Below are 1,128,724 nucleotides of genomic sequence, written 5' to 3'. Positions count from 1 at the left end.
AGCGACTCGGTCGGTAAAGAAGATCGAGCTGGCGGAATGCAGGCTCCAGAACGAAATGGTGGGAAGCACAGCAGCGTCTCGAGCGTTGTTTTCCGGAATATGCACGCTAAACCGAGAAGGGCTTCTGGAAACAGCGCACGTAACTACGATGTATCGTCCGATCGTGTTTGCAATGCGACGAGGAAACTTTTCACCGTCGGGACGTTCCCTGCCGAAAACGCTCGCTGGGACGGAACACGTGCGAGCGAGCGAGCGAGCAAGCTCCACAAACGTATCTCCTATGTACGTACACACGTACATACGTATACCTGTGTGCGAGCTCTCACCCCTCCCCCTCTCCTTATTTTCTCACAGCTTCTACTTTCTCAGGTAAAGAATCAACGCGAATCCCTCCTTCGAGCGAAACAAAAATAACCATCCATCTTTTTCCCAACTTTTCTTCCAATCTGTACATAAAGTGTATATAGGTATATAATCCTATTTTTTCAAAATTCTTCTCGCAGCGCTTATTCCTTTTAATTAAAAACGTTTCTCTTTGCCCCCCCCCCCCTTCCTTTCATCCCATCCTACCAATGTAACACACTTTTTAACCAAAAAAATGCTAGAGGAGAGAGACATTTTTCCTCGTGGATCTAGAAATATTGGAAAAATGAAGAATGATGCGGGACGCAAAGTCCTCTCGCAGGATTTGCCGCAGAGGATCTGGCCAATTCTGGGCCAGCGCGAGATGAGATTGCGAAATCTGCCGGAAACGGAAAGCGAGTCATTGCCGGCGTATCATGCCACGGCCCAAATACGTCACTGCTACTGGTCTACTTTGTAATGTCATGATTTAGTATTTTTAGACGTTGCTATATTACGGATACTTTACGCAAAATTTCCGTTTCCGTAGAATGTTTCTGTTTTTTTTTCTACACGTCCACCAGAGTCTCTCGGACTTCTCGATAGGGCAATTAAGGCTTTTTGCCTTTCTTGTCGTGAAACATTGTACGTATACGTATCTGTATATGTATATATATATAGCATGGGAGAGCCGCGCTGACGGAAGGCGCTCGTTAATTTTGGTCCCGTGAATCAGGAAGTCCCCGTGGGGCTTTGATTTTGCGGCGGGTCGCGGTTTGCGAATGAGAGCAGCGCGCACCGTTCCAATAAATCACGAGGAAGCGCGCGAGCTGGACTACTTGTAAGTGGTTCGTGAAATTTCGCGTCGTTACTCTTAAGCGGAAATAAATCAAGTTTTTCCCAGCATATATTTGCATGCTTATACATATCTATATATATATAGATATATATATAGTAAGTATATAGGTTGAGGGATCCTTGCAAAAATCATGTATCCGTACCGATCCTCGTCTCGCTTGACAAGAATCTTCTACACAGTCTTTCTCACTCTTAATGTATATATATATATATATATAGCTTGGAAAAGAATGCTTGGAGAAATACGCTGATTCCATTATAGTTTTATCAAATCAATCTTTACATAATAAACGAATGGCATCCATCCCAAGAGAGGACAAGTTTTGCAAGACGTGGCTTATTAAAATTCGCCAGCGATAGTATCTAGTGGGATCTTGGCAGCTCAGACTCGGCAGAACTTGGTAGGGGAAACGTAAAAAGACATCGGGGGAGGGCCGCTCGCGAGAACACTCATTAGATTCTACAAGGAGCGTCCGCAGAAGTTTACTTTCGAAATATCGACGAACGATGGCCGCGGAATCCCAACTAACTAGAAAGAAAGGAAGATGGATAGATAGATATGAAAGTGTGTGTGTGAGAGAGAGTGGGAGAGGAGAGAGAGAAGCCCAAGGCATACGTGGCAGAAATGGCGAGTTGCCGAAATGAATCCTCGCAAAAAGCCTCGAACACCAGGAAGAAAAACAAAAAAGCCACGAGGGAGAGAGAGAGAAACAGGGGAAAAAGTCTGTGTGAAAGAGGACAGAGTCAAAACTGGGAAATATAATCCTTGTATCGTGTTCTACCAATTTAACCAGCTCTCCGATCTACCATTAGTCAATGAAAAACTCTTCCACACACACACACACATTTTTCAACACGAGTAGATACACACATGCGAATTAGATAAATTCTCCATGTTTTCTTCCTCCACCTGTAATTCGCCATTTCGCAATGGAAAAAGTGCAATACTTGCAAATATTCTGAAGAAAGAATAGTTTCGGTTGAGTCGAAGCAAACGAGAGAGTGAGTAGGACCGATAAAAATGAACGAGCAGCTATATTCATAAGCAAAGGACCCATTTTGTAGATTTCCCTCGTACACAGAGAGAAACCAACTCATACATCAAGTCCACGCTAGACTCGACGTTGTTTTGGGTGGCAGCACGCGAATGCTGGTGAATTTGTACAAGTCGCTGCAGAGCAGCATCGCCGCCTCTACCGAGTCACACTCGTCTGAAATTCAAATCGACCACTGCTACGCCTGCACTGTCAATATGCAGCAATCCTGGGGAGCTTCGAGCGACGAAATCGCAAATTCTTTGTTTGTCTTGCAGAATGAAAGATGCCGGAGCACAAGTGTATGACTAAGGTAATTGTAAGCTTAAACTAAAGATTACGAATGGTCTTGGATGCGAGAAACAAGGTTAAGACGGTGGAATATCGTGGATGGGAAATGAAGAAAATGGTGGAAAAGATATGAGAGTGGGGGGGGGGGGGGGGGTGTAGTTTGGGGTAAGACACGCCGCTCACGAACCATTAGCCATTCTCCTGAAGGAGACCTCTTTTACGGAGCCGCGTGGACGATCTTTTAATCCAAATTAATGCTTTTAGCGAAATTACCTGAAAGCCTGTATAGGGCGCCCTGCCCTTTCCACGTGCCCACGGCTACTCTTCCCTTTTACCCTCCGCACCCCTCGATCGATATCACCCCGTCAGTGAGTTCCGCTTCTTCCCAATTAAATAATCTCGCAACTCTCGATTATCATAAATGAAACTGCGACAAAATTTTCACATTATCCCACGACTCCGTTCCACGTGTGTGTGTATTTACATTCATATATATGAGTATTGCTCCCCCCCCCTTCCTCCCAACCGATGAAAATCCCCATGGAAAAAAATTGGCAACGCATCCGTGAATGGAAAATCCACGCTCGATCGAATCGAAAAATTCAACTCGACGGTTTTTCATTCACACGCTCGCGTACCGATACTGGTTATTCGACGGGTGTACATTGTACACATTTATATATATATACATACATATACACATAGATAAGCGAGGTACACCGATAAAAAAAGTGCGAAAAGGGAGAATTTTTTTTAGCCAGTCAGAACTAATGGCTGACCGTTCTAATTGAAATTTCGCGGATTGATAAGTGTAATTAATTAACCGATACGCGTTTCACAGCAATTTAATCTTTTGACACGTGGTGGTAATGCATTTTAAGCGCGATGATTGACAAGCACAAATTCGCCGGCTACGTGCAGCATGTCAGAAATCGTTGATTGGAATTAAACATGATAGCTTGCGCTCGCGCGCATATATTCTATATACATGTACACACGCACGTACACGTCGATATATACACATAAGTCAGGAGTGGCTTTACTAATTGCCGCTAATTCAGCCGAATCGCTAATATTGTTTCGCGTAAACCAAATTGAATCGCGTGAATTTAGGAGTTGGCAGGAACGCGATATAAAAGCATTTTTTATAGCCCCTCGCGCGCCGAGGTTCGCACTGGTCGAGGATCGATCGATCACCGCGCGATTCCACGATGATCGAGCCGCCATATATATATATATATATATATAGTTTTATTGAATAAACGGGCGATAAGATAATCGCGCGTTCTTTGAAGACGAATCAAGCGGATATCGAATTATAATATCGTTATATATATATGCCTCGAGAGAATAACTTTATAAGCACGATGAGGAGTCGTGTTTAACGCGTGGTGAAAAATTCTTCTCAACATTTTCATGGAATAATAAGCGAGCGAGGGTATATTGAATCGCTTTAGCATTCTAAATATATAAAGCGGAGACGGAGCGAGGAATTGTGGTAAATCTGCAGCAAAGAATTCGCGAATGAATATCGTGTACATTGAACTATCGCGGGTAGAGGGTGGCGCGAAGTTACATAGAAAGGGGACCGAGGGGGGGGGGGGGGGGGGGCTGGCGCATCCGTCTAACAATTGAGAGTACGTATATAAAGAGGAGGCTCCATCTCGCTCGTGCCCAGGGATCGTTCGTCCCTAATGTCGGTGCAACGACCTTGCAACATTTCGACGCGCAAACTGCAATTCATTCCAGTCTCGGCAATGCAACGACCTCGAATAATAGCCCAAGAAGACCACACAGGCCTCGTGTTTGTACGTATATATATATATGATTCTCTTGCGCGAAATCTTCGGAAAACGAGCCGGAAAATATTCCAACTTGCGAAAATTCTGACGAGGAAAAGGAATTCTTGGAAAACTGTATAAAGTTTGCGATTATCAATAATCTGAGAAATTTGAAAATTGAACTTTGCTGGCTCTCGTATTTAACGAGGAATAATTCGCAGGTGGAATTGGAATTTCGTATATAGAATTGGCAGCTGATATGCACAGAGGAGCTGGCAAAGTTCTTGGTGGGTCGAAGTTAAAGCGGATGCTCTCGGTGGACCAACTGTATAGTACCCCCCCCCCCCTTTACCCTTCCCCTTCCAAGTTCACCAATCGATGCCTTCGCCCCATCGAGCACCCTCGTCTCAGTCTTATTAATTAACATAATTTTCCAGCAGCTACTTAATGCCGTCTGACGTCGAATTGACGCCGAATCGAGAATAACGCCGCCGCTCCTCCGCATGGCCAGATATTCAACCCTGAAGAAGCCCCACGAAATTTCCTAGATAAATCGACGCTGACGTCTGTGTTTTCTCCACTAGACCCCTCGGAGAGTCACGTTAATTTATTAATTAGACGCTTTGCTCCGAAGAAACCTCTCCTTAATTGGCGTCCGAACGCTTCATACCGAATGATCTCGTGGATCATGGCGAATGGTCCGATCATCGTAATTGGGCTTTGATGATTTCATTAAAGACGCGAGATGCAGCGACGAGACTGTGCAACGATCGAGTCCGAGCTTATCGATTGGCCGACTTCGGCCATTAATTATCAAATTGTTTCGGGTAGCCATGCGGCACGTTCCGGACGCCGAGGTCGATTAAATCATTAACGATAAGGGAAAATCTGGCCAGCAAAGTTGGCAAGGCTCGGCTCTACGATGAGGTGTCTCGTCCTGCGGACTGAATCAAGCACGATCATCCCCGGTACGGAGGCTAGAATCTACGTGTGTGTGTGTGTGTGTGTGTGTGTGCCGAAACATCCTGGTCTCCCGTAAAAAAGAAACTGGAAAGAAACGAAGAACCAGTCGCGAGGATTCTGTAGCGAGAAATTAACGAAGCTTTAATAACGCTGCCTACCATCGTCATCCTAGCTCCGATACATACGAGTGGTCCCACCATTTCGAAACTGACACCGAATTCCCCGTCGTTTAACCCGGTGCGTTAACCTCCTTGAAACCGAAGCAATTGCACTCATTGTAGCTGCGTTGGGGCAAACCTCTCCGGGGACGAGTGATTCAGCCATTAATTGGACGTGTGTTTTTTATCCGAAGGAACGTGTGGGTGCCACTGGACCGCACCAGGAAAAACATTACTCCATATAGAACGTAATGTACAATTGACCGAGGCAAAAGCTAAATTGAGACCAGCCTCAAAATTCTAATCTCCCCGATACACCTCGCTTTTCATTTTCCAATTATGCTCCTTCCCCATTGATGATTCCGTCATTTTTTATCGTTTCCTAATTTTGCTCCTCTAGGTATACACACCGTACCTACAGCTCCGGGAGAGGAAGGTCTGGCTGTGGTTCGCGTGTAGGTATGCGCGTCACGCGGCCCACCAAAAGGTTAACAAATACGGTCACAGTTAATTGACTTTTTAACCATTAATTAAGCCAGGCATGTCCGGCCGTGATAACGTTATGGTTGCGCGCGCCGAAACTGCCCACCGGACGGACGACGCTTTTGAAAATTTGCCAGTGAAACGAGTTCGCTATTTCCGCCTGCGAATTCTCATCGTTCTTTATTATTGCGGCTCCCGATAATCGCTATGCTGCATGAGCTATATATATATATATATATATATATAGGTATAATTACGGGCGTCGGTGATCCTACATCATACGCGAATCGCCATATTTTTCAATGATGCAACGGTGTGATTCACGGTCCACCGTTCAACCCCCATCAACGGTGGAAGCGGATCGTGAAAAACAACGATGATTAGGCTGCGCGAGAATTGAGCGAGGCCAGAGGATCACTTGACTCGCGAGAGTAGTTGCCTCTCCTCATTTTTAAACTATCACTTTAACGCTATCAATTCATTTCTCACCGTTCTCCTCTATAAACCATGCTCTAAGTACGCTCGTTCCAGTGCGATAAAGTGTGTCCGGGACGTGATACAATTTCTACCACGCTTGTTATTCCGTAATTACTCCACACGTATTCCATTCTTGGCCTCTAATTGATTTCGCAGCGCGATCGTAAACGATCCTTTCCATTTGGAAGTTTCGTTCGTGACTTCTGCCTGATTCGTCCGCTTCGTTCGAGTTTGTCTACGAAGATCTCGCTGCGCGGTGTGCTTCCGTATCTCAGAATTCTAAGAATAGTTTCCGCATCCAACGGGACCGGACGTGGCTTACCAGTTGCCTCGACTACTCGTCATCCTCCTCCGGCGCTCCTTCTCGCTCCTGCTCCCTACCGTCTACTATATATACGTGTCTATACGTCTTGCATAAAATCCTCCGAACATTAATGCACCACTGCGAGAAAATATTTACTTTCCAAGGGAAGCTGCTACTGCGAAATCCATTTGCGCGCAAACGCCAATAACCGAACGTGTACACTGATACCTCTGCTAGGAGGAATCGTTTCTAGCAATTATGTATGTGTGGTACTTTCCTTATATACAAGAGAGTCCTATGTAAATTGAATTTTATCCGGGCCTTGTGGCGTTTTTGTGCTCTGTAAGGAGGATAGTTACTCGATCTACTTGTGGGAAAATAGTTTTCTTTGCATCAGCTTTGATAGAACTAGAAGGGGGGATTTTAATTGATTTTTTGGAACTTGATTAGATTTTATAACGGGGTCTTTTGTCATTTAGCTCGAGTAGGTTATTAGTTTGTGTAGTGTTCTAAGGTAGAAATCTTTTTCATAGTTTTAACAGAGTCAATATGTTTAATTGGGGATTAATTGAATTTGGGAGTTAATTGGTTAATTGGTTTTCGTTTGTTTTTATATAGGGGACTGATTGGTACTGTCGTCGTTAAACTCAACGAGGATGTGGTTCTTTTCGTTCTGGTAAAAATTCTTTTCACAGTTTCAATTGAGTCGATGTAATGTGCACACTGAAGGACAAATATAGTTAAGATAATTATATTTGAACTGTAATTTATATTGAATTATAGGAACAACCATAAATTTAAATAAAATTTAAGTGTAAAGGTTTCGATAGCTTTGATTTACTCTCTGAGTTACTAAGAATTCTTTGTCATCTCTAATTTTTCATAATTCTTAGCAATGGTTTTCTTCAACCTGCTATTGATATTGCTGGTCGGTTTGCTCAGTGTGTTATTAAATTTAGGGGATATAATGTTGGATGCTCTTTTTTTCTACTTCAGTCAAGCTCCAGGATAAGCCCTAAAATACCTTACACGTACACAAACATGCAAGATAATACGTACAATTACTGTACTCCCTTCGTTGCTTACGTAAAAACTGCATCTTATTAGAATACGAGCAACGAATATTCATTCGCAATGCCATCTATGTGGTAGATAAGGAAACAAAAATATTTTTTATTTTTAACTAAAATTACACAAGTATATTGATACTTTCTATCCAACTTGATGATTATGTAAACCGTCATCGTCAAACTCGAATTCGTTTCCATAGCTTCACAAGGTATAAAAATTATTCTAAGCAATACGTGCGAGAGTCCTGTCCAATGAGAGAAGAATAAATTCAATGTTTTTTTTAATCCAAACTCGACGAGACTCGTTCGCCTCGTTCCATGGTCGAAATCGTCTCCACGGTTTCATAAACTGGAACAATTATTTTAAGCAAAAGAGAGTTCTGCGTAATGGTAGATAAATAGAATTTATTGTTATTCAAACTCTACGCCGTTTTATCTCGTTCTGCAGGGGTAAAAATCGTTTTCACAGTTTCGTAAAACTATAAACAATCTTTCGCTCAACAGAGAATGACGCATTGAACGGGGATGTTTTTATCGGAACCTGGCAACTCTGTTGTCAAAGAGGCGTGCACTTTGACCGAATTTACACATGTGATTGTTTACGGTCCAAGATGGCGCTACAGTTCCAACCTAGCGAAGCTTCCGCAAGACATTATAACGATTCTCGCGAGACAAAGTTATAAATTGTCCTAAACGTTTTCTGGCGCCAACGATGCTCGCAATGTTCGAGATAAAACTTGTTAGCGATTTGCAAAAACTATATGTAAAAGTCAATCGTTCCCAAATATGCTAATTGGATAGCAGGTACATAACGAAGATCGTGGTGAATCTTGCTAATATGCATAATGAGCCTATTTGAACTGTGCTATTTACCGTTGTCGGTTTCTAATCAAATACAGCAGCCTATTGAATAGTTACAGTATACTATTGATAATCGCGATCCCAATAGCAGCATTCCGTGGTGTGCAATTCTTAGCTATGCTTGCTGCACAGCGTATTCCACCACTAAAATTTACCCCCTATAATATCGGATTTAATCGAAATTAGGAAAAATATTCTAAAACCGATCAATTTTAATTTAAATTTGTAAATTTGAAACTATAATAAAAATTAGCTCCGCTTTATAAATTAAAATTGACCCCTGTTCAAGCATTGTTAAAAACTTAATGAAATTATAGATTTTAAGGTGTAAAAATTTCAGTTCCGACACGCTATATACATCGTTCGTTAAACATAACTCGAAGAGTGAATTGCAGCTATTCTTATCTCACAACAGGTCTGCAAATATAACTATATATAGTTGGACCTATAATATTTGTGCTTGGTCAATTTTCTAAAAGATTGTGAGACGAAACGAGAGAGATGACTCGTTGGAGTAAAAGATATGCCAGAATAGTTGTGTAAAAGAGTTGTGCATTCGAACGACTTTAAAAAATAAACAGATTATGACGCAGCCCTTGTTGAGTACCGGAAATTCTTTTTTTTACATATGTAAACGAGGAAATATTGTTCGATAAGCATAACTGAAAGGGTAAATTGCAGCCTATTCTTATCTCACAACAGGTCTGCAAATATAACTATGTAGCTGGATCTATAATATTTGCACTTGGTCAATTTCCTAAAAGTTTGCACGACGCAACGAGAGAAGAGACTCGTTGAGGTAAAAGAATTACACAGGAGTAAAACGCGAGGTACCAGAATAATTGTGTAAAAGCAGTATATACATTCGCACGACTTTTAAAAATAAACAGTTTATGACGCAGCTCCCATTGAGTACCGGAAATTCATTTTTTTACACGTAAGCGAGTGATTAGCAGCAGCGGGTACCTTCGCGATTGAGTCACACTGGTACAAGCGTAAATTATGCGCGGTTGATTCACGTGTCGGTGTGTAAAATCTTATTACGCAAACGCACGTCGCATCCGGTAAATAATTTCAAATGCTACGGAATGCCACGCAACGACACGTCGCGTCGCGTTTGCGAAGACGACGAAGAGATCGTTGGATGAAAATGGAAAAAATTTGCGTTGCAACGTAAATAAATACTAATATATAACGCTCCATACGAGCGGCTCGTTATTCACTCGAGTATAAATATTAACTTTGGCTCGTGAGACAAAATGAAACATGGAGCTTCGATGATCCCATTAGCATAATACAGTCGGATCGGCGAAAAGCAATTGCGATCGTTAAAAGTTCTTTGTTCGCGACAGGAAAAATAAATGATTTTATTTGGTAATTTATTACTTGCGCAATTTCCAACTCGTGGACTGTCCCGGTAAAATCTCCCCTTGAAGGTTCGTGGTTTACGATCGAAAGTCAGCGCTCGTTATCGGCTACCGAGTTGAATGGACGGCGAAAGAGGAAAGTGCTTTCACGAAACTTTAATCAGGGTCATCGCAATTTTACGCTGCACATCAATAATTTTACCGATACAATATTATATAGCAGCTGCGATATAATTCGCGCGGTAGCGTAATTCATTTTCCGCATTAACTTTATCGTCATTGAAAACTTTTCGTTGGCCAATTCAAAGCTCCCCGGAGTTCGACAATTCAACTCGTAGGTCCTTAATTAAGCTCTCGTGAAACAAAAAAAGGAGAAACAAGAGTAAGAGTTTGGGGGGGGGGGGGTGGAGAATAGCGACGATCAACTCGGCAAGTATACTATAATTGCGGTGTAAAAATTCGTTGTCGAGCCACGGAATAGGAATAAAGGAAACGGGACTGAGGTTGTAATGAAACAATTTGATATAATATATATATATAGTATATATAAAACCGGATGGCACGGTGGCTTTTGATAAACAATAATGAAAGTACGAGAGGCCCGACATACCTGGCTGCCTGCGCGCAAGGTAAGCATAGCGTTCTAAAGCAAACATTACACAGAAGAGCGATAGAGCATGCAGCAGCAACTCACACAGATTTGAATCACGCTACATACTCTTCTCGCTATATGCTATATATATATGTATATAACGCTCGTCAATCGTTTTTGACCCAGTTTCCATAGTCGCGGCAAAATAGAATAATTAACTTTTGTTGCGATACTCGATAATCTTGCGCAATTATATATATATATATATATATAATAACGTATGATATATCGCTTTATTATATCCACCAACACATTTTCATCCAGTCGCCTCACCTATTTTACGTAACCACCTATGACTGTGAAAAACCGAGAGAGAAAAAATGAATTTCCAAATCGATTAAATACTCGCTTCATCAGCTTTATAGCGTAAAATTAAATTTCATTGAATCGTGCACTGGATCGATACCAGAGGAATCCTGGTGAAATTTTTTAACGGTTTGTTGAACAATACTATGTATATATATAAGTGTGCGTGCGTCGCTGAAAAGAGTCGAAATCACTGGGTGGATTTAACGGTGCGAATTTCTTAAAAATTCGCCGTGCGCGTTGTTCGAGAGGCTTTTAACAATCGAGTTGTACGTACCACGTGGCGTGTATATATAATAGTGCAGGAGTTTCTTTGCACGGTGTGTATAACAACGCTAAGACAGCTTAATCTCCGTTTGCATGTGTCGACTAGCGTGCGATAAGACACGAAAGTCTAGAGTCGTACCACAGCAAAGGCGCAATCGTTTCGACCAATAGTCGCGTGTGTTGCTCCTTGAAGCTTTACGCCCGAACGTGCCACGAGCCTGCAAAAACGGTCCGACCACTTATACCTTATCTACTGCGAAGAAAAACACAGTCGGACGCGAGACGCAACCTCGCCATCTTTTTCTTACTTTCGTATAATTTCAAATATTTTCCGAGGCATTTACTCGTTAATTACGCCAGTCCCTGCATTCCCCGAGATAAGATTGTGAGCGAAATTGCATCGAGTCCATCAATCGTTATCTTCTCGAAAGGCTGGCATAAGCTAGTGTGAACGCAGCATCTGCGTTCTCATTCGAGAATCCTCGGTGCTGTGTGTATACGCAAGAGAAGAACGAGAAAGAGGTCGAAACTGTTACGAGCATTGTTTCCACGTGTGTGTGTATGTAGTGCGTCTGTGTGCGTGCCTATCCCTCAAAAGATAATAAGACTCTCTGTACACATTTGTCGTGTACACTCCAAGAATCCTCTCTCTTTTTTTTCTTCTTCTTTTTCCTTTTTTTTCAAGAAGAAGGAGAAAAAACCATAAAAGTTCTGCAAAGATAATTCAATGTTATTTTTACGAAGCTCCGTCGAGATAAAAAGTCGATGATTCGATTCGTGACTTTTTTTAGGATGCCAGGATGATGCCATCGCGGATTACTCATCGCGCGTCACCTATAAAGCCTTAGCACGTGTACAGCACACTATCCATTCCTCCTAATAAAGGCTAAAAGTTTCGTAACCCGCTTCTCCTTTCGAACGTCATTCATTTATTTTTGCATGGTTCAATCTCTCGTCGTTTGAACAGAGACATCGGCTGTCTAGAACGTGCGCAGAATCTTCCAGGAATCTATATGAAAATTGATGCTTTAAATAATATTGGTTTTATTGTACGTGAATCATTGAAAATAATCAACTCTCGTTCGTAAGTCTTAACTGGATTTCATACTATAGAGATAAGGGTCTTTGTGATTTCTAGCGAATTTGTCGTCATGATTAACGGGGGATGATTCATATACAGGGTGTGACGTTTTTATTAGATTGAAGAGTTTTTTTCGTTGACTTAGTTTTTATGGACGATAACTCTTTGTAGGACGAGATATTGTAGGTAAATAATTTCAAACGTTTTCAGATCAAATAAATTCACACACATACGCTTTTATTTAATAACATTAAAGAACGTACAGGCTGGTTTAACAATAATTGGCGCTTACCTGCGTAATTAGTCTTTTTATCGCCACTGCCCCGAGATGCTCCGTTTTATCCCGGTGCCGAATCGAGATGAAAGAAAAAAACTCGCCAATGAAAGAAAACGATTGCATATATACATACATTAGTCTCGCTAATCGATTAATCGAAAGTGAACCTGGAGTACCAAGTTCAACCACTCGTCGAGACACTCATATAAATAATCAACAAAATTTCACCTGACAAATTATAACGTTACAAAATTGCTATCACATATATTTTATATAAAGAAACCCCAATGTTTCAAATATTCAATTTTTAAAAATATTTCCTAAAAACATTGAAAAAGTTATCAGACTAAAATTAACGCACTCCTAGACTTATAAATTTTTACTCCCCAACTCAAACCAGTCAATCATCCGCTAAAAATCGTGAAAATAGGAAAGGACACGGAGCTTTCAGTTATAATTTTAAAGCTTGTAAAATCTTTGAAGTTTATCAAAGCGGAAGTTGGCGATGAAATTCGTGTTAACGATCGAGGAGTAGTTTTTCGTGGATTGGGGTGGGACTGGAGGGGAGGGGGGGGGGGGGGATGGAGGCAGGGAAAGTGGCGTCGATGGCAATGAGAAATGGCGCCGGGATAAATTTGTGCCGGTTCGCAGCATCTTCCTCGTCAATCGAATGGTGAGCAGGGTAATTCGAGGCTAGTTTCAATCAGTCGAACGCACGTCGTTCATCCAGGGCGTTTATCGACGCTCGGCCCAGCAACGTCGAGGGAAAACCAATTTGCAAATAGAGCTTCGCGGGGCGGCACTTACGCAGCATTCGGATTCCATTCTCCGTGACACGAGGAGGAGGACGTTGCTACTGTTCCAGCGTCGCCGTTCTCCCGGATGAGATCTCGCTGCTGGCCGTTCGCGTCAAAATACTAATTAGTCCTCGCCAACGCGCGCGCGCCCCTCACACCAATCGACAGAGATATCCCCGACATGATAGATCCGTTCGTCCATAAATTAATCGACCGGGCTAACCCCTTTACCCCCCTCCCACTCTTTCCCCCAGCAGAGAGCCAATAGGCTCGTGCATGCACCATCGAAGCGTCGAAAATTCACGGAAAATCCAAGGAAGGATTTGCCTGGACAATCTGTGTCGGTCACTCCGGATAAACAATCCGATGCTCGACCACAGAATCAACAACTTTGCGGTCCTTCGACCGATCCGAAATGGCTCGCTCTGGCCAAAATTCGCTGGCGCTTTATTTGGGTCACCGAAAGCTCGCCCACCTCATCCCGAGATTCAATTTCCATCCACTTTTGCCAATCTCTGTGTTTCCCCCCCCCCCCCCCCCCCGCACTCCCGGTAGAGAGAGAGAGAGAGAGAGAGAGAGAGGCAAAATCTTTTAATCAAACTTACATTATATATACACATATATACAGGAACGATAGCAATTTCGCGCAATTTTCCACGAAAAGCATCCGTAATTTGCTTTTTGCTCGTTTTGTCAGGCAGTGCTGGCCACGGGCTTCATTCTTCGCTCGTGCAGGGACTTTTAATTGCGCCACGCGTTTCTTACGAATTAGTTGCACAAGGTACAAACCGCCGCATTTACGTAACTGCAGTTTCATTCATGCTTGTTGACTACAAACGCGACTGTCGTGTATAAGGAACTTAGCCTTCGCGCTACGTGTTTCTCTTCTTTTAACGATGATGCCGCATTAATTCTTTCTCGTAGCGGCCAGCCTTGGCCACGTTATCTCAGCCAACGGGAAAGCCACCGAGAGATCTCCCACCCCACCACTTATTTCACTGGAATGCCAAACGCATTATTTCCCACGATCCTTCGGCAAAAATTCCACAATTTTCCTGAATTCTCGCTCCATGTTCGGTGCTGCTACTACAAGTAAGTTCCAAGATTTTATTGTTTTCTTTCCTTTTTTTTCAGAAATTGTTTGAAAGTTTTATGAACGCGAAGGTGCACTTGTCAAGCAGCGATGCTTTTTAATTAGTAGCGAGATGCTAATTGTGCGAAGGACATTATGAGAGAGCAACGGTTAACGTACTGTATGTATGTATGTATATATATATATATATACATTGGTATCGATCCTGCTGTGTAACTGCAAGACCGTAGTGCGCTGAGTGAAGCAGATAAAGAGAGAGAGAGAGAGAGAGAGAGGAATGGTACAAACTCGTTGCTTTATCGCCGCGAAACCAACGTTTATTATAACACACGCAGGGAGGTTCGTTGTCGGGGATGTACACGCAAAAGGAGATCTAAAAATAGCCAAAGCATCCCGAAGAATATCGCTAAAATCTCTGGGTACTCGTTATTACTGCCAATTATCTTTCGGATCCGTCGAATATTTTTCTAGGAATCTCTAATATACATGTATCTTTTCTCTGGAACGCATTGGCTGTTCGCCCGAGTAGCTGCAACTATTCAAAATTAATTATAATGCTGGATTTTACAGGCCGCCTGGTACATAATGCGATAATGAAAATTTAAGACGCCTCTTTGGTCGATCGCGTCTAATGGACTCGTCCGTCCCGGGGATTTGACGATAAATTTGAATTCTTCCAGCAACCGCACGGCAATGGCGATAAAAAATGCAGACATTGGTAAAAAATCGATCTTAGCCACCAGAGTAATTCGACGAAACGATAATTCATCCGACGAACAATCTCGTTGAACGGTGATTAAGCTTCGTAACGACGCTGGGCGTCGATAATAAATCAATCAGGGCACCGATTAAGCCGAAGCTTAACAGTCGCAACGCTGTTTTCCAGCTTCTCCGAGAAAAACTTTGGAATTCTGCCGCTAGAGCCCGTTGCGGTAGTAATCCCCCGGGGAATCCCGCTGCTCCGTCGGTATAGTAGGGATCTTCTTGGTTTTTGCCCAAAAAATAAGATGGCGCCTATCGTCGCGGAATTTTTAGCGAGGAATCAGCGATTTTTCGCTTAAAGCAGCGCGGGGATCGATCGACGTTCAACGGGTATTTAATACTCACGCGAAGGAATGCGGCATGTCACGAATCGAGAGTTCGTTACGGTAATAAAGCGAACGCGATACGGGCGGAAATGATGATTATACGTAGCCCGATTCGCTACACCCCGACAAATATATATATGTATATGTAGTCGGTATAGCCAAGTGATCATCGCTGTTTGTAAATGACGCTCAATTAGTAAGCATTAAATATTTGCCGTCACGGAGGAATCTTGATTGCTTCCGTACTAGCAACAACAACAAAAAATAGCAGAAGAATAGTCAGCCAGGAAGAACGCTGAATAACGAGAAACACACTCGGTTCCCAACGATTTCAATCGTTCCTCCACTCAATCGCTCAATTTATTATTATTAACGCTGAGAAGCTAACAATCTTAATTTTGCGGTCATCTATTAAGTACGCTATTATTCACACCAAAGAAGGCTTCCGTGCAATAATAGTGTACAACCGCAAGAGAACAGGCGAGTAGCGCGCGAATCCCACTGTTTGAACATTTGGAAACTCTGGTGTATGCTCATCGAGGAATGCAATATTCCAGATTACAACGTTGCGCTGCAGAATATAAAATTCTACTCTCCCAAGATAATTAAAAAATTCGCTGCGCGTGGATCCCGGTTGGTCGCAATAGGACAAATTGCCGCGGAAATATTCGCGGCACGCCGAAGAAAGTGACCACGCGCAAGTAAATACGCGACCAACATATTTTTGTCAATATTTATGCGGTATGAGAAGAGTAATGAGGGTCCCGTGGGAATGGGTAGGAAGGGTTAGTGCAAATAAAATATGTGTACGCTCTAATCGATACTCGCAGAGCGCACCTTACGAATTTAATCATTTCCATTTATTTATATACACAACTTTTGCCATTTCGTTGATTTAACAAACAAAAAAAAAAGAGAGAGAAAAACACGTTAGTTTGCATTTTCAACACCCAATTACAGAAGAGTAGACGGTTCTTGCTCGGCCAATTACAGCGGGACTCCCTTTGACAAAGTTATGCATTCGAATCTTTTCAGGGATTTTTTTCAGGGATCATGCACGTGTACTTATTTTCCAGCTACTCCGGAAAAAGTATTCAATTCTAATGCAGCTGACGACACACAGCTAAGATAGCATTCTGCATTTTTATTGGAGCTGCATTACATTACATTTGGCCGATGGCACACAAGGAAACTCTCTTTTCTGAGGAGCGTACGTGCTTTCTAGGCAGAAGCCGGCAAGATCTAAGCCCCCTGCCCGACTCTTATTGGAAATTTATCCGATAACCGGCGCTCCATTAAGGGTTCGTCAGGTCTGCAGGAAAATGTGTTCCTATACGCTACCTGCATCCGATGCATAAATTAATGGCCCGCGCTATGCCAACTCACGTCTCTTGGATCCGGTTATACCTTTGCACCAATATCCAGCGTTACCTCAGCCTCGTATCTTTGCCTAAAAGCAAAAAAGAAAGCACCCAACCTCTCACGATTATTGCAAACCAGACTCAGCGATTTTATCAAGATTTATTACCACGATTCTCAGCCAGCACTCCGGCCCAGCTCTTCCGAACGACTGAATTCGAATGCGTTTCGCATACGATTGTCAGAAAGTAGATTCTCATGAAAATTATTATTGAGTGACGCTCCATTATCGAGCTGATGTAAATTACCCGTTAATTTTTCAGATACAGGTACAAATGGCACTGTCGTAACTTGTGCGGAAAACGTAAAGTCGTTACGCCGAGGGTCAACCGAGCCAGCCCTGCCAGGCTAGATTAGCAGCTACCCAGTACCCGCTTGGCAATACCCATAGCTTAGGATCCATCAGAATACGTACTGCATAATTCCTGGCATAACTATGTAATTTGGACATGTGAGAGCATACCCCCTCGAATATAGTCGATTCATACGGTCAACGATGTACCGTGCACTTCGATAATCTTAACCTACGACCAAGATTCACCAATCATCCCCCCAAGAATTGCTATTGCAAGCTTGCCAATTGTCGAGGGAAAACAGACATAACCTATCACGATCACCGCTACGACAAGTGTTTCACTTTGGAAAACGCCCGTACAGCACACTTGACTAAAAGTTGTCTTATAGACATCTTTTAGCCATCCAATTGACTAAAAGATGTCTTTAGGTTAATTGGTGCTGTATAGGCGGATCCACGATGCGACAGGTTTGTTTTGCTTTGGTCCATTGACTGTTTAAGTAAACCAGACGTCTCACTCCCGTGTGACACTTTTTGTATAACCTACCGTAATATTCCGTTCAATGTTTACTCTACATAGAGTATTAGATTCGGTTGAGCATGTACGGAAACTGGAGATACTTAAGTTATATGCATCGAAGGGGGGAAGAGGAGTAGCGATAGATGTCTCGGGAAACGCAATGTGATGCTTATCGATCGACTGGCGTGTGCGAAATAACTCGAATAACACAGGCATCCATACGCAAACACCACGCGCACAATGCGCCGTTGTGGCATGAAAAACGACTACATCGCGTGGCCAAATAATTTTCCATGGAAAAGCCACGACACGAGCGCCGCTGAGACTCGATGGAAATTATTTTACTACGGTGTACCTCTATTCTCCGCGATCAAAGTCTTGGCGCTGCTGAATGCTGATCCGAGTGAGAGACGAGTGCATCTGTTCAGTGATCGTTTCATTGAGGTACAGGTCGTTTTCATGCATACGGTATGAGGACCGTTGCGATACCAAGGGCTCCGCTCCTCCTTCCAAACGAATAAAAACAGACACTTTCCAAGCTCCCAGGAATGACACCGGCAAAAGCATTAAACCGTTGGAAATACTGCTATCTTCCCCATAATTCCGTCTTCCATGGATCTTACAAGTATTTCAGACACTATTCTCTCTTTTTCTTTCTCTTGAAAACCCTGTTGTCTTTTATTCGAACGTTCTCGTTATTTCGTTTTTCCTCCAGCAGTATAAGAACACAAACGATAAATCTGTATATGACGCGCAAGATGAGCTCGGATACGAAGGGTAAACTACGAAACCACTTAAATAATGTCATTGCTCACGAAACGTCCATTCTCTCTGGAAATGATAAACTTGCCAGCTTGAAATCCTAGCAGATGCGCAAGGTCACCTCACGCCGGGCAAGTATGAGCAACGCATTCTGTCAGACTGCCACTGCTTGCCAGCAGTCTTGTTTACTTTTCCGACGACATATTTATGAGTCTTCTACCGTATAGATCCAATCTCAATATTCAAACTAACGCCAAATCCCAACCTGACGTTTCCAGCTGAAGCCTGTGCAAACCAGCACGGAGTGGAAAAAATTTCATTTGCTTTATAATACACATGCCGTTAAAACTCGACCGATGTAAACAATGCCGAGCTTGTTGAATTATCTTTCACGATGAAGGGATATTGTGAAGTTTCGCATTGTTGAAGTGTAAAAATTGTTGTTGCGACGTGTTTTGGGGAAATATCTGTATTTGTTGGATAAACACAATCGATTATATGTGGCTTCGTAATTGGAGACGAGGCGGCTTAGCGATCGATTCCGTCGTGGAGCACTCACAGCAACAGTGCAGAGCAACGTAATTCGGTTGATCCTGGCCAACCCTTGGTCGAATGAAAGTGCGCAGATCCCTCGATAGCCGGCAGTAACGGTAATAGCGTTGTAAGGTATATCGGCTGTGGTCGTGTGAAACTTAATTCCACCTACAGAAGTCTGCGGTGAGAAGATATCGAAGGAGAAATTAGATGTACCACCTTGGAGATATATATATATATATATATACGCGTCTTCGATGGAATACTCCGGGAGCAAATGGTATAATTAACACACGGCAGAGATCGTCGAGGCAAAAATGGATCGAAGGAGATTCGTTTGGTGGAAAATTGAGGAGTAAACCTGACGTTGGTGGACGGTGTAGGGGGTAGGTATTCCATGAAATGGCAAGAGATGGGCGCAGCTAAACGTCGTGAAACTGTATCGATTGTGAGAAGCGGAAAAGGAAGCGGAGGTAATTTGGGATGGCTGAACGAAGGTGCAATGATCGATCGGCCGAGGCCGACAGTGATATCGAATCCGTAGCGAGAATCTCTGCTTGCAGCGGTTTAAGATTGCACAATGCGGTGACATAACCTATCCCGGGGTTACCGTGAAATGCCAAATAATGAAACGGCGGGTATTAGTGTTGGTCGGTGGACGTTGGAGTTTGCGGTTATCGATCTACGTGCGGCCAAGCTCGAAACTTTATTATGAGCCCATAAATGGGATAGGCTGTATCAGTGGCTCCCTTTGTGCGGCCAATCCGAGGGTGGAACTGCCTTGGTGATTGTACCTTTCAGAATCTCAGTCACGAACCACCAGTCACCCCTTTTCCTCGTTCCCTTCACTCGGCTCTTCCGAATCTCCAGTAATCAGCGACTGTACACACAGCCATCCGCCAATTTCGCAAAAATACCTTCTTTTTATATACCATAGCGATGCGTCGCCTTGCTCAATTTTTTGCGAAGAGAAACTGTTAGCGGCTGATAACTTCAGCAGCGAGTCGTTTTGGCAACTGCGGTATTTCCGGTCCAAAGTCCAAGGTACCAAAGTTCCAAGAGTCGAGCTCGCGGAGTTACAAAGTAGATAATGTTTCCTCGCAACGTTGCCAAATCCTCTTAATTTTTTCAGCAACATCAAGGGGAACCCCGAGTATAAACTCGGTCGGTAAGTATAACGACTAAAAAAAAACATACTTTTACGAATTTCGCAATTGAATTCCATTAGACTCTCCGTCGATCAAATTTTACGCGAAATGAAAGATTCTTCGTGTAGAAGGCCTTCTTTTTTAAGAGTTCTAAGATATTAGAGAGGGCATCGTAAAATCACCACTTTACTGCGCTATACTAAAACAGCAGTAGAAACAAAGTTTCCTGCCGCTTTAGTGGATCATAGCACTAAAGGCGAAAACACATTTGTAATGTCTTTACTTTCGAGAGGAAACTACTTGATACATTCTTTCCACGTTACTTCACAGTTGATTTCAGTTCGTATTTTCTTGATCTTTTATATCGCGGCTATTCCAAACTTGACTTATAACAACGCGATATCGGATTTTTAAAGAAACTCGACGCACTAAGCAGTCGGTAAAAGAGGAAAGCATCGTCGATAAATTTTCTACAGTCGATAAGTCGCCTTCTTATCCTCCTCCCCCTCCCAACCATTCTCTCTTATATTATAAATGAGTAAAAATAACTCCGGTAAGAAAAGAAACTCTCCTATTTCTTTTTTAGAGGAAAATATCGTACAACTATCTTTATTAAATAATCATACGCTACATGAAAACCAAAATCAAAGCTATTTACACATTTCCTAATGCAAGTAATACTTAGCTAATTAACGCAATAAATTATATGTACATATTGTTATAAGTAGAGGCAAGAGCCTCGGCTGGACTTTACGATAAATAATAGAAGGACCTTTCCAGCTCTTGTCTAGCAAGGCCCAAAACTTTTGACATAAAAGATTCAAGTGAAATTCACCTCCTACTCCTCTGGAAATTAATCTCAAATCGCTTGGACCCCTCGACGACTGACTTAGAGAGCCGTAACGGCTTGATTGAACAAAACTACTAATTGACACTAATTATTGCTTATTCTTCGCTCTTGCTTTCAGCAGCCATGGTGCCATTGTCGTGATTTTTGTAAGCGGAGAAGAAAGCGAGTGCCTTCATCAACTGATAACTTTTACTAATGGGAATATTGCTATCGTACAAGCCTTTGGACGCCTTGCAGTCGACATAAAACCACCAGTTGCACTTCAAAATTGTCTGATCGAACAGCGTGGACTCCGGACACAGGAAACTCTTCATGATCAAGCCATCGTCGGTCAACGCACAGACATGGAACACCTGCACAAGTTCAATGGATGCAATAACTTTGTTACCTTCCCTTTATCATTAACAAATTTACCATGCAACCAAGATCCTCGTCAGCGTATAATCCAGGAAAATGTTTTTGGTCCCCACAGTAGAAACTGGTATCCGGAAGATCCACTCGGCTGGCGAAGTTGTCATCGAAATTCTTATCATAGCCCATTGGATAGTACTCGCGTGGAGCATTCATGACCTTGGTGGGTCCAGGGTTATATTTATTGTTGCTGAATGAGAAATCAAGGTAAGAAAAAGTTTGATTTCCCAATAACATTAGACACAGAGATATATCGATTACTTTTTAACAGGAGACTGAGTGGTGGTTGTAGTGGTGGTGGTGGTGGGGATAGGTCCCTGCTGTTTTTGCATGAGTTGCTGCTGTCTGAGGAGAATGGCAGCTTCGAGGGCTTCCAGAGTGATGTTGCTGGCTTCGGCAAGCGCCTTCAAAGAAGTTTCCATTTCCTGAATTGGTTGCAAAGAGGGTAAGGAAGATGGCAAGGATTGACGTTTCTCGTTTTGCTGTAGTGGCAACTGTTGACTGGATTCAGCCGCGATTGGCTGCAGAGACATCAGAGTCATCTGATTCACCGACGAGGCAGCTTCCTCGCTTGGGAGGGGTAACTGAAAAAAAAGGAAAATTTATACGCTGCAATTTTGCTGTTACGCTTCAATCGAGTGATAAATCAACCTTGAGAATGCGAGGTTGAGTCAATTATACCTGTTGCAGGTCGTCCTTGGAAACTTCATTATCAGATTCTTCCAGCAACGTGGGACTGTTGCTGATTCTATCGGTTAATTGAGATAAGGACTGTGGCATGGCGATGAAAGGTGGCAGACCACCAGTAGCCACGACATTTGCCATTGGCTTGGTCTGATATGCTTCGGTGTCCACGACGCTACCAGCTGGAGGAATCGCTGCCACTATGTTGGGCAGCCTCGCAGGTGCAGCTGCTGGAACGAATACCTGCGGCCCCTGAAGAGTCAACAGCTTTGGTCAATCGCAGTCTCGTCGCGGGAGCAAGAAAACAGCGTGCAAATACTACTCCTACGTGCAGCACACTTTTGCAGTAAAATAAGGTCAACGACTCGCTTCAACCAGCATAGTTAAACCAACGAGCCATTGTGCAACTTACCAGCAATTTTCAACCGAAACATACGTTCCTATCGCCTTACCTGTTGAATCCTCTTCGTTTGCATAGCCATGAGTTGTTGCTGTTGCTGAGCCAGCATTTGTTTCTGCTGCATCTGCATTTTCTGCAGCTGTTGCTGGCGCATAGCCTCCTGTTGCTGGAGTCGTTGCTGCTTGAGAACTTGAAGAGCCAAAGCCTCTTGCTGCATTTGTTGCTGTTGCTGCTGCTTGAGCTTGGCCTCCTGCTGGAGTCTCAGTTGTTGCTGACGCAGCATTTCTTCCTGCATCTGCGGGGTCAGCGATGGTGCAGCGATCGTTCTCAAGGCCGTTGAATTTTGCTGGACCACCAATCGCTGCCTCTCGGGTTGCTTGGCCATCGGTCTAGCCACTCCCGCTGGCAGGGGTTTGAACGGTGGCACTGTTGCTGTTGCTACTCTCACATTCTGACTCTGCGAGCTCAATGGACTCGTATTCTGTAACGTCAAACCTCGTTTACTCTCTATTCAAACCCTCTTTTCTTTCCGTCGAGGGATCTATACAATTGTTTATAAAACATTTCCATTAGTCGTCGATCCTTAAACTCCCCCCCCCCCTAACCGAGTAAAACCCTCCTCTGCGATTGCAAATAAACCGCGTGGTACGTATTACACGTTCGGAATTCTTTTTTTTCGGCCGACTGGATTTAGCAAGAACCAGCTACTCTCCTTTTACCGGCACTCGTGCATCGGCATGCCAATTGATTTGAAAATCCAGCACGAGAGCTTAGATCGAGCGCGAAGATTTCTTCGGCTTATCTCGAGATTGCTGAAAAACAATTGACACTCGTCCATCCGGATCTGGTACCGCGTTTGTAAAAGATACAACAGGTGGGAAGAATTTCATCGGTCCTCTTCTTGCACCGTGCAACAGTCCACGGTACGATGGAAGAGGAAATGGGAACACTGTCGCTTGTAGCTGACCCAGGCTGAGCGATTTTACGGAGCGAATATGTAAATCGAAGCGAATCCAGTTGTATCGATACTCGCGCGCCATTTGTAACAAGGCTGCTCGACTTTTCCCTCTGACGTCACGAGCATTACCATAGGTAAAAAAACACATAAAGGAATCGCTGAACTTACGCCATTCTGAGACACCACGAAGTTTCCACGTCCAGACTGCACGCTCCTCCTCTTGGAGCTTTCCAAGTTTGACAAGGACTCTCTAAATCCCAACTCGTCGCCAACAGTGAAGCCTGAAATTTGTATCGCAAGGCGTTTATAGCAAAAGCAGATCTGAAATCACCTCGCTGACAGGCTCGCGTGTAAATTTCCGAGAAACAAAGCGGGTGAAAAGGTTTGGCATGCATATCCATTAACAAATATGACATGGGGAAAGATCGGGCTGGCCCGGCATAGAGAGACGCGTTGGGCAACTGAAAATTATGCAAGCAGAAACGCGTGTTAGTCGGTTCTGAGAGAGGCCTTTTTCCATTTCCAATAATCATGCAAATAGAAGGATGGGCGAGAGACGAGTTTCTTCGCGAGTTGACTCTTCGTGAGATAACTAGGCCAGGCCAAGGTGACGAGTATGTCAGCTTAAATGTAAAAGCTAATACGTTTGATTGCTCGCCGAGCAACGGGGTCTCTCCTTGCAAAAAGAACCTTCCACCAAGCACCAGTGACAACCGACGAAGCAAGGATCCTACAAAAAGGGACTTTGAGATCTTTCACATTTTTTTATCTCTGTAAATGACGATGAAGAAAGCAGGTGCAGAGCTATGATATGCAATGATAATTAACCAAGGGTACCTTTGTACCTTTCGACATTCGGAACTCTCGACCTCGCCAGCTTTCTATCATTATTTTAACTCTGTGACAAGCCCAATGATTCATTGCACTGTAAGTCACTTGTCGATCATTTTAGTTCATTATGCAATTCCTCGTACGCAACGAGATGCATCGGGTCAAACCACTTCTAAGCACACGCCTTTTAAGTTACGGACACCACCAGCTGAAAGCATTTCACGAAGCTATGGGATGATAACAGCGATAATGCGTCGAAAACTGCAAACCACTCTCGTTGCACAATCGTATATAACGAATGATTCGTTGAAAATGAAGACTTTTGAAGGATAATTGATCCTGCGAGTGTATAGTTTGCAAGGGAAATAATAGAGAATTTTGGGAAATGTTCTAAGGTAATTTATAAAATATACAGTATATGTGTTTTATAATTATTTTGATTTTTTGTAAACTTTTATCTTACTTGGGAACATTGAACGCGAGCGATGAGAATTAATGGTAAAATTATTAAAAACAATTTTTTATAAACCTGTGTTTACATTAAAAGAGGGTCACTTTACAGGTGAACGGTGGCCTTGGTATTAATCTCAATCGGACGCACGTGACTCTAGCGGTTACCTTCCAAAACAGTGACAAAGGACAACGCATCGAAAATAAACTGGAAAACAATCTGGTCTCTCCATTAAAATCCTTTGTTTTAAAAGGAGAAACTATGCAAAGTGTGATTATTATCGGTAGGTTTGCAAAATTAAACGCGAGCAATAACCATTAAACGCTCGTGACTCTAATCGAGCTGCGTTATACCTTCCAAAATATCGCTCTCTCAAGGACATATATATAAAAAGTGAAAAATTCGGCTACCCACGGAGCAAAGATTGCAAAATCGGTACATTTCGCAATTTTTTTTTTTACAAGCTAATTAAAATCTTGCATAAAAGGCAGTGGTGGTAGTTATTTGCATGTGGCGGAGAAAACTAGTCGACGAGGCTGCTAATGTGTGTGCGAATGATTTTGGTTGTTTTTGGTCGAGAGATTCGACGAAGGGTTGACTCACCAAGGCCGAGGTAGCCTTTGACACCCCCGAGGTTCCGCACCCGGAACAGGCCAGACTTTTTGAAGGCGCAGTTAAGCGTGAAACCAAAATCCGATTCCAGCACGCATGTGCCTACAGCCTCCCGCCACGTACATCCTGGAACCAAAGAGGAACTGCAGAAATTCTTTCTCCATCTCCGGTCTCGATAAACCACGCTCGTGAATTTTTTTACTTCACTTTTCTTGCAATCTTCTATCCTGTGCCATCCTCTTTAGTCCCGTAAAACTCTGTCAACTCTGTTTTTCTCTCTGCATCGACCAAAATCGAACTGTCAGAACTCTCACCATTTTTCAGTCTGTACCTACGATTGATTCGGACCTCTTCAACGTCACCCCGAAGAAACGAAAGTCGACGACCCAAATAATTTCGAAAAAAAATAGTGAAAATTGCGAGGAATAATTACGAGGCGCTAATTAACTGCAAACTCATGGCGACAGGTGGAGGCGATTTTTCCACCAGAAATTCCTTGCGGTTTGTGTATATTCGAAAGAGAGATTCCCGAATCAAACGCCTTCTCATCTTTGCTTACCGTGGCAGCTGCGCAATCAATCTGGCAAACAATTCGTGTTTAATCGTCGACTGAAAGATTAACGTGCCATGAAAGCATCAACGCATCATTTTCACCGGTGCTCATGAAACGATTAGTTGTAAAATTGTAGTAAAGCTAAAATTATGGTTTTCTGAGATCTAAAATTATATCCAGCCTAAAGGAGGCTGGGAAGCCTGCTGTAATGCGAGTCTGCTCCAATTTCTGCATCCTATTGATGATTTTCCTTCGAGCAGCAGGTGGATGTACCATTAAGAGATGCAGCATCAATGACGAGTCTCAATAATTACTCCATTCGTGCTTTATTACAAAATGTAATTAGCTTCTTTACAATTAAGTAATTCTGAAAATTTGTCAATTATTTCTAACAATTCTTCTCTTCACGAGTCCAACGAGATTCTGTACTTTTTTCATTTCAAAGTTTTGTTCTTTGCGTCAAAGTTCGTGAAAGGAACTTCCGGAATTCATACGTCCACTTGCCGGATCGGAGGCGTGCCATCGGGCCATAGCCTAGTGACCCACTTGGAACCTGACTAAACGTCCATATTGCCCGGTATGAGTGACCAATTCTCACAGACGCACGCACACACGGACCATTTTGGAGACCCGAATCACCGTGAGAATCCGAAATCGATCATTAAAATGCCAAATTTAACCTTCTTTGCTACCTGCATTCAAATCTCTGGCTAAACCAGAAGAAATCCTCGATAGATCCACGCAGAGCTACAAACCTCGTAGGTTTTTATTCCACTTAAACATTCACCAATAATTGTTCGAATCGAATCAATTCGAAATGGCGAACAGTAGTCGAGTTTCCTTGACCTCTACCACCCGTAAATCACTTACGAGTATCTCTATTTCGAGCAAGGAGAGAAAAATAACTGCTATATACACTAATGTTACGATATTAGAAGCCAATTGCATTGCGTGCACGTCCTTCGGGTCTATATTATTAATTCCATTTAAGTGAAAAGCAAAAGGATCGTTAAGTTTATCAGAATAAATACTCTCGTAGAATTTTTTCTTCTTCAAACCAACATTATTATATCCTTCTGATTAACAAGCTTCGAGAGGTTTCCTGGTTATTAGAAATTTTAGCAACGTGATTAATCGGTGTTTCGCACAGTGGTTGGCCTTTCGATCACAAGATTTACACCTGAAGGACATTGACGGTACTTTCACTGCTCTGCTCTGTTGATGTAACAGATACAATCAAGGATTACTCGGAAACCTATGAACGAAGCTTCACTTTTCTCCCGGGATGTACTTCGTGTACGCAACAACGTAACGATTCTCATGATGGTCTTGCTGCAATACTTTCTCGTGTCTGACCTTTACCTTGGCAATTTCTTCTGACACAGTTCCTGCTCGCCTCGCCGTGTAACGTTAATGACACGCGTTACACATTTACATTAGTTTCTCAAATCTTGCTAGACTTCTTGACAAATTTGTCCAACTCCCCCCTCCCTTTCTCTTCGTCTATCGATTGCCAAGTATGGAAAATGATTTGGTGCCTCGACCGAGCGTGTAGAAAGTGTCCAGGCAAGAATAAAACGTTTACACAGGCTCACTGGCCTGATTCCCCAAATAGCCAGACGAAATCCCAAATAATGTTGATACCTCGTGGATCTTATCCTTCTTCTTCGTGGGATTGACTTTTTTTCTCTCTCCTCACTAATTTTCCGTATCAAAGCACACAAGAATGAGACATCTATCCTGACGAGTTTATCCGGTGAAGGGATCCAAACAGAGGAGGTCTAATGCCGACTAATCTCTGCGGACCCTCGATGAAATTGATAAATCAACGTTGGGCGTTCCTCTTTTACAACGATTATAGGAGTAGCCGACACTGGTAGTTATGTGTCTAAAAGGGAGAAAGTCTCGTTACGACGACGTTCCATTGTAATTATTGATACTCGTGTTATTACAGTGTCAATTGAGAAAAGTGGAAGAAAGTACTGGCGGAAATTAATATCGGTTTGAACTCTGCGCCGTTTTTCACTATCGAGATCGTCGTGCGTCGGGCTGAAAAATAAAGCAACTGTAATTAAGCCTCCAAAGGATTTGTCTCATCGTTCGAGTGCGATTGGACCGTGGATTTTAGATTCTCTGAGTGGAGAACAGGGGGGGGGGGGGTTGATGGATGGACGAGGAAAGTACAGATAGACGCAAAGATAGAAATAGAAGAGAAAAAAACGTTTATAATTGGATACGTGGAAAGCAGTTAATTTGCGTTCGAGTAATACCGATGTTAATCGATGGGGCACATCATTGACGTGGCACGAATCCTTTCTCCATCGTCATTACTTTTTTTTTCTTTTTAGTCGAATGGACAATTGCTTACTTTCGTCGAGCCGCTCCATTTTTTCCAGCCGATGTACTCCGCGTCCCATACGAAAACTGATATTTCTTGCACTTTCTATCACGATCTGCATCGATGCTCATTCTCAGTGACCCTACCATTTTTTCCCCTCGACGAATCCTTGCGCGTCGCACCCACTCCACCAACGCACGCGATGCACGAAATTAAGAGAGAAAATAATAATGATAAGAGACCAATTGGGTAAGCCGAGTTGCGCAGTCAATGTTGGACAGTTCCTCCGATTAAATTTTTATGTACAAGATGGGACATTTTTTTGTTACAAGGAATCAAAGCTTTTGCAACTGCGTTCGTAACGTTTATTTTTGGGGATTGCGGCAGGAAGGACGAATAGCGTGAAATTGCTGAAAATTTGCTCTATCCTGGAGAGGAGTTCGATAACGCAAGAGCATCGAGTCTTGGCTGCGCAATATTTACAAGATCCTCGCAGGTTCTCTGTACAATTTTATTCGCGAGGCCACAACGTGAATTAGTGCAACGTGAAAGGAAGACGAGGATTGATCAAAAGTCCAGAGCAGTGGTGAGTAAATATAATAGTCAGTCAAGGTAAGTCGGGAGTCGATAGCACAGAATAAAATTTGCAGAAAATACAAGGCGTAGAAAATGAAAGGCCCAGGAAGGCGCGATTACACTCACCAACAGGAGGATCCTAGAAAAATTCTTTACAATACTTTCTATACACGTGTGCTCGTATCGAGGCCCTCATATAGCTAGAGATTTATTTTTAAATCGGTTCAATCGTGAGAAATTCTCTCTAAAGGACTACTCTCGATACGATGCTACTTCAAGATCTCTCAGCTAACATTTTGACATCCAAGGAGCAACGGAACTTGCTGAAGAACTGGAAATCTTGCAAATTGCACTTGCCCATGGATGTTCAAGTGTTAGTATCGCATCTTACCAAGCTTACGGTATACAACGCGCAGCTGATAGTCCTATTGCTCGTATCGTACACGATTTAACTCCATGGCAACGGAATGCCATTTGCTATAGGCTCGCGAAACCCGCGAGAATAGATTATAAAATTACAAAATTCACAGTTTTAAATATAATACGAGAAAAATGAACGAGAGATCTATTTTTATATTTAATAACCATCCTTGTCAAATCGAGAACGAAATTAGCATTAAAGAAAAAGTCGACACATTTACTTTGTCTAATGAATTCAAGAGCGGTCATGCTCCGGTTTGTATGGAAAAGAATTTGTTTACAACGCTGTACGAGTTGTTTGCATTAAATCCATCCAATGGTTTTACGGTTTCGCCCAGTAATTCAATTATCTCTCAACAATAAAATTGATTTTCTCCACGAGAGATGCTTTTCCTTTAAACTAGTCCATCATCCACGGCAGCTCGAGAGATTCGCTTTAAATAAGATTCAGTCAAATTTCGTTGAACGAGCTATAAATCAGGTTTTCGTTATTGTCCGAGGACCATCAGCCGCTTAACGAGTTAAAGAAAAAAGTCTGCTGTACGTACCGACGACCACGAAAAGAAACAAAGTGGTGGCGATCTTCATTTTCGCCTAGCTCTTATCCAGAATTGCAAGTTCGAAGCTTCGGAGTAAATGGCAGTTCCAGAGACTTCCACTGGATACTCGTGGAAGGTAAATAAAATCGAGCAAACTAAAGTGTGGTGAGTCGGAATTGATATCGAGTGGCCGATGAATCCGATCGTGCGAGGATGCGGAGATTTGCTCGGGAGAGAAAAATTTGACGATCAGCCAAAAACGAGAGATTTTCCAGCGAATCTGCACTGCACACTTGGCAGCGGAATGAGAACGTGCGCCGAGATACTCGTTCTCTTGGATACTAGCACCACATGGACACGTCCGTTCCAGGTAAGCACGCGGGGCACTTTCAGCACCACCGGTCTTCAGGCCCGAAGCAAACTTGGCAATCGGGGCACTTTACACACGCCTTCCCCTACCTACGCCAGCCTAAGACGGGGAGTCTTCAAAACGGGGGCCTCTTCCAATTTCTTCTCCCTTCGAAACTCTTCCTTCCTCAAAATCATCATAACGTTTTCGTGGATAAGAGTCTCCTGCATTCCAATTTGCACGATTTAATATATAGCTTTTCTATGTTAGTTAAACCTGAAAATAAATAATTGCTTTTTTCACATCACAACTGGTTTGTTAATAGATGCAAGGGTTAGGGGGAAATTCAATAGAACACTGGAAATTATTTTGGTTCCACGAGGAAAATTGATTCTCGGGGCCCTGTCATGATTGGACAGTACTGGAGCTCCCCACCATCAAGGACGGCCAAGTACGGCCTATTCACGATACGAGTCTGATACGTGCACATCGGCGTGTGGCCGCAAGATACAACCTGGCCAGGTGCCGCTGACCCACTCGGACGAAACGATAACGGGACAGCTATGTGCGTTCATTCAGAGAAAGACAACAAACTCCAATAGGCGGTCCACGAGTTTCGTGGAAACCATCGAGCACCGATCAATTCACCCTATGGCCTCCTTAACTATTACCTCCTCTACCTGCAACGCGTTGCTCCGATTTCAATAAAAACAACATAACACTCCGGTGAAAGTTAGGTTTAATGCACTTTGATGTCTGCTCTTGCAAATCCTGCGTACGCCTGCTCTCCTCATGACCAAGATTCAATGAAGCTTTTTATCAAGCGGTAATCTTTCAAATTTTTCTTTGTGATAGAGTGATGGGTATCTAGTACCTGAAATTTATTCAATGGCTAGCGTACGTTACACTTTGTTAAAATAAACATGATTTGATTGATATAAATAATAATAAAAACTATCTAGCCAACGTTCACAATGATATAAAATTAAGTTGACAGATTCGATAGGTGACTTTTCTTATTTTTACATGAAAGTGCAAATTTTTCTATCAGACAGATGTACAATTTTCTTGTAGAATTATACTATGTCGGGTAGTAAAAGTTACGATTCTACTGATGAAAATCCTAAGAATTCTCTTTATTTCTTCTTTTTCTTCCCTACCTGAAAATTTTTTTCATTAATTTCAATGTAATTCTTACAATTTCATTACTTTGATTTTACCTTGGTGGGAGCTAGACTTTCTTTGTGCTCTCGATTGTCCTCCTTTTTATTTTCAGCAGATTCTTCCACTGGAACGGATAGCTCCACTTGATTCGATGACTTGTTATTTTTACTTTCCGTTTCTTTAATTTCCGTGGACTCTGGTACAGTCTCATGTGCTGGATTGCAGATTTCTGTCTTATCGGCCTCCGCGAGGTTGGTTTCGCATGTAGTTAGATTAGGAACATTCTCATTCGTCCCTTCCTCTTTCTTTTCAGAAGATTCTTCTATGGACACGGATTGTTCAACTTGATCCGATGATACCTCACTTATACTCTCAGTTTCTTTATTGTCCACAGTTTTTGGCTCACTTTCCTCAGCCGGATTGCACTTCTCTGCTGTATCAGCTTTCACAAGGATTTCTTCATTTGTAACTAAATCAACAGTATTTTGATTCTTTTCATCTGTCACCCCTTCAACCCCCGTTGCATCCAAACTCGAACATTGTATCCTGTCGTTTATATCTTCTTTTTTTTCCATTTCCGCATTTGGATTAATTTCTGTACTGGACTCTTCTTTAACATCAGTAGATAACTCGATATTATCCACTTGCGGTATTGAAGAATCGACCGCACACTCACCATTTGAAATTATTGAACAGTCTTCTATCTTTTCCGAGCTTTCGTTTGAATTAACGCATTCCATGGGCAAGGGACTATTTTCTATTTTATCGTCACCCTTGCCTTCGGTCTGCAATTCCACCTTACCAGAGGCTGCATATTCTTCAATTTTGTCCTGATTATCAGAGTTTAAGGCATCTACTTCATTCTTGTCTTCTTTCTTTTCCGCTTGTTCTTCCGAAGCGTCTTCGTTGAAATTCTTTTTCATGATTTCAGATACATGAGCTTTGCCCATCTGCATTAACTTGAAAGCTCTTTGAGCAGTCACTTGACCTTTCTCTTCAACCGGTTGTTTTGCACTTTGCTCAGTTTCAGTTTTATCAATAATCTCGGATTCCGACAGACCCGTTTTCTCTTTTAATTGAGCAAGCAAGGACGTTCTTTCTCGCTGGAACATTTTGCAAAGATCTTGCAAAAGAGAAGCTTTTTTACTGAGCACTGCCATCTCTCTGTCACTGATTTGTTTTTCTGCTGCCATTTCAAGCAAAGCTGCATGACTCTTTTCCCATCTATCTTTCCACAGTAAAGTTTCCTTTTCAAGGGTGACAATTTTTTTCGACATCTAACAATAGAAAAATATAGTTAAACAATGCTACATAGAAAATTGGTCAGAAATGAGATAAAGACAAGCACCTTCTCCATCTCTGTATTAAACTCCCCATAAACCCTATGACTTCTGGTAAGTTCATTGTGAAACTCGTCATATTTTTCTGTGTACATTTTGATTTGTCCTCTAAGATTTACTTCAGTTGACTGAAGATCTTTAACTTGATTTTGGTATTTTTGTAATCTCTGTAATGAAATAAAAATATTACAAAAATATACATTTTTCAATAAGATTTAAAAATACCTTACCAATAACAACTGCTGCTTATCTTTTAATAATGCTTCTTTTTCTAAAATTCCAGTCTTCTTCACAGTCGTTAATTCCTTTCTCAAATTTGTCATCTGTTGCTGAAGAGTTTGCACTTGCTGTTCAGACAATTCAATTTGCTGATGTAAATATTTAAATTTCATTTTAATATTTACATTATCCTCGTGCAATTTTGAATTATTTTCAATACTTTCATTCATAAGAGTGCTTAATTCAGCTAAATTGGTCTGAAATTTGGCAGAGACTTCCTTTATTTTTTCTTCTCCCTCCTTCATTCGCAGCAAACTTTCTTCTTTTAGTGCCTTATTTTGTTTTTGCAATTCTCTACATAGGCTCTCTAATCTTGTACTTTGTAAAACTGCTTTGCTTCGTTCATTATGCTTCTCTCGCTGAAGCTGCAAGATTCTACTACTAAGCTCTTCCATCTTTGCTCGAAGCAAATGATTCTCACTCTCAACCTTATCATTTCGGTTTCTCAACAATTTTATTTGTTCCTCAGGAGTTTGAGCATTCTTCAGGTTTGCTTTTGTACTTTTATTTTCTTTTCTGGAGTCTCTATTTCTCCGTCTATCCTTTGAATTTTCCTTACTGTGACCTTTTACATTTTCTTTAATAGACTCTTCTACATTTTCCTTGACCTTTGGGTCTTCCTTCACAATATCCTTGACATCTTTTACTTCTTCCATTACTTCTCCTTTTACATTTTTTTTTATATCACTTAATTCTTCCTTTATAATTTCTTGTTTTTCCAAGAGCACATCATCCTTCGCAGCTTTGAGGGTATTCTAAAAATTGATTACAAAATTTAATACAATAATTGGAAACTACTTGTAGTGAAGAATTAGATTTTTCAGACTAAAAAATAATGATGTGTTTATTATTAGAATATCTAAGGGGTGAAAATAATAATTTGCTTGAGGTTATGTTTACAGCTCTCTGGTTACACTTACTTCAATTGCTGTTTCTCCAGCTTCAGGATTCTCCACTTTCTCATTACCTTCAATCTTAGTGTCCATTATCACAACATCCGTGAACTGCAATTTGGCATCAACAATATTATAGGCCGCTAGAAAATATTAACGATCAAACTATTCACGAGAGTAAGGGCGGTGGATATAAATCTCAAAGCTGAGTAAAAATGTCAAATTACACCTTCACGAATCAATATACGAATTACAAAAAATAATTTAACTTAAAAATCAAATCTAATATAGAGATTAATAATTACTATTAATAATTGCAATTTAAATAGAAAAGGGATGCGAATTTGGAGCATCAATAAATATTTAAATAAGCACACACGCGGTTATATCACCAACTACGATTTTGTATCTCAAATTTCTATAATTTAACTAATTTATCTATAACAAAACATATAAACAATTTAACAAATTATTCTTTTTTTAATTGTAACAATAGTAATGACCACGTGATATTATTATCTTAAATATTGAAAACAAAAATTCATATAAATCTAAATAACCAGAGCAATATTGGTTTCAGGGACAGTACAGTGTAATGAAGGGGTGGGGAAAAAGCGATATAAATGAATGAATGCGAAATTCATTAAATCAATAAGGAATGTGTCTCGATGGTAATTATTTAACGCAACAATTTTTACCTGACGGTGAAATACGAAGCTAATTAGATGTGAAAATTTTGAAGAATAGGAAAAACGTCACGTTGCTTGCAAGCAACGACACGGTATGATGGTCGGAAACGACCCCCGAATACATCCAATAGTTATTTTGGGAATATATCTAAAGTTAGAATCGTAGAAGCCGACACGAAAGGGCCTGATTACCAAGACGAGTCAGTAATGGCATTTGAAAAACTTAAAAAAAAACACAATAATAATAATATTGAAATTTCTATTATTCCAAACTCTATATTTTTAAATATATGGAGTGATTCATCGAAAAATCCCATAATAATTATATACATTCAAAAATATTTGTTTCTTCGGTTCTCACATTCTTGCGCGCGCATTTTATTATTGACTCGCGGTTAATTTGATTTTTCATTTTACTTCATTCATATATTTATAATTTTTTAGGTCTATTGCGCGTATAATAATCAAACGATACAATATTTTCTTTCTTCAGGTAAAATTGCGAGCTGGGTGGAACGTTTTGCTAAAAAAATTCGTTGTAAGATTCTAATGAGATTATTGATGGGATTTATTCCGAGAAAGGTTTCCAAAAGGAATTTACTATCGTAAAATCACTGTTTGCATTACAATTAAATTTATCATCATGCAAAGATAGTAAGCACCAAGTCTACAGGTTTATTTAAATTAATTTCCTCGTGTCTTTCGACAGTGGGCATTGTATGTTTATAAAGCATACCTTCTAAAGATAATCCTTCATTATAAGCACCATTTTATCGGCACGAATACGAATGGATCCTGCATTTATAGTTTCTGTTTAACCCCCTATAATTAGCCTACTGCTAATCTCACGGCATAAATTAAGGACGTAGAAATTCCTCTTTGTCAATGCGGTATTTATTCACGTTCAATGTTATATTATTTTAATTTTCAACATACGACTCCACTCTTCCAATGTTAGTACGAAAGAACGAAGTCGATACTACATATTATTCAATTGAATGGTTGCTTTGGTACAAATGAGCCGATTGGCCTAAAACGACATTGATTATTAGCTGTTGGATAGCTACAGATGAAGGTTCATTCACCCTGGCTCTTTTTTGGCTGTCGCCTCTGCACTGTCGTCCTTTATTTCGATGAAAGTAGACGATAAATTGAGCAAGCAATTTATCTCCTAAAACTAAAATAAATTAATTATCGAAGTCATATATGAAAAATTAAGATTGAAGTATTTTGTAAAAATAGGAGAGAATTAGTACATTCAGTGCGAATTAATATTGGAGTATTGCAGTCATTGATGGAAAAATTTTCTTGTAACTAGATAAATGGCACAAACTGACGACGTGTATTAGATTAAAGCCTAATGCATTGGATAGAATCCAAATATCCGGACAGTTCAAGATTTCACATGGTTCGTCCGAGCATCAGTATCCTTGGAAGAACAATATTTTCTAGTAATTTTAACGAGCAACAGCCGCTGAAATCAGGCGTGAACTTATTTATCGATGCAAAAGGCGGACTCTAGCGTGTATATGGGAACAAATTGTATGATGCATTATTTATAGCAGTGGTAGATTGATAGAACCATCTATATTTACCTATGCACAATGTAGCCTATAAATTGTTTCTAACAAAACACCATAAAAAGCGATCCTTTGCTCTTCTATCAAGGAAAATAATAATATCGTAAGAAAATTATCCTTTAAGTTTCCCATCGCTATCGATGATATAAAAAATTTCCTTTCGAAGAAAATTTATTTACATTTATCTGAAAAATTAATACTTACTTGAGAAGAGCCTATTTTTCTCGTACCCCAAGTAGTGACGCAAGGACAAAAAAGTGGCGGGAAAAAGATTCGAAGAAGGGCGCATGCGCGGTGCGGCAGATGTTACTTGTAGGAACACGAAGAAAAGTGAGGATTCTTCGTGGGTTTCGAGTAGTGCGGCAGAGACTCCGTTGGCTGGAGGAGTTCTCTTTGTCGCTCTTTCGAAAACTCGCAGATCGACCGTTAGTTCGCAAACCGCGCACGATTTACGGCGGGAAGAACGGTTTGAAAGAAACGCGAAAAATTAATATCGATTTTCTAATTTCTTTCACTCGTGGAAGTTAGTAGATGTTCGTTTTTCTGAAAAAAAAAAAAATATAATACCATTACATACATAATTTTTCCTTGTCCTACGTCGAGGAGATAAACCGACGACCTTAAAGCATCGCGATAATCGGTAGTGGAGTAGTAATTGTGATTGATGAGTTTAAGAGTTTTAAATCTTGTTATTGCTGGGCGAGTCTGTTTGTCAGAGTCGTGAGACATGTGTAGCTGGATGAAATGTCACATGAATTTTCAGTGGAATTTAGGTCCAGTGTGTTTATAAATCACCAGTACCACAGGTAGGGCCCAACAAGGGCCTGGGCTTTACAGTGTTGTCGGATTTCGTGTTTTCGCTCTTCACGTGGTGCGATTGTTGCGACGCCAACAGCTGTTTATCTAACACTCGGGCTAAGAGAAAGAACGAAGAAAACACACCTTTTTCGTTGGATATTTCTTTCGATGAAAATAATGTCGATTGTTCTCGTTTGAAGTATTATGATCTTCGAGTCCCATTCTTCTCGTTAATGCATCGATAAAGGAACAATAATGGAAACTTCGACGGATTATTGGAACGAAACGTTCCTCGAAGAGGATATAAACTCCACCAACCTTGTAATAACCGTTAATCACATTGCAACGAAGAGACACGTGTCTGTCGTTGCACAAATGGTCCTCACCCTGGTGTACTTCACAGGCGTGATAGGAAACGTGGCTGCTCTAGTCATTCTATTTCATCAAGATAAGGTATTTATTCACCCAGCTCTCGGAATCTTGTAACAATATTTATTTTTCACGGCCCTTGGCTCCAGTAGTACGGTTTCAACAAAAAAACGTACTCGCTAGTTAGCGAAGTAGTATTTGAGGAAGATTTAGGATCGGGAGGTGCGATAAATTGAGAGTATTTTTGTTTTGTTTTATGATGTTTACAGAGGAGGAATCGAAAGCACTTGCTAATGCTGCGTTGTTTGGCCACAAATGATTTGGTGGCGCTGTTGGGGATGCTGGTGCAGATGTACTTGACGATTTACGTGGGAGATGTGGCGTCCTGTCGAGCATTTTGTTCGTTAAGGGTCGTCTGGAGGCTTTTTGGACTCTTCAGTGGCTGCGTTGCTATCGTAATGGCCGCTGAAAGATGGCTCGCTCTAACCAGACCCTTTGTTTATCAAAAGGTATAAATTTCACCATACCAATGCTAAAATTCAAAGCTGGTCTCAAATTGACACCGAACCAAATCTTTTACCCGAGCAGTGGCGATTCGTAAAAATGATGCAGAGAAATTTTGTTAATTTAATCAAACTAGAAAATTAACCTTGAAGGCGTGAACGCTCAAACTTGATCGATGAAGGATATATTGCGGCACTTTTCCTCTCTATGAACTTGTTCAAGGTCGAGATATGGTGAGAGGTAGAAGTTCAAGATCGTATGTACGAGAATCTACGAGACCCCTGAAGCGGTGTTGCGTGGCGATTTAGCGTATAAAAAAAAATATGGCCCACGCAAAAACCGATGAGACTCGGTGTAAATATAAAGAGTATAAAGATATATGTGAATCGAGTGGTTACCGAAAATTAACTTTTTTCCCCTCAACGTCAACTGTTTATCTTCGATCTCTCGGGTCAAAGGGCATCCCTGCTCCTTATACGCATGTATGACGATAATAACAGGGAAAGATTTACACGCTGTACCGAAATTTACGACAATTGTACTCACTCTACAGGCATCGTCTAAATTTAAATCATAATAAATTCATCTCAATGAAAATAAAACTTTCTAAATTTCAGAATTTTCAACTTGGCGAGATACGATAGAAACGAATAGTTCAACAAGTTTACATGTTCGTGGGAATTTTAACTGATATCTGTAAACGGGATGCAGAAGAGAAAAAAAGAGGGAGTACCGAGAGCGAGAGAGATATGGCTGAAAGTGAAAGTTTTTTCCTCGACGAAGAAAGAAAATGAAGGATAAATGAAGAAGACGCATCAAGTGCTGCGATTGGAAAAATTAAATTGGGTCATAAGGCTAATGATACAAACTGCTAGATAAATGACCTCAATCAACGGTACCCCGACAAATCGGCAATAATTTCGAATCTCGTGCAAGATGGCACGTATTTTGGTTTGACGCTGATAAGACCGCAAACTTTCATTCAAACTTATCGCTACGAAACAAAGCCCTATAAAAAAGGAGGAGCAGAGATTCGAGTTTGGTTTCTGTCAGCAACAGCGCGACGGATCCAGTTAAGAATAGATAATGCCACGGGATCAAAGATCTTGTTTACAGCAAAATTATCTGTCTGACCTTCAGCAGGCAGCATCGTGCGATTAGAAAAAAGCTCGAAATTCCGTCCTAGAAAACCACTTGGATCCTGGCTGAATAATAAATTATTGCTGTATAATTATCTCGAACTAATGATTCATTCGAGTTAACCAGAATAGCTTCCTGGATAGTTAGTAAACGTTAAACGTCTTTCTATATATGAAAAGCTTGAATTAATTCAGCAACAATCATTGTATATGGTTAGGGAAAATCTTAAAAACTTCTCTTGAAATCCTCCTGGTCCCATAACACAAATATCCCCAGACATTCTTACAACGTTCCGAGGATACCCACACGTCTTGTAGACACGCTGAGGATGTCTCTTCAAAAATTGAGTATAATCAGAATGGTATCTGTCTGCAAAATAAATTATCGCTATATGTAATTATCTCGAGCTAACGATTCAATTTAGAAGACCAGAGTAGTTTCCTTGATATTCGGTACAAGTTAAACATCTTTTTATCAAAAACTTAAATCAATTTTTCTGAAAGAAACGACGTACGTTTGCTAAATATACAGCGACTCTGGTCTCGCTTCAGGAGGTTCGCTAAGAGAACTGTCTCGAGCAAGCTAGTGGCAATTTATGGAAGAAGAGCTGCAGCCTCCACGGGATCTCTTTTCAAGTCGCGTGAAATTAGGGTGAGGGCAGACATCATCTCCCCTGATATCGTATTATCTTTTTATCGCTGGAATACTCTCGTGAAAAACGAGGGAAAATCAGGATCAATGCTCATAAAGCCCAGACACAATTGAGTTTCGTTGTGTGAAAAACTGGGTCGTAGTGATGCGGGGACTTTGTATTTGTCGCAACACGCACTTTGGAAGCCCACAGTACGCTTCCACCAATTGCCAAAGTAAACCAGCTTGAACAGCTTTCAAAACCCATGAAGACTCCTGAAAGATTTATTATTAGCGACAGTCGATGTTTCACGGTTGGTTCACAATGAAATGGCTAATCTATTATAATACACGCTATAACGCGCTATAATTAATTTCCGCTAGATTAATATTGTCAGGCAGCCTACAAAGGTCAATATTGTCTCTTGCCATTTTATACGAATCGCTACACCAATGTTGTGCTTGTATGTGTATGTAGAGTACTACCACTCCTATCTACCCAGTGTGTGTACATGTGCCTTACACAGTGGGTTCTATGAACGTCACGAAAAACCAGTCCAAAGTCGTTAACGTCCTACGCCACGTTTAGGACAAAATTGGCAATTTTCATTAAGAAGATATAAGTAAACAATTTTTCATTTATTTTTACTCTTTCGTTTCAGCAAGTGACATTTCCGGTCATCGTGCGATACATGCTGTGTCTGTGGCTAGCAGCTTTGACCCTAACCAGTCTACCGATCCTAGGATTTGGCTTGTACTACAAAGATAATCACTGTGTTAGGTATAGAGAAGCAACGGAGCCCGCTGATGTTGCTTACGCTTATGTTTGGTTCTTCTTCGGTGAGTCACGTTCATCTCTCACTCTGTATATGTGCGAGCGTGCAAATTGTAGAGGAGAAACGTTATTGATAAATATATTTCTGCAGGAACCGTGCTATGTTTATCAATAGTATGGTGCAACTTGGCCGTTTCGAGAGCCTTGAGCAGACTCGGGCGACGTGCTGGAGCTCTCAGACGCATCTCAAGGTCATCCTCGAGAGCAAAGCCTCTTTTGACGGTGAATCCAGCTCCGGACATGGCTGCAACAGTCGAGGAACGAGCATTCGCAAGATTGATGGCCGTACTGTCGATATCTTTCGTGATCTGTTGGATGCCGCAAATGGTTAGTGACCCTGATCATCGATTGATCCTCGGAAAGATAAAGATAGATAGATAGAGAGAGACAGAAGAAAGGAATCGTTTGATATGCTGGAGCACCCTCTACGAGGTTCTATTATATGCGAAGGGTGCGCTGCTTCGACGAAGACTCCTACGCAAGTGGGAACGTTGGGAGGGAAAAAACTGTTCTTAGGAATTTTGGGTCAAGGTTGGATCCAACTGCAACGCTAGATTAGATTGTCTTGCAGGAATAGTGCACAAGTGCTAAAAATGACATAGAATTTTTGTAATAGCGAGGGATGTCTTAGGATTTATTTGTAAGGGCAAGAAAATTAAGTGACCCCGAGTGTCCTTAATTTTCTTTTTTATATCTTTCACTATTTGGTAACTCTCGCAGAACCTTGTTACTAATACGCGGTAGGATGGGAATATCGCAATCGTTGCAATAAAGCGAATTTAATAAAGAGAAAGAGATTGGGGTGGGTGATACATATGTCTTCTGCAGAGTTTAAAGTAGTTCTGTAAACTTATTTAGCAAGCAAGCGAATTTATGTTATATTCTGTAAACATTCGCAGCGTTCTTGAGTTTAGGATAACCATAAGTAACGTCAGGGTTCTTCCGGTAATATAAGTTCTTATCCTTCTCGTGGGTGCAATTGAATTCACGCGTGACGCCTGGCAAGACTTTTTAAATTTATGTATTTAATATCATTGTCTCATGGTCGACTTCGTGATGCGATTGGTTACCCATACAGCACCAAGTTACTTAAAGACACATAGTCATCGATGGCAGACGCGAAGCTGAATAACACAGGTGCTTCATCCCGATCATTGCGATAAAAGGATTTCTGACACGGAAATAATTGAATGAATACATTCTCCGCGTGGAACAATAGAAATTCCACTGACCGATGAACTTGCTATGGAAAAACGATGGCGCTTTGCGATAACCAACAGTATTATCGAGTCTGCGAACGTCTCGTTGCCATTTTCTTATTCAACGACCAATTCCTGCAGTATTTGCTACAGAGTTCCCATTAACATTCGCGTAACGCTTTGGTATTTATCGGAATATTTTAATTCTAGAATTTACTCGTTTCATTCAAATGGCACCCTCGCTAATCGAGATTCCATTTGCCACTTCTGGTTGTCGAAAAAGATTTTAAAATAATCTCACGTAGGTACGCGACAATTTTGAAGAGTAAAGCTACTTATCGATTTGGTCAGCGTGAAAACAACCGGCCATTAACTGTTCGCCAATTACCGGATGTTGTCGAACAAACTTGAAGCTAAACCGAGCTAAGTACGTGTGTCGACTGGTGCTTTAGTAGTTGAACAGAGTTTGTACAATTTTTCAATAGATCAGCATTGTTATGAATATTCGATTCTTGAATTTAAACAAGTTTTTTTATTAAACACTAATGCTAACAATCACAAATGTAAATAAATACATATATAAAAAAATGTCGATGGCTTTGAAGTATTAACTGCGTTGATGCTAATTTATCTGGCTTGCAGGTATCGATACCTTTGGCCCAGTTCTCGATGGGGTTACCGGAAACAGCGAACTTTGCTCGCAAAATGATTCGTCTTTTCCACGTGACTGCCGATATACTTCTTTGCATCCATTTCACCCTGGATCCATACATTTATGTACTTCTTCGAATGCCCCGGCCCCGTTTCCGTTTGCTAAAGCCACTTTGCAGAATTTGTTGGCCAGCCAGAAGTCGATCCAGTTCATTCACTGGTAAATACGAAACGCTTTTGTTGTTTTTTCTTTTTCGTCGATACTATTATTTTATTCCTAATAATTTATGTTGCTTTTTTCGTATCATTTTTTCTCACCTGTTTTCCTTCATTTCCATGTAGGGACGACAGATCACCAAGGGAGCAGTGGCGATCCACCCACGCCCATCACAGAGGCTCCCTCGACACCTGTTAGCGAGGAACGAGAACCTCGTTTGCTGGCTCTGGCCGTCTGAAACTGGCCTAGGCGAATGATCCTCTCGAAGAAAAAAAAAGAATTACAGTAACACTCCAGTATAAATCCTAAGAGAGAAAACGAATGGAAGAGGATCATTGCCATTCATAAGGAAATTGAAAGCATGACGAGAACATTGAAATATCAAATTTGAACGTCAATCAGGAATAACCACGACTGCTAAAATGGATCCCAATTTATCACTTTGTACATTCCCTAATTGGATTTTTCATTATTATTTTTCAAACATTTGGTATTTTGTTATTTTGCGAATCACTGATGAGTGTGGATGGGGTCAACTAGATACTAGAATATGATAAGATAAAAAGAATGGTAATGATTATTATTCGTGTTTACATCTCTAGTCAATAACTCAATTTAAGAATGACATTAGTTTTTAACTAACCAATGCCAAAGCTGGCATTGTTATATTTACCAACTGTGACTATTCAAAGTATCCTTCTGATTTAACGAATTCATGATAATGTGAATTTAGTTTATAATCATATTTATATTATGATATTTGACAATGCATTGTACATTATTTTTACTATTCGTCTACAAGAATTTTTTAATACTTCCACGATTAACTTAATGCTATATTATACACGTAAATCTATTAAATAGGTCTAGGTGTCTCGTGAAAATGTTTTAATGATGTGATTAATTTACATTAAATGTAAATGGAATTAAATAAGTGTTCACAAAAATTCTGACTTACCCCCATTCTCTTTTATTATTTAAGAAAAATAATGTTAATCTTAAAAGTTAAAATATATAATATGGGAAGCTCCTCGAAAACCCTACTTTTTTCTTAGACTGCTACATTATTTTAGGCTTTCGAAGATTAAGTATCTTATAAAGTAATGACTTGTTTCTTTAATAGTTCTTTATAAAGAAAAGCCAAATTGTTCATTCTTTCTACATCACTAGAAGTTTTTATTCAATAAGTGCACACTTGTAATTTCATCATTTCAGAAAAGTAATTTAGTTCAGTCTTGGAACGCTAGAGTTTAACTTTATCCCTCGCTAGTGAGAGTTCATACATTTTTACAATGCTTTAAACAATATAAATCCTTTGTGCTGCGTATGCCTAAAATTTATTCAAAATCACATATATGTAACATTAAAACATAAATTCTATTGCGCGATACAAGGTATTTATAAATACTGTTGAAATGTGGATTATCGTGTTTATCTTTTTCACCATTTATCTAAACCTGTCCTAAATTTTTATCTTGACATCATTAATTGTGGGTCACATCAGCTATATCTATAAGAAAGTATGCTTCTCAACTAGCATAGGCTATTTTCATGAAATTCTTTAATCACATAAGGCTCATTTAATAACCTTTACATTATTGTCTGAACATTAACGCAATACACATGTCTACGATAGAAACTTCATTTAAAATAAACTTTGCTTCGCGGACGATAAAATTGTTGAGTCAATTCCATAGTGATATTCGGCTATCCAAATTTACATGTAAACACGAACACATTTAGCAATGTATTATTAAAAAGAAATCAAAAACCGAAGTATATCGATCAGTTCTTAAGTTAACCAGTGAACAACTGTAAAATCGTTTTGGCACTTTAAATTCGCCTGCTTAGGATCTCACGTAGAAATTTAGGCCTACTTCGATAAGCTCAAGTTTCACAACCATACCGATACTTTATTGTTCTGTCTCTTATATCAAAATCACGAGTGACCTAGGTAATCGATAAATATATCAATTTATACTCTTTCTTCTCTGGTATATATTTAATTTTATTGATTGATGACCACTTTTTTTTCTCACATAGACGAACATCAAAGTTACTTGAATATAACGCAGTCAAAATAATAACTGCCAATGTGCCAAAGTGTTTTACAATTAATAGCTGAGAAACTACTCGAATCAGCCGCTTCTCTCACAATATCCACGAAGTTAAAATCAATAAAACTCACGTTCTTTAAAGATTTTACCGGACCGATGCAAAAACCTTTTCTGCAGCTCGAGCCGTGAGATTGGCCAGAGTTAAAGTTGTACAACATAAGATTTGCGTAGAAAGGAAAATCGGCGGATTGAATTGCGGATAGAGAGCCAGCAATGGGCACTATATATATACTCGGACTGCTTCGTGAGCTTGACGAGGTCACGTGTGTTAGGGGCTGAAACTGCTGAAAGCTCCGGAACGTATCTTCCAATCGTCGAATCGCAACCAGAAGTGGCAACGACGGTAAACACCTCGCGGAGCGGTCTGCGCAATCAATTCTCTCGGCTTGTCACGCCATTGACGATTCGTGATCCCTGACCCTGCAACTGGGTCGTGCTCGATGCCATCACACCTTCCACAACAAGAGATGGTTGGTAGAGTCCTCCCGTCCAGCCTGCAGCTCTACTGAGGCCTGTGGACCGCGAAAGTCCTCGTAACCATCACCCCCGGATATCACGAGTGTCCTTTTCTCATTATTCATATCGGTATCCTGCTGAGATTTGTTTATCTTCAAAGAGTTTCTATTTTGTTTCTGACAGGAAACCTCCGTCTTTGGAGTGGCTGTACCGGTCGTCTCCACGCACGTTAGAAATCTTACGTGACCCGTGTGACCGTGAGGAATTCCTATCAATGTGAAAAGAAAAAACAATTATCTCAGCTTCTTACTAAGAGTCGTTCGATCTTTCTAGTATCAACTGGCAGGGTGTTTTAATGGTACAAACCGGTTACTATGGGAGGCTGTGACATTCTTTGCGTAGAAGGTTTGATATGGGGAATAGGCAAGGTGAGAAGAACTCCAGCACTCGTCCCGACCCACAGTAATTCGTTGCAAGCCAGAAGGGCCGTAACCCTCAGGCAGGCAGCCTTATGTTGCCTGATAATGTCATCGCAGCCTGCAACAAGTTTAATATTTCCCATTAAAATAACCCTCTAGCTAATCTCACTCTCAATTACCAAATTCACATTGATATAAGATTACAAAAGTGTTTACACTTTTTAATCGTCACTACTCTTTCTTTATTAATTACAGCATAAAAGCAGAATTGATACTTACTGGCAAGCATTTTGGTAACGGATGGTGCGATATTGATGTCGGTGAGGCACTCGTAAGTAGTGGCGTGGAATAATCGTAGAACGGCGCTGTTGTGCGATGAAACCCAAACGCCAAGGCCACCAGAACAAGCCATGCAAGAAACCGCGCGAGTCGGGTCAGTGCTTACGGGAAACGTATGTTCGATGTCCAACGTGCGTGGATTCAATATTTTTACACTGTTGTGACAACCGCACCAGAGCTTTCCAGATACCGGAAGCATTTTTGTCACGGGTGACGCTACCGTGCCAACGGAAACCGTCGTGGGGTCCATCGTGTTCCAGCCTCCTGTAAAAATTCGAAGAATTAATCTACGGAAAATCTAAAGTAAAATATAACCAAGTCTAAACTATACCGTGTTCCCTTGCGTAAACCGTGATATCCCCATTGGCCAGTGATACGAAAACTTTGTTATCTATATACCTAAGATTTATAATGTTTCGTTTAGATTAAATCAAATTGGACGAATGATCGCTGTTCGTTCCTGATAACACTTACACTATGCAATGTACACTACTGCCATGTTGAATTTTAACTTTATTCTTCTTTATCCTAATATTACAATTATACACGTGAACGCAGCCATCCTCCGTGCCTAGCCACATGGTAGGTTGATTATTGTCCTCTTCCGTGTTTTGAGTTTCATTGCTAGGAATTTCATTTAAAGATTCTCCCTCCTTTATACTGGGGGACTCTGCATCTTTGATGCTGCCAGTCTCGGTGCTCGCATTCCTCCTTTCCCCATTACCCTCGTCCGTGTCTGAATCATCCGAGCTGGAGCTACTACAGGTTTAAAAAAATTTTGTAAAATTACCGGAATTTTTTCTCATCCTCATAGCTCCACTAATTACCTGTCCAGCTGGATTTTTCCACTACCATCCACATTCTGGGTCGAGACGTTGATGCTTTTGCTGCTGTCGAATGCATTGTGTATAGCTGGTCTCGAACTGCAAAAGATGAAACAAATTTACAAATTGAACGTATTGATGAAAACTGATTGGTTTACCTAGTTTCTTTATTGGCTGGGATCCCTGCTACGCAAAGGATCCTGGCGTTACAAACGCCATTACAGGAGATAACCTGAGGAGGTTCTGGATAGAGGCTGAGAAAACAAACTTGGCCGACGTAGCCGTCGCTGTTGCAAACCCATACGTGAGGAGATCCTTGCTCGTTCACCAATGTCGGTGATGCACAGGTGAATTGAAGTCCTGCTCGAGTTTTACGAATCGGCAATGGACCGACAAACTCTGGACACGCTCTTTTATCAACGGATAGTGCTGCAAAGGAGTAAACAAAACTTACAAATAATCCAATTATCTTTTTGCACAGATTATAGATTAACATTTCTCGTATACTAACCCAATTTTTGTTTAGCTTCGTTGAAGCTTTCTTCCCAGCTGGCTCGTTTGTCAGGCTTCGCAAACATAACAGATATATTTTCTATACCGCTTCTGAAAAAGTTAATTTTTTCAGCATTAAGAACATTTTTAAAGCTGGAACAAAGAGACGAAATAATGGAGAAACATCTTACTGCGTGTTAAGGGATAATTCGAGGCAGGCCAATTGTGAATGTGCAGCGTTTCTATCAGCCAGCTGTTTTTGCGTTTGGCCAATCATCTCCTTAATCAACTCCTCCAATTGTTGCTTCGCACCGTGCAATGTAGCCGCGAACTCCTGCAGCTGATTTAACGTTGCGCAATCCTCCCGAAGGTGATCAACTTCACGCGCCATTCGTCGCAGATTTTCATCTTTGGCTACCAATGATCGTAATAAAAGTTTTACAGAGTCATTCACAGCAACAAAAATCATCTATACATCATTTCAAGGCTACCAGACTCTCAGTTAAGCATTTCACACCACCAATCGCATTACCTTTCATGACTTCCAAATCATCCAGAGGGATTCTCATGAGCATTTTGTATTTATTCGCCTCTGAGAGGCCAATCAAGCTGTTGGGACAAGAGCTGGTGGATGTTTTCCTGATGGTTCCACTTCTACGCTTAATGCTAGTTATGACCAGAAGGTCAGAGAACAAGAAAAGTGCACGATCTTTCCTCGTTCCTTGGTTGGATGCTATTGTCACCAAATCATGTCTCAGGAAAGCCCTGAAGAAAAAGAGACCTAATTAATACTCCATAGGATTTTGGACACTATTTGTAATCAATAGCAGATAATACAATCTTGTTCAATACTATTGATTCGTTAATTGACTGATTAACATAATTCACAATAATAGAGCAATTTCTCACCTATCATTGGAAACTATTCCAACCAGCCCCTCCACCAGAGACTGAACCTCTCTCAAAGTAGTTTGTTGCTGTTCCCATTCTAAGGACTCTCTTTCAGTGCAATTGATTTTCACTGCCAATTCGTTTACTCTCTTCTGTGCAGCTTGCAGCAATTCGTGGTCCAAATGCGATTGATCCGTGTGTTTCAGCAACCTTTTTATCAGCAATTCGTATCTTGGAATTTTCTGAACTGGCTGTATCAGCAGCTGGTCTAATCCCAATTTTCCTTTGTGCTCGCGTTCTAAAGTCTAAAGGAAAGTTTACCATCCATTATATAGAGAATAAAGGAGACTCGCAAGAGTGCCTGATTGGTTTTATGCAACACGATCGATCCTCAGAAGGAAACAAAAAAATTACAAATTCTCTCGTAAAGAGAATTTATCTTATTACAACACACTGGAGTATCTGGCAATTATTTTTTGAAAAACAGGACTTTGCAGGAGAAATTTAAGAAGCTCGTGACTGATGACTATGCGAGCGTATGTATACCTCGAGGAAACGTGCGAAAGCTGGTTTCGCCTGGCAAGCCAGTTTTATTGCTTGCTTCGCAGACTTCCAGTTGTCGAGAAAGAGGGTGTATGTCTCCAGGACGATCGGCTTGGTGAACTAGAAAAATAAAAGAACTTTGTAGTACGACACTCCATACTCTTATCCACCTAGTAAATACTTCGCTCTTCCAAACGAATAAATCTTACCCCCACCGTGCTCCCCACAAAAAAACTCCATTTCTCAAAGCAGTACATTTATTTGAATAAATAGTTTCTTAATATTTCTCGATATCAATAGCAACAAACAACCACAAAAATAAAACCAAGCTACTGAATATTTTCAAGAAACGAACTTGATAATTTATCAGCTGACCGTATTTATTTTCCGGCGAACTAGAGCGTATGGAAAATTGCGTTACTTACCACGTCAAGAAAAACGTCGCCAATCGTTTGTCGTAGCTCCCACGTATCGAGTCTTCTACGCAACTCCTCGAGGAAAACGTCGTGAATACTGAGAATCGCCGGGATCTGCAATGGAATAGAAGAAGATTGGCATTGACGTGATAACGAAGCTTGAACAGGGGGGAAATATTGCATGGATCGATAGGAAGCTGCAAGAAAATCACCTTAAGTAAAATTAGACGAAAAAAGGAAAACTCTACTAGGTCTATAATATTAACGGATATAGCATAGTGGACTGTTAAGGCGATGTAATGGGAATTTTCGTGCGGGACTCGCAGAGCATCGAAAAGTTTCAGTTTGCTCATCCGAGGTCAAGGTCGCATCAAGTTGTCACAAGTGGAAGTACGTAGTTGCTTTATGGTGAGTGCGATTGTATGTACTGCTAACGCGTGGTAACTGGATTCGGTGCATCAGGCTTTGAGGGTAGTTCGCGTTACTGAAAGTGCTAGGCTTCGCGATTCCCGATATTCTGGATCTCCCCCCCCCCCCCCTCTCCCCCTACTCACATAACCCTCTCTATCCAACGTTCGATTTGGTACCATTTGACAAACAGAAAACCGTGTCTCTGACTAATTTCAATAATTAATTCGACGAATAGATGCTCGTATTATAACAATTTACGTATCATTTTTTAAGTAAACAATGATCAATAGTGGAGTATTGAAAATTATAAACTTTTGAACTTTAAACTAATTCTTGTTAAGAAAACCTATTACCTAACAATACTCCTCCAATTAAAGGTTTTGTAATTTTTACACTTTTTAATTACAAGCTGGACACTACAAATTTTAAAAGTTTCCTTAGAATTTCCTCTCGTATTCAGGATTTGCGCACTGACACGAATCGATCTAACGTCTGGTGTATAAGGTAAATTTCAAGATCCTTTTTTAGAGAACAGGGAAGCTCTGGAGATTCCGTCCAGGTGAATAACTTCCGTGCGTTGCAGAGATTCATCATTCATTTGCTGCGGAAATAAATGAAAATTGAAAAATGAACGAGCAAAGGATGGAGGAGGATGCGAGGAGAAGCAAAAAGAATTTAGTTTTCAGGATAATCGAGGGGAGTTTCCGGTCGATAAAAATGTCGAAGAAATGATCAAACCTGATAGAATATCAGATCCACCGTTGAAGCGTCGATCAGGCCAGCATTCTCCGGGCTCTTCAGAGGTTGCAAGTATTTCTGGAACAAAGATCAAGCGTTTTCAGTCTTAATCGACGATTACGTTTTCATCGATTATCGATAATAACGGTTTCCACTCTCTTGGGCACACCTCACCAAAACTTCTCGCTTCGTTTACATTGATATGTACTATATATATATATATATATGCCACCAATGGATACCCTTGTTAAAATTACTTATCCCAAAAAGGTCGATGCCAGCTTTTCAGATGCGATAGAAATTTTCAAGCTCGAAAATGGCGTGATAAATTCAACGAGATTGGACTTACGCAATGGAAATAAAAAGCACAGAAGAAGAAAACGATCGACGATTAAAATCCCAGCACTCTTAATGGCTGGAATATAACACAATAGAGCGCAAGATTAAAGAGAAGTTTTATGACAGTTAATGTCATCCCCGCTTGTAAAGCGGTAGAAAAGTGGCCGACAAAACTTTTTCACTGGACGAGAAACGACTTGGTCGAGCTGTTACGAATGCCGTCCGTTCAGCGGTTTTCGATAATAGAAAATATTGACGCGCTCGAATAGGTGCCAGCTAGATGGACACGATGATTTTTCCATCACTATTAATAAACTTCTTGTTTTCTTTTATTTAAAATGCCGACGCGTTTACGTAACAGCGTCAGAATCCTCTCACCCTCTCTGACGCGTGTTTGTGTACGGTTTTCCGCATCCCTCGCTCGCCAAAGCGAGCGTGACGGCTGGCGCGGCATACATTGGGGATGAAAACACTCGACGAGCCTCGCTCTCTCCGAGGAAACAATTAGGCGAGAATATTTTGTCGGTAAAGCTATCCGTTGGAATAAATAGAGTCGATGACGCTCGTAATGCTATCTGTCCGTGTGAAGCAACAGGCCGAGCTCAATAAATTTCCGCCTTGACTCTGTGTCGGAGGGAAGAAAGCAGTCCCCACGAGGGTGGCGGTGCGAAGGGAGTAGATTCTTTGGATCGGAGCGTGGGTCGCTGACACGTCGACCTTTATTTTCGACTCGAATGCGTAAGCAATAAGCAAGCGATAAATATCGGCCGACGTTTATCAACCCATGCGCTGCGAATCACTCTCACCCGAGAATCTACCAGTAAAACTCTCTCCGGAGCCTCGTAAATATCTTCAAAAATCACATCGTCCAGTAATTGTCGTCTATTCTCAGATTCCAATCCACATCATCGAGAGAGAAAAGCACATTCGTTCTAATATATACCAGAAGCATCATTGGATACACTCGTGTACTCTTGCCTAGAAAATTCAAGATTTTTAATTAGAAAAATATTAATTTTGACAATATTAGTGAGTTTTTATGAAATTTTACTGCAAATTGTCATTGGCGAAGAATTCTCGATATACGAGGGAAATGTTTGTACACCTACGTGACCTTGGGATAATGAACAATATGGAGTGCACTGGCACGTTGCAGCTAACGAGAGAATTATCGCATCAGTCCAAGCTCCGTTACGTAAATCAAAGCGACAAATTAAATTCCTCCAAATCTCATCAGTTTGGACGTAAATCGATGCTTGGATTTGTCTCAATCAGCAGAGTTTACAAAAAAATATCCTTCCAATCTCTTCGAAGCCACACATTGGATTTGAACGAAAAAGCTGGAGTAAAGTTTCATCTCGTCCGCAGGAAGACAATTTTTCTTCCTTCTCTTCAAGTTGTTAGTCGTTGCTGAAGTAAACTGATAAATCCATTTACTCACATTGACCAGTATCTGGAGGGACTCCACGTAGGATTTTTCTGTGTCGTACAGTTCGACGACGATGTGAGTCCTCGTGTCCTGAAACAAAGAAACAAAAACGTTTTTACTGGCTCGTGACTACTGCTACCGTTGATAACCAATTCTTATGTAACAGGATCATTATCAACGTATTCATCGCCTCGTGATAAAGATTACTCGTGCAGAGATTTTTTCGTCGCACGTGTCGAGAAACGTTATCGAGACAATTAAAAAACTATTATACAAGTGGTTTAAAATTTCTTTCAACACGATTAATCAATTGCATTATTACAAATACCAGGCACCACTCGAAACGAGTTCTAGTGGATCTAAAAGTATATTATAATTTTCCACTGATTTTCCAAAGTAAATTACTAGTTTTTTACGTGTTATTCTAATTCGTGCTTTTTTGTTTTTGTTTTAATTACAGGTATTTCATAGTCCTCGTAAGCTCGAAGCTTACGAGAGGATCAATATAGGTAGCGAGAATAAATGGGTTATTGTAGGTGAGAAATAATGGATTTCTGGTGAGAAGACATGCGTCGGATAGAACGTCCCAGTAGCCGAAGAGTACCCACACGTTCCAATGCGACGCGTTCATTATCCTCGCTCTCCACTGACGCCTCGCTGATCATCTTACGATCAGCGTTCATCGTCAGCCCTTTCGTCCACGTTTCTGGAACATCCGCCAGGGCCATTGCCCTCTGCTCAATTCGTATACACAAATAATCAAAACTCACACACTTTCACCTCTCACCCTGCAATCCAAAGACAAAAATCCTCACAATTATCCAATCGTCACCACAATTATGAACAATTATCGAAACTCTCATACTCCAAACACAACGATAAACCACACATATGTTTCTCGTTAATTATTTCATCAATTCGCAGGAAGAAGTTCACTCAAACACCAAGGTTGAAGAGTCTTCGGTAGTAACGAGAAAAATACTCGACCACGTGAATAAAGAAACGTGGTCCGGAGTCTAAGATTCCAGTCACGTGTTTTTACGTGAAGAGACGCGTTGTTCCAGTAAGGTCAACGACCTCTATTATCATGATCCTTGTTGCAACATGGTACCGATCACTCTACATAATCCAGAAGCAATAGTTGAAAGACGCGTAGAGTCCTATGCAAATCACTTTTAACTAAAATGTAAAATGAAAGAGAGAGGAATGATGAAATTAGTTATTTGGAAGGATTTGTAAACGAAAGTTTTAAAGCTCTAGGTAAACAAGAGACAAGAAAACGGTAGTATATAAAAATGAAGAGAGAGTTTTTGGTGCTCGATAATCATATACATGAATGGAAAACCGAAGGAATGGCATGCCATGAACTAAATATGCTGTATTTGTCGGCGAGCTTTCACGTTTAGAAACCGGATGATCACACGTCGAACGGGCGCGATATATTTAGCGGCGTGACTAAAGGAGCTTGCGAGCTTGCAAGCTTGCCTAGCTTTCGCGTTCACCCTTTGGCTTTTCCTGCCTCGATCCAGCGAATCCTGTTTTCCTTCCTGCTTCCTCGAACATCCAAATGGATTACTTAACACGAGGAAGCTTTCGATCCATCACGATCTCATCCGCTCCACGTGTATCAATCAAATCCTCTCTTCGCCTCCATATTTCTTCATTAAACTATATCCAATCCCTCTGGCTTTCCTCTCCAAAAAATCTGTTTACATTCCTCATCGAACGAGAGCATGGAAAATTCAACATGCTGAGAGAAATTATTCATCAATCTTCTGGAGCTTTTTGCCTTCGAGTGTTGCAACCGGAAGTTGACTCGTCAGTGGGGGAGAGGAGGAGTTTGGAGTTTTAGCCGAGGAGAGAGAAACACGTGAGATTGGACGGCAGAGGGAAAGAGCACGATGTCGATCCACAACGACGTTTCGCCTGAAACTGACTAACTTGTTAGCTGAGAGACGAGACTACGCGGTGCTCACTGATCGATGCTTGCGGGATGAGGGATGGTGGCTGGAAGGGGAGAGGGTGAAAAGCTCCGGACGCCGGCGCGCCTTTTCGCAGAGATTACACGCGAAAGCGGCAGAACTACCGATGCGAGCCTCGACGACCTTGCACCACGGTGAATCTCTCTTCTGCCATGACCTTGACGAAAGCTCTGGTCACCATGGAAACTTCCTCCAACGCTGTATACACTTTGCAAAGCAACGCAGCAAAAACATAACCGAAGCTTCCTCTTTTAGTCCTCTCTCTCTCTCTCTCTCTCTCTCTCTCTCTCTCTCTCGTAACTTATAATTCACCTGAGTGAGAAAATAATCGAATTAATTTCTTTCCTTTAATTAAATAAACCATGATTACATGTACCGATGCATGCTGCACGAAGCTCTAATCAAAGAATGGTTATAAATAAGCTTGTTGAAAGCTCGCCTCGAGATCTATCTATCCGGAAGAATCGATGTGTAGGTAAGATCAGGATACTACCAGATAGTCTATGAATAACCAAAGTGCAGCACACAGACGAATAGTCGAACCGACATATTCGCGAGAATATTTAAATATTTAACTTGCAGTTCGTATAAAACTGCACTTGCCTGGTCGATTTCGTAATCGAGGAAAACGCCACTGTGTTGCGCATCGCGCTTCATTTCCTATCAATATTTCTCTCGTGAAAAACCTTGGAAAAATTCTATCACTCGTTGGACTTTTTTCTTTATCGAATGTCCTCTTTGTTTTCAAGCGAGTGCCACCACGCTTTCCCAGCTTCAAAAATACAAGCCTCGAGAGGAAAATTGTAAACTCGTGTGTACATATATACATATGTAGCATTGTCATTCTTAATAAATGACAGTTTAATTTCCTCCCGGTGAAATCTTCAGCTTTCATTTATTCAGCGCTACTACGCGTCTCTATGGTATATCGCAGAGGCTGCAGCGAAAGAGTTGCGTTTGAAAATGATCTATTGCGCGTAGATCCAATAATGCTTTCCAGAGTGTATCCAACAAAACTCTGGGAATAAATTTCATTCGCACTACCTCTCGAAATAGATCCTTCCGTGAGATTCATTAAATATCTGGAAATTGATTTTCTCCAAAGCATTGAGATATGAAAACACGATTATTTATCTCGCGAGAGAGCGAGGAGGAGGGAAGATTAAAAAGTTTGATGGAAATATCTCACAGCTACGTCACGAGCGAAGCGAGTCGGTATGGCTCATTCATGAATTTTCCAAGGGAGCCACGCCAAGCCGTGGTATACCTGAATGATTCGACGAGGAATTCGATAGTTTACTCTGAAAATTCTCCCCTCCTCCGTGTCAAGATGAATTTTGCAGCTTTCGCCTTTGAAACGATCAAACTCATCCTCGTCCCTGTACGCTCTTCCCGCGTCATTTCAATCCGTAAATTTGACAGGGCAACTCCTCCTTTCGTTACAAATCCATTTCTCATTGACGTCTGTATCGCAGTTCTTCCTCTGCTTTTATTTCCTGAAAAGCTTCGGATTCCTTTTAAAAATAGATAAAAATCCATGATAGAAACTTATCCCCGGTGCTTGCTGGATCACTTCAGGGTTTTCTTCACTGGACCAGTGTGTTCCTCTTTTCTTTTTTCTCTTCTCTTCGTCCGCTTATAGATGGGATTGGGAGAGGCCAACGAGACCTAAGGAAAATAAACTTTAATTGCTCAATAAATTTGCCTGGAATTCTACGATTAGTCATTGACGGAAAAAATGCAAGGTTATACCGAGGCTGGAGGTCAGCGTCCACTTTTGTTCGGGTGCCACGAAATTCCGAGCGAACCAATGAATTTCAGCTGATGGATCTGTCGAGCACTGTCGCGCATTCACATATTTAACGCGAGGGAAGAGCAGAACAGCGAGGAGTAGGGAAGAGAACCTGGCGCCGCTGACTCACTCGTAGCAAGCTCCCCAAGGACTCGGCCAGTTTAGATAAACTCAAGCAAGCTAAAGCAACGGATGCCCTCTTCTTCTTCTTCTTCTTCTTCTTCTTCTTCTTCTTCTTCTTCTTCTTCTTTTCGTCTCTTTCGAACTGATACGCTTGGCAGACAAGGACCACCGCGAAGGTCAACAATTGCATAATAATACACGTATGTATAATTATAGAATAAACTCGAGAAATTCCACGAGGAGGGAAGAAAAATTTATGAAATGGCTCTCGGGTAGCGAGGGACCTTCGCCTATCGTGGATTCTTAATTATAAAGCTTGGCGATCCGGGCCAATTCCAAATCCAAGCCTATATTTACGAGAGCCTACCAATCTTCGCTTATTTACGACCATTCTTTTCTTCGGTACCTTCCACGAGTCTCGAACTTTTGCTGACGCATAACCTGACGCCAACTTTATGCAATTTTCAGTGGAACGAATTGCCTGACTAAACATTTATCAGCATTCTTGTTTATTTTGGAGCGAGCAGTTACTACCAAGAAATGCGACAGCTTTTAACCTGAAAACATTCTTGCGACATTCCACCGATGGTAAAGCGTTCGTTCCAAAAATGGTATCAATTCCTCCGGCGAACTCTGATGTATAATCGTTGAAGAGACACGTGGAGAATGAAAAGCGTTTATAGTTGAATTTTGTCGAAAACCAGTGGGTCTATTAATTCGCGAGCCAAATGATATTCCTGGCTTTAGGATATTCCTGGGGAGGAGGAGCCTCCATCGGCATCCTCCACTTTTACGCAATCCCAGTAACCTTGCGTAACTGTGACCTTCTCTGCCACTCTTTCACGAAGCTATTACTATGATCAACAAGAAGAGAACCAAAACAAAACGCTCCTTCTCTTAATGGGTGAGAAGCTCTTTACGAACCACGAGCCACTTGGCTATTAAGAAAAATTGATTTTCCTTAGTAAATAAGTTAGTAGTTTCTCTACAAACTTCATTGGACATCAATCAACGCGAGATGGAAATGAATAGAAAAAAACTCGATGAAACTCTAGCTTTTGAGTGTCTCGTTGCAACGGAGACGAATGATAGAGACTCACGTTTCTGTGAGCTGGTGCACGGGCAACCCTCTCGGAGGATCCTCTGAGAAGTTCAGCCAGGAGTTCCGGACTTGGTCCAGGAAGACCCTCGAGTTTGCTGGGACTCGAAGTGGTTCTGTGATGACAAGGAGTCGAAGCTTCGGAGTTGCTGTTGCTGTCCGCGTTGTAGGACAAATTGGCGGAGATTTTTCTGCGTGGTCGAAGACTCTCTTCCAGGGCAATATCCGCTGTACGAGGTTTCGCCATTTCTGCCTCCAGCATCTGACCGTAGGGGCCTCGAAGTGGTCTCTTGCTGTATCTGACCGATGAAATATTATTAATTATTAGAAAAAAGCATTTCAAACGGTATAATTATGAATTTACCTTTTGGAGGTGTGACTCTCGCAATCAGAGAGGTCACTGGGGGTGGTGGGTGGCTCGTCTTTTTCCTCGCTGCTCTGAGCAGACAACTTTTTCGGATCAATTATATAAAGTGGTTCCGGCCATTGGGTGATGTAGACGCCTTTCCTACGCTTGCTGGTGTCTCCTCCGCGATACCTCCTGGGCTTGCCGGAAGACGGAGATGAAGAATTTTCGGATGGAGTCTCCGATGGTACTTCGCTGGCTTCGCTCGCTTGACTCAGACGTGGCTCCTCCGGCGGTGGGGTGATTATCACCTTGTGAGCCTCCACTCTGCTCTCTTCTATATCAACAATTAACGATACCGTGAACTCTCTATTTATCTACGCCGCCTGCAAATTCTCAAACCCTTCTTACTTTGTCACCCTATTTATTGTTTCATCGAACAATAAAGCAATGCATTGTTCGCCAAGAAAACATTCTTCTCTTTCCAATTAATAAGGGAATAAATCAAAGCCCAGAGAGACTATTTACAGAATGCGAGACTCTACGTTGGAACTCTAAGATTCATGCGATGGGCGTGAAATACGCTCTACTACCAAAGCATAGGAACATTCAGTGAATAAAACAAACTCCAGTGAACGCGCGCGCGCGTGAAGTCATCAATGAAGATGGCTATAACTCGATGACGTCTAGATTTCTATTTCCAAGCCAGCACCCACACTTCTGAAAATAGTCTCGGCTGAAAAATAATGTAGAGCTCTCGGTGCACCTTTGTACCCAACGGACCACGAAAATAGTGCAAAGATTAGCGGGAAAATATTCCGTGCGTCGCGCATGACCGCTGGGGGAACAGCGTGTGATAACAGGGAGCGAAATCTAGAATTTTCAGCCACTGAAAACAATCGGAGCTATCGACCTTTGTCCATGATCTCCGCCGTTGGGAGTTCCGTTTTGGCGGCATGATAGAGAGGCTCCGGCGTCAAAACTTCCGGGGTTTGAAGGTCGATGGACGATTGGCCGGCGTTGGTTCTGGACTCGTTGCTCTCAGGTACGGGAGGTTCAGGGCTGGTGAGAGCACTGGACGTGACGAGACTGTCCGATCCGTCGCTCCTGGGTCTAATCTCTTCAAGGTTACCGGATACCGGGACCCCGAGGCCCTCGGCGGAACCGACGGCAGAGTCCACGCTGGGCGTGGACGTCCTAGGACTTTGCCTGGTCGGACTGTTGTGTGCAGTAGATTCATTCGGACTGCTGTCACCTCGTCGACGAGGCAAAGTGCTGGCTCGCGCATCGTCACAGTCAAATCTGCTCGTTCCACTGCCTATCGACAGCTGTGCCTTCTGCCCCGGATCTGCAAACCGTGAAAATCCTCCTTCATCAATCTGTACCCAACTCAAAAAACATCGGCGTTGACCTATACATTCCGATATAGTAGATATAAGTGATATATAGCCTATGCAACGGGTCATCCGACGAATGGTTTTTATTAATAACCAGCAAAGTGTCTCGGGAATCTCTGAGATCGTTCTAAACGAGCGAGAGGAAGTCCTAATTACCCCCTCGGCTGTCAGGCGAGTTTGGCAGCAGGATAAGCCTGGCCATTCCAATAATAACAAACGCAAAGTTCGCCACGACGATATTGCAGAATCTCCGAGCTACTCACGTGAGTCTCCTCGTCTCTCGCCCGTTTCCGGCTCTCCTCTCTCGTCTACCAACCGGTGACCTTGAGCTCCTTTCCCAATCTCCCGCGCGACAATTTTGCACGACAAGCGCAAACTCGTTCGCGGATCCCGTTTGGAGAGAAACGGGAATGAAATTGCTACCCTTAAGGGAATCACGAAGCTACTCGATCGGTAATAATTCGCGTCTAACCGCGGGATCAGCTGACCGTTCTCACCGATCCGAGTGGACGGATTGAAAAATTCTACGGGATTGCGCAAGAATTCATCGCGAGGGAGTTATCGACCGAGTTTACGAGAGAAATAGCCTTAAGGAACTCCGGGAAGTCCAGAGGAACTGCGTTTCACGGCCGGGTTTTTGTTCTATTCGTGGTATTGGCTGGCCGAATTCGCTGGCGGGCACGCGCGTCTCAATGTTTCCACCTCGAGTGCCAGAACTCTTATATTCCGGAAGCAAATGTACAACTCTCCCACACTTAGCAACACGGACAGAGGCAGGCACGCGCAAACACAGTCCCTTTCCTGCTCATACTCTGACTGGTCTCGCGTGTGCCGAGTATACTGATTAACAGAAACGTTATTCGAGCGCCGAGTCATTACTCTCGCGAAACATTACGCCAGCTGCCATCGCCGGGAAAATTATTCTGCCGTGCGCACGTGACTCATCTCGGCGAGCACTTTATTTCAGGCGACAGAAAAACAAGCCAAACGTAACGCGATACTCGGCATCCCTGCCGTCGCACGGGATTTATCGACACACCGGGACCAGTGCGAAATTGCGATTTTTCCTATGCTTCGAGTCGAGGTGCGACTTACTTTGATCGAAGTCTGCCTGACCGAAAGAGGCGCTCCTGAAGAAAAAAGGAACGCCGGCAGTTCGATGTCCTGAGAAGTGAGGAGGACCTCTAGGTTCGAGGCCAGCCACAGCATCGCGAGCTTCGCCCTCACTCGCACCGGAAGTCGCATTCACTTCGTACAAATTATCCACTCTGGTAGCACTGTCTACCACCGAATCACTGTACTGCCTCGAGTGTCGAGGCTCACTTTCCCTCTGTTTGCTCCTGATGATGTCACCACTGACGTCACTCTGTTTCCAGGATGATCCAGTAAGCTTTCTCCCGTCGAAGCTCGGCTTCCTCCTCCAGGACTCGTTCAGGCACTCCTCACTGGCATTCGCACTTTCACTCTTTGCAAGTGCTTTTCCCTGTTGCTGCTGCTGCTGTTGTTGTTGTTGTTGTTGCTGCTGCTGCTGCTGCTGATAATGCTGATACTGAGGCTGTAATCCATTGTTGGACCAGTGATTCTTTCCCTCGTTGAAGGTGTAACTACGCTGGGATGGTCGACTGTCGGACCTAGGGCAACCTTGGATCGGGGACGCCTGAAAAGTCAAGGAATCGAGGTCAACTGCATTTATAGATCGTCCACTAACGCAACAGTACAGTGGTACGTTTCCACTCTCGATAAACATACTACCCATCAATTAATTACTACGTATACACTATAACACTCTACACAATTGAATATCCATTAATATAAAGTTGATGGATTTCTGTAAGGTTGACAAAGTATTCGACGCCTATGATTAAGAGACTTTTGCACGAGTCGTAGAAAGCACGAACAAATGGAAAGTACGAACCGTTCAGATATTAATGGTAGGGTGGGCGTACAACGATTCTCCTTCGAGTATATATGCCGGAGTAATAGATCTCGCGCGTGAATTTACCTGAATGATTTAAGCCACGATAACTCTGAACGTGTTCCAGCAGCAATAATTGTAATAACGACGAATGGAAAGGTTTCGTACGTGGCTGAAGATTTGTTTTCCAAGAATGAAGAATCACCTGAGAATAATTGTTAGGAGGCTGGTAGCTCGGTGGTGGCGAAGAAGCGTGAGATTTTGAGGGTCTCCTGGGTGGAGGAATGGGCGCTGGTCCCCTCAGCTTCTCCGTAAGTTCTCGCAGCCGTTCGACCTTCTCATTGCGGGGGCCGGAAGAAGATTTCTTGCCGCTTCCTCCTCCGCCCCCGCTCCATCTGAACCTATGCAGTCGATCCACCGCTAGCACCGCTGGCTCCTGAAAATTTCATCCAAATCAATCCACTGTAAGTCACTCGCGGACCTGCACGAAACAGGAATTTCGTACTGGCAAGCGTCGATCGATGGCCCCGTATCAAATCTGTTATTTTTAACGTTGAATTAGAGCGTTTTATAGAATTTTTTCCCCACACTGCCAGAGGCTACCTTCGTGGCTTACCAGAGCGTGCTCACACACTGGGGGCAACAGATAGATGGGAACCAAAATAGAATACCTCTTGGGCTAGACAGCGTACGACTACACGCAACTTCTCATTCGAGTCTTCGGCTTCACGATTGGAAAAATCATACACTACCCATCTCTCCTGAACAGTTCCGATCTCAGCGCGATTCGTCGAATGGAATTCGAGGAAAATTATTATTTAACAGTGGTGGATCGGTCGATAAACATGTGTGGGACTATTCCCAGATCCAATTGACGTACCTCCAGGATCCTGGCGCGAAGTCTTCCAAATCCGAGACACTCCACTTCGAAACGTCAGTTTAATACACATCAGCTTGAGAAGACTCACATTGAGTAAACACTGTTCCTTCGAGCACCGTTCGCATTTATATATATACTTCTCTTTCTCTCTCGGTACGTTTACCTCTGAATATATCTTCAGGCCAGTAGAATAGTATAGCGAGCAAAAGTACTGTTTTGCTTTCTCGTTGTTGAAAAATACACAGAGAAGTATAATGTACTCTTACACACCTCTCTGCAGGGAGAGAGAGGAAGAAATAGGGTATTCGGGAAGAGAGCTAGTACCTGGAGCTTGGTGGTCTGGTGTTTGGTCCACTGTGCGAGTTGTCTTGGAACAGAGACGGAATGCGCCGTGAAGCAGGAAGAGGAGGATGCGAGTGACGAGGTAGAGGAAAACGGCGTCGAGAGTTGAGGCTGCGTCGAGGAGGCAGCAAACTGCGCTTGCTGCCGTTGGCCGTTTCCTCCGGTGGCCACAGGGCTATTATTAGGCGTTGGCGACGCTGTCTGGGGGGCTGTACTCGCTCCGAGCTCGTGTCCGCCGCCGTACGAGGACGCCAGGGACGCCGAAGACCCCACGACACGCAACGGCAACCTCGACCTCGACCCTATGCAGCAACAATCACCTACCCTCCCGACTACCTCCGATCTCACACCTGGCGTTGTCCTCTCTTCCGACATCTTCCACTGTCGACGATTCAACTTCCGGTCCTCCACTTCCCCCTCCACCACCAACTCCTCGTCGCTCGAACCCATCCGTGTAAACACTCTCTCCTGCTGATCAAAAACAAAACAATTAGCCATTTCCCCCTAAACTCAGTATAAAATAATCCCTACCCATAGAGCACCAAATGACTTAGAGACATTTTTTAGGTGTCTTTTAGTCAATTGGATGACTCAATGATGTCTATAGGACAACTTTTAGTCAAGTATGCTGTATGGATATTTTACCAGGAAACTGTACTGATAAGTTTATAGAAACGTAGAGATTTTATAGATATATTATAATCGACGTGACATCTTTTTCTTCCATCGTTGATCCCGCGCAATTCGTCGTTTCTTTGTACGTTGCGAGCGATGCGCCCTCTCTAAACATAACCTCTATTGGGCGGTTTAGGTATATAGACACTGTGAAAAAAATGTCGGGTAACAGCGTCGAAGTACTTGGCACAGAGTCATGATTCCGGCCAAATATGTGACACACACCAGATTCACGTCGGTCGTACGTGGTTGGATGACGTCAAAATTGAGATTTGAAAGAAGCGTCAAATGCAGCCTATAAAGGAAACAGGAAGGATAGACGCATAACGAGGAGAGGGAGTAACGGGAAAAGCCGAGCAAACAGTCATCCAAGTTGAATGATAATTGCGTATTTTCGTACGAGGAAACATTTCGCTATTGACTCATCAAAAGGGGTTGAGTTATTTAATGGGTTAGAATAGTAATTTTTACCTGAGAAATTCGCAGGCCGTATCTGGTGCCAGCCAGAACAACGTATCCGCTTCCTGGGCCAGTTCCTGTCATCGTACGAGTTGCTCCCCCTAACCATCCTACCAATCCCAATCCGATATCCCCTCTCCTCTTCTCTTCCTCGCCGCCCCCATCTCCACCAGCACGGCGCATTCTTCATCCTTCCTTCACCCTGAAAAAAGTTTACCCACCGTTATTTATCTGCGACAAGAGCGAGCAATAATCAAATTGACGAACTTTCGGGGAAAAGCATCCCTCGAATCGGCAACATCGAAAAGATCTAAAAGATACAGGAACGTTGGAGCCGGTTACCGAGTCGCAAATAAACCGTCGACGCGATTTACAGCGGCCGAACCAATGTTTATCAGTTATTTACAACAAGAGGTGATGCCCCGCACGCAAATAATGTGCAAGGAATGGAATGTCGTTTCCTCTTTGTCTCCGTGCTTCGTAGCTTATAAACTGCCACGGCAATATCTTTTCACTGAGAAAACACAAAGTTTTATTTACTATAACCTCAAAAATCTGCGAGTTTCGTCAAACGTTCAGTCTTTGTGCGAGATTATAGCCCACTGTGCTCTTTCCAAAGTCAGACGACGCACGAGCTATACAGATGTGCAGTGAATCTTACATTGTTTGGCAAGAATGACTTTTCATGAGATATCTGATTACGGAGACAAATATTTTCGTGATATTTTCGATGGAAGGGGTGGCCGGGATTCGTTGTGGAGAAATGTCTTAGCCAGTTAATATTCATTCGGAAGGAGCTTCTAAATATAGAGAGTGGCAAATTGAAGCAACCCGCTTCGTCTCGTCGCGTAATCAGTGCGAAAGCGAATGTTTCAAAATGAAGAGACGAGAATTGGCCCAACAGTGTTCGATTGTCGCGAACATCTGCGCGCCCTCTTATATCCAGGAACTACTTCCGATGATAAACAAACGGCTCAAATTCGCCAGCTCATAAGCGATAGCTGTATCGCTTGCAACCAGCCGAGGCTACTTCAACGATCTTTCGTTCCCTTCTTCGAAATCTCATTTAGATTTCTATCCGAGAAGAGCTGTAGCGCCTGTAGCGAGACTTCTTCCAAGAACCATAAGTAAACCACTCGCAGTGTCCCTCCCATGTCAACAAAGCAATGGCTCTGTCGATAAGTCGACTTTTTGTCGCCTTTTCACGGTTATTCCCCGGTCGATCGTAAACACAGTCCGAAGCATATACAATAAAATAAGAATGATTAATATACACTTTAAGTACTTTAACACTGTATCGAGTGAAGAGACATTCGATAAGACCTTAAAATATTGTCCTGGCTCGGGTAATGGCGAAAAATCTGATGTAAACTTTCGCACTGCTCTTGATACAGCTGGTGGTGTCAGGTGTGCAAACTGTCGCACACATTCCTTCGCTAATAGCGTAATTCCATTTACCTGAGTTAAATTCGACTTTGAACTGTATCTTCGGAGGCCGTTAAACGCCGAAAGGCGTACGTGTTACAACTGTTGCGCAATCTTCCAGTCGCATTGTTTGTCTTTTTTTTTTTGTTTAAGAAAAAAGCAAATAATTCGGACTGACGATGCTATCGATTTCACTGGCCAAATTAGCATAACTGTCGTAAGTTATCGACGGTCGAGCAGAGTCTCCGAGCGAATTGCGAGCACGAAAGCCTCGTGGGATGCGCTTTCTCGTACTTTGGCTGGACTGTTGACTTGTACAGGTTCGTTCGTCGGCGAGAGATATCCATCTTCTTGTCCCCGATTTTCGCCTTGCTGAATAGAAAAAAGGAGAGACGACCCGGTTCCGGTTCGTCCGGGACTCAATGGTCCGTGTCAAGTGCTGGAAAATGCCTGATGATCAGTGGAGAGATCTTTGGAGGGAGGGGAGAGGAGGGGAAAATTTTATTATTGATAAGCGGGAGTCCCCTGGCACGCTTTCCGGTGCACAATGCTGACTTTTTTTCACATGGAAAACAATGGGAGGAGGAAGCGTGGCTTCCGGGATTGCAGAAGATTACAAGGTACTTTCACCGATCGATGCAAAAATTCTGGATCCTTTCCATCGTGGCAACGAGCCGTGCTGTATACACGAGCTTCCTATTCTAAACTGATCTCGGTTGTTGTACTTTCTCACGGCTCGCCGCTGGCAATGCTCGCACGATTATCAGATGGCCTGCTACGGGAAAAAGTCTCGTGGGTCCAGGAAAGCTGCCAGTTGCTCGCTTTAAGTGTATTAACATGTTTACCGTCGCAGGGTAATATGCGGTTTGCCCACGTAACGCAATCCCTTCTCCCCCCACCACCTCGCCGTTGCAAACTTCGTTCTCAGTTTCAATCCCAAATAACTTTATCGTCGCTCTCAGCATCGGCCACTCAAATTTCTCGCGTAGCGATAAAGATCTGTACGGTGAAACAAAAAATTACTCGAACGTACACTGCAGAAAAGACATCTTCCTCCTTTTCGAGCGTCGATTAATTATATATGTATCGCAAGACTGAGGGGATTAATAAGATTTGAGAGGGAAAGTAAACTTACTTCTGTGAGCGATTGAAAACCCGTCCTTCACTGTCATCCACGTGGTATCCGAGAAAGTGCAATTGCATGCTAGCACATTTTTCCATCGTAACTTTCCTCGGTTCAATGATGCAAACAGCTTTGTAACAAAAACAACAACAGTAGTCAACTACACAGTATTAACGCAGTTATAGAGTTAAAATCGATTCACGACCACTGAGCAATCACTATCAATAAAGATTCATAAATACAGGCGATATTTTTCTGTTACTTCACGTATAGCGCGCAAATACATCCGCGGACAACTGGCTCATTCCTTCGTTCCTGAATTTCCTCGAATCTTTGCAAAAGAAAAATATAAATACGTGCTGTGAAAGGATGAACGTGCAGATTAATTGAATAGGATTGTTCGAACCAATTTATCTGATTGGGATTTATCTGATTAATTGAAAGGAGTAGAATTTTTAACCGGGAGATCTCATAAATTTTGATCGATTAAAAAGTGATTAGGTGGTGAAAGCTATAGGGAGCTGGCGAGTCGAATTCTTAGCACTGTTCAATTGATACTGATTCTGCATTAATTATTATAACGTTTGAGCAGCGGCAGCTAGTAGTCTTTTATTGCACTTGATGGAATACGGTGTGCGTAGATACCTAACATAACTTTGGTAAAAATTGAATTTGGGCTGGATGAGAAAATCGCGCGAGATAAATTTCATCGATGCGAATGTTCATGCAGAAACCCCATCGATAAATATCACGTATCCCATACAGCACACTTGACTAAAAGTTGTCTTATAAACATCTTTTAGTCATCCTATTGACTAAAAGACACCTAAAACATGTTTTTAAGTCACTAGGTGCTCTATGGGGGGTTGAAATTTTTGCAACCAATGTCGATCGACCTAATAGACAAATAAAGACGATCGCTTTCATCAACAAACCGGGACCAATAAATTGCAGCTAATCATTATTATCAATAAATTCGTTCGATAACTAATTCATCGAGCAAACCCGATCAAACAGGACGAGCACGATTCCAACGAGAATCTACGACTATAAATTTCACTGAGAAACTCACGGTAGATACACTGCAGTACAAGTTCTAAGAGATTCGATTAAGCAAATCGAGAACCGGTCGATTCGTTCGGTTTTCTCTCACTGATTGTTTTCGCGGTGGTTTTCGTTGGTTGGCCAATGAGGAGGCTGCATCGAGTCATTGATCCATACGATCTACGGTGCAGTACGGTGCAACGATTACGATCTATCCCGTTCTACACTGTGCACGTTCACCGAACCAGATCTTACGTTAACTTCAGGATGAAACGTTTTCTAGGTTATCACTTGTGAATTGGGCTAGTGCGTAACGTGGCCTGTGTTCTCCAAATATCAACAAATTGGAGGGGATGAATTACATCAGACCCCTCATACCGAGCAAAGAAAAAAACTTGCTGCGTGATGTTTATTTACCAGTTGTAACTCCGCAAAAAAATCCAGAGACTCTTCCAGCCAAGCTCAAGCAAGACCAAACGTGCACTGTTACCCAAATGACTAAATACAGAAAGAAGGAGAGGAGTAAGGGGAAAGGGAGAAGAAAAAAAACTGGTTAAAATGCTCGAGGACGAGCCAAGTTTAGCCACGTCGAGCGAAACTGCAAGAGTGACACGAATTTTCACCGTTTAACGGAGAACGAAAGCGAATCGGGTCGTCGGAATAGTCCACGAAGATCGGAATAGCATTTCGCGACTGGTTCACTGCGACGGTTGGAGGATTCTTCGGATTTTTCTGCACCTTGTCGAGGACCTGACGAGAGTAGGTTTAAGATATTTCGAGGTGGTGGACGCGAGCTGAGATTCGCACGAGTGCAGAAAGATTTTAAAAGGGTTTTTTAAGAGATTTGACGAGTGGTGGGGAGAGAACGAGGACAGTGAGGAAGTTCGGAGGCCTCCTGGCCTTCAGCGGAGGACGCGAATAAACTGAGGTGGTCGAACTAAGCAAGTTTCGCGTCCAGCTGGTCTACTGAGCTGAGATCCGATCCGCTCGCGACGGCAGACAATGGCGAACCAACTGCTGCTCACTGCTCAGGCAGGGCCCCGCTGCAACCGGCTTCCAGTTCCACCTTTAACTCCACTTACACTCTGGCGACTCGACGGGCCCCGAAACCCCGCCGACCAGTTTTCTCTTCGCCGTCTTCGCCTCGCGGACCACTTGGGCCCTCTACACACACGCGCAATAACCCACGCCTCGATCTACCGTCGATTACCACCCGATTTTCCCGCCCACTGCCCTCTCTACACAAATTTTTACTTTCTGCCAACCCCACGCGGCAAACTCCTTGCAAAAGTTATACGTAATTAATAACAATCGTGATCTATCTCGATGGGTAATTTTCTTCGATAAAAAAAGCTATTTTTTCATCATCTTTTGAGGTTATGAAAATTTTGTACTTGGCGGCCTCGACATTCTTTCTCTTAAAACGGAGAATTATTTTTTCAAACGAGAAAATTGTTGTAAGGATGAAAAACTAATCGGGAGTAGGGACAGTGGACGGAGAATTGAAAGAGAGTAAATGATGGAGGAAAGTGTGGCAACGTCGCAAAGTCTCACATCAGATGGTAGTACCGGCGGCACCCAAACTGATTGTGGCGCGGGTCAGTTTACACAAGTCTTGTGCTGAGAGATATCTGTTCCTCTTTCGCTCTTGCTAGTTTTCTTCCCCCTTCCCCTTTCTATCTCTCTCTAGTGCAGAAAAGAGAGGGAGTCAAATGTAAATGCCCCAGCGCGACATATATTTATAGCTACGAAACAGCTATGTTCTGCTATCCAAATACTCCAATAAATCAAGATTTCGTTGCGAATTGTGACATCGATGCTCTTCGAATCCCTAGATTCTATTATAAAAGTAATTACTTTTTTTCTGTTTTTAATAGCAAAGACACAAATCATACATGGCGAAGAAGCAGGAAGATCAATAAGAGTTTCATTGTCTTCACGGGAAACATGACTTTTCGGGCATTGATATCATCGATCGAGCTTTCTCGTTCATTCGAATATATGGAGTGTGTTTTGTCATAATTTTTAGTGCATTTTCTTTTCTTGTTGCATTTATACATAATAGAGAAAAAAATGTAATAAAGTTTACTGTTAAAAAATGGGGGGGAGGGGGAGATAAAAGTACACTTCATCAGAAAAACCCATCCTAATGGCACAGCTATAGATTTTACGATAGCAAATATTAGATGTAAGAGGAACCATACTTTTCTTTTAAGTTCTACAGGATCATCAAATTTAATTTGTTCGTAGAATTTTATAGTGATCAGTAAAAAGCAAACCTTACAGAAGGATCATTGTATAAACCTAACAGTTTAGAGTAAAGCGATCTCGATACTACGAGAACATAATAATCACTTCGTAAAGACCAATGATAGTGAAGCAATCTTTAGTATGCTATACACTAAATACCTCGAGTTCTCGAATGGTGAACCCACAGTAGAAATAATATTCAGGATTTCGTCATTTTTGGTTAATAAAGAAATTGTCTAAACTTTTTAAAAAATGATCAAAAAATTTTAATTAAACTTTGAATATACACTTTTTTTATTTTTAGCTAAAAATCTTATAGTTATCCACTTTTTTTATAACAAACCTTCATCTGTTTTTCTTTTTTATATGCATCCTGAAAGTTACAGTTTTTATTTGAAATCATTGCAATTTTTATTTTATATTTTTAACTTATATCCCGCGGAGAATATGAAATTCTGTAGGAAAAAAGTGGAAAATATTGTTTCATGTTTTTAAAAAAAGTTAACGTTCTATATTTATAATGTTACAGTCTTGAGCATTATAAAATATATTTTAAATAATAATACCGTTCCAATTTCAGGTTCATAATTTTTGGCAACTTAATTAAGTAGACGCTAATACAAATTAAAACTTGTCACTTATAATTAGTTTTTAAGCGACCTTGCATATAAATTTGAAAAATGTGGTATTAAAAAAGAAGTGTTTAAAACTTAATACAAATTTCAATAAGGAATTCTAAACGATAATTAATAATCAAGAAACACGGGTACTATCTCGACGGCTCTAGTACATATACAAATATATACCGACAAGGCACTGTATACATACATTCTCTCATATAGCAAGATTGGACGACCCATCCTCAAACATTTTTTAAAACTATTTCATATTTCTGGATTAATCACCAATTCCAACAGTGTGTCGGTGATTCTCCCTCTCATTATTTTTCAGATATATAACCTGTGCAGTTTGCAGGTACTCTTTCCGTGCTATTCAAGCTTTTTGATCCCTAAAGCGGTATTATTACTGTTTATTATTAAATGAATTCCCAATAAAGCGATCCTTTCTGTGGCACACTGCATTGTTCACCGCATCTATTTTCAGTCTTCGGATACAAAGACTCTTTACGATGGCAAAGTTACATACAGACGCGTATAAGGTAAATTGAAAGGGCAAAATAACGCTATTATGCTGAGGAATAATATATACACAATCGCAATGACGCACAGTTATAGTTACCAATAAATTCTGTTTAACCTTTTACAGTAATCATCCATATAAATGACTAATTCGGAATATCCTTTAGACACCCTAAATTAATATACTCAGGTATAAAACGGTTGTAGGCCGCGACTACCTGCTACCTGACCTGCTCTCTGGTGAGCTGGTCTTTTTACCTGCAGCCCCTACAGCACGATTATACGGTAAGAATAGACATGCATTGCGTTTGCTATTAAACGATGCAATTACATTCAAAATAATTTAAATTTATTTATAAAATAAAAGAACCAAATATATATACAAACGTTTTACTAATGTGAATTATGAAATAATAAATGAATTTTATCCATTGCCTAATGTGATTGATCCGTTAATGTATAAATCGTACTAATAATAATTTATATGCGGATCATTAAAATTCTTAATATCGGCATTACAGATCGAAAATGCTAGTTAACGATACGGCGTTGTTTGAAGGCCGAATTTATTGTAGCATTTTCGTGCCGCCAGAGATTTACCCGTGTGACGCTATAGATTTATAAAAAAAATACACGTTCAATAAATACTTTTGTAGTATAGAAACGGCTAAAATAAGTTGAATAGAAGCGTCTTTAATACAAAGAATTCCTAACGAATCCAACAAGTCCAAAAATAATGAAACCGGACGAGAAATAGCACGGTATCGTTCGTTGGCATTTTTCAATAAATAGAGGCCTCTTATCTGCCCTATTTAAATTTAGGAGTATTTATGGATCCGTTGTATGTTACTTTTTATATCTAAGGCGCACAATTTTTTCGTTTATTTGATATAAAAGCAATTACTTAACAATTTTTTAATTTATTTTTCTAAAAATCTGACGTCTTTGCTACAAAGAAAAATTCTAGACCTTATGAAAATGTTTTAATGAGTTAAAAATAAAGGTCTGCAACATCTGTAAATAGAGCAGTATCGTTGACTGACATGGCATTTCCAGTCTGTAATATGAGTATTACTGCGAATTCCATTGATAATAAATATTTAGTTCAATAAAATTTCAAGGTTTTCACATTTCGTCCCGCGGATTACCCTGTCTAGCACGGTTATTTTATAGGAAATTTATTTCTATGTACCGTTAGCCGAAACGCACAACAGCCACCTTAGCAATGCTGAGGTACAGGTGCCGGAAACGGATTATTTCTTCCCCCACTATAACGACCAATCACAGAGCTACGCGGGTATCGGGCGACATAGTGGGGAGGAGAAACTACCCGCTTCTGGCAACACTGTCCGGGGGTCTTAGTTTTTCAGTGGTGGGGATGCAGGCTATTTAATGTATAGGAGGCAGAAGCCCCAAAACAACGCAAAGCGATTTGGGACTCTACCAGTGATGGTGGTCAGCTGACAGTGTTTCTAACGTTTTGGTCACGTACAAGTGTTTTCAATACTCCGTGTATAAAGTTTTTTTTTTAAAACATTAAGATTGTGAGAGAGTGAGGAATCTAGTCTGCTGTATAGAGAGTGAAGTTGTTTTTAAAGACTTAACATCAAGATGACGACTGCCACTCGCATATCCGATGAAAAAACCTGGTTTGAAGTAATAAAGAGAGACATAAAACGTTCGGTATGATTTTTTTTCTATATTTCAATAAAATAATGTACAAGGTCCACCACTCGAATGACACATTGCGTGGATGTAGGAAGACGTGCATCTCCATAACTTTATAAGGGATATCAAATTTTTGCATACGACTATTTTGAAACCTCTCCCTATTTGAATTTTGAAATGATTTGTGCAAAATTTTAATATCTTTAATAGTTACGGAGAAAAACATTAGTGTTTTCTTACGTATATGCTTTGCGGCATTTTAAGGACCCTATAAATCAGTAATTAAATATTTTTTCTTTATTAATTTTAGATGTTGCTTGCCATTCTGCCGACGTTATGGTACATGATTACTGGAGAAGATGTTATCGTGGTCTACATACAACCAATCTTCAATATAAATTTATTATACTGTAAGTTTATATTAACATTCAAATTATTTCAATGATTTCAATGACTAAATTACTAAATTAATACATCTTGTTTTCAGATTTACCTGTTGCCATATTCATCTATATAATCTTTGTCTTCGGATTAATTATGACTGGTGAACTAATAATTCGAGAAATTAAAACAACCCGGCGTTGGTGGAGAATCGTACCCTCGATTATTTTATGGAGTATCGGTTTCATCTTCCAATTGTTTATTGGTATTTGGGTTTTAAATGTAAGTAATTTTTGTTCAAATGTAAATATCTCTTTGTTCTAATTAAATCAATTAAATAATTATTTTAACTTTCAGATCCCTAGTCTAATTGCTGGATTTTTCAATTGGGCATTCATTGGCTGGCAATTAGGTAATTAAAGAGTCATTTAAATATTTTATATTTTTGCTTAAATATAATAATTATTATGTTCAATTTTAACTTTTTCTGTATTTTTTACAGAATATTTCTTAAAGAGTTATTACAACTTTGTCATGAACAATCAACTCAATCACATGAGGATAGACTACGGATTATCCCACGGTTTGCGGCTATTAATATGTTAAAGTGTAAAATAATTTCGAGTTTAACATTTATAATAGTATTGTATGTTATATATTTATATCAATAATTTTGTACAGTGATGATAAATATATTTATTTTTGAAATTAACTGCATTGCTTTATTAATAATAATATATCATTTCAAAATTTGCGTATTAAACAAAATTCGAATAGGAAAAAAACCTAACAAATGCGAACAGACTTGTCCAAAATGGGAAGAATTTCAATTATTGTCTCGCGTCGGCTTTTCGAACAAACCTAACGTGGAGAGGAACAAATTTTGACGATACCGGTGAATTGGTTATAGTGAAATGTGTAAAATGCCTCGTACCAATATGGACTCTTTATTTTATATTGTATGTTTTTCTTTAATATTTGGACTTTCTAACGCGAACACGCAATATATGGCAGATACTGGTTTAGTGGAACAGCTGAACGAAGAAAATTGGGAGCGAATACTAACGGGAGAATGGATGGTTGAATTGTGAGTTCATTTATGCTTTGATGGCGTGCCAAAATCCACGCCATACAGTATATCAAAAAAGATCTACTCTTTAATAAGCAAAAAATTGTGAATTTTATTTAGAGATTATTATTTATTTTTCGAACGTTCTCAATTTTTTCCATTTCAACGAGGTAGCACTCATAAAGATGTCAAAAGAAATGAATTTTCATTGTAAGAAGCCTTCAAGAAGATTTGTCAAAAGAATTGTACCTTTTTAGCTATGCACCTTGGTGTCCTGCGTGTAAGGGGCTTGAACCAATTTGGGAACAACTCGCATCTCACAAAACAGAATTAAAAATTAATGTAGGTAAAGTTGATGTAACAGATTCACCTGGTCTCACAGGACGCTTTGTTGTAACTACATTACCTACCATATACCAGTACGTATGCAAATACTATTTAAAATAAAAACTGTTTAGTAAAACCATTTTTTATTATTCAGTGTTAAAGATGGAGTTTTTCGACAATACAAGAGTCCAAGAGACAAGGCTTCTTTGGTTGATTTTGTACTTAAAGAAGTTTGGAAAAAAGTAGATCCAATTCCCAGTTGGAAGAGCCCAAATTCCTTTCAGATGTCAGTCATAAGTCAAATCTTTAGAATGTCACAATTATTAAGGGTAAGTACTAGGAGAATATTGTTTATAAATACGTAAACCACTCAATGTATTTATCTTTTCAGGAAATCCATAGTAAACTTACAGAAGACTTTGGTCTGCCGACATGGGGCAGTTATTTAATTTTTGCAATAGCAACAATTGGTTTGGGAGCAATTTTAGGATTGGTAAAGCTATTTAAAAATTTCTGAGTGAAATAAATTCAATTTATTTAAATTATATATTTTACAGATTGTCGTGTTTCTCATTGACTTTGTTTATGCATTCATCTGTAAGTTATATACTGGTGATGAAGAAATAGTTCAACATGTTAAAGATGATCTAGTCGATGAAGAAGGTTTAGAGAAAGAAGCTGATAATGAGAAGAAGGATGATTCTAAGGCAGAAGATACTAAAGCAGAAGACTCAAAAGAAGAGCCTAGTAGTCCAAATGTGCGAAAACGCAAGCCACGCAAGGCTGATTAGATTGAGTAATTTATTAACTGTAAATATCTAAAGCACATCAATAATTGCTAAAATCTGTTTGTTAATCAATTCACTTATTTTGAATTGAAGTGTAGCTTAAGACACCAGCTGTTATATACCTCAAAATCAGTGCTTCGAAGGAAAATTGTTTGTGTCTAAAGAATCAAATTACCTAGGCTTGACGTTAAATTTTGTACTTACAAACTGGACATCAAATTGGACAAGGAATTAAACTCGATTACGATAATCTCAGGTATCTGTTATGTGAAGCAGAAAAAAAAACCGAAATATAAGATTAATTACAAAATTTATATAACAATTATGCCTATCTAAAAAAGAAAAGAAAAACATTTTGTCATACTAATAGTAAATTTAAGTGCAAGCATTTGAACGATGTTATTCCATGAGATTATAATAACTTCATTTTTTTATAAACATTATTTATTAACGTAAATATTATTATCGCTTCTACTTTTCATAACGACGATTAGCATAAATTGTTATTGTTAATAATGATGATAATAAAAGAATATTGTAAACTTTTATGCTGTCTTAAATCAGGCAATTTATCAAACTAATTATCAAACCGATAACTTCATGTAGAGTAAATAATTTTAAGAGTAAGATTTTCATAACTATGTTTTTTTACAGACTGATTAAAAAGTTATTAAGGATAGAATTTCTTTATTTCACAGCTTCCTATTCATTAATGAATGCCTTAGCGATGCCTGACCAACAGGTCATCAAACAGTTCTACCATAAGGAAGTCTTAAATCAAAAAATATTTAATCTTAATAACTTCTTAATTAAGAGTTAAAAACAAAAATGATATAGAAACTGTATTCTTAAAATCATACACATATGAAATTTTCTAATTGGTGTGAACTAACAACACCTTGTATGATAAAGATAAACACTTCTTCCGCCAGGTTTTCTCAAATAATAGTCAATTATTGTTAAAGAGTAATAGAAACGTACAAAATCTTATGCATTTATTGATAATTAAATTTCACATATTTTTCCAATTTTACTATGATTCATTTTTTATTGGCCTTGGAATTTTTAAAACTGAGTAAAATATTTGTATTGTATTTTCTTTCCAACTAAGTCGATTCTTTCATTTATTTTATATCAATGATACATTATATGCTAAGTTTTAAATCCATTTACCATTTATTTAACTATACTAAAAGCCTTTACTCACATTCCTAATCACAAGAAATTAATTCTGACCAAAAAGCATTATTTTATTGTTAAGCCTTTGTTATATAATAAATAAGGAACTGTAATACTGACTGCTTAATAAATGTATTTCATTATTAAAATGGCAATAATTAATAACCTTTACATTATGATTTTTTAAGCACATTTTTGTAATGAAGGTAAGCATGGAAATTGTTCATACTTCCCGTAATTTTAAATTAATCTTTTAGCAAATAAAATTTTCTATTTATGGACACAACGGTGATTAAAAATATAATTAAGTATTGAAATTAATGTAAATCAACTAGTGATTAAAAGTTGTGAAATTCTTTATTGTTTCGTATATGTACAAAATAGGTGTACAAGCTGCTAGCACATTAGATGGGAATAACGCCATGCATTAAAATGTTACAAATGCGCATAGTCTGGCAGTTGTAAATTGTGCATTTTCATAATACACCAACTTCATCTATTTTCTTTTGACAAAGCGGAATGAATGTCAGACGATGGCGCTTTTAAAATGAGATTTTATTTCTGATGTTAGCTCCTTGATTGGCGGCACCCAATGATTACTGCTCTTTTCTCAAACGTTGCACGAAAAATAATAAATTACATCAAATCGCTCATTTCATACTTTCTCAGCTCGTCCTTAAACCTTACAATTAGAAATTATCAATCTTTACTTATATGACCTATATTAGATAATATATTTTCGCTGAAAGTGTATAATTAACCCGTGGGAAAAGGAAAATCGAAAATTCTCTCTCACAGCTTATGCTTTCCACCCAATGAAACAACAACTGGTTAAAGAACTTTCGATAAATTATTGCAGCGCATTTTTTTCTACCAAATTTAAATCAGGCTTTAATTAGATTTTTCAGATAAAAGTTTACAAAACTTATTATATGGTTTAAAATGAATACCTTTTTAAATCAAATCAGAAAAGTCAAATCTAAAAAAAAAAAGAAGCGATAAAAAGTGCTCTCAAAAGTGTCAGAAATTGAATATTTCAAATAGAATGGATAGCACATATGTATGGACTAGGAGAATTTAATTACATAACTATAAAATACAATAATTGTAATTGTGCTAATAATCACTGATGTTCCAGTTGTGTTTTTTTAAATGTGGAAGGCAACGTTTGTCGTTCGACTATCTGATGAAACGATACTAAATTCGCTGAAATGCAGATGATAATGATGGACTTACGTTTAATAGCCTAACCTAAGAGTTTGTTGTTAATTAAATGTAACAAGGCTCGTGTTTATTTTTTCTTGTTCTTGTTAGCCTGATTTTTGTATTTGGCTGCAGCTGATAGTTTTGCGTTCTTCTTCTTAGGTTCGTCATCCTCCTCGTCTTCATCCTCTGGATCCTGCACGGATTAATAAAACGTAAAATATCGAATTCACAGAAACTCATTGAAATAAAAATTATGGAACAGAATAAAAGACTGTTACTATGGAACAAGAGGAGTCTCCTTGAGTAATGAATAAAAGCAACTAAGCTGTTTTAAAACAGTGGTTTATTATACAAAAAATAAAACAACACTTGAATGGAGCACAAACACAAAATGTACAGCTTTGACTTTCTTAAATGATATTTTGGCCCACCCATTCCTATCAAAATCTAGGTTTTCTTATGTACTTAAATATCCGTTATGCGTTATAAAAAAGAATCGGGTAGTATTTTTGTATGAAAAGAAAATGTAGCATTCTATTTACATTAGAATACTACTTCTCTATGGCTTCATCCACCTTGGCACGCTTGGTACCATTTTTTTTACCCTCTGCAGAATGCTTTCGTTTCTTTTGAGGTGCCTGAAATTTTTATTTCTAATGTATATACACAATATGGACATTAAAATAATGCTTCAATTTAATCATAAGCAAATAAACATTTTCCAAATCAATTCACAAAACGTAAGTCCGAAAATATTCTGCATGTTAGTGGTAAAACATGAGAATCACAGCCACTCTTTCACCAATGTACTATATTTTTTATTTCTCTTTTTAGAACAGTAATTTCTTTTGCAATATATTTTAATTGAAATCATGGTTGCCATTCCAAGTTTAACCCCTTTTTCTTAAATTAAATTTGGTTTTGATCCTCTTTTGAATGATTTAAAAATGTGATTTTATAACTCGAATGATAGTATCTCTAATTAAATGATTATGATAATTCTAAAAAATGTAATTATCTTACCTTCTCATCATCCTCATCGTCTATATTCTCTTCTTCCATCTCATCTTCCATATCAACAAATTCTTCCATGTGGGTACCTAAAAAAAATCCTCAGTTGAACAACAGAAGATGATATAAAATTCTTAATAGTTAGTGAAGTATAATGAAGAAGATGGCCAAAAACAATCTTATCATTCTTCTATAAAAAAATTTAAAAACCTAAATATTCTTTATTTTAAAAATATAAAAGTTCTTACCAAGAAGATTATGGCCTACTATGTGAACAGGCCCACTACCCTTAATCAAGGTAAACGTAACTGGTGGGTCTGGAAAGCTAAGATCAAGGATAATTTGTGCAGTCTTTCCCATTTCTAAAAGAGCAATTGGCGTTTTGATAGGACCTTTAAGACCCATTGCCTCTACTTGTAATACATTGAGCTCCCCAACTTTAGCTTCTGGTCCCAGAAGTGCCTAAAAAAATAAAATAAAATCATAACTAATGTACGAAAATCGTATATCTATAAAATTTTCCGAGGATAAATTTCTCAAGATAATTAAAATAAATTCGTAAAAATTTTGACACGTAGCGTGCTGTAGCGACCTTGCAGCCACTTTAAATTGCTGCTTGGCGCGCAAACAAGGTAAGTGGCTGACGACAGCGCTAAAACATTAGGAAACAGTGACGCCCGACAGATATTAGCCATATTCTTCCGAAAATCAAGACACCAACTTACACTCGCATTAACCAAAAAACTTAAACAATCCTCGTTTCATAATACGTATAATATGAAATACTTAAGGATAAAGTTGAATTTTCTGAAAAACTGGTAGAGAATGAATCTTACTGATTAAGCAGAAAAAGAAAATTGGAAAGATTTTAAGGAAGGAAGAATATTTAGCAAATATTTAATCGATTATTGTTGTACAATAACGAGTACATACCATTTTAATGATCAATTTCTGATCAGTTCCAAATTCCTGATTTGGCCCATCGGTATCGTCATTCTTGTGTTCCGGATCCCACACTTCGGTGGCGTTTGCTCCTTCAAGAATGATTCCTGAAGAAGTGAATCACAAGAATAAAATCACTGGCTGCATAAGGAAATTAAATATTTGATATTTGTAGAAAAAACATTCGATACTAAGAATGGATGGACAATGAACAAAGTCACAATGGCCGAAAACCGGCGTCTTGAGCCGCTTGGATTTAGTCATTTTCGAAAAGTATCAAAGTACTGATGAAAATAAATTAATACAAATAGGCACAATAGCCAAGTGGATGATATTTACCATATAAATATTCTTCTGCCATGGCGATGATTTAGATATAATTGGATTGCTAGGTATGATGAATACGCACGGTGGACCTAACGAACTCAAATGGAGACTGTGAGACTGTGAGAGAGTGAGAGCTGTGAAGTATTATGTGGCTTGTGCGTGTGTTGTGCGCGCTGTTGTGTGGTGAGGAGACGCGGACGCCACGCGCGCGTTGAAGCTTAATTGCAGATAACTTCAAGTAATAGAGACGCACGTGTGCTGTGTGCTGTTATAGGGTAAAGAAAGTTGTGTAGTTGCTTGTCTTGTTACCCCCTAGACTTGGTCCGCCTTCTCATTGGCTACCGTGGCCTTTTCATTTTTTCAATGTTGCCAAATTACGTCAATGACTTTTAACTTTTTATTCCAGAAAAATTACTTTTTCCATTTAACTACAATAATTTTTGCCATATAAGCTGAACCACATCTTTTAATATTTCCCAACTGCCAATAGGTTAAACTAATTTAAATAATAAGTTTTCCAATTACGATTATTGTCCTTCACTAGCTTTCAAAGAATGAATAAGTTTTACTTTTTTATAAATTTTGAGAGGTTCTAAAGTATTTTATTAATTATTTGACCGTTTGTTTATATTGTACACTAATAACGTAAATATTATAAATATTGTGCTTGTGACAACCTGTATAAAATTTGGCAATAGCGCAGGAGCTCCTGATTGGTTGCTGTAAGTTGTAATGATAGTGATAAATACGCGCATGTTCATTGGTATTTTTTTCACTACTATATAAACAGTATGTGAATGAATATTGTGTTTATACGGCATAGGAATGTGATAGAAATTATTGTCCGTGCTTTATTATTAGTGTAAGTTCTTGCCGATAAAATATTTATTTGATGTAACATTTTATTTTGGGGAATTTCGCAGCCTCCAGAAATTTTGGAAACATTCGGTCGAAACGAGAACACCAGGATGCGTATTGATGTGCATATTTGTATTATTTATTCGTATCTTTTACTTGCAGTTTATGGAAGTAATGAAAAAAATCAAAGTATGTTTATAGCAACACGCGAATGGCAGACAGTAAAAAAGGGTAAGTGTAAAAGTGATAGTTGACAACTTGGTGGAACTACTTTTTTCTATACGTGACTATGATTTTGATTTATCACCACGTCAGTCAAATGATACTTATTCATTTCGCCTTTATCAATGGTCTTTTAAATTTAAAAACTGTTTTACTCTCCTACTCTTATAGTATTTTGTTTTTCTTTTACCTTTTAATAATTAGTTAAATCATTGCCAAATATAATTTTTGTTTCCAAATTGTTGACATTCAATAAATTAAAGATATAGTAAATTAAATAATTTATCCTTTTTCTATTATTTTCAGGAGTACCAATTCCTGCTGGTTTGCATGTGCGTTACAATTTTCAAACTGGTGTAACTGAGGCTAAATTAATGGATGATGAAGAAGAAAATGAAAGTATCAATAACAATGCTAATGACTCAAAGTCATTAACTTTACATCCTGAAGAAGCAATTCAAGACGAAGAATCACAAACCAAATATAATAAAGAATCGAATTCAATGAAATCACCTTTCAAAGTTTTAAAATCTCATTTAAAAGAAATTACAAAAAATGAAAAGGTTTCATCAAAAAGATATTCCATTAAAGAATTGGAAGCAAAATTAAATAAATTGAAGAATATTGATAAATCTGAGGAAGAGTTAAAGGTGCAAAATTTATTTCTTCCTACAATTAAACAAAAAGCTGCAAAGTTATAAGTCTATTAATTGTAATTTATTTCCAGCAAGAAAAAGCACAATCTAATAGCAAAAAGGATTTTAAATCCTATGAAACAATAAAAAAAGAGCTAAACTCTCTTAAAATGAATGTCACAACAGAATCCGAATTGTTAAAAGCATATTTTGAAAAATTTCAAGCTCATAAGGAATCAATACTTGCAAAGACAGCAAGCTCGTTAGATGTTAAAGATATTTTAGATATATTAAATAATTTGGAATATTTGATTCACCAAATTGACAATGCACAAATTTTTGCTGACATGAATGGGTAAAACTATCATTGATATTAATCTAATTTCATATGGATATTTATATGTTTAAAATATTTATGACTTTTACAGAATGACTAAAATCATATCACCATGCTTAAACAGTACCAATAATAAATTGCAAGCTGAAGCATTGCGTTTACTAGGAGCTGCTGTGCAATCGAATCCTAAAGTTCAAATAAAAGCTCTAGAGAATGATTTCATACAAAAACTTCTACATATGTTATCAGCTAGCACCAAAACTAATATTAGATCAAGATGTCTGTTTGCAATAAGTGCCCTAATAAGACAATTTCCAGCTGCCCAAAAAGTTCTGATAGACCATGGTGGGTTGGAGATTTTTGGAGAAATTCTCATTTATGACCAAGAACAGATACAGCTAAGAGTCATGAACCTCATCAATGATTTAGTAATAGAAAGACAAGATCTCAACAAACTAGTTGAGTTAAAACAACAGCAACTTAAAATAAAAGAGTATGATTTCACAAATTTTGAGAAAAAATTACAAGCCCAGAAATATTGTAAGCATTTGACTAATTTAATGATCAAATATTTCAAAGAGAACATTCCTAGTCGACTTATTAATGGTGATTTAGAATTTATTCAAGTAATTTTGGAAAGTATGACGACAGTTAGTGATATTTGTAAAAATGATTTTAGTTCTGATAAAAAAATTGTAATTATGGCTATTGACGTGGCTTTAATAAATTTATACGAAAATTCACCGTCTAACGATGAAAAACCTGTAGAGACGACGATATTGCTAATGAAACAATTAAAAGCAAAATTATTTGAATCCTTGCACGATGAACTGTAAATATTTTTTATCAAATTAAAATCATACGTTACCATTAAAAACCAATATTTGACATAAATATTCACATTGTAAAATTGTTGGAGCTATTTTCTTAGTGAATGCTTGTCTTAGCAATAACATACGAACTTTTCAGGTGTAAAAGTTTTAGAAGTTTATTTAATTTATATACAGTTTAAGATTTGTAAATAAATAAAGTTAATTCGTGACTTCATTTTTTTGTAAATACAGTGTATAATATTAATATCTTGAAGTAGAGAAAATGTATGAATGTGAATTTTGAAGTGCCTGTGATACACGGAGAGTGTTTTGCCAATGACAGATGTATGGTGCTAAAGGTGTAATTACTTTAATAATTTTATTAAATCTGTGGAAATTATTTTTTATCTCCCAAGGTTTGACTATTATTTAAAAACCTTTCCAGAGGAATAATTTTGAAACATGGATTAAATTTGGAATAGCGACAAATCATACTTTATTTACAAGTTGTAATAATTACATCTATTACAATTCATAAAAAATATATTTTTTTAGAATGGCTGTAATGCACAGCTATCATAAAACGTATTTACAAGTGCTCGGAAAAGGCACTCGCGTACACCACTTCTTTTGAGGAAAGAATACCTATATCTTTCTTTTAAGTACAAGGAAAGCATTTAGCATTTATTTTGTGCGAATGTAAACAATTCATGTACCTCTTCTGCAATTAGACTAATGGATAGAGTGCATTTTAACCCAAATCATAAAATTTTCACTGATTTTTTAAAATATATTTTAATGATCGCACTACACTGTGTGGGAAATTGATCTGTCGACCTTTCAGTTAATTTTGCTCCATACTCTTTCTCTGCAAAATTTCTATATCAAACTACAGCACGAAGAGGACTATTCAATTTTCCACTATGTACTTTCTCACGCTTTCATATATAACTATAGGTTAAAAATCTTAAAATATATATTTTTAAAAAATGTTAACCACAGCTTCCTCATCATTTCATTCCGTTATTCAAAGGAATACAATAATTTTCATTTGCAAACATAACATTATTGGAAAATAATAAGATAAAAAAATGTACAATATACCTTGATCAACTTTGAGTACAGCGCATTTCAAGGTAAATTAAAAGGTATGCTTGTTATTTTCATATTTACATTTTAAACATATTATACTAGAATTCTATCGGCTTCCTTAAAGTAGTTACAATATTAAAGTAGGAAGCAGAGACAACATTATATACATTATTCATTCTCATAACACAAACGTGTTACAAAGTCACGCGTCAATACTGGTTTTATATGCCATTTCTCTAAGCAACGGGCTGACTTGCCAATTTCCCAGGAAATAAAAACAAGAGAGATGCACAAAAATATAAATCTTTATCAATAGAAAAACATCCATATAATATCATATATAAACGACATCCTCGCACTTTTATTATCGTGTAGAAAACTCGTAAAACTATTCCCGTTAAACGAAATTATTAAATAAAGATCAAAGAAAAAATTATAGTTATTTACTTAGACAAAAGCTCGTAAGAAAAAGAATCAATATTATACTATGATTATCCAAATGTGCTTTCATTTTATAGGTATAAATTATAGAAATGCCTATTTCTTTACGCATTTAAATGTGAGCTTTATCATCAGTCATTATTACTCAGTAGTATGTACATAGTTCACATGGTCGACAATAATCCGTCTGATTTGAGCAACATCCTCTAGGGAATTCTATCCTATATGGCAAATCGGTTTTCATGTTTTACGTACTGAGAAAATTAACTGAATCATTTTCTTATTTATCTCGTGGCATAGCTCAGTAGGTATCACCAGGCTAATTTATTAAAAGATTAAATCTTAATTAAGAAATTAATTATTCTAATCGCAAAGAATCGTCAAGACTGCCATTAAAATTACACCAAAAATTAAACTGCCCAATTGTTTCAAAGACTCTTTTGGATTGGACTCCTTCTGTAGTTCTGGTAAAATTGTCACCAAACCAATATGTAAGAATCCTCCAGCAGTGAAGGGTAATATCCAACTCGTCTTAGCTTCTGCAAAAGAAACGAAAAACATTCGTCATTATCACGGGTCGTACCAAAATTTGTCGAGCATCGCTTGTTACAATCTCAGTTTCAGGACAAGTAAAACTCCGTCCTTTTCAACAATTTCAACTATTCTACGTACCTACACCACCACTAGAGAACAGGACAGCTGCGAGAGCTCCAAAAATTCCACCGCTGGCGGTAAGAAGCTGCGCCCGCGCAGCGTCCCACCTGCTGAACCCGCTACGGAGTAAAATGGCAAAATCTCCAACTTCATGAGGTATCTCATGGACAAGAATTGCGAACGTCGTGAGGGCACCCAGTCGGAAGGACACCAGAAAGGATCCACCAACGGCGAGGCCATGAGTAAAGTTGTCTATGCAATTCGCCATCAGATTCAGATACCCCGTAATATGCTTTGGCTTCTCTTTCGCAGGAGCCTTGGAATAAATATCTTCCCCCTTTAGCTTGCAGCCATTCGTAGAAAAACCATTGAGCCTCTTTAAGCAGTCTTTTATTTGTTCATCGGTGAGGTCCACTCGCGACAGTCCATTGGTGAAAAAAGACTCTTGGGATTGCTTCTCGAAGCCATTTCTGCAGACCTTGCCATCTTCGTTCGCCAATCGGTCGTAGGAGTTCTTTAATTGAATCTTCTCCAGAAAAGGTGGAATCTGCAATAGCCCCAAGATATCGTTCAATTACATCGTTCCTCTTAATTAAGCGTTAATCCATTTGTCTCTTGGCCTACATACACCATAACAAATAATGACGTACCTCGGAAAGATTTTTCGAATACACAAATCCATTCTTCTTAACTCCGTTTCTCACATTATCCCGGTTGATATTGAGACAGTTGTTGTTCTCTATCTCTTTCTGGCCAAAGGTCTCTCTAGTTCTCTCGCACGCGTCATTTCGATCCTCTTTCTCAGGCTCGGATTCGTTCTCGAAGGCGAAGAACTTCTCGATGATGATGAAAACTAGGAAACCAGTGAGGACCCAGAGTCCGCAGGCCATCGACGGATGACCATTAGCTGGAAATAGAAGCAGAGTAATGAATTAATTATCAAGAAAGTAATGTTAAAACTGATAATACAGAAGTTAGCTTTTAAAAGTGGGTCAAGAGAGTTCGTGCTAAAGGTTCGGTATGATTTGAGAGCAACGTTGCAGCAGGAAGCTAGTCGATATTCCTCCGACTGAATTTTCGCGTTGGAAACTAAAGCGAGACTATTTAATTTAGCTCATAGGGGCAGCAGCTGCTCTTTAAAATTGCCTGATGCACAATAGGATTCCAAGGCGTCGTTTCAATTACTAATAAAACGGACAAAGAGCGAGAGGAAACTGAGCGAATGACGTCAATGCTATCCGCAATCTTCAAAATAATTTATAATTTGACGCTGGGAGGAAGTCGAGAGATCGATACTAAAAAAGAGAAAAAAATATCTCAAATATAACCGAGATTTAATAATAACGTATATTATTATGTATAAATCAAATCGATCAATTTGCAGATATTATTTTCACTCTCGATTACGTATAAACTACTAGATATGTAGCTGTGTTATTACAATATATGATCAATTCGGATTATCGTTCGTGTCTGCAGGAAATTTCTTGTCAGAGATTAGAGTCTACATTTAATTATCAGACAAACACATTAATGTTCGTGTTGATGAAACAAAGTAATCTAGCGCGATTTGCTATTATCGTCACTTCACCACTGATATTCCTTATCCTTTGACAGGTAATTATAGACTTCAGCCAAATTAATCAAAGAATTATGAGGAATTTTATCGAATCGGCCACTTCTTCCACTCGATAGCTGCCCGATGTTCTGCCATTTTCAATTAGAGGCGAGTAAATAACTTGCCATCCTTCCACGCGTTGTTTCCCCAAGCTTCTGGCAGAAGATGCAAAAATACATCGCCGAGTAGTCCACCAACCGCGAAACTCAGCAGTATCCTCAACGTTCCAGCCCCATCTGCAAGCAAAAGATAAAATTGTATCTCTTGTCAAAGAACTCACACTCTTCTATCGTCATTATAATAATTATTCTGTAAACAGACACACATTCGCCCTTCTTACACTAATCAATTAAAATTCTCAATAATTAAGCGACAATTTTACTATAACATTCGTTAAAAAATTATTATTGCAATATTTAATGTGCAATATTATATAGTTTCAACGAAATTTCTCCTTTTACATACTCGATTTGGTTTTATCCTTGAAAAATGTTCTCATTCTCAAAACAAATTTTTGTACAACCAAAAGGGAGTCCGTAAACAATTGCTTTTTTCACTAATCAATTAAATTCTAGATAAGCGACAACTTCACTACAATATTTCTAACAAAACTTTTCATTGCAATATTCAATTTGCCATATTATATATTTTCAACCAAATTTCTCGTTTCATACACTCGACTTGGCATAATCCCTGAAAAACGTCCTCATTTTCAGAAACATTTTTGAATAATAAAGAGATAATTTGGAAGAGCAGTAAAATTCAACAATGGGATTGTTTTCGCTCGGTGAAAAAGCAAAAAGAGATACAATCCCTTTATAATTTTGAATTGCCATCGATACACTACCGTGCATCTTGATTTTCAACAAAATTTCTAATTGTAACATTCATTTAGCAACATTATATAATTTCAACGAAATTTCTCGCTTGATACACTCGACTTGTGTTCATCCCCGAAAAACGTTCTCATTTTCAGAAACATTTTTGCATAATACAGAGAGAACTTGGAAGAGCAGTAAAATTCAACAATGAGATTCTTTTCGCTCAGTGAATAAGCAAAGAGAGATACAATCGCTGTATTATCCTGAATTCGCAGGTTCGCAGAAACGGAACGGTGAAATTGCACTTGCGAGAACACTTTTGGGTTTTCAAAGATAGCGTCCGATGATTCGGATTAAAAATCTCTGTGATTTTCCCCACTAGCCTGGTAGCTCGCGATAAGAAAGAAAATTCATTCGCCCACGACCCAGCGACTTATCACTACTGATTATTCACGCTTCGTTCATCTCCAACTTTACGGGGGAAAAAAATTGCTCCCGGATGGTGCGCTCCACTTTTGCGCTACTCTTTATCATTTTTGCTTGGAATAAACAATGCAACGATTTTCCTCGCAGCGAAAGAAATTTCAATAAGCTCCGGCACGAGTTGCTAGGACTTTATAGCATTTATATATACGTGCATCGTTCAATATTTTCCCAGCCGCGTGACAGGATTACGATATATGGTCATGACGATCATTTACTCTGGAAAATATTACGGTATTTCAAGCATCGGTTGCATCATGCCCGAAGCTTATTGGCGAACCAGTCTCGGCTCGATAAAAAAAAATTTATCATATATATATATATATATATATATAACATCAACAATGCAGAGATCCTAGTCCTGCAGATTGCGGAACTTTACGCGCGTATAAATTTTACTGCGACTTATTGAAATTGCGAAGCGCAGATGCAACTGCGCGCCGATAATTTCTTCCAAGTACACGAACGCTCGGTGCAACTGGTTGCAACTATTGCACCACGCGTTAGTCATTCGAATTTCTCTCTACATTTGAGAAAACTCGATTACAATGGTTGGAATATTGACATAAATTAGACATGAAGAGAGGCGGTGTTGAAAAGTCATTAAAGGCATTTTGTTGAAACTTTTAATATTATTATGTTCGTCGGGAATATTGAGACCGAGTCCTTGACACCTCTTATGCCATTACGCGAATTTATACCGCAGCCTTGGTATTATTGAAAATTACTTTGGAATAATGCATCTTTAATGCTTTAACCTGCAACACCGCCTCTCGTCATTTGACAAGTTCATTGGAGCCTTTCAAACGTCCAATGTAATTATTTTAATATACGCTTGCTAAATTTAGAAGTAACTTGGGACCAACGTCTGGTTGCTTCGGAGGAAATTGCGAGTAAAGTTGTAGATGTTCCTGTGTCGTTGAAAGCAAAATCATTAGAGAGTTGCAGTTAAACTTCCACGATCCTTGAAGAGTCTCATTGATGCAATGTACGAGCTCGCTTGTTATTCACATTAGACTTTTTCCAAAGAGGTTGATGCATTAGTATCTTGAATAAAGAATTACTACTTTGCAATGAACGCTGCATTGTATACAAATGTTAAATTCAATTAGGATCAATGCTTGGTTCCTTTAAAGGATATTGTGAATAAAGTTGAAGAGATTCCTGTATCGTTGAGAGCAGAATCATTCGATAGTTGCCGTTGAGCTTCCATGATCCTTGAAGAGTCCTAACGATGCGGTGTTCGAGCTCGCTTGTTATTCGCATTAGACTTCCCAGAGAGACCGATGCATTAGTATCTTGTACAAAGAATGACCACTTTGCGAAGAACGCTGTATAGTACACAATTGCCTATTTCCTTGCTTTCCCTTATCTCCATCGCTCGTCTGCTCTTCGTATCGACTAACGATAATGCGATTAATATACATTAACAGTTGTTTTGCATACATATACAAAAAAGAACGCTAGCTTTTCCTCGTGTCAAAGACACACAGCAACATTATCGCAAAATTTATAGTTGTTTTGCAACTTTGTTAGGAGTTATCAAGATTATTATCACTTAGATTTGCGCATTGTACGAAATCGAGCATGATCCTTGAAGATTCTCATTGATGCTGTCTTCGATCTCGCTTGTTCCTCGCATTAGACTTCCAAGAGATGTTGATGCCTCGATATCTTGTCCAAAGAATTGCCACTTTGGGAAGAACGCTGCATTGTACACAATTTTCTATTTCCTTGCTTTCTCTTATCTTCATCGCTCGCTTGCTCTTCGTATCGAATAACGATAATGCGATTAGTATACGGTAGCAGTTGTTTTGCGTATATACAAAAAACTCTAGCTTTTCCTCGTGCCAGAGACGTAAAGCGTCATTATCGCAAAATTTATAGTTGTTTTGCGACTTTGTCTGGAAGCGTTAAGAGTATTAACGCTTAGATTTGCGCATCGTGTGGAATCGGATTGGTAGGAAGGATAGCGAGGAGTCATTGCACTGTTTATATGCGTAGTTGTTGTTTATTCGCTCTTCATTATTCAGTACAACGTCTGCTTCTTCGCGGCTATAAATCGTATTGGCAATGAATCGGTTGCTAATCAAGCTTCTCAAGTTGAGGAGTAGGAAAACTTTTTATCTACTTTCAATCTTGCAACTTGACCAATCCGATAATATTGCTACGATAATAGAATACCTCGCAAATAAAGCGACGAGATACGAACATCTCTATTGTTTCAACTCTCGTTTACAAGATAAGCTGAGTTTCGCTATTAATGATTCAGAAAGTCATATTTTGTTACAGCGTAGATTTGCCACTGTGCAATCGCTTTCCGCATAAGTTGCGTATGCTTCGCAGCTCTACTCGGAAAAAAATAGAGCGTGGACTGTCACGTGTTTTCCGTGCCAGTTTAAAGTCTAATTGTACATCTGTTTGGCACGAGCCGAGTCTAGCAGTATCGCTACGAATATTATCAAGAATACGCAGTTGAAAAATGGCGCATTCTGGATTATTAGTTATTCCGCAATACGCTTTGGTAGAGCTAGATTGATTAATCCTAGTTCGACGCAGCTCGGTCGATTTCAACGATGACGGAGCGGTTGAAAAACATGGAGAAGGAGTAAAAATTAAAGACACTTGCACTACTCTTAAATATTACGTAAGCAACGGGACAAAGAAATCATTGAACTGTACGTAACTCTCGCGATATTCAGCCAAAAAAATATTGGAGAAAGTCAAGCGAGCACGTTACAGTACGGTGTTCCTTAGGGGGGGGGAGGTCCGTTTAGAACCTTCAAAATGTCTGTGTTTTTTTATATTTTTTTAAGCGATAGATATATAATATTAGAATATTTCCGCAAAGTTTGAAAGCGAAATTCGAACAACTTGAAAAGTTACAGTATTGTGAATGCTGCACTTCGCCTTACCATTTGTACTTTGATTGGTACCACGCGTTGCAGGTAAAAACGAAAGTGATGAGGAATTGATGTTCGAGGAGCCTTCTTCTGTAATTACCTTGTTCAAATTTACTCTTATATTATAGAATAGAAACAGCTGATAATTAAAGTTTCAACTCTACTGTTGGCTTCTTGCAATGAAGAATCTACATTTAGGACTCAAAACAGTGGAAATTGCAGAAATTTTGATAACAGGTCTGTTTAATGAAGGCTATGTGCTAATATTAGATGTAATGAGCGAATTGGAATGGCAATTAGGACCTATTGTTAACATTTTGTAGATCACAGTGATCAGAGACGAGATACAGCGTTAGGAACCGCGTAATCTTTCAGAGACTAAAGAGATTTGGATGGCATGGAAAGAATCCTTTATAAAGCAAAACGACTTTTTTGAAGAAAGGTAAGGTTTATTGTACGGTCCTAGTATAACCAATTAATCCATAAGTAATACTAATCATTGACTTGTTATATGTCAAAACTTTAAATGCATTATTTCAAAACTGCATTTTCCAAATTGACTAGCAGGCTACTGCAAAAATTATTCAACTAAGCGTCTTCAAATTAGGTACACATGTTAAGAGCATTATTTATTTTTACACGATGCTAACTGATTTTTAAAATTAAAAAAGGAAATATTTTTTTTACAGAAAATTGTCTAAATTTTTCTGTGAAATCACATTTTTTAAGTGCATGCCATTTAAGAAAAATGTTTTCTTAATTTTCGCCGATGACGTATTAAAAATAAATGTTTTGAATGAAAAAATATAATTGCTTTGTTTCAGACTAAAAACTACGAGCAATTGGAGTTTATGGCAATTCGAAACTGCCGCTGCTACCGTGTTTCACAATTCCGCTATTGCACAAAACGTTTTATTGATTAAAAAAATATATGTTTCTATACATAAATATATAGTTTAAATATACCCAAAGTATCATTACTGTAAAATAATTATTTCTTAATAAGACAAAAATCGATAAAAAATACAATTTTTTCCGTCTTAACAAATTTCCTTCTTCAAATTACATCACGACATTTGGAGATTGTAATTCAGGGAATACCAAAATCAGGAAAAATGACGATACTCGGAAATTTCAGCACGTTCCATAAGCGTGTAAAAATGCGAACCAGGCTTAATATATGTTCAAGGAGAGTCAATCGTGATCAGCGTTAGTCCCTCTTCGTCTTCTATACAAGATCCGTGTCACTCTATAAGGTTCATGACCCGTACCTCTTCTAGAAGGAAGGAGAAAGGATTAATCTTGATCGTAGCGAGCATAGCAAATCAACTCGTGAATCTTCTTGGAGTTTAAGTTTTTTTTAAGTCAGCCTGGAATATCGTAGAATATCAGGTGATCACAAATTCAATGCCTGCGGGATGGCACTGAAGCCAGATCTTTGGATAAGATAAGTCAGCATTGTCGATGGTAACACTTGAAACTTAGGTGATTATTGTCACAGATTCTTTTCTTAAGAATCGTCAAAAAAGTCCAATTAATTTTTACTGAATTTTAGGAAACCAATTACAACGATTAAATTCATCGACGACAATACCTATATGCAATTTTGTACACTATTATTAGAAGATTAAAAACTAGACAACAACATTAAGTATGAAAGACGATTACCTCCGTTTTTAAGATTGGCTCCTTGTTCAATCGGGATGATCAAGAGGGGGAAGATACCGGCTAAGCCGACGATGGTGCTACCCAACAGAGAAAATAACCAAGGTCGATACACGAAATTCTCCGAAGCAAATGTCCAAGGCGTCCAAATCTCTTTCGCAATAATTTCATATAATAATCCTCCAGAATCTGTGCAGTTTTCTGGGATGTTTTGTATATAGAGTTGCGCCGCCATTTTTGTTTACCGTTCGAAAATACGAGGGTAAACTTCAAAAATTTTATAATCAATATCCAAAAGTAAAGAGACGCTGTGTCAGCGATTTTTGCATATAAATTTACGTTTTCACAGAAAACACGTCGTTCTTCGTACTTTCAGTACGTATATCTTTGAATTCCTTCGGTGGGTTTTCTAACCTTAGTTTAGTCGCACAGCTTAGTAATGGCGTTGGAGCTCATGTCAAAGAGGGTGGGGGGGGGGGGGGGGAATGCGGAGTGTTGTCATGCACGTGCAAAGGTCTGGTCAGAGACGGTGATGGATAAGACACTGATGCCAGACAACACAAAGCAAACACACGAGAACTTGACGGCGACTACAGAACGACCGACTAGCCTGCACTGAGGACTGAGCACGGACGCTTCCAATCAAATCGTCACCGCCTCCTCCGCTATTGTTGATAGAATCTGGCCTCTTGTTAATTCATTCCACTGGGCTACCACAATATCTAATCTTTCGAGCAAGGATCTTTATAACGAGACAAGACCACGCGGCTCTTCTTAACGCGCACGCTAGTTATCAATTTCTCTACAATAACCTTTCTCTGTCTCTCTCCTGCTTCCTCAATCTCTCAATCCTGTCACGACCTACGTTATTTTTCTTCTTGCACATGAAACTCTCGCGCAACTCGACGCAACAACGGCACGACCACAACTGCTAATGCGCATTTATCCACCGGCGTTGCCTTATATAGCGTCCGCCATTTTGAGCCATTTGGATAGAACAGGATGGAAGAACTAGCAAACTAGGGAGGGACGGAAGTAGAGAACAAGATGGAAGAGATGCAAGATAAACGTGGTACCGAGGACTGCCGAGGACTACCAGTACCAGTACCAGTTTTAAAGAGAAAGAGAGGAAGAAAGTGGTGTAAGGAGCTGAAAGGTATATACGAGAGGAGGCTAGCTGGCTGTCTGTTTACGGAGCTGACACGCTCAGAAGGAGGGAAATAATTCAGTAAGAAGAATCATGTAGTGGGAGCAGCTTTGTTTCAATCGCCATTTTAATCGATTCGAATTCACAGCAGCTCGTTATATGCTTTCCTCTCGTTTGCCAGCTATGGTAATGATTTCTCCTGAAAAATCATTAATTTATATATACTCGGTTATGTTTTTCTCGGTAATCGATCATTTGAACTCATTTGTGCAAGGAACTACTATCATTGGAACGTGCAGCTTATTATCTGACGATAAGATTATTATTAATTTGGTAACAAAAAAAATAATGTAGTAAAAAATGCTCCAACACGACTTTCTTCTGGTAAAAATGGACAGTGAAACTCGTTTTTCGTATGTAGGAAACTCTGGAATCCAGTGTCTGCGTTTTCTGAAAAGGCCATAACAGGAAATGTCAAATTAGATACTTGACCTATTACGAATGTAGGATATAGAAATATAAGTGACGATTATATTAGAGTTGATTCTATTATCGATGCTTTGCTATTAACAATGATCCGTGACTGTTCTCTATTGAAATAACAGTTCATTGTCAGAGAACAATAAAGATTGTATTTTTAAAAAAGGAAACTGCCTAGTTGCAAAGAACACTGCAAATAGGAATAAATCAATATCAGTTTTGGTAAACGCAATTGTTTGATGGTTTTGATCTTTGGAATTATGACTATATCTTATTTGCAAGATAAAATTATAACAATGAATGTGTCAGATAGAGACGCCTACTTGTTGGTTAGGTTTGTTTGATCGACTGTCGGTAATGTCGAATATGAAATACATCACTGCCATCTAGTGATCGATATGTCTTGTTTTGACTGAATTATACACGCGACCCTTTAAGTTTACGAACTCTGCACGGTATATGTAGATTTACGCCTAATTAATCAAATTGCCTGTGGCATTTTGCCAAGTGCACTTGGACTGCTATCAAAAAGAATCCCCCCCCCCTTCCTACCTGCTGTGGGAGGTTTTCCAGGAAGTTGACAGCTTTCTCATAATTAAAAAGAAACTAATTCCCAATTTCGAAGCAATAAACAATTAACCTATATTTTCTATTCAATAGAAATAGTATCTCACAATTGATAAATACATCGATACTTAACTCAATATTAATTATATTTTTTCTTTGTCTTAGAACTTTTTAACAATTGACCTTGTTTTGTTGACCTGATTGTGGGTCATGGGATTCGATATAGCAACAACTGTATATAATGAGTTAGATACTTATTTTTAGCAATTTTGAAATCTGGATTGATTGGAAATGGAATTATGTTAATAAATTATATATATTTTTTTTTTAAATTTCCTAAGGTTCCGCAAGACGGCGTGACGGCGTTGAGGCAGCTCCAGTGCGTCTATTTTTGGAATCCGTGGATCTTAAGATTATTTCAGTTACATTTTTCTTCACCACCCGCAACAGAAAGCTTACCGTACCTCGCATCGCACAGCCAACATGATGACCGAGTAGGATATTTTTCCTTCTGCATCAATGACAACGTACATTCTAGTAAACGAAAAAGAGGAAACTTATCAAATTAATCTGTGGAAAAATGATATTGAAACTAAAAGACTGTACAAGCTTTTGAGAAAAGCTCAGTGATCAGTGAATAGTGTGCATACAAAAATGTAAGATCGTTTTGCGAGTACAAACTGATTTTTCACAGCCATATGAAAAAAACTATGGTTTACCTTCTACCTATAATAGTAGTTAAGGAACGTACGTTGTCATTACACTTTTGACCAATAACGTGTGATTATTCTTTTGAAATTTAACAAAACTAATATACCATTGTTTAATTTTGCATGTTTGCCAATTTGGATTGTCTATATATATTTATGGAGAGATTTAAGAATTTTTTCAACAAAGGGTATCACCCTGGAACGTGCTGAACGTGGAAGTTGCTTTGCAGCAGCGAAATTGTCTGGAGGGTGAAGATGGGGAGAAGATAGTGAGAAGATCTAATACGGTAAGGCAGATAATCCGAAATTATATCAAAGTATTAACTAGTTACTTCTATTGTATTATACTTACCCTTTAACCTGCAGCACCACTTGGAATGTGATTAAAACGATTATATTAAACTTGCATTTTGTACAATGGCGAATGGCGAAGCTTTAATTATAAGAATTTTATATTAAAATAATAAATGTACTAAAACATTGTAAAAAAGCTTTTGTGGTGTGGATCAATAAAGTTAAGTAAAAACACTGATCAGACTTTGTTTCAATGTATTCTTTCGTCTCAGGATCATTTTAATGATATTTTGGCATCAGAGGTCATTGAACTTTAATAAATAGCTCATGATTTACTTTAAGTCGCATATATTAAATAACGAATGTACTAAAAATTTGTAAATAAGCTTTTGCGTGGATTGTCAATAAAGATTAGCATAAAATTCGTTGTTCTCTCTCTCTCTCTTTCTCTCTCTTTCTCTCTCTTTCTACATGGTTCATCTGCGAATGCGAAAGACAGAGTCATCATTTGGCAACGGCCAAAAGCAACAAATTTTGCAGCGATGTCTGACAGATTTGTTCTCCTCGTTTCTTTCGCATTCGGTGCATATCAATGTTGATCGTACTGATCAAGCCTTACCTGCTATTCTGGCCTCGTGCCTGCTCTCACTGCTTTTATTTATAACTAATTAAAACTCACTGGCCGATGATCACTCAAACGCCACAGTCACTCTGAGACAATTAGTTTCACGTGCCACTCTTCCCTCTTCTATTTCAACTCGAAAGGATTGCATCTTCACAGTCCATTCGCAAATTGACTATCACGGATGTTCCAGTCCCTCTAGAAAAATTATTTAATTGATTTATTTACTTCTCAAATTAATCCTCCCCCTCCTCCCTTCCCAACTACTCTCTTTATTGGACACTTTAAGCGTCAAATAAAACATAAATCGTGTTTTACAAAAAAAAAATATTGCAAGTTTCGGTGAAAGAGTGAAAAGGATCAAAGAAATGAGTGTACTTATCCATCATGAGGCGAGAGGCTGGACAAATTTATACAGTCGAATATAAAGAAAAATCGTAAAATGAGTTGGATGCATTTGAGCGTCGGTCATGCTACCAGTGCCATATCGCGAGACGATTTGAGAAACAGCGTTCGAAAGCGAAAGTCAACGGTAATTATTTCTATACTCTGCTAGACTTTTATTCCTCAATTATCCCGTTCCTTTTTATTATACGAGCCAGGAGAGAATTTCTAAAACTCACCATTAATCGTCAATCATCCGTTCCAACCATCTATAAACATTTGCCTTCCACTTAGAATTAATTATACGACTAAAAAACAATCATAAAATGCACCATTGAGTTAAAAACGATCGCTTGTTTTATTCAACAACTTTTTCAACTTTCCTCATCGATCCTTTTCTCTTAATTTTATTCCACGAGTTACTCACCTATATATCTCGTTGAGAAACCCTCGTACAAATTGAGTGACGTCATCCGCTTGTAAGTCTTCACGCTTTAGCCGTCTCGTTTGTCTCCGTCGTTGTTCGCCAAGTGTCCATCAAAGTTGCACGATATCAATGTAATCGCAAACTTCTCGATACGCTCGGTGAAACCAGCTCACTGGTACGACGCCAAGAAATTTCGCCAAAGTTTCATTAACCCTTGATGAGTCGCAATTTTGCATAAATTCCGCCATATTAACTCCTTCCTACCGAATTAAGCATCTCGGGTATGAAATTGAGTCGCTCGCATAAAATTTTTTAGAAACTCGCTAACCAAGCAACTAATATCAAACGCAATTTAAGCTTACATCGTTTTCCCAATCATTTCTTCGTTTAAGTTGGATTAATTGCTTCGAATTAAAAAATCGCTTCCGTGTATATATATTAGAATAACGTAACAAGGATACAATTTTTGGGAGTATCAGTTAATTTTTCTCATTAATTAAAGCTGCAGCGTGCAGTTTGGCGCGCGGGCAGTCGATCTAAAAATGAAACTCAAGCGAGTCTCCGGAAGCTTATATTTAGTATCGCACGCGCAGACGCGATTCTTGACAAATTCCATCTTCGCTCGCGAGTGGAGACGCGAGATTCGCGCCGCGGAAATTCGGAAAAATCAGCAATAATCGTGAAAAATCGTGAGTAATCGTGAGTAACCGTGAACAGCCAGTGCGGTAACTATTTCTCGTTTGCTTATATTTATCAGAAAATAAAAGTTCAACTTTTACGTCGGAAAAAAACCGGAAATTTTTGCAAGAAATTTTCTATGTCACTTCCCCCCCTCCCCCAACCTCTGCTCGCTAGCAGCTCGATTTTGAGAGACCTATGATCGCTCGGAAGAACATTAGCTCGAGATCAAGAATAAAATCGTTGACAGTGAATTTTCTGGAAAAGTTTTGAGATTCGTGTGATATAACTGAGGGAGAATTAGGAAGCAGCTATGGATCTAGGAGGTGTCGACGTCTGGGGCCAAATCGCCTTGGAAACGTCTCAAATGTACGTTTCCGAAGGTGGTGTGATTAAGAGTCGTTTCGCGGGTACAGTGAGTATCGAAAAATATCTTCTCGAGGCGAACCAAATTCACTATCCAATATCTCTTCCTGGTAAAGGATGATCTCCTCGTATCTACATATATATATATATATATATATATATATGATACATATTAATAAAATTAATTAATGAATATTATTACAAAAGCATTTCACTGATTACTGGATTGATGTGTTCAGACTATAGAAAAACTGCCGGATAAGGTAATCCTCAACATCTTCAGTTACTTGTCTCATCGTGAAATATGCAGGGTCGCCAGGGTCTGCAAGAGGTGGAGGCAAATAGCGTACGATACGCGCCTCTGGAAACACGTGTCGCTCCGTCCAGAGATAAGTGGATTGCACGTAGGCTCACTGGAGAGTTTGCTGCAACTGATAAGGTCAATTTTAATTGGAAAATAATCAAATTGATCGATCTGTTAAATTTTTCTAATTATTAACTTTTATACCTGCAGCGTTCGGTTTGGTCCCTCGCTGAGGTACATCGAGCTGCCCATAGAATTGATCACGCACACGGTGCTGCACGAATTAGCCAACAAATGTCCGAATCTCACGCACATGTTGCTGGATTTCTCCACTGCCATGCAGCTTCATGATTTTTCAGAGATGCAAGCTTTTCCCACTAAGCTGAAGTACATGTGCATCTGCTTGTCCGAGGTGATCTTCATGGAGGGTTTCATGAGGAAGATTTATAATTTTATCAATGGACTGGAGATTTTACATTTGATAGGTTTGTTGATTTTTCTTTCATCTTCAGCGTTTGTTTCAGCAATTTATAGTCAGATTAAATTTTTATTCGATGTAATTATGTTTGTTGTTGTTTATTTTGAGGGAAAACAGAGATTAAAAATATTTAATTGCGAATTATCCTAATTATAGATCAGTGAAATCAGTTCTTAGCGAGAATCTTGAGTAACTCGTGTTTGATTTTAGGAACGTACGAGAAGGTCGAGGAGGAGGAGGAAGAGATTTATGAAGTGATAAACGTGCACAAATTAAAATCAGCCACTCCTAATCTCAGAGTCATCAATCTCTATGGCATCAATTTTGTGGATGATTCTCATATCGACGCCTTTTCCTCCAATTGCATCCAGCTGGAGTGTCTCGCTGTCAATTTCTGTGCCAAGGTCACTGGCTCCACCATGAAGACTCTTTTCCAACGTAGTAGGAGGTTAAGATGTCTTCTCATGCAAGGCACTAGTAAGCTGAAAATAAAAGATTTGATTGAAAAAACTTAGTTTATTATTATTAACCTTGAGAGGGATTTTACAATTTTGGAAAACTATTTTATTGTTATTATTAGAATAATATTACATTTGTTATTCATTTTAATTACAAAAATCCAATATTCGTTTGCTATAGTTATATATATTTTAATGATGAGTCATTCGACAAATTTTCACAGGTCTTCAGAGCGAGTACGTGATGCAGGTGGAATGGGAAAAATCGAGTGTTCAAGAATTGGACGTTACAGCGACGGATTTATCCACCGAATGTCTGATAGATATGTTGACCAGGATACCAGGTTTGAGATTCCTGAGTGCGGGCCAGTTAAATGGATTCAACGACAGCGTTTTAAAAGCTTGGACAGAGATGGGTAATCCAAGAAATCTCATAGCTTTGGACCTATCGAGCTCCGATAATCTGACGGACGACGCTCTGCACAAATTCGTGTCTAGGCACGGTCACCAGCTGTGGGGAATCGTCTTATCCGGAATGCCACACATCACCGATCAACTTTGGCAGAGTGTGCTGCCAATATTCACCAACGCAAAGTACGTACAAACCTCGAAACTTGGCTTGGAACATTTTGTTTGAGATGATTAATCCTTCGACCACTTCACTGCCCCCCCCCCTTCCCCTCTTTAGGGTGCATTCCGAACTCTGCTTGTGCAACGAAACACTTAAATTCTATAATAAACTGTACACTCGATGTGTAACTTGGAATTTTGCAATATTATAATACTTTAGTTCTTTGTTTATTCTAATTTTTTCCATTTCTATTTTCCTACAGAATATTAGTGATGGGCACTCAAGAGAGACTGGGTGTTAATATTCACGTGGACCAATTGATGGATGGAATTGCCAATAATTGTCCAAACTTGGAACGTTTGGAGCTACGATGGGACCCTGAAAACCTCAGATTTTCTGATAAGAGTCAGAAAGCTATCGATGTTCTACGTGTTAAGTGCATCAAATTGCGGTGTCTTAGTCTTAGGTAAGATTTTTTTTTATTAATTGTGTTTCTGGTCTAAGAATTTTTTTTTTTAGTGATGGGAGATATTATGAAATTGTGAAAGCCAACTTTGAGAGAGCAGACAGATTAACTGTGGTTAGGACAACGACGTGTTGCAGAGTATCAAATTATTACTTATTGCAAAATTATAAAGATCTCATTTTTAATTGACTTGACTTGAATTGCTTGGTTGTGTTTTGAGAGAGAAACTTTGTGGTACAAAATTTTTTAATCACAATAAGCTGAATGTGCAGTTGTTTTTTTTTTGTGTTTTTATAAAAATGCATCCTGTGCTATTCATTGCATATTCAGAACCAGACTATGTAATTTACTGAGCCTATAAGCTTTTTTATTGTTTTAGCTAGGAATACTTGACTAGACTTTGGTCCAATTTTTCAAAATAAATTTGCCTAATGATTATAATCCAAATACTTAAAAATGACACAAAGATTTTATAAAATATAACAGTAACTCGTAATAATGACAATTTAAATTACTAAACAAATTGAAGTGCCTTTCAATTTTGCAACTATATATACTAATTTTCTTTTTGAAGTTCTATATATATATTGAGAAAACTCAAGTTTTGTTCATGTTTACATCAAATACTAAAAGATTGTAATGTTTAATAATAATGTAAGAATACCATCAACAACGAGAAATATTTTAAAATATTTAAATAGTTAAAGTTTATAGTTGAACCAAATACAGTAATTTTAATGCTTGTTTTAAATAGGTTAATAATTTATTCACGTGGTGTATAAAGAGATATACACACACTTACTGCTCTATACGTTACATAAAGGAAAAAGTCATAAGTTTTCTGGCTGTTGTGTTGCAGAGTAAGTTTAGTCCCGATAATTATTTTAAGTAATTTTCTAGATGTAAGTGACATTCGATATATCTACCAGTAACTTTTATAACTACTGAGGTTTTCACGAATTACTATTTGTAAATAAATGTACATAAATAAATAGTTTGAAGTTCTTACGTAGAGTAGCATATATATATAAGGATAAACCGTGTTCATTAATCGTTGAGATATCCAGCATTTAAATAAACTGTGCAATAATTGTACACTTTGCAAATTCTATAGATGTAGCTAGTTCATCTAGCATATTGGAGTAAAATAATGCTTAAAATTTAAGATAAATTAAAAATATACAATTGACTTCTTTAAAAACTTTTTTAATTTCTGGAGAGTATAAGTAATACATGCATTAATATATTATGTAGATACAAAAAAAAAACAATAATTATATGTGAAGATAATTCTAAGTTTGTGTTAGAATAATCATGCAAAAAAATGAGAGATTATTAGAATAATATAACATAAAAGTTTATTCTTAATATAAGCCTTAAATAATTTTGACACACACACACACAATCAACAATAGTTCTTTAAATTTTAACTCTTTCTCTCTTCAAAGAAAATTTGGAAAAGCATGCTCAATGTGTCGTTCTTCTTCCTACTTATGAGTATTTTTTTTTCTAGAGAAGCTAATTCAATCTAGTGTACTTTTTCAAAATATCCGACGTAAATTTATTACATTCGTACATACAGAAACTAGTAAGATAATCATCATATATAATCATGAAAATTTAAAGTGCAAAAAATAAATCGATTAAAAAAATGATTCTGCTTGTTTGGAAAGTTTGAAAAATGATTAAACTATTCGCTCGTGTTTTGTTTCTTCGTTATAGTTAGACTTTAAATAAAAAGTATTTTATATGTTTACTACATTGCAAAATTTTGCCTTTTAATAAGATTCGACATATTTTTTTTTATTACTGTATACTTATTCCAAAGGATATTTTCATAATAATTAGTTTTTGTTGAAATTTTTGGTTTTAGAGGAAAACCACAAAATTTATTGTTGCTTTGTTTTAAAATATATATTTTATTATATAAATTTGTAAAAAAATTACAATCGTCTTTCTTAAAGTTCGTAATATGGCACAGTCGGATGATTCGTTAAATCTTATAGTATTATCCTGCTCCGGCATATGGTGGGAAGCCATGGGGGAATTCCTCTGCTCTGTTTATTAAAGCCAATGCTCTTTGAAAATGCCCTGTAACATATCATTATCATTATTAAATACAGTCTATTTCTAAAAATACATCAAAATTCTTTAAATAATGTAGAAAAAGTAACTTACAGTGTATAATAGGATTAGCCAATAACCCTTTATTGTCGAAAATACGTTTCCAGCCCATGTACCAGCTTCGAATTTCTTCATGAGGCAACGAAGAGTGATTTACCAATGCTCCCAAAACTCTCAACCATTTAGGGAAGAAGAATTGATCTAACATTGATGACTTCACATCTATTGGTAACATATCCCATTCAAAAGCCCATTTCCAATGACAGGAATTTTGTTGAAATGGATTCTCTAGCCAATCTAGTACAGCATCTGGAAGATTTTCTCCAAAATCTTTCTCTGCGAAAGCTTCCTTGCCCCCTTTGGTAAAAACTTCGGCCCAAGACTGCACGATTATTCTGAAGGACCTTTCAGATGGGTACCAGCCGTGCAGAGTCGACACCAATTTATTATGGATAATTGGGAAAAGCAGAGTGTTCATTCGAATGCCTATAAAAATCAAATTATTATTATCAATTTATTTCGATATGTCTTATTTTAATTTTGATTATTTATTAAATTTGCCTACCCAGAAATGGGAACCAAGGGAGAAGCCATCTACGAGTAGGTATCATATCGTACAATGGATTCCATTCTTCAACTTGTAACATAAGTTTTGGAATCACTAATTTTATCAGGATATAATCATAAATGCTTCTAGGAAGCATCTGTCTCCACTGTCGAATCAAATCAACCATAGGTTCAGGCCTTCTAAAATCCAACTCCCTAATTTGTAAATAAAAAAAAAAATAATTAGTATAATTCAAAATTGAAATATATTTTTTTTAAATATGCTTTGAACAATTATTAATACTTACATTATAGTACAATCTACAGATGGGATCAAGCTAATCCATACGAATTTCTCATACACATCTTTAGCTAATATGATTCTCCAATGTACAAATAACGGAAAAGGCTTGAGTGGTTCGAAAAGCGGATTCCAACTGTTCAGAGATTCCCTTATCATCGGTGCAACCAAATTTAAAGCAACTTGTCCTAATTCGTAGATTTTATATTCCTCGCTATAGTCATTATGTAGCTCTATACATATCTCTGCTATCTCAATCAACATTTGTATATTATCATCGAAACTTCTTGTCTTTCCAGTACTCTCCATGCTGTATTGCTCACACATATGAATGATAAAAGACAAATTTTGCTTCAGTTCAAATGGAGGATAACTTGTTGGCATTAATTCTTCGTCAGACATTTTAATTATTTAATAAGAACTTGCGTCTTCCACCAGTAATATTGTAATTGATACGAGAATTTTCTGCTCAGTTTTATATTTATAAAAAAGACTTGTATATGTCTTGTATAATTAACACTCATCTAATTTTTTATAAATCTACTTTGAATTCTCACTATTATTAGTTAAACGCGATTTGGTCCTTCGCCGCCAATATCCTGGTAAGATTTGCACGATTTTCGCCGGTCGCTCAAAAATAATCACCCACGCTGCCACTTGACTTTGAATGCAACTAACTTGACCGTGTTAAGGTGACGACTATTTAGCACAGACTGATATTCTTACCTGTAAAACTGGCCTTTTTATACCAGGGTAGCTACCCCTTTCTGCGATTGGCCAATAAGAATGGGTTTCACCGTGTCGGCGGGAACTACCGACTGACTATTGCAAATCCAAAATGGCTGCCAATAACACAGCGTCACACACACATACATACATTTATCGAATAATTTTATTTTATTTGACTTGGTTAGATTCGTTAAGCGTTCCCTTTTATTTTAAATAATTTATTTGACATTTCCAGAAGCAATTATTTAAATATTTTTAACAATTTGGTGGTATGTAAAAGAGTATAATCTTTAAGGAAACTAACGTTCGAGTAACATTGTATATTCATAATTGTTAGATTCACACACAATTTTTAACGAAAATATGAAAATATAAAATTAATGTCATATATTATATATCTTTGCAGTGCATTTTTCACACTTTCAGATAACAATTTCATGTCGAGTAACAGCTATAAAACACGAAAATAAATATTATTATTAGAGTTTAAATTACATATAATCAATAAAATTAGTTTTAAAAATCTAAAAAAATGTAAAGCGAATGCCTCAAAGCTTAATTTGTAATTTGAATGGAATTTAATCGAAAGAAACTTATTTTATGTACCAAACCGTCAGAATCTTTGTTACATTACAGTGAGCGATTGTTTAATTTTATTAATTTTCTTATCGAGTTATTATACAAATCTTTAAATTCAATTGTATTCAAATTTCTCATCGTTTTATATCGTTTTTCTTTGCAGAAAGTATCATTAGGTAATAGCTAGTAAAACATACTCGAACGTCTCGTCACAGACCTTTGTTTTTATATCCAATTAAAGTCCTAAAATCGTCTTTGTCAATCTTAGTTTACATAATTTTCAATATGTTTAAAATATTTTGTTCAAATTTAAAACTGTACAGTGCCCGTGACTTAAAACGCCCTGAGAACATGCATGGAAAATTACACGTATGATCGTAAATAAAAGAGACATTCAATTTTTGAGTACAATCTTTTTCGATGCTTTTTACTATTTATATTCAGAAGAATCTTATTATATAAATGTGTAGTATTTTTTATAGTTACAGAAACACATGTCTTTTAGCATCGATCTATGCTAAGCTATATTAATTAACGAACTCTTTATACAAATAAATTTTTATTAAAAAATATAAAATCATCTTTTCATAGCAACATAAAATTTATACTCAAAATAAAATTGCAATCAGAGAATGTGAGAAAAATGTTACAAAATATATATGAGCTTATTCTAGTTTTCTCATTTCCATTATAAAATTAAATAAGTATATTTATAATATTCTACAATTACTTACTATTTTTATGCTTTTGGGTATACAAAAAAAAAATATACTCAATCATTATTTTATTTAACAAAAATTGTCTTAAATTCACAAATTTGTTGGGAATAAATAGAGAGAGGAAGGAGAAGGGGAGGGGAGAATAAAGATGTGTACGCTATATATACTTTTTTCTTTTTATTTCACTTTGGCTAATAATGAATTCAGCTTGAGGTTGAGAAGCAACAGGAATGATAGAGAGAGAGAGAGAGAGAGAGAGAGAGAGAGAGAGAGAGAGAGAGAGAGAGAGAGAGAGAGAGAGAGAGAAAAGCAGCGAATCCATGGCGTGTTCAGGGAGACGCTATCAACGCTTCTGCGCACACATAATAGACAATTTTCTCTGTACACTAGCGCCAAATGCATGGCGCCAAATAGTGCTAATAGCGTCTCCGTGAACGCACCCTTTATACCTTAGCCGTCTCTCTCACTCTCCCACTCTCTGCTACCTGCAATGACTATGTTTTCATCAACAGTTTTCAATCGGATTAAAATCGACTTGGAATTAGCCTTCGATCCATAGAAACGTTTGAAGCTCAACTCTGAAGATGTTCATGGGTGCAATTTGAATTCAAACGCGATTCTAGTCCAATTTTAATCCTCGGACAGAAACATAGCTAATGAACTGCCAATATCGTCGTTTCACATTTTATTTGGCGAGCCCCGATTTTTCTATAAGAATAATATACTAATACCAAGAAAAGCGTCGCAATATTGGACATTATAACCCTTTCGCTACTACGGAAGACTATGGTCTCGCTCTTCATAAAAAACGCCACTGACGTATGTACTACGAGCGACTGAAGTCGCTCTACATACAATGACACTCACGTACAACGCGCGAGCGGGCGGCAGTTTATTTTCTTTCAACAAACACCGTCAAACCAACTCGGGTTACCGTGAAGCGTAAAACGCGGCCACTGACGATTTTGCTCGAGTACCGTGCAAATTTTTGGCGCGGCGGTACGTTCAGCGAAAATACCGCGGAGGAAAAGTCGCCCGTAGCGAAAGGGCTGAGTACATTTTCCACAAAGGCTATAAAATCCTCACTTGCGACCAGCGAGACTAGCTGCATAAGCTTATAACCAAGCACGACACGCCCACGTAACTCTTCATATAGACATTATACATTTTAAGAGTGAAAGGAATCTAAACCCATTCTATTTGTCAATATAACTAATTTGCTTCATTTTTCTTCAAAAGAATAGTAACAATTAGGGAAGGCAAGGCAAATTCTGTAAACTGAGTGTACATTTCAAAAAGTTCGCAAAGCTTTTACCTAGGATGAGCGCAGTGACTAAGAGGTCAAGGGTCAACTCGTCAATCGCAAGATCGTCTACCTGCGACCGGCGCGACCGTCGCGCAGTTCTTCATACGCGATACTTTAAAAGCGAAAGAAATCTAAACCCATTCTATCTATACCCATATAACTATTATGCTTTATTTTTACTCAGAGGAATTTTCAGAATTAAGGAAAGCAAGGCAAATTCTGTAAACCGAGTCTACTTTTCAAAAGGGTCATAAAATCTTTGTCTGCAATGAACGTGGTGACTGAGCTGATTAAACCGTTAGTTGCGAGCGGCGAGGCTATTAAGCCGCGGCTGACGAGACACAAAGCAGCTATGCTTCAATATAACTATATAACATAGACTCACTGTTCTTTCTCATTAGAATACTAGGAAAAAAAAACAGTGCACATCCTGCAAACTGAGTTTACTTCTCAATAGGGTCAAAAGCTTTACCTGCAGAGGCGCGGTGACTAAAGTCAACTCGCTAATCGCAGGATTGTCCAGTCGCGACCAACGCGACGCACATGTTCATCTGCAATAAACACAAAAAGTATAACGATTTCAACCCTATGATTCTCCGAAACTAATATTTATTCTGCATGCGAAAAATAGCAGTACTAAGTACAAAGCAGGTAACACAATAAGGATCTCGTGAATATTGAGTTTATCTTTCATAAAAATCATCCAATATTATTCTATGTCTACCAGCCTTCCTGCCTGTTCGCGACATTGGAATCGCGAGTACATAGCACTAAGCAGCAGGTAAAACATAATAATCATATTCTGGAAACTAAACTCGTCTTTTATAAAAGTCATACAATTTTCGTCCTCTCGACCACCTGCATTTTCAGAGTACCAAGATCAGCACAGCAGTTTTTATAATGAGTGGTAGATTTAAAAAGGAATTTCTTGTTATTTTAATTTAGTAATTAAATTCAATACTTTAAAATTATTAAAAAGTTCCTTATTTAGTTGATCTACTAAAATTTTGACAATTTTAATCGAAAAATTTTCATAATATGTAGAAGTGATAAAATACAATAATTTCTTAATAATTACATCATTGGCCTGACCCATATTTAGGCAATTGCGGAAGTGTATTCGATCGGTCCAATCAAAGGGCCTACATCCCTGGAGAGCAAAGCTTCCTCGCATCACGCGGCTTATTATTTGGTTTCGCATACAGCTGCGATTATTCGAATAAAAATAATTCGTTTATTTGTAAAATCAGTCTAGCAGATATTCGAATAAGCGAATCAATGATTTCGTCTATTCTGAATATTCGCTGTTAGAGAATATTCGAGTAGCGCAAGCACATTATAAAACACGAGGTCCGATCGTCCGTTGCCCTTTCGTGAGGATTCTCTGAATACTCGTATACCTGCACAAAATTTCTGCAACAGAGTTTGTAAGCGACTAATATTTGGCACTTTCATACATTTTTGAAAATTAAACATCGGCAAGGCACGTGGTATGTGTTTAAAAGTATATAATAAAAATATCTTCGTTTAAAAAGAGCTTGACTGCTTTAAAAAATTGTGAATCTAGATTAGATTAAATCAAAATATCTTATACATTATTTTAATTTAATTTACCAGTTCCATGTTTTAATTACATGCTTTTAGACGTATTGCACATGTCTTGCTTATGTTTAGCCTTCAAAAATTTCTTAAAATGCGAAATATTAATAATCGTTTACAAAAAGATGCTGCAGAATTTTTTGCAGGTATGCGAGTATTCAAAGTATATCCTCATCAGAGTGCGACGGATCGTGGTAGACGCGAATACGCGGACTATTTCTGTATTACCTATATCTTACTTTCCTCATTTCATTAAAATCTGATAAAAATTAATTTTATTTTACTATAGCATACTTAAAATTAATCGAAATAATCCTCTTAAGCCCTGGTATGTCCATGCTCACTAAAATAAAACTTCTGAATTTTATGGAATATTTAAACTTTTTTATTTAGAATAGGATTTTGAAATATATATTTTTTGCTTAATAACGTTTGTATTATTTCTCTTATTTTGGATTTTTTTAATTCAACGTAGAAAGGATATAAAATAAGATTGAATTTTGATTATATTTGAATAAACTGACAAATTCAAGACGTAGCTAATATATAAAAAATCGTCTGATTAAAGTCGTGTTTGGGCTCATTTTCATCTGAAAAATACACAAGCAATGTATTAATAATAATTTTTAAAATATTTGATTGAAAATACAAAATTGTAATTCTGGATCAATAGTTGGAGTATCAGGTATATTTGGGCTCTTCGAATTTGCTGTTTATTGTCACCTGTCCATTGAGCTAGTAGTGTTAATGGTACTCCAGGTAAAGCACTTGATGTAGGAAAATTTTCTTCGCCACCAAAGTAAGCCCACTTAAATGCACCTTTCTTTTGAAACGAATACATTTTCCTTACTTTGGCCTTTACATACATTTATGATAATTCAGCTCTTCTAACGTTTGAATACTTAATATTATACAGTGTCGTAGTGCTCCGTTTATTCGAGAATCTGTCGATTTGATCTGTTTCTATTTTTCCGTTTAACTGAAATTTTCTATCAATTTTCCTACATGTGATTATTATTGTATTCTCAGAGAGACTCGTATTCCAGATTTCTTATTATTATATAACTTAGGAGTTTTTAAATATAATTAGTTTTAATTAATTATCGATTATCGAGTCTAGCGAATGTGTCGATCACGCAATGGTATAAATTAAATATTTTCGATTATGAGAACTTAGTACTCCATAATTTATTGTGTCCTATCCAGTTTTCAATACAATACATAATTCTAGAGTTTTTCGTTTCATTCAGTATATCGCTTTTGTTGCAATTTTGTCTCGAATTCTCGTCGTGTATCGTATTGCAGATTCCATTGATTCCAAACCTTGACACTCTCTATTTTGCAAGTACATTCTGAGTTAGCCCAGCAGTTGGGTTCTTTATGTATTTTTAGGTAATGCTATTTGATGAATTTTGATACTGCTGAGGAATATAATATGCATGTTTGAATAAGGCGCCTATTCTTCTCATTGGTTGGACCGACTGGACACTACTGGGGAATTCTATTATCAGGCTGGTCGATAACATTGCGTGCTCAGTTTGAGCGTTTGAAAAAGAAAATCAGAAGAAATCGAAAGACTACGAGATGCAACCAGTAAGAACGTAATTTTGTAGAATGATGGAAAGAAGGAAATAAAATATTTTTGTTCTTTTATCCATAAAGACATAAAAATCTAACCTAAAACAACAGTTATTTTATATTATTTTATCGAATTGTGGTAAAAACGATGGAGATTATAACAATATTGTTAATAAATAATCTAAAATTTTTTAAAGTTTTCTGTCTTTGAGAATTTAAAAAAAAATCGTCTCAAGACTTCTCGATTATCGTTATCGTATAATAATTAAAGTAGCTATAGATTATATATTTTGTTTTACTCAGAATTTATCGCATAGCAGTCTATCTTCGAAATACATGGAAGAAAAAGCTTGTTCAAGCTTCAAATCATCGAGAAAAGAAAATGAGAAAGAATATTTAAATTTTGAAAGGCAATTCTACAGCCCTGGAAGAGCTGATTAATACTAACGAGATTTTAAACTGTTGAATTTGTTATTTTTCATATCTAAAATTTTCCATATGTATAAGTAAGTCATCCAAATGATATGACTAAAAGGTGACAGACAATTCTAAAACATGTGATTAAGAGGTACGTCCACAATGAAATTTTCATTCAATCTAATTTTATGAATTTAAACGATACTGTGTTTCATAAAAAAATTGGTTACTATTCGAGATATAGTGAAAAACGAAATTTATTGTTTTTTTGAATGTATAATAAAAGCGTAATAAGGCCGGAGAGCACCATCAAAATCTTTGGTAACTGACTTGCCTTTTTAACCGTACTTTCTAAGTAGATTATCCACAGAAATGTATTCGAGGAAATGTATTCACTCGGAAACAAAGATCAATTTAAAAGGTTTTACTTTACTGATGGAGAAAAGCTTTCTTACACTATACGCTACCTGGAATACTACTAAATGTCCAATAATAAACCGATGGCAGTAAACAGAGCAATATTGAAGAACTCTAATATGCCTAATACTCCAATTATTAATCGAAAATGACTATTATTATATTTTTAATCAAACATTATGGAAATTATTATCAATAGATTGCATTTATTTTTATGATGAAAATGAGCCCAAACACGACGTTAATGAGACGATTTTTTCTATATTAGCTACGTCTTGAATTTGTCAGTTTATTAAAATCTAATTAAAAAATTCAATCTTACTTTGTATCCTTTTCCATGTTGAATTAAAATCCAAAATATTAGAAATAATACAAACATTGTTAAACAATAAATAAATATATATTTTACATAAAGATGCGCGTGATTGAAAGAGTAATGTAAATATTTCAAAATTCTATCTTAAATAAAAAATGTTAATTTTACTAGCACGGTCTTACTATGATTTAATAGATGGTTATTATTTGGATTATCTCTAACTATATCATAATAGGTAACAAAAATCAGATTTTAATAAAACGGTAACTGAAAATATATAGAAATAATTGTCTGATTTACGTCGCGTCGTGATTGGACTCATTTTCATTTTAAAAATACAAACAATGTATTAATGATAATTTTAAAAATATTCGATTAAAATGATAAAAACTATAATTTTAAATTAGCGATTGGAGTATCAAGTATATTTGCGTTCTTCGATTCCACTCTGCTTATTGCTATCGGTTTATTTCTCAAGCCTTAAGGCTAATCCAGACTCCAGGTAAAGCACGTGGTGCGGGAATGCCTTCTCAGCCAGTGAAGCAAGGCTCTTTAAATTTAACTTTGTTTTGAAACGAACGCATTTCCTCAAGTATATACATATACAAAAAGCTTTTCAATTGCCTAGTTTTTTCATTATAAATAGTTATTTGCTCATTTTTTTCTAAAATGTTTTAATTTTCTGGAACCGCGTCATTTTATTAAAAATTGATTATTCAAAGAACTTTATATACTCCTGTACTTATTTATATATTATAGAAATACACGCATGATCGAAAACCATTTCAATTTTTGTTCTTAGTCGAGGCATACAATAGATTTTCACTGATTCATTTCTGTAAGAAACAAGGAAACAGAGGGAATATTTCGCGTACTTATGTATTTTCTTATAAATCATTGAAAATACTGCTGCTATTCAGATGAAATATTACTATTCAAATAAATACATAAACTTATAATAGATTTTACCTCCTTGTCGATAAAAATTAGTAAAATATATTACTTTTTTTCTTCCTTAAATATTCTAGTCTAATGCTTTTAGGTTACCCTCCACACACACATACACACACAGGTTTATTTACTAAAATGATTTAATACTCTATTATTTTCACAATACTTGTTTAGTATAAAACTTGATACATTTTGCTTAGAAAACTCTAAGAAATACAATTTTCAATTTTTGTCTATAGAAATTCTGTTTTACAAATTAACAATTTTACTAATATTAAAAAAAATAGAACTTGATTTCAAGAAAAAATTGCGAAGCATGAAGTTCCCACAATTTCTAATTTCGAATTCTCACCTATCATGGAATACAGCTTATTTCTACAAAAAACATTTATCGTTTAAATAAATTACAAAAATTATTAGATATACTTTGAAATTAAATATAAAATATCCCTAAAATATAAAAATAATCTATTAATTTATTTCCTATTAGAAAAAATTTTAAAATAGCTAATTTTTGCCCGTTTAAAACAGGTACCTCTCTTAACATCAACCTACAGGACGTACCATGTAGCGTCGCTTCAAGATCCCGTTAACTCGGTAGTCCACGCCCTTCCCCTTCCGGTCTGACCCCAACCAATCGCTGAAGGACTTCACCTCGGCCTTAAGAGAACCAGTACCTTAAATACCTCAATGAGAAAGAAAGCCAGTCAGTACGGATCGAGCTATCGAGGTAGTCAGCTGCTAACTACGTACAGCAGAGCTAATTTGCAGTTAAAGCACAGTTGTTGTGAGTTGTGTTTCGGAGCGATCGAGGAAAACTCTACAAATCATCAGAAAATCCTCATCGAGTGACCAAAGCACGAAGAACCAATAGGAGCGAACACTGAAGTTTTATTTGGGAAATTAAAAACCATGTGTGAAAAAGTGGTGAGATTATTTTAATCTCTCTCGCTGACTAATTATAAGTGAATACAGAACAATCAAGAGCTTTTACTCGTTTTTAACTGGACTGAAAATATCTAGAGAAAAGAACAATGACAATGTCTGTTAACAGCGAATATGACATCTACTCGTTGGTAGATCAGAATTCACAATTGGATGTGGCTTCTGCAATATGTGGAATATATACATACGATAAAAAATCTCAGGAAGCGGATTTCGACGACGAGTTGAAAGAATTGCTCGGGTTGACAGAGTTATTTGGCGTATTTCAAGATGAATTTTATGAGCAATACAGGTTCCGCGAACTGCAAGACGTAGCTGTAGCGACGTACGCAAAAAGACTTAAAGTGTTGCTAAAGAGGTGGGACCCACTTATCCAACCAAACGTGCCTTTTACATTGTTTGAAAAGTTGAAAGTTAAATTGGAGGACTCCTTGTACGGCGATTTTATAGCGTATACATTGTTTCCATCTGTAGACGATGCTATAAAGTATATAACACGTTTTTTTAATTTCTTATATATATATAAGGCACTATAAATAAAACGATTAAGACTGTGACATGAAATATTTTTTCATTCTTTACAATCATAAGAAATATCAATTTTTAAATAAGACTTTTTTAAAACATCTTTCAATTTGCACTTAGAAAAGTTTTGTATATGAAATTTGATATCTTTATGATAGTTAGAAAGATAAATAGAAGCTTAGATTCGTGATCTGGATCGTTTTATATAGTGCTTCTGTATATATTTGTATATTAAGTTATATTAATTTACTTTTTTCTGTAAATTAGACGATGGGAATGCAGAGAACCTGAACCACTGATTAATTTCATTCAGCTCTGGACACCTTTACTTCCTCAACAATTTTTGAATAATATCCTGGATTCACTCGTGATGCCAAAACTTTTACATGAGGTTGAAAACTGGGATCCATCGTTGGTTATATTATCTTTTCGAGTATGGATTGATCCTTGGGAATCTATACTGGGTAAGTAATTTAAATAGATAATCCAAGTTAGTAAAAATTTATATTGAAATAAATTAATGATAATAATTTGATTTTTATAGGGAAACGATTGGATATTTCAATCTATCCGATTATTGATCGAAAATTGGAGGCACAAATGAGCCACGAGCATGCGTCGGAAATGTTGTTTAGACAAGTGCTACAGACCCATTGTCAAGAATTCCTCACAGATGACTTGGAAAACTTTTTAGTGGAGAATATTCTGCCAAAATTGCAAAATGCTATAAGAGAACTGCAAAACGACCACTTTAAAACCCGTTCGGATAAATTCAATTGTTTTGACGAATGGATAGATTTATTGCCACTGCACATTACAGCAAAATTGTTGCACTATTTCTTCTTCCCTTTTTGGTTGAACGAATTGATATTACGCTTGGATCATTTTACTGCTTACTCTCTTGATTATGTACCAGTTGGATATTGGTTTGTAGGCTGGAGAGAAATGTTCAGTCAAGAAATATTAAAGAATAAGGACATAGAATGTAATTAATTTATATGCATTATTTAAAGTTTTTTCTATATATTTTTAATTTTTATATATTAATTGTATTTGTTAATGTTTCAGGTGATTTTACAAAAGGAGCGATTATGGTCAACAGAGTAGTGCAAAACCCCTACAGTCCATATTACAGAGCCAGCCAAAAGCGATAATTATATACATATCGAATTACCTGATTATACTATATTATTAGATATAAGAAACATGATTGTAAATATTTGACTAATGCATATGTACAAAAAATATATATATATATATATCTTTTGCAAGGAACAATTGTTGCAAATCATTTTATCTTCCCTCCAAAATCAGAAATACCAATTAAATAAACTATTTTAGAAAAGTAATCGTAAATAAAAAATGTTTGACTATAATAAGGAGCTATATTAGATAAACTCATAATTAAATTAAAATATTAATTGATCGAACTCTGTAAACAAAAAATTATGAAAAATTACATTGTAGTGATAAAATCTAACTATACGGGTAACAATTCACTTATAAACGGTGCAACGCAATAGAAAATAAATAGTTTGACAACAGCTATTTATATCAAACAGAGTAAAAGAAGTCAAATAAATTTTTTTAGGTTGTACCATTCATAAAATATTTAATGTTTTAATTTAACATATATATAACAATAATTCAGTGATAAGAGCGAAGAAATGAGAATGAGAAGGCGAGAAGAGCGAGCACTTTTACTTCTTTCTTACTCTTACTGCTGAAACAGTGTAGTTATAAGCTAAATTAATTAATTATAAATATGTCAAATGTGGTACGAGATAGACAAACAAATGATTAGAATTTTTTCCTCAGAATAGCATAGAGATTCTATGATTAAAATATTTCATATGATCTGGGTTGCACCGTATATAAGAATAATCGAGGACATGTAGAAGCAGGACAAAAAAAATTTTAAATGAAAAAAAAGCTCGTGAGAAGAAATTTTGATTGAAAGCTTTTACAAAACTATAGTGTACTTGTTTAGCTTAAGTTCAACTCTCAATCTGACTCCATTCTAATGAACATTCAAGTATACTTAACAAATATAAAATTTGTTTATGAAATAAATGAGTAAATTAAATCCAATACAATTTAAAATAACGAAAAAATACCTTTCAATTGTGCTACAGTATTTATTAATTATTCTTTTTCAAGTACTATATAAAAACCATAAAAACTCAGTTTGCAGTCTTTTTTACATCATAGACCGAAAGATTGTGATGTACGATACTGATGTACGGATTACCTTAAATAAAAAAATATAATGTTTAAAAATTTATTTAAGAGCAAATCTAAAAAAATGTTATGCTTTTTCAAGGGATTTCCATCCCTCGATTAAAATTTTACATCAGAAGGTTTATTTCGACTCTATTTGTTTATGTGTCAGATTTCATTAAATTCTAATCAACTGTTTAACTGAGAGATAGAATTTCCTTTACCCTTAAACGGTCATGCAGCATCAAATCGACCGTTCTTACTAGAAGTAGAGATCAAAAAACTGAAATAATCTAAGTAACAGATAATTGAATAAAAAAATACTAAAATATTATTATTTTTCACGCAAAAATTTGACTATCGATTTGACGCTGCGCGAATTACAATAATTTGAGGATCTAATAAGTTTATAATTTATTGGCACGCTAAAATAAATATGTAATCATGCTTACTGCGCTAAAAGTTACAAACGAAAAAGTCACAAGTTTTCCTGCCGTTATGTTGCAGGGAATATTAGTCCTGATCATCATTAAAATAAGCAATTTTCTTGATTTGAGTGACATTCGGTACCAGCGACTTTTATAACTGTATTTAGATGTCCAGTAATTAACATATTTAAATATATCTATATAAATAATAAATAGTTTAAAAGCTTACGTATAATAGCGTATACGATAGGCCGCGTCCATTAATCGTTGGGCTAACCAGCATTTAAAAAATACATGCAATAATTGTACACTTGCAAATTCGATAGATCTAGCAAGCTCATCCAGTACATCAGAGAACAACAATGCCTAAAAATGTAAGCAAGAGTGAAAATATCCAAATAATTAATCAAACAAACTCTTTTAGTTTCTCAAAAAGGAGATAAATACAGTTTAATATATTAAGTACATAAAGAATAGTTTTAAGAATTATTTGTGACCATAGTTTGAAGGTTTTGTTAGAAAAATCGGGGAGGAAAATTTTAAATTGCTATCATTATATATTTAAAAATTTGTTTTCTTAATATAAGAATTAAATATTCAATCAAAAATAATTATTTAAACTTTAAAGTATGTACTTTTCGTAATAATTATTTTTCTATTCGTATTTCAAATCACATCAGACCTGAACTGCTGTTATAATCATCATAATCACCAGAATTCCAAGTGCAAAGAATAAAGTTATTGAAAACAAAGATTCTATTTGTTGGGAAAATCTGTAAAAATAACAAACTAATTATTCGTGATACGTTCATTATTTTTGGTAAAACTCATTTAAATAAAAATAATCGTATATACTCACTGCATTGCACGATTATGCTTTTTAATAAGATTGGATAATTTTTTGTATACCGCATCATTTGTCGTTTGCAAATGTAAATCGATATCCAAATTGCCATCTTCTAAAACGTTTTCCAGCTGATAACTATATATAAAACAAAATTTTTGAATCGCCCTGCAAATTTAACACATTTTTCGTCAAATGATAATAGCATTTGATCTTCTCACCATACTATTTTAAACATCCCACAGGCGTGTTGAATAAATGTTATAAGTAAGATCTCTGGCGTGATTGAGATCACGCAATGAAAAAATATACTGGAATTGACATGGAACATAATGAGATAATAATACTTCTCTACGTCCAAATGATGATCTACAATAAGAGGTGACACATCTATACCAATAGTTTGATTTGTTCCAGGTAGAGTTTTTAGCATATTTGTGGAAAATCGTGGAAGTAATATGTAAGTGATCATAATTCCACAAAGATAAACTGAAAATTCTATCATTATTAATTAAATTAAACAAAAGCAAAATTCTTTTCATACAACTTGCAATTACTCACGTATGTAAGAATTAGAAATCAATGTTCCAGTTTTAGTATAGTTGTGTAATATATGCAATTCCTCTTTGGTTTTAAGGTTTTCCCAGTCTTCGGCCAAGTCGGTCAAAAGTTCCTTCAACTGTAATAAATATTAAATAAATAATGTCCAATTAACTCGTTAGGCACACCTATAATATTTAATGCTGCACCTTTCTGTTGTTGATTAAGAGATTTAACAAATTAATGAAACATGTAACATCAACGAGTATCGGTGAAAGACATTCTAGAACATCAGAAATATTTGCTCGAAGCTCGTAGCACGCGACACTCTAGACGATATAGAAATTTGTAGAAATTATTATATTAGGCTATTTTTTATATAGTACGAAGATTTCTTCTAAAAATAATTAAAGCTCCATTTTACGACTAAAAAATAATTTTTTCTTAATTTTTTTTTACAATTCTATGGCAAAATTATTTATTTTCTTTGTAATAAAATAGAATCCAAGAAGAATTCTTCGTGCCAGCTGCTACCAAGTATTTAATGATAAATAAAAATCATTTTATTATATAAATTAAAAAAGAGTATTTTGCATTTTTTGCTTACCTGCGGGATGATGATCGATGTTCCTAATGTTACAGCAATTATAATTGATATCATACTTGTAAGACTGGACTGATACGGCCATTGCCCTATAATGTACAATAAAATTTTGCATGAGGTATAGTAAGATTTACGACGATGGTAAAATTCTTTTGTCTTATCCATATTTGTAAACGAACGTCGCTTAATCACAGACTGGCGTAGATATAAAGCTGTGCCAAAGAAAAGTTACGCCTCTCCTTATTAAAAATTCCCTGTATCCTAAAAGAGTCGCAGCACTGGTAATTAAAATAATAGCGTCAACTTTTCTAGCTGACGTGACAAAAAGTTCAAAGGAATATGTTATTAGAGGATTCCACGGAAATGTAAAAATCACACACACTGGAGAACGGGGGTTGGGCGTCTCGATCAATTCACACGTTCGAACTTCCACTGCATTGAATATTTACAAAGACGAGTACAATGAAATCTTTCCTGCCAGTTTTACTCTCGCTCTACATGTAAATTTTTAATATTATTCTATACGCAATTGGAAAAAGCACTATTCTTACTTAAATTTTCATTAGATGTGCTTTTTTCTTCATTTTTTGTATTGTGAAATAATTAACTGGATTCCTAATTATTTCTTATTACACAGCTGCATATGCTCTATATTATATGCACTGCACCATTTTGGAGTAACATAATTTTGAGAAAAATGGACTTAATTAATTATGACGCTTTAGGTAAGTAATATTGCAACATACAATTTTTTAGGGGCAAATGCATGTAATATTTATTGATTCTCGATAAAAAGGCACAATAGTTCTTACATTCTCCTATTTCTCTCATAGCTTTAATAAATATTTTCGATGGTTGTGCGAATCCTAATTAGTAAAGGAATATTACTTCAACATTTTTAGCGAAATCAGTAGAATAATTTTTAAGTTATCTTGCTCGGCGCGCGAAATTTTTAAGTTCCAGAAAAATGTATTTACAGTTTTTGAGTTTTGCTCTGATGAACGTATTATAGTTACATTTATAAATTGTAATTTCAAAAGGGCTTGGAAATAATCGTTTAAATTTTTATAGCATTACACATTTCACCTCACTGCTGTTGTGTTAGTATGCAGCAGTTCTACAGAGTTAAAGAGATTCTTGTAACTGTGTGTGTAATGTAATAGTGCTTCCAGCGAAACGCAGTACTCTCCATACAAACTTTAAACGCTTTGTTTTTAAAGGAACTTTTTGCAAATTGGCGCAACACATGACTCAAAAAGTTCCCAATCGATTTGCGTTTTTTTGTTTGTTTTACAAATCATAAAATTCTCTGCAAATGAAGCTACTAGTTCGAAAATATTTATAAATTAATATTTAATATAGCATTATAAAAGTAAAACAAAAAGAATGAAAATTACACACTTTTCTTCAAAACTCATATTTATGTTTAATTTCACTATTCATGTATAAAAATAAATTTATTCTATAGGAACTTATATTAGAATTACAATGGTAAAAAGCAAACATGAGTTTTTTGTTTCTAAACGAAGCCATAAGTGCATAAGTCACGCCGATTCAGGATGCTTATGCGAACAGTATAACGTTTGGGTTTACATAACTTTTATTTTTACACCATTTTTGTTCCAAAAAAATTTGCAGCTCCTATTAGAAATACACACGATTAGATAAAAAAAAGCAACAAATCGGTTGAATGTTTATTTAACCTGGAAAAATATGCCCAAGAATGACGATTTTATCGTCAAACTACACAAAGCTTCCTTTTTAAATAATAAAGGTGTAATCAATGTTCAATTAAATTACGTTGAGATACTACTGTAGAATTAAGTATAATTTTAAAGATGCCTGATTATTAAAAAATTTGTTCGAAATATATACATTTTTCATCGTTTAATTATATTTATGCAAATCGCAAAACGGATAAAAATGATGTATAACACTAAATTTCAATATAAAAATTAAAAAATTACATTTCTTAATTCCTATGAAATTAAAAACTATAATTATGATTTATATCTCATTTTTTAATCCTGATTAAATTAGGCTTACTTCTGTTTTCTTTTTATCTTAGCATGCACCTTTTCCGTTCCTTCTTCATTTCTACTTCTTTTCTGTTTGCCTTTATCATTATAATTACACAAACGTGGAAAATAAGAAAAAAATGTTGGTAGAAGTGTACCGATCCGTTCCGACATCATTTCTGTCATTGGCACTAGGCATAATAATTTTGAAATAAATAACATCAGAATTTTTTATAAGTTACAATAAATTATTATGAATATCTTACATGTATCATCTATAGGTTGACTTGTTGTTTCAGCATTTAATGCTAGCATTTGTAAATAATGCATTTCTGCATTTAATTTTGGATTTGGAAAACTACTCGGTTTGTAGTTAATTTTAATCTTTTTAATTAATTTTTCAGCAATGTTCAGTGCATCTTCATTAATTGGTGGCATTTTCTTATCATTATAAGTATAAATGTTTAAAGTCTCAGGAAACTCAACAACATCTTCTAAAATAGAAACATAAATATTTAATATTTTATTATATATCTAACTTATGCAACATAATATAACTACCTTGAAATGGAATTTCATATAAATAAAATCCTCCTCTCTCTTCATTTGGTATCAGGCTACACAATTTAGGTTCAGAAATCTTTGTAATTCGTAATGAACAAATAATCATTTTGGAATTATGCTCGCACCTAGATAGTAGAGCTCCAAACAATAGTTTATTATCTAAATATAAATAGCATTTATTAATTTTCTGTAACCACATATATACAGTCAAAATTTTAAATTTATAAATTACCTTTTCTCAAAGAACTTGAACAACAAGTTACAAATTTTGGTGGTGCCACGCAATACATAGGATCATAGGATATTTGTTTAGTACCTATCATCTCCAGTGTGCGCTCTCCTTGTCCATGTAATTTGGTTTTTTCTTCCTTTGTAAATGAAATAGTTCTTTCACCTAATACTTGAGCAAATCTTATATCACTATTCAGTAACACATCTTGCATATTTTCACTCTGGCTTCTCTCCTGAATATGTATAAAACATTTTAAAATACAACCTTATTAGAATGATAATTTAAGAAAAAATCTAACATTATCCTCAGTTGTTTTTTCCTGACAAAACGTGTTAGTTTGAAGTGGAATGTTTGAATCCTTACTCATAATGGTTTTCTTTAACCTATAAGATTTACTAATCAAAGAAAATTTTTATTAGTAACAATCAACTCATTTGGAAATAAATATTAACTTACCTGGTTAATTTGTAAATAGAAATGTCAACTTCAACATCATTACCCAATTTGAAAGGCAAATTTGATAATGTTCTACTGGGAAATTTTACTTGCTCAATTAAATCAGCAAGAACAGTTGGCTTATAATCCTCTTCTTTAATTTTGTTTGATAAAATTTCTAAATCTTTATAGAAAATACCATGATTCCACTTATCAGTTAAACCAATAATTGAAAGTTGAATTTTATTTTCATTAAACTGAGAAACTATTTTTCTTATTTTAAACTTTGTATCTTCCTCAATTATTGGATCATCATTATTTGTAAAAAACAATATTCTTTTATTTGTTAATTTTATAGCTAATTTATAAAAGCAATTTCTAGCGGTTATTATTGATTCCAATAAAGGATAAGTGGAATTCGAACTCATTTGTTTATAATTGTGCCAGTCATTTTCATCTGTAGAACATACAGGATTAATTGACAATTTATACTTATAAATAATTCTTTTAAGAAAGTAAATTATCATATTTACAAATATGGAGTGATTCCTTTAACATGTCTAATGTAATTAATTTAAGCTCTTGAATGGTCTTAACATGCTTAGAGGATAAATTATCACTTGAATCTTCCAATCCCAGCAAAATTAAACCCATACAATCCTGCCTATTCCACGCAAGTTTTGGCATAAGAATTTCACTGTACATCTAAAGAAAAAAGAAAAATTATTTAGAACTTTGTTACTTCTAGGAAAAGTATATTTTTTATAATCTAAAGCATTCTGTAAATACATGTATGCTTTGTTGAAAATAGGTTTCCTTTTTCCCAGGAATACTTTTAAACATTGATGGTGTTGAATCAATAATAAAAATTATTCCATCCTTGCCACCATATCTTTCTTCCAATAAACATTCAGTTTCATCTTCTTGTAATTCTTCCTCCAAACTTGACATTGCTGTTACAGTTTACAGATTGCAGAAAGAGGTTAAGTTTAATTGAATTCAATGGTGTTTGTCTCAGTTGTATATAGGGGGTATAAGTATAAGGAGTATAGAGGATGCGTTCCACTATAAAGACCTGCAACGCTCGTAATATTGTATGATATGTATGTACGTGTCACATGCCCTATTACATTTATGAGCATTTTGGGTCCTAAGTGGAACGCGCCTATACTTGACCGCCAAAAGAAGTATTGTTTTGTTTATCGTTAACAAGTTTACATACTTAGTAGTCTCTTTTTATTTCCAATGGTACAAATTGCTAGTCTGACTGAAGTAATTCGATTAGATTTTTATTTATACTTTACAATTGCAAATTGCTAAAACTCTCGCATTTTTTGCAGATCACAACTGCAGCTTATCATTGAATGATTTGCATGGCTTCAGAAGTATAATTAAAAAAAACTGTCCAAAAAGTGACTACTAATTTACATATATTTCTCCCGACATTAGAGTTTATATACATAGTTAAGAAACTTCGTTCAACTGCTCAAATTTATACTTATAAAAATAATAATTACATAGACAAATATATATATATTATAAAGTAAATATAATTAATAATTGAATAACATTGTTGAAGTTGAAACTTGATAGCGACTATAGCTAGCGGCTATAGCGAGTCACCTGTCACATATATATATTTGAAATAAATAATCGCAAGTCGATATATCTTTTATAAGAAAAAATAGGCTTAAATTTTTTATAAATTAATGACGACGGATGAGTAAAACTTGCTTCTGAATAAAATGATAATAAGGAAAATAATAAGAAAATAGAATTTATAAATATAAATAGAATATTAAAATAAAAGATTTAATTTTGATCATAATGATAAAAATACAAACTGAAATTTGCGGGTCCGTGGCACTAGCATATCCGGCGGAACAGCATTGTGCCAGATGATCACGTGATCAAAGATCGACTTCTTCGTTTGTGGCCACGAGGTTTTGTGGTGAAAATTAAGTTTACCGGGTGGAAAAGGCCCTCTATTTTTGTATTTATACAAAAATGCCCTCCAGCAATCCCTTACCACCCAAAGAAAATGCCTTGTTTAAGCGAATTCTGGTGAGTAATAGCCGATTAAAAAATTCTGTTTTGGACGGACCCCTCTCTCCGGCTAATAGAAGTCTTCATCCTTCCCTAATGATGAAGCACTCTTTGAAAATCCGTAAAAAAGTCACTGGCGACTATGACCTATCAAGGCTTCCCACTTACTAGCGTCAAAAACTCCACTTGCTTTTCCATTTTATAATACTTTTTTGCTTCCCAGTAATAATGTAAAGGCAAGGAAAACCTTTAACCAATATTTCTCTGGTCTAATAGTTTTTCTTACTTTTTGCAGAGATGTTATGAACATAAACAATACAAGAATGGGTTGAAATTTGCAAAGCAAATTTTGTCCAACCCAAAATTCAGCGAACATGGTGAAACATTGGCAATGAAAGGTTTAACTTTAAATTGCTTGGGACGCAAAGAAGAAGCTTATGATCACGTACGACGAGGCCTCAGGAATGATTTGCAATCCCATGTATGCTGGCACGTTTATGGATTATTGCAGCGATCAGACAAAAAATATGATGAAGCAATTAAATGTTATAGAAATGCCCTTAAATGGGATAAAGATAATCTTCAAATTCTTAGGGACTTATCACTGCTTCAAATTCAAATGCGAGATTTAGATGGATATAAGGTAAATATTTCTCAGAATAGAATTATATGGTAGAATTTATAACTATATTTATTTTTCATATTATTTTTCTTACAGGACACAAGATACCAATTGTTTATGTTACGTCCTACTCAACGTGCTTCATGGATTGGATTTGCTATATCTTATCATTTATTAAGGGATTATGAGATGGCACTTAAAATTCTAGATACCTTTCGAAAATCACCAATGGTAAATATAAAATATAACATTTGAAAATGAAGAATAATTACTATCTGCATGAATATGTGAATTAGTACATATTGTTAAATGTAGCCTTTAAATATTCTTTTACATTAAAATATAAATTTACCGATAAATATATTGTAATAAAGAGATGTGTATAAATTGTGCAGATTTCTTATGATTATGAACATAGTGAATTGTTGCTGTACCAAAATATGGTTATCCAAGAATCTGGTGAAAGTGAGCAGGCTCTGAAACATCTTGACAAGTACAGCGATCAAATATGTGACAAGGTTACTGTAAAAGAGACGTATGGTAAATATCATAAATTTGGATTTGAATTTATAGCTCATTAACTGGGGTAATTCTGTTTTCGATTAAGTTAAATATCTTTTGACTAATTTGAATGAAGTATAGTCAGAAACTGATTGGTTTTAAAAATAAATCATTATAATAAGTAAACTTTTTACCCAGTTAGTAGGTATAAGCCTAAACATAATCTGTGTTTTGTATGGTAATATGAATTAACAAAATTTACAGGTAAGCTGAGATTAGAATTGAAGCAATATGCAGAAGCAGTGCACGTGTACAAAGAATTGTTAAATATAAATCCTGAAAATACATCATACTACACTAGGTTAGCAGAAGCTGAAAGGCTAACCCCAGAAGAAACATTGGTTATGCTTGAAAGATATGAAAAATTATTTCCAAGAGCTCTTGCTCCTCGGCGTTTACAATTAAATTATGCGACTGGAGAGCACTTTAAAACATTGGTTGATCGATATTTAAGGAAAGGTATGTTGTTTAAATCAGATAAAATTCTTTAGTCAAAAGAAAACTTAATTACTATGATTAATGGTTATAGGTCTTCATAAAGGTGTACCACCATTATTTGTAAATCTTCGTTCATTATATACTGACCAAAAAAAAGTAGATGTAATTCAGTCGTTAGTTCTTCAATATCAGGAGGCATTAGAAACGCATGGACATTTCAGTGATGCAGAGAAAGACAATTCACGTGAACCAGCTTCGGCACTTCTTTGGACGTACTATTATTTAGCACAACATTATGATTTTCTTGGAGAAACTGAAAAAGCTTTAGATGAAATTGATGCTGCCATTGCTCATACTCCTACGTTAATAGAGCTTTTTGTTACCAAAGGTCGTATTTATAAGGTAAATTTTCTGTTTCTTTTATTTTTGAAAATAAAAATTGTATAAAATATCAGTAAAATTAAATTTTTCTTACTTCAAAACAGCATGCTGGAAACGTACAGGAAGCATATAAGTGGTTGGATGAAGCGCAAGGACTGGATACGGCCGATCGTTACATTAATTCAAAATGTGCCAAGTATATGCTTCGTGCAAATCTAATTAAAGAAGCTGAAGAAACTTGTGGTAAATTCACAAGAGAAGGTGTATTAGCTATGGAAAATCTTAATGAAATGCAATGCATGTGGATTCAAACGGAAGCAGCCAATGCATATCAGCGTCTTGGAAAATATGGGGAGGCATTGAAAAAATGTCATGAAGTTGACAGGGTAAGTAAAAAGAGAATTGTTAATCATATTTTAAGCAGTTTTATTGCGTATTCGTAACTCTGCTTTTCTTACATAACTTGTAGCACTTCTCTGAAATAATAGAAGATCAATTTGATTTTCATACGTACTGTATGAGAAAGATGACCCTACGCTCTTACGTTGGTCTACTCAGGTTAGAGGATGTCCTTCGAGCCCATCCGTTTTACTTTAAGGCAGCGAAATGTGCTATGGAAGTATATTTAAGATTGCACGATTACCCGCTACCAGATCCAACGCAAACGCAAGAAATCGACATCGGTGAGTCTTTACCTTTTTTTCTTTATTTAACCGAATTCGGTCAAATGTGTACAATTTTTCTATCACTAAATATGTTTTTAATTCTGAATTTCTTGAAAGCTGTACACACAGACACATGGAGTCTTTATAAAAGACAAAGGAAATCAATAGACAATGATATCTTTGAAATAAACAGGTTTTATTTAAACCGTCAACAAGCTCGATATAGATTCATGAAATAGCATTGCTTAGAGCCATTCTGCTGACAAAATATTCACCGCAATTACGTATATTTACACTTCAATCATTAATCACAGACAATGCGCAAGTATACGGCAATATTGCAGCATTTATACGACTTCACACATGTCAACATTTGTTCTTATTATTCGCCACGTACTAAGACGAATAATTGGATTAAATTGTATAAATTAATCGTTAACGTAATATCGTAACAATAATTAACTTAAGGAATTTTATTTACAAATATAATAAATACTCTAAGAGTAGGCGTTGTGTATGTGCACAACAAATTGCACTCTGTGTGTACGAGACGCTGAGTAAAGTAAAAGTTCTTGCACACTCAAATGTCTCCCGATATGGCATTTACGCAATTGCCTATTTACAAGAGTGTGGGACATTTAAATATTAGCAGGTCCTCGTTTTCGTCTGGAGAATCTGGAGCCACGTGGTGGCTTGGCATAAAGATAGCCACCAGACTGATCTCTTCTTTGAGTGACCTGTGGAGTAAGGAAATAAAAATGACCACCGTCCCCTGGCAAACTGTAGGCGAAATACGCATTAGGTTTATTGTCTGGTCTTCCTTGATCGCCTATGCCACCTAACGGACCGATAAACTCTGCATCTGGATTTATAGGTGGCCTTGGGTCACGATAATTCACCGCAATATCTCCTTCCAATGATACCGGCCGAATAGGACGATAAGGCTGCTGCTGCTGTGACTGCTGCTGCCTTTGGTCTCGACTATCGGCCAATTGAACAAAGCCTGCACTACCACTGCTACCATATGCCCTGCTAGAATCTTGCACAATTCCTGGCACATTGTAGTCACGAATAGGAGTCTGCTGCTGAGTTCCACGATTCTGCTCCAGCCCATAACTTCCAAGCTGACTCTCCTGCTGAATCTGCAAAGGAGCACGATAGCTCTGCAGGGCCGACGGTCTCTGCCTCTGCTTAGGATCCACTATCGGAATGAACTCACTGTCAGGATTTATCGGTGGCAATGGATTCTTAAAATTCACCAAAGTGTCGTCCTTCAATGAATACGGACGCAACGGCTGATCACCGTAATGAACTTTCACCTTTGGAGACTTCAGCAAGATTGGCCTAGCCGAATTGTAATCATTTGGAATATAAGCATTGAGGTCGTAATTCGGCCTCTCTGTAACACTGCTGGACTTCCCGTAAATAGGAGTGGTACTTGGCAGCGATTTTAACTTTTTGCCAAAGATCGTAAAGTACTCTTTGGTAACGTCGTCCAGCAGCCTCTCCTCCTGTTGCGTGAAGTAAGCGTGCTGCGGATTTTGCGTAGCTTCGCCAACGGGTCGAAGAGTCGTAGTTGCGTAAGCACTTGGTCTCTGCGTATTGTAAAGAACAGCTTCCGGTCGAGGTCTTTGCTCGACCAGTGGCTGCTGTCTCTCGTACTTCGAATCTGTATATTCGTACTGACGCCCACCCGATTCTATGTCTTGGTACTCATTGTAAACTGCAGTCTGGCGCGGTTGTTCGTAACGCGGCCGATTTTTGTAGTAAGAAACTACGTGCTGCTTGTTGCCTCTCTTGGAATAATCAGCAGCCTCGAAACTGTACTGATAAATGGGTTTGGGCTTTTTGCCCTCTTCATAACCGTAACCCTTATCTCGAGTACTCGAGGTGTCTTGATAGAAACTCCTAGGTTGTTCGGTTGTGTAAGAACGAACTGGGAGAGAAGAAGGATCGTTGGATATTTGTCGATAATAAATCGGTGCCTCGTCGGACAGCATACGTTGGCTCTGCGACCTCGGTGGACTCGACTCAAATTTGTTCGAGGTCGAAGTAACGCCGGTATCACCGAATTGGTAAACCTGTCGATCCTTCACTAACGTATCTATCAATTTCACACTGTAATCCTTGATGGGTGCTTCTTGAGTTTCACGAGAAGGTATCGATTCGATCTTGTAATATGGCTTGGGTCTCACCTCTTCGCGAACCGGTTCAGCTTCTGCCTTATAGAAAGGCGACTCTGTAGTAGTGCGATAATAAATTGGGCTTTCCGTAGTGGCTGTATTATCGTCGCTAGCTTCCTCGTAAAAGTAATACGAAGCTTGACTGACACGTCCAGGTGCGTTGGTCGTTATAATATTTTTTACAATGGTAGCTGGAGTTATTTGCACAGGCCTCTCCAGAGTGGAAGCGGTTGTTGTGGGGTAATAAGCTACTATTGGCGATGATTTACCATTTACTATGTTGGACCACTGATCTTTATTTTCTGTTGTTATTTCAGGTACCCGATTGTTCACTACTGGCTTTATTGTAAAGTATTCGGTATTATCCAGAGTCGATGGCTTTTCTGGTGTTACTGTGGTTACCTCGATAAACGGTACGGACGTTTTAGCATATATCTTCGTCGGCTGCATCGTAACGTTCTTCTTCGTGATTTTACTCACGCTTTTCGTACTCACTGGATACACGATGGTAGTTCTCGTGGTGGATTGCGAAGAGCTGGTACTCTTCGGATTTTTGGTAGTTAATTTTCTAGGTGGTAAGTAAGTCACTCTAGATCTTGGTGTGGTTTCAGGCCTTTTGGCGTACTTCTTGGTGCTGCTGGAGGGTTTCTTCTCGTCCAAAGCTGAGAAGAAATCTGGAGGAGGTGGCAGAATGATCCCAGGCACTAATGGACCTGGTGGTACAGCTGTGGTATTATCCTGTTGATAATAAAAGCTGTACGGCGTTGGATAGTATACGGATTGGTCATCGTCATCGTAATCAGTCAAGTTGCTTGGCGGTGGCACGAAAACTGCACCTGGTGGCAGGGCGTGATACAACGGGGGAGTTGGTTCATCTGGACGCAGATTTGGCGATTTCTCGCCACCCTTGACCCTCGCAACGTTGTTGGATACCTTGTCGTTCTTGTTGGACGACTTGGCATCGTTGTCAGGACCAGCCGTTACAAAAGAGCCGTTTGGATTGACTGCGAAAAATGGTCCCTCGCCTGGTAGTACTCCCTTCGAGTAAGGGCTGTCGTAGTCGACGAGGGTGGTGCTGTTGACGCTGACTGTACCATTGGGCCCGATAATCTGTACCGGCCCATCCTCCGTGAGCTGTATTGGAAAGGGCGGTGGTACCTTTGGTGACTTTGGAATCTTGACTTGCCTCCTGGGGGCGTTGTAGTCGTCGATCGGAGGCCAAGTCTCTTTATTATCCTCGAGTGCATTCTGATCAGAGGCTGCTTCGTGCTCGGGAAAGTTACCGCCCCGAAGGACGAGCATGTGATTTTCCGCCAGCCAAATATCCTCGTCGTCGAGGCCTCCTAGATTATCAATGGTGTCCTTGGGGACATCCGAATTCGGCAGGTAGCTGATGATTCCCGGACGCTTTGGTACCTTCGAGTATATCTCGTCCTGTATCAGTCCGTACTTGCCCTCTTTCACTTGCTGGGAAAGCGTCTTCTTGTCGTCGTCCTCATCGTTCTTGCTGGATTTTCTCTCCTTACCGTTCCCAGCCGAGGACATGAGAATGCCGTCGTCCCACAAGGACTCGGTGACCTTTTCTTCTTTGGAATTGGAGCCGGCTCTGAGGTGACCTCCCATCAATCTGTGCGACACTTTTCTATCTGGTCCCGTCACCGTGATATCATTGTTCTTGCTGCTAGAATGCTTCTTATGGGTTGTCTCTGTCCGGTAGACAGGATGACTAGATTCCTCGGCACCCACGTGCCTCCTTTCCCTATTCGATTCATTGTCCACCCCACTGGCGATTGATAGGCATGCTACTAACGTTACCACCGCTAATAACAATTCTGAACAGCAGCGAACCATCTGAAATCAAAAATTACTGCTTTTAATACCATGCATGTCGTACACGTACCTATCAACCAAATCTCTCGCTTCCGGAAAAATTTCTTCCACGATCAATCGATACTCGACGAATAATTACACACCTCTGATTTCTCGTAGATACCCATGGAACGAAACTTTTCATTATTCGCGATTAAGAAGAGGAATTTGCTAGTTTTTTTTCAGATTGATTTATTATCGCTAGGTGTGTGAACTCTTATATACCACAGATCTATCCCATGGAAAGCTGCTTTGTAAAGAAATGGTACAAAGAGAGGAGGACTGGAAGCAAAAGCAAAGTGGGCAGCTGAGAGAAAGAGAAAATCAGAAGAAAACTTGTGAAATCTCTACGCATAAAGCAATTATCCGAATTACACGAGTAGCAATGCTCGAGTTGAGTTACGTTAAGGACGTGAAAAGGAAGAAAAAACGTAAGATCATGTAAGGATATTGGAGGTATTACGAGCGAGGCGTAAGAGCAAGAGCTGGAGAATTATTGCAGTGATTATTATTGGCGATTTTAGACTCCGAGTGTGTACAGCAGCTCACGGTGGGAGTCTCGGAGCGAGCACGCGAATTTCGCCAATTAGCTAATTTCGTCGGTCAAATCGTAACGACGCGGAATGCGAAACGGAAGGGTGCCACGCCTTTCGCTTGCCGGAGAAATAAGGCAGGCAGCCGACGTTGCTGGTGAACGGTCCTGGGCTCACGTTCGCTCTCGCGGCCGCGCACCGGTCGACAAACATTCACGGGTCACTGGAGTACGAGCAACGCGAGCTAACACGAAGCCAAACCGATATCTCTCCCATGGTGCAGCAACAACACTGCTCAGCTCCATAACCGATGCAAAACTTTTCAGCTCTCGCCTTTCAACTTGCACTTTTTCGCATCAGCCATCCCCCCTCTCTCTCTTTCTCTCTCTCTTTCTCTCGCTATACCTCTTCCCCATACCCTCACCCACTCCCTCATTCACGGAAGTAACGCCAGCAACGTTGGAGAACACTCCACTTCCGCTACTATCACTCTTCTTTCAACCTTGCAAACCAACTGCAATTTTTTCATTAGTCCACCCCAACACCCCACTTTACGACTCTACGATAAGCTTCTTCACACTTTTTTCTCTTTCATTCACTTTTTTTTTTTTAGAAACAATGGAAAAGTTTCCAACGTTGGATTTTATAACCGTTACGCGAATTCGCAAGAATAATGCTTCAACCACAATATCGCTGGGCACGAGCGTTTAACTGTGATTTCTCGTGTGTCGTTCAATTGCTATAATTGAGGCACCGCATGCAATAATGCTTCACTTCCGACTGGCCGGAGACTCTGGAGTCCGATAAATGTATCATTCTCCTATTCCACGCTTTTGCGTCTCTTCGATTTCTCCATGCGAGATTCTTGTACCGAATAATCGTCAAAATATTGAAAAGACCAGTGGAATATATTATTGTGTAACATTGATGTAATTGTTTCTTCTATGTATGTATTACACAATTTTAAAGTGCCTCCTTTTATTCTGTTTTAGACGAATCGCTCATCATCTTTGTAAGGACTATTGAAAGATTTTTATTTTGCATCTTGTGAAAAGATACACGAGTTGAGATTAAGGATTTCACGTTAGCTCTCTAAGTACACAAAGCCTCCCAAGGACATTGCTGTAACAATTTTCGAACGAGGGCGAAAGGAGGAAGTGGTTCCTGCTCAGATTTGTCCACTTAACGATCCTAATTACATAGAACGACATTTTCTCTCCATGCAATTGCCATACACTGGCCATTAATGCTACGGAGCACCCGAGTCCAGAAAATAGACGATATTTAAAATCACCTGTAGCAATACCTACATGAAAATCTCCTACTAATTGGCAGGACGGCATTTTCAGATTAATAATCTTTTCCAAGTTAGACGTGACACGTAATGCATAGTTTTCACCTTATCTCTCAGTCGATATGGATTAGTTGGAAAAAAGTTCATAGACATTTGATTTTATAGTTTTCTCCTCTCTTTCTTAGCTATCATAAATGTTAAATAGAGCTACACCGAGCCCCGGTTCGCTGGTTCTTTTCTCGTGTTTTATTACTCCTGGTTATCTTGTCCAAGTCAACCATAGAAAGAGAGACGGGAAAGGGGGGTGAAATAGATAAACCAGATACAAATAAATAAGATCAGAAAATTCTAATTTCGAAACTAAAGTCTTAACCCTCAAGTTTGTTATCTTGATCCAGAGAATCATCTGAGAGATTTGGGCTATCTAGACTCGATAGGAACGTTCATGCAGAAAAATTGTATACAACGCAATGTGTAGCGAGTTTCACAATTATAGATCGAATCAGATCCCCTCTGGTTATAAGAGAGGAACGTTACAATGTAAATTGTAGAACGTATTGAAAATGTTATCTTTGGCTAATTGGATAGGTCCTAACGTTGCAAAATCATAAGTCTGTATATGCTCGAGTGGTCGGAGTTGAGTAGTTAAAAGAATTTCAATAGGATCTCCTTGTCTATTATCCATTGTTGATCAAAGGCTTTCGGGAGATTCCGGCCTTGTAGCGTCAAAGCGGCGAGTTGCGAACCCGATAAAACGGCATTGAACCGATTGAAAGAGAGTGAAAGGCTGCTGAGGCTGTGTGCTTCAGCGTTGATTCATCTTTTAGGAAATTGGCCGATTCGTAGGGGTACCCCGTGTGTCCATCGTACATACTCGCTATACGCTTCGATACGAGGCTAAAGATTCTCACAAGCATCGCCAACGAAACACCACATTTCTGTATTCGTACATTACGCTCAATAACGTAAGAGCCGCAAATTCTACGTTATCCAATTGAATTTACGCTTTCAACTACTTTCCTTTCTGTTTCGCTTTGTGCTCACTGAGCAGCATTAATTCCTTAACGCCCAACGACTTTGGCATGCGTTTCTCATCCATGCTTAATTTATTGTTACAACGCGTTAATAATCGCCTTAAAAATCCTCGCTCGTCATCGATAAATACACGAGGAGCAGCTTCAGCATGTATCGAATTTATTGTACGCGACTCTAATCCGTGTATTCTTTTGTACCTACAATCAGGATAAAAACAGCTTTCTGTGTAAAATACGAGCAGCGATCCAACTTACCTTTTTATGTAACGCGGTGAAAGAGAGCTAGATAATGGCTGAATTGTGAACAGTATTCTTTGTATTTTTATACTCATAAGACAAAGTGGATCACTCGTAGCGAGAATGTTTTAATTGTGCAAAAATGCATCCAGAGTCATTGTCAGTCAGTTAGTGTAACTTTTCGTTATTCTTAATCGCTTCGATTATTATCAATCGTTCAGCGTTATTTTCAATCACCTCGTTTATCGTTACTCACCGTTATTTTTCGTTATTCTCAATCGCTCCGTTTATGTCGATCGTTATCGTTATTTTTCGTTATTCTCAATGATTTCGATTATTGTCAAACTTTAATGTTACTTTTTGTTACTCTCGATCGCTTCTATTATTCTCACTCAATTAGCGCTATTTTTCGTTATTCTCAACCGCCTCATTTCCACCCATGTCTGCAGGAAAGTTTGTAGAATTTTGTTAGAGGCATGGCGTGGTGTGGCGTGGCGCACCACTGCTTGCTCTAAATTGTGACATTGCGCGATTTACGAGCAGCCAGGCTAAAGTGAATGTATAAAACCATTTCTGGCCGTAATTCGCCGCTTGTATCGCGTCATTGTATAATGCTCCTTATTGGGAGCAATACTTTCGCCGACGTATTGAACGAAACGAGCAATTTCTGACAATATCGCGATCGTCTATGCAACTCTACTTGTACCAAATAGCTCGCTTTCTTCCAACCATCGTTCATCAGATTTTTACGAGCCATGGATCTAAGTATTCCACCAACAATTATATCAAGCCCTTAGCAACGTTAATCGACTCAACAATCTAAACTAAATAATCTAATTCACGCAATTTCTTTATTCCGCAGATCTCAAGGTTTCCAGAGCAATTATTAATAGTGGAAAATTGACATACGTTGTATGTATAAAGAATGGATGATGGAAGGGGAGAGAAATACTGTTCTACGACCAATATGAAAAGGAACGCAATGGGAATGTATATACGTGAGATGTCGGATGTCACGAGTGTTATGGTAGACTCTCATCCGAGGGACGAGTAGCAGCTGACTGGAACACCTTGGCATTGACCGGATTGCGCCGTGCCGAGGCAGCTCACGCTTGCATAATCTGCTCGTCTCGAGTTTATCCCATGTTTTCGTGCTAATAAGACTGAGGCCTGCTCTCGTCTAGCTAATCACACCGTAAACCCATAATCTCGCCCCTGTTGGCACTCTCAAATTGTTAATCATTTCCACGTGACCTCTCAGCAACACAGGCCAGTTTCATTCCTCGCTCATTTGCTGGCTCATTGACGCCTTGCATATTTATCTCGTATGGAAAGAGAACACAAGGCTGCACCAACAACGAGGCGAATTTTCTCACGCCACGGATAGCTCGTTATTTGCATATGTGCAGTACACATCGTTAAAGAATCTGATCTTGCTGGTCGTCCTGAATCCAAGCTTAAATACTGCATAGTCTGCCAGTTCGATAGGAATACCGGTTTAAGTTTCTGTCGTGGTATTTACGACTCGTCGTAAATGCTTCACGCACAAGGCAAGGTTAATGACCTGGTTTCCAGTCCAGCAGCAATTATTATTTACTGACCCTTCTTAAAGCCTGCCTCGTCGAGGTAAAACGCCAAATAAGCACTCCAGGAATTCCTTTGTGTGTGGCACTCGCAATTTTTATGCAACAATTACACGACAATTTTCGTTGAGGCATTAACGGTACTCGACTAGAGTGAGTTCTATGAGGAATGACTTTGTTAAGGTCTAGGCCAAGGCTTCATCGTTCCACGTCCTACTCATCATTCGTTTCTCAACACTCCAACAGCTGCAGGTACACTACTTTTGTATATTACATGCTGGATCAGGCTCTCACCTGGTCTCTCTTATCTCTCCAGTAATTCGTGCCTCGTCAATCGCGCCCACTTGAACCACTAAACTCATTATTTTATATCTTAATTAACCAGGCTTATTTTTTTTTCCAGTCGCTTTTTCGTGCCAAAAGCTTATCGACCTGCAGTTCGTTGTAGATTTTTGACAAGCTTCGATGATAACTGGATTATATGTGCTCTGTCAGTGGTCTTGATTTACACGACTTCTGGGTTACATTTAGTTGGTAATGGGAACATTATTGATCCTGCCAAACATTGCGTACTTTCTCTATGCAACTGCAATATTTTCGTCTACAGAAGCAAAGCACACACACACCTTACATAAGACCACCTGAGCGAGACTGTGTTTCCGGTACTCGAATCGTCGTAATCAAACCTTTGCGTTAAACACCTATTATAAATTTAATAGATAGGTACCACATGATTTTAGCGTGGAGAATGCAAAAACTTCTGACATATTTCTCCATTCGTCGATTCGACTTTTGTCTCGAATTTTACAGCTATTGCTGATTCGAGCTATTTTTACTCCTGTAAATTTTTTATTTATTTCTTTATACATTTAGATTGGTTCGGAAGAGAATTGGTCCAATTTGTTCTATTCACTGCTCATTAATGTTTGAAATTGATTTAATCAGCAAAATGAGATTTGCTTAATTAATGGATACACCACAGTTTACTCGAGTGGAGACCCGAGTTCACGCAGGTCATAAATCATCCAGCATCGTAAAACTCACTCAGAGTGCTTTGTAATTCACGGATTATCACGTCAACGCGAATCGTCCAAATAATGTGAAATCTCTACAGAGTTCTTCTCTCCAATCGAGATGAAATCGTTTCTTTGAAATTACAAATTTCTCCAATTGTGTGTTTGATTTCTACTAGAGAGCTGGGGATAGCCAGAATCGTCGCGTGATCGCTAACTTAGAGGGGAGGAAACGTGTGAATAATTTTCATGGCAGACCCTATGTTGTATATTTAGCAATTAACATGTTACAGTTGTTACTTATGCTTAATTTTTGTATTTTGAAAGTGAAGAGACAACTGAATAATTTTTATGATAGATTCTACACTGAATATTTTATAGTGAAAATATTATGGTTGTTACTTCCACTGAATTTTTTTATTTTGGAGTTAACGAAATGACTGAATAATTTTTATAGCAAGTCCCACATTGCACATTTTGCAATGAACATATTACCTTTGTTACTTCCGCTTAATTTTCGTATTTTGGAGTTAACGAAATTACTGAATAATTTGTATAGCAAGTTCCGCATTGCAATTTTGCAATGAACATATTACCTTTGTTACTTCCCTTTAAATTTTGTATTTTGGAGCTAACGAAATGACTGAATAATTTATATAGCAAGTCCCACATTGCAATTTTGCAATGAACATATTACGTTTGCTACACACTTGCACTTAATTTTCACGTTTAATTTGTACAAAGAACCATATTCAACCAGGATCGTCGCGTGATCGGAAAATTGGAGGTGAAGAAACGTCTGAAAACAATTTTCATGGCAGGTCCTACATTGCATATTTTGCAGTGAACATATTACGGTTGTTACTCCCGCTTAATATCGCCATAACTAACCGAGTGGGCTCTTATCGCTTTTAAGTTGAACGCGCTAAGGAGCATTTATACACTATATCTCTAATCTGGTTTGCGTTTCCCATTTGCATGTGGCAGGCGGCCGAGTCTGCCAACACTTATTAGTAAAAAGATTATCGTGCTTTTCAAAGGTGGAGTTATGTCAAAGTGAAAGTATCACCCACAGGTGGTCGGCACGCCAGGCGCTATCTCAGCATTTATTATATAGTGACAAAACGAGATGAAAGATAATTGCCGGTTCTGCAGCATCGATCCGGCTCGATATCCACCGGATACTTAACTTTCGCGAGTACATTAATCGTCGACCGGATATATCCCACGAATGCCACGCCACTCGATCTCGCAAAGATCAATGGCAGCAGGATGCAGGCCTTTTCTCAAACCATTTTTTCACCCGAGCTATCCTGCAACCACGTGCAAAAACTATGGAATACCACGGATCACCCTCCTCTAATCCCTAACAACACTCTCGAGAACCCAGGATGTAGCAAGAAAACCTCGTCTGGTAAATACAAACAATTTACAACGCATGCAACAGTTTATCAAGTTTCGAAATTTATATGAAAATAACAACCGCTCTTGTTTACTACTCTCTTAGAAACTATGAGGAAGAGAACTCACGATTTCGATAAAAGTTGGCTCCTGAAAACGTGCCTCTTCTTGGAAAAGCCAGGAAAATAGTCACGAGTCCTCGCACCAAGGTCTTGCGTCGTATATTCGACGAGTTTTCCTGGACACTGTTGACCTACCACTTCTCAACACTGGATCGTCGCAGAAGAATTCGTCTGACGCACGTGTGAACAATACAAGGTGTAGAAGAAGAGGAAGAAGAGGACAGGCAAAAATGCCTGGATTCGCTACGTTATAAGCTGCATGATTGAGGCGCTGGCGCGCGATTGCGTGCTGATCGTGGCGCCTCAGTAATTGTCAGATGCGTAGATGCAGCTGGTCGAGAGGATGAAGATTTTTGGAAGAATATTGAGAAGAGAATTTCGAAGAAAGAAGCGGTCGAGGAGATTCGAAACGTGGCGAGTCGTCGGTGCACTTGATGCGAGGATGCGCTGCAACGAGCGAATAGCCCTGGGCTGTGCGTGATCCGGAATCTTTATATCCACGGATCAAGCTGGCGCTATGCCAGCAACAGCGGAACGTCCAGCAGTGTCCCACTCTGGAACGCGCAAACTGATGCAGCAAACCTCGCGCGCATCCGCGATATATATATATATATATATATAAGTAGTTTCTTTATCGTTTTCTCTCCGCGCTTCTTTTTTCCATGCGCGACACGTCTGAATCCTGTCTGACGTTGTGCGTCTCGTCTTCGTTTTACTCCGTTTTCCTGTACTCTGCGTTATCCCGCTGTGCGAGGCGTGCTCTTTGCAAAGAGTTCTCCGCAGCGTCGACTGCGTTCCACGAGGCTTCGGTGAGAACTGTTGGAAGACAAAACCGGCGGCAGCGGCCCCCTTACTACACGACGCCCCCTTTCCATCTGCCCCCCGCGATACTCCAAGGCTCCCCCGCGTGTTTGCTCTTTCACTCGTTTCCGGCTCGCCTTCTTGCTCTTTATTCATTTCTCGCTTCGATTCTATATCTATCCTCGATCTTGTTATCTTCTACTACTCGTTAACTGTTACTTGCTACACGACTGTTTTATATTATTTTTGTCTTATTTTGTATCATTTTATGAAACCTCCCTAACATCTTAAATGGATCATTTGCTTGTCACAGTCCACCGCGAATCAACGAGATTTTTCTTGCTTGTACTAATTAGCACCTAAGATAAAAAGTGTCGTTAATTGTTTGTACTAGTCCCGCTTAAGTGGACCGAGTGCTCGCTTGCTTACTCACTTAGTTACTTACTTAGTTTTAACTGCAAACTGCGCAAACACGCGGAGAGCCTCACCGACTCGGAGAGAATTAAGTTAAATCGTTACGAACAAATTGCGACATTACCCGACTTACTCTCTGTCGGCAAATCAAGATCGGTGAGAAACTGGTAAACTTATCAGAGTATAGACGCACGGTTAAAAATTAATTAAGGAAATTTCAAAACGCACTCTTAATTAATCTCCAAGGGATACATAAATTTTTTCCTATTACAATCTCTCGAGAGAGGAAACAAATACTTCTGGTTATTTAAGTCTCGGGAGAGCGCTATTAGAAATTTTTAAGTGAAAGCAGCTGCATTTTTGATCAGAATACTGTAGCGCGAGCAACGAGATGTTTTTCCCACTGCATGCGCCGCTGCACCGAAATATCTTCTTATTTTTTCAACAGTCGTGCTATAAATATTCATACTTGGTATATCTTTCAATCCTGTTTTATACAACTTCCACTCATTTTTTCTTAACTTCGCGGAATAAAAATCCTCCGCACACTGCTTTGGATCGCTACTTACCATTGTACAGCCACCGTGCTGCTATATTTATTTTCCTTCGACTCCTCCCTCGTCGAACAAATTCTATTTTCTTCTTACACCAATTTTGGCGATATTCCCAAGAATCTCTGTTCGAGGAAATATCGCTTCTTCGAAGGCGTTGCGTCATTTGCATAATAATCTCGTACGAAAATTACATGGTATAAATGGAGAGCACCGAATTTAATTGTTCGATCGGAGCGCGGAGAGTAGGCAGTGCTGGTAGAAAAGAAATAGGCACGGACAGTAATAATTTCAGGGATTATTTCACAATGCAAAGATTAGAAATGGTAACAAGCGAGAGTCTACAATACGAAAACGATTAAAGTGTCCATTGTAAGCACCAGTCAATATTGCGCGGTTATTAAACTAATGCTGAGGTCAGGAGTAGAAAGATTATTGGTTTCGCCAGCCAGCAGTCCTTCGCCACTGAGTAATGCAGCAAGTATGTCAATTTTAATGCTCATTATTTTAATCAAATCTTGCGATCGTGTCGCTGACCTGCTGGCTGTTCCTTGTATAATTGACTGTGTGTACGGCACAGGATCGTAAGAATTTAAGAGAAAGGAGGGAGGGATTACAAAAAGAATAGTCTCGAGCCCGAATGCCAAAGATCCGTCGAAACTGGTTGCACTCCTTTCAAACTGTCATACGAATCCCTCTGGAAAGAAAATCATCATTTTTTTTTTACTCGTCACGTATGCAAATAGCCTTAGCAAGCAAAATCGTAAACATAAATGCGAACGTGTACGAAAGCATGGTCCACTTTACCACTCGAATCTCAAACGATTCTTATCTTTTTGCCCACTGCGATTCATTGTTCAACCGGATGTTTTGTAACTGTCAAAAAGGGGACATCGTTGAGATTGAAACGCGCTGTGTTCAAAACTGCTTGATTGTCTCGAGGAGCGGAATAATTGAGCAGGAGCTCTTGAACGACGAGTGATGCTAGAAAATCTACCGATTCAAAACTACTCTGTATTACGAGGCACCTTGGAGGTCGTTTTAGCACGAATCATCGTGACGTAATAATTTGCAAATTCCTCAAATAACTAGAATGGATTTTCGAGGAAACCAAATCAAAGGTATAACTTGTGCCAAAGATTGAATTATGTTTGTATCATTAGAATTTTGTATCGATCAAACCTGATGGATCTGTCTGTTTTCAGGGTATTCTAATTATGGATGAGAACGTAATTAACAGTGATTCTGCTGGGATGTCTGGATGTTGAGGTGGAGATTGTATTAGAGTGAATCCTCACTGGCCCAGCGTATTCTGAGGTCATGACGACATCGACTAACTAAGACGCTTCGTGATTATGTCTCGTGACGCACTCTACTTGATTCTGTACGTTCATTCATCCACGGTTTTCCCGCAAGTGGACTGAGTCAACGGCCAAGGTTGTACGCATCTGTCAGAAGTAGCAGCATCAGTGACAATATTTACGCCTCTTTTCCACCAACTTTTCGCCAAGAAGGCGCCAGTCGTGCCGAACGCAAGCTGTATCACTTTTCTGCAACTTGGTTTATTTCGAACCACAGGCTTGACTCATCGAAGGAGATTCCTCGCACGATCAAGGTCGCCGTCGTGTCCTTCCCGTTATGGATTTTTAGTCCGAGCGCAGTCTTTCTTATTTCCCCCTGTCTGCTCCCCCCACCCTCTCCCCCTACATTTTTTAAGTCTCTTTATCTTTCTCTTATTTTCCGTACCTTCGGTATTTACACTGCGTTACTGCTTCTGATCTCCCCCTCTTCGTCTCTTCTTTTTTATATCCCGAATCGTCGCGCCAATATAAGCAATACCAACCTTCAATTTGTAGGCGGTTCTGAATAATATTAGATCCTTTATTAAGAGACTAACGTTTCCCCTCCTATTTTATCCTCGTTTCTCTTTTTGTACTTCTTGGCTTGCCACCTAATAATCTCTTATTTTTAACATAATCTTCCACGCAATACTCCACCACGGGAATTACCTAATATGGCCCGATGGATCGTTTCTCGTTAATCCTGATTAATGATAATCAAAGCAATCGACCAATGACAAAGATTATTTCATTATTTCGTGTTCGTGAAATTAAAACTAATTTTTATATGCCTCTGTGCTGATAAATACAGTAGGGAAACCAGTGATATAGAAAGCTGGAAATTTTACTGTAATATTCGATCCACCAATTACAAAAATTATTTTATTATTCTTGTTTGTGAAATTAAACACACAAGATTTCTTATTTGTCTCTCTGCTGACAAATACGTTGGGGAAACGAGTGATATAGAAAGCTGGAAATTGAGTTAAAATATTTAATCTCCCATGCAATGTTCACAGGATATACAAGGTGTGCATCTGTCGTTGTGTTTCCTCCATTGAACAATCGTTATAACTGCTCATTGCTCGCTTTGTAAGGGGTGCATTCGAAAGGCGTTCTCTCCATTCAAGCAAAGATTTTGCGGAGAAATAAATAATAAGTCGTTCGCGCCAACTACGCACATCCTCCCTCTGTTTTCCGGCTTCATAAACGAACAAAAATCACAGTGATTCTCCTGATCAAAGTATTGTGAGAAACAGGTCAAATTGATTCTGGATCCAAGATCACGGCTCTTTAATTACAGCCTTTTACTTCATTATCATTAATTTTTTCGCTCTATTTTCCAGACACCCAATTGCAGTTAATAAGTAAACTCGAGTGAGCAGAACTGAACTCTCGAGACCGCTCGTGCCATGCTCGTAAAATCTCACGAAATTGAGTCACTTTTATTTGGCCATTAAGAAGCTGTGATTGGTAAAGTTTAATATTCTATATCTTATTGATAATGGCCATATCGTTCCAGATTGAGTCGTAAGGCAAAGGTTAAAAACACTCGGAAAATTTCATATTTTTCTCTTACACTTGTGCATTGTTTGCAGGATTGTTGTTGGTCCTCGTTGTTTCCACGGATCCACGTTTTATCGCACGAGCCATTGTCCTGGTGATTTTGCAGCTGAAAAGTGGAAGAAATCAGCTGCTAGAGTCTCTAGCGAGTGTAGCTAATGAGTGGCTCCTGTGAACTGGGTCGCGTCGCTTCATTTCCAGATCGAGGCGATGATGTTGGATGGTTGCCTCGTGCCCATGACAATCCTGCTTATCTCTACTCCAAAAGAAAAAGCTTTCTTCAAACATTCAGCCTGTGGAGAAATTCACAATGAAGAGTGCTCCTCGACGTTCTGAAATAATTATAATTAACTGGGTTCTGGTGTCACCTCGACTGCCCCGACCTGACATTGTTTGCCAAAGGAAAACCGAATTTCTCACTTTCGCTCACTTCCGCTAACACCATGAAGAAACCTCAGCAAGGATAAACGTGCGCGCCTGTTGCGAGAAACTCATCGCGCTTACTTGCTATTGTACGATGAACTTGAAAGGGATGACAGAGAAAATTAGACGCATCAATCTTGCTAATAAGCTCACTCTAATCCCCTTTTTCTTCAACGTACAATAACGAGTTCCTTTATATTGTTATTAAAAGTAGGATATAGCGGTACGGTCGGTGTGGGAAAGGCAGGATCTAGTATTTGGTAGTTTCGAATTTTTCAGTCATTAAAAATGATTACGCGATTACGAGTTCTGAATCAATACGGACAATAGGGAATTCTACGATGTCGGAACAATGGTATAATAATCATTTATTCTCGATAATGGTCCGAGCGTTTATCCCAAGCAGCAAGAGAAGTTATAGCTCGCGCGGTTTTCCGTAATTAGAACGGACTCGCGTTGATGTTCGACGCTCGGTATAATCGTTTTATCTCTCGAAAAACGCTTTGTAATTATATCCGTTTCGATTCTAATCGCGCAAAAATACTTGTCAATGAGAGAGCTTAAGTTTTTTTTTATTCAAGGAAAAACCCGTTCGTAGGCTCAATGAGATCAATTATCTAATGCTAAATGTCATTTATATATACAACGGTAGTCATAATGGGCTCTCTAGCAGATATATTCTGAATTATTTATTTTCACTGACGCAACTCTGGCGTGGCTTTATTAAACGCCAAATTCTGTAAAAACTTAAACTAGACGACTTGATTTAGTCCGTAAGAAAACGAAATGTAAATTAAGGTAAACGTATCAGTGGTGGAACCATTGCATAATATTTTACTGAAAAACATGGATTTCATTTATTATTTTTAGAGAAAATAATCCAATTCTTAGTTTATCCTTTGATATTCAATCTCAAGAGTGGATTATTTCAAAGAGATCTTTGTTTATCGTTAAAATATTCAGTTTCGATAATAGCGAATGTTTCACCGCTGATATATTTGCCTTGGATCAAAGCGAGGTACCGAGTGAAACTGGCTGAATTTTCCAATAAGAGGATTTTCACGAGTTTCATGATAATGTCACTTGGGCATTCTCATCTCGACCGAGGCGACGGAAGAGCTTTCCTTTGTCTGAATTTCCCTTTCGCTCGTGGAATTAGAAATTCGAGTTAAACGCGGGGTCCGCTTCTCATTAAGAATTCAAGTACCGTGAGCTCTAGCGTATTTTTCGCGTTACAATGACCTTACGCGTGCACGGCAAGGATGATGAAGAAACGATCGCTCGCGAGGCGAAAGTGCCGCTATATGTCAATAAAGGACACTTTACTTTCTTCGCTAAGAACACTTCGCGTGTTTAATCTATATACAGTACTTATCTTTAGCTTATTATACCAACAAAAAGAGCAACTTTCAAGATACTTCTTTCCGCCTTTGTACAAAGCAATGAAAAATCCGTTAAGTTGTAAAAGTTACGCACCGTCCATTACACTGTACACATTGAGAATCAGGGATTAAGATTGAGCAACCGAAATGAACCGAGCTCCCTGTAATAATTAGCTCGGCAACTTCTCGACACATTTCGTCATATAACGTTGACACAAAATTTTATCCCATACAAAATTAGAAACATATCGTAAACGAAAAATTGCGAGTATTTATGCAAAGAGAGATACTCCGTAGATTCTGTAAATTTCTCAGCGGAGAGCAAAGATTGTATGCGAGCGATTATTAATACTGCCAAACTGCGCATTACACTTCTGGCGTAAATTCTACTTGTCCGATTTTTACATTCACCGATCCAATCAATCTCTACTCGATCAATCTAAAGAAGGAAACGCTTGCTCGAGCTCACAGGCGACGAAAAACTCTGTGGAGCATTAGGAATTCTAAAAAGCATTTCGCAAATGAAACGAAAGAGAGAAAGCAGTAGGTTTATAGGAGTATTGGGAATCGAGTAGGCAATGATTGTTGAGAGGTTCGAATCGAAGATGAAATTGTATGAGTATTTTTAAGAGAGCGTTTGGGCGGGGCTGTGTTGCTCGGGACGTTGTAAACTTTGGCTGAGGTTTCTTTCGGTGTTGGAGCGTGTGTAGAGTACGTATATGTAGAGTTCGGCACGAACGGCATGAACTCTCAGCATGGGAAGTTAACATTCCGCTGGCGTTGGGTCCCCGGGGCTGACGTGGATCGACGCCGAGTATAAGCGTGAGTGTAAAACTGGTGTAAGGCCTTTCCGAGTCCAAGTGGTCGTGTCGTCTGTCTGTGGTAGCCAGAAGCCGGGCGAACACGAATACACGAGCAGCAATTGGGTCGGTGGTGGTAAATGGTCCCTTTCTTATTTCTCCTGTGGCCGACCACGCCTAGCTATTGCCTAGCATTGCCGTGTTTGCCCCGCGCCCAACATTCGCACACCCTTCACCACGCGTGTGTATCTCAGAGCGCTACGTGGGCGAGACCCGCTGCGATATATCTCGATCGATGATATCTTGCCCGCTTCGATCCATGCTCCAGCCTATTCTCCCCTTTTCTCTCCTCTACCCCCACACGCCAACCGCAAACAGCTTGCTCATTCAAACCAAACAAACTCTCTGCTCTTTTACTTTCTTACTATTATCTCTACAATTACGTAAATTCTCTTATATATGCTCCACATTTCATTCACTCTTTTATACTTATTTTCTGGGTCTTTACATTTTTATTATTTACTATACTCTCTACGTTTCATCTTCCCTTTTTCTGATATTGCTACACTGCTTCACCGATGGACTCATTTCTTTTTTCTATCATGCAATTTATGTATCTCAGCCTTTAAATGGCTCGTTTTTAACGGTCCAGGATATTTTAATTACTTTTATTCACATTGCAGCTTATTCTCTATTTTCTCTTCTCTATCCCCTAAAACGTTAACCATCAGCAGACTACACATATGAAACAAACGAATTGCCCGTTCTGTTACTTTCTTAATAGTACCTCTGCAATTATGTAAATTCTCTTATAAATGATCCACATTACATTCATTCTTTTATATACTTTTACCAGATTTCCAAATTGTTTCTATTTATCAATATTGCAGCCTATTCTCTGCTTTTTCTTACCTACTCCTAAAATATCAGTCACAAATAGCCTGCTCATTTAAAACACAAATTCTGTACTCTTTTATTTCCTCAGTAGTATTTCTACAATCATGTAAATTCTTTTATAAATGATCCACGTTTCATTCATTTTTTTGTATTCTTTTATTTTATTTCCAAATTTTTTACATTTATTACACACTACAATTTATCTCTCCTCTTCAAATATTACTCTACCAGTCTACCTATAGAACCTTGCAAATCCACTTTTGTCTCTCCAGCACACATACAATTTATATATCCCAGTCTTTAAGTGTCTTAATTTTGACGATCGATGATATCTTGCCTGCAGTCTATTCCCCATTTTTCTCTCCTCGACCCCACACGTCAATCACAAACAGCCTGCTCATTCAAATCAAGCAAACTCTCTGCTCTTTTACTTTCTTACTAGTATCTCTACAATTACGTAAATTCTCTTATATATACTCCACCTTTGATTCACTCGTTTATACTCTGCGGCTCTGTTTTAAAATTTTTTCTATCCCCAACTCTCTACATTTTACTACCCCTTATAATATTACTGTACGAGTCCACCCACGGATTCTCGTAAATCCACTTTTCTTTCTCCACTTTACAATTTAGATATACCGCAGTGTTTAAGCGTCTCGTTTTTGATTCATAATAAAACCACAGCTGACTCCTATCGAGCCGACACTCCTGCTTCACACTTCAACAGGCAAAGCGTATTTCCGAATAAACTCTTGCCCAACGATATCGGGCACAGCGACCAGTGTGGTTTCTCGTTTTCACTTTCCTACATGGAACGTGAAAAAAACTTCGGAAAAAGATCATAAAGAAGCAATTCTCTTCACTGGAGAGCGAGAGCTTAGCCATCCGTGGCAAATAATCGATTTTTACACGTGTATTCTTAAAGCTTCGTTCTTAGGATTCTATGGCTTTTTTTTAATGTATAGAAAGATAGTTTATAAGCAGTCTTATGTTCTTCTCGTTACTGTCCATTCGACGATCAAATTCTCTCCTCGAGTTTCAAGCTGATTAATAGACTAATTGACTCGTTGCGCTCTGTCAATTGTCACTAATTAACTTCGCCCTCATTGTTCGGTCACCAATACGATCGTCCTTTAAGTGTTTCGGAGCCTCGTGACTTTCTCTAGTTAGATATACCGTATTTATCAGTCTCAATTATTGTATTATAAATATTTATAACGAATTGTAAAGAATCGAAACAGTCGAGACACGAGAATCTAGCTTGATTTTTCAATTCCAAATTGAAAAGTAAATTTTGCTATGGTTCAAAATTTATGTTTTTTTTCACTCGACTGTTTTCTTTCACCAAGGCTCAATTTTCGGCGAGATTTTGCAAGAGCTACGTTCTTCTAGCTCAACGACCATGCGAAAAGATCACGCAATGCCTCGACTATGTTTTTTCTTCACGCCACATCCAATGAACTTGCTCTCTTGTGAATAAGCTTGCACGATTGAAAAAAAAGCTTCGTTGTACACGCACACACGTACCGTTATCTCGAACACCGATCGCAGCTCGTTCACTGCGTGTACTGTGGTAATTTTTTGAAGTACGCGAAATCATGAATTAAAACGCATGAATTTCCAGAATTCTTAACGAGCGTTATTTCTCACACGCGACAGTTTATTCATCGCAAGACCGCCTAGCAATTTTGTTATCTTAATCGTTGGATATTTTAACGCGATTTAGGAATATTAAACGTTCGAGACTGCTTAAATATAATTTAAGGAGCGTTATTCTTTATTATGAAATAAATGTAATGGGGTAAAAAGCGAGCGATATTCTCATTTAAGACTTTTATGTCGAAGAAACGTGTTAATGGTATAATTACATTTGCGTTGCGTAATGAAAGATAATTAATGCGAGGGGGCGGTGTGGCAGCGTTTAACGAATCCACTTGACCGTTATTAATCCGCTCGCTTCCTCGAACGAAACGTTACTTATTTGCCATCCGCGATCTTTTTCGAAGCGTCGTCCAAGTGACCCGAGTTGTTTTCCACAACGGTCGCTCCTTCGTTTCATTAACGACGTGGACGATTAATTTTCATAATTGACGCTGCACATGCACAAAAGCGGTGAGTGCATCACGTGGACGAATGACTGATATGCGTGGGCGACGAATCTCCATAATTCTTTCTTTCAAGATTTGTCAAGCAGTGAATAATGAAAATGAGTTATGACAAACATCAATATCATAGTCAATATCATCGTCAACATCATCCTTATTAGTAATCTGCGAGCAGCGAATTGCTTTGCTCGAAAGTGTAAACACTGCAAGATTTTTAAAGTACTCGCAATTATGTTACGATCATTATTGACATTAAAGCGAGCAAAACGATTATTATTCGTGAAAGTACCAGTATTTCAAATAATTAGCACAATTTTGTAATATCCCTTACGGGGTAATAGCGGATGTACGTAGACTACGAATGGCGTTATTCAAGTACAGTACAGTATTGTAAACACGTGTGCACTAGTTCATATAACATAATTCCATCTGCAAATATCTGCCCTTGTAAAGCATCCTGTCATGCTATGCATATCTCTCGATCTTCGTGAAAGTTTATATTGTATACCAGAAACGTGATTCATGACTGTCCTGCGTGATCTCCGAGTCATTTTTCATCGTTTTCTTTTTTGGCCCAAGGCATGCGAAAAATGTTTCTCTCCCTTACCTATATTTACACGTGCAATGCTGCATCGAATGTCATTATCAAGTATTGCTGACTCTCGATCAGCTCGTGTACCACAAATATTTGAACCGGATAACACTGCTAAGTATAAAATTGAAGAATTGTTCATGGTTCGTTTTGATACTTACTTTGGTCCAACCGTGTCGTTATATCCGATTACATTGTATTACGTCGCAATGCACAGAATCGTGCTGCTGTCTTTTTGCATCTTGCGTAACATAATTTGCTATTTTTTCCCTCGTTTTATAAATATAGCACACTGCGAAACCTGCTAGTAGTCTCAAACCTCTTTTCTTAGGAAATTAATTATAGCCTAATGCCGTATACTATATATACATTAGCGAATTACATTTTTAATCAATCGTACTGCATTTCTCTTACAAGATTAATCACGACGCGATGAGGTAGCGATTATGAGTCGTAAGTGAATGTCGTTTTACTTATAGTTTCATCCTATGATAATGGATGTTCCGGCTGGAAGATAGAAGAGTAGATCCTGGTTGGATTTTATAGATAATGCAACGTTTTTACAAGAAATGTAATTAAATGATGACATTGAGTATCGCGCATCCTTCCAATCGAGCATTCTCGTGGGTGCATACACGAGCCTGTATGATGTAAGAGACTTTAACGAGTCTGCTAAAGTGCACTGGTCATTATTGGAATAATCAAAGCGTCACATCGAGACTCGAGCACACACATTCGCCATAATACGCATCACAAATTTCATTTAAGCCACGATAAATGTACAACAGATACAGCAATAAGGTTTCTAAAATAGTAAATTAGTGTAATACGTGTATACAGGGTGCAAAATTAATTTTTGCCAAATTGAAAACTTAGTTGGATCATGGAATTCTAAGAAGAAAACTCTTATAAAGTTTTCCGATCCAACCTTTAATTAAAAAGTTACGAATGATTGAAAATCATAAATTCCAAGTTTCCTATTGGCCAGACGTCACTAGTGACGTCACAATTTCAAATCCCCCGCAACTTCCTAATTATAGCTCGTAGAAAAAAACTTGATAAGAGTTTTTTCATCAGAAATCCCTTCTCTATCAAAGATTTCACGCTTCACACGAACTAATATCACACCCGGTACACAAGTACACCTACCTACCTATCTACCTACCGACGTACCGCCTACGTGTCTACCTAGGAATTGCGAAATAAAGAACACGTGACGTCACATTAGCTCGTTTAACACTGCTCGAGAATGATCTCGAATTACCTCCTGTGAGCAGGGGTCGCAAAAAACTCTACTGTGTTGGAACACCAGGCGTTAACGAAACTCTAATTTGTAAATATAATTGCAAGCTTAATCAGTGATCAGAGGGGAATTCGCGATGGGCAAAATTATCGAGCGTCGCTTAATTTCGCAATTTTACACGTTCTCGTGATGTACCGTTGAAACTTTGAATTCATTGGCGTTCGAGATTATACAGCTTGAGCGCGATTCGCTCGAAAGATTTACTCATAAAGGACGGTACTCGCATCGAATACTGATTACCAGCGAAGGACGTTCAGATTACCAGGAAAAGTTCAATCGTTGAACTAAATCACGTCACGATATACGCGACATACTAACAGTTTAATAGTAGAATTCCTTACAAACGCCGACGTTCGATAATCATTGCCCTACGATCACGTTGCGAATTAAAAGTGAGCAATATTTTTTATTACGCTTGATTAAGAAACGTCGATTAATTTCCATACTGATTGAGAGACTGCAGGGTGTAACGCTACTCTGTTTTCACACATTTGTATTTAAGCGTTCTTGAACTTCCGCTTTCCGAACTTGCCAGCGTCACGTTACCCCATATATACACTCTCATTGCACAGATATATAGTGTCTACACATACGTAATCATAGAGCGGCGGCAAAGTTGCGCAATCTCACTGTGAAACTTTACATCACGTGCGATGCACGGTTAAATATTCTCATACATATCTCTGTATGGGAGTGTGTAATACACTCGGTGTGTGTATTATAACGCAGAGTTTTGTATATATTCGACTATTACGTGAAATACTCACCCCCCCCCTTTCCTTCATTTTAAAGGGCGAAGAATTATACGCGTTCATCGCTCTCTTTTTTATAACGTGGCAAATTTATGTGTTTCGGTATAATTAATCCCGAGTAAATTTCCTTATTAATCAAGGAATAATTATACCCCCTCTCTTCTTCGTTTGTTTTTAAAGGACGAAGGATAATATTTGCTCATCGTTCTCTTTTTTATAACGATGCAAATTTATGAAAGTTTATATATAATTAGTCCTAAGTAAATTTCCTGATCAATCAATGAATAATTATACCCCTCCCCCACTCCCCTTGTTTGTTTTTAAAGGACGAAGGATAATAGTTGTTCATCGTTCTCTTTTTTATAACGATGCAGGTTTATGAACGTTTAGATTTAATTAATCCCAAATGAATGTCCCGATTAATCGGCGAGTAATCGAATCGTCGGTCGACCTGCGCCGGTTTATCTTTTGACGTGCAATTTCTCGCTCGAATAGCAATAATGAAATGGTCGCGATTTACCTTCGAGCCGCTGAATCATATGCGGATCTTGCACCGACATGACTCGCAAACCATGGCTAAAAAGCAGACCGTAACAGGAACGACGGAAGGTTTTGCTTGGTGAAATTAGAGCTGTGCTCTATCAATTACCTTGTCGCCCCCTCTCGGTCTATCTGTCTGTCTTTCTCTTTTTTGCAATGTTAGCACGTTGAAAATTACTTTTAGACCAATGAGCTTCGACGTAAATAGCAGACACTGGAAAAAATGAAGATTATAACATCATGGACAGAAAGTTTTGCTTGGTGAAATTAGAGCTATGCTCTAACAATTTATTATCCCCCCCTCTTTCTCTTTTGTAACGTTATAAATGTTGAAAAGATTTTTTAATCAATAAGCATTGACGTAACTAGAAAATTCAGGGAAAAATGAGAGATGTAATTGAACAGAGAAAAAGTTTTATTTGATGAAATTAGAGTTATGCTCTAGCAATTTATTATCCCTTTCTTTTTCTCTTTTGTAACGTTATAAATGTTGAAAAGATTTTTTAATCAATAAGCTTCGACGTAACTAGTGAATTCAAGGAAAAATGAGAGATGTGATTGAATAGAGAAAAAGTTTTATTGGTGAAATTAGAGCAATTCTCTAACAATTATTATCACCTCCTTCCTCCATTCACTTTTACAATATTGATATAAAAAAATACTCTTAGAATTTTATTTGGTAAAGTTATAGTTATGCTCTAACAAATTTCCCCTAATTTTTTATTTCTAAATGACGAGTGTCAAAAAACATTTTTGAAAGTTTTACCCATTGTCAGTGAAATTAGATCTGTGCTCTAATATTTCTCTCCCCCCCCCCCCTCTTTGTCTTGTAATTAAGAAGAATATGTAATATTAAGATGCTGGTTTTCTTCCAGCACTCTCTCGAATTCAGCAACTTTTCCTCCTACCGTTCTAATGACAACTTTTTTCACGCTCTTTAGCCTTTTTACTGGCCTTTCTGTCTCCGCTATTTCTTTTAACAAGAGACACTCCTTTGCGCAATCTCATAATCACTGTTTTAGTTGGTGAATCTGAGCCTCTAGCACGAGCAATGTTCGCAACGAACGACGAAAGTGTGACTCCATTGTAGAAAATTAGCGAGAAAAGCCTACGTGTAACATAATACAAAGTATTATAACATACCTGTCAGTTTTGGTTTACCTTTCCGCAATACCATAAAGTTTTCAATAAAAGAATATTTATACAGTTATATACATTAATTAACAAATTTATTTAATGAATTTTAAATCCTCGGGGTAGGCTCGATTTTCGCAGCAATCAATATAAAATATTTTTTTTCATCTGGTATAAAGCGTGGGTGTAAAAATTCAGTTAACTCGATAATTACACAAAATAATGAAGATATTATGATGTATTCATGAAGTTTTCTTCACCTTTTGTTACGTATAGGCTATAACGTTAGAAAAACATTTCCAAACACATAATTTTGAACTTGGACAACAACGTTCACAGCAATCAACAAAATTACGACTCAATTGTGCAAAATGAACTATAATAAGCCACGTGTAAAATATGGAAAGTACAAGGACATCATTAGCTTTGTTCTCCTCTCATTCTGCATTATACAAATTTCAACACAAAAAAACCCATGCACAAAAACAATATTTTGAACTTGGACAAGAACAACGCTTAAAATTGTAACGAGCAAAAATGCAACTGAATTGTGCAAAATAAACTATAATAAGTCACGTGTAGAATGTGGAAAGTACAAGGACATATCATCTCAGTTTCGTTTCCCTCTTACACTATACAAATTTCAACAGAAAAACAAAATTTGTTGACGAAAACAACGCTCAAAGTTGTAACTCGCAAAAAAGCAACTGCATTGTACAAAACAAAGTAGAAAAAGTCACGTGTAAAATAATGGAAAGTACAACGACACGTTTATCGGTTTTGGTTGGCCTCTCTACACAATACTACAGAAAGTCGAGTAAAAGAACGTGTTTACACGAATATGTGCGTGAATTATAATCTTGTATCGAGGGATCACGTGCCCACTCCACGTGCTCGGTGCAACCGAGTAATGCATAATAAGTTTATTATTTGCATAGGAGACTTAAGAATTGAGAGCAGCCAGGCGTTTCCTGTAATAAATAACCAGACCGAGAGTTTCTTGCTGGATAAAAACGATCGAGTGGTTTTGGGGAAAATTCGACGCGCACGGTCGAGGAAAACGAAGGAAATCTCGGAGGCTGAAAGGAGCTCGGGATAAAAGCTCGTAAAGAGACGCGCGTGTCAACGCATTTGCATTGGAATGCGACTACCGAGAGGGGCGACTTCTTATTCTTTCACATTTACATACACGTGCAAGTTGTATGCATATATGTACAGTACAGCGAGTGCACTGCATATGGTGTGCACGCGCGAGGATTGTTTTTAATCGCTGCCACATTGCACAATTTGTTGCTAGCCAGTCAGTCAGCCTCTAGCCCAGTCCAATTTACATTTTACTCTTTACTACTCACACTTAAAATATTCTTCATCCAACGTCATGCTGCACCGATCAATCCACATTTTTACTATCGCCAGCTCAATTTTCATTTCCATACTTTTATGGTAATCGCATCTTACCGCTAACGCAACTCGTATTTAGTAAGTTTTTATGGACTATAAAAAATTTTTCTCATATTCGTCGTTCAATTTCCGATAAAGGAGTAATTTTTCAACCTATAATTAATACTTTGTAGCATATATTATTGCAGGTATTGCGAGCATTAAAAATCTGCTTATTAAGCAAATATTTATGCTTCCGTTGCGGCATAAAAATTTATCGACAGAGCTTTCGATAAAATAAGTTTATAATAACCGTGTGCGGTGAATAATTGCTGCTCTTGGATTATGCTGGATAAATAGTTATTTCGAGCGAACAATGCACTCTGCAGTGTATATATATGTATATGCATATACTATATATATATATATCATAGCTAGTGCAACTCGCCTAGGAACAAAGAACGAAGCCTGGTGGTTATCAAAAGGGTGTGATTAGCATAAAAACTATTTTTTCAACGCCAGTTAGTCGACATTCCAGAACGAAACCGTAAGGCGAGCAAGGTCTTCCTTTGTGAAGGAGCAGAAGCAAAACGACGATGGAATTAATTGCTCGACACTCCACGGATTTTGTTTATATTCGGAACATGTAAATCCAGAGGCAAATTTTGTTACTTTTTCTTTCAACGAGATCAAACGCTTCTGAATTTCTATTATTATTTTTCTTATCTTAAGAAATTTATTAATTCCTAAACGTGGTTAGTCGTGCATTTGTGTATACGTTACTATGTAAAACTTTAAATAATAGAAAATCAATTGCTCGACTCCAAAAACTTTGTTTATATTCAGAATATGTAAGAGTAGAGAAAAATGTTGTTATTTTTTTATTGTCGATATGAAATGTCGCTAATTTTTTACGATTATTGTTATCTCGAAAGATTTATTAAATCGCGAGCGTGACTGACCGTACGCCTATATATATACGTTCTCACGCAAAACTGTGAATGCTCGTTATGCGTGCCAAAAAGGATCATTCCACTGGATATTGGTAGAAAATTAATGTATGCGTTTAACGAACCATCGATGGTTTCACGGCCACGATTCTCCGTCAGTTTCGCACAAGAAGTGGACTATTACAAAAAAAAAACACGTTTTTGATCCAGCGTGAGAAAGAAAGTTTCATAAATTGTACAAAAAATGGAGAAAAAATGTTTTATTATCGAAAAACAAGAAGAGCATCGAGTAAGGCTGGATCGAGGATATATATATATATATATATAGTATTACGTAAGAGAAGCGATTATGGATTTTCCAAGGAATGCTCGGTTGAAATTTGCCTGTTGTAAGAGCATGCACGTCCAAATTTACGGAGCATATCATCAGCCTCTAGCGTGTTATAATAAAGCATCGACTGCTCCTCCTCGTGTTACGTAACTGGAAAGCGCGTGTAATTTTTCTATTATGATAGGAAATTAATGCGAGCGTAATTAAAATGTCGGTAGCCAGTGGGCAGGATGAATGTATTATCGTAATTCTTATATCGCTGATTTTTCAGCTCCTTTCATTTATCCTGAAGGAAGGAGAAAAGAGGAAATTTGAAAGTAGAAAATAATAAATGTCTTTGATTATTTTATTTAGAATCTCATGCGAGTTGTAAAATGGTTTTTAGGCCAGCATTGCGAGAGTGGAGAGACACTTGATTGGAAATGTTGATAATGCGATAGGGGGCTGAGAGCAGGTTGATAATGTTTTGTTTTTATTGGTCAAATTGAAAGAGAGCCGATAATAGGCGAGCCTAGATCAGTTAGGTAAGCTCCTTTCTGGGAGGCTTTGTCGCTATTCCCGAGGTTGCAGAAAGGCCTGTGCGCGCACGTGAGTAGAGAACATTGGGAGCAGGCAAAATATTTAGAATCTCGTGCGAGCTGTAAAATGCTTTTTAGGCCAGCGTTGCGAGACTGGAGAAACGTTTGATTGGAAATGTTGATAATGCAATTGGGGGCTGAGAACAGGTTGATAATGTTTTGTTTTTATTGGTTCAATCGAAAGAAATCCGATAATAGTCCAGCCACTAGCAATTATACGGATAACAAAATTATTTAATTCGACTAAATTTGGCTTTGAACATTTTTAATCGAATGCTTTATTTAGAGTTTTAAGGTATATTTCACACGTGGTATCAAATTAAATTGAATACATTTAAATTAGAGTGGATTTGATTCCAGTCATTATTTTTATTCGCGTAGATTGTAATTCCTTTCTGGGAGACTTTGTCCTTATGCATTAGGATACAGAAAGGCTTACAGTGTGTACAGGATAAGGTTAATAAGCAAAATATTTTAAATCTTGTACCAGATGTCAAATAGCTTCTGGGCAAGTATTGCAAGAGTGAAGAAATATTTGATTAAAAATATTGATAATGCGATATTAGGTTGAAAGCAGGTTGATAATACTTTTTTTTTGTTAAATTGAAAGAGAGCCTATAATAAGCAAATTATGATCAGTTAATTATGTTCCTTTCTGGGAGACTTTGTCGCTATATGCATTAGGTTGCAGAAATTCTTAAATTGAACAGATGATAGGGATAATAAGCAAAATATTTAAAATCTCGTGCCAGATATAAAATAGCTTTTAGGCTATTGTTGTGCAAGAGTGGAGAAATATTTGATCAAGAATATCGATAATGCGATATTGGGTTGAAAGCGAGTTGATAAAATATTTTTTTCTTAAATTGAAAGAGAGCCTATTATAAACAAATTATGATCAGTTAATTGCGTTTCTTTCTGGGAGGCTTTGTCGCTATGCATTTGGTTGCAGAAAGTCTTAAATTGAACAGATGATAGGGATAATAAGCAAAATATTTAAAACCTTGTACAAGCTATTAAATAATTTCTAAACTAATGCATTACAAATATTGGATTAAAAATATTGATAATACGATAGCGCGTTGAGAGCAAATTGACAATATTTAATTTTTATATTATTAAACTCGAAAGAGAGGCTGTAATAAGCGAGCTCCGATCAGTTAGTTAAGTTCCCCTTTCTGGGCGGCTTTGTCGCTATCCGTGAGGTTGCAGAAAGGTGCAGAAAGGCCTACACGTGAGTAGAGTCTAGAGGGAGCAGGCGAAACACGTGCACGCATGCCAGAATTACAAGTCGGTCAGCACGACTGCCTAGCTCGGTGCTACCGCTATGATTACAAGGTGCTACAAGCTGAAAGAGACTTTGCGAAAGCCTCTCTCGAAGCGTTCCTACGCTATTCTCCTTCTCCGTTCCGTTGTCTGTCGCGTTGTCCGCAGTTAGCGGTCGCAGATCGTGCTGGAGAACATTGTTTAACCTTGACTAACACGCTGAACCGGTTAAAACTCCATGACGAAACTGCGCCACGACAATTATCACGAGCTCCTTAATTTACGATCAGACTTAATCTCAGTCGAGCGTAATTCTACCTAATTAAAAAGATTTTTCCTCCTGTCGCGTCGAATCCTCTCTGAAACAGGATGGATAATAATGATAATTGACATGTGTGGTTGAGTGATGTATGTAGTTGTTCTATAGGGTTATTTAGGGGGGGGGGGGGGAATTGTACGAGAATAAACGTATAAGAATTTGAGTAATTTTGAATATTTTTATTCGCAGAAAATCTGGCACCGTCGGAGTTGAAGAAGCTGAGGAGTAAACAGCGAAAACAGCGTAGAAAGGCCGAGCAAGAGAGGCAGCAGGCGGCTCAGGCACAGGAGAAGAGGGAACAGCACAATAAGTCGCGACAGCAGACGGATCCGGATTTGGAGCAACCCACGCTGGATGAACTCATTCCAGAAAAGCTCGAGAGGGTTCGTAGATTTGGCTTGTTTGGGAGTAATTCTGGTCATGTTGTAAATTGCGTCCTCTTGGTTTTCGCAGGTCGAGGATCCCTTGGAGCAAGCGATCAAATTCTTGCAGCCTCTTCAGGAACTGGCGTCCGACAGAATAGAGACCCATCTGATGGCATTCGAGATCTATATAAGAAAGGGTAAGAGAGATTCGAGCCAAGTTAGCCATTAGACGCTGAAAAGATGATTTAACCGATGGAATAATTTCCGTAGGACGTACTTTGCTGATGCTGCGCTCGATAAAGCGAGCCCATAGATTGGACCCGAACAATCCAGACCTGCATACGTGCTTGGTACGCTTCCTGCTTCATAACAACGAGTCGCCGATAGAGGGGCCAGTGGGCGAGGTAGTCAAGCGCCAAACTGCCGGGATTTTCTCCAGTTCGGATGCTCTGCAGCTGAACGGACAATATCTGAAAGACAACATCGATTCACTGCCGCACTTGCTCCAGGCAGCGAGAATGCTCTACCTTTTAGATCCTACAGCTCAAACGAAAGCTCTCTCCCTTGTGACGAATATGGACGAGTTGGAAGGAGTTAATCTCCAAAATTGTACAAAGGTCCTAGAGGCTCTGCGGAACGGTGACTTTGGCCAGTGTGATTCAACGATAGCCGATTACACGACAAAATGCCATAAGCGGTTCCCCTATGCTACTGCGTTTCGACCGCCAGAACAAAAAGTGACGACGGGCACGACGTATCTGATCACTGATACACGCTCAGCAGTCTCACCGAATTTCTCCGTAGTTAGACGTGATAATGCGAGGAAGAGGGAAGCCAGATACGAGATACAAGAAACGTGCTAAAAGGGACACCTATGTTAAATGGCACGTTATGTTTAAACACGACTAGGATTCACGTTAGACGAAACGACAAACGACTTGAAACGAATGCGAAATTCAAATGCGGATAATTAATTACTAAACATGTATTATACACGAACTGTTCCTCAAAGATTTTTCACCGAGTGTTGTTGAAACAGTGCTAGAATGGAACGGCGCTGGATAATATGAACTATCTTAATATAAATTATATTGATACGACGAGGCGTGGACCCCCCCTGCGTCTTCGGTCCTAGGCGATCCCGAATTTTACAAAGAAAAAACCGAGAGAGGACTAAAACTAATGAATAATCAATAACGATTTAACGATTGATCGTTCAACAGGTCGATAACAACTACTGCATCTCGTCTTTTTAACGAAGATCACATATTACTACGAGAAAGAAATGTCTGTAGTATGGGCTATTCTTGCGTGCTGCAAGAAATTATAAATAGTGTGAAATGTTATACAACAGTAGTTTCTACACGGTAATGAAAAAGGGGGAAGAGTCAATAAAATATGGAAAGGGCGTTCAGAATGGGGTTGGGAATGCGGGGTACAACGTGAAATTCACTACGTGTAATTTACCATAATACTATAGCACATTGGTACAAATAAGATACGAACACTTGTAAACTACATAGATGAATTCATACATGCGTCCTTCCTCCCTTTCCCTTCCCACACACAAATACTCCTTCCTTCTCTTTCTCTCCCTCTCCCCCATTTTTTTCATTTCCTCTCTCTTCCCGCAACCACAAAAATATTGTTATTGTTCAGTCCAGCAATGCCTAAATAACAATACTCTACCATGTAGAGTTTATGAATAGATTTAGAAAACTTTCAAGTATCGAAAACACGCATTTGTCACCCATGGATTTCCGTGCGTTGTGTTCTATTAAACTCCATTCTATATTGTAAACCAGCTTTGACTCATTGCCTCTTAAATATCCGTGAACTTCTCAAGTTCGTGCGAACAGATAATACGAGGTGTTAATTTTTTTTCTTATTAGAAATTGAGAAGCAACAAATTTACTCTTGTGTTTCTTCAGGGTAATAATCCACGCTTTGATTGGAGCCCTGATATTCCATTAACAAGTCATTTTTAAGTAGCACACGTCTACGAAAGTCTCTGTGAAAGTTACTATAAGAATCGTATAAACTGCGTATTGTATACGCAAATTACCAAAGTATATCATAAATCGAAATCAATATGTGTTGATATCACATGTTAATCATCTGTATGTCAACCGATAACAGAAATTTTAATAAAATCTAACGCTGAAATCTATTCCGGTATATGTTGAGCAATGTTATGATTACCTCACTCTTTTTTGACATAGGGAAAGTATTCTTTGTATTGTCAATTTTCCTTTTATTTACAGTTGGTATAAATATTGCAGATCAATTATTATTATTGTTAATACAATTATTATTACAATAGTACAATCTGTATATACTTCGATTCAAACTCTGTCAATATATACATATTTATAAATATAAACATATATTTATACATACACGTGCAAACATCTCCTTCAAATCTTTTTGACAAATTAGTGTATGATTTTTCTGTCGATTACAAAATCTATATTAATCATACCTTAATAGTCAAACTGTGGTAATCATAAACATATAATAACATAATACGTGCATTCAATTGTATCTCTCTCTCTCTCTATTAGAATGTATATTTAACTCCATCGAACGCTCACGAAAACTAAGTCCATCTGTTAAGTATATTAATGTGTTCCAGCCGAAAATAAAACTTATCAATAATGGAGGTAAAAGAACGTTAACGGTCAAACTCTCAAGCAATTTCATCTGTAAATGCATGGGATATCTTCTCAGGGCTATGTGTCATTTGTAATTACAACTATCATGTAAAATTTTCATCTTTTAATTATAAACAATTAGGTTTTATGAATTCTTAACAAAATTATTATTTAAAATATTATACCTGCAAGTACATTCTTTACATTGAAATATCATACATCCATGCATCTATCGAAACTCGAATCTTATATTGTTTTACTTCTAATATGATGCAATTTCTGTAAGAACTAATACAATTTTAATTACGGCCGTTTTAATCTAAATATATTTATAACTCAGTTGCTCCAATCTTTATCGCGGGTTGTTACCAGCCACCAATATTCGATGCTCGCAGATAATTATCAAAATTAGACAAATAAATGATACTAATTAAGAATAACAAGTAATTTTTTAAATGACCAACCAGAAACGCCTTTTATTTTTCCCCATTCTGCAATAAAATTCTACATTTTCAATCCACCTCATTTCGAAATTATTGTTCATTACACTTGAAAATAATTAAGGATACGCTTACCGATAATTAGTAAAACAATGCAAGAGGTTTTTTCAATTTTTCATTCCTTGTTTTATTTCTTTTTCTCAAGTTCTTCTGATGTCTGTACTAATGCATTATAAAAGCTGATGTACATACTATAGAAATTAAGTAAATGTAATATTCTCAAAAATATGTATAATGTCTAAAATTCTTATATTATTTGTACATATTATATATACTTCATATATATAATGCAGAGTAAAAGTTAACAACTTTAAAATACTTTATATATATAGTCTTAAATAACATACTCTTATTTGTGGTTGGTTTATGAAAGCAAATTAATATATTATTGTCCATAACATTAAAACATGGGGTATCATTTCAATTAAACTTTGGCATCTACAATGTTAAAAAATAGTATATGCATTATTTTCTGCGTATATATAGAATTATTATTATTATAGACAGATATCTTCATTGTATAAAAACAGGTCAATTAATTCCTTAAATTTCACTAAAGTCTACCACAATTTGTTTAATTTTAGGTGTATATTTCCTAGGAATAGAAATTTATGATTATTAATTTATAAAAAATAAAAAAAGAATGTTCTGCCCAAACATTAAGATAAATGAAGAAATATACCTGTATTTTATCCCCACGTAGTCAAACATTTTTTTTGCTGCTCTTGTCTTGGCTTTGTAGTCATGTTTATCTGATATATAAATAAATTCCCTAATACCAGATTGTATCATTAGTTTAGCACACTCATTGCAAGGAAATAATGTTACATACATAGTACAGTTTTTCACGTTAGCAAAATTACTATTTAAAATTGCATTAATCTCTGCATGACACACTACAAGAATATATAAGATAAAACATCAACAAAAAAAATTTATTTAATTTTATAATCAGGGTGTAATCTTGATATATAAAATTATCAAACTAATTTTACCATAGAGTTTCTTGTTATTTAAAAGCTCTTCACTGCCTTTACACCAAGGGAAATCATCATCGTCACATCCTCTTGGCATTCCATTATATCCAATTCCAATAATTTTATGTTCTTGATCAATTATACATGCCCCAACTTGAGTGCAAGGGTCTTTGCTTCGTTTTGCAGATAAAATTGCCAGTGCCATAAAATACTCATCCCACTCAAGGTAAGATGTACTTAAATAATTAAAAAAATAAATAAACTATATACATGTTAATTTAAATTAAAGGTATTAAATATTCACCGTTTTGTATCAGTATCTAAACTGACTGTAGAAAGCTTATATAAATTTTCTTCCATTATAAAAATTAATATACACCAAATCTGTTCTTATAAAGTGGTATAAACATATGACTCTTATAGCCTAACACGAAAGTTCGCATAAAACAACATAAAATGAATGAATAATGAAATAATATTCTTATGTTTGTGTTAAAAAAGAAAAGTATGCTAATTCAGATTTGTGTCAAATAGTGTTATAAATTGTAAAAAGAATTGCTTCGTTTTCGCACAGTACCGGGCAAAACTTGGTGCCACTTGGTGCACAAAGAGACGAGTAAATCGGAGTAAACGACTGAATAACTAACACGAGGTCCGTGACGTGACACTGAATAGTGAATATATCGCCTATTTGTTAGGGTATCTGTTCACAGCACTACTGTGTGACTTATATGTATACGCATGGAGTTTTAACTTAGCGCCATGATGTTTTCACAGCGGCACCAACCGACTCAACCAACCAACAAGCCAGGAAAAGTAGAAACTTTTAAATCAGCCGAAACCAACCAATTGTTAAATAGTAAACCAGTAACAGTAAACACACAGTAAAATGGAAAATACACATATACGTAGTATTACGCATGTGTGAGCTTTAAATGATCAAGCAACCCTTATGGCTCCACTTTTAACCCCGTGGTTCAGCATTTGAAAATTTATTATAATTGTATCTGGTGTATTAACTTTGTCTATACATACGTATAAGTGGTAAGTAGTAACGCGATAACTCTACGTAGTTCAACGAAATCTGTATTCTTTGGTTGTAAGGGTTATGTTATGATTGATGAAAATTGGAGCCTTTTTGTTTGTTACTTGTTTCAGATCTCAGAGCTGTCATTAGCCGGTCAAAAGTTTAAAAACTACTAAAACTAATAATTACTATAATAATAATCTTCAAAAAGCTTCCAATAATAACGAGATATACATTTCTGTTTAAACTTCATTTGAAGGCGGCAAATTTCGTATATAAATTGTGGTTGTGTTTATATAAAAAATCAATTAAGTGGCTATAAGCAATTTTCAAATCAAATTAACAAGCATTTTCAACATGGAAGGAATGGAAACGGATAATTTCAGTGATTATAGGAATAAAGAAGACAAACAAAACAGTGATAACTCTGATGATGATAATGAAAAAGATATGGTTGAAAAAGAAAATAGTATTACAGAAAAATATGATGACAACGATAATACGGATTCTGATTTTGAAGATGAAGAAGCTGTGAATGAAGCAGAGGTGAAGGTGTTGGAAACTGCTCTTGCACAAAATCCTTATGATTACTCTTCTCATATAGGATTGATTGTTAAATTACAAAAAATGGGAGAACTAGATCGTCTAAGAACTGCAAGAGAAAATATGAGTTTGAAATATCCTTTAAGCCCTGAACTTTGGCTTTCATGGATGAAGGATGAGATTAATTTAGCAACATCACTTGAACAAAAAGCAAATGTTGTTCAATTATGCGAGAGAGCAGTAAAAGATTACCTATGTAAGATTTGTCAATATGTATTTTTTATTCTACTATTCAATAATTCTATATAAATTATGTTTTACTTTTCAGCCGTTGAAGTGTGGCTAGAGTATTTGCAATTTAGTATTGGAAATATGGGAGCTGATAAAGATGCATCAAAAAAGGTTCGCCAGCTGTTTGAGCAAGCATTAACTGCAGTAGGGCTACATACCATTAAAGGAGCGATAATATGGGAAGCTTTTAGAGAATTTGAATCTGTTTTATATGCATTAGTAAGAGACTGTTTGGTAAATTGTGTCAGTATCTGTTAAGCAATTACTAATTTTTAATAATTTTTTGTATTAGATTGATCAAGAGAATCAAGCTGAGAAAAAGGAGCAGATAAATCGTATTGGTAACCTCTTTCGACGTCAACTGGCATGCCCCTTATTAGACATGGACAAAACATATGAGGAATACAAAGCTTGGAGAAAAGAGGATGGTGCTGATGCAACTATTGATGATAATATTGTTAAAGAATGCTATGAGCGGGGGCTAGCCAAACTTACCTCTCTTTTACCATTTGAAGAAGTAGTAGTCTCGTCACAAAATGAAAGTGAAACTCTAGATGCTTATAAAGCATATTTACTTCATGAAAAGCAAAACAGTGATCCTGGTCGGATTACCGTATTGTTTGAAAGAGCGATAGCTGAGCTTAGTTTAGAAGTATCACTATGGTTAGATTATGTAAATTATTTAGAAAATAATATCAAAATTGAAAATATACTTCAGGAAGTATACAGAAGAGCATCAAGAAATATTCCTTGGTGCGCATTGATATGGCAAAAGTGGATAAGAGCATACGAGAAATGGAATAAGCCTGTAATAGAAGTGCAGTCATTATTTGAAAATTCACTATTAGCAGGCTTCTCCAATGCTGAAGATTATCGGAACCTTTGGCTAACGTATCTTGAATATTTGCGTCGCGGTATCAATGTTGATTCCAAAGAAGAAGAAAATAAACAGATCGATATTATTCGCCGTGCATATAACAATGCTTGTGAACATTTGGCAAAATTATTTGGTTTAGAGGGTGATCCAAGCTGTGTCATATTACAGTACTGGGCACGAACAGAGGCAATACATGCGAATAACATGGAGAAGGCTAGAAGCCTTTGGTCTGACATATTGTCCCAAGGCCATTCTGCTACAGCAGCATCTTGGCTGGAATATATTTCATTGGAAAGGTAAGCTATAAAATTTTTAAAACTATAAATCATAATATTTTAAATTTATTAAAAGTAAATTTTATCATATTGTTTTTAGGTGCTATGGAGATACCAAGCACCTCAGAAAATTATATCAGAAAGCCTTAACATCTGTTAAAGATTGGCCAGAAAGTATAGCAAATGCATGGATAGATTTTGAACGAGATGAAGGTACATTAGAGCAAATGGAACTTTGTGAGCTTAAAACAAAAGAAAAACTCGAAAAAGTTGCGGAAGAACGACAAAAGTCTCAACAAATGTCGCAATATGAGAGTAGTACAGCTCAACATAGGAAGGCAAGTAAAAGAAAATACGACGATGGACCTAAATGGAAAAATCTAGGAAGTTCTCCAGTAAAGATAATTAAAACAGAAGGTCCCAGTTTAAAACAAACCGAAGCAGCTTCAGATAAAAATACTAAATTAATCAGTGGAAAAGAAGAAAGCTCGAAATCAAAAGTAGCTCCGCCACCAGGCTTTAAACCTCCCGAAACCGATAAAATGGATATTGACCAATCTAATTTTGTTGATGATAAAATAACCGTTTTTGTAAGCAACTTGGATTATACTGCAACAGAAGAAGAAGTAAGGAAAGCTTTAGAACCGGCTGGACCGATTACACTGTTTAAAATGATTAAAGATTATAAGGGGCGTAGTAAAGGATTCTGTTATGTCCAACTTAACAGCACAGTAAGTGAGAAATTATAAAGAATTACTAAATATCAGTTTCATTAAACTTTAAAATCAAATATTTTTCAGAGTGCTGTTGATGAGGCATTGAAATTAGATAGGTCTCCTATAAGAGGGAGACCGATGTTTGTTTCAAGATGCGATCCAGATAGGACAACGCGAAGCACCGGATTTAAATACAGTTCGATTCTTGAAAAGAATAAACTTTTCGTGAAAGGTAAGACCACGCAGTGATATGTGTAGTCAACAATTCATTATACTTGAACAATGTGTAAATTAATAATCTTGTAGGTCTTCCTGTAACAACAACAAAAGAAGAATTGGAACAAATATTTAAGATTCATGGGACATTAAAAGAAGTGCGTATAGTCACTTATCGAAATGGCCATTCAAAAGGTTTGGCTTATGTAGAATATGACGATGTAAATAGTGCCGCAAAAGCATTAATTGCTACTGATGGTATGACAGTTGGGGACAAAGTAATCAGTGTAGCAATAAGCCAGCCACCCGCACGTAAAAAAACTGAAGAAGACTTGCATCAAATTAAATCCTTAGGCAGTACATCTGTCAGTAGAAGTACGTTTGGTCTACCAAAAACTTTATTATCTATGGTACCACGTAATGTTAAATTAGTTACCAATAATGGTAACGATCCGAGCACGTCTAACACTGAAATTTCTAAGCCAAAAAGTAACCAGGACTTTAGAAATATGTTATTGAATAAAAAATAATTAACATTAAATGTTTTTTGTTTAAATATTTACATATCTGAACCAACCATTGGTCGAGATATAAATACTTATCTCTTATGTTAAGTTGGAGAGATTTGGTGCGAAGGCTGGTGGTAGTATAAATATGGAAAACATTTGTGGAAAAATTACAAAGCATTAGGAATATAAAAAATAAATATATTTATTCTACCGTACATTAAATATTAACTTATGTTTACAACATGGAACTTTGTCTGAACACTAATGTTATAAGTGACATTTGCACCATAATCTCTTTAAAACACTTTCAAAGTATCCCCCAACGTTTGTATATATACATTAATCGTTTTTCATTCTTCCCACTATTTTATATATAATTAAATGCATATTTACTATAAATACATACAAGAAAAATTGTACAAGTCTTTAAATGCAGATGAGAGTTCCAGTGAACACTCGGATATAATACAGATACAAATATAATTTACAATTGTAACTGTGCATTCGGTAAATGGTGCTTTTTATGCCTTGGAGGAGCAACCGGTGGAATTTCGGATGATACGTGTCTTCTAGCCATGAGCCATTTTTTGGCTCTACCAGAATGGTAATAGTAAGCATACAGTAATGCCATTGAGGACAATACAACCAAAAGGCATGTTCCAGCAATAATAAAACTGTACAGCCAATAATGTGCAGAAACTCCTTGGCTTTCATCACCAGGCGTTGGAGTGTTCTTACCGGAAATGCCTGGTTCATATGGTCTCGGTGGTAGCTCAGGCTCGTTATCACCAATGGTGATATCAGCGCAGCCCCGAAATTCTTCTTGTGGGCCACAACCTACAGCTCCTTCAAAACAAAAAGAAATACTATCAGTTTCTTTTATGACAGTAATATCTCCAATTAAAAAATAATTTAATAGCAAATATCTTATATAAACAAACAAGACCAGATTATCTACACGCGAAACGTAGAATTTCAAATAAACATCCAAATCCATATCTGGAGATAAACAATTAAAAACCTATATGTATAGATTACGTTTTTTAATTAATCTTAAAGAATATTATTTACATTATACATACAAATAAATGTCTCTTAAGCTCACCAGTTTTATAATAACAGTTAAATATCTATGTTTCAACCCTCAAACATAATTGATTAGATATTTACCAGTTCCATTGGGACAAGTGCCCCAATTATTTCCAGCGATGTATCTCCATTGAAAAACACATTGCTTACAAGTGAGAGTATCGGGTAGTTTGTAATAAGCTTTGAAGATCCTGCTACCTGGTCCTGGATAGTACCTCGCTGTGCCATTTTCCATTAAAAGAAGATTCTTATCCAGACAATCTTGATCCACCTCCTGATCTCGGTACTTCATGGCACACGTGCGAAACTCAAAATATCCGTGATGATTTGCAGTCAATTCTACGTGGACCGGTATAACGGAACCAGTCTTGTATCTCCTAACTATAATTCCATTTCCATATTTTCCACCCGTCTCGTGCTCACGGGGCTATAACAAAAAAACAATTAATTTCCAATCTTTAAACGTACATATATTATTTATTTTCTATCACTAATTTATTTAAAATAGTTCGTATCAATTATAAACACATTTTATAAAAATCCTTGAGAAAATGAACTGGCACTAATATCAACTAAACTGTGTGATTGCAAAACGAGAGAGAAATAAAGAAAATAAGAAGAGTAGTAAAAACTGAAAATGGGCAATCTTAAGTCATTGAAATGTACTTGCTATCAAAGTTAGTCACAATTTAATGGAGAGTGAATGGAAGGTTATTCCCTTCACTCGACCTACCCAGTTTCTTGTCAACTTAAAAAAAACATTTCAAATTTAATATCTGCAGATTTTTATATTAATTTCCGTCTAAATAAGAAATGATACTAAAATAAAGTAATATGAAACAACAAGTCGTTTACAATTTTCCACTTTACGATTGTGTCGAACTTTGTTTTATAAAATAACTTTAATATTGACATGAGAAACATTTTGGACATCAGTATAGAAAATCGATTCTTTCTTAAAATTCTGCAAGGATTAATCAAAAAGTTTATAGACTACAGTGACAGAAAGTTTCATTCCATTAAAAAAACAGTCAACAATACTCATAATTTTTTCTTTGCGAAAAAGGTTTCTCTTATTTTTGTAATTCTTTCACAACGTAGCGTTGAAAATTTTATATTTCAAGCATTTCATTCTCATGTTACGTCCAACAGCGGTTATAAAATCGTGACCATCGTGTTACTCGAAGCGTGGAGGGGTCAAGTTTTCTAAGCGCCAAAAATGTTTTTTATCGGAAGATCAACATAATTCCGAAAGAACACGAGTTCATTGATCCATGGACCGTTGTACATTTCGGAGCCCTGTTGAAGTATAAAAGTAACTCGTTCCTATACGAAATATCCTGTTGCACAGTATTGATTTGATCGAATAGATTATTTTGGTATCACACACATCCTGTCATATACATCACTCCCCCTCCACCACGCAAGTATATCAAATTGTAAAAAATAAGTTTCTGAACAGAAAAACTATAGATAATTAGCCACATAGCACGCGTGGTGTCAAAAACGTTCCTGGAACGTTCCAACGTGTTAAATCGAGTCGAGGAGCGTTCCAGGAAGATTTCTGACACTATATATGTATACTACGTGGGTGAAGCAAGTGATTTTCTAGTGGCAAATGTTCTCGTACGCGTGTGTTGAACTTATCACGCGATAAAATACAGTTACCGGTTTGAGATCCCACGGGTCACCGCAAATTCCGCATTTCCCTTTGTTTCGTTGCCATTGTGTGCTGAAACCTCCACAATAGCATTGGTGATCATTGTAATCGTGCGGTGTATCAAAGCCGAACCTCCACATCGAGGCCCTTGACGGAGGCTCTATCAGTCTTCCATGTGCTTCAGTCTCTTTGATTATTAATAAAACCACCAGCACAGCTACACCCAGAACACAGACACGCATGTTGGTACCACCGTAAGCTTCCCTCGTCTGAAATTTCAATACACACATTTGAAAATTCAACACATACGTATATTCACTGCAGGATACTCAATAAATTAATCGTGTAAACTTAATTTTAAACTAAATATGAAAAGCAGAAACTCCAACGTTTTACGATCATTTTGCAATTTTTTTTTTCCAGAAAAATAATAAAACTGTTTTAAGTTAAATGGTTAAGATATGTATCTGGGAAAACTGTAAAAAACCTTCAAATGAATTTAGCACTTAGAACGTGTTCAAGGCTATTGACCATGACACATAGAATTTATTTAAAAAATTTTAAGAAAATTTACAATCTGATCATTTGAATTTTCCAGTTTTCATATATTGAAAAAAAATAAAGAAGGGTAAGCATTCAGCGAAAGTTGCTGGATTTGATCAAAAGTCACACTGGAATAATCACAATTAATTAATTTAATTATAATTTACTAATTTTTATTTTTTAACTGAAAATCCTTTTCAATTATTTCTATAAATAAAAAAAGAATTATTACAAGATTAATTATAAAAAAAAGTTAAAGATAAAATGAAGCTCCGTTATATTACAGGATTAATTTGGGAATCCTTGTAATATTATATCACTCGACTGAAATCTCACGCGAGTCATAATCACATTCGGTTATAAAGATTTCTCGACGGGTACTGCAAACAATAATAATATAATAACGAAATAACAATGGAGATAATTTATCGATCGACAAATACCTGTGTAGCGATCTCATTGATAATCAACAAAGATAACTTTGTTTTTCATTGTTTCTAAATTCTCTGAAAAATTTTCTGTATACAAATTTTATTTCATCGTTTGAACCACAGCTAGGAAGAAAGTACAGACTGTTCTACAACTGGAGAATGCCAGCTGGCAACATATATTGTGTTAGCAAGAAAAGTGTGGAAACTGGTCGGTCATTCAATGGGTTAACGCAGGTTACGCTCGAGACTCAGCCAATAATAATATAATTAACAAAGCTGAGGAAACTTTAATTATACAAGTATATTTATGTCAACGTTATTAAAATGTAGATAAATTTAATTATCCGGTTAAAAATCAGCAATTTCGTCAGAATGAAAAATAAATAATTATATATGGAGGGATTTTTTTTATACGAACAGAAAGGATAATTTGGGAGTTATACATCGAATTTGCACGAGATGCCCTAATTTGTGAAGAGGCAAAAGTGGAGTGGACTAAAGCTGGCACGACGATACGTGTAAAAGCAGCGTGCCGGAAACTCGATAGCAACGAGGTCACCGATCCGAAAGTAAAGTCCCTCCTATATAAGCATATACGGTACTGAGACACTGAGAGTATATATGTATATATATAATGTGTATAAGACGTCTGTCAATGGAACGACAAATATTCCACGTAAATTAGCGAAAGGACCGAAATTTATGTAAAAAAGTATAGATACTAAAATGATTTATTCGTGGTGTAACAGGAAAACTACGACAAGTATACGAGTTCCAAAGAATTCCTTAAAGTCTCATAGTCTGTTAAATTCAAGGATTCGAGAGCTGAAACCAGAAGAAAGGAAAAAATATAGCAGTGAGAAAAACTGGAATAGCAGCGTGGGACCGGCGATAATTATTTAGTAACATGCGAGGAAATCAGAATTATTATTTATATATAGATATAATTCAATGTTCTTTGTAGAGCATACAGACAGAGGGTTGAAGGAGAAATTGAGGAACTTTGAGTTAAGAAAAATCGTCTCTGCAAAAAGCATGGTCTTGATATGAATCATGAATTAATTCTGTTGGGATGAAGGTTGATGGTCAAAAAAAGATGATTCACTTGTAATATTAGCAAAAAAGGACCAATAGGTGGTATAATTAAAAATAAAAGCAGTAAGATTTATAAAACAAGAAAAAAAATAATAGGAGGAGAAAAACATTAAATTAAACTGATGAGTCTTGAGATCTATATACAGTATACAGATAAAAAGTCACACACGAGGATGTTAAATAATAAATTAAATAATAATTACTTTACAAACATGCTTAATACCTCTTAGATCATGAATTATTTAATTAAACTACGAGAAATAAAGCTTGAAAAATAACACTTCGTTAATAATATTATTAACAACAAAATTAAAAAAAACAGTATATAGCTGTAGTGAATTATTAAAGTATTTAGGCATAAGCGATAAGAGAGAAATATTTTAAATTAAATTTAAGTATACTTAATATTCTATTTACAACGCACAGACAAAGAGTTTAACAGGAGGGTGTTAAATAGCAAGTGAAATATAAATTGTACCTTTTCGAAAAAACGTGCCATCACTGTGGATCATGGATCAGCTGATTTGGTCACAAGCTGATACTCGAAAAACGACGACTTAAAGGTACTATTACTAAATAAAGGTAAAAATTGGTATTCTCAGGTAAAGATAGCAGGGAGCACGGCATACAGAGTGAAGGTGATAGGAACGGTCGAGTCCCGGACCTCGACTCAAAGTTGGAACCGGTCGACGAGGACTGAACTTGCCAAGCAAACTTCTTTGCTCGCCTATCCCTCTGCTGCTCTCTCGCTTCTCTCTCGTTTTCTTTCTCCCTCGCCATTTTACTCTTACTCACTTAGCCAGTCCTCCCTCTTCGTGTGGGAGTAGGTCATTAGAACGAAGCTCGGCAAATTCCACTATACCTATATCGTCCATAGAACGAAATGTGCTTCGCGTATCAATTAATGTTGCTATTTTCTAACACGCTTGATTACAATAGCAAAAGCTTTCCTATACATAGTATATTAGTACAATGATTCTACTTTATAATACCCTTCTGTCTCTCTCACTAACAATACTGCTAACGCTTACATTTATGCATCACCAAATCCATGTATGCAAACCATCCATTACTCAATATTTCATTACAATTTTTCTCTCAATTGAACAATTTCATTATAAGACGAACGTCGTCGTCCTCTGTTTTCGACTTTCTTCTATAAGCACGATAATGTTATTCTACAAAGCATAGTTAGAAATCTTAATGAACTGATACGAGTGTCATGGAAAGTCTTGAGAGAAAAAGCGAGATGTGACAAACGATAAGATTCTGTATAGCAGAAGAATGTCGTATCAGCAACAAACATGAAGTCGAGGAAAACGAATTTTAAATTGTAAATGGTATTTATTTAAATTTTAGTAATACTTGTTATTCGTATAGTAAGATCTTAGATATTGGATAATAGGTTTTTGCTAGCAATTTCATAATTGTTAGGTATAGTTTAAATTTTGATTTTCACGATTGTTTGTTGAAGATAGCTCATTTTTCTATTGCATAATAGTATAAGATAACAGAGTTTGTTAAGTAAAATGGTGCGTGTTTGATTGTTTGTTTTGGAAGAGGATTTTTGTGTAGAAACTTAAATAATGGTTAAAAGATAATTGAACATTGTTAATAGTAAGTACACTGTTGCTAACAGTTTTATGTTTATTTATTTGTATTTTAATATAATTTTAAACCTTCAAATTTGATTAGTCCATCTCCAAAAAGCATTTTGTGTTTCAAATAAATGTTCTTTCTCACGGAGACGTTCGAAATTGAGCGGAAAACCGTTCGTTACGCCTTAAGCCGTTCAGAAACGAATAAGTTGTCGTCTCCCCAAAATGGGAATCTTATGTCGGTAATATTTCGCACGCTTTCTTTCAACTCCTCATTAATGACTCCATTCTTATTTTTATTAGTTAAAATAAAACGATTACATTATTAGTGTCAACCTAAACATATTAAGGTTTTAATTTTAGACTCTGTTTTAATTAAATATATCTAATTCAATCACAAAATAAAATAAAATTTTCATATAAGTCAATAATCCCTGACTAAACTTTTGATTAGGGACTAACCTTTAAATATACATATTTTTTACATTCAAATAATTTCTTTTAGAAGAAATTTCCGACTGTTAATAATAAAGTATAATAATTATATTATAGCGCGCATATAATGGAAAATATAAATCAAATGATTTTGTAACTTAGCTGTTTTACGCAACTTAACTATATCTATCTAGCGAGACACGAATCGCTTTCTCGCGACAGTACGACGCAGCATTTTAAATTGAGCGTAAAAAGAAACGACGATCCTCTTAAAACGGAAGAGAATCCAAACTCTTCGCGTGATTTGCATCGATTTCTAATCGGAAATCTGTTTGCGGTTCATCGATGCCACGCTTCTCGCTTCAAACGCAAATAACCAACTGGAGCAAAATTGTACGCTTTGATCTTTCGAAAAAAAAACAATTATAGCGTAAACAACGCTGTTAATCTGAGTTAAAAAATTCGTAACTCAGAATCAAAATTGTTTAGATTCTTTGCGATAATTGTACAAAATAAATCAATTTACAATATTTAGAGTGCCTTTTAGCATTCAAAGCGAATAAGAATGAAAAACAGAATAACAGAGTCTTTGACATATTGCACACCTCTGGTTAAAGCTTTAAAGCTGTTGCGTATTTTCTTTCCGATAATGGATCGAAATTAATTTATAATTATATTCATAAATTAAATAAGATGCTCGATAAATGTACATTTGTCTTCCATATACTGCACATATAGTTCTCTTTAGTTTTCTCTAGCTGTTTCCACTGATCCTGGTTGTCCATTAGCAGTAGTAGATGGAAAAGATGGTCCAAGCTTCGTAAGGAATTCCAAGTATGGGAAGTTTTAAAATTCTTTTACGGTCGTTGGTTATTTTAATCTGTAAAATTAATAAATCTATACATACTAACATACTGTGTATTATGGATATATTGAAACATACCTGTATACATTATTTAAACATGTTCACATCCATATGTATAAACGAAGCGATATGTATGAGACAATTTGCCGTAGGCGAAGGTCTACAACCTCGCTCTTGCAAGGAAACCTCAACTTGGATAACAGTAGAGGAGGAGTTAGGAGTAAACCGGTCCCCTTCTTAAAACCTATCCGCAGTATTCTTCGCACGATGACTCACCTACGAACCTTCACCTTAAGAAAAAAGAAAAAATCATCATTATAAAAGATTCAACAATTTTATGTTATCGATTTTATCACAATCTTATTTACTTTTCCGGTATTTTGATAATTAAGAAAAATACAATTAAAGAGAAAGGGGGGAGAGACGGGTATATAGCTGCAAAGTCACTTTTCTGGAAATTGCTTTTCATGAGAAATATATCTAAAATGATAAGGAATTAAAAATGAAGTTGATGATTGATTATGGATTGCTTTCATTAAATTCAATCGGGTACCAAGAAGACTACTAGACGTAGAAAAAGTCTCGGATAGATACTTGGAGTACCAGTGTTGAAGTCACGGTCGACGAGGGCGTAGCTGAAAGGAAATGAGTAATTGATTATCCTTTTAGACGCTTTACTTGACCTCGGACATAACATTAAAAGCCAAGCAGCCATAAAAAAATACTTTGACCAAAATTAAACTAATTATTGAAAGCATGAATATAAACCATTGGACCTTACATTTTGCAAAAAAAAGTAAGACCGTTCGAGCATTTGCTATTTAGACAACAGTTTATTACATTATAATAAATGTTTTGAAAACATAATTTTACAAAGAATTTTCATGAACTTTTTTGGAATATGTATTGAAATATTTGAGCAATACAATAATAAGCCGTTAAATAATGATTTGTAAATGATTTTATATTATATTACGATATGAATATGGTATAAGTTTGTATAAGTTTTTTTACAGTATAATATTAAAAATCGTATTCTTATCATAATTACAAGTAATATGAAAAATTGTCGTGTTTCACACTTTAAACATGCTTCGTGCGATAGTATTATATTCAAACATTAACCGTCGTACAAGGTGAAATTGGCGTGCGCTACAATATTTCAACATTGCAACTAAAAATTCGTATCGTTAATCTTTAAATAAATATAATTCAAATTCAAATTAGTATGCCTTATTATAAATTTTATCTCCGACAGCACTGTAGTTTTATTATTTAATATAACAATAGAAATTTAAAAATCCTAAGAGATAGTTCTAAAAGTGTTACAAAATTCATAAGTCTTTAATTTGATATAGAGACTATCTATAAATACAAGTAGATTTTGTTAAGTATACTTAACAATAAATGAAATGAGTTACTAATTGACCAAATTTTTGGCACATTTTAAATATGTTCCAGACCATTTTTCTCTTAACTTAACAATTAGAAGTATCTTACAAATGTTCTACCTATTGTTATCTACTAGGTCACTAAAGCTACTTCTTTAAAAGAAAAGAAAAATGACAGTTTTTATGAATGAAATGACTAGGAATGATACAAATGAAATCAGTAGAAGTATAGGAGTCAATGCATAATTTTTCTTTTAATATTATGTACTGACTGGCATAATTAAGCTAAGCATTCACATGCAAGCTTTTGTGCAGCTTTATACGCCAAGAAGTATTAGCAGGAGCTAGCACAGAATTGTGAGACAATTTACTGCCCTATGTTCATGATTAAGCCACTCATAATAAAGAGACACTATAAAAACTATGCACAAATTTTGAATATGCATACTTAGCTTCAGAATACAAAAAGATAGTGTGACTTAATACTTTCAAATTTTTCCTTTACAAGAAAAGAGCTGTATGATATAAATATCATTGTCTAATATTATTAATTGAGGTTAATTGTAAACAGTAAGTCTTTAAAAATTGGTGCAGTTTAACACATTGTTAACATTTTTAAGCACTTGTCTGCAAGAAATAAAAATCCATTGACATTAATGTGCAAGTCACTAAGTATCACATTTCTTTTATTCTTGTTAATTTTTAAAATACCAAACAAATGGTTTTTAGATCCAAGTACATGTTAAAAGTGTAAGATTGAAGTTTTCTAAAATTGTATGCTTCATATTATCATATTTTAAATATTAAGTTAACAAAAAAGTATTCATAGTTACATATAACTTTTTTATAATAGCAATCTTCATTATTCAATGAAGTTTAACATTATTGTTCAATATTTAAAGAAAAAAGAAATTTGGACTGATAAATAAGTGCTGACTTTTAAAGTCATAACAAATTTCACAAAGTTGCATCATTTAATTATATTAGTAATGTTCTGCATATGTACTGGCTGCTTTCATACTAACACAATGATATTAAGATGTGAATGTGTAATTGTGCATATGCATACACATTAACATTATGTATTGGTAAATTTGGTCTTTTTCCCAGACACTTTTCGTATACGTATAAAGTTACACATTCCCCCTTTATTGCATTTATGTCTGTATGTACAGAGCAAATATGCAATATTCATTTTTAAGCTCTAGAGAATATCTTGTTTGTTAATTTAATATTAATTACAAGTTTCTGACATGAAGATATTCAATTTAGCCAATTATGTCAGTTTCGGTACAAGTTTGTTAATGTACAAACACATCAATTGGCCCCAGTACAATAAATACATGCTACTTTGGTAGTTATTTGTTAATTTTTCTTGATCCCTACAGTTTATAAGTCATTAAATAGATTATTAAAAGAAAAAAAAGTATTATAAATTTGATTTACCTTAAAATATATATACATAAAATAAGTTTCATGAAAAAATTGAAAAATGGCCTATTTGATGAAACTAAGGTGTCTGAGTATGACCAGTAATTTTATTACGTAATAAGTCAAAACGACCTTTAACCTGTGAAAGTTGAACTTTCAAAGAATTAGCCAATTGTTTCTGTAGTTGCTGGACTTCCAAAATTTCTTGACGCAGATTTTGATATTCCTTTGTTACTTGATTGACTGACCGTAATAGACGTATCACAGATACCTGTTTAAAACCATATAGAATTATAAATTAGAAGCACTCAAAGAAAAAATTCAAAAAAATAATAAATTGTTTAAATATATGAATAAAAGATATTATACAAATAATATTTAAGAAATTTCTCTATACAAAATATCCTATCCCTTAAGCATAATTAATAGTTGTAATTATTTACTTCATTGTTCGGATCTTCAAATTCCTTTTCAAATTCGTCTATTTGCCAAGCGATCATTCCTAATTTTCCATCAGCTTTTTCAACCTAAGTTAAAAAAAAATTAAGTATAATCAAATATTTTCCGTAAGATTAGTTAACACAAATAAACTACTGGCGGCTTAAGCATTTAAAATGTATGTATTGCCGGTTGATTATAGTCTAATATTTTACAGAATAAAAATATATTAACACTTTGCTCTAGTTGTACAATGGCAGATTCCATCTTCCGTTTCTAAACCTTATGAATATTAACTTGTAAAAGTAAAAACACTCGGACTATAAACGAAAGATCAATTTCAGTGCAGTCTTCAAATAAATGCAACTTCTTTACATTTTACAACACCCTTCACAGATAGAAATTTATACATGTATGAATGTATCGGAATCGATTTTACTGGATCTACTAGTTTTAAAAAACTGTTAATCAGTGAAGATAGACGGCGACACGCGACACATGCCTTTGTCAGTCAGCTGAAGAACCAAAAGAATCGCGCCAAAACTTTACCTATTTTAATTAACACAATATTTTGTATCTATTGATTATTTCTTTTTAGTGCATAAATAATTTAATGTCTTATTATTGTTTCAAGCTTACTTTTATTTAATTTTCATAATTGCTTAGCATTAAATTAAAAGCTTCCAAATTTTAAAACATTAAACTAGCGGCATCTTTCGGAGTGATATGGGAAGTAAGATGAAGCCGCTTATTATTAAATGATAAATATGCGATCGTCTACTAGTGTGTTTATTTTTTCAGTAAATTTAAATTTAAATGGCAGAAAAATATAAATAAGGTAAAGGTCTAATACACATGTATGAAAAATTTAGCTATTACCTGGGGATAGAGCGGCAGAGTCAGTGACAGAATGGTAACATTGTATAGTAGTGCTCTGTCCCCCAATTTCTCTTTCTCTTCTTTCCCCCCTTTCGTACGTGGAGTCTCCGCTAGGTGACTATCGCTGATCGCAGATCAAATGAACTTTTCTACCTTTCTCAGTTCAGTGAGTTCTCGCTCTCAAATTGAGTTTTTCATTGTATCTAAGCAACTCCAATACTCGAATCCAAGCAGCTCCAGGGCCTCCAGGCTCCAAAAGCGGCGTCAGCTCAGCTCTGTCAGATGCGTCAGGCGACATGTCATGGTCATAATCAGTCGTCATGTAAATTTTCTTTCCCCCTCGTAATAAAATTCTTTGATGTTATTATAAATCATTGCTGGAAAAATCAAGAATTTGAAGCAAAATAGTTGCTCTCGCACCATTAGCTTTTAATACATTTTGGCATCTAAAATTCTTCACTACACCCGCACAAGTTGAAGTCAAAACAAATACTACGATTTTCTATTTTATAAAATTCTTGGAAATCTTAAACAATTTTAGGTAAATAGGTACAAATATATATCCTTTGTGTTCATAATGCACGCTTGTTTATTACAATTGTTAAATAATCGTACTGGTGGAAAAACTTTCTTATTTCAGAGGACTACAGGGCAAAAATATCATGGAATATAAGTATTAAAAGCTATAATGTGTCAGATGGAGAACTAAACCGGTCATTTCAGTCTTTCTGATACGCAAAGACGGTTGTCTGCCGTGTTGTTTTTATTCCAATAATTATACTCCTTTCTCCTAAAGTAGCATACATATTATTTTTAATATATTTTATTTTCTAATTTATTGATGGTTATTCTAAACATTAGCAAGGTAATCACACAAAGGGCTTTAGTTATGTAATTTTTTAAAATACCTCGAGATTTTTTTAGCTGGAATCTGAACAGTTGAGCGCTATCAGTCTTGCTAAATCTTTACAATTTTTTTAATTGTAGTTTGCAGTATTTCGCAAGGAAAATTAGGTGAGGGTCTTTTAAACGTCCCGCTTAATTTTCTACGCTGATTATGTGTATTAAGGGCGAAAAATAAAAATATACTTATTTGATGTTTCCTAATATTTTATCATTTTTTTGTAATAAAAAGTGTATATATAATACAATTGATATATATGTATAAGTATTAAAAGTTGTTAATCACTGTAGTATATATAAATATATTGTGTTATAGCGTGTAAAACATGATAATATCAAAATAATGTCCCGTTTAAAAGCAATTAAGCACAGATACTTGTATTTGCACGTTGTAAAAAAATGTTTAAGAAAATCTATTTATTCTGTATGAATCGAAGTTTCAAATGTGATCTTAAAATTTTTCCCGTTTGGTTTTTGGGTATTGAATCGACCAATGTTACTCCACCTGTAAAACAATTATTATATTTTTTAATTAAATATATATTTCAGAAAATTATATTGGTAAAATGAAGAGTGAAAATTCCAAAACTCCCCTGTGACTTTTGCTATTCTTTTGAGGAAAGTATAATATAATTTTGTTATTTTCCAATAGAAACACTATATATTTAGGTATGATATAAACAACCTCTAAATGAGTTTAACACTTGGAACGCTTGGAATTTCCATTCTGCAATTATTAATTATAAAATTTACGTACCCCGAATTTCCTTAAATTCGGATACCTTTCCCTTAATAAAATTTTGAATATCATCCTCAGCAGGCTTTTTTCCCTTTTTTGGCACAATAAAAGCTTTTGGCACTTCGCCGCTTTTTTCATCCGGAATTCCGATCACAGCTGCTTCTTCAACATCTGGATGAGTTCTGAGCAAAGCTTCAAGCTCAGCAGGGGCTACCTGCGTTAATAAAATTATTGCTTGTTAAGAAGTTGAAAGTTAATATAGAGAAAAAAATTTACATTTAATTTAGTGTGTAAATCCACATCCTGTGTTATATTTTTACATTACAGAAAAAATTATATCCATTAATGCAGTTATACAGCGAATATACAACAAATTTTCTCAATAGCATATATTTAATCAGTCGATGACACACTCGAGCAAAATTTGTTACCTGAAAACCTTTGACTTTAATTAATTCTTTTAATCGATCAGTCACAAAGAAATCTAATTGCTCGTCAAAATAAACAATATCTCCACTTTTCAGCCAGCCATCTTCAACAATCGTTTCCCTCGTAGCTGCTTCATTATTTAAGTAACCCTTCATAACGTGAGGACCTCTGATCCACAACTCTCCTGTTTTGCCAGGAGTAGAAATCTGTTCGTTCGTCAATGGATCGACGACTCTAGCTTCGCAGTTACAAACAGGCTTTCCGATACTCGAGAATTTTTTGCCTGTCTTTTCGACAAAACTAACTGGCGAAGTCTCGGTTAAGCCGTAACCTTGAAATATTAATTTTAATTATTTAAAATCCTATTTGCAACTAGCGTATTTAATTAAAACTGCTCATGCCAACTTTGATATAAGAATATCAATACCTTGGAAGAATTTCACTGAACTCTCATCAATCCCCAATTTCTTATAAAGTCTTTCAACGTCCGCTGAAGACAAAGGAGCCGCACCACTGAAAACAGAGTGCAGATTCTCCAAGTGGTGCTTTTTTACAAATGGTGATGCTGATAAGAATAATATAATCGGTGGAACACTATACAGCATTGTTGCCTATAATCACATATGAATTATGAAAAGATTAAGAGTTTCCCCCGCTTCTTTGCTCCTATATATATATATATATTACACCAACCTTGTGATTTTTTAAAACGTTAACAAACATTTCAGGTACAAATCTCGGTAGAGAAACTAGTTTAAACCCTTGAGTCAGGCTAGTCAGCATAATAATAGTCATTCCAAAAATATGGAAAAATGGCAAGACTGCTGGTATAACTTCTTGGTAGGAATCTAAAGAATAAATAGAGTGAATAAATAAAAAGAAAAAAGAAAACAACAATGCAGAGCAATTTAAAAATATACAAGAGAGTACTTAAAATAGAAATGCATCGAGCAATATAATTTTACCAGTTGTAGGCCTAAGGAAGTCGGTTCCAAGAGTACTCTCAACCATTGTTATGTCAGAGATCAAATTAATATCGGATAGCATGACACCTTTCGGCATGCCTGTAGTGCCACTCGAGAATGGTAATACAGCCAAATCATTTGGGGTCCTAAGTACAGGTGGCAATCGTGGCAGTGATTTGCCTTTTGAAATCAAATCCTACAAATAAATAAATAAATAAATATAAGTCATCGAAGCTACAAAATTTCTAATAAAATCCAATGTCGCATTAAAAAATTACCAAAAATGGTATCGAGCCTTCCGGTGGACTGTTGGTACCATCAGAAATAACGATCAGTGGGCTCTCAGGTGGCAGCGAAAATTTTGCAGCAGCTTGAGCGGTAGATGATACTTCAGCAGCGCAAATAATAGCCTTTGCGTTGGATTGTTTCAGCTGCTTTGCTGTTTCATCTAAAATTAATAAACAAAAATCAGTAAAAAATTACATTTAGAAAAAAAAATATATATATATATATATATATATATAACTGATAAGACAGGGCAGTTCTGACCTACGGTGTAAAATGGATTGACAGTAGTAACGACGAGACCAGCTTCCAAAATTCCAAGAAAGGCCAAAGCTGTTTCCGGTAAGTTTGGAGTTATCAACGCTACCACGTCCCCCTGTTTCAAGCCCAAATTCACCAAGCTTCTTGCAACGTAATTCGAAGCATCTCTGGATTCTGCAAATGTGTACTTTCTACCGGTCACGCCGCATTCCTTTAGGAGCATAAAAATAAGAAAAACGGATTACCGAGAAATACTGTTATTCTTTTTATGAATTAAATTTTAAAATGATTAAAATTATTGTAGCTTTAAATTTTTTCTTTACTAAAATCATACTCACCAAAGCAATTTTATTTTCATAATGTCTGATATTTTTCCAAATAAACTCTGGAAGAAATATGGATGGGTAAGAGGTCTCGCTGAACGGCGAGCGAATAATTTTTTCCCCTCTCGCACCATCAATTATATTGGACATGGGAAACGTCGATGCACATCTGGAATTGCAGCGCAACGCCTTCAACGCTTTTTTTGCAAATATGTCAAATCTCTTCATGCGATTAAGTGCTTGGCCGGCCGGCGTCATATTTAGTTCAGATAATTTCTTCAACGGTTAAAATACTGTCTACTACACAGAAAAATAAATTATTTCACATATATAATATATAAAAATTCATTAGTATTGTTAAATTAAGCGTGTGGACCAAACGCAGCTGGAAAAATAATTTTTTATTAATTATTGTACTGTTTAAAATGCAGTTTTAATGTTAAAACAATATCACAGAAAATTCTTGACCGAATTTCAAAACTTTACTATTTTGCTTGGTTTTTACTGTGTTTTTGGAAAAAGAAAACAAAAGTAAAACCATCTTGTTTTTCAAGAATATAGAATCTAGTGTGAGATATATCGTATACTGTTTTTATGGTACAGTACTAGGAAATAAATTATATTAACGACGCAATGAAATTAGTGTTAACTGATGCTATACATAACACTTTACACAGAAATTAGTATAATAAGATTGTTGTCAGTAATATGGCGGAATATTTTAGACAATCGTTCGTTTATATATCCCGGAATCATGAAATGTAAATTTTAGATTTGCTAATCTCGTCGCAAATAAATGTACTGGAATCTTAGGTGAGATATTATGGGTATTTGTGACCTCCACTAAGGCTCCTATGTAGTTGACAATATAGAGGGACTGGGGGTCATGGAGGGGGCCTAAATACCCACGATATAGCATCACTGACCCATAATGCTATGAGAAAGCTGGAACTCTGGCCCCCCACTTTGAATCTTTTTTATTGCGTTTATTACCAGCATAAAGAATACACGTGATGGTGGGAGCTCCAAATTTCCGCTTTCTTGCAACACTGCTCATGGGTAATAAATTTTATGCACTGGTTTTTATATTTGAAAATAGTCAAAACAATTATGCTGCTCTAGACGCGGACAAAGGTAGATTTTATCATTTCTTTCAGTGAAACCATAATTTGACTCGAATTTTCAATATAAAGTCATTATTGTATAATAAACTATAAACAAATAATTATTTGAAAGTGAGATAATTGTGAAATTGGCAACTGCACAGTTTGTTTCTGTTGACGCCCTCTTCTTGCAGTGACTCATAGCTAGAATGAGTACATTCATTTTTAAGTTAGCATTTATAAAAATAAAGCTTTTTTGATTAATTAAACATTTAGTTATAGAATTAGGTAAGATTTTCTCGATACACCAATTTTTGTAAAAATGGCGCTTTCTGAGAGAAAAAAAGGTTAAAATGCCATGAAAAAAATGGCAGAAAATTATTTATAACAAAAGGAGTATGCAATGTAATAAAATAATTTATGCGTTATTCTATAGAGAAAGTATTTTTTGATATACAGTTAATATTTCAAATGAATTAGTCAAGATTTGTTTATATTTCCGGCGAACGTGATAAATGTTGTTTCAAGAAAAATGCATGATAAGATTTCGTAGAGAGTACTATAGTACTGCACTGTCTGCACTCTATATATACCAAGAGACCACAACAGAATCTAAAATCTAGGTATGTAGCGATATTATCCGTCTATAAAATTTTGCCATATTATTTTCTGGATTTTAAAACTTCTTTTAATAATAAAAAAAAAATTTTTATTTCCTAGAGTGACCTTACCGCTAAACCGTTGATAAAATCGCTTGAATGTAATAACAATAGAGTAGAGGAAGATAATTAAAGTATTTTTATCTAATTATTTTGTGTGCTAGTAGATAGAAAATAAAATCACATTGTTTTGCAAATGATACAGCCTATTGACCGTTACAGCAAATACTGTTCATACTCCACAGTACTGAGAAGTCAATTATTTTAACCTGTTACAAACAATATTAGCTGATGTTATACATAACTTGCTACTAATATCACTAGAATATAGTAGTATTATTTTAATATTGCAAAATATTATTGAAGAAATTCTTTCGTTTATCTCGAAATGTTTAGAAGAATTTTTTTATGTAATATCCATTATCTCTCGCCGCAAATAAGCCCACCAGTAAAAGCTTTAATCTTAAATCCATGGAAAATATAGTATTACAGAATTTTAAAATTATATTACGTAGCTGAGACATTATTGCGTTTGAAAAGAGACAACAGAGTTATAAAAGGACTATTTAATTTAGTGCAGCTTTCTTATTTGCCACAGAAACTTAAATACATCTTGCTGTTTGTTTTTACACACTCTTAAGTGTTAGGAGAAAGTCGGGTAATTTGGCGATATTAAATTTTGATATTGGTTTTAAAAAGCTTCCAAATTCGTCTATAGAATTAATTTTTGAGAAAAATATCAATAAGATATTTGTCTGTAGGTAAACATTTAAATTTAAAAATTATATTTAAACAATCAATCAAAAACACAATACTAGCAAGACAGACTTTTCATTATTGTATCTGCAGCAGTGGATAAGTTTGACTTTTTGGTGAGGGTAAGATGACAAACTACAAATAAGACACACAGTTATTAGACAAATTTATTAAATGTTAATCAATTTTTGGATATTGAAGTTAAAGATATGCAAATAATCCAGGAACAATTTTCACATTATCATGCACGATGTCTTGTTTATTTTTCATCACTTGGAGCATTGGTAACCTTATATCTCAGTTCTTTCCACCCTTTTTCGATTGGTGTGTCTTTTACAGGGTTTCCAGACGCTCCAGACTAAAGGTGCAAACCCGAAAAATCTAGCTTGGATAGGAGTTTTTTAAAGATATCTTTATACAATTTTCAGACTAAATTATTCGTTTTATCAGAAATTATTACTTTTGAAAAGGCTATTCCAATTTACCAATAAAACGAATCGCTTGTTATTATACACCACTACTGCCCCAAATTTGAATGCCTCTTTAAGGATTAGTAAAGATAATAATAATAGACCCTTACCAGAGTACTGTAATTCTTGCTCAATGAAGCACAAATGTTACGTCCAGTCTGTCAGTTTACGCGTTTTTAATAACACAGGTTAATTACAAAAATAATAAACAAAGCTTCGCATATACTTGCTATATGTAATACATTCTATGAGCTCTTGGGTAATAGTGAAGTTATTATGCTACGTGGGATTTGAGGGGAATAATACATTGAATTCGTCATCTTAGACACCTCGTCATCTTATCCAACTGTTTCCTACAAACATAAATACAATTCGCACAATGCCTATCAAGGAGCGTGTAGTATTTACTTTTTGGATGAAACAAGAAACTCTTATTTAGCTGTGCTGTATAATTGCATCCCTGTATTCCGGCTTTTGTTTTTCCATAATATGAAATAAAACCAAAAAATATGCTACGTAATATAACTATAGCAGAAAAGTTTTAGATTTCGCTACCGTTTGTTATAATAACGATTGGATATCGATTGGATCGAAAGTACGCTGAAGTCACAACTGAACGTAACGGTGCAAACAAGTGATGATATATAGCTTGTATAAAACCGCTTTTATTATGATAACTCTTGTTAGGGTAACATTATTATTACAGGTATTAAGTATAATCACCAGGTTTGAGATATTCTAAAAAGTTCGGTCAAAATAAGAGAATCAAAGTGAACCAACTTAAATACTGGATGGTGTTATGTGGCGTTACGCCAGCTCTCTCGCTCGTCGAGCCCACTGACTGAGAGAAGAGCGAGCTGAGAGCCAAGTAATAAGGCAGTTTGGCAAACGCTGATGCGACTCGCGAGAAAGTAGACAGAGGCGATTAAGCCCGATGCACACGCGCAATTTTTAGCCACGCGACAGGGCAATGGCGTCACAATCTGCGTCTCAGGACATTATTCTTAAGCGTCATATGACAGTTTGCGCTGTATTTACAAACCGAACTTAAGTTTAACGGTATTTAGCTGCGATCAACCAGTCTCACTTTAACCTTTGATACAATGTTTAGCTCGATCTTCGCGTTAAATAATTGCTAAGTTTGGCTTCGAGTTTAGTTTAGTTCCTTTAGTTTACGAATTCAACCCTCTGACCGTTGCACACGATTTGCCGGCAAAATGAAGCGGTCACTGCGTCACCGTGCGGTAGAAAACTGCACTATGCACGAGGCCTTAGGAGTTTACACATTTTAAACTCGACTAAGCGTGGGGAGAAGGCAATGGCCGAGACCGGTTCGGATTCGGGGACTGGTCGTCGACCGAAACCAGTGTATATGCTGTACGTGTAGTTGTGTATACGTCCGGTTTGGCCGGTATACCGTTAAACAATATATATATATATATATATATATATACCACCTGGCATCCCCAATACTCGCATCAACCCTCGTGTAAAACGTTAATACAGCATGAAGAAATTCAACATAGTGTGTAAAACAAAAATAAGAGTGAGTGACCTAAGAGAACGCAGCGCGAACGGAGAATGACTGAACTTCTCGAATGATTGAAATACATGCAGAATAAAAAAGAAGGCGGAACGATCCTCGAATGCGGACAGTCTGCATCGTCTGCATTAATGTTGCTAATCATAACAACTTCATTAACAGGTCAACTAGCCATCGCACTTGTCGGTGTCATCGTACAAACTGCATGCTGATTATATTCAACCGCTTTCTCGGTGTTTTTCATATCGAGGATTAGGAAAAATTCTTTGTTTTTATAATATCTCGCTAATTCAACCGAGCTCTGCTCCGTCTCTATCTATTATCTCTGTAACTATATGCATCTGGATACCTTGATATGCATTTTACAAACGTTAGTTATAAAAAAACACGTGCGCATGCCACCAGCACCAATTTTAATTATTTTAGTCTTCAAAAATATTAATTCACACGTTTGTATATATTTCTTCATCATTGATGGTTATTCGAAGTTATAAGATTAATAAGAGCTTTGTTATTATCTTATCGCTGTATACCCTTACATGACGAACCGGTATCACAGGAGAAAAAGGAAGAGATGAGAGAAGTAAAAAAGTTGAGAGGACTTGCGCAGTAGATCAGATATCAAACAGATTGGAATAATTATATATATATAACATTATGCAGTTGAACGACCGGCAGAGTCCTCTGCACCAAAGTAGAAGCGCGTAATTTCAAAATACAAGTTGAATTTTTATAACTCGTAAATTGCTAACCATGCTAATCTTGTCTAAACAAGCAATCACTAATTATTATGAGATACCTTTATAAGTTAATTAAATCATTACGTTCTGAATCTTTATAATTTCAAATATTCCGAAAGCAACACTAGAAATTGTTCATTATCTCTATTAGATTCGATATTTCGATGTTCCATTGTTCTATCGTTATTCCTTGAGATAGAACTAAAGAAGTAATATACTGTTAGTGTGTTTGCTCGAATTTACACAGAATTATAATTTGTATATTTGTATCACAAAACTGATCAGCTCAAATCATGGTTTAGGTTATTTATAAGGTAAGCTGTGTTTGTGATCTGTCAGTTCTTGGAATAATAACTTGACTACTGAGGAAAGCAACTGAATTACGAGAGACAATAGAGCTATATGTATAGATGTGGTGATTATTATTTATCCTTTAACAAATTTGTCCTCTATATTCTTATTTAGCACCATTTCTTCTTTCTAGAAGAGTACAATATTTTTCTGAAAAAGAATCTTTACAGCGAGTTTTTTAATATGAAATTCTTAATTACAGGCCTTAAAATATTGAAGCTTCACCATAAAAGAAAATTCTTCTACATTTTCAAAATTTGGACAAACTTTCTTAATCCATCACGTCACCAATTAACAGCTTCTGTAAATAAATAGACATGAATTTTGATTAAAAATAGAACTCACTAGCAAAAATGTATTACAAATGGAAGGAAAACACTAAATATTTTCGCACAATTTTCATTTCTATTATTTATACACGCTCTTCCTTTCACTCACACTATTTCTTAAGTTGATTTAAGTGGTAAACCAATAGTCGTTTACGAGAAATGAAATAATCAGATTGAAAAATATTTTCAAGCATATTCTTGAATCAGAGAAGAAAATGTTTCGAAAATTATATAAATAAGGAAAGTATTAAAGCAAAGATATAAATTTTGTTGACAATAACGGTTCATTCTGCCTATACGAACTGCACTAAAACGTCGGTTGGCTGACGCTCCACTGACTGCTGACCAATCACTAAGTTTCCCTCGATTTTACCCCCTCCCCCCCTTCTCTCTATACATATTTTAAAATATCATACTCAATATACCATTATATACGCTCGCTGTTTTTCGCAAAGGAAATCGTGAACTGTCGCAGAAAACTTTATCTTTCCTTTGTTTATTATTGAATTTTTAAAACTCTAATTAAGTTTTTTCTTGTTGTAAAAAGATTTTAGCCATTCTCTTTGGATTTACGACTGGAAATCGCATATATAGTAATACGCCTTAAGGTACCGATAATTATCGTTTTGAAAATGATGCTATAACCCCTTCATCGAATATTCCTTTTGCTGAGAAATAAGATATATCCAGCCTAACGGAATCTTTAACGAATAAGTCGCCTCTGCTCGAATGTACTAATACCTAGTGAATCGTTGAGAGCTTTTTAGTCGCCAGCCACTAACAATGGACTTCTTTGATAATTCCTATTACAAGCTGCAAAAAACATTTCTCATTCTCTGCGGAGCATGGCCCCACCAGAACAGTTACACTTATATCCCACTGCGCATGTTCTTTTTAAGTGGAACTATCATCTTCATACTTTTACCCGAGGTTAAGTGTTTAGTTACAAAATTTTGGCCGAAACAGTGTCTTGCTTGTTGCATTAACAAAAATGTTACACATATATTTTTTCTTAATAGATAATTGTGCTGTTAAAGAATTTGAAAGATATTGATGTTATCATGGCATGCTTACCTTTGTTGAATGGAGCAATCATTGGCTTCTGCAAAGGAATTATTTTGTTTAAAAACGTTAAAAAGGTGAGAGGCTTTTATTTTCATAGTCATTAATATCTAAGGTATATTTAACCGGATTATATTAACGTAGATAAAAATACTATTGGACAAATTACAACGTGATTGGGAATATTTTGACTGTGAAGAATCTGAATTATCAATTATTAAGAGATATGCTGAAAAGGCCAAACAAGTAACGTTTTTATATTCTGGTAAATTTGTTGAGCTTCTTACATATAACAAATTTTAAAGAACGGAAAAGTTCATATTGTGATGAATCTGGGGAAATATAATTTTTAGGTAGTATTTATATTGTGGTAATATGCTACTATCTCATGTCTTATGTTGCTCCAGCAATGGATCTTATTTTACCTCTGAATGAATCCAGGCCTCGTGTACTAATATTTCCAGGAGATTTTTATGTTCGTACCGAGAATAATTTTTTTCTCATCGTAACAATGGAATGGTACGGTGTTGTATGCGCCACTCATTTGTTGTTGACAGTTGATTCTTTGTATATGACACTTATGCTTCATTCTTGTGGATTGTTTGCTGTGTTGAAGTGAGTAAACACAACCACATAAGCACAACTATTTTACTGTTGATTTTTATTTGGACAGTGTATAGGTAGCAAAAAAAAAGACCAGCAATACAATTCATACATTTTATTTTCAGTCATAGGTTGGAGAATTTAAAAAAGAATATGAAACATAAAAGATTATTACCGGATAATACAGTTGAAGATGAAACTACTTACCTATACTTGAAAAACTGTATCAAATTACATTCAGAAAACATTAAGTAAGTTTACTTCTCCTTACCGATCTATCGTTGAGTTTTTTGCTTTACTCTTTATCTTCTCGTCGGCTATTTCCCTACTTTCAATTTTTTTCATATATGAGATACGCAGAACGCTTAAACTCCGTGTTTAATGCAGCCTTCTTCACTGATATTGCATTTGGAGTGTTTCTAGCGAGTGCTGCAGCTTTTAAGGTTAGTTTATCGATCTACCGGATGTCAATCATTTTATCAATCGATTTTTGTTCCATGTACATACAACGCAGTTCGTTATAAGCATCGGTGATTCTAATCAACTTATTAAATATGGTTCGTTATATTTTGTCCAGTCTGGCAGGATATTTTTTTATTGTTTCCCTGGTCAGTTATTACTCGATCACAGTATTTCCGTTAATATGGCGGCGTAAGCTCTTTTCACACACTAAGCATCGTACATTGATATTTCTGTTTTCAAACTAATCAAATTACTGCTATTTTAGCTCCAGGAGCAAATGGTACGAGCTTTCAGAAAAGTCGAAAAAACTGCTGATGATATTGATGATGAGAGGTGTACAGCCTACTGGATTTGTTGTTGCGAAAGTGTTTACTATGAATATTGAGCTCTTCAGTAAGGTAACTCGTACTTGTTTGTCATATTGCACAATAATGCTGTCCATTCAGGACAGTTGAAATGGCTAGCTTTAAGAGGAGTTGGATGCAATAAAAGCCGTTCGACAATACTGATTTTTTTAACGGCCAAACGTTGGCAAAGCAACTGGCTATTGGATCACGGTAGCTGAAGTATGTAAGTAATACCGATAAGAGTTAGTAAAAACAATTTGTACCTAATCAACAATAGACGTAGACATTCGTATAGCAGCTTTACGTATATTAAGAAAATCAGCATACAATGTAAGATGCAATAAAAAGAAAAAAAACCTTTAAGCGTTTCACGAATCTTTCCCCTTATGTATATACGTCGTTCCAGTTATAACATCAATTAAAACCTAGAACTATCATTGCATTATGTAATCGTAAAAGACATAATTTTTAAATCCATTAATTATTTAAAAGTGTTGATTTATTTTTATTTTGCATTCGTCTAACAGATTTATTTATTCCAAAATATTCCCTTGAAAAAAAGAAATTACAAATGTTAATTTAGGCTAAGGGAACACAAAACAACTTTTAATACCTTACATTTATTTTAAGCGAAATCTTACGTTGTGCAATTTGATTCCCGTAATCACTTAAACGTAAGAGAGGCACATCTGGTGTAAATAACCATTTTTTTAGACTTTTTTTTTAAAGAAGAAAAAACTTTTTAATCTAGAAAGATTATACAGGATGGAACTAAGTCTGAAAACCTATAATATTTTCAAAACTAAGCATCGCGCAGAATATAATTTTATGGACATCAGTTTAATAATTTTCAAATATACTTTCATAGGTTAAATAATATTCAGCGAGAATCGCGCTTCATAAAGCTTATGCGTAGGTCACATTAAGCTTTTTAAATGGAATGTTATATTTTTCATTTAATATTGTAGTTGTTCGTTTCAAGAACTTTCTATAACATTATCTTAATTTCAGTTTTCTTTATAATTTTCTAAGTTATGTGTCTGAGAAATTATGGTGCTGCTTGTATTAACGTAAATTACACCACGTGGAGATGGCGCGTAAGAAGGTACGGACAATGCATACACAGCCCTTGGCATGTATATTATATATAGTAATTCATGTGTGCACCAATCCTTAGTTTAAGTGATTTACGGAAAGCGTATGCGGAGGGTCTAAAGTAGCGCTTGGCAATTTTATGTGTAGTAAGCTTTACGCTTCTACCGGTCCATCCCTTTAATAAAGTAACCGGAAGGATTAATTACAATTGACACACGTTGCTCTCGACCTGTCCTCTACATGCTTCTACCAGGCTACTGGCCCAGTACTGGGCAGTACTGGCTACTGCCACCCTTATGATGTCATCCCCGATTGTGCATGCATATGTGTGTGGTCGGTAAGAATGGTATCGATATTGACAACGAATCGAAATGACAACTAAGAATGCCTGAGAACGTTCCGTTTGTTTTATGTTAAAAAGTTCAAATGAATCTTGTATTAGTTGGAGCTAAAACGAAGTAGGAGGAAACATTTAAATCACATTCTATCCAAAGTAAATGTATTTATATGTTATGATACCCAATTAACTGACAATGTTTAATTCAAATCAAATTTTACCGCATCATTGTGAAGGCGCTGCTGGCGCTGTTTTCGCAGTTTCGCAAGTTGACCGGCTTGGCGTTCGTAGCGCTGCTGTTTTTTGATGATTGACTTGAATGCGCAATACTGATGCGCAATAACATCAGGAAATAACGGTTAAACAGATCTCTGAGTTTTTACTCTTTCATGACATAGACATACGTCGTGCACGGATAACGAGTAATACACTGTAATAATTGTCGCCCGCATTTGACGCAGTGCGTTAGTTGTAATTGTAAAGATTTAACAGGACGTAGAATAGTGCCGCGAATAACGTGATTTGCTTTCCCAGTAAAGATCTAGTTATTTTTTCGACGGAAAGACCGCGGCCTTACCCGCTGAAAATATTGTACAAGCTTGACATTGGAACGGCCATTTTGGCGTGTTGTTTCTTCGTCGGGTACTCTGCTAAAGCATCGATATCCATCCATTTCAAGGTAAGATGTTCCGCCCGAATTAATACTTCGATCTCCCTTAAATATCTTTTGCTCCATTATAAACATTTACGTTCTTTTTCAGTACTTTATGAAAAAATTGTATTCCCGAAAGTCTACATTAGAGCTTTTATACCTTGTCCAATTCTCTTAGTAATTGCTTTGTGCCGTTCTATTTTTCGGTTTACCCATTAGGTAGATTCAAAAGTAGTGCTAACGTTCTCCTCGTTGTATCTGGATGGTATTCTCTCAACTTTCTCAATTCTTTAATACCAGTTTTATGTTTAGCTGATTGCTTTAACTAATAAAGTTACTTAAAATATTCAAGTATCGTTCGTAATCTTAGTTTCATTACGACTTAGTTCCTTAACATATAAGATTTACTTAAAACATTTAATTATTGATCTTAATCGTAATTTCATAATCGCATGATATATAATTGTTTGAATAAAAGTAATATATAACTGTTACATTTTAATAATATAAATTTGAAGGCTTCAAACAGGAAGTTTCTCATTTATAGGATTAGATAATTTTATACTGTTTGTTCAATAACTTTTTAACTATTAAGTAAACTTTAATGCATAAATTTTTGCACCAATATTTCATAAGTTTCTTTAAATTTTATTCTTTCCTTATTATAAAATAGATTAATTTTCTCATAAACATATTTTGGCTTTGTAATCTCAATTGCTTTTGGCACATCCTTCTTATAAAGATAAATATATAAAAACCATAGTGGAATATAGGTTGATTTATTATGGTAAACTAAGTCTATACAAATTCACATCTAATTAAGCTACAATAGGTCACCTTTATCCTTAAGTGATTATTGTGAGCTGCTCCAAGTTGGTAGCTTTATACCTGGAAAAATTAATTACTTTTGATCTTGGTATATTAAGAAACATAGAATACTTCTTACATTTACCTAATTTTATAAAAGGTCTGAGTAAAACTTCAAAAGTATAACAGTTCAATGGTTATGATTGTTGTATACTTGAACTTTAAATAATTTATCAGATTACTTATCTGTTTCACTATTATAAAATTAAAATGTTTAGTTTACAGTTACTTATCTCACTATAATTGCCCCAAGAATTTTAATGTTGATTAAGTAATGGAAATATATTAAATTTAATTACTAATTAATATTAAAGCAAAATTTGATATAACTTTTTCATTATTATTTTTTACAATTTATTGATACAACTGATAAAAATGATAAATTTTTAATGTTAATTATAAAATGGTTAACATGAGCGTGTGATATAATTTCTTAATTTGTGTTTAATAGTAACAAGCCAATAAACTGTTTCCAACATGATGACTGAAACTTTAAGTTCTAATCACATGCTAAGTTCTTTGAGTAACAAATCGGAATTGGATAAAATGGACGATGTAGGTTGGAAAGCCAAACTAAAGATTCCACCGAAAGACAAACGTGTTAAAACGAGTGTAAGTATATTATTTAACCCTTACAGGGAAATGAACTTTTACTTACTATTGAATAAATTGTATATAGGATGTTACTGACACCCGTGGTAATGAGTTTGAAGAATTTTGCTTGAAACGAGAGCTGCTTATGGGAATTTTTGAGAAAGGATGGGATAAACCATCGCCAATTCAAGAAGCAAGTATTCCTATTGCCCTCTCAGGCAAGGATATTTTAGCTAGAGCTAAAAATGGTACGGGCAAAACCGGTGCATACTCTATCCCAGTGTTGGAGCAGGTATATTACTTCTATTATAATTGCGTATACCAATCTAAGTACTATCAACTCTTACTATTTATGATGTATTTGCATAATGTTATTGATGTTATAATGATTGAATTCAAATATTCAAATAGTATTTTATATTTATTACATTAGGTTGATGCAAGAAAGGATGTTATTCAAGCACTTGTGATTGTACCAACAAGAGAACTGGCATTACAGACGTCACAAATTTGTATTGAACTTGCAAAACACATGGACATAAAAGTTATGGTAACTACTGGAGGAACTAATTTACGAGAGGATATTATGAGGATTTATCAAAAAGGTTAATATGAACTTTCAATATTATTAAGTTTATTTATGCCTTTATAAAGATATATCATTATTTCTTTGTTATTATAGTCCAAGTAATAATAGCAACACCAGGAAGAATGCTTGATCTTATGGACAAAAAAGTTGCCAATATGGACCACTGCAAGATTTTAGTATTGGATGAAGCAGATAAGCTTCTTTCGCAAGATTTTAAGGGAATGCTGGATCATGTGATTTCTAGGTATATTTCATTAAGAATATATATTTAAATACTTACTATCAAAGAGTGATAAAATATCTATTGTTTGTCTAAATGTTTTTAGATTACCACAAGAACGTCAAATATTATTGTATTCTGCCACATTTCCTCTGACAGTCAAGCAGTTCATGGAGAAGCATTTAAGAGACCCATACGAAATCAACCTGATGGACGAACTGACATTAAAAGGAGTGACGCAGTATTATGCCTTTGTACAAGAGCGTCAGAAAGTTCACTGCCTTAACACACTATTTTCAAAAGTAAGAAATATATTATTAAACATGTACTTAAATTAGGAGTTATTTGATTAGCTAACAGAATTTACACTTATATATTTGATTAATTTAATTTTAGCTACAAATAACGCAAAGTATAATCTTTTGCAATTCAACACAACGCGTTGAGCTGCTGGCGAAGAAGATAACAGATCTTGGATACTGCTGCTATTATATTCACGCAAAAATGGCACAGGTGCACCGAAATCGTGTATTCCACGATTTTAGAGCTGGATTATGCCGTAATTTGGTAAGTTAATTTATTGAAATGTGAAATAATTATATTAAAAGAGGCTAATGAGCAACTTAAATATTGAACAGTAGATTAATGATGAAACTCAACAATATATGAATGTTTAACAGGTGAGCAGTGATCTCTTTACTCGAGGTATTGATGTGCAAGCGGTGAATGTTGTCATCAATTTTGATTTTCCAAAAATGGCCGAGACGTACCTGCATCGTATTGGCCGTTCTGGAAGATTTGGCCATTTAGGTATAGCCATTAACCTAATCACATACGAGGATCGTTTCAACTTGCATCGTATTGAGCAAGAGCTGGGAACCGAAATAAAGCCTATTCCAAAGGTTATAGATCCCAGTTTGTACGTAGCGAGACCAGAAGACAATAATAGTATGGAAGAGGGTAATGTGTCTAAGTAGTTTCGAAATGCAAACGAAACGAAGCTTTTATGCGCTCAAACAAAAACAATAAAGTGCGAAGAAATGGTGACTGTGATGTACGAGGCTGAAATTAAATGCCTTTGACTCACATAAAGTGAAATGTTACTTAATTCAGGAGAGACTCGATAGAGGTTTTCAATGGTGTTTAAAAACAAGCAGTGCTACAGCAATTTAGATGACAAAAAAGTGGTTCGTATAGAAAAAGACGAAAGCTGTAATTACCATCCTTTAGAGCAATGAGAGGAATGAAATACTTGTAAATAGCACGTACTGAGCATGAAATTATGAACTTAGACTGACGTGATATTAATGCCAGTACGAGTCATTCTTTGTACATAATTACATTTAAATGTACATAGATTAAAAGTAAGCCAGGGTCAAGCCATTATCAAAATCACAATGTATGAAGAAATACGCGACGTGGTAACATGATTAATCATTGCATTTTGTCATTACTGTAAATATAACATGAAAGTATTCAGCGTCATTTTATTAGTAAACGTTTATACAAATGCTTCTTCATACTCCCGGTATTTGGTTCTTTTTCTTAATCGCGAAAGCAAGAAAAATACCATCTTGCAAAAGAATACATCAATCATCGTCCATTGAAGTCGAAAATTAAACTTTTGATCATTTTGGTCCATCAAACAACAGAGTTACCCTTATTTCATACACCTGTTCCTTTTTGCACCACCGCACGTGTGCACATATATTACATAATTATATATATGTGTATAACTGTGTGCATATACATATATATATATATATGTATAATATACTGTCACCAAATAACCATGCAATCTTAAAATCTAAATGTATCTTCTAATGTTGATCGTGGCTTGATTTTGCGTCTGTCAATGCTATTGTACAACTCTGAAATTCAAATCACTATATAAACAAACAAAAAACTAATGATATTTTTTTTCTCAGTTGCTTTTAAAAAATCTTTTTTTTACACTGAATTGGATTTTTTGCATTATTGTTGTGATTGAGAGTCAGAAGTTGTAAAATTGACTAGTTTTATATAATTATTTTTATAAAAAACACAAGCTGGTGGTATTGATTAATATTGGAGACTATAATTGATTTGTATCGGTCGAATTATAAACGCAAAAATTTGATCATGAGCAGTTGAGCAGTTAACAAGGTTGCTGATTTTGTACATATTGTAATCGAGAATCTATAGTTGAAAAAGCTGTAGCGGATACGCATAATGCTGTGATGCTTCGTGTGCATAAAGGACATTAACATGTATGTGATACATGATTGCACAGAACAGCACTCGAACAAAAAAAAACTCAAGAGAGGCAACTTGGTGGAGACAAGATATCTTTGACTCTTTTAATTACCAATACTATACATTTTTAAGATCCTACGAACTCTGAAAAACTGCCCAATTGTTCTTGAATCACTTGGTATAGAGTCCTTTCTCCTGTTGCTAATCTGACCCTATTAAACGTGCATTGAACTTTAAAAAATATTTAAATTCATTTTAGTCTGAATCAAGTACGAATTATTATTGTTATATTATTGAAGAATTATTATTATTATTAGCCACCAGCTGAAATGACATAGGATTACGGAAGGAAATTTGTATGCAATTAGGCGCTAGTAAAATGTTTCGTATTTGAGACTGGACAAAAGGTTTCGTTATGAAATATTTGTATATATAGTTGAAAGCGGTTTAGAATGCATTTGAGTGAGGGATGTGTTACTGGAACAACGGTACAAATATAATTGTGATCGCAGTTTATTGAACCATGTTTTTATACACGGTCTTCTTTTTTTCACTGTCCAACACAGATGAAAATGATCATTTTGGAAAACAGTGTTACCCGCATGGACCATTTTACATGACAAACTGGACAACAAAGTTTTTTTTTTCAATCTGTTGTATAATAGATATTATTAAAGTAATTTGTTGCTTGTCATGCAATCCATTTTGTACCGTTGAATCTGGAAAAAACCTGAGAGATTTTAATATAAAAGTATGCTTTGTATTGTGGTAAAATTAGTTATAGATTGGATGCATTGAAAACCGCTTTTTCTACGCCATAAAAAAAACGATGATTTGATATGTATGTAATGTTTCGGATTTGCAAATATTACTGTAATATAAACATGCATACATGCATATATATGTATGTATATACATATATATATATATATCTTTATTAGCAGTCTGAGAAACATTATGAATTACTATATTCAAATTTTGCGAAAAGAAATCTAAAAAATTGGTTAATGTTACAAAATCTTTTTAGCCATGCTATGCATAGGCTTGCTGATAACACAAGAATTGTAACTTTGATGCATTTGTGTGAAAGAAAAAGATGATTTTCCGAAGACTTGTACAATAGTACGATCTGCGTGAGATTCATCAATATCTTTCAGCAGTAATATCTCTGTTTGAATAAGATTGGCAGTCATTTTTGAGGATACATTCTATCCGTGTTAAGATTTAAGCTCTTTTGATGTAGCTTAAACATCCTTTTTTAAGTGAGATTTATCCTTGTTTGCCAATGTTTTTTCACTAAATTATCTGAAAAACGGTTATTTTTTCTTGGTCTTACCATACTTTATCAGATTGTGTGAGAAATGTATGCTTGCACAAGAAACTATCTAAATTTGTCTTTATAATTTCTTCAAAAAAAAAAAAAAAACGATGCGATATTTTCCAAATTATAACATAAAACTATTCGTGATACTCTCATCCAAAAATTATTGTCGCATCGTGGTATATCTATATCGAAATATTTGTGCATATATATATCTGTCTACAAATGCTTATGTTGCGAGTATTTTTTTGTTACCGTCTTATAAACTGAAGATCGTATTATTCTTAGCTTTATTTTCTTGTCAACGTCCATCAACAGGCCAGCATGAAATTTTTGTATTTTTCAAAGAGCTAATTCAGGAAAATTGAACCAAATGAGGATAATACAATGTGCTAAAGTTTTACATAATTTGGTGGGATTCTAATACGTATGTCATAGCTCTTTGAAAAATATCAAATTTCATGTAAAATATAGGATTTCATTGATCGATAGAATTAGAACTATTGAAAAACATTATAGAATAGTGACAATTCGCGAAAAGATTACAGAGAAGCGATGGACTTCCCTCTGTCATTGTTAACTTTGACAATCAAGCACGTAATACGAAATTAGAAATTAAATCAGACATCTTCGAGAAAAAATATTCACCGTCATTACGCAAACTACTTGAAGTTTTCGCTCTGATAGGCCTCCTAAGCTGGTCAGTGTAACTCCTGCTTCTCTGTATTGGTCGTGAATTGAATCTAAACTTCGAAAGAAATGTATTTACATCTGGGTATGAAATTATATCCTTGTGTAAGAAAAAAAGTACAATTGTTAAGCAAGTGCATGCGCAAGTCGCGTGAGATTTAGAGTGAAATGATGTATCTTGACAGTATATGGTTCTCATCTGTATTTGGAATAGGTTAAACTTGTGAAACAATTTGTCAATCTGTACACTTTCCATCGTACATCGTAAAGGATGGACAGAAAAAGACTATCACTTTCTGCCACCTTTGCCAAATTTTCGTATTGATCTAACAAAATGATCAATGTTATCAGTTGCGCACAAAGATGTTTTTTCCCCCTAAATTAAGTTAAAAATAGTTCATCTAATTCAATTCTAATGAATAGTTCATGAAATTCTTTTAGAACAAATTCGCAGGTGTGTGCGCAACCTGATTCTTTTATTGGAGTAGATCTCTGCAAAGGGGAAAAATATAAAAAATTTAATTAAAAAAAAAAAAAAAATGAAAGTGGATATTATAATCCGTTTATACACGTGGTCAGTCTTACCAAATTGTTTTAAGTTTCTTATATCGGAAAATTGGTATATACTATGAAATTATAGAAATAGATTACTTGGCTTATATTCGAAATAAAGCTCCACACGTGTATAATTTAAGCGTTTAAGAAAACATCCGACAGAAATTAATAGTGCTGTTTATCAAGAAATAAGAAACCAAATGTAAATTGCAAGGCGTACTTCACTGATGACATTTTTCCTATGACAATCTATGTGTGGAAATTCTCATCTGTACTAAAAAATGGTGAATGATCGAAGAGAGTAAATTAATGATTTTAGAGTATTACTGAGTTGACACAGTGAAGGACAATTTGTATGACCGTTTTCTTATCGTATATCTTGTGATTTCAGTTACTATTCATTAAGATCGAAGCACTCGTGCTTTTCTCATTGATTTTATATGAATAATGTTACAGAGCGACCTATCCCGTGTATGCGCCTAAACAAAGAATTGGAAATTCTATACAGACTAGATTGCTATTTTTTTCCTGAAATTTGTCAAAAGATGGGTTTGTGTTCATCGTAAAGGAAAATACATTTTGTTTATTTTTTATTTTACCAACATAAACCCAATCTTCTATATATATATCTCTCTCTCTTTCTCACTTTCTCTCTGTCTCTCCTCGACCCTTACCCTCTACTAACTCTCTATTTCTCTCGCCCTATCCACCCTCAGCTCTCCGCTCCCTTTCCCTCTACTATCGAATATTTTGGCGCATGTATCGCAATTATTTGTCAAAAGAACGAAATAGGAGCGAACACTCGTTCATTGAAATAAAAATTCCGGCTCAGTATGATACGTCGAGTGTTTCATTTCACCTATTAAATTCCAAAGTTTTCTTTTTTTCAGAGGAGCCAGAAGTGGTCGAATGGACACGAGGAGCAGCCAGATAGATTCAAGGGATCAGACTCCTCAGTACTGTGTGGTAAAGTCAAACTGATGTAAGAGTGTTGAAGCAGAAGCGTAAAGTTATAAACGACGAGGAAGGGTCTGTTTCGAGATTCGATAGTCGAGGGTTATTGTGGCGGAGGTTCGAGATTTTAGGGTGGAGTGGAGTAGGGGGCTAGTGTTATTCGATCGCAGGAGTAGGGAGAGAAGGGGGAGGGGGTGAAATGGGGGAGAAGTAGGGGTTGAAATCACGGTAGTGGTGAGTCCGTTACAGAGGTAGCTCTTAAAACGGAATAAGGGGTGGATGCGCGGCCTACTTTGGTCAGCGTTTTCCCCTCTTGGTGGTGGTGGTTCTGGGGGTAGAAAAGTAGTAGTAGTGGTAGCAGCAGCATGCAACCGTATCAGGGGTGGTGCGCTGTCTCCCGCTGTGTGAGATTTGGGTAGGGAGGGAGTTTGCGCGCCTGCGAGGGAGCTAAATAATCAGAGAAAGGGGAGAGAGAGAGAGAGAGAGAGAGAGTGTCTGTGCTGAAGAGAGAAATACGAAACCTTCTCCGCTAGTTCGTACGTTCAATCGTTCCGTTGAACATACGTACGTTCGTTCGTTTTATCATTAGTTATAGTCTCATGATTGTTCACCGTACTGAAAAATCCCGTTTATTCGCAGAAAGAAGAGAACCTCCCGTTGCTTCGCTTGGATTTGGAATTAGTCGAGAGACCAAGGACACTTCTTCAGTCGCCGAGGAAAACGAAGGCTCAATGGCGAGTTCTCGAGGGGTGATACGTCAATGCCGAAGATGCCCGGAACTGGAAAAGCCACTTTGCCCTGAAGAGCGAGGGCTACGCACTATTGAAGAGGCTTGAAATTGCAGAATTTCCAACGTTCTCCACCGTTGGCTAGCGAGAGATCGCGCTCAGCTTGCTGTAGCTGTTGGAAGGAAAAGTGGAAAGTGCGCATCATGCATGGTTTCCTGGTGCGCGAGAGGAGCTGTGAAACTGGTGCGCCTCGAAGCAAACAATTTCGCGAGATTTACGCAGGCCTTACGTAAATCCTGCCAGAGGAAATTGTCCAGAATTGTTTTTTGCGTCTGCTGGTCGAGAAATACGCGTCTGGGAGAGCGATTTTTGGATAAAAAAGCAAGCTGAAGCGAGAGTGTGTGTGTGAGAGAGAGAGAGAAAGAGAGAGAGAGAGAGGGAAAGAGAGATGAACGTTTGAACGCAGGTGTGAAGTTGCGGGTGCGGTTGCGACTGTTAGATACACTAAATATGTAAAAATGTCATAGACCAGCATTGAAAGAACGACGAAACTTTGTTAAATTTTGTTTGATGAGAAAGAGGGCGAGAGAGATAGGTAGATATAGAGGGGTTGGCTACTGTATATGTGTGTGTGTGTGTGAGAGAGAGAGAGGTAGCAAGTTCCGTGAATGGACGAGTCGGATCGTTACACCATCGATCTTCGCAAATGGGATTTTCGCGGTCCGATGTTGAGATTGTTTGGATAATAATTGGAAGAAGAAGGAGAGGAAGAAGAAGAAGCTTCGAGGAGCAGTGGGAAAAAGATTCGGAAAGGTGGTGGTGGTGGTAGTGGTAGTGGTAGTGGGTGGTAGTGGTGATACTGCTGCTGCTGCTGCTACTGCTTGTGGAGATTTCCGGTGTTCCAGTGACTACTACTACTACTACTACGCGTGTAGTGAGCAGCGAATTAGTGTGGAGAGACGTTTGAGGCATTTTTATAGAGAGGAGGGTCTGGGGGATGGATTCAAGGACGTTCGAACGGTCCTGGAGCGAGGAAGATTGCGCGTAGGGCTTGGAAGCCTAAAAAACAAGGAAAGAGAGAGAGAGAGATAGATAAATAAATAAAATAGGATAAAACGTAAGATAAGAAGAAAAATGGATCTAGTGTCATTAGGATTATTGTACGCTTGGGCGATGGTGGGTCTGGTGATAGGGGACAAGTGCGCCGACGAGTGCTCCTGCAAGTGGAAGGGTGGGAAACGTACGGTGGAATGCGTGAATCGCGATCTGACCGGTATACCGGAGTGGATCGATCCAGAGACGCAAGTGCTGGACGCCAGTGGGAATCCGATCAAGAGCCTGCCAAGCAACATCTTCGTACGCGTACGCTTGACAAATTTGCAGCGTCTCTACCTGCGAGAGTGCCGTATCGACCGGATCGATAAGGAGGCACTGACGGGTCTCACGAATCTCGTCGAGCTGGATCTCAGCAAGAACTTATTGACCAGCGTGCCGAAGGCCAGCTTCGCCAACACACCCTTCCTCAGGGACCTCACGCTCTCACGCAATCCCATTGCCAAGGTGAAGGCAGGGGATTTCGACGACACGCCGAATCTCGTGAAGCTGGATCTCTCGGCAGCTAGGATGATCGAGATCGAGGCTAAAGGCTTCAGGGGCCTCGACTCGCTAGAGAGTCTCAGGCTGAATGACAACAGATTATCGACCCTGCACCCGGGAACCTTCGACCCACTCAACAAGCTGACCAGCATCGAGTTGCACGATAATCCCTGGATTTGCGATTGCCATTTGCGCGAAATGAAGATGTGGTTGGTTAAGCACAATCTGCCCAGTCTGGTACCACCGGTGTGTCACGCGCCGGAACAGTTGTCGAAGAGGACCTTTGCGGACCTAGGGATCGACGATTTCGCCTGTCGACCCGTATTAATGATCGCTAGCAGGTACGCAGAAGCCACGATAGGAGAGAACGCCAGCATCGTCTGCAGGGTCAGCGCCATACCACCTGCCAAGGTCAAGTGGTACTGGAACGGTCGTCTGCTGACGAATCACTCGGCCTTCAGCAGCTACCAGAAGATCATCATTTACGAGGAGGGTCAGTTCCGCAAACGGAGCACCCTGGTACTGACCAACGCCCAGGAAGCCGACTCCAGCGAGTTCTACTGTGTCGCGGAGAACAAGGCTGGTAGCGTCGAGGCCAACTTCACTCTTCACGTGTCCTTGAGGACCGCAGGAATGTCAACGTTGGGTTCTGGTCAAATCGCGGGGATCTCTGCAGCCCTGGTGGTGCTGATCCTTTTGATACTCCTGGTGATCCTCGTGCTCTTCGTACGACTGCGCCGGATGCGACCTATCAAGGACGTCAAGTCACCGGCACCACCCTCGACCTCGGAGTCGGAGTCTCGTGCAGCCACCGTCAACTCCACCAACGCTTCTTCTTCGGTGTGCACCGCGGGGACCACTACAACGACGACCACCGCAGCGTTCACCGCCACCACTCGCAGGAAACGCGGTATATCGGAACAGCAACCGGAAGTACGGAGCGGTTCTCCAATTGTGGCGGTGGTAGCGGCGCATCCGGTCACAGGGTCGTCCGGTACTTTGAGCAGAACGGGAACTTTGTCGGGGTCGACGGTGGCAGCATCGGCGTTCAACTACGTAGGCGTGGATGACTCCAGACATCCCGTTTCTCTGAACTTGAATTATCTGCAGAGGACGCAGCAGCAAGTGGTACCGCAGGAGGGCCAGTGCGGGTTGGACGATCAACTGTTGGCTGGTACCACTGGTACCAGGGCAGCTTTGTTGTTGCCCAGTGGTGGCTTCTCCTCGACAACGTCGTCGTCCTTGATGGCTATCGACAATCCGGATTTGATCCGGGACACCAGACGCGGTTCGCCGGAGGACCCCACGACGGCCTACGGTGGGGTACGCGAGGAGGAGTGCGCCAATAGCAAGATACTGTACTCCAGTTGTGTCTGGGAAGCCACGAGGGATACCGGGAGGACGATATCGGTCGCCGTTAGTCGATACCCCTCGAAGGAGGTCCTGCCCATCGTCGGAGGACCCCCGGCTCCCATCCCCCAGGATCACTTTCCACCAGGCGCCAAACAATTGCGCATCTGGCAGAAAGGTGTACCTGTGCTACCTCCGGTCTCGGCCTTGAAACGCGTCCTTGGTTCGACGCGCAGCTCCCCCGACGAGGGATATCAGGAAGGCACCGGAACGGACGTCTAGGTTCCGCTGCTTCATTACTGCGACGCCCGGCATCGTTACATGGAACTCCGTCGACGACACCAGGAAGACGACACCACCCAGTGCTGATCAGTTTGTTCGTGCGTCTCTCCATCAGTGCCTGTGCGTTTGGATTCCACTGCCGTGGAATCGCAGTAGTGAATCCAGCGATCAAACTACACGTTAATTCGACAATTTTTACTTCTTGGTGAAAACGTGCTCCGAATCTCGCATTTTGTCACGAGGATTCGTCGCCTCTACTTGTTCACGTGGATCATCGACCGAGAACCGATCTATGTCGATCGATCGACTTTTATAAATATACCGCTGTTTTTTTTCTTCCTTTAATTTCGTCGGTTTTTCCAAAGAGCCGCTTCTCATTCGGCCGTTGGTCTTTGGCAAAGAAAGAGGAATAATTAGGAGTGGGGGGCTCTCTTGGAGAAACCGATCAATACTGGAATCGAAACTGTCGATGGGTATTTCGGGAAATCGTTCGATGTAAGCTCGACCGACTGAACGAACATGACGGCGAATGAAAAATTCACTCTCTCCGTACACATATTTAATGCCACAATACTAACGGGTAATATATTTGTATTACGGATACGTAAATGACTATAAATATTGTAACGTTTTTAACGTTGAATTAAGACTGCGAATGCGTACTTTTCAAAGAGGAGTTTCGGAAAGACTATTATGAAAATGAAAGCAGATAAGAAACTGTGCAAATTATACATACATACATAATATAATATACATAAGAAAAGCAAGAGAGCGCAGAGAGTTTGAATCGTTCGCGTGAATTTTCTAGTCAATTCCAAACGTTGGTAGTTGGTTAAGTAGAACGCGTTAAAGAGAAATAATGTCAATACGGTTAACGCGCGAGGAAAGCCCGCACACTTTTGTTAAAAACCTACCGAAGAAGGATAGAATTTTTAAGTGAAGTAAACGCTAAATTTATCAGGATGCGATGCTTCCCGAGAAGAATAAAATTATCATTAATCTTTATCGGATTATCGGATAACGTAAAATATTATTTATATCGTACAAATATCATATTTATACCGAGCTTTGACCAAAAATAACGATAGCTGTGTCTATTCGTGATCGACCGTTTAATTTCTTTTAAAATATGTAGCAATCGCTCATCTGAAATTTTCTTTAAATTGGAATAGCATGGGCAAAAACAAAGCGGAGCTTCAAATAGTGTCTTTAGTCATTCTCAGCGTGATGCAAGTCTTATCAATTGACTTATCAGACACGCGGCGAAAATAAACCAGGACTGTAATACGTGACCGTTGAATGTTTCCTTTTTTCCTTGTGTTTTCGTTTCAATGAAAAGCGCATATCAGTGGAAAATGAACCATCGACGAGTTGACGCTCTACTGTAATCTTGTTCAATTAAGTGGATATTTGGGAGATTTTTTAAGGTTTCATTTGTGATAAGGAAATTGAAAATCATTGTATTATTGGCGGAGGGATTGATATTTCGAAAGGTTTTGCGATGACAGTTGGGCAAGAGTGACCAGCAAGCTAGTAGGTACGTTCCTAGGTAGTCAGACAGGATATGGCAGTCTAGCACAGCGCGTCGGCTCGAGTATCGATTGACAGCGCTCGCGGCTCTGCTCTCTCACGTTTCTGCCATGATGAAACGCATTTGTTCTCACGACTCTAGGCGAAAATGCAGAAATTCAGTCAAAACTTGTAGCCAACCATCAGTCATTTTGCTCAACTACCTTTGGGGAATTCGCGTTGAACCGATATTCTTGGAAAAATAACTCCACTTTTATCATACGTGTCGTATATTTATACTTTTCATTATTCATACATTCAAATATCGGTACTTTTATATTTTAGACATTAATATATAATTATAAATATATACATTACAATTATCGGATATCTTTTGTATTGAGTATTATATTAGAATTGTATACAATTATCATTACTTGACTGGTTACATATCCGTTTTACCTACACGCGTTTATTAAAGACTGATGCAATTTAAGCAATCCCATAAATCGCATATCCTTCATCGATTAGTTTCGTCGTAAAAAACTTTCTTTAAAAAATTCAAACGTATCGTATACATATATATATATATATATATATGTTTCCTCGATGGTTCCGTTTTCTCATCGTAGAAATTGGTGTAAAAATACTCGATACTGCCTTTCGTCGGTCGTTCATATCATTTAAGCCGAAAGGCATCGATAGATCAAAGTCCGTTTAGCAGGAGTACCCAGCACAAGTGGAGAAAGAACATTGCCCGGCTCGGTTTCTCGCGACGATGTAACAAGAAATCAAATATCTGCGAAAAGTTGTAAAAAAAAGAATAGAATATATCATAACAGCGCATATCAGACCCGTATTCATATCGATTTGATGAGATGTACGGCACAAGAATCGTTGAAAAGTTTTTGTTCAAGGGACAATTGATTCTCACTCAAGAGACTACAAGCCCTGATTAATAAACGTATAGATTTATAAAAAAAATGCGATATACAGAAGTGAGAGAGAGAGAAAGAGAGAGAGAGAAAGAGAGAATGAACGGATGATTGTACAATTATGCGTGGCGTATTACGTGTAATGTAGATTATTCGTGAAATTTTGAGTGATTATGGACTGTAGGGGAGTAAAATTGTTGATTTTTTCTGAAAGCTCTGATTGCGAGCGGCAAAAGGAAGAAAAGGGGAGATAAATTAGTGCCGAGTCGTATTGGCAGTGTCGAGCGTGCTAATAAAGGATGTGATCTGGGATTTTGCGCGTTTGTAAATTTTCGCGCCACTGTTTGACGAGTATATCGGCCAGTAGAAAAAGTCTGACTCGTTCGTTATCTCCAGTTTTTCCAAGCAGCGGAGACTCGAGCAATATGACACACACACACACACACACACACATGCGCGCTCGGATCGATAGAGTAAGCCCGACAATTGAAAGGGAAGGGGACCGGATTGCGAGAAGACGAGTTCTGGCCGCTTTTGGAACAGCGGCTGAGGTTGTTACGCGTGAAACATGAGATTTGCGTAGTGGAAAAAGCGGCAGTTTGGTCGGACCACGCAGTAACGCGTTTTGGCCCAACGAGCGAAACTATTATGCTTGAAATATGAAATTTGCTTAGTAGAAGAAGTAAGATTTTGGTCGGACCACCGCGCAGCAATGTGTTTCGGGACAACGAGCGAGGCTGTTACGTTTGAGGAATGAGATTTGCGTAGTGGAAAAAGTAAGAGTTTGGTCGGGCCATGCGGGTATCTATTTTAGGACGACGAGCGAGCTGTTACGCGTGAAGGATGAGATTTGCGTAGTGGAAAAAGTAAACGTTTGGTCAGACCACTAGACAATGTTTTTGAGACGAGCGGGGCGATTACGCTTGAAGGATGAGAGAACCGCGTACAGTGGAAAAAGTAAGGGTTTGGCGAGACCACGCGACGATGTATCGTAAAGGATAAAAAGTGGCGAGAGGACGAGCTTTTGGAAATTTTTGGCAGGAAAATCCAGACGTTACGCGCGGGAGACGAAAATTGCTCGGTGGAAAAAGTGAGAGTTTGGTCGGACCACGCGGAGGTGTATAGTAAAGCATAAAAAATAGCGAGAAGACGAGCTTCTGCAGTTTTTCGGACAACGAGCGAGACGGTTACGCGCGAAGGACGAAATTTGCTTAGTGGAAGAGGTAAGAGTCTGGTCAGACCATGCGAAAGTGTGTTTTTTCAAGCGTGGCGAAATTTGAAAACAGGAAGGCGCAGCCTGCGCGGATGTTGACGATGTACAAATGTGTAATTTAGCGTAACGGGAAATCCGTCGGCGTTGCGGTGTAACCGATGATAATATACAAAAGGATCTGTTTTATTTTGCCAAGGAGCGTGAAAGAACTTTGTAGGGGATATGAATATACCTATATTTCCAGGATAAAAAAAACCTTTTTTGACTGTATAAATATTAGAATGAGATTGTAACGATAAAAAATTGTGTACATCTGAGTGTTATTTCGCGTGTATGTGTGTGTGTGTGAGAGAGAGAGAGAATGTAGGAGAGCACAAGTTGGAAAACTCTCCTATGTGGAGACACACGTATGATAAAATATGTTCTATAACGACAGTTGTCGAAATAAAACTTTTTTCGATCAAATCCAAGCTGTTTCATTCTTTCAACTTTGTAATAGCTTAGTTTCATACAGATTGTGCCGTGCTTGGGAGAGAGCAAACAGGAGAGTGGGTTCTTTTTCTACTTCTATGTTTTTCCTCTCGATTTTGTTGTCTGAATCTTTCCTACGGAGCTTTTTATATATATAAGCGATAAGTGGTATTGGAGTGAACAAGTAGAAAGAGGCAAGAGGGGGGGGGGGGGTTAGGGGGAGATTGCGACGATGATGGATATATGGTAGAAATTGGGACTGGGACTATCGAAATATCCTCAATCGAGCGAGCGATCGTGCCTCTGATGTTTAATGAACCGCTCGAGTTATCCGTCATTAGTCTGATAAGCTTAAGAGGGCCTCTCTATCATCCTATTAGCGTATCGGAGAGTTCGTCCATCCTCCGTCGAATCGACGTGTGAGAAATTACGTCGAACATGTTGTCACTCCGGTAGCTAAAAATTCAATTTGCTTCGCTCCACTGCATAATCGCTCATGTCCTCTTCTTCCTATTTCTGTATTCTTCTCCTATTCCTACTTCATCTGTCTTTGATTAAAAAAATAAGTAACGTGCACTTTCTTATCACGTAACGAAATAATAAATTTTTCATAATTCTTAGTATTTTTTTATACAAATCTACATTTATGTTTTATTTTCGTTGTAACAGCATTAATCTTGGAGGTACGTTTCATTAGAATTGCTGTATTTTGCTATATTGCAGGTAGTTTTTTAAAAAGAATAAGTTTGGTGGTGTTAAGAATGATAGTAACTGATTAAAAAATGAAAGTAACTTTTGTGAAGTATTTGATAAACTATTCCTACTCGATTGAAGTATTGTTAAAAAATGAAAGCTAGTACGTTAGTGTAACACTACGAAACAATAACTTATTCATAGTTCTCAAGAAGATTCTTATGTTTAAGAGAAATCAACGTTAATCTTTAATTCTACTGTCAACAACACCAAAATTATAGATACATTTTAGTATAATTTTACTCTCATTTTCAAAAATACAAGCAGTATTAACCAAGAACCTGTACTAGATTATCACTAATATTGAAAAAATGAAAAACATATTGCAAACTACTCGATGTCCTAATAACGTTTTGCATGGACTAATTTCAGAGTGAGTATTTTAAAATTGACTTTGCTTTATTTAACTACAACAATCTTGCCATTTGGCTTCTATTTTATACCTTTGAACAGTAAACATTTAAGGATCGATAGAAATGAAAAAATCTAGTGGGAATTTTGACAAGGGATTGGAGCACTTTTATCGGTGTCATAAAAAATGGTCTGGAAAAATCAGTTAGAGTCAGTGCAAATGGTCGTAAATCAATGGACGCGGAATGGAAGGTGATTGGTGTGTGCGTGTATGTGTGTGTGGTGTACAGATACATAAATAATAGTATTTCAGTAACGAGGTCAAGTCCCATAGGGAACTGGGATATCTTCGCGCGTATCTCGATGAAACAAGGTGTATTTATCGTGGTCTCATCTTAACACAGAGTATATACATATTTATTGGAGCGAAGAAGGGAGTGGCTAAAGAGGAGTAATAATAACAAAACGAAAATAGGAGTCTGTAGTGTACGTCAAAGGGAACGGAAGTTGGATAGAGATGGGAGATTAGAGTTCGATGAGTGTACGATAAACGAAGGAACCGAAGCTCGCGCACCCGTTAATACGGGTCTACAAATTATTGTCACGTCGCTGGAAGGTTTTCGGAACGTGATGCGTAATTTCTACTGCTGCCCGCAGCACCGTGAGCTGAATAAATCATCTGCCACTTATCACGCTAAAACTTTCCTCCCGTGCAACTGGCTGGAGAAGCGAGCTGCACTTTGAATTTGGCTCTTGCTTATTAACCAGTGTCCCCCTCCCAATCCAACTTAAGGATTGATATAGTACATAATTATTCGTGTAGTACGTCTCTATTTGCCTCTTTCGTAATTTCATTTTTTGTCCAATAGAAACTTGATCCTTGTGTAATATTAAGCTGCTCTATATTTGTCTCTCTTCTTCTTCCTGGATAGTACGTCTGTAAAGGGGAAGACTTGTTAAGTTTTTATTGAGATCATTTTTCAGTATATTCGAAATATAAACCTTATTCTCTATTTCTGTAAATTGATAATTAGCTTTTCTATTGAATCTAAAATGCGCTTAGTTTGGGTCAATCGTAATTCGTTTAAGCAACATTTATATTTTATAATCACGTAGATTTTTAGTTCTAAATGTCATTACTTCATTTGATTAAAGGTTTCTTGCACAATATTCAAACTGTATACTGATCACACGTGCTGGAAATTTCTAATAAAGTAAATTCTTTTATATAATATGTACATTGGGTGCTGTATATAACTGTAAAGTAATTTGTTTTGTTTTTATTTTGTAAGTAATATTCAACTATACGATAGAATTTTTTAATTTTATGTTTAAATCATGTGTGTTTAATACAGTAATAATATACTACAAGAACTTGTTTAATTTATACACTTTTTCTATTAATATTATCTAATACTTCTCTACGCATGTCTGTCTAACCCTCCCCCCCCCCCCCCAAATACCCAAACGTTTTTATCGAATTTATAAAATAAATAATATACCATACAGTGCATTATTATACATATACAAACCACTTTACTCGACTGTTTTTCCAGTTCGCAATTTCTCATCTGCTTGAAACAAATCACTCTTCAAGTACTTTACTCAGCTTTGTCCCTATTGCAGCTGTGTGCCTGCTGAACAAAAAGCGGCCCATTGTTTCCTCTTCCACGTTTACAGGGATACGACAAATAGACCTATAATTCCTATATACAATACCCATGTGTGTATACGTAAGAGTAAAAGCGAAAGAGATCGATAATGATGCTGCTGCTGCTGCTGGCAGTAGCACGTGGGCAAAAAGTATCGGCCAGTTACGGATTGCACACGCGAGAGAGCGCACGTGACGAAGGCCAGAATCTTTTTGAGGTTAGAGCGAGCAACTTTCTCGACGGTTAAGTTTTGGCGGATTTATGCAGAAACATTTGCAATCGTAAAGCGATTTGTCAGTGTCCAGGGCTTGTGGCTATATTCACCATGCGGAGCCAAGCAAGATCCCTGCGTATTGTCTAAAACGTGTCTAAAATGTCGCTGGACTCAACTCGATATGTTGTGGAACGTCTGAAAAAGGTTTTTGGCGCTATACGTGCTGTACCAGGGACTTGAAGTTACAGTGGTTGAACGTGACATAACGTAAAACAATAATATACAAATATATCATTGGGAAATGCAAAGAATACATATAAGCGTTTGTAATAAAGTCCGTTGATACTTTTTGCGTTGTGTCGCGTTATTAACGTCCATCCACTAATCCTGAAAACAGCTGTTACTCTTTATCACTGTAACGTTTCTATATAACTTCGCTCTTCCCTCTATTTATCATTATTCGAACGTTCAGCTTGCCAAGCACTGCAGAGAGCACAGTTAGAGCGCGAGAAGCACGTGCGTGTGCGTGCGCGTGTGCTGCCACGTGGCGGAGATATTCCGAAAACACGTAAATCACGTGGAAAGTTTCGAAAGTTGGACTGTCTTGCAAGGCGGTACTTAAGTTAGGTTAGGCGTTTAAAGAGTGGAGAGAGGGAGAAAGGAGACGGTCAATTCAACCGTTCCAATGACTGTGGCAGTGTGAAACTAGCCACACGTGCTAACCATTTCTTCCATTGGCGGAGATTCGAAACACTTGGGGGGAGGAAGAGGGTGCGACTAAAAAAAGGATGGTCACGCTCGACGAGCATTTTTCAAGACCCTCATTGGCCAGCGCACGATACCTTGCCCCTCTTTCACTACTATACACAATACAATCGCGCAAGAGCTATTATGTCGCAAAACCCTTGCCCACACATGCCACCCACGTCGAAAGAAAATTGCATTATTCTTCATGCCCTATACCCTCCTCGGATTTATCTCTCCCTCCCCGTCAGTCTTTTTAAAATCTCGTCGTATTTCTCGACTAGCGTACCACCACCGTCCACGAGAATATATCGCGAGTAAATTAAAAGACGACTCGAGCTTCTCGTGGATCGATCAAAAATGTGATCGATCGTTTTTTTCAAGCTTCTTCCATAGTGGACTTGGACAAGGAGAGAACGTGGGTTTATTATTAATATTGCAATTGGATTTTTATCATGGACAAATCAGCTTTAGAATTTAGTTTAACAGGGGGAACGACCAGACTCAGTTTTGCCACTGGGCTTTAAAGTCGGAGCAGACTGAGAGTAGCAGTTGTGGTGCAAAATTTATCGCGGCGACTCGAGCAACGGGGCCAATCGATTTTTCGCGGAGCGACTATCCTACGTGTATCGATCTTTGCTGGCTGCCCGTGTTATTGTAGGAAGCCGAGCCAGAGACACGGGCAAAATTTCTCGGTGGAATAAGCAGCGACTCGCGCCAATGTCCCAGCAGACGTATTCGCGTTACGTCGCTCTTGAAATATTCAGCGAGAGAGCAAAGACCGCAGGAACGTAACGAGAAACGCCACGTACACTCGATGATGTCGACGATTTCTCGATCGGCGACTCTTGCATCATGGTCGTTACTGTCATCGTCCTTCGTTTTTGGCCATCGTTTTATTCCGTATTTAAACAACCGTTGTCGCTTTGCTCTGTACTGTTCAACGCTCAGGTGTGATCTAGTGACTGAAGAAGGATTGTCAAATTGTACGTCATCGTCATCAATATCGTCATTTTTAAAATGATTATCTTTTATCGAGTTTGCGCGAAGGAAATCTTTTGCATTGTTCTGCTATATAGGTCGTTCAGATACGATCGTATTGGAATAACCAAAGATTCCCTATCGACGAGTTTAGGTCATCATCGCAGGATTCCTTCGGAATTGCCATCATCCCTGGAATCGTCATTATTTAATCGGCATTCGAGGAGATATTTTCTCTCTTTGAAATATCTATCGCTTGGATATGTCCCGAGGTATGATCAAGAACTGCCACGTAGTCCTCTATTTGGACGTTATCCTCATCGACGAGTTTCGCATTCCGATCGTCATTGTGGTTATCATCAGAAATTTACTGACATTGTCGTCACGGAGGAAATATTTTTTCTCAGTCTCGTGTATCATTTGGACGTACTACAAGGAGAATGTTAAAAAAGTACCACAGTGTCTTTAACGTTTTGCATATCATCGAGGTTTTCTCAGTCATCAACATCGTCAAGGTCATTGACCTCATTGAATATTTTTAGAGTTCGTATGATTATTAAAAAAAATAACTGAAAATCGACGATTTGGCGTCGAGAACTATCTAAAATAAGTTTATTTTCCTCTTAGTCATCCTTATCAAGGATCTCTCTCTCTCTCTCTTCTCCAAAATCATTATAATCATCATTCGCCAATGAGCCAACGAACCATCTCAGGCTCTAGACTGAGATCGAAGTGGCTAACTACAGAAGGGGGAAACTCGCTCCCATATACAGTTACCACTTTACCAGGCGAATGAACGCGCAGAATCTCGGTGACGACGTCATTGAAAACATTCGACAGTCGACAGGCATGCGCGTTGGAACTGCGCATGTGCACATTCGCCAATGAGTAGAACTCATTTGTTCAAATTTCAAACTATCAAAGCTACTTTCCACCGCTTTCACCCCTTCCCACCCCTCCCTCGAGCAAACAGGTTTTAATTCCCCACTGGATTAAAACCGTTTTGTTCCTAAAATATCAAAAGAATCATTACTGTTCCAACCTAAAACCAAATACTCATTGACATTCTTCAGGGCAGAATCTCGTCGAAACTAACCCCAAAGAATTTTTCGTGCACGTGTGTTTACGTTGGAAAAGAGTCATTCGACCCGTCGAGACGAGGACTTTAGCGTTTGTTTTGACCTCCCCGAAACAATTGGAGATTCGATTGCAAAGGAGCAAAGAAGCTACTTTTCTCAGATTGATAGAACGTTGATGTTTATTTACTGGTCTATTTATTTTTATTCTGGATTAGTCGGTGACAAGCAGGAATATAAATGGCAGAAGTACAGACATACAATTGGACAAGTATTGTTGTCACGTTAGCGGAGGTAGCGAATTGTGTGTACCATTGTTTCTATTATTGCTCGCGTCATACGAGCCAATGAATTATGCATGCTGGTTACTGCAAAAGTTGACTTGCTTATGCGGTTTGGAGGTTAGGTATCCACACGCCGATCGTCATATGTCAACGCTCTTGCGTACTTTTGGATCGGAATTTCTTCTTTATCGACGCATAATTTCCTTCCTCTACGATTACGGCACCGATTCATCATTTTCCCTCGTCCCTGCTGCTCGTTATGGGACGACAAAAGGCTTGTGGTATTCTGGACTGTCGCCACTCCGACTCCTCCTTGAATTCATCAATTCCTTCGTTAATCCAAACGATTAATTATGTCACTACCTTTGTCTTAAGTTTCCAAACCAATGGCTAAACTTGGCTTTCCTATTTATTCGAAATTTAACAAAATTATCGTTTCATTTTTCCACGGGTGCATTTCGAGTCACGCCTGTGCTCCTTTTGAATCTGCGCAAGAAATGTTACACAAACTATACTTTATTCGTGAGTAGCTCGAAATCCATAAACTGTTTTTGATCGTTTTTCTCTCGGGATTAGAAATAGAAAGATGCTATTGGCTAAAATACTTCCAGCGTCAATGTTTAAAAAGCAAAATCGATGAAACTAAGAGCATTTATATATAGGAAAAGTGTAACTTATAATTCAACTATGTTTTACATTATTTTATCATTTTGTCTCTCCTGAAACCTAACCTCTGTTTGCAATAATTTCTTGATACACGAAAGCCTACTATTGACGATCTCCATTTCCAGTAATCCTCGGTCAACCTATCGATAAAAAGCTTTTACAAATGCTTCGTTCACTGTAAGTGTCAACAGTCAACCGAAATTACCATTTTACCAGCCTTCTCTTGAAAAACCTTTGTCTGCGCCACCTACAAAGTTCATAACGAAGCGGTCAAAGCAAAACAGCAGTTTTTCCTACGGAAGTGTTTATATTTTCTTACGTGCTGTCGAATGCAATTATAAGCAGGTCTCACACTCATCACGCTTTCCTTTTTTGGTATTTTCTATAAAAAACATAATTCCTATAATCGAATGCAGGTGTGAGAAATGGCAAGTACCATTATAGTCGAAAGCATACCAAATTTGTTTGGAGTTTGATGAGGCTAAATAGTTTTTCCCTCGAGTTGATTAAATTTAAACCCTACATTTGAGAAGTATTGAGGAAAATTAGAAAGTTTTGCACGAGTATATAAATAATCCGCCATATAAAATACCCCAGAGTAAAAATGCAAGAAGACTTGTGTGTCCCAGACACTATTGCACAGATATTACATTTTTGCATAGAACCTTTGCGTTTACTTACGTTCAGAGAGGTCTTGTACAAAAATTTTATACTTTTAACGGTTGCTTTAACATATAAATACAATTGTTTTCTTACGTGCATCCCTCAGGGCACTTTAAGTGGCGAACCATATTGTTGGAAAGACAAAACTTACGAAACGGGAGAGGACGAATAAAATGACGCTGAGTATGAAGGTGAGAGTGGCTATAAGAGCAGAGCTGTGAGAGAAAAAGACGAATGTTATGTAATCGGTGATACAAAATCGATAAATACGTAGTAAAACAATAGGGTTTGGTAGATAATTATATTTTTACCGCATCATCTAGCGTAAAGATAAGCACAAGGACTTCCTTTTCTGATCGGTATGTTCAAATTAAATCCGAAATGGTAACGATAATATTTGTAGAATTTCTCATTGTCCATATTTTTTATCAGTTCGGCACGCTGAATAATTTTGAGGTGGAATTTGATGACAGCGCATGATAACCTAACCTAACCTGCTTAAACGTTTGACAATCGAGGGGACAAGTAGAGAACAATGAACCTAGAAAGGGTAAATTATACAACTTCATGTTAGAACTTAACTTGACGTTAACCAATCACGTTTGTTTATAAAATTAATTTTACCTTGAAATTGATTAATCTCAAGTGAAAAGTGAACATTTTTATTTGAAATTAATTAATCACATAACTTCCTATATCTGATTCTCGATCCTATGAATCGTTAAATTTGAGTGAAAACTATCACTTGAAGTTGCATGTATAGTCGTACCTTAGGGAAGACAAGATTTTTCCATCATTGATCAAAAAGAGTATTTTTACTCTTCTTTAATATTTACAATAACCAAAACTCGCAGTCACGTGTGTAAATACACTGACAAAAACTAACAAAATTAAAATTGACGTTAATTAGTTAGGTTCGATTTCTAAAAAAGCCTCGTTATTTATGGATTTTCTATTATACCCCGTCTTAACTAGCTCGGTAAACAAATATTGCTTGATTGTATCGTCAAATTGATTATTCCTCGAGACGCTTCAACGAGTATCAGCAATCTAGTTCGAAGAATTCTTCGCATGTACATATGATTCGTGTACACGAATACACAATTGGAATGGCTCGAAGGGATTGGCTGGCTATCCTTGTATATACAGGGTGTTCCACGAACAATCGCCATGACAATTGACAATACCATCGGATAGGGAACAAAAATCTAAGCAGAAAAGTAGTAAAAACTTTTTCGCTAGCACCCTTGGCTAAAAAGTTATTTGCAATTAAAGATTCTCGATTACAGTAGCTTTTCTTAAAGAGGAAGATTGTTTTGGTCGCTATATAAGGCTAAAAATGCTAAGAGATTCTGTGAATTAAAATACTAAGAAAAACACAAAGCCAAACATCCACTTGAGTCTATTGAAGTGGTATGTTTATGTTTTGATTGTTTTTATGGCGTTCGCACTCGAAGCTGCCGATCGACCTTCAACCACTTCATAGGCTCAAGTGGATGTTTGGCTTTGTGTTTTTCTTAGTATTCTAATTCACAGAATCCTAGCATTTTTGGCCTTATAATGCGACCAAAATAATCTTCCTCTTTAAGAAAGACTACTGTCATCGATAATCTTTAAATGTAAATATATATAACTTTTTAACCAAGAGTGCTAGCAAAAATGTTTTTACAACTTGTTTACTCAGATTTTTGTCCCCTGCCCAATGGTATTGGCATGACTATCGTTCGTGGGACACCCTGTATATTACATACGTACACACACTATAGTATTGTAAAATCAGTTGAATACTAGAAATGAAAACATATTTTTAGTCTCCACATGAAAATTATTAACGCTGCAACTCCCAGATGGATGGTCGATGCATTGGTGAATTTATTTTTCTTTCCTTTTATGTCATTTTTCCTCTTGGACTTTACGAAATTTTTCTACTTGAAAAGAAAAAGTTTTCAAATGTACACGGATATGCACACGCTTTGCTGTACATTTCTAAAACTTTCTCTCTCGTTTTATTGCACTTGTTCTCTCGTAGGCCAAAAATTCTGAGTGTCGCGTCAGGCACACACGTCTACTAACACTGCTAAATGCGACGGCGAGGACATAGGAAACGTCAAGAAGCCGAAGAGCGCAAAAAAGGAGAGAAAAAAGAAGAAATGTATAATTAAAACCTGACGCTTCGGGGGATGTTTGTGGAGTAGGGGGGGGGGGGAGGAGTCTTTCTCACTAGTAGAAATGTACGGCGTAGAGAGAGAGAGAGAGAGAGAGAGAGAGCTTGCAGGGCGATGGGGATGCAGACAGCCTCGAGTGGCTGAAATGTAAAAATGATGCCTGAAAATTGACGAACCAACACCAATGAATACATAGGTACGTATATGCATTCGTCATACGTTTCACTCAAACTCGTACTTCGAATACTTGCCTATTCGATGATAATGGGCCAGCGATGCAACTCAACTTGACATATTTTCGAAACGTTTCTGAGAATTAATGATTTCTATTAAGGGTAATAAACTTTGGCTCAGTTTTTCTTCAAAGGAACTCTAATTCGCTACTTCTTCGTGTTCACTAGACGATGCACAGTGTTAGTAACACAGAAACTCACACACACATTTGAAGAAAGAAATTTGATTAAAACACATAAATAGTATATATATATAGACTAGTCTCAGCCTTATATTCATTATATTTCGATGACCAGTAGAAAGCACAGGTTAAATAAGTTTTTTTCTTTAAAAATAACAAACAATACTGCTCTGATCATTAACTAGGTTAAGTCTTTATCAAGATATAAGAATATGATTCTTATACATGCAAGTGGGTATGCACACAGATGTAACAAATTTATTTTCCTATGTCAGTTTATAAATTCTTGGGAAATAAAAAATCAATGCATATTGAAATCTTAGGGAAGGTACAAAAACAGTATTTACCACTAAATAAGAAATTGAATTTCAATCATTTCTCTTAAGTTTTAATAAGAGGTATTAAATTTTCACTGGTAAAACACAAAAAAGTATAAATAATTATATTCAATTATATATAAAAAATTCAAATTAGTCAATTTGCACCGTAGATAAACTTAGTTTTTTATAACACGATCATCTTTTCCATTAAAGGGGCACCTAACTTTGCTATGCACTTGAAGCCGAAAAAATTCATAATATATTAGTTCCTGTGACACAAAACTTTTTCGGCCTATGCAGAAAACATCCAAATCATCTAAATTCAAAAAAAAAAAAAAAAAAAAAAAAAAACAATTGAAAAACTCGCGATAGTAACGATTATTCCAAATGTGTTTCAGAGTCAATTAATTCGTTTATTAGACGACGGCTCACGGCCATTACTTCAGTTGTTCCTAAAAGTAATAAAGAAAATTACGAAAATGTGCGATAAAAAGGCATGTGCTTGCGAAAAAAAATATAAATCAAAGGTTAAAAAGGCCGACAAGGAAGTGGCCGAAGAGTTGGGAAAGGCGTACGAAGAATTTCTCGGGAAAGAAAGTAGCTCCATGTTGAAAAAGTACTTGACTCGAGAAGTCTTCGAGTTACTAAAAGAACGAAAAACTAGCTATGGCTCGACGTTGCTGGACGTGATAAGATCGGGACTTTGCAACCCTGACTCGCACATAGGCATTTACGCAGCGGACCCCGAAGCTTACGTCGTTTTCAAGGAATTGTTCAATCCAGTCATCGAGGAATATCATGGATTTGAGTCGAGTAGCTCGCAACCCGAGACCAATTGGGGGAACCCAGAGGAACTGGGGAATCTCGATCCAGACGGGGCTTACATTATCTCCACCAGAGTGCGCTGCGCTCGCTCGATAGAGGGCTACCCCTTCAACCCCACCATGAACGAGACTCATTACCTCGACTTGGAAAAGAAAGTAAACAAAGCTCTAATCTCTCGCCTCTCCTTATCCGACGAGATAATAATTTTAAACTAAATACACATTTAACGATTATTTTAAGGTCAGTGGAGTTCTGGAATCTCTGACGGATGACCTTAAAGGACAGTATTACCCTCTTCTTGGCATGAGCAGAGAGACGCAAGATCAATTGATCGAGGACCATTTTCTGTTCAAAGAAGGGGACAGGTTTCTCGAGGCGGCCAATTCCAATAGATTTTGGCCGAAAGGTTTCATGTTGTTCTTTCTCTTTATGAAGAGACGCGTCTTGTAGACGAGTTATTTTTCAAAATACACTGTCATGATTTTATTGTACAGAGTTTGACAGTTAAAATCCTCCAGAGTATACATGTGACAATACGTGTAGTTTTTTGTAATTATAATTTAAGAGATTTTCGATTTTTGCATAGAGTATTTTCGGAATTTTTTATTCTTTGCATTCGGAAAGATTTTGGATCTGTATTCTGAGCTGTTGTAATTTGCGGGCCTCGTACAGGACGTGTTAGTTGATTCGTTCCATAGAGTGGATATAAATCTTTTGCATATTACATTTTTGGATCTATGTAGAAAGTACTTTTAGAGAAACCTTATGAAAAATTGATATCTTTTAATATTTACGAAGATAATGAAATATTACCATCATGCTCCAGGGCTAATTAAGTAACACAGTATATATGTAATCATTGTCCCACCTGGTTCGCAAAATTAGACGTTTTGACGTCATTATGACCAGAAGATCAATCATATTCACGTCATTGTGATCAATACCAACAGTGTAAAGTGTTTCAACTTTAAACTTCAATGCTCGATATACAACATTTTAAAATCAGTTCACACATTTGTAACTTTATCATTGTTGAAAAAACTGAAAAATTGTTTCTGTTCGATAAACAGGTAGAGGAATATTCTTCAACGACACGAAAACATTTTTGGTGTGGTGCAACGAGGAGGATCACCTGAGGCTGATATCCATGGAGGAAGGTGGCGACCTTGCCACTATTTATGGTAGACTCGTCGATGCAGTTTCGCGAATCGAGAGAGAAATTTCTTTCTCGAGAAATTCACGTCTGGGTTATCTCACGTTTTGCCCAACGAATCTTGGTACCACCATTCGTGCTTCCGTTCATATCAAGCTACCGAGGCTCGGCAGAGATTTCGAAGCATTCCAAGAGATGGCCAGAAAGTTCTATCTCCAGGTACCGAGCTCGTTTCTCGTCGATGGGTATAGCACCGGTATAAGGATAGGTAAGGGAATGAGAGAATGGAATTGATATGAAAAAAAAAAACTTACTTATCAGGTCAGAGGAACACGTGGAGAGCATACCGAGAGCGAGGACGGAGTGTACGATATTAGCAATCAGCGCCGGCTCGGATTGACGGAGTTCCAAGCGTTATCAGAAATGAGAGATGGCATACTGCAGTTGATCGAACAAGAAAAGGCCCTGGAAGGAACGGAACAGTCTCCTTGAGTGGATCCATCCCTTCAACGCCATTTTTCCATATACGTTCTATGTTATTTTACCATTTTTTTCTCGCCACTGAAAATTGTCGCATAAGTTTTGTAGATTAAACTAATAAAGCACGTGTTTGAATTCAAGTGGGTTTTATTGTTTAATAAATCTCGAGTTTTTCTTACTTATTTAGAAGTTGGTGCATTCAAGATTATCAGTGTGAGAGGTTTTTTGCAGAAATATGAAAATGAAATAGACGAGTGGATAGAATGAGAAATCTTGAAATACTGAAAGACTTTTCTGGAATGGTTCTATCTTTTCAATGTCACTTTTATTATTTTATTTATCAGTGAGTATGGTTTTACAGATTTCGTGATCGAATGAAAGAGAAAATTATGGAATTTCTAAATGAAAAATTTAGATACTATTAAATTCGATGAAAATTCATTGTGTGATAAAAGTGTGTTGAATATTTCGTTTCCAATTCGAGCTCCGAGCATTGACAGTTACTATCATGGAGATTATTAGACTCGTCACTCTCCAACTGTGACTATGACTGGCGTTTGGAGCAATCGGATTTCCAAGCAATATGTCAGCAACGCTAGCTGGATCAGTCGATAGGACAATTAAAAACTGTGAAAAAGAAAAATTCAGCCACAAATGCTCGTTTTTGTTTTTATTCAAAAAATGCTTAAAAGTGTAAAACAGTTTATACGCGACACATCGAGTTCAGCGTAAAGCTCGAATCAGCTAAAAAAGCAGGATTTCTTCTGGAAAACTGCATCAATTCTTCATCTACTTCATCCTCAATTTATACCTACTGGTGTTGATCCTTCGCTCCAAGTTTCAAGTTTCTCGTTAGTCGAAGGAAAATTATTTTAAATTGATATATAATTATGTGATCCATGTACACATAAATTACACAAATGTAACGACTACCACGAGCAAATTAATACATTTCACTCGTGTGTTTGTCTACTGAACAAATGGGTTGGTTTTCCAAATCAAAAACCGAGAAAAATAAAAATTATCTAAAAATGTTTGTTTGTTCTTTTTATTATAAAAAAAAGCTTAAAATTGCAAAACAGCAGCTTGTCAGAAATACAAAATTCAGTGTAAATCTCGAATCAACGGAAGAACCCGTGTTTCTTCTCGAAGACTGGAACAAATTCTTCACCCTCTGTTTTCCCAGTTTAGTTACAGGCTTTGATCCCTCGTATGGATATTCAAGACTGTTATTGGCTAAAGAAAAATTATTTTATAATCGATATAAGGAATAAACTGTCCCTAATAAAAAATAAAAATATATGGTATACTCACTACAAAGAAATTCGTACACTGCACTCGTATGGGTTCCCGGTGGGCAAGTGGCTGGTTTTCCAAATTCGTAGAGTTCCCGAGGACCACTACGATTAATGGGACCATAATTGCAGACGAGCACCTCGACTCGTTTGGAGAAGCTCAGATAGGGAAGGGGATTATCGCGAATCGAATGTGATAAAAATAGAGGGGAAGGTAAGTATAAGGGTGAATGTAGGAGGTGTGGCGTCGGTGGGATTTCTGAGAAGCTGAGCGTGTAAGTGGCACGACCGCAGCCAACGTAAGTGATCTTTGCTGAGGCGAGTGGGATGTACGACGAGTGATTCCATTCGGCAAAGTTCACCAGCCTGAAAACAGAAATTCGATAATCGAAGGAGAGCCTGAGGACCCCGGAAGAGCCTATATATATATAGCCTTGAAAATAGAGCATCTCAAAGAGAGGATCGATATTAAACATTCAACATGAATGCTATATAATTATTTACACTATTGCCACTGTACAAAAATTGAATAAATCAAAGTTCCATTACCCAACCCTCGCATTATCAAAATACTCCACTTGATTGTACCAGGCTGCGATATGAAGCCGAATCATCTCCAAACCCGACATTTTTTCCTTCCGGTCAATCTCCACCGCGTGCACGTTTTGACAGACGCCAAATCTTTCTGCGAGAATTACACGGATTAACGGATGAGTTTCGGCCAGACCGCTGGGACAAGCTTCGTTCACAACGTGGAAACGTGTGATAAGGTACGAGCGACGCATCGATCGATATGGCTTAGTGGGATGGAGCAAATGCATTTCAATCAGTTTTAACGAATAAAGGGAGAAGACATTATTCGAATTTAGTGTCAATGGTCACTGGGACTTTGGGAGAAAGATATCAATTTATTATTGGCTTAGTGGGCGTGTTTCGGACCACTGGAATAAGCTTCATTCGCAAAGCTGCAAGGTATTGGTGACGTTTCAACGAGTATAGGCTTCTGACCACCAAAACAAGCTTCGTTCACAACGTAGAAGAGTGTGACACGGTGCACAAACCTCTTATCGGCGAATACATAAAAAATATTACATTTGCATCAACGTCACCACGCACGAAATTCGTAAAAGTTACACGAGAACACTCTTAAAAATGACGTCGTACGATGCTGACCTTGAGACAAAAATCACACATTATTATTGGTGTTGGTAAGCGAGCCTCTGACCGTTGGAACAAGCTTCGTTCACAACGTAAAACCCTGTGATAAGATATAAACTTATCAGCGGATATGGCTAAATGGAAGCGAAGGGATTCCCACTCTGCAGCGTGACAAAAATAAAAAAATTCCGACGAGGACACTCGTCGATAGCTCACCTACGTCTCTACATGTGTCCCTACTCGATAAACGACACTGATTTGCCCAATGCTGAGCTATGAACGCCAGTTCATCGTCCCATGTCTAAAAAAAAGGAGTGTCTTTATTTATATATTGTTTTTTTTTATGGATATTTGGAGAAAAATAATGTTCACCAATTGCATCATGTATTTAGCTGCTGGTTGTGGACCCAAATCACCACGAAACTCTTTTCCACCAGCAATGTGGTTTCGATAATGATTGTGATGGTCCAAAATCAATCGAATCTCCTCGTTATCCAGCTCGAGATGTTCCTCCAGCTCGCAACTGTTGTTCACTTCGTCGTCCTGTCGATTGAAAAATATCTCCTGTTATTGCTCTCCATTATAAATGTGCCATTCTATAAATCAACGAGAATCTTATTTACGAAGACAGTATTTACCGTAGTATACAAGCACATGGTATGGTCCTGGCACAAGCGACAATAACGGGCTTCGTGTTCCCTCGTTATAAATGTTATACTCCATTTGAATCGAGTAAAAAATAGCAACAGCCAGAAAACTCTTTCTTTCTCTAAAAATAATGAAACTTTTATCAGCATACTTTATTCACTGTGTCACGGAGCTAATTTTTATTCCTGATGAAATTAATTGAATAATGAAGAGAGTCGCGATCTTTATTCTATTATTCGATTATCGATATTTTATCGATCGGAGTGTGCTTCGAACTTGTCTGTATAGAAATATTTAAATAATTTCTAACATTTGCAAAACGTTTGTAGTTTTAATTTTAAGAAGTAGTAGTACAATCTGTTATGTCGTATCACGGGGTTTTGAGTCCCCTACCATAGCTCCATTTTTCAGGCGTAAGGAAGGTGTAGTGGGGGTCGCGGTATCCCAGAATTTCTCATCACTGAGTATGATGTAGATTTGCCAGATCATGACTTCCACAGGATATTACAAACATTTATTTCGAGGAGTTTGAGGACAGTAGGATTGGTACAATTATAAGTTTAAATTTTACTATATCAATACAGAGACACGTATGCTGCTATAATAGAAGACAGTATAAAAAGTAGATTGTATTATTCATTCGTGTTATCCAATTGTACATTCGAAATGGTTTGGTATAAAAATAAAATGAATGATGAATTTTTTAAGAAAATATTCATATGATTTGACTCTTACAAGATGTGTTTTTAAAGTTTAATAATTTATTTCTGGAAGAGCGAAAAATACATAAAAAATTGAAGCTGCTCCGGTTACAGAAGCAGTTTAAAATTAGCTTCATTCAATCGGTCCCTCGTTGCAAACTTATTTACCCCGTTATCCCAATACTTACCGCTTGCTTACACTTCTTTACGAATTTCTCAAACTTTTTTTTTCACCCTGTAATAAAAAATTCGTTACGTCCTGTAGAACCAAAGTTTCCAAGCTCCGCCCTTTGCTTCAAAAGGTTCTCAAAGAAAATAATAATCCCAACGTTTTAAGAAAACTCTTTATTTCTGTTAAATCTGTGAATATATTAGTTCTCGAAAATGTTCGATCAATTCGAAGCACGAAGCTATTAATATAATTTTTTATCAATTATGCCTTAACAGATGACACGCTAATTTTGGTCTTATATGTCGATGGCAACCCATAATTGTGATGACATTTCAAATCCAATTTAGTGTATTGAAAATTAACTAAAAAAAGTATGAAAGAATATTTTTAGAAACTTTAAAAATCCTTATTTTTCGCATAACTATGATTTCATAATTGTTGTTACATCACACGAAAACTAGCAAAAATACACTTTAATATGTATTTAGAATTTATATTTAATAATATGAAACTTACGATTTAAAATCATGCACTTAAGAGTTAATATTTGCGAGGCTCTGTATATAATATTAAAATCGAATATTTTTTGCAAAACTTTTGAATAATGAGATCAACAAATAAATAATTATATATATACACAGTATAGGGATAGTTCCAGTGTGTTAGAGACTATCCGGGGCTGCTTCTTTCCAAGCCAAAATCGAGTTCATATCTTGAATGCCCCGCGTACTCCAAGGCTCCAGTGGATCCGTGGGCGAGTTAGGTGACGAAGCGAGCTTCTTCTTCTGTTCGATCGGTCCCTCTGCATTATTTCCTTCCAGCTCCTTCGGTGAAACTCTGTGCACACGTACGTGTATCAATTTTTCCATGAAAATCTTTCAAATTCCCTTAAAAACCAATCACGTCGCTGCTCCATCATTTAACGATTTTATACATACAAAGCTCTGATACATACAGGGTGTCCCATAAATCCAGATAAATCAGTTTTATACTCTGTGCAGAAAATACCATGTAATTGTTTGAAACTTTAATATTTATGCAGAGAAAACATTTTCTGTAAAATTATTGTAAAAAATCGTTTTTATTACAATGAAGTGACCTTGAAAAATATTCTAAACAAGCAATTATTGATTTGAATTTAAACCTCATAGATTATTTCAAGATTTTCCAAAATATTGTAATAACGTGCTTCACTATCGACAGACAAATATTCTAATGGATTAAAAAAAAACAAAACAAAAATCATGAAGAAACAAATTTTATTAGTTTTCCGAGTCCTTGAAATAACCTCGAAGCACGTTTAATAAGAAAAGCATTGTTTCAATAATATTCAAATTTGTGCAAATTTACAGGACACCTTGTATAATATAAAGCTATACAGGTGTATACGTCTCGCATGAAAGAGAGGACTTAATATGCGGTGGGGGTCTTTCTAAGGGGGGTGTGATGGTGGGAGGAAGGGTTGGGGAGGGGGAGGGGGGGGGGGAGTAGAGAGAAGAAAATTTCAAACGACACGCGTACATTGATTTACGCTCTTGGCTGCAAGGGCTATACATCATTTTCCAAGACATCCCTGTCATTTCCAATATAATAGAAAAAAGTAGCTGAAGTGTAGTATGTACGTGATCGGTCGTATACAGAGATGGATAAATAAAACACAAAACACTTTTTCTTTGTTGGACGATATCGAGGAATTTCATATTGACGAATTTATCGATCGCGAATAGCTATTGGATTATTCCTCATGAATATACATTCGTATAGGATTCTGCTTTAAGAAAAAGGTCATTTCTTCTTAATCATATATACTCTATATACAAATGTATACTATCTCGAAAAGTTTAGGAAGCTTTGTGTAAATTTGGACGCGCATTGAGCGTTGTTTGCCCGTTGTTAATATTTGCGAGAAATCCAAAGCAGCGCGGTTGAAAAGTCGGTATACGAGGTATTAGTCGACGCGTGATTAAACGCTTCGGTAAATCTCAAGTAAGTCTGGCGTCGACGTCTCTCCAAGTCAATATCGAGTTTCCACTTCGCGCCAATCCTATCTGTGTCGCTGATATAATTAAAACCATTGAGTGTTATACGCCTTTCTTATCGACACGTGAAAGCGTCGCGTAAAACGTATTCCCGGATCGATCCGAAAAAAGCAACACTGGCAAAATCCCCTTATTTCTTCATTTTGCTTCATATTCTCAACGATCGAGACTCTCGTATATTTTCTGAAATTTGACATTAATTTTTCTAGAATATGTTCTTCGTGAAAAATTGAGAATCTGAATTTTTTCGAAATTTTTGAGTGCTTGGAATTGTTGCAAGGGAGAATATTAATATTTTAGGATTTTTTCCCCCTAAATTTTTAGGTTCTCGCAAAGCTCCGTTTATCACCTGTTTCTCGCTGTTTTCGGCCGGGTCTTCCGACCTTTATCCGGACTCTCGATAGGAGCGTCGCTCCTCTCAGGTTTGATAAATCCAAAAAAATTGGACTGTTTCCTACGGGTCGACGTTGGCTTCTCCGAATTCAAGTCGCCGGACGTCGAAGACGCCGAATCGTCGTAACCGTCACAATGCTGGTTTTTCTTCATCAATCTGTTACTGGCTGATTTGATCCTCCGCATTCGTGCCTCCACTCCCAGTAAATTGTCGTCTGTTGCATAAAAGAAACACAAAAGAAGAGTCGAGTAAACCGAACATAAAACGCTTAAGAAGCCTCGTAGCTGCTAATTCAATAAACGTCGAGTTTTCTATTGAAAATATTAAGCCTAACTGCAGAATTTGTTTATGCACGTATTTACACGAGGGGCTGCATGGCCTCGGTTGGCAAATATCAACAATCACACCGTCCTATGTTTGACGTTCGTAAGTTCCATGTAGCGTGTTTCCCAGTAAACCTCGACAATAACAAGCATATTCCAATCATTTACAGCACTCACTCTCCGAGCAATGTTTACACTCTCGTTCGAAACACGTTTCTGCATCAAAAACTTGACAATGATACGAGACACCGGTCAGAAGAAAGAAGAAGCTAAATACTAATATGTCCAGAATAAATTTCGTACCAGCATAGAAATCGTTGTCGCTGGATTCCGCGAGGTATTGTTTTCTCTTAACCGTGGATGATTTGTCGCATTTGGAGGGGGGAAGCTTCGTCATGACGAAATTTTCAAGTATCGATGGATCGACGTGCTTCTCGGTGATTCGAGCAGATGTCGCTGCGGTTCTAGCGACGGTTAGCAAGTTTTCAGAATCCCCCGTTGTTTCCGCCATGAGTACCAATTGGAGTAGAGGGTCCTCGGTGTTCCTCGATTCCGCGTCTTTAAAAACGAATTCTCGTTGAAAAAAGTAGAAATCGTACGAAAGGAAAGAAGTTAGCATAGCAATTGGAAGGAGGCTTACTCTTCTTGGCGTTGATCTCATTTATATCGAGCACAGTCTGTGTAGGTGTCTCCACGACGTTCGTAGGTTTCGTTAATTCGGTTTGATTGAGATTTTGGGGTGTTTGCGACTGACGGATGGCTTTCTGGGGATCCTGCTGAGATTTCGGCCTGTTGATCTGTCTCGATTCGCAGTTGGTGGGTATACCTTCCGTGACGGCTGATATATCGAGGTCATGAGCAAACGTCATGACGTCAAGGGCCGCAGTCAAGGCATCCCCAAAACCAGCCGTAACCGCGGAAACTTCGGCCTGACCGACGTTCGGGCTGAGGGAGATCGTTCAATTGCATTGAATCATCGTCAGATTCGTAAGGCAAACCAACTACTTCTGCTGCTGCAACGGTATAGTAACGGCTAACGCAACTATATAACATTGGTACATATAGCGAGATACCGTTACAGCGCCATCCATAGAAGCTGGTGCAGCGTCGGATACGTTGTGGAACGTGCCAGCAATCATTTTGACACGTTGGAACGTTCCTGACACGTTCCAGGAACGTTTCTGACACGTGCGCGCTACACGCAATCGATAAAATTGCCAAACCTCGAGCGCACTGGCGTGGAAAATGACGCTCGGCCCCACATTATTCTTCGTAGCTCCTCCCCGGTCATTCCTCGTTTTCTCAGCTCGTTGATCGTCACTTTCCCCACTCGCTGTATCAAGGTCCATTATTAAATTATTCATGGAGGATCTGGATGAAAATAGAAAGCCGGCATTGGCCTCACCTTCCAATTTGTCACGGCGCCTTTCCGTTGCTTGGCTTTAGTTTTCGATTTGCTCTTGATCACCATAACGCCCCTCTGCTCCGACGCGGGGTTGTTTGGATCATCCCCAGGACCCAGCTTAATGCTGTATTCCTGCAGATAATTGTGAGCATCCTTCTGCGAAACGGCGCGCTCCAACGACACCACGATTTTCGCCCACTGCGTTAAATTCGCATTAATAATGTGTGAAAACTTCTATGCTTTTGATTATAAATTATTTCATTATTTATTGTACTTACAAATATACAAGGTGTCCCACGAACGATGGTCATGACAATACCATCGGATAGGGGACAAAAATCTGAGTAAAAAAGTTGTAAAAACTTTTTTCCTAGCACTCTTCGTTAAAAAGTTATTTGCATTTAAAGATTCTAGATTACAGTAGCCTTTCTTAAAGAGGAAGGTTGTTTTGGTCGCGTTATAAGGCCAAAATGCTAAGATTCTGTGAATTAAACTACTAAGAAAAGCACAAAGCCAAACATCCACTTGAGCCTATTGAAGTGGTTAAAGGCCGATCGGCAGTTTCGAGTGCGAACGCCATAAAAACAATCAAAACATAAACACACCATAGACTCGAGTGAATGTTTGGTTTTGTATTTTTCTTAGTATTTTAATTCACAGAATCTGAGCATTTTTGGCTTTATAATGCGACCAAAACAATCTTTCTCTTTAAGAAAGGCTACTGTCATCGATAATCTTTAATTGCAAATAATTTTTTAACTAAAGGTGCTAGCAAAAAAGTTTTTACAACTTTTTTACTTTTATTTTTGTCCCCTATCCGATGGTATTGTCAATTGTCGTGGCCATCGTGCGTGGGGCACCCTGTATATAGTTACGTACCTGCTTAACCCACTCTTTTTCGCTCTGCTCGATCACGTGAGCATAAGTATTACCCATCATAGCTATCAGCATGTTCAATAAGAGAATTGGTACGAGGACCATGAAAATGGCGAATACCGTTTTGCTCAGATTCGGATACGTTGTGTAACTGAGATCCGAGTACTGAGGAACCAACAAGTTTGCACAAATGTTAGAATTTTCGAACGTTGGAGCTAATGGAAAAAATAGATTATGACATAATTTGCGAAGCTTTTAATCAACATCAACCAATCACGAGACACTAAAAATGAAAAAATACAACTTTGAACGTCTATCGGATGGTGCAAGTGAGAAACAGGGAAAATTTTATTAAAATTGCTAAACAATAGACTTAAGGAGATTCTTGCAGTGTATTCACAAACTGCACTCGTCGGACATACTTTAAATCTGGAAGAAAATAAATTCTTTAACACAATTGAATAATTAATTTTCTATTGTTCCTTAACACGTTTTAACAATTTAACAATTAATTATTCAATCATAAAACATAATTATTTATCGAAAGTATAAAAAGCATGTCCGAATAGCACAATCCTAATATACTTCAAGAACTTCCTTCAGGGAACTAATACGAACAGTGGTGAATATAAAATTTGGTCCCTCGAATGGTAACATTTTTGGCTCCTCCCTTACACCAATGCACCTAGATTCGTTGCTCCAGGTAGCAAATATACATAGAAATTGGAGAGAGTCCGTTTCACGTGCAACGAAGGCGTCGACTAACAGAAAAATCATATTTGCACCACGAGTGATTTACGAAGAGCTTACGCTGTAATCGCCCAGGGTGATCTGGAGTAACGCCATCCAGGTCGAGTGGTAGGAACTGTAGAGCGTTGATTTCACACCCGGGAAGCCTTTGTACAAAAAATAGAATGACTGGGAGAATCCAAATAGCACCACCGTGTAGATCATTCCAAAAGTCAGCATATCTCCAGTTATCATACTGTAAACCATCGTTACGAACGGTCCTGTTAAACGGATGGCTCTGCAAAGTCAGAAAATATCACTATAAGCAATCCTTTGTTTTTATTATACATTTTACAATAAATTTGTCATTCGCATATCAATTAATGTCGCACTATTAATAATTTAACGATCTCGTCAAACGAATGGCTCTTTAAAAATCAAAAAAATTTTACAATAAGAATCATACTCTTTTTTATTATACATTTCACTATAAAAATATCACTCCTAATATTAATTAATGCCACACAATTAGTAATAAGGACCTTGTCGAATGGATAACTTAAAAAAAAACTTAATCTTTCAATAAGATTTATTTCTATTTCATTATATTATTCAATATTAAAATATCATTTGTAATGAGGGTTAATATTGCATAACTAATAAAATAAGAAAATTATAATACCAAAGGATTTACGTTTTGAAAAATATTCGTAAAAACAATTTTCTTTTTAATATATATAGTTTAATAAAGATCAAAATTTGTTAACGATGAATGGAAGGACTTTAAATAGACAACACTATGAATATTGGAGAAAATACGTCGATTGAGTTGTCATTAGTCCAAAGGACATAGTTGAGACTCGTTAATCTATATATATATATATATATATATGTGACCTTATCTTGTCAAGGGTTAGCAGTGGTCATAAATCTTCGATCTTTCGTCGAGAGGGAGTCGAAGGGGGCTAGCAGCTACGTGTTCCTGCCTGGCTGCGTTACGATCGTGGCTAAGCCACCCTATAGAACCACCCCCCTCCCCTTCTCTCAGTCTGATCCACGATTACACATACCGAATAAGAGGCAAGTATTGGCAATTCGTTATAGCCGAGAAAGCCCTCGAAGAATCGTCTACAAAATCAATAACAGGATTGGCCAATTCTTACATTTCATCCTTGGAGATAAAAAAGACTAATGTAAAATTATCCCATCGCTGATTTATGCACGCCTATATGTATTTTTCTTCTGTAAAAGTCGATACACAAATACAGAGATTCGTCGAAGAATGGTTATGACTTTTCGTTACAAAATATAGATAGAGATTATAAATAGTATTCATTTCTGACATTAACGCCTAATTTAGCACTGGATAATGTAAGAATTGTCCAGTGGAATTTAGTATTCGCAGGAGGAAAAGAATGAAATAATTTTAGACGAGTGTTCATTAATAATTACAGAGATTTTTGAAAGAAAAATAGCAAACAAGATCACAGTTTTTGCTATTAATATTCAGACAAGTATCTCATGTAAAAATTATTCCTGATCGACGTATAAAAGCCATGCAGAAGTTGAAATATGACTTTAAATAAATATTAATATATACAAAATTCGGCCTTATGAATTAGTTTTAAAAATGTATTCTATTCTCCTAAAAATGTTTATAAAAGAATACAGATAATTTTCGCAAGAAAAAATGTAGGCAAAGATTGTTAACAGGATTAGTTTTTGTTATTAGCATCCAATCTAGCGCCCTATACGTGTCGTCGTCCACGGGTATCCATTAGTTAGGGGAAAAAGAACGAAATAAATTTCTCTACTTCGCCCATTTCCACTGGATTCTCCTGTATTTTCCAAGTAGCCCTTGACGAGAGGTATAAATTATGCCGATTGTCAACGAATTCTCCAAATACAAAGTTCTATCCCAAAAGCTCCCCTTTTTTGCAATTTATTTTACTTAAATGCTGGGAGCGGATTAGAAAAATCGTAGCAAATGTTGCTGAAAGAACTCAACTCGGCAATGCTCAATCGTGTAAAGTGCTTGGCAATGGAAGAAATTATTACATTAATTTAATTACTATTTTCTCGTGATTATTATCATTATGGGATAAAAGTTTTATTGCACTGATGTAATTATTGTTCGAAATGTAAGAAAAAATATCCTCGTCCTTGAAAATCTCTTTGGTACATCGAGATATTCTCAGTACATTCCCATGCAGAATGTACCAAGGACATTCCTATATATATGCTATTGCATCGATTCTTGAGGTTGAGCTATACTTACCCAGCGAAAAACATGAGCAGGAACCAGGAACCAGGAACAGCAACCACCAAAATTGCGTCCTCTGCGTGTCGATCCCCAGCCAAGCGACAAGGTATACACGCGAGGATCAACAAATTGCTGATCAGGAATATGAATTTAGCAGGTTCATGGGTCTACAATCAAAATATCTCGCTATAAATGCCAGATTCATTATAAAATGAAACTTAAAATTGTGAGATTAATTAAATGGAAAGGATTATAATAAAAATTTATATTCCATATCTCGTCAAGAGGACAAAGTTCAAAAATAAAACGTCTTTACCTAAAAAATGCCTAAATTTTTAACAAGAACTTACTTAACGTTCTAAAGAATTTATGGAATTTTTTTATTCGGATGGTATATTTAAACTGACATCCGGAAAAATTGATTATGTCCTAAAATTGAAAATAATCGATTAGCGGATAAAGCTGTATTATACCTTTTAAATAATATTTTCTGATTAAAACTGTAATATATTACTGCTAAAATAGCAAAAATACCTTAACGAGATATTTTTATTAGACAAAAAGCTTAAAAGAAGAATTTAACTGATCAATATTAATATTGTTAGAAGTACTAACAATTTAAAATATCATTACAAACAACAACGCTTTAAGCACAAATATATAAAATAATAATAATTACTGTTAACCAGTTCAAACACTGAGAGGAAAAAGTATATTAATCTTAGCTATATATAGAATATAATAATTTGTAACAAAATCTTCTTTAAAAACAAAATATTATATCAATATTGTAAATATTTTATTCAATTTAATGATTATAAATTAAGCTCTTTCTTTAGTAAAAATATAAATAAAGAAACAGAATTATAAGAATTTCTCCTCTCGAGTATTTAGCGCGGATCCGTCAATGACGTATCAAACACGTGGATAATACGTTCCTCGCAAGTATAGCAGCCTAGTCTAAATATAGCGTTGAATGAAGCGTCTTTCAGGGAGGTTTTAAATCCGTCAATGACATTTTGCTCAAGATGAAATTAATATTAACAATCGCACGGATAATGCGCGATCGTGCTGAACGGCGCAACAGTGCAGATTACGTTGTCCCAGTGCAATGCTATATATATATATATACCAGTGGTAGGTCGTTATTGATCCGATGCCTGTAATTATAAACGGTCGTTCCACGACTCCCATAATTAGTCATTTCCGATAAGTACGATCATTCCACGATAGTTTTGTCCTCTACGTCTCTTCGGGAGCCCCAACCTTCCTGACAATCGAACACCCAAAACGAATAGCAGCCCAAGAGTTCCAATTGCGAATATTTTCCCAAGAATCGTTTAAGATCACTTTTAGAGCGGCGGAAGGAATCGGAAGTCTTTTTGCTGAGCCAAAAAAATATGGATGAAGGTGAAATAATCGGAATTTGAATAATACATTCCCAACAGATATCCTTTGTATCCTTTTATACGGTTTATAATTACATCCACGGAATTCACTGTAATTTCTTTCATTTCAGTTTATTTATTTACGCTATTGATGCCTCCGCAAACGTATAAGCGAATTATGAGTGTATTTATATGATTCGACTGCAATTTTATTTACAAAACATTTCATGGTATCACGTGTATATTTAATATATCGAAAAACAGTTAAGGCGGAAGTTGGTATATGCCGAGGATATACCTGGGACTTTGCACACTGTTTTGGTCACTATTATCATAAGAACACGTTGAATAAAGTCGAGCAAAAAATTTATTATTCACGCTTGGACAGTAATTTATAACGAGTGTCCGAGTACACAGGACGTTCGTCCATTTTGATAAATCAAACAATTTCGCGATAAGAAAATGTACTATTCGCGTAAGAAGAAACTCGTATCCAACTTTGCACATGAAAAAATTGCATAACGCGCGTTTCCGCCAGCTTACCTGCTATAATGCTATAGTATATATATAGCATAGTATAACGCTCGAGGGCTTACCCGTAGTCAGATCTATGAATAATATTTAAGGGAGAAATTGCATTGTTTTTCTTCGCTTCTTCTCCAACGTGGAATACTCGCACCGTTCAATCGCGTTTAATTAATTTCGATAGGATTATTCGCCAATTACGCGTTACGGGAAAAAAGTATTGCAGGTATGCGCATGCAACATTTTATTAATAGCTGGCTTGTAAATGGAAATACTGTCGTAGCGCTAACAAATGCGAATAAAGCGGAAAACGATATTGAGATCTGAAACATTTGGCTTTAAATCGCTGCAGCAAAGCGTGTCACGATCGTCCAGATCTCGTAAAGCGTTACAGTTCACTAGACCGAGTGTTTGTGTGTGCGCGCGCGCGCGCGTGTGTGTGTGTGTGTGTGCGTGGCTTGTAAAACCGATGAATTTATGCTTTATAGCCTCGAAAGAAGTGACATTGTCCTTTACAGGAGGTATTCGCAGTACGAACCACGCACTCCGCGATAAAAGCAACAGTGGCTTGAGCAACGTAAACAAAAAATCCAGAGGGAGGATGCAGAAGAGATTAATCCGACAAATTCGTTTATCGATCGTGGACTGCACTTTTCAGCAGTATCGATATAACGGGCGGAACGAGATATTCGATCAAACACGTTTAATCCGTAATAATATCCGTCATTGACTATTGCGCAATTTCATTGACAGAAGGAAAAATGTATTAAAATATTCCCTATGGTGGTGGATCGCAATTGCGATTAACGCGATCGTGACAATGTTTCCAATGGCCGCTTTAAATCAATATTACAGGCCGAGTCGAATTATACCGAGTGAATGATATGGCCATCTGGTGCAAAAAAATGGAACCGAAAACGGTTACACGCGCCCGAGTCATAATTATTTATTTTCCGTTGCGAGTGTCAAGAGCAGTCCTCTCGCAGTCTCTCCGCTTCTTATTATTCCCCATTATATTCGGCTTGGACCATTCGTTCGTGCGGCTCGCTGCCATCCGAATACAAATTTTCCTCTCAGACTCGGTCGGAGGATTGTTTTATCGGGCGAATAATACCGAGTTTCTTCGGTCGGATTCGCTACTCTCTTTTCGATGAAGCTAACCTCGTAAAGTGAGTGGGGGGGGGGGGGGGGAGGGGGGGGGGAGATTTGAACGAAAAGCAAGTAAATATGAAAACGAGTAAAAGAGAGAAGGGGCGTACTAGCTGCTTGAGGAACGAGAGCAATCCAATGTTGACGAGTTCGCCACCCAACTGAACGAGAATGTAGCTGAGGACGCCCAAAACCGTCACGCATTCGGCCAAAGAGCGTGCCACGTCCGTTGCCTCCTCCGGCCACTTGAGCAGCTCGGCGTCGACGTCGTCGGGCCTCATGTACACGGCCAACGATAGCGATATCAGATGGAACACGAGAATTATCAACCTCTTCAAGAACTGTAACTGAAAAATCAATATTTTCATTTTTGTTTCTTCGCGAAAATCATTATTATACGGAGAGGAACGAAGATGCAAAGCTGACATTGTCGAGAAACGCGCCTAAAACGTTTTTAACACGTGTCTGCCATGTGGACGGTATACACATAAGTGTCGAGTGCAATGACGCGACGAAATTGGTGAAATATCGCCGAATACCAATCGACTGGTAATTGCAATCAATCGTGGCACAGCGTAAGTTGAATGGCCATCGTTTCAAAATCACTCGTAATCAGCAGCTTTATTGGCCGACTTGAAATAATTCCCATAATTGTTTGCGATCACTAGACGCTACTCGATATACCCATGTATGTGTGAAATATATACGTGGATTGTGCACTCGATCAATCGGAATATCAACGAATTTCCACCGATTTCGATTGCGAATGGACCATTCGGAGTTGTTGATTATCGCTTATCTCTCAGGGCTTGGCGAAAAATGGAACTCGGTGTTATTACAGATATACCCGAGCGAAGGTTTTCCATTTTTCTTCCAGAAGTCGTTGAATGATGCCACCATCCAACATATCCAAGTGTTCTTCTTTGGTACCGTTTAAAATGATGAAAAGAGCAGAGTTCCAGTCTACAAAATGTCAAATAATAAAACAGTAAGCGACAGAATCAGAATTTTGCGTTATATTACTTTGACGTGCATAATTTGACGTTAGGATTCTGTGTCAAAGTGCGATGCTCTTTGATATTGTTTATAATGGAGAGTGTTGAGTTTCAAAATACACTTTTTACAGGTTAGGAATACGAGGTAAGCGAAGGAATCAGATTTTTGCTGCATGATAATAAGTTTGAATTTCGATACGTGTATAAGGGATAAAGAGTGATCGCGACTTTTTAAATTGAGTGAAATGTTTGCGAGTGGAAGATGAAGACAGCCTTCCGCTTATCAATTTTGGATAATACGATATGAACTCTAGGGGCTAGTCTGCGGATGAAACCATGGAACTTTCGGTGGATCTACCAAGTTGCTAACGCGTGGAGCCGTTACCGCAGCTCGTAATTATAGCCGACTCTGGAACAGCGTTGCACAAGTTTTCCCGACGCGGACATTTCTCCTCTCTCCGACCTATCAGCCGGGCGCATCGTCATATTCATAGCTATGGCCAAAGTGCGACATCTGTTCCGTCCACTTCCAGCTAACCGATGCAAAAAAGTCCAGCTCGAGGCTAAAAGCGTTATTAGCTGCTTTCCTTTCGCATCGAAACTTGCTTAAATCTCATTTATGACGTCATTAACAAGCTTTAAAGTTATTACACTTCGCAGAGCAAATATAAAGCAACTTTCCACTGCGCGTAATAACAATCGTGCTTCGCATTTGCACCTAAATGCGAATGTTTTAATCGCTCGTAGCGACGTTGAAGACGAGCCTCTTTTCTCTGCTGAAGGAAGCGGCGAAAGTACCGAGGGCGCCACAGGACCGACCGAATCGGTTGAGAGAGAGAGAGAGAGAGAGAGAGTTTTCGAATTCGAACCTTACCAGTTCTCGATCGATTTCGAGGAACTATAAAAGGAAATAAGTACACGATAAAATAGGAATGTTAAAGTACGTAAGACAGGCGGTAGGGAGTGGGGGGGGGGGGGGGGGGACGAAATTTGGGAGCTCTCTGCGTGGAAAGGCGTGTTTGCGAGAGAAACCGTCGCTTGTCGCGGCGCTCTCATCGATCTTCGTTGCCGTGTAACGAATTTTCTCCATTCGACAAGGCGCGTTAAACACCTGCTACCGCTCGGGAAAGGGGAAATCCCGCGGGACCCTTGCAATTCCAAACTGACGAGAATTTGGCTTTGCGCGCGAGGTACGGACGCACACATGTGCGTGTAATATGGAGAAAAAAGATTTCACGAGAGAAAATTGGTAGATTTTGCTTGAATATTTTTAGGGTGCGAAAGCTCAGATCCGATGGGCAAAGTGGCAGGACTCGATGGAGTGATTAAACAGGGTACGTCCCTTTTCGTTTGGTCCAATGGCTAAAGTGAGAGGAGGGGGTAGGGGGGGGGGGGAAGGGCTCAGAGGCAAAAGTTCTCCCTGCAGGAATGGCGTTACTATCTACTTCCCGATTTCTCTCTCTCTCTCTTTCCATCCCCTCTCTCCCTTTTTGGATGACATCAGCGAGCTGCGGAAGGATAATGGATGGTCCGAAACTAAATGAAACGCTAGCTCCCATTCCGACTACGATCCACGTTCGTGGCTAATCTCAAAACTTTGTTAAATGTCCGTAATTGCATCGTTCAGCGACCTGTTCCTCCTGAATTTATACTGTAGCAAGCTCACGGTTGATGGTACATACGTATATACACTACAGTATGCACGCATACCTCAAGCAAGCGAATCAAAGCGACCAAAGCCGTTTTTTTTTTTCAGAGATAACGACCCCATGTTTGTTTATTCCAGCCTATCGCCGTGCAAAGAATAAATTTGATTTCGCGCATATTGTATACAAGTGTTGCAGGATGACGAAACTCTGAGATCGGATGGAGTCGGCTCGGGTGAGGGAAGGTTGGGTCTGGGACGTTGTGGCGTCGCAAGGTAAGTAGGAAAGTAGCTACGGTTGACGATTGGAAAGCCGCGTGTAATTCGATTAGCTTATTACGACGTACTTGTTCTACCGTCAGGCAGCAGCGTGTCGAGTGCATTGAGAGGGTACGCCGAGCAGGTGATGTTACTGTAGCGCCAGAATTCTCGCGCGGATAGTTCCAGCATCTCTCGAAAGACCTCGGCGCGTCCCAGTTGGCAGGCAAGGGTCAATGGGGTCAGGCCAGCAGCGTTGGCTATTCCGTTTCTAGCCGGCAGCTTCGGATGTCTCAAGGCATACCCGAACATATCCTGTGCGTGTACGTGTGTATAACGAGGACGTTCCGATTCCAGACTCACCTAGCCAAACCTGACTACGTACCAGCTTGTCGCAGACGACAACCATGTGAAGAATCATATTCCCGAAGGAATCCTGCTCGTCGGGATCGGCCCCCGAGTCCAGGAGCAAATTGTAAACACTCTCATTGGCGCAGCAAGCTGCCCAAGCGAGCGGATACTCGCCGAGATAGGCCAAACCTTCGTAATCGGTGCTTCTGGCTGGATGCAGTCTTTGCTGATCACGTGGCAGAAAGAAGCTGCCGATGGCCCTTTGAGAGATTATCGCACCCGCCTCCACGAGGTCCTGCACCAGCTCGTTGTTGTTATAAGCTATCGCCAGGTGAAGTGCACTGGCTCCTAGATACTCCTCGCCCTCCACCACGTCGATCGCCAATCGAGGAAAACACTTCAACAACGTGCGTGCTATCCTCGTGTGTAGCCTCGTGTCGCATATGATCAACACGTGCAGCAGACTCTCGCCCAAGGATCCTCTGTACTGCATCTGCCAGCAAGCCTCGTGATCCTTCCACTGAGCCAGTGGATCGAAGCGCGATAAACTGGCCTCTATTGGCAACACCACTTGTTCGAGATCGCGAAATTTCCACCTCAGGTACTCCGCTCGATTGATCGTTCGACCTTTCCCGTCGGCGTACATCAGGACCCCGAATTGATCCCTCATCAACTTCTCCACCTCGGACTGTCCCCCCTGATTGTAAGACTCTATCAGCTCGCCACCTTTCTTGTAATTCGCCAAGCGATACAACAGGCACTGATCCTCGTTGCTCGCTTGGCTGATCACACGATCCAGAATCGAACCAGCGTTCACCTGACTGCCCCCCAGTCCACGACACGTGCATGCGTTACCCATTCAGGCATTACTCGACGCGTCGTAAGGTTCCATGACCTCCATCCTCGTGATTCGTTTCTTTCGAAAGAGCATCGAACCTTACGGCGCGTTTTGCATCAGCGAGCGACGGCATTTGACGAACTCGAAAAGAAGGATACTGGGGAGTGCACGAGGAATCCGTTGCGCTACCAGAACACTGTTTTCGAAATTTGACGAATGCAACGCGCGCTGGTCCTCGCTGATCACGCGATCAAACTCAGCGCATCCTATAGTAATCCGTACATGTATTCACGGTGCGGGCCTTTTCGTAAGAGCGTCGTGTATATATAACGATATAGCACGAGTCGGCCAGAAATGGTATTCGACCGAAGCCAATAGTGGCTCGGTATACGACTCGGAAGGTTGTTGCACGACAGCTCCCTTGCGCCGTGAATGCACAGTTTTTGTATTTCGACGAGCGATTCGGGAGTCGCCGATCTTCGCTCCTCGCTGATCGTGTACGATCCACGATCGATCCGGCGCTCGCGTGGCTACGAAACGAGCGAGCGTTATCCATTCAGGCGATATCCCACACTCCCTCTATAGCCGGCTGATCGCAGTCTTTCCCGTATTCGCATGTTCAAGGTCAAACCCGGTTGGACGCAACGTTATTCCAAATCCTCGATCATCCGTATCCCACGATGAACACCACTTTTACAACAAGTGCATTGTTCCTTATACTCTCCCCCCTCTCTCACCCCTTTCTCCCCGTCCCTTCGACCGTCCTTCGACATCCCAATCGCAACCAAAGCTGCCTGCGCGACATCGAGGACAGCGATACGGGCACACACACCGAACAATGTTCCTCTTGTTCCTCGGTCTCGATTCAACTATATACATGCAGATACAGTTTTCGACCAATGGAAGCACATTCGAGGACAGCTACGCGAGTCGTCTCTCCTGACAAACTACATTGATACGTGGCTTCGGTTTAACTTAGACCCTGTGTGGGAGGCTCGTTCGAAGAAAGTTTTGCGCTATAGCAACGCGGTACGCCCTGCAATCCATAAACAGTGCCTGGTACTGCAAGGTACCATAGGGTCACTGGGTGACGGCTAAGCTCACACCCTCGATTCCCAATGCAATTTTTGCTCCGTTGACGCCTCGCTTGTCACATGCATCTCCCGCTCCTGCAAAGTTTCCACGCAAACGCGCGCACCATACATAAATCTGCATTGGTGATGATAACGCTGCGCTCTCTCGTTCCTGGCTTGACCTTGCGCGTCACTTCTCGCTACTGAATTTTTTTATGTGTATATATATATATATATATATAATTCGTTCTAGTTTCGGCGGCTCAACCTTGGCACGGTTCTGAAACTGCCTGCTATAGCGCGAGCTTCATCGTTAGCCCGCATCGGCTGCGAAGATGTAAAGTTAAGCCGGTAAAGTACCACTATACTGTTATTATTATATATGTATGAGGGACGCGTATATGGAAGGTGTAGCACGCGACACGTTTGCCGTGCGATCGCTGAAGATTTCAGTGTCGCACAGCACGTCTCGCAATTTCGTCATCCGTCCACGTCGATGCGAATCGATCCATCGATGCAAAGTTTAAAAGCTTTCCCAAAGCTTTGCATCGAGATCCAACGAAGCGACGCTTCGATGGCCTTGCATGGTACATATGCTGCGCAAAATATTTGTGGACAAATCGGTTTTTATGTTAAGCGCTGGAAAGTGGTACACGGTACCACGGAAATTCGTAGATCGAGGGTAAATGCAAAACTGCGTTAGGCGTTGAGGTGCGGCAATTGTGATATTTCTGGAGGCTATGAGTCAACGCACCATTTGCGTGGCGGTCGAGCCATCAGCGGTAACAGCCAAGGCCACGTTGGCTCGGCTGCCTCGCCATTACTCGATAATCACGAGACTGATGAGACGTCTACCAGGAACTAGTAAGATCATTATGCACCGCGACACTTGCATAGCACAGACTGTTCCGGATAAAGCTAGGTGACGCATTAGTTCACGACGTCGGACGGACAAGTTGGAGCGGTAATCGATAATCGATTCCTTTCAATAATGATCGATGGGAATTCTTCGCACTTGCTATCCACTGCGGATAGCGCGAGCACTGATTTATCGATCCTTCGATCATATTTTTTGAGCGAGCCATCCACCTCTCTTGGCCGATAATCAAATTGCAAGCTGACGTTTACACGCTATTTATATTGCACGTGCCTTGCGCGTTATAGCGAGTCTACCCAATGAGAAGCGTATCTCGGATAATATGGTATCGTTGTAAAATCATTATAAACATTCAGCTGCGGAAGGACGCGCAACGCTTTGATAATATATATAATACTGTGTGGGAATTTCCAAAGAGAGTGTGTGCGGTCGCCCCTGGCAATCTGGAGAATAAAGGTCATTGACCCGATAGGATGCGAGTTTCTTAACGAAACAATAACACGCACACTTTTCAATTTCTCATCTTACACAATATTATAATATTTGCGAGAACGATGAATCAGTCAGCTGATAACGGCACTATGTGCAGATATATTGCGTCTCTGAGAATTTTAAACGTAGCGGAAACTTTTTTTATTCTGCTAATTTATTTCGAGTCCTATCGTACGTGTCTTCGAGGAAATTAGACCCATCATTATATAGTGATATTGTCTTTTGTTTCTTTTTTTTTTTTTTTTTTCAATGTATATAATCATCCAAGCTCGCAAGATTAATCCTCAGCTTTGTCATCGATACATTTCACGCTTGGTTGATTGTTCGAAGGTTTGTCAATCGTATAGGTTTTTAATAAATGTAGGATTGGGGGGAAGGGGGAATTTACATTTTATCGAATGTAAGTCAAATGAATCGTAATGTCATGCGTTATATTGGGAAAATGGTTAACAGAGTAGATCTGTGTTACGGGTACATGCTGCGGGGTTCTTAAGAAGATTATGAATAAAAATAAATGATTGTGTATGTTCGGTTTGCCTTAACATAAATATCTATTGTGTATGCGAGGAAAGCTGTGTAACTCGTAAAGAGAAAACATTAAAATGTCTCTGTCCCGTTTGTAAGTTGAGAGTTGTCGAATAAAACGGTTCGTGTTCTGTTAGGAGTAACCACACCATGAGCAGTTTCGATGTCCAATAAATTTTACTCTAGGTGCAAAGAATATGAGATAATGGTGATTTCTGTGACACCTAATAATCCAGCTAATAAAAAGCCAGGAAATTATAATAAAGTTTAAAAATACTTTACCTCAAGACTTATTTCCTTAAACCTTCTATTTATAATTTGTTGAACTTTATTACGTAAATACAATATTTTTCATGATATTCTACGATATTTGACGTTGTTAACTCGTTTTTGTTTAAAATTTTTGGTTGGTTCCTTTTTACATAAATATTTAATTCGCGTTATCCTTAATTTAAAACTCGCTAAACTTCATCCTCCTCACATTTTGAAAAACATGCACCATTAGGATACTTTTAGAGGATGTACATTAGAATAATATTGTTATCGTCTACATTGTGTTTGTATCTTCCGCACGTCACTCGTGCTGAATTTTGTATAATTGAAATAAAGCGATAATTTCAATGCCTCGTGTCGACCGAAGATTCTCGTCGTTTTTGTAAAGAATCGTTGAAATAAATGCTTATCAGCTACATTAGTCACTAGGACGGATGATTCACAGTGCACACCATGCTTTCGAGGAATCGAACAATAAAAGAGTAAATTAAGAAAACTGTAAAAGTAATTATTAAGCTGGTGCACCGCAAAGCGTTCTTGGCAAAAATCTAGTTGGCAAAACTTGTGGCAAACAATTGCTTCCGGCCCGAAGAATTACGCTATTATTTAATCGACGTTCGAGGAAATATATTTTCCTCGACATGCTATCTATTGTTTAGATATGTTAATCGCACAGACCTTAAGCTGTCCTCCGTTGTTAAATAATTCATAAATCGAGTAGCCTCCAATTGAGAGATAGAAAGAGAAGGAGAGCGATCGGTAATATTAATAATAAATTATAATTATCATTATTCTCCAGAGAATAACACAATTGGATGCGTAATATATTTCCACCGGTGAAGTATACGAAAACGTTGCGCAAGCAGAATTAACGCTACCGCAAGCGGAATGAACGATTAAGATCAGTGCACGCTCCTCCCGTATTATAATACATGGACGCATCACGAGTGCAATCCCTCCTGTGGAGGAGCATCCAACGTAGCGACGCAGTTGGAATTAGCGAGAAACGCGTCGTTTGACCAGAGTCAAGAGGTTCGGGAGATAACTATTATATATAGATAGCTAATGTTTCTTTCGACGCTTAAAAATAATCGTGCACGACGTCCGAAGCTTCTCTCGTACCGCAGATGCAATATTCTTTGCATTCTGGATAAGATATAAATTTATTGCTCTCGGCTCGCGCCATAATTGCGCAACAGCGTGCTTCACGGCTTTCCAGAACGAGGTTCCAGCTTCGTTTTTGACAATTACGACGCATAAAAATGATTACGCAAGCGAGTGGAGAGGATCGTCGAAGAAAATCTTGACGAATCGCTACTTGGTTCAAGAGAATTCTATGCGATACATATTTCATACAGTTTGCGAGTACAGTGGAACGTCGCACGTACGTAAAAACACACGTGCCTCTCCGAACAAGTGCGTTAGCGAGATACTAATTATCGCGTCCCACTGCGCCATTTTAGCTATGTACGTACGACAGTGGCTTCGTTCGCTTCCTACGCGGTAAATATTTTTCGCACTCGGCTAAAATGAAATTCGCAATGTATTTTCTATCGATGCAAAAAAAAAACAGTTTTATTTCACTTCTATCCTAGCAATTTCTAACATTTAACACAGCTTCGCAAAAGTGTTTCTCCAGCAAGGAATTTGCAGTGATTTTCGAGAGAAATCTACGGGTTTACGCAGGAGTGGGGAGCTCGGATCTCTATTGGTGGATCTTTGAAACGATATAGGAGCGAATGTGGTCGATATTGGTTGGTTCGAAGACCGGTGGAAAGAGCGTTATAAATTATATAGTAGGAGCGAGTGACAATTCGGAGAAGTAATAGAGCGAAGGGTGGAGAATTTGAGGAAGTCGCGATGAAAAGGAACGCGGCGTTACGTGGATCGTGGATCACGTGGAGAGACGAATCGAACATGGCAGCGCGAGGAGAAAAGCAGCGATTGGTCGGGAATGAGCCGGCTGGAGAGGTCCGTTGGCATATAGCGCGCGCGGCCCGAACGCAAAGGTGCAAAGCGTCGGCTTGTTTTCAGTGAGACGGTTCAGTGAAGTGACCTTGATCCCAGCGTGACAGCGCTAACGCTTTCGACGACGATATCCAAGCAAACTCGAGTCAGTCGCTCGGACGTACAGACACGGTCGGATCGGGAGAATAACCTCGAAAAACGGCATCCACTCGTTTATAAATACACGCGATCGTCATGAAGCTGTATCTCGCCACGATTCTTCTCACCTGTTTGCTGGCTTGCACCCAGGCTTACCCTGGTGAGTAAATCGTGTATCGTATTATGGTTTGGAACGGCTATTTTCCATTATGCGCTTTGGGCTCGTCTCAATGTCGAGATAGGGTGTCTCTCTGGTTCGTCGAGCGTTGGCTGGAGAAGTTTTGACCTGTCTCGTGGGAAGGATGAACGGAACGCAGCGATATTCGGGTCGGTTGAGGTTGCGTGGGAATCGATCGGAAGATTGCGAGATCTTCCGCGTTATCGAAAAAGTCTGATTTTAAAGCGATCGATACTTTGATCGGAGATAAAAGTATTCGAAAGATGCGGAGGATTTGCTTTGGACGAATACTGCGGTACGGGATGGCATGGGATAGGGTGGAGTGAGAGGTTAGACTGTGCAGTAGGTTAGGTTGGGTCACGTAAATAGATCGTTGTTCCTTATCGATGTTTATCCACGACTGTCCCGGTCGAGTTGGATCGAGTCGCTGAAGGCGAAATGTTAAATCGAGGCTTTTGAGCGGAAGGAATAGTGCAAAGAGGAAGAAAGAGCAGAAAAGAGGAGGAGGAGGAGGAGGAGGAGGAAGGAGAGACTTGATTACAAAACGGGCGCGAACCGTTATTGCTCGTCGCCAGTGTGCCGTTTCGAGATCCAAAGGCTCCTCGTTCTTCTTAACGGTATTTTGCGATGAAAATACCGAGCGTGGAGCCGGCTGATTCACTCGAGCGATTCCGTCGCACATATGAAACGAGAAAACCGGAAAGACCCTTAGCTTTGCACGGATGGCGTGCTGGGGATGAGGTACGCCCCAGGAAACGGGCACGAAAAGTCACGTTTGTCAATAGTACGCGCCTGTAGCTTCCTCTCATTTATTTACCTCGCGCGTATTCGAAATAAAACTTTCAGCTGTCGTTCGATCCACTCTAATTACATGGCTCGATTAAAAAAGATACCGAGTCAAAGCGTTTAACCAGTTTTTCTCAACGCTTCGATCGTTATGTATATAATTATTGACGAGCGCTCTTTAAAGAGAAAGAGAGAGAGAGAGAGAGAGAGAGAGAATAACGTGTCTGGCACGAGCAGTGGAAAACTACTCGAAAAATAACCGGACAAGTGCATGGGTGAAGAGCATGAACGAGGAATCCAATTAAGCACGAATGAAGAAAAAGAAATTTCTTATGTAATACTCGGCTGTGTATGCGTGTAACAACCCATATTTGTGTATCGCGTATCATATAGTAGGTTGCATTATATCGTACGTGAAGGGATTAGCGATATAGACAGGCGTATATACTTAGTAGCTTAAAGCGGCGGATCGAAAGGTGTCGGGTTGAGAAATCGCGAAAATTGGATAAATAAAGTATAGAGTCGAGTTAGAGCTTAAAAGCTTCAAACTAAGCAAGAGCGCAGAGGCATCCATTAATCTCCTTTTTGGTGCAGCGAGACGATTCAACGTCCTTGCCGCTTCCGCTCTCACGCGCTTACCTATTGCGCCGGTTGAAAATCGTCGATAGAGCTTGCTTGCTTGCCAGCTTCTGCCTGTCTGAGCCTGCCTGCCTGCCTGCCTGTCTATGCTCGGCGCTCGCCTTCCTCCCGTGCCGTCTGTCTTTGACACGATTGCTTCGGGGAAACCGTATATTTACTATCCACATATCCAACTAATTTACACCGTGCAGCGAACAGCTGTGAATGCCATTATCCACATCAAATTCCTATTCCTTACACTTCTGTTTCTGCTTTACGCGAGAAGAAGCGTGACCCTGGAGCAGTACGGTACAATAGTTTCCAGGTATTCCTAGAATCCTGGCCTATACACGAATGTACAAACGTTTGTTTACATTTCAAAAGACTCGCTTGCCATTGATGCCAGCTCGAAGTCTACGTGTGTTCGCTACCCTCTAGCGTAACAAAATTCATCCAGGAAACACGAGTTTGTTTCGTTTCAATTGGTCGCGCTGGCTCAGCAGTGCGGCGGAAAAAGTTGAACGGTGTTTCATTCGCTCGAGAATGCATTTTTTGATTTGCCAATGCGTTATCACAGGTTCGAAGGAACTCGTGTTGATAATTCGTTGGAATTGCATCGCTCGATTAATGTTTCTGGGGACTTGTATACGCTAAGTACTACAACGTTTCATTATGAGAGCTTAGCATTTAATGCAATATACAGGGTGTCCCACGAACGATGGTTATGTCAATACCATCGGATAGGGGACAAAACACTGAGTAAAAAAGTTGTAAAAACTTTTTTCCTAGCACCCTTGGTTAAAAAGTTATTTGAAATTAAAAATTATCGATTATAGTAGTCCTTCTTAAAGAGGAAGATTGTTTTGGTCGCATTATAAAGCCAAAAACCCTAAGATTCTGTGAATTAAAATACTAAGAAAAGCACAAAGCCAAAGAACCACTTGAGCCTATTCGAGTGGTTCAAGGCCGATCGACAGTTTCGAGTGCGAGCGCCATAAAAACAATCAAAACATAAACACACCATAGACTCGAGCGAATGTTTGGTTTTGTATTTTTCTTAGTATTTTAATTCACAGAATCTTAGAGGTTTTGGCTTTATAATGCGACCAAAACAATCTTCCTCTTTATGAAAGGCTAAAACTGTAATCGAGAATCTTTAATTGCAAATAACTTTTTAACCAGGGGTGTTAGCAAAAAAGGTTTTACTACTTTTTTACTTAGATTTTTGTCCTAGCTATCCGATGGTATTGGCATGGCCACCGTTCATGGGACACCCTTATAGAAATATATTAATTTTGTGCAAAATTAAATCAAGCTTTATAGTGAGAAATGTATGTTCGTTCCTAAGAAGATTAAATGCGAGAGCGGTACAAACCAAAAAAGAAATGTTTTTGAGAAAACATAAACTTGTCTTATTTCAACTTATCGCACCAATCCAGCAATTCAGCGAAAAAGTGGGAACAGCTTTGATTCGCTCAAGAATACTTTTTTGCCATTTGACATTGGATTATCCAGCGATCAGAGAAACGCGAGTCGATGTGCTTCATCAGAATTACATCGCTCGTTAAATACAACAAAGCCATTATTCAAAATCAAGCATTATTGAGTTATACCTATAAGTATATACGGGGTATATATTTTAATTCGCTTGAGGCGGTGAACGTAAAACTACATTTATCTTTGTAAATGTAAGAGATACCATTTTTTTGCATAGAATCTTTCTGAAACTCCTTTCTATTTACATTCAAAGGGCATTGTATAAAAAATTGATGTCTCTACAGTTACCAAATAAATAAATTTTTACATCTGCACTCAAGGACAAATTAAAGCGTACATCCTATACATTAATTTTTATAAACAAAAATGAGTCTATTATGAAAATGTCGAAATCTTTAAGTGTGTAACGCATGTCGAAAAAATCATGATACTAATATTATATACTAAATTGAAATTTCGATATTTTTCACACACATTTCTTATAGACCCCAAGTGTAAATAGATTTTACTCCGTATTAGCTTAGAGCCTCGCAATCTGTACAACATTTTACTATTTTAGCAACAATGCCACAAGCTCGAAGCTCGGACGTTTATTAGCAATAATTAACATTGTTCGAGGAGCATTTTCTTTTAAACAATAGGATATAAGGAAATGCGCTTGACGGAACAATCGCGGCTTTAAAATTAACCAGGAAATTAAATATTTGAATTTTCCATTGGAAAATAACTAGCGGGCTTTGTCGAACAGCGGTGGCTGTAAAAGCAAAATCCAGCTGCAGATTTTTTCCCCACTGCATCAATGATTTTGCGAGTTATATCTGTGCAAATAAAAACTGGCGTAATTCAGTGGCCGCCATGGAACTGGAAAAGTCGGTCGAATTTTTATGTTGACCGTCCTTCGTCAAGCGTGAAAACCATTTTTTTATCTACACATACACATATTTCGTTGTTTTTTTTTTACTACGTCTCTATTCAGCTGCATTTTTTAACGCTCTGTTTATCACGCTTCGTTAAGTCGACAATTCGCTATCGGCTCGAAGGAAGTCACGCAAAGTTTTGCAATTTGAAAAATGCTTCTATCAGGCGATACACCATGCGGTTGTAATAAAACCAATAGCCGTTTGGGATTCATCGATGCTTCCAGAGGCAAACGATGTCGCGATAAGTAAAAAAGAAAGAGACGCGTAATCGGCAAAGAACAAAAGGGGAAAAATTGATTTACGAGAGCGTACAATTAATCGTATACTATACGCGTTCTCCGACGTCCTACACGTAACTTCCTGTCCAATGAATAGCGATGATTTCCCCTTACTGATTATTATTGTCGATATTGAAAAACGGTCCGGCCGAACCAGTCACGTTTATGGCCCGTTGACGCCGACTCGGTATGACGAATTTCGCGAAATACAAAAGGCGAGTGACGAATGCCGGTGCGACAATTCTGCAGAAATTAATTAAAAGAAAGGGGGGGGGGGAGGAGGGTAAGGCAGTAGCGAGTCTCAGGGAAAAAAATCAAATATTAATAATTACGCGGTGCGCGGGCGAAAGGACACAAAGCGTTATGTAAACTCTGGCATTAACAATATTCTCGTCAATAATATTTTGATCGCAGCATACGCCTGGCGCGGAACGCGACGTTAATCCGTCGAGCGCCGGTCTAACGGAAAGTATGTGGCTATACGGTTAAATCAGCGAAAGAGTGATAGAGAGAAGAAAAAGAGGCGGGGGGGGGGTGCTCCCGTATTTCAGCAACACACACACACACACACAGGATTTAATCACGTCGGGAAAGAGCACGTGACTAATTACTTCCGACGTCATTCGATCTATAATTAGTCGATGCAACGCGATCCGAGTTATCCATGCAGCTATCGAGCAACCGGCGTGTATAATACCCCGTGTCCCGTATTTTCGTTCATTTGCCATATTCGCTCCTGTCCCTCTTCAGTTAACGGAACGCGTGTCCTCTCCGAGAGCCGTCCAGTTAAAACGTGTTATTTTTATTAGCGACTCCGGCAGGCAGCCATACCTCTCGTTTACCGTCGCTTCGCTCATCTCCTCGCGTCACTCGGCAAAATCCACTCGCTCCTCTCCATCTTATCACCCGCGTTCCAATAATACCAATCGTGGACCGGAATAGCCCACGGTACCACAAACCCCTAATCATGCTACGTTGATACGTACTTACCTACACGCGATTCCACCAATGAGAAATATTGCGGCAAAGAAATCATGTTTTTTCCCCTATTACGCCACTTATCGCTTTTTTATTCATGAAACTGCTCGGTCGCATTGCGAGAATAACCGAGTGCCTTATCGAACTTTAAAGGAAAAATATAAATTTGCTTTGCAACGTTTGAATGAAAAACTGTAAAACTCTAGTGGTTATCCGAGAGGATATTAATTTGCTTTCGAGGATATTCCTGGGATGTCCCTGGAACGTTCCGTGCAATTACGGTGGGTTTGAAAGGTTATCGCGAGCCGAAACGCAGCTCCAGTGCAGAATTCACCGACGTTTCAGCGATCGTTGAGGCTAAGGCGAGGAACAGGCAAGTTGCGAGTATGATTCTCGCAGTGGAATTATCGTAATCTCAATCGACAAATTGTCGTGTCAGCGATGCCTGCGCTTGCTTACGATTATTAACTACGTGCCATTCGCTCATCGAGGCAAACGCGCGCTGTGTTCCACTGTGTTATTATTTGAAGAATCAGGAGGAAACAGATTCGTTGTAAAACGTTGCGTTACGTGACTCGCATATACTTATGTGTGTACAGTGAATAAGCGCGTGTCTCGTTTATATTTACGAAAAAAAATCTAGCATCCGGCATAAAGGAGGCTCGTATCGCCCCCTTGGCACAGACAACCATCTGTAAAATTATTCCAAATTGTCTACTTGGACGGAGAATAACGAGCACGGGCTGTGCGGACTATTTGCCAAATCATGCTGAATCTCTTTCGCATTCGGAATTGTCTTTACGAAATCTTATTTGTTACTCGAGTGTTGTAAGATTTTTTTGCGTGCGATGCTATATATATATATATATATATATATATAGTCGACTAGTAAACAAACTATATATTGACACACAGCGAGGCCTTGAGTTTCAGCTCTGAAATGTGTGTGTGTGTGTGTGTGTGTGTACGCGCGCGATGCAGTGTGTTGTCTGGTGTTGGTAGCGTTGGCCTATAAAAAAAGTATACACAGAGACATTGTGCCAAGTGCCCTCTACGCTACACCGGCTTCCACTAATTTCAATGGGCGCAGAAATAACGTTAACACTCGACTCTCCACGTGTTTACGTTTTTTCTCTCTTTGTCCTTGAATCATTTAAACTTTTTAATTAATACGCAATTTTACGGCACGGCGCCACTATGGAATCTCCGTGCAAGCTGATATAATCCGATTTACCGCTTGATATTTCAATAGATTAATCTCGATTTTAATCAGCCCATTGCGAATCAATCAAATAACGTTCCTGCGTATGTGTGCGTGTAGTCTATAATTCAATTATGCATCTATATGAGCACAAGGATTTTAATTGATAGACTTTCGTCCCGATGAAAATTGCTAAACTCCGGAGGGTAATGAACGGAAATTCTTAAAATTTCCTATTTTTTTATTAATATATTGCAAATATCGGTCTAAAATAAAAATTACACAATTTTTCCTCTCCAAGTTCTTTCGTACGAAATATTCTCCTCCGCTAAAAACGTATAGATAAAATTTAGTTTGAAAAAGAAAGAGACCGCGTGATTCAGGATACTTCCGGTCTAAAGAATTTTCTCTTTTTATCTCACCCCCTGTACTTGGCGCATGTATATAAGAAGCGCGTATAAGAATACATGTCTTGTAACAAGAGTCTTAACGACGTAACTCGACGAGCAGTTAACGTGCGCAACAAAAATTATTAACGATCGTTTCTTAATCGAAGCAGCCAATTACACAAATTACGTATCCATATAACGTTCCATAAGGCGCGTTAAAAAAACTTGCCAATTTAGGGGTTACAGTTGAGCCGTAAAGTTGGAGAAAAAGAAGAAAGGAAGGTCATCTTTCTTTACGAATTGAAAATGTCAATAGCAAACCCGACCAACTTGCGTTTTACGATTTTTCCTACGACTGGGACCGAGAGACTGAGGTAGAGTATAAAACTATTTCTTCCTAGGAGTGCATGTGCCTTCGCTGAGTGGGTCGCACTCGAACCGCCGTTACTTCTGAAATATTAAGAAAACCATTCAAATCCTATTACTTTTACGAGCTTAATGCCTCCTTATCGACGTCGACCAAATTTTCACTCTATATCAAAATGCAAATCGAACTCTGCGCTTTTTCCTCGGCCCCTTGTACCATTATTATTATTGCCAAGGTGTAGCGGGAGCGATCGAGGGAATCGCCCGACGAATGTTTAATCGAAAATTCGAGTATACGCGACAGGATTGCCCAGCTCTTTTTACGCCACGAGCTATTTAATTTCTAAACATTTTGTATCTTAACGCTGAAGAAATACGCTTCGCAGGACAGCGCGCGATATATGGTGGACGACGAGAGCGACCATCGCCAGTGGCGCGGCGTAAGAGAGAAAAATTGTTCAAATGGCTAGGAGAAATAGGGGGGGGGGGGAGTGACGTAGATATTCAGGAAAGAGTGGCAGATCTTGAGACAAAGCATCCAGTACGGAACAGAGAGGTAACTCGACACTGTGCCGAGCAGTGGCTCTCAACTTTGCTTGTTAAAAATTTCTGCATAAACGAATAAAAACCTGTTTAATTACTGTTTTGCATTCGTGCGATTGAATTATTGATAATATAACTAATGTTGTTTGCAGAAACGCAGCATCCGTCGAGTTACGTAAATTGTTTATTTAAGGAAAAATGTTGAAGAGCTACTGTGATAAAAAATGTAATTTTGCAAAGCTCCCTGTGGATGCCGTCTCTCTTTCTAGACCGAGCGTTTAAAAATTACGGAAGCTTTTGCACAGTCTGACAATCCAATTACTACGAAGCCGTAGCATAAACTTGTCGCGGTCGAAGAAATCGCAAATATTCGCAAAAGACGTCTTTGGATTTGCGAAACATGCTTGCCGGAAGAAAACGTGGGGGTTTTTGGCGCTTATTTTTTCATAATTGTTTGATTTGGGATTGTTACGGTTACAGGGATCCATTTAGCAAGTTGATTAAAAAGCATCTTTGAATTTGCGAAATTTGCTTGGCAGGAGAAAAAGTTGTCGATTGGCGATACTGAATAATTGCAATTACGCGGATCGATATAAATATAGTGAGAAAAGAAATAATTTTATCGCAAATATTTAATAGAATATATTACGATTCTTGAAACCTGTGCTTGTCAGGAGAAAATATCGGGATTTTTGGTTATAATTTATTGATAACTGTTTGATGTACGATTACTGAACAATTAGAATTACGTAAATCGATATCAAACTGAGGAAATAAATAATTTTATTCAAATCTTTTTTTAAATAATATGTGCTTTTTAAGCGTTTACTTAATATTAGAGAAATTTAGGATTAGTGGATTACAATTGAATTGATTCGAATAAAAGTTTTATTTAACGAAATCCCTCATACCCACATTACACATCGGAATCCGAAATCGCGTGTCAACGATACGACGTTATTTGACGACCGAATTCAAACTCATGCAGTTTTAATGACGTCACGAGCTTCTTTTTCTAGTCAAATAGGCAGATTTTCGATCAAATTTTAGTTAAATAATTACTTGTAAAATATAAATTCTTAAGTTTTTTTTTTTTTTTTTTTTTTTTTATTCAAAATCAAATCATATTTTATTAGAAAAAGCAGCTCTTTGCGTCCCCGAAATACCAAGGATACCATGCACACCGATACAACGATACCGAAGTGAAAATGTATGACTTTACACGTACAAAAAAACACTTGAAAGAAATATCAACCTTTAAATACAGACGCGCTAATTTACAGGCGTAACTACAGACACGTGGTCTGTCACACCACCATAAAACAATGCTCTGTAATTGCAACCTTTTTTATTATTTATTCTAAAATATTGCACGAATCCCTTGTATCTCAAACCAGGATTTTAAAATAAAAAAACACCGATAAATAACTAAAGGGTGGCAGAATGTGTAAGCAAAAAGGCAACAATGTCATTTAAAAATCAAATAACAAATCAAAAAGCTGGGTCCAATTGGGTCTGTCAGACTACAATGTCGGTAATTGAAGGTTAACGATAGACAGTGCTGATAGCATGCATATACGTACACCACTACACATTCTCATTTAATTATCTCCGTGTTAATGTGCACGGTGTCCATAATGAGTTTGAAATTGGACGTCAAATAATGTCGTATCGTTGACACGCGTTTTCGACTTTCGCTCTGTAACGTCGGTTAAGGAATCCTTGTAATTGAATCAGTTATTTATTCAACAACTTGTACATATTTAATTAGAGTTATGCAAATAAAAATTTATGGCGATTGAACTATTTTTTCTTTGCATTCGTTTTATAAAAAATAAGCATACAAATTCTTGGAGGTGATGGTCATCGCTCCTCGAGGAACCTTGTTACAATGTTGCATCGACGTTCCAGTCGACTTTCGTCATCCTGCCCGAAAACCTGACAGTAATCTTAAAGCTGCCACGCGCTCTTTCGCACCGAAAAATATCTGCAAAAAATCAGGCTAAGTCTTTCATCGAATGAACTGACAAGGAATCAATATTATCCTCGAGATAATCCTTACAGATGCGAGTTTAAAAATACGCTGTTGATTTTTTGTCATCCCCTCCCTCGATATTACAATATGGAATTATTGGTAATTAAGATTTGATTTACATATTTGCCGTCCTTCGCTCGTTACCATTTTTTATTGGAAAAAATTTTAATTGACCTCTGAGAGGAAATTTTATTCGTTGTCCTTTTTATGAAACAAAGTTGATTAGTCGTTTTGTTGCGATTAGACGGAAGCTAAAGGTCGTTTCATGTTAATATTTAATAAATGACGAAGCTCAACGCTAAATTTGCTGATTCGACAACGAGCAGTAACGATTCCGAGAAAAACGCGTTGAGTCATCACGAGGTAACCGTCGATACAAAGTTAATTGTTTACTTGACTCGTGCACAAAAATCACTAAATGCTCGAATTCCTTATTTCTTCAAAGCTCCGCAAATATATCGAACCATACTGACGAATAAATAACGTATCGGTGATATTACTCATGGAGTGTATGTTAATGAATCTCATTAAAATAATTGACGCATGTAATTTCCATTCCTGTTATTACTATCGAGTTATTTTTCATTTCACTGAACTCGACTTGGAGCACAATGGCTGGTAACTTAAAACTAAACACACCAAAACAAGTTTTTATACACGTGTGTTTACATTTAAATACGGTCACTCGACCCATGAATGATAGCTCGAGCGTTAATCATACTCTCTTATATATATATATAGTTACATGACAACAGGTTTTCGAATAAACGCAAGGCTTTGTCAATTGTTTCGTATTTTATGCGCTTGCTCAATCGCAAGATTCCTGTTGATACGACTAATCAGCTTAATGTTGCTAACACTGCAAGGTTTCCTCCAGGTAATATTTTGCTCGCTCGACTGTTTTTATAATAATCAACGCAACACGTCTTGCAAAGCTGAACAGAGTTGCATTATCTTACAATTGCAAGTATTATTCAAGAAGAATTAAAAAATCCAATCAATCGAACTCTTGGATGGTTCTCTTACTCGGCTGATAGTACTTTGTGAAAAATGTGGCGGCACTTCCAATTTATCCAGCAGCGTTAGCGGAAACCTAACGAAGGACTCTCAGGAACTATCAGTTTCTCGACACGTTCGACGAATTTGTAACGTTACGAGATTGGCAACGATAACCACCGATTCGATGAAAATGGTCGGCCAGTGGTAAATTAAGAGGCACTCGCTTATTTGTCATAGCTTCTAGCAAATCTCATAAAAATCCACCAGTCGAATTCATATTTCTCGCAACGTGTCTGAAAAATAAGTAACGTAAAATTAATATTTACAAATTAAGAATGTGTGTGCCGATGCATCGTATATACCAACGACGAAATTTAGCTGAAAATGTGTCGTGAAATTTACTCGCTTAATCGGAGCGGACAGGCAGCTAGGGATATTGGCAGTTTATGCACATAGTACAGCATGACTCACGAAAAACTTGTTTTTCTACATAGTAAACAGAGTGGCTGGCACTGAAAACATCGCTGATCTTGAAACTTGCTTTATAAGTCGAACACGCTTACATTAGCTTACCCTGAACTGGCTTGGTCGATCGTTTTCTCTCTCACACACACACACACACACACACATAAAATACTTATCTCCCCCTGTATTTCAATATAAACGCACGATTGAGCCCCATTGGAAAATTTCTCTCGTTCACCTCGCTCGTATTAAATGTTCATACACACATGATACGTAAGCGACCAATCGGTTAATTTCAGCATCCTTTTTAACCTTCGTCGCCTTACCGAGCTTCCTCGATTAATAATTCAAACACATCCGGCTCATCGGGAGATCGATGCTATATCGCAAGCCGTTAAACTCACCCACCCCCCCCCCTCCACCCCTCCCCACTTCTTTATCACTCGTCCATGCCAAACATTAAACTTGATTCTTTTATCGTATTCTCCCTCAACCTCATCAAACATTCGGTTATTCTTTTTTTAATCCAAGTCACGTGACCAAATTTTGTTCTAATTTCGGATTTTCTTTTGTTTTCCAACTCGATTCGATCAAACCATCGAACATCCATCCATGTCAAGTGCCAAACTTGATTCTTTTACCAGATTCACGCCAAATTTCATCGAACACTCACTTATCCCTGTTTGGTCCGAATCCTGCGACAAGCTTTGTTCTAATTTTATTTTTTTATGCTCTTTCCAAATCGATTTGGTTCCCTTGATCATTTTTCCCTCCTCTTTTTTCAACGCACTAAATCTCTGTCCCCGGGACCTTAAAAAACCACTCTTTTTTACCGACGGGTAAATAGTTGTCCCATTACGCTCCCGGCGTCACAGCTTGACGTTTCTTGCATCAGCTCCCCCCCCCCCCCCCCACTCCTACAGAGACGCTTTCAAGGTTCCCTCCCCTCCACGAGGATTGACTCGATGCTTCGGCTGCTGTACACAGCACACAGCGCGTCGATATCAAAACATGTCCACACACGTTGAGCTTTCTTCTCTGCAGACTCGAATAAAAAGATCGTTAACGCGACGCGATATATCGAAAACTACTTCCTTTTCGAGATAATAGCTTTTTATCGCCCTCTAATACACGTTTTCTTTCCCTCATTTTTCTTCCCCCTCCACAACAAATTCTCCCATAACCTATACCCAGTCACCGATCAGCGCAGACGGTTCATCGAGCAAGCTTTCCAAGTTTCATTTGTTTGGATCAGTGGGCCAATGGAGTAAACCTCAAGTTCTCGAACCCAAACAAAAAAAGTTTCCTTGTTTGATTCGAAGCAACAGGCCCAGTTGCTCGCTCCGTTAAAAAATTAATAATTTTCATCCGGTTACCAAAATGAAACCCTATAGAGTAATGTGACATGTTAATTCGTTTCTTAACTGTTTGAGTCGTAGGGGGTATTGAAAGAAAAATGTCGAAGAATCCCAAACACGTCAGTTGCTCACAATGATCGAAATGTACTGGGTTTTCTCGATATAAAATCTGAACAGCGCGATAGCGCTGCTTGGAACTCAAACGGTTAATATCTTTTAATTAGAGTGAGTGCTTTTTTAATAGACAAATCGAATTGATTTTCAATTATTGCTATATATACCAATATGGAAAATGGTGTCAGAAGCGTTCCTAAGACCTTCCAACGTGTCAAAGTAAAAATTCGGGAATGTCTTTAATAGCGTTATAGTCATTCTATATGGGATATTACATATTGAAAAAGGGAAGAGGAAAAATAATGCAGTGAGATGTAGTTTTCTTGTTCCAGAAAGCTTGCTTAGGGCTTGGATCGGATGAAAAGCGTATCAGGAACGTTGAATCGATCTGCGAGAAATTTCTCATGGGAGCAAACTTTGGGTTCTGGGGACCCGGTGTGTTGATCGAGCAGCATTCGTAGTCACGAGGACGCTTTCGTCTCGTCGCCAAAAGAAAACAGAGCCTCTACTCCCGCCATAAAATTTCATCATGAATTTTTCCATCACGAATCGACCAAATCCCCAGAAAAACAATCTTTTTTCGCATCTCCATCAAACGATTTACCTTTTTTAAATTGTAGACAGTGAGAAATTTATCACCAAGAGCAAGGTATTCTTATTAATCGAATTAATTATCATAATGCTATCAAGAGTGTGTTAGTAATCAATTGAATTTTTTATATTCTTTTCAAGAAAGTGGTGAATTAACACTAAATATACTTACAAGAGGGGAACATGGCAAATTGAGTCGGTGGCTATGTTCGAACACGTTTGATATCACACTGAAATATTAGCTCATAGTAATTAAAAGAGTGTATGAATTAATAACAAGTCAATCCGTTATTCAGCATCAAGTATTTACATGCTTGCAAGCTGTAAATGTAGATGAGATTTGGTTCGATGAATCATAATAATTGATCTAAATTATTTAAGATCAAATTTGGAGGTTAAGTATCCTTTCAGAAAGATAAAAGATAACTTCTGTATTCCAGACACTAAGAAAATATGTTTCCTTAATAAAAGCTTAAATATGCTTTGTATTCATTGGACCGTAGAATAACTTTAGTTTTAAGAGAAATTGGCTCTAATACTCGTTGTCACTTGGGCTCCTAAGAATCCAATATGTCGACCGAGAAATATTCGTAGTCACGTGACGCTTTCATCTCGTCCCAAAACAAAACAGAGCCATTTCTTCCCGCCATAAAATTTCATCGCGAGTTTTTCCATCACGAATCGACCAAATCTCCCAAAAACAATCTTTTTTCGTATCTCCATTTTGGTTTACGCTTCATAAACCGTCGACGTTGAGGAATTTATCCAAAGTGCGTATATTCTTATTAATCGAACAAATTTTCATAATACGATTGAGTGTAATCACGCCAAGGCCACTTGAGTTTTTTGCTACAGCACCCTTTTCAAGGGGAGCGAATTAAGAGAAATTGGCTCTACTCGTTATCAGTTAGCGTCTCCCTCTCCTTTACTCAAGAGAGAGAGAGAGAGAGAGAGAGAGAGAGAGAAGCTTTATCGCGACCCATAATCACTTTTCCTCCTCCCTGCCTCTGGCTAATCAGCCCCCCTCCCCCCTCCGTTCACCCATCGATGCCAGTTGACGAGGACATGATTGGATAATCGCCAAAAACTTTCCATGAAAACCTAATCTACGAATGGATCGAATAACATTTATTATGATTATTATAAATTTTATAATTCCTGATTCATTGATTTGCGACCTTTTTGCAGGTTCTACAAAGGAGTCAACCGACTCGAACGAAAGCGTCGACAAAAAGGACGTGGAAACAGTGTTGGTTTTGCCATCAGGAAACAGTGGATCAAGTTGGAATATCCCCAGCATCGGCGACAGCTCAGAATTTTTCAACGATGATGATTACGAGGATGCTTACAACCCTTTCAGCTTTAATCCCTTCAACAGCAATCCGTTCGACGGTCTGATGACGAGAATGCAAGGTACTCATAGTAGTACCGAGTAGATACACGCCAACACCAGTATATAGACTTGTCTGCGATAACATAAGTTAACAAGAACCGAAAGTGGTTTATCCGTTTAATTAGCATCTGTTTAAGATTAATGCAAATGCGAATTATTGATTGGTAATACGAAAGCAAACAGTCGATTTGACTAGGTATTAGTTTAGTTTTGAGTTTCAGGATAAAGGAATAACGTCTCTATCGTAATTGAAATATTGTAATATCTCTAAACTTGGTTTTAATTAATTCGTAAAGGTTGAAAGTTGATGCGAATGCTTGCTTTAATCCTGCAATGGAATTTGAAGTCGGAGAGATCGAAACGAGAGTCGTATAGATGTCCTATGTGTATGCGATACCACGTGCAAAATTCTATGGCTCGCGTTGCACCTATTGTAGAATTGAATCGTTGATCTTGATATAAGTTAACAGCGATAAAACGTCATTTCGTTAAATGCCTCCTTATCAGAGCCCCATACATTCTTTCACTTCTCGTGTTATATAATTTTTTTAACTCACAATCGCTTAAGATTAAATCAAGCTTTAGCTTTGTAATGGTAGCAGCAATTATATACCAATTATATCCACACAAACAATAATATTATACACATGACTCACAATATGCAAAACATAATAACTAAAAAACGGGTATACTTGAGCTATGTATAATAATAACATAATTAGAATATACTTTGTATCAACTTTTAACTGCTAGAGCCTTGTAATCTCTTGCTTTAACATTTGCCTATTAACTTTTTATTTAAGGAACAACGCCACGAGATTGAATAACACTTTTCAGGGTTTACGTAACTCTTTATATTTTCTTTAAAACGAATTAAAATACTTCATTTAATGTCGCTATTGATTACTTAAAGAAAATGAAACTGTAAAGTAATTGGTATATAATTGATAACTATACCCTGAAATTTATTTGTATTTGTTCAAAAATAAGGCTTCTTCAATTACGACGTGGTTCTGTTTAATGAAAGATATTTATAGGTATATATTATACTTGTAACGAGTAAGATAGACTATTACAAATTCGCTAAGCACGTAAGTGTTGCAAAAATTCACGTTGGTTTCTTATATGGATTTTTCTCTCCTTTGTTACCTTCTCCCAGCTAAAGCTAAAATGTTGTTCAACAAATTGAAACAGTTGGTATTTCAGGGTTTCCGTTACTGGGTGGCGTGCAAAGGTTAAAAGAGATCTAGCGATTGCAGTAGTTGAATTAATGCTAAAAGATTGTCATCCATTAACTTATAGCGAGCTGCAAGCCTTGTAAAAATCCAAGATTACCTGAGATACGAAATATGCAAAATATTGGCTGGTATAGCGTAAAAATGGAAGGAAAGGAGTTAAAGGTCGCGTAATCAGGCCAGACTGCGCCAAGGCCGATAATACACGTTTGAAAAGTAATTCGACACTGGTCACTTTCACCGCCAAAAGGCTTTTCGCTCATTCGAGGGATTAAAATAAGAAAGGAGAAGCCGAGGATTGAGATTGCAAAGTGCTGTGGAAAAAAAGATGTACGGTAGAACAAAGAAAAGAATCATTGGGGAGAAGAATGGTACATATAATAGAGTGAGTTGGGCCATGCACCGAGCGTTGGTTAGCCCGGTCAGTCTACTACTATTTTCCATAATAGTCGATTGCACGAGCGAGACGTTATTCAAATTTGTTTATTCAAGGAGGCCGCAGGCCCGAAAATTAATACCTTGCTTCATGCTTATCAATTTTCTCTTCCACCGCAGCTCGTTATTCAAGTCAAGTCAATAAATTGCCTTGATAGATTTGGATTGCACAAAATGGAAAATACGTGCTATTTATTACCGATTGATGTCGATATACCGTGACATTCTTACATAGTTATATTAGCCTTAAAATTTATATTATCTTAAAAAACTACAAAGGGGAATTTTAAAAATAGACTTTTACTACCTACTTAATAGTTCATTTTTTTCTTCTTTAAGTACTCTAAGTGCTTTTCTTCACGCTGGGTTTTAAGAATGTGTCAACCAACCGTGAATAATGCTCTATGAATATTGGAAATAAAGTTCTAAGTTAGAAGAATTTGTTAGAAGTGTTAGAAAAACTATTATATCCTGCAGCACTCTATTTTAATGTATTCAGTTGTGTTCGTTACGCGTTTATCTATGCGTTTAATATAATAAGTAACAATAACTGGCGGTGGTAAACTTTGTATTTTGTATTTTTCATAAAACTATCACATGTTTTTAGATGCCATGCGGAAACTCAGAGAACAAATGACTGGAATCTTGTCGCGAATTCCAGAACATGACGGTGTTGGGCCTTTTGGCAAAATTCCTGAAGGAGCAAACACAACATCCACTACTAAGGTATGTTGAGGGTTCATTGTTATTTACACTTTTGTAATGATATTATACTAGTATACTTTTTCTATATATCCAATTGTATGTATGTCTACAAGTATCTATCCTTTAAAATGGTTGTAATAATAAATTAAAACATTTCAGATCGTTGACGGTCATGTTGTGACCATCAATGAGACAACATACGTGGATGATAATTTGGGCACTGTGATTCGTGTTCGGGTTGTCGATGTTAAGCCGCAGAACGACACAATTTTGATGACCGAGAGTGGAATTGACAAGGAGGTAACTACGCCAATTCCCGATGTCACCAACATCTATGACGCTGAAAAGGAAAACACGACCCCCGAAAGAAGTGTAGAAACCGTCGAAGATTTTGACAATGAAATACCAAAAAATCAGGGCGATTTGACCGCTTAAAACACCTATAAAAATATTTGTATAACGTTTGTAAATCCATTTTGAGAAAAAGGCATTTCATTATTATTGAAACTAAAGAAAAAATATTATAATTACGTATATCTATGTATCTATTCAATAGCGAAGCAACTGGAATATCCATTTCCTAAAATCATTATTGAAGATGTAAGATTATTAAAAACTCTTTTTACTGCTCAAACTAATGTAAAAGTTTGATTTAATTATAACGTTTTTTAAGTGAATATACGCATGATTCATCATTTGCGACGCTATAGATACAATTTTGTGATAAAATGTACTCCTCTAGATGATTCTTTATTGACAATTTTATTTTAATAATATGATCGTATAAGTCTAAATTTCGTAGTATTTTTGTATTATAAGATTATTATTATTATTATTATGTATAAATTATTAAAATATACTTAAATTTATAAGATCGCTTATTCATCTGACCCACATATGCAGTATTTTTATATTTAATAATTTATCTTCATTTACATCATGAAAGGTACCAGTTTTTCGTATAATTTTGTTTATGAGGTTATTCAAATTTGTGTGCAAAACATTTTAATTTCGTCAAAGTATTATATTGGAATGGTTAAACAATTTTAAATTTTAACATAATCGTTAAATTATTTAAAATACATCTAGCTGAAACTATTAATTATTTTATAAAATAATATTTAATTTAAAATGAACGTTAGTCGATAGACTATATACATAATATAATTTTATTTTCTCAAATATCTATTTTAAAATTTGTATGTGAACTGTGACTTGTCATTCTTTCTTCTCACCCTTCCTATCTATTCCATCCCTCATTCCCTCCTATTCATCTCCTCTCTCTCTCTCTTTCTCTCTATAATAGTTCTAATACCACTACAACTTTATAGACCTAGGGTGAATAGTGATTGGTGGTATGAAGGGGAGTGAACCACCACACCACTCCATTTCACTACTACCAGTCTATCACAGTGCACTACAGCGTCCATCCATAGTCTGTCTGTGCTTACATGAACTGAATACAGCCATAACCTATCTAACCTATAAAGTACTGTAAACTGTATATAAGTATTGTATTGACTGGTAATGACAGTAATGACCATATAATAACCTTGTAACACTGTTGATTATTACTATGCGGCAGAGATACAGAACTCTAGATTTTTAAGTTATTCCCGGAGTAAAAAGACAAATCTATTTTTAAAATGGAAACTAGCAAAAATTTAACAGAAAATAAGATTGACGAGGGTCCATTGAACAAAACAAGAGATGAAAGTGAAAATCAAATGGAGCAGGTAAATTTAAAGAAGGAAGAAACACAGGTAACATCTCAAATAACACAAACTGTTTTTGATTCAAAAACTACTACTGATACAAAAAATACGCAAGTGCGTCTTATTCGTGGAACAAAAAGGTTCAAAGCGGATAGCGGTGATCCAAGTCAGACCGGTGACAAAAAAGGTTTAAATCTCCACAATGACATACCATTTTATACATAATTGTCATAAACACCTAAAGAAATAAATAATTTTTTATTGACTATAGATAGTAAGGATGAAGACAATGCAGAAGCTAAAGTGATCAAATCTTTGAAGAGATCATGTGAGCTGTGGTCAATGGAAGATAAAAGTACATTTTTTAAAGCACTTAATGAATATGGTAAAGACTTTGATGCCCTTCAAAGCTATTTTTTAAGTCAAGGAAAAAAAAAAGGCTTACCTGAAAATACTATTAAAAATAAAGAGCAAATTCGTCATTTCTATTACAGAACGTGGTTAAAAATTTCAAAAAATTTAAAATTTTCAGAAGGTTAGGCATAACATTTTATCAAATTTTTATTTACTCTTATTAAAACTGTATCTAATAGTAATAAAATTTTCAGATGTGAAGAAAACATCTCAGGAGCTCTATGGTTTGATTAATTATGGTGAGCTAAGACGTAAATTGCCACGCCTACATGAAAAAGTTCATTTAAAATTAAATGAATTGGTTTATTGGGGCTCAACACAAGTAAGATTGCGTGGAAAAACAATGAGAATAAAAACTCCAATTTGCAGAGCTTTAAGAAAATTAAATCAATTAGAAGGTATACATTAATTAAAGTATCATTAAAATTTTTTATACAATTTTATATACAAAAATATGAACATAGATTGGCAAGAGGAAATTAAATTACCATCAAGAATAACAATAGAGTTGAAACCAAAAAATAACATGGCATGGTGGCAAGTACAAGCAGCATCAATGAATCCAAGAGTACGAACTCTACTGCCAATTCAGCGGAGGATATCTAGCTTAATAAGTTTCCTACAACAGAGGTGGAGGCCTCCAAAATACAGAGATGTATCCTTATCAGTACAATATATTAGAACCAATCATGTAAAATGGGTAAATTAATTACTTCTTCTTTATTCCAACCATTAAATTCAATTTTGCTGTATCAGGAAGTGATATGATGTAAAGAGAGGGATACAGTGTTGTCCTTAATTACACAATAGTATATAAATATAGAAAACTTAGATACTATAAATACAAATAATGAAAGCCTGTTACGGGTAGCACCACCAACAGGATGTAAAATAGCTTTACCTATGGTGAACCTTGGTGAATACCTTACAAGTAACAGTGTTAGTTTAAATTCCTATGAAAAACGTCTTGGTCTAAAGAGTTCAAGATTGGAAATGCTGGGATCAGTGCAATATTTAAAAGGTGTTGGAAAAAAAGGAATTAAACGTTACAAATTGGATAAAAAAGCTGGTATTAGTGTAGCTGATGATTCCTGTAATCTTCCTGATAACAATAGTGACATGGATATCGCGGAACCAAGTGGGAGTAGTACAGAGAAACTAATACCAACAAATAACTCTGAAAAGCCAGTAACGGAACAACCGATAGAGCCTAATAGATTTCCTGGAAGAGAAACTATTGAAAGAATTCAGGAAGGATGGAATATTGATGAAGCAAATTCTATTACTGTTGGAGATCTTTATTTAATGGTACCAGCATTTGCTTAAATAATATTTAAATTAACAATGTATTGTACCAATTTAACGAATATATGAATTATTTTAGTTTGGCCGTGATTCTAAAATAAGCTTAGAGTACTGGTGGGATTCTCCTCCACTAGGTAATGATCCATCAGAGAAAACATCAACATCCTCCTGTACGATGGGCGACGATAGCTTGCGATATGCATTACAAAAATTGTTATCTTTGGCCAAACACAGTTATGGTACAAATAAGGTATTTACTCATTTATTTTACATCTAGAGAACAGTATATTTAAAATTTAAATTTATCAAATTATATATATATATATTTTTTTTTTAGTTTTATGAGAACGCTTCAGGCAGCAACGAAACTGTAGTATCTTCGCGTGTTCCCTCTACCAAGGAATCTACTTTTAGAAGGCCACTCAATCCACAAGTTTACGATAAAATGGGTGCCCAAAATGCTTTCAAAACCCAATTGGATGTAATTATTAAATATACCACGCGAAATTTCATTTATAAACCTATTCTAAAGTTTAATGGTACAAATTTTAAAACAAATTCTGTTACAGAAATTTAAAACACGGTTTTGTAAACGAGGAAGAACTGTACGCCAAAAAAGTCTCGTCGTTCAAAGGGTACCACCTGTAGCTATGGACTCTAATAAAAATACAGAAACTCTCAACGCAATAAATGATCAACCAGGAGAAAAAAATAATTTAATATTGCTAAGTAACGTTATTGATGATTCTAATGAGATTTTAACATGTGATGTAAATAAAATGAGAGTAAATCATTTCCTCGAAACGCTCCCGGTCGGGGAAGAAGCAAAGCCTTCAAACTCTATTATTACTAGTGCTACTCAAATTCTCAAAGAAGGAGAGAATCAGTGGCTCAATAGTGAAGTAATTATTGAAATGCAATTTTTTATGATTACATAGTTCCTTAAGCCGGAATAACATTTGTCTGGGTGACTTTAGGTTGCAGATTTTTCACTCAGCAGCTTTTTAGGACAACTTGACTCACCAATAAAAATTTCACAGAGAAGTCATACGGGCGAAAATATTGTTGAGGATACACGACCATCTTCCGATGTAAACATTTGCCCTTTTCTTCATTATAAATCTTTCAAATATTTTAAGTACCTGCAATATCAATTTATTTTGGATTTTTCATCAGGTTGTCTCACACATGCAATGTCTAATGGGGGAAAATACCGTGGACTACATGGCAAAATTTGCAAATCTGGCATCACAAATAGCTGACGATGAAAATAAAAAATAAATGACAAACTTTTTACAAGTATTCATTTCTTAACAAAATATTTATTTATATTAACAATCCTGTTTAATGTTTTGATCACAAGGTATTTATTAATCATACCTACATTTTTTTATCTTTATAAATAAATGAGGATATCAAAAAACGTGTTTTTGAATTACTCATGTATCCTGCTATGTTTCTGGGGAGGCATTTAGGTAAAAACATATATATAAGCAGATGGCGTTAAAGGAAAAAGAAACAAAACGAAATAAGCCTCCTATCGTCCCTGCTTTAAACGCTTACAAACATAACGATAAATATCAAACGATTTATCGTTACGTAAGAGTCTAAGGATGGAAGGGGAAATCAGGTGGAGTATGAACGCTGATTGGTTGTGGTGCAAGTGCGGGAAATCCCAGATGAAACCAGCTTTTGCGCACAGGTCGTGGGGACATTCCCGGGTTTGTTTAATTTACCATTAGCTACTAGTCAATTTATGTCTGATTCATCCATCTATAATCCTCTCTGCTCCTTACTTTTTGCTTTCCTACAGCAGTATTGCTGTTGGCCGGCTGCTACTGGCAGTATTATTGGCTCTAGCAGTTTCTCCATCATTCTCTTTCCCTCTCTCTTTTTTACACTTACCCTCACCTCAGTCCACATTATTAATGCCAGGCACCGTCTTCCCCGCCCATTTACAGTAATTAGCTTTCAATCTGCTAAAATCCCTTAATATATTCTCTTCTCCATTTCTTCTACTTTTACTACACAAGACTAAATTATTTCCAAATTTTTAGATGGGACAAACACGCTCGCAAGATCATTGAAATACCATCTGGAACCGAGTTGGTAATTGGGACACGCGTACATATGTGTACGTGGATGTATATATAAATAGAAAGAGAGGACTGAAATTACTACGTCATGTTAGAATTGGAGTTGGAGCTGGACGTAGTCATTGGCGTCATTTGCGAATGATTATGTTAATGGTCGCTGACGCGGAGAGCAAGGACGCAGGGACGACTGGCACGAGTGCGTAGTATTGAACAGGATAGCGTAAAGTTGTAGATATCCTTGAGTTTTACGCTTTGGAAGACATAGGTTTTTTACTGTATACCTCCGCAACCGAATACCGATTTCGATGGTTCGTGTGACACTTCGAGCTTACTCGGCAACGCTCGTCTCACCGGTATCAATGGCACCAGGCATGCTAGTATTGGTATCAGGGTATCAGCAGTCACTATTGCCAAATGCCACTCGGCAGTAGTCAGAGCTGGTCTGGCTGGTCAGTGTAGTCAGTAGTCACTAGTCAGACCTCCTCAGTGCCTCACTGGATAACATTGTACTTTACTCGCTTCTGCCGTGCTCTGCTCCTCAGTATTCGGTATTCTTCACTTCAGTCAACATCGCAGTTGATCGCATTACTGTAATACGTAAATACACTGCACCATTACGTAGTAGCGCGCTATTTTCTTCTTATTACTCTTCCTCTTACTACACGGGTTTTCGCTCTCTTCCAATGCAAATCTTCACCAGCAAAATCTTATGAGAAAGCCATACATGTTATTTTATTTATTTATTCATTCTATTTATCAATAGATTAATTATTGTACATCAAGCTTCAGTGATCAGTGCTAAACTGCGATAACATATACGTGCACCGATATACTTTGTCTTGGAATATATTCGTAGAATTTTAATTACTACGTACAAAAAATTAAATTATGATGGATCCTTTTGAAAACTATGACAAAACTAACATGATTAAAGTAAGTAGAATATTGTTATCAACGTTAGTCAACGCCATAAAATTTTACCTTTTCTTTATTTCTTTTAATTTAAAGAAACGCATTTTATAAATCTCCAGAAAGCATTTATTTTATGATTTACTTACTAATCGTTCGTTTTACCCTAAGTACACTATATTTTTAGGCGTACTCTTCGTTTAATACTACAAATTTGCACGACGATGACGACCACTTTTTACTGGATATGGATTCACTCTCCCTAAGAAAAGAAAGTCTCTACGGTATATCTCGAAAAAAGTGCTCTCTTGGTAAAATCATTGTTAATCATTGTAACATGTGTATTAATATATCGAAAAATACAAAGAAATCATTTAGTGTACACAGTGGAATTTAATTAATGGAATTAAACAGGTGATGAGGCCGAAGAGGTTGATGGTACTGGATGGACGGATAAACCAATAAAAAATTGGTGCCGAGATGAAACAATAAATTGGTTAATATCGGCAGCATCTTACATGGGCCAACCTTACAGCTCGATACAACAGAGCCTGGCTCTCCCAGGAAAGGAGCTCGTCATCCTTTCTAGGGAAAACTTCATTACGCACGATCCTATATACGGAGAAAAACTCTACGATCTCTTACATTCGCAACATACATCTAGCGCACGTACGTAACAAAATTTTAATGCACCATAATATGTTTTTCCTGTAATACAATTAGTATACTTGGATAACGCAAACTTTTTATTAGTTTATACTTTTTTTGCTTCATTGCGTTATCGCGGCAGTTTAAAAGCTAAATTAAACGCATTTTATTTTAATTGTTTACCCTGTTTGTAATATTACATCATTGTTTTAGTTCAACCACTGGATACATTACATACCATTAACGACGATGATTATGGACAAATCAACAATACCAGCATATCTGGTATATTTTTATACGCTTTTTAGCTATACAGGTTGTTGCTACAATTGCGCATTATCGTCAAGCGACATAATAACACTATTGGGATGAAACTAAGGAAAAAGATTCGAGGCAAATGAGACTAATATAAGAGAAATAATTGACAGATGATGTATATTTTAAAATAACACAAATGTTCCAAAAAGAAGCATTCTGGATTGAAAAACAACTAAAGAATCTTTTTCTTAATTTCGCTTTAGCGTTGTTTTTTTTCTTGGAAATGAGTGACTTTTGCAACTTTCTGTATGTATTTGTTCAGAGAATCGTAACGTGTAACAGAACATTATTTTTCGTTCAATAGACGTAGAATCGGAGAACAGTATAGAAGTCCCAACAAAGCGATCTCCCGGCCGACCAAGGTTACTCAAAGCAAAGAAAAATGGTATTTATATTTTATAATTCTAGAATTATTGTATTATTTCAGTATTGTATGTGAAGTAACATTTTTGTTATTTTGTACTTAAAGCAACTGGCCAAGGCAAACTCTGGGAATTCATAAGGGATCTTCTTCGAAATCGAGAAACATGTCCAAGCTTAATTTGTTGGGAAGATTATTCACAAGCAAAGTTTCGATTTGTAAAGAGTGATGAAGTTGCAAAGCGGTGGGGTTCTCGGAAAGGAAACACGAAAATGACTTATGAGAAGCTTAGTCGGGCAATGAGGTAGATATCCCATTTGCATAATTTGGTCTATCAACAAAGCACCTTAATCTATATAGTAAGCGAGAACTTATTTTAGGTATTATTATAAAAGTAAAATATTTCAACCTGTACTCGGTCGCCGATTGGTCTACCAATTTGGACCAAATGCGAGAGGATGGCAAACTGATAATCCAAATTTTCGTGCCTGATAATATAACATTACACAAATTTATTGATTTTTTTTTTCTTAAATCCTTTTCCACATTTACAGTATCGAATGCCTCTACATTAGCAGGCTAAATATGTTATAAGAGTCTATCTACGACGCAATTTTTCAACATTAACAGTTCGTTCGATTCTACAAATTGTTAAATATATATTTATATCAACTTTAAAGGAAATAATTTTATTATACAAAAGAGTGAGCATTCGAAATGCTGAATCTTTTTTATCACAGAATTATACTATTCTTGTATAATGTGCATTAGCATTCATGATTAGGAGTGCTTTCTTCAAAAGTAACAATAAAGATATAGTTAAGCGAGTCTTCAAAAATATATAGTTTCACATATATATATATATATATATATATATATATATATATATATATTTCTTGAGAAATTTGTGAATATTATAAGTATATTGTGCGAACATTATATCTTAGTTTGTCAATAGCATTGAAAGTATACAGATACTTTATTTAAATTGAGACTGATTAATCTATAAGCTCTTTCTAGATATTTAAAATTTAGTTGATTAACTGGAATTGTGTATAAACCTTTTAAAAGAGAGCATTTACTAATATATTAAGTTTCAAGATGATTTTTCCTATTTAATAATTACTGATTTCAAATGTCCTTTTTTGCAAATACAACTAGGTATATTACAAGCTTTAAACGGTTAAAAAAAGGCACGAGAGAATATTTTATTTTTACAATTACTTGTGGCAATTAATTCATTTTAATAATGATTAATATGGATTACTAATCTTCATAAATTATAGCTTTTTCATTAAGAGTACGAGCAAAGTTAATTTGAGAGTACAGTATATTAATCGGACTTGAAATAATAGTTTTAGAAATTTATAACTTGTCTCTTGCTATAAATTCTATTTTCAAGATTTTCTAAAATTCGCTAAGTTTTATTTCATAAAATTACTCGTAATCTCTATCATTCTAATCTAAATAGTAAACTTGTTGGAAGTTCTTGATTTGAATAGTGATAATTAAACCGCGGACATCCTTTATATGCCTTCGGCAGATAAGTTTTCCGCTTATAACTTCGCCTGAAAAAAATGTTTCAATCAGATACAATATAATTAAAATGAATTAGTTAATATTTTTTAAATAAAATAAAAGAATAAATAACCTTCACTTATGCTGATTGGCTCACTGAGTGAAAATACTGTTTGTTTCCAATGAGTTGGTGATGCAAATGGGCTAGTACTAAATGAAATAGGATTATCCAAGTCAAAAAATACATCAAAATATCCAACTAATGCTGTCAGCGATCCTGTTTTCGATACAATTAAATTAAATGGCGCGCAGAAATTTACACAATCCGTTGTTACTGTATATAAATCAAACATTTGTATTTCTGCAGTATTAGTTATGAGATCAGCAGGATTGCATATTTCAATACTAGGTTCTCGTAAAACTTCAGCCTTCATGCAAGTCATTTTGAAGCCATATACATTTGACCAATAATCAACTAAATCTATATATCTCCCTGTAGAAATAAGCAAAAAATAAATCATTTTCAAAAAATGATATTAATCTTTAAACACCAGATAAAAATATTTTAATACTTGTATCTCCACTTCCTACTATACTAATTGTGCATCTGTTTGGAAGCAATTGTCCACCAGGGGATAAATAGTTATCTCTGGCATAAATAATTGTATCTAACATTCCTTCGAATAGTAGAAAATAACCCATCCATTCAGAAACAATTGCATCTACTTTATTTTCATCCAAATCAATATCTTCTAATCTACCTTTTTTCAAGGTAATTATATCACTTAAATTATTCTCCCTAGAAATATTATTATAATTATAAATTTAGTTATAGTATATTTTTTTGATTAAATCCGTTACCTTACTATATCCATAGCATGATATATTACTTCAGACTCATCAACACTAATTACTTTTCGGCATCCAGATTTTGCAGCAAACATTGAAAGAATACCAGTCCCACATCCAACATCTAACATTGTACAGCCATTAAACTTGTTTGAATTTGTCAACAGAGCGTCTCTGTAACTTTCAGTCCTTACTTTATCCTTCAAAACAATGTAAATTTAAAATTACTATTAATATTGGTGATAAAAACCAAATGACAAATTTTTATATTTAATTTTACAAACTGTCAACATTTCATGGTGGATAGCAAAGTGGCTATATGTGTTAAAATAACCCTGGTCATTGCAGCAGCTAACTTTCTTAACACTTGGCTTACTAACTTTCTGAACTTCATCATCTAAAAATAATTTTTGGGCTTGTTTGGACATCTCATCAATTTGCTAAAAAAATTTTTGTTTAATATTTTGACTATTATTAAAAAACTATAATATGTGTGATCTATTTATTTTGTCTTAAAGACAAACAAAACTTATAATATTTAAAGTATACTACCTGTTTAGCAAAAAGACAAGCTAATTCACGTTGTTCTAATTCAGCCTTTAAGGACTGTATTGTTCTCTGAAGCTCTACAAAATGGGTTTCTGATAATGTAACACAACCATTTTCAGAGTTTACAGTATAAGCAATAGGTTTTGGTACATGTACGTTTAAATCCTCTATGTCTATGAATAAAAATATTTGTTGATTATATTAAATTTTAAATATATTTTTATGCAGACTTACCAAACATTAGCCATGAATCATCTTTCTTAAAAGGCTGCAAATAAATATCATCTTCCCAAACATTTCTACTCAAGGTTTTTAACTGTACTGGAGTTAAATTTGTCTGTCGAACATAATTAATGAATTTAATGTATGAATAAGTATCTAAAGAATGTTTGATCACAAAGTATGAGAGATCAAATTTATGATGATCTTTTAAGTGCTGTAAGGCAGTAGGAAAATCAAAGACTGTTTCCTGACAAAAGAGACATAAGATAGGAGGGCTTTCGTCATTAATTTCATCCCAGTCATCACCACTGTCACTATCATTTTGTGCATTTATGTCACTATCATGATTTACTTCTATTGATGATGCTGAAATTACCAAAATATTCATTTAACAAATAAAAGCTCAAGGCTTTTTTAAAAAATGAAAATATTGATTTTTTAACAATTTACCCATATTTGATGAATCTTATGAGCTCCTTAGCATCAATCATAAATTATAGTTAATGTATAATTAACAAATGTTTAATAATTAATTGTTTAAAACAAAGTGATACAAAAAGAAGAAGCAGAAAACAACACGTGTACATATATAAAAGGTAGGAAGAAACTAGTGATCACACAAGGTTATGGTTGGTATAGTGCCGGATAACTTTGTTTCCTATTGGCTGAATATCATGACTTAGGCTTATGATTGGCTCGATGAAGTCGCTATTATTTACTATCCTCGTTAATGAACATCTGTGAAAATGTTAACTACATATCATATACTATATACATATATGTATACATAGTCTATTCTATTAGTTTAGTAACTAAATAGTTACTTCTGTTTGATTCAAACTTTGAGGATTTGAGTATTAATTCTTGTGTCTTTTTAAATACTATGCTATTTATATACTGCCTGTATACATATGTAATTAGCTACACAACTTTTATTGCATGGTTTTATTTTGTTTGAATAGTTATAAAATAGAAATATTATGTTAAAATGGCAAATAAGAATTTATTAATTAAAGAAAAGGATAACTTCTTGTCTACGTTACATACACTGATATTTTCTCAAACTGACAAAAATGATGCAGAAGTAGCTGATTTGGAACGTAGATGTCTTGCCATGAAATATTTTACAGCTAAAGCATTGTAAGCATAAACAAAAATTGGATTTTCAAATTCTTGTTTTATATAAAATTTTGTGTTTATAACATTGCTTACAGTGACTCCGAAGATGCTGCTTCAATTATTCTTAGAAAAGGGCTTAAAGATTATCGAACAATTGTAGATGACCAAAATGGGCTAAGCAATTACTGGAAACAATTTGAAGCACGTAATGTTTCAGTTAATAATGATCCATTACAATGGCAAACTTCTTTGAATGACCCAAATCTTACACTGGAACTAGTGAAGCCTCTTTCATGCCAAAAAGATAAAACCTTAGCCTGTGCTAAAAAATGTTTTACTGACAATCATATTGAAAAACTTATTAATAAGTGGACTAAATCTCCAGAGTCCATACGGCGTAAACAACCTCATAAATCAGTAGTTAAGGATTTTGAAAAACTTTCTTTTAACAGTGACGAGTTGAAACAATCTGCAAGTAATACTTTTAGTAATTGTAAGGCCTCTCATCAATATCAAAATACTGATAAAAATGATTCAATTTATACAAATAACAGTCATAAAAACATAAACTCAACTTTCTCGCGTGATTCAGGTAATAGAGAGTCCAATAGAGCTCCTAAGCACTTTTTTCAGACAGAACAGAGACCTAAAAATGTGAGTATTCCTTCTATAGCTCCAAAAATTGATCAATCAAAGGGTTTTAGTAGAGTGGCTGTAAGCTCCAAACAACAGAATTCTTCCGAATTCAATAAAGTAGATGTCAAAGATACCAAAAACAAGACTAGTTTTTTTAAATCTGCTACAGAAATGTTAAGTGAAGAGCAAGCAAATGCAAATAAAGCACCACGTAAAAAGACTTTAGGTGGTAAAGATGGAGCAAATTCAAAATTTGTTTGTCCCTTTAAACGTGAAAGAGAGAAAGAAAAATGTATGAATACATATAGTAGCCATGAAGAAAGCAATGAGACTTTTGACTATAAGGATGAAAGATTAAAAAATATTGAGCCAAAAATGATAGAACTTGTAAAAAATGAAATAATGGATTCAGGATCATCCATATCATGGGATGATATTGCTGGTCTTCAGTTTGCAAAAAAAATTATAAAAGAAGTAGTTGTTCTTCCCATGCTAAGGCCAGACATTTTTACAGGGTTAAGGCGCCCACCAAAGGGAATTTTGCTATTTGGTCCACCAGGAACTGGTAAAACTTTAATTGGTAAATGTATTGCTTCACAAAGTAAATCAACATTTTTTTCAATTTCTGCAAGTTCTTTGACTTCTAAATGGATAGGAGAGGGAGAAAAGATGGTTAGAGCTTTGTTTGCAGTTGCTAAGGTCGAACAACCATCTGTGATATTCATAGATGAAATAGATTCCTTATTGTCTCAAAGATCTGAGACTGAGCATGAGAGCTCAAGAAGAATTAAAACGGAATTTTTAGTACAATTGGATGGAGCAGCGACTGCGGAGGAAGATCGTATTTTAATTGTAGGAGCAACAAACAGACCTCATGAATTGGACGAAGCTGCCCGTAGACGACTTGTAAAACGTCTTTATATTCCTCTTCCCGAACTTGAAGCACGACAAGAGATTATACATAGTTTACTTAAGTCAATATCACACAATCTTACAGAAGAGGAAATGTTACATATTGCTGAGCAATCTAACGGCTATTCTGGGGCTGATATGGCCAATTTATGCAAAGAAGCTAGTATGGAGCCAATTAGATGCATTCCATTTAGTCAATTAGAAAATATAAGTAAAGATGATGTTAGACACGTGACAGTGATTGATTTCCAGGTAGCTTTACAAAATGTACGTCCAAGTGTATCTCAATCAGACTTAACGGTATATCTTGATTGGGACAAAGTATATGGAAGTGGAACTTCAAAAAAAAGTTAACATTTTTACATGGTATTATTTATAAAGAAATTCCTTTAAAAAATGTACTACTACAATGAGAAGACAATTATAAATTTGATTAAAATAAAATTCATTTTTTTAATTAAATGTAATTATATAGACTTTACTTTCACTGGTTACTACTAGACTTTTTTGTTCGTGATGTAAAATTATATCTAATGATACTATTGAAGAATTATCTAAAATTATCTCTTGTGAGTCAGTGGTACTAAGATCAAATGTTTCAAAGTTTTGCATGTGTAAAATATGAACGCAGCCTGTAAAAATATATACAATTTTTGATTATTTAATAACAAATATTCAATATAAAAGAAATATATATGGAGGTTAAAATTATTTACCTGAGTCTAAACCAATTACCATTAGATTTAAATAAACCATAATAGCTGTAGGTGCCCCATTTAGAATAGAAAATACATTATGCATTTTCCAACTGCCATTTATATAAAATCCCAAATACCCATCATCTGCAAATTAGTTTGAGAGTAAAAAGTAATTAATGTTAAATTATAGCTATTATATCCTACCTGTAATACAAGCTATTGCTTGAGGTACAGACTTAAGAAGGTAATATTTTTTTATTATTGCATCTGGAGTTTTAATCGTTTTATCAACTATACAAAATTTATTTCTAGAATAAGAATATCTTTGATACCCATTTTTTGAGTAGACAGAAATCTGTAATATTATATAAAATTAGTAATTCTTTAATATTTGTATCTAAATTATGAATCAAACATAAATGCAATACCATGTCGTTGTTGTTTGCAAGAGCATAAATATTTTCACTGTTCAATTGAATTTGTCTCTTAGTAAATATTCCTTTGTGGTCTATTTTTCCTATAGTTATTTTACTATCCATTCCAACACAAAAATTATTGCAGCTGGAACTAATAAAAAATTTTAGTATTTATATATTAATTAATATTCACTTATAAATTGAATTAAATACTTACCCTAATAATTTACCCTTCATTGTTAAACACAATTTTTTTTCAATAATGTTCCAAAATTTTATATCATTTCTCATTGATACAGACACAGCCACAATATGAGAGTCTTAAAAAAAATTAATTTAGAATAAATGAGGACTATTCTTTATAAAAAAGTATTTCCTTTTAACTCTCAGCTACAGCATCATATATGAGTTATAATTGTACAGCACATGTGTTAGCATATTCTAGCATTTTTAATTGCATATATCTCTTGATGTAGTGTATCAATTTAATTTTTGTTTTCAATTTTTACATTACATTTTAAGAAAGACAGAGAGTTTGAATGATATACGAGTCTCTATGATATTTTAAAAATAATTATATCAAGCAAAATTACAAAGTTTACATTTTATGAACATGCTGAGTTACTCTAAACCAGTGCTGTAGCTGATAGTTAAGTATAAATAGTTTAAATACCATATCTTAATATTTGAATATCACAGATATAGTCCATGTGGTTAGCTCTAGATATTAGAATATATCCTTCTGAATCAATAAAAGTAAAGAAATAAATTCTTCCTTCAGATGTAGCAATTGCTAATATGTCTTCTAAAAAGAATGATTTTTTTTTATTTTTTACAATTAAAATTATATAGTTTTAAAAATAAATACTTGACACTGTAGCACATGTGATAAATTCAATTGAAGAACACAGTACTGGTTCTATAGTTTTAACACTAGTATCATATTTTGTGAAATATTTATACGTCTTCCAGAATTTGTACATGGTCATCCACATTTTAGGACTAATACTTTCAATGTCACATCCAGTACAACCTTGTGCAGGATAAAGCTTTTCAAATAATAAACTCTGTACTTCCTCTGCAATGTCACTTTTGCATCTAGTATACCAGTGCTTATTGTACTATAAACAAACAATAATTTTTCAAGACAACATTATTTAGATGTACTGAAATATATTTAAAATAAGAATATTTTATTAAATACTTCTAATAACAAATTAAATATAATAAAAAAATTAAAAATACCTTATAACTTTTATTAATGACTATATTCCATGTATGGCATACTCTCTTTAGGTTTAAAAGGGTAATGGGGTCTGTGTGTTGAAAAATAATTTCCCATATTTCTATGGGAAAAATCATTTTCTTTTTATATATTAAAGTATCTAAAATTTACAAAGAATTATATTAACAGGTATAGTTGAGCAGGATCAGGTCAATTATAATATTTAAACAATAAATTGCTAATATTTTAATATCAATTAATTTATTCTGATAACATTTTCATGAAATTATTAGAAAACATATTCAATTTTTCACATTTATTCAAATACCTTCATTCAACAAATATAAGTCTTTTTAAAGAGTTTATATAATTATTAGTCTGCTTAATTTTTTCTCAAATTCCAGAATCTATAACTGTAATTTAAAATTAAAACTTTACTACATCTACTATTATAATTTTTAAACTTTATTGGTCAATTACATTTACAGCATGAATGTATTTTTAACAAGTTTAATTATTTAATAAGGTTTTTATTGTTGACTCTTAAAAATAACGATTGACGACGAGCAACTACCCAATTCTTCAATTGTTCTGACAAGATGCAAAACAGTTAACTAATAACAATGAACAAGTCTTTATTGTTGGTATTTTAGTAAATGTTAAATTAAATGAAATAAAATGGAGTATGTTACATACATTCGACAAAAATATGTATCTATCAGTCAATAAAAAAGTGGTGAATAGGCTTTTATTTAAAATTGTTTTAAATCTTTTGAATACTTACTTTCCGTGCTTGATGCCGTGGTATCTTGATATGCACTAGCGAAGTAGTGAAACTTGTGAACTACAAGTACTACACAATTCGGTGATGGTAGACAGTGGTAATTCGACTCCCCCACTCTGACTTGTATTATATATATGTTACATACGAATAATACTTTAGAGTAGGGGTATTGAATTCTCGCTGTTTGTCATCACTGCACAACAATGGTTTTGTTTGCATTTTTTATAATACTTTCGGCAATCTGCTTTGTTACTCTGTTGTCACGGGTTTCACCAAAATGTGTTGGCAACATTGCAAAATATGACGTCATTTTGAAATTCAGATTATAAAACTTATTTTTCAAAAGTGAATCAGCTGGCATAATAGGATCCAGAATCCATTCTAAAGATTAAAAGATCTTTCTTTTGTTAGTAGTACTAGTGGTAGTAGCAGCGGCATAAGAGTGTCAGTTTTCAATGGATCGGATAACCCTTAATGCAGATCTTTATAAATTACGCAGATTTTTTTAACCTTGGACGCTATTGATAAGGGTAAAGGACTATTTGATAACAATACTAGTTAATTTATTTAGTTGCTACGTGAAACATTATTTTTTTCAGTAAATTAAATTCAATTCATAAGACATCAAAACCATTGAAATATAAACGGATATTCTGGTTAGAAAATACATATTAGCTCTATTTATGAATCTACCACACCAGCCTGTAAGTGACGTAAAATGTAAATTATTGATAAAGACAGAAATACATATATTTATTTTTAAACTGAAGTTTTTATAAAATATAATGATTCCAATAAAAATCCATTTTGCTGTCTGTAAAACAATATTTTCTGACGATAAGAAAATATGTTTTTACAAGTACTATATAGTTAAGATTAGTCGGTCGAAAAATCACAATCTTTCTATCTTTTTTTTACATTTTACTATAGAATTGAAATTTTTGGTATTCAATTTATCCACCGGTAATTTATTTAAAAATCTTTTTATCGTTCATTGTTCTTTGGCGACATTTGTACAAAGCGCGCAAATAAATGGTTTCATCAGTGGCAGACAAAGTATCCCAGCTTCATAAGTCTAAAAGGGAAAAATCAAACAGCACATTTAATAGACATAATATATATTGTTCATATTGAATGAGCCGAAAATTGCGATTTGAAAAATGAACTAAACAAATAGTAGCCGGTCTTGGCGCCTGGCGGTCTTCTTTCCTCACTGTTTCCTCTTGTCCCTACCCTAGCTAGACCCTACCCCTATTTCTTGCAACCACTTGCAACAGTGCTGATTGCAGCCTTCAGCCATCCAAAGCCACCCAAAGCTAACCACCCCTTCTTCTTTGAAGAGTGAAGACTACCTCCATGCGCGACGATGGCGACGACTGGCGACAACACAACTGAAATCGTCTGAATCTGATTCGTCAGAATTCAATATGGAAGCTTCGCGGTTCTAAGTTCTAGAATGTTGTTTCGCCGAGACAGACGTTAATACAACGTTGATACTTTAATGTCATTTTTGTGGATTTAACATTAAACAATACTGATATTTGCTTGTACTTTTTAAAAGACTAGTAACCGGCTGTATTAAAGTCAAGATGGAAAGTCCGTTGCCACAAATAATTGAAAGCGCAGATGTTGATTTTACGATAAAGCCGAAAGACAGGTTAGTTAGCCTTCTTGATGAAATTGAAATCCACGTAGAACAATTGCGGCGAAATGCTTGGAAGCTCGAAGAAGAACGAGATAGTTTGCTTACCACACTGGATACTCTTAGGAATAATGATGTTTTAGGATCATTAGAAGAACGTGAGTAATGTCTACTACTAATGTATAAAGCTACTTCTTTATTTAAATTAAAAATAATGATTAAGCATTACTTATACTTACTCCATCAGTTTAGGCTATAAAAATGTTTTTGCTCATACTTTTATAGCTGATAGAGACGATGTACTGAGGTATGCAGAAAGATTATCAATTCGTTGTTCAACAGTTGATGTCCTAGTGAAAGTACAGAGAGATTGCATTCAGGAGGAAGCATTACATCAGGTAATGAATTCATAACAGACTAATATTTGTAGACATAAGAACCTTACTAACATTAATTTTCATTTTGTCATTGACCACAGGTTAATGGCTTGATTGATAGTCTAGTAGTTGGACTTCGTAGTGATCCAGGTGCAACAAGACAAAGATGTGTAGCATTCATGAATGCTTGTTCTTCCCAAGGCACTGGTCATTCAGACAAAATTTTTGAAACTGCTATTCTTGGCTGTACATTAGATGATCAAAAAAGAGTGAAGAAGAGACTACAAGGGCTCATGGATTACATTGATAAAATGCATACTGTAGAAATGCAATGAAATATACTCAAAGCAGAAAATATCAGTTTGAATAGCTCTACAAAACTTTTAAGATCACTGCAAATTTTTAAATAAGAACAAAACAGAATTTGCTTTTCATAAGAAACTTAGGGCCTTAGCTCCATATAAAAGTGAGATGTAAAGACCTAGGTAATTATTTTAATAAGGTGCTTAACTCAGCACAGTAAAAGACATTTAAAATAGAATTGATATACTAAAAGTTACTGATAGTATATATTTCAATTCTATGGGTACAAAAGAATCTACTGCTTTCATTGGTACACAAAATATGCTAAACAATTTCTTTTCACAGCCACAATAGACTATGCTAATTAAATTATAGTCAAAACATTTTTGGCTTTTGGCTTTTGGATTTTTACAATTATAATTTAAATTATGCATATATTAAGGAAGTTTTATAAGTGTCCAATACTACACTTTCTGATGTTATTATTGGATGATTTACTGCAAATTGATGTAATTACATTATGAATATGTATTTTATAAGATATCTGTTATTAGGTATAACAACAAGATATAAAATATCGTAAGCCTTAAGCATAATTTTAATTATAAGCCAAGGCTACAAATGTTTTTTCAATTTTAAACTTGCTCCCATGGAACTCCTTAAAAAAATTTTAGTGAAAATATATCAGTACCAGGAAAACAAATTCCATTTTATTTTCGATATCTATTACAGGATTTAACAATTATTTCAAAATCGTCAGAACAAAAACTCATTGTAATGTATTCAGTAATTGAATGTTTATATTGCAAAGTATGACATAAATATTACATAAAGAAAAGATTGTTCTAATTTAAATAGAAAATTAATGCATATAAAGTAATTTATAAAAAAATGGTTTGGTATGATTGATGCCTATTAGAATTTCCTTATACAGTCTCAAGTAGTTTACGATACGAAACACTAGGTAATAATAAGCTCCAACAACAAAAAAAAACACTATTTCCTTAAAATATAAAACTTGAGCAAAAAATAATTTGCGTAAAACTAATTTGCTAACTCATTTCATTATACTTCAAAATCGGTTAGGCAGAACATAAGCATTTTTAAATCTTGAATAGCCATACCGAAAACGTACTCCGTTTTCAATTAATTTTGATTTATTATGTTATACGTTTTGTTTACATTGAATACATTTCCTAAATTATCAATTCCTATTCTGTGATGTAACAGATATATTCGTTTCTTTGTAAATAAATTAATACAAAAAGAATACTCATGTAACAATTCTTAATTACCGTTTACCCATATCACATAGTCAATTTAAAAAAAACTCATTAAAAGTAACAAATAGAATTATTTGGTTGGAAACAATGTGGTATTCTAATTAGTTAATAAAATTTTGTATTAACGGAAAAAATTGATTTATTTTATTTATAATTATGTTTCACTAGCAAATGGTGTTTCATGTATCTAGAGACTTTAAATATACAACTAGTTTCTTAGTCTATATTATTTGGTTAATCATTATGCTTACGCGCTCATTTTATAAATTTTTCTAATAAAAATTTTTTGTTCGTGTAACAGCATGATAAAGAATACTCGCATGTTGATAAATACGAACAATAGTTTATATATAATATATGATTCTTTAAAATAGCATTGATAAGATTTTGCAAAGAAATCACTAGAGAAGTCTACACGCATTTTTCACGAAATTTTTCTTTTTATGACTTCTTACTTTATTGGACGGACGTAAAATTATTGTTCCATTTCCGGTGTTCCGATTAGATAAAGCACCGTTTGGGCTAAAGGCACCTAAAAATAAATATTTATCGTTAAATTTATTGTTTTTCTCCAAGAATAATTAAATGTTATTTATGTAATATTATTTAAGAACAAATCTTTGACATATTTGCTATTTATGAAATTTCTTTTTCGGACCACCAGAGGATAAAACTACATAACATAAGTTTCATGTTCTACTGTGGCAGGAGCTCTTTCGAACTTATAGACACACTTATACAAATACTTGCAGATTATTCAAGATCAATGCTTGCGGTCACGCGATCGAGATAAGTATTAGAATTAGTATTCTGTAGGAACGCGTGGTCAAAGAAACTGGTATTCAGCTAAAGCAAGACAAAAACACGACAAATAGTAACGAATGAATTCTTTATCTATTATCTTCACATCATAAAAACTCAAGTGCTACCCTGTATTAATTGATTCGCTTTTCAATGCGAACTACAAATTACAAATCAATTTATGCTTATCAGAGTAAATAAGCGATTGCAAGGAGTCTGATTATATGCTATGCTGCATTAAATTGAGAGTCTAAATATAGTGTAACAGCCATATAATGTAAAAGTCATAGTATTGAAGGAATAGATAATATGTAGAATCTAGGTCACTCTGTAAAAGTCAGCTCTGGAATTTAATCACTCTTTTGTTTATACGGAAGCAACATAAATCAAGATCTCTGTATTTCCTATTTACGTTCATTTCTACCAACGCAACGCAATTAAAAAATTGAATGGATTTCAAAACAGGGTATGAACGAATCTAAGGATGGATTAGTATATTTTTAATTCAGTTCACATACACAAGTTTTAATTCGACTCTTAATCGTTCATCAATATATTTTACTAAAACAAACCGCAAACACGTTTTCATCCAGTTTTATTGATGATTATATAGTTTTATAGAAATTTCACTGAACTGTGATTTATTCCATAAAGTTTGAAACTTCAAAAATTTGGTCTTAACTTACTTATAACGGAAGGAGACCTAGGACCAGCGGAGTACAATCTTAAATCATCCTGATAATCATCATCGCATTTGTGCATTTCATGTAAACAACGTGACGCCAAATGTCGGAAGACGCTCATAACACCAACGTCCTCTTTCACGGAAGTCCTAAGAAGTTTACATCCAAGGGCACGGCTTAGTCTCTCAGCCTCGTCCCTAGAAGTCAATTTTTAATCAATTCGACTTAAAATGTTAATAATTTTCACGCGTATTTGATTTTTGCTAACTTAAAAATTGCAAGACGACGCACAAATTCTGAGAAAGCTCGCATAAATTTTTTATCAAAAACCATTAAGAATTATACATTTTTTAGTTACTATTCTAACAGGGAAATTTATCATGGTAACCGAATTTTTGGTCGCTTTGACGTCATTTAGTATCAAGGTTGCTCAGGTGGCCTCGTCCTATAGAAATTAAAACAGTTTTATTTTTCTCAGAATCCCCTAACTAATCCATAACTTTCAGGCTAGCAGAAATTAAACACATAACTTTACATGATTCGAACGTTCAACTTATATAGTTTCATATACGTTACCAATTAAACTAACTCGGGGAGGGGGGAGGGATTGGTTTTGTTTATTTGATTTGTTTCCCAAAAAGAAAAACTTTAGATCACTTACGGATCAATTACACATTGATCAACAAGATCCATCTTGTTTTGCACCAACACTGTGGGAATTTCTCCGCATTCGTTCTCCACCTGCAAAAGAAATGCATTTATTCTAAAGAAACATCGATCAGCATTGTCCTCCGTTATTTTTACAGGTGTGCGTCTATTCGCAGTATAACGTCGAGTGTCGACATACAGCAATAATCGGTTAATCATTATCGTATTACTATAAGCATTATAAGTATAGTACTCCTTTTGTTCGTCATATCATGCAAATAATTGAAGCACCGGTATAATTATTAAGGGACTTTTTTCTAAGTATTAAACTATATGAACTTTTAATTGTCAATGTCAGGTTTTAAGGAAGGAAAATAGAATCAGAGAGAAAAGTTTAAGAAAACCTTGAGACGCCTGATGACGTTGCGTTTGGGGAGAAGTTGGAGGAGGAAGAGGGGGTAAAGTAAGTAGAGGAGGAGAGAGGAGAGAGAGGTAACGCGACGCAGCGTGAGGAGTACATTCCCCTATACTTGTTTTAGCAGAGAAGCTTCAAGTAGAAAAAGCGGCAAGTCGCGTGGAGAAATCCAGTTTCTCTCGTTGCTCTCTATTGTTAAGGCGAGTATTACTTGCAACTTTGAAGTTTGGAGGTAAAGAGAGGATGTTGAATCCTGCCATGATTGTTCGAATGGCAGGCAATGGACGGCAGAAGAGATGCGGGACTAGTTGTTATTTGTTATTGTAAGGCGAGTATACCTTCAGCTTCCAAGAAGGGATAGCGTCGAAGGAATCTCTATCCGTGGCCGAGTAAGCTAGCACGCAGGCATGAGCCCCGCGATAATAGGCCGCTGTGATTGCATCGAATTCCTCCTGGCCGGCGGTGTCCCAGAGCATCAGTCTGACGTCCTCCCCGTCTACCCTGCAAAATATCCATCGAATCTAATCTTTTATTCAATTTACGAAACGATTATTTTAATTTCATTGTAAATAAAAGTTTTTTGGTTTTTAAGGGATTTCCAGTTACTAATTTAACGTTTTAATAAATCTGCCAAGAGGTTAAGTATAATGTTCCAATTTTTTTGTAAATTTAATGGAATGTTTACCAATAGATGGATTATTGAACAACTCTTAAAAATGGTTCAGGTAAATTCTAACTGTTAACTATATGTGTACTTACTGCATGTAAGTAAATATTTATTTGCAAACACACGCACACACTAAGAACGATACAGACGATACAGTGGATATTTATTCAACAAAAATAAATGTATATTGAACGGTAGAAGATGTAGCTGATGTAAGATAAAGAGGTATAGCAACAAACGCAAAACTAGCTGCATTTCTATGCTAGATAAGTCTTAAGGAATATTTCTCCAGTCTTGAATAGAGAAACAGCAAGGACGAAGGAGCACGGAAGGAGATTCTGTAATTTTTCTCAGCAAATTAATTATGCGCCTCTTAGCCATACGCGTTGTATTGTTTTTTTTATCTATGTTATGTCCTTATCACTCACTCTATCTCTCGTTCCAGAAAATCAACGCCTATGGTCTTCTTGTAATCCCTTGTATACGTGCCCTTGCAAAATCTTTGGATCATGGACGATTTTCCCACGGCTCCGTTGCCCACTATCACCACCTGTAAATATGTTTATGTCTATCTATATAGTATAACTGAATGTTATCAGGGTCATTCGTCGCAACAATGCACACTGCATGTTAGAAATGAAGCGCAGCATCATGAATCGTATAGTACCGTGTAAATTTACGTATTGTAGCACGTGACAGAAGGACGACAGACTTTCTAAAACTTGTAGAACGAGATGCCTCTTTGCCTTCCTGCCTATTAACGAGTCTACTTTTTTTGTTAATCTCATTTTACTACACCTACGGATTATCTTTGGTCGACAATACTCTGGTCAATTTTTTATAATTGCTTGCTGTTATAGTTAAATGAAATAAACTTCATACTTTATTGATTCAATTTCATTTTGGTCTCCAAAACTGTATATTTATAGTAAAACTGAATGAAGGTATGACTTGAACGAAATAACAAATAATCGAAGGTACGCTTGGCTGACTTGAGCAGCGAGCAAGAAAAGCAGTAAAAGTAACGCGTGGTCACACACGAGCACATACTTATATGAAAACGGCAGCAAGTCCCGTTATAGCAATCGAAAGATGTGTTAAGATCGTTCGAGCAGGACCGTATAATTATTAATTTAGATGAGCATGAATAAAGCGTATAATAGCTCTGGCTAATCTCGTTGATATTCGAAGAAAATCATGAAAAATTCTTTAATATCCGTAAACGTGGTATTTATTTATTATACGAATCCATCACATCTGTGCATTTCTCGAACTTCATTTTTAACCTTTAACTCATTTCGATGTTTTTGTTATTTTTTCTTTCGAATTGATCTTGCAATGACAAAAATTCGTGGTTTAATTTTGTTCAGTGGATCGTTTTTTCATGTTAGCCATAAATATGAATTGATATGAATAATGTATGAAGCTTTGCTTGGGGGTAGGAGCGAGACTAGTTATTTCTTCTATTTTTACCTTTGGAAGAAAATGGAACTCCTTTAGCAGATATTTTGTAAGTTTTGAAACGAGCCAAAGGAAGCAAGCTTCCGGAGAGGCGAAGCATCATCAACGAATGTGCAACTTTGTGAGATATATTTTGTTTTACCTTAAGTGATATTTCGAGCTCTTCCTCCCGCATTCTGGTCGTAATGCGATTAGCATAATATCTAGTTGGAATATATCCCGTGTTGCTTGGCTGTTGATGTCCCGTGGGAAAATTCCACACTTATCAATGCACTAATCACCTCTCCCTACACTTAAAATCAAGTATTTTACACTTTACTAGAATCATTGTGATAAATTGAAAAAGAAACTTTATTCAGGTTTTTGTTTCAATGAAAGAAAATCCAAAGAAATTCCAATTAATAGAGTGAAGCAATAGAGTCAAAGGTAATACAGCGTGCATATGGTACATTTGCCGATAGCCGACTGTAACGACTGTAACGTGTATGTGAAGCCGACTGACTAAACACCTGTAGAGGAAACACGAAACACCTGCTGCCATGAGTGGACGAGAGGCTTATAGTAACTTTCCCCTAGGAGCACTTTCAGGGCTGGGGCTGGGCGCTGCTTTGCAGTCTTTACCTTTACATCACAATTATTCTTATTTTGATGAGCTGCTTATTGTTTATTTCTTTAATTATAAGGTAATAGCATACATAGGCTATGCAGGCTGGCGACCTCGGGTGCAAAGGTTTTGTAAAATAAATTACAACTGACACATACAATTTAATAGTATACAAGATATTTATTCATTTCATTCTACAGGCATTCATCGACTCAAAATACTGTAAACCACACCGACATATTTACGCATATTATTATATCTCATTATTGTATAATTTTACATTATTTACGAGGGGAAGTTATAAACTTCAGTATTCTTGAAAAAATTACTTGACAATTTATACCTTCCTGCATCGATACCTCCATTAATTATCGAGCTTTTTTACGCAATATTAACGATGGATAAAATATAAAAAATATATAAAAGTGGGAAATATTTGAATAGCCGAGTACAAAATAATTAATTTCTAGTATACCAAAATAGGAAGATTAATTAAAACGCTAATTGCTACGCTCCGGTCATCCTTCACTTTAAAATTAAACAATAGAGATCTATTGTACATAACATGATTTGGCCGGTACGTGGCACTAAACGTGTTAATAAATTGAGTTGATTAATACTAATATGTATAGTAATAATGATAATAGAAAATTTAAATAGCTTGAATGTAGGCGTCGATACCATACGCATCTAAAATATTTATATTCAAGATACATTTTTTTTATTCATCGTCTTAATTAGTTTTACCCGACGACTAACATTTATGCGAACACTTAATAATAACAGGATTGCAGAGAAAATCGTTTAGTTCTTCAGTATTTCGTTATTCGACTTAAAGGCTAATTTTTATGTAAAACTAGTCAAACTAAATCATTATACGGACAAAACAAACTTTTTGCAATAAAAATTATAATCATTGAAGCGGAAAAACAATTATATAGTAAAATTTTACTATTAATTCTGTACATCATCTGTGATAGATTTGGATGCTGTTTGTATAAACAAAAGTAGAGCAATTTGGTCATTTTATTCTTAGCTTTAAGAAATATATTTCAATTTGTTCGTCTTTATTGTACTTTTTGCATTTTCGATATATTTGTCTAATAAAAACTGCAAAAAGTGTAAGAAGTGTAGCACAATTTCTTTTAAAGATTATAAATAACAAATATAACGTCTATGACGATCAATAGCTAATGAGTTAATAGATACAAATGTTTAACGAAATCTATAGAGCACTTCTGTAATTCTTATCGACAAATTTTGGTATCGTTAGGCCATAGTTAACGACTAATATCAGTACGTGTCATGATAAATATATATCTATATATACCGTTTTCGGTCTTTACGATACCGAAAATTTTCGTTAAAGTTACAGAAAACGCGGTCTGATAATATGAACACCAACATGTGTTTTACAAATTATTTTCTTGTTTTAATTCTGCAGTTCTAAATATTCCTTTAAAAATTTAACAAAATTCAATTATTTTTGTGAATTGTATGAATTTAGTGCAAAATACTTTTTAATGTATAGTATACGCGAGATAATATGCACGTAATTAATATGATAACAATTTCTTATAATGTTGCAATATTTAATGGGGTGTATCTTGCGTATTAAAAGGTTTTTTTGCTTAAAAAAACGTTAAATAATGTATAAATTGATGGTATAATACAAATTCATAGGAAAATAAAAGTTTTAAAAATATGTAAAAATAAAAAAAACTATTTTTGTTTTGTTTTGAATTCCGTTTATCTATATACACCTTCTCTCTGAGGTTAAACTCGTAAGAAAGGACCATGATTCTTAGTGTTAATAATTGCGTAAACAAATACCAGCAATATTTTAAGATCGGAATCGTACTTCATTAGATAAGTTAATAATGTGTATAGATTTCAACAAATTATAAAAGAAAAATCTTTAATTGCAAATCTACCTAGTTTCAATATTTTATTATAGTTCCTAAAAATAAACTACTGTTTGTCCAAATATTTAAAAAATACCGAAGTACCAACGTCAATGTAATAATATATAATTGGGCAATCTTTGTCTTGATAATTTATGGCAGCTAGAATACATAAAGATTAAACATATCAAATATTAAAAAAATAAAAGATACTTTCACTATTCTTTTGCACAAATTCTTTAACGCTGTACTGTCAAAAATATCACAAACATTTGTGTCAGGCATATTACCAATCATATTATTATGATATAGATAATTTGAATTATTAAAAAATGATATAATAAAACGGTTTTGCTCATTTAGTAAACAATGAGAAATATAAAAGTTCTTTATGCAAGTGCCTAAAGTAGTACTTTTTCGCACGAGTTGGAAAGTTGACGCACAAGACGAAAGCGTGTACGCTATTTCAACGAGTGAGAAAAGGACACTTTACGCACTCATTGCATATAAAGTTTTTCCTAATTTCGTTAAAAAAACTTTTTTTTTTAATAAAATAGTAAGTTAATTATTATATAGACAGGTATATTAGAGTAATTTTTTTTTTAAATTATCATTAATATTTATTGTGTGTATCTAACAATGGAGAGTGAAAACTTTATAAAAATTTTCAGAAATATAATACATATTAATGTTAATTAAAACCGTGCAGCAAAGTAACTTTACCACACAGTCTTCTTTTCGTTCATTAATGATACATTTTACGAACGCTAATGGGTAAAAAAAAGTATACTTTTTTTAACGAAATTAGGAAAAAGATTACATTTTTAAAAACTGTTCTGCTCATGTACAAAAATCATATCGTTACGTTTTCTCAGTTAAGCTACTATTCATAATATATAAACGTTATTCTTACTGTGTCTACTTCGCACATACAGTAAGAGGATAAAAATAACAAAAAGGCCAATATATAATGAATTAATTAATTCAATAACCAGACGCCTCCTTGTACTCTGATCCCTCCATAGTGAAAAAATCTTCAAGTTTCCATTGCAAAGTTTCAAATGTTGGCCTTTTCATTGGATCTTTATTCCAGCACTCTAACATAATATCATACAGAGCTGTCGGACATCCGGGTGGACATGGCATGCGATAACCATGCTCTACTTGATGCAATACTTCAGCATTTGTCATACCTATAAAATAGAATAATAAAATAAATGCATAACTAAATACAGTTAAACAATATTAGATAAATATATCAACTTGTTTAATAAAGCTTCGTTGTTTGTTCTAAAATAGGTCAATTGTTCTTACCAGGATATGGGATTCTTCCATAAGTGACTAACTCTGTAAGAAGAATACCAAAGGACCATACATCAGATTTAATACTGAATTTACTATAATTGGCAGCTTCAGGTGCAGTCCACTTTATTGGAAACCGTGCTCCGACACGAGCTTCGTACTCGTCTTCTTTTATAAGTCTAGCTAACCCAAAGTCAGCTATTTTCACAATATTTGCATCTGCCACAAGTACATTGCGGGCAGCCAAATCTCTGTGAATATAATTCTGCGACTCCAAATATGCCATGCCTGCTGCTATTTGTGCAGACATATCAATTAATTGTTGCAGCTTTAAACCTCTTCCTTTACCTGAAATATAGACATTAATTAAAACAGTTATAACTTTTTTGTGCTTCTTTATATCCAAGCAATAGTAAATAATATCTCTTCAGTATTACCTTGTAAAAACTCTAATAAACTACCATTCCTCATTAATTCAGTTATGATATAAATTGGTTCTTCCATTGTGCATACGGCATAAAGTTGAATTAGTTTTGCGTGTCGTAATTTTTTCATAATTTGTGCTTCGGCTAAGAAATCTTTGGGGTCCATTGTGCCTGGCTTTAAGGTTTTTATGGCGACAGGTGTAGTGTTATTCCATAAACCTTCCCATACTTCACCGAATTGGCCTTGTCCAAGTTTTCGCAAAAACTTCAACGAAGTTCGATCAATCTCCCACTGATCTCTCGTACGATGACTAAGACCTTCGGTAACAGGCTTTTCCACCTATTAACAAATGTAAACGATACTATTTTAATAATAACAATTATTTTAAACTTGATAGGGAATTTATAAACAAATATGATATTCTTGATGTAAAACTCTAAAAACATTTTGGTGTTTAATCGTAGCATATCTGTATGTAAATGACAATTATAATCTTAAAAAATTACCTCTTAAAACATGAACTTACTTATATGCCAGTTAATATTGCTGCATGAATTAGTTTTATATAAGTACTAATAAAATATCAAGCAGTATTGAACTCTGTATACTGTACTATAGGCATGATATTAAAAGCAGTAAGTACATGCTTTTAAATTTAGAATAACATAAAATATAGCTATGCTTTGAAATAATGCATTTGAAAAAGCAGGCTTTTTTATATATACAAAATATTAAGATTATTATATATAAATGTAATTTATAAAGTCTGATAAAAATATTTACACCACATAAAATACATGATGAGAAAGATAAAAATGTAGTAAAGACATGGTTTTACAGAAGTTATTTTCAGCTGTAGACTAAATATTTGTTTTAAGAACAATTAAGTGCTTGTGTATTTACTTATAGAAGACAAGCAAGGATATGTACAGGATGAATGATACAAGATGATATTTCAGACATACAAAAATAGAAAGTGACACAAAAGTAAAATAGTAGCTTGTGAATGAATCATTAAATGCAATTGGAAATGTGATAATAATAAAGTGATTTTAATATTATTGCAAGAAATTAATGTTTTCTAAACATAATTCCATATAAAACAGGTTTTTACTAAAAGTGCAGGTGAACATTTGTATGATATAGAAAGTACAATTTACATTTAAGTTATTTTACCAAGAAAATCCAGAAAAGGGCAAGCAATAACAGATAAACAAGCTTAATCTATTAAAAGATCAAAACGCTGCAAAAAATTTGGTAGGACTAGAAGCTTTTTCCAAAATTGAATAATTCTTAAGAATTTGAAAATTACTATGTTTTTACATACATTTTTCCTCTTTTTCTATAAAAATAAAATATTTATTCCATAATAATATAACACTGTTGAGTCTATTCTTATAATACATAAGATTTTAATTATATAACCGTTAGTTAAAGAATATTAAAATTTTTTGAAACATTTAATCAGCACCAATCACAATAGTTGATTTTAAATATTTTGTACTTTTTTTTTAAAGAAAAGTCTAATTGGAGTTTAGACAATTCAGATGTTTTATTATTGATTATGATATAAAAAAATATTGACACTTAAAAAAAATATAAAAAAATGTTTACTCACACTATTTCAAAGCAGTAAACCATTATTATAGTAATAAAAAATATATGAATTACATCATGCGTTTATATCTTTGTTATTATAGAAATGACAATCATATGGAAAGCTTTTTATTACATGCAACAAGCTGTCTAAACTCCGTTTAGACAAGAATGTTATTACAAAGGGGATTCAATTATTTAGGAACTTTTAATTCCTTACCTGAACACATGGCTTACAAAGATTTACGCATAAACCATCTGCATCTTTACTATAATGCTCTACAAGGTCTTGAAGATTTCTAAATGTTGTTCTTCTTGCAATAAAGAAGCCCCCTTCATCTAATTGTCGGATACGGTAGTGTTTAACAGTATCTCCATCACGCACTGAAAAGTATTAAGGTAAATTAAAATGTCAATGATTGTACAATCTAATTTATATTATTATATAACTTTATTACCTGACAAAGAGTAATCATTATGTCTACTTTCAGAATCTCTAATTAAAAATGCCCCATGATCATTCTCAGGTAGTAATAGCTTCTTTTCTGCTTCAATTCTTTTGATTTTTCTAAAGTACCATCTATGAAAAAAAAAGTTAAGGTTAATGACCTAGTTTTTTTACATTTTAAAGTAAAGAACAATTTAATAATTAAAAAAAAAATAATTTTAATAAAATGAATCTAGAATAGATCTTTTATATTGAAGATAGCTTTGGTATTACAATTTTAAAAGGAAATGGAAATGACACTTTATCAAATAAGTATATAGAGCATCAATTGAATGCAACATACAATTACTCATTTGCATAATAAAGTAATCTGCTGCTATGAACAAATATGATCAGATTTCCTATCACAACAAATTAAAACGATTATTATGCACGAATCAATAAACTCTAACTGTAAATCTACATGATTGAATTACTAATGATACAGAAAGGTAATATTTCATTTCCTTTTAAGAAAATTCATTTTAATATGAGTATTGCTTTTAATATCATACAATTTAAATAATTAAGATAAATCAATAAAATAATAGGAGACTTACGGTTCTGCTTCGATTGACTTTAATTTTGCCACATAATTACTAGGAATATATCCCTCTAATCTAGTTCTCTTACTTCTGGCCAACCACCAATCTCCCTGTGTGTCATTGAGTATTTCTAAATGTTCCCCTTTTCTAAAACTAAGATCTTCATCTGTTCGTGCATCATAATCATAAAGAGCTACAAAAATTTTTGCAGATGGTGCATCTGCATCTGGTATTTGTGGCATAGGTCTTATTGGATCTGGAGGTGGTGTTGGCACCGGACTAGCTTGGGATGCAGCAGCTTCAATGCTGGGATTTCCTATTCTATCCGGTTTCTCCTTCTCTGGATCTGTTGGCCTCTTAAAACAGTTACCCATTTCTGCTTGGTAATTTTACCTTTTTCCTATATTTTATGATTAAATTTTGTTCTTTCTTCCTTTTCATGGAATAAACTGTTCTCTCAGAACAGTTTAAAAACTTTATTAAGAGTGATCATTTTTATCAGCATTAAATGACAGTAACAAAGTTGTACAGATTTCACAGTTCATACATTTTGTTACTTATAGGTTTTGCCTTAAAAATCACTTTATGTAATATAAAATTTAATAACAAATCAAAAGCAGTTGGCGCACTCCGAAAATATTTCAGCGGAAATGTGAGTGAGAGATTTTGTAATAAATGCTTTGCGAAATAGTCTTATGGAGGATTTGTCTGAAAAATACGATTTGACATGTTTATAACAACTCTTGACAAGTCCATTAAATTCACACGGGGAAAGTGCACAGATATTAGCGTAATAGAGCCATGTTTCACTAACGTTTACATATAACACTGCACTTTTGAAACTGAAAATTGCATAAGCTGTTTAGTGAAAATTGGCCAAAAATATGTATAAATCAGACATTATGGGCTCACTTGCTCCGGACCTGGACCATGGACCGGTTCATCTTGCCAGTAAAAATGACCAGCTGAAGACAAAAGAGACCAGTCACACTTTATGTAGCAGTTGTATCAAAACTTATCAACACATTATCATGGAGTCGTTGATAGTAGAAGAGGAAATGAACAAGTATAATAACAATAAATATAACGATAAAAACTCAGCATCAACAACAATTGCAAGAATACAGGATCGTCGCCATTGTACCACACAAGATCCGTCAAAACGTCTAATTTCACATGCGCGCTGCTACAAATTTCCAAACCCAAAACTCCCACCTAGATTAAAACTGATTACTGCACACTACATACAATTCACGTAATTAAATATGATGGCTATAAAAAAGGAATACTATTCGCTTGCCCATCAAATATAAAAATTTGAGTTTTTACCAGTAAGTCTGAGCAAGTCCAAGCAAGTCTATCTATAACTACAATACGTGTAAAGAGAAGTCAAGAGAAGTGAAAACACCCATGGTGGGTGATCACTGGTGATGGTAAAGTGATGGTAGGCTAGAGGGGCAGGGACAAGGGGCAGACAGTAATCTGGTAAGGGGGAGACGGTGACGGAGAGAGGTTATAGTACGAGAGTAGCCAGATAGCAAACAGACAGCAAACGCATAGTCTGTTCTTTTTCGCTGCAATAGAGCAATAAGTCAAAATGAGATAGCGTATATACTTGTCTTCTTCCAACTTTAAGCGAGCGCAAGTTCGCCACTCAGCAGTGCAACGAAAAAGAACAAACCTGTAGTGTTCGAAGTAAGCCTCGGCATATTTCGGTTTCAATCGGCTTAGCTCGTCCTAGTTCGGCTCTTTTCGCCATTAGTTTAAGTGATTTCCGAATAAAAATATAAGTCATTCATTTCCATGATGTTATCAATGCTTATGTTTATTTAGTTAGAGCTTACTGGTTTTGTTCAACCCTATTAAAATTATAAGTATCTCTCTGTATTCTGTGTATTACTTTTCTTTTAATTTTTATCAGCGAGAAACATTTTTGTTTTTAATAAAAGAAAAAATAGAGAATATTAACTGAACAAAACTACAAAAACTAAATTATTCTACAACCAATAGAGTGAGATTATTGAGATTTTTGCAATTTACAATTCTGATCATTCATATTCTTTGCAAGGAAATTGAGGGAAACGAATGAAATTAATAAGAGTTAACTGCTGGAATTTATCATATTGCAGAGGCCCATTCATTAATTTTGAAGAAACCACGTTAAATTTTAGAACGGCTTAGGTTGGAAGTTTATCGACCGAGTTGGAACTCACTTCTTAAAAACAGCGCTACGAGTGGTGGTATATCTAACCTTCATACAAGGAAAGAAGCTCAGAAAGGCATTTAAATTACTGTGCTCCGTTTTGAACTCCAACAATACATCTATCACAAAACGAAAATTATTAATAAAAAGCATTTTTTAAAAACAAAAACTTTTGAAGTTATTATTTATTTTTTTAATCGTTACCTCAACGAAGACTTTTGTACAACGTAATGATTGTCATGCACAAAACTAACAGGATAAGGATTAAGAACAAGAAGATGATCAGTTAGATTTCAATAGAATCCTTAATGAGAGATTTGATCTCTTTTCTGGGACAATCTGTATTTCCGACAAGCTTCGGGACAATGACGCTCCAAATAGCGTCTTTGCGAAAATGCTTTGAAACAAACGTCGCAACGCCACTGCCATTCGTGATGATTTCGCGTTCTCTGATGCGCCCGTAAATTAGACCTACAAACCAATCGTACAAATATATTACGCATCAATATTAAAAAGTAAGTTATCTAACTCAGATTCATACCGATCCGCAAAAGTTTTATGACAAACCGGGCATTCGAAAGGTCTCTCTCCAGTATGTAAACGTAAGTGACCTTTCAACACCCAAGGACGGTCAAAACTTTTTCGACAATACGGACAAAAGTGCATGGTTTTGCATCGTCGCCAAGTTTGCGGGCCTTTACTTCCAGCTAATGGCAATAATTTTTCATCCGCGTATAATTCTTTAGGGACTACTATAGATTTATTATTATCCTGTTCGTTGTACAAAGTTTCGGCCATTGTTGCCGTGCTCTCTTTTCTCTTGTCAGAGGTTAGGGTAGCTTTCTCTTCCACAACATTGACATTGCTACTCATTACATTCGTCACAGCTTCGGTTGAAAAGAAATACTGCGAATCTTCTTTTGTAACAGGTGTATCAGGGGTGTATATATTTCTATCGCTACAGTTTGTGTTTTGGTTGTCATTTATTGTCATTCCAAAGAAGTTTTGTCGATCTTTATTCCACAGAAGATTTATCTCTGATTCATCGTTCCATCCTATTTCTTGTATAGCACCATTATCTTTTGCAAACTCGTATCGTGTCATTATCGACAGTCTGGGACAGTTCCAGATATTATTGGATTTTACAGACCCGTCTCTTGAACAGGGCTTCCTGTTCCGACAAGACTCTGCTGGGGGCATTACCCATGATAACCGCTCGTCCACGGAATTATCCAGGAAGCCTAAATCAAATCTGTTTGCATGATTGATATAAGGTTATTCTCAATGATTAAGATGACCAACCATGTTCCTTCAGAAAGGTATGAATCTTTTTTTGCGACTTAAAACTTAAATTAATTATATAAACTTAAGATATCAAGATTACTACTAATTTGTATATTATTATTAAAATAAATAATCGAAAGAGAACACTAATTTTTTTCATTACCCCAATTACTATACTCAATAAAATCCCATCCATACTCTCCTATTGTATAAATAATAGTTGGTCAACTTACTCGTATGATTAATGCATAGAAAATATATTTTCGTCTACAGTTGTGTACAGAAAAAACAAAAAAAAAATATTGGAAGTATCTTCTGGGATAATTTAGAAATCAATATGTACCTTCGCGGCGTCGTCCGGTTTTCTGGTACCTTGACATTGATTTGATTAAACAACGAGGCATTTTTTTCGTGTAAAATAGACAAGTACGTACAGTTTCGGTTGAAATAGTGATGAAAACAACACTGCAAGCAATGCTGCTCGCTCTTCCTTTGTTCCTCTTTACTCTTTTGTTTCCATTTATTTTAATAAAAAATAATAATCGACACTATCGATCAGAAGAAGGAGTCTGAACGTTCGAACTGGGAATGTACAGTTTTCTCCAAGCTGGCTGCAGAGAACTACAATGATATATTGTTTATGTTATAAAATGCTCCGTTTCTAGTACTAATGTTTAATAACAATAAATTGCAAACATCTACTACCGTAGAAATGACTTCTTTTTCCTTCAATATTAACTAATGTCAAAATATAAAGAAAAATTATATTTTGAAACGATTAATTTTTAACTTATACATAAAGAAAAACACCTTTCAAAATGAAAAGCTCCCTACAATATCATAAAAAATCTCTTATGTTAAACAGGTATTATATGTAGGTATTAAAAAGCATATATATTTTAAAATAAAGATGGAATTAAGAAATTAATTTGAAAGCTGCTAGTGAAAATAAATGTTTTCAAATACATGGAATTCTAATATGATTCGAATTGAGGTTATAGAGAAGCTTCGATAGGTTAAAATTCCCGGAATTATAATACAGTCAACTATTAATCTTTGTTTACACTCCTTGGTACGATTAGTAAACACAAACAGTTTGGTGATAGAGTAACTCAACCCAGCTCCTTTTGAATAGCGTTGGTAGGCGTCGATAACGGCCCTTACTGTCTGATTAACAGCTTTAGTCACGGTAAGATAATAAGGCTTTTCAACAACATAATAGAACGAATCAAAGTCAGTGCTCTTTCAGTAGCCGTAAGTTTCGTCCTCGCCGCAGATCACCACATCGGAAGCTACCCTGTCAAATTATCGTCGCTTTCCAGCACCAAAATCTCTCGGGTGAGTTTCTCGCGTACTACAAAACGTAAAACAACTATACCATTCTTATTAATCTCAATCGATACTTGTTCTCCTTTTGAACCTTACTCCCTTAAAGTTTCGTTAGAGATATATATACTTGATTACATTGAAATATAGTAAAATCTGGAAAAGGGTAGCCACTGGGTAAGCGGAGAATTCTGATCTTAGTTTTGTCATTTTTTCACAGTTGAATCTGTGTAATTTGAAATGTATGTTATGATATATCTAGAAGCAAGAATTGAGCGGTAAAAAATTTTCTGAAAATTGACACCATGTCACTGGCACAATTGAGTCCGTGTGAGTTGGATTTCTTGTTAGAGTGTTTTTATAAGTGATCAATAAGTAAAAGTGAAAAACCTCTTAAAGTATGATCCGTTGCTCATTTTTACGTTTCCCGTCACAACTAAATTTGCTTAAATAGAAACTGTTTTTGAACCGTCGCGATCACTGAGAATTTTAAGGCCCGATTCTACAAAACTGATTGGGGAATTAAACGGAGTTTAAGCTATTGACTAGCGCTTTGATTGGTCGAAAAGATGTTCAAGCTCAAACTCGGTTTACGTAGTAAAATTTTGTTTAAAGTAAGTTGTTAAATCATGAAAAGCATATTATCCACAGGTTTGGCTGTAATTTTATTAGAATTTACTTAAAAACTTAGCTTCTTCTATGTTATACAAAAGTAGCATTACGCGATCGGGGGGGGGGGGGGGGGGAGGACGAAAGAAAATAGTTGTGGTGTTTACAGTGATGATGATTATTTTCTTGGCAAAATATGACTAAACTGATGTATTCTTTGTTTGTTTTAGATCATGATTTTTGCCTTTCTTAAGATCCTTACAGTTACGTTACTATGTATTTATGCGACAGGACACAATCGTAAGTAAACAGGCGAAATGGAAAGTAGTACATTCGCTTTATAGACGAAGTGTTGTGTTTATCGATGAATATTAATTCTTTGAACCCTAACATACTCTTCGAGTACAACGAACGCTTAAATTAAGAATATTTATGATTTAAATGTTATATATAAAATATTGTAGAAGATAACACTCTAAAATTATTTAATATTTGTAGGCAATTTTTATATTCTCGAGAGCATAATACTTTCGATATATTGAGCCATGTATGAATGATCGATTTAGTTGTTTTTTCATTATTTAGATTGTGATGAGCACTCGAAAGATTGGTTTGCGTGTGGTGACGAAAAAAATACATGTATATCTTCATATTTTTTGTGCGATGGAGAATATGAATGTCCTAATGGTGCTGATGAAGAGAAATGCAGTACAGGCCAGGTACTATATTCACAGTAATGCATTTATTTCATTTTAAATCAATTTTATCTGAAATCCATTGAAAATAATAAAATCATTTTGATTTATGAAATATTTAAAAGAATTATTTACGTATTATCCGGATGAGCTTATTATTAATAAAATTGATTTTTTAATAATTAATTTAAACGTCATAATTGTATGATTTTTTATACAATTTCATTCAAATAGAGAAGTTGCAACAAGAGTTACACTCGTCTCGTAAAATGATTAATCTAACAAATAATTACGAGTAATCACACGTACTTATTTTCGGACATCCTGTATATTTTTAAAACTGCAGTTATCTGTAAAAGGGTCATTAACCTTATCTACGCCTACCCTTCCTGCACGCATTAAAAAATACATTTACATAAGTTTATAATTTTCTCGTTACATTTTAGAACACGAGACCCGCGAGGACTTCGATTTGTCAACTGGATGAATACATGTGCAAAGATGAATCATGCATTCCACTTGAGAAGTTTTGTGACCTCAGACACGATTGTCGGGATGAAAGCGACGAGTATGAAAATTGTGTGAAAGACGTATGTACAATTTTTTATGAGTGGAGGACACATTTAACCCATAACAACCATGATATATTTAAAATTTTTAAACAAATAAAGTAAATGAATAAAATATATATTATCCTACTGATACTTGATAAATAGAACATTTCGAAAAAAAAATTGTTAATGTTTAATAATATTTTAGTGATAAGCTAGAGTCAAACATTAATAAATATTTTATTTTGAGAATATTTTTACTTATTTATTAATGTTAAAATTATGAAGAATGATATGGAGTTTTTGTACGAAAAAAATTGTAAATATGTTTATAATTATTAATTAATAGATAAAATGTTCGAAATTTCAATGCGAAAGTGGCCATTGCATAAACACTGAGTGGAAATGCGATGGCATGCCAGATTGCCCAGATAAAAGTGATGAAGAAAACTGTGGTAAATACAATTTTCTTATTGCATTTAGTTTTCTATGATTGAAATTTTGTATAGTATACTCTACCTTTGATATTTTACAGATAATTATTTGATATTACCAGAGGACTGTACCAATGAATTCGACAGATATATGTGCAATAATAACAGATGCATCTCATTACATTTAACGTGCAATGGAAATGATGATTGCGGTGATAAATCTGATGAAAACGATGTCTTCTGTTTAAAAGGTAATTTCACCATCAGACAAATTGTTTTATTATTTGTATGAATTGCTTGTTGATTTATTATTGTAGCTAATCAATCGTGCTTGAACACTGAATTATCATGCGAGCATTATTGTCGTGCTTCGCCCAAAGGTGCAATTTGTTCTTGCAAACCTGGCTTTAAGCTTCAAAATCAAACTTGTATCGGTAGTGTATTCGACATTTTTCATATTCTGTTTTTATTACATTATTCAATTTTTTTTATAACGACACTTTTTCTGTAGATAACAACGAATGTGAACACTATGGCATATGCGATCAACGCTGCATAAATTTTGCTGGAGGCTACAGCTGTTCGTGTGAGAATGGCTATAATTTGGAAGACGATAAGAGGACCTGTAAAGTGGATGGTATATGTTTTATGTTATTTATACTTTTTTTAAAATCGTATAAGAAATGTGACAATTATTAACGATCATGATTTTATATAAATTCTTTTTACAAACGCAGTATTAAAGCTTGAATCTGATTAGATTCTAAAAAATTAAATATTTTCATTTAGGTGGTGATGCCCTTATGGTTTTTTCAAATAAACACGAAATTCGAGGATACTATCTTCAGTCCAGAGTCTACACATCGATAACAGGACATTTACAACATGCTGTTGGTGTCTCGATGAATGCTAATCACGTATACTGGTCTGAAATAACATCTGAGGATCAAATGATTTCTCGGGTTAAAGATGATGGAACTGATCAGGAAATCATTGTTTCGGCAGGTTGAAATTTTCTTATTATTATATTAGTTGGATAATCATTAGACAAAAAGTTATGCATCGAAGAAATTTGTTTTTCAATTTTTAGGGCTATCATCTGTAGAGGATCTGGCAGTTGATTGGATAACAAATAATGTATATTTTACTGATAGTGGTCACAAGCGTATTGGGGTTTGCGATGAAAAGGGTACTTTTTGTACAATTTTGATAACGGAACGCACTGATAAACCCAGAGGAATCGCTTTATTACCTTCGAAAGGGTAAATGTTTATTTTAGCAGTTTGATTGAAGAATTTCACATAGTTTACAGTATTAATATATCAATCTGATTGATTTAAAATCCGTTCACAATATTTAAATCGAGCCTATTCATATTTGCAAATCACGAAAAATTAATGATTTTATTCAATGGAACTTGCAGGATCATGTACTGGAGTGATTGGAGCTCGACTCCTCACATTTCAATGGCAAGTATGGATGGAAAGAATGCGATACCATTTATTACAGAGAATATAGCTTGGCCTAATGGATTGAGCATTGATTATCCTACTAACAGATTATATTGGGTTGATGCAAAACACAAAGTAATAGAATCTATTCTCTTGACTGGTGACGATCGAAGAGTATGTAAAACTTTTTCTTAAATATTTTTGTTATTAATTAATGATCTAATATTATTCTAATTGTTTTCTTTGTCTAGGTTGTATTGAAAACTACGGCAAAACATCCTTTCTCATTGGCAATATTTGAAAATAAATTATTTTGGAGCGATTGGGAACTTAATTCTATTAACTCTTGCAACAAGTTTACTGGAAAAGATTGGGAGACTTTAGTGACTGCTAACAACACGTTATACGGTCTTCATATTTACCATTCAGCCTTGAAACCAAAGGTAGAATCATTTTTCTGCTCCATTTGATAGTATTAGTAGAAATTTATTGTTATTCATAACTATTACCGTGTTTAGTCTACGAATCCATGTGCGAAAAATCCATGCGACGAATTATGTTTGATAAACTCTAAAAGAACATTTACTTGTGCTTGCACGATGGACAAACAATTGAATGTTGATGGACACAGCTGCAATGGTAGGAAACGAAGAAATGATGTTTTCATACATGATCGATTTCCATTTTACAGAATTGAAAAAGAGCTCTAAAGGGGATAATTAATAATCATTTTTATAGGTTTAAAAAAAATGGAACATCTTTTCATCGTGTCGGGCGATTTATTCATGGATTACTATCACGAGATATTAGGCAAGCCAAAATTGAATAAAAGTGTCACAATGAAATCAATTACTGCCTTAACTTACGATTCTCTGAAAGGTAAGATCTAACGATATCAAATTATTGAAAAGCATACTGATAATTGACCAGATATTCTTTTTTTTTATCAAAGGTCGTGCAATTGTTAGTGATCTAATATCCAATTCAATAATTGAATATGATATAAAAACTGGAGAGGAGGAAGTAATAATGAATGTACCGAGCGAACTGATTGGAGGGATGAGTTTCGATTACATAGGAAACAACATATATTGGACCAATATGAAGAATAAAACAGTAGAGATATTTAGTCGAAACACCAAAAAGTTTCATGTCGTGCATTATGAGTTGGAACCATCAGAAATAATTTTAGCCCCGGAAGAAAGGTTTACAACAATTTTTTAATTAAATATTTGTTTATAGAAAAAGGATTGAGAATGATAATTTACTTATGGCTCCTATTGCAGTTTGATGTTTGTCGTATTTCGAGAACGTAATGATAGGTACTCCATAATAAAGATGCAAATGAGTGGATTGTTCAGAGTAACTCTGATTAATGATTTATTTGGCCCACGAGTATCATTGCACTATGATAAAGTAACGAAACGAATTTTTTGGGCCGACCAAGGAAAGGGAAGTATAGAAGTCAGTGACATAAATGGTAGGAACTCTTTGAAATCACGAATTGTACAGAAAGGTAGATACAATGTTCAGGCAGTAATTTGATTTTTGATTTCAGGCAACAATAGATACATAATTAGAACAGGAATAACCAGTCCTGTTGGCTTATCAATGTTAGGAGATTATTTATTCTGGAACGAATATGATACAAATAAATTGTATTTTGTTAATACAAACAGTACTACAGGAGGTTATCAGCGCGTTAATTTACGTAAGGAAATTTATAATTATTCTAATCGAATATCGACTCTATATTTTTATCGAATAAATAATTAAACACCATGTTTCCAATATTTTTTAAAGAATAACATTTGTAAGTTTCAAAAATTTATTTACTTAAAGCAGCCATCCGCCATTGAGAAATCATTAATTACATCATAATTATTTAAATAAATATTTTGAATAGGATTTAAGTTAATTGCTTTTCCATTCTACGATAGTATTTAATCCATCCAAATTGTAATTGCAATTTATTCAATATCTATAAATTTTTCAGCTATACAAAATGTTGAAGATAAGAAACTTCTATTAACGACTGTTCATGGTATTTATAAGAACATAGATCACCCATGTTACAGAGATAATGGCTATTGCTCTGATGTTTGTATCGTGGCTGGTCCAAATTCATACGTAAGCTAATTTTATCTTACTTAAATTTATTTCAATAATTTTTTTTATATTTAATGCTTATCGTATGATTTAGCACTGTGCGTGTTCTCCTGGAACAATGTTAGGATTACAATCCACTGTGTGTGGAAAGGAGATTTCATGCCCAATGGGACAATTTCAATGCGGCGATGAAAGTATTTGTATCGATGCAAGTAAAAGGTATTTGTTAAGTGATTACCATGTAAAAATTAAAAATCATTTATTTTCTTATGAGGTACTTGTTATTTACTATTTTATACAATTTTAGATGTAACAATATAATCGATTGTCTAAACGGCGAGGACGAAGCAGACTGCGGTCCCAGTGTACATATATGTGGTAAAGAAAAATTCACCTGTAAAAACGGCGAGTGCATCGATGTCAAACAAAAATGTGACTCTCACTATGATTGCTCGGATAAATCCGACGAAATGAACTGTACTCAAAAAAGATGTCAAATAGGTATGAGTTTACAATGCAGAGATACATTCAAAATGAGAATCCGTAAATTGCTTTTTAATCTTTCTTTCCATATTTCTTTTAATTGTTTCTGTGTCCTTTCAATTTTAATTAGCTATTGATAATACTTTTTTCTTATCACTTTCAATCTAATAGAAAATCAGACATTATAATTTAGTATTAAAGAAGTACATTAAAAATTGTTAAATTGCTTATCAACAATTATTAAATTTGTTAAGAATTTTCATGGCAATAGTTATGCGTAAAAGTTTCGATACACTCGATCATCAATATTTAGATGTACTCTCACATAATTATAATTAATTCTTGCATTAGGCGAGTTTCAGTGTGATGAAGGAACCTGCATTTCCAAATATTCTGTCTGCAATAGAGTTTACGATTGTTCGGATTTTTCTGACGAGTTGGGCTGTGCTGAACACACATGTGATTCGAAGAGCTTCATGTGCAAAATAAGATCTTGTATTCCAAAAGAGTGGGAGTGTGACGGTCAGGTAATGTGTGTTATTGACAAGTCTCTGGCAAGCTTTACTAACAAACATTGTACATCAAATCTTATACAAAGTATGAAAAAAAGTTGTAAATTAAAATTTGTACTTTGTAAACTGTTAAAATAGTCTTAATAAAGCATCCATCACAAACAGTTAAAGGAAGTTGTAAAGCATTTTAGATTCTGTTACAACGAGGATACAGTTCAAGATATTTATTAATAACTCTTAGCAAGATACCCCTTATTTACTATTTTTACAAATATTAATTCAATTTTGATATAAATTTTATTTTGCATAACAGAAGGATTGCGACGATGGCTCCGATGAAGGTGAACACTGCATAACGAAACAATCCTGTGAAGCCAATATGTTTACTTGCTTAAATGGACGGTGCGTTGATCTTTCTTTGAAATGCAATGGTGTCGATGATTGCAATGATTATTCTGATGAGACGTTTTGCCAAAAGACTCAACAACCCACCTTCAATTTTGCTCAGTGTAAAATAAATGAGTACAAATGCCAAGGAACATCCACGTGTCTGCCTGAAGCTTTGAGGTGAAGTGTTTTCAAAATAAAATTTGAACGACTGATTTTTCAAATCGTATAAGAAACGTATTATATTTTTATAAGTATTTATTAACAAATCAATCCTTTTCATTTTTATCTTCATCAAGAAAAATATTTTTTAATAAAAATTATAATCATTTTCCTAATCTTGTATATTCAGCATAATTTGGTACAAGTATATTGTAGGCTCAATTTTGATAAACTATATTAATTAAAACATTATTAAACATAATGATTAAAACTAAAAATTTGCATTTGATGTAGGTGTAATGGTAACAGAGATTGTCCGCAAAATGATGACGAGGAGGATTGTGCACGCTGTAATCCAGAAGAGTATGTTTGTGATAACGCCAAATGCATCTCCCAATCATGGGTATGTGATAAAACAGATGATTGTGGCGATGGATCGGACGAGAAGGATTGTGGAATCGGTGACGCTGATAAATTTAAATCATCTAGTTCTCCGTCTCACTGTGAGGAATTCAAATGCTCCTCGGATGGCAGTTGTTTATCCTTTACTCAAGTTTGCGATGGTGTTAGACATTGCTTCGATGGTTCTGATGAGCGTAACAAATGCTGTAATGGATACTTTCTCACTTAAAGCTTTACTAATTAAACGATAATTATTATTTCTAACCAACTCTCTCTTTATTTCAGCTACTGCCTGTGTCAAGGAAAATCCGTGTGAACATGTTTGCCATAAAACTCCAAATGGTCCAGTTTGCAGTTGTCAAAAGGGTTTCCGTTTAGATTCTGATGGATACTCCTGTACGGATATCGATGAGTGCAAGCAAAATAAAATCTGCTCTCAAACCTGTCAGAACACTCGTGGATCGTACGTTTGTGGTTGTTATGACGGTTACGTTTTGCAAAGGGACAAGAAGTCTTGCAAAGCAATCGGTAGAACAATGCTAATATATGCTTATATCTTGACATTCCTGAATATGGTCTATGAAAATGATTCTCAAATCAAAATTCATTGCAGATTCTAAAGTGGAAATAATCACAACAGCTGGCGAAGATTTAAGAGTTTTAACACCTACTCTTAGCTACATTAAAATTCTTCGTAAAGATCCAAACCTGGACATTTTGAGCATGGATTTTGATGCCAAAATGAATACGATATATTGGAGCAATGGTAATGTGAAAATGTTATTGATTTATCTATTATACTCTCTCGACAAACGATTGTTTAAACCTTCATATCTTTTAACGGTATTTGTAGATAAACAAGGAACTATTACTAAGCTTGACATGAAAAGTAATCAACGTAAAGTTATCGTCACAGGTGCTCGAGGACCTGAAACTCTTGCAGTTGACTGGATAACAGGAAATGTATATTTCTTTGAGAACGATCTCCATAAGAGTATCAAGGTATGAATAAACACATTATCCCCAATTTATATAGTGTATAGTTAAGTTTTTATTTTCTTAATTTTTGAAAACCAAAGCTGTATTCTTAAAAAATAAATGTAATGGCAGATCATTATCGCTAGTGTACTATTTCCTCCTTACACTTCAAATAGCTACTTCATGTTGAACTTGCTGAGATTTTAAAAAGAATATACGGGTTTTCATTTTAATTTTTAAAACCAATGTAAAAAGTTTAAATGTATAACAATACGATTTAATAACATTATATTAAAATTAAAAGAAATATATTATTTATCAATACTTCTCTAACAGGCTTGCAACATGGAAAAAGAAAAATGTGCACTAATAATTGCAACTGAAGGTTCAATGAGAGTGACGGCACTTGCTGTTGATCCAAAGCACGGGTAAAATTTATTTCTATACATTCAACTATAATACTACTTACTAAACACTTTTGGTAATACTGTTATTGAGTAATGCTACTATTAATGTGTATTTTTTAGGAAACTTTATTGGAGTCAAGTGAAATATCAATTGAATAGTTCCCCATTCAGTGAAATTTATCAGGCATCTATGATGGGTTCTGAACTACGAATTATTGTTCATGAAAATCTTGGAATTGTTAATGGATTAACGATTGATCACGCAAAAGGTCGTTTATATTGGTCAGATGCATTCTTCCACATGATTGAAAGATCTGATCCCGATGGATCCAATCGTGAAATATTTAAAAAAGGAATTGTAAGGATAATTAATATTTATGGAATTAATAATATAATTAGCAATTAATTTTTCAAATATTTTCCGTGCAGGGTTATCAACCTCTTAGCATTAATATATTAGGAGATTCTTTGTACTGGTTGAAAGAATCGACTGGTCAGCTGCAAAAATGTAATATGTACGACCAAGAGAGATGTGAAATGATTAATTTAGGTATATCCAACATAAAAAGACAATTTGTAATATTACATGCTTCTCGTCAACCACTTGGTAAGCTGTACAAATTTTCATTTCTATAATAGCAACTAAGTATTTATTAAGTTAAGGAGTATTTTAACAAATTTACGCAAATTTGTCAAATAGTGCACAACAGCTGCGAAAACCAGAATTGCCAGAATTTGTGCGTTTTGAAGGATTTAAGCTCAGTGTGCATTTGTCCAAATGGTCACGTTGCTGTTGCAAATCATACGTGCGACGAAGATCCAAAGATGATGGTGAAATTTGAACCAAATACTGACAGGAGTAATGAGAAAGTCACACGCAGCAATGGAAGAGCGGTAACCGGAATAGTGATTGCGTCTGTGACGTCACTCTTAATTTTAGGCGCTTATTATTACTATCAGAGAATGAAGCTCAATCCCTCCAAAAAGACTGATCTCAGGTTAGAAGACGAATCATTTATATAGACCTGAAAATAAATTTTTACATGGAAGTCGATTTAAATTTTGTTTTATCTATAATCATTACAGTATTTTCTTCCGAAATCCAACGTTTAGTCGTCGAGAAGAACTTGCGAATCTCACTACGGTACAAGCAAATTTATTACCTGGAGAGCATGAGTATTTTAATCCACTACAAACCAAAGTAAGTTATTTTGACGTTGATCTTCATTACATATGCTAACAGCGGAACGAACTTTAGATTTGCAATTGATTCGTACAAATAAATTTATTCAGATACTCTATATCCAATTTAGTATTATAGCTTGTGTAAAATAAAAGTTTGTATTTTATTCTTTCATTCACAGCCGCAGCGAGGTAGCGAAGTAATATTTTCCGATCACCATCATCAGGCTGATATAAGCAAAATACCTAATTGATCGATAAGCTTTAGTATCTCGTTAATTATTAAGCGGCACGATCGATGTTATTTTAAGCTATGTAATCTCTACATATCTTTAATTCATATTTTAATTGTACATATACATATATATATATATATTATTAATCTTTTGTATTTTAAAAATCATCGCTGTCTCTTCTACGTCAATCATTTATTAAGATATGTAAAATTGTATAAATATTGAACACTTTTATCATGTTATAATTTTATAGATTGCGCGAATTAAAAAAAATGAATTAAATATATTACACGCGTAAGAAACTGTTAAGATGTATTACTTTTTTTGCAACCAATGTGTCGTACAATGTATCATTTAGATTTTAAAAGTTTCTTCATTGACTGAAAAGGTTTAATCGTTTGAAAATTATAGATAAAAATCTATAATTTAAAGAAAAACTTTACCAAAGTATCCAATGTCTAAAATATTTGCGAAAACGATTAAAACAGGTACTCGATTCTCTCATATTAGGACACAGCAATAGGATGGAACTAGATTAACCTGTGGAGATATTAAATAGAAAGTTTGGAAGAATATAAAAAGTCCTTAGAATATTCTAAATATCTCAAAACACTATCTTAACGACATACATGAAAATCCTTTCTGCTTTTCGAATACAAACGAATTTTTATAAAAAAAATTGGTGCTCTCCTAGTATATCATGTAATTTATTGTTATGCAAAACTATTGGTCCATCATTTGAAGATATAAATGGATGAAGATGGAATGTAAAATTCTTTGAAAAAATGATCTAATACACTTTTATCATAACATTTATATATTTAAAACTTAGTTAAAGAATCCTCGATTTTTATTGTTCCGTGATGATAATTTTCAGATGTTTAATATTTCATGTTACATTTTTACACTGTGTATTTTATATAGTGGAGATTAATATTAATTTACTAAAAAAAAAAAAAAGAAATCAAAATATGATGTGATACATTATCCACTTATGCTTGCAATTAAAAATTCAATAAATTATTTGGCTAAGTTATTATGACATTGTAAGCGCGCACGCAGAATAGTTTTGGTTTGATGCTGCAATTAATATTCGAAAGAAGATCCCCTATAAAAAGCAGGATGGCGAGCACCTTCAGTATTCGATTGACAGCTGAGTTTGGTAGAACGGGGCTTCAAAATGTCACTACTTGCTTATATCATAATTCTTTTAAGTACTATTATTCTTTCTGCTATAATATATGATTGCATATACACTATATCTTTGTATAAGAAAACGAGGAATTTGCCTGGTCCGAAGAAATTGCCGTTTATTGGAAGTCTACATTGCTTACTCGCTGGAAGGTTGGAAGGTATGTTTTGTAAAAAATTTCTGGTAAATTATTTTCTTTAAATACTAATATTTATTATTTTTATTTCAAAGATTTCCTCAGCAACGTGATGCGAATTACAAGTCTGTATCAGTCCCCATTCAAATTCTGGCTGGGTACTCGTTTACTTATAATAGTAACAGAAGCGGAGCAAATAAAGGTAATTAACAATAACTTTTAATTAAATCAAATATTTAGAAAATTGTACAAAAAAATTCTATTTATCAATCGCTAATATTTTTTATTTATTCAATATCCGGTATTTTTAAGTTTTATTATTAATTTCACTTTTAGACAGTGTTGTCGAGTCCAAAGGCAATTGAAAAAAATGACATGTACAAATTTTTTCGACCATGGATGGGCTCAGGATTGTTCACAGCCGAAGGTGAGATGCTAAGAAATATCCTGTACGTGTCTGACAACCGAAATTATTCATTAACTCATAAATGAAGCAATGGTGATTCTTCGTTCACTCACATACACGTACTGAACGCTCATAAAATAAATTCAAAGAGTTCTGACGATTAATACTTATTTTATACAAAATAATAAACAATATTAGGTGAAACAATAGTAGTTCTAAATGATCAATAATTATTATACGAAAAATAATTAAATTTTTTTTTTCAATTGTACTTTTTTCAGGTGCGAAATGGAAACTCCATAGAAAATTAATTACTCCAACATTTAACTTAAAAATCTTAGAATCTTTTGTGGAAATTTTTGCAAAGAAAGCAAATATATTGGTCAAAAGAATGGAAATGGAGCTTGACGGGAAAGAATTTGAAATTTCTAAATATATAGCCCGATGTACTTTGGATTTCATATGTGGTTTGATTAATATTTATATATTTAGAATATCTGTAATTATATAAATCTAAGCTTATTTTACAATTTGATAAATTATTTGCAGAAACTGCTATGGGTATAAACATTGATGCGCAAGAGGGAAATTTAAAGCATGCAGAGTCTTCGCGAGAGTAATATCATTATAGTTAAATTAAAAAATATATATATTGCATTCTGAATTAGGCTCTGGCTTTTACGTTTTGTCGCTAATATTAAATTTGTGATACGAGTGAAAAATAACAATTTTTTATCACAGTCAAAATTTTCTAATTTTAATTAATATTCGTTAGTTAAGTTTTTTGATTTTTTTGTTTGTTTAAATTATATGTAAAACTTCTTATTTTTAGGGTATTTGATATTATTTTTAAGAGAGTTTTACAAATTTGGTTGCATCCCGATATAATATTTAATAATACTAAAGCAGGGAAAAGGCAACACGAACTTATAACGTACTTGCATAGTATTACCGACGAGGCAAGTGTCCTTCTTTTGTAATATAGATCAAAAACACGATATGCTCTTTCAACAACAATAGTAGTTTAAAAGATTGAAGTCGAAACACTATAGTATCTTTCACACGAAGATTGTATAATTGTTTGAAAAATTGTATTTACAAAATATTTTAGATAGTACGTAAAAAGAAATCTGCAATGAGTTTAACGGATTCGAAACTTAAAGGATGTGGTAAGAAATAGCTTTACTAAATAAATCTTAGTGGAAAAGAGTAGTATTTAAATGTATTACGGTTATAATTATGGTTTTTAGACAATATTGCTGACAAAAATAATAAAATGTTTTTGGATCACTTAATAGAATTAACAAAAGATGGAAATAAATTCACAGATCAAGAAATTCGTGAAGAAATTGACACAATGTTGCTTGCGGTAAGTTCTTTATATTAAGACAAATTAATTTTTAAATATAAAATTTCGTTAAAATATATTAATATAGAATAATTATTTTTATAGGGTAGTGATACTTCTGCCAATGTAAATATGTTTACCCTGTTAATGTTAGCATGTCATCCGGAAATACAGGTTCTTGAAATAATTCAATCAATATGGTGAATAGTGAAAACTACAAATATTTCTAAAAAATGAATTTGCTGTATCTTTTTTTAAGGAGAAAGTGTATCAAGAACTTTATGATATATATGGCTCAAGCGATCCAGTCGTTGATCCAGTTAAGAGCGAAGATCTACAAAGAATGGATTATTTAGAAAGAGTGATCAAAGAATCTATGCGATTATTTCCTGTAGCCCCATTGATATTTCGTCGTCTTACAGGAGATATAGTTCTTGGTATGTATAAGCACAAATAGTTTAAAATATTGATTTAATTACAAATATTTGTAGATGATGGAACAATTTTACCAAGTGGAAGCTCCATTGGAATCATTATATATAAAGTACATCGCGATGAAAAATATTGGAATGAACCATTAAAATTTGACCCTGATAGGTTTCTACCAGTAAATTCTGTAAATCGGCACCCATACACGTATATTCCTTTCAGTGGTGGCTCTAGAAATTGCTTGGGTAATTGAACATTGCTAGTAAATTTCTATCTCAAAGAAATACATTTTCTAAAATGGCTTTTATCAATACTTTTAGGAATGAGATACGCGATGATGTCGATGAAAGTTTTAATAGCGACAATTTTACGAACATATGCTTTAAGAAAAGATGAAATAATACCAATAAGTAGCATTAAGCTAAAATTTCAAATAATATTAAGACCAGTAAAACCTGTAACAATACGCATTGAAAAAAGGATTTGTCGTTAGAAGTTTTATTAAATTTATATATGATGTACCATTATAAACAAAATGTTTGGTAATATGCAAATACTGTAACTCTAATAAGAAGATAACAACCTTTATATATAATTTACAATAAAAGAACTTGAATATCTTTATATTAATATAATATTTAAATAAAATAATAAAAATTTCATGCAATAAGATAAGGACTATCCAGTACACCAAAACCAGCTACAATGCCACCCTCGTTTGTACTTGCCAATTTAGATCTTAAAACATGGCCGACTTCTTCATTATGCATAATCTTATTTTTGTTTCTGAAATACAACGAATAATTAACATAATTAAAAAATGTCTAAAAGTAAATCAAAATGTGTATATAATACACATACACACATGACTTTAAAATAAATTAGATGAATTACCCTATAATTACGCCATATATTCCAAGCTCTGAAACTACTTCCGATGATTTTAACGTTTGACTTGTAATGTTAGGGGTAATCAAATAATTATTTTGTGTACCAGGAGATATACGATCCATTAAAATCCACGCAGTACGTTCTTTAGATTTTCTTATCTCTAACAGCTTGTTTTTTATATCTTTATTATATAAATTATTTCCGCCTCCTTCGCGTTGTGGTTTCAATACATAATTATTGTGTTCCTTTATAGCCCTTTCAATATTTGCTTCCCCATCACTATTCTAAAATTTAAAATCCAAGATAATATATATATAGTAATTTATTGTTAGAGAATTCTCGTAAATTACCAAATCTAGAGAGTAGAGTCCAGTAAATACATCTTGGATTTGTTTTATACAAATAGGATCATCAAAAAATCTATTTAATGCTCCAGGTACGGCTAATGCTTGCTGCACCTATTTGTACATTAATTTCTTGTAAAAAAAAAATGACATGCAAAACTCATTCATTTTTTTTACAACTAGTAGCTAACATAGCTACCTTCTTGGATCCTGCTAAATGATATTGAATTGATGGGCATTTAATAGCACAGGAGCGCTCGATTAATAATCTAGTTGACCATTCACAATCTGTAGAATATGTTTCTGGTCCATATCCAGCACGAAAATAAACAACAGCAATAACGTCATCATCTCTAAAAATATATAAATAAATAAAACTAGCAAACTTGATAAATGAAATAAATACAATATTTTACAAGATAAACTTACAAAAGTAATTCCTTATTAGGTCCCAAATTTAAACATGATTTTAAACTTACTAAACTCTTTCTTATAACTTTAATTTCAGGACTTAAACGACGAATTTCAAATTCATGAAATCTCTGATCTGAGATGTTATAAGTAACTCCATTTTCAACCACAAATAATATAGCAGCCCTTTAAAAAAATTTTATATAAATATAAATTACTCAATTTATTATTTCTTAAATTTTATGCTAAAAGAAAAGATACACACTCTTTATTATTATATAATTCCCAAGCATGGACTAATCCAGTACTAAAACCTACAGTAGTATTATTATTTGGAATCTAAAAAATAAACTTGTCAGTAATATTCATTTAAATTTTTACATTTATTAACATGATCTTTGTGGTGGCAAAACCATCACATCAATAGACAATTTTCTAACTTCTTTAAAAAAATATAATAAATTTTATATTATATTAAGATATCAATCAACTCACATTGTTTACTTCTTGCTTATGTCCTAGCTCCTCTAAAATATATCTATTGCAAAAATTATACATAATATTATAAACATTTATCTTTTCAATTTAAAAATAAATCATACATTATAAAATTCATATTCTATCAAATTAAAAGCTAGTTCAAATATTAGTATAAGATGTAGCTTATATGAGAATGATATTTTACCTGTGATATTGTGAAATAATTGGTGCTAAGCCTGCAAAACTTGATGCGATTGTATTGAACTCCACTTGTTTAATTGTTGTACCAAAATGTAATAAGTAATCGGATCTAAATAGTCCAAGACTTATATCCTAAAATATTCAATTATAAAATTAATTAATATTAAATTTATGAGAGCTTGTTTTAATATAACAACCATACTTGACTAAATCCTTCCATGGATACAGTTTCGTATATCTTATATAATTGTGCTGTGAAGTCATCAGCTTCAATAACACTGTAAAAGTAAAATATTATAAATTGTGTAATATTAAACTATATTTATAAGTTTTAATTATTGAAAAATTATATCAGCCTACCTTTGTAAAGAATTTTTTAAAAACTCATGATCATATGCAACTTTGTGCATTAACTCATTTAACAACTTTTGTATGTTCTTTCCTTTTTCAAATTCTTTTTTAGGAAAGCTAGATGGTAGCAAAGTAAATGGCACAATCTCCACTCTACCTTTTTTGTATGATTCTGGGGAGCGCATACTAATACCTTAATAATATTTAACATATTTAAAAATTGACTTGCTTTAATATTAGTTCAAAAACTGTACAATAATCTCACCATGCATTAATGTCCAGTCTATGGCTTTATCGACAACATCCTGAAGATTATCCCTTTTAAGAGATAATTTAATACAAGGCTCCAGACTCTTTTTACCCATAGTAAAATAGTCTAATAGAATAGCACTTAATGCAATAAATGAACTTATTGCAAATTATACAAATCGTTAATATTTTAAGTCTTATCAATAAAGCTGTAATAACATTGATTTAATTTAAAACTTGAAATATTTTTAATAAAGAGATGACTTTTTCAGAAAGATCATAGCAGTAAGGTGACAATTAGATAAATATATCATTAAAATATAACCCTACCTAACCAAACAATACTGAGGCTTTGGTTTTGAATGTGAACTGATCATAATTAAAAGATAAGATAAAAAAAAGAAAGGAAAATTGTTCGAAACAATCCGTTGCGTATTCATGGAAAAGCCAGGTTATCTAGCTTGTGTATATTTATATATACACACATATAATCAGCATGTAAGCCATGTAAGTAAGCTATGACGACACGTGATGTTACCATATATATTACATACTATTCACTGACAAACCATACATATACACTGATATAGCGTATGTGTAAGTATATATATATATATATATATATATATATATATTTATATATGTTCGCTACGGAAATTAGATAATAAGTTTGTTTTTTTTGGTTGCACGGTTGCACTCTGCTACACTATAGTTTATACCAGTGTATACTATAGTTCAGAAGTTAGAATGGGAGAAAACACGTTAAAACCATATTTGGCTTATTTCAGCTATAAATTTCACCACTTTAACAGTGCAACAAAAAAGAACAAACTCATAAGTAGATCCGTAAAAGTAAAGTATTAAATAAAAAGTACAGTTTGACATGAAAATAATATGCAAATATTAAGTAGAAAGCACATTAAAACAAACAAATCTAATCATTTACCAGCACAGAACAAGCAGAAAATAAATATAAATGATCATCATAGAGTAATAACGATATGGTATAATATGTTAAAAAAAGAAAAACAAAAATAATTTTATTTGATTTCATTACCGTAATTAATTTCAATCAGTAGTAATTATGCAGGATAATTTTTCTAAAAAATGAATTCCGTTTTAAGATGGCAAAAGCGATAAAATATCACAAATCACTCATTACGCTCATTATTCACTTTCTATTTTTTCATAATTAGGTTGTTACTCGGCAGAAACGATAAACTTATGAAAATTTATTCTATAGTTAACTTTTGGGTAACAAATGAGTGTATCTCTCCTTTTGCATAAATTGTGCTAAATAATTATATTGGGCGTTAAATTAAAATAATAAAAGATAGTAAACACTATTTCAAGTAGCTGTAAAATATTCAGTTTTGTAATAAACATTTTATTATGCAAATACGCGTGAAATTGTAAAACTGTTCAACAGCCGACAGTGAATAAGTATATACTATACTTTTATTTAAGTTGTTTAGTTTGAGATCGCATTGTTTTTTTATATAAATTTCAAACTTTCTTTAAATATTTCTTTATTTCAATTTTTAAAATCTAATATATAGCTAGTTTTGATCCGATAGAATGTAAATTGTTATAATATTTTATACAAGACACATTATGTGTCCTTGTGTGCAATACTGATGACGACATGGATGTATAGTTGAATGTATATACAATGAATCGTGTATGATCAAATGGAATTGTTAAAAATAAAAAATAATACTAATCACACATTGTAATCTGTTTACCTCAACCCACACATACACACACACTTATATAAAAGTTTATTGTATATTATTTTCGATAATTTTGTATCCTATTATTAGGGATTTAATATACATTTGTTTTAATAATGGACGTGTAGAGAGTATGCTATATATAAACATCTACAGATAAATAACCAATAATAATAATATTTTCCTGATAATTGAGAAACACACCTGTTATCTTTAAAAAATTTTAATTGATGGTTTATATTCAAATTTAGCTTCAATTTATCAGCACTTCTAAAATTATCATAATAAAACAATATTTTTAATATTATACCACAGAAGCTGTCAAGAAACTGCAGGGTTTACTACACATTTGAAAAGTGCATGAATATGCAAATATATGGTGACAGACAAGATAAAAAGCTTGTTAAAAATATTTATTAAAAACATCTTTTATTCATAAATGCAATACTATATAAATATACCGATATTACAATCCATATTTTTAGAATATTATTTTCTCTAATTCGTTTTTTGTAAATTACTAAATGTTTACTAATAATTTTTTCCAAAAATAAACGTGCAAGTTGTAATTTCATAAAGTCAATTATGTAAATGAAAATAAAAATTTATATGTTTATTGCAAATTAAAGAAAAGCATCCACATATTATTCATTCATCGCGAATGTGAGATTTAAGGGGCCATTCATGCCCATATATACGGCACTTGACCGATATGATACTAAAGCAACTCGATTTACAACTTGCAGCTCAATAAAGCAATTCTGTAATATTATCCTTATCACGATAAATTTTAGTAAGCATTCAGCATACATACACACACACATATTAACCATCCATGTATCATTCTCACACGAGCCACGCAACTATTACAAAATCGCGTAAAGAGCTTCGGCTGTGATCAGTAAATTTCGTACACGTCAGGTGCAAGCGGGAAGTATAAATAGTTGTGTTAAAAACAGTTAATACTAGCAGAACAATAGTAGAATAATTTATCAGGAAATCAATAATAATGAATGAGACCTTGATAAAAATTAAATAAATAATAACAAAATAATTAAGGTTTATTAAATTTATTTAGATTTAATAAAACGCGGTAATATTTTATTAACATAATAAAATAAATGGCACATATGCGGTGAAAATAATATATTAAATTATTTTTAATCGCTTCTAATTAGAAATAAATGGTAAAGATTATGAAAAAAAAAACACGGCACGCGATTGACTGATAACTCGAATGTGGAAATATACCCACGCTTCACAAAAAGGACCACCTGGAAGAAGAAATGCCTATTAAAGGTCTTTTTCATTGGCTCTCAAAATGCTATCTTTTCCATGTAGGATATCAACTTTGAAGTGTATTAGCATAAGTATTTTTGCAAAAATTGGAGGTCATAGATGGCAAAATGATCATTTTGGGAGTTGATAAAAGAGATCTTAATCAACTAAATCAACTTGCTGAGCAGTAGCAAATGATTTACGCAGCTTTAACTTACAAATTACAACCAATAGAACGTGTGCTCAGTAACCTGCCCAGCCGCGCAACCCTACATACATATCACATACTAGAAAAATTTGAGACAACGTGAGTCAAATCAAATCATCACATTATTGGCTGCTTTCCTGTTAGCTTGAAATTCGACACAGTCAGACATAATCGGACACAAATGGTACATTGCATGTCACCCAAAATGTACATTTGTATCCAATTGTGTCTGACTGTGTCGATTTTCAGTCTAACTGGAAAGCACCCATTAGGTCTGTTCTCGTTGGCCTACACTTTTAACACTTTCTACACTTTCCGTATTTCTGTCTTTGTCCATTGTATAAGTTGACACCCTAAAAAGTGCACAAAGTGTAAAAAGTGTAGGCAACGAGAACAGACCTATTGTTGAGCTCCAGCAGTGTAGGAACGTCAGGATTGAACAATTCAATACAGAAAGCTCGTCAATTTACCAAACAAAAACATGTAGTAACGCATATTGAAATTGAAATTTATATTTATTTTAATACAGAAAATTTTTATATCGCAGAAATAATTAATTAATAAAATAATTATTTTATAGAGACTTTCCGAATATACTTTTTTCAATTCGATTCTCATCTATAACATAAGTCTTCCATGGCTGATGCTTACGTGTGGTGAATGTTGAATCAGATGAATATGGTGATATCGGTATTCAGGTGAATTTGGGTAAGGATGGTCGCTAATATTTTCTGTATTAAATCTAGTTTTTCATTCTTTTTTACTTAGATATTAATATTCTTTGTCATTGTTTTTAAAGGAATAGCTTTAATACATTATAAAATAACTCGTCTGATAGTGCGCTAATTCAAATGAAACGAAATTAATTACGTACAACCAGAAATGAGGGGAAAGGGGGGAAAGATTGCTCATGGACGTTGGATTGAATGCCGTGTCCGCGCACAAGCCACCGGGCGTCCGCCCGGGCATCGACGCTGTAAAAACTAAAAACCTCTTGAAAAATCGGATATTTGTCAGCGCTACCTAGCGGTGAAGTAACTGAAACATTACGTGCTTTTCGCGTATCCAATATGGTAAAAAACGCACAAGAAGTAAGAAGTAACACGAATGTAACTGGTCGCTCGGGTGTATTTAATTTTACTTCTTATACAATACACTTGGCTAAGAGTCATTTTACAGACATCTACTCAACTAATTGATGAAAAGGCGGCTAAAAGACAACTAAAAGTAACTTTATGTCAAGTGTGTTGCTATATAGGAAATCAAATTAAATACGCTCGCGCGACCAAAAATTCCTGTCATCTCTTGCGCGCACATTACTGTACATACATTATTATATATATTATACATATACGCGAAGATAATGTTTCAGTTATTTCACCGTTAGGTGGCACTAACAAACCTCATCCGATTTCGAGATTTGCGGCGTCGGCGGCTCGTGCGCAGGGACGGCGCGCAAACGTCCATAAGCGATCTCTCCCCTCATCTTTGGTAAAACTCGTAAAACAGTGAAAAAGAAGTACCTTATATTTGTTAGAAGCCTGTACCTACATGGTTAATCATGAGTGACTATTCAGCGGTAGCTCCGCCTCAGAATTTCAGCCAAAGTTCTGCTTTTGCAGCGGCTTTGCAGCGAGCAAAACAGGTTTGTATTATTGCAGCTTTTCTTAGCAGTAATTAACCTATTTATAACGGTAGGTAAAAAAAAGTGTTTTCTTCTAATATACAAAGATGCCCACTTCTCTTTAACAATGTTCTTATTTGAATTCTAATTATTAATGTTTTCATGTAAGTATCAGTAGTAATTAAATTTATTTAATTTTTTACTTTGCAAAACAGATAGCGGCTAAAATCAATCCTGGAGGTGCACAAAATAGTCAGGACTCAAAGTTGAAGCGTCCAGCTGAAGATTCAACAGGTAATAGCAGCTTTGCCAATAATATAATGTTCAGCAAAATTAATTTTGAGTTATAGCTTTGTTATTCATTAATATAATTATTCAATTCTATTTAAACAATTTTTTGAAACCTCTTATAGAACCAGAAGCAAAAAAGATGGCAGCTATGGTAGCAGATCCATTAATGGGACTCCGTACTGGTCCTGCAGGAAACAGCTCTCTTGGTGACAATCCGTTGGGAAGTAGGATAGGAGGCCAAGCTACATCTCCACCTCCGATAGGTGGAATTGGAAGTATATGCAATGAAGATATAAGAGTTCCAGATAAGATGGTTGGTTTAAGTAAGTATTCTTTTTAATACTAATCTATTCAAAAATTTTAATAAATTCTATAATTCAAATAGTTTTTTTTTTAAATAGATCTTTCTTAATAAAACTCATTTAAACAGTTCGTTTCCTTTCTATGATTGCTTATCTACAAACATATGTTAAATTAAAATTATTGGTTTTTTAATAGCCTGAAGTATATATATATAGTGAAACTTAATCTGAATTAAAATTTGCTGTTTTTACAGTAATTGGTAGAGGAGGGGAACAAATAACAAGATTGCAAAGTGAAACAGGATGTAAAATTCAAATGGCCCCTGAAAGTGGTGGTCTCCCAGAACGTGTTTGTACTTTAACTGGCTCACGAGAAGCTGTCAAGTAACTTATTCTCCCTTTTTATTGAATTATCTATAAGATTTTGTATGCAATACAGGATTTGCTGTTTCAACAGAAACATGACCTAATCATAAATGGATTTTATTAAAATCTATATATAACTAGCACTAGTCTTTGTATTTATATAAATTACATACATACGATATTATTGAAAACCACTCAAGCAAATCTGCTATCCTCCTTAATGCAGTAATCATATTGGATGTATTTCAAACCACTATCAAGTTTTCAATGTTATATCTTTTTTTAAAAATTACCCTCAAATACCACAATATGTAAATGTGTGTAGCATAATTATTTTAATAATTTATCACTATGTCATATATGCCTTTCACATTAGCTACCATCATACTCTTATTTAAAATCTTTTGGGTTTCTGATGTAAAATATAGGCTTCATGTATATTTAAATTAATTTAATTTTCATATTTTATATTGTATTGTATATTACTATTTCATATTTATATTGTTAGGAAATTTTTTAAAATGCATATATTTGCTTCAGCATTTTGCAAATTTTAAATGTTTACAGACAGCTTATTTAGCTCCTGGGCAAGCATAGCTGAATCTAGTTCATCCATATGTGTATTTTATAAATTTTTATCATACTATCCATTTGAATTTCGCTCTTTTAAATATTTATTGACTAATAGTGTATTGCTTTCAATAGGGTATGGAGAATAATGGAAGGAAGGAGGATAGGATATGCATAGGAAACGGGTTGTTCACAAATGGAGGAAATTCAAATTTTTCTGCTTTTGAGCTGTTCCAATTATTACAATTATGACAGTCATCAAACTTCATTAATATATTCAATGTTCTTTCCATGCTCAAAAATAAATCGTTGATATTACAACTATAAAATATTATATAAACTATATTCATTTATACTTATAACAGTAATAGAAAATTTGATTATGTGTTGCAAACAAATTTCATTATTTTGAAGACATAATTTTTGCCATTATCAATAATCAAAACCTTACATACTATTACCTTGTTTCAGCCGAGCTAAGGAACTGGTTCTTTCTATTGTAAATCAAAGAAGCAGGACAGAGGGAGTAGGGGAATTAAATATAAGCAATACTGGTTCAGGGATGATAGGTCATCCTGGATTTGTTGAAATAATGATCCCAGGTCCTAAAGTTGGTCTTATAATAGGTAAAGGAGGTGAAACTATTAAGCAATTGCAAGAGAAATCAGGGGCTAAGATGGTTGTTATTCAAGAAGGCCCCTCCCAAGAACAAGAGAAACCGTTAAGGTATATAAAAAAACTAGTGTTTTTAAAGCAATGATTCTATTAATTGTAATTCAATATAAACGTATATACATATGTATATTTACATCAGAATAACAGGTGATCCTCAAAAAGTAGAGTACGCTAAGCAATTAGTGTATGAATTAATAGCTGAAAAAGAAATGCAAATGTTTCAAAGAGTATCGAGAGCTGGTGATAGAAGTGGAAGTTATTCAAGCGAGGGGGGATTTAGTCATGGATCTGCAAACAATGATGGAGTAGAAGTAAGTATTGGATGCAACGAAGAAACCGAGAGTAATTTCTGTAGATGTAATTGAAAAAGCAGCGTGTCTAAATAGTCAACCAAAACATACGTTGTATACATAGACAGGAATAGTAATAAATACAGCTGAATTTTATTGACGCAGGTACTTGTTCCGCGGGCTGCTGTTGGTGTAGTTATTGGTAAAGGTGGGGACATGATACGAAAGATACAAGCCGAAACAGGCGCTAAAGTTCAATTTCAACAAGGTAGAGAAGACGGACCTGGTGATCGTAAATGTTTATTATCCGGAAAACACCAAGCCGTTGAACAAGCCCGTCAACGAATTCAGGAACTTATTGATAGCGTAATGGTAAATCACAAATTTGGACAGTTCGTATACAATCGTGTACAAAAATGCCGCGATATAGTTCCTGTATTTATTATTATTCCTGAAATCTATAACATTATGATGTTTGATTGGTGAATGACTTTTATATATATTGAGATTAAATCATATATACTTTTCTCCTAGAGAAGAGATGATGGGAGAAATAATGCGGGAGGTGGTCGAGGTGGACCTAGGGGAAATGGATTTAGTGGAAACCGAAATCCAAATGAATATGGTGGAGGATGGGATAGACGTGCTCAAGGAGGGCCTATGCAGGATAAGGTTGAAATCACATTTACAGTGCCCTCTTCTAAATGTGGAATTATTATTGGAAAAGGTGAAATTTATTTTAGAGACAACTGATATAATTATAATTCTCAAAAATAATAAGAAAATTCTCTAATCTATAATCATTTCTTTTAAAGTGTATTGAAAACTATCTTTACTTAGGATAGTATTTTGTTGAAGACTGGATTGGTGTAATATTCAATTTTTCTAGTTCAGTTTTTCTCTTCAACAATTACTATTTTTAGGGTACAAAAACTATTACAAATCATAAATTTACGCCTTTTTTTACACCCTAGGAAGAATGTGCGATAGTTACAATTTTGAAATTATACCGTTCAGTGATGTAACATCTCTTTACACTATGTAAAACGAATATCAATTTGTATCATCTGAAAGTTTATAGTTAGGTTTATTAAGTTTTTACGGTTCCATTATTAATCGTAGAAATTATTGTTAAATAGGTGGAGAAACCATAAAACAAATAAATCAGCAAACCGGTGCACACTGCGAATTGGATAGAAGAAACCAGAGTAATGAAAACGAAAAAATTTTCATAATTCGTGGAAATCCGGAACAAGTTGAACACGCGAAAAGAATTTTTAGTGAAAAATTGGGAATGGTAAATAATTTGTGTAATTAGCGGTTTGAACAAAATAAATATACATATTATACACATTTATTTATAAAAATATTTTTAGGGTCCTGCTGGAGGAGCTTTCCCTGGTGGACAAAATACAATCGGATATAATCCAAATTGGAATGCAGGTGCAGGTTACCAAGCTTGGCCAAATCAAGCACAAACTAATGATGCAGGTATATTATTTTTACTGTGGTCTCCTAATAGATCAGATGTACCTATGTTTAAAAACTAAACATCCTGTCTTTTTGTACAGGTAATGCTAATCAAGCTTCTATTCAAGTAAATCCTCAAACCGGTCAACCAGACTACAGTGCTCAATGGGCCGAATATTACCGATCACTTGGTATGCATAGAGAGGCAGATATGATTGAACAGCAATCAAAACAAGGAAAACCAGATCACAATCAAGGAGGTAAGGTTAAAAATAAGCTGATATAATGGTTCTATGTATATTTAATTTTATTTATGTAAACTGTCGTACGTATAACATATTTGTTTACACAATTTTAAACAATTTTTTTTTTGTCAATAGGAAACGCACAAAGTCAATCAAACTCCACTTCAGTTTGTATTACGGGACCAGGTCAACAGCCACAGCCTCAACAGCAACAGCAACAAGGAGCTTCCCAAAATGGGGGCCAAGCTGACTATAGTGCACAATGGGCAGAATATTATAGAAGTATTGGTAAAATTAAAGAAGCTGAAGCTATAGAAGCTCAAATGAAAGCTGGAAAGGTAAAAAGAGAACAAAAACTTCTGTATAATTGATTCATTTTGTTTTAAATTCAATTAAATATTTTTTCTTGTCTTATAGTTGGGAATGCAGAATAATCAAATACAACCACAACTGCAGCAAAATATGCAAGGTCAAGGGACCGGACCACCAGGAGGTGGTACACCGAATTCCTTCCCACAAGCATATGGAAATTATCCAGGAATGAATACTGGATCAAATCCAGGAGCGTATTATGCCTCAGGTGCTGGATCTACAAATCCACAGCAGTCAGCTCAACAAAATCCATCTTTTCCTTCTGGCTACCAAAATTACTCTTACCCGCAGCCAAACTCCGACAATTAAGCTTCCTATCACAAGAACCGTAAGTATTTGTAACTTCGTAATTTCTGAGTAGAAAGTTGTACGACACTGAATATTAAATTAATTATTACATACTTTACTATAACAGATACGATAATATTATAATTGACACATTATTTTTAAAAGAAATTTAATTTACATCAAGAGACACGGTAGTGTTTTGATGGCAAGTCATTTGAAAGAAAAACTACAAATTATATTTATGTCTAATATTTTTTTTTACATTACTTTTAATAATTTAGAGTCGCACAACTTTATGAAAAATAATATTGAAATATTACTATCAATGTAAGATTAAATCCTTTTCTGCAATTTGTTGAATCATTTTTATATATGTGTACACACAAAAAAAATCATGATTTGTGAATTTCGATTCTACATTGATATTATAGCTTCTTTTTAAATCAATGGTGTAATAGACACAGCATTTTTTATAATAATGTATATTATTTATTTATTATTATTATTTTTATTCTTATTCTTATTATTAGGGATTTCAGGTCTTTTTGATTATTGTAAAATTTAAATTATTTTATACTTTATTTGGTTGTTTGATATATTTCTTATAACTTTTATTTTACACCTTTGACCTATTATTGAAAAATATTTGCTCCCCATTTCTTATGTAAACCCTTTCTTGATTTCAGACAGTTTTCAGATATCTTTCCATCAGGATGTGGTTATTGACTGCAAAGTTTTCATACACTTATCCATACACACACATAAACACAAATAATTATAAAAATAGGTGATTTTATACAATTTATAAGTCTCACGAAATCGAATAATTGAAATTAAAGCTTATTGTATGAGCAGTGAAATTTTTTATAATATAAAGTAGTACCAGCATATAATACGTAAATAGTGAAATATTATGAAAAGTTCATTGCTTAATTTTTAACAAAGAATAAGAAATTAAATGTTTAATTCACACAAATTATTAGCGTTACACGATACTGATGCGATGATTTCTATTATGTTCCACGCTTATATTACCTTGTCTATTTGTTTTATAATATAGTAATAATAAAATAAGACAAACTAACAGGTGAAGGAAGCAGCAGATCAATATGAGGAACGAGATCAGCAACACTACCATTTTTGTTGGTTTGGAAATACTTGCTCGATCATATTGTCACAAATGAGTAACTAAGGAATATTGAAACGTGTAACATGTTATGAAATATTTATGTATTAATGTTTCAATTATGAAACACTGTCCTATCAAGGAGCTCTTAACAGTATATAACTATACGAACAATGATCCACATTTAACTCTAGGTCATAGTCATTATATAAATAATCATTATATATATATATATATATATATATATATATATATATATATACACATATATTCCGATCTATATACATATATGTATGTATGTGTGTGTATATCGATCGAAATATTATAATAATATTATATTAAAAGTATCTATGCATACATTAATATTCCTACGTAATATCGTACCCAAAATGTGTACGCTTATGCATACATACCACATATTGGTTTATATATGATAAATACAATAATATTCTAGTTTCTTGCTGATTTTGGTCATTTCTTTTATTACTTAAAACTGCAAGAATTTTAGATATACCGAGCAACAAAATAGAGGAAAGCTTACTTCCATTATGGTAAAATGCAGCACGAAGAAATTTATCACCTGCAAATGTATTGCCTCTTTTTGTCTTATTGAAATTCATAGGCTTCATGAACTGAATGTTTGGAGGTCAGCCGATCGGTTTTTACGAACGATTTTTTACTATTATTGTATATTTTACTATATTTGATTTAAATTGGTCAACGTGTCTCATTAAAAGTGGTTCATCAAGTATGTAATAATGGTTTTCTAATTTAAACAAATTTCTATTAAATGAAATTATTTTTCCTTTGAAGTTCAGTAAGGTTAGCATAAAAATTTCCTAACAAACGACAAAGATAATGGGAGGCTAATCAACAGTTGAACATATGCAATTTATTAATATCTATATATTATTAATATTTATCTACATCATATGATGAATGTAAATGTTTATTTGAATATTTAGAATCAGATAAGAGTATCTAAATTATTTCAAAATAAAAATGCAGCTAGACTTTTCCACCTCTCACTTTCTCTATCTTTCTCTTTCTTCTTTCTTCTCTCTTCTCTCTTTTTTTCTTTTTTTCTTTTTTTCTTTTTTTCTTCTTAAGCGTACTTTATATACTTAAGTAAAACTGCTTAGAAAGGTATTTTACAATTGTTTGTGACATTTCAATTTTCAATAATTTTGTACTTTTTAAAATTAACCCATGTAAGCACTTAAATAATGAATTTTACAACTACAATGTACTTTTGTATTATTTTCATTAATTGATTTGTATTTTATGAAATGAATCATAATTATATCTTATAGGCATATTTCTTGAAGGTTTAAATGATTTGGATGATAATGGTGACAAATGTAAGTATATAATAAGTAAATAAAATTTGATTTATTAAAGTGTACCCATAATATGTTCTATTTCATGATTTTTAGAATTTCTTGTATGCTCTGTTACACGTGTAGGTGGCTTGTTGTTTTAATTGACATTAAACTCTTAAATACTAGTGAGTCACATTAATATTTTTTGCTATTTATTATCACTTTGACTGTAAGCAAGAAGAAAATATTATTTAATTTTAGGTTTATTAAGAAAATAAAAATCTCTTTCTTTACAAAATTAATGTTAAAACCAAAATGTTTCAGGAGCAGGGCATCAGAAACTTGACCAGTGTCTTTGAGCAGGAGAAGCAAATTGCATGAGATTTCTCTATTCGTACATACGATTGTGCTCTCAGTGACTGATATGTTTAATTAAGTAAAAAAAACTATAGATACAAAGACTGGGTAATCTGCAGACAGTTTTTTTTTTGTATGAAATGCTTTCATTATTATCATGAACTAATTATCAAGTGTACATATTTTTTCATTTTACCTTCATTGATACAAAATCATAATAGATTAATACATTTTTTATTACGGGCAGTGATAATTAATATTTTACTAGTTTATATTTCTCTCGACTGCAACTTCTTTATATGTTCCGAGTATCAAAAAATTCACAATATCAAATCTGTTTCGTCGCTTATGTATGTTTGATTATTTTTTACATACAATTTTGTAAATCACTCTTAATGTTTTTATCTGCTGTTGATGTTATTCTATATAGCTTTAAGCTGTACAACTATAGAATAGCGAATATCGACTTTCATTTGCGCTGTTATAGTATACGAATTTTATTTATATATACACATCTTGTATGCTGATAGAATAAATGAATTTTTGTTACAAAATAGTTTTAATAGAAAACACTTTTATTTATTTCATCAATAAAGAGTAATACAACTCATTTAAATAAAAGTTTTATATCACAAGACAATATTGAATAAGAACACGATGAATTTAAAAATTAGAGACCACAAGTATTCAAATTGATTAATAGTTTTAGTTAGTATTATAAATATTATACAATTTGTTTATTTGTGCATGAAATTGATTAAAACTTACTTAACTTAGTGTACATAACACTGCATGTATTTATACTCTACACAGTAGGACATAGCAAGCAAATTTAAAAAGATTTGTTTTAAAATTTAAATTCCTAGTGTCACCCATTATCTTACTAACAATTTACTACAATGAATTATTTCATTAATTTAAGAAACATGTTTAACTATCTGGAGGACCATACATAGGATTTAACTGTTGTGTGCAACGTATGAACGTAGCTCGTCGAGGTAGCTCTCGCAACTTTTGAGCACCAGTATACGTGCACGCAGAGCGTAATCCACCTAGTATGTCTAATACTGTATTTTCCACCATACCTTTATAAGGTACTTCTACAGTTTTTCCTTCGGAAGACCTTAATTTTTAAGTATAAACATATGTAATTAAATAAAATTATATTCAATAAACATTTAACTTTATTAGGAAATTACCTATACTCTGCCACTCCACCTGCATGTTTTTTCATTGCTGTATTTGAAGCCATACCATAAAACAATTTGTATTTTTTTCCATTTTTCTCTAATGTCTCTCCACCACACTCATCATGGCCAGCAAACATTCCACCAGCCATTACAAAATCTGCTCCAGCACCAAATGCTTTAGCTAAATCACCTGGACAAGTACAACCTCCATCCTGCAAAAATATACAAACTTTTATATTGTTAGGATTTTGGGTATCAAGTAAAGTATAAATGTTTTTTACATACCGAAATAATATGACCTTTTAAACCATGAGCAGCATCCGCACATTCAATAACAGCACTTAATTGGGGATAACCCACACCAGTTTTCATACGAGTTGTGCAAACAGATCCAGGTCCTATTCCTACTTTTATAACATCAGCACCAGACAAAATTAACTCCTCTACCATTTCTCCAGTTACAACATTTCCAGCCTAAAACAAAAATTTGATAAGTTTTAACTTAATGAAACCTTTATATTTAAGTTTCCATTGATGGAAATTAATGGTACTTACAATTATTGTATGATTTGGATATTGAGTTCGTACTTTTCTTACATATTCTACAAAATGTTGAGAATACCCATTTGCAACATCTAAGCAAATAAAAGAAAGATCAGGTACAGCAGTAACTACTTTTGACAAACGATCAAAATCTTCATTTCCTGTTCCTGAACTAGCAGCTATATTTTTTATACATTCTGGATATGATATAGCAAATTGTTTCCACTCATCTACTGTATAATATTTATGAACAGTAGTAAATAGACCATGCTACAAGATAAACGTAACAGAAGGTTATTTATCCTAATAATGTAAATACTTTTTATGAGTAGCAGAGTATAAATAAATTATCAAAATATCTATAATAAATTATTTTAAAATAACACACCTTAGATAAGGCTCTAGCCATCTCAAATGTTCCAACTGTATCCATATTTGATGCCATTACAGGAATTCCCTTGTAAGTCTGTTTTGAATTTCTGAAGGTTATTTCCCTATAAAGATCTACCTAAAATTAATTGTAGCTGAGTACTCTTATAATTTTAAACATGAATGTTTCTAGTAATGCTACAAATATTTATTAAACTTCACATAATAATAGATAACATACATTGTCTATTATATAAATAATTATATTAGTTATTAGATATTTTACAGTAAAATGTAATAAAAATATAATTACTCACATCAGATCTGCTTTTCAAAGTGCTCCTTTTTGGCCTCAACAAAACATCTTTAAAGTCTAACTTGATATCATTTATTATGTTAGGCATGTTCTACGTTTTGTTTACAAATACACAAAAGATAGTTTTTCTTTTGTTGTTAGATGTCCTAAAATATAAAATTAACTATGAATATATTGATTGATAGTTTGCAAACATACCAATAATGAAATGTTAAAAGCAATGTACAAACTTCCTGAGGGTGTATGATTACATATGATAATATGATAAAAGATACTATTTTTAATACTTTTCTTTAATTTAAATTAAAACTTAATTAAATGAATTTGTTGGTTACGAAATAAACTCTATTCTGTGAATAAAACTGTTATCAATATTTTAATTATTTCCTACGAAAAATTGAACATTTACTAGTATCGCCACCTACATGCACAAGCTAAATCCTGGAAGAGAGCTATATACGTATTCATATAATATACATTCAAGAAAAATATCGATTTTTATACTTTCTTATATTATTTCAAGTTCAATTTTATCCAATAGTATTAATAAAAATCAAAATGATCAGTATAAAAATTCATTATCTGAGAAAGCTACTGGATAAATTGGAGAATTTTTCCTGAACCCAAATAGAAATCAAAAAAATCATTACCTGAATATTAAACTTGGACTATATTGGACTTGAACGAACTGAACGTCAATTATCTATCTAAAATAAGTCAACGATTTTCTGAAGTAAGCGAAAATTAAAAGCTGCAAATATTATAATTTGGTAAGTTGAATTTAGTTAATTTAAAGTACGCACTTAGAAATTTAGAAAATAAATTGAAATTTCCAGTTGACTTAAAATTAATTCCAAACGCCGAATGATTTATAATTAATATCCTACTAATATTTCAACTAATTTTGGTTGCACAATACCGTAGAACGCTATATTGTTGAAGTATAGTACACAAATTTTGCTGTAATGTAAATTAAATATTTATAATATATTAATATCTTTTAGCCATAATAGTTAATACCCTTACTGGAGTTTAAAATGAAAATATTATGGCTATAGCTAAACCATCTCTTCTGGGTTATACTCACTATATTCTGAGTGACTATTGACGTCTGACACTGATAATACTGATCCAATCTTGAAATTTTTAAAAAGTCTGTCGCTTTTAAAATTGACTACCAGTTGGCGCTAGTGTGATTCTAGACACAATTACAATTGGCGCTTTTGCAAATAACAAGCCGAGAGAAAAAGGAATTATATACATCCACGTATTAGAAAATTCAAGTTAAACACTTTTTTACTAAACGACACAAGATACCGTTATATTATAGCTGCAAAAGCATCAATTTTGCCATTACTGGTTTATTAATTAGTACTGACTTTTTGCGTAAGTTCTGAAAACATCTATTTTGAAACAAAACAAATTGGAAAGATTTATTCTGTATTAGTCAATCCGTTAAATCGAGAATGTCACCTTTTCCCGGAAGGCCGCTCCAATTCGCCCAACAGACTGCCATGCCATCTTACCATCAGCGGCCAGAGTAGTGGTATCAGATTACAGACGTTGCAGCTGAAAAACGAGTGGAGAGGAAATAGAAGAACACATATTGCATACACACGCAACGCACATCACAAGAGAAGGTGATTGAATCTTTTTCCTGGAGAAAATGGCATATTGTTGCGTATCACCCAAAGGGCCGATAACGCAGAGTGATGAATACTGATGAATGATAATCACACGTATATGTCGATCGGTAGTGTGAGTACCCTTGATTTGGACCCCAACATTTTTTGACCAACTGATGCTCACACACGGATATGGATTTGGTGTTAGTGTACAAGTTTGATACACTTATACCTCGCAGTTCCCACATGAGCCACATAGCCTCGGCATATTCAAGTTTAAGCATGTTGAAATATCTTCATTATCTTCTTTCAGTTCCTTCCACTATTTCCGTTTCGTTCTGATTTGGCATTACTAACATCACTACCCATCATAGGTTCACAACAGTTAACATCGTTCATATTGGATATTCACTTGACAGGACTCGACTATCGTTTAACTTGCTTTATACGTTTAGTACTTTAGTATAACACGCGTCCGACTCGTTCGACGCACGTAAAACGACGAAGGTAAGTTATAAATTTTCGATAAAAAAAAGCATCAGGTTTTGTCCGAATTACAATTTTTAGTGTCATAGCTAAAATAATCATTTATTTGTTTTAAAGATTTGTAAACTTATTTATTTATAATTTAATAATGTAATTAGAAATCAATAATATAACAATTAAGCAAAAAATAACAAAATTATAGTATTTCATCGTATATAGTGTTATAGTTTCGGATGAACAAGTTTCTTTAACTATATACTTTTAAAAATAAATTATTTTGTGTAAATACTTTAAACAAATATAATTCGAAATAATATCCAATGCTTCATCTGGTTGGTTTTAAAAATCTAAAAGTTATAGACTTATATTCAATCGTGTGATAAAAAAGGCGAAATGAACAGAATATATTCTTGGACACGTGGTTCGAATTACAAAATTAAAAAGGTAACAGAGGCATTCACTGAAGTGATTTTTGAACTCAGTTATTATTATTAGTGCTAAAACATTAGCAACAATAGTTTCTGTTCAAAACGGGTTTGAATTAACTTATAAACGCAATCATTTGAACGAAAATTAGTTTCTTTGTTTTATCAGAAAAATTAAAATATTTCCGCTGTAGCAGTTTCCATATTTCATTTTAAAGTGAGTCACTCTTCTTTAAAAAAAATAGGCAGTGATAAATTGAAGAGGCAGTAATTTCGACACTTTATTTTTCTCCGATCTCAAGTGTTTTTAATAGCACTAACACTTTCATGGCTTATCATTAAATTCGTCGACACTCTTCACATGTGGTGTCCAACGGAGGATTTCTCCTCTTTACAACGTTTATTTAACTTGCAAATTAATATTATAAGTACAATTTCGTTTAGGCATTGTTTTAATTGAAGGTTTGATTACTGCACCGTACAAATAATTATTTACTACATAAATGGTCCGTTACTTAAAACACACAAAAGCATAGATGGCAAAAGACGTGTATATCCTAAAATATGAAATATTTACTTTTTGAATAAGACTTTTACGAAGCATTTTAATATTTCCATTCAGAAAAGGGTTATGTAAATTTTCAACGTCTACTAATTAGAATTTTTAAATGCTACCAGCTGTAAAGTGTTCGACTGGCGTAAAAGCTTGAGAGAACTAATCCTATTCGCTATCCTCAGAAATCCCACCAGAGTAGGGAGATGTGCGCGGTACAGACTGCGGAAAAAGACGAAAAATTATAGTTATTTAGATTTTTAACAAACATGGAATATAATGCTGTATCAAAAGAAAAAATAAAAAATCTTTATATTTTAAACTAATAATTACTAAATTCTAACATATCTTTTTTAGTCACGGATATATATACATTAGGGTGGTCGTCTAAAATGGTATTTCTTTATTTTTACTGAGGCACCCCCTTCAAATCTACTTCAAATAAATACATAAAAATATCTTTAAGACTTGGGCACTGAGAAAACATTCTCAAGTACCCCCCAAGCCGGTTACTTTTTCCCATTTCAATAACAAAGGATTTTAATGGCTTGTGGAAATTAATTTTAGATTTTCCATAATTGTTACGTTAAACAATTTTTAATCGTATTAAACTGTCAAATATAGGTGTTAGTATTTGCAGAAAATTTGAGCAAATTTTATTTTACGTACACAGAAATCTGCAACTAATTGAAGTCGACATTATACACAACCGGCTTTTAGTTGATTTCAGTAATGTGTCAATGTTTATGTATGTGAAAAAAGAAATGACTAAACATTGTTATAAATACTAGTACCTGTATCTGATAGTTTTATACTTTAATAATATTTAAGGTAGTAGCTACAAAAAATCCAAAATTCTTTTCGATTTACAGTCCGTCAAAATGTTATGTTATTTAAATGAGAAAGAATAAGCGCTCGGAGGATACTTTAAGATTTGTTCTCAGTGTCTATATAGGTTTCAGGAATATTTTTGTTATATATATTACACCTCTTTTTTCATCTATGATCTGTGAAGCGTTTTGACCCCCTGTGTGGTTGTTCTCTTTAAAAATTTATACGAAACTGAAACAGTTAAGTTTGGCTATGCTGTTAGAATGATATTTATATATACTTTTCGAAGATGAAAACATCAAATTAACCATGGATACTTAAAATGAAATACATTGGTTTCCGGAAGTCGTAACTTTTTTCAGGTTATGATCTTCGAGTTTTCGTACTTTTTAGAGTGTACTTTATGTATGGCCGGGATTCATAAACAGAACTTGAGTTCAAGCTCACCTTGAAACCTATAGGCTATAAGATGTGTTACGTAGACTATAGATTTTACCCGTCTTAAGCTTGAACTTGAGCTTAAGTTTTGTTTATGAATCCCGTGGTATATGTATGTATGCTGTAAGGCTAAGTAGGGGGGGGGGGGGGTAAGGGTCTGGATACAATTGAAAGGAATAACATATTCAATATTAAGCTAAGTAGTTTATAACTTCTGATTGATCCAAAATTTGTCTGTTTTTATTTGCAGTATTTTAACCAATATGACATCCTAATAAATAGCTTGATTTAACATCTAATATTTTATTCCTTTCACAGTTGTGTGTCCAAACCCTTACACATTGACACTTCCTAAATATTATTTTATTTGCTGCACGTTCCCTTATATTATGTTATGCTACATCGCAACTCTTATCGTATCGTGTATTGTTTTGACATTAGTGCTCGTGGAGTTCAAAATAAAACAGAAAAACAGCGGGTTTTTCCTGGTTAGCTGTCCGTCAACGATCTTCGAAAATAGATTCCTAAAAACTCTGTAAAATGAAACATATATAAAAAACAGAAGCTTAAATACAAAAATATCATTAGCTGACAATAATTATATCTGCATAAATTCAACACTATTGATATTATTATTCAACATTCTATTCCTTATATTTGTAGCTATGCGGAACCCTTTTAAGCGAGAAGAATTGTACTTAGAAATTCGCCGATTTTTAGCATTACTGTAAAATAAAAATTGCTTTAAAAATCTGCAGATGAATTGATCTCGCTGACAATAATATAGAAAATATGAAGTAGCTAGAAGAAACAATAAAAATTTTTTAAAATAAACACCGTAGTAAAGTTAGCGTAGCATCTATTGGTATAACAAAAAATATAACCACAGTTCCTGTAGCATAATTATTAGTTGTATAGATCTTGATGAGTGTAGTATACATATATGTATAATTCTATTGATTTATTCAATAAATTAAGATTTTAAAAATGCTATGCTAACTTTTTTGAATATTAAAAATTATCATAGCAGTCAAAACTAATTATTACGTAAATTAAAAGAATACTAGAGAATATTGCTAGGAATATTGAGTTTAGGTTAAAATTTATTATAATCCTTAATATTTTTAAAACGGCTAAAAATTCCGAAAAATCGCAAAACGTGTATTTGATTATTCGAAGGTAGTACTTTTTTAAGAGGGTCGGTTGCCTTCCCCCTCAATGAGTTTCCAAGCCTCTCCCCTCCCCGACCTTGACAATGTTAGATGGAATTTCTCATGTTTTGTTGCATGTTGCTATACCTTATTTTGAGGGTTTTCCGAAAAAACTATATAAATTTATTATTTCATCCAATCGTTCACTACATATTTCTATCTGTAAAATATAACTAGATGAGCGACTATGCGCATGTATGTATAACGGTTATTCAAGTTCTATTGAATATTTTTAAAGGGAATCGCCCTTTTTCGAACCCCTTTGAAGGGGCCCGCCACTGATCCCCTTAAACATGCAGTTGTTCCTTCAAATAATCAAAAACATATGTTTTACAATTTTTCATAATTTGGAACATTTTTTAAGATGTTTTAAGGTGTGGTAAGGGATTTTCTTCTCAACCCTCTATACCATGTATAGGGTTTGCAGATTTAATGGTTAGGTATAATCAAAAAATACAGACCAGAAATGATGTGTACATCTGCATGGTATGCGATTGTGTTTTTGTTTCATACATATAAGGATGATATAAAGTCATTTGTAGCATTATGGATATGAAGTTGTGCATTATATTATCAGCGCTATCTATCGATAATTTTGGTATTTTATGACAACTTCTGGCGTAATATACGGAATGTTACATATTTTCGCTGTAATATCTTTGTGTAAGTGTATACGATCCCTTTAAAGTAGTTAATTTAACTTAGCTTTATAATAAGACGTTATATACATATATATATATATATAATACTCCGACAGTACAAAGATGAAATGTGTGAAATTTCACTTTCCCTCCGCACCGTACATTTTAGCGAGACTTTATCCCCTCCCCTTTATTCTTACCAACGTTAGCCCAATTACGTCAATCTTTTACTTTTTTTATAGTGGTAGTGGTAAGCCGGTCCGGTAAGCAATTGTTAATTACAGACTTTTTAAGACTCACCTTATGTTTTTTATCATTTTATCGTTTTTAAACTAGCTTTAATTAGCATTAACTGATTAAGTTTTATCTTGCAGTGAACGCTATATAATAGAGCCGTTTTTCGACGTATCTGGCAGGTACTACAATATTTAATTGTTAAATAAGATAACTTTAAATAATATTTAGTTTGAAATATATATAAAAGGTTTATAACTAATAGTTAAGAGGTGTTTGGATTATTGTAAGTAATGGGTGAAATCAATTTTATAAACCACTATCAAATACAGCGATAAGTCGATAATAAACATAATGATAAAAAAATGTGACCAAAATATCCGTCTCTATCTAATCCGACAAATTTATTTCAATACGTTCTAAATATTACCAATTAATTTTTAGGAGGAAAACATAATTATCAAACTCACAAAATCAGTTTTTATGCCAATATGTTACGTTTATTATCAAGAGTTTCACAACTGCGGCCTTTTTCTACTTTATCGTTACCGAGTCCAGAAAAAAATCCTTCAATTTTATATACTGGGGTAAATTAATTTATTTAAATGTTAAAGATTAATATAAAGTAATATTTTAATTTTTTCTATACTCTTCTCATATCTTATTTTATCAAAAAGTTTTTATTACACATTATTTTTCTAGATCTTCATTAATAATGAGTGGTGCACATCTCAATCGGGAAAAACATTTCCTACAGTAAATCCTGCGACTGGAGAAGTTATTGCTAATGTACAGGAAGGTGATGCTGCAGATATTGATATTGCTGTTGATGCAGCAAACACAGCTTTTTCTTTTGGCTCACAATGGAGAAAGATGGATGCTTCTTATCGTGGAGTCTTGTTAAATAAATTGGCAGATTTGATGGAGGAAAATCATACTTATCTTGCAGTAAGAAAGTTTATAATTTTTTATATGTTTGCATAAGATCTATAAATCTAATATCCAATATTATATTTAAATATTTCTTAGTCTTTAGAAACACTTGACAATGGAAAGCCATATTCAGTAGCCTATGGTTTTGATATTCCAGCGAGTATAGCAACATTAAGATATTATGCAGGTTGGGCTGATAAAAACCATGGTAAAGTTATACCAATGGATGGAAAATTTTTTGCATATACTAGGCATGAGCCTGTTGGTGTTTGTGGTCAAATAATACCTTGGAATTTCCCTATTTTAATGATGGCATGGAAGTTGGGACCAGCTTTAGCTACAGGTACTTTTTTGATAATGCTATCTTTATACATAATATTTTGTCACATTAAAATCTTTCTAGGAAATGTTATTATACTCAAACCTGCTGAGCAAACACCTTTAACAGCATTATTTATGGCACAATTGACAAAAGAAGCTGGATTTCCAAATGGTGTTGTTAATGTTGTACCTGGGTATGGTAAAACTGGAGCAGCTCTTGTTGCTCATAACGATGTACATAAAATTGCGTTCACTGGGTCAACTGAAGTTGGCAAATTAATAAAAGCAGAAGCAGCTAAGAATGGATTAAAACGAACCACTTTAGAGCTAGGTGGTAAATCTCCAAATATAATATTTAAAGATACTGACATGAACCATGCTGTAGAAACATCTCATTTTGGTCTTTTCTTTAATATGGTAAACTCTTATAGTTGTAAGCAATTTTAGATAAATTAGGAGATTCATTTATTTTCGAGCAAAATTAAACAATTTTTTTACAGGGACAATGCTGCTGTGCAGGCTCTAGAACATTTGTGGAAGATGATATCTATGATGAATTCGTGGAAAAAAGTGCTGTTCGCGCGAAATCCAGAACTGTCGGGAATCCGTTTGATGCATCCATTGAACATGGACCACAAGTATTTATTAACTTATGATAAAAAGAACATGCAATTAATGTTATAATAATTAGACTTTATAAGAAAATATATTTTAACATATTTATGTTTAGATTGATGAAGAGCAAATGAATAAAATTTTATCAATGATTAAATCTGGAAAAGAACAAGGAGCTAAACTCGTACAAGGTGGATGCAGAGTAGGTGATAAAGGATATTTTGTAGCACCAACTGTTTTTGCTGACGTAAAAGATGATATGACGATTGCAAAGGAAGAAGTAATTAATATTCAAATTTTAAGTACATAAAATTTACGCGAATCAGAGATTAATATAAAATAAATTGTTACTATTTTAGATTTTTGGTCCTGTTCAACAAATCCTGAAATTTAGTGATTTAGATGAAGTGATTCACCGTGCCAATAAGACTGATTATGGATTAGCTGCAGCTGTCTTCACAAAAGACATTGATAAAGCTAATTATGTTGTTCAAGGACTTCGTGCCGGTACAGTATGGTAAGTTATTATAATTGAAATCAAATTGATTGTGACTTTTATTAAAATAGGTGTAATTTAAATCTCATTTTTAGGGTAAATACCTATAATGCTTTAGCTAGCCAAACACCATTTGGTGGCTTTAAAATGTCTGGCCATGGAAGAGAAGGTGGAGAATATGGTTTAGAAGCATATACGGAAGTAAAAACCGTCATCGTCAAAGTTAATGAAAAGAATAGTTAAACACGTTATTAATATAAAATATATTTTTTTCCTCTATTCATAATGATTATATTCATACATTATTTCCATGTACAGTAGAACAGTAGAATTTATATTTTGATATTACAGTATAAAATATATATTTTTTAACTGTGTATTATAACAAGCTCATCATTTTAATTTTTTCAAATAATCCGCTTAATTTTATTATAACTTAAAATTAAATGTGTTACAAAATTTAAAATAAAATCTTTGGTCATTTTATACAATTTTATGAGTGTCACTTTTAAATCCAAATTAAAACTCAACAAAAACAAAAGTTAGATGTAATATTTTTTAATTTACCCATTTCTTAATTAATTTTAAAATACATTATATATAAACATTTCAATGTACTTTAAAGGGTACTATGCTCCCTCTGAGAGCTTAAAATGATACCTAGTTAAATAATTTTTTTAGTAAATAAATAAAATAACTCAAAAATTAAGGTACATGATTATACACATTAAAGAGAATTTTTTGTATTTGGTTTTATTGTAACAAATAGCGTAATAAGAGTGCGTATTCAGGAGTCTTTTACTGCTGGCACGCCGTCTGTATACAAGATTCTTTGACACTTTGACTAGGAACAAAAAATGCAAAATTTTACATACCAAAAAATGAATATGTAAAGATATTTAAAAAAAAGCTTTATAAAAGTTTGTCATATTTTTTTACAGAATTTAAATATATTACTTTTTGTTATCAGAAAATTTTCAATAGGATGTAAAATCTCTATGTTCAGATTTCGATATTTCAATAAGTATCTGGCTAAGTTTTCAATTAGCATGAAAATTAAAATATTTACATTATACACGAATGTCGCAAATGCTACTTTGTAATGAATATATTTAACAAATTTTATACAGACTTCTATTAATAGAAAAATGTATGATTTTACCTTCAATCTGCACATGCCGTAAAAGTGTCCTTCTGTCTTAAAATAAAACGGTTACCCTTAGGAGTAATCTAAGCTCTTATTAAAGTTTTTCTTTTCTAAAGTGTACATGATTAACGATTTAAGAATTCTTATAAAAAATAGTTGCACTTTTTTATCGCATACTAAATTATGTATAAATAACTTAATCAATAGAGTGTTTAATTTTATTATTTGCTCTATGATTTTACGTTAGTTTAACCCTTACGTGGCATACAAGGGTCAAAACAACTCAAAATTAATTAGGCTTTTACTGATATTCACAATAACTTTTCTTTCGGATTTTTTACAGGTAATTGAATTTTGATTTAAAAAATTATTCCACACCAATCTTTTAGATTTGAAGAACATTCGAAAATTTCTTTATTTAGTTCAAATTAATATTTTTTTTTGTCGATAACTTATCTTCGTTGGGCTCTGCGATGACTCCTGTATACCATCTACGTTTTACTGTAATAGTGTGCCGCGTAAGGGTTAATTACTGACATTCCGCCATTTTTATTAAACGTTTGTATTCTCAAAAATTTGTTCTTCCATGAGAAAGTTATTAAAATTATACAGGACTATTTTAAATTAAGTTAATAATGGAAGCAAATAAATAGAATAAATAATGTTAATCTGAGGCTGTCAATAATGACTGTGTATCTAGAAGACTCTCTGCCGCAATAATCGAGCTGTTCATAATTGGTGTACTAACTGTATTTCCTGGTTTCTTATCACTAAATGGATAAAAACTGTCAATATTCATTTGAACTAAAAATGTACTAATTTTATCCACTGTCGATTCACAAGCTCCAGTTGCATTTACTTTTAATTGACTGATCTCATTTTGTAATAGTTTTACAAAGAGCTCTATATGATTTTGTCCACCATTTTGTATTTCAAGAGGTGGAATCCACCGAAAATAACATTGTGTCCAAAGCTCTAAACAAGAAATACTATAAAGCGCCCTCATATAAAGCTTGTCCCCAGCTTCATTACGCTGCGAGTTAAATAAAGGATTGTAGAATAAAAGAATGTCTTGATCATTAAATTGTTCTCTCCAGTCCCAAACACTACGAAGTACAAGGGGTGTATTTGGATCCTGAAACATTCACATTGCAAAACATAAATTCCTTCCACTAAGTATGTTTTGTAGTTAAATCGAAATAATCAATTATCTTACCATAGCTGCCACAGCTCTATCTCTTTCACAATTAAACATAAAAGTTTCAAATACTGAAATATGTGCAGTATCCCATAATGTAGTTAAATATGTTTCAGTAAACTCAAATTCTGTAGGAAATTGTTTACATAATTGCCATACGCAATCCAAGTAAAGAAGAAAAAGGGGACACTAACAATTTAATATGAATCATTATTAACTAGTGCATTGAGTTATGATAAAATTGATTTATAAAAATACATACTTTATTTGCATTATTCGTAATAATATGACCCAATCGATCACAAAAAGGATGTCCAGCAGCTATCCATTCCTTTTGTAAAAGAGATTGAAAACCAGTTATAGATCGGAAATAAGGATCCAGCAATAATTGAACTAAACTTGAGATAATGCAGCATACATCCCTAGCTGTTGTTTCTAAAAGATAAGTTTAACTGTAGTAAATAAATGTAAAATAGCATAATCTATCACAGCAATAATTTTTTATCAAATGCCTACTTTCTTACCTTGCAAGATTACAGAATATCCCGATTTTAATTGATCACAAGTTTCAACAGCTTTTTGCAAACAACATGATATATATTTAAGCCATTTACTACTTTCTAATAAAGAATAAAAATTATTGTCTTGTACCCAAAATTGCCTTATATTTTCTAAAATAATACAGCTTCACATTATTAAAAAAGTTTGTTATATCATATGTATGTAGAATGTTATAAAAATCAGTTACATACCTGGAGAGCATAAGTTGATAAATTTTGTAAAACCAGAAGCCACTTGTTTCACAGTGATATCTTTGTTTAAATCTATTACTACTGGTGGTACTTTTTGTGGATGACTTTTACGAATATTTTCTAGCATAATATTTTCTTGTGTTCTTTCTGATACAGTTGGCGATAACTCAGCCATTTTTACTAATGAAGCCCCAAGTTCATTGGACCAGCACCAAACAGGAGGACGGTTACCTTGAAAATGTTTTACTGCATCTGCTAATTGATTATCCGATACTGATGCTGGTACAATTACAAATTGTGACAAGCTATAAGAAATAGTTTATTTAATATTTAATATAACTATATATATATATATATATATACATTTCTCATTTTTATTGAAATCAATTATTTCAGTACCTGGCTGATAATTGGAATTTAATATTTGCAGTTGATAATCTCCAACTTCTTCTTAAATAACTATTTTGTAATGTACGCTCAAGCTCATTCTTCCAATCAGAAATATCTCTGAAGAGGTGAATACCCTTGTCCAAAGTACTATAATATGCTTCGCTAAAAATTATTTTTGTATTTATAAGAAAACCAATTTTAAAAAGTTAATTATTATTTTCACCACCAATATAAGTTAAATATCACTATTTCTTAAAGAGTAAAAGTAAAATATTGTACTAACCTATAATCATATGCAAATAAAAGTTGATGCCTACTGGGGAAGGCATGATGCAACAATGCTGTCAACAGATTTTTCCCATGCCCATTAGGTGAAAAATGAAATGAGAAAGACCATGTACGTAAATTCTAAATCAAAAGCATAAATAACAGTTTTAGCCTTTTATATTTAACTTATAATTTAGTATATTTATATAATCTTTAAATTAAAGATAAATATATAATATATAGAGCTTTATATTCACCTTACAGATTATAAATATTCCTTTAATTTTTGATGGAACAGTATTCCCAGGCACAAGTTTTTTTTTCTTATCACCTAATATTAAGTAAACTTCATCAATATTTGACAAACATGTGTCAGTATATCCGTAAAGATGATTTTGTTGACGTGTGAAATCCTATAAATAAATTTTTACTAATATTTTCTTGGTCAATTATCAATAAATTTTACTTCAAATAAATTACCTCTGTATTATTATCATCTGTTGTGATAAATGTCAATTTAAAGTTGGTTACAGATAGAATACCTGATATACCTTGCTTCAAATCACTGACTGGTGAAAACATAAGAACATTGTGCGCTTCAGCAATAGGAACTTCACCAGGTAAGAGTTTCACGTTATTTTCATTTAATGAGTTACGTCTACTTGAACCTAAAGGCTATGATAGAAGACATAAGATTTAGCATATTATTAAAGGTTTATTTGACTTCTTAATTAATCAATTTTAATATTTACCTGCATTTCATGTTCCTCTAACCCAATGTAACTAATAAAATTATTACAATTTTTGCTATCCATTTTAAAAAAATAAATTTTCTTGCCTCAACAAATGAAACTTAATTTTATAAGCAACATAAAAAACAACTAAGCATACTTTATCATAATACTATAATACTATAAACGAAATTTAATTAGTATTATGAGCTACTGTAAACAAACATGATTTTTCATTTTGATCACTTCTCTCAGTTCTCTCTTAAGTCACAGTATACACAGAATGGTTATGTTTGTGTTTTATTATAGTATATATTGTATGTAATTCAAAAGCTCAAAGCCACTAAAGCAGCTAAAAGCGTTTTCTCTTTTGTTACACACCATCTGCTTTGCATGAGTTTAGTCAACCACCTCAACCTCCTAAACTACTGACTGAATGTTCTCAAGTTTCTCAACCCTGGTCAGCGCACAGTACCCAATCCAATATCCATATATCCATTCCATCCCCAGCCCCTACGGCGCCTACACTACACTAGCTGCTATAAAGCATTATATGAGCACGAGCACAGCACACTTAAGCACACTGCATGCTGCATGCACAGTGCATAAGTGCATTCACTGCATTCAGTGTAAGCACAGCACACTTGAGCACACTGCACACTGTTGACTGCACATCACCTTTGCGGTACTTTGCACAACGAAAAATCACGCCGAAAATTGGCAATCAGCTCAGCACTTTCAATTCAAGCAAGTCGGATTTGACTTGCGCGACTTGCACAACTCTCTTTGTAATTTCTACTGGGCTATATAAACAATCACGAAATGTCATTAATCAAAACATTGTGGAGATGTGTTTTTAGTCCTCGCTTGTATAGTATCTATGAAGTAACATCGGTTGGCCGACTTATTGACGTAGGTACAATATTTGTTTAATTTACTGTCATTTTAATCATTTTTTAAGGTTATACGTTTATCTTTAAATTTTAGAAATCGTACGAGCCACGAAGCTTAGAAAGATGGGGAGATCAAATAGTAGTTTCGGTTAGTAAATATATACTTTTATGTAATACTATACTAAAGGCTAGCTAAAAACTAATTACCATGTTTATTAAACCTTTTTCAGTTTGCAACTATGTGGTCTATCAGTATCTATGCTACACCCCTAGTAGCTATATTTATGTACCAACGTAGTTATCCTCTTGCTGATAATATGTACATATTGAGCAAACTTGTATTGGGTACAGGTTTAATTTTATTTGCTTCACTAGCAGCTAGAGGCTGCTCAAGAGCTAGTAATCCAGTATATTTAAAGTTTGTGAAAACATTGAATGATGCTAAAGCCCATTACAATTATGAAACAAAGCAAGAATTACAGAAGTATGATTTTGAATTTTGGGCATGGCCTATAGATTATAAAATCCCTGCAATAGATGAGTCAGTATTTATCTCTATTAAGAATTATGTTTATAATCTTATTTTTATAGTTGCTAACAAATGTTGTTTTTATAGGGATCAATCTAGAGAAAAGTTAACATTAAGAAAAATAGGAAAATCTAACAGTAGAATTAGAAGACAAGGAAGAAAAGAATTCATTCTTACACTACCTTGCAAATTCGTTTCCTTTATAGTTGCTCATACTTTTGCTATCAAAATGATGTATCCTGGCAGCATCTCAATTATGAATTGGGTTCTTCGTAAGTTACATTTTGCTAAGTTTTTAATAAGATCATACAGAAACTATGCTCTTTTTTCTAGGTTCGACGTTACTAAAAGGTAGAATAGATTTAATCAAGCAAGGAGCTGAAAGATTTAAGCTCATAACAGCTGATAACAATCAGATAGATGCTATATTTATTGATCGTCGTAACAAGTAATTATACTTTATTTTACTTATATATTATTTGATAACTTTTAAAATTAATTTATTCAATTAAAATCAAATTTAAAGACATTATACATTTTATAATTTGTCTACTTATTATATTTGTTAAAGTTAACTTTAATGTATTTTATATATAATTCAGATCAACAAATGGTAACATACTAGTTATAACTTGTGAAGGAAACTGTGGATTTTATGAGAATGGCATTATTACTACCCCCCTGAGCAAAGGATACTCTTTATTAGGCTGGAATCATCCAGGATTCGGCTGTAGTACAGTAGGATTTAGTTGTTTTCATACTGATACTGAAATTTATGATATACTCTTCTTTATACTATTTGTATTAATAAATAATAAGTAATATTTTAAAGGGTGCACCATATCCAATTCAAGAAGAAAATGCGATAGACTGTATAATGCGTTTTGCAATTGATCACCTTAAATTCCAAGAACAGCAAATTATTCTGTTTGGCTGGAGTATTGGTGGCTATACTGCAACATGGGCAGCTATGAATTATCCATCAATAAAAAGTCTGGTAATATTTTTCTAAGTTACATACTAATTTTAATGTGGTAAGATTAAGAGGATATTAAAGGAGACAAAATTTTACAGATATTAGATGCAACATTTGATGATGTACTGCCCTTGGCCTATGCAACTATGTCCTCAAGCTTAGAAGGAATAGTACGAAATGTCATAAGAGATTATTTAAACTTAAATATTGCAGAACAATTAAACAGGTATTGTTTTACTGTTAAGCTACTATAGTCAGTATTATCCAATAATGAATTTAAAATTTAAATATGCGATTTCTAGATATAATGGAACTGTATTAATTGTTAGGAGAACAGAGGATGAAATAATATGCACACCGAGTAATGTACTAGCTGGTAATAGGGGCAATATGTTACTTACAAAGCTTCTTATACGACGTTACCCTCATTTATTTTCTGACTCTGCAGAATCTGCAGCTCTATTAGCTAAATATTTAGGCGCTGATTCAGTTACCAAAAGTAAAGTTTCATTATTCTTATATCATAGCTTTTAATGTAAAATTAATATTATTACATAAAATTAACTTACAGAGACTCTTATAGATATGGTAAAAGTGGATGAAAAATATTGTTTAGAATTAATTAAACTTGACAATGAGCAAAATGGTGGAGTTCGATATCCTTCTACCTTAGGACAAAACTTAAATTCAAAATCTAAAGAGCAACTCACCATTTTTCTGGTAAGTATGAAAGAATTACCATAAAATTATTATAATCTTTTTTATTAAGGAATTATTTATTTTTAGGCTACAATGTATATGAAAGATCAATCATCCTCGCATTGTGTTCCATTAAACATAGATCTCTTTCAGCCTGGTTGGAATCCAGCTACTATTTAAAAACAATTAAGAATGTGATATATTGATACCAATAATGCAAAATTAAGATATTTTTAGGATATCTTATCATTCTGATTATAGAATAGTTTTGTGTAGGTAGCATTTTTTACCATTATTTTTGCACATCTTATTTTACAATAAAAAGAAAGTACTTTTTAAATTAATATTAGGCCTCTGAATTTGTTAGTTTTATGTTTATAGTTCAATTAAAGAATTAAAATTTGAATAAAATCTTTAAATTATTTAAAACTTGCATTATGGTCAAAAAAATAAAAAAATTAATTAATTATATATTGCTCGAAGTTCATTGTTGATATTTTTCTTAATTTATTAAAAAACTTATTAAATTTCTTTACAGTATATATAAATTTCCTACATATGTTAATATAATGAATGCAAATATTTAAAGGCAGAACTAAAAGTCAGATAATTAATTCGGAAATCATTTTTTATTTACTAATTTTTTTAGGATAAAAACGATTCAAGACAAACTTGACTTGCTTTTTAGTTCAATATAAAATTTATTAGCATTTTCCTTTTTTGGAGTTGCATAATATTAATTTCAGAAATTCGTTATTCTTGATTTTTATCCCTCTATATGGGATGGTATTACTTTTAAATAAATAAATATAAATAAGCTCCAATAAATATTAAATCCCTTCAAAGAATTTAATTATTTTTAATATTTATAATAGATATGAATTATGTATGAAAAAATTAATTTTATATTTATAGTACAAAATCTTTTAGCTAAGTTACGAATTGATGTGATATCTTACATATATTTTTTTTAGCTGTAATTTTACTGAAAAACAGTTACTATAAATTTAGCTTAAAAAAAAATATATTTTTTAAAAACTGATAAGCATTATATATGAGATACAAAATATTTGCTTAAAATTATGTAATTTGAATTCCATCAAGTACACTTTTTAAAGAATTTTTTGACTCTTGGAATGGATCTACTACTTTAGCTCTGCTAATTTTTACGGGCTTCTCCAAAAATACTTTTAGCGTATCCTTGGTTTCTGGTAGAAAATATTTTCCTTGGCATACTTTTTCAAGTGCCTTAAAACAGCCTTCTAAATTCCAGTCAATTCTTCCTGCATGCTTATCTTCACTCTATAAAATTCAATGATATGTAACATTACAATAAATGTAAATATTAAAACATATAAATAAATATAAATAAAAAATTACCTTTAACAAACCTAAATTGACTAACAAAGCATTGTTAAGATTAGAAATTTGTTGATATTTCACAGCATTTTCAAATAATTCCTTATACAGAGCATCTGTGAGATTTTCTGCTTTTGTCCTTACATCAATGTAACCACTGTCACAAAGGGATGAAACTTTCATAATAGTTCGTGTAAATTCATCTATAAATTTTGCATCTAGGTTTTCTACAAGGCTCTAGAACATCAACCATAATTTTGAAGTTAAATGTATTTCTGTACTGTAAATATTTAAGTTTTTAAAATAATTACCTTTACATGTGCAACAAATAGTTGTGCATCGTCCCCTTGCAATAACAGCAAATTGTCCCCTGTGGGACATTTTAAGAAATCTTCTATGGTTATCTCTTTACGAGAAACATTGATTTTTTGTTCTGTATTTTCACTGGAAACATCATCTTCATTTTCATCTTCACTGGTCTCTTCTTTTGATTCATCTCTATCACTTTCGTCCTTATCACTTTCATCATCATCAGTTGCATCTTCATCTAGCCCACCCAGTGAATCTATTTTATTAAAACTTTGAAGAATGTTACGAAGAATAGATCGTCCTTCGGTACCGAAGAAATTACCATCCAATTGTAAACTCATTAATTCACTTTTATCTGCCATTGCTTGAGCAATAAAATCAGCAGCTCTTGTGTAAATTTCATTATTTTCTAATATCAACTCCTTTAACATTGGGTGATTATTTTTTATTCCCAGAGCCTTGGCCAATAATAAGCTACCAGTAGTTTTTAATAAGCAATCCCCTAAGTTAAGCTGCTCCAAACAAGGAAAATTTGGTAGTGCACCAGCAAGTGCTTTAGCTCCTTTAAGTCCAAGAGTATTATCGTTTAAATTTAAAATCCGTAGACGTGAATTGGCTGAAAGTCCTTTAGCAAGTGCTGTTATGCCTACATAATATATACCATTTTGTGGCATAACAACTTCTTCTAAACTTGTTAATTTTTCAAATACACTTGCTAATGCTTCGGAGCCTTCATTTTCTAATCTGTTACGTCCAGCTACAAAGACTTTTAAAGCCAGGGGAGAACATCCTGTAAGCAAAAAATCAGAAATATCTTATAACTGAATAAATACAAAGAAGACATATAAAGCTTCAATACAAACCATCTTTAATGCTGTTAGCATGACAATCCAATAATGCAGATGCAAGCATTTTTCCTCCAGATATTCCAAGACCAGTATTATTAAGCCTAAGCTCTTTTAAAGTATAGCAAGGGCTTGAAGCTAAAAATTTAGCCAATCCTTGTACTCCGATTGGACCAAGAGCATTGTCACTCAAGTCCAATTCTATTAGACGAGTTTTAGCAAAACATAAGGCATCTCCAAGATATTCAAGTGCTTTTGGAATTTCAGCTTTTAAACGACCAGTAAACATATCTTTCCATAAAGCTCTTTCCAATGGTTCACCCTTTTCTTTAAGAGCTTCTGCTATTGCTTTAGCTGCATCTGGGCCTAATGAATTTCCTTCCAGATCTAAATATTGTAAACACTCACATATCCTTATAGCTTCAACAACAGGTTTCACTGTGAAATTAATAAAAATTAATTACCACTTAAAATTTAAAAAAAAAATTAAAATAAAAAATATATAAAATAAAAAATATATAAAATAAAAAATATATAAAATATTAATAGTAAAAAAAATATAAAGAGTAAATTTCTACATCTTTAAAAAATGTAGTAAATTTTACCATCATCTTCATTATGAAATTGAAGAGATTTAAGCGCAAATGAAACGCCGATTTTAGGTTTAGTTTGACTTGCTTCACTCAATGTATTTTGTAGTTCACTCAAATTAAACGAAGACATGATTTTAATTAATTGAAGAGCACTTTCAAGATTTTAAAAGTTAATTTAATAATATTACTTTAACACATAAAACAGTAAATGTAATGAATATTGTCAAATTTTATAACAATAAATAGGCTTTAATGAGTTCAAGATTAAAATACAAATGCACATGCTGTTTCTGTTCCGGGCTTTGAACGCTTTGAACTTTAACATGTTAGGTAAGTACTTTTGGAGAGCTTGGACTGCTTGGAGAGGGGTTGGAAAGGTTGGAGTTGAAATTTTACTGCAAAAATGGCGGGAAACGACTAATATATTAATACCAACATTGAAAAAAATATCTTCCATATTTTTATGAGTTACACCTGCATTCAGAATAGTTTAAATAAGTTTGCAATCAAATAAATCCACAAATTATAATTTAGAAATAATATAAAATCATTTATTTGTACAGACTATCATGAAAGAAAACTAGTTTGCAACTATCTTGATGTATCTAAATAGAACATAAGTATATTATTTTAATGGAATTAAATTTGATAAATTTGCTTACAAATGGATATATATATTATGTATACATAAAATTATTACGGTTTTACAAATAAGCTTAGATAAATATTCCTCAGCCAGCTTACTTAATTGTTATGCTTTCTTTGTTAGAATAAAAAAATGTAAGTATTATACCATTTTACATTGCAAAGTTTATGTTGGAAATATTTTATCAACTATCTTAATAATATCCATAAAAATATTCCTTTAGAAGTTTACTTTAGTCAAAATTATTCAGTCGGTTTAATTTAAATTTAGAATTGTTTCTTCCAAGAAATACATAAAAAATATTTATTATAAACTAGTCAATAAATTAGCTCCATTTAATAATGATATGTTTACAAAAAATTACATTATTACTAAGTAATGTAAACAGCGTATTTTGAAAATAAGCACACTTTTTCAAGTATAAAAATGTTTGTTTCATAAGGCATAAAAATAGTTAATACTTGATAGAAAGCACATGCTATTGATAAATTTCTTTTTTCTATAATAACCCGGATTAAATACGTACAATTTCACGGCTGTTTCTGTTTTAAATTAAATTCGAAAATACATTTACATAGAATTTAATATTAATGTAGTTACTATTATTATATAGTGAACACTTTGTGCATATGATGTTGCATTGATCAAGAATGGTAAAGATTTTTTATGATATAATATTTACACAGTAGGGACATTCAAGTTCATAAAAAATTCAGGAAGCGTATATTTACATTGAAACAAGTATCAAAACCATTGCTTTCTTATTTCAGCCAACATTATTCACATATATATATATATATATATATATATAATAAACGTGAATCACACATTCAGTTTTATTTACTTACACCGTATTGAAAATAATTTTCAAATTGTTTATACTGAGTATAAATAGGAATCTAACTTAGTTTTAGCATTTGGTGGTGATGTAAAAGGAGAGAACCAAGCTATAGAAAATCTACCAAAAACAGCCTGAATTGATTTCCATCTGCTATTGCGTACCCATCTTGCTTCTTCTTTTTTTAATTGTTCTATTCCCTGCAAAATAGTTATGCAACTGAATAAAAATTTCAATAAAACAATAATTAATAATTTACATACAGTCTCATCATTCCATATAGCTTGTAATTGAGTTCCTAGCATCACAGCTGTGAAGATTGCAAACAACAGTGCTTCAAAGGTTAAAAACAATAATAATACTACTGTGGCTGGTGGGCTAAATGTTGAACATTCTCTCCACTCTTGTCTAACGCACGTTGTAAATTGTTGTATACATAAGAATAAAGATTGCAATGAAATTCCTGCTATATAAAACTAAAAATAACAAAATGAAAGTTACAAAGATAATTCTAAAAAGTAGCTTTTTTGCCATTAATTTTTACTTACTGTAAAAAGAACAAAATATTTTTGATTATTTTCACCAACGCAATTATTAACCCATGGACAATGATGATCCATTTTTCTAATGCACCTGTTGATCATTACAAATTATAGTCAATATTTATAATTATATATTTGTATAATTTTAAAATAGTAATTAATACCTCTGACAAACAGAACAATGATGTGCTCTTTCAGGTTTTATAGAACAACATTTTGGACACTTAAAAATTAGTTGCCCCTCTTTAAATCCCATTTGTAATATCATTTCTTTTGTTGCATTACCCTTTGGTACAGCACCCTTATATACAAAAATGAAATAATAAACATAATGTTTAGTCATTATCAATACGAATTGTATATCTCAAGCTCTAATAACTTACAGGATCTGTGAACATTGTTCTCAGATGGGATGCAAAAGCTAAAAAAGCCAATGACTGAAATATGGCCATGTTAAAACTTGAATAAATAGAATTAATAGTTGGAATTAAAATTACTGCCATAACCACAAACTCTGCATAAATGATTAGTAGCCATGTCAAAACAGCACATATAATTCCACATATATCCTATAAATTATAAATTATGATATTGAAAGTATACAATGTTTATGTTCTGTAGAAATATAATATTAATATTTAATAAATATAGTACTTTTATACACCATAGTTTTCCATTACAACATTTATTGTGTATATCTTCCTTTCTATGAAACGGCATGTATTCATAATCCATGATTATTATTTATTGGAACACTAAATCACCCGTTCAATCATTAGAAAATACTCTTTTACAAATATTCACCTTTATTCTTGCATCCATAATTAATAATCTGAAACAGAATATAGACACATAATAATTAAAAAAGCCCCGTACAATCTCCAAATTAAGACTATAATATTATTTAGTCGCTTATTTAAATATATCTCTTAATGTTAGTGTAAAAGGCTATTTAGATAGCCAAACCAGAATAACGTTTTGGATTCTATTCACTAGTAAAAATAAATTTTTAATAATATAACCTACGAAAAAACGGCTATTGACATTATAGGCTACTGTACTTTTTCAAGTTACCAAACTTAGTAGAATATAATTAAGATTTTTAATTTATTTTATAATGTCGGTCACTATATTATAATACAGTACTATGATTTTTGGATATTTAAATTGTTATTATCATTATCACCTGTCATGCAACTAGCGTCGGGCACTTTTGAACCATTGTGAACTTCGTGAATAAAGTGAATAAAATCCACTTTCATGGCTAATATCAGATAGTACACGTGATACGTCGCCGATACGCGTGTTACTGTGGTTCTGATCAGTTCTGATAACCTTCAGTATATGGTAAAATTATTAAATTGCCACATATCGTAGCGTTCTGAAACCAGTTTTTGCAAAGCGCATGACTATTTTATTATTTAAATTGTATACTTTTTTTCATATTTCTATTTTCAATTTGTAATAAAAGAAAAAAGATACTCAATGCCCGGTCTTTTATTGCTTCAATATTATTTTGTGTAAGATGTATGTATGCACAAGCCATATATAATACATATAAGTCTGATTGTGACACCCAAATCACCCAATAATAATATTATATACTACGTCTCGATTTAAGATTAATCGGACAATTCAATGAGATATATATTTGTGATTCACCCTGTAAATATGTGTATATATACATATATATATATATATATATATATTTAAGTATGTCATATAATTTAATAAATCATCTGATTCCATCAGTGCCGATTTAATAGAATTTTTAAATCTTTTAGCAGTTCAAACTTCCATTTGATTCATCTAGTTCTTTTTTATTAAAAAAAAATCGTCATTTATAGACGGCAACAGGACGATAGGCCTTAATTTTTCTATAAATGCGACATATTGAATACATTTAAGAAATAAAAAAATCAATATATGACTAAACTAAACTTTAAGTAAATTTTAAAAAAGCTCAAATGAACATCAGTTATGTTATGTGATTTTGCTACTGATTTAACACGATTTACACTTTACACGCGGTCTGGACTGGAAGTCAGGAATTGTGACATTATACAGTCAGTCAGGGACTCAGGGAGGGGGCGCGATTGTACGGCCATATTGGCTGATATTGGCTGCTTGTGACTTTAGGGAGGAAGGGAGAGAGAGTAAAAAATAACCCAACTTTTCTCATTTTTACATCAAAAATGTTGCCTTCAAGGATTTATAACTAATTTTGCACGCTACTTCTATTAGTATACGTTCGTCTGTAGTAAAACGTGTGACATTTTCTACGAGTTCGGCCTTTTTCCAAAAAATGGTATGCTTTTCTTGAGGGCAACCTCTATATAATTTCAAACAGACGTTCATCAATTCAGATTTTTAAATTTTATTATGTAAACCGTAGAGTTTCTTTGGATTTGGTCAGTCTGCTGACATAGAGATCATTCTGGATGGTGCTGAGACCAGAAAGAGTGCAGAAATTAAATCTGAGGATGGACAAAAGGAACGTCATTTGCTTTATTACGATGGAGAAACTGTCTCTGGAAAAGTATGGTCTCTCAAGAAATCACACTTGTTATATTATTCATATACATACTCTTAAATTATATAAATTATTATGTTGTCAAAGATACTTGTTATAGCCACATATATTTCATTGAGTTTTTATTTGGTTTTTATTATACTTTCAGATCAACATTAGTCTGCGAAAAGCAGGTAAGCTGGAACATCAAGGGGTAAAAGTGGAGTTCATTGGTCAAATTGAGTTATATTATGATAGAGGAAATCACCACGAGTTTACAAGTTTGGTCAAGGAACTGGCCAGGCCTGGAGAGCTTACACATAACACAAAATATACCTTTGAATTTGCAAATGTAGAAAAACCATTTGAAAGTTATACAGGATCTAATGTGCGACTGAGATATTTTCTAAAAGTAACAATAGTTAGAAGGCTTAGCGACATTGTTAAAGAGCTTGAGCTGGTAGTGCATACTCTTAGTTCCTACCCAGATATGAATAATCCTATTAAAATGGAAGTTGGAATTGAAGATTGTTTGCATATCGAATTTGAGTATAACAAAAGCAAGTAAGTTGTTTGGTATATATCACATTTTGGAAAAATTTACACCTTCAGCTATTTACTGTAGTCACTAATAGGGATTCTTTATCAGTGATTATAGTAAGTAGCTAAAAGTTGTAAATCTTTTGGAGCTTTGATATAAATATATCTTTTACATGATGCATATTATTTTTGTTTACAACTTATTTGTCAATTCTTTTCTTTTCAGATATCATTTGCGAGATGTCATTGTTGGAAAGATATACTTTTTATTGGTTAGAATAAAAATAAAACATATGGAGATAGCTATCATCAAACGTGAAACTACAGGTTCTGGTAGTGTATTGTATAAATTGATAATTAATTTATTTAAAAGTTATTTCGATTTACAAGTAAAATTAATTTTCATTTTCATAAGCATGTAACTTTGATTGGCATAGAAATTTTGTTTTTAATAAATATCATGTTTACTTTTAGTCATACTATAGCATTAATTAGAGTATATATTTGCAGGACCTCATACGTTTACAGAAAATGTAACTATAGCAAAGTACGAAATCATGGATGGTGCTCCTGTACGTGGAGAATCTATTCCTATTAGGGTATTTTTGGCAGGGTATGACCTAGCACCTACAATGCGTGATATTAATAAGAAGTTCAGTGTGAGATATTATCTAAACTTAGTTCTTATGGATGAAGAAGATCGTCGATATTTTAAGCAACAAGTAAAATTGCAATTTTCTTTATAATTCTATAGTAGTTTGCTTCTAAATCTATATATCTTGTTTTACTATTCCTTAATTAGGAAATAACATTGTGGAGGAAGGGAGAAAAAAGTCGAAAATCTCAAACAGCTTCCCCCCATATGCCATCCCACTTAGTATCTGCGGAAACTGGATTTCCACAAGGAGCTGCACAAAACGGACCACCTTCGATGCAACAAGATGCAGATCAATCGCCGTCTAATAATATTCCAAATACAGAGGATGCACCAGCTCCTATAGAAGGTATGACTCGCGAAGAAGGAGACGGCGAGGGTGAAAAGGAGGGGAGTCCAGAAAGTAATTGAATTTATGAATACTAAGCAATTGTTATTAAATCCTGAAATTATGATCTGCATAAGAATGGAAACACTAACTAATGATATCGATAAAATGTTTTGTGACGGGGATTTTTTTTTGTACAAAAAGAATAAATTTTTAGTACGAATTAGCGGGTTAAGAAGGCCTGGAAACGAAGGTGTAAATATATTAAAGATGCACTTATGATAAAGAATGTAAGTTATAAATGCAGGAAACTGCCGAATAAAAATTGAAGTTACGAGGGTAAAAAGAGAATGACGGAAAAGGTGATAAAAAATATAGCTGCCTCTATTCCAATTAATAAAACAATATAAAAATATCAGGTCAAGTTCTTATCAAAAAGAAAATAGAGCAGCAAGGATATCGAAAAATAGCTAAAACAAAGATTTCATAAATAAATGTTTTACAGTAAAACTTTTTTAAAGGCTGTTGAACATTGCAGTGTTCTGAATGTTTTCTACAAATCTGTTCAGTGCTATATATGAGTAAAGTGTATGCTGGCTTCTGTAAATTGTTTACAAAGGGTTTTTTAACATTGCCAATAGCCAATATATTTTCGCAATGGCTATCCTATTTTATTACATTTATTAAGTCTGCAATTGTTATAATAAAGGCCTTTAAGAATATCTTAAACCTTATTAAATTATTAATTAATACATAATTAAGTAGAATTACATTAAGAAATAGCTTGAGGTTAATTTTATTTTGAATATCTTTGTTTAAGAAAAAGTATTCAGTTTAATTTCAATTTACATACTGATTCCTACATTCTTCATTTTAAAAAATAATTTTTAATTTAGGATTATGTACCAAAAACTGATTAATGAAGGCAATTGATACTAGAAAAACTCATTCTTTTTGTTTCTAGTCTAAACATACACAGAACATATACCACACAATATATTATGTATACATATATAAAAATACAATAGCAATTGTACACGTACAAATTTAATTTAGTCTTTATATTTTTATCTGATAATATTGTAGCTTGCCTTTATATATAATAATGGACTAGATTATAAAATAGGACGGCCTTGTGTGTATTTATACATACATATACATATTATACATACTAATATGTACTGCAAACCTATGTGTGTGAATGTATAAGCTTTTAATTATTTAAGGAACATTATATATGCACACACATACTCACATATATTGTAATATTACTATCATTAACAGTGATTCACGAGTATGGTATTCTTCCATCAAGTTTGCAATAAAATTTTTGCGTTAATGAAAGAAGAATATAATTTTAAATAAGATCTATCATTTTGTACTATTGTACATTATCATTAAATTATAAAATAAGTTTGTTTTACGAATCATATATCGATCAATAATTTTTGTATTCTTTTGCTCGAAATCGTTATATTAGATATCAAATTTTTCAGATTCCACGCTTATGTTATTTGTTGATTAGCAAGGAGTGTGTGTAAAATGCAAATCTGAGATCTATTTGTGAATTATTTAACATGTCAAATATTGTATATACATATACATAATATTATACAATACGTAATTAGTTGTATATTTTAATGCCCACATAAAATATTGTATATCATATAAAATGCACAACTATGTGCATATGTATTGAATAATGAATATTGTTTATACAATGAAAATCCCTGTCCTCTCAATAGAAAAATTAATTTTTTAATTACGAGTGTATGAAAGTTATCATATGTATTTAAATGATAAATTGTAAACAAAAAATTTTCAATGACAGAAATTTTATTAAGTTTTGATTATCTGATGTAATTATTCTAATGTTAATTACATAGAATCAGGTTTTAATATTTTAATTAACGTTATGCAATCAATACTTCAATATAATCACTTATGAATTGTTATCTCGAATATATTTATTTTTTAATAATTTAAAGAGTATTAAAAATAATAAGGATTGTTATTAGTTTTTATTTAAAATTTTCCGTTATGCGTCATGAGACGTCTTCTGGGGCCTTGGAATCCTGGGACGGACAGTAAATTTTGAGGGCGTGTTCTGGTTCTTGACGTCGCCCTCGTGCCTCGGGGTTCGGTCGGACTTCGGAGTAGTTCGGAGTCGTGTTATGTGACTTTAACAAAATTATTAATTTCGTATAATTTAAGTTGCGTTCGTTTATTAATTGCGAGTACTAGAACCCTACAATGTATGTGACGTAAAATATTGGTTTTCTGTATTAGCAGTACATAAACGAACGCAACCATACTCTTTTATTTTTATAGGTCGTTAAACCCGTTAAACTTTTAACCCTTTTAGCTGTGTTTTATTTAGCTACACTTTTAACACTTTTCTACACTTTCCGTATTTCTGTCTCTGTCCATTGTATAAGTTGACACCTTAAAAAGTGCACAAAGTGTAAAAAGTGTAGAAACTTTTTGCTAAATAAAACACAGCTTTTAACTGTTTACATTTGAGAAGAGCGGAAAGCTCGGAACATTTAAATATGTTAATAATGTTTACTTTTTAAAAACTTATATTTTTATAACCGTGCAGTATCATTTAAAGGGAATAACTGAAATTTTTTATGCGGTTTGTTTAAAGATGATATATTTATTTTAAATGGAAATCAATTCTGAAATTGCTGAAAATTTTTTTGGTGTATACCTTTTATATTGCGCTAATCCAAAATACACAGGAAGAACATATATTGGATATACTGTGGATCCAAATAGAAGAATTGATAAACACAATGCTGGAAAAGATCATGGTGGGGCTAGGAGAACTAGTAATAGAGGACCATGGTAAGGTTAAAAATAGGTTAGCTGTGTTAATTATTATACTAATTTATTATTTTTATTATTAAATAATTATATTTGTAGGATAATGGTTCTCATAGTTCATGGTTTCTTCAATAATATTTCAGCTCTCAGAGTAAGAAAGATTTATTATGCTTTATCTTTCTAGTATCGGTTTTAAATGATATCTAATATTTATTGTACGATTATAGTTTGAATGGGCTTGGCAACATCCACACACCAGCCGGCGTTTGAAACACATTCGTAGGAAGAGATCAAATGAAAAAATCTTTAATTATCATTTGATGATTTTATCAGAAATGTTAAATGTTGGTCCCTGGTGTCGTCTTCCATTAACTTTACGATGGATAGATACTCAATTTGGCAATGACTATTCATCTTTTGTGACTCCACCAATACACATGCCTATCACATATGGAGCAATAATTGCTAGGAAGCTTAATGTAAAAGATAATGTAGTAGTTAATTTAACAGATGAAGATAAAGAACCAAATGAACTCAGTGTATTAACTTGCTATTTTTGCAGTAAAACTGTAGAAGAAGATGAGAAAGTTAGCTGTATAAAGCCAAAGTGTCAATTATTAGCACACTTAATTTGTCTGGCAGATGAATTTAACAAAAATGATAAAACAAAAATTATTCCCATAAATGGGCCTTGTCCATTGTGCAAAGTCGATTTTCTTTGGGGTGATTTAATTAGAAAAAGTATTGGATATTACACAAATCTTGAAGAAATTAGTGAAAGAGTTTATGAAAATTTATCAATAAGTGAAGCAAGTGATATAGATTATTGAATAAATATTTTTTTTATAAAATGAATTGTATATATAAATATAGTATTTTACAATGAAATTTTTTTAAAAGCTGCATAAACAAATTTTACAAATAATTATAATACTATCTAATTATAAAAGGTACTCTTCAGTTTTTTTAAGATCTTACCTGAAAAATAAATTATTTTAAGAAATTGTTATGTCAATATTGTTTTCACTTTCCCTTTAATTTGCAGACGGGGTCACTGTGATCCAAAAAATGTATTGAAATTTATCGTTGAGTAACTGATTAGCACGTTTCTGAGGAAAACACATTATTTTAAAATCTTACACAGCGTTCATAAATTTTATATATTTAACACAAAAGATATGAAACGTTTTTACGATAGAGCATAGTTGCGATCATGATCATATGGGTTTGATTTGAACCTATGTTCATTTAAAGATATTCTACGGGGCTGTGCATTGTGCGCAGTAAGGATTAAAAATTAGGATTACCGAAAAGTTTTTTTTATCTAGAATAAAATAGTATTTTAAACATGGGCTAAATCTAAAATTACTACACCAGTTTTTCTTTTCAAATAATATTTTCTATCTCAAATGTTATTTATCAGAAGATACAGGTCACTAAAATGTATGCCTTAAATTGATTAGCGTGTAATTAGAACACGCTCTATTCACCGTTAGTACTTATATCGTACGTGTTGGAATGATGATACTACCCATATTCAAATCTTCATAAATAATTGATGCTTCATTGAAAGAAAATTCTCTTTTACGATGGAACCGTTATACACTTTCCTACATTATTATTCTTCCTCACGTTTTTAATATTACTTTACTCATTATTCAGATCCTTCCTCCTCTCCCCCCCTCGCTCTTTGTCTTTGTTTCAATAAGAAATTTTATTCATTAATTTCCCCTAATATGAATATATAAATAAGTATTACTATACAGCTATAAAATGATTATACGTAACAGGAGGACAATGTGATACTACAATTAATAATTAATAGACCGTATATAGATCAATTTCATAAATAATTTATTATAAATATTGATAAACAAATATAATATAACAAATATTCATCAGAAACGGTGTTATTTACAAATGAAATGGAATTATAACATGAAACGATTGTGATTAGCATTGGTTACTCTTTTTTGTAATAATAAATAATACACTTAACGAGTAGCATTCAGAACAGCTAATGCCATGACTTAAAAATATTTGTGATGACGGTAGATCCTTGGCTCGTAAGTAATGAAGTCGTGAGAAATAACGGTAAAACGAGTATAAGGAAAATCTTTCGATAATTTCGGGTGTTATCCAGATATTTTTAATGCTACAGACTCCACAAAAAATACTTTTGACGATAAAGTTTTTTTACGGCCCAACACATAAACTGGCCGTACACCCCGGTTATATAGTACAATCCTAAACTCTCGGTTCACCTATACCGGTTATAATGTACAATTGAAGAACAGAGCCTATGTGTAATTAATTTAGTCTTTAGACGGAGATCTTTCCATTGAATTTAACCTTTTATTTTACAGAAAATCTGCCCACATGTTAATTTTATACTACTGCACTTTACATAGAATATTAGTTTGTTAGTGGCCACTATAGTGGTTGGACTCACTCTCAACTGGTTAAGCCAGTATATAAAAATCGTATGGTCCAAACCCTATAAGACAAACAAGATGCATGGGTCATATAATTGCTTAAAAAGTATTTCATTTACGGTAGAAGAGTTTTCCAAGAGGTTAAAAATAGCGCGTCAGCCGTTATTTCTTGCTCGTAATTATTTTCAGGTACGCACGCGAGTGTTTGCGCTACGCCGTAATTTCATTGTTCCAAGTATTGTTATATCTACGCAAAGTGTAATCTACCAGGTTATATTTACATGATTGATAGATGAGCACGAAACAATAATGCAGTCTTGAGAACATCGATCAATGGAAATTAGAATACTGTCGTTAGAAGAGATTGGGAACAATGGAGCCCTCGTTATAATCTATATAATCTTCGGCCCCTGGTGGCACAAAAATACCTCCTAGTACCCCGGAAAGATTTTCACCCAAACCCATCGCGGATGCAACCCCGAAAACCAATCTCATGACGAACAGTCTCATAAAATTCACAACATTTGTCTCTTTGCTTTGGAGAGCCAGTTGTTTTGTTTTCTTCCCTTTGCACTCGCAATCCTGAACCTAAAAAAGAAAATAAGAGATTAAAACCTTTTCGTCGTATCCTATCTTTTTGTTGAGTTTCTTTAATTCAATATTAATCAAAAACTGTCTGTGCTTCTATAATAGATATCAAAAGTTTATTACTGAATATAAACACACTATTAGTTGTATACATATATGTAAATATGTACTTTACATAAATTTGCAGATCAAGAAATAAATCGGATAATTATGAAATTTTCTTCACACACACACACATATAAAAAACAAAATATTATCTGTGTTTTGTTTATATAGATGTATATTCTTCGAGTATCAATATCGAGGACGATTCAGTTATAGGAGGTAGTTAAGAATCAATCAAACAATTATTTCGCAATAAATCAATGATCAAAAGCAACGACAAAGATTTAATGAAAAGTGATAATAAACTTACACTCAAGAAGACCATAATTATCGCGAGTAAGACGACTTTAGCTTTCATCTTGTATACTCGACTTTCGTTTAGTGTAGTCGTAACGGTCTTCGTGAGTATCGGCAGTAGTAATTTCTTGCGTCGATTATCCAACACTATAACGCAATATCCGAATGTTTTATTTTCTGTTGTCTTATGTCCAGCGCGTTCCAAGCAGAAGTCAATAAAAATCAGAATTGGTTAAAATTACGGGATTACCGTTGTCATTGAACTATGAGTTACGGAAAAGAAACTTTGTTATCTAAACGGGGATGATACACGGTTGATATCGTACTCGTACAGGACCATGCGTCACATGCGTGTCCGTCTGCAACTGGTTGGAAGTCCAAGAAGCGTGAATGGCCAACTGTACAAGTCGCTTCGTTCGCAACACGAAATGCGATTCGATGTAAATCGTCTATAACGACCTCATTGTTAACGAGCCTTAAAACCAATCCCGACGTATTTTCAACTTCCTGAACGATTCGGCAAATTGAGCGATTTGATCGGCTCAATTTGGGCGACGGTTCCGTGAATTTCCAAACCCTTCGCCGAGTCGAGTCAAACCAAAACAAAACAAGTCAAGACGAGTTAAGTCGCTACTCAGTCCGTGAATGAACCGTGCACGCCGAGAGATAATCTTCGACTGACGAATAAACTTGGCAACACACGTTGAAGCTTTTTTCTCGGAAGGCAGCAGCAACGGGCCAGCAGCCTCTCTTAGCCGCGAAAAAGGCAAATCAGTCGAGTGTGCCACTGTGCTGCTGTACTCTTCTCTCCATCTATCCGCAGCTTCCCACTTCCTGTTCTTCTTCCTCCTCTTCTGCCAACTTTCAACGTCCACCGTCAAGTTTCACCAATCGCTTAATTGAATCCACTGCGAGCCTTTTTCCTCCTCAAAGTACTATTACGCTGTCGTCTCAATTGGACCGGGAAGATGATTGGCGACGATAGCTGTTATTATTATTGCAGGTAAAAATAGTCAGTGGTTGAAGAAACGGATGAACGGGCGTTCGATGATGCGTCCGGTTGGACAGATAAGAGTGAACTGAGCGAGGCAACGGGAGCAGCTCGATTTTTTCTACGGTGTATTCGGTCAGTCAGAGGGATAGAAGCGCCAAGAGGAAGAGAAAAGACAGAATTAGCGTTATTCGGGGGACAAAGTGAAAAGTGGTGGACCATCGTGAAAGAACGTAGCGAGTTATTCTACGATGTAACGGTATAGGTCGAAAAAAAAGGCATCGAGGCCGTCCTCTGTAGGTAGGTAAGAGAGCCGGAATGATAGTGGAGAGTATACATATAGGTATAAATGTGCTGAAGTAGTTGGGCAATCGGCAGCGCCAAACACCAAACACAACGATCGAATGGACAATCGAGCGGTGAACCCAGGTGCCCCCAAGAACGGCACGTTCAAGCATTCATTCACCGTCTTCGCGACCGCTTTACCGATTTTAATTCGATTTGAATGTAAAGCAACGTGTGCCCTAGTGCCTCTTTACTCCCCTTCCACGCTCGACTTTACATTTATTACCCACACTTTACAGTTTATAGTCCGGTGCAGTTGCTCGTCGCTCTTCGTGATGGATCGATGATTGTCGAACGACCGCAGCGACACCCCGTTCCTCCTACATATACTCCCACTGATCCATATTTCAATCCATCGATTCTAACCTCCATAAATCTATCGATTTAATGGCCCTGAAAATCTTTTCCTTTGGTTCGATTTCTCCAACAGCTACCGATATAGGCTATTGATTATCGTCTTATTCGTCTATTTTAACTGTAAACTTTTTACCAATTGTCAAACCACCTTATCTATGGCGTTAAAGAATGATTATAGCCTCTTCGCTCAATTGCTGTCATGACTTTTTCAAAAGATTTTTGACTGGTCGTTGAATAAAGCCGACTGAACGTTCGAATGAATGAATAAAGGAATTCGTGCTCTTTCGAGTATACATGCGAAAACAGTTAACCCTCTTATGAAAAGTAACGAGCTGTACGATATTTGTTTAACGTTAGTTCTGGGAAAACGAAATGCTGTTCCTCGTAAAATCGACATCGCATGTAAAATGTTGAGCGCATTAATCGCTAACCTTTCTACAATTATTTTACAGATCGTTTTATAGTATATTCAAATTAAGCAAAGTGATAAGAAGATTCTAAGTGCATATGGGTCGATGGTCACTCGTGTGTGTAGAAGTTTGCGTACTTATTAGCTTCTGGCCTGAATCACCGGCCGGCAATATTAAACAAAACGTATTCCCGATTGAACGTCGGATATGTTTAATCGATCGAACGATGGGAGGGTTTTATTTCAACATTTCTTCTCATTTTCATTTACTGTAGCAATAGTAAACCAATCTTAGAACTCTTAGGTTGTATGTATCAGTCTATCGTGTTATTTTCAACTGCGAACCTGCGAATACAAAGATCGAGTTACTGAGGCCCTTTTAGAAGTGAGCCATGAAAGTTCATTTAAACCTCAATTTCTTAAATGTTTAAAAGATTTAAGGGCTTTGATTTTTAATTAAAGATTGCAAGCAACATTTTCAGCACATAGACAATATTTATTATTGAGCATTTTCTAATGTACTGGCAGCAGATTAGACATGTTTAAAACCTGTTCTACAGTTTCTACAAAAGCTACTTCCGTATAACTCTAACGAATATTCAACATTTGAGTTGACGTTTAAAACTCTCAAGGGTCCCTACTATTATAAAAGCGCCTACCGTCATCTTTGCTTCCTCTCTCATTAATCCATGAGTTGTGGTTTAATCATAATTAAAAAATCATTCTGTATATGATAGGTTAGGTACGAACAGCTGTATAATAGCAGATTACGTTACACGTAGTAGTACAGATATGAGAGAGCAAATTGCAATCATACGTGAATAAATAAAGAAACAAGTAAACACGTGCGCGCATTAGATTAGAAACTGCGAGAGAGCGAAATTAGCCTGAATTGTAACGATGATGACCGACCGAGTGGTGGAGCATCATTTCGTTAGCGTCTCGCGCTATTACACTGACACCCTTCTTATTCTAACGATAAATCGCACATTGTCCCCGATACAGAATCACTCGCAACACTCAGGCCTCTTTGCCATTAGATAATAAATCCTCTCGATCCCTGATTCGAGAATTCCGTGCCACACATATGGTCGGCGCTTCCCGCGCTTCTCGTGAGTCCCCGAACGACCCGACCCCCCTTCTACCGAAGAGAGTGTCAGCAGCGCTACTCCAACGAAGGTAACTAAAAGTCAAACGATATCACAGCACATCGCCACCGCTGATGGCACTGATACACTGAGATATCCCGCCAACCATCCATACCTGTACCCGCTTTAATTAGACCATAACGTTACATTATAAATCAATTTTTTTAATCTTCACTTGGAAATTGCTTCGAAAGAGGATCCGTTCTAGATAATAAACATGGCGTTTCTATAAAGTATACCTAATCCGGAGATCGCCTCTTATCCCAGATAGATAATCCCGACTTAGGTTAACTCAGCGTAAGCTCCAGGATTCTCAGATTTGCTTTAAATCCGAAAAACTTAAGTAAATAAATTATTTTAGGCATCAGTTTTCACACAATTTTTTATGGAATTTCAGTTGATTTGACGTCACTTTTTGCAATATTTATTTTAATCGATAAATTGTCGGTGAAGATTACATTGTTTGATACATTGAGGACTCGTGGTGAAGGATTTTAATGAAGGAGACAACGAGACGGGCGTAGAAAGAATTCTTGTATCGCACCTCCCTCCTCCGGCTGACTATTGAACACTTATAGTCCAACGTCCAAGTGCCGGAGAACCAGCGTCGAAGACAGGATGCGCCCGGGACCGGACGTGACGTCTCCCGCATATTCAAATAGTTCTAGCAATGAAGGAAACAAAATACGCACAGTGATTCAACCACCATCATGCCTTTACAGATTCTAATATGACCCAGCTCCCTCTATATCGACCGATTTATCCACTTAATTTGATTATTGATATCTCTTTTTTTTTCTATTTTCCAGATGGAGTACTTAGACTAAAACACAATCTCTCTTCAAATAGATTTAAAAATCGAATTAAATATACTCGGTGTCTCATTATTATACGTAGTTACTTTTACTACTTAATACGGGACTTATCGAATTTTCTAAACAAAAGGTTTGTATTTTTATTCCGTTAACTAATTTCGCATGCAAATATTAAACTTCACTGGCCGTTTTTTTCACGGATTACTATTTTTTATTTAAAAAAAATATAGAATGAATGTTAAAACTAAATTTTGCTTTGTTCCAAACGAGTCCAATTTTAAGTGAGATTTAATGGAAAATCGATCAAAATTACACGTTAAATCGTTAAGGATTACACTCATAACTAATATACTCTTTAAATCTATTTTTGATAGGCACTTTACTTTAATTAACAGTCCAATACATTTGCCTTAAGCTACAAGTCAGTAAGCTCCCTGCTGTGTTAAATTAACACGATCTATGGTTGCGTTAAAATCTCAGGCAATACATTACCAATATGTGTATGGAGAAGAGTACTACGAATGCAGACTGAGAGTTCATAGAAACTGCATGGAAATTTCTCCAACTTCGTGGACAGGGTGGAAGTGAATACCTTTAGCTACGTGATACTTTCGTAGAACTGACCTTATTTAACCTTATGTTGCTAAAATGTTACATCGTCTTATCGCAAAAAACAGCTGGAGCCTCATTGAATGCAAATGTTCTTTTCCAATATTAATAATTAAACCAGGAGCCTCAATGCAAAATATTGCGGTGAAGCGTCATGGTAACTTAACTCCTGCTTACCACATTTAATAGGTATGATAATCCTAGAAGGTTTCTTATTCGTGAAAGCACGAATATTATGCAAATATCTATATTTTCATCACACTTTACAAAACTCTTTTAAATATATATAGCATGTATGTATGTCGATAGCTGCACTGAAATGACTGTACAAAGACAAAAGTTCTCTCGGTTCTAATTGTGTGTTCGGCAACATCTAAAACTTGTACACAGACATTTCACAATAAACACTGATTAGAGTTTTAATTAAATAAACATAGTTTTTAAAGCAAATTGAAAAATTGAAGTATCAATTTTTACGTAAAAAGGACAGTTTTCGGTGGCTTTAAAATTACTTGCCGTCAAGATATTATAGTTTCTTTTAATAAATAAATATTAATTCCAATAACAACATATATTCAAGCAGGATTCTTTTGAGATAGCTTTATGAATATAACAATTTTTATTATCTCAGATGACAAATGATATTTAATATAATTGACATTGACAATATATTATTATTACTGCCAATATGGCTGACGTTGGGTTAATCAGTTTTTGTAATATCGCGGATGGGAAATTTCAATATTGAGAAAAGATATATTGACACTCTCCGTACAAACTTGTATAATAGGCGTGGGCGTGAACAAGCATTAAACAATAGCAGATACATCCGTCCTCTTCTCAGTAAGCAACACCAACAAGCTATTCCTTCGTGCGACGTGCAGTCCTTTGAGAGAGAGGACTCGCTACTGAATCCTCTCTGTCAGTGCGTGTTTTACCCTCAACGGTGACACTTTGTTCAAGCCCACTGCCACAATTTTCATTTCATGCTAGTCAATCCAAGATAAACTTTTTTTCTCGCTATTTTACCCATTTTATCGAATCTTTCTACTCACAAAATTATAACGGACGAACAAAAATTACTTGAGGAACACTTAAGTCTTAAATTAGAGAAAATGGAACTACGAGCTTGAAACGTTGAGGGAATTATTATCATTATCGTGGTTTCAAGAGTAATAATAAAGAGTTATTCGTTAGCAAGATGTGACATTATTGTATAATTTACTTGCTATTAAAATTCTACTAAGAGATAATAAAAGAGATAAAAGTCTAAGGATTACAGTGAATTAAAGAGTTCTGAAGTGTTTAATTAGAGTGCATCGAGACGCGATAGGAAACCAAAGAAAGATGAATGCTGAGGAAGTAAAAGTTGGATGCTTCCAAGTTATCCTCGTATTCTTCTTAGCCATTAACTATATCATAGTTGCTATGAGCCACGCGTTACCGATATTTTATAATTACACTCCAAACTTTTACTGCCACGTAAGTGTCATATCTCTCATCATTTTTAGATTTATTACTTCAATAAAAACAAATTTCTTTCATTTAAACAGCAAGTGGCAAACTGGACGAATGAGAGTGCAAAAGGTTGTCAAGAAGTTATGGAAAGATACTCGACAATCGATAATTCAACATTGGTTGTACCAAGAACGGAAGAAAATTTACCATGCAAGAGTAATTACCGCTTCGATATATTATCCGGGGAAAGTAGTGTGGTTACCGAGTGGAATTTGATTTGCGACCGGAGATACCTGTCGTTTCTCGGTCCATGCATATATTACATAGGAGTTTTGATTGGTGCTTGTGTTGGAGGATCTCTGATCGACCGAATTGGCCGACTTCCGGTTCAGGCTATATGCCTCTACACTCAGGGAACTATGGCAGTAGCACTGTACGTAGTTCAGGTAAGTCGCTTCTGCATCGCAATTTTGTGCCGTCCGTTGTCTCCTCTCTCCTAGAACGCCGTAATTCTTAAACTTCAGCAATTCATTTAGATAGAATCTTCGTTTGACAGGATTATCCAGCGTTCCTGGCTCTCCGTGGGTTGCAAGGTGTTTTCGTTCAGGGGCTACAGAATTCCACTTACATCCTGTCATTGGAATTGTTGCCACTGAAAGCGCGCACGCTTGTCGCGTTGCTTATGCAAGTTTCGTGGGCCGTAGGTCTTGTCCTATTGGCCGGTTTAAGCTATGTTATACCCGATTGGAGGATTCTTCAATTGGCTATTTCGGTGCCTACAGCAGCTACCGTGCTCTACATATGGTAGGTTATTTCTCGCCTGTTGTAATTTATTTTACACAGCAGTGTAAGTACTACGATCCTTGCGTAATTTACCTAGAAATACTAGTCGCTACATTAGCCCCCATAATCTCCGTTTCAATCGGCGGCACTTTGCGCTACTTCCGATTGTTTTCACCAATCAAGCGAAGCGTGACTCTGCAAACAGCAGCAGCACCAGGCAAAACACAGATGGTTGTTTTCACATTCTGATTATTTATAAGTTGAAATCCCTCAAACTGCCGAGGATGCCCATAACCTCGCTAAGCAAACCGTGGCAAATGGGTACGATAAATGAATTTTTTTTCCTATATCCTTATAAGGCTCCTTGTTTTCGTGCCACCTTATTTCTCGACCGCTAATAAAACAATGAATTATTCCAGGGTCATCCCGGAGTCACCGAGATGGCTTCTAGCTAAAGGAAAATCGACGGAGGCTGACATGGCATTAGAAAGGATCGCCATGTACAACGCTTGCTGCATGAGAACGGTCAAGGAAGATCCTGAAAATGCTCATTGCACCAATAATGAGATCGCAGCACCCCGAAATGGTCAGGGGAAATCTCGAGTTACGACCGACGACTTGGCAAAGGTAAAAAAGGACGAGAAAACACTGGCTGAAGCTACCAATTTGCTCGCTGCCACTGAAATCGAGCCAGAAAAAGTGCGAAGTATGAAAAATTCTATCAGTGAGAATTACGTATAAAATCATTAATAAAAGATTACTGTCAACCAATTTTATTTTACCATTTTCCAATTACAGAGACGAGTTTTAAATCGATTGCGGAAAATTTAGAAAGGGGAATGACGAATGTAGAGCTGCAAAAGACAAATGTGGAAACACCGGAACCAAATCTTCCATCAAGCTCAAAGGATGAGGGAAATACGGAATTTTGCATGGAGCCTTTGGGCGTGGTGGGGACGATGGATGTAAAGAATTTTGATGAGGAGGCGAGTGAAGAGCGGAAAGAGGCACCGAAGGTGATCAAAAATAACGAAATGGGAAAGAAAGTGAAGAGAAGAGTGGAGAATCGGTCGCAGAAGAACGGGGAGAGTGTGAAGGAATTAATGCAGCGACCATTGTTGAGAAGATACGGTTTTATAATGCTTTATCAATGGTAAACTCCGTGTACTTAAGCACGAGTCTTTTTTAAAGCGCGATAAATTTGTACTGAAAGCTAATTTCTATTGTTAACAGGCTTATTTTGTCAAGTGTGGATCATTTGGTAGCGTCTGTCACGCCGAAATTTAAAATAAACAGGCACGTCACGTTTGCTTTAGGCGGTGCGTTAGAAATGGTCACTTACATATTTGCATTTCTTATTCTATCCAAATTCGGTAGACGTTTACCATTGGGCATTAATCACATGCTGAACGGACTCGGATGCATTGTGATAGCTTGCAGTATATTCCTAGTGAACCGTGCTGGTTGGATTGGTAAGCAAGGCAATTCTCAATCGTTGCACGAGCGTTTACTTTTATGTCTCATAGCGTTATTCGTTAAGTCGATCTTATACCTATATTGACATTTCAGGGATAGCCCAAACAATAGCCGTGGTATTCGCCAGACTAACAATAGCAAGCGGCACGTCGATGATCTACTTGTATACCGTAGAAATATTCCCAACTACTTCACGTGGGACATGCTTAGGATTTTGTATAGTTGCAGCAAAAATTGCAAGCCTTGCCAGCCCGTTTCTGCAACAATTGGTATTAAATTTTCAATATAATTTCTCAATACCGCCTTTTTTTATAATAAAAATTCTTATAATATTTTTTTTTATCAACGTTCTGTTTGTAGGAAAAATACGCAGAAATTCATGTATCTTTAACGGTACTTGGAGTTATGTGCCTCGTAGCCGGTTTCATGACGATATTGCTTCCGGAAACATTTGACAAGGTTTTACCCGATACGTGTGTTGATGTTGAGCTATTGAATTGTACCAGGGAGAATGAAAAAAGTTATTTTAGTGAACAAAATGAAGAAGGAGAGGAAATAGCTAAACAACAGGTTTTGAGAGAAAAACTTTTTTCCGAGGAGTGGGTTGACGCGGGTAATGGAATTTTGGTAAATTTTTCAGAATCCAAAACCCAGGAATAAATCTATATAAAAATCCTCATTAAAGAGTAAGATTCCTCACACATCCCTGATACATTATTTTTTGTTACGATATTTTTTAGAATCCGCATAAAGTGAAGGTAGGGATTTTTTAAACGTTTGACTAAAAGGACAATAAAAGATTGATAACTATATTTTTTTCTTTAGGAAGATTATTTCAAATGAAAATATTATTCAATTTTCATTGGTCAATCATTACAATCATAGGTAGATTATATTTTTGAATTATACTCTTTAAGAACTTCCATTTTTAAAGAGTATTATGATATAAGGTTTTCAGCATAACGATCGTCACTATTGTTCAGCCATTTTGAATAATATTAAAAAGGAATATGTAAGATAAAAATTAATCAACGAATCCTCTTCGATAAAACCGAAAACTTTTTTCAAATAAGAAAAAATGTAACCCTTGATTTTTTAAACTTAAACTCAATTTTTCTACATATTCTTATAGCTTATGACAAGCTCTCCAACACGCTATATGATATTTCGTTTGGAAATTGCACAGACGTGTATTGGTTCAAGTATTATATCTCCACAACTGTTTCACATATAAATATAATTGCTCAACTACTTATAATTTCAAATTAATATATCCAGTGAAAGATTGGATGAAATGATAAATTCATTAGGATGTGTAAAGTTAGTAAAATAAGTTATAAAGATATCCATTGAAAAATGGCTTTCTCACTCAAGAAATGAAAGTTTACCTATTTTTTTATTAAAAACAATTTTAGTATTTTTCTCATTTGTGTTTATTCAAGTGGTGACGCTGACTATTTTTTTTTAATATTACCAGAATGATCAAAAAACCTTCAGTGATTGTTGCACAGAGAACCCTGTATAACGTTTCTCCGTCTCATGTAACCGATGCAAGTATCTCGAAAATGATGGAAGAATACTTCAAAATGAATGCGTTTTTGTGCGGGTGGTAGACTCTTTGGAAAAGTTTACTTGGTATATTAATAAAACGCTTTAAACATCTCACGATATAAGACACTTTGACTTTTCAAAGTCACACAATATGGCTCTATCATATATGCTCCTCTTAAAAACTATACAAATTTAAATGAGACCTTTTTTTATATTTTTTTAGTTATTTGTCTAATGAGACAAGCAACCTATACAGGCTATTTGTTTACCTTATACCAACCCGAAACCCATAGATAGAAAAAATAATTTTGAGAAAAAACTCATACACAATTGTTTGATATTGTCAATATTTATTGAGTTATGTAACAATATGTTTAGACCATAAGTCTAAATAAATTGTTATGCAATTCGGAAAATATTAATCATTTTAATAAGAATTATAAACTTTTTTTTAATTATGATAAGAATGATAAAAGAAGTCTAAACATTTTTTTACAATGGTAATACTTTTTAAGTTAGATAAAAATCCTTCTAAATACATATTTGACAGTTCGAGATTCTGCATGCATATATATGATTGCAATTTTCGGCTGTTTATTAGTGTTTATCATAGTCACTAATGACTTTCTATCAGTGACTTCAGTAAGCAGCAGAAAGCTGCAATTCTTTCTCAGCCCTGGCCAAAACATAATGTTATGTATCTCAATAATTTATGACAAGATTAAGAAATTGTTTTTTTCTTAAAATATCAGTCCTTTCATCTAAGGTATTCATGTTGGTAGGAGATAACAGACGATCAGTATAAAATAAATTAAAATAATTAATCTTTAGACTGCCATGCTCCACTGAAATATCAAGAAGCCTATGTCACTATTCTTTACTTTAATTGTATTGTAAATAGTAAAAATAACTACAGATTAGACTTTAAAAATCAACCAAAAGAAATATCAACAGTATGAAATGAAAAATAAAAACTGTCATATTACATTATGTGAAACTTTAAAAATGTTATAAAAGAAATGTTGATATTTTTTAACAAGAGACTGAAAATAAATAACAATCAACTTTAATATTAAACATTTATTTGTAAGTATACCCTTCTAAACATTATGATATTAATTTTATATAAAAAAATACAAGTTTGCACAAGAATAAGTTTTGATGCTGGTTTAATATAAAAAAGACTCAGACTTGAACAATATATATATAAAATATACAAACTCGGAGTTTATAGTCTATCACAGATAAAAAATATAATTAATCGAATAAACACTGAATAAAGAAAACTTATTATAAAGTTCTCGATTTTACATATCAGTACCACTTTTTTATAATACACTCAAGGAACTTTAGGCTGAACAATGCCATTATTTTGTGGGTTAGTATGTTGAGTTTGCTCAGCAGCAGTTTGTAAAAGCCTTGTTCTCCTTCTCGTATAATGCTGCCACAATAAAATTTGTTGATCGTCTATAAATTTTGTACACTGAGAGTTCACAACTTCTCTTCGAAAATGTTCATATTGCAATAAGTCCAAAAAATACAGGCACATTGGGTACTTTAAATACTTGGCATATTCTGGTTCCTTCCAGTAAAGCAGATACTTCAAATAGTTGATAAATGTAGACTCTTTAAAGTAGCCTCGTTGTGCTAAAACTAATTTAAACTTAAATAATTAATATATTACGAATTAAAAGTGAAATACGCACAGTTTAGATAATTAGGATTTGCCAAACATTGTACGAATTCAAGCTCAACTTGAAAGCGTAAACGCTGTTGGTCGTCAGTTTCAGGACCACCTGAAAAAGAGGAAATATTAGAGTTTAATGAATTGTCTCACAACTAATTAACATTAGTCTATTATAAGTTACAAAAAAACAATAAAAATACCGTTCATTCCTGTAAATGATGGTTTTCTGCCTTTCATCAGACCTGAAGCATCATCAAGACGGTTCATAACGTATGTGCTGTAAAATTCGATGGTGATCGATTCTATCGCGGCTTGTAACTGAGCAATTTCACGCTAATGGTGGCGCCAGCGACGTGCGTCGGGAACATCAACAAAGTGACTATAATGTCTATCTATAGCTATAGGTCTATAGTCTTAACCAGTATACAATCTACACGCGACGGCTGACGCTACGCCATTCTAAACAATAATTTAAAAGAATAGATGTTTTCCTTGGTCTAACCCTGGGTGGAGTTTTGAAAGACATACCGAGGTCACTTTCATTTTTTCAAATGGCAACCCCTATTATCCAATTTTTTATTCCATAAATTTGTTATTTATTTTGATAGCTTTCTAAAATACTCCAATAATATACTATAGTATGTATGTAATCCAGACGTTTTCGAAATAATACGTATATTCAATGTCACATAAACTATAGATTTAATGACGGAATACGCTCAGGGAAATTGTTTAAAAACAATAATTTAAATTCTGTTTCTTTACTAAGTAAATTTTTTTGTTATATATTTATTATCAATGAGTGCGTAGTTCTAAGCTTCGTTATCAGATCAGACTAAAATAAAGAACTATATTATATAAATAACATAACCTATCTAGTATTTTGTTCATAAGAAGATTTCTTTTGTATTCAAATATATTGTTACAGAAAAAGGAATAAAGTAAGACTTTCCAAATTTTCTTATGATGTTTATTTTTAAAGAAAAAATAAAAATCCATACTACTCCTATAATAAAAATTATGAAGCATTGTAATATTTTGTTTCATTGAAACTAAAAAAGTAAAGTATTAATTGCTTATTACCAATAATTATATCCTGGAAAGTTAGTAAATTATTCATCCATTTTTAAGGAGCTCATCAAGCCTATAGTTGCATATCTTTTATAGTATTCATCTCTTTGTTACAACTAATTGGTACAAGGTTTCAACTTCAATGCCAATCACACCTTTAACAAGGCAAATATTTTTTGTATTAAATCATGTTAAATGATACAGAAGTTACGTCTATTGTAGAAAGGCTGGATAATGGATTTACATCATTTTTCCACATTATCATATTATGAGTCAATTTTCATTGTTTTATATATAGCAGAGAATTGCTAGTTTATTATGTCAGTTAAAGTCTAGATAGTTTCCAAGCAGTACAAACATAATTCATAAAATGGACACAGATTTGGAAGAAGCACAGCCTTTTAAAAGTTTAACTGATTTATATGCCAATATAAATCAAATAAGATCATGGCCAGGTATAGTGCAATTAAGAGAATGCGCAGAGTATGTTTATAGAGGCTCTGAAGTAAGTGTCCGTAAAGAAGTAATGGAGAAAGTCATTAGAGAAAACCAACCTAAGACATTAGTCTGCCATGATATGAAAGGAGGCTACTTGGAAGACAGGTAGCTGTATTAGAAGATAAATTACTTTTTTCTAGATATAGTATGTATTACTAGAATATTCTTTTTAATTTTTCAGATTTTTGTATGGGTCAAATGATTATAAATCGTACACATTCTACCACTGGAATGTCATAGACATATTTGTATACTTTAGTCATTACTTTATTACTATTCCACCATTAGGATGGATCAATGCAGCTCATCGTCATGGTGTAAAAGTTCTGGGAACAGTAATTACTGAACATACTGATGGAGAATCAATCTGGACTGAAATCCTGGAATCAGTAATATCAGTTAGAAAATTTGCTAATGCCCTTGTTGAAGTTGCTAAGGTCTATAAATTTGAAGGATGGCTTTTGAACATTGAAAATCATATACCCACCAATGATATTGATAAATTGATTTATTTTGTAAAATATTTAACAGATCGTATTCATGAAGAGATTGAAGGATCTGAAGTTATTTGGTATGACAGTGTGACTATTAGTGGAAAGTTAAAATGGCAAAATGAAGTAAATGAGAACAATAAGTAAGTGTTGAATATTTTATTATTAATTGTTTGCTTTCAACTAAAGATATGCTTTATATTACAGAGACTATTTTCTAGCCTGTGATGGAATATTCTTAAATTATAATTGGACAGAATCACGCTTATCAAGCAGCTATAGTTTTGCTCAAAATAATCAACGTAGTGCTTTTGACATTTATGTAGGCCTAGATGTTTGGGGAAGAGATTGTCCAGGTGGTGGAGGCTTTAATTCTGCTTATGTAAAAATTAAAACTATTATACCTGCAATTTTAATAGTAGTACAAATTTTAATATACTCCTTTAATTCTTGTTTCAGGCACTTAATTTGATAAGACAGTACAGTCTTTCTGTAGCAATATTTGCACCAGGCTGGACACATGAATATTTTGGGTCAAAGACCTTTACTGATATGGAAAATATATTTTGGGCACAATTATTTCCCTTTTTCTACATTCATGTACCAATATATGACAATGAAGAATTTGAGACATCCTTTTGTAATGGTGCTGGAAGAATATATTATCATCATGGAGAAGTAATAACTTCATTCATATGTTTGTTAAAAATATATTAAAACCTTGATGAATTACATTTGTTTTAGATTCAGAGAGAGATACAAATATTAGAGGGTAATGCTGTTATGGTTGAAAAATCATTTTATAACTTATCCTTACAGAAACCGCAAATTTCTGTTGTTTTACCACAGCTGATGCTTATTAATACTATAAAATCGAACAGTGATGTAACTCTAGAAAATTCTCAAAAGCCCGAAGTAATCGTTTTTGAAACTGGAAGACTTATATTCACAGTTCGTGGTAAAGAAGTTTCTATACAAAGAAAAGCAGTGCCACAAAACATAAATTGTTTTGAATTTTCGAATATTTTTTCCTATAACGGTGGTAGATGCTTGAAATTAATCACGCACGATACTAAATTATATCATAGGTAAATTCAACTTTTCTTATTAAACATGGCTTGCTGCATGATTTTATTAGACATTCTTTTTATCACTAATTACAAGAAACAAATTTTTATTTCCAGACTATTCTTGATGCATATTGAGTTCCAGCAGGAAATGGAAGCAATAATTATCTATAAGGGATTCGAAAATAATGATTTAATAGAATCTTATCGGACCAAACCAATCTTAATTTTAAAAAATGAAACTGGTTTACAATCGATTCAGGCTGAGAAGAACTTGGAAATAAGCAATAAATGGAATAAATGGTAAGGAAACTCAACAATGAAGAAAAGTTTCTTGATGCAATTCACAAAGATCTATTTTGCAGTATTTACACAACCAATCTAAGAACAATTAACGAGATTGGAATAGCTTTTTCAACCAAGGGAATTTGTTATTTGGGTGACATCGTTTTGAGACCAAAACAACGAAATTTCTCAGGTGAAGATACAAAGTTATAACAGGGAATGTAGAAAATGTTTGATTACAGATTGGCTCTTGAGTAGATATAAAATCTGAAGAAAATCAGGTAGTCGATTGTGAATCTCTTTGGCGAAAGAAAGATTATTGTAATAAAAATTACCCAGCTGTTGCTCGATTTCTATGGAAAGGGAGTAAAGAAATAAGCTGGCCATCAATTTCTTCTTCAGTTAATGATCTCCGGTCGGGAGTTTCCTATCCCTAGCACAGGCTGGTGCTTTAACGACGTAAAAAGTAGCGAGCAGCGGATTTTGCCAAGGTGTCAAGCGTCGAAGGGTAGCCGCATTCCAGCCAAGTAATTTCGATTGATGGAAGGACGAAGAATGTTCATAGCTAATGCTCTGAAGTCACGGCCATTTGAGAGGGAAGATAAAAAAAATCTCTGACTCGTGCCTGTATTTCCTTTTTTCAATTGAGAAAAGACCCACCTCTACTGAGTAGCATCCTCCTGATTACGCACTCTGTCTAAGAGTGCTTAAGATACTGCCAGGAAAAAATGGATTGAACCTGCCAATGAGATTTTTTCTTTGTATAAGAATGTCGAAATTTTTCAATTTGAAGAGCGCGTTACGTAGTGTTACGTATCCGTTACTCGCGTGCTTATTAGAGATTGCATCGGGCTCATCGAACTTGGACTTGGCAATTTTACAAATCGCTTTGATTACGCACGGTTACGTTAGAACAGCTACTCCCACATTTGTTGGAACGGTATTTTGCGAAGGAGGACACTACCACCACCACTACGCGTTATCCAGCATGTGGACTTGGAGAACGTACTGTGCCGTTGATAACTTGGCAAACTCCACCTACCTCCTACCACACAGTGAATCTCTTCATTGACAATTCATAAGATTGGCTCGTAAAATGTTTAAATTTTTCTAAGTTTTCATCACCGAATTCACGTGACAAGAGCAACAAATACAATTCAAGAACTCTAGTTTCAAAAGCCATTATTCGCTATATTTTTAATCTGCGATATTTGATGAATTTTTATATTTAATATTATTATTTATTTCTAATAGTATAGGTTTACTGCAATACTTGCAGAATATTGATTGGTTTTTGAAAAACGTTTCAGTTTTTTACAGTGGCTGAATTAAGTGTTCTAATTTCTATGCATTACTTGATATAGTCGCATGCCGCTGGAATCGTTTATTATAGATGCTTGACTGTATGTTTTATTAATTAATGCTACATATATATCTCTTTAACAACTTTCCATTTTTCTTACAGGAATATCCTATGGTGGAGTAGATGAAGCTGCTGGTTATTAAAATGCTAAAAAATATATGCAATTTCTCTGGGATAAGTTTTAAACTTATTTCCAATTAACAAATTATTAAGAAAAGGTTTTTAATTTTGTTTAATATGAATGTTACCAACAAAAAGCTTTGTAAATAAACACTTGGTATATTACAAAGATTTGTTACTTTGACCTAAATTCCAGTGCTTCGCAATGCAATTACAAATGGATAGAATAACGTACGAATCTTGATATTCTTGATACTGCATGCGGTTCTTGGCTCTTTTTCATCTATACGATATCTTATATTCATTACGGATTGAAACTTGTAGGAACATTAGTTTGAGATAAAGTTGAATAGATTGGTAAGAAAATAACGTTCTTTTGCAATGAATGTCTGTCGAAATCTGAAGTATAAGAATATATAAAAGCTTTGAGGAAAAATATTGGACAATTGTCCATCCTACAAGAACGCGTTAACTTCTTGCACAATTTAATACGAATACAAATGATGCGTGTTAGGTAAGGATGTATGGTTAATCGGAAACGCAATAATTTATTGTTCCCGTTGAGTATTTCGAAATTGCACCTACAATCAAGGACTGCTTGTGCCTTCTCTTATTCTACATGGGAGGAAACGGAAATCGTAGGCACAGTACGTGTCGTTCGATGCAATTCCTAACCTCGACAAAACATCAACTTTATGCAGTGTAACAAATTACCGCACCAACTTGAGGCACATTACTTTTTATGTGTCTTAAACTATAAGCCTTCAAATCCCATTAAAATTAGTGGAAAGGTTCCAGTCTCCATATTAATCGACATACCATTATTGGTACTTGCGTGACGTCACACCTTACAGTGCCCTGGGAGCAACCGGTGCAACCTAAGTTGGCTCAACTGTGCAATACTGCAATGTCCGAAAATGCTAATTTTGAGAGACCTATATTTCAATAACTTTTGCCCCGAATTTTATGGGATTTGAAGGATTTCGATCAGTCCTCAGAAACAATAATCAACAGTTATAATCATCTTGCTACACTAAATAATTATTGAAACAGAAGCAGGAATGCATATACTATTTGTTTTATTTTTGGTTAGAAATGGAAGAGGATGGAGTACTAGTGTGATTTGTAGCAAATGATGATTATAGTTATGAAGTTTGAGAATGGGTTTGTGCAAGGTGTGTTTTGTCGTGTGGAATTTCGCAGGAATTTCCAGGAGGAGCGTTCACATTTACGAGATGACATCAGGCTGTTTTCTTACTGGCGGCCAAGGCAAGCTGGTCGCCGCACACTCCGCCGGAGCGCCGGACAGAGAGACGGACGAACGGAAGAAGTAGAAAAACAGAAGCAATTCCGGTATAAAGGATGATGGCAGAGACAAAAATGCATCGAGACGTCAAAGATTACAGTTTATACACAGAAATATATCGAGACAAAATGTTGCAACACAATCCAGTAAATCTGAAAAAGGAATTCGAATTAGAGGACAATCAAACACTGGATAAAAATACGTAAGTATATAAAGAAAATAATGCAACAATCCTGATGTCTCTCAAGACAATGATTTTTCTCAAGCATTTCATTGTTTCCTATTCAATGTATCGATTTTCTCAATTAATCTTACATGTTCGTTTCCGAAAAACTTTTTTCCATCCCCGATTGGGCACGCGTATGAGCGATAATTATCGTTTAATCTACCGCAATATAGCTATATTATTATAATCTACACGCTTTAAACTTCGTACCTTCGCTTGCGCAACGTAAAATACTTGGAATGCCTAATGCTAAAAGTAGCTCGTATTTCATTCCGCGTCCATAAATTCTGAGTACCGGTGCTTTCGCTTTAACCAAACTAAACAACAGTCCGATTCTACCATAATTGAAATTCATGGCTCGTCAAATCAATTATAATCGTTATTAAAAACATATCTACCAAGCTGGGTGTCAATTGCACCTACGCCCCAGATATACACCTACAAGTTTTCCATGATCATAAATTAAGAGCTGTATAAATCAACCAATAAACGCCCATTCGATTCTTGATCTCGCAATTGAAACAAGATGTACATTATTGAAAAAAATGATCGAATTTACATTGAATTAAGCATATTAATGTTGGATATAGTATGAGGTTAGGAACGAAAATTCGAATTAGAAGTTTCCGGGATAATCAGGTTCTAAATATGGGCCCGAATTGTGCCGAACTTAAACAAAACGTTAGTTTAGCACGGTTTAGTAAAATCTGCAATTGTCTCATTTCAACCTTTAATACCACCTTTACCTCGGTCTTCGTCTAAAGTAAACGTTACATTAAAACTCGAGCTAGTTTCGTTTATACATAGGATACATTCGGGCCACGATAGAAGCAACGAATGTTGCGTGCGCATTGCGTTTTAAATACCATGGCCTGAACCGCGCGACTCCATCGTACCTATTAATCGGAGAATCATGTCGGTTGAATCGGTACGCGAAAGTAAAACGTGACACGGCCACAGAAATATCAAGCGGCGACATTCCTAGGCGTTCTAGGACCGAGAACAATATGACGGGAAAGGCACAGGTGAAATCTGTCAATTTTTTAAGAACCACGCCTAACTTAACCTAATCTTCTCCCGAAGAACGTTAAAAATCAGTAGTTTCCATTGTAAAAACTTGACGAGCCGTTGACACCGATGAAACTCTCGATGACCTTTTTGCGTTCCATCAACAATATGTATATTGGAGAAAGTCCCATCCTTCTTCACACGTAATTCTTTTTCTATCCACGACAATAACGTTTATCTTCCGCTGTTATATAACCTTAACAATTTTTATTGCTTTTCGTTGTTAACAGTGAAAACAACCATCAATACTTTATTTGATAAACAAGTACAACTATTATTTGCCGTTATAATTCATAAAAAATTAAAGCACAATTGTAAATAATTATCTTAAACCACGATTATCGCTTACTGTTATACAACGCTGTTACACCTTGCAATTAACGGTAAAACCCGTCAATAGCAATTACGGGAAACGAATTATCAATTAAACCAGCAAACGTAGTAGAAAAAAGCTACAATTACTGGTTTCCTCTCAAAATGTTCGTGGGATATTGCAAGAACTTTTTTCCACTGCGCATTTCTGATTGTTGCGTTTCAAACAAAAAATATGGCAAGTTTTTAGTGCTGCCTCGCTGAAAGTTGAAATTAAAACGTTGTTATTGATGGAGCAATGCATACTCCTATGGATTTTAGATGCCTTTTTTAAATAATTATTGTTCATAGCGCCAGTGTAGAAATCGAAGTGGCAGCTTGCGAAATCTACACACTGCACATGATAATTAATGAGATCGTGACTATGCGTTAGTATACGTGCATATGAGCGTGCGTGGTTTTTTACACACAGCATACCATGTATGCTCACAGAGACTGGAACAATCAATGTTACCGATGAAAGTCAGCAATTCTAAACAGATAGAAATTTTATTTTTTATAATAGTGTATATACATATATATATAATATGATCATATATATTACCAACAAATACAGGGTGTATACTTTAACTTGTCCAGGAATTAGGATTAAACATTGATATAACTCGATAATTACAGAAAGTATTATTTTTCTTTTATAATATTCTTTTGAATGCAAGTAGAAGAAATATTTTAAAAAGCTTCCTGCAAAAATTAATATCTCTATAATTATGGAGATAAATAAATTATTATGTCAGAATTTGGGACGAATTCGAACGTGCCCTATGCAATATTTGTTATTTTTATTAACATTTTTTTTACAATTTCTCTTTAACACTCCCATCCGGTTTTCGAGCTATTCTGCACTAAAAATTCTCTTAACTATAATTTCTATTAACAATATCGATTTTTTTCAACAGATAGAGGAAAAAACTGACCGCATCTAATTACGCAGAAGTATCGGACTTTTTATCATCGTCATCGATAAGAATTTCCTTTCTACCTCCAACATAAAAGTACAAACAAATAATCCAAGTGAAAACTGAATATCGCACTTTCTTTCACAATATTATCCAGTATCATTGATATGGTGAAAGGAAATATGGGTATCAGCATCAAGTTCCATCTCGTTAATCGGGTGGATGAATAAATGAAATTCTTCGAATAAGAAAATTATTGTACTGCAATTTATCGTTGATTTAAGAAGGTTTGTTGTTTATATTACAATAATAAAGTTATTATATAAAAATGAACATTTCTTGCAGAATGGTTTTGCAGTTATCGAAAGTCGAGCGGAGTGTTTTAGAGGCAAGAAAAAGATCAGGATAATTTCGTGGGAAAAATTTCAAGGTCTTGGTTGTATGGTGAATGAAGAGATGGAGGAAGAAGGTGGAGGTAGAGGGGGATGGAGAGGGTGTGCGTATATGGACTCGGATAGTTTGGCCTTCGAGCTCCAGCAGTTTGTAGTAAAAGGTTGAATTATTTCATCCCGTTGGAACGCTTCTTGATAGTTGTGATGCTAAAGTAGGGGGGGGGGGAGGGAAGGTGAGTACTGGTAGAGAGAACAATCTTCAGACGACGAAGATTCATGTGATTTCTACATGCAACGTACGCAATTTCTTACTAATGCTGTTTTCTAATCTTCGCCACTTTCTTCCTTCCAGCTTGCTGCAAACGTCCATACTGGATTTTCTCGACTTTCGCCCATATTTATGCACTGAGAAAAAAATTATTTGATTCAATTAAATATTTATTTGTGAATAGTGCCAATTCAATATGCACTTGATTTTCACGAATAATTGATTCTATTAAGTAACAATTATTTAAGTCTAATTAATTTTAAATTATTTCATTAAATTTTATTGGTATCAAATGAATATTTAATTGGCACTATTCAGTAAAAGTTTCATTCTAATCAAATGATTTCCTTTTTCAGTGTACCGTCCATCAATTATAATTTCATCAGAGATAATACAGTGGACAGAAGTTACCAGATTCTCAACGTCATTCACTCCATTGCTACATCTAATCTACTGCTTTTATTAACCGATTCTTTGGATAATGGGAAAATCGATTTTGAGTGACTATTGCACTCCATCGAGCAACCAAACTGGAATTGATGTGTCTACTAAATGCTGCCAGTGTTTTGGAGCCTCAATTTTCAACGACCCTACAGCGACAATAGCGACGAGAAACGACAAGGAAAAATTAATCACTGGTCGCTCTTGCTCAAGACTATAAACACGCGATATGCTAAACGCGTCATAAAATATCTCGCACATGCCTGTCTGCTCTCGTCCTCTCGAAAAGATGCAAAAACGCATCCACGAGCGTGCTTAGACTCTACGATTACGACGATTACGTAGCTCCACTGTGCGAGAGCAGAGGGACCACAGAAAATTTATCTTGTGACTGAATCTATGCGAACCACAAAATTCTATGTCTTGTATAAATCGTTAATGATAAAATCTCGTGAACTTTGCGTCGAGCTGTACTATTAATAGCCAAAATATAGTCTTCTCGAAAGTTTTCACTTGTCAGGATCCTTGTGAGACTTTCCTGAATGCTATATTTCCGCAGAAAAGAGGGGAAGATCAAAAATGTAGTAGAATTTAATCCTCGCAAAATCGCAAAAATATGCTAATACTGTAGGGAACGGGAGGGAGGAGTAATCGGTTGAAATAGAGTCAACCTGGTGGTCGACTGGAATGGAGCGATCGAATCGGTTAAAGTTGTTGCTCATTAAGCTGCCATAAAAAACATTTCCTTGGAATTTCAAGTTTTCAGAGATAATAAATTAGCAATCGCTTATCAAAACACATTTCAAGCGTGAACCTAGTCATTAAAAAATTTCGCACCTCGAAAATAATATTTGCAAAAACGTGTACTACTGTATTGTTAAAAAAATGTTAAATCTTGTTTTGAAAAGAAAAGTTCCGTTAGAATTCAGTGGCAAAGTGGAATAATTTGATGATAATTAGAATCTGATAACTTATCGAGAGTATTAAAACGTTCTTTTAGTGCAGTAGCTAAATATGGAGCACCGTTTGAGTGCAGAATCGAGATTAGCGATGAGATTTATTATTAACGATGAGATTTGCAGTTATATGCAAATTGATGGAAAAGAAGCGAATATTCCTGAGCGCAAGGATATAGTATCTGTACGCGGAGTGGCATAAAGAGTTTCTCGTGTTAGAAAGGCGGAGAAACCTCTGGAAGCACATGGCTTGTGCAGAGATTTTAACCACAAGTCACTCGCCTCTCAGCCAAGTGCACGTGTGCAATTATTATAATTCGCCAATTTGGCAAGCCTCTTTCTAATGAGAACCAAAATAAAGCCGTAGTAAACAAATACATCAAACCAATAATTATAAAACATCAATGGTAAAAATTAAATTTTCTTACAAAAAAATTCTTGTCGACCAAAAAAATGATTTCGGTGCTAAATTAGGCAGCAAATGAGAAATATTAATTAAAATACATATTTTTAAGAAGCCTGAGGGATCGATGAATTTTAATAGAGCGATAAATTGTATTTTTTATTCATTATTATCAATGATTTCGGGTCAAAACATTGTTGAACACTTTCTAAACTGTTTCCTGGGAACCAAATGCGTATTTACTGATGGCAGGATTAAAAAGGTGGACGATGAAATCGAAAGTATGAAGCAGAATGCGAGAAAATCCACGTGGATGATTAATGGTTTGTTGGGGGAAAAGGAAAAGAATAGTGGAAGAAGTAAAGGCAGGCAGACGGTTATTTAGTTAATCTCATAGAATTAAGTTGGTTTGTGCGGATTGATATCGTCAATAATAACAGGCGAATGGATTATCGTTCATTGCCCATTATTATTACATCGTCGCGACGGAATCGGTGAGAAAGTCGGAAGTTTTCTCATTAAATACAGTCACTGAGTCACTCTCATTATCCCAACGCATTCCATCATTTTAATTTCTTTGCTGATATAACTCATCGATTCACAAGTAATCGCTCCTTAAACTCTAAAGTTTTCTACTTCTATTTTATATTTGTATAAAATATATTTATACTAAACATTGCAATAAATGAATCGAACGCCAAATATTTACAATACTTTTAAATACATCTGTACAACAATAAAAGAACCAAATTCGTGTATATTTATCGATTAATGTGATTAAAAAACTTCTAAGATCTCTGTGAATTTAAATTTAAAGTTTTTAAAAATTAACTTTAAGTATTGTTAAGAATATTATAAATATCTAGTAATTTAATTTTAAATAATGTTGAACAATAATCTATTATTTTTATTATAATAAATGCTATCAATATATCGACTATATAATATTATATAAGTAATTATTAATTGTATTGTTTAGGTCCTACTAAAATTCAGTTTCTATTAAGTATTTAAAAATGTGCTAAATGTAACGCGAAAAAGATAAGTTTACGTCTGTACATTGTTGCGCAAGGGTGTGTTCACACGAGGCGTAGGCTGGAATGTTATTTTCTTGCACAGTAGATTAGGCCGGTGCGCGTAGCTTGAAATGTTTTCTCGAGGCACGGGGCAATTTTGCTCGGGTTCTTTGGCGTTTATGCGATGTTCTAACGCTGCACGCGCTCTTATGCTCCGCGAGAAACAGGAAAGAAATGTGCACCATGCATGCCTGCCTGGCCTGAGTTGGCCGATGCGCACCAGAACACGCGCCTCGCGATCCAACCGGCCACTTAATACGGCTACAACCATAACGACCTACCGCACTACCACCTTTCCCACCCCCACCCCCTTCACCTTCCATCTAACCAATCCCGACCATCAAATTCATACCATTCAACGCCCAGCAAGAATTTTCCAGCTGCGTTAAAAGTAAAAACATGAGTTGAAAACACCAAATTTTACCATTAAACGTTAAATACTTTAAATTTTTAATTTTTGTTATATAAGTATATGACTTTTTGTTATATTTTTTTACGGGTCCACAAAATGTACATATTCGTTTATGACTTATAAATTGATCGGGCTATCATTTCGTAGAATATATTGCTCACTGATTGCAATGATGGTATAGCAAAGATTTCAGCATTTTGAAATATTAACAATAGTGAAAATAATTAATTTTATATAATTGAGTTAGATAACAGAAATTATTAGAATTGTTGTGTTTCTTGTAAGACCGTTTATAGCAGTATTGCATGTAATGCAATGGTTTATATATGGGACCTAATTTAAAGAACGCTTAATATTTTTTTTCCAACCATATATGCGTGATTAGTAGAGAGTGGTACAATAGATATCAGGAGGAAATTAGAATAATTATCTCAAGGCCCATTTTATTTAATGGTATATACGATAAGATTGTATAACAAAGTTTCAACTCAAATTTATATATTTTTGTGTTGTGTAGAGCTAATTTAATCTGTGAGCAATATTAGTCCATTTTAAATTAATAAGTTTAGGAATTATATTATTTATAAAATGATCGTTCAAATATTATATAAGATTATATGTATAATACTCCTGCGTCTTTCCCCTCACTTAATTTCGTATCTGATTCACCGAAAATCGTTAATTTCCGTCTTATAAAGACAACCGTTAAACGGTTGATTGCCAGATAGTGGGTTTTCCACGAAGCGAGCTCGAAGCTCGTTCACCTCAAAGTGGCGTATTATTTTTAGTAGTGTTGAATTATTATAGCCATGATATTAGAGCGACAAAGTATCTCAGTTCTTGCGCGAAGAAACGAGCCATTAAGGTCGCCATCGACAACTGCGATTAGGCAGTTATGAACGAATCGCCAATTCTCACCTGCGAATAAAAAATAATTCCTGAGACTGAAAAGTTCAATGAAAGTACAGCCGTGACTTGAAAATGAATTATGAATCTCAAGAATTATTCAGTGATTCGTTAAATGAATGAAGTTTGTTGTTGGGAAGAGGAAACGCGAGAAATGCAGGACGATGGGTGGAAACAGATTAAATTTAAGGGGGGGGGGGTTGTAAGGAGAAAAAGCTGCAGAAGAAAAAAGAGACGACTGAAAAATAAAAATAAGGTCATGACTTAAAAATGAATTGCGAGTATCGACAATTGTTTTATGATTCGTTAAGCAAGATAATTTGTTTAATAGAAGGGGGGGGGGGGGGTTAAAAATGCAAAAGAATGAAAAAGAAATTGCGATGAGATAGGAGAGTTGGGAAAAGAGGAGGATATCGAAGTGCAGATGAAATGCAACAGAAGAAGAAAGAAGAAATTGAATAATAAAAATAGGATCGCGACTTAAAATTGAATTTTGAGTAACGATAGCTGTTCTTGAATTGTTAAATCAAGTAAACTTGTTGATTATAGAGAGAGGGGGATGGAAATTGGGGTGAAATTAATTGTGAAGTTAGGAGGGGGGAGGGTGAAAGAAAGGAGGGAGTTGAAGAGGAGAAAATACAAGAGAGGAGAGTAGAGAGAACTGAAAAAGGGGAGAGAGGAGAGCGAGGTGAGTGTAAGGTGCTCATGGCAGAAACAAGCAGCAAGTGAGCGTCGTGAGTTGGAGTGGTTTGGTTTGCTCGCTGGATAGAGAGAAGTTGCCAGTTGGATTGGTGAACAGTGAACAGTCAGTCGACTCAGTAAGGTAAGCGAGTGCGCATCGACGTTACGAGAGATCGCGCTTCTTTTTATTCCTCCCTTTCTCTCTCTCTCTTTTGAAATTTAATTCTAAATCTCCTTCTTCCAATTCTTTTTTCTTTTACTCTATCTCTTTTCACTATACTATCACGATTCTCCTAATCTTTTACTTTACACCGACCACAAACCAATTTTCCACAACCTTGGTCGACCACTAAACCTTAATTGTGAATATAAGCTTCATAGCCACACAGTGCCGAGTTTCCCATAGATTATACATGATACTTCTACCAACTCATCAAAATCATTTTCAAATCAAATTTTTTCCCTCTGTGCTTTCTCTTTAGTTTCCCTTTTTTTAAACGATTAGTTGCAATTGTGTCTACCGATTTACGTTCTCTATATTAATCGATAGTGGTGCGATTCAACATTTCCGTAATTTTTTATCCACAAGTTGAGTTTTTGTGAGAGATTTGGTTGCACCAAACGATCAATATTGTGGAATTAACGATCGGCTCAAAACCTCCGATTAAATCGGTAATTTGTGACGTAATTTTGTGTTTATGCTGAGTTAAAATTAGTCGATTGTCAGTAAAAACTATTGATTAAATAAATTTATACATATCACGGGATTATTGATCGATTTTTCGCAATATTAGAATAAGTCGGTAACTGTTTAATATTTTTTGTAAGTGTAAGTGAAAAATGTTTGATTTTTTATAAAAAGTGTTATTTTAACAAATCTATTAAAATCGTGCGATTACCGTTCGATTGGCGTGACATCTCCGAAAAAATCGGTAATTATGTGACGCAATCTTTTGAGAATGTTGAGTTTTAATTATTTTTCCTATTTTTTCATCAGAATTAATGTGTTGATAAATGTTAATGATGTGTGATTAACGATTGATCGGTTCGCGTACTCCACACAATTAAAAGTGCACTGACCTGAAATTACCTTTCAGTGAATGTTCTCCAAAGTTCCCCAATCCCCCACATAATCATTTCTTCCTGCATACTCACCAAACATGATAAATCGTGTTGGAAAATCGGAAAAATCATCGTTAAAATCTCTCGTCAAATCGAAAGTAAACAAGAATGAAGACTTCCAATTTTCTTCTCGTTTTCCACAGAAAACCCTCGCTTTTCCACGTTCCAACGTGCGTGAGGAATTCGAAGATCGTGCCGGAAAATTCTAGTACGACTCTAAAAAAAATTTTTTAAACGTAGTTATTTTCACTGGAAACATTTGTTTACCGGAAATAAATATCCTAGCAATGCGAGGCACGCTATAGTCTTTCGATATTATTATTCAACGGTGAAAACCAACTTTCCTCCAAGTTTTTCCGTATCTTGTGTAACGCATTTCCACGCGTTTATGGAAAACCATCCAAAATATTTCAAGTTTTTTTCCTTCCTAAATACACGTAAACAGAGAAAGTGGAGACTCGGGGGGAAAAAACGATTATTTTTAAACAACCGCTTTAAACAATTATTACGTGACTTTTTGCAAATATTATTCACGTCCCACTATTAAAATCGGTTCTCCGTTATCCGCTTTTTATTTAAGCTATTTTTACAGATGATTCTTTATTACTTTTCGCTTTACCATTACTTTTAACGTAGTTGCTTTTATATTACCCATTTCTATCCGTTTTATATCCGCTACTCTGTAAAATTTCTCGCTTTGTCGAAGAAAATCAAGTTGGAAAAAAGTGTCTTGGCACGATTTATCGGATTTAAATGTTGTCTAACAGGATTTAATTGGTGGTTTTAGCATTCACGATTGTGGGGGGAGGGGGGATTGCTTTTCTCGCGTTTAGCGGTGGTTCTCAGTGTGTTGGTGAACGGTTGAGTCAGGATTAGCGGATTCCGGCACGCGTCCGGGCCATCCGCGATATTCACAATCCGTGAAATTGATCTGCATATTTCCTCCGAGTTCTCGTTCGAGCCGAGCTGGAAACTGGGAGTTGGTAGTGAAAAGGACGAGTTTGTAGCATTCAGGACTCGATAATAAATGAATGGAAAATATCGACCACCCGATCAACCTGTGTGGACCGATTAATTACTGTGACTAATAAGATTTATCAATCCAGCAAATATTCATCTCGATACAAAAGTCATTAATATTCACTTGAATTCTCTCTCCCGATCCATTCACCTTTTTATATATTTATTTATTTTCATACACACTGACCCACTTTATCAAAGCAATTTATTTCATATTTATTGTTCTTTTCTCATGATATTTAAATTTTTACAGATCCCTGCAAGAGGATGTATTTTTTTCATTCAAACTCGACAAGTTAGAGGGCTGGAGTAATTTTTTATGGAAGATTGAGGAATTCGAGATGAAGATACAGGAGGAGGAGTATTTTTTGTCAACGATCGAGATTTAGTGTGCTAGAGAGGGAAACGCGTGGCATTTTGTGAAAGAGTGTGGATAAGACTGAGAAAATTTCTTACAAATAGCAATGGAGGACACGGTGAGAGAGAAGTTTCGGTTTTTCGATTCGGAGGCAAAGGAGAAGTTGGAGGAAGCGACGATCCCGATGGACTCGACGGTCAGGAGCCAGGACTCGAAGGATTCCAAGGACTCGAGCAACGCCGATTCCAAGCCTGACAGTTGCCTCGAGTCCAAACACTCCAAAGAGGTTTTAATCTCTGAGAGGGAGAGGACCGGTGAACGCCGGAAAATTTCCCGCCAACGAAGACCGATCGCTCATCAGGAAAATCGCAAAGAACTGCAGAATTCCACTGGAGTCAAGGATGACACGAATTTTCTCATGTTCACCTCGTGCGGTCAACTGTTACTCGGTAATAAAGTGTTTTCTTTGATTTGTTTCATTGAATTTCGAAGAAAACTCGAATTTTCTTGCGATTATAAAAAGTTTTTCCATTTTCATGACGAGAAATTGGAAATATTCTGAATAAATTCCTGGACGAGTAATCAATGGTGCAATACGAATATTTTGTTATTTTCTGGATGGAAAATGGGAAAATTGCGAGGAATGCGTAATTTCCTGGTAATCTCGGAAAACTTGAATCGGGCGAACTTGAGCTCGTGCGGTCAGCTGCTGCTCGGAAGCAAAAGACTTTCTTCCACTTTCTCGATCGATATTTGCCTTATCGGCTCGCGTTGGCATCTCTGGCAATTTTATAGCCAATTTCAAAGAGTTTTTTAGTATTTCACCACCAAAGATCCTTTTCGCTAATTAGCCAGCGCGAATCGTCGGCTTCTCTCTCTTGGATAACCTGTTCCATTTTTCATGAAAAAAACAAAAAAAAAATGCGAGAAAACCTCTTTTATGCTCGAGCTTGACCTTCTTTCGCTGAGTTATCGCCGGCTGAAATCTTTCAAAACCTTCGGTCGTTATTGCATACGCAAAAAAGCATCGCTTAAACTCAAAATTGTATCGCTCGATGCGCCTGCCTGCGGATGAATTCGCGTAAAAACGAAAACATTTCACTTAGAAAGTAATAATTGTGTAACTCATTCCGTGAGCTTTGCAAAGCGTGGAAATGTAGAATAGGCGCGAAACAATTGAAGACTAGAAGCTGCTGCTGGTTTCACCGAATCTTTCGGCTAATCGATCCTTGAAGAAAGTAACGTAATAATTAGTTCTAATTAATTAACGTGTTAAATTATTCATTTTAGAATTTATGAGAGAAACGATTAAAATTAGCGATTTAAGATTTTCTATCATTCTCTTTGATGTTTAGACCAATCGGATCTAGAATATAAAAAAATAAAAATTGAATTCTATTATTATTATGTTATGTTATTAATTATTTAAATGATAGAATGGGCAATTAAAATGATCGATTTGCTAGTCCTTATCGTTATAATTATTATTTGAACCGATCAATTTTACAAAAAAATATTTTTATTAATTATAAAATAACACATAGTAACAATTAAAAATAACGATCAACGAATAACCATCGCTCTCTTTGTTAATTAAATCGATCAATCGTTGAACAAGAAATTACAAAACTAAATTCCACTATTTTCATTATCGTCGTTCATCAGAGACTCGGAAAGTCTCGTGCGAAGCGACAAAAGTATTTTTCACACGAGGGATATAACCAATATACTTTGCTTGAGACAGCCAATTTTTTGAATCTTTTAAAGAAGAGTGAAAGTCGTAATATATTAGCAAAACCAATTTTAAAAATAAATAAAACATTATTAAATCCAGAATCCGTATAGAAGTAGAAACGATAGAAAATTGAGATTCACGAAACCTTCTCTATTTTCACCAAAGCCTCCGTGTTGCTCCTTACCGATGCTCGCAAAGAAAGTGTAACGCAAAGATTGATTCTGCTTCGTTCTACTACCGTGCTACCAGGCTGATCTCGATGCATTTGAAACTTTCGCCGAAACAATTCGCATAACAATTAATAAAATCCCTTTAAATATTACTTTGGAAATCCATTCGTGATTCGCTTATGTATGTAACAACGCACAGGTGGATAAAATCCATCCGATTCTGTTATAAATAAGGCGATCGGTATTTATTCACATGGCTATTAATGTAAATAAAGCAACGATTCGTTTTATCGTGACTCGTGCTTGATCTTGAACGGAGGGGGAGCATTGAAATGTTCTCTCGGATCGTAATAAAACTTGGAATGTTGGTTAATTAAATGGTTTAATTGGATGGTTGAACTAGAAATGATTGAAATGAAGGAAAGGGGGAGGGGGTAAGAGAAAGGTTAAAGAAATAGATAGAAGGATATGGTTTGATGAAATATAAATTTTTGTAGGTATCGTGTTGGTGATTTTTTGGAGTAATAGTATTGGTGCGTAGAACTTCGTTGGGTGATCTAGTGCTGGATTCGTTAATTAAATGGTCTAATTGGATGCTTGGGATAGAAATGATTGAAATCAAGGAAAAACAGGGGGTTGTAAAAAAAGAAAAGTATATAAGAGAAAGGTTAAGGAAATAGATATAAAGATATATTTTATGGTTTATAAATTTTACATTCGTCGTATTGGTAGTTTTTCGAGTATTAGTGTTGGTACATAGAACACGCTTGAGTGGTTTTGTTTTTAGTTTAGTTAATGAAATAATTAACCTGGATTGTTTAGCTAGATACGATTAAAATGAAGGAAAAGGAAGGAGGAGGGGTGGGCTATAAAATAAAAGTAACTAATATAAAAATTAAACAAATATATAAAAGTACATATTTTAATAGAATACAATTTTTACAGGTGTTGTATTGGTGGTATTTGGAGTATTAGTGTTGGTGCACGGAGCATCGTTGGGTGGTTCCGGTGCTGGATTATGGGCAGGCGCGGGAGCCCTTATAGCTGGTGCCCTGGGAGTCGTAGCAACTTTGGCTACATCGACTAGCAAGCCGAATTCTGGATTCGCCAGTGCCCACCTTGCATCCAGCTTGGTGGCTCTCGCTTTATCCAATATGGCTGCCATTACAGCCCTAACTGCAGTAGTCAGGGACTCCCAGAGGACTCAGGAACTCACCTTACTCGCCATTCCGGTAAAGATTTTTATATTTTATTATCTATATCAGCTACACTCTCGATATTCTATATATACTTTCATTTCACTTTCTCCCCCCTTATCACACACGTGTATATGCACCGATGACTCTTCAATTAACTATTTTAATTTTCTATACTTCTTTACTTATATAACAATATTTTGCATTTGAACGTGCAACCATAATGAGAGTGCATTCTCTATTCTTTGGAAATTAGAAATGTCATTTTATTTTATATAAAAGGTACTTTATACGCTTTCTAGTTCAATATTATTTCATATTTTAGAAGATTGAATAAATAAAATGGAATCTATTCAAAAAAGAGGAAAAGCTTATAAATCCCCCTCCCCCTTTCTTCTCATTCTACAATTCTTCTTCTCTTTCTCAATTTTTCCTTTCCCTCTACATGATTAATTCACCCTTTGTCCAATCTATTCTATTTTCTGCAAGCTATTCAATACACCCCCCTCCCCCCGATCCTTTTCGAATGAAGATACATGTATACTTCCGTTTCTCCCCGTATCGTCGCGCCAGATTCCATGACACTGCGTGTATTTCTCTATTTGCAGCCTGTGCAATTGTGAGTACCCCCCTCCAGAAACAATAGAGCATAATATAAACATAACAGTAGTCGCAATACCGGTTCCGCGTTGCATTCTTCATAACGGTAATGCGAGATAATAAATAGATAAAACTGGCGGTGTTGGAAAAATAGAGATCTATAGATCCGATAAATAATGGCAAAGCCAACAACCAACTACGTATAAGCATCCTTCTCTCTTTCTCCCTCTTATACACTCCCCCCTCTCCATCTTCTTCTGATTAATTATTTCATTACATTAATAAATTTCTAATTCTATTCCCCCCTCCCCCCTCCCTCTCTTAATTCTCTCATTACAGTAATAAATTTCTAATTCCGATTCACCCTCTTTCTCTCACTCTCACACTAATAGAATTTTCCACGAGTTTTTTTCTTTTTCCTCTTACGTCTTTGGTCGCCTCATGTTCATTCTGTGATCCAAGCGTGGGTGTCCCCACGCTTCGCCGCGCATTTGTCGCGATCTAAGTGTTGATTTCTCAGCTCTGCCAGCTTCTAACTTCTCTTGAAAAATCATCCCTTGTTACTTTTTTTTATGCATGCACGCGGTGATAAATGCCATATGAGAGCTTTGCACAATAGAACGTTTATAAATAAGAATAATTTAACGAGTGGAGAGTGCGTGGTTCGCGTGGGAAGTACACGAATGGCACCATGAATTACAATGATAATTCTGAGAATCGTAATCGTAATGCTGATGACGATCCTGTAATAATAATAACTCTGATGAAAGTTACAATGATAATGATACTGAGAGTGGTAATAAAAGGAATGAAATCGATGACAATCGTAATAACAATTATAATGCCTTTGAACAGTAATAATGGTACCAATGAAAATCATCATAATAATTACGATGATAATCATCACAAAAGTGATAAAGTCGACTACAATAGTATTAATAATTTTAATGACTGTGAACAGTAATAATAACACCAGTAAAAATTATCATAATAACATTCGTGGTACCAAAGTAACAATGGTAGCACAGATGACGATCATAATGATAATGACTCTGGCAATTACAATAAAAAAAATTAATAAAACTCATGACAATCGTAATAATAATTATAATACCAATGAAAACCATTGCAAGAGAGAGAGAGAGAGAGAGAATATTCGTGATGAAAACAATAAGTAGGAATAAATATAAAAAAATATATAAATTATAACAATAATTATAATAAAATTTAAAAGAGTGAAATGAACAGGGGAGTAAAAATTGATGAATGAAAAACTTTCTGACTTTTTTTGGATGAGCTGATGGCATCGTCTGGGAGATTTTCTATGGAAAAGTTAAGGGAGGGGGGAAGAGATCGAGAGTGCAGGCGTTAAGGAGCAATGTTAATTAACGAGAGGCGAGGTAAACGTGTGGTGAGCTCGTTAAACGTGTCTACATGTCTACGATTAACGAGCGGAGCACCAAGTTGGCCTCGATTCGAACGAACTCCTCTCCTGCGGTCAGCGGCCCAATCGGTTATTTGCTGGACTGCCAACGACCATTGCTTAAATTTTTGCGCACTCCCCTCTCCTCTCCTTATCTATCAATATGTTTATAAATTTATTGTAACACTCTCTATTTTTCAATATCTATACATTAATAAATTATATATTTGTTTGATCAATTTTTGCCCTTTGCCCTATCTCTCTTTCTCTCTCCCTCTCTCTCTCTCTCTAAATACACACACACACACGTGTGTGTGTGTGTGTGTGTCTTTCTCTCTATGTACACCATAGGCTGTAAGAAATATGAAGCGAACTTCTTCGATCGCCCTCCTTCCTCCCTTTCTTCATCTTCCTCTTTTTCCGTTTCTTCTTCTCTCTCCGCCAGAGAAAGTTCCCAATGGCAAGGATGAAACGCGGTCAGGTCAAAGACCACCACCACCGCCATAAAATTCCAATTCAACGCTTTACCAATCCCTGCAACCTGCTTCCTTGTCTTTTCTTGGTCGTTTTTTCACCTGCTGTGTAAACATCCCCTGCGGGCTTCTTTCCAAATACTTTATACACTCATAAACCCACACGCACACTCGTATCACGTATGACTGCGTTTTTGCGAATATTAACATAAATGGAAAGAATTTCAGTCCAGACTTTTACACCGCTATGCGCATTTTCTCAATTTACATACGCGCATGATAATATTCTCATAGAGGAGAATGATGGTATTTCTAAGGTAGACTCGTGTGGGTTTTCAAAGTAAGAATTTAATTATTCTCGAGATTGAGGAGGATGATCGTGCACGTGTCCAGTAGTGAAGATCAATGGGTGTCGTTGACTTTTAAGGGAACAACAACGGCAACAGTGAACGGTCTAATTAAAAGACGGTAAGAAGCGGGACGGAGAATTACTCGTTTACCGAGATGGAATTCCAGCGAAAGCCTTGATCTCTCAGATCTAACGATAGAGGAGATCAAGACAGAGATGCGTTCGCCTTTAACTAAAAGCTTCTTGCAAGACTGGACCGTCCCGTCCTTCGTTCCTTCCATTCACTGAAAAGCCATACTAGGCTCTCTCTATGTTCGCATTAACGACACCCAGCCTTCCCTGAGACAGCTTTCGCAAGACTATCACCTGCCAAATATCGATCCAACACTTCAACATTCCACGTACGCATTTTCATCTTCAACCCCAGAGCTTTCTATTTTCTTAACAGCTATCGCTAAATATAAAAATAACGCTAGGATTTATGTATAAATATGTAAAACACTTAACGATAATGATAATTACTGTTAAGAAGTTGAAGAATTGCGCAAAACAGGCAGAATTAACCTACTGCTATTTCTCGCTTTTCACCTCTAACGATTTATTCATCGACCTTAATGAATTAAGTCCAATTATATAAGTAGTGGTATAATATAATTGATGGGTGATTTGTTTCAGGGGGAAGATGGCAACGTGGTGGAAGTAGAGAGTGGATGGGCTGGGTTGTTGGCGAGCATTGGCCTCCTGGTAGCTAGCGTGGCTGAGCTACTCGTGTCTGGCTACACCTGTGTAACCTTGACACCTAAGATCTGCGGCTGTCTCAAGTCAAGCAGGGATGGCGAAAACTACGAGGACGACGAGGCATCATCCGCCAGCAAATTAAAAACTCGCAATATGGTCCATCAATGGGTGATCGCTCAGAATCATGGACCGAAGAACCAACCGATTTACGTGGTTCAACCAGTTCTACCTATGCACCCAATGATGCAGGTAAATCCAATATTCTGAACGACCTAATCCCACTTTTCGACCCGAAAAAATGAATCCATTCTGGGTACTAATTACAAATGAAAACACAAAAGACGAAAAATTCTTTATTAATCGTATGACTGTTTGAAGAATACAGTTATATACGCATGTACATGAATGAATGAAAAGATTACTAGGGTCCAAAGTGATGGATTGATGAAGAAACATTAGTGGGATAGAGTTAAGGAGGACATTGGGGACCGGTTGGGAAGGTTAAAAGTTTGAAGGAGCAGGTGCTGTAAAGGTGGAATATGTAAGTGAGTGTGCACGTGTGTGTGGTAATTGGTAAGGCGTCGAAAATCATGCGAGCACTTGGATGGAAGGGGTCTAATGGGGTATCGGAAGGTGGTTGGATAGGCACGACAGGAACTGTGTAGGGATTCTTTTGAACTGATGGATGGATGGTAGGGATAGGTCAGTGACACGCTAGAAAGTTCAAACGAAGCTCGATGGACAGGAGAGAGAAACTCGTCGACTTGGCAAAGATTGCCCGGCGGCGATTCCTTTGCCTACATTCCGGAATTCCCACGAAGCATCATCGACTCTCTTCCATGCACGAAAAACCTCGTAGAAGCCACATTAAGATGGATTCCGTCGAAAAACACACTTTTATAACCTTCCAGATTAATCACTTAGCGGCTCGTTGCTTCATTTGATCAAACTTGTCCGCTATTACGAAAGGGATCCTCAATATTCACAGACAAAACACGTTTCGATTACTAAATAAAATATTTGATTAGTCGATTAAGCTGGTCTTCCCATTAGAATGACTGATAATGCTGAATAAATTAACTATCAAAATATTTTGTAGGGACCTTACGGAATGCCAGCGCCACCACCACCAGGATTCATACCTGCAGGTACGCTTCCGATGCCTACAGCGCATTATGGACCAATGCCGATGATTCCCCACATGCCTTATGGGCCGCGATCTTCCTCCCAAATGGTAACTGAAACAAATATTTATTTTCATCAACGAAATCGATTATAGATTTTATACAAAAATAGATCATTGATAAAGTCGTATACTGTTGATGTACAGATGAGACAAAAGCAAAAGCGACATCTGTCGTCTGACCATGGTAGTTCAATGGAGGGAAGGGGGAAGGAAAGCAAATCTGAAGCTTCGAGAAGAATGGACTCTATTGGCGAGGATCAAATCGACTTGACCCAAACTTACACGGGCCTCGACAAGAGAATCTCCGAGGAATTTATCTCTATTGCCATGGACCCTGACAGGAAATCCAAAGCTTCCAGTAATCACGGCAGTGATTTGGGCACTGTCAAGAATTCCTGAGAATCCGCTTTCAGATTTTATATTTGCATGAACTCGAATAATCTTTCATAATTCGACTATAGACGTCCAGTCTATCCGGTACAAAACGAAAATAGAGGCTTTGCCTTCTACTACATATCGTAACAAGCCAGAGTAAGACATATCAGAGTTTGATATATCACACGAGACTCATTAACTCTATTTAACGAAGTCATTAAAACTGCATGTAATTACCGTTCGTCTAGAATTAATCTTAATCCTCGTTCAATCGAGCGTTGTTATGTTTAATACGATCGTTCTATTGTACAGATATATTATAACCTAAGAATTCTTTTCACTTTGTTTGTAAAAACTCGAGACGACGAATCTCTGATCGTTGCGACTCCCTCGTGTACATATATATATCGTATACTTTTTTAAATAATATATATTTACGAATTTATATACTGTTATTTACGAATAAAAATTAATGAACCAAAAACAAAGCAGAGAGAGGAGAAGAGCTATGGTTGCGTTTGCGTTTCTTTCATTCGTCACAAAAACCGTCTTGTGGTTTCACGCATCTGTTATGCTCGACGTAGAGGGCGTTGATAATTTCTAAATTCTTTTTGTAAGAATTACGGTAAACCGCTAATTCCTTTTCAAGTTCTTTCTTTTCTTCGCATAAAATTCGTGGTATGTGCATCGATTGTACTTTCCTCTCCGCAGCGAGTCTCTGGAATTTATCCAAATATTTTTTTAAGTTGGAATTTTCTTCGTGGAGGCGAGTAAATTCTTTCTTTAGCCATCGACTTCGCATAAACACTTGATATATTAGCTTCTCGGTGGTATTCAGATCGCTCGACATTTCCCTTTGTTTCTATACATATAAGAATTAAGAAATTAGTTTTTCCTTAAAATTTATTGTATAATGTAGAATATTTCTCTATTCTTTTTCGTATTTTACTATAGAAGTAGATAGAAAAACTGATTACTTTACTACAATTTTTGAACTAGAAAAGAAATTACATTTGTAACAAGTTTAGATATTTTTGCTTTATTCTTGCCATCGGCTATCCAATCAAACTTGGGTGAAATTTCCAATAATCGCTGGCGAATTCTCCCAGTCCTTTGAGTCATAGCTTCCGTTAAAGTTTGAAACTTTTGTTTAATGTCGTTCTGGGTGTGCATCATCACATCAGCTTCGTCCTGAATCTTTGTTAGATAGGAAATTAACAGAAATTGTGATTCTGTTTAGGGGCATAATTTGGGGATACGAAGGAAATTCGTTACCACCGCATACCCGTCGATCGACAGTGTCGGTTACGATTTCCCGGAAGAGACTTAAATCTTTTTCTAATATTTTACGAAAAAGCAATCCATTGTCTTCCACGTAGTTTCCTATACTGAAAATATACTCGACGGCTGTTGTTATTTCACCAGCCAGCACTTGATCGATAACTCCTCGTATACCTTTTTTATCCAGCTGTAAAAAACTTGTTTTTTCAATAAATGCATTAATTGCTTCTAGAAATGAAACTTACTATTGAGGTAAGCTCTGCAATAACATCTTTCCTCGGGCATTGTCCTTTCTGTAAAATTGTATTATTACAATTTAACATATTAATTAAATTAATCAATTATTTATTGATAAAATGTAGAGCAAAAATTCTTAGTTTTGCAAACAAACAACTATATTTTACCGATGTTGCGGATGATTTTCCAAATTTTCGAAAATCTTTGGTACACATTGGTTGACGAACATCATCAGGCAATTTCTCTCCCAATTGAACGAAGTAGCGAAGATATCGGCCAAAATCATTCCTAGCTTGCTTTTCCTCGTTCGTCTGCACTTCTTTACCGACTTGTTGCAGCCAACCAGCTACAGCTCTTTGATCTGAATTTATATTGTAATATTTAAGCAATTAAAAGGGAAAAGCTTTAAAAATTTTCCTTCAATGTTAGTTCATAGTTCTAGTAAATATAGGAAATCTGTTATAGACGATATTAAATTGTTATAATTATCAATATTTTAAAAATAAATTAATTAATAAAACTTTTAAATTAAATATCTAACCTCTTTTAGAATATCGCTTTATTTCCTTCGTAATATCACGAACGATCATTCGAAAAGTGTCATCAAGATCTTCAGCCATTTTCTTTTTTATAAATAAACCCAGAAATCATTGATAGAGCTTGAAGAAATTTCAAAGAATTACTCAAATAATTTTACTCTCAACCCGAAACAGAATATTTTATGAATTAAACTTAACCGCACTTAACAACCATTCTAAAATATAATTTTTTTTCAAAGTACTTGTCAGCGATTGGCATATATTTTTTTATAACAATAACAGACGCATGCGTTGCAAAAAAACAAATAAGTTTTTCATTACCCTCTCGTGTATTATAAAATTTCATATAAATATCAATATCGTTCAATAAAAGTATTTGTTTGAAAAACGTGAGGAAAATAGTATATGAAGAGAGTAAAAAGTATTATTTTGATAAAGGAAAATCGTCGGAAAAAATATATATAGATAATAGTGTACTTATATTTATAGAAATGATCTACGGCCGATGGGGAGAAATGGGATGATTTTACAAAATTGTCACCTCACTATGTCTAATTTATCTTGTTTCGGCTTGTAACGAAATGTTTTATTTTATCGTCTTCGAGGGTTTTCGTATTTCTTGATAATTTCAAAACATACATACGACATATGAGTTTTTTATTTGAAAAAAATATTTCTGTTCTAATTGTTAATGATAAAATTCAAACAAGCGATTTATCAGCAAATCTGGTCCTTGATAGATGATAGGCAAAGGCATTGGTTGTACATAGGATAAGCGAAAGCAGCTGGGTGCGCGGATTTAGCGCTTAGCAGCTGATGTATAAAGATGGCTGGTCTTGATACAAACAAATACTGATCAGCGCTATGCTGCTTTTCTCAAAAATATTCCATTAAAAAGGTAAGGCCAGTTTTATTTTTTAACTGCAACCAAATGTAGTTTCCTCCGAATTGCAGAGATAATTTCTTTAGGTTATGCATATTCGAATCAGTTCCGATTTCAGATATAAATAAGGGGTTGCTCTTCGCAATTTTTTTTGCACAAGAATTTCTGTCCTTTGTTAATTTGTAATAAATAACTGTCAAGTATTAGTTGCATCAAACTATTCGTAATTTTGCATAATTACAGTGTTTTAAAATTGTGAATAATTTTAACAGTTAAAATATTTAATTGGGAAGAGGAACATTTGTAGACTGTATTTTTATTAAATAATTAAAATGACGTTATCATAGTTTTAATGTTATTTTTTTTAGGAAGTTATGAAAGAGGATCCTGAGTAAAGTAACAATGGCTTACGATCCACGTGCTTTAAAATATCCAGCAGGATTGCCCAATCAGCATTCTGGACCAAATATAACTGGATATGCGTATCATCCAGGGCATTCTATTCAACATATACAACAGACCGATGAAAATAGGAATGAAAATAATTATGGGAATAAGGAAGCACATTCGCAAATTTCTCATCAGTCATCAGGCACTCAAACTATTCAAAAGATTGATGTTGCCACTATGACTGATCCTTTGCAGATTGATTTTAGACTGACATCAGAGTATTTAGCACGTTGCTCAAGTACATTAGGCCTACCTTATGCTAAAAAGCATGATGATAATAATTCACCCCACAATTGTCAAGAAATCAAACCTAAACTTGAATATGAAGTAGAGCCACAGCACTTTAATGGTAAGGAAATAGATTAATGGCAAATGATTAAAGATTTAATTACTCTGCTTATACTATTTATATCTTTCTATATTTTAGGAATGTTAGTATTTCATTGTCCTGAGTGTGCATACAGATTTGAAGATCGTGAAGCTTTACATGAACATTTGGAAGACCACAGGCAGAGGCCGCATATCTGTGATATCTGTGGTGCCAGTTTAAAGAGGAAGGAACATTTAGACCGTCATAAGCAAGGGCACAATAAAGATAGGCCCTATCAATGTGGCATGTGCTGTAAAGCATTTAAACGTAATGAGCATCTTGCCAGACATATGATTATTCACTCTGGCAGCAAAAATCAAATTTGTAAAGAATGTGGAAAAGCATTTTATAGGAAAGATCATTTGAAGAAACATCTGCAAAGTCACAATAGTACTCGAAGCAAGAGTTTGACTAATTTGCAAGGTCATCAAAATGGTCAAAATACCAATGAGGACATGGATAACTTTGGTAATGCAATGAGGCACACCAGCCCTCCTTTTTCTGTTTTACGAACTTAGTTGTAAGTTTGTTATTAATCTATTTACCCTTGTTTTTTTTTTTCTTATATTATGGAAAGTGACTTATTTTTACTGTTAATCATGTTGGATTACATGAGAATTGTTATAGACACGTGCGTTCGTACAGGGGGAGATACACTTACCAGTGACAGAATTTTGTGTGATTACAATAATTATCGTTAATCTTATCTTTTTTTTTTGTATATTCAGTATTTTGAATAATTGCAAGACTCATATAATGAATTTGTTGACAAAATTCTACGTTTTCGTAAAATTGGGTCGACTCAAGTTGAGAGGTGGGCGAACGGCATTTGTTACTTACACGGAATATATTAAAAATGCTTCCTTAGAACGTAAACGAGAAGATAGAATACTATATTGCATAGAGTAAAAATTAAAATGTCGTGGTGAATAAGAATTTCGTAAGATATATAAATATATATCACAAAATGATGGCTTCCCGACTACGTATTTAAAAATTAGTGAAATAAAAGCTATAATTACCTTGTGACGAACTGCACGAGCAAATCTTGTTATATTCGCCATCATTAAGAATGTATGCGCTTAACTTAAAGTGCGCGAATGTGAATTTAACGAATACGAATGGATCAACGCCATGTGAAATTTAGCATTAAGCATTTACACTTTGCTTATAATCAATAAGTATATATTATATATATATATTGTTATGTCAAATTTATCATGTAAAATATATTTATTAAGAATGAATAATATGTACCAGCTTTAACTTTATAGCGTGCTTTATATGTACACAATATGTGAGACTGATGGAAAATTGTACATTTAGAAATCAATTTTGTTATTAATTGTAGCTGCCATAATTAAAATAATAAACCATTATTATGTAAAAAAAATCCTGTATCTTCTTTTTTAAATAAAGAAATAATAAAAACTTAAAGAATGGTCCTTTGTCTTTAAAATAAACGAGACGAGGCATTTGCTTCATACAATTTTCATATATATATAGATATATTATGTTGGGTATTACATAAAGCAGCACTGGGAAATGTTTGAAAAACGTCCACAAACTTTGAATTTCCATTCTCGCAGGCTAAATTCGTTTGATGGCATATCTATTATCTACATCGACCTATTCTCTCCTGCTCATCAATAATTACTATTACTTAAGTTTTGCTTCGTTTTCCATCTATTTGTTTTCCTCGTATGTTGTATTCTCAAAGATTACACGTTTTATGCATTTTTTACAAAAATAAAACGCTGAGATCAGAGGGATCGCTGGTTTCTGTTCTCTCCATTTTTAATTGTATCTTCGCGCGATTCTATTCCTTGTCAATGCTCGTTAAATTTTTTTCACTTCAACTTTGATTAACGACAGCGAACGTATATAACTTGTACCCTGGAAGACATCGGTACAAATTTTCAAGGGTAATAGAAACGATATCGTTGAGTACCAACGACATTCGTTTCTCATGTTCTCATCTATAGGCTCGCAAATACAACTTATTCACACAACTACTCGATCTTTCGTATCCTGCGATATTCGCAAAGTGCACTCTAAATATATTCTTATAAAAATGAGAATTTCCCTTGGAGGACCATCTACAAAATACGTGTAGCAGCAATCATAGCCTAGATTGAAAAACTTAAGCTGATTCACACAGCTGGCTCACCTCTTCGATAAGGTTCTAGGAAAATAATTTATAAATTAGTGGACACCCTGGGCTTCTATATCTCACACGTTTCATATGTATATGGCTTATCCATAAAATCTCTAAACTATTGGGAACGAAACGAAGTTAAATGCTTTGTACTATGTCGAGGAATTTGTATATCTTTTCATACCTATTTCATCGTAACTTTCTCTCTCTCTCTCTCTCTCTCTCTCTCTCTCTCTCTCTCTCTCTTCTCTCTCTTTCTCTCTCTTTCTCTCTCTTTCTCTCTCTTTCTCTCTCATTCTCTTCTGCTAGCATGACGTATCTCTGTTATTGAAAAACCATTAATAATATTGGGACGCGCGATAGGCGTACAGACACACGCACAAATACCCACACATACATAGTTGCTGCTTCATTAAAGGAACAGCAACTGACAAATAAAATCGAGCCAGCTAAATTCAATTTTACTTAGCAATTGATCCGTGCAAAATCTAGTCAAATTCAAAATAAACTTTGCATAGGTCAATCGGTATATAGGGTGAGGCATTCATAACGCTCCGTAGCTAGGACGTAGAAATTGATTTATCTGAGTAAACCTAGGAGATAGCAATTATTTGTGCAAAACCTCTTTGAATGCAAACAGAAAGGAGCTTCGAAAAGGTCTTGTGCAACAAATTAACATCCGTGGTTAACCAGATAAACATTTTCCAATTACTCTTATGTATCTATACTTTGGAACGTGTTAATTGCCTCAACCTGTATATATTCGAGCTCGTTAAACGCAAATATCATATTTCACATTTAATCCTTTATCAATCGAATTTTCTGTCGTCTTCCACGATCAATATAACCATGTGTTTCGATCCTGCGTAGAAAAATATCGTTTTCACAATCATCATTGTCATACCAAGAAACTTACAACAAGCATTAAACCAGTTGTTCATTTGAATTTTACACTCACGTGACTCAATTTTCGTACGATCGAGTCAACTCAAGAATCTCCAAGAAAATACAAAGATCATTCTGACGAAAAATCTTTTTCATCGAAGTTCTATTTACAGTCAATTTTTCAATGCCGATTAATCAAATTGGGAAATGTTCATCGCTTGGCGATTAGGCATTTGGCGAAATGAAGAAAACCAATAATCACAATTAGGCCCAAAAGATTTGACAAATAATCCTTTTCTAGAAATCGTGTGAGTTTTGTAAAAAAGTTTGTTCGCTCTGTCTTTGACGAGGATAAGTATATAAATACACAATAGCAATATCGTCATCTTGGAACAGATTTTTATCTCTTCGCCGAATAAATCTACAGATTTAGCATTATCTATCACTCATATGTTACTACTAAAAATATGTAATATTGTAATACCGCCACCTCGTTCTTCCATCCCAATAAACTACTACTTTCTGCTAATAAAGAAATTGGTGGCCGGTATCGTAAAGTGAGATGGAATTTGGCGAGTTGGTTACAAGAGGGGTCTCAAAAACAGAGCTTAACGTCATCGTGCATCAGTCGCTTTTCGTTAGACTGCTTTAAATGGCAAAAGTTGTTTCGAATACCTGAAAAGTCCAGCGCTACGCAAAGGCACTGGGTTCTTTATTATTTTCTTTCCTTACACGGGGGTACACGTTAACTATTGCCTTCTGTCTCTGTAGGAACACCACACAACTACGTCTATATTTTTTAGGGAAAAAATCCTCTTTCTCCTCGTTCAATCTCACCAGCCGTTCATTTTGTCAAGAAAATATTTATGAAAACTTAGAATGATGAAAACTTTCATGATTTGAAACGAATCTGACATGCTTCGAACTTGAAAAATTTACAGCTGTTGAGAGAGAATAAAAAATATGACAATTATAGTAAAAATCACTCCAGGCGCTTCTTAAACCTTTAAAATAGACGATCGTTCCTCTGTCGTTTCCTCTAATTGTTCGTATTCTGACGAAATACGGTATAGCTACATTTGCTTTATTCTTTTGCTTAAAAAAATTCAATTTTTTCATTCCAAAGGCCTAACTACGTGTACTCAAACGTAAAAAATTCATTCGCAAAATTCACCTGATTCAAACGTAAGTCTGTTTTTCAAGATTTTCTCTCTCCTGTGTTCTTTCACTCGCTTATCAACAAACATGCACGCACTTACATCTCACACGCGCATACGCAAACTGCAAGCAGCTAATACACGCTTACAAACACATACATTCTGCTTTGTCCACGCTTAAGAATAGTAATATTTTTTTCTTGTATACAAACTTATAAGCTAAATATTAAATCTATCATGTATGTACTCTCGATTTTTATGATTACAAGTACATGGCGGTGGAGTATTTTATTACAGCTCATCCTCAGAATTTTATATATATATATATATATACGGCTTTCAGTATATGTATACTATGTATATTATATATTCTTAGTATAATCTTATACTTGAGGTCTGACAAAACCTGAATTTTCGTATTACTTGCTAGAACGTTTTCGTGCTACTAATGTAATGCTATAGCGGGACATTATATTGACAATATTTTCATCACGTTACGTTTCGATAAGAATAAAAGTTTCTCTATGAATAAAAGATATTTGTAGATAAAGTAAGATCGCTGAGTAATCAGGGAATAGTGCGCCCGCTAAGTAATCTTTCTATTTATAGGACTCTCTGATAGAAGCACATAAAAATATCGTTATGCTACATTTATCTTATAGTATTTTGTATAGTGAATATGTTTGTAGTCTTTACTTTAGAGTCTCGACTCGTTATCTCCACTGATCGCATTACACTGTTAGTAGCATGAAAACGTTGCATCTTTTTATCCTTACTGATACAGACATTATGAAATATCAGCTGCGTCTGCAGTAATATTTTTAATGCCTATATTATCTAGATTTATAACAAAAAATTATATTTAAACATATGCATTACATATCACTGCAACTAAACATCCCTATATATATGGCAAGAAAGTAAAAAGGCGAGGTGAATTGAAGAACATGGCACGACTAATAATACTAAAACAGAAATGGATGTAAAGTTTTGAAAACCAGCCAAACAATTGGAGCATTGTTCCTCGTTCCAAAAAGATCACAGTCCACAAAAAGATTACTTCAATGGATAAATATAATTCAATATTTAATTACGTAAAGTTTTACCGTTACTAAGTATATACTAGTATATAAAATGTAAAACTAAATTTACGACACTTGCTTAAGGACAATCTTACGAATGTAATCAGTGCTCAACGAAGATTAAAGGCATTTAACGAAAAAAAATATGTATAAAAACAATGTAAAAACCATATAAAAACGAAGCAAACTCAATAAGAGATTTCACATGATGGATTTAGTACGACTTTGTTGAATCGTAAAATATATATATAAATATATGCGCATTTTGTAAAAAAGGGATATACATAAAAATTTAGAACTATAATGTAAAATATAAAATACTGACAACTTTGTATATAAAGCGAAAGAAAAAGTTAAGAAAAATGAAATAATATTGCCACATGATTCAACATACCATTGCTCTCAAAGCTTCTTTTCCACTTAAATGAAAATCCAACTCCATTTACAATAGAATTTTAATACTTTCAATGGAAGAGTAGTGTATTATTTAAAATAATTTTAATTCTTCGAGAATTTTAATTCTTCGAGAAATTTAATTAAAAAGAAATAGAATCAAGAAGCACTCACTGAATGCCTTTTGGCTAAATTTTAGTATTGCTTTTTGCTAAACGATCATGGGAGTAACAAAAATCTTACAATTTAATAATTTTTAAGACATATCTATAATATCAATTTCATAATGGGCCGTGAAAAAAAACGGTATCTTTTTTAAATCCTACCATAATTGAAAGGAAAGGAAGAAAGAAGTATACATATACACCTTACTGTTATTTCCCTCTCCTGACAATCGACCGAGTTCATACATATAACACCAAGCTTTCATAAAAATATTTTTTGTTTCTTAAATACAAACAATATGGCAAGACTTTTGGATCAGGCTTCTAACCTATATCTCTAAGGAAAATTTTAGTTTTTTCTTTCAATTATTTATGCTCTCCATGTCAAACTGCGCTTAATGTACACCTACACTTTTAGCTTCTGTTTATTTTTTTTTATTTTATTTTATTTTTTTTTTGGAAAGATTCACTTTTTTTCCATGTAAATCTGCTTAAAATTGCAGTCCTCTTTGATATAATATCTAAGTCTGCAGCAGCAAGGCTATTGCAAAATTATGCATGATTATTTTTGTCAGACTCCGATGAATTGCAAATGACGTTAGGTGCAAACAACGAATATCCCTTTTATGGTAAAATATAGTTATGAAGTTTACCACGAGATTGTTTCAGTGTTACCTCTTTGACGAGGTGTTCCCCTGATCTCAGAAATCTTTTACATGTCCCAGAAAGCTGAGATCGTGAGATTGATAAGGATTCGACGTAGCCAGCGATGTAGCGGTAGACTGGTGTGCCACATTTACAGCGGCCAAATGATGATGATGCAATGTATGATGAGGACCGTGCGTGTGTAAAATGTTATTAGGATGGGGAACTTGAAAGTTCCCTGGTGGCGGGGCTCAGGACAGGAGTGGACCTGGATGTCCCCCGGGAAGAACAGATGATGCGGATACGGTTGACGTCTGCATACTTGTTACATTGTTTTGTTGTTGATTCTGTTGCTGAGAACCTTTAAAAACAGTATAAATATTAATGATTAATTTAATTCCAGTAGAAGATAAATTTATTACATCTTCATACCAGCATTTTGGCTTAGTTCAGCCTTTACTCTCCTAGCAATGTGGCTTCTGGTGTGTTTCCGTAAATGATCTTTTCGATAAAAGCCTTTACCACACTCTGTACATACATGTCGTTTTTCACCAGAATGTATCACAAAGTGTAATGTCAATTGTTCCTTCCGTTTGAAAGCTTTTAGACAAACAGTACAAACATACGGCCTCTCAGGATTATGACTTTGCTTATGACGTGTAAGATGATCTTTACGTTTAAGTCCTGCACCACAAATGTCGCAGACAAATCTACGCTCTAAAGTATGACCCAATAAATGCTGTTCTAGCAGTTCACGCTCTGGGTATGCCATATGGCATTCGGGACAGCAATATAAGGTCGAGCCATCCAAAGCAGTTGTCAAACGAATTTCACCAGGTTTGGGTCGTGGCTTTTTCTCCTTTGGAGCCTTCTTTTTTTTCTTCTTCTTATTATTCGGAGACATCATAATGTTTGGTGTAGTCGTAGTTGCCACAGCCACGGAAGTGGTTTGAGCCATTTCTGATTCTTTCTTTATACTTTCTGCAGAGTACTTGAGAAAATGATGTAAACTTAACGGTAGGGTACTGGCTGGTAAGTGACTGAGGTAGTCTGCCACTGTAGATCCAGGAGTGGCTAGTGATTGCCATGTGGCAGGCATAGTAGCTGGTGTTTGGGTATGAGCGTGCTGCTGATGATGCTGGTGCATGTTATATTCCTGCTGGCCTCCATTTGTTGTTGCATCCCCATTACGCTGCTCCTCTGACTTCTTGTCCTTACTCTTGTCCTTATCCTGCAGCAGGTTACAAACATCCTGCTGATTTATAGTTTCTGTAGTTTGCTAAAATTAATTATTCGCACATAGTTAAACCACAAACACAAGCATGCTTCATAAACGAAGAGATGAGTAAAAATATGCGGCAATAATTTACTTGATGATAAGGACGCTTCTCCTGCATTCCTGGTGAATTGGTGGGCCTCTGCTGAACCTGCTGTGCCTGGGAATAGGGTACGTTTGGATAGTGATGAACATTGCTGTTTGGATAGCTTGCCTTGTTGTTCATCATCACTTGGGACTGGGCAGTCTGCACGCCGTTCGTCTCAGGACGGTACTTTCCCATTACCGGCACTCCAATTGGAGGCTGGTTGGGAAAATGATTGGCGTAGCGTGCACCTGCACCACCGGATCCGTCCGTGGCAAATTGGTGGATACTTGGTATAGTACCAGGAAAATGGCCTCCGAACGGCGGGAAATTCATTGCAGCTCGTCAATCAGATACCTAAAAATTCCATACGCTTTTATTATAACAGCACAAACGCCATCAAAAACACAAAGTCTCAACGCTGCATCAATCAAAATTCGATTAGCTTTCTAGTTTGTACACAAAGATTGTTCTTTTTTTCACCAAGATATTGTACCAACTTGGAAGAAATCGTTGAGATTAAAATAAAGACTGATAAAGAAAAAAACCAAAGTAACAAATGAAGGAGAAAGAGTTCCGGTGTGAAAAAGATCGTATCATGAATAATTGGGAACCTTCCGATGTGTCTTGGATAAAAAGAAGTAATCAATGGGTAGATTCAGCGATTGAAGGGAAAAGTAAATGTGAAGAAATCATGAAAAAATCTGGACCTTCTGACGAAACGCGCGTATTTACTCACAGCAACGTCCCTCTCCCCATGTTTCCACGGCTTCCTCGGAGATCCTTTCCTCTTCGGGATTTCCCACGTCAAAAAATGCGAAATAGGTGAGAATAGATTCCTCGACAGTGGAAAGCACGCGATATTAATATAAAAGCAAAAGCTCACATGCCCAAGAACGCACACGGGAACACAAACTCTGTCAAAATCTTGATGCGAAAGGCACACACAGTATTCTACACAAATCCGGCCCTTTTGTCCTTGCGCGCTCGCTCACTCTCTCTCTTTCTCCCTCTAGCTCTCTATACTCGTTCCCTCTCTCGCTCTATCTCTTTCTCCCCCCTTTAAGTCTGCTCGGATTCGGCCTTTCTCTCCCTCTCTCTCACACAATCTATCTCTCTCAAGGGCAGACAGCGAGTAAAACGCAAAGATAGTCGAGCTTCACTTTCGATTGTTGCGGAAGGATAATTTTTTAAGGGTGTTTTGCGCGAATAGAATATAATCGTATAATAATAAAGAGAGGAAGAGAGGTCGAAGACCAATATTATGAAGAAGAAGAGCAAGTGGAATTGAGAGAGAATATAGAGGGGAAAAAATGCCAGCAACGGGGCGACGTCGGTGGCGTTGAAAAAGGAATTGAACGAACGTAGTGTGCGCTGTAGGACCGTCGCGACGCGTGAGCGCGGCATGAGGATTGGGGGAGTGAAGGGCGGGGAGGGGGACTCAGGAAGGGGGGAAATTACGCGAAGAGAGGGTGGAAGGGAGAAGGGGTGCGCGATTGTTGCAGAGGGATGGGTAGGGCAGCGGGAACAAGTGGTGGTAACGTGGATGGGTAGGGAAGGATGAGGTAGTAGGAGTGGTAGAGAGAAGAGGAGAGAGTGAGAGAGTGACTGAGAAAGAAAGGGGGAGCGCAGAAGGAAAGGGAGAGAAGGGGAGAGTGTGCGTGGGAGAGGGGAGCGGGAGGGAATAGGGGGACGAGGACGGAGAGAATGCGTCCTTCCCCTCACTGCACCCAGTCGATACGGGGGCCGAATTTGCACGAAATTCAGCAGAAAATGGCCGTTCCCCGACTCGACTAGCCTCTTACAAGCAAAACTCATCCCGTCCCTTTTCCACCCACGAGATTACATGCTTACCATTTATGTTGGCTGTAGTTCACCTGGTCCTTAATGAATTTCGCCGAGGTTTTCGAATGTTGAAAAAGATCCCTTGGTGTGCGTGGCGTTGACACCTGTCTCTCAAGTCGGTGCCCCCACCCCACCCGTCCGCCCTCTACTGTGCCAGCCTCTTAACTATTTTTTCTCTCTCCTAGTTCCCAGTCCCAACTCCCGGTCCTCGTCCTCCTCCTCGCTCGCGAATCGCGACCGCGTCGCCCGGCGAAAATGCCCGAATCCGTCGGGCTTTTAACTTCCAATCCCTCTCTCGACTACCTCTCTCTCCTACCCCCCGTTCTCTCTACGCTCAACCCTTTCCATACCACTTCTCTTTCTTTCTCTCTCTCTCTCTCTCTCTCTCTCTCTCTCTCTCTCTCTCTCTCTTTCCTATAATTATCATAATCCTCATCCCCCTTTACCGCCTCGGAATAAAGAATGTAAACAAACACAAGAACTTACTACGTACGAGCGTTAAATTTGTTTAAAATTAACAATCACAGGCTGAATGAAACTTGCAGTATTCTTTATATTAAATGTATGCTTTATTTTAGCTTTCTTTTATAATATTTATGTAAGTAACAATGAAAATGGCTTATGTACTATCCGTACTGACTATGGTAATAATAGCTATAGTAATATAATAATAAAATAAAATAAAATAAAATAATATTTGTTGTACAGTTATACCCACCGCCTTGAATTGCAATACTTACATAAAAAAATGTCTCAAATTTTTCTTTCGTTTTTACATAGATGTCACCCGAAACTTATAAATTTATTCGTTAATTAGTCAACCTAGATTATTACTTCAACAATATCCTATCATAATTCTCCAGTGTATATTGCAACAGCTCGATAGTTCATCTGCATTTTTTATCTACGATTGACACGATAAAATTAGGAAGTGCAAAGTCACATCGATAAAACTATATAGTATATGTGGCCTAGAGAAAAAATAATATCGGCCAAAAAGATTCGATAGGAAGATTGTTCAATTTGTATAATAACCACTCTCGATACATTATTGAAGAAGAACGCCGTGTGATCAGGTGACAAAGTTTAACTATTAACTGACCTGCACAGACTTTGCTCACAAAATTAGAAAGAAAGAGATTCTATTGGCTGAAACATTTCCATCGTCATTTTTTCAAAAGCAAAATCAATGCAGGTAAGGGTACCTGATGTTATTCGCAAGTACTTATTAACAAATACATGCAACAATAATAGAGTGAAGATTAGTAAAATACATAATGTTAACATTGGTGTCTCAATATGCAATTACCTCACTGTTCTTTCCTTTTGTTTTCTTTTCATTATCATTTTGTATTAATAACCATCTTACTCGAAAATTCGCTTACTCTCGTTGAAAAAATATACATCAAAGCTTACTAAGGGTCTACGGTTACCCAAATGTACATTATTCCGTAGATGCCCTCTGACTCTGTTTAAATCTCTATAGAATACTTATATTGAACTTGGTGATTCACCAATCACTTCTTTGCTATATCTTGATCGTCAAAAACCGATTAAATAAATAATTAAAATCAACGTTCGTTCAATGCTTACAGGAAACAGTCTTCTTTCCTCCTCCGGGATGTAAAACCGATATATTTACAAATCCTCGCTTTCTTTTAGACAATTGATCTCTTTGTCTTTTACACCTAATTACGTATTTTCCTTATCATCCACAATTTCAAAGGTCCTCGTTAAAGGAGCGCGTAACTCCATACGTAAGACTGCATCGTCTATTGTGCTTTCTACTGAATCCAGTTCACGCATTTAAAAATATAGTTTTGTATTTATACATATATATATATATGTATATCTATATAAACTTCATTTATTCCTAATTCGCGTCATTGAAACAGGATTAGCGGTGAAAACATTTTCCACGAGGCTGAAGAAAAGCGTTCTGTTTTCATCGTTACGCACGCTATAACGCGTACGCAAAAATTTTCAAGGTCCACGAAAGTTCACCCATTTTAACCTGGTACATTTTGCGTAAGAACACCTTGAATAATTATATATACATACATATATATGTATATACATGTATATATATATATATATATTTATAAATTATCGTCTTAATGACCATATACATTTTTAAAGAATTAATTTACGGCTGTTTCACTAAACCTTGATTTTTGGGAAATTTTCAGAATTGACTATTGAGAATTAAATTATCAAGGAGTTACTTGATAATCGTATATTTGTGACAGAGCTATTATTAATGATCCTTTCATAATATATTATATATATATATATTTATATATATATTTATTTATATATTTATTTTTATAGTGCCCAATTTACTATTGCATTATAGTATATTTTCAATCCGCCAGAACGCTTTGTCTCACACGACCTCTGACCTGTTGATGGTTAAAACGGAAATACCGCCCAAGCTGACTCGGGGCGGTATGCTGCTGCTAATGCTGTTGTTGCTGCTGCTGCTGCTGTTGTTGTTGTTGTTGTTGCTGCTGCTGCTGCTGTTGCTGTTGCTGTTGCTGCTGCTGATGGTGAAGCATTGCCATAGCCCCGGTCTCTGCAGCTGTTGGTAAAACTACCGTAGATGGTTCGCTCACACTAATTTGATGGATCTGGACTTGAGGTCCTTGCCCCACTTGAATCTGTATCTGTTGCAGTTCTGGTACTGCAGTCTGCTGTTGCATAGATTCCGTTTGTTGTTGCTGCTGCTGCTGTTGTTCAGTCTGTTGTTGATTCTGGGAATTGTCAGTGGTATTCAAGGGGTCTTCCTTAGCACGTTTGGCAAGGTGAGATTTGGCGTGTTTTCTGAGATGATCCTTTCTGTAGAAGGCTTTCCCACATTCCGTACAAACTTCAGATTTGTGACCGGAGTGTATGACAAAATGCAAATTTAGATGCTCTTTTCGTTTGAATCCTTTCATGCAAACTGAACATATAAACGGTCTGTCAGGATTATGTCCCAATTTGTGTCGTTCCAAATGCTCCTTTCGCTTCAAACCAGCACCACAGATGTCGCAGATAAATCTCCTTTCTATTTTGTGCCCAATGAGATGTTGCTCCAAAAGTTCCTTCTCGGGATATGCCATACTACATTGGGGGCAACAGAAAAGAATTTTGCCATCAAGGGCAGTAACTATGCTTACTTGACCAGGCTTTGGCTTCTTTGGTTTGGGGGGCTTTTTCTTGTACTTCTTTTTTCTCTTCGGCTTGGTACCAGGTTCTTGCTCCTCGACAACGTCTGGAATGATTTCCATTTCGCTACCAGCAACCGTTATCTGTACAGCTTGCTCTCCGGAAGCCGCGCTGCCCGAGGCATCGAGTCCATCGGCGCCAAGAGGACTGGATTCGATTGTGGCTTCGCGTTTTATTGTCTCTGCTGAGAATTTCAAGAAATGCTGCAAACTAAGAGGCAAGGTACTGGCTGGTATCCTCGATAGGTAATCGGCAACCGTAGAGCCAGGAGCTGCAAGACTTTGCCAACTAGCAGGCATGGAAGTAATAAATTCCTCTCCACTCTGATTCCCTTGACTCTTCACGCTCCCCCTTTTGATAAGAGCGACAGGTGTTGTACTTTCCTTAACGTCTTCTTTGGAATCATCCATACCCTCCCTGAGAATCAGATCTTGTGGGATTTGAGCGACCACTGTCAAACCTTCCGGTGCACCAGGAAGCTGTACAGTTTGCTGGACAGTCTGTTGAGAAGTCGTGGTCACAGCCGTTGATGTACTTTGCGTAGTTTGGTCGGATCTGTAAATAATAAATCCAATTAATTCCTCTAGAAAAACTCGTGAAGAATCAACAAACGTCAACGTAGATATTTCATTGGACAAAACTTACGTTTGCGTGGTAGCGACAGTATTTTGTGGTTGAACTTGGAGTTGAACGCCATCCGTGCCTTGCTGGCTATAAGCTACAGTGAGAACGGTAGCAGTATTGGGTGGAAACTGACTTAAGGATAGTGGAGCCAAATGGTACTTGGGCTGATCTGCCGTGTTACCGCTCTGGGACACGGCAGGATTGACCACTTGGATTTGAACAGTTTGTTGCTGTTGAGTACCATCTTTACCAGGTACGGTTATAGGTAGTGTAAAGATTTGCTGCTGCTGGCTGTTACCCTGAGGTACGGCAAAACCATTTGGATCCACAGGCCGGAGATAGTGAACTCCACCTTCCCCGGTGGATAAAACTCCTACTACTTGACCACCGGCAGTCAGGTTCTGCGCAAACTTGGCTGTGGCAAACTGATGCATCGTGCCCGTTGGCAACGAGCCAGTAGTGAACCCAGGAAACGGCGTAAAATTCATCTCTCACCCTGGCCAAACCTAAAAAAAAATCATATTGTAAACTGCAAGAAATAATTGCACGTTATTATTCGTGCTAAATCATTTGATAAACATAACTATGAATAAATAACATAGACCAAAATAACAATAAAAATAGCTCTAATAATAGAATATATATAATCTGATGTAAATAGTATATCAAATAACGATAGGCTTGCACCGAGACGAAGGCATTTAAAGAGTACATTGTCCCTTCCCCCATCATCGAGCTTCGACCCCTCTCCAGAGCCGATTCTCCCAGAAGATGGGATTCTGCGGCGTTTATACGCTAAAGCGCCGAAGTCAAAAGTCGAAGAAGTCGACGTCTTGCTCAGTCTGGTGTCGTGTCATGTAGTCGGTGCCGAGTAAGTTTGCCGCGTCTTCCGGTTGTATTGGTACGTAGGTACTGGGGGTAGAGCGTGACTGCCCCCACCCCAAGAGGGATCCGGGAGCAGGGAGGATAGTTACCGAAGTGGCCCAGGATTATACCCCACTCCACCGCGACGGTGCCCCCACAAGGGTAGGGGGTAGAAGCTCTACCGGGGGAAGAGGGGGAGGGGATGGGAAAACGGGAACCGAACGAGAAATAGAGTCGCTCTCCCTCTCTTTTCTCTCCCTTCTCACACTTGTTCGACAAAGCTTGATAACTGCATGAAAGAAACAGAAGGAAGGGAGAGTAGGTGTTCGGATACGAATGAGAGTTGGTAGGAAGGAAGGAAGAAGGAAAGGTGGGTGGGTAGATAAGTAGGTGGTGGTGGGTGGGTGGGGGTGTATGGAAAGAAGGAAAGGAAGGGAGGAAGAGGAGGAATGGAAGGGAAGAAGGAAGAGTAGCAGCCGGTCGCTCACGTTTTGCACGAGGCGACCACGCGCGGAATTCCCACCGTCGATGTTGGACCGCTGGTAGGTGTGTTGGTACGCGTGTGTGTGTGTCGGTGTGCAAGCTCCAAGGGGTAGGGGTATGTCAAGAAAGAAGGGAGACGAGTCTCGGCTCTCGAACAGGGACTCCCTGGGGAGGGGAACGCGAAATATCGGGAGAGAACACGCGGAGCAGACACCGCGGTAGACGAAGTGGGACACACCGACGCCTGGTTCGCCCTTTGCCGGATAGTGGTAGGAAGAAAAAGAAGCAGAGGTTAGGTTACCCGTGCTTCTCCTCTTTTTCAATGCGTAACAGGGTGCCCCGCTCCTTCCCTATGCTCGCTGTGTCGCGCACCAAATCCAACTCGTTACTCCAACTTCGAGCTTTGCTCGAGCTACAACTTTGATTTCTTCCGTTTTATCAACCGACGATCCTTGCATCGGGACGTAGATTTGTGTATACATATATCTGTTTCTCGGTCTCTTACTAATTGTTCTCAAGCTGGAAATATTTATACTGAACTTAGGACGCGCGATATTAAAGGCGCGACGTGTTTTTCGACTATCACGGAATGGCGAGTGCGACTGACCAGTTGATAGTATTCTCTGTCGCTGGACGCTTGGCAAGACGCGCATGTCGTAATAATGGCGCCGATTCTCTCAAGCATTTCCCCGCGCACCCGCCCAGCACGCCGTCTCTTATTCGCAGCTGGCTATCGTAATCCCGCTTATCGGTATTTTTCTAATATCTGTATCGCATTGAAACTAACTTTTTCTCATACATTGACACGTATGTGGAAAAAAACATGGGATATATGTAGTTTTGTTGACGTGTCGTGGTCATTACTGCCCGGGACGCAGCACGCCAAACGGAATGGCCGTTGGCTTGGCCAAGCCAAACGAGTGACGCATTCGAGAAAGATGACTCGAAAAATGGACGATTGAAATAATTTAGGATAAAAAACATGTAGAAGGTAAGAGAGATTTTCCCAAGGAAATTCATAAAAATTGTGAGAATATCGTTTGGAAAGAAAATGCACGGAACGTAACTGGGCGTTGGCTTCTCATTTGGTGACGCACGGTGGCACGCTACTCCACGTCAGCACAGTCAGCCATCTTGGAATCTGTTAGAAGCTAGCAATGGAAGGAAATGCGACGAGTTTTTGATGTGTATAGAGTCCTTTGTCTCTACGATGATTTCGTAGGCGTTCGTATTTCTAGGCTGGAGTGGATGGGGGAGTCCGTTGGGAAGAGAATGGTTGTAAAAGGGCGAGAAAGTCGAGTGGGAGAGGAATAATAAGGAAGGAGAAGGAGCAGGGAAGGGCAGGGCAGGGTGAGACGAAAACGAAGTACGTACAGAGAGAGAGTAGAAAAGTAAGCAAGCTGAGAGAGTCTCGAGGCAACGGAGGCAGGGCAGGACAGAGTAGAGTAGAGTAGAGCAGAGTAGCAGAGGCAGGGCTGTTGTTTACACCCCCACCTCGTCGGGTTAGAGGCAGCGAGATGCCACGGAGGGGCCTCGGAGACCTCGGCGGGCACCCACCACCACGCAATTTCCAACCCCACCAGCCTCTCAACCACTGTCCGCACCTCCAACCACCCCACCAAAGCCAGCCCGAGCCAAGCTGTGAGCCACGACGAGGGCCCCGCGACGATTTTAGTGTCTTGGGGTGGGTGCTCTTTGTGGCCACAGTTTCGCGGTTTCTCTCCTCCACGTTTCGCATCAAACTCCAACGTCCTCCCGCGATACGCGCCAAACTCTCTCAGCTTAACAACACTTGGTGACAAGCAAGAAAGACAGAGATTATACCACCAGGAGGGAGGACTCAGGAACGTGCTGTGTTCTACCGCTATTTACTTACCGGAGACACGGGTTCCGGTTGTCGTCCGAACTGGTGGATGTCTTCTGTCTTTTTAGTCTGCTCGAAAGAACTTTCTCATTTACGTGTATACACGTCTCAACACTGCTGTTCCGTTCGATAGACTGCCGCCGTGGTGATGTCGGTCGGTCGGTCGCTCGCTTGGTTGGTTGCTTGCTTGAATCGGGGAACCTAGCGCGGAGATCACGTCACGCACAACAGAGACGAGAGAGACGCGCGCGCTTTAACGAGACGAGGATCCTGATGAGCCAGCAGAAGGAAACGGTTCTTTGTAGGTGGAGAGTGCGTGGTGACCGTCTCAGGTGGCGAGAATATTTGCGCGCACTGCGAGTTTTTCTGCGTCAACGCCGTGAGCGACGACGCGCACTCGTTTTCTGGCCTTACGAGAGCCGAGGCCCGAGTGAGATCGAGTATGGCCCCGGTCCCGCAGTCCGTTGGTAAGCGTGGCTCGTGGCTGCTCAGCTCGGCCCGGCCAACGGGCAATGAATTCGAGCTAACGGTACATACGTACCATTCTCGACACACCGCTCACACGTTTTGAATGTCGTCAGCCACTCACTCTTTCTTATTCCTCCTTCTTTTCTTTCAAATTCATTTTTCCTGCTCTTTATATCTCTTTCTCTTTCTGTCTTTTAGTTTAAAATTTCCCTCTGCTCGTCGATAAAAATATAATGTCGTATATTTGCTTTTTCTGCTACTTCCCCTCCCCCCTCTTTAAAATACCGTTCTTGACCCACTCTTACTTCTCTCCTCCTCCTCACCGCTCTCCCTTAAACGAGATACTCCAATTTTTCTGGTCACCGTGATAAAATATGTACCGTCGTTCGCGGATTCCTATGGCGCTATTAATATTCTATCGGACCAAATATCAACTATGGCGGCGGTTACGCCAAGTTTATTCCTGAGAGTGAGGGGAAAGCGGCGCGTGCGCGTGTTCCGATTAAAAACTTCACTCTTCTCCAGAGCAATGCTGTGTCAAGTTAACTGGGAAATCGTTCTCGATTCTACGGACAACTGTGGCGTTTTTTATCAATCTAACCGAAAAGTTACACAGGACCTATTCGTCTGACTTTCTTACTTTTTTCTTCTTTTGATAACTGACTTTCTTGCAACAACACTCTAACTACAATGCTGTGTGCAGTGTAGCTTGAAGCGGCCACTGAAGTTGCGCGCGCACGATGCTTGGCTTGGAAAGGTTTTAAGCGGTTTAAAGAGGTTAGGTTTACTATCGATTGGTCGATAATGCCCACGTTCGATTCGAGAAACAGCGCGCTATTTTCAAAAGCTTCTTTTATTTAACTCTCATTGTCTCTCATCCACCTTAATTTCTAATTGTTTATTTCTGTATTAATGTAATAAATTAATAAATATTTCAAATATATATACGTAAACAATTCAAAGCGTACTTCTTTTATTTCCAATGCAACCCTTTTGTGTCTCAATATATCCTTATTTTTAGTTGTATAGGTTATAAATTAAGAGTCCAAATTATTATATCACTAAAAAATAATAGAAAGTAATCCAAAGTTAAATATCATTTATATCTTGAATAATATATAACACGATCTTTTAATGCAGAATAAATATAAATTTCACACATTGTTTTTACATTTACAGCCTTAAAAATACTTGACTAATATATCATTCTATAATTTAATATTATTAAGGGAAGATATTTCGATCTTAGTTTCTGAAATTTAATAAATATCTTACCCTACAATCTGAAGTTTACTGAACAATATAAATTATATCAACTTGAATATTACACTTGCTTGCACATATTACTTAAATAGTGTTAGAATGTTACTTAGAATAATAAAATAATTGAATATTTTAGTGAGGAATGATATGGCAACGCATTTGCAATAGTTAACAAATTAATAATGAGTTCAAAAAAGCTCCGAGTTCCTTTGTACTCGTTCCATATACAATGAAAAAAGTAGCTTATTACTTTCATAATAAAATGGATTGTCAGTAGCGTTAAGGTCAGGTCTATATTCGTTAGTGTAACTACTATGGTTAGATGATGAGCCATCATGTAAGGAACTTTGAGAAGGTTCTGAATGATGAGGAGATGGTATGCAATTCCTTTTTCTCCATTCAGACTCCATCTTTTCTATAACCCCTTCTTGAAGACCAGAAAAGCTATTAATATGAAGATTATTAATTCTTTTGCTCAATGGCATAAATTCACTGGACTCCTCTTCATTGTTTCTGCCTCTCTTCCTAAATAATAAAAGAGCATTAATATTATTCAAACGATTAATGAGTGATTTTAATAGTATATCTAATCTTATGACATATCGAGAATAAATATAAACAAAGGTTAACCTGTTAGCTTGTGTCATATTGAGATTATATCCGACCATCAGACGGAATTTATAATAATTCACCTGTTTTCATTAAGTCCATCTTTAGTTTCTTATTAATTTAATACGCATGAAAAAATATTCTCACTAGCAATATTGCGTTTAAACATTGGAGATAGGCATACAGGAAGATTTTATAAGAATTTTTATTACATGTTCTGCTAATGTTCTGATCTGGAGACTTGGATAGTACCTAGCGGCAAATTCTTAAAGCTCTGAATTTCTGAAGCTCTGTCGTTGTATAAGAGATGGCACTATTTACCCTATTCAAAAATTTATTAATGATTTCCTTTTTCTCCACTCTTGATTTGACTTGATATCCAGTGATATTATTAAGGCTTTTACTAAATTTGAAGTTTAAGTAAAGGTAAAGCAGATTAAAATTTGTATTATATTCACGTTTTAATTTAAAAACGTATGAATTTGGTTATAACCTGTAGCTTCTTTATAGATGTTTTTTTCTATTGTTTTTCAATGAAAAAGTTATAAAAAGATATGAAATAACATGGAAACAATAGTGAAATGATAATTGCTTATAATGCCGTCATTGATTTATATAAATTGGCTTTTTAATTCATGGTAATAAGATATCGTTTATCGATGAGTCATTGTATTCGGATGACAGTTATCAGGTTCTTAGTATCGAGCCCCGACTACCAAGAAACTTTTTGGTTCGGTTTCTGGTTATTGAACAATATTCTTTTTCAGAGAGAATTTCATAAACAAAAATACAATAATATTCTAGCAGGAGTAGAAAGATTTTTCATATACCTGCAGTTCTTTTCATTTCTAAGAACGAATATAATTATTATGTAAATTCAAACATATAAGAAAATTTTTAATTATTAATTTAAGTATTTTACTTATTTTATAAAACAAAATTTTTGTAAAAATATAAAGATGAAACATAATTGTCTGCTCTTGAAGTAGAAAGTTTTTGGAAAAATCAAAATAAAAGACATATTTTTCAAAAGATAATTTTGAAATTAGGTGAATATTTTTGAAGAATAAAAAATAAAGCAATAAGTTTGAGCGTTATCTCTAATAAACTTTCTTCATACTGAAAATTCTACGTATTATTTAAAAAAATTTTTAATTGTAAGAAAGAGTTATACTTTTACTTTTCTTACGCTGGTTCAAGACTAAAATTTCTTGTAAGAGTTATTTTATCCAACTACTGTTTTTTTGTGGATAGCTCACACGCATAGTATATGTCACTTCAAATTTAAAGTGATCAAGACTGATCGTATGAAATAGCCCAATCAGCGTTTATGAGTCATATCACGATATTCTCATGCCATACCTATTACTCACCTGGTAAGCATAGTATACTGTATACCCTCCAATGAAGAGTTGCTCACGGAACAATTCGTAAACCCATATACTATATCTGCTGAATCTTAAAAATCATATTTCCATGCGTAAGGAAAAAGTAAGCAAATATCCGTAGACTCTGTCATTGGGATACGCTAGTTGCTAAGTAAACTTAAAAATTCCAGTTGATCCCAGTAATGCTAAAATCTTTCATAGGTTCTGTTAAAAAAAGGAAGAACCAAAAATAATAAAGAAAAGACAAAAAAACAGAAAATCTTAAAGAACCCTGACATTAATTCGTATATGGCCAAAAGCTCGCGGAGACTATTTTTAGCCAACGGTCTGAGCTAAAAAGGCAAAAATCTCGCTTAACGAATCGAGCAGGGAAATGTTGACCATTATTAAATTTACAGGTTATGGGCGCACGGTTGGATCGAAGATAAATCTGAAATGGTTCGATCGCATTGAATATATGCCATCTGTATTTAGTAAGGCAGGGACACGGTTTAGAGACTGCAAATGTTGATGATGAGTAGGACGAGCATGTTTATAGTAAAAGGTAAGGCTTACATTGACGCACAAAGTGTCCATATTTGGTATTGTTAGAGCAACGGACAACGCCAGTTAGACTAGATGGGTTGGGTGTGTATCGTGTGAATTCAGCAGCGGCGTTAATCACACATTGATATGTAACTGCTCCAGTTACGTACCGATGCGTGTGTTGTCAAAGCTAAATTGATTTTTTCTACAGAGGAAATAGAAGTATCGACCATCTATATACACCACTGTATGCTGATCAGCAACAGAGGAAAAAAAGAACATCTCTCTGTCAACCGTCTAGATTTTGTTGAGAAATCATAGTTTCGCTTATCTCGTAGGATGCAGACATCCGCAGGATAAGGACTGACGTGCTGCGTCTTGCCACAGGAAGTGTGGGGCCCCCTCTTTGCAGATTCTATCCTCGCCATTTTGACTTTCCGATATACCAAAAGAATATCACAATTTACTGTACAGTCCCATAGTTTTTCCTATATCAGTTAATTTTCGTACTCTTATCACTTCCTCATACCCCTGATTCCCTTTCTCCCTCTCGATCGCTTCCATCATCGCTAACAATTCCTAACCTCTTACCCTCACTTAATAGTACTTATTTCTGCCATGCACGTTTTCCTTCCAAAAGAACGTTATTAGGAAAGGCAGTGACGTTAAAAGTTCTAGTGTAGCATAACGAGCTACTCTATTTATCGAAAACGATGTATACGTAAGTTTAATGAAACGTTATGATACAGCACAGATGTGCTTCTAGTTACTTCGGATGCCGGCAGGTGGAATGCTTCGCTGATTAGCTAAGCCGAATATTATAAGCTATGTAATTTCTGAGATTTCTCATGCGTCACTGGGTCACTTGATACTTTCTACCAGTAGTGGTCAATACACTACTATTCTAGAATGAAGTACGCCTTCTGCAAATTTCTCTTCGTGTTCTCTTAAACAGAGATCATTACTGTTCGAATGTTTCGACAAACTCATTAGCAATTTAAATGTCCAACGTATTATTTGTGCGTGTTAATGTTTTCGTGCGTCCCAATGACGTGTAAGCTGCTACTTTTCTCAACATATTTATCTCCATGGACATTATACAACGACTAGCTAGTATTGTCTTTGACTTTGATTCAAAGCGATAGTTAAAAGGGGTCAATTCAGAGTGGACGGACTGATATTGATAAAGTTTCGTAACAAAATAAGGGATTACTAGGTATATTTAAAACAGAAAACGATCATATACACATGCTTTCCCGATAACCAGGTTAGTTGCGTTCACAGATCTCACAAGATGAAGTTATGTTAGGATTGACATTGGCAGAATAACAGACGGATGGAGGGGACTACATACACGCACCACAAACGCACATCATATATATAGAATGGAGTTGTGTTTTCGTCTGCAAAAGTGTCGATTTCGGCATCATTGGATGGGACAAAATGCACGCGTCGAGTAGACAGCAAGGGCCGAACATTCTCACGTGATTCGCACGAGGCACCTTCGAGCTTGGCATATGTCAGCCACGTTGGCCTTGATTCCTCGAGCCGTGAAAAGATCCCGTCGGCGAGTCAATTAAACCAAGCCACCAAGTCATTGACTTTGGCTGCACGGCCAATTTCTCTCTGACGGTACGAAACCGGCCCAAAAACTCTTACGCATCGTGACGATCATCAATTAAATCTTTATTTCCCTTATTGCACGCATCCTTTTTTACCAATGCCAACAATCCAATTATTCAGCCATTTTCCAATCCTGCGTTGATCACATTTCACTTCCAAGCTTTTCAATTCTTTCAACAACTAGACATCTCGCCAATTAAAGTTCCTAATTTATGGAATTAGTTTAACGATAACGAGCAAAAAAGGTTATGGAAGATTCTAGAATGGAATTGAATGGTGAATTAAATTTCCGAGTAAAATTGAGCGTTTGTGCGTAAGTTTGACGAAGGATTGATCGTGATTGGATGTATGAATGTTAAGTGAGACGATAACTGAATTTTTGTTGAGTGCCAGGGGATGAGAATTCGGTCGGTGGTGTAGCTAACGCCTTCTGTCTTTTTCAAGTTGCAGGATTGCATTTTAGTTTGAATGCCACGTTGCAGAGGTGGAGGCAGCATCGGGCAACATCGCAAACGTCTGGCGATCGCCGAATGGGATGAGTCATGGTCGTCATGGTTAGTCTCCCGGATTTGGGCGTGGTGTTAGCCGTTGACGAATTTCTGATCGATCTCAACAATAAACACCATTCGATCATCATCACGAAACTCCATAGAGACTTTGGCGAGTTTTACCTCGATTCCAATTAATAAACACTATATAAGTATTCTTCATTTGATTAATTAACATAAGCCAAGTAAATAAATGATATTGATGTTAATATTTCTTTTTTACTGTAACTTCAAACTTCCTCTTTTCCATTCAATTTTAAGTACGGACTCTAAAACAAAAAATACATCAGTTTTCTTTCATTGAGCAATATTCACAATGTTTTCACGATAAAAATACCTGGCGATGATTGTTTTGGGTCCAGAAATTACGTGTTGTCAGCTTTACGTGACTTAAACTGGCAACTGGTACGACAAAGATTCGAGTTATTCGTGTATTATTATGTATAACGGATCGGCAGGTGTCGCGTTCGCGAAGCAGGTTTTCCTCCCGATCCCTCCATCCCGAATGGTCCCCATTCCAGTAGTGGTATTCCAAGCATCGAAACCTCGGAAAAACCTTTATAGAAGAATGAGGATTATTTCTTAACCGACGATTAATAACACCTAAGATTTCAAAGATATTTTGCCAAGTACAAGAATCTCAAAAATCTAAACGATATACCATTTAATCACCAAAAATGATCGTTATCTTATAACAAAATGTAATTATTGAATTTCCTTTTTCCTCCAATGTCTTAATTCAAGTCATCTTTTACTGTACTATTATCATTGGAAGAGCAACAGTTTATAGGAGATTTTCTCAGAAGGGAGCTAAATTTTGTTGATACGTTCCTGAAGATCGTCCCTCAAGACCCGTTTGCATGCTCCCGCATCATATAACTTGAAGCTATGCACGGGGTCCCATTCTTCACACTGAAGTGCAATGTACTCGATAATCTATCTGTCAAAGGTAAGGTTCCCATATCATCTTTAGCAAACTCGAAGGAAAATATTCTCCACTACATTGAAAAAAGAATAAATCTTTTTATAAAAAATATATATATTTATGTCAGAATAGAAATTTTTCCACAAATGCAATATAATGAAGACCTTTTGTACCTGCATGAAAAATGTTGTAAGATCCGTGATGGGAAGACGTCGGAAAACTGTGGGGAATTGTTGGCTCCTAACGGGGGAAATAAAAGAAGTTGCATTTCAATTGCAAATAATTAATTATGGTATGTACAACATCCGTCTTTTCTACTGGGATTCTCTGGAGAAACCTAAGTAGATTCCCAGGCAATTTCTCCGCCCTTCTTCCAGTTCTCACCCTGACCTCTAAAAAGTGCTTGAACTTGGAAAAATATGGAGCGAATTAATAGCAGCACACATATTCCAACACTCTACCTATATAATGTAATTACGAAATATAAACTGCTGTACACCTCACCGTACAATATTTTTTTTCATCGAATATTTGTTTTGAAATTGTCGCTCTTTGTTTGTAATGAAAACAGCAGAGTGTGTGTTTTTTTTAGCAGAGTAGCTATAACATTTGAGTCGACGATTGGCCAATTATTTTCGTAATGCATTTGCGAGACTCGCGAGACAATTGTCGACTACGTGACGTATTTAGAATATTCTCTGTCTCACTCACTCACTCGCTCTTTCCCTCTCACGCTCTGTCTTCCTGACTCCCGACATACACAGTATAATGCGAAACTCGTGTTTAACTAGCTTAATTTGATGTAAGCATTTTCGTTACCGCCGTTACTACATAATATTCGTCCTACTTTCACTAAACCTAACTTTTACAAATTACCCGCCAAATGCAACAACAAATTGCATGTATACAATTGTTTTAATGACTAATTGTTATCAGAATATATTTGTTTAATTGTATAATAATGAATAAAGTACTGTTATTTTGAATAATTAATTTAGTTATATATGTATAACGACAGTAAATATTTATAAATACAGTGTATCAGGGTGGATTGGATGGCAATTGATACGCTACTGTACACGGTAAACCCTCTCCTTGAGTCCAGGCTCTTTGCTGGTTTCAATCCAAACACCAAACCACTCTGAACACACTGCCTGTACTCACCTATACTCTCTTCCATCCATTCATCCAACAGTTTTTGCTTGTCGAATCAAGGAGCCTGCATTTTGTTCCAGTTTCATTCACATTCCTTTTTTATAATCCCACAAAAATCGTTGATTACCAACGAGCCATGTCCTGCTCTGGGAGTACCAATATTATTCTTGGATAATTATAAACATTCTTCGCTTTAGTATTCATTGATAAAACACGTTGTCAGAAAAGAGATTTATGAATTATTAAGTGAATGAAACATTCAAGACTCGTTATCTGGGATGAAAACTGGAACAAAGCCAAAGACAGTCAGCGGATGAATGTTTTTACTTGCCTTGTTTGCAAATTTTCTTTCCAATGAAGGATTTAATCAGGTGGGAAAAGGAAATTGAAGAGTAAAGCAAAGATCATATCCGATTACGACATTAACCTTCTTCGAGCACGTCTCCTTCAGTGCTGAAGGTTAATGTATCCTTGTTGTTTGGATTCTGACCAAACCCACAAACATAGTCAGCGGATGAATGTTTTTACTTACTTTGCTTGCAAATCTTGTTTCCAATGGGGGATTTAATCAAGTGAGAAAAGGAAAGTAAAGAGTAAATCAAAGATCACTTTCAGTTCTCCGGTAGCATATTCATCGTCTTGCCGTCATTGTTATTATTCAGGGACTTGGTCGTTTTTCAGTCATTGAGAGATCAGTTTTGCAACTGGGGTGAGAAAATTAACATCATCCAAGCACGTTTTCCTCAGCGCTGAAAATAATCATTTGCGTTATTCCTCTTCAACGTTAAAGATATTGAGAAGATGAAATAATTTTATCTCGTTTTTACATTCTCTTTGCAAGAAAAGATTTAACAGATAAGATAAGGACATTGAAAAATCCAACGAAGATCATATCCCATTAGGACATTAACGTTCCTCAAGCACGTCTCATTCGATGCTGAAGGTCAATTTATCCTTGTTGTTCCTGGCCAAACGGAAACTGCTATTTTTAGACGTCAATACATCTTGCATTCCACGCTGTTTCTTATGCTCGAAAGACAATTGTCGTGCTCTTTCTCACTCTCTTATAAGGAATTTTAATTCACTCATCCAAGCAACAACCTCTATCTTCAACGTTCTTATCCCAGCCAAACACCAGAGTCAAAGCATCGCAATGATTATCGCGACTTATTTGCGTATGAAAGTAACCACGAATACTTTTCAGGAGATACCAAAGGAGGATTCGCATGTTTTTCAATGAGCCAATCAGTGAAAAAGAAGATTCTGGAGCGTTCGGTGTAATGTCTGTATTTTCGCATGAGAAGCTAGGGGTATCCGAGTGCATCGCTTTTATCGTCAGACAGCTTTTTAACTATGCGAAACGACCCACATATTAACCACGCATGACTTCGCTGATAGAAACTCTTCTCACCCTACATTGACCGAGTATTCATTTAATTTATATATTTATATATATACAATTTATCTATAAACATGCGTTTTATTAAAATTATAGAACTTTATCCATCGTTAGAATATATCAGTTCTAGTCCGGAAGGACGTCAGGGGAAATAATTTGTTGGAAAATTGAGAAATTCCGGATATCGTTATCAATGCTATCCTTAAAAGTGTTCGTACTTGAAATTTGGACAGATTTTTTGAAGAGATAAAACTTTACGACGGATGAAGAATGTTCATCAGCTTACATTCATCAAAATTATATTTAATTTATAATATGCAGTAGAGGTCTATGAGGTTTTATATTCAGTTTATGTGTATAATTATGCGCTTTATTAAAGTTATGGAACTTAATTTACCGTAATTAAACCAGCTCTAATGCGGAAGAATGACGGCGGAAAAATCTGCTAGAAAATTGAGCGAATCGGCGCATCGGTATCAACAGTGAGCTTAATGGTGTTCGTACGCGTGAAATTTGGAGAAGTTGCGTAGACAGATAAAAACGTAAGAGAGATAATAGGCTCTTTTGCAGATAAGATACGCCAATGTAGCGGTCTCTATTTTCATGCAGGCATCAAGCTCGCTCCATCCTGGCTTAATTTGTCCCACTTTCCTAGGCAATGAGAGCGCTGCACTTGGCACAATACGTATAGACCTCGTGTCTCACAGACCAACACGTACACACAACGACAAATACATGCTACGGTAAGCTCTTAACGAGCAAACGACAAATCTGGCTTCATCTACTTTTCATTTAACTCTCATAATAGAAATTTAACGTTAACTTCCATGAAGCCAGATTTTCACAGAATCTTTTACAATATTGAAATATATTTTATCAGATATACAATATCTGTCGTAACGCTATTTTTACATAAATACTTTACAAATTCGACTAATCGTAGGTGGTAGCACGAATAGACAATAGTTGCTTATAATAATTCTACTAATTTGTCCTTGTTGCGAAATTATCAAAAATATTGAACGACTCAGAGATTAATGTCGCCTCCATTCTTCTTTAATTTAAATTTTATGCGGATCTCTTTGGTGAGTAGAGATTGAATTATTACTCAGTTGTGTTAAATCGCCTTCGACAAAAATATGGCGATTGACATTGTACTTTGCGATTCTATTAGGTTTGGCGGAAGAACATTGACGAAATAGCTGTGTTTGGTAAAAACGCCAGCGCAAGCAAGTCGAGGTTCGGAATCCTTGAGAACGTCGAGACAGTCGTCTCGGGAAGAAACCGAGTCAAGAACGAGTTGTGTGTGGAAGCATATATATATATATATTCCTTTTACCGGTTGTCTACCTGTTCTGGGTTAGTCGCATGCGCAAGGTCAAATTCCGAGAAATCCGCGAGAGCTCAGGCCTGAGCTGCTTCGCCTTTTCTCCAAGCTTATTGCTATTGTTATCGTAACAGCGACTTTTTTTTCAAAACATTCAACGGAAACCTCACGAACGTCACGATAACAAAAAGAATTTAATCTGAACGATCGAGCAAGAGAACTCGAGTTCGTCTTGAAAGAGGTTTGGATCTTAAAAACAAATGTACAAGGTGTCATCCGAGTAACGGTCAATCCGGAAACGATGGATAAACGATCAGATTGAATATATAAGCCTTTCGTATTAAAAAGGTCCAAGGTCTGACCGTTATATTGATGACACCCTGTGTACAAATCAGTGATTACAATGATCGGTTGCTTATAAAATATAATCGTTATTATTATCTTATCGATATTGTCGTAACGCTTCACGATGATGTATCCTATTTAGTGTATCGATCCACCGTTCCTAGGATAAGAGCAAACCTTTCACGTCCGCCAGATAAGACGCAATGTACGATAGAATAAACGGCCGAACAAATTCAAATACCACTTTTAACGCTAACGTAGTAGCGATATGGTACAATGCAAAAGAGACGGACGAGGTTGAACTTAACATCCAGTTTAAAAATAAGGAATTATTATCGCTGTATCAAAGCGGTTTATTCAGCGGGTTCAAGTAAATATCTGGCGGTATAACGTGACTGGTGAGATCACTGGCGAGTGACGATAGCGAGGCTGTTATTAAGTATTGGCAAATCGTAAAACGAGGTAGGAGAGTCGAGGAGTTCTGGCGAAAGTCATTAGCTTGAATCATCGATGACTTCTGCCTCGGAATTCACATTGCATGTCCTCAGAGTTCTGGGTCCGACGAACTTCGCCTCGTTTTTCTCATCAGCTGCTATCGTCACTTCGACGTCACCGTTGCTCGATCTATCGTCGACCGAGTCAACGCTAAATATAGCGCTGCTCTGAGTGTAATCTTCAATTCCGTGGCTTGAGCGGAAAATACCCATTGCCAACGGTGAAACAAGCAAAAGAAAAAGCAACGAGCTTGCTTGACTTTCCATGCGATATTTCTATGGCACTGGATTCCAAGCAAGGTTGCGCCAGAACTAGAACACTTTTTCAGTGTCTCGCTTTCTTTCTTAATAGTACTATCCCAGGAGAGAGAGGACGAGTAGCCTGAGAAGATCCGAAGCATTGCAACTGCCTACTCAGGATAATCAGAATCTCGGATAAAAGCGAAAAGAGAGGGTAGTACTCGGTTCGCTCTTTGGCCCGGTTTCAATGATCTTGGAGTGCTTCAGGGTTTGTCGTTCTGGACCACGCCATACGAAAGAAAGATACTTAAGTCGTTGGCTTCAACGTGGTGGGTGCGTTGAACTTAGCGTCGTCGCATTCCGTATTGATTTCAGTAACACAACGAGACCATAGCCAGACGTTACCTACGCCACGTGTTCGTGATCCGCAGACACGCCCACTGCCAGTCTCTTTCACTTTACTGTTCCTCAAGAAACTGTCGATTGTTGCTTGACACTTTTACAACAATTGACTTTCATTGTTAATTCGATGAAAATGCTTTCCAATCGTGTACTGTGGGAGATCGATCCCTCCTCTTCCTGTTACAACGTAATATAGAAATTTGACAGAAAAAGTACAGAGTAAGATTAGCCAAAAGGTCGAGGAATCAATCTCCCACGGTGTACGTACGAGTTCATCGGAGATAATTGACAGGTTTGAAACTCAATGTACAATGGATCAAATTCTAATTATATCATGAATTAAAGCAGTTTCGGAAGAAAACTCGATATTACAGTGGTAATGTAACGATGACTAAGAAGTCCACATAATCTCGATTAATCGTTATGCCAACGACACGACAGGGCCTTACGCAAGGCCTCGAAGGCCTTGAGCGGATCCTTATTTGGTCGACAAGGTCGAGGCCTTAGCGGCGATTCGGTCTTTAGGCTAACAACGGTCATCCAGTGCCTTATACAGGACACTATTTCTCTTCCAGCTCCTAATGCGGAATCTTGATGCTAAATTTTCATTCGCTCTGCTCGTTTATATATTAGTACAACAGTATAACAAAGCACCGATTCACAAAGCTTTTAGAAAAAGCTTGGGAGTCGAGCGCAGAATGTGCGAGCGATGCGAGTGGATTCAGTACGGAACCGGCATAATGTCCGCTTTAACGGCGATACCACGTGCTTTCTCATCCCATTTGCCGGTTCGCTGTACTTTCTCCCCCTACCCCCTTCTCCCGCCGTATATACCCCTCTCTTTCTCTTCCTCTCTCTCTCTCTCTATCGCTCACTCTCACGGGTATTTCTCTATCGATTTTCGAGTAACCTCAACACCTTCGCGAAAAGCGAGACGTGCTTAGGTTCAACACGCAAGCGCATGCGATGTACGCCAGGAGTGCACGCCTTTTCTCGCGCCCTTGAATCTCCCGGAAGCGTGACTTTTGCATTCCGCACCGTTGGATTACTGCCTAAAATGGAAAACTTAAAGCTACTAAGCCAACCAGATCTGCAAATCATAAAATTTCAAAATTAATTTGTATAAACAGTATAATTCATAAAACAAAAATGAAAAGATTGTTTGTTAGTTATTGGGCTTTGAATAACGTTGACATTTTTATAACTCACGTACAGCCCTATCGACTGTCACATCTTTGTTTCCCAGTGACTTATATCGATTTACATAGAAACACTGCACTCAAATCCGCCTTCGTATCCTGTGTTTAAGCTACACAGCATGGACCCACTGTGACGTGATGCTGGTCAACTGCACCCCTTACAGTGCCCTTGAGTCTATTTTTAACTACTGTACGACGAAAAAGCCGGTAGGTCCTAATACACAAGCCTGCAATGAATGAAATCTTCAAGTCATTTACTCTTACAACAACCAGCATCCTCTCTTTTCATTGGCTTTTCCTCCTCCAATTTATTACTAAATTAATCATAAACGCGATACACTTTAATGTCAAGAGTTACGTAAATATATTTTTTTTCTTTTTATAAATAATGCAACAATATAAATCTACAAGAACTGGAGACGCCCCACGCTGCGACGAGTCTACCAGATTTTAATATGGCTATTATAAATAATTAAAATATTTATGTATGCCAAGCTAAATTCACAGATTGACCTTTTTTGCGTGTGAGAGAGACACAAGTCCTAGGACGTTTACTCTCATCAGTATAGATAGGCCATGAATACTAACCTTCAAATTGATTCTCAAAAGAACTTGGTATTTGCTCATTCTACGAAATAAGTGTCAAAATATGTAGCTGTAACGTTGAGGCTTTTATCTTAAGTATCGATATCAATACTCTGTAAAAATACATACAGTCAATTTTAAAAAATGCGATACTGCTGATAAGTGAAAATGGAACGTGAAAGGAACTAAGGCGCCCCTCCCCTCCAAAGAACGAGTAATTAGTGTAAAATATTGGCGAGTAGTGTCACTGAGTAATTTCGTTAATTAGTCTATAGAATTTTGTGTGAGTCATCTTGTACCTACCGCCGGTACTCATCGTATTCTACGTGTCCACACAAACACGAACGGAGAGGGGAAGGGCCTGCAGCCTGTACCTGTAAGAGTTTCACGGATTCGCATGAATACTTACGCACACTTAAATGATTCCGGCTCCGACGGTTAGTCAGGCAACCCCTTTACGCCAGTATACTCTTCCAGAAGGCATTATGATCTCGGTATCGTACAGTTTGAAGCGGCATTTGGAGAATCTAGCCGGCAGCCGGTCCGCGAACCAATCAGCAAGCCGCTTTCGTTTTATGCCCATATATGGCAAGAGCTATGAATCCAGTGGTGGGAGAAGCCGGCTGGGCGAGTCTATTTTACTGTAGGGAGGGACCGCGACAAACATTTAACCATTTTTTACAACAAGAATGAACAAAAAAAATTGAATTACCTTATTTTCTTACAGGTGATTTTCAGGGTAATATTTTTGCTCTATGATAGTTTTAGGAAAATTGCCCATTGCAAGAGATAAATGGAGAAAAATGGTCGAATCCTGCCTCATGTATACCGAACATACCTCTTAGGAGAGTCCAAGTTACACGGTACCGGCCACCACCACCACGATTCGTCGTTGGCAGTCAGGCAACTCGCTGCTTTCTACAGTCTTCTTTGTCGTGTCAGATCCTTGTAGTGTCGCTTGTGCTAACCAAGCATCGATTCAATCGTCATTTTTCTATTTCAAAAGGTGAGTTATTGCATAATGTAACGCGTGTGCTACCTTATCTGCAGGTAATTGGTGCAGTTTTGTGCGATTCGTCAGATTTTTTGCGTTTATTGAAACGACAGAATGCTAGGTGCCGGTTTTACGAGCAGCCATTGTACAGGGCGTTGCTCTCCTCGTGCATTCCTATAACCTCAAAGAGGCAATCTACTTTATCTCGCAAATGAAACAGGCGTTTGCTTTCAAAGAAATTCGGTGATTTCCGTGTGGGATCCGACAGGTTGGTCTTGTCAAGTGGTTTCGGTCAGCATGTAGCTCTTGGAAGCAGGTGGTCGCTGCAAGCAAAGCGTAGCCACGTTATAAATAGCAATCACTCTGTATAGTGTCTGTTCATGTTGCCCCGTCACAGAAACTAACCTACGATTACGTGAAAATAGTCTATTATCTTTCATGCTTCGCTGATAATTTTTACCAATTTTCTCTTCCCTGTAATGCGGAAATTTTCTGCTGCATTGTGATGTCACTAGCTTAGATAAGATTATCCCTAACCATGCTTACAGGCTACTAAAAAGAGAGTACATTTTCACTATTTTTTTAAACTAGGAATTAACGCAATATATATCTATGTTTAAAAACATCCATCTCTGTAAATCTTGCATGTTTTAATGATAGAAAAATTTGACATTTGATATTCTAACAAGGGCAAGAACAGTTCTTTCGTTTGTGTTGAATATTATTTTTAAAAAATAGATTGAAAAACTAGAGCACTAATCTTTACTTAGAAGAATGTAGTGTCTCGGAGGCTCTTTAAAAATTACTGGTCTTCGAAACATTATCGAACCTTTTTATTTTAGTCAACGGTAAATTAAATTGCACGTGGGTGCATGTTCACTAGCTACGCCGACAATCACTTAGGTGCTATAGTGCGAAAAGAATGCGCGAATGTTGAGCAAGATAGAAAAAGGGCTTATCTTTCAATACATGAAAAAATTCATTGATTCAGGAATAAAATAAATGGAAGTCATTGAGAGGTGGGAATATACCGGGTATAAGAATGCAAAGTCCAGTCAATTTGGTGGGTACATTTAACCGAGCTGTATAGTGTTTTTCGCGAAAGAGTTTGGGGGAAGGGGGAAAGAAATGATGACTAGAGTTGTTGGAGGGGGGGCCCCTCCGTGGTAGAGCACTTCCATATATGGTAAAGAAAGCCAGGATTGGTCGAGGGTGTCCTTCCCTTATTGGTCGATTCGCTCCAGGTGGGGGATTCGAACAACGGATACTGTTCATATAATACACCGAGCCGGTTTGTCGAAACACTCTGTGCTTGGTGCTAGATCGGTTGACTGCGGCTGTGAAAGACTTGACGAGATTCGGCCCATCTCGATTGTATATACATTTTTTTACGTACAAGAAAAAGTAAGTTACATACTCATCCTTGTGACAAATGGCAGCTGTTAATTTTATGGGATTTTTAATGATTCGAGGAATTCAGTGCAACAATGTTGGGCATACAGTGCGTGATTAATAATTTCTAAGATGGAGTTTAAAAATGCCGATAATCCCTGATTTGTGGTTTACTTATGCGAATCCGCCAAGCGGCTTAGCTAGGCAGCATAGGTGATCTTATATGGAAGAGATGTATCGTGATTTTTAGACTTGGTTGACCGGGTACCTGTGCTTCGATACAACGATTTGAAATATTAACCGACGTTTCTAGAAGCTTTGCGAATTTCTTGAAACGGTTTTAAGTATTGCCGTAAATTATTGGGGTTATCCAGTATGAGCTATACAATTATGAATTAATGATAATTTTGCTTTTTCTGTGTTAAATGTTTTAGGCGTTTTTTGTTGGAATTTTTAAAGTTCGATGCAAACGACGCACCGGGCCGGCTATTGACCGTTTGAAACCGGGGTAGGGCGGGGCAGGGTGCGGTTACAAGACAAAGCTTTCTACTTATGACGTTTTTAACTATTCTCGTTAACTTCGCAATACTATTTCCGCTATAATTTATCTTACTTGATTCTATGTATCTTATTTTCGGTGTTAATCGTGGTTTCTTAAAGTACTCTCAACGTAATCTTCGGTTACGCTGATATGTAAAGTGACTACGTGTCGTTGTCCGCCATTTTGGTTGTTCTCAATAAGCAATTTTACGTCACATGATTTTTTGTAAAGAATTGATCCTGCGACTAATCGAAAATATTTTATGAATATAAATGAAAAGGAGGCTTTTTCAAGGATTTTTTACATTTGCGCAAGTGATAATGGATTATTTTATATAGCCCATAGATTAGCGCTACTTAGCAGTTCAATTAAGAACATTAAGTACTGACCAATTATCGACTTTACTTCCGGGAATAATAGGGTCCAGTCGATTGTGTTTATGGATTCCTTCTTTTTAGAAACTTCCAATTAAAATAATGAATTGTATAAATGTATCAATTTAAAGAATAGCTATTATAAATTAGTTTCTGTTAAGTATCCACAAGATGTAGATTCTAATAATATTTTTGTTATTTTCAGCTTAAACAAACAAAATAAACATGTCTGACGAAGAAGTTGCTGCTTTAGTAGTCGATAATGGATCTGGAATGTGTAAGGCAGGATTTGCTGGGGATGATGCACCTCGTGCTGTATTTCCATCGATTGTTGGTAGACCACGCCATCAGGGTGTAATGGTAGGAATGGGACAAAAGGATTCATACGTAGGTGATGAAGCCCAGTCGAAGAGAGGTATTCTTACCTTAAAATACCCAATTGAACACGGTATTGTTACAAATTGGGATGATATGGAAAAAATCTGGCACCATACATTCTACAATGAATTGAGAGTAGCACCTGAAGAGCATCCAGTGCTGTTGACGGAAGCTCCTTTGAACCCCAAGGCTAATCGTGAGAAGATGACGCAAATCATGTTCGAAACATTCAATACACCAGCTATGTACGTCGCTATCCAAGCGGTCCTTTCCTTATACGCCTCTGGTCGTACCACTGGTATCGTTTTAGATTCCGGTGATGGTGTTTCGCACACTGTACCAATTTATGAAGGTTACGCCTTACCTCACGCTATCCTTCGTTTGGACCTGGCTGGTCGTGACTTGACCGATTATCTTATGAAAATCCTTACTGAAAGAGGATACTCATTCACCACAACTGCTGAGAGAGAAATCGTACGTGACATCAAGGAGAAGCTCTGTTACGTAGCGCTTGACTTCGAACAAGAAATGGCTACAGCTGCATCTTCGTCCAGTTTGGAGAAGAGTTATGAGCTGCCCGATGGACAAGTGATTACCATTGGAAATGAGCGATTCCGTTGCCCAGAGGCCCTCTTCCAACCATCCTTCTTGGGTATGGAAGCCTGTGGTATTCACGAAACCACATACAACTCGATCATGAAATGTGACGTCGATATCCGAAAGGACTTATACGCCAATACTGTTCTTTCTGGAGGAACCACTATGTACCCTGGAATCGCCGATAGAATGCAAAAAGAAATCACAGCACTAGCACCATCAACGATGAAAATCAAAATTATCGCACCACCAGAGAGGAAATACTCCGTATGGATCGGCGGCTCAATCCTTGCGTCGCTTTCAACTTTCCAACAAATGTGGATTTCCAAGCAAGAATACGACGAATCAGGACCATCCATTGTACACAGGAAGTGCTTCTAAACGCACTGATAATAATTCTTTACATATTATCATTCCCCAAAATGTTGTGAGCGTCCTCTGTTATTTTTCGAAGGCGGACGAAACATCAACTTCCGCATTGATATTGTCCTCGGGATCCTCAAAGCAGAGAGAATCGTTTTTTTCTTCTACACGGGTACGCGTGGGACATCATCATCGGCGCAGAGGCAAATTCAAACCCGTGCTCATTCATCCATCATTTAATTAGACACTATCGTATCTTAAAATATGCCTCCCTAATTCCTATACGTCCTTTTTCCTACAGAATCCTATGTATTATATATTCGAGTAAAACATGCCTATGGTAGCGTCGTGCAACCACATTCATGAAAACGTTGTTTTCTCTTGTATCATCAAACAACGCACTTCAATTTTCATCGCGATAAAAAATTGTTTGTACGCCTTGCGTATATTTTTCTTGTATCAATATATTGTTCGCGTTTGATTAAAAATGTAAACGGGGTTAATCCCTTGGTATCTTTTAGTGGAGATACAGAGCTTAAATGTCGGTACTCCAGCTTGCTCCAAGTATTCTTGGGATGATATCAACACTACCCATATTTACGGGTTATGCATTCCGTTATACTCCGTGGCTTTTAAAGACGCTTGCGTTGAATTGTCTTTTAAGGAACTCATTCCAGGCAAAGAAGAGCTGAGCCATCGATTTCACATTTTTTCCTCTTTTGTATTACAAACGATCCCAAAGGGGAAACAACATCACTCTTGTTATTTTAATTAATGGAGGAAAATGCTAACTCTTGGAAATCTAAGCTCGCTCAAACGAATGAAAAAAAAGATACGGTTTCGACCCCTCAACATAGCCAAAGTATTATAATTTATTCCCACTGTATTGTGCAAGACATTCACACATACCATTTTAAAGACTACTTTAGACTTATGGGATTATAAAATAAAACTTAAAATTTAATTGTACTTTAATTTATTTCACAAATACCTTATGCGATACCCTTTTTTACTATTAATTAACTTTATTTTAATATTTTAATGATTACGGTTACTTAAAAAGTTCATTAATTTCTTCATAAGTATTAGTATTACTTCTTATAGATCTTTTTTTACGTTTTTAATAATGCTAAGAACTTTATTATTTTCAAGAGATAAATGAAAATATTTTTAACAGAAACAGATACTTTTTTATTTGATTAACGCATGAAAATTGCAGCATGAGATAAAGAAGAAATAAGTCCAAAAGGATATCGTAAATTGACGTAAATGCTGTTCAAGTAATTATCAGTATCTGTCGACTGTCAGTAGCACTCAAGTAGCAGTCCGTCTGTAGTGTGTCAGTAAAGAAGATGATACTGGGTTGAGTGGGTAGTAGTGGGTAGCATGAATGGTACATACAAAGTATCGTAAACTTCTATAACGTTGCATTTAAATGACAATAAATTTTTCTTTTGTATTATAAAGTAATCGAGATGCCTGAAGAAATTACTACTGATCAATATTCAAGATGGGTAATTAACTTTTTTTTATATTTGTATTATTATTACGTGTTATATGTACTAATATAACCTCAAACTATGTAAAATATATCTACTTAACTTCATTATAAGAGGATCTAAAGAATTCTTTATTTCTAAAAATTAATTTCTAGATGGGCTTGATATATATTTTTAATCTAATTGTTGGAACTGGAGCATTAACTCTTCCAGCTGTGTTTAGTCTAGCAGGATGGGGGCTTGGCATAGCAGTTATATTACTATTAGCAATTATAAGGTAGGAGTATCTATTGAACACTACTTATATTGTAATTTGATGAAATTAATAAAGGTTTGTTTTATCACAGTTTTATAACAGCTACATTTGTGATTGAAGCAATGGCATCTGCTAATGCAATTGTTACATGGAGAGATATACAGCATAAAAAAAGAGTAGGTGCCTGTCAAGAATCATCTTGCATCGAATCAAATTTAAAGGTTTCAAGTTCTATTCAAAGCTGTGGCATGTTATTAATAATTGTGTATGCTTTTAGCAATGGAATGCATGAACTATGTATTTTAATTACTTTGATGTAAACTTTCTAAATATATGATTTATAATTATTACGATATCTAATCATGCTTCATTTTTTAGGTAATGCAGGTGATAGGAGAGTCAGAACCATCAAATTCTGATTCAGAGGAAACTCCACTGGTAGCTCAGATTACAGATACTCCAAATCCAACAGATTCGAATTATAGATATTATATAATTCATAATAAAATAGAAATGGGTCAAATGACATCAATACTTTTTAGTAAATTTGGCAACACATTATTTTATTTATGTTTGGTTATATATTTATATGGGGACTTAAGTATATACGGGGCAGCTGTAGCCAAATCAATAGTAGACATCGCTTGTACATACCAACCAGCAAATACCACTTGTAATGATTCTATACCAGTTACGGAACCATGTGCTGAAGGATCTATTTTTAATCGTTTTAATGCATATAGAATGTTTTTGGTAAGTGTCTTTAAATATATTTTATAAGGTCAACATGTAATAGATTTTTAATTGTAATGTTTTAGACAAACTTCATCATACTAGTAGTACCATTTGTCTTATACAATGTTCAAAAAACCAAATATTTACAGCTTTTGACATCAGCTGTAAGATGGTTTGCATTTAGTATAATGATTATTTATGCAACCAGAAAAATAATTCTTTATGGACCTCAAGGTGATCCCCCTGTAGCAAGCATATCTGGTAATATTTTAGAATTTAATAATGAATATTATCTGATAAATAGAAACATAGATAAAGCTAAATATATTTATTTTCTACTATTTCTTTAGGGATCCCTACTCTATTTGGTGCTTGCGTTTACTCCTTCATGTGTCATCACTCTTTACCAGCCCTAATAGCGCCAATTGCAAATAAGTCATCACTGAATCGTTCCCTTGCTCTAGATTACTTATTAATCGCATCCTTTTATCTATTACTAGCTGTGACAGGTGCTTTTGCCTTCAGGCATTTAGATGATCTTTATACATTAGATTTTGGTCCAAGAAGCTCAGGGGACTGCTCAACTTCTAGTAACGTTTTCCTTATTTTTATTGAATATTTCTTAGCTTTATTTCCAGTATTCACTTTAAGTACTAATTTCCCCATTATAGCTATAACGCTTAGAAATAATTTGCAAACTCTACTTTTCAAAGATGACTCTTTAAATCATTCCCGTATAAAAAAGTTTATTTGCGTATGTTTGGCCGTTATTCCTCCATATTTAGTTGCAATGACTACGATGGATGTATCGAAGTTAGTAAGTATCACAGGGTCTTATGCTGGGGTAGGCATTCAGTATCTTATCCCCACATTTTTGGTGTATTACGCAAGAAAAGAAACAAACAAAACCATCGGCCTTGGTGTCGTTAATAATTTTGCTAGTCCATTTTCTAGTACTATTTGGCTGGTTCTAGTTATAGCCTGGGCTATTGCGTGCATGATTTTAGCTACTGTGCATCTCATGCAATTACATTTCTTATCTGGATCATCCGCTTATATAGATGAATTACAGAGTGCATTAAGTCGAAATGCACAAATTTTCAATATTCGCCAGTGAGAGATTAAAGAATATTGCACAGATCTTCCTCATATCCAAGACAAATGTCGTACAATATAAAAAAAACGTAATATTTATAAAAATATTTATGATAAATGCCAGAGCCTTTTTATTAATATTTTTATTAACTTAACATATTCAGAAAGTGACAATATTTCTCATCAGATGTTTCTAGATAATAGAACTGTCGTGTTAAGAATAGAGGTAGTAAATAAAATTTATGGAATTTCGAAATAATTGAACGTTTACAAATTAAAACATGTCCATAAATGATTAAAAAAAAGTTTAAACTGATATAAATTATTGAAATGGCCAAATGTAACATAGTAATATCACGAATACATAATTAGAATAAAAATATAGGTGCAAAAAACTAAGTGTAAAAAATTGCAGATACAACTTCTATTTTTAATACGACAGAGAAGTTATGCACGAAAAAAAAACTGCGATATTTATAACTTTATCAACGACGAATAGACTAATTATAGATCTCCATCCATTATTAACAATTGGACAATATGTTAGTTAATGGATATGACTATCGGTATTAATTATGATTACAAGCTATTTTAATTTTAGACTTTTATATAATATGATAGTTTTTCTGTTTCTTTTGAATATGCAGGATATTTTTACCGTAGATCTTAGAGCGTAATTTCTCTTTAAGAATATGATATACCTTTTTAGATTATAAAGGGTTCGACAATTAAAACTTCCTAACATATATATGCAAGAAAACGTACCACTCCGTAACTATAAGAAATATTAACATTTTACACATGATTTTTCGAGAAAAATTTTACTATTTGCATTCAGAAAAATCTTATACAAAATCTTGATAACTTCAATATTACGGAAATATACATCATTTTAAAGTACGCTTTAGGCTGTTTCAAATGTCGAATTCTATATGTGTTTAGTATTCTATGTATTTTTGGGGTAAGACCCATTTGAAAGGTTTTAGGAAAGAGAAAATTGATAAAAAGTCTCAATGTATAAGAAATCGATTTTTAATCTCAATTTTTAATCATTTAAATCACTGTTATCAAAAACATTTATTCTCTCTAGCTTAGTATAGATAAATTTATTTACAAAGCAAAACTAAAGGGATGGGAGCTAAAAAGTACAGTTTGCACCTTGAGATAAATATGTTTTTTTATGTATCCTTCATATGTTGAATTGTAAATATTTATTTATTTATAAAATCATCATTTTATAGACTTACCACTCAGAAAACATACGTACTATATTTTTATAGTACAACTATTGTTGTCATAATGTATATTATATTGTTAAAAAGATATTTTTATGTAAAAAGTATGTAATGCTGCCAAATTAGTGCTAAATGGATGAATATAATAGAAAAAAGAATATGTGCATATTTTTTAAGAATATTGAAAGATGAATATATGTTACTATAGTATACATGTTAAATCATTTTATTTATATATATTTAGATACGTATATACATATATGCGATTTTATTTCTTTATATTATCATCTTTTATTAAGAGTTAATTATTAACATGAATAGAATTTTATTTATGATTCCAGCAATATAAATTGGGATATAATAAAATTCTTAAATCATTTACTTAAATATTTAGCATCAATTCAGTTTGAAATGCAAAAGGTATTTTATTTGATTATCTTTGAAACTATCTTTTATGTAAATGGTTTTATTTATGTATATTTACGTCAAAATGGAGCATTGAAAGTTAAAACCAAATTATGGTTTTAATTTTTTGTATGTGACTAACGTATATACAAAATGATAATTGTACTATTTTTTATGAATGAAACATCATTAGAGTAATGGTGTGTACTAGATTATGACATACCAAATGTACATTGATATAATTTATTAGCCAAACAGATTAAATAGAAAATTAAGTATGAATATTTAATTTTATACGTATTTAACACATATATTTGATTTTTATTTTTAATTGATTTTATACAATACGATTTTTCGAACACGATAAATTTTAGGCCAAACTTTAAATTGGCACTGATCTTTTAATAATAATTAATGATTTTTTATTATGACTTTCAAATTGCATTAAATTCACTGTAGCGATATATCTTATACAAGCTTATTCGTTTCTTCTTTTCCACAATTTTTTTCAGTCTTCAGTTGTACTAAAGGTATTTAACTAGAGCCCTTTAGAAGACCCTTAGAATTCTTGTAGCACTTAATAGCGATTTTGTTTTTTTCCCATTAATGAATAACTATGGTGCTTTGATTGTAATAAAATATTTTAAGCTAATATCTTACTCTTGATTAGCGCTTTATAAAAACTTGAATCTTAAGATATGTTATGGGATTATTCTGATAAAATATTGATAAAAATCAGTGTGGGCTATGAGATATATTAATATTTAAAATCATCATTTTTGGGGTAATGCTTCTATCGTATTGGCAAAATTAATATTACCAAAGTCTTACTATTTATTTTTGGTATAAATTCTAGCTTATGGTACTTTTGTGAATGCGTAAAAAAAATTATAGCGAAGCTAAACACGCAGTGTAGGATTATGAGCTTAAAGTGTAAAAACTTTGTGAAGAAAATACAGTCTGTTTAATTTATCCAAGAAGATAATTTAGTTCTTTATACCTTAACTTTTAACATTCGTAGCTATTATCTATATAAGGACAAGGAGCATCTCCATGCCCTATACATTCTATTACAGGATCATGGCTGCTATCCCACATACCCGGGCCACATTGCCGGCAAAGGCCTGCTAGGGTACAAGGTAAGCGAGCTAATTGCCGAAAATTATATAATAGACCACGCGCTTTTCTCAGTATAATATTACCATCCATATACATCGCTAAAGAACTGAAATATAATAGCATTTCGTCTGTTCTGAGGTCTTGTGCAATCACATCATCTGCGTAAACGCACATAATAGCTAAACAAAGAAATAAATGAAAGTGATCCGTCAAATAGTTCACCCAGCATGCTTCCCACATTACTAACGCTACTTCTGTTGGAAATTCTCTCTTTAAACACCTATAAAAAATAGATATGAGTATAACACTATCAGTATACTTAATTCTTTTGTTTTTAAATATAATTAACTTACAATAATATCCAACGATGGCAGAATAGTAATTCCAAAGCATCTGTGTGTCTTTGAAGATGAGAGTAGAAATCTGGCATCATTATTCTAACTAATTCTCTCAAGTAACAAAGATTTCTATCTATATCTGTATCAGTGGGAGTGCAGACTGCTACAGACCTTTGCATTAAACCAGCAAAACTCCAAAATGCTTCAATTTCGTTATTTAATTCTGCTAGCAATGGCGCCAAAAGATCCGACATGCCTTGGGTATAGCCTAGCCGAGAATTATATACCGCGTAATTCAGTAAAATATTTCTAAAAAACAATAAACATTTATTACATATGGTTTAAACAAATTTATTAGGAATAAATTATTTTTGCTTACTTCATAATTTCTATATTAGGATTGTCTTCTCCAGCATAGTAAGGATTCCCTCTATCAGTTCTAACTACATCTTTTTCGACTATGCAAACTACATTTTTCCAAAAATGTTCGGCATGTTCGGGAGTCATGCTGCTTCTTCTCTTTTTAATTTCCTCATATTCCTGCCTTCTAATTGCATCAATTTGTATCCTATCCTCGTAAGTACTTTGATAAGAGTAACAGTGTAAAAGAAAAGGCCACACTATTTTTCTTAATGCTGGTTCAAGCCCACCAAAAAATATACCCTTGCGGAGCGTAAGATCGTCCTCTACCTGTCCCCTTTCATTGAGTAAATCTTTCCATGCTAAAGATGTAATCATTGGAACTTGGCCTTCTTCTGGATGTAGCTCATCTCGACTAACTTCTGGGCGGCATACCATGAAATGCCTAAAAAAAATTAGCTGTACATACTATGTATGCTATATAAAACTTGCAAGTTCAATTCTGGTTTTCAAAAGCACACCTATAAGGCAGAGCTTCTTCAGTATCAGCATCCAATCTTGGATTAAGCAATTGATGCCATTGATGTAATGTTGCAGCTAAACGATCCAAACCACCATGGTGAAAATGTAATATTTTATATTGACTTTCTCTACTAGCAACAACTAATTGACCACAAGTGCAGGTAGGGTCGGAGAAAAACAGCCGTAAAGATCGCATTTCACTTAGATCCACGGAGAATCTTCTGCATCGGTGAGATCTACGTAATGTCACTGGTGAGGCAGTTGCACTTTCAGGAAAAGTGAGGTTATGTTGAAGAGCCAATAATTCTGGGGATCTCATCCATGTAGGCATTTCTTCAGCTACCAGAATAACAATAATAATTAACGAATGAAGTACGGTATAATTTCACAAAAATCGGAGTAAAAAAAACTCACCATCAAAATTAACAGCTACGGATAGGCTACAGCTTGAGGTTAGGGACATGCTACGACTTTTAGCTTTGGAATCATCGCAAAGTCGATAATCCTCATCGTTGATTTTAGAATCAAGTTCCGTTTCATTTTTCGAATCGGCCGATTCTGATCGCAAACGGTTAAGATAGATCGCGTGTCCTTCTTTCGTTTCGGCGTCCAGCAAACTGTCATTATGACAGGTGCTTCTATTTACGTTGGAAGTGACGTCACCATTTCTTGCTTCTCGCGTAAGACCCGCGACCTTGGCATCTTTCCTTTGGCACAAACTCCGTGCGAGGCTTCCGGAACAAACCCGCTCGCAGTCCCCACAATTCACCGGCTCCTTTACTTCCAGACAAACGTCCACTTTACCATTGGAATTCTCACGATCGAATTTGGATTCACAACTTTCCTCGGAGACTTGAGAGCTAGCATCCGGATCTTTGTCCCCTAGGGAACCTAATCGTCTCGGATTGAGACTTTCCAAAGTGGTCGGGTGTTTCCTCAAGGTGCTGTTGGGAATCCAGCTTAGGTGGAGGGCGGGAATATTAGAGCTTTTGCCGTTGAGCTTGCATGTGATGGTAAGGTAACCAGGATGATGAACCACGTCGGAATTTTGCCTCAGCAACGTTGGTGGATGAACACACACGTTGTTCTTGCAAAAAAGTGCCTCTCCGTCCTGGTACATAGTACGATTGCTATCCTGACTCCCATCACCCAGAATATAACTGCTCGCCTTCTTCAGGATATTCGGAAGAGGCATTTTATTTTTTGTTCAACTTTCGTGACCAGTCACGTCAATGCATAGTGGTTATGCCTTTACACTTCCGGAAAATGTCGTTCTGTCCGTTTCCCTTTCTCAAACATTATCTATGACAGAGTTGGGGGAAAACTAATCGTACGAACGATGGAGAAAAGCTTGATCTACGATTTTTCAACGTTCTATTAATATTAAGTCATAACCCGTCGCGAACCGCTCTGACCTCTGAACTTATTTCTTGCAAACCTGACATGTCTGATATCACACAGTGGGGATGTGGCATTAAAGCTGCCGAGAATCGAAGTTAGCTGTCGCGCAGAAGCACGGAAGTAAACCTGCATGGAAACCCTGCAGCCAACTGGTTTCTCTACGTCCTATTAAAACGAGTTTTCTCCTTATCGCTTTGGTTCCCAGCGTGCAAGACTTATCGGTCCAATTAGCCTCGATACATATGCAATGTCGATAATACGCGCAATCCCTATTACAACAACACGCACGCATCTCAATCTTTTGCAGCCCTAATTATCTACCACACGTGTTCCGTCAAAACTCGCTATACATTCATTCAATAACTATTTGTAATATCTCCTGCAGAGTCACCATCTAGCTAAACTTTTTCCGCGAACTAGAATGCACCACTTTATTTGTATATAGCTCACGTCTTGGCTAGCATCGATATAAACAAACACAATCAACCATTGACGCTTGTTTCACAAATTTATGAATGACACGAAACCGATTTTATGAACATTACCAATTATTGTTTCCGGGGTTGATTTAATTTCTTGAGCAATTGTCGCTTGTTCATTTAGGGTGGTAGAGTAACACATAATTAATGCACTTGTCAAGGACCGTAGAGTAATAAGATGTGTTTACGTCAGTAGTCGGGTTACAGATGCCTCTTATCCTGGATCAATATTTCCATCTGATCGCTAAAACTTCACCATTGGCTTCCCTACTATTCAAGCCGCCAACATTTCACTGCAGAGTACACCCGCGAACTACTCTCATTATTGATCCTTTTCCACGTGTTAAAACTCGTTTTTCACGATTCGAGCCAGCCAAAACCTTTCATGAAATTGATATTATCCCTTGTTTATCGATTTCCTTAAAGAACAAATACGACTATTATATCTGCTAATCAATTCTCTAAAAATATAGGAACGTTAAATATGAAATACTATAAATATTATAAAAAAGTATAAATTCAATTATATTACTTATTCCTACTTCGTAACTTAAGTACATAAGTTCGGACGTTTTTACAATAAATATCTTAAAATTATCTCTAACTCGGTCTTTATTGAAAATTATAGTGAAACGGTATTTTATGAGCTTCATCAAGAGCCAGACTTGATTTTGGACCACGTTTGAGATAGCTGATTGTGGAATACGCGGAAAAATGAAAGTCTTCTTGTAGGTAGCCATTGATTAAAAGATGTCCGAGTATAGCCTCGCCAGTCTCTCTTGAAAATTTGGGTGTTGGAATTGTAGCTAAACGTAAAGCTGCAGCTCCTTTATTAAACCAAGCATCCATTAACTTTATAGCTGTTAATCTTGTGTCACTTTGCACTGCTTTAGTCATAATTTGATATATATATCTACAGTATGGGGCAATATTTATCGGCTGTTTAATTTCATTTGGTTTCTTACAATGATCACACATCTGAGCACAATCTTTGGGCGTCAATTTCTCTTCAAAATGAGTAGCAATTAAACTTCTTCTACACGAAGTTTGATCTAAACAATAATTTAGCATTTTATATAGATTCTGTAAACCAACTTTATCTTGAAAAACCATAGTACTTAATCTAAATACATCAGATAATTTATATAAAATTAAACAGGTCGCTTGTTTGCCATCTCTTCCTGCGCGTCCACTTTCTTGATAAAAATTTTCCATTGATTTAGATATACAATGATGAATTACAAATCTAACATCTGGTTTATCAATTCCTAAGCCAAATGCAATTGTTGCTATGACAGCTTGATATTTTCCAGTTATCCATTTGTTGTAAACTTGTGTTCTATAAGAAGCTTCCAGCATAGCATGGTAACAGCCTACTTTTATATCCAAAGACCTTAATTTACTTGTGAGGGTTTCAGCATCCTTAATAGTTGTTGTATAGATTATGCCTGATTTACCTGCAAATCTGTTTTTCAATAAATTCTCTATCATTGCTAAGCAGGCACTTTTATCATTAGGTTTACGCCTGACTTCATAGTACAAATTAGGTCTATTGAATGGTGCTCTTAATACCAAGGAACCACCAATCTCTAACATTTTCTGCACGTCTATAATTACTTTAGCTGGAGCTGTGGCAGTCAGCCCTAGAATAGGTACACCTGGAAACATTGATTTTAATATGCCTAAAAACTTATAATCTGGTCTAAAATCATGACCCCATTGACTACAACAGTGTACTTCATCAATAGCAAAACGATCCAATTTTTTCATTTCAAAAGCCTTCTGTAGTTTATTCATAAATCTATTTGATTTTGCCATATACTCTGGTGTAACGTAAATAAGTTTCAGGCTTGCATCCTTAACCACTAAAGCATTCATAATAGTTTTTACATTTTCTTTGTCTGTTTTAGCACTCAGCATCAAAGCTTTGACATTTAACTTATGTAATCCATGCAGCTGGTCTTCCATTAATGATACCAAAGGAGAAACAACAATTGTGATACCTTTACTAACTACAGCAGGCAATTGATAGCATAAACTCTTACCACCCCCAGTTGGCATTATCAAAATTACATCTTCTCCAGACATAATTGCATTCATTGTTTGTAACTGTAGTGGTCTTAATTCTTTTATGTGAAAGACCTCCTTTAAAGTTTTGTTAAGATCTTTCGACCATTGGAAGTCTTCGGTTTCCCAATTTATTGTTGAAGAACGAAATACATTTTTTAGAAGAGCATCATCACGTAATTTATCTCTTCTTTGTGTTAACATGGTTTTACGATTTTGGAGTTTTTGAATTTCATTATCTAACTGCTTTAATTCATAGTTTATAGCAGCTATTTCATCCTCTTCTGTAACTGTTGAAAAGGAAAACAAATAAATCCATTTTACCGCCAATTAAAATAGTTTTTTGATTATGAAAAGTTGAAATTTACCTTCTGTGTCATCTACGATGATAAGATCTGTCGAATCACTGGCAGACATTTTTTTAATTTATATTTTGTATGTTATTTTAAAATTACCTACAATACATCAATTGAGTTTTTAATTTTACGTAAAGATAATATAATCTTGCACATATATGTATAATATGTGAGCAAATGATTTAAATCAACAATTAATTCGTTCTCGTAAAACACTACACGTTACTACGATCACTATATTATATGAAGTGTTCAGAGTGTACTACAGGTTATTATCACATGTGTTGATGTTTTGTTTGTATAAAACAGCTGCTACTCCTACGGCCATTGGACAAACCACGATAATTATTGTAAAAATTTCAGGAAGTAAGTAAGAAACCGCATCAAGTCATTATTTAAGTTTTGTATAGGCGCTTAATAGTATATTATAGAATTAGTGATCTACGTCATAAAAGTTTTATATTAAAAATGTTTTCAAAAGCAGCCGTTCGTAAATGTTCTACTTGGCTTGAAAATACTGTAACGGCTGCATATTTTAAGGGTATAATGATATTTCTCTTTTTTTTTAATGAATAAAATATTTATTATCCGAATTATTCTTATTTATTGTGTTGTCATAATGACTTGCTAATTTTTAATACTTTATCAGCAAGAAACCTGTCTGCTAACGGATTCAGAGGAACTCATAGTACATCAATCACAGAAAATTACTCAAACATGAAAGTTCAAATATTACCTGCACTTCAAGATAATTACATGTACCTTGTATGTATCAACAATTATTTTATAAAGAGAGCTTTTTTTATGTTTTTAATCATTTAGATTATTGATGAAGAGTCTAAAGAAGCTGCAATAGTTGATCCAGTTGATCCGGATAGTGTTGCATCAGCTGTAAAGGAGCACTGTGTTAATCTCACTAAAATTTTAACCACCCATCATCATTGGGATCATGCAGGTGGAAATGAAAAATTGTATAAAAAATTCAACAACTCATTGAAAGTATATGGTGGTGATGACAGAATTCAAGCTCTCAACTGCAAAGTAAAACATGGAGATTGTTTGACTATCGGCAATCTAAATGTGCAATGTCTTGCAACACCATGTCATACAACAGGACATATTTGTTATTATATTACAGGAGCAGATGTGCCAGCAGTTTTTACTGGTAAATAATAACTTTTTTCTTACAATATGACATTTGCAATTATGGCCTTTAATATAATTTATTTCCAGGTGATACTTTGTTTGCTGGAGGCTGTGGAAGATTTTTTGAGGGTACTGCAGAGCAAATGTATACTGCATTGATTGAAATACTTGGTAAATTGCCTGATGAAACAGTAAGTACTGTAGATTCCTTTTTTTATGGGTAATTTAAATAATGATATATATTGTTAAAATTTGTTTATTTAAATTTTAGAAAGTTTATTGTGGTCATGAATATACTGAAAATAATCTTAAGTATGGATGTCATGTTGAACCAAGTAATGAAGCAATTTTGAAAAAAATTGATTGGGCTCATGGGCAGCGTGACAAATGTATACCTACCATACCAAGTACTATTCAGGAAGAAAAATTAACAAATCCATTCATGCGAGTACATGAGCAAACAGTCATGGATCATACCAAACAGTGTGATCCAATTGCAACAATGGCTTTTCTTAGAAATGAAAAGGATAATTTTAAAGCCTGATTCTTTGTGAAGATAAAATTTTATTCTTATGGTGACGAAAATTAAAAAATAAGGTTTTGCACGTTGTTATTGAATTAAGATTATTATGTAATTAAATATTATTATAGAAGTATGCTTATTTTTTATATTTACACTTTAAATTTACTTAATATTATATCATATTTAGTGTTTCATAGAAACAATTAAATGTAAGTCATAATTATACATAAATCATTTAAGATTTACACATTGATAAAAAGTATTAATACATTTCTTGTTCCTCAAAATTCACTAAAAGGAGTTAACACAGTAGTCATGAAATTTTTGAAGAAAAAAGCTAACAATAGAATTATTGATTTAACAGATCTTAAGAGATTCAGACGTTACAACCATATTCACAACTTTTTTAAGATTGTAATTAAATAATAAAGACATTAAGGAGGTTTTGTGGCCATTGGTCATTCCTGCCTGAGCTAAGCTCAAATTTAATTGTTTTATTTAAAATATCACAAAACAATATTTCCTATACAACATTTAACGACATTTGGCTTGGAGCATCCTCCACTTTTTTGTTGTAAATTTGCATTTCCGCTACATATTTTTCTTTGGAGCGTTCATACATATCATAATATACCTGAAAAAAAGCATTAATATAAATGAATGGAAATAAGCAAGGAAAGGCATTAAAAAAAAATGATAACAAATTATACTTTTTTATCTTCTGAGCTAAGAGATTTCCACGTTGTGGCAAGTTGTCTTGTAAGCTCTTGCTTACTAGGTTCTGGTTCTCCAGCTAACCTTTCCATAACTCTTGGTCTTTGTTCTTGACAAAATTGGAAAAAGGGATTGGCTGGTCTCTTTGGTGCATTTGGATCTGCCTTTGTACCTTTTCGTTTTGTACCCTTTTTAGGCTTCTCTTCCTTGGTATTATGTGCTGATGCTTTAGGGCCCTTGTCTTGTTTGGTACTTGGTTGAAACACACTATTTTCTTCTAAAACTCCCATAGGAGCTTCCCGCCATCGATCTCCGTGTCGGTCCAATCGATCAATTAAAAATCTAACATTCAAACACAATAATTAAATAGCACTTAATCTCAATAAAAATGTTTTGCTGATTTTTGTTACCAGGTTAAGGAAAAAACAAACATAACCTATAAAGACTTACTTTTTTTCTTTCCGGGTTCGTTTGAGCAATTTTCTCACCCTTTGAATTCGATAAACTAACCTCTCATTTTCCTGTTTCCACAAAAACATTACATTTATTAGTTAATTATAAACGATTAAAATTAAAAGGCACGCAGTGTACACAATTACCTGTTGTAAGATTTCACACCTATCTAACAGCAATTGATACTTTCTTTTATAAATATCAAACTCCTCGGGCTCCACATCATAGTCGGATTCGTCTGACATCGTTATTAATTTGTATGTTTGTTGAAAAACTGTTTTCCAGCATTTTCATTTACACAGTTTCGTGTCGATAACAAAGTTTATAATTTTCATCATGCATCCTAACTTCAAGGTTTGAAGCCCGGGTTAGAAAGCCAGATGTCGCTACTGAGCCTTTGTTTACAACACGGGAAAGTATAAAATAAATTAATTACATTTTACGATTAAGTACATTAATTACTCACATTAAATCATCATGTTATTCTAAAGTTAATATTCCATCCGAAATTAAATTAATACAAAATATTCACTTCTAATTTTTTTTGGAAATATTTGTAGAGTTTTATTTAAATATTATTTTAAAGAAACCAACATATAATGATTGTAAAAAATCTTTAATGTTTCTGTATTTGTAATTAATAAACTTATTCATTAATATTATAATTATTCCATAGAATTAACCCGAAGTTAATCAGGTAAAGCACAATTAAATTTGTTTGTTAATTACACTGTGTGGCATCACATGCTAGCATGGCATGTGGAATGACGCGCCACGCGCACAGGCGCACGGTAGCCAGAAGAACACGTCCTGACACCCAACTTGACTGATAGTACTGATACGATTCGAACAGTCGAACCATGTTCCATCCAATCACTAGCTATCGTACGCCAGGCTCGCCAGGCACTTCATCGCACACGTCATGTATTTGTACCTGAAATTAGAAAGTCTGTAGAAGGAACTATAGATTATATACTTTAGTTTATGGTTAATATTAAATTATGAAAAGAGAAATATTTCTAGATACTTTTAAAAATGTTCGGAATATTTGTAAAAGCGTATCGATGAGCGAATCAAGAGAATATCAATAAAATTTGATTTTTAAAACTGTAAATCTATAATAAAAGCTAATGAAAAAATATATAACAAATTCCTTTTTTTGTAAGAAGATGAATGAGGTGTTTGATCAAATGGAGGGGATAGGTGAAGGAGTGAAAAATTTAGAATGTATAATAAGGGTTTACCAAAGGTACGCATGCGCTTATAATGTAAAGTCACCCTTGGCCCCTTGGCTCTCGGATCATCACACTAGCAAAACACAGTCGTCTGGTTAGCTGGCGTGGTACCACATCGCTTTTGTTGCCGTATTCTTTCTCCGTCCCTCTCTGCATCTGTTTTCGTCTCTCTTTTCTCTTTTCTGTCAACAAAAGTATAAGAGATCACCGAACCATTCGTGTTGCTATCTCTTTCTCTCTTTCTCATTCTTCCTAAGCTAAAAGCTCGTTTTCGCACACCGCACACGTGTTTCTCACAGTCGCTGTCACCTACGGTTATCGCCCATAGTCGCCGGAATAGTTCTTATCGTCCGTTTTATTCGACTTTTTCTTCCAATTTGGTCAAGAGCTCGAACAACAGTGACTGTCATCCATAATATGCAGTGCGTTGCTGTTTTTTAGCATTCGCTCAGGACAGGAGGAGAGCCTTCGGTGAGTTTATGAAAATTCTACTAACGAGTGTGACATTATTAAGATATTTTTGCGCGTGCTTCACACGGGAACGTGTGATTTTCCATTGGTTCGCTCTCGAGTCTGCTTCGAGGGGGAATGAAAAGGGGAAAAAGAGTGGGAGAGAGAAAGCAGTTTTGACTCTCTGAACGCTCGAACTCGAGTACAAGGCGCTTTTATCCGATCAATAGCGAACATTGCAGTCCTGTCGCTGCTGTGCCGCTGCTACGAACAGCTGATCCAATGGCGTAAATTAGTTTATAAACACCTAGAAAAACATCGAGATAACACTTTCACTTCCTCCGTTACTTCCAATGTACCGATAAACACTGTTCTGACAAACATTGATTGAAACATGCGAGGTATAAATTTCCCTTTTCAGAGTACCAATAAACTTACCCGTATCTTCGAACTTGCTTTCTCAACTTTAATCAAATTATTGTCACCGAGTCATTGGAAAATTCTATTATAAAGCTTTATACGTACATGTTTTTTTGATCCTTTTAGCAAATGGTAAGAGAAACGTGACATTCTTAATATCTCCAGTCAATCCGATCCGAACTAACCTATAAAATTTACTGACGCCTCTCGAATCTTCGAATTTTTTTCTCCCTCTCCTCTTTAACTGGAATTGTACTTTAAAATGCGAGAAATGTTTACAAATTGAGGACAAAATATGCGTCTACCATTTCTTAAAGAAATACTCACGGAATATGATAATTTTCTGTATCTAGACTGAAATATAATATAACAATGCGACTGAAACCCAATGAGATTTTTTATCTGGATTCGAATTTCAGGTAGGTTATAATGAGGCTTATTATGTCACTTGCGAATAACATTAATAATCTTTTTTTTTTTCTATTTTTTTACAGTGATCGTGTAAAGCACACATATGTATCACATATACATATAGTACATAATCGTGCCACGTCAGACGTCATTATCAGATTTTCCCAATAATGCATCAATGCTTTTGCGAACATTCTGGATGGGAATTTATAAAGTGCAATTAAACCATCGTCGATCATACACCCAGATATGATCGGCGGTGTTAAGTGAATTGCGCAGTAGGCCGTTAATTTTTTTATCGTTCCTGGACAATTATACTCACAATTTCTGTGATCTACTTAATTTAAAAATCTTCAGCCCAGTGCGACGTCATTTCAACTATTCTCTCTCCGTCTTTTTTTATCCAATAGTGTATAATTGGATATCCCTGAGTATCATTCGTCCAAAAGAGCGGATATATATAAGGACAGAGACTACCTAATTTTCCTAGGAAACACGTATTCTTGTTTTTCTCTATCTTACTTTATTTCATGAGATCTCGTCTCTCCGTTGTCTCCATTGGGCTGTTATTGCTTTGGTAAAAAGCTCGTTGTCTCTCTCGCCCAAGCGTGACAACGTGACTAAAGCGTAAAATCCGCAATGCAGACTTTTCAAGGGATCTTCTGCTTCCTCATACCCGATGAGATCTCCTTTATTAAAGGCTCCCGGCGTAAAATGGGTGTTCATCTAATTATGCATGAGTTTGATCAAAGAGCCGCTTTCTCAGCCTTTGAAAAGGCGCCCCAGTGAGGACAGAGTAAAATTTGCTGACTGGTATATAATAATAATATCATTTTTTCTAACTATTTTCAGGTCTCCACTGCATTGGCGATGGATAAAAATTAATCAGGATTTATGGACTTTTTGGATTCGAAGGGAACTCTTTCCTTTTATTGTCAAGCTGATTCTTGAGAGTTGTGCGAAATGTCTCGCAACAAATCTCCTTACCAAGAGAAACTACTATCTTTTACTCGAAAACTGGTTTAATAAAGTTGTTCGTCGCTTGTGTCTCGAGCGATTTTTCAAACTTTGAATTCCGCAATGCAGTCTTTTCAGGAATTATAAACATTTTTGAGTTAGATTACTAAATTATTAATAACGGACAGGTACCTTTCAGGAATATTCCTGACACATTACTGAACGTTCGCTGTTATTAGGGTTCATTCGACTACCACTTGCATGTCTTAGGAGAGTTTTTAAACTTTAAATTCCGCAATGCAGTCTTTTCAAGAATTATAGAAAATATTCATTAAAATTGGTAAATTATTACAAAGTGACATATCTTTTAGGAATGTTGCTGGCACATTACTGAAAGTTTAATGCTGTTAGGGTTGATTCGACTACTATTAATTAGCATTTTTTAAGGAAGTTTTCAGACTTTACAATCCATAACACAGCCTTTTTAAGGGATCTTCTGTTTCCTCATACCAGGTGACATATTCATTAAAGATTTCCAACGTAGGATGTTTCTCATTTATTTATGCAAGAGTTTGATCAAAGAACCACTTATCCCGCCTTTGAACGGGTGTCATAGCGAAGATGGAACAAAATTGCTGATAGATATATACATATATAAAAATCGCAATGACAATATTTATTTATGCACTTGCCAGTAACATATTACTATCTCTTACGCTAAGATTTATTGCAATTTTCCCATTAACTTTTTTACAAAAAAAAACGCTTAATTAATTAACAATTACTGAAAATTCATTATAATATTATAACATAAATTTATGCTTTCCAATGAGACTATATACAAACCTTTAAATTATTTCATGCAATGATTATATATATATAGTAAGTTTGCGTCTGCCAAAAATCTTGCTTGGTCCAGCAAAGATTTTTCAGTTTTTTTAGTATTCAGTACGATTCTTCGTTTCTATACCAATCGTAGGTTTTTTAGTCTTTACCATGACTCCCATGCATTTAACCTTATAGAAAACAAAACCTACTATCCACATGCCTTGTTGTCACATTTATTATTTTTTTTCTTGTGTAATTCTTTCCAAACCATTTTTCACTCCACGTCCATTCTCGTCAGATCGATGGAAATTAATCGAGATTTCTAGGCTTCACGTACGACGTTACACATAGATGTCAAATCTGCAGGGATTCCCCCTTTAAGTAGACAGATCCAATCGACGAATGAGCCATTCTGAAAATATCTCGGATTTCAAGGTGATTCGTGTGTTTTGTCGACTACCACTCGTGTACTTCATGCGAGTTTTTCACTTCATAAAACATTTCCATTTTTTTTTAAACACCATCAACTTGCATTGTAGACTTTTCATTACTTTTTGAATGTGTCGATCAACGTACACTCCTTGAATCAAACGGATTTTTGCATATAATTATTTATCTTTGAAAAGTTTGTTATATGCGCTATATAGATCACTCGAATCAACTCAAGGCAAGATTATTCTGTATCTTTTGGGACATGAGCTTTATCACTCAGATCCAATTTAACGTTAAATTGGGTAAAGAGGAAAATCATATCTTTTCTAATTGTAGACTAACGAGATAAAATCGGTCAAAGTGGTATTGTGCCATTTAATTAAGTACATCGAAAAGATTTCCCTATATTTCAAAGATACTCGGTTATAAGTGCTGATGATTCGATCCTCCTTATCCATGAGAGATAATACTAAAACTGATATATAGATGCATTGAAACTCGAGTAATTAGATGCACATACGCGAAACAATTTATTGATGCATCCGAACGAATTTTCATTGGAGCTGAAGAATATTACATAATAAAAAATCTCGAGGCTTAAGGAAGAATCGCTCAAACCTATATAACAGAATTTCCCATCGAGTTAGAATAATTTTAAACGTACTTTTTTCAAATTTCACGAATAATCATCGAAACCCATCAATATTTTTCATCGAGTCATCATAATTCTGGACGTAATGTTTTTGAAATCTGATAAAAATCTGTGCAATCTATCCACCAATTCAGTGTGTATTTAGCTAATTCAAATAACACACTACTTGATATCTTTGATGATATATCTTTATTTATCTCCCATCATTAATCCTCCTCAAGCGAAGTCGCTGAAACTAAACTTGGAAATTAATAAGCTCGACGGTGAATAATTACTGACTTTTACATTGTAATTTTATAGTTTGCCAGACGATGTTTTACCACACGCAACTTAATCGTTTCCTGCGCTCAATCGAGCGACGGTTTCAATTTCAACGCAAGAGCGATAATTGGGGCTCAACCGTTAATGATGGGAGAACGTTAATCGAACTTTAATGATAAGTGCAAACTTATCTGATGCATATTAATAAGAGTATCGGACTGGTTTCTAAAAAAACCCGCAAATTTACGCCTGGCTAATTAACATTATGATTATTGCAATTGTACTATTTTTTATATAACGGTAAGACTGCTTGGGGTCGTTAATTAAACTGATCAATAAATAAATCTCTGTATCATGAAATAATTGACAAGAGGGATTAGTATTTGCTCAAGTCTCTATTTCAAAACTAATTTCTCTTCTTTCATTTAACCATAACGCTCGGTAATGTCATTAATTAATTAGAACAATCGAAATATCGATGCTAATTGAAAATTTAAACAGCCTCGCATTACTATTTCAACTAATCACGTTGCTTAATTATTTAACGGTATATATAACGTTTGTTAATGTCATTAATTAAGCCGAACAATCGACAAATCCATGTCAATTAAGGAATTGAGAAAAACAGTTAGGAATCTCGTTACGATTTGCATCAATTACTCCGCCTTGTATATTACGCAAGAATAGCGCGCGTTAGTCCCGTCGATAAACTTGATTCATGGCTGTATTCTACGACGGATGCAAAAAACTCGATAACAATACGAAAAAACACTCTCAGCGTCACTGATCTGCCTCACAGCGGTTAATCCAGATTTAGAATGGAGCGAGACGCGAAAGAAAATTGATGAAAAGAGTCTCGCGTCGATAATGTAGCGCGGATTTCGTCGGAACGTTCCCGACACTACGCGCGGTGAGAGTCCTGACGGGATTAAAAAATGCTTTAACACTAAACGTACCGAGGATTTTTTATACACGCGCGTTTATATTTGAAAATGGTCGTTTGACCGGCAAATGGTATATAGCTTTAGTGTTAACTATACATCGAGTGCAAGGCAGAAATATCGAGATTTACCGGAGATCGGTGGCAAGTTTCGAGAATTGAAGGAAAGTGGAGGGGATGAAACTTATCTGTGTCGTTATCTGAAATCAAACTGTAGGCCAAGTTTGTAATTTTAATTCGGCATAAACACAGGGAACGATAAAGTGTTGGTACCGAGATAGAAATTAAACGAAAAATTCAGTCTACGAATGAGCGGAAGGGGGGAGTTGGTGTGGGAAAGATTGTGGGGAGGGGGGGGGGGGGAGGGGATAGAAGAGGAAGTTGGCGTTGAAATGGAAAAAGAAGAGGAGGAGGAGTGTTTGGTTAGTGCGTGAAATAGGATGATGGTATAGCAAGTCAGAGTCGTTGATATGTAGGGTGTGGAGAGTGTGAGAGATGCCAACTATCAGTATTTGCCCGGCCATCCTAGCGTGTGTTGATCGGTCTCGCGAGCTTCGTCAACTTCGACTCGAGATTGATCACGCGCCGGTTTTCTCCCCTCCCTCCTCCCCCCTCTCCCATTTTGGGCCATTACCAAATTCATCCACTCGCCAAAAATCCTCACCTACCCCCTCTTCCTACTCTTCTTCGTACCTCCTTCCTCCCACCTCCTGTCCCTATCCGTTCTTAACGAATCGCCTGTAAACATTGTCGTTTCAGCAGAAAGCAATCGATGCTTGGCTTTGCCAGTTACGGTAGCTTCCCGAGCACTGTAAACATCGCGTAGTCAGAATTCGACAAAAGCAAATATATACATTTATACGAATGTTGCGCGATACGAACGGTGACTCTGTGTTGTGCACTTGTGTTGTTGTTCGCCAACGGTCTAAAGTCGAGTCCTTCTTTCTTTCTTTATTTCTTTCAGTCTAATAGTCGTGGAATCTAATCTCGTCTCATTTATAACCGTCCAAGCTCCTCTCCTGAAAAAGTGAAGATAATAGTGCAGTGACGACACACTAAGTTCTAGATAGTTTCTTCGACACCTCCCCGTCCCGTGTTACCGACGGGAATTATTGGCTGTCGTGAAATGCCGTGAAATGCCGCGATTCACCGAGTCGGCTTTACCCACCAGATTTCGCAGGACGTCGAAATCTCGCTCCACCGGACTCGATCTCAAATAATTAGTAAACTCTGATCGTGGCTTGGTGATTTTAATTTAACTTCCCGCCAAAAATTTATTTGTTCGGTGTATGCTTAAGTTGCAGCTTTACTTGCAACGAAGAAATAATCGCGAAGAGTGTAAACAATCGGAAAACCATTGCTCCTTTTAAGTGACTCGTTCAATTCTTGTGAAAAGTGAAGCTTCTTTAACCTACGATGGAATATCTCGATCAGGAAATGATTTTTCTACAGTGGATAAACCGGATGTCTAGTCATTACGGTCCGTTTAATATTTATTTTCAATAATTTCAGTTTAGCTTGAAAATGTGTACGCCAAGTCTTTGTAAACTCATCGATTGTTGTCCCTAACCCTTGAACGACTGTTTCTTTCCCTGTGAAAATAATAAGTTTAACAATGCAATTTACTGGTCAAATTATCATTTTTAAATATAAACACGAGTGTATGAAATATTTATAAAAGAATGTACTATTAAATATCACTGGAGACATCGTTATATCAAATCATTGTGTCGTGTACCACGCGCAGTGTCAAAAACGTTTCAACCTACGACATCTAGTAAATAGACGTGTTTAGGAATATTTTAGGAACATTTCTGATACCACGTGTGTTTTTCGACGAATCGCACAGCTATATACTCACTTTAATATTTATTTTTAACATTCTAAATGAACCAAATCTCTAAATATCGTTTTCCTGAACCTTCTGATGACTCGTCGCATCCTCCAGAGTCTGAATTTCTTCGTGATAAGAAAACTAATATGCTCTTCCCCTCATTTCTCTTATCGCAATGAATGGGCGCCACCCATTGTGCACACTGTTCATGAATCAGCTGACTGACATCGAAAACTGTGCATTTTTCGCAGAATCCGATCTGTCTGAAATAGAAGAGCAAAGTATGCACGATAATTTTATCGGTCTGCCAACGTTTCGTGGCGGAACTATCCAAGGGGGATAATGAAATGATCGATCCTTCGTTTATTCATTGACGTCACGTGTTCGTATACAGAGCGCTGCAAAGCGTCTTAAAGATTTTCATAAGCCTTTATAACGAAGCTGCATCCACACTTGTTTATCTTTATTATTCGAGAAGGATAATCGAACACTCTTGGGTACCAAACGGGAGGAAAAGTGACAGTTGTGTCGTAGCAAATGGCAGCAGTCATTTGGCAGTAGACGCAAATAGATTGGCTTAAAATTCAAAGAAGTCAAGCCAAGGAACGAGTTACACGACTTTAATGAACGCTTTGGAATATATTATAGCAGTTTATTTCAGCCAGCAATAAGGAGCTTGACAATTATAAAATTTTATTATGAAAAATACAATACATAAAGTCCATATCACTCATTACCATATATTATTACTAAATCAGAAGGTAAGAAGACGAATTATCAACAACAACAAATTATTTTTACTCTTAGAAATGAATCAGCGTTTGGTGCAGCAAATTAAATGTAGGAGTGGGAGTCGTGCCAAATTTTCATATACGATTAGATCGATGCTTATATACAGTAGGTATATATATATGTATACACATAAGCGTAGATTAAAATTGTTACAAGTACGGAGAGATAGGGGATAAGAGATATATTTTTCTTGGATCGATAAAGTCCCAAGGTTCGAAGCACGTGGGGCCACGAGTGCGTTCTCCTCGCGAGTGCTGATAGTCGAAGTCCACAGTTTCCCGGTCAAACGTTATCCTCATGCCAGATAACTCTACCCCGACTCCTCGTTTTTTATCTACCCCCTCCACCTCTCGTAAAAAATCCCCCTCCCCCCTTCTCCAACTCAACTGTCAAACACCGAAGTAACATGTGCTCTTGCGCTCAATTTCTTCGCTCTTGTAATTTAGATTTTTCGTCCAATTCGATTATAAAGATAAATTGCCAACTTCGCTCGTGGAAAAACAGAATATACTTGTCGTTTGTTTATATTTTTTTCGCTTCTCTCCGTAACGATCCTCGAAGACGATCAACTTGGTCACTGAATTTTGTTGTTCTAACTTTTTGATTCTTTCCATTAGTTTGCCAATGTCGCACAACCTTTTGTCCTGCAAAGTTCAAGGTCGTATAAAGTCTTCGGTGCTTGTTGGGATTCCTGGTTTCTGCTCAATATTTCCTTCCAGTCATCCGCGTTAATATTGCGACCTTGAGCATCGTTCTCCAATCCTTTTTTGTAATTAGTGACGGCTCAAGGTCAGTTTGGTCCTCGGTGGTCGTTGAAACATCCCACGTGTACATGATTGTGGTACCCGTTTTATTGTTCAAGTTCAAGGTCAGCTTGTAACGGAGAGAATTATGAAGCTTTTTTTAATAAGGATATTATTTTTTATATTTTAAATATAAAATTTATTCTTTGCCTCCTTTATAAACCATAATCAGTTTATTTTTTTTTCAATATTAAATGATCTTAATCGAGGCGAGTCGCGGTTTATTTGATCAAGCTTCATTGCTTCTAGTCATATATCTAATGTGTGAAAATTAAATTCTTGATTTTATTAAGTTATAAACTATTTTCTAATAATGTTAGCTCATATGTCTATACTCGTAAGGCACACGGTAGTGTTGGAGGATCACATTTGCAGTGCATTTGATTCGTCAATGGTACCAGAGACTCTTGGTGTTCGCCAAAACCTTTGTACGAATGAATCGCATGAGCCGGATATTGCGACCTTGAACGAGCGAGCGTTCTCCACGCGAACGCCACCACTGAATATATTATTGTTTAAGATCGCATTTATAACGCGTTTAATCAGGGATTCTCACTGTGATTAATCCTGCAAATGTGTGTGTGTGCTTTTAAAAGTTAAAAAATTTGAAAGCTCTTTACTGTAAAATAATTGGATTTATCGCGTTAAATTTTGGATATCCAAATATTCGATGGACGCGGGAATTGATTTATTTGGTGGAAGAAGGGAAAGAGGAGGAATTATTGTCATCAGAGAAACACGATCATTGTGCAATTTTGCTATTGTACAGTTTCAGCTGAAACATAAATAATCATCTTCCTCGTGACCTAAATTCGTTTTAAGCAAACGATTATTTTGACAAATTAGCTGGGAGGCAGATTCGCGCACGCTCTCCAAGCCGTATTCCGGTTCGATATTCCACACCGACCGAGGAATTTTTGCCCTTTCGGATCGATAAACCTTGCCATTCCAGAGAAATTCCCAGTTTCTCGTATTCCACTCTGAATATTTTATTATTGCAACAAAATTTGCATTCTTCAACCTTTGCCTCATTTTATTCTATCAAACGTTCGCGAGGTTTCATCTCAAGATGCTGAAACATGCAGAAAAACTCACGTTTACGTTGAAAAAATTCCACGTGACAATTTTTGTATCAATTAAAGGGGTTGGACAATAAAAAATATAAGAAACATAATTTTAAGTATAAATTTCACTGATTGAGCATAATTTTTTCCATAAATTATATTAATGATATTTTTATATATGTATGTGTTTAATGCTTTATTATTATTTTTATTATTCGTTGTGTACAGGGGCCTTTATAATAACCCTTGGATTATAATTATTATTGTTATTATGTAAGATGAAATTTCTGCTCGATACGAACCGAGAATTCTCGGTCTCAAAATCGATAGGTCACCATTTGCCAGGAATTCCTGATACAATTTGATATTAACTAGGATAGGAGGTTACGTAATAATTACTTAGCAATGTACAGCTATCTGCTTACACATTGCTGAAGAGTCTCCGTATCCAATCACACTAATAAGACGATTACGTCTCATTATCAACGGGCTTTATTATCAGTAGCCCTGCTCGAGATAATCTTCTATTATTGTAACATTCTTCTCTCTATATTTTTCTAAGCCACCACGTACAAAAAGATTCACTTTGCACCAACGAAAACTCGAAATTTTCACTGTTTTCCCTCAAAATATATTATTTTCTTCTTGTAATCACTGTAAACACAAAATATATTATAAAATTAAAAAATACGTACCTTGAATGAAGTTTGATTTAATTTTAATAATTTTTACATATAATCACACTAGTTGGAGGAAGTTTTCTGCTTTTAATCTCCTTGTTTATCTCATAGCAATATCGATGCACTATGAATAGTATAATAAATGGTGAGACACAAGTATAAGTGGATTGTGCAGCACATGTGGTGCTTCAATTGCGAGCAATTGATAAAAATAATGATGCTTGTGTAAGGAGGTAGAATAAACGAGTCGATACTTCAAAATTGTGCACGTTTGCACAATGTAGTCTTTTGTGAGAGATTCATTGATTTTGTATTTTACTTTAGCCTCTTGCGTTTCAAGAATGCAAAAGTCGAATCCATTCAGAGATTCGTGAGGTGGATCGACGTAGGTGGTGAGTTTTCCAATAATTTTCGAGGGAATTCTGTCGGGTCGAGTCAGAAGAACAGGAAGAAAAGGAAGGCAGAGATGTATCTTAGGTCGCGCACGTGATCGTCACAGTTAAATCCTTAAATTGATAGCAACTCATATACAATGAACTTCATTTATAATCGCCGGCTCTAACTCGACTCGCTCTCCACTGGTTACGAAATGCCAGAAGCGAATCTTGCTCTTCTTCGCTGCCAAACGGTTCTTCTCAAACTTGGAAAATTTATCGCACATTTTCACCGTCCCATCCGATAAAATCGTGCGCCAACATCTTGCACGAAACTCTCCCATGCACCGAACCAGCCAGATTTCTATCTAAAAATAAATAGTGCGATATAGTCACAAATAACAAAGAAACAAATGCAAGACACAATTTCTACGACTAATAAATCAAATTTTGTGCGTTGACCGTGAAATTGCCATACATCTTTATCGTTCATTTATAACAATAAATATAAAGTTCGATGGTACAGAGGGAAATATTAGTTTTTATTAATGAAAGAAAAATATAAATGAATGGAATCGAGAAAATTGTTTGTGGTAGTAAATAAGTTTTTAATTGAGAATATTAAATATTGATTCAATTTTAATCAATGAATGTGGATTCGCGCAAAGTAAAATATTTTAAAATTAAATTGACAAGGTAATTATCATTCTTTTAAAAGTAAGAAATGAAGATTCAATTCTTTGGTATCTAGTTGTAGAGGGAGGGGGGTACAGGTTCACGAGACGGTTTACCCTACTTTCTTGATGAATTCGAAGGACAACGCGGATGGAACATGGTCAAATTAATATTGAATCGATATAACTTACGCAAATCGTTTAACGTCGAAAGCTTAAAACGAGGCAGTAATTTGCTCGATAGAAGCAAAGAATATGCTTAGTGTTGTGAGGAGTTTCGCGGAATCAATGGCGCGTGGAGAAAACGAAAATTGAGAAAATTTGTTTTGGTTGCAGAGTACACCGCAGGAGCAGAAGAAGCAGAGTTCGCCGCATGGGTGCCTGGGTTTACGGTGGTTTAGAGGAGGAGGTGGCGGTCTCTCGTAAACAAACATCAAGGGGAGGAGGCAGAGACCAAAAGGGGGACCAAAGGAGGACACGTCGTTCTCGGGTGTACTGCGATGGTGGCGGTGCGAGACGAAATCGTCGTGTTCATCTCCAGGAAAAACAGAAACAAAAACAGAAATCGTATTGTAGGAGAGGTGGAAGAACGGAGAGCGGAAGTACGTCAGAGGCGTCATCGGGAACGTCAGAAGAGGCCTGCACAAATTTACCCCGGGCCAAGTCCGGCTCGACATCTTCCTTGTTGCTATCACCGTTGCGACGTCAGTTTACCAGGCAGCTCTACGAGTGGCCGTGCTTACCGTTGTTTAAGTCAAGGACGAAACTAGATCAGTTCTGAATCGGCTTCCGTTCCAATCTTTCTTGTCTTTGCTCGACTCGTCTTCTGTCGTCGGGCCCCGAACAGTGCACTGAGTCGCCGAGTCTTCTCTCTTTCTCAACTACTAGCACTACGTAAGCTAATAAATATGGAGAGAAAGAGGGAGTAGAGGTTAGAGGGAGTGGTTTCAGACGTTGGATGAAAAACCGCTACTGATATTCGTCCGGCGTGAGCCTATTACAGAATAGTGTGCGAGAGGAAGAAGGGGTTCTTGGAAGCTCCTGAGTGGAGGAAGAAGGCAGAAGGTGGGGGATATTTGTGTATTTTACGTGGAACTACTGCGATACAATATCCGATTGGAAGAGGTGAGTAAATAAGCTTTATACAGGGTCCGTTATACATATAGGGCTTTTCATACGTTTATGCATCATTGGGAGTCCTGACCGAGCCACTGATTCTGAGTAAAAAGTTCTTATACAGTTTTTTTTTAAATCCATTAATTAAAGAATTATTAGTGACTGAGTTTTCTTAACTTCCCGTCTTGTGATTGGCTGGGTTTAGTATACCAGCTCGGTGGGAGGGATTATTAGCAAAATAATTGAGTACTGATTTTTTTTTCTGTGGAGATTCAGCGAAAATGTTCAGTGGCCGGGGTCAATAACCACGGGAGGAAAATTAGTATCAGAGACGTAAAGATGACTAATTTGGTTACTGGAGAACTAATAATCTCCACTGAAATTTCATAAGAAGAATATCAGTACGCTAGACTGTTTTTTTTTAGCACAATCCAGCCGATTCGTTTGTCATTTATTGGCCAGATTAATCTCACTCATCGAGCTGCACTACTGAACTCAGCCAATAACAAGAAGGAGACTTAAGAAGTTTCAACTACTAATAATTTTTTAAATAAGGATTGTATGAAAAAACTTTATAAGGATTTTCTACTTAGAATCGGCTCTTCTGTCAAGATTTTTCAAGTTGGTATAAACTTGTGAAAGACCCTGTACAATTATCTGCGAGTCCCAATGATTCTTTCCTCACGTTTTCTCGCAATTTTGAGCACCGGGAATCATCGAATCACTCGGACTTCGCATTTACAACGACTGTGGTGACTACTTTAATAAAAATAACATTTCACTTGTAGGATCCGAAAATGTGTCGTTTAACTAAATGGAAATGCCAGCCTTGCTTGAGTGGATGAATTTTTCACACAGAGGATGGTGTAAGAGAAGAAAATAAGACAGGTGGAATTTGTGAAAGAAAATTCACACTTCGAAAAAGAGCGGGAAAGAGAAAGAAGAGCGGAAAGAGGTTAGAATGGCGGATTGGGCTAGGTTCAACGGCGAGGGGAAAATTACAACAGCGAGTAGATCGACGGAAAATGTGCTGAGATGCGAGGAGGGGTCGAGGGGACTGGCCAGCAGCGAGATTAACGGTTTAAAACAAATGGAGAACGGAAATGGAGGGGAGGAACGAGCGGAGAGTGGATCTCCGACGAGTTCCGATGGTTTGTCGAAGAAGAAGAAGAATTCGAAGTTGGACGACGAGGTAAAAGAGGAGGTTTCCGTAAGAATGCTGGCAGAAGTGGAAGAACTCAGCTACGAGAACGAGATCGATGATGATAAGGACGACGTAGAGAGGGAGAATCTGCAAAAACGCACGAGGGACTCGTACGACGAGGCTGGATCGAAGATTCGACAGGAGGCTCGTCAGGAACTAACGGAGAATCGTCAAAGAAGGCCATCGAGCCTTTACAAGGAGGACGCTCTGAGTCCACAGAAGCTGAAGAACGTATTTAGCGAGAGGAATTCGCTTTTTGGTTCGCCAACAAGACTCTTAACGACTAAGAGTCGCTCGTCGACGGAAAAATTGGTGAACGGAAAATCGCCGAGGGACGACAAACACGTGCACCATGTGCAGTTCAATCGAGAGACGAAAAGGCAAGAGGGGGGTGGTAGTAGCGAGGACAGGCCCCATCCGAGTCCGTCGATATCGACGTCGACCAGCAGTAGTTCCGAGGACAATTCCAGCCTCGAGCAACTGTGCGAGGCTAGACCTCCGGATGGAGGATGGGGCTGGGTGGTGGTAGCGGCTGCCTTTATGGTCAATCTTATAGCCGATGGTATCACCTTCTCGTTCGGGGTCATCTTCGTTGAGTTCCTAAACTACTTTGGCGAAGGCAAATCGAAGACAGCCTGGATTGGGAGTCTCTTCATGTCTATGCCTCTTCTGTCTGGACCTATAGCGAGTTTCTTAACGGACAGATATGGCTGCAGAAGAGTATCCATAGCCGGAAGTATTCTAGCCACTACAGGATTTGTCATAAGCTCCTATGCAAATTCCATGGGTGTCTTGATCTTTACTTTCGGCGTCGTTGCTGGCTTCGGTTTGTCTTTGTGCTTCGTTGCAGCAGTAGTTATCGTTGCTTACTACTTCGACAAGAAGAGGTCGTTTGCCACTGGTCTCTCAGTCTGCGGTAGTGGAATCGGGACCTTTATTTTTGCTCCTGTTACGCACTACCTGCTGGCTGAATATGGCTGGAGAGGCACGACCTTGATATTGGCAGGATTATTCTTGAATCTGGCCGTCTGTGGCTGTCTCATGAGGGACCTCGAGTGGACCACCACTAGAGCGAGGGCAAAGACCCAAGAGAGGAAGAAAATTCGTGAAAAGAAACGGACGAAAATGCAAAGCTCCAGTGCGGATTCGTTTTCGGTCAGTAGCTCTGCTAATACAAACACGCAGACTCCGCACAGCGCCGATCACAAGAGAAACTTTGCCTCGGCGAACGCCATGGTCATCGAGAACCTCCGAGAGGAGGAGGGCCAGGACAAACTGTTCTCCAGCTTGGTTAGTCTGCCAACTTTCGTGAAGAACGGTGAAAAAGTGCCTTTGGAAGTACTGGAGCTCCTCAGCACAAGGAAGAACGTTTACAATGTTCTTCTGCAGAATTATCCGAGTTTGTTGATATCATCTCGGAGTTTCAGTGACTCCGGGACTCTCCACGATCAGCTATCGACACCCTCGGCCAGGTTCGTACCGATTCCAAGTTCACTGGTCGAGCTGAAGGCTGCTGATAAGGGTGAAGCTGTGCAACAGCCACAGCAAGAGGAACGATCAATTGGAGAACAGCCAGTAGCGGAACAGCAGCATACCGATGCTGCTTATCTATGGTGGCTCAAAAGGATCAATCCTGAAAGCCCACTGAGACGATCCAGCAACCTGGAACACCACAGGAGGCTCCCCACTGCGTATCTCAAGGACATCAGGATGCACAGGCATAGTCTCACCTACAGGGGAGCCATGTTGAACATCAATAGGTATCGACTCAGGGCCTCCAGTTGTCCTGACATCTACAGGAACTCCATGACCACCATAGCAAAAACCAAACTCGTCTGGTACGCTGGACTCTGGGAATTCTGGGATCTCATCGTCGACATGCTAGACTTCTCACACTTTGCCGACTCCAGGTTTCTATTGTTCTCCATTAGCAATTTTCTCCTGCACACCTGGTACGACGTGCCTTATGTCTATCTTACGGACAACGCTATCGAGATGGGATTCAGCGAGGCTGATGCTTCCATTCTGATCTCGGCTATCGGAATTACTAATATGGTCGGCGAGGTTTGTATATACCAGTGTTTAGTTTTCTTTATAGAAATTTATCTCCTCCTCGTTATCTGTTGAGGTGGGTGAACGCTAATTGGATATTAACAAAGCTCTGTTTGCAGATTATTCTCGGCTGGGCAGGAGATAGAGCATGGGTGAACGCTTCGATTGTTTATGCTGTATGCATGGCACTCTGCGGCGCAGTCACGGCTCTGATACCAGTTGTTGTCGGCAGCTACTATACACTCTGCGCAGTCTCCGGTGCCTTTGGACTCTTCATCGCGGCTAACTACAGTCTCACTAGCATCATTCTGGTCGAACTGATCACTTTGGAAAGATTCACGAATGCCTATGGTCTTCTGCTTTTGGTGCAAGGGGTCGCAAATCTTATGGGGCCACCACTGGCTGGTAAGATTCTGTTGATCCTTACCATCGGCGTGATCCTTGTACCTGGATGGTTCCTTTATTTGTTATAATTTTATAAGCAAATTATCGTTATTTTGCTAAAAATTATAATTTACTAAGTATCTTGTATAATCAAGCTATATACGATCGCGCTGAATTTATGTAAATAAGTATTGTTTTTAAGTCCGGAAACGCGTTGATGAAGCTTATTTATGGTATAAATACTAAAGTTCAGTTCGATCGATTAGCTTCACTTACATAATTCAAATTCGTTTAACTTATATTGCTAGTAATTCTATTCAACCTCTTTTCGACACTTTTTTAGAAACTTTTGAAAATAATTAATATTTCTTCATTTCTCGTTGTAGGTTGGCTGTACGATATTACTGGAACGTATGATCTATCTTTTTACTTGGCTGGCTTCTTTATTGCTCTGAGTGGAGTGCTACTACTAATAATGCCGCTGTTCGGCTGGTATAAACAACTCAAGACTGGCACCAAGGAAAAGAGAGTCGACAAGGAATTTTCCAATATTAACAGCGTTTAAAGTTCAATAAACAATGAGGAGTCATAAAAAAGCGTTTTATTCGCATGGAATAATTGGAACTAGGTTTCTCCATGTAAGGAATTTTAAGCTCTAATTTGTCACTTGTATTACGATTGTTTGTCGTCCTACCGCTGAATGTATTTGAGAAATCGATTAGAAGCTTGCAGTTCCTTTATAGACTAGAAATACTCGCGTAACACTAGCGGAATTCAGCGGATAGACTATGCGAGTCAGGTTTACCATGACCAACCTACGAATCAAGTCGATAGACTCGTTAACAATAAGCTATTCGAATACAACATACTCTGTATTTTTATTACAGATATTTATTATAAATATCTTAGGGCCTGTGTGCCCATCTATACTAATTTAACAATCGATGTTTTAACAAATTGCCTCAAACGTTAGATGATTTGTCGTGCGTTGGTCTCTTTTGAAATAAATTTTAGAAATTGCTAACTTTTCTCTAAAACAATCGCAGCAATCACGCGTATAAATAAATATCTACATACCTATATAAAAGTCACAAGTAATAATTAATGAAAACCCGTAAGTTTCGAAGAGGGGCTAGTCCTTTACGTACTGGACGGCTCCTATTCTAAATCAATTCAAGCAATTTTATAGTCAAGCGAATTGGTCTTGATTCTAGCAATCGATGCCATATCAACTTTACAATTGTCACTGGAATGAAATCAATTAATATTTATCGACAGTCGTTTGTTAAACTTTCCAACTCCAATTGTCGAGGATAAAGATAACGTAACAATAAAGAAAGATTTTTAGGTGTAGGTAACTAACTGTTTAAGAGCGAAAGAAAGAGAGAGAGAGAGAGAGAGAGAGTATATATAGAATACTTCAGAGACATGAATAATGCCACAGAAGTGGCGAACCGATAATTGTCGCTTTTTAGTTTCTTCAGCTTCCGAATAATTTCGTCCTTTGATTTTTGCCAAAAGTAGCTATACAATTAGAATCTCAGGATCATTCGTTGGCGTGTCAGTTCACGTGACTGAAAATTTTCCAAACTAGTGTGGATTTTATACGCAGAGCTTCGTCTCGCACCATTGTAAATCGTATAGTTAAGCATTATTCTTTAATTAATAATTATGATAGATTAATAATTTAAGAGAGAATCGTGCGATTTATTTGACAGGTTATCGTAGGATAATGCCTAAGATACATTGTAAATAAGCCTGGAGTTAGTGTCTACTAGCTCGTGTAAAATTGCTAAAAGGAAAAATTGATCTCTGTAATTTTTCCACCTATTAACTAAGCTTCTCTTATTTTCTTTTTTATTTAAACTGTATATTTTATTAGTTTTAGATTAATGTATGCTTAAGGTAAATTGATTTGTGTTTAGCTTGCGAGGAATGAATATAAATTATAAATCGTCTATAATAATTCGTTATAAGCACGTAACTGGTTTTTGATAAGTGGAATGAGATTGTTTCGTGCATACTGCATTTAACTGGAGTTTGATGAGAGTTTAGAGAGTCGAGGAAAAGAAAATAATAGACACACAGTTGGATTTGTTATTTTCTCTACTTTCAGTGTCGTGTTTAGGCGTGTTGTACGTTTCAAGCATTGAACACAGACTTGTAAATAAATATATAAATATGCATATATGTGATATATATGTGAAAGGTATACATAATATTATAAAAGTAAACAATAGCTTCACTGTGATGATAAACCATTGGATTTAACGAGAGCTTAGTCAGCTAAAGAACATATATTATATATAGATTATTACTAAATATTCCGTCTCCATAGCGTGTGCGTGCGTGTATGTTTTCCTGAATGAGGTTTCTTTTTTATTAAGCCGCGAAGTCTCTTTGCTTTATCTTTTCTTCTTTTACTCTCCTTCTCGTCGCATTTTATCAACGAAGCGTCTACAGTGATATCAAACTAGACCTGCGAACAAAGTAAAACAAAAGAATAAACAAGGAATTGCAATTTTTTTAATAGAACTCGTGATATGTTTCTAATATTCGCAACATTGACCATGATAACAATACCTAGTTAAAGTAAAATCGTTAATCGCCTAGCACAAAGGATAAAGTTCTTTCGGATAAACAACGATAGTCATAAAACTCGAGAAGACTATAAACATTATTATTAAAAATCATCGTTTTTCGACTCACAGAATGTAAAGTACCAGTGTATTGCGATAATAATCTTGTATGCGTAATTTATCTTAAAGTAGGAAAGAAAGATTATAAAAATGAATTTAAAAAGACATTTGTATGCATAGGATGCTCTACAGTAGTGGTATTGTTAATCTTTTATACTTATTTTTACAGACCACTTGCCAGAGAAAAATCTTCCTTCTAAAAAACTATTCTGTAAAATGACTATAAAAGAATTGGAGTATCACTGCTAGTTAGGCTAAAAAAAACACGTAGAATTTATAATTTGCGTAATGCATGTTGTAGCATTGATCAGTGTCGAAGTTTAACTTAACTGGAAAGCAGCCCTAATTACGAGTTCATAGAACTTTTAAGAGCAGCTCCACTGGTAATGAGTCTGTTGACGTTGGGATATTGGTAGAACGAGGTTTCAGCGACGTAAACCGTTGAGAAGGAAGCAGGCTGTTTAAGTCCGGAAGCGAAGTTTGTAAGACGTCGTGTCTCACTTGGTTTTCGTTTTGCTAATTAATGTAAGTCGTACAGCGCGTATGTTATGGCAGCGCTTGACAAAAACGCACGCGGCCTTACAGCCACACCCACGAAACGTATAAAGCAATATTTTATTATGAGAAAAACTGTGTGAGAATTTTTCAGGATGTACGAAATTAGCTCTCTGTGCCATTCTCGGGTTCAGGGACTTTAATAAGATCAGTAGTAATAAGTAGATTCTAAGAATAAGTATATGGGACGCAAGATTGTCAGTTTAGTAGTCATCAGCAACTCCTACTACTGTCTTTGCAAAGTGTTATACACCATCGAACGTAAATGCAATATTATACTGTTTGTTTATCCAGATAACTGAATACTTCCATGTTTGTATTTTTAAATGAAGAACTATTCACAAATTTTGTTCAAAAATTATATAAACAATTTAAACATTTATCCTTCTTCTTTCATTGATTTAAAAATTGTTTGCACTTAGTATAGACTCTGAGTTGTGTTGTGAAAACTGTTAAGAAGGAACAGAATTTTGTTGTCATTCCATTGAAATTTATGTGACTTTATTTTGTGAAAAGAGCTGCAAGAGTGTAATGGTTGTTGATGACTCTAATGTAAACCACGTGTCTAGTTTTTATTATAAGTGGATCATTATGTTCATTCCTAGGCTCGATACAAATGACGTTATTTGACACTATTATAATCGACTGTGTAGAGTTTGTTTGTGCTGAAGGAAGGAAAGTTAAAATATCAATGCTGCTATCGAGAATTGTATGAAACTCTAGGCTTGAGGCACAACTGGCACTTGCGTTGTTTTTTCCATTTTCAAATTTCCTAGGACACACAGAAAATAGTAGATTTATTATCCGTATTATATAGGGCCAATCAAAATTGAACAGAGTATTATTTCTTTTGATTTATAAGATCATTGTAGATAAAATCACTTTTTTTTCATTCTTGGTAAAAATTGAAGCTTCGTTTTGACAATCGATATTGGAATTTCTGCAAAAAGCAAAAAATCCGATTATTTAACTTTAGTAGATTTATCACAACTACAGTTTGAGCTCGTCAATCCGAGTATTTGCAATAATTTCTTTTATTATTATAATATCCATAACACAAGGGAAAATTGTGGCTATTTTAAATAAAATTGTGTTAAAGTGTAAACCAGCAATATTATACATTTTTAGTTAAGTTTAGAATGCAATATTACAATTTTATATTATTTATTTAATTTAAAACTATCGATTTGATATGAAAAATGAGTTTCTAGAAATCATCGAGATCCTTTGACGTTGTTGAAGCAGTGAAAGATCTGGTTTGACCAATTCAGTTGAGAGGAATGCCTTTGTTGGAGTCACTCACTAGTAAATTGCTTCATTGTGAACGAAGCGTGAGCGCCTACGTTAAACTTCTTTTTCAATATTGTATAAAATATCCATTTTTAAATTATACACACGCATACACACACACACACACACACCTACACAGAGGTGACAACACTTTACGCCATCAGAGCACATACAACATATAGAAACTGTATAAAACCCTAATTTCAATTAAAATAAAACCTAAATATAATAAATTAAAATCGTTGGATTCTTTCAAATTACCATTAAAACAAACGTAATATGTAACAATTCAAATTTGAATGTCCGATTTTACATTGGGCCCAAAACTAGCCCATTGGTAATTCCATTATTGGGCCAGTATCATACTATATAAGATATTTTTCATCTTGGAACGTTAGAATGTCTTAAAAAATAAGTTATCTTGAGAAAACATTTTTGGATAAAATATATTTTTGACTCGAAGGGAGACGTAAAGTGATGTTCCTGGTTTGATAAAGGTCATCTTGAGTTTCTAATGTTACCCTCCATTTTTATTGCATACTTTTTTAGCTTATTACAAAAACTGTTCGAAAAATACTTTATCAATATATCATTTTATTCATTCGTTGGGTAAATATTTTGTTTTGAAATTATAAATAGGTGAACGACTACGCTTGTTTATGCGTAACGTTCGCGCATACAATATTTCAACCAAACACACTTGTATATGCAATTTTAAAATCAAAATATCTACCGAACAATTGAATGAAATCATAAAATAATGTGTTTTGAAAAACTCTTGAAATGAACTAAAAGAATCTGTAACACAATATATGGGGTTCTGTTTAAAAAAATTAATATGACCTTCCTGTTACTTTCAAATGACCTTCCAAGGTCAAACTAATACTATCGTTGTATCACCAATTCGAAGTAAAACATTTTTTATTCGAAAATTTTTTCTGTTAAATAATTACTTTCCAAAATATTTCAACCTTTCAAAATTAAGAAACTCACCCTATATAAATTATACGTTAGAATTTGCGTATATCTGTGTTATGCGAATCTCTTCATTTAAAATAAAAAATAAATACTACAAAATAAAAAAAAAATCCAAGTTTTTGTTAATATGCACAAAATCACAAAACAGTATAATTGCTTTAAAAAATGCATTGCACAAAAACAGCAAAAAACTAGCACATTTGGTACTTTATTAAATCAGTGGTACTTTTTTGCCACAGCTGAGTTATCAGTCGCTATATAACTTACCAACGGAGGATTAAAAGTATCGAGTGATCTTGAACAAACCAAGCGCAAGTTTAAATAAAGATGGTCGCTGACCCAATAAAGATAATTCTTATCGATTACTTATTATTTTCGATCGCGAACACCGAGTACGAGACGATCGTAGTACTCGACTGGCATTGCGAAATATTAATAATAGATAGGAACAAAAAAACTCCACCAATACCAATCAAACTTGGAAGAATTCCATGTAAGCTGTTGTTAAAAATCTTCAACATTGGGAAATATTAAAAATACAGTAGGATAAAACAACTCCACCAATGCGAATCAAATTTGGAAGAACTCAATAATGTAAGTTTTTTCTAAAAACATTTCAACATTGTAAAGTATTGATAAAAAAGGGAATAAAAAGATTTCGAAAAAATTTAAACTTTCAACAATTTTATAAGGTAGTTCTTTCTTCAAATTCTTTAATATTGTAAAATATTAATAAAATATAAGAGGATAAGAAAAATACAGTAATACCAATCAAATTTTGACAAAATAGATTTAAGTTTTTTTTAATTGTTCAACATTGTATTATATTAGTAGCAGAGAGAAATAAAAAACTGTGCAACAGTACCAATAAAAATGATAGAGTAGCACAAATAGCGTTAAAAACGTTCCGAATACTTCCTGGATTCAATATTATACGTTACATCGTTTCGGAAATCTTTTTGACGTTACAGTATGCTGTGTGGGTATTCGTACACTATTGCAGTGTTGCTCGAATAAAAGTTTAAATCGAAGGCATTTCAAAAAACCCGCGCAGCTCGGATGACGCAGTTGGAACATGCGCATACTGTCATACTTTCAGACAGAACTTATTATTATTATGAACACAGAAGAATTATTTTGATCCGTTTGGTTATGGATAGAAATATTTCTCGTTCAGTAGCCAAATCTTGAATTCTTGAAAGTCGAACTCTGAATATTTTTATTGTAGAATTTTTAAAAAATTTCTTTTCGGGTCATTTAAAAAAAGCCGCGCAACTCGGATGACGTAGTTGGGCCATGCGCATTCAATCGCGATTCAGTAGTTTTATTATTATCAACACAATAATACAAACTATGTCAATTCGTCTGGTCACTTGGAGAAAAGTTTCACTTACAGCAAACACTATAGAGTGTCTCGAAATTAAAAATGGAATATTTTGACCATACAATTCTTGGAATATAAAAACCATATAAATTCCAGTTATTTCGAAAAAAAACCGCGCAGTTCGGATCGCGCAGCTGGAACATGCGCGTTCTCTCGTGTTTCAGGAGGTACATCCACGAACACCTTCCCCGTGAGTGGCGTGGAGAATCATCAAAGCTCATTGGACTGTGCTTTCTCAGTCTACCGGCGATTCCCAAGCCAGTCGCACCCGCCTCAAACCAATCTTGGCTTCATACTACTTTCTGAACTGTCACTCCGACATAAACAACACTGTGACAAAAAGGGATCAACCACCCCGAAGAAGACTCTCTTTCTCACTCTATCCCTCTCTCCATTATCATTCTTATTACGACTCGATATCCTTCGCGATCTTCCAGGATCGCTGAATCTTTTTCACCGGTGAGTCTTTCAATATTACTTTACACCATATTCGTAATTGACTTTCCATCACTCGTATCTCTCTTTAATTTTTAATATATCTCTCGCTCTATTATTCTCCCCTTACTATCTATCTCTGTCACTCTCTGTTTCTATTGCTCTCTCTCTCTCTCTCTCTCTCTCTCTCAATTTCAACCTCCACTTCTCTATTTCCCCACCCTCGAGCACTTTTCTTTTTCTCACTCGACATTATACAACTCTAAATGTCTTTTTTTATCTCTCTGCCTAAGAATTCATCTTCTGCATGAATTTTTCCATTTGTTGTAATAGCTGACATGACTGTTATACTACGGTGTTTGTTGATACCACTGGCACTGCATTTGTTTCTTGTAAATATCTATACACACACACACACATATATATATATATATAGTATATAGATCTATTAATCAACCCTGAAAACTGGTTCTACGTTTTTTTTAATTCAAAGGAAACACGGTGGACGTTGATTAAAAGCGAGTGATTGTTTACGACAGATTCGAAGAAAATGTGTACTGTTTTTTATCAGACACGCGTTCGCAAGAAAATCCAGCGTTAGATTGACTCTTATGAAAGAATTTCTATTGCGTTATACGCGGTCATCAAGATTTTGTTCGCGCCAATAATCTTTCAGTCCACGATCTCTTTCGGAAAATGAGAAAGAGAAACGCTGTAACTGTTTTATATTGTTGCATAACTCTTGTCGATAGTAAACAATATCAACATCTGCTCTACTACTGTTGTGTACAATATTTCTAGCCTCGGTTGTGAACTCGAATCGATGGAAAGAAACGAGATAGCTATAGAATTGTGTGAGGAACGTTCCTGGAACCATTCTGACAGATTGGAACGTTTTAGGACCGTTTCTGGCACTATGCGAGATGTCATTGGCCATTTAACGTTGGAAACAATAAGTTTAGAGCGTCTTTGTTGTGCGATCATCGTCGTTGAAAGGATCATATGAATGAAATAGAATGTTTTTGAAAATTCGGAGAGATTATTTTAAGAGAAACTAAATTTACTTTTCCGTTGGCAAGCAGAGTCTGCGAAGAGCCTCTTGCGAAATAGCATCTATTTTCACGGTCTAGGTTGAACATTAATAGATAAAATGGTAATGATTTTTACGATTATTTACGTAGCGTGGAAACTTATAATTTATAGAGCTAAAAGTTGAGAATGAAATTAAAGGCTATGGGAAGAAATTACATTATTTTTCGGTGACTAATTCGCTTTCTGCGATTTGATTCTTTCACGGTTTAAGATATCACTTGATAAATCGAGTTTAATAATAAGTTTTGAGATTATTATTTCGATAAAAGATTTTATATATAATTTATGTAATAAAAAATTGATTGAAGCAATGCAGATCATGTACAAAAAAGATTATTTATCGGCTATTAATTTCGTAAGATTTCATCTGCTCACGGTTCAGGATAGCCATTACTAAATCAGATTTAATAAAAACTTTTCTCATTATTATTTCAGCAAAAGGTTTCTTAATTTATTGAATAAAAAATTAATTGAGAAGTCAGAGTTAATAAGGAGAATAGGTATTATTTCTTGGGTATTGGGTTACTTTCTGGGATTTGATTCTTAAGCTGATTTAGGTCGATGTGGGGAATGGAAATGTCCCGAAGTGATTTTTGGAGAAAAGAAAAATTGTTATCTATGCTTTAGCCATACAAGTAATTGTCACGCAAGGGGAAAAGTGGTAGGGCATAACTGGCAGATATTTACGATCGTTCACTGTCAACCAGCTAGTCTGGCAGCGCAAAGGAAACTGATAAGGATCCAGTCAGGTAGCTCTCGACTGATATCGATCTATAGCAAATATTGTTACACCAATTTTACGTCTTTACATCATCGAAAACTCTTCCACTAAATCAGTTCCATAGATACAATATAATATTATATTTAACTTTATCTATTTCCAATAATTTCTCCACGCTTTTTCTTATCTCAATAAAAATCAACCTTTTTTCATAACTGTCAAAATTGATTTATTTAAAAATCTTTTACTGTATCACACACATTTTCTTCTTGCTTTTTCTTATTAGAAACTCTTAATTTTTTACGTATCAAGTTATGTTAATATTATTTTCATTATTTGTTTAACAAAATTCAATTATTCCAAAACGAATTTTTATCATTTTATGTTTACTATTCTTTCATCTGAATATATTGATTATAATAAAAATGTACACTTCATTCCTACGTGAAAATTTAAAAAATTTGGAAAATTATGTTATTAAAGACCGTTTTACTTTATCATTTAGCACTTGATTTTCCTCATTGGGAACGTGTAAAATTTGTTAGCACTCGTTTTAAACTCGTTTTTATCCGCCAATAAGAGAGTCATTCTACATTTGCTTTGTACCGTGGTGGATCTAACGATCTAGGCGATAATTCCTCGTGTTTGCTTATTAGCGATTAATTATTTACACCGCGTCATGGCTGTGTATCGCTCGGGCCCCAAGGTCCCTCGGATGTTCTCACTGTGGAGAATTAAAAAATTCAGACTACGCTTCGTTTGTCCATTTCGCAAAATTCCCTTCCACACCTACATTATTCGTAACTAATATAGAATAGGACAAAAAATTAACATGAAAAGCAACAAAGTATGGAAAATTAAGTAAAAAATTATTTTTAGCCAGGAAAACCTGACGAATCGTTGTTGGCTTAACGACGAAAATAGGTGTTCTTTCATTGATCTTATTATGCAACTTCCACACGTTGTGCACTACAATGTCAAGAGGAAGATAGTTTTTTCCTGTTTTCAATATACATATTTATATGTATATATATATATATATATATATATCATATACCATGATACGGTAACATTGTTTCACAATTGATCACAGCGATAAAATGAGTCACACACACGGATCTTTCCGAGTATTGTACCTTTGTACCTGAAACGATTACCCACAATCGTTCATCCTTGTTTACCGTGCAAGCTTGTTTTGTCCTGTGCTCGATTGACGTCCGAAAAAAAATCTTCACAGAATTGGCCCAAGTCTGATATATAATAGAGCGGGACTACTTGGAAAATCCTTGGCAACACGTGCCGTTAATGTGGATTCTTCGAAAGCACCTAATAAGTCTCGGTATGTTTGTTTACTGTGTTTGTACGCTCTTGTGTGTGTATGTTTGTTCGTGTGCGTGCGCGTCGCCAGATCCAATCGATCGGGTGTGCACGCGTTCCGCGTGACGCTGCTTCTGACGTCATAAATCAGCACTGCTGATGCTATTACCCCCACCAATCGCCTTCTTAACGCAAGAGGAAGGGAGTATGTTTCTCAAATGACAAAAAAATGTGCGAACAAGACCAATGGGGATGTAATTTCCAAAAAATCAACTAATTTTGCGATTTTAATGTTTAGAGTGGAAGAATTTTTTAGAGAAATTAAACCAATAATTTTTGCGTACATAAATTTGAAAATTTGATGAATTGGTGGTCGTCGGATGTGGTGGTATAAAATATGGTAATTTGGGTAAGTGGTATAGTGGAGGGGAGGGGTCGAGGTTTATTTGTGGAAGGGTGACTTTTTGTGGTAGTGAAGGTTAAGAGACAAGGTTCAGGTGAAGGAGAGAAGGAAGATTGAGGTCGGTGGTAGTGGGGGGAGGAGGGATTTATGGAGGGGAATAATTATAAGGAAGGGTGGGGGTAGGGGTGAGTGTCTAATACCGTGGAGTCAGTGGAGACGCGAAAATCGACCGGTCGGTTGCCATGACGATACCCTCCACGCGACCTCCCTTATTAAACACCCCTTCCTACCTCTCACCCCCTCGCCCCTCTTCATCCCAAGAATACCCAACCACCCGTGATATAAACATCCCTTCCTCACTCTAGAACCCCTCTGTTCCCTCACCACCAGTATTACATATTTTTCAACCCCTCTTCAGTCCTTAAACAGCCCTTTATCCCACCCCTCCTTTTTTCTTCCACCCTTTCATCCCCCACCCTTAAAATTCTATTTTTAACTCCATATTTCTACATTATACCAACTTCCTGTATAAAAAATACCTGGATGCTCCTATTAAACTTCTTCCCTCCTATATAGGGTATTTACTTTAATTTGTTCCAAAGTTGTAAACTTAAAAATTTATTTATCTCTGTAACTGTGAGGGGTATGATATTTTTGCAAAATACCTTTCAGATACTCCCTTTAATTTTAATTCTAAAAGGTAGCGCTCATGAAAAAAGTCATATCTCTCGTGGCTACCGAGTTAAATGAATTTTTATTTCCACGTTTTAGAGTTATTTAAAGTTTACACTATTTATTTTATAAAAATCGAAATATCAATTCTATCCATCTTTCCTTCAATTTTTCACAAATTGAATACATATTAAATTCCTACTCTTTATTTTCCATTCGCGTGAGAAATTTCAGTCTCTTGTGACAAATAATTATAATCCCTTAATTACAACTATTGTATAATTCCCCCTTTCATTTAGGTTTAAAAACATAGTATGGAGAAAAGTTATATCCCTTGTGGTTACTTAGTTAAATACATTTTTATATCCACGGTTTAGTTCTATTTAAAGTATACACTTTGTATGCTACAATAATTAAAGTATCGATCCCTTCGATCCTCCAAAATCAATAAATATTAAATTCCTATTTTCCTCCTCCACTAATGCGATAAAAATTCCAGTATCATTTAGCAAACGATTGCAATCCCCTAATTACAACCGTTCCTACAGCGGAAATATATCAACAACCCATTACCAATGAGAAATCACGTAAAATCAAGATGTTATCGATAAGTTGCGCAATGATTTTTGCGTCATCAGTGAATTGGCTTTTTCCTCGTAGAATGAAAATATCGAGCACTTTAAATGTTAAATGCAAATCTGAAAGAAAGAAATTGAAGAAATTTCTCACGCGAGTTCCCGCTCGATTCTATCCATTCACGAATGGAACTCGCTACATACTGAGAACATCTTACGTTGGTCTTAACGATCGCCTGGGAGATCCAGTAAGAACCGCCCAACTAACCTGAATGCCGCACATATTAGGCCAAAACGCTAGCGAGCCTTACAAATTAAAAATGATTCGAGTCATTATCCAGATGTATCCAAAACACGCGAGATTAATCTATAAATCCCTGCTTAAGATAATTCCAAGCGAATTTTTCGAACGATTGATACTATAAATTGGGTCGAACAAATTTGCTACGTCACTGCTATTGAGCACACTGTATAGATGGAGAACATTGCGTGTGTGCTGAATTACTCCCGAAAGCTTCCCATCAATCCGCTCGTTTTACTTTTTATCACACTTTATCGATAGCGAATCCTTGTCCCACTTATAATACAGCTCTATAGTTGGAAACTTTCAATTACTTTTCTTATAGGTATACACTGAGAGAGGAAATTTAAGAAAATAATTTTATTAACTTATTGCAAGTAAATTTTTTGCAACTAAGTTGGACCTAGTTGTAAAAATATAATTTTATTTTTGATAATAAAAATTGTAATTTTAAATATTTTTTATACTTTTTAATTTTTTCTCTCTGTGTATATTATTCTTCATCATTAATAAACTAAATTTTTAATTTTCCAAAATGTCATTTGCTTTGTTTTGTTTATTAATAAAAAATCCTGTTTTTTCAGATTTTTTTCAGGTTGTTTGGCTCTGTTATTAATTTATTGTAATACTAATAATAATTTTATTATTTATTCTTTTTCAGTGTCTAATATACTCGCTATTTATTCTGCATGCTTTCCAATTAACTAAAAACTGTTTTCTTTTTTTACTGCTGACTTTTTTATTACTTTTGCGCTCACGCCCGTTAGTGTTGTATGCACTTTCCTACACCCAAACACGCCCTTGCACTCGGTGCGTCATTTTTGCACTACCTCCCTGGTGAGTAAAGCCTCGCAATTTTTATTATTTTAATATTTTTCTCTCACTTTTGTTCACTTTCTTCCTTAATCCGTTCTCCTTATAAAAACCCTGTTAGTAATTATAATCTATTAACACTAACACTCCTGTCTGTTCACACTTTTTCCATTTTAATCTGCATATTGATTTAATTATTGAAATACAAATATATAAACTATTTTAAAAACTGGTTGACGAATAAAACGAAACTCTTCGCAAACGAGATAAACAATAAAAATCTCGCTTAATTCACTATTCATCATTTCATAACAATAATATTATATTGGCTAAATTCGTTAAATGAAAATTGTAACAAAAGTTTATCTCGAGAATAGCGAAGAGTGGAAAATGAAATAAAATTTGTTTCATTGAGAGTGGATTCGATTCGTGTGGAAATAATTGATTAAGTAATTTGAATTTTTGTAGGAAAAGAGAGGAAAAGGAGGGTGCATGCTGAACCGCCGGCCGACAATTGGCGACCCGTCCCAGATTGCTAGGGAAGTCCTTATGGTAGGATTGGGCAGCATCGAGTCCTTCACGAGCGAGATCCAAGGGCTGAAAGGCTGGCCCCGTCGTTGGATCCACTCGACCAACAGTTACATTTAGAGAAATGACCGACCGCAATGAGAATCTTATTCGCGACCACGAATCCAAAAATAATATTGATCTGAAAAGCTACCGTAACAGCGTGACTCGCAATAACAATAATAACAACAATAGCGAAAGAATCAAGGATAACAGGATCATCAAGGAGGATATTAAGGTAAATGAGAGAAGGAGGAAAGCACCAATAGTGGGTTGGAACAATGGAAGTCCAACAGTGGTTCCTGGGACCCCAGTCCAGACACCAGAAGTTGATTATTCCGACAGAATCTTCATCAACCCCAATGGAAGCGTGTCCTCTAAGAGTTCTGGCATCTGTCAGGACTCGGGACACACCGAGGACATCAGCAGCCTCGCTGACGAAGGACTATTCAGATCCACACCAGTCTTGACAAGTGATGGAAGCGTAGAGTCATTGACCCCTGATAAGGACACCTTTGTAACCTTGAGTCCTGGTATTGGTACCAGCAAAGACCTCAGCCTTGGCGAGGATTTCGACAACACAGATTATTTAAGCCCTGTGACCACCGAAGATGCTCCGTTTGCGATCACCCCCACCGGAAGTAACCTGGTACCCGCAGATGATAAAAAAATTCGTCCAACGGAGAATGGTCCCGAGACCACCAGTAACAATTTCAAAGCCCTCCCAAATGGGACCAAAGCTAACGGTACTAGAACTGTCATCATTCCTAACATGGGGTACCAGGACGAAGACATTGAGAACTCGGTGGGAAAATTGGATAATCATAGTTTGTACTCCGACCACGTGGTTTCGAGGTCCTCCTCAACATCGGAGGACGATGAGAAGCCGAAGATCCCTGATGGAGGATGGGGATGGGTCGTGGTGATGGCGTCCTTAGTCATCTCGATGATAGCTGATGGCGTTTCTTTCAGTTTTGGTCTGCTGTACATCGAGTTTCTGCATGAGTTTGGAGCGTCAAAGTCGAAGACCGCTTGGATCGGCTCATTATTCATGGCCGTTCCACTTTTGTCGGGACCTGTCATGTCCGCTTTGGTGGACAGGTATGGCTGCAGGAATATGACCATCGTTGGTGGATTGGTCTCAGGATTGGGTTTTGTTTTGAGCTGCTTCAGCAACACCATCGAGGTAATGTACTTGACGTTTGGTGTGGTGGCGGGTTTGGGTTTGGGTCTGTGCTACGTCACAGCGGTCGTGAGCATCGCCTATTGGTTCGACAAGAAACGGACCCTGGCAGTAGGTTTAGGTGCCTGTGGGACTGGTATTGGTACCTTTGTTTATGCACCAATGACTACCTTCTTCATTGAGGAGTATGGATGGAGGGGTACCTGTTTACTCCTAGCTGGAACCTTCTTCAACATGATCGTTTGTGGAGCCGTTATGCGTGACCCTGAATGGTGGATCCTCGAGCAACGAAAGCAGGCCCCAAATTCACCCAAGAAACTGACCAAGTCTGAAACTGCTAAGTCAGCATCCTTTCTGGCTGATGAGTTTCCTGGCGTTGAGAACCTCAGGAAGCTGCTCAAGTCTGGACAGGCACCAGAGTATCTCTTACAGAGTTTGAGGACCAGCACCGAAACCCCTACCAACGCACAGGGTGGCAATTCATTCAGGAGTGTCGTCAATCTGCCAACTTTTGTTCGACAAAGCGAAAAGGTATATTTTCACGAATCTTGTATGTCTTTAGCAACCTTGTGCGTGTTGCTGTTAGGCTGACAATACAGTTAAATGTATGAAGATAGTAGACAATGTAGTTTAAAGAATTTTCTTCGGATTATCGAAGAACATGAAATAATAAATTTCAATAAAACGAAAATTACGTTTTACCATAATTATTGTATATTTTATTATAGTTTTCAATGAGATATTTTAAACATACGTGTGTTTGACACTGATTGAATAATTGTAAAATGAACTTTTTCAAAGTTTTGTTTGTTTCTTTTCAGGTACCACTCGAGGTATTGGAGTCACTTTCAGGAAATTCGAGGTTGTATAATGTTATCCTGGAGAACTATCCTGGACTCATGTTGTGCAGGAGCTTCTCAGATAAGAAGCTTCATGAATCCACTGGTGAGATCTGCAACAACAAGAGTGGAGTCACTATGTCAATGAGGTTAAACAACTGGTTCGAATTGGTCATTTTTATTTTTATTTTTGTCCTATCACCAACCCTCTTCCTTCTTTATTTGGACCACTCAAGATCACCCCAGTTTTTACACATCAGGCATCAGAACGATAGACTCTTAATATTGATATTACTTCTTTGATATTTTCTAGGATCAAACAAGCAACGAATAAAGACAAGACGGAAAATTTGCCAAGAAAGATCTCTTATGGGAATTCTGATGCACCAGTGAAAGTGTTGTCTAGAAAATTATCGAAGAAGGACTCGGAGGAGGCTAATCCATTATTGACAAAGGATGTTGTTCAAAGTGTAATTTTACAAATTAATAATAATTACTTATTGCTATAGCTGTGGATGAGGAAGTTAACAATTTTTGCAAATTACAGCAAATAGTCGAGGCTGAAAGGGCTAAATCAGTTTCCAGACCCCATATTCCTGGAATTACCAATGGGGTAGTTAGAACGGACTCTTTGCCATGGCTGAGAAGACAATTCAGCACCAAGTCACATTACTTCAAGGACATTAGAGTGCATAGAAATTCTGTCATGTATCGTGGAGCAGCTCTAAATCTTCATAAATATCGACTGAGGGCCAGTAGCTGTCCTGACATCTATAGAAATAGCATGACCACTCTGGCGAAAGAGAGCGAAGAGGTAAAGTTTGAAGGTTCAAATAAAAAATCAATATTCAGGTGTAAGTTTCGTGTAGAATACGATGAGGCATTTGCAAATAATAATAAGGATAACATAAAAGGTGAAAGACCCATTTGTTATGTGATTTGCAAACAAATATTGAAATGTGAAACTTTTCAAGACTTTCCTTCATCATCGTCTGCGTCTTTTGTTTCATTTTTAATGTTTTATCATCTCTACACCTTAATCTCTATACCTGAACTTGTGTTGGTGGCATTACCAAGACTCCAATATTTATAGAATAAAGATATCACTTGTATTCACAGTTTGGCAAATATCTTCATTCACGTGATTTTCTTTATTTGCAATACATTACAAAAAAAGTAAAATAGACAGATCCATTGAGTCACATTACAAATAAAATGGACCCCCTGTATATTTATCAGTATATCGTTGGAATTTCATCTTTTAGATATCACTTGTATCTCCAGCTTGGCAAAAACCTTCGTACCTACGATTTTCATTGTTTGCACATGCTTTAGATTGTTCTTGAAAATATTTACCCCTGGTTGATAGGCACAGTTGAGGAAACACTGATTCGATTGATGCCAGATCATAATCAATTATTTTTTTTTAGAAATGGTACACCGAGCTGTTGGAATTGCTGAAGGGTATGCTGGATTTTTCAATGTTTTTGGAATTTCATTTCTTGCTTATGTCACTGTCAACGATACTCCTCTTCACTTGGTTCATCGTGCCTTACTTTTACCTGGCCGAGCATCTTACCAGAAATAAGTACGAGGAATCGGATGCGGCCAATCTACTGAGTATCATTGGGATCACTAATACAATCGGCATGGTGAGTTCTAAACTTAAAGAAATAAACAAGTTAATTTAAAGTGCAAAATAAATTAATTTTTACAATCGTTTCTAGATCGGTCTTGGCTGGGCCGGTGATCAATCCTGGATGAACGTGACGAAGACTTACGCTTGGTGCTTGGTCGCTTGTGGGATCGCAACAATTTTGATGTCTATTTTCACACATCACTACATCCTCCTCATGATAACATCAGCTTTCTTCGGTCTCTTCTTTGCCAGTAGTTTCAGCTTCACCCCAGTAATCCTCGTCGAATTGATTCCTTTGGAAAGATTTACCACAGCCTATGGTCTCACCCTACTTTGTCAAGGAATCGGAAATCTTCTGGGTCCACCATTAGCTGGCTGGATGTTCGACGTTACACAATCTTGGGACTTATCCTTCATCATGGCAGGCAGCTGGATCATCTTTTCCGGAGTTCTTATTGGTCTCATACCCTACACCAGGAACCGGAAGATCCTGGGTAGCGGACCTATCGAAATGGAACGAGACAGAGATAGCTTGGCATAATTTTAATTTTAATCAGTGTTGCTTATGTGACAACTGAGTTTAATCTTACCTTAAAGTTAAATTTCACCTCATGGCAGACAAGCGGATCATAGTTTCCGGCCCTCTCAATCGGTCTCACACCTTAAACAAGGAACCAAAAAATTCTCAGCAGCAATCCTACTCAACTGCTTAGCATAATCTTCACTGGTGCCCATTGTCACAAATGTTTTCAATCTTGCCTTCACATTTACCAATCACCAGTTAGAAGGCACATAGCTTTTTCTAGTCTGTAACATGATTCACATCACGGAGCATGATAAGACTTCATGTTTTGTTTAGCATTCTGAAAACAATTTGACTATATTTGAAGAATGGTGCCTGAGTTTTCTACGTTATTAGGAATTGAGCTGCCTTAAATGGAAACGATCGACTATATTTTGTGCTTATCGCGAAATTTCTTAAGTCGACTGATGAGTTCCTGTACGTTATTTTGCTATTAATTAATTTTAAGAAGAAATTGGAGAGCGCTGTGATGATTTATGGCAAGCTGGACTGGGCCTATTATCATGGTTTTCAAGAAGAACAGAACAATAACTAAGAATGCACGAAGAAACATAAGTTCTTGATATATGCAATATATTTATATCAGTTGGCTCTTACTTTTTAATTAAAGCCTTTAATTGATCGGTTGACTAATTTTAAACGGAGTTTTCAAGAATTCTGGCGTGTTCAGTTTTACGTAGTTTACTTGCTGTTACATTTTGAATGAAAAACACCAATTATCTTTCAGTCAATTGATCGATATTGATAAACAATCTGACAGAATTTAATGTGTGTGTATTAGCAATAGTAATTCTACTACTACTACTACAAATAATAGTAATAAATAGTAATAGTAATAAAAACGAAACAAGACTGAAATGGAGTGATGCTTTTAATGCTAGTTTAACAAAGCAATCACTAGTAATTTATAAAGACTTTGAAGATAATGAGTCGGAGTATGAAAAATACTCATCAATATGAGAAATGGATAAACTTCAAAACGATACAATTTTTATTAAGCACGAAATTTAAAAGGTACTGTAGGAAAGATTTAATCGAGCTAAAGCTTAAGATTGTTTATTGTGTATTTTATTGTATATTGTTATTATACATGTATCGCATTAAATATGCTACTCTACAGTTACGTTTCGCGGTTTCTCCTACTTTCTTAAATGTTTGAAATAGTAAGAAAGGGGGTTCTTTAAATTAACGTGGAAGGGAGCGCTGTCGAAGGACGGAGATCGTACAGAGGAAGAAAAAATCTGGATAGTCAAATATCGATTTCCTGTTGCTAAAACAAGATAATTATCGGCTTTAGTATAATGCTACAGGCCACGCTATTATACTAGTCTATTCTATTCGAACACAATCAGCCAGCTTTGTCAACCGCAGGAAGTTATGCCACGAACGTTGAAATAAATAACATCAAAGTTGGGAATAGCATTGTTTGCATGGGAAAATAAAAGTATATCGGTAATACTTCGTATACAATTTTTCTCCCATGTTGTTATGTCTTGGTAATTGGCTGCATAAAAATCCGACTGCGGCCTTTGGTACTTCAGATTGCAGATATCGATTTCTCAATAGGATGTTTATAATATCGACGTGTAAAAAAATAATAGTACATCGATAATACTTTCTAAAATTAATTTTTAGTCTCATGTTTCATCGAGGCGTACGGTAATTTTAACAATAGAGTTATAAGTACCAAACTCCCTACGTGGATTATTATTCAAGCAGGATGCTCATTGCAATTTTTAAAAGTAAAAGTATATCGATTATACTTTGTAATAATTTTGTTTGCCATAATTTATAGGACTTTTGGTATTTGAAGAGCAAAAAGAGTATGCGTTACTTTTGGTAGTAGAAAATAAATTAGATCAATAGCCAGGAGACGTGGTGGGACTTATGGGAGGAGGACTTGGGCTACGACTGGGCGTTCTAGGTACACCAACGATTGTGGCGAGATTCGCCAACCGTTTTGGAAAAGCTTTTGTGATAACCGTGTGATGTGGACCAATCGTGGCGTCACACATGACTCCCAAACGTACGCCATTTTGGTACCTGTGCAGCGTCATCGACATACCTGAAATTATGAACGATTATTAATTTTTCAATTTCGATGCTGAAATTTGTTATTCCCTTGTATGATTTGGAATGATCTTTGCATAACGATGAATCTGATGTAATACGAGGAAGAATTTTGTAATTACTGCAATTTCCTTGAGGAGGCCTCCAGTACATTGCTGCCTCCACACATTCCACAGGTAGGTCTCCGTTGACGTGCGTCAGGGTTAAGGAGTACCTCCTCGACAAGTGATTTAGCAACACTTTCAGAACTATCGAGGGCAAGCACGAGGAAATTAGTCCACAAGAACTTTCCGCTGCGGTCAAAGCGTAAATTGCACTTTGCTTCGATCTTGCTTCTCGAATATTACGCTGCATCACCTGAAACACCATTTTTTCTCCTTTACATCAACATATTTATTCCAATTCAATTGTACAACTCAATGTTATTTGAATCTAAATTGTAATAATATAAATAAATTATCAATGCACGTGTTAAAATAATATTAAATCGGTTCCATTGCTTAAATCCATCTGAGTAGCTGCAGAACCAAGAGATCAAAGTACCAAAAATTCGAAAATCATCTTTTCTCTACCAAAATAATTTCTAAGTCAATACTGCCTCTTTGAAAAAATATCTTAATAATTATAATCAACAGTATTCATTAATCAGTTTTCCATTCTAGTTTCTTCGAATCAATAAAAATATTCGTTGTCTGCTGTCACCATAATTAAAGTAAATGTGTATTATCAATTAACAATCACTTTGATCAGAATCACAAAAAAATTTTCTTTCCAAGAATATGTCCATTCTAGTCTCGATTAAGATCAAGAATTTGGCTTGCATTTGCCAAGGAAAATATTTTTGGCACTTGAATCCAGTATGATTTCCTGAACTCGCAGCCAACGAGTTCCTAATTTATAAATTTTAATATATATATATTTTCTACGGGACCTGTAAAATCTCTACTGGGTCATCCTCGAAGAGGGGAGTCTTGATGGGCAAGGCCAGGCAGAGAATTCCTCTGGCTTCGTGATTTTGAACGAATAAAGCTTGCTGGCTGACGAATTTTGCTGTAGTTAGGATCTCCTCGGGAATGATTGTTCCTGTATGATTTAAGTACTCTTTGATGGCATCTACGGTGACGGTGAGAAGGATTTCAGCCTCGGAGGCTTCGGTGATAGCGGCAATTTTTCTTAAAATTTCAATATCAATTTCCTCGGACCATGAGACCACTTTTCTACCACTGAGCGATGTCACTAATGGTAAACGGTCCGACGTTGGGCATTTTAGAAATACCTGCTCGAAAATCAGCTTGGGGGCCGTTAGGACGATCGAGCTAATGCTGAAGACCTCCAGACTAGCCCTGAACAACAGTGGCAGATAACACCATACCATCGAGGTCAGTGTATCCGAGTGACAATGCTTATCTCGGGACTTCAGGGCTCGTAATTCGCGAATCAACAAAATTGGAGTTTTCAAGGTCAAAGTGATGAGGAGGTACCAGACCCAGGCAATCAACAGATATAGAGCACCGATGGGATTAACGGATCTCAGCAGAGCGCCAAAAACAATTTGACCTCGAAAATTCCTCTTTTCAGCCTCTCTCTTCAAACATGATAGATCTGGAAACTCTGCCACGTCCGATCTTCTGTATTGCCTAAAAAAATATTGATATTAGTGATCAAATTTTAATGTGATTAGGCCTAATTAATTTCTAAAAGTACTGTAATCAGATTCGCAGAAAATTTTATCAATTTCTGAAAAGATAGAATTTATTTACTTACAGAAAATCGACAATTTCTTTATAACAGTGAGAGCAATCAATTTGTTAATCAAGCAATTAATTAGCATATAACGAGCATTAAATAAATGTCCCATCAAATGAACTGTATTTTTATTTCTAATCAACTTTTTAACTTGATTGTACTAACTTTTCTAAATAGCCTGGTGCAGACAAGAATGTTCAAAATTAGTAAGAACACGAAATTTTTAATTAGTCAATTAATTAACATATAAATCTTAGTAAATAACTATACTGGCTTCGACTATTATTCTCGTTCGGTTGTGCCAGTTTGAAAACGTCACATGTCAAAAACGTTGCAGAAACACGTTTCAGGACTCACTTTGACACATTGGAATATTTTAAGAACGTTTCTGATACAAGGTACGTTAAGCAGGACAAATAGTTAAGATTTTACTGACTTTACAAGCTCCTTGAGAATCGAAACTAGAATGATAATGGAGATTTTGAAGAAGCGGCAGAGACCGATCGGTTTTTTGAGGATTTCCGGTCGCTCGAGTGGATCGTTGTTGCACAAAAAGTCATTCCAGTAGTTGCTGAAGTTCTCCGTCAATTCCTGGTGAAGTTTTGGTAGCGCCGAGGGTTCGTTGTACAGATTCGTGAACGGAGAGTCACTCTCCTGGCAGTTCCAAGTCTCAACGGAGAATTTCAGTGGTAAAAAATCCGCCAAGGTCAAATGTTCCACGCGTAGAAGAACGTGGTGGACCCGCACGAGACAGATCTGCCTCTCGTTCCCGCGCAGAAAGCAATTCACCACATGAACTTGCCACGGAGACTGGGACAGTGGCAGAAACTTTGAAGTTACGTCGCTCACGTAATCCTAAAAAAATTCTTTGATTCTTTTTCACATATCACTGACACTGTCGTTCCAAACTGGTTAGGAATGAGTTAAGTCGATTTTACAGTTTTGGGTCAGTAAAAAATTCTAACTTGTGGTACCATTGACTCTATCAGTGCGTTGATTGGAATAACGAGGGAAAGGGGACTGTGTGGAGGGCCCATTGATAATGGCAAACCTGAATGTTGGATTCCGTGATGGGTCGACCTCGGAAAGAACATGGTGAATGCACAAGGTGATTGTCGATGGAGAAAAAGTCCGTGTCTTTGAGGACGTAGAGACCCCATTTTGTGGTTAGAACGGACCTCAAAGATCTCTTGGTCGATGTCAGATGTACCAAATGACTCCGCAATCCATCCGCCACGCAATCCCCTTGGATCAACAACGTAAATATTCCCTGAAAAAAACTGCATTCTTTAGTAACCTATAAACGTTTCTCTTCAGCTTTGTGTTAAATCGACGCTTCGCTAGGTGAGGTAACAATGAGAAAAAAGCTTTGTTTCATCAGTACACTGTTGCTAAAAATGTATATTTCTCAACATAACCTGTATAAGTATGGTAAAAGAATGTTTTATATTATCGCGCACTGGTATAGGTGCATTAAGAAAAATTCTAAAATGTATACACACATATTTGTTTTCAGGTTACTGCACTAATTCAAGCGAGTGCCAATAGAAAACAAAGCCTCTATTTACATTTTTATTACGCACGTGATTTCTAGCGTGATCCAAAACACTTCGTATATCCTTGTCCTCCAAGACTACAACGTTTGGGTATCTCCACTCCACAAAGCGAACCACGCATTTCCTGGACCATTTGACCACTTTCGTAGAATAGGGACAAAAAGAAAAGGGAAATTCGAGATAGAGTTAGAAGTGCAATAATGCCAGCAGCTGGCCGATCGGGCTTTGTTTTGAGAGAATATTTACCGAAATAAGAGACGAGTAAAATTGGCAACAGGAGACTGATAAAGACAAGGCTGAAGATAATGTTGGACAGGAGGGAAAATCCAAAGAGATTGCTGAGATAGAAAGAAGAGTCACTCATGATTCCGCGATGATCTCTGATCGTAAAATGGAATTGACGACAGATCTCGTTGACTGGTACTAATTATATAAACGAGTGCAAGTTGGAATCTTAACAGAAAGTACTTTCACACTGGCTTGTAAATGATTATGTTTCGCCTTGTGACCTTTGACTAGCGACGAGTCGTCGGTTGATCAACGGCAGCCGAGATAGAATTACTAGATAGCAGCTCAATCCCCCCTTCGCCAATCGCTAAAACAACTTTGCCAGAAATCTCCGCATACAAGTACTCAATATTAATCTATCTTGACACGCTGAATTTGCCAAAGTTCATTACAAGCCTTAAATGATAATTTATAAACAAATGGCGGACCAATAATAATGAACGAGATAAATGGACTATGAATGATCAGTATATGTAACATTCGCATAAAACTGCCAAATATCTTACTCTGTGTAGGTGTGTGTGTGTGTGATTATCTAATACTTATTTTAATTTGGAATTCACTCGATTTTTTATCGCAAAGTGCCTTTAGTAATCACAGGAAACCTAGACTGAAGCTGTTTAAAGATTATTATTGTTCAGTGACACTGAAGGCTAGTAGTAAGTATTCGAGTATTGTTTTGAGGTTGAAAATTTGTTTATTTCTGAAGAAAGATTTATAAACAACAAAAGGTGCATTTGTATCAAATACAATTTTTCGTAATGATCTAGGAACGTACCTATGAAGGTTTCTCGATGTACGAATATAATTAACAAATTATCTATACGCTTATTTATTGAGTTAGGATATTGAAATGATTATACATGATATCGTATGTTTATCGATATTTATGAAAACAAAAATTATTAAATTCAAACGAGAATCAAGTTCAAATTATTTTAATAAAGGTTAATTTGTGTTATAGATTCTCTCTCGTAATAAATAGCTCTTTCGACGATATCGATCATTTATCCTTCTTATATAAGACTTACAAAGTATTCTAACAACTTTTTTTCGTGTGCGATATGATAGTGATATGAGACACGATTTTTATTAAGCTAGGCAACACAAGCTAAATACAAGAATACATTATAAAAAAACTGTACAAAGGAAAATAAATAATAATGAATAAAAGTTAGTATTCGGAATAATATATCTTTTCCAAATTTATAATTTTAAATGATATTATATAATTTCATAGGTACGAAAACGATTTATCAAATTTAAATGTAAGGAAAAATCGCTTTTAAATTCATCAATAAATCGTTTCATATATATTCAACTGTTCACGGTTATAGCAGCTATAATTTAGAGGTGACTGGTCTCCACGAAAATACTAAAAGGCTGTTTCTCTTTACCTTAGACTATAAATGGTGAGATTTTCTACGTAAAAAAACTCAAAAAGAGAAATAAAGTATAAAGAACATTTAGTGTATAAAAGAACGTAAACTGCTTCCATTTATATCAAAGGTGTTTTCTAAATCAATAATTTTTGTGAACCTGAATATTGATCTACGATTTATAGTGTTTCCTTCCATTGTATTATCTGCACTGAGTTACACTGAATGTCACACTGGGCTAGACATTTTTGTGCGGAATAATGTAAATTGAAGCTATTTTCTAAAAGTTTCTAGATTTGCACTTGGTGTAGGGGGAAGTCCCCTAGTACCGGACACTTAAGCAATTTAAAGAATAACTCAGCAAATAATTGGAAAAAAAAGATTTTCTTTTTTTTAATTATTCGTCAAAGAACCTACGAATACATATATACGAAGAAAGTTATTAATATTTGACATATATTAATAAATAACAACGATAAACTTTTGGTAAGAAATTGAGTAATAACAAAGTATGTCCCCTTGTACCGGACACATTGAGGAAAAGTCTTCTAAATTTGAAAAGGCTTAATAAAATTTACATTCACCACAAATATAAACCCTAAAGACTCCGATACAACAGTGCAGACTCAATGGCTCATCCTTTACAATTTGAACATCGAATCCAATATTGATCATTCGTTTTTAGGCAGATTACACAAGCTATTTCATTAATAACATTTTTTTCATGTAATAACTTACTTTTCTTCATATTTTTATGCTTAGTAGTAAAATCCCAGAAGATTTAAAAATAGAAACAGCAATGTCAAGACGTACTGATTTAATTTTGCTGTCCAGTACTAGAAGAAACATTCATTGTCCGATCGTAGGGACATTCATATACAGAATAAAAAGTAGAACACAGATAGTTCCGATGCTTGAAGGAATTTTAAGTTTTACTGTAACAATACTAATAAAATTTACTTCTTAGAGCAGCAAATGTTAATATGATTTGCTGTGTTTATTTAATTATTTGGTGAAATGAATATTATGCCGTACAATCTGACCAGAAGTATCATCGTAATTAATGTCTGCCCTTTCGTTAATTTGATAAAACAATAGCGTTTCGCGACATACATGTGTATTACTCTCCTTTTTTATCCCTACTATGTACGCATTTTTTAGTTTTTACTTATTTATACGGAGATACTGTATGTGTCCGGTACTAGGAGCCGTCCGGCGTTAGGCTACTTCCCCCTACTCTTTAATGTAACGAATGCAACTAGAAAGAAAAACGCTGTTAACTTTGTACAAACAAATTTTACACGCTATTCTTTTTTATCTTAAATTTCAACCAATGACACTTGATCATACGTACGTTACTATCAAAGATTAAGTCGAATCAGGATTGAATGCAGTAATCGCTATTCTCGATTGATACGGACTATATCACGATTCTTAGTAAACAGCAATAAACACTTCGTCACCTCGCACAATCTTATCCAGATTGCGATGCATTTTTGTTCACAACTACACCTGATTGCTCATCGAGGTACGTATAATTTGGTCGAAGCTTATACTAATTAGCTTAGCCAAGTGAGAACTTCTTACAATTAATATTACATTAATACTCCAATATACCAGTTTCATCATTAAAAACGATATTTGTACTGAGCCATCAATTTCTCGCATGCACAAATTTAATGCAGCTCGCTATTATTTAGACAGTCTTATTTTGTTCTTTCAAATCCGACATCCCGATATATTTATGTTAACAAGAATATTATTACTAAGCTTGTATTGAAAAAAATATTTTTTCCACGCCTCTTAAGCATCTATAGGTATCATTTATACAATATTTACGCGTTTTTGTCTACGCGTGCTCGCATGTCTGTGTAGACTTATAAATATAAAAAAAGGGGGTAACAGACAACGTTGAATACATTTCTCGCAATTATTTGCATTCAAATATAATTGTATATTTAGCCTATCGCAAAAAGTCATGAATAAATGATATGCTATCTAAGAATTCCTTTTATTAAAACGGCTTTAACGAGTGATAAGTTTAAAGCTCAAATAAATCATGATTTGATATTGAAATGACTCTCATTTCTAGATCACGTATGAGTACCAATTGAAGAAATGAACTAATGTGAAATCTGTTAGCAAGTGAGCTCAGAACGTTTTTCAAAATCACATGTTTGCTACAGAATAATTGCAGTAACAAGTGATATAACAATAAATGAGTTATAATTATACTGTAATGTAAGGAAATGAGAGCAAAAAATAATGTCTAAATATTTTCTTAAAATAATGTCTAAATATTTTCTTAAAACTAACAAATATTTCTATCTAATAAAAGTCAATTTAAGAAAATTATTTTTCGAAACTCCTTATTTTAAGGGTAGGTATCTTCACCTACTGAATAATTGTATCAACGATAAGTGGCCTCCTAATAAGTAACAAAGAGTAGAAAATAGTGAGCTTAAAACGTTTTCTTACAGCTACCAAATACTTTAGGGCAATATGCTCGTGCAATAGTAGCGTAGGGAGCATTACTGTCAACATCGAGTAACTGCATCCTGCTTAATTTATTCCATACGTGAATCGCTAAAGATCGCTGCAATTTCTGCATGGTTAAATTTCGATTTTCCTCATCGAAGTAAGCCTTCCACTTCTTGTAATGAATAGGATAGAAAACCGATGGTGAATGAACAATAAATCCTTTGCAACGTCTCTCAGTCATTCTAGCCACCTGAAAACAAAGATTAATCCATTAGCATTTGACTCATCATGAGCGTTCAAAGTACACCGGAAATGATTGTAGTTTGAACACGCAATTAAAAAATTATTGCAGAATATTTCAACGAAATTCGTTTAAATGTTTACCGAATCATTTCCTGTACATAATAAATAATTATAACTGGTAACCAGATACTCCAATACTAATAGCAATGATATTAACCCTTAAACTATACTTCCGGTCTAAATAAACTCATTGAAATTTTGGCGCGAAATATAAATTTTAAATTCGGAGTATTCCTTGCCATCCACTAATAATACGGATTTATATATCTGTGTTAAAACTCCGGAAGCTTGCCTTTAAACAACAGTGCTGTGCTTTCCTAATTATTTTGTATTAAAATTTATGATTTTTAATGTTCGAATAATTATTGTTTTAACATTATATAAAACTACCATTTAATAATCGAATGATCCTTTTTAAACTAAAAATGTGCATTAAAAATTCCTTGTACGTTCATTGTTAATGCTAAAGTCTTGTATACACGTTGTTACAATATACGCGCGCACCGTTATAAGTCCTACTCTTAATCTATTTTAGCATTATTTTTTCTTGGGCACTTTTCCCACACAAATTGGTATATTTGCAATTAAATATTTAACAGTTGTATTTAAGCTATTAATTACTTGATCAATTATCGAGTATTAGAAGCTGCGGGTTCCTGCTTCACACAGTAATAAGTCAATAAAAGAAAATAAAAATGAAAACAAAAAATTTTGCACTCTCAAGGTCATTTAGCGCTTACTAAGCGTTGCAACAAATGAACCGAATTGACCAACCATGACGCATCTTATTCAACGCTTACAAAGTGCTTGGATATGTCTAAATGCAACTTCTGTATTTCATCTTCATTCCAAAGTAATAGCCTTGAAGATTCTCCAGTTAATCGATTAATCAGTCAACAGCTTGAATACGCCCATTAAATAGTTCTATCGTTAGTGAAGAAATGTCGGATATGCGGACTTGGATTCCTAAAAAAATAAAAATTCGCTTTATTGCAAATTTCGTTACGCTTTGCGACAAGAAGTATTCCAAAAAAATGATAATTCTTTATTCATAGTAAGAAAGTAGGAAAATGCATTGAAATATGTGTGAAAAGAACAAAAAATGTAGTGTCCATAGTGTGAGTGAGGTTCTTACGTATGTTTTTAAAAACATTATAACTGAATCTTGCACATTAAGAAAACTTCATAAAAGGAGGGATGACTAATTAAATTAACGTTGAAGGATATTTTGCTATTTTTGAAGCAAAATTATTCAGTGAGTATAACCTGTTCCTTTTACATATGATTGTGACGTCACTGTGTGAACGACGCCATCTGTTGAGCCTGACATCAAATACATTATTTTACATTACGCAATTCGCAAATATAAAATCTTAATAACTAAAACATTACCCACTTGCGGGCAAAGTGCCTGAGGAAAGATAGTTCTAAAATAAATCCAAGAATAACATTACCCATACTTAAAAAAGTGCGCTAATAATGTTACACCGTGTATAAGAATATAATTTCTTCATACAATAACTCATTTATCGAATATGAAGCTAAATCCCTACAATAAAATATCGCAAATTGCAAGAAAGATCTATAATTTATAATAAATAATGAATTTACAAAATTTATTATCAATTATATTTTCTTTTTTAAATAATTTGTTTAACGATACTTTTATTTAGGAGACTTGTTTAAACAATGCATCTAGTTTCCAATAGAATTAACTGAATGTTTACTGTATATCAACTGCTATAAACATTGACACGAGTCAAATTGACCCAGTGAGCAGTATACGTTTCATATATGTTAGAAGTGTACATAGACTTAGGATTAATCGAAAAATGACAAAGGGTCATTCCAGAAACTTACGTATGTGGTATTACATAATGTTTTCAGTGTTCTAGTAATAACACCTGGACCATTGTTACCCCACACGTTACCACGAAAGTTTCTCATCAGATCCTCGATGCAGGCATCGGCCATGTGGCGACCCAATTTGTCCATTCCTAATCCTATGACGCCCGCAGCTACGGCTTTCCAATCTTCCGCACCAGCGAAATTCTGTGATTTGTTTAAGGACCTAAAAATAGCATTTATGTAGTATTAACCTTTTCCCTTATTATAATTCATAAAATTACATTCGAACTAGAAAAGTTTTCTATAAAATTTTTCTAATTTTATAAAATGTATCGGGCAATTGCACGAGTCGAGCTCGATTTTCCATTCAACTTTATCGTTAAATCGATCAAGGTCTTATACAATCATCTAATACATTTGATCGAAAATAGAAAAAAGTCCGAGAAGCGTAGACGTTTCTTCTGTACACTCGTTTAACTAATGCAACGGTCAGTGGCGTATATAAAGTATATAAATTATAAATTCAGCTTAAGAAGTAGGCAATGGAACGACACTGACTTTTATACCGCTTACACATTGAGCGTTTTTGATGTATTAATCATTATTATCCGCGTGTACATACAAGAATAAAAATATTGGCTGATATTTATTAGAAAATATATAAATTAAATTAAGAAATCATTTGGCACTGAGTCAACATCTAATAGAAAATGGTAAATGTTGATTGAATGACTCATGATTCATCTAAAATAAGAACATTTAAAATTAAGCTCAAAAGCTATTCATCATTTTAGGAAGATAAAGAATTAATAATTTTGTGTATTTCCTTTACAACTTGGACATTGGTGTTTGACTGGAAGTGTTTTCTGGATAAACAGTTAATCACCACACTAGGATTGCTACATTATGATCGCGTGTTTCCTCGCTTTACTGTGCAAAACTTGATCTATACTTTAATATACCTATATACACGTTGTGTAAGTTCATTTATATACAGGGTGTCCCACGAATGATGGCCTTGTCAATACCATCGGGTAGGGTACGAAATTCTAAGCAAAAAGGTTCTAAAAATTTTTTTGCTAGCACTCTTGGTTAAAAAGTTATTTGCGTTTAAAGATTCTCGATTACGGTAGCCTTTCTTAAAGAGGAAGATTGTTTTGGTCGCATTAAAAGGCCAAAAATGCTAAGATTCTGTGAATTAAAATACTAAGAAAAATACAAAGCCAAACATCCACTTGAGCCTATGAGGTGGTTGAAGGCCATTCGGCAGTTTCGCGTGTAAGCGCCATAAAAACAATCAAAATATAAACGCTTTTGAGAAAAACTATAAGCTAAGATTGAAACTTTTGCAACTTTCGTTTAACAAATTGATTATTTATATTTTTGAATTGTGTGTATTTTTAGAATGAAAATGAGTCCAAACGCAACATAATGATGTCAATTCTAGAGCTAATTAATAGTTTTAATTGTTTAATAGTATCGCTAAAAATAGCCGTAATTATGTCATGTTTGGACTCATTTTCATCGTAAAAATACGCACAATTCAAAAATTTAAAAAATTAATTTGTTAAACGAAAGTGGCAAAAGTTTCAATCTTAGCTTATATAGCTTTTCTTAAAAGTGTTTATGTTTTGATTGTTTTTATGGCGCTTACACCCGAAACTGCCGAATGGCCTTCAACCACTTCAATAGACTCAAGTGGATGTTTGGCTTTGTATTTTTCTTAGTATTCTAATTCACAGAATATTAGCATTTTTGGCCTTTTAATGCGACCAAAACAATCTTCCTCTTTAAAAAAAGGCTACTGTAATCTATAATCTTTAATTGCAAATAACTTTTTAACTAATAAGGGTGCTAGCAATAAAGTTTTTACAACTTTTTTACTTAGATTTTTGTCCCAGCTATCCGATGGTATTGGCATGGCCATCGTTCGTGGAACACCCTGTATACATACTACCCAATAGATATGGATACACAAGTGCATTTGTTATATGACTATACACGTCGTTTTAACCTCTATCATCGTCAATTGTACGATTCTTGCAAGGAATGAAACTATTTAGGTCTCTCATCTTAACCACTAATAAATTGATTGAATAGTAGAAAGGATGATCTGAGTTAAGAGCTCAAATGTGGTACAATCAGATAAAACCAGATAAATCCATTCCAATCAAGTAACACTACATATATCTGTTTAGTTTGTTTATAATTCGTATGAATGTTGACTGAAAAAAAGTCATCTGATTTTTTGTATGTCTTATGATGCCTTTATGGGATCCGTCCATTACTTTTTATTTAAATAGCACGCTGTGACACACAAGTTTCTCCTTCATAGTTCAATCCACTATGATTGATTTATTTGCTATTGTGTAGTTGTCCATAAAGATATACTTACGACGTTACAACTACGTCCAAATCGAGGTATATGCCGCCATACTTCCAAAGCGTGAGATACCTGAGGATATCGGACATGTGACTTCTCGGCCACAAACTTTTATGAAGTGCCTCCCCTCCTATATACCATTCCTCCAATGGCGTATCTCTCACGTAAACCTCCGGAAAAATTCTGTTAATTCTGATATTCGAGTAACTGGACAATATATTGAACAGTGCTTTGGCATTATTGCTGACAGTCGCTGGACTTAGAAATAAAAGGAACACTTTCATTTGGGGATTCATCCGAGCTGCCGACTCCACTGCACAGGCTTTTCTAACATTGAATTCAATCCCTTGCTCCCCAAAGCAAGAGGTCTCATGAAAAAATATATTCTTTCCCACCGATGGCTTCTCATTATCTGAAAGTCAACAAAGCAGTCCCAGATATTCAATAATATAGTCGAAGTATGAAAGAGCAATGTAAACAAAACACTTCATATTCAAACGAACGTGGCCCGGTTATCAGATAAGACAAAACTTTCTAAAATATCAAAAGAGCGAAGTGTATTCTATAGATATTCTTAAAATATTTGATAAAATTTTGTGTCATCAGGATTTTTACGAGAAAAAATAAATATTTGAAGGTTAGGAATGCAAGTGTAGGTAAATTAAGAAGTTTATTTTCACTGACAAACCTTTCTGACTATTTTTCCAAAGATTTTTATTAAGTATAACAAATCTGCAAGTTATGTAAATAAAGTATTGAGTCTGTAAGCATCACGTTTGAATAAGTGGCAATACTGCAGGCTTCTTGGTTCTTAGGGGCGTAAATTTCAATAAATGATTTGCTATTTTGAGAAGTTTGAATATCATAACCTTATACGTTTCTTTCGAGCGGTGACTAATTTTGCAAAAATAGTTTTCTTAATAAATTACCACCGAGTGACAATTAATTTCCAGCGACAATCCAAGATCAGATTTGAATCACACCGTACACATATCGAATGCTATTTTGACAGTTTCATATTACTTTATTGACAAACTTTGCAAGAAGAAGAATTAACCTATAAATCAAACACAGAAAACGTTCTTTTTTATATTCACCTGAAAGCGAGTCGAAACTGGATAATCCAGCGTTATTATTGCTGCTTGGTTGCTCGTAGCAAGATATATCAAGATCAGAATCGAAAAAAGATGCCATTTTTCGTAACTGATTGTCGTTCGACAATAATATTATAAAAAGCAATACCGCACAAACCAGACATAAAACCAATTTCCTATTAATCCTTTCAATTCTCATTATGAAAATAATTTCTAATCCAATCGCTCAGCCGGTGTAAATCGCCAAAGGTTCGTCGTATACTAAACCTTTCATTGCCGGCAATAAAGCTGATTACATTTGCTATCTATCGGTTATCTACTGATTAAAATTGTTTTATTAAAAAAAAGAAATGAAAGAAACATCGCACAATATGAAAATATACTCTTCACGATTGGAACTAAATCACCCTACGGTGTAACTTGCACCCCTATTTTTTCCCACGTTCCAGAACAACCCTTTCATTATAGCGCGTAATGCTCGAGCTGGCGTAAAATTCAGCAAAATAACCGCCAGCCTTCGGCATCTTTATTGCTTACTTTTGCACGGAAAAATGTATTCGCTTTGACAGCAACGACGAAATCACCAAATTCTCCAAAGCACATAAGAAACACGAATCACTCACTGACACGACTGGAACACGGGTCTCGATAGAATAGATATTGGAGGGATTGTTGTATTCTTCGAAGAAACAAATACTAGCCGGCTGGCTTGGAAAAGTAGACAATACTGCAGAATCTGCAGACTGACTGACTGAACTGAATTCTAAAGCTCAGAGTGCTCAGACCGCTACTATAAGGTCTATAAGCAGCCTCCTCTTACTTATACTTTATCAGAATATGCACATGCACATGCGCATAATGGCAGCAGTGTCGACACAGAGGGTTTCCCCCTCTGAACGGACATGCGCCCTGCAAACTCAATTATTCGCTTCGATATAGGGTGATGTAGGGATGGATTGAAAAGCATATGTGCTCCCCTTCTCATTAAACATATTTCTCGCCAAAAACCATCATATGCGAAGAACTATCGAAATATTCCGCATTACCGTTTCTCCGAGTTTCTATTTTTGCTTTGGTCATTGGACTACGTTCGCAAGACTGTAAAACACCCTGTATAACGTGACATTGCACACGGGTCCCTCACAGGAGTATGACGAATAATATGCGCTATTAAATAATTATATAGCATATGATAACATATTTCTACCGCGAAGGTCGCCACCAATACACACAAGAATGAAATTGTACTTAGATTTAATACCAATCGTAATTGCTTTTCGCGGTTAATTATATGTAACTTCAATCGCAATATCTGTGGAACGTGTAATTCGTTGGTATTATATCCGCCTTGTGTTGAATTGACAAAGAATGTAATTATTGTCTCCCATGAGAAATCCTTATAATGCATTTCCGTAATGGTCTCTAATAATCATTTTATCCCCAAACCATTTACTGCCTTATTATTATTATTGTTTATATAAAGACATCTTTAAGATAAGATTTGAAGTTTTAAATTAATCAAGTCATAAAACAATGAGACCTTCCTCTGTTACGAACGCGGTCACAACTAAAGACTTTTAATATTCGCAATATATAGTACGTGTCACGTGAACTATATATTATATAATGAACGTTTTGGGCCTTAAGTAGAACGCGCCCTATTTGTCGACCATGTTTTTTGGTAATTTTGTAAAAAATATTATTTTTACCGACAGCTTATGGTAAAGCAGAACTTTACCGATAAATCGAGCAGTTGATAAAGTAGAGAGGTTGAGTTGGGTAATTGACAAGTTTGCCGTGGCAGGCTTTGGGGTCAGTAAAATCGTGGTAATCATCGGAAGTCTCAGTATTAGTTAGTATACAGTGAAAATGGCGCCGTTCGAGTGAAGTGGGTGATTCAGTGAGAGCGTGTGTCTGGAAAGTGGGATCTTCCAGAAATGTGGCAAGATCTGGATAGCCTGGGGGGTTCGGGTGTGAATTCCGGGGGCCATCAGGTTGATCAGTTTGGCACGACGGGTGAGTGAAGTAAATATTTCATGGAAAAAATCTTGTGACAAATCTGGCAGTCTGGCAGAGGGCTGGACTTTTTCATGGAAAGCGCAGGCGCCACCGTTTCTCATCTCCTTTCTCTCTCCTCCGCACGCACACATCGTAAACAAATCCCAGCAACACTCTTCCCTGGACAATATACTTTCCTTTCCCTCCAGCAATTTTGCTCCAAAAAATCGCTTCCACTATTATTCCCCTTTAAAATATACAAATCCCTAGTCTTTACCAGAGTTTTCCTTCACAACTGTCAAAGAGCTACCAATTCTCGGCCACAATAGCTACGGACACAACAACAAACTATCAAGTTCTTTCGTTCGAGAAATGTCGCAGGAAACCCTTCGCCACGTCACGCAATAAGTTTTCCAGTAAATCCCATGGATTCTTGGGGTTTGTAGGATCCCCTATTTCTCTAGAAAACCTTCGCTTAGCGTCCCTTTCAAGTTGAACTCTCAAACGGATATCCCAAGTCTTTCCTCCACCATTTCATTGACAAATGCGATACGATCGACGCTTGACATAAACAAAGCTGGATTCCTTTGAATTATTCCTAAGTGGTAGCAAAGTTCGGTACGCGCATTGTGAGGATTTTTCATGGGAAGGCTTATGAATTTATGATGAGTATAGTCGATAAGGAACGAAGTGGCGGTAAGTATTTGCTCATTTCTGAGGTTAGGCACGCAAGGGAAGCAGTTCCGGATTGATATGCAAGTTTTCCGTTGATCGCAGACGTAAATGGAAGAGGTTAGCGTACCCCGTTGGAATTACATAACCTTCGCAGAGGTTGAAGCAACAGAGAATCGTACGGTACTGTCACGACATAGCCAACACAGAGCACAGGTGGCTTCTTCGCGATACATATAAGCACGCATAAGTGTGTGTTAGTGTATTCGAGACCACGGGGGAAATAGTAGGCTCTTTAAACATTCCCCCATACACTTACGTCTCGTACCTTGCATTACACTCCATCAAGATAACACACTTTTCAGTCACTGAAGGGATCTTGGCACAATTTCCCCTTTATTCCTCCATTAATTATTCGTACAACCCGATCCCTATCTAATTAATCTTCCGCTGATTTCACAGGGATTCTTATAACGCTTCTATGCAACAGTAATATCGCGAAATCATCTTACGTATATAGAAAAATTGTGACCTTGGAAAATATAACAATCTATTCCATTTTTTATATATTTTTTTAATTCTATTTATTTTTAATTAATCATCAGTTATGTCAATGGATTATCTTAAAATACACGGTACAATAAAATATTAGAAATTTGATGCATTTAAGCATTTTCATACCCAGCGTCCTATTTGCGAAATTCGAAATTACGTATTTTTGGTAATAACCAATCAGGTGAATTCAAGGTGGCGTCAGTTGCTCTTGTGTTCTAACCAAGTTTAATTCCATTTATCTTTATTCCGAGTTTATCGTGACCCCAGCCTCAATTTGAAAATACTATTTTTAGCGCAGTTTGCTAAATTGGTCTTAACGAGGCTGCTCTACCTCAGCTCGAATCTCGCAGATGCAGCGCTGTGACGAAAGAGCTTTTCAAATGCTATATCATTTGCATCTGGCGGGAGCTGGCTAAATCCATCCTTCGTTAATCGTTATTGTACGACGCCTCAATAATCAGTCTCCGGTTTCATTGTGTACATTTACAATGGAATAACTGTAAAACAATATACAGTCTATTTACAGACTATACATTAATAAAGAAACAATGTAGTACACTTGTTTATATTACATTATTGTCTCTGCAAATTGAACATTTAGTATCTTTCGAAAAAACCAACTCGATTGTTTACAACACGGTTCCACGAATTTATGAAACATTGTTTTTTGTTTTCAGAATTGACGCCCGAGCAGCAAAAAATCCTTATTGACATTAGGCGGAAAAAGACAGAGTTGCTGCTGGAAATACAAGTGAGTCTACCGTTGCACATTTTTATTTTTCTGAGTTTTTTCAGTTCCAGGCTTCGTCATTGGCTCGGAGCACGACGTCGAGGGTAGAGAGGGGGATGCTCCAATAAAAGCTCGTGCATTTTATACGCAGCTCGTGACGGAGCTCTGAATGCTTACATTGTAAGATGCTATCGGACTCCAAAGCTCCCTTGCCTCATTCCAGAAACCTTTAAACTCCATCCTAAAAACGTTTCGAGAAGAATTTTCTGCTGGACGATGATTCGATTAATTTAATTCGATTTTTAATTGGTGGAAATTGTGGCGTATATATTTGCCATCGTGGCACTATTTTACTTGATAATTCCTGTAACTGGCATTATTGTGTCTTCACAAGTCGAAAGGAATACGTTTTGGGATATTGATTTATTAATGTATTGGCTAACTTAATTTCGTTTAAGATATATACTCTATAGCAGTGTATTCCGAACTGCAGATCGAAAGAGAAAAGCACGTCTTCGGGTTTTTACAAACAGTAAAAGTACTTCATTCATCGTGTCTTGAAAGACTACACGTGTCCTCAGAATAATACGGTTGGTAGTCCAATGACACAACACTCGAGTTTCCGTACTGAGGCTACTTTTTTTTGCAAACAATTTTAAACAATATTAATTGATAAACGCGAACGTATTAATTAAAACCAATTAATAAAAATTCTTAAGAATCGTAAATTAAGGTTTATTTTCAAACTCGAACAACTTTTTGATGTTCTCCTCTTGATTGTGATGGAATCTTTGGAATTTATCCAATTTATCTCTGGAGAAATGATCTCACTCGACTAATAAGATTGGTCGGAAGAGTGAGTCGAGTCTTTGCAAAAGTGACAAGAGCTTGTCTGGAAGAGGGAAAAAAACTTGTTTGGGTGACGATAGCGCGCAGACTCAGCGCCGTACGTACGTTACTTCCGGTGCCGTTAGCTCGTTCCAAGGCTTGTACAAACTTGATGAGAGCAGGTGTTTCACCGAACCTTGCCGTGATCCTCGTTATAAAACTTTTTCCGGCCTTTGCAGCTGCCACTTGACCCGAACACACTTGTTCCATTGAATAGTCTCGTTCTTCGGGAATAATTGACGGTCCGATCATTATTTTTTCAATGAAAAATCATTTAACCAGAATTGAATAGAAAACATCTATTTTGTTATTGAGAAATTATGATTTGTTGAAGTATTTTAAGTTTTTTTTTTAACGTTGTAAATTTGATTTCCGATTAGGAACGCTATTGTTTATCGAAAGTGAAGGTTAGACGTTAAGCGAAGAAAGGATGACGCTTGACCGATCGCGAACAACGGGCCCTCGACTTGTGTATTTCCTTTCCACTTACTGCTAACCGTTAAAATTACCATTACGAGAATATGTACTGGGGAAGTTCAGTGGACGGATCCTGAAGTACCTAATATAGTTCTGTCGCGCGGGAGTTGATCGTAATTAGCGGAAGTTACTTTATCTGGACGAAAATAGCAAGTCGCTGATGACTTCACTTACCGACCGAGCAGGGTTCCGCATATTGGCCCCTTTCGCGTCATAATTTGCAGATAATCTAGTTCGTCAAGCTAATAACACAACGTTTTATTAAACCCACGTGACGAAGCGCGATCTCTTCGCATTTTATCGTATTTTCAATATTTGCAGAACTCTACCTTGTCGACGTGTAATTTACTTTCCCGCCTTTTTATCGACGCTCGATCAACAACTTTTATCTTTGATCACTCGTTCTTCTCGATAGTTAGAAAAATGGTATGACAAGAGTGATTATCCCCTCTAATATTCAACACCCGTGTTGTTTCCGTCGAATTGCACGTGGCCCACAAAAATTCCAGGATGTCCAACGAGATAACGCTGGTTTCCGCGACAGCTGATAGGAACTGACTTACTCATCTGTTTATCATCGCGGAGGAGCCTAAAAGCAAGCCGAAAGCTTAAAGTAGAACCGTTAAAATTGTATATTAAGCGGAATAATCATTTGACAGTTACAAAGATATATATTCCGTGGAGCGTTTTATTAAAAATAAAATATATAAACATTTCATAGTTATATTGCTATTATTTATATTTTATTCGAGTAATACACTCTGGTAACATACGTATAATGTCAGGAACATTTTTAACACGTTCCTGGAACCAATTTGACACGTTTGAACGTTTTTACTACTATCCGTACTAAGTAAAACATTAAAAAGCCTATTCCTGTCAGTCTTTGTGAAAATATAAAAGGGGATAAGATTTAGTTTTGTAAGTTGAAATTAGTAAAAAGTGGGCGATCCTGTTGACAATTGATAGACGCTCGTAGACGCCACAGCTAATTACACAGTGTTGATAAATCTGTTATCGCGTCTCTTGTCAAACGATTGTTAAGAATTCGTATCACTCGACGACGGATTATTCCGAGCATGACGCACTAACAATAGCGAGAGAAGAAATTCTCGGAGGTAGATGGTAAATGTGCAGATAGAAATGGAGGGGGGGGGGGGGGTTAAATTTCAGGAATCGACCAGTATTGTGTTTACAAACTCGGCCGATTGGGCAAACTGGATGAAGCGTTTTTCCTCGGAATCAGTTTGTGTTTAGCGGGCTACAACACGACTATTGCTCGTTTTACGGCTTAGTTTTTCACGGTTTGACCGGAATGTGTAACCTTTTAAGCTGGAATCATGGTGACGAGACCTTTGTGCGACTACAAGTGGACTTAATCGATTTAGAGAACCGGCAATCGGTCTTGACCGGTGCTATTGACCTCCGTGGACACTAATGCCGGTCTACTCGTATTATTTGCAGCCCAAGAAACGTCGCTGGAGCGAACGCTGCTGCTGCTGTTGTTATTTTTTTTGGCACTTAATTCGACAAAGGAAACTTCGAAAGGTGACCCCTCTTTCTCTTCTCAACTCGTTTCTTCGGTTTATTTACTGTAGCTACATTGTGTACCAAGAAATGAATTGTAATCAAGGTAAACATTAGAGAATAATTCAGAATTTATTCGCGCAACTATTTTTGAGTTTTTCGAGTCTTTTTAGAGACTCGTGAATATTAATTTATTATTGCTATTAATATATTGGATTAAAGTTAAATTCGATTAGAAAGCATGTAAAGGGTAATTTGGAAGTTCGATCGATCTTCTTGTCTGTCTCTAGTGTTTTAGTCTTGATTCTTGTTCTCCTTACGTTACAAGTAGCTACCATCGTAATCCGACAAATCCTAATTTACTATTGGGTGGGAACGAAGCAAATCTTGCAAGATCGTTGAGGGGAAAGTTCTAGTCTGTCGCGGAAATTGCTATGCGCTACGTGGGAATCGTGTCAGTGGGTCTGGAGGATCCGAACCTCCTACAATTTGATTAATTACCGACTGAGTAGGATTCTCTTCGTAATCGCCTTAATCGATTCCTCCCGGGAAATCGTTTTCTCTGATTTACCAAAACTCGTAATCCTGTTCTACCCCGAGGATCGTTAACTGTCAAACTTGAACTATTTTATAAAACGATCCAATTTTTCAACGTCTTCCCCCGAACAATTTTAATTGTTTTCAGTGTGAACATTTATGGTATGCGTATTATTACGTTTTAATAGTTATGGCAAAAAATAAGATCGCGAGTCTGGTAGACGGTGTTGCCGTTAGAAGAACGCCGTTGCAATTAGCGACCAGTTAATTCCGCTTTTTCGTGTATACCCTGCATTCGGTATAAAAAGCTCTCAGCGAATTCTTTCCGTTCCGTTGAAAATTCAGGCCGTTTACCTCCTCTGTCAGACAACGTAGCCAACAAAAGTCACTCGCTTCAAATGAATCCCTCTGCAAGCCTACAATTACAGTTTTTAGGACATCCCATCTTCCCCAGACACAACTACGAGCTCCACCGTTTTATCATTTCCACGAAGAAATTTAAAGTGTCATTTTTATAAAAATTAATACGTTTTTAAAACGTGGAAAATATTTTTTTCAACCGAATTAATGTAAATTATAGACAGAGGAACATATTTTATTAAGAATATTTTAAATTGAAAATTACTCAAAGTCGTGGGGAGGCGCTTCGGTGTAAGGGAATGTTATGCGGGGATCTCTACGGAACGATAAGAGGGGAGTGGGGTCCTAAGGGTATTAAAAGGGGGGAAGGTTGGATGATCGAGCGGGCAAAATGCGTATGTTTGTCCAGCAGGACATTACTTTATTTAATTAAATGCGCTTATCTAAGTAGCATTAATGAATTTGGAGAATGGGTGCATTAACGACGCACGCGCGAACGCTAATTCTCCACGCATGAGATGATGCCGCGCTTGAATATGTAACGGCCAACATCAATTTCACTTTGCCATATGGCGTATCTGTGCCTGAGTGCCGAGAAACCATTTGCACTCATCCGCTAAACGCTTCCTGCAAAATTATTCCCTCGGTTACAGGACCTCTACAAAACAAAAACAATGAGAGCAAGCCCTGCACGTGAAAACATTCCAAAATATTGCCATTGCACCGGAAACGTGGAAAATATTTTATTTATCCAGCGTTTGATCAGACCAAATCCATCGAATATGATATTCAAATAAAAATTGTTATTTCCCTTCTATATTTTTATTTCCCTCCCAATCCTATTTTTATATATTTTATATTTTATCTTCTTCGTTTGTCCAGTCAAGTTATCAAGTTTTAAACGAAAAATACATTCTTTTTCGACTGAAACCTAAACTTGAAGAGATATAAGGATTGGTAGAGGTTCGTTTTGTACGTTTGTTGCTGTTTGGCTATTTTTGAAGCGTCGGGTCGTCGAATTCCAATGAGAAAACTGTCGAGGAGTCATCGAATGCACTCACGTATTCGAATCGAGCTGCACTTTCTCCCCACCCCTTTTATTCAGATTCCCGTGGCGCCACCTGCAAATTAACGAGCCAGAGCAAGAGAGTTAGGTTAAATCAGAATATCACAATCTCCTATGATTCACGACTATTTGCTCGCTCGTAATTCAGCGTCTCGATTTTCTACGAATTTTCCCAATAGTTTTTCTCGCTCGGTGGAAATGCGTCTTTTTCCACTACAGGAGTGAATGGGTTTTGCGCGGGAAGCGGTCGCTTTCACGAAAAGTCTGTTATTGGCGCGCGTGGTAATTTTGTTAAGCTCCACTGCGCTGCAGTCGTTGAGTTATCGAGTGCAGTAAAGCGCCAATAGCGCCACTGTCGCCAGCAGCGACCGCTCGACAGTTGGTAGTTTCGTGTTCGATGCAATACACACACACACACACACACACACACACACGTCCACGTGACGATACATTCACTAGTCAGCCAGCCACTCAGCCGTCCAGTCAGACTGAAGCAGACTCACGCACGTTGCACGACACACCGCGATACTCGCCGAGTCGCGGCGAGAGACAAGAATCGCCAGCAGGCCAGAGGCCCAGAGCCAGTCAGTGCCAGTCGTTGAGCGGACGTCGAACCGCGCGCGTTGCGTTTTCCACTCGTGAGAAGCTCTTCCTTGTCATCTTTATCATTCCCCTCTCTCTTATCACTCTGGACTAACACCTCCAGTCGTTTGCACAAAAGAGCCAATCGTGAAAAGAAAACAACGACTCTCGCAAAATACTTAAAAAATTCAATTTGACGAGAAAGCTAAATCAGAAATTACATAAAGGCTTCCAAAGGATTTTACACCGCTGGAGCTTCTCTTTTCTCAACAAAACTTGAAAAGCTTCGTTTGCGTAATTCTGAAGGATTTTCTAAAAAGCTGTTTTTCTGCTTAGCAAAAAATACGAGAGTTTCATAATGGAAGATTTCGCCGAGTGGGGATGTTTTTTTTATTGGTGCTCGATAAGTTTAATAGCGACGACGTTGTTTTCGTCGAGTGTTGCTCGTAAGTTTTTTTAAACGTTCTATTTCATGCGAGAGTATAGAAGAGAGGGGGCCAACTTCATTCATCCAGGAATAAAATCATCAATGAAAAGTGCCTGTTTGTTTTCAGTATCTCAAATATCTGCGTCGATAATCCAAACTTTTTGTTTACTAGTGGTGAATGTGTTATCCTTGAGTATAACTTGGTTCTCTACACGTTTCTCCACTGACAAAAATCGTAATGTGCAAAACAGTGATATAAAAGTTTCCGATGATCCGACGGCCGAGCAACGATTAAACAACAGTGATAACGCTTTCTTTCTCTAGTCACTATTTATGTTTATGCATATATACATACTCATTTCATCTCGCACATATCGTTTAGAGTATAAACGATAAAAAGATTAATCAGGAATACAAGGAAGTGCAATTTTTACAGCGTTGATTAAAATAGATTGAATCATCGTTTCCTTTACGCGTCAGTGATAACGAGAGAAGAAACAGGAAAGTTTTTTTTAATTCCGCAGCTTTTATCCCCGAGATAAATTTAAAGCGCGTAACTGTAACAAGGAGAGTAACGTTGGAAAAGTGAATTTTTTCATGAAAAGAATCACTAAGAGAATATATAAGTTTACATTTTCTCAATTTGTTTTGCATCGATGAGTTTCATTGGAGTTTGAGTTTAAGTGAATAAAGTGATAAGTTGTTGAAGAATAATCAGTGCATATTGGCGGAATACGTGGAATATCTTGAAACATCGGGGGTTGGTGCGATGATTTTCACCGGCAAATCGGTGGATGCCCTGGACGAGGTTCGAGGAAATGTTCAAACCGATAGGCGCCGTGACGTCAGCGCCGTGGCAATAGCCGCCGGTTGGTTCTCGAGTTTACGGAGACCCGGCAAGAGGAACAACAAGAAACCTTTCCAAAAACAGGCCAAAAGCGCCTGGGATCTCACCACACTCTCCATGGTTCGTTCTACCATTGATCACGGTTTGAGGACCTTTGAAGTTTTCAAGCTCAAACTAAAATCGATGAATCCTGCAATATGCGTCACGCAAACTGCATATCCGTGGCACTAGACAAACTTTGTGAAGCTCGGAATGAACATATAATATAAATGAGGCGTTTCACGGAAGCCAATCTGGCTACGATTGAATTCAGTCGTTTTCAAAATTTATATGTTATCTTTCATTATGAAATAAATATCATATGTTCACGAACAGTTCTGCCAGTAGTTAAATAACTTTTGTAGGAGAAGATGTTATATTTTAGTTAATTACTCGACATTGCAGAATCTCGAGTGAGACTGTTAGTCACCAGTGCTGCGGATGTCTTTTCGCGTGATTTTTAGCCTAACGAGAAAGCCTCTATTGAAACCGTGCCTTCTCTGCTTCAGACCAACCCCGTTCCCCGTTTTAATTATTTTTCCCACAGCGAGCTATCATTTCTTCGTTGGAAAAACATCAGATTCATCGTATGATTTCTTCACGTGGAAAATTTTAATTAAATTTTTTTATGGAAAAATAATACGCGTCTATTAAGAACTAATCGACGTAATTAGTGCTTGATGAATATATTTGGATCGTTATCAATCAGTGTCGAATTTATACAGCATTTGCATGAATATTTACGGGATTTCAAGTCTGTACGCGATAACCGTAATGGAGTCGAGTTTGTCAAACCTGTTACTCAAGAGATTAGGATCGATGTAGCCTAATTGTAAGCAGAACGACAGTGGCAAAATATATTTAAAACGTTCGTCGCAATTGGACTCGGAAGCTTCCCGAGTAACGTATTTTTAGCCTTGGCCAGGTTTCATCCTGCCTTCCTTTCTTTCCTCTCCTGGCACTATTTCCTTTCTCATATTCACTCGCCAACAATAAACGCAGCTTTGTTCACAAACGTTTATTTTCACAACAAAGATCTTACATGCCATTTTCGTTATGCAGGGCACAACACGAAACATATTGGTTATTGCTCTATTGTATGAACGAAGGGAAAATCAAACTTGCGACTATTGAAAAGCGTTTATTATTTTTATATTAAAAACATAATACACTATTTTCGTTATATAAAAGAAAATACGGACAAGTATAATTTCCTTCTATCTTTTAAGCATAAAACTTATTAATGATTAATAATGTATTGTACAAGTCGAATGAAATTGAAACAATGGATCGATCGTAAATGAATTATAATTTTCTATGGGAATATTGAGTGATGTGAAATTAGATTGGGTCTTTAGAAATGTTAAAATTGAGTCTGAACTAAAATTTGGCGATAAATTCGAATTTGCTTGAATGTATTCGCACTTACATTATATCATGTGGTTTGCACTATCAGTCAGACCAACGTCACCATCGAATCGATTTTGCATTTTGTGTCAGGGCTTATCTGTATTGAACGTTGATACAGTGACAAGAAATTGTAAACAAAACAAAACTTGTCGTTACTAACAGCTGCAAGCTGCTCCTTAGGGCGATAATAAAACAGTTTACAAACATTTCGGTTGTCGTAGGAGGCCGCTTTACGAATGCACAAAACCTATACTTACCAATCAAATTGTTTATGTTTATGCATTCGTCAAGTGTTGATTACTCGACAGCCGTAGCAGCACAAACCATTCGAAAACCTTTACGCCTTTTGGTTTTCGCGATTGTGCCCACACTAATTTTTCACAATAAATTGTTTATACGTACAATCGTTGAGTGGTATTCATTCAATAATCACTTTATGAGTTCTTTCTCTTACTTCGCTAAATTAATTACTTTTGCGATTTCATAAATCTTTAATCTCCCTTATCGATTCGTTGAAATCCCACTTCAACTTCTCACGCTCGACGCCGTTTAAACTCATCGCTAAGAATTTCCAATGGGAATTCCTTTATCAATCGATTCATATTTCCCTTTCGAGCATTGAAACGAACGATCGACACCCAATAGCCAGCATATCGCAGGATGAATTTTATATGTCCGTCAATGTTAATTATAATCGAATATTTTATGATTCTCCATATTTACGATTATCAGTCGTTCATATTTCATTTCATTCAAATAGTCTATAACTTCTTCTTTCAATTTATTCCCACTGCTTTTTGCAACGCTTCGTCCAATTAGGGAAATTCCCGAGGTGCTTTAATGACAGTTCGACTCGATGATAATAATAATAATAATAAAGTGAGCGGAGTGAAAAACACGTTCGCACGTGGCCGAGTGGGAGGCAAGAAAAAGCTTTGAATTTGGTTTTAGGGTAAATAGGAGTTAAATCCAATGTTCGGGAGAATCCCGATAGGTGAATATCGGGAACACGTGTAATTAAGCAACAATCTCCCTTGCAATCTGCAAATCAATTTTAGTTCGGCGTGCTTTTGGGTGAAAGCAGAGTTTGGTAAGGGGTGGGAGAAGCTAGATTGCAGCTAATTGTCTATCGAATCCCCGTTATATTATATATACATATATCGACAAGATTTTAATTAACAACATCAACCAGATGAAAGATTTGGATGATGGGGCGAGGAGAGAACTAAATTAAAACGTAGACTACTTTACTTTAAAAGCTTCGAGAACTTTGTTTCGCCGTTGGCTTCCAGCCGTTAATGATCCGACGTCAAATATACCACTAAAACATTACATCTTCTTACTTGTTTTACTATAAACTGATGTTTTCTTTATAATCAACGATTTATTTTTTATTATCTACGAGTGTATCTCATTCGAAAGATAACGAGTGTTCGTTCAAACTCATTTTTCGTATATGTTTAACAAAATATTGTTAGTCGCATTCTTCTTGGTTAACGACAACTCCTTAAGCCACGCCGTTTTTCCTTCATTTAACAATCGTTCAAGGTCGTTTCAAGTCACCGATATAATTCGATCTGTCGCCTCGAGGAATTTCCATGGAGATGAATCACTCCTACGACGAAGGCCTGTCGTTGCTGAATCGGACGTGAGAATTTTTAATAAAAGCGTGGCAAAAAGCGGAAGTTGTAAGGTCGGGTTTGATGAACGATGGGTCAAAGGTTACATAGAGTGGGGATAATAGTTGTTTTGGATGACGCGAAAGATTGGAAAGCTCGTAGGATTGATTAGTTCAAGTCATCGATCGAAAATCGAGCAAGTTTTAAGCGAGAATCCGTGTGAGGCTTATTTATAGAGACTGTTAGGCTGCCACCCCTGCTTACAAAGCATACAAATGGCTTACGTAAATAGACGGTCATTCGATGCGTTTCTAGTCTCCTTTTTCTTCTCTCTTAATTCCCTATCTCCCTTCGTCTCCCTCTCGCTTTGCTACTCTAGTCTACTACCCCCTCTCACTCGTCATATCTCCTTTCAAATCCTCCATGATACCCTCAGTCACACACCCCTGAATTTTCCTCCTAATTCCTTTGTAAACACAACAGCTGCGACCAAATCCGTCCAAAAGTAGCCCCTTAATTTCAAACATCTAGATTAGTTTGATTCTTCTTCTTTGCTTTCGTTCAGATTTTATTATATCGAGATCGCTGTGCGTGTGTGTGTGTGCACATCAGCAATCCAATCTGCACTGATCCATTTTCCATAAATGAGTTTTCGAGGAAAACCAAACGCCACTGTTCGAAAATATTAATCGATTGAGATATTTTTCTAAATCCGCTTATCCCTTTTTACACGAAATGAATACAAATGGGATTTCGTACATGGTTTGTGATTGGACTCCATTGTGCTTGATCGAGATTTGCTTTGGGAAGTGCTGCTTGCGCCGGGAATTATTCATAGGAGGCCACACGGTGGAGGAAAAATCCATTCATGGTTTAATCGAGTTTGCTGACTGTCGTAACTTTGTAATATAAAGACCTCACTTCCCTAGGCCGTGGTCGGTATGCATAATTTTTCTCGGGTTAATAAACCGGAGCATAACAATTTTTTAGAATCTTCTAGGTAACTAGGTCGATTTTTGGAAAAAAAAAGCTTTTCAGTTTCCTAGATTTCCATTTCTCTAATTATTTCCTAATGCTTTACTTATTTCTTACGTAAATATTCTTAAACATTTTCGTTTTTGTTTTGATTTTCTTATCGCTAAAGCTGCTGACATTTTAAAGTGGGTCAGAACGAAGACCAAAGGAAAGAAAAAAATGGAAAATGCTTTACTCTCTTAAACCCCACACGTGTTCATTGGAATTTCAAGTGTTCTGTTTACACTGCAGGCACAATTCAGAAAGTCTCTTCTACCTGCCACTCTCCTAAAAATTATTCCGTCCCAATCTACCTACTCTCGTTAAACGATCGCAAATGAGGCTTAATTATAACTCTATAATCTGCTCAAATATACAATTGATAGAATCTAGACGAAAAAATATTTTCGTCGTTAATTGTTAAGATTGTAAAATAAAATAAAAATCTTGAAAAAATTCCTCAAATATAAAATATACATCAATGATTAGAAATAATAAAATAGAAAATGTTGAAATTTTGAAAAGAGTTATAAAATTTGTGCAAGTAATTATATTTTATAAACATATTCTCTATATACGTAATAAGAAAATACAAAATTGTAAAATAATATTTCCAACAATATTTTTATTTGAAAAAAAAAGTGGGAGAGGGGATAGGATGTAAAAGAGAAAATTAGGTAACACTGAACAATGAGCGAGAAAGTGTGGCAAGCTGAAGCGGAAGTAAGAAAAGGGGAAGGGGTTAAACGGTTATGAGAATCTTTAGCAAACGAATTTTTTAGATAAGACTGATCGTTGTTGTATTAGAAAGGGAGGAAGTTGCATACCTTCGTTAAATATTTGAAAATATTACAATCTATACTCGCGCGACTACTCGCAGTTCACACTAATTACCACTCAACGGTCCACTTACAAAATTATCGCGAACTCGTTAAGAAATTTGTTAGAATTGTGGAAAAATTTCGCATTGGTAGGGTATTGAGTAACGGTGGATCGTAAACGAGAAATTGTGGAATCCTAGAAATGAAGAAAAGTGGGGGGGGGGGGGGGGGTAAATGGTTATTAAAATATTTTCTAAACGAACTTTTCTGATACGACCATAATTACAAAAGGAAGGAAGTTACATACCTACGTTAAACGATCGCAAATCACACAATCTACGCTTCATTACTCACGCTTTACTAATTCCCACTTAACGATAAAATTATACAATTATCGTAGACTCGTTAGAAAAATATTCCCATCGAAAATATTTGGAGTCGTGAAGAAATAGATGAAAAATTTCGTTATTGGGCAAATATTGGGCAACCACGGATTGGAAATAAAAAAATGTCTAAATGAAAAATAGTAGTGGGGGGGGGGGGCTGAATAGGATAGGTGGGGGTGAACCGTTATGAAAATCTCTCCTGTATGGATTTTTTTGATAGATGGGACACAAAACGTCGTTTTGAATGGAAAAAAATTGAGCAAGAGCGAAACTATAATGAAAAAAGGGGTTTCTTATTGTTCGTTGTACTTGAAAAACCGTTTAGAGTGTTGGTACACGAAAGAAGGCGTAACCGGATACTCGCTATCTAAAGCCTGCTCCAGTCAGTTGTACTACGTCGCCCATTGTTGACTCAATGACTAATCAGCAGCTCCCAGCTTCGATTATGTTTGTGACGTCACTTAACCATCGTCTCTAATTAAATTCTACTCATCTCAATCTGCCATCGCTTTATCCGGATCTAAAAATAAGAAAACCACTCCAGAGCAATTTTAAATCAATAGAGAATCTTTGAAACAAAACTGATACCCAAAATATTCCTTAATAGGGATAATTAGAAGCCATTGATGACCTTTCTACATTGTTAACGAATCTTCCCACGAACCGCTACAATCGTGGAAACAATTTCTGCAGAGATTTCCCAGTACCGTTAATGAAATCTAACGAGAATCTTCTTTCTATTAATGAATATCTATAAATACAAAAACACCTTTAAAAGACCTCAAGCAAGAACAAAATATCCCCCGAATCAACCAATTGTCGAATTACATCCATTCGAATGATTAATCAAGAACCTGCGATAATCCTTCCTCGTTGATAAATTTTGGCACACAGATTTCACAGCCAACGACACAATCTTCGATCCATCAATCCGTACCTGAAGATAAAAAGGCAAACCTCGAAAACTGTAAACGATGAAAGAAAGTCCTTAAAAGACTTTAACTAATTCCGAGTGACTGATGAGCTTTCCAGGTCATTAAGGAATTTTCCCACGAACCGTTGAGTTTTAATTATGGACACGAAATTTTGCAGAGATTTGACGATACCGTTAGCTAGAGCGAATGGGAATCGCGTTTGAACGGTACTCGAAGGTCGTTGCGCGTGGGTAGCACGAGGACGATGCAGGTAGGCAATTAGAAGTATGCTAATTTTCTTTTGTGAAAATGTTTAGATTGCGCAACTAGGTTGGTAATATTTTCCCTCCGCCACCTGTTGTTTCACTGGCCTGAATCGGAAATGCGTTCGCCAGTGTGTTGGCGATTGACCGAGCGTTATAATTTTATCTCGTCGCTTCTTCATCGCTCGTTAGTCGTTCCATCGGGCAAACGGGGTTTCCGCGTTATATCGGAAGCCTCGCAAGCTCCCACGAGTCGTTGACCAGTCGGATAATCCGATTTCCCCCGAGAAATCCCTCAACTATGTACTAAATCGACGCAAACGTCTACGAAGCGTCGTCTGCCTGCTCGATCTTCCACCCTATTGAACCCCTTCAACCCTCCTCCCATTGCTTTCCCCCTCCTTTATCATTTTTATTACAAAAAACCACTCGATACTTTCCACAACAGTGTTCGTCATATATCATGTAACTTCCAGAGAACAGTTTCACGTTTCTCTGAGAATCAACCAATCGTATAGGACTCGATAACTTACAGTTATAGTTTTAGTCAGTATATTTGAAATTGAATGTTTCTTCAAAACACTGAAATTTTTTATTTAAAAATTCCAACGACAGTCTGTGTTAATTTGGTATCAACTATGATTTTGTAATTACGACTGTTGTTTTTTGCGGTTCGTTATAAATTTACGACTTCCGTGGCTTGCAAAGTTGTTCATCATCAACGTTGTAATTTTACAACAATTTTTACAATGAACTTTGTTCATTATTGTTACTTCAACGGATAATCTGTATTTTAAAGTTGCAAGTATTGAATTATTTCGTTTAAAAAGTTGGATGTATACCAGTTCATAATTAAATGGCTCGTATATGGGATTGCTTAATCCTGAATTTAAAGTTTTTATGCAAAGTTACAGATATGTGTAAATGATAAATAGATACTCCGAGCTGTGTTTGAGTTGGTAATAAAGCAGGATAATAAATATTAAGTCGGAGAGCTTTCGGGTTATCAGCGAATTTAATGGCAGATTTTGGGGAATTTTCGCAAACCGATTTTGGTAGCGCAGGTCAGCGTCTCATAATACCTGGCGTGGCGCCAGATTGATTTTTCTGTAGCGAGGAAACTTTGCGGTTGGATTTCTCGAAACGCAGTGTATAAAGTGTGCGGCGTCTATTGGCTGAAGGCCAATCGTGTCCTCGGCCTTGTTCCGTCCAATCTCCCGCGAACACGCTCGATTAAACCACGCAGAAACGTTTCCAGCGTTTGTTCGCCCCCGCGCACCAATTATCAACATCGACTTTTTATTCGCAAGCTCACCGATCGCAAATTAGCGATAAAAATAGATTTCTCTTGAGATGAATCATTGGAAATGTGTTAATTCTCAATTTGTCATTATTAAACGTTTTCATCGTTTGTTCCAAACGATTAATATCTCTGTGCGACAATTTTCAACGAGTCGTTGCTTGCAAGCTCGATGATGGTATATTATATCGTTGAAAACGATAATTGTTGAGATGAATCATTGATAATGCGTTAATTTACAATTTTATATCGTATAACGTTTCTAGATATTAATTTAATCGAAACGCTAATATTTTTTTAATAAAAATCCAGAACAATATTGTAAACTCTGTGACTAATTATCAACATCAACGAGCTTTCATTTGCAAGCTCATTAATGACAAATTAACGATAAAAATAGATTACTGTTGAGATGAATCATTGGAAATGTGTTAATCTACAATTTATCTTCATGAAACGTTTGCAACGTTTGTTACTAACACTTAATATCTATGCATGATAAAAATTTTAAACAACGAGTTATCATTTGCAAGCTCCGTGATGGTAAATGAGTGATAAAAATATACTAATCTGGTTGTATAGAATGAAAAGTGTGTTAACACTGGACTTTGTAAAAATTCAGTTCCAATAAACACGGAAGAAGCTTCCATCGGCCTCGTTTAATTTTTATAACGAAACACATTTATGGATTATTTATATACCGGAGATTATTATTATTGGAAAAATGTAGTTCACTGAATGGATCTCGGTCAATGACCAATTATGCTAATGGATGGAGTGTGTTTATAATGTGAGCTTGCTCTTTAAATCGGCGCTTGAAATTCGATATCCGACGGGAAGGATAATTATTTGGGATTTTGAATGGCTCTGGAAAAATCTTGTTAACTGTTGAATCATTCGCGTAAATAGCCAGACTGAATTCCAATGGTATAACTGGTCTCTCCTCCTCTCTTTTCCACTCTTACACACGTACAAACATCTCTATTTATCTTTTAGCTTGACGTACATGAAACGAACCTGTGTAAACCGCTTATTTTATAAACTCTCACCCATAATCCTTCGCAAATTCAATTCCCCTAAACGGAATATGGACTTGACGATTAACTCGCTAAAATCTCTCTTCGCTATTAATTAGCATATTTACCACTTTTTTTAATAACCCGCGAGAATTTGTTATTCTCTTTACTCCTCTTCTCAATGTTTCAATTATTCTGGCATGTAAATTTCTTGAATCTTCAGCAATATTTTTTTTATACCTTAACATAACTAATTTTGCGATGTAAAACGTTGTTATATCAATCCCGTCATGTAGTGGGATTTTTATATCCCCGTTGTAGCTCCCAGACGCTTAGTACTATAGGGATTAGTAGTGATGGTGGGGAGCTAAAAATCCCAGAATACGACACCCATGAAGTTTACATGTAGATGGTAAACCAGAATGAATTTTGGGATGGGAAAGTTTGGTCGATGACCGCATGTTGCACGAAAAAGAGAGGAAATTCCACGCTGCCTTTTACCCCCACTCTGAATACCCGATCGAACGCCACTCGCACTAGGTCGCCGGCCTTGAAAGGTCATTTCGCCAGATCGTTGAATTCTTTACGCAGAAACCATCTGGAAAGTCCATTGGGTCACAGAATCGCACACGTCGATGCTGTGTTTTCACGAAACTGACTAATTTTTTCGTTGAATTTTTAAATCCCATACAATATTTTGTAACAGATTGGGCAATAATTGGATTAATCAGTATAAATATAACAAAGTCCATTTCTCATCAAAGAAGAATATAATTCTTTGTTGATGTGTTATCATTCTGCTTTGTTTTGTTTTTATTAGTCGCCATGGTTAATTCGGTTGGGCAAGAAAGGATTGAATTTCGTTGACTTGCATAATTACGTATTTTAAAGTAGCACAGCAGTATTGCAAATGTTTGAAAACTGTGTAACGGTAAGTGATCGAGCAAATAATTGCAGAGACGTAATGTATTTATTTTGTCCACAAACTGCTACCATAATGGTTATCCAATAAGATCCTTTCATTGGAAACCAATCGCAGCTGCGGAAATATCATAATATTTTTGCATAATAACTAGAATTATTTTTAGTTAATTGTTTGTTTGGTTTAATTTTCTAGGCTGCAATTTTTGTGTATATTTAGCAAAAAAAATACTATCTCATTTTTTTTTAAATTACTTGTCATTGAGATACTACCAAGTCCCTCGATATTATCGAGCCTATTTAAAGAGGCATCAGTAAAAAAAACCGTTAGGTGTTATGGAAATGAATTGTCCAGAGGATGCTAAAAAATTGTTCATATATTTATGTTGTATGGCTAAAGCAACTGTTTTCTACAGTAGGCAAATTCTATTAAAAGGTTAATGAAAAAATCGTGAGTAACGAATGAAAATTTTAATTTCAAAACATTTTTTTAATCTGCAAAATGCGACCATAATGGCTACCCATGAAGGTCGTTTCGCTATTCTTAATATTTTAGCAATATTTCTGCAAAAGGATCCTGGGAACTTAATCTTTAAATAAAAAAAAAATCCATATTAGTGTTGAATTTTTTTCCTGCTTGTATCACAGGCTTATTTGGTTGGTATTTTTAGCCTGAGAACATTTTGGGTCGGGCTTTTCTTACTGGAGTCGATCTGGCTTGGCCGAGATTAAAAAGTATCCTTTTTTTGGCTAACCGCAGCCTTGCACCGGCCTTCGTCCAATGAAATGCGAGGATTCTGGTGGGTTGGTAGATATGTGGATGTATACGAGAGTTCCAGTCGTGTGGTTTGCTTTACCATTGCCCCCCCCCCCCCCCCCCCTCCTTATCTTTTCTGCCCAGTCAACTCACATGCAAATCATTGACACGGAACGTCCTTGGTTAACCAGCCTTTCCACCTGTGATTCTTCCCTTTTTTCATCCTTCTTTGTCAACTTGCCCTTCCACGACGTTTTCTTATACACAAAGTAACTATATAAGTTGTACACTCATTCAAAAGAGTCTGTGAAAAACTCGCCTTCTCACATATTGACTATTATCGACACGAGTATATTCATATTTCACGGTTTCAAATAAAATACTCTCATGAGTTAAAACAAATTTGCTTTTTCATATACTAATCTTGACTATGCCATTGCTTTATTTCTCAAGTTTCCCCTCTACTCCCCTATCTCATCAATTAGCCAGTTATCGATATAATAAAATTTCATAATTATCTACGAACATATCTTGATTCCTCGAAATCTTGCGTAATTAGCAGTTTGGGTAAGCAGCTCGCAAAATTAGAATTTTAATGCGAGCCGAGTACTTTAGTAGGTTAATGAGTAAACGTGGAATTTGCAGAATGGAGATCGACGAAAAAAGAAACGGAGAGATTTTTATTCCACGTAGACTAAAACCTATCATCGTATAGTTATATCCAGGGTGTTAAAAAATTTCTGTTAAACAGTATATCTCCTTATCTATTACATTTATAAAAAAATCATTTTCAATGATATTCTAGTTTTTCATAGTATCATAGAACGATAAGTTTTGTTTTTACACCGCTTGATTATTCAAGGTTATTTTAAAGTGAAATATATTTTGTTTTAAATAAAGAAAAAATTTATTACATTAGCTTCATTAATAAATTTAAAAATAACAAGTAAAAGTTATTCGAGTCGTTTTTTAGTTGAACAATACTTTTTAAATTAATCAATAATAAAGAAGCAAACAGAAATGCTTAATAGGTCAACGCACTCTAAATGCTAAAAAACATGAGACACTCTCTATATGTGTATAAATGAAAAAAAAAGAAAAAATAAGTTAATCTAAATAAATAATATAATAATATTATCAAATCGAGTCTTAAAATCGGGCCGATAAAAAAATCAAGCAAAATTAGTCTAAGTGCTGCGACGCCTTGCATAGGTGCCAACTCAGGGGCCAATTCGAGATATTCTCGTAGAATGTCACGAGGTCAAACGGTTATAGTTCCAACACATCAAGAAAATAGTCAGGAACACTAACCGTGTACAGTTTGCGACCGCTCGCTCTACTTGTACTCGTTTTGCACCACTTGCACTACTTCATTTGTCTCGAAAAATCTTCACCACTGCTTATACCTATACCTCGCATGCTCAGATATACCGTGCAATATTCCAGAAAACGCACCGTTTACACGACAAATCGATATTTTCTTACACGTCCCTATTCTTCATTAATTTTATATACCCAACACGACTCGAACATTCAAACGATTTCAACTTAATTTCGTTCTCGTCCAATCCGTTGCGAGTTATCATAAAAACTGTTAAAAATTATTGTTTGTTGTTATTTACTTATAGGCCAGATTTAAACGTCATTGCTTTGTTGACCAGCGCGTGTAATCACGCGAGAGACTCGTGTTCGGTGATCGTCAAACGATCGACGCATAAAGCAAATTGTTACGTTCCTTCTCTCGTGTTTATCCTCCAAACTGTATAATCCATCCAGTCAGGGACTGTGTATGTATAATTTGACGAATGATCACTGCATTCTCGTACCTTCGTTTCAAACTTTGCCCATTCCACGAATTTACGTCTTCCGAAGCGTGTAATTTTGGTGCAATCCTTGCAGAAAGGAACGACACTTAATTTTGGAATTCTCTTCGATATCAAAATTCATTAAAAAAATTCAACTTTCTTTTTCAGTTAGAAAAAAATTCTACGCTTCAACAACTTTCTTTTCATAATTCGACGATTGTGAGTTTTATAACAGCTGTCTCTTAGAGCTACCGAGATGCTACCGAGAATAGAGACGTTTCACTGAAAAAAAATATAAACAAAAACAAAGAGAAATAAATGGAAAACACGTAGTGCAGTTATAGTCCGCCGAGTCGCAGGTTGTTGAGGTCACGCGGTCTTTGTTTACACCAGTTGACTTTGCACTTTGCTCGTTGTCAAGATTCTGCATTATAAAACTCGAATTTTCCCAGCCAGACAGGTTTACTTCATATTTATATAAGGTTTACAGCAATTCAAATAATTATTTGTAGTAAAGTTGCTATCCTTATGAGTGTACAGGTGGGCGCAAAGTTTGAAGTTAAAAATACTGAAAATAATAATCGAAACATTTACTCATAATTGGGAATATCAATGAGAAAAATAAATTTCGCATCGTTTACAGCAAATTTGCATCATAATATCAACAAACGCAATGTCCACAAAATCTTACAAACGTTCCATAAATTTTGTGTAGCAAAATTTAGATAAATATGAAGTAAATTTTACTACATTTCTTGTAGTAAAATGTAGACAAATTTGAAGTAAATTTTACTATATTTTGTGTATTAAAGTGTAGATAAATTTGATATAAACTTGCTACATTTCGTGTAGCAAAATGTTCGTACAATTTACTGCAACCTAACTCTACATGTGTTATAGGTAAATTGCTATGAAATTTACAACTTAATTTTACGACAAATTTACTTAAAATTTATTTAAATACTATAAAATAATATTACAAAAATAAAGTATGTTAAAATATTATAAAATATTAATTATTTTTTTAATCGCTTAAAGTATGGGCAGAATCGTTTTCATCAGGAAACAGTTCCTTTTCCTCGTCTGCACGCTTCCGTTTTTGCCCTTTTTTATTAGTACCTCTTGCATTCCTCGCTATTTGTTTATATGATCTCAATGCTTCTTGGAAATTTGACTTGAATACATCCCTATTAAATTTATCAAGTGTTTTAATCTTTTTGGCAGCATCTGTGGAAATAATAATAAAGGATTTTTTGCTACGATTGCGCATCATATTGATAAAAATTGAATAATTTTTCCTACAAAATACTACTATTGAAATAATAAATATATATGTATTACAAAAAGAAAATACTTACCGATTGCTTATATTCCTAGGGTTCCCTAATAAAACTGCTCACTAGTACGAATAGAACTTATCACTTTTCACTTCATCGACCGATGAACACCAAAGCGAGACTAAACAAGTTGAAGAAATTGTAACTCATCAGAGTAATAATTTTTCTGAGTTATTACGCATGACAGTTGCAGTTTTTTAAATTAAGTTTTTGTAAAATTTTCATCTACTTTTGAAAATATAGAAAACTTACAAAATTGAAGTAATATTTAGTAGAATTTTATAATATAACTTTTGGTATTGAAATTTACATCATGATCTATAATCACGTTTAAAGCAAATATTTGTTTCATAATATCATGTTTTATTTACATGTATTTTATACAACAATATTGACTCAAGATGAAGAAAAATAAACTTGTTATAAAGAGATTACATTTTTACATATTAGATTTACAACATATTTTAGATATGCCTTGTATTAATATTGTCTCTACTTTAAGAGTAATACTTATTTGATGCAATAAGTGGTAAATAGGTTGATTCAACAAAATCATGCAAATATCGTAATTATGTTTTTCATCAGATTTGCTACACATTAAGCACCAACATTCTGTGTCAAATTGATGATTGTCGAAGCAGCAAAATTTATGCAAAATTTAGCAAAGTAATTTACAATCATGTATATTAAATACATTTTGCTCATAAAGAAACAGCAACTTTACTCAAATATGAGTTCAATTTATTTGTTTCAAATAAGTTTTCATTAATTTGCTGTAATGTTTGAATAAAATAAATTCATCATGTCATGTCCGTTATATGCGAACTGCTGGGGATGTAAGATTTAGCAAATTATTTTACAATAAACGTCTTAAATACATTTCGCACATAACGAAACAGCAACTTTACTAAAATATGAGTTCATTTTATTTATTTCAAATAAGTTTTCATCAATTTGCTGTATAGTTTGAATAAAATAAGTCTATCACGTCATGATCATCATGTACGTCTTGCTGGGTTGCACTTCCAAACTGAACCATTTTTTACTTCCCAACTTGAAACACATTTTACGACCTTTGAAACCCGTGTTTTAATTCTGCTTTTCGTTTGCTGTTTCTTCGAATCAGATAAAAAAAAATTGCTTCCTGCATTGTTCGACTTTTTGACAGGAAGGAAACTGATGTTATTGAGGAGAATTCTCAAACCTAGTAACGTTAGACATTAGCTGACCGTGAGACGGATGGAGCGTACGATGAACTCTGCTCTGTCACGTAGAGGAAAAAAGTCTCGCGCGCCATTGTCGCTCTCACTAATGGACAAGGGAAAGAATCATCCGCCAAGCCAGGAAATATAATGACATATATTAAACACCTAATATGTGCCATTACGTAACTTTGAAAAATACTTTAAACGCATCAATGTACCCTACAAATTATACTCGGCATCCCTTATTTTTAAAAACTGTGAAAAAACATCTCCAATTTTTTCCCCATATTTACAATTTACAACTGCGTGAATTTTCTCGAAAGTCGTTCCCGGTTTAATCTTAATCCCTCGTGAATTCTTCAGAAATCACTTCGCTATATTTGTATTTATGTATTGTACTCGATTCCACGAATCTGCCTCTCTGCAGCAAAAAACTAATCTGTACGTTTTTTCGATGAAAATACATAAAATACTTCATGGAATCGAGCGTCTCAATTTCTTGGTAAATTTCTATGTTTGGTTAGGATTATGAGCTATGGTAAACAAAATTCCAAACGCTCTTTAACGCATGGCTGGATTTACCAAGAAGTCATATCAATAAGCCACACGTTCGGTTCGTAATAGAGCTCCTGGAATTAATTGGAGAATATTCGGAATATTGCAATTTAATTTTCTTCTTCTCAACTTTTTTTCTTGTCTGTGATTTATGTTAATTTTACGATCGACGTGAATGGTATACAATTATGATCCGTCTACCTTACGTAGTACATCATTTCTCAGATATTACATAACGACCTTGCCAACCTGCTTATCTCGGAAACTACGATAAGAAGCAACCATCTCCGCATCATATTCTCTCGATTCATTTTACCCTTTCATAATCATTTATTTCGCTAGCTCTGAGTAATTCTCTCGACCCAAACCTCGTCTTCGTTACAAATTTTCGTTTCTATTGCATGTGAATGTTAAAAAAAATCAAAATAGCTATTTTTTAATCCTCTAACACCAGGGCAAAGTGGAAATCGGTGTTTCGCTTATTCTGTTATCACATTGTTGTTTTTTCACTTGTTTTACTGCTACGAGAAAACAAGTTACGAGTTTAACTACAGTATTTAAAGATATACCGTATGATTCCTATTTAGTCAATCAACATTGATCGAGTTGTTTACATTATGTTTCTCGTATAAAAAAAAAAGAAAATTTTGAAAATCACCTACAATTGATGTTTTAATAAAAGACTAATTTTCCATGTAAAATTCGAATAATTGTTTGTCGCAAAGTTCGAGAAGCGTATCGTTTATCGTTCAACGTGATACGAGTCATATCGATGATTAATAATTTCATTCATTGGTCGTGCGTAATTGCGCTATGAGTCACGATTGAATCGCGTGTACAATTGGAACAGCTGGCAGATTTTTTTTGTGTTTTGAAAGTGAAAGTAGATTATGATTGGCTCAAGGGTAAATCCTAAGGTACGAGAGGAATTTCAGAATGAATTCCATCATGCACTTTGCATAAATTTTAGGTGAGTGAACGAAAGGGACGGGGGGGAGGGGCTGGTACTTGTAAGGCTGCACTCGCTCGATGCGTTACGTTCTTCCTCGTCTTCTTCGACAGGTTTAAAAGTACGAATGACTAATAATCGCGAGTTTGCATTGCTAAACGTAGCTCCTTCTCAGCCAAATACACACCACACCTATTTATACACACTTACCAAGACTTTGCAAATTCTTTATTTACATTTTTTAGGATTCGTCCTAGTTTTACTCATTTAATTTTCTTCTCCACTCTCTCTCTCTCTCTCTCTCTCTCTCTCTCTCTCTCTCTCTCTCTCTCTAATACATTTATCAAGGCACTCAGTAGAGTCTCGTGCCAAATAAAAAAAAATTTTTTTTTTTCATGGGGGTGAGATACTGAGCATACTTTACCACAAACGTTATATTTTTAATACTTCCTGCTTTTGTATTTAAAGGGCATAGCACTTGAATAAAAATAATTTTTTCTCTCTTTCTCTCTCTCTCTCTCTCTCTTTTAAACTATATTTAGGCTTTATTCACCCCCTCTCTTTTAAATAATGCTCTCATTTCTCTCTCGGTCTGTTTTCTCTTTTCTCTTCTTCCCCCTCTTATATTTAATCACCTATGCAAAAAACTTTGTCAACCATTCTTCGACCAAAGAATAATTTCCCAGTATAACAATAAACAAAATTTATCGATACAATAAATTATTCGTTACATCAATAATATCGCTGATTGTTATAACATAAAATTGCTAATCTTTTAAAAAATAGTTGAAAATTGGTTCTCAGTGTAATCACACGAGCAAACACTGATAAACCCCACGATAGCTTAACACAAATGCAAATGTCAAACCTCTCGCGTCTCAAAAACAAATTAGTCAGCCACAGCAATTATTCGACGTTTCGCAAATCGCTCTCTCATATCTCATCTAAATATTGTTTGTCCCTCGATCCCTCACCGTTACTCGTTTGCATAAAAATATAGCGCAACTTACCTTTTCACATCCACTCGACTCGACTCATTGCTATTTATCGTCCGTCGCAATTCTACACCATTGTAATCAATTTTCTCATTTCTTTTCGACTCGTGTCGTTTTTTCTCAAGTTTTAATATAAACTGGAATTAATTTCATATCGAGGATAGAAGGTCACCGCGATCGGTTTGTTTACGCACACACGGGAGTCACCTTCCGTTTTATCGCTCGTGTGTGAGAAAGGCGTAAACAAACAAGGGCATGAATAGATTATCAGCATCGACTTTTTGCTCCTATTGTTATATACATATAGTATTTGTGTTTCAATGATTTTTGCCGAAAATTTCGTCAACAATAACAAGTAAACAACCACCGGATAAAGTAATCAGGTTTGAAGTTGAATCGCAGCGAAACATGGCTTGTAATTCGAGACACATTTTCTACTTACGAATATACGAAGTTTTCTCACGCATCCACCGGATGCGGAGGACGAAAGAAAGTGTATACGAAATACAATAGCATTCCGCTAGTTCTTAAAAAAAACCTCTTGATATGATCCTCCACTCGTCCTTTTTTTCCCACTCTGCTGTACTAGGAAATGGTTAATTTTCCACTTTTCCAAAACCCTTTAATTTCTTTTCTCGTAAAAAGAGGTAAAGAACAATAATAAATCCTAAAAAAACTTTTTTATTACTCTCTACTCTTTTGTGAATTTTTAGCAAATATCGTTTAATTATTTTTTGTTTCCTGTTTTCTCGACGAGGAAAAATTCGAATTTCCATTTTTTTTATAACAGTTCAATCTTTTTTCTACTCAAATGATAAAAAAAATAATAACCAAAAAAATAAATTTGTGAAAAATTATAATAACGTTCTGTTAATTTTGAAAATAGGATTGTTGATGATTTTCCATTCTCCTACCTTCTGTTTCCACTTTTACATGTGTTGCAAATGTCAATATTCCAACGCGGTTCTATTATCTACTATTTAGATAAAATAAAAAATCCACGATAAATGTAACACGAGATTTTTTATAAATTTTATCAACCCTCCTTTAGGTTACACAAAAAAAAAGATGAGACAACGATGGATTTTCTGCCTTCGGAAAACTTCCACTTTTCTTCCCCTCGTTTTTAAGAGTTCATTCCGCGTTGCTACTCTCTGTTTTGTTTTTTCTGTCCCGTCAAAAACGGAAGATCGGATTCCCGGCTGTTTATTAGGGTCCAGCGACAAGGAAACTCGACTTATTTTTAACCGGATACAGTTTAAAACGTGTCCACACACTGTTATAGCAACATTAGCCGTGTATTCTCATGAGACACCTGTCGACAAAAACGTGAGATGATTTCTCAAACACTCAGCGTTTGGAGAATCATATGCATCTCCCTCCACTCCTCGAGGCCACCCCCCTTCGTGTCTAGTTTCCATTTCCTAAATAATGTATACAAATACTAAGACAAAAAGACCAATTTATTTATGAACTAATCCATTTAACACAAATTTTACTTCAAAAAGGGTTTAAGGGACAAATTAGATCATTCGCACTCGCACGATCGCTATTTGTGCACTACAACACTAATTTGTACAAGTAATTATACAAGAAAAAATTAAAAATTGAATAGTATTAGTTTTTAGTACCGAAACTCGCAGATATACATTTAAATAATATTCGCAAAACAATATTTTTGCAAGTTTCGTTCTAACATTTTTAGTACACGAATTTCATTCATCAAAACACAAATATTTTAGTCACGATCCACATTCGCGTTATCCAAACTCTCAAATCTTTTCAAAAACTCTTCACTTCCGGTACAAACATCCTCCCACGCCTTAATTTGTCCCTTTCCGGATTCTCTTTCCTCGAACCCTCTAAAAGTAAACAGAAAAATTGATTTTCACTCAGAGATTCTACGAATTTTCGAATAATTCGAAGTACAATGGTGGAAATTAATGCGAATCCACAATAGTTGCGAAAAGGGATCGATTCTGACGTGAGACAATGGCTTGGTATAAAAAAAAAGATAAAAAACTTGCACACGCGAGAGGCATATAATATTATTTATCACCTCATAAAACTGTTCGGTCTCGGGACGATACTGCACACGCGTTCAAATAACAAAACGAGAGAGTCCGTTATTCCACGTAGAATCGAGTCCACGAAAAAAATATACCATCCTCCCTTTAAAACTGCGCTAAAATAGTTGCACTGCATAATTGTCTTGCAAAAACACTCGATGCTACGCCTATGACAATGAATTTTGAACAGTTAAATTTGTTGCAGAAATAAAAGACAATTTTTAAATATAAATTTCAATTACAAACTTTTTTATAATAACGAACGCGTTCGATAGAATTTTTGTAGAGAGGTATGGAAAGGGTGAGGGGGAGGGGGTGGTTTTGCGTGTTTGATCGAGGAAATTAGCGAGGGTAAATTTGCACACGGGTAGGGTTCCGACGTATGAAAAGTGGCAAGACTGGCAGTTAGCGGTGGTCTTCAGGGTGAACGCACTCGGAAAGGCGTCTATAAAGGCAAATGTAATGTATATCCACCCTCGTAGGGTGGAAAACGCGTTGTAGCCTTCTGAGTGTCGACGACTACTCCTCCCTCCATCTAACCTTAACTGACTTCCCTATTACTCTCCTCTTCACCCTTCTCGATAGTCCCGTTGTCAAGGTGTGCCCTTACCTACGCCTTGATCGACGTCCCGATAAACCTCTCCTTCCCCCTCCCCCCTTATTCTTCCTTCACATTAACCAGATTTATTCCCTACTCCCCCATCAACCATAAATAAACCTCCCTTTCGAACCACGTTACTTCACCAATATCTCCACACTACAATTACGAACCACCACCTTACAATGGCTTCCACTTGAAGTTTGCAACAATAATTGATTTTAAAACAAAATTCTTACAAGATTTTGTTTTTCGATCACTCTTTTATTTTTGTCGTTAGAATATTTCGATATTTGTTGTCGAGTTTAATTATTATGAAGGAGCTGCAATTGTCGAAGGTCTTAAAAATTGATTTCCGGCACTGGGAAGGTTATCGTAAAAAAGTTATTGACAATTAAAAATTGTTTAATTGGAAATTTCCTATCGGTAGAACTACCCGATGACGTCATCGATTGATCAGGCATCGTTTATAGACACAGTTCGGAGATATTTCCTGCACAGTTGGTAGAACACGCGTTATTATATTCCGAGCGCTGCGATCGGTAAAAGAAAGTTACACAGCAGCGAATATCTTTTTCTACATAAAAAATAAATGCAGAAATTATACGAGCTGCAATTCACTCAAAATACTGCAGATTCTCCCTACCAATTTTCATCGGAGAAGCAGCCATTTTGTTTTATAATTTTTCTAGGAATCTATAAATTTACAAAACAGAACTACATCGATTTTACCGCTTAATCTCCCCAGATCATCCGTAGGATAACGATCGGCCTTGTCCGACGAAAAATCGTTTTCCCCCGCAATTGTGAATTATTTCCACTCGTTATGATCCTATCGCTCAGAAATACCATTTCGCAAAATACACCTCTCCCGTAACTCTCCTATCTCTCTCAAAGTTGGTTATCCACAATCACGTATAAACCACAGCAATCGAAGGATATAAAATAAAGTTTTAGCAATTTAGTATTTAAGTGGAATAAGAATTTTGTTCTTTTGATATTTATATACACATATATACAGCAAGAATCGATCAACTGCATGGTTTTTGTATTTGCAGCAATTGAAGGATGAGCTGGGAGAAGTTGTGGCCGAAATGGAGGCGATGGAAGGTGGAGGACTGGCGAGCGACGAGAGCAAGCCATCGAACAAGGCGAAGCAGACTTCGATTGGTCGCAAGAAGTTCAATATGGATCCTAAGAAGGGCATCGAGTACCTGATCGAGCACAGCCTGCTCGCAGCGACCCCTGAGGACATCGCACAGTTCCTCTACAAGGGCGAGGGCCTGAACAAAACGGCCATCGGCGACTATCTGGGGGAAAAACACGACTTCAACCAGAAAGTCCTTCGTGCCTTCGTGGAGCTTCACGATTTCACCGACCTCATCCTCGTCCAGGCCCTCAGGCAATTCCTCTGGTCCTTCCGGTTACCTGGGGAAGCACAAAAGATCGATAGGATGATGGAGTGTTTCGCCCAGAGGTATTGCCAGCTTAATCCCAACATCTTCACCAACACCGACACCTGCTACGTCCTCAGCTTCGCCATCATCATGCTCAACACGTCCCTCCACAATCCAAGCGTCAAGGAAAAGCCCAGCGTTGAACAGTTCATCTCCATGAACAGGGGAATCAACAACGGTGGTGATCTTCCACGAGAGCTCCTTGTCGTAAGTATCGTTCTTCCTCGGTTCCTCGACATCTCTCCTCTTCTCATTCCTTTAGTTTTTCCCTCCAAGATTCATTAAATGCCATCCTACTAGTTGTATCTATCGATTTACCGTTACCAACAAGTTCTAACGTTTTCTTTTTTGCAGAGTCTGTACGAGAGCATCAAAACGGAGCCCTTCAAGATCCCAGAGGACGATGGCAATGACCTCATGCACACTTTCTTCAATCCTGATAAAGAAGGATGGCTGTGGAAGCAAGGTAGCACCTCAGTTTGGCTACTTTTCGTCGTACCTTCTTCATATTTCATTAGTTACCCTTTGCTCTCTACTGTAAATACACTCAATCAGTTGGTCCTTCAAGACAATCATTTTGCTTGCACGCATTCGTATCATGTCGACATCTCCCTCGTATCAGACTCGAATGAGAATAAATGAACTATGAGCGAGTGAATATTTGCATGAGTTTTTTTTTAATAATTGAGTAATGAGAGAGGTTGATTCCATTGTATTAGAACCAATTAGTGAATGTTTATCGTTATAAGATTATTTATTCTTCTATTTTATCGCTTTCTCCTTCTGCTACCCTGTCGGAGACAGCAGGTAAATAATGCAAATGACGAGATTCAGTTACCAGATTCTTGACTCGGGTGCTAGATATGTATCAAACATTGGTTCTTTCTTAGTCTATATTCAGAGTTTTTCTTTCGGTACTCTTATTCATTCTGTAATTTTCTTCCACAGACGTTACGTTTATTATAATTTAATTTGCAAAAGTTCGTGTAAATACACCGATTCTTGTGATTTGATAGATGAAACGATCGCTCGAGTATCTCGAATTTGATAACTAATATCAGAATTCTCTTCCGAGGTAATATAATTAAATTCGTTGTTTCAGGTGGACGTTACAAGAGTTGGAAGAGACGATGGTTCATATTGAACGACAACTGCCTTTATTATTTTGAGTACACGACGGATAAGGAGCCTCGTGGAATCATTCCATTAGAAAATATTCAAGTTAGGGAAGTTCAGGATCGCCACAAGCCCCACTGTTTCGAGCTCTACGCTGCTGGCTCGGAATTCATCAAAGCCTGTAAGACCGACAGTGAAGGAAAAGTCGTTGAAGGTACAAATTTGATTCTTAGATTATTTTCCATGTGGTAATACTGCATATTTCTAACGTTGAGCTCATAATATTGCGTGGTTCTTTCATCAGGTAAACATACAGTGTACAGAATGTCGGCTGCTACCGACGAGGAAAAAGACGAATGGATAAAATGTGTGAGGTAATTTTTCTGTCATCCATTTAAATAATTGCTTTTTCGTTGCTTTCACTACTCTTGTAATCTATGGCTAAACGAGTGAAATTCATTTCAGGCAAAGTATATCGCATAATCCTTTCTACGACATGCTAGCAGCGCGCAAGAAGAAGGCACAAAAGACAAACGTCCACTCGAAGAGTTAAGGAAAAATCGATATTGGAGCCTCTAGAGAAGCTCGATGAACAAGACTGTACGCTCAGCGTTTTGGAGCACGCACAGGAACGTTGTGCATATTTCACAGCCATAGATCTTGTAGATCAATAGGCTGGATCTAGATACGACGCCGAAAGCGTCGAGGAAATAGGAGCAAATGGAAATGTTGTCTTCGACGCAACAAGGAAGAAAAATCAGCCAATTTGCATCGTGACAGGTCAAGAATCGTTTGGAACATCGACTTTAATGGATAGCTGACTTAAGAACTCGAAGCGGCAGTCGCATTGTTTTAGAATACTTTCCAAAGCAGACTGCCATATTTATTGACATCCTCCAACACCATGCAAATTTCATCCAAGGTTTTGAATTACTGATTGATTGTATGTAATCTATACTAGAAACATCAATTTCCCCACCAATTGGGTTGCATTCGGCATGACGTATACTTTATTCATTTGTAATTTATAAGGCAACACTCACTGTTGCCATTTGTTGACACACTGTACAAAATTTACTACCAATTGTTAAAATATCGACTTTGATAATAATTATAATGCTCGCGACTGAATAGCCGTGATATTAATTTTTTAGTAGTTTTGCGAAGTAACCTAGTGTGATTTAATTTTTTTTACAAAAATTATTTAGAAAGCGTTAGTCGAAAATGATTGTTTATTGGAACATGCCAATGTCAAATTTTGCCTTGAGAAAATTCCATATACCATTTTCGGCAGCTTCGATCAATTGTGAAGCTGCGATATGCATAATTCAATTGTATGTAAAAAAAAGGTACGAAATATTTATTTTGTACACGTCTATGTTGTTCATAATTGTTCCAAAAGAAGAAATGTTGGCTATATGCTCTGTCCTTTAGTTGCTGATTTAAACTCGAACAAAGAGTAAAGTAAGGGAAGTGTATTTATGTGATAGCTTTGTATTTATTTGAGCAAATGTGTGTAGATATGCGTGATAAGTATGAGCTCTCAATTTACGGAAATTATTCATTACTGTACATCATCGTACAGTTTATACGTATGGCGCGATAAGCCAATTAGAAGAAAGATTGTGTAGATTTAATCGTCCCTTCTTGGATCTATATATTATAGAAATATATGCGTATATCGATATCTGTACGAAATGTAATATTTCGTAAATTATAAATATTGCAATGTAATAATTACAACAATGAGTAAGAAAATAATGGGGTAGCTTGAAAAAAAGATTTGTCTATAAAATCTGTATTCTAAATTGCTTCGTTGTACATAAATTGTAAATTTTTATAAGTCGGCATCGTAATTTGTTATATACGTTCTGTGTAATTTGCGTTTACTAAGTACCTCACGTTTAATTGTGTATTAAGACAAACAAACAATTATTTTATTCAGTCCTAATTAATGTTAGCTTTGTACATTTGTCTCTGATGTCAATAAACAAAAGATACACACATATATATTTATATATAAATATGTGATGTGAGAAGCTTATGAAAAAAGAAAGGTAATTAATTATTAGAAGTAGGGGCCTTGAAATTGTTTCTAGTTATTTGTTATAAAAATCTAACGTCAGCCGTCGAATGCATATAAGAAAATAGAACTTATAGAAACTTTCTTCTTGAAATACAAAAAAAAATGTCTGACATCGAAAACGCCTTATTACCGTTTATATTAATAGTAATGAAATATCAGATTTAATTATAGAATCGATAATGATAGCATTTAAGCCTTTCATGTTATTGCGAAAAATATTTTTGATTATTGGAAATGTTTTGTTTATTGAAGTAAGTAGAAAACTTAAATTTACAAAACACATTAACATTCGAATTTTTGTTTTGCGTTGTTTTTTTGGCAAGAGTCGAATCATTTTGGACATTCATTCAATATCTAAAGTGTTGTGTTAGTAAAATTATTTGTTACTATTACATAAGCGTGAAACAAATACTTTATCTACATAAATTACTTGATTTGCTTCCCAATTACTGCCAGAGTAATTAATTTAATATACAATCTAAATGACGATCAACAGTTTATATTGATGATTTAATAAGATCATGGAAATTGTGAATTAAAAAGACTCTTATTTCATGGGATTATTCAATTGAATTCTGTTAATAGTTTTAAATTATTGTAATGTCAGTTATTTGGACAAACTAATATACTTGTTCATTGAACTTTAGATCATATAATTTAAAAACTCAATATTTAAAAAACAGTAATATTACCACCATTGAGTCATATGTACGTTCCAAATACTATATTTTAATTAATTTTCTAATTTCAAATATATTAATACATCCAACTTGTAAATTTTGTTATATACTATTATTTGTTAATTATGTATATTTATTATAACGAAATGTATTATAATTAATGCTGTATGTAATAATTTTAAAATAGTTAATAAAGAAAATTTTAATTAGTAATAAACTTTTAACGGTTTTTTACGTTCGATTTTCCGAGACATTTCGTGGATGGTAGAATTGCAAGTTCATTATTGGGACAGCGACATTGTACCACCAATTATAGGAACTTTTAGTCTACAGGGTTGACAGCACTGAGAGCACAAAGAGTTAAGATACGATCCATTCCACTGTATTTTAAGAAATTGTTCAATTATAAATTGAGAAAAGTTCAAATTCAGAACACAAACATAACACACGCACTAAGCACTGACACTATTTACAATTTTTAAATATATTCCACCGTATTTTAAAAGATTTTTTAATTATGAAATGAGAAATGTTCAAATTCACAACATAAACACAAAACACGGACTAAGCACTGGCAGTATATTTACGATTTTACAAAATTATACCACTGTAATTTAAGAGATTTTCTAATTATAAATTGAGAAAAGTACGTATTGACAGCACAAAAACAGCACACGCACTACAAACTGACAATATTCACGACTTTTGAATTTATTAGAGTATATACTGATAAATTATTTAGTCAAACATTGAGAGAAACACGAATTGACAGCACAAGCACACCGCGCGAACTACGCACTAACGTTTTTTACGAGTTTTTCACTGAATTCACTGTATTTTGGGAGATCATTCATTCAATAACTAAGAAAAGTTCGAATTCGGATCACAAACACACCGCGGGCACTACGCACTGATGTTTTTCACGAAATTTTCACTCTTTTCACTGTATTTTGGGATAATTTTGGATTCTGAATGGAGAGAAGCACGAATCTCGCTGAATTTGTTGAAGAAAAGCGTGGAAAGTACACCGGGGCGCGCGAAAAGTGAGAAAAGTGAAAAAGGTCCGGTCGGCCCCGGTCGCCGTTAGGGAAATTCGAAAGGCCTGTCGCGGCGGCCGATTCGGCAAACCAAAATAAACATGGCGGAAAGCGGTCGGGCGGTGTTGGGGAGAGGGTAGGACCTGCAAATCCGAAAACTGGTATCAGTTCAGTTTTCGGATTTGTGCGAGAAGGTTCTCCGCTCTACCCACCTGCCCACCACCGGCTTGACGAGCAGCCATGTTTATTTTGGTTTGCCGAATCGGCCGCCGCGACGGGCCTTTCGAATTTTCCTAACGGCGACCGGGGCCGACCGGACCTTTTTCACTTTTCTCACTTTTCGCGCGCCCCGGTGTACTTTCCACGCTTTTCTTCAACAAATTCAGCGAGATTCGTGCTTCTCTCCATTCAGAATCCAAAATTATCCCAAAATACAGTGAAAAGAGTGAAAAATTCGTGAAAAACATCAGTGCGTAGTGCCCGCGGTGTGTTTGTGATCCGAATTCGAACTTTTCTTAGTTATTGAATGAATGATCTCCCAAAATACAGTGAATTCAGTGAAAAACTCGTAAAAAACGTTAGTGCGTAGTTCGCGCGGTGTGCTTGTGCTGTCAATTCGTGTTTCTCTCAATGTTTGACTAAATAATTTATCAGTATATACTCTAATAAATTCAAAAGTCGTGAATATTGTCAGTTTGTAGTGCGTGTGCTGTTTTTGTGCTGTCAATACGTACTTTTCTCAATTTATAATTAGAAAATCTCTTAAATTACAGTGGTATAATTTTGTAAAATCGTAAATATACTGCCAGTGCTTAGTCCGTGTTTTGTGTTTATGTTGTGAATTTGAACATTTCTCACTTCATAATTAAAAAATCTTTTAAAATACGGTGGAATATATTTAAAAATTGTAAATATTGTCAGTGCTTAGTGCGTGTGTTATGTTTGTGTTCTGAATTTTAACTTTTCTCAATTTATAATTGAACAATTTCTTAAAATACAGTGGAATGGATTGTATCTTAACTCTTTGTGCTCTCAGTGCTGTCAACCCTGTAGACAAAAAGTTCCTATAATGGGTGGTAAAGTGTCGCCCTCCCTCATTATTCCTTATAATCCCAACTCAACCTACCTATCTTGTCTTGGCCTACACTTACAAAATAAACTAATAGATCTACATATTCAGGAAAAGCATAATACGGGGAACATTTTTTAAATTATATACAAGTTTAATTTAGGAAAAAATCATGTATTCCTTACGATTAGCGGCAAGACGAAATTTCTCACAGCTCCGTCATTTACACAAATGGTTAATTAACCTAAAATAATTTTTTATATACATATGAAAATTACATAACCTAATATTAAGTATAAATTTTGTTAATTTTTTGCTTTTGTTTTTAGTGGAGCAGTATGCCAAACAGCAACTGAATCTGCAAAAGTGGAGCCATTGCCAGTTCCTCCACCTACTGGAGTTGACAGACCAGTAAATCCTAAAATTGATAAAATTGCAAAGGATATTACTGCTCTGAATCTTATCGAAGTAGCAGAATTGAGTGATCTGTTAAAAAAACGGTTAAACTTGCCAGATGCTCCTATAATGCCCATGGGAGGATTCGCTGCTTTACCAAAGGTTTTTAAACTTTTCATTAGTAATATTGTTATATTTTTAAAGATCAAGTTAATTAAAAACAAATATGTTTTAATATAGGAAGAAAAAGTAGAAGAGGAAGTAAAGGTAAAGACAGATTTTACAGTGAAATTAGTCAAGTTTGATGTTAATCAAAAAGTTGCATTGATCAAAGAAATAAAAAATATATTGCCTGAAATGAATCTTGTGCAGGTAATTAATTCAATTACATTTATCTTAATGAAACTGTTGATTTGTATTAACATTTTGTGTTTGAACAGGCCAAGAAATTTGTTGAAGCTGTACCAACTATAGTAAAAGCAGAAATACCAAAAGCCGAAGCAGATAAAATTGTAGAAATTATTCAAAAAGTTGGTGGGGAAGTGGAAATCCTTTAATGTAAAAGCATAGGGATATTTTCACTTTTTATTATTCATAAGAAAATTTAATAAAGCTGTTCACCAGTGAAAGTTCTTTAATAAATTTGATCCTGTTTAGATATAAGAGAGTCCTTAACTTTTATTTTACAATCCTGTTAAAAGAGTTTATAAGGTATTTTTATTGTTTCAAAAACTGTAAGATACAAGTATTAGAAAAAAGTTAAATTAACTTTATGATTTTATTATTAAATATTCCTTATCAATATTAATTTAAAGTAAAATTTTTTTATTAAAATGGACATGTAATACATTATTTGAGATCCGTTTTACTTGAATAGACAAAATTAGGAGCCGCCATATCGATGAAATAAGGGCCGTATCGAGAGATTAAAAATGTTAAAATAATTTATAGATTCTAGATCTAGTACTTGGTTGATTCTAAGTAATCATTTGTTTATGAATAAATATATCCTCTACAGAAGAAATAAAATGAAAATATTTTAAAAATCTATTGGATAAAAAACTTAAATTATAGGGGGTAAAGATATACATATTAAATTATTCTAGTATTTAAAAATTAAAGGATTGTAGATTAGGTAAAATATCAATTTAGTTGATTCGAATCGTATTAAGCGTTTTCTATTCAGGATAAAAGTTTAACGCGAGGAAGATTATGGGTTGTTGATTTCTGATGGGAGGGTTGATATACAATTACATTATATACATTTTTTTAAGGATAAAATAGATTGGTGCGGCCCTGCGCCACGACTACTGCCACAGTGCCACGATGGCGGAGGAGGCTGACACAAACGATAAAGCGACGATGGAAGGTTTAACACAATCCATTCTAGAGGTTCGTGTGAAAGAAAGAAATTTTTACTCTCACTAATAAAGTAAATCGATGCTCGAGAATATTGAGATTTTCAAGTGATGTGACAAAATATTGTTTGGTTTTCTGCTATTTGACAGGTCAGCACCGGAGAGGGTTCTACGCTGAACGAAGTAGGTGTACTGGAGTTTCAAGCATCCCAAGTGATTTCCCGTCTAGAAGAAGCTGTAGAGAGGGCTGGGGAAAGCAATGGAAACGCGAGGAAAAATCCTTCAGGATTTCTTACCCAGCCTAGGAGTCCCGAAGAAATATTAACGTTGATTCAGGTAAATATAATTCCTGCCAGATTCCATTAGCTCGCTCCGATTGGCAGAAACTGCACACAAGCTTGCCCATTGGTCGATTCTCATATGATTTTACTATTTCCCTGTATCACGTGGTTGTCCTTCGATTAAATATATGATTCATTCAACTTTTAGCATTGCGATAAAAAATAAGTTTCCAAACATTTGATGCTTCAAACAAAATTTTTTCTTATTTTTTGTGTAACAGCATGCCTTTTTCATAAATAAAGACATTTATTTAAATATAGAATGTTTAGAACCATTTTAATTCCACTTCCTCATTAGTTTCTTGTGTTATCATTCTAAATGTTCTACATATGATAAAACTTGCTCTGATAAAATGGCAGTGTAATTATCATGGGCTGTAGCGATATAATTATCATTTAAGGCTGCATTTGAATACGTTGTATGCTTGAGAAATTTATTCAAGTTTGATACTGTTTTATTTTCAAGCTTAAGTATAATGCAAGTAAAATTGATGTATCTTATATATTTGTACAGGACTTGATAATATATGAAGATGTTCCACAAATGGCAGAGGATGGGACAACAAGGATAACAACTAGCCAAATTACAAATTTACCAATCTTAACGGAGACTGCAAAGTTAGCTCTAATAGCTAATACAGTTTCTGCATATGCCATTGCTCTTCCTAGATCTCATACTCAGAAATTAGCCAGTCGATTGGCAACTGATATAACAAGATGGCTAATACATATTTTCCATTTTGTCGATTGTGCAGCGTCCTTTCATGAAGACCATTTAGATGGATTAGTTAGAGTAACAAGATTAGCTCTACACAGAAAATATCCTAGGTATATGGAAGATGGCTTTACAGCCCTTGCACCATCTCTACCACTGATATACAGCTCTGTAGCTGCTCCATTAGGCATTGTACAGCACTTGTGTAGACAGGTAAATCAAATCTATTAATTTTCTTAATTGTAAGCAATTCCCTTGAACCAATACTAATTCTGATTTCAAATTTTTCAGCTCTCACTGCCACTGCATTGTGTTAGGCCAATACCACAAAATACAGTATTTGGATCCAAACATAGCATAGATGTTTCAGCTTTAGAGAGGCGTTTAGTCGAGGATACGCAATCCAATGGCGTAACACCGCTCTTGGTTATTGCTGAAGCAGGCTCAGTGCTTACTGGCCATTGTGATAACATCAGCCGTTTGCGTGCAATTTGCGAAAAATATAATGTTTGGCTGCACCTTCGGGGGAATTCCTTGGCAGCATTAGCTTTATGCAATACTGCTAAAAATTTGGTACAAATTATATTCAAAATTTTACTGTCATTAGTTTTTAAATAAATGATCAAACAATTTATTTTTAGCCTCCCAAGATAGCGGATAGCATAACTTTACCTCTAGGGATTTGGCTGGGTATACCATGCCTTCCAGTAGTTGTATCCTTTATCTTAAATAACTTTATTATTTGAAATATACATTAAATTACTTTTCTTACTTTCCTTAATCATTTATAACAGACATTGTACAGGCAAACGGATACCAAAGGAGGTCGACCTACACCAAGGGATACGACATTAGCAGTAGTATCTGGTTTAATGGCTGATTCATTATCTAGGCGTTTGCCAACCCTCTCACTTTGGGCAACATTGCAAGTTTTGGGTCGCGATGGTATACAGAATAGGTTTAGACGATGTTTTTTGGCTGTGGAAGAATTGTATAACAAAATTAAAAAATTCAATTGCATCAAAATATTGGTACTGATATTTTATTAAAAGCTAACTATCATTTTTGTTTAAAATATTAATCGAAGTATGGTACTAATTGCAGAGTCAAATTCCAGCAGGAGAGAATGGACCGTACAGCATTAGTGAGCTTCTTGCTAATCCCATCGGCAATTCTCATCTGTTCGAGGTGGTGGCGAGTGCTTTAGTATTTCAATTTGTACCTGCAGACCGTGATTCACATATGATGGAACGCGTACCACCCTACTACGATAAACTCAATTCCTGGCTAGGTCAGATTCTACAAAGAGACATAAAAAATATACAAATTGAACTTTGTGAGATTGAGCAGCACGGAGTTGCCATTCGTATTTGTCCATTGGAGTCACCTGAGCAACCTCCAGTTACGGAAGACATTGATAATATGGTAGCCTGTCTGGAGCAGCAAATAGTGAGTTCATTCGATAATCGAATAAGTGCCATTGACATAACATAGGATTAAAGTTTAATACTGGTCATGGCGGTAACTAAATGAATAAATAACGTAAACATAATAAAACGCGATTTTTCTGTCTCAGGAAATTTTGCTGGCAACAGTGGAACACAAAGATACATTCGTTCGGTTGGTCTCAGAGAATGACTGTCTACATTTGGTAGAAATGCCTGGCTGGGCAGGTTTGGGTGGAGTCCGATACGCACCACCTACGTGGATTCACGTTATGACTGACCAAGCGAAAGAGGAACTGAATAGATTAAATATGGAACTTGTGGAAGCTTTGAGGAGTACGGATGTAGCGTTTTCTCTTGGAGAAGGAGCCGATGGCTTAGCATGTGTACGATTTGGAATGGTTACGCAAGATACTGGTACCCCTTTTTTATAAAGAAATTATTGTATTATTTTTATTCAGCGAATTTTCCATCGGAATTAATATAATTTAGTAAAAATATATATTTTTGTTTATTAGACGTAGCGGAACTACTTTCGTTAGTGTTACAAAAAGGCCAAGAGGTTGAAGCAAACTCGAAATTATTCGATACTATATCGGAAGTTGTTAAGAGAGGTATAGAAACTGCACAAATCGACTTGGAGAGGGAAAATGCCGAAAAACTTTGGCAAGAAGGAATTCTAAGACATGTACCTGTAGTAGGAACTTTTGTCAATTGGTGGAGTCCACCGTCGAAAGAGACTGGAGTGCGTGGTCGAAGTCTCAACTTGACTGCTGGTAAAATATTTTTTCATTTACTTTCAAAAGATTCTTTTGTATCAATTGTAATAAATGAGAATTATATATTTAATAGGCGTCGTCGAAAGCACAGAAAATATTTATAAGTATCACATGCAGTTGCAACCGAATTCTGCGACTAGCAACGGCTCTGGAGCAAGAACCCCTCCTCAGCCTCTTGTGCAAACTCCAGTTGGAGCTGGGAGTCAAAGTCACAGTCGATCTTCCAGTCACTCCAGCTTGCAGAGTGGAAAAAGCATGCCCGTTATAACGAATACAACGACTCATCCACAAGTCAAGGAAGAAGCTGCAGAAATCAAGTCGTAGTAAATATGTAAAGCGCTGAGAAGCGAATGTTCACACAGCTTTATTGAATCTAATTGAAAGATTTGTGCCCGAACGAATGTCGTGTCGAAGGCCAATATTTTTTGCAATACCAGATCAGTTTTTACTTTTATTTAAATGTTAGTCCTACCACCTTTTAACAGACGAGCTTATCAAATAATAAGAGATTAAAATAAGAAGGTGCTTGTTTTTCTGTGTATTGAATAGTTTTATTACAAATATGTAGATTGCCACTTTAGAATAGCTCTATTTATTCTTTCCTGTAGTTTCAATATTGCATTTATGGCTGGCAATTGTACTTATTTACCAATTTATATAATGTATGCGTTTAAATTAAATTGATATTTCGCGCATAAATTAAATAACTAGATTAACTAAGAATTTCAATTTTGCCTTTAAATGGTATAAAATGATATAATACTGATTAAGAATCGATAATGAAATAATGCAGTGCAGTCTGTAAGTAGAATTTTTAACTGATTAGGATGTAGAAGATCTAATTATTGCGTTTTAATACTAAGTAATAATATGTTAATAATGCAAAGTTTCTCAAATCTGTAATTAACACAAAAAGATAACTTAGCGATTTGTAGTAATTTCTCTGATTTATTGAAGTTGCTACACAAATGCAAAGCATCCTTGTAATATATGAGCCTTTCTCGTAGAAACTGGTAAGAGTTGGCGTTAATAAAAAGATTTTCTTAATAGTAAATCTATTGGACAGTGATTCACCAAAGATATTGAAGCTTAAAATTGTGTAGAACAGCATGTGAAAATATTAAAAAATGAACTGTACAATATAATAGAATTTATATGCGATTCCTAAATTGCCAGATAAGTAAATATAAGGATATATTTACGTAATAAATTAAATTATTCGAGAAATTGTTGACCGATATATGCAGAAAAAATAACTAAGGCTGTATGTATATTTATATACAAAAATGTTGTAATAAAGTATTGCTACTGCAATCGAGGCATTTCGAATGTTACGAATTAAGCAATAGCAAGCTGTCTATCATGTCTATTATGAGAGATAAATATAACTTATACTTTATCAATAATTTTTATTTCTTTGTTGCATTATTTTATACCATTACAATAAGAGGAATAAAATCTGGAATATGGCAATTGGACACAATCATTGTTTTGATACAAACAAAATCAGTCGAAAGTAATGGCCGTCACTTTTCTCACAATTTATTTGCATCGCTAATTATATTTTCTTGCAATAGACGAAAAATATGAAAACAGTTTTACATTCACTACATAGGATGACGCTTCTCATTGGCATTAAAAGAAAAAGTGGAGAAATGCATTTTTCAATCGATACGAAAACACGAAATAGATTAGAAAAGATTACATGTACTTAGTTAATATACGAATATACAGAAACATCAAGCAATTGTTGAAATACTTGATTCATCCAGTATCAGTCTTACAATGTGCATTCGTCTTTTAGGTCTTTTTCCAATCTTGAAACAAGAACAATTATCTTTTGCATTAATCGTGTTCTTCGGTGCCATGATAGCCACTTACGCGTCTCTTCTAGGCCAAGTTGGTTTACTAATCGGAAATAGTATCTTTGTGTCTTATAATTATACTACTTCTACCATGGGTATAATATTAGAAAATTAAAAAGGGTCACTTGATTTCTCCATGTCCCCATCGTTTTACCTTTTGATTCCGTATTTACTTGAAATATCGCGCATTATTTTTGTCATATATTAAATATAAAAAATTTTGCTAGCAAATTAAAAATTTGACCAAAGTAAAGATTAAATTGAATGTTTTAAATTATATAAAGAACCCTTCTCCCTTATCACCACGGATTAACAAATGATAAGAATAAAGTTATTTGAATAATTTAACAATATTTTCATTTGTAATTCGCCGATGCTCCTTTTATTATCACTATTTTATTCTCATTAATAATTATTATTAATATTATTATTATTATTATTATTCACGATACCGCTACAATTCGTTACTGTATTTTGTAAAGCGAATAATAAATAATCAGAGTATTGAAAAATAACGATAGAAATTATTCGTGTGTAAACTAAGTTCAAACGTATAAAACGTACAAAATTGATTTCGTGAAGACGGTAAATTTATTCGTTCTTATCATATATTTAAGATTAGAATACGGGATGATTTCAGCAACATTGATGGAATTCGTCACAGTCTGCAATGCTTATTTCTTTGCTATTATTACAAAAACATTGATCCCTTCGCGAATATCACGATTTTCCATTTTTTAAATGCTCCGGAGAGTTTCGTAAGACTATTTCTTATTCAACGAAACAAACCCATATACCAAACAACAATATCGGAACCAGTAAGTACAAAGATGATGATCAGAGCACTTTTTAAATATTATAAATATTATTCGCAACAACAATTATTCGATTAAAATACTTCATTGGAATATATCAACCCGACGTTTTTCGTGATATTGCTTCTGGTTTTAAGAGCGCAAATAATATAGCCATGTAACATTATAGATCCTTCAGCTCAACGTGTCTGATTATTGTGAATAATAGTCTTTTTTTCGCATAAGTAATAGTGGCTGATGAATCCTCTTAAGATCTAAAATGGGCGCGACAGTTGCGCGAATATAGTTTGACGAATGGTAGCTTGATAAGTTGTAGTATAATAGTAGAGTAGTACAATTATCTAAAAGAGAAGAGTAGCTTTTTTCTAACTTTGAAAAATTGAGCCGCTTGTAAAATTTGGCAAGAGATCCTCGTTCCGCCGACCGTATGCGCTTATACACACTCACACTCACATTTGTACACCATCCACGCAACTGTTATTTACTGACTAGGATACTTTTCCTCTCCGCAAAAGATGAAAACCGAACAATCAGCATTTTCAGCCAAATGTCCTACTTTCCCTTTTTTTCTCCTCCTCCTCTATTCCTTACTCCACTCTCATCTATCTTCTTTCCTTTTCTCTTAACACTTAAAATTCATCGATGTTTATATTAAATTAGCTACTAATCTATATATCGCTACCCTATGTGTCGCTATTTCTCTTCAATAAATATTACAATTATTTACAACGGTTTAAACTCTCTCTCTCTCTCTCTTTTTCTGTCGATGCTTCTTTGTCCTAATCACTATCGGAAAATATCCGATTTCTTTTATTCTTTGTTTTTTTCTTCTCTGGCATTAGGCGACAGTTGCACAAAACAATTAAACTTTTCGTAATTCTACACACAGAGGAGGAGATCGATCTAAATACGCGTACATTCCAAATAAAACAGAGATAAGGACCACATTCTTTCTCTAAATCTCGGAATGGCACGAATCATCCAACTTCGCCATTGGAACGATCATGCAAAAAGCTTCAGTGCTTCGTCTCCCTCTTCATCATCGTTTTCTTAGGTATTGGATATACATTCTATCCACACGCTCTCTTAACATTCGCTCCAACATCAGATACACATTCATATTTACAGACTCGCTGCAAATTTTGTGCGGAATATAAAGTCTTCTATAACTAATTTCTCCTCCTCAGTTCTCTTATTTTTTTGGTTCTTGAGTATCACCGCACAAAAACTCATCGATTAAAAAGCTAGAAATCGCGGGAGAATCTTTCGCGCCACGGTCTCTACTTAAATTTATCTAAATTTAAGCATTAATACGCGATATGGAGAACTTCTCCACGAATAAACAAAAGCCGTGTTTCCATCAACTGCACTTTCTGCAACTTTTTGTATATTTAGATTTTATTTTTCGTATAAGTTGAAACTGTAAAAAGTGCAGCTAAAAGAAAGAAACCTAGAAGTCATAGTTTTCTGACAAATCCTTCCTTTATCCTTCTTAAAATATGCGCCATATTCACGTGTAAATCATCTGTTTCTTCATATATAAAAACTAAAAGAGAGGTATAAGAACGCGTGTATATTCCATTGTGAATTTGTACTTAAAGTATCTATTTGCCTGAGTACCCTGGCAGTGGATCCATTGGAGTTTCATCCAATTGAACACAAGGATATTAAAATTTTTTACACTCGACATTTCCTGCGATACCCCCTTTTTTAAACGTTGACTTTTGCTCATTTACAAATATATGTGCGCACATATTGGTTCAATTTCATACCACGCTTATTTTGGTAACTCGTTTCGCACGTACGTATATTTCTAGATAGCAACGTACTGTTCTAGGTCGAATAACGTTTTTTTACAAATGGAGTCGAATGTTTTATAAACGAAAGGTCAGCACACCTCTTCAGAGTGCGACAAAAGTGTAAAGATTATGTAAAAACCGTCTCTCGCTTTTCCTAATAACTCTCTGATGTTAATAAGGTGTATACCTAGGCAGACGCTTATATTAATTCGTATTTATAAACGATGTATAATGAACGAGCATACCGTGCCCTTTAAGCAGAGAGTGTTTAGCTAGTAAAATCTTATATTTACCACAAATAATTTAGAAAACAATTAAATCCAACAAACATCCTAGAAATCTTTGTGTGTGCCTTTCGATCATACAATCGCATCTCACACGAAAAAAATCTGCAAATTCTCGTTTTCCTATGCGAGCATTGAAGTTTCTCCGTCTATAGTCATCACTGTACATGACATACAAATACAGAGACTTCGATCACTATGAAAAATCCTTCGAAAATCACGCGCAGTTTAACCTTATTTTTGCCCCCTTTCTAGTTCTCATATACAAATGCAATTCCCAACAGAACATTTACTCTACTTTCTTCGCAGAACGCAATAATTTTTTCATGAATCGGCGAAAGGCGTATGCAGGCGCAGGCGCGTCACGCCCAACAGAAATGGATTTTGCATAGTTCGTGTTGAATTGGCGAAATTAAATCCGTTCCATTAGAATGGATTATGGTATATGAATGATCAAAGAACGAGAAATGACTGATTATGCCGATAAAATATCGAACGTGTTTTTCTTTATAACATGTAATAAAGCTATTTGATTAAGATCAGATTTACGATTCGGTTTAGCCATTGTAAATTCAAAGCTCAGTTACGGCGTAGAGATTTGGGTCGCTTCCTTGCACCTGGCTCAATGTGGACACTGTTGGCTTTTCCTGGCGATTGTGGGACCGATTGAAGGTACCATACATGTTGGGCACTCCGGTGTTTGGAGCAGAGCCGTTGAATTGACCGCGAGAGAAATTCCTGTCGAGAGTCCTCACTTGATCCTGCACCTGATCCTGTATCCGGATGTTGGGTGCCTTATTCCTCACCAACGAACGAAACTGATTCATGTTGGTTTGTGACCGCGATTCGAACTCGCAATTGTACTGATTGCTCGGATTCGGTGGTAAAGGTCGATTCTGATTCCAAGCCGGTGTCGGTCCTCGTTTCAAATTTGCCAAATTCTTTGGATCCAGTGTCTGCGTTTTCCTCGAATCCTGGAAAGTCGCCAAGTGTGCGGGTCCATGCGAATTATGAGACAGGGTGCCGGTAAAGGAAGCTACACTGGGCGTCCACGGTGGTTCCCTACCTGAAAAATCAATATTTCGCTAAACGTTATCATACAATTTTTCTATCAAATCTATTCGCCAGAACTGAATCTCGTAGATGCTTAAAATAATTAGTTTACTATTTAATAACGAGATGAAGCCTGGGTTGTCAGCATTAATTCAAGTGTTAAATTTAGAATGTGGGTCAATCAAGCATAGTGCCATATATCTCAGTTCTCGAGCGTCAGCATTAAACCCTTCTTAATTCATTGATAAGCTAGTTTGGAAACTGGCCTAGTTTTGCCTACTTCCGGTTTTACGCGTCTCTGAGGTAGGAGAAATAATTAAACGCTCACCGGGCCCTGAGGGGGCGTGTCCTCAGTAAAAGTCACTGGATTCCAGTGTTTTACATTGTTTGCTCAGAGTCGCGTACTGGCCAGGTTGATCTCCGAGTCCAGAACGGTGGTCAGCTCGTCCACCCGCCGACTGCTGATTATGCTGAGACGATTTGTCCCCTCCGCTCCCATTAACCCCACCTCTGTAATTTTCAAAGCAGAACGAACAAAGTTGCAGCATTCCCTTTCTCAAAAAGATTATTCCTAAACTCACTATTCCTATCTAACGTCTCCTCGTAATATTCAACTATTCGCTGTAAACAATTAACTATAGCATGAGACAAAATTCTCGATATTAATGCAGACAATTATAAAAAGAGACATTAAGCGAAAAACACGTTTTCTTTCACAAACGAATCATCAAAAATTCTCTCTATTTGGAGATATTTTCATAAACCGAGTTAAAATAACCGAACAAAAATAACATTCAGAAATACGCTTTAACGCACTAATAGTCAGCCACATTAACGAGTAGCGAAGATTCTAATTAGTTAGTAGAGAAAATAATGGCTATCCTTCTGAAGCACACTGATTACCACACGATGCTCGCATGAGACTAGAGATCAGTAATTTGAGCGCAATGTAATTGCAATTAATATTACAAGGATTTTTCAGTTACTATAATTTCAAATCGCAAAAATAAACTTATAATCACATGTAAATTACATGTAGTATAAATGTACAAGTACATAAAAATGATATACAATTTTAATTTTTCAATTTTAAATTATAGTAATTGAGAGTCCTTGCAATTGTATTTGCAATTATATTTCGCCTAACACTGCTAAAGATGAAATGAGAATAATTAGTAATGTCAAAATGAAAACGTATACAATATGAAAGAGCGTTTATGCTAATTTAAAAGCTGGCTAACGAAACTAATCGTAGTATGATCGATACGGATATAAACTTGTAGCAATGAATCAAGTAATGATTGCACAATTGATAGCCTGTTTAATCGAATAGCGATTGGCTAAAGATAATGAGAAGAACTTAAGAAAAAGTCATGCACAAACTTTAACATGCTCTCGTGCAGCTGACGTGCTCGGGCAGTCGCAGTAGCGTAGGACGGCGGGGGCGGCGTTAGCAAAAGAGGCTGCTTAATAGTATTATGGGTGCCATGAGCATTCGCATTAAGAGTAGGGGCTGTAGGCGGGTACGACCCTTGGCCACGAAGGGTCCGAGCTGCGATCGCCTGCGAGGCTGCGGATGGCGGAAGATATGGGTCTTGCTCATCCACTTGATGATAATCCCTTCTGAAAACAAAACACATACGTCAAGGACCATTCCTCGTATACCCTCTCACAGACCCTTTATTTTAATTAAAACTAGATTGCCCGAAGAAGTCATTTTGACTGCTTTTTAATTTAAGTTAGAAAGAAAAGTACGTATATAATAATAGATTGTCTTAAGATCCTAAGAAATTCTATTATTATAAACATACTTTTTTTTCTAACTGAAATTAAAAAGCTGGCAAAATGACTTCAGGCAATATAGTGTCAATCGAACATAACAAAACTTATTTGCAGGTGCCAAGATATATAAGCCTCTTACCGTTTTCTAATATAAATCCACGTATGAGAATCCATCCAAACTAACACCGTGAAAAAAAGACCGCCCACTAGACTTGCGAGTAGCATAAAAGTGAGCCCATAACTGAAAGAAAATGTAGCGATTGTCGTCGTTAGTACAATGGTCGAATAATTGAGAAGAGACGGTGAATTTAAGATGAACTTACAGTCCCAAGTGGCATAAACTTTTTGTAGCGTGAACATATTGCTTGTGGAGAGGCTTGCAATCTAGAAGGGTGGTTAATCCTGACATTAGTCGGTCCACAGTATTTACGTCGGTAGTGAGGCTGTTCAGTTTAGGTTGCAACTGTTGGTCCTTGAAGAGCTCGAGTGCCACGCGACTGACGGTTTGCAAATTTTGCCTCATGAGTCCCACGGCTCGCTGACCTTCGCGCAGTCGTTGTGTAAAGGGGTTGCTGCGAGTACTCTCACAGTGAGTGTAATAAGAGAGGATTTCAGGGGGCAGCGTGGGCGGTACAGCCTTCATTAAATAACCGTCCGGGGACACGCAGAGGTCACCCAGAGCCACCGAAGTCGCTAGGTACAAAGAGGCCATTAGCCACGATATTATTACAGCGAAGAGGCCGAACACGGAAAATCTGGAAAATAAAATTTAAATTTCTCATTACCCGTTACTTGAGAAACTTCTCTATTGAGTTTTTGGTTTTCTTTGTATATCGGATTAATAATAAAATGGTGTATGCTTTGGATTGAAGAGGAGAGATTAATAGATCAGGATGGAGATTATATTGATTTGGGAAGCTGAATAATATTATTAAATGATTATAGAGAAATGGGGTATATTTGAATACCATATTAATAATATAATTGTATATTTTGGAGTACATAGGTAAAGTTGATAAATCAGGATGATGAGGTGATTGATTCGGGAAGCTGCATAATTAGATTAGGTGATTACGGAGAAATGGAGTATCTTTGAATATCATGTTAAAAATAAAATGGGGGATATTTTGAATTGAAAAGGTAAACTCGATAGATCAGGATGCAGGAATGATTCATTGAAAAGCTGGACAATTATATTAAACGATTATTGTCAACTGACATTTCTTTAAATATCAGGTTAATAATATAACTGTGTATATTTTGAACTGTACAGGTAAAGTCGATAGATCAGGATGAAGAAATGGTTAACTTAGGAAGCTAAATAATTATATTACATCATTATAATGAAATTGGATGTAGCTATTGTTCCTTCTCGCTATATTTTTTTTTTTTTTTTTGAAGACTAGAAAGAGAAAGGAAGAATGGTGTGTGCAGGTATGGAGACAAGAGATGATAATATTGAAGAGCCTCACGTTATGAGGACACATCTTGAGTGGCGTGCTACTCCGACCAGCAGAACGACGCATAGAACGAGAAGAGCGCTGAGCACAGCCATGGTGATTGGCCACCTGAATTGCTCGATTTTCTCGGCTAATCCGATGGCAGCAGCGATGCTGAGGCCGCTTAGCGGCTTCCGTATCTCGAAACTCCGATTCACTGCGATGCTCGTGTTTTGCTTCATGCTATTTAGAGCCAGTCGCAATATATCCAGCATCGTCATATTGTTAACTGGCACGTCGAAATCGTTATCCAGACTCGCCAGTTGTGGCTGCACCTTCTTCTTCAAAGTGCCTTCTATTATATCAGTCTGAAAATTCACAAATAATCATTAGAATTGATACTCAATTTTATTTATAGTTATATTAACGTTGTATTCGAATACAAGAATCACTGATTATTAAAAATGTAATATAGAATCATTAAAAACTTAGGATATTAATTAACATATGATATAAAAGTAATTGGAGCTTGTAATAACATTCTTTAAAGTTTCCATTCATTTAGAAAACTCGACATTACAAATATAATTGTAAAAAAAGCAAGATTTATTTGGAGTACGATAAAGTTGTTAGAAATTTATAACACGCTAAGATAAAACGTTATACTTATAGCGGATATATGAGACATTCGACTTGACAAGTTTTCTTTTTGATCTTATTTAATTGGATACATAAACGTAAACCTGATTCTTAACGGTGGTGATGACATCATTCAGATTGCTTGTAGTTGTTATCAACTCGACAAGCCCGTTTTAAACATCATTTGCAAAATTCGATATTTAAAATATAATTGTAAGTAAAGCAATATATTTAGAGCACGATAAAGTCGTTAGAAATTTACAACGCGTTCGCAAAGCGTTAATTCATAGTAGGTACATGAGACATTCGCCTTGACGAGTTTCCTTTTGATCTAGTTTAAACTGACATGAATAAAAAAATATCCTAATTACAAAAAGCAGTGGATTCTTTTTGATCCTGTTTCTATCGATCAGTAAACAGAGACCTGGTTCTTAACGGCGGTGATGATACCATCCACATTGCTCGCAGCTGCTATCAACTGGACCAGCCCGTTGTGAACGTCGTCGTTGCCATAGAGGCCAACGGCGACGGCGCCGCAGCAGAGCAAAGCAAGGATGGCTAAGGAACACTTCAGCAGGGCTATCGACCTCCTGGGTCGTGGTTTACGGTCGCAGCATCTCGTCACTAGATACACCAGTAGCACCAGCAACGTTAAGATCAGCCATGCTGCTGGTAGACTTCCCAATATTCCCAGGCTCTGAAAAATTAAAATCAATTTTAGAAAATCAGCTTTAACTCTCCTATATAGTTACAAAAAATATACAACAATAATTAGATGCAGAATACCAGCAATTACTGGAATATTACTAGATAAAATATAAGCAAACCTGACACGATGACACGTTTATGCAACCTGACTCTCAGACATAATAATTAAGACTTATTTCATATATTTATGTAACCAGTAAGAAAGAAGAAAACGAGCCTTGATAGTACCTGGTATATCCTCAGTATACCAGGGAAATGAGAGGGAGCTGGGTATAAAGTTAGATAATAAAACGTTGAGGAAGCTTATGTGTTGAGAGTAGAGTTATTCACTGATAGATGATTATCCAGGAGGGTATAATCCTGGTTGAGATAATAAACGAAGAGTAATCATCCTGTCCTCTGCCTTAATGAGTCTATTAATGTAATCGACTTTCATGAATGGAAATGTACGTTTGATGCAATTGGTGCAGCAGGGGAGTTGGAGTTAAAGGGTTGAGAGTCGTAATTACTCGTTCTTTTCTGATAGTTCAGAGTCTGATTGATTGGTTTGTTAAGAGGTACGAAGAACGTATTTAACTCTTTGCACAAATTCCAGCAGATTCTCTTAGCACAGTGAGAGCGTAACGCTTGAGGCTGGTTTAAGAGGATTTATTCTAGGTTGGGTAGCCTCGAGGTCAACGACCCCTCTGCATTTTGCATTTGCCATTTTCAGTCTCCCAGCTGCGACGTCAAACATTTGCCATCAGCTCCCCTGTAGCGTGTAAAACCAAAAAACTAAAACTCTTTGTTCCCTTCTTGTTCCTTCATTCCTTCCCTCTCTTTTCTCTTTTCATGCTTACAATTCGAGCTTTCAATTCTTTCCAGTCCTCTCCTGCCTTATAACTACAACAATAATACTTTTTATACCATTTTTACTGTCTCTGGCTTTACTAATCTGAAAGCTTAAAACTGCTCCTTCGTCTTTATTACTTGAAAGCATAAAACAATTTCTTTATTTCTGCTTCATTGTCCACAACACTCGCTATTCGTTCCAGCTAAATCCATGCTTTCCCTTACATCCATGCGACCAGTCCAATCTAACAATCTGGCGAGCTTCTGTTTCTGCCATTTTCATTACTCGCACAATTGACAACGCTTTAAACGAATTCCACCATCAGCCTCGTTCTCCAGTCCTCTTTTATTTCCAGCGAAATCGATACTTCGTGCTTATAAGTCATTTTTGTCAGCTCCACTTTTGGAATGTCGATGCCTTGTTGCTTGGTCAATAGTTCAGACGTTGACCTGGAATTTTTTAAATAAGCATGTGATTAGGGATGCATTAATATTTATAAAGGTGCTATATGATATTTATAATTATTGTTTCAGGAACACGTATGTAGAGATAGGAAAGGAGGAGCTATGTGACTAGAATTTGGTGGTGTTTGGAGAGTACAAGGGAGTTTAGTTGTGGTTGATAAAGCAAATGTATGGGGGAAGAGGAGCCTAGGAGACTCGATAAGATAAGATACTGTAAAATAAATTAATATGTTAGAGTGTGTTGAGAGAGAATGGAAGAAAGAGAGAAGACAAGGAAGGAGAAGGATACAGGATAAAATGGAAGTTTAAAGATGGCACGTGTTGCCCAGGGCATATTATGCATCACGAGGAGCTGCATGGGGAGTCTTTGTGCTTTGTTCGAGCTTTTCCAGCCATTGTGTTTTACCCACGATCCAGATTCCTGGGTAAGTTAACTTACTGTTATGTGACCATGAGTTTCTGACATCCTATATAGTTCTCGTACCTTGCTCTTCATGCTATTCTCCTTATTTTCCAATTAATTTCTTTAATACTTGTAAAGTATTCTTCCATTTTAAGAAGTTTTCTTTCTCCTTTGCTATTATGCAGAATTTTTCCTTGAATTCTTTATACCATTTTCCTCATTTCCACTCCAGTCCCTTTCACCCCTTAAACTAAAAAATTCTTAGCTTTGTCTTTTCTTATTGTTTTCTTCATTTTCCAATTAATTACCTTAATGCCTTTTCCTATTATCAAATATTCTTGCCATATTTTTTTGTACCAATTAATTTTGCACCTCTTTTTCTGTTATCCAATATTTTACTTTGAACTTTTCCTACCATTTTCTTCATTTTTCTTCTGCCATAATACCTATTTCTTGTATTGATTTTTCTTATCATTTACCTCCTTTTCCAATTAATTCCTTCAATAAGTTGCCTATCATATAACATGTTTATTATTTCCTTCCTCTTTCTTACACTCCAATTAATTTTCTTTCTCATTTTCCAATATCCAGCCTCTTATATTGAATTCCTACTACCATTTTCCGAGTTTCCACTTCATTTTTCTCCTCCAATCCTCCTATACTGCCTTGTACCCTATACTTACCAATTTTCTCCTATCTTACATTCCAATTAATTTTCTTTCTTCTACCCCATTATCAGGACTTTTACTCTCTATATCTCTTACCATTTTCCTCAAATTTCCACTTCATTTTCTTCTCCTTACTCTTCTCCACCAATACTTCCACCATACCATTATTTTAATATCCTCTTGAAGACTTCATGGGAGTGCGCACTTTCCTTTCCATTTTTCCCATTATCAAGACTTGCACACTCTACATTTCCTACCATTTGCTTAATTTCCACTTCATTTTCCTCTTCTTACTCTTCTCCACTAACATTTCCACTATACTATTATTTTAATATCCTCTTGAAGACTTTACATAGGAGTGCATAATTCTCACCTCAAGGTAGATTTCAGAGTGAGGATTGAAGGTGTTGTTGACCAAATGGAGGGACACATTGAGGTGTGGCAAATTGTGGAAGATCCTAGCTAACTGTGGCACTGTGTAATGTTCCGGAAGCTGCTGGCCGACCGCCATTTTTCAGATCGACGAAAATCCCCTTTAAGTGCCACTCCTACTCGTCAAGACATGCTACACGGTATCTGAAATATAAAAAATTGGCAATTAATTCACAATTATTCATAAAAATCAATCGATGTAAAAATTATATTATAACAGTAATTAAATTACAAGAAATAATAAAGGGACCGTTTTTCAAACGAGATATTCCTTTACCTACGAAAATAAATAATATTATTTAAGAAAATTTCATTTTTGTAAAGAGCTAATTGGCAAAATGGGACGATTCGGTGATCCTTGATCATGTAACGAAACGTTTGCTCACTTTCACCGGTTGGTTGGACAAAAATAGCAGACGAAGCCAATCGAATCTGAAGTTTGAGCCGCTTTAACGACACTATAATGCGATTACTCGAGTCAAGTGCAATACTAGGGGATGAATCACGAGTCTCTCCAATTCAGCCAACTCCTACAACGTCAAATTTTGTCCCTTTAATTATATCAATTGCCAAACCAATTCGTTCCTTATAAATTTTAAACATCGTTAAAGCTAAATTCTCTAATCCTTGAGATTTCAATTAACATCTATTAAATTTTAACTTATTAGATATTTGTTTATAACAGATATAATCGAGAACCCCCACTCGAATTATTATAGTAGAGATGTAAAGAGATATAAAAATAAGAGCAAAGGGAGAGAAAAATTAAACGAGTTTCGTAAAATTTGCCTAATTCTTGAAATTATAATTAACCAATTAAAACTCGCGCCTATTACTTTTACGGACACCTGCTAAAATTTTTAAACTCATTTCAACCGAGTTGTAACTTTTATAAACGAATATTCATATTCATTTTTGTTTCTAACATTGTTTCCTCATTTAAAATAATTTCTGTTCAGAAAATTCGATTATTTCAAAATTAAAAATCAATTAGTTCCTTAATAATCCACATTCTTAAGGATTTAATTTTTAATCTATTTTAATTAGTTAAATATTAACAGTAATTTTCAGATTGCATTTTAGGATCCTTACAATACAAACATGAAGAGATGTAGAAATAAGGGCAGAAAGAGAGAAAAGTTAAACGAAACACAAAATCTGGATCATTCTTGACATTATAATTAACTAATTAAGGTACACTGTCTTTTCTGTCATAGCCAACTGTTAATTTGTAAAAATTTCTTTTCAACAAAGCTTTAACTTTTATAAATGGATATTGAAATAAGTTTTTACATCTAATATTGTTTTTAATATAAAACTAATGACTACTCACAAAATTTGATTATTTCTAAATTAGAACTAAATTTGTTCTCATTAACAATCTAGTTCCTTAATAAATTAATTATAAATAGAACTTAATTAATTAAATATTAACGAGTAATTTTTAGATTCCACGTTAGGATCGTTGCAATACAAACATGAAGAGGTGCAGAAATAAGAGCAGAGAGATAGAAAAATTAGGGAGACGTAATAATATTAATTGAGACAATTGCAGAGTTAATTTGAGTCATAGCAGCCCGTGATTGGTGAATTATTCATAGTAATCAGTGAAATCAAATCTCTGCCGGAAAGGATGTGTCATTCCATCGAGCATTAAACAGTATAATGAACGTTTATGAGTTTACCCCCCCCCCCCACTCTCCGCCCCTCACTCTTTTAGAAAATCAACGCGTCACCGGTTTCCCTTACAACTTTGTTCCTTCCCCCACTATCATTACAACCCCCCCCCCCTCCAACGTAAATTTATACTCCCTTATCAAATACGATTAACTATGGAAAGATTTCACCCACTATGAAATCAAATTCCTGAAGCAAAGGGAGAAAGTACAAAATATTATTATTATTAAAGTGATGAAAATTTCAATACTGAAGATTTTCAGAAAAATAATTATATTTCTGGAAAGATTGATTGCATCGTTGATTGAGCGGCAAAAGGGAATAGTATTTTTTGAAAAAGTTATAAGTATCATTAGTTGATATTGTTAAAGTACATAGAGAAAAATTAAATGTTTTTAATAAGGGATGATAATGAAGTTTTATTAATTTAATATCGTTAACAATTTTTGAATACATATAGTGTATCTTAATAAGTTAGTCTATAACTGCCATTGACACGTAACTTAAAAAAAATGGTATTTATTCGTCTTTACTCCAAAAATCCTTGGAATTTAAAAAAGAAATTTTACATATTCTTAAAATAAGGTGGGGCAATTAAGAAATCCCTAATAGTGAACGTAAACATTCGTTTACTTGTGTAATTCTAAAAAATAGCATTTTTTCCATGGACCTCTTAAAATTCTACTAAAAACAAGCATCAAAAGGTTCTATGCAAAAAATGGAAATTTCATAGTTAATGAGATAAACATTTTAATGCTATACATCTATATACTTCATCGTGTGAAATATCTCACCCTGTATATTAGATAGACTCAAGCACTTAAAACATCCTAGAATTAGAATGTAAAAATGAATTTATCTGTGCAATTCCAAGAGATACCACTTTTTTCTTAGAACTTGTTAAAACTCAAATAAAAAGGAGCTTAAAAAGGATTTATGTACAAAAATTTACATTTCATAGTTAACAAGATAAACACTTTAAACGCAATGCATCTATGTACTTTACCGTGTAAAATGTCCTACCCTGTATATTGCAATTTATAATACTTATTATTGACATTGTTAATAGAAGAAAGAGCAATACAATATGAACCGTGAGAAAAGAAATAGAGAAGTGAAGGAGGGGGGGGGGGGGGAGAGAGAAGATAAGATTATTTCTTTCTTCACATCTCGAATTCTTCTCAGTAAATTATTATCAGGCGTTTCATCCGTAAGTTCTAAGCGGCTAATCTGGCTGGTTTATGATGCTTCGGCTCGGATTACGCGTGTGCGTGTTGCCGCTTACGGTCCTGACCGTACTTCCCCCCTCCCCCACTCTACGACCAACGGTTCACCAGCTTTATCCACTCGCGCCTCCGTTGTCATTGGCACAGTGGCCCTTTGTTCGTTAAACGCCACGCTAATAACTAACCGCTCCAACGCTACAATAAAGATTCCATTTAACTCCCACGACCTAATAATCTTTTGCACCACTCAAATCCATCCTGCGATATATTTTTTCTTCGTATACTAGAAAAATTCTCGAAATACCTGGTGCTTTAATGCATCAGTCTATTCTAAACGTACATACTCGAAAAGAGTGTTAAAAACTTAAAAATACGCTTTACGATTATTGCACGTTAATCGGTTCGCTTAACCTATTGTGAACTGACAATTTTGCAACGTTTGGGCATGAAATCACGATTAAGCTCGTGACCGGACAACGATGTGCTTATATTAGCCGTAGCAACAATTTTTTCCACTCGTTTGTTTACATATGAAATGAAATGTTTTAGTGTGGATTATTCTCCACATGGTGTTTACCTTCATTGATGCCGCATCGTGAACATAAAAATTCATGTATTTTTCTGTACCATTTGAAAAAGCTTGTAAATAGCAGGTACTGTGTATAAAGTAGGCTTCATTAATAATTCCAATTAAATGAATATATTTAGAAATATATTGTTCAGAAAATATAAAAATTGGGTGTATATTTTGGTCAAATTTTAGCCTAAAAAAGGATAGTAGCTTAGTTTTTATTTAAAAAACTTACTGTTGAGACACACTAACGTGTATTTTGAAATATAGGAGCCATCAATTTTGTTCATCAACTTTTCACGGCCTCTCCCTATTTGTATTCTAAAAGTCGCTTAGAAAACAATTTATATCTGCTATACTTTCAGGAGTAAATGAGCTCTTTCGTCCTCGTGCTAGAGAGATTTCAGTAGTAAACAACACTACCACAGTGTGAAGCTGGCATATCATCTGGTAACATCTCCTATTTTTTGAGAGTTCTTAGAATGTCCTGAATAATTCCACACTACTGGCCTATTTTTAGATATACCTATGTTACCCTTGGACTCAAAATTGTTTTAAGAAAAAACTACCCCTAAAAGACCTTTTTTACATTAAAATGGTAACATCCCTTAATATTCGGAATGTGACGTGCCAATAAAGAACTCTAGAAGATTTATCTGTTTATACAATTTTTATTGCGAAGATATTACTTTATTTTTCAAAATGTTTATTCATACAAAAAAAGGAAGAACATTGTTAAAAAACAACATACAACTGTAAAAGTATTTAAAATGTCATAGAACCATAAAAAAATGGGAGATGCTACTAGATAAAATGCCAGCTTCACATTGGTTACAGCACCCTGGAGATAAATTAATTTTTAGTTCCTCTCGTTTTTAAAGTAACCACCCTGTATACACACTGAAATGGTACAGTTATACCGACTATCGTATTTATTGAAAATGTACAGACGATTGTGGAAGATGCGCCTACGCTCTTTCAACTAGAATCGTAAACATAAAACATTCAGTTCGCAGGCAAACGCGACGAACAGCTACCGAACACCCCCTTCCCCCAACCTTTATTTCTCTCCACAGCTACCAGTATTACACTCGTCTCGCTCCTCCTTCCATAAACCGCCTTACACGACTCTCGGGACACTATTAACGCTAAAAGCTCGTGCACCAGCGTCAAAGCCCCGCCCAGCGACGACTCGAAATAGATTAAAAACAAAAGAAAAATATAAACTCGAGTAATCCTGACCTACTGAGGCCTGATTTAAGGCAGATTTACATTATGATCCGTCAAAGTAACGGTAGTCAAAGTTTATTTGGGAAAAAGTTGATACGTTTATGTTCTTCTAATAAATACAAGAATGACAGCTCAATACTGTATAGAATGAATTGTCCTTAACGGGATCCCTCACGCGAGCTTCACCGACAGTACAAGTCAATAAAAAATTCGTTTAATAAAAGTCAAATGCGAAGCAAATTGCAAAAACGGGCTTCTTTATGACAAGGTGCCAATTCTAACGAGTCAATCGAGATTAAAAAAATTCAAATCGAATGAAGAATAACGCTGTACCACTGTCCCGCGTTCTTGAAGTGGAAATAACCAAAAGTAACCTCTCTTCAAGAACGCGGCACAATGGTACAGCGTTATTTTTCAACTAATTTGAGTGTTTTTAAGTTCGTTTGACTCGTTAGGACTGGCACATTGTCCTACAAACGCCCGATTGTTCAATTTGCTTCGCATTTGAATTTTATTAAACTAATTGTTTATTGACTTTAACTGTCGATAAACAAGGCGTGAGGGATCCCGTTAAAAGCGCAGTATATTTGCAACGAAGTATTATTATATATGTATGTATATATATAAAATACTATTTTAAACTCTAGTCGTAATCCTTCTGTGTGTTACCACGTTGCAAATTCGTTAAATGACATATTTACCATCTCCAATATTTACTCGATACATTCAGCTCCTCTCTTTTGGCTAAAAATAAATAAATAATACCGTTGGAAAGTAATAAAAACACGGACCAATTATCCTAAGAATATTCGTCAAAATTAAACAGAGAAAAAAAATATAAACACGAGTAGGTCATGTTGACCCGGTAAAGGCTTAATTGGCGGCGCATATAATTTCTCAATATTTACTTGTTCTCATCGATACGTTCGGTTCTCTCATTCTCCACTTAGCCCACACAAAAACCCGTAGAACACAAAATAAACATTGACGAATTATTCTCAGAATTTTCGTAAAATTCCAAGACATCTGTCATAACAAACCGTAAGGAAAGACGCGTTATTTGCATATGTAATTGAACCAGAGTGAATCCAATTAAGAAACGAGAAAATTCTTATCTATGAAGTTTGCCTGATTGATCTTAATCTCGATATTCTGACGGTATCGCGTAGTAATTTATTCTACGATTAATTATGAGAAAAATTTTGCTGTTTTGAGAGGAGGGGGGAGTTCGTTAATTAGGGAATGGAGCGTGGAAGGTGGGTAAAGGGGAGAGGGGTAGATTGAGAAGGGGTAAGAGAAGAATTGCAGGGGGTAAGGCGTGGCTTTAGCGGGGGAGTGTTCAGAGAAGGGGGGAGGGGAGTTACTGGAATGACGTAAATCGATCGACGGAAGTTGTTGCTTTATCTCTCTCTCTCGCTCCCTCTCTCCTTCTCTCCCTCTCTCCCTTGTGTCTAGTATACACCCCCTACTCCTGTAGGCTTATTTTCTCACTTTCCTCCTCACCCCATTTCACTCAACACTCGACTTGCTTACTCATTCCACCACTAAGCTCACTCTCACGCGACTCAGTCCCCACTCCCCAGTTTTTCCCGAGAGTCCCCGTTCTGCCACTTCCTTGTTGCTTGCGGTTGGTATCGTTAACCCAATCCTACCAGAGGGAAGCTACCAGTTTCTTCTGACGAGATTAACTGGGAAATTGTCACCGGGAGCAAAAAAAGAAATTCGCTACACGATACAAGCGTTAATAGACAACCGCATGCCGACTAATTACTGTCGCGAGAAACGTTCAACGAGGAGAGAATTCCAATGATACTTGGACGGGGAAAATGCATTGTAGATTACCATTCGAAAGTTTAATATAACGTTATGTAACGAAACTATATTATTAAATTTCCAATTATGGCACACTGCTAAGCAAAATTTAAGCTCAATTAGAGTTACACAAATTTTTCAATTACTATCGTTTGAAACTGTAAAAAGTAAATTACAATTATATGGAAGTGGTATGTAATTTTAATTATAGTAATTCAAATTTCTTGTAATTGTAACTGCATTTATATTTTGAACTGTGCGTGCACTGTTATATTGACGGACTGCAAGATAAAGTACATCGAAAATTGAAATAAAGTTAGAATGAAAAATATTTTAATGTGTTTTTATTTGCATAAAGAAAGTAACTTCAATGGTGCAATGTACATAAAGTATCATAGATGCTGTGAAAACATTTTCAAAGTAACTTATAGAAACTGTACAAAGCTAAAAATACATTATAAAAGTAAAGAGAGAGGGAGGGATAGTGGTGGCGGTTAAAGAAGCATTTCAAGACGAAAAAGATTAGAGACGAAGCAGCAAAGATCTTTAGGAGTCCCGCGCAGCTATTGTATGGTTCGAGTCAAAGTTTTCAAGCAGATGGCAGGGTCTTCCCCCTTAAAGCGACGATTTACAAGCATCCCCGAAGCAAATCCCGTGAGCTCTGCTCGGCCTAGTGTATTCGCTCGCGTAAATAAATGTGACAGCCAGATGTGCGCAAACTCCACATTCTCTCTCATCTTCTCCTCTTTTTCCTTTTCCTTAACAATTCTCGCCGCTGCACGAATACACGCTCCAAACTAACGAAAATCCCTCCAGACCCGATCAAAACTATCGACCCACGCGTCTATTTTTAGAAATCCTCCAAAATTAAACGCTCTAAAAATAACTGAAGTCTGGAAATCCAGCATCAAAAATATCTTGCTCCAAAGTTAATCAACCAGCTATTCCCAGTAAATCCTACGGCAATCGATACTCGAATATCCAGAAATATCTCAACCCAATTCTAGAAAAATTAATTTATTTAACGATGTAACGCATTACTTGGATAGAATCCTCGAAGCATGCTTTTTTGTTTTGTTTTGAATCAAGAATTCCAAAAAGAGCTTCGAATAGAAATTTCGTGGAAATTGGCAGGCTCGGCGGGTTTCGAATTCGTGGAAATTCTTGATCTCCCTCGTTGATTGGCGATGGATGAAGCTGGCTAATCCAATGAGCGTACCCGCAAAGAGACCACGAAAGTATCCCCGCCCCTAGAGTGAATTTGGCGGGATTGAAAATACAGCGTGTTAGTTCGGGAAACAAAGTCGTTTGTCGGAGTTTTTCAAGTTACGTAAACTGTAAATTGTGACTTTTCAACTGTAAGGGAATCCGAATCTGCCTGTAACTACCAAACAAACTGCCCCTCCAAGCTCGTTGACCGACAAAACTTTTGCCACTTGTCGTGCATCTACGAATCCCCTTGCTTCTCCCCCACTCACCCTCCTTTATCCAAAGCTGAAAACTTTTCTTTCGTCCACTCGCTCGTTGTCTGCATAGAAAAAATACAAAGAGCGAGCAGGTTTAATTATGAGCTTGAAAGGGAAGTTTCTTTGCTCTCTTTCCCTGTATTTTTATTCTCCCTGCAAAGAGTCATTTGTCCAAGTAACATGACGAGATGTGTGTCAAGCTTCCAATAAAATATTTTGAAATCTTATATTAAACGAGTAATTGTTCGAAGCGAATAAACTCTATTGTTCACTTCCACGTAAATATCGATAAAAAATCTGTTTTCCTAACTTTAACGTTAATCGTGTACGGGATGAAAAGGTTTGAGAGCAGAAGGCGTTCTATAATTATACTCTAGGAAGAGCGACTCTTTGTTCGCAATGGTCATGCTCGTATGCGAGGATAAAGCGATAAAAAAAGTGAAGTATGCATCTAGCATGAAATTGTGATCGAGTGAGAAGAAATCTACGGATGAATCTGCTGACGTGTTTCATTTGCATATGCGCAATCACTTTTTATGTGGAAAAATTCCAACAACTATGGCTCCCCTAAAGCACAATATTTGCACAAGATCCTTGAACTGTGCACTTGGGATCGACAATTATCATTTAGATTTGTCACAAACTTTACACGTTCGTGAACTCCTAACCTCGCGAGACGTTGATTTGTCGAATAAAATTGGAAGAAGAGGATAAATTTTCGAGTAAATGATTACTCGGGTTGGCATTCATAACCTCGGAGACATAAGGCATGTTGAAATAAAGGTTAAAAACAGTTTAATATAAAAAATGTAATATACTGCATCATTATAAACATAAATTAAGTTTTCTCAAAATTTACAGAAAAAAACATTGCAGTGCCCTGAAGAAAGAGTATGTCATAGGAAGCTTAATTGTGACGAAACAGAAATGACTGTAATTGGAAAATTAGAAAAAAGGGAGGGGGATGAAAGTGCGAAATTAATTTACCGTTGTAGTTGGTGAAAGGAAACTGTATGAGGTTAGGTACGCGTGTTACCGACGAGAGGAACGCGGGAAACGCAATCGCGCGCGCATTTACAATGACGATGCCCAATAGCATTCCAGTGACGTATGTATATAGCAAGGTATCGCAATCCAATGGAGATTCAGCTGCTGATCACGAACACCAGGGGTGAATTCTATGACTTTTAAATACTTATTAGCCACTGAAATGGTTTGCTAATTTTCTTTATGCGTTACTATCCTGCATGATCAATTTTTTCTCCAAAGGTTGTTTTCTTACAACGACGCAGTGACAGTTTACCGTATTCCGCTTATTGCAAGTGACTTAACTACGACGTAACCATAAGTTCTATTTCGAACCGAACTATCTCCTTTAGAAACAACTTCTCATACAGCACATTTTTGACTAAAAGTTGCTTAAAAAATGTCTTTAAGTCATTTGGTTCTAGATGGGTTATTATCCTATTCTATATTTTATTTATTTTTTATATAATCCATTGTAATTTCAATAATAAACAATAAATAAGCAAGTTTTACAAGTGACTAAAAAATGCTATAAATAAACAACTACTTAATAAAAATTATGAGTGAATTCATAATGTTTCGTTTTGAGAAATTTATGGTCGTTGCTAATACCGCAACAAAAACCATAATTCGTATGATGCAACAACACTGTTCTGATAAATTTTTCTACGGAAAGAATGTTATATAGAACTGATCGATACTGCGATCCAGATTGGGATTTGCATATGATGCATTTTTATCTTAATTATATAAATGGGTTCTGCCCAAACTCAATTTAGCCAACGAAAAAATAAAAACAAAAAAATGGAAATTACATCCTCCCAAACTATAACCTACTATAACCGTCATGTCACTGATCGGTTTGCGAATGAACGTTGGTCCAAAAACGCGCCAAACGCAAATGAAAAGTCACTAACGCCATCTATCACCCCCCCCCCCCCCCGAACTCCTCTGCAGCGCCAACAACCACTAAAATGAGTCCCCATCTCTCCATGTTTCACGGGTGGCGCGTCAAATATGAAGTTGTTATTCATCTCAAGCAAAAATGGGAATACCCTTTCGCTTTCGTTGTAGAGTCGACGGTTTCGCCCGGGTCCCATTAAAAAACCATGCATCGTCAACCGAGAAATTAGAATACCTTCGAGATATCACCGTAACCGCAACGCCTAAGAGATTCATAATTCATGGCATGAATAATTAATGCTGACCGGATCGATTAAAAGCCGCCAATTACCAACTTTAATCGGTCCATAAAACTTCCAGGCTTTTCAGTCTTGGTTTACTTGAATATCATCGCTATACGGATGCACCGAGGCGCAAAATAATCAGGGCACTGTAATTAGAGGGTCCCGCCCTTAACATTTTCAATATTTAGTTACACCCCTGGAAAAATTGTGTGACTAGAGACAACCTGCTCTTACAAAAATTAATCCTTTAACTCTATAACGACGTTATTAGAGCAATGCCTCGTAATTTTTAGAGCACCAAAAGAGTTGAGCATAAAAGATTATTAGCAATTAAGAAAATAAGCGTTGGAATATAAAAAATAGTTGATTCTTGCACTTCAGATGAGAAGTGAGTAAACGTCAAGAATTAAAAGGATGAAAACTTCAATTTTCTTTGAGATATTGTTCTAGAAAAATTATCGGTCAAACACTTTAACGTTCATACGGATCGAAGCTTATGGACCGGGGTAACATCGATTTTTCCAAGCCAATGCACTGCACAGTGCACATATTCCGTTTCCTCGTGCCACGCAACACGCTGGGGTAAGAAACAGTGTAAATTATGTAGTACTGTATGTAGGATAACGTATGAATAACGTGTGCCGCGAGTATGGCCTCATTTCTCCGAAATAATTCTGAAAATATTGCAACGTTTTGCAAATGAAAAAAGAAACGTCTTAAAAGGCGTAGGAATTTTTGTTTCACGCTACAACTGCACAAATCAGAGCGAGATAATCTTGCATCAGCGTAAAGGTGGAATAAATAAGACAAACTTTGCTTGGTCAGGGATGTATTAAACTAAAGGCGCTTGTGCCCCGAATTGGAAGGGTCCTTTAAATATCCAACTTTGCTCATTTTCCTAATACTAACAAGTTTTTTTTTACGTATGTAATTCCAATTTTCATTTTAACTTAGAATTTAATATTTAAGTGCTTTTTTCTATTTTCATTACTTTTGCAAAATAATTTATTAACCCTTAATGCTCGAAAGGCGAATTTTTATGGAGCGTTAAGGGTTAATAACCAATGTTAGGGTGAGTCCGACCAAAACCTGTAAGGTAAAATTGTACCATGTAGGATTGCCAATTTGCTGTGAATTAGCCAATCAGCATATGTATTTTCGAAAAATTGGCAATCCTACATGGTAAAATTTTACCTTACAGGTTTTGGTAGGAATCACCCTTAGTCAATTGTATTAAAGTTACTTCGTCGAGTGAATTAAATTATTAATCCTTAACGCTTGATAAAAATTTGCCTTTCGTTTTTTATAACACTAATACATGTTCCTTCACGGTAGCCTTTCGAGCATTAATGGTTAAAAAAAGAAAACAAGAAATACAGCCGGGGCCCAGTTCGAGCTCAATCCACCCCTACACCCGGTGTATCTTGCATTAATGCTGTTGGATAATGTTATCGCGCGCTGAGTGCAAGAAACAGCAGGAAGGAAGAAAAAAGCTAGGTTACCGATCGTTTTGAAATGCTGGAGTTACGTGGGATTGTCCAGGATACGGCGTGGTAGGGCGTTATAGTCGATTATTCGAGTAAATAGGTTAGGGTACCGTAAGGTTGGTTACGCAAAGGCCATTACTCGTCTCCCGATTTCCAAGGATTGGTCTAGCGTGCCAAGCAATCGTCCCGCGAATCGTTATTACGCGTTGACTAGAAAATCGAAAACCCCTGTAACACCTGAGGGTCGATGTCCGAAAGCCCTTAACCTCTCTTCCCCCCAAAAAATTCGCGCACATAATAATGTCAAACTGTACAATTCGAAGACAAATAAAACTGCGGTGTTAATAAAACTCCGGTAAGAATTTCGTGAGTAGAGTATAGATTATTCTAATATGGCGTGTTTGTCGGTCAAATACCGATTATTTTCATACAGTTACTGAATACCCCGTAAGGCTTAAACACTGGAGATTTATCGACCTTATAAAATAGAAATCCTCCGATCGTTCGTGCGTGATACGATGAACTGATTGTAAAATCTTCACAAAAAACAAGACGTGACGCGATCGAGTAGAATTGTAAAGTTTTGCAAGAAAAAGTCTAATTCGATTTGTTCTGGACGGTCAAAGAGAGAGGAAATCGGGGGAGGTGGGAAGAGGGAAGGGAGAAAAAAGAGGGCGTAGAAGTGTCGCGTGGTTGCAAGCATTGAAAGAGAGTGAAAGAGAGAAATGGAGAAAAAGAGAGAAAAGGAAAAAGAGAGAGAGGTGGTGGTAGTAAATATAGAGGTTGGCGAACTCATCGACTGGGGTTCGGTCGTTTCGAGGAATAGAAGTATTAGAGGCTGGCTCACACACAAACGCGAAAAAGACACACAGAGCCCTTACCGTCGGCGTTCAGCGCCCTCCACGAGACCTTTTGGGGGCTCGTTTTACGATCCGCACATGGAATCTCTCCGATGACTCTCTTCGTGCCCACCCGCATCACTCGCCGGGCATCTGGCTCGACTGAAGGCCAACAGCCAAAAATCTACCCTATTCTCCCTTATACACGAGCCTCTCTTTTGGTTCTCGCACGCACACTACTACGCCCTAGAATGCGTTCTTACATCACCTACCGTATACCCTTCCCTGTCTGCGTGATGTGTATCGATCCCGAGAGTACACACCAAGGCGACACCGAGCGCCACCACGTTTCCTCTCTCTCTCTTTCTCTCTATTTTCTTCCCTCTTTTTACTAAGCCCTATCTAATCTCGCCGAAAAGCTACTGTAAAATAATCTCTACCTTGCATTTCCCAATAAGTTTTCTTTCGCTTTCCAATTTCTTTGTTTTCGGGTCTTGAAGAATGAGAGAGAGAGTGAGAGAAAGATAAATGCAAGTTTATATGTACCTTCATTTCAGGATCTATGGTGGATGGGAGGTCCTCTCTCTCTCTCTTTGATGCGAATCGAACGACTCGTTAGCATACGTACAATGGATCCAATAGCTTTCCGTTCCCGATGATCACTTTCGATAATTTCCGTTTCCGTCCGTCTATCCGCGCACAAACAATGTTTTTCATTGACTCATCACTCACGCACTTACACTTGACCCGAGCTTCAATGTTCTTTTCTTCTCCAAACTTCCTCCTTTCTCTCTCTTTTTCTCACACGCGTTGTAGCTTCATTCCTCTCCTCCCTACCGGCAATCGCGACTCGCAAAATATCAAGAATAACCCAGCATGCATCAAATTAAGATAAGGAACTCCTGATAATTCGAGGCGTCTCTATGCAGGCAATTCGAAACGCTTTGAATTTGGAGTCTGGGTTAGATTGATTTTCGGCCGTTTACGGATTTCCTATCTACTTCGAAACGGTGATCCTTAACTGAGAAACAATAATATTCTTACCTGAATATTTTTACTGACAGTTTAGAGTGCTATGTATCGGGACAATGAGCGAACAAGATCTACACCCGACGAATGCCAAAGCTCGACTGACCATACGACGAGTAGGGATAGCAGTACGTCGACCAATCACAGCGGGCCTTAGGCCGGATACATTCTTCCTCTCGAAATATACAACCTAATATAAGCGTTTTATACTACCAACTATACTCTATAGGATTATCAATGAAAACAATGGGCGTTTACTTTTACAAATTCACAATATGAAATTTATTCCTGCAAGATTAACCAAATTATCATAAAATAAATGAGGCTACATCTTATACTTTCATACTACGTATAAATATATTTTCTTAAGAATGATTGAATGAATTTAATTTCTGTCCAATTCTTCCTTTCTCATTGCTATAAGTAATGTAATAATTACAATTAAATTTATAACTTATTTATGTTTAAGTTTATTTGAATAGAATTAAATATGAGACGCGATTTGTCGTGTTAAGATTTCGAAAAAGATAATAATTGACTGCACATTCGAGTTTATCTCAATATCGCTTTTTATTCATTTATTCGTTCACTTTCTCTTCTCAAACATCTATCAAAATCAACAAATGTAGTTTATCACTCGATATGTTTACCTACTTACATATCTTATAAAACTAAATATAAATAAAACAAAATATAAATCTCTTAGAAACTGTATGAGCGTAAAACAAGTAAGGATAAATCATAAGTATATAATGGTTCCGCGTTTATCGTAGGTACTTATACACTTCCTTTAATTTTAAAAGTTTGCTTTAATGGTTCTTGTTTTATCTATCTATTAACTTTCTTTACAAAGAGGAGGATTTTTACCGATTTAAAAAGAGTTGATATTTCTAATATACAATACAATGTAAAATGTAATACTCTTCTATATTATATTATAGTATATACATCTATTTATTTCAACCAAATTATATAGTAGTAATATTAATATCTTTCAGTCGATTAACGAGAATACGCAAGTTGAAAAAATTATGTTAATAATAGATTTCAATCTTTTTTAATTTTTATACCGATCTTCTATAATTTCGCGTGTGCTCGCTACATCCCTGTCCTTTACACGTGTGACTAGTAATAATTATTAGTTAAAAATAACTTAAATATCTTTCATTCGTTATGATTTAATTTGAATTTACATATATAAATCTCTCTCACTTTTATGCTTTAGCACTCTAATAAACCTCTTCTATCTGGAATGATCGTTAAAACCGGTAGTGTATTTGATAAAATTAACTTGCCAACAGCTGTTCCTCGTTTAGCATTGATTAAAAGGATATTTTTATTGAAAACTGCTTTCTTAAAAATTCTTTAAAAAAATTCTAAATGGAAGAAGTACATCGGTAATATGCATTTCTTGTTTCATAAGAAATCCTGTTGAGACTAGATGAGATTTTTACAGAATAGCATCGATGTCTTATTGTATAATATTACTGTTCAAAATAATAATTATATTTATGAATTTATATAGTATAATATATACATGCATGTATATACGCGAATATCGTTCAGTTGTCATTAATTCTTCAGTTATTAAGGCCACTAGTGGGATGATACAAATATAATATAAATATTATAATAACTAAGCATAGATTAGAAGCGATGGTTGGGTAACTACGAATAATGTCCAGGAAAGTTAACCTTTGTACAAAATGAAAAAATAATCCATAAACCTTGCCACATGCAAGATCCACTTTATTGTCACGAATTCGCGCCGATAAATACTATATTGTAAAGTTTTGTGTAAGCAACTGGTCAGAATGTTCTGTTGTCTTTTCTGGACACTCGTAAGTTCATTTGCTGTACCGCATGTTTTTTTCTTATCATACCATATATGCATAAAAAGTATAAACGTTTAGGTGAGAATTAAACAGGAGAAACGGGCCTCGTAGTTCCAATATTAAATAGGAAATTTCTCACCATTTCTAAAAATTTCACCTAACAACTATATCGTACAGTGGAGTTCAATCTATTGTACAAACATGATATCATAAATACAAATGTCAGTGGTGCTTCTTCTCGCTTATTTCCATTTTAAAAAACATTCGACAAGCATTGCCCAGTTAAAAAATGACACTCTAAAAAGAGGAGAATATAACTCTGTATTAACAAGAATATTTCTGTTAATGAGCTCAGAGTGAAAGATCAAAGTTCGTCTCTCTAGCTTGACTACGGTGATTTTCTTTAAACGAGAAAGTAACGACCTTGCATATCAATTGAATTGTCTTTTTCTTTGCTATGTTTGTGTGTGTATATATGTGTTTCAGTCCTATATATTCTAGCATCATCACGCTTACACCTTATCCCAGGCACTATGCATTGAGCAATGCTCTCCAAAAGCCAGACCTTCGTTCGTCTGGCTTAGATCGTATGTTACAACGTCGATTCGTGTATCACTGTTGTATCTGGATTACTACTGGAATTGTGAATTATTGCAGGTGGTACATGTGGAGTCAAAGTGATCGATGAAGTCCTTCGAACAGGTTTAGGCGATGCCTGAAAATTCATAAAAAAAAACAAGATTATCCAACTAAAAAAAAGAACAGGGGATATCCAGATAGAATTAATTAAATTTACAAGTATAAAATCAAATCTAAACTAACCCATTCTCTTCTGCAAGGTGCTTCGTCGTCAGAGTAATGATCAATTTGACCAGTCTCAGTCTCAGTGGCTACGTTACGTTTCTTTGGTTGCAGAGTGGCATAATTCCGACAGCCCCTGTTGAAATTGTTCAAATTCTTCTCTTCGACGATCTTCTCCTGGCACAATACTTCCTGTGATTTGCTTTGCTTGTTATTCGTAACGTTGCTGTTACTCTTATTATTAAAATGAAACGGTGGCATTTTGGAGACCCAGTGGTCGAGGCCAGACCCAGCCGAGCTGGTGGAGGCCGCTGATGAGTTACCAGTAGAATTATTCGTCAATCCTCTTCGTTGATAAAACAGCATATAAGCAGAGCTAGTTATCAAATTCGTGTCGGTGATAGCTTCGACTCTCGTGTCGTCGAAACAATACCACTGTGTATCATAGGGATTCCTGCAAAAGGCTGTATAGTGTCCCCCTTGAAGATCCTGACCATGATGATTGCAAATAGCATAAAGATCATAGACATTCTCGTCGTACTTGTGAATATTCTGTTGACGAGGCCGTGGCTTTTTCCAAGGTGACCAACCAAGGCCACCCAAAGTAGCCACGTTATTATTCGTCTGCACACCACCACTGTGAGCCAGATGTGGCGTCATGTCAAACCCATACAAAGGAAAATCAACCAGCATAGTCAGCTTGGACGTTGACCTCTGCTTAGACTGCTGACGAAACCTTTTCAAATGAATCACCAGTATATCAGGCAACGACCAGAGGCCCAATTTCTTTACAACTTCCTGTTTCTTGTTGCAATATGGGCAGTGCCATGCATCTTCAGCACCCAGAATCTCAGCTCTGGTGTACAAATCGAAACATTCTTCAAGAGTGACAGCACCACCAAGCTCTGAGTTCGATTTCAGCTGTTTCACGCTGGCGTGCTCCTCTATCTGGTCACTGTCGTCTTGAATAATATTGCATTTGGTCGCCTCGTCCCATTCCAGGATCAATTTTACATGCTGTGGGCCAGAGTCATCGGCGCAGAGGGCCAAGGCTTGCTCGATTTGCTCGGTGTACAAGGGGTGTTCCACGCAGGGATCTATGCAGGGATGTTCGTCCTGCACTGGGGTAGCAGCTGGGTCTGCCACGCGAATATTGAACAATCCAGGACTCTGACTGGATGTCAGAACGTTGTCAGCCAATGTTGCATGCATTTCCTTCAGCAGAAGCTTCTGAAGATCTTCGTAGGACGTTTCTCGCGACACCTGCATCGTGTAGGGACTGCCAAATCGTTGGCGAAGGTCTCCTTTGACCAACACGTTGATCCAGACTAATAGAATGTACGCTTGTTCCGTTGGTTCCTTTAATTGTGGAAGCTCTATGCAGTACAGTGGGTCGTTCTCCGTTATCACTGATAAGGGCTGGCAATCCGAGAAGGTCCTACAAAAAAATACGTGTTTAAGCTCATGTAAAATTTTTAGAATAAATACCAATCCATTCAATTATATATTATTTGATTTAAATCATGCAGGTAATTATTTTTGTTTCAGAATATCGGAAATTAGTTGTTTTTAAAGATTCCAAATTTAATGCAAATGAGAAGTTGAAACTTTTTAAATCACGTTTAATTATAACACAATATTTTGAGTATAACAAAATATTTTTGTTGTGTTTTGTTTTAAATAAAACTACGGACTTTCAGCATGCTTGTTTTAAGCATTACAATATTTTTGTCAAACTTTTGACGTTTTATGGTGCTTGCTGAAAATGTTAGAACTAAATTAACAAAAGGTTGTAAACTACATTAAAACATTGTACCCAAACTAAAAGTAAGCTAGAATTTATAAAAAATTAAAAAGATAACAGCTCATTAAACTCGAAACTACATTTTTTCTAATAATTCTCGAATAATTTAAGATTAAAATTACTTATTTTTTCTTAGCACACACACACACACCAACAAATAATATAAAGAAATATTTGTCAAATTCAATAAAAACTGGGTGAATAGTCTCTGACTTATCCATCGAACAGTTTTACAAAATACCAAAGAATCAACCAGCAGAACATTCAATTAAAAAAAATATATATAAATTCATATACCTTAACTACAACAAATTATTTAATTTACAAAAAATCAACTTCTCCTTTGCATTAAATATGATAATTTTAAAAACACTTGATTTTCGTTCTCCTAATGGATTGTCCCAGTAAAGAGAAGATTTATAGTACCTATGGAATCCTTCGTCATGGACCTCCGTGAGCAGCATGTGATTCTCGTCGATTCCAGTGTCGCTCGCGAGTATTTCTCGGAGCTCTCGTACGTTTGCCGATTGGTTCACGCTGACACCGATTCTTACTTGCCGAGGTTGCTGGGACGTGTAGAGGACGTTGACGTATAGGTTGATCTGCCGGTGGCTCTGTGGCACCGGAACGGATACGCACAGGAACGGATCAAAGGTGTTCGATTGGCGGTGGCACCGAGGACACGTCAAGCTCGAACGAAATTGGGCCTGAAAAACGGCGTGCACGAACGAATTGTTGCACCTCACGTGATTCGCCAAGGTCTCAGCTGCCACTATGTCGTCCGGCCTCCCAAACGAGTTCTGCAAAAAATATTCAATTACTAAACGCTCGACAGTCAATTCGATTTCTTATAAATTAATTTTCATTTCAATTTTATTATCGAATTTAATTCGTGAAATTAATTTAGATAAATCTGTGAAGCTTCAGACACGTGCTACGTCATCAAGTCAGAACAGACGATTCAACACGGTTATCCAGAGTAAACAAAAAGTATGACTCGTTACAATCATGCATTTATTAATAGCGAGAAAAGTTTGACATTGCTTTCTTTCCATTTGAACTGATTTTTGTGAATTTTGAAAGTGGAAGGGGGGGGGGGGGGGGTTAAAGGGAATGAATTTTTTGAATTCGGTTATAGACATGATTATTAGTTATTATAATTTTTTTTGTTTGGGGGAAAAATAAGAAGGGATGAACATTTGTTTGGATTATACTTAAAAAAATTGGATTAAAAAATAATTACTACTTGTTATATTTTTTTATTTATTAATAAAAAATAATTCTGAAAATTACTTCTTTATGTTTAAATGGATTGTTATAGTTTATAAGGAAAAGGATTGGATATGGTTAAATTTATCTTTGAAATGTTTCATAACAACAAAATTAGATAAATCTTTGCAGCCTCATTTGTGAAATTTCAGACACGTGCTACATTATAAAACGAGAACAGACGATTCCACGGTTATCCAAAGTAAATAAAAAGTACGACTCGCCATAATTCTGTATTTATTAATAGCAAGAATGATCTGACGTTGGTTTCTTTCCACTCAGGTAGAATTTTCACAATTCGTGAGATGGAGCGAAAGAGGAAAACAGAAAAAAGGAGTGGGAGGGGTAAACATAAAGAATTATTAATATCGAACGAATTTCATTTCAGGTAGCTTTTCGTAATTCAACGAATAAAAATAGTGGAAGGGTGTAAACACAGTTATTAATATTAAAAATTTGTACACCAATAAATTTCATATTTTCTCTCCTTCCTGCTTTTATTTTCCAAAGAAAAAGTAACCTTCAACTGTGCAAAATACACTATAAAACATCTGTTCAAAGAGCTATTATTACGTAAGAAATATTTTATTTTCCATGAATTCAGAATCCTACCAATAAATAAAATTCTGTCGAAATTTCAACTGTTGCAAAATCTCTTAATGATATTAAAAACGTAATTTGCCTCGGTATCTCCTAATTTTACCATTTTATTACAGTGTAACTTTCCGATTAAGCAAACCACGATTCATCGCGAAACGCCTCGAACACCTTAAAAATTTCCCACGTCTCCATGAAATTTATCAGCCAAATAATTTCTGATCGTTAATATTCGCGAATCATCGATCATTCTTGTCCAGCGATTTTCTCGAATAAATCGTCGCTGTGATCCAAGCATCGTTCAAGCTCTCGGAATTCCTTCGGAATTTATGATTCAATTTGTCTGCTTTTTTTCATTACTTTCGCTCCAACCCTTAACGATAAATATCCGGCAGAATCGCCTCTTTATCATCGAGCTCTCCAACGAACGAAACGAGTCCATTGATTACTAAGCTCGTCGGTCGGTGAAACTTTTGAGCAGCGCTAAAATAAAGTCGATCGATTAGAGTGCCCTCGCTTAAAAGCTTCTGCTAATTATTACCCTGTGTGCTGGATTTTTTCCACTGGCGTAGTTTAGAAGAGAAAAAAATGAAATTCTGGAATCAACTTGGACTGACTTATGTGATTGATTGATCTGGGCGAGGTGATTAAGCAGGGGAAGACGAGAAGGTGCAACTTTTAATTTAGGAAGTGATTTTTGAAGTTCTTGAAAAATTCGAAATAATGGATGAGTGGTAGCGAGTTGCGAGGTAATTTTTAATGCTCTAGTGAATATGTATAGAGTGGAGTGACGAGGTTTATATAGTTTCAGAATTATATACAATTCTTAGACTATATAATATTGATCGAGGCTGAGTCGTTATATTAAACAGTAATTTTTAGAATTAACATTTTTCCAAGCAATTTGAGCTACCAATCAATGGGTACTGAGTTTAGTAATTGCTATACTAATCTTATAGCTATATGTATAGAACAGAGTGACGATACTAATACGAAGTCAGTCACAATTCCGCCGACAACTATTGTTCGAGTCACGTCATGTCATATTAAAAAAGTTTTTTTTTAAGAGTTTTTTCAAACAATTTTTATCTTCCGATGAGTGATACCGAGTTTTTTTATTTTTGCTATCTTATATAGCTATAGATGTATAGAGCGAAGCGCGTGCGCAACGAAACTAATACCAAAACTCAGTCACAATTCCACAAGTTATTAATTTTCAAGGTTACGTCGTATTAAAAAGGTATTTTTGAAAAAATTTTTATTTTTCACAAACAATTTGAAAAACTGATTCATGACAGGGAACTGTGTAGTGATTTCCACTAGTCTTAAATTTATATGCATAGGATGTAATGACGAGAGACTAACACGAAGAGTCAGCCACAATTCCATGGACTACAATTGGTCAATGTCACGTCGGTACATGTGTACCCAACATACCGTTCCCGTTTCGCTTCACCTTAGGTGTTACCTTTCGAGCTACCTTCATACACTCCCCCCCCCCCCCCCCCCCTGCTATTCATCTCGAACCAAACAGAATATCAATGAGCATTTTCATCATTTTTTTATAAATCTTAATAATTTTTTTAATTATTTAATTATAGTCGAATATTTACTAAACAATATCTCTTCTTATGTATACATATATATATATATATATATCAGAAATAAAAACCAATCGAGCTACCTTTATAATTCCTCTCCTCCTGACTCCCCTCTCAAATTAAACAAACTATTAATCCAAATTTGAAACATTCCTACCAATATTAAAAAAATTTTTATTTAATTAATTAAACACGACTTTTTACCATTAAAATTTTCCTACACATATTTATACATCAGGACTAAAAACTAATGGAGTAAATCTTATGATTTAAGAGCTTTATAAAATGGAATAAAATAATCCTAAAATTATCTTGATAAAGAGACACGTAGTTTATTATATTAATTACAGTAATATGTTGATTTAAAGAAAAACTGGAAATCCAGTTTGGTTATAAATTAAAAAGTTTATAATCTGGTTTCGGATATAGTTTATATATTTCATTGAGAAGCCTGGTAGTTTATTCAGGAATTTTGTAGCTGACGATTTTTCAGAAACCTGTTTCTTTTTTAGAAAGGAATGGAAAATGGGGCTCTTATGTGTTTAAGGATAGAACGAGAAGAATTCCCATGGTATATTTGTCGTCATGGACGGGACAATATTGGAACCGGTTTATTTCTGACCATTCTACTAAAAATATATTTCTATTGACTTTAGACTCTTCAGTAGTTGTGTGTGTTATAATGGCACGACCTGTTGATAAATGCAACAAGTTTCTAGTCGATCGTGGTTCATCAACTCCTCGTTGTAGGTGTGGATCAAAGGCCAGTAAGTTTAGTAACTCCGAGCAATTCTTACGTAACGATTTAAGATGCGAAATTTTCGGCTGAAAATTGCCACGAGTCTCGATCGAGACCTTTTAAAATCCAAGTAAACGGGAATATAGTTATTGATATCTTTAATACACAGGGAATTTTGTGCAACCATCAACACAATTTTTCAGGATCTTTCTACAATATTGAAAGAAAAAGCTTTTAATAAAAAATAGGATCTACTCCAAAATAAAACGCGTAAATAAAAAATATGAGAATTTATTTTTTATAAGAAAATATGATTTATATATTACTGATATTGAGAGCTATCAATAAAACTATAGTAATTTATTATTTTATACAGTGGTTCATTATAATTTGATTTTAATTTAAAAATAGGTGAACGACTATGCACGTATTTCTGTAGTGGTCACGCATATTACTCAGTCAAACCTACACTTGTATATGTGTAGCTTCAAATAAAAAAATCTTGTGTACAACTGGATGCGATAATAAATTCATATAGTGATTTGAAAAGCTCTTGAGATAAGTTAAAAAATACGTGCGCAATAAAAATAACGGGGCTCCAATTAAAAAAAGAATAAGGCAGTCTTTTATTTATCAAATTACGGTTTATATTAAGAAGAGGACATTGAACATTTTTTATATGAATCATTTTTCTTTTCATTGTTATCAGAACTACCTGAAAAATCGTGATGAATCATTATTCTAAAAATAATGTGTCCAGCGAGTGAAATTAATTCCTGGACATTTCAGTTATAACTTTAGTTCGTACTTTCTCTGTCAAATTTTTATTCTAAAATAATTTTTCAGTGCATAGCAACACAAAAATAATTAAATAAAAATTTGTAACTGTATATGTATACGAAAAAAGTCCACTTAAAATGACAAAATGTATCTATAGATAACGTTGATAGTATGTGTGCACGATACTACATATTATCACTTTAATTCACTGTATTAGTGTACATGAAACGAATAGCACGAATAGGACGATTGAATTTCCAACATTGTATTGAAACAGGAAACCCAGCATCAATTTCCTGATTTTATCTTATCGCTTTGATTAGGTTAATTTAACACTCCTAATTTATGCTCTAGTAATGCAACAGTTTCATTCGATTTTCGATCAGTGCTAGACAAAAAGTTTAATTTGTACTTGTATACTGGAATTTGCCACCAGCTTTCAACAACATAAATTAAAACTCAAGCCAATAAGAACGTAATACAGAAGTGAGTTACCAATATCAAAATCTATATTCATTTAAAATAAAAAATAGATCTAGATAGTATGGTCAAACTTCGCATAAAAGAGAGTAGTACCTTAGTTTTTCAAGTTACTTGCTGCTGTAGAGTCACTACCGTTTCCCTTTTTATCGGAAGAAGAAGACCAGCATCACACAATTTCCTGATTTCATTTTATCCAATTAATTACGCTAATTTAACACTTTTAATTGGCTCTTTAGTAATGCGACAGTTTTCAGTCGATTTTCGATCAGTCTCGGACAGGAAGTTTACAAGTTCTCAGTAACTTTTTTTACGTAATCTTGCTGCCCATTATTTTAGGCTGAAAATCGCTGGAAGTGGCCAATAAAACGTCAGCAACGGCCACTTAACCGTCGCAATCGTAAATTATAACGATGAAAAGATAGAAATGAATTAATCAATTTAATCTACTTAATTCTACTAAAATTAACTTTAAATTTTCGTCACGATTTCACGATTTTAGAATTGTCGCGAAATTTTCTAATAATTATTTGCTCAGGGTCACAAGAAAATTGGAAGAAAGATGTTTAATTTTTGTTTTTAATCTTTAAATGTGTTTTTACAAAATTTTCAGATACTTTGATTACCGATTCACTTTTAGAGAGCAGGGTAACAGTAAACAAATTTTTAGTTAGTACTAATTAAATAAATTATATATATATATATATACATATATATATATATATATATACACACATATGTATACCACATCTTTACTCGAAACAATTGCTAAGAATACATGGAAAAATGCCTATACTTTATGGATTAAAAATTCTAAAAAAAAATATTGAAACCCACTGCGATTTAGTCCAACGGAAAAGCAACGCCTGCAATCACAAAAATAAACTCCCGCAAAGAAAATGAGTGGCTGAACGTTAATTTCTCGCGTTTATCTTATCGACCTGCTCTACAAAAATTGAGTGCCTCGAGTTTTCATGCTGGCACAGCCAGTTTTTAGTTAACCATAGTCACTGCAGAGCGTGAAAGAGGAAGCAGGAAGTTTTGTAAACATTTCTTGCGTAACGCCACAATCTATGATTTTAGGCTGAAAATCACAGTACGGAAAGTGTACAATTAAATCTATTGTAATTTAATTCCCTATCGAGTTAAAATTGCGATCGCGAGCTAAAAAACAGTCCGTGACAAATTAAGAGAGAAAATTTGAAAGAAAACTTAATAAATATTATGCTAAAAAATAATAGATATAAAAAAATGGTTTTTGTTTTCGGTGAACTTCCGGTCGAACATATGATGCAACAGATTGAAAAACTGTTAAAACTTGTTACGTAATATTGTTAAATCTCAATGTAGCCGTTTTGTGAAAGAGTTGTACGTGATTATTAAACCATTTTTAAAGGGTCGTTTATTTTATTTACTCAATAAATTATATAAAATTTAGTAATGAATATAAATTTTATCAAATTTAATTCGAATTAATCCTTGTGTATCGAACAAAGTTAAGAAAAATTGCCAACAGTTTTAAACAATGAAACAAAAGAATTATAACGGCCGAATAAAATGGCGAAGAAACGCGCTCTGACGGTTGGAATTCGAAAGCAAAGCGCCACGAGAGAGAATATCATTCATTATTAACCTATAACCATCATTACGTTTCTACCGGTTTCTACCGAGTTTCTAAATATACATATATACATGAAAATAATTTGCTATCATCTGCATATTTTCCTCTCGTTTCCTCGTATGTCTCTTTGCATTTCTCTATTTTCCATAATCAACCAGTTATCGGAAATTAAAAATGATAAACTAGTACATAGCAGAAATTATTCGACCTTTTTTAGTCTTGTAACTTCAATATCCATTATTATTATTAAAATTAAGCAATTTTAGGGTACAACGCAGGGTTATCTCAATGGTAGCCGATAGAAATGGCGCAATTAGGATAATTGGGGCTGGTTTTAGAAGGAGATTGAGTAATTATTTCATTAAGGGAAAACTTTCCTTTGGAAAAGTCTCACTATCGTCATTCATCTATCTAGGTCAAAGTGCGACGCTTTCACTCGACCACTCTTTCGAATTTCTCTCGATAATCAAGGAAAATTCCTGATGGTAGTTCTTGTTGGAAAATTAATTGTGCGTGCGGATTTGACGAGTGGGAGAGGAGGATTATTAATTCGTTGAGACGTGTGATTCAATGTGCACCACTGCGCGAAGGTCAGCCTGCTAGAAACTAGTCTATCGTGATCACGGTCGTACGATGTAGAAAGATCGCACGCGTCTCTTTTCATATTTTTTAAAAAATAATTTTCAAATGCATCGCTCGTCGATGATATTATCCAACGCGATACCGATCTTAATAATATTTATCGTAATCCATTTTAAAAGCCGTAAAAAGATTCCAATCTCGAAGACTCTTCTTATCAACTCGGGATCAACCTTAAGCCTCGGTAGGTATCATCCGATTTAAGAATCCTCGCCGGCTTCGAGCTTCCATTTCGTCAACGAGTCCCGAAGGATATCACGATGAGACTCTTAATGCTACAGGACCACGCGTTTCTGGTATGACATTTTACTCGTAATAAACTTCAAGTGCGATCCTAGTCAAGGTTCTCCGATAGAATCCTGAATTCTGACAGATTAAACTAAGACTCATATTTTATGCTGAGAAATTAATGTAAACTGTTATTTTCCAGCATTGTTTTTTTACAGGCAAAGCTTGTTTTTTGGGTTTTACCAAGGTTTGTAAATTTATTATAGAAAAAGAGGGAAGGGGAATGAAAGGAAAAAAAATATTCAAGGAACCAATCAGTTTTTGCTGTGACGAAACAAAGTAGCAGAGCTTCCTGATATTATCGAGTTAACAAAACACTAAGCACAGTTTACGCACGTGAAATTGTGGCATTTTTAGCCAGCTTCAATGTAAACACTCAACGACGAAGACACGTGTCTCAATAATCGCAAAATCGTACGTTTTCCATTGCCAGGCTGTATATACATTTTTATCAAGCCGCCAGTCAAGGCCGATCATACGAAAGAGATTAAACACAAAAGTTTTCTATACTTAGACAAAACATCTTAATTATATATTCACGCGTGACTCGCTCCACCTAGAGTCTTTATTTTTGTAGATAATTCGGGCATATTATTAGCCTTGTACAAATATATGTTTTACAAATATCCTGATTCGCGTTTACAATGATAAAAAACAATGTGGAGTAATTAAGCAATAGCTGTTTGTCGTTTCTGATTGGCACGTCCATTTATGTCGTTGATGAAAGCTGCGAATATTCGAATTTTTAATCTTCAGCCCCATTCCGCAAGCAAATAATGAACGGTGAGAATATACGTAACGTTTCTCTTTGGTCCAATTCTCTCCAGGCAAATAATGACGCGAGTGCAGGAAAAATTGTGAATAATCGAGCATTGAAACGAGCGTTGTGAACGTAGGACATTGGCTCATTAATCTTTGCGGTATTTTCCAGTACAAAGTAGGAATTGTCTCGAATATACGCTAAGTCTATATTATGTTCGTATTTATCGTATGAAAATTAATGAGTTTTCTACTAAATATAGTGACTCATAAAGGTCAAGTTTTTGGTCCCAAGTAGTGTGTTTGTTTTTGTCTCTTACTTCTTCTGCATCTATGGTAGAAAGTATACAGAATCTACCACTCAAAATGACCGAAAACATGCATGCAAGAAAATTTTTATCTCCATAACTATTAATGATATGAAAATTTGGCATAAAACCCGTTTGAATGCAAATAAAGAGAAGCTTCGGAAAAGGTCATATGCAAAGATTTAATATCCTTCATACTTACGGAGATAAGCGTCTTTTTGTTATGCTTATGCTCCTACGACGCTCTGGGATGTTTCAAATGGCGGACCCTATACACGAGAAGTATTATAAAGTTTCAATGAAAATTGTAGACAGACGACGAAAACAGACCTGTGAATAAAATCACTGTTGTCAAGCCAATAACGAAAGATTCCAGAATATTTACACGCGCTCGGAACACAAATTCCTGCTGGAAAGGTCTAATCAATAGCTATTTTCAGTCTCGTTGCACAATAAGCGCAATGACGCAATTTGGAGAGCGCATAATTCGCCGTTAAACGGATATTAATAAGGACAAGCGCGAGATGAGTGTTCAATTTTCGAAACTGCCTATCCAGGCGAAAAGACGAGTGTGACGCTTTGTTTACAATAGCAATTGAGAAGACTCGGACGAAATTCTTGAACTTCAATTGAACGAATGCATAATCCGCCGTTTGACGAATGCATAATTCGCTATTGGATGAATATTGATAAGGAAAATATCGAGATGAATGTTTTTCCTTTCGAATCCGTGAATCAAGCGTGAAGACGCGAGAGACACTTGTTTAGAATAGCGATAATTAAGAAGACTCGCGGTCGAAATTCTTGAACATCAATTGGACGAATGCATAATTCGCAATTGGACTAATACATAATTTTGCATTGGACGAATATTGATAAGGAAAAAATCGAGATGAGTCATTTTTTTTTTAATTCGTGTATCCAGGGCAGAAGACGTGCAAGGCACTTTGTTTACAATAGTAATTGAGAAGTCTTTGAAAATATTTTTGGACATAGATTTATAACATAATTTAACGTTAAAAGAATCAAGAGACTAATTAGTTTATTTAACTAGGTCTAAAATTGAATGAGTATTAATTAAGAAAAATAAGAAAAACCTTGCATTCAGAAATTTGCGTGTAATGAAATAGAACTGATAAAATCCTTGGACAATAAGTTGTAGAAAGTATACTTCGACCTTAAAGAGATCAAAATATCCATTAGTGTATCAACGACAAGAACATACAAAAAATATTAATTAAATAAGGTGAGATGATTCTCGAATCCTTAAATCTGCTTGTCCATACAAAAAAACGGGCGTGCCGCTCCATTTATAGTTGTGACTGAGAAATATCGACAAAACTCTTAGACCTGAATTGGAAGACATTTGATTTGCGAAAACCAATATTAATAGAGATATGCACAAATAAGTAGCCGATTCTTGTACATAGATTAATAAATTAATTTAGAAAAGGATAAAGTATATTTTAACAAAGAAATTAGTCGATCCTCGCACCAGCTTATTCAACGAAAAGTCGATTGTGACGTCAGTAATCGCGATGGAGAAGCTGCGGTGGAATTCTTGGACCTCGTTATATACGGATTATCGGTTGGTCCGTTAAAAAGATGATTTCTTATCGGAAGCTCAACAAACAGTTTGTAAACGAAGAAATATAAGCGATAAGATAGCGAAAGGAACACTAGTACCTTGACGTAGGAGAATGCTAAAAGTACTTGATAAAAGAACGTTAATATCGATGAATCGAAACTTTCGTGCCAATTTAGTCAATAATTCCAAGAATTATTTGGTAAACATTCGTTGTGGTTCGGCAGCTCAATTGTGCATTCGCTCTTCGCTGCGCGTGGTGATTCATATCAGTTTATGGTTCTTCTCCTCTGTCCCCCACCCTTTACCCGCCCCTCTTACATCACCAACTCATGTAATCACTGATTACCAGCTGCTGGACTGGACGAAAGATTAAAATATTAATGCAGCGGAGAAGAAGCATGCCATTGACGACGACTCTTGATACCTTAGCTCGATCAATGATACATATTTTTTCATTCTTATTTGTCCAACTGCACACTCGGATAATGCAGAATTTACTGCGAGTCAATCGACGGTTATCGAAATGCAAAGATTAATTGAACAACGGATTCCAAACTGGCTATGCGACGCTTTGCTCGCGATAGCGCAGCAAACGGCACACACACAAATAACTACATTCCAAAAGAGTATTGTAATACTCTTTACTGATATACGTGTTCGCTGTGATTTTCAGTAGTTCTTTTCAAATTTGTATACACAGAAAAACTAGCATCACACACGTACGTGTATCGAAAATAAACATGGAAGATTAGGATTATACAATTTTTCCTGAGCTACGTGGAAGGAAACCCGATGCATTTTAGTGTTGGCAAGCGGTTTTCGTTCGAACTCTCCCAAGGAAATTATGCTCGCCATTTGATTTTAAATAAAGTGTTCTGCAGGAAAGTAACCGGTGTATACGTGGGTAGGCATAGTGGTGTAGCGCTCAGCAAGCGAGACACGTACTTTTTGGACAGGGAAAATAAATGAGGTTAAGGCCTCGATACGATTGTACTACAACTGGCTTGCTTCTTCAACGAATTCAAGGACCCAGAAGACTGCAGCAAACAATTCTCCTCCTCCCCTAGAACATTACAACTCATTTGGAAGGTCTATATTAGATTAAGTTTGTATACCAATGACAATCAAGTACAAAGTGATGCAATAATATCGTCGGCGAGACAATACTATTATTTTATACAGCAAGTTTGGCCGCCCTAACACATATATAGTATACAGCTCTCACCGTTTTGCAGAGGAACAATGGCAAAAAAGCAAGTATGAGTTCTTAGCCAAAGGGAATAGCAAGGCTTGAATTTCGGTCGTAAATACCGCATTAATCTTTCGACTCCGTAAGGAGACGTTAAAAGAGATTGCAGGGTCGAGCTGAATAATTTCAAGGGAATTTTTAGTACCTTGATGATCTTGTACTTTTTCTTCGTCGCTTGGTTGAGATCCTCGTGTACCTTGTCGAGCAGCCAGAGTAAAAATTCCTGAGCGTCGTGCTGTAAATTGCCCCGGTACTGGCTGCCGTATTTGTCCACGACGCTCTTAAAGGCAGTGCTCATCTCCGGGTCGTATTGGCAGCTCCAGATAGCCTTGAGCAACAATGCCAGTTGCTCGGTGATCTCGCCTTTCGTCCCATACTTTTTCGAATTGAGTTTGTTTCGCCTGGACAGGTCGACTTTGTATTGGTCCAGGACAAAATACTCGGCGAGGATGTCCGTGTGCGATAAACATTGCAGTACGGCGTTCATGAAGCACGTATTGCCGTGATTTCTTAGGCCAATAACACCGGGAACCCTGTCCGATGGTATGTGGGCCGGTCTGGTCGGAGGTACCCTGATATCTCCCGCGCTAGACCCCAATTCGTCCCTGTGGGAGCCCTTGTGATTCTGGCTGGCGACATTCGACATGTGCTGCACCATTTTGTTGATGAATTTCTTCCACGACGGCCTCCTGAACACCTTCTTACCGCTCGATTTGTCATGCATCTTGACACCAACGCCGACGACGACGCTCTGTTGAACATTGTCGACTAACCGTTGCATGTTGTTCCTCGTGTTCTCCTTGGCACAATTGACGATACCGTTCTTACCAACGTCCTTTTCGCGACTCTGCTGATGCTGCTGCTTGGGACGACGCCGCGAAATCTTATTCGCGCTCTCGAATGGATTCCTGGGTAGCGTGAAGGTTCGTTTCAGTCTAGAAGCCGAATCACGGGATTTCGTGTCTGACAATTTAACCTCTTCCACGCCCAGCTCACCCTCCGACACCGATTTCATCACAGTACCAGCTCTCTCGGCGTTCTCGCTCATCGCCAGTCAACGCACTTTTCTTTCAAGGTCGTCCACCGACGACCTTCGCATCACCCTAACCACGCACAGTCGTTCTGGCGAACCTTTTTACATCGCGTATACGAACATTTAACCCGCGTAAAAACGTCATACGCGTTAACCGCTCTCACCCACGGCGGCCATTTGCCTCTTCTCTGTCACCATCGGCTCTCCGCGAGATATTTCCTTTCTTTCTTCTCCTCTCCTCTCTGCTTCTACACTCGTCTATCTTCCACTCTCTTCCTCTTTACCTTCCCTTCGTTTCCTTTCCTTTCCTTTCCTCGTTTCCAGCACACACCGTCACGAACTGCCACGAACTTTCACGATTTCACCACAGAGCCGCTCTCTGACGCTCCGACCATAAACGATGATAGTCGACTGAGTAAGGACGCCAAAACCATGCGTCCATTGCCAACAGCGCCTTGAGCTCTTGAGCACTTAGCGTCTCGTCTTGGCCAGCGAGCGTCATCTATTATCAAATTTTCTAAGCTCGCCGTATTTTTCTGCTAGAAAACACCGTCGTCAAAATAGACTCCTTCCAATTTACACCGTAGATACTAAAGAACATATCGAACACACATTTTTGAAAGAGAAACAAGAATACTTACTTGGTAATAAATACTACCTTGTTTCTTAAATTCGTTGATTGTTCATATTCTTCCGGAATTATTATAATTGTAAGAAAGACAGTTCAATTGGAATTAATAAGAGTTTAGTGAAAGAGAATTCTTCTTATACGATTTAATACGTAAGCTGTTTACCGTACTGGTGCACAAGCCGTTTTGGCTCTCGTAGGAGTTCGTGACAATGAATGTATTAATGAAGAATTCGATGAAAATTTTAATTATAACGAGTCAGCAGATGGAGTCAGCAGGATGAAGGAAGGTAGTATAGACTGCTGGTCAGAGGTGTTAATGGTCTCGAAATGGCTGTGTTATTTTCATGGAACTCATTCCTCGTCGTCTCGTTCGTTTTTATCGTTTCGTTGGATAAGACGAGTGGTTGGGATCTGGTTTCTGCTGATTTGGAGCAGAATGCGGTTATAACGAGATTTGCCGTTTGGAGAAACCGGGCGTTTTTGGTGATTCCACGGTAGAGGAGGTTTTTTTGAAAAGTGAGGAAAACATTTGGCGAATTTTCATTTCTTTCCATTACAGACAAAAGAGGAGAGTGAAAAAAGCGACTCTATTCGAGGGCGTTTGGCCAGAGACTGTCAATAATAATGTTAAAGCTTTCTTGGGCTTGGAAAAATCAGGATTAACCAAATGTTCCGGTTTGCGAACGGCAGTGGGACTCGATATTGAACCCTTGGGACGTTTATGGGTTTTGGACGTTCCCGAAGAGTCTTATTGCCCGGCAAAAATTATTGTTTACGATTTGAGACGAAACAATGAGGAGGTAATCAACTTTTTATATCTCATGGAATTCTTTGCATAGCTGAGATGAATTCTTGGAACAGGTAGCGTCGAACGAGCTTTCAGGCGTGGATAAAAACAAACTGGGAGCCATTGTTATCGATTCCTACATCGGCTTATGGGGACAAAGAGCATACATTGCTGATCCTGGAGATGAAACAATTATAATTTATAGCTTGGGTATTGGATACATTTCTAAAAATCTAATTTGAATAATGTAACGAGCTCGGAACAATTTTTTTATTGCAGGGCAGCGGAAATGGTGGAAAGTGAAATTACAGCACGCGACAAACGTGCAATATTTGCGTATTACCGATTTCGCAATATCGCGAAAAAATTCCGTACTTTATTTAACCGCCAGCTCCTCGCTTGATCTTTTTAGCGTGAATTTACAACAGCTAAGATACGACATGGATTTTTCTACGAGGGTGCGTTATATTTTATAATTGCAACAAATTTAACCCTTAACGCTTAAAAAAATCCGCTGAGGGGACATGTATTAGTTGTTATAAAAATCGAAAGGCAAATTTTTATCGAGCGTTAAGGGTTAATAATCAAAATTACTTTTTGTCTTTAGGTAACAAGGAATATTACTGTAAGCTGGGTTGGTTATAAAATGGGAACTTCTTCAGGTCTGTTGTGCGACTCAAAAATAGGGCTTCATTATTTTATGGTTTCTGAGAAAGCGAGTGTTCGATGGGACAGTAAACTTCCCCTAATTGTAAATCAAATCGATTTGTTTATTCCCCTTTCTTCATTTCCTACTATATCTTACATTTATTTTTTTAGGCTGAAAATCATCAAATTCTTCTACAAAACCAAACAGTACCTTGCATTGCCGACTACAGAATGGACTCACAAAAAAATATCTGGGCTGTGGTGAATCCTGTTTGTCCAAAGCATCGAGGCAAATATTTCAAAGGAATTTTAAAATTAAGGACAGTGCAAATCGCAAAATATCCGTACGCTTAGCTACTGATCTGCTGAATTGTTATGATATATGTATATAAATATATATTATAATAAATCATACTGATATAAAATTAAACTAAATTTGGCTTTAGCCTTTCATTTTCAATCAATAAAAACTTTATCTAAAATATCTTAGAAAAATAAATTTTTCAGCCAAAAATCATAGGATTGATTATAAATATCGTAATGTTTGCTAGAACCTTTTATTTCCAGTTAATTCTATGCAAAAGATTTTCGTGGATGTTATACAGAAATAGTTCCAATGCGTATTGACAGTAGGGAAAATTTAGCGAGAAATAAATCATCGTTCATCTTATCAATGACAAAGACGAATTATTTTTGAGCCAAATAAATTATTTCTTCCACTGGTCAATATTTGTCCAGCATCGAAAATTATCGATGCGAATGATGCAAACCAACAAAATTGACTAGAGAACAGTGTGCTCATTTTGTAATATTGAATCAACCGATGAAAAAAGGTGTTTTATTCCTCGCATGTCTTGACTAGCGGGTGGAGCACCACTGATGCTCCCGAACAACTAACGGTGTTCTGTATGTAGTCGTGGAAATTGCTTTCGATGGTCCACATGAGCCTCTTGAAACCAGGAACGACTTGAGTGGGTAATCTGCACTCGTTGCCTTTCTGCACCAGCAAAAAGTTTTCTGGCCGGAATAACGTATCGGTGTTCCACATATAAATGTCGGACTCTCCTGTAAAGGCCGCCAAGTTCAGTATTCAATTACATAAGATATAAACGTTTTTAAAAAAATATACAAGTTTTTATTCTATTGAAAAAAAAACTTACCCTTATTTCTGAAGAAAATAGCACAACCATTGTCGTTGCCTAGCAAGACAATTTTATTTTGCTTGGCACCGACGTCAGCGATGGAGCCACTTGCATTTCCGGTCCTTAGATTGATGGCTCTGATGCTGAATAGTCTTCCAGACCCTAAATAGGTGAAGTATAAAACCGTGGATCCGCAGCTTTTCTTCACCAACACGATGTAGAGAACGTCGTTACGATCAAGACCGGAAGTAACTGCTGGCGGAAGTACCACTCTGTATCCCCTGTCGGTCGTCACGTTGTACACGATGATGGCGCCAGCTGCAGCATCCGAAACGTACACATATACCTGTCCGTCATCCGCGTAATCCACGGCTAAATATTGCAGCCGGGATGAAGAATCCGTCAAAGAGCTCAAGCTGATCACTTTCACGACCTTTGGAACAAAAATAAACATTCTAGACACGTTCCTGCCATCTGCACCCTATTCACTGCACGGATAATAACACAGGGATATTAAATTATTATTATTATTTAACCCCGGTATAGATTTTACATTTTTAGGTTGTTTCAGTAAAAGGTCAAACAATGCATAACATTTTTTTCTACTGTAATATTAAAATTGCCTTAAAAAATATTACCTTTCCAGTTTTAACGTTGATTCCAACTACTTTAGGTGGACATCTTCGCACGGGTTGTTCGAGGGTGTTGACAATACCTACGTCCAATACCCAGAGGATATCTTGGATGTCGAGGACGATATCAACGGCACTCTGGAGCGCAGCGCAGTTGCCTTCTTCCTGAATAGGCCAGCAAGGGAACGGATTGATCAGGGGCGTACAACTCTTCGATTTCAAAGACATCACGCCCAATGTGAACGGTACCCCAGGCTTGTATCTGGGCATCGCTAGGATCGCCTCATCTCTGTAAATCTGGGCTCTAGTTGCAATCACGTTTCTCGGAATATAACGACCGCTGCTCTCGTAGATGTTTTTCGTACTCTGACACGGCCAGTCAAGACTGTAACCGGACAATTGCAATGACAGATCCGACACCAACTGCTTCTCCGCCGAGCACACACACGCCAGACCCCCCAGCAGTAAAAAATACAACGATCCTGCCATACCGACTCAAAAGAAATTCTTCTACCTACGCGAGAATTTCCCGTTCGATCCACGAAGAACGAGAACGTTCCAGTTTAAAACAGTTCAACTGCAGACAAATCCAATTGTACTAAAAATCTCCATCAATCTCCGTTTATATACAAAAGCAGGATTATGAAATAATTTTTGCCTGCGATGTTTGTGTATCTTCGTGCGCTTATCGCTTTTCGTTCGCGGAACTCGAGGAATTCTTCCGGAAAACAGAATGTAAATACTGGATTGGCAATCATTGTTTTGGGCAATAGGAAGGAAGCTTCCAGCTGCATTGTTTTAATGAAGTGAAGGAAGAGGAAGTTACGGATGCTTACAAATATTGTGGAAAAGAGGCAAAAATTCTCGAGTCGAATTTCGCAAGGAGAGGTTATGTTGGACGAAAAAGTATATAAATGGCGCAACGAGTTTGGTGGTTCAGTGTGCATTTGCGTATTGAAGAAGGTTTGTCGGAAAAGGAGAGGAAAAAATGCTGATTCAGTTGACAGTGACATTTTCGGTCGTAGTGGGCCTAGCAGTGGCTTTCGATGGTCATAGAGTCGACTCGACAGCTGTACAGTGGACCGGAGGATCCTTCGAATGGCCCTGTTCTGCCACCAGAAGCATGTTCAAGAACAGCGGACGTTATGTTCCGAAAAATATTATCGCCACTCGTGCTGCCATTTACAGAGACGACGCCATATTAGCGCTTCCTAGGTACACTAGTGCTCATAACCTCAAATCGCTTCGAACGAAGAAAAAATTCACTTGTAAACGTGTAAAAAAATTATAATTTTTACAGATACAAACCTGGTGTTCCTGCCACACTCGCAAGGGTCTCTTTAAGAGACAAAAATTGCCAAGCCACTTTGGCTCCGTTCCCCTGCTGGTCGCTGCAAGAAGAAGGCACTTGCAGCGCTTTACAAAACGTTGTTGACCTCTTTTTGGATCCACAAGACATTCTCTGGATACTCGATACTGGAGTTGTCAATACCCTCCAGGAACCCATTCGCAAATGCCCGCCCAAGGTCGTTGCTTTCAACATTAAAACTGGAAAGGTATTTTTGGAAATGGTTATTTTGATTGCGTCTATCCGATCGTTAATTTCGTGTAAATTTAACATTTTTACAAATGTTTTTTTTAGTTGGTGAAAACAATTGACCTGAGTGGATTGACTTGCGCGTCCTCGCGTCTGCAGTACGTAGTGTCGGATTATAGCGTGGATGGCCGAGTTTTCATTTACGTATCAGACGCAGCAGCTCGCGCCATTTTGGTTTATGATGTGACTTCCGGTCGGGGCTACAGGGTGATTCTGCCAAAAGCAGTGACGATTGGTTGCAATCGTCGCGACGTCCTGTACTTGGCTCTTCTGCGTCGGTCGGATGGTAGCAATTGCCTTGTTTTCACCTACCTCAGCAGCAACAGAATGTTCTCCATCAGAACTGATCATCTCCAGAACGGATCGACCAACGGAAAGATCCACGATCTTGGACCAAAACCGAAGAAGTTGGTTATCCTTGGAACGGATAACGGAAGTGCCTTGTTCTTCCGCTTCGAGGGTGAAGCTGATATTTACCGATGGGATAGTCAATCCTGCTTTATCCCATCCAACTTCCTCAGGGTCTACAGGAGCCACGAATGTTCCCTAGCGACCCACGTTATCCCCGACTATAAGAGAGCCAGCATGCGAGTGCTCGAGTCTAACTTCCCAGATTTTATGCAGGGAACGGTGGGCTGCGGCGCCAACCAAGCACTCACCATTATCTAACACAAGACTCTCCGCCAAAGACTCGATCAATCATTCGCTCGTCTAACCCTCTCACATCTTAAACTTTAAGCAGACTTTTGGGAAAAGTAGAAAACTTATCCCAATTATAAAGAAAATTCGAATTTTGCCTTGGAATATTATTGTATAATAGCACGTAGAGATCTGCGATAAACAATTGTTGGAAGTACCAAAGAAACGTGACGAAATATTTTGTATAAATGTTTCCTTTATTACGATAAACTCTTGTAGCTTTATAAATAATTTCGATAGTATTGCAAAAGTAGAATGACTCGAGATGCAGATCAATTGATTCGTCACGCGTGCAAAAATGTTTGTGCGTTTGCAGTCAGGATTGTTGTGTCTCGTATGAAAGGTCCTTTCTCTTCGTTACATGTACACAGGGTGTCTTTGAAATAATGGTCAAGTATGAAACCATGGAAAGATGAGACCATGTCGAGTGAAAAAGTCCTTTACCATTTTGCGATATGAGCATTCGTTTAAGAGTTATTAAAAAAAATTCAATATTATTTTAAGCTTTCTGATTGGCGTTGAACGAAAGTTCTCCCCCCCCCCCCCCCCTCCTTTCTCATAAATTCACATTTCTCTTTCCCCCGCACACTTTTCTCTGTCAGTAAGATTAAGGCGCGCTCAAGCATCGAATAACGGAAGAAACGTAATTTTTCCAACTTTGATAACTTCCTAACCATAAATCACCACCAATACAAAAGCATTCCATCATATTTATAACTCACTGAAAGCGGATATTCCGGATGAAATTCAGAGTACATGCTGCTAAAGATAGAAAGTTATACCTCACGTTTGGTTATACTATACAAGGTACCTTATTTAGTTGCACGCTGAATCGGGTCCCAGTAATTCTCCTAATCCTCCGCGGTATTAATTGCAACCGGTGCTATAAAAATGACAAAAACTAGAAAGAGAAAGAGGCAAAGGACAAGTATACAGGGAGCTGGGAATGGGATTGCGTGTCGTAAGCAAATTGTTAGAATATATAGTGTATTATGCCTTTTTGAGAATGGAACAACGCAAGAAAAACAAAGAAAAGGAGAAACCATTAAGTTTTTTATTACATGAACATATAAATGCAAATATAAAAATAATATTGCCTTATTTAGCCAGAAATTTCCTTGCTCACATTCTGCATAAAATTGCTAGAATAAATATTGCCACTGGCGAAATATAATAGTCCCTATATGAGTTTTACACTGTTAAGTTTTAAGTTCACAACGTGAGTAGGCAGATCACGTGTAATGAAATTACGAAAATTGTACTGGTTGACTAGTGGAATGCTACAATCCTCTCGCTAAAGGAGTCAGCTCAGTTTCATCAGTTTTACCAATGAGAAGAATAAATAAGGGAAACACATTAGGCGGGGTAACCTGCGAAACCTGAAAAACTGAGCTTAGAAAACTAATGTGACAGTTCAACGAACTAATTTTGCAATAGAGGCTATAGAGCACGCGCCTTCCTATGATGTAATCTAAAAATAATGAAATAGAAAAAACACCCTAATAAGTTCGTTTGAACTAATTTTACCAACGTTTGTATAGTTTTTGTATCAATAAAACCATAACAAAAACACGTTTATTTACAAAGCTTCAATTACCTATATTCACTTAAATTTTTCACCTTTTTTATCGCTCTCACTTCAAGATTACAGAACCCTAATTGTTACCACGTAATACGAGTAAATATAAACACTAAAAGTGATGAATTCTTCCGTGGGAGCTTTCGTGCTTCATGAATGTAAATGCTATTAGTGACAGGGAAATATTTATGCTTGACTCTTAAAAGGCGTTTAGCATTTCCGAGCCAGCTTATTATATACATATATAGTCACTGCATTCTAGCCATTGTAAATGTCTTATTGTAAACGGTTCGTGACGATGTGTGTGCACAGTGTTTGTATACTGTTTATATGTGTATTAAACTAATACATATAAATAGAAGAAAAAAACAAATTTCTCTCAATCGTAAGATATACACACCGAATGCTTTTGAAACACAGCATTCGATTTCTAAGAAGTTCCGCTACACTTTCTCTGACTAAATTCAAACGGGGTGCTGTCTCAAATATCGGTAGACACGGCTTAGGCGAGGCAATCGAGCTCCTCTGATCAGATCGATTGAATCACCAATTGAGAACGGTAGGCTAAGTATATGGCTACTGTTGAATTTACATAAGGCTGCAGTAATTATCGAAATCGGTTTTACGAATCTTTTGGGGGAAATAAAGAAGATCGAACGCGATTATAACGCGAATAGTCGTGTATTAATGGAACAATTATTATGGCGTAATTGAGAAGCTGGTATTCCTGAAATAATGAAGATTATCTGGCGGGAATTCCCGTTAATGTTGTTTTCCTTTGTGATATTTCGTCGTATGGCCAAAGAGGGCGAGCGGTAACGACAGTTTCCGCTCTGTCGTGGGAATCGGTAAACACTATCGACATTCTATTTCTGGCAAGCTCCCATGACATTTTCCTATACACAAAGACAGATAACGAATGTTTCATTAAGCAAGCACGTGTGGTATTCACAACACAGAATTGCTTGCAACAGGAAAATTATGTGTTACTTGGGCTTTGTTTGGATTTCTCAGAATAATTCTGAATTTTCTGGTTTAGAATACAAAACATGTAAAACGTGTGTAAAAAAAAATTCTAAAATATTTTAATGTTTTAATTTAAATTAGAGAATTTTTCAAAGGATTTACAATTGGAAATATTGATTCTTTCCAAAATCAAAACAAATGTTTTGAAGAGTATTACCTTTATTGGTTAGTTAGAATTTCTCTATCAAGCGACTTATACCTGGACTAGGGTTAAAGTCTTAGTAATACATAATAAACCGATGACAATAAACGGAGCAAAATAAATAAACTTATTTATTCTATTACTTCAATCGTTAATTGAAAGTTATCATTTTTTTATTTCCATTCAAACAATTTTAAAATTATTTCTAATACCTTGTTGACATTTTTTTGTATTATAACGTTAGAAACAATTATCTGAATAAATCAAATTAAAATCCAGTTTCGTACAAAAAATGCAAACTATATGTGACAAATAATTTCAAAATAGTTTGAGTAAAAAGGTAAAAATTATTATTTTTGATTATAGCATTTTAAGTAACAGATATATGAGTCTATACAGTACACTTGACTAAAAGTTGTTCTATAAACATCATTTAGTCATCCAATTGACTAAATAACACCTAAAAGATGTCTTTAAGTCATTTGGTACTCTATGGGTACGTTTCTTTTTTCTACTCTATTTATTGTCATTATTTTATTAGTTTTGTTGTTAAATCTTCGATTCTACAATCCAGGTTTACATAACTTAGTGGGGTAAGCCTTCCTCTCTAGCGAAGTTGAATCTCATCAAAACATTTGTTTTTGTTTTAGACAGAATACATTTTCCCAAGTACACTGTATGGTAAGTGTCAAAGCTTGAATGGAATTAGCAAAATAATTCGTAGGTTAGAAGTAAGATCTAGGTGGAATTAATTGGTGGCGCTGTCGACCGTGTTGGGGGTCAGGGATCAGTTAAAAGTTAATTTAGTCGATGCTAGAGTGCGATTGGAGATTGATAACGGTCGAGGATAAAGGCGATTGGTTGGTTTACGAGGCGGTCTGTTATTATTCGTCGGAGTTGCGTGTGGCGCGAAAGTTCTCGCGATTACTCCATATTGACATACACACACATGTATAACCTATTGGCGGGAGTTCGAGTGGTTGTTCCGTGGACGTAACAACCGATAGTATTATTTCAATCCATTATAATAGCGGTAAATGCAAGCCAGCCGGGCGTCCTTGACAAACGATCTAGATACTGTCGATCGAAAGTCCCCGGAACTGTTGACCGCACCCACCATTAACAAAAGCTTCCAAACATTTTCGGGCTTTAATAGAGCCTATCGTGCCGTGAGAAAAAATAAACAAGACAAACCGTTATTTTCTTCTCATTCATCCATGTACAGATTTTTAGAACGATTAAATTGATTAAGTGGAATCAATAAAAGTTTTTCTTTCTTCTTTTCAAAACAATATCATGATATAAATATATCGATATTATTACCGTAGTTTTACATCACAGGACAAAGACTTTCCACAGATACTTTAGTCTCAAAAAAGCTGCCCTATGTAGAACGGTCGGTTACGACCACGCACTGTTACATTATGCGAATGCCATACACTTGCACCTCAAATGTTACATGGCTGGTTAAACCTGACTCAATTAATACAACAAACCCGCGAATTCTTCCGGTTATAATCTCACTATTAACCAATGCGTCCTTCAAAACAACTTCAATAATCCGAACGAAGCGTCCCACATCTAAAACTGGTCGGAAAGACGCCGAAATAGCAAAGATTCTGGTGATGACGTCATCAAATAACCTCACTTTTTCGTGCGTTCTTCTCGGAGGTCCGACTTAACGGGACGAAGGAAGACAAATTGCGTAAAGCGTTTAGTTTAAATAAAAAGTAGAGGTTAGGGAGGGGGGAGTAACCGCCGCGGGTGGTCGTAAAGTTTGGAGATTGGAAAATGGACGACTTAATGGGATATGGGTAAACGGCAGTAATGCATGGAAAAAGCTATCTTTTTGTTGCGATAACACGGATGGAGGAAAAAAGGAACGAGCCGAGCGGATGAAAATAGAGTTAGGAGAGATTGGTAGAGGTATGCACGGAGTGATCGTGGGGGCAGGTACTTGATAATGCGTCGTTGAAAGGTGCATGCGTCGATGTATGTGTGATTCTATGCCAGTGTGCATGTATGTTTACGTTCGTGTACCAGGGTATACTGTCTCCCAGGGAGCCCGAGTTTCGTGCCGATACCGGGAAATTAAATCAGTCGCTGCTCAACCAGGGACTCCGTGCGGACTCTACGCCAACCTAACCTCTACACTCTTGCTCACGTCAACTTGTCAACATGAGGTGCGTCCTTCCCTTTGTCACGCGTTCTTAAACCGTGACATACCACCACCGTGTCAACTCGCAAATCTCCGCATCGACATGAAAATAATTAGGCCGATCGTGGACTTTATTGAAAAATACCCTCAACCTTGACTTTGCGTTTGCACAACGTGTCTCCGTCGATCTCTTGCTATATATATGTGACTTTAGAGCGCATTAAAATATTGCGGTGAATGGGAAATCCTTCGATAAACATTAACGTTTCGTGCAAGTTTTACGTTCTTTGATAATTTTTTTTTTGAGGGAGTTTAAGTTTATTTATTGCATATTGTGAATTATTAAGACTTTTTTGAGAACGACATCTGTTTGTTATCTTTGACATTTTCAACTGTGACCTTCGGTGACTACTGTTTCAACCTGCATATTTGCGAATGGATGCAAAAATAATTAGGGGGACTAAAATGTATTTAAAAAAATATATATATTCTCAAACATATGTGGATTTTGCATGTAGGCAGCATGATTCTATATATTTCCTCTTATGTCAATGTGACTAGAATATTAAACTCAGTAAAATCTTATTAGTACAGGATAACGGACGTGATATTTACCATAAATTAAAAATTTCTTATTCTACTAAGGGAGAAACCATTTTTCGCAAGTTTGGATGATTAGGGGAATTCCAATAATTCTCCAATCGTGATGTGTTTGGAACACGAGGCCATTGAACCGTAAATATCATTGTTATACGAGGATCACTGGGGCTGCTTATTGTAAAATAATATTGTGTTACTTCAATCGATTATTCTAACAGTGTCAGCATACCTACGGATTTCAAACCTCATGGATTTTGCAGAAACTAATATTTTATATTCATTTCAAACGAAATTTAACCAATTAAAATCAATCTAAATGATTATTTGTTAAATTTTGACGATTTTTATTAAATGTAATTATTAAAAATAACGTGTTCATAAAAAATTATTAGATAGTTGATCAAAAACGCCGTAATATAGTAGAAAATACCGCCCAGAAATTAATTATTTTAATTTCAAACCAGTGATACTAGATTTTAGCATGTGTTTAGCAAGAATATGAGTGAAGGAGGATAAATTACAAAATTGCTAGTAATTGTTCTTTTACAGTCAACTCGAACAAAAACACAATCATGTATTATATATATATATATATATAAGGTTTTTAATTTTAATTTGACTGTAAAAGAAAAATTTCTTTCAACTCAGGAAACATACACACAGCACAAACGTACATTTATATGAAAACGTGATTGTGTTTTAATTGGAAAACGTCTGCAATTTGGTATCACTGCCAAAAGTGAATACATTGATAACAAAAATTATTACAAAAAATAGTGTAAAAGATGATCGGTAATTTTTTGATAGATTTTTATGGCTACTATTGATAACCGGAAGCTGCTGGTTTGACGCGGCAAAGGGAGACGTTTTGGAGACGATAGCACAATGGCCGCTATTGGATTTCGCATTGCCGTACGACCCGCATTATTTGGACCAATTCAAACCGGAAAACGTAGTTCCGACGGGAATCGAGATTGGTTGGAACCGAATCTTCATCAGCGTTCCTCGTTTGCGAGATGGGGTACCAGCAACATTAAATTTTATCCCTAGGAATATACCTCCAGGAAGCAGTCCTCAACTTCACGCGTATCCTTCATGGGACTGGCATGGCGCTGGTATCGGTGACCTCAACTGTTCCAAATTGATTTCCGTTTACAGGTACCAATTGTTCATTGACAAATTAATTTTAGCAATTTTTTCCCATTAATTTTGTTCATATATTGAAAACAGGATAAGAATCGATAGATGCAACAGACTGTGGGTTGTCGATAGCGGTATAATGACGTCGATCGATGACTTTCGTGTGGTCTGTCCACCGAAAATTGTGGTTTTCGATTTGCAAACCGATCGTCTCGTTCGTCTTTACACTTTTCCTCGGCAAGTACGTGTCTAGATATCACGCATAGTGTCAGAAATATTCCTAGAACATTCCAGAACTTAATTTGGCATGTTTGGAACGTTTTAAGATCGTTTCTGACCCTATATGTAGTATATGGATATTGTTTGTTAGATATTTTAAGGTTACAAATATTTTTCTGAATAATAGTTTACTTTTCCAGTCCCTGAGACCTAATTCTCTATTAACCAACATGATCATCGATGACGTCACGGCGACAACCTGCGATGATGTCTTTGTTTACATTAGCGACACCACTGGACCGGGTAAGTTCGTAAGGATCGTACACACCAACACAATGACAGTGAAGTGAGAATTCATAGTTTTGTTAATGCATACTATCAGCGCCCTGATAACGCACGATGTTTAAGGAACATCCTCGGTATGTCTACTGGACGTGTGGATATTTATGGAGCTTTCTACGAATATCCTGAGGATTTTTGTTGTATCAGGCTGTTACTAATATTAATTTTTTTAAAATTTCAAGTGCATCTATTGTATAACTATACATTTACACATTTTCGAAAGAATACAATTATTTTAGTGCGCATAGTCCCTATGCTGACCAATAAGATGGTCGCAACTTGCCGTATAAAAAGTTATTACTCGACAAATTAGTATACAATGTTAGCAGTGATCTATTCTACAAAATCTCACAGTATTTAGAACAAAAATTTCCTTACAACAACAAAAAAATATCAAGCTTCTCAAGAATCGTTTGTAACTTTATAAAATTACAGGAATCGTTGTTTTCGACGGAGCAACTGACAGGAGTTGGAGAGTTTTACACACGTCTATGTTTCCCGATCCAAGTTTTTCGACGTACCAGGTAATTATGCTCGAACACGTAAGAAGAAAAATATATTTAAATATCGAGAATCGTTACAGATCGGCGGTGATTCCTTCGAATTGATGGACGGAGTGGTGGGCTTAGCTTTCTCACCACAACTGAATACGCTTTACTATCAGCCTTTGGCGACCAATCTTTTGTTCAGCGTGCCAACTTCCGCGCTTCAAGGCGGTCCTTTGCCCTTTGGCGAGCAACTTCCGGTGACCGTGGTTGGTAAGAAGTCCAGCCAAGGTCTTGCGCTCGCGGTGGACCCACAAGACGACACCATTCTTTTCTCCCCCTTAACGGAAACTGCAATCGCCTCCTGGCACCCACGAACCAATCAACAAAGGTACCACAAGTTCTTATCACTGTATTTTTTATCTATAAAACGATAACGACAAGCGAATATTAATTTCTTCTCAGTCGGTAATACAGGTACGCGCGTTACCGACCGAGCAGTTTTCAGCAAAAATTCGTTTTCGACAACTTTTACCAGAAATTTCAAACTTCTTTGCTTTTAGGATCATCGCGTTTAGCCCTCAACAACTGCAATTTACGGCTGAACTGAAATTCGCCGAGCGGGACAACGGTGATCTCTGGATTCTGTCTACGAGGTTCCAGAAATTTTTCCGACGACAAATCAGCCCGCGCGAGATTAATTTGCGTATTATGAGAATTCGCTTCAACAGTAACAATGTGCCTAAACCTGGAACATTTTACTTGTCTCATCAGCAACAAAGGATTCCACATTATTTTTACAACAACACCGTCTTAATCTAAGATCGATACATCAATGTCTGGAAAATTTTCATTATGCATGTAATAGTTTCATCTTGTGCCAAAATTGTCGATTATAGAACGAGTCTCAAATTTATAGCGAGTAATAGCGAATTGAAAATTAACAATTACACTGTAGAATGAATATTCGGTGCGGTATGCTTGGTGTACCGTTTGATGCCTCTTGCGAGTATTATTTTCCAGAGCAATTTAAGTCAACCTGATATACTCGTCCAAAACACTGGAGATTTATTTCCTTCGCTAGTAGAGCAACTGCATTGTAGAGATCAATTAGTCTTTTTAAGAATAGCAAAGGTACCGGAAGTGATTTTAACGTCAGCGAGTAAATTCAAGAACACGGATAGTGTTAAGCCAACACATGAATTTTTGGAGTATTTTCTTTTCTTTTTATTTCATTACTCTGACATATATTATATATTTTTTAAAATATTCCTGTCATTATTATTTATTTAACCCATGATTTAGAGTTATTGATCTTATTTATTTATAAATAGTATCTCGATTTTAATGAAAATTAATTTTTTCAAAAGCCAATATCTTGTCGCTGACGATATGTGAGTTGTGCGTGGAAAAAATACAAGAAAGGTCGCTGAATCCACGCATTCCTCTGTAACTTTTCCTTACTAATAAATTTTTTTTAAGTACAAAAGTATAAGCTTCAAGAAACGCCGTTTTATAGCCATACGTTGTAACAAGAGACTGAAAGGGAAAGAGGAAATAGTAAATTTATACTTTTTTTCTAATTGGAACTTAATAAGATTTCTTATAGTTAGTTTTGGTAACTATACATATACAAGGATGTCACAAGATTTTTTTATACAGGTTTTCTCTTTATCCATTATATTTATAGCAAAATTCATTTCAATGACTTTTCTCTAACTTTCATTGTTTTCTAGAATGGTGTATTTTTCTAATTTTAATTGATGGTTCTAAGGTCATTTTTTGAGGTCAAGTTTATTTTTTTATTACACTCTCTTCTTCCATGAGAAAAAAAATAAGTTTTATTCGAAGCGTTTTATATAATAAGACAACGGTTATTTAAATTATTTAATTATATGTACGAATATAAATATGGCTAATATAATTCAGTGCGTTTTCCTGACTCGACATCATTATATTCTTTATGGCGTTATTTAAAAGAAATTGTGATCAAAATAAATGTAAAATATTTAGTATATTTCAGAAATCACATTTTAAATATTTGACGTTCATCATGACCTAGAAAATATTTCATTTCAATTTCCTTAGAGGGCGGATCTAAAAATTAATTTATCTTCGTTACCGTAAAAATATTAGTTTTCTCCATAAAATCATTTTGCATTTGAATGAGATGTACATTGAAAATGCTCATATGAAAAATATTTAAATCTGTTATATTTATGAAGTTGAATGGATTTTTAGTTGCTCAAGATCAATTTTAATGAAACACCCTGTATAATGATGTTCAAGCCAGGTTATATATAATAGAGAGGACCGGGATTCAAACAACGTTAAGAAAAAGAAGAAACTTTGAAAAAATATACCTGTGAAGTAGATAGGCTTCGAGGTAGAAGGATTCACTGACCTATTAAATATTTTTCTTGTCTTTAACATTAATTAAATTAAAAAGTTATTATCAAATTAAACAAATAATTCGTGTAAAACTTATTTATTCTCATAGAATGAGAAGTTTTAACATAAAATTACGTTTCTCTTTAAAGAAAATTAATGTGACCTTAAAACGATATTCAATATATATTCCAAAAAATAAATTTTGGAACACCCTGTATATAGATTATTTCCTATCGCGCTGCTTCATTCGTTAACGTGCGTTATCTATTTTCTATTTTCTACGCCCACTGTTTTTCGCTGCTTTACAGATTAGCGAGATTAATCAGAAATTCAGCAAATTCGTACTGTTCAAGCTTATAAAAACTTTGGCCAAAAGTAATTCTTCCTTTTCAATCTTCTAACCCGTTCAACTTTCTTACAAATAAATATTTATTTACAAATAAAATTACTGCTAAGGTGAATTTTTATTGATTTAAAGAAATAAAAGGGGAATTTGTTATTTATCTAAAAATATAATTGGGCTCCCGTAGCAAATTAGTCGACCAACTGTTAAATTGCCTTCTACTCTATTAATAGCTTAAAGTGTTAAAAACTATACATAATAATTTTTCTCAAAAAGCAAATATTTGTGCACATTTTATAACAAATTAATATTGTTTCAAGTGCTATGGTTATCTGGAAGTGCCGCCACGAGGAAAATTGTATTCCATTTGCGCTTATATTTATTCATTCTATTGACTCAAGTTGCAAATAGCGATAAATTATCAAGGGAGAAAGGTTTATTACAAGAAATTTGCTTGATCCATAAAGTAAGAATAAGTAATGAAAGCACCTTCCATTTCTGCTTTCATAACAGATATTACAGATATCTGCGCGTTTTGCTTTAATTAGAAGTAAAATTTAAAAAAACATCTGATTCAAGTATGAATAACAAATTTGCAACAAATAAATCTAATACCATAATTTTAAAAACATTCATAAAACGATGTCTAATCAATTATGACTAACCTCTATCGCTCAATCCCTACCGCAATCCGGGGAAAAAGAAAGAATGTAGTGTGGTAGGCAATGTGATGACGTCATTCTTGAAATGCATCACATAACGTAATGTCGAAAACGTGTCTAAAACGTACCGGGATTCCAATTTTCAATCTTAAAGAAAGATTGCTGCTACATAAATGCCATTCATCACCATCAGCCAATCTCTGCTACTGTAATAGAAATATAGCAATGTGACAGTGTATACGTTTTTTCTTAATATTATATCTCATACCATACAGTGTCAAACCCGTTCACGAAACAATCCCAAACTCTCAATATCCGAAGAACCTTCCTAGAAAATAACTGCCATCTCTGACCAAACAACGACTGTGATAAAAAAATTAGATTTGCGAGACAGTATATATGGCAGCTTGCAAAAAGACTCATAATTTTAGAGTTCCATTTTATCAGACAAAGTTAGAGTTGTTTCTAAACGCTCGTGAAATGAGAAAGTCTTTAGAAGTCTAAAAGGGTTCAAAGGAGAATACTTCTATTGTTTCATAAAAAGACTTTTACAACAGTTTTAACAGAATTATGTTTAACAGCTGAAACTTTATTTTTGAGGTTATATCTCTTAACATAGCGTACAAACAATTCCTAGAGCGTTGCAGCGAACTGAATACTGAAACTCTTAATATTCGGAGAACATCACTGGCCAATAAATACCATCCCTCGCCCAGCCACTGCTGCCAACAGTGGAGAAAGAAAGAATTAGGGGTGGGGACAGTGATGACGTCACTTTTGGGGTCACCTCACGCGAATTCTTAAACGTATACATTCGATGGACGGTGCAGGCCAACAGATACCGTGCGCTCTCCCCCAAACAGGTTATTCGGGTCAGTGCATAAAAAGGTTAAACTGTGCGGGACTTCCTCGCAAATTGCATGCTGTCGAAGGAGTCTCAAACAAACTCCTATTCATAAATTGTATGTAAACAGTACAGACTCAAGTGCGATACCTGGAAGGACGAGAAGAATCGCAAACAAACATTCACAGATTCTATATTTATATGTATATATGTATATGCATATGCGAGAGTACAGCTATTGCAAAAGTTGCGGTTCCACACACATCTCCGAGTATATATTTAAATTAACCAGCGCGCTTGAAGGTAATCCTAACCTCGCTACGAGTCCATTCCGTATAATTGCCGAGGAACCAGAATGGTAAGAATTTAATTAACGAGAATATAGCTGAGCTGATAGACTGGATTGGCCGATTTTGAGCTCGAAATGACACGTGTCATGTTACAACCGTTGATGAGTGATTGCAGGTTAGTTGACGCTTATTGTGATAACTGTACGAGGCAATTGAACGAGAGTGTTAAATCCACCACGGAGGCCATTAGAAAAATAAATGCAGAAATGGAGACTCGTCAATGGTCATTTCGATCAAGCGACAGTAAAATCAGCGATAAATTTTCAACGAAGGATTTTTCAGGTGAATAGTAGTGGGGGTAACTGGATCATGATACAATATGAGTGCCTTGAATAATTTTTGAGAGATTGTAGGGGAGGTAGGAAACAACAATGAATTATTCTTTATTGCTTTTGAGGTTAGGTGGTTTTGGTAAGGAAATGAAGGATTGGTGGGGAGCTTGCGATTGGTGTTTTTTGAGAAGTCGAGGGGCAGGAATTGGGTAAGAGAAGCTGTAAACGGTGTTTACTTAGGGGCCGGTGACGCCTGATGAACTCTCTCGAGAAAACCGAGGATCAGTCCGCCTGTAACCAGCTTGTCGTACGGATGCTCGCAAACAACGACAGATTTTTTTATCTATATCGCAAGTTCACAACCGATTTTTGCCTGTTCAGTGAAAGTTTGGAAAAAGTAAGCTCTGTCATCCTTCGTTTCACCCGCAACGGACTCAACGCGCAAAAACAACGTCCTGCCTAGTTTTTCCTGCTAACCAGACTGCGCTTTATTTGTAAAACTTCAGTCGAGGTAATCTCACTCGTGTATTTCGATTATTGTAAACAATATCAAGTCATAACAAAAATTCAACCTTAGAATTTTAGTGGAACCCTAGTAACTCGTTAATTGCTCAATGTAAATGTAATTGGAAGCGGAAGAATTTTTTGGTCAATTTTCGCGGCCCATTTATTACGCTGAACTTTATTACTACAATAAAGCATTGACTTCTGGAATTTTTATAACAGGTCATTGTAAATCTAACGATAACTATGTCGGGTAATAAAAAGAAATAAAAGATTCATTTAATTTTCCACTATAATAAAGATATCAATTTTTATTAGCGTACGTATTTTGATTTAATATTTATTACTTATCAGAGGTTTTACGCTAATCGGAACTATTGAGTTTGAGGAAAATTTGTACAAGAAAATCGCAGCATTTTGTTACATATTTAAATAAAAATTTAATAAGAACATCAGCATTTTTTTAAATAACTCAATGTGAAATTTTCTTGTAATTGCAAAGTAGAAATTTTATTTTATAAATTATAGCGTCGCGATGAATTGCTTTTTTATTATTTTATATATATATATATATTTGCCGCAGAAATACTATATCTCGTTTCTTGATTCAGATAATAGTGTGGAGGATAAAAGAATGTCCCTAAACCATTTATTTGTATGAATAAGTTCACTTTACTCCTTACTCACCTGCTCTCCTAATGTTATTTGTTAACAATAAACCATTTGTTTTTAAAATGTGTTTATTTAAATCCTTTGCTTGGTATAGTACAAAAACATGCATCCTTAAACGGATTATTAGCTATTATATTAAATTTAAACAACAACCGCACTGATTACACTGTATTAACAAATTTTTATATTGTTTACTGTAATATTCGTCACTTGGTAGTTAACCTTTAAAGGACGGGTCTGGTACCTAAATGGACTACTAAGAAAAATAAAATGTTTTGTATTATTTTGGAGTTAGTTAGGCCGAGTCCTACCAAAGTATAATTAATTAAAGTGGTATAGTATCCGTTACGTGAACTATACTACTTTAAGTAGTTACTGGTTGTTAGTGATACAGTTCATGTTACGTGTACTATATTAATTTAATTAATGAAACTTTGATAGGACTCGGCCTTAATGTAAAAAATATTTTCCCTAGATGTCTTTACCAAAGGTTGATTATTATTCCAGGATTTTTTTGGTTCATAACACCTCAAAAGCCGAAAAATACAATATTTTAGCTTATAATAGGATAGGTAAGAAATTTGACATTGAAAGATTTTTTTGTATATCAAGAGCCCATCCACGATTTTTTTAGTATTTTTCCCGTGTACAGTGAAAAAAATTACAATATTAACATTTAAAAATCATAATCTTTAATTTTTTGCATCGACCTTTCCCTTATGGACGGGTCTGGTACCTTTAGGGACCACCTGTTTGGTAGCAGACTTATTCGGACTTATATACTCGAGATATATATATATATTAAAATACACGTTTGAAAGAGTTTGATTTGAATGGAATAATTACCCGTCCGCTAAAGGTTAAACTGTACCATAACCTCTAAATCATACAAACGCAAAAATTCCAAATAACGTAATTTTTACACCAAAGAAAAAATACTTAGCACATCACAAACTGGTAAAGTCTTTTAGTCAAGAAAGATGAATAACGTTTTATCTCGCAATTTGACAATCTTATGTATACGGGGACTTGCACTGTTTGTACTGTTTGCACAATGGAACAGGTTAAGGTTAATTTCGGGACTCAATTGTTCCAGAAATTGCGAGATTCCCGATAACCTCATAAAGAAGATGAATAGAACTGTTTCACTGGCATTGATCTGCCTAATTTTTTTACCAGCTATACACGGCTATCCGTCCTACAGTAAACTTAAATCTGTTTTTTCGTGGAAAGCTCTGGAGTTTGCTTTTCCTAGTGACGTCGTTAGGGAAAATGCGATCAGGGATGGCTCCTTTGTGCCCGGGGCCCCGGTCCCTATCGACGTTGACATCTATTTAGCAGGTAAACAAATATTTTTTCCTCACCGATCCATGTGTGAAAATATCGCGCGATTGACGATCGCAAATCATCCTCATCCGCTTGAAGATTTCTTTGAATAATTCTCGGATAATTAATTTTTCTTGTTTATTTTTTTTCAATTCTCACCAGCAATTACCTTATTTTCTATTATCCGGGATGCTTGTTGTTGTTCGATAAGCTTGACAAATAGCCTGGCACGAGAGTAAATAAAATTGTGAATAGTACATTCCTAAACGAGAGAGGAGTCCCCGCTCTCGAGGCTCCTTCTCAAGGGAAGCCATGAGTAATGAGCGCGCGCAGTTTCATTCATTCTTAATTAGCCGTAAAATAAATAAAGCTTTAGGTGCAAATCGACACGCTTAGTCTCGGCAAATCACTTTCTCGCTCGCAAGGCTGTCCGATGGAAGAAAATCAACATTTTCACACGAATTCCCGGTCAAAAGAATGCAAAAAGCCTACCGTTATATTTCCACATTACAATTTTCGTAACCGAGCACGATGAACTTTTTATCGCACACGGGATTTCACGTAAGGAAGTAATAGAGACAATAATACGCAATGTAAATGGGTACAGCAGGAAAAGTATCGTTAACGGTGATTATTGGAGAATTTTTCTTTGTCGACGTAAGGAAAAATATTTATATATATATATATATATATATATATATATATATCCACGCGTTTAATCGTTGTCATGATTGTAATTTGATTATAAGAAATTGTTGAGAGAGAAATTACTATAATCAATATTGCATAATAATTTATTTGGGTATAATGACTCTATCGATTATACCAAGTTTTAAATTATTACTTCCACCGATCGTTAGTAGTTCTAACCTCTAAATATCATTAATTTTACCTTCGTTCCTCGTTCATTTCATCGAATTATGCTCATTATAAATTTTTGTTGTCTTCTAATCGTCAGGTAAGCGAGGGTCGATCGTATTCGTGTCGATACCGAGATTCCAGGACGGGGTACCCGTGACCTTGGGTTACGTCACTGATCAGGTTTCCACGGAGGGGAATCCCATAATCGCTCCTTACCCCAGCTGGGATTGGCAAAGGATTGGCAATTGCGATGGAATTACGAGCGTCTACAGAATTCAAGTACGATGAACCTTCGATACAAAAATAAATACAGGAAATAACGACAAAAAATTGTTTCCTTGCAATTCTTCAACGTCACTCGTCATTCGTTTCGGTTGCACGTACTTTCTAACCTTTCCACAATCTTCGCGTCACTTTGCACGACGAATAGAAAGAAATGTAGGAAAGTTCAGAAAGAGCGGACGATTCTCCAATAATTTCGTAGAAAATGAAGATAATTCTTTTGTTTCACTCGAATTTTCCTCGTTGCTAGGTGGATTCTTGCAACAGACTGTGGGTTCTGGACACGGGTAAAATCGGCGAGAATCAGATATGTCCACCTCAATTGCACGTGTTTTCGTTGCAAAGCAACAGGATAATAGGACAGTACAAATTCCCGAAGGATCAGTACAAGGACGATTCTTTATTCGTCACTCCTGTGGTCGATGTTCGCAATAATGAGTGCCGGGACTCCTTTGTTTACATTGCTGACGTCACAGGTTTCACAATGCTCGTTTACGATCAGCGAAACAACCGTTCATGGAAGATCATCAATAATTTGTTCTATCCTTACCCACCACATGGTACATTCCACATAAAGGGCGACTCTTTTGATCTTATGGACGGAATTATTGGAATGGCCTTGGGGCCTGTAAGGCCCGATGGTGATAGACTTTTGTACTTCCATTCCTTGGCCAGTACGGTCGAGTCTTACGTGCCTACGTCGGTCATCAGGTAAGACTTTTAACCTCCGTATTATTTTTTTTAAGAATAATTATAAACAATGGATTTTTTTAGGAACGCCAGTTTATTCGAGGGAAATGCAGAGGCGGAGGCGAGATCATTCAAAGCGTTCAAGAATGAGAGGTCCTCGCAGTCCGCTGCAGAGGCGATGGACCGAAATGGCGTCCTCTTCTTCGGCCTCATGTCGGATTTGGCGATTGGCTGCTGGAATAGCAAAAACTATCCTGAATATGGCGGCAAGAATATCGAAATTGCTGTATCCAACCCCGACACGCTTCAATTCCCCTCTGGTCTTAAGGTCCGTTAAGGCCGTCGTAAACAATGAAATTATTTAAACACTTAAACTCTAGCAGAACCAATCAATAGTCATTGGAAATTATTCAGAAAGATGCTGTAATTTCCACAGTTATGATTGGTTCGTTTTCTTACCATTGTTGATTTACTGCTTTGGTTTCTTGTGGTCTACACGGAACCTAGGTCCGAATCCATAAACGGAGTTTGGGCTTAATACGATCTCAGTTGAGATCAATTGTTTTATTTCGATTTTCGTTAGAGCACTCAGCTCGGTCTTCCTCTTGAGTAATTGATAAGGTGACATTCGAGCTTAGCCTGGTTCATAGATTCGGAGCTCTAACTATAATAGTATCAGAAAATATCTCTAGAACTTTTAAAAAGTTTATAGTGAGTTCAAGAGAGATCACTTCTTTTGTTTCATAAAAAGAGTACCACACTATTTACAAAAATTTAGTTTGCTAAATGGGTGAGGACACATTCTAATATCTTTTCCATTTTCACAGAATGCCTAGTGCAACATAAAAAATATATTTCTACCCATTATAAACGCTCATTGGAACGTGCCTAGTAGCTCCAACAAAGAAGACATGACTCAACAAAATTTTGCTGTGAATAATCCCAGTGAAATAATTTTCTTAGTTAATTATATTTAGTTTTAACAAGTAACTGATTAAATTAAAGCAAAAATATTTGGTTCAAACAAAATTTGAACAGTTTAAATTAAAATTAATCAATATCAAGTAAATAATTTCAATAGTAATTTTAAAAAGATTATTCATTTGAGTCATGTAATTTTTTTCTCAGTGTATAAAAAACTTTGAATTTACCTTTCAATGATCGTTACTAATTTGCTGTAAACATTTTTTATTTGCTGAAATAAATATAGTCAGTTATTTTTTATTTCTCTCTAATAATCATTTATTATTTACAGATAATCACTGAGAAAAGTGGAAAGCAAGAATTGTGGGTGCTCACCGCATCTTTCCAGCGTTATATGAGTGGCTCCTTGCACTCCAACGAAACTAACTTCCGGGTACAGGCTGGTTTCGTCGATGAACTCGTACGGGGGACCAAGTGCGACGTTTCTGCTTTGGCCATCAAAGACACCTCGACCTTGAAATTTCCCCAGTGAGGATATTGGCACCGCGAAAAGTTCTTTCATCGCAGTCGTTCCTCATCTTGTTCATCCTTCTCATCGTGGAACACCAAATCTTCCACCGAGATCTCGCGAAATTATTGGAAGCTGATCTTCGAACGATACTTTAAAATTTATCAAAACTTTTATTGAATTCTTATTCATGTTTCTCCCCAAATCAAAGATTTTTTAAACAATTAATTGTTAATTATATTTAAATGTTGTGATTTTTTAACAAACTTTTTCGTGGTGCCACGTGGTGTAATGAAATTTAATTCACGTTATATCAAAAATGATTTTTAAAATATTGCTCAAGCTTTACCCTCTGTCAAAGATTTTTGAAATAATTACCCAAATTTATATCAGAATCTCATTAAGATTTTATTAGAAATTTTTATCCAGCTATTAATTCGTGGTGCGGCGTTACGTAAGCCACTAGTAAAGAAATGTCGAAAGTTGTCCCTGAAAGTAGATTAAATGGATTTGATACCATTATTATTATGATGAATGTTTTCTTAATTTATGACATAATTCTAAGCGACTTGTAGTATTTTTAGTGTGTAGAAATTAGGATCACGTTTAGCGTTATACATCGTTTGTTCACAAATATTCACATATGTTCGTTAAAAGTTCCATGTCGTTGATTTTTCTATGCGATAAGATCGCAACTTGGCCATTGATTGGTTTAGAGTTCAATTAGATGAAAATATTTTGTCCCTATTGTCAATTCAATTTTTAATATCTATGGCTGCCCTTGAGTTAATTAAAAAGTGTATAAAACTATTTCATGCAAAAATTGTTAATAAAAGAAATATTTGTTGAAATAATGTGCTTCAGATTTATGTCAATTTCACGAATATTAGGCAACGATAGTAATTTATGTCGTTAAATATTGATCGAAGACTCGATTAGCATATCAAATAAAATGGAACTTGTATAAACCACACATTGGTATATAAAAGTAAAATGCCATTAAAGTCTCTTAGTTTTGTTCACACAGGCTTTTTGTGGTGGATGGGTAAAGAAGTATAAGCCCTATTGAAAAATGAAGTTTCTGGTGTTGTGTCTTGCTGCTGTAGCAAGTGCCACTGCATCTTTGGATTTGGTATACCAATGGAAATATATCGATTATGATTGGTACAGCTTGCAGCACAAAAAAAGTGCAGTCCAAGCGGGCGATTACAACTACACAGCCTCTGTCATAATCGATGTGGATCATGCATACGGTAATATTCCATAAATTCAGTTATATTCTACTTTACATTTTTCTCAACTCCTATATTTATAAATTGTACACTGTAGTCCCTCTATATCATATTCAAAAGATCATTTTTTGAATTTTAAAAACTCCTATAAATTTCTATATCCAAGGCTGCTTCACATTGACCAAACATCGGTCGAAAGAATCGATGACTAATAAAGTCTCTAAGTATAGAATGTTGAATCATTAATAATTTTTTGCTGAATAGATCATTTTAAAAATAGTACAGAAGTTAATTTTTACTTAAAATAATAATAAACTTAGACAAAAATTGAACAAGCACGTTGTACAATATATTGTTATACATTATAAATAAATAATAATATTATTTCAACTGTGCAGATGGTAGAACTTTTGTGACAATTATCAGAAGTCCTGGCGTTCCTGCAACTTTGGCAACAGTCTCTGAAAGGTATGGTCCCGGTGGTCCACTCTTGAGGCCTTATCCTGATTGGCGGTGGACCAAAAAGGGAGACTGCAACGGTCTCACCAATGTCTACAGAGTATCGGTAAGTGGGTCACTGCAGTTTTCAAGGTTTACCATGCAAAAGACTTATATAATGATTCCATTTAATTTGAACTCTTTATTAACAATTTATTATTTCTCACCTCACACAGATAGACAGGTGCAACCGATTGTGGGTTCTGGACAACGGTAGCATAGATGGAAAACAAATCTGTCCAGCCCAATTGCTATCTTTCGACCTTTTCAATGACAAACTACTAGAAAGAATTAAAATACCGCATAGTATATCTCACAGCCCTGAAAATGGTCAAAGCTTACTGGTCACTCCAGTTGTAGAAGCTATTGGACCTAATTGCCAAAAAACATATGTAAGTAAAAATGCTCCATCGACATTTTATTGAATTTGTTGACAGTCTTACCATTGTATGGAAAGTTAAACAAATTGACTGAACCTCCATTGAATATGGATTACAGGTGTACATGGCTGATGTAACCGGAGGTGGTCTGGTAATTTATGGCGATAATAAACTTTGGCGTCTGGAATCCGAGCAGTACAAGTTCAAGCCTCAACATGTTAATTTTACTATCGAAGGTGAGAGTTTTGTTTTGGAGGATGGTGTGATAGGAATGGCCTTGTCCCCAGCCAAAAAAGATGGTAGCAGCAGAGACATCTTCTTCCGGCCAATGGCTTCGTTAGATATGTACACTGTGGAGACCAGTGTGCTGAAGAAATCGAGATTCGATGATAAAATAGCTTACAAGAAGGCTTACCATTTCCTACCGAGTCAAGCAGCAGCTCAAGCTATTTCCTCCGAAGGTACCCTCTTCCTGGGACTCACCACAGAAACCGCAATAGCATGCTGGAACATCTACAGACCACCTACAAAAAGTCATTTGGTAAGTTAACAAAATTTCCATGATAATCATGATTCGAGAGGATGAAATACCTTCTGGGACTAAAAGTATTCTTCATTTTTATTTCAGCAACTCGCCGTCCAAGATAGGGAGAAACTGCAGTTTGCAAGCGGAGTGAAAGTTTTGCCAGCTGGACAGGCTGGATGGGACGAGGAATTATGGGTGGTCACCAATCGTCTGCAAAAAGTTATGAACGGATCTATGAACTTTGAAGAAATTAATTTCCGCATCATGAGAGGATCCGTGAAACGTTTGATCTCTAAAACATCCTCCTGTGGAGCACCCTACGATGATTAGTTTCGATGTTTAGATGTTTAAGCCATATTACTTCCTTTTTATTTGTATAAAGAAAACACTTTGAAGCACGAATTACACGATAAACTATTTTTACTTATTTTATGGATCAATTAAACTATCACAATTTATATATATACCTATATCGTTGAATCCAGACTATCAAAACATATTATTTATAAGCGAAATTGTTATTTCCTTTAAAAAGTATTAAAAACAAGTCACACTCGTGTGATTAAAACTTGTACCAAAAAGTAAAAAACACGGTTTTATCAGTCGGGGTGAATAATTTTCCACGAACTAATCATTTGCAGGAAAGTATAATTTAACGCACGGAATAGCGTTGTTTTAGTAAGTATAATGAATGAGATAAGATAGAGGAAGGGAATGAAAAAACTGGTGCAAGACGACCTCGGTGAATATCGGTTACAACTTAAATAATGGATTCTTTAAATATCATTAAATGTATTAAACGGTGTGTTAAACACTAAATGTGTGTTATAATTTTTACGGCCAAATAAATTTTGTCGCTCGACATTTATTAAAGCTTTGGAGTTATTCGTCAAATACGTACAATTAACGGAGTGTCTAGAGTCACGGAGTGCCATATTTTAGGGACTATCCAAGGAATATGATTTATATAAATGTTGTTTTGCTAAAATTTTACCCTACAAGGAACTCTTATCGGGCTTGATAGGACGCACAGTGATAAAGCGATTTCAGGTAAACTTCTACTTTTAAAATTGTGTATAAAGTTCAGACCAGGAAAGAATGGATTCTTAAATATGCTGTTGACTTGTTAGTGTTTTGGTTGCTAAAACACTTTTGATCCAGTGTGACCAAACATGTTGGGAGATGGGAAATTATTGTTTTTGTTGCTCTCGTTTGGTGTAGCCACCGTATTTGCTAGAAGTGAAATGAAAGTGATATTCGGATGGAAATACGTAGATTTTGATTGGATGTCTCTCGAACAAAAACAACAAGCCATCAAAAACAACGATTACAATCTTACTGCCTGTATTCCATATGACGTAGATAAAGCTCCAGGTAAAAGACCTGATTAGTCTAAGGACTCAAAATTGTACTATGAATGGATAATTGGTAAAATATTCCTTTCTACTTATAGAAAGTAGTTGAGATATAATAACAGGTCGATTAAGCACTATTGCGAGATTTTTTAAAACACAAAAGAATTGTTTTGCTACTTCGAAATTGAACGGTGTTTGAGAAAATATTTATTTCCAATCTACGTAATTTTACACGTTTTCTCGAGGACCAAAAAGCAACTTACAATGTGTATGTACGCTCCCCAATCTCTTTTCACCCTCTGCAAACGGACCAGAGTACAATTCTTAATACCGGAGTCCACAATCTTAAAACTTCATTAAATTAGGAAATATAATTGTTTAGTTGTCATTTAGATCTGGTACAATTTCTTTTCTAATATTTTATATATTTATTTTCGGTCCATTTTTTCTCTGTATTAATCACTGCTCTAAAAGTATCTTGAAAATGTGTAGTAGATCCTAAACATTCTTTTTCTGACACAAAAGAGAATCTGGCCTAGAAATCTGCATTGCAGAAGACTGTCGACATTCTAGCTTTCAACAGATTTTTGATAGTCTGTAGAAAGATTGCTGACAAACTTTTGCAATTCAGACTCCAAGGCTAAATACCCTTCTATGTCGGAAAGAGAATGGTTATGCAGCATATTTTTATAATCCTACTGTAGGGTGGTGAGGTAGCACGCTTGATTTCAAGTCGAAGTCCCAAAAGAACATTGCTGACAGCCTAAAGATTAAAAATACAATACATCAAAAAAAGAATGATGTCAGAACGTTTAATCTTCGAGTAAAAGATAATATAATTGTTTCAGTGAATGTTTGAATAACTGCCTTCAAAACACACTTCTCGTATTATATTTTTTTCTCATTTTAAACTAACATATTTTTTAATCATATAATACACAAGCACTATGTATTTTGGTTGCTTTCCAGTTAACTTGAAAATCAATACAATCAATCACAAATGGTATATTGCATTTCATACAAACTACTTATTTGTCTGATTGTGTCGATTTTTAGGCCACCTTGAAAGAAAAATATATATAAAGGACGCCTGGATATATTTAAAATATTCATAGACTGTTTTTAGACATTTTTTAGATACTGCCTTCTTTTAAAAGACAAAATATCGAAAGGAGATTCTAAATACATTAAAAGGACATTTCTTTATAGAATTTGCAAACTTATAGGAAATTGCATACAACGTTTACTTTTTTATATGTAAATAATTAATTTACAATAAGATTTTAGATCTATTTTCTTAGAAAAATCGAAATATTCTAAATTCTGTCACAGACGGCAGATTCTTCACGACACTGGTCAGAGGTCCAGGAGTGCCTGGTAGTTTATTTACCATTTCAAGTAAAAAGGGAGATGGTGGAAACTTGCTAAAACCGTATCCAAACTGGAGTTGGACAAATAAGGATGATTGCAGTAAAATCATAAGTGTTTACAGAGTTACGGTAAGATTTCCGAAAAGCGTTGCAATGAGCCACAATAAAATATTCTAACCTCAAAACGTTTATATTCACTGTTTATCAGATAAACGATAATATACTTTACGTGCTCGACTGCGGAGTTTACGGAACTGACAGAGTTTGTCCTGCGAAGCTTTTACTTTTTGATCTGATCACCGATAGATTATTGCAAGTAATCGAAATACCGAACAATGTCGCGACTAACGGAAACGGTGCTGGCTTACTGGTTACTCCTGTCCTGGATAAGGGACTACATGGACACAACTACGTAAGTAAATCCAATAATTAATACAGATGAATCAATAATTAAATTTACACAATGAACTTTTTCATAGGTATATATCGCAGACGTCGAAGGTTACGCTTTGGTGGTTGTGAATACTAAAACTAAAGAGAGTTGGAGATTCGAGAACATTGTGTATTCACCGGACAGTGATGCCATGTTCTTTAACATAGGTGGCAATAGTTTCTCAATAGCAGATGGCGTTCTAGGGATGGCTCTTTCTAACCGAAGATCTGTACACTGTAGGTTGTATCAAATTATCAGATTACTTTTTGAGATTCGAACTATGGTTCTGATTGCACATGATGTTCAGGGGACATTCTTTGCATGTCCGATGGATGTGTAAATATTCTCAGAGCGTTCTAAGGATATCCTGGGGTTGTTTGTGCTATTGGGATATGTACCTAAAATATTAACATTTCTTATTTCACTTTAAAATACAACTTTGAATTAAAAATCAGGCAATAGGCATTGACACAAATGATCGAAAAACGTTGCATGAGTAATTAGGAAATTCGATAAATAGAATAACTTTATAAAAATTTTACTTTTCTAGCGAAAATGAGCAAATTGCTATACTTTAGACCTTTGGCATCGTACAAAATGTTTTGGGTAACAGTGAATCAGCTGAAGATGAAGAATAACCAGAATGTTACGTATTGGGAGGAACAGTATACTTTGCCCAGCCAATCCGCAGCTCAAGCCATATCAGACTCGCAAATTTTGTTTTACAGTCTGCTTTCGCAAATATCTATCCAATGCTGGAATACATATGAACCAATGTCGGAAAATAGCACGGTAAGACCAGTAACTCCTAGTATAAATTTAACCCTTATTCTTTGCTGAACGTGCTCCCCTTAATCCTCTATTTAAAGGGTCACATTGATGCTGGTATATAGGGACCGTGCAAATCAACGCAATGATAGTGAGATGAGAATGTGTATTGATGTATATGCATACTATCAGCACAAACTATCGGTCAATTTTCGCAGTTTTTGAGTGTAATTTATTTATGCGTATATAGTTACACATTGACACTTCTCTATCATTAAGTTGATGTGCACGGTCCATATAAAATGTATGAAAAATTGAGATTTTTCATTTGTTGAGTATTTTTTTATGCGACAATTGTTGAGAAATTACTTCTTAAAAGCGTATACCGTATATGAATAAAGATAAAATGAATAAAAGTGCATTTAAATTTTAGATCGATTCAATTTATCTTAATGGAATTAGTTGGCATTTTTATTATTTAAAATTATCGTTAATTTGACCCTGCAGAGGATAAGTGTTAAACTGCTTCATAGCATTTTCGATCGTTAATTTGAAATGAATGAGTTTCTCAATGTTTATAAAAATTTTAATATTTATTATAGTTACGAGTATATGTATTCTTACGTCAATATTCTTGGGAGCCTTAAGTGCTTCATCCTATATAGTACTTTTATAATTTCCATTCATAGACATCGATAATTCAAGGATAAATAATCATTTTTAAATGTAAAGAAACGTGTACTACCATTTCTTGCAGATTTAGTACCATATTTAAAAATCAAACGAAAGCTAAACACTCAACTATAAGATTAACTTGTCACGCTTTAACCTTTAGTACAATATGTTTAGTTTCACTAAAATTTTTAATACTGAGCTAGAGTTTGAGCTAAGTTCGGTTCACAAATTCAACTTTTAATGTTAAATCTAGTCTTAAGTTCCGAATAATTAAGAGACACGGTGGTCTCTCGACAGCAAATTCATATAAAAGTAGATAATGACATGTCTATACCGCCAGCGAGGCACTATCTCTCTTATGCAGCAAGTTTTTCCGTCCTAATTTTTTACTGAGTCAACTGCACAATTTACTTTCAAATTTATACAGGGTGCTTCATTTAATTAGCTCCAAAACGTGACGTACAAGTTCATTCATCCGTGTAACTGTAAGAAATATAAATTTTTAGTATAAAATCTTATTATTGAAACTAAATGAAAAGTATCTTCAGAAAAAGCCTATGATAAAGAATGATATCTCTTAATTCACGAAAATGGACTGTTTTGTGCGTCCACAACCTAGGATGAGTTAATAATCGAAACACTCTTTATAACAAATTCATTGACTATTCTAGGACACGGTTTTTCAAAATGACACGGAAGTCCAATTCCCAAGTGGTATGAAGACAATTAGACATGGATCAATCGCCGAGTTGTTGCTAATGTCGAATCGTTATCAGAAAGTAGCAGACGGGAGTATGGATTTTAACGAAACGAATTTCCGTATTCTAATCGGAAATATAGACGATATGGTGAGAGGAACCAAATGTGCGAAGAACCAACCGATTGGACCACCAAGTTCATAAAACTAGAAATCTTCCTGATGCTGTTCTATTTTATCAGTATCAACCCCTTGCCTTACGATGTATTCCTAAAAAATAAAAAATGACCACTTTCGAATATAAACAAATTTGTACAAAAAATTCATAGATATAGATATAATTATAGTTTCTAAATATACATGGCACAATCAATGAAATATTGAAACATCAAAATCCTTCCACTAATTGTATATAAATATACATCCAGATTAAAACTGTAAGAGCAATGATTAAATTTCATCACATATGTAATGAAATTCATCATTAAAGGTGAAACGACTATTTTAAAGAATAAACGCATTTATAAAAATATTATATATATAGATATATAGCTTTATAATTTCTGACGACACAGAGCATAATCAATGTTAAATCGAAACGTTTAAATGTTACCCAATAACGTATCAAGGTATATAAAGGGTGAAATTAAAGTAAAAATGTTCAAATTTTATTACCTATAATGAGAAACACCTGAGTTATTATTCTTGCTTAATCCAAACTCTTACCACAAGTCTGAACCGATATTAAAATCGAATAAAGCAAAATGAAATCTTTGCAATTTACTCGAATCTTTATAAATTGTTCGTCCTCGACAGTGAATGAAGGAGGAATGATTTGCAGAGATTACTGACAGGAGAAAGGAAACAATTTGTAAAACTTTCTATGCAGAGTATTCACAAACGACCGATAATAATAATAAAAAAAGTAAGGCAGAGAATCATTCAATGACAGAAGACAATTTGTCTGTTTTTTATGAGGATAATTGAGGAATGGCAGGCGAGGAGAGGGTGAGGTGTATATTCGGTTCCCCACCTTGAAGAAAACACGCGTTTCGAAGTGAGAGTTCCGTTTAGCGTGAATAACAAAGGCGAACCGAGGAAATGAGCTGAGTGTAACTTAGTAGTGCAGTCAGCAGTGTGATTTCCATCACGATCGCGGTCACGGCTGCGCGGTGCTTGCACAGTGAATATTGTGAAAAAGTGCCGAAAAGAGGAGAAAAAAGGATAAATCGAAAATTGGCAGAAAACAAAAATGTTTCACTCGGCATGGCGCGAGAGAAGAAAAACGCGAATTTCTTTTCGCGCTCGTGGATAGCCGAAAAAAAATTCGCTATGTCCACTGACGACTCAAATTTGAACTATCCAATAAATCAAGCAAACTACCATACTTTCCCCTGGGATAATCGATTTTACCCGTATCATCTAGATTTCTCGAAAAATGATTTTGGAAGGAGCAATAGTGCAGGGAATCGTAAGTAGTCAAAATTGATTTTTGGCATTTTTTTATTAATGAATTAAAAACTTATAATTACGATTAAAAAATAAACCACTATCAAATCCTCGTTATCACTATGAAATTAAAATAATATTAAGCTACCAAAGATCATTACGTATGTTTTTTATAGGAATATCGAAATTTATAATACGAGAAAAAATTCACTTAATCATAATTATTATATTTCAACAGAATTTATGTTTTTTTTTTTTTTTACATAGAAAATTGTAATGTAATTTCTTATAAAACAAGTTCAAAACACTAATTAAGGTGGATTAATGTTTCGGTAAGGAAAGTTTGATGTAGGAAAGATTCGCTCGCTTGCGTGACCGTTACAGTCGTTTAATGCGTTTAGTAGCACGTGCTACTTGATAGTCACTTCCCATCTCTTTGCTTATTAGCTGATTATAGCCTACCGCACAAGTATACGATATATCAATTCCATGCAAATGAGCAATGTTAATTTGATTTCACTCAAACGAACAATGTTAGCTCAATTTCTACCAAGGTACAATTAAAATTCTATTCCACGTGAACGAGCACAAATTAATAAACTTTTTTTTGTCAATCCAAGATTTTCCAGTCCTAACGAATTACTGGGCTTATCCATGAATAAAATTCGCACCAGTAGAACGCTAGTTGGTAGGCAGCTGGCATCTAACGTTAAAATGCTAAAAACGGTGCTCAGTGGTACCGTAAAATAGATATAACTCGTAAAAAGATGACGTAACCGAGAAATTACCCCAATGGAGTCGCTGCACATAATTTTATTAAAAAACAAGAAATAAAAACTAATTCACTTCCATTCGTATAGAAATTCTCTTATTAAAAATTTCAGCCATATAGCGATACGTATCTTTGCCTTTTTCTCATAATTGCCTCGTTGCGTAATGATAAAAATCACGTTTGAGTGTGTATTCATTGTCCATTGTATTTTAGCATGATAATATATATAGAACAACGATGAAAATGCTGACTATTAAACCGATAAAAATAATTCGATCTCGTCGCTGTACAACTGCGTTAAAACGAGCAACTTTAATATTTCCTTGCAAGATATAAAAGCATAACTTTCACTCATTTCGCAGGTATTAGTAAATCTGCTAAAATGTACGATTTCGTGCAATTTCGATGCAATTTTTACGTAAATGAAGAGAAAAAGAACCCGAAAGAAGTGCTATTGTAGGGATGATAAAACTTGGCATTCTCGTTCCATCGACAGCTATATATATATATATATATATATACGTGCATAAATTTACGATGAACTTTCGAATGATGTATATATACTTACGTTCAAATATAAATGATAAGTTTCGAGTGAAATATCACCATGATTCTTTTCTTTCATAATTGTGCAATACAGCGGGGGATAACGAATCCAACTGGGTAATTGAACTTGACATTCTTCTAGAATGCGTCGTATGCATAAAATCGAAGTGAACTTTAAATGTCTATATGTGTGCATCAAGAATTTACAATGGACAAAGGATGTCATCGAGCAAGGTGTGGATTGATCAATCTTCGATCGATTCAAATTATTTTCTTATTTCTTCTCGAATCTCTTTGCAATCTTTGGATCAATTTATATTTTTTTTGTAAATAATCGATATTCTGTGGATATAAACATTGTAATTTACCAAATTTTCAGTAAATGTGTGCTAATGCTTCTTTTTTGCTAAAATTATGCAACACTTGGTGAAAGAATGTTGAATGTAGCCTACTACAGATTAGTTATGCTCGATATCCCAAAGCTAATTTTAAATGTGTCTATGCAATTAATAATTTAGCAAGAGATATATAGTCCTCGAAAAAGGCAAGGATCGATGGATCTAGAATGGATCATTTCAGACTTCCAATGATCTATATAGAACGTATCATCAAGATTATCCCAGTTTTATTAAATGGTTTGCAATAAAAACGACAAATTGCTCAATTACTCATCGATTCTGCTATTAATGAATAGCTTTTAAGTTCAAAGCGCGGTAAAGATAAGCCTACGTTGAACTTTAGGTTGATCTGTGCAATAATTTAGAATAGCTTCGAGATCTAGGCTGATGTACAATGAATTGTCTATTCTGTTGTATAGGTTTAATAATAATTCAATAGAAATAAAACACATTAAAACTTCTATGATTTTTATTGCAGAATTTTTCAAGCAGATGGATTTATAATTATATTTTGTTGATTTCACAATTATTTGAATATAATATTACAAAAAGAAATGTTCAACTTGTTCAATCGCTGGTTTTTTCTTGTTGTGCGATTTTAAGTCGACTGGCGGATAATTGAATTGTCAGATAAGACAGAGGGTGAACTTTAAATGGATCTCAACAATAAGTTACAATAGCTTCAACACCTAGATTTATATGCAGTGAATTCTCTATTATCTTGTTGCTTAACAATATCTGAATAGGAATTAATAATATTAAAATTTCCATAATTATTATTATAGAATGTCAAGTAGATGGAATTAAAGTTACTTTTATTTTTATTAATCTTGAATTATATGAATATAATATTTAAAAAACATTAAAATTATTAGAACAATGATACTATCTTTATCGCGCAATTTTAAGTCAACTGGTTGGTAATTGAATGATTAGATAAGAAAGAGGGTGAACTTTAGCTGGATCAGTGCAATAATTTAGAATAGCTTAAAGATCTAAGCTAACGTTCATTGGATTCTGTATTGAATAATAGTTTAAGAAATAATTCAATAGTAATGAAACATAAAAATTTCCATAATAATTGTTAGAGAGTTTCAAGGACCCGGAAGGAATAATAATTACACTTCCTTATTATTCCATAATTACATGAATATAATATTACAAAAAAACTAAAATCGTTATATAGGTGGTTGAGTCCTTATCGCGTGATTTTAAGTCAACTGGTCGGTAATTGGATTGTTAGATAAGAAAGAGGGTGAACTTTAGAGCGTCTTAACGAGAGAAAGATCGTCCTCGAGCGAAGCATGGATCGAGCGATCTAGAATAGGTCCTCTCTAGCACTCCTGGTGATCCTCCGAGATGTTGCAATCTATTCCCATGAACTCTCCGTCAATGACCTATACCGTGATCATCTCAGTCTAGAAAGAGAAACAGATTCTCATGGAGAGAAGGGATTCGCGCCGTTCTCTCCTTTCGTAGTGCTTAAACACACGTAGAAGATATGGCACTCGCCTTTATACGTTCATTTCATTTCTTTCGCTCAATGCGCCACTTTTCTTCTTCCACGACTCGTCACCTAACTTCTATGGTAAACAAATCATTTTAATTAAACGACGTGATAATTGTGATTAGCCAGTGATGCGAGTGTTTAATTAAATTCCATTTAAAGTTTTAATTATTTAGCATATTGGTCCATTATCGGTTCTCTTGATAAATCTTCACTCTCTCGCCTAAAGAGAAACCGTGCATTTTTGTGTATAACCAAACTTGAACCATGCCTTTACGCTCATTTAGTTTCTACTATTCAAATATGAGCTACTTTCCTTCTCTCTACCGAGACTCTTCTCCTAAGTTCCTTGGTAAAATCAGAATTTTAGTCACACTAATCATTGTGCAGTGCTTCTTTCCACTCGATGGAATATCGTGAAGGATTGTATCTATTCAGTGGTCCGAGTGAGTTCCGGAGGAATCTTACTTATAACTATAATTTTTAAGACACTTTACGAAGAATTTTAGACTTATTTCGACAGGTGAAGTAATTTTTGAGACGTTGGACATTTTTGTGTATAAATATACTTTACTCGATTCACGAATCGTTTGCGAATTCATTGGATATAGGTAACTAGGGCGGGTGATGCGTTGGAAAGGTCCGTGTAGAGTTTCCATTTTCAAAAGTGTTGCGCGGGAGCTCTCACTATCGAGAAAATTTAATTTCTCATCGTTATTAAAATTAATGGCTTTATTTCACTGGATTATGTTAATGCACTGCTTCAAATTTCATTGTGGTAGATATGGGAAACCTGGTACCCTGGCTTCTATCAATGTCTTTGCTGGGTGTCCAAGAATTCGCAGCTCATAGTGGACCAGAAAGCTTGTCCCAGGAACTGCAAGCTCCTTCTTTTCCGGAATTAAGCTTCCCATCTTTATCAGGACTTTCTTCGGTAAGTATTGTCCGTTATTTAATTAGCTTAAATTAGGCCATCGCAAACAATTTTAATGGGAATGAAATCTATCTCAGCCATCCGATAGTTACGAGAATCCATCATCAGCATCTTACGACTCTTGTTTGGGACAAGCCAACTGTCGCATCGATCTGCACGACAAGGATGTCCTCCACAGGAGTTTGCCGATCCCTCTGGATCAGGATCAGTACCTCAGATTACTGGAGAGCAATCGAGTAGTGGAGAGACCAATAGGAAGATCTATCAGCAATAGCAATTTTGGATCGAGAAATCGATATGATTTCAACAACTGGGTCCATGGATCAGCAAGGCTGGAGAACGAATACGTTGGTCCAGCCATGGAATTGGTAATTATACCATCAAAATTTCAACAAATCTTGGCATTGAGAATCGTGAAATTCGTCAGGTTTATTCGTGGACCGTTGTTGACTTTGAATTTGTCAGTATCGAAGCTCGTGACGATGCCATATTTCAAGGCGAATTTATCGCGGAGAACAATTTGCCATTGGGTCTTGACGTCTGGGGAGACAAGGTGTTTGTAACGTTACCGAGGTGGAAGGACGGTATTCCAGCTACTTTAGCTACGGTACCGAGGCATTCCAGGTCGAAGAGTCCAAAACTGAAGCCTTATCCTGGATGGGAGTGGCATAGAGTAGGTGTGTAATTGTTCTTTCCACATTTCCAATATTTTATCACATTCCTTAATCATCCTGGAATCTCTTGTAATGAATCTCTATTCCAAATCCTGCTTTTCCATTTTATATCCCTTTGTGAGTGATGTTAAAAATGATTCTCGTTTCAGGCAAATGCGACAACTTGAATTCGGTTTTTAGGATTCAAGTTGATGAGTGCGACAGGCTTTGGGTGTTGGATTCCGCAAGAATCGAAGTAGCATTAAAGCCAAAGGACGTTTGTCCACCAGCAGTCTTCATTTTCGATTTGAGGAACAACGATTTGATCAGGAAATACAGTTTACCTGATGATCAAGTGAAACAGGACTCGCTGTTCTCGAATATTGTAGTGGATGTTAGAGATGGGGACTGTGGGGGTGCAGTGGCTTATCTCTCGGATGTCTGGAGATTTGGACTAGTGGTGTACGACTTCTACAAGGACACTTCCTTCAGAATCGATCATCACCTTTTCTTCCCTGATCCCTTGGCATCCAGGTAATTTCTTTCTTCTCTTGAATATCAAAGGATACCCAAGAATATCCTAAAAAGAATAATTCTGTTCTAGGTATGATCTTCATGGAATCAAATTTCGATGGACAGATGGATTATTCGGACTAGCACTGACTCCTGTTGACATTAACAACGACAAGACTCTGTTCTTCCACCCAATGTCCAGTTTTCGCGAATTTGCGGTGTCTACGACGGTTCTGAAGGATAAGAAGACAGCGGACCAAAATCCGGATAGGTTTTCCGTAGTTGGTAGACCAAGGGCCAAAGATTATGGTCACTCTTCAGGGTCGGTCATCGATAAAAATGGTGTTATGTTCTTCAATATGGTGACCAGAGACTCGGTTTGGTGTTGGGACACCAGAAAAGAATACATCCCGCAAAATCTAGGTGTAGTTGGAACTAGCAACGTCTCTCTGGTCTTTCCGAATGACATCAAAGCCGACCATGAAGATCCACAAAGCGTTTGGCTAATTTCTAATAGGCTGCCGATGTACCTTTACGGCAGATTCGATCCCACCAGCACCAACTTCAGGATTTACAAGGCAGACGTGAATGAAGCCGTTAAGAATACCGTCTGTGACCCCAACTACGTTGTTCCTGACTCTGATCAGAGATACGACGAAGACTTTTAGTGCCGATATACTCTCTTCATAACGCCACTTAAAACCTAGTATATTTTGAACCATCTATTATCATAGCTTGTGTATATATGTATAATATATATATACTATGTATTTATACATACATAATGTATCATACCAGCCAATATCTCCTGCAATTATACTTAAGTAACCGTCAAATACAAAGATTTCTCCATTAAATAATACATGTAATAGACAATTCTGTGAAATACATTTTTTTAATGAATATCTTTGCTTTTTCATTTTTTTTGAATACAAAATGTTTTCATTATCGTTGTATTCAGTATTTTTCTAGGATGCATTGGAATCTGCAGACTTCAAGGAGCCAATATCCGAAAATTCTTCCATTAAACTGCTTCTGCAAGACACTGTTAATTCTTCGTTCGAGCTATTCGAGTAGGTTGAATCGTAGCTGTCCATATGGGTTTCACTCGGAATCACAGATAGCGAATTAGACGTAGTTGTACAAACATTTTCAAGAACATCGTCTAAAATTTCAGCAGCATAATTCTTCATCAAGTCTGCAGAGTCTTTTACAAAATTATCCATGGTTTTATTGACACTCGATGGCTTTGGCAAATTTGAAATAGACGTCGTTACGGATCGGATTTCTGTGATTTCCGGTGAGATCGAATTTCTTGAGACAAACAAGCTGAGAATTTTTGTTATGATCAAGGAGACATAATACAATGTTATAATTTTCCAGAAAGTCAAAATAGTCAAAGATAAAAAGTCACTTTGGTCTGTTGAAGCAATTGCATTGCTTCTCGCCAATTCCGTATTTGCTCTTTCCTGGTCTTCGTTATTTTCTTCATATTCATGATTGGCACTGATTTTCTCAACATCCGGGACATTCCTCGGATTTACTTCGATCACCATTTCATTGATATTTATCGTATGGCGATTCTCTTGTCTCCATTCGCCAGAATGTTCCTCGTTAATAAATATTTGTATGCTTCCTACATTATCGGCGTCGCTGGAGCTTCCACTTCCGGTCGAGAAGGAATCCGTGATGGTCGGTAGGGTTAGGATGGCGTTTTCCAGTAGGGCCGCTATATCGCTGTCAGATTGTTCGAGAAGCTCATCCAGCGCCACCGTGGAGCAAACTGAACTATAATTTCCCTCCGAATTTGTGGTTGCCGTGGGCGCCGTATCGCCCCCTGTTTCGTTTTCGTGTCGATCCCGATCATTATTGCTGCGTAAAATAGTTTCAGCGATACAAGGACTAAAATAGAATGCCTTGTGCAATTTTATCACCATGTCCGCATCAACGATGCTACGGCGATGAATTTCTTGGAGGTTATCCAAGCTTAAACTCCCAATCTGCAGATTCTTATTGGTTATGACGTAACCATCCGGGTGAAGACTCCACCTTATGTTTCGAACTATCTCACTAATATCCAGTGGAGCGTTTATTGGCCTGTGTTCCTGCTTATGTACATGATTCATCGCTGTTAACCTGTGATCCTCATTGTTTATATTTACATTCCATTCTTCTAAATAAATGTCCTCGTTCACATTATGCAATTCTTCAATTAAATCCATTTTCCCATACCTCTCAGCTCTTCTACTTACATTTTCTAAATTATTCGAGTCCGAACTATTTTCCGTGCCTTGTTCATCGGAGTATTCATTTGTTTTATTCAGAAGTTTCGAAAGCAACGATGCGTCGTTTCTATTCATATTTAATAAATCTTTCAGCATTTTTAGTTCCTCCTGATCCTCATTATCCATTTCGGTTTCCAGCTCTTTTATCTCATCGTGCAACGTGCTGTCAACAAAAATATTTTCCAAATTCTTTGCCTCGGAATGCGACTCGTTTATGCTCTTCTTGTGTGATAATAATGTTTTCTTTGTGGTTCCCGATTGTTTCACGGGTTTTTCAATCGATTCTTGTGAATTAGTTTTGCTACTCTTTTTGGGTTTGAGTTTGTTTACCGCCAATCTGAATTTTTCACTTAAACGCGACGTCCGGGGGGAATCATTTTTGGAAAGTGTTTCGGGATGATTTGGAAATTCAACAGAGTTCTCCATTGACGTACGCGAAGAATTTGATGTTTTTGCGGAGAGTTGCATTTCCTTCGTTTGCGAGCTGTAAAGTGGTCTCTTTTGCGGTAATAAACGCCAGCTTGAAACAGGCGATTTTGCAAGATTCCCGTTAAAAGTCTCGTTTTCTACGGTTTCCAATAAACCTTTCTTAGGTCTATCTACTTCATGACCTCTTCTATTATCCAAATCTTTACGTTGTACTTGACTCTTCAAAGATTCTAGGTAATTTTTATTCTTGATTGACTGTAAGTACCTGCTGGAATAACTGGAGCGTTCGAAATTCGTCGGAATAACATTATTAGCGCCTTCTGGACGGTCGTCGAACGCTTTTCGTATTCTTGATTTATCGCTCGACTTGTTACGGCCGTTCAAAGTCTCCTGAGAGTTTTCATCCATGCCTAGCAAATTATTAATGCCCATTTTCGAGCTATTATGACGTTTAACGCTGGTGTGAAAATTGCGTTTCACCATCCTGACGATCTCATTTGGTTTAACAACATCACTCCCATTAAACTTACTTTGCAATATACAATCTTCTTCCATACCCGGCAATTTCATGGACTTTTCGCTAACCAGCTCAGATGTTGCGTAACCGTCGCACGGATAGGACATGTTCGCACGCAAATTTCCTTTAACACGCGAATCCAATACTATCGGCTCGTATGTTAATAAGTAACTATTGTAAACCGTTGGATTAACTTGCAACTTATTCGAATCCACAATATCGGACAATTGTTCCTCCAGTTTAGTTTGAAGTTCGAGTTCACTCATTGCGTCATACGTCACTTCGGATATTTTTAAACTGGATTCACTAACGTCTTCGATATTTCCTGACGATTGTTTTCTATCCATGTTTAAATATTCCTCGGAATTTTTTTTCTCATGTTCCATATTTTTTCCATTTTCATTATTCGTCGAATTCATTTCCGAACCAACAATTTCATGTTCAACATTTTCCGAGGACTCGACAACAGGCTTTTTTTCCAAATCTTGGGAAGGATTTTTCTCGGAAGCCCCTGCAATGTTTGCTAAGAGAATATTTTCAACCTCTTTAGATGCTCGTTCCTCGGAATACTCGGTCACGGTTGTTTTTAATTCTTTCTCGGAAGTTTCGCTAGAATCTTTTGTATGTTTCTCGGTAGAGTTGGATGAATTACTCTGTTTATTGATAGTTAGCGTTGAATTCTTTCCTGTTTTTTCTGCCTCTCCTCTCTCTGTTGTATTTTCATTCCCCGTTGCCTCCCCCCTCTCCTGCTGCCCCACTCTCTCCCCTCCATCGCTCAAATTATTTCTTCGCTCTACAACAGTCGTCTTTTGCTTTTTCGAGTCTCCGGATTGAATTTTTGAGGAGCAGCAACAACCGCTGGTTTTGCACGATTGAAGTGGGAGGCAATTTGGAAGGGGGAAACGACGTGGAAGAGACAAAAGTTCTTTTCTATCTAAGTAATCGCAGTACTCCCTTCCAACTTTGCGAAAGCACGTTTCCTGTTTCAAAGGCACTTTTGGAGTTTCGCTTTTTGCCAACTGATTGGACAAGCAAGGATGTCGATGTGGTGGAGATCCAGTTTCTTTGGTAATCAAACACTCCATCTTCACATTAACAATGTAGTCATCGCATGGATAACGATTTTCTTTTATCGAATTATCCTTCATTTCTGGTTTCATATGCTTGTCTTTTTGTTTTGGTATGTGTTCTATATTTCTTGCTTTTTTTTCTAACATTTCCTTTTCATTCCCCGCTTTCCCTACCTTGTTGACATCCACCCTTCCATTTTTTTTATTTATTTCTAAAAAATGTTCACCTACATTGACATTATTTTTAAGCTCGCTACACGTGGAGGGAGTGCACGAGCTTCCGGTTGCATTTTTTGCAATTTTGTCCCTATTTTTGTCGTTCCTTAGTTTTCCTAGTTTATTCACGTCCGTTATTTCATTTTTTTTGTTAAATTCAGCAAGATTTTCATTAACACCATGATTTGTTTTTATTTTGCTATACGGGGAGGACGAACATGAAGACCGACAAACATTATTTCCGGTTTCTTTTTGCATTAAACACTCTTTTACTTTAAGAATATATTTATCACATGGATAAGCTTTTCTCTTTGATTCTTCTATCGCAATTACCTCTATATTTTTTTCTTTCTTTTCTATCGTTTCTTTTTTATCCCCCACTATTCCCAACCTGCTCTTGTCTATTCTTTCATTTTTTTTATCCGTTTCCACAAGAATTCCACCAACACAAATATTTGTTTTCAAATTGCTACAAGTGGAGGGCGAGCACGAAGACTGACTCGGATCACTTTCGGTTTCCTTAAGAGATAAAGATTCATTCATTTTAAGAAAATATTCCTGGCATGAATGAATCTTCCTTTTTAATTTTTCTTTTGCTGCTGTTCCATTTCCTTTATCCCATTCCCCATTATTTTCCTCAACACTTGCATTTCTCTTCAAATGGCTACATCTAGACACCAAACACGGAGACTGACGAGGAGCACTTCCGGTTCCACGCTTAGCCCAGCATTGCATTTTGTTACTAAAAATAAGTTCTTTGCAAACACTATCCGTTTCTCCCATCGACTCTTGCTCTTTTACTGATTTATCTATACTTTTCTTTCTCTTTTCCGTCACTACATTTTCCTCCTCTTTTTTTTCTAAAACCTCTACATTTGTGTCAACGTTCTTTTCCTTTGCATTACTTTCCTCTTTCATTTCCTCCATCTCTATTTTTTCCATACCATTCTCTTCCTTCTTATCCCCCTCTATACCTTCCTCAAGCACTTTATCTCCTATTTTATCCACGCCTTCACCATTCTCCTCCATGCTACCATTTCTTCCGTCTTTCAAGGACCCTTCCTCCGTAGATCCATCTTCTGTGGTACTCTCTTCCATCTTATATCCGTTCAACGACGATTTCGTGAGTGTTTCGAGCTGTGCCTGAATTATATCACTCTTCGAGAGTCCAAGAAGCTTCATAGCCTTCTCCGCAGGAGTTAGCGAAGGATTCTCCACAATACTCAAGACAAAACTGTCGCAGTCATCCGAGTCCTGACTGAAATTCGTCAGTATCGTCGCGAGGCTCCTGGAGAAAACGTGATCATCATCGATATATGGCAAATGTTGGAAAAATTCGTCTAGTGAGGTAAAACTGGCCAGTCTCTCGCGTTCGATTCCTTCCAAGGACGAATCACCGCTATCAAACAAACCCAAAAGTTTCGCACTTTGATCTGCCTCGACAAATTTCGACGACCTATTCTTCTCCAGAGCCTTCAACTGCATGTAAAAACATACAGTGGAGTACCAACTGTAGAACGTTAGAACTGAAAAGAGTTCGTTGATTAAAAATCGATGCATTTCTCAGTTTCTACCTGTGAATTTTTAACGGCTTGTTTACCTAAAGGTATCGACTTGTCGACAAAAATTTGCAGAAGGGACGTTGCTGGCAAAAGACCTTCAAAGTACAGTAAAGCACATGCGGAGAAAGCTGTCAGCTCGATTATGAAGTTTTTGAAGAAACTCAGAATCATCCAGGGCAGAAGAAGGTAGGATCGACTCAAGGTCAAAATGGAGTAGATGTTTGTAACATAGAAAACGGTATAAGCGTGTGCGATGAAAATTCGAGCTGTCGCGATCCATACTAGAACTGAAAACAATATTCTTCTTTTATTATGATGACTCGCTTTACTTCAAGATTATTTACAATGTAATTGAACAATTTTTAAGAGTCGTACTTACCATGCTTGATCCAGGATATCAATGAAGTCTCAAGGTCATTTTTATTGGTGAACGAGAAATTGAAAATCTCGTATGATTGGCTGCGCCAATCAAACGTTGTCCAATCAAAAATACTGACGGCCTTGAAACGATGTAAATATCGTGAGTTAGCTAAGATTTTTATAGGTTATGTACGAATTGAGACTCGCGTAATTTCCCAGGCTACAAAATGCGTGGTTTGCAATAATTACCGAGCCAATGAGGGTCGTTATCAACAACTCGGTCTGGAAGGACAAACCAGCGATATGCCCGATAAATCTCGGCATCAGTGGCTTCTAGTTTTTCCAACAGATCAGTGCTCCATGCGTCTTGGCGAAAATATGTAATTTCGCGTACTCTCTCATCTTTGCGTTACGCAATCAACGTTGGAATTTTTCTCGCTTTTTTTTGTAAATTATAATCTCGCGGTTTTTCAAGTTTAAAAATATGTGTAAAGTGTAGGAAATTTGAGAAATGGGTACGTGGAAATTTTTACAACTCTGAAGATTGGTGAATCTGGAATTATTACATGGAAACATTATAATCGATTATCGATTAAAAATTCAATAACTCGTGTGTCAAATGGTTTGTTAAAAAATCACCCAAAGTTGTTCACGGAATTATCATATTTCTTTGTCGAAGCAGAAATTTAAATTACGATGCAGAAATTCGATCATCTCGTGAAAGGCTTTCCTGTTTTTCATGATATTAGAATAGACACAATTTTCTACTTGTGCGCAAAAATACTACTTTAGGCATTTGTTGCATAAATGAAGGAAAGTATTATACTAATTTTATTGTAATCTATTTCATTAAATTTATTAAGTTTTGCATTCATCAACAATGTCATTTATTAATTATAAGAAATGTACTTACCTTGTAAATGTTTTCTATTTAAATAAATACCTTGCAAAAATTTCAATTGTTATTATCACCTACATAAATAAGAGAAGCGAAAAATGCATCATGGTAAAACTATTCAACAATCGATGAGAAATCATGAGACGGTTTTTTTTTTCTGAAAAAAAAATTACTCTTTTCCTCGTTTGTTATTCGTTACAAGCATTCGATTATGGACCGCAGATAATGAGCAGAATGAGGAATAATAAATTAACCACAGACTTTTCATTGGTCGAATAATGTTTTTCAATGACCGAGGAGAAGTCGAGAAACGTTTATATTGAACAAAAAAATAATCATATTCTTCGTATTGCACCGATTGTGCACGGCCCCGGCGGGTTCTCCTTGAACGATACATCCGTTGACTTATCCACCACACGTATATACTCACGGAGAAAAGATTTAATGTATTCACCTGCGTCGATGCAGTAGCAGTGGCAATGTCAGTTGCCCATTTGCAGCCTCTCCGAAGGTCACGCGAACCGAATTTATCGCAGAAAACTCGTGCAACTTTTTACGTCGAAAACCAATAAAATCGAACGTAAAAGCAACACGTACTATACTATAAAATTTTAGATATTTCATTTTAAACCTACAAAATTTTACATTCAATTTTCCAAAAAACTTTTTATAATTCGCAACAAAAATCGATTACAACTATTCAGTCGTTTCCCCCCTAACTTCATAGATAAGAAAAATAAAAACTTTATATGCTAATAAGAATATACCTCTATCCAATCCTTGTTAGGAATAATAATAATCTTTAGCCACAAATCACGAGAATAATTTATTGGAGCAATAACGAAAAAGTAGAATTAAAAAAAGAACATGGCGGAGGAATTTGAATGCGGGATACGGCAATGAAGGAATCGGTGAAGTGTATCGTAAGCGTGTGTGTGTGAAGGGACACATACGTTCACACACAGAAACGCGCCTGCGCTAGCAAACTTAACGAAGACTACGAGCGCTCGCGAGTGGAACGATGCGAGAGTCAAGCGAGTCGGTGTGCGTGAGCGCGCGAGCGTAGGTGTGGGTTCCGCGCCGTTCTTGGCACAGTTTCTGGCCATCTCCTATTGCGAGTGGAGCGCCGCTGGACCTGCGCGAAACGTGTGTGCTCGCGAAACGAACAGGCAAGAAAAATACCAAAAACCACAGTTTTCAAATCCCTGCCAATTCTTCAAAGTTCGATATAATCAAAAAACCAACCATCATCCCCACTTTGTCTCCGGTTGTACCCAATTAGAAACCTTCCCTCGCTGTCCTCACCAATCAGCACACTATGCAGCCTCTTGCGTATTTACATTTACGATTCCACGTACCGGGACAACAGAGTGTTTTCACGAAATTCTTGTTAAGTGCTCGATTGGACAATGGGAGCTCGTTTTGAGATTGGAAATGTTATTTCTTCGGGTGTTTGTGAGCGGTTCTGCGAAACTGGAGAAGTTGGCGGGTGGGGGGGGGGGGGAGAGAAAGAAGATAAAAGGGTGCTGTGCACGGATGTTATGAATGGAACGCGACGTTAAGAGTTAGCAGAAGCGGACGCGATGCCATCAGCTGTTTCTCGTAACGAGTCGTACAGCGTAATACGTAGTATAAATGCATACATAGTTGGCGCGAGCCAAGTCGACGTGAAAGATGATGGAGGATAGAAGATCGTATAGAAAGATGAGAGTGTACAAGGGACTCATTGAAAATCTGGATGCGCGCTTTTCATTTATCGCTAATTGTGCAATGAATTGCGTTCCATTCCCACCCTAGTATTTTTCACGTACCAGCAACATTCGCCAAACGTGCCCGTTACCTCCTCCGCGTACGTCCTGCGGCAAAACCTGTCCCGTTCCGACATTTTTACGACCGATTTCCGCACGCGACCTGTCGCTGGAAAATCGTCGAGTAAACTTTAATAGACACCGCAGTATATAACGCATATTGGAGGTAAAAGGAGGCCAACGATTCTTCAGCTTCAAAGTACCGCATCTCCGCGAACTCGTGATTAATCCTTAACTCGACTCTTTCTCTCTACTCGCATATTTATCCACTTTAGTATACGTATCTGTCAGAAACGTTCCAGGAACGATCCTGGACCCAATTTGACACGTTGCCACGTTTCAGGAACGTTTCTGCCACGTCGCGCACTGTATTTACAGCTTAAAACGACTAATTGCAACGCGGAAACAAAACGAATTTTGCCTTGATGCAATATAAATATGCATATCTTCAGTGGCTGAGGCCCAATGCGAATAAGACCACTGTTTTTCTACAATGTTTTCGCAGCTTGGTTTTGTTTAAGGATCAAGCCGGGCTCTACGTAACGGACGTATCGAGTAGTTTTGCGTATTTTTAACCAATGTTTGCCTCGCGTTGCTTACTCATCGACTAATTTTAACGTCAATAAAACACGCACGCAGCTCCTTTTACACGTTCCGCGCCGCAATTGTCGATGGATTCTCAGCGATTCTGAATGGACAGAAACAAAACACGGCTTATCCGATTGACCGAGAGGCATCGTTAAAATTCTCAGGTATAATGTATACAGTGGCATAACGCGTTCTTGACGTAACTTGACCGACACTGATGCAATTGAAGTTTCTTACGCATTTAATGGAAACCTTCCGACGAACTTTTTTTTCTAGCTTGTCGATTCATCTTTGATCGCTGAATGTCTCGACTCTTCAATTAATTCCGAGTTCTTGCTTCCGTGCGCCGATAGACCCCTATGGGCCTATTAATTAATCAACCAACATTGAAACGTCGCTTCTTCAATTATTGTATTAACAAAAAAGCGAATTATTGTTACTGTCAACATTTTCTTCTATTTGTTAATTATTGATTACTCGCAGTTGTTATATTTAAATTTTGATAAATGTAAACAATGGTTTTTTCTTAAGAGAATTTTCTCTTTTTGATTGCGTCAGTTTTCCAGTAAATAATGTTAGATTTCGTGGACATTTGGAGGAATTGAGAAACAGCGTCGAAGGACAAACAGCCGGAATAACGTGGGTTTTTCTCGGCGACGACGGTCGCAGAGCTTGACCTGGCGTGTCTTTAAGCGGGCCGATGACGTGGTATCTTTTTGCGCGAGGTAAACCGGAGGGAGATACTCGTGCCCTTATGAGGCACATAGACCTCGGAACTTCATCCAGAGTATCTCCCCAACCTTCTCCTTTTACTCATACCTTCCTACCTGAATCCTCTAGGCCGTCCACTGCTCCGTGTCCTCATACCACTGAAAAATATATTTTCCTCTTTTTTCTAAGAAAATTCAATCCAATGGATTTATTCTATTCAAAAAAATTGTAATTTTTTTTATTTTTCAATTTTACAATAATGTATCTTTCCCCTTTTGTTTTTTCGCTATTTTTAACGTATATACTATTCTGTATTTTTTAGTTATTTTCTTATTGTATTTCTTTTATAGTTTTCTTATTCCAGTCACTGATACATACATATATCTTTTTTGTCTTCTTTTATTCTTCTTTATGTTTTCAGCACTATTTGTTCGTTTCATTAACTTTGCCATGATTATGGGTTTTCTTTCTATTTCTTCGCTATAATTTTCTTGTCGTTTGGGTTTTGCTGAATATTTTATACCTCTCTTCTTTTACTCCTGACTTTCTACGTTAAGAAAATATTTGGATTTTCTTATCTAAGTTTCTATCAAACGAAAATAATCGTTTGATCGAGATGCTCGCCACGTTTAATCTCCGCAGGTTTCAATCTCAATTAACAATTAATTGGAAGAATCGAGCGAGTAAAAGCCGCTAGCAACTCACAAGCTTCTTTGGATTATCGCGAGATTTGTATACAACAGTGAGGAGCTTTGCTGGTTTCTATCAAGAGGAAAGTCTGGTGCAACAAGTAGAAAAAATGGGTTATTTCGCTAATGAAAAATTCATTTTGTTAACTTAATTGCAATTAGTTTTTTATTCACGTATCTTCGTTGTGGAAGAATCTGCTTCTGGAGAGTATTGTTTTGTTTTTCACTCGCTGTATAGTCAGTTAATAATAATAATCGAATTCATTAAAATTTAACAGCTGTTTATGGAATATAAATAAATGCCCTAAGTAAACTTTGAACTGATAAATATTCTTTGTGCTGTACGAAAAATGCGAACAAGAATATCGATTTGACTGTATGGAGCTTGGCTTCTAAAATTGTACACTATGTTTTCTCAAAATAGTGGAATAATTGCTGTATATATAATTAAAATAGTTTCTAATGAAGGATACACAACTTTTTTAAAGTTATTGCAGTATTAGGAATTAATATTGAATAACGAAGTTTTATGCGATAGACATGAGAGACGAGAACCTTTGAAAAATAAGAAAGAATACTGTAGCTTCGCCTCAGCAATACGAGGGAAAGAGAATCGCTCGTAAAAACAAGAAAATACTATTAATGGAATTTTATGAAGAAACCGAAGGTTCCCTTTAATCGACAAGAATAGATGCATAGCTCAAAATCACTGTAAGATTCCAGTAATAATTATTTTCTCTTGATGGAAACATTAAACACTTTTTTCTAAAAACAACTTTTTTTTTAAATTGGTGGGGATATATGATTCACAAAGCTCTCAATCGATTATATTTTAATGCGTTTTAAAAATGATAAACTTTCAGTCTGGATGAATATACTTTTAAAACATATTTCATATAACGTTTTAAAATTGAAAAAAGGATGAAAATTGTAGTTTTTTCTTTAATTTCTATTTATGTTTATTTCGTTACTTTTTTTTATATAAAAATAGAATCATCCAGACAGAATATTTATTAGATTTGCAATGGTACAAAAACAATCTTTGTTTTTAGATGAAGTTACTCTCATCTGGAACTGATTTACACCTGAAAAATTAACCATCAAGTCTTTTGGCCAATAGGGTCTCTCTATTTCTAATCTTGGGAACAAAGTAAATAATAATCAGAATAACGTTTCACTGATTACACACATGTTCGATCTAACGGCCTAAAATTTGTATTATTTTCCTTTTCTTTCCACAGAATTTTTATTTACAAACCAGTGCATCGATACTTTTAGAAATACACACGTTAACATATGCAAAATCAGATAAACAACTTCGTCTCTAGCGCTGGAAAAAAAATGGTCAAAAATCACCATATTATCTCGTTAAATTGCGGGAGGCTCCCCCCTTAAACCGCGCAACACCGTCCGGAATAAACGATGCTATATTGCGAAACGTGAGCGTTTACCCAGCAAAGTCAGGGTGACATATTTTGAGAAAGCGCTCATATGCCATCGACGCCTGACCTTGAACTTTTACACAGCCAAGTTGCATAATGTCAATGGATGATACGAACGAAACTCGAACGATAACACCGAAGTGATAAAATTTTCTTGTATCGACTGACCAAAGTTTTCCACTTTTGCCTTTCAGCGTGTAACGATATTTTCAGTCATTTTCCATTTGTATTCTAACTAATTAACTTTGCTTTACCATTTTTTTTCAACAAATTGCTGCATACAATTTGTAAACCTGAAAACAATGGACTTTTCTTGTCCATTTAATTCAGTTTTGACTCAACGACTTTTGCAAAATGTTTTTAAATTTATTTTCTATAAAAATTATAATAAAGCCTGAAATAAATGACTATGGAAATTTATTACGAGTTGTTACTGAACGATTCTGAAGTCAAGTGAGGAAAATCGTATATTCCCAGAATAAGTTGGTAATCGATCTGAAATCATCCTAATACCGTGATATAATTTCTTGGGAGGTTTGGCCTTAGATCCCGAAACGGTGACACAATGGTTAATTTGCTCGAGGCTAAGCAACCGTGACGAATAGTCGGGATTCGGATGAATCGCCGCAATCTTTCCAGATCAAGCGTGAACCTACGCGTTGGTAAAAACTGATCGTTTTATTCTTCGTTTGTTTAGAAAGGTATAAAAGGCACGATCCTGAGTCGACGTCGAGTAATTTAAAAAAAATACCTGCGTTTTTATCGAATTAACCAACTTGGAACACATAGTGTTAGAAATATTCCTGAAACGTTCCAAGTGTTCCAACGTGTCAAATTGGTTCCAGAAATGTTTTAGGAACGTTTTTGACACTATGTTTACTTAACTCGTTCTAATAGAATAATTTTTAATTTAAAATTGTCAACACTGTCCTGATCGTAATTCGATGAATATGAATCGACGAAATTTATCGTGAAATATACAAAGTTTTGATGATTAGAAAGCTTGGAGCTTTGCAGTTTGATTATTTAATTTATTTTTTAAGGATTGGGATGGGTGAATTTATTAATAAATCTGGAGATTTTGGTTAAGTGGGTTAGCAGAGAGACGTTAAACTGAGGAAGGTCAGCAACTGGGCGTTCGAATTGGTTAAGAATCCAAAATAGACCAACGTAGTCGCATGCCAATGACCCACATTTCGATATTCTAGAAATAAAATCACGTCATCCCATTAAACGCCCGATAAAATAACAATTGTGATTGAGAAACTCGTAGAATCCCGGATAAAAATATCGCTTTTTTCCCTTCTACCTCGGATCAACACGCGATACTTTTTATCCTATTGAAAGAAAAATCTTATCCACTGTTTATTTTCGTCCAATATGCTCGGTTGATTTAATGACCCTAGCAGCAAAATTGACCCCAATGACGTCAAAATTATCAATTTTTTTAGCTGATTAATTTATTAATAAAATACACCGAAGTTTGTCTTCATTTATTTCCATCGATTCGTTAATTTTCTTAATAAAAACCAATTGTCAGCCACTCTCTTTCATTCATTCTACATATTTTTCTAAAATTACAATAAGAACTCATAATTTATCGTTTTTTGCAGAATGCAGTTGACATCGTGTTGCAGATGTTGTTCCCTGAAAACGGGAACGATATTCAGTGGAGTATGTGGAATCGTAAGTAGCTAATATTCTTATTTTTAAGACGCGCGCGAGTAACAACGTAAACAACATTATATAAACAAAACAAATCTGTTGCAGGTCTTAGCAATAATCTCTCTGATCCTGATATTCACCGTGAACGTAGAATGGAAGACGATAGTAGTGGATATACTGGACAAAACAGCAGTGAAAATCATTTTCGCCATAAATCTCTGCATGACAATTTTAATATCCACATTGTTGATCATCGGAGCACTTAGGGTAAGCTGCGATTAATTTTCCAGTGAAGAAAAACAATTTTGCGATATAATTTATAATTATTATGAGGCACAAATTAATTAAATAGATTATTTTAATTAGGTACAATAACTTTTATTTATACAGCGTCATACAATTTTTAAGACAAGCAGTAACACGTGTTTTTCTTTTCCAGAGGAACACTTTTATGATGCTGCCATGGGTTGTTCTGGGCATCATGCTTGCAGTAGCTCTGCTCGTTAGTGTCCTCTATACTTCCATCATGTTCTTCGTCAATCACGATAATCTAAATGGCGTGCTGTGGCTGGTTTTCGGTCTCATAGCTGTTGGTAAGTTTATAACCATTCCTAACATAAAAATAGACCAATTTTCCAATAGCCTCGTTATAGGCCTTGGATCACAATTTTTAGAATCGGATCGAGATAATAACGTTTGTGTATTTTTCTAGTCGTGTACACGTACATGTGGCTGGTGGTATTCAGCTATTTCCAGCAATTGAGGCTTGAAAAGATGAGTGGTAGAATTGGGCCATACGGCAGGCCCTACAACTATCGACGGCCGTGAGTCAATTAATCAAGCAAAATTAATTACATTTAAAAGCATCTACGAGAAAACGACACTGGACCACAACTCTATTATAAGAGTAGTTATAAAATGAATTAATAAACTCAATTAAACAACCAATACGCGTCTATGGACCTGCGTATTTAAAATGGAAAAAACTGTGTTCGTAATTTAGTTTGTAAAGAAGGAAAGAAAATGAACAGTGGGTCCATCCAATTTAGTTCGAGTGTATGGAATAATCGACGCGTTGCATATGAATCTGTGAGTCGAGTGCGTGGATAATTTTTTAAGCGAATGCATCGAATATCTTCGTTCACTGGACACTGGATTTATCTTTGTCTTCGCCAACAATAGAAATGACTCGTTTAGATAGCTTAAAATAATATTATTTATAATAATATACTATACATATTACTATAGCATTGGCTATAACTACTCGAAATGTTTGAAAATGATATTATATTTATTATGTACGCGTAAAATATCTATTTATAAGACTAATATGACTGACTCGTATTTATTATATTTCTCAATATTTTCCGTATATTATTTTTGCTTCTGTAAATAGATTTTTTTAATTCGACTAAAAGCTTCTTTCGAAACGTTTCCATTAATTTTCCTCAAATGCAAATAAATCATTATTGACATCATCCACGTGTGTTTTTACTTGTTGATAAAATTAAGTATACACTGTTCAAAGAGTGCAAACGAAAAATAAAAAGAGTATAGAACCCATAAAAATTAATTTTGTTGAGTAAATACTATTTTCTGCCTTTATTTACGTTTATTCTTTGCCATTGCTCACTGCTCATGCATCATTCAAGGAAACCTCTACATCCTTACGAATTAGAAAAGATAGAGTTGCAACAGCCATTCCAGTCGCGTGGTTATCGCAACCATAGTCAGTCATTTCGGATGACCTTCGTTTTCTTAACGGAGATGGAAAACTGTAAAATTTTATCAAATGTTGTTAAATTAGTATATATATTTTTATAGCAAAATATTTTAAAAAATCGTAAGCTTTACTGAAAAGAACTGAAGCAGCCCTCCTCGTGAGGCCAGTTTAAAATCAAATCTTCGTAGAGTTTGTTCGTGAATTCCAAAAAGCCCTCCATTCCACATAACAGAACTTTAAAAAGTAAAAAATGTTAATATGAAATTTCTCCCAAAATAAAAAATCTGTTAAATACATACTCTGTTCCATCGCTAAGTCTCTGGTGTTATACTGAAAATTCGTAATTTTAATATCGATCAAATCCTGATGAATTGCCTTGCACAATTTTTCTGCAGTTTTCTCAAACGTCTGTACTAAGTCCTCTTTGAATCCTAACTGCAAACAATAGTTATTTATTTCTTAACCCATTAACGTCCAAAATGTCAAAATTTCTTGCACGTTTTCAAAGTGATTTTTTCGTATGTAATTGGCGTTGAAAAAATTCTTGAACCACATATTCTGATGTAAAATTGCATGCTCTTTCAGAATCCGTTACCAGAATCATGATAAAACTCACAGGAAAAGAGATATGCTCGATTGAAACATACAAAACACCTAAATTTTCGAACAAAAAAAATTTTAGGATTTTTTTTCGAAGTGTTACGGTGAAGATATCACCTTGCGACCGTGATCAAAGGTGATCATGGGAGTTGAAGTTTAACAGGGAATTTTTTTGCTGACCTTGAACCATCGCTTCTTTACAAAATGGCGGAAAAAACGATTTTTTTTTTTTCAATCTTCATCAACTTTTTTCTCGAAATCTATGGTCTTTAGAAAAAAATTCATAAAAACAAAAATGCCTTAGAATCGCTCGAGGAACATTCTCCAATTTTTTCAGAATTTTTTGAGACAATTTTTGATTTTCCGGGAAACTTGTGAAATGGAATTTTCAATAATTGTCTCAAAAAATTCTGAAAAAATTTGAGAATGTTCCTCGAGCGATTCTAAGGCATTTTTGTTTTTATGAATTTTTTTCTAAAGACCATAGATTTCGAGAAAAAAGTTGATGAAGATTGAAAAAAAAAATTCGTTTTTTCCGCCATTTTCTAAAGAAGCGATGGTTCAAGGTCAACAAAAAAATTCCCTGTTAAACTGCAACTCCCATGATCACCTTTGATCACGGTCGCAAGGTGATATCTTCACCGTAACACTTCGAAAAAAAATCCTAAAAATTTTTTTTTTTCGAAAATTTAGGTGTTTTTTATGTTTCAATCGAGCATATCTCTTTTCCTGTGAGTTTTATCATGATTCTGGGAACGGATTCTGAAAGAGCATGCAATTTTACATCAGAATATGTGGTTCAAGAATTTTTTCAACGCCAATTACATACGAAAAAATCACTTTGAAAACGTGCAAGAAATTTTGACATTTTGGACGTTAATGGGTTAATGTCATTCCTATTGAAAAAAAATTAAAGGGTGAAGGAAAATATGATGAGAATTATAATTTTCTACTTTTGTGTAATATGAATTTAAAAGTTATATCAATCGTTTATCATGTATTTAAAATAATAAGAAAGTTCATTTATATTTTTAAGCAATAATAACAAAAATTATTTAAACTGTATTAACAGAATAAATTAGCCTTGTTAAAAATTTATAGATACAAAAACGAACTTCCTTATTTACTCTAAGTGCATAATAAACAATTTAAAAATTTGTATTAATGTACATAAAAGTAGAAAATTGTGATGTTGATTATTTTGTTTCAGTCTCCCTTTAATTTTTTTACTTCTGTTGTACTTCACTTACTGTTCTTGCCAGTTGTAAGGTCAAAAGTCTATGAGTGAGAGGATATCCTCTTGCTTCATGTTCGTTTGAAGTCAAAAATTGTGCACACTTTTGAGGTATATTAGTTTTTTTCTTTAAATATGCATGAATGAGCGAACTAAGACATTCACTGCTTTGCGTCTCGTTTGGACTACCTTTCCAGGCTAACTCAACAACATCTTCATAAGTCATGTAATTAGTGAGCTTCAAGGAGTCACCATCCCCCAATTCTCTCCAATTTATAGGCCACTTCCAAAAACTTGGTTTATCTATCCCCATAAATTCTACATATCAAAATAAGAAAAATTAATTTTTACAAGAGAAATATTACCAGTCTAATTTTCAAGTAGAAACAATATTTAAAATTGAATTGGTGTACTAATTAGTTCATCATAAAATAAAATTAATACATCACACATTGATTTAACATAATTGTATGTTAGAGCAATTTTGATTGCAATCTACTCCATTAATTAATTTACAAAATAGTACGCTCCATTCAAGGCAACAATTTTATGATGACTTAAATAAACACGTGCAGCGTGATACAACTAAATTTTAACGCGTCTATTAAATTTATAATCAATCAAATGACGTTAATGTAGAAAACCTGAATAAAAACTCAATATTACATTCCACAAGTCAAGCAGAATTGAAAATATCTATTAAATCTCGTTCCTATAGTTGCAAAAAGTGAAAATTAAATACCATAAATAATGAGAGGAATTAAACAACTTTATTAACAAATTGACTCAATAATACTTGCACTTACGTAAATTGACATCTTCAAGTTGAGGAATCAAAACTTGTCTTAACTTTTCATGCGTTTTTTTGCAATAATTGTAGAGGTTGTTTAAAAATTTACGTTGGTATTTGGAAATTAGTAAAATATTTTTATTTTCCAAAACTGATAACAAGTTGGCTGTTTGAAAAATAAAGTAATGTTACAAATTTGTGCTATTTCGGTTGATGTAAAAATTATAAATCGCTGGAGGATTATTTTAATTTTAATTACCTTCCGCGAATGAAAGGGCAAATGAAACATCCAAATTCATTTGCTCGGTTCTCTTCTCGATATAATTTAATGCATTGAATGTGGCAATCGATTTTTCACCTGAAAAATAGTTTATAAAAAATTAATAGATTACATAGTAAAATAAATTAACGTACGTTTAGTTCAATTTTTGAACTTACAGATTTGAAGCGAATCCTTGAGTCGTGTGGTGCTGATTGGTACGAGTAACATAAAAATTGTAGTTAGACGAATAGAAAATGTTGTGAACTCCATTGGGGTCCGATGTTGACTAAAAGAGCGAAGCTGCACTGAGCTCACTCTATATAAACATTCCCCACCTGATTTTTCTTCATGAGTACACAATGGCTACCGCTTTTTCTTCATAAAGTCGACACTTCGATTCCGACGAGTTGGATTACAAAGGATTTGTCTCTCCTACGTCCCTTAGACATTGCTGCATGACCCCGCATAAAAGTGCAATAAGTGATAATAAACTTTATGTTTTGCTTAAAAAATTCCATTCGTTTTCCCTCAGCTAAAAATGTTCTCCTTAAATAAAATTTATAATATTTATTGCAACCATTGCAAGCTTATGTATCAGATGTATATTACTAATTATTCTATCCTCGTTTATACTGCATACTGCTTTACAGAGTAGTTTGGAAAAACATTGAACCAAATATAATAATGAGATTTTTAGTGATGGAACTGGAAATTAATTATTTGCAAATTTAAAGGCTTGGTTTATTGTTGTCTTAATTAAAAGCTTTATATTAATTAATATAATAAGCTTTTGATTAGGCTTTTTCTATTTCTGTGGGATGATATGCAATTCAATACCCCTTTTCTTTCATCAATATTAAACATTTATTAAAGAAAAGTATGAATTACATTAAGATTTGATATTTTTAAACTAATATCTATGTATAGTTAACATTCTTGTAAAAAAATCTGAAGATTTCTTATTTTATAAAGATATCAGTCAAGTCAATTGTACTGTACATTTCATAACAAAGATCTTATGACAATAACAGATACGTTAATGATATATTTGGCATATAAGATTTCATTCAAACTTAATTTGATAATTGATATATAAAATATGTACAGTAATTCTTAGCTACAAGTCAATAAGATTTAATTATGCATCAAAACAAGACATAGTCTTCAAATTTATAATTTTTTATAGCTATATAAAATATATATTTAACTGTATAAATTTAGCAAATAATAAAATGTATATTTTTTAATATCCATTGCAATAGTGTTCATGCGGTCCCTAATATTAATCTGTATTCACTAAACTATATTGATATCCCATGTCAAAAAACATCCACAGAATAATCATTATTAATGGTACTCGAATCCTGGATCTCCATCCTAACTTAAACAAAAATATTAGTGCACGATGGAGTAGCCCACCACTGCGGAAGACAATTCCTACTTTCATTCGGTGCATTCTTTTAATTATAGGCAGGTTCGCTTATTTCTTTCATATATGATGTTAGTGATAACTGTCAAAATAGGCATTTAACCTAGAAATAATAAATGAGTTTTAAAGACTATAAAGTATAAACATTGTTTCTTTAAAGAATTATATAAAAAATACCATTTTAATTAAAGTTTCATTTAAATTTCAATGTACTATAATGTTTATATTAAAAAAGTTATTATAACAGGGTACATTACAAACTAACCTCCAAACAAGGATACCGCTTTGAAAATCGTGAACACTGAAACTGGAACAGAATAGATTTGTTATTACAGTTACAACGATTACAATAACTGTCGAAGTAATTTATTGTTACTTACATTCATGGTTATATAATTATTAACTTAATGCTTTAAAACCCTGTGGTTCCTTTTGTTAAATTTACAACCATTTATTACAGAATTATATAGCTCTTTCTATACAGGTAGGCAACGCCATTTAATATTATACATATATTACCAAAACAAAAGTTTCAATTAAAAGTATAATACCTTTGTTTATAACTTAAACTGTAATAATATCAAGCTGATATTCTTTCACCAACAAACTGTATGGTTTTATATACTATTCATTATTAAATTATGATTATAATCATTTGAAAAGACTATCCCGCGTAAAATCTTTAATAACTGCTACCATAGATATAGTATATCATACGTAATACATATATACACACACAGTGATAAGAGTTAACGGGGATCTTGTCATTGCGTAAAATATTGCATGTTATTAAAAAATATAGCATTTAGAATTTTAATGTTACTTTCCTCTTATCGGAAAGTACTACATGGAGCACATATTTCTGCTTCCAGATACGAGAATGGAGGGAGAAGGGATAAAGAAAGTGGGGGAAACAGCAAAACATTAGCTACGAAATATTAGGAGCAGTATAAACGAAGCTAAATTGGCTCATTAGTAATCATTTCTTCCAATTCACTCTAAGTTACTACTTTAGTGCAAAGTAAAAAAACACATCATGAACATTGATTTTAAAGGAAAACGTATACTGGTTACCGGTGTTGGACAAGGTATACCTTATTAATAATTATTATTCTCTATTTATAATTCAATATTTCTGATTAAAAAATAAAAAAAAAATTTTTAAATTAAATGCTACAAGTTAAAACGTTTAACGTAACTTTAATTGACATTGGAAAAAATATTTTTTCAGGTATCGGAAGAGATTTAGCGCTGCGTTTAGCAAAATTCAACGGGGAGGTTATTGGATTTTCAAGAACTCAAGAGAACTTGGATAAATTGCACTCGGAAGACCCAAGAATTCAAACAGTATGCGTTGATCTTTCCGACTGGGAAGCAGCCATAAACGCTGTAAAATCAGTGTTACCGATTGATATGCTGGTTAATAATGCCGGTGTAGCAATATTAAAGCCATTTTTAAAGATGACCAAGGAAGAGATTGATAAAATTTACGATATTAATGTCAAAGCGGTTATCAGTGTCTCTCAAATTGTGGCTGAGAATCTGGTCAGTAGAAAAGTCGGAGGAAGCATCGTTAATGTTTCTTCCCAAGCTGGAATAGCTGCTATTTTGAACCATAGCATCTATTGTTCCTCCAAGGCTGCTGTCGATATGTTAACAAAGTATAAACCGTATAAACCATTTTTTACTATAGTCAAAGAATAACTAATTAGGAAATAAACCAAATGAAACTTTCAGAAACATGGCTCTTGAACTTGGTCCACACAATATTCGAGTTAACTCGATCAATCCAACTGTAGTTATGACTGAAATGGGCAAACTAGGCTGGAGCGACCCTGCTAAAGCTAGTGCTATGCTCAGTAAAATCCCTCTGGGACGATTTGCCGGTAAATTATTACCAAGTAGTTACATTTGATATAAGTCAAACAAACTAACCGTTTAAAACATCAAATGTTGTTTCCTCGAAATATAAAAACTGGATAGTTGTAAGACAAACTTTCTAATCTTCACTTCTTGCTTAAATTAGTTTTATCATTGCAGAGGTCAGCGAAGTTGTGGATGCTATTGTTTACTTACTGAGCGATCGCAGCTCTATGATAAATGGAGTTATGTTACCTGTTGACGGAGGCTTTTTGGCTACGTAAACAATCAAAATTGTTGCTGCAAGAAAAGAATATAGACTAACTTAAGGTTATAGAAGGATATTAAAAAATGTCAAACAACCTTTTCATTGATTTCGTTTAATTTAAAAAAATGTTTTGTTTCTTCTTTCATATACCTCAACTATAATTTGATAAACAGCGGGTAGAAAAGCCACGAAAATAAGTGATAAACAAAAAAACACTTGGTTTTCGTCGTTTTCCCGTCACACCATTTCCATTCTAAGACAAACGCTTCTGCCATTTTCACATCAATATCTGAATTGTATGTCGGTTAGAAAAAAAAAATAAAAGGAGAAAAAAACCTAAACATTTTTGATTAAAATCTAAAGAATATAAATTATACATAATTTTTACTCGTGAACAGTCATTTTTCATGAACGAAGGATACGTCATGAGAGAAGATTTTGTGTCATAAAAAATTAGGTCAATAAAGCAGCAAAATTTATCCGACATTTTGCAAGAACACTGTTGCAGTCCGTATTACGTAGTTAATTAACGATTCACGAATGAAGTGATTTGGTCGTATAAATATATCCGATTGGAAATAATAACTTGCAGTATAGTTTTCTTCTTTTTTCTGTTTGTATTAAATGACATTTGTCCTACTCGTCTCAGATTTAATACGAACAAGGGAACGATCGAAGTAAGAGGTCTCGCTCTACGTGGCAAGAATCATCGCAAACTTACAACTTTTTTATCAGCTTATTGCACAACATTCAGACCTTTCTTAAAAAGCCCCAACGATCTACAACGTAAATACTACAAAAAGAACAATAATCACTCAAAAGTTGTTCACCATAAATGCCAAGGTTTGCAACCTTCCGCATAGTGTACAAAGACAGATTTTTAGTGCTGTTTCCTTTTGTTGACAATTAGTATATTCTCATTCAAACTTTTTCTCACTTTCAGCCCTTATCTCTCTTTCCTTTCCTTACACACTCGCATACACACACTCTTGTAGTCTCTCCTGTCGCCCTAACGCTCTTGCTCCTTTCTGTTTTTACATTCGACCCGTACAACTATCTCACTCTCAATCGCACTTGATTAAACTAGCCTGCTTATTAGATCATACTAATTGTATATACATATGCAAACCGTACGCCTTGATACAGTTTAATAGATACACTGGAAACAGAAGCATCACGTAACACCAAAAGACGAAACATAGCAAGTACGAAACACCGATCCACCGGACAGTACTATAATTCGAACTAAAATATGTCGAACGTCAATTACACATGCCATCGACACCAAAACAAAGCAAAACATAATTTAGCATCTGTCGACGTTGAGATGGATTTTTTCTTTTGACTATTACGAACTGGTCACGTAGAAAATTCCGCAGTGTACAATCGTTGATAGAGTGTGTTATCTATCACAATTGTCTTTATGCTAATTAACACGAGCCACTAAAATTGACACATCCTGAATAGCCGGTGTTTCATCGGTTACAGTTCCGTCTTGCAATCTTGCATGATGGCCCCAATCAACCATTTGAGTTTTAACTTTTATGGATAAGAATTTGCCAAAATTTGTTGCACATAACACTGTGCCTACATTTGACGAGTAAACTCTGCAAGTTTTCTCGTAGCAAATGAATTTCTCGCTTTTACATTTTCTAAACATATTCTAGGCCGCGAAACGGCTTGTTAGTAGAAGCTTTTCGATATCCTGATAACTTCCACGCGTAACACACTCTCATTCGTTTAAATTCTAGACTAACTAATAATTTAGGAAAATCGACAGTTCGCTTTACTGTACCGAGAAAACTTAAATGCGTATATATCTTGATCTCTCAAAATCGTTCTTCGGCTTTGGGATACGTTATTTCAAAAATTCTATTGTTACGAGTTGAAGTGAGAACCAAGGAATTCCTCTATTATGTTTAACTACTGTTTATAATGCAATAAGTAAGGTAAATACTTTTCAGTACCTACATTACTTTAGGCATTTATACTTAAGAAATATGATTGATTTAACAATCTACAAAGTCCTTTAATTCCTGCTTTCAATTCGTAGCAATCACCATTATTGAAATATCCCGTCGGTAAGGTACGATGCGTACAAGTATATAATGAGACACTAATCTTAAAATATTTAAGGTGGCAAAAGAAGAAAACACCTCTTACATAAACTGAGGAGTTAAATACACAGCTCGGGCAATTTTAACGAAAAGAAGTCTTCCAATTGCTTTTTATCCGTATTTATAATGGCTCCTTCACACTTTTATACTCTTGGAGAATAAGTACGAAAATAACGGTACGCCGAAATTGAAACTTTAGCTTCGGTCATCTCGAGAGGGATTCGGCTTGTTAGTAATCTTATCTCTTAGTGTGTTAAATTTATAGAGCGAGATCAAACCGACCGATCTAAACGACAATTGCACGCATCTCAGTCGTTAACGCAAAACGCAAGAATTTACGCTCCTGCTGGCAGTGTTTCGTTTTCCATACTTTTCTACATGGCAATAGTTTTCCTGAGAAACGAGCTACAGTCGTGGACTCTTCACTATCCGCGCCTGTCACCACGTTCTAGTGACACCCCCTGTGCCAGGAAGACTCTTGTCATTACATGGAAAATTTATTTGTATTGTATAATAAGTATAAAAAAAATAGACGGCTGGGGAAGAAAGCGTGGAATACGATGGAAACGCTGGAAAAATATAAAAACAATGATGTTCGCACATTGTAGATTTTGTCATTAATGAGTTACAAGTATAATTCCTTAACACTAAACCTACCAAGGATTTTTTATACACGCGTGTTTACATTTAAAAAGGTCAATTTGACCGGCAAATGGTAGCTTTAGTGTTAAGAGGGATTGTTGGTTCTACGCTATCGATTCGGCGCTTTCTTCGATGTAAAATGAACGCGTGGTATAAATAGAATGAAACGAATCGTGCATATTGGACGCAAATCGCGTTCGGAGCAGTCGGATTGTTCTCGATTCGCGCAAAACATACATTTTTCCATCTTGAGTAGACCGTTGCATTCGCACGGTTTGACTATTACAGTGCAACATATTCATAATAATGGCGATAGCAGCAGCGATAATAGTGGTAGTAAATAGTTGTAATAATGATAGTAGTATGATAATAGTAATAATAATAGCAATAGTAGTACCTATGAAAAAAAATACATAGAAAAACACGAGTTTCTTATAGCACATATATGTGTGTGTATAAGTTTGTATATAAATATGTGTACATTTACACACATATGTATATATATATACATATATTTATAACTTCACATATATACACACGCATATACATATATATATACATATACAACTTTTTATCACGTTTTTTTATTTTTCATTTTCATACGCAATGCGTCGACGGTATTTATACAGAATACACGTGAAAGGAATGAAAGAACAGGGGGAGAGAGAAAATTGGTAAAAATTGGAAGGGTCCAAGGACATAATGTGTGATCGCTCATTCCTATGCTTATCATCAGACGATACTTTTGATTTCGATAATTAATCTATCTCAATGAAATATTCATTGTGTCGATTGAAGTTTGACAAACGTATGCTGCAACTCTATACGATTAAAATTGAAAACTAATTGTTCACTCTGCTTAACAATCATTCATCCTTATCAAGTATAATAAACACAAATAGCTAAAGGCTTTGACGTTACAACGCTGGACTGTAAATTTTCTGACATTTTCATTGATTAACCATTTACTTTCACCGTACTTAAAGAGATAATTATCACTGATACCTTGTCGGTTGGGCTGGGAACATTTGAAATCCACATGACAAGCCTTTAAAGTAACGATCATTTCGTGAGATAAAATTAAGTTGATTTATACGACTTTCTCATTCTATCCTTTCCTCCACTGCTCTCTTTAACTATTGCTTGTCTCGGCACGTTGGTCCGAAAATATACAGAATTTTACAACCACGTAAACGCAAAACAAATCGACTCAACGAGCAAAAGAGATATCCAAATAATAATACTCATTAAATACATCGCAACATTTGCAATCCTTAGAATGAACGAGTGATAAAAAAAACGCGCGCGCGCGTGCTGTGTGCGTATGCATTTTATTCTAATGATTCATATCCATCGTTGGATTGTACTAAGTATATGAAACGTAGCGACAGGTATTTCTTGAGTACCTAAAAATATCTACCAATGCTGGTTTTAGTATATGTTCACCCGACATGCGAACTTGCAGCAAACACGAGACAGAGACACGTTTAACATACAGTGCTAAACAAATATCGTACAAATACGATTCATGAATTAAAAACGCGATACAAAAATCAGGAAAAATATGTCAGCAAAAAAGAGGAGGACGAAGGATCTAACGAGATATGCCCTTTGGATGATTACAATTTTATTCTCTAGCGTACGGTATTGGCAATTCGCAATTGTACTTTCGCAACAGGCTGAAACACCCAAATAATGATATATTTACTGTATATATCTATTGAAAATCGTACTTCTTACAATTAAACAAAATTTTAATTACTATCTAGAATTTCTCGTGTGCACGTACACTATATATTTCAATATAGATTTATGTGAGCACAAATATCGTACGTTGATCAATAGTAAAATACAAATATATATAATGGTGTTTCACCGGGGTTCCTTTTATATTTGGTCACGAGGCTTCGCAATTTAACGATATACCGATAAAAGCTGATAAGATTGCGCGTGGAAGAGTCAATCACTGTACGCTTGCAATTTTCTTCAGGGACAAAATTAAATCAACGTTTCCCCAAGGCCAATAAGCCTGGTGCAAGTTTCAGTCCTAGATGCTTAACGTACACTGGATTCTACATGCATCTAAAGATCGATGATAACAATCATGCTCGATTCTGTTTCGTCTGGCGAAAGGACTGATTCGCGTAGGAGCTAAATCTACGTGGTTATGCGATTGTAGCAACACACAGGATGCGTTTACGAACTTTGGCAGTCGGTGATACGATCTGGAGCCACAAATGCTGTTGTTTATCGCAAGAACATCCACGCTTAATTATAGATTTCAAGCAAAAAAAAACGCTATAAATTCCGCAGATTATTCATCGACACAGTATTTATGGCGAATTTTACTAATACGCTCCTGTGTAGCCATTGCCTCAAGGACGATGCTCTTTGAAGATATGCCGGGACTGGACGACTCGGATAAGGTGGATAATTCACCGCGCTCACGTGTATATGTGTCTGGCTATGCGTGTACGTGTGATGCGTTGTGAGAAATCCCGTTTTTGTCGCATCCAAAAACTCTAAGCTGGATTATAGTTAGGAGACGAGTTTAATGGTAGTTGTGATAGCCTTCACTGGTCGGCGAACATTCTCAGTTAGTTTCGTGTGTACGCTCGCTGCTTGCTAGTAGATAGAAGGGTAAGGTCAACGCTCGATGAAAATTCCTCTATTGCTGCTGCTGCTGCTGCTGTGATTCACTTGTGTTGAACGCTTGCTCAGGCTGCTAGGATGGGTGGAACCAATACCATCCCACAGACGCTTCCAAAACAAAAGATGCTCTTCTCCTTTCCTTTCTCACGGACAAATAGACACACATACACACACATGCACATAAGCGCAATTAGCACGCCTTGAAAGAATTTTTAACTTTCCCAAATTTGTTTCGCTACCGTATCTCCCCATCTCTTTCTTCCATTCTGTAGTTTTTTTTAAAGATTCCTCTTAGCGTCCTTGTTCCTTTTGCACCAGCTTGTTGTTTCTCTCTCTCCCTCTTCCTCCCTCCCTCCCTCTCTCTCTCTCTCTTTCTACCTTTGCAATTCTCACTCTTACCATCTCTCTTTATGTACATATATTTATCAGAAAGCTCGACATTAGTTTGACAAACAAAGAAAATTCGTGATGCATTCTTGTCATTATTAAAATTTTTGAAGGCAATCCATGTCCTTTAACGTGATGCAGGCTATTTCAGCAAACTCCTTGTGTGATTCTTTTTGTCTCTGTCTGCTCCCTTCTCTCTACTTTTGAGATTTAGAATTACTTTCTTAGCTTTCCGTTACCTGAAAACAGTCAATATGATAATATGAAGCATATCTTTGGAGTTTCTATGCTGTTGAATGATTCTTACATGTTTCTACTTGATTCTGATTCTTGGCCAATGATCTATACGATGAATGATCTCTTTGCATGCTGACCACACTCTCGTGAAAGCGTGCAATGCATGCGAAGGAACATTGCTAGCAGTAATCACTACCCATTGTCTTGTTAATGAACAGGCGAAACAAAGAGGAAATACTCGATGATCATACCAATTTTAAGACTCCAACTTGCATCGTACATCACTCTTAGAGATTCACATGCAAGTTTTTAGGGTCTGCCTAGAGATTCAAATTTTTTACTATTTTATACTTTAGCTTACATTATATTTCCTTTACAATATTTCAGCTGCTTAATTTTCTAGGAAAATATCTACTAGTGGTTATATTTTGGTTGGTATTCTACGTTTGTACATTTTACAGGAATCATGTAACATGCAGTGGAGCAAGAAGCCGAGTGTAGTTAAGAATTCATGATAAAGGAAAGGAATGGATGTCAGTTGACGATAAGCATGCATCGGTTGAGAATTGAGGAATTTAGAAAGAAGCAAATTTAGATAGTGGCGTTACCATTAATCAGTTCACCCGCATAACCATAGGCAAAGCTGCAGTACAGGTCGATTCTCTAATGACGCACCAGCCTGCTTTAACACGGTAAACAAGCGATTACTCTCATTTAAATAACAAATTGTTTAAGAAAAATTAAAATGAATCAATGGGTAAAAGAAAGGGAGGAGCAAAGAGAAAGATACGAGAAAAAGAGATCGTAAAATATTTAATGCAGAGAAAATAGAGAAATTTTTATCAGGCTCGTTCAAGTAAATAACAAATTGTTCAAAGAAAATTAAAATGAACCAGTAGTTTAAACAGAGGAAGGAGCAAAGAGAGAGAAAAAGAGAAATTAAGAAAATATTTAATATAAAGAAAATGAAGAAATTTTTTGTTTTGTTTAAATCAATAAAAATTATTTAAATATAATAAAAATGAGCCAATCTATAAAATATAGGAAAAAATAAAAAGAAAGATTTATAGATACAAAGAAAAGAGATAATAAAATATTTAATATAGAGAAAAATAGAGATTTTTGCCGGTTAAAGAAGCGACCAGTACGTAGAGGCGTTTCTCAACGTGATGTGGATGATGAATCGTGTTGTAATGTGCTCGATGTAAGTGAAGAAAAAGTGGTCTATTTGATAGAATGTCGTAGGAACTCACTTGGATTTCGGCTGGATCTCTCCTGCAGCTGCAGCTGTGTCTCTACTACGGTGCAACCGCAAGCTGACCCTTCGTTCTTGGCCAATTGCACCCAATGCTGAAAGAGCATCAGAAAAAAACAATATGCATCAAATCCGCTACGAACAATTTTCACAAATATTCTCATACTTCAATCAATAAAATTCTCCCCTTAACCTAATCTTTCTGATCCTATCAGAACGCCAGGAATTCTTAATCTATATCACCACAATTTCATTCGATTCTCTTATTTGATTCTTACTGATACATTCTTATATATTTAATATTTTCCCAAATCTAATGCAGATTACTTGAAACAAATGAAAGTGATCGTGATAAAAAGAACTTAATGAGATAAAGAAACGAAACTAAATATTCTCAGAATTATTAGTTTTTCAATAGAATATTTTCAATTATAAAAGAGCTCGTAGATCAAGGTAAAATTGTAAATTATTTCAGTTCGAGTATTGCAAATAACGGATTTGGATAATTGATAAGCTTGAACGAGTTGAATAGAAACTAAATTAATCAATGGTATTCTTATGTATATATATTTATATATATATGGATTTTCTGCCAGTTGATACAATTTTTTCAACGGTTTGTTAAAAAGAAGAAAAATCACAGAAAAAGAAAAATTGTGCCAACTGATCGAAATTAGGAAGATGAACTGTTTTCACGCTTGGCAATTGAAATGGAAAACTTGACGATGAATAAAAAGATAAAAACGGAAGAGAATAAACAAAAATGTAAACTAGTGATGAATCGACGTGTGAAATTGAGAAAAAATACCAGCCAAGAAGATAAATATACAAGGAATTTTTTGAAATCAAACTTGTTAAAGCTTATAATTTTCATTCACCGTGCGTGTTTCGGTTTTTCCATTCAAGCCAAGTGAGAAGAAATTTTGACAAGGATAGCCAACAAGTCGTGTGGTGAAATAAATAAAGAGAGACCAGTCCTCTTGAATGGAAAAACATTTATTTGCTACTTTTTTCTTCCTTATCATCATCTCCATCATCAGCATCATCATTATCATTAAAATTATCATTATCATCATCATAATCGTCACCACCATCACCATCGTGGTCATAATAATCAACATTATTACCAATAAACAAACAAGATGATTACAAATACGCGATTGAGAGACTCCATTGCAAAAGAATTACTATCAACTGTTATCGTTAATTTTTTGAAAGAAAAAATGGCAGTACCTGAGAATCTTTAAGGGAAGGAGAAGCGTAGAAGCTCTCTCTCGCGATTTCTACTTTACTATATACTCTTAATTTTCATTATAATAACTATATACTCTAGGACAAAAATATATGTATACTTCAGGCTAACTATATTGTCAAAAATACGGTATATTAGATTTCTCGTGTAAAAGAAGGCTCTATGCACATTTCTAATTCTTTATAAATTTTATATTCACGACACTGGACAATATTTTATCAAGAATATCGAAAATATCGCATATATGAAAATATATAGTAGCCTATATGCTTCTTATCGATGCATAACAAGCATTATTATAATTATATTTTTGTTCAACGTACAATCACAATATTTTTACACTAATTCTTAAAACCTTCTAATATTCATGTGCAATAATAAGTTTATCAACTAAATATTATGGCATGGAGTTTACAACGATAAACAAAATCCGAGAATTTATTGTTAAATTCAACTAATCGTGCAAAGCAGCCATCTTTCAAACGACTATAATATATTTATTAAAATGGCTATTGCGAAAAAAAGCACTTGCCTTCATTCGTCAGCTTAATGACTCCATTAAAAATATTATAATACTTTTAAAATTAAGAAAATTACCAAGAAACGAGCAAAGAATAGAAGCTTTTGCATTGATGCGTAATAATCATTAGATTATTTTATGTCAACTTGTTGAACAACTCTTGTGAACGTATATTTTAAAATTGATTCCAGAATATAATAAGTATATTGAGAAACGATTATCATAAGCGTAGCAAAATAAATGTCTTTCGTTTCGGTATCGGAATCACGCAAGTTTCTACGATGTAACATCAGTCCGATGGTTTGTCAATTGATTAAATAACGATAAAAAAAATAACTATAAAAGTCAGAGTTAAAGAATTTAAAGTTCGAGAAACTCGTTAATTCGTATATCGAGTTTTTGTTAAATATATTTAAATATATCTGTATAGTTGTAACGCTGTGGCGTTAAGATTAAAAATAGTTGTGTGTAGAAAAAGGGTAAAACGTGTTAAAAATATAGTATACGTAATAGTTAACGTTTTTCACAAACACACCCAAGAGACTCGTTAAAAATATATAATTACATGATATAAAGAGAGTGAAAGCTTCGTATTTCCCTAAAGAGAAATAGGTATGAATTTACTTGTATTGTATACGATGTAAATGCTAATAATCAGTCTATAATCTTTCGGTCAGTCGAAACAATACGTCGTATGAGGAAAGTAGCGAATGAATCAGCAACATTTCAGTCGTACCCTCATCTATTTATTGTACTGGGGCTCTCTGATACTGATAAACATTCGGATTTCCGTTTTTAGAAGAAAAATAGTCAATTGAAATAAGGACTTTTAAAAATCCTTTCTAATTTCATATATAAAATCTGTTTAAAGAAAAAAAATCGATTCTCGTAAAGGATACTAAAAGCCGTGAGTGCCAAGAGGGCATTTTGTTATTTACCGAAAACCGACAAACGTCACCCGGTTCATCTTCATTGAAATCCCGTAGGAAGCATCATGGCTCATTTTCGTTTCCTCTCATTGCTAGTTAATCTTTGATAGCAGTCCGTGTTGAGTATTAATCATATTATATACAGACGAATAGATACTTGGTTCACGTTATCTAATATGGTTTGGTATATGAACATTTACATAACTGAATATCTAGAAAAAAAAAAGAAGAAGAAGAGAAAACAAAGCTGATTTCGTGGCTCTCGCTCGTGATAGTAATATTTGAACAATTTTGTTTCTGTTCTCATTATGAGACAACGAGAACAGTAGAGTTTTGAATATTATATAAAATAACTTCCAAAGTTTACTAATGTATCTATACACATTTGTGCGAATTTATACTTGTAAAGCTATAGGTGCATGTAGACAAGTTGGCTTTGCTGGTGTGGTAATAATTACAATAGAGACCAACAATCCCACTGTTGCCAGTGTAAACATTGGAAGAGACTTAGAATTTAAATTCGCTAATCATAATAAACGGGTAATGGCAGAATCGGTCGTACATCGATAATACACTGATACTTTGGAGTCGGTTTTCCACCAAGTCGACTTGAAAATTGAATAGAGTTTTAAATACCAATTCGTTATTAAAATTGGTGCAACGACTATGAGAACTCTGTTCAATTGTTAAACCGAGCTGGTGGAATCAGCCCAGAACAGCTCGTTCAGTTTTTCAGCTACGTTGGTGGAAACGGATGTTAAAAGCAGTTTTATCCCGTGCTTAAGGCAGTTCGGAAGGACAGTGTACAGTTAACCCGTATAAAATTGGTAAGAGTATTATTTGGCAGCGATATATCGTTACTTGGAACATGGTACAAGCTCTGGCGAATTAAAAAGCGAGGAACGAATGATCGAGGATCTCGGCTAGTAAAATAGGAGCAGCCTGCTCAGATACAAATACAGACGAAGATATCCAGTAGGATTCCTTTGAGAATATCGAGGTTGCCTTGAGGTTTGCGACCCAATCTGTCGCTAGAATTCAAACTGTGATTATCTAGGTCACCCCTAGCTATCCAATCCTTGTAACATTCCTTCTTCTCGGTTCCAACGACTTCCGGTCCACGCAGACCCTCGCCATGACCAGCACTTTGTAAATTCTGCAAATACAGCCTGCCCAGCTGACTTATGGAATAACCAATTTCCAGGCTGTCTTTATTCCCACTAATGGTTTCTTGAGTGGAGGTGCTGTGGGGTTTCCACGCTCTGCCCTGCAGCAGTAATTCAGTATTTTCAGTCTTATCCTCGCCACTGGTAGACTTGCTTTTCGTATCAAAGCCCTCGACGTTCCCCTCTTGCGTTAATGGTGGAACGTTAATAGTGTCGAACAAGATACTCGGATTGAAGAATACCGAAAGATCCTCCTTTGGTTTGCTCCTCTCGTTTACGGGGCAATCCTCGCTTGTTCGTTGCTGTTTCCGCAAAAAGGCTAAATCCGTTTGCACTGGCGGATCTTTAGTGTACTCAAAAAAATCAATATCGTTTCGTTGCTTCTGCAAAAAATACTCGCACTTTTCCTGATCAGTCTGAGGATAGTCGTGGGTCTGGTGGTCCTCTCTCTTCGAGAGATCCTGCCACTTCTCGTTCTCCCTGGGTAAAAAATGAAGGCTTCTTCCAACTCTCTGAAAAAAACCTGGCCGCTTCCTAGGCTTGGCAGTAGAGGATTTGGTGGACTTTTTCGATTTTTGCGACGAATCCAGGCTCCTCTGCTTCGCGTGAAAGAAGCCTTTGGGTCGTTCCTGAGGAAGAAGCTCCAAACTTTTGGCATCGGTCACCGGAAGTTCGGTGCACTGTCCGAGGGACTCCAAGCTTCGATGAATCTTGCCCTTTGTCCTAAAGGAGAAGCTCTTCTTCTTGCTGTTGGCAAAAGCCTCCTGCAACAGCTCGGTGCTGCCTTTCTTGAAGATCTCGCCCTCTTTTTCGAGAAACTCGATGCTCCTCGATCCACGCTGCAGGGCGCAGGCCAATCGCTGCGAACGAGGATTTTCCTTGTCCTGGGCTCCACCGAAGCAATTGATGGATCCACCGGAAGCCGTTTGCGAGTTACCATCGACGACGTCTCGTGACTGCACGTATTTACTAGCGCCGAGCTCCTCGAACATCCTACCACGCTCCAGGATCATCATCTTCCGCTCTGTAAAATGCTCACAAAAAAAGTAGCTTTGCTTGTCGAGTTGCCGTGCGCCAGCGATTGAATCTGCGCTGGCATTCCTCTGATCGAACGCTTTCCTCTCTACCGGAAGTGACTGAAAGTAGCTGCTCGTCACTTCCGGGGAGCTTAACTCGACGCGATTATGACCAAGCTCGTGATGTCCCAGGCTAAGACTCGCCAGCTCTAACGCCACAGCGTCCGGTAATAATCTACCAGTCGACGACTTGAATGTACTGAACTGACATGTATTCACCCTGGAAGCCTCGCCACTACCTGCAGCAGCGATCTGCGATTGCCCGCCCACAACCTGCGCCGCTGACTTCGTTTCAGCTATAACCTGCTGCTGCTTAGCGCAGAATTCTTGGTAGAATTGTATTTTACCTTGGAGATCATTTTTATCCTGATTGTCCTGGTCGCCGCGGGCGTCCGTGTCGCGCCGCTGTCGAATGCTTCGGAGATTCGAGGAAGTTCCTACCGTTGGGCCCACTGTCGCGACAGACGCGATTGCCAAACACTGCCTCGTGTAGGGCCTATGGATTGATCAATCTTATTAAATCTGAGTCTTTATTGGATTTTTCCAATAAACTCTTAAAGATTGACCTTACCTTGATCGATGCTCCTGATCGTTCCCGGTTCCCGAAGGTATCGCAGCGTTTGTTGTTTGAGGATTGATTGGTGTCTGTTGCGTAGATGGTAAGGCAGGTTGTCGAGCGTTTCCAAACTTCAGCATATTCCAATCAAATACGTAATCATAGGTAAAGCCTTGATCGTGGAACAAGGTACGGAATAGTTGACGGAGATACGAATAGTCTGGCTTCTCTTCGAATCGTAATTCTCGACAATACCTTAGGTAGGTTATGAATTCAACTGTTGCCATGCAAAAGAGTATTGGATACAGTTTATTAATTGCTGTTACTTTATCATTGCAGTAAATGAAAAATTTGAGAGATTTACCTGGATAACCTTTACAAAGCTCTTCAACTGGTGTGGACATTTTCTTTTCCGAAATACGTTCGTATTTTTGCCTTTTCGTCGCTGCTTTTAATCCTTGCCAAGGTAAGCTGCCTCTATTGAAGTACATGAGTACATAACCTAAGGATTCGAGATCGTCTCTCCGTGACTGTTCATTGCCCAAATGTGTGTTTATACTTGCATATCTAGTATTGCAAGATAAAATATGTTTTAAAAAGTTTTATAAATATTGTATATATACTGAATTTAATTTAAAAAAACTCACCTAGCTGTACCAGTTAAATTTTTGTTTTCTCGATAAGGTATGTGCTTGTGTGTACGACCATCACGGTATTTCTTTGCCAAACCAAAGTCTATGATATAAACAAGATTTCCTTTCTTTCCTAGTCCCATCAAGAAATTATCAGGTTTGATATCACGATGGATAAAACTGCGACTATGAATGTAATCTGTCCTACAAATCTATAAAGAAATTGCAAGAATTACAATTATATTACTTCATTGATATCTTTGACTAAAATTTATTTAAGGTTACTTCTATTTACCATTTGATCAGCAAGCAATAAAACAGTTTTGAGAGTAAACCTTCTCGAACAAAAATTAAATAGATCTTCTAAAGAAGGGCCAAGCAGTTCCATGACCATAACGTTATAGTCACCTTCTGAGCCACACCACTTTATCGTAGGAATGCCAACTGAAAGAAAAAAAAATTTATGTAAGCAAATATTCTTATCGACATAACTAAAAATAGCTTATCTTTACAATGAAAATAAACAAAGTAGACAACACAGAGAATACTACTTCCTAACAAAATAATAGCTAAAGTTATGTGCAAAGAATATTTTATCAAGGAACAAAGGAATACAAAGCAAATGGTATAAATAGACAGGAGCCAAGAGTAAGACGAGAACATAACAAATGTGACATTTCCAAAGCAGCATATGATCAGTCAGACTATTAGTTGAAACAGCTTTTATGCCGAATCACTAACTCACCTCCTCCCTGCATCATTTTATAAAACTTGGACTCGATATGCAGTTGTGGATGCCTAGTCTTTATGCATTCTAGCTTGATGGCAACTTCTTCCCCCGTGGAAATATTGGTACCTACAAATTATAAAGAATATTAACCAAAAGAAATTGGTGAATCATTGAGTAAATTGGTCAGGTTGAACTAAAAAATATTTCTGGTAGAATCTATAAATTGTGATTTGTAGTGTTTCTAAGAAAAGAAATAGGTTACAGGTAGGTTACCTAAGTAAATATCACCAAAGGAACCGCTGCCGATTTTCCGTCCGAGGCGGTATTTATTGCCAACGCGTAGCTCCATTCTCCAGGGTCGGTAGGGCCAGGAACAGGAGGAGGAAGAAGAAGAAAAGTAGCACGGATGATGGGGCGACTACAGCGTTGCCAAGTCCGCCATTTTGAATTATACTACACGGGAGATTGCTCACGGCTATACCTAGACTAAATTCGCTTCTTCTTCCACGACCCACTCCTGTAAAATAAGATTTTTGATGTGAGCGCTAGAAGACGAAACGGAGAGAAGTAGAACTAGCTCTTACAGCCAAGCTCGTCAAGCTGCATGAATGTGACTTTTATGCGCGCGCGTTTGGGGATAAGTGGGGAGAGTTTAGATTTTGGATAGGAGAAGTGAGAGAGATGGGATATTCAGTCGGGTCGGACCTCTCGTTTTCACTCCCCTTCTTACACACACGCAACACATGCACGAATAAACTTATGCGCCCAAAATTTATATACTGTTGAACAATTATTAAATTGCACCAAAATCTTAATAAATCTGCATAAAAATAAACTGAATATTGATTCTCAACGTTAATAAATTATTTTCCAATCTATCAATTAGTGCTACATTGTAAAAAAGATAATTTATATAAATGACAATAAATATATAATAATTACGCCGACCGACTGAATTCAAGATACCTTTTCATATATTATTAATTATTCTATCTTAACTCTTCTTCCAACAATTTTTCATTTTCGAGAAAGAGTCACATTTGAAGTTTTAGAATTCCATAATAGTTTAATTATATACCTTAGATTTAATGGGTAGACATAGCGTCGAGTAGCCGAGAAAATCGCGCGCAACACTTACTGACCGTGTAGTTGCAGACTGGATTCCCGATTGTGGACGTTATGGTGAACATTATCTGAAAAAACCGCTGTATTGCTACATTATGACCATAAGAGCGCCACTTTTAAAATACAAAACTACTTTGACAGGCTATCAGGCAATCAGGTACTCAGGTACCCCTTCTTTCATACCTTCATCTTTAGTATAACAGAAATTGTAGCGTAGTATCCATTTGGATATATCTACGGTAGTAAACTCATACTACTACACTTGGCAACACTGCTTCCAGGCCTTTCAGCTTTAATGTTGTGATAAAAATGTGTTGACGGACTCACTCGCGCCAAAACCCAAAGAATTGATTCTCGTTAAAGTACCGTCTACTTTTGTTTTGTATTGAAAAAAAGTTGTCTTCCATGAAGGGTTAAACCAACAAGTAATATGAGAATGTTGCCTAATCTACGTAACTACCGAGTACGTACAAATTACTATACGAATAGACGAAGTTACTGTCGTTTTGTGCGAAGGAAATTAATAACTCCAAAGCTTTCAAGCAAACGATTTCAAGTAAGAGGATCAACTGACTAACACCGAGCTCGGCGCTCGGTCTGTCCTCGTGCATATTCGGTATTTTTCGCTACTCAATTCCCCACCACCTATAACTATGTACCTCTGACATTTTTATTCCCATTCGACTGAACACATATGTTGCGCTCATCGTGCGAAACCTAAAATATTCAATTTATAATTATTTCTATAGTCAATAAAATTAATATGAAAAAATGAGTAAAATATTCACTTAGTCGAATGAGTGTATTTGGAAATTTCCGATAAATTGTGGAATACTTGTTAACAATTACTATTTCTTCCCAAACATTTAAATCTCGCATAGTAGTGGTAGTAGCTCGAAGCTATGTGATAATAATTCAATTAAAAGTAATATCAATCTGCTTGTATAATCAAATGAAATCAAAACTATTCTTTTCATTTTCTTAACAATTATTTCTTTGCTATATATATAGTATATATATACATACATACAGTCGATTATTCATTAGTCCGCGAGTTTCAAACCATTTATCTTCTTACTAATCTTTATTACTATTTTTATCATATTTCAATATTTTTAGTCCGTAATAAACATAACTTAGCTTTATGACATCCTAATTTAGAGAGCCTAATTTCCTACGATTCAAGAAGGATATGAAAAATTTGACTTCATTAAATTGACAATTAATTAGCATAGATATATCTGTGTGCCAGAGGGACCCATAAATCGATTAGGACGATTTGAAAATTATTGTTTTGTTCGGTTTTTAATATATTCTACATACATAAATTGGTTTCATGTGCATAGCTTGGTTCCGAGTCGTGCAAAATACGGTTGTCAGTTGTCACTTGAAAAGCAAGCAAAAGGGGAAGGGGGTCCAAAAGCTCGTGGTTCATCCGACATAGTGACATGTGTAGTAGTGCTGCGCGTCTGCGCAAAACTGATTCGTGTGTGGTGTGACTGGTGTGGCTATCTTCACTTTCTACTTACTTCAACATGAAAATTGACATCTTAAACTACACCGCGCTAAATATGAATTAATTTCCCTCAGTTTACAATCAGTTTTTTTTAACGTGAAACATATCATTCCAACTGTCGGTCACATTTAATAACACCTTAAAAGCGCTAATTTCCATCAGTTTGGTTCAATAACCTCTACTGTGCATTATAAGTAACATTTTCTTTTAACTACCCACAATCACACGTTTAATATTTAATTAAACGAAATATAAATACATATAAACATAAAAAACTATATATCCCAAGCAAGACGCGCATATTATCAAGAAACTTGAAATAAAAGTGCTTATAAATTCGTAAATAATAATAATGGGCGCCTGGAATTTAACAACAGCAGCTTTTAGTAACATTCAATAAAATTGCTATGCTTTTCATGTTATGCAAAACTATGATTCGTTGATTTTATTTATTCTATTTGCACATGTAGGGTATTTATCTATACAAAGAGTAAAATCAAAAATAATGAATGTGCAGAAAGTACAGATAAAACGAGCAAGTTCTTTCCAAACGAGTAAGGTTCCTGAAACAGGCACTATGCTATAACTCTATAGGCGTATTGTTATCAATGAATATTTCGGACAGGCAAATTTTTTCACTTGTAACCACTTGTAACGCTAGTAAACATCAAGTTCACCATGAGGTAAACAAAGTATTCGTCCCTAAAACTAAAAGATTTCCTTTGTTTCTTCACGTATCCACGTGCTCTTTGTATTCTATATACAATTGTTGATAATGAGAAAGCGATTTGCGCGTAAGAAACCGAAATATTTTAAAAGAAAAATGTAACTGTATTATATTTAGTTATAGGAAGACATTACGCGGATACAGGCTTAATAAGTTAACAATTTCTAACCAATAAAAAGTAAAAGTCGCTGAATTGTGGCCAAACTGGTCAGTGACATGGGTTATTATTTTATTTCTTTATTATTAGGTATATAAATATTTTTTGTAGAACTAATATAAAAAAAAAATTATTTTTTCGAAAACTGTCATTTCATTATCCTTCCCTTTAAAAATCTAGATCTCCTCTAACCATCATTAACATCGAAGAATAATATTATTCTTCTATTTTTACAATTGACAATTCCAAGATTGCATAAAAAAACTTGGTCCACTCCTTAGTTCATATCTGTTTGAGAAAAAATGTAATGTGTTTATATGCTGTAGACAAACATGGGATATTTTGGTGATTTGGAAAATCGTTGATGCTAAGATTTACAATACTAAAGAGTGTGGTTTATTTTGTAAAACTGAGCAACTCCTCTCATATTTTTTTAGTTTTCTTAGCCTTTCGCTAAAACCTCGTTTACACGTTACGCGAGCACTTTTCGTTTATAAATTCCTTCCTTGGATCACATTCTTGGCTTAGCTAGCAGGAACTTCTTGTTTATTGTTTACTACAGGAGAATTTTCTTGTGGACCAACAGTTGTTTGTTCTGTACAGCGCCATAGTCCATACGTTTTTCCAACTGTTGTCTGCCACAGCCTGAGAGTACCATCCTCAGAGCCACTGGCATATAACTCACCATCTGGTGAAAAGCGTACGCAATGTACTGGCCCAAAATGACCTTTAAAAGACTCTAAACATACAAAATAACAATTAGTATAAGATTGATCAATTTCTGTCTTGTCAGCAAACAGCTTCTTACCAATTTCATTTCCAGTACTATAATCAAATTTGTACACTTTCAAGTCTTCTCCTCCACAAACAAAAATGCTACAATTCGGGTGTAAGCTGGCACTATTAGCTTGTGTTGGTACAATGAACTCTCGAATCTTTGTTAGACTGTTGACATATAAGAGGCATAATTTATAAATAATGTGTATTCAAATAGTAAAGCTATTGCATAATACCTACTCATTACTATTCCAAAATGTAACAATATTTGCATGAGTAGTAGTGATAATATTGCCATCTTTAGATACTTCCATTGAATTAGGAATAGCAGGAAAATCTAGCCTTCTTGTCTCTTGACCACTATTTTTATCCCACACCCGAAGTGTTTTATCATCAGAACAAGTGACCAAACACGTATCATTATTGAAGAATGTAACATGCCTGATTCCACTGGAATGTCCAGAAAATATCTACAAAACTCTAGCATTAATAACAATCTAACATTAACTGTAAATAAAATATATTCATGTGTAATTTACCTGCGGTGCAGCTTCAGGCTTATTAAGATCGTAGATTCTTACAATTTTTTCATTAGAACCAGTGCATAGATAATTAGAATCGGTACTAAAGTTTACAGCCTTCACTATATGATTGTGTTGGAAGGACTGTACCTCTTCCCCTTTTATAGCATCCCAAACTTTAGCATTAAAATCAGCTGCACCTGTTGCAGCTCTTGTTGCTTGGGGATTCAGTGCTACTCCCCAAACAGCACCTTTATGCCCTTCAAATGTGCCAATCCAATCACCAGTGTCCCCTTGCCTAAGCATTGGCTTTCCATCTGAAATAAAATTAAACATAAGGAAAAAGAAAAATTAATACATAAAACTCCATTTTTTTTTTAAATAACTGATTTTAGAAGTCGCTGTAAAAATAAATTTGCAAATAGGAAAATACGGAAAGAAAACTTGGAAAGAGGAATATATTCTGGAGATAACAATTAGACCAATTAAAATGACATTTACCGAGTCTAACCTCCAAACGACTCGGGGGGGAAACCTTGAGAAGGCTCGGAAGGAACTGGACCAAGGCAAACCAGAATTGATCGTGATCAAGAAAGATGTGGAATAATTACAAACAATAAACAAGTTACAAGAAAAATTAATAGCGTATCAAGATTACACCTCAAAATGTTTATCAACAAATTACCTTTGCACGCTGAGATTAAATAGTAGCCGGATTCAGTTACGTCGGAAAATGCAAGATGTACCACTGGTCTGGTGTGACCACTGCACGTTAAAGGAGTTTGTCTTAAACTCGACATTGTAAAATTTTGTATAATAGTATTATCTTTCAGCCAGCGTTGCCAAGTTCGCCATTTTGTCACTGAATGACTGAACGGACTGAAGGAAGACTGAACTGAACTGAAGCAGCAAACTTTGACTGAATTGCACACAAACACAATAGCTATACCTGCAGTTACACAGTACACACACACATTAGTCAGTGTGTGAAGCAGTGTAGAGTACTGTAGAGTGGTGTAGTGTAAATCAAAGTAAATTCGTAGCCACTGGTGAGTGGTGACTGCTGGTAGCTGGGCTGGCCCCTCGTAGGTTTTAAGGTGGTTCCTACGTAAATAAAATTTCTTCAGTATTATTTAAAATTTTAAAGAAACGTTATTTAGGCATAGAGGGATAATCTATTAAAATTTGGAATGATGTTACCGATGATATAAGTAAGAAATAATTATTTGAAATTGGCACTTTTAACGTGTAGCCTAATGGGTGATCAACACATTCTGAAGAAATTTACGATGTCCCGTATTGCAATGACTTCACAAAGCAATAAAAAACTGTAGTAATATATTTTAAATTATAAGCAATTTTTTAATAACCGAAAATATGTACATTACCGATAATAATCGCCTATTATTATTACTAAGAAATTTAAAAATCTCTTATTTGTCTATATTCTGCATGGAAATGTGGTAACTCCTCAAGTCATACATATGTGTATTTCTTTTAATATAATTGTTTCAAAAAGATTAATAAAAATAACACTTAAATTATTAATTTTTTACAAATTAATTTTCTATCACAACCAGAATAAGTAAAGTATTATTTTCAATTTTGTAACTACTTATAACTCTATATGACTAGAGAGTCGCGCATGAACCACCTTAAACGGTTCAAACTGAAACCTTCCCAGTTCCCACTATATACTTCTCAGTCATATAAATGTTTCCCTGATTCTCTCCCCCCACCAAACTTTCAAGAACTTTTCTACCTGCTCCTTTACCTTTACCCGTATCTATGCCTCTCATCCTACTTTTCTCTTTTTATTTATCACCCTTCAGACTCCTTTTCGGTGTTTATTTCTAGGAAAATTCCATCTAAGTCCTGAGGCCCCTGAGGGTTGCTCTTCGACGACTCCTTGTAATGCTCAAGAATCACTTTCGTCTAGAGATGGTTCATGTGGACTAGCCTATATGAGAATCCTTTTTATATTTGATATCTTTATTTTTACTCAACGTAATATCATTTATTTATGACCGTATTTTTTTACTATAACTTTCGAGGAACAACAAGTTTAACTTATGTAAAATAAATCATATATTTTTAAAACAAGTGGTATAAACAGATTATTAATGTAGTAGTAATCATATAAAATATGATGAAATGTTAAAGAGGATAAAGACAAAATGTGGGCGATATCAAGTTGTTTTTGTTTTGTATTATTAAGGTAAAAAATAACAAGTGACTTTACAAAAGTATAAGTGGAATTTCATTAGTACATATACATCTGGTTTTAATCTTAATAATATTGTATATCACTGATGCATTTTACAATTCTTGATACTAATGGGTAATACAGAGTGGATCACCGCGCGACAAGAAAGTAACGATAGACCAGTAATTAGCGTAAACATTAGAGGCACGTTAGGCGCAAGGTGTGATAATAAGTTTTCCTTTTTTTTTTCTTTTCAATCGTTCCGAAAGCTGAGTAGTTTTGCCATTAAGCCATAGCTCGAACTCGGGCTATATGAATAAATATAGCTCTTCGAACGTCTATTTATTATCTAACTAGTTTTTAAAATTATTTTCGTAAAACTATTGCGTGATCAATAAAAGTGATACAAGTCAATTCAATGAATTCACATTTGATAATTCAATACAAAAATTGAATTAAAAATCGATACAAAGCTGCTATTCTTTTGTACGGGCTGAAGATAAAACTTTATGACAGTAATAATAATAATAATAATGAAGTAGAGAAGAGTTTATTTGCATGGACCTTCTGTTAACATTAACAAACTTTGAGTAATTAACTGTTTTAGTATATTGTCAGAACGAGAAACAATCCTATATAAACTATCACGCAAAAAATTACCAATTTGTGGTTTTAGCCAATCCTTTAAAACTTAATAGGAATAATAAATTACATGAAAACTAGTTTTTAAGAACGTATGCGAGGATGTCTCGCAATATAAAAATCAGTGAACAATCAAATCACGAAATTGTTTATAATTTAATATAGAAGACTTAACCGTTAATCAATATTGTTAAAAAAAATATAACTTTTAAGGTGTCTTCTCTACGTCATGGCCACATAGATACTGGTGCCTTAAGTTTCTTTCTCTTAAACTCCTTTCTTATTCACACAATATAATTCTAGTTAAGTAGCGCTCTATTCTGGTTCGGAACATCAATCAACAGTTATTTCTTATTTTCATGGTTCCATTCAAGATTTTTGGACGTCCGAAACTTTTAAAAATACTGTAGAAGGTTTAAGTCGCATTGTTATCATTTAAAAATAAGGGGTTAATACAATTTTAGATATTGTATTACGATATGATAATGGCTTGCATATTCAATCTGTGATGTATATAATTATATATCTGTACACGAAGCTTTAGAATGTTAGTATTCCTTTCCTTCCAATTTTTTATTCTGTCCTTTGATATTCAGTTAAAAAACTTATAAAATAGTTGACAAATAATGCTTTATGCTTTGTATAAAAAAATTTATTTTCTTTTATAATCGTTATGATACGTTTCTTATATATTAATTATTAGAGAATTAAAAAAGTCAAATGCGTTGAATTTCTTTCAAAGGAACTATTTTGGAAAAGCATGATCCAGCTAAATGGAATACCATAAATTTAAATGGAATAATGCCAACGATGAATAAAATACTCGTTTCTTTGACCTTTATGATTAAAATAGTTTTTTTAACAAAGAAAAATAAAAATAGTTAAAATGAATAAAGAATCTTTTGGACAAATTTGGCAGTCGTTATAGATGAAGGAGCTTTCCAATGGAATTCTAAAAGCTTAGTCATTTAACGATTATCACTAACACTGTATAATAATCTATATCATTTTAAAAAATCTACAGTGTATAAACTATAGCCGCTGTGTACACGCTTGTTACTATTAAGTAAGGCTACAGACCTAGTCGCTTTTAACTCGACGTGTAGAGTGTAAAATCGATGCTTGGTCAGAGTACATATTTTGTACTACTTTAAGATCCCACCTCCTCTGGCCTAGCCAATGGAGCCTTTGTCTTTTCAGTAGTAACTGTAGTTGTTGTTACTTCTAGGTTTGCCAAATCTGCAGCACTAATCTGAAATACCAAATAAAAATGTATTAATTTACAAGTCTTTTTAATTCTTATAAAAGCAATATTCACACATTGTAATGTGGAAATAAAAATAATTTCTCTAGAATGTGTTAAATAAAAGAAATTTACTCGATAAATACTTGTTATTGTTTTACACAGAAAATAGAGAATGTTAGTATGTATAAAGGATACAAATGAATTCATAATAGATTAATATCGAGGTTACGACCGACACCAATGGTAACACGGTACTTAAATTACCCGTTACCTTTAGCTACCAGTACAAAAAAATTAATTAGTGCCGCTTGCTAACCTCGACATTGGGGGGTAGTGTGATGGTAGCATGTGTCGTTGTTGTTTCAGTACCACTGCGTATTTCTCTCTCTACTGTGGTGCCTGTGCAATAATAAAAGCAAAAACATAACGGTAACTTCAATGAAACAAAAACAAATAAATACTATAAGCATAGAACGAAACAAATGACTTAATAATGTACTGAATCTAATACATAATGGCATTACTAATAGGTTAAAAAATTAATAAATAATTAGCGTAGACCTAAAAAAAAAACATATCATGAAAAAGTTTGTAAAAGCTATATCTAAGCAATTAAATATAAAATGTGAAACTAAACAAATAGATATATTATTTTTATAAATTTGTATATATGCATGCTGCGTTTGATATGATTATACGCACTATTCACTTGTTGCATTTCATTCGCTTGATTGGTTTCAATTTCACCATTCGTGGTAGTATTGTTGGTAGTTTGAGAAACGACAGTAGTTGTTTTTACGACGATAGATTCATTTTGGGTGGAAATTTCTGAGGTTCGAGAAGTAACTTCCATCTTTAGGCCGGCCAATCGATTATGAAGGTCTTCGGAAGATGTGGCATTTCTAAAAAGTGAACTGTTACTGCCAGGCGATGGCAAGTACACCGTAAGCATATTAATTAGCATTTGATAAAAAGGAAAATTAAAGATTCAGAAAGAATAAAAAAAGAAGCGTTGAAATGCCTTCTAAACTCACAGTAAATGATCTTTAACACTGTCAATTGTAATGTCTCCAATGGAACTTAAATCTTGACGATCGTCGTCTCCATTGACGTCAGTGACGCTAGCAGCAGGCCTAAGTGATGGTTCTTTCGGAGACTCTTCACCGGCTAAAAGAAGTGATCAACGATGGAAAGTAAAGCTTTTGGTTAACTTGTGATGCTTTTTAACTAGGTTAAAGGATAAACATTTATTCCATGACATCTAACCCATGATATTTCTCCCTATTAAATGTTTGTAGCAAAGCAGACAAAAATTCACTGAACATGGAAATTATTATGCAGCAACGAAAATAAGACAAAACGAACGATCTTGAACATATACTAATATTAACACGGCATAATTTTTTGTGATTTGTATATGAGAAAGAATGATTATAGAAGAATATATCTTATCTATTTATGTAGTAAAAACTTTCGGCATACTAACTTGAACCAGTTACACCATTTTCCGTAATAGTTTTAAGTACCGGTGTAGATTGATTTTCTTGAGGTTCCTCCTCATTCTCCGCAGCAGTCTCGTTAACTTCTTGTTCTGTGGCAGGCTCAGTTGTAGTTTCAGGAATAGGTCGAGCGTTAGGTGGTAGATTTAAGGCGCAATGGGCTTTCGTTACTTTCGTAGCTGAAAGAGAGATCCGTTGAAGTTCGGAGCTGGAGTGTAAGTATAACGCTTCTCCAGCCTTGGTGAAGGTCAATGAGGAAATTCCGCTAAAAATGTTGCATCATTAATACCAAGTATAATTTTTAAACGAATGCAAATTTTGAAAGAAAAAAATAAAACTAAATTTACTTGATGTCTTCACGTTTTATTGCCGCCGCATTTAGCTGTCTTCTCAATTCAGGGATACTCAGTACCAGAACGTCTCCTAAATTAGTTAAGCATAGCAGACACGTCTCCTCGTGGTTTCCGGAAAGCTCTACGTGACATGAGAATTTAGCAAATCCTGTTTTTCGCACTCGAGATCCTTCATGAGCAGTGAGTTTGTATTTGCAATAGGGCTTTAAGGAAGGCAAACTAAATATTTTGAATTGTTCTTCACTGGCGATTACCACTCTGTGCGGTGAAGCCATATCTGGTCCACGAATAATTCCACTTTCAGCCTCGAAAGGCTCTGGCAAAGGCACGCCGGATCCATCAAGAATCGTTATTGCAATTACAGGAGCGCGGTGCTTCAATTGAATTTCTTTACCCAAAGTACAATTCACGTCTTCCTCCGTTCTTCTAGCACCGGCTGGTATGGCCAGGGTAAAAACATAAACAGTACCATTGTTCGTACCAGCCCAGAGGGTAGGTGTCGTGTTTTGCATACTGATGATATAACTTCTGGCAAAATAAAGGCAACGTACCATCGAGCCTAGTGCATCGTCCACAGGACGAGCTTCGATTTGCCTCTCAACTGGTTTTAATTCTGCCGGTGTTATGTCAGCACCTGCATTAACAGGAGGCTCCTTTTTCTTTTCAACTACTGTGGAGCGTGGTGGACTAGCTGTGGTAGCTCGTCGCTGTGATCTTCCTTTTCTCAATCTGCGGAACGACTCGCGTAAGGATTTCTTGAAAGACTTTCGCCTGGATATAGGAGTATCTCCGGCACCAGAGAGATCATTGGGATTAAGGGTACATTTCACACTAACTGCTTTGGACCTTACATAATCGAACACGGCTAATCCATGAGCTGTACCAGCAGCGACCAATCCCCACTGGCTTTGTATTGCTAACGCTGTAGCAGCTGCTGGTGGATAAAGCTGCAAAAGAGCTTGTGGTTGAAAACCAACAGCAAAAGATATACTGGTGGTTCTCGATGGAAGATGATCGTGACCTTTCCACACAAATCCATCTCGATCGTTTACAATATTCATTGTTACAGCTTTGATTTCCTTGTTTACTGGTTTATCATTGATAATAGCAGTTATTACGTGTCCTGCTGTGCCAGCAATCACTAAAGTTGACGAGAAAGGACATAGCAGCACTTTCTTAATCGCCAGTCTGGGATCGTCCGAGTAAGGATCAAAAGTTCCTACTTTCCTGAATGGAGGCCACTCGTCTTCTTCATCGTCAGGTGGCTGTTCGAGAACATCCAAGTGTTCACCAGTGAACAGAATTGACGAATTATATTTGTACAAAGGCGTCAGTGTAACATCCGAAGCATTCCAAAACCTCACGGTACCATCTTCGTGACCTGTGAGCAATAGCTCACGAGCTTTTGGCTTATCAGGATTGGCTGGCTTCGAGCAAAGAATCGTTCCACCGTCGATTGGCCATGGCTTTTCAGAATAAAGATGCTCGGTTTGCGTTTTACCAGCAGCAGTTACTGCTTCCCACAATTCCTCCGGTACGTTTGGTATATGCTGAGAACACGTTACCTAAAAAATAATTACAATTTTTTAAAATAATTTTTCTATCTGATGAACCTAATTTATTATTAGTTCTTAGTTATAGGTAAAAGGTATTTACCGCACTGGCGTGAAGAGAAACCAAATATGGTAAAGCCATCATTTTCCAATCAGGACTAGTCAAGTCAATAGCGACAACCTCTTCCTCTGCCAGAACTATGAGAGCCTCTGGGTTTTCAGCAGAACTCTCCTTGTTTTCTGACTCTTTTTCTTCTTCATCTTTCTTGGGGAACACAACAAAGAAGTCAATCACTTTCGAGGTAAAATCAAATACCACGTGTTTCTCCTTTGCCATCACGGTTATCGTGTGACGATCGTCATAACTCGCACGTTGCATGCCACCAGAAAACATAATAAGCTCCCCATGTCTAAAAATGATGAAAATTTGATTAAACTTGATTTATCTTAAAAACAGAGCTTTCAAACAAATTGTATTATTAATACATTGATATTAGGCAAATTAGGGTTTCTATATCAAGCATTTAACATTGCTACGATACGATTAAGTGTTAAACGATAGCTTACAGGTAGATGAATGTAATTTTAGTAGAAAAAATATTAAGATTGGTGGTTTATTGAAAGGAACTTACTCAGCAGTGGGATAAACTAGAATTTTCGTGACCGCCTTACAGGGGAAAGGACCGTAAAGGGTTGTAGGCTCCGGTGTGGCATCGCTTCCGGGGCTCCAGAATGTGTAAGATCCGTCGTTGTGAGAAGAGACAAAACGATCCTCAGAGACCCAATGAACAGACTCCAACTGTTGCGTGGAGACGAATGTCTGCGCACGCGAAAACAAACCCATCAGCTGCACGTACACGTTCGCCAAAAAACCACCAAAGACACAAACGACAATAAGAATGTGTATGCGAGTGTGTTTACGTTATACCAATACGCTATTCGTTCACTTGTAAGCATTGTCCAAAAAAGGTAATTACGAATGAATTTCTGTGAGTTTTCTTGATTCCAAATTAGTCTTAACTTGTTACCTTCGTTAACCTTCAAAGAACTACGTGAGTTAACTCAATGACTCAAAATAATTGTTTGTTCACTGCTATAAATTCAAGATGATAATGAAATATTACTTTGAATTGAAAGTTATATTCATATTATAGAAATAGAAAACTTAACAGCTTAATATATGTAGTTTTAAGGTAATAATAATTTACCAAAATAAATATTCTATTAGAAGATTCTTGTGTCTTCAAAGAATCTTTTAGGTACATATATTTTTCACATAGTCCTCAAGAGTTAAGCAACAGATTAATTAAGTCTGTGAGATTGTATTAATCACGCGTATAACGTAAAGTTATTTATTTTAACAGCATATGCAAGCGTTTCGTTATAACAGCAATTATTTTAATTGTAAGTAAATGATTTTGGCGAATATGAATGGGGACAGGAATACAGAAGACCCACCTGCTGCGCTCCGGGCGTGGCTTTATTCCAAAGAACCATTAAGCCACGATTATATCCAATTAAAATATTATCTGGATGACCAGGTTGCTCTGCGATTGCCTCAACTGCTCCCGGATTTTTTTTATAATCTTTTGGAACACTGTAACATTATTTAAATACTTATTCGTTTCAAAGTTGCATAAATACAGGATGTTATCTGAATAACGGTCAAGCCAGAAGTCATAAATAAATGGGACCATACTGAGTAAAAAATGTACCATCAACTTTTGGTACGTATTACGGTAAATAATTGTTTAATTTTCTAGTTTAGTGTGACATACTTCAATGGCAAAAAATTTGAAGGCTCTTAAACAATTTGCTTGGACTGGAAAATGCGGAGAGACTTTTTTACTCAGCGTACAAGTTTTTATGACTTTTTACTTACTTCTGCATTACTACGTCTTGGTAAATAATGTTGTCAGGCATCACAAAAGTTTTCAGGTTCAACAGATAAATGTTACCACCTTCGGTTCCCAGTAGAAGGTGCTCACCGCTGGATTCCAAGCACATTGCTGATATTTTTTTCAATTTACCCTCCAAAGACAACGACTTCGTTTCCACCACCGAATTTTCATTGATCTCCAACATGTGTAAGGAATTATCATCGCACAGTGACACCACTCGACCCTAAAAAAAGTGAAAAAAAATTAATAAATAAGGAGAGACATCGATCTTATAAATTACATCCGTTAATATTTATACGAGTTTATTGTACTTGGAGTGTTTTGCTAATACTCAACTATTACCACTGCGTTTCTCTAACGGTAATTAATTCAAGCCAAATATAAACATTCGCTCACGTAATTATTACGCGTAAATCTCTTTCGCAACTCTTTTGCTTCTCACGCCAAAGTTTTTCTCACGTTTTGTTTATAGCGAGCAATCATCAAGAAAAATTGACTTTCTATGGAAAGATCATTCTTAATGCACCTCCCTCCCGCCCTTTCCTCTTACCGAGGAAAGTTTAAAGGCTACGAAAAATACAAAGGAATATGAGAATAATATGCACTGATATCTTATCGCGAGAGAGAGATTCACTTATAAACCTATGATAACACCGCTTGTATTCTCGTTTTCGTATCAGGGTGTTCCAGGAATTGAAAATGATTGATTTCAATATAAAACTGCATATCATTGGAACAACAAAAATGGTTTGGAAATGCAATAAGAGTTTTCTGTGGCGTATCATTCCAAACATTATTTTTTGTCATTTTTACCATTAATAATTAGTAATCCAATAATTTGTTAGGAAATTAAATGCTATTATTACTCCTGCAATGATTTTGCAATTGTATAGAAAATTCATCTCGTTTTCCTTTTAATTTCAACCCAAAGCAGAGGGTTGCGAGGGACAACGAATACCGTGATATCAAAAGTAGCTTTTTATCTTGAAAGCTGTAAAGTTTTTGCAGTAGTTAATCCGTTTATGACGAATACAAGTAGATAACAAAGAAGACATTTGTAGAGAAACACGATTATTTCTTAATCTTGAAAAGTCCTGCCTGGGGCATTTCTGGTACACAAAGTCTACGAAATAGGAACTTGCGTTATATGCTTATACAGGGCGTGACACTCATTCATGTTAAATTGAAATTTTTAGATAGAGGATAAAAATCTGAAGGGAAAATTCTTAAGAAAATTTTTAAGCTTAATAATAATTAAAAAGTTTTGAAGGATTGAATGTTTTGCAATTTCAAGCTTCTGATTGGTCGATCACTCCAGTGACGTTCAGCCAACTGGATGTCACTAAATTCGTTTACTGACATTCAACCAATATGGAACTTCGAACAAAAAGTTTTTAATCTTAAATAACTTTTTAATTAGAGGGCGGATTAAAAAATACTATTAAAGTTTTCTTCTTAGAATTCCCCTATCTTTTTATATATTTGTGATTGACAAAATATTTTGTTACGCCCTGTATAATTAAAATTTCGCTTTAAAACACTTTTACAGGTTATAAAGTTTTTGCAATGTCCAGTTTTTCCTAGTTGCTTTTTTGTTAAACAAGGACGGAAGGGACGAAGAGGTGGCATTGGGCTAATAGAGGAAAGCATACAAAAAGAAAACGTGTTGTTTATCAATGGACATGTGTGCACGCGTGCACACACGGGGAGCTGGTGCTGGCAGTTACGCAACTCGCAAGGAGAGCACGCGTTCAAATAAGCGGGACAGGGTGTCGCATTACTTTGCAACGTAGACGGATCTTAAAACAACATTTCAACTCAACTATCATGCCATAATTTATTTCGTAATAAAGACTGTGCCCTGATTAATTACTAAAGTAATAATTACCGATTTTAATAAACACGCGAAATACCATTAATTATAAAAATTACAACAGAAATTAGAATAAAAAACTAAACCATTCGTTAGAATGAAAAAATAATACATTTTTAATTAACCATCAGACAACTTTATAATCTTAAAACAAACGTGCTAAGAAAAATGAATAATTTACGAGATTCATTTTAATTACAAGTCACGGATTATCGCGATAACTTTATCAAACGCGTTGTTAGCTCTTTCGTCTAATTAGACTAATTAACAATTACCAAGCTTCCATCGATAATTATGCAGATTTAACAGTGCAATTCGTTAATACTTGTACATTTTATGCATTCTTTAAGCCAAATGTTATAATATTTATGGTTTTAGCATTTGCTTAGTAGGAAAAGATATTTTTAAGTATACGCAAACGTATTATAAGATTGGCATTTCGCAATGTCTGTGGGGAATTAATGGGAAAGGATTCCAAGTTATAAAGTGTAATGTTTATTGGCCTTACCTCATTAGGCAGGGCGATGATCTTGGTAACCGCATTCTCTCCACTTTCGGTAGAATGCTGACCATAAAATTCCACACCGGGTCGTCCAAATCTGTGGTAACGGGTGAGTTAAGGTTTCTACGGACTTCCAATACGCACGTATGTACTTATAGCACACACATGCAAAAGTATTCGTGAAAACACGAAAGAAAACGAAAGCGATCGATGGGCGAAAAGGAGAATGAGGTATGCAATGTTTTGGAACTTGGAACGAATTGCTGACGAATCTACGATGTTACGTCAACAAATCCGATGACCATAATGGTCCCAACCATCTTTTTTTGTTTTCATTCATAATCAATTTTTTATTTCTTTTCAAGCCAGTTTCATAGACTCGCGCGGTCTTTCATAATCTGGCGAAAAAGTGAATAAGCTGAGCAATGTTTGGAAACGAATTGCTGACCAATCCACGACGTTACGTCAATGTCTCGATGACATAATAATCGAACTTTTTTTAAATTTATAGTCAGTGTCTTTTATGTCTTTCAGAGCACTTTTAAAACCGCATATTCTGTACGTAGTAGCCTATCGTTTTAAAGTGTCCAGTTTGGTTAGTTATAACAGTACCTATTCAATATTTGTATAAAGGAAAATGAGTGAGTAATATTTGAAAATTAGTTGCTGACGAATCTACTACCTTACGTCGATGCACCAATGACTATATTTATTTAAGCTATATTATTAAAAATTGTAATTCATTTTTTCATTCCAAACATATTTTCGAACTCACAAAATTGATCAAAATTATCCAATATTTTTAAGGCGTTCAAAGTTTGCTTCAAATGTACTTCATTTTTGCAAGAAAAAAAAATAAACAAAATTTGGAAACGAATATCTGACGAATCTACCAATTTACGTCAACGCACCAACACAGTTATATGTATTTATTTATAATGAATTTAATTCCAAGCAAGTTTGAGAAATCACGTGGTCTGTCAAAATTAGCCGATTGCTTCCAAGTGTCTACGAACTGGTTACTTTTAGATGTACTCCCCAAGGTTTTTACTGTGCTGGAATGAAAACAAATATACAACTAAAGCGTGCAAGCCTTGTTTCGCACACCTAGTTTATTTTCATTGTCTGTATTCACTGCATGTCTCATTAAAAAATTGTCATTCTCAGTACTCTTTAGAAACTTTTTTGGGAACGTTCAAAAAACGTAACGCTGTATTTGTTCGATTTGTATGTGCTTATTACATATTCACCGTATTTATTTTTGTTTATGATTTATATACTAAAATATTTAGTAAACATTTAATAATTTACAGCTTGTTTTTGTAGAAAATCCATATTGTGTGTTTACCGTTTATTTGTATATAAGAAAACTAATTAAATTTTCAAAAAAGAAAGATTGATTTTACCAACGAGAATCTTTCTTGTTTTTCTTTACACTTTCATAGGCCTCCGGGACAATCATCGACGCGACGAGAGTTAAAGAATCAACGATCCAATTTTAGCTGCGGCCACCAAGATAAGCCGAGGCGACGATTATTCTTCCAAAAAAAAAATCGCGAAACTTCATCAATACGAATGAACATGTTTACGTGTAACCACGAATATAAAAAATTTATTATGTGTTTAGTGTTGATTAAGGCTCGTATAAAATAAATGGTACAAAATTCTTAAAATTAGTTTATATATATTTATCGATTTGGCACGAGTAAACTGGACACCTTGTATAAAAGCGATTTGTCATTAGCTACAAATGCTCTGAACTTGGACTTGCATGATTTTTTTTCGAGTCTTCAAAAAAAAAAAAAACAAAAAAAAATGCTTGATTCCACCCATGAAAAGCGTTGTGTGTATACGGTCGATGTTTCTCTTCAAATCGATGAGAAAGCAGTTCTCAAAATGTTCTCACTATTAGCCGATAAAAAAATAAACAAATAAATATTGCAGGAGTGTATCGAAGATTGATCGAGCAGTCTTGATCTCATTTTTGATTTTGTTGAATTTGCAAGTATGAATATTCGCATTTATAGATAGAAAGGAAAGGGGTGGGGGTGTAGGAGATTGTAGCGTTGGTATCGAGGTACGCCATTCTAAAATTAGCGTCCGCGCTTGAAATCCCAGAACGTCGATCGGTTCCTTTCCCTTCGGGCGTAAGGACGAGAGGTTTTCGAGGATTTATCGAGCGACGCGCCAAGCATCATCGAACGATACTTAGGATAGTGAATAGAAGGGGGGAGGAATAAAATGAAGGATCGAGAAAGCGTAGGAGAGAGGGGAGTCAAATAGTTAGAGAGAGAAAGAGAGACCCGGAATAACCAGATTATAAATATATACTAGAGAGGTGCAAAAGGAAAGAACGTGGCATCGTGGAGAAAAGGAAGATCGTGGAAAGGGAAATAGAAAAGAAAATAAGAGAAAAAGGGTTTCTTGAATGACTAAAAAGGATACACCTTGATAGCGCCGGATGCCGTGCCGATGATCATCAGCCGTAAGCTTGGATCCCAGGCGAGAGCGGTTGGTTTGTTAGGAAAACCATGCTGCACCGTCTGAAAACAGAACCGAAAACAAATCACAAATTAATTCACTGGTACTAGTCCCCTGTAAATAAGAAAATATTTTTCTTTCTTTTTTACCAGAACGCATACTGAAAATTTGCCTAAAAAATATTTTATATAATTAAATTCCTTTGAGGAGAACTTCTATATTTAGAGGTCCCAGGCCTCGAAAGGTCAATAGTAACTCGAGTTAACGATAATTAAAGTATTTGACTTTCAAGATCACAATTGACGCGATTCGAAACGACGAGCATTTCTCCAGCGAAATAATATGTGGAATGTGTATGACCCATTAGTGTCTGGATGATCGTTGGTGATAATTAGGGGCGGGGGGATAGGTGCGCTTACTTTCGAAATAACATGAAATGCGCCGAGCAACGAGATTTGGCGAAAGCCGAGACCGATTACTCATCGAACTTTACGGGATGAGTCAGATTTGGAAAAGTTGGTTTTAATAGAGCCGACGGCGGAGCGATTATCGCGAATCGAAGCATACGAACCGACGCGAACCTGCACGAGCCTACACGAACCACGCGTATGGCGTGCTGGGCACGTGCGTCAAGTTCGTTTCAACAATTTCTAGCACTCACACCGCTTCGTTCTTTCAGTCACAAACGATAAAAGTCATTCGAAAAGCAACGAGCAAGTGGCTTAATTGGAATAAATTGAAGTATCGACACCAGATGGAACCAGCTCTATCCTGTCTACGGTAGCGTCATTGGCCAAAATTCTACTTTTTTCTATCGTAACAGGCGTCCATATTCGACAGTTCCCTCTATTTCACGGCGAACGAATTAAAACGACCAACGATTTACGCGGGATACATTTCGTGCTCTGACCACAGGACGGATGGGGTATGTGTTCCGATTGCTCGAAATTATAACTAGGAAAACACAATAGCCACTGATTCGTCATTCTACTTTACTCTTAATACCTGTAGTTTGTGAGTACTATCTTATAATGAATGAGTGTCATTGGTCGGGGAAGAAGCCAAGCTACGGATCGGAGAGACGGTAAAGTACACAGTTATACCGTGCTTTATTTAAAAGATAAGAGCAAGGAAAGAGAATGAAAGAGTAAATTATATGGATATGATATTTAGGGATATAACCGCCAATTTTCGACTATTAACGTATGTACAGACAAGGCAAATAAAGAAAATGGGCAGGGCCGGTTATCAGCTATTTGCAGACGGAAAAGATAAAATCGTTTGGTATCTTTTTCTCTTCGAAACCGGCACTGGCCATTAAAAAAGGAGAGGGAAGACAAAAAAATGAAGATATCAAGTTTCAAGAAGTCGCAGTGGATGTATCGGTTCGAGGCTATCCTGACCTAATTTGCATAGCAACCACTAGAATCTTTAAGCCTTTCGTTGTACCGATGGAGACAATGTGTAAAAAGTATCGAATCGTGATAAGGCTTCACGACGATGCATTATTTGTCACAAGTGCCATTGGGAAGATACGTTAATGAATACACAATAAACCAGGTAGCAACAAATCCTACTGCCTCGACTCCTAATAGCACGCTTTACCTGTTGCTACCTCGCTAAATTCTAAACTCCGATGAAAACTACAATTTTACAGCGAGAAAAATGCAAAAACCCCGATGCACATCGCTCATCCATAACACAAAAGATAAGCAGCAATATCTGCGATATATTCTCAGTTGATAAATGATTTGCACGATCAATATCGAATTTATCCATAATCGTACACACACACAAACACGGTATATGTCATAAATAAGAAATTGCTAAGGTGTGGCCAAAGGGTTTCGTCTGTCCAATAGGTTAGTTTATCTCAGCTGTACTTTCTACACATTTCTCATGTATAATTAAAAGAAATACAGAGATAAACGTTGTGTCTAAAGCACGACTAGTACAATTGAAAGAAAAAACTTTGTTACAAGAATATACAGTTATCTCTATTGACGTTTTTATTTTAATAACCTGAAGGAGTGGGTGGAGGATGGCGAAGCGGGGTTATTCGATAGCAAGTTGCAGTTTTTGGAAAAAAAAAGAATGGTTATAGGGAGAGTCGTAAGGTGGAGGTAGAAAACCTGTCACACGAGAGCTTGGATATACACGAGAAGCAAATAGCAACGCGGACGGGGTAGAAAGGATGGTATGGTAGAGACACAGAGTGAAGGTATTATTTCATCGCTCGACTGCGAACTAATCGTGCACGAATCTCACCTTTCTAAAGGCAAAAAGATCTTTTTGCAGTTTCTGTCGTTCGGCCGTGGGTTGTTGGCCCTTCCCTCTGATAAACTTCAGCATCTTCGTGCGATGCGTCCGTCACGGAAGATTATCCTGCCAAAAGTACACTGTGTTGGTTGTTGTATCTGTGAGTGGCAACACTCCTGCAGCCTCAACGCACGACAGATCCGATGCCTCTCTCTCTCCTCCCGGAGCCCTCTTTCTTCACACTCGCGGAATCTATCTCCGTTTATCTCACTGCTCTCACACGGATTCGCGAACGCCGTAATTAAAACATTCTTGAATGAACGGTAAAACTGGCGCGTGTACCGTAATAGTCAGTTTTAGTCGGTGCGTTTGAGCGCACACGTCTGTCGGACGTATAAGAGTGCAGGAGACACGGTCGGTTACGAACACACGCGCACAAGCAGAATGACATATATGTATATACACAGAAATACGACAGCACACGTCAGTCGTGTCTCTCCGGCGCACGCTGTGTCCTTATCCAGCGAATCGCTTGCTTTTCTCTCTCTTCTTTCTATCACTTTTACTACTACTACTACTACTACTCTACTACCAAGCACCAACGAGGCCTGATCCTGATGTGTCAGCCGCTTCAGCTTTCGCGCCGAAAATTCGAGAAAATCCACGCGGACGATCACTTGATCAATGCAGATCTGGCCGTGCTGATATTTTCCGGCATTACGTGCGAACCGTGACGTCACAAAACGTACAAAAGCATCGGAATACTTGTATGCACAGAGACGTGAAGCTACTCCACGTCCATCGTCCGCGTCTCTCTCGTGTCTTTCACCGTTCGTTGGTTGATGCTTGCCTGCGTCGGCCTTCCAGTTTCCACCAATCAACGCGTTCGATCATCTTCGCTAAAGCTCGGCTCAAATCGCCATCCCTCGCTGTCGGGCGCGCCCGTACGAACAATGACCTCCCAACTCATTGTTGCCAACTCTACCAACAGCCTATACCTATACTATTGCATTATGATTTCTCTCTTTCTCTCTCTTCTTTGTTCAAACTCTACTTTGCTTATAAATACTTTATAACTCACGCTTAACCATTATTTTTCTCAACTTTGATGGTAGCCGATTTACTTTCTCTTCCCATAATACTCAAACTTATATTTAGTTTTCTAGCATCACTGTCGTGTTTCCACCAAATTATCCTAGCTAGCAAGAAGAATCCTTTTGGAGTTATATTTTATGAGACAAAAAATAAGTTGTTTTGAACTGTCGTGGTATCAGCAAATGTCTTTAGAATTCTTAAAGAGTTTAAGAGAGAATACTTTTTTTGTTTTGTAAAAATAGTTCTACAACTGTTTTTAAATAATTATGTTTGCTAACTGACATACTTATCCTTTTCTTTGGTATATTTTTAAATCAGTGTATATACATACAGCTGATGGTTGTTCACATTTCAGAAAATAATAATTATTACAGATTCCCGTACAATTATCCTGTAATTATAACGCGCTGAGCGTTTATTTGCAGTCCAAGCATGTCCTGTCAGGAAGTCACGCGCCGAACAGTTTCTATTTCCTTTACTGCCCGTTCATCATTTTACGGTCGAGTCATATAATATGCGTATGCGGAAATATTTTGTTGAAGCAGTACAAATGAAAGTCTGTCTGATACGTAATAAAATTATTTTTATTTCCTTGCAAATTTGTTTCTTTGCATATCGATGGACGTATAACAATCTGTAATAAATTAAAATTTGTATTTCAACATATAACAATATATCACCATGTTTATAAAATATTGTACTATATTGGAATAAATACGTGCTATAAAACTTTATAAGTACGCTGCAGAAGCTTCGATAACGAAGAGCTACATATACATATATGTACAAAATATATTTTGACAATTTATTAAAAGCTTTGAGAATTTTTTCATTATCACTTTTTTTTATATTTTAGGCCATTGAATATTACTTTTAACCCGACCTAAAGACAGAAATCGGGATTATAGATGTAAGTACGATGCTACGAATACTCGTAGAATCTTATTTATATTTTCTGTAGTTTTTAAAGCTATATTGTTACGATTGTCCTCTGGTTCATGCCAGAATGACGGGAATGGATGCGGAATTAAATGTAATACTGGCACATCTAAAAGAAATATACATATAAAGTAAACACAAATCGATTATTAGAGAGGAAAAAGCTTTGTTGAAACACATTATATTACTTTTATTTAAAAATGGTATGTGATCATCTTCTATGTATGCTCGTACAGAATACGGTTGAAAATATTTTGCTCTAGATCTTCCATTAGTATAGTTCTCAAATTTGTTTAGGTTAGCTAGTTTGGACTCTGCATTTACTAGTAATGAATACCAGTTGGCAGTTTCTTCAAAGTAATTGTAAAATTTAGGATCAGGAGCCCCTATTAAGTCTAAAAGAACTAAAATATCCTAAAACAAAGACATGATTTAAAAGATATATTAATGGAATTATGGAAAAATTTGCAATACATACTAGTTTATCAAGTGCTGTAATGGGAGTTTGTCCTTCATAAAAATGAATTGTATTATGCCACCTTGCAGCTAAATGTTTGGCACCATAAATGGAATCTTTAGGACCCCATTGTTTAAAAGCTTCCTCTCCATCAAAAAATATGAACATTAAGCTAAGGTCTTGCTGCAAATTTAAATGACATTAGAAGATTTTATGTATTAAAAAATTACTTTAAATGACAAAACTGACTTGTTTAATAGTTTTTAATTTATTATTCATCACTGTTGCTAAATTAATTAGCTGTGCGCAAGGTACTGCACTGTCTGTAGCACCAACAAAATTATTCTCTCTAAAATACTTTGAATCATAGTGGCATGCCAATGCAAGAAACCTTCTTGCATTTGGATTTAGTGTTGTAATAATATTCTCAAACTCTAATCTTCCAAATATGGGAACATTCTCTTGAAAAGTATCAGTTTTCACATCCCAATTGAGATCTCTCATAGTTTTTTTGATATACTGTAAAAAAAAAAAGAAATTATATAAAACAGTACTTTGTCCACCAACACAAGTCAATACTTTTGTGAAACACTTATTTTTAATTCTTAATGTGAGTGTTATAATACATACATTTTTTACTAACGTATGGCCAGGGCTTCCTACAACCCTAACTATACATATGTTATCTAAAACCTCATTGACGTGCGTGATATTTGACAGATCAGACAACTCACGTATTTTGTTATTACTTAGAGAAATTGGTTGATGCAAGTACTAAAAATATATATAAAAAAAGATCAATTTCTTTAACGTAGTTAAACGTCAAACTGTCAATTAATTTTAAATTGCAAAAATAGGTTTATTGGACCTAATACATTTTTCGTCCTTACTTTTTCATTTCGAAAAGTAACTGATTTTTCATTGAATTCTGCCGCAACAAATAGCACTATGATTACTATAGTAACAAGGAAAATAATTTTCATTACAGTACACCGTTGCATTGTTATTTTCATGAAGTTGCACTAGCAAGAATTGAGATTAGTGGCAAACTATTAAATTTTGATTATTATCGTGGTCTAAAGTTTGGTATAAAGGAATGTAGTGTATGTATGTTGTACACTGGGGTGTACATTGGTCACATAAGGTTAGGTACCTTCCGCCATTTTAAGAATCATGCGCAATGGATTTAGAAAATATTGCGGCACGTAAAGCGATCTAGCTGAATCTGCGAGATCCATCCAGGGGATCCAAGATCCAAGAACTATTAGGAAATCCAGTAGCAATCAACAACAAACCAGAAAAATACTTGTAATAAAAGTAACATTCAGCTTTGTTGATAGTAGTTAAGACACAAGTATATAGAGGTAAAGTAAAAATGCGATGTTTGAAAAATTCCTTTCTTATTGTAAATATATTTCAAAAATATAAAAGACCATTCCAATTTTTTGCTTTAATGACTATAATTAAAAAAGAAAAATATATATGTGTGTGTTTATATATATTTATCCATCGCGCAAAAAGTTGGACTCGGAAACTAATATAATTGGCGCGAATCGGCTTGGGCGATTAAATATAGGGAGACATATTTGTACAAATCTCAACAAATAACAAAATTTATGCAAATTTTCTTTCCTGGGCATAACGTACTTTTTTTTGAGCTTTGCGTTTTGCACCAAATTATTTGAGTACCGAAGTTCCCTTTTCAAGGCCCTATAAATGAATTCGCTTATTCTAAATTGGGTATTTATTAATTATTTTTAGTTTACTAACGGTAAAAAGACTTAAGATGTGAGCTAGTAGATGAATTAATGGTTTGAAAATCTCAATATAATTAGGTGACAATGAGCATGATAAAAATTATGACTATTTCTAGGATGAAACAAAATGTACTATGCATCACGCTTGCGCATCTATACAAAACTTACAGTACAAGTAATTGTTACTTTTAGCAGCCTGACATGTAATCTACAAAGATTTAACTAAAACGCGTGTTATAGTCCTGAAAAAATAATAAAGCAAAAGTCTGACTGTGTTTTCATTGTTTCTAATCATGGATTTTACAAGAGCTTATTGAGAAGTTGCAGTCTTTTATTAATACAAATAATATATTCTCAATTGCGTTGATCATAAATAATATAGACTTTTACATGATAATAAAAGGAAGTGTAGCATTAGTTTTCATTGTGTACACGTTGAAATTAAATCTTACTGACCTGGCCGAGCTGTACAATCATACATTATTGCACACACTTGGGAGAATTTTGAATAATGACGCTTCATGAACACTTGCGACAAGGGTCTGTTTGTGCGGTGAACGGAAAGCTTCAGGAAGTGTCATTACATAGCGAAAATCTCCCTCAATATTCAAGTTAAAACAAAATCGATATAATGATGTAAAAAAAATCGAACGGTGCGATAATATCACGCCAAAAGCGAAAACTTTCTCTCATTGTTGCACTGATCAGTGCATAATCAGAGGTAAAAAAAAGATATCGAGATATCACTGGACATTCTTCTTAACTAATTTAACGCTAGCGTTACTTTGATCAACTGTTTCTTAAATTTTTTTCTACAGTTTCAATTTAGAATTTTTTTTATTACATAAAATCGTCAAGAGAGCTTGTGAAAGGCAATTATCTTTTTGGAAGATTGCGGGTCCCCAGAAAGGATCGAACTGGTAATAAAGAAAATTAGATGGTATAAAACTACAGAGGACCTGGAATTGGCATTTCTATCGTGCCTGATGCAGGATTCGCCATTTGATTGGATACAAACGGTCGTTGAGTTTGATTTTTACAGTTTCTCGGTAAGAGAAAAAGAGGATAATAAACAGAAGGAAATCCGAAGTTTTCGAGAATGATTCTTGCAGCTGCATAGCGCAGATTCCAGCGGTATTCAGCTTCTTCTTTCATTCATGATCGTCTCAAGCTGTTCAGTAGTTGTAAGGCGCATACTGAGACCCATGATAATATGGCCCTGGATATGCGGCTGGTGCTGGATAACTCGCGTATGCGTACTGTTGCTTCTGAGGATACACTGAAAAATTCAAAACCAATTAAAACTACAATTCCACTTAAAACCCAAAATAATCATATTAATATCAAACTAAACTGTTCAAAAGAGCTTCAAAAAGAATGCAAAACCACTGAAAATTTTGCACTCTTATTTGTTACTTTTTGAAACTTAACTCACGTTATTCCTTCGACCGCACTTTGACCAATCGTCAAAGCAGAGTCGAATAAAATACACAGAGCTTGAAAATAGTTTTAGTGCTAAATTATTAACCAATTGATCGAATTCATTTCTTCTCAAGGAGTCAGTGAACGGAGAAAATGGAACGATTGAGCGAGACGTTTCTATTGAGAGTCTCGTTTAGAATCAGTGCAGAAATGATGAAAACAAAAGGAAGGACGAAAAAAAGAGAAGGGAAAAATTCTGCACGGTTCATACACATGTAAAAAGTCTATCACTGGAAAAACCCAATGATTCGTTATACGAGAAAACTGTTGGTAGAAAGCTATCCACGGATTATAAGCGTGACAAAATAGTTCTAATACTCTGTGGTGGAAACAGAGCGTGAGAGGAAGAAGTAAAAGTTTTACAAAAGATGAATATCGAGTACTCGTCTCCTGACTATTTAAGCGTTGCAGTTCTTCCTCCACCATTTCAATCTCATCTTTACTCCAACGTTACGTTTCACCGTGAGACCACAATTGATTTGTCTCATTTCATTACACTCTACAATGAATACTCCACTCCCTTCTTATCAAATCTAAAAATAAATATTCCCAATATTTCTCACAATTCATCAATATACCAATGTTAAACTTCTGTACAGTTAACAAAAAGTTAATGGGATTTGGTTAACGTTTGGTTAAAGATTCAAGCATCTTCCTCTCTCGTTGCAGCCACCTGGTTAAAATCGATGCAAATCTTCATCCTCCGCGCTTAATCCTGTCGACTGGGTATCTTTCCACAACTCGTTAGGTCCTGACAGTTAAGAAATACCACTCGGTTACATCCACGGTTAGTGAGGGAACGTACGTTGGTTAGGTTTAGAAATTATTTCATGGAACGTTGACCCTTGAGAAGAATGCAAACGATTATTAACGAAATGGTAGTCATGCATGGTCTTCATGCGTTACGTTATAGGGGAGAGGCAAAGAGGTAGGATGATAATTTGTTGCGAAAGGAGGATTATTCTCGATGAGAAGCAATTATTGGTGGTTGGTAAGGCGTTAGTGGAGGATTGGTGGGTGGATGTCGAAGGTTGCTTGGAGCTGGAAGGTACTGTGTGGGTATATATGGGAGTGAGTGCTCGAGAGCTAAAGCAAAAGGTGTTACTAATGAAATGTGTACCAGGCATGAGGTACTGCATGTTCATCGCCTCCTCGCGCATTCTCTCTCCCCGCAAGCAAATCGCAGCAGCGCTAAACAAGATCGCGCTGACCAACGACCAACCGACGCCGACCCAAGCCACCACGTACGACCAGTCGTATGAGATTAGTGAGTTATCCTTCAGGACCTAGAGCCGCGTGCCAAACAAAAATACGCAGTGTTAGTCGATTCTCTTATCACCTGGCATGATGTATTGAATATTCTGGGCCTGCTCGCGTGCTCGCTCTCTCCTCAAGCAAGACGCCGCGATCAGGAAAAGTGTCATAGCTGCTAAACAAGTTGCCACTCCGAGCCACGCCAAGTAAAATGACCAATCGTACCATTGAGCTGCGTTGTCTTTCAACACCTGTGGGCAAATCTCTCTGTAAAACTCCACCTTTTCTTACATTCGGCTTCTTCATCCTTGTACCTCACACGAGGTTCTCCTGAATTCTTTTTTTCTTCCACCTTTTTGATGAATGTATAAAAATCCTTATAGTGTTAATAATTAGGGACCATTCAAGCTAATACGATAACGGACCATGACGACACTGATAGTTGCATTAATTGGTAGAGAGTAGATGATATGTTTTCATTCTTGTAATTAATGTGATTAACGGTGTAGTGATGGTTCATTATTGTATGGTGTGAATTGGTCTTAAATTACGTTTCAAAATTTGTGATCGGGATTGGAGAAATCGGTTCAAGTTTTGGTTCAGAGAAATATTTTGCAAATCTATTTATGGTTTTAAAGAAAATGTTATAAATCTATTGGTATACGTTTCTCAGAACTAGAACTCGGAACGATTTTTCGGATCATGGACACAGAGCTTTAGGTCTGGTAACATTTTAAATCAAGAAAGACTCATTTCTAACATAATAAAGTTATAATTTAAAGAGACGAATTTTGCTTGGCTAGTTTTAAGATTTTTGCCCTTTATTTTAAGTATGAAATTTGCTTAATTTAAAAATTTACCAGGTTCTAATATTCACACAGGGTTACACAGAAGTCCCAAGATTATTTAGTAAAAAACGCCTAGATCGATCGTCAATATTTTGTAAAAAAACCTCGTTAGATGCTTTTAAAATTTAACAAATTTGCCACAAAAATATTTCAAATATTTTTCTGAATAAACGAATACAGTTAAAAAGATATTGTAAGTTGATATTTATATGTGGGGTGAATTTGTAATAATTTGCTACAGAGTCTGTATATTGCGAGTAATTAAATCGTTACATTCATGCTATAAGGCATTTTCACTTCAGGCCCAAAATATTCATAACGTAATAATTCGCTTGATGTGTATTATATATTGCGAGTATTTTTCTCTTAGGTAAAAAATGCCCATAGTGTAGTAAATAGATTTTGCCTAGAAAGTATAGAGTGAATTTAGCTGAAATGTTAATGAATCATTTCACTCAGTGCACAATCAAGACTATATATATAGCTACACGAACAAATCCCCAGCATTTAAAGTTGCTTTGCATACAATTAAAGTGTAAACTGTATTACGTTTATTCACTATGGCTTTTCTTATTACAGCTCACTCCAGTGGAGGCTATCAATTAAGCTAATTAAGTTTCATAAATGCTGGATCTTAACGACAGCGCCATTAGTGATACCGTTATCGCGCTGATTTTATCTTGGAAGATTGAAAAGTTGGAAAATCTTAAAAATGGACAAATCCCGCTTTCCAACGAATCTCAGTTATTGATCGGGTAGTAGAAAAAAAGCTGGACGAGTTTTTCTTACATTGGACCACTGTTGGTAGTACTCCTCGCCAACTATTTTCTCTTTCTCGTAATATTCCACGCCGTGCCAAAGACCCATAGCCCCGGCGCTTAATAGACCTATTTTTAAGAAATTATGATTATAATAGTTTTACAAATAATGTAAATTTTTATAGACAATAATAAGAAAGGTTTTATACTGACAGGCGAATAGCATCAAAATCGCCGTGGCTGTGATGTTTCCGGGTGACCTTCGCCAACATCCAACAATTCCTGTCCAGAATGCAGAAAATATGGCGACAAATGCCACGATGAACAAGGCTATCACCGATCTTCCCATATCTGTGAAAAGGTAAACATTTCACCAGTCAATATAGCGTCGTCATTCTCACTTCTACAATAAGCAACTTTCTCTCTCTCTCTCTCTTTCTTTCTCTCACTCATTAACCCTTTTAACATCGAAGTTTCACATTCATTCCAAACTCGTATTTTGCGAAACGTGAAAACTGCTACGAGTTTAACCTATAAACACTTCATACTTTACGACTCTAATTTACTCACAATTGAGAATCACTGGAAATTTCACATTATATTATATTTTAGTAAAAAGCATTGTGCAGTTTTACGGGAATTCCTGGAAATTTTCACTTACGCAGTCGAGCCATGGAATCTTCGGAGAAGCCTCTGGTTTGATTCTCCTCATCGGGAATGAAATAGTCAATATTCATACAGTAAGTCTCTACGGGGCTTAGGTACGTCTCCACTGAAAAGAAAACAAAACATTTTAACTAGCATTCTAAATAAAGTTTATTCGATTTAAGCTTAGTTTGGCCGAGATGGCAGCTGTACGCGTGAGGGAATCGAAACGTACGTGCCGGATACGACGAGTGCATTGGAGCAAGGTGTACACGTGTCACGTAAAACACGTGACCCAGAATGCAGGAGTATGCTATCACAGGCTGGGAGTAGCGCCACTTTTCACCCGGAATACCTGCATACTCTCTTAATACTGCTAGCATTGATTAGCGGTACCTCATAACCTATTCTGACGAGTCGTTGTATCATTTTCAAAAGTCCCTTTTGCCTCATACGGTTTGGGACAACGGAGCTTCTAGCTTTCAATTAAATTTCATCGCACGAAGAAAAATACGATAGAAGGTTATGTTGACGGATTCATCGAACGACGAATGCCTTATCGGATTGAGATTCCGTTGGTTTCCGGTTAGAGTCACAGAGCTAAGCTTCCGGCGTGTCTTTATCAACAGCGCTGCGCGCCCATAACCTAAAATCACTTGGCTTCCAAAAAGGCCGATATTTACCGCTACATGTTTGTTACTTTTGTTCCTGGATAGGTGTACGATTATCAAGGAATTTTCGAGGAAATCTACAGTAGACGGTGATGTGGAACTAAGAGTATTGATGGCGTAGCTATGGGAAATATTGGAACGTTATTCGCGAAGTTCCGTTATGAAAAATTGATGATCGTTGGTGGCACTATCGCAAATGGCGTGACATAAGCTTGTTACGTGCGAGGTGTTATTGAAAGATTCGATGATATGCATTACGTGTTTTGAATAGCCAGGACTCCTACGCATTCTAATATCTACATAAAATGGCTGACTTTCCTATCCTATTAATTTCCTCTAGGCTGGACATCCTCTAATTTTGCAAGTTAAACGTCTAATTTTATATAACACATCGTTCTATCCTGTATTATTCTTTGCCAATGATCTTTTTCCTCTTTTCATTTTTATTAACAATTTTATCTCCATTCTAGCGAAGCACTGAGCTTCCGGTTACGAATGACCGAGGGGTGCTTATAATTTCACGTCGATCAGATGGATGCACAAACCTAGCGGGCCTGAGTTTGCCGGAAATTACGAAAAGATTGAGGAAAATTGTAAAATAGCGCAAATCTTATCTAGAATCCGAATTATTATCCATTGGAATATTCTAGTGATTCTTGCAATTTTGTGTTTAGTAAACACTGTATTATTCCACGAAAATGCGGTCTAATTTGGCATAAAAGTAGGTATTCTCTAGCAAGCGTGAAGACATCTTTTAAAAACAATCATGGAGTTATATTTTGAGGTGAAAAAAGAATGTTTGCTTGAGCTCTTTAAGAACTTTAAGACATTTTCTAATACATTAAGATTTCTGAAAGAACTTATTTGTGGTCTCATAAAATGAAACTCCAAAAGGATTATTCGTGCTAACTGAGATGTTAAGGGGACCAATCATAATCTTTTAGAAAGTTTTGTTTCTCTTTTTTGTAAAACGTTGTCTTACTAAAATCTTTTAACTAGTTGTCTTCTTTTTATTTTTTTTTACTATCATTCTTGTTTGTATAAAGCAAAAAACAGATTTTATTAAAATTATTTAATTATGCATCACTTTTAAAAACCGTTAGATATGATAGAAATGATTTGTTCATAGGATAATAAGCTGTTCAAATATTGATATTATATAGCTAAGATAGGTGCCCTATGTAGTAGACAAATGCAGTCATAGAATTAATTTGAACGTTATCGCAAAAATATACAGTTAAAAGACCCTAATAGCACAAAAGTCCTAAGAACTTTCTATCCACATGTCCTTTGGATCTTGTATGCTATTCAAATAGAAATTTTTTCTCAAAAACCTCAATTATTACGTTCAATGACAATTACACTATACTCCTTTTATATTATACAGATAGATCATTAATCGTCCTAGTACCGTCCCTCGCAAGGCATTTTTATTCTGTTAGCAATTTTGGAGTTCTATTTTCTGAAACAAAAAGTGGATTTCTTTAAAACTCCAAATATCTCAAAAAAATGTCTAAGTATTCTTAAAGAGTTTAAGAGAGAATTCCTGTTTAGTCTCATAAAGGTCTAAAACGCGTCTAAAGCAAGTCTTCGTGCTAATTGAGTTATTTGTCACTGCAATATAATGTTTGTTTCAGCATAAGCAAAAATCCTGAAAAAATAGTTTACGAAATGATTAAATTCCTGCGCCGTAGTTCAATTTCAGGGTTATTCTCAGCGGTTTTAATTCTTTGTTTATTTTGATGTATCAATGGACGCTATAGAACGAAGAGGAAATTGTAAACTCTTAACCTATTACGAGTTGTTAGATAAACAGTCTCTGGGGATCGTAACATAGAAAGTTTCTGAAATGCCACAGTTTATATGTATATGATCGAACGAGCAAGAAACGACGGTTCCTACACTTTCGAAATATCTGAAAATTCACGATGAATTCTAATTAAACACTATATATAGAGAATTTGGTTGCAGAGTTAAAAATAATGGGGGAATCTTACCCGTTGGTGGTCGTTCCTTTGGATAACATATCCTAAAGAGACCTTGGGTCCTCGTGTAGTAATAGAATTTTGTGTTCATCTGCTCCACTAAGTTATTCTGTTCCGCATTCTTGGCTGCATATTGCTGTAACAAAAAATCAAGCGAAACTTCTTCACATGTTCATGCAAACGGTCGTTGAAAGGTAAACGCAAGGATTTGTTGACTTTCGACATTGATACGTGCTGTATGATCAATTGTTTGGGATATTTCAGTGAAAAAGAAAAGCAACATGTCTCGCTTCTTCCCAGATTAACATGCAGAAAATAATTGCGAGAAAGGGAGCAGCTTACTTACGCCAACGAGAACAATAATTATTAGTCTGCGTTAGAAAGTAACGTGACCGATGAAGCAGATAGCAAATTGCATACCCATCTTCACTTTTAGCGATGAACGAGTTTTTTAATCAAGAAAAAACCTTTCAAATTGCCACACTTTGTAGCGTGTTGCCATCTCAGACCCCTTTGGCGTCGCGCGATAAACGTCGGGCAGCAAATTTTTAAGAAAAACTCACATTTAGACCGTTTCGTGCATAATAATTTTTCCAACGATAGTTCGAGATGCCTATCATGACCCGTGAGCAGAGTCTGCTTGTATGAAATCGTGAAGTTAGAAAGTACATGACCGGTACGGTTGTAACCTAACCTAGAAACGAAAACGTGAGATTGGCACTAAATGGGACGAAGTCGCATTAAAAAGTTCCAAAAAAAAAACAGAATCATTTTAGGCGTGAAGAAATACTTTCATTGAGCGATTATATTGTGGTACAAAAGAGAGTTCTTTCCATCTGTTTCCATCAAGATGTGAATTTTTCCCTTTCACCCATTTAAGAATTTTCATTAGATCGGATGAGTGCGATGAGTGGAGGGCTGCTGAATGGTTAAGTTTCTTGTTGGAAAATTAATGATATCGCTGAGTGGAGAGTGCTTACTGAAGCATTTCAAGCAAAGTTCCGCACTTTCCTACGATGTAGAATACGCTTTTGCATACCGTCCTCGAAATTAAAGATAATTTCAGGCGGTAACTGGCGTTCAGCCTACTGATCGCTTCGATGCTCCTCAGCTCCAATCATCATCGTCATCATCTTGTCCAATCACCTTTATAGGTGTCTTTTTGCGTCCACTTTCCGTTCCAGAAACCCACTACTCTCGCGTTTACCATAATAATACATACTATGCGTTCGGTTGCTTATAAATTATTAAATATTCATCCAAACCCTTCATTATTGCTCAACCATTGATATTCAAGTTTAATCTCTCCATTGTTCCTGGAGACGTTCTTAACATGATCCACCATAGATTAATCATCAATCGCCGTTTATCAATTCTTTAGAAACCCTGTATTGTTTGGTGACTAATGCTTCGAACATTTTTCTATCTACCCTCCCCCCCCCTTCTCCTGTTTATTTCTAGTTTTCAAGTGGAATGGCAAGTAGTGTGCCAATACGCCTTCGCTGCTAGAAAAACTGAGCATTTCCTGAACCCACGTTCGTTAGCGGTTGCTAATCGACAATCTGGTAGAGGTATGACACTTCCATTTTATTCTGAAACGTGATGCAAGTCTTCCCTAACCTTGCCAGCCGCGAGATAGGTTAAGTTCCTCCAAAGAAAACAATACGCTAGACTTACACTCGCACGCAAATAAACTCTTAGACTTCATTATCCAATTAAATTACTGGCAGATGATAATAACAAGGTAATTTAGAATTATCATAATAATCTTGGCGATCCTGATCAGGGTTTCATTGTTACATTATTCCTGTTTCAAGGAGGGATTTAATAATCGAGGTAAACCGTAAGAGAATCGTGCGTTTCAGATGGAAGGTGAGTGTGTTGAGAGTTGGGAGAGCAGAAATGAAAACGGGTAGGCATGCAAGGTAAAGTAAGCTGAGGTAAGGTAGGGTAAGGCAAGACAGGTAAACAGGTAGGCACTGTAGGCAGCAGGTCGGTGAGTGAACGAGTAAGCGAGAGAGCAAGGAAACAGGTAGGCAAGAACAGAGCCGCAGAGGGTGAACGAATCAACAAATAGCAGCAGACATAACGGGTATGCGTGTCGTTATCGTGTCGTGTCGTCACGTTGCGTCCCATTCCATTCCGTCTCGTCCGTCTCGTCCCATAACGTCGCGTAACGTCGTTCCATCACAAGCGAGAAAAGGAAAAGAGAGTTACCAACGTTTTATTCTGCTTTCACATCGCTGTTTCGCCATTGTGCGAGCGAGAATATCGTCAAGGATCGGTGATTTCTTTGACATAGAAAGGAAAACCCATCCAGACGTCTCGCGGATCCCCCATGAACCATCCAATCCCCTCTCTACAAATCTTTAAAGACTCCGAGAAACGCTCACAATGGCATATTTTTCTTCTGCTGCTTCATTCACAAATTTCATTCTATTTTATCGAATTTAAATTTTCAGAAGAATTTGTAATGCGAGTTTATAGGTACTTTAGTGGAATTTTACGACGAAACAACTGTTTATCGTTACACTTAAACCAATTCAATATTATCAGCGAAAATTAGCGAGAGAGAGAGAAATTAGCTTATAAAACAAACCAGCCACAAGATGTCCCTTCACCAGATGGCTTGTAGCTAAATACAAACTTCAAAGGGTAGGGAGAGATACTGTGCAAGTGCGAATGGGTGAATGCGACAGTCGACTGCAACTTTCGTTTAAAATTTCTCGTTTTTTGTAACAACTTGGATTGGTAAACGAATATTTATCGTTTTACAGGTGTCTACACTAGCTAGTCGACGTGTCTATTAGCGCTATTGCAGCTTTCCTTTTGAGTAATTACAAAAGAGGGAGGGGAGATGTTAGGTTTTATTGTATTTAACGGATCGCCGTTAAGTTTAACTCATCGTAGCGTAGTAAACGAGAAAGAAGCGAAAGAATCGCTATTCGCTGATATTCACACCAGTCTATACATATACAGGTATGTTCGTTCGCCAATCAAGTTACTTACCGTCTTCTCAAAGTGGTGCAAGTAACATAACTGTAAATTCAAGCGCGTTCTCTGCGCTCCTAGTAAACGCGCGGACTCTTCTATCTTCTCTCCTTTTCTCTCCTCTCCGCTTTAATGCTTTTCTCGAGAGGAGTACAGGGAGCTTTACTGGAATGCCTCGCATCGTTATCTGCACTGGCCAAAGCAAGTCGTCTCCTCGTGTGAAAAAGAGACCGGCTACGCCAGATGAACACTGTTATTATTTTTATACCAGTCAAACAAACGAGCAACGAGGTTTCAACAGCTGCTAGCGGCACTTTCCACACTAACGAACCGGACCGCCATCTATTCCCCGGGAATTCTTCTGGACCGAGCTTGATCCATTCGAGATTCTCGTCCTTCTCGTTATTTATTACATTTGTCCCGTTGTCTCATTAGAAAGTGCACACAAATCTCAATGATTCTTGGTGCTGGCAAATGGACCAGACTTGGAAATGTAGTAGGAAAGCGTTGAGTGAAACTTGTTTAGAGGTTAGAACGACCGAGGCTGGGCCGAGATGGCTGACGGCTGTCTATTGGTTGTTTGAAATCGCAAGATTTATCGAAGATACTCCACTCACTCGGTTGGTGACGTTCGGCTCCCGGAAAGGTACTAGGCTGCACGTTTGCTACATACATTACCGCTGTGGTTGCACCAAGCAAGCGTTAAACGCAAAACTCGTCGAGTCAACGCGCTGAAAATGGGTGCGGCTCGGAATGTCGATCGTTTCGAAGGCTTCAGAGGACATCAAGAGGAACTTGCCAAACCTATGCCGAAAAGGAATTCATTATCCTTCCCCATTCATTCACAACAACTCAAATTTCGCCGATTAAAGTTACCGTGAAAGGACGCATATATCTCTCTCCTCACAAAAATCTCCTTATTCTCTTCCAGGTTTAAAAATGAAAATAATCGAATATTTAAACATCTTTATGCAATTATAGCCATTTTTTTCTTTCTTCCTCCTTTTACTTAGCATATCCTAACCACAACTCTTCTCCACTAAACCCTCAACGAGCGAGAGACGAAGAAAATTTGTTTAAAGATCCATGGTGGGAAAAGCAGAATTTTGGGTATACGAATAACCTATGACCCGGACATTAACCCTTGGCAAGGACGCCGGAAGCCACAGATGAGAAGACTGTGCTTCCTGTTGGTTCTCACGAAGGGGAATGAAATTCCTCGGCTATTCTTTGGCTTTTATTCTCTCAGCCTTCCTCGAGTGGAATTTCACTCGAAAGATCATCAGGAGATAAAAAGATATTTCTTCTTCTCGATTGACCTTTGCTATTTCCAAGAGTAATTCTTGTATTAAAGATATTTTTGTGGGGCAAAAGCATTAAATTAAGAAGATAGATAGATAGATAGAAAGAGAGAGAGAGAGAAGCAGAAGACTTGATGTGAAGTAGAGTGGAAAAAGGGAGTGAGAGAAAGAGAGGGTAATACCGGGCGGGAAATAGAGTAGAGATTGGTTTACGTACTTGAATTTGGGCACGTTTGACCTCGGTGTATAGCCAGTTGTCAGTTGTGAAGGCAATGGACAAGAGGGCAGTGGCAATGATACCGGTTATGGTCGCAAGGGACAGCGTCACCGCCGAGCAGGGCATCTTGCTTTGGTGGCTTCTTTTTTCTTCCTTTCAAATTATCCAAAGAGAATCGATCCTCCCTGCACTCTTCACCAACGTTATCACTATATACTGCTATCCAATTCTCCTTCAAGGACACTCCTTTCGAGCATCCGTGAAATCCGGAAATCGGCACGAAACAAGTCACCAACCGGTCAAGAACTGGTCTAGCTCCAGGAATTCGTAGCGCGACTACGGAGATTCGAGCGTCGCAGTCGCCACGAGAGAAAGAGAGAAAAAGAGAGAGAGAGAGAGAGAGAGTGGAAAAAGGGAGAAAAAGGAGAGAATCGTGCTCGAGTTTTCGAAAGACGCCTCCGAAAAAGGAGGATTAGGAACTCGGGATGTATTGGACTATAAATTGGCTAATGGAAAAAGCTAGTTGTTGATATTTGGAGAGCGAGGATGGGTGAACGATGAATTTTCACGATGATCGTTGTTGCACGTCCTTCACCGTATAAGATACACTGTAGAGCACATTATCACCATTCTCTCTCTTACAGGTACGACCAGCTACGACACTAACGGCCCGACTCAACTCAGAGAAAAGCCAGTCGAGCCAAGTCCCAACTCCCAAGAGCGACCAAGGAGAGAGAACCGAACCTGACCAAGTGGGGATGAATAGCCTTAGGCAGGTATATTACCTGTGTTTTACCTACAGCGGTGCTCAACACGTCTCGCACGGCCACCTTTCCTCAACCATACTGCCGTTTCTTACCATGCCTTCTGTTGCCTTTACCTTATGTCTTCCCTTTTCCCTATCACTCACTTATTCCTTGCCAGAATAACCAGTTTTCCTCATATTCTCCCTACCTTACTTACGCTCATTTCACTCTATTCCTCACCTCGTAAGCATCACGCATTTCATTCCTTTTTCTCTTTTCCATTGCTCGCCCTCAATTAATTTATATAGATCACGCAATAAATATATCTATATCTCCGTGGTCTTCCTTATTTACTCATCTATTACCAATCGTCGAGCCATCCAATCATTGACTCAAATCAGCCTTCATAGGATTTACATTATTATTGTAACTAATGTTAAAAGATTCTATTTTTTGCGACCTTTTTTCCTCTTTTCATCGCCGCTGATTGAGAACAGTTTAAACGTGGCTATGTACCTGCTCTTTCGAATCGCCGCCGCCTCCATATCCTTTTCTCAAACAATCTCCACGCAGCAAGGTGATATTGAAGCAAGCATTTAAAAACCACACCGGATTCCTCGATAGACGAGATTTTCTTTTAGAAATGCTGCAAGATGCAAGGAATTATATCTGCTTCCTATTTAATGAAATTGCTTCATTTCTATATATTAAACTTTTTATATAGCTATAATATCAGGTAAAAATGCCTGAAACATATTTCACGTCAGCTTTCTGTCAATCACATTTTATTAAAAAATGTCGCTAAATAACTTATTTGTTCATAGAAAAAAATTTATTATCCATTAATATAACATGAAAATTACAATTGTTGAAATGCCGTTAATTGAATTTTAATACCGATGGATCATATGGCGTACCTTTAAAGGGTGACCCATCCTTGTCCCATGCTTTTTTCAATACTTGCTCCATTCTCTGCAAATAAAATCATTTTATTTTTTTTTTACCCAAATTTTTTTTATCTTATTTGTTTAATTTGAAAAATTATTTTGCAACTTACAATTTGTTCAGAAGTTGCTTTACCCATAAGCTTTTGTTGATGATTCCACATTAATTCTTGTACTTTCATTTGTTCTGCAGGATCCATTTCATCCAAATTTCTTGTACAGTTAATTTTGTTAAGTTCAATCTTGTCTTCTCCTACTATCAGGGCATCCCACCATCTTTCAGTAACTTTTTCTAGATGAATCTGGTTAAAAATAGAGATTGATAAAATTATTGCACTTTTATAGTTATCATTGATTAATAAAAGTAAACTTTTACATACTGTCACTGATTTGCCAGGTATTAAGCTCCATACTGATTCGTCTTTCCTAACAGTGTGACTTAAAACTCCATGAAATATAATAGAAGATTCATTATCATTCTGTTCTGCATTTGCAATTGTTCTAGCATATATTTTAATTTCGTGAGAAGATAAATTGACTTTTAAATCTTTTCCTGTTTTAACGTACTCAGGAACTTTGATAACTACATCTATATCTGTTATTGTTTGGGACCAGGAATAATTGTCTCTCACAGCACCATTGTAACTATCAGAACTTTGAAACACAAACTTTGTATCCTTTCTGTCACTTGGAGCAGCAGACGCTGTATCAATGTTTAATTTAAGCTTATCTAATGTTGAGATTTGAGCTTCTAAAGACGAGGTAGAAAAAGTGCTTTCTCCCATTTGTTCACTTTTTTCTGCAAAACTTCTTCTGTCATCAGAAGTACATGTTGTGATTGCATATTGTTTTTTCCATTTATGAAAAGTATTTATTACAAGTTTTTCTGCCAAGCCTGGAGGAAATCCTAAATTTTGTTGACCGTCTGACTCAATATAAAAATCTGTACTGTTAAAAAAGAAACTTATGTATATATAAATAAAATAATATGAGTTAAATCCTAATCTTCTCGAAAAATTTTTATTATTTGAATGGATATGCTTACCATCTACTTAAAAATCCAAAGAAGGCATCTAAAAAATTGGATACATTTTTCTCTTCGCGCAATATTTCTAAAAACATTCCATCTCTCTCCAAAGTCATAATGCGCAATTAAAAAGAAATATAAAAACAAAAAACACGTGTAATATCCCAAAAAGTTAATCAGTTATAACTGGTACAGTAATTTAAGTTTGAACAGATTTGAGCGATCGGATCAGCTGCTGTGGAGCTGGAGTGTGGTGGTTGTTGATTAGCTCTGTCCTTATGTCAGGGGTCAGACGCTCTACAGTCTGTTTTGTTGTCATTTGTTACTAAATGCAAAGAATGTTGAAAATACTAACACTGTTATAATTTGTATAAGTTTGTATTTCTTCATTAACAAATCATTTTTCGTATAACGAATATTCTTTCAAAATACATACTGTTAAAAAATGTTTAAACTTACGTCGTTTTTAGGTTATGTTGGTTTATATTCTTTTACGCTATTTATCTAACAAATATATTCAAAATGAAATAGTTGAATGCATGGCAGTATTATAATTGCAGTGTTAAATGGTATTGAGCGAAAAATGACATCTCACGATAATTTTACATCAGAGACTATAAAAGGTAAATTATTTTTACTTGCAAATGAATGAAAACTTCAAATTTCATATATCTAAATTTGAATATTTTCAGCTGCTCTTACAGAAATTTTGGCAGCTTTGAATACTCCAGAAAATGTTAAGAAACTAACAGAAGCAAAGGAAAATTCAGGGAATGAAATGCTAAAAACTATGCTCTTTCTATTTCCATTTGTTACACAGGTTCAAATGGAAATCATAAAAAATTATGGTTTTCCAGAAGGGCGTGAAGGTCGGTATTCGATAATAAATATTAAAATATTGATTCAATTATATTTTATAAACTTCTTCTGTGCCATAGGTATTATTCAATTTGCACAGCTGATTAGAACTTTAGAAAAAGAAGACCCTGAAATAGAGCAAATGCATAGTAAAGTTCGCTCACATTTTCTTCCACCAATGATTACTAGTTCATCTACTGAGCCATCTTTGTAATTTTTAATACAATCTTTCTTATTAATCGCTATATGCTTGTATATATTTAGTATTTGTTTGTAAAGAGGAATTAATATTACATATGTCTGTATAATAATGTAAATTTATGTTTTGCTATTTATCTCAAAACATGTAGACTTTAAATTTGCTTCTTTTGTGTAAGAAAATTCCTTTTTCATCAATTTAAACATGCTGAGGTAGCATAAACAAAACATTTAATAAGATAAATTAAAAATTTTTACATTTATTTATATAATATAATTATATTAATAATAATAATCTTGTATTCTTTTATATCTATAGATTTCTGTAAACTAAACAAGTTTAATTAGCTTTCTCAACAAAATATAAAATTACATGCTTCATATAGTATACACAGTTTAGATTTTTTTACTGGAAAATATAAAGAAATAAAATATTAAAAATTCTATTGTGTGATACTCTTGTCTCTAACATCGTTAATAATATACAGTTACTACATAATTTACTGTAAAAACAGTGTTGCAGTTGCGATTAACTGTAGAAAGTTATTAAGAAATATTAACCAATTTTTATTTAAATTGTTTTAAAGCTTTTTCTCTTGCAAGAAAATATTTAAATAACATATTAAATATATAATATTTGAAACATAATTGGATTCATTCATTCCTTAATGAATAGTATGATATTAGTTAATAGTTACTGAAAGTGTTTAAATCGTGCAACCTATGACCAGACGTTAACCAAACAAATATAATTCCCGCCTACCGTTATCATTGTTACAATTAGTGAAAAAAATCACCTTTATATAAAACTGCAAAATGCATCGATGATTATTTTGAGAAAGAAATGCTGAGGTCATTATTTTATTAAATATTCGAAAGCTTAAACATTACTAATTTAATATATATATATATATATATAGTCTATTTTTGATTGGTGGAATTGACCAAAAAGAGTAATATTCGTACTTTGAAATATCACTCGCCCCTCTTTCTTTATTCCATTCCGAAAAAATAAACCTTATTACAAAAAGTAATACGGTTGAGTTTTCTCGGCTTATTCTTTTAAACAAATTATAATATTCTGTGTATGCATGACCAGTGCATTCTGTTGGTGCTAGGAGTTATTAATACATCTTGAGGAACAACATGCTACATTGTATATACAATTTGTTTTATGTAAATTAAGGTACAATTGTAAATTAATCGTATATGAATAAAATCAATGCACTTTACACTACAGTTCATCTGATTTCTTCTTTGAATAATAATTGAATTAATAGAATTTACGGAAAGAATTTCTTATATTTCATAAAATTAAATAATTTTCTCAAAGGCGTTGTTGGTACCATTTTACTAAAGATCAAAGTTTATAATTAAAACAGCAGTACAAGTAGTCATTATTGATCCACTTGGCCTACATTATCAATATTTCTACAGATTATCTTCCATCGGATGATTTCAGGCCCCCCAATATCGTCGTATAATTATTAATTACCAAATCATTAAAACTACAAGCTCATCAACCCGTGTATATTATGCACAACATTTCAATATGTATACTACTTTTATAATCATAATTTATGTGCATTTGTGCCAAATTATAAATGTTAAATACGGTACAAATTTATCACGTAAGAAAATAATGTTATCTGTTCTTATCCAGATTTTTTGATTTAATTCTATGCATGCATCTTTACAACTTTTGGCCGTATGTATCTCGAATTTATACATTACAAAAATTATATAATTATTACGAATTTTGTACAATCAACAAGTTGCATAATACACGCGTGTTATTTATAATAATTTCTATTTAACTTTTACATCTTTTTTAAATTCACGATTACAGTCTCAATCTCATTAATTGTTAAAAAAAAGCACATTTATTAGCGTTAAGCAAATTAAAATGATTTTAATCAATGGTTTTAACACTTCTTATATTAAATTCTCGCGCAATACCAGTGCACATGAAGCATCGGGCACCAGAATTAATACATACTTAAAAAATAAGTTTCATATGAAAAGAGCATGTATAAAATCTAGTATTACCTTGGATGCTGTTAAACGTTCAGTTAAAGTCTCTCTAACGCCACATATCTTGCATTCTTTCCGGTACCAAATGTTTAAAAGATTTTATTATTCTTACAAAGATGAACGTAATACGCAAAAAAATTTGCGCCGCAAGCAAAGAATCGTATTAAATATTATTGGAAACTCATAGCTCTTTCATTTACTGTATAATAATAATAGATATACTGTATTTTCAATTTAGGTCTTCAGGCTGCCTTCTTAACTGATGTATTCAAAACTATTTTACAATAAATCCAATCTTGCATTATGTTCGTATTATTTTAAATACTCCATAGATCTCATTTCACTGATTTGTATTGGACAGCTTAACAATTGCTAAGTAGCTACGATAAAAATGGATTAGCAGTAGTGACGGTGTTCGCCGCCCAAGGATCCTGTCGAATTTGATTGATCGAAGGACGGACCGGTGCTGCCGTTGTGGCAAATGGATTTGCTGCCAGTGATATAGTTGCTGTAAATTAAACAAAATAAACTTTATTTTTCATAATATTATACACTCATAAACCTTATAGTGATATTTAACGTAGCTAAAAACATAACAATTAAAATAGCCTAATGACAATAAATTGGAGAATATAAACATAATAAATGAAGGTATGACGCCGAAATATTTTCATAAAATCTAATAACTTCAATGTCTTCATTCATTATCAAATTAAGTACATGCGGTCATGCAATACTGTTTTTGATCCATTTCCTGATACTTACATATTTATTTCCAATGAAACGCTATTTTGTAGACATAACACATTACACAGTAGCTTAGTTTTTTCCCTTAATATATTATTTCGTTTCTATTGTTTTTTTAAATTCCATTCAATTTTAGATAATAATAAGCAATTTAATACTTGTTTCACTCAAGTCATATGAAGGGCTTACCTGCAGGTGCTGGTGCTGCTGTTTTTATTGCCGAAGCACTCACAAGATTGTCCAAATTAACTAGACCAGAATTTTCACCGAGGAACGATTGCGGTGTTTTCTTAACTGCTCCAGTACTCGAAGGTAGATTTTCTGTTATTGCTCCTAAATCAAATGGATCTGGTGACAATGTTCCTCCTAAAAACACAATAAGAAAAAAGAAATCAATAGAACTTTAGATACAATTATAAGTAAATATAGGCTTTTAAATATTTACCATTGTTAGTTATTTGTGGGCTTGCTGATAATTTTTTTCTATTGCTGATTACATCGAATTCGTCCAAATCGCCTAATGAACTTTCCGCGGGTCCACTATTATCATTTGAGAAGTTATTGAAGGCAGTTCCATTGTTCTTGAAACCATTGCTAGTTAAGTTAAAATTATTCCCCGATGGACCTGGTAATTTAAATCCGATATTTTGCGGAGATTGACCCGTGAAACCGAGGTTATGTGTTGAAGAAGCAGAATTGTTAAAAAGTGGAGATGACACTGTACCATCCCGCGCAGTCTGCATATACAGAATTTTATTTTTATTTACTTTTTACAGTTTCTTTAAACGTATGCGTTTGAGAACAAATGCTATATACCTGAAGCTTAGTCGAATCAGTTTCAATATTAGACGATGCTGGCGACCAAGGATCCGTTGTACGCGGAGAAACTGCAACAACGGAAGGTGCAGGTGCAGCAGTAGGAGCTCGCCACGGATCAACTGCAGCAGCTGAAAAAGTAATAATAATTTATGTAAACTCGAAGAGCATAAATGATTAACAAATCCTTTGGTATAATTTGTAATTAACGCACTGGCCATACAACATAATTTTTCTTTCGAATTACTAATATATCGTAAAACGATTGAAAAAGGTAAAAGCACAAAATATTTACCTAACGATTCTGCCCCTATCCAGTATTATTATAGTTGCATAGCGTGCAATAAGAATGTAAGGAGTTAAACTGTATTAGTATAAAAGCCACATAAAAAAATTATTACATTAACTATTGAAACCTACTTGGTCTTTGCGAGGTTACAGGTGCCCAAGGATCAATAGGTGGTGAAGTAGCGTTTGCCCCACCAGCTGATACGCTCCATGGATCACCTTGAGGCTGAAAATCAATTTTATACATTTTCGAATCTAATTTCTTATTGAATACACAGAAAATTTAGTTATAGCTTTATATAGTTTTATTTTCAACATTTTGTAGTACAATATCAAACTGCATACCTTATATTTATACAACAAAGACATGTCCAATGACTGTTGTGCGATTTATAAACAATTTATAAAAATGTGTCAGCATGCAGTATCAACCAAAATTAAACAGAACAAAGTCAATCAAATTCAATGTACCTGAGGCCGTGACGGTGGTGCAGTGATTGGGATTCCCCAAGGGTCAGTTTGCACAGAAGATCCAGATGCTCCTAAATTAACGTCTAATAAATCAAGCATATGACTCTTTTTCTCCGACTGTGGTGTTCTAAAATTGACATTGATCAATTATAACATATAAACAATTTTTACGATCTGTCGTTTACAGACAAAAGCGCTAGGCATACTTAAAGTCTTGTTGGCTCTGGCTGAGTGCTAACTGTAATCTAACGTCATCACTACGTCGTCTTTGTTCTTCCTGCTCTGCCTCCTCCCTTGACATTGCAAGAGCCAATTGCAGCTGTAACTCTTCTTCCCCCACTGTTTGAGGTCTTGCAGCTTCCAATTCAGCTAAGCAATAAAATTTACAAATCAATAACTGTATGATTAAAAAGTAATGTTGAAAGTTTTTTACAAAATTAATTTAAATACTAATGTATAAATTAAAGTTAAAAAGCATCATTAAATAAAAATGTAGTCATACGTCTAGACGCTGATTCAGCTAGATGACAAGGCTCCCAATCTTGAAACTGAAAGCATATATTTTAAATTTATGATAAAAACCAAAGGAAAATATTTGTTATTTTATATTCTTTTGTGAAACTTACATCGCTACTGACAGGTGACATTGTATCCAGGCCGTCGCTTCCAAACCCACTACCAGATTGAGCAAATCTTTCCTTCGCTTTCAATGCTCTAGCTCTTTCATTTCTTAACCTTTCATCATCTTTCAATAAGGCCACTAATTGTTTTGCTTTCTCTCGCACGTTAACTCCTTGGTCCTTATGCCCTTCCATATATTGGAAATCTAATTGCCCAAAGAGAAGTTACAGTATTATTAAGACTACTTAAGTTATACTATGTTATAACTGCAGTAAACAAGTAAAATTAGTTACCTTTTAAAGTCTGAATGGCAAAAATATTTTCTTTACATTGCTGTGCAACTTTCTCTGTGCCAGTTTTAATAAGATATTCTAAAAGGACCAGTGCTTTATAAACGTGTCTCCAATTTTTACCATGATCGTTTAATCTTTTCCATAGCATTTGCATAATTTCTGTAAAAGCCACAACATTGTAAGTCAAGTCAGCTATTTCTGCCATCAATGTACTGCTAGGACCCCATGGATCGTTGCTAGTGGCTTTTCTTACTGCTTTCTGTATAAAATTAGATTATATAAGAAGTCTGTCATCTAAGTTATGAAATTGTCATGATTAATGTGGCTCAATAAAATATAATAGTTTAATTACCTGAGCATTACTATAGTTATGGGCAAGATTCATAATATCTCTTCTGATGCCTGCTAAGTTCACCTGCATAACATCTTGTCCTTGTCTTCTCATCTAAAAATTCATTAGTAATATATAATACAAGAAAAAGCCTTCTAATTAACATACAAACCCATACTTGCTGCTGTTCTTAGTTAAAATTTTAACGATGCAACTAAGTAACTAATCATAATGTGAATGAGTTTTTATGATTATTCAAAGAATGTATTAAATTTCAGCAATAAATATGAGTGATGTGTTATTGATTAGTCAAACCACTAAACATTAACCTAATGATTATGTAAATAATATTATTAGCTGAAAGAATATATAGTATTTAGGTTAACAGAAATAACATTTTGGCTTATATATTACATTTGCAATACTGATTTGCATAATATGATAATGAATGAGAATTAATTGGAATAAAAATTTGACAGAATTTAATGAAAAATTTTTTCCTGGTACACATAAATTTTGGACACATTAAAATGGAGGGTTTTCCAAAGTGCAGAAACATATAATAGCCTTCGTTAAAACTTTACCTTCTCCATGGCCATTTTAAAAATGCTGTTCTTGTTCTTGCAATAAACTGCCAAATACTCCAATAGAAGAATTACGCCCAGCAATATAGCAAACTCCAAAATAGCCCAAATCAGGATTAAATCCAACACTATTAGATGAGTTGATAAATAAGCAGATATTTGAAAAAAATGAAACACCTATGTACTAAAAAATAATTTATTTAAATAAGCAAAGCTAATTATTGTTTCTACAATACTGAAATGTATTTAATTATGCAAATAAATATTGCAGTCATCATTAGGTAATTTTTAAAAAAACATGTTTTTTAATTATATTAGACGCAATAAGCATTTAAATTTTAAATGATACGTATGACCCCAATTTCTATTATAAAATATTATCGACTGCATGCTAGATAATATATAAAAATACTTACGTTGACTGATTTACTGAAATTTTACACCTTTTAGATTCTTCCTTTTTTCTGAAAGAAAAAAGAACCATTATCATATATAAATATCTTACAACTACTCATATACCTTATCTTATCATAAGAAGCTCTTTTAATATTTTTCAAGAAAAAGTATGACGGGACTATTAAAGTAAACAAACTTTTAATTATAAACCCTATAATCAAATTTTTCAGTGAAAAATTTATTCAAGTCAATACAGACAAAATATAATTTTTATAAAATTAAATCTAAATATCTTATTTTGCTAAAACAAAGAAAAAATGTCTATTTAATAAATATTTCAAATCAGCATTTATCTTGATACGAGACTTACAAATAATTCTAACAGAATACAGTTTATATCTAGATGGAATATTCTTTTATATTTTACAATTTCTTTTCCTGTTTTGTCATTCACTGTTCATTAACTATTATATCTGATGGATAAGATTTAAAAATCATTATTAGAATTGAAAATGGCCATCAAACAAGCTTGTGTAGCTATATGGATGGAACAATACACAGCAATCTGATTAAATTATTTAGTTCAAGAGAATCTTAATCTTTCAAATGTTAAGAAACGAATAAATCTGTTCCTTTACATAAGATAACCATTAATACAAAAATAAATAATTTATCACTTAAAATTAGAACAAACTAAACTTACAACTGCTTGTAATCCAAAAATTTTTGCATGTACTTTCTTGAAATTCCGAAGAAAAGAAGGTTCGTGCTACAAAGCAAAATAAAGAAACTATGACGAGACTATTCCGAAAGGTAAAAATTTCATGTGTATCTTTGAAATACTTAGATTTTTGTAGAATTAAATATTTAATATTTTTGATTTTATCGACAACAGAGTTCGGTAAATGATTGAAAAGTTAAATAAAATAGATATACAAGCATCATAATACTTTACAATTAGAAAACGATCGCTGAAGGAAATGCATTGAGCCCTGTAATCTTTCTTTCTCTACAATATACAGTTCGTTTCAACTACCATAGCAATATCCTCCATTTGGTACCGTTTTAGATCGCCATTGTTGGAAATAAATACTACAGTTCATCGAATCACTCACCTTGGCGTGTACTTGCTATTTGATACACGAATTTGTACAACCAAAACGAAAAGAATTAAATGTCACTTATCAACACTTATGACAACTTCATTCACAAGCTCTGCGAATTAGCAGTTACGAGGCAAGATGGCGCGCAAAAATATTTCCTCTTCCGTTCTCAATTTTTCATGATTCATTTGATTAGATGATTTCTTCTAAGTCATTTAGATTCAGAGCAATCAGACTCGTACTTAAAACTCCGTGGTCTTTAATTTTTTAATTATTCAGCGTGAAGTTCTTTAAACTTAACCGTAAATGTTACACGCTGGCTTATACTGGTGCGCAAAATCGTGAATGCACTGACGTTTATCTTGTTTTCGAAGCCATATATCTATCTAAGATGAACATTTCAAATTTCATTAAAACAATATTGAAGCTTTTTCACTCAATCCTTTTTACTATGATATAGTATAGATACAAAAAATATATTATGTACATTAATAAAAAAATGTAATGTGTTTATAGTATAAAATATATGAAAGTAGTTTATTTCATCCATTGATATTGGGGCATGTTTTCAATTATCACATTCATATGATTCATTTTATTCTGATAGTAAACATATACACATTTAAAGTTTAAAGTCTATTGAATTAAGGTTAAACTAATAATGAAGTTATCATAACCTGTATGTAAACTTAAAAGTGAACCATAAATCCAACAGGCTAGATATCATTTTTGTATTAATATTAACCTACTCAATGTTTTCCTAACAATCTATTCTAAAGCTACATGATTATCATATGAGCTAAAGAGATATCACAATTTGTAATTTAAAATAATTTAATGGTAAATTTGATTGTGCGTATTATATGAACAAGTGTAAATAGAAAATCTTGTAATGATTATTACAAAATTATTAAGAACTAATCTTATTAAAAATGCAACACATAACCTGCAAATTAAGGTGGAACAATCGGTATGGAATCCTTTTCAAACATTGCTGCCTTTCAAAAAAGTTAGAGCTCAACAATTTTCTAAAAAAGTTGATGCAGACACAGCATTAACTGAGATTTGTAATGTAGGAACCATAGGGCATGTAGACCATGGAAAAACTACATTAACTTCTGCCATAACTAAATATTTATCTGAAACAAACAAAAGCTGCACATATATGTCTTATGATGACATTGATAAAGCACCTGAAGAAAAAGAGAGAGGAATAACAATTAATATTGCCCATGTTGGATATGCAACTAAGTTAAGGCGATATGCTCATACAGATTGTCCAGGGCATTTGGATTTTATAAAAAATATGATTAGTGGTGCCTCACAAATGGATGGAGCAATTCTCTTGGTGTGTGCAAATGATGGTCCTATGCCTCAAACAGTAGAACATCTTTTATTAGCAAAGCAAGTAGGAATAGAGCATATAGTTGTTTTTGTTAACAAGGTAAACACATCATTATATAATTTTCAGTGATACAATTCTTTTCACAATTTATTTTATAAATAATGCCTTTCTTTTTATTTAGGCAGATTTATCAGACAAAGAGCTTTTAGAATTAGTTGAATTGGAAACAAGAGATTTATTATGTCAGTATGGTTTTGATGGAATTAATTGTCCTGTTGTATATGGCTCAGCACTTCTAGCATTGAAAGGAAATAATTCTGAATATGGTCTTCCTTCAATTGAAAAGTTATTGCATGCTTTAGATACTTACATACCAACACCAAAAAGAAACATTGATGTACCATTTCTCTTACCTATTGATACATATTTCAATATACCAGGAAGAGGTACAATAGTTGTTGGTACCTTGAAGAAAGGTAAAATTAAAAAAAATATGGGAGCACAATTGCTTGGCTTTGATACAAATCTGAGTACCAGTATTTCAGAAATTGAGGTATGTATTTTCCTTTAATACTATTCTAATTTGTCATACTAGTTGTTTTAATTTTGAATTGATTCCTTTTACAAAATAAATTACTTTAGATTTTTAGAAAAAAGGTTAAAGAGGCATATGCTGGGGAAAATTTAGGATTATTATTAAGAGGAATAAAGCATACTTCTGTGGAAAGAGGTATGATTCTTTGTGCAATTGGCTCACAACAATTTTCTAATCATTATGAAGCCCAAATATATCTTTTATCAAAACAAGAAGGTGGTCGTCATAAGCCGTTACAGGTAAGTAAAAAATTTGTTTCCATTGTTAATGAATTTCACTCTTAACTGGTTTTGTTAGGCCTCTGGGTACTGCACAATGCTGTACAGTGCAACATGGAGTCTTTATTGTAGGTTTGACTTATTGCTTGAACCTGAAAATAACATTTTAATGCCTGGAGAACATGCAAAAACCCTTATAACTTTGCAAGAATGTATGCCAATGGAAGTGGGTCAAGTATTTACAGTTCGAGAAAACAGAACAACTGTTGCTACTGGACGTATTACAAAAGTTCTAAACAAATTAAATTTCAATAAACGCAAAATGAATAAATTGATACTTCCCTCTTCAAAACAATAGAACTAGGTAAAAATTGTATAAGGTAATTTTTTAGAATAAATGTATTTTAAATTATATAAATAAAATTTATTTGAAAAAAAAAAAATGATAATAATGATAAGAAAAAGGATTTGTAATTCATTGTATTCTAAATTTCAATCAGCCTTAAACATACTTATTCAGGTAAAGTAAAAGTAACTGCAATTATCGAAACAGTATGTACTTCACTTTTATTAAAGATCAACTTTTAACTCGATAGCACAAATGTATCGCTACCTCATCGTTCAAATATGGAATAGTTTCATGACACCTTCGACGCTTATATGTCATTGACATTTCAGCATAATATATTGCAATAATGTATATATTAATTGTTCAGCGATTTTTATGTACTGTTTGTTTTATTACTTATCTAGACTGATACTTGATGATGGTATTTATACTTTACGAAAATGATGAAAGGAAATCAGTAACAACTTTCTTCATTTTTGCATCTGACGCTTCGCTAATAGTATTTTCTTTGGCAATGGTAGCCAAAAGATCTTTTTGTGTAGACCTAAAAGGAAAAAATATTTTAAAAAACCTTGCATTTAATTTATTCATATATTATTATAGGTTGTCTTTAATAGAGTACCTAATGTGTGCCAAGAATTCTTTTTCAAAAGCTGTGATTTTACTGGGGTCCATCTTATCTAAATAACCACGGACTCCGCAGTAGATAACAGCAACTTGCTCCTCAATAGCCATGGGGACTGTTTCAATAAAAAAAGAAAAAAATTCATTAAGAAATATAACATTACAATCTGAAGTAATATACGAAATGACATTACCATATTGACCCTGTTTCAACAATTCAGTCAACCTGACACCACGACTTAACAATTGCTGCGTGGCAGCATCCAAATCGGAACCAAATTGGGCGAAAGCAGCTACCTCACGATACTGAGCTAATTCCAATTTCATTGAACCAGCGACCTATGAAATAAAAAAAAATGTCCCGTACCATAAATGCGTTTTAAAGATATAATAAAAACATTTTTTATTCAAAATAAGAAAACGTACTTGTTTCATGGCCTTTGTTTGAGCAGCAGAGCCGACTCTGGAAACGGAGAGACCTACGTTGATAGCAGGTCGGATACCTTTATAGAACAACTCAGTTTCCAAGAAGATTTGACCATCAGTGATGGAAATGACATTGGTTGGAATATAGGCCGATACATCACCAGCCTGAGTTTCAATAATTGGTAAGGCAGTCAAAGAACCACCACCCATACTCTCATTCATTTTAGCAGCACGTTCGAGCAAACGAGAATGAAGATAAAATACATCACCAGGATAAGCTTCACGACCTGGAGGTCTTCTTAACAGCAGAGACATTTGACGGTAAGCTACGGCTTGTTTGGATAAATCATCATAGATGATAAGAGCGTGTTTGCCATTATCCCTATAAATACGAAGACGAGATATTAACATTATGTCAATTTTAAAATGACTCCTATACACGTTTTGATCCGCAATACCTAAAGAATTCTCCCATGGCACAGCCAGAGTAAGGTGCCAGATATTGAAGAGGGGCTGCATCAGATGCAGTGGCAGAAACAATGATAGTATAATTAATAGCTCCACTATCAGTCAATCGCTTTACGATTTGAGCAACGGTAGATCTCTTTTGACCAACAGCGACGTAGATGCAATACAGTTTCTTCTTTTCTTCTCCAGCATCATTGAATCGTTTTTGGTTTATAATTGTATCAATGGCAAGTGCAGTTTTACCAGTCTGACGATCTCCAATGATCAACTCACGCTGACCTCTACCAATAGGTACCAAGGAGTCTACAGCTTTAATTCCAGTTTGCATAGGCTCCCTAACTGATACTCTAATTTATGGCAAAAAATATATACAATAAATTTTAGTATGGCACAATCATATTTTAATAATGAAAACAAATAATTACCTTGGAATAATACCAGGAGCCTTAGTACCTATTCTGAACCTCAATTTGTTGTTAAGAGGTCCTTTTCCATCAATAGGATTACCTAAAGCATCAACTACACGGCCCAACAATTCATCACCAACTGGTACATCTACAATAGCTCCTGTACGTTTTACTATATCTCCTTCCTTAATATGTCTGTCATTACCAAATACGACAACACCAACATTGTCAGGTTCCAAATTCAAGGCCATACCCTTTAGCCCTGAACTAAATTCCACCATTTCATCAGCCTGAATATTTTTCAACCCATAAACACGAGCGATACCATCACCAATGCTGAGTACTCTGCCTGTTTCCTCAAGATTGGCCTATGAAATATATCGTTTTATTAGAAATTAATAAACAAAAATTTATTCTTTTGTATGGAGAAGATGAACTATGAGAGTTATGTCTTACTTTAGGGGCTGATCCAAGAATACGCTCCTCCAAGATGGCAGATATTTCAGCAGAACGCCGGCTGCAGGAGACATGGTATTTACGGGAGGCAATAGTTGCTGCAGGCCAATTCACCTTCAAATCCAAAAACAAATCATTATTTCAAAATGTACTCTCAAATAACATAACTTAAATAATCATTACATAACACAATGCTATTCTGTTTATGTAATATGGTAAGGTATCAATGTACTTGATATAATGTATTAATAGCAATGAGAGCTTGGGTTTTTCAAACAGTAGATTTTAAGGTAATAATAGTTTTTCAAGGAATTCATAAGACAAATAAGTTTAAACTTAATATTCGTTAAGAAACTAGGAAAAATGTCGGCATGTTCTATCGAATCCAGATTGATGTAACTAATCAATAAGTGTGTTATCATTTATGAAATTACCTGTAATGGAACACTAGGCACGTGTCTTGCCAAAGATGAGGCAAATCGTAAAGACAAAAGCGCCATTTCGAACTATTAATTGTCCGTCAAACGGACCACGAATTCAAAGGTGAAGAACGATTGAGGTACGGATCAGCAGAAGAACGTCCCGTTCAACCCCACTCCTTCATACATGCGCAGGAAATAGGTTTTCAACCATTTTCTTACCTATAGTCTCACTGTCTCAGTAGTTTCTTTCTCAAACTCTTATAAACTTTTCATTAAACTTAATCAACTTATTTACTCTTTTTTTCTCTTAATGCCAATTTTACACCTAAGAACATTTGTCTAATATTATATATCTTTTTAAAATACGTTGAAAAATAATTCTTTACCACTATCAAAGAAAGCTTCTGGGTTTGAGGTTACTTGTTGCTTTAGCGGAAATAACGCAGTAAAATGCGCCAAATTTGGTTTGAAATAACATCGAAAGTTCTCCAGTTTACAATTAAAATATTTTGTTTATAATACAAATATCTTTTCATGAAAAATGTATGAAAAATTACTTTTTTAAATAACGCAATTAATATATAACCTTAAAAAAAAAATGGCTTCAATTAGCATGCGTTAACCTTTACATACCTTATTTACGAATATTAATAATAGCTTGGCCTATAGACTGTGTATTATATAACTTTAACTGAATGAACTTTTTATCAGGGTGTTTAATGCGTTTATTAAATTTGAAGTACTTCTTGAGTTTAAATTCAACTTGATAATCTGTCTTGTATGAAGTTTTGAGTTTTTTTCTTTGAAAAACTTAAAATTATTAATAATTAAATATTGCCATCTAGTAATTGCAGAAAGAACTAATATAAATTCTGTATTCATTGCCGCATCGCCTATCGGCTATCGGTCGAAGTAGAGCTAAAGCGTCATTGCACCGGCGCCAAAGGTGCCGTGAGAAAACGCGAGATATGTATTGATTATTATGATTAAGTTTGTTTCAAACACCCAAAAGAATTAGTTTTTCGTGAAGTCAAATGAATAATTTAAAGAGAAGGCAGAAATATCATATTAGAGATTTATCAATGTATGCAGAAGTGAAATGTTTACACAATAATCACATATCAACTTTCTTAAATCTGCAAAGATGTCAGATGCTGGGTTTGGTGAATCACTGTTTATAGCCAATGGAATAAAGAGCTAATGAATAACATTTTACATAAAAAAAGTCTATTTAACATAATGACAGTGACCATAATAATCAATGCCAATTTACCTGAATATATCCTATAAATTAGTTACATTTCTCTTTGGTGAATTAGTCTACATGATTTATTAATTTAAGGAGGAAAATATGGATTCATCAACAGAATTGGAACACATTGAAAGGCTGGCTAAAGAGGCAGAGAGCTTAAAAGTTCGTCTGGAGGATGAAAGACAAAAGCTTAATGATGTTACACGTAAATATCTACAATCTTAGACAAAGTTTTTTTCAATAAAATACATATAGCATTCTCTAGTATATTATTTAATTTATTATTTTATTCTAAATTACTTTTTATAGTTGCTAGTGTTGCTGATAGGCTAGAAGTAATCAGTTGTATAAATGTTAAGCCACGGCGTGTATTAAAAGGACATCAAGCAAAAGTACTTTGTTCTGATTGGTCTCCAGATAAACGTCACATTGTATCCTCTTCTCAGGTAATACTAATTATTGTCTTTTAAGATAAATTACATTAAAAATTAGGATAGGATCAATACTATTAATCTTTAAATAAAAGACAGAAGCTTCTCAGTAGTATTTATTCTTAAGTTATTTACTACAATATCTCTTGATTTATTTTTAATACATCTTATATACACTTTATACTTTATTTAATATTTTTTAGGATGGGAAAATGATAATATGGGATGCTTTTACCACAAATAAGGAGCATGCTGTTACTATGCCAACAATCTGGGTAATGGCATGTGCGTATGCACCAAGTGGTGCCCTTGTAGCATGTGGGTATGTCATGTTTATATAACTATGGATGTTCTTTTTACTTCTTGTTTTCCTTTAATTTATTTATAAATTAAATATAGGGGTTTGGATAACAAAGTAACAGTTTACCCATTGAGTCTTGAAGATGATGTCTCAGCTAGCAAGAAGACTGTTGGTACACATACATCTTACATGTCATGCTGTGCTTTTCCCAATAGTGATCAGCAAATTTTGACTGGTAGTGGTGATAGCACATGTGCATTATGGGATGTTGAAAGTGGTCAATTACTACAAAGTTTTCATGGACATTCAAGTGATATTATGTCTATTGATTTGGCACCTAGTGAAGCAGGTAATACATTTGTATCAGGTAGTTGTGATAAAATGGTTCTAATATGGGACATGAGAAGTGGTCAATGCGTACAACGTTTTGAAGGACATTTGTCTGATGTAAACTCAGTATGTATTTTTTTATTCTACAATATTATTTCTTGTTTATTTAACTTATTAACTAAAACATTTCTTATTCTGCAAGGTGAGATTTCATCCAGGAGGAGATGCTGTGGCTACAGGCTCAGATGATGCTACTTGCCGCTTATTTGATTTGAGGGCAGATAAAGAAGTAGCAGTTTATGCAAAAGAAAGTATTATATTTGGAGCTAATGCTGTTGACCTCAGTGTGAGTGGTAGACTCCTTTTTGCTGGATATAATGACTATACAGTGAATGTATGGGACACCTTAAAATGCCAAAGAGTAGCTTTGCTTTATGGACATGAAAATCGAGTTTCATGTTTAAGAGTATCTCCAGATGGAACTGCACTTTCCACTGGAAGTTGGGATGCAACATTAAGAGTTTGGGCTTAGGATATACTCTCCTAGTAATTTGTGATATTATTTCATATAATAGATTATTTATGCAATATCTATAAATACTCAAAGATATATAGAACCAAAGATTTCACCTACATCCACATAAGTGATTATTAGATGCATGTACTGTATATTAAACACAGTAAATTTAAGACTAAAATTGTATTCATTATAGTATAGCCATACAGTATGTATTGTTGTGATCTAATATTATCAATAATATAGTATTGATTCTCACAACAGGGATCAATGAGAAAGAAAACTTTCTAGAAATATTAAACAAACTTGTTTTCATTTAAAGTTGTTTTCATATTTCTTTAAAAGAATCAAACATTATTTGACAGAACATCAAATATTAGGCTGGTCCTAAATTTTAGAAAATTTATAGAATGATTCCTTAAATTAATTTAAAAAATCAAATGTAATAAAGAATAAATGAGAAAACTGCAAATATTTTTACATATCAATGTTATTATTTCAATAGAGTTTTATTATTTTTGTATCTTTATGTAAAAATAATTTCTACAGCGAAGATTGTTGGCCACCTAGTAGCTGGAAGAGTAAGTATTGTCCAGTATTGTCTAAACTTGTGTGTATGGCGCCGGGTGTCAATGAATCTGACTTGCATTTTGGAATTTTATAGAAGTTACCATTTCCATGAGGAATAAGTGATTATACCTTATAATTAATTTTAATATATCAGGTATTTTTTAAAAAGTTTTTAAAAAAAAGAAATACAAAAATGCCGCAGTACACCAGTAAGTAATTTAGTAATTTTTTATGATTTGTGAAACTAACCTAAGAAAATGAAATGTTTATATTTGAAAAGATATGATTAATTAATGCTTTTGAATTCAATTGATTTTTCTTTAATATTTTAGTTAAAGTTAAATGGGGCAAGGAATTATTTCCAAATGTTGAAGTAAATACAGATGAAGAGCCAATGTTATTTAAAGCTCAACTATTTGCGTTAACAGGTGTACAACCTGAAAGACAAAAGGTTATGCTAAAAGGAACAACACTAAAAGATGACGACTGGGGCAACATTAAATTAAAGGATGTAAGACTACTTTTATTTAAGAATTATATTTTCTTATAATAAAAAAATTGACAATTTCATTAAAGGGTGTTATGGTACTAATGATGGGCTCTAAAGAAGAAGATATTCCAGTGCAGCCGATAGAAAAGTCTATATTTTTAGAAGATATGAATGAATCTGAATTAGCTACTGCTTTGGATTTACCAGCTGGTCTAACTAATTTAGGAAATACTTGTTACCTAAATGCTACTGTTCAATGTTTAAAAACTGTTCCTGAGTTAAGAGATGCTTTAAAAAGTTTTTCTGGCAATTTGGCAATTGCTGGTAATTCATCTCTTGTACCTGCTCAAAGCATTACTGCTGCTCTTAGGGACTTATATGAAAGTATGGATAAAGGCTCAACACTTCCCCCAGTTGTCCTTGTACAAGTGATGCACTTGGCATTCCCAAGGTTTGCTGAGAAATCAGAACTTGGTGGTTTTCAACAACAAGATGCTAATGAATGCTGGACTGAATTAATCAGAATGCTACAACAGAAATTACCAGCTAAGGTATAAATATTTTAATATATTTTGTTAATAAATCAGAAAAATTTTAATTTAAAAATGTTTTGTTAAAACAGGAGAATCCTAATGCAACTAGTGAGCAATCTAAACCACGCTCGATCATAGAGCAATATTTTGGAGGAACATTTGATACTGAATTAAAATGTATTGAATCTGAATCCGAGCCACCAACTAAGAGTAAAGAAGATTTTCTCCAACTTAGCTGCTTTATATCACAGGATGTGAAATATATGCATTCTGGGCTAAGAAATAAAATGCAAGAGCAATTGGTTAAAATGTCTCCAACTCTTAATAGAAATGCAAATTATTTAAAAATGGTAATTGTATAAACATACAAAATTACATATAATTTAATGAAAGTTTAATTTTTTCTAATCTTTATTTTTCAGTCAAAGATAAGTAGGCTTCCAGCATATCTAACCATTCAATTTGTTCGTTTCTTCTACAAAGAAAAAGGAGCAATAAACGCAAAAATATTAAAAGATGTAAAGTTCCCACTTGACTTTGATGCATTTGAATTGTGTAGCAGTGAGTTACAGAATAAACTTATTCCAATGCGTGAAAAATTCAAGGAACAAGAAGATAAATTAGTAGAGCAAGCTCATAATGTAAAGGATAAAAGAGATAAAGTGGAAAGTAAGAAAAAAGTAAAACAAGAGCCTTATTGGTTTGAAGATGGTAAGATATTGGGGTTTATCTTAGATGTTTTATATATATTTAGTAATATATATAAAGTTTGACCAATTTATTGCTGTACAGATCTAGGATCGAATAACAGTGGTTATTACACTTTACAAGCTGTATTAACCCATCGGGGTCGTTCGAGTAGTAGTGGTCACTATGTAGCATGGGTCCGTCAGAAAAGCGATGTGTGGTTAAAATGCGATGATGATACAGTAAGTGCTGTTACCAGTGAAGAAGTACTGAAGTTAAGCGGAGGTGGAGACTGGCATTGTGCATATGTTTTACTGTACGGCCCACGAATTCTAGAATTACCAGAAGAAGACTCCACTGAACCAAATGAGAACTAAATCATTTATAACTGAATTTCTGGAGCTTATCATCGCAGCGCTTCTATATAGGATGACTTTGAAGAAAAATGCATTTATTTTACCTTTTTAAATTAAATATAAATTTTGTAAAGTGTAGTAACACTTGAAATTTGTTTAAACTGCTGTAAGCCAAACTTTAAAGTTTTTTCACAAGTAAACAGATGCAGTATAATTTATAAATAAAAATCATTTTAAAGTTATATATTTATTTAAAAGTCGATGAAGGTGAATTTGGGTTTTAACCTTATACTATGTTAGACGATAAATATCGAAAATATGAATGCTTGAAATAATTCCCATAATATACGACCGAAGTGTGTTTTATTGCATATTTTTCAGTTTGAATGATTTTTCAATTCAAGGTTGTATATTTTTAATTATCCACTGTATTTTGTGTTTTATTTTAGAACACACTTTAGTATCATTTTGGGGCCTTGGGGATGGGGGCGGGGGTCAGCATTCAGCAATGGAGATGGAGAGTCGAATGAGTCGATTCGAGTGAAGAATGAAGACAGATGAATTGTCTTGAATTGTGGTCGTAGTTATTGAGGTTAGTCAAGTTAGTGAGGATTATAGTGTTTTGCCTTGCAGTAAAGTGTCTTATTTATTAGCATTGTTTGATATTAGCTTGTATTTAGGATTGATAGTAAAGTCATTGAAAGTGACGTGTTCTGAGTAATAAAGTCAGCTGCTCCTGCATCAAAGATTAAACAACAGAATAAGATTTTTTATAATGGCTAGTCAAAATTATTTAAGTAATACGAAAAATCCATTTTTTTCAATAGAGGATGACGTTGATGATGAAACTTTTTTAAAAAACGCTCCTCCTAGAACACCCGCCCCCTCGTCTTACAACAATCATAATTATATTAATTTCGATAATGAACTAGAAGAAAAGCATCAGGATCTGGTACAGCGTAAGAAAGAGATTGAAAATCGTACGATTCAATCATCGGAAAGATCCATTTCGCTTTTGCGAGATTCCGAGCAAATTGGAGCAGCAACTGCTGAAGTAATTATTATATCTTTTATTATTTTTCATACCTATACTAACTTTACAATACTTATAGAATGCACCTTTTTTAGGAACTGATTAGACAAAGAGAACAATTGGAGAGAACAGAGAAAAGACTAGATGATATTAATAGCTCTTTAAGATTTAGTCAGAAGCATATACAAGGAATAAAAAGTGTATTTGGAAGCTTAAAAAATTATTTAAGTGGCAGGTCAATAGATGCCCCAGCTCCATCAACAGTTTCTCCAAAATTATCAGAATCAACTAGTACAGGATCGATGTCCACCTCTCCAGCATTGTTGAATTCATTAGAGCGAAGTCCAAATGCCTTGTCGGCTTCCCATCCAGCTCTGAAGCAGCGTGGAATTTTTTATGAGGACAATGAGGATATTGATCAATATACAAATTCAAAAAGCAAAGACTTAACTGCGGTTTTGGGGAAAAACCTAGATGAAATGAGTGGATCCATAGCAAAATTAAAAAATTTAGCTATTGGTTTATCTGAAGAAATTGAATCTCAAAATGACTTAATTGATAATATTACTGACAAAACGGAAAAAGCTGATATAATGTTACAAAAGCAAAATAAAGATCTTACACACTTATTGAAAAAGTAAGCCAAATATTTTTTTAAAGTTTGAACATAAAAATTATGAATGAAAAAAAAATAGAAGCTAGAGTTTTATTATAACAAATATGTATGTAGCTTTAATTAAAAGTATAGTGTATATTTGGTTTAGCAAAATACATATCATTTATATTTAATTAGAGTAATATCTTTTAATCCATCTTAGTGGAAGTCATAATTCAGAAATAACTTTTATCAATTATTAATTAGTAATGTTATTTGTTCTTAATTTTTCCATAGTGATATTAGAAGAATGTATGTATATGTATATATTTTTCTTTTTATGCATATTTTTAATCTGTATATATTACATTTCTATATCAATATTTTGTTTGAAAATACCTGCTCAGAGAAATATGAAATAAAAATGAATAATCATAAATCCTGGTCTGAAGCTATTATATTAGTTACTATAGTAATATGTTAATAAGGATATTATTTAAGTGGAAACAATTATATAATTATATACAATGATATTAATAAATTATACAAATGCAATTTGTTTAATGCTTTATTGGAAAAACAATGAGATAAGACATTTTAAAGATTTTATAAAATAATATCAATATAGGAAGATAGCCATAACATTACGATGCATAGGAGATTATAATCATAATAAATCTGCCAATGTTGGTGAATAAAAATAATAAATATTACAAATATACATCTCATCTTAATTTTGTCTATACTTTTATATAATTCAATTGTTTTAACACTAAAGCTGTCATCAGCCATCACATAAGTAGCTGGTTTTAAAATGTAAAAACTGTGTAAAATGTGATGGATAGGTTTACTATTAAAAATCCTATCCACGAGACATTATTCTTTGAGCCATTTGCATTCTTAGACCATCAGCACTTTCAGTACCATTACTACCAGGAAACCCTGTCAATTGATAGAAATATATATTACAATAAATTAATCAAAATTTAATTCTCACCTCCAAAACCTGGTATCCCTCCGCAAGCAAAGCTTCTTCCATCAAAGCATAAGGATGATTTTAGTAATAAGGGTTTTGCGTTAGTCATCTAAAGAAAAAGACACGATATTCAAACGTAAATTACATTAATCTTATTTACATTCCAAAGCGTTCTTAAGCAAAATTAAATTACCATTATGAACACTACCAAAACGAAAGCAAAATAATGAAAACTTGGAAAATACATTTTTTTACAGCTGGCACATACAAATCACTGTTGTTTCTGCGCTCTTCCTCTTCTTTTATATTTGAAAAATTTTGCTTATCTTTTATCCAAATTGATTTTAGCTGTCACGGTGCATCCTGCTGTATTAAAAAAGCAATATAAAAATTACGTAATATACAATGTATTTAGTGAAGAATTAGGAACGTCGTAATCAAGGGGAAATCTTAATTATTTAATAAAGCAGGATAATAAATATTATCCAAACGAAATAATGACTGAAGCAGAGAGAGCCTAAGGAAAACGTGATTCTGCTCGATCAATGTGTACTTAGAATTATATACGTTATTATTTGTATAAAATAGAAAACAGTGATTTATTTAATTAAATATAAATTACATTTTAATCGAGAATAGCGTCGCTCCTAAAAATACCAACATTATTAAATGAACTATGTTAAAAAAAAGTGTGTGACATTTATAACGTATTTAAATTATTAATAACTATTTGAGGAAGGGGTATAATTCTTATTAAAATTTCATTGACATAAGAAAAAAATAAATAATTATCTGGGGTAGTGAAGAAAAATTGATAATTGTTGAAAATAGTATGTGATAAACTGGTAATCACGGATTATGTCAACTTTACAATTTTGATGATAACGGAAAATCGAGCTTTTCGGATTTTTTAATAAGTTTGATGACCAGTGACGTCATTAGCGATCGAAGTTGCTTCGTAGGCTTGACGGTCGGCTTCTCTTTGGGCAGCTATTAATGCGTGTTGTTCGGCGATTCTTTTGTACAGCTCGAAATGTCTGTCCTTAGCTCTCGCCACACTTGCAGAATCCTGAAATATTTTCGATTGTGATCAGTGAAAGTGTCTATCGTATATATTCTTTTATCCCTCCCCTCCTTCACAGCTATACTCCCTCTGTTATTATAAATTAGCTTAAACTATATATATATATATATATGTTAACATATTTTTATTTATTTTAATTAAAAATATTCGAGTCATTTTTAAAATTAATTTGTACCCTTGGTAAATAAGCTGACGTTCCTTGAGAGTTCATAGCAGCGATTCTGTCGTAAAGCCTAAAGTGTTTTTCCTTTGCTTGTTTCACAGCTTCGGAATCAACAGGCTGTGCAAGCGTGTCATCGTAATTTATCAATAATGGACGAAATCCATGCTCGTCAGCAACATATTGCACCGTACGGATTTTATGCTTTGGATCCACGAACGAGTAGCTTCCTACAAAAATATGACATTTATAATTTATTTACAATTTGTAGTTGTATATGGCTCCTTTGAGAGATTTAATTAATACGTAATGAAAAATGAGTAATACATTGCGAATTATTTATTTCTTTGTTGATTAATTACGAGAATTATAAGCCTGGACTGGATCATTGGTGGATCTCGTAGGGGTATTAAAATAAGCTAGGAATGTATTGTTACGTAAACAAATGAGTGAAATAATATAATGCGAGTTATTATCACTGTTTTAGTATTTTTAGACACATTTTTTTTATAATTAGTTAAAAAAATTGATGCACGTAAGCTAGCTGGACCGGATTCTTGGTAAATCATATACGATTAGCAAAATAAATTACTATTTCATTGTTATGTAAGCATATGAGTACAATAATAACACATTATCACTTTTTTTAATGCAATTTTTTGTTAATTAACAAAACAAAACTTAAAAACTATACCCTAGACAATTCCTGGATTCTTGGTAGTTCCTGTAGGAAAATCAAAATAAGCTGTGATTTCATTATTACATAAGCAAATTTGTACAATGATAATAGCAATTATTATCATTTTTTTTCTTCTATTTCAGATACAGTTTTTTTATATAAATAAGAAAAATCTTGCACAGTTACCCTGGACCATTGTCCAATCGTCTACGGATTCTTGGTGAATCCTGTATGAGCATTACAATAACCTGTACGATTTCATTGCATTATGTAAAACAGTGAGCGCAATATTAATGCAAATTATAATTCCTTTTTTCAGTTTTTTTTTAAATATATTTTTTTATTAATAAAAGATTCAGCACAATTATTCTGGACCGTTTCACAATCGTCCTCAGATTCTTGTTTCGTGTGTAGGAGTAACACATTAATAGCTATAGGATTTCATTATTACATAAGAAAATGTAATGGAATAATATTACGAATTATTATTACTTTTTTTTCAAATAAAGTTTTTTTTGTTAATAAAAAAATCTGGGTATATAGTTACCTTGAACAGTTCCAGAGCCATCTCCAGATTCTTGATGAATCCTGTCGGAGTGTCCTGGATACCTCCCAGCCTTATATTCGAAGCTGTATGGCCTTGGCGGGGGTGGAGGTGTAGTGGACGTGGGATATTCCGAAAAAAGATGGGAGACATCCCCTAGGCAAGGGCCAACCAGGACGAGTGCTATCTAATATTACAAAAAATATAATTTAATGTAAACATTGTCATACTCGAAATTAATATTAATTGCTTCAAACTTTCGATTAAGAGTATCTCTGTACGGAAAAAGTCTAGATGTATTTGCGAGACAAGAAAATTCCAATTCTATTACGAAACGATTATAATCGTGCTCACGTGGTATAGTATATATAATATACATATATACCGGGTGTGAAATTAATTCGCAGATAGATAGAGGGGGAAAAGGCTATGAATTTTGTTGACTCTATAGTTATATATAAACTTAATTAAAAATGCATTATATATTTGTCAGGGATTAAAAAGTAATTTCATTCGTGGCACCCTATAGGACATAGGTCAACGTTGGTGACTAATAGGATGCTTCGAATTTAAGAACATTAATATCTTTTTAATTAATTTCTGGATTTATATATTTAATTAATTTTTTATTCTTGGTGACTCATTCACTATTCATGGTTTTTAGGTGGACTCAAATTAATTTTACACCATATATAGTATTATATATGTACCTATACAAGCATTAAATATGAGAAAGCTTGTGAATTAATGGAAATTAAGGAATGAAAATTTTCTTTATAAATTGAGTAAGGATATTTTCGACATTGATTAACGATAATGAATATTAATTATTAAATAATTAATGATTTAACTTACGATGAAAGTCTCCATGGTCACACGCTGATACGAACTGGCGATACTCTTCATTTTACTGGTAGGCGTCAACTGAGAGAAGTTGTCTGGTGAAAGTAACATAAGAGACTAACGAAAAGGATTGAGGCAGTTTTGTTCTTGAATCATATACTTGGACTCACCGCTTTTCACTCCACCTTACGAGTTTCTTCTTTAAATTTAGTAGAAAGACAAAAGTTTTATTCTATTAACATTATAATTAAAAGAATAATTATATAATCAAGAAAATATTAGACGTTTGAAAACATTTTCACTAGGTTCATTTTTTTAACCAAATTATATACAACCTTTTAATTAATTTGTTTTATATTTTTTGCAGACAATAATATATTCCAAAAATACATCGTCTTTTATTATTAGTTTTACAAAATCATATCGCATTGCATTGATTTGCATTACTGTTTTTTGTTACTATTACAGAATTATATTATTGCATTGTACTGATTTGCGTTGCATTTATATTATATTCATAGCAGCATGAATTTAACAATCTGTTTCTTTCTACTGACAATGATCAGTTCATTCCAAGGTTTCCATTTAACAAAAAAGGTCTCGCTCACACGCTTATAAGGAAGCGTATAATTAGTGTAAATGCACAGTTATTCGTTAATCGACAGCAATTTACAGTATCAAAAAGAAAAGCTTGTTAGTCATTGTTAATTAAATTGATTGAAAAACTCAGTAAATTTATAATAAAATAAATTATAATTTAATGCAGTTTAAGTTAAAAGCATTATTCTTATTTGATATAAAACTTATAGGAACATATCTTTTTCTTAAAGGTGAAAACAAAACTCGCTTTTTAAATGTAGGCAAATCTTTAAAAATTAATATAATAATTGGGAGTTTTGCACTATAATATAGTAGTATAGTAGTATTGTACTATAAGTGTAATTACTATTCTATTTTATTTATATAATTAGAAATTTAAACAATAAAAATGGTTTTTCTTAAAAACATAGAAGAATAACTCTCTGGATCAGTAAAATTTGTCTTTTTTGAAAAGTTGCTTAAAAAACTGTGATTTCTTTTCAATCGATTTCCAATTTTTTGAAGCTTCCTTCCACGCCGAAAAGGTCAGTCGCATTTTTTCCCTTTCCAACGCGAAGAGCTTCATTCACGCGATTATTTTTCTCATCCTCCAAAAACCAAGCTCTGTGCTTTTCAAGTTTTTGAATTTCCACATCGTGCAGATCCTTCCAAGGTCCGGCTTTCCCACCAAATTCATTAGGAAGCACGTCCAATGGTATGAACTCCGACAGACTTTCCATAGTAGAATGCATGCGGAACTGAAAAAAAGTAATGGTGTGAAAATATGTTGGAAACAAAATAGACAAAGATACTAAAAATATATAAATTCTACACATGAAAAATGATTGATAACAAAACCAAAATGACTGAATTTATAAAAATGATCAACTGCCATTATAAACCGATGTGAAAATAAATTGGAATTGACAAAGATAAAACTACCGAAGAAAATAAATATGAAATTGGTGTTCTAATGACGTAAAAATGACCAAATTTAGTAGAATAAAAATTTAAGAAATTAAATTGGTTTCTTATAATTATATAGTTCTTATATACCATATCCATGAGCTCCTTCTTCATGAATGGTTTCATCATATTCAGGATTATATCCATAACTGGTGCTGTATTCATGAAGTGCATACCCTTCAACCTGACAGGCATACCTTCCTGAAGATAAAATAGGTATTTTTTCAACCCCATGGGACTAAGACGTCCCACGTGTCCCAGGGCGACGTCTTTTGTATCAAAAAGGATCACGTGACCTGGCATTGTGCCTTCCAAAATAACCCAGAGGTCAATGACCATGCAAAGGAACTTCATTCCATCATTATAAACATAATGAGATGGATCACCATCAGTTAATCTCCCCAAAATGATCTTGTAGCCCTCCTTCGTGGTTTGCTTCAATGGCAAAATTGTCCTATAAAATCAAAACACATTATATATATATAACACATATCTTTATCTATATATTTATACCTTTTAATTATAATACTACCAAAATAATCACCAATTATAATCACTTCTTCATTAATTCATTACATTACTTGATAAACTTTTACTGTAATAATGTTAATTATAGTTGATAAAATTTTAAACATTTATCAACCATACTTTCTGTGCTAAACAATACAGATTTTATTATAAAGTATTTTCAAGATGGAATATTTAGGAATCTAAAATGACTAAGATTGTTGAATACTTATTGTAGTATTATATGTTAGAATTTATAAGTGCAAGGGGAATTAATTTAGAAGGTAAGATACAAAATTATAAATAGTATATTTTTAATAAAAAAGTGTAGAGTGAAGAAATGGTATTTACATTACTGAAAAAATGCTACGCAATTCCTTACACCCCACGGGATCCCTGTTACTGAAAAATTCAGGCACGTGGGTTCTGACGGTATAATAGTTTTCAATGGTATTTTTAGTTGGCTCCAGACGATAATAATTGCTATGCAGAAACAATATCAGCTCGTTATCCGAAATTTTGGGCAAGTGTGCCTGTTTTCCACACCATTCTCTCAACATTTGAAGGTCAGACTCCTTCAATTCTGAATTTCGTTTGAATTCCTCCTCCACTGGTACCCAAGCTATCAATGCCATTTCTTGATGAACTTTGAACTATAATCAAATTTCAAATATTATCAATGATTATGTTATGTAACATTTATTTAGTATTTAATTCATTTTATTCTTGAATGTTTCCTTATTGATTGAAATTTTTTTCCTTAAAATTTCAATATCACTGATGCTGCAGCCTTTACCATTCGTCAATGGACTTTTAGCTATGATGAAGGATCGAAAACTATTTTAATCTTTTATTACTTAGTACTTTGATCTTTCTTGCTAATTTATTGCTCCGCGAAAAACCGGTTATTGAAAAAAATCTATTTAATCTTCGAGCAAACGTTGTATTAGAATTTCATATGTCTTCCTTATTTCTATTTCTTCCATAGCACAATTTTTTCTCTCACCAATTCACTTATAGAATCTATTTTTATAATAACACGTGGGTATACCAGTCTATACTCAACTAAAAAACTACCATTTCGCTGAAAATTAAACAAATTTCTTGTCGAGAGCAGTGCACTGGGGTAGAAAGCGTAAATTGATGGTTTAATTGTGAAAACCAAAAAAGAGTTTCGTGAACGAAAAAAATTGTATTTTTCTATTGGATAAATTCAGAGGAGAGTTTTTAAGTAATTATATATAATAATCATACGATTTATAAAATAATACTACAGAAATTCTTTCTTTTTTAAGCTAATATTATTCAACTACGAGACAGAATAAGCAAAAAAACCGTCTGGATAGCTGAGAAATTAAATAAATATTTATAAATTGAAATATATTTTTTTTAATAATATTTAATTGATTATAATAATCAAAGGAGTAATGTCTGATTATCTGAGAATTAAATGAACTATATGAATTACAAAGCTACGTTTGGTTTATAAAATATCAGATGAACTAATTATTTAGTATAATATTTGTAAACTAAATTACTTTTGGCAAAAAACAATGATTGATTTATTAAAAAATTCGGATAATTCCTCGAAGGCTCGTCCAGATTGCAGAAGAATTCCAGAGAAATTTATTAATCTTTTTTTTTTTAAAATTAATGAACTGCAGAAGAGTATTGGCAGAACAACGTCTGGATGATGGAAAATTTAATAACTTCCGTAAAGGCGCGTCTAGTTTATAGGAGAGTACTAAAGGAACTAATCGTTCAAGATGAAATTCGTAGACTGCGTCCTACCATTGGCAAAGCCCAGCTGACGCAAACCATGAATAGGCTGATTGACAAGATAATTCTAGTAGTACTCACAGCTGCAATTATTTAATAATTGCCGAATACAATAATGTTTTTTTAAAATACCTTGCAAGTTGTAGTATACTAGGCTCTTATTGACCACTGTGAGCGTGAATTCGCATTTCTCCCAATTCTTTCAAAATTGAAAAATGAAAAAATTAAGGTTTAAAATTTAAACAATATTTTCGTACATTTTTTGCAATATTCAATTATTTCATTTTTCTGGTAGCAAGGAATAAATTAGTCGAATTGTATTTTGGACAATTTGAGTAATTTATATAATTTATTCGTTTGGAGGTATTTTTACAATGGAAACGTCGTAATGATGAATTGATGATTGTGTAAAAGACAAAAAATGTTGCATAATTATTACTGGAGCATGGGTCAGGGTATATAAAAAGAGGAGTAGAAGTTGAAAACGGGAAGGAAGTGGTGATAAATAAAGAAATGTATAGTAAATCGAAATGGCCGTTAGAAAAAGGGAAGAAAGGAAAGAAAAATATAAAGAAATAGGAAAGTTTAGGAGAAAAACAGGTCAAGAGCAGGAGGGAAACACACCAACGTTTCATTTGGATGACTTGCTGCAAAGTGCAAATCATAGACTCGGATCGCGTGAGAGTCCTTGTGAACTATTAGCTTCGTTATGTAATCTTTAACCTTTAGGCTGCCGGAAAGCCACTATAGTGGCTTTAGACAAACCTCGATAGTTTGCTCACTAAATATGTCACTTTAAATGGATGAAGTTTTGAGAAAAGCTATCACTATTTAAACGTTTAGACTTCCAACATTTATGTATTAAAATTCTGGTCCTTTTTACTCAAAACTTTATTGATTTAAAGTAACATATTTAGTGAGTAAACTATAGAAGTTTGTCTAACGTCACTATAGTGGCTTTCTGACAACCTAAATGTTAAGTGTACTTACCACGATTGTCTATTTATTACACGTGTAACTCGACATTACGAATTCTTTAAAATTGAACCGTCTTTATTTTTACTATGACGTTTATTATTGATTCCGATGTTATTAATTATTGTACTATAATAACTGTGTCATAAAAAATTTTGATATTTCTACAAACCATTATTCATTTATTACAGATTTAATTCACCATTACGAATTTACATTTTTTTATTATATTTTTTAAAATTTATACACTCTTTGCTTTTACTGACACATTTATCATTCGCCCCCTTATTAGCAATCTTCATTTTGGTTGTAATATTTTATTATTTATCCCTTTGCTATTTTTGATGCAATATTATCTCTGTTACATTTTTAAATATTTTTACAAACGATCGTTCAATCATTACAGGTGCAATTCAACATTAAGAATTTTCATTTCGTTTATATATATATATATATTGTTTAAATTTGAATCCTTTTTATTTTGGCTGTAAAATGTCATTATCATATCCCCTCTCTAAATTATTATTTTTTTTCGTTTGTAAAATCACACTATAATTTACATAAAAATTAAAAGCTTAGAACACAATGACAAAGCACAACAACAGCACTTATGCAATGTCTTTAGTCAATTTCTAGTTTTTTGAAACTGCCCTCCACACCAAACAGTTCACCAGCGCTCAAGCTTTTTCCAATTCGCAAGGATTCCTTCGCGACTGCCATCTGATCGTATTCCAAAATGGCATTTCGATTATTCTCGATCTTCTTGACTTCCTCATTAGCAAGATCCTTCAGAAGTCCAGCTTTACCTCCGGACTCATTTGGCAGGAATTCAATTGGAATCCCAGCTTTTTCTAAGCTCTCCAGACTGCTGTGAAAGTGTATCTGTAATTTTTTAAAATAATAACTGGTTATAAAAAAATAATATATAAAGTAAAAATTTATTTATGTCATTCAATTTGACGTAACGAGCAAATAATTTCATAATTTAAATGAACCAATTGGAAACTGGACAAAGTGAACATATACACTATAAAATTCGATATAAACTTTTTAAAATATATCCAAACTATATCATCAACTTTCTTAACTTTCTAATTGGAAACGAGAAATGCATAGTTAAGTTCAACGTGAATCATGTAAAACAATTCTATTCACTTTCTACTTCGAGAAGTGAACAATTTAACGATTAAATTCAATGTAAATTGTATATAAAAAAAATACTAAAGAATATTATCAATTTAATTGACATTCTTGTTCGAAATGAACAATTGCTTTATCAAGCTTCAATGCGAACAGTGTAAAAACAATAAAAATATATTATCAAACTCATTCACTTGCCAGATCGAAGAAATTCTTATGCATGAACGGTTTGGCCATGTTGAAGACGAGCTCCATGGCATGGGACACGTTTATTATGTGAATGCCTTTGAGACGAACAGGTGCAGCTTCCTGGACATAAGTGAGCATTTTTTTCACCGACATTAAGGGTGTTCGGCTCACGTGACCGATCGAAACACCAATAGCATCAGCTACGTATACCAGCCCCTTTTTAGTGCCTTCGCTCAGGTAAAGCAAGTCCATCATTAAGAAGAAAAACTTTATCATATCGTTGTACACGAAACGCGTTGGATCAGCATCTACGAGCCTTCCATAAATCAACGAGTAACCCTCTTTGGTCTTCCCCTTTAAACACACGTTTCCTCTGTAAAGGAAAAAACCAATTAATTTTGTTATAAAATTGTTTAATGTAATTTTTTTATTCTAACAAATCTGATTCTCACCCAGTTTGAAATGCTTGACGAAGTCCTTTGTTGCCAAGAGGGTCTCTGTCACTGAAAAATTCTGGGACGTGAGTTCTGATGGTAAAATATTTTTCTATGTTGGTCTTCGTAGGTTCCAAGCGAAAATAATTGCTGTGCAGAACCATTGCAAGATCTATGTCGTCCAAATTCTGGGGCAAATGGGGCTGTTTCGACAACCATTCCCTCAATATCTTCAAATCTGACAATTTTAATTCAGGATTTCGCTTCATCTCGTCCTCGAGGCTTGGCTTCAACCTCGCCAGTGCCATTCTTTGCAATTTTCTAAAAAAAAAAATGAATTCTGTAGGAGGTAAATTTTGGGACTATTTGTATCATTCAAATTATTATGTCAGAAATGTATTCTTTTCCACAATATTGTTCTAGTGTTTAACAGAAATTTGGAAAATTGTCTGTAAGTAATAGAACAAAACAGAGGTAAACATTCGACGATTATATTTCTTGAAATTCTAACACTGCAGTTTTCAATGTATATTTGTTTTATCAAGGATAGACTCTTGGTGAAATTCTCCAAAATCTCCACTGAAAAGTAAAAAGTTACTGAGATATATTTTTCACGCTAGACATTATTGCACAGAGCGATTCGCTGCACGAGCAAAAAACCTTCGACTTTTTCCTTTTGCGTCACAAACTGGATTTCATTGCACGGTTATCCAATGAGCCAAGTATACACGCGTTTCATTATTTTGCAATGCATGGAAAATCTCACTGTCATAATTTTGACACGTAGTCATTTTCCATTTTCTAGTGAGAAGAATTCATTTAATGAACACTATGAAAACTTCCTACACTGCAACTTTACTTTTGTATATAGCGTGTATACTATACTTTATATAGGTATATATATATTGCAATAAAAAGGGTTTTTTGACAGAAAATTTTATATTGGAAAATAAATTGTTATTTTAGCCACAGCAAAAAATTAAATTCAACTTACTGTGAGATTTTACTATATATATATTCTATATATCTTTATCACAATTGCTGTTAGAGTACGAGCAACGAGACATAAAATCCCTGTGACCGGTCCAGTGCCTTGAAAACTACTGAAGAACCAGCTCACCTTTGGCTAAACACTGCTCTTCGCTTTAGAGATAGTTGTACATTATAGCTAAAGTGATTCAACCAGTTAAATACTATCTATAATCTGTGCTCGTATTTGCCATTAAAGTTACACGGATACACCGATATACTTACAAACCATCATACTATTTACAACCATTAATGATCCACCGAATGATATAATCATCGATCGAGCAGAGTTCGTGTTTCTTTACATATTTTTTTATTTATTAAATAAAAATCTATAAACAAAAAATTAGTCGAAACACACAAGAAAAGTAGTTTACTTTGTAAGACTTGCAATAAAATGAATATTACAAAAATTCAATGTAAAATAACAAAGAAGATTTGGAGAAAAATAATAAGTTGGTAGTTTGTGTAGAATCACGGATTTTGCGATTGGAGAGGTAAAAAGGCATAATTATAGTTTTGCTTGCAGAGTGACACAGCGTTACCGTTTATTAATTAATACCTGGTTCACACGAACCAAGAGATTTTTGCAAAATAAGCGTATCTGTACGAAACGATGCATTAATTAGATAACAGAATTTATAGTGAAGTAATTGAAGTGATTTTCGATTGTTAATTAAAAAATTAATAACAACGAATCTAATCAATTTCAAGTTTCTTAAAACTTCCTTCGACCCCAAAAATGTCAGTGGCAGTCTTTCCTTTTCCTGGTCTCATCGCCTCGTCGACACGAGCAGTGGCCTCTTCCTTTTGGAACCAAGCACGATGTTTTTCTAGATTCTTCAATTGAGCCTCTTTCAATTCTTCCACTGTACCAGCCTTCCCCCCCAACTCGTTTGGTAACGCTTCCCGTGGAATGTACTTGTCCAACGAATCCAAAGTTTGATGCAAATGAAGCTGAGAAATTAGTTTTTATTAAAAAAATTAAAAAGAAAACACTAAAAAAATAATATTGACTTACAACATCCATCAGCTCCTTTTTCATAAAAGGCTTCATCATATTAAGAATAATATCCATAACGGCAGAAGTGTGAACGAAATGGAGCCCCTTCAGACGAACCGGAAGTCCTTCTTGCAAGTAGTACAAGAACTTTTTCAGTCCCAAAGGATTCAATCTTCCAGCATGGCCGAGTGTGACTCCTTGCATATCGACGAGAATAATGTGACCCTCGACCGTACCTTCTTCGTACAGCCACAAATCCAGCACCATGTTGAAATATTTCATACAGTCGTTATAAACATAATGGGATGCATCGAAATCGATCAATTTTCCAAATATAATCCTGTGCCCTTCCTTAGTCGGCATCCGCAAAGGTGTGTGAATGCTGGATTTTAACAAAAGAACCGACGAATATACATATTTTCAAATTTCCCGCAAAAATTATTATTATTATTATTTGGTTTTAGTCTGAAGGTTATTGATAGGGATGGAAAATTTAAGAAGAAAAGTTTTATAGTATTTTTTAAACAAAGTATTGGTTCAAAAGTTACAACGTTTTTCTTTTAGGATCTCATTTCTAGCTTGTACTTACGCAACATTTAAAGCTTGACGAAGACCTTTGTGACCCAAGGGGTCACGACCAGAGAAAAATTCAGGAACGTGACTCCTCACGGTGTAATACGTATCGATAGTAGTTTTCGTAGGCTCCATTAAATAATAATTACTATGTAAGAATAACGCTAGCTCGCTGTCCGTGATTTTAGGAAGATGCGGTTGTTTCTTGCACCATTCTTGCAGAGATTCGATATCAGCCTTCTTCAGCTCACGATTTTTCTTCAGCTCCTCCTCGAAAGAATTTCCATTCACATAACCCATTTCGATATCTACGGTTCCCCAATGAATCACGCGGGAATTTTTAAATTTAACCGACAAAATTCGAAAATTAATTAAATTTGAAGAACTCGGGTTGGCAAAAAAGATCCGATTCGTTTGACGACCTGAAAGATACTGTAAAAAATATTAGTAGGTCACTTTCAGGATGAATAAGCTGTAAGAATTGGCGTGACAAAGAGTGTGATTAAATAATGTAAACAGTGTGGCGTAATATTTTGACAAGTATCTATTCTAGGGATGAAAATTATACGGTGAATTACCGTTAATATTGCAGTATTATCTTGTCAAAATAAGAGAATGTTGGAATGAACGATCATATATAACTACTTTATTTTTATAAGAATATTATTGTTTTGAATTAAGCGCGACGCGTAACTTAGTTTCGGTGATCGCCGCCAGGAGCGTTTAAATTACTGGATATATTTATAAAAGCTGCAATTATGTGTATTACGTTTTCGCAGTATTTATAAGCTCTTTATAAATACAATATTATTTTCCAAGAGTATTAATCTATATGATGGTATTATATGATTTGATTTAAAGATCCCATAATCATGTATTTATTTATATCTTATCAAGAGCAAAGCTCATCCAAATGAGTGGTTGCTTTATTCGGAAAAACCGCAGATTTTTTATATAGCCCTTCCCCCTCCCTCAATCATCAACTGTTGTTAGCGACATCTGCTTTTACAAAGCAGCGCCATCTGATTATCAATGTCAAATGCTTTGCTAAGCTAACCCCTCTTTAAAAGTCTTAACCTAACGAACCTAACCCCACCTAATCCTAACCAGCGGTAGCGATTAGCAGCTGGACTTCCTTTCTTTAGTTCCTTAGTTCTTATTATAATTCATAAAATTGGTTCTAGAAACAAGAAAGAGATTAGATAAGAAATGGAGTCTTTCAGAATTATGTATTTACGTTTGATCAGCTAAAAGACACTCAATTTATAAGTTTTTATTACTATCATCGAATGTAATCAATCGTATATGCATGAATATTAAATTTAAAGTAACCAATAAATATTTTTGTGATCGTTCTAGCTGAAGTTAAAATCTATTGGGTAAGAGTTTAATTTACTTTGCATAATAACGTTAAAAATTTAACATTAGCTTAAGTGACAATTCTTATAATTTAATGAAATAATTTTATAGAAATGTCGGAACACGTTGAGCTGCAGCATTTGGTGGATGGTGATACACATATTAATAGGAACATAAATAGAAAACGATTTTCATTATCGTTTTGTAAATCGTGCCCCTACCTTGGATTGGTACTCGCCACATTATCATCCTTATTCTTCTCACTATGCAGCGTTATTGTAAAGGGTTTAGTTGATATAAATCCTATGGAATTAGCTGCTTTCAGATTTGTTGGAGTGTTATTACCAGCAATACCTATTGTAATTTATAAGAAAGAGGATCCATTTCCTAAAGGACATAGATTAATGTTATTATTAAGAAGTTTTGTAGGTACCACAGGTCTGATGTTAAGCTTTTATGCATTCAGACATATGCCTTTAGCTGATGCATCAGTTGTTGTTTTTTCAGTCCCTGTGTTTGTAGCAATATTTGCTAGGATTTTTCTAAAAGAACCATGTGGTCTATTTAATGTTATTACGGTTTGTTTAACCTTAATAGGAGTTGTTCTTATAACAAGACCTCCACTCATATTTGGACATACAATTGAATCATTGAAAGATGATCATGTGGCCACTGAACATGCTGATTTATGGGGAGCAGTTGCTGCATTTTCTGCCACATTATTTGGTGCTAATGCATATGTTTTACTACGAGCATTAAAAGGTCTTCATTTTTCAGTAATAATGACAAATTTTGGTTCTTTTGCCTTGGTTCAAACCATAGCAGTTTCATGGGCTATTGGAGCCCTCTGTTTACCTCGATGTGGTACAGATAGACTTTTAGTAGTGGCCCTTGCTCTTTTTAGTTTCAGTGGTCAAATTTTACTAACTTTAGCTTTACAAATGGAACAGGCTGGACCCGTTGCTATAGCAAGATCAGCAGATATAGTATTTGCCTTTTTTTGGCAGGTCCTATTTTTCAATGAAATACCAAATAGATACTCTGTAGGTGGAGCTATTTTAGTTACAAGCTCTGTAATACTTACGGGTCTTAGAAAATGGGCCCTATCATTACCAGAAACTTCAGGGATTAAAAAATCTCTTGGTATTCTAGCAATATAAACTGTTTTTTTTAATATAATTGCATATAATATGACAAAAATTTTTGACATAATGTGCTTCATTCACATGTATAAGAAAATTATTGAATTAAGATGGACTATGACCACAGAAGGATTGCACTAAAGTTAGTGCTTTTTATATTTAAAAACCTTTGATTTTGAAATTGTAAATAATATTGTAATGTCATCCATTCTAGTCTGAAGAACAGTATTAAAAAGATTAAAAATATGTTTGATTGTATTTCAAAAAAAGAAATATAAAATAAAGTTTTGTTATAGCACATTTAAGAATATTGTAAAAGGAATATTGACATATGCATGCTTAGAGTTCTACCTACTCTTGTTACTTAGAAGAAAAAAAACTTTTTCAGAATTAAAAATATAAATTGTAGCAATTAAGTACTTACTGTGTAAGCTGTATAAACATTTTTAAAACCAAAATATATTTCTATTAAAATCCTGGTAAGCAAAGTTTTCTATAATATCATTAGAAAAGATATATTTTAACATCTCAGGTAAATTATAAATTATAAGGATGAATCAGATTATTAGTATCTTATTAACTTTTATTGTGATCAAATTTATTTTGTTTTTAATTTAACATATAGCTACAGTAACTTTTTTAAATGATTGATTATAATCAATTGTTCTATTGCAACTGAGCAGAATTCTTGATTTTTCAATTTAGTGATACTTGTAATTCCTGTGATGCTCTAAAATAGAAATGTACATTTATAATGAATAACTTGTCCATGATGAAACTTTTAACTATACCTGACATAGGGCAGTATCAATAAACAAAACTTAAGCATAGTACAGTCTTGGTTAAGATCAATTGTCTTACTTCAACATTCAATACAATGCTTAACTCAGTCTTCACCTTAAATATTTGCTAAGCTACAATTTAATTTTAGTTTGGTTTATTCATACAACCCAGTGTTTATGTTCAACTTACTTAATTTTTTGTAATTGAAACAGTAGAATAGAGCACTCAACCCAATTCCTAATTGCCAAACATAAGCCATGCCACTATTTCTTGGTTGTATATATTTGTGAGACCAACGCCAGTATGCTATAGAAGAAAGTTATTTTTCATAATTTACCAGTTTTTTGCCTATACCGTTTCTCAAACTGTTATATAATTTACTGTGTGTTGGAAAAAGGAGGTTATGCAATATTTAAAACATTATTTGATAATAAAAATATACCTCTTGAGAATAATCCAGCAACCGACGAAGGGCTCTTTTCACGACGACTAATCCATGAAAATAATTCTCCAAGTTTTACGTCGGCAAAAGGTGTATCGGCTGTATAAAAGTAAATTATTTTTACTTTGCATATTAATACTTAAATCAAAATTTGAAACAAAAGTAAAGCTTACGTTTGCCATAATAACGTGCTGGATCGTATGGACCGTGCACTTTACGGTCATATTGAATGGGATAATCCCCAATAGCCATTATTTTTATATCAAATCAACAATTTTCTTTAAATTTTCATCAATCGAACCAAACTGGAGGACCACCGCAACCACTGTAGAGTGTAGACTGTAGATAGATAGTGGTGCTTTATATACATAGTTAAGAGATCGTCCACTTTGGTACTCGTGTCTTATCTCCTCGTTGTGTGCGATCAGAAATCAGGTGTTTCGTGTGCAACATAAGTAATTTTCCTTTGGACAAAAATCTGTTACTGATGGGTTTTGGATTTCTGGCGAGCTAAAAAATTAAATGTGGGTAATTAGAATTTTTTAGATACATTTATAAATCAGATAAACCTGGCTTTTATATAAAAAAGAGAATATTAATTTATCATAAATCTTCGTAAATATACACGGCTAATTTAAAATCACAAATTTTTTTCACTTAGAAAAAAGTAATGCTATATTTATTATTATTATATATTATCAGTTTCGCGCAATTCGTGTAAGAACAAACTAAACCATGCAGTCTGCTTTATCCACAGCGCGGATAGCTGTCTGTGAAATGTCATTACATTATTTTCAATAGTTTAAACATAATATGTAGGTTTTTCAGTGATAATACTTTTCGGTCATTATCCGCTTCTATCAAAATACTTTTCGACCGTAATCCATTTCTGCGATAAATATATTTCTGCCTTTACGCTTTTACCCTCACTGACTACTACATAGGTTTGTTCGTTTTAGCGGAAAATTACTACACTTTTTTTACAATTGTGCACTTCTTACGATGTTATTTATACAACGGATGAAGACAGAAATAATAAAAAAAGTGTAAAATTGTAATTAAAACGAAAGAATGTTATGACTATCGAAGAATCCGGCGCGTTAATGCATAGTATTATAATATCCGCACACCGCGAGATAGATTCTACCTTTAGGGATTTGTTAAAACTATGTTTTTAATAGAATTTTAGTTTGTTTATTTTATACGAAATTTTTGTTGTTGTTTTACAAGAGCATCAAAAATAATATACACATATCTTTTAGTTTATCATTTGACTAGTAAGTATGTTTTTGCTGGTGCAATCACGTACGCATCCATAAGTCAGTGTTTATTTTTAGGAACCAGTTTGAGAGAGTTTTCCAATTCAGAAATATTTGTAAATAATACATACGACGTGTTATTCCGTATTCATAAAGCTGAAAATTTAGTTTCTCGTGACAAAAACTTCTGTGTTACTTCATATGACGCAAAAAAATTAAAAAGTGAACAATTTCTTAAGATAATATACATATACATATTCAGAGCAAAGGAGGCAAATTTATACTCACAAAAAAACATTTACTAAAACGTTCGCACGCAATCTAACAGAGTATTAATTACAGCAGATACTGGTTATTTTTATTCTAGAATATACGAACAATTAAGTTAAATGAACTGTTAAAAGTAAAAATGAAAATGGTGTTGTAAAATTTTAAGTATAGTTGACTCTTATAAGTTAATTGTAATAATTATTCTATGATAGAAGCCTTTTTAATAATCAAGTAGTCTTACAAAACATTCATGCTGAGCTGAAGAGAAAATAACCATTATCATTTTTTAAAATATAAATAGTATATAATTATATATATGTATGAGAAGTTGGATATCCTATTGCTTTTATGTAAAGCTTTATAACAATGTTGGGTTCTAAGAACTACAAAATAATTGGCATAACTTTAAGAATTTTTTGAGCTGTTTTTTTAATAACATAAGATCTCTTAATTAAAAATTCTATCTTAAATTAACAACTGGGTAAACAAATACTAACATTTTTGCACATTGAAGATTATTGTGCCCTTTATGTATAACATATTATTGACTGAATATCAGTGACATTCTCAATGCCAAAGGACTTATAATCAAGATAAAAAAATGTTTCTTACATGCAAGTGCTTAAATGTTTCCATCAAATCTCGTGGAGAACTACAAAAGGTTAATGTTGATGATTTTGACCTAACTACTAATGAACGATCCGATGGATTTTTTCAACAGGTAATTCTAAATAAAAGTTTGTACGAGTAAAACTAAATATTCAGAGATATGAATCTCATGAAAAATGTTATTATCACAATATTTTATTCAAACCAAACAAAAATATAACTAAGAAGAAATTTTCTTTATTTATTTAAATATAATTAGAGTGATTTGAATTAATGATAATTTAATGATTCTTAGAAGGATATTGCTACTATATCAGAATTGGAAGGAATCAATAAAGAGCAGCCTGGTTTGATTGAAATAAGAAATTTTGGTTCTTGGATAATTCATCGATGTAGGAATTGTGGCCTGTATACTCATGCAGTACACAAGGAGCATGGAGCTGCTTTAGTTCTAATCAATACTAACATGATTGTGAGTATTAAGAATGTTTAATATTTAAATACTTTAAAATATATTTTTTTCATTAAATATATATTTTGCAGTCATCATCTGAAGAGATAGAAAGATTAAAATTGAGTACTGATTATAGTACAATTTTTAGGATAATTATTGACCATAACTCTTTAGAGGATTTTGATCATTTACAACCAAGTAAATTTTCTGGTATGAAAGTAAAATTTATTATTATTTATTTAAACTTCATTTGATCACACAAAAATAGCTATATATCTCTATTTAGTATCACAGTTGTCAAGCTCTGTTCAAGTGGCTTTGGTTAGTCTTCAACAACAGCTTGAGCAAGCAGTACAAAGGCAAATCATAGAGGTTGAGGAAAAAATTCGTGCATTCACTCAAGAGCAATATCAGCTATTGGAAGAGTTTCGTGAAAAGGCACATGATGAACATAGATTATTGACAAGGTAATATTCATGTCAAACTGTTGCCCTATTAATAATTAACAAATCAATTCTGCTTTAGATTAATTTGTGGTAGGTCTGAAATAGATAAATTACCAAACAGTATTGAGACTACTCCAGTGAAGCCAGGGGGATTTAGAGAAGCTCCAAATACTACTGTTAGTAGTACTTGTAATGCAATGTCCAATCCTACTGCTGAGAAAAAAGTTAGTATTACCATTGTTAATAACAAAAATTGTTATAGCAAATATTTATATCCAAGAAAATGGTAAATATAGGAATAGGAAATATGCAATGGAACAGATTGATATAAATTTATTAAAATTAATTTTCATTTTGCAGAATGACAATGTTAAAAAAAAAGGACCATTATCGTTGCCCAAAAATGATTCGTATAGCTATGACACAGAAGCTTTATTTTCGTTAGAAGGAATGGATGATACAGCTGTAGATCATCACCAACCATCGGAAGAAGAATCAGATACTGATGACTCAGGACATGATGAGGGTATTCACATGCCTAGAGGACAACGCGGCGGACACCCTACATTAGCTAAATCATTACCTGTTAGTGTACCTACTTTTCCTTTACTCGTTCGTCGTACAATACAGGATCAAGATGGTGATCAGGTAAATATTAAAAAACTTTACAAATTTATAATATTAACAAAACCATAAAAATCTAAATTAATGTATTATGCGAACTTTACTAGCATCCGAGAGATCCTCTTGATCCTCATAATATACGGGCCTCGATTAAAGCATTGGCCAAAAGTGTTCATGGGGATACAGTCTTTGGAGATCTTCCCAGACCCCGTTTTTCCACTCAGATCTGACTTTTCTACGAGTACAGACGATTGAAAAAGAAGTAAAAAAAATTGTTTACTAATTTAATTGTCACATCATACTTATATATATATATATATCAGGTAAAATTTTCAAAAATGTTTATCCTGAATAAATGGAAGACCGAACTAAATATCGAATTTTAAAAAACGCGGCTATTTTTGTTTCAAAGAGACTATAAGGAAATTATATTAAAAATATTATAGGTGGAAGAATATAGAAGTGATGAAGATTACTTTTATTTTTTTAAATTGCTCTCCCATTTTTTATTGCATATATTTACAGCTTGGCTAAGAGCTATTAAAAAATTAATTAATTTACCATTTTATTTAGTAATGTAATAAATATTTAAATTTGAAATTGTATATAGGAGTGGGTTTGGTTAGAGTACTGAACGCTATTGTCTTGCGCACACCCATGCATAGTCGCTCATCAACGTATACTTTTAAATTGAAATATTTAATGAACAATTGAACGAAGTGAAATAATGTCATAAGGGTTTGGGTAAGCTATTCAGATAAGGTATAAGAATTTGAAATAAAAAATGGGGAGAGAAATTTAAAAAATTCAAGATGATATTCCTAGATTCAATATTCAACCACTTAGAATATTTGAAATTAGTTACTTTATAGCCTTTTCTGTTTGAAAGTAGATATTAACGCCTTTGAAATTTCGATATTTATTACAATTTTCCATTCATTAAGGGGGGATTTTTTTTTTAAATTCATCTAGTTTATTATATAAATATACTATCTACCAATTGCTATGTGTCATTCATTGAGTCAAATACGAAAAATAATAAAATATGAGAATAAAAAATTTTAAATGTATAGAGGGGATAGTCCGTCAACATTATATCCTTGAAAGTATGCCCTTTGATATTTTGTGGGCGTTTTTTAACTATTTTGTAAAGTAATTTTATGAATTATGTGTTGAGGCTATGTTTATAGATGCTACTATGAAATAGTATATAATTCTATTTGAAAATCAAAAAAATACCTTTAAATCACATGAAATTTCTTGTTTTGCTTATAGTATCTTGTGTGCATGCATACATACACATTAGAGCCTTTGAATTTCGAAACGATTGACATTGTTTTTATATATTATAGTTTAATAATAATATTGTCTCAGCTAACATTTTATACTGATCTGGATTAATAAGCCATATTATATAAAAACTAAGTTTTCTTATCAATTAAAGAAATTATAATTTTACATTTAAAAAATTTATCAATTATAAGTCAACATAAGCAGAAAATTATCATAAAATTGCTTTTGTTGGTGCATTAGCAGTGATGTCAATTATACAAGAATTATGTTCTGCTATATGTAAGACAAAAACCAGGTAATATCTAGATGAAAGGATATAAAATTTAAATAGTTTAAAATAAAAAATAAATACTATATTACTCAAAGAACTCTAATTTGGAAGAATATTTTCTTATGTTCTGGCATTTATTAATTTATCATTATAAGATGCACCAGTGACACTCATTGCTCAGAAAAATTAAATTGGTGTGAGCACTTATATTTTCCCGTATTTAAAGTATCCGATTGTTATAAAAAATATGTAATACTTTTATTTTACAAATTACATAAAAATATTACATTTTCGTGAAATTATTGTTTTGATTTCGGTGATTAATGTGCTTTGGTAATATTACGAATCAATGAAGCCATTTTAATTTTTAAGGGAAATGTTAACAAAAAAATAAAATTAAAGCCCATTTAGATAATATATTTTATAAGTTTATAGGAAATTAAACAAAAAAAACATTTCATTATACGCTTTTTGTATTTTTTTTAGTTTTAAGCGTATATACATACGTATGTCAGTTTTCTGCTAAGTGATCATAAACGTGATATTTAACAGTAATTACTATAAGTTTATAATGTGAGAGAAATCAATTATGACTCATATTCATTAGTATAGTTATTGTGTATTGATTTTTATAAAACACTTTCAATGACAAATAAATATTATATTAAATGCAAATATTTGTGGAATACCTTGTATATTTCATTATAAAATGATACAGTTTAATATTTAGATATTATACAACATTTCTTATGAAATTTTTAATATTTTGAAAGTTTGATATATGCAAATGCTAGATATTAGCTAGGCATCACAGAATATTGTGCGTTAAGTAATGTTAACTTTAATTTTATGTGCGACTGATAAAGTCTGAAAGATATAAATTTGTTGTGATACTGTTACCAATCTTACACAGGCGATAAAAATTAAGATAGCAAATAAATATAGGTGGGACGTTAAAGGACCGGGGTTAACAAATGGTTCTGGATGCTCCAACTAGGTAAGTCCGGACGACTCATCATAGCAATGCTATGGATGAGAATCTAAAGAGCTAAGGAATTTCCTGAGATTGCATGGGCTCTAACTGGAGCATGTCCTGGAATGATTCTTCACTAACACGAATTTATTCTTAGACATTTTCGATGCAGTAAAGCCTCTTATCTGAAATGTCAAGCTGGAGCATCCAGATTTGAATGAGCTAAGTATTCTTAAACAAAATTTGTCTTTACGATCTTGGAGCCGACTGGTAACGGCAAAAGTACTGAAAATCATTCATTCTCGCTTGAAACTTGAACCAGTACAAACCATAAAATAAAACTTACTCAGCATATTCAGTGTGTTTTATTAATTTTATATATTTTGAAATTAACATTCAGAATTAGCTCCAAATTTATAATATTATTTAATTTTTTGTCAGTGAGTTATCGTAGGTTTAGTTTTCCCTGCAAGCTCCAATTGTGCAGCTGCAACACTCTTCATTCCATCTTGTACTATCGATAGGTTTGATTTCCAAGAGATTAATAAATCTCGAAGTTGCAACCATTGCGGCCGACCAAAAGTTCTATGCATTGTACTAGAAATAAGAACTTTACGACCTGCTTGATCCATGCGAGCTCTCACTAGTTTTGTTTTCAATACTGTAAATGACAATTGTTTTAATTCATTTTCATTGATAAAACTTTGATCGATTGTTGGATACTTCGATAACTCAATGAAGAGGGTTTCATTGAGCCAGTACTGATCCATTTAATCTTCCCTTTCAAAATCAATTCCCATTAAAAAAAATGGAAAACAAATTTAAAGGGAAATTATTTACCAATTCATTACTTACCATCAATAATAAAACTTTCTACTTCTGCTTCAGTTATTTGCAATTCTTCTTGGATAGTATCAAATGACATCTCTGGATTGGTCTCTGCAAGCTGCATAAAAGTAAGGAGCCTCATTTTCTTCATATTTTGTTCATGATTCAAACCTAAATTGAGAGAGTAAAGAATTTTATATAAATGCAATATAACATTTAAAAAACCATTAATAATATTACCTACCAAGTTGATGTACAAATTCTTTATGATTTTGGTAAAAATGTAAGTAAGCTGGCAGTTTATCTTGGACAAATACTAGAAGTAAATCATGTATGAGCTCTCCTTCCAAAAATCTGACAGGCTTTAGTGCAAGTAAAGGATCCAACAAGAAAGTGTTTGGATCAGCTAATGCAGCTAAAATGCAACGTTGGGCATCTTCTCTAGCTGCTGATGCATTTTCTGTTGTATATGTTCCAAGAAGCTCTACCATGACCGCAGCAGCTTGCTCACTATATTAATTTTAATTTGTATATCATAAAATGTATCAAATAAATTAAGCCAACATTAGGAGGAAGCTCTTGATATGTAATATAGTACCCTTGTTTACAGCTAAGAAGAACTTCGTGTAATAAACGGAGTAATTTCTGCATCTGTTCATTGGATGGTGGACACGACGAAAATTGTTGTTTTAATTGATCAATTCCACCATAAACAGCTTTTACTTGGTCAACATTTTTGGCTATCTGAACTAAATGATAATAAACATGGTACCTCATTGGAGAATCATCTGAGAGTGATTGGAATAGTAGCCATAGACTAAAAAAAACATTAATATTAATGTATTCCTCTTATATAATATAAATTTTATAGAAAAAAAAAAAGAAAAAACTCACGCTTTAAGACATACAAGTCCCAGCTTGTAGCCTGGTGCTTTAGTTAATTTCTCGCAGAATACAAGTATTAAATTTTCAGCTCTCTCAGTTGGTACCTACAGCAGAGAAACAGCGTTACTCATTTTATTAACCAAACCTCTTGAATAATATTACTAACTTAAACTCACCAAAATCATTATAGACACAATGTCATTTAAAACAGTTTCTATCTCACTTTCGTTACCCTCTTTGAAGCATGCTTCACATACTCCAATAATTTTATGTAAATCATCTTCAATCCCTTTGGGAGATTTTTCCTCGCTGATTTCTGCTCCCAGACTTTTAAAGTATACTCTTAATTCTTGAGCCTAACAATAATGCAATAATAATCGTCATCAAATTTAACATACTTGGCACATAACCTACAACTTCAGGTACATTTGAAACGTGCAGTTAAAACTGCATGCTAACATTTTTATTAGGCACTACAATGATTTTAAGTATTTTAACTATGGCATTTACCTGATCATCCAAGGGCAATTCCATGAAAATAGGTGGGACCTGCATTTTGAAAATCAGTAACACGTTTCAAGTTTACGAATTAACACACAAAAAGAAAGCCGAGGCTCGAGCCCGAGCGGCGAGCAAACCGAGAAAGTGAGAAATCTAAAAGAAAAGATTGGGGACTGGGGTTTGGCATTGGATTTGGGTGCAGCAGCGAGAGATGCTCTTGTCACTTTGGGCTTGGAATGTTAGGGCTTGTTTACACCATCAAAGAAATGTGCAGAAGTGGGTAAGTTTTAGGACCATTAAATGTACATACAATGTATATAATATATTACTGCATTTTGTAAGTTGAATCTTGTAACAATATTCCCTAAAAGAATATTATTATTACGTATCATTGTGTGTAGAATGGAATTGATTAGTGATTAGTCAGAGATTGTAGAATGGATCAAATAGATCAAATGGACAAAAAGGTCAAAAACATGGAGACGCTGGTCTAGTAACTTTTGTTCTTGGGTGCTGGCAGACCCCTCAGAAGCTCATAACAGTGTCCACTTTCTAACATGGCAGATCAATTTGTGTTGTATTGTCATGTGACGGGGAGAAGCTCTTGTTAATAAAGTGGATTGTGCGTAAATTATCATATATTTTCCTCGCGAGGAAAAGATTAATCGATTAAGATCAAAATCGAGATGGCGGACATGAAGAGTCCCCCGTTCAGTGACATTAAAAGACCCGAAGAGGTGGTGGCGATGGCGATGAACGACAGCTTGAAATTCGCCGTCCTCATCGGCCTCATCGAAGTGGGCCAAGTGACCAATCGGGAAGTTGTCAACACCGTTCTACACTTGGTGAGCAGTTGAACATTTTCTTGTATAATTTTGTACAATCATCACTTGCAAGTTGACCCTTTTACTTCCCGCCGATTCGCACTGCGCGAAATCATCTGCTGACCTGTCAAATGTGACAGGATGTCCCCTTCCTCTACCTCCAACATTCGTCCTTTAATCCATAGCGATGTGAGTGTTCAAAAATACACAAAAATTTGAGATCAATGCTGAACAGGAAACGATACATACGTTGAATTTTCCGCCCGTGGAATCTCTCATTTTTCCATTTCGTTGGCTATCTTCTGTCTACCTGGCGAATGACAGTATAAAATTTTTACGAGCACTCTTATCTTGATTACATCTCGAAATGGAGGATTAGCGAGTAACTGAGAAATCGTGAATTATGATAAACTTCACGCGGCGACATTGATGGTCATATTGTCATTTGCGGCAGCTATCGTTGAAAATGGTAATGAGTTTGTTTTAAACAGAAGTTGACAAATTGCGGCTTATGGATTTCGCGAGGTCATTGTTAAACTTTACGAAAAGAAAATTTCTCTAGTATCCGTTAAATATTGACCGGTTTTATTTTCGACTTGTAAGAAATATCTTCAATAATATAACTTTCGTACATGTGAAGTTAGCAGTTAGCATTCATGTGGATGAGAGAGGGGGAATGGCAATCACTTAACGAAACAGTTTGTAACACAGTAATTATTTAAGTTTTGGCCTAAAATTATTTGACAAGAAAGCTTAAAGTATTGGTGAAACCGTGTTAGGGATCGAAGTAAATCAAATAATTACCAATGAAACAGCTTATAATAAAGCCAAATTATGCGTTTGAGAGAGGCATTCTCCTACTATTCGGATAACCCACTAATTTATCTTGCAATTTATATATATATATATATATATATTTATAGAATAAATTGTATTAAAAATATAATAATAAAATTGACAGTTCTTAAATGAAAAAATATATTTTTGATTATATTAAGATATATATTAAAAAAATGTAATATAAATTATTAAATCTATATACAAAAATTTAACAAAACTCACAAGTGTAATTTTCAGAGGTGTCCTAAATATTACACAATTTAAAGCTCCCATACATTTTATGTATCTGAGTCAAACCTCTCCACCCATTACCCTTTAATACATAATTTTTTTTTAGTATATGATTCAAGACAATTGAGAAATAAAAATTTCTAATATAACTGATAGATGAAATAGCATATTCGGACTGTACAAAAATGAGATGTAAAAAATAAATTTTGTAAGTAAAGGGAGAAAATAAAATCAGTAAAAAAATAGTGTCATATGTATACAACAGTATGTAACAATGGGATAACTCAAATGAAAGTAATAAAAACAATAATATTGTGAAGTGACCGTAATTACCTTAACAGCTTTTGATCGGTATTTCCTAAAAACTTTTGTTTACGAAAGATAACCTCAAAATAAAATTTCGTGAACATTCGAAATCACTAACGCGACATATCGTGTATGAAATACCCGTAAATAATACTGTATAGAGTATTCTGGAGGGGGGGGGGGAATTCGTAAATTCCTCAACTTACCTTCGTGCAAAATGAATAAAATACTAGAAAAATCAAGCCAGCTAAGATGACGCAGCCATTATTAATGGTACCTTTTGGCAATTTTGTTAAAATTTTCAGAACTACCTTCCGGCACTGCACATAGATGGGAGCAGTAGTTTGGAAAAAAATATTACTTCTATGTTTACGTTTGGACAGTGATCGATATTACTCACCGATCGGGATTACGTCTCTTCACCCTATAAAAATTCCGATAGTTTAGATAAATAGTTCTAATCGATTATATAGAAAAAATCGAAATAAAAAAAGTGTGTAATCGCTCGCAGTACCTTCACAATAAAACACATTCAACAGTTTTCAGATAATTTATAACTCTACAAAAATAGGAGCTCCTTATAATTTAAATAAATACTTTTAGAAATTTATTTTAAATAAACCAGATTTTAAAATTTGTATACTAATTTCCCTAGATATTACAAACCATGAGCTTCAATAATTCTGGCTAAAGTTCTGCATTTATCTTGATAGAATAGAAAAAATATTCTTATGGATGAAAACTGTAGAACTAATAAATACAAAGTTTTTCGATCTAGAAAATCAATTTTCAAACCAAATGCGAAGACCGAAAATCAACCAACCACACAGGTCGAATATCTTTTTACTATTTCATCACATAGCTTCCATCCATAAGAATGTTTTTCCAGCTTCGGTAAGAAAAATGCAGAACTGTATTCAGAACTCTTAAAGAAATAATCTTTTTACTTATAGAAATCACAAATTTCGTATAGTATTGATCCTTTCGTCTGAGAAAATTTATTCTCAATAGTTGCAGCTATTCTGATAGCAATTCTATACAGTCTTGTATGAAACAAAAAATATTGTAGTAGAAGATTGCTGTGGAACAACGTGTAAAAGTGATATTCGATCTGGAAGGTTGATAATTCGTTCCTGGTACGTTTTTCCTTATCTAAATCATAACACACTAATCTTGACCAAAACTGATCCGACTAAATGTGTTTCTCCTTGACTAAATCATAGTACAGCATGTCTTATTATAACTTATCCAGCTCGAATGCGTTTTACCTAATTGGATCCATTAAATTAAATGCATAATAAAACTTATCCTCTTTTAATTACGTTTTTAAAGGATTATCAAAATACAGCATGTCAGACTGAAATTGATCTTGTACTTTTTAACCTTTTTACGAAAAAATTATCTTTCTCTGCCATTTTTTAAGATATATAGACTTGCGAGAATTAAACGTCGTTGAAAAGTGCAGGAAACTGAGCAAAGAGCTTTTTGTTATGTAAAAATACTGGTAATAATTATGTTTATTTTTATGTTTTGTCAATTGACTGTACACATGTATATATATATATGATTTACTTCAAGAGTTCTTAAATTATTTCTTCGTGAACGTAAAATAAATATTTATTGCAACAATTGTACGAAATTGTTTTACTTAGGTTGAACATCTATACATCGTATGTAATTTGTGCTGCACGTAAGTTAAACCTTATTTATATATAAGATATCTAGGGTCCGTTATTGAAAATGGTCTAAAATGTGCATGTAAAAAAATATTTCTTCATTTCCTAATTACTAAAAATATTAAAAATTTCAATGCAATCTTCTTGAATACAAATGGTAAAAGGCTTTGGAAATGTCTTGAGGAAAAATTTAATACTTTTTATAGTTATGGAGATACATGCCTTTTCCATTCATCTTTTAGGGTCTTTTAAGTGACCGACCCTGTATATAGGGTGGTCGGCAATTCGTGCGAAGCCGGAAATCATGGATAGAAGGGTTAATTTTGAAGAAAAAAGTCTTGTGGATTTTTTAAACATTTTTAATATTTTCTCCGAACTGTATAATGGTATATTTAGGCTAGGAGTCTATATAAATTATTATGCAACTCGATGAATTTTCATGATATACAAAATTTGATCAGATTTATCGATATATATGATAATAAAGACAAAAAGTTCAATAACTGTTTTTCATATTGCCAATATTTTTCAGGTTACATCAAAATTCTTTTAGGTGTAAATTCGTTAGGTCGATAGCCCATAAACTTTATTACGTAACTCGTTAAATATGAACAATATTAAAAATTGTGCAGAGCAGCTTTTTATGAATATGGTAATAGGAAATATAAAAAACTGTAATGAATTTTTATCGTATTACTAATATTTATTGAGTTACATAGCCATATTTTTAGGCTATATATATTTTTATGTAACTCGATAAATATCAATAATAAAAAAAAAATATGTTAGAGTAATTTTATTTCCCATTAGAGAACATTATACTTTTCTTAAATTGGTTCATACACAACAAACTATATAATAATATTTCTAGGCTTTCGACCTAACAAATTTATAACTAGACTGACTTTTATATTACTGGAAAAATATTACTAATATGAGAAAAGGTTATTACAGTTTGTTTTACATCATTATTATTCTTACAAAAAATTCTTATATTTATTTTTAATATTATCAATATTTATCAAGATATAAAAAGTAGTTTATACACACTTTTGGGCTAAATATATTGTTACGTAACTTGGAAAATATTAAAAAATTATATCAGACTTTTCTTCCCAGAATTGCCACTGTTTTTTAGGGTCAACTTCACCGTCCTTCAAAATGACACACGTTTACCAGTTTTTGAACGAATTGAAATTGTTTTGTAATTTTTGACAGATGAATCTATAAAAAAGTCAGTCACATTGGTGACTCATTTTCATGCTGATATAGATATCGCCCATGCACAGGTAAGGGGTCAATATATACCATTACTCAGGTTCTTTAAATTCTGCAACACTTCTCTATACAGTATACTAAAAATGATCTTATTAACTCATAAATTTTTCGCAAAGTGGCTCGATAGAATCTTATTCCCTAAAATTATTGTCTTCATTGGCAACATTTGAAAGAGCCAGGGACTCTCAATCGTAGTTCCTATCCTCCACCTATTATTCGCGAGCATTCAATGTCATTTTCTTTCTCGAAAACGGCGGGCTGTGCCTCAGCTTTGCTCCACAGGACGTACTAATTTTGGAAAACGAACTTATTGGACATTTCGATCGTTGAGCGGCGAATGCCATTAACCTTTGGGCTTTGGAGCCTCCTACAATATTCAATAGAGCTTTTACCTTAGATCCTGTACCAGCAAATGCACCTGACTTTCATAGCCTGCAATATGCAAAGAAAGAGTGACCTGAAAAATTCCCATCAGCCTCCAATCTAACTCTCGATTCCAATTTGTTTTTTACACGACAATTATTAGTAAACTACAAGAAAATAATTTTCTAAATATTTCAACTTGTGTCTAACCCTCGTTATTGAATTTACGAGGTGTCAAAATTGTCATTCGACAATTATCTGATAAGCCTTGCATGTTAGTTTTTAAACGATCCACAGATTATTAGATTCGTCGTGTTCAAGTTGTATATCGTCAGGTTGATTCTTCGACTACTTGGAGTACGATATGTCATTTTCATTAGTGTCCATAAATTCAAGATCATTTAGAGTGGTTTTTGTACAGGATATCAAATACATTACAAATTATATATGCACTACTATTATATAATCTCGTCATTATTACTGTAACGTGACGTACGGAGCGAAATTTTTGTTTTGCAGCAGAGTCGTTCAAATAATATCTTTCCCTAAGCACAACGCACATAAACTGTTGAATCTTTATCGTATCTAAACTCGCATCGTATAGTACGGATTTTTCTGCACGCTCTGTACTTCCGTACGATTCTACCGGGTTATATACCGTAATAAGTACAGTACTGCAGCGCGCTACTAACAATCAAACCTTTATTACAACTGTCGAATCAACCTGGTGTTATACAACTTGTTGTAGGACAAATCTAATGGTTTGTGACGGCCTCTTTTAGGTAAATGGCTTCCGAGAAAAAGAAAAAATCAGATGAAACTTGTAAAGCGTGATATTGTGGAAAACAATGACCTTCGCTCTGACCTTTGAGTAGAAAAATTCCAAGGTCGTTCGAATGTCGATTGCGCATTTCTAATATCATTTGGAACTTTTCAGAGGAAACTATTATAGAATCTTGAATACATCCCTGATTTTGGTATTATTTTCAACGAAAAATAGACCTTCGAAATTACCTCAAAATCACAGCAAGGTCATTACTTTGTAATACGTACTTAAAAATTTTATCTCAGATATTTTCTCGTTAAATGATTTTTCAAAGAGTTAATACACAATTATACTACTTTACCACCAGAAGATTAAATAAAGTTTTCAAGGTTTCATAAACTGGTAACAAAGAGGAAGCTCAAATTGAAACTTGCATCAGGAAATTAGTGTCTCGTAATTTACAGTAAAATATCATTAACAAAAAATTGAATTAGCCAGGCTATAACACAGTGTATTTTTTATCTATTTTTGTACGTAGATTCTTTGCTATTTCTTTTCTCACACCTGATAGTTTATTATTTATTATACTTTAGCCCCAAATACAGTTCAAATGCAGCTTCTTATCAATGACCCTACAACGTGCTTTCTTTTCCACTACCCTTTTATTCGCCGACCCCACTTTCGACAGATTTTATCTATATACCCATTTCACCGCATTTCACTTACCCATGTATATATACAATCGAACCGTTTTCCGAATATATATATATATATATATATATACTGTGAAGATTTGATTGACTCACCCAGTGTGATTAATCGAAGGAATTTACGAAATGGTCTGGGGCTAGACTCAATGACACTTTTAGGCAAAGCTCGATCATACACGTTGCGCTGGATCGATAGCTCGAGTGTTGTCGAATGGTGGTATGCTTCTCAGAGCTAATACGTATTTTCCGCTCTCTTAAAATTTATGAGAGCACGAGAGCGAGCGCTCGTCAAACGCTTGACCCAGACGGAATCGATATTACTCGACAAACAATGCTGTGTGCCTAACCAACTGTATCCAAACGGCAGCCTCGAAATTTATTGTTGCGATCCTGTTTCGTTGTTCAGGACCAAAAGAGAGGACCTTCTAATATTTCGTTCGCGGAATCCATTTGAATATTTCAGCTTGGAGGGATTTATCCACAAAGCTGTTTTTAAAAGTTTTAATTTGGAAGAAGAATTTTTACTAAATTAAGGGTAGAACGTGAAAGCAATTAAATTATGAAATCTCGAGGAAATATTGAAATTTTATGAAGCGAGTTGATGTGGCAAATTTGGTATTATTCGACGAATAGTGTTGCTTATTATTGTGATCCTGTTGTATTGTTCAGGACCAGAAGCGAGGAGAGTCCAATGTTTTGCTCGAAAACCATTTGAAAATTTCATTCCAAAGGGTTTTATATGCACCACTGGCGTAAAAAGTCCAAATTCAGAAGAAGAATTTTTAATAAATAAAGAGTAGAAAATGAAAGCAATGAAATGATGAAATCTCGCGGAAATATTGAAATTTTATGAAGAAAGTTGTTGCGGCAAGCGAGTTACGGAGGTAAATTACTGGATTACGTTTGTGCAGAAAATGAGTGGTTTAATTTTGAAGTAGCAGAGAAGCTGCTCGCGAGGAAAGCGTCCGTGAAAATGCAAAGAAGAGGACCGAAGAGGTAGATTTTTCATGATGCTGAGGATGCCGGGGTGAAACGGGCAATTTTATATACTATTCCGAGTAATTTTTACTATATTTCATCAGAAAGTTCCGGTTGAACGACACTGCGAGATAAGACAGGACTTTGGCAGATTGGCAATGATCCAGCCAGCGAGGACTTGACCGAAATCATCTACGCGTCATCCGCAGCATGTATACTTGGAAATTCCTTCGGCCTCGTTCAGCAGCAGCTATATACCTTCCCTACACCGCACAAGAATTTCTTTCTTTCATTCTGCCATTCTCCCTATACGCCCCGCGCCCTTTTCTCATCACTTCTCTGCCTACTCGCGGCTCTCATCCTTTCCGTATATAAAAATTTATTTTCTCCGTTTTAAGCAATTCCGCCCGTAATGCAAACTTTGGATTTTTAACGTTTCTTCCGCCACTCGAGCTAGCTCGCTTTTACTATTTTCATCCTCGTCCGGAGTGAAACTTCTTCTTGGTAGTTCTTTAAGGATCTGATAAGGACCTTATCAATCGCGCTTCAGTGCGCATATCATTAAGGTGATAACGTGGGTTTTCATCGATGTTAATTAAAGGAATCAAAGGGGAATCTGTGGACAGTCCCAAGGTCCCAATAATTAACTGATCTCATTTTGATATGGAAGACCATGACGAGGGAAGATCTTTAGTTAGATCGTGTTCTTATAGATCGCACGTGGGTTTCTTTAAGATTTTTCTGCTTCCAATTCAGCCACTGAAATTCGATCGCGGAAAAATCCCCGCAAGCAGCGATGGTGTAGATATATATACATATATATGTATATAGAAAGCTGGGGATTCGTGAATTGCTCGCTGTAAACGATCAGCAGTGAAGCTCCGGCTCTTATTGTTCTTTAATTGAATTTTTTTAGGCTGGAAAGAGTATTACGGAAGCTGAATAAAATTGTAATTGGGCGATTATATAATAAAATCTGGTGAAATACAGCAGCCGACCAGGTTAAGCTCTCTCTGGTTCGGTGTTTTAAATTTTATTAATCCTCCGCTTCGTAGGGTAAAACGCGCTGCTAATAAATAATGGCTCTGGGCTAAAGGCTACGATCCAAGAAGTGAATCCTGTATCCGATTCGAATGTAATTACCAGACATTTTTTGTCAATTTCAACTGATATTTTTAATCCCTATAAATTCGACGTAGTATCTGAACTATGTTAAACGCTGATAAGTTAATTCACATTTTTAGAAAATATGATTTTGTATCTGTGTATACTCGCAGATTTTTAATCTATGATTAATAAAATTATTTGAAAGTTTATTTCGATCGTAGTGTCATTTATTGAAAAATTATTCGACCAAAAATCATACGTCTATGTATAGAAAATTATGTCAATTATTTGTTTATAATTATTTCAAAACCATAAAATTGTAGATTGACTCATTATTATGTAATATAATATCTATCTATAATAAGCGTTGGTAAGCGATAAAAAAAAAAATGAATAATCATTAATCTCCATTTTTTGTCTCATCTGATTTTCAATTCACGTGTTTCTGTTGGAAACAATTGTAGCTGCTGCATACCATCGTTCACAGTTTCCCAAGTTTATGATGTAATATCTAGCTTTTCCTCTGGAAGGAAAGCAGCAAATCTATTGTTTTCGATTACAGTGTCTTTTGCAAAAAACTTATTCGCACAAAAATCACACGTCAATGCATAGAAGGTGTGATCAACTATTTATTTATCTCTAAATACTACAATTATAGATCGATTCTCTATTGCGTAATATCGTTCTTTCAACAAACGTTGATAAGTGAACAAAAAGAAAAAAATGAACAAAAAGCAAAAAGTGAAACAAAAAGAAAAAAATGAACCAAAAGAAAATAATGAACAAAAAGAAAAAAATGAAAAATTTTAAATCTTTATTTTTTGTCTAATTTAATTTTCATTTCACGTGTTTCTGTTGGAAACAATTATAGCTGCTGCCTACCACAATTCACAGGCTCCCAAGTTTATGATGTAATATCTAGCTGTTTCTCTGGAAGGAAGACTGCAAAACTACCGCATGTCGCGTTGTTAATCTTCTTCCGAGGAGAGTCGTCGGACGGGAAAAAATTGTTGCCTCGGGCATTCCAAGATGATTCCTTTAACTTTTAAGATGGCCATCGAGGAAATTGCACGCTTTAACGTTATATCTCGGATTAAAGAAGATGAGTATATACATATAATAAACAATGTAGCATATACACAATGAGAGCTATTTATATTCATTTGTCCCAAAGCCGTTATTTGTCTCCACCTCTCGCACGAGGCTTCGTTCCAGAATGAATCTCGTGACCCAAAGGTCAAGGGCTGGTATATTTTTGCCATTGGAAAATACGTGTGCTTCGTTCGAGATAATTTCCAGCTTAATTATTAAAATTGCTGGAATTTCGTTTCTCTCGACATTGGATAGCTGATTGAATCTCGCCTCCGTTGCTTTAGCAGTGGCGTAATTATTTTGGAATTTTTTTAAGAGTGGAATTTGATAGGGCCGCCCGTGTTGGAAAGTAGAGTTTTCGGTTAGGAAAGCTCGTTAGTCGAGCTGGCTTGCTCATGGGGGGGCAGCCAGCATTAGCGTGTCTGGCTCAATAAGCGTCTTCTCCACTGGACTTTCGCTGATGCAGCTCTCGCTTCCCTTCCCACCACACTACCACTACCCTACCGCTACCACCACCTTCGTCTCTCTGCCAGTGTTATTGAGACGCCAGCACCATCAAAAGCAGCGCTGCTACCTCGAGTGGCAATTACACTCGAGAACCAACCAAGGAAATGTGTCACCATGTATATATACTATATAGGTAACAAGGGTATATATATCTCTGTGTTTTCTTCTTAATTATATACATTAGTAATTTTGTACCTCCGGACTTTGGTCCAGCTAACGCGAGCAATTGCTCTTTTGCTATACACGTGTCATAATATAGGCTAAAATATGCCTGCGAAGATATGAGGAGAGTAATGATTTTTTTAGGAGCTTTTTTTTTCGTCGTAATTGCGGTGTCTATCAGTCGGTAGTCGATAACGAAGAGACTAAAATCGAACGTTCCTCTGACTAATAATTTAATTAACATGGAAGCAGGGGAAAAGCATCCCGCGATTAACAGCGCTCAGTCAAAATTGAAGGGTTTCGACTTGGAAATAGCGTGTATTATAGATGAGAAACCTATAATGAAATAATACCCCAAGCATTACTATTAAATTTTCTTGCAAAGAAACTTAAATTCAAAGATTTCATCTTCTGGAATATTAGTTTCGTTTTCCGGTCTCTTGAAATTAAATTATTATATATATACATATATATTGAAAATTAGTGTTTAATTTTGGAACGCTTTTGAAACAAGCTACAGGAATATGCGAGATAAGAAAAGGTAGGTTTAATTTAAAAAATGCAAGATATCTTTCGTATCTCCTACATTCTGCCCAATCTTAAACCAAATACACTATCTTTTAGATTTTACAAAAGCTCTACTAATTATTCCTTAATATTTTTTAATCTAGAATACTTAGTTTTGCCAATATTTAAGAGTTCTGCAAATTTTGACACACCCTGTATATTTGCGAAAACCCCTAACTCTTTATAACGTTAATATAGTTCCTTAAAAAAAATCCATGAACTTCCTATACAAATAAATAAAAAGTAACTATATACAATAAGGGGATAAAAATCATTGATCAATATTTTCCAAGTGTGAAAATCATGAAAAATGGTTGAAATTGCACGAGCTACCATTTCGCGAATGTAAATCCTGCTGAAATGTTGTGACATGATCGTTAAGCAGGGGTTTCCAGTGAGAAGATGGATTTTATTTCCGATCTATATAACTGTGCATGTAGCTACAATTACCATTCATCATCACTTGGATGATTTCGTTACAATCGTCGGATCGTTTCACAGCATAAATTCATACAAACGATATTACACTATGATATGACATTATATATATATATATATATAGGAGAATATTGCATCGCGCGGCTTACAATCTATAATAAAATTACTTTAATACTTTACGTTGGTGTTACGTAAAGCCTTATGCGTTACGTCACACGTAAGAATGATTGGCGTACGACAAAATTCTCAAAGTTCTATGCAACGCAGCGTTCCAGCGTTACGTTTTCGAGCTCGATACTCTTTATGCGCGTCGCTTAACATTAATGCGAGGTTCGTTCAATGATTATGTATATGTATATATATATATATATATAGCTTAAGAGTAGTTAGACTGTTATTGAAGTTTTAATTGTTCATTTTAATAGGCTACATGAAGCTAAAAACGCAGTATAGCAAACTAATAAGCAACGATGTGAATGTGTGTAGAGAGAGAAGCGATCCCTTTGCAAAACTTTGTGGTATTTCCATAACATTATATATATATGTATATATAAACACAAACAAAACATTATTACTATACGAATTATTCGGACTTTTAATTGCATTGATTAATATACTATCAAATTTAACCCGTTTCGACACAAAACGACACAAATTTTATCATCTTTTTGGATTACTGGGATTGATGGAAAATATATAGACAGATCATTTTGTTGCTTCTGTTCTTATGGTTTTGAAGTATGGTCTATTAGATTATGTCATTATTCTTTATCTATCTCAACGTATTTTATAAGTATAATCATTTAAATTTTGAAAAATGCGAAAATTTTCTTATTATTTTTTAACTAACTGTAATTTTAGTTTGAAAAAGCTGTTTTTTTTTGTACTGAAGTTTAGAAACGAGCGGTATATATAAATATTTACTTTAAGGTCCACAAGGCCAAATAGAAAAATTCAATATGGCGGATCTAATATGGCGACGGTATTGTAAGGTAATGTTATTTTCGCTTTTTTTCGATCTTCTCTATTATTTCAAGTTTGATACTGGCAAATATTATTTAAAAATCAGTATGCTTTGTTGAAAAGTGTTGTTTTCAATTTAAAGGTCTGGACCTAAATCAAACTTATTTTTGTTTTTAAATTTTAACTTTTTTGAGGCAGTTCTAGCATATTTTATCAAAGAAAATGATTGTTATTTATTTTTCACATATTCTTGGATATATGTTAATTACTAATCTGAACTAAAAATGGCAAAATTAAAAGTGGTGGATGTAACATGGTGGGATGTTATTTGAGATATACAAAAGATGTTTCAAGACATTTAAAATTTAAAAACAAAAATAAGCTTTATATTTAGCTGTAAGCCTTCATAATTCAAAGCAACACTTTTCAACAACAGATATACTGATTTCTTAATAATATTTGCCAGTATCTAACTTGACATAATAGAAATGATCGGAAAAAAGCGAAAATTACCATTACCTTGCAACATCGTCGCCATATTGGATCCGCCATATTGAATTTTTCTATTTGGCCTTGTGGACTATAATGTAAATATTTATATGCTGCACGTTTCTAAATTTCAGTACAAAACAAACCGTATTTTTCAAATTAAAATTTCAGCTGTTTGAAAAATAATATAGAAAATTTTACGTTTGTAAAAATTTAATCGGTCATATTGTTAAAATATATATTTGTTAAGATTAATAAAGAATAAAGAAGGAATTTAAAAGAGCAAATTTCAAAACCGTAAAAACGTTATGGGACAAAAAGATCTGTCAATGTTTTCCATGATTTCCATTCATCCAAAAAGAAGATAAAATTTGTATCGTTTTGTATCGAAACGGGTTAAATTTGATAGTATATTAAGCTTTAAGATAAAATTATTGAAACTTGCAGGCTATGAGAGTCCTTGACACGTTTGCCTTTGGCCGTTGCAAGTTCAAAAATAACCCATGCACGACACAAAATGGCACACGCATTTTGCACTAACAACATTTACAATAATTTCATTTATCATATTGCAGGAATTTTTACGCGAATATAAACGCTTGCAGCTTCACCAAACACTGCACTTGAATATTCTATCCAATTGTTAAAAATTTAAATGCTTTTGATATCGCCACGCACGCACTACACTCGAATATTATGCAAAATTTTTGCAAATTTAAACGCGTTTAATTTCACCGAATACTCTGCTCGAATATTCTATACAAATTTGACAAATTCGAAAGCTTTTGATATGACCAAGCACACACACGCTGCACTTTGATATTATGTCAAATTTAACCGGTTTTAATTACACTATATACACTGCACTCGAAAATTCTGTCAAATTTTTAGAAATTCAAAAGCTCTTTCTATATCACCACGCACCTCGCTTCCATGTTAGGTCAGATTGCTAGACTCTTTAGGGCATCAGTACGCACTTCACCTCGATATCTTATCGAATTTTAAGCGATCTTTGAGTTAAAATTGAGGAGAAGCGCGAATTCCGGCGAAATGATCGAAGAAAAGCGATGAAAATGCACTCGCGCGTGAAAGGAAGTGAGAAAAGCGAAAAGTCCGGTCACTCTCGCTCGCGGTTGAAGATTGAAAAATTTCGCCGCGGTCGCCATGTTGGAGAAAAAGATGGCGCCGGAGCGGGGAGAGGGTAGAACCTGCTAGCACAAATCCGAAAACTGGTATCAGTTCAGTTTTCGGATTTGTGCGAGCAGGTTCTACCCTCTCCCCGCTCCGGCGCCATCTTTTTCTCCAACATGGCGACCGCGGCGAAATTTTTCAATCTTCAACCGCGAGCGAGAGTGACCGGACTTTTCGCTTTTCTCACTTCCTTTCACGCGCGAGTGCATTTTCATCGCTTTTCTTCGATCATTTCGCCGGAATTCGCGCTTCTCCTCAATTTTAACTCAAAGATCGCTTAAAATTCGATAAGATATCGAGGTGAAGTGCGTACTGATGCCCTAAAGAGTCTAGCAATCTGACCTAACATGGAAGCGAGGTGCGTGGTGATATAGAAAGAGCTTTTGAATTTCTAAAAATTTGACAGAATTTTCGAGTGCAGTGTATATAGTGTAATTAAAACCGGTTAAATTTGACATAATATCAAAGTGCAGCGTGTGTGTGCTTGGTCATATCAAAAGCTTTCGAATTTGTCAAATTTGTATAGAATATTCGAGCAGAGTATTCGGTGAAATTAAACGCGTTTAAATTTGCAAAAATTTTGCATAATATTCGAGTGTAGTGCGTGCGTGGCGATATCAAAAGCATTTAAATTTTTAACAATTGGATAGAATATTCAAGTGCAGTGTTTGGTGAAGCTGCAAGCGTTTATATTCGCGTAAAAATTCCTGCAATATGATAAATGAAATTATTGTAAATGTTGTTAGTGCAAAATGCGTGTGCCATTTTGTGTCGTGCATGGGTTATTTTTGAACTTGCAACGTACGGCCAAAGGCAAACGTGTCAAGGACTCTCATAGCCTGCAAGTTTCAATAATTTTATCTTAAAGCTTAAATGGAACAACAGAAGGGAAGAATTATTACGACCAAACTACCCTGATTTGATTAAGGCAGGTAATGCTCGCTTTTCGTTTCATTTTATTGGAATAATATTATCTCTCGTATATATCGATTTTTCTATCATCCTCGACGTCTCTCTTACGTGTTTCAATGTGTATGTGCGATAGAGAGAGAGAGAGAGAGAGAGAGACGCGAGAGGTAAATCCGGATATAAATCGGACTGATCCGAATAGTAATTTTTGAGATAATAAGGAGATGGGGTGTTGGGGTCCGGTTCACTTCGGAGAACGAAGAGCACGTACCGTGATTATTTATAGTTTGCCCATGCACCAACTGGTTGGAAATGAGCTAATAATAAATTGCGGAGAGCGTTAAATGTCGATATTCGAATGCACGAGTAGCAGGCAATATTTATTAGTTTGCAATCCTTATCTGGTTCTGATTTTCTTCTCACGTGTGATTATTTCCCACTTACCAGTGGTCATCCTAATGTAAAAAAATCAGGCACTGCGTATACATGCATGTTTTATAAATTAGGTACGCGTGAAGACCAAAACAACCACATGCCTTTTCTCGCATGCACTTGTGTTTCGCGTCAACTTTTTTGCTTGCCACAAGATGCCACCGCGATAGACTCGTTTCTTTCAGACTTTACGACCACCCGCACATGCTGATAAAAATCAACTTTCGCTTTGCCATTTTTCTTCCCCTCCCCCCTTCTCATCAGATTCAATGAAGCCACCAATATGAACGAAAAGTCGTATTTGTCAGTTTTCTCAATTGAAATATATTGTGCTTGTACAAATAGCTCTCGAACGATTTGATCTCTTCTATTATAACCCAAAAGCTGACTCGAGCGCAGTTACTTGTAATACTCTATCAAATTTATTTTTCATCTTGACAATAAATTCGTCTTTAAGATGACATATATTTTCTTTTAATGTTTCTCCAGTCTACGGTGTAAAGAGCGTGGAACTATAAAGTAAGGTTATACATATATATATATATATATATATATATATAAGTTTTTCGCAGAATTCCGACTTTAAGATTCAAGTGAAAAACACTGGGAAGAAAGCTTCTCAATTCGAAGCCGCGGATCTTAAAAAAAGCCTTTCGCGTTCTGACAAATCCTGCAATATAAGATATGGGATAAAAATGCGAGAAATAAATATCTTTTTATTATATTTCCTTCAAATATATTTCGTTAACTTTGAACAGTAGATTAAATTCTTGGTTCAGAAGGAACGATGTGTTTTTTTTATTCGATCACCAGTCTTAACTCATTTTTCTTGCATTAATGGTTCATAAATTGGGCTAAAATTTTTCACTGAACCATGATTTAACATTTTCTTGGAGAATTCTCGTGAGAATGTACTTCGGTCCTATGAGCTTATCGATTTTTATTTCTCAGTGCATCTATATATATATATATATATATATATATTGTAACCTGTAGATTTTACTATAGAAATAATCTTAATATAGAGGCGTAGAATTTCCGTAGTATAATTAAAAGCAGGTGATTGTCAATTGGAGGGAGAATCAGGAAGAGGAAAGAACGGTAAGTAAGGCTGACCAACATATTTCCGGACGTCCAGTAGCTCTATCCTAGGCACAGGTGGACTGGAAAAAAATGGAATTCTCTCGACGCGAATTCTTTATAAAATTATTTATTAAAATACACTATTATAAAAATACAGGAATTCTTGAAAGTATGGAAGAAATCTGCTATTTAAAACATTAAATAATTTGCGTTTGTAGGATTTTGGATTCTTCCGGTGTCCACGCACACTCGTTATACGAGGACTACGTTAATTAATTAGAAATTGTGGGAAGAAATTAAAATTAAAAGATAAGATCGATAAGAAGATTCCTATTTTCACTCTTTTTGGGAGGGATTAAAGAGGAACGAATTCGGGGGGAGAAAAGGGGGGGGGGAGAAACGCGAGGCTGGAAAAGCTGTTGTTGACGGTTGGTTCCAAAGGAGAAACTTTGCGCAATTCCGCACTCGCTCGAAATTATAACTTTCTCTACACGCGATTAACTAGGCCACTTTGGCCAATTCTCCAGAACTTAGCGCTCGGTGCACTAATAAACTGAGAACTAACGCTCCTTAGAAAATTCATAAATTCTGAAATAGATCCTTGTCACTACAATCTCTCGCATGAAGCAAAAGAGAGTTTTGCAAACCTTACGAGGTTCTGATTTTCTGCAAGGCTTTCTACTTCGTCCTTGATTGTTATTCGTTGATTTTGGGGGCAATTTTTAAGCTTTTAAAACGGATACTGTAAAACTTTTAATCCTTTTTATCGATTTCATGGAATGTGATTTCTTTTTTGCTATTTTTTATGGTACTTCCTCAACTTTATTGATTTTCCAATAACACTAAAAATTTAATTAAGCATAATTTTTGTATTTGTGTATTAATTGTATATATAGAATTTTATCTTTCATTGGCTAACTAATCGAACCAATAAAATCCTCCTACCAATTGCAACAAATAAAAAACCTTATCAATAAAGAATTTTTAATAGCTATATTTATTTCTAAATTAGAGGTGTTAACAAGAAATTTTATTAGAGTTTTTTTCTTAGAATTTCATCCCCCATTCAAAAGTCTCGTCATGGACATCATTCGTGGGACACCCTGTATACACGTAGCTTGATGGCCCGTAAAAAGTTCTCCACTTTGAAGAAACTTGCAGGCCAATATTACGCGAAGACGAGTAAATTGGACATTATGCTCTGTGCTTATTAACTTAAGCAAAGTCGTAATTTTCTTTAACTTTAATTTTACACCGCGACGTTAAACGCATAAACGAACAGCGTTCGCGCGAAGAGGTAATTGCAGGCGCTAGCTCCACCTGGGAGATGGAGGAAACTCAGCTGCCAAAATTCATGGCAATTAGCTTGACCGGAAATATTGTGGCAAAATTCAAGCAAAATTGCGACTGGAATTATTATATTAGATATTTAATTCCCACTACACACGGTTCCCCTAATTTTCGCTCGAGGTGATTCAAAGCTGTGTGAAGTTAGCAGCACACGATCTTTATAACGACCATGTTTTTCCTCGTGTTTTTATCTTTTTTAACAAATATTTCTACGACTTTTTATATAATTTTTAAAAAGAGTCCCAGTTATTAAGCAGAAACATAATTTTTGATACAAAAGACTGTGTAGTTTCGATGAATTTCAAGCAAGAGCTTTGAATATTTTTTTCATAGGCATCTTTCTATTTCTTTCCGTTGGTCAAATAGTTTTATATTTTACAATTGCGTCACGGTACGGTCGACAAATTCAACGGCAGAACAAACTTTTCTGGTTAAGTAATTATAATCTGACGAATAAACGCGGTGAGAGAGAGAAAGAGAGAGAATAAAATATTTTATGCATACATCGCTAAAAATAGATTTACTCGGTAGTAAAATATTTCATGCAAATCAAAAGAGATTTGAAGACATTTTTAATATCTATATATACAATTCATCTACCCCCTATAGCAAATTCTCGAATCGATATGTTAATGAATGCGGACTTTTCCCGATAAGAGAACTTACCGCAATATCCGCTACGACCAGAATCTAATCTTTGACCATAACTTCCGTTCAATTTTTCTTCATTTTCCACCAATTCAGTAATTTTTTATTCTATCAGAATTAAATCAATTAAGGGACAACGATTAAGCTTATTTTCTGGTTTCAAATTGTTGAATTAACAAGTTTTTGTATATAAGTGTGTTAACTCTTTCTAATTTATTATTTATTATTTGAAAAATGGTGATGTTTAAGTTTCGTGATTCTTCGGGATAGGGGGGGGGGGATAGAGAGAGTATATAAACTTTGAAATACTCAGGGAGATTACCAGTGTGCAATCTGAAAAAAAGGATTTTCAGGAATTTCTGAAACAAAAAGTAATAGGTACGTCGAATGTTTCAAAGCTTTTAGGATTTATTTATGTAGGATTAATCAATTTACTGTATTATTTTTCTTTGAAAAAAAGAACTGATTTCTAAGCGAGTTTTGTATTATTTTCTGCATCTCCAAAAAACAATTCTCCCACCGCTCTAGTGATCCTAGCTCTTTTAAAGAGATTGAAATTAAAAAAAAATATGCGTTAAACGAGATGACATTTTATGTACCATGAGCAGGATTTTGGAAAAATATTGAAATCCAGAAACGTGGATGGGTTTTGAACAAAAATCCAAGTTTAATTTAAAAATATAGCTGTTTCGTCTATGAAAAATTGAAACTTTTTATCGAGTGAAATAAATCGACATTTATGGTATCTTTATATATATGCTAAACATGCTCGAAAAGATTCAAGTCGATCAAATATTTTTTATTAGAGTTAGATTTGGAGTAAATTTGAAAAATATTATTTGAGGAAAAACGCTTTCAAAGCTAAGAATAGTCACTTGATTGTTGTAATTCGATAGTTATTATACCTTTAGCAACAAGCATTCTCCCTCGTATGATTTTAGAGATCTATTTGTCTATATACGTACACTTGAGTACCTTTTAAACTAAAATAGTGTCCCTTTTGATAAGGACAGAGCTCGAATAACAAACATTGGTGTAGAAATCCACCCGAGCCTTTCGCTTCAGTGCTTTTATGACCCACAAGTAGTTGCTCTTTAAAAGGATACGTTCAAAAACTCACTTAGATTTAATCTTATAATTTTAGCATTTTATTGCAACAACTATAAACCATCGAATAATGCAAAAAATCGATTTTCAAAAAACGACAAACTAGTGATCCCCTTTAAAGCTTTGTTAGTTGGATGATCCGATCGATGCCTGAATACGGTAATCGAGCACCGGTTGTGAAACGACTATCACAGTTCACAGTGTCATATTCGAAAAAACGAGCTAATTGTATTTTTTATGTAGAAAGTATCGCATGCACCAATAGAATTTTTTTTTATGAACGATGCACTATTGAAAAATACAAAAAGAAAACTTTCTTGTATCAAAGTTGTATATTTATTTAACATCCGATTAAAAAGAGTATGCATAAAAATAAACAAAACAAAAAATTGTTCACACTATGTTATATTTTTAATAGTCCAGGACTGATCTGAAATCAATAATTCCAAAAGATTCTTAACGTGCAAATGTTTTGCTATTGCTAGGACCAGCCAGAAACATAATTATAATATTATGCATCATCTTTTCATCATTAATAAAAAGCGAAATATTTTAAACGATGAAGCTTGCTGGAACAGCCTATGATAAAAGGTTATCGATAATAATAAACTATTCTTGATAAAAACTGTTAATCAGTATTGCCAGCGATATTTTTGGAGCGTTGTCATTTATAAATCTTAGAAATTAAATAGTTTCTCGTTCTCTTTAGGAGAAGTTTTTGGTTCAGCAGAAAAATCTTGGCGATTAATGGATAGAGTCAGAAGGAAAGATAGTTGCAGTGCGGAATGGGATGAATTTAACTGTATAGGAGGCAATCTTGAGCAAGGCGGTATTGATTATTCGATAACTCGTTACGCTCTAATGGTGTATCGACCCGGGGCTTATGCGATTTTCCGAAATGGAAAAGGAAGAAAGGAAGGAGTGGCTCGTTATGGAGTCCCATGCAGAGCAATTTGTTTACCTTAGGGCGCACGTCCTTTGTAAAGGATATTAAAGGCCGCACCCCCGAACAATATCTGACTTGCAAAGACGCTTCCTAACAAAATGGCATTTGTGCAAAAATGAAATGAGTCGGTCCAGGGGAAACTATAATTTTCCAACATTTTTTCTCTTTTTATAGTCGCGGAAGCTCAGTGTGAAGTAAAAGTCACACACAATTTTATATTAATAGAAATATTCTAATACGTACAAAGAAATGATCGATCAAACTTATTAAATTTCATGTAAAAAATTGTAACATTGCACGTGCAGGGAAGAAGTAATTTATACTATACGAGAATAAAATTTTACTAACTTTGTATCAATACACCTTTGTTCTGTTAATTTGTAGGAATTTAGAAATTTACTCTGTAGATAAGAAACGATTTATAGTGCTTTTGTTAGTAATGTTATAATTGTGTATGCTTTAAGTATATTATTACTGTATTTGATTTATTTTTGTTTTATTTCAAGCATTGAAAGCCTTTAATCAGTTTATTTCTGCTCGTTTTATTTCAAATTTCGGAGCTTGTGTAAATTTACATTCATGTTTTAATCTCACAGGTGATTTTCACATTTCAACTATTTGGACGTTGTTACACAATAATCAGTCAAGCTATAAATGTAATGTTTTGAGATAATCAAACAATTAGTTGATCCATCAATGAAATTTAAGCTGAAAGCTTTAGCACAAATAAAATAGCAAATGGCTCTGTGGTCCAGATAAAGCTTGAAACATTTTTGTTCGCTGCAAGTCAAGATTCTGCGAGTTGTACATATGCAAAATTAATTTTTTTAAAAATTGGGGTTAACTCATTATTGCTCCATTCATACTAATAAAATTATTCCCTCTCTCACTTTTCTAAATTTCTGTAAAATTACGTAGCTTCCTTTCGGACAAATTTTTAATTGTGTAAATTTCAAATATTTCAATGGTGCAATTTTGTCTACATTTTTAACAGTATACATGTATCCATCTCGGGTTAATTAATACCAGCGATAAACCGCGAAAAGAATTCACAATTTCGCCGAGAGACGATGAATGCCCGTATATTCGTGCGAATGGCAAATATCGGGCGAGCGAGATGAAATATTTTTTTTTTAACTGAGATTCCGTTGTGAATGGAGCCAGCGTCGATTAATAATAGCCACCAAAAACGTTGAGAAATACTACTCATAATAAATAACGGAAGAAGAAGAAGAAAAAAAAAAAATAAAAAAGAATCAGGGTGAAATAAAGCGAAAGAAAGCTGCGGTTGAATTCTATATAGCAGTTTCCGCGGTGAAGACCAACGAAATACCGGTCGAATTGCCACCATTCCCCTCGTGCACCTCTTCTTACACTCACCACGTTCCTGCCTCTCTATCGAATTTAAAATGGTAACGCATTTTCTACCCCCCCCCCCTCCCTCCTCTTCAACAACTTCCACCACCACTCGGGCGAGGGAGGAAACCAACGCGAGTTTAGCGGAAAATCGAAAAGTTAAGAGACCCGGATATATAAATTGAAACGCAATCCCTGACTCCTCCAGCAGTTATTAATTCTTACAAATTTCCTTTCCTCTTTTTTGCACGTTTGATTATTCACAATAATAATTGGAGCTGCGAGATCGAAGAGAAATGATTGCGGATCGATGAAGATGAAGGAATGAACGAGTGAATAAAATAATGATTCTCTGTGTCTCTTTCACACCAGGTGTGTCGTTTAGGCAGGTGTATGACATATATTTTGATGGACGAGCAGCTGAAGCTAATTTTATCTTTTATTCGGAATATTAACGTGTCGATATTAATTCGGCACACGCCTATATAATTAGAGCGAGTGATGTCACGTTTATGAAAACTGCTACGAGACAAAATACCACTCGAAAAAACGCAAAAGCCAAATGCCTCGAGCCCTTTTAATTTATTCGCTGCTCATGAAAATTTGAATATGCAAAAGCTGGTAGAAATTATTCAGCCTGATTAGCTGCATTAGCAATATTCGTTTTGGCATTTTCGAGCATTAAGAAGGGCTTTGCAGTGTAAGATTTTCCAATCGAAGGGTTATTTCTTAGAATTCGTTTCTTCGCGAGCATTTAATTTTGCCAACTCGTAATAATTGCAATGTTTAGCTGGAGGATTCCCTTGCTTTTAAAGGTTATTCATCTGCTTTTGGTGGAGAAGGAAAGACAAGGGGAAGCTTGGAAATAATGAATGAGCGTCCGAATGTGGGTCAAGTGGAGAAACGGCGAATGTAGGAGGAAAAAGCTCGGGGAAACTAGCGGAGCTGCACAGAATCGAGTATGCTTGCAATGCTAGTCCTCCTGAAAGGGATACTCGCTTGCGGTGAAGATTGCTCCTATTGTTGCTCTAAACAACGTGATTCGTAAATATTACGAATGCTCTGTATATAAATGAAGGCAGTTATTGAAGCTCCCCTCTCACTGGCAACCCTTTACATTTCTTCGAAAACGGTGTATTTTGTATTAAAATAAAAAAGAAGCACGTTTTTCTATTTTTCTTAAATTGTGTTGAAGCTGTGATATTTGTTTGATTTTGGAAGCTAAAATTAAGGTAATGCGAAGATCAAATTGATTTTTCTTAATTTAATAATAAATTTTTTATATTGATTATTCAATTGTAGCTTTTCTGCAGAATTTTCCAAAAAGCTTTTAAATTTGTCATTTCTTATAGTCGTTTACCGTGCAGATATTTTGATTTAAAATTGCATATATAGGTGTATGGGTTTAGCTGAAGTGGTATGCTTGACCGGTACGCATTCACGCGCGTATTCGCTCGCTTACTTATAAATTTAAATTGAAATAACTCGTAAATACCTGGATGAAATGATAAATACTAAAAATTTTTTCAACAAACTCTTGTGCTAGCTATAAAAATATGTCATACGAAATAAGGAATTGTATTAACAAAAATGATTTTGATTTTAGTAAAATCTTTTAAGTTCAAATAAATGACACCATAGCATATAGTTTAAGAAACGTTAAAAACAATATTTTTTTATTCTTTTCTAAAAATTGCATCGCGTTTCCTATATAACATATTGGGGGGAAGGGAAGGAGGACTTTGTGAACATACCCTGCATAACGAGGATTGGTAGATTCTCGAAACATAAAAATTTGTTTTTCTTCCATTACTTTTCATCATCCCAGTTCTGTATACTTTCCCTTACCTATATAATACCATTGAAATAAATGATTTTTGAATAAAAATGAAGGTGACCTGCAAAAGTTCAATCTGTACGATATTGAATAAAATTTCATTGCTGTAAGGCATTTGGTTTTTTTATGAAATTGTTGGTTCCGATCAAATCACATTGCAGAGTACTACTTTGATTTTCCAATTGGTACAAAAAGTTTTCCCTGTCGATATTATCACTGGCTGTTCCTTTAAACTATTTTGAGATCAGCATAATTACTTATGTATTTGCCTAAACAGGAACAGATTTCTTAACTCAGATCACTCACTGTACAAAGACCTGAAAGTTTAATCGTTCTTCAAGTCCTGAAGGAATTTAGTCCTTACAAAATGCTAGTTCAAAGTTCAATCTATATAAGGTGAGACTCTTAAGAAAATGATCTCTACCTTATCAGGTTAAAATTTCAAATGATCTTTTTACAAAATTATACGAGATCGGTTCCAGTGTTTTAATTAATCGAATCGCCCACTCGCACTCATCACTCTTATCATTACTTTCTCATATTCTAAAATTTTAAAAATTGATCGAATCTCGAAGAGCAGAAAACTCGCATTGAAAATGGTAAAATAATAGGGTTTTCCCTAAGAGTTTGAAAGAACAAAAAAAAAATAAGATGCTCTTATTCCGAATTAACGCATCAGTCAGGATAGATATAAGGTAAGCTATCCCATGGTGATTTATAAGAAAGAAATGTGGCAAGTTATCAAAAGCCATGCATATATTATGTTTACGTATTTTCGATTAAAATGAAGTAAAAAAACTGCGAAAAAGCGCCATCGTGTCTTGGCTCTTTGCTCTCTCATAATGTAGCGGCTGTTCGCATTTTTATAACCCGACTGCCTCCGGCAGCCAACTATACTCTTGCACCATCCAACTTTGTAGAATTTTTTTCGCACCAGCTGTTCAAACGCATCACTTACCACGAGAAAATTCTCGCACAAACTATTACGCTTTAAGAATCGTCGAGTTCAGTCATTTTCGATGATTTTCTTTCGCTTTTATCCAATAAATCTTTGCTTGTCTTTTTGTCCTTGTATTTTCTAAGAAGAAATCCATTAGTGGGACATATTGCAAACTTCTAGTACATATTAATATATAAGTTTCTTATATCTAACCTGCTTTCTTATCAGCTTTACTTGCATGACTATCGATCGATACTATCTTTTTAAGAGAACAACACTTGGACTTTCGCAAACAATGTAACCCGATTGAATACATCAAACTAGATAAGACGCTGTTGCCACCTGTTTGTTCTCTGTCGAAAAGCTGTACCCAATTGAAAAATGCTGCAGATATTTTCTATCAAGATGAAGAGCGCCTTATTGTTTGTTGAAGATTTATATATAATTTTTCGAGGAAGACAATTAATTATTGCATTAAATGGAGTGGAATCAACATAGATAAATTATTGTATTGTTATATTGTTGGTACGAATAAAATTTGATTATATAGAATCCTATTATTGTATATCTTTGAGTGTTCAGAAAATACAATTCACAGGCTAACGATGGTATTTCGCAGTGGTATATATACTAATACATAGAAATAATCGTTTCATTACATTAAGAGAATGCTTGATTCTCGAATCGCGTCCCTTAAAAAGGATTTAATATTTCTCGTTTGCTAGAATTAAGTCGCGCAGAGCGAATTGAATTTTCGAAAATAGCAGACAAAACGGTAGGAGAGAAGGAAATCCGCTGTACAGTTGAACACAAGGATGAAAATTTTTAGCTTTTATAGGCTAACGTTCTCTAGAAAATTTAAAAGTCTGGATTATAATTACTTTATATGCGTTGTACTCCGCTGCAAAGCTGTTTTTACAACTTTAACGATATTTATTCATTACAAGCAGCAGCGGAACATTTCTGTGGAAATAAAGGATGCTGAATGATTTAATGTCTGATTCGATTATTCAAGAGGAGTTCTAAAAAAATTGTTGTAACGCGAATGGAGCATTTTTTATGGCACCACACACATACTAGTGTGCTAAAAATTTGGAAGTTGGTCTGTTAGTGACAGTCTGTAGTAGTAGAAACTGCGGGTTTGGGAAAGGCAAAGTAAACTGGAGGTGCGTATAATGATTAATAATGGATGATTGTCTATGTTCCTGATGTAGCTACTTCGTCGTTCGCCATCGTGGCCATGACTAATAGCTTTGCAGAAAATCATCTCATATTTGCACCTACCTGCTGTTACAGCGTCATGCTTTATCATTAATTTAAATATCAGAACATACCTCTAGACGAATTGCAAGCCCTGTTGCCAGACTAGAATGAGAAATTTGCCCTGGCGTTTCTTCTCATCCTGCTTGAATTCCTCAATTTTACATCGTGTCATCCTTACTATAATTAAATTTCTCCCCCAAATATCCCATTAAGCTTCTCCAATCGTATTTTTCACTTCAACGAGCATTATTTATGTATCGCTCGTACGATGGATATTTATGTTTTTTTTTATTTTGGGTAAGTATAAAATATAAAGATTTGCTTCTTTTTATATGGCCATTTACTATGGCCCAGTTTTTTTTAGCATTCGCCATTTCACTATAATTTTAACTTCGACTTTGAGCAGTTACAAAGTCTCTACATCGTCCAAGATCAAAGGTCACGTCGTATCAGTCTTGGGGCTTTTATTCTCATCCCTGGGCCAGTAGCTTTGATATCTACTTAAATTATGCAGGGTGTCCGATTTAAGGTTGTACGCTAAAACCTTGGACAGAGGATCCAATTCTGAGAAGATTATAATTTTATACAAGTTTTTAATATCGTCTATATTTTTCTGAATTATATAATAATATTTTTATATGCTAAGAGTCTGCATAATTTATTTGTGTAGTTTGATAAATGTTAGTAATATGAAAAAAATTACAAAGCTTTTTTTTATAAAATCTGTCATATCTACAAAAAACCTTGTACGATTTTTTTAATACTATTTATGTGTATCAAGTTGCATATATCAATTTACATATACACTTTTGATTTAAATATATTTTTTGGAAAGTCGGTATAAGAACATTGTATATATAACACAATAATAAAAAATGCTGTAAAAGTTTCTTATAACCATTCACGATATCTAAACGTTGGTTTCTGGTTGGTCATAGATAGTAACGTACCCTATATATTTGAGTAACCGTATAATAGTTATGTAAGAAGCTTACCATTACCAGCTGACCTGTATTAAGTACAGAAAACTTTTCTTGGTAGTAAAACTTTACTAACTGAGCCATCAGTTTTAATGTTGACATCGAATTTCACCGATATAATACAATATAGCTGTATACCACGTGGCTTTAATAAAGACATTTAATGACTAATGAGATATCATAACTACGTTTAATCTGCCCCCCCCCACCCCCTCCTCTTCCCCATCTGCATATTGAGTCGTTGCACACTCTCACCAATATCGACTCTACAACTATCGGTAGATTAAACATTATGAAAAATCAATATGGATGTGCTAACCGGGTCAAAAATAAGATGTCTCTCCTCTATTTAGCGAGTCATCGACATTTCTGCAACATTTCGCCTCGTTTCTTTGCTCGTTTTAGGAAATCCTTACTTCGTTGTAAAAAAACACCATATACGCGCATCTGTTTCTCTCAGAAACATATAATTTTATAGGACCACATAAAAATGAAATAAATAAATTTTGAAAATGTGCAGCTGCGACGTAAAAAAGCAAAAAGCAAAAAGAAAAAAGATGCAACTTCGTGCGGCAAAGGGATAAACAGAATCGATAGTAAAGAGTTTCATTCATTTCTGTTGGCCAAGTATAAGTATTTTGGAGCTTGGCTGCCGCTCAGAGTGACGAGTGGGATAGGTTGTGGAAAGGGGATGGGGGGGGGGGGGGGAGTAAATATTTGTCGGAGGTTTGAGGGATTTCATTCGTACGCTGGGGAGAAAAATGCAGTGGGTGTGAAATCGTAAGACGAGGGAATGCACGCATGAGCACGGCCGCGCGTCTCCGTCGCGTTAATAATAAATAAACAGACTGACAGCCGATATATACGGATTTCAATGCTCCGCGCGGAAATCGACTGCGGGATGTGGCACATTTGAAATGCAGCAGAAAAGCTGCTGCACCCAACTCCACCCTGCTTCGTATCGTCATCCACCGGATATCATAGGACTGAAATGCCTCGAGAGCCACTCCACCTCTCTTTCTTCACCATTTACATAATTTCCTTTATCTAATCCTTATTCAGCTAAATAAATCGATGTGTGAAAACTTGGTATTTTTTTGTTTAGCTATTGTTGAAAAAACAATAGAGTTCTTATTACATCTACAGTAATTGTAGAGTTTTATATAAAAAATTTCAAGGGTTCGTTTTGTCATATAAAAAAATAGCTGATGTTCTATAGAATTAATTTCTGATTTTCTGAAATCTATTTTCATACGACCTTTACAACTGTAATTAAGGTTAAACCAAATAAACCATCTGGTAGAATTTTAAATCTATTAAAAATTATTCTTGAACTCCTTTTTTCTACAATCTTTTGTTTTCAAGATATTTATCTATAACCAGACTTTTCCAGTATCTTGCATATATGCATAAGCAAATAATTTGTCGACCTTGTCAGTTGTTCAGGTAGTCCTCTATATGCACAAAATGTTTTGTAATGCTGAATAACTTATATAAATATCGCAATAATGCATCTGAAAAGGCGCCAAAAAACCACTATTAAACAAGACTCCCTCTTTAATAACTATTAAACTGTTTGTTTTACCGCATCAATAACTACTTAGTGCATCTATTAAAAATCAAAATTAAACAATACAAAATCAGTTATCCAGGAAATTAATATTATAATCTTTTCATAATAAACCATATTAATTAGAAGACTTTGAATAATTAAAGTACATTTGTTGTCGTCGCAACAAGAATTCCCTCGCTTTTTAGCGATGTCAACAAAAAGCAGACAATGTTCCCACACAAACACGTTAAATCTCTGGACACAATTATTATTCCATTGAAGAAACCACAGAATGGCTAGAATACATGTGAGTATGAAACAGCAAGGGTAGGTACATATAGTATATCATAATTTTCAGTCTTTGCTCGCTATGCTGGCGCAGAGAGACGTAGGAAAAATATTTAATGTTCGCAGGGGGCCTCTGAAGTCATCCCAACACGCGTCCTACACGACATTGTTCGCATCCTCCGGCGCATTCGGGCGACCGTGCTATTCATATAAAGTTACAAATTTAGAACGGTCAGTCAGGAGGGAGACTGTCCATGTGTGTACCTCCTCGTGTGTGTGCAAGCTTCCGGTACGAAACCTGAAATTCTTGTCCAGGCGAACCGCGCTCGTTAGGTTTGGACATGGTTGCATGGACGTCGGCGTCTTCAGGCCGGAAATTTAACACGGTACCCGTGAAACCCGTAATACGAAACTCGATTATTGTCAGCAACGAAGAGTCTTCCCCATCGCCTCTTTCCCCGGTCTACAGCCTCTTGAATCACGCGTCTCGCGAGCTTCATCACTCTTCAAGGTCCGTCACCGTTTATCAAGATTATTTTACCGTACACGGAGAGAAACGATGAAGCAAATATTAATGGAATTTTAAAGAATTTTACTAAATGGAACAGTATTTTGGTGTGAGATTGTAAAATGTCGTCTATTTACTGTCAATTTATAATAATTATTGTTTTATACTGTTTAGGAGAGTCTTCTATGCCTTATGAAATATATTACTGTATAAAATGAAGAGTTTTAAGATTTTTACTTTAGGGAATATTCATTTTTATAGAAAATGTTGTAATTTCATCCTAAATCTGCGAACGCTCGTTATTTTACAAAATTCGTGTGCAAGTTGCAATGATAATGAGGCTTCAGAGATCATGGGACTAAATGACATTTTGATATTTCACAATCAAAATTAACAAAAGTTTGCTCTTGATCATATAAGTAGAAAAATTCATTTAATTAATTAAGAAATCAATCTCGAGTGTAAATATGTTTGCTGCGAAATTATAATTTTTATAAAATAATGTTAATTATTTCGAGTTTAATTAAAATATTCAATAAAAATTCCTTTCAACAATCACATGCTCTACACGCGAGCTTTGTTTGTATATGTATATAGCGTCCAGCACACACACACACACACACACACACACACACACAAATTTTATCGTAAAAAGAAGAAAAATAAAATTTAATATAGAATTTTTCTTTATAAAAATATTCTATATTCATAGTCCGTGAATAAACCTAGTATAGAAAAAGGGTTTGTACCGGCTGCAAAACTGATTCGATCGGATGATATCAGATTCCCAGATGCTCTCTTTCTCTCTCCCTCTTACGTGGGTTCTCTACTTCACTTTGCTCCTTCGAGATTTCTGGCTTAAATTCTAGAGAAGAAGAAAAGACGAGGATTTGGCTAAGAAACTCGCCTTAATCTTGGCTAGAAACCTGCCTAACTTTGGTCGGACCAACTCTTTCGACTGGATTTCTTCTGCTTTTCATTCCACGGCCGGAATTAAGGACTGCCAACTTGGGATTTTCGCAGTTTGATTTTCCATCGTCGAGTTCTCGATCCAAAGGATATATGTGTTGGTGATGGTCGCGAGTTGCGAAATCTCTCTGATCAAAAACAATATATATAGCACAACAGTTTACTTTCCTTCTTACTGAAATCTATAATTTTATAATCTGCCGAATATCGAAGCTTGCATGGTTAGATAGAAAAAATTAATAAGCCAGGCACTCTTGGCATTTCGCCAGTAGTGTCGAGGGACCGTCAAAATTGACCAGGCAAATTGCTTTTGCTCGGAAAATCTATCTCGATCGATGAATAAAAGCCACTCTGCCGCAATGCCATGCAACCTTTACTCTGCATCAAATGTGTATCTCTACGAGTACAATTTCAATTTTATGGGGTTTTCGCTCTTTTTTATTGCTACAAGCACGGTAAATCAAGTCCGAAGGAATATTATTTACCTTCGTGTGACATTTAGCACGCTCATGGTGGTTGCTCGCGGGGGCAAAGGGGATTTTTGATCCAAGTCATAGAATCAAAGAGGAAAATGCACGTAGGTATGTCGAAACATTGCAGAAGGTTCGATATTTCTTGCTGCTCGTTGATTGGTAGCTCGATTTTTCCCCTTTGAATTAAATTACAAAATACGAGATTCTAAAATGCACGTTGAATAGAATCTTGCGGGGAAACGAGGAGGAGTTCAGAGATTTTTTTTGCGACCTTGTCAAGGTCAAGAAAAATGTATATATATCCTGGCGAAAAAGTGGATTTGCAAAGACAACTATGACAGTAGCACTGTGCTCCCAGCACTGGATTCAGGATCATATTCCTGACTTTTCCCTCTATCGTGGAAAACAATTTTCGCCTGAAATGCAGATCAGGTCCTAGATATCAAATCCGCTTTAGTCGCCGGAATGCTCGGCACATGCAAGCGATATACATATACAGGTATAGTACAGTGCACAGCCACACTGGCTGTGCAAAGTTACGTCAATTTTCTTCGGAACACCTGTTTGTTCATGGCTCTCCTCCTTGGCGGCAAGTAAATTTGGTTTGAGGAGACTCGAGCTCCAGTGGATTTCCTCTCTAAGACTCTTTGCTCTGCGTAAAAGTCTGCCTCAGTCATGCAAAATAGCTTCGGTCAATCGGCAGACTCGTCCGAAATTCCAATAGCTATATAGATTGCGTCGATAACATAATTATCGTCACTGACCAAAAATTATCGAGTCAGATTGCCAAGGTAATGGTCCTTGCAACGAGGTGAAATTAGGTCATCTCGACCAAGTTCGTGTTTGTTTTTCCATTATTTAATTTCTGGAAGACCCTGATGCAACGGCTGTTGTAACGTTGATGGATAAGTTGCTGGTTGGATAGTTTGATAATGGAGTTTGGACAAATTTTTCCAACGGCGTCAAACATGACAGTGATGGCAACTGGAAATAAATGAAACAAATAAAAAAATGGAAAAAAAGAAAACAGCTGAGGGACATTAAAATTTGGTGATTTTCAGGGGAAAGTGGTGGTGGTTGTGCACAGAAGAGTAGTGGTGGAGCGTTTGAAAATTGCCAGTTCGTGTGGCTTTTAAAGGGGAAGTTGTATTTGGTAAAAGTGAGGTTGTGGTGAGTGGAGGGGAGGGGGTAGGCAACGCTAGCGTCGCCCAAGGGGCACGTATCGACCCATTCCGTCCACCCCCTCGCCTTTCCCTGCATGGCTATCCATGATCGTTCATACGGACGGTCACAGTGTACATCCTAACCCTTTTATAGTCCCCGACGCACATACACGATACATATACGTGAGCCTCTGGTGCATGTCTAACCCAACCTACCCTTGCGACGATCCGCTGAAACTACAGCGTGGTCACGTGCATCGAGCGTCCGTCGCGAAATGTCGCGCATCTCCTGAAATTCCAAGGATCCTTCGCTGCATTACGAGTATAGTTGTAGGGTACGGTGTACGATGAATCTTCATTTCACTCGAAACATGGCCAATTTTCCTGTCTTTTTTAGTTTTTTTTTTCTGTTGCGTTTCATGCATGGTTGATTATTATATTTTAATCGAAGCTCCGTCGAAGCAAAGAATCTTAGGAGACAAATTGGGATCTCTTCACGTTAAAGGCTCTAAATCACTAAATATTGTTATTTATTGTTGATATTGGTACGATGCTTTATTTTTCGCCATATCGATTTTCACGTGGTTTCATTTACTTATTTAACGTACATACTTTTCAAAATATTATTGTTCTCTAGCAACAATGCAAGTATTATATGCTTGCAGTAACTGCATTAATTGCAGGTAGATATTGATCCGCCAAGCAATTGCTGCATTACGTTCATAATTTGGATTTTCAATTGCCCTTTTGTATTCAAAGGAACAGAACAAATATTTTCTTTAAAGACTCTCTGAAACAAAACAATATTATCCATACATGTCATGTATGCTGATCGAAGAAGCCAAAGCTTATTCGATGACCATCAATTCAAAAAAGTAACGAATGTGGAAACGATTTGTAAATGCTGTGCAGCAGGTGTTGATGGAGCAATATCTGCATGCAGAAAAATTGTTGTATTTTGAACTAAATGAATGATGTGAAATTTGACTTCAAAACTATTTTTTCAATACAGAAAAGAATCAGGTTACAAATTATGCTAGTAACCAACAGACTGTAGCTAAATTCACCGAAATGCTATAAATTTTATTAGTACTGATAATTATAAAATTATTAATATCATGTATTAAGATTATAAAGAAAACTACAGCTGCAAGTTATTTATTTATAACCATTAATTCTTTTCGTATACAAAATAATAGTATTGAATTTTTTTTAAATACGTTTAAATAGATTTATCAAAATAAATTACAAGTTCCCACAACTAGGCTCCACTTGCTATAACGTCAAACATTGCAGGCCACCTTAATATCAATTTCGATCGGTTGGTCGTTCAAATTCTCGATAATTTTATTGAATAAACGACGGTTCGTCCTAGATAATTTTAGAATTTCACCTTTCACTTTATTGTGTAGAATATCATGTGAGCTTATTCAATTTCTGGAGGCTAGTTTCGTGTAAATTCAATCACATCTGATCTTCCTTCACTCCTTTATCAGCTGAGCTATGAACTAGCCTATATATATATAGCATCCGAAGTCTTTGTTTGCTACAATTTATTTAAGGAAGAATTTGTGACAGATTTTTTCAGGTTTCATTTGGATTAGTCATGATGATCTCGCAGTGCCAAATTATTTTCGATATTTCGTATATAATTTCATATTTAGAGAGTCTTCATGTATTTTTATGAATCCATTATTTTTGTATCGATAATCCTTCGGTCATCGTCAATACAAAAAATCTTATCTTTTAACAAATTTTCCTAATTTGGTTTTACACGATTATTTGGTCGTTCAGCAACTCTTTCCCTGTGTACCAAATATTATCCTTATCTCATTCACCAATTATTTCAATCCTTTCGATCATGAATCTCAGTTGTCTAAAAGCAATAATCGCAACTCTGAAGTGAATCAAACAAATAGGTCGATTTAAGTCAAATAATTACAGGTCATTTCACCTTAAATTGTTTTTAAGAATTCAGGCCTTTCTCATCGCTGTAAAATGATATTCCCTAGGTTTTCCATCAGTTTCCTCGATCCTAGAACAGTGACAACGTCTCTGGCAACCAAACTAAAAGCATTTTCATTGCAGAGTTCATTAACGCTAGTTACGAAAGCTGCTGCCCTTCGTCGGCCATCGACCCGTCAACCATGTCAATTTAGGCAACTGTAATTTTCAACAATCCACCATGTCCCATAGCGCAGAACTAATACAATTTTCATCTCTCATTGCAAGACTCGGGAATAATTTCTATATTCTCGACTCAGTAGCTATATACAAAACAAATTTATACAGCGAATAAAGCGAAACGCTTGTTCGGTCGATAAGTCTGATGATAAGGAAATCCGGTTGCATGAAATATATATAGTACATTAGGGGAGAGGTGGATCAGGTGAAATAAACAAACAAAAAAATAGACTTAGAATGGAAAATAATTGCAACGAGACAAAATAAAAAAATGTCCAGATCTCCAATGATGAAGAATCCTGCGTAAGCAAAGTTAAATTATTTAACGAATATGATCAATCGATTAATCTCTTCATCATTCAATATCGGTAACAATTTCCCGTTCGTACGTCTGCTGTATGGAAAATAATCCAGCACACCGCGTGTCGAAGCGGTTTTGTGTAAGAAGAAAAGAAAGATAAAGAAAAACACGTTGGGCTTTGCCTAAAGTTATTTGAACGATGTCGAGCAAAAAATTTCAGCTTTTTCCATCGACGCGCATGATGAGTATTGACGGCTCAATAGTATTGACAACTTCATCCTCTCGTTTTCTATTCTGTTAACCGATTCCGTTGGCCACCCTTTCCAATCATCGAGGTCTGCCCGCATCGCGCATTGTGGCTCACATTGATAGTGCACGTCAATCAAATTTAACTTCGTTAACATTAATAATCAAAGGTTATTTCAATGTTCTCCTCTTCTCCAACCTGGACCGATTGTACGTCCGACCAATTTTACGGAGACTATCAAACGGTACCCCTTTCCTCTTTCATTCGTTCCACTCGCAGAGAGATATTATTGGATAACGAGCTACAGATTCGAATCACAAGCCACGAGCTTTGGGACTGAAAAGATTCTCGTAAATTTGGCACAACTGTGTTTAATTGTTGTTTTATTTTTTTAATAATTATAATTACTTTATTTTACATTACACGGATTAAACCTGAACATTTTATTCGCTCCGTGCGTTTGAATGCAAACATGATGAAGCGAGAGTATACGGTAGTGCATATGCATATACTATCAACGTTATCTGTAGTCATATTTTCTCATTTTTATTGAGTTTTTTTCGTATGCGTATACAGTTACGTATTCTCACTTGATTATATTTGTGTTCAAATGCACATGGCAAATAAAACTATCGTCAGTTTGCATAGTTTTGGAACAGAGTTAGTGCAATGATGATGATTGACGTATTCTCTTCTTGTGATACATTCATCGTTGTACCTTGTTACCTTATGTGAAGCTGAGGATATATCGTGTTTCAAGGTAAATTACCCATTATCTGTCTTATTATAACTATTATCAAACAGGATTATGTATACCTTGATGTAATAGCGTGGAAAATGTATATATATTTTATTAGTTCAGTACAGTGGAGTAAAACAACAATGAAATGGGATTGTGTAATTGTAGCATATATAAATAAGAAAAATATTTGGTCTAAATAAATTTAAAGGTGAAAAGTGTAGTAGTCCTGATATATTGTGTATATGCACTACTACACTTTATCATCTAATGTCACTGTATTTGTATTCAAGGAGCGGAAATGGGACGGAAATTTGGATTTCGAGTAATGGTATCTATGAAAATCATTTTGGCTAGTAACACTCTGTGGTCACTTGAAATAACTTGAAGAAATACGATACTCTTTCTACATTATCAGCTCTCTTATACGTGCTGAGCTTGGCCTCCGATTGTTGGAAATTAAATTAGGTTTTCATAGAACGTTGAATGAAATTAATAAATGAAGTTGAGGAGTTAACTAAAGCATTTAAATCACTAAACATTAAATAATTGAATTAAAACATTTATGGGTATTATTAAATTTCAAAGCTTTGAATAAGTGTACAGTATATACAGTATTGATTGATTTGTTTTTTTTTTCTTTAAATGTTGCATATGTGTTTGGTCGAGAGTACAAATTATGAACCGTTACAAGGATATTCATAGATAGGAATATTGATGCTAATTGGTATAAATACGCTTAATATTGGCGCAAGTAGCTTAATGGTTTAGTAGAGATATATCACTATTGTGAACGAACAAGTTGTACTTGGAGTTCCAAACCGGTTTAGTTGGCCAATGAAAGCATCGCGAAACCCGAAAGCCCACAACTTTCGGTTAGATAAAGTGGGCCCGACATTTCAATAAAATTATTTGCAGCTGCAATTTTCAGTAAAGTAGGAATAATTAAATTACACGTCTCACTCGGTATTAAAATAGTTCTGCATGAAAATAATTTCCGTAAGTTTTCATTTATTTGAATTGTCGATATTTTGGGATAGAGATTAAATTTTGCTTTATCTGCAAATTCAGGTTAAAAGAAATAAACCGAGCAGCTTATATATATTATTTTATAATGATAAATGCTTGGCTTTCTAAAAAATTCTGGAACTTTGGAATAAGAGATTGAAGAAGGGTGGTGGTGTGCCAAAGGCGGGGGTCGATAAGCATTTTCGCAACAGACGTGTTTCTGACGTTTTACGTGTACAACAACAAACTCCATGCAAATGGGAAACGGCCAAGTTTCGCTGTAAAAAAACTGGCTTGATTTACTTTATTTCTTTCTTTTTTTTTTAATAGTTTTATACTTCTCCAATTTTGTTTATATCGTCACTCATCTCTTCAATTAACGATTGCATCATTTTTATTTCCTTCCACGAGAATGTAATAAAAAGTCGAAACAAAAAGAAACGCAAAGACATAAAAAAGTATTCAGGAGAAACCAATCACCGGGCGTGTATGACGCAAATTTCTAATGAATAGCGTTCTATTCAACTCGCCACAGTTAGGCTCCACGTGCTTAAAAAATAGCGTTTTGATAGACTTTTACGACTTTTTCAACAGCAGTAATTATTTTGCATTTAAAAGTTAAAAAAAAAGAGTCGAAAACTTATAAAGATTTTTCTTAAAGTATACAAGTATTTATTTTAAATTAATTGTACAACTCGAAGGCACTTATCTTGAACTAAACAATTTTTGAGTTTCAAAAAGCAAAGAAATAAATAATTAATAATAACAGAGGAGAGCAAGTGAATTAACATAAATGCTCGTAGTCTTTTAACTTGTGTAAGTGTCGAGATATATATCAGGTGATTGTCACAGTAAACTACACGTATCTATCGTTTATTATCTTATATTGTTTTTCAACTATTTATTTATTTTCTTTTAAACTTAAACATTCTACAGTTAAAATACATCTTATCAAATGACACATAATTTATTTTAAACAATTATATATTTTTCAAGAAAACTTATCGAGAAATCAAATTCGTTTTTCGACTTTAAGCAACGTCTTAATTGCAAAATAATTGTCAATGTGTCAAAAAATCAAGAAAAATTCTAAATAAAATAGTACATATTATTTCTTAGCACATAATTGAACCAAACTATGCATTGTTTAAAAAAACGCTATTTATTAGAAAATTGCAGTTCGCACACTCGTTGATCGTTTTCCCATAAATACTCCTAGAGTCGCCAAAAACGTGTCATTTTCTTCCCCCACCACGTCACCTTTTTACTACATATAATACAAAGAACATGAATTTTAGCAGAAAAAAGAAATTACCCGTACCTGGCAATTATGGTTTACATAAGTAATTAAGAAAGAAATTTTTTTATGTATACTCCCCACTGACGAAACAGTTGTGTGCGTATGGCTTCTCCATGGAAAGCTCGCGGAAACAATAGTGCGGACTAAAGTGTGCTAATGGCAAGTTCCAGCTTAGACTGGTAATTGCATTCGCAGAAATCATAACATATCTGGATTGGGGTTATTTCGGTTTTGACAAAGTTCGAGTGAAATTTACGTCGAAAATGCATTATCTGCTGGACCGGTTCATTTCAAATAACGCTGAATTTCTACCTGATACGCATCTATGAAAGACGTGCTTAAAAAACATAATATTATGCGAAATTCACGTGGCTAAAACGTTAATTCAAGTAAAGATTTTCGCTTCGATCGCTTAATCGACACATTTACGATCATCGAATTCAAATGTTCTTCTCTCTTCCTTTTCCCCTAATCATTCTTGATATAGACACTCCACTTAATTTTTTGAGAGAAAAGTACATCTATGTATGTGTGCAGGTTGGAAGTAGAGGGAGATGCAATTTATTTAGGAAATCGCAAAAACTTTGGCCTACGAGAATTTCGTTTGGTGAAATTGATCGGAGCAGCTTCCTCAACTTCTACTTGACGTGTTTGTAATGCGCAGGTCGCGCCAGCAAGTTCCTACCCCCACCACTTCCGGACTGTTCTGCTTTTAATTTTCTCAGCTTTAATGCGCGCGAAAGAAAGCTTATTGTAGAAATGGAGGAAAAAGAATGAGAAAAATTAAAGGTTTTCTGGAGTAAAACATTGAATTAGTGAGAAGAGCAAAGTAAAGAAGGAGGGGGGGGGGGGGGAGGTGGAGGTTTCATCGTAACAATCGACTAATTAATTTTTCCTCACCCCTCCGGTATCGCGCAATCGGCTTCCTCTCCCTTTAAAGCGCAAAAGCCTGGCTTTCACGCGCTGCCCGGCCAGATTTATTACTCGCGATTATTTCAGCCTTTGGCTTCCCTACACCGTGCGGATTTAACGAGGACCGCGAAGGAAAGCCGGAATTTTAGTGGTGCGGTAGCAATTAGTAGCTGTCGAGTACCAAACCAATTGGAATTTTTTGATTGGGCTCGATCATGTGCTTTTAAGTACTTCGCTGATCGTTTGCTTTATTTAGCAAAACCAAAGAATTCCCGTCTTTTTTAAAAAGCTGTGATAAAAATGTGCAGTCGTATTTGCTGGGTTTTTCGATAGTTCATATATTTTTCTATAGGAATACACGTGGATGTAGTAAGAACGTTTTAGACAGTTTTTGTAGGAGTGATAGATTGAGAAGTATTTTTTTAAATTGAATAATTTATATGATAGTGTTATATCGATGGTTATGAGAGTAACGCGATTATAGTTGCATCGTTTTTCTAAATTTTAGATTATTATTATTCGAGAGACGTGGGTGGCTCTACGCTTTGAAACTCTTGAAAACTGAACGAAGAACTATTAAGAACGTAAGCCATCTCGGGCAACACCCAGAATCATTTTTTTAGGATCTTGACTTATTTTTAAAGTTGAAAGTTCATTTTTTAAATTTTTATGTTTTCAGGAAAATCAAAAGAACTCTATTTAATTTCCATTGGGAGTCCTGTAACTTTTTATAAAGAAGGAGAAATTCTTGAAACAGAAAGGCTTTGTTTAAAATGGTCTTGCATTACACACACCCTCATTTTATTCGTAAAGGTATACTCTACAAATTCACCGTTTCTGCATTTTCCCAAAATAAATACAGAAACCAATTTAGAAGTTAATCTCTTTTGATTAATTGACTACTTTAATGTAAGAAAGATGGATTTAAAAGCACATTTACCACATTTCAAAAAAGTTAAGACGATAAATTTGTAGAGTATACATTTACGGTTAAAGTGGCTCCTCATAAATTAAAATCGACTAAAAAATGAAAACTTTACATTAAAATAACTTATTGAACGAAATACATTTGGAACATAAATTATAGGATTGCATCCACTGCAAATATACCAATTAAATTTCTCTATTATTTTCCAAATATTTTGAATACTTCGTTATTAATAATTATTCACTCATACATAACAAAATTTACTCTTTATTCATTATCTGCTTAGAAAGAAATATCGTTAAAAAATATTTAACTTTGGCTTCAAATTTATATTTCCTGCATATTGGGGAAAACATAAGCTACGATAAGGTAGCAGTGCTGTAAGCAAACTTATAATTGATGAAAATATAAATTATGAAGCAAAAAAGTCAATCAACCCAAAGTTTTAGCTCACCACACCTAATGTTCCTTTATTAAAATTGAAAAATAATTGCAATTTACGTTGAAAATCATAGAGAATCACTTTAAATGCAGGCACCAATGATTTCTGTTTAAGTCCAAACACAAAAATGATTAAGTGGGTTAAAAAGCTTGGCAATTCGAAAACTATTGTTATTACCACAGTTTGGAACACAAAACGTCGCTGTTCAACTCTCGCTGGAATGTGCGCCAGCGAGAACGCGCGCATATCAAATTTTGCGAAATTAATTCATTGAGATCTCTCCGCAGACTTCTTTTCCTGAAACATATAACATTTATCTACCGGGAAAGCATTGTCGTACTTTTTTCATTTTTTTTCAATCTTTCATATCCCTGAAAAGTATATAGCAGGCACAATTTATGAACTCGTCTGATATATTACATCCCGTAATTCACGTACATGCAGATCTCACCCCCTGTTCCCTGAAATAATCTCTTGCGCGCTCGATTTATCTACTTTTCTATCTCCGACTATTTACTCCAGTTTTATTCCAAGGCGATCTCATAATTCAATTTACCAAGATATCGGCTAATATTGGTCTAATGCAAAAAATAAATCTGATGTAATGTGTTTTTAAGATTTTTCTTCTTAAAAGGACAAAATTAAAGAGGGATGAGATAGCCACTGGATTGTTAGTGAAATTTGGGAATAAATGAGGTGGGTTATAGGTATAAAATGTCTTAAATGAAAATCACATATTAAAAGGGTCGACGAGAATAAATATAAATAGATACAGTAATGAAAAAACTGTATACTTTATCTGGTATATTTATAAGTTGTGGAGACCAGGATTACATATTGCACGGGTAAAAAGTAGCAATTGCTTTTAATATTAGTGAACAGACTTTTTTAATAACGCGACTAAAAGTATAAATTGTCAACCAAAATTATTGCAAACTTTTATTCACTGTTCCTTTTCTCTACAATAAATGTCTTCAGTATTTTTTTAAAATCCTTTACAACTGTAAATTTTTACCTTTATAACGTCTAATCCCAGTGTCCTTTGTAGCTTATATTTATTGACATAAAGATATCGAAACCATATAATATCCTTTATACCAATAAAGTTACATCGCCACTTCCTTCAATTAAAAATAATTTTTCATCAACTCTGATTGCTCTTGATGCACATTTTACTCGATGAAGAACAACGAGAGAGGTTGCAGCTTGTTATGCTATTAGTGCATTTATGATATCCTTACTCTCAGGAGCGAAGTGAAAATTAAGGGGGAAAATATTAATATTTTAAAGGGGATGACCTATAAAAATATATAGTAAACGAGTTTCCTACGGATTACAGGTAGATCAAGCGAGGTAAGAAGTATTATGCTCAATGTCCAACGGTGTGTAATATCCATAAACCGTTGTTTTTTCAGTCTTGTGCAGCACACGTGTCGGAGCTTTTTACCTGACTGGCGCGCAACTTTATGAGGCCATCCCTCCTGAAGCCCCGAGTTGCTTTTTTCTCGCAATCTTCCGACACACTACTAATAGTGATACGCAAATAGGGACCCGCTTTTAACTCCGAGCTCAAAGATGAGTTTTACAATCTCCGCTGTAATTTAATGTAACACACACAATGCAAAAGATCTTATATAAATCTAATAAAATAAACCCAGTACACGTTTATCGTATCATCGTAGCTCCTTGAATTTCCTTGAATGTTTACCTAATAATTTAGAAATGCGACGAGGCTTTACTCGGAATCCTAGCAAAAGTTTCTCAGTGGATACAAAGTTGTATGTACATTTGGTTAAATTCATTTGTACAATATCAGTGCGGGACTTTGCATAAGTGGTAGTATTGTTTAAAATGTATTGCGAATCGCGAATAAAGTTACGTGGTGCTGCGTAATTCAATAAAAATGATGGAATAATGGCGGCTCGCAGAAGCCGCACGGCAGATGTGTTTGGCACACCACTCTTAGTCATGGCTCGTGATAACTTTCGCGATATTGAGTTTTACGAGTTGGCCGGCCTGTGAATCTAAAATGGAGCCAGAAGTGTCTTCGCGTTGTTACACTGTGCGAGCCAGCCAATTTTCTTTCGAGCGAGAATCGTCCTCCTCTTCTTCGGGCAGACAGAGCGCCTCGGCTGCTAAATGGCATCAAACTTCTTTTTTATCTCGCTATACTGTACCATACCCTTCCCATTCGCGTATCCGCTTCTCCTTCTTGTCTCCAACTTGACACGTAAATTTTTATCGCGATTTTCACTCCGACATTAAATATTTCCCATTAGGAAACGTCACTTTGCTATTCACCACGAACGTTAAAGAAAGTTTATCTCCTTTTAAAACTCCCCCCCCCCACCCACCCGCCATCTTCTTAGGCACCACGATTTATGCGTATGGCTGTACTTTGCCTTGAAAATCTTAATCAAAGTTCAATGATCGAAAAGTGTATAGGCGAGTTTTTGAGATGAAAGTTGAAGTGGAAAGTTTTCCAGGGTGGCGATTTAATTATTATCGAATTACGCATCGTCTGTTGAACACCTTGGGTGGAGAGCTCTAATGAAATTGATTGGAAAGGTAAAGCTGTAGTGGTAAAAGGATCGAATTGGTCAGTGGTATTGGTTATATGCAATAAAAGGTATTCTTGGTAAACCTGCATCAGCATCGATGCTTCAATTTACCCGATATATCGTGTCTTCCAAAAAAGAGTGAAGGATGGCGCGTGTTGGAGGAAAAGAACAGTTCTGACGGAACGAAAAATTTTTGTCATACATGTGATATATCCTGGGATTGCGCGAGGGAGCCGCGGTTGAAATGATAACATTTCATTAGAATAAAGAGAATTGTGCATTACAATAGCAGTTCACATATCTCATGATTTCAAACATTGTGTGCAGGGAGCGTAAGTCGTACCATTCTGCATTTACTTATTTAAATAATCATATAGAACGAACATTCATATGCAAAATTAAAGAATAAAAATTTCGTTGAGAAAAATGAAGCATTTCTCGATTTATTGCGATTTTAATGGACTACCAAATATCCGTGGCGAAATATGCTCGCGTACAGTTGTTAAAATGTGTATTAATTTTGCATTCACTGTATGAGAAATACGTACATGTGGTACAATGTATACGAAAATATCTATATGTGCATTTGAATGTACTTAACGTAGATTGTGTGCTATATAAATAAAATTGAATTTTTATTCATGGGATGCCCCTGAAAATTAATTTTTAACGACCATTCCACTTAAAATATGTATATATATATATATATTTTCGTGGTATATGGACATTGTCGATGATCTTTCTCGAAGGTTTTCATCGTTATTCCTCTCATGGTGATCCAAACGTTTTTCTAGAATATTTTCTATCCTGTACGATGATCGGATATAGCCAGCCCCAGCCGTTAGCCTCGTGAATAAAGGAGAAAAGATTTGAATGGGGGGACAAGAGATGAATCGAGATTGAAAAACCGCACGGAAATGGAAGAGATACTCTTTTTTTTGCTCCACTCGCGTACTATGTTCTTGAATTCAGCACATTTGTTCAGGACGCTCGCGATTTTTGAAAAAGCTATTTTATGCTGGGTGCACTCAATGAGCTACCTGAAGCAACGCGAAAGCTCCCCTCTGTATATATAAACCAACACAGCAACACGCTTGACTGTAACGTGGTGGGAAAAACGTGTGTTGCCAAGTGTTTCATTTAGCTGAAGTAATTTACTTAGGTTAAATAAATCGCCGGATTAACCAAATAATTATACGGTCTGCTAATTATGGCTAATGAGTGGAAAGTACGTGTATATATATAGTTTCTATGGCTGTGCAATGGGTAAAAAATAAACTTGAAAATTAATCTTTGCCTTTGATTGTTGAAGAGTGATTGCAGTTTTTTATTAACGCATGCTAGTTCGCGCTGGGGCAACAAGAGGGGGGGGGGGGGGCATAAATCGACTCGCGGTTGTAGCATCGTACAACGCATTTAATGCTTGTGGTGTACCGGGATCTCGCTCGTATATAGAACTGAAGGCTTTATGCGGATAAAAAGTTTGACAGGAGGGTAACTATGAAGAAGCTCGAGCTCTATCTTTATATTCTTTTATCTTGAAGAGAGAGAGGTTTAGTGCACTCGAGAAATTCGAAATAGAAATTTCATATAGAAACTCTGATAAACGAAGAAGAGATTTCTTCGAGTATTTAGAAATAACGCGATTTTTATACGCGATGGATAAACAGTTTTCTCTCGCAGAGAATTTAATTTCTCCAATTTACGAGTTTACGTACATGGGGAAAATATTAAACTAAATTTTACCTTGTCACCTCAGTTGTACTCGTGCATCTTCATTCTCTGGAAAAATTATTAAATTTAAACTTAACATTACCGAGAGACCATTAAAATGCATCCGAAAATCGATCGTTTTATGTGGGAATGAAAAGATAAAACGATACACAAAACCGAGGACACGCGGTAAAATTTACTTTAATATATTTTCCCAGTGTAAAATTTAATTAGATAAACTCATTTTTTACGGACGATCGCGCGAGCTATACATTTTGTTGGTACCAGCTTGGAAAATGAAAATTTCGAAATTAATGCAAGAATGCAGTGATTTATCGGTAAGGAAGATTAAATGAATTTCTGAATAGTAACTTTGCGCGAAGATTAATGGGCTTAGGTTAGACTGCATTAGAGTTCGAAGAGTCTACCACCCTGAAAAGTCTGCTGGTAGCGCTGAGGGAAAATGGAGTGAAAGGCCAGACAGTATATGCACAAGCTCTTGAATCTCTATTCATACATTTCCCCTTCCTATTTCTATATCGCAGACCATCCGCTGCCTCCCCCCCCCCCTCTCCCCCTGTCACCCTCTACACCCATAAGCAAGCTTCCATTTTTGTCATTCCCACTCTTTCCGGCTCGGGCTGCTGCTACATATTTCATTATCGCCACTCGCCACGATATAAACGACTCGTCTTCTTCCTCTTCATGGGAATATCCTTACGTTTCTTCCGTCTGTCTGCTGTGATCCGCTTCGATCTGCTCCTCTCAGGGTTTCGATCCTTCTCACGGAGCTTCGCCAACTTCTTTGCTATTTCACTTGCCATCCTCGACGGCTTATCTTGTAATTTTTTAATGGAACTATTCGCTCCACCGTGAAATTAATCAGAATAAATTCAGTTTATTATCCTCCGCTCGCTTCGCGAAACAGCGTAGTGTGTAATGCTGTTTTTTATCTCGTTATCCTTTGAAGCTCTTCTCGACTCCCACTTGTATAACCGAGTCTTAGTTTGGGTTCCTAACAGTTTTTTTTTGTGAAAAATGGAGATACTAGAAGAAATAAGTGAAAAGGGAAATGATTAAAAATGTTTTTAAGGACTATGTTCGTGTTTCTGGATATATCTACCTTGGTGATACTGTATTATGTTGATGATGTATTGAAATTCTTCTCCACTCACACTTGTATAACCGAGTCTTAGTTTGGGTTTCTAACAGTTATTTTTTGTGTGAAAAATGGAGATACTGAAAGAAATAAGTGAAAAGGGAAATGATTAAAAATGTTTTTAAGGATTATGTTCGTGTTTCTGGATATATCTACCTTGGTGATACTGTGTTATGTTGATGATGTATTGAAACTCTTCTCCACTCACACTCGTATAACCGAGTCTTAGTTTGGGTTTCTAACAGTTTTTTTTGTGTGAAAAGTGGAGATACTGAAGAAATAAGTGAAAAGGGAAATGATTAAAATTGTTTTTAAGGATAATGTTCATGTTCTGAATAGATCTACCTTGGTGATACTGTGTTATGTTGATGACATATTGATTACCTGCATTGGGCAATGAATATTTGAAGACTATTCCTGTTTTATCCTCCATTATACGGGGCGTTATTCAAGTTGACAAACTTGACGGGGATAAATGAGTGGAAGGGGCGCATACAAGATTTGGCGAAATGCTCAGCAGTTGCAGAAACTTCGCATCTGCATAAATCGAGAATTGTAATTTATGCGTATGTTCCCGTGGAGTTAATCTGGAATACACAATTTCGACGTCTTTCGAAGGACTTTACTCTTAAATAGTGTTTAGATAAAGCCTTGACACTTTGATGATAAATTGTTATAAATAATTGAAAAATACAGAATTATAATTTATGGTATGTTCTTGCGAAACTAAACTTAAATAAACAATTTCAACATATCCTTTTTAAGGACCTTACTCTTAAATAGCTTTTATATAAGTCTTTGCCACCTTGATAATAAATTTCATAAATAACATTGATTAAAAATTTGTTTTATTTGGTTAAAACATTTTTCCAATAATACTTTGAATATTATATTCTATTTATCCTTGAGGTATTTTATCGAAATTTACATATATATATATATACGCTATATAGAATAGTCTCAATTGCAACAAATACCTATTCCTGCAGAACCAGCACCGATGAAACAGGAGTAAAAATAATGGAGGAGATAGTCAGCCACATAAAAATTTTTAACCGTAAATATTTGCCGTACAATGTAGAAATTCTATTTTTTCCATTTATTTTTTTTTATCTTTATAGCTTTATTTGTTCAATTGTCCATAGAGGAGCAACAGAGGAATGCACATGCGAGCAATTCGGTAAGTGTCGAGAAATCGGCGTGGCAATACGGCCAATAAAAAGCCTCTCGTTCGTGGGTGGATTCGTAAGGGATAAATTGGTGAAAAGGGCGGGAAAGGGTGAAATGGAACTGCGAGATTTAACGAGAAACACGCGACGCGAGCTCGGCAGAGTTTGTGGCTTCGGTTCAATAAATTTTCCGCAATCCTCTCTATTCGCTGGGACCAAGCGCTGAAGCGCATCTGCTACCAAGGATATAATTCCCTTCTTCTCCTCCTGCTGCTCTGTTGGATATGCTTCTAGTGGCAAAACGACGCGTAAACTCGTAGAGATTCGCGATCCTCGAAATCGGGATAAATTGATATAAGTAGAAGAGGATGATGATGAGGTGGATCTCGAGATTGGAAATTGATATAACAAAAGCAAAAAAAAAAAGAAAATAAACTTATTATTAAGAAAATCTATGATAAATCCTGAAATACCTACTCTGCAATCGAGTCAGTTTTCAGTGAATATTTTCTGGTCAAATAGTGGAGAAAAAATTGAAATTAGACTCGTAATTTGGAGGGGAGAGAGAAGCATTTGATTTTGAGTCGAACGGAACGCAATTGAAATCTGAATGGGCCAATTAAAGTCGTGCCATTGTTGGGTCGTTAGCGTTTGAAACGCGGAAAGAATTGGGAAAGTTAATTCGTGGGAAGAATTTTCTAGAGGGGTCGGTGGTGCATGGTTGCGGGTCGTGCAAGGATTGTGCTCCTGAAAACGCGTTAGGCCGTTCAGGGACCCGCTTATTTTGGCCTTTTTACCCTCTCGTCTGGAATCGACTTTCCACCCAATTCTTTCCCATCCACCACACTTCCGTGTTCCTTGCGTTCGCCTACAGGATTATTTTACGGTTTTCGGCCCGTTCCATAGTCTCGCCACGCCGAGTGCCATTTGCTTTTGGCAAACTACCACGCAACTCTTACTCAATGCCCACTTGGCCTTTGCGAATGAACTCTTACTACTTTATTATGTTTTTTATCCTCTCATGCATTATTCGACTTTGCATTGTACAGATGACATTGCTGTTTAACTGTTTACATCTACTTGTATAGTTATTCTTCGTTTAATCGTGTGCAAATTGTCTTTTAATTATGGTATCAATATTTGTTACATTCATGACACAGGTGATATTCTTTAGTTAGTATGAATTTTTTCCTATTTTGAATTTTCATGCATGAATTACTTTTTTTTTGCTAATTTAAATTATTTTTAACTAGCTAGAGTTAAATGGACTGTGGGTACATCATCAGTATAATATTTTTTGCGTTTCTATGGTGGAATTCCGTCTGCTTGATTTGAAATGACTACTGAATTTCTTTGGGTATACGAATCGATTATCAAATGTGTCGAAACAGTTTGCAATTTTCTCGGTGCGTGATGTTTGTGCGAAACACGTTGTTATCTTGATAACCCCAATTCAGCAAATATCATGCTCTTCGATTTGTTTTTATTCACGATGGATGCAACATCCTTTAGTTGGCACGAATTTTTTCCTATTTTGAGCTTTCATGCATGAATGACTTGTTTTTCGCTAATCTGATTTATTTTTAAGTAGTTGGAATTAAATGGTCTATAGATATAGACCATCAGTACAATGTTTTCTTGTGATTTTATGGTAGAATTTCTTCTACTTCGATTGAAACTACTTTTGCAATTCTTCGGTTTCTCACGTCCATTGGCAAATGTGTCGAAACAGTTAGCAATTTGGTCGGTGCTTGATATTTGCCCGAAGTACGCTGTTATCCTGATAACCCCAATTTAGCAAATATCATGTTCTTAGCATCTCTCTACAATGTGTTTCTAGCAATACCGTATTATCAGACTCCATCAATAGCGTAAAATTATATGGGCACCCTCTTAAGAAATTTTATCGTCTGACCATAGCCAATGAAAATTGAGGTTTCCCTAGTAATTGACTAACTCTACTAGAAAGACCCTTGACATATATAGGCGTAATGTATTTCCAAGCTAATAATTCATAATTAGACTTTGTTTCTCTACTCAACAATTCTTTTAATAAATTTATAGAAAGGTAGAAGGAAAATTTCACTTTTATTTCAGTAGAAATCGAATCTGGAATTTTATAAAATGTATATGGGCAGTATGCCAGATTCTTGTATGTAACTTTCCAGTAGCTAATGACAAATTCGAGTGATGACTAATCAGGAAATAATTTCTCTAGGACAGTTTGATCCCCTTCCTCTAAAACAACTGCGTCATCTAATTGATGTAAAACTTAGTCATTCATAAAGTAATTATATATAGAATCGATAATTACATTAATTAATTATTTCAACACAATATATGCATAAAAATTAAATTCTATCTTTATAAACTAGACAATGTCAAATAAATTAATTACACTAATTACGTAGGAACAGTATAAACGCTTATACCTAATATAATTTCACAAAACATCTAAAACACTTTATTCTCCTCAAATTTGATTAATACAGACGCAGATACAAGCATTAAATTAGCAGAGTGAAGAAAGTGGCGTATTCGTTTGAGCAGGTCTTTAATTAGCTAATTAGCCTACAAAGTTGGCCCGCAGCCCAAAAACTCAGCAGCGTCTGGTAAGACTAAAACAATCTTTTATCCTGCCACGTTAACTGGTCATAATAAATAGAAATCGACACAATTGGAAGCCTCAAGAATAACCTGTACAGATCGATTTGTTTTAACGAAAGCTCCAGCCAGGCTCCCTTAGTATTTCCATTTCCGAATATGCCAGAGGATATACACATAACAAGCCGAAATCTATGAGCAAACACGATGGAGGCTGGAAACACTGCAATAATAAGTAAATATTCGTCAGGATCAATTAATCCTACCTGTATGCCTCCAGTGGTTAATTTCGAAACCTGACGTACTTTCCTGTGGTGAAAATCAAGAGGAGAACTTCGTTCCTTGTAGATTGGCAGAAACGTTAAGCTAATCAATTATTTCAGCTTTTCCAATCAGCAGTTTTCATTAGTTCGTTTAACGCTACACACATTTCCTTTATCCTATCCATCTCGAATTTTCTAGTTTTACCATACTCGAAGAATTAATTATTTTCTGCGGGAACTTTTCCCCTTAGTTTATTTATGCTCATCTCTATTGATCTAGCGTTGATCAAAAGCTTTTTTCCAGCCTTATTTGTTCTCTTTTACATGCACCACGTTCTCTCACACTTACGAGAAAGACCCCTTTTTATCACACTTAAGCTGATTAGAATTCCATTGTCTGAACAGGATAGGTACTACTTTCTCGTATGAGCTATATCTACGCTATACTGCGTTACAATCGGGAGCCATTCTCCTTCTTATTCTTTTCTTCTCCTGAGCGTTGTAACACTGACAGAGCTGTTTTTTAAAGACACTTAAATTGATTGGAATTTCATTGCATCCCAGCTGGATACTATTTCGTTCATTCACGTTCATCACTCGAGTACGTCGATTTCTGTTGCTTTGATAGTGAAATACTATTTACCGAGTGTTCGCGTTTTGATAATGGATATTTTAAACAAAAATTTCTTGATTCAACGATAAGAAAAAAATGGTCAAATCTTTTCTCCTTTTATTACACTTTTTTTTAAATATACTACTGTTTAATGAACTAATCAGGCGATGTAACGAGTGGAGTAAGAGATTGGGGGGGTTGGAGGCCGATGCTTGCCTGCTCTAAATCTTCTCGCTTATCTCATCGCCTGATTGGTTCGATAGAAAGTAGCATAATTCAAAAACGAAGGTCGATAGAAATAAATTTTACTAGAATTTTGTACTTATTATTATCGAAGGAATATATGGTTAAAATATTGAGACTCGAAACGATAACGCTCCGTATATTTCTGAAGCTTTTACATACGTATGTGTGCGCCAGCGTAAACCTTTCACGCATTTCACTCTCCACAATGAACCAAGTCGGTTCCATTTATATGTGTGAGTGCATATGGGAAGCCTCAGGGAACTTTTGTGGAAGAAAGTGTTTTTAAGCTTATATACCCTCGTGCAGATAATTTCCATCAGAGATTACCCATCCTCCCTCTCTTCTTCCTCATATTATTCTTTTATTTTCTTCCATTATTCGACCAAGCTGAATATCATCAGCATAAACCAATGAATCTTATACAAATCTATAATGCACGAGTTTTACCATTTTTGACAAACTGAAGTATGAAATCTTACGTCTTTTGAGAAAATATTATTAGATTAATCTCTCTCTCTCTCTCTCTCTCTCTCTAGTAGAATGAATTTTATCTTTGTTTATATTTATAATGGAAATAATTCAGAATTTCAATGAAATTATTTTTACTGTACTTGGCTTCTCCTTCAAGCGAAATTCAATCATATATATTATATATACCTACTCAATGAACTTAATAACTTCTTTCATAAGAAGGAAAATCTTTTGCGGGTCAAATGATTATTTTTGCTTTCGCTTTAGATGGCGTTCGGGCGGAAATGCGATAACCAAGTCGACAAAGTTACAATTATGACGGCCGCCTGCACAGTCGAGCTAATCTAAATGAGCTTGATTACATCAGAGTCCGGTGTGTACTAACTGGCATGAACTGAATTGTGCAAACACCTTTTTGATAGAATCCTTGACTCTCATTATAACAGTGAGGTCTAATTTAAAATGTCGTTTCGATATTTTATATGAAACTAATAATTACAACATTGTGCAATTTTTAATGAAAATTTAATGCAAATCTCTTTGCTGTGTTTTAATATTTTTAAATTCTCAAAGTGCAATAATTTATTTACATTACTCTCATACTACACACAGTTGTCAATAATAAAGCCACGAATTGACTGCTTTGGCTATTCCACTATCAAATTTACACAATGACTCGATCAATGGTATATAGGTATTGTTTACCATATTTGACTGACAATTACAACGTAGCCTAGGATACACTCGGTGGAGAAACTGTAGTTCGACACTCCAATAAGAGAGTTATGGCAAGTTAAAGGTTTCCACACGCTCGGGGAGGACCGATCTGTCGTGTGATACTACTACAGCACATTTCATCCCTTCGCAATATGTACACGCTCCTTAAGTGCATGTCGAGGCTCCCAGAAATTTCCTATACGACCAACAATCTACAAGCTATTACAAGCTCCATGGCCTATTACAAGCTTCCACCACTGATACTCTCTCACCCACACGACACCCTCACTCCCTTATTTATATATGTGTAATTACATATATGTCTATTCCAGCATCGATGCTCTTCTTCTCCACCAAAACCTTGAAGATATCACAAGGTAGAATTAATCTTTCTGAGACATTTACCGATCGAGTAATTTAAACGAAAAATAAACTTACTCTTTACGGCTAATTTTAAAGATTCGGTGATTTTTATGCACGAGATAAATTTTATCGTCGGACTCTCCCGAAGGAAAGCGGAGCTTTTCTATCGAGCGAGTCGGAAGGCTTTTGAGGACAAATGGTGGAAGTGGTTCCCGTTCCCCTGGATCAGTTAAGTGGAAAAATCACCTTTACCGACGCAGCATTGGCTAATTCCAATCCGCGTATCTCGCAATAGACCATGTTAGTTGGAGCGATTTCTTTACCACAATGTATTGCATTTCTCTCTCTCTCTCTCTCTCTCTCTCTCTCTCTTCGTCGAAACGTGTATACACATTGTATATGTATTTACTACAGATATCCTCATCGATTTTGCGTTTTCCAAATATTAATCTGCAAACATAGCTCGGATTGCACTATGTAAAAAATTAAAAAAGCTAATAATTATAGTCCAAGCTATATGACTAATCTTTTTGATTTTAAGATTTGGCAAAATTGAAGAGAATGATTTATTTATTAAATGTGTACTTTGAATAATAAAGAAAATTAAATCAGGCTGGAAAAAGAACTTATTATTCGTTCGAAAGGTAATTAGTGGGAACTATAATTTCGTTTAACAATAATTTCGTTTAACAATAATAATTAAATCATGTTGCGATAATACTAAATGATTCTGCTTGAAATTAGTTTTGGACAAAATCTATTTGCAATTGCAATTACGAGAACTTTTTAATTTCTATAATTTAAAATAGAATAAAAACAAATTAAAATTACATATCATCTTTATGTAATTTTAAAATAAATTTACATATAATTTACAAGTGACTGTAATTTTATTTTTTCATGTGAAAATTACAGTAATTGAAAATAGGTACGGGGTAATTGTAATTGCAATTACATTTTGCCTAACAATGCTTGAGACTTTAAACCACACTGTATGTATAGAGGCGCGCTTTATTTGTTTAGTGGAACGTGAAAGCGTTACGGTTGTTCGATCGCTCCCTATGCTCATTAGATAAAACAGAAAACAACGCGTCGCACCTCATCTAATTAGTAAATGTCTCGGCATAATAGAGTTTGGGTGTGTACTATACTCGGACTCTCTTAAATTTTCTTTAATTGCCTCCTAAGAACTTTTGCAACTTCTCCATTTTGCAATCGTGCTTTAACTTTTAAACGCAGCGTGGCAATAAGAAATCTTTAAAAAAATAATTCGGCCCAGCGAATATCGTAAATGTGACATCGAGTCATTTTAGTAACTTTAAAAAAATAAGAGAATTCCTCGCTTTATTTAACATTCGTGTCTTTTAAATTTCAACATTTTTAATTAACTTTGAACTTTAACCAAGGGTTGGAAAAAGTAGAAAGGGCATGAGGGTTTTTCCTGATTCATAGCTGGTAAATATAAGTACGTTATTGTCTGTTTTGTATCTCTCTGCTCTATTTAATTCTTTTATTAATATGCCTCGATTAATTGCTTCCAGGAATGAAATTGCTTCGAATAAAAAATGAGCTTGATACCTGGTATCCCTGCTGTTGCTGGTAGACCGAGAAATATTTTCGTATTTAACGTTCAAACTGCTTTTCAACGCTTAATTTCATTGCGTTTAATTATAGCGTTAATTACCGAGTTAAATGGTCCACCATGACTCTTGGCGTGTATCGGACGACGTGATTTGAGTAACAATGAGAATGCTCAATTTGAGCTACGAGAAAATCTCACCCCACAAAGTCCCTTATTATTTTTCAAGTCTTCGCTCAAAATTTGATTGTATTTGTGAGCAGAAAATTTTATGCAACAAATATAAAATTACATTTCTCTCTGAATAATTAATAAAAGATTTAATTAACAACGTGGGTCCAATAGGAAAATTCGCCAGCAGATGAGAAGCTTCGTGGAAATGGATCGTTTCTTGTTTTCATTGTGTAACTTCTTCGTCACTTGGTTGCATCATTAATTACGAAATTGAAAGATCTACCGGGACTTCCGTTAGCGCGTACCGCACTGTAGAACGTGATTTGGGTAACAATATGACGGCTCGATTTAACTGCTGCCGGATTTGACTTTCAAGTCGGCATAGATCGTTATGCACAAGCACCCTCGAGCAACGGAACGAGGATGTCCCCCCATCCACCTTTACCGCCCTTATTATATTACGTGACCGGCGCCGTCGACCCTGGAAAATGTCCCTCACTTCAATACACCTTCGCCGAGAAGAAAATAAATATACGCGATGTTTCCGGATTTCTGTGAAAACTGCAAGAACCATTCGAAATCAAATTTTATAAGCTATATATATATATATATATATATATATTGTGCAGACGTTCTATTTCTTTTGCGTTAAAAACTTCGATCAACGACAAAGTAGAATAAGTAAACTTAGGGTCAGTGACTTTTAGCGACAAGGAGCGACTTGGTAGCATAGGCGGATCTGTAATGAACAAATTTAGGAAAACAAAGCAGATATTATATATCCTATAAACAAATATTTCAAAGCATTTTCTGTATAAAAATGTCAATTTTTAACTCACTTTTTTGTTTCAGGTAAGTCATTGAAAATCTAGAGAAAAAAAACAGGCTTGATAAGCGGCAGACGACGGGTGAGTTTTATAAGTTATAGTATTTCGTAAAGGAAAGGCGAGAGAATTGATAAGGGTATAAAAAGGTACCTATGTCATAAATCACAGGGACTAAAATAAACGGTTAACACGCAGTGAGCCGGCAACAGCTTGCGTTTACAAATCGTGCAAATTGAAGAGTGAACATTTTTGCAGGTAAAAGAATAAATGGAAAGGTTTGGGAGTGGTTCTGGAAAAGAATTTTATAGAGGGGGATAGCGGACCAGGTAGGGCACTGGGTTTTATCGACTTTTAATTACTTCGCATCATTTCCCACGAAGAGAACCATGGTACATTCTCAATTCTCTACTTGCCCCTCTTGGCTGTCCCTACCCACCGCAACTCCTCGGGCTCAATCGGTGCTTTAAACTTTAAGCCGATACTCTCCAGAGTAGTCCGCTTATAACACACCGTTGCGACAAAAGCTAACTCTCATCTTTTTCTTCTCATGACAAGAACAAGCGATTTTACTCCCTCTGTTCTACCCTCTCACCCTTTCATATCCCTCATTAATTCTTTCTCCTCCTCTGCTACTCGTATTTTTCAATATACTGTGTACACGATGCGTCTCTCAACTCAACATTTGGTACCCACTTCTTAAATCTCAGGTTTTATTCAAACATGAAAAAAATGCTGAGAAAGGTCAATTTAAACTTGAAGGGGTAATTTTGAAACTGAGATAAGATTTGGTATTTCTTCAAGTTAAAATTAAACCTTTTCAGCATTTCTCTTCTTCATACTTGGACGAGATCAAAGATTCTAAAGGGTGCAGGTTTTAATTGAGATCCACTATATACAGGGTGTCCAATTTTCATTACTCCAGGAAATTATCTCGAGAGGTAAACAAAGCAGAGGAAAATGTTTCAGACAAAAGTTGTGTCTTACTTCGAGAGGGATAAGAGATGATAAATTTTGTCTCACTTTGGGAAACGTGTTGTGGAATATACAAAGGTCACCTTGAATTTTTTAAGTAGAGCTTCTTATTTTTTATTGGATAACCTTGTAGTTTATTCCCCTACAGCTTTCAAAGAACCTCTTCTTATTTTTTCATTTCATCCAGTAGTTTAAGAGATATTTGGATTTGAAAATTTACATAGGAGTGGGTTTAGTGAAAGTAGTGTACGTAACCTCTGTTCGTACAAACGCATAATCACTTAGCTATGAATTGTTTTAAATCAAATTATCTCGTAAATGACTAGATAAAATGAAAAAATCGAGGAAAAAATGATAAAAATTTTTTTAAACGCTGTTGAAATAAGCTTCAAGATTATCAAATAAAAAACGGAAGGTTCCACTTAAAAAATTGAAGATGATTTTTATATTTTCTTCGGCATGTATTCTAAGGTAAGACCAATTATATTCCATCTTTTGTTCCCCCTCGAAATCAGAGCCAGCTTTTGTCTACCCTTTTTCTGTATTTTTGGTTACTTTTCGAGATAATTGCCTTAGGTGATGAAAATAGGGCACTTTATATACATGGAGGAGAGATTAAGGTAAGTTTTACTGTATGTCCATAGATCTGGCGTCATATCTTTATATTGCAAGGAAAATTACTTCATTTCAATGGCACTTAAATGTACGTGTAAACGGATTAAGATGTAATTTGAAAGATACAGGTAGTATGAAAAAAAGTTATTAGACTCTTTTATTATTATTATCATATCTACAAAAACCTCCTATAAATCTTTTTAAAGCTATTAACGTTTATCGAGCAACATGACATTTTATGTAGACTATTGACCTTTAACTCGGTAAATATCGACCATGTTAAATAATTTTATAAGAATTTTCTTCTCAGACTCGACTGTTTTGTCCATAGTTTTCGGGTTCATAATAATAATTGAGTGCCCCTGCTGCATGTATATATAATTTTTGCAATACAATTAGAGGGTTTTCTGATTATTTTTAGATCTACAAATTAAGAAACCAAAGATTTAGTGTCATTTTACGTAATATCTGTATATTAATTAAGTAGCTGAATGTTTTTTACATAATAAGAGGAACATTTGCTAATGTAATTTGTTTTTAAACTTCTATTGTCTAACAGTAAACATTTTAGTAAATCTAAGAGCAATAACGTTAGACGTCGGAAATTTGGTACTCCAACTTTAACTCCACTATTACCTGTGTTACATAGGCACATTGGTAAGACTGAGGATATAAAATTCCAGTCGTTTACCATCACGATCTTCCAGTTGCCAAAAACGGGCAATTCCCCCCTTCCTCCTATCCCCTCCATCCTATTATACCTTTCATTCCTTTTGTTATTTAGGAATTGGGAATCTTACGATAGGGAACATAAATTTCCCATTTCTGGTAACTCTAGTAAATCTATTCTAAAGCTACCTTCAGCAATTTAAAAAACTAAATGAAAAATAGTATATTTTTTACTTTAGGGAAAACAGTAAAATTTCGTACATACTTTTATAATAATTAGTGTTTCATCTAGTAGACACACAGCCATTTTCATAGTATCCTTTATTTGCAGCCTACATTTTAAAATGAACTAAAGCGAAAAAATATGACGACAATATTGTAAAATACAGTAAAAATTCCTATTTTATACAGAATTTAAGTATAATATTCTCTCTGCGTGTATACATATCCTATCCTATCAATTCCTTCCGTTTTAATTTTACTCTCGTCCAATTTTCATTCTTTGTTTTATTCGTATTGTTTATTTAGACATGACTGCGATTTTTTTAATATTTCCATTTTGTATAACAATCGACATTGCGGAATAATATTCCATAGTTTACATATTCAGCAGGATAGGAGGGAGAGGATAGATAGTATGTGAATTTTCGAAGCACACGTTCACGTGGTCATCTGCCGTGTCGCTGTTATCGATTACGGCTTGGAAAACGTCCAAGGTCCTGCATGGATACGTCGATGCGAATATCGAGCGATGCCACGTCGATAAAAATGAAATCAATAAATGCACTCGTAAATATTTTCCCTTAAAGTAGCTTTAATTACTCGGGTAACGCACCCTCATCGATCGTTACTGAGTAAGAAAAAAGGGACGCTCTCGCTTGCATATTAAATGAAATATATATAAGGGTGGACTCCTTGAAAAGTAGATGTAGGAAGGCTCGTGTTATTCGACTGAAAAACTTGCAAAATTTTATAACAAATATCACCAAAGTACGTAATCCGATAAGTGATATAACTTTTCAAAAAATAAACGAAAATAATTGTTCTACTGGCAGCTGAGATAAAACGTCTGTTAAATCCTTGATCTGTACTACTGTTTTTCTATCGACTTTGTTTCTCTTGTCATAACAGCTAGAGTGAGCAAGATGACCTTTTTTGCGTCAATAAATACGCTTCTGTCTTGGTTTCAAAGAGCCACAGACTTTATTCATTACTTTACGATATACAATACGTACGTCTAATTGAAAATTAATGAATGAATGTGACAATTTTCTAATCTCAAATAAAAATTAATTCTAAACTTCATTTACTATAAATTCGATGCTCTTATTCCTAGAATTAAATTTATTTTATATTGCAACTCTTTTAAATTTGACTTTTGTCATTAATAAGCAATTCTAGATGTTATTCGTGTAACTGTTGAAGGCATTAAATCAATTATTAGGAATAAAGCATAAATTAATTTCTTCTTTCTTCTCTTAGTTCGAGATATCCAAGGATCTGTAGAAGATATTAAAGTGATTTTTATTTAAAATTTTCATTTCTCGAAGTTTGTCACAAGTTATTAATTACAAATATATCATTTTTACTACATTTTGTCTTTAATATTACAAAGATAATAAATTATTTTGCAAAGATTGAACAGGTCTAGAATTCAGGTTGTTGGTTGTTAACTGAACGAGGAAACGAATTGCACTATAGAATTCTGACGAATAGTCCCACGAAAGATTCTGAAGCAAATAGCTCGTTTCGGATGAGTAATTCGAAAATATGGCATCTTAGGTTGAACTTTCTTAGGAGATCTAGTAGCTCGAACAGAACGCATTCTTATAAAAGCAGGACCAGTGGTATAAGCTCAAAGAAAGAATATAAGCCCTGAACGAACAAAAATTTTTTCGTCGAGCCAGTCCTTGTGTCACCATCTAAACGACCTAGATTCTATATTCATTCTCCAACAACAAAATTCTACATCAACGAATAGGTACAATTTATTTCACAGAATTCCAACCTCGTTTGTTGCATTTTATCTTTAAATGCAATTACTTTCTTCTCAGGTTTCGTTATTTTGATCATTACAGTCTATGTTCGGTTTGGCTTACATTTTTCACTCACTAGTTTTTTCGCAACGACCTTATTGAACTTTTTAAATCAATTAGGTGCAATGCCTGGTAAGGGTTACTCGTCTCGGGTGATTCCATTTGCCATATATCAATTTTTATAAACACGTTTATGGCGTATGGGCTGTCTCTGTGGAGAAGTCATAACTCTACTGTAATATTGTGAGTCGTGGGTAGGGATTGATTTTCACTAGACCTTGGTAAAGCGTTCATTCGTGTGGATATACCTCTGAAACTGCCCTCGGAATCTCGTCGATGAGCAATCCTCTTCTACTTCCAGGATAAATCGTTTGACTTCTCTTTGAGCGTGATGTACTTATGAAGCTACATATATATAAGGAGGGATATTCCGATATCCTACAGGATCCCAAACTATCTTTGATTAAAATGTACCTTCTATAGCTCCTATATTATTCAATAATTTCAAACAGCTGAATTAAGCATTCCTTTCCTTCAATAATAGTGAAATTATATTAACAACCCCTGTAAGCATTCTTGGTCCGTAAAATTAATACACTAAGTACATTGATTTAAAAAAAGAACAGTTTTTATCATGAAATTAAATAACAAAATTATACAGTTTAGTAAGCACTAATAATGTGTTAATATTCATGTTGTATTTACGAATACATCTAATTAATTTTTTGAAATAGTATTTAACATTTAAGATTTTCAAACTATTAAATCCAGAAAATAAATTATTATTAAAAACAATATCACAAGTACTATTAGACAAGATAATCGTAAGTTGAAATACCATGAAGAATAGACACAGCTAGCATCTGTAATACTTTTTAAAAAAATTCATTATTTTCTGAATATAATTGTTATAAAAATTTGTACTAAACAGATGAGCAACTATGCCCGTTTATGCGTAATGGTTGCATACACTACTTCAGCCAAACTCACATACTTGTATGCAATTTCAAATCGAAACATTTAGTGAATAACTAAATGAAATGATAAGTTCACATAGTTGTTTAACAGCTCGCGGGATGTCAGGTTACAAGAGAATATAAAATACAGGATTCTATTTAAGAAAATTGTTTCAACTTTTTTATAACCTTTGGGTGACCTCTTAAGGTTATGCTAATTGAATAATTCAAAGTAAAATCAGTTTTGCAGTTTTAGTGGATAAACTTGCTGTATTTATAAGAGAATATTGCCTTTTGGAAATGAATTATTACCATTTCCACGTGTGGTATATATAACTTTCCCATAAGCGATGGTCGTTGGTTTCCCAATTTATCGCAATTCTAATCTTGATTATATGAAAAAAGGAAAATGGATAATATTATTGATGCAGTAGTGGTTTGCATGCATGAAGCTTTCGTTGGTAATGAAAATGGACGTAAGCGCGAAAGCACAAAGGTGACAGGAGCTTTATGCTTGACATTCATCTTCCGAAAGTAATTCCTGATGACATTATTACATAAGCTTTCCCACTTACACCCCTTCGTCATCCTTGCTTCAACCCTACACTTTAGAGTTGTTCTTTTATTAAAAGAATTCTATACCAAAACATTTCGTGCCAGTAAATTCCATGTTTTAGAAAAGTTCTCCCTTCACACATTTTTTTGTTTATTTTGTCGGTGTATAAGAGCTTTTATCCAAAGCGTTTTTAATAAATGACTGTGTGTCAAATGCAATCCTCATAAGCTAAAATTACTTGGGATCTATTAAGCTAATTAAATGAATTATTTTTTTCATGAATCTGCTATTCACATTTTTCATTCTAAATCCTGTTATTTTTTTTAAATAAGAAATAGTAGAATTTTAATTGGACTACATTAAAGTTTTCTCGGGGAATTTTAGACCACGTTTTTACTATAAACGATTTCGTTGTACACGTGACTAAAGGATCCCCCGGTAAATCCTCCTCGAAAGCTTATTCAGATAGGATATCCAAAGCCACAGTTGCACCCTCTGTTGAGAGGATGCAGTTACTTTATTGATCGGAGCTTTTGGTACAAAGCTTATGTTGGTAGGGTAGAAATCGTTAGTAAAAACCACATGACAATATATTATGTTCAATTTTTGTTCTACTTATTTCTAAAAACTCGAGAAATAATGTGTACATCTAAATAAATCTCTACTATATTATGAATCGTCTGTTTTTGTATACGCATCGAATGTTTCAATTATCGTTGATTTTTCTACTGAGGGTGGATAACTTCGGACGGTAAAGCAGATTTCTGCTGGAGTTTTTGCAATTCGTAGCCATCTGGGGTTCGATATGGTAACTTGAATAGTGCAAGTTCGTTGTTCGGCCACCAGATATTGCTGAAGAGGTTTTTGGAATATATTGGAGATCAATTCTACGTTGTTAGCTGGACTTGTAGATTAATTTGTAGCATACGATACGATGCTTGTTTCACTGTTCAATGGCATTGAGCTTTCTTCACTACGAAGATTCAGAATGACGTTATATCTGATTAATACTAATTGCTTAGCTAACTAGTTAGTGTATAAGTCAGGAAGCGATTAACAACGAATCCAGCGTTGTGTACCATCAGCTTTAGATACTTAGTCTCTGCAATCGATGGCGATTCAGTCGGTCAGCTCGTGCGTCAGTTCTAACCATGTTCTAACAGGGTGGGGAATAGGGTCGTCGAATGAGGCTGCTCTCTGCAAATCATCTTAATTAAATAAACATAATTCTATTGCGAGAAATTATTAATGTAAATTCAACAATACAAACATATATATTTTAACATGTGTATACTGGGTGAATTTTGCAAATGTAGCTACTGTGAATAAATAGAAAATCGTAATAAATATTGGATTTTTTGAAGATGTTAATTTTTGCTTTAGGTAGGTCATGAAGTAATGAAATTAAAAATATTTTAGGTGGAGGAAGATGGGAGGTACGAAGGTCATTTTGAGTTCTTTAAATTCCATACATTCTCCATTTTTTATTGCACATTCTTATAGCTTATCTGAAAAGCTTTTCAAAATAATAATGAATTTATCGTTTCGTCCAGTCGTCAACTAGATATTTCGATTTAAAAGTACATATACACGCAGGTGAGCGACTTTGCGTGTGTACGCGTAGCAATGACGCACGCTATTTCACCCAACCCACTCCTAAATGTAAAAGTTCACATCGAAATATCTAGTGAACGACTGGATGAAATCATGTATTCATGTAGTATGTTGAAAAGCACTTGAGATAAGTTACATGAATAAGCAACAAAAATCATACCTTTGCAACTAAAATGATTAAGATGAATTTCAAATGCGCTGAGCTTTTAAAACCAAAGTCAGGTCAATGACCCCATTTTATAGCAACTGATACCAAGACACCTATTTAAAAAATTAATAATCGAGGTTGAGAGAGGCTGCATTTTGATTTTTTATTGATTTCTGTACGTTCTGTGGTAAATGCAATAATAATTCGGGAGAAATTTACAAATATTTGTGAACAGATATTAATTTATTTAAAAAAAATTAATATGATCTTCAAATGATCTCTCAAGATAAAAATATTAGCATTATTATATGCACTCCTTCCGATTTAAATTAATTTTGTATGAAATATTTTTAGTTACGAGGCTCAAGTTTATCGAATATTTGTGTGGACGAACTAAAATAGGACACTCGGTATATATACAGGGTATCAATATTTAATGCTTTAATAATAAATATCTTATAATTAAAATACTTAGTAAATAGAATTTGAAGGAAGAAATTTTAGGGTGCGGAGGAGCACATGTCATGTGTTGTCCTTGTATTTGCCTTGAGATTAAGGGCGAGTAAAACCATTTATATTAATGTATTTAATACGCTATATTATATTTTACGTAGAATTTAGTATCAAGTTAATAGGAGCTGATTCGACATAACGGTTAATGAGAAATGGAGATCACCATTGTTTCTTCAAATTGAATCCCTCATTCTTTATTACACGTCCTTGTAACTTACCTTAAGAGCTTTCCAAAGTTTGGATTTAATTTTCTCATTTCAACCAGTCATTTACGAGATATTTCGACTTGAAATCGCATTTTAAAGTATCGAGAATTACAATAGAACAGTGTTTAATTTTTAACAGTCTCTTTAAACTTTACTTTTCATCAGTTTTAAGCAACGAGTGCATATAAAATATAATTTATTTAGACAAAAATTAGCATTGTATTCGAAATCCATTGTGAAATAAAACGATCCTTATTCAACTGTACAGTTGATTTCTGCAATTGAAACTGGACTCTCATCATTTTATCGAGCTACCTCGTAATACCCCATACATACATAATACAGCTGAAAAGTAATCTCTGTACCTACTTCGAGAATCAAGTTTCTACAGGTAAAGTTATACCTGCAGAGAAAAATGTTGGAAGCCATGCCATCGAAGTAATTACCCGACCCTGCCATGCGGAAAACCAGACCAATTTGTTAAATAACTAGCACACCTATGAACATGAGTAAGTTGCTGAAAAGGCAGCGCCAATTTTCTACATTCTATCGAAAATTGCCTTAATTTAGAATGCAAATGTTCTTTGTCGAATTATTGTTTATCAATAAAAAATATATACAGATTTCTGTTCTTATCCGAGTACACCTCAATAGCACAAATATCCTCAGGACATCCTTGGAACTTTTCGAGACATCCGCACGTCCTCTGGACATGCCCAGAATGTCCCTGAACATCGTTAGCTATCAGAGTATAGACCAAATTACATAAATAAAAAATTGTCGCGATATCTTCGCGACCTTTATTAAATTTCGTGTTTCGAATAAACGTATAACGATAGTGCAGATCCGCAAAAGCTTTCTGACTTATAGTAGACAATACTATATATATATAGACACATGATATATTCCAGCGAGTTATGCTAGGTCCTCTGTGTGTGGTGAGGCCGTCTTCCGAGTGGAGTGGAGAACTGGAATAATTGTTTATATTTACATAGAATTAATACATGGAGACAGAGCGTGGGGGCCCAAAAGGTTAATGCTAATACGAAACACCACTTGTCAGAGACGGTGTTGCTCGTTAGTATCTTTAACAAAAAAAAGCAAAGAGAAAATACCTCAAATGTCCAGAGTGACTCGGACAGAGCTGTAACCAATAAAAATGTAAAAGCGAACAGTGGATATAAGGGGTTCTCATTCGCGAGGCTCTAATGGCAGTTTATAAATATGAATGAAGATTCGAGTCGTCCGCATTCGATAAATCTTGAATTTTAATCGATTCGATCATTGAAAGCGATGAAATAGCGTCGGTTTATATGAAATAAATTAAAGAACATAAGATTCGCTTGATAATTCTACGAGAAAACACATTTATACCCGATCGAGGAAATTTTCCTGCACTCTTTCGCACTCTTTCCCACACGTTCGTCCTGTGAATAATTCTATTATATATATTTTCATTCAAGGCTGTTTCAGGTACTTTACACGTCAAGTGCATAGAAAACTTTGATATACGTGCGCAGTAGCGTCTTTGCCCGTCCGGAACTTCTGTTTACTGTCATGAAAATCAAACTTTTCCTATTCCCGACTCGGTCGTCCAATCATATTTTACCAAGCGATTTTGCTGCGCTCCGGGTCGACTTTGTTACAGGGACGGGATCGGGTCAATATTGTACACAAAACTCTATAAATATCCGCGATCAAATGGTTCGTTAGTTGATGGAAAGGGTTTCGTATCGTCCGATGCATCTCATCGTGGGAGGAATTGTTTGTCTCGTGCAGTGTTTTTTACAAATTATAAATGACTAAGCTGATGGCACACGAATCGGTCCGGATCTTCGTAGCGAGTAAATCCTCTTTGTCGAAGCTGATGATACGGCGAGGTGTGGTCCGACTGTGATAGAAATACCGATTTAATAATGTCTCCCAGGTCCACACCGCAGTTGGACCAGGGTGCATCAAGTTGTGTGAAAGGTCGCGCGCCGCTGAGGAAATCGAATTTTCTCTCACTTTGCAAACTATATCTATACCTCGACACATTTCCACCCGTCCTATAGATATCACGGTTCGTAAGATTTAATCTTTGCCAAGGTAATTGCAGCGATATCGAGTTTCTAATATTTATTAGCCTATATTTCCCGTGGTATTGCTTTATTTATTGAATATTAATTAATGATTTAATTATGGTAGCACACTGTGTGTGGCAGTGACCTTTCTATCGTGATTGGAGGAACAGATAGATGCTTCGGTTAGTTTGTCCTCCTCTTTCGCTGTATATATATATATATAGTCAGCAACCAATTAATTTGGAGTGTTTATAAGCAAAATCGATTGTTCAATAACTTACGACGGCGTTGTATACCACTGCATCCTCTGGAAGACGGCGCGTTAATTATGTTATGTCAGGACAATCCGATCAATCGTATCCTACAGCTTATTGGGGTAGTATTCGCCACTGAAATTACACCAGTCAGTCTCGCGGGACTAACCGGAGCAAAACATCGTCATTCTGCATCGCTTGCACTCTTCGTGTCGAATTATGTGATTGTCCTTTCTTAGTCAATGGGTTGTAAAGTGTTTTTTTTTTTTTGTATAACTATTCAATCAGTTGGGATCTTCTTTATGAGGATTCTCTCTGGAAAAACGTTTGAGAAAATAAAAGGACGTTTGTTAGGTTCGCCGAAACGAAGAAGGATGTTTGTTCCTGGGGGCGGAGGGAAGCATCCGTTTTCTCGTGCAATAATTGAATTCTTTGGTGGGCCACCACTATCTTGGCTCCAGCCATTCATCGGATCTGCAATATTTTCCTTCTTTTATCTCGTATTTTTATTATGGCATTAAAGTCCTTGCTGCTGATCCTGCACCACTTCTCCATTTTGCACCATGCCGTGTGTGTGTGTGTGTGTGTGTGCTTCTTGTTTCTCGCAGGACATTGATTTAACCTATACGAGAAATTTATGGGATTATCAGAGCCATTCATAATATCTCATAACTCTATTCAATTCTTTTATTGAGGGGATTCCTGGAAATATTGGGAAATCTTTTTATATATAGAATAGGAATATTATTTCAATTTATTAATAGGTTTTTATTTTTTAAAGACGAATGACAAAGATATTGTTAATGTCGAATAAATATATATTTTATATATAGAAGCTGGGAAAAGAAAAAGATGCAAACGATATTTTGTTATAAAATATAAAAGAATTTGAAAGTAAGGTTAATGGGACATGTCCCACTTTGTCAAGTTAATATTTGTTTTTATTTTATAATTATATTTTCTTAAGTGTGTGAAATATTGTGTCAAATTTTCGCAATAAAATTTTAAGGAATATGGCTTTTATGAGACAAATGATCAAGATGTTGCTACGTGAAGCTGAAAAGTTTAAACGTGTTTTTATCAAAACTATAATTTTTAGCTAGCGGAAGTAATAGTGCACGCAATATTGAACACATCACGTTCTATCCTTTTTTATAATGTACTGTATTCTTTTTTCCATTGAACAGACTACAATATGTGGTTTTGAAATCTATAGCAGTTCCTTTTTATTAGAAAAAAGGTGTTGATAAAATAATCGGAAAGTTGTTTTTTTTAATGTTTCAGAGGCACCTGTTTGGTTATTTTTTATCCCATTCAATCGTTTATAGTCTATTTTCTAATGAATATTTGTTAGGATCATACAAATGTTTAATTCAATTTTTTCAGACATTTTTTACAATCACTAAAATTTTCATTAGGAAAAGATGTTCTATGTAGAAGCTTTAATGGTCTAAATTCTCTTCAAAAAGAGTGAATAAAATTGATTGAAAAATGATTAAATATTCTCTAAGATATAATATATAATATCCAATTACATATAAGAGCATATTTATCTTATTCAAATTTTAAAAAAAGCAAAATATATATTGCAATTATATTTCGATCGACAAGGTACAATGTCTTTTCAAAGTCACAAAGAGAAAATAGTTGGGCAAAAAACAAAGACAAAAGCAAAAGTAGCAAAAGGGATTTTCACGATGGTTGAAGTTGGTCCTTATAGTCATTAGTGAAAGTACTAGACAACAACCCTTCCATTTTGCTCTGTTGGTCTACTATAGCTCATCGATCAGCGTCAGCTATTTCGGGACAACCACAAATGTGTAAGATAATTGAAAAAGAGGGAAAAACTTCCTGCAAACGCAATATTGGCATCGCGATATCCAGTGGATTGCAAGGGAGGCGAAGGTGTAAAGGGACTAGTCCATCCTACGATTGGTACTTCAATTTATCCTAATCGTGGCTGCCACAAGATTTGATTTCCACAGGGAATAAGTCAGAATAAAGGATAAAACGATATCGAGTATTTCCGCACTACTGTTTCCCACCGATTTCACACACGCGTTGTTCGCATCCCTTACTTTCTCCTTCATTAAAGCTTCTAATTTTCTTTCAATTTTTTTACCCAAATCCTGCCTGAAACTGTTAGAAATTTCTTTCAGATGTGACCTAGCTTACCCTTCGATAACTTAAACTTTTATGCATCGCTCCTTTATTATACTTTGGTTGCTTACTTCTTAAAAATTAAATTACAGGTTATTCATTCAGGTGGAAACACCTTGAAGAAGTAATGGATGTGTATATGAGAGGTATAACCCATGCTAAACCTATAACTTTAAAAAGCTTGAATGATTTTACAAATTAAATTTGTACACAATTTTTTGTTCGGTTATTATTTCAATAATTTTGTGAAATATGAAAAGTTTTGTAATATTCGAGGCTTCCTATTGGTTGAACGGTTTAGTGACCTTTTGTTATTGGTCTAGCACACCTAAGGTAATTCAGAGACTAATGGGAAAGTTTGAAGCAAGAAGTTTTTATTCCTAAGGAACTCCTTATTTAAGGTCCAGATACCGCAGCATTTGTGCAATAGTTTAATTCTTAACATCTATTTATTTTATATAAAATGATGCCATTGTGACGCCTTATGTAAATACTCATTTAGTTGCATAACTCTAAAAAACATAAATGTTTTGCCTAAGAATCTCCTTAGATGTAAATATAGAAAAAATTTTAAATGGGTTCTAAAAAATTTGACTCGCCCTATACAGAGATTACATTTTCTTACGTATAAGTACTGTGTTTTGGTGTCTCAGCCCTTTAGGCCCAAATGCCCATTGTTCTTCAACATTCGTTGCTATAACTTTTTATGTCAACCTCGTAAAAGAAAAGCTGATACAGGTAGTAATACTTACAGTTCGAAGCTTCCCCTGTCGATTGCAGTGATAAACATTATCCTTTATAGTACCTATTTGTGTGGGAGAAGTTGCAACCTGTCTTTTTGAAAAGAGTTTGATTTTTTCGTGTTCTGGATTAGAAATTACAAATTTCACGCAATTTAACATTATGCTAGATTATTCAAATTAGCGTAATCGTGTAATTATCATCTGCCCTTTTAATACTAAATGTACCGATTAAGTTTGTACACATATGTTTTTCCATTTAAATAGGGCCATTTAATTACTAAATAGTAGCTTTAGTATTAAATTTCATTGACATTTTTCGAAATAACAAAATGGCAGCTTCAAGCCGGTGGCTTAAAGATTAATGTATCATATAAAATAGACAAGCTTGTGAAGTTTCTATTTAAGCTTTAAAAGCATGGTCAAAATTTAATAAAACCCTATTTTACGTAAGTTAGAGTCATGATGGTTATTATAAATATGTTATAGAAGCTGAAGGCTTATAGCATGATACAGGAAAATTTGTCCTTTAAATAAATCATTTTTCCTTGTCTTTGTGACAAGTAACTGAGCTTCATCGTATTTACAAATAAAACCATGATTGCAACTTACGTAAAATAGATACTAACTTAGTATTTTTATTAATATGTAACTATGTTTTTGAAAGTCAATTGAAAAATTGATTTGTTTTATATAATTTACTCATCCATAGTCCGAAACACTGAAGCTGCAATATTATTTTTCCAAAAAATTTTAATAGGCTTTAAAATGGTAGATATTAAGTAAACAATATATGCTAATTTCAATAATCCAGCAAAATGGTTATTTACTAAACGAAAAAATAGAATGTACATAAAAAAATGATATAAAAAATCAATTTGCAATTTTTGCCAGTTGCTGCATGCAATTATTCATTTTTTTATTGCGATCAATAGAGGGGGCTTTAAACTATAGAATGGGATGTAGTATCATTATAATTTATTTCTGCTACGAGATTTATTAGGCGTATAAATTAATTGTCGGACCCTGCGCTTACTGGATGGTAGTACCAATTTTAATTGTTATATCTTTCCCAACGTATAGTCGATCTGAATCGCTGTTCTATAGCTTCAAAACAACCTATAACATTTTATGTTCTTGCAAATGCAAGCTAAATTAGTGAGATCAATGTCCATCGAGCAATATTTAAGGGCCTGCTTTCTCTTCACTTTTCAACTCACGAAAACAGGCGAAGCATAAAAAGGATCAAATCATCAAATTAAGTAAACTAATACAAACTTGTTTGGAGATTCCGCAGATCTTTTAATTATGCCAGAGTTTTCTCTACACTATCGCATTACCTATACCTAAATTAATTTAACTTTAACATACATGCATAGGTTTATTATAGCATCTTTCATTTTGCATCCTGAATTTAAATTTAATTGAAGCTCTACACTCTAATTTTGTTTTTTTTGTTAGTGATTTTAGTGAGATTTGCACCTTGGCCAGTAAATATAGCATAGGCATGGCGAGCTGCATAGTGAATATTCTTTGGGTCGAGTTTGGAATACAAAAAGTCTCCACACAAAAAAACGACATCTTTAAGTTACTTGAAAGGCTTTGGAGTACAAGTTCATTCCGGGGGACGCTCCTCTTCCTTTGCTTTGTGTGTGTGTGGACTACGAAGCCTGGCTGGATCAGAGTTCCAACCGTTTGAAGGTCTTCTTCTCTCTCCTCCACTCATCCTAGTTCCAGCCCTATTATACGTCCAACTCCTTTATTTCCTAAAATTATCGTATTTCAGAAATCTTACCTTACCCAAGCTACGCACTGTCGACTGATTACTACCCTCAAGGTAGCTCTCGTTTTACCACTATAGTAAACTTCTAATCATGTCGTCCAATTAATTCTCTACTATACCATACAATTTTTTATATTCTCCAATTTGAATTGCCAAATTAAAGATTTGACCTTTAAAAGGCACAGAACATTTATTTCTGTAAGCTCGATAATTCCAACGATGATTGCAGGTCAGCTGGGCACTGTGGTGAGGTGAATAGAATTTGATTTGTTCGAGCAATTTCCAATGGTTCGTAGCACTGTGTAAAAAATAAAAAAAATCCACCTTCGTTCTGCGATTAAATGCAGCAACAGACTCGAAGACGCTGAAGAGGAGGTGGTTGTCGTTGCTGAGCGGGTCTTGCGAATCTCAGGGGTGGCTTTTGACACGGGAACGTTCGGTGCTGTTCAAGGGAGGAGAAGAAGATTTACGAGCGCAAGAAGCCTCGTAATTATTAGGCTCTACCAAGCAAGTCTTATTGCCTTACTCGGCCGCTGCTATAACTTTAGTTCTGGAGAACATCGCACGATGCGGACAACTACCTCCTCCAACATAGGAAATAAGTTCATTTCCAGAATCTCAACTTCCATTTACCTGCTGCTCTCGCAAGCATCAAGCTCCCGACATTACCCAGCATTCAAGGGAACGGGAACTGCACGCCACATCAAGATTTCTCTTATAACTTTTTCATTTTACGAAATGACTACAATGTTCCTCGATCAATCTTCTGATAATCATTTTTGATAATTTTTATTTGTTCTGTCGAGTCACAGACATATTTTCAGGATTTCTTTTCATTTATCGATTTTATCCAATGACTACAATGTGTCTTGATCAATATTCTGATCATTATTCTTGGTCTTTGTTGTTTATTCGATGGGGTTGTAAGTTATAGACATGCACATACACACGTACATGTATCTCATGAATTATATCAAGAAATTTCTTTCTATAAAAAGTAGAAAATGATTTAGGAATGACAGCTTTAAAAGAAATTTGTATAAATTTCGAGGATCGAATTTTAAGGTCTTTAGGAGTGTTTTTTTGTTAGCTTTAGCATCTCCGGGCGGTGCGAGATGTCCCGACTTAGGCGCGATGATGACAAGCGTGAAGTAGGGCTGCACGCGCGATTTAGCGGTGTGCCAGCTTCGTCTTCGGGCAAAGCACAGGCTGCCAATCAGTTTACGCCTTTCGAGTCGAACAATTCGATCTGGAAGAATCGACCCGGAAATGTCTCGTCGGAAGGAAATCTCTAACCGCGTACCAATAAGAGGGAAGAAGGGTAGCAACTATAATTTTGGAAAACTGTGAAACGATATGTTATCTTGATAAAATAAATGAAGAATCTTATCGGATCAGCATATTTTTTTGCAAATTTCTGTTTTGTGTTTTTTTGTATCTTCTCCTCTCTCTCTCTCTCTCTCTCGTACTCGTAACTCAATTTACTCTTGAAAATACCCAGTGTATTCCAAAAACAATCCCTACATCATTAAAACGTCAACCCATGATAAGCAACATTATTTATCTCGTTAAATAAGTAAGAAAAACTATTTTTTCTCTCTCTTGCTTTATTTTTGCAGATTATTACTACTTTTTGGAAAGTAAACTCGTGATTTTTTAATCAAGTAACGCATGATGCTTGTCAAGGGGTTTCGTTGTCTTCCTTTTGGTCTGTTTTCTTTAGCAGACTTTTTTCCCCAGCTAGTTTTCTCAGAGTTAATGACCCACTCGTCTGGAGACAGAGGACCGATGTGCTCCGGTTTTATTCCTCGTCTTTATCGGCGCACTGGCTCCCTCTCGGATAATTAAGATCGCCTACTCGTAGAGGAATAACAAGCGCGCGTGGCTTACCTACTTTTCTTCGGTACAGTTATGCACCACGACCTCTCAGCAGCTGCTCCGCGCCCTTTTCACTACCTATGCGAGCCTGCAATAAAAACCAGCAAGGTGAAACGCGAAAAAACTAGGAACCAGCGTACAGTCATTTGCATTTTTATTATATTTCCATTGACTTTTTATTTTTTAAATCCATAAATACAAAAAAGTCCTTCGACTCTAGCCCAATAAATTTTTTTTTGCATATCTCTGTTTCTGATCTCCAATGATTTAATTTCACTCGAAGAATGATACGTAGCGATTGATGATGATTAACGCGAGCGTATGTGCTTAGGTAATTAATCGTCGTTTCAAAGGTCTGTAGGAGGGGGGATAATGCAGATGGGAATAGGATTTCTGCTGTAAGTACATTATTATCTGGTTCTAAGGACAGAGAAGCCAATATCTACCATCGCTAAGCGCTATTCTCAAGCCCCACTATCTACTCGGTACTTTTAGAAAAGCCCTCGTCTATCAGTCGTCCATCGTCATTTTCTACGAACCGAATTACGCCAACATTCATCAAACGCGGAATATGCCACGTCCTCTCTTCTCCTCTCGTTGTTCCTATATCGACATAGAATATAATCATGGAATTTTTTTTTTTTTAATTTTTATACTTCATATTCAACAAAACTGTATTCTTTTCGTCAATTTTTACTCGTTCCTTATTAATTAACCAGATTGATTGCGGAATAATAATGGACTGCTTCTTCAATTCGAATAATAAATTTCCAGGGGTCTCTGGGGGAAACTAGGAAATTTTTATGAGTGAAAATTGATTATTGTTGCATATGCATAACTCTTTTATTCAACTATGATTTACAGTTGGAATTTACAGATTATAGACATTATATATTGGCTCGAGTGTAACATGCATAGTTCAAATTGTGAAGGTTGTCAAAATCAATATTTAATTTGAATTTATGAATGATTTGTCAATAATGTGATTTTTTAAAATTATCTTATATATATATATATAGGTGATTCAGAATTTTCAACGATCTGTCAAAGGCGACATTCAATGAAAAGAGAAGATTGTCCGGTGCGCAAAAATTATCACATTCTGCAAAACCCTATCGTTAGGAGTGGAAGTCTCGATTGGAGCTTACAAGTTCGTTAAGGGATTTCATTCGATTCTGTGGATGGACTAATTGAGCTCACGAAACTATATGTACATATAGTTTGGCTTAATTAATCGTTTGTAACTAGGAGGATTATAAAGGGAAGGCGTATATACAATGCAATCCTACACAATGATGATTTTATTACGTGCTATATATAAAACTAAATATCACTAATAATTTTGCGATTCTCTCCAACATTGTAAAGGCTAATGTTCAATCAATTATAAACCTTCGTCCAGATTTCAACAAACGCGTGCTTTTTGCAATCGTCAGCAACTTTCCAGCAGCAATCTTTTCCCTATAGTATTATACTTTTATAAATTTAAATAATTTAATAAATGAAATGGGTAATTTTGAAAATGATTGTTTTTGTGAATCTGCTGTTACATATGGCTCGATAGAGAGAATATGTAAATATTTCGTAAAATTTGGTAAAGTTTATATTAGCATGACCAGCAATATACATCCAACAGTTCGAGTTGGAAGAACTGCTAATAATTCCTTCCTAAGCGTCCCAAAAGGCTATGAAACTCTCTAATAGACATGTAATAAAATTTTAGAGCCTATTATATATGCACTATAATCAAACTTATATGAAATAGCCCGTATATAGTTTATATATCTACTCCATCTGGTCACTCTCTCGTATATAATATAATTATTATTATTTGATAAATAAAGAAAAATCCTCAAATTTAAAAGGTTTTATGAAGACTTATAATCAACTTGTCATACAGTAAATATATTTTAATATTATAATATCGAAAATTACAAGCATTTATAAAATTTTAAATATGTTTTTTAACAACAATTACTAAAAAAATTCTATCAATAATAACAATATTTTGATTATTATATTATATGAATATTGCACTTTGAGTTTACGTAGTTCTTATAATTCCTACATTAATTATTTTATGTTAACTTCAAGAATGTTAGTTTCTAAATCATTTAATTCTGTAAATTTTACCATTTTAATAGAATCACCTTTAGCTTCGCGAGAATGAAGTAAAAAGTGAAATGGTTGTAATTGATTGATGGACTGACAGTGGCATTTGGTAAATTCTGAAAGAAATTTTTGTTTGCTTTAACGGGGAAGCTGGGATCTTTGCATATCTAGAATGAGCAGCTAGGAAAGCCCCGGAGAGAAGGAAAGTCAATTGGAAAAGCTAAGAATACGAATGGTCCTCGAGATATCGTCTGCTCGAAGCAAAAATCAGCGTCTGATCTTACTATTCATGGGAAAACTTTTAATTTGCGTAGCAGCCACAGCATTTCTGATCGACTCCCTACGTGATTCGCTATTCTTGCTCGGACGCCATGCCAACTTGCTGCCAAAGAAAATATTTTCTCGCTATTCTTCTCTCTTACTTCATCCCAGTATCCAAAGAAATCACATTTTTCTACGATAAATTTGTTGTCGCCCTCCCTATATTCCCTTTTGCCTCCCCTTATTCCTTGGACATTTGAACAATAAAAATTGTCACACCGCGAAATTTTTGACCTAATTGAAGGTTTCACAGGATTTTCTAGGAAATAAAAACTAATAGTAACTGTGCTAGACCACTGTACATATACATACATTATAGTTCATGTGCTTATAATTTCACAGTCGAAATAATATATAACGAACGATTGAATAATATGACAAGTGAATATCCACTTTCGGAAGACTCGAGGTCAACTACGAAAATATAAGATATACAGGCTGCTCTTTAAAGAAATTATTGTGACCTTCGTTATAATTTTCAAGGTCGTACAAATTAATCACGAGGGGAAGCTCTTTAAAAATAATTAAATAGAGACAGAATCTCATTATTTATTTTTCTAATAAATCATACTATTTTCAATTCTATTTAGGCGTATCCCAACACTTATGGAATATCCTGTATACAGGGTGAGGCACTTAAGCCGCCCCAGAATATGGATGCAGAAAGGCGCGTATCTCTTCACCTATAAAAGATATTCAATTCTTGCATAGAACCTTTATGAAAGCAAATAACAAGAGGCTTCGAAAATGTCCTATGGAAAAATTGAATATCTGTTATAGTTAAAGAGATACACCTCTTTCGGCATTCGTATTCTGGGGCGGCTTAAGTGCCTCACCCTGTATATACATAGGAATATTCGGCGGGTTAGCATTAACGTAGGCAATTTGTGCGCGCGAGTAAACCATCATATCAGTAAAAGCGGAAAAGTGCTTGGTAGCGTCATCTGCATTAGGTATATTAAATAATTATTAAATGTACGCTTGAAACGAAACAACGATTACGAACCGCTAAATGCAGATAATTATCATTTATTTATATATCCCCACGGTTAAATTTCCTTCCTTTAGCGCATTGCTATTAATTAAATTTCTGTGCTACTGTATACATGCATCATAAATCACGAGGGAAAATAAATAGAAGAATAAAAGCCTAATATATTAATAATAAATTAATTTAGTTATTTTCTTTTGTTATAATATATAAAAAAAACAACACTGTATATATTACATGTATATATAATATTTGGAGATTTCATCCAGAGCAAAGTCTCTCGTAAAGATTTTGCCACGAACGATAAATTTGGTAGTGTGTATTTCTACACATTGGAAGGTGCCGGGTAAAGGGAAAGGGTGGCGAAGCCATGAAAATCACTGTGGATGAAATTAGGCGAAGTTCGCTTAAGGCCTTCTTACCTGAGAGAAACTTGTCTAAGAACATCCTGTAAGTAGGAAGAAGGAGCAGCTTGATGGTACCTTTGCACATTGTCTAACTCGATTAAGACTATTATTTATTTATTAAGCAAAGAATATCAATCCTTCTCATTTAGAAATCCATTCAAATCAATTTTACTGACCCCCCCCAACCGTCCACTGAATGCAAGCCATCATTCGATTTAAATCGCATTATGCTATATATTTATTATATCAATCGAATTATTGGACGATAATGAAACGATGCGAATGAGATTTACTCGAGGATTTAAGATTTCCGATTATGCCGAGTGAGTCTTGAACTCTGGGTGGAAAAGTTGAATCACGAGGAATCCTCCAAGAAGCGAATTGATGGAATTTCCGAGCTGGCTTGTATCTGTGGTACAAATCTTAAATTAACATGGATTAAGCTGGGCGGAAAATTGCGATGGCACAACGAGCATGATCGACTATTCAGCGGTTGAGCTGTATTATCTGCTATGGTAATCTGAGAAACGCTGAATGAATAGGTCATGATCAGGAGATTGGCTAGTGGGTACCTATTCATTAGCTTTTAGCCTAAACCGTAACGTTTCTCCTTGACTTCTGCAAAAATGAAAAAAAAAAAACAGTCAGAAATGAAATTTATGAGGATACAAAATATTAAACAATCGTTTATTCATTTTATTTTAACGATACTTGCAAGAATTTTTGTTTATTTCGGTTTGATACAATGTTTCGTGGTTTATTTGGGAAAGGAAATAGATGGATCGATCGAGGAGGAATTTTGGTGATATCCGAGTCTTATGCTTCGTAGGCAAACGATCAATAATGGAAGCTAATTATGCAATTTTAGGAATTTAGTAATTATGTGTGTATATAGCGGTACGACTAGTACAACGTGAATTTCTCTGCACACAGTCTCATCTCCTTCAAGCATTTTCTCATCTCTCTACACTTGTGTGCTTTTGCTCTTAATCGATGAAACAATGTATATGTAGTGGTACAACTAGTACAAGGTAAATTTCTCTGCACATAGTCTCACCTCCTTCGAGCATTTTCTCTCATCTCTTTATACTTGTGAGCTTTCGCTCCTCATCGATGAGACACATTGTTGAAAATGTTACCTGGGAATGAGCCAAGCTTGATCCTCGAAGAGAATTCGCATAAGAATTTAATCGTCTGCTTGAAGTTTCGAGCATAGTACATGGATTTAAGAGCATCATCCAATAAGCCTGCTTATATCTGCGAAGCCATATTCCTGAGGTGAATTATTTTTTGCCTGAAATGCCTCTTGCTTAATCGGTTTAACTATTGTAGGAAGCCCATTTTGATGATTTAGCATAACTCGAGGTTGCCCCTTAACCCCGAACTAATTAATCGTTTTCAATTCTCTTTTCCACTAGGAATTAAATCTCTTCAACCTTCTTCACTGTATCTATTTGTCTTCCTTCCTTCTGCTCGATATAGCAGTAATTTTATTTCTAATTGTGAATATTGTTTCTGACAGCATTCAACTTATCACTTCGTTATACAAAAATAGCTTGGTGTTTTGATTTTATAAATTGGTGATATAACGCGATGATTTGCATTTCTCTTCTATAATGAGAATCCTGATATTAGCAACCGAAGGATAATATATATATGTAGTTATATAAACAGGATGTTTCTACGTGGGACGATAACCAAATTCTGTCGTCGCAATTCCACATCCTTACGACCACTTGATACTTTCTTATCCCATGCAGCTAAATCAATATTTTTTATAGTTTAGAAAAACAGAATCGATATAGTATGAGAGGAAGGCTTATGGAGTTCGCGAGTTTCCTACGGTACACTCTTAATGCAGCTTTCAGCCAAGCCTAGTTGATGGGCTCACGGTTGCTTTGAGTCATAGAAGCCGCTGGCCGCTTTACTCGAGACCGATACCCTTTGATCCTCGAGCCTGAGCTGTTTTTTCGGACGGTTCCACCTTCTTCCTTTGCTCTTACCATCGAGATAAAGCTCCCTCGAAAGGTCTCCCTTGTCGCGCAAAGAAGTGAACATGGATGAAAGGCGATTTAAACACTAGCGCTTCGACAAAAATACGTCTTGATTAACCCTTTGACATGCGCGAATTCTGCAGTCGGATCATCACTTTTTTTTCACCCCCTCCCCCTCAACTAACTAATCTGTATTAAGTGTAATCAAAAATTTTAAATGTTTAATCGAATTTTCCTAATTCTTAATTGTTTTGTCCATAAGAGCTTAGACCATCAAATTTAATGATTTTTAATTAGAACCAACAAAATTTGTGAGAATAAAATTTTGTGAATACTTCAAATCATTAACGCGATTTATCATCAGTGAAATGCTTCTTAATAATACTGTATAGCGTTTTAGACCAAAAATGTGTAATTTCATTTACTTAACTTCGTGAAAAAATAAACTATGAGCCAACTAAAATAACGCAGCCATATTTAATGGTATTCTTCAAGCGATTTAGTCGAAATCTTCAAAATTACCTTCCGGCACTATACATAGATGAGAAAAGTAGTTTGAAAGAAAAATATTGCTTCTATGTATGCTCTACGACGGTGACCGGCATTACCCGCCAACCTGGATTACCCCCCTCTCCCTTATTTGTACGTAGCTGTAGCTGAATTATATGCATACAAGTATAGTGCATACAGTTTCGCGCGAGAGAAAATCCTACAATAAAGAAAGCAGTATTGCACGGAATTAAATGCGTCTGCCTGTATTTTTTTTCAAGCAACATTTTATGTCCGAGCATTTGAATCCCGTTTATTATATTCCTCGTTAATTAAAAGACGATTTTGGAAATGAAGCGACGAATGAAATAGTAGATTTCAGAAATGTAAAATAAAGAATGCCCTATTTTAATTTGTTTACTTAAATATCATCAAAGTTAATTATTCTATAAAACAAATGCTGTTTGATTCTGAGGGGGACATAATATGCTGACATTGATTTGGCCTTGAAAGGAAGTTAAACGACTATATGAAGGACACTTTGAGTTTTTTTAAATGTAACAGGTTATATATCATTTTGTATTTTTTTAATTGATTTCGAGTTTTCAAAAATTGTTTTATTTTTTCACTTCATTCAGTTTTCAGATATTCATCTGCACACTTATAAACAAACGTCCTATGTATATACATACGTTTACAATATAAATGTCGAGCAAAGTGTAAAATTGCCTTATCAGCTGCTGGTAGAACTCGGGATGAATTTGGAATTTCAAAGAGTTTTATTTCCAGTTGGAGCCAGCGAAAAATATGTTTGAGAGGATATTATAGCCAGTGAATAAAAATTTAGGTGTAAGTCCTGATTTACATAGGAGTACGTGTAAGGCGAGGTGTATGTATAGTTTGTTTACATGAAATCTTTATCACTTTCGCAGCGCGCTCTGCTATAAATTCTCGGGCACGCTCGGGGATTATGGTACAGTCGAGGGGCAGGAGAGGGGGTTGGAGGGAGGGTCTGTCGAGACTTGGGAGGGGATAGCACCCTATTGAGATTTAGTTTCCACAATCGCCCTCACGATTCTACCTATATAGCGCAATGTGGATCTACGAGTAACCGAGCGAAACTTATCAAATCCCTTTTTACCGATTCTACCTTTACTCCCCTTTTTCACCATTACTCTTAGCATTAGCTTCTATATTTTCTCTCACATCTTTCGGTCCACCTCCTCAAAATTTTAGTTTGTAAATATGGGCTCGAAATTCGTATATTGCACTTCTTAAATTACTTCAATTATTCAATCCTGATAATATTCGATCCTGAAATTGTTATTGTTTCAATGATATCTGGTAACGAGGAGAAATTTATGGATCACCATCTATGACGCAATAAGGATCTAAAAATAACCAAGCAAAATCTATGAAATCCCCCTTTGCCAGTTCTACCTTTACATCTCCTTTTCACCATCACTCTTTACATTAATTAACTTCTATTTCCCCCCCACATTCCCCGGTCAACCCCCCAAAACTTCACTCTAAAAACAAGCTCGAAATTCGTATAAATTTCTCAAACTACTTAAATTACACAATCCTAAAATTATTATTGTTTCGATGATATCTGGTAACGAGGAGAAGATTATGGATTAATATTCGCATAAATTATAGAATATAATGGTTCCTGGATAGGGGCTAGTGGAAATTAAGGTCAAAGTGTGGGAATCCTAGGGGGGGGGGGGGGGATTGAATGGAGCGGAATGCGTAGCGATGAGCTTTTAACAAGGCGCATTGTAGATGCGAGGGGGGGGGGGGGATGCGATCGGGAGGGGTGCAGCAGGAGGACACTGGGCAGCTACCCAGCAGCCAGGATCCAGGAATGAGGAAACTAGCTGGCGCCTGGCACCGCTGGGAGCCGCCGCCGCCGCGCCGCGTCGCGTCGCGTCGCGTCGCGGTCTCGACCAGTCTGGACTCTGGACGCTCCGGTCAGGCGCGGTTCGGCCGCAGCGTTGCGGAGTGTGGCGGCCGGCGTCGCCGGCGTCGTCGTCGTCGTCAGGCCACCCGACGTTTTCATCCCGCTCGTTCCCGATTAATTTCCATTTATATTCCGAGCGGCTCGCCGCTGCGTTTACAAGAGTCCGTAATTGCACCCAGCCAGAACGCGCGCGAATATCGCGATTTCATTGTGTATTCACCTGGTCGCGATAAGTCCTACGATGAAAATCACTCGTTATTCACCAGCACGCGCGTTTCAGATCCCGATAGAGCTCTTCGTTCCTATTTAGAAATTACAGGCGATCATCATCGAATAATATTACACATATACATACATATTTGTGTTGTATAGAGCGGTAGAAAATTCTGAAATACAATTTTTTTTTTTGATCAAATTTTTTTCTTTTTATATCGAATATGGCACAGACTTTACAGTGTTGTCAGTTTTAATTGGTCCCTGGGAATATCTTGTAAATAAAGGATGTTATGAAAAATTTTTAAGATGAGAACTGTGGGGTGGACGTAAGATAATGTGATTGGCTTATTCTTGGTAGATTGTTTGAAGGTCACGCGGAGGTTAGATTATTTTTTCCAAATAAAACGTTATTTTTTTATTACATATTTTTAAAGCTGACCACGAGAGTTTTCCGAAATCCTATTTTAATTTTTCTATTTCATCAAATCGTTTACAAGATATTTCAATTTGAAAGCAGCGTAGGAGAGGGAATACACATGTGTGTACGTGACACTCACGCACAATACTCTAGCCAAAGTCACACCTATTTGTAATTTCAAATCGAAATACCTCATAAACGGCTGAATGAAATGAACAAACGAACAGAAGCTTTTAGAAGGATCCTGTGGTCAGTTAGAAAAATATGTAAATATACCCCAACACCTTAATTAAAAAAAATTAAGCTACCTTCGTGTAGCGTTCCAAAAATGTTTCAAGGTCAAACCAAAGATACCATCTTATGTCCCCCTCGAAGCCAAAACACATTTAATAAATTTTTTCATAAGATAATTAATCTTCCGGATATTCTCGTGGACCGATTAAAATCAACCCCTCCCCCTGTATAATTGTGTCCAAACACAAGTAGATAATTTCTTAATAAATTTAATCACTCTTCAACGAGCGTGTATTTGTGTGAAGCTGGTGAGAGTGAGCGGTATATATATACATACAATATACACGAGGACATATAGTATGGATAGAATTTATTACGAGGATGTTTTATCATGAAGCTGCCACTACTGCGTACAAATCATTGGCTGTAAGAGATTGCTGTGCGGAAACACGTATTACTTCGTGCTGCAATTCTTCGGAAATTTCAGAATCTCGCTCGCCTCGTGAGATAAGCGATATATTTGATGCAGCAGTTTTCTATTAATTCTCTCCTGGTGATTATTGCCATTGGTTCATCGTTAGTTATTAACATTCACTTGGCTCTTCTGGGTGCACTCGTGCCCTCCTTCATGATTGATAAACAATAAACCTACGAAAGAGAATGAGAATTAATTAAAACGATTCGGCTTTTAGGACTTCGCCACGCTTAATTGGTTGGAACTGCGGGCTACCTGGTTTACAAAAGCGTCAAAATAATTATACTATTAGCGAGTAAAAGCTGCGCAATTGTGTCAGTGTGATTAAATGTTCGCGCTGAACACCTGCACAACGACCCTTTAAAATGCGACGGAAAATCTCCTCCAATCCACCTCGCAGCGATTCTCTTGAAAAGCACCATTTAACCGACGAATTGATCAAATATCAGGGTCAACTTTAAAGTTTTACCCTGGCCCACACTCCATTTGTGTTTTTTATTGTATTTCCTCACATTGCCTTCTATCGAAAAAAAAACTACTTCAACTGCTGATATTATTTCAAGGAACGAAGAAGTTACCGTTCTTATATACCTTCGTACAAAGTTTCAAGGTAAAATCAATGATATTATATTATGCTCTTCTAAAAATTAAACAATATTTATTTCAAATATTTTTTCATAGTGATAAAAATAATTTAAGCATTATATTTCTGTAACGTGTAGAGTGAATCGACCTGTATATAAAATTTAGCATTTTATATCCTCGAAAGGGAATAAAGATTGAATTCTTAGACTCGCAGCACCAGCAGTATCTCGTATCATTATTTTCTCTACAATTGTTAGCTTATTTTGTTCTGAATATTATTTAAATTTCGGTAGTATTTATTCACTTCGTAATACTGATGTATTAGTTAATTTTCCTCAGGTAAGGAGAAAATATTGGATAGTCACTGTTTGATATAGGGTTCTCCAACACATCGTCCAAATTGGAATATTTTTATCGAAATTGCTCTTGCTAACGCGTCCCCTGTGGGAATCCGCAATAATTCGAATCGGAATATCGAATACTCTCTCTGGACCTTTCCGATTAGAAATTTAAGTCCTCTGCAGAACCTATTGGAGGAAGTTACCAATAATTTAGCACAATTTGTATGTAGGCCTTACTCTAAGTGTGTGAATTAATTTTCTATTTAAAACCTATTATATATTTAAAATCCTTCGGTAACGTTACCACAAGAGTCACAATTTATCAAAGATATTTTCAAAGTTAAACGAGCAAATCTGTATAATTATAGCTTTATTCTTGTCCAGTAGATTTTCTCTCTCTCTCTCTCTCTCTCTCTCTGTTTTTTTTGGCGTAGCTGTTTGTTATTAAGAACAAATATCACCACTGCATCCCTCTCATATATCTCTCTTCAATTCATATTTCAGTATTCGCGCTGTCTCTGATGAAACACGATTGTAATAGTAACGGAAAGGAAAGCTCGCGTCTAGCTTTCACTGACAAAAATAATGCTGAAAAAAAGTAGCGAGAATTTAGTACAAAAACAATGTCAGATACCTGGAGAATAAATTTCATTCCACAATTGTACAACGAACATAATAAAAAGCAGTTTTAGAATTTCCAAACCACTAATAATAATCGTGAAACGAATTAAATCTTTTTAGATTAAAAAGGGAGAGAGAGAGAGAGAGAGAGAGAGAGATTGAAATATAGGAAGAGATCAGTTGGATGAGTAAAATCGTTAAAATAGAGATAAAGTGATAATCAAGGGTAAAGGGCTGGCTGGCTGCGTCACACGAGAGCACTCTAGGTGAACTTAATACAATAGAGTTCAATGGAAAAAATGTAACTCATGCACTCATTGAGTTACCATCCTAGTGCAATAATCGGTTGGTGAAGTTGATAAGGGATGGTGGAGAAGGACAAAAAATTGATAAAGAGTAATAAAGGGTCGCGAAAGGAGGGATAAAATGGGGATGGCTGGATTGAGTGGATCCTGTGTTGGTTAGGGCGATTTCCAGAGGAGCAGGTGGTTGCATCAAAGGCGTTATCCGCTGCTTTCGCATCTCTTTTCGTCTCATCCCTCTGTGCATCTTTCCAGTGGCATCTATATATATATATATATATATAGACGCGTAAATCCGGTGACCTCGATGATACGCTATGCATCCATCGCCCTTATGCAACGAACCAATATACTCGTACTATCGCCTACTCTCTATCATAGCTTCCTCTTTTTTCTTCTCTTTTTCTATCAAAGCACCGACCCCTCAGGATATGAACACATCCACTTCCACTCTAAAAACCCAAGAAATTCCGTGCCCCAACGATCCCATTTACAGCTAACTAGCACCTAGATTTTTTTCCACATTTCGCTGCCTGTTATTTATTTAATTCGACGAAAAATGTAAAATCTACATAGCTGCGATATAAATTAGAAGAATAAGTTTGTTAATTATATATAGAAAGAGGGAGAGAGAGAGAGAGAGAGAGAACCGGAGCTCTAAAATTCGATAATAATTCATTTTGAGTGGAAAATTTTATTCGTAGCCAGTGCGTAGTCCATCAGGGATGAACGACTTCTGGCTGTAACGAATGTCTGGTTTTAATTAACTGAATCGTTCGTCGGAGGACTTAAATTACTTTGCGCGGACAGGTTCGAATGTTAATCGAGCGACCGTTCGTCGTCTTGTCCAAGCAGCTACTTTCTTAAATGGAGAAAACTACAGTGGTGGAACTCTCCTAACTAATTAGTCCTTATCAAATTACTACTGCCTATTCTTTAATCAGCATATCCTGTAAATTATTCCTTATCTTATATACCGTTATCTAGATTTGACAAAGCTTTTCAATCTGAATTCATTTTTATCTCGGTATTATTAAGTATCATTGAGAAACAAAAAACAGAAAAATGTAATATCCTTTTTAAAGCATCTCTTGCTATTTTCTTAATGTGTCGGAGAGAAATTTTAGTTGGACTGTCGGGTTTCGCAGACAGTCCCAATGTATACTGTAACCGATGCAATAAAGCTGCAGCATAGTTTCACAAATCCCATCGAGCCGCGTATTTCCACCGTAGATTCAGGATGCGAGGCATCTTCGAATTCTTCACTCCCCCCCTCCTCCTGCTCTCTACAGGCACGCCATATGGCGCAGCCCTTTCCTAGCCCCTTTTCTGCCCAAATTGAAGATTGAAATTGAAAATGCCAGCCTTACCGACGCACAAACATAAAACTTCTTTTCCATCCTACTTAAACATGTACACAAGCAAAGAACAGCGTTTATAATGCAACAAAAAAACATTTTATACTTTATGACCGAATTTACTTACATTTATGCTAATTTTAAAAATACATAAAATGTAAGTGTCCTGCACTTTTTTCTTTAATCTTCTTAATAAATTGTTGGACGCGCACATTTTCACGACAATAAATTTCATTAGGTGCTTTCATCTGATTTATAATAACTGTACAACTACAGCATGGGAGAACTTCAGAGATTTAATTAAAATCTCAAAACTATGAAGCAGGTACTTTTTACAACTTTCTAATGTCGCGCTACTCTAAATGAAATTAAAGCGTCTAAAGTGGAGTTTCTTATAATTAAATTACAATTTAACTGTTTGCTGAAGCGACAGTTACAAATAATAAAGTCTGATATAATTTTTATTTGCCGATAAATCGTATATGGCACAACAAGTGTGCGTACCAATTCCTTGTTCTTTTTTTCAGAAAAATATATAATATTCTTACCAGATTTTTTTGACACTCGTTGATCGACAACCTTAATTCCTAATTCCTTTGAAGATACAGACACGATAACAAAACTTTGATCATTTCTTGTCAATTTGTAAAATGAAATATTGTTTCCAATAAGTAATGCAAAATGCCACGAATGTAACTGTGGGAAAGCAGAGGGACTGGATAAAAATAGAGGACTGCGTGTACTGTCCGGATACCATTGAATATTGCTGCAGGTTTTTCGCAGTAGCAGAAGGACTTGTTTTTTTTTACATTTATTACTGGCCGAGATTAAACGGAAAAGTAAATTTGCTTTATGCTAAAAATTGTTTGAGTATTTTAATAAACTACCTACACTTCGCGAGTAATTTTCTGAAGGGTTCATATGCGTTTGCCTTTCCCTGGCACAAGAGCATATTTTATAGTACGATAATGCTTCAAACCTGTATACATAGAGAGTAGCTGGAGCGGAAATTCATTCACGACGTAAATTTTCAATTAGATCCCAATGAGAATATTGTATCGTGCGAGAGGGCAATTGAAACTTTTTTAATTAAACAGTTGTCATGCGAGTTACTCACCGTGGATCTGCACGTTGTCGATGCTTTCCTTCCGGTTCATATTCTAATAGAAATAGCAGTAGAAATTAAGGGCAGCGGCTAGTCAACTCGCTCTTGCGGTGAAAATGCGTTTAAGAGGGAAGGAGTTTGGCGTGAATTGCAGCTGTCCAGCCGGTAGTTATTGGAAAATTGTTTGATTTAATAATACCAACCGAGTAATTATCGAGGAGCTGTCTCAGAGCACAACATCGTCTCCTCTCTTCTTCATGGCCTCCATTTCGTTCTTCGAATCTTGTGGTTCTTGCGCGACTTGGTCTATTTTAGAAAAATTTTTTTAGTCGGACAGTAATGTCTGTTACAACTGCGTTAAAAGAAAATTGTCAGAAATATTATAAATTTTAAACTTTTAATTGTACTAAAACCTTTTCCCCTGATTAAAAAAGCATTTTGGCACTCGCTCTGACACAAACCTCAGTGTACCTGCTGCAGTCTTCGTTGTTCCTTTTTCACGTACCTCGGGTCACAGTCTCACTCTCTCTCTCTCTTGTGTTCATTTCTACAATCCCATCAAATTTCCCCAAACAAACTGAGCAACGACGATGAACTTGCGTAACAATCATTTTATCTCAATTTCTCGTATTAAACAATTCACATTTTGCGAAGAAATTGCCAAGGACAATTCGCATAACGCAATACAATCAGGAAAGAATATTACCAGCAACAGGTGGGAGCAAGAGACTTATTTGCATTCGCACTTAAAAATATTAAACATGGCCTGGAACACACATATTAAACCTGCAGCTCATACTGTACTGGAGAAGTACCCAGTCTTTCAGTAAACTAATAACTTTGCTGGACTAGAAATAAAAAGTGGATGCAAGGACTTCCCTTTCAAGAAGAAAAACTAATTTTAGAAACGGTAGTAGAAGTTGCATTATGGAGAAAATTGGTGTAAAAAGACTTTATGAGAATCATGGAACGAAAGAGCTGTGCAATTTATTGTTTTATTCACTTTTGCATGAACTGCATGAACTCTGAAGAAATTGCCGCAATATCCACGCTACGCAAAGTATCTTACCCATTAAAGTAGCTTTTCCTTTTGAAAAGTGCTTTTAATGCTTAAAGGTTTCGTTAAGTTAAGTAGAATTTGGTGAATCATTGACGTTACTCTCGATAAATAATTTATACAGGATTAACATTTCTGGAAAATAGACTGTAATCCCTAAGCTATTTTAGAGATGTGGTAACCTAGAATAAGGGAGTTTTATCAGTGCTATCTTGCGATAAAACACTTGGGATACGCTAAAAATGAGAGCTAAGCCATCCTTGGCGACCGGAGCTGGAAGAAGCTATATAGTCGCTGAGAATCTTAATAGGATTCGCGAGGACGAACGAATTCTGTTCTGCTGTGGATTTAATTTAATACCCATTCATCCATCCACCCTCTCTCTCTCTCTTTCTCTATCGAAATCCAAGTTATTCATTATAAGGAGACAGAGTGCATCAATTTTCGTTTCTGAAACCAAAGTAATTATATATAGTAGAAAATCAGATAAAAAATACTATAAAAAAATAGTATAAACTTTGCTGTGTATCAAATTTCATGGATTGCAGAAAGCTTGAGAGCTTTTTGATACGGTTGCAGTCGAATGATTCAAGAATGAAGAAGAGGTGTATCGAATGTGCACAATGAGAAATAAAATTACTTAGAACCTCTTTCCTCAGAAATCACATTACTTCGTAGCCATTAAGGCGAGTCAAATTGCATTACTCGTCTGCTTTCCGTAACATTCAAGAGGAAGCTGTTCTCTTCGCCTTTTCCCCATGAATCCATCCTGGTACACAATTCGCCGCTTATTCACTATAGTTATTTCTGTCATTGAATTTATTCTAGGATCATATTATAGATTTTAGCTCTCCTCCTATTGTCAAATGCTCATCTTTCCCACACGTGTATGTAACGCGAGTAAGCGTTTGTACAACGGGATGGTTGGATAATTGCGAATGTTGGGTAATGCTGAATTTGATATTTTGTGCAAGGAAACCAGGTAGAATCAAGTAAAATAGATTCATTGATGCATTTGCGTATTGTTTAAGATAAAAATGATCATAAAAGTTCGAATGCTATTTTACATATTAAAGTAAAATCAGTTAAATATTGGTAGGTATTTCTTTCTAGTTTTTGTATCTTATTTATAAAACCCCATAAGTGCTGTTAATATATATATATAATCTATGCTATATTGGAGTGTTGTGAAAATTTATGATTAAAGAACGAGCTGCATTGAACGATAAAAATAAAGTTCGTTTGCACAACGAAATATTTAGAGGTAGTATTGTAACGAATCTGAGACAATTATTCACGTTTATTCCGTACTTTGGTAAGTTGGAACTGTCCATAAAGCTGAGAATGTCTACAGGAACTCGACAAAGAAGCTGTCACTCCCTTGACGCAGCGGTCGTAAAACCACCTGTTTAATTTAGCCCTTGCCGAAGCTTAGTCCCATTTCGTTAAATTCCAAAGTAATCTTTACTCTTTTTTTACATAATAAAACCTGAGTTTAAAAATAATTACTACTGATAGAATGTTTCCTCTTAATTATAATTTCCTTAAATAATTCATTCTCCATAATTATACCTCGATTATACATATTTTGTGTGTATGTCATTTTTTATAAAGTATATATATATATATATATATATATATATATATATATATATATATATATATATATATACATAGCTCTGAAGAGAGTGAATGTGAGGGTTTGTAATAGAAAGCAATATAAGCCAGTGATTATCTTTGATTACCTTTGATGCAGCAGCTGTGACGTGAGAGTTGCTGCAGGTTTTGGGCTTCTTGGGGAGAAAGGATTTGACATTGATGGCTACAATTAAGAGGTTCGTAAGAGCGAGTCCTTTGTACCTTAGGAGCAGTCGCACTCGAGCCCTTAGACTGTCCTATATTGTTCGGGCTAATTAAATACCAGTGGGAATTCCGCATTGGAGTTCGGAGACTCACATCAAATATATTCATGAAACTACGTGCAGTAAAAAAGTTAAAGATTGTAGAACTTTCATTTTGAGTGCTTAAATATTTTTATAAAAGATAAAAAATATGTTCAGAATTTTACTTTAAACTGACGTACAGGGATCAAAGTTGATAAATCTGAGATTAAAAAAGAAAAGATAATCTGATACTGAGTGTAGCTCGTGGTTAAGCAGGACATTTTATCGTGGTTATCTAGCTAGCTAGTTCCGGTTCACTCTATGTAGGTATTGCGTAGGTTAAACTATCACGATCGTCCAGGTATAAAGATTTATACACGTAAATAATTTGTCAGTACCTGGAGCTGTTCGAATTAATTTTTCCATAGGTCTTTCAAGTTTTACGTCTGTTTGGTGGTAGTATCGATCCAATCGAATTAATTCGGCTAAACTTTACACCGGACATTAAAGGAAATATCCTATGTGACTTAAATTCTCTCGGTATATCTCGTAAGAGACGAATGAAGTGGTCGATATTCTACCACTGAATTTTTCGAGAATAACCTATTGTCATCTTATTATTACGATATCCTGTTGAAATTAAGAAAAAAAAAATTAAATAACGTGTAGATGTAGGATTGTGTTAAAAATAAAAGTCGTACCTCTGCAATTTTTTATATTTTCAGTTTTTCCCACCTATATATTCATTTCCACTTTAAATACGCACTCGTGTAATTCAAATGTTTTATCTGGCCTTTTTCAGTAATTTATATCGTTTTAAACTTTTTCCAACCATTTAATTGCACGTATTTAATTCGTAAACATTCAATTATTTCAAAATATCATAAATATCAATTATGATTTCCATCCTTAAAACAGCAATATAGAAATTTCTCGAGTTTTGCGAAATAATATTTCAACCGAAAATCCATATATTCCATTAGAAAGCGAGAAACGCAGCTGGTCGATGAAATATTTGAAAGTAATTATATCCCTAAAAGTTTGGCATGGCAGGAATTGATCAGGTTGGTCGGTAGTAGTTGGTGATTGCGCTAGTGCCGCAGCCCATTTATTCGAGCTTCCTGCTGGACAAGCGGAGAGCGAAATGTGCACCGGCTGTGACGACACAAGCTTGCAATAGCTCCTTCTCGTCGCGTCCCCTTCACAGTCGAATGAGGCAGCTTGTTGGAAATGAAGCTCACCGAAATTCAACCAACTTGACGAGTATCACGTGGCTCTCGCAACTTTTCCAAACGAAATCCCTTTTAATACCTACTAACGAGTGCTGGATGACCAGTTGAGTTTATCCCAAGAATAAATATCTGATAAGATATCGTACTCAATGGTTTCCTTCAAACAGTTTTACATCCAATGAGAATTTTATTTCTCTAGCCAAGCAAAAAGAACTGTTAAAAATGGAGAAAAATATAGTTGGTTGAAAAAGGACGAGAAAATATTACCACTGATTACTCAAGGTTGGTTGGGTTTAGGATGTAGTATTCATTTTAGGGGTTTGAGTCGAGCATGGTGCGCCTGCTGATGTCAAGTGACGCAGTAACAGCTCTCCGCAGCGCTGCTCGTTCGCTCGCTCGTCGGATGTACTTCTAGAAGAAGCGATTTCGGAAAGCTTTAAGGTCCCTTCAGGATCCTGCAACGACCTCCTGCAGGTCTAACCGCACGGTTAAAGAGGATCACGCGCGAGCAGCCAGCCAGGCACACACTGGTACATTTAACCAATGTACACACACTCGCACGAGTAATCGCAGGACAGAGTGACGTTTAAACATGTAACGACACTGCGGGCGCGACGCAGTGTGGAGTTATACGATCCATCCTCCTACGTACGGATCCACCAGTTAGTCCCTTTTCAAGGATATGAAATACCTGCACCGAGTAATTCCAAGCCATACAAAGACACTTAATTACGTTTACGAAGCATTTGACGACCAGCTTAGACGCACTTGAGCGAAGATTTATGTGTTACATCTATTTAAAGACGTATACAGAAGGTGTAACGGTGATGTGTGGTAACATTTTAAAGGTGTATGTAGAATGGGAGTGTAAATATTCTTTGTTAATAAATGCTGGGTCATCTTCTTGATCCCAGCTTGTTGGAAGTTTAATTTTTGGCTCAATTGAAAAGATGGTGTTAAGCTTTTTTAAACACTGCTGTGAAATTTGTCTACGTTTTAATTAAGTCTGGTGTGCATTTTGGTTTTTCTTATTTATGCTAAGAACATTATATAGGAATTTTATGAGCTAAATTGTCTTGACTAATTTTTCGAGGGATATATAGAGCATTCTTTGAAAAATAATTAAAAAACAATTCAACTTAAAATTTTTTAACGTGACTCTTAGAAAGGAAGAACAAATTTAAAAAAAATTATTTGCTTAACTTATTAAAAATGTAATTCAGTTTTGTCGCAGAGCGTTCGATAATCTTCTTAGTTATTCAAAAATTTAGCTTTTAGGAATCCTGGATCGAGTAGGAGACCAAAAAATTGTTAACAAAAAACGTTCGCAGTGATGTTCTACTTGTACCCTTAGTTTTTGCCGTACGTCACAGTTACACCCTGTACATACAGGGTGCGCCAGCTGAAATGCCCCGGAGCATAGATGCAAGAAGATGTGTATCTCCTAAACTATAAAAGATATTAAAATGTTGCGTAGGATGATCTTTTCGAAGCGTCTTACTATTTTTATTCAGGAAGGCCTTGCGTAAAATTTTAATATCTCTTAAAGTTCGCAGATATGCGTCTTTCTGCATTTATGCTCTACGGCCTTTTTCACTGGCAGATATTATATACTTTTATTTCCCACGAAACAGTTTGATTGGTATTTTATTAGGTATTTACTATTCATATACCTTGAACGAGCAGTAGAGGTAATTCTTTAATAGCAACTTCTCTCCGTTATATATATTATTAAACCGAATAGTTTCAACGTTAAATAGTTTACTTACCATATTTTAGCGACCTTGATCCAGCGAGTCTCGGTCTCGATAAGTATAAAATAAATCAGACAAAAGTTTTATGGTGCATAAACCGTAGCGAGATGTACGCGAATATCTTCCCCTTTCGGAACAACTCACTTTAGGATACAAGTTGGCTAAAGTTAGCTCGATATTACGCGGGACCTGTGGAATGTCCGTTATTGTTGGCGAAGCACTGTTTCTTGCCCACAGATGGATTTTCGAGTTGATATTACTTGATGTACTTTACTGGGATTAAACATGTCTCATAAACTTTATGATTTAAAGAATCCTATGAATCTCGACGTTCGTAGGAATATGAACTTTATGAATTTTTCAGATATCACGAATTTCACATAAACTTCATCGATACCAAGCGCTCCATGAATTTCTACTTCGCTCGAGCGAATCTTTCAAATGACCATACAGCTTGATTCTCATTTATCACAAACGTATTACCAGGTTCTTTCACTGCGTTGAAAATATTCAATGAAATTTGTTGAGTGAGAGCAGTTGGAGTGATGAATCACAGGGAAAGAGCTATATATATATGGCAGAGTTTAAAAAGCGTTTGTTAAATCTGTGACGAAAGATCCTTGAGAAAGGATACGTGATTTTCGTCCTTTATAGAATTCCGCGGTGTGATAAGTCGCTGAATCGCGTGAGCCTTTCACGTAACGAGTGGAATGGGTCTCTCTATTTTCCCATCTTTTAGGAATTCTCCTTTTACTATCGAAGAAGCAGACTGTTGGTATAGGGAAGACCTTTAAATACAAGAGTACCTCTTATCACAATAAATAATTTATTTATTCACGTAATGTGGCCTGTGATACTCACGAATATAATTTTATTTGTTTCAGGTACGTATCTGGAAATGCTGAAAAATGATTATAAAAATTCTCACCATATAGTAAGTCAAGAAACACATTTTTATTCACTAAATTGTTATCCATGGATCATCGCACTTACGAGAAAAAAGGTAAATTTGATAATAAGTTTTACTCATCAGAGTAAGATGCTCGAGGATATTTTGGTTATTTGAAAAACTCGTGGCAAAGTGCCGAGGGTTAAAAAAGCTCGTGTTTTCTTGGAAGGGAAAAGCGCGTGTAATGAATTTTCTAGCTGGCAATGCATCGAGTGGCGAGTTTTTGCGTAAGCTCGAGAAGAAAATGAGATTTTGTCGTGTCGCTTTTGCACTTTGAAAATTTAAAAACATCTCTGGCGAGAGAGTGAAGATAGGTGGGAAAAAGGGTGGGGGAGGGGGGGGGGGGAGTCGAGGGGGAAAATCATTTCGTGCTTAACGCGTAGAAGCCACCGACCCGTAACGCCTCGATGAACCTGCCTCGCTTGTTGTTGCCCCATTGCGCTATCTTCCTCCTTGATATTTCAGACCCTACGCAATATCCCCCCTCCCCAGTCCTCCTCTCACCCATCACTACCCCCTTGTTTCACAGTTTTCTTCCTTCCAGCCAAATGCATATCAGGGACACTCGAACAGTAACCTCTTGAATTAAAATGGATGCAGTCCCTCCAGTTCCACCCTTTCCCTACTCTCCATCCATTAACTTATAGTTCGTGAAAAAACTCTCTTCTTTTTCTTTATCACGAAATCGCGTTACTTTAGCAAAAATTCGTACATAATATGATTAATTCAAGGAGCTTCTGGTTCAGAATAAAGTTTTCTTTTTCATTGTCAGAAACGATAACGTCGGAAGCGAAAAATATTTTTGGATGTGTATATCCACTGATGCACTGTGCGGTTGTATTTTCACTGGGTCCCTCGTACAGAGATGCTGACAAAGTGCCAGACCGAGAATATGTATTTCACCTTGTACGTAGATCTCTGCCCTGAAGGTATTCACCAACGAAAATGTTTACTTGAGATTTCACGTATATGGCACAGCCAGATCAATCTCCAAAACTTGTGACGATAAGCAGAAGCTCAAGGAGATATAGATTAAATTCACTTATTTCTCTTATGTCAATTTTCTAATGAATTGCATTTAGTTCTATATACATATATAGCTGAACTAAAGACGAAATGGAATATCTACATTATCATTGAGATGAATTATGTTGTCAGTTATTGGATTTTATCGAAACTCATCGTTGGATAGTCCTTGCGTTTTTTCCAACTGTGCCTTACTGATTTTCATATTTTTTAAGTTCCTAAAATTTGTAGGACTCTAAAGTGAAATTGTTGTATTACATTTTTTTATTGTATATAGAAGTGAATAAATAAATTAAATATATTTACAGTTAGAAGTGCATAAGTTCTAAGACTGCCCCTTAGCACTTATCTTTTTTCTATTGTCATTCATTCGATTTGCCTTTGAAATTTAACGCTTAGCGATTGTTATTATGAACTATGAAGAATTATTAAAAGTGTGAAATGCGAATTGCATCAATTCAGAAGTGAATCAGATTAAACAAAGAACGGTAAGAAATTAAATAAATAAAAAACTATAAGACTCACAAGGCTACACGTTTAGACAGAATTGAGCAACATCGCATATATTAGAGCACACAACTTAATGTTGAAAAGAAATTAATATTTTAGGGTAAGTTTAATTCATTTTTCACTCCCCATTTTTTCCAATAATTCAAATATACTCTTCTTTTATATCAACTTTCATTATTTCGATTAAACAAAATTTTCCTTGGGGTAAGTACTCATGCTTAGGATACTTGCAATGCTCCTCTTTATGACAATAGAATACCAAAATCATAAAAAGCTATTGAAATCGAAGAATTCAGCTTTGAACTAGAATTTCGGCAAATGTTGAGTTACGAGGCTTCGATTGTCGAGGAATGCGAGCGAATTGAAGCATTTTTTTCCTTAATGTCGAATTGTTGGTCGGAGACGCGCGGGGCGAGAAGGGCGCATCTGGCAGCTATTCCACTTGAAGATAACAGTTTTTGTGTCAGCGGCAGTTCTCACTGCAATTTATCTTATCTCGAATAGGGCCAAGCTTGAATAGAGAACGCATTGTTTCTTTAAAGGAAAACCTTTCTGAAAAATTTCCATATGAGCTCAACATTCATTCATATACTCAAACATTTTTCAACCGAATTCCTCGAGTTTCCCGTCTAGACATTTTCCAAACAAAACTTGGAGCACTTTTCATGCCTTTCAGCCTTCAAATGACGTTCATTTATTTCTTTCGTTTGTTCTTCGAGCTTTCTTCACTTATTTACCATCGTTTCATAGTCTGTGGTTTTTTTGCTATGCAGTATCGATACTTGCAAAATAACAATCGTTTTTGGTTTGTTGGATAACGTTCTCCAGCAGCTATATAGTTTTGAATTTCAGAGAATGGTGCTGATTACGAAAAGAGCCACAGTAGAATACATACACGCTTGCCAAATTAATGCCAAAGCATGTACCAGGAATTTCCAACTGGTTGTTTCTATTTAACTAACCGAGCGAAATGTTTCACGACGCGAATGAGTGTAATTAGGTTAAATTAATCTTCCAAATTCGCGTGCTGTTGGATTTGCTTAATTTTACCAGAAATAACAGAAACAAAACGGATATGAATATTGGCTAATAGCGAAGAAACCAACAGAATTTCATAAACTTTCCCTCTGCTAACGCAACGGAGAGAAAAACTCTGGAAGGAAATAAACAAAACTGCACGAGCTTCTTCAATTTGATTCGACGCTCCGCAAATGTTTGAACGGAGCATCCTTTTTCGATGAGTCAGACTCGAACAAGTTTATTAATCATTCTACTTTTCACTGTAATAATGTGATCGAAGGCTTATAGCACGATGACGATGGAAAGGTTCCAATTACGTTCGATGCAGAAACGTGAGCGTCTTCCGGTTGCAAGTGCTTTTCGATCTCCTTCAGTGATCACTTTGAGAATTGATCTGAATTTTTTTCACTCTTTTTCTCTATTTATTTCTCTCTTTTTTCCTTTTCATTATACCAGGGCTCAGTATCGTATTATTGAGCCACAAGAAGAATCTGAAGAGGCTTCTGAAGTCATTAACAGATACTGCAAGTATATACTATACCTATATATATATATATATATACACAGGTACACCAATAGAAGAGAGCTAATTATGTCGTCGAGTATAATAAACGATGAATGTCGCTCTTTTGACGAGGAATAAGTTCCTATTGAAGGAGATTTGCATCGAACAAGATTAAAATAATAATAGTAATAATCAGGGAAGATTGCGAATGAAGCGAAGAATGCAGTAATATAAATTATTGAGGAGGAAAGTTGGAGAGAGTTTTGGAGTCGAATTGGTTTCACAGGGAGTATCAATGGCTGTGCTGGATGGTGCGAAGGCTTGGAGGAATTTAACGATGGTCGATAGGGGTTAAAAGGGCATGGTCGTGGATGGCGGATGGCGCGAAGGATGATAAAAAGGAAAATGCTTTGGTTTAAACGGGTGATTAATATCGGTATGCGTTATGCTAGTCCGTTGTCCGATATGCTAAGTTACCTATTGAAAGCTCAAACGGGGTCAGTTGAGCTTTGGTCATCCGGAATGCGAGGGCATGGCGTGCTTGTGTCGGATTTATGTGTGGCTTTGCAGATATCTCTTACGTGTACGTTCACGCTTCTCGATGCTAACTAAACGTTCAAGTATTGATATATTTCGACATTTACGACTTACTTCACTTAATATACTGCCTGACTTGGATTGTAAATTTTCCCGCTTCCAAATATCTGCCCTTTTCAGCCCATACCCTCCCCCTCCCTCTTTCCTGTGCTTCAGCCTCAGAACTTCCAACAAATTTGTACGTTTCGCAAAATAATTTTTTAATCCTCTAAACTCAGTCACTAGGACGAAACACTGCACGTATTGTTAAATAGAAATTTTCAATATTGCAAATAAGTGTATTTTGTTGAGTTCTCTGTTTAATTTCAGGTGAGTTTAATCGTTTAAGCAGTTATGACATTTCAGTGAAGATGAATCTTGAGTTTCAATTATAAGCAATGGCTCGATGCAACGAGGACTACATTAGAAATGCAGTTGAAACTTATCGACTATGCGTGGATTTCTAAGTAACTTGAAGCGTAATATAATGCAAATTGGAAGAACTTTCTAAGCACGTTACGGTATCGTCAATAATTTTGACTGGCCGCAGCTCGATTAATCCATCGTTGCTTTGGGAATTATAACGTGCATCCTCGTTTCTCACTCATTTTTGTTCAAAGAGATTACACTAGATCCGATCGATCCTTTCGAGAATCCTTCGGGTTGAAGACCCTTATTTCCCATTTGAGGATACTTCATTTCTTTTGATTATATATCAAGCTAAATACTATAATATAATATATATTCTTTATAAAAAACCAATGAAGAAATAATTAATCCTTCCAAACCTTATAAAAGAGCTTTCAATCCGACTCTTTGAAGATGCTTCGTTTGCAAAACGTCACTGAGTTAATAAAGCAAAAATTAACGAAGTCATAAATAGATATGTATTTTTAATATAAATTGGATAAACATCAAAGATTCATGTATAATTTATTTACAATAATTATTTAACAAATCCCTGTGTTACCTATTAATTTCGGAATGATAGCTTTTATGCAAGCTTCGATCAGGACGGTTTTGGTCTAAACCATATGTCTGTGTGAGAAAAGATAGGGATACGTACACACATTCGCGATGAGCTATTTCTACGAGTTTTGCGGCTTTCAATTTCGGCATGTGGCTCGTCAGTTTTATATTAAATTCATATATATATATGTATGTGTGTGTATATGTATATACACCGTTGCATTGGCGTACTTGTATGCCGATCGTATAGCGTCTGGCAAACTGCAGAGGAAGATGACATACAAATGTTGGCACGAGGAATGGGGGAGCCTCCAGGCCACAGCAGATCGAATCGATCTTAGCCAGAACACTCGAGTCCAGTGCAAATCTTTGCTCGATGCTTCCAGCTAAACGCCGAATAAGTTTCCCAACTTCTTCATTCAAAATCCTTACTCTCGTACAGACTGCTCCTAATAAACAAAATAATACGAAGGGGTACGTCAATTTAAGCATTTCTCCCAAATTGAAATTTGTAACACAGTTGTAATTACTTATTACAAAGGTAGAAATGAAAATTATGAAAATAGATTCCATTTTTGGTGAAATATCTTTTTCCCCTTGCTTGCACTTTAATTCCATTCAAATTCACAAAACTGTCTGACACGCCTCTTGAATTCATCTTCCGCACTGGGCGGGGAGCTGTAAACGTCCAGGGCAAGCAAAGAAAACTCATGAAACACAATATACGAGTCTGACGTATTTCCCCATTGCCATGCCAAGAAATTTTTAGTTATCAGTCTATTTGCGAGGCATTTTTATTGTTTATGCTATATTCACCCTTCACGCTACTAACCTCTTTCATGAGAAGATATTGTATATTCCTCTACTGTCACTACTGACGAAGAATTGCAAGGATATCAGCTTAATTGTATAAAATATTTATTAATTAAAATGAGAGTAGCTTGTGTATAGGTCGAGCGAACCAGTGTGTCTTAAAGAGTTTAAGCAAATACGACTGTTACGAAGAGGATAAAGCTGCTTTCATGAAAGGGGCTCCAGTAAATTTCAGGATATATATATATATATATATATATATATATATATATATATATATATATATAGAAGTTATATTTTGCCGAATACGCGTGGAGAAATATTTCAGACATTTATATTTAATTTTTCAAAAAGCTTTCAACGTGCCAGAAAGATCCATTAAACATTTTCCAATCTCACGTTGTTAACAACTGCTAAAATCTAATTGCGAATAACACGTGTGAGGAAAAAGGCCAGACGACGTAAAGTTTCGCGTTTATCCACGTTACTATCATTATTGAATACAGACGCTAGCTTTTGTTTGCGTAATTAGCGCGAAAGCTCATCTATACTATATATAGATAGAAGAATATTCGCGCGTAAAATCGAACGTGACCGAACGCTGCATCGTCGTGACTGAAAATAAAATTCGGTAAAACGACGATCGACGCTGTTGTATTCGTTCGCTGAAATTTCAAAGAAAAGAACGTTACATATATACTGTTATAAAGTTTATTCCCAACAGACAAAATTCAAGAGCAAAACCGGACATATTAGGGTGAACTTTGAGATCTTTGAAATTTTCTCGATAATTTAACGTGGCCAGTGTACGGATCAGTGGAGTTGTGGACCGAGAGCGTGAAATGATATTTCAATGATATTTTAGTCGTATAAATCTATCTGGGAGGAAATTAATTCTGACCGCGGTGACTGGTTAATGGAAATAGTTTGTTCGTGTGCATAGATTACGAGCACAAGTCGGAATGCTTCAATTGGAAAGGATATTTTACGCAGGATCGACTAATGGAAAGTCCGATCCTTGGAAAAAGGTGCAATCGAGCATATGGTGTGCGGCGTTATTGTAATCATTTCAAAAGATTGAAGGGTTGACGTGTTTTCATTGGCTCTTGTCAAACACTAACCCGATGTGGATCATTTTATGTGTTCTGATTCGTGTAGCTGTAGGCATTGTTGTTTTGATAAAGAAGAGCACGAGTGTAGGTTAAAAAACATGCATGCCCATCGATATAGTTATATATACACATAGTATATTAAGGACAACCAGTAATTTGCTAAACTGCACACTTACCAAGGACTGTTTACCTCGACTCGGTGATATGCATCTGGATCAAGTATTGACTAAGAAATACGAGCCAATTAGCCTGAGCTTGGTTGGGTTAAGGGGAAACAGGCCCGATAGAGTTGTAATCTTATCTGAATGGAAGTGGTAGCAATTATTGGTCCTCCAAGATTAGCAGCGTTATAACTCTGATTTTCCAGGATCTGGATATTAAACATGGTGCGTCCCTTAGCCATTTGGAAGGAGTCTCGAATCCCTCGAATCAAGGACTGTTCCAGGTTCCCTTAACGAGACTGTCAACCTGCAGTCTGAAAGATGTCTTTTTACAGTCATTATATAGGAAGAATCGTGGGGAGGAGAAAGCGGAGAAATATGGAAAGGTATATAGGTGGAAAGAAAAGCGAGAATGCGGGAGAAAAGGTTCGGGGGAGAGCAAAAGGAAGAAATTGAAGGAAGCGAGAGAGAGAGGGAGAGAATAGGTTTGTACGTATAGTGTGTAAGAGATGGGGTATATATTGGACAAAAAGAGCAGGGTGCGGTGCGGAAGGTTAGAAGAATACGAGTGGAGGGGGGAGGGGGAGGGAAAAAGAGAGAGAGAGTGGCACAGTTGAATCATAGTGGGTTGGCTGTTTGAGGGGGTGGACGATATATAGGGGTGGGGGAGGTTTTGTCGGGGTGACGCCGCGGGCCGCGCCGTCGCCCAGCATCCCTTGCCTCCCACCCCTCGGCAAGGCGCACCCTAGCACGAAGAGTATCTGCTAGTCATACGCTGGGCCGTTGCGAGCCCGCTGATGTTCCCGCTCCCGCACCTCCGACAGTTACGTTCCAGCGTTGATGAAAGCAGGCCAACTGCCTCCTCCTGCTGCTACTGTTACTGTTGTTGTTGTTACTACCGTTGCTACTGACCCACTTTCCGAGTGCAACCAAAATCTCTCGCTTCGTTATTTTGACATGGAACGTCGAATCACGTTGGTTGCGCAAGAACCACTGGAAAATTCGCATCATTCTGGATTATACCTCGTGTGAACGTCCCAGTGATCAGATGGTTCTTCTTCTTCGTGGTCCTGTATTTTTCTCAGTGGTTACCACAACGACTTTTATTCCTATTTAGTGAAGGATAAACGTTCATGGTTCCTCGAGTTTCCCACTGCACTGGACATGAGAGTGTCCTTGGTACTCGAGGAGATGCCGCGGCGGTAGTGTTTATAGAGTGCTGGGATCCCAATTGTTGAAGAGAGGAGTCTAACGAACAACGAGTTCTTTTATCAGTGGGACGATATTGGTAGTTAGTATTTTAATAGTGCACTAGTGGTAGTATTGGTAACGTGACCGTCGTACGAGTCGATTATAGTGCTGCTCTATGTCACGACCTATGATTGACATCCCTGCGGTAAACACCCTGAAGAGACACCCTGAAGAACTCTCCAGTCTGTCAGCTGCCACGGCCTGCCAGTTGCAGCATTTCACGCAAACAATCGCCGCACTCTCCTCCGTCCCGTAAAAGCCGTAATAACTAGGCAAGAGGCAGGGTCAAAAATACCGAAGAATGAGAATTCCGGTTGCAGCATTTATATCTTTCTTCTAAGTGTTCCAAGGCAGCCAACTGGAAATCCTCGTAGGATGGATACATTTCTGATCCTGGGAATATGCCTCCTGTGCTATGAGATGTGTGATCTGATCAGACGTTACACTAGCCCGACTGCCGAAGCTCACCATTCGATACCATCACAGTCCTCCTCCTCACCAACACCACCACAAACCGTCTATTCTATTTCGCAGAAGCTGCAGAATCCCCAAGCCTGTTGTCCCGAATAGACATGAGTTCTGTCCTCAAGGATTCCCTGCAGACGTTTCACACCGAGGGATCTTACTTGAATAATAAATCGATAAAAATGATGCGACATAAAAAGTCCGTAACCCGCTTACTCAACTTGGCTTCTTCAGGATTGTCCGAAAGGGATAGCGATCGGGATTCGCAGTGATAGCGCGGATGATGTTGACCATCCGAGTCCTTGGAATGCTTGCGTGGAATCGAGCAGCTGCGATGTGCTGCTGGCCGTAAATTTTAAGTTGTGCGGTATAAAATGTTTGGGAAGAAACGGGAAGAGTCGGGAAGATAGCAACGCGTTGGCTTTTCCCACGACGTTCTAGTTATCGCCCGGCAAAAAGTTTGCGCGAGGATTGTTTTGAGACTGAGTCAGTGGCCGAGTAAGCTCGAGGAGATCGATTGGGAGAGCAGTGGAGCTTTGTCGGTAAGGCGGCAATAGTTAAACGCGCTGCGCGCTTGATGAACTCTTCGAGCGTGTGTTCGTCTCGATGCAAAGTTCATTGACTCGGATCATGCAAATGCGAACCACGATCTGTCGTATGTAAACAGCAGCAGCATCCTACCAAGCATATATTGCCTCTGCGTTAGTTAAGGCTACCATGGTGTTTTATGGTAAACACGCACGACTACCAACAAAGGATTATTCCACTGCAACGAGTGACGAGTGACGAATGGTACTTTTGGACACAAAGCAACTTTCCCCATCATCTTGACGCGGAACACCATAGGATCTCCGTTGATCGAAAGTTTTCTCGACGATGTGCGAACGCGAAACCTTTGATAATTAAAATATTTACTTTATCGAATTTTCAAGGCCTCTGTAAATCTCGCGTGTGTACCAGAGACAACGAAAACCGATCAGCTGCTGGTGTTAGTCTGTGATGAAAATTGATGCTGAGAATTGGAATAGAACATCTCATTAAGCAGTGTACATATCGAGTCATCAATGAAATGGTCGATCCTGATGTAAACTCGGAAAAGTTGGGATATTCATTTTCATTCATTTAGGATTCTGTACTAGGGGGTATCGGAGCAGTCGTTAAGACGTGTATTATAGTTTAAGGGAACTCATAAGGTGTTTTATCAGTGTTACTTTTATAATATATACATATACATATATAGAGAAAGAGGGACGAGTTGAGACTAATGGAAATAAAATAGAAGAAAATCAGAGCGAATTGTATCGAGTGAAGTGAGCGAGCGTGTAAATGCTTGGGGAGGGAAGGAAAGCGTAGAAAAATTTGGTTTCTTCGTGAATAAATTGGAGAGGATCATAGTCGGAGTGGATCGGAGGGAGGAATCGAAAAATCGGTCGAATCCGTTGCATTTGGAAGAGGAGTTTAGAGGTAGTAGAGGTGTGGAGGAGGTAGGAAGGGCAAGTGGGGTTTATTGTCGGCTCCTGGTGTGAGTTTGTTTTTTTGGTAACGGACAGGGCGGATGCCCAAAGAGCATCAAGCATTTCGGAGGATGGACTCGCTGGAGCGTTTAATGAGCACCGGCCCGCATCACCCAGCTCTCACCGCAACCTCCCGTTCGCAAAACGCCTTCGTGCAGGCCAATCTCTGTTCAGTTATCGGCAGGAAGGGTCGTCATCTCACAGGAACTTTCTGCTTAACCGGAGACACCATGGAGGGGATCATACAGTGCTTGGTCTTCCTCAAAGCTTTCTCGGTAAGATCTGCCTTCTTACGTTCCGGATTTAATGGAGACTCTGCTGCACTCTCGCATTTTCCATTGGAAAATGCTCTTCCAGTTCGATACCGATTAAAACTTGGATGCCTATATGACAATCCAGACATTTCACGTATTCACTCGTTCGATTATGAATTAGCCGTGCGGGCGGCGCGGCGGAGCCACCAGCAATGGTCCATCCTTCAGGGAACTAATTTAATTAAGCTAATGACGAAAGTTTCTGCCGAAGAAAAACCCTGCGACTGCGACTGCGACTGCTACTGCGACTGCGACTGAATTAGAATCAACCATTCATTGATTGGTATTCCCATGACGATGCGAGCAGAACTTTAGTCGATTTTAACGCGAAATGAATCCCGTGCGGAGATAAGCAGCGAGCCTCTTACAATCGAGATCTTCTTTTGGAATAACGAAGAGCCGGCGTCCCTTTGTCGAAGACGGAGTAATTGGAGGGTAGAGGGGGTGCAGTGCTCAGTAATCGGAGGGATTCGAAAGGAAGCTAAATCGTCCTCGTCGTCATCGTCGCCGATAATGAGAATTTGGTGTCGAGTGCAAGATTTATTCTCGAGGGCCATTGCACTCTCGCAACCTTCCAACACGACTTTTAACGTTCGGTGTGCTAGAACCTTCCAACTAGCCTCCACCAGCAGTGATACGACATTTTCCCCTTGTCTTGTACCAAAATTCCGTTACATATCATATATGTAGATTGATTTTAATAAGCGATTTCTTACTTTTATAAATGATTTGTTAGATTGAATTTCGGCTACTGCGAAGAATAATGGACACTTTTCAATTGTATGGGTTCGTTTTCATGATACGTGTATATATAGGGTGAGTCACTTTAATCTTTATCAGGCAACTGTTTAGGAAATTATCGAACAAAGGTATGACTAAATGCTTCGAACAGAAGTGATTCGATTTCAAGGGGGGTGTTAAATGGGTTGACCTTGAAATTTCATTTGAAGGTCGTAGGGAGATCGCGTTCAACGTTTTTCAAATTTAATATCACTTATTTTTTACTGCATTTGATTGTGACTTATTTTAGGAGCTTTCCAAATCACTACATAAATCTAACGCTTCCCCTATTCGTTTACTAAATATTGCATAGTAGGCTCGACTGATCCATCTAAGCCTAATAAATTTCATTTTATTCGCACATATACCTCATCCAAAACCCCACACCTCTGTAATACAATTTGAAATTTAAATAATTCGTAGACGCCTGACTTAAACGATAAATCCAGGTCCCATTTTGGGAAGCTGTTGAGATGGTCCAAAAGAGAATATATCCAATAAAAAAAAGTCGGTTCTCCATATGAAAAACTTAAGGTCACCTTCAAATGAAATTTCCAGATCAAATAAATTATATCACCATGTACATACCTCTTGGAACCAAGCTGGTTTCTTCTAAAATATTTTGTCATATATTTCAAAGTTTTCGAGATAATTGCACGTTAAGGTTGGAATGACTCAAGCTGCATATGTGCGATAATGAAAATGGAGTTCCTTGGATCTTTTAAAGATGAGGTCATGTTTCTTCTCACGAGCCTCAAAGCGGCATTCAGTCTAGCATTGAGAAAAAATTCAATGCGAACTTTCAGCACCTATGTAACATTATCTCTATCTCCGACGTACATCGAGTTAATAGCCGCTTTTGGTATCTGTGCTGATGGCCGCGGGCGGAGGAAGGGACAAAAATAAACCTTTCGTTCATCCTCTCATCTGCACTTTCCCCCCAAAACGGTCGGCATCTCGGAAAGATTCCAGCTAGCAATCGATATTACACTCGGCAAATTGGGGCAATCGAATGATATACATATGCACTTTTGAAGCTGTGCATACCAAATTCTAGACTCTTGAGAACAGGCACGTCCTCGATATATACATGCATACACTATACTACCTGTGCTGTCAAAATGCTCCGAGTAACTCCAGATATAAGAAATCTTTTTGGCAAAAGTGAAAGATCCGACGCTTGTGCTTACGTGTGCACGCGACTGTAAGAGTGGGAGGGGGTGAGTTTCTTATTTCCGGGCACTATTCGCACGTTGACAGTCTTAAGAGGGTCCACGTAATATCTCCAAAGTTTCTTCCAACCCGTCTATCATAGTTAAGCGTGTTGACTCCAATTAAAGCTATTAATGAAACTGTTAGTTATAGGCCATTATAAAAATTTCACTAAGATTAAGAATCAATGTAATTATATATTATACATGTTGACGATTTAATAATCCATGTATACCTGTGCTTTTATTCATCGAACGATACATGTAAGCATACCCTTTTTGTTCGATAACTATTCACGAGACCACCGAGCATTTGTTTCATCAAATCAAACGAACTGTACATATTATCGATCAATTAAATGAAATATACGAATTATATTTAGTGTTGTTGTTTTTATTACCTGGAGAACTGATTCTCTCTCTTTGCATTTAGACAATATAATTTAGCAACTTTCAATGTTACTTTTAAATTTATTAGCATCCGGATGTTTGGCATGTAGAGTAGAATCTTCCCAGGATGCTGGCACGTCCTTCGGGAAAAAGTTATCACTACGCGCCAAGGTTTGCAGCGGTAAACATTCCTATCCCTTTTTCTCGGCAGGCGGGGGTGAAAAGGCCCTTGTGTACCGTCAAGCATTCCTCCCACTCTCATGTGAATTCCTTCGTAAATTTTACCCTTCCCTCTTGGGCCTGGCTGCTGAAAAATTTACAGCTTAGATTAACGCAGCTCTTCCCTTACCGTATTTCCGTCGCGAGCTTGTGTGTCCTCATTGTTAATCGAAAACTCGACTCTTCTTCTTCTTCTTCTTCTTGAATATAAAAGAAAAGAAAAATGGGGAAAACAAGGCAAAGGACAAATTTTCCTGCAGAGGTCGAAATTCACTCCTGCTGTGCAATAAAATCATTCTTGACGAGGGAGCATCTTTCTCGCAATTCCCTAAGACTCGAATGCAGTTGTTATTTCTTGATCCGTTTATTCGTCCTTGGACGACTGAGATATTATTGTCATAGGAGCATTTGCAAAGGGCTTCTAGAGACGCTGGAGGTTAACACTGTCCTATCTGTTTTCACGTCTCAACATGGCCAGGCCATCTGTTTGGCAACAATTATTCAACCTATACTAGTAAATTTGCTTTACCCTAGATACGAGAACGGGCGTTGTTTAAGTTTCGCACATTGCCAATCAGAGCCGATGCGATACCAGAAGCTACCGGAGCCTCCAGTTTCTCCGTCTTTGTTTGCCCTGCCAATGCATCGGGTCATACACACATGCTCACTATCCCCACACGAACAAGATAAAAGCACACATATATATAGTCCTCCTGTGGAAATTTTAACCATTGTCGTATTTTTCTTACAAACAAAATATTGATAGAATTTACTTATAGCTAACACGAAAAATAATAAGCAATTCTTTCCAATTAATAATTATAATTTTCAATAGCGGTTTTGCAATTATATTTAACAGTATTTTCTTGCCTTTCGTTCACATTTTCTTTTTCAGCAGACTCGTGAAATTACATTTGGGAAAATTGGTTGATGATTAATACAGCATTACTGTGGTTACATGGCAGTGATCGTATGCAAGAGCACGAATGAGTCATCAGGATAAACATATACGTATAATTAAAATCAATCAGATTCGACTGAAAATATAATACAGGAACCAATTAGTTAATGGATCATGGCCTTTATACCTGCACTTAATTCGCTTGCTGTATTGAAAAAAATATTCAGCAGCTCTATACTAATTGGAAAAGTTTGCACCAGAGAAATTACAATTTTTAATCTTTTCACATCGCAGGAAACTCTGATTATTGCGAATATATATATATATATATAACTCAGAATCCTCTTTTAAATGAAATTTTCTAATTAGTCAACGGCATTAAAATCAAAATTGCGTCATAGCTCTAACGAGTTTGTTAGGGAACACTTTTCGATGCTGATGTAATTAAATAAAAAATTATTCGACGAATCACCGTTTCTGAACGAATAGACAAACGGAACTTTCCCAAGTGGCGCGGATTCGCATTTCAATCGAGCTGCAGTTTGTTTATCCTGAAGTACACAGAGACTAAGCTATATAGACTGCATTTTTATAATCGTCTTGGAGAGATTGTTCATAATTAATTAAATTCTCCCAAACAATTATAGTTTATAAAAGTTGCAAATTTTCTATGCTCGACTTCGAACGTCTCAACCAATTTTGAAAAAGATGCAGCCTCAAACTTCAAGATCAGGAAAAAAAAAGAAAAGGCAGAATATCAAAATTTAAAGCTGTACATAGACTCTCCAGAAGCTGTATATGACACCATCAATGAAGTACGCGTGTTAGTCTTGCAAACAGTTTTTCGGGAGAGGTAGGTAAAGCCGTGTTATTCGGTTTTCGATCCTCTGGTCACACAAGGAACACGGGTGTATTGGAAAACTCGAGCAAACAGCGGAAGCTGAAATTTGAAGCATCATTGACACTGGGGAGAGGCTCGTGGCGTTGTTTTTATTGGGTAAATGCCGAAGGGTGGTTCTAGTTCCATTTGGCAAGCGTGCAAATAGCCATCCGTTACAAATGTTGCGAGCTGCTCTCAATCAGTATACGTGCATTAAGTATTGAAATTTCAGCATCTTTCCATCCGGCTATCCGAGGGATATCCTGCGAATAACCTTATTTTGAAAAGTAGAACCTTATCGTGTCTTCTTTCTGAACCCCCATTAAATATTCATTTTATTTAACCGAAATTCTCGGTGGAAAGTCCACTCGGATACTGATGGAATTAACGTCTGGAATTGCTAAAAATAGAATATAATGATAGATGAATCTGATGCACGTGGTGTTCGCATTTTTCTTTAATTTCTACAAATGATTGAAAGCTTCAGCCTGGATGTGGACCATCGAACTATACATCCTCGGAGCTTAATGCGAAAGCATTCAACGGATGTCGCGGCGTGGATGAAAAGTGGCGGACACACGCGTAGCCATTTAAACGGATTTAAATGGGAAGCCCCTGTTAATCTTTCAGGACAAGAAAGGTCGAGCGGAGCAAGAAATTTCCAACGAGATAAATCCCACTTTACAAATAGCAGCAAGTTTATTAGCTCGTAGCTCAGCCAGATTGTTTGCGAATTACGCCTTTAACAAGCATTTTCATTTCCCAGACCCCTGTAAATTAAATTTTTAAAATACCCCAGCAGAGTCTCGAGATTAATTTTTTCTGCCGAAGCTTATTATTGGCCCCGGGAGATGATGAGGACAAGCATCGCATTGAGTTGCATTGGCCGATTTAAAAAATCCTTCATCACGGGCTTCGATTACCGAAGGATTCGGGTCATCGCCTAAGGGACAAAGGAATTCCATTATTGATGCTGTTACCATTGTTGCAATCTTGATAATGTTTGCATGCACTTTCAACAAGCATATAACGAGAATCTCCATACATATTTCAGTTTGATTCTGAGTGACGTGCATTGTTACTTCTCTGTGCCTATTATAAATCCTCATTGATTCCAGCTCTAGTAGGAAGAGGAGGCCTGGCAAATGACTCGTATGTATACATACCACCGATCCAACGGAATATAATTTCAACGTGTAGTGATATTTTGTTTCAATCGCTTTACAAGAAACGTGTATCGATATTGAAATTGTTAGTCGTTCGATGGATCATTTAATCTCCTCTTGAGTTCGTCAAGTGAGAGGTCACATAGTGTAGGTAGGCACTGATAACCTACTCAATCAACAATTCGTTTTATTTAATATTTATTAACAGAGTGCTATAAAGTACAACACACATCTATTAAAAACGAGAATTGTTTCTAAAAAATGAACAAAATTTTCCAGTTACGAATGATCAGCAAAAAATTGCAAATTATTATTGTATACTGAAAAGTGCCTGGATCCTTCTGATCCCCTCTCCCTTAATCAACATTAGTCAGTTATATATAGAGAGGCACGTGCTTGAAATGTTAAGATAAAGTGTGGATTGTACTACAATTAAACTCGTTAAAATTGGTAGTTATAGGTACTGGAATGTTCATCGGAAATGTGTTTGAACAGATCCCTTTTACCACTAGAGCGGATTAATGGGGCATCCACTATAATGGACTATACTATATTGATGAAGACGTTGATGAAGCTGAGCAAGCAATTCTACACAGATGTCATATTGGATAATAATTTAACATTTACATCACGATCAAACGATCCCAGGAGTACTATTAATCTAATATCGAGATTTGCACAGTAAATTGTTTTATGACAAAATGTCATTTATCATTGGCCTTAAACATATGGTTTGTTTTACTTGGATCTAACTAAGAATCGAATCAATTTGAATAAATAAGCTAAAGGCTATATGAAGAATCTAACGAAGCTCCATAGTAATTTCAGATAATTCCAAAAGCATACTTTATTCGTTCGCTTAATTTAAAGCTGTATACATTATTCTTATTTACCATAGAAACTCTTTAAATTTAACACAGAACGAAATAACCTCCAGAGAGAATGTTGATGAAATCCCCGTTTCAGCTTAGAAATAATACATTGATAATATCCTCAGGCTTCTCAAGGATAATCTTTTGGTCCTATTAGAAAGCTTTTTTATTATACGAGAAAAAGTGCCAATTCTTCGTTATAATCTGAAATAAATCCACATACGTGCTACGATGGAAAAATCAAGGTTAAATTTAGCATAGAACGTTAAGGTGTGGTATATTTGCAATGATGATAGAAGAAATAAGACAAGAACCTTAATGATAATAGTATTGTCATCGACACCCCCCTCGTTGTCCCTTTTTGCAGTGCCTTACCACCAGTCCAATGAACTCTCCACTGAATCTCCTCGATTATTTCCCTCCAAACCAAAAGATTTCACTGCCTCTTACAATTTCGTAAAAAATTCATTGCTCGTCTCCTGAAGCTGATCGTGCGTGTACGTGTACGAGATTTCCTGGAGGTACTTATTCATCCAACTTGTGAAATAAATTTATCGAAATGGGAAGGGCAGTGCGGGGTTTAAATTGATTGGAAGAGATGGAAATTGGGACATGACACTTGATGGATGTCGAAAGATGGTTGGCAGTAAATTGAAGATGGCGGTGGGGGTGGGTGTAGTGGTAAGAGAATTCGAATCAATTGTTAGGTCGAATGGCAAATGAGTTAAGCCAGTCGGACGAGCGATTCACGCAACTACAGTGCGTCGCGTCGCAGTCGTTTAGGAATTCCTTCGTAAGGACCGCTTAATTGCTTGCCCATAGTCTTCAGCGTAATTGGAACCGAACGTGCAGCACACAGCTACCCCAATTCGCATTCTACCCCATCGACAGAGCTCAACTTCCGCTCTGATTACAACCGTACCTACCTGTTTTCGCACCTCCGTGCCGTTTATCCCGCTTATTGACACTTCCGGCTCCAGTTTCTCATCCGCTCGCACACGTGCAAATCTCTGCCAATACCTGTAAAAGTGGTTGCATGATTTTCCTAAAACTTCTTACTAATGTGTACCCCATTTAATGGAGTTTCGATAAAATATTGATTAGGATCTCTCTCTCTCTCTCTCTCTCTCTCTCTCTCTTTCTCTACAAAAAATTTAGGTTTAATTCTTAAAATACAAATTCTCCCTTAATAATAATGATCATAAAGATAAGTAGACTTCGATTTAAGCTTCATTCCTCTTCAATTCGACAGGTTGTTTCCATGTGATTAACCCTAAAGATCTAAAATAATTGTCACTAATTAAATATTCGCCTGTAATTAAGTAAATTTTAAAAGCATTAATTAAGTATTACACGGAAGTTTTGGATAATTAATTAAACATCCTGCAGTGGAACTGAAAGTATTTTGTGAAATTCTGATTAGCTATTCGGTTTATTCAATAGGGAATCCATTATATTTACGCAGCCGAATAAATACCTACCATTTCTATACATATAACACATTCCATTTGAATAGAATGGAGTTTAAAACTTATATTAAATATATTATTGCAATTGAAAATGTAACAGTTCTTTGTTCATCGGGATTAGCCTTGGAGAGATGGACAAGTTGCAAGTAGCTTACAAAAGCCGATCTACATTAATAGCCCGATGTAAATAGTCATTCAACTTCACGTTTCAATGCAGAACAATAGGAATAATTCATCCATCAGGAATCTCCAAGTTTGCCAAACATTGAACATAAAAACTTTTCCTATGCAGAAAAGGAATTCAAGTATAAGCAATTAAACTGATTTAATAACTCTCCTGAAAAATATTAAAGCTATCGAAATAGCCAATCAATTTACTCGTGATGCACTCATCATTCTTTTTAAAGCAAACGATTGGGCACTTTTTTGTAGCATTTGAAAGTTGCAACGAGGCAAAGAATTTTATATATATATATATAATTTTACGTTGCATACAGTATCAACAAAGGCCAGTCGAATTTCTAATTACATACAAAAGGGTTATCGCAGAGTGATTAGATAGCCTCTTGGGCTAGACAGAAGGATTTTGTAGTAATTCCATTGACTTTCCCTGCAATGTACGAGAATATAGTAAATCGAATTGTGGGATTTGCCTGAAATTCAGTCCTGGTATTTTCGCTTTACCGGGCGCAAGGGCCTGTAGCGAAACCAAATTGGATTGGTCAAAGAAAAGTTACATCGGAAATGTATTATTGAACGTTTTGAATTTAAGCAAGCTAAAAAAACAAGAAAGCATTCGTTACAGTGTAACACATATATCTGATTATTTTTCACATTTCTTGTCATTTTTGAGATGTGCGTTATTTCTTCTTTTATAACAATAACGATTTGTCTATTTGATTCTAACAGTTTGATAGCTTAATCGAAGAACCTATAATATTGTATATGATTCATTCATTACATACAATACACAATGAAGAAAACATCTTTTGTCAGAATTCCCGTGTTACGGATGATCCGAGCTTCGCGACTTCCTTTATAATCATAGCGTGGATAGATAAATTAGAAGCGAGACGAGCCTCGTCAGGAATCAATTGTCAGACGCAATTCCCCGTCCGAGGACTCTAGCCGAGCGATGATTAGAATCTGGAGGGACCGGCCAGGATGATGCGTCGTGCTTATCAGCAGGTTCCTGCACCGATATCGATTCGATGCTTAATTGCTCGCTCCTCCGAGTCGAGTCTTCCATGCAATTGAGTTCGAATCCTCCTCGATATCTCTTGTCATTGCGTGCACCATGTACGACTTGCCACACGACACAATAAGTTGCTTTTGATTCGCTCGAAAACTCATTCAATAAAGCAGATTCGATTTTCGGCAAAATCCCCTAGGCTCATCTTCCAATCTTCGATTTCGAGCTATTACTCGTTCTCGAGTTGGATGTTTAGGCTGCGGTAAACCGCGAAGGGGTAACGATAAATGAACGTGCAATTGAAAGTAATCAACTCTAAAATCAATTGTTCTCCGATTATAGAGTTGGAAAAATCGAGTGGTAAGAAACTTGATGGATGAGCCCATCAATTACCGACTCACCTTGCAAGATCAGAACTGCCTGTCCGGTGAGCGTCGAGCTTTCGAAACGAAACCTCCCAAAAAGCTTCGTGGCTCATTCGAGGCTGTCTGAGAAACGATTTATAATCAAACCGATCGATTTCGCTGTGAAAAACTGACGTTCCTCGATAAGCTGACCTGATTCATTGGCAAATCTCTGGTAAGATCAATCGAGTCTTGAAAAAAAGAGATGATGCCTGTATAATATTTTTCTGATGTATAATTATGTTTTATGATTGCTGATAATGAAGGCATTTAAATTTTTTTCGAGTGTCTATTATCATTCTCTGGTACGTGTACTATTCTGGAATTATATGTTCGATTGTTTCTAGGTGATCGATGCAGTAATATTCTTTAGCTAATAACTAGTTTTGTAGTATAAATTTGCGTACTAATCACTGTTCGTTTAGCGGAAAATTTATAAACAGATTAAAAACAAAAAGGGATTACAGTTGTTTTCTTACCAATTTAGCTAGCCTTAAAACTATATATCAATACAGCTATTTAAATTGTATGTTTTTCTGATTATTGAAAACTGTCTGACTACAAATTGACTTATATCCCTTAACAGTGCAACGAATAATATCTAAATATGTTTCTATACATATATTGTGAAAGATATATGTTTTTGAATCTATATCAAACATTAGATAAAAATATATATAAAAAACAGACTTTTATAAGAATCCATTTATTGTTTGTATATCGACACGTGTGCCATATTAGATACCCTGCTTCAAATGTCCAAGTTTTTACATTAAATTTGGCTTTAGTGCCCCTAAAAACATAAATTCGGATTTTTATTCCACTTATTTCTTAAATCTGACATGCGATGCACTGAATATCCTATTTTAAATTTCGAAATTTGAATGCTATGTTTGAATTCAGCGACGCTGAAAACCATAAAGCAGCAAATTGTAGTCAAATTGTAATATTTTATACACTATGCTTTTATGGCAAAACGCAATATGCGTCATACACATGCAGTAGTGGTAAGTTTGGTTTTGACGCAATATATGTCATGCATTGTTAAGGGGTTAAATACTAGGCAGGCTCGTAGAGAAGCTTCTAACTAGTTCTAAACGCGTATGTTTTCATAGCCTGTATATACATTATTGGCAGATTTTGCAAAGTTACACAACGGGCAAAACTGCCTGGAATCAATGTGTGCATACTCCTTGGAGATTTGAATCATTCAATCCTTTAGGAGAAAAAAGAAGTAATAGTTTCATTTGACGCGAAATAAATGATTAAAAGGGTAAAGCCTTCACTCGTTCGGTAAAAGTACTAACTAAAACTTTTTTAAAACTAAAACATAATTTTTTTAGTTTCAGTTTATAGATTTTCCGTTTTTTGCTGATACCTCTAGCTACTAGTGTAACTATATCTAAAAACAGATATCCCAGTTGTTGGTCCGAAAGTGCATTGCTCCTGTAGCGAGAAAATTTTGACTGGTATAAATTAACTTTATACAGATACGCCCAATTTTTTGTGGCTATAAATTGACGAGGACCTAGATAAACTTTCCATCAGGATTTTTTAAAAGAGAAAAATAACTTATTGACGTGCACTGAATAATAATAAGTATTATATTAGAACAGATCAATTGAATATTTTATTTCAAATCGATAATAATGATAATGATAACTCTCCTGCTGCAATTAGTAAAGCCGAGCTTTTTTATCGATATTACGCTATACAGAAAAATCTACCATTCTTGGATGATTTTGAGGGTGAAATAATCTCTGGCACGTGGCACGTACTGGACAGTGATGGCATTCGGCACTTTGCATGCATTCTAGTGGCAAGCGAGTGTTTGAATATTCCGCAAGGGTGGCCGGTAACATGTGAAATTATTGCAGGCCGTGTAACAGCGAGAATTTCGCATCTTGCACATCAAGTACAGCTTGCATTTAGCTGAAAGCTCTGACGAGAACTAACGATTTCTGTTTCTCTGTTAGGATGGATCTGGACTGCTAACAAAACAGCCCAACGTAACTTCATCGCTTTTCAAGTCTGGACAGCATTCCATAGGCACTCGGTAAAATTATGATAATGAAAAGCTTGATATGAAATGAAGTGCAATACAGTTACGTTATGCTGATTTGTTACATTTCTAGATTTACCCTTGCAGGTAAGCATATGCGCTTTAGAGGATCCATTATATCAGCATTGCACAGTGAAAACGCCTTTTAACTAAATGGAGTTGTTGAAAGATGAATTTTAACTTTTATTGATAGCTCTTTCGTGACGTTGACAGAATCTTCGTTAAGTAAATATAGTCAAATTTAGGAAGAATAAATATTATTTAAATTATATTACTCCTATTCTATAAAAATTATTGATAAATCGACCAATTGCATTATTTTACTCAGAAAAAAAGATAACTTTAATGAAACAAACAGTTTAAAGATAATAAAATATAACGTGAGATAAAGAAACGCTGTCCGAATTTGAAATGTTAAAAAAATCAGTCAAAAGCAGATGTTGGATCAATAAAGTGGAGAACAAAGGTTACTATAAGAAACTGGAATCTTGTTCACGTTTTAGTTCAGTCCAGCATCGAGATTATACAGGGTCCTCCGGATAAAGTAGATCAGGGCAAAAAGTATCTAAAATTGTGATGGCGAACAATAGGCTCAAGATTGGTTGCTGTTAGACATAAAAATAAACGTGTAATTATTTACACAGCACTTAATACACAAACATCTCTACATTGTTGATGACACTGTTTAAACACAATTATAATAATCAAACTTTCTTTTACAAAAATCAAGTCGTTAATTTTTTATTTCTTTTCAAGAAAACTTCGTCCTTCGGATATTTCAAAGATTTTTTGGATTATCTCATTTCGATACAAACGCCTCAATTTCTCCACAAAATGTCTAACCAATACATGTATATACCAAAGAATATTTTCTCTCTGCGCAAGTTTGTCGATAAAATTGTTACAGAAAATTCTACATTAATCTCGAAGGGAAAACTAGATTTGAATCATGTGAAATCTGTTGAAACGAGCTGCGCGGCTTGGTCGCGTCGGGTGAAGAATTTATTTGAAGCTGCGGCTTTGGGAGAGATTTGAACTGCTGGATAAATAGGGGTTGGGAGTTGAGAAAAGCAGTGATGTCATCGAATTGATGGTAGAGAAGGTGGCTAAAGGGACTGTAGGACTTGATGATCCGAAATGGATCAGCATTACTCTGCGGACGATTTTCTTCCTCCGCGAGAAAATCCAGAAGAAGCATGCCTATTATCGATCCTTCAGCATCCTCAAAGGGGATGATCGTACCCTTTTATCTTCCCCTTTTGGCATAATTGCGAGCCTAGCAGCGGACGGACGATTTCATCTCCCCGTCGTCGCGTCGTCGCCTCACGCGAGAAATCGGCGACAATCTTCGTTTTACATCACGTCTGCAGATAAAGATCCTTATTTCTGAGTGCCATTTCTCTTCTCTTTTTCTCTCTTTCTTGTATTTACCTACCGTTCAAATTTCTCTCTCTCTCTCTCTTTTAAACACAGCGTTAAAGCAATTTCGCAGTCCTAAACTGTCAGAACTATTTTCGCTCTTAGTATACAGCTACCATAATAATATCCAGTAGAATCCAAACTTTTGACGAAATTTACTTCGCGAGGAATGATTTGTTAAGTGTTTCAAATATAAATATAGTATATCTATATATATATACTTGTGCATAGTTGGGCTGTACCATATGAATGGAAAAATTGCGAGGAAAATATAATATAACGTAATAAGAGGATTGATCCAATGAATGTGGATAGATTTTCTTGCTAAATATCAAAAAACGAAATTGTACACCAACAATTTTGCAACAACATCTTGTGGCGATTGGGAAAACTCGTAAGCGGAATATTTCACATTGAAACACGTCTATACTGTGTACACCTTTCACCCTCTGAAATAGTGATAATCCGCGAAGAGAGGGAGAGAGACAACTCGAAGCATTTATATGCGACGAGTGTGTTTGCTCTGCCCCCGTGAATATCTTTCCTATTGCGCATTATCCTCGTGCGGAAATATATGAACGATGAGAAATGTCCGACAAAATAGGACGAATAGCAAAAACGAGCCTTACGTATCGTATAGCATTCTTACCGGAGCAAAGAAAATCGACGATTGACCCTTTCGTATATTTCTGGCCATAAAAATTGATTGCAATTTACCTATACATATATATATACCATAACGCTTACGGTAACCAAAAATAATTTTTAATCAAATATTGTAGCTGTGTAAGTAAAGTTGATTTTGAGGGAGAAATGAGTCAGCAGAATTTGAAAATTTTTTGTCAAATAATTTCATCGCGTTGCTTAAAGTAATAGCAGATTCATCGGGATAAAACAAACTTGGATGAAATTTCACGAAGATTATATATATATATATATATATATATATAATAGTGTGATGGATATTGTACATATAGTTTGCAAATTTACACCGTTTCGGTCGGCCTGGAAATCAGGGAGGATTTCGATTTGCGATTTTCCGAATGGCAGGAAATTCAAATGGGCTGGCCGGGCCAAGACGCTGCCATGCGGAGACGAGTTCTAAAGATAAATCAGACGAAAGGATCTTCCTGTAAAGTGGATATTTCTCTGATCAGAATTTGTATCGAGACATTTTCTAGGGGAATATTTCCCGAAGAAATGGAGCGTCACGCGGCGTATCTCCTTGCTTGTCGATGTATAGTTATATCTGCATATTCAATTGTGTGGTAGGATGCGGAAGAGCGCGAATGAAAAATCTTGCCCTTAAATTTCGGGTAATTCGATAACTGTGTGCACTCGCGGAAATTTTCTTCCATTTTTTTGCCGTTCCTCGTGGTAAGTTCTGACGGACTGAGATAAGCAGAGTGTATTTCGGAATGGGAGAAGAAAGAGGTTTGACAAAAAAAAAAAAAAAAAATAGGTTTGAGAAGCATTTAGCCAGTGGCAATTTTTCAATGCGGATGAGGGACAAATATTTTTATTCTAAAATAATGGGTTAAACTTCGGCCGATGCGGGACAGCAGCAGCGTCAGCTTTCCGTTTTTGTCCATGACAGACCACTCAGCCGGATTACTTCGTCCTGCGGATAAAAAAATTTCGACGTTTCATAAGCGAGAGAGGCTACGACGATGGGTTAGAGTGGGAGGGAGAGGGGGAGGGGGAGGGGGAGGGTAGTAACGAAAGGGGAAAAAGCAGGAAGCTCGGTTGCTTAAAAAGTCAGCAGGCGCTCGGTAATGCACCGGCTGTACGGATAGATTTGTCACACTCCCGGAGAAATAGAAAAGCTTCGAGGATGACTAATAACTTGTTTCGAACGCAGTGGGAGATACTATGGGAGAAATGCTTCGCGCCAAACTACTCCAGCCATATCTCTAAAACGAAGATTAATGACGTTTCAAAAGTTAGTCGAAAGAAAATCATTGAGAAGTTGCGTTTAGTTTGCAATACCATTTAAAAGTTTTAACGGGAAATCCGGATTACACGTGTCAAACGGTTTCGCTTCAATTCGGTCTATTTTTTTCAGCGGCGAATACGAACGCTTTCAAATAGGAGTGAAATCGTTAAAAAAGAAAGAAAGAAACAAACAAACCGGAATGAAAACAAAACTAAATACGCAAGAATAATCTGTACCATCAAAGCAGTTTCTCGATTAAACTTAAATGTTATATCACAAATAACGAATCCGAGCGGTTTTTATCAATTCAGCTTGAAAGTTTTCAGCTTTTTATCTGCATTTCTTTAAAAAGTAGAAAATTTCTTCGATCGGACGCGATTTTAATGAATTATAATAAAAATTCTCAGGTTTTTTTTCATCTATAAAACAATTGGTTGAATAAATTCTTTGTAGGTTGTATGATTTGGAAGCATTTAGCCAAGAGATTAATTTTCAGTGATTGACAGATATGGTTTTTTGTAAAAAAAAATACTCGATACATTTTTTTTCATCTCGATTGAGCTTGCTGGTTGTTGATGCTTTTCAATTGTTAACAAGACCATTCTGCTCTGTTTCAAATTATCAAATGCAAGTTGCAGGATAGGTAGGTTTGTTACATCGATCAATGCGACACTAATGAATTCGTCAAACGTGACTCTAAGGAGTTTCGTTAATTTGGTTGTAGAGAGTAAATTATATTTTTTTATCAAACTAGTTTATCCAAGGTTTTCAAAAGTCCTCACCTCATTATTTCAGGTAATAAGAATTTTTCAAATAACTAAAAAGGCATTCCCTTTCTTATTTCCCCCAGTTTTATTGTCGTGGTATTCACTTGGTCTTGATAGGTCGTGCAAAGGTCACATGAAGGTCTACCGATATGTTTGATATCAATTCATTATTTTTATTGAGAATTCTTCTGGCTTTGTCTCAAGAACTTTCCAAAACTTTGTAGATTTATCATTTTATGCAGTCACTCGCTAGATATTTCGATTTGAAATTGCATATAGGTATGAGTGTAGCTTAAGTTGTGAACGAGACTGCTACACGTACACATAAGTAGTATAGCTCAACTGTTTAAAATTTCATCGTCGAAATATCTAGCCAATGACTGAACGAAGTGATAAATTCATATAGTATTTTGGAAAGCTCGGTATAACGTAAATGAATATGCAGTAAAAATAAAGGGTTTTATTATAAAAAATGAGTTTGACTCTTATATGACCTCCGCGCCACCTCTCAAAGTCAAAAAAATTGCACCATAATAAATTTAGAGGAAGGTAACAGAAAACAAAAGGTTTTCTATTTTGTTGAAAAGTTTATAATTTCCTGAATATAGGGTGGGGGTAGCGTATAACCTGTGTATAAGAATTTTGTTAGTTCCTTTCGCGCAACATGGAATATTGACCTCCGAAGTTCTTTCATTTTTAAAATTTCCTTTATCCTCTACCTTATAAGATTATTCTCATACATCTTATAAACCATTCCTTTCCGTCTATTTCGTTGCATTTTTAAAGTTTCACTTCAGGGCTGCGTCACAAAAATTTCCCTCTTTTGAATTCGCAATAGCTTATTTGACAAGTAAGTTGCTTTGAAGTTTCAGACTAATCAAGGGACGAATCGTACGAAAGATAAGTAACACGTATGATATGCAATTAACTTTTGTTTTTATCTTCTTTTTTTCGTAATGCAATATGCCTTTTTTTCTCCTGACGAAATTTCTTTAAAATTTAACGCGTTATATTTTCACGACAGTTTTCTCTCTCAAGTAAAGTGCACGGTTACTTTCATTGGAGGGTGGGTAGCCATTTTGCACAGCCACGTTTACCAGCACAACGACGCGCAAACGTACGAGTGGCATAAATATCGCTTATACTACACACACTGACCATCTCATATTAGAATACCTAAAACCCTCACGTTTTTATGCAATCTGCCGATAATTTATTAACAGCACCACACAAAAGCACTATTTATTATTTTCTTTTTATTACAATTCTGAAAATGTTAATATTTCAAAACAAAAGTGAATATTATTGTAATTCATTAAAAGCCGAGCGTCTCTTGAAAATAATTATAGATGAGTTTACTTCAGTTTGAGATGAATAAAGGAGAATAAACGTGTTTGTCAAGGTAAGGTAGGGTCGTGAGTGGAAATTTGCCCGGAGTTTACTGGGATTTCCAGCTAGAGTATACTGGCTAGTGATCAAGTCGAACGAGGTATGCTAAATTCAACTTCGTTATGGCCAGGCTAACTAGCAAGTTTCTCCCAACACACGACCAACTTGTAATATTGTTCACGCGTTTACACCACGATCAATGCCAATATAATGCGAGAAAATGTCACATGGCTTATTTTCAACAAAAATCGATCATTTTCCTTCTATTAAAATCAAAATCGCACTTTGCTCGTATTCTTCCTACGAGGTGGTGAAAATTAAAAATTCGATGTGCGAGCTTCGGAGTGTGTGGGGGCATGGTGGGCCATTTAATATTAAAGGTTAATGCCCTGACATTAACCGTGGCGCAATGCAACGGGGTGCACTAATAATGCGATATTAAAATACGAGATTACCAAGGGCGTACACGGCAAACAACATTCGAGCAGAAAATCGCCTTCTCAGCGATATGAAATTTTTCAGCTGAAAAGTATAATTTCACGGCGGTGTGCTTTTCGGTGGTGTTGCTACAATATGAAATACCCTCAAAGTTAAGCTTTCGCAATTACTGTTAATCATTTATCAATTATAATAGGTATATTGCAAGTTAAATTCCCCAAAAATTAATCTAGGTGGGAATAAAGCAGTGTGTGGAATTAATAAAATCTTAATTTAATGACTCGACGAATTTACGTAAGTAGCTTGAAACAAAATATAGTAATTCTATGTAAGAAGGAACGTGCTTGTCTGCGACGGTTGGTTGGTAAACTGTTTCAGCAAGGAAACATGACTGGCGAAATATCTTCTCGTGTTATTCAGGACACGTCCTTTGAGAAGTGGTTAGGGTGGGTGGTGGTACGAGTGGGTGAAAAAGTTTGTGCGACGAATGGAGGTCGTGAAATACTATATATTTTTTTTCATCCCTATTCCAATAGGCTGAAACGTGTTTCTCAGCTTTGCTGAATTTATTCCTTTAACAATTTCATCGCGTAATTTGGGAAATCCAAACGAATCAGCTTAACTTGATAAATGCTAAAATATGAAAATCAATAAAGGTAGCTTATAGGTTGGGAGTTCGGAATATCTTCGTTCTTAACGATTAAATCTACCGTAATTTGCAAATACACATCGATCGCTCCATGCAAGTGGAATTCTACAAATCGACGTTAACGATGTAGCATCAGTTGATTTCCGTAATAATGCTGTAGCAGCTTCGTTTAGTTAAAGGCCACTTAGTATCCATTTACTAGAGAGCGAGCCATTGCTTACCACTATACTCCTGCGTGTAATAGCGCGCAGCTTAAAATATTCTGTCACACACAAAATATTTTGTTTGATTAAAGTCACTTGAGTGTTATGTATAGTTATAGTAGCTGTCTGGAGATAAGTCATCAAGTAAATACTCATGATTTATACATTTTTTTCTGATGAAGAATAGAAAAAACCCTGCAGTGATACTTGTTTTATAAAGGCAGGAATTGCAATAATTGATTTTAAGGGAGTAGCTCGTGTGTTTATATAGGAATTGGTTACTGGACCAATATAAGAATGCCAGAATTCGGATGTTTCCACCTTAACTACACATTGGTCAAACGTTGGTAAAAATTCTTATACGAACAATTCAGGCTCATCTTTCCTAAGTGATTCAAGTCAAGCATTGGTAAAACAACTCTTGACTTGGCCTGCTTGTCCAAGCGCAGGTCAAGTATATGATTCAATACTTGATCAGTCATTGGCCGAATATTGGAAGCATATTAATCTGTAAAACATTACTGGCCGGGTTATATAGGGGTTAAAAATCAACAATGAAAATTCCTACGTGGGTTCGACTCGTTTTTATGCTAAAATATTCAGTTAACTGATGAGTTCTAGGAAAAAACTGAAGGTATCCTTTCTTTGGTAAGGATGGCGAAATACCTTAAAATCATTGCAAGGCTCCAATAATAATCGCTTTTTTTAATGAAAATTTTAAATGTTTTTCTAAAAATTACTTTTTTTTATAATTAGCCTTGATACTTAATTAAAAAAATGCTTAACCGATTTTACTTATTTTTAGAGGTAATATAATTCTTTTCCTAGATAAAGCTCTTGATTGGAAAATATTTTACTAATTAATATTTCAAATAACGTTTAATTAAAAGTTGAAAGAAATGTTAAAAATTGCAAATTTTTCAGTCTCTATTTTTGTTTATATCATCGCTTTTTGCATGAAAATAGGTTCATCCATAGGGAATAGTTACTAGAGTTGGAATAAAAAAAACATGAGTTTGTTGTTATTTAGAAAAGACCACGCGTCATGTCGATTAAGGATGTTCATTCTGACGCCACAACGTCAACATTGAATTCCTTTTTTCACCGCACAATTTTTATTTTAAAAAATCTGTCAATACTTTTGAAAATACAAATAGTCAATTACAAAATCAGCGAGTCTATATTATACCTTTCATTAATTCTAAAAAAAAAATCCCAAGAATTACTATTTTCTCATTGGTCAAGGTAAGGCTCCTCTCTTAATACGAGAAGATGCGAAGATAGCAGCTTTTGAGAACTTTCATGTACTGGTGAATGTAAACTTAAAGCTGACTTGGCATTAACCGAAACAATCGTCAATCGATGTAACTGACTAATAAAATTGAAAGAGAGACCTGCACCCTTCCATTGGTAAACACCTGCGAAGAAGCAATGAGCTAATGGACAGAGAAAGATGAGCTCGTATTACCTTTAGTAATGCGTCAGATTGTCAATGTTGAAGAGGACACGGTGCTTCGTAGATTGTCAAGTAGTTGAAGAAGTGGCTATGAAAATTAGTGGTACGTGAATTTTCCTGCGGCGTCTGTTGGTAAAGCCCGGGCTAACCTGTTTTTTCTGGCTCGCTCTTATTCTCTTTTATATATATATATATATAGCTATATGCGTTTTTGCCAGCTACATTGAAAAACTGGCGCGATTAACGTCCTTTGCCCTCTTATGCGACTATTACGCACTCGTTAAGATGCTCGCGTACAAAGAGCCTAGCTTCGCTATTAGACTACGTTTTTCTCTAAAATGGCAATTTGCTTCGCCTCCCAACAAAAGCTTTAGCGTCGCGCACAAAAGCTCGAAATCTTCCCGAAACGTAACACGAATTTTCCCTCCATTTTCTGCACCTTAAAACGCGCGAGGTACTCTCCGCACTTTTATTTTTAACTCAGTTTTTATACTTTTTCCTGAAATTATTTCTCTCTTATTTTTTATCAATAATTTATTAAGAATTTTAACTCGACGGATCGATCTGTATGGGTAAAACATAGAAAAATAGATGAGTACCGAGTGGCGTGTGCGCAGCTTTGTTTGCCACTGGAAATATCTATTTTTTAAATACACACTTTGTACTGGAAATTTGTATAGGTAAAAAATGAGTTGACCCAGTGAAAATTTCATTGCTTCACAGCTTCAACCAAAATTCACCGCCCGTTTCTCTTTCGCGTTCGACTTTATCCGTCAAAACCCAATTAAATCTGAATTCCAATTTCACCGAATTTCGCACAATTTCTGAAAATTCCGCGTTTTATTAATCACTAGTCTCGTCGAGCATTCAATTATCATTCCATCAGGCTGGATTTTTTTTCCTTCTCAATTGAATTCCTCGATGTAGTGTCAAGCAGAAATTTCTAATTTGATAAAAAATTGAGCTATGAAAATTGAACAGGGAAAACAAGCGATAGGGGTAATGAAGGCATGTACAAGAATGACGAGGGCGAAGAAGGTGGAAATGCGAGTCTATTAAGGGTTGCAAAAAATAGGTTAACCTATCCGTCTGCCAGTAAATACTGGGCTTTATTGGAGTGATTTGTCTTAGTAAGCGTTGGATCGACACGAGCGCAAATTTTTTTCCTGCATCCAAATAAAACGTACATTAAACATCATTTTCTGCACATTTGCAGAGAACGAGTGAGATTTTCCTACCGAAGGATGCAAAACATTTTATTCAGTGACTTCTGACGCAAGCAACTAAACTGTTCAATCATATAGTGTAAATATAAGAAAAAATGTTTTTGTTTCTCTCACAATTTTGTAAATTCATCACGAGCTACCTACCTTGACTTTTATACAATCTATTCAGTAAAATGGAAATGCTTCCTTTGTACAGTATTATACCCAAACTTAAAAAGGTAACAGATAGATATTTCTAAAATAATTTATAGAGGTTTGATCGATGGTGTATTATTCGTCCGCTCGATTAACTCGTAAAATAACGCAAGTTTTCTCAGGAGCCATGTTTCATATTTCCTTATATATGAAAGTTATGTCGCGAAAGCGGATAAATCACGACTGAGCAGAGGCAATCACTTGAAAGCTCGTATCGGGGTCAATCGGGGTTAATGGTAGCGAAAGATAAATGGTGGGCCAATCCGTGAGTCTGAAGATTTCCGTTAGTTGATTCCGGCTGCCGCGGCGTCGCGTAAAGTTAGACAAATCGTCGTCGATGCGTCAACGTGGTGAGAAAAATAAAAAAAAATAAATCAGAGGCAACATTGTTTATTAAATCGAGTACACAGAGAGTCGAAGGGAGGGTGCAGAGCAAATTTGTCATTTTATAATCGGTCGTTGCGAATTTACATTTGTACGTGACTGAAGCGTCGTTGCAACCAACGAGAAACAGGCACGAGTCGAAAACCTTTTGCACTGTCTTCGACATTTCTATTAGCAAATTAAAGGAAAATAACTTCTAAAATGGAATCTCTTTTGCTGTATAACGACTATGTGGACAAAGTGTCAATATTCTCGTTATTCTTTAGAGATAGGAGTGCTCTTCAACATATTTTTTTTACTATTTGCTCTCTCAGCCACTTTTCCGAAGAGTAAGGAATTTTTAATTCATAAAATTTTCAACTTGTCAATTGTACGTAACGTAAAATGACCATGGCGCATTTGTGACGTCACGATTGACAGATGTCGACCTGTAGCGTCGTCGTTAGCATGAAACAATAATGAGTGAACATCGAATAATTCCACTTTAACATCAGCAATCAATCTTTCTATGTTAATTTATGCAATCTTCCATTTTACTCAAATTGCAAGGATTTTATATAGTTTTCACGATTTTATCAGCAAACGTAAGTACCTCACTCATTGCAGATACCAAAAATTTCTTCCTTTTTAACACACTCTCCCCTATGATTTCATATTTTCTTGCTATGAATAAAAAATGATTTACTGATTCAATATGAAACAATTCAAGCAGTGAGTACTACCAGTTATTTCCTGATAATTGTAACGGTGATCAACATCATCTTTCGAGCGTAACGTCACACGCGTAATTTTACGTTACGCAATTATCAAATTAAAATGTTTAATGCCTGCAAAATTACCTATTTGCAGCAAAAGTGGCTGAGGAAAATTAATTTTAAATTAGGTTCAAGAGTGTAGTCCTTAACTATAGAGTCCACGAATATTGAAATACCCTGAATAGCAACTTTGTCGTCGATGAAGGAATATTCGCTATCGGAGCATTGGCAAGAGTTTTATTTAGAAACTGATCCAACGTTATCCAAACTCCTCGAAAAATCTCGCGCAATTACGAGAGCTATTATGTAGTGCTCGGATAGAAGAGCAATTTAATTTCACAAATATACAACTGAAACTACTACCGCGTTCTTTCTTAATTATACCTATTAAATTGATTTGATATTTCGCTAAAGTATCATTTGGGTGGTGTTTCACCAAGTGCACTCGAATTGTCGATAAATTGGAATATTGATTCTCCAGCTAAGAAGAAGGTTCGTATTGGCCGGTACCCAGTGACTCGTTAAAGGGATCAGGACGGCGCCAATAAGTTTTCCAACAAAATATATATACATACTGTATAATATTTAAAATCGATCCTGCGAAAAGGAAGATAAATTTCACGATTTTTACTAATACGAGTACGAAGCGGAGCAACCGCGAAGGAAATCAAGCGAAACCGATTATACTACGTACTGTAAGGAGAAAATTGATCGCGGGAGAGGTGGTTAAATCATGCGTTAAATCACAAAGAGAGGAATGGACCTCTCTTTTCAGTTCATTCGGATAATTAATCCCCTGCATCGGTCTGTTGAAATACGGAAGACGAGGCGTAGGCGAAGCGGCGGGCTTCCCGAATTTGGAAGTTGGCGGGAGTAGAGCTTGGGAATAGGACGATGCGGCTTAGCTTGGTAAATTTAGTTAGGAGAAGTGAAAATAACCGGATAATGCTAATAGCTCCTTCGACATTTTCATCATCGCTCAGCGAAAGCCTTCAGACTTTTGCTACAAGTGGTCTCTCTCATTTTGAGCTAACTTCTCGTTCGATCGAGTTTACTTTGCGTATATAGCCGCGAATCTAACGTAATTTCGACCGTTTATCCGCACTACGCTTTCCATTTGTAGCCAGTCGCACTCTATTCTTTATTATAAGTTTACCAAACCAATATATATAGTAATAATTCGCGCTAAATTATGCTGTGTAATTTGGAAACGTCGTTCTCAACTTTTTAGACCACCCCCCCCTTACCTACTAAAAAGTTTTATCGCGGACCGCTGTACTGGTACACGTTTATATGCAACAAACGCGTACAATACTTTTGACATCCATTATTTTATCAATTTAAAGAGACTCGAAAATATGCAGCTAAACCAAGAAATTATCGATCGAAGGAATTTTCCATTATGGTGTACGAAGAGCGAGCGAGGGAGCGAGAGAGAAATCAATAAGTGACTTAACCAGCATTGAAACTACGACGGGGACAAAGCGAGCGAGAATTAAAGTAAAGTTGAGACGCTTAACTGCATTATTAGGCTGGGAATGATGGAGGTTGGAGAGGGGATAAGGGTGTCCAAACTGAGCACGAGTTAAGAGCTTTAATAGGGTTATCAAGCTTTGATGAAATTAGCACTGGTAAGCCACGAAGTGATGCTGAACTTTTAAATTCGTTACAACTTACATGACGAGGGCGATAACGTATTAACATAGTTAATCGAATTTTATTCTTCCTATCTGATCTTGTAAAAAGAATTTATTCGCAAACCAATAATCCTGCAAGCAGGCTCATCCTTACGGAAAAAACTGAAAGTTTTTTTTTCATTGATATTCCATGCATAGATATTATACTTACTGTATCAAAATCTCTCTCTTTAATGAGAATGAGATTTCCCTCGGATTTTCCTGTATTTACGCCAAGTGCGCTAAATCGGAGACCGATACTCGGATTCAAAGCCAATGAAACTGGAGCTTTAGGATTTAATCAAGTTTCACAAGATTATCCGACTCGTGGACTGCGTAAGCTTCTGTTTGACGAAAAAATGCTTTGCAGAGTTGTAGCTATCTCGAGAGTTATTCGCGTAGTTTCCATTACTCGATGTCTTCGACTCTTCGATTAATTTTATCGTCTGAATTTTGAGTCAACTCTATCAGTGCACGAATGTGACCTAAATATGTCGAAACTTGTCAGCGGATAGAATGAGAACAATAGTTCTACTATGTATGAAAATGTTTGGCTGACGCAGAAAAATGCTGATAAAATTGATAAAACCAAGGAAGAAGATATATATACATAGAATTCGAGTACACACATGTAGAATGTACCAAAGGGAACGACTATATATGTACAGTCACGAGGAAACGGAATGAATTTTCTGTCAGAATCGTGATAATAGATTAAAAATTGTAATAGATGATAATCTGGTATAACTGTTTCAGTAGTAAAGATCAATATTTGAAGAAACTAATGGCTCTGCCCAAAACCAGTATTATAATTCGTAGAAATAAATTATCGAAGATGTCGATTTTTTTGATTGGGCAGAAAATTCAGGTCGTTCTTTGTCTCTGTGTGAAACCTGATTACAAAAACGCCTGAGTAAAAGGGTAAAAAGGATTTTGTAAAAACGGCTGACATGTGCTAGTCGACAATAGTAACAGAATGACAGCATTCTTACGCCGCGATTCGATTATGGATCACATCACTGGATATCCATGTAAGGGTGAAAGCAAAGGATATAGTTACATGACGCATTCGCGTCACGTACGAAGCTACCCTCACAACTATACTAGACACACAACCACATGCCTCGGATAACCTGGTTGCTCGTCTCTTTTCTTCCAATAAAGATACCAACTAAATCAAGGATCTCTATTTTTTCTTTTATTTCTTGAATCCTTTCTGTAGAATTTTTCAGAAAAAAAATCATTGACCTATACTACTTATTGTACAAATTGGAAAAAGTTATTGACCTCTACTACTGAAAAAAAAAACACTTTTATATTACACTGAATTTATGATTCATTACCTCTTTTGTTACTTTCACTTCCCCTTTTTATTACATTTTATCTCTCATTTTGTACTCCGCTAAACTCGCCTTCAAATATTTTAAGCTTCATATTTTTCAGCTATAACTTCTTTTTCATTCATACTTAACTTTTTTTCTCGGTATCTTTTGTACTTTTTCTACTATATTCCCAGGACTGCTACCTTTTTTTTGACAATAAAATTCTGCACGATATCCTTCGAGTTTATTTCGTATTACTCATGCAGATTTCTTCTTATCTTTGTACGGTTATTTCAACCAGGGCTTTTTTCTGCCAGTTCTCTTCTATCTTCTCTACTGTAAATTTTCTATTTATTACAGCATATAGCTCAATCCATCCAGCTTTGCTTCTTTTTCGTTTCCGTTTTTTTTACGAATTTTTGCTTTGCAATTTAATGCCATATATAACATTTGAATTGAATTTAATCCAACCGATTCGCACACAGGTTCGTTTTGTATTTTATATTAAATTTCTCCTCTTCCCTGGTAATCTCTCTCTTTCTCTCTCTATTCTTTCAATTTTTTGTTTTGAGCTTTATTTCAATCTATACGTCTTCATGTTAGCGTTAAACTGAGAATGCAGCAGCTGGCTGGTTCTTCTTCTGGCTGACCTACATGCCAAACAATACTCGAAACTTATTTACTTCGTACTTGGGATATATATGTATGTGTCTGTGTAAGTGTGATCACGCGCAGAAATCGATCAAGGAGAAAAATCAATAATTTTAAATCGGTATCCATGATTAATCGCTCCCTAATATAATCTAAAATGGAGAAGTGGGATAATTTATCGCGCTTCGGTAGAAAATTTATTACGGAAGAAATCCTTACGGATTTTTCAATTGAAAAATTGATGTAAAACTTAGCCGTTCCTATGGAATATAAAAGTAGCCGAGCATTTACATTTTTCTCAGTTTCGAAAATCCCGCGGGAGATTAAGATACTTTGGTTGAGTTACTGGCACGAGCTGTGCTCCTCAGGGACTAGTATTGATTCAAACAGCGTCCATAAAGCATATATACTAGTGCAGCCAGTTTTCTCCTAACTGGTTATGCAAAGGCTTGTGACTACATGTAATTATTTTTGAAAATAAATTATTTTGTTAGATTCGTGGATAGTGGTAAAGGGGAAAGTAAAAAAATGTGACATTGATAACAAATTCAAGCGAGCCTGGTATATTTCTGTTTCATCCACTATACTGTATAGCTTGTCTATTTTCTAATATATATATATATATATATATATATATGTAAATATGTTTTCTATCGAGGAAAGAAATTTCTGAATTCCCGTAGGAAAAGGGAAAGGATAGACATGCAAATCTGCCACGATATGGTAGCACATGGAATTGACGATACATTTACATTTTTCTACATTTCAAAAATCTCCCTGCACAGATTTTTACGATTAGACTCGCAGACTTGATTCTCAATTTTACCTAAAAGTAACAAACATTTAATGATGCAATTTGAAAAAGGATATTGTACTCGTAGCTACTCTAATTCCTATATGATGATGATGAGCCTCTAGAAGAATATAAGTACCAATGTTTTTCTCTTATTTCTATTATTTTCAGTCGTTACGCAAGAGCCAGTTTTTAGAAGATTACACCCCATTTCTGCATAAAATTGTAACCAATCTCAGCTGCTGGGGACCACATCCAATACTATGAAAATTTATTTGCTCTTATGAAAAAAATTTATCAAATCGTTCCGAGGTTTCCAAAATCAGCCCAGATGCACACGATGAGTCAGCATTTCATTTCGATCCCCAGAAAATCTATAATATAGATATATACTCGTACGACACAATTGGATATATTCTCTCTATAGAAAGTAGCTACGCTCTATCAAATTATCATATTATACGCATACGCTGGATGTATGTATACCTATGACAAATTGATGTTATAAATTCATGCATTATTTAAATGAAGTCACTGTAGCTGCAGCACACTAGTGTTGCATTATTTATGAGCGGGATATAATTAATGAGTGTGTGCGATGCGAAAAGAAAGTTGGCGATGGTTGGTGCAAATTTTATTTCGGTTCTTTCCAGCTTTGCCGACTTATTTCAGCCAAGTTTTTTCAGGCTTTCCTCGCCGTCGCCAAGATTAAAGTGTGACACATCCTCGGTAACGACTCTCGAGGTAACCATTGAAGCAAACGCTTTGATCCACGATAAATTCGAGTCTCGCCGAATGAGGGCTACGACGACGCTTGTATTACGGAAGAAATTTAATAAAGGGTATCTCGTTACGCTACGTGCTTCAGACCGGAAGTGTGGGCGTTGCCACCATTCCCCCACCTCCCCCTCTCCCCTTTTGAAAATTTAAGCTCCCGTTACTTCATCAACTGTATACTAATTGCGTGGAAAACATGTATGTAAAAATGCGGTATTCTATTCATCCTAGCGTGGATTAAAGCTTTATTTTTATTCATCAGCACTTTTTTGCGCCCTGCGGTCCATCATGGACTCCCGGTACTTCTCTTTCCATCATTTTAGATAGAAATGCGGTTTAACTTTCCTATTTGTGTTTGTGATGAGTATACGTGGGCTCTGCTAGTAGGGGTAGCTTACTCCCTGCTGCTTCTAAATTGGCCAAGCCGTTGCGTCACTGCTTGTTTGCAAGTGCGAAAGTAATTACTATTCACGTCGCGAGCAGTCTTCTCCGTCAGCTTGCCGTTTCTACGGCGTAAACAAGTTATTGCAGGCCGCGTGAAAAGCCGTAAACTTTAAGTCCACCGCTCTGCCTGCCATCGTAGATTATCTTCCCTAATACTTAACACATTCCTTCGACAAGGGATGCTCATTGCTGACGAGTGACGAAAATCTGAAAATTTATTTCTATTTTCATCAAACGTGAGTCGATGTGTTAAATTGTGATTTAACTAATTGTTGGTAGGTCAAGTCCTGTTAGTTTTTCGATTTTGTTGCAGGAAAAATCGACGTGAATGATGTGTTATAAATAGATAAATTTAGATTCATCGTGGGGTTTTTTTAACGAACGAGTGACGTCAGTCTATGCTATGGACAAGAATAGTCTTCGAAATATATCTTAAAGCGAGGAATTTCATGAGGAGGATCCACCTGAACAATTTAAAAAACTGTTAATCTTTTTGCTTATGGCAAAAGGAATTACAATCACACGAAATTCTTTTCTTGATTGTCCATGTTAGTACCTCTTACTATTATTGGGCCCTTGCATATATCGGTACAGTGTGTAACTTTGTTGAAAATTTGTAACGGTGTATATGTTTGTTATCAGTTCTGTCAATTGATAAATTTTATCACTTTTAACAAACTTTTCTTGTATACATATCATGTAGTTACAAATTCTCACTTTAGTATCATTATTGTATTGGCTTGCAGGGTCCCAATAGTGCTACCCTCCACACTCATCCGATCGCAACCATCGCGTCTGTTGCCTCGCGGGACAGTACACCTATACATACACACTATTAAAAGAGAAGAACGTAAATGCAGTTAGAAAACGAGGCACCCTTTCTACCATGTACAAACTGATGCTTGGCTAGCCAACTTTTCGTATTACAAGAGCGTTTAAATGCGCTACTTAACGCGGAACATTAATTATTACCCGCTGCCGCGTTTTTTATACTCTTAAATCCCTTGTGCAAGAAACAAGAGGGTCCGGAGTAGGCAGGAATTAAGGTTGTAATCCTATGAAATGCAGCGTAAGCTTCGCCAGTGTAACCCTTGAACACCCTTACGTCAAATAATAATAATAACAATAACAATAATTCTTTTCTCGCAGAACATCAGTTGAGACAATGGGAAAAAGAAGATATTCGTTGGAGTGGCATGAAATATTCATGATCGGTTTGCGCAAATCATTTGTGACCTGACAAAATTTGCTACGTGTGTGTGGGGAATTCGAAATTTATATAATACAGCATTAATAGAATTCTGCGTGACAGAAATGGCGCTAGCTTCGGTGGTGCTGCCACTGCGGAGATAGAGGGTTAACAATGCCACTCTACGCCACGCCACGCCACGCAATACTCCATGCAGAATGTCGTGCGCCGGCATGGCACTTGAGAACTTTGCTACGTGATTTGTCAACAAGCTTATAGCCTCACGCGTCCTCCAACTCTCTCTCTCTCTCTATACCACGACCTTATCTCCCGTAATCCGAATGGAAGTATGTACCACAATTTTCCTACCTTACAACGACCAGTGATGCGTTAAAAAGCCTGTAACATATTAATTATGCGACGCTTTATACGCAATGAGAAGGAATTTACAGAAATGCTCGTTAAAAGTGCATGTTTATCCTTACATTTGCAGCTGTGCACGATTTAAGTTTCTTGCAACGCGACGGAAGCATCATCCTCTCCGTAAAGGCAATTTGCAGCAGTAGACTCAGCTGGCGGGCATGCCATTCGACTTTCCTCAACTAAAATTTTCACCCCGAACACCCTCCTCCCTCCTCTTCTTGCTGTGCAATGGAATCGGTTTTCCATTGGATTCCTGCAGCAATGTCGCTATCGATATTACACCGGGTGCACCTTACTTCACTTTGACAACTTATCCATAGCTAACGCATAGTTCGGAGGTGCAAAAAGGGGAGGGCGATACCTACACCTCGAGAGTCAGTCTCTTGTGAAATAGACCTCCTTACTCCCCTTTCCAAATCCCACCATCACTATTTCTACATGCCAAAACTATGTACAGTCGGTATATTCCTCCATTCTAAATATATAGAGAAATTTTACAATACAATGTGGTTGCAATGATCTCTCGATTCAAGTGTCCGTTCATGGTTATACAATAGAATTTTCTGGAGCGATCGAATTGCATCGCACCGAAAGATTTTAATTTTTAACATTTGGTTTTTTCAATGACCCACGTTCGATGATGGTATATAGTTTGTGGTGATTTTTTTTATCGTGGTATAGAAGATTGAAAATGCACGACGAAGCGTCTGGGCTAATCCGAGTGATCTAGTTCATAAGTAGTTGAAGCTCTGCAGGGTTGAACGTGCCAACATACGCCGGGAAGCGGCCCAGCTCGAAGGGCAAGAGGCTTATCGAGTTAAGCCGAGCCCGAAATCACGAATGGAGCCTCGGGGCACAGATGGTCTTAAGGTACCTCGGAAGCAAGCGTTCTTCGTTTCGCCCAAGAAAATACCAGAGACTTTATGAATCTTCAAACTGCCGGAGTAACGAAAGTAGTAACCATCTCCGATAAATAATTTTAGCTGGAAAACGCGAAAAATTCCAATATCAACTCCAACCTTCGCCTTATAACTAACTACATATATATGGTAAACATATACATATAGACAAATTGTGTTCCTCGTTCTCTGCGATTCTGACTATTCCTCGTTCCTATAAACAGAGCATATTTCTCTTCAAATAATTTGCTCAATATATATATATATATATATATATAGGAATCATATCCAGAGAGAATTATATCATGCATAGTATATCCCACCGTGATTTGTATGGGGATTTAATTTCCATTGCAGTGGAGCGTTGAAAAATCCAGTGTTTCCTTCAATAGATGAATTTTAGAGAATACCATATGCGCATCTACCTTTCTCTCTATGGAAAAAGCGATAATCTCTGGTGAAGGGAGTAGACGAAACGTGATTAATCGATGTCAGCAGGAGGTAAAAGTATGCAATGAAAAAAATGCTTCGCGATGGTGTTGCCACGCACAACTGAAAATCCTCTTCTCCCTCTTTCGTCTCTTTCACATGAAATTTATTCGCAAACTCTTCTAATTATATCCATCGACGCCAACTAGATTACTCAGCTTTTATACGACTATTTCTCATTTCAGAGTTAACAGTCTTCTTTTTGCTGGTTTCTTTATTTCTCCCTTCTTTTCACTTAGCATAGCAAGTTAAATGCAATATTTTAAATTATACTTATTTTTGAAATAAATTTCTTCCTCAGGATCGATCTTGAGATAAAGGGATAAACTAGGACTGTCGTCGGTGAACATGTGAACTGGTTCCCTCGAATTGGCAGAGAATCTCTCTTGATGATACTCACTAATTGCAAGCCACCGCAGCCCAGCAATTTATATCAGTTCTCCACTTGACAACTCCCCCATGTCCTTGGCTGGCCAACTTCCGGTCACAAACTGATATCTCGTTAATGCGTGCTTCCATTTAATTGTCGTTCACGAATTATCTCCAACGAAAATATAGCTACGTTATAAGCGACGTTTGAGCAGAGTTTGACCAATTTTACCTTTATCAACGCTACACAGGAATTTCCCAGAATTTCCCTCCTGAATTATCGCGAAAGGTTGTTTAGCGATTTTTTAGATTTTCATCAAAGTTCGCATGCGTCTCTGTACGAACTGATACAATATTATGGAAAATATAATGTAACAGAGCGAAGAGACGCAAGCAATTGCTGCAGGAATATCCAAAACGTGACCAAAGCTGAATCTCTTAGCGTCTCGTTACACGAGTGTAAATACATTGTTGGGCCACCCGTGTCATACGCGCGGATATAGAAATAGTATTCATACATAGGTCACGCTATACAAGACGAATCCTCCGAGGCTAGCTCCGGGACTATTTCGAGCTTGAAGCTTGCAATCTTATTATGTATGCAATGCCATAAACTTTGCATCAAGGAGAAACTCGTATAGTAATTTTGCTACGCAGAACGTTCGAATAGCCACGGAGTGCTGTGTCGTGTTGGAGTATAAGGGAAATTCCTGTTATAATACATTTGAATCCTTCAGGGAAATATAGGTCAGCGCGCTTTTGCTGGACAGGTGCAATACGAACGAGACGAAGCCTGCGAGATAATATGCCAATCAATATAGTTTTACAAAGAAACTAGCTCCATAAACACCTTGCAACACTCTCCGATTGGATTTATGCTTGTTAATCCTGCAAGAAAATTATTTTCTCAACGACACTGGATTTTTCCTTGCAAATATATATATATATATATATGTTGTATAGATGGCGAACATAGAAGCATAGTAACATTGAGAAGTGGAATATGTGACTGTATAGTATATAAATATACCTGTAGGAAAAATGGAACGAAAAATTTTAAAAATCAGCGATGGATAGTGCGTGCTGAGAGCATTCATATGTACATTACTTCACGTCCTTTCACACTTTGCTGCTATTGTGTTGGTGATATGCACGATCCCTACATAAATTAAAGAGCTTTGGGGTAAAATTGGCTTCCCTTTTAATTGAAACGTCTGGTTTTGACCAATGCAAATCCGGCGTTAACTGTGCTATTAAAAATTATAATATGTATAATAATATATTTATTACAATACTGATTATATACGTATAAGTATAGCAGAAAAAGCGGTACGTGTTTCATCGACTTTATACATTTTTTCTTCTTCTTGGAGCTAGATTGTTTCTCCATTCTCCACCCATCAGCATTTTTGTCTCACGTTGTTAACATCAATGCACCATGGCGAAGCTACCTTTGTTGTTTTCAGCAATAGAGACTCAGCTAAAGAGACATAAGAACGAACGAAGTAGTCTTTAGTTTAGTTTACTTACCCTGCCACGTACGGATGCGTTTACTGCGAGCACAGTCAGCATCGAAACCTCCATTATGGAAAAGGTTCAGGACAAATTAGCAAACTAGGTTGTTTTTGTGAAAAATGAGATACGACTCGATGGAAACCTTGGGGAAAGGAGATTTGTACATGGAGAAAAATGGTGCAGTAAATATTACCAGAAGTACACAGAATATTACTAAAAAGTAATGCAATTACATTAGAGTCTGTGAGAAGTATCCTACTTACCGTGTACATATTTACAATAATTTTTATTATTATGCTATCTTAAAAAAATTCCTTGTATTATATGGCATAAAATATTTTAAAATATAAGAAAAATGAAGAGTCTAGAAATATATAATTGGAAATACAGTAATTTTTGGTGGAAAATTGGGTAATTTCGTTTTAAATCCATAAATACTTGCTGCCGCCTGCGATACGCTTGTGCATTGCAGACATCGTGACATTTCAAAGACGTGGATCTAGATGGCGTATTGGCTTATGAATCTCGCAAGCACAGAAGTGGTCTCTGGTCCATATATACATATATATATATATATATATATATATATAGCTTTTTAGTTAATTGAGAAACCTACGGCGAGTGTAATAGCGTTTGTTGCGAAATTTGTGATCTTTGTAGTACAGCGTTAGTTTGTTGTGAGTTTGATCATACTAGTCAAGAGACCCCTTTTACTTATCATTTGAGACATGAAATTCCTTCGTATAGGGACTGTATGCACTAACACATTGAATGTGAAATGAAAATATGTAATACTATACGTATATACGAGAGAAGCTAATCAAAAGTGACGAAAGCTACCGATAAAGGACGTTGATAGTATGTGTATGCATGACCTCACTTTCTTACCATAATGCAACTGTATTGGTGTACACATAGCAAAATACATCAGTCAACGAACTTTGCTTGAAAAAGAAACTTCAACTTTCTGTGGAGAAGAACCAAAAACTAATTCTTTCGTATTTGGATTTGTATGACTACAGATTTTACAAACCTATACTGTAAAAATGACTGGACTGTAACTCTATATATGATCAAACACTACTGTACTATTCAGTAAATTTCACTAAACAAAAAAAAAATCAAATTTACTGTACAATTATACACTTATTTCTCTCCGTGTACTCAAAGCGTAAATACAATGGATACTAGAAAATAGACGAAGAAAAAAAAACAATAAATTAGTGGCCGTTTAATTATTAAAAGAATTATTTAATGGACATTAAACTGTATCTGCGTAAAACTACTTGACCGTGTATGGAATGAAATAGCTTAAAAAACGTTTCTAGCGTACTTTAGAGCAGTTTTGGCTTACAACTGAAATGTATATCGAGGTTTTTACAGGTAATTTCAGTGGATAGGGAACGGTGAAGTGTATATAAGCACGACATCGTTAGAGATAAAATTAAGCTCGGAGAGATAGCAGTGGTAGCGATATCTTGCAACGAACGGACGCGATTTACATTGTTCAGCGTTCTCCATTTTTGCACAAAGCACACAGTGACTCGCTTGTTATTTCGCAACGCGCCAGGGCAAAAATACTAATGATCCTGGAGATCAGGAAGCTTTCGTAATTGCGATCTTTAGCAACATTTGAACGTTTAAATTCATATTTTATTTCCCTGTGGATATCTGGACGAATCGCTTCATTTGCAAACTTTAAATCACTGTATTTCGTAATTGTAGAAAAAATAAAAACGGTTACTGTGGAAAATATTGAAAGAGTGGCAAGGGGGTGAATTATATTATCCGATTAAGAAATCTTTTGTACCGGCACGAGCATTGTTTTTCGCGGATTATCCTACAGCAATTCCTGGGAATTTTGGCTATCCGCAGTATCCGAGAATGAGCGAAACCGTGCACGCGTTAATTATTCGGATTATCATAATTCTCAGGAAATCCTGTTCACCGTGGATTCTCGTAAAATCATGCTGCTGTAACTAAGGCTGATTCCGGTATGACAGTTTACCGCACCAAAGGATTATAAATACTATAATAGGGCTCTAAGAAAACCTCCAATTATTTTACAATTCCACTTATGTTACAATTTAAATATCCATACATTTTCCACACTAGTAACGTTATAACAGAAGAATAGTTGGCTTTTTAAGATTAGCAGGACTTATATTGGTACCAAATAAGCTTTAAAGTTATTTTCATTACTGTTTATCTACACATAGATTGGCTTAAAACTACTATTATTTATTTTAATAATTATAGGCAGACAAAAGCACTTTTCAAGCATTTTATTTGTCAAATTTTCAGTCGTTCTCTGCTTTCTTTGTTATCAACGAGATCCTTCTTTGAAATAGTTGTTTGCTACTCCGTTTCTAACCTCTATATATCTACTGTTTTAAGGAAATACACAAATATTGATACATCATATGTATAGCATATTGCAAGTGATGGATTCAAAAGGGAGACTGCCAGTAGCAACAGACAAAATAGGCCAGCCATGTCACAAGTTGCGATAAGAACCAGCAATACTGAGTTTCTATGTATACATACAAACCATTTGCATTTATACATACATGCAAATGTTATCCTTTCTGTGTATCGATTTGGTGCACCTATTCAATTTATTCACGTGTATACGTTTGCCTTAATTGAAAACATCAATATGTTTCATCTTAATCAGAAAGTGATAATTATTCTGCAACCCTATATACACGTGCAGTATACGAGCGTACTACCACTTAAATTAATACAGATGATAGAAGTAAAACTTTGTCTATCTTTGTAACTATAAAAGCTATCTATTTGTTGTATAAGATCTTTCAAAAGCATTTTTTGATTTGAACTGAAAAAAGTTTTTACCTAAAAAATTTCTATCTCTTATAGAGTTACGAAGATAAGAAGTTTACGTTTATAGTCTAAATCGTTTGAAATGGTACATCCTGTATATAGTATATTCAAATAAAATTTAGAATTAATGCATAATTAGCGCCATTCTAGACGACTCACCGTTATTTCTTAATTAATAAGGAGTGTCCTGCGAATAATCAGAAAAGAGGTTCTTTCCCTAAAATAAATAGCATTTCAAGGTTTTTGGATGGTAAATATTCTGTGAATTAATATTATGTAACAAAGTGCACTGGAATTAATTACGTCAGAAATATCTGAGTTCTTAAGAGCTTAATTAAGGACAGCATTTCCTAAAGATAATTGGTGGCATGCGCAGTCAGGTAATGAAATTAACCGAAAGCATTGAGCAATCCTACTTTTGAAAGAAATGGCTGCTTCTAAAAGACCAAACTAATTGTGCATCTCAACAATTTGTGTGTGAATGATCCACATTATTCGACCTTGTAATTTTTTTAACCAGCCGCATAAATAACATTGAAAACTTTTAATTGAATTTTTACATAATCGCGAGTACATTATCAAATGTCGTTTTCAGTAAAGTATTTTACTCCACATTTAAATGTTTAAAAAAGAAACAGAAAAAACTACGAGGAAATTGCTGTCAGTCCAATGAAGTTCATTTCCTTCTTCATTTAAGAAAGTATGGAAAAGAGCCAATGGGTCGTTATTACGTATCATCCACAAAACTTTAGTAACTTCGCTGATTTATGCAAGAAAGAAAAACAGCTTTGAAAAAATTCAACTCCAAAAGTATCTTAAATTATAATAAAACCTTCAGAAAGCTCGTTAACGATATAATTAAAATCTAAGCTTTTGTTACAGTTTAAAAATCTTTCCCTCCATGCATTATTTAGTAAAATCAAATGCTTTCATCAACAAGATTGATGCTCGGAGAACGTTATCTCTTCAAGTAATATCGACGATGATCCAATTTCTTTGAACAATTACTGTTTATAGTTTTGTCTTACTCGTCAGTCGTCGAAAATTATTACAATCAAATACGCGTCAAATATTTCGCATTCTAAAGCAAAATCTTCGGATTTCCCGCAGAATAGATGGAGCCTGTTATGCAAAGCCATGCACGCACGATTGCTCTCGAATGATAACCCCTCGTTTTGTCCCCTTTCCGCCTCGTCTACCTTTCTCTAACCATCAATCCTGCAATTTCTCTGCCGGGATGTTAAATAATGTCCCGTCAATTAAATAAATCTCGTCTTCCTCTCCCTCTCTTTCTGACACACACACACACACACACACACACACACACACACTTGAAGGTCTAAAGCGCATGCAGATTTTATCCAGAATTTCAGATGATTTCGGCTACGCTCGCAGTTCCATAATGAAAGACGTGACACTAGTTTCCTGTGATTTTTCAACTCTTTTCCTATTCCTCCCTCTCCTTCGCTCTAATACTTTCCTTCCATCGTAGTAAAAGTACATAAACGTGCATCTATGTTTTCAGTATATAATAAAGGTTTAGCGAGAAAATGGTTATGAAAAAGGAAATTAGTTTTTATGACGCTATTCCCCAGGACGATATGATACATAATATCATGGATTTTTCTGAAGAATGACAAACAAATTCTGCTTGTCTCTGTTCTGTAGAAATATATTTCAGATAGCAGCCAAGTGTTAGTTTTTATATAATTGGCTTTTGTTTATAAATTCAGTGGGCAGGTATTATATTCGAAGAATTGCAGTGGATTAATATCGTTATTAGGGCAGATTTAGAATGGCGCATAGTTTCCACACGAGTCAAGAATAGTTTGAATCGAACAGATGAACTCCACTCGACGATGAACGATTCCTGTGCACCAGGACTACCCAGTATTCACGACAACGACGTAAACGCGGAGTTGAGCGCAGGATTCATTCAACAACTTGTCGAGAGGCTCATCTCACCCACTCTATGCCTTTACAACCTTCGACCGATATCATTAAAAATTTGCCAAACTATTAATATCCAAGAAATAAAACATCTGTGTACCATTATACCCATGAAATGAAAACTATTTTTCTAACCAATAGTACCTTCCTCCTTGCTTTTTAACACTTTTCATGCGTGTAAATAATTCAAAGAGATTTATGTGTTTTTCAGGAAATTAATAAAAGTCACTGAAGAATTTTTTAAAATCACCACAATCATCAAGCCAATGTTCATGCATAATAGACTTTTTGCTTCACATTCTCAGATCGGACAAGATTGATATATCGCTCGCTGGCTGCAATAACGGCACAGTAGAGATTTCAGCAATTTGACGTTTTAAAAATTATTAATTTCACAAAACTTTGTGTGTGTTGGAGTACACAAGCAATTTATATCGTGCAGTTTATTGTGTAAAAGCGTTGTACCGGCGTTACATAACATGTTGTATAAATTGAGTCTGATTTTAACGGATGCTTACTACTTTTTTCAATCACATGTGCATGTTTTTTATAGAATGTCACAGTGGCCACTAAATTGAAATTAGAAGAGTTATCTTGAAGTGAATTTTATTTCATTGTAGAATATACGAGATGAAATTTTTGCAGAGGTTTAACTAAAATTTATACGTATATTTTTGAATTGCACTTTTATTGCAACAGGTGAACGATATAATTATATAGACGAAAATTGTAATTAAGATATAGGATACGGTCGAATTAGAACTCAACTGCAAATTTTTTAATCAATCAAAAGGTAGTGTAACATTCTAAAGGATAAATCATGGTTTACGTGTGTTACGGGGGTAATAGAAATTCATTCGTTAGAGATTATTTGCTATTAGCCTATGCATTTCGTATCAAGTTGATTGAAAATAGCATGACGCGATTGGTATAGTCGATCAGTAACGCTATCTTGTTTTCAAATGCGGTTTCAGTCGTAAAAAATCAATGTACACAAATACATCGTGTATGTTTAAAAATAAAATATTAGTAAAGCGTATACGTTTTTGTGTAAATCCTAAAAATATAATAAACATATTGTGTAAGTAAATATTAAACAAAAAACACTTATGTTAGAGAGAGAAAGAGTAATTCTTTTCGCATTATATTCAGGAAGGGACGCTGAAAATTTAATTTTTATCTGAAACTTTTATTCCTAAATTTATCTAAAATGCCTGAAAAAATCTTCCTATCATTACACACTGTAAGTCTTACCTAAGCTGAGAATTAAGATATTTAAATCAATTTATTCGTTTATAGGACTTTTAAAATATAGTTTTGAGTTTCCATGTGATTTTTATTTGATGTAATTTTATCTTTCAAGTAATAACATATTTGACGTGTGTGTGTTTTATACTTATATTTTTATTTTATGAATATCTAATTCAAGCATTGCAAACGGTATTTGCTCGGTATCGTTGATTTATTTAAATAAATATTCAAGTAATATAATTAAATATTTACACGTTCATACAATATTCACATGATATACAAATATATATATTCTGCGTTGAGAACATTTCCTGGACATTTTCTGTGATTTTATTTGTACCTAAAATTCTAATACAATGAATATAATAATAAAAAATAATGAATACACTACTAACAATTAACTCTTTTAACAAATAACTCTATCAATGCTATATATGCTATATTCTTCACTATAATTTATCTATTTGTGCTATTTCTAATCGCGAGCCGCAGGTCCAACTTAATTTTGCTATACCACCAAATTTCATTAATTACCTATAACGACCCCTTGAAAAATCTTAACACAATCCTTATTTATTACAGCATTTGGCAAAGTTCCACCAGAAAAATTGATTTCCTATTGAAAACACAATCTTTACAGCTCACTGTTGTTATGTTAATTATTTCAAATATTCCCAACACGTTCGGGCCGAGCTCTATTTTATTTAATGCAAGTGCAAATCCTCGACCCTTGCTCATACTGAAATGTTATTAAATTGGAAACTAAGCTATCAGGTATATAGTAATGGATCGTAATTAGCGGGTAGCCATTACAAACACAGCTTTGAGCACTCTCATTATTATCGCCGGTGGAGCTGTTGCACCGTATCACGTAGCAAATTAAGCCACTTTGGAGAAATAATTGCTCGAGAAAATTTATCGTTCGCGGTTTCGTAATTAGCCAAAGCTTTGTCCTCTTAAAATCTACCTGGTTTGTATATAGTCGACACGGCGATTCCCCATAGCACGCGCAGTAATTTCTTGGATTCGACGAGATGAAATTTCCATCGGACACACCATTTCGATTTTCGGTGTCACAATGCGAAGCTGATCAGTGCAGTTGTTCCCGCCAGTGCTCGGGCTGGAAGCTCTGGCGCTTCTCGTTGCTGCTTCCGGCCTGCTAAATTTCTCACGCGGGGCCAGCTTTTATCGGGACTAACTCGCACCCACCGAGTTAGACCAGAAATTCAATTGATTAATTAATAATCAGCAAGAACGGCTAGCCGTCCAACCGCGCGGTTCTGATAATTTCAAAATCGATTAATTTGTTGTTGGTGATACCTACACACACATACACAAGAGCAAAAATGCTACGAATTTTGCTTCTACACTAGTATCGAGTGATAGTGGTATAGATATCTTCGCTCGATTCTCTAATTACTGATATTAATTAATATCAGGTTGGAAGAAAATTAATGCAGGCTTGGGATAGTTGAATATAATGTAACGTATCTCGTTACGCGTCTCTTTATGGTATAGTCAGTGAGGGGGGGGGGGGGGGGTAATAAGACGCGAGGTTTTACAAGTCGATAAGGAGTAATACCTGATGATAACACAGGTCGAGTTATGCTTTTTTTCCCATTTCTATTCGTGGCACCGTAGATTCATAGGAAACAGAAACCAACCGTTAATGGATACGCTCGTTAAAGTTGATGAAAACACTGGATACGGCATTATCGTCGATCGTGCTTCACCTTATAAGCCTCTTGTAATCCTCCACGTTGATCGATCTCGGACAGTGAGAAAGAATTCATGAAAACGAATGATTCAGCGTAAATTTTTCCCTTTCGACTCTCTTCCAACCCTGTTCTTTTCAGATCAAACGAGCTTTTTCCAACCCTGACAAACTGATTGCTTCTTCTCTTAAAACTACGTTATAATCTTGAAACCCATCTTTCGCCCTGGATGAATAATACGTATGAACAGCGTAGGTTAATTATGAAATTAAAATTGACCGCGTAAGATTTCAGTATTTAATTAGAGTTTAGTTGAATGGGAGGTATATAATCCTGGTATATATATATATAGGTTAGCGACTTTCCTTTGGGGGGAGAGTGGGGAAAATCAGAGTTTTCTTGGTTGAGGTGTAGGTGTAAGGGGGGGGGGGGGGAGTTGACAGGCAGCGCGCGGCGTGCACATGCACCGGCTTGTCGCAAGTTTCATTTAATTAAGCGAGCTGCCAGGAATTATTTCGAGTACGCGTGGCTTGCTGGCGTGTGCGCTCGTCAACTCTTCACACACGCCGCCGTTAATTACGATGCTCGGCGTGCCCGTGGTTAGAAATCAGCCGGGGCACATATATACTCTCTAACAACCGCAATTTAGAATCTGCCAGCTACGCCGCAGCCGAGAATCCCGTTCGAACCACTTCCCTCCTCCTTCTCACCACCCTAAATTCTAACGTCTTCCCCCAATCCCGCGTCTGATTACTTTCCTTTAAAATCCTGCCATTTTATGCATCGATGCTTACCACTGGCGCGCCGATATTCTCCTCGACTTTGCGAATTATAATACTCTGCTATAGCTATATATATATTTAATACGTCGATCTTAATAAACGCCATAAATTATTCATCCTGAAATTTATGTAATTTCATCGAAAACGACGCGCTAATTATAATTAATCGCCATCGTTTTCTAATCATCTCCATGTGCGTTACATTGACAATAATAATAATTAAAATCGTGCTCAATTATTCTGAATGTGATAATGCGTCTATATCTGGGTCACATTTTGCCATCAGGCGAGACTTCGACCTGTGTTACGGTTAACGTTGGTCCAGATTTGGCATTGATGTATCGATTTGACTGGAAAAATTATATTGATTGCTATCAGCTAATGATTCTTATTAAGCTTGGATGACCAACATAGGAGATGTATGCAACCTTAAGAAAATAAAATTACTTTCGCTATTATATATAGGTTTAGACTGACATTTTATATATAAACAATTGCACAAACAAACAATTTATTAAGAGCCTAAGCTGCTCTAAAATTTTAAATGGCTCTATTTTTGCTTGAAAGATGTTTTAACGTTTGAAAAATAACATTGCAAAATTTTCTTAATTACTAAAATCACTAAGTACCTGAATTTTAGGTTCTATAGTGACCTGTTCGTATAACTTAGTACACTCTCTGACATTTACCAAAGAATTCTGAATACTTTCCCATTGAGACTAACCATAAAAATAAATAAACTACGTTTCCTTGGAAAATTGATTTCTCGTAGTCCAAAATGACCTAGCATTGGAATATTTGTAGGTGAACGAGCACCAAAAAAAGGTCCAACAGTCTTTAGATGGGGGACACTTTACTTCAGCATTTTCCCCACATTGTTAGTCCATTTTCAAGCTTACCTATACAGCAATGGTACACTGGATCAGGAGACTAGCACGATGAGGCATGGAATATGTATTGATATGCTTGATATATGTATATCGTAGAACAAGGCAGGTATTGCAGGCTTTGCATGCCACGTACGAGGCATCCAGGTGCACCCCTACCAGGTTATACTCACAACTCATTTCAGTGCACGCTGCACCAGGACGAGAGATGATACTCCGCTGTCGCGTGCGTAGGCTGATTACACGCAGTATTATGAATTCAGATCAGTCTCGTTGTTAGACTGGCAGCAACCACTCGTAGAATCCACGAGTCGATATGTAAATCTATGACCACGCGATCGAGAGAGAGAGAGAGAGAGAGGTTGTGGGTCTCCACGCGCGTTGGCGCCGAGGGAAAAGCCGCATTCGCATTATTCGACGATTGTTATGCAGATACCACTGTGGATTGATGACATATTCTACGATGAACTATCCTGAGCTATCGCCCGCTCATTCAGCTACACTCGAATAAAACTTTTCTTCTACGCACGATAACTTTGGTATAAAGTGTACCAAATAATATGGATACATTGGTTAATTGTTTTTTGATTATTCGTAATTAATTATACTGTTTTTTTTTTAATTTGATTACATTCCTGTGTTTAAAATTCGTGATGGTTACTCGTCGAATCATCATTATGGAGGAGCAGCATAGAATAGAATAAAATAGAAATATAGTTGTAATACATTCTGGAGAGGCAATTGGAAACCTTTCAAACCGTGCAAACAAGCTTTCGAACGCCTTTGAAGTAACTCGATCAAGACTTTCCGCGTGAACAGCAGAGGCGGCGCGCGAGCGAGTTTTACCCGAAGCTGCAACTACCGAATTTCGCAACCCCCTAAAAGCAAATCGATACGAAATTTATTTTGTTTAACAAAGGAACGCAATATCCTGTATCTTCTCCGTTTGTTTGCCTTGGTAGGCGCGCGGGCGAGCGCTCGATTCGCAAACTCAAAGTGGGACGATTAATTCGCTGTGTAAAAACCAATGATTTTCCAACTCGCAAAGGATTTTACGATTGTACGTGGAATGGTTGAATCGAAGAAATTTTCATGGCATTCCATCGGTTGTGAAGGACCGTCGCGCCGCGTGCAGTCGTGACCAGCAATTTTTTGAACGTCCTTCCACGTTTTTCGATTACCGTCTCCACTCAAGATTCCTGCCGGGGATATCGGTCCTTCGTCCTTTTATGGCGAGTGGCTATTGAGCCAGCTCACTTCCACCGGTTGATATTACAATATGTACTTCGTTCCAGAGTTTTCCACAGATTCTTGCATCGATAGTTTCTTTCTTGCAGTATTTTTTCTTCCTCCTTTATGGAATCATTGATGTAATTACTGTTAGAAATTGTGTTGGTTCTCTCAAATTTCTTATCAACTACCAGATAAAAAGAGTGATTGCACGAACGCTTTTAAAGTTTTAATAGAAAAATATATGTGTAGCATTTTCGAATATAAACTTTTATGTGTTTTCGTATTGATAATAAAAGTCTTTGATTTGTTTTTTAGTGATAACTGAGAAGCTATGAACTATATATAACTAAGTTTATTATGATAAGCAGATATTATGAAAGATAAAATACTATATTTTCCATAAATATAATCTTAGAAAAGTGGATACATGAAAAATAAGTTGTCTGGCGATTTATATATATATACGTGCTCTTGTAAGGATGAAAATTTAATTAAGGTGCATATAGAAATGAGAACGAGTGACAAGTCGATATCCGCAATGAGAGAAAATGACAGCTATTCGCAAATGCCTGTCATTTCGCTAATTACTATATATGTCAATCCACTCATACAAAATTTTATCATTTTATAATAAAATCGTATATAGAGGAAAAATCGTATTTCTTCTACGTAGTACATCTATTCTTTTACTTGGAATATCGAAATCTCTTTTCATTCAATGTTTTTGCAAGCCATCGAAAAATATACTGTAGTGTAGTTTGGAAGGTTTACCGAGCGATATAAGAATTTACGCTAGAAAATAATCACCGATCGCGCTGGAAAGCATCTTTATTCATGGTATAGAGAACAACCCTCGAAACCTTTAAAACACGTAGAGTTTTATGGTCAACATCCGTTGTGGTTTTCCCGGTCCGTTTTCGAGCGGCTTCTACAGGGTGTAACGATATTGCTGACTTTCCTCAAGGACGCATAGCCTACTTATTCGCGAGGGTTAATTACCTGATAAAAAAAGCTTTAGAACGACCACGTGATTAAAATCCGATCAGTAACTTCCGAATGATGAAGTTTGGAGTGAGTGTTTTAATTTTGATAATCTTGCAACGAGGCATTTTTACTTTTTTTTATTATTATATGTTTACTCCTAGTGATATTAAAAACATATTTTTACATTTAGTCTACAAATTTCTGAATAACATTAATATCCTGCACCAATCCAGAGTAATAAACAAACGAAACTTGAGAAAATAAAGATTTTATGATTGATAAACTGAAAAACTCTGAAAAATAAGCACTCTTCGGAAGAGCGAGAGACTCGATGATATTGTTACACCCTTTATATCGTTCGACCGGAAGTGCTGGCTCTGCGGGAGGAGCGTAATTTCCGGTAAGCGATGAGCCCAATCCAGTCGACGACGCGCACGCGTATATACGTGGTGATTCCACTAAATTTTCTTCTTTAAGATACGAGTTTAAGGAGGTTCAGTGATAATGGCAAATAAATAATTGTCTTCCTCAAAATAATTATTTCAATAAAAGAATGGTATTTTACAACACCATAGTAATCATCAATTTATTTATTGTTGCAGCTGGTTGGTGGAGAATTCGACATGGAGCTGAATTTCGTCATCCAAGATGCACAAAACATCAGGCATATGTTGGAGCTTCTCGATCATTGCCCACCAAATCTTCAGGTACAGTGATATAATAGGATAACGTGCTTTTATATATGAAAAATTCAAAACTGATAAAAAACACTCCTTTATTCCACTGTGTTTCTATTCAACTCACACAAAACCAAGACTGACTATATATACAGTATCCATTCCACTCCTCACTCTTATTAAATTGGTCCTTCAACGTACGGCTTCAACTCAAACCGTCGTGCGTAAACATTCTCCTCTCTCCCACCACTTTCTGCATTTACACTTCTAAAGTATTTCTAATTAAATTATTTTCGATGGCTACATAGTCACTGACTTTACTACTGAAATATACAAAAAAGTATCAAGCTCTTTGTCTCTTGTGTTCTTAACTATAAATAACTATTAAAGATAAGTTACACTACTGCATAAGAATGATAAAGTTTGCTATTCTCGGCTAGGAGTGGCAGTTGCGGAATATTCGACGAAAACCAAAATCGAACGGGGCTTATCCCGAGTTGCGAAAAGCAAACCGAGCATTTCGCTCTAATAAATCTAAGCCGGCCAAAGTTTCGTATACCGTAGCTTACACTCGTGTGCGTATAGACCACTCCGAGTCCTCGGAATATGCCAGGAAAATCGCGAAATCCTGAAGAAAGAAAAATAGTTATTTTACTGCCAGGGAAAGAAGCATCTTGCGGATGGGAATCAAACAAATGTGTAATATTTTATTATTGCAGTCCAACGAAAAGAATATCGTCGTCACGTTTATTGAAAAATTTCTCTTATATTTTATCTTATACGAAACACACCGTTTATTCTTGGAATTGTCGTAGAAAGTTAACAGCGAACGCGTTATCGTTAACATTAAACATTTTCCAGTTCTGTATTGCGAATGAACTATAAAAATAAATATAAATAATAATTAATATCACAAATGCGCAAAGGCACAATTGAATTTAAACTGTAAGCAATGAAGTAGCTTATTTCCTTCTAAACACGTTAAATTTTATTCCACTCGTCTCACGAATAGCTTTTACGCTATAAAATAATTTTCACATTCAATCTAAAACAATTCTATTGCATCTAAATGAATTTTCCTAATGGTAGATAAATCTACCCACATTGATCTTCAGCGAATATGGAAACTTTGATCTTTTTTCGCCAAAATAATCCCAAGTCTCCGTTATAGTACGAATGATGTATCGAGGATTAATATATAAGATCGATGGATAGCTCTGGAAAAGTTTTGGTCGATGAGAATGAGAGGTTGGAAAATCATGAACTGACACATTGCAACAGACGACGCAGCGTTACTGTCAGGAGGAAGAACTTTGACCAAAATTGAAAGAGCAAGCATCCCCCGGTGACTGTGCCTTATTTACGACCCAGGCGCAGCTTTCTTCTCCCCAACTCCAGTTCGTTGGATCTACGAGAAGCGTTCATCATCTTTCCGATTGTCTCTGCGGTGATCCTCGATATCTGCGACAGGAAACTACGTCGACGCTTACTGCACCATTGCATCAGAAATAACTTGACTCCATCGAACTTAACCCAGCCAAAACTTCACGACTCACCGAATAATCACAAACGAGCTAAAATTTACTGTGTCGTGTATAGTTATGAACTTATGATTTCGTACCAAAGGTGAATTCAACGTTCGTTCCACGAATCTTTAATTAGCAATAATTGGATTGTACAGTGTAAAATTTGCGGAATGCGTTAGAGGTACGTTGGAATTAGCCAGATGTGGGAGCAGCTGTATTTTAAACTAATTATATTGCACCATGGAAAGCCACTGTTTGCTGCTGCTTGGCTCTCAAGAAAATATACAGCGCGATATTTACTTGTCGAGGGAAAGTTTGACGGATGGAATAGACTGATTGATGAGGAAATTAAGAGTTATGAAAATAGAATGCACGATGCTAGCTTAATTGAAACATCTGCCTGATGAAATTATACTTGGCTTGTTTCTCGTGGTATAAAATAAGCCAGATCCACCGCAACGCCACGGCTAAAGCACGATGAAATATTAATTAAACTAACGACTGAATTATAATGGATGGTTGAATTTTAATGAACGTCTAAATTGTGATATACGATCGAGGTTTCATGACGTTGAACGCGCTTAGGTTCGGATGAACGAATTATGCGAGCCTCTGAACTTTGCCGAGTGTTTCAATCATCGCTAAGGAAACATGCAAGCGCAGTTAAATATTGAATAACGAAGGATTACACTTGCAATGAATTGCTGCTGAGAATTTCCATGAATGCTATGATAGGAAAGTGAACACGTTTGTTGCCTCGAGATAAATGTTGGAATCGATATAATCTACTATCAGTTCCAGAGGCTCTCTCGAGCAACTATACGTGAAATGTTAATGCTGTTAAGGGAGTTTCCGCGTTTAATCTCCGACGTGTACTCCGTGCAAGTCTATAGGTACTGCGTGAAACTTGGCCGCCAATACTTGATCTAGGGGACATAGATCAGGAACAGGATCCGCAGGCTATAAAATACAACCAAAGATGGTGAAATGGAGGATGTTCTGGGATGATAGAAGAAATATGTGGAAAAAGTAGCAAATTAATCAAGGAATTAGATAAGGAAGCTTATGAAGATTTTTCTTCATTTTTTCTTCAGTTTTATTAATCTTTATAATTAGGTACATTGAGGTAATCACACGGTTAGACTATGGGGTCAGGAATTAACTATATCATAATAAATAGTAGAAAATTTCTTTTTTAATTAATAGAATGAATTTATCGTTAAGAGTAAAGTAAGACTTGTTGAGATCTATCAACAATGCAATAATTACAGCTTTGTGAATATTTCTGAAGTTTTGAAAGTTAACGAAAAGATGAGAAAGTTCAAGATACTCAAGTTTTTTGTTTTGTTCAAAATCAAAGTGACCCCAAGCATCTAATTAAAACTTAAATTAACCATAGTACTCTATTTGTTTTGGAGCAAATTAGTATTGTCATCTCCAGCCAGACATACGAGATCGAAGGATTAAGACGAGCGAGCTTGTCGATAGGATTAATGATAGGATCTGCTGTACGACATCAGCTAGAAACGTGATAATCTTATTTCTCCTGATTTAATATCATTCCAAGTGTATGTTTATACAAGTTCGATAATCGAAATGCATTTCACGAGGGACAGAATCGATTAAAGTTCAGTGCAGTGGCGGAGTGCAGTATCGTTATTCGTGTATGACGAACTTACCACGTGAAGAGCTTCCCAAGCGCGGGATTAAAATGGATGAGACACCGCTCCATCGCAAAAGCTCCTCAGATGTGGGTGCAAGCTCCGGCAAATAACAAAAATAAGCTTGTCCATGGATCGCTGAATTTCTTATTCGCCTGTGCACCTTTACTCATGCGAAATTCGAATTCTCCCATCTGTTATCGTGCTACTCTCAGTCCTTCCCCGCAAGGATAACCCACTTTATCCATCTCATTTTTATCGATCCTGCAGAAATTTGTCATCTTCTGCCAGATTTTATAATATAAAAATTATATATATATATATATATATATGAAATAAGAGACTAGAAGTATAATAAGGACCAGTGAAATTAGCTTTTTCCCCAATTTTTTCATTTTTTTTAGTCTCTTGTCCTTCGTGTACCTGGGCTGTGAAGTTCGTGCGAATTAACTCTTCTATATTCGCTTTAAGCATTTATATAGTCAAGCTATTACAGATCGCCCGTAGCAATAATAAATTATCCAGAATTTGATCCGAGGCAATAAAAATATTGTAAAATATTCGGGGAAACGTGGATAAAAATCGATAAAAATGTTCGGCCACTTTTTTGCCGGAGTTTAACGAAATTGCGATATAAATTATTATGAATAATATATAAACGAGCGAGTTAAAAAGATTTAACAATACGATTAATATTATCCATCAATTGTTAATCAATCGTCAGGATTTTTTCCTTGAGAAATTCAGTTGTCGTATAATAATTCTTCTTGTGTCATGCTAAATCGAAAACGAACATTTATGGAAAGCGTATGTGGGCTCCGGAGAGAACACACACGCGTGTGTGTACAGCATAGAATTGGGGAGAAAATACATTTTCGATACATAATGAATCTCGCAGTTAACGAAATTGAATCGAACGTGAAAATACGCATGGAAAATTCTGAATATATCTGGCGAAACGAAATGCTCGGTAGAGCAATTGTTATCAATAACAATTGGTCTCGCATATTAAATCGAGCAAGAAAAGGTATTTATCGCTAAAAGCTTAGGCTGCTGATAAGCAATGTGGGACGAATTAGTTGGGAGACGTCACGTGAGTATTTCAGCTGAGATGAATGTTGTGCCAAGTAGTTTCTCTGGTAGACTAAATAATTGATATATACCACATCTTATATACAGGGTGTAACAGAAATGTGCAGCAAAATTTTAAGGGACATGCACTACATAACCGTTAACATTTTCTCTTAACGAATTTTTTATTTTCCACTTGATTCCAGTTTCCTGAAAGGTATTTCTTCAAAAAATTAAACTTATTATTGTATAAACTCTCCAAGTAAAAGCTACTGTTGTAACGAAGTTTGTTTCTTTTTTCTATGTTTCTAAAAGTCACGTTGGAATTTTTTATGAGTATCAAAGAGTTTTTACTTATTTTCGAAGAATTTTCTATACCTTTCCTGAAAATTTAAACAAAGTACTTTGCTTTGTGGAATTCTTCTGTGGTTCTTTAGAAGAAATTACAAAACCAAACTACATGCTCGATCTATTTAAACTGTAAACAAGCTTCCTCACATTGCTTGAGTACAGAGATTAACATCATCTCTTAAAATATGCCCAAAGTTGGCTTCCAAGAATCTAAGATCAATCAAAAGAAAAATCATTTATTAATAAAATATATTTACAATAAAATCTTACATCTATTTAAACAATTTTCCCACACATCACTGTTACACCCTGTATAGAATCAGTCGTATCACGAAGATTCGTCAGCTGACGACGAGGAGATTAAGTAGTTCTCGTTCCTTAGACACTTTTCTGGAAAAGCTCGCGCGCGTCACTATCGTAGAATAATAAAATCATTACAACATGTTAAATAATAATAAGGTAAAAGTTCAAGTGACTTTGACAGTAACGAGGCATTTAAGCTATTGCTAAGGACGCAGAAATCTGCATTCATTGCTAAAGTTTCGATGGGAGTGCATGTAGTAGTTATATATAGGTGAGCGAAAACAGTGATTCGAGCATCGCGTAATTATTTCACGAATTTTAGTCGAATTGCTTGAATATTTCCTTTATCGAGGAGACAAACACCGGAAACCATGCACCGTCGACGTATGCAAATGAAGATGTATCGGGAAATGAAACGTCGAACGCTGAATCGATTATCACCAAACTAGCAATGCAATTAAGCAGAGAGAGAGAGAGAGAGAGAGAGAGGGGGGGAGAGGGGGGGGGGGGGAGAAACCTAAGCTGCTGCTGGGCAATACATTAATTTCGTTGGCTGAATTGCGCCGGCTCTGTCGAGTGCAACGCGCATTTCATTTGCCGCTGCGACGAATTAATAGGTGCTGTTCGGCTTGCCCCGTACAATACTCTTGTCCAATCCATTGTTCGAATTCTACCTGCAGAATTCTACGTCCACGTGCGAGGCAAATGAATAAGCAAAAACGATTGCCTCTGATAATTCACTCAAGTCGAGAGATTGATCGATAAAGCATATACTCCCGCTGGTGCAGGCTTCGGTATGCACAAACTGCATTCCCGTGTAGATATCTGCAACATTTATGAAGGAAAGAGAGGGAGGAATTTGTTTAAATGCGAAAAGTGGGGGAGGGGGTAGGGTAGGTGAAAAATAACACGTCAATCTTCGGCGAGTTGCATTTTGTCCGAAATGCCTTTTGGATGAAACGTCGGAAAGTGCAGATCCGGTAAAAGCAGGATGGAAGCTGCGGAGCAGGAAATGCTGAAAATACAAGACACGGATGCTGTGTACTGCGGGAGGTATTGATGTCATCCGAAAGCGGTGAATCTCACGCGTGTCAGCTAAGATGGCCGTAGCCTGTAACGCAGCAGCAGTAGAATAGATATTCAACGTTATAACAATGGTATACTGGTATGTACATATATATATATATATATGTATGTATTAGGTAGTCCTACCGTACTACCTGCTGCACACATGCATATACGCGATGCGTTACGTACGAAAGCTGTGCCTGCTCGCGCACTATTCAACTGATAACGAAAGTTTATTCTGCGTGTGTATTTTCACGAAGCACGAGCTTCATCCCTTATCTCAGCAGCATCAATCCAATTCTGGCAAACCACCTGGCAAACTTGTAGTTTAATTTAACTTTTAACTTATCGCATCATTTATTGCATATTCCCTGCTGCTCTTTCCGTAAATTTTCCATAAATATGCTAATTTATCAACCCTGCTGTCATTGGTAAAAACATTTCTCCAGATTCATTGTCACTGATTATTTGGACACAGATATTCGTTTTCTTTTTCTTCTTTCTTGTTCTGTAATTGAATTTTGTTTATTAGAACGATAATCTATTAATCGTTTTTAGTTTTCTTTCGTAATGTTGAAACAAGTGAGATTGTATTTTAATCAATATCATAAATGTCTTGAGGATGTCTCCTGAATATTGTGAGCTATCAGAGAGAGTTTTGAAATGTTTCTAAAAATTTGCATAACCGAACACATGGTACATTTTGTGTTCTACTGCGTTGATTATTATTTACCGAATACCAATAGATGATTGGATAATAGAGAAATTGATTGGATGGATCAACCAATGAACGTCCTATTAACATCTACGAAACTCACCGAGGGCGAGTAAAACTTCAAACATGAGCAGCATCCGGTGTAATTTAATCTCAAATAGGTAACTCGTTCTCAGGTCGTAATTAATTAATTGGCAATATAAACAGTTTGGTTAAATTGTAAGGAGACTAGTACATCAACATGAATAGTTCGGGCAAATTAATTTTGGCCGCAACAACTTCTTGTCTTGCCATAAAATTGTGAATATTGTGAAAATTTTCTTCCAGGTCCCCACCCTATGCTGTCCCCTTCTCTGAAAATTAATTCCTTTCGTTTTTTCTTGTACTAATTACATCGAGTACGATTTATTATTACTAAATAAAAAGATTGAAATTCGGAAACACGCAAATTCTTCCTGTTTATTTGAATATAAACATAATGAAGTGAGAATTTATATAGTGGTGCATAAGCATAATATCAGCACTATCTATATCTAGTCATTTTAGGTGAACTTTTCGTGTAAACGTGCACAGTTATATATTCTCACTTTATTTTGTTTGTGTTCAAATGCACGGAGAGAATATTAAGTATGCGTGGACAACTGCAAGGCTGATAGCTTATGAATTAATTAATTTATGTTTTTTTAACAGTAGAATCTTCTAGCTATGAAGGTTCTAAACCTTATAAATTTTATTTAATAAATAATATTAATTTTGAACTTGCTTGAAGTGAATTTTCCCTCCCCTCTTTTTACAGGTACACCCAAATACTCGATAATTCGTTGTTCGACATTGCAACCGTTCCCCTCCCCTCCCTCTCATTGTTACAATAGCTTGGTTATTTACAACATCGAATTTTAAATCAGTTTAATGTAAAATAATGTTGGAAATGAATTGTACCGGTTACAATGTACGTATATAATTCACTGATTATTTATTTTCTCAACTCTAATTCGTAGCAAGTTTTTGGTGTATAAATTTTGGTGGTCGGTCGCAACACCGCTCATTATCTCGACACTTGCTGCTAGCCAGAATTAATATGCGAGGGGACTATAGGGAGCCAAGATCTTCTTTGTTCGAGATGTTTTGCTCGGTATGTTAGGTGTAAATACCATGCTAATAATGGTGAAACGTTCAAACTTCGTTAGTGAACACCGCTAAGATATTTTCAATAAATAAGAAAATGAAGGAGAAAGTAATGATCAATAAATACTAGGGACAAGAAGATAATAAAAATATTTTGAGCCAAGTAATATACTAACTAAATGCAATTACTTACACGATTCAATAAAATACTTTTAGCTGTAACGGAGTATTTGACGGTAAAGTTGATAATTTCTAAGAGGGCAGAAGATTCAGCTAAGTCGAGAAACTCAATTTATTATTAATACTTGACTGGGAGTAGACATTCGAAGTTTCCCATAAGCGAGCAAGAAAGTTTCCATAAAATTTTCAGGAACTTAGCCATGCTAGCTACCCGACGTTATTCCATGAAAGTTTTCTCGAAAGCCCAGTCGTAAATCATGCTGCTATATGTTGGTCGTAATTCTGTCAAATAAACAGCTATATCATCGATTCGAATGGACGAATTGAGAAGCAGCGTTAATATTCGGATGAAATGTACGTCACAGTTTCATGATTCTCTGATAAATATCCCATTAGCAGTTGTCGATTTTGTGCTCGAAGGATCAGTGACTATAGTACACTATAGGTACAATACACTATGCATAACTATATTCCACAGATATATAAAATATTGAAATGAAGAGATATAAAAGAGGCTTGTTCAGTTATTCCGTTTTTGAACAAATAAGAGAATATACCTAGAAGATGGAAGAAATGTGGTTCGACAAATATGAAAGAAAAATATTGGCAAAAATAATGCATCATTTTATGAAAGGTGCTCTTTGGAACGAACTGTTAGCAGGAAACGTCATTGTTGATAGATGAATCACGAAATTCGTTTAATATATCTGCTTAACAAAGGGTCAACGAACCGGGGAAAAGCTCGTGGAGCTTTTTGATAAGCTAGAATCGATATCTTGAAAAGGACTGATTATTAGAGAGTAAAACCGAACAAATGGCAGGATAGAAATAGGAAAATGAGCGAGTAGCTATCGAATTTAAGCCGAGATTTAACAGTGTTACGCCCACTGCGTTTGTAGAATTATATTGATTTATGCTTCGCATGTCGTATCCCCTCCCCCCTCCTCAAATTCAATTTTAAGTCTTTAAAATGCAAACCAGTATATTTTTCCCTCCCTTCCTCCCCCAACTTCACACTTTGACACTAAAAAGTTATTAATTAGTAGCGATAATTTTGTTAAGATCCGAATTAACCAACTTCATTATCCAAGTAAAATTTAAGTTCTGACATTTGTTTGTTTTCTATCTGCATTTAGAGGGTAGTTTATATTTAATCGAATTGAAAGCATCGAAATTTTAATAGAAATTCTGTAACAAGGAAACAATGATGGAAGCTGCGCTTATGATCGAGGGACATTTCATAGCTGAGCTCGCAGATGGTTAAGCTGATGAATAACGGGCATCAACTGGCCGACCAATTATCTTTCTAAAACAATGGGGTAGCAGTAATTGTGCGTGCGACAATGGCACAACAGTGGCCAAGTAGTTAGAGAAACGCACAGGCAGAGAGGCGCTGAGGTGCACGTGGCCAGGTAAACCAGAAAGCTCGTGACAATTTGCAACGATGAATGTCACCTACCAGATAGGATGTTGATTCCTCCGAGTTGTTTTCGCTGCTGCAGAAAATCCTTCGCGAGATAAACCACATAATCGCGTTCGCGACGAAACGTATGCACGTCGCTTTATTTACGTAGCAATTTGGCCCGCTGCCAAATCTCCAAGGATTTCAGGCTCCATTTTCCTCAGGGAATAACATCTGTATACCTTGGCACGATAATCGATGCCATGCCCGTTAAGAGTCCAGCCTTATAATTACTTTTCTTATACGAGAGCTTCGATCTTTATCTTCTTCTTCTTCTTCTCCTGTGTAACTTGGCGCTAACTTGTGCTTTCTTGTCTGCTCTAGCTAGTGGTCTACTCTCTTCTCCTTTACTTGCTCGATAATTGGGATTTGATTTCAAACTTCATCCTGCTTGAAAATGCACAATAGAGCCCCTATTAGTAGTGATCCAATTGCCATAGCAAGCATTCATAAATCTCTGCAGGATTTATTTTAAATAGTAGAGTAATATGAAATAATTTTCCACGAAGTAATCTGGTTCTGTTACAGCATTTTTAACACGTGTCTTTACTCTTTGTAAGAATAAAAAATAAAACAAATTTTGAAGAAAATGTGAATAACCAAAAGCTGCATATATTTTTATTTCTTTTTAACTGAACTTTTTGTGCATCGGAGCAACATTCAATTGCAGCAGACAAATATTAGACACGTGTATAAAATTTTCTTTTTTCACTACCAATGCATCTCGTGCATCACAATCTCTACAACGCAGCGTAACGGATACGGAAACTCAATATGAATTATTTATTATAAAATACACATGGAACGAATCAAAAACACAGTATAATAGAAACAAGAATAATTATTTTATAATGGCTGCGTTTAATGAATAGTAAGCTTTTTGTTGGTGTTTTCTTTTTTATCCTTGAATTCATATATTTTTCTGAATAATAATCGCCGTTGGTAATTTTCGTTTCCCTCTACCCTGCAGTGTTGATGATGTTTTAATTCAGTCGACTGTGAATGTACGGAAGAAGAATTGCATTCCGTCGATGACAGACTCCCGGCTTCAAAGACTTTCACGAGCTTTCATTCAATTAAATATCTCGGCTATTTGCGTGCACTTGAATGTAATCGCGAGTGGGGAAAGCAGATATTCCTCTTGCAACTTTTTTTAGAAAAAATTGAACGAGGATTGTCATCGTTTTACGAATATAATACATGCATATTCCGCATTTAATTAGTTCTCTAACATCTCGTTAATTTTTTTGCATTACTAACTGGGTATTCTTCATTTTGTTTGTCAAACTGAGGCTGCTCTATACTTCCCCTTCTATGGTGAATCAGTCTATTGAAACGGTACAAAGAGAATAATACGAACTAAAATTCACCTTATTATGTCGGAGTAGTATGAGAAAAAAAATAGGTAATTATAGTATAACAGAAATTCGTCGAGATATCTGCTGCTATTATCCTGCTGCTTTTATTGGATCGTTATAAATAACAGAATAATTATATGCAGAGTGCGCCTTAAAATATCCACCGAAAATTGTGAAGCACTATTACGTGCAACATTGTTTATTGTTATTGTATAATAATTTATATTTATACTGCGTATCAGAGTTAGTTTTCCAGGATGGTGACCCGAAAACTCATTTCACCAAAAGAGAAATAAATAAACAAAAGAAAAATCGATAGAAAATTTCAGATTTTTCTTTCCCCACGCATAGTAGCATAGTTTACTATATATAGATACTGTTTGTGTTATCCAGGCGGAAAATAAATATTTGTACAACATGGAAAATCATTGCACGGTCATATCGGTTTGGTTTAGCGATGCGTAATTAACCACAGATTTAAAAAACTAAAAATAACAAGAAGAAGGTTTCGATAATCATTTTAAAAGCGTTGCCATCGTTTATTCGTTGCGTTTGTCAATTCGTACCTTAGGTAAAAGAAATTCCAATATTGCTTTCGGTGGATTAACGGATAGGACTGGACAGGAAGGGATGGGACGGAACGGTACGAAATTCGCTATTATTCTTTCCAGGACGCGGCAGCTTACCCATTGCTTCGCCATCCTGAAGTTGGCCATTAGTATGCAGTCCGTGTCCTTGACTAATGGCGTTCGTGCGGCGTTTAAACCCCTAGCACCGACCAACTATTTACACAAAATCACCCCGCGATATCTTCACTTGCTTTTCACGCGAGACTTTTACTCGCTCCTCGATATTTTCTATTTAGCTGCACCGTATATATATATATATATATATCTGTATACGTAATTAATATTTCTTTCGCAATTTTTCAGTAGTACAACAGTTAATAACTCATACACATTATTCTATTCACGAATCTGAGAGTAAGTTTCGGTTTTACCTGCATGCGGATGAGTGTTTCCTACCTGCATTATACTCCAGCTGAATCCACTCGAGCAAATTTAATCGAATGAACAATATACCGTAAGAAGAGCACGTACGATATTCGAGAATGGCGAAGTGAGACATATCACTATGGCTGAGTTCTCGAGGCTTTGCGGAAAGGAAGACGAATTAGGATTGATGAGGCACGGTTCGTCATGATTCCCGCATAACATCCAGTGGAGTAGCAGAGCTAAGGAGCCTAGGATTCGAGTAGGACAGCGGTAGCGTTAGTGTATATATATAGCGAGGCTTGAATAGTCCAAACAAAATAGAAAAATCTGCAGGAGTTTCCGGTTAAGTCCAATATCCGAAAAAGAGCAGAAGGAATAATACCGAGGACACTGAGTTTCCCAACGCAGTCTGCAAATATCTATTTTTATTGTACATTGGTCGGTTGACTTTGCGAAGGATGCGCGATGATGGGATGTTAAGCGTTCGCCAAAGGATAAAATGCGAAGCTTTCGAATTCTGCATGAGGGAGGATCGAATAGCTATATACGTGTTCTCTTTGTCGGTAAGATGCCGCATCTGTCAAGGGGAATCGTCTCAATTCCAGGATGATAGTCCTGCGGCACGTACGCCAGACGTCGATATGCTGATGAGAATTCAGTTCTACATCGCAGCGGTTTCATGCCCTTCTCCCACTTCCTGCATCCCCTTCACTTGTAAACTACGAGTATATATAGATAATCGGCCAACCATTTCTCTTATTTTCACCCATTTTACACTTTTCCTTTGGCTTCACAGTCCTCATTCCTTACCTTCCCGAATCCTCCATTCTTTAACGAATCTCTTTCTTCAGCAGCATCTCCATTTACTCACCCTCCCCCCCCTCCTCGAAGGTTTTTTTTCTTTCTGCTGCTTACCTCAACTTTTGTGCACTCCTCCTTAGTCTTATCTCTCTCTCTCTCTCTCTCTTTTCACCCTCCACCCCCACCCTTTCTTTTACGAGCTGTTCCAACTTATTTTCCCATCGCTTCATCATTCAAAGAGCACTCTTGCAACTTCCTGTTTGTTTCTTCGCAACTTCCGCCCGCCATGCCACTTTTTCTTACCGGCCAACTTCATTTCACGCTCAGAACACTCGTCGTCGTCGTCGTAGTAGTCGCAGCCGTGGTCGTAGTCGCGTCGAGGTTTATTTTATTCCAGATGGCCACCTGTGCACTCTGAATTTCTCTCTTCCCACCGTTGATTTTCCCATTTCTATTGTGACCGGCGTTACCCGCATTACCGTAACTTCTTCTTTTTCATCGTTTCTTCCCGATGCAAGCCTCTGTTAGTATATATATATATATATAGTCAAACGTAGTAATCGACCATTATTACGAGAATTTCTGTAAAAATATACGCAAGTCTTTTTCTAAAGGATTCAATGATCGAGAGTCTGAAAGTTTTTGCTGCAGCTGGAAGCATTTCAAGGTAAATTAATTAAATCGGACAAATTAGCGGTACAGGGTTGGTAGAAGTAGTACTTGATAAAGCGAAGATGGGTTAGAAATAGAACATTAACGTGCCATCGATTGGCGCTGATCTAATCATGGCTTTCGCTAAATGGTGCAAAGCTTTCTGTGCCTTTCATGGCCTTCCGCCTCGATGCTTCGGATCCGGAAATTTCTAAACTATCGGAGACGCCGTCAGTGTTCATCCGATTCGCCGATATCGCCAAGATCCTAGGCGACTTCGGCGGCAGCAATAATTTTCCGGAAGGCTGAACACACGGCAAATGTACGTGAGAAGGTTCAACCGAAACCAACTATTCTTCGGTAGATAATACAGGGCTGTAAATATTATATATCGTCTCAAATTATAATTTATAGAGGAATCATGTCTCAAATAACACAAACATCCTTGGAACATCCTTGGAACGCCCCGAGAATATCCGTTGAATATGGTGTGTTATCAGTGACAGCATTTAAGTAGCAATAAAATATTCTTCCTTTTTCTATTATACGAGCAGACATTCTGTAGATCCAATCTAACCTGTTTCTGAAACTATAATTTATCATCGTCAACAGGGTCGATCGAAATATCGATCTGCGGATATCACTTTGCCAGGCTTTGTTCCGTCAGTGATGATGGCAAACCACATCGATGGCCATGCGTCGTGATCTGCTCTGTTTCCTGAAACGTTCGATCAAAATAAGGGAAGAAAGGAACAATGAAAGGCTGCAGTATAGAATTTGGATTTTTATTTTAGACTTTTATCAGAATTCGAGCGGGCCTCTGTTATTCTGATTCGCTTCGAGGCAAAAATACGTCCACCGGAAGAAATTGAATCGTCTCGCTTGATGCTGCACCATATAAGTAGCTATAATGAAGTTAATGAGAGAAATGTCGTAAACAATCAGAGGGGAAATAATCCGAAGGGGGGGGGGGAGGTGTGAAAATTTTTGATGGAAAATTTCCTTTCGAGTATAGCCGGTAAAGTATCGTTCAGTGTTTTTTTAAGTCAAGCTTTGCATCTCGATGATTGAAAGTAGGGAAGAAACTCCAACGTGCTTCGAATCGTGAACGCCGTTCAATCTTATTTGGATCTATCTCCATAAATTCCCGTTAAACTTGAACGTGCGCGGGGAAAGAATAGCATCTGGCCGCGAAATTGACTACGAAATTTTTGGCTGCTAGCCGAAAGGTCTGGTCCCATCTCGATCGGTATTCATCTGGATTATGAGCTAGCGAAGAAATTTTATATTGCCTAACATTTTCCCTTGACAGCCTCCAGATTTCCATGTGTCATTGGTTTATACCATACTTGGCACGTGACGATAACTGATATTGCTGGGATTTGCAGACTGCGTTAAGTGAGAGTCAACACTGGTTCCCCTTTGAATATACTCGGTCGATATAATTCTTCGAGGTAAATACATTGGTTAGGTGGAAAAAATTTTAAGATCCAAGGCAATGGGATATAAAACTACAAAGTTACAAAATTATGTAATCGAGAAGATATATTTCTGTCCACTTTTAAGCAGGAATGGGGATGGTCGAATTCGACTCTGTCGTAGTCAATTTGTGCTCGACAATGTTATCTTTATAACAGCATATTTATTCAGTTTTTCCAGAGTCCCTCGACAGCGTAATAGATACAAAGTAATTGCGGGATTCAGTTAGGAATATATATATATATAGTATATCGTTCATTGAATTGCCGGAAAAATTGCACAATTCAGGGCAAAAGCAGTGATCGCACAGCTAGAGACTGTTGAAGGATAAAAGAAATCTTCATGAGGATCTTCATAGGATTGAATAGCGTGCTTAATTTCTAAAAGATGATTCATAAAAAGAACCGTTAAGTTGATTAATCCTGCGGCTCTATAAGGCTGGTAATTAATAATAGATATCAAAGCTAGGTATATAGCTCGAATCTTCTGCAATTTTTTGATGAAGTGCATGAACGGAGGAACAAGGGTGAAATCTCTGATGACAAGAGCCCAGCGTTTGTTCATTGAAAAAGCTGACAGATTTTATGAAAGACGACTTGAACTGAGAATTTATCTCGCAGCACTAGGCAGCACTGTATACCACGCTTGAAAAATTTTTCTGGCTACTCACACGAAACTAATAATGATTTGATAAAGCAATAAGTTAATCGGTCGATCCAAGACTCATCCAGGCTCATCGTATACGCTCCTATAGTAAGTTCTAGTAATTCATCTTATTCTTATATCGATCCTTCTCTTATATATATATATATTATATATGTATTAGTTATTTTCATAATTCCAATAACAGAAATTCTCCAATATTAAGACAAAAACTCTTCTTATTAATCACGTACTCTTAGAATTGTGAAAATAAAAATAACAAAATTAAAAGTGTATCTTATTACTTTTATATTCCAGAGTAATAATGTTATTAGACATCATAAGTAGCAAATTACTTATCGTAGAATTAATATAATGAAAAATCTTCTGTATTACCTATCACAGAATAATCTACATTAAATCTGTAATGCATTGCTCGAAGATCTGGATGTTCCTATCAATCCATTAGGCATGGTTGAAGAATGTACTTATATATACTATATACAAAATATGAAATGGAGAAACAAATTGTCATTAGTAGGGGGTTAGAAACTCGTAAAGGAAGGAAGGTATATTCAGTTCTTGATAAGGATCTTGAGTTTGGCCAAGTGTAAAAAGGTATTCAAAATTTCTGCCTTCGGCCTCTCTGCGGGGGATTAGCAGTCGCTGCGCCACGCCGCGCAGCTCAGCTTCGCTTCTGATTCTCTTTGGCTACGCGGCTGCTGTAACTTCACCGAACTGGCTGCATTTGACTCGCAAACGAACAAGTGCAGACTCCCCGATGATCCGTTGCGAAACAACTTCTACACTGTGAAAGTAGAACGCGAGATGGGCTGCCTTTAATCTCGACATGTCTTGCGAATCCATCCACCGAGCCCAAAGTAAAGTTCTATTGCAATAATAATAGTACTGCGTTAGCCACTCGTTTCATGCTTCTGACTTAGTACTTTCCTTACGAATTTCTATGAAATTAATATTTCTTATAATTATACGTATCATAGTTGTGTCAATATAATTTATTTGAGTTAATGGTACTGGTTATATATTAGGAAAATTCACTAGGGTCTGAATTAATGGACACAAATAATTTTACCATTTTGCAATGTTGGCATGAGAAAAGTTTTACTCGTCAGGGGGCGGACTAGATGAGAGAAATAGAGGAGAGAAAGTGCAGGCTGCCCGTTTTGAGCTGGCACTTGTAAGAGTAGCCAGATGTAATATCGAAGATTAAATGGCTGGCTCGCGAAAAAGGGTAACAGCCAGCGGGAAATTGTTTAAGCGCAGAATCCGTGACACAAGAAAAATGGTACGCTACTTTTCCTCGATGGCTTCCTATTTCTTTCTTTCGGTTTAATTAAAAAAATTTGGCACCGGGACTCCAACTTCAGCAGCTGCAATTATTCAATTCCGAAGCAAATGAGAGAAAGTATGAGGGTTCATGAGCGAGTTTTTCCATCCTGAAAGTGAAGAAAATATAATATTAATCACACATAGCCTAATTCACATTGATGAAATCTGGAAATACTTAAATACAAAAATAATATACGCGTTATTAATCTGACATTTTCTTCATTTTTAAGGTCAAAAAATTGTTCATGGACGTTTATTCTTCCTAAAATTATTAAGATGACGTACAAACCTAATCTTGTGTTAAACCGATAAAATTGCATGGATAGTAATTTATTATTTTGCTTCTGGAAGGTAGCGATAGGTATAATTGGAATTATAGAATTTCTGTAGGAAAATAGCTTCTGCAATAACAAATTTAGTTTGGGACTCGATTGTAAAGGCAATTACGAAAAGAATAATCATTAATTGAACGTGCTGTGCTAGACGTAAGCTGCATAACTAATAGATGGATGAGAGCCACAGAAGCTGTTAAATAGCTACGGTCGTTTACTTTAATGTTTCACGATGGTCCTGTGTGTGACTCGTGGATAAATATCAGGCTTTTTAGCTTCCAGGACTAGCTATTCGTTTGAATCCCAGATAGAAATGCTACCTTTTATATATATATATATGTATATTTGCATTAATTAATTCTGGAGCGATTAAACTCGACTGTTTAATTAAAATCTCTTTAGTGAACGGTGAGAAATTACTCGCATGAAAATTAGAGTCAATTGCGAGTTTGGTCAAAAGATCCTCCTTGCTTTATGTGTGTAAGAATAATGAGTTGCTGGCTCGACGAAAGCTCTCATATATATAATATTATATACACAGTATTAATAAAGACTCCCTCCCTATAATTTTGTAAAATATACACTTTTCAAAAAACTAAAAACGAGCACGTATTTTTCTAAATTTTATTGTAATAGTATTCATTTTTTCTAGAAAGGTTGTGCGAAACTCATTCGAACGTTAAGCCTATTTTCATGGAATTCCCTATTTTTTATTGCATATTCTTGTAGCTAGCCTCGAGGGCTTTCCAAAAAAAAACTGTATGCATTTATCAGTTTATCCAATCATTCTCTACAGCTAGATATTATGATTTGAAATTGCATACAAGTGTGGTTTAGTTAAAGTGTGTGCAACCGCTACATATTCACTCGCATAGTGACTCACCATACTTATATTTTAAAATCGAAATATTTAGCAAACGATTGGATTAAATGATCAATTCATAGTCTTTTTGAAAACTCTCTACGTCACCTACACAAATATGCACTACAAAATAGAGGTTTCAATTTGAACCATTCAGTTTGACCTTTATGTGACCTTTGCCTGAACTTTCAACTTTAAACGAATACAACCATATTAACGTTTGGAAAAGTCATAAAAGCACATGTTCTTCTATTTTTTGGTAAGTGCTTATTTTCCAAAATAATAACGGGAGTCGGTACGAACGTCCTGTAGATGTGTCATTGACAGATAAGAAGATCTCAAATCTGGGAAAGGTATCGGGCCTATGAGTGGTGGGGAGGAGATAAGATTCTGATAAGATGATAGGATTGGGGGACCGGAAGTGTCCAGCCCTGCGTGTAATAGCTTCACACTCGATTGCATTCTGATCGAATAGCCATTCGACCAATATCATTGGTCTCAGTACTATTAGGCCGTCTCCTAATACCGAACGTGCTCAGGGTGCAATGTCTTATACAGCCTCTGTAATAACACCTTTGTCCTTATACAAGATTTTATATCAGCTTACCAATGAAACGAAGGGGATCTAAAATCCCCTACCTTTTTCATCCTTTTTTTGTGCCATTTAATTATTCCACAATTTCTCGACTGTTCATCTCCTAACTTTTTGCTAAAAGGACGTCCTTGAGAATTTTTCAGATATTTTCAGCATTTTATTTTTATGCCTGCACGTAAAAATTGCAAGAAGATGTAAACTTCACAGTGGATTGCACTCCAATAGGTCCGATTTTTCAAGCTATATTGCGAAAGATCTTGGATGGCGTCATAACATATTTTAGGTCCATACGACACAGTTGTAGCTACTGGGAAAAATGGTTGTGATTTAGGAGGAAAGCAGCAAATAGACGATTACGATGCTCACAACGTAAGACAAGGGTGAACCATCGTATCATTGGAATAATTTCATGATTTAGGAGGAAAGAAAAGAAACTTTTTGGAGAAAAGTAAAATTAAGATTAATTACAGTTTGCAGATATTCTTTAGCATTCTAATACTCTTGTAGTATTAAAAAGAAGGATAGAATTTTAAATACGTAAAGTTTAACGGGCTTAAACACTAAAAGGTGCTTGGCAAGAGAAAATAAAAGGTTTTGGCGGTTACTTGAATACTTTTCGCGGCTTCATCTTCTTTCAGCTTTTTCTCATTTTTTCACACCCGGAACTAACTTGAACGCCACTTTGCGAGTTCCGCCACCGCGACGTGCTGTGTTGCCCTCACCCTTGAAAAGGCATCGGTCAGCACTTTGACTCTTGTTAATATCTTTGCCACGAAACAGAAAGTACATTTCACCGTTCTTTCAAATTTTTACATTTAAAGACAAAACCACTGTAGATAAAAATTATCGCAAATTCAGTCATTTTCTTTTAATCGTTTTTCCTGTGTTTTGATAAAATATATTTAATAAAAATTATTCAAATCTGTTCTAAATATTCTAATTCTGAATTTTATGCAAAAATATATGTGACATAAATTACTAGATTTATTATATATGTACGACATTTCTCTATTTCTTTCTTGGTAAGAATATTCTATCAATAATCTAACTAAAGTACTTGATTATTTTGTATTTATCGAATTCTGAATATTATTAGCATAAGGGGCGGCATATGAGACTTTCACAGATTTAGTGTATCCTTAATAAACTTCCAATATCTAATTTTCAATTAATCTAAATCTATTATTCATCGAATGTTCTTCTTACACGATGGCAAACATATATAGAAAAATTTTATTCGTGCAATGTAAATCTATACGAGATAGAGGGTGAAGGGGAGAGAATCCAGTCCTAATAGAGATTACTCACTGTATGATAGTTTCTGCACTCCCCCTTTAATTTACTGAATATGTCCTTTTCCTTAGTATATCTTTTCAGCTTAACAGTAATGGTACAGTATATAAATCTTTTATTTTCCAGACCCTTGATTATCACCAATCCTTTATTTGGCTATAAGTGAATAACTTGGCTCATAGGTCATGCTACAGAGTTCGCCAGAGTAATATCCACACACACACATACACAAACATAGATCTATGTACATATATTTATAATGATGGTCCAACTTAGCCTGGAGTAATTTAACGAACTAATGAGACGCTACGCCTGTCATGCTAACTCATGGGAAATCCCACACCCCAACATACCCTCCGAAAATACAGTGTGCAGGCATTGGAGGTATGTTGAGGAATAGTATAGGTATACATATACATATATACTGTCCCTCAAGTTATCATCGCTACGCTATGCAGCCACGCAGTTTCTCGCAAGTTCATGCAGTTACTTCCCCTATCACCCTTCCCTATTGTCCCAATTCTATGACCTGAATCGTCAGGTGTCCATTGTCTGACGGTCTATGATTTATGCTCGATATTATTTTCGCTCGCATGAAAATTAATACTGCTATTATTTTATATATAACTAATGTGTATGACAACAAATATCCAGGAACATATACACAAAAGGAATTAAGATAATTCTATCATTTTCATCATATTTTACAATTGCTTTCAATATTATATCATTTATAGAATTATTACCTTTCACCAGCTAGAATTTCAAATCTATCAATTTTTTACATCTAGAAATATTTTCTAATAAAATTCAACGTTACTATGTTAGTAACACAGAATTGTTCCTGGGTTTCAGGTTTTAATTGGAGAACGAGGTTTTATACGGTTAAAAAAGCACGGGGAATTCGAAACATGTTATTGTCCGATTACTTTGCGAAAATTTGGGTTTTATTCACTATTTGCTCGGAAAGAGATGTCGTTAAAAGATATATTACTTTGGCTTGTGAAATTTATTTTTGCTGTACAGCTCGGAAGGTACAACTGGGACAAAGTGGCAACGCTGTGTAGAAACTTATCAATGACGAAGAAATATGATGTAAAATAGTGAATCGACTCTAAATTTCACCTGATGAATCTTGTATTGTTTCTATAAATAAAAAATATCATTCTCAAGTGTTCCAATACTTTCGTCACGATTTTTCATTAAAAATATATTGATAACAGTCAATATGGTCTATGACCATATTAAAAATTCACTTGGAAAAAGCACCGGCAGTTATAAAGGCTAAGGAAGAAATTTATAAACTATATTACAGTCGAGATGTTATAAAGTTATAACTTGGAAACTTTTTCTCGTCGAGCTCTTAAGACCCCTGTGAAAAAAATTATTCTCTCGAGCTTGACGATCGACCGCCTATCATCAAAGCTCTTCCGGTTTACAGCTGGACCGAACGAAATCTATTTAGACTTCACTCAACTTTACATACTATAAAGCTAGTTAGTCATCGTGCACCTCGAATAGATACATTTTACGGAAACTACAGATTTTTACAAAGGGGACAAACAAGGCTTTCATTGTTATATGCAAAAAAAAATAAAACCTTTTTGTTACTGCAGCACGGATAAAGAAAGAGTGACGAGAGGATTTTGAATGATTGATTACTCCTGTCAAAGAGGGTTATTGCGCAACATCCACTTTCATCAAGTATACGTACACCACGTCAGAGGCTAATCGAAATATTCGAACGAAGAATTCTCTATATAATTATCACCTAATTTGTCACACTAAAAAACCTCGCGTAATTTAACGTCACCACAAAAATGGTAAAAATCGAGGTTTCTCCCAAAGTAAAATATAGAAGAAAAAAGATGGTTGTGAAATTTATATAGTTTAAGGCGGAAGTAATCAGATAGTCATGATGCGTCCGCTACCCGATCGACCAATTCTTTACTGGAAAATTTGAAATCCGCCGCGGAAACAAATATTGTGCTCGGCTACCTGAGGGCTGCACCAGGGTGAGGGGTAAGGGGTAGTGGGCGGGTTAGTTTGCATGATGTAACGCAATTTGGTTGTCGATCTCATTTTCCGTGCATCCACTCACTCCACCCTGCGTGATATCTCGCGTTCCGAGCACAAAGTGATCATCTTTCTAGTATGCAGACCGTTGTAACGCGATATATCGAATTTTCACTCTTTTCACGCTCCCATTATACAGCGTTAATATCCAGCCGTAAAAATAAAGGTTTTACTCCGCGATGTAAAAATTACGTAGGAAACCTCGGACAAAACAAAATTTTTCTATCAAATTTCGCAAACTCTCCCGAAACATTCCTCCCATATTCCAAAGCAGAAATAATAGTAAAGTTGGGACTTTGTTCTGCACAAACGTCATTTAACAGTTATCTGATTTGCAGACAATTTCAGTTAAAATTGCATTTTAATATTGAAGTTTTTAGTATAATCGTCGGAATGAAAATTCTGCTTCTCTGTAGTGAGAGACCTGGTGACGTCATCCGAAACCATATAGACTTCGTCGGAAAAACGACTCGGACCGTTAGACCGGTCGACCATGGACGGAAAATTCTGTTTATCTTCCGAAAGGTTCCATTATACACGGAGTGTATAGACTTGCCGCGTCGAGTACATATATAGGGGTGGAAAAAACCTCGAATGGAGAACCTCGTACTGCATCCCTGTATAGATATAAGCCTACCTATACAAAGACATGGTGAGGGGATCTTCACTCGGGGTTTTTTCTACCCATAGATAGATATTCGGCGTATGGTGTGATACGCTTGGTATGCTATAGATGGCGAGTGGAACACGTTTCGACTTTCAGTCGCGTCGTGTTCCTCCCACCAGTCGCCTCACGCGGGTCGCATTACTCCACACTCTTCCTCCCACACTGGACTATTTAATCATTTCTCTTGCGTCCCTCTCCTCCATTATTATCACATTTAATACATCCCTGATCACCGAGGAGAGAAATTCTGTACGTCCATAGCATCATCATCGCTGAACTTGTGGTTCGGTTAGGAACGATTCGACAATAGACTGCATCCCTGTACAACCTCAACTTCACTACTCAAGCGAATCCTGAGCAACCTTTATAGAATCTGACTTCATACCTATATCATTCGTCTATTAATTCTGGTGCATGGTTTTTGATGTGACTTCATATAGGGTTATAATATGCAAGCTATCTATAATAGCAATCTTTGGTTATTTTAGGTGAATTTATGTTGTTTGTCTATACAGTTACATATTTCTTTTTATTATGTTGCGTTCAAATACAAGGAGCTAATATGGACAGCTCTGATTGGCTATTGATTTTATAGTCAACTATTTCACTTTTTCGATTCGATTGGTCTTGGACCAAATTTGGCAAACTAGCAGTTGGCAAGTTATTAGATATTGTGGAGCACAGATACATATATACACTATCTCAAATGTCATGGTCCATAAAATAATCTTACCTATAGGTATTAAAGTTTTTATACTACTTGGAATAAATCACTACATCTGTAAACTCAATTTTAATTTGATTGTTTGATTTATAATTAATGCATGTACTTTCATATTTGTAGAATTTTTCTGTATTTTTGTATAATGATCCCTTTGACTTCGTAAATTTAAACAATTCAATTCTTATCGCATTTTCTTTTATCGTAATTTCCTTTTATTTCTTCCCTTATTACGCGGCCGTCTTACTTTTCAGCAACCGTTTTACTGCATAACAATGTACAAAAGGAAATAGATGTAAATAGTGCATTTTTTTAATGGTTCCAAGAGAGACGCTTTAAATTATAATTACGGTACTTTGACTAAGATTTTAATTTGTCAATCGCAGATAATTTCCGATTAAATTGTCTGCTGGAAATCACTATACCTATTATCTCTTTCAAAAAGTAATACCATTCATTATAAGATTATATCGTTATCGAATAGCCTAAGACATTTTTCAATTCAGCCTATATGTGTCTCAATGATCACACGAATAAACTGTTCTTAATTATTGCACCATCCTACAAAATCCAAATCATAAACAAGATCAATCAATCAAATTACTTCAATCCGAAATATGTCAGTTCTAAGTTATAAAGGGAAATAGCATTAAAATATCTGCGCCCTCCCAGCTTTCTCAGAGTACAATCCTTCTACATGTACATATGTCTCTCCACCCTTTATAATCAATTTAATTTCTTCTTCAAACCAGACACAGCACATAATAACACAATAAACTATATAGTCTCTCGTTTGACTTTTCTCTGTGAATTAATTTTTTTCGCATTGAAACCAACAAAAAGTATCGCAGCATTCGCTATATATATCTATATAATACCCACAGCGAGTGCGAGCGGAGACCGCAGAAAATTTTATTTGGATGCCATTGGATAGAAATGGTTGGGATATTCTAGGCGGAAACGCGAGATTTTCCTAAATCCGTCTAACACAAATTTGAGCTTGGCCTATCTGGTCGAGGCGTAAAATGCAATTTTAATCCTATCGCGTGATAGAGTCCTTGGTTCGAGTGGCGCAGGGCGGTGGCGCCACAGGAGCCGAAAACCCTGTCCCATCCAAGTTTCCAATCTACGTAAATTGGAAAGTCCCTTCCTCCTCTAGTCATTCACTGCTTTAGCGACAGATGAGCTATGCACTAGACCAAACCGCACGACAATATCGCATGAAACGATGAAAGCCCCTCTATCCGTAAATCTCATGTTACTTTTCTTTCTAATAATCAAATCGCCGGCTTTCGCGGTATTAGAAAAAACCGATTGGATCCGGATCCCCGGCTGGGGCTATCGCGATCTCCCGTAACTCGAGCTTTAAATTCTCACTCAGCTCAAACCTTCGTTTTAATCATCTTCTATTTTAGTTTCTCGTTCATAGCTTTTGTTTGTTCAGTTTTTATTTAAAATTGCACAAAAGTATTGATAAATATTTAGTCAGGGATAATTAGTCACTCTTTTAAAAAATATTTTGACTTTGATAGAATTATGAGTCACTTTTTTCTCTCTCTCTTTTCCAGAGTTTAAAACGTGTTACTGGAGAGTTTACGTAAACTGTATATCAATTCATATGATTTACTTTTCCGTAGTTTGAAATCGAGCGGGTTCAATCCGCAAATTTTAACATTTTTTCTTATTTCTATAGAGTTGTATTTATTCATAAAGGTAAATAGTGCTGTTGTCAATTTATTTATAATATAGAGATGAGAGCGAGTATAAATGTTCGCGTATTAAACAAATAAAAGAAAAATCGAAGGACCGCGCAGTATCAAGTCTATATACATGTCAACAAATTCATTCACACCATTAAAGTACTGTAAACATGTGCAGTATAGAATGAAAAAAAGTTTCCAAATAAAAACTGACCTATAATCTTCTGGTTGGGAAAATGAATTGTGGATTATCGAGAAAAAATCAGCATGAATTGTTATTGCAGATTAAAAAGTAGTTGAGATCAACGTATAAATATATACCACGCTTCAAAAAGAAGCGGAACAACCTTGACAAGAAATTAACTCGAAAAAAAGAAAACAGGAAGATGATATCCTCATCTATCCACCCTTGAACATAATAGCAATGATAAAATTATTTTTTTAACTACACAAAAAACATGCTAGTAATTAACAATGCTCGCATAAATTTCCATTCGACGAGAATTAAACAAAAGCGAATCCTTGCAAATCGAAACATTATGCAGCAACGTATCATAAATGTTGCTAAGTGATTCGAAAATAATAAACTTCCCACCCTGAATGAACATATACATCCCGCGACACGCGTGTGCTGCAGAGAACTAGGAAAAGCAACAACAATAATTGTATAACACGAATGAGCGAGGCTGCAATAATCATCAGCAGGCAAAGTAAGTTTGCCACGAGCTCGAATAGAAAAATAGATGTAGCAATTAAGCCAAAGGGTTGAAAGAGCGCGGGTGGTCGGAAATAACATTTAGAAGTTTGTTTTTACGAAAGCAAGTGGCGAGGGGGCTAAAGGGACGGAGAAAAAAGGGAGGAGAGCCAGGCATAAAGATGGGGTAGGAGATAATAACGAGCGAGCGAGAATTTAGGGACGGGGGTGTGGAGCTGGAAGGAAGTAAGTTAAGGGCTGAAAAGATACATGGGGAGGAGGCTCGGCAGCAGTAAAAAGCGGAGAAACATTTAATGCGAAGGGAGAGTGAAAGATTAAAGAACGCGAGAAATAAATGGTTATGCGCGCGAGGCGGAGAAAGTTATGTGGGGTTCGGGTTAGAGAGGGAGGGGGGAGGGGGGGGGGTGTTTCTGGCGACAGTAAATGTACCCATGGGAGCATCTTGCAAAGTGCAAATAGGACGGTGCTTTACACACACACTAGGCGGCTTGCGCTGTGCTTGGATTTATGTAGAATATGATAACGCGAGAGCAAAATATCCAGCAGCTCGGCTAACGTAAGCCAAGAATGGCTTTAGCGAGCTTTCACGCTGCATAAATCCGCGGTGCGGAAGGAACATTGAGTTACCTTTGCGCTGTAAACTCAAATCAGGCCGGGATTTTTTTTCTCCTCTCTTTTCTTTTTTATCGACTGATTTTACGTTATTCCAGATTTTACACTACATAGATATAGAAGCCCCGCCGCTGCTCCCTGTAGTCTACTATAAAACGGATGAAAAAAGGGAATAAATTCTTCAACTGTTCCGACGAAAAAGCCAATCTCTGTTTTTCGACAAGTGCAGGATATTATCGTTGGGAAAAGGTACCCTCTTTTTTACTCCGGGATAAGTATCTTGTAATATTTGAGTAGATGTACGGGAAATTTCTATATAGCGGCGCTGATGGTTTTATTGTTTCATCCGAGCGGAATTTTTCTCCTTGGCCAAGGCGTAAGGATTGGATTAATCCATGAGAGACCGAAAGTTGATTAAAGGTAGCCAGTGTACTGCAGACAGAAATTGCGCAGAGATAAAGCCAAGATTGTTTGTTCATTTCTTCAAACGAGCTACTTCTTGCAGTCTCTTTATTTACCTCGATACTACTCGCCACCCTACCCCCACCCCTACACTACCCCTCGGTTCTGCTCAACGCTTTTATTTTCTCCCTCGTCTCTGTAAATACCGCGAAGCTCTGATATTTTCATAAATTAATCAACTCCCCCCTCCTGGTCGAGACTGCAATTCCATGCCATCCGTTTCAAAAGAAATCAATCAAATTTTTCTTTTTACCCGGCCCACTCTCTCTTTTCTATTCGCAAGATAGAATAAATTATATTTGTCGAAAATAGAAGTTCCGGGTTATTTTCATGGAGAATAATAGTTGTCCCTCGAGCCGTCCGGTGGATTTCATGCTCTTTCGATAATTCAATAACGTACCACGCGACTCGCTGCAGTTCATTTTTCATGTGAAAAACGCCGCTGCTATATATAATCGTTTTCCCTGAAAAATAAGTAAAATGTATGATCCGGCTGAATAAAAAGCTGTTATGTAAAGCTCCGCAGCAATTTCGAACATAATAAATAGGTTAATTGGTTTGGGTTATGTAAATTCTTGAAGAAAAAAAACATTGGTGCATAAATGTTTATCCAGTAGATTAAAACAACAATGAAATGGCTGGTTTTGCCCAGGGTGTATACAACTTTTGCTCAAGAAGGTTATACAATGGAAAGCTCGTCGCGTTTAAAATCCAATTGGCATAAGAGCGGAGGTAAAGGGAAAAATGTTTTTCCATTAAAAAATGCTAATGCCTGAACTTGCGATAATTGCTGCCCTCCGATTTGGTAATGAGCGAGACCTTCCATTCGAGGAATAATCGCGAATTGGAACCAATTTTCAGAATATTTATCCCCACCCAGAATCTACTTTTTTATTCTATCGTTCTACGCGGAAGTTATTAAAACTGAATCAGTGACATTTGTAAACATTCAAACTTCTGCCATCAAAGAAGGAATTTCCGGTATTAAAAAGGATTTTTATAGAGTTCAACGCAGATTGAAAGACTAATGATAATAATAATAATAATAGAGGAAAATATATTTTCTCATTGTCCGTATTAGCATTACACGGAATCTCTAAGATTAAGGAAAATATCCAGGAAGATAAGAAATTGAAATGTCAACGCAGATATTCTGGTATAATTCATTGCTCATGAATATTCACTCTTTAATATTTATTTTCCTCTAGAATATCCTTTAAATTATACGCATGAGGTTACACTATTCTCGGCATTTTGTCAAAAATAGTTTCATTTCGAAAAGTTGATCCGTTACTCTCGCAGGAAATCAAAATGAACAGAGAAAGTTCAATAGAGCGAAATTTTGCTGCCTCGGTATGCAAGCGAAGTAACCGGTACAGTTATTTCGTTCAACTGAGCTATATACACTGTGCGATTGATAAATATAAGGAAGGGGAGGGATACCAACTGGACGCGAATTCTCACAAAGCAGCAGGATTTATATTAAATTGTGAAATTCTCTAGAAAGCAGAATCCGCGTGCGTGTGTATATGTGTATATACATAGCTATAGGAGTTATCCACACTAAAATAATTACTTCGGTAGGATTTCGAGTCCTGTCGCGCGATGCAGTCCACGCACACTTATTATACGCGAGCTTAGGCGAGAGGGAAAGGGATGCGAGAGAAAACTATGCAATTACATTCTCGCTTGCAATTAAAAATAAAGGTCCAGGGAATATCACGCGTGTAATGACGCGATATTAAAATTAGGTAATGGAGTCACTGGATGATTATTATAATTGAGGAAGTAGTGGGATGAAATGTTGGAGAGAAAAATAGAAGAGGGGGGGGGGGTGTTATAAAGTATACTGATACCGAGCATTGATTACAATTTACAAATAATTTCGAGGTATTTATATATAATAAAATTTATTGGCTTTTTCAAAAATAAATTATAAACTAGCATCCTATTGGACATAACTAAGATTTCAGAGTTTCCGAAGATGCAGAGTTACATACTTCCTTCTTCAGCTCTTCAACTTCTTCGCTCTTCTCGGCCATATCTTTCTGGTACCACTAGTATATATGGTTCTACATAGCCAATAAAACGCGATACTGTTCCGCGAGTCAAGTTCGACGAGTAATTTAGCATTCTTGGAAAAATTCTTGAAAGTAGTGCCCCCTTGGATGGATGAGAAGCGATGCATATAAATTCTTAGTCTTTTCGGTCGCTGAAGTACCGGTGAGAAGCTGTATGCATCGAATGGATGAATGGAGAAATTTGGTGATAAGAGATGCATGGAAAATTTCTGCAGCGTGGGGTCGAATGCTAACAACGTCTTCCTATTGCTCTTATTATTAAGCCAATTGCAGCGCGCAAAGCAAGCAGCCTTTGAAGGACGTTGATGGGATAAAAGATGCAGGCAACTTGATCTTAAAAGCTGCTCCACTTTACAAGTTTGCCTCGTCCTACCTTAAGAATTCTCGCTAATTGTCGACAGGAATTTCTTTCAGTTGCTCTTCGTAAGAAAAAGTGCAGAAAATTTGATTCTCGTAAGAAAATAAAAAATGTAATCGAAGAATGAAAACAAGTTATAGACGAAGAACATTTTTTCCTGCGAGCCAACCTGATCAGCATAAATAACGTTCTTATTTTACAGTCACTAAGGGGCTAGCAAGAAGCTGCATGATTAACGAGAAAAAGAGTTTTTCCATTGAGAATTTTCTCTGCTCCCTGCTTCAAGTTTGACTTTTGCCCGGGCGAGATTCTGCGGCTAATTATCCCACGCGGTTCTTTCAGGCTGACCCTGTATAATGTACCGTCGCGTCGTTTCTGAACAATTGCGATTCCAGCGGGATCGTTCAATTTTGCCATGCATTTTGCTCCTAGTGCATTAAAAGTACTCGTGGGAAGGCACCTGCTTTTCAGCGATAGCGCTAAAAGCTACCGGCTTGTAGACGCGACAAACGCTTTTAAGGCTATTGCAACACGACGCATGCGCGCGAAACCTCGTTTCTACGTCAACTCGACGCATTTGCAAATTTTCAGTCCGTTTTCTTCACTGGCGAATCCAAAATCGAGCAAAAATTTTCTAACTTCCCCCTAATCTTTATCAAGTGGCGAATAATTAATTTTAACTGTTTATTTGTATGTATTCGAGATAATATCTGCAATGCGATAAATTCAAGAGAAATCTACCAACGAGTTTTAAATCGTATTTATCTGGTTTGCATAAAAGAAACTGTAGAAGGTTCGGTAAATTTATCTTTTATACCAACGAAGCAAATCAAAATATTCGAATGTATTTAATATCCTGATGCAAAGAAAAAGTTAATGACTATTATCAAAGGAGTTCTTGCAGCAACTTTATTAAATGTTTTATTATAACATTTTCGCATGTAAGCTTTTAAATGTAACTTTCCTTTCTAAAACCGTATTTTCTAGTTAAAATTCTATGCATATATCACGAATGAAGTGCATCGCAGTGGAAAAAATTACTTCCTTTTTCCTAAAGGTAAAACTAGCATAGAGCCAATTTTACTGTACAAACCGCGTGCTCTATAATATGGAGTAAAAGTGTGCTAATTAGACAGTGCCTTGAACTTGCTACCATCCCTTTTTCCCACTGTCTATGTAAATTAGTTAGAATATGAAATGAATACTAAGATAATATGTAACACGTATTGAAGCAGACCTCTGACTTTTGCTAGCAAAAATTAACGTTTTGTTGATGCTAAGTTTTTGCAAAATATCAATTAACGTTTTTACACAGGAGCTTGTGTACAATTTTAATATACTAAACTGAAAATCGCAGGTATTGTATCGAAGAAAGTGCTCGAGACATTAAGGCAGTCTATTAATGGTAGAAATAGAAAGGGATGTTAAAGGATAAGAAATAAAGAGTCGCGCAACGCTCGTGGGAAGCACGTACTACTTGCAGGAATGAAGCTGACTCTTATTTTCTCATCTACCTGAACCTTCCTTTTGCACGGTTCATATCACAAGCCATCCAATATGAACTCTTCTTCAGCTTTATACCGGCGCAGAGAAAGTAGCAATTACCACAGCTTTTTCATTTATAAACTTAATCATAGCACTGATTAATACGAGAAGGAAATTGTGTGAGAGATTGAATTAAAATATTTATTTCTAAAGTCAAGTAGAAAAATAATTCGGTATAACGAATCTTACTAAAATAATAACGAAAACCACAAAACTATTTATATTAATTTTAAGTAATTTCATGAGTTGATATTGAAAAAAATAGCTCTTTAATTGTGTAGCCTGACGCATGTACATACAAGTGATGTATCGTAGACATTTTTGTTCGTCATATATATTTATCATATCAAACGAAAGCTTGTCACCGAAATTTGTCGATAAGAGGTGCTGTTAGGGGAGGTACATGGCATAAAGCTTTTTCATAATGTTGGAATCATTAATTATATGGCGCTGGGAAAAATGTAGATTTTGCTGATGGGAGTTGAAAGATAACAGGAGGCATCGTAATAAATGGGAATGTCATTTATATAGCTATATATATATTCTGTAATACATGTATATAGTAGGTGTAATGATTTATCGGATTATTGAAATATACATAAAAACAATTCCATTTTTGATTAATCTGCCATTGACGTACACGTACATTGATCAATATGCTTAAATGACATCGTTTTTAGCTTTTTATAAATATATTACATATTAATTCATTTTTTCACTGGAGAGTTAAGAGGAAACTCAATTTGTTTGAGAAGAGAGAAAATCATTCTCATGGTGAACTCGGAGTTTCAGTGCCATTTTCGTGAGTTCAGTGGTTTGCTGCGTGGTTATCTCGTTTCGTGACCCAAGTCCCTTTTGTATGCGAGTTACGGATTAGGGGAGTTCGCCATCAGTTGAAGCTTTCCCTACCCTGCTGACCCCTCCTCACCCTCCCTCGATACACACTTCGCACCGTCCAATTATCGCAAACTGATAGTAATTTCGCCATGAATTATGCCAGGTACTTGCTGGATAGTCCATCTGAAACTTCAGATCGCGAGGTTCTAGTACTTTATACATATATATACGTTGTTCGTACTATATATATGTGTACCATCAGTAATACTAAAAGGTTAAAAGTTTGTTATACAAAAAGACAATTAAAGAATTAATTTATCGATGTGATATTGATATCAATTGATTTTTCATATCCGCATATTATCATACTCTTCTGCCTTTATAAAAAAGGAGTCCACCCACATTTCAGCTGATTTGAAGCAAACTATCGATGAACGAATTAGCTGACCCGGAAAATTGTTAGCCAGCGATGAAACTTTTAATTGAGTCTTATCGGCAAACAGGAGAGTTATAGGTTTTCTACTTTACTACGGAATTCGGAAAGTAGATATATATCTATCACATCTTTTTCCACTTCCATCGATGGATCATGACAAATATTGGACGATGAGATGATTCGTTACCCAATATCAAGATACCCTTAACTTAACAATATTGTTGCTTAATATATAAATGAAAGAAATAATAAAACATAACTCTAAGTAATTTTTTCTTCTTCCAGGCCGAAATATGGAGTGTTTTCATCGCTATTCTGAGGAAGAGTGTCCGAAACTTACAAGCCTGTACAGATGTGAGTCTCATAGAGCATGTACTGCATCGCTTATCCCGTGCCGAAACTGTCGTCGCAGGTAAAATACACAGCATATATATTAAAATGGCTTCATTAAAAAATTCGCATCCCCCTAAAGTAATTTAGTTTGAGACCTAAAAAGGTAGCTCTTTGAGTTGCTGAACACAAAATCAATAACAAAAATTGGTATTGAATTTTGTATGACCACGTTAATATACTTTTGAACGGTCCTTGCGCATAAACTTATAAGAAATTTTATTATAAATATTATAATACGTTAAAAAATGATACGCTATATTTATTTGTAGATTTACTGATCGATATGCTTGGTGTACTGGCCAGTTACAGTATAACGGTAAAAGAATTGAAGCTCCTTTTTGGCGCTATGAAGGCGGTTAAAGGAAAATGGGTAAATAAACAACGGCTTTTACCTTATTATCGACTTAACGATTCGTCAATGAAAATTCGCTTCTCTCTCTCTCTCTCTCTCTCTCTCTCTCTCTCTCTCTCTCTGTTTTAGCCCCGGCATTCGGCAAAGTTATTGAACGTCCTCCGCCAAATGCCACAACGAAATGGACCCGATGTGTTTTTCAGTTTTCCAGGCAGGAAGGGTTCGGTGAGTCCGTGTATACTATATGCATTTTATATTCCCCCCTCGAACACATAGCGTGCGGTGCGGAGCCTGCTCGATTTTAAACTCTATCAAACTTGGGATAAGAGAATTCACCTTGTTTCGCAAAACTTTGCCATGCTCTAATGTCGTTTAGACTTGATGGGCTATTCACTTTCCCACGTGGTTCCTGTAACGTAAAAAGTCTGCAACGAGTCAGAACTCGTACGATATTTTAACATGTTAGGCAATGCCAGTCTTTGGTCCCTTGCGCAACGGTTTACTCCTTTTCTCCTCATTTAACTTTATTCCATTTTAATTCTGACTATGAATTTTTTAAAATTCGAGCTTTCCTCCCAAGACTGGCACAAAAGGCTCGATGTTCGAGTTTCAGGTGTTAAAAAGTAAAGTTTCCATTTGGTTGAATGAAGAAAGCGGAGAAGGAGGATATTACGTGAAACGATTTAGAGTTTGATGATTTTAATGAACGAAACTTTGAAAGCACGTTTGTTTCTCGAGGATCTAACAAGAGTACATTTCTTGCAGGCCATTGTCTTACCACCACTGGCTAAGTGGCCGCACGAGAATGGGTTCACATTCACTACGTGGTTTCGTCTGGACCCCATCAACTCGGTTAATATCGAACGAGAAAAGCCGTACCTCTACTGGTAAGTGCTCTTTCATCAAGAACACTCACGAGAACACCCTCTCTATACCTCAAGCTGTTGACTACCTTTAAGGACCTTTGACATATTACTGACCTTGCTTTTAAAAAATTGCTGCTCTGCTTTGTTGAGATTCTCTAACGATCCTTTCATATCTATATCCGCATACATACATACAATTGATGATAGTCATCGAACAACAGAAACCTTGCATCAATTCCATCGTTCCTTTCTTCCAGTTTTAAGACGACCAAGGGTGTTGGCTACTCGGCTCATTTCGTAGGAAATTGCTTGGTCCTCACGTCCATGAAAGTGAAGGGCAAGGGCTTCCAACATTGTGTCAAATATGAATTTCAACCACGTAAGGTAAATCACAGAGATCTATATAGCTCTATTTCCGAATTATTCGCAATCTTCTCTTTTATAATTTCATTGGAATTTTCGAGCGTCGAGTTTAATTACAGGGAAGAAAATTAATTAACCCTTTTATTACAGTGGTATATGATTGCGATAGTGTATATATACAATAGATGGACGAAGAGTGAAATTAAATGTTTGGTCAACGGCCAGTTGGCTTCCAGCACGGAAATGGCTTGGTTCGTTTCTACCAACGACGTAAGTACTGAACTTTGTTGCGCTCCGAAACATGTAGGAGACACTGCGTTTACTCTACCCTGTAATTTTCTAGCCGTTCGATAAGTGTTACATCGGTGCTACGCCGGAATTGGACGAAGAACGAGTTTTCTGTGGACAGATGAGTGCCATTTATTTGTTTAGCGAAGCTCTCACCACTCACCAGATTTGCGCTATGCACAGACTGGGGCCTGGATATAAGGTGAAGTTTTAATAAACTTTAATTGCATCGTATGAAATAAAAACTACATTTTCAATGGTGTTTAACATTGCCTTGTACTGTAAACATAATGCAATTTAATGTTAACTGCTGCATTGGTTTGCAGAGTCAGTTTCGTTTTGACAACGAGTGCTACCTGAACCTTCCCGACAATCACAAAAGGGTGAGTGATGAGCAGGAGCTCACGAGCATGGTGGACCAAAGTTTGCAACCTGTAAGCATTATTCTTTTATTTGCTCCCTCGCCATTAATTTGCACCTTATTAATCACTTTGTTACTGCAATCTATACAAGTCCAACTGAGGTAATTACGCAATTTCAACGTACCGGAGGGCGTCTTTGGGGAGAAAGAATAATATTCAGTTATAGAGCAGTTAATCATAATTTTCTCCTAGGCGAAACGAATAATCAGCAATAATTTTGTGTCATTGATATTTCCTATGTTATATACATATATATTTACCCCTGTTGCTTAATATACCTATTCATTTTTTTTGCTATGGCATGCGTAATTATGATTGATCAATTATGGATATTTGTAAATATTGATATTCGTAAATTATTAGTGACGATTATCACTCCAATGGTATATTTGCATGAAAAATTTATCAATGCAAAATTTTAATCTGTTTCTAACAAAATTTTGATTGTAGGTGCTCTATGATGGAAAATTATCGAATGCAATTGTGTTCATGTACAATCCGGTGGCTACGGACTCACAGCTGTGTTTGCAAAGTGCACCAAAAGGCAACGTTTCTTATTTTGTACATACACCCCATGCCCTCATGTTACAGGTGAAGAAATTTTTAATAAAAGTTATCAGATTATACACACAGTAAACGTAAATCATTGTGTGACTCTTCGTTTTATAGGAAGTTAAAGCTGTTATCACACATTCCATTCATAGCACACTGAACTCTATCGGTGGTATTCAAGTATTATTCCCTCTGTTTTCACAATTGGACATGCCTTATGACTGCATAGCGCCCAATGATGTTAAACGAGATCCTACGCTATGGTAAAAATTAACAGCTTTATTCTTTTATGGTCAATAATTATAAATGGTCAATGCAAATATCAATCTTTTCAGTTCTAAATTGCTGGGATTTATATGCGATTTGGTAGAAAGCTCCCAAACAGTTCAACAGCACATGGTACAAAATAGAGGATTTTTGGTTATAAGTTTTATGTTGCAAAGAGCAAGTAGGGATCATCTAACAACGGAAGTTCTTGCTTCATTCCTGGAACTCACGAAGCATTTAGTAACGTGCCTGAGTGCAAATAGTGATCTGCTGCTAAAACAGGTATTTAGATATACGTAGTACTTAGAAATTAAAGTTTAATCTACAATATCAGGTGAAATAATAGTTCTGGTAGTATCAGGAGAATAACAAATCAGTAAAGATCATTTTTGTTAATTCTTGTAAAAGAGATAGTAAACGTAATTAAGATTTAGAATTATTAACGAGGCAATGATCTTATATTTCAATAGAATATTAATTAATAACATTAAAACGACTCTTAAGTTTTAATTAGTTATTTTGATTTTCTTTTATATAGAGATGGTATCTTTGATTTTTCTTATAATTTTTATTCGGCATCAATAGCAATAAATATTAGCATGCCTCTCGATCGTTATTATTAATTTAGCATTTGCTTATTTTAAGAAAGTATACTAGAAATATATTTGTACTCAGTTAAACTTACATTACATGTTGATTCGATTGATTTAAATCGCAACTCCTAGAGGAATGTAACTTTTAGATTGAATGTTTGACTATTAGCATGTCCTTATCATAAACTTAATTGCTGTGCTTGATAACTAATCTAGCATGAATATCTTTACTTGAATTTACTTGAAAAAGTAATTTACTTTACAAAAATCTTTGGCGCATGAAATCTACCGACTTTTAGGTTGCCCTGACTTCATAAACTCTCTACTTATGCACATTGAATGTTTTTCAATTTGCTTCAAAGAAATATTCTAAATTTCTTTGCTATATTCAGCTTTTCTAATGCTCCATAAAGCGAATCGGTAAATGTAACGAATGAACAAAATTGCATTATTTAATTGGCTTTGTGACTCAAAACTTAATTCGATTAATCTCGTTTCATCAAGTCTCTGGTTTCATTAAAAGAAATCTCTAATGTGAAAACTTTGTCCTCCCTACAAACCTTGCATGTACATCTACTTTCTTTTTTCTGCATTTTAAATGAAATTTTTAATTAATTTTCATATTCATCAGTCAAAATAATTTTGTTATACGAAGAATTGGAAAAGTCTCAGAAAGTCATTAAATGAGGAAAGTTTTTTACTTTGGTTTGTATAAGATCGGACTAGGATTTAATTTTACAATAATTAATTATTATAAATATGAACGTAAAAAGTCGGATAGATTGATGTGTCCGAAGAACAGGCAGATATATGGTGATGTAGTTGTTTTACTTTTCATTCCTAACATGGCAGCTGTTGGATCATGTCTTATTTAATCCCGCTCTCTGGATTTATACACCAGCTCCAGTGCAAACAAGACTTTATTCTTATTTGGCCACTGAATTTCTTAGCGACACTCAAATTTATTCCAACGTGAGAAGGGTTTCTACGGTTTTACAAACAGTCCATACGCTTAAATATTATTATTGGGTTACAAATCCACGTGCTAAGAGTGGCATAACACCGAAAGGACTTGGTGAGTTCATTATGAGAATTTCGTACGATGCATGAAAAATATTATTAATTTTTTAATTAATGATTTATGTGCAGATGGTCCGAGGCCTCAGCAAAAGGATATTCTGACAATACGCTCATACATTTTATTATTTCTCAAACAATTAATAATGATTGGCAATGGTGTTAAGGACGACGAGCTCCAAAGCATATTAAATTATTTAACAACAATGCACGAAGTAGGTGCTATGAGTTAAAATAATTAAATACTTCTTAAGTGAACACTGTATGTATAAATTTTTAATGTACTTTTTTCAGGATGAGAACTTGCATGATGTTTTACAAATGCTGATATCCCTGATGTCCGAACATCCCTCGTCAATGGTACCTGCATTTGATGCCAAACAAGGCGTCCGAACTATTTTCAAATTGTTGGCAGCAGAGAGTCAATTGATCAGACTGCAAGCTCTGAAACTTTTGGGCTTCTTTCTTAGTCGAAGTACACACAAGTGAGTATCGAACAATCTGAGAAGTTCACTTTTGTAAGCTTAATCTATTTGTGTATTTTATGACAACTGTTTTTCAACAGAAGAAAATACGATGTCATGAGTCCACATAACTTGTATACACTGTTAGCTGAAAGATTGTTGCTGAATGAAGAAACCCTTTCCCTGCCAACCTACAATGTTTTATACGAGGTAAGAAGTTTCTCTGAAATTAATAAATAAAATTACACGAATTAATTATTTACAAAATTAATGTGTTTTCAGATAATGACAGAACACATCAGTCAACAAATTCTGTACGCCAGGCATCCTGAGCCTGAATCACATTACCGTCTGGAAAATCCAAGTAAGACAAATAAATGAATATCCAAGATATTTCATACATATAGCTACGAATAAATTATTTTACCTGGACTATGTTTTAGTGATCCTTAAGGTGGTGGCTACACTAATACGACAATCCAAGCAAACGGAACAGCTTCTCGAAGTGAAGAAATTGTTTCTCTCGGACATGACTCTATTATGCAATAACAATCGGGAAAATCGACGAACAGTTCTGCAAATGTCAGTCTGGCAAGAGTGGTTAATCGCGATGGCTTATATTCATCCAAAAAATACCGAGGAGCAAAAGATATCGGATATGGTCTATTCTTTGTTCAGAATGTTACTACATCATGCAATAAAACATGAATATGGGGGTTGGAGAGTATGGGTTGATACTCTGGCCATTGTTCATTCAAAAGTTCGTATTTATCAGTAAATATAATATGTGTACCAAAATTGAATAAACTTAGAAGCTGAATAAACAAATTGTTAAAACTTTTAGGTTTCCTACGAAGAGTTTAAGCTTCAGTTTGCCCAGATGTATGAACATTATGAGAGGCAGAGATCGGATAATATTACAGATCCAGAACTGAGGCAGCAGAGACCAATTAGTACAATTTCTGGCTGGGATCAACAGCATTCTGGCAACAATGGCTACAGCAGACCTATTCCATGGAATAATCAGCCGAATCACGATGGGCAGCACATAGAGAGAAACTACAAAGTAAGAACAGATCCATAATAAATATAGTTCCTTAATCCTTAATAAATTCGACTCATACTAATTGATTTTAAATACGTGTCTATTTAGGAGTTCGAATCGCCGGAAGCCAATGACAGATTGGAAGAATCCTGTAGTTGCGATTTGAATTCGATAGATAATACCGAGAGCGACGGAAGTCCAGCGATAGTAAAGTCTCGAAGTGAGACCATAGACACAATGCACTCGAGCGAGGTCATATCCTTAGATTCAAGATTGAGTGATAAGCCAGAAACTCCACCGACGACGCGCGAAGCACATACCGAGACTCCAACCATTTTGGAAGAAGCCAATGGCGAAATTGTTTTCGTTGAGACTGCTCAGGAGACAGAGGCTGTACCTCCCGAGAGTTCCGGTGATTTTTACAACGAATTTGAGAAGATTGAAAGCTCCAGTCCTGATTCGGTTCAAGAAGCTAAGAAGGAGGAAGTTTCTCGTCCACAAGAATCCGTAGCTACTGTTACTGAAACTGCATTGGAGGAAGTTAAAACTGCTGAAGAAACAATTATCGAAGAGGAGCCAGTGCCAGAAGTGAAAGAGGAAGAGAAGGAGTCAGCGCAGATTGAGAATGATGTAGAGAGTAAAGAGATAGCAGAGGCAGTAGAGACCGAGGAGCCTGCTAAGTCAGAGGTCCAGGAAAGTGAATCCTTGAATGGAATACAGAACGAATCCTTAGATGAAGACAGAACCGTAGCAATTGCTGACTCGGACCAAGTAGCAGCTGCTGACGAACCATCCGCTATTTCCAAGGAGGATGACGTAGAAAATAAGATGGCTAAAGAGGAAAGTGAAAAAGATCGGCCGGTACTTGAAGTTGAAGAGACTCCTGAAGCTACAGAGGTGACCGAAGTTTTTAAAGTAGCTGAAGTTGCTGATGCACATTTGCAGACTTCGGAGCCTTTGACGGTAAAAGTAATCGAGAAACTTCAATTGGAGAATGAAGTAGTCGATAGTGACACATCCGAAGCTTATCTGACACCGACTGAAAACCAAGAAACTTCTTGCGAAGCAAAAGCGCTCGGCTCCGAAGTGGAGAAACCTGAAGCAACCGAGTCTGCCAAGAAAATCGGGGAGGAAGAGGAGAGAAGCGTAAATGGAGAGGTAGCGGATTATGAGGAAGGGGGTGTAAAAAGTTCCAATTGCTCAACTAGCGTAGTAGAAAGCATCCAAGCCAATTGTGAAGAGGTAAATTGTAAGGTAAAGGTAGAGGTTGATGCGAAGGTTAAGATTCCTAGTGAGGAATGCATCGCCGAGGGTAAAAGTACTTTTGTTAATGGTACCGACGAAAAGCCAAGCGAAATACATTCAAGCGAACCGTCCACTATTTCTACTAGTGTAAGTGATAATAACACAGACGTTCCAGTGAGAACTGATGATGATGTAGGACTATCAGATAGTGTTTCTAGTAATAGCGATAACCCGAGTTCTGTAGATAACGTGACGCAAGTGCCAAATTCTAAACAGCAAATCCCAACAATATCTACAGTCTGTGATGCTACTCAAAGTGTGTCCGACGGTGTGCCTCAAATCATTAGTTCTAATGTGGTTTCAAGGGATAATCCAATTATGAATGACACGGCTCCGGATTATGTAGATCCTCACCGAAGATCCAGTTTGCCAAACGTATCCTCGGAGTCAGTTGCGGAAAGTAATGGCGACGAGCCTCCTTCTCTACCTGTTCCTCTACGAAAAACATCTTCGCCCCAGAAAAGACCAAGGAGTGCCTCAACTTCCACACAAGTGGATCCTAATCATTTTGGTGGGTAAAAATAGCCTAATTATTAAGATCAACATTAATCTGTAAATCATGTATTAATTGTATATTGGATAACTTTTAGAATCTAAAAGAGCTAAGCAGGGAAATTCTTCGACAAGACCCATGTTTAGTCCTGGTCCTACGAGACCACCCTTCAGGATACCAGAATTCAAATGGTCTTACATCCACCAACGACTACTTTCCGATGTTTTATTTTCCTTGGAAACGGATATTCAAGTCTGGAGAAGGTAAGCAATTATTTGAATCATTTTCGTCATATTTAGTCGATTCGTGTAACGATAGAATTTTTTTCAGCCACTCGACCAAGTCCGTTCTGGATTTTGTGAACAGCAGCGACAATGCTATCTTTGTTGTTAATACAGTCCATTTGATATCCCAATTAGCGGATAATCTTATTATAGCCTGCGGAGGTCTATTACCACTGTTGGCTTCCGCGACCTCACCAAACGTAAGCAATTTTTATTCAAAGAATATGTACGTGTTACTTCGGTAGTATTTATGAATTGATTTTCATACAGAGTGAATTGGATGTAATCGAACCAACTCAAGGAATGCCAATCGAAGTTGCGGTTTCGTTTCTTCAAAGGCTAGTAAACATGGCCGATGTTCTTATTTTTGCCAGTTCTCTGAATTTTGGTGAACTTGAGGCTGAGAAGAACATGTCTAGTGGTGGGATCCTCAGGCAATGTTTACGACTGGTGTGTATTTTAATAATTGCTAATAATAGAAAAATCAAACGCAGCTACCGAAAGTTTTTAACTATGAAATTACACCGAGTGTTAGTGATGCACTTTTTGGTACGAGTATTAAAATTGAATTAATTTACAGCCTATCAGCGTAATATAAATGTGGAATTTAGATTTAATATAGACTAATACTTTTGTGTAGATTGCTTTATTAAATGAATATTTTTGGGTGGTGTAGAAAATTCCTATTGTCGATTTTTTATAGCTATTCAAGCACAAATTCAAAGAGTAGAGTTAGATAGGGAAACGCCACCTTTTCGTTATAATTATAATTAAAAACTGCTTCCTTAGGTCTGTACTTGTGCCGTTAGAAACTGCTTAGAGTGTAAAGAGCGTGGCAGATCGTACAGCATGTTAGGTCGGCAGATTGGTTCTAGTAATAAATCACAACATATTCAGTCTCTCATTCGAGGTGTTCAAACACCCTCCAAGGTATGTTCCGATACACAATTAGCAAATTTTTTATTTTCCTTGGTAGCACAAAGTATGCATGCTGCTTTCCAGTGTTTTCTTTTAAGGATATAGTGTATTACACCAAATTTAACTGTAATTTGGATATTGATTCACAGAACATTGTTGACAATCTGAGTCATCAAATGAGTCCTGTGAAGGATCCTGAAAAACTTCTGCAAGATATGGATGTAAACCGACTGAGAGCTGTCATATACAGAGATGTTGTTAGTATTGTTAACATGTCTAAAATATTTTAGTAGTTTTTGAAGAAATTATCAATAGTTCATAGTGTACATTTATACTTACAGGAAGAAACCAAACAGGCACAGTTTCTGTCCCTGGCTATAGTTTACTTCATCTCTGTACTAATGGTTTCAAAATATCGTGATATTTTGGAGCCACCAATTACGCAGCGTCCGCCAAGCCCCGTTCAAACAATTCAAACAAACGGTGCCAATTTGAGACCAGGGAGTCCTTCAGGTGAGATTATTAATAGTCCCAAATTTCAATAAAGAGAAAATGCAAATAACCAAAAAAATATAAAATTAACTAGTAAAACATGTACGATCAATGGGATATAAGGCTCTTTTGATAAAAAGAATTATATGAATTTCAAATGTATGGTTCGTGACAAGGATAATATAATTCCTGAGTTATTTTTGCTTATTTTGATAGAGAATGTTTTTGCTGCAGAAGTTCCACAGTAATAGTCACCAGCTTATATAGTATAGATACTGAATTTGTCTCTTCGTTGAAATATATTATAATGTAATAATTACCAGGCGTAAAAATCGGTATGCATATTGGGGAAAGATGTGATATGCATGATTACACCTTTGGACAAAAACTACTTTATCATTAGACCATAATTGGATCAACTCATCAAATCAAATATAATTGGTCTCATACATATTCCTAACCATCAAAACTCTTACGTGTCAGATATGTGGTTCCCTTTTTACCCCTTTCCTTTCATTTCTAATATGGTTGAATCACACAACAAAAAGCATGGCAGCAGTTAATGATCTAGCATGTTGTTATAAAATTGAAGATTGACAAACAGCTATTTTAACAGAATAGTTGTATTATATTTTGATACTCTCATTAATAAACTTGAAGAGAATACGTGTGATTAATTATTGTTTATTTTAAGATAGGAATGTGAGAATATCACAAGTGCACTAGCAACAATGTAGCTGCAGAGAACAAGAAAGCACCATACACTGTTGACAGTAAGCATGTAAAATGCACCGCTGTATGAAGAAGCCATTTCTTTTGTATCTGACAGTGAGAGTTTTGATTTCCAGACAATGTTTCTGCACCCTATTTTATGTTTAGATATATTCCTGTTATATAATTATTGACTTCATATCTCTTCCCTCTCTCTCTCTCTCTCTCTCTCTCTATCTCTCTCCCCCTCTCTTTCACTCTAATATATCTTAAATATATAAAAAAAATGTTAAATAAAATTTAGGAAATGTTGTGTGTCCAAAGAACTGAGATTCTGAGAAGTTAAGACACGTCTAGTTCCAACTGTCAACTGCAGGCTTTAAAGCTAAGTCTAACATTAGATATCAGACAATGGAGCAACCAATAATATTTGAATTAAATATCAAATCAAAATGTAAAGTTTTTAATGTTGAAAGTTGAGCGTTGTCGTGTTGATGATTTTTTGAGAATTTTGAATGGCTCCAAACGTGCGAGGAAATAGATGTGGATAGGATGTGTGGGTAGGAGAGTCATCGTAACTTTGATAACTATGGTTCCTCAGGAGATGGAAGTGGTGGTGGAGGAGGTCGGCCTCTGTTCCCACAGTGGTCACACCACGTGTACCCACAGTTCCTACCGGGATCTCACCCTAACGCCAATGCGAATGCCAATGCCAATGCCAACCACCACATCAGCCAGCACCACCACCAGCACCCGCTACCGGCTGCCAGGCACTCAAATCGCCAGTCCCCATCCAGCTACTATCTTCCCAACCACCACAGCAACCACTATAACCATCACCCAAATAATCATAATTATCATCGTCACCATCATTACCATCACCACAACAATAACAATCATCATCATTCACTACAAAAACATATCGATCAGCCCCGAAATCTCTGTCATAGAAACTCCGCTGTCGGTCTGCAAGGTAACTCGTTTGCCAGAACGTTCTATCACGGAATGCGACAGTGGCTCTTGCACGCTCACTTGTGGAACGCTTGCATCCTCTTTGTTTCAATCCTCGACAGTCCAGAAACAAGCTATTCAACTTATTTCTGTTTGCTCGTTTATTTTTCTTGCACTTACGAAGATCCTGAGACCAATTCAAATTCACTTTCAGCAATTGTCGAATTTACTCATTAAAATTGAAAAATATCAAGTTGAAAATAAATTTCTCATCGTTGTGCTTTTTTTGTCGATACACCACAAGACCACTGCTGTTTATTTTTTGGAACATTCAATTTTGCCTGTATTAATGAAGATATTCTTGATAATTAAAGATTACAGTTATTTTTTGAATTTATTCTGCGTTGGTTTTTGCACGTATGGCGTAGTCTCCATCCTATATTAGCCAAAGCATATATATACTTCAAATTCATCGTTGTAGCTTTTAGCATCCTATTTTTTCTATGGATATTTATTTTACCAATACAAATGTAACATATAATGCTTAAAAAAGAATTTATCATTGGACCTACAGTTGCATTGTTAGTATAGAAACCTTGCACACCAATACAATGACAGCGAGAAAGTGAAGTAATGCTTATACCTGTCATGTCATTGGTATTAATTTTTGTAAATTTTAGAATCTAGTTTAGGTGTACGTATATGCAGTCATACATTTTTTACTTTAATATCGCTGTGGTGAGCGTACACAATCCCTAGAATAGCACATCTGCATGCAAATTCATCAAAATTCAAATGACCTCTTGAACTTTGAAGAAAAATCGGTGCACGCGTGGATGATTTTTGTATCGATGCCTGAACACTTATTTCCTCCCATAAGAACTTTTTTTGCAATCGATTAGATCGTCAAGTTTTCCCATGTGTGAATTGGAATGACTTTAGGAAGAAGAGCTTAATTGCATATTCATTACACTATATCCCATACTCAATTGTTATAATTTCGCACTATATGCATTTTTCGTCAGCATTTTAATGTGATTGTTGAAATACTGGCTAAATTATTCTTTATTTTTTAATTGGTGCTCCTATGAGGTTTTGGCTTTATTAGGTAAAAACTTGATCGATTCAATGAAAATATTCGTTTTCTCTGAAAATCATCAATCACATTGAATTGACTTTTGCAATAAAGAATTATCAGAAAAGTAATTTCTTTATTTTATCGTCATTGAAAAAATGTTCCCAGGTGGTATGAGTCAGTCAGCTGGCTCTCAGGACGATGGAGAATACGAAGTGATAATCGTGGACGAAAATAATTCGTCCATCTTAGCAGATCACGATGTAACCTCCTCGGGCCCTCCATCGACCAAGGTAAATGAACAAAAAATATGCAATCAATGATTATATCCGGGTTAATTATCTAAATAAATAAACGGTCAATAAAAATCTCATCGGGATTAGAAAGTATCTCAGGTAAAATTCTTGTTTCAATTTCACTATATTTTCATAATATAATATTCGTTTATTACCAAAAAGTATCTCTAAGATTACTTGGAGCTGCATGCTTTTCGATAGACTAGGAATGTAGTTTTACAGTGATTGACTATTGCTTTTACGTGTTGGTAGAAATTACTACTGAAAACTTTAAGACTATAACTTTTCTCTAGTATACCTTCTTGATTCTTTCTTCGGTGAACACTTTTCTCAATGATACTTCACTACTATCTTTCTAGCACTTTCTAAGCACGTAAGCCTAAAGTGCATTTTCTGCGAAAAAAGAGTGTTGCAAAAATGACAAATATTTCGAAAATGGTTGATGTTTCGTGATATATTTGCGTCAGCGACAGAGCTTTCCAAATGGAAAACATTTCGAGATTGAGATCTTTTCGAGAAATCTGACAATTTAAAAAATAACCAGTAGTTTCATAACTCTGTCGTCGAGATTATGCAATGCCCTTTTACCACTAAATCCAGTTGATATCCTGTATATGTATATGTCTAACTTTTTCACAACGCTCCGCACTTTTTCCTTCAAAGCATTGGTCTCTATTCTTCTCAGAAATAAATAAAGTCGATAATTCGAGACGTAGAAAATATAGAAATTTTGAAAGAAAATAATAAATTAGATAAAAGCAGATATATCCGTTTAATTATTCGCTATTTAACTAACCAGCATGCAGTATTCTATTTCGGTGTAGACTAATTGGTAGTAATGATTAAATTTAAACGATATTGGATTCGGTGCTTAGAATTGGTAAATTAAAAATTAGGCATATTTGGAAATAATCTGAACGAGATTACTAAGGGTAATTAATTATTCTATCGCAGCATGGGGGTTGATTTCTTAATTATTTTTTAATTATCGTCAAATTCCTTTGCTTGCATTGCTATGCGTACTAACTACTGGTTCTGAAGGGAGGTCATAGTGGTGTTTCTCAATCACGGACAATTCTCGAGGATTACCCCTCGTCAGAACCAACGCTTGGCTCTTCAAGGTCCGAGCCACTGCCACGAAATCTCCAGGTAAAGCTAGATCACACTAATGACGTCGCTATGTCACAATAAAAGCAAATCAAGGAAAAACTATTTTTCAAAATTAACTACGACCTATTTTCTTCCTTAAAAGCTATATGAAAACCCTTAATCAATGAGGACACACTATATTGTACTAATGAAGCAATATGATTTGTGATAAATTTTTAATTACCTATCAGGCTTCCTCTTTTGTTTCTAATAATATGCTAGATGATTGCGTATCAATGGTGTAATATAAATATAATAGGTGCATGCTAAAAAGAACCTATAGAATTTTCTTGTTGTGCCTCGTTTAACTCGTAATGAGAGATCTCAGCTACTACTGATTAAATGTTACAGAAAGTTAGTCTCTCGTTAGTTACCAAGCTCAATGAAGTAGCGTAGAAGTATATTTACCTCTGAGATCTTTATAGTTAGAGAATGGAATTAGATTTACTCTGATCGTAAAGTCATCGTACCAAAGATTTACGAAACGTTAAAACCTTCGATAAAAACATTTTTTAAGGAAGGGGGGGGGGCTGGAAGAAGTGGTTGGGGTGGGGGAGAGTATTAAAGTTATCAGTCTCTGAATAGAGTTTATAACATGGTTGGTTGTTAAAAATTTTTCTTAGAGTAACGATTCCACCGAGGAAGCAGTTCATAGGAGTAATTTGGCGGCAGATGCAAGTCCGTCCGATGTAACAACGGATAACGAAATCAAACATAACTCCTCGGAAGAAGCCTGGACTGATGTGAACCTCAACGAAGATGGAGACACCATTCCAATTGAGAATCCAAGGGATGATCCCAGGAACATCCACAACATCGCTCATTCCCAAAGTAGTAAAACTCAAAATAGGAGTATCCTAGAAAATTGATTCAGGTACATGCCGAAGACAATTAATTTCCGTGATTTATTTGAAATTCCAGGCGAAATTCAGGATAACGAGGGCAATGTACTGGACGAGGAAATGCTGGGGAACGTTGAACGAGGTGAGAAACCAGCGGCAGAAATTTCTGTAGTACGAGTTCCTGACAGACTCGTCGTAACAGCTGCATCGCCACGTCCGGACGTTGATTTACCGATCAAGGGCCTCGTGGACCATTTGCCAGTACCAACACCCTCGAGAGAAGCCTCGCTTACGCAAAAACTGGAAATGGCACTTGGTTCGGTTTGCCCCCTTCTTCGAGAGATCATGGTGGACTTTGCGCCATTTCTGTCCAAGACCCTCGTCGGGTCCCATGGACAAGAACTTTTAATGGAAGGCAAAGGTAAAAAAACTGCAGCATCGTGTATATTCTATAGCATACCGAATAATAACGTATCAATATTACCTCGTGGTATTCGTCGATTCGATCAAACGCTGTCATCCTCGTTGGCTTAAATGAAGCAAAGGAAAAATCAGCTATAAACAGCTATTAAAATGCAGACATTGTTCTGAGATATTTCGCATTCAAACAACGCACCGAGGATTTCTCGTTTCTATTATTAGCTACTCCGTAGATAAATCGAAGACTAATTTTACGAACGTTCGCGTTATATAGTGTGTTTGAACGATATTTTTCTTCTTCCAATAGGACTGACGACCTTCAAGAATAGCAACTCCGTGGTGGAGTTGGTGATGCTGTTGTGTTCCCAGGAATGGCAAAACTCACTGCAGAAGCATGCGGGTCTCGCTTTCATCGAGCTAATCAACGAAGGAAGGTAAGACATTTATCGCAAACCTAATGACCTCGGCAAAAATGACAGTAAGAACTTTAGCAATGGCGATATTTCTCCTTCTCAGATTGCTGTCTCACGCAATGAAGGATCACATAGTGAGAGTGGCCAATGAAGCAGAATTTATCCTGAACAGAATGAGAGCTGATGATGTTTTAAAGCACGCAGACTTTGAGGTAAAATAGTTCAAAGTACAAATATTTATATTAATCCTTTAATCCAGTAATTAATTCTCCATGATTTACCTCGCTGAAATGTTGTGTTCTTATACATATATCATTTACAGAAGATTCATTAATTAATTTATTCGACACAGCACAAATGACATCTGTTGGAAATAATTTCTAGTAACTTATATATATTTTATCTTGATAAATGGTTATATTATTAATTGCTTATCATCGAGAGATAATTTGAGACGTTGGCACACGTTGATGATTTTATTGCTAAAGCTCGCTTTGCATTTCAGTCTCAATGCGCTCAGACGTTACTGGACCGGAGGGAAGAGGAACGGATGTGCGATCACTTAATTACAGCAGCTCGAAGACGGGACAACGTAATCGCTAGTAGACTTCTCGAGAAAATCAGGAACATCTTGTCCAACAAACATGGGGCTTGGGGCTACATGGATCCAATGGCTGCAAAGTCAGTGTCTTTTAAATAGAAGATCTATGATGATTCCTCAGGTTTAATGACTCGATGGAAAATTAATTTGAAACTTGCTTCGAATATTGCTGCAGACTAGCCGAATATTGGAAGCTGGATGCGTGGGAGGATGATGCACGTAGACGTAAGCGTTTCGTGCACAATCCACTAGGCTCGAGCCATCCGGAAGCTACACTAAAAGCGGCTTTGGAACACGGTGCACCCGAGGATGCGATTTTGCAAGCACGTGAAGAGTTTCACGCGCATCTCGCAGCCTCGCGTGCGCACCAACAACAATTGCAGTCATCGGATCTCATGGATGATAGTGAATTGCTGTCCGATGATAGAGATTTGGACAGCGACTTGACAGGTCGGCCATCTTTCATTTTAAAAATTCTCTTCGTCTACGTAGACTCTCCAAAGATTGTATCTTATTATATTTTGTTACTTTCTGTTTTTAGGCCCGGTTAACATCAGTACGAAAGGAAGACTTATTGCACCGGGAATTGTGGCCCCTGGAATAATTTCCATCACCTCTACGGAACTCTACTTCGAGGTCGACGAGGAGGACATCGAGTTCAAGAAGATCGACAGTGAGGTGAGTCAAGAATTAATTGTTAAATGCACACTTGGATTAGAGGAGAAAATTCGTTTCAAGCTCTGTGCAAGTAGAAAGTTGACCTCGCTTTTATCATTAGAACTGGGATTACTCATGGATGATGTACCTATATGACGTTCGTGCAATCTCGACAGTTAATTACTTCGCTTCGTTTCAAACATCGTTTAGATATAGCCTATTATATGTATTTGGAGTAACCTGTTGCAATCGCGAAATTATCGAGTTGAAATATGAGCACTGGCCCTACAGGAGATAACGTTTACTTTCATTGAAGTCTCAGGGTCGAACGGAGCATCGCAATTACATATTATTGCAATTAGCAGCTGATTCTATTACATTTCTTTTATTTTAAGAAAAGAAAAGACTTTATTTATATGACGTAATACTTTTTTTGTTTTATAAATTCTTTTTGGCAAATAATATCAGCAGAGACCGTGCGCACAGATGTAAAAATAACGAAGTACGAGAGAATCTGTATAATGATACACTTTTGTGCAATAAGCATCATCTGATACATATATACATTTAATAATTTTTTATAGAATTTTTTTCTTACACGTATCAATTACAGATTCTCATTTCATTGCCCCTGTATTGGTACGAATTGTTGATGCTAAGACGATGGTAGCTAAGAGTAAGGAAGAAAATTAATCATCGTGTAGTAAGAGGCGAAGAATTCGAATAAATGTGATCCATAAATGATGAGACGTGGTGAAAGCTTCCACGGTTCTCGGGGCGGCTGGTTTTCAAAATTGGTTCAGACGTGTCCTCTCCCAGCGTTTATAATGCAGTATCTGAGGTTCCTCGTCGGATGAGTGACTGGAGGAGAAACAGAAGAAGAAGAAGAAGGAGTAGAGGAGGGGGAGGAGGAGGAGGAGGCAGTGGTGGAGAATGAGAAGGAAGAGTGAGGGAAGGGAAGATTATCATATATCGGTCGTAGATCTCACGTTTGTATAACTAGGGAATAAAACAAACAGAGGAGGGACCCCATGGGGTCGACCGATCTTCAGGGTCGGCAATTATGAGCCCCCCGTGGGGCCCAGTATCTACCTACTTCTTCTCTCTCTTTCTTTGAGCTTCTTTGACTCAACAAGCAAAATCTTCCATGTGTTACGCTCGGATTCTTTTCAAATTGTACGCATTAGGTATCTGCTTGCGTTATTTTGTCTTTTTCAATGATATCCCTCTTCTATCTCGGATACTTAAAATCTTCAAAATCCTCACCTTCTCTCGTCATTTTTCACAAATCCCACCTCGAAACACTATGCCCTCTAAAAAATTAATTCTATATCACGTTTGATTGAATTACTGAAAGTATAATGCAGGTGTTTCGACGTGATGAGTTTTTTGAGGAGACTTTTATAGCAAATCCTTCGCATAACTACGAGACGACGTTGGTTAGGTATACAGCGTTCGTAGCTTTTGGTCTCAGCATCAATTTAAATTTCCTGAGGAAGCGCGACATCCACCTGTCCCCCGTAAAGCCCGTGAACCGGGGAAGTCGGTGGAGTCTCGTGAAGTAGGAGCACACAAGCTCATTCTGCTTCTTAATTGGGATGCCTTTTAAGATGAAACGCACCTGGAATCAGGAAGGTAGGCCGAAGTCTGAAGGAGAACTGAGAACTGGCTCGTTCGGCATCGAGACACGCTCATTAGCGCTGGATCCTCGGGAGAGACCCGGTGGAGGGGGAGCTTGTAGGCGATGGATCACTCGATAGTCCAGTCGAGACTTAAGCGATCGTAATGCTAGGATAAAATTCACCACTAGCCTCGGGCATTCCATTCTTCACTCCTCCCTACATTCCCTAATTTGAGCTCCTTCCCTCCCATTAATTACAAACAAAAATTTTTAATTAATTTTTTTTCAACACGGATCGTTCATACTCGATCCTCTTCATTTGCTAATAAAATTTTTAAATTGCTTATGGTCTTCTAGAGCCAGTAGACGATGGATAATAATTGTTTTTCCGGGTGTATTTAATTTTCTTTTTCTCGAGATTCAATGGATTCAGCGAATTAATTATGAGAATGAGTTATAGTAGGGAGATTCATTGCAATTGAAAATTACTTTATATTTCTACTACACGCTGCACTGCACTCGCAGGTTACCCTTCTTTTGCTCCTTCCTCGCCCATCTTGCATTTTCCTTTCATCTTTCTTCCACGTATCGCCGTGTTCGTCCTTTTATAATGGCCGGGGCAAACGTATTTATCATGATTTATCGTTTACACGGCAATCCCCCCCACTTTATTCCTCTCTCTCGCTCGCTCCTCGCTCGTCTCGAAGAAAGAAGATAGAGGATGCCCCGTACGATTGCATCCAGGAATTATTAATAGTTCGCGGAGAGCATTAATATCTAAAACAAATAATGGTCTAAGTATTTTTTTAGGTTCATTGAAATCTACCGTAGATTCGACAAACTCGCCGTTCAAACATCAAATCCAATCCGGTGAATCGAATTATAAATGGAACTGCAAACCTTATCAAAATATTGACTGATCGACCTTTGCACTGCGTGCTTTGTGCGTTATGAATGAGTTTGATCATTTTTTTTTTGTGTAATTTTCATAAGTTTCCTGAAAAGATTAGCCTGGTCGAAATTAAAATTAATTATTCCATCAGGACTGGATAATGTTGCAATAGCTATTTACGGTGTTTGTTTTAGCCCCCTGGTTTGCGTGTCGTGGCAAAGTCACTAAAAGATAGTAACCAGTCATTATTATGCTCCCAAAGCACGCACAACATTCTTGCTATAGTCCCGTGACATCGATAGGCATCGCTTACCACCGCACTATCAACCCCAAATAGTCTTATACCGTAAGTTTCGTGTCTTTCAGTAATTTTCAAAGTTTTCCCCACGAGCTTTCTGAAAATTGATAATTTTCATCGAAATCCATACATAAAATATTCTCATAATTTTACAAAGAAATTCGTGATACGCGAACCGGTGGAATAAATTGGAAAACGTTGAGAAAAATGTATAAAGTATATCCGTAAAGTTTATACTCCTTGCAAGACGTGGCAATTAAAATTATTTAAGGCAAATGTTTATCTTTCTTGATCGCGACTGAATTATCATATTGCGCGGTAACGGAATGTCCATTAACGAAGTTTTGGAAGGCAAAGTTAGGCAGGATATTAAACTGTGCTGTCGCGGCGGATCGGTCGGCACGAATTTTTATGGAAACCTGCTGGCGCCTAAAGACCCCTTCTCATGGCATAGTTACCGTAGACACATGCTGCGTGTAGCCCCACGGGATACTTACCGAACCGAAGGCCGGAAAGAGGCGAGGAATCGGCAAAAGACGCACGCCAAAGATAGAATATAGGTATCGTACATATATAGAGAAAGAGAGAAGAAAGTTTTTCCCAGGATGTTTAAGGACGAAAAAAAGAAGAAAGTAGGAGAAAAATTTCACCGTTCCTTTATTCTTATTTCGATGAGAATTCGAAAAGAGAAAGAGAATGACATGGGTGGGAGGTCACGTTTAGTATTCGTGAGGCTAACAAGAGAGAGAGAGAGAGAGAGAGAGAGAGAGAGAAACTAACCGGACAGGTGGCCTGCGCGCATTCTCGTTAGCGAATAAGACGCCATTAACGAGACTACGATATCGGGAAAAATCCTTAGGTCGTTTGTCAGCCATACTCTTGTCCTTCCTCCGGGATTATTCATGAAACAGATATCGCTTTTCCTTCGAGAATATTCCCACTGACGAAAATTATTGCTCGGCTATGATTACGATATACCGTATATGCTCGTAAACAAGGCTTCTTTAGCTTCGAACGTTATTCTCCACAATAAATACACCGCGTTCAAACTATTTCTCAACTTTTATTATTATTTCTACCGTGCAGTTTTTTTATCTGCGATTCGTACTGAAAAATTTGCGCGAAACGCGGGAGAACAGTTTTGTCGGGGGCGTTTACTGCAGAACTCGAAGGAGCCCAAGAGAAACGATAGAGAGCGAGGGGTGGGGGTTAACGACGATGCCCGCGTTCAGCCTTAATAGTATGTACTTTTCCAATGCATATGTATGGCATGCGAGTGATGTATTGCAAAGGACGTTAAAATTATGCAACTATAATTACACCGTTGCAGAGATACGCGCCCGCCGCGCGTGGTTACCATAAGCCAACGTACCATACGATCAGCTTAAACACAGAGCGTTGAAAATACAATTGCATTTCCCCGCGTTATATACTCTCGCGGTTATCTCCGAATCTCACGATTATAGACGCCACTCGATGAATAACTCATCGACCCTCGAGCCCTTCTTAGTCCACCGGAGAACGGTCTTCGATCGAGAATCGCGTCGAATAGTCTTAACTCGGCGAGCATCGTTGTATATATATATATATATATACTTCTTCGAGTTTAGAAATTAAGACTCCGCTGAAAGTATTACGCGCACCTGCGCTTCCTCGCTCGATTTCCGCACGATACAATTGAAGAAAGTCTCGTCGGGGAGATTTTGATCGGAGATGGGTGGATTGGAGTCTTGGTAGATTATGGTTGAATAAGGGGGGGGGGTTATCAGGAGGAGAAGCCGGATAGTTTGGTAAACATCCATCAATCGATGGGCGTCTGGTCGAAGAGGGTACGATGTTGGGAGCGTGAGTGAAGGGGGGGGGGGACTGCTGGTAAGGGCGGGTACACTCTCAACCAGGCAGAGTAATCACTGCTATTAGTACTGACATTACTCCGGTGGTCCGCCAATCTCGCTAGTTCTCCATCATAACTCGCCGCGCTACTTCTGCATCAGGGTACGACTCTTCATGCGATATATAGTGTAAATAGAAAACGGAGAAGCTAATTGTTTCTTACGACTCGTACGTCTACTATTAGTTATCACCGTTATGTTTCATCGGCTAATCACATTGTAGCCGAGTTGGATCTTCATGAACCAACGTTAGTTTTTGACTCTTTTCCAGCTGTTCCCTTTTTTTGCACGGATCATCATCATCAGGAGCATGGACGCAAAGAGTTTGCATACAAGTTTAAACATCAAACTTGACTTTATATCGAGTGGGACCATGCGTGTATCCCAATAACTATATATTTGAGGCAATATTTCTCGCGGTGTAGATCGCGCGTTGTAAGGCGTGACCGTCGATTATCCCCGAAAAGAATGATGATAGGTATCGTAGTAGGTAGTAAGGTGGCGCATTAGCCTGTCAGCAGCTTCGGAATCACTATATATGTATATAGCATAGCGAGAATGAAAGTTTTAAAATACTATGCAGAAGCACGATACCGTTTCAATTTTCTTCGGTCAATCAAATAATTTTTTACGAGATTTTGGGAGGATTAAAAATGGTAGCTGGTGGGGGGGGGGGAGGGGGGTATGAGTCGGGGGGATTTGTTGGGAGTCCCGAAGGAAGGAAGGGAAGGGGGAAGGCGGTACCAGGGTGCATCCATTGCAGTGACGGATGGCGCCCACCTGTAGATTCATTCACTAATCTGTTCGCTAAGCAAACAGCAAACGTAACCCGTCATTAACGCTGACGGCGTAAGTAGCGTGTCCGCTCTGAACCCACCCGCCCCATATATTTATTGCCGATACGTATGCTGCCAATGGTCGATACCGATTTTCAGTATTAAACGGCCGCTTAAGCGCCACCCTTTCGCCACGCTGATTTTCCTGCTCGATAATTATACCCAGCAGCTCTCAAAGCAGCATCATCAAGCATAACTGCATAATGCCAGATGCGCAGCAAAAACCTGATGGAATTGCTTTCCTTCGAATGGGGGCTATAATCGGTCGCGTGTGGTTTGGATCTAATTAAATTTATTTAAATGGCGGTATAAACGATTATTATATCTTAGAAAGGAAAAATTTAGTTTTATACGAATATTAGTAGAGTTTGATGAGTTTGCTTCCACCTGCGTCGGCATAAAATGTTGATATACCAATGCAAAGGTGCGCTGACAATAATTGCACCCAGCAGCTTAAACCAGCATCATCGAGAATAACTGCGTCTCATTATTGGATAAAATGTAATTATATAGCTCAACACTGATACACACATAATGCCAGATGCACAGCAAAAACATTCATGAATTTTTTTCGAATGACAGCTATAGTGAGTCGCGTGTCATTTCAACCTAATCAGATTACTCTAAATAGCAATTTATATAATAATTATATTTGAAAAAACAAAAATAAAAGTTCGTCGCGTTTGCTTCCACCTGCGCGCGTTCAAAGCGTTAACACACGAAAGCAAAGGTGGGCTGCTGGCTTATCCTGGAGGACTATTTGTTCGCACAGGTTGTCTCCTCGCGCGCGCTCATCAATATTAATCAATCGATCGTCCATCCAGTGTTTCGCAATGCTTGAAAACGCAAGGGCCATCGCGCGTGTCAGCACGCAGCAGGACTGATTAATGGCTGCCAAGTGGAAGAGGAAAAAAAAACAATCTAGAATGTATACGTGTGCGTTTGTGTGTGTCAACATATATTTCCTACTCCCAATACCATTTTCTCCAAATTAACGATCAGCTGCATTAATCGTCACACTGGAGAATTAAAAATGATCGCAAATTTTACCATTAGCCCATATTTAAATAGCTATATATATGTGTTCTATCCTACACTATATACATAAGTGGGCACGAGACCAACTTAACCTGTCAGGAGATCATACCCTTGTCAAAATAATCGGCAAATTATGGGATGCGTACAGTTTTAACTACCAGCCTGATCCCTCAGGTCGCTAGCACATTCCCAATTCCCATTTCCTGCCTATTCAGAGATCTCCAAGCTGTTCTATAGCGCATACCTCTGCGCTCGGAGACCTCTTATTTTCTTTTTGCAAGATTCTCCACGGCATACGAATCGCTTCGTGCATCGAATGAGAATCACTGACGACAGCTGACGCGTAACATTATCAAGCGCGGTGATTGATGACCAATAAAATTCAGTCCTTCAGTGTCCCTATCTCTAATGATTTCGTTGTCATTTACACCCAGATGATATTTCAATGCGCTCTGTTGCGGGAATATTTTTCTACCTGCGGTGATCGATCACGATCCTCGTTCGTAATATATATATATATATATATATATATATATATATATGTGTTACTGTAATCACGCTGGTACAATAATTAACCGTCTATAGAATTTAATTAGAAAAGTATATCTCGCAATAATTTTTACAATCACTCATCATTCTGCATTTCTTATTGAGTTCCATCTTATCAATCGATACTGAAAACAGTGTTCTATCGCGCGGACACGAACGTACCACACACTTTGGCGTACCTTCACCTTTGCAGCTTTGCGTTCGATCGCCGCGTACGTTTTTCTCTCGGCGGCCTGCCTTTTTTTTCTCATCCGATTGCCGCGCGATAAATTAATTTTGCATTTATATTCGATCGATTTACGTCCGTGGTAATGAGTTGTTTGTCAATCGCGCTGGGGCAATTTAATGACGGCAGCGTACTTATTCTGCTCGCGATGCAAAAAACTTACAAAAGAAAAATGTATTTTTCCACGAGCGTCGCCGGTAGGTGCGTCATTAAAATGCCAGAAATATCGCTGCTTTATAGCTGACGATTTTTCCGAATAGCTGGAAACTTGTCCCAAGCGCAGCAACGATAAATGCGAGCTGAACGTGCACGGCGAGTATTAATTAATATTTGTGCAGCTTTGATGCGAAAAAGAGGAATTTCTTTATCACGCGTCATAGTCAAGATTTATCCCACTGAGGTTCACGCATGAGGAGTCACGATCGGTTATGCTTAATTGATCTCACGTGAGACACGAGTAATTTGCGCTATAAACACAATAATCTTTCCACTATCGAAAAATTTAAATTTCATTAACTTGAATTTCATGGAAAGTGCGGACAGACGTGTATAATGGTTATTAAGAAGCTAGAAGCATGGCAAGGGGTAATTAAAATCGTAGCTTTTAGCCAAACAGTGATTTATATATATATATATCAGCCTGTTGTGCCAATAAAGAAATGTATTTGGAAGAATAAAAAAAAAAGAAATTTGACAAAACGCGCAAGCGCGTTATGATTATCTATTTCTACGTGAAGGGGGGTGGGATTCGCTAAGCTTTATTTTCTGGAAAAACATTGACTTATCAGGTTTGCCAACTTCCTTGCAAACATATAATGATGAAACTGGTTATGCTTGCGTGACAAGAGAAAGGGAGTTTGGATACGACTAGCGGATCGCAAATTATTATGATTAACTATAGTATCTCATGCGCTACTTGCTAAGTACGCCAATCAATCTGTGCGGTCTCGTTAAATGTTCGGTAATAAATACCTCGTCACGTTTTGTAATTAATAAATGATTGACTAGTGGGGAAACGTTGGAGAAATGTTCAATGCAATTTGCAATGCTCGCGTTACATAGTTGAGACTGCTCATAGTGAAAATGACGGGGCAAGTATTATGGTAGAAAGAAACTTAAATAGAAAAATTTCTACCTATTCCCAACGGTCTAAAAATGAAATTCTACGAGATTAGAATTGGCAGCTGAGGTTCCTGAGAAATAGAGTCGCGACAGGAAGCCAAATATAAATGTGCTTTAGGATTTGTGACTGTAGAGCGGGGCCCACCGGATTCGACAAATTTTTAGACTGGGCCCCTTGTCTGGGCCCAACGATTATCCGCTTGTTAGTTGGTCCACTGAATTCACGAGTAGATGCATCACGCGATGCAACTTACGCGAGTTTGATAAAAAAGAATCGCTGTACATATCATTTAAAGCCAGCTTCTGATATAATAACTATATATATCGAAATAAAAAATCTGCATAAATTTCAGTTAAACATATTAGCGAAATATTAAATAAAAGCAAGCGAGTGCGAACTATTTTTATTCGTGCAGCGATGCTGAATAGATGCACATCCGCGAATACACGGATGCGCTCGCCTGATGTGCATGGAAGGGAGGGGGAAGGGGGCCCGCGCCCCGCGGCTGGAGGCGCGACGTACCTTGAGTTATGGCGCAGGTTAATTATACAAAACATTCAATTATACCTCTCCTCCCAAACGCACACGGAGGCTCAACGTTACACGTATACGTACGCCTAAACTAATCTCTACACCAGCAACCACTTACCTGAAAAACTTGTACCTTTCGCACAAGGCCCCAACTTGATACCGTTTTACTTTATTTCCTGATGACGATGATGATAACAATGAAGAATATTCAGTAAACTATATATATACCGCAGCAAAGATTCCATCCACTTACGCAAACTGGCAGTTTGATGCGAAGAAAAATGGTTTGCTGCGAGTTTAACGAATGGGTCCGTTGGAGTGTCACCGTGTTGCATATAGCAAGAGGCAGAAGGGAGGGGAGGGCCTGATGGCATTTATGCACGCGGCTGCCATTTATCATGAGATCGAGGGATCGTTGAGAAGCTTTAAAACAAAAGTCAGTGCGGTATCCAGCGGACTACGAGTATGTACGAGGCGAGGAGAGTCGGTATGGTTGCTGGCGCGGACTGGAGTGGGGGGTGCTGCTTTCGTTCAGAGTCCGGGCCCACGAATCGAAGAGGGAGGGGGAAAGGCCCATAAGGCAGGGATTTTACGCGTCAGCGTCAGCGCCGGCGCCGGCGCCCCCCGCGGCCTCAGACATCGCAACTCGAATTTTGTTCCAACAACGCGGACTCAGCGACTATCTCTGCACGACCATCACTGCTCCGCGCTGTGGCCACTGGGACCAGTGCGGCCACTTCAACTCCCCCTCCCAAATAACCTTCTGTTCCTTCCTGGACTTCCACCTTTGCCAATTCCCACATCCGCGCCAATGTTTACATCAAATTTCCTACTAAAACTATAATCTCAACGATTCAGAGTCTTAAGCGTTTTATTGTTATTTATGTCGTTTGAACTACGTCAGGTTCTTCGGGTAGTGAAAATATAGAATGAATAGATGAAGCAAGAGCGATTAATTCTCGCAGGTGCTGGGTATCACTTCGCGAAACTGTACGAGATTGGCCGAGCTGCAATGAACTCCGCTTTTGCTTCTTGAGTTATTCCTTGACCTTGAAGGTTTGCCTGGTAAAGGCCGAGGAGCGTTAACAAGTGTGCCGACTACCAAGAGTTTGGTCGTTGTTACCCTGACTACCGAAACTCCTTACTCTGGTACACGTGTAATTTTGGTTTAATTCTTCAGGATATATTTCAGTGTAGTCTAACTGCTCTCGCCTTCGAATTTTATAGGTATATATATTTATCAACTTTAATCTTCTCGATTTTATTATTCCAAGATTTTGCACGAAGCTAAACTGTCATTCGCCATTTACGGGGATGGAGTTTTTGCAAGGTCTCAAGTTTTCCCACGCGAGTTTCTAAGTGTGTTCTTACACTATCCTGAGGAATAGGATTCTTGTAAAGTGAAATTTTGATAGAGTACGATAGTTTTTGAACCGCTCTTTGTACACGTTTGGCTTAAGGATTGTTTCAGGATAATAGAGGCATAAGCAAAATACATTCTCGAACACATGCTATGTATATATGTATTTACTACATATAGCTATATGTACAATTGCCCATGGAGAACGGATCATTGGTAAACGTGTTTCGTGTCTGTACTTAAAAATGCACAAGCCACAGGTTCCAATGTCACATTCTACACACAACTATGACCAACAGTCTCTAGCAAGATGGTAGTGTAAGATGAAGATAAATAATTGCACAGCTACAATCGCGGTGTAATCTGAATAAGTTAGAAAAATTTGGCTAAATTATCCGCGACCAAGATTTATTATCAAGACAATAATTCTCGAATGTATCCATCAAGATTCTCAGGAGGAAAAAGATTCTACGAATTCCGTGAAACAACATCATCCAAGATCTTGAGACAGAATAGCTTAGGGTGGCCCATAAACATGATATACCGGCATTCGAGAGTCCAATAGGACTGTTTGTCCATCCGATTCAGCCGGATCGCGTTTCATGGCTTTTTCTGCCGCCTTACATCCGGCCCATTCATTGTTTTATAGGAGCCGTAAACACGTCAGGCAATTAAAAGTTTCGTTTGATTTGCTGTGCGGACGTCTCTCATCGGTACTGGAAAACATTAAAGATGTTACGAGTATGATATTGGATCGGTCTTGCAATAATAATCCAGTAAATATGCAAACGCGTCAAGAAAGATTTGATCGACCATCAATAATCGTGGCACTGGAAATGGAAATTTTATTCTCAGAAATCAACTATTTTTCAAGTATACGCGTAAGAACCCTCTCTCCCTCTTCTTTCGATTTTCGAAATTTCTCAGTTTCAATGTACACGCACGGATCGGTTTGTCCAGTATCGAGCGCAGTGAAGCTGGCGTGGGCGTTTGTTTCCCGTGGTTTGGAGACACCTGACAATGTAGAAGGTGTGTTGTTCTACAAAAGCCGGCTTCAGCTACGCCCATAAACGTCCTTTGGCCGCGCCATACCGTGATATACAGTGAGCTGTATATTACGCAGGTAACGCGCTGCCATGCTGTGGTCCCGACTAAAACAGCCACTGTCAACCTTACTTTGATATTACATCCTTATTTTTTACCAAAAAATGTTCATCGATAAAACGCGTCCGTGGATTTGTAGGGTTCGAGCGCGAGCCGGAATGGATTTTGAGGGAGAATCGTTTGGTATAAGAAAACGTTGGAGTGACGCCAGGCACGAAGCAAGAAAATGATATGTGTGTTGCTAATGATGCCAAAGTCCGGGGGCTCGTGATTCGAAGTTGGGAGAAAAGAATTTGAGCGAAGGGGATTTCTCGGAGTTTTTTCCTTGCGGAAGGTGTCGTCGCAGTTTGGACGGTCCAGACTTGATGTAGCTTCTTGGACGAGAAATATCGAGGTGACGGCGGCGCCTGGGAGGACATCCATCTTCCCTCGGGTCCATTCTACTAGGGCCCTCCTCGTGACTCCTCGTGTTTTAAGGCCCAAAATGGGGAGGGGTGGGGAGTGGTTATTTATTAGAGGGACCTCGTTAAGTCTTCTGGAGGGAGAGCTGTCACACCCGCGTTATCTGACCGACCGCATTGTTTTAATCTCCAAACCCTCTCTCTCTCTCTCTCTGGCTCCTCTTCCCTTTTCCTCATCCTGTTTTCACCGAGACTTTCTAGCCGGACTTCTGCGACCTCTCCACAGATAAAATCTCGTCACGCTGCGAGGCCCCGAAGATGCTGCTGCCGATGTCTCGACTCGAGATTGATCGTGCCGGCATTCGGAAATTAAATCAAACAGGTCCGATCCTCCACATCGACCTTATCCCGCTCTTTCGCAGGATACTCGTCTTTTGCTGTGCCTTCCCCTTATTATTATACTATATATCATCTCTAATTCTTTTTTAATATCAAATTTCCAATTAACATATGCGAAACGGTCGAATGCTCTTCGGTAATTAGCATCTCGACCAGCTAGAATTTCTACCAAGGATTTTTCTTCTTTTCTCATTAAACGCCCTGTATCTAATGCGGACCGACGTGAAATTCTATAATTCTATATTTATTGCAGCCCTCTCGTGCAAAGATTTCGTTTTGGGCCCAAGACTTATTCGGCTCCCGAATTTAAATGAGCGCGCGGACGGTGGGCCCCCGATACCTGCCGCAGTCGGCCAACCCGAAGTTTCACTTATCTATACCAGCCCATCTTCTTCACGCATATTATACTCTCCGTGGAAAACAGTGGAAGTAAAAAAAAGGGATACGGTGAACTCTGTCGCGCGCGTGCGAATAACGCAGGATCATCCAGCCGTTGTCACGAAATGATACCCATCCACGTAAAAGGATTTTTTCTCACTTTTATCGAATAACGGGCAGAAAATATTTCGTGAGAGAATAAAAGAAGAAAGGGAATTTATAGATATTTCTATATGATTTTTGATTCTAGTTTTCACATGTTTTTTAATTTTGTATATGTTATTTATAGCGTTATTGCCTATCATCAGCTAAGATTTGGGACTGATTGATTTTTTTGTTTTATAATTCATCCTTTCATCGGTAAGTTTGCGTATAGCGTTGCCAATGTGTCTCAGCTTATATCCACTCTACTCTATAGATAAAAAGTAAATTTTAAATCAACGTTATATATCTCTTAACGATAATTCTATTAAAGCAAGTAGTGGATAAAATTTAAATTTCATCAAATATTAGACATATAGCAATCTTTGAATTCTTTGTTTTTTGTTAATCATGTGTTTTCCGTTTTTCAATTAAAGAGATACATATATAGCAAAAAATCTGCTATATTATATTAACAGGGGAAAGGTCATTTTTACTGGAGAATGATAAGAAAAACTAAGTTTTAAGATATCAATACTGCAAATACCAAAAATCAAACGAAAAATCGTGCATGATGATGAAAAAATGGTCTCACTGAAGTATTTAATCATATTCTTATTTGCAATTTCTCATCCAATATTAAATCATAATTAGTTACCTTTAATTCTTACTTATTTATTTTCCCCAAACATTATATAATTCATCCTAAAAATTAGGAAGCTTAAAAATGCAAAGCTTGCTATCGCACAAACCTACCTCTAATTTCACGTAAGATGAATTTAGCGTATTTCGCTAATGACACTAAAAAGTCGGTAAAAGAATAATGAATCGAGGCCGCGGTCCACGCGTTCTTCCTCCAATGAATTAAAAAGCAGCTTGTTCTTAGGGTCCAGGCCACCCTGACTTGGCAGGCAGAGGAATGAAGCTCAGCGAGATGGCGTGATTGACGTCGATTTAATAGAAATGCAACTATGTAGTATACCTACAGCGGGGTGTATCAGGAATCAGAATAGCTGTGCACTACGGACACACGGAGGGAACGGGACGGGATGGGGAGGATAGCATTGATTCGTCCGGGAGTGTTGGAGAGGCCGGGCCAAGTACGCGACGCGACGGGTGGCCCGTTGTGCGGTTGTGTGCTAGCCGGGACCCCTGCGAGCTGGGCCCATTCGGCCATTCTCGTGCCTGCCAGCTCCCTCGTAAAGTCAAACGTTGACACTAGCCCCGGGACACCGAAGCTCTTCAAACTTTCTTCTTTCCTCTTTTTCCTCCTCACTTTCTATCACTCACTACACCGCGAGGCTATCTCTCCCATCAGCAATCTTATCGCCAGCTTTCCCTTTATAGGAAAACACAACTCCAATAACGCTTTTCTCCCAATTTATTTTCTTACCGACCATATTTTCTTCTCTGGTCGTAGAAATTAATAACCGACGTCTGTATATTTATTTCTCTCTTAAATAATATTTATTGTATATATGTGTGCGTGATAATGCGTATATACCGTAGCGTCCGTACCTCGACGTTGGAAACCCGAAGGTTCCTGATGCTTGATGAAACTCAACAGTGATTACTTTGTTTTTCCATGTACCACTATATCATCACTCGGCCGAGTAAAAGTACGTGTTTGGTATGGTAGTTGAGAGCGGCGAAGATAAAAGCGAGTGGAGTTTAGAAGCTCCCGAGGCGTCGAGTTTGCGTCGAGATAGGTACTCACGTAAACCACGTCGCGGCTCTTCTGATTAGGTCGTTAAGTTTCTTAATTCGCCCATAAACCACCTAATTTAACGAACAACCCTTAGTGAAAAACCGTTGAGGCATCGACGGTTAAAAAATTCCTCCTCGTAAATTTCCTCCATGTCCACAGTTTCGCCACTTTTTTTCTCTTTTTTCCCCCCCCTCGCTCTTTTTCTCTCGTTCACGCACAACTTTGCAAATTGAATTGTGAGGAGAATGCGAAATAGCTCGCGGTGCGCGATGGCAACGATAAAGGATTACGCCGCTCGTTTAAAACTCGCAACGCGACGGAGTGTGATACTCAAGGTGAGAGGAAGTCGAGGGAAAAGCGGGAGATGAAAAGAGAGAGATAAGATAATAGTCCGTAAGTGAAATAAAGCGAACGCGTTGACAAGCCTGTTGTATCCCCATGGCGAAATCAACAAGCACGCGCGAACCGGCCTCTTTTATCGATTCCGAAGAACAACGCTCGGAGTGTGCGAGTATAGTTGAAAACTCGCGTGCCGTTTCTCCGTCCCGCAACTTTAACCGGTGTACGTTATTAGTACGAAGTTTGGCCGGAGGAAGAAACGTGAAATTTGTGACGGGCTGGTATGATTGTGCGAGGTGTGTTTCGGTCACCGCGAGCCGGGAAAAATAGATGGCGCGCGTGGCTCATTAGGGCTAATGAGTAATGAGTCGATGATTAGAGGAGGCGGTTCGGAGGCGTGGCAGTCCTTTGATCTTGCCGACAAACCTTTCAGTCCCTTCTTTTCGCTTCCTACTCGCCTTATTCTCGCCTCCTCCTTCCGATCGTAAAAGATATACTTCGTATGCTCCGCTTCCTCTTCTCCCTCCTCGCCCATCCACCGCTCTGCGTTTATGTTACTTTGTAATATTCCACCCCCTCCCCTCTTCCTACTATAAAATTTTAACGTCAACTTTTCGGACGAACGGATAAGATAGATCCTCGTGGAGTTTCTAGGGTGATCCACTGCGCGAACCGGGGTCGTTAAATCTCCTATTATAAATGCATTAAATAGATCGAGATGATTCAGAATGGCTGGCTGACCGGGATTCTGCAGTTGGAGGGTGGCAGGTGGCGCTAATTTTACGGGCCGACGCTCGTGACGGATGTAACGAGACGCAGAGATCGGTGCGCTCTTCGGCGTTCGTCACACGTGGTCGCTTCACTGCGCACGATGTCATGGCTTGTTTTATGGGAAACAGGGGTGTGCCGTGCGTCCTGCGCGAGCTCCGCAGCCTCTCTCCGGAGAAACTCAAGTATCATCCCCCTCGGACCACTCCACGTCATTTATACTCCCGATCGCACCATGAATCTTCTCCCAATCACAATTTTCCTTCACAGCGCCCGATCTCTTTCCTTCTCAAGGTTTAACGAGTTTTTCTTGCAATATTATACATATATATATATATATATATAAATAGAAATGAACGCGTTGTTGCTGTGTTAGTATGCAGAGAGGGACTATGTCTCGCAAAATTGTTTGAACATTCTCCTGCGAGACACGTTGATAAAATTTCAGAGTTTTCTTGTCGAAACAATGGAAATTAACTGTGAGTTCCTTTTTATTCTAATAAATTTTAAATGGAGGACTACGTCGATGAAGTACGTGATGTAAAAAAGAGGAGCAGGGTGTTGGGTTTGCTGTGTGCAGGAAGCTTAAAGGAATAAGGAATCATTACATTACATTAGTGAATTTATTCAAAGGGGGATGCTGGGGGTGTCGGGCGTGGAGGGTGGACTATACAGCGGCTTGATGCGCAAAGTATAATGTGATTGTTTCCGAGCCGGTAGTCTTGTTGGGGTTGCTTGCTATTCGATGACTTCATTCCCATCCGATCACACTTCTCGCTTCAATTTCTGCATTAAGGAGAGAATAATTCTAACGTATATTTCTTGCTCAAGTAAATTCGATTTTCAACGAAAAGTGCTTCGACTATATATATATATATATATATATATATATTTATGGAATTGAACGATATTTATGAAACAACTGTTAATTAATTTTATTATCGAACATAGAATGACGTAATTTACTCCAGGCTATATTCGTAAAACAGTAAACGAGCAGAAGCATCGACAAATATTTCTTTGGTATCGCGTTGTGCGTATCAACGAGCCTGCCAACAATTAATCCGGCGAGGACAAAAACGTGCAGAGAGCAGAAGAGAAATCCAACACCGGAGGGTCGTACGAGTCCTGCAGCAGCTTAGCCAGGGTTAGATCTCGTATCATATTTCGTGTTATTCAAATGCCAACAATGCCATTAAAGGATTTCTCGGATAATCCTTTCCCCGCAGGACCCAGCGTGAACATCGAGACGCACAAAACGTCCTGCTAGCCAAACAGCTCGCAAACAACTCGACAACAATGAGCCTCTCCCGTTTATCAGCCGGCTTTGTTCTTGCCGATCATTTTTACCATTCTCGATGAAAAGTCTGCGAGACAACCCATTTGTACCTCAACCGCCGTCGCCAATCTGTTTTTACCTGCTGCACGCGTATCTTGTGATTTCGATCTCGATCGGACAACGTTTTCCCAAACTCTTTTCTACCATTTTTTAAGTCACTGCTCCTTGGTATATATATACAAGATTTGAAAATCGTGAAAAGGTATAGAAAATAAAAGTAAAGAAAAAACGGAAGAAAAATATGCGAGTGGTTGTATACTTACTTTGAAAGCCAAGTTGAATTGGTTGACGTTAGGAAAAATTACAAGTTCTGTAGGACAGTAAATAAATAGTACGTAGACTGCAAATGGCATGGTAAATATAAGAGAATGGCAGAAAGAATAGCGAGTGAATTCTCAGAGTGCACGAGGTTCGTTCGTGCAGGGAATGCTGAAATTGTGGGTGGTGCTGTTAGAGGTTTAATGTGTTCGGTTTATGGACGTCTTGGAGGAAAAAAATTCACGGCTGATGGTAACGCGAAATGACCGGTAGTCACTCACGTGCAAAATGACGTTAACATGCCTCTGCTCCTGCATAATAATTTCTCCGGATTTATATATATCACGCGCGTTGTCCCATTTCATCGGATTTATTCCGAATCGAGACGAAATTACTTCCATTTGCTTTACTTTTAAATCCCAATGTCGGACCAACAGTTATTATCCGATTGTTTAAAAAACTTTTGCCGGATCAATCCGAAGAAAGCGACTTTATATTTTTCGAAGCTTTCGAGATAATTCTCGTTGTAACTTTTCTCTCTCCCTTTTCTGATTTCAGGTGAGTAACATTTGCTTTCGCCCGTTCCTTATTTCGTTTACCCAACACTGACGATCCCGTGCGATGGGTAAGTAAAGTTTTCGATTTTATCTCCAAAGGGAAGCCATTTTGGTGACAGCCGATCCAGCTTTTACTTTATCGTGCCATGGTACACTGTGCGACATTGTTAAATAGACCAGGCAGGCGTGTTCTTTGAAGTTACGAGCGTAAACAGGCGATATACCAGATGGGTTTTGGCCACGAAAAACTGATGTGTCCCGAGTGCGAGAGAAAGTAAAACTAAAGAAAGACGAGTAGATGCAGACCTCGATACTTAATTTTACAACGTGGAGAAACAGAAAGGGGGCAAGGGGACAATAGTGTATGAATAATTGGAAACCCTGAAAAATAATGATGGGGAGGATGGGATATTCGGGAATATACAGAAATAGAAGACACGGCGCGAGTTTAATGAGAGACACGAGGAAGCTCGTAAAAGGTGAGAGGGGGGGGGGGGGGGGTAGTGAAAGAAGAAGAAGAGAGAAATTTAAAACGTAAAATCGGAAAGGGAACATTGTACAAGTGTCGAGGAAACAGAGCAGAGCAGTGAGAGGAGGGGGGAGGTGTTGTAGGACAGCTAGCGATAATTCAACCAAAAGGATGCATCCATTTTCCCTTCCCCTCACTCCCTCCTCCACTTTTTCAAAGCAACACCATCGCCAGAAATAGAGTGATGTTCGTCGCACCCTCCCCCCTCCGTAGCACTCCACCTACGCCACCCCCACTTCTCTTCCCACGAGTTGAAATCCCTCGGGAAATGCCACATGCCTGCCGAATTTTCCCTACCCCTCAATCCCCCCCCCCCCATCTTTCCATGTCGAAACATAAATCTCCGCGTTGACCCCCGGAACTAATCAAATTTCGATTTAACAATTCAAGGAAGACGCAGTTTATTCCATGTGCGTGTTTTTTTTTTCTTCTTTTCTCATCAACTACCGCTCGCTCATATTGTCATATATATATATATATATATATATATACATAGCGACGTCGTAGTTTTCATAATATCTCTCGCGTTTTACGAGTTATCCCGCATAGCGGATAGAAAATTTTAATCGTCTTTTCAACGACGATAAATCATGTTTAATCGGCACTCAAGACTTTTAACCCTTTCGAGCCTCGCGGAGCAATTGAATTTCCCCACAGACTTTTAGGGCGGAAAGAGGGTTGTAATTTTGAAGCAGTAGTAATTTCACTAGCGGGGTCACTCGGGGAGATGAAAAATTCATAGCTGATGCGAATTATGAATTTCTCTCGTTAATCATTCAGGAAGATCGTTGGATAAAAATTGTCTTAATGCTCGTCGAGGCTCCGTCCAATTTTTTAAAACCCCGTGAGCTCTATCGAATTGGGAGTCATCAAAACTGTGATCGTTTGTATCAATTTGAGGCTCCGAGCGCGCAGCAGTGGCTCGGTCGAGACGTGAAAAATGGCAGGCCAGGCAGGAAGCGAAACTTGTGTAATCTCAGAATGCTGTGCGACGCTTCTCTTTCTCGTTAAACTTAGTTTTGACTTAAAAATATCGAGGAGGCGGTGGCTGATCAGGGCTCCTAGGGGAATACTTTGAGAGCTAAAGTGCTGCTTAGAATTACTATGTAGAAGCGATAAAAATCAAGTGGTTGAGTGTTCGATCTACTATAAAAAGTTGTTGAGGGAAAAGCGTGGGAGTGGTGGTAGCAACTGGCTGATTTGTGGACATCGTTTAGTCGCATTTGTCGCGATCTATCTTGAAACGTCAAAAGATTGACTCAACGGAAGGAAGAGACCTTGAATCGGAGGGAGCTTTAGGTTTCTTGGCGATGATGGAAGAAAGGAGCCGCGACACGAAGGATCGTGGCGGGTCCCAGCAGGACATTAACCAGATCACCGGATGCCAATGCAACTTTTCTCACCCACTCGACGAGACGCGATGCTACGCTTTTTATCCGACTCTGATCGAAACTCGCTAAACTCTCACCCAACAGCCTTCTAGTGTATTATTATTTGATGATATATATTACGATGATGGTTGCGTTGAAATGTTCCAACGATTTCGAAAAATATTCGGTAATAGATGAGATGTTCAAGCGTCGAATATTGCCATTTTTAACAAACGTAGAAAACCTAATATAAAAAAGGGAGAAGCTAGTATAATGTGGCGGAATCAACTTGGCATTCGAGTAGTATTCATAAAAGAAGCACAACGAGTCAATATAATCGTAAGGATTTATAATAATATATTATATGATGATAATCGGGATGAAACATTTTAACGACACAAAAATATTCAGTAACAAATGAGATATTAATCGCAAAATACTGCCATTTTTAAAAAACATAGAAAACCTAATATAGAAAAAAAGAGACTAGCAATTTAACAGAATCAACTTGGCATTCGAGCAGCGACATAAAAGAAGCAACCAACCAATATAATCATAAAAGTTGCAAAAAAAACTGTTGAGCCGATCTGGGATCACACATACGGCGGGTTAGGAGATAAGAAGCACGGAGAATGGATTCATAAAAATTGGGATATGGCTGAGTGTGTAAAGGAAATCGTTAATTGACGCTACTTGGTAGATTCGGTGATCCGCTGGCTTGTCGTATCGTCAACGGTCGATGATCGTTAAGCTAAGCACGCGAGGCAGCATGCGATTATTGCCAATACTGATAAGCTTATGCGCGGAACTTCATAAAACGGAGATTATTTCACCAGTTACCTTATCTCGCGCGCACCTCCATCCACCCACTGTGACTGCTGCGTCGACGTTCCGTTCCGCGTGTCATTCCTTTCAACGATGCGAGCGACGCCCACTATACATATATATATATATATATTATAGTCTTATCGCACGTATCGATTTAGGCAACCTTAATTCCTCCTCGTTAAACGTTTCGTGTCAAATTCAATGAAGATTCTTCGCTGCAAGGTTTTTCAGCAAACTATTTAATTCTTGTAACCATTAGCGAACGCTATATAGATATACACGATACGTCATTGTATTTTTCTCATGATTTTCGTGGAGTTGGCATACCGTTCCTACAAGACATTGGGGAAAGTTCGCGTGACAAAGCTTGATATCGAGACTCACGAGATCGGCCTCGCTGCTGCTGGCTCATCAATGTTTCACATCAACATGCAATGACCCCAACCAGCCAGCAAGAGCGATACACTAAGTGGTTTCGCTCATAAAGCTGTAACGGGCCGCGGGATAAAGCGTCCGGTAAAGTGGTCTCGAGTGTGGGGGTGACTGCCTAAGAGAGACAACCGAACACATGTGACTCTTCTAGAATGCATCTTCGATGCTTAATATTATTTAATTATTCAATCTTCGTAGCCTGTAACTCGATCTCTGCTGGAGGCTGATTGTAGTATATATTGCGAATGATACTTTCTACAATTTCTCTCGATGCTTTCAATTGTTTTTATACCGGTGCAGGTATATATATTTTTTTGTAATTATTTCTCGTGCGAATATTCTGCAGTTTCTCTGTGGTTTCTTCCAGTTCCTTTTCTCTTAAAGACTCGAAATGATCCTATGACGTTTTATCTGTACTCCGTACTCACGTTATTTTTGCAATTCCCATTCTCGAGGTCTTACTGGGAAGAGAACACGCGCATGTGTGTAAAAGGAGAAAAAAGGTGATCGTGTGGTATCGCGTTACAGGTGGGTAAGGCCTCGTGTTTTTTTCTCTCAGGGACCTGGGAAGGGGTGCGAGTGGGTCCTGCATGGTCGACCAATAAAATTAAGAGACACCGCTCTTGTGTCGTGTTGTGTAAAGATCGAACGGGCCTACTAATCTTGATGGAAAATAAGCACCACCGGGAATTTCGACAAAATCAGCAGGACCTTTGTAACGTTAAACATTTTTTTTATGATAAAACCGAACAAATAAATGTTCCCTCGCATTTGAAGAAACTAAAATAAAAAATGAAGAGAAAAACATTCACACGCTTATTATATACTTATCAAAGAAAATCTAGAATTACATGAAATATTATTTAATTTTCCCTCGCATGTTCAATAAAGAATAATCAGGGTTGAAATAAATCCGAGTAAATTAGAGGAGAGTTGGAAAAAGGCCTGTGGCTAAGAAATATGCGGAGTCCTGCGAGATATATAATTATTGCTGGTTGCCGTTAAGCGCTCTTATTAGATTTTACCGAGATGAGCTCTTGCTCGGATTGGATGACTCGTGCAATATTTCGAACGTTTCCGCGCTCATTGGCGAAGGTGAAAAAGGACAGGAACGGAAAGTTGATAGCTGCATGCAGCATGAGACCTTTTCGCGAGGCTTGTTTTTCAGCGAGATTAACAGACGCTACGCTCTTCACACGGTATCTCTTAATTTTCATGCTCGTTAATCGACCTTTTTTTAGGTCCTTCCTTAACGACCGATACCCCATCGACTCTCGCTCCGTCGAATCTCGAGGAAAAGACCACGCGAAAGCATTTGGCAGGATAAGAATTGCGATTTGCCCTTCGACGCGCCGTTCCAAGGACAGGAAGAAGTTTTTGCTGGAAAGCGAGAGCGAGTGCGAGGGAGAAGGTTAAAAATTGTACAAGAGCAAAGCAAAAGGCGTAGGTAGATCGTGGAGCTCCAGGTGAAATCCTGTAGGACCTTCGCTATAAAAGCTTGAGATAAAGCCGCGATGTTTATATGCGGAGTTCCCTCGGAGCCTTGTAGAGGAGAGATATACCTGCCGGCAAAATAATAAGACAAAAGCCGGTGGTAAGGAGGGCTTAGGGGGGGGGGGGATATGCGGTAGAAACGGAGAGGGGAAACCGGACAGGAATGTATGGACGAATACTGCCTTATCTCGGCTTCTCCGACTCTCATTAGAACTCGCCCTAACGCTCGTCCGGTTTTGGTCGCCCGCATAAATTCCCTCTCCCCACCCCTCACCTCTTACCTCTTTCTCTTCTTCGAGTTTCTCACATCGCTGAATAAAAAGAGCCAAGAGAAGGAAATGGACAAAAAACTGGCAGTTATCCTTACTCGCGTTATTGCCAACACCTGTGTGCCGCTGTTTTTCCTGAATTTCTCTCGTGCCGACAGTCGCGGCTGATCCTCTTCCCTGAAGACGGCGTCTTCAGTTTTCAATAGGAGCCGAGGAAACACATAGTCGTACCTATATTCTTCGGATAATATTTTGCGTCTTGAGTTACTGGAATGTTAAGACTTTCTTGGTATACAAGAAGAAAACTCGACCACTGATCGATATACATATTGCTATAATATTTATATGATTTTCCTGAAGACAGCATCTTCAGAAATTAATTGGAGCCGCGGAAATCGTAGTCTTACTTATTCTTCGGATAATATCTTGTGTCCTGAGTAACCGGATTATTAAGACTATCTCGGTATAAAGAAACTCGACCACTGATCGATATACATGTAGCTATAATATTTATCTAATTTTTCGTGAAGCGACAGCATTGTCGACACACAACCGTAGTCATTGAAATCGTAGTCGTCTCCACTCTTCGCCATTATTCAATGTCCTCGGTATTCATACTATTAAGATATTTTCAGTGCAGGGATACTCGACCGTTGATCGATATAGCTATATAGTACAGTGTTTATCTGAATTTCTTTGGAGCTTAAAAAATTTCTCGTTGAAATCACGAGACGATCGAGTTCGCTGTTATACTAGGCAGGAAATTTGGTATTTTATGCTTCTTGGGCTTTCATGAGTCAGTCTCGAGTACCAAGATCGAAATCTATATCCCTTTGCTAGTCGGCACGAGATCGATCTACTTTACTCACGTTGCACCTGAATGGAGGGAGGATCGTGTTTTCAGTGCACAGATGCAGCCTGAAAACTCTCTGATCCAAACGCGATAACTTCTAAATGAAATTTTACACTTTCTCCCAAAACCAGGCAAGTTTTTCTGTTATCTTATACATTAGTTATATATATATAGTCCACGTTGCTTGGAAATAATAATAATAAACCGTGAACAAGTTTAGCAAAAGAAAATGATATCTCTTCTTTCATAAGAATCTATATACATTCTACCTGACAGATATGAAAAATGTCAGCCAATTATATCTCCCATTTAACACTGTTAAATCTAATTAATGCAATAATTGTTAAAAGTCTGTCCACTCAATTAGAGAGCACGGCAATAACATTTTATTAATCCGATTTAACGCGACGTTTTGCACGAGAAGGAATAAGAAGATGTCGTTTTATTTCAAGATTTGTGGCTAGTTTCCAGGCTTCAAGAAATCTGGCCGATTATTTACGATGATTTACATGTCGCTTAACGTTTTGTAAGGTACTTGGACGCGGGAATTTGTTCACTAGTAATGTCTAGTCGCGATTTGCACAATTTATGTAATGCAAGGAACGAAGAGGCGTGTAGAGATATTAATTGAGACATCAATATTCTTTAGCCGCATGACTCTCCGAGCGGTGGAATATTTATTAACGTATCTAAGCAAGTAACAGAGATATTTCGTTCATTAGGAGCATAAGCTACGGAGCCGAGTAGTTGAAATTCCCTTGGCGCACACACGCGAGAGAAGACACGAGTGTTGGTATAATTGTTTGTTGAAAGCCTGCCAGTATGCGCGATCTACGAACCGGAACATTACCCCAAATTATGCGAGATCCTTCCGAAGAGTGCGAAAAGCTTCTCCGCGAGTTCACCAAGAAAACCGAAGGATATAAATTACCGCATCTCAATTTGCTTCGATGAGCTTATCCTCATGGTTATTTAGTATCCTTGCGCTTTTTATAACTTGATTAGCGAGCTTTTGCAATATTACTTAACATATATGTATATCGAGCTACTCGTATAATCATTGAGAGTTTTGAATACAGCCATAAAGATTACCAAGTGTGGTTGAAACCTGTTTGGGATAGCTGACTGTAGGCAATTGTAACGAGTGGCATGCAGTTGCTTAAAACGCTCACGGTGGAACATTAAGATTAGATTCGACTACTTAGCAATAAAGAGTGCAACACAGAGAGATAGGGTAAGCGAGTTGGTGACATAGGCGAAAATTTCCATTCGACCAAGTACGCGTCTTCGCTCCTCGCTTTCATAGATATATATATATATAATAACGCATAAGAGTCTCTCGATTGAAAAATCGAAGTTCTTCGCGAGGACGACGTAATCGCGACGAGTGTTCTATTTGTGGTACGCTATACACACGTCTCTCTGTAGGCAAAAAAAATGTGCTGTGCGCTCGGCTATTTTGACTTTTGCCTTGCACCGCGCGATCCGACCAGAGTTAGAAGCGTCGAGAGTCGAGGGAGTATACGGAGGACAAAAAAGTGTGAGAGCTAGCGCGACTGTAAAATTTACGAGGCCTAACTTGCTCGGCGCTCATCGTCGAACGAACGAAACATTTAACGACTGTGCCGGCCGCCGCTTGGAGAACAATATTTACTACGACGGCTGCAGCGCGACTTTCGGAGACCTTACGGTCATCCTCTGGTACACGCGCGAGTACGATGTACCTTGCGTGTAAGAGTTGTATAGGATTGGTGTTTGGGTTGCGTTATACAAGTCATGAACGTACGCGCGATTATAGCTTCCATGTAAATAATAGTACTATATTTCACATAACGTTACAGTTCAATAAATATCTTGTATGTTTATTTACACATGTCTGGCGTGCAGGCCAAGTAGAATTACAGATACAGAATGTCATCGGGCTGCGCCAGCTTTTTAAGCTAACTAAAGTTCGCAATTGATGGAGCTTGCAAACTTACATTATGCATATGGCACTAGGTTTTATCGTCAGAGTCAGATCACTGGAAAGAAGTGTAAATTGTGGCAGCTGGTATATATGTTAGTTATATAGAGATGTCACTAGAGTTCCTCGAGTGCACGACTGTTGGTCAAGAGCTCCCTGGTGAGTCTCCAGACCTGCTTAGCAGCGTTCTCCAAGCCACCGGGCGATTTCCCCTTGAATAGGTCGAGATTCGGTAGGAAGTAGTGAGGACACCTGCGGCACTGGAGGCAGGAGATCAGTTGGAGGAAGATGCCGTTGATTCGAGCACCTAGACAGGTCTCCTCCCACTCAGCCTCGTACGGATGCTTCTCGCACTCGTACAGTAACAGAGTCTTCATGTGATAACTGGTTACCGGATTCCCTGGAAGGTCCAAGTGTTTGTCCCGAAGAGTCTTCAGGATGCTGAGGCAACGTCTTCTGCTGGCCCCTTGGAGGAGTCTGTTCTCAGCATCGATGAAGGACAAGGCCCAGGCATCTCCTTCCATGGAGGACTGTTTCCCCTGGAGACCTATGCACTCTTTGGACAACATGTCGAATCCTTCGGCCTTGACCTCGGCCACTATGTTCGGGTGAGGCCAAGGTATGTTCGGGACCGGCCAATGGGAAGCCGATCTCGGCCATAAGCCTGCACATTTGAAAGCCGGCGTGATCTGTACGACGTATCTCTCGCGAATCCTCAGCTTCACCTCTGTCGTGTCCGCGATCATCTTCACCGAGTCCCTGTAGTTGCACTTGTCGCAAGCTTGGGCCACCAGGGTCTGGAACCTGGACCTGATCTTCCTCGCGGATAAGTATCCGGAAGCGGTGATGAACTCTACCCAGAGGGACATGGACCTCTTGCGTCCGTCGCTCAACTTGAGGACGGCGCAACCGGGTAGAGTGCCGTCGTCCACAAAGTTCAGCACTCCCATTTGATTCAGGTAGATGACGATCTCGAACTCCGTCGGGGAAATAACGTCCAGTCCGTCGAACCTTCCGTTGTAGTCCGTCAACGACGAGATGAACCTTGGCTCCTGCACCTCGACTTCCTTCAGGACATCCTGCACCACCCTGCATACCTCCTGAATGGTCTTGGCCACTTGACTCTTGCGCGTCATCACGCGTTCGCCAAAATATTTATTGATCTGGAATCCCATCTTCGAATGAGATCCCAGCATATCCGCCGGAACCAACATCTTCTGCCACAAGCCGACGGCTCGCGCTCCGATATAATCACCGCATAATTCTTATCCTATAGTCCCCCGCAGTCTCTCATACTAACGATGTCGGTAGCATCCGTATAATCACACTGCACAGTTGCCACAGTCACTGATCAATCACCATCACACTTAATCCTCGGTTTGTCCTCGAAGAATCAGGGAAACCTTTCTGTTTGGATGTGGATACATCTGATCAGCCAACTCCTTCTTTTGCCTATTTGCCACGTCTGCGATCATGCTGGCTTTTCTCGCTCGGTTACTGCAAAAATTCCAAAGAGCATCGCGGTTGTCCAAGATTTCCGGAGAACGAACAAGAATCGTGGGAATCCTTGCGTGATTTGGCGGGAGTCTTACGCAGAGACACGAATGAAAACCGGCTGGAAGCGAGGCCGACCAGACGAGAGACTCTCCGTGCTGGGGCAGATAGTCGACTGCGGCGCTGTCCTTTACCTCCTTCTTCTTGCCGTTCGCCTCCGAAAGCCCACAGGGAGGCGTCGCGTCGTGTTGCTGAAGGCAGGCCGCCCATGCCTGGAAACCACACTAGCCAACTGCTTCCCTCCACCAATGGAATTCCCTCATGGGTGGAGCTTATCCTACAGGCAGGATCGATCCGAACCAACCTCTACGATATATACCCGCGACTATCAAATTGCTAACCCTCCTAATGCCGAGTCTTATCCATGAATTATGCACTATTCTTCCCTCCCCTCCCTCTACCCTCCGTTTCTCCCAACACAATTCTTATACTTCTTCATGATCCATCAACTCAGAAAATTTTTCGAAATCATTTTTATTTATTTTGCACTGTATGCTCGTATAGATACTGGAATCTTTGGATCAAGGTTTTGATTGTGCTTGGGGTAATTAAGGCATATCAATGGTAGCGAATGATTGTTATACAGGGTGTTATACTTTAAATTATCTTAGAATGTGGACGTCAATACTTGAACATTTCTGCTATTCTATAAAAGATTTCAATTTTTTATATTACGTGATTTAAAATGTAATTAAAAAGGAGTTCTTCAGAGAGGTTTATTGTAAATTTTCATACAGTTTCAAAGATGAAAGAATTGTTATATCTGGAATCTGGGCTTAATGAAAATAAACACTTTTGCAGATATCTTTCAAAACAACTATTTCGGTGAAAAACATAATGAATTATTTCAATTTTTATAATAATAATTAGGTTTCATATATGCAAGGTTAATACCGAATGTTATATTCAATAATGATTGGTAATTCGCAGCGAGCTGTGATAAGTGTAGATTTTAACAAATAGGATAATTATATACTAGAAGAATTTTCTAGGTGAGACAGGACACACAGATGAAAGAATAATGATATTTCGAATTTCCTTTTATTATATACAACTTACATTTTCAAGGTGAACGCAGGTAAAAAATAAATATTTAAATAATAAAAAAAATATGTACAACTAACAACACTCGGATGAGTTCCCGTCGGGAGCTATGATCTAAACCAACCGATTTATAAATATTCAAATAATGAAGATAACATATCACATATGAACAATTCAAGTCAATAAACGTTATTCCGATAAACTATAAAGTACAAGCACTTGATTATAATTAACACTTCGTGTCTATCATAATGGTATTTGATAAAGCTTTCAAAGAACGAAACAGTTTTTTAAAACTGAGAAATATCTATTACATATAATAAATGCATCCATGACACCAAAAAATGAAACTTGCAAAGTTCACTATTTTTTGGATCATTGCATGGATAATTAAGTGAACAAAGTATTGCAAGGTTTTCTTTCTCAACGGAATCATTTTGATGACAACATTACAATTTAGTTATGATATTTGGTAAAAAAATCGATTCCATGTTAATGAAAGGAGAAGATACGAAAAAAAGGAGTGAAAGAGAGAAATAACAAGAAGGAAATCTGTATAGGAGTAAGATAAGAATCAGTTTAATGCGCTAAAGCTTTTCCAGCGCACGAGTATTGGTGAGAATCTCCCTGAAGAGTCTCCAGACCTGCTTGGAAGCGTTGTCCAAGCCACTGTGAGACTTTCCCTTGAAGAGGTCGAGATTTGGGAGGAAATAGTGGGGACATCTACGACACTGGAGGCAGGAGATGAGCTGCAAAAAAATGCCAATCAATCTATTGGCCAAGCACTCCTCCTCCCACTCTTTCTCCAAAGGATGTTTCTCGCATTCGTAGAGGAGCAGAGTCTTCATATGATAACTCGTGACAGGGTTCCCAGGTAGATTGAGGTGTCTGTCTCTCAAGGTTTTGAGGATGCTGAGGCATCTTTTGCGACAACCACCTAGAAGAAGTCTGGTTTCTGCCTCGGTGAACGATAAGACCCAAGCGTCTCCTTCCATGGCCGATTGCTTCCCCTGAAGAGCTACGGACTCTTTGGACAACAAGTCGAAGCCTTCCGTCTTGACTTCCGCAACGAGATTCGGGTGTGGCCAGGGGATGTGCGCTATTGGCCAATGAGCAGCCGATCTTGGCCAAACGCCGGAACACTTGAATGCCGGCGTAATCTGCACGACGTACCTGTCCCGAATCCTCAGCTTGACCTCCGTGGTGTCGGCTATCATCTTCACGAAATCTCTGTGAGCGCACTTGTCACAAGCCTGAGCGACCAAGGTCTGAAACCTTGATCTGATTTTCCTGGCAGATAAGTAGCCCGAAGCAGTGATGAACTCTACCCAGAGGGACATGGACCTCTTGCGTCCGTCGCTCAACTTGAGGACGGCGCAACCGGGTAGAGTTCCGTCATCGACAAAGTTGAAGACTCCCATTTGGTTGAGGTAGAGCACCACCTCGAATTCACCGGGTGAGATCACCTCCAATCCCTCGTACCGTCCATTGCACTCGGTGAGGGACGATATGAACCTCGGTTCTTGGAGCTCCACTTCCTTCAACACGTCTTGGACCACTTTGCAGACCTCCCTGATGCTCTTCTGGACGTGAACGTTTCGCGTCTGAACCCGTTCGATGTAATACTGTCCAATCTGGTACAGCATCTTACCTCCCAAGATGTTCGGCCCTCTCAACATCCTGTCCTGGTAACGTTGGGGGTCCCGTTCAGCCTCCGTCAACAACGGAACGATGGAGGATGCGTTGATCCCCTCAGCAGTCCTGCTGAAAGAGACCTCCATCCTTTCTTCTCTTTCACCTTTCTCTCTCCCTCTCCCAAGTCCCCTCTTCTCTCTTCTCCCTCGATTCCTGATCTCCGCGCTTAATCTCTTCTTGATCTCGAACCAATGCTTCCTCAACTTGGTCGATTCAACCCTGATTAGCTTTTACGCGTGTGTCTTCACATGGAGGGGTCGGAGGGGCAGAGGGGGGAGGGGCGTTGATTCTTACAAAATTTCTTGTCCGGAGTGGTTGTTGAAGCGCGATCAGCGATACGGGTGGCTCGCGCGCGTGCCTAATCGACAATTTCCTGGCAGTTTGAAACGAGCTTCGAACGTGCTTTCGATAGACGCGCGCGAAGAGACCCGGTGGCCACCGGCCGGCTCAACTGCCGTTGTAGTTGTGCGTGCCCCTTTCCGCAAGTCCCGCCTTTGCCACAAATGGGTCACGTGGAGCGTGCGCGATCATGCCACGCCTACCAATCCTCCTCCTCTTCCTCCTCAGCTTCCTCATCCTCCTCATCCTCTTCCTCCCGCTGCATAATGTTCGGAAAACGCTAAAGCCCAAATTCTATTTACTCCTCGCGGGAAGACTTCGCTATGATCATTTTTCAACAATTCCATTCTTCCAATCCAGTCTCTTTAAAAATTATTCTACAGTATTTCTCTTCTTGACATGATTTTTCTTGAATTAGAGAAAGATATGGGCTTGGGATTTAGTCGGTGTCCGAGAGCATCCACCTCCGCTCTCGTTCACGGATAATTGAATAAAGCTGGAGAATCCAATCTAGTTGACGCTGCTGGAGTGGTATATTGGTAGGCTGCGCTCTCTTGACTAATACGACTTGATTCATGGGTCTAGCACGCGCTGCGCATCCAAGCTTTTCTTCAGGGTGTGCCGCTAGTGCTGGTGGCTCTCGACCGTTTCGAGGGGTCAAACGCTCCGTAGCTGCCAGCGACGAATTAAACCCCGGCACCCCCAGAGTCACCCTAAATGTGCCTTTCATCATCCCATTTCGACTTAATTCGTTTATCATCCGAATTATTTGTACACCCGCGAGATCCTCTTCAGCGATGCGTCATTTTCCCCTGCAGTTCGACGTCTGATGAAAAAAACAAACGCTGCGACAAGAATTAGTTAAATGTCCTTTTTTGGCGATCCGTTATCAATCTGTATCATTTGTTCTATTCTGTTGACTTACAAAAAAATAGAAAATTGACTGTTGCAAAATAAAAATATTCTCCGTGACATTTTGCAGGCGATATTAAGCTCATTGAAAAAGTTAGCTTTTGAAACAGGAATATACCTGTAGTGTCGAGTAAAAGAAAGTTTCCTGGCAATTATATTCAAGTTTTAATCTGATAACGTATGAATAATATAAAATTATATGCCATAACCCTGATAGGAACTTGAAACCTGCCTGTCGATATAACCGGCTGTGTGAAATAATTTTCATAATTTAACACAGTTACTAATGGGGACAGACAGTGGTAACCACTAAGGTAAAATTAAATTGCTTTGTCACTAATCATACAGGTAGGAAAATTAAATAACTTTGAAAACAAACATAATTAAATATTGCTGTAATTTAATTTTTCTTCACATTTAAAACTTTTTATAAATTTTTTTTATGAATCAGTACCTTAGTATTAGACTACAGGAATATTTACGTTGATTTTATTTCCATTTAACAACTAATTTTATTAAATCGAAAAAATTCTGATTAACGTAGAGCAAATCTACTGAGAAAATAGTGTCATGTGTAATGTGGTATCTCTGTTTTAATTAACGTTTTGTAAGAAACCGAGGAGAAGCGTTTGTAGCATACGTGTATAGATTTCCTCAGATAAGAAAGGGTTGAAGGGTATCGTAGAATGGACGCTGGGATGCGGTAATCTGAAAAAATCTCCTTTGGATATCTGATATTTCGACTATATCTGTCTTAGCGATCGGTATTCGCTCGGCACAAATGCTGCAGCTCTCCAGAACCGGCACACGAAAAACGTTTGCTGTATCTTCTTCTCTTTGTCATCTCCAGGATCATGCACCTGCCGAAAATAATCAAAGCCCTTGCAATAAAGCTGCATATAATTTGGACGTTACTCGAACTCTGCTTTTTTCATGCCAATGTCCAATATTCAAATAAACTCGTGCACAGAATTTCCAGTAGATTCCTGTAATAACATGTACGCTACATCAATTCGTCACGTATCTTGAAATAATCATTTTTCAGCTCTGCGTTTAAAAAACTCCAATAAAAATTTCTGCTCGCAATCTTCGACTGATTCATCCTTGAAAATTATGTAACTCCAGGAATTTTGCAAATTTATAGTAAATTATTGTTGACATTGAATGGAAAGGGTGAAGGTCTTAGGATTTCAGGGAATCTAGTTGATTGATAAGGAACTTGTGGATGAGAGATTAGAAAAGGTAGAAGAGGAGGATGAGTCGTTTTTGTTCGATTTGGCCAGGGAAAGCTAGCATGAAATAGCATCGCGTGTCACGAGTGCACACTACACTCATGAGGGCCACTAGCTTTACCGGCTGCTGGAGCTCAACGACTGAGCCTAGGATTATTCTGGATTACGCGGCCATGTTCATTCGAGCTGATTTACCAGGCCAATTCTTGGATAGACTATAGCCATATAACCTTTCAAGAAGAGCGTTGCACAATACAAAAAGATTTCCGATTCAACTGCCATACCTGCAGCATGCAGCTCAGGACGAGTTCAATGAAATATTTTCCAAACATCAACTAGCCAGAGTATATATTGCTCTTTTTGCTTAAAAGCCTCTTTCACTGCCATTTTCGCCTCATTTCTCCTAAAATACCGAAAGCAGTATACTTACAAACTGCATTCCGTTAAGAATTATACAAAGTTTCTTCCTTTACATCATCAATCATTTTTTTTCTTATAAAATTGATGAGTCAATATAAATTATTTCTTAATTTAAATGTGAAAAGATAATGTTTTGGGGTATAATGGTATTATTATCAGCATAGCGTTATGTACTTGAAGAGAAATGGTTTTTCTTCGATAAAGCGGGTAGCCTGGTGTAATCTGTTGACCATGACAGTCGGCTATCTGCGACATCTGTCCCCGGAAGTGCAACTCATTATTTTCTGTTATGCGCTATGTAGAAAACTTGTACTCAGACTAATTAAGCTAGGGAAACATCGTTGCAGCTCACTTGTTGTCCTAGCCAATTTTCACGTCCATTTCTCGGAACGTTCTTCCCTTGTAACGTCAAGCGAACCCTCATGGTCTTATTCAAGATAAATAATTTAGCAAAACATACTAGTTTATTGCTGTTTGTTACTTTGGAGGAATAAAGTAAATTAATTAAGAATCATTTCTTTGTGTATATACTTGCATCTTTGAAATAAAGAGAGAGAGAGAGAGAAAATGAATAAATGGCCTAAGAAATATATGAGATTTCAATGAAGCTACCACAAGCAAGCAGCGATTTATGCTGACTTGTCACGCAGCGTTTCAATCATTAACTAGCCTATGAATTACCTGGAACTGGGAGAGATGTGTGCCGGATGCTTCCTTTGTGAGCCGAATGCCGCAATGCATTATCTCGTGTGAGACGCGGTAATAAAGGTATGAGAACACGCACGTGGACCACATAACTCACGTCCAACAGTGCCAGCTTGATGCTTCTCGAATGTTTTCTGCATTACTCGGCATTTCCGCCGGACTAAATGATAGAAAACGCATTATACAAATCGTGAAATCTTTATTCTCGCTCATCTTTGATATAAACAGCCTTTCGTCCAATTAAATATCCATTAATTAACGTTATTACGTAATCCAAAGGCAATGATTCTCACCCTTTGCCTATATATTTTCATTGGTATTTAATATTTGCAGATCTATTCACAAATTGCTTGTTTTTTCTTTGTATGGTAAACCCATGAAAACTCGAGTGTTTGCACTTGTATAGGAGGTGAATTTGTAGAGAGCGTGTATGTTAGAAAGGAAGAGAAAGGGGAGGGGGGATGAAGACCATTATTGTCCGGCGTTTAATCTGTTTGTTGTATACCGACGTTGGGCTGCTAAGTGGTGCCCATTTTCCTTGCCCCAGGAGGATAGGCGCTCTGCGAACGCGACACATGTTGTTACATCACGTTGCCTATTGTCATCGATTCACTCCATCCCCCCCCCCCCCTCACCCTCAACCTCTACATCCCTTAAAAACCATCGTTCTCTTTTACCTTTCTCTCTCCCTCCATCTTTCTCACTTTTTGCATCTATCTGCAACCCCTGAAAATGCTGCACCCCATGCACCCTCGTAACTCGGGCGAAACGGTCCCGCCTGGCACGAGACGAGCACTCGATATAAAACACCAATCGGCTATCACTTGACACTTCACGACAGGGATGCTCTAACCACGTGCGGTCGACCAAACATTGCTCCTTTCCTCCACTCGTTCAGCTATGACACTGCGAACCAGCTGCAACATGCTCCAAATTTCTGAAATATTTTCTTCGTTATCCTGTAAGCCATTTGGCATTTATCTGATACTTCATTTTAACTTTGTATATAGGGTTCTTTCATTTGGAGCATCAGTCGAGAGATGTTTTGTATAAAGATTGAATATTTCAATGTTTTTTTTGAGTTTTCTCCATTGTATTTGCACTCGTAATCCTTAGCACAGTCCTGTACCTATCTTTCCAGGTTAATCTCGTTACTTCCGATTTGTTTTGCAGAATGTAATAGATACTTGGATCGATTTAACACATCTGAAATTTTTTTATCTTTTTTTCCAGTCTTATTATTATTATTCAATTATTTTTCGTTGGAACCATGCGTTGTACAAGAACACCGCGATTATAGAAAGGGTTGCATTTTCTTAATTAATGAATACTTTACGATGTTTTATCAAAAAGTTTTGCCGGCATTCGATAAAACTCGACATACGTGATTTATCTTCGTTTTACTTGCAGGTATCTCAATAATGGATTCTATAGCACGATTCGGTATTTATCAGCCGCACGCAGTGTTTGCGTGAAAGACACGTGCATTCGAGGGGTTAGTTTAGATCCTCAAAATTGTTATGCTTGCTCCATTTCTATTTTAGCATAACTATATATAGGAGAGGCTTATCAAAAATCAAGCCAAAACATAAAAGCTAATCTGTTTCGGAATTTATCGTATTCGAGAATATTATTTGTATGAAAAATTTTTAATTATGAATAACACTGAAATAACGATCTTATGGACAAAGAATACATAATAGGAGTAATTTACTAGAGATTTGAATTAAGTTATTGGTGCAAACAGTATTTAGCCATCTCATGAGAACTTGACGTTTATGGTCCTTGGGGACCCAAAGCGGCTTACAACCCCATAATTTGGCTCTCGACTTTTCATGCTCGCACCGCCCTAACAAAACGTATGTGTGTTGTTTCTGATGAAATCAGCTATATCTACCAGAAGAGATATTATACGATTCAACGATGAGAATCGAAGAATTTTTCTAAACCAAATCTGTACATAAAATAATTGATAAAATTACTAAGAATCGAGAGGTTTGGAGCAAAGAGGTGACAAAGTTTGCTGTTAATTGGAATTATTTCGAGGATAATTGCATTGGATAGATTAAGGGGTAAAAATTGAAAGGTGCGTTGGATTTTGGGGCGGTAAATTGGAGTTTGGCAGGCACCCTTTCCCTCCCGTCACACTGTCCGGACGAGACGCGTATATAGTTGGTGGCTCGCGCGCAAGTCCGAGAAGGTCCTGGGATCGATTCCGGACTCGCAGGAGGCTCCTCCTACCATGACGGCCATCTTGCTACTCGCCGCCTGCGCGGTTTCACTATATCACATCACACTTCACTGCATCCAGCCTGCACACTCTCTTATACCATTTCTCAAGACTCCTATCTACGTTTTCCTGGATAATGCCTTTATCTACCATCAACTTCCTTCTCTCGCGATATCTCAGAAAATCTCCACTGCAATGCTGAAAAAAAATCTCAATTCAACGCGTATTTTTTACTCTATTCCCCTTAATTGTTATCAGAGCCCTTTGTACGCTCGAGTTCAGGACCTGTTGCACTAAAAATCTTTCCTTACATTTTTGTTCCAGGTGCTGAAGTACTGCGACCACTTGCACGGGAAATGGTACTTCTCCGAGGTGCGCGCGATTTTTTCGCGACGATATTTACTGCAGAACGTGGCGATCGAGATCTTCCTGGCCAGCAGAAGTGAGTCGTGTGCAGTTCACTTTGGATGGAAATCTTCGCACGTATCTCGGTCCCCTCTCGAAAGGCGAATTCCGTTTCTTATCCGCGAGGTACCTGCGTGAATTCGCACTACGGAATGTCCAATTCGTTCGGAGGTGTTCGGTCCCTTTGCTTTTTGTACAATAAATATCTCGCCGCTCGATCACTCGATACCTTTTTACAGCGCTCCATTTATTTCTCGGCTTCGCGGCACCTGTTCGAAATTCTTGGCCAATTAATGCGGCGCGGAAGACTTTAAATTGCTCCAATCGAGGCTGCAAGAAACCTCGATGATTTGGAGAAAATGTGAAAGGATATTTTAAAAATAAATTGTCTTCGATAGCACAAATATCCTCGGGACATCTTTGGAACGTTCTGGGAATATTCGCAGGTTTGGTAGACATACCACGGATATCCCCTGAACATCGCGTGCCTTCAGGGATCTTCCTCGTGGGAGGGAAAGAAATTATGATCGAATTTCCTGTAACATCGATGATGAAAGCACACTATCGCGAAGTGTGGGTTTCTCGCGAGACGACGAGAATGAGTGAAACGAACGTTTCGTTTGATTATTCAGCGATTTATCTGGCGGCTTTTCGTTAACGTTTTTAATGAACGACGGAGGGTTGACATTCCTGCGGGAGAGCGAGTCTCATCGAAACTCGGGATCAGATTAGAATCGCCGGACGTCGAGAGAATTTATCTGCTATCCGGAGGAATAATCAGCGGGATGGTGGCTTTGGGCAGGTATAAGTAACTCCTCGCGTTTCTTTATAGTGTATGGAATACACATAAGAGCGACATAGGACATTTCGGACCAGATTCATGCCCCTGGAAAAAAGTCCGATTATTTTCGAGAGGAAGGGAAAAAAGAACCGAGATCCGTGAGAATGAGTTAAAAATTTAGCTCTATATTTTACCTATGAAATTAATTTAGTAAGGACTTGATATAATTATGCAAAGTTTTTGTTTTAATATGTTCAAGTTTTTTTTCGATCATAGAAGCTCTGCCACATGATCAACATGTCCTCTATTTTTATGATTAAAGTAGAATTTTGGTAAAACTTGAAAATCATCGGTTATAGCAAGATAACCCATTTCATAAGGAGTGGGTAAATGGGCACATGTTTATTAATAATTTTCAAAAGAAATATAAGCCGAAATTGTAAAATTATCATTAAACCTACGATACTACTATTTAATATTTTAAATAAAAATATAATTGGCAGAGAGAAGCTTAGCATAAATAGAAATACATATTTTTTATAAATAATACTTATCAAAGTAGTATATCTAATAATGTATAGAATCAAGCTTTATTCACGTATAAAAATTTATGGTTTCAAGAAGATCTCTAGAAGGACGATGAGTTTCTAATAACATCGTGAACTATAGCAGATTCCAAAAGAGCAAAACAAGATTTAGAGTCTTAATAACTCAATTTCGATTCAAAGATATCCCACGTTGAAAATCTTGCTACGAGTGTTACTTCGCATAAGTATATCAAAGAAAATTTGAGATTAAAAATTTACTTTGAAATAAATAAAAATAAAAATTTGTACAACGAACAGTTATAAACAAATTTTCTACAGATATTTTAAGGACTAACGAAGAACAAAAAATTCAACTCGTATGTACAGTATACTGCTCCTTTCCATTGGTATACAATCACTTAAAAAAGCTAACAACTCGTTAGATTTTCAAGGTTTAAAAGTATATACACATATATATAGAAGGACAGAAAAATATCGATTAGATCACTGTGCATAGTTTATAGCCATACCTGTCATTTATCGAGACGAAGCTCGTTCGGTCTGTGTTCTAAGAAACTTAACGCCTTTTTGTCCATAGCATCGATCCTGTTTGCGTTCCCGGACCAAGCGACGGTGAAAAAAGTGATCAAGGCGCTACCGCGGGTCGGCGTGGGTATCAAATACGGAATTCCGCAGACTAGGTAAGGAGCTTGGCAGAGTTGGAGCCCCTGCTGCACCCATTTATCTCGCATTGGAGCGCGACCCATCCTTTCTTGTCCGTCTCCTTCTCCAACCCCAGGGACGCAGCTCTCTCGAGTCAATCCCACAGGCTTTCCCTCCAAGCTTCCACGATGATTGGATTTTTTACGTCGTACGAAAGCAGTCATTGAATCGAAGCTGAGAACCTTCGGTCCAAAATTTAGTCGCCGATCGCGAAAGCACGCTTGTCTGCTCGTGAATCCAAGACTCTCTTGAGAAAATGTTGCTAGGATTGTTGAACATCTGAGAGACATTTGCAGCTTTTATTAATGGATCGTTCGAGGCAGGTTGGGGGTGGAAATAAATTTTTTGCGAGTTTCGCGGCCCTGCTAAAGGAGTCGGCGATGTACACGGGTTTGCGCGAGGGGATCGAAGGGTGGAGGGAGGTGGGGACCGCTGGTCCAAGGGGAGAGGGGTTTTGTTGCGGCTACGTCGTTCTCGTCGGCGAGAACAGAAAGTCTTGGTCTTTCGGGCCATCCATTTAAAGCTGCGAGGACCGGCAAGAGAAGAGGACTCGCCGACCATAAATATGCGAGACGCCGACGTCTGATCTGAACCCCCGACAAAAATAATCCCCTCTCCCCTCTGCGTCCCCTGCCATGCAGTGCCTCTGCCACCTCACCGTTCATGCCACCATATTATTCGAGGCAACCGCGAATCCTTCCGCATCACCAGATATATAACTCTCTAAATATTAATGGGTTCCTGATTTTCCATTCAATTATTGACCCTCCCGCTCCCTTCCTCTTGGATCTGCTATGACTTGTTCAGTTCGATCGATTCCGCCCCTCCCCCCCCCCCCCCCCCTTCTTATTGAGTCAACTCATCCTGCATGGATCCCGTCCGATAAAACATATATTACAATGATGCGTGTTTTGGTACGACTAAATCGTACGAGAGAAAAAAGTGAATATGATTGTTATTGAGCTTCTTTACGATATTGTCAAATCGTAAATCGAGGGAGATGGAGAGAGAGAGAGAGAGAGAGAGAGACGGAGTTTTCGGTTTCGAGAGGCATAGTAATTAAGAAATTATTTAATGGTGACATCTACACGATTTTTTTAATGAAAATTTCTATTCAAAAAAATTCGGTGAGCCTCGGTGTATCAGTTACAGGATAATTTACATCCGATGATTCAGTCGTAAATAGCAATTAACACCGCAGGTAGCTAAATAGCGTGGTAGAATCTTCGGATAATTACGAGAATCTCGATAAGCAGAAGAAATAGCCGAGTGAAGCTGAAACCTGAAAAGGTGGATTATTAATTTATCAATTAAGCAGTAAAGAATTTTTGGATATCCTCGTGGAAGAAAATCCGAGTAGCTAATTCTATTAATAGCAAAATATATAGGCTAGTGATAAGAGTTTTTACACTGGCGATACGCCTCAGTGCAATATTTATACATCCGGTCGTCACCGCGTTCGCCTCTCATCCCTCAACATCACAGCGAAGCTATTAAAGTCTTGGTATAAATTCTAAATCGGAGATTCACCGTTCATAAAGCACTCCGAATTTATAGGGTGAACATTACACGGCTATAATTGAAGTACGAAGAGCGAAGATGGCGCTCCGTGCGAGACATAAAATTCCCAGAGTTAAAATAAGACGTGCTTTGGTATCGCTGTTATACAGTATAGCTAAACACTCCATCTTATCAAATGATTCTCTGCTTTGCACAGGCGAGCCTCGATGATGTCGCCGCGTCAACTTATGAGGAGCTCCAACATGACGCAGAAATGGCAGCGACGGGAAATATCCAATTTCGAGTATCTCATGTTCCTCAACACCATCGCAGGTTTGTACATGGACTAAATTCATTCGACGTATGTCCCTACGTATATACATATACATATTTTTGCAACTGCGCGTTGAGAGTGAATTTTGAACGGGCGACTGCGCCTTTGGCCGCGCGAGGGCTCGATGAAAGAGAGAGAAAAAAGGGAGTTGGATCGGAGAGTTTTTATTAGTTCTTCCGACGGTATACATGGGAGTCTGAAGAATGGAATGGCGAAACTGTAGCAGGCAGAGTCGGTACGTGGTGAGATTAGAAGAAAAAGCATGGTTTGTGGAGAGAAACGGAGATAGTCGGGCCTTTTATGGCTGCACACGGCCGGATGGATTCTGTCGCGGCGTATTAGGGATGTTCTCAATCAGCCCTCTGTTCCTTAGCTACCCCATGCGAGTAATCCCTACCTCGTGGGCCCCGGTAATCCTCTCCCGAGGGACTCACCGTTCCCTGTTATCCTACCTCGTCCCTTCCCCTCTTGTCCTTTGTCTCTCCTAGCTTTAATTTCCTCCCCCTCCCCCTCCCCCTCCTCCGCCGGTAGACCGTGCACTCTTTATCCGGTGGCTTCAAAAATCACGAAGCGGGAAACAAACGCCATACAGAAACGTCAAGCGACGACAAGTAATTCGTTCAGTCGATCGAGTATATAGTGTCTTTTTTCGCTTCGCGCTAAATCGATTGATGCCTTCAATTAATTACAAATAAATTATTACGATAGGTTTTTTTTTAATAGATAAATGCGTAATAGGATTCACAGTGATTAAGGTTTGATAAAATCGGTACATATATATTCGGCGCAGAAAACAATGGTGAGTATCGCACGCGAGAGTGCAGAATCAGGTATGTGTGTTAGGTATAGGACCGGTTTCTTTTGTTTTTACACAAATACCAACATCCGGTATAGTGTGTAATGTGTATAGTCCATTGAATACAGTGCAATACTAGCGCAGTTTAAATATCAACTTCGGAGAAAATCTGTTTTCTAATTATAATCTTGTCTAAAAATTAATTTGGTCTAAAATTACTGCAAATATTTAAAAAAATAATCTCGCAGAGAAGCGAATTAGATTGGAAATGAAAACTGAAGTGGAGGATTAATTGGATATTTTTGTGGCCACTTGATATTTGCTTTGCGAATCCGTGGGGTTCGACGTGAGACTCTGCGTATAGGGCCACTGCTTATTTATTTGCACAATTAATATATAACGCTCGTAAATACCGAGGGCCCACCCCGAGGCTCCATGGTTGGTCGAAATACAAATAATTACACGTCCGTGCTCATCGTTTTCATTAAGAACACACCCACGCGCTCTCGTGGCATAGCATAAACTATTTATATGCATCCTTTTTTTTCACGGCCAATATCAATTCGATATTAATTCACGAGACCTGCTAACTATTCCATTTCTATTATCTTAAGGATTCATTTCTTTTCATCGTACTAAATAATTCATATTTCACTGCAAATGTTATAAGTGTTGGACCACACTATATATGTTTTCTTAGCTCAAGTGCACGTTTCATATAACATTGTGTGCTTTTTTTTACAAAAGAATGTTATTTGAATCTCGGTTATCCGGATATGACGTTTGGATGAGTTTTACGAGTAAACTACGGAGACATAGCTGCGAGTGAAATCACTTTCGAGTTTTCGGCCGTGGACGCGGAAACCGGTTTACCGTGGATTGGACACGTAATGCTAAAGCTGTTCCACAGTCGATACAGTGGAATAAATTTTTACGCCGCCAGGGCTTGTTTTTGTTTACTGTATCACCTAACCCGTGAGATTTATGATATATTATTTAAATTTGTATATTCTAGATACATTTTTAATCTATATATTATCGTTTATTGTTCAACAAAGAACAATTCATATCTCGTACTATACTGTATTTAAAATGAAAATTTACACAGCATAAAACTCCTAGGCTACAGGGAAACTCAATTATAGTGAAACGAGAATGTGTAAAAGTGCACATGCATGCTATCAGCGCTACCCTTATGGTAAATTATTCCACTCTTTCTATGCACTTTATTTATAACATATATTGATATTACACAATGACTCTTCACTGTCATTGCTCCAATATTCAGCAAGCCTATCTTTTAAGGATTCATTATCGAACTCGAAGAAATAAAACGTTAGACAAGAAAAATATAGTTCCAAAGGATCGATAGAAAGGAGATAAGGGAGAGTTGGGAATTTCTGGATTTGCTCCAAGAACTAGGAGTGGAAGCTTGGAAAAGAAAAGTACAGCGTACGAAAATGGCATCGCTGCGTGGAGTCCGCTCAGTCGCCGCACAATACATCGTAAATCGTGAAGCGCGCGTGAGCGACGGAGTTGCGGTGCACGCGTAAATAATAGCGAGGGCTACGTTATGTATCAAAGTGATTATTAATGGTTGCGTCGGAGTGAGCGAACGCTCTAACAACGCTGCCTGACAGTGGAATTTTCACGACACGCTCGCTCCTTCGTTAACCGAAAGCTGGTCCATCGAAAAATCGAGAAAACATAACCTAACCCCTGCACTGAAAACTCCATGGAAGGTTCAATATTTTGCTGCGAATATTAGTTAACATCGTATATATACACGCATCCACGAGGAGGACGATCGAGTCTCGCGCGTCAAACGACTCTATTAAATATTACGTAAAAATCCTTTATGTTTCCCACGGGAAGCTATGATTTATCCGCCATATGGTCGCGGCTGAGGAAGAGAAAAAATTGTCGTGGCACGATCTAAATTGAAAATGTGTAGCGGTGGCGCGTGCCCAGAATAGATGAGGTATCGCAGGCCGAGTTTTAATGCAGATAATCACCGGGCGAGTTTTTTTGCCTGACGCATCTAAGGTCACTTTAGTTCGCCGTTGAAACGGATCTATTTTTACGAGAAAGCGAGAGTCATGGGGCTCAATGGGGCGCGCCGCCCCGTTTAGTAAGCGCATAACTCAGAGCGTGACGCCTAATCGCTCCTGAAATTGTCACTCCGAGAGGTCTCACTCTCCAAAATACCGAAATCCCATCGCCAGATGCATTAGTGACGCCAGGGATCCACCCTCGCCAATTCGGCAGCTAACTGCAGCTAATTAAAACCCGTCAGCGAACTCGTCACTCCACGACTTGCTTTTCCCCTATGCAAATATCTATATGTATATATATATAAAATGCTATTATGATTATTCTTATTTTGTCACTCGCGCGACATTTCATCTCGCTAATTTGCCACCTTTATATTTCTTGTACCAAGAATTGTTTATTAAAAGTGATACACGTGCTGAGGATTTTTGTACACGTTGGTTTATGGCTAAAAAAAGTTATTTGATTTTAAATGGTATAGTGTTAGTGTTAAACTTAACGCCATTTTTCAATTCTGCAAATAAATATATAACTAAACTATATAGTACCTTGATTATTTTTAGTTTTTCTTCTAAAAAATACTTCAACACTCTGATTTGGATTTCTTTATTTTTTGTAACAAAACTTTTTTATTATTTCTCCCCTTCACAATTTATACACACACGAACAAAAAAGAAAACTACTTCCGCCTTGAATTAAATTAAACTGCAATGTTGAAGGAAAGTAACCTAACCAAAGGTATTTTCCTGGTGTACGTATAGAATTAATCGACGACTCTTGTAGAAATAAATTAATTCATCCTGCTCGACGAGATTCTCAGGATGTCCTTCTGTTTCTTGCAGGACGTACTTACAATGACTTGAACCAGTATCCAGTATTCCCTTGGGTGCTAACCAATTATGAGACGAAAGAGCTCGATCTGAGCTTGCCCAGCAATTATCGAGACTTGTCCAAGGTACCAATAATCATTTTTCTCTGCTCTTTTGGTCGAAAATCATTCAATGCACTTTTACCTTTTACAGCCCATCGGAGCGCTAAATCCCAGTAGGAGAGCATACTTTGAGGAACGTTTCCAGGGTTGGGAACACGATAGCATACCACCTTTTCATTACGGGACGCATTACTCCACGGCAGCTTTTGTACTAAACTGGATGATTCGCGTGGTGAGTTGACACTAACAAATAAAACACTGTCCACATCAGGAGTATTTAGTCGTGTAAAATATTTCACAGTTGTTAATTTAATAGCGAGATGAGTATTTTGACTAGTGGACATAATCGAGTTATAATTTGAGTCTAAACATACGCTTATTGGTAGCAATAACGTTTAAGAAGAAATAATAGCTATAGTATACATACGTAGCTACTCATCTGGCTGTCAACGAGATAGATGACGGATAGACGACGAAAGGTCTTTGTAGGAACACACAATATGCGTGCTGTAAAGTGTCTTTAAGTGGCCGTTTACTAGTTGCCGCCTTTCCTTTTTCTTCCCTTTTTAACCCCCTCCTTCCCCTCGACCTCCCCCCAGACGCTCCATCTAACTTACCCTACACGAATACTTTGTCACGCGCTCATATCGCCTAAAAAGTGTTACTGAAATAATTCAGAGCACCAGGCAGCTAATCATACTCCCCTCCATCTATTCGTCTATAAATAGTTTTACTAAAATTGCAATTTTTTCATCTCTTCGCTCTTCTTTTCAGGAACCAATGACGACCATGTTTCTCGCTCTGCAGGGTGGAAAATTCGACCACCCGAATAGACTCTTTTCGTCGATCGCGCTCTCATGGAAAAATTGTCAACGAGATACATCCGATGTAAAGGTGAGTGTTGGTTGTTGCTGTGAATTATTGGAAATATTTTAATTTTATTTTCTATGCTCTTCAACATCAGAAACATTTTTATCGTTTAAGCGAATTTATTTACTATAACTGTGGAAGTTTTAATTTTTGCAGGAACTCATCCCGGAGTTTTTCTTCTTGCCGGAAATGCTGGGTAACAGTAATCGATACAAACTGGGCAGACAAGAGGATGGCAGCTCGGTTGGTGACGTAGAACTACCTCCCTGGGCATCGTCACCAGAAGAATTTATACGTATCAATCGAATGGTAAATTTCACTTTTAACAATAACTTAATTAAAAAAATAAAAATTTAAACCCCCTCTATATAAAAACATCATCACAAAATTTCAGGCTCTTGAATCAGAATTCGTGTCATGCCAACTTCACCAATGGATCGATCTGATTTTCGGCTACAAGCAAAAAGGTGAGTAGATTGGAAGCAAAAAAACCGCTGTAGGAGTGATTTTACCGGAGTGTTAGTGAGAGAAAAAAGTGCGAAGGCTTCTTAAGGAGAAAACATCTAATTGCATAAAATGCGAGGAGTAGTGTATAGTAATATAATGTCGTAGCGTGTCAGAACAAGCCGAGTGAAATTAAATTTCGTTGAACGTTAATTGTGGATGGCGCCTCTATATCCGGCGCTTCTCCGAAGATGCTCCACTCCGGTTGAGAGGGTGCGAGGGTGCCGTATGGAAGGAATTAGTTTTTAGTTAGCTTCCTCTCCAGCGTCCCGACCAATTAGGCTGCTGAGCTTACGGTGACAATGCGTCTCACTCGTAATACGCAACACGTTTACCGAGCACCAGTAACGCGAAACTCGGCCGGAAATGCCAGCCAGAAACGTACACGCTCCACGAAATTTTTCACGAAAAATCTCAGGACCAGAAGAAAGGATTCTTTTTTAGAAACTGTCTGTGAAGCTTCTAAATTCGCAATATTCTTGCAGGTCCTGAAGCATTCCGTGCAACCAACGTGTTTTATTATCTGACCTACGAAGGAAGCGTCGAGTTGGATCAGATTGTGGATCCAGTTATGCGAGAGGCTATAGAGAACCAAATAAAAAATTTCGGCCAAACGCCATCTCAGCTTCTAATGGAGCCACATCCACCAAGAAGCTCCGCAATGCATCTGGTTTGTTTCATGATGAAATATCTTATTGTTTAATCGACGGTATATTAACGGAAGAAAAATAAATTGGAGAGAATCCTATAATAAAGTTTGAATAGACCGTACCTTTCTTGCAGTCGCCGATGATGTTCTCCAGCATCCCAGATGACGTCTGCATGACGATTAAATTTCCATCCAATTCTCCAATCTGCCATATTTCTGCAAACACTTATCCTCAGCTTCCGCTACCATCTGTGGTTACTGTTACGACTGGACAACAATTTGCTGTTAATCGCTGGAATACCAATTATGCAGGTAAAGCGTCATTATTTTTATCGTAAATAGCATATTCAATATCGTTAATCGCAAATAAAACAAAATGTATAATTAATTTCAGCATCGGTTCAATCCCCGAGCTACGCGGACACTCCACAAGCACAGGCTGTCAATCAACCAATGTCGATGGATCCAGTATTATGTAATCTTGCTTTTTCCAACAAAGATGAATCAGAAACCTTTCATATTTAATTTAACATAAACAAATATTTTTATTAAATTCCAGCTCAAGCAGCAAACAGTTCAATCCCAGCCTTGAAAAGACACTTGGGTGATAACTTCAGTCAAAAGCTGAAGATCCGCAGCAACTGTTTCGTGACAACTGTGGATAGTAGATTTTTGGTGGCCTGTGGCTTTTGGGATAACAGTTTCCGAGTGTTCTCCACTGAAACAGCAAAGATCGTTCAGATTGTTTTTGGCCATTACGGAGTAGTGACTTGTCTGTCACGTAGCGAGTGCAACATAACTTCCGACTGTTACATCGCATCTGGAAGTGCGGATTGTACGGTGCTCCTATGGCACTGGAACGCAAGAACGCAAACGATCGTAGGCGAGGGAGAAGCCCCGGCTCCTAGAGCGACCTTGACCGGCCACGAGCAGCCAGTGACAGCTGTCGTTATCTCGGCCGAGCTCGGTTTGGTGGTTTCTGGCTCCTACTGTGAGCATCACTCAAACTTGCTCCATTTTTTTTTGCAATATTTCATGTTTACTAAATTTTCAATGTTCATTCGTAGATGGACCTGTACTCGTTCACACGACGTTCGGTGATCTACTGAGATCTCTCGAAGCACCCAATGGTTTCTCTTCGCCAGAAAATATCGCCATGTCCCGAGAGGGGGTGATAGTGGTCAATTACGAACGTGGACATATCGCTGCGTTCACGATCAATGGAAAACGTCTACGTTACGAGTCTCACAATGACAACCTGCAGGTAGTTATTGGGCCATAGCAATTAATTAGTATTATTGTGGTGAGTTGATCGGTGAAGATTATATATTATTATATGAATTTTCTAGTGTCTGCTGTTGAGCAGAGACGGTGAATATTTGATGACCGGAGGTGACAAGGGAATCGTCGAGGTTTGGAGAACCTTCAACCTCGCTTTGCTTTATGCTTTCCCAGCTTGTGAAAGCAGTGTGCGCTCCTTAGCGCTATCTCACGACCAAAAGTAAGTTTCTTAAAGTTACCGTCGATCGGTAATACTGACTTCTTCTTAAGCTTCGATTTCAATTTTTTTAAGATGATCGTTCAATTTCGAAATTTAAATTATGAATCTAAACTAAATAACGAGAGAGGCGCGTATTGTTGATAAAATTATTATTATAAAAATTAATTAATTATGAGTAATGTGATAAAGATGAAACAGTTTTTAATGTATATTTATTATACTTGTAGGTTTTTGCTGGCTGGTCTGGCAAACGGGTCGATCGTGATATTCCACATCGACTTTAACAGGTGGCACCACGAATTCCAACAGCGTTACTGAAATCGTTATTTTTTCTAGTACCGATTCAAACATCTGCCAAGAGATTCTTGATTTCGGATTGATACTAGAAACATCGCCAAATGTAAAGAACAATTTTACAATTTTTAATTTCTTCGTAATAAGGATTAAGGACAGTGGCCATTTTTCCAAAAATCACTTGCAAGTTTGTACAAACAATAATTGTTTAAATGTAAGAGGAAGCGCACACTTTGTCTAGGACAATCCGCTTCAGCTTATAGGGAGAATCGGTTTTGCAGAGAAATCCAGGGACACAGGGCTTCTTCTGGTACTTAAAGGATAATGTAAATGATGTGCCGCCCTCTTAAGGAAGCGCGTAGGCAAGAATTATTATTAAGCTTAGCGACGATTGATTTTCAAAAGATTTGATAGGAATTGGCAGATTATGTGTGGATAAGTCTAAAAATATTGTGTAAAGCTTACCGAAATTGGTTTAGGGTACTTTTGTCTATATCTATAACGCGATGCATATTGTACAGCGTTCAGCAATAATTCGCTTTCGCGCTTAAAACCGAAGACTAGTTTACGCTTGAAAGCGAATAGTCCAACGATACTGGTAGTTTTCGTGAAATAGGCGGATAAACAGGTGACACACTTAACACTAGTCAATTACCGGAGACTCGAAGGAGTCCGTACTGGGGAAATGTTCTCTAGGCGGATTTTGTCGAAGCTGCAACCACGCGGAACAAGATCAAGAATGCTTTCGAGGCGTCTCGAATTTAGCAACTCGAGAGAGTCTCGAGGACTTCCACGTGGGTTTCACCCAAATAGTTCAGTACTTTTAATAATACGATTCCTCTGTAAATAGGATTGAGAACTTCACGTTATACGCATAGTTTCTGTAATTTCCGGATGAGGAGTGCGTCGTTGTGAGTGGTAAGATAGAGGGTGAAATATGTATCATTATATTGCACTATATTCTGCGTCGACTTATTATCTTAATGAAAATGTTTGGCTAAAGCATTTTAGCTTGAGTTTCTCAACTGCTCATTGGTGTGCGCGATGATGGCACGACCGTGGGGTTTTGTAAAGTTCAACGTGTACTTATATATATATATGCCCGGAACTGTCGCTCTGCTAATCCCCATCCATGTTTGTGTCCTTCAAAAAAATATCCTAATTTTTATCAAAGCCGTCCAGCTTACCTTTACGAGGATTTAATATTTTCGCACGCGTCCTATAATAATCCGCTGACGGGATTTCATAGGCTAATCAAGCGTCCAGAATTAATATTGTCGCCTTGCACAATCGTCCAATGATTCCCTTTGGAGGAGGAGAGTCCTTGGGTGATTGTAGCTATACGACTTTTAACTGAAAATTTGGGCAATCGAGAGAGAGAGAACGAAGAGAAAAAAGAGTGGCTGTGCGCGAATGTGTAACGGATAATGCAGCTTTTTCACATCACATATAGAGAAATTTGCTTAGCTTTGCTGCGCTCACTTTCAACTCGTTCTTAGTTGCCATTCATTTTCTTTTGTATACACTAGCTTCAAAGAGTAGTCGACGTTAATCGATGTGCTTGTCCATAAGCCAAAGTAGTGATCGTTAAGACTAGTTGTCATCCTTGAGGGAGCTTTGATTCTTATTATAAAATATAGAGTGAGAGAGAGAGAGAGAGAGAGAGAGAGAGAAAATACAGTAAAAAATAATAAAATGAAATAGAACGATGAACATAAGCTTGACTTAGCTGGGCGTTTACAGTTGATTATGGAATTTTTACAATTGCATAAATTTATTATTATTCACAGTGAAATGCCAAATTCGTCCTTGTAAATGATAGTAGTGCTCAGGATATTGTATCTAGTCAACGCTGAATTATGAATCAACTGCGAAGCTTAGGTCTCTCGATAAGTAGCATTCTGTATTGTCCACATTGTTAGGTATATAAAATAAGTGCATGAATTTATTGTTTTAAACTCACGTTGAGCTTGCTAATAAGTTACGATAATCCGAAGGATAGAGTGTTGCCACAGCTCGTATTTAGCACGATCTAAAAAGCTTTCTCAAATGTGAGCGAAAGACATTTATATTTCGCTCGTTCTACCGTTGATTATAAGCAAAGAGGAGAAAGCGGGACGATGGATGGATCGTATAGGACAAGTTTTGGTATTTGGCTTTTACTAGCTCTAGCCCCGAATACGTTTTACACGCGAAAGTTATTAAGAGGGTAATTGACAGTGGTTATATAGAGCATTTAAGTAGTTCCATTCTTGGCTGAAAGGGCGTGAATGTCGAATGATAAGAGAGCTGAGGAATTTGTGAGAGGGAGTGTGCGTAGGAAAACGAGAGAGAGAGAGAGAGAGAGAGAGAGAGAGAGAGAGAGAGAAAAAGCGAATGGGAGAGCGAGAACTTGAGAGAGAATCGTGCCTGGTATTATTGTGTTTATCGCATGAGAAAAAGCGCATACTATTTACGTGTACTTAATATAAAAATGCGTCCTATCGCAATCTTATTTTCGCTACATTGAAATTAACGCATAAGAGAACAAAATGATAAAACTGTTCTGTCGCACAGAAACATATGTATACATTCCAACCGCGTTTCTCGCTCTTGATCATTGCGCGAATCGAATCTCTCATCTCAGTGGAGTTCGCTTAAACAAAGCAATTACAATGTTCGAAAAATGTTCTGCTGGAGAGATTGTTGAGCAACTACGACAGCGTTGAGCGATGCGCGTGTGTCGCGGTGCAAAAAAGTCAAAAAGTCAAATAAAAAAGAATTTTTATATTTGTTTATAGATGTGTGAGAATGGCTGCACTTTTCAAGCATGTTGTTAGTGAATTCCCTCCATATTGCTATATATACATATATAAATATATATATTATATATATATACGAGAGAAAGGAAGTTAACTCAAATCGATTTCTGTCCGTACTTGAACTTCGGTACACATAAAAAATAATGCTACTATTTTAAATATAACGCTAAGTACAACGCTACAAGAGTTCGCCTATATTATTATTAACGATTGCCAGTTATTAATGCTATTATGATTATCCTCTTTATTGCGTACCTTATTATCGTACGATTATAATTATCATTAGCGTACTGTGTACTCAATCATGAAGCGTGTTATTGGAGATGCGACAAAATGGTAGATTTGTATACATTCGAGGATTAAGTGAAAATTCATTCGGATGAATGGGATTAATTTTACTTGCATTTTTGCGATGAAGCGTGATATGTGCATTGGGGGTTAAAACGTTCCTCGGACAATTTTCCGAGGATCGGGGCTGCCCGTTTAGAGTACTTACCTCTATAGATTATTCAATTAATTAATTGGTGCGTCTAATATTTATATATGTAATTCGAGAGAGCGCCGATGTAGTAATTCACGAAGGTAAAATGTTGAAAGGCTTGCAATTTGTCTTTTTTTAAATATATAAATATTACATAATAAATATAGATATATATATAAATATATTATATATATTATCGCTGAATAGATCTTTTGTAATCACGGGCACTCATAGAAAGTGTGATTTTCAGTGAATGAAATTGTTGTAGAATCCTGTTAATTATTGTGCTACTTTGATAAAAAGGTGTATTAGAAAATTTTCGAATATTCTAGCTATGAATTTGTTGATCCCCTCCTTCTTTATGTGAAAATGAACTGGTACAATCTCACTTTGATATATATGAACTTCGCTTGACGATCCTTAGTCAGAAATTATCATTGTAGAATTTTTTACCATAATATCTGGGTCTGTAATCAATGATCCTTTGATTAAATTATTTCGATAAAAAAAATGATAAAAGAGAAAATTGTAGGATAATAATTTCGTTAAAAATCGTACATTGGTAGAAGTCAATTAACACTTCACCGGCAAAATTGGAGAAATTTCGGCATAGAGAGTGACAAGAGGGAATTTTTTAATTCTCTCTTATGTGGCAGATCAAAAATAGAAAGAAAATCTCATCTGATCACCATCTATGTAGAGCTTTCGATAAGTAAAGCGAGTCTTAAATTCATGGATTGCAATTGCAAACTTTTCGAGACTGAGCGTCGTTTAATAGAATTGATCTCTGCTCGAATAAAATTAGTGACAACTAGCATAAAATTGTAAAATCTTATTCGATATGGTGGGAGGGGGGTGCGTGAAGGCGAGAAAATATTTCGACATGGCCTAATTTGCACGTAACGTAATAAAACGTAAATAATATAATACATGCAGAGAGGGGTGTTAAATAAACGAGGAAAATGAAGTTCAACGCTTCTTTCGCAGAATTTTCGATAAAGCCAGAATTATAACGATGGTCATAAATGATGATGAATTCCCGCCAGTTTTAAGAGGTACCATTAAGTAAAAGAACTTAAGTCGTTGCATACCAATATAAGCTCTACTGCTTATTTTATACTTAGAATTACTATAACGTTCCGATTAGAGGTAACATAATGGGAAAGTTGTGTATCTTAGAAAATAAGGTAGCTTAACCTGTAAAGATAAGTAGTCAAATAAATGAAAAGTACATTTGATGTTGCAGACGATTTTTTTTATTTTCTCAAGTCACCCTTCAATACTTTAATTATAACTGCGAACTACTCAATAATATTTGATTTTTACTACGTGATAAGCTTGCGTACATATTTATCTGTTCAACATATTCATTTTTCTCCCATCGCCTAATATCCTGTCCTTACAAAACTAGGTTGTATTTTGAAATTTTATTTCTTACAAGACTAGATTTGTTGATTCTTCATTCCTCCCCATTTCTTATACTTCATATACTACAGTTTCAATATATCATAGTATTTTTCTAAGGGACTAGAACCGATGCTACATTCATAGTATATAATTACACACGTAGTACATATCAGTGATACTGTTTTCTTTAATTCATCGCTCACGATCACAACAAGGCACCGAGTGCCTCGAATATACAGAATAGATATGTACTCTTTAGAAAAGTATGCGTAGTTCCTGTTCCCTTATTCATTGCACAAGAAAATTACATGGGATTAGAGTTTGCCCTTGTGATTAGAGCAGACTTTAGATAAGCCCGAAGCTTTCCCGTTCACCAGTTATTCATGCTAGTAAGAAGCTCGCCTTCGATTGATATGTGCAAGAGTCCCGTATATAAATAATGATATGTCCATCGCCGATGAGCGATGAAGCACGGTATGTCATTACGATTTTATCCTGCTTCAGATTGTGCACAGTCACTACATTCTTCTATGAATTCATTTTTTTTCCAATCTACCAAAATTTCAATAATTTATTGTAACGATTGTGACTTCAGTATTTTTCCTGTGCTATAAATCCAGGGCATCGCTGGAAAATTGGAAAGGTCTTTTAGTGATTGTTATGGTGAAATGTGTCTGGAAAATTTCATAATGAAACTTTGTGTCTATCGTTCTGCTACTTACGCTAGGATGCATCTATTGCTGATTCTTGGCACATGTTTCGTCTGGCTACTCTCTAACTACAACCCTACTAAGGTACGATATTTATAGTGGGTATAATGATAATAATAATCTATATGCTAAGTTATATATAGTTACGTTTATACATTGCAGCAATTAGAGTCTTCACAACGCATTTGAGTTTTGTGCCGTACATTTATTTCGCTATAGAAGAATACGTATTACCGGTATTACACATTTCCAACCTGTTCTATAAAAGTGCATCGTTATTCGGAGTCCGAAATCAAACTTTAGGAGCTCGTTTACAGAGCAAAGTTCCTATTAAACTAATTGTCTCAGAAGATTAGATCGCAAAGCATGGAAAGAGATCCTTAAATTTTTAGATAACCAACTCCGAATAAAACTATATTTTTAGAGTAAATTTTAGATCTGCAATGTCGGTAATACGGGCAGAAAATAAACGGTAGGTCAATTAACGATGAATCGCTGAATCTTTGATAAATTATTTTTGTCATTTTCCAGAGACGCCCGCTGCTCGCTCAATTTCTCTCCGCTTTACCTTGCTCCGAGATACATTTGCATCTTTCATGTACAGGAAGACCTATCCCGAAGCATCGTAATGGAGAGAATTTCGCAATTGAAGAGGAGAAATTCGACAGCTATGCCACTGAAGACAAGTTCGTGACATAAGAATAATATCCTACGTTATACGCTCTCACTGGTGCTGACTGGACTTGTGCCATACATGTACAAATAGAGCCTGCTTTAATTTTCGATACTTCTTCTTGCCTTAAAAGATATATATGTATACTATATATCTATTACGTAATTAATTATATATAGATTATTATCAAGTTCACGATCGAATATATTAGTCGGTTGCCGTGGTTGTAGGTGTACGAAGCAACCGTTCGACATACACGTAGAGTTATTATTTTGTCAGTTTAAACGAATTCGAATTAAAAGAGTTTCGCCGCCCAATTTTGCTTTTGATTTGATCAGCTTGCGCCATGTGCAGTAATACTATACTTGAGTTTCAGATTAGATGTATACATATAGTATAGTATACATTATCACAAACAGAGTCGCAGTGGATTTTATATACGTAACACGTATGACGTTGATACAACATTTGCATATAGGGAGATGCAGTGCCACCAAATAATAACTTCCATCCAAAGAATTTTGGGGAGAAATTATTCTTTCGCAGTTTTCCCGGTAACCAGCGTGAAATAGATAAACGTTTCATTATAGCTACAAACTAAATTTGTCGTTAAACATTACATAGAACACATAACAGCTTACTTACACCGTGTTTATATTTCTGTGTGTGTGTGTGTGTGTGTGTGTGGGCGACCCAGATGTATACTCGTGTCTCTTAATTTATTGTCGCGAAGAACGGAAGGGATACATATACTATAATTTATATTTAGTTGCAATTATGTTGCGCTTGGACTCCAGTATACGCCAGATAGCTTATATGCGTATAGTAGCCTTATTGATACACACATCCATAGACATAAAATGCAATCTTTATATATTATATATTTTTGCTGTATTGTGTGTATATACGCATATATAAAAATGCGGGGAAATGTGATTATCTGAAATATAGAAGCTCAGGTAAGCAGTGACAAGTATTATAATAAATAGTATATTATAAAATATAATAAGATCGAACATTTCAATTCTTGTTTAATATAATATATGTATACATAGCCACGTTCCCCATGAAACTCTCGCATAATTCCTCTGGACTAAATGAAGTTTCTTTCGGTACTCTTGTCTCGAGCCTGTTTGGTCCAAATGGTCTGGTATAATTTTGCTCTCTCCAAACTGTTTCAACAGTATACCTTTGTACTCGAAATAATTAATCTCGATTATTGATGAAAATGCGCAAAAGATTGATTTTAATGGGCTAGCTATGATGAAAACAATATTTTACATTAATCTAAATGGAGCCTGATACGCCCTTTGACGTCTATACACTACGAATTCATATCGCACGTGTCCTGAGATTATTCCGTATCTCAATAATGTAAATCTTGTTTTTTTTGTTTTGTTACTTGGTTTGCTATCTAGTCACGCGTCTATTATTTTAAGTCTCTATCGAATGTTTCGCTGTTTTCGTTCGTTCGCATCGTCTAACCTGAGGATAAGGCCTTTAAAAATCATCTCCTCCACAATATCTTCCTTAATAAAAACTTACCTATAGCTTTACCTCGTTATCCTAGACAATTCTTCGTTAAATAATTGCAAATACTGTGAGCGTTTCTGCTAACTCCAAAATAAACCAAAGTTAAGCGAATTACTCGTTCCGAGTAATGTCGAGAAATCAGTTTCTTTTTATGGTATCATTCTTTGTAAGATTCAACATATTTCGAGTAATCTAGTCTAGTTTTAGATAATTACCTACTAATTATTAATACATTACACTAGATGAAGAAATTTTATATTAACTTTTAGTTTTCATTCTCGTCCACCCCGTTAACTCTAGATCAAAATATGCGCATTGACCGATTCTTTCTCCCATCTTCTCGCATCCCTCCCATTGAAACATCCACAGAAATCCAAATTCTCCTTATTCGAATAAAGTAAGCGTCTCTTTTAGGAAAAATATTCCAAGCCCAATTTTATATGGCTCATTTTCCTCTTGTTTGTACAAGCCAATCGACGCTAAGCGCAGAGTGCAGAGAATAATCCATAAAGCACAGAGTTTCTTCCTCCGATATTGATGGTATATATATGTATAGGTAAGAGGTTGTACGTAAATCAGTCAAGCAATGTGCATTAAGTGACGACAGAAGGAAATCACGTCCAAGTCGACGTCCAACAAGACTCGCAGGTTGACGCACTTTTACACCAGACCTACGTTCTTCATCTGAAAGAAAGAAGTAGTAGAAGAGGAGATTTTTTGCAAGGTTCCTTAATCGACGTTGTAATATAAACATACGATAATATTGTTGAGAATTTATAGCGAATGTAGGTCGACGTGCGTGACTAATTTACCTGCTTTTTAAGCAGCTCAGACTCACTGGAAGCTGAACCGAGGTCGTTAATGGAATGTGACCAGCGACACCCTCCAGCAACGGATACCATTGTGCCACGGGCTTCCTAGGATTGTCAAGCATCTCTAACCAATGGTCTCGTCCGACTCCGATGAAACTCGAGCCAATCGCGGTACAACCCATCAGCTCGTTCGATCCGATCCTGCAAAAACAATCGAGTATACATTGCATATGTATGGATATAGTATAGGTGGTATGTATATGGTTTATTGAAGTTTAAAATGTAAATTTATCGATTATGACAAATAAATTTTAATATTTTATTGAGTATCTACATTAGCGTTTTTACCTGTCGTAGTCGATAACCTTGACTATCAGGCTAACGTCCTCAATATTATCAGCCGGAACATCGAAGACAAGTGCCTCGTTGTACACCGGAAACAGCGTATTTTTCTTCACCGAGGTCTTTTTCTTCTTTATTCTCTTGCCCTGGCACGATAGGTACACCTTTACATACGGATCTGCAGGAATGTAAATAAGATTAAAATGAATTGTTTTTTAACTACATTTTGTAAACTATATTGGGAAATTATGTTAGTAGCATTAATTAGAGATATGGCAGCTTTGTAGCTGTTATCAAAACCCTCATTGTGATTAATCGATTTAAAAAAGCACTATCTGCGAATTAACAATTATATTGAATTGATTATTATTTTTCAGTAACAATACTATGGCTGTGTGTGTGCTGTTACTATAGAATACTACCGTATTATTAATTATGATCATATAATTACTCGTTGAAAACTAATCTTTGGTATAGTATTGCATAATTTTCATCGAAAGAGGAGGATAATCCTCGTTCGATCAGTAATTTTAATATAATAACTGATTAATTACTGCAAAGGGAGTTGGGTACATTTGAAGTTTATTTCCATGTATATAATATGTACCACCCTGTAACTTTGATCATTTATAGTCGAGTAAAATCTTACCAGATTTTCCTGTTATGTCCATGGCTTTAAGGTTTCTAGCTTTTATGACAGTCAAAGTGAGACGACCAGCAGTTGGCAGGTAACACAAGGATAGCATTAGCTCACCAAGATCAACCTTTTCCTGAAGAATATAATTATATACTTTACCAGATTGAAATAAGAACCTGACATTTTTCCTCTTCATTTTTCGTTCGATTTTACCTGTAAAGTGCACAAAATATCCATCGTATATTCTATTTCTTGTTCCAAGTCCGTGCAGTCCAAAAGACCCTTCAGATCCACTTGACCAATCAAATCGTGCCTGGAAAATCTGTCGAAATCATAAACTGAGAATTGTAGCCAACGTTCCCTCAGATCCTCATAAGGAACACTGTAAAAAAGAAGTATATATTATATTATGAATACATATATATGTATAGATGATTTGGATAAAAATAATAAAAAATCTACAAGATTATCTTAATATCTTTATTGTTACCTGAAGATAAAGGTCTCGTTGAAGATGGGATTGAGATTTTTACGATGTACCTTAGTCTGAAATTTCTTTTTCCTGTCTGGCAAGAGATAAACTTTGACATAAGGGTCACTGCTTCCTGTAACGTCCTTAATCGGTAATTCACGAGCTTCCAGCACCTGACAATTACAAAAGTGCGATTGTTGAAATTAAAATTAGATTTCATTAAGATCTAGCCTTATATATATATAAACGATACCCGTTGCAATACGTCATTCTTTCGCAATATCTTTATTCTACGATCTGCACAGTGCACTATATGAATTATACTGATATTTACATTAAAAGCGTGGCAACGTTTTCCATTTGAATGCCATTACTCTGTAACACTGAATGTATATGGCTATAGTTGCGCTTAGCAAATCATTCAATTAACAAATATATGATCTACATCTGTCCCATGTGTCGAGCACGCTTGTTTGAATTATTAATTTCATCAGCCTCTGCCAATAATTTAATTAATGAGTGGATTATGTTATAGCTGTTTGATGATTGGTCCTTTGGATAAAAGTTTCATTAAATTCTACCGGGACAAGAGAGTATTAAAAATTGGGAATTATCAACTATATGTGGATTATTCTCGAGGTGGCCAGAATAGACGTTAACCAAAACTCGAAAATGGCAAATAAGAGTAGCCTGTTCGAATATTTGGACTGGAAAACACGTATTATCGTTAAACGCTATTGCTTACTAAATATGTACCTGGCTCGCATTAGAAGCTTGGACTGTCGATTTACAAATGAATCTCGCAGTATTTACGACGTTGCAGGAATAATGTCGAGACAGTATGCTAGTGTAATCTATATCCTGCCTCTTATCCTGCCTACGTGCCCTATTGGAAACTACGTCAATGTATTCTGTAAAGCTTTTTCTAGCATCCTGCACAAATGCTTGTAAAAAATTGCTCTCCAGTTATGCAATTGAACATATTTTCGATCTGAAAATATGTGCTACTGGAATAATTCAAACTTTTATATTCGCCACGTAAGAAACGACTTACGAAAAATACAATTAGATGGATATTAAGATTATGGCAGGTTCGTGGTAATCAGACTAAGAGAAATTGCAAGTGTATTAAATAAGAATTTATTTGGACAAGGAGAGATGCTTGAGATTTCGCGTTGCCTAATGGCACAATTGTGGCTTAATTCTACGGTTGTGAAACATACCTTCACAACGAGACCCTCGATTTCTTTGTCGTAACGAAGAGCAAAGTGTAGTTTCCCGGCATATTCCATTTCCGTCGTGCTGGAACTCTCCGCACTCTCCTGTCGTACCAGATCCTTTTTATATAACTCGGGCTAAAAATGAAAAGAAATTAGAGGAGCTGAAAACGTCGTAACATCGACTCCCCCGCCAGGCAATGAAAACTGCTAATTAACTACCACACAAATTCTCCCTTATTGTCTTCCAACTTTCTCATTTACGGATAAATAGACAATACCGTATAATTTGTATAAATTCCATCCAATTATTAACGTTAATCCTATTAGTCGATGGTCAAATGTTTATAATTTGAAAAGGTTTACCTTGATGAGACCAAGACTAGAATCGCTGCGATTCTCCAAGCTGCAGATGCTGAATTTGATGTTGGGAAGGTCCAGTCTATGCGAGAGTTGACGCTGGAAGCTCTGGTGTCTCATCGGTACAATTGGCAAAGTGGTTTGCCGCAAAACCTATGATTAATATTAGAACGATGCAAGATATAGTTAGTATACGATTTGCTGTGCTGACAAATGATTAATGGTATGGATCTAGTATATTTATTGGAGGCTAAAATAGTTCTCGACCACCTTCTTGTTGTCTTTCTGTTCCTGGACGTACTCGTGAGTAATGGGCTCAGATTGCAAGTCGGGCAGCGAGTGACTGATTCTAATAGCATTTTGTTGAGAAACATCTCCATCTGCATCTTCGTCATTTTCATGGCGTGCAACGCCCATGAGCCACCGCCAGGTAGACGAGCACTGGAAACTAACAGCTGCCAAAAGTACCAGAGCCATCATAGCCACTCCAGCACCGACCAATAGTTGATAGGGAAAACTTTCGCTCCACTCTTCTGAAATCAAAAGGGAAAATATATTACCTTCCTGAATTTCCAGCATCAATCGTTAGAACTTTTTTTTTCGCTCGCCTTCTCATCCATGGTTTATCTCTCGAATTCAAAAATCTGTCGAGACGAATTGTGCTGTTTTCTAAATCATAGCGTGTGGAAGAGGGAACACTGTAGCTCGTCGCAGATGCGTTTCTATATTACAGTATATACAAGGATGACTGGGTATTTCCATGGAACCTTGCGACAGAGATGAGTAGATATAGAAACGTGTAGTGTAAAAATCATATATGATTTTTACACTACACGTTTCTAGCTAGCTCATTTCAGCGAGATTGCGCAAATTACTGCTGATGGTGTAAATTGAGAAGACGATTTTTTCGTAGCTATAAAAATTCTTTGCTAGCAGCTGACTCTTGCAGGAGACTGCGAAAAATAAGAGAAAGCCTTCCTCACTCTCCCTTCGATACGTGAATGAATTTACTGTTCATTCGTTAATTTCACTATAGAAATTCTATTATATTCCCTCGGCGAGTGATTGCATAAATGTGCTCAGATATAATTAACATAAAAAAATAGAAATCCTTCTGCATAAATTAGTGTGGTACACATATATTATGTATGCACTTACAGCTTATTGTTAATAAAAAAAAGAATCTTTTACAATTTTACCTGCATAATTTCCTTTTGTACAATATCGATACTTCGATTGAATCGTCAGAACGATGGGATTTCTTTTGAGAACGATTACATTATTATATTGCAAGTCTAGTGAAGAAATCTTATTGGAATAACATCAACCGTGTTATGAAAATGTATATCTGCGTATATCGCGCGTCGTACGTCTCCCTTTCGGGTCATGCATACAAATAGAATATCATGTAACGCTATGGTTCGTTGCGCGCCGAAGCCTCGAGCATTTGCCATTAAGAAGCAGCCAGAGATCGAAGATTTGAAGGAGGTATGGAAGAGAAGAGAAGGTATCGCGTGCATCTTCATTCATGCTTGGCCAAGGACTCCTTTCTCCTCATCTTCCTGGAATTAAGTTTCGATGATAAAAATGGTCAATGTAAAAGTCAACCTGGCAAAACACGTCGCTGTGTGCCACACGGAATTTCACAATTTTGCAATTGAAGAAAAATGCGGAGACGACGCGGACAATGGGAAGATAGCGAGGAAGAATAAATGTTAAGGGTCGGTAAAGAAAAGAATAAGTTAATATTGTACGTATATGAAGAGCAGAACTTTATTTTCTCTTCCAGCGTATATTTTACAGTTCCGGGGCTAAACGTGCGCTGCTTTTCTGACTCCGACGTATCCCATGACTTCAATCACGGTTTCCCCCGGGATTTCTTCGCGTATCATCGTGAAACTCGTACTGCGTGGAATATCTCTCGCAGCGGAAAGAGCTGCTTCCTCGGCGAGTTCCGGCGGAGCCGCAGCAACCGCTGCCTCCGCAGCTTGGAAAGTATCGGTGAAGCGTGCCACTTGCTCAGCTTTCAGCAGTCTTCTCAAAGCTTCGAAAAGCTCGCTGTCCATCTGGGAGTCCATTTCATGGGTGACGTCCGCATTACTGATACTTCCGGTCAAAGTCTTTCCCACCGATCTTCCTCCTCCCGATCGACTCGGTCTTTCGTAGTTTTCCTTCGATTTCGCCAGCAACTCCTCTTCAGACTCGTTGCTTCCGCTCTCATTGTCCCTATTATTTTTTATAACAGCTTCCAGTTTATATTAGTGTATATAAGTTCGATACTTGTTTCATGAAAACACAAGTGTTACGAGGTGTATACTGCGTGGATTATAAGTAAAATGTCTTGATTTATTTGATTGAGAAAATTTTGATCCAGCAAGTTTTATTTGATAGATCAATATTTGGCCTACTTTGAGAAATATACCGAGAGAGTTTATTTTAGACCCTTTAACGTAACATCCTGGGAGGTTTCTGTTTTACTTCCTTTTGCCTTGGTCGCGCATTCAGAATATTGGTATATTTTCTCTCTATCGCGAGTATGAAAAATCATGGTCATCCGGGGCAAATGTCGGATGTAGCTATTTTTATACTGGACATGGATGTATACTAGGGCTGTCGTTAGAAATCGAAAGTTGAAATTTTTGTATTTCCCTACGGTAACTTGATGAATCTTGTGAAATAAGTTTTGCAAAGCCAGTCGATTTATAAACCCGTAATCCGTGCTAGAAAAGGTTCAACGTTTAAATGAGATTGAAACATGGATATTTTTCTGTTTGACCATTTTTAACGTGATTTTCTTATTCTTTAGTACTTTCGATGGAAAAATATGTATGATAAGTTCTTTAGGTTGTTTAATTTGAATCGAGTATTAAAAATTTAGTTTTAAATTTTGATAATACATCATATAATTTATGGTTCAATCTTGCTTTAAATGATCATTTTCTATGAAAGATCGTTCTTTTCGAGGTTACACAATTCACACTTCCATTCCATTCTGTCTCTTTAAAATAAATCTACTTTTCACATAAAAAAGGAGCTTAATTATATTTTATTTAATTTGTATATAGTTTTAGTATGCTTATCAATAATTTGTATAAAAGATTTAATGAATTTTAATACAAATTATTTTTGGTTTAATTTGAAATTCGTCATTATGAGCAAAAAGAGCATCAAATGTTATCAAGATTGAAAGTCAATTTTTGATATGAAACAAGTAATTAACATTTTAAAAAGCTAAACTATCTGCATTTTCACGTCCTACCTGAAATATGAGGAAATTACATCAAAAATGATAAAAAAAGTATAATCTCCTATATTGAAATTCTGTTTAAATTTCAATCCTTCGATATGACAGGTTATTACTATCAAAATCGTCTAAGCTTGAGCAAAATTTTTATTTCTATATTCTACATCAAGTTACCGCAGGGTAATGCGAGAATTGTAACTTTTCATTTTTAACGACCTCTTTAATATGTACATGTAATATATAGGGCTCGTTTCATCGATCTACTTGCAGCCGATAGTACACGCGGGATATTACTGAACGTTAAAGGTATCTGCCGATAACCGCATCCTCGCCGTCCAATATGCTACCAGATTGTTGTTTCCTATTGTAAATTATGAGAGGTCCGAGATAAAATTTGATATTATCATTATACAGCATGTAATACAGGGCTCAAATAACCCTTTTAAATAGTAGGGAAGTGGATGATTCAAAGTGGTCGAAGTCATTTCTATGTTATACGTATACAGGCGATACTTTTTTTTTTTAATAGAAAGTTCAATTTTTTAAATGTGACACAGTATTTTTTTTATTGCATATTTGATATATATATATCAACGTAGAAAATATGAATGTTTTATTTTAAATAGTTATTCGAGATATTTCAAATTTAACCTTTAAATCATCTCAGCTCTACCATCATTTTAAAACTACACGGAAGGCAATAAGTTAGAGTGGTCAAAGATGTTTCTTCACAAAACGAACAAGCACCATTGAGTGCTCATCTGTTCAATTTCTACCCTAAAGCAGAAATGCGTTGTATAGACAGGGAATCTTTTTTCAAATAAAAAGAGGTGTCAATGTAAAATAGAGTATCATTGAATTAACCTTTGGTGAGAAATAATTATTATAGAAATAAAATTTTAATTTACGTACAATTTAAAATGTGTTGAATAATATTTTATTTGATACTCTTTCACATTTAAAAAAAGACTTCCTTTTTATAAATCATACTTCCGGTTTAGGCCAGAAGTTAAAAAGTTGAGCGTTCGATGATATCTACTGAGTTTTTAAGGAAATATCTTTAGATGATAATCTCAATTATGAATTTACATAATTTGTAAAAAAAATACTGCAATTAAAGTGATTTAAAGATTAAAAAATTGAAATTTCTTGCAGATATGTTCCTATGAACTTTTTCATATTTTTCAAATCTAATTTAAATCTGTAATAAATAATACCATATCTCTATTGGGACAGTGTACACTCCTACACAGTGACATTTAAATGAGAATATGTAACTGTATACATAAAAAAGTCCAGCAAAATAAAAAAATTTACCGAGAGTGCTGAAACAATGTTATAAATATGCATCGCTACACATCTTTACCGCAATGTCATTGTGTAGGTGTGCACATAGCGAATTACAAAAATTGAACCTCTTGTTAAAAAAAAAATAAACAACAACAATAAACATTTCTCGTTTGCACGGGAAATGGACAATGCAGTCATCCCATTACAGCGTGTTTGGTAAACTTGGAAACATCTTCGACTACTTCAACATAACCTACACTTCTCTACTTTGTAAAAATGATGATACGCGCACTTCTACTTCTTTATCGTTGCAACATAAACATTCCAATTTATTTTATATTTCAGAAAACCAAAAAAAAATGATCATTACTCAGATTTATTGGATTTTTGATTAAACGAGTCTCATAAAAGTATTCTATGATATTACGATCACTTGGACGAGGAATTGGTCCGGTAGGAATTTTAACGCGAGTAAATATGAAGTCTATTGGTCAAACAGAAACATGAGGTATAATTAGAGTTACTTTTGACTACTAATGAAGTCACTGGCAATTTTGTCAAATCGTTCAAGCAGTGATTCTCGCTTTCCATATTTTTTCCTCCTATGTGGTACTTCCTGTTTCTCCCTTGCCCTCTCCTTCACCGGAAATAGTACCATAGGGGGTGGTCGCGCCATGCCGCGATTGTGCTGTTGCCACTCTAAAGTTAAATTTATGTCAATCGGGAAATCAGATCCATGCGTGCTGTAAATGTATACTCTTGGATGCACGTCAGCCGTCACGTCATATTTGTTCGTACACCATTCGTACGACGTGAAGTCGGTGATTTATCCTCCCAGCAAGAAAGCCAAACTATTTAATAATAATAAAGCAAATTGCTATCAAATCGAAATTAGTCGATTCTCGATATTACATATGACGTAATAACCTCGAGTCTGGTTTTTATGATGTATCGTGTATTTTGATCGTGCTTGCGAAAGGAAAGAGATGATTCCGCGAAGGGAATTTAAGAGGCTTCTCTGATATGAAAATAAAAGTGATATTGCAAATTCAATGGGCATTATTGAGCACCTGGTCAAGGTCCGGGCTCGAATATCGATGAGCAATTTATGAGATCTGTGGAAATTTCATTTGTTTTGCTTCTCTCGTTCACGCGGTAGAGATATGTATAATTGTAATTAGAAAATGCATTGTCGCTTTTGACGTTTATATGTGTGTCGGGAAATCCTCGCCTCGCGGCTGGACGATCATTGCTGCTAAGTCCTCGTGACCCTGACCTTCCTTTCAAACCATAATCTTATCGATGTCCTCCGTATTATACAGGAAAATTCCCGGTATCACGGTATCATTTGCCCTTGAACCACTTCACTATTTCGTATGGTATCAGTGGAGCCATCGCGTTTGTTATTCTAATTAGTGAATCCTTTGGCTATTGGGAGTACTTATTGTCTTATCACCGACAACAATCATGACATATGTTGTTCGTTTTATTATTGTTTACTCACTCGTGTTGGAATTTGTATTTTAATTAGGGCGATCGATAATGAACGATTTTAAAGCGAGAAATATATATTTATATGTATACAATGAAAAAAGTGTGACAAAAATGATCGAATTTACCAACAGGGAGCGCGATAGTCTGTATAAACACCATTACAGTTTCTCATCTCGATGTCATTTCGTTGGTGTGCGTAGTGGTGATGCTAGAATTGAGAATTTTTGCAGGAAATGCGAGTGAGGGGGGAGGAGGGGGGGATACACATACATGCAAGACAAATGAACATCTACATAAGAATGTGATTGTCAGATTATTTTTGCTGTAAAGAGGTTCAATTCTGGCATCACTGAATTGCACATAGAGCAAACGAGAATAATTTTTAGTAGAATCTGTAAGTAACCGAGCATTTGTCGGGCATTTACATAACCTAGAATAAGAAATTCGAGCAATTTGCATTTGATAAGATAAGAAGAGATGCTTTCAAAAACAAGAAATTCGAGGAAGCAATCTATTGAGAATTCTCAACAGGATCTGACAAGAGCAGATTCTGTTAGGAGCACTTTCACTTTCGTGCCTCCTGAAAAGCCTCGCGAACGTCAATTGACGCTGGAATTTGCCGATTCTCAATTCCAACCTTGGAAAATTTTCATTAATCATATTGACACTTATCACAACAAAAAATTAGCCCAGGTAATCGAATTGCGTTGATTTCATAAATAATTAGATTAATTTATGCAAGATTCGGTTAATTAAATTTAGTCAATTAGTTCTTAGTGGGGTTGGACTATTATGATCCTGCGAGTGGTGGTAAACCTGTGGACGAGGAGACAGCGGTGGCAACCGAAGAAGATGAAGAGGCTGAAGAGAATGAAAATTTAAAGGCAGCTTTTAGTCCACGTATGAAATACAGAATAATCGCTACTGTTCGAGACAAGAAGGTGAGGAGGTTTCCTGAGTTGCGATTAAATTAGGAGAAGGAAAAATTACCAAAAATAAGAAAAATACATCAAAATGAAAAAGTAGACTGATAAAAAGTACACGCGACAATTTTTTCTTACGAATACTAATCTTAAGCCGGTATAAGCTCGAGTGGTAGACAGTTTTGAATCTTTCAAGGTAGCTTTGCATTTCTGCGAAAACAACGCTTCAGTCTTTTTTGCTAACTTCCAAGGTCACGCTTTCATTAAGTCTTCTAGCATCCCCTATCCTCTACCCCTTCACTCTCCTTACCGCAATTCATCCTCGAATCCCTTTTATATCCATTCCAGAAGATTGTGGAAATGAAATGAGCACATTTTCTTGATCAGTTTATGCCACCACAACCACTGTCATTAATTTATCGAGTTTTCCATTCTAAAATTTTATACGATGCTTTTACGCAGAGTTCCTGTCCGGAGAACATGAAAATAATCGATCCAGAAGACAAAGACAAATTTTTGTCAGAATTGCTCGGGTGTGGCATTATTATTTATGACATCACTTTGGAACCGAGTCAGATCGCAGAAGCAAGCTGGGTTTTGCAAGGTTGGTTAGAAGCGTTGGAAAATAAATAGTTTTACTCCGAGTAATTCGATTATTTGTTAGAGCAAATACGTTCCTTCTATCTGCTGTAGTGGTAGCTTATTTGAATAATGCGCTCAATGATTCGTTTGAAAAAGAATGAACTATATTAATAGTATATTATATATTATGTTTGAGTGATCCATTAATCTTCCTATTCTGTGTATCGAACACATCCTGTTCGTTCGATTAAATATCATCTCAATCAATTTATCCATTATACTGATTATATCACTTTAAATTTCCTATCGATACGAAACCTTATTATTCTCAAAATTAGAAGAGACTACTTTTTATTTCACGTTACATCCAGCAATAATTGAAAAGCTCGAAGACCCTAAAGAACAATCAAAGGATATAAGGTATTTCGTGCTAATATCAACAATAATGACTTGGGCACGTACAAAACCATTGGACCCGGAAGATCCTGACCTGCCCCTGACTGAAGCTGATTTTCGGAAACGAAGGCCCCATCCTAATTACAAACAACACATACAGCTAGAACGAGAAGTGGTTGCAGTTAAGAAGGCAAAGAATCTGAAGAAACTACTGAAGACTCTCGTGATCTGTAGCGGAGTTACTTATGGGGATGAAGAGGGTCCTCTCCATGCTCTCTTCAAGATGGCCTGGCTCAACCAGGATCTCTTCATCGTTGGAAAGGGCGATAACAAAATTCCACTAGTGCACGTGCGCGATTTAATTACGTGAGCATCGGCTTCTTCCACCCCTTCGCATCTTGCCTCCTGAGAAATCTTCCCCGGGCAAAACTCATTTTCCGCTAAGAAGCTTTTCAGATCTCGCGCGAGTACTGAATCTTAAAAATTTTGAGCCTCGGAAGTTTCACAGGATTTTATACAGCAAGCTTCAGGAGAGATTTGTTTCAGGATTATATCGAAAGTTTTGCTCAACTGGCCAAAGAAACTCAGATATATCCTGGCAGTCGAACAGGAAGTTATCAGTCAAGCAGCCATCAGCAAAGTAACTACACAATTTTCACCTATTCTAGAATAAAAATTTTACATTCGACGCTGCTTCATCATGTACCAAACACACATCAAACTAAAATCTGCCATTTCTGCCAAATTATTTAAATCAGAGTATTGCTAAAGCAATGGGAAGTGGGAAAACGAAGAGGCTAACCAAGGAGGAGGCTCTCCTTTTGCCGGAAGTGACGCAAGAGATTTACGATACGCTGACACTAGGTCTGAAAGTGGATGCAGCATATATTGTGGATATTCTGGAGCGTTGGCACTTTGACACGCCATTTCGCGATAGCATCAGAGCGATTGTCAGAGAATATAAAGCAGCTCGGAATTTGCATCCAATAAAAATTGTTGTCCTTGGCCCTCCAGCCTCTGGAAAAACACGGGTGGCGCGTTATCTAGCCGAATACTATCGACTACCCCTCTTAGACGTAAAGAGTCTAATCACAGATGCGATTGAAAAATTGGTAAGTAATATATATATATATATATATATGAATATTATACTTAAAATATCTACGATATCGATATATTATCCTGTAACATCTCGAAAGAAAATAAGTTCTAACGTTGCTTGGTTTTATTAAATAAAATTTACCAAGTCTTTGGGTATCGAAGTCATAAAAATGCAACGCGAACGAGAGAAAGAAAAAGAAAAAAGCAGAGCGGGGGAGGAGGAGGTAGAGGAAGAGGAGGGGGATGAGGGAGACGAGGATCAAGAAGAGAGTCCGAGTCTGGAAGATCTCGAGGCACAATTGGACGAAATTAGGAAGAATATTTCCGAGAATAACGGTCGGCTGGATGATGCTACCCTCAACAAGTTATTAAATCCTTGCTTGCATCATTACTCATTTCGTTCGTTTACTTTGTTTATCAAGCAACGCGTATGATTACGGTAATCCTAATCACATTTGCGCGTGAAAGTGATTTGATTGGGCTGATAAGCCAAAATTGCTGATTGCTCGTAAATAACGTGTATAGTTGCTTGATCCAATCATTCAATGATTATTTTTAATAGTCGAATTCGAAATGAACTTAAAAAACAAATCGATCAAATTAAAATCACGTACAACTACGAGAGCAGTTTAAGAATGAAAAAGAACAGATTGTTCTTTGAATTTCTACAATTAAACAGTTAGACTGTACTTATATCTCTATTATTATAGTTTCGTTCTCTTTTGCAATTAACATGGTGCAATCATATAATTATGGCCTAATGATGCTCCTCGACGACAATTATTCGACAAAGAGGGTAAAGGCCAAATGCATATTTATCGTGCGTGAAATTAAAGCAATCTTACGGTTTCATTGTCTCTCTTGCATAACTTTTCCTTTTGTATGAATTTTATCTGGTACAAAGTTTCGTAAGCTTTTTAACAAGGTAAGAAAGGGAGAAATATCCAACGTTGAATTGAAAGCTTTCACTTTTTATCGGTTTCGAATGAAAAGCTTTCGACTGAATTTCTAGGCAAATTCAGTCTCATCGATTCTGATGGGCCTTGAAATACAGGAATTCTCACCGCATCCTTTAAAATGCGATGCTACGTGTAAAATTCACTGATATGAAATGGTATCGAAGGTTGCTCCAGAGACGTCTGCAATCGAAGGACTGCCAGAATCAAGGATATATTCTGGATGGATATCCGAAAACTCTCGAACAGGCGAAGCACCTTTTTCCCCTTGAAAATATCCAAAACGACGACCTTGAAGAAGAGGAAGATTTGGAGCTAAGCCTACAAGATTCTTTCATGCCAAATCACGTGGTAGTTTTGATAGCTGAAGACGAATTTCTTATAAACAGAATTGCTTGCAGACCAGAAAAGGAAATACAACATACACATTACAGTGAAGAACATATGATGAGAAGATTGCAAGAATACAGGTAGATTCATTTATATAAGCAATTATAAAAATTTATAAATTTCTACTAAAACTGATTTTTATATGTTACAAAAAAGATAATAAGTCGTTTAAATGACTTCAAGGTTTCTATTGTAATATCAATAGGTATTTTCTTTAGTTCACCATCACATGTTAAATGTGCCAAAAGTAATATCATAACTCTTCGCTAAAACTAGTCAACATTAGCCTTGTCCTCATTAACTGGCTTTGTCATAATTAAAACAAAAGCACTAATGAAGCCCTTCGACCGGAAAACACGTGGTATATCAGCACGTTTAACGGTGCTCCATGCTTTTGACTTACTACTACATTATGCCAACTGACCGTGTAGTCTTTCACTGTTAAATGTAAAAAATGAAAGTATTCATCATCGTTATTCTTCTTGCTAAAATAATATAAATACGTGAATTGTCGAAATTCCGAAATATAATTTACTATTACACCATGATCGCTTAATTTACTTTTATTAAACAAGTCGAACTTTTCGTATGAAAACTCCGCGGGCTCGATCCATTTTTCAGATCCTTTCTATAACATTAGTCTGCATCCACGTGTCTTCAAACAACTCGGTTTACTTGTTCAGGCACCTTATACTATATTGATTTGTGTCTCATTATAAATAAAAAATAACTCTTCAGGGCTCTTCTCTCCCTTTCCGTATCGCTAGCTTCATCCCCGATGGAATGAAATATTTCTTACGGAACTCGCTGCGCTAACCTAGCGAAAAATCTCACATCTGCGCAGAGAAAAATTCTGCTATTTTTTTTCTCCTTGCCTGCCTGCATGCCGCGAAAATATGAGTCAAATCAAAATATATGCCCTAGCTAGCAGCCTGCTATTTCTGTCCTCGCGAATCTCATAAACGAAAGAAAAATGAACCAGCGCTATTAAAAATATTCTTTTTATAGTCTTGTAGAAAGAATTTTTTATATTGCAAGGACAATGAAAGAAGCGGAAATTATCACTACAGAGAATACTCGTTTCCATATTTTTTTAAACATGATTTGATGGAATTTTTAAATTTTATATAATTCAATGAATTCATCCGGGGTAATAATTCACAAACACTAAATAAACTGAAAGATAGAAACAATGTATTTATAACCGGTAAAAAATTAACGTTCATGAGAAATATTGCAAAAAAATTATTTAACAGGGAACGAAATACCGAGGACACAGCACCAATGCTACATTTTGATGAAATTGAGGTCCATCCAGTTTCTATTTCAGTAGAGGAGGATACTTCTCCCGACATGCTCCCCACAATTAATCGATGTATCCAGTTAATTGGGAAACCTAAAAATTATGGTAAATCAGAATATACTTCTGTAGTAAACAATAACAAATAAATGTACGATTTTCTGCATTTACACTCCTATATACACCTAAAATTATATTTATTCATGATACAGATATTTTTTTAATTTTCGCGCATACTAAATTTTAAGAAAAATAGTGGCTTTAAAATACGTTGAATTTGTATTTGTATAAAATACGAGAGGTTTTATCTATGGATGCTCTCAGCATGTCAAAGGTCAATTTATATATGCAACTAATATTTAATCAAGTGCAATTTTATTCGGTTTCGAAATATAGTATTATCTAATCTATAAACATGGATAAATAAAACTTTTGCAGGACAGAAACTCCCAGTTAGACGCATTTTATTATTAGCATTTTCAAGAAATCAAAGCTTTTTTCGATAAAATTAAAAGTTCAGTGTACAACAGAAAACCAGCTTCTGTCAGACTACAAACTGTTGCACTTTTTGTTATCAGGTCTTAGTGCAGCGGAGCTTGCGAAACTTGAAAAGGTTGCGGAAGAAGAGGCTCGTGCAGCGGAATTGGCAGCAAAATTATCAAAGGAGCGAGAAGCCCTTGAGATGAAGAAAATTCGTGAACAAAAAATGTTTGAATGGGTTGGTACATAGTTCGTTATAATTAAGCAGGATGCTTATATTAATACATTTATTCACTCTGGAGTTTTTCTCATCTATATAAAAATGGCCAAATTAAATATAGCCGTTAATGACATTGAATTTTAGTGATTTGTAAAATATCGATCGATAATAGAGAAAAAAAAACAGGCGTTCTATTATTGGCTTCTTTAAGTTTGCATAGCTTTATTATTATTATTCGCATAGTGTGGGCAGTATAGAATTTAACAAAAACGTACCGAGTATTTAGGCTATACTACCCAGCATCTTGAATGATAAATGATGAGTGGTCTTTTTACTTACGTATCTTGAAAAAAGCCATCGACTTATGAACGTCATAATATGCTGATTAACCTCGTGTCTAGACTGTCGCTAAGTAAATATTGCAAAAAGTGGCCGACATGATATATTGGCAGAATGTGAAAGCAAACTAAGGATTTTGCTTGTAATGCTAATCTAGTTTTTGCGAATTTCTATCAAACTTGCTCAATCTGGCTGGATCACTAAAATCCCTCCTTTGAAATTCTAATGGACCTGTGGTCATTTATATTATTAAATTCGCATTTCTCTACAATCTTTAATCAAAATCCTATTATTTGAATTTTTCAAATCATTGTCCATTCGATCCGTGTGGTAAATGGAAAAATAGTTGATAAAAATGTTATCGAGCAATGAGTGATGATGCTACAAGCTTTTAATCGTAGATACACCATCGCTGATCTAAAAAAGATTGCTTCATATTCTGGTTTATCATTAATCCTGAAACGATGATCGGCGCTTTATTTTTTTTATTACTATTTCGAAGGTATCGCCAAAGGTATTTGAAAATATTTCGAGAAAATACGTACGTTTATAAAAATATGTATATATAGAAGAAAAAAATACCTCTATTCATGCATGATCGTATGCTATACAGAAACTTTAGAGATCACGAATTTCACTCGTAGGATCACGGTTGGCCTTTTTCCCCAGTTGAATTTCTTATCGAAAAACCGCGATTCCACGTTTCACAAGATTATCCCTCGATCGTGGAGAACTCTGCCTCAGCTATGATTCTGATTTTTCAATGAAAATATATTGTTCACGGTCCAAATATATAATTTTACATAAATATGACAATATTTGCTGTTCCTATTAATGTTTACCGATATAAGCTGAAATTAATTAAAGGTTTTATTTCTTACAGACAAGCTTGATGGAAAAACTAAAACAGGAGGAAGAGGAGCAGCTTTGTCTTTTAGGGGAGCCTCTTAGACAATACTTAATGAAACATATATTCCCAACTTTGACACAAGGCTTGATACAAGTTGCAAAATTACGTCCTGACGATCCTGTAGATTTTCTGGCAAGTATTCCAAGAGATTTAGTGATTTTGCACTATTGCAAAAGGTGCACCCAACAAGCTCTACTTAAAATAACGTGCCGCCTGTGACACGTGTACCGTACAGTACTAAATCAGTCAGGCTTTTGCGAAGCTGCCTATTCGTACTGGAAACTCGTCAGCTCTTGGAAAATTCAAACGATTTTGGCCTGTTAAATTGCTGTATAGCGATTCGCTTAGAAAAACTGGTTTTATTGGTCAAAGATAAGGGGGGGGGGGGGAGGTGGAATGAAATACGAACCTAATATAGATAATGATGCGAACTTGAAGGAATATAATGAAGCAGCTATTCTGTCGTGACGACAGTGCTCGGAGCGCGTTCGAAACTCAATATCCTCCCTCGCTGTGAAGTTAAAGCTAGCCATGACGTTCCGACTATCAGTTTACAACGCACCAATCGATACAGGGTACGGCGGCCTACCGAAAAATTTTCTTCCTCCCATTTCCCGGCAGAAGTATTTGGTTTTTTCATCCCGGTACCGCGCCTCTTCGACCTTAAGAGTTCAAATTAAGCATATTGCTATTCACCCCATTTGGTCGCACGAAAGCCATTCTCGTGACACCCGCTCTCACTAATTACTCACGGAAGACAAAATTCTAAATACGGTAAATTCCACTGACAACGAAATCGATCCAGTTAACGCGACTGTGTGGGGCAAAATAAAATTAATTTCGAGTATTCTGTATTTTTGTAATCAGTGGACCACGTTAAATGAAATAAATAATGGCTAAATAATTCGTGAACAAAGTAATAAAAAGCTATTTACTCGATAGCGATATTTATCTCGAGTTTTAGGAAACTTAAAAAATTATCGAAGCATTGGAATCGCATAAATTTTTGTTAGTGACTGGACACTCCGTTTTATTTAGCAGTTTTTTTCTTTTAACGTAATAAGGGCATGACGAGTCCACGCGCATGGCCGACGACAGTTGAGCGCGCGTCTTTCCGTTTTTACGGTCATTGAACAACTATGCGATCGGTCCGAAATAAAAACGTTTCTTCACTTTTATAAAACTGTATTATAAATCTCTCTACTATATATGTATATAAGCGAAGAATTCTTTGCAAGTTTTCCGGCCACGTGCAACATAGATCATTCATTATTTTTTTCCCAGGATGAAGCAGATACTCAGTTTCCGAGTAATAAACTTTTCTCCTAAGTACAGTATATATATATATATATATATATTCGCTCGTTCTATTCGATATCCATATATTTTGTACTTTTTTTTATACGTATAGAGATTGACCCTCGACACGTGGACCTGTGTCTCGTTAAAAACAATTTTGGCAGCTCCACCAGATTGTTTGGAGAATTTCCGAGAAGTGGGTCCGGAGTGTAACCTGGACAAATGACAGGACATTTGTGGCATATAACTCCTTTTTTTGCACGGGCCATGGTAAAAAATAAGAGACGCTGTCTACTGGAAGAGTTTCTGCAATTTCGTAGGATATATCTCTGGCGGGACGATAATTTTCGTGGAAAACATCGCTTTCAGAGATCCCAGGGGTCCAACGACAAGTGTCTTTCGATCTCTCAGACCTTGAACAGCTACAAGTTCAAGGCCATATGGAGAAAAAAGTTCTCTCAGTGATGAATGGTATCAAAACTAACTGAAAGATTGAAAGGATAGTTTCTATGTCTAATAAAAGAGAATATGTGTATATATATATATAGCAAGATTGCGCAATAATAAAAACAAAGGGATTTTTATTATTTTTAACTTTTTTTAATAAACCGAAAAATTATCAGAGTAATCTACAAGAATTTCATAAAGGAATTGCATCTTGAAGTTAGTATAACTTCTACACAAGGAAAACTTCGTTCAACTAAACGAGTTCGTCAAATAGATTTACGCAAACAAGCTGCATTCATTTGCATTACTGTTGAACGTGACTATTGCAAAAATGCATTTTTTTTATGGAAAACTTTAAAGCTGACAGATCAAAGCGCTTTCTACTTTCTATAACGCAGTTGAATCAAAGGATGCACCTTGTAAAAAACTTCATTGTTGAAGCAGTTTGCATAATAACTTATAAAAATACCGCCTATTACAGAAAAGTCGTGAAAATATTTTGTCGAAACGTAGAATGTGAAAAATGGCCAAATTTTCTTCTTTCTTTAAAATTGCTTTTTTCTATTTTTCTTCTAAAAAAAAAATCCATTAGGAACTCTAAAACAAATTACTGTCAGATAATAATTTTCCTATCGATGAACAATCTTCTATCACAGCTTCGTAGAAAGTTGCCAAAAATAAAATTTCTCCACCCGTACTTTCATTTATTTTTTCTAAGCCTCATAATCCAGCTTCTTTTATTACGAGAGGCACCTTGGCTCTCTTTTTCAAGTTTTCAGTTTGGACCTTGATGCACTATAATGGGGAATGTTTCAGCGAGATTTTATTACAATGTTCCATTAACTTATTCTACCGTAGAAAATTCGTATATTAAAATACGTGCTGTGGTCAGGTTTTAAATTACATTCAGCTTCCTTGCTCTCGTATCTGCTCCCCATAATAGTCTTACCACATCGTATTTCCCTTCTGCTTTGCTCGCCAACGCTGCTCGAATTTTGCGTTGGCTCGATCTTTCTTAATTACTTTCTTAATTACGTTAATATTTCCACGAATCAAAAAGATTGGGAATTATAAAGCACACGGATGGCCCGGTTATAATTAAATTTCCCAATCAATTAGAGAATTAGAAGCATGCAGCGTGAAAAAGAGTACCGCGAGATTAAGAAATAAAGTACGATTTTCTGTGGTGAAAAAAATAGCAAGATTAAAAAAACCTCCCGTCGCATTTATATAGAAAAAAAGTGGGGGTAAGCGATTTGGATGGGCGTTTCGAGTTAATCGATTTTGGGCCGGTGATGTAGCGCATATCTCATTATCGTGGGATTTTGTGAGCTACGACATTCTCATGTAGGGCACGCGCTACTCTTGATCAGGTCGGTTCATCGGTATTCACGCCTACGCACGCATCCGCCGCACTGGACAGACACCAACCTGCAACTATAATCATTGCACACCGACTAGCAATATTCGCCCCCTCCCCCTCCCCTTTACAGAAATATACGCAAAACCAATGCTACCTCCGCGACACATTTCCATAATTGACTTCTCCCACAATCCCACCTGCCAAGCTGTTACGCTATCCGAGAGTGTCTAAATTCATATATCACACTGCAGTTAAATTCCGTAGCAGTTTATACGCGCGATCACCGGTCTACAATAATCTCGCCTCTTTTATATCGCATTACTCGCTTCGCTTAATTTCCCGTACGATCCGCGCACCACTAAATCAAGCGAAAATAATTTTTACTGCCTCTATTTTGATTGCAATTGAATTTGACGAGGCCAATTGCAGCCAACAGCTCATTGTGCCGGCAATTTCACGTGTTATTATACGGGGAGGGTATTTGAAAAAGAGGAAAATTTGCTTGGCGTTGATATTAAAAGGAATGAAATTTGATGAATTTTAACCGTTTGGGAATACTATAACGGTACATACATATCTATATGTATATAGGAGTCCCGTATACGAAGTCGGTTGGCCAAGATCGGTTATATTAATTTTCATATTGAAGGGCACCTTGAACGATTTTCCGTACTCTAGTCTAGAAACTTTGATGGATTAGAGGTTTATAGGTATACTGCAGCAGCTTTATGCCAACTTCCGTTAAATTTAGCGAGAGCCTGCATAAACCTACGCTACGTACGCGTGCGATTGTCAGAAGTTGCTGTGAAAACAAAACCTTGCGAACAACTGTAAACAAAAGTCCGTCGAATAGTCGTCCAACACGCTCCATTTGTAAATGAGATCCCTTTCAACCACCACCCACTTTTCTAATCGATTATTATTTTACGTTGCTTCGAATTGTCTCTCGGTACACAAAGCTGAATAATGAAATTTTCATATTTCATAGAATTTATCATTGGGCCGACGGCAATTTTGCCAGTTTAGTTTCGGGTACCTTGAATTTCTATTAAAAAGAGAGAAATACAGAAAATAAAAGAAAAACAAGGGAAACTGAAATAGCCTGTATGAATATCTCTGCGAAACAGTAATGACATAAAATTTGCGGTGTTCAATTTCAGGCGGAGTATTTATTCAAGGAGAATCCAGAGGGGAGAATGTTCGAGCCCGATTATACAGAGACGATGAGCGTGTTATTGAAAGAAATTGAATCTTTACGGGAGGACATTCTGCCGGAAGAAGAGTTGGATGATGGGGTGGTAGATTACCTGGGGAGGAAGGACGGCGAGGAGCTGAAGGAAATGCACGAGCTTGACCCGAGTAATCCATGCATGAAGGCTGCAAGCGTGCCTGGCAAGTCCAGCAGCATCGACGCTGAACATCCAAGGGAGTCTTGCAGCTCAATGTCGCTCCAGACTGAAAACTATGACCAATAAATCCTTTCAGCGCACTTTATAGACGTGGATTTCATTTACGTTTACATACCTATCCCCTCCTACATCTCTTATTGCCAACTCTGGATTATAAACGTTCGCCAAAACACTCGTAACGTAAATTCAACTCGCAAACAAATCCTCTCATCCTGATGAAATTTTTATGTACAAAGTAAGTGGAAAATATTTGAAAGGAATATTCCTCTTGTTGAGAGATAAGAGTGTATGTAATGTATAGCGCTGTTCTTTTTTCTTCCTCTTCCCCCCTTTGCTTTATTCCTTTTTCTTTTCTCCATTCGGAAATATACATGACTCTTTCCGAGTATCAGAGTGCCATTAATCCAATTTATTGCTTTGGAAAATATGACCTTTTATATGCTCTATATATGTTATCTTTCACGCAGAGCTAATATAATGGGTAATGTTCTCAAGTTCAAAGTAGTACCTCGTGAGTCCTCTGTAATCATTCGAAATTTTCATTTCCAATGCACGTCGAGTTGTACCTCGCTACGTAACGACAAGTCTGCAGGGCAATTCACTGCTGTTACATACTAATCGTCGCACTGAAAGTGCACTGGGGTAAGAGGTATAGAAAAACTTGACAAGGAAAACTCTTTCAATGTTTACTTGTCTGAGCACCGTTTATGGCATTACAGTTTAAATCGAGATCAGAAAAACAGAATTTTTATTCACTTTCCATTAGCGGATAAAGGAAATTTGTAATTTGCTTATTTCCAATAGGTTTAAACTCAGTCGTCTATATATATCTATAAACTGCAGGATTCATTTCGCGTTTTTCTGTATAGATATTAATATGATCAAACCTGCTTTTTGATATATTGGCAAAGAGCAATTTTATTATTTGCATTTTTAATGAAATATTTATTAACGAATTTCATTCTATATCTACGACGATAGAACTATTGTTCGAATGCATAGAAAAATTTGGAAAGAATCGTTTATACGAAATTTTGCGAGGATTATGGCGTGCGTCATTTGATCATGCGCTCTAGTGCCTTTAAAAAAAATAAGCCGATCGAAGCTGAAAGCACTTGTGGCCCTTGAATGAATTTTGCAGTCTCTCTGTCTGTGTGCGTGTGTGTGCGCGGTTATACAGTTTCTACGGGATAGGTGAACCTTGATAGAGTCGAGCTATAACTTTGTTTTGCCTTAAATAAATAATAACGCCTATCAAAAATGCATGCAGAGTCACTTGGAATGAAATTCTTGACTCCGCACACTTTTAATTATCACAATAAAATTCTCAACCGTCAACCTTCGCCGTGTTACTTACAATTGTTTCAAATCTTGTTGGTTATTCAACATAACATGAGAAAATACGTCTACACGCAAGGCTTTTGTAATTACGGATGAAAACAAATCCATTACTTCTTACTGTCCCTGTCAATTTAAAGCGATTAAAAAAACATCATTAATGTAACAGGTTCGTCCAATTGATAAATTGCTTTTCTTGATCTTTCGAACATTGGAGAATAAAGTTATCCCTTCCAGGTATAGAAGTCGATCAATGAAACGTCTTTTCTCTCGGGATCAGGTGCTTGACGACAATGAAACCACTTTTCACCAGATTCCTTCATTCCCCAAGAGACCAAGCGCTTTATCATAAAGCGACTTTTAATATCAAGTTAAACATGAATAATTAAACTACAGTCAATAAATTTATTACAGTTCCATCTGGAAAGAAATTCAGTAAATTTTTGTAACCCACTCTGATCGTAGTTGGATGATCACGGTACACTCGAAAAACTAGACATTTTTAAATCCATACAATAAGGAAAAACAAGATAAATATATGCATATATATCTCTCGTAAATTTGCCACATCAAAAAACAGCTGCTCGTACAATCAAAACTTAAAAGAATAAAGAAGCTTTTTATCGCTAAAACTTAATTCTCCTATGTATATTTAACGCAGATACAGAGTTATAGTATACGTTTAACGTTCTAGTAAAGCGTTTGTCACAGGTATCAATTTCACGGCATTATTAACGACTAAAAAGAGAAGAGTTTTAAAAAGAAAAAAATTCCAGATAAAAAGAGTCGGAGAGAGCGATAATTCGCTGATGCGATTGTGGCAAGGCGCATGCCTAAAATTTGGATTTAAACGTTCCATGGGTTTTCTATTGAGCCGTGAGCGTCGAGCGCACTCTTATGAGGGTCAAGGACGAGAATTCCACATTGTTCCGCGTCTTTAACGTGACGTAGGCAGGCACAGGCCGTGTTCTTTTATTCAGAACGTACATCTTTCCCGTTTATTTATTTTTCTATAGGAATCCCAGCTGCGAAAGACAGATAGTGTTACCTCGTTCAATGCAAATTAGCTGGCATAGCGTAAATGAAAGTCTCCCTGCGCGCATTTCCCGTCAATCTCTTCCGTTTCACGGCCTTTTTTTCCCCGTGTTTTTATTTGGTTTTCGCATCGGAAAAGAAAGAAAAAGAAAAATCAAGAGAGGATTATATAGCTATACAAGAGATTGGAAAGAGTATAAACTGGTTGAGGTCGAGCTGGTCACGCATTTCCCTAAGCAAACATCCGCACCGAGAAGCTTATATACGCGGCTAAATGGATTTATCCTGTTTGGCGCGCGTCTACTCGCTGGCCCGGGCCAGGCTTGGTCCTGGAAAAACTCGGAGGACGAAAGGAAAAGCCAATAAAGTAAGCAGCCTCCGTGGATTATTACGATGGCCGAGGTGGACCTGGGCGAAAAGGGGACAAAGCGACGCGAAAATTCGGTCGAGCAACGGGGTGCAGGGAATTGCTTTAATTATTTGCCCGTGACCGAGAGCAACATTGATTGGCTAGAAAGCGAAGGTGACCTTGATATATCTATGGCAAAGCTGATTCTCCCGTCGAGCAGAAAGACTATCGTGGGAAGGGCTCTACAACACGATTTTAACCGACGCGACGCGATGTGACGCGATCAACCAACTCGGAACAGAATCGACCCGGCTCTGCGCTAACTTATATACACTATCTACGTACCTTACCCAGACACCTGTTAGCTGTGTGCGCCTAGCTCGTTCCATCGCCTTTAAACTCGCCGCCAAATCGAATTTCCGCCCTCGTCTGGCGCGCGACCGTGAAAACGAGCGCGAAACAATGCCAGAAAACCGAATCATCCAAGTTTGGCACGAAGGCAAACGAGGGACTCTCGGCTGGAAAGAAACTTGTATCCCAATGTCCGTGAGATGAAATATAACTAAACATGCAACTCTGTGACTTCCTGTCGATTCACCAAACAAAGAGAAAACTATACCTTCGCGTAATTTCACCGTGACCAAACTCGCGTTAGAAAATGCACAAAATCTTGAATAATAGTAGTCTAACGGAATATTGCAGCGTAACATCGATGAGTACTTGAAATCAGTTTGAAAACCTGACGCATGCTGGAAATATTCCGTTTCGAATGACATAGATCGTTACACGCCACGTATCTCTAATAGTCCTGCGAAATTAACTACGAAAATGAAGGTTTAAGCAGCAAAAGATAAAGGACACGTGTGGTAATCAACGAGACTAAACTTCCTGTGCAAACAACCATGGAAAATATGTAAATTCTCCAAAAGCATAAACAACATTTTGTCAAAAGCGTACTCACCGACGTGAACAATTTGCAAGGAATGATTGGCCTCTTCGCTCGGAACAACAGAGTCTTCCAATATACTTTCGGAGGCAGTTTTGACGACCCCCATGCTTCGACCACCTGTTCAACAGGGTGATGTTCGATCCGTAGCTCCGCGGCGATTAGCCAGCGTCTCTCGCTCGTGCCGCGTTGTCTGCCGCGCGGCTAAAAGCTTTGGCTTCCGGACGCACGTCCGCGGCCGGGCTTCCAGTGCGTCTGCGTCCGCGTCTGCGTCAGAATTGGAACTTTGCGGCACGTGCATGACAGAGAAAGAGGATCAAGGCGAACCCCGTGCCGCCCCGTGGGCCAGGGTGAACGCAGGATACCGCGCGTTGTTGCTGCTTACCAACTGGTGGATGTGCTGTAGGGACGCTCACCTGTCGTAGTGGTGGTAGCTGTACGTATTTGCGCCGATGATGCGATGCTGCTACCAACCGACCCAATACCACTGAACATCTCGGAGGGCTGACGTGCGACAAGTGTATATAGCGCGCGCAGGGGCAATGTCGAGCAACTAGGTCTCGGTGAAGGTCTCTTCTGCTCTGGATACTCCTACTGCTATACCGAGAGTACCGCTAGCTGCCTCCCTCCAATTCATCATCGGCAGCACCGCACCTCCTCGCTCCGAAACTTTCGGTTTCTTCCTCGTGCAAGATCTTCGCATTTAGCTTCTGGCTAATAGCGAGCTTTAAATTATCGATTCTGCGAACCTTCGAAGCTCTTTTTATCATTGTACACACTCCGCTTCGAGACTTCTTTCCAGCTCTCTTTCCGAGTCCAAGAAATTTTCTACTTTTCCTCATAAAAGCTCCGAAGCTCCTTTATCTCCAGCAGGAATTCGTTAATCGAACTAGCTTTCCGGTGTAGTTCGATCCACCTGTTCAAGGACTATCGTGAAGCTCGATCCGATAGAGAAAGATCTCCATGAGAAACTATGGGACGTATATAGGTGTCTATAGCATATATATATATATATAGAAAGGCTTTGCATTTCCTATTGAATTCAATTCCCTTTTGTTCTTGCTTATCGCTTCTCGCAGGTTATTTTTCCTTTATCTTCCGGCGTTGACGGAGTTTCGTTCGGTCGCTTTGAGGAACGATGGAGACTGATGCCTGTTGAGATAGCTGTGCGATATTATATGTATATGCTTATGGTATATCACCAGCCACAAGTATCATTAAAGATTTCTCTCCAGCACTTTGCCAACGCTCAAATGTATAATTGTAGGTCTGGGTGAAGGTCATTAGAGCGTGCGAGCTTGATCAATCTTCGTATTCTTCTTCTTCTCGCTTTATTCCACCAGGTTCGATCGCTAAATCTTTTAAACGCCCCTGCAACGTTTATTCTTCTACTCCTAATGTATAGCTATATAATCACTTTGTAATTGGAAAAAATTCCATAGTTTCCCAAAGGACTCACTCTCTCTTCTGAAATGCATCGGAAGCTTGATTACTTCGTAATCATCGGAGATAAAAGTCCCTGTAAGCCAAATGAGTATCTTTTGCGTTATGAAGGATGTCCATTGTGCTTTCAAGAAACTTTTTCTCCATGCAAGCTACGTTAATCCTGCAGGCTATTATTTTTTCCCTCCCCTCCCCTTAATCAATCTTACCTATTCTTTTATATTTGTATAAGAATAAACTGAAAATATTCAGGAAAGTTTTCATCTTTTTATAACTGCATAATACAGTAGTTTTCGATATCTCGAGAATCTTTTAATGTAAAAACAAATTTCTTTCAATCAAAAGCATAGTTTCAGCTGAAAAAAGTATAGAGCATTGTTTCTTTCTTCAGAATTTTAAGGAGAAACTGCGGTATTTTATTGGACTTTGGTTGTAATATTTTTGGGGATGGGGGAAAAACTCCTGTAATATTTGTGGCTCTTCGCAAAAGTTTCTACTGCTTCTTCGATATTTTCGAGGCTGCATCTGGTTGATCCTACACTTGGTTTCTTTGTTCCCGTATGCGTGTCCTTGAAAGTCGCGTGCAATACTACGCGTACTCGGTATGCAGCGATCGCTACATCTCGCCTTTTTATGCACCAATTGCCTTTCATTCCCTTAATGCTACCTAGCCATCTTAATTAATACCAGCCAGCAGTCAGCCTTTTTAAAAATAATATTTTGCTCGAGATTCGATACAAACCATTTTTTATCTTCCATGCTGATAAGCGGAAAATAAATACCTGATTATCACTAGTCGATTGTAATTAACTTACCAACAGATCAAATGGTGAAAGTCAACCATCCAAATGCAGCAATGAAAGAAAAAGTATTCCAGAATGAATTCAATGGGAAAAGTAGTTAAACGAATTAGTTCACTTAAATTTATGCAATTCTCTAAGGTAAACATATCTCCTTTCAGCTTTTATTGAAATCTCATGTGTTGATTATTGTAAATCAGTAATAAATGTACTATATATTATACCTTTCTTTCTCGTTTCAACATTTTTTCCTAAGTTAATCGCGCATTCCATCCAGATCGCCTTACCTACACCATGAAATATACTTTCGATTTACCGAGTGTCGTGTTCCATTGCGATTCACAAGCGTTCGCGAAGTTTGAAGAGTGCAGCATGCTCCAACTACTATTGAATCATTTCTCATGTTGTTTCATTCTCACTCTCAATTTTACGATAACTCAAATAAATTTATACATCGGTTCTTACCATTTTCTAAATGCACAGAATATTCTAATACAGAGAAATCAAATAGAGAAATCGAGGTGGATGCCGCGAACGGCGCAGTAACGCTTAGAGTTTCGGAAAGCTCCGAAGCGAAGTTTCTGAGATGAGAAACTTTCACTATTAATCTCGTCTGGGATATGCTATATATAAACCAACAACCATTACAACCAACCTTCATTTATTTCAGTAAAACAGTACCACTGCTCCCGTTACGTCGATAAAGGAATAGTCCTATACCTATCAGTTTGGTAAACAATTTCTAGCCGTAAACAATCGATAGCAAAAATTAATTAACCACATATTTGACTTGTAAAACAAGAACGGCGCGCGTGCTGCGATTCAATGGTATTTCAGATTTGTCCAGGCGGAACCATAGCTCGACCTTCACCTATTTCATAAAAGCTCCGCAATGTACTCAGTATCGTTTAGTTCTTTTTCGCGACATTGATCGGGCCGGAAATTGCACTGTTAAGAAATCAAACACTGTCCCCCCGCACTTTCCACTGCATTATTTCATCGAGCATTGCAATCGAGACTATTGCATCTGGACTCTCGAAAGTGCTCGGAGACTGAAAGATCGATTGCGGGATACCTTCTGGAATAAGAAAAGCATACGTGCTATTTGCTCAAAAAAAAAAACGATGTTAGAATGAATAAAGTTGGACAGTTTAATTTTTCTCTCCGTGATGCTTTTTTTACTCTCATTCATCTATATCCCATTATTAGTAATATTCTATAAGCATCGAGGTTCGTTTAAAATTAATGATGGGTTATATAAATTCAAGGTAGAATTTACTCGATATCTTATTGAAATAGATTATGTAAAATAATGGATATAATTAAATGCAAATAGGGACAGCAGTCTTCGTTATTAATACGAATCAAATGTATTAGTTAGGAATTCCAGTCGAAACTTATTTTAAATCCTAAGCATCGCTCTTCATCGTTTCTTTTTCTTATATTAATATGCTTTGATATTGGTTTGAAAGTGCAACCAAAATTGAAATTGATTCTTTTCTTAAATTCTTATTATTCTACTTTTGGATAAGGAGTAATTGTTATTTTATTAAAATATAATGCATAATTTCATAATTTTATTCAAGGTCATAGTTGTTTCCTCGAGTGCACAGTATGAGCCAAGTTACTTCAAAAGTGACCAAAATTACGAAAAATATAATTTAAAGTAATTGTTATTAGAAAATATTTCTACATATAATATATCTATAAGCTGGAAGTATAAGTTGCAAATATCTTAAGTATATATGTCCAGTTATCGAAGAGATTTTTGTAACAATTTAATAATTAAATTTCGTCATTTTTTGGAATTACTTCATACAAATTTACTTTCATACTACTTTTTTAAAATATCGTCGATTAAACCGTAAATAATTATCTTTAATTTTATTAAAGATAATTATAGATTAAGAACACAGAAAAGCTAAGTGTGTTGTTACAGTTGTTATTGAAAATCTGAAAATGATTATATGTAATGTACCAGATTTCAACTGAAAGTTCTCTCTAGTATTGTTGGAAATTTGAATAATCGTGCTGTCTTTGCTTTCAGAATTATATATGAAGCGAACTGCTATATAACTCTTACTATTCGTTACTACCCTTCAGATTTAACAGCAAATTACCACAAAAAATAATTACAGATCGGAAATGTTTCGAAAGAGCTGCCCTAGTAAAAGAAGAGGTTAGAAAACAATCGAAATTACAGTTTACACTGCATATTGCATAAAGCGAGGTACTTATTACGCCCTTTTGAGACCATTCATGTTTTTTAATCGTAAAAATTAAAAATAGCTTTAGAATATTCGCAAAAAACACTTTATACAAAGTTGCACTATAAGGTGAAACCTATGTTTCCCAGATATTCCTGCAGCAGTTTTCAAGATCGTTTTTACATTCTTTAACTTTGATGTAGTTTAAAATCTCGCTTTATACAGTGTAATCTATTTTACAGTTTTCAAAATAGAATTTAATATTAGACTTAAATTGTCAAATATTATCCCTCTTGTGAAGTACTCGTCAAATTTACGTTCGCCATATTGGATGAACTATTTTGAATACAAAAAATGATTTTATTTTTGAAATCAGGAATTCTAAAAAAGCTTCAACACTAAAATTTATCTTAATTGAGGTAATTTTGTATTATTGGAGACTGAAGGAAGTTGAAAATAGGGGCATGTACAGCGTTCTGGGTCACTATAAGGACATCTCACTCTCTTTTTATCTCTCTCTTTCGGTCTCCTGCGCTGACTCCCAGTGTTACCGCTAGGTGACTTGCACAGCAACTACCTAGTACCTATAGCTCGCTAGGAAGTAGCGTACCGCCCGTTATAAGTATTTATCAGCGAAGCAGCCTCCTGCTGGATCTCGCAATTTGCATGGATAAATCCTCATGGTTTTAGAATGTTTTCTCTATTGAGCTTACAGGCTATTACGCCTAGTTGTAAGTATAAAACCCGCATATCCCACCAAACTGTGTAAAGTAAAGCCTCGCTCGCTGGATTTCCTTCTCTCTTACTCTTGTTGACTTTTTTTCAAGGGCTTTCTGCTTCTTGCATGTACAGTGCGCGTTGGTGACTCTTCACAAATGTGTCTTCCTCACCGAGTACTCCAAGCTTTACAATTTAACCTTGCTGGTTAAGATAGTTTGAAGAAAACTATCGCAGGGTAGGTTCGACTCTTCGAGCTTTCTACCGGGACTACCCGAACTCCTCGTGGTATTTCAACTATTCCAGTTAATCCATTTCTGCTTTGAGTTTCCTTTTAAGAACTAAACTCACGAAATCCGTTCATCCTAGCCTCTGAAAGGCATTTATTCATTGCTCTTTGAGTATTTTTTGAAAAATGATAAAAATTGTACGAACATCTAATAAATGACAAATTAGTTTTTATAGATTTTGATAAAGATTATTTTGATTTGAAATTCTACCATTCTCTCTTTTTATTGATTTTATATATTACCTACCTTTCTTCTAGAAACTTCATACTTTAGACCTACTCGGATCTCAATCTTACTCAGGTACATATATTTTTCGAATTCCGTCCACTTTTTAGGGTATCCCGGTCGACTGTGAACGGTTCGATTTTACTCGACTATAGGGGTGCGAGCGCGGGCTCTCCCACCACCCACACGCACTTCCAGCCTCACTCCAATCCATGTAAACCAATACGCACATACATGCGACTATACCATCGCCACGCACACTTCACACGAGTTTATTCGTGTTCGTACCTCACACACGATTACACGCATTAGCATCGGTGAGTTGTACACTGGCACAATTCAATAGGTGAAAATTTATGCGAGCCTCCACACACACGATTATACGCATATTTTAAAGCACCACGAATATTTACAAGCACAGTGTATTCGCTATCGTTCGCACACCAAGTTAAACCCGATATATACATACACACAGACATTTTCGCGCGCGTTTTCACCACAAGAGTTTACCCGTGCGTGTAAATTTACGCGCAGAGGGATTATGGCGATCGATTTCTTGACTCAACGGAAGGCTAAAGAATACATTTTCTTACAGGCACGGACCATACACGTGCGTCCACCGTAAGCGTATTCGTGCGCGCGCAATTTCCCCAACATTGAATTCTTCTTATTCCTACAGGACCCCCCCCCCCCTCCCTCCCTCCACGCTTCGCCACGACTCACCTCGCGTTACTCACACGTTCCTCGGCTTTGTGATCTCAAGCACCACGAACGGACTCGCAGCCAGGCACTTCTCGATCGTTATTATTGACAGAGAGACTTTGACCATTTTCAATCCATCTTTTCTCTCTCCTCTCTAGGGCACGTTCAAAAGGTCATTTTCAAACCATAATTCCTTGCACAATCTTTTGTCATATTCCAGCTAATATCCTTATCATGGATCAGCAATAAAATTCAGTAAAGTCAGCGTAAAATCAAGATTGCTCTTGAGTGAAATTAATGCACCGTGATAATGGCTCGGAGAGGCATGAATAATTCTCAAAGCTGAAGATTTATCGATAGGTGAGCATTTTTTTTTGCTTTTTTCTTTGGAAAGGAGTAGCCACACCGGCTTATGCGAATTGTCAGTCTTTCTTGGGCGAGAGGAGAACCGTGTTTTTCCACTGTTTCGAAAGAGAATGAAAATACATTGGAAAGATATAACCAGGTAAGAAAAACAGGAAGCTTTGTTTTTCAAATTTTTCGTCAACAAGGATCGACAGCCCTTTGCTAAAAGCTCGCGATATAATGTAACCGTTGTTGGATAAAAACTCCTGCGCCATCAAGGTCACTCGAGGCAGAACCCCTGGAAGCGTCAGTGGTGATATCGATTTAACTTGTTGCATACGTAAACAAAGCTACCATCCGCGGAGAGCTCGTGTTTGCGTGCTCTCATGTATGTATATACGTATAAGTGATAGACATCTAATATACACACAGAAGCTATAGTACAGAATTCGTATACAGAGAGAGAGAGAGAGAGAGAGAGAAAGCTAACGAGTTTCGTTATAAATTATAATATGTACGTACAAACAGAATCCAACACATTAAAATTATAGTAATGAGGTGAAAGAAATAAATTATCGATGAAAAGGCAAACATTGATTAACCTTCTATAGAGTCAATTAAGCGCACTCGAAAAACCGAAATAGCACGTTCAAAAATTAATTAGCAAAGATTCGCCGATTCTACGACGTTTATAGCGAGTCTCGATCAATATTTGACTTTTCACGAAACGGAGAGTTTTTGACGAATTTCTATTCGTGGATTCGACCTTTTTTTTATCAACACGAGAGGGATATTGGATAAATTAACCGTGAGAAGAAGCTTCTGGACAAAGCGAGTTTTTGAGTGATTTCCAATCAGTTTGAGCTATTTTGCGGCTAGATTAGCTTATGCAAAAAAGCCAACGGTGCGACAAGATGGAACGAAGTGTGAAATTTTAATACGGTCTCTCAGCGAGCATTGTCTAGAACTATTTGCGTATCTCGAGCGTGTTCTTCGTACGGCCCAAACACACACACACACGAGTACCGATTGATCGACTCTCGATTGTCAGGATCGTCGTGGCGCACTATTTTTATTCCGATTTCTATATACACTGTTCGTTGAAAAGCGAAGCCTCGACGAGATCGTTCCCTGCGTAATAAAAGAAATGGGATTTTATTTTACCTTTCTAATCCCTCGTTTCTTTTTACTTTTCTCACGGAAGGAAGGTTGCGTAGGATCGATGCAAATTTGTAAATTGCTTCATTTATCCCGGCTTTTCCGGATGCATGATTTTAAGAGGCAATTTTCGCCGAAATGATCCTTTCTAATATTTGTATCACTTTCCCAACGGACTCCTCTACGCCCTAGTTACCGAAACATTCGAATTAAACTCAACCAAAGATTGCCTCCAGTCGAGCATGAAACGACGATTATTCTTTGATTGAAACTAAATACTGCGCACACCTAAAGCGTCGTTCTTTGCCTTTGTAGTAGTTGATAAAATACCCTTTATTGCTTACCCATTTTCAGATAATCCCTGTTTTACAGGATTTGCTGTGAATTAATGGGATGATTAGTGGGAAGCATGGCAATAATTGAGAATATAAATAAAAATAGACTTATCGTCGCATTGTTACTTTACAATTTACATAGTTCGGTGTGTGAGTATAAAGATTGTTTCTCTCGGAGCGAACTTGAAGATAATTACAAAAATTTTAAGATACTTTATTGATCAATATTTTACAACTTTCTTAATTCTAAGAAATAAACTTAATGTTTCGCTGACGATGATATGCAGCTCTGTGCGAGAGCATAATTTATCTGCCATATAAGATACGCCTAGTCGATACATGTGTGCGCGCTTTCGTCTGCTCTCCTTAAATTCCGTATAGCGTAATATACATACATGTATTATACTGTATTACTTAGCACCTTATTTAGATAAGAAGTCGTTAAATGTTTTTGGGTTATCATGTATTGAGCAGTTACGGATGCTCGGTGGTCTCATACAAACTGTATTAGTGCATAGCCAAGCATGCTTTCAATTTTTAAGGTAACTAAATACTATTATGTATACATAATTAAATAATTAACAGTTAAATTTATGAAAATAATTTAAAATCAATAGATACAGAAGATCTTTTAATGGTATATCAGCGCCTAATGTTTTTTACACCTACATGCATATATTGTCTTTTTCAATCAATTTTTATTAGAATAAAAATATAGTTGTTGAATCGATTCGAAAAAATATTTAACAGAGCGAAAGAAGGTAACATTTTTGTTTAATTTTCTATAAATTAATTGTATAATTGAAAACGATAATTTTATAAAGTATACTTGAGACCATTATATTGCTTCTATAAAAATTAAAATCGATCTAAAAATAGAAATTTCTTGCGATAAAAACTGATTGAAGAAAAAAAGTAGAGAGAGAGAGAGAGAGAGAGAGAGGTGTATAATAAAATTACATTAAAAACGATATATCATAAAGTATTGAATTTTCTGTCAAGTTGTCACTATTTTCTAATATTCCATGATTAAATGATCAATTATAGATTACTAAATTTTATTTCTTTCAAATTTAAGGCATCTCTGACTAATACACGATTTATATAAGATCCCCGAACCTCGTTAAAGGGGATGAAAACACATACAGCAGTTTCATAGAAATATGTTCCAAATAATAAATATCGCAGACGTATTATTCAAGGCGTTTCACGCAAATATTCCCACATGTTATTTCCGTAAAACGTTCATTCACTATAAACGTTTTCCTGACTTTGTCCGTCGTCCTTTCCGCGGAAGAACCTTTAACGAAATGTGAAACCGTAAACACAGTCGGAATGACGAATCACTGAAAATGTTCAGCATTCCGTGCAATTAACTAGACCAACGTCGTTACAACGTATACACCTTAGACCGATAAATTCCATCGTAAAGCTGTTGCGGAGCACTGACCTCTTGCTGCCATTGCAAGTCGAACATAAACGTAATCGATAGCCTCCGCAGAACTGACACGTGGATTTCCATGCGTTTGTGTCCTAAAATGAAAAATTAAGATTAGTATACCTGCATATTCAATCGAACGTACAAGAGTATTTACGACGTGCTTCGACCATTGATACTTCGCGAAAGAAACGCATATTTTCCTATACAGATCCAAAATTAACGCAGGCACAGCAGGAAAAAAGAAAGGTGCTGTATAATATGTATATACTACAATACTATAGAGTATATCGAGAAACTGTCAGCAGTTAAAAGTGAAAGGATTGTAAAACCTTGCGTTGGTAAGAAGCACGAGTTTCTTTACGCGGTAGATTCAGTCCACTCTTCTATGGAACGGATACTTTGAAGAAGTAGACGCGCGATTATTTGAGCTAAATAACTTGACAGAGAGGTGCACCTGTGCGAGCCAGCAGAACCGGACACAACATTTTCTATACCACGTGTCTACAGCGTATCGCAATTACTCACCCGAGAGAATTTAAACCTGAATCCTTGTGGACCATTATAATACATTCTTCAGCGATCGTATAAAGCACGATCAACTTTATCATAATCCTCTTACCAGTTTTATTAAAATCTAACGGAACCCAAATTTATCGCAACTATTTTTTTCTTTAGTCTCAACACCCTGATCCATCCCCTACACGCACGTTATAGCATTTTTCGATTCAGACCAGAAAGTTAGATTAAGAATGGCGTCACACCTTGAAGGGTTTGAGAATCGTCCGTAAGTCTCCTGACTCGTTAAGCCGTTCAATGGTATTAAAGTCCTGGAACAAAAAGACAAAAAATGAGAGAATAGAATTGGTCTATTGGCTGTGATTTGTATGGATCGCTAACCACAACTTATTCCGGTACGTAACGAATAACGCTTCGCTTCCTCTCGAGAGTGAAAAAACTTGTCATTATCGGAGAAAGCAAACACAATTAAACGCCGCGTCCATAAAATGAGGGAAAAACTGATCGAGTTCGGGCTTAATGTGGATTATTAATTGGGATAAAGAACTGCAACGATTCAATGATACCAGGCTACTTTTTATTCCCCTCTCTATATATATGTATATATATATATATGCAGACTTACAGCCCGCAGGAATCGATGGATGATAAAGAAGAAAAAGTGAAATTTCCACTCAACTTGAATATATTCTCGCGCCTGTCGGCTGGCTGTCGTAACACGATGCATTACGAGAAACGTTTTATTGCTAATCTATCCAGCACCTTTCACCGCTCGAACGCGCTTACATCAATTTTCAATCCATCAGTGCGGGGCGACGCGACGTGACAGCTGTGCGTTTGCAAAAACTTGGCAGCTGATAAAATTTTTGGCACTCGCGTGAAATATTAGAAAAGCGTGGGTGTTGGGCCGTTCGAGTTATCGGTCAGCTATTTTATATAGCCAGCTTCTGTCTTGTTACATTATTGCTACTGGACTGTTTTTCTTGAGGGGGATTTATTCGTATACGCGTATGGTGTGTCGGGTTCGAAGACATCGACTGAAACGCAGCTCTCCGCTCGGCCTTGGTTCGAATAGCTTGACATTTCACTTACGCGTATATTAACTCTTCTGACAAGTCCCGGGATAGTCGAAGGTATGTCCTAAATAAGCCGAGCGGACGGGACGGGACTGGGAAACTACGAGTCAAAGGTGCTCGCTTCGCACGTACAACTAAAACATATATACAAGCCCCCTTTAAATTAATTCTGCCCAATTCAGAGGCTCCTCGTTCTATGTATGGACGAAAGATTTAATTGAATGGAATAACACGTAGTATATTTAGACTGTATATAGCTGCCAGGGAACAGTGGATTATATATCTATACTATACGCTTCGTCGTGACGTCGCATAACGAGGTTTGCTAAATTGATATTGTGAAAAAATGAGAATAGCCGGGCTTATAGAAAGTCAGCTTTCAGCCGAACCAGCTTTTTTTCTTTCTTCGATTCAACGATCCTGATTTCATTCGTACTCGAATAGCTCCATTTTTCACACCTCCACGCCTCCAATCACACCACGTTCATTGAATTATACGATTGTCCTCGCCTTTTCTTCCATGTTATGGATCCCCCCACTCTTTTTCTTCTTTCTTACTTAAGTTAATTGCTATGGTAGTTTCTCGTGTTGAGAAATCCCGCAAAGGTATTTCGAGAGCTGATTAATTGTATCGATGAGTCGTAACGGTGACACATAAATGATATTGTCGTGTAAAGTTTCCAATCCAACGTAATTGAATTCTGATAAAAAATTTTAATGTAATTCGGTGAGAAATAATTGTGTGTTTTGGAAAAATTCGAGTTACAAGATTTTAGCTTTCTTCGTATAACCGGTAGGTCATTAGAGATAAGGTGATTAGAATTTAATAGAAGCAATCCTGCCAGACAACTTGCAACTTGAAACTAGTAGCAATGTTAAATGCTAATTTTTATTTTATCATCGTATTAATTAATAGGTTCTGTAAAATTTATCATCTCTTTCGTTAAATACCATTTACAATATTATCTTTGATATGTTAAGTTTACAGTCGATTATAACAGATTAAGAATTTGTGAAATTTTCCAAAAATTTTCCATCGAGGGAGAAAAAGAAGCATGAAAAAGCCTTCAAACTAGGGCATTTTCTGGATTGGCTGAAATTGACACTTGAACACTAGATCTCCTAACACTGCCGCATAGAATGGGAAACACGGGCTCGTGTTACGAAGGAACTTAATATAAAGTTCCCACGGTTGTTTTCTTACTGGTAGCAGTGTATATCATTGGATAAAATAGCCTGAAATAATTAACTTATAATATATTCGGTAGCTCTTCGTTTCACTTAATAATTTGTAAGTGATCAAACCGAGCAATTTTCATTTAACATGGTTCAGCAATTAAATACGTTTAAAATGATTTATAAGATCAAATTAAAAAGCGATATAACGGAATGAAACGAATAATACGAAAAATATCCATTCAGCCTGATTAATTATCTAAAATATTGCTAGAGATGCATGTGTGCAGTAATGAAGATAGCACGATATCTACACTTATCGAACGTCTGGTATTTGACCACTCGCGAAACGATGAAAGAATTTTTCGCAATACAATTTCAACTCTCGAGAAATAATGAAACGGAAATTATGGTGAAAAGACCCGCCGCAACTATGACAGGAATAATAATGGCAGCTGTGTGCCAATTACGATTTAAAGTTCGCGGAATATAAAATTCTATCAGAGAACGAGAACAGGGGACCGTTAAAATTTTTACACTATTGCACGGGCAAGGAGATCTGGTTTGCGATAGAGTTGAAAGGCGACTCGAACAAGTTGGACGAATAAAATCCCAGACATTGTGCTGCAAGTATTAAAACTTTCTTTATTAAATTTCATATACTATATATATATATATATATATATATATAAATTCGCGCAAGTAAATTGCTCGATTATATTTAATGATGTTTGATTAACGAATAATTTACTAGAGTGTGCAGGTTTTTCATAATCCACGTAGTTTCACGGAGGCAAAATCGGTTGAAAGGCAGAAAACCAACACATCGATTTGCAAAAGTATTTTGCATGGCAAACCACTACGGGAACCACGGACCAAAGTTGGAATTAGAAAGATTGAAATTCATTTTGACATTTCACGTGGCATCATCGTGTCTGAACTTTCTCCACTGGCACATCTCGATCCTTGCATCCGTAGAAACAGCCTTACAGTCGTATATATGAATCGTAGCTGTCCACTGGATAAAAATCGAATCTATTCTCATCTTCAAAAAATTCCCAGTAGCTTAATAACAAAAATTCGTTTATAAAAAATTACGTAACTCCCGAAATAACCAATGGGAGAAGTTTAATGGATAATCTGAGTGAAAATCGTTAAGAAGAATAAAAGGAGAACATTTGTTTGACTTTGATACTGAATGTTGCTCTATAATTCGAGAAAAATTGAATACACTATTTATTAGCTATTGCACCTTGGTGAACAATGTGGATATTATTAATTAAGGCGAAGAGGTGCTACAGCTGTCGAGCACAGCTTGACAAGCGGTCCCTGTACAACGTTTACATCTCATTGTTCCATTGTCCTTGAATGTCAGAAAAACAAACTATTCCAGTTGCCAAGCTTCTCGTGATATTCAATCGTGAACCATGAACTAGAAAATGTAACAAAGATCTACTCTTTCTCAATCCTTGCTGGTGTATATGTAAAGATACTCGATAAACGCTCGCTCGCGCGCGCGCGCGAAGCCTTTCTGAATGAAAGTCAACTCTGCTGGACTCAATTATTTTTATTTAACGAATTTCATTCGGCTAGCTTATTATTATTCCCATTCCGCTGCTACCTGTTATTTCTTCCAGTTTATCCATGCTTCTCCGCGGACATTTCGCTTTCTAAATTATAACACTGCAGATTTTTATTAATATACTCGCTGTGCTCGAGGAAAAAGAATACTTGTACCGAAACTACGAAGTGTGCAATTTGAGCCCAGCCAACCGCGAAAGATACTGTATGAATATGGCTAAAAAATTATCCCGCCAATCCAGCTTTTACCGCGTGGAAAATCTCGGCTCGTTTTTACCATTCGCCCGGTGCTATGTTCGTTTATAGCTCGATGAAATGAGAAAATTTATCATTCGGGAAAAGCTCTGCTATAATCGAGTTAAAAGTGTCGCGGGTCGTTGTGGGGTGGGGATATGTTTCAACGAGTGCTGCATGAAAATTGACTTACCCCGAGATATCGGCCGTTTATGAAAACTTGTGGTAGGGTTATATCCATGCAGCTAAGCCGCTCCCTCAGTTCGGTTTGATAATTCGTGCAGTGGAAGAGATCTCGCTCCTCGATTTTCGCCATGTGATTCCGCAGGATCTGCCGAACTTTTATGCAGTCGTAAAAAGTTCGCCTGATGATGCCGGATGATGTGAAATATACCACGAGCTTGTCCGATTCTTTCTCCATGTATGACTGAAAATTAACATAATCAATTTTAATGAATGCGAGAGTATGATTTACAAAAGCTTAAATTTCATCGTATACTATACATATAAATCTTTTTTAACATATGGCTGATTTATGCATGTTATACGTAACGTTCACGTACGCTACTGCAGCTCCTCTCTCTCTCTCTCTCTCTCTATACAATTTCAAATGCAAATACTTTATAGCGAATGGGTGCAGTATGAAACGATATATTCATGTACCTGCTGTTTTGGAAAGCTCTTGCGATAAGCTATAAGAATAAGCAATAAAAAATAGAGGTTTCATTTAAAAGAACTGAATGCGATCTTCGTGTTCTATACGACCTTTCAAGGTTATACCAATGGCATCGTCTTATCTCCCCTTCCCTTGAATCATATAACTCATTCTTCACCACTTTCCTTATCTAGCTTTTTCTAAGAGAGAATCGAGTTTGTAAAGTGCGTCCCAACTAAATCTGCATCCCCTAAAAACTTCGGTTTTGTTCAAGTTTGAAAAAATTGTCGAAATAGGTCAATTTTACCTAGCAGGGGTAACTTTGAAAAACTAAGATAAAACTTGGTCCTCCTTCAAGTTAAAGCTGCCTGTTTCACCATTGTTTTCAAACTTGAACGAAATCGGAGATTTTAGGGGGTTCTAATTTTAGTTGGGACAAACTGTGTGTGCATATATTGAAGTAGGTCAACCTTTTATCTACTATACACAATATTGTATAAGTATTAAAAGCAAGGTACAGATTGTTTGAGAATAAATGTGGAATTGGCAATGAAAGCTTGATATTTGTGTATGTAGTTCACAATGAATATACCATCTATCTTTCAAATCTGACAATAACTAGTTTACCACTTTAGATTAAACTTTCTCTATATCGAAGATCGTCGAACAAATCCGAGTGAGCATGCTCAAAGTAACGAGGCACGTAGCGCGTTCGACGGTCCAACGATTCCGTTATTCAAATTTCAATCGTTACTCGGGCACCGCGTGCAACTGCCAATTATATTTCGTGCATGGTTCACCATCAAAATCCAATCATTAGAAACTGTATACAAGATTTATTTAAATCTTTCTGCAACTCGTTCATAATGCAAAATTGTCAATTTCGGTTCCCAGACCGACGATCGATTTAAAATTTATAACAAAAGAAGGAAATAAGAACGAAAAATCAAGATTCAGACGTATCACAAATTTCTGCAAGATATTATACTGTGGTATAAATTAATACAAAGAAAGAATGTCGTCGTACCAAGTTTATTATTCAGCGTCTGCAGTCCAACTGACTCTGTTATACTTTCGGTTGATTGTAGGGGTCACCCAGTGAGGCGGTGACGATTTCAAATTGATTTTGAATCATATACTATAATACATGAAATATGATTATGGCAAAATTGCAGAAATATTTGCAGAACATGGTCGAAACGACCGAAGGGAGGGAAAAGCGAATTGAGCCAGGGTAAGCATTGGCACGTACGAGGAGGACCGGGGGAGAGATCATGCTTTTCTAAGAGAGGAACTTTCACTGTGTGAAACAGTAAGGCAATTCAGCTTGGTGCACGCGTTACGCAGCTACGGTTGTTTACCCACCGAGTACTGTGCAATAAATTGCTTTATAAGAACCGCACGACATGACTCAACTACAATTTTATGTTCCGCCTTTTATGCAGTGATAACTTTTATGCACTCTGCGTAAAACAGTTTATTGTGCTTATCTTATATGCGTGCATGTTTCGGGTATTCACCTTCAATAAAATCTCGGCGTCCTAATCGAAAAAGTTCTCTTATAAGCGTTGGATTTATCCAGCTGTTGGAATACACGTATAATTATATCCATTTTTAGCCGATTGATTCATTGTACCGAGTTGAAGTTAATGGCTGGCCAAGCTCTATCTGCTTAAAATTTATTCAGCCGTTGGAATACAATTAATTCTTCTTTTTCCTCGCATTAACTCGACAGATTTATCGTAACCTCGGTATCGAGCTAATGGTAGGAATTTGTTCCTTTTATCCACACGACACTGCGACTGCTTTTTCTCTTTTCTTTCGATAAGACGGAATTTTAGGTGGATGCATGTATCGATCGACCGTCCATTGTATAGCGGATACATTATAGCTCGTGTTGTATCGAAGATATAATAATGATGACGAGGTGTCTGGAACCTGTTTGGTCGTGCAAGGATACCAGCTGGTATTAGGTATAACGATCATTCGGAAAAGGCTATATAACGAACATTGCACAAATCTCGCCTCTATAGAGATTTTACGATAGGCCATTGCATAATTAGATTTTTCAAGACGCTCTAACGTGCCAGCGGACTACGATGGTTTTTCGTGCGAGCACTGCTATCTTTTTCCACTCGACGAAACATCTCTTGGCGATCGGAGAGACGCAGACGCTCTCCAGTGCGGCACGACGACAGTCGCCAGTCAGAATAACGAAAAAATTCGCCCTTGTCGAGAAAAGAATCGTTCTGGAGGTTTTCAATTACCAAAGGCGACGTGATGGATAAATATCTCCTTCGGTCAATTGTCGTTTTTTCCACTACGATTTTATGGTGTATGATACACTATATATAGGTGTATTTAGGAAAGAAGATAGACTTTTTAAATCGGAATCTAGGTCTGTTTATATGAGAAAGAAAATTTGTATGGAAATTATACAAATGTAGATCGAACAGAGAAAACTGTTCCATTGGACTCTTTCGCTTGATTTGATTAATGGGATAATCCTTGCAGAGTAACATTTTCTTCTTAGAACATGTTAATTTTTACGGAATCGACTGTTCCCTACCGCAGAGTGTGTGCAAAAAGACTATAAAGAAGCTCGATTAATTATTATATCTGTATATATATCTATACCTACGCTATAAGGACGAGGTACCGAATCGGTGATGATTTCACCGGATCTGGGACAATGCTGCTGATCGTGATGCTAGCACTGTTTGTTCCAGAAATTATATACGTATATCTTACTTGGTATATCTGTATGTGTGTGAAACTGCATACCGCACGGTCACCTTGAATTTCTGCAAGCTCAGCTGTTCCGCTCCCAACAGCAGACTCAACCGAAGAGCCAGCTGATGTACAACAATTTCTAGCAATGAATTTCACGTATACAATTTCTATTGAACATATCTCTATCGAATTTCAATTAAGAGCAGTAGTTTGGATGTAATATACGTGCAGATATAACTTTGCTTCATATGGCCTTCGTACGGCATGCTTCCATCTAGTCTTTCTGCATGAAAAACTTGATTAGCACTAACGGCTGAGAAGATTTATAAAGCTAGTAAAGAAGAAAAGTCGTGACACCTTAATGAATATGAGAGTTGAGTACTATGCTAATTGTTTAGCACATTTGGTTTTAACAACGCAGTAGGTTTTTCGACCGAATCATTTATTTTATACCGAAACCATTTTCTTAATGATAGTTTTTGCTCGAGGTAGTGATGTTATTTATTTGGTAAAGGTAAGTTGAAATTTTTCAAAATTCCTCGGGTATTTATGTTTCGAATACCCGAGCAATTGTTGAAGCTAACCTGAAGATGGTTTAGGCTGGATCAGGATTTAAACTGACTTGCCTGTTCAAAGAAAACTTGAAGTAGTTCCGATCAACCCCTAGCAGGAAAAATGTATATAGGCATTCTAAATCAGGACCTGAAACAATATGCCCTATTCCATTCGCTCTCTATAAGATTTACTCAAGCTGTGTTTTTGAATATACCTGCAGACTATGATTTGTTGCTCGATTTTGCCTCGATTATGGCTAAAAAAAATAGAAGTTTATATAAACCTGATTCGATTCTCCTAAGTATTATTTATAGCTTAGTCAGACTCAAATCTAGCACCTTGATGAGAACCACATTCAAAACAGCGTTATATTCCTAACAAAATTAAAGGGTTATATATACAGGTCCCCTTAGAATTTTGAAAAAATCTTCGATATTCTTAGAATTAATATAAAAAAAGCTGTTTTTTTTTTATTTTAAATTAAATATTTCGTGAATAACCTTTCCAGCCATTAAAACTATTGTAAAAAAGAATTTTAACGGACAAGTGCTAGGTAGCTGTCATTTTAACATTTATCGCTTTGAAAAAATTATTTTTTACGGCTTATCAATTATACAATAACAGTTTTGTATTAAAATATCGATATTTTTCTGTCTCCGCTGAAAGAACAAATGCAAAATATGCCTATTTTTCCTGGTCTACAGGGACTTAACTCCTTAAGCTGTGCCGGATCCGGAACAGACCGTATGTAGTAGTGCCAATAAATAGCCGGATAGCGTTAACATGAGAGGTGAAAGCCTAAGCGAGTGTAACCATATCTCGATGACGCGTGGTCGAAAACAAATACTTTCGCGCGTTGGCACCGCCCAAACCTAGAATTCACGCATCGACCGTTCAATATTGTTTACAAAAACTGAATGCCAAACGCTGCTGTAATAACAGGTCTGACTGAAAAACAAACTAAAATACAACAATAACAATTAAAAGATGCGCAATTGTATAAGTATATTTATTCGAGAAGCGATGAATATTAAGCAATTTTTTTAATGAGGCTCCGTTGGGGGTTACGTAATAAAGTTTAAAACTACGAAACACGGTTTGTAAATACGAGCCGTTAATAACCCAACCAGTATCCTCTCTCCTCGACTATCCTCGTTGACGCTTTAAAAAGATGTATTACGAATTCCAAACGCAGAGCTCATACTTTTAACAAAATTCCTTCAAATATTCTCCAAGACCTTTACAACTGTATTTCTCCAGCTTTCTTTCTCACGTTATATTCGGAATTTCGAACGGAGGAAAAGTGTGTGGTCCATGAGAAGGACGAAATAAATAAGGAGGATAAATAAATTTCAGGTTACAATATAGAGATAAGAATAAATCTTTTGTAAAAGAGATGCATTATATTAGGAGGAAGGAGCACAGAGCAAGAAGTAAATATTAAAAGAACGAGGAATCCTACCAAGCTATGGATACGTTGGCTTCTCATCTCGCAGCCATTGATGAAATGACCTTTGGTAGGATAATCGATGCAAATGCGATGCTGCTCGATGAATGCACCTGACTCTCGCTTAATGCACCTTTTAAAGCCAATGTGGCTATGATGTAATTTAGTATTCCCCTCCCCTCTGTCTCGCAATATCACCTACATCCATTCCTTTAAGTAAAATGCATGTTCTACACCCCCGCCTCCTAAGGAGCTCCAACTCTATTAATCGACTTAGCAACGCTTTCATCACAGACACCTCGACAGTTTTTGTCATAATTTCCCCAAGATTGGAAGCCCCTAAAAATCTCTCAATTCGCATCAATATTATAGCTGCACTTTTCTTTCCTAGAGAAAGATTTCCAACGATTCATATGCAGAATACGCACGAATCGCGCTGAATGAATGCCATAATTTAAAAACGAGAATATTATCATTATGAATAATCACTGTAAGCATGTGATCTTTATGAAAGGGAAATGACTGGAATTAGCAAGATTTATAGTTCACGAGCGAGGAGCTCTTTTAAAATTTTAAATTCACTGAAAGGAATTCTTTCGCGTGAGATTTTGCCAAATGTACTTCTTACTCCCTTCCCCTCACCTATGTACATCTTGCCAAAAATTATTTGCTTTCTTCGCTTAAGTGTCATTGGCAAGATTGTTGCACTGTGATATCATCAATGTAATATCATTTTGTGGTTCATTTGTATCGAAGACTCTTTCTCGATTTCGAAAAAAATGCCTCTGCAAAAATGTACCTAATATGTCTGCTAAGTGTTACAAATTACAAGATTCAGAAATTTATACCAATTTCTACTTGGTATTGTACGAAAAATGCATTCTTACGGTTTGTGTTTCTGGCGCAAAACTGGGTGGGGCATAATATGCAGCATAAACTTCATTTTAGCCTAGTAACCCCAAATTTTGGAGAAGCATGGGCCAGTTTTGAAACCGGTTCGATCGAAACTGTCGTGAATATTGTAATATCCCAGGAATCCTAACGGTAACCCAATATTACTTACAATAATATATGCACGTGAACCCCCTAATTTGTTAAATCCCTGCCTCGCGCGCTGGCTGGAAAAATTAGAATATTACTTTCATCGCAATTCCCATACATTTAAGGTGCAATTGCACTGTTGCTTAATTCATTAAGATTCTTCGGTCTCGTGGACGTGCGCGCGTGACTCTTATCAAAATGCATGAGCTCCATTTTTTCCATTCACTGTCTATGTTGAAAAGCAGGTGTGCAGCAGTCGAGATTATAAACTGGAAATTGAGTCGTTAATATAATTCCACACACTCGTATACCAAAGATCGTTGTAAATATGGAGCAATGAAAGCAGTCACGGGGTCAAAAGGCTTGTACTATATATATATATATATATATATATATAAATGAACGATCGAGGTTGATCAGATTTCGTATCAGGTCACTGGACAATGGTGTACAAAGTTTAACAGACATCGCGTGAAAAGGGATCGAAATGACAGAAAATTATATTATAAACAGAGGTGAGATTAAATCTGAGTATCGAGTGAGCTGTCGGCTCTTGCGTGATTCGGAAATTAGTACAGGTATCGCGCGGGATACGCCTACGTTGAGAATAGTGAGCAGTGAAAGCTCAGAAGTTGGAAGTTTATCAAACCCGAGCTGACACTCCACTTGGCACGCTCCCAGCTGTTGACACGTCCATACAAAGTATTATACTGACCGAATGCGCGCATCCAATTGTAATTGACGGATAACCCAAATAATTATCACGATGTACGTTTTTGTAAATCACTTCATGCGTTAATTAAACTAAAATTCAGCGTAAAATACTGATATACGAGACTGATCGAGGGTCGACGCAGCTTACCGTCGTCTTTCGCATTTATAAAATTTAACAGTTTCAGAGAGAAAAATAAAAGGAATACACCTATACGATATAAAATTCGCGATGGTACAAAGACGCATGGAGAGCTGGATCATCAATGTTGCCTTTCTGCTTTCGCTCTGTTTCAACCGTGTAAAATGTAAAACGTACGGCCTGTAACAGTGTTAAACGGCGCGTCCAATTGCAGCCATAACAGTATTCATAACCATTTATATACTATAACCACCGGTAAAAATAGCCATTTCGGAAGGGCTAATCGCGACGATAATTCTATAGTAACGAGTGCCACCTTTGTGGTAACGGGACACCTGAGCCTTATTCAGTCTATTGTTGTTGTTTAAATTGTACGTTACCTAAGAAAAAAATGTAAATTAGTAGAATTAGAGATCCGTGTATAAAATTTATTAATACAGAAATTTATCGAGCTTCGCGCATAATATTAATCGAACAGCAATTTCCGAGTTGATTTTATTCTCCACCGATACTACGTATTACTACAGCGTCAAGTTTCTGAATCAAAGAGTTCAGAGAAGAGGAGGTAATAGTGGGGATCGAGTTCCTTCTTCGTTGATCTTTGGGTAACGTATCCGAGAAGAGGCTGTCTCCGCGGCGGCCTCTTTGACCCGCTTTCTCTTTTCCCACTCGATTTGTCTCGTGGACATAGTACCTGCCGCCGCGCCGCCACGCATTTTCTTCAACCGGGAAACTCGGCACCTGCTGATTTTCAAGTCTACGCACGCGCGTCCCGCTGGAACTGCAGCAGAACCGGAAGTCCTCATCGGGAAGTGGGTCGTCGAGCCATCGATTACATCTGTGCCCGTTAGTGGCAGAAACAATTAAAGCGATTAAAGTCATATTTTTTATAAGGGCCCCCCACGACACCCATTTCCCATTGAGATCTCTTGTAACATTAGCTGATCCGTGCCATATGCCCTCAATCGTCACCTCCACACTTTTTCGACAGTCTGTTTCTTCTTGATAAAATATGTTTTTCTTTTCTTTTGTAATCAATCGATTATATAATTGGAAAATCGTTTTTATAATAATAAAAAAAATAAGACATTTTCTCTACGGAGAATTCGTCACGCCGGGTGGAGGTCGCGAGGAGTTCGCAGATTCCTCTAGCATTGTTGCCACACTAAAATGCGGAACGGGAATTCCCGTTATAATTGCCGATATGTACGCCAGAAATGCGCTTTCGGTTCCCAACTCGCCGAAATGATATAAGAACGGACAAATAATTACGGTAATTATGGATTTCCACCGAGAATTAATTGGCAATGTTCGTTATTTTATGGAACAGCAAATTTATCTCTGCTGCTTGTTTAAAATAGTCCACGTGCCAATTGACTATTCTTATGAGAGTTTAATAAATTTTTGGACATTTTCGGACAAAGATATTATATTTATTGACTCTTCTAATTTCAAATTGATTCACATTATAGTTTTGCCGAATATTTTGAAATAGACTTTTCTGTGGAATAAAGAGAAATTTTTATTTTTATCGAAGCGCGACAGCTATCTAAAGTACTGATAAAATCTCAATTTAAATGTGACAATTGAAACAATAAAATATTAAACGCTAATTTGTTTAATCGATTGCATATGGCACTCTTAATTATATAAATGTTCAATATCAAAAAGAAAGCCAGACAAGGTCGTCGATATGGGTCGAAACTCTGCCATAGCTTCCATTTCACATTTTTCATCTTTCCTTTACGTTCGGCATACGATATCGAAGTGTCAAAGTGGGACGCACCTACTTATCTCGCCACTCTTTAATCTATATAGTCATTTAATAAAACGCCAAGAGGCATTTGTCTGATCGAATTATTAGATAGTATTGATGATAAAAAAGAGATGCTAATTTTCAAAATTACATTAGTTACATTCGTGGCATAGGTTTATTCGATACTGCAAAGCCTAATCAATGCAATGGTAATAATACAAATGTCAATACACAGTTGTTAAATAAAATCATATATTGATTAAGTAGGTAAATCAAGAAAGGAATCTGCTTGTTTTATAATAGTTGGAGAAACGAACTATGATTTCGAAAGTAACGTTAAATTTGCAGCCATGGCATGTCTAACTATTAAAACGTAATGCTTTAAACTGTATTATTTAAGTTTACATAATACCCCCCTTTATGAGTGGTCCATATTAAAAAATGCCTGGTGGGTAACCATAATTATAATTAGTTTAACAAATATTTGTGAATTACTTGGTTCTTTTTTCGAAACTTTCAGACTCACTTTTACGACAGGTAGAAAAAAAGTCATCAGTAAATATATGGCCCGTTGAAGTCGAGAAAGTGACAATTACACGAAATTGCTTAGAAAATTATGCTACATTATTGCTCCGTTGTGCTTATATATATATATTATATAGTAGAGTAAGCACGAAAACAATGCAAGTACCCACCGATAAAAGAACAATTTTGTATTCGTCATTGTTAAAAATATGTTGCATTCGACTACTATGAAAGCAGAAACTTTTAAGTTGGAAACTATAATAATATATAATCTGATAAAAATTGTCGCTGTTACAGGAATAGCGAATTTTCAATATTATGCTTGACGAGTGTGTAATAAGCTATAGTATACAAATATAATTGCGTCAAGTTGCTGTCATCAGTAGGATATAAGCAGAGGGCATACCGAGGAGATGGGAAGGAAGAACCGATAAATTCTAATTGCAATTGGAGCGATTATATACGTTGATTATCGTGCCGGACTGTTGAGGAGTGCGAGCCTGGCGAAAGTGGCTCGAGACTGGATGATTCTGTGACTGGTAAAACGGGCAAGCAGGTTCACGTGCAAAGGTACGGCGCTTCGCTCTGTAATTTTGCGAAATGGGCCGCGCGAGACCACACACGCATTACTGGCACGCACGAATATGGCAAAAAGCATTCTGGCACGGAACAGCCGTGCTACGAGCGCCGAGAAAAAGTAATTTTCATTTATTTAAATAGCCCACCAAATCATTCGTATCTCGCATGAATAATCCATCCCACCACCAATCAGCTCCTTTAGCAAAATTTTGCACTTCTCTAACCTCGTGATATCAAGGATATTAATTTGCAAGATAATGCATTGTTGGAGTTTAGGATTTGCAAGACGATATATATAAGTATAGAAATGTTGGCTGAATTAAAAATGAAGCTTGTCCGGCCGGATGAGATTCCGGGGGAGGTAGCAGCAGACTGGCTGGTGCAGAAATCAAGAAAAAGGAGCATGCCAGCACGAAAAGAAATGCTAAACCTGTTGTGGCCCGGCCGACAAATGAGCCCGTAGGAATTCGAGTGGCCTCGGACTCGGACGCCTTGAATGAGTGGCGGAAGACCTCAACTGCGCAGATTCGCACGCTCTTTCCAAGCATCCTTAAATATTATCGGTAAATATGTACCAAAGACTCGATTATTTCAATCGACCGAATTGACAGTCCGTCCAAAAATATTCTTCCCCCTTCGGCTTCTTCTTTCTATGCATAATACCTCATTTATTTCTTAGAAATTCATCCTACTTCCCCTCCCGTTCAACAATCGTTCCAGAAACGAAGGTTCTTTTTTTTCAAGTGTTTTTCCCATGAAGAAAATTTAAGAGACTGCTGCTACACGGATATCTTTGCGATTCGATCGATTTATTACGCAAATTGGGTGACTTTCAGGTCCAGTTTGCAGCAAATAGCGTAGCAGGCGTGTAAGACGCCATATTTGAAGTGTATTACTCAAAGTGCTCAAAGCTCTACCGCAACTGCACTGGATTCCGCTTACTTAGCTTTACAGTTAGATCGTTTGCGACTATCGACGTCAGATGGAATCAACTGGTGAGTCAACTTTCTGCACAACCATCGTGTTCTCCTAATGCCAGGCCAGGCCTAACTTCCGGTCTCGCCTAATATAGTGCAAACGATTGATGCGGAAACATTTGAAAAATTTACTGACTTCTTAGTTGATATACTGTAATACGTAATATCTCACTTTGCAGGTTGAAATAAAAATGTGAGAGGTTTGAAAAGTGTGTAATAGTCTTCTTAATGAACCAATAAATATATTTATTGTAAATGAGAAATTTTATAAGGTTCGAGAAGAAGATATTCAATGTGCATCGTCGCGGAGTTTCCGGTGTTGCCATGCGAGTGGGTACACGTCGCGGGTTCCGTCGAAGCGGAACAGATCGACATAACGGTAGACTCGATAAAACGATATGACGGTACTCGAAATTCCGCAACAATCGACCAACTCGAATTTGCAGAGGCAAATTTTTTAGCTGCACAGCGTACCGGCCACCTGTTCTTTTTTCTCCGGTAGGCCAACAGCCGATTCTCCCCCCTCTCCTCTCCTCTCATCTTCATTTTCTTTCTCCGACTCAATATAGCTCCTGTAAAATTTTCATTTCCCTCGCCGCGCGTTATTATGACAGTCGAGCGAACAGTTAACTTTGCTAAATAACCCTGCAACAATTATATAGCCTAACTGTAAATTTATTCAAATGGTATTGAATTTTCTGGCCTAATGAAATAGTTATCAGGTCAGGATGGAATATGAGAATAAGGCTTGTGCTACTTGGCGAATTAGAAATCTCGATCAACGCGCTGCACGCGGACGCAGAAATGGCGATTGTTCCAAATCCCGATATGGACGCGTGGGTTATAAATTATTATTTACGGACAGTTTAAGTTTTAATGTCTTCCAAAGGCTACGCCTATAATTATTTATCTCTGATGCGATCAGATGTTAATACGTCGCGACGTATTATTTCCCATTCTATACAGATAAGGTTATCTCAAGCCAACGCCTTCCCGACACTGGAACCCGTTTCTTCTGGATCGTTAAGGCTTGATTTCAACTGCAGGTTACGAGTTTTCTGAATGAACCTTGCTTGCCACCGTTGCGACATCCTCGCTATAACTATTCCAACGCGATAATGCTACAAATTCTCTTTACTTTTATATTTTTGGAGAGAAAGGGCAAAATTACTTGCCGTCTTTTTTTTTACACGAAAGTGTTTATTGGGAGTAACTCTTCAAACCCGTGATAAAGATCAGTCAAACGGTTCATTCTCAATTTAATAAACGTATTGTCTACTAATCCCTTATCAAGGATGTGTTGCTTAACGTGGTAATTTGGCTTTTCAACGCTGTGCGTTTTTGTATTATCAACTTGACTCGATCCGCCATTGTGTGATAAATAATAATCAGAATGACTCACCAGCTATTCTTTTTGTTGTTTACTTTGTAAATGCCGATTTCTCCTATAACACTTCACCTCACAGGAGGCACCAATTTGTTTAATACTGAATAATAGGGTTTCCAAAATGAATGATTCTTGGTAGTTATGATTTTGTTTATTTCGTTTTGTTAATTGAGAAGTTATATGTGATCGGTTATCGTGTTCAACTTAACCTTTTCCTTGAATTACTACTTGTCTCATCAACGAAACAGATCTAAACTGAAAAATCAATCCCCTGCACCTACACTGTCGGATGATCGACCGACGATTGACGAGGCTGCCGTCACATACCCGAGTCCTCCCGAATCCCGGCGAAGCAACCTATGTATTAATATGGTACAAGCAGCGAACTCTCGAGAAAAGGCCCGTTTTTAACTATAGTGCGATATAGATATAATTTTATTTTCTTTATCAGCCGCGCGACTTGGATGGTTTTGCAAATGTTACGTTTTATACATAAAACACTGCAACGTTCTTATCACCGAACGAAAGATTAGGATTATCTCACCTTGGAAGTGGGATTCTGAAGGAATGTAGCTATTCCAGCACGAACCCTGTTCTTGACACCGCGTACGGTTCCCTTGGCACTACGTATGGCTTCCATTTCGAGGACCTCGCAGCCAGCGAAATATTCCTCCGTGTCATTGTCTTCGTTAGGTTTCTTATTGGAACCTGGTTTCGAGGCCTCATCTTGCTGCAGTTCGTTCACGTGGAATTTATAGAACCTGTCGTCCTCGTAAAGGTACTTCTTGCCACCCTCCTGCCGGCTAGAAGCAGATCGGTTCTCGTAGTTCTGCTGTTCTATCCTCTCCTGCTCCTGTTTGCGCTCCTCGTAAGTGCACTCGGAGACAACGGGTGACGAGGCTTTTCCGTTCTCCAGAAGGAATTCCGGACTGCGAACTCTCGGGGTCGACGAGGTCTTGGAGAAGGACGATCCTCCGGACAAGGACGAACCTTTGTTGGAACCCGAATCGGAATCCGTGTCGTTGGAAAGATTCTCCCTGGACCTTCTGCCTACCGTCTTCGGCAAGGTCTGCTCGATCTTCGACGTACCGTTCTCCACGGTGGAGTCGACCTTGCTGCAGGATCGGTCGTTGATCCTCGTGACCCGAAAGCCGGAAACTTGACGGTTCTCCAAGCCCTCTCGGCCGTTCAACGAGTCGCAGCTGATGTTGCTCTCGTTGTCATCGCTGTCGACCTCGGCACCGCTGCTGGTCAGGCTGTTGGCACGATCGTGCTGACCATTTAGGATCACCGTGCTCTTACCGTTAGAGGCCGCAGCCGCAGCAGCCACAGCCGCACTCTTCTTCTTCGGCAACGGCGGCGGCGTACCGTCAAGGTCACTGCAGGTACCACTGTCCAAGGTCTCGCTGGGCGAGCATTGACCGCTGGACATGACCATCGTGTGCATAGGACTCTGGAAGTTGGTGTAATAGAAGCAAGGACTCGAACCGTTGGTCAAGGAAGAATTGTCCGTATTGCCACGTTGCACCATCGTGTCTTCTTCGAGCCGATGGCCGTTCAGGCTCTTCTCCTTGTTATTGTTATTGTGGTTGTCGTTGTTGTTGTTGTTGTTACTGTTGCTCTCGCTGCTACTACTGTTCTGACGATTATAACCCAGCTGATTCGGGCTGGCAACTACACTGATCCTGACGAAACCACCCTCCCCGGCACTGTGTTCCCGCTCGTTCACCAGGTTCGTAGCACTCACCAGCACATCACGCTTGCTCCTTGCACTTTCGTAAGGCTCGGATTGTTCGCCAAGCGTGAGCCTCACAGTGGAGATCACCCTGCTGTTGCCATTGCCATCAGGGCTGATCTTGATTTTCACTACGTGAGCAGGCTGCTTGTCGTGGTGCCTGCCGTTGGACGATTGCACTTCCGGGTTCGCGCAGACGGAATCGGCCCCGACGAATACCGTTGCTCCGGCCTCGGCCGAGGATGGGGGGGCCCGGATTGACACAGTCTGCCTGGCCTGGCAAGATGCCAGTGCCGCGGGGACGGTCATCGCGCCAACCTCCTCCATATGCTCATCCAGATAAACACCGATATCCCCCTTCCACCTGCCAACCTATCGGATATACGGACAGCTACCTTCACCACCACGCTCTTACACCCCGATGCTGGATGATACCTCGATCTGCAACATTCACGCAGTTGCGTTTATCACTTTTCACGCTATTCTATTGGTACCCACACACACATACACATAAACTTCTAAAGTTATCAAAATCATGTTAGAAAATTGCATTCTTACATGGAATTTTAAGCTTATGGCTATAAGTTTTATAGGTATAATCTTTTGGAATTTTCAGGGTAAATTACTCTCTTCGATTTCTGTGTTCTGTGTACAGGTATGCATGCAGGGGCTAGTTATGCAGTGCCAGAGGCAAAATTCTTCGTGAAAGGAATGGACGAGCATCGGTCGCGAATCATCGTTCAACTTTCCAAACGATTCTACGGGTTATCGATTGTATGGAGGAAAGATCTGGACCAAGACTTTTTCATTATGTCTTTGCCCACGTGTGTACGCACAAAAGTTTGCAATAATTTACAGAGTTTAGTTGCATGGAATCTTTCCGGAAGCTGGTCTGTACCTTCTCGAGGACATTTACCTATATTAACAAATCGAGATTACCGCTACAATTAGCCAATTACGAAGGCATCCGTACACGTGTCAGTAGGGATAAAAATTTTCCCGCTTGATTAATTCCTGCTAGCTGCGCTCGCATCAGCCTCGATCAGCCGAGCATAATTACCGAACCGTTTGAACAATCTCAGAAACTTTCCAGATAATATCTCACGTTCTCAAGGATGAATTCCTCAACGGTCGGCGTAATTGCCTCGTGCGCATTATGACATGTAATTTTCCCAATACAATATTGAAAGCACCGAGAGATAAACAAATTAAAGGACATTAAATAAAAACCAGGCCACCATACGGAAAAGTTAATATTAGTTGCGAAAGTCATTTTCCACTGGCACGAAGCATTGAAGAATAGCTAAATGGATTACAGGTATTGGATATATAGGAAATTCGGTCAGTTATTTCAAGCAAAAGAAAAAAATTGTGTTATTGCTAACGAGAGTTAAGTAAGGATATAGGAAATATTAAAAAAATAAGAGAGAGAGAGAGGAAATTAAATATCTGTTCTCTCAAGGTTAAATTTAAATAAAATTACACCTATAAAATCCAACGGTTTAGAATCCGAAAAATTTGATGAATGGTTTTAGCAAAGGATTATGTACATGCAAATGAATCTCCGGCAAAAGCGGCAAATACTTGAAGAGTCATCTCGCAATGTCCAGTAAATCCGGGCCAAAGGGCAAATATTTCAGATTCTCAAGGACGGATTCTTGGAGTGACTTCATTCATGCTGGCCCAACGAGGTTTACGGATAGTGGAAGATACTTTCAGCGATCACTATCACGGTCCATATGCAACGGAATATTGAAAGTACCATTGGAAGTTCGAGAACGTCGCGACTCACGATCACCTCGACGTGGTTTAATTAACGAACTGATCTAAGAAACTTTCCAGATGCTATCTGGCCCAAGGATGAATTCCCGGTCGATAGAGCGGCAGAACTGAGCACCGAAGCAAACGTGGAGGGATCGGAGCCTGCGGAATTCTTGGCTGGACCTTGCCTGCGGGGCCCGACCGACACCTGTACGCCGCGTGTGCGCACGCGTCGACGATAGGAAGGAAGCCCGGCCCGGGAGAGCTGCGAGGAATGATGCAGAGGGGATCGCCGTTCTTACCCGTGTGTGTATGCATGTGTGTGTATGTGTGTGAGAGAGAGAGAAATAGAGAAAACGGGAGAGACAGTTAAAGAAAGAGAAACAACGTGAACACCACTTACGGACTGCATATGTGTATTAAGAGCAAAACATAGTAAAAGCCGCGCGCGAGTCAACTCGTTCACCGCACGAGCCGTCAGTAACTGTACTGCCTGTACTCTCTGCCTACCGAGTGTCTTCGACATTCACTCTTGCGACTAGCAGGTGGAGTGGTAGTGGTGGGGTCTCAGTTCCACTAAAGGTCCCACCACGAGGCCCTGCTACTCGAGGAAGGGGACTCTGTAGCTTCAATGAGGAAGGAGACTCGCGCGTTGAATCAACGTTCGAGGGAAGAAAGTCTCACGCGGTGAGGGAAGAAAATTTGGAATTTGAGAAAAGTTGCTTTTATACGTGTTGCTGGAAAACGAAAAGATGATTATGGTTGGAAAAAGTGGGATCTATTCTAGTTTGTAGATGAGAGTGAATTTTTGAATGGTATACATGTGGAATGAAAAAGTGAACGTAGTTTTTTTCTTTAGGTTTTTAATATTTAAAAAAGCAAACGTTTTTAATCAGCCGAGGGAGGTATGCATAACGGAATGAAGAGCGAAAGAGGGCCCTAATTTAGTAATGAGCTCTCACGCTGGCTAAAAAGGAAACCAAAGTCGAGCGCGTGGAATCCGTGCGGTTGGGATGGAGGAGGGAGTATTGAATGGAAAAGGAAAATCTGAAATCATCTGAAATTGGAGAGAGAAGGTCTGAGGCTCTTTTGAAAGTGCAGGGGAACGATGGAAGAGAGATCTTGAAGTGGGAGATCTTCAAGGTTTAGTGGGGAAAATATTCACGCGGAGTGGGAGTAAAACTGGTCTTGGGAGTTGGTTGCACTGAGCAGCTACCTACTACCCTACCCGACCACCATAATGCCTCCAACTACTACAAAACTGTGGCGTCCTCTATCGATCCTTCCAGAATCGACCATCTGATTTCTCATTTTAATACACTTGCCTGCTTACCGTTCACCGGCGTTCAGCATTCGTGTCCCACAATCTGTGTGCATAGACTTTTATACTCGGACCATTCTTCACATAACTCACGCAAAGCATCTTCCAAACCTGTACTCTATAGGGTGTATATTTTAAATTGTATCTGCTTTCAAACATAAACATTGATTTATCTGCATAGTTATAAGGGACAGATATCATTTTTCTTGTATAGAATATTTTTAAAACTACTTTCTATTCGCGTCCAAAATGATGTTTGGAGAAAAAATCATATTTCTTACAGTTACAGAGTAAAGTAAATTTTTGACTACATACTGTAGGGTTATTTAAAGAGTATGCATTGTGCATGTGTCTACTTAGATTTTTTTTGCACAAGAGTCTCATAACAAAACCTATCAATATTTTAGTTATAAATATTTATACACCGGGCAGTAGATTTTTTTTTCTCGTAGCAGAACTTTGTTTGCTGCTATCCATACAGAATAGCCCAGCAAAGAGATAACCTATATAGTCATTTCTAGGAAAATTATTTTCTTTTCAAAAAATGCCAGAACCAGTCCGCTAATGTTTGCAGAGGGAACATTATTTTATCACCGTAATTGACCTCGTCACAACAGAGCCTAACGCGGGAAGAGATTACTTTTCAACTCTTAAATGAATAGAGGGGTCAAGCCACACAACATTTTAAACTTCTTTTAATCTTCTTTACAGTATCATAATTTTTTATTTAAATCAACAGTGACCGAGAAATGACCTTCAGAAGTTGTAAAACAAGTTGGAGTTAACCTTTTACCTTTTAATGCATTAAATAGCGGACAGTGTTAATCACCGACTGCCATATAATGAAAAAGGTTTGGTTCGAATCGTATAGGTAAACATTTAAAATATCGTATTTTTTATTACATTCTTGGATAAAATGCGTTGTCTTAAATCTTGAAAGAGACGTTGACCAAGTAGTATAGATTTTATATACTTTTCGTATGACCCCATAAATATAAAACATCGAAAATATGTATGATTTTGGTATGTACCAATACTCACTTCTCTACTACCTACCTTATACAGACGCACCTGCCGAATTTCTCCGAGACTGCAGATGGAATGTCCTCTAGGGGCTTCCAGTTTAGTGAACGGAAACTTGCTCGTTAAAAATATCCTCGTCTTTAATTCAACACTTCTCACGTGTCTCTACGATATAGCTCCAAGCAACGTTCGTCCCATTCTGTCAATTCATTTTCTATACGAAAAACGAGTCTGGTAATAGAAATTTAATTCAATCTAAAATTTTCTTTGCAAATTGTTCTAAAAATTGTGCCGTAATACGTTGATCTTTTAATACTTTAGGTGCAATTTCCGTTCTCCAAAAGGTTACTAAACCTAAATTATTTAAAATCTCTTAGGCTCTTGCACCATAATCACCGTAATTGTTCGATTCATGGATGAAATAATGAAACAGGATATTTGGTAAATGTCAATTAAAACCGTCCGAAAGGGACAGGATGTTTGGTAGATATCGCTTGCTCACGCCGATTTCGCAGGTGAAGGTCGCTATCAAGGAAGACTCGAGAGTAGGAATAAGGAGAGATTAGCGCGTACGTTGGTAAGCGTGGAAAAATGATATAATCTTCCATACAGACACGCACGAACACACATTCGACTGTGTCGCGGATGTTGACTGTTAAATAACTGTCGATAGTTAAAGATAGCTGTAAACGCATTCCTCCACGCAAAACTCTCATGTTTATATCACCTAATTCACGTGTATAAATATAGTTATACTCGCAGTTTTGATCATTGCATAATCTTGTTTTTCGACTCATCAAGGATATTTTCAGAGCCGGTCATTTAAATACGGATGATTAAATGACGTAAGGATTTTTACACGCGTGAAATGTCTCTCCGGTCCTTCTTGCTCCACACACAGTTTATATCGCTACGCAAGATCGTCCGGATAATATGAATTTTTTGAGTTTTCACTGGCAGGTAGTCGAAAGAAACGAGCAAAGAAATTGTAATTGTTGGAGAACCGCTGGGAATAAACTGATCTAACGCTGTATTTTAATGCCTCGATACCATAAACGAAATACATAATAATTAATAATAGTGTACGGTGTATTTCGCCACTTTTACTGGGTCGCTGAAACCAAAATAGCTTTGCCACTCGTGTAACCACGATTTATCACTTAATCTTATGTTCACTGGCTTCACGCTGTATTATTTGGCCTTATTTCTACATATCTCATCTGGTAAACCAGTTATGTGTGTTACCGCTCAATTTTTCTTTTGCGTCGTGAAACGCGCAGTCAGCATATTCTTTACAAAGTATACGAGTGCACAAAGCACTGCATTAACTTTAATAGCAGAAGGATTGTCGTTAGTACCGAACTTAATGGGACCCTCTTGGCGCTTTATCGCAGGAAAAATCGGAATAATCGGTAAACGATTTTAAACGGGCAAATCGATAAATTGCCACAATTAAATTATACAGCTGATTAAAATAAGAGAAAGTAGTACACACGTCGAAGTAGATCATTGCGTAGGAAAGATTTTGTTTAATTGAATCGAGGAAATGGCGAATGCTGGAAAAAAGACTTGAAAAGCTCAAATACGGACTGGTAATCCAGATTTCTCGGTAGACCAGAGGTGGGTGTGTCTTGGGTCCGAAAGTTTACATGTGTAATGCTCGTTAAGTTGACCTTGCAGTATTCGCAAGATGCTTATATAGGACTAGAACAGGTTCCGTTACACCCTTCCAGCTATATGCATTCCATCGAGATATCTGGTTATGCTCGTTCCTTTTTTTCTTAATCGAAGAGAGGGAGAGGGAGAGAGAGGCTGTTTCGCACCAAGAAACCTACTAATGCGGTTAATCGCATGTGACCTGTCCAATAAGACGGGGTCATGGGGAAAAAAGAAAATCTCTCCCATACGATATAACCACTATATTTGATTGCCTTGTACACTTACAATTAGTAAACAGCTCATGATAGGCGTCGATGTACTGCACAGGCAATGCGCAATGGCGTAAATGATTACACTCGATCGATGAAAAAGATTCGCTTATATTTGTCGGTCGAATTACAAGACTCTTTATACCATGACTGTTTTTCCACTTGAAAGCTTATATCTAATTTTCCTCATTTTCTTGTCCAATTCAAAAATGTTTAGCTCGATTAAATTTAACGAATCGTTAGTAGGAATTTTTAGTATTATAGGTAAATATTCATTTCCTATGTAGATAGTTAATTAATTTTCCGCTGTACAGGAACGCCATTTATGCCATTTGCCGTGCTCGAACACTCGATCGTGAAAATGGCCAACGGTGCATTCGAAGAATTAAACATTTTTCAAGTATCATTAGGCAAAGTAACGCGAGAGGAATGTTGCACGACTCTTATTTCTATAGACTTGCATCTTAATTGAATAATTACATCGCTTATTTATATATATATTTTTGGATCCACCATGTTCGATGTTATGGCTTCTATGACAATATAGCTATTCTTGGACAAGAGACATTCTTCTTTCCACGTGCGTTAATTCTTTCGCTTTCCATTTACGCTGGTAGTTCGCGCTCCCTCGATAGGAACCAGACGTTCATGGGCTCTGATTTTCCTTTCATGGTAACCGGACCTCTGTACTCCAGGAGGAACTGTGGATCTTGATTCTCCGGCATACACAGATACCTGAAAATTAATCGAACATTTTACACACAGTCGAAGGAAAATTGAGCAATAATTCAATACTGGAAAGCGAGCGTGGAAATAATCCACAATCAGCTCCAGAATCGAAAGCTTCGCCGCACGACTAACCTACTATACTTAACGTCTAATAAGTTACACTCTAATTAAGATTATTAATAGTGAAAATGTAAGTGGATCGAGCGGTATACTTGAATATTACTATCGAATATGGTTGAAAACTCAAATTTCTCCAGTATTTGTTGAATCTGGTGATTTTTACATGTGCGAAGCGTGTGTATATAAGAAAGGTAAAAGTGAGAAGCTAGGAAGCCTTTGAAAGGAGCAACGTAATGCGTAATCAAATTACTTAGGGATATCGAAACAGTCTGTCTTCCCCCCAATAGTTCATTTCGACGTGAACTGTCGTGGAAAGAAGGGAACTTTCAGCAAATTAATAGTAAATTTGTGAGAAGAAATAAGGATGGAAGTGCTAATCGATTGCTATTTCGACAAATTGTTCGCAGAAATGGAGCGAAGTTGCTTGGCATCGAGATACAAGCGACGTGAATTGGTTAGCTACTTTTCAGACGTGATAAACAGTGTGGCGGAAGGTAACCAAAATAAAATCAGAGAGTAAAATAAATATCGAGCGTGCTATTCATGAAGTCGGTACTCGGTAGAGCTTGATGAATTGTAAATGTAGAGTGAAAAAGTTGGCAGTATTGGCAAGATTCTACGAGTTTTTGCCGAACACGACTAGGAAATGATAGCGCACGAGAAAGCGGAAGAAATGAAATATATGCGTTCCATAGATTCACTTTTTCGTGCTAGAACTCGGAAGTTGATGAATATTTTCTTATGCCTCGAATAAATTTCAATGTAGAAAATATTGACTAGATGTATCTATCATGAGAATCGCAATTAAAGAATTAACATTAAGGCATAAGAGTATTGGAATTACACGTATTTTTCTCGTGACTGAATTTATCGTTTCTCGATTAATCCTGCCATTATTTCCCATCGTCCTCTTACAATCCATACGAAAATATAGGTAATATTTAGTATAATGTACTCGAGATCGGGTTTGAATAGTGAAATGGATTCAATGTTGAAGAAGAATTTATAAAAATAGAATTGTGTCTGATGTTGGTTATAGCAGAGAATCTGGAGAAGCAGGACGTCTGCGAGAGAATAGTGCTTTCTGCGCTGCGCTACCACAACATAACAATGATGGAGAATGGGTCGGTGTGCTTGCTGGGCAAGTTTCACAACGTCCTCTACGTGGCAGCCAAGCTATGTTACGACTGGAGTCTGAGCAATAACGAAATCGTGACTAGACTCCTAGACGATATCTTCTATTGCGAGAAAACCTTCGAGAGAATCTTCGTGGGTGCCATTTTTGGCACGAGGGTGACCCATTTCCTCTCCGGCTGGAAGAGCGACTTTGAGGACCGCGAGGAAAATATAAAAGCCCTGGTTTATTTTATGGACCACGCGGTGATCGGTAGATTGGAGTACAGGTGTGCATCTTCGGTGATGAAAAGGAGGTTTATCGATGTTCCTATGGAAAGTTACGGCCAAGTACTACCATTGAAGGTAGCGATTCAACATGGCCGCCCGGATATTCTCCTTATCATGCTGAGATACGGAGCATCCGCCGAGTCCGATGCCCTGGCACCCTCTCCGTTAGAGATCTTGCTCAATAGACTGAACGAATTTGAAGCTCAGCCTGGCAAGGATCGAATTGATTATCCCGAGGCCCTCCTTGACTGCCTAAGATTCCTTCTAAGGACTATACCGAGTGCCGTTGTCAGGACTCCGCCTCACGTTGCTCTTCAAAGTGGAGTCTTCAGCCTTCCTTTGTACGAACAGTATCCGAATTTGGTGGCACAGAATTTGATACCTGCCGATAGAAGTGGAATACGCCCACCGGAGCTTCAGCATCTTTGTCGTTGCAAAATTCGCGATATCCTTTTCAAAAACTGGCGTTTACCTGCCGGAATTCAAACTCTACCTATACCACCCTCGCTCAAAGAATACTTGGATATTATGTACGATTGATTCTACGAGGATCGAACTTCAAAGTCTTGCTCGTTAAGCTCCTATATATATATATTTCTGCTTATACCACGTAAAATATGGACTCGACTCGGGATGTCTGTGAAAAGGAAACTAGTTTCTCAATCGCGCGAATCTCAAAGAATATACTGATATATTCTCAATGAACTACAGTGCATACGATACTCGCGCGGTTTTGCGTTTAATATTCAAGTATAGACGCTTGTCTACTTTTGTACGTTTTCTATATGAGAAGTTTCCTCGAAATAAAGAGCAGTCTTAGCGTAAGTTTTGTCCAATTAAAACCTGTAATTATATACTTCCACCGTCAATTAAGTATAAGCTGTTTAATCCCAATCTTTTCACAATAACTCGATCACCCGTTAGACTGAGAAGTCGATCGAACTTTTCGTTAAAGAATTAAGTACTTGTAGTTAGATCCTCTTATAAGTTTATGCACAAAACATCAATTTATTTTTATTCTCAGATAAAATTCTCGAGCTATAGTTTTCAGACGAACTATATATCCCGCGGGTTAATTAAGCTCTTCCTTCTCTCTATCAGAGTTTGATGAAAGTTGCGTCATGCATGGTACACTTGCCACGAGATAATAATATAACCGTATATCCGAACCGTTCGTTATACGAGGAGCATTAAGGGGCCGTTTGAAAGTCGCACCGTAACTTTTAACGTAGCTTCCCTCGCACCGGTTTTGAGCCTCGTAAAACGCATCGTAGTAAAGCTCGACCTGTAACGATCGGATTCTATCAGAAACAATCCAATATAAGAGTCTTATAACTCTCCCCCTACCTCGAATAGCGTGCCAACTCCGCGAACCAAGAAAAGGGACGCAGAACCTTGAAGAAATTTTCTAAACGTCTCCATAAATTCTAACGATGGATTTATGAAAACCATCGAAATCGATGAATATTTCTTCCGATCGATTCGAAGATAGCGATAAATAACGTTTTCTCTGCCAGTGACAATTTTACTCGGTGAGTCACCAGTTTTCACTCGAAACTACATTACGTTCGGAAGAAAATTTCTGTGTTTAACTATGTAATAGTTTTTATATTTTAACTTCCTTCTGTGCCAACACTTAAATTCACAGTGCCACGAGCATATAACTTTGCAAATATGCAACGAGGACAATGGATTAACAAAATTTTTTATTGCTGAATACTGAAAAAGACAGAATAATAATGAAACTGCTTTGTAACAGGGTCGTGCTTTTTGATTACGTGGCAAGCTACTTGAACTCTACGTGTTCCATTATCTAAATTAAATGTAAGCAATTTTCACAAAGACAATCTGTAGAAAATGAGAAATATTCCAATTGAATGAGATGACGTCTTGCAATTCCATTTAGAGATTGATCTTAATTATTTTATGCAATTTACCTATAAGCATCCTCCGATACATTAATTTTGCCAGGTTCACCGGTAGTTTCGGTCCGACTGGTGAGATTGACAGTATTTCCAAAAAGACAGTAACGGGGCATTCTGTGACCAATTACCCCAGTGACAACCTCTCCACTGTGGATTCCGATGGTGATTTTCTGTAAATCAATAGCACAGGGTTTAATCACATTTATTAATAGAAATTGATGGATCGAATTTCTGACATTTATTTATTTGTTTCTCGTATCAATCATCTATTATTATTATTATTTCAAGCACTCACAACGGGTTCACCATCGATTTGAACTTCGTCGGCTGCAAGATCCATCATATCTAAGGCAAGACGAGCAATGCATCTTGCATGACAGCGACAGGGCTCGGGTAAGCCGCTCACGGCCATATATTTGTCACCGACCGTTTCCACCTAAATCAGCCAAGCAATTAGCATAATTTCCAACCATATTTCCTGTTAAGTGGAAGCATTCGAAATTCGTTTAGTCAAACTTTGATAGATTAATAATTAAACCGGAAAAAGGTTAAAAATAACTAAATAAATTAAAGTACAAATGGAAAGGATAAAGTCCGGAGAAGTTTCAGTATCTTCGAAGCAGCAAAGTTCTATTTGATTCTCAGTTCCGCAGAGCCGAGAAGGTATAATGCACTCGAGTAATAATACAATACACCGACGCCCTAATTTCATTCCACCTGGGCACACAAAGTTTTTCCCTTCCGCGGAGTTTTATGGAAGATGAAATAAATCAATATTTTAGCGAGCCAAAGCCTGCGGAAATTGATTTATAACTCAAAACGACTACAAAACTGCTTTTTATGGGAGTGCATGGAGGCGAGAATCTAGTGGAATATTTATCTTCGGACAGGCATCATCTCCTTTCCTCGTATGCAGGCAGGCAACCGATAGAAAAGGCCAGTAAAGTTTGTTTCTCTGAAGGAAAAGTAGTAAAACTCGCTTGGCTTTTTTTCTCTCAGAAGTTAAAGGAATCTCGGGATGAAATTTGGTCGAATCACCTCTGAACGAGTGATGCGAAAATTCTTCCTACAATTTGATAAAGAGCCCGCGTCTTCTTACCTTGTAGACGTTTGGATTTTTCTTAGGATCCGTAAGGACGTCAAAGGCTATATACAACTGATTGAGCATGTTAACGATCTTCATGGCGCCGTTCGAGTCTGTGTGAGCAGCGCAATATGCCCCGAAGCCGACGATCCCGGAGAACAGGAGTGTCACGCAATCGTATTTCCTTGCAGGCACCGGCCTAGAATGTCTCAACTCGCTTGCCACCGAAATTGGCAGCACCGAGTAAAGCAACCTGCAATAAAAACTCAATGTAAGCGCTTTCCTAGACACCTGCGGACAGTTGCCAAGATTCTGTATCAATGTTTATCAAGAATTTTATACATATATGTATTAGGAAGTATATAGCTTATATAGTAGCTACACTATATATAAATACTTTGCAAAATGTAATTACGAGGTGAAACAGTAATTCGGGAAACTCCAAGTGCACGTTATGCAAGCTTATTAGCATGGAGCAAGCTTTTAAGTACAAAGAATAGAAAGTTGGTAGCTTATCAATTTGCATAATGCATCATCCCATGGCGAGTCATTCGAGAGGTATTTAAAGAAACGTGTATCAACAAAGGAAGAGAGCCTGAACAATGAGAGATAAATTATAAAGTTTTAGGTAATATACAACCTTTTATTTGATACGATTTGTCTAAACAATACCCGTAGTTAAAAATATACGAAATGGTGTTAGGGAAGAGAGTTTTAGTCAAGGAGACATCAGATCGGGCTTTATAAAATAGCATCGATAAGGAGAAGCTGCAGTAATCGTGGAGGGACGAGGTCGGGGTTTGGAGAAGGAAATCAACTTTAATCAGGAAACTCTCTCGACGGAAATGCTTACCTGTCTGTTTTCTGTTTCTCACCATCGAGCTCGCGGTACGTTTGTTGAAGTTTGTCCGTGAGCAGCTCGAGATTTCTTGTCAACTTGTAATCCGCCTCGAATTGCTCGGACATCAGCACCAAATCTCTCGTTGCGTCGTGCAGAGGAACGTCACTCAGGTAGAGTCCTCGCCTGTAATAACAATTCTTATCTCTCGAATAATCATTGTTTCAGTAAAAAAAAAAAAAAAAAAATCTGACATAGCTTCACGCGAGCTTTCCTTTCCTATTTCTCCATGGCAATGCAAATGCCTAAGATGGATTTTCTATGTTATCGAAAGTTCCGGACCGATAAGATCGTTCCATTTTTATCTGCAAGCAAGTCGCTCTTCGCGTTTATTCGAAAGAGAAAGATGCGCGAATGGAAAATGCCAATATACATATGATAACTTTTATCAGCATTGAGAACTTTCTACTTTTCCAAGGACGTTCCCCGTTCTTTTCGCCCCGGGCTCGTACAATGCTGTCATTCAGGAAAGTCCGGAAATTGCGAAAGCTCCAACTCTGTTTATGCTATAAAACTATGGCTTGATATTCAACTATAAAAAAACTGAAGAGTTAAGCAGAGGCGAGAGAAAAGGAGGAAAGAATATACACATCCCTTAGTGTACATGTTGTGGTACCATTATAGTGGAGTAAATGAAAAAAGAAAATTGAGAAGCGAGGAGTGGAAAAAGAAAAGCTTATATTCCGGAAATATTGTTGGGCTTTGAAGGGTGCTCGCTCGGTGAAATCTTGGACACGAAAACTTTTCCATGACTTTGAGGATGCTTATCCTTCCGCCAATCGATTTATCCAAACGAACTGTAAAAAGTTCTTGCTAAAACGGCTTTGTTTTTCAAATCTGCAACCTCGGCCGAGCAAAAATTGCAAAACTTGTGCGAGCAAATAAGCAATAGATTTCTCACTATATGTAGAGTACTCTACAAATTATGTCTCTCTAAACTCTCAGAAGCAACTGAAGCTTGCATAAATTATATACCGATAAACATTCCAGCTTTATACTTTTAAAAAACTTTAGAATTATTATTCGCAGAAACCATACCAAAGTTGAAATTGAATTGAACTCAGATGGTATATGTGTCTGTGTGGGTGTATATATATATATGTTACTGTCAGGTGAGTAATAAGTTACTTTTTAGAACCATGAGAGAGCTCGCTAATACGTGAACGATATTGTGCACTGCTCCACGTGGTAATGTAAGCAATAGCTGTTAGAATATGTACTATATATAAGAAGACACACCCTAACAATAAATCCGAAATTACATCTAAGATTTAAGTAAAATTTGTTTGACCAAGATATTCTGTTTCTGAGAGACTTGAATGCTGGACATCTTTTATAATTATAATTTTTACCTGGTTAGGTCATCAAGATTCATCACGCTGGGGTAGCAGAGGAAAATCACTACGTCTGATTCTGGTATGTACAGCATTTGGCCCTGTAACCCAAATAAATTTTAGGAAAACAAATAGAAATCATTACAGATTTCGATCAACAATTATTAAACCTTAAGGTACGTAGGTACTAACCTTCAAGCGCAAGTACGAGTATTCTTCGGAAGCATCAACATGCATTACACCTTTTTTTGTTCTGAGCACGTAAACCGTATTAATATGCGAGAGTATATTTTCGAACGTTAACTCCAAATGTGGTCTGACCTACAAGAGGAAAAATGGATGGGGCGAATTAAAATGTGCGAAACGAAAATTACAGTTTACTTGTATTTGCATAACAAAAAAATAAATGAGAGCAAATAGAGTAGAGACTGTTTGGTCGATTTTGCATGCACCGACACGAGTCATGGAGCGCGAATCACCGAAAATACGTAACAATAACAATAATTTTCAGAATAAAGTCCTATCGATATACCAGCAATTCAACGCAATCATAGCATTTATGTAATAGGAAGTAATTTTCAGCCCCTTTCTAACATTAATTATTCAGCTTCTGCAATAATATATATATATATATATATATATGTGTGTGTGTACTCTATGCAGATTGATGATATAAATAGCTACATGCAAATAACTTGGACTAAATAACTATTAATATCAAAGGGTCAAATTTTCTAGCAAATTTACTAAATAAGATTCTTTCCAATTTTCTGCAATGTTTATATAGCTTTCATGCAATATACATTGTAGAATGAATCAGAATTTATATTATTCTGAAAAATTATTGTTTTGGATGAAATACGTAAAAAAGCAAATTCTTAAGTTATACATATGTAAAAAATAGATTCAAAAAATGCAACGTAGAAAATTCAAATTAATCAGTGCATTACCTGCACGATAATGTTGCGTCTTAAGGTATTTCTGTTATTTTCATCATAGTTAACATTTGTTTTAAATTTCGATTTGTTATTTATAGAACAATTACCTATGAGCAACTAAAATTTGGGCTTGTCTGACCCTTTTTTTCGAGAGATATTCTCTAGTAAAAAACAACTTTTAAACTTGAAAAATATTATTGACAGACTACTTAATTATATAAAAGAAATGTTAAAATTTAAAAACAAATATGCACCCCATACCCTGAAAACCATAATAGAAATACCTTACGTCAAATAATGAATATCGATCGATAAAGTAGTTTTCTGATCTATTTGCATGTTAAACAAAGCGTGCGACGTCACCGCGCCCGCCGACCGGGGAACGGAGAAAATCTGTGTGGTAAATCGATACCGTTAACATTTTCGACCTATCCAAATTCAATAGGATTCAAATTTAACGTAATGGTTATTAGCACTGGTAAGGACTGATATTATCGAGATAAACGACAAAGCAGACTATTTATCGGAGAAAACTGATCTTTCCGATAAAACAAAGAGAGAGAGAGAGAGAGAAAGAATATCTATCTGTAATAACTATTGAGATCGCTGATACCTGATTAGCTTTTATTATCAGGGCGAGAGTTATTCGACTAAAAATTAGGTAAATTCTTGAATTCCTCTAAATCCTTCCACTCGATCCGGTTGAACAGTTGGATCAAACGATATTTTTCTTCTCTATTATTATTAATTACAGAATTTATCTGGGATGCGAGTTTAATGAATTTTCGGGATCCCGCTGCAAATTAATTTGAAACGAGGAAATAGCTGAGAGGGATCGCGCGACGCGAGTGATCTGCAGTTGCATCATGGATGATAAGAGAAGTTGAGGAAACTCTGATGGCAGGAATTGAATTGGCGATTTCTCTGTGAGGTCATCGAACGGGGAGTTTCGCAGTAAAGAATTTTCTCCGTTCATTGCATTCACGTTCACGCATCTAACAAGCAACATTTGCTTCTCTCGAGACTTACTGGCAGAAGAATGTCGTTTAATTTGCAATTGCCGCTGCAGACCTGAGGTATGACGCGCGTAATGGTGCATCCAGTTTGTACTATTGTCAGTTCCCGATTAAACATCAGGTGAAATGGAAACACCCGACAGAACGTCATCGGGCTGACTTTTGGTTCTTCCCCATGACACATAAATACATTTTGTTAGAATCATTTTGTCATAATCAGTCCACTGCATCACAAATTGCATAATATGTTACATACAGATATTTTTTTTCACTATATTAAGATTTTTCAGTATAATTGATCAAGGCACAAGCATTATGTATACAAGTGTGTGTGAACTTTTGGCACTGACTTACCTACTGATAGAGTTTCTAAATCGGCGATCATCGGTTTTGAAACTACACCTGGTCCCGAACTCTCGGTTATCAGAAACTGCACATGATCGCACTCGCTCTTAGTCTTGAGAATCTTCATATCAACATCAGTATCATGGAGTTTCTTAGCTACAGTCTGCGCAAACGAGAAAGTTACCAAAGTTGTAATCAATTATTATAGCTATGCTTGTGTACGCATTCCCTCGAAATCCGTCAATGTTTTATCAAATCACTAGAATTATCTCCAATTCAATCATTTTCACTCGATTCACCTTTTTGACTTGCGTAACTTGAAATTCGCTTTCCATCCAATCATTATAGATTACGTCAGAAATTTTCAAATGGTGTAATTGAAATTATGTTTGGTATTCCAGCTACTTTCGACAAAATTTAATCTTTTCGGTTTGAAACTGTAAAAGCAAAGTGATTATCCTTCGCAAATGCAAGCTTTCTGCAACTCATCGTACATTTTCGAAATCCTCGGAAAATGTGAATTAATTGTGCACCTTACGAGCGAGTTCGTTTAGCGATCTCTAATGGTCTGTATGATTGATCGAGTTCTATTGGGAGAATGGTGGTGAAGAGGAGGAAAATTCGGAGACATTTAACGAGAGTTTTGTCAGAGTTCATTAATAATCAGAGCAGTCGATGGTAGGTACCTTAACAATTCCAATGACAATGTACTCCAGTCCTGGACGATCCGAGTAATAGTGAAGAACGAGTGCACCATCCTCGGGTCTTTCCGTGCAACGGAATGAAGGTGCCCTCATTCCAGGGTACAAAGTGCCCAAGTGATCGTGAAGTGCATCCAAATTCTATAATTCGTATTGAAACGTTAAAAAATTTTCTCTGCAAAATCTGAACGAAATCAAATGAAAATAATGTCTTCAAGAGGCAAATTATTGCGATTGTATTGTTGAGAATTGCTGTTTTGCCTGGGGATCAATACGACAAAGACCGACGATAAAATAGAAATATAAAATTTCGAGAGAATCATGCTGCACAAATATGGAAATATGAGATTTCAAATATACTGGCACGTTCTAATAGTACAAAGTAAATATAATGGCAACAGCAGTTTCTTCGATGTGACAAGAATAAACTGTCGCAATGTGAGACTTTACTAAAACGCGAACAGAAATGAAAAGTAAAAAAAAGAAATGACGATCATAATAGCTTTTCATCACAACCTTCGTCGTTTTCAACAATTACATTACGAATTCACCCGTGAAAGAACTTGCGCCGCAATTTTCTTCACAAAGGAAACCTTTGAAAAATCAGGAAAATGCTGACGTAAGCGTGATTTCCCTCCTTTCTTCTTTTTCTTTCCAAATTCACCATATAAACAAGATTGTACAAGTTGTACGAAAAATGTTAAATGGTTTAATTAATGTCTTAGATAATCTATGCGTGACTTACTATTGTAATAGCATACTATAATATATTCAAAATTCTTGCGCATTACCCATCATGGGAAAAACTGGTTTAACAAGTGTTGCAAACACAGCGATTTTAATAAACGCGATCATGCACACACAAACAACGTAAGAGAAATGCTTGGTAGAATTAAGAGCGCGCGTAATCAATTGCTTCACATGCAATACATTTGCCAGAATCGTGCGTCGAATGCAAAGCCTGAGCGCTAATTTTTCTTATCAAATTTGATAACTATCACTAAATGACAATACTAAAGATCAGTTGTTTCGAACAAAGAAACCTTCTTTTGTTCTCGTATAGCTTGTGTTGCACTATCAATTTACTTGTTAAAAAGGCGAAAATACATATAGTTATCAGACGAGGTACCCATTTGTCCATTGACGTAACTCGATACTTCATTCAAATTCTGCGAATGTGTAAAAAAAATGTACGCGTCGCACGTATTTGATTACAGCATCGTACAGTAAAATCAAAGCGGGCAATTCTGCATTTCTGTAAAGAGAAAGGCCTGCTTCGCTGGGAAAGCGATTCGCGTGTGGAAGCAAATTGCACAAAGTATTATTCCGGCAGTTTCCCCATGTAGCGAAAGGGTCACGCTGCTGCGAGATAGAATCGCTCTACTTCAATTTGCCAGCGGCAATTTACCTGCAGGAAATCCCTCGGCGTTGCCCCCAGGACCTGCAGAATTTTGTCGTATCCAGAATCCTGACAGAACTCGAAAAACATCCGGCCAAAAAGCTCGAGGATCTCATTAGCCGGAATCTCTAAATGGCACAAAGTCCAACAGCAATATATCAATTAATCTACGAGCTCCTTCGTCTTTCATCTAATTTAATGCTACCATTCCCCCCTTCGCTGTTGTTTTTTTTTTGCAGGGAAAATACTATTTCCAGCTTATTTAAAAACTATCGTATAGATTTAATCTTCGAAACTCTCATCTAGTTTCACATGAATTCAGTCCCTAATTAAATTGCGTTAGGCGTTAAGGTAAAATTATTATTATACGTGATCCAAATTCTGATTAAATTTTAATTCACATTCCTGAAGAATACGCGTGGCCTGCAATTAGTCTCTTATCGAATTTTTGCAAAATTTTCAAGATCTTGTTATGTGGGACGCTATGGAGGAGAGCTAGAATCTTCCCTTGAGATTCCAGGCTATACCCAAAGTGAATTTTAATAGTCGAATACCGCTGATAGAGTGATTTGTTGCCTAGTTTATCAGGATGTAATCACCGATTCGTAGCAGTCACAATGCCATCGAATAATCTATTCGTAATGCATTGACCAATTAATAAGCCTGATCACTAATTAGACAAATGAGTTTAGTAGACCACTAATCAGTGTTTAGTCAAAAGCTCAGTTACATTCGTTAAACCGCTTTTCACTGCACATGCGTCACGTTCATACTAATTACAGGTGCAGGAATCTCATTATGCAATACAATTATTAATTTAATTTTCATCAAATTAATTTCACAATGGCTGAGGACAAAACTATGTATATAGAACTGTACATAATGCATAATGAACTATATCGATCGGAGCGTTGGAAATTCTTATTACGAGCATCGAAAGAAATGTATTATTAATTGCACTATATATATGCATACGCGATACGTTATAAAGGAATAGGAAATGAATCATTTGCAAGATATGTTACAGCTACTCTTTGGATAATTACCGGTCATTAGAGCAAGCGTAAACTGGCTTCTTAACTAAATTTCAATCGAATGGATAAAGATGCAATTAGAATTGTGCGTAACGAACCACGACATAATAACATATAATCAGGAAGAAAGCGACGATACCTCTGATGCTGTTGTTAGGATCAGCAATAGGAAACTTCCGATCTTACAGCAAGGTTTACTCTCGAGTCAACTTATCGCGCGACAATAATCGTAATTGATTTCTCTTGAATAGAAGCAAACATACTTACTCAGACGATTTACGGCCGCTGATATAAGATTGTAAGTGATTTCGTCATCATAGATCTGCCTGACAAGAAATTGCCCTTCCATTAACACTGCTGCGTCTTTCCTGAATCGAAGGCATTCAACAATTAATTTTCATTGTTTTGCTAAATCTCTCGCCTGCAAGTATGATCAATCCTTTTTTCCACCGTACGTAAGAATAACAAAAACAGGTATTATGGCAGTTTTGCAAACAGTTGGAGCCGCTTTGCTTTTATTAAATTTTTGTAACAGAGATTGAAAAACACCTCGCGCTTTGATGTGGATATGAGGTGTCGCTTAAAGCTCGCTCCGTAGATTGGCGCGGCTTTTAAAAGCTCGGTTATTAAAACGCTGTGTTACCCGCTCTTTACATGCCCGGGAAATAATAATCACATTGTTCAAAATTTAAAGTAAAAATGCTTGAATTCGCAATGCGAAGAATGTACTGTAATTTAGCCCCATTAAACATATTCAGGATGGGAATGAGAGTCGGTGTTACTGTGTTAGACAGAGACAGAGGCGGATATAGAAAAAAGGGTGGGTAGGGGCCGGGAGGTTTAATTAAATTCAATTTAGGCCAAGCAAAATGATACTTTAATTAACAAATATTTGGTATAAGTGGGCGCTACGAAATTCCATTTACGCCAAGCAAAATGACCCTTTACACGAGCGTTTAAGTGTCATTGTACTGCTCTCTACTGTATGCCGCATATTTACCGCTGAATTTACATACAGTCATCGTTAGTGAGGATATTAACACTTCACAAGCTTGCGAGTAATCGCCCGAGGATAAATAATTATAGAAACTTCTAATGCAAAATTGTTCGGGGCTCGGTAAATTGCAGGTAGTAAACAGTCCCAGCGAGACAAATAGTTTAATTTCTTCTTTAACGAGCAATAGCTATTTATCTCCACGGATTGAGCGGAGAATTAAATGTCGTTTAAACTCTACCTAATCGATGAATTCATTTTCTTACTTTGCTGGGTTTGGGATTGCACGAAAGAGTCTTGTGGAATTTCCGTCACGAATTAACTATACTTCGAAATTAATTATAATAATATATGTACTATATATGATTACTTCAAAAATTATTGTATACCTACTTTATTGCCTCCCATGTTTCGCTGTCAAAAGTTTTCACCACCAGCAGCTCGAGAGCGTAGTTCACGAACCCGTACTGTACAAATGGGAAGAAAAACCAGAGTAGAGATTGTTAAGATGTGTCTCTCCGCGGGGGAGAAGGAGTAAAGAGAGTAATGCGAGAAATGCTTTGTGACCTAGTCAACTTGAGCGTCATCAGGCAAAACCGTGTCACGTCAGTTTTACCCGTGACTCTGTCCGTGTCACTCTGCATACTCAATTGACAGGTAAACCCAGAATTAAACGGTTTTACATATATATACATTTGACGTACACCTAGCAATGTTAATTTTTTCAAATGTCAGATTAATAATTCTACATAATTCTCAAATTTCGCAACAATCGAATATCTGCCTTTAAAGTCTTCCAGACACAGCAGCCGATTAAAACTACTCGACCAGAGTCGATGAAATAAATACAACTGAGGATTGAAGTTTATATTTATAATTAAAACAGTGTTTCGATCGAATTTGTGAAAGATTCCTGAAATTAATTAGTGATTTTTAAATTAACCGTGATTTTCATTCAAGTTTTAATATAATTAGAAGTTGTTTCACTACTACTATCAATATAATCAGTCAGCTGGTTTAAGTAATTCAATGGAACAGTAAGTTTCGATTGAATTAATCTGGTTGAATTAGTTTTATTACGGGAAATTAAATAATTAGGAAACAATATGAGAGGCTCCTCAATAATCTTCGATAGTTCTCGTTTAATTGTTCATCGGTAGGGAGTTTACAGCGATCCAAGGTTCAAGAGAAATTAATCTCGAGGAAATACGCATTGTTTGGAAGGCGAGCGTCGATGTGTATAACAGTTAACTACATGTACGCATTACAACATCGACGCCAATGTACACCACACGTTATTGGTTTTTAATATTTTTGGTCCGCTCCTCCACCCGCTAAGTTTTACGTGACACGAGCTATTCATCCTCGACACTTTTTGACAATGCTCCATTGTTTCGCCAATAAAGATTATTAATAGATTGTAGCCTTTCTATTAAAGAAATCGATAAAACTGACTAAGGCAGAAATGCACGTATCTTAAAGCTACGATGAATGCGGTATGCACTAATGTCCCAAGCGAAAAGTGTCAAGAAATTGGTAAGTTATAGAACTAAATCTTAGTCTGTACCATCGAAATATACATAAACATATACGCGTGAACTTTAATCTGTCACTCGTGAATGTTCAGGGATTCTGTTGAGATTGGCATGAAGTATAATAAAATAGCACATAGTCGCGGGGGTGCGCGCGCCAATGAGCATAGCTCTTCTGTCTTGTCAATGGTATAAGCACGTGAATCCGATGAATGTTGCGAGTGATGCGGTGAAGAGAAGTCCGAAGTGTCACGTGAATAGAGAGAAAAGCAAGAAAGCGACCGAGTAAGAAGACGAAGAAGCTAGGTTATAGGAATGGAAAAACGTACCATGATGCACCTTGAGGAAAGGATAGGTGCAGGGTGCCGGGTGCTTTTTCCGAATCATTCCATCGTAATTGAGGCGGGAGCCTTCGTGTTTACCTCGTGCACACGAGTCGCGAACTGCTGCTGGGTATCCACTCGCCGAAGACGATATCGATTTTAACCTCTGCCAGGTTGGAAGCGCCATCTGAACGCAACCCCGCGTGGCTCACTTTGCGTGTCACCCCGCCCCTCGAGCCCCTACAACCCCTCAAATCCCACCCTTTTACATCATGATGGCCTGGAACTGACGACGCTATAACTCCCTCAATGAATACTTAGAAGACCTTAAGGCTAACGAACAAGTCAAGCTTCTTATTGAGCACCAAGATTCTTTTTTTCTAAAACTCCACCCTTCGCATTTCTATTCTGAGCCTCGAAGAAATCTGCCACTGCACACAGTAGCTGCTTTTCTTTAGAGCCCTTACCGCAATGAAAATTCTATATATATATATACAGTATACAGGGTGTGTGATTATTTATGACCGGCTCGAAAGCAGTCTTTCGATAATACTGTAATATGCAATAAAAACTTTCATACAAATTTTTAACACGTTCAATATTTGCAGAGTTACATAACAATATATTTGAGCCAAGAGAGTCTACATAATTTTTTACGCCGCTTGGCGAGCATCAATAATATTAAAAAAGTCTACAAGAGCTTTTTCTATTGCAAATTACAAAAGCCAAACGCTGCTTTCCGGTTCGTCACGGGTAATCACATATCCTGTATGCCAATGTTCAATAACTAGCTTCGTTCTTTGTAATATATTTTATTGTTTCGATATGTTCCATTGAGGAAAGAATCGATTTTTCACTGGGTCTGAATTATTAAGTCTCTGATGGCAGGTAAGGTTTGGGTATGGGTAAACCTAATGGTTTCCTCCCTTCCCGTATTCATTTGGAGAACTGTATCGTATAGTCAGCTGCAGGCCTTGTTAAGTTTGCCAAAGTACATCTTCCAAGCCAGATCATGTCTATGTCTGAAACTGCCGTGATAAACTCTATTAATGGCAGAGCAAACAAGATATTCTGCGTCCAGGGCCCTCTAATAACAGAATTAGTTGCAATCGCGCGTACAATATCATCCCTTACTTTCAATAAATTTACCGATTCAAGCAGCCTAAGCCCTAGCAACGCCATCAAGACACCATTCTTGTCCGTATAAATCAATCAACCTTTGAGCAAAATGTAAATTGAGCATTCGTGCAAATTGTGAACCTTGCATCTGTGCAGATGTCAAATCAGCAATATAATCGACTGTAATACAAATTAGAGAATTTCCTTTCCTTGCTTTAAATTGAACGAGATCGAGTTCTTCTCTTTCGCAAGCATCGACGATGGGGATAATCCCCTTGGTAGGGTGTACGATCAATCCATTCAATTTCTAGACGAGATTCTTTAGGTGCTAACAAGCAAGATTGAATTTTATGTTAATGGTACCATATACGTTAATTAATTAGTCTTAGACACTGGGCTTATCACTCGAGTACAGTTATGTGCGTCCATGGACAATGCGGGCAAGTTACATGAGGATTTAAGATGTGAGTGGTAGAATTTTGTCGTCAGTCTTATATATATATATATATATATATATATGTAGGGTTAAGCTTAGTTTAAATTGTAATTAGGAGTGCTACGACCCAAATTCATTTCGTTCAGACGTGAAAGGAGACGCAGAGCTTCGTGAAAAGCGGCCCGCGCTATTGAAGCTTTGTGGACAGAGGGGATCCTTCCTCATTTAAGCTCGCCGAAGTGGCTTCAAACAAGAATAGCGAAATCTAGGTTAGATTTGCAAATAGAACCCATTTTTCCTCTTCCGATTTGCCGCTGGATGGCCAGGAACCTTATAGAAACAAACAATGCAGAAATTTTTCAGTGTAGCTTATAATACACCTACACCCCCCCCCCCTCACCCGAGGGATTGAAAATATAAATAAATATATGTATATAAATAAAAAAATCCTGGGATTTACAAATACGTAATTCTAGCGTATGGAAAAGCGTTGCTATAAAAAAAATGGAAAAAAATAACAATAACAAAGCAAAGAAGAAGCGGAAGCATAACGATGAAATTTTTATGAAATTCCCGTTGAAATTTTGCCGCAACACAATCAGCTGCGCTTGTGACCAAAATTGAGTTTGTAAAGCAGCGTTCCGTAGAGCACTATAGCGGAAAATCGAAGATGAGACTGAACATTTTTCGGTGGGTAATATAATTGTAATCAATAAAGACGAACATTATACTGTATACTGTATAGTAGTCGAGGCTCCAGCGCTCTGTGGGAGCTGCAAGAGCTCAGGGAAATTTTATCACTTTATATCAGAGGCAAGGAAAGATGGTTAGTATATAGATGTACTATATATATGAGTGGTTTTACGAAACCCAGCGTATTAGGGCTAATAAGTAGCGTGTGGTAGTAAATGAACTCATCGACTGGTGGTTTTGGCTGCTTAACGGTTTTTCGCTTTCCTCATGGCTTCTTATTGGTGGCTTTCATGCGCGTTTCACTGTTTTACATGTTGAAGCGTGGGTGGCTTGATTAGAGATAATCAGGCTTGATTAAAGTTGATACTTTGGCTTTAACGTTGGTAGGAAAAAGGTTGGCCGATTAGGTGCCTTCAGGCTGAATTTCAAGCGGTTTCAATTATACTGAAACAGGTGATAATCGCTTTTCTCGACGCGCAGCTCCTCTGGGAAAACCGCCATCATCCTGGAGAAAAAACAAATTTTTACTTTAAATCTCTGAGGAAATTATTTAAAAAAATTATTTTGAATTAGAAATTAGCCTCAGTATTAAACTACCTCTGTTTTCTTCCTATTATGATCATCATTCCTAATGAAATTTGAATTATTGCTTTTATTACGAGACAGAATGCAAAGACTGAAAATAGTGACGTATATAACCTGTAAAATCAACAAGATTAGTAAAAGCGAACTCCTCTTAATTGGAATTACTATAGGTTCGTGGCAAATAGAAAGAGTAAGAAATTAATTAAGGAACTTTAGATGTTGATGCTAACTTATACAAAGAGACCATCGTGTTCTGTTAAAACGAATAAAAACAATACATAGAGGATCTCCACGCTGTTTGTTCGCTATTTCTACGAGGATATTACATTCTCCTTGAAACTCACCACCTCTAAATAAAAAAGCTTTTACATCGGTTTGTTTTAAGTAGTCCTAGATTCTTCTCTACCAGCCATCTAATGTATTTATTTTTATCGGATTTTCTATGTATACATCGTCTACACAAACTCAACCAATTATTTTCTTTATTCTTATGTTACAGAGAATCAACTTGTTTATTTATAATCTTGATAGCACTAATTTTAATAATTTTCAAAACAAAAATAGACATTTCTTTTTTTGGATGAAATAGTATACTTATCAGCAGTTTTTGGTATCTGAAACATGTCCTATACGAGGAAATCCAATTTTTTTGGGTTCCTATATACGATTCTCCGAAGAAACACAATCAAGCCGAATCTTTACCTTTGAACTCCTATAGGTCCTGATACAAATATGAGAATCAATTGAATGATTATATTCGGTCCGTGAAAAGAATTCATTGTCAATGCTGAAAACGTTGAGCAAAGTCTTTAAACGAGATCCAAAAATCGATCCTGCCAACTTTCAATTCACTCAGGAAATTCACATGTAAAACTTCGTGAAGACCTCATCGACATTAAAACACTATGGAAAATATTAAGGCTATTGTTATGCTCCATGCAAAAATGTATAAATCTTTGATTATTAAACATATAATTCCAAGCCCTTTCCTGGAGGTTCCTGAACGAAACAGAGGCTTATTCATGCATTTTATTGCTCAGCGCGTTGTTAAACACACTCATAAAACATCCCGTAGTATTTTATACGCTACTTATGAGCGCTTGCGATGATACTGTTATGTTTTCAAGTTCATATTTAAAATAATTTATAGCGCAAAAGTTTTCCATGGAAGAAATCGGGCTAAAATGTGATTTATAATCAAAGTTCAAGTAGTCCGATTAATCTTGATACTCTACTAGGAAAATACTTTTGCATAATATTCCGTGATACGAAAATTACGCGAACTATGATCGTTGCGAAAAAACTATTTAAAAAATTTCGCAATTTGATCAATTAATACAATATGACTAATTGATTTCCGAGCAAACAAACAGCTATAATTTATTGAACGAACCAAATTCATTTTGCGAATACACCTGATTAAATCCATTGCTATTGTACAAGCGAATTTAACGATTATATTAATGGATTTAATTAAATGAGCGAAATTCTCACAATACGTAGACGAGACTGACTAGATTTAATACTATTATAGATTAAAGGGATAATAAATATAAGGTGGAAGAGATTGCGCGAATGAAAGATACGGGGGAGGTATTGATTTTGCATCGCGAAAGATGCGAAGTATAAGATGGGATTCCAGGAAGTGTTTCCGCTAATTTTTCTGGGATGCAGGCCAGGGTCGAGTGTCTTCAGCTACCATAAGAGAAGATTAATGTCGACCAGCCCTAAGCCGGTCAGCTCCCTTTCCCGTACCGCACTCATCTCAACACACGAAAGGAAATTGAAGTTTGCTGTAAGTCGATCGATTGACGACAGTACCTTTCCAGTTCTAATATACCGATTGCCCCAGCACGAATTCTCTCCCAGCCAGTGGTTTCACCCCAGATTACTCCGGCGTTTGTTCAACTTAACAAATAGACCAAATAATGCACGGTGCTAGATTCCATATTCAGATTAAATTTGATGAAAGCTCCAATATCCGCACATTCGACAAATGCGCGAGTCCCATGTTTTCCAGATCCCCCTCTAATTTATTGCATGTATGTCTGGATTATTGCGATTTTTCTTTTCACGAACAAACAAGCTCGACTGAATACGACCAGGTTTAATTAGCAAAGTTACCTGCTGCTTTTAGCGAGAAACAATAGTCTAATTTTCTGGAACTCCTGTAACCTCAAATGTTTCAAGACGTCATCTGTATTTCTCCAGTCTATATAGTCTTATTTGTCATTGTCGATATTTGACGCTTAATGATATTTTTAATTAAATTCTCGATGCTATCCAGTATTGCGAATTCTGTCGACACAGTCAGGAATGTGTCGAGCGCTCAAAAATTCTACCTTCGCTTCGAACCAATCTGGAAGACCCAGAAGCTATATATATATAGTATATACACCGAAGAATCTTCAACAGATTGGCAATAATTTGAAATTTTATTACAAGTATATATACACTCTACAAGGTACATAGGTATAACTTGTTTAAATTAAAAGAAAGTGGTTTATATCAAGAAATAAAAATAGATGATTTGTACAGTGAATAGTTAAATGATTTTTTACGCAAGTAATAAATAATAAGGTATAGGATATAAGTAGAAAAGGTGTTCACATATCAATACACATAGTAAATGATGCGTCAAGAAATGCCGAGAAGGGAATTTCAGCTATTGATGGGTGAAATATTTTAGCCGTGCGGCCAACGCGATTCCGTGGCTCTTTCAGATCGCCGAGACGACAAAATAGCATTTGCTGCAGAATACAGGCGCCACCAGAAGGTATTGCTGGTGAATGATAGACCAATATAAGAAATATTGTGAAAACTTATATTTGCTTTTCGTGGAAGAGAAATGTTGTAAGAATGTCCTTTCCCTGATTATATATTTATTATATTATCCTAATTCCATTCGTAGGAAGCGTGTGAAAATGATATGGCAAAGGAGTTTGATGACCCTTCTGTTATTTATATTTAATTTGACTAGTAGTGAAAATTTATGTTCTTGCATACATATACATACATGCAAAGATAACATCAGCTTATTCGGTTATCGAATGGACTCTCTCTCTCTCTCTCTCTCTCTCTCTCTCTCTCTCTCTCTCTCTCTCTCTCTCTCCCCCCCCCCTTTCTCTCTGTAGCTATATAATAAATTGAACTTTCATATCTCGCAAAACAATATCGCTCAGTGAATAAATAGCGTCACGTTTTGCATTCGCGTCATTTCTCGCATCGCTCCGGCGGAATATCGATCTGAATTGACACGTGGATGGAATAGCAATATTCTACGGTCTAATTAAAGTTAATACAAGGATCAGCGCAAACAAGCACAGATTTTCAGATGTCATGGGTATAGAGCGAGGACAAACATTGAGCATCGTATGCATTCAGGTATAGACTTCGTTAAGTAAAAATATGGTTATGAAAAAATAGTATGTGGCTGCATACAGCATAAATAACAGGTGTTGATTGACAACACGTGTGTGGTTTTCAGATGTTTATAGTTAGCTGACATATAGAATATGAGGAAATACCTAGCTCATGCGATAAATCATGCTTTTACAATGAGGCCCTTGGATAAAAATTCCAACAGTTAACTAACTATTAATTATTGACAAGTCACAGGACACTATAATTAGAAGTTCTTAGAACCTTTTACGTTTCTGTGTTAAGTCTAAAAGAAAGAATTTTCCAGCTGCGAAGCACCTATTAATTACGCGAACCTGGAAATAGTAAGGTAGTCGCAATTTGCACGTTTAATGTTTCATTAATTGTTTCACTAATTATTCCATAACTAATTTAGACGCTGTTAATTCCACGCTGAGTATAAGCAATCGAACAATGCGGAGTATAGCGATCACAATAACGCATAATTTGAATATTACAAGGGCCAATTGTAGCATTACGGAATAATTAGAGCTGTACGTGTGAATTTCAATTCTAACTTCATGTGGCAATTACAGATCTGGACTGCATGTTGACGAAGACATGAACGTTCTCATCGATATACCTGTACTATACTTATATACTGGAATATAGCTGTACGCGCGCGCGTACTGTATATATGTATATATACACACAGCGAGTTTCCTATAATGAATAAATTATTTCGTCAGATAATTCAGAGTAAGATCGATGATTTAATGTTACAATGAACAGGCTTCGCGTTTATATACACGGAATTGAATTAATTTCTGGCGTTCTCTCTCGTAGAATGTATAAATTTCACAAAGCCAATATTTAAGTGAATCAATTATTTTCTCAATTACGTTGTGCACTTTTACAGCTTCTTCGGATAAATTCTGCAATTCCCTTCGATGTTAAACGTTTCATCAACGGTTTTATGGTAAGAATAATGCTTTTAATTTCAAAACAGCTGTTGGACATTAACCTTTTGACCACCAGAGCTTTTCATTACTTCTGACCTAAAAAATTTCTGACATTTTGATACTATTTTTTAGTTTTGACCTGAATAAAATTTAAATCATTGGTATTGTCCTGTATGAGAAGCTTTGGTGAGCTGGAGGTTAAAAGGCGATTAAAATTATAGTTACAAATTTTCGCAAAATCCTGGTTGTGGGCGACAGACGCGCGAGACAAATTTCATTAGAGTTCATGCCCACTTAAGCAAAATAATGATTATTCATGCTACGTAGCTTACGTATCCATTACAATGTGGCTCTTCACATACAGCTTTGAAATCCAAATCGACCCTATATCGTAACTAAACATTGTATGAAACCTGATTCATCAGGACTACGATGTCCGCTTTATATTCCAGTTGAAATATATTTTATATAGTATGTGTATATTGTACTTCATTATTATATATAATCAAAATTCATGACTATTCGAATTGAAAAAATCCAGTTGGAATTATAAAACTCTAATTTCTACGTTATACGAATGATATGTATATTTTATTACGAAAACATAATTGATTAGCAATTTATAATAATTTAGCAGAGCCACAGTCTCTGCTAAAATCATACCAGACTTATACCATGATAAAGGAGCCATTACGTACAAACTTGAATCCAAATTGAAGTTCCGCGTTTCAGAATATTTAGGAATGGAGTAGTGAAAAGTTATAATAGTTTCCACGGACTTGCATTATCTTCCTGGTATAACTCGAAATACAAAACTGATCTTTTCGAGTTGTGCATAAAATTTATTTGTACAGATGATATTCAATATATATCTATAATAAATTCTGGAACTGCTTTTAAAGTAAGTGGTGTATATAGGACAATAAATATGTCAGACTTCAAATTACTTTGCACACTATAAATTTACAGTGATTTTTCGTCTACCATGCGTTATAAAAATTGCACTCCTCAGGTTTGACGAAGACTCGAAATATACGTCGCTTGATGTTGCGTTTATAAAGGAAAAAGAATCGGTAAAATAATGATAGTCGAATGGTAACAATAAATGGCGCTTAATTGACAGCGCAATTTATCGTTTATTTAGATGTAGCTTTCTGGGGATTATTCGGATTTATTGAAGAGGTTTTCGTGAGTTTATGTGCATTCAGAGTCGTTCGCTCCACTATTTTAGTCAGATATCCAGTTCACTTGTCAGCCTTCATTTTTCCCCGAGTTGAGTTTACATGCGCGCTCTCAAAATCGCGCAAAATCTCAACCCTTGAAAGCAACAAAAATGAGGACAACAAAACTAAACTCCATTGTGTACACCGACTTAATTGCCAGCATAGCTACTAATTATTTGCAGCTTCCATCAAAATCGGATGTGCGTTAATTATAGCTACTCCCTTGTGGCTGTCCCGTAAAATACTAATAGTTCCATTAACAAAACGACCGAAATTTATTCATACGTAATACATAAGTTCTTGCGCTACATCGAAAGGAATTACTGTTTTTCAACAATGCAAAAGCTAGCTTCCCGTGGGAGTGTATTATTCAATTGAAGTTTTAAACGAGCTTCACTGGAGTTTTCGTTATCTCCAATTCGGTGGTAACGAATTTAATAACGAGGAGAAAGAAGCTGATGGCCCTTCGTTATTTTGTTCCGCTTTCCGGAGTAAAATAAGAGAATCCACAGATATTGGAAAACGAAGAAATACTGTCTTAAAATATTACAGATGCGCTTTATATATATATATATTTTATATTCATATTTCGGAAAAAATGTTTGAAGATATTCGAAATTTTAGCTCAAAGACCACGGGAATAACGTCCGAAACACACCTTCCACATTAAATATTATTTATTTATAAGTTTTTATTTTAAATTTGATAATCCTTTTTTTCTTATGGTTCGCTGTCTAATTAGTCTAGCTAAAATGAATAACAAAAAACCTAAGAGTTTTTGAATATGACCTCGTGTAATCTTCAGACGCTATTTCACATATAGAAATATACATAGAATATTTTAAAATCGCATGTATGCAGCGGAATGATATCGCAATTCCCTTTTTCATAATTTATATATGAACACACGTAGCCCCTTCCGCTTGCTTTTATCCGTCGATCAGATCGTTGAAAATTTCAACGAGGAAATTGTACGAGAAAAGATCGCACAGTCGAGTGGGATGTTATACACACCAGTTTTATTTTCAAGCAGACGTGTACGTTTCACGATATAAAAGCTGCTACCTTGTTTTTCCAACATCTTAAAATGATTGTAATCGATTTTCGTCCATGGTTGATTTAATTGCAGCGAGAAATCGCATTTGCTAGAGCTGCTCAACATGTTGAGAATACACTTGGCAAGAGTGGAGGAGAATTCGCATATTCCTGCTACATCTAGCAGCTGGAAATTCACGTGATGCGCACGTAAAGTAGATGGTGGAGCGGATAAGTCTGCCGTGGCGCGAAATGAGTGGCTTTTTTGCTGGATAAAATAGACTGAGTTGTGTCGCTGGCACATGCTGGGTTTATCCACTTGACCTGGTAGTATTAATTAATAAATTTATCCAATAATTTTATTTGTATAGAGGGCTCCTTCGAATAAAAACCAGCCCAAGTTTCCCTCCTCTTCCGAAAAACGATCAGTGCTATACGAAAAAGATCTGGACGGTCTATTAGGGTCTCATAACGCTCAAAATAAAAAAGATATACGATTGCACAATGTATAAAATTAAATTTACTGCGCGGGCTTAATTGAATTTTCGGAGGCAGGGTTTAAGAGAGATGTTGGCTAAGCCGAGATTGAGAGCGTTAATGTTATTGATCGGAACTTGGAAACTGTCGCTGACTAGAAGATGAGGCATAAAAGTGGTCGGCGAACTTCATTATCGCGGCTGCAACTCTTCTCCCCTTCTTTACCCACCACCACCCCTTTCTTACTCTGTGTTCCCAGGAACCCTAATTACGGAGAGCACCTTCGCGGAAAAAAGGAAAAATTACGGCTGGCTAATTAAGCGCGATCGATCGGCCCTCAACTTTCGTACGTGTCATGACTTCAAACCCTTTCCAATCTTTTTTTATACGACTCTGGAAAGCCAGCAAATCGTCCTTTTCATGAATCGGGAGACCGAAAGTTATCTCGCGTATATCTGTGATCTATAGGATAAATGATATAATTATGACAAAAAGATAAAGATCGAGAGGAATTGGATCCGACGAGGATATATAGCGAGTTGGTTTGCTCTCATTCTTATCACACCCTGATGATCGGTAACAGCCCTTTATAAAGATTCTCACACATTGTAGTCTGAATAAAGGGAACAGCTGTATAAGAATGAAGAAGCATCCAATTCATTGGATTAATAACTATATTATTTTTTCATCCGCTTTATTTTGCTCTCTTGTCAAGATTCCATATCCTGAATAGATTCACTTGTTTCCTACCTTGCAACTTTTCCATGCTTTTATACCTATGTACCATCTTTCTGCTCTTCATCCTTTTTACTCTACTCATAATTTATTATTAATCCATTATACTTCAGCGTATTCGTGGCTTTGAAGAGACAAGCAAATATTTAAAGCTTGATATATATATAGGGTATTTCCTTTGAAGTCTAACTTTTATAGACATTCAATGATTTAAGAGGAGGACAGTTGTCCAAAAAATATGCGTACTTTTTGCCAGTGCAGAGGTCGTGCCAAATTTATCCGTAGCCAAACTGCTCGGCGACCTACAGAATCCGCAAGGCTCTGGAAAAATTTCCTTTATTCAGTCAAAGCGGTATATTTAAGTCTTTGATCTTTCTCAGCGTAACACATGAATAATTTATCTATTTCGGTAGGTTTTTGACTTTGCTCGATATATTTGTGAAAGCTTGCAATTGGTCCAGAATATATGTGCATTTATATATATATATATATATATATATATATGCATAATGGATTGTTTCGTTTTATCGATCAACGGGCAAGCTTGATTATTTTTAAATTGCTTCAGAGTCATTTATTATATTGTCGACAAGGTCATTTTTCTTGCTTGCAGCCCCTGACTGGCGGAAGCCATCGGGTTATCTGTAGCTATAGCTAACAGAAAGGGGTCACGTGCTTTTCGATTTCTTATCATCCGGTCAACCTTCCCCTCATCTCGACTATAGGGTCAAGTAAAAAGATATTCGCCAGTATACAGTATATCTTCCTAAATCTATTTGCACGACTATAACGAAAGCATAAAGTTCTAAATTTTTTTTCGTCAATTCTTTGGCCCTTTTGCATATTACTTGCAAATGGTGAAGAATTAGGCCGAGAGAAAGGTGTGTGAAGCATTTCTCCATGCAACCTGTAAGCATCCGGGGTAAATGCGAAGAGCTAGCTGACAAACGAGCTGCGAAGAGGAAACGCTCCGCTTTGTGGAATTTAACTTTTCATGCAATACCGGAGCCTGGTCTTTTCAGGAAATATTCGAAAATTTAAAAGGGCTTAGCAAACATAAATGAGCACATTGGAAAATAAATCGAATGTTAAATAATGCAATGCGAGACGAAGACTTCGTTCATTCAGCTTTCTTGTTAAATTGAAGGAATCTCGTTGTTGCATACAAAATCATAGGAAAACCGAAATAAACAATATGGAAAAAGACACCTATTATTAAGCTACATTGAAGCTTGATGTAAGGTAAAGATGCTGGCAGTTTCTGGAGCATGAATGCTATCTTATCTAATAATATATCATATTTGTATCGGCTATTCTGCCCTGGCTTCGATGATGCCTCGACTTTCTATAGTCAGAAGGATGCTGCATGCTTTCTGGAACGGCTTTACCACACTACTGCCTAGAAAGGAAGCAAACAAGAAAGAAGATAAGCGTTTCAGCCCTGAAGTGCAACTGTGAAAATATTGATCGGTCGAGGAGCAAAAATTCGAGAGAGCAGATATCTATTCTATTTGGAGCTTATTAATCAGACCTGCAAGTGAAATTACAAACTATAACTATTATCGATATTTCAGAAGCACGACGAAACATGAATGGTACTAGTTTTAGGAACCGGAAATCTAAACCACTTAATTGATTTTGAGAAAACTTGTAAGGGGATTATGAAAGCTAATTGGATATGTACATACGTTATTTACTTTGCAAAGTGAGTTCAATGGTTTCTGTAACTAATTAGTCTTGTCTATCTCTATAGAGAAGATAGCAGATGGCTGAGGCAACTAATTAATTCCATCGACGGTCCATTTTTATTTCGAAGGTCATATTTCATTTCTCCACTTCAGTCAAAACCGTCAAAGATAAGATATAAAATGGTAAAAAGGGCTCATCTTACATTAAGCTGTACAGTTACGCTTTTCCTTGCTCTGGAATATTTTTGTGGACTTTTCTCGTTAAATATTGTTGGTAATAGAAATTGTTAATTGACATTATTTTCTTTTTAAAAAAATTTAATTTATTTCCTAATTATATATAAATACATAAATAAAAATAAAAATGGAATTATTCGAGGTAACTATGTGCAGTGGGTAAGTGGTACGCACCACCTATATCTCTAAAAGTGAATAAAAGGATATCAAATTATTTATGGCCGAACAATGCTACTGTTACCACGGTATATGCAGTTTATATGTATGTTATTCCATCTCGCACAGCGTAATACTTGAGGTTTTCAGAAAAAAAGTTTTACGAATTTATCTTCAGATTTTGCCATTGGGAAAACAATCCTAAAATCAGCTTTCAGCTTTCCCATCTAAAAAAGATATAAGCGATGACTTATACACTTTCTCTTTTAACACAATAGATTAAATACCAATAAATTTTGCAAGACTAATGTTCGTTAGTGTTGGTTTGGCTAATCGTTCATTCTAATAGTCACTGTAGGGGGAATGAATTGTATATGTGTATTTTACCCTGGCAAAATACTCTCTTTCTGCATACGTGTCAAATAAAACAATGAGATAGTTCTGCTACCTGTCACGTGATAAGTGTAACTATTCGTATTTTATTCATGCATATAGTGAGAGAGAATCGTAATTATCGACCAATTAGTAGGTATATAGGAAATAGCTGCTTTAAAAGCATTAATAAAATATAGTGAAGGAATAATGTTAAAATGTTGTACGTTTTAAAAATATCATACAAATATTCTAAAAGAGATCTTTTTATGTTATTATACAGTCAGATTTCAAGTTTTAATAAAAACTGTATTGAAATAATATGTGTTTTTGCAATTTATCTCATAACCATTGTTTTTACCAGAACTTAGAAATGAAAACGGTGCACACTTGGGCCGAGAATGACACTGTACTCCAAACTTCATCAGAAAATAATGTGAAAATAGGATGGAAATTTTTCTCTGGGTATTTCATACGAGTTTTGAATAAATATAATTTATTACTGGCTGGTGTTGGTAAGGTGAATAATTATGATTAAAAATTCTGTGGGAGTACGTCGATCTTTTATGCGCACCGGATCAATGATGGCAATTTTTGAAATAGGGTCAAAAGGTTATAAGGAAAGCAGACGATAGCAGAAATCAAGTATCTGCATTTGAAATTTACGAAATCAAGAAAAAGTTGATCGGAAACTCAATTAATTGTAATTGATCGGATTTCATATCCACACACCCCCAACTATTTTCTCTTTCCTTTTCTTTTAAAGAATCACATTTGCCTTTATGACGTTATTTCATGCTCCGCGGAGAGCTTTCGTTTCCCGAGGGAGAAAAACCGTTCTGCTGATAATTACAAAAGTTCTAATAAGAGCGTGTATGAATAATAACTAGCGGGAGAATTCACTCCTGCGGGTGTTAAAGAAATTTCAAATGCATAAATTCGTCTGTGCGCTTTTTACATGCACCAATGATTTACAGGGTTCGTAGGAACTGGCACTACGTGGAGCTGAAGGTATATGACTTTAAAAATAGGAATGCAAAAAGAAAATATTAAAACCCACATACACGAGATGATTTTTAGGTTATTCGTGGAGATCCCTGGAGGGATTTTTAGACTCTATTTGTGTTTCAGGGATGATTCTCAGAATCCGAGGAGGAAAGCTTAGATACATGAGAGGCTGAAACGTGGACAAGTGGAAAGCGAGTGAGATAAGCCTTTTTCCAACCTTGAGCTGACAGCTTACAGATAATCGATAGACAGCTAAATAGTCCTGCTTTTAGAAACTACTAAAATCTTACGATTATTGTATTTTCGTGATAATTCTAGCCGTTCAAAAGTTCTCAAAAATCACAGCTGAATTAAACAGCACCGAAGGAGCCAAACTCTCCTCAGTATCATTAATAAATGATGGGCGTTCAATTGGTTAAGATTTAGAATGTCGAAAGATCAATGAATATTCACGGAGCTTAATTCTTCGAGCGTCTCTTCAGTTTGGAAAATTGCGGTAATTACGAAGTATCTAATATGGCTACTTCGGTGAGATGATATATTTTTACTCTTCGGCTTTTTGCCCGGTACAATATATCTACCGCGACCATTTATTTGTATTCCTGAAAACGGTACATTACACACTATACCTATATCTCTTATTGTTTATTTCCGTTATTGATCCTAGGCTCTACCACGCGGTGTTACCATCGCTTTTTCTTTATATTTGGCAATTCTTACAAATTTTTAATAAACGATTATATTCGGAAGTCGAATCTGCGTTTTAAGGACAAATAGATAAACTATCTAAAAACGGTACACAGGTCAATATAACAAGAATACTACCTGTGCTAAGATAAGAACAAAATTCACACAAAGATCGAAATGAAAAAATATTCCAGAAGAATATCTAGTGGCTGACACTCCAAATCCACAAATAGAAAAAAACTTTGCATTACCAGGTACCCCGGAGTGTTAATCCCAAACAAGTCGACGATAACCAACATTTGTCTCGGTAACTCCTATACATATACACGTAGAAAATGATGAAAAGTGATTACGCTTTGGAAAATTACTTAGAGCTGTAGGAAGTTGCAAGGTATAGCTATAAGCCGAGGAACGAGGCGACGTCCTTTATCGGAACCACGACGTGGGTTGTGAAGGGGTGGTGAGAGGGGTGTAGAGAGCGAGGTGATACGAGGAGGGAATCAGCATGATTTTCTGGAGATTCCGCGGAGAGCTGTAAGAGGTAAGCAGGGTAAGAGAGAGTAGGTATAGTATAGGAAACTCGCGAGGTCTAATAGTGGAAGGAGGAGGAGGAGAAGGGGGGGGGCGGAGGGATCATGTAGGAGGGGGGACGGTGCACGGGGAGGAAAATGGTGGAAGGAGGCAGAGAGGGTAGGAAGAGGAGCATGCGCGGTCGTTCGGCGGCACCCTCCGTATTTCCCCGACTGCCACCCTCGCCGTGCTTCGGTTTCACCCTCCTCTCCACCTCTGCACCCTCTCCGCGGCCCTCGGGAGCGAGTATCCCGAAGCTGGTAGCTACGGCTCGGTCAATTCGTTGGCAGTATGGCGCTACGCGCTTCGCCGCGGCATCGTTCGTCGCGTAGCATGCCAGGCCGAAAACTTGCCGTAATAACTAGCTAGGTGTGAAGAAAGCTGGCGGACGGAAGCAGGATTCGTTGGTAACGCGAGTGACGCCCGAAAAGCGGACGAAGGATCGAACCGCGGACGCGGGGAGACACGTATATATATATATACATATATATATATATATATATACACTTACCACGCAACGAAACCCACTTCCACAACTATCTGCGCGCGATGTGTCTCTAACGTACGTGCCGAAGCTTTTATTATGACATTCCCTTTGAGCTTAATCATGGATGCTTTCCACTGAAGAAGGCTTCGAGCCACTTCCACTATTGGTATCAGCAGGTTATACTCGCTTATTATAATGCTACTTCAACGTGGATCTTAATCTTTTTTTTCTCTACATTTGGTTCTCTTGCATTATGCATTACTCTGACGTATTATGTATACCTGTTTTATAATATTTCGTAGTTTTTTTTTTCATGAGAAAATTAACGAGTTTATAGTTAGCTGTAGTGCGATTCAATATTAATAGCCTGACATTTTAATGTTGCGTTCCTTTTCGAAGAACTCTTGGTATTGCTTAAAAATAGAATGAGAACGTAAAAATAGTAGAAAAATATTGTTTTATTATGCGCACGGTGATGTGTGCAGGATATGATTCTCAGTAGTTCTGCGAAGAAGCTCCAAAGTACGTAGGTACCGACGGAATTGTTAAGACATTCTTTTAAACTATACAGAATAATCCTCTCTCTCTCTCTCTTTCTCTCTCTCTCTCTCTCTCTCTCTCTCTCCCTTTCTTTCTATCTCTTTCTTCATCTCTCTGTGTCTCTTGCTTGACTTTAATAAAGACTAAAATGAGAAAGCTTTCACGTCAAGAGTAATAAAATTGTCTCTGTAAATATTACATTCTTCTGTCTATAAATATTGTATGAGGCGATTTTTTATTATACTCCACTCCCTCGTGTTACTTGTTTTTCTGGAAATTTGTAAGATTAAGTGGGCGGGAAAAGATAGAATAAGAAGAGTTTTTTCGCTATATCTAAATATTTATAATTGTTTCTATCTGATAGACGCGAGCAGAGGGAGTCTTGAAGTGTCTGTAAGGAAAACTTGCATAAAACTCGAGAGAGTTTAAGGATGCAGCGAGCGGCAAAAAAATGTTAATTCAAAAGAAGCATTAGAATTTTTCATAAAAATCTTGCCAAGTGTTTTTAAAGCCTCGTGGCGTATAATTCGTGATGAAAAAACCGTGCTCACTGAGAGCTTGACACAGAAAGGGAGAATCGCAGCAAAGTTTTCTGGATAAGTTGGAAATTCCTATTATCTCTTTTCAACGCTGGAAAACAGCAGCTATAAAAGCTGTAACGAAATCGATTAATTTTGACACAGTTCCCCAAGTTTCTTCTTACTTTCTTGCAGTTCGCCCCCTGTATCTTCTTGCACTGTAAAAACAATTGCCTTGCACCATTCGGTTAATTGAATATTACTGTATGCATTGCACGAAACTAATTTATTGGGACAAGATTACCGAGAAAAAACTACTCGGTTTTCATGAAATCTTTTCATTTGACAAATTGGCTGATAGCTCTTTGAACAATAATTAAAAGCAACCCTCGGGGATGATATTTTAGTCAATCGTATTTTTTTTCAGAAGTTTTTAAGTTTTCCAATGAATATCAGCAAGTGGAAAACAAATAAGTTTTTAAAATTGCCAGTGGAAAGGGTAAATGTTTGCGTAGACAACTGTTGCTCTGTATATTTCAATTGGATTGTTTAGCAAATAGAGATTTTGATAAAGCACTCAGGATATTTTTATTGGGCGAAGACTGATAAGAGATGCGAATAATGCAAAGCCTTGAAAATAATGAAAACGTTGCAGCGTTATTGCTACAGTATAAAGTACTGGCTTCACGCACTATCCCCAACAATGGTTTAGAAAAAGAAAACTGGCATTTGGCACAGGCTGCGACCCCCGTCCCTCAGAAACGCCCAAAAAACCCCACACTACCGTAAACGAGGTTTTTACCTCTATTTAGTTTCCGGTTTCACCTGAACCACGCGAAAAACGAGCCCGAAAATTCTCTTAACGCGAAATAGCAACCTCCGCTTTATCAACGACCGCATTGGCTTCTTGCACGCATCAATTTTCATCATTCACATTTTTTGCTTTTCCACAAGACGACGAGTTCTCTTTTTGTCCCAATATACTTTCAAAGTATTTTCTGCGGACGTGAACAGTACATGGGAGTTAACGATCTTGGAAATAAGAACATATTCGACTTGCTTTTTGCGTGGCGTGCCAAGCCTTTGCTTCGGTCACGCGATAGCCTTTGAGAAGAAAGAGCGCGCCGGGCATTCCGCCTTCTTCTATCTAAGAAATAAAACGCCCTATTCTCGAGAGGTACCTACTTTTGAATATCAACCCTCGGCCATTTCAGTGCTTTTGAGTATGCGCGAAAAATCCCGTTTTCCAAACTCGACGAGTCACGAAAACCTCTCCTGTATATAGGGGAGACACGCATACACACACACACACATTCAGCAAAATCAGAGTTTACAATGATTTTTCACTTTTTCATTTATGTATTTAATTCGAAAATAGTATTTTACATTTTATTCATTAGTTGAATCAAAAGGTTTTTTGTAATTAACAGTGATTTGATATTCCATTTTAATCTAACGTTTACAAGCTATAAGCTTTGATTCTTAGAGTCAAGGGTCTCGGTTCTACCTCGGTCTCCTCTACCGTCCCGATCGATGCATTAATCAACTCAAGAGTAACGTCTTATTAAAAACTTTAGGCTTAAATGGAAATTAATTGGAAATAAATTTAGATCCTCTCTTTCAGATTTCTTTTCGAGCAAATTTATTTCGCGATAATCTGTATGCAGAATTGGAATAAATACTGGTATATACCTTATATCAGTGGTTTTATCATAATATGTTTAATTATCCAGCTTATCACGAACGTGGCATAAAGAGATTGTAGAGAAGATAGAAATGTGGGGAAAAAATACTATCTGTTTTTTCAGCATTCGAAATTTACCTAAAGTAGGAGGATTTAGCACTACGAGAAATTTAAACGCTATTTTAAATCGAATAAAAGTCTTGGATTCGCTATCTCGTTTTTTGTGAATGTTCGATTGTTTGTAGTTAATATTCATTATGTGTACTTATGCAATAGTTATTACGAGAGTGCCATTATACAGTTGAAATATTCATTATATTACAGCCGGTTGAATAATTAATTATCTTTGAAGCATCGGTAAGAAAGCTTTGGCTGTGCGAAGGAAGATTACACATTTTTGCACATTTTTTTCATCTCGCAGAATGGTCTGAGCGTTTTACCTCAAGTGAGAAGCTATATGAGTTTACAAGCTTTTTTGCACTTTCGTTTCAAGATATACTTAAAATAGCGAAGGTCTCTTGTGCTATATTTCTTCATAATGTAGAAACTAACAAAAATCACGTTGGAAAAAGGCAGACGAGAGAGTATGTGGGAAGCTCGTTTGCTAGAAGCATGCATGTCCTCGCTCCGCATATACGAATATTAATCATGACCCTCCTAGGCGCAAAACTTCTGAAAAAAAAAACACATTTCTCCTAATCTTATGTGCTACGAAAGATATTTTACTAGTATTTCACCTTATCTAAATTGTTCCTTGCAAGATTTGTAGCCGTATAAAGATGAAAAAATCTTCTAATAAATATGCAAATTCTCAAGTAAATTCCATGGCGTTACGAATAACACGCGTATGTTGAGTCTCGATTTCTTAAAATTCTGTTCGGTACATTAGTATATTTGATGTATGAGGCTTGGCTGCTGGCCAAAGTCGTTGATGTTGAAAGCAAAGTATTCGAACTGTGTGAGTCCTTTACCGTTCACTCGATCGAGAAGTGTAAAGGAATGAAGCGTAAAAGTATATCGCTAAATATCAATATCGGACCATTGAAAACTTTCTCGAGTAATCGTTTCTTTCGATAGTCCTGACTTTATCCTGCTATTATTATTATCTACAGAATAAAACTGTCAACTTTTAAACTCTTGCTGCTCTTCGCACTTTGAAGTTGTGATTTATATGCAGCTATTAGTTTCGCGTATATTATTTGTTTAAAAAATGCTATCTTTTTACATTTTTCGCAATTTCAAAAAACCTTCAAATCCTGCAATTCCATCTCAATTTATTTTGAATCCGAGTGAAAAACTAGAGTTGCAAGATTGGAGGAACCAAAAATAAAAGTTCGGCTCGATGCGTGTCGTTCTAGTAGGGCTAGCGTGAATAAATTGTAACATTTGGAGAGAAGAGTGACTCGGTCTGTTGGAGCCTAGGCTTCATTGAAGAATATATATCTACCGGATCTGGAATCGGTGATAACTTATAGGGAGAATTCGAGTAAGGATCGAAGAACGATTTAACGAACGAGATGCATTTTGCTGTCTCTATCAAAGGATGGAATTGTTTACAAAAATTCAGAAACAATAAACTCTTGCGTCCCTTCTATAGCACATTCAATACCTATATATTATTTTTTTATGAAAATCGATATAATATTCTGCATTTATAATTAATCGGATGAAACGACCTCGTAGTATTTATATCTACCAAAATTCGTTAAAATCTATTAAAAATTAATTTACCCTCCAATATATAAACGAGCATGGAAATAGAGGGCAGGCTGGATATAAGACATCTTTTTGGAATTCTCGGCATATATTAATAATGTATAGCAAAACCGCAAGGAAATTTCGACGCGAGTGTCCGTTTGGCATGTTGGTCCCTGAAAATTAGTATGCGACCAAGTGTTCGCCATCAGCTGTTCGTACTTATATATATAGTTCCTCTAGCGGATGCACCCAAGCAGATTGGCAGATAAGAGCAGCAGCCCCCTTTGAACCCCCGCTAAAAGCCTTTAACCCTAGGTCCGTTAGATATATAAAGCTTTGCAGAATTTCTGCAGACGACAGTTTGAGTCCCTCTCGAAAGTGCAGCTATATATATATATATATATATATATATCACTCCGAAGGAAAGAGAAGCGCAGCAATAAGTGGTGAGAAAATTCAAGTATGAAATTGTGATTACAGGTTGCAGGTTTCGAGATAGAAGCGAGAAAATGGCATGCCCGTTCTCGCGCATGGTGAGGACGGGCTGTGACGAGGAGGAGTGCGAGGAGGGCGATCGTCCCAAAAGCGGCAGTAGAACTCAGAGGGATGATCGGCTGCGGGCAGCTCGCCAACCATCCGTGCAGATCACCTCGTCCCTCTTCGGAGAGGAGAGCGACGACTTCGAGGACACGCAGACACTCAATCTCAAGCATCTCAGAGCGGCCGTTCTCATCCTTACCAACCCTCCAGTATGTTGCATGCTTTTGCTACTCGGTTTACCCTTCGTTCCAACCCCTCCTATACACACTTTCCCCTTCAACGCTCACTCACAGCTCTCACAGCATTAACAATCAATTCTCAGTGACAAATATTTTCTTTCCATTTCCCTCCTTCCTCATTTCTCTACTTATTTCTCTCTCTCTCTCTCTCTCTCTCTCTCTCTCTCTCTGATCATCAGACCCAACCTCACTCTATACGTGCACCTTCTGGTCCACCCACTCTGCATTCGATCACCACTACAGGTCTAACATGCCGGCGTTATCGTCGCTAAACATAAATAGAGATTAGCTTTGCGTCCTTGGAGGAACCCAATCTGTACTCCCGGAAGATCGTTGCCCTTCCCCGATTAATTTCAGGCGCTATCACCTAAATAATAATTGTTCTATTATATCGACTGGATCTCAACGTTGTAACTATATCCAATTGCCGTGTACTGTGGGAGACCGGCGGAGGTGTAAAAAGTGTAGGGTCGATCGAAATCTCTGATGATCATAATCGGTATTTGAACGTACAGCCAAATAATGATGTCGACCATCAAAAATCCATTAAAGGAAAATTCATATATGATGCTGGGGAGAAAGCGCAAGTCATTTCTCGCGGGAGAAAAGTAGGTCGCGGAATTCGCAAGCTTGCTTTTCCAAAAAAAAGCGATACTTGAATCGTGTGAAATAGGTCGCTTATCCGACACACGCAAATGGGCCACCAATCTACCTAGAGCTATACAAGCTCGTAAAAAGTTTCCTGTGGGAGGGAGAGAGGAGAGAAAGATAACTCACTTATCTTTGTACAGCTGATGCGCGCGTTTTTCAAACGCAAATCTCAGGATGAGATTACTGCAAGCGTGACCTGCAAACCGGTTTTCAAAGATTTTTAATACTAACGTATCAGAGGATCTAACGATCGAGCAATAACAAAAATTCAATGCTTAAAAATTATACCTCTACTACATAGGCAATAAAATTGCATTGTTTAAACGATATAAAATCATAGAGGAAGCTTGAAAGAAAATATATATTTATATAATAACTTGACAAAGTTTATAGCAGATATTAAATACTTGAGAGGAGACAAAGACGAAGGGTATAAGATATGGCTGATCAATTAACGAGTCTCTACCAAATAGGTATAATGGACGACCAGCAAGGTGGGTGTAAAGTCCTTTGGCTATGAGGCCCGATGAATTTATCGGACAGGAATTCGTTAGAGCGAAAGATTTTAATTCAGATAGGGGTTAACTGAGAAATTCGGGGTAGCTGAGATGAAATTTAGCGACACTAACGACTCAACAGGTATTGCCTATTACGCTCAGTCTCTCCCTTTGAAATCGACTTTCTAGCCAACTCTCGTTGAATTCTCGCCGACGCGCACTCGGTACAGATAAATGCAGGAGAAAGAGAGATAGAGAGAATAAAACGAAGAGATAGATTTATCGAAAGAAACCACTTTATATATAAATTGCAAAAGCTATGTAGCCGAGGAAGAGATACGAGAAGCTATATACACGTATGTACACACGCATATTCGTATAACATTGGTGTGTCGAACCAGATCTGCTGTCATTATCAACTTAAATGGCACCTTGTCGCACAGCCTAATCTACCATCGAATAGCGTCAAGCCATAAAGGTTACTGCATACCGAAATAGAATCATGAGAGAGCGTTGGAACAGCCTTATCCAAGGGTAGGTATCCCAGGCTGGGAGTTCGATAAGCTACCAGCCCTTATCTCTGAATCCCTCAATAGAACAAATTACCCAACCTCTATCTCTTTATTTTCATCATTTTTCCATTTTATCGCTTAATCGCTAAGATTGCATCATCCATTTTACACATTCCGCGCTATCATTGTTTCGAAGCACTTAATTCCAGCAAGGTATCCCTCGGGCTTTGTAATAAACCATCGGCACGGAAGGTTGAATTTTGGATGAAGCACAACTCCTCTCCGAACGTTGGAGAAATTTCATCCAGGTGCGAGAAGGATACTCGTCGAATAAGCAAGAGGAGCTCGTACCCGAAGGCAGGGCGCAGTTTCTCGAGAACATTCGACAAGGAAGGGGATATTAATGATCCGAAGCTAGCGGAAGGAGTGACCCTCTTGCACGATCGAGTCTCAACCGAGAACCGGAGGAGTCGTGAATCAAACGGCGTTTAATAACGCGACGTATACTTGACGGACCGGCGAATTCCGATCTCTGCACGTACACCGAGATCAATTTCAGACGTCGAAATAAATGAAAATTTGTCTCCTTATTTCTAATCACGATAAATCATCCCCTTCTCCGACCAACCTCGTATATATCCCGCAACGTCTCCTCGAGTATATCGTTAATTCACCCTGTTCATTTTTCTACCAGCTCTGTACCTGCAGCATGCAAAATTTACGAGGGACCATTCGTTCCTACCTGGTGTGTTAAGAAAAACTGGTGCAATCATGAATTTTTCAATCGATGATATTTTGGAGAAATTGAAAATTAGCCGATCGAGCACTACTACAAATACACGCTAGATTTACGCAGCCGGAGTAATCAAGCAACGATTAAACCCTTGCTGGCTGAAATTTGCATTTAGCGAGATTTCAAGCTGATCAGCAACGTAAACAGAAACTGCTTAATCAACCCGAGCTTTTAGCCCTACGAAGTTATAGAAAATCCATAGTTTTGGATGTCTGGACGAAATATCGGGAGGCTGTCGTATGGATGAAAGTGCGAAAGCTGTAAATATTGTGTTAATGGAATAAATGAATGAATGAGAATCGCCCTTCTGAGGAAAATTTGTCAAAACACTAATTAACACTGAAGTGAGCAATTTAAATTTTCTAGACGCATTTTAATTAGTAAAAGATTTTCCCTTTATAATGCAAATAAGAGCTTTCGTGCTTTCAAGTGCTCGTACAAGGTGGCTGGAAACTACAAGTTTGACCATGTATACAACGTTGCGAGGCAATCATGTTCCCCCAACCTCCGTGGGTTTAATTGCTCTCACCCTTTTAGTCTAAGGGCATAGCGAATATCCATTTTAGAGGTTCTCGTAATATTCTATACGCGGGATGTCTCGCTCAAATAATACTAACTCCCCGATAGATAAAAATATTATCGTCCTCTTCATTCATTGCAAAAATATATAACCCAATTATTTCCAAGCTTTCTTGCTTCACTAATTGTGAACATATAATAATGTTTGCTCTGCCTTTTTTATGTCCTTTATGAGCTAAACGGAGCCGTGAAGTAAGGAATCGCAGTTGTATTTTATTGATCCATCCTGACGAAACGATTTATGTCATACACATATGTACCAAAACATATCTTTGGTAGAATGTCGATATTTAGCCCGAGGTACCTACCCGAGGGCAAATAATCTAATATCTGGAAAGGCACTGAAGATTGAGTTATAATAAATTTATCTTTTTGCGACTATATAAATATTTTATAGTGTACGCCCGAAATGTAAAATTAAGAGAAAGCTCTGAATTAAAAGATCCTTGGACAAATTCATCTACTCCTCTCGCTTTTGATCCTGAGATAAAAAGTTTACTCTTCTTCTCGTAGGGATAGTAGGATTTTCAGTTTTCTAAGCTTTTCCTCCTAACTTTTCTTGCAGTATCGATACTTCTTTTTCCATTCTCTGGAAAATTCTTGCATTTTCTTTGTAAACGTGATCGGCACAGCACCTGTACTACACACGCTGTGAAAAACCACTATAGGAGCTTCTGTATTTTTTCGAATTAGCATACATCTATTTTGAATTTCCTGTAAATCGATTCCTACGATATCCGAATATTCATTCTAAATCGGCTAAGCATTCTTGAAGAAATAGGAATTTTGCCATTGGTTCATCCCTTTCCTTTAAGATCACGTATTGATCTGCAGTCTCATACGTGCAATAAAGCTTTTTAAATTCTTTATCTCCCAATATATAGTTTTATAGATTATATCGTAAATGTCACAATTCAATGGACAAGAGATGCTTGGTTCAATTTCTCTGGGCGTTGGTATTATATTCATGGATTATTTTAGTAAATGGGAGGAGGATCTTATTATTGCATTATTTTCTTTCCTCGAGGATCTTCTTTGATGAAAGGTGCGTGCGAGAGAAAAAAAAAAGAAACGTAAGCAGCCTAAGGAGCAAGGATAGCAGGGGTAAGTAGAGAGGAGTGAATAGGGGAGAGTCTGAAGATCCTAGTTGGACCGTGGGCGAATCTCCCTTCTTTCAAACATTGAATTCTTAAGAGGGCCTTTGTAAGCAAAGAGACTGTCTCGTAAACGAGTGCTAATGGATTACCTCGTCTTATTCAGAAAGGAAAATTAAATGGAGCAGTCCTCGTATCCTGGGACCTCAAACGTCGCTTGCATTTAAAGTGTGAAATGAATTCATCTACAAAATGCTTTTCAGCTTATTCTTTAAATAATAATCCCATACGACTCCAACTGTTTTATTCATCTTCCAGAGAACGGATGTAAGATAAATAAAATTAAACAGCAAAAATGAAGCTTAAATTGCGAAATGAAAATCAAAGGTTGAAAATATACTTGGGGAGCCGGATTAGTACTCGGATTAAGGACTAAATTTCTGGATCTACTGGTGAGAGACAAATTGGAGAATAATCCAGCAATTAGTTCGTGAAATGGACTGCGTAGAATAAAAGTCTGTGGAACCAGCTGCAAAATAAAAATCTTGTTAATGATCTAGGTTCAACATAAATTAGTTCGATTGATGGCTGCTCGATAATTTCAATCGTGTGCTTCGCCTTTCCTCCTAGCTCCCTGGAATTTTCATTTACGAATCGAAGCTCATGATTCAATTGAAATTACGATATAAATTGACCTGCAGTATACGACAATTCGAAATTCAATTTTTCACCCAGGCAAAGGAAAAAACAACGAAAAAACAGTTGAGATTACAATCTCTGCCAATATAATCCATTAATCACGCATGTGTAATTGAATGAATCTTCTCTCTTCGATGCAATTCGATCGATATAGCCACAAAGGTCAGAGACGAGAGTGCAGTTTTCAAGTAGTCCAAATAGCGATGAGGGGGTATAAAACACACAAATGCTTTTGCAAAGAAAGCTTTTTGTAAGAATGAAAAACGTGTTATATATAGCTGCAGGGTTAGACGACATCTAAATAGATAGGGACAGAAAGAAAAAGCACAGGTATACATGTATAAATTACATTTTCAAATTTGCTGTCTAAAATATGTGAAACTCGCATATCCTGCAATACCACACATTTCAATGATAATCATAAATGCGAAATAAGTAAACTGTATATATATATATATAAATATAAAGCTACAATCTCGACATATTTTCCAATACAGTAATTTGGAAATGACATCGCCAGCACACATGGGACGCCCTTATAAACTCTATATTTCTACAATCTGTCGATCCCTAGAAATTCGAAGAGAGTTACACGCAACGTAGAAACGTCATATTCCGCACTATAGGCAGAGACTGGGAGCACATGTGGCGTGTAAATATTAAATCGATCGTGACATTTCCATAATAACTGGCGGAAGCCACACACTATCGTGATCTTCCTGGCAATAAAGATCCAACTTCTCCATGACAAATTTGTTGCTTGAATTTATGAAAATATTGCCTATTTAACATTCATAAGCCATTTCGCGAACCCATAAATTCGAGCTTTGGCTCAAAATAACGGGAGCATGAATGAAGCGATACGAGGCAGGAAAGGGGGGGGGGAGGGAAGGGGATGGAGGGAGAAACTAGTAATGGGAAAGTTAATTAGATTTCGTTCTATTGGCGATGAAATGTCAATACTCAATACCGCCGATACTTAGGAGGCCTTTGCTATTCGATATTACATCGTAGACGTCTTTCTCGTACATATAGGAAAACTGAATAAACGTAATATGGAACATTGAACCTTCACCTCGCTTGGCTTTTCACGTGGTTATTAATGTCTCGTACCGTGCACCCCTAAATTCACCTCTGTCACATATCCACTAGAATATTATTCCAGACTATACGTAAATTTTCCATTCTATTTATTTACCTGTTCCATTTGATGCACGGGCCCATATTTAGATTAATCACTGTTCCTATGTTTACTACCTTGTCATTTGAAGGAGCTTATGAAAGACCGAGTCCATTGCAATAAACAAATTATTCTATCAAATCTCTATATAAATTGCGTTTACCACCAATAAATTTATTCCAAATCATCGTCATTTCCACAAATAAAATTTTTAAACGTCATCACTGCCACGTTTTAAAGAGAAAAACTGTATAGCTCCATCACGCGACGGATTAGGAAAAATGTGGAGAATTGGAAGATGGAATGCGATCGTCAGAGATTTAGGGATGGAGAGTGAGCTAAAGGGAGTGGTTCATCCTCTGCGACTCGTAGGATTGGACGGGCGCAATTGGAACTTCGTTACTTAGTGAAATTGGCGAAAATCAAGCTCCAAGCCTGTGTTCTCCCGATGCATTCGAGCCTTACAGGCTGAAAACGCGCGAAAGCTGCAAACGCATACTAGATCCAGCGCAGCCATCGTGTACCCGTTCGCGTCCTCGAATCCCACCCACGCGTACACACTTGCGAACAAGCACGAGAGGCGCATAACACAGAGAAATCCCCAAATGCTAGCTGCCAAAGCTGATTGACCGCAGCTGGAATTTGAACGCGTTCTCCCTTGGGCCAAGTCCCAGGCAAAGCTCGATGCTCGATATCACACGAATAAGGGATGCCGCGCCAATTGGTTCATCCGCTATATGGAAATCGAGCTTATTATTTAATACACTCCCCCCTAAATGTACAGAGCGAACCAAGTATGCTCCATTACGCCTCTTCGATGACTTTTGACCCTCCGCTCGACTAATCTAATGGCAACGAAACTCCCTGTAGGTTTCCTTTTCTATTCATCAATGTTCAAGGGGTCAATTTGATTCCACGAAAATGTTCTCGTGGGAAGCCTGTCGTACTTTTCCCCCAAAGACTCCCACGCGCCTTTATTCCACTGGCATCTTTGAGACAGTGCGACGATTCGACGTATGAACGAGCGAAGGATGAGGTACAGAGGGAGAAGCGAGGAAATCCAGGATAAACGATTCTGTGTCTCGTGAAAACATCGGAAGCTCGAGTTTCACGTGTCGTGCTTGCACGTTCAGCGACGATAGGGCAGATGGGACGAGAGCAAGTAACGAGAGTTCGTAATTCTTCTTGGATGAAAGTCCTTCGCAACTCGAATTCACCATCCATCATAATGAAGAAAATTCTCGAGCCTCTCTCTTCTATTGTAACTTTGTATTACGGCGATTGAATGGCGCTTGATAAACCCCTTGGTTATTCCTTCGAAAGAGCCTAGTCTTCGACTGTCTTAATTGAATATCGGCTGAGCTTTGGGTTTCTGGTAATAGGCTTGAACGGAAACAGCTATATTGTATACCGAGCATCCACGTACACGGAAACTTGGATACGAAGGTAATATCGAGTGGGGATGATGGCTGCTTCGCTGATGGAAATAAATGGTGTCGATGATGGGAAGTTAAAAATTGGATATGGCAAAGATTTGATTCTTGTATTGTATATAATTGGAATGAGAACATATGCTAATTGAAGAAAATAAAAGTAACGAAGTAGCAAGAGTGGGAGGACAACAGAAAGTAATTTGTGAGAGCTAAACTATTCCATTCTCTGGCGGATCTAATCTTTTTCTTTAGAACAAACAAGACTCGGGGGGGAGAGTGCACTTCGTCCTTTTAAGATCAGACGAGTTACGAGCATGTGGACTCTTTAAAAGGAGATCCAAAGGCCGATCTAAATATAAAGGACTCAAGTTTCGCATCTGACTTTATCACAATGACTGCTCTTTACACAATTATTCGTAATATTACGTTAAGCTCGCTCCTGACATTCTCCCATCTTTCCAAGAAGCCCTTGGGGAGCGCATCCGAGAAAGCTGGAACATTAGAGCAGAGCGTTCCTGTAAAGGAAACAAATAAACTCTCTACGGAATTGTGGGACGTCGATTTGAGAAAAGAAAATGAGTAAATTTGTTAATATAAGCGTCATCAACAGGAATTAATTTACTTGATTCTTTTCCAACAATAAGGTGACTTGGTATATAATAAGAGTTAATAAGTAGTGGATTTGCAAGGGAGTGTGATGAGTATATATGCATGTGAATAGAAATCTTTAGGTGATAGACGCCTTTTCGAGACCCGAGAGGATCCGAGAATTGTTGGATTGGTAATGAATGGCTGGTAAGGGGGCGTAAAGCTTCCTTCTTATCAGAAGAGTTACACCCTTCTCCCGCTCATTTCCCAATGGGCTTACACCGATCGGATTCTTATACCATTGATTGGATATCTCGCAGCAAAAAACCAGGTCAGCCAGGTCTGCTTTACGATAGATCCTCACGAAAATGCCCTCTTTCTTATTCCCTATTGGTATTAAAATACTAACGACCTGAAAAACTCTATTATCTTGAAATATTGGTCAAATCAACTTCGATAATCAATGATATAATATTGCCATGTATCTTGTTAACAAATATTTTGGAACTCTTACTTTACTTTATTTTTCAATGCATGAATCTTTTGAATACTTGAATTTTACAATAAAATATAGTATGGTTGTATTTCCACAAGTTAGAATTCGTGGCTATACAAAAATTGAACGAATTAATGATATTTTTATTTGACTATTTAAACGAGATGCAATTCCATTCCACGTCGTTATAATGATTTAAATTTACTCGACATAAATTTAGATAGAAACGTTATTAATAAAAAGACGATTTGTTCCTCTGTGTAAAACACTTATATGTTCAACAGTACGTTATCTAACATACTGCAAGTCTATGAAAAGGGTAGTTTGGATAAGCCAAATTCTTTATATTATGTTAAAGCATCAAAACTAGTTAACCAGTAAGTGTGACGAGTTGTTGGGACTAAAGTTAGCACGACGGTGGACACAAAGGGACAAGTTTTCATTGTTCCTCAGTCTTAAGTTCCAAACTTGCTTCTGCTGAGCGTATACTTGCTAAAGTCTGATTTTCAGTGCAGCAGCGTGATTGCTTTTAGATTATGAATCTAGCTGTATATATATACGAATAGCTTCGTCTTCGAAAATAGACAGTCTACATTGACGACACTAGTTCTAATTATAACAGCGAGATGGAATTTCCTTTGACGAAGCAGAGTTTATTTAGACATAAATGAGAAGGGAATTGGCAAATCAGATTATAATGGATTAAAGGAAGAAAAAATTAAAGATAAATGAACTGTGCTTATCGAGATAACGAATTTACACAGCTGAATATGATGCACTGGAGGACGAGGACGAATTTTATGATCAACTATCTGCAGTTGGTGAGATTCGTGATTAAAAAAGTATATAGGGTGCGTCACTTGAAGCGTCTCAGAATAGAGAAGTGTAGCTGTTAGAAAATGTCATCTCATGAACTATAAGAGATGCTAATTTCTTTCATAAGACCTTTTTGAATTCTTTTCTTATTTTGAAGCAAAAATATTAACATAAAAAATAGATACTTTTTACAATTTTGAAAATAAATGAATATTTGTATTCTTTTTCTAGTATGCGATACATAAATGGCTCACCCTATATAATTTCAGGGGCAAGAGGAAAATACTTTAAGAGTATAATTTCTAGCAAGACACGGTTTCATTTTTCATCCTATTGCACGGGGTAAACGCCGCCGATGAAAGAATCCGCCCCCTCTGACTCTCTCTCTCTCTCTCACTCTTTAATGGTTGGCATGGACAAATGAAACACTAGCGGCATTTCAGCGTGTCTGTAAAGTTAGTTTAGCCTGGAAATATTACGTTGTTTGGTACAGAAATGAATAGTATACTTTACGAAATGGGACGTAATGCGAGGGCAGTGATGGCCATCGAGAAATAACGAGAACGTCCACTATAAAAAGTAAATGCCAGTAGCAAAGAATGTATCAAAATTTATTTGGCAGTAGCGGCCGAAATCCGCGTTTCGCCGATGTCAGCCAAAATCGATAAAGACTCCGCCAGAAAAGGTCACTCGACTGTTTCAACGGGTTAAGGACATGTGTAAGAATCCATTGGTTTGCTCCACTTGCAAAATTCGTATAGCAGAACCCATCCATCTTGTTATTTTGCAGATTCGAATCCGATATATCAGGATTAATATTATAAGCAGACGAAATGGATGAGGGATAAGAGCAAGAAAATGAATGGAAGATAAAAATCAAGAAAACGAATCAGTGATAAGAAGTAGAAAAATGAGGATTCTACACCAGGGGACATAGACAAGGAGCTAAGGACAAGAGTCAAGAAAATCATCTCATGCCCGGAATTGAAGAAATAAATCTGAGACAAAGACTGACAAACAGAATTATTCTTGGATTAAAGAGGGAAACTATCTACGTAATTTATTTTACGTTTGCATTAGCCTGAAATGTGGTGGCAACGCTATCGAATAATTATGTAATTGGATTTTTCTCTTTTTGCGCGAGATAAATTATGTAGCAAACGGCATAAAATGATATAGCGGTCAGCAGTCCCTTCAATATAACGAAAAAGATCGTAATTTTAAGCAACGCAATGCTAATGGATTCTCATTAATGGAAACAAGTAAATAACATTGCGATGTAACACGTAGAGAATACCCCCTTAATTAAGCTCCGTTTGATGAAAGAACGTTGCTGCGATATTTTAAAATTTAAGAAGAAAAAATGGTTGCAACGTATTCTCTTCTCAATGGACAAGCTTTTCTATTAATCTAATAAAATTAGCGTGCAAATCCTAGTTTAATATATGCAAGCCGATTTACGTTTTAACACAGTGCTCCGGAAATCTTCTTTCGAGGAAAGGGTTGCTGCAATCCTGTTTAGTGACAGTGAAAATGCGTGATTATAGTGCCGAGGGAATTTTCCGTTTGCAGCTAACTCTTTCCCATTGGCCTCGCTTGAATTTTACATCGAAGTCGATTAAATTATTAGAAGCTAAATTGTCATGCTTCGTGGCATGGAATAAACATACGATACAGAAATATATCTCAAAAGTTATAAGTAAATGCAATAAATCGTTTGGTTTTTATTTGGTATAATAACTCAGTCTGGATTTAAGCCCGTACAAGCAGAGAATGTGTAGATTTTTTTGCCACATTGAGAGAAAATGTTGTATTACCATACGCAATTAACATAGTTTACTCAGCCACGCTGTAAGCTTAAATACTACGAAATAAATGTGGTAGTTATTAATTCTTTACTGTGACATATATAGTTCAGAGATTCCGTTGATCCGACAGTACCGGAATAAATGAGCAAAACTTCTTACGAATTACTTAATTGATATGAAGCGTGACGGGAAAAAGTGATCAATGTTACAATTTTTTACTTTTGGATAATATTGATTATAGTGTTTTCAGTCGTTTGGTATACTTTCAGAATAAATATAGATGCTCATTTTTTTCTATGAGGTTGTAACAAAATATTCATTCTATTGGTAAAACTTCAATTATTTCTGTTCTAATAAATCTTTTTTTAAGAAATAATTTATTCCCTCATTTTCTGTAGAAAAATGTGTTTGAACTATATTAATAAAACAAATATTCCGCTACAATAGTCTAAAAATAAAATTGAATGGCTTTATTTTTACTAAATGCGTAACGAACAACTGAATACTTTTAAATTAATATATCTATGCAACAGCAGAACATTGTGAGCTTCATCATTTTTCCTGTCACCCTTCATACGTTTTAAAATTTTAAAATAGAGTTAAAATAATTTGATATTACTTTATAAAGAGTTAATTCAATATAAGCTTATTATTTTAATTACAGATGAGCTTCCTGTGTGATATACATGAAATGTTGAAGTTAATACTAATTGTTGCCTATAGTTTGTAAATTATTGTAATAACTTTACTTATATATTTGACTATCCTGTACTATAATAATTTTGAATGAATCAAGTGCTGATTTTCCTTCCGATTTATTTACATTATTTTTACAAATATGTTTTACTTCATATTACTAAATATTTAGCTTATACAATTATATCACGCAATTGACTCTATTTAATAAGGGGTGTCAATTAATAAAAAAGAACTTTATGTAGTTTTTATGATTGCAATTAGTTTGGTGTAACGACAAATAACAGAACCTTATAGTTTCGTTGATAAATTTTTTTCTCAGTGCAGTATCAATCTTTTTGATTGCAGAACGAAGTAATTGCAGTGGCACTGGACGCCCTGTTGAGCAAAAACAAACCACCAACATCCGAATCACTGCAAGTATTTCCTTTTACTCTCGTCCATAAAATCCTGACTTCTTTTCTTCGTTATCTAATGCAGTCTTTAAAAAAGTCGCAATCCCAACGATTTTTATGTTCGTCATTCGCATTTCACTTTTCATCGCCAGTCAAGATTATCAGATTGAATGACGAGTCTTGATAATGAGTTAGCAGTATAGATCCTATCAGCGAAAAATGTCACGTAGAATTTCCGCGATTGAATGCAAAATCTCGCTAGCTGCGGCCAGTTTTGCACTATTCAACTTTTTACTGTGACTCGGAAAATTTGAATCATAAAATCAAATTAGCCTCTCCGATAAAATCGGAGGGAAAATTCGGTAATCGTATGGATGTAATTTATGGGGCTAAACTAGTTAATAATTAAACCGAGTTTAATTAGTAAAGCAATAAAAGGAATTGAATTGAATAAATGAATAATTGAGTGAATAATTGATTTCTTTTTCAGGGCGTCCCTTTTATGCAACATCGACTCGGAGCAAAATTACAATCTGCTGGAAGACATCTACGAGACCTTAAATTATGATTGCGGTAAGATTTACGTTAATTAACAATCAATAAATATTTATGGGTTCTACCGTATCAGCATAAAGTTGCGTAATGAAGTCAAGAATATCTCACGACCGTTAACCCCTTACCATTTTCTGAAGCCCCACACGAGAAATCTTCCCTTGTTAAGACTTGAAAAATTATGCACAACTTTCTACAGGCTTCTTGCTGAATATCAATATATACTTTTCCCCGGACCAGTCTCAATATTTTTTTATAAATATTCTCAGATAAATCAACTTCTAGAAGAAAGATTGATGCTTGATGCTAGAAAATAACCAACCTAATTTCACCAACTACGAATAATACATTGTACCTTTATAACATGAAAGAGTTAATTAAATAGATTAGTAAATTAATATATAAGTAAATTAGCAAAGTTTATAAATGAATTTAAGCCGATCCGTGCGTCGATTAGTGAAATTGGTTTGTAATAAGTTTGAATTATTTTTTGCAAAGAAGCGTTATTATCCGAAAGTAAAGGCATACATAAGTAGTTTAATCCGATTACCGATACGATTGCTGGATATTGAAGCACTTTGTGAGTTTCGTAATCGTATCAAGCAATTATAAAAGGGCTAAAAAATGCCACTCTGTGGTATTAAATCCACTTATCACTAATTTTCACGGAGGAAGACTAGCAGGGCATAATATTTTGCAAACGAACGCCATTGCAGCCGACAGGATTTCATCTTCAAAGCTAATTTTCAACTAGAACTTTAACACGCTTGCTTCTCCTGGTATTCTTGACACCTCGCTATTTCAATTCTGACAAAAACTGCAATTTCAGTGAATTCGGTATTTAAGTGTTGCTGGTATATAGATATTTTAAACCCGAGTGCCAGCTTTTAGATTTCATTTTTTACTATGCACCAAAAAACTTGCTTTAAATTTACTAAATATAATTAAACGTATCGTTCGATCACTCAACAAAAATAATTTAAATTGTCTCATTTAAAAATGGTGAAATGGAGTCACATTGGGTGGGTTTAATTTTTAGAATTTAGATTTTACGATCGAGGAACTATATATGAGAGTGGAAAAACAAAAGATGGTAAAAGAGGCTACAGGGTGCTCTTAAGAGTTTTAACAATGCTTCTCCTGTTTGTTTACGAGCCATTTCAGCGATAATTAAACGTATAGAAGGGTATACGCGAGAAGAACAATGTCGATTTCGTTTTTCCTTGACGTTTTTGGTCGTGCATTTTTTGCTGGTCGTTCCTTCGACGGTCGTTTACGTTTTTGCGTCGTCAGACCGGCGACACATCGGCTACTCCCTGATATAGATATATGTACATATGATAACTTTTCAGCTTTCCTGGCAGATTTCGTGCTTCAACGAGCTTTTCTCTCTAACAAAGATACGAACGACAAACCCCACGACTGACATTCATGAATTTGCTAAAACGTCGCTGACCAATTCAATTCATCGTTAGACTGTAAAATTTTTATTGTGCATTCTATACCTATAGATACCGTGCATACTAACACAGTAACAGTGAAGCAAGAATGTGTGCCTGTATACATGCACGAGAAAAAGTTCACGTATATTAAATGACAAAAATTATCGATATAGATAACGCTGATAGCATGCATATGCATTACTGCATACACTTTCTCATCGTAATATCACTCTGTTGATATGCGCATAACGAATATTCTCGCATTATTAATTTATTGCTGTCTCTGCCTATGGATATAGTCTAATAATAACTATATGTAATAATTATAATGACTCAACAAAGCATTCTAATTTCCATAATGAGAGAATGCAATTGAGAGGAAGGGAAATGAAATTATAGCATATATGTAATAATTGAATTAGATTTTATCGATTTTTTTCTCATCAGTTTCCAATAGCATTTTTTTACGAGATTTGACGAAAAGAAGAGAAACAAATTAATTTACATCAGGATCTTCGATAGTTTTAATTTGGGTAAAAACTGGGCGAAACTGTTTGAAAAGAAATTTATGTGATAACGAGTCGCGAAATGTGACAGTTTTGAATTGGCTTCGAGGGGAAATTTCGTTTTAATGAATTCCGTCCCACTCGTAGGACGCGGGTGCTTATGTCGGGACAATGAGAGTAACGGAAACGATATAATGTCAGTACCGCCCCGTTGCTGTTACACTGTCCGACCCTGACGAGTCTAACAATTTCGACTAATTTCGAGGACGCTGATAAAACAAAACTTCATCGTATTAGCTTCGGGTGATTGACAGGTAGGCCGTTCCAAATTGAGATTAATTATCGCTGTGCAGCTAAAAATCTTGTTTCCTACATTAGTCACGATCATTAATTTCATTCCTGCCATTTTTATCGAGATTTCGGAAAAAGCATTCTTTTAAGACTCATGGATAATTTATCGCATAGTAATTTATTATTAAATAATTTAGCGACGGCTGCTCGGTATAATTATACACAGTCACACACAACTGGATTTGACAGCACTCTTCGACTTAGTTTCTAACTCAATCTGCAGTTGCTTGATTCGACAATTCCAACGAACAACAACCAAGTCCATGCAAATTAGAACATTTGCGTAAATCATGTTGAAAAATTGCACTGCTAGTTCATTAATAGTGCAGAATAATTATTTTCACGTTCTTGCTTGTTTTCCTGCTCGAAATCCTTTTATCTTGCCATTTTACACTCGTATAGCGTATGATGTCCTTTGTTTCTGAGAAAAAAAGTGGCCACATATCGTTTAGGAAGTTATTATAGGGAGAGTCGAATGGTATACTCGATAAAACTTTTATCTATCGTCCTCGCAAGGGATGAATCGGGGAATTTGTTAAATAGAGGAGATTAATTAAAATAGATAAAGGCCAATTGTCGTCGTGTAACAGTAGGATTAACCGACGGTCATTTTCCTCTCGTAGAATTCGTCTGAAAAACAGGATTACAGCGCAATTGGTGAGAATAACAGCTCGCAGCCGATATGAATATCAGAGTTTACGAGACAGATATGATTTCTCTGGCATAGATAGAGTTTGGATTTTCATTGGTAGAAGGGGACAATACTTTCCAGGGATTTGGACTTTCCCAGAATAAAGGTGATTAGCGATTTACGAGAGGATGGAGACCCGGAGAAAATTGTACGACTCTTTTTCAGCATCGGTCGTTACTATCGGAAGCCATTGCAATAAAATATATTCGAGCCTTTAGGCCTGTGTCTTATTATTTGTAGGAAGAAAGAAGACAGCGTCTGATTTTGCCATTCGGAAGACGATGCACTCATGAGGGAGTAAACCGCTTTTTAGCGATGATGAAGAAATGTGTCTGGAATAATAGAGCCCGAAGACAAAGACTGAATATTTCATGAACTTCAAGTGCCAATTTTACGCGTGATCGGTATACGAATCTTTGTCTATAAATGTTGTTCCTCGCAGAGCTCGAAAGTTTTCAACAGCTTGAAATTTTCCTTTATTCCTCATGAATAATCATTATTATATAATCCCACTGTTGAAATTTCAATTGCTTTCGAGGGAAGAGCTCTTTTTTGCTCCGTCAGTTGCTTCACTTGGTCAGCAGCTGCTTTTTTCAGAAAGTAGTAAATAATGGCCCGAAAATTATGTAGGGCCAGAAAGTTTTTATACGGCTCTCGCATTACGGCGCGTCGCATCGCGTCGGGACGAGATTTTTCTCTTTTTCTACTTCACGTATCTCCCCTGAATAGCTTTGAACGAGCTCCTTTCGTTTCGTGTTCTCCTCGACGTCTCCCTTTCCACGTAGAAATGGAACTTGGAGATTACCGAAGTACGCCGCTGCGAAACTTCCATTATCAAAACTACTTTTCTCTGGAAAACTGTTAAATGTTCGTTTTTAGTAGTTTCATTTAGCTCACCGTGCAAAAAGGTACGCAATATTTTTCAGCGAGAAAATTTCAAGGATTAAACGGGATATACCATGAGGATCAATCGTGAAAAGTGAAAGATTAAAAAGTTGACTGATCAGAAAAAGTTTATCATATCTTAAGTGGTGGAGAATGAGCAATAATACACTTTTATACTCATAGCTTTCAACGAAAAAAAAGTTTTTAACTATTGATAATTAAAATCTGTAATTTAAAATCCTTGTTCGAAAAACGTGTATTCCTTTTACCTACTTGAGTAAGTTTTAATGATACATGCATGTACATTGCATATATATACTCACTTGGTTCACGTACAGTAATTTAAAACTCCTGTAGTACGAAAAAATTACATGATTAGAATACTCTAAAAGTTTCAGATCTGGGACGTTCTTTGCAGTTAGCTCGACAAATATAATTCTACATTGAATTCTCGGTAAAGCAATAAAGATAATTTGCAGGAATAAATCATCCGTTACATTGGAAAGTCAAACATCTTTCGTTCATTAAAAACTAGAATAATGAACTCCCAACTCCTGCTAAAAGTCAAACACGAATTGCTAGCTACTCGCTTTAGAAAATTTCACGCAATTTATCATCTTTGTTGGATAATTAGACCGGATGTTGGAATGAAAAAGTGCTATCTCCCCTGGTCGTTATAGGTATTTGAGTAACTCAATAAGTCAATTTTAAAGGAAATTACTCGTCGCGATATTTCCATCCAGGTAAATAAGTTTACGCGCGTTACCCAGGACTTCTCGGATCAGTAAGGGGACGTTAGGGGATCTGTAACGCTCGAGGTTATTTACCAAGTTAGTACGCTATATTTCTTAGTAATGAGCAATTAATTCCCTTCCTACGTAATGTTGCCCAACCGATGGACTGATAGGTACTTAGAGTTTACGAGCAAAATTTCGCATAATCGACAAGGTTTCCATGACGAAGTTAGAATTTGAGGTCACGCTCTAACTTATATACTACAGTGTAAAACTTCAATTTTAATAGGACGTCACTTGTAGCAAATCTGTTGTAATTCAATATTTAAGCTCGCTTGTCATCGGATTAATTTCATATCGAATTAATTCCTGATCGCCTGTTTCAAATATTGCGCGATGAATTCGAACCTACATATATATATATATATACATCTGGCTGGAAATGTTCGTTGTTGGTTTATGCATTCAAATATTCGAGGCTGGCGGCGTCAGGATAAATAAGCCTGTATTATGCAGAGCTGACGAAGAATAACACTCCACCTTGGCGTAATCGTAGCGAGATGTTAGGTCAAGTTATAGTCCAACCGGAGCTTGTGTGTGCAATGCATGTGCATGCATCGATTGTTCGTAATGATTAATGGAACGTTCATGAAGTACGTTCCACTCCAAGTGCACTATATACTGTACTTGACGGCCAAACGCAAATTAGGTTAACACACATTCCAAGATATAAAGGATCAAATCGACAGACAACTGATGAGATGGTATCAACGGTTTATTGGATTCGATTAATATCGCTTGATCGAAATGACTCACGACCGACCATTATAGTTCCGTAACTCGATGGAAATTCTCGTGTCAAGTCAATTCGGTATAATAATTGGCGCGCCGCGCACAACTCGCTTCTTCCATAATTCACTCGGTGGTTGTTGTCGATGATTCGTCGGCGGACCGAAACCGTCGTGTTTCGTAAATCGTCAGGAGTCCAAATAGAACCAAGCGCGCGTTGTTCGGACTCCTGGGAGTTGCATAGCCAATGACTGTCGTTGTTGCATAGCGCTCGTCGTGAAAACTTGCGGCTGCTCGAAACTTGTGTCCAATGGACGGATTTCCCATGTACTATATATACGTATACATGGTAAAAAATCAAGTTATCCTCTGGAATTAAGCCAATTTCGCCCTCGAGCTTGGTTAAAGTCTCTGTATAGCATGCACACAGGGTTTGGTCCCGTGGATGTGGAATCTCTCGTAACGATAATTATTATTTCCGAGAGAGACGTACGTTTGAAAATGAAAGGACCCGCACAGCGCTGGTCCATGCAAGCGTTATATTGGACGGTCGCTCGAGGTCATAGGTCGCGAACACAGCGCGAATTCCATAATTGGGACTGTTCGAGGAGAGATTCTGGACAAGAAAGTTTTGCGGGCATATAGAGGGATTCGATAGTTGGATCAGCGAGGGAACTCCGGAAATGGACCTTGTTCCACGATGGTAGAGCGATATTTAACAGCGAGCGTCGGTCACGAAAACTCGATAGCCGATATGGCCGTGGTTGCCTCTATACACGTTATAATGCGAGTTGCCAGTCATCCGGAATATCGCGAGATGCCTCGTTGATATCGAGACTAGCCAAGCGTACGAACGCTATGACAAATTGTTTGATTCTTTTATTCCCTGATGCTGCTGCTCTTGCTGCTCTCGATCCTCTTTCACGGTGTATATCCTCCTTAGAACCGAAATTGATCGAACAATCGTTCTACTATACGAATGCTCCACTGCCAGTTGCCGAGCTCTTAAAATCCCCGTACAATTATCACGAGCATACGAAATTATGGAAGAGTGTATAATCTTTGAAATTAAAACTGTGTTAGGTGGAAGGATGTACGGTGGAAATTGAGAGAAAATGAGTCTCTCGCTGCGGAGGAAATCCTTATTTAATTGTAATTTTAGCAAAAAACCCAATCGCGAACTTTGAAACGTGCAACAAAAATTTGACGTCCCCGGAATCAATAGTGCAGTATAACGCCGCTACTGGCCTATTTATCGAGCGCCAGGTTGAGAGGTCGATGAAAGTCCGGAGCCACGAAAAGCTTTCGCGATCTACCTTACTATTTATAGCTACTTGCCATGGACTTTGGAAAGAAGTAGCTGCTCCTCGCGCAGTACTCGCTTTTCAGCACTCACTCCATGCCAATTTCACTAGAGGGAGCTCTTCTTAAAAAATTCACAGCGTCGACAAAGATCACACCTAGCTCGCGGAGAACCAATTTCTACAAATAACAAAAATCTCCAACTTTTCAACCGTCCGAGGAGCACGAAATTCTTCAGTCGTGCGAAAAAATCGTTGTTATACTTCTTATCTCGAGTACACTCGAGACCAATATAAATAATATATTATGGTCGAGAGCTTTCGAGGAATTAAAGTTTATCAGCTGGATACGCGGTACCAGTGGTGCATTATGGGCCACCGCAACTGTGCTGCACTATATATATATAGTTTATTACATGAAGTTGAAGTGGTTGTGGTGGTGCAGTACGTATATATTATATTCGAATCTTTTTTTACGGTATATATAGCAGAGAATACATCTTGCGTTTTAAGCATTAAAAAGCATAGAGGGTAGACTGAAACTCTCTCGCGCATTCCATGTATTTTTAAATCTTTCGAACAGTACCCATTTCAAGCTTGTGCATTTTTCAGCTTACACCGATAGCTCTTGATGAGATATTTCCGACTCAGCAGATAGTTTCAGTACTTTGCAAGATTTGGCTCTACGTAGATGTGAAAAATAGATAAACGATGAAAATGGAACAGCCAATAGTGGGGTAGAGAAATGATTTTCAAACGAACCGTGCCTTCTGCTAGGCTTTATCGCGGCACGATTCACGCGAGCTTTTAAGTGCATGCGTGATCTTTGCGCTTAAAGCTTTGCCAGTCAGTCGTTTGCTTAAGGAACGGGTTGGTAGGGGAGGAGGGGGGGTGTACGCGAAGGAGAGGCAAATATTAATCCTGCCTCTCTCTCTCCACAAAACAATCCTCTTGCCGGATCCTTAGCTCTCTCGGCATTGGAATTGGTCTTAGACCGTACACGATGTATAACCGTGTCTCCGACGACATCTAAATATCTGGACTGGAAGATCAATGTTTTACTCGTTGTTAAAGAAGATGTATTCTTACCACTTTTTCTCTAAACCTCTGCAAACTCGAAGAGATTGAAATTAGTCCAACGAACTGCCATAGGTAATATCTAAATTTATTCGCTGGATTATTAATCGCATTGATAAATTCTCTCTGATAGTTTATCCTCCTCTGATAAGATCCGCGCTATTAAATTTATGTAACGTAATGGACTTTATCTAAGCCAGATAATTGCAACTAATTTTATGCAAGCGGTCCAACCAATTGCGGCTGGTTTTGCTTAAATGGTGAATTGTGGACATTTGATTTGCAGAGATCGAAGCAAATGAGTTTCTGGATCATCTGGGTCAAGAGCTAATTTCCACGGCGTGCGTTGGACTCTTGGAGAGAGCATTTAGAAGTCTTGGCAACGACCTCACGGCGTTCCTAACGACTTTGGATGGCGTGAACGACGTTGTTCAGCACCAATCGGGTTCCGAAACCGAAGCTGAGTTTGTGTGCATCGCTACACCGGAAGCCCTCGAACTTCACTTTACGACTGACCACCCGTCCATCGCCTACCTCCTAGTGGGCAGCCTCAAGGCCATCGCCAATCAGTTTTATAACGATAAAGCTGACGTGTACATACTACCGGATCCTTACAATACGAAATTTTTTAGGTAAATGAAAAACGCAGTCTTTCAAAAGCTATTGGCATATATATATATATATACTGCTTTCAAACTACGTCTCTGCAACATCATCCCTCAGTGTCGCGGAGAGAGAAAGAGAGAGAGAGAGAGAGAGAGGAGTTTATATTATTACTCAAGGGGGGCTGATAAAAAAGTCATATCTGCGCGAATATATACATAAATATAAACTCGTGTTCTCGACATAAGCGACTACTGCCTCTTGATACAACAGTTTGGTAAAAGATATTCGTGAAAACAGACGGTCAATATTTGCACGAGTAGAATGGCCGTAGTTTCACGAACTTTACCACCGTTTTACCTGTAGACGCCGCCGTCCATTGCGGCGATTATATCGTTCGTTGTGTGCACGATTGCCTCGCCAAACAAAACCTTTCCTATTCCAGCCACTGGCGTTTCCTTGGGATATATAGCGTACGGTATACAGGCATGCCATAAAGGGACGATTTGTGGTAAGAAAGCAAAACCAAAAAATAAATAAATACAAAAAAAATGAGGAAAAAAGAAAAAAAAGTCAACTTAACTCCCTCGTCCATCGTTCTCCGCTAATTACACCGCCATTCTAGACTCTGGAACAATACGTGACATCCATAGTCCTTTGACGTTCCGCAACAACGCGGCGGTGTTTCATTGTCCTCGGTAATGGCCGCGACTAATGGCATCTAATTGATTCCCACAGCATATTCTAGATATCGAATTACACCGAAAGATATATTGCAAGAGTGTGTCCCTCGATGACTATATATATATATTTGTATGTCCGTAAGTTTCGTCTTGTGCGTCTCGTGACCTTTGCCAGCATCCGAAAAATCATCTCTTGCATGTTGCGTCTCCTCCTGATTCCCCTCCTCCCCCTCCTTTGCTCTATAATAATAAAGATTGCGAATCCAGAAGCTACAGTCTTATTTCTTTCCGCAGGTACCGAATTACACCAGAGCGTTACAGCAGTCATTTGGTGGACGTTGACGAAGAAGAGGTCGTCGTGGGATTGGCAATTGACGCGTTATCAACGGAAGCGACAGATCTTAGATTGGGCGTTGCGGATTTCTGCAAAGCTTTTCCATGGCACTTCGTAGTCGACAGGCAATTGGAGATTGTGCAGCTCGGAGTTGGCTTCATGAGGATCTTCGGTCAGCAACTCAATCGGCTTGGCCGGGAAATCTCCACATATTTCGTGGTCACTAGACCACGCGGCGTCACCCTCACATTTCACGAGATCCTGAAGCGCGCGAATACACCCTTCGTCCTCGCTCTCCACAGGCCATGTGGCGTTGATAAATATCCTGCCGAGGTAGCCCAAAAATTTATGCCCTCGACCAAATCGAATGAATAAATTTCACGAATTAGAGCAGCTAGCGCACACGTAAATTCCTGATGCAAATCGTTTATCTCCGCGACATGATTTAACACCTAAATAGGATCATAAGTTTAATGCTCGCAAATTGCACATCGAGGTGTCGTTCTTGAGCAGAGCTTGTACACTCCTGGCTAAAAATTTCTTTGCAGGGTCTGGAGATGAAAGGGCAAATGGTCCACTGCCCAGAGTCCGATTCAATTTTGTTCGTGAGCTCCCCATTTCTCAATGGTTTGGAGGGATTAACTGGACGTGGCCTCTTTATTTCTGATATTCCACTTCACGACGCCACTAGGGATGTTATTTTGGTCGGGGAACAAGCCAGAGCTCAGGTAAATTCTTATTGAAATACGAAAGGAGGTATAAATTGAAGAATAAGGGGGCCAAGACCTGTGGTAATATCTGCTGAAAGATTCAAATTTATCGCACGCTCCTGTGAAAGATTAAGATTTTATGTGCTGGCTATAAATGTAGTGCAGATTTCCTAATGATTTTCCTAATGGCCATATACGTTCGGAAGCAGAGGCGTATATATATATATATACTCGTGGTGTGACAGTGATTTATGGCTTCTTGGGATTTGTTGAGAGTAATATTGATGCAAATCATGGGTTTCTTTTGCATTCAGGATGGTTTAAGGAGACGCATGGACAAATTGAAGAGTTCGATAGAAGAGGCAAACAGGGCGGTGGATGCTGAAAGAGAGAAAAATGTCAGCCTTCTTCACTTGATATTCCCTCCAGACATAGCCAAACGCTTGTGGCTCGGTGAGTTGTCCTAAGAATTTATATCACTCATCCCGTTTAAATTCAAGTAGAATTAAAACATTCTATTTACTGCCCGCCACTATTTAGCATCCCAAGATTGGATTTATTCAATTATATCAACGTAAACTTTCCACATAGACTTCGTTATCGCGTTCATCCTCTTAATCCTACTAATTAACAAAATTTAAATATTCCCTGCATTAAAGTTGCTCGTAATTATAAGATGCAAATGAAATCAGAATTTTTTTTACTTTAGTAATGTTACTTGGGATACCTCCACTCATAGAAGCTTTTTCACAATAACTTTTATTTTTAACGGTCATGACCAGCTTCGATTTAATTAATTTATTAATTATTTTCAGGAGAAACGATCGAAGCGAAAAATTACCCGGATGTGACGATGTTGTTTAGTGATATTGTCGGGTTTACGGCGATCTGTTCTACTGCGACGCCCATGATGGTTATCAATATGCTTCAGAGCTTATACGAGCAATTCGATATATATTGCGGCCAATTAGATGTATACAAGGTTCGTAAAAAAAAATCTCTTAAAATTATTAAAAAGAAATTATGCCTATATCAGTGTGCGTGCGTCAGACACACGACATCTGGTGGAAGGAAGGAGGAGGATGCATACTTTACCGATAATTTCACGAGGGATCTGACTTACCAACTGACGGGAATATCATTTTAGGTAGAAACAATTGGAGATGCTTACTGCGTAGCCTGTGGTCTTCATCGAAACACAAACACACACGCTCATCAGATCGCTTGGATGGGTTTGAAAATGATTCAAACATGTTCTCAGCATCTTACGCACGATGGTAAACCCATTAAGGTACTGAATGCTATTCAAAGACTCAAGATGAAGTTTTGGATTATCAGTTGGTAAAGAGGACCAGAGAGACCTCTGTTACCTACAGTGAATTTCTCTGCTCTCTTTATAACTCTCGAGAAGAAAATCTATATTGGTTTATTGTTTTTTGTACATTTTAGATGCGAATTGGTATTCACACTGGCATGGTGTTGGCCGGAGTGGTTGGCAAAAAAATGCCAAGATACTGTCTATTCGGTCATAACGTTACATTGGCAAACAAATTCGAATCGACTAGCGAGCCACTCCGAGTCAACGTGAGTCCAACTACGTACCTGTGAGTATAAAATTTTTACATTTTCTTATTCTCCTTACTCGTAACAACAGTTCTTTAATAAAGATTTGTCGTTTTTAGGTGTCTGATTCAAAAATCAGGATTTATATTGGAACCGCGGACCAAGGACAATCTACCTAAACAAATGCCAGCGAACGTGTCGGGCACGTGCTATTTCTTGAATGATTACAAGCACACTGATGTGGACGCGAACGAGCCACTGGATGTTCACATCGAGGCTGCTGTTACGGAACTCGGAATTAGCAGCAGCATGTAGATAAATATATATATAAATATATATATATATATATATATATTGTAATGAAAAGAAAGCAAGAAAAGGAAAACGGTAATTTAAAGAGAAACGATCTACGTAAACGGAATTAAGCTGTCGCGAATAAATGTGTATTGTTAAGATTACCTGATTTATCAAATATTAAGTTCTCATGTCAGCTGGCACTAACTGTACACTAAAATGGGCGCTAACTATGTAAGCCTAAGAAAAAATCTTATGTCGATACTATTTATACGCAGAGTCTAGGTTCAAATCATTATATACTTATGAGCATGCGGCAATTAAAGGTCCACCACAAAATATCTTGTTATACGTTTAATGCTTCCTTCCTCAAGTCTCAAATCCTGGATGCCAAAAGTATCGAAACTCGTTCATCTTCATCACCGTTAAAAATAATATATTTCACTATTTTTTTTCTTTTTTTATTTTTTATTGCAGAGCGAAAAGTAGGATACCTCTATCAAAGCACAAAGGACGCTCTTTCATGCTTTCATGCGGTTATAATTAATGTAAACTCTATATCCCGGACTAAAAGGCTTTCTTTATTTCTGTGCATCCTTGAAACTCATTGCACAATGACATGGATTTGAAGCATCTGATATGGGCCATAATAAGCGCAATCTAATTAAATT

The 1,128,724-nt window shown here is 36.2% G+C and overlaps 114 protein-coding genes and 5 long non-coding RNA genes across 242 annotated transcripts; 56 read left to right on the top strand and 63 right to left on the bottom strand.

The window, feature by feature from the left end:
- Positions 1–21,118: 21,118 nt before the first annotated feature.
- LOC136779025 (serine/threonine-protein kinase Wnk-like) lies at positions 21,119–29,996 on the bottom strand. The gene is made up of 8 exons (XM_066736307.1): positions 29,861–29,996; positions 25,417–25,551; positions 23,718–23,812; positions 22,626–23,054; positions 22,170–22,425; positions 21,751–22,078; positions 21,493–21,679; positions 21,119–21,431 (listed from the first exon to the last, which is right to left on the bottom strand). The coding sequence occupies exons 1-8, from the start codon at positions 29,898–29,900 to the stop codon at positions 21,174–21,176; spliced, it is 1,728 nt and encodes a 575-aa protein (XP_066592404.1). The 5' UTR covers positions 29,901–29,996; the 3' UTR covers positions 21,119–21,173.
- Positions 29,997–31,064: 1,068 nt separating this feature from the next.
- LOC136778957 (alpha-taxilin-like) lies at positions 31,065–34,647 on the bottom strand. Of its 3 annotated transcripts, none has more exons than XM_066736183.1 (6): positions 34,575–34,647; positions 33,904–34,019; positions 32,935–33,738; positions 32,713–32,871; positions 31,421–32,641; positions 31,065–31,360 (listed from the first exon to the last, which is right to left on the bottom strand). In XM_066736183.1, the coding sequence occupies exons 2-6, from the start codon at positions 33,967–33,969 to the stop codon at positions 31,337–31,339; spliced, it is 2,274 nt and encodes a 757-aa protein (XP_066592280.1). In that variant the 5' UTR covers positions 33,970–34,019; positions 34,575–34,647; the 3' UTR covers positions 31,065–31,336. The 3 variants fall into 3 exon arrangements, with proteins under 3 accessions (XP_066592280.1, XP_066592281.1, XP_066592279.1); XM_066736184.1 differs by having other exon boundaries at positions 33,904–33,987; positions 34,575–34,638; XM_066736182.1 differs by lacking the exon at positions 34,575–34,647 and having other exon boundaries at positions 33,904–34,147.
- A 1,867-nt stretch (positions 34,648–36,514) lies between these two features.
- Positions 36,515–43,660, top strand: LOC136778864 (prostaglandin E2 receptor EP2 subtype). The gene is made up of 6 exons (XM_066736003.1): positions 36,515–37,396; positions 37,582–37,821; positions 40,249–40,426; positions 40,513–40,748; positions 42,263–42,491; positions 42,614–43,660. Exons 1-6 carry the CDS (start codon positions 37,199–37,201, stop codon positions 42,724–42,726), a joined length of 1,194 nt encoding a protein of 397 aa, XP_066592100.1. The 5' UTR covers positions 36,515–37,198; the 3' UTR covers positions 42,727–43,660.
- Positions 43,661–43,799: 139 nt separating this feature from the next.
- Positions 43,800–67,437, bottom strand: LOC136778863 (rho guanine nucleotide exchange factor 17). Of its 4 annotated transcripts, none has more exons than XM_066735999.1 (24): positions 66,922–67,437; positions 65,473–65,590; positions 62,925–63,114; positions 61,761–62,249; positions 60,762–60,992; positions 59,737–60,298; positions 58,158–58,592; positions 57,263–57,581; positions 56,900–57,197; positions 51,915–51,992; positions 50,135–50,212; positions 48,995–49,099; positions 48,573–48,689; positions 48,045–48,331; positions 47,668–47,900; positions 47,327–47,549; positions 47,155–47,246; positions 46,802–47,072; positions 46,647–46,742; positions 46,294–46,578; positions 46,151–46,218; positions 45,760–46,083; positions 45,428–45,601; positions 43,800–45,329 (listed from the first exon to the last, which is right to left on the bottom strand). In XM_066735999.1, the coding sequence occupies exons 3-24, from the start codon at positions 63,093–63,095 to the stop codon at positions 45,052–45,054; spliced, it is 5,214 nt and encodes a 1,737-aa protein (XP_066592096.1). In that variant the 5' UTR covers positions 63,096–63,114; positions 65,473–65,590; positions 66,922–67,437; the 3' UTR covers positions 43,800–45,051. The 4 variants fall into 4 exon arrangements, with proteins under 4 accessions (XP_066592096.1, XP_066592099.1, XP_066592098.1 ...); XM_066736002.1 differs by having other exon boundaries at positions 61,761–62,246; XM_066736001.1 differs by having other exon boundaries at positions 45,428–45,598; positions 66,922–67,435.
- Positions 67,438–71,360: 3,923 nt separating this feature from the next.
- Positions 71,361–72,563, top strand: LOC136779100 (uncharacterized). The gene is made up of 5 exons (XM_066736444.1): positions 71,361–71,576; positions 71,872–71,971; positions 72,049–72,224; positions 72,300–72,354; positions 72,445–72,563. The coding sequence occupies exons 1-5, from the start codon at positions 71,505–71,507 to the stop codon at positions 72,546–72,548; spliced, it is 507 nt and encodes a 168-aa protein (XP_066592541.1). The 5' UTR covers positions 71,361–71,504; the 3' UTR covers positions 72,549–72,563.
- Positions 72,564–72,825: 262 nt separating this feature from the next.
- Positions 72,826–75,461, top strand: LOC136779176 (thioredoxin-related transmembrane protein 1). The gene is made up of 5 exons (XM_066736602.1): positions 72,826–73,029; positions 73,269–73,430; positions 73,493–73,667; positions 73,730–73,831; positions 73,896–75,461. The coding sequence occupies exons 1-5, from the start codon at positions 72,857–72,859 to the stop codon at positions 74,127–74,129; spliced, it is 846 nt and encodes a 281-aa protein (XP_066592699.1). The 5' UTR covers positions 72,826–72,856; the 3' UTR covers positions 74,130–75,461.
- A 173-nt stretch (positions 75,462–75,634) lies between these two features.
- On the bottom strand, positions 75,635–78,968 carry LOC136779177 (nucleoplasmin-like protein). 2 transcript variants are annotated; one of them, XM_066736603.1, is made up of 5 exons: positions 78,804–78,965; positions 78,456–78,571; positions 77,771–77,984; positions 77,535–77,611; positions 75,635–76,704 (listed from the first exon to the last, which is right to left on the bottom strand). In XM_066736603.1, exons 1-5 carry the CDS (start codon positions 78,823–78,825, stop codon positions 76,597–76,599), a joined length of 537 nt encoding a protein of 178 aa, XP_066592700.1. In that variant the 5' UTR covers positions 78,826–78,965; the 3' UTR covers positions 75,635–76,596. The 2 variants fall into 2 exon arrangements, with proteins under 2 accessions (XP_066592700.1, XP_066592701.1); XM_066736604.1 differs by lacking the exon at positions 75,635–76,704 and adding an exon at positions 76,838–77,149 and having other exon boundaries at positions 78,804–78,968.
- A 578-nt stretch (positions 78,969–79,546) lies between these two features.
- Sil1 (Sil1 nucleotide exchange factor) lies at positions 79,547–82,062 on the top strand. 2 transcript variants are annotated; one of them, XM_066736597.1, is made up of 5 exons: positions 79,547–79,653; positions 79,715–79,880; positions 80,178–80,521; positions 80,599–80,861; positions 80,935–82,062. In XM_066736597.1, exons 2-5 carry the CDS (start codon positions 79,760–79,762, stop codon positions 81,677–81,679), a joined length of 1,473 nt encoding a protein of 490 aa, XP_066592694.1. In that variant the 5' UTR covers positions 79,547–79,653; positions 79,715–79,759; the 3' UTR covers positions 81,680–82,062. The 2 variants fall into 2 exon arrangements, with proteins under 2 accessions (XP_066592694.1, XP_066592695.1); XM_066736598.1 differs by having other exon boundaries at positions 79,577–79,653; positions 79,812–79,880.
- A 60-nt stretch (positions 82,063–82,122) lies between these two features.
- On the bottom strand, positions 82,123–92,241 carry Zip99C (Zinc transporter Zip99C). 2 transcript variants are annotated; one of them, XM_066736599.1, is made up of 5 exons: positions 91,336–92,241; positions 85,586–85,696; positions 84,493–84,749; positions 83,861–84,389; positions 82,123–83,727 (listed from the first exon to the last, which is right to left on the bottom strand). In XM_066736599.1, exons 1-5 carry the CDS (start codon positions 91,565–91,567, stop codon positions 83,552–83,554), a joined length of 1,305 nt encoding a protein of 434 aa, XP_066592696.1. In that variant the 5' UTR covers positions 91,568–92,241; the 3' UTR covers positions 82,123–83,551. The 2 variants fall into 2 exon arrangements, with proteins under 2 accessions (XP_066592696.1, XP_066592697.1); XM_066736600.1 differs by lacking the exon at positions 91,336–92,241 and adding an exon at positions 85,926–86,107.
- Positions 92,242–92,390: 149 nt separating this feature from the next.
- Positions 92,391–100,508, top strand: FipoQ (F-box/LRR-repeat protein FipoQ). 7 transcript variants are annotated; one of them, XM_066736594.1, is made up of 9 exons: positions 92,391–92,488; positions 93,868–94,020; positions 94,424–94,523; positions 97,247–97,446; positions 97,522–97,796; positions 98,000–98,266; positions 98,472–98,841; positions 99,081–99,284; positions 99,338–100,508. In XM_066736594.1, exons 2-9 carry the CDS (start codon positions 94,010–94,012, stop codon positions 99,471–99,473), a joined length of 1,563 nt encoding a protein of 520 aa, XP_066592691.1. In that variant the 5' UTR covers positions 92,391–92,488; positions 93,868–94,009; the 3' UTR covers positions 99,474–100,508. The 7 variants fall into 7 exon arrangements, with proteins under 7 accessions (XP_066592691.1, XP_066592689.1, XP_066592687.1 ...); XM_066736592.1 differs by having other exon boundaries at positions 92,416–92,560; XM_066736590.1 differs by having other exon boundaries at positions 92,416–92,665.
- A 784-nt stretch (positions 100,509–101,292) lies between these two features.
- Positions 101,293–102,657, bottom strand: LOC136778820 (tuftelin-interacting protein 11-like). The gene is made up of 4 exons (XM_066735948.1): positions 102,263–102,657; positions 101,974–102,170; positions 101,463–101,894; positions 101,293–101,375 (listed from the first exon to the last, which is right to left on the bottom strand). Exons 1-4 carry the CDS (start codon positions 102,655–102,657, stop codon positions 101,293–101,295), a joined length of 1,107 nt encoding a protein of 368 aa, XP_066592045.1.
- Positions 102,658–111,878: 9,221 nt separating this feature from the next.
- Positions 111,879–113,598, top strand: LOC136779011 (uncharacterized). 2 transcript variants are annotated; one of them, XM_066736278.1, is made up of 4 exons: positions 111,879–112,169; positions 112,604–112,800; positions 112,881–113,321; positions 113,405–113,598. In XM_066736278.1, the coding sequence occupies exons 1-4, from the start codon at positions 111,901–111,903 to the stop codon at positions 113,488–113,490; spliced, it is 993 nt and encodes a 330-aa protein (XP_066592375.1). In that variant the 5' UTR covers positions 111,879–111,900; the 3' UTR covers positions 113,491–113,598. The 2 variants fall into 2 exon arrangements, with proteins under 2 accessions (XP_066592375.1, XP_066592374.1); XM_066736277.1 differs by having other exon boundaries at positions 111,879–112,298.
- Positions 113,599–113,624: 26 nt separating this feature from the next.
- Positions 113,625–117,157, bottom strand: LOC136778819 (odorant receptor 46a-like). The gene is made up of 15 exons (XM_066735947.1): positions 116,976–117,157; positions 116,578–116,697; positions 116,386–116,507; positions 116,225–116,317; positions 116,050–116,139; positions 115,844–115,966; positions 115,667–115,757; positions 115,214–115,350; positions 115,009–115,141; positions 114,902–114,927; positions 114,820–114,839; positions 114,541–114,587; positions 114,304–114,356; positions 114,052–114,059; positions 113,625–113,719 (listed from the first exon to the last, which is right to left on the bottom strand). The coding sequence occupies exons 1-15, from the start codon at positions 117,135–117,137 to the stop codon at positions 113,625–113,627; spliced, it is 1,320 nt and encodes a 439-aa protein (XP_066592044.1). The 5' UTR covers positions 117,138–117,157.
- Positions 117,158–117,734: 577 nt separating this feature from the next.
- Positions 117,735–121,607, bottom strand: Irbp (Inverted repeat-binding protein). 3 transcript variants are annotated; one of them, XM_066736175.1, is made up of 8 exons: positions 121,011–121,607; positions 120,755–120,926; positions 120,243–120,678; positions 120,085–120,181; positions 119,787–120,018; positions 119,552–119,713; positions 119,257–119,481; positions 117,735–119,181 (listed from the first exon to the last, which is right to left on the bottom strand). In XM_066736175.1, exons 1-8 carry the CDS (start codon positions 121,170–121,172, stop codon positions 119,015–119,017), a joined length of 1,653 nt encoding a protein of 550 aa, XP_066592272.1. In that variant the 5' UTR covers positions 121,173–121,607; the 3' UTR covers positions 117,735–119,014. The 3 variants fall into 3 exon arrangements, with proteins under 3 accessions (XP_066592272.1, XP_066592273.1, XP_066592271.1); XM_066736176.1 differs by having other exon boundaries at positions 119,257–119,484; positions 120,085–120,169; positions 121,011–121,606; XM_066736174.1 differs by having other exon boundaries at positions 119,257–119,484; positions 121,011–121,605.
- A 510-nt stretch (positions 121,608–122,117) lies between these two features.
- Naa15-16 (N-alpha-acetyltransferase 15/16) lies at positions 122,118–156,864 on the top strand. Its single transcript, XM_066736679.1, has 11 exons — positions 122,118–122,285; positions 122,563–122,910; positions 122,986–123,120; positions 123,285–123,429; positions 123,655–123,909; positions 123,980–124,290; positions 124,374–124,655; positions 124,739–124,952; positions 155,814–156,007; positions 156,078–156,186; positions 156,260–156,864. The coding sequence occupies exons 1-11, from the start codon at positions 122,229–122,231 to the stop codon at positions 156,850–156,852; spliced, it is 2,643 nt and encodes an 880-aa protein (XP_066592776.1). The 5' UTR covers positions 122,118–122,228; the 3' UTR covers positions 156,853–156,864.
- LOC136779210 (uncharacterized) lies at positions 125,112–137,020 on the bottom strand. Its single transcript, XM_066736676.1, has 2 exons — positions 136,211–137,020; positions 125,112–128,968 (listed from the first exon to the last, which is right to left on the bottom strand). The coding sequence occupies exon 2, from the start codon at positions 128,966–128,968 to the stop codon at positions 125,573–125,575; it is 3,396 nt and encodes a 1,131-aa protein (XP_066592773.1). The 5' UTR covers positions 136,211–137,020; the 3' UTR covers positions 125,112–125,572.
- A 2,735-nt stretch (positions 156,865–159,599) lies between the features above and the next one.
- Positions 159,600–160,809, bottom strand: LOC136779214 (deoxycytidylate deaminase). The gene is made up of 4 exons (XM_066736682.1): positions 160,425–160,809; positions 160,139–160,356; positions 159,826–160,039; positions 159,600–159,738 (listed from the first exon to the last, which is right to left on the bottom strand). The coding sequence occupies exons 1-4, from the start codon at positions 160,478–160,480 to the stop codon at positions 159,687–159,689; spliced, it is 540 nt and encodes a 179-aa protein (XP_066592779.1). The 5' UTR covers positions 160,481–160,809; the 3' UTR covers positions 159,600–159,686.
- Positions 160,810–161,005: 196 nt separating this feature from the next.
- LOC136779211 (squamous cell carcinoma antigen recognized by T-cells 3-like) lies at positions 161,006–164,614 on the top strand. The gene is made up of 7 exons (XM_066736678.1): positions 161,006–161,164; positions 161,279–161,946; positions 162,019–162,200; positions 162,274–163,154; positions 163,234–163,864; positions 163,934–164,081; positions 164,156–164,614. The coding sequence occupies exons 2-7, from the start codon at positions 161,505–161,507 to the stop codon at positions 164,593–164,595; spliced, it is 2,724 nt and encodes a 907-aa protein (XP_066592775.1). The 5' UTR covers positions 161,006–161,164; positions 161,279–161,504; the 3' UTR covers positions 164,596–164,614.
- Positions 164,615–164,757: 143 nt separating this feature from the next.
- On the bottom strand, positions 164,758–170,114 carry LOC136779213 (uncharacterized). 2 transcript variants are annotated; one of them, XM_066736681.1, is made up of 4 exons: positions 168,151–168,233; positions 167,332–167,592; positions 165,745–166,090; positions 164,758–165,420 (listed from the first exon to the last, which is right to left on the bottom strand). In XM_066736681.1, the coding sequence occupies exons 2-4, from the start codon at positions 167,563–167,565 to the stop codon at positions 165,059–165,061; spliced, it is 942 nt and encodes a 313-aa protein (XP_066592778.1). In that variant the 5' UTR covers positions 167,566–167,592; positions 168,151–168,233; the 3' UTR covers positions 164,758–165,058. The 2 variants fall into 2 exon arrangements, with proteins under 2 accessions (XP_066592778.1, XP_066592777.1); XM_066736680.1 differs by lacking the exon at positions 168,151–168,233 and adding an exon at positions 169,871–170,114 and having other exon boundaries at positions 164,763–165,420.
- Positions 170,115–170,489: 375 nt separating this feature from the next.
- Positions 170,490–175,981, bottom strand: LOC136778852 (uncharacterized). Of its 5 annotated transcripts, none has more exons than XR_010823489.1 (5): positions 175,785–175,981; positions 175,556–175,639; positions 175,128–175,383; positions 172,369–172,580; positions 170,490–172,305 (listed from the first exon to the last, which is right to left on the bottom strand). XR_010823489.1 is itself a non-coding variant. In XM_066735985.1 (3 exons), exons 1-3 carry the CDS (start codon positions 175,815–175,817, stop codon positions 175,192–175,194), a joined length of 309 nt encoding a protein of 102 aa, XP_066592082.1. In that variant the 5' UTR covers positions 175,818–175,981; the 3' UTR covers positions 172,589–175,191. The 5 variants fall into 5 exon arrangements, 1 of the variants encoding a protein (XP_066592082.1); XR_010823492.1 differs by having other exon boundaries at positions 170,492–172,305; positions 175,252–175,383; XR_010823490.1 differs by lacking the exons at positions 170,490–172,305; positions 172,369–172,580 and adding an exon at positions 172,589–175,063.
- Positions 175,982–177,698: 1,717 nt separating this feature from the next.
- On the bottom strand, positions 177,699–186,204 carry LOC136778806 (uncharacterized). 3 transcript variants are annotated; one of them, XM_066735932.1, is made up of 10 exons: positions 186,182–186,204; positions 180,350–180,634; positions 180,015–180,222; positions 179,744–179,913; positions 179,466–179,661; positions 179,194–179,348; positions 178,928–179,111; positions 178,503–178,831; positions 178,090–178,285; positions 177,699–177,837 (listed from the first exon to the last, which is right to left on the bottom strand). In XM_066735932.1, exons 2-10 carry the CDS (start codon positions 180,590–180,592, stop codon positions 177,746–177,748), a joined length of 1,773 nt encoding a protein of 590 aa, XP_066592029.1. In that variant the 5' UTR covers positions 180,593–180,634; positions 186,182–186,204; the 3' UTR covers positions 177,699–177,745. The 3 variants fall into 3 exon arrangements, with proteins under 3 accessions (XP_066592029.1, XP_066592028.1, XP_066592027.1); XM_066735931.1 differs by lacking the exon at positions 186,182–186,204 and adding an exon at positions 184,046–185,599; XM_066735930.1 differs by lacking the exon at positions 186,182–186,204 and adding an exon at positions 184,103–185,599.
- Positions 186,205–187,286: 1,082 nt separating this feature from the next.
- On the top strand, positions 187,287–189,110 carry LOC136779016 (odorant receptor Or2-like). Of its 3 annotated transcripts, none has more exons than XM_066736291.1 (7): positions 187,287–187,424; positions 187,492–187,612; positions 187,755–187,962; positions 188,076–188,201; positions 188,303–188,393; positions 188,465–188,601; positions 188,678–189,110. In XM_066736291.1, the coding sequence occupies exons 1-7, from the start codon at positions 187,347–187,349 to the stop codon at positions 188,865–188,867; spliced, it is 951 nt and encodes a 316-aa protein (XP_066592388.1). In that variant the 5' UTR covers positions 187,287–187,346; the 3' UTR covers positions 188,868–189,110. The 3 variants fall into 3 exon arrangements, with proteins under 3 accessions (XP_066592388.1, XP_066592389.1, XP_066592386.1); XM_066736292.1 differs by having other exon boundaries at positions 187,701–187,962; positions 188,528–188,601; XM_066736289.1 differs by having other exon boundaries at positions 187,701–187,962.
- A 1,462-nt stretch (positions 189,111–190,572) lies between these two features.
- me31B (ATP-dependent RNA helicase me31b) lies at positions 190,573–198,753 on the top strand. The gene is made up of 8 exons (XM_066736804.1): positions 190,573–190,870; positions 192,162–192,322; positions 192,390–192,596; positions 192,738–192,909; positions 192,987–193,137; positions 193,220–193,415; positions 193,510–193,680; positions 193,794–198,753. Exons 2-8 carry the CDS (start codon positions 192,188–192,190, stop codon positions 194,088–194,090), a joined length of 1,329 nt encoding a protein of 442 aa, XP_066592901.1. The 5' UTR covers positions 190,573–190,870; positions 192,162–192,187; the 3' UTR covers positions 194,091–198,753.
- A 1,845-nt stretch (positions 198,754–200,598) lies between these two features.
- Positions 200,599–206,939, top strand: kek1 (kekkon 1). The gene has a single exon (XM_066736803.1). The coding sequence runs from the start codon at positions 200,731–200,733 to the stop codon at positions 202,822–202,824; it is 2,094 nt and encodes a 697-aa protein (XP_066592900.1). The 5' UTR covers positions 200,599–200,730; the 3' UTR covers positions 202,825–206,939.
- Positions 206,940–217,792: 10,853 nt separating this feature from the next.
- LOC136779189 (arginine kinase-like) lies at positions 217,793–219,794 on the top strand. The gene is made up of 4 exons (XM_066736626.1): positions 217,793–218,216; positions 218,302–218,467; positions 219,132–219,433; positions 219,536–219,794. The coding sequence occupies exons 1-4, from the start codon at positions 217,842–217,844 to the stop codon at positions 219,704–219,706; spliced, it is 1,014 nt and encodes a 337-aa protein (XP_066592723.1). The 5' UTR covers positions 217,793–217,841; the 3' UTR covers positions 219,707–219,794.
- Positions 219,795–220,132: 338 nt separating this feature from the next.
- Positions 220,133–222,841, bottom strand: LOC136778818 (venom allergen 3-like). The gene is made up of 7 exons (XM_066735946.1): positions 222,786–222,841; positions 222,520–222,690; positions 222,321–222,448; positions 221,539–221,670; positions 221,009–221,355; positions 220,866–220,930; positions 220,133–220,321 (listed from the first exon to the last, which is right to left on the bottom strand). The coding sequence occupies exons 1-7, from the start codon at positions 222,801–222,803 to the stop codon at positions 220,133–220,135; spliced, it is 1,050 nt and encodes a 349-aa protein (XP_066592043.1). The 5' UTR covers positions 222,804–222,841.
- Positions 222,842–223,855: 1,014 nt separating this feature from the next.
- Positions 223,856–238,910, bottom strand: LOC136778862 (transient receptor potential cation channel subfamily V member 5-like). Of its 2 annotated transcripts, XM_066735997.1 has the most exons (13): positions 238,043–238,910; positions 237,747–237,972; positions 235,607–235,722; positions 234,870–235,106; positions 231,713–231,864; positions 229,516–229,732; positions 228,709–228,870; positions 227,830–228,027; positions 227,648–227,757; positions 227,065–227,369; positions 226,728–226,982; positions 226,057–226,315; positions 223,856–224,505 (listed from the first exon to the last, which is right to left on the bottom strand). In XM_066735997.1, exons 1-13 carry the CDS (start codon positions 238,865–238,867, stop codon positions 224,331–224,333), a joined length of 3,237 nt encoding a protein of 1,078 aa, XP_066592094.1. In that variant the 5' UTR covers positions 238,868–238,910; the 3' UTR covers positions 223,856–224,330. The 2 variants fall into 2 exon arrangements, with proteins under 2 accessions (XP_066592094.1, XP_066592095.1); XM_066735998.1 differs by lacking the exon at positions 223,856–224,505 and having other exon boundaries at positions 226,292–226,640.
- Positions 238,911–244,069: 5,159 nt separating this feature from the next.
- Positions 244,070–262,148, top strand: vir-1 (virus-induced RNA 1). The gene is made up of 4 exons (XM_066736362.1): positions 244,070–244,352; positions 258,697–258,921; positions 261,179–261,297; positions 261,436–262,148. The coding sequence occupies exons 1-4, from the start codon at positions 244,289–244,291 to the stop codon at positions 261,709–261,711; spliced, it is 684 nt and encodes a 227-aa protein (XP_066592459.1). The 5' UTR covers positions 244,070–244,288; the 3' UTR covers positions 261,712–262,148.
- On the bottom strand, positions 252,821–256,048 carry LOC136778977 (uncharacterized). The gene is made up of 2 exons (XR_010823507.1): positions 254,009–256,048; positions 252,821–253,933 (listed from the first exon to the last, which is right to left on the bottom strand). It is a non-coding gene; the product is annotated as an uncharacterized lncRNA (long non-coding RNA).
- A 507-nt stretch (positions 262,149–262,655) lies between the features above and the next one.
- Positions 262,656–267,001, top strand: crm (cramped chromatin regulator). Of its 3 annotated transcripts, none has more exons than XR_010823536.1 (12): positions 262,656–263,178; positions 263,263–263,526; positions 263,600–263,803; positions 263,870–264,060; positions 264,216–264,713; positions 264,790–264,960; positions 265,048–265,191; positions 265,280–265,612; positions 265,688–265,801; positions 265,887–266,073; positions 266,186–266,431; positions 266,768–267,001. XR_010823536.1 is itself a non-coding variant. In XM_066736764.1 (10 exons), exons 1-10 carry the CDS (start codon positions 262,923–262,925, stop codon positions 265,989–265,991), a joined length of 2,280 nt encoding a protein of 759 aa, XP_066592861.1. In that variant the 5' UTR covers positions 262,656–262,922; the 3' UTR covers positions 265,992–266,171. The 3 variants fall into 3 exon arrangements, 1 of the variants encoding a protein (XP_066592861.1); XR_010823535.1 differs by having other exon boundaries at positions 266,178–266,431; XM_066736764.1 differs by lacking the exons at positions 266,186–266,431; positions 266,768–267,001 and having other exon boundaries at positions 265,887–266,171.
- A 35-nt stretch (positions 267,002–267,036) lies between these two features.
- Positions 267,037–269,557, top strand: LOC136779263 (ETS homologous factor-like). Of its 3 annotated transcripts, none has more exons than XM_066736771.1 (7): positions 267,037–267,354; positions 267,903–268,026; positions 268,130–268,384; positions 268,577–268,648; positions 268,986–269,066; positions 269,151–269,346; positions 269,423–269,557. In XM_066736771.1, the coding sequence occupies exons 2-7, from the start codon at positions 267,963–267,965 to the stop codon at positions 269,532–269,534; spliced, it is 780 nt and encodes a 259-aa protein (XP_066592868.1). In that variant the 5' UTR covers positions 267,037–267,354; positions 267,903–267,962; the 3' UTR covers positions 269,535–269,557. The 3 variants fall into 3 exon arrangements, with proteins under 3 accessions (XP_066592868.1, XP_066592867.1, XP_066592866.1); XM_066736770.1 differs by having other exon boundaries at positions 267,037–267,403; XM_066736769.1 differs by having other exon boundaries at positions 267,037–267,739.
- A 257-nt stretch (positions 269,558–269,814) lies between these two features.
- On the bottom strand, positions 269,815–272,779 carry Art3 (arginine methyltransferase 3). The gene is made up of 8 exons (XM_066736766.1): positions 272,631–272,779; positions 272,193–272,546; positions 271,962–272,131; positions 271,694–271,849; positions 271,422–271,609; positions 271,133–271,359; positions 270,694–271,053; positions 269,815–270,610 (listed from the first exon to the last, which is right to left on the bottom strand). The coding sequence occupies exons 1-8, from the start codon at positions 272,632–272,634 to the stop codon at positions 270,501–270,503; spliced, it is 1,569 nt and encodes a 522-aa protein (XP_066592863.1). The 5' UTR covers positions 272,635–272,779; the 3' UTR covers positions 269,815–270,500.
- Positions 272,780–272,912: 133 nt separating this feature from the next.
- On the top strand, positions 272,913–275,201 carry LOC136779260 (fidgetin-like protein 1). Its single transcript, XM_066736765.1, has 2 exons — positions 272,913–273,320; positions 273,395–275,201. Exons 1-2 carry the CDS (start codon positions 273,169–273,171, stop codon positions 275,199–275,201), a joined length of 1,959 nt encoding a protein of 652 aa, XP_066592862.1. The 5' UTR covers positions 272,913–273,168.
- On the bottom strand, positions 275,198–278,088 carry LOC136779262 (uncharacterized). The gene is made up of 9 exons (XM_066736768.1): positions 277,971–278,088; positions 277,207–277,346; positions 276,830–277,082; positions 276,635–276,766; positions 276,179–276,281; positions 275,974–276,112; positions 275,750–275,900; positions 275,564–275,689; positions 275,198–275,479 (listed from the first exon to the last, which is right to left on the bottom strand). Exons 2-9 carry the CDS (start codon positions 277,321–277,323, stop codon positions 275,301–275,303), a joined length of 1,200 nt encoding a protein of 399 aa, XP_066592865.1. The 5' UTR covers positions 277,324–277,346; positions 277,971–278,088; the 3' UTR covers positions 275,198–275,300.
- Positions 278,089–279,353: 1,265 nt separating this feature from the next.
- LOC136779265 (BAG family molecular chaperone regulator 2) lies at positions 279,354–281,562 on the top strand. Its single transcript, XM_066736774.1, has 3 exons — positions 279,354–279,770; positions 279,898–280,010; positions 280,091–281,562. Exons 1-3 carry the CDS (start codon positions 279,560–279,562, stop codon positions 280,322–280,324), a joined length of 558 nt encoding a protein of 185 aa, XP_066592871.1. The 5' UTR covers positions 279,354–279,559; the 3' UTR covers positions 280,325–281,562.
- A 145-nt stretch (positions 281,563–281,707) lies between these two features.
- Positions 281,708–286,754, bottom strand: Rab23 (RAS oncogene family member Rab23). Of its 2 annotated transcripts, none has more exons than XM_066736772.1 (6): positions 286,393–286,754; positions 285,218–285,339; positions 284,461–284,623; positions 283,721–283,800; positions 283,063–283,256; positions 281,708–282,107 (listed from the first exon to the last, which is right to left on the bottom strand). In XM_066736772.1, the coding sequence occupies exons 1-6, from the start codon at positions 286,423–286,425 to the stop codon at positions 281,977–281,979; spliced, it is 723 nt and encodes a 240-aa protein (XP_066592869.1). In that variant the 5' UTR covers positions 286,426–286,754; the 3' UTR covers positions 281,708–281,976. The 2 variants fall into 2 exon arrangements, with proteins under 2 accessions (XP_066592869.1, XP_066592870.1); XM_066736773.1 differs by lacking the exon at positions 286,393–286,754 and adding an exon at positions 286,263–286,384.
- A 2,945-nt stretch (positions 286,755–289,699) lies between these two features.
- Src42A (Tyrosine-protein kinase Src42A) lies at positions 289,700–294,709 on the bottom strand. 2 transcript variants are annotated; one of them, XM_066736346.1, is made up of 7 exons: positions 293,130–294,709; positions 292,541–292,662; positions 292,303–292,466; positions 291,814–291,828; positions 290,498–290,825; positions 290,073–290,408; positions 289,700–289,951 (listed from the first exon to the last, which is right to left on the bottom strand). In XM_066736346.1, the coding sequence occupies exons 1-7, from the start codon at positions 293,486–293,488 to the stop codon at positions 289,743–289,745; spliced, it is 1,533 nt and encodes a 510-aa protein (XP_066592443.1). In that variant the 5' UTR covers positions 293,489–294,709; the 3' UTR covers positions 289,700–289,742. The 2 variants fall into 2 exon arrangements, with proteins under 2 accessions (XP_066592443.1, XP_066592444.1); XM_066736347.1 differs by lacking the exon at positions 291,814–291,828 and having other exon boundaries at positions 293,130–294,705.
- Positions 294,710–294,820: 111 nt separating this feature from the next.
- LOC136779218 (uncharacterized) lies at positions 294,821–297,089 on the bottom strand. The gene is made up of 5 exons (XM_066736687.1): positions 297,036–297,089; positions 296,945–296,973; positions 295,859–296,569; positions 295,522–295,788; positions 294,821–295,436 (listed from the first exon to the last, which is right to left on the bottom strand). The coding sequence occupies exons 3-4, from the start codon at positions 296,515–296,517 to the stop codon at positions 295,623–295,625; spliced, it is 825 nt and encodes a 274-aa protein (XP_066592784.1). The 5' UTR covers positions 296,518–296,569; positions 296,945–296,973; positions 297,036–297,089; the 3' UTR covers positions 294,821–295,436; positions 295,522–295,622.
- A 349-nt stretch (positions 297,090–297,438) lies between these two features.
- Positions 297,439–308,822, top strand: yl (Putative vitellogenin receptor yl). 2 transcript variants are annotated; one of them, XM_066736684.1, is made up of 33 exons: positions 297,439–297,790; positions 297,851–297,939; positions 298,767–298,836; positions 299,122–299,255; positions 299,678–299,821; positions 300,132–300,237; positions 300,318–300,467; positions 300,534–300,650; positions 300,728–300,853; positions 301,006–301,221; positions 301,307–301,478; positions 301,640–301,841; positions 301,919–302,110; positions 302,186–302,306; positions 302,406–302,546; positions 302,620–302,872; positions 302,954–303,147; positions 303,226–303,378; positions 303,664–303,797; positions 303,871–303,995; positions 304,084–304,277; positions 304,611–304,786; positions 305,085–305,338; positions 305,615–305,928; positions 306,008–306,250; positions 306,336–306,488; positions 306,576–306,724; positions 307,037–307,128; positions 307,228–307,465; positions 307,537–307,714; positions 307,808–308,105; positions 308,194–308,308; positions 308,472–308,822. In XM_066736684.1, the coding sequence occupies exons 3-33, from the start codon at positions 298,770–298,772 to the stop codon at positions 308,541–308,543; spliced, it is 5,223 nt and encodes a 1,740-aa protein (XP_066592781.1). In that variant the 5' UTR covers positions 297,439–297,790; positions 297,851–297,939; positions 298,767–298,769; the 3' UTR covers positions 308,544–308,822. The 2 variants fall into 2 exon arrangements, with proteins under 2 accessions (XP_066592781.1, XP_066592780.1); XM_066736683.1 differs by having other exon boundaries at positions 297,439–297,939.
- Positions 308,823–309,705: 883 nt separating this feature from the next.
- Positions 309,706–312,529, top strand: LOC136778817 (cytochrome P450 4C1-like). Its single transcript, XM_066735945.1, has 12 exons — positions 309,706–309,877; positions 309,949–310,055; positions 310,190–310,280; positions 310,541–310,726; positions 310,809–310,875; positions 311,092–311,235; positions 311,400–311,428; positions 311,510–311,628; positions 311,713–311,781; positions 311,867–312,044; positions 312,099–312,281; positions 312,357–312,529. The coding sequence occupies exons 1-12, from the start codon at positions 309,706–309,708 to the stop codon at positions 312,527–312,529; spliced, it is 1,518 nt and encodes a 505-aa protein (XP_066592042.1).
- A 3-nt stretch (positions 312,530–312,532) lies between these two features.
- LOC136779217 (glutathione synthetase-like) lies at positions 312,533–315,566 on the bottom strand. 2 transcript variants are annotated; one of them, XM_066736685.1, is made up of 12 exons: positions 315,294–315,565; positions 314,980–315,172; positions 314,724–314,907; positions 314,566–314,641; positions 314,368–314,495; positions 314,178–314,220; positions 313,948–314,021; positions 313,701–313,868; positions 313,471–313,624; positions 313,278–313,385; positions 312,931–313,211; positions 312,533–312,822 (listed from the first exon to the last, which is right to left on the bottom strand). In XM_066736685.1, exons 2-12 carry the CDS (start codon positions 315,077–315,079, stop codon positions 312,696–312,698), a joined length of 1,443 nt encoding a protein of 480 aa, XP_066592782.1. In that variant the 5' UTR covers positions 315,080–315,172; positions 315,294–315,565; the 3' UTR covers positions 312,533–312,695. The 2 variants fall into 2 exon arrangements, with proteins under 2 accessions (XP_066592782.1, XP_066592783.1); XM_066736686.1 differs by having other exon boundaries at positions 314,980–315,566.
- A 3,282-nt stretch (positions 315,567–318,848) lies between these two features.
- On the top strand, positions 318,849–327,978 carry Psi (P-element somatic inhibitor). 5 transcript variants are annotated; one of them, XM_066736491.1, is made up of 15 exons: positions 318,849–318,890; positions 319,720–319,827; positions 320,022–320,100; positions 320,220–320,420; positions 320,654–320,783; positions 321,807–322,061; positions 322,150–322,321; positions 322,466–322,672; positions 322,835–323,027; positions 323,440–323,597; positions 323,677–323,791; positions 323,872–324,030; positions 324,151–324,353; positions 324,433–324,715; positions 325,362–327,441. In XM_066736491.1, the coding sequence occupies exons 2-14, from the start codon at positions 319,744–319,746 to the stop codon at positions 324,694–324,696; spliced, it is 2,220 nt and encodes a 739-aa protein (XP_066592588.1). In that variant the 5' UTR covers positions 318,849–318,890; positions 319,720–319,743; the 3' UTR covers positions 324,697–324,715; positions 325,362–327,441. The 5 variants fall into 5 exon arrangements, with proteins under 5 accessions (XP_066592588.1, XP_066592590.1, XP_066592589.1 ...); XM_066736493.1 differs by lacking the exon at positions 318,849–318,890 and having other exon boundaries at positions 319,586–319,827; positions 325,366–327,441; XM_066736492.1 differs by lacking the exons at positions 318,849–318,890; positions 325,362–327,441 and adding an exon at positions 327,448–327,978 and having other exon boundaries at positions 319,587–319,827.
- A 132-nt stretch (positions 327,979–328,110) lies between these two features.
- LOC136779138 (GMP reductase 1-like) lies at positions 328,111–331,467 on the bottom strand. 7 transcript variants are annotated; one of them, XM_066736515.1, is made up of 9 exons: positions 330,986–331,126; positions 330,702–330,858; positions 330,549–330,626; positions 329,900–330,044; positions 329,602–329,721; positions 329,226–329,483; positions 328,956–329,144; positions 328,680–328,882; positions 328,111–328,603 (listed from the first exon to the last, which is right to left on the bottom strand). In XM_066736515.1, the coding sequence occupies exons 4-9, from the start codon at positions 329,984–329,986 to the stop codon at positions 328,411–328,413; spliced, it is 1,050 nt and encodes a 349-aa protein (XP_066592612.1). In that variant the 5' UTR covers positions 329,987–330,044; positions 330,549–330,626; positions 330,702–330,858; positions 330,986–331,126; the 3' UTR covers positions 328,111–328,410. The 7 variants fall into 7 exon arrangements, with proteins under 7 accessions (XP_066592612.1, XP_066592614.1, XP_066592615.1 ...); XM_066736517.1 differs by having other exon boundaries at positions 330,549–330,605; XM_066736518.1 differs by having other exon boundaries at positions 330,549–330,858; positions 330,925–330,995.
- Aldh (Aldehyde dehydrogenase) lies at positions 331,400–339,149 on the top strand. 6 transcript variants are annotated; one of them, XM_066736508.1, is made up of 10 exons: positions 331,401–331,538; positions 336,483–336,524; positions 336,787–336,929; positions 337,045–337,290; positions 337,372–337,618; positions 337,679–338,013; positions 338,097–338,234; positions 338,327–338,491; positions 338,571–338,728; positions 338,803–339,149. In XM_066736508.1, the coding sequence occupies exons 3-10, from the start codon at positions 336,834–336,836 to the stop codon at positions 338,948–338,950; spliced, it is 1,533 nt and encodes a 510-aa protein (XP_066592605.1). In that variant the 5' UTR covers positions 331,401–331,538; positions 336,483–336,524; positions 336,787–336,833; the 3' UTR covers positions 338,951–339,149. The 6 variants fall into 6 exon arrangements, with proteins under 6 accessions (XP_066592607.1, XP_066592605.1, XP_066592604.1 ...); XM_066736505.1 differs by lacking the exon at positions 331,401–331,538 and adding an exon at positions 331,903–332,030; XM_066736509.1 differs by lacking the exon at positions 331,401–331,538 and adding an exon at positions 335,281–336,371.
- Positions 339,150–339,331: 182 nt separating this feature from the next.
- Positions 339,332–343,355, bottom strand: LOC136779127 (myotubularin-related protein 12). The gene is made up of 10 exons (XM_066736497.1): positions 343,214–343,355; positions 342,942–343,136; positions 342,719–342,874; positions 342,478–342,602; positions 342,204–342,356; positions 341,805–342,109; positions 341,577–341,723; positions 341,315–341,487; positions 341,071–341,241; positions 339,332–340,989 (listed from the first exon to the last, which is right to left on the bottom strand). The coding sequence occupies exons 1-10, from the start codon at positions 343,274–343,276 to the stop codon at positions 340,519–340,521; spliced, it is 1,959 nt and encodes a 652-aa protein (XP_066592594.1). The 5' UTR covers positions 343,277–343,355; the 3' UTR covers positions 339,332–340,518.
- A 608-nt stretch (positions 343,356–343,963) lies between these two features.
- On the top strand, positions 343,964–346,515 carry LOC136779131 (phosphatidylserine lipase ABHD16A). Of its 3 annotated transcripts, none has more exons than XM_066736503.1 (11): positions 343,964–344,104; positions 344,180–344,233; positions 344,316–344,626; positions 344,702–344,886; positions 344,948–345,062; positions 345,217–345,352; positions 345,447–345,611; positions 345,689–345,816; positions 345,920–346,089; positions 346,162–346,310; positions 346,377–346,515. In XM_066736503.1, the coding sequence occupies exons 1-11, from the start codon at positions 344,015–344,017 to the stop codon at positions 346,467–346,469; spliced, it is 1,596 nt and encodes a 531-aa protein (XP_066592600.1). In that variant the 5' UTR covers positions 343,964–344,014; the 3' UTR covers positions 346,470–346,515. The 3 variants fall into 3 exon arrangements, with proteins under 3 accessions (XP_066592600.1, XP_066592599.1, XP_066592601.1); XM_066736502.1 differs by having other exon boundaries at positions 345,893–346,089; XM_066736504.1 differs by having other exon boundaries at positions 343,976–344,108; positions 345,893–346,089.
- On the bottom strand, positions 346,359–349,757 carry RanGAP (Ran GTPase activating protein). Its single transcript, XM_066736499.1, has 5 exons — positions 349,408–349,757; positions 348,821–349,240; positions 347,960–348,747; positions 347,670–347,885; positions 346,359–347,591 (listed from the first exon to the last, which is right to left on the bottom strand). The coding sequence occupies exons 1-5, from the start codon at positions 349,523–349,525 to the stop codon at positions 347,370–347,372; spliced, it is 1,764 nt and encodes a 587-aa protein (XP_066592596.1). The 5' UTR covers positions 349,526–349,757; the 3' UTR covers positions 346,359–347,369.
- A 598-nt stretch (positions 349,758–350,355) lies between these two features.
- On the bottom strand, positions 350,356–352,997 carry LOC136779139 (palmitoyltransferase ZDHHC3). 3 transcript variants are annotated; one of them, XM_066736523.1, is made up of 7 exons: positions 352,608–352,997; positions 352,076–352,253; positions 351,805–351,990; positions 351,586–351,722; positions 351,428–351,512; positions 351,143–351,355; positions 350,356–351,079 (listed from the first exon to the last, which is right to left on the bottom strand). In XM_066736523.1, exons 2-7 carry the CDS (start codon positions 352,154–352,156, stop codon positions 350,918–350,920), a joined length of 864 nt encoding a protein of 287 aa, XP_066592620.1. In that variant the 5' UTR covers positions 352,157–352,253; positions 352,608–352,997; the 3' UTR covers positions 350,356–350,917. The 3 variants fall into 3 exon arrangements, with proteins under 3 accessions (XP_066592620.1, XP_066592621.1, XP_066592622.1); XM_066736524.1 differs by lacking the exon at positions 352,608–352,997 and adding an exon at positions 352,448–352,594; XM_066736525.1 differs by lacking the exon at positions 352,608–352,997 and adding an exon at positions 352,444–352,468.
- Positions 352,998–353,546: 549 nt separating this feature from the next.
- On the top strand, positions 353,547–357,163 carry Vps26 (vacuolar protein sorting 26). Its single transcript, XM_066736514.1, has 6 exons — positions 353,547–353,729; positions 353,817–353,960; positions 354,103–354,497; positions 354,700–354,806; positions 354,984–355,195; positions 355,276–357,163. The coding sequence occupies exons 1-6, from the start codon at positions 353,727–353,729 to the stop codon at positions 355,537–355,539; spliced, it is 1,125 nt and encodes a 374-aa protein (XP_066592611.1). The 5' UTR covers positions 353,547–353,726; the 3' UTR covers positions 355,540–357,163.
- Positions 357,164–357,641: 478 nt separating this feature from the next.
- Positions 357,642–359,279, top strand: slx1 (Nuclease slx1). Of its 3 annotated transcripts, none has more exons than XM_066736528.1 (4): positions 357,642–358,010; positions 358,107–358,306; positions 358,385–358,436; positions 358,513–359,279. In XM_066736528.1, exons 2-4 carry the CDS (start codon positions 358,125–358,127, stop codon positions 359,113–359,115), a joined length of 837 nt encoding a protein of 278 aa, XP_066592625.1. In that variant the 5' UTR covers positions 357,642–358,010; positions 358,107–358,124; the 3' UTR covers positions 359,116–359,279. The 3 variants fall into 3 exon arrangements, with proteins under 3 accessions (XP_066592625.1, XP_066592627.1, XP_066592626.1); XM_066736530.1 differs by having other exon boundaries at positions 357,646–358,306; positions 358,513–358,764; positions 358,848–358,985; XM_066736529.1 differs by having other exon boundaries at positions 357,692–357,711.
- An 8,074-nt stretch (positions 359,280–367,353) lies between these two features.
- LOC136779126 (organic cation transporter protein-like) lies at positions 367,354–372,695 on the top strand. Its single transcript, XM_066736496.1, has 8 exons — positions 367,354–367,866; positions 367,938–368,288; positions 368,399–368,646; positions 369,045–369,331; positions 369,424–369,778; positions 369,859–370,097; positions 370,195–370,370; positions 370,462–372,695. The coding sequence occupies exons 1-8, from the start codon at positions 367,732–367,734 to the stop codon at positions 370,759–370,761; spliced, it is 2,091 nt and encodes a 696-aa protein (XP_066592593.1). The 5' UTR covers positions 367,354–367,731; the 3' UTR covers positions 370,762–372,695.
- A 50-nt stretch (positions 372,696–372,745) lies between these two features.
- On the bottom strand, positions 372,746–373,666 carry MED31 (mediator complex subunit 31). Its single transcript, XM_066736531.1, has 3 exons — positions 373,540–373,666; positions 373,359–373,448; positions 372,746–373,305 (listed from the first exon to the last, which is right to left on the bottom strand). Exons 1-3 carry the CDS (start codon positions 373,604–373,606, stop codon positions 372,992–372,994), a joined length of 471 nt encoding a protein of 156 aa, XP_066592628.1. The 5' UTR covers positions 373,607–373,666; the 3' UTR covers positions 372,746–372,991.
- Positions 373,667–373,782: 116 nt separating this feature from the next.
- On the top strand, positions 373,783–378,488 carry ENGase (Endo-beta-N-acetylglucosaminidase). Of its 2 annotated transcripts, XM_066736500.1 has the most exons (9): positions 373,783–374,399; positions 374,471–375,013; positions 375,090–375,542; positions 375,607–375,781; positions 375,859–376,077; positions 376,144–376,487; positions 376,584–376,769; positions 376,832–376,944; positions 378,217–378,488. In XM_066736500.1, the coding sequence occupies exons 2-9, from the start codon at positions 374,781–374,783 to the stop codon at positions 378,255–378,257; spliced, it is 1,764 nt and encodes a 587-aa protein (XP_066592597.1). In that variant the 5' UTR covers positions 373,783–374,399; positions 374,471–374,780; the 3' UTR covers positions 378,258–378,488. The 2 variants fall into 2 exon arrangements, with proteins under 2 accessions (XP_066592597.1, XP_066592598.1); XM_066736501.1 differs by having other exon boundaries at positions 373,783–375,013; positions 376,219–376,487.
- Positions 378,489–379,497: 1,009 nt separating this feature from the next.
- Positions 379,498–382,689, top strand: LOC136779144 (uncharacterized). Its single transcript, XR_010823527.1, has 3 exons — positions 379,498–379,742; positions 382,106–382,392; positions 382,451–382,689. It is a non-coding gene; the product is annotated as an uncharacterized lncRNA (long non-coding RNA).
- Positions 382,690–387,751: 5,062 nt separating this feature from the next.
- Positions 387,752–400,212, top strand: LOC136779134 (uncharacterized). Its single transcript, XM_066736511.1, has 6 exons — positions 387,752–387,782; positions 390,036–390,589; positions 392,991–393,277; positions 396,762–397,073; positions 397,924–398,058; positions 398,155–400,212. The coding sequence occupies exons 2-6, from the start codon at positions 390,247–390,249 to the stop codon at positions 398,407–398,409; spliced, it is 1,332 nt and encodes a 443-aa protein (XP_066592608.1). The 5' UTR covers positions 387,752–387,782; positions 390,036–390,246; the 3' UTR covers positions 398,410–400,212.
- Positions 399,775–400,549, bottom strand: LOC136779143 (uncharacterized). The gene is made up of 4 exons (XM_066736532.1): positions 400,445–400,549; positions 400,071–400,264; positions 399,912–399,959; positions 399,775–399,863 (listed from the first exon to the last, which is right to left on the bottom strand). Exons 1-4 carry the CDS (start codon positions 400,521–400,523, stop codon positions 399,846–399,848), a joined length of 339 nt encoding a protein of 112 aa, XP_066592629.1. The 5' UTR covers positions 400,524–400,549; the 3' UTR covers positions 399,775–399,845.
- Positions 400,550–401,002: 453 nt separating this feature from the next.
- LOC136779140 (zinc finger and SCAN domain-containing protein 31-like) lies at positions 401,003–404,492 on the top strand. Its single transcript, XM_066736527.1, has 3 exons — positions 401,003–401,340; positions 401,694–402,124; positions 402,203–404,492. The coding sequence occupies exons 2-3, from the start codon at positions 401,728–401,730 to the stop codon at positions 402,661–402,663; spliced, it is 858 nt and encodes a 285-aa protein (XP_066592624.1). The 5' UTR covers positions 401,003–401,340; positions 401,694–401,727; the 3' UTR covers positions 402,664–404,492.
- Positions 404,493–404,612: 120 nt separating this feature from the next.
- On the bottom strand, positions 404,613–411,937 carry LOC136779136 (uncharacterized). Of its 2 annotated transcripts, none has more exons than XM_066736513.1 (4): positions 411,845–411,937; positions 410,000–410,347; positions 409,062–409,908; positions 404,613–408,990 (listed from the first exon to the last, which is right to left on the bottom strand). In XM_066736513.1, the coding sequence occupies exons 2-4, from the start codon at positions 410,324–410,326 to the stop codon at positions 408,881–408,883; spliced, it is 1,284 nt and encodes a 427-aa protein (XP_066592610.1). In that variant the 5' UTR covers positions 410,327–410,347; positions 411,845–411,937; the 3' UTR covers positions 404,613–408,880. The 2 variants fall into 2 exon arrangements, with proteins under 2 accessions (XP_066592610.1, XP_066592609.1); XM_066736512.1 differs by lacking the exon at positions 411,845–411,937 and adding an exon at positions 410,730–411,250.
- Positions 411,938–412,382: 445 nt separating this feature from the next.
- Positions 412,383–420,259, bottom strand: LOC136779128 (uncharacterized). Its single transcript, XM_066736498.1, has 3 exons — positions 418,893–420,259; positions 415,691–416,175; positions 412,383–415,600 (listed from the first exon to the last, which is right to left on the bottom strand). Exons 2-3 carry the CDS (start codon positions 416,155–416,157, stop codon positions 414,295–414,297), a joined length of 1,773 nt encoding a protein of 590 aa, XP_066592595.1. The 5' UTR covers positions 416,158–416,175; positions 418,893–420,259; the 3' UTR covers positions 412,383–414,294.
- A 5,176-nt stretch (positions 420,260–425,435) lies between these two features.
- LOC136779090 (uncharacterized) lies at positions 425,436–434,222 on the bottom strand. 3 transcript variants are annotated; one of them, XR_010823520.1, is made up of 11 exons: positions 434,088–434,222; positions 433,785–434,016; positions 433,379–433,488; positions 432,805–433,017; positions 428,212–432,681; positions 427,917–428,133; positions 427,394–427,669; positions 426,403–426,469; positions 425,977–426,302; positions 425,642–425,860; positions 425,436–425,573 (listed from the first exon to the last, which is right to left on the bottom strand). It is a non-coding gene; the product is annotated as an uncharacterized lncRNA (long non-coding RNA). The 3 variants fall into 3 exon arrangements; XR_010823519.1 differs by having other exon boundaries at positions 425,966–426,302; positions 428,212–433,017; XR_010823518.1 differs by having other exon boundaries at positions 428,212–433,017.
- Positions 434,223–434,242: 20 nt separating this feature from the next.
- On the top strand, positions 434,243–438,978 carry LOC136779087 (actin-5C). 2 transcript variants are annotated; one of them, XM_066736421.1, is made up of 2 exons: positions 434,243–434,381; positions 436,882–438,978. In XM_066736421.1, the coding sequence occupies exon 2, from the start codon at positions 436,902–436,904 to the stop codon at positions 438,030–438,032; it is 1,131 nt and encodes a 376-aa protein (XP_066592518.1). In that variant the 5' UTR covers positions 434,243–434,381; positions 436,882–436,901; the 3' UTR covers positions 438,033–438,978. The 2 variants fall into 2 exon arrangements, with proteins under 2 accessions (XP_066592518.1, XP_066592517.1); XM_066736420.1 differs by lacking the exon at positions 434,243–434,381 and adding an exon at positions 435,624–435,773.
- A 76-nt stretch (positions 438,979–439,054) lies between these two features.
- LOC136779086 (transmembrane protein 104 homolog) lies at positions 439,055–451,573 on the top strand. 3 transcript variants are annotated; one of them, XM_066736417.1, is made up of 9 exons: positions 439,055–439,528; positions 439,669–439,790; positions 439,861–439,990; positions 440,148–440,522; positions 440,588–440,765; positions 450,531–450,646; positions 450,704–451,046; positions 451,115–451,218; positions 451,299–451,573. In XM_066736417.1, the coding sequence occupies exons 1-9, from the start codon at positions 439,490–439,492 to the stop codon at positions 451,569–451,571; spliced, it is 1,680 nt and encodes a 559-aa protein (XP_066592514.1). In that variant the 5' UTR covers positions 439,055–439,489; the 3' UTR covers positions 451,572–451,573. The 3 variants fall into 3 exon arrangements, with proteins under 3 accessions (XP_066592514.1, XP_066592516.1, XP_066592515.1); XM_066736419.1 differs by lacking the exons at positions 450,531–450,646; positions 450,704–451,046; positions 451,115–451,218; positions 451,299–451,573 and adding an exon at positions 440,855–443,000 and having other exon boundaries at positions 439,861–439,945; XM_066736418.1 differs by lacking the exons at positions 450,531–450,646; positions 450,704–451,046; positions 451,115–451,218; positions 451,299–451,573 and adding an exon at positions 440,855–443,000.
- Positions 443,239–447,575, bottom strand: TBC1D16 (TBC1 domain family member 16). Its single transcript, XM_066736414.1, has 5 exons — positions 445,993–447,575; positions 445,578–445,917; positions 445,076–445,501; positions 444,712–445,005; positions 443,239–444,638 (listed from the first exon to the last, which is right to left on the bottom strand). The coding sequence occupies exons 1-5, from the start codon at positions 446,771–446,773 to the stop codon at positions 444,248–444,250; spliced, it is 2,232 nt and encodes a 743-aa protein (XP_066592511.1). The 5' UTR covers positions 446,774–447,575; the 3' UTR covers positions 443,239–444,247.
- On the bottom strand, positions 447,749–450,131 carry LOC136779085 (ATP-dependent DNA helicase Q1-like). Its single transcript, XM_066736416.1, has 2 exons — positions 449,894–450,131; positions 447,749–449,815 (listed from the first exon to the last, which is right to left on the bottom strand). Exons 1-2 carry the CDS (start codon positions 449,940–449,942, stop codon positions 448,071–448,073), a joined length of 1,794 nt encoding a protein of 597 aa, XP_066592513.1. The 5' UTR covers positions 449,943–450,131; the 3' UTR covers positions 447,749–448,070.
- A 471-nt stretch (positions 451,574–452,044) lies between the features above and the next one.
- LOC136779089 (uncharacterized) lies at positions 452,045–454,016 on the bottom strand. Its single transcript, XM_066736424.1, has 5 exons — positions 453,962–454,016; positions 452,864–453,112; positions 452,715–452,785; positions 452,261–452,606; positions 452,045–452,184 (listed from the first exon to the last, which is right to left on the bottom strand). Exons 2-5 carry the CDS (start codon positions 452,960–452,962, stop codon positions 452,074–452,076), a joined length of 627 nt encoding a protein of 208 aa, XP_066592521.1. The 5' UTR covers positions 452,963–453,112; positions 453,962–454,016; the 3' UTR covers positions 452,045–452,073.
- A 36-nt stretch (positions 454,017–454,052) lies between these two features.
- On the top strand, positions 454,053–475,063 carry LOC136779082 (monocarboxylate transporter 9-like). Of its 2 annotated transcripts, none has more exons than XM_066736411.1 (5): positions 454,053–454,423; positions 465,861–466,649; positions 467,429–469,908; positions 470,016–470,301; positions 470,667–475,063. In XM_066736411.1, exons 3-5 carry the CDS (start codon positions 467,602–467,604, stop codon positions 470,843–470,845), a joined length of 2,772 nt encoding a protein of 923 aa, XP_066592508.1. In that variant the 5' UTR covers positions 454,053–454,423; positions 465,861–466,649; positions 467,429–467,601; the 3' UTR covers positions 470,846–475,063. The 2 variants fall into 2 exon arrangements, with proteins under 2 accessions (XP_066592508.1, XP_066592509.1); XM_066736412.1 differs by lacking the exon at positions 454,053–454,423 and adding an exon at positions 459,822–460,783.
- Positions 475,064–475,200: 137 nt separating this feature from the next.
- Positions 475,201–490,144, top strand: LOC136779081 (uncharacterized). 3 transcript variants are annotated; one of them, XM_066736409.1, is made up of 8 exons: positions 475,201–477,645; positions 480,672–480,773; positions 483,984–485,796; positions 486,087–486,265; positions 486,418–486,574; positions 486,652–486,918; positions 487,535–487,756; positions 487,832–490,144. In XM_066736409.1, exons 3-8 carry the CDS (start codon positions 484,168–484,170, stop codon positions 488,282–488,284), a joined length of 2,907 nt encoding a protein of 968 aa, XP_066592506.1. In that variant the 5' UTR covers positions 475,201–477,645; positions 480,672–480,773; positions 483,984–484,167; the 3' UTR covers positions 488,285–490,144. The 3 variants fall into 3 exon arrangements, with proteins under 3 accessions (XP_066592506.1, XP_066592505.1, XP_066592507.1); XM_066736408.1 differs by lacking the exon at positions 480,672–480,773; XM_066736410.1 differs by lacking the exon at positions 480,672–480,773 and having other exon boundaries at positions 486,087–486,253; positions 487,832–490,143.
- A 26-nt stretch (positions 490,145–490,170) lies between these two features.
- Positions 490,171–494,507, bottom strand: LOC136779084 (uncharacterized). Its single transcript, XM_066736415.1, has 7 exons — positions 493,945–494,507; positions 493,726–493,838; positions 493,194–493,412; positions 492,579–492,997; positions 491,328–492,033; positions 490,519–490,753; positions 490,171–490,391 (listed from the first exon to the last, which is right to left on the bottom strand). The coding sequence occupies exons 1-7, from the start codon at positions 494,060–494,062 to the stop codon at positions 490,186–490,188; spliced, it is 2,016 nt and encodes a 671-aa protein (XP_066592512.1). The 5' UTR covers positions 494,063–494,507; the 3' UTR covers positions 490,171–490,185.
- Positions 494,508–494,660: 153 nt separating this feature from the next.
- LOC136779088 (lactosylceramide 4-alpha-galactosyltransferase-like) lies at positions 494,661–504,249 on the bottom strand. Its single transcript, XM_066736423.1, has 4 exons — positions 503,478–504,249; positions 502,393–502,792; positions 500,010–500,220; positions 494,661–498,096 (listed from the first exon to the last, which is right to left on the bottom strand). Exons 1-4 carry the CDS (start codon positions 503,671–503,673, stop codon positions 497,827–497,829), a joined length of 1,077 nt encoding a protein of 358 aa, XP_066592520.1. The 5' UTR covers positions 503,674–504,249; the 3' UTR covers positions 494,661–497,826.
- Positions 504,250–505,345: 1,096 nt separating this feature from the next.
- Positions 505,346–539,558, top strand: step (cytohesin steppke). 6 transcript variants are annotated; one of them, XM_066736286.1, is made up of 7 exons: positions 505,346–505,490; positions 507,377–507,450; positions 535,172–535,777; positions 535,925–536,036; positions 536,673–536,900; positions 536,991–537,060; positions 537,152–539,558. In XM_066736286.1, exons 1-7 carry the CDS (start codon positions 505,412–505,414, stop codon positions 537,237–537,239), a joined length of 1,257 nt encoding a protein of 418 aa, XP_066592383.1. In that variant the 5' UTR covers positions 505,346–505,411; the 3' UTR covers positions 537,240–539,558. The 6 variants fall into 6 exon arrangements, with proteins under 6 accessions (XP_066592383.1, XP_066592382.1, XP_066592384.1 ...); XM_066736285.1 differs by having other exon boundaries at positions 536,670–536,900; XM_066736283.1 differs by lacking the exons at positions 505,346–505,490; positions 507,377–507,450 and adding exons at positions 512,776–513,312; positions 513,421–514,260 and having other exon boundaries at positions 536,670–536,900.
- A 1,803-nt stretch (positions 539,559–541,361) lies between these two features.
- Positions 541,362–542,617, top strand: mRpL12 (mitochondrial ribosomal protein L12). Its single transcript, XM_066736288.1, has 4 exons — positions 541,362–541,792; positions 541,888–542,116; positions 542,195–542,326; positions 542,395–542,617. Exons 1-4 carry the CDS (start codon positions 541,731–541,733, stop codon positions 542,509–542,511), a joined length of 540 nt encoding a protein of 179 aa, XP_066592385.1. The 5' UTR covers positions 541,362–541,730; the 3' UTR covers positions 542,512–542,617.
- A 574-nt stretch (positions 542,618–543,191) lies between these two features.
- Positions 543,192–551,908, top strand: LOC136778922 (putative pyridoxal-dependent decarboxylase domain-containing protein 2). 2 transcript variants are annotated; one of them, XM_066736110.1, is made up of 10 exons: positions 543,192–543,346; positions 543,463–543,648; positions 544,168–544,581; positions 544,660–544,941; positions 545,019–545,081; positions 545,163–545,399; positions 545,473–545,817; positions 545,945–546,230; positions 546,332–546,589; positions 546,666–551,908. In XM_066736110.1, the coding sequence occupies exons 1-10, from the start codon at positions 543,281–543,283 to the stop codon at positions 546,914–546,916; spliced, it is 2,388 nt and encodes a 795-aa protein (XP_066592207.1). In that variant the 5' UTR covers positions 543,192–543,280; the 3' UTR covers positions 546,917–551,908. The 2 variants fall into 2 exon arrangements, with proteins under 2 accessions (XP_066592207.1, XP_066592205.1); XM_066736108.1 differs by having other exon boundaries at positions 543,193–543,346; positions 545,010–545,081.
- Positions 551,909–552,194: 286 nt separating this feature from the next.
- tty (tweety) lies at positions 552,195–573,419 on the bottom strand. 5 transcript variants are annotated; one of them, XM_066736111.1, is made up of 9 exons: positions 572,843–573,419; positions 559,717–559,919; positions 556,693–556,965; positions 555,663–555,997; positions 554,514–554,945; positions 554,330–554,431; positions 553,792–554,031; positions 552,737–552,918; positions 552,195–552,421 (listed from the first exon to the last, which is right to left on the bottom strand). In XM_066736111.1, exons 2-8 carry the CDS (start codon positions 559,852–559,854, stop codon positions 552,759–552,761), a joined length of 1,680 nt encoding a protein of 559 aa, XP_066592208.1. In that variant the 5' UTR covers positions 559,855–559,919; positions 572,843–573,419; the 3' UTR covers positions 552,195–552,421; positions 552,737–552,758. The 5 variants fall into 5 exon arrangements, with proteins under 5 accessions (XP_066592208.1, XP_066592212.1, XP_066592211.1 ...); XM_066736115.1 differs by having other exon boundaries at positions 553,939–554,031; XM_066736114.1 differs by having other exon boundaries at positions 553,792–554,028.
- On the bottom strand, positions 560,201–563,529 carry LOC136779178 (uncharacterized). The gene is made up of 3 exons (XR_010823529.1): positions 563,485–563,529; positions 563,256–563,334; positions 560,201–560,305 (listed from the first exon to the last, which is right to left on the bottom strand). It is a non-coding gene; the product is annotated as an uncharacterized lncRNA (long non-coding RNA).
- A 169-nt stretch (positions 573,420–573,588) lies between the features above and the next one.
- LOC136779054 (ubiquitin carboxyl-terminal hydrolase 31-like) lies at positions 573,589–591,122 on the bottom strand. Its single transcript, XM_066736357.1, has 4 exons — positions 589,829–591,122; positions 578,192–578,565; positions 575,983–577,399; positions 573,589–575,875 (listed from the first exon to the last, which is right to left on the bottom strand). Exons 1-4 carry the CDS (start codon positions 590,729–590,731, stop codon positions 575,753–575,755), a joined length of 2,817 nt encoding a protein of 938 aa, XP_066592454.1. The 5' UTR covers positions 590,732–591,122; the 3' UTR covers positions 573,589–575,752.
- A 395-nt stretch (positions 591,123–591,517) lies between these two features.
- LOC136778816 (uncharacterized) lies at positions 591,518–593,136 on the top strand. Its single transcript, XM_066735944.1, has 6 exons — positions 591,518–591,841; positions 591,907–592,147; positions 592,209–592,344; positions 592,414–592,592; positions 592,742–592,885; positions 592,954–593,136. Exons 1-6 carry the CDS (start codon positions 591,675–591,677, stop codon positions 593,134–593,136), a joined length of 1,050 nt encoding a protein of 349 aa, XP_066592041.1. The 5' UTR covers positions 591,518–591,674.
- A 300-nt stretch (positions 593,137–593,436) lies between these two features.
- Positions 593,437–595,045, bottom strand: yellow-g (L-dopachrome tautomerase yellow-g). Its single transcript, XM_066735943.1, has 3 exons — positions 594,563–595,045; positions 593,943–594,357; positions 593,437–593,847 (listed from the first exon to the last, which is right to left on the bottom strand). The coding sequence occupies exons 1-3, from the start codon at positions 595,043–595,045 to the stop codon at positions 593,621–593,623; spliced, it is 1,125 nt and encodes a 374-aa protein (XP_066592040.1). The 3' UTR covers positions 593,437–593,620.
- Positions 595,046–595,544: 499 nt separating this feature from the next.
- On the top strand, positions 595,545–596,822 carry yellow-g2 (L-dopachrome tautomerase yellow-g2). Its single transcript, XM_066735942.1, has 3 exons — positions 595,545–595,771; positions 595,857–596,112; positions 596,199–596,822. The coding sequence occupies exons 1-3, from the start codon at positions 595,545–595,547 to the stop codon at positions 596,820–596,822; spliced, it is 1,107 nt and encodes a 368-aa protein (XP_066592039.1).
- A 4,847-nt stretch (positions 596,823–601,669) lies between these two features.
- yellow-e (L-dopachrome tautomerase yellow-e) lies at positions 601,670–605,392 on the top strand. Its single transcript, XM_066736807.1, has 7 exons — positions 601,670–601,782; positions 603,165–603,515; positions 603,588–603,738; positions 603,917–604,019; positions 604,494–604,582; positions 604,642–604,934; positions 605,107–605,392. Exons 1-7 carry the CDS (start codon positions 601,778–601,780, stop codon positions 605,363–605,365), a joined length of 1,251 nt encoding a protein of 416 aa, XP_066592904.1. The 5' UTR covers positions 601,670–601,777; the 3' UTR covers positions 605,366–605,392.
- Positions 605,393–606,013: 621 nt separating this feature from the next.
- Positions 606,014–608,495, bottom strand: LOC136779279 (uncharacterized). Its single transcript, XR_010823537.1, has 3 exons — positions 608,208–608,495; positions 607,943–608,145; positions 606,014–606,082 (listed from the first exon to the last, which is right to left on the bottom strand). It is a non-coding gene; the product is annotated as an uncharacterized lncRNA (long non-coding RNA).
- A 279-nt stretch (positions 608,496–608,774) lies between these two features.
- Positions 608,775–616,083, top strand: LOC136779277 (dopaminechrome tautomerase-like). 2 transcript variants are annotated; one of them, XM_066736806.1, is made up of 10 exons: positions 608,775–608,811; positions 608,914–609,141; positions 609,249–609,415; positions 609,536–609,916; positions 611,089–611,153; positions 611,678–611,922; positions 612,866–613,047; positions 613,301–613,761; positions 613,825–614,068; positions 614,996–616,083. In XM_066736806.1, the coding sequence occupies exons 6-10, from the start codon at positions 611,712–611,714 to the stop codon at positions 615,194–615,196; spliced, it is 1,299 nt and encodes a 432-aa protein (XP_066592903.1). In that variant the 5' UTR covers positions 608,775–608,811; positions 608,914–609,141; positions 609,249–609,415; positions 609,536–609,916; positions 611,089–611,153; positions 611,678–611,711; the 3' UTR covers positions 615,197–616,083. The 2 variants fall into 2 exon arrangements, with proteins under 2 accessions (XP_066592903.1, XP_066592902.1); XM_066736805.1 differs by lacking the exon at positions 611,089–611,153.
- Positions 616,084–616,244: 161 nt separating this feature from the next.
- LOC136778813 (uncharacterized) lies at positions 616,245–623,643 on the top strand. The gene is made up of 11 exons (XM_066735940.1): positions 616,245–616,425; positions 616,803–616,969; positions 617,079–617,294; positions 617,401–617,823; positions 617,911–618,137; positions 618,980–619,182; positions 620,496–620,662; positions 620,742–620,945; positions 621,013–621,202; positions 621,517–621,758; positions 623,081–623,643. The coding sequence occupies exons 1-11, from the start codon at positions 616,245–616,247 to the stop codon at positions 623,309–623,311; spliced, it is 2,451 nt and encodes an 816-aa protein (XP_066592037.1). The 3' UTR covers positions 623,312–623,643.
- A 791-nt stretch (positions 623,644–624,434) lies between these two features.
- On the top strand, positions 624,435–630,555 carry LOC136779058 (dopaminechrome tautomerase-like). The gene is made up of 6 exons (XM_066736363.1): positions 624,435–624,577; positions 628,561–628,712; positions 628,790–629,080; positions 629,140–629,389; positions 629,536–629,899; positions 629,970–630,555. The coding sequence occupies exons 1-6, from the start codon at positions 624,439–624,441 to the stop codon at positions 630,544–630,546; spliced, it is 1,773 nt and encodes a 590-aa protein (XP_066592460.1). The 5' UTR covers positions 624,435–624,438; the 3' UTR covers positions 630,547–630,555.
- A 291-nt stretch (positions 630,556–630,846) lies between these two features.
- Positions 630,847–636,345, bottom strand: LOC136778812 (putative autophagy-related protein 11). The gene is made up of 2 exons (XM_066735939.1): positions 635,996–636,345; positions 630,847–635,921 (listed from the first exon to the last, which is right to left on the bottom strand). The coding sequence occupies exons 1-2, from the start codon at positions 636,126–636,128 to the stop codon at positions 630,847–630,849; spliced, it is 5,208 nt and encodes a 1,735-aa protein (XP_066592036.1). The 5' UTR covers positions 636,129–636,345.
- LOC136779063 (uncharacterized) lies at positions 634,066–645,462 on the top strand. Of its 4 annotated transcripts, none has more exons than XM_066736373.1 (5): positions 634,066–634,177; positions 644,067–644,139; positions 644,224–644,385; positions 644,558–644,711; positions 644,831–645,462. In XM_066736373.1, the coding sequence occupies exons 2-5, from the start codon at positions 644,068–644,070 to the stop codon at positions 644,944–644,946; spliced, it is 504 nt and encodes a 167-aa protein (XP_066592470.1). In that variant the 5' UTR covers positions 634,066–634,177; position 644,067; the 3' UTR covers positions 644,947–645,462. The 4 variants fall into 4 exon arrangements, with proteins under 4 accessions (XP_066592470.1, XP_066592468.1, XP_066592469.1 ...); XM_066736371.1 differs by lacking the exon at positions 634,066–634,177 and adding an exon at positions 638,266–638,384; XM_066736372.1 differs by lacking the exon at positions 634,066–634,177 and adding an exon at positions 638,874–639,775.
- Positions 645,463–645,592: 130 nt separating this feature from the next.
- LOC136779060 (UPF0764 protein C16orf89 homolog) lies at positions 645,593–650,977 on the bottom strand. 3 transcript variants are annotated; one of them, XM_066736366.1, is made up of 10 exons: positions 650,708–650,977; positions 650,537–650,632; positions 650,422–650,463; positions 648,904–650,259; positions 648,725–648,823; positions 648,482–648,631; positions 647,692–647,993; positions 646,141–646,276; positions 645,973–646,075; positions 645,593–645,893 (listed from the first exon to the last, which is right to left on the bottom strand). In XM_066736366.1, the coding sequence occupies exons 4-10, from the start codon at positions 648,995–648,997 to the stop codon at positions 645,755–645,757; spliced, it is 1,023 nt and encodes a 340-aa protein (XP_066592463.1). In that variant the 5' UTR covers positions 648,998–650,259; positions 650,422–650,463; positions 650,537–650,632; positions 650,708–650,977; the 3' UTR covers positions 645,593–645,754. The 3 variants fall into 3 exon arrangements, with proteins under 3 accessions (XP_066592463.1, XP_066592464.1, XP_066592462.1); XM_066736367.1 differs by having other exon boundaries at positions 650,334–650,463; positions 650,537–650,977; XM_066736365.1 differs by having other exon boundaries at positions 650,537–650,977.
- On the top strand, positions 650,512–658,013 carry LOC136779062 (L-xylulose reductase). Its single transcript, XM_066736368.1, has 5 exons — positions 650,512–650,640; positions 651,029–651,244; positions 651,388–651,817; positions 651,894–652,042; positions 652,197–658,013. Exons 2-5 carry the CDS (start codon positions 651,193–651,195, stop codon positions 652,298–652,300), a joined length of 735 nt encoding a protein of 244 aa, XP_066592465.1. The 5' UTR covers positions 650,512–650,640; positions 651,029–651,192; the 3' UTR covers positions 652,301–658,013.
- A 77-nt stretch (positions 658,014–658,090) lies between these two features.
- On the bottom strand, positions 658,091–668,180 carry LOC136779059 (casein kinase I-like). Its single transcript, XM_066736364.1, has 12 exons — positions 667,744–668,180; positions 667,514–667,628; positions 666,709–666,952; positions 666,451–666,561; positions 666,001–666,149; positions 665,721–665,917; positions 665,438–665,640; positions 665,089–665,350; positions 664,865–665,013; positions 659,573–659,669; positions 658,928–659,001; positions 658,091–658,321 (listed from the first exon to the last, which is right to left on the bottom strand). The coding sequence occupies exons 3-11, from the start codon at positions 666,782–666,784 to the stop codon at positions 658,983–658,985; spliced, it is 1,263 nt and encodes a 420-aa protein (XP_066592461.1). The 5' UTR covers positions 666,785–666,952; positions 667,514–667,628; positions 667,744–668,180; the 3' UTR covers positions 658,091–658,321; positions 658,928–658,982.
- On the bottom strand, positions 660,568–664,859 carry LOC136779149 (uncharacterized; the record flags this gene model as incomplete). Its single annotated transcript, XM_066736550.1, has 1 exon — positions 660,568–664,859. A coding segment is annotated over one exon (1,638 nt), but the record flags the coding sequence as incomplete, so codon positions are not given.
- A 1,816-nt stretch (positions 668,181–669,996) lies between the features above and the next one.
- LOC136778928 (serine-threonine kinase receptor-associated protein-like) lies at positions 669,997–672,713 on the bottom strand. The gene is made up of 5 exons (XM_066736121.1): positions 671,944–672,713; positions 671,277–671,575; positions 670,978–671,207; positions 670,769–670,905; positions 669,997–670,699 (listed from the first exon to the last, which is right to left on the bottom strand). The coding sequence occupies exons 1-5, from the start codon at positions 672,056–672,058 to the stop codon at positions 670,485–670,487; spliced, it is 996 nt and encodes a 331-aa protein (XP_066592218.1). The 5' UTR covers positions 672,059–672,713; the 3' UTR covers positions 669,997–670,484.
- Positions 672,714–673,447: 734 nt separating this feature from the next.
- Positions 673,448–689,375, bottom strand: l(2)gl (LLGL domain-containing protein l(2)gl). Of its 3 annotated transcripts, none has more exons than XM_066736216.1 (13): positions 687,783–689,375; positions 685,479–685,576; positions 683,040–683,130; positions 680,640–680,881; positions 680,216–680,354; positions 679,390–679,604; positions 678,861–679,167; positions 677,199–678,769; positions 676,839–677,116; positions 676,387–676,519; positions 676,055–676,272; positions 675,669–675,751; positions 673,448–675,358 (listed from the first exon to the last, which is right to left on the bottom strand). In XM_066736216.1, the coding sequence occupies exons 1-13, from the start codon at positions 687,864–687,866 to the stop codon at positions 675,257–675,259; spliced, it is 3,561 nt and encodes a 1,186-aa protein (XP_066592313.1). In that variant the 5' UTR covers positions 687,867–689,375; the 3' UTR covers positions 673,448–675,256. The 3 variants fall into 3 exon arrangements, with proteins under 3 accessions (XP_066592313.1, XP_066592314.1, XP_066592315.1); XM_066736217.1 differs by having other exon boundaries at positions 679,390–679,577; XM_066736218.1 differs by having other exon boundaries at positions 676,055–676,254; positions 679,390–679,577.
- Positions 689,376–689,507: 132 nt separating this feature from the next.
- On the bottom strand, positions 689,508–691,388 carry isoQC (iso Glutaminyl cyclase). Its single transcript, XM_066736219.1, has 6 exons — positions 691,155–691,388; positions 690,895–691,038; positions 690,514–690,783; positions 690,286–690,447; positions 689,996–690,221; positions 689,508–689,916 (listed from the first exon to the last, which is right to left on the bottom strand). The coding sequence occupies exons 1-6, from the start codon at positions 691,275–691,277 to the stop codon at positions 689,771–689,773; spliced, it is 1,071 nt and encodes a 356-aa protein (XP_066592316.1). The 5' UTR covers positions 691,278–691,388; the 3' UTR covers positions 689,508–689,770.
- A 943-nt stretch (positions 691,389–692,331) lies between these two features.
- LOC136779203 (transmembrane protein 114) lies at positions 692,332–704,865 on the bottom strand. Of its 4 annotated transcripts, none has more exons than XM_066736664.1 (7): positions 704,174–704,865; positions 699,677–699,800; positions 697,025–697,135; positions 696,577–696,714; positions 696,395–696,492; positions 694,843–695,008; positions 692,332–693,300 (listed from the first exon to the last, which is right to left on the bottom strand). In XM_066736664.1, exons 1-7 carry the CDS (start codon positions 704,297–704,299, stop codon positions 693,197–693,199), a joined length of 867 nt encoding a protein of 288 aa, XP_066592761.1. In that variant the 5' UTR covers positions 704,300–704,865; the 3' UTR covers positions 692,332–693,196. The 4 variants fall into 4 exon arrangements, with proteins under 4 accessions (XP_066592761.1, XP_066592760.1, XP_066592763.1 ...); XM_066736663.1 differs by lacking the exon at positions 694,843–695,008 and adding an exon at positions 694,624–694,789 and having other exon boundaries at positions 704,174–704,864; XM_066736666.1 differs by lacking the exons at positions 694,843–695,008; positions 704,174–704,865 and adding exons at positions 694,624–694,789; positions 702,674–703,519.
- Positions 704,866–705,716: 851 nt separating this feature from the next.
- LOC136779202 (nudC domain-containing protein 3) lies at positions 705,717–707,155 on the bottom strand. The gene is made up of 4 exons (XM_066736662.1): positions 706,909–707,155; positions 706,244–706,811; positions 705,977–706,165; positions 705,717–705,891 (listed from the first exon to the last, which is right to left on the bottom strand). Exons 1-4 carry the CDS (start codon positions 707,004–707,006, stop codon positions 705,799–705,801), a joined length of 948 nt encoding a protein of 315 aa, XP_066592759.1. The 5' UTR covers positions 707,007–707,155; the 3' UTR covers positions 705,717–705,798.
- Positions 707,156–707,180: 25 nt separating this feature from the next.
- Positions 707,181–708,678, top strand: LOC136779205 (protein C10). The gene is made up of 4 exons (XM_066736667.1): positions 707,181–707,360; positions 707,451–707,513; positions 707,583–707,759; positions 707,829–708,678. Exons 1-4 carry the CDS (start codon positions 707,336–707,338, stop codon positions 707,960–707,962), a joined length of 399 nt encoding a protein of 132 aa, XP_066592764.1. The 5' UTR covers positions 707,181–707,335; the 3' UTR covers positions 707,963–708,678.
- Positions 708,679–709,096: 418 nt separating this feature from the next.
- lqf (epsin homolog lqf) lies at positions 709,097–716,626 on the bottom strand. 11 transcript variants are annotated; one of them, XM_066736657.1, is made up of 16 exons: positions 715,643–716,076; positions 714,548–714,595; positions 714,132–714,259; positions 713,569–713,661; positions 713,217–713,475; positions 712,929–713,128; positions 712,805–712,850; positions 712,509–712,671; positions 712,303–712,429; positions 711,964–712,057; positions 711,839–711,853; positions 711,544–711,674; positions 711,173–711,464; positions 710,917–711,093; positions 710,746–710,766; positions 710,351–710,488 (listed from the first exon to the last, which is right to left on the bottom strand). In XM_066736657.1, the coding sequence occupies exons 3-15, from the start codon at positions 714,144–714,146 to the stop codon at positions 710,750–710,752; spliced, it is 1,629 nt and encodes a 542-aa protein (XP_066592754.1). In that variant the 5' UTR covers positions 714,147–714,259; positions 714,548–714,595; positions 715,643–716,076; the 3' UTR covers positions 710,351–710,488; positions 710,746–710,749. The 11 variants fall into 11 exon arrangements, with proteins under 11 accessions (XP_066592745.1, XP_066592743.1, XP_066592746.1 ...); XM_066736648.1 differs by lacking the exon at positions 710,746–710,766 and having other exon boundaries at positions 709,097–710,488; positions 714,132–714,315; positions 715,643–716,073; XM_066736646.1 differs by lacking the exon at positions 710,746–710,766 and having other exon boundaries at positions 709,097–710,488; positions 715,643–716,073.
- On the top strand, positions 716,243–718,204 carry mEFTu2 (mitochondrial translation elongation factor Tu 2). 3 transcript variants are annotated; one of them, XM_066736660.1, is made up of 5 exons: positions 716,496–716,600; positions 716,707–717,074; positions 717,157–717,528; positions 717,618–717,809; positions 717,868–718,204. In XM_066736660.1, the coding sequence occupies exons 2-5, from the start codon at positions 716,796–716,798 to the stop codon at positions 718,144–718,146; spliced, it is 1,122 nt and encodes a 373-aa protein (XP_066592757.1). In that variant the 5' UTR covers positions 716,496–716,600; positions 716,707–716,795; the 3' UTR covers positions 718,147–718,204. The 3 variants fall into 3 exon arrangements, with proteins under 3 accessions (XP_066592758.1, XP_066592756.1, XP_066592757.1); XM_066736661.1 differs by having other exon boundaries at positions 716,243–717,074; positions 717,921–718,060; XM_066736659.1 differs by having other exon boundaries at positions 716,253–717,074.
- A 125-nt stretch (positions 718,205–718,329) lies between these two features.
- blw (ATP synthase subunit alpha blw, mitochondrial) lies at positions 718,330–721,116 on the bottom strand. The gene is made up of 8 exons (XM_066736658.1): positions 720,953–721,116; positions 720,519–720,632; positions 720,081–720,430; positions 719,646–720,002; positions 719,188–719,569; positions 718,956–719,100; positions 718,760–718,877; positions 718,330–718,681 (listed from the first exon to the last, which is right to left on the bottom strand). Exons 1-8 carry the CDS (start codon positions 721,016–721,018, stop codon positions 718,570–718,572), a joined length of 1,644 nt encoding a protein of 547 aa, XP_066592755.1. The 5' UTR covers positions 721,019–721,116; the 3' UTR covers positions 718,330–718,569.
- Positions 721,117–721,887: 771 nt separating this feature from the next.
- On the top strand, positions 721,888–724,199 carry Gbeta5 (guanine nucleotide-binding protein subunit beta-5). The gene is made up of 5 exons (XM_066735928.1): positions 721,888–722,397; positions 722,502–722,638; positions 722,827–722,945; positions 723,023–723,380; positions 723,457–724,199. Exons 1-5 carry the CDS (start codon positions 722,292–722,294, stop codon positions 723,784–723,786), a joined length of 1,050 nt encoding a protein of 349 aa, XP_066592025.1. The 5' UTR covers positions 721,888–722,291; the 3' UTR covers positions 723,787–724,199.
- Positions 724,200–724,361: 162 nt separating this feature from the next.
- On the top strand, positions 724,362–726,638 carry Usp14 (ubiquitin specific protease 14). Its single transcript, XM_066735927.1, has 6 exons — positions 724,362–724,550; positions 724,674–724,852; positions 724,918–725,382; positions 725,454–725,714; positions 725,787–726,075; positions 726,157–726,638. Exons 1-6 carry the CDS (start codon positions 724,535–724,537, stop codon positions 726,426–726,428), a joined length of 1,482 nt encoding a protein of 493 aa, XP_066592024.1. The 5' UTR covers positions 724,362–724,534; the 3' UTR covers positions 726,429–726,638.
- A 282-nt stretch (positions 726,639–726,920) lies between these two features.
- Positions 726,921–728,595, top strand: Snap29 (Synaptosomal-associated protein 29kDa). Of its 2 annotated transcripts, none has more exons than XM_066736006.1 (3): positions 726,921–726,999; positions 727,088–727,461; positions 727,536–728,595. In XM_066736006.1, exons 2-3 carry the CDS (start codon positions 727,183–727,185, stop codon positions 728,079–728,081), a joined length of 825 nt encoding a protein of 274 aa, XP_066592103.1. In that variant the 5' UTR covers positions 726,921–726,999; positions 727,088–727,182; the 3' UTR covers positions 728,082–728,595. The 2 variants fall into 2 exon arrangements, with proteins under 2 accessions (XP_066592103.1, XP_066592102.1); XM_066736005.1 differs by having other exon boundaries at positions 726,924–726,999; positions 727,077–727,461.
- Positions 728,596–728,728: 133 nt separating this feature from the next.
- On the bottom strand, positions 728,729–732,454 carry Cpr57A (Cuticular protein 57A). The gene is made up of 6 exons (XM_066736007.1): positions 732,334–732,454; positions 731,482–731,665; positions 730,271–730,485; positions 729,205–730,080; positions 729,033–729,120; positions 728,729–728,977 (listed from the first exon to the last, which is right to left on the bottom strand). The coding sequence occupies exons 1-4, from the start codon at positions 732,430–732,432 to the stop codon at positions 729,922–729,924; spliced, it is 657 nt and encodes a 218-aa protein (XP_066592104.1). The 5' UTR covers positions 732,433–732,454; the 3' UTR covers positions 728,729–728,977; positions 729,033–729,120; positions 729,205–729,921.
- Positions 732,455–732,648: 194 nt separating this feature from the next.
- Positions 732,649–736,156, bottom strand: LOC136779006 (alpha-tocopherol transfer protein-like). Its single transcript, XM_066736274.1, has 4 exons — positions 735,912–736,156; positions 734,725–735,026; positions 733,957–734,320; positions 732,649–733,658 (listed from the first exon to the last, which is right to left on the bottom strand). The coding sequence occupies exons 2-4, from the start codon at positions 735,006–735,008 to the stop codon at positions 733,401–733,403; spliced, it is 906 nt and encodes a 301-aa protein (XP_066592371.1). The 5' UTR covers positions 735,009–735,026; positions 735,912–736,156; the 3' UTR covers positions 732,649–733,400.
- A 670-nt stretch (positions 736,157–736,826) lies between these two features.
- Positions 736,827–740,036, bottom strand: LOC136779005 (alpha-tocopherol transfer protein-like). The gene is made up of 4 exons (XM_066736273.1): positions 739,885–740,036; positions 738,909–739,211; positions 738,466–738,829; positions 736,827–738,009 (listed from the first exon to the last, which is right to left on the bottom strand). The coding sequence occupies exons 2-4, from the start codon at positions 739,196–739,198 to the stop codon at positions 737,749–737,751; spliced, it is 915 nt and encodes a 304-aa protein (XP_066592370.1). The 5' UTR covers positions 739,199–739,211; positions 739,885–740,036; the 3' UTR covers positions 736,827–737,748.
- Positions 740,037–740,208: 172 nt separating this feature from the next.
- LOC136779007 (alpha-tocopherol transfer protein-like) lies at positions 740,209–742,390 on the bottom strand. The gene is made up of 4 exons (XM_066736275.1): positions 742,265–742,390; positions 741,512–741,927; positions 740,941–741,304; positions 740,209–740,876 (listed from the first exon to the last, which is right to left on the bottom strand). The coding sequence occupies exons 2-4, from the start codon at positions 741,793–741,795 to the stop codon at positions 740,619–740,621; spliced, it is 906 nt and encodes a 301-aa protein (XP_066592372.1). The 5' UTR covers positions 741,796–741,927; positions 742,265–742,390; the 3' UTR covers positions 740,209–740,618.
- A 207-nt stretch (positions 742,391–742,597) lies between these two features.
- LOC136778989 (solute carrier family 35 member G1) lies at positions 742,598–744,296 on the top strand. Its single transcript, XM_066736250.1, has 2 exons — positions 742,598–742,874; positions 742,966–744,296. Exon 2 carries the CDS (start codon positions 742,968–742,970, stop codon positions 744,012–744,014), a length of 1,047 nt encoding a protein of 348 aa, XP_066592347.1. The 5' UTR covers positions 742,598–742,874; positions 742,966–742,967; the 3' UTR covers positions 744,015–744,296.
- Positions 744,297–744,558: 262 nt separating this feature from the next.
- Positions 744,559–745,566, bottom strand: ATPsynF (ATP synthase, subunit F). Its single transcript, XM_066736249.1, has 4 exons — positions 745,395–745,566; positions 745,222–745,320; positions 744,969–745,085; positions 744,559–744,726 (listed from the first exon to the last, which is right to left on the bottom strand). The coding sequence occupies exons 1-4, from the start codon at positions 745,471–745,473 to the stop codon at positions 744,698–744,700; spliced, it is 324 nt and encodes a 107-aa protein (XP_066592346.1). The 5' UTR covers positions 745,474–745,566; the 3' UTR covers positions 744,559–744,697.
- A 450-nt stretch (positions 745,567–746,016) lies between these two features.
- PRAS40 (Proline-rich Akt substrate 40 kDa) lies at positions 746,017–751,037 on the top strand. 5 transcript variants are annotated; one of them, XM_066736245.1, is made up of 8 exons: positions 746,017–746,036; positions 747,079–747,471; positions 747,655–747,831; positions 747,903–748,023; positions 748,100–748,280; positions 748,339–748,483; positions 748,620–748,907; positions 748,991–751,011. In XM_066736245.1, the coding sequence occupies exons 2-8, from the start codon at positions 747,352–747,354 to the stop codon at positions 749,111–749,113; spliced, it is 1,155 nt and encodes a 384-aa protein (XP_066592342.1). In that variant the 5' UTR covers positions 746,017–746,036; positions 747,079–747,351; the 3' UTR covers positions 749,114–751,011. The 5 variants fall into 5 exon arrangements, with proteins under 5 accessions (XP_066592342.1, XP_066592343.1, XP_066592345.1 ...); XM_066736246.1 differs by lacking the exon at positions 746,017–746,036 and adding an exon at positions 746,073–746,831 and having other exon boundaries at positions 747,310–747,471; positions 748,991–751,013; XM_066736244.1 differs by lacking the exon at positions 746,017–746,036 and adding an exon at positions 746,074–746,498 and having other exon boundaries at positions 746,559–747,471.
- A 203-nt stretch (positions 751,038–751,240) lies between these two features.
- eIF3m (eukaryotic translation initiation factor 3 subunit m) lies at positions 751,241–753,876 on the bottom strand. The gene is made up of 7 exons (XM_066736242.1): positions 753,644–753,876; positions 753,310–753,489; positions 753,143–753,237; positions 752,847–753,065; positions 752,493–752,758; positions 752,276–752,419; positions 751,241–752,081 (listed from the first exon to the last, which is right to left on the bottom strand). Exons 1-7 carry the CDS (start codon positions 753,686–753,688, stop codon positions 751,858–751,860), a joined length of 1,173 nt encoding a protein of 390 aa, XP_066592339.1. The 5' UTR covers positions 753,689–753,876; the 3' UTR covers positions 751,241–751,857.
- Positions 753,877–754,185: 309 nt separating this feature from the next.
- Positions 754,186–757,366, top strand: LOC136779148 (neurobeachin-like). The gene is made up of 2 exons (XM_066736549.1): positions 754,186–754,479; positions 756,141–757,366. The coding sequence occupies exons 1-2, from the start codon at positions 754,321–754,323 to the stop codon at positions 756,219–756,221; spliced, it is 240 nt and encodes a 79-aa protein (XP_066592646.1). The 5' UTR covers positions 754,186–754,320; the 3' UTR covers positions 756,222–757,366.
- Positions 757,367–853,907: 96,541 nt separating this feature from the next.
- rg (rugose) lies at positions 853,908–1,003,219 on the top strand. 11 transcript variants are annotated; one of them, XM_066736538.1, is made up of 53 exons: positions 853,908–856,613; positions 901,811–901,915; positions 934,201–934,327; positions 934,578–934,678; positions 934,790–934,885; positions 935,426–935,547; positions 935,784–935,910; positions 936,040–936,159; positions 936,233–936,379; positions 936,504–936,611; positions 937,050–937,190; positions 937,269–937,414; positions 937,487–937,700; positions 938,834–939,086; positions 939,161–939,303; positions 939,383–939,573; positions 939,654–939,762; positions 939,835–939,916; positions 939,996–940,312; positions 940,397–940,618; positions 940,706–942,413; positions 942,493–942,658; positions 942,726–942,879; positions 942,950–943,129; positions 943,469–943,609; positions 943,747–943,854; positions 943,939–944,110; positions 945,402–945,773; positions 946,995–947,119; positions 948,164–948,271; positions 948,895–949,102; positions 949,193–949,255; positions 949,316–949,534; positions 949,841–949,967; positions 950,050–950,158; positions 950,452–950,627; positions 950,723–950,997; positions 951,089–951,225; positions 987,156–987,273; positions 989,143–989,245; positions 990,985–991,100; positions 994,792–994,904; positions 994,972–995,112; positions 995,655–995,774; positions 995,907–996,059; positions 996,145–996,217; positions 996,740–996,924; positions 997,020–997,215; positions 997,298–997,378; positions 997,463–997,894; positions 997,971–998,167; positions 998,253–998,404; positions 998,632–1,003,219. In XM_066736538.1, exons 1-53 carry the CDS (start codon positions 856,380–856,382, stop codon positions 998,720–998,722), a joined length of 9,924 nt encoding a protein of 3,307 aa, XP_066592635.1. In that variant the 5' UTR covers positions 853,908–856,379; the 3' UTR covers positions 998,723–1,003,219. The 11 variants fall into 11 exon arrangements, with proteins under 11 accessions (XP_066592635.1, XP_066592637.1, XP_066592634.1 ...); XM_066736540.1 differs by having other exon boundaries at positions 936,504–936,560; positions 938,864–939,086; positions 949,193–949,534; XM_066736537.1 differs by having other exon boundaries at positions 936,504–936,560; positions 949,193–949,534.
- LOC136778934 (protein mab-21) lies at positions 976,549–978,374 on the bottom strand. The gene has a single exon (XM_066736127.1). It carries the CDS (start codon positions 977,912–977,914, stop codon positions 976,817–976,819), a length of 1,098 nt encoding a protein of 365 aa, XP_066592224.1. The 5' UTR covers positions 977,915–978,374; the 3' UTR covers positions 976,549–976,816.
- LOC136778947 (protein mab-21-like) lies at positions 979,288–981,429 on the bottom strand. The gene has a single exon (XM_066736163.1). The coding sequence runs from the start codon at positions 981,077–981,079 to the stop codon at positions 979,886–979,888; it is 1,194 nt and encodes a 397-aa protein (XP_066592260.1). The 5' UTR covers positions 981,080–981,429; the 3' UTR covers positions 979,288–979,885.
- Positions 1,003,220–1,003,226: 7 nt separating the features above from the next.
- Positions 1,003,227–1,032,207, bottom strand: LOC136779147 (synaptotagmin-10-like). Of its 4 annotated transcripts, none has more exons than XR_010823528.1 (11): positions 1,031,970–1,032,206; positions 1,010,414–1,010,676; positions 1,010,150–1,010,296; positions 1,009,790–1,009,921; positions 1,008,585–1,008,739; positions 1,008,308–1,008,476; positions 1,008,107–1,008,227; positions 1,007,464–1,007,635; positions 1,007,116–1,007,316; positions 1,005,788–1,006,987; positions 1,003,227–1,005,710 (listed from the first exon to the last, which is right to left on the bottom strand). XR_010823528.1 is itself a non-coding variant. In XM_066736547.1 (11 exons), the coding sequence occupies exons 2-11, from the start codon at positions 1,028,243–1,028,245 to the stop codon at positions 1,006,984–1,006,986; spliced, it is 1,425 nt and encodes a 474-aa protein (XP_066592644.1). In that variant the 5' UTR covers positions 1,028,246–1,028,332; positions 1,028,402–1,028,467; the 3' UTR covers positions 1,003,227–1,006,983. The 4 variants fall into 4 exon arrangements, 3 of the variants coding, with proteins under 3 accessions (XP_066592644.1, XP_066592642.1, XP_066592643.1); XM_066736547.1 differs by lacking the exon at positions 1,031,970–1,032,206 and adding exons at positions 1,028,185–1,028,332; positions 1,028,402–1,028,467 and having other exon boundaries at positions 1,003,227–1,006,987; XM_066736545.1 differs by having other exon boundaries at positions 1,003,227–1,006,987.
- Positions 1,016,649–1,028,169, top strand: LOC136779012 (adenylate kinase 7-like; the record flags this gene model as incomplete). Its single annotated transcript, XM_066736279.1, has 15 exons — positions 1,016,649–1,016,864; positions 1,016,942–1,017,112; positions 1,017,198–1,017,251; positions 1,017,295–1,017,405; positions 1,017,482–1,017,698; positions 1,018,048–1,018,438; positions 1,018,619–1,018,712; positions 1,018,831–1,019,184; positions 1,019,320–1,019,537; positions 1,020,297–1,020,599; positions 1,021,776–1,021,927; positions 1,022,258–1,022,271; positions 1,022,340–1,022,537; positions 1,023,742–1,023,900; positions 1,028,038–1,028,169. Coding segments are annotated over exons 1-15 (2,784 nt in total), but the record flags the coding sequence as incomplete, so codon positions are not given.
- Positions 1,032,208–1,040,369: 8,162 nt separating the features above from the next.
- LOC136778843 (glutaredoxin domain-containing cysteine-rich protein CG12206-like) lies at positions 1,040,370–1,062,715 on the bottom strand. 3 transcript variants are annotated; one of them, XM_066735971.1, is made up of 5 exons: positions 1,062,608–1,062,715; positions 1,059,253–1,060,884; positions 1,046,394–1,046,627; positions 1,042,379–1,042,444; positions 1,040,370–1,041,709 (listed from the first exon to the last, which is right to left on the bottom strand). In XM_066735971.1, exons 2-5 carry the CDS (start codon positions 1,060,768–1,060,770, stop codon positions 1,041,533–1,041,535), a joined length of 1,995 nt encoding a protein of 664 aa, XP_066592068.1. In that variant the 5' UTR covers positions 1,060,771–1,060,884; positions 1,062,608–1,062,715; the 3' UTR covers positions 1,040,370–1,041,532. The 3 variants fall into 3 exon arrangements, with proteins under 3 accessions (XP_066592068.1, XP_066592069.1, XP_066592070.1); XM_066735972.1 differs by lacking the exon at positions 1,062,608–1,062,715 and adding an exon at positions 1,061,994–1,062,383; XM_066735973.1 differs by lacking the exon at positions 1,062,608–1,062,715 and adding an exon at positions 1,062,028–1,062,383.
- Positions 1,062,716–1,066,452: 3,737 nt separating this feature from the next.
- On the bottom strand, positions 1,066,453–1,082,396 carry Gycbeta100B (guanylate cyclase soluble subunit beta-1-like). 3 transcript variants are annotated; one of them, XM_066735924.1, is made up of 14 exons: positions 1,082,259–1,082,396; positions 1,080,791–1,080,864; positions 1,079,671–1,079,771; positions 1,078,379–1,078,497; positions 1,076,956–1,077,111; positions 1,076,279–1,076,432; positions 1,075,938–1,076,092; positions 1,074,163–1,074,291; positions 1,073,989–1,074,071; positions 1,072,592–1,072,762; positions 1,071,754–1,071,991; positions 1,070,950–1,071,090; positions 1,070,667–1,070,824; positions 1,066,453–1,067,211 (listed from the first exon to the last, which is right to left on the bottom strand). In XM_066735924.1, the coding sequence occupies exons 1-14, from the start codon at positions 1,082,259–1,082,261 to the stop codon at positions 1,067,082–1,067,084; spliced, it is 1,812 nt and encodes a 603-aa protein (XP_066592021.1). In that variant the 5' UTR covers positions 1,082,262–1,082,396; the 3' UTR covers positions 1,066,453–1,067,081. The 3 variants fall into 3 exon arrangements, with proteins under 3 accessions (XP_066592021.1, XP_066592022.1, XP_066592023.1); XM_066735925.1 differs by lacking the exons at positions 1,078,379–1,078,497; positions 1,079,671–1,079,771; positions 1,080,791–1,080,864 and having other exon boundaries at positions 1,082,259–1,082,336; XM_066735926.1 differs by lacking the exons at positions 1,078,379–1,078,497; positions 1,080,791–1,080,864; positions 1,082,259–1,082,396.
- stops (SOCS domain-containing protein stops) lies at positions 1,067,642–1,069,542 on the top strand. The gene is made up of 2 exons (XM_066736265.1): positions 1,067,642–1,067,819; positions 1,068,365–1,069,542. The coding sequence occupies exons 1-2, from the start codon at positions 1,067,690–1,067,692 to the stop codon at positions 1,069,267–1,069,269; spliced, it is 1,035 nt and encodes a 344-aa protein (XP_066592362.1). The 5' UTR covers positions 1,067,642–1,067,689; the 3' UTR covers positions 1,069,270–1,069,542.
- Positions 1,082,397–1,097,872: 15,476 nt separating the features above from the next.
- Positions 1,097,873–1,128,381, top strand: Gycalpha99B (guanylate cyclase 1 soluble subunit alpha 2). 3 transcript variants are annotated; one of them, XM_066736104.1, is made up of 12 exons: positions 1,097,873–1,098,157; positions 1,103,003–1,103,271; positions 1,115,492–1,115,559; positions 1,116,029–1,116,111; positions 1,124,153–1,124,498; positions 1,125,447–1,125,819; positions 1,126,035–1,126,214; positions 1,126,511–1,126,649; positions 1,127,012–1,127,178; positions 1,127,344–1,127,487; positions 1,127,646–1,127,800; positions 1,127,879–1,128,381. In XM_066736104.1, the coding sequence occupies exons 2-12, from the start codon at positions 1,103,032–1,103,034 to the stop codon at positions 1,128,072–1,128,074; spliced, it is 2,091 nt and encodes a 696-aa protein (XP_066592201.1). In that variant the 5' UTR covers positions 1,097,873–1,098,157; positions 1,103,003–1,103,031; the 3' UTR covers positions 1,128,075–1,128,381. The 3 variants fall into 3 exon arrangements, with proteins under 3 accessions (XP_066592201.1, XP_066592202.1, XP_066592200.1); XM_066736105.1 differs by having other exon boundaries at positions 1,097,873–1,098,248; XM_066736103.1 differs by having other exon boundaries at positions 1,097,873–1,098,258.
- The last annotated feature ends 343 nt before the right edge of the window (positions 1,128,382–1,128,724 follow it).

Source organism: Prorops nasuta, unplaced genomic scaffold (assembly GCF_024137725.1).
Source record: "Prorops nasuta isolate Cenicafe-Biocafe unplaced genomic scaffold, Cenicafe_Pnas_1.2 PNAS00015, whole genome shotgun sequence".
Classification (NCBI taxonomy): Eukaryota; Metazoa; Arthropoda; class Insecta; order Hymenoptera; family Bethylidae; genus Prorops; species Prorops nasuta.
This window is presented reverse-complemented; position numbering and strand designations above follow the sequence as displayed.

What these genes read in the sequence shown, in the direction of transcription:
- LOC136779025 (XM_066736307.1), bottom strand. Translation starts at nt 29,900, where the DNA reads ATGAAGATCGCCACCACTTTGTTTCTTTTCGTGGTCGTCG. An exon ending in AAACGAAGAGGATTCAACAG is followed by an intron (nt 22,426 to 22,625) that starts GTAAGGCGATAG and finishes TTGACTCTTCAG; the next exon opens with GGGCCGCAGGTATTCGTTCC. An exon ending in ACTCAGTCTCCTGTTAAAAA is followed by an intron (nt 21,680 to 21,750) that starts GTAATCGATATA and finishes TTTCTCATTCAG; the next exon opens with CAACAATAAATATAACCCTG.
- LOC136778957 (XM_066736183.1), bottom strand. Translation starts at nt 33,969, where the DNA reads ATGGACACTAAGATTGAAGGTAATGAGAAAGTGGAGAATCCTGAAGCT. An exon ending in CTGGAGAAACAGCAATTGAA is followed by an intron (nt 33,739 to 33,903) that starts GTAAGTGTAACC and finishes ATCAATTTTTAG; the next exon opens with AATACCCTCAAAGCTGCGAA. An exon ending in ATAAGCAGCAGTTGTTATTG is followed by an intron (nt 32,872 to 32,934) that starts GTAAGGTATTTT and finishes ATTTCATTACAG; the next exon opens with AGATTACAAAAATACCAAAA.
- LOC136778864 (XM_066736003.1), top strand. Translation starts at nt 37,199, where the DNA reads ATGGAAACTTCGACGGATTATTGGAACGAAACGTTCCTCGAAGAGGAT. An exon ending in TTCTATTTCATCAAGATAAG is followed by an intron (nt 37,397 to 37,581) that starts GTATTTATTCAC and finishes TGATGTTTACAG; the next exon opens with AGGAGGAATCGAAAGCACTT. An exon ending in TTATGTTTGGTTCTTCTTCG is followed by an intron (nt 40,427 to 40,512) that starts GTGAGTCACGTT and finishes ATATTTCTGCAG; the next exon opens with GAACCGTGCTATGTTTATCA.
- LOC136778863 (XM_066735999.1), bottom strand. Translation starts at nt 63,095, where the DNA reads ATGCGCCGTGCTGGTGGAGATGGGGGCGGCGAGGAAGAGAAGAGGAGA. An exon ending in GAGAGTCACACCTCCAAAAG is followed by an intron (nt 57,198 to 57,262) that starts GTAAATTCATAA and finishes TTCATCGGTCAG; the next exon opens with ATACAGCAAGAGACCACTTC. An exon ending in CCAGCCAATAAAGAAACTAG is followed by an intron (nt 46,743 to 46,801) that starts GTAAACCAATCA and finishes CATCTTTTGCAG; the next exon opens with TTCGAGACCAGCTATACACA.
- LOC136779100 (XM_066736444.1), top strand. Translation starts at nt 71,505, where the DNA reads ATGACGACTGCCACTCGCATATCCGATGAAAAAACCTGGTTTGAAGTA. An exon ending in AGAGAGACATAAAACGTTCG is followed by an intron (nt 71,577 to 71,871) that starts GTATGATTTTTT and finishes TATTAATTTTAG; the next exon opens with ATGTTGCTTGCCATTCTGCC. An exon ending in TTGGTATTTGGGTTTTAAAT is followed by an intron (nt 72,225 to 72,299) that starts GTAAGTAATTTT and finishes TTTAACTTTCAG; the next exon opens with ATCCCTAGTCTAATTGCTGG.
- LOC136779176 (XM_066736602.1), top strand. Translation starts at nt 72,857, where the DNA reads ATGTGTAAAATGCCTCGTACCAATATGGACTCTTTATTTTATATTGTA. An exon ending in GGAGAATGGATGGTTGAATT is followed by an intron (nt 73,030 to 73,268) that starts GTGAGTTCATTT and finishes GTACCTTTTTAG; the next exon opens with CTATGCACCTTGGTGTCCTG. An exon ending in TGGGAGCAATTTTAGGATTG is followed by an intron (nt 73,832 to 73,895) that starts GTAAAGCTATTT and finishes TATATTTTACAG; the next exon opens with ATTGTCGTGTTTCTCATTGA.
- LOC136779177 (XM_066736603.1), bottom strand. Translation starts at nt 78,825, where the DNA reads ATGGCAGAAGAATATTTATATG. An exon ending in GGCAGAAGAATATTTATATG is followed by an intron (nt 78,572 to 78,803) that starts GTAAATATCATC and finishes TCACTTCTTCAG; the next exon opens with GAATCATTCTTGAAGGAGCA. An exon ending in AGTAGGCCATAATCTTCTTG is followed by an intron (nt 77,612 to 77,770) that starts GTAAGAACTTTT and finishes GATTTTTTTTAG; the next exon opens with GTACCCACATGGAAGAATTT.
- Sil1 (XM_066736597.1), top strand. Translation starts at nt 79,760, where the DNA reads ATGCGTATTGATGTGCATATTTGTATTATTTATTCGTATCTTTTACTT. An exon ending in AATCTGAGGAAGAGTTAAAG is followed by an intron (nt 80,522 to 80,598) that starts GTGCAAAATTTA and finishes ATTTATTTCCAG; the next exon opens with CAAGAAAAAGCACAATCTAA. An exon ending in ATTTTTGCTGACATGAATGG is followed by an intron (nt 80,862 to 80,934) that starts GTAAAACTATCA and finishes TGACTTTTACAG; the next exon opens with AATGACTAAAATCATATCAC.
- Zip99C (XM_066736599.1), bottom strand. Translation starts at nt 91,567, where the DNA reads ATGGCGGCGCAACTCTATATACAAAACATCCCAGAAAACTGCACAGAT. An exon ending in AGCCAATCTTAAAAACGGAG is followed by an intron (nt 85,697 to 91,335) that starts GTAATCGTCTTT and finishes TTTTGCTTGCAG; the next exon opens with ATGGGGCTGGAACGTTGAGG. An exon ending in GTTCTCTAGTGGTGGTGTAG is followed by an intron (nt 83,728 to 83,860) that starts GTACGTAGAATA and finishes TTTCTTTTGCAG; the next exon opens with AAGCTAAGACGAGTTGGATA.
- FipoQ (XM_066736594.1), top strand. An exon ending in AGTTTGCTGCAACTGATAAG is followed by an intron (nt 97,447 to 97,521) that starts GTCAATTTTAAT and finishes TTATACCTGCAG; the next exon opens with CGTTCGGTTTGGTCCCTCGC. An exon ending in TCTTCTCATGCAAGGCACTA is followed by an intron (nt 98,267 to 98,471) that starts GTAAGCTGAAAA and finishes AAATTTTCACAG; the next exon opens with GTCTTCAGAGCGAGTACGTG.
- LOC136778820 (XM_066735948.1), bottom strand. Translation starts at nt 102,657, where the DNA reads ATGTCTGACGAAGAATTAATGCCAACAAGTTATCCTCCATTTGAACTG. An exon ending in CCCTTGGTTCCCATTTCTGG is followed by an intron (nt 101,895 to 101,973) that starts GTAGGCAAATTT and finishes TGATTTTTATAG; the next exon opens with GCATTCGAATGAACACTCTG. An exon ending in GGCTAATCCTATTATACACT is followed by an intron (nt 101,376 to 101,462) that starts GTAAGTTACTTT and finishes GATATGTTACAG; the next exon opens with GGCATTTTCAAAGAGCATTG.
- LOC136779011 (XM_066736277.1), top strand. Translation starts at nt 111,901, where the DNA reads ATGACAATGTCTGTTAACAGCGAATATGACATCTACTCGTTGGTAGAT. An exon ending in TCCTTGGGAATCTATACTGG is followed by an intron (nt 112,801 to 112,880) that starts GTAAGTAATTTA and finishes TGATTTTTATAG; the next exon opens with GGAAACGATTGGATATTTCA. An exon ending in AAAGAATAAGGACATAGAAT is followed by an intron (nt 113,322 to 113,404) that starts GTAATTAATTTA and finishes TTAATGTTTCAG; the next exon opens with GTGATTTTACAAAAGGAGCG.
- LOC136778819 (XM_066735947.1), bottom strand. Translation starts at nt 117,137, where the DNA reads ATGGATAAGACAAAAGAATTTTACCATCGTCGTAAATCTTACTATACC. An exon ending in GGGATGTTTAAAATAGTATG is followed by an intron (nt 115,967 to 116,049) that starts GTGAGAAGATCA and finishes TTTTATATATAG; the next exon opens with TTATCAGCTGGAAAACGTTT. An exon ending in ACAATCTTTCGGTCTATGAT is followed by an intron (nt 114,357 to 114,540) that starts GTAAAAAAGACT and finishes AATGTTCATTAG; the next exon opens with AATGGAGTCAGATTGAGAGT.
- Irbp (XM_066736174.1), bottom strand. Translation starts at nt 121,172, where the DNA reads ATGTCAAGTTTGGAGGAAGAATTACAAGAAGATGAAACTGAATGTTTA. An exon ending in TTCAAGTTCTTTGAGAAAAG is followed by an intron (nt 119,714 to 119,786) that starts GTAATTTATAAA and finishes ATTTATATTTAG; the next exon opens with ATAATAAACTATTGTTTGGA. An exon ending in TCAACCTATAGATGATACAT is followed by an intron (nt 119,182 to 119,256) that starts GTAAGATATTCA and finishes TATTATGCCTAG; the next exon opens with TGCCAATGACAGAAATGATG.
- Naa15-16 (XM_066736679.1), top strand. Translation starts at nt 122,229, where the DNA reads ATGCCCTCCAGCAATCCCTTACCACCCAAAGAAAATGCCTTGTTTAAG. An exon ending in CCTTTCGAAAATCACCAATG is followed by an intron (nt 123,121 to 123,284) that starts GTAAATATAAAA and finishes TAAATTGTGCAG; the next exon opens with ATTTCTTATGATTATGAACA. An exon ending in TTCCAGAAAAGCTCGAGAGG is followed by an intron (nt 156,008 to 156,077) that starts GTTCGTAGATTT and finishes TGGTTTTCGCAG; the next exon opens with GTCGAGGATCCCTTGGAGCA.
- LOC136779210 (XM_066736676.1), bottom strand. Translation starts at nt 128,968, where the DNA reads ATGGTTCGCTGCTGTTCAGAATTGTTATTAGCGGTGGTAACGTTAGTA.
- LOC136779214 (XM_066736682.1), bottom strand. Translation starts at nt 160,480, where the DNA reads ATGGAAGAAAATTTATATAAGCTTTCTACAGTCAGTTTAGATACTGAT. An exon ending in TTAGATACTGATACAAAACG is followed by an intron (nt 160,357 to 160,424) that starts GTGAATATTTAA and finishes TAATTATTTAAG; the next exon opens with TACATCTTACCTTGAGTGGG. An exon ending in TACGTGGGGATAAAATACAG is followed by an intron (nt 159,739 to 159,825) that starts GTATATTTCTTC and finishes TTCTATTCCTAG; the next exon opens with GAAATATACACCTAAAATTA.
- LOC136779211 (XM_066736678.1), top strand. Translation starts at nt 161,505, where the DNA reads ATGGAAGGAATGGAAACGGATAATTTCAGTGATTATAGGAATAAAGAA. An exon ending in AATCTGTTTTATATGCATTA is followed by an intron (nt 162,201 to 162,273) that starts GTAAGAGACTGT and finishes TTTTTGTATTAG; the next exon opens with ATTGATCAAGAGAATCAAGC. An exon ending in GAATAAACTTTTCGTGAAAG is followed by an intron (nt 164,082 to 164,155) that starts GTAAGACCACGC and finishes ATAATCTTGTAG; the next exon opens with GTCTTCCTGTAACAACAACA.
- LOC136779213 (XM_066736680.1), bottom strand. Translation starts at nt 169,891, where the DNA reads ATGGCACGTTTTTTCGAAAAG. An exon ending in ACCCGTGGGATCTCAAACCG is followed by an intron (nt 166,091 to 167,331) that starts GTAACTGTATTT and finishes TTTTTGTTATAG; the next exon opens with CCCCGTGAGCACGAGACGGG. An exon ending in CACTTGTCCCAATGGAACTG is followed by an intron (nt 165,421 to 165,744) that starts GTAAATATCTAA and finishes TTTGTTTTGAAG; the next exon opens with GAGCTGTAGGTTGTGGCCCA.
- LOC136778852 (XM_066735985.1), bottom strand. Translation starts at nt 175,817, where the DNA reads ATGGAATCTGCCATTGTACAACTAGAGCAAAGT. An exon ending in TTGTACAACTAGAGCAAAGT is followed by an intron (nt 175,640 to 175,784) that starts GTTAATATATTT and finishes TTTTTAACTTAG; the next exon opens with GTTGAAAAAGCTGATGGAAA. An exon ending in TTGAAGATCCGAACAATGAA is followed by an intron (nt 175,384 to 175,555) that starts GTAAATAATTAC and finishes GGTTTTAAACAG; the next exon opens with GTATCTGTGATACGTCTATT.
- LOC136778806 (XM_066735932.1), bottom strand. Translation starts at nt 180,592, where the DNA reads ATGACGCCGGCCGGCCAAGCACTTAATCGCATGAAGAGATTTGACATA. An exon ending in AAGGCTCGATACCATTTTTG is followed by an intron (nt 179,662 to 179,743) that starts GTAATTTTTTAA and finishes ATTTATTTGTAG; the next exon opens with GATTTGATTTCAAAAGGCAA. An exon ending in ACGTTTTAAAAAATCACAAG is followed by an intron (nt 179,112 to 179,193) that starts GTTGGTGTAATA and finishes ATGTGATTATAG; the next exon opens with GCAACAATGCTGTATAGTGT.
- LOC136779016 (XM_066736289.1), top strand. Translation starts at nt 187,347, where the DNA reads ATGGCATGCTTACCTTTGTTGAATGGAGCAATCATTGGCTTCTGCAAA. An exon ending in CGAGTGCTGCAGCTTTTAAG is followed by an intron (nt 188,394 to 188,464) that starts GTTAGTTTATCG and finishes CATACAACGCAG; the next exon opens with TTCGTTATAAGCATCGGTGA. An exon ending in ATTTCCGTTAATATGGCGGC is followed by an intron (nt 188,602 to 188,677) that starts GTAAGCTCTTTT and finishes CTGCTATTTTAG; the next exon opens with CTCCAGGAGCAAATGGTACG.
- me31B (XM_066736804.1), top strand. Translation starts at nt 192,188, where the DNA reads ATGATGACTGAAACTTTAAGTTCTAATCACATGCTAAGTTCTTTGAGT. An exon ending in CTATCCCAGTGTTGGAGCAG is followed by an intron (nt 192,597 to 192,737) that starts GTATATTACTTC and finishes TTATTACATTAG; the next exon opens with GTTGATGCAAGAAAGGATGT. An exon ending in CTGGATCATGTGATTTCTAG is followed by an intron (nt 193,138 to 193,219) that starts GTATATTTCATT and finishes AAATGTTTTTAG; the next exon opens with ATTACCACAAGAACGTCAAA.
- kek1 (XM_066736803.1), top strand. Translation starts at nt 200,731, where the DNA reads ATGGATCTAGTGTCATTAGGATTATTGTACGCTTGGGCGATGGTGGGT.
- LOC136779189 (XM_066736626.1), top strand. Translation starts at nt 217,842, where the DNA reads ATGTTGAAAAAGTACTTGACTCGAGAAGTCTTCGAGTTACTAAAAGAA. An exon ending in ACCTCGACTTGGAAAAGAAA is followed by an intron (nt 218,217 to 218,301) that starts GTAAACAAAGCT and finishes GATTATTTTAAG; the next exon opens with GTCAGTGGAGTTCTGGAATC. An exon ending in CCAGAAAGTTCTATCTCCAG is followed by an intron (nt 219,434 to 219,535) that starts GTACCGAGCTCG and finishes CTTACTTATCAG; the next exon opens with GTCAGAGGAACACGTGGAGA.
- LOC136778818 (XM_066735946.1), bottom strand. An exon ending in CTAAATACATGATGCAATTG is followed by an intron (nt 222,449 to 222,519) that starts GTGAACATTATT and finishes CCTTTTTTTTAG; the next exon opens with ACATGGGACGATGAACTGGC. An exon ending in GTCGGAATTTTTTTATTTTT is followed by an intron (nt 221,671 to 222,320) that starts GTCACGCTGCAG and finishes TCTCGCAGAAAG; the next exon opens with ATTTGGCGTCTGTCAAAACG.
- LOC136778862 (XM_066735997.1), bottom strand. Translation starts at nt 238,867, where the DNA reads ATGGGTAACGCATGCACGTGTCGTGGACTGGGGGGCAGTCAGGTGAAC. An exon ending in GCGCCGTGACAAATTGGAAG is followed by an intron (nt 227,758 to 227,829) that starts GTGAGGCCAATG and finishes ACCTTGATACAG; the next exon opens with CGAGTGGGGAAAGTGACGAT. An exon ending in TGAGATCAACGCCAAGAAGA is followed by an intron (nt 226,983 to 227,064) that starts GTAAGCCTCCTT and finishes TCGTTTTTAAAG; the next exon opens with ACGCGGAATCGAGGAACACC.
- vir-1 (XM_066736362.1), top strand. Translation starts at nt 244,289, where the DNA reads ATGAAGCTGTATCTCGCCACGATTCTTCTCACCTGTTTGCTGGCTTGC. An exon ending in TTGCACCCAGGCTTACCCTG is followed by an intron (nt 244,353 to 258,696) that starts GTGAGTAAATCG and finishes ACCTTTTTGCAG; the next exon opens with GTTCTACAAAGGAGTCAACC. An exon ending in TCTGATGACGAGAATGCAAG is followed by an intron (nt 258,922 to 261,178) that starts GTACTCATAGTA and finishes ACATGTTTTTAG; the next exon opens with ATGCCATGCGGAAACTCAGA.
- crm (XM_066736764.1), top strand. Translation starts at nt 262,923, where the DNA reads ATGGAAACTAGCAAAAATTTAACAGAAAATAAGATTGACGAGGGTCCA. An exon ending in GGCCTCCAAAATACAGAGAT is followed by an intron (nt 264,061 to 264,215) that starts GTATCCTTATCA and finishes ATTACACAATAG; the next exon opens with TATATAAATATAGAAAACTT. An exon ending in ATACACGACCATCTTCCGAT is followed by an intron (nt 265,802 to 265,886) that starts GTAAACATTTGC and finishes ATTTTTCATCAG; the next exon opens with GTTGTCTCACACATGCAATG.
- LOC136779263 (XM_066736769.1), top strand. Translation starts at nt 267,695, where the DNA reads ATGATGGATCCTTTTGAAAACTATGACAAAACTAACATGATTAAA. An exon ending in TCGAAAAAAGTGCTCTCTTG is followed by an intron (nt 268,027 to 268,129) that starts GTAAAATCATTG and finishes GGAATTAAACAG; the next exon opens with GTGATGAGGCCGAAGAGGTT. An exon ending in AAGCTTAGTCGGGCAATGAG is followed by an intron (nt 269,347 to 269,422) that starts GTAGATATCCCA and finishes AACTTATTTTAG; the next exon opens with GTATTATTATAAAAGTAAAA.
- Art3 (XM_066736766.1), bottom strand. An exon ending in TCCACCATGAAATGTTGACA is followed by an intron (nt 271,610 to 271,693) that starts GTTTGTAAAATT and finishes ATTGTTTTGAAG; the next exon opens with GATAAAGTAAGGACTGAAAG. An exon ending in GCCAATCAGCATAAGTGAAG is followed by an intron (nt 270,611 to 270,693) that starts GTTATTTATTCT and finishes CATTTTTTTCAG; the next exon opens with GCGAAGTTATAAGCGGAAAA.
- LOC136779260 (XM_066736765.1), top strand. Translation starts at nt 273,169, where the DNA reads ATGGCAAATAAGAATTTATTAATTAAAGAAAAGGATAACTTCTTGTCT. An exon ending in TATTTTACAGCTAAAGCATT is followed by an intron (nt 273,321 to 273,394) that starts GTAAGCATAAAC and finishes CATTGCTTACAG; the next exon opens with TGACTCCGAAGATGCTGCTT.
- LOC136779262 (XM_066736768.1), bottom strand. Translation starts at nt 277,323, where the DNA reads ATGATTTTTCCCATAGAAATATGGGAAATTATTTTTCAACACACAGAC. An exon ending in CACATGTGCTACAGTGTCAA is followed by an intron (nt 276,767 to 276,829) that starts GTATTTATTTTT and finishes CATTCTTTTTAG; the next exon opens with AAGACATATTAGCAATTGCT. An exon ending in ATGAAGGGTAAATTATTAGG is followed by an intron (nt 276,113 to 276,178) that starts GTAAGTATTTAA and finishes ATTTTTTATTAG; the next exon opens with TTCCAGCTGCAATAATTTTT.
- LOC136779265 (XM_066736774.1), top strand. Translation starts at nt 279,560, where the DNA reads ATGGAAAGTCCGTTGCCACAAATAATTGAAAGCGCAGATGTTGATTTT. An exon ending in TTTAGGATCATTAGAAGAAC is followed by an intron (nt 279,771 to 279,897) that starts GTGAGTAATGTC and finishes ATACTTTTATAG; the next exon opens with CTGATAGAGACGATGTACTG. An exon ending in AGGAGGAAGCATTACATCAG is followed by an intron (nt 280,011 to 280,090) that starts GTAATGAATTCA and finishes CATTGACCACAG; the next exon opens with GTTAATGGCTTGATTGATAG.
- Rab23 (XM_066736772.1), bottom strand. Translation starts at nt 286,425, where the DNA reads ATGCGGGAGGAAGAGCTCGAAATATCACTTAAG. An exon ending in TTTCTGGAACGAGAGATAGA is followed by an intron (nt 284,624 to 285,217) that starts GTGAGTGATAAG and finishes GATATTTTGCAG; the next exon opens with GGTAGACGGGGAGGACGTCA. An exon ending in TAGGTCTCCTTCCGTTATAA is followed by an intron (nt 282,108 to 283,062) that starts GTAAGTTAAGAC and finishes ATTTATTTTTAG; the next exon opens with GTGCCTTTAGCCCAAACGGT.
- Src42A (XM_066736346.1), bottom strand. Translation starts at nt 293,488, where the DNA reads ATGGGTAACTGTTTTAAGAGGCCAACAGATCCAGAGAAGGAGAAACCG. An exon ending in TAATGATTACTCTTTGTCAG is followed by an intron (nt 292,467 to 292,540) that starts GTAATAAAGTTA and finishes AATACTTTTCAG; the next exon opens with TGCGTGATGGAGATACTGTT. An exon ending in TTTATTAGAGTTTTTACAAG is followed by an intron (nt 290,409 to 290,497) that starts GTAATACTGAAG and finishes TCTATATTTCAG; the next exon opens with GTAAAGGAAGAGGTTTAAAG.
- LOC136779218 (XM_066736687.1), bottom strand. Translation starts at nt 296,517, where the DNA reads ATGCCCCCAGCAGAGTCTTGTCGGAACAGGAAGCCCTGTTCAAGAGAC. An exon ending in CATAAAACTTTTGCGGATCG is followed by an intron (nt 295,789 to 295,858) that starts GTATGAATCTGA and finishes ATTGGTTTGTAG; the next exon opens with GTCTAATTTACGGGCGCATC.
- yl (XM_066736684.1), top strand. Translation starts at nt 298,770, where the DNA reads ATGATTTTTGCCTTTCTTAAGATCCTTACAGTTACGTTACTATGTATT. An exon ending in TGATGAGCGTAACAAATGCT is followed by an intron (nt 305,929 to 306,007) that starts GTAATGGATACT and finishes TCTTTATTTCAG; the next exon opens with CTACTGCCTGTGTCAAGGAA. An exon ending in TTAATCCACTACAAACCAAA is followed by an intron (nt 308,309 to 308,471) that starts GTAAGTTATTTT and finishes TTTCATTCACAG; the next exon opens with CCGCAGCGAGGTAGCGAAGT.
- LOC136778817 (XM_066735945.1), top strand. Translation starts at nt 309,706, where the DNA reads ATGTCACTACTTGCTTATATCATAATTCTTTTAAGTACTATTATTCTT. An exon ending in CATGCAGAGTCTTCGCGAGA is followed by an intron (nt 310,876 to 311,091) that starts GTAATATCATTA and finishes TCTTATTTTTAG; the next exon opens with GGTATTTGATATTATTTTTA. An exon ending in TTCGAAACTTAAAGGATGTG is followed by an intron (nt 311,429 to 311,509) that starts GTAAGAAATAGC and finishes TATGGTTTTTAG; the next exon opens with ACAATATTGCTGACAAAAAT.
- LOC136779217 (XM_066736686.1), bottom strand. Translation starts at nt 315,079, where the DNA reads ATGGGTAAAAAGAGTCTGGAGCCTTGTATTAAATTATCTCTTAAAAGG. An exon ending in CCTAATAAGGAATTACTTTT is followed by an intron (nt 313,625 to 313,700) that starts GTAAGTTTATCT and finishes ATATATTTTTAG; the next exon opens with AGATGATGACGTTATTGCTG. An exon ending in ATATATGGCGTAATTATAGG is followed by an intron (nt 312,823 to 312,930) that starts GTAATTCATCTA and finishes GTTGTATTTCAG; the next exon opens with AAACAAAAATAAGATTATGC.
- Psi (XM_066736492.1), top strand. Translation starts at nt 319,744, where the DNA reads ATGAGTGACTATTCAGCGGTAGCTCCGCCTCAGAATTTCAGCCAAAGT. An exon ending in GAACAAGAGAAACCGTTAAG is followed by an intron (nt 322,062 to 322,149) that starts GTATATAAAAAA and finishes TATTTACATCAG; the next exon opens with AATAACAGGTGATCCTCAAA. An exon ending in AGCACAAACTAATGATGCAG is followed by an intron (nt 323,792 to 323,871) that starts GTATATTATTTT and finishes CTTTTTGTACAG; the next exon opens with GTAATGCTAATCAAGCTTCT.
- LOC136779138 (XM_066736520.1), bottom strand. Translation starts at nt 329,986, where the DNA reads ATGCCTAACATAATAAATGATATCAAGTTAGACTTTAAAGATGTTTTG. An exon ending in ATCCAAATCATACAATAATT is followed by an intron (nt 329,145 to 329,225) that starts GTAAGTACCATT and finishes TTTTTGTTTTAG; the next exon opens with GCTGGAAATGTTGTAACTGG. An exon ending in TAAAAGGTCATATTATTTCG is followed by an intron (nt 328,883 to 328,955) that starts GTATGTAAAAAA and finishes ATATTTTTGCAG; the next exon opens with GATGGAGGTTGTACTTGTCC.
- Aldh (XM_066736510.1), top strand. Translation starts at nt 336,834, where the DNA reads ATGTTACGTTTATTATCAAGAGTTTCACAACTGCGGCCTTTTTCTACT. An exon ending in CTTCAATTTTATATACTGGG is followed by an intron (nt 336,930 to 337,044) that starts GTAAATTAATTT and finishes TTATTTTTCTAG; the next exon opens with ATCTTCATTAATAATGAGTG. An exon ending in CCATTGAACATGGACCACAA is followed by an intron (nt 338,235 to 338,326) that starts GTATTTATTAAC and finishes ATTTATGTTTAG; the next exon opens with ATTGATGAAGAGCAAATGAA.
- LOC136779127 (XM_066736497.1), bottom strand. Translation starts at nt 343,276, where the DNA reads ATGGATAGCAAAAATTGTAATAATTTTATTAGTTACATTGGGTTAGAG. An exon ending in AAATTCCAATTATCAGCCAG is followed by an intron (nt 342,110 to 342,203) that starts GTACTGAAATAA and finishes TATTTCTTATAG; the next exon opens with CTTGTCACAATTTGTAATTG. An exon ending in ATATTCTGTAATCTTGCAAG is followed by an intron (nt 341,488 to 341,576) that starts GTAAGAAAGTAG and finishes CTTATCTTTTAG; the next exon opens with AAACAACAGCTAGGGATGTA.
- LOC136779131 (XM_066736502.1), top strand. Translation starts at nt 344,015, where the DNA reads ATGTCATTAATCAAAACATTGTGGAGATGTGTTTTTAGTCCTCGCTTG. An exon ending in CGCTGATTCAGTTACCAAAA is followed by an intron (nt 346,090 to 346,161) that starts GTAAAGTTTCAT and finishes ATTAACTTACAG; the next exon opens with AGACTCTTATAGATATGGTA. An exon ending in AGCAACTCACCATTTTTCTG is followed by an intron (nt 346,311 to 346,376) that starts GTAAGTATGAAA and finishes ATTTATTTTTAG; the next exon opens with GCTACAATGTATATGAAAGA.
- RanGAP (XM_066736499.1), bottom strand. Translation starts at nt 349,525, where the DNA reads ATGTCTTCGTTTAATTTGAGTGAACTACAAAATACATTGAGTGAAGCA. An exon ending in TGCTAACAGCATTAAAGATG is followed by an intron (nt 348,748 to 348,820) that starts GTTTGTATTGAA and finishes TTTTGCTTACAG; the next exon opens with GATGTTCTCCCCTGGCTTTA. An exon ending in TATTTGTTGCACATGTAAAG is followed by an intron (nt 347,886 to 347,959) that starts GTAATTATTTTA and finishes TTGATGTTCTAG; the next exon opens with AGCCTTGTAGAAAACCTAGA.
- LOC136779139 (XM_066736523.1), bottom strand. Translation starts at nt 352,156, where the DNA reads ATGGATTATGAATACATGCCGTTTCATAGAAAGGAAGATATACACAAT. An exon ending in GAACAATGTTCACAGATCCT is followed by an intron (nt 351,723 to 351,804) that starts GTAAGTTATTAG and finishes TTTGTATATAAG; the next exon opens with GGTGCTGTACCAAAGGGTAA. An exon ending in CTATATGGAATGATGAGACT is followed by an intron (nt 351,080 to 351,142) that starts GTATGTAAATTA and finishes ACTATTTTGCAG; the next exon opens with GGAATAGAACAATTAAAAAA.
- Vps26 (XM_066736514.1), top strand. An exon ending in GAGAAACTGTCTCTGGAAAA is followed by an intron (nt 353,961 to 354,102) that starts GTATGGTCTCTC and finishes TTATACTTTCAG; the next exon opens with ATCAACATTAGTCTGCGAAA. An exon ending in GTCGATATTTTAAGCAACAA is followed by an intron (nt 355,196 to 355,275) that starts GTAAAATTGCAA and finishes TTCCTTAATTAG; the next exon opens with GAAATAACATTGTGGAGGAA.
- slx1 (XM_066736528.1), top strand. Translation starts at nt 358,125, where the DNA reads ATGGAAATCAATTCTGAAATTGCTGAAAATTTTTTTGGTGTATACCTT. An exon ending in ACTAGTAATAGAGGACCATG is followed by an intron (nt 358,307 to 358,384) that starts GTAAGGTTAAAA and finishes TTATATTTGTAG; the next exon opens with GATAATGGTTCTCATAGTTC. An exon ending in ATAATATTTCAGCTCTCAGA is followed by an intron (nt 358,437 to 358,512) that starts GTAAGAAAGATT and finishes GTACGATTATAG; the next exon opens with TTTGAATGGGCTTGGCAACA.
- LOC136779126 (XM_066736496.1), top strand. Translation starts at nt 367,732, where the DNA reads ATGAATGCTGAGGAAGTAAAAGTTGGATGCTTCCAAGTTATCCTCGTA. An exon ending in CGAGCCAGAAAAAGTGCGAA is followed by an intron (nt 369,332 to 369,423) that starts GTATGAAAAATT and finishes TTCCAATTACAG; the next exon opens with AGACGAGTTTTAAATCGATT. An exon ending in GAACCGTGCTGGTTGGATTG is followed by an intron (nt 370,098 to 370,194) that starts GTAAGCAAGGCA and finishes TTGACATTTCAG; the next exon opens with GGATAGCCCAAACAATAGCC.
- MED31 (XM_066736531.1), bottom strand. Translation starts at nt 373,606, where the DNA reads ATGAACCGTCTTGATGATGCTTCAGGTCTGATGAAAGGCAGAAAACCA. An exon ending in ATCATTTACAGGAATGAACG is followed by an intron (nt 373,449 to 373,539) that starts GTATTTTTATTG and finishes CCTCTTTTTCAG; the next exon opens with GTGGTCCTGAAACTGACGAC. An exon ending in AAATCCTAATTATCTAAACT is followed by an intron (nt 373,306 to 373,358) that starts GTGCGTATTTCA and finishes AGTTTAAATTAG; the next exon opens with TTTTAGCACAACGAGGCTAC.
- ENGase (XM_066736500.1), top strand. Translation starts at nt 374,781, where the DNA reads ATGGACACAGATTTGGAAGAAGCACAGCCTTTTAAAAGTTTAACTGAT. An exon ending in GAAGTAAATGAGAACAATAA is followed by an intron (nt 375,543 to 375,606) that starts GTAAGTGTTGAA and finishes TTTATATTACAG; the next exon opens with AGACTATTTTCTAGCCTGTG. An exon ending in GATACTAAATTATATCATAG is followed by an intron (nt 376,488 to 376,583) that starts GTAAATTCAACT and finishes TTTTATTTCCAG; the next exon opens with ACTATTCTTGATGCATATTG.
- LOC136779134 (XM_066736511.1), top strand. Translation starts at nt 390,247, where the DNA reads ATGGAGGACACGGTGAGAGAGAAGTTTCGGTTTTTCGATTCGGAGGCA. An exon ending in TCACCTTACTCGCCATTCCG is followed by an intron (nt 393,278 to 396,761) that starts GTAAAGATTTTT and finishes GATTTGTTTCAG; the next exon opens with GGGGAAGATGGCAACGTGGT. An exon ending in CTATGCACCCAATGATGCAG is followed by an intron (nt 397,074 to 397,923) that starts GTAAATCCAATA and finishes AATATTTTGTAG; the next exon opens with GGACCTTACGGAATGCCAGC.
- LOC136779143 (XM_066736532.1), bottom strand. Translation starts at nt 400,523, where the DNA reads ATGGCTGAAGATCTTGATGACACTTTTCGAATGATCGTTCGTGATATT. An exon ending in AAAGCGATATTCTAAAAGAG is followed by an intron (nt 400,265 to 400,444) that starts GTTAGATATTTA and finishes ATATAAATTCAG; the next exon opens with ATCAAAGAGCTGTAGCTGGT. An exon ending in GAAAATCATCCGCAACATCG is followed by an intron (nt 399,960 to 400,070) that starts GTAAAATATAGT and finishes ACAATTTTACAG; the next exon opens with AAAGGACAATGCCCGAGGAA.
- LOC136779140 (XM_066736527.1), top strand. Translation starts at nt 401,728, where the DNA reads ATGGCTTACGATCCACGTGCTTTAAAATATCCAGCAGGATTGCCCAAT. An exon ending in AGAGCCACAGCACTTTAATG is followed by an intron (nt 402,125 to 402,202) that starts GTAAGGAAATAG and finishes TCTATATTTTAG; the next exon opens with GAATGTTAGTATTTCATTGT.
- LOC136779136 (XM_066736513.1), bottom strand. Translation starts at nt 410,326, where the DNA reads ATGAATTTCCCGCCGTTCGGAGGCCATTTTCCTGGTACTATACCAAGT. An exon ending in AGAAGCGTCCTTATCATCAA is followed by an intron (nt 409,909 to 409,999) that starts GTAAATTATTGC and finishes AATTAATTTTAG; the next exon opens with CAAACTACAGAAACTATAAA. An exon ending in TGAACTAAGCCAAAATGCTG is followed by an intron (nt 408,991 to 409,061) that starts GTATGAAGATGT and finishes CTGTTTTTAAAG; the next exon opens with GTTCTCAGCAACAGAATCAA.
- LOC136779128 (XM_066736498.1), bottom strand. Translation starts at nt 416,157, where the DNA reads ATGAATTTTACGCCGTTTCCTGGGTTCACTACTGGCTCGTTGCCAACG. An exon ending in ACTGTCGCTACCACGCAAAC is followed by an intron (nt 415,601 to 415,690) that starts GTAAGTTTTGTC and finishes TATTATTTACAG; the next exon opens with ATCCGACCAAACTACGCAAA.
- LOC136779087 (XM_066736421.1), top strand. Translation starts at nt 436,902, where the DNA reads ATGTCTGACGAAGAAGTTGCTGCTTTAGTAGTCGATAATGGATCTGGA.
- LOC136779086 (XM_066736417.1), top strand. Translation starts at nt 439,490, where the DNA reads ATGCCTGAAGAAATTACTACTGATCAATATTCAAGATGG. An exon ending in CTGATCAATATTCAAGATGG is followed by an intron (nt 439,529 to 439,668) that starts GTAATTAACTTT and finishes ATTAATTTCTAG; the next exon opens with ATGGGCTTGATATATATTTT. An exon ending in AAGATAATTACATGTACCTT is followed by an intron (nt 450,647 to 450,703) that starts GTATGTATCAAC and finishes TTAATCATTTAG; the next exon opens with ATTATTGATGAAGAGTCTAA.
- TBC1D16 (XM_066736414.1), bottom strand. Translation starts at nt 446,773, where the DNA reads ATGCCTCTTCCGAATATCCTGAAGAAGGCGAGCAGTTATATTCTGGGT. An exon ending in GAAGAAGCTCTGCCTTATAG is followed by an intron (nt 445,502 to 445,577) that starts GTGTGCTTTTGA and finishes AATTTTTTTTAG; the next exon opens with GCATTTCATGGTATGCCGCC. An exon ending in TGCCATCGTTGGATATTATT is followed by an intron (nt 444,639 to 444,711) that starts GTAAGTTAATTA and finishes TATTTTTTATAG; the next exon opens with GTGTTTAAAGAGAGAATTTC.
- LOC136779085 (XM_066736416.1), bottom strand. Translation starts at nt 449,942, where the DNA reads ATGTCTGCCAGTGATTCGACAGATCTTATCATCGTAGATGACACAGAA. An exon ending in CATCGTAGATGACACAGAAG is followed by an intron (nt 449,816 to 449,893) that starts GTAAATTTCAAC and finishes CCTTTTCAACAG; the next exon opens with TTACAGAAGAGGATGAAATA.
- LOC136779089 (XM_066736424.1), bottom strand. Translation starts at nt 452,962, where the DNA reads ATGTCAGACGAATCCGACTATGATGTGGAGCCCGAGGAGTTTGATATT. An exon ending in GGTGTGAAATCTTACAACAG is followed by an intron (nt 452,786 to 452,863) that starts GTAATTGTGTAC and finishes TTGTGGAAACAG; the next exon opens with GAAAATGAGAGGTTAGTTTA. An exon ending in CGAACCCGGAAAGAAAAAAA is followed by an intron (nt 452,607 to 452,714) that starts GTAAGTCTTTAT and finishes TTTGAATGTTAG; the next exon opens with ATTTTTAATTGATCGATTGG.
- LOC136779082 (XM_066736411.1), top strand. Translation starts at nt 467,602, where the DNA reads ATGGCGGATTGGGCTAGGTTCAACGGCGAGGGGAAAATTACAACAGCG. An exon ending in TTACTAATATGGTCGGCGAG is followed by an intron (nt 469,909 to 470,015) that starts GTTTGTATATAC and finishes CTCTGTTTGCAG; the next exon opens with ATTATTCTCGGCTGGGCAGG. An exon ending in TATGGGGCCACCACTGGCTG is followed by an intron (nt 470,302 to 470,666) that starts GTAAGATTCTGT and finishes TTCTCGTTGTAG; the next exon opens with GTTGGCTGTACGATATTACT.
- LOC136779081 (XM_066736408.1), top strand. Translation starts at nt 484,168, where the DNA reads ATGACCGACCGCAATGAGAATCTTATTCGCGACCACGAATCCAAAAAT. An exon ending in CAAAGGATGTTGTTCAAAGT is followed by an intron (nt 486,575 to 486,651) that starts GTAATTTTACAA and finishes TGCAAATTACAG; the next exon opens with CAAATAGTCGAGGCTGAAAG. An exon ending in TCACTAATACAATCGGCATG is followed by an intron (nt 487,757 to 487,831) that starts GTGAGTTCTAAA and finishes AATCGTTTCTAG; the next exon opens with ATCGGTCTTGGCTGGGCCGG.
- LOC136779084 (XM_066736415.1), bottom strand. Translation starts at nt 494,062, where the DNA reads ATGAGTGACTCTTCTTTCTATCTCAGCAATCTCTTTGGATTTTCCCTC. An exon ending in TCACGGAATCCAACATTCAG is followed by an intron (nt 492,998 to 493,193) that starts GTTTGCCATTAT and finishes GAATTTTTTTAG; the next exon opens with GATTACGTGAGCGACGTAAC. An exon ending in ACCCAGTAGAGATTTTACAG is followed by an intron (nt 490,754 to 491,327) that starts GTCCCGTAGAAA and finishes ATGGTGTTTCAG; the next exon opens with GTGATGCAGCGTAATATTCG.
- LOC136779088 (XM_066736423.1), bottom strand. Translation starts at nt 503,673, where the DNA reads ATGAGAATTGAAAGGATTAATAGGAAATTGGTTTTATGTCTGGTTTGT. An exon ending in TTGGACGTAGTTGTAACGTC is followed by an intron (nt 500,221 to 502,392) that starts GTAAGTATATCT and finishes TGCTATTTTTAG; the next exon opens with GTCCTTAAACAAATCACAGA. An exon ending in CATTATGTAATACCACATAC is followed by an intron (nt 498,097 to 500,009) that starts GTAAGTTTCTGG and finishes CTTTGTTTTCAG; the next exon opens with GTGGCTAGAATGACTGAGAG.
- step (XM_066736283.1), top strand. Translation starts at nt 514,063, where the DNA reads ATGATTTTCACCGGCAAATCGGTGGATGCCCTGGACGAGGTTCGAGGA. An exon ending in ATCTCACCACACTCTCCATG is followed by an intron (nt 514,261 to 535,171) that starts GTTCGTTCTACC and finishes TTGTATTTGCAG; the next exon opens with CAATTGAAGGATGAGCTGGG. An exon ending in GAATGGATAAAATGTGTGAG is followed by an intron (nt 537,061 to 537,151) that starts GTAATTTTTCTG and finishes AATTCATTTCAG; the next exon opens with GCAAAGTATATCGCATAATC.
- mRpL12 (XM_066736288.1), top strand. Translation starts at nt 541,731, where the DNA reads ATGTATTCCTTACGATTAGCGGCAAGACGAAATTTCTCACAGCTCCGT. An exon ending in GATTCGCTGCTTTACCAAAG is followed by an intron (nt 542,117 to 542,194) that starts GTTTTTAAACTT and finishes GTTTTAATATAG; the next exon opens with GAAGAAAAAGTAGAAGAGGA. An exon ending in CTGAAATGAATCTTGTGCAG is followed by an intron (nt 542,327 to 542,394) that starts GTAATTAATTCA and finishes GTGTTTGAACAG; the next exon opens with GCCAAGAAATTTGTTGAAGC.
- LOC136778922 (XM_066736108.1), top strand. Translation starts at nt 543,281, where the DNA reads ATGGCGGAGGAGGCTGACACAAACGATAAAGCGACGATGGAAGGTTTA. An exon ending in TACAGCACTTGTGTAGACAG is followed by an intron (nt 544,582 to 544,659) that starts GTAAATCAAATC and finishes CAAATTTTTCAG; the next exon opens with CTCTCACTGCCACTGCATTG. An exon ending in TCAATTGCATCAAAATATTG is followed by an intron (nt 545,400 to 545,472) that starts GTACTGATATTT and finishes TACTAATTGCAG; the next exon opens with AGTCAAATTCCAGCAGGAGA.
- tty (XM_066736111.1), bottom strand. Translation starts at nt 559,854, where the DNA reads ATGGCGGTCGGCCAGCAGCTTCCGGAACATTACACAGTGCCACAGTTA. An exon ending in ACTCTGAAATCTACCTTGAG is followed by an intron (nt 556,966 to 559,716) that starts GTGAGAATTATG and finishes TTAATTTTTCAG; the next exon opens with AGCCTGGGAATATTGGGAAG. An exon ending in CTGCACGAGAGCATGTTAAA is followed by an intron (nt 552,919 to 553,791) that starts GTTTGTGCATGA and finishes TGAAAATTACAG; the next exon opens with AGGTGGGGTTAATGGGAGCG.
- LOC136779054 (XM_066736357.1), bottom strand. Translation starts at nt 590,731, where the DNA reads ATGAGCGAGAACGCCGAGAGAGCTGGTACTGTGATGAAATCGGTGTCG. An exon ending in CATGACGAAGGATTCCATAG is followed by an intron (nt 577,400 to 578,191) that starts GTACTATAAATC and finishes ATTTTTTTGTAG; the next exon opens with GACCTTCTCGGATTGCCAGC. An exon ending in CACCTTGCAGAAGAGAATGG is followed by an intron (nt 575,876 to 575,982) that starts GTTAGTTTAGAT and finishes ATGAATTTTCAG; the next exon opens with GCATCGCCTAAACCTGTTCG.
- LOC136778816 (XM_066735944.1), top strand. Translation starts at nt 591,675, where the DNA reads ATGGCTGTGTTATTTTCATGGAACTCATTCCTCGTCGTCTCGTTCGTT. An exon ending in TGAGACGAAACAATGAGGAG is followed by an intron (nt 592,148 to 592,208) that starts GTAATCAACTTT and finishes TTCTTGGAACAG; the next exon opens with GTAGCGTCGAACGAGCTTTC. An exon ending in AATTATAATTTATAGCTTGG is followed by an intron (nt 592,345 to 592,413) that starts GTATTGGATACA and finishes TTTTTATTGCAG; the next exon opens with GGCAGCGGAAATGGTGGAAA.
- yellow-g (XM_066735943.1), bottom strand. Translation starts at nt 595,045, where the DNA reads ATGGCAGGATCGTTGTATTTTTTACTGCTGGGGGGTCTGGCGTGTGTG. An exon ending in TCAACGTTAAAACTGGAAAG is followed by an intron (nt 594,358 to 594,562) that starts GTAATATTTTTT and finishes TTTGTTCCAAAG; the next exon opens with GTCGTGAAAGTGATCAGCTT. An exon ending in TATTTTCTTCAGAAATAAGG is followed by an intron (nt 593,848 to 593,942) that starts GTAAGTTTTTTT and finishes CGGCCTTTACAG; the next exon opens with GAGAGTCCGACATTTATATG.
- yellow-g2 (XM_066735942.1), top strand. Translation starts at nt 595,545, where the DNA reads ATGCTGATTCAGTTGACAGTGACATTTTCGGTCGTAGTGGGCCTAGCA. An exon ending in GCCATATTAGCGCTTCCTAG is followed by an intron (nt 595,772 to 595,856) that starts GTACACTAGTGC and finishes TAATTTTTACAG; the next exon opens with ATACAAACCTGGTGTTCCTG. An exon ending in TCAACATTAAAACTGGAAAG is followed by an intron (nt 596,113 to 596,198) that starts GTATTTTTGGAA and finishes TGTTTTTTTTAG; the next exon opens with TTGGTGAAAACAATTGACCT.
- yellow-e (XM_066736807.1), top strand. An exon ending in TTTACACTTTTCCTCGGCAA is followed by an intron (nt 603,739 to 603,916) that starts GTACGTGTCTAG and finishes TTACTTTTCCAG; the next exon opens with TCCCTGAGACCTAATTCTCT. An exon ending in TAGCGACACCACTGGACCGG is followed by an intron (nt 604,020 to 604,493) that starts GTAAGTTCGTAA and finishes ATAAAATTACAG; the next exon opens with GAATCGTTGTTTTCGACGGA.
- LOC136779277 (XM_066736805.1), top strand. Translation starts at nt 611,712, where the DNA reads ATGAATAGAACTGTTTCACTGGCATTGATCTGCCTAATTTTTTTACCA. An exon ending in CGTTGACATCTATTTAGCAG is followed by an intron (nt 611,923 to 612,865) that starts GTAAACAAATAT and finishes TCTAATCGTCAG; the next exon opens with GTAAGCGAGGGTCGATCGTA. An exon ending in CGAGCGTCTACAGAATTCAA is followed by an intron (nt 613,048 to 613,300) that starts GTACGATGAACC and finishes CCTCGTTGCTAG; the next exon opens with GTGGATTCTTGCAACAGACT.
- LOC136778813 (XM_066735940.1), top strand. Translation starts at nt 616,245, where the DNA reads ATGAAGTTTCTGGTGTTGTGTCTTGCTGCTGTAGCAAGTGCCACTGCA. An exon ending in CGATGTGGATCATGCATACG is followed by an intron (nt 616,426 to 616,802) that starts GTAATATTCCAT and finishes TCAACTGTGCAG; the next exon opens with ATGGTAGAACTTTTGTGACA. An exon ending in GACTACATGGACACAACTAC is followed by an intron (nt 620,946 to 621,012) that starts GTAAGTAAATCC and finishes ACTTTTTCATAG; the next exon opens with GTATATATCGCAGACGTCGA.
- LOC136779058 (XM_066736363.1), top strand. Translation starts at nt 624,439, where the DNA reads ATGTCCACTGACGACTCAAATTTGAACTATCCAATAAATCAAGCAAAC. An exon ending in GAGCAATAGTGCAGGGAATC is followed by an intron (nt 624,578 to 628,560) that starts GTAAGTAGTCAA and finishes TCATTGTGGTAG; the next exon opens with ATATGGGAAACCTGGTACCC. An exon ending in ATGGGAGTGGCATAGAGTAG is followed by an intron (nt 629,390 to 629,535) that starts GTGTGTAATTGT and finishes TTCTCGTTTCAG; the next exon opens with GCAAATGCGACAACTTGAAT.
- LOC136778812 (XM_066735939.1), bottom strand. Translation starts at nt 636,128, where the DNA reads ATGATTCTGAGTTTCTTCAAAAACTTCATAATCGAGCTGACAGCTTTC. An exon ending in CGACAAGTCGATACCTTTAG is followed by an intron (nt 635,922 to 635,995) that starts GTAAACAAGCCG and finishes AACTCTTTTCAG; the next exon opens with TTCTAACGTTCTACAGTTGG.
- LOC136779063 (XM_066736369.1), top strand. Translation starts at nt 641,703, where the DNA reads ATGCATAGCTCAAAATCACT. An exon ending in TGATCATCGGAGCACTTAGG is followed by an intron (nt 644,386 to 644,557) that starts GTAAGCTGCGAT and finishes TTTCTTTTCCAG; the next exon opens with AGGAACACTTTTATGATGCT. An exon ending in TTTCGGTCTCATAGCTGTTG is followed by an intron (nt 644,712 to 644,830) that starts GTAAGTTTATAA and finishes GTATTTTTCTAG; the next exon opens with TCGTGTACACGTACATGTGG.
- LOC136779060 (XM_066736367.1), bottom strand. Translation starts at nt 648,997, where the DNA reads ATGGAGTTCACAACATTTTCTATTCGTCTAACTACAATTTTTATGTTA. An exon ending in TGCCCTTTCATTCGCGGAAG is followed by an intron (nt 648,632 to 648,724) that starts GTAATTAAAATT and finishes TTTTTCAAACAG; the next exon opens with CCAACTTGTTATCAGTTTTG. An exon ending in ACTTGAAGATGTCAATTTAC is followed by an intron (nt 647,994 to 648,481) that starts GTAAGTGCAAGT and finishes TTTGATATGTAG; the next exon opens with AATTTATGGGGATAGATAAA.
- LOC136779062 (XM_066736368.1), top strand. Translation starts at nt 651,193, where the DNA reads ATGAACATTGATTTTAAAGGAAAACGTATACTGGTTACCGGTGTTGGA. An exon ending in GGTTACCGGTGTTGGACAAG is followed by an intron (nt 651,245 to 651,387) that starts GTATACCTTATT and finishes ATATTTTTTCAG; the next exon opens with GTATCGGAAGAGATTTAGCG. An exon ending in GCTGTCGATATGTTAACAAA is followed by an intron (nt 651,818 to 651,893) that starts GTATAAACCGTA and finishes TGAAACTTTCAG; the next exon opens with AAACATGGCTCTTGAACTTG.
- LOC136779059 (XM_066736364.1), bottom strand. Translation starts at nt 666,784, where the DNA reads ATGGAGCTACGCGTTGGCAATAAATACCGCCTCGGACGGAAAATCGGC. An exon ending in TAAAATGATGCAGGGAGGAG is followed by an intron (nt 666,150 to 666,450) that starts GTGAGTTAGTGA and finishes TTTTTCTTTCAG; the next exon opens with TTGGCATTCCTACGATAAAG. An exon ending in TATTGCTTGCTGATCAAATG is followed by an intron (nt 665,918 to 666,000) that starts GTAAATAGAAGT and finishes ATTTCTTTATAG; the next exon opens with ATTTGTAGGACAGATTACAT.
- LOC136778928 (XM_066736121.1), bottom strand. Translation starts at nt 672,058, where the DNA reads ATGTCGAGTTTAAGACAAACTCCTTTAACGTGCAGTGGTCACACCAGA. An exon ending in AGCCTGAAGCTGCACCGCAG is followed by an intron (nt 671,208 to 671,276) that starts GTAAATTACACA and finishes AGAGTTTTGTAG; the next exon opens with ATATTTTCTGGACATTCCAG. An exon ending in ACATTTTGGAATAGTAATGA is followed by an intron (nt 670,906 to 670,977) that starts GTAGGTATTATG and finishes ATATGTCAACAG; the next exon opens with TCTAACAAAGATTCGAGAGT.
- isoQC (XM_066736219.1), bottom strand. Translation starts at nt 691,277, where the DNA reads ATGAAAATAACAATGCAACGGTGTACTGTAATGAAAATTATTTTCCTT. An exon ending in TTACTTTTCGAAATGAAAAA is followed by an intron (nt 691,039 to 691,154) that starts GTAAGGACGAAA and finishes ATATATTTTTAG; the next exon opens with TACTTGCATCAACCAATTTC. An exon ending in CATACCATTTTTAAATAAAA is followed by an intron (nt 689,917 to 689,995) that starts GTAATATAATGT and finishes TATTTCTTTTAG; the next exon opens with ATGTGCCAGTATTACATTTA.
- LOC136779203 (XM_066736664.1), bottom strand. Translation starts at nt 704,299, where the DNA reads ATGCCCTGCTCGGCGGTGACGCTGTCCCTTGCGACCATAACCGGTATC. An exon ending in AAAGGAACGACCACCAACGG is followed by an intron (nt 697,136 to 699,676) that starts GTAAGATTCCCC and finishes TTTTCTTTTCAG; the next exon opens with TGGAGACGTACCTAAGCCCC. An exon ending in TATTCAATACATCATGCCAG is followed by an intron (nt 693,301 to 694,842) that starts GTGATAAGAGAA and finishes TGAATTTTTCAG; the next exon opens with TGTATCCTCAGAAGCAACAG.
- LOC136779202 (XM_066736662.1), bottom strand. Translation starts at nt 707,006, where the DNA reads ATGACTTTGGAGAGAGATGGAATGTTTTTAGAAATATTGCGCGAAGAG. An exon ending in TTTGGATTTTTAAGTAGATG is followed by an intron (nt 706,812 to 706,908) that starts GTAAGCATATCC and finishes CTTTTTTAACAG; the next exon opens with TACAGATTTTTATATTGAGT. An exon ending in TACCTGGCAAATCAGTGACA is followed by an intron (nt 706,166 to 706,243) that starts GTATGTAAAAGT and finishes ATTTTTAACCAG; the next exon opens with ATTCATCTAGAAAAAGTTAC.
- LOC136779205 (XM_066736667.1), top strand. Translation starts at nt 707,336, where the DNA reads ATGTTTAAACTTACGTCGTTTTTAG. An exon ending in TACATCAGAGACTATAAAAG is followed by an intron (nt 707,514 to 707,582) that starts GTAAATTATTTT and finishes GAATATTTTCAG; the next exon opens with CTGCTCTTACAGAAATTTTG. An exon ending in TTTTCCAGAAGGGCGTGAAG is followed by an intron (nt 707,760 to 707,828) that starts GTCGGTATTCGA and finishes TCTGTGCCATAG; the next exon opens with GTATTATTCAATTTGCACAG.
- lqf (XM_066736648.1), bottom strand. An exon ending in TGTCACCTGTCAGTAGCGAT is followed by an intron (nt 712,851 to 712,928) that starts GTAAGTTTCACA and finishes ATATGCTTTCAG; the next exon opens with TTTCAAGATTGGGAGCCTTG. An exon ending in CCCACAAATAACTAACAATG is followed by an intron (nt 711,094 to 711,172) that starts GTAAATATTTAA and finishes TTGTGTTTTTAG; the next exon opens with GAGGAACATTGTCACCAGAT.
- mEFTu2 (XM_066736659.1), top strand. Translation starts at nt 716,523, where the DNA reads ATGATTATTACAAAATTATTAAGAACTAATCTTATTAAAAATGCAACA. An exon ending in TAGTTGTTTTTGTTAACAAG is followed by an intron (nt 717,075 to 717,156) that starts GTAAACACATCA and finishes CTTTTTATTTAG; the next exon opens with GCAGATTTATCAGACAAAGA. An exon ending in CCAGTATTTCAGAAATTGAG is followed by an intron (nt 717,529 to 717,617) that starts GTATGTATTTTC and finishes AAATTACTTTAG; the next exon opens with ATTTTTAGAAAAAAGGTTAA.
- blw (XM_066736658.1), bottom strand. Translation starts at nt 721,018, where the DNA reads ATGGCGCTTTTGTCTTTACGATTTGCCTCATCTTTGGCAAGACACGTG. An exon ending in TGCCTAGTGTTCCATTACAG is followed by an intron (nt 720,633 to 720,952) that starts GTAATTTCATAA and finishes TTGGATTTGAAG; the next exon opens with GTGAATTGGCCTGCAGCAAC. An exon ending in TTCTTGGATCAGCCCCTAAA is followed by an intron (nt 720,431 to 720,518) that starts GTAAGACATAAC and finishes TATATTTCATAG; the next exon opens with GCCAATCTTGAGGAAACAGG.
- Gbeta5 (XM_066735928.1), top strand. Translation starts at nt 722,292, where the DNA reads ATGGATTCATCAACAGAATTGGAACACATTGAAAGGCTGGCTAAAGAG. An exon ending in AAAGCTTAATGATGTTACAC is followed by an intron (nt 722,398 to 722,501) that starts GTAAATATCTAC and finishes TACTTTTTATAG; the next exon opens with TTGCTAGTGTTGCTGATAGG. An exon ending in GGTGCCCTTGTAGCATGTGG is followed by an intron (nt 722,946 to 723,022) that starts GTATGTCATGTT and finishes AATTAAATATAG; the next exon opens with GGGTTTGGATAACAAAGTAA.
- Usp14 (XM_066735927.1), top strand. An exon ending in GCAACATTAAATTAAAGGAT is followed by an intron (nt 724,853 to 724,917) that starts GTAAGACTACTT and finishes ATTTCATTAAAG; the next exon opens with GGTGTTATGGTACTAATGAT. An exon ending in ATGCAAATTATTTAAAAATG is followed by an intron (nt 725,715 to 725,786) that starts GTAATTGTATAA and finishes TTTATTTTTCAG; the next exon opens with TCAAAGATAAGTAGGCTTCC.
- Snap29 (XM_066736006.1), top strand. Translation starts at nt 727,183, where the DNA reads ATGGCTAGTCAAAATTATTTAAGTAATACGAAAAATCCATTTTTTTCA. An exon ending in TTGGAGCAGCAACTGCTGAA is followed by an intron (nt 727,462 to 727,535) that starts GTAATTATTATA and finishes CACCTTTTTTAG; the next exon opens with GAACTGATTAGACAAAGAGA.
- Cpr57A (XM_066736007.1), bottom strand. Translation starts at nt 732,432, where the DNA reads ATGTTACTTTCACCAGACAACTTCTCTCAGTTGACGCCTACCAGTAAA. An exon ending in TGGCTCTGGAACTGTTCAAG is followed by an intron (nt 730,486 to 731,481) that starts GTAACTATATAC and finishes ATATTTTTGTAG; the next exon opens with GAAGCTACTCGTTCGTGGAT. An exon ending in CGTCAGCTTATTTACCAAGG is followed by an intron (nt 730,081 to 730,270) that starts GTACAAATTAAT and finishes AAAATATTTCAG; the next exon opens with GATTCTGCAAGTGTGGCGAG.
- LOC136779006 (XM_066736274.1), bottom strand. Translation starts at nt 735,008, where the DNA reads ATGGCATTGATAGCTTGGGTACCAGTGGAGGAGGAATTCAAACGAAAT. An exon ending in CGTAGCATTTTTTCAGTAAT is followed by an intron (nt 734,321 to 734,724) that starts GTAAATACCATT and finishes TTGATTTTATAG; the next exon opens with GACAATTTTGCCATTGAAGC. An exon ending in AGAAGGAGCTCATGGATATG is followed by an intron (nt 733,659 to 733,956) that starts GTATATAAGAAC and finishes ACTTTTTTTCAG; the next exon opens with TTCCGCATGCATTCTACTAT.
- LOC136779005 (XM_066736273.1), bottom strand. Translation starts at nt 739,198, where the DNA reads ATGGCACTGGCGAGGTTGAAGCCAAGCCTCGAGGACGAGATGAAGCGA. An exon ending in CGTCAAGCATTTCAAACTGG is followed by an intron (nt 738,830 to 738,908) that starts GTGAGAATCAGA and finishes TTTCCTTTACAG; the next exon opens with AGGAAACGTGTGTTTAAAGG. An exon ending in ATAAGAATTTCTTCGATCTG is followed by an intron (nt 738,010 to 738,465) that starts GCAAGTGAATGA and finishes AAAAAATTACAG; the next exon opens with ATACACTTTCACAGCAGTCT.
- LOC136779007 (XM_066736275.1), bottom strand. Translation starts at nt 741,795, where the DNA reads ATGGGTTATGTGAATGGAAATTCTTTCGAGGAGGAGCTGAAGAAAAAT. An exon ending in CGTCAAGCTTTAAATGTTGC is followed by an intron (nt 741,305 to 741,511) that starts GTAAGTACAAGC and finishes GTTAAAATCCAG; the next exon opens with CATTCACACACCTTTGCGGA. An exon ending in AAAAGGAGCTGATGGATGTT is followed by an intron (nt 740,877 to 740,940) that starts GTAAGTCAATAT and finishes CTAATTTCTCAG; the next exon opens with CTTCATTTGCATCAAACTTT.
- LOC136778989 (XM_066736250.1), top strand. Translation starts at nt 742,968, where the DNA reads ATGTCGGAACACGTTGAGCTGCAGCATTTGGTGGATGGTGATACACAT.
- ATPsynF (XM_066736249.1), bottom strand. Translation starts at nt 745,473, where the DNA reads ATGGCTATTGGGGATTATCCCATTCAATATGACCGTAAAGTGCACGGT. An exon ending in TGCTGGATTATTCTCAAGAG is followed by an intron (nt 745,086 to 745,221) that starts GTATATTTTTAT and finishes TTTCTTCTATAG; the next exon opens with CATACTGGCGTTGGTCTCAC. An exon ending in TTTCAATTACAAAAAATTAA is followed by an intron (nt 744,727 to 744,968) that starts GTAAGTTGAACA and finishes TTTCTATTTTAG; the next exon opens with AGCATCACAGGAATTACAAG.
- PRAS40 (XM_066736246.1), top strand. Translation starts at nt 747,352, where the DNA reads ATGTTTCTTACATGCAAGTGCTTAAATGTTTCCATCAAATCTCGTGGA. An exon ending in CCGATGGATTTTTTCAACAG is followed by an intron (nt 747,472 to 747,654) that starts GTAATTCTAAAT and finishes AATGATTCTTAG; the next exon opens with AAGGATATTGCTACTATATC. An exon ending in AGGATCAAGATGGTGATCAG is followed by an intron (nt 748,908 to 748,990) that starts GTAAATATTAAA and finishes GAACTTTACTAG; the next exon opens with CATCCGAGAGATCCTCTTGA.
- eIF3m (XM_066736242.1), bottom strand. Translation starts at nt 753,688, where the DNA reads ATGCAGGTCCCACCTATTTTCATGGAATTGCCCTTGGATGATCAG. An exon ending in AATTGCCCTTGGATGATCAG is followed by an intron (nt 753,490 to 753,643) that starts GTAAATGCCATA and finishes CATTATTGTTAG; the next exon opens with GCTCAAGAATTAAGAGTATA. An exon ending in TTGTGTCTATAATGATTTTG is followed by an intron (nt 753,238 to 753,309) that starts GTGAGTTTAAGT and finishes TCTCTGCTGTAG; the next exon opens with GTACCAACTGAGAGAGCTGA.
- LOC136779148 (XM_066736549.1), top strand. Translation starts at nt 754,321, where the DNA reads ATGGCGGACATGAAGAGTCCCCCGTTCAGTGACATTAAAAGACCCGAA. An exon ending in TCAACACCGTTCTACACTTG is followed by an intron (nt 754,480 to 756,140) that starts GTGAGCAGTTGA and finishes TAAAATTTTCAG; the next exon opens with AACTACCTTCCGGCACTGCA.
- rg (XM_066736533.1), top strand. Translation starts at nt 856,380, where the DNA reads ATGCCCAAAGAGCATCAAGCATTTCGGAGGATGGACTCGCTGGAGCGT. An exon ending in AAACGAGATCCTACGCTATG is followed by an intron (nt 937,415 to 937,486) that starts GTAAAAATTAAC and finishes CAATCTTTTCAG; the next exon opens with TTCTAAATTGCTGGGATTTA. An exon ending in TCAGGCAATGTTTACGACTG is followed by an intron (nt 943,130 to 943,468) that starts GTGTGTATTTTA and finishes CTGCTTCCTTAG; the next exon opens with GTCTGTACTTGTGCCGTTAG.
- LOC136778934 (XM_066736127.1), bottom strand. Translation starts at nt 977,914, where the DNA reads ATGTTGGTTCCGGCGGATATGCTGGGATCTCATTCGAAGATGGGATTC.
- LOC136778947 (XM_066736163.1), bottom strand. Translation starts at nt 981,079, where the DNA reads ATGGAGGTCTCTTTCAGCAGGACTGCTGAGGGGATCAACGCATCCTCC.
- LOC136779147 (XM_066736546.1), bottom strand. Translation starts at nt 1,032,063, where the DNA reads ATGGGGGTCGTCAAAACTGCCTCCGAAAGTATATTGGAAGACTCTGTT. An exon ending in CTAGTCTTGGTCTCATCAAG is followed by an intron (nt 1,009,922 to 1,010,149) that starts GTAAACCTTTTC and finishes TTTCATTTTTAG; the next exon opens with CCCGAGTTATATAAAAAGGA. An exon ending in TCGAGGGTCTCGTTGTGAAG is followed by an intron (nt 1,008,740 to 1,009,789) that starts GTATGTTTCACA and finishes TGTAATTGTCAG; the next exon opens with GTGCTGGAAGCTCGTGAATT.
- LOC136778843 (XM_066735971.1), bottom strand. Translation starts at nt 1,060,770, where the DNA reads ATGGAGGAGGTTGGCGCGATGACCGTCCCCGCGGCACTGGCATCTTGC. An exon ending in TTCAGAATCCCACTTCCAAG is followed by an intron (nt 1,046,628 to 1,059,252) that starts GTGAGATAATCC and finishes GTTAATTTTCAG; the next exon opens with TCATACATGGAGAAAGAATC. An exon ending in CGATTCTCAAACCCTTCAAG is followed by an intron (nt 1,041,710 to 1,042,378) that starts GTGTGACGCCAT and finishes TTTTCATTTTAG; the next exon opens with GACACAAACGCATGGAAATC.
- stops (XM_066736265.1), top strand. Translation starts at nt 1,067,690, where the DNA reads ATGGAAGTGCTAATCGATTGCTATTTCGACAAATTGTTCGCAGAAATG. An exon ending in GATAAACAGTGTGGCGGAAG is followed by an intron (nt 1,067,820 to 1,068,364) that starts GTAACCAAAATA and finishes TGTTGGTTATAG; the next exon opens with CAGAGAATCTGGAGAAGCAG.
- Gycbeta100B (XM_066735924.1), bottom strand. An exon ending in GAAACATGGGAGGCAATAAA is followed by an intron (nt 1,079,772 to 1,080,790) that starts GTAGGTATACAA and finishes CCTTCGATTCAG; the next exon opens with GAAAGACGCAGCAGTGTTAA. An exon ending in AAAATCCAAACGTCTACAAG is followed by an intron (nt 1,071,091 to 1,071,753) that starts GTAAGAAGACGC and finishes TGGCTGATTTAG; the next exon opens with GTGGAAACGGTCGGTGACAA.
- Gycalpha99B (XM_066736103.1), top strand. Translation starts at nt 1,098,207, where the DNA reads ATGCTTTCCACTGAAGAAGGCTTCGAGCCACTTCCACTATTGGTATCA. An exon ending in GACCTTAAATTATGATTGCG is followed by an intron (nt 1,116,112 to 1,124,152) that starts GTAAGATTTACG and finishes TTTGATTTGCAG; the next exon opens with AGATCGAAGCAAATGAGTTT. An exon ending in TTGATAAATATCCTGCCGAG is followed by an intron (nt 1,125,820 to 1,126,034) that starts GTAGCCCAAAAA and finishes ATTTCTTTGCAG; the next exon opens with GGTCTGGAGATGAAAGGGCA.